At 39.0% G+C, this 1153433-nt stretch overlaps 5 protein-coding genes, 2 long non-coding RNA genes, 1 other non-coding gene and 1 pseudogene across 10 annotated transcripts; 4 read left to right on the top strand and 5 right to left on the bottom strand.

Annotated features, from left to right (window-relative positions):
• Positions 1-175276: 175276 nt before the first annotated feature.
• EDNRA (endothelin receptor type A) lies at positions 175277-230246 on the top strand. Its single transcript, XM_012783759.2, has 8 exons — positions 175277-175574; positions 179319-179804; positions 207650-207777; positions 217994-218192; positions 221422-221574; positions 225416-225549; positions 225970-226078; positions 227778-230246. The coding sequence occupies exons 2-8, from the start codon at positions 179385-179387 to the stop codon at positions 227916-227918; spliced, it is 1284 nt and encodes a 427-aa protein (XP_012639213.1). The 5' UTR covers positions 175277-175574; positions 179319-179384; the 3' UTR covers positions 227919-230246.
• On the bottom strand, positions 222856-280705 carry LOC105881839 (uncharacterized). Its single transcript, XR_001158952.3, has 3 exons — positions 280411-280705; positions 238672-238715; positions 222856-223708 (listed from the first exon to the last, which is right to left on the bottom strand). It is a non-coding gene; the product is annotated as an uncharacterized LOC105881839 (long non-coding RNA).
• Positions 280706-280725: 20 nt separating this feature from the next.
• TMEM184C (transmembrane protein 184C) lies at positions 280726-305347 on the top strand. Its single transcript, XM_012783758.3, has 10 exons — positions 280726-281386; positions 287882-288012; positions 288111-288147; positions 288907-289112; positions 298914-298988; positions 300013-300106; positions 302331-302443; positions 303834-303933; positions 304472-304643; positions 304898-305347. Exons 1-10 carry the CDS (start codon positions 281168-281170, stop codon positions 305158-305160), a joined length of 1410 nt encoding a protein of 469 aa, XP_012639212.1. The 5' UTR covers positions 280726-281167; the 3' UTR covers positions 305161-305347.
• PRMT9 (protein arginine methyltransferase 9) lies at positions 303833-342252 on the bottom strand. The gene is made up of 12 exons (XM_012783756.2): positions 341854-342252; positions 339380-339528; positions 331582-331818; positions 330892-331059; positions 328557-328659; positions 327547-327653; positions 324903-325095; positions 322867-323050; positions 320191-320908; positions 312859-313012; positions 310124-310246; positions 303833-309818 (listed from the first exon to the last, which is right to left on the bottom strand). The coding sequence occupies exons 1-12, from the start codon at positions 342040-342042 to the stop codon at positions 309603-309605; spliced, it is 2541 nt and encodes an 846-aa protein (XP_012639210.1). The 5' UTR covers positions 342043-342252; the 3' UTR covers positions 303833-309602.
• Positions 342253-342319: 67 nt separating this feature from the next.
• Positions 342320-345558, top strand: LOC142876354 (uncharacterized). The gene is made up of 2 exons (XR_012923241.1): positions 342320-342550; positions 345247-345558. It is a non-coding gene; the product is annotated as an uncharacterized LOC142876354 (long non-coding RNA).
• Positions 345559-378464: 32906 nt separating this feature from the next.
• Positions 378465-670838, top strand: ARHGAP10 (Rho GTPase activating protein 10). Of its 2 annotated transcripts, XM_012783755.2 has the most exons (24): positions 378761-378854; positions 392275-392421; positions 453513-453608; positions 453682-453743; positions 473563-473634; positions 490694-490795; positions 496407-496517; positions 498362-498466; positions 504547-504676; positions 507798-507904; positions 509539-509633; positions 530667-530748; positions 533944-533989; positions 535839-535904; positions 559884-559958; positions 566453-566540; positions 574507-574565; positions 582792-582897; positions 584533-584692; positions 620109-620259; positions 643309-643468; positions 658274-658426; positions 659856-659947; positions 670079-670838. In XM_012783755.2, exons 2-24 carry the CDS (start codon positions 392397-392399, stop codon positions 670165-670167), a joined length of 2232 nt encoding a protein of 743 aa, XP_012639209.1. In that variant the 5' UTR covers positions 378761-378854; positions 392275-392396; the 3' UTR covers positions 670168-670838. The 2 variants fall into 2 exon arrangements, with proteins under 2 accessions (XP_012639208.1, XP_012639209.1); XM_012783754.2 differs by lacking the exon at positions 392275-392421 and having other exon boundaries at positions 378465-378854.
• A 5538-nt stretch (positions 670839-676376) lies between these two features.
• NR3C2 (nuclear receptor subfamily 3 group C member 2) lies at positions 676377-1011377 on the bottom strand. 2 transcript variants are annotated; one of them, XM_076010596.1, is made up of 9 exons: positions 1010783-1011377; positions 1001456-1003214; positions 846039-846178; positions 778349-778465; positions 745265-745612; positions 743882-744026; positions 710110-710240; positions 704265-704422; positions 676377-679127 (listed from the first exon to the last, which is right to left on the bottom strand). In XM_076010596.1, the coding sequence occupies exons 2-9, from the start codon at positions 1003210-1003212 to the stop codon at positions 678972-678974; spliced, it is 2952 nt and encodes a 983-aa protein (XP_075866711.1). In that variant the 5' UTR covers positions 1003213-1003214; positions 1010783-1011377; the 3' UTR covers positions 676377-678971. The 2 variants fall into 2 exon arrangements, with proteins under 2 accessions (XP_075866711.1, XP_012639203.2); XM_012783749.3 differs by lacking the exon at positions 1010783-1011377 and adding an exon at positions 1008473-1008826.
• Positions 705754-705894, bottom strand: LOC142876744 (U4 spliceosomal RNA). The gene has a single exon (XR_012923567.1). It is a non-coding gene; the product is annotated as a U4 spliceosomal RNA (small nuclear RNA).
• A 35255-nt stretch (positions 1011378-1046632) lies between the features above and the next one.
• On the bottom strand, positions 1046633-1048000 carry LOC105881832 (dnaJ homolog subfamily A member 4 pseudogene; annotated as a pseudogene).
• Between the last annotated feature and the right edge of the window lie 105433 nt (positions 1048001-1153433).

The raw sequence follows: 1153433 nt of genomic DNA, 5'->3' as shown, positions 1-1153433 counted from the left end.
ACAGTGCTAGCTCACTGTCATTTCTAAAGATTGAGTAATATTCCATTGTGTCACGATATTTAAATCCAGATTCTCATAATCTAGGAGCTCACTTTCCTAATGAACTTTTTTAAAAATATGTTTCTTAATAATCGGTATAGTTATCAAAGAATATAGAACATATTTCCATTGAGGTATTTAAAAGTAATCTACAACACTACAAGGACCTTATATAATGCTAACTAATACACAAGAGATACAATACAATATTCAGTAAAATGTTGTTTAGTCTTAAACCTAAACAAATAAAGAATATTTACTATAATTCTACAAGAACCTCAGTTTAAATTAATCTCATTAATAAGATAATCCCATAAAAGGAAACCTGAGGGTTCACAATAGCATAATTTCAAATCAGATTTTTAAAATTTATCCTTCTTGACAGCAGGACAAGACCAGCTTGTTTTTCAAGGATCCACCAAAGCTGTGAATTTTATACTTATATATTTCTTATATTTAAAAATATAATAACATTCATATATTAATGTATTTGTAATAGCCACTTTCTCCATACTTCTCTGTAGATTCTGTGGTTTAAGTAACAAATACTACCTTGCCACATTTTAGTTTTATTTATTTATTCAACAAAAATAATAACTTAGTACCTACTATAAGCCATATACAAAAGATATAAAGTTGAAAAGGTATGGGCCGGGCGCTGTGGCTCACGCCTGTAATCCTAGCTCTTGGGAGGCCGAGGCGGGCGGATTGCTCAAGGTCAGGAGTTCAAAACCAGCCTGAGCAAGAGCGAGACCCCGTCTCTACTATAAATAGAAAGAAATTAATTGGCCAACTGATATATATATGTAAAAAATTAGCCGGGCATGGTGGCGCATGCCTGTAGTCCCAGCTACTCGGGAGGCTGAGGCAGAAGGATCACTCAAGCCCAGGAGTTTGAGGTTGCTGTGAGCTAGGCTGACGCCACGGCACTCACTCTAGCCTGGACAACAAAGTGAGACTCTGTCGCAAAAAAAAAAAAAAAAGGTATGGTCCATATCTTCAAGGAATTTACAATCTGTGAGACACAGATCAAAATAATACAGTGTGATCATTCCTAATAGTCAATAGGAACAATGAAGCAATAGGAACATTGATTAATATGAGTTAGGGATAATATAATGACAAAAACATAAAAGAATAATACTTATCTCTAGGCAAACTCAGCAAGGTAAACACACCCTGCCTGGAAGTACATGTTTTATAGTAAGCTGCTCAAGACATGAGGCAAGATTTCACTTTACTATCACCGGACATAGAAAGATTTAGTTGTTAAGACTAAAGATTGAAATGGCAAATCTAGCAATCCTATGACTGTGGTCAAAATTAGTGATTAACATGAACAAAAACCAGTTAAGGAGTGGGAAATAGAAGCCAAGGTACAAAACACTATATAAATGTAATCATGTTACTCCATTGACTCACACTTGAAAACTTCCCTTGAAAACAAGGGCAGTAATCAGTAAATGTGTAATAGTAGAAATAATCACAGAGGATTATAAGAAGCCATAAAATAAATCCAGGATTTATTTTGAACATGAAACAAATCCAAAACTCCTTAGACTTTAAAGGCCATATAAATCTCAAGTGACTAGAATTTGGAAACTTTTGAGAAACTGGTATTTAAAAAATCATCTAAGTGAAATATGTTCCACTGAGAAGCATCAGAAAGGAAATAGGAGATTTGTATTTTTATGAGCCAAACCAAATTAGCCGTGCTATCCTCTCAATATTCAATAAGTTAATTCCTAAAGGGCTACAAGAAAGCATATACTATATGAACCAGAAGAGCATTATCATCTTAAATTGCCAAACAAATCTGCCCTGAAATGACTTTTAATTTCTCTTGCCATAGTCAGAAAGATAAAAGCTCCCAGCTTTGCTTTGGAATAGATTTCAGATCTATTAAATCCTTTAAGAATTTGTTATTACCTCTAAGTTTTAACCACCTGGTATTAAAATGGTAAATTTTAAAAATGAACTTAAATATGCATATCGTTTTGTTTATAATTCTCCCTTCAAGACAATACCTGTAATGTAAAGTTCCCAGAAGCAAAGAGCTTTAATGAGATGTAGCAAATAGAAGCCAAACTGGAAGACTTCATTAAAATTCCTATCAAGTGTAGAGTTTTCATGCTCTCTCTGCACAAAAAGCATGAATGCAGGAATCCTCATGATCACAAAGGATCATGACTTCTAGTCAAGTCAATGAACACCTGTTGCCATCCCAGCTCTGAGGAACATAGAAGAATGTCAGCAGCATCTTCCCAGAGTGTGTTTGATCACACCACATCTGCAGACCTAGTGGGGTCAAGTTGAAGTCAGAGACTGGGATGACAGGCAGGCAGCCTGATTGGGACCAATCTAATATTCATTTAACAAATTATTGAATACCTACTTTCTGGCCAGCATTCTTCTATGTGTTTTGGACACATCAGTGAACAAAACCATACATTTGATGGCTCCTCCATTCTATGATAAGTAATATGCCCACAGGGCCATAATAAACCATAAAAAGAAAGGTGTTCAGTAATAATAGTAAACATGTATTAGGTATTTATTATGCACTGAATACTCTTCTTCTCAGAAGTTTATATTAATATGTATCAATGATAAGGTTAGTTCAATTACTATCCCTGATACACTTTGGAAAATATTTAAACATAAAATTTAACCTTGTAACAACATCAGCTGGACCTACAACTCAGTTACTATAATCAGCAAACAAGCAGCAAAGAGCTAAGAGGTGAGAACTCTCAGTTTTAAAAAATAAGATGCTCCAGTTTTGCCTTTGGCTTCCTCAGTATGTGGATTTTCATCTGAATCCATTGTAACAATGAAAAATAACCCAATTATAGAACTGGAAATGTAAATCAAGACATTCTTAGTACACTTGAAACATCTTGTACCAATACGGGAGAAGAATATTATATGTGCTTAAGAAAACCAGCTTGTGGCTGAGGCATGCTGTTCTGCAATAACAAGGTCATGTGATACTATAACTATGAGAAAACAAAATTACACAAGAGAAGCCTCCTAATAATAAACAAATATTTTGTATGTGTGCTAAAATTCAACATAAAATAATTTCAATTCAATTCAGAAGGTTACTGTAGGGCTCTTGATTCTTTGCCAATCATTCTTGCCTATGACAGTGCAAACCACCAGGAGTACCCAGCAGAGTACCTGGCACCTACAGTACAAAAGAGCAGGCTCTTGATAAATGTGGTTGAAGTGAATCTTAAATTAAAAATCACAATATAAGTCCAAAAAGTTCACAGAGAGCAATAGAGCAAGTGGGGAAAAAACCTTCAATTCATCCCTGATTCCAAGAAGATAAGTACAGACAACTTCAGTTCATATTATTTATGAGTTTCATAATTTGTGCATAAAGAGGTAACATCATCCACTGGGTGGAGTTTAGTTGTACCCTGCATGAAAAGTTTACTCTAAGCCAGAGATCTTAGAGACTGATTAATGATTTGCCTAGTCTCAAATAAATTTTTACACATCACAAGCATGATAAACTATTTGAGATTATTGGATTCTGTCCTAAAGCTCAAAATAAACTGAAGACTTCCTTTCCCTGGAATGGGGCTGAACCAAAAAAAAATTTTTAAATGCAGAGGAGTTTGGGAAGAGGAGCCCGATCTTTCTTATCCAATGAAAGGGATACTCCCAGATCCATGACTGTGTTTACCACAGAAGTTAAGACAGTAGTCAGTCCACCGAAGCTCTGTTCTCAATAGCAGTCAGTCCATTTCCTCAGCACTACTTAAGTTTCAATTCGGAGTCAACTAATTGTTTTTCTCTTTCTTTCAGCCAAACTTCACATGCTTTGAAGACAGTCCAAGGCTAGGTGTGGTAGTGTTTCCATTGAAATAGAATCTATTCATTCTTTCTTACTAGTTTAGCTTGGACACAGCTTTCAAAAAATATTAGATATACATAAATTTAATTAATCTAATTGATCAATAAATTGACACTGACTCAGCTCACATTAGCATTGCCATTGCCTCTTTCTATTGGTTCTTACATTAATAGAGAACATGCAAGTTTTAGCTAGCTGTAAACATAATTCAGACAATCACCCTTGAAGCACAGATTCCAAGAAAGAAAATAAACATTGATACTAAAACGTAGAAAAAAGCATATTACACTTTTTCATAAGACCCATTGTATGATTTGTTTGGGGATATTGTTTAATTTCATGGCTGAAACTAGCATTGAAATTCATCAACATATTTTCCATTTTAAAATAAAAAGTTTTGACCTGAGTTTTGTTAGATGGATGCCTTGAAGTAGTTGAATTATTGAATATAGCCTTAACATAGTCTTCCATGAAGTATGCATGCTTTTACAAGTTTGAATGCATTTATTTATAAGTTAACATTTTAAAAGTTTGTGTGCATGTAATGCATCTATCTCTAAATATTTATGAGTGTACTTCCCCATTAAGTCAGGAGATAGTTAGGAATGAAAAACTCTAAGAAACATTCTCAATACAGTGAACATATCCAAATGTCAAATTGTTTTTTTAAAAGGGGACTGAACCCCATATCCTAATTCTTAACTGCATTTCAAAGGTCTTTTGGCTTCAGATCATCACTTCTAATTAAAGGAAATTTCCAACATTAATTACCTTATCAGCCATACCAGAGGTTATATAGTCTGTTAGGAAACAGGCCAACATGCAGAGAGAAGAGCTAGAAAGAAGTGAAGGAATCTTCTGATTCTTGCCAAGGCTTAATTTAGGCAAATTCTCAGGGCTGCTACCTAATTATTTAGGCTTCTTGTATCTTTTATTGGATTAAAGGATAAAATCCCTGGTTTCTTTATGTAAAGAAAAAAGAAAAAAAATGCTCTCATAGTTATTTAATTGGAAGTGTATCAGAGAAAAAAGTAATGCTTTTCAGGCCTGTATATTCTAAGTGAAAAGTGAGTCCAATAAATCTTGTCAGAATGATAAAATGTCCTTTTCATAACCATAATGGCTTGGTGGTATCAGGTATCAGCCTCTAAACTTCCTCTCTATTTGATTACCTGTGATCTTATGACTTAGAAAATATACGTTCCTTAAGAGCTGGATTTCTCTGAGGCCTCTACTAGGAAAATTAAAAGGCTGGTGGACATTCCTTAAGAAACATGATCTTTTGACACTTTTTCCTACCATTTTTTGTTTCGATGAATAAGGAGGGGAAAACCAACACAGTAAAACAATGCCAAAATAGACTTTATATTCTCAGAAACATAGAAGAGGGAAAAGATGAAAAAGCCCCAAAGAAACATTAGATGAGGCATAGTATGCATTTCCAATATTTACAATTCCTGTTTATACTGTGCCATAAATAAATACATCTGGTCAGTATGATGGTGAGATCATTAACTTTCATGTATCTTGAAGTTCGGAGTTTTTGTTTTTTTCCTTGCTTTTAATCTGAAGTCATGGGAATACATCTAGTTTCTTATTTAATTATAATTTACTTTCAAATAAATCCCACCCTTGGGAACTTCAGCTAAAGAGTTTATCGTGTTCCCAGTAAAATCCTAAATTCCTCTTTTCCTCTTTCCAATTCTCAAAAGGCGCAAGCATTTTAAAGTGTTTCTCTTAGAAGAAAAAAATTCTCTGTAAATAAGTTCTTGTATTATTTTAAAATTAACATAAAAAGAGTATCCCATAAGCTTAATACAAATATTCTCATTTTTTTAAATTCCCTTCATTGTATATTCCCTTCATATAGAACAGTTTTATGTTTTTTATACTCTTATGATTATGTAATACATAAAGTATTATACTTTCTTTTTCCCATGTAACATGAAATAACATTATTTTTCACATTTATAATTTTTATTAGAAATATAACATTCTACTAATTTACTTAAACATTTTCTCACTTTAGCATGTATGTTACCATAAAATGTTTTCCTTTTTTAGCTTTGTTACATGTTTTCTAGATACTTTCCAGATCTGGTAGTGTGATCCTAAGACTACTGCAGCAAAAAGGTGGAACCATCTTCTGGATTTACTACTCTGATACCTGCCCCATCTACATTTTTCTGCATTCTCCCAGATAGATAGTTTCACGGAATGTTGACAAATAGTATACACCTTGCCCTAGCTTTTCCCAATATCCTGGGAATGATTATAATAAAGGGCAAGCTCTCACACCAAAAAGTAGTTTAACAGAAAGGCTAGATGGCACACGTCCCATCCAGGGGTGTGGATTGTGCTCAGGCCCCGAGAAGTCTGGATGGCAGAGCCTGGGAAACCTAGTCACCCCCACTCATGTGACTCCTAGAGATCAGTGCCGTTGACTGGTCCTAGCCCACAGTGGAACTTCCTGAATGTGCTGACTCTAGGCGGGTTTTCATCAGGGTGTATTTTCACTCCTTCCCTTGGCACACTGGACACTGAATCCCAGATGCTGGTTGAAAAACCTCTACCACAGAGTTGGTTCCTCCCAGTTTCCACCTGCCAACATTCCAGGTGCCTGCACCATCCTCTGCTATTGCTGCTGCCTTCTGCAAATAGTTAGGTCATGCTGTCAACACAGGCTGAAAGTGGGAGGGAAGGTTTTAATTCAGTGGAGGTTGACATTTTTCTCTCTTTCTTTTCTCTAGTTTATTCCAGTGTTTTCCAGAAAGACATTTCCTGAATCCACTGGGCTTCCTTTTCCCCAGTGGATCATTAAAAGCCATTTCTGCCCACTCAGCTCTCCTAACTCACACTTTTTTTTTTTTTTTTTTTTTTTTTTTTTTTTTTTTTTTTGAGACAGAGTCTCGCTTTGTTGCCCAGGCTAGAGTGAGTGCCGTGGCGTCAGCCTAGCTCACAGCAACCTCAAACTCCTGGGCTCGAGTGATCCTTCTGCCTCAGCCTCCCGGGTAGCTGGGACTACAGGCATGCGCCACCATGCCCGGCTAATTTTTTATATATATATCAGTTGGCCAATTAATTTCTTTCTATTTATAGTAGAGACGGGGTCTCGCTCTTGCTCAGGCTGGTTTTGAACTCCTGACCTTGAGCAATCCTCCCGCCTCGGCCTCCCAAGAGCTAGGATTACAGGCGTGAGCCACAGCGCCCGGCCTAACTCACACTTTTTAAATAGTGCATTTTTGTACTGCAGTAGTATTACAATAGACAACATATTGCTAAATCACTTTCAAAAAGAGATGTTCCAATTTGCACCATCACCACCAGACATGAGTAAGATTTTGTTTCACAGTACTCTTGGTAGCATAGACTTTTCTGAATTTTTCCTTATTTTAGTTTAGCATCAACAAATATACTAAAGATCCAAGATGGCCTCAAAATTCCTTCTGAAAATAATACACAGCAATGATAATAAAATCTATAAATTATAGAGTATCAATTATATGCCTGGCATTATACATGCACTATTTCATTTTTCCCTAAACAACCCCAAACAATAGTTTCTATTCTGCCCAATTGATATGTAGGGAAAATGAGACCCAAAAGAGTAATTTGTTCATATCTGTAGCTCAGTGGTAAGGATGGGCATGGTTTCAACCTAAAGTGTCTTTGAACATAGCTACTGCATAGCCACCTATGCCAAAGTAGTACAACACAACAGGGCTGTAATCCAGGGTATTTTTTTCATTTATTATTCCTTTTCAGAGTTGCTCATACTCACATTGTTCCAATGAAATTCCAATGGTATATAATGAATTAAACTCTAGCAAATTAAACTCAACTACACCATTTTTCCCCTCACTACAAATTAGAACCTACTTTTTCTTTCAAAAGCAGCCAGTAAATTAGTTACCCCTGATGCTATTCCAAGATTATGATGTATTCTCTTATTATTTATTTTACTCCAATTAAGAAATGATTCAGGCCGGGCGCTGTGGCTCACGCCTGTAATCCTAGCTCTTGGGAGGCCGAGGCGGGCGGATTGCTCAAGGTCAGGAGTTCAAAACCAGCCTGAGCAAGAGCGAGACCCCGTCTCTACTATAAATAGAAAGAAATTAATTGGCCAACTGATATGTATATAAAAAATTAGCCGGGCATGGTGGCGCATGCCTGTAGTCCCAGCTACTCGGGAGGCTGAGGCAGGAGGATCGCTTGAGCCCAGGAGTTTGAGGTTGCTGTGAGCTAGGCTGACGCCACGGCACTCACTCTAGCCTGGACAACAAAGCGAGACTCTGTCTCAAAAAAAAAAAAAAAAAAAAAAAAAAAAAAAAAAAAAAAAAAAAAAAAAAAAAAAAAAAAGAAATGATTCATCCATTTTCTTAGTTCATTTTACATTTTTATAAAATCCACAATTTACAAGTTTTAGACCAAATTCCAAACTCTTAGGACTCACAAAATTTCATCTGGGCAAAATGTGATTTCTTGGGGTCAATAGAGAGAGAAGAATTCTAAGCTGTTTCAAGTATTTTATCATAAATTACAGGATCCCGATTTTTTCTGAATGACAATTAACTCACAAAACTTTCAGTGACATCAGCTTACATAAATCAGTTGTTCATGTGCCACATGGTAAAAATATCTCCTTACCTACACTTTCCTAGTTTCCTAACATTGGCCTGCTTCACCATAAAGAATAGAACAGGGTAGCTACAGTGTTAATTAGCAAAGGATTGGAGCAAGCAGAGATTAAAATTTCTTGTTAAGATTGCATTTGAAATGAACTCTGACAATCAGACCCATATACTGGCTTCTAAAGCCCATATTCACCTACACAAATATACACACATAGAAAGTAGTAGCTTTACTCAGTATAAACAGATATAGCCTCCATGAAAATGTTTAGAAATCATTTTAATTAATTTAACTATATTCATAATAGTTGTGTTACACTACATGTTTTTTTCTTACTGTGTTTCCCCAAAAATAAGACCTACCCATAAAACAAGCCCTAGCAGGATTTCTAAGCATTTGCACAATATAAGCCCTACCCTGAAAATAAGACCTAGTGATGGGTGTGGCTATGCAGTGTATCTGCACCACCCATGCATTTTGTTGCTTTGGCCGGGCGCGGTGGCTCACGCCTGTAATCCTAGCTCTCTGGGAGGCCGAGGCGGGCGGATCCTTTGAGTTCAGGAGTTCGAAACCAACCTGAGCAAGAGCGAGACCCCGTCTCTACTATAAATAGAAACAAATTAATTGGCCAACTAATATATATACAAAAAAATTAGCCGGGCGTGGTGGTGCATGCCTGTAGTCCCAGCTACTCGGGAGGCTGAGGCAGAAGGATCGCTTGAGCCCAGGAGTTTGAGGTTGCTGTGAGCTAGGCTGACGCCCTGGCACTCACTCTAGCCTGGGCAACAAAGTGAGACTCTGTCTCAAAAAAAAAAAAAAAAAAAAAAAAAAAAAAAAAAAAAAAAAAGAACATGAGCAGCCCTTCTCATCTGCCCCATCGTGACAGCTACTATCCCAGAGGTAACCAGAAAGGTGTGGGCAGCCCCACCAACAAGGTCGGCTCCCCTTGTCAGGACCCGGCCATCCTGTGTGTGCTGCAAGCTGAGGCTTTGAGGGGAAAATAACACATCCCCTGAAAATAAGCCCTAGGGTGTCTTCTTGAGGAAAAATAAATATAAGACCTTGTCTTATTTTCAGGGAAACACGGTACATCCCAGTATCTCCAAAATCTTACAAAGTTTTTGAAATTTTACTGTACTCTTTAAGCCCTTGTTAACCTTCAAGGTCTTGCTCAAAGGTCATCAGTTTCTTAAATGTCTTTCTTTTTTTGTTTCTAATCCTTTGCTGTCTCCTGACCCACATTCCAACAGAAATAATCCCTCCTCTCTCTGAATTCCCAAACCATGTTAACATAACATTTTTTATAATAATTTATCACATTCTACCTAGCATTATAATTATTTATGTACACATCTCACTTTCTATGCTAGACTGCAACTGTTGGAGGCTCATATCCATGCCCACTGGGGGTCTACATAATTAAAATAATAGTTTAAATAATGTAGACTTCCAATTGGAAAATGCAAGATTTTTTTCAAAATCATAGTTTTCACTCAGTAGAAGTTGGGACCAAATATATCCCAGTGCTTTCCAAACTAAGATTTCCACTTGACTTTTCCCTTCCTATACCTAAATTTAAAACTGTTATGATTAAATCAAAATTTGTTCCCTTGCTGGTTAAAAAAAATCTGCATTGAATGCAGTAATGAGGAGCAAATGGACACCATTCTTTTCTTTCTTTTACATTTGATTTGCTATATTTATGCTAAAATTAGATTTCACAGAAGGGAGATCGAGAGAGAATAAGAGCAAACGTGATAGAGAGAGAGAGAGGTTGATTCACACTGCCCAAAATTATTTCCCTGAGGAGCAGAGGCTACTTTCCATTAAATGGTGATCAAATGTATGGAGAAAGGGACAAGGGATTCTTTACACCAGAGATTTAATTGAAACTGCAAGACATGACCTAGAGCAAAGTAGCAATTAAAACTCCAAGGTACACTTCCTACCCATTGCCCATAGCATGCAACTGTTGGACTTCAGTCACCTTAATGGAAGCCTGACTTTTGATATCATTGTCCAGAAAGCTATTGCTATTATTCCACTGGAGACAACTCCCTTGAATTTGCCTTTGCTCTATATAATTGATTAAAATTCAATAATTTTTATAATCTAAAAAAATATAGTGACATCATTTGAAATTCCAATATTTAAAACATCTTTCAGGAAAAAAACCCTATTGCTTTCATTTTTTTCATATCAAAAATGGTTGAGGACAAAATCATTAACTTCTTAATAATAAAAAAAAATCAACAAATGGTATTTTTAAAAAACTTGAAACAATATAGTATGGACTAAACATACTCTTGGTATTCACTGCACACCAGGGTTGAGTCTGTTAGTAGAGCATTCATTATGTAAGAATTATTTTTACTTCCAACTCCAAGCTACGCATACTCTGTTTTCTCTTTCCTCATAGCTTTTCCAAGTGTCAAATTATATAGAGAGAATTAAAAGAAAGCAAGGCTAGAATGTACTTAAGACTCCCAGCATTTCACTAGACCCTTTTCCACTCCCCCTTCTAACTAGATTATAATGTGAACATATAAACAGTTAATCTTTAGGTCATAAATGTTTACAATAAAATAATTTTAACTACTTTCCTACCCAGGGAAAAATAGACATAAGTCACTTAACATATATTAAACCAATAACCAATAAACCAGTATATTAAACCAAACCGTCCCTATCTTATCAAATTCTATTCTTTATTATAAAAAGTGGGAATGGAGCAGAAATATTAGGAACAACACATAAGTGTTAGCAACCAAGAAAATCGAGGTGCCCATCTTGAACATCTTGGAGATTTACCACTGTAGATTATTAAAAGAACGAAATAAATGTATAAATAAAGCAAAGTTTCTGAATCCTTGGGCAGATTCATTTTAAATTAGTTTGGGAAGGGTCTTAACATTTGCTTGATTGAATGGTTTAAAGAAGAAACTGAAGCCTTTCAACCACAAGTTATTGCAGTTTTCTTTCTTTTTCTTTTTCTTTTTCTTTTTTTTGTGTATGTGTTGATAAATTGTTTAACTAAATTTTTCCAACTGCAAAAGAAGTCTTCAATCTAAGCTCTTGTGTTAGGTGTGTTATTTTGTTGTGTCTTTTCAGCATGTTCATCTGACTTTTAGTAACAGAATCATCTGTCTTTAAAGAGCCCATTTGTCATGATTCAGGTGGGGTGAACCTGCCTGCCATAGTGATCATGTGACTCACAGCTGGCTAAACAGATACTCTATCCCCATCACAACCACAATGACTAGATGAGTATGTAACCTCAAAAAAGCCAGAGGATTTGATCAGATATGATATAAGCTTGCTATGAGATAGTCTTTCTTCCTTTGGATCAAATTTCAAAAGGATGTGTTCTTGGAGATTCCTTTCTTACCATATTGAGAAGCCGCCAGTCCGAGAATTAAACCACTAGGAAGATGAGGCTGAGGGATAGAGATTCAAAGCTCTGTGGACATCATTTGAAACCCTAAATCTATCTCTACCTGAAGCTAGATCTATTCTTGGATGGATGACTACATATTCTAATAAGTTCTCCATATTTTGTATAAGGTAATTTGAGCTGGAGTTTGGGTACTTGCAACCAATAGATTCATAACTAATAAAATTTTGATTTTATTTTGGAAATTACTACAAGCTACTATGCAGTATCTCCTCTTACTTTCAAGTGACTATCAGATAATATGAAACAAGACCAAATAAAATGGTCAGAATCATTGGGAGGGTATCTCACCTTTCTTCTCAACAATACTCCTGAGAGCCTATAAAGAAAATCAATGTTCGATTTAATTTGATTATCATGTCAAAGTAACTATAATTTTCTACATAGACATTCAGTTAAGTTCATGCAAATTCTTTCTATATCATGAAATTTTAGAATTAAAAAATAGAATTAAAAGAGGGACCTTGGTGTCCTTCCCTATCCTCATTTTAGAGATGAGGAATCTAAAGTCTGACAAAATTAAGTGAATTATCCAAAATCATATCACTAGGTAATGATGACATTGAAATGTGACCAAATTCTGCATCCATAATTTACCAGAAATTATAAAATTATGCCTATTCATATTATTCTGAGGTGAAGTGACTTGAGAACTTACTAGAATATTGTCACTTAAAAAATAAAAAATTAGCTTAGCAAAGCATATGAGTGATTCTGCTTATTTATCTACTGGGGTATCTATTAATTCTTCTGAAATGAGAATGTACTAAATGAGCCAAAATGCCATTAAACACACACGCTGATAAATGACCTGAAATGGCTTCTCTGTAATGCTTTTGTTTTCTTTATGAATAACTATCATACAGAAAAGGGTAAAAATCATTACATTCTAATGGGAACTAGTAAATTCTATTAAATATGAAAGCCAAATTATAATCTAAGTGAAAAAATGCTGACTTTTAAAAAATGATTTTTATTGGAATCTCAATAACTCAACATTCTCCCTCAGAGCCAATAGGCCAGATCTGACAATGACTACATTTCAGGAACCAGCCATTTTAACAATCAAACAGCCTTTTTGACCAAGTTATTACATGCTCACTTCTTGGTTCAGCAAATTTTTTTCTCCATATTCTGATTATTTTTTTTTTAATAGAAGACCCTATTACTGCTCCAATAGGCACAATTAGTGTAAAATGTTGTGCGTACATGTGTGGATTTTTAAAACAACTCTCTAATCATCAGCCAGATCTATTTCTAATCTTATTACATCAGAAGAGAACCAAATATTTTCTTTTGAAATTGTTTCATAATTACACAAAGCAAATTTGTAGCCTAAAAAGTGAACCGATGAAGAAATGAGGTGCACCCAACTTAGCCACAAGCAAATGAAAGCAGGTCAATGGAATGAGAATATTTAAAGCTAAATTGAATGTTCATTTAAAAGCATTGTCTTCAGGAATTTTTTATTTTTCAAATTATTTTAAACTATTTTATTAAAAATTATTAGTATTATTGGTTAATGCTTTGTCGCAATCTCTTCCTAGCTAGCTAAACTAGCTCAAAACAAGTGATTATTTTTGTTTTACATTTGCAAAAAGTGAATGCAATTTCATAATGAAATGTTATAATAAATTCTCAACACATCTTCAATGGCCAAACAATGAAGGAGTAAAATAGTAAACATATTACTTACAGGATTATAATGTATAAAGGTCTAAATAATGATTTTTTTCCCAACCACAGTCACACTATTTTTCTATATCAGTGACATATTTACAGCTACCATGATTAATCAGCACTGTAAAATGAACAGATCACACACTTCGCAGTAGTTTCTCTTTCTTTAGGTCTGCCTGGAGCCTCTTTAACAGACAGGCAGACACCAGTGCTATTCCCAGAAATCTGCCTGTTTTCCAATGCCCCTGCTTGGCCCCTCCCTCCTTACTATCCCAGTAATTAATCATCCTGTCACCTCAGTTCCTATCCTTTTTTCTTTGCCTTTAACTCCCAGGAAGTTTGCAAGTACTATTCAGACCTTCAAAATACACACACAGACCTTCCACACTTTTAAAACATCAACTTTCTCCTTACAGAAGGATAAAATCATTTCATCGTGTAACTTCTACTCACCAGCTGGTTGAGGAAAGTTGTTAAGGTAGCTATTTCAAAGCTCTCCATGTATAGATTCTTCCTACTGGGTTTACCTGTCATCTTCATGTACAAAACAACATGCACTATACAATCCTGCTGTTTTCTACATACTGCTTCCCAGGTCTCTGCCTCTAGGAAAATTGTCTAGCCTCGTCCTCACTCGGAATCACTTTGCTGTATGTAGCCTTTCGAGGTCCTGCAGACATCTGCATACTTAGGGTCAGCCAGACTCTAGGACAAAGACTTACACAGGGCCCTAAACTGCATGCAACAAAGATATTCCAAAGAGGGGATATTTTGATAAAAAGTTTTTAAAGAGACCACACACTTTTCTTTCACTGGAAAAATGCCACTAAATTAAAATGTAAGGCTCACTGGGTCCAGTGGCTCTGCTATATTGTCAACAAACTCATGATACTGTTTTGTTGCTGTCCCTCTCACTATTTTTTTTTTAAGTGATAAGTTTTCCTGCACACTGTAGTTTTAAAGTGCAAATAAATACAAGACCTAGTCACTGTTTGGATTGTGTTTTCACTTGGAACCAGTGCCTTACAGATTATGACATGCAGCACACAGAAAATGGGATTAGAAAAGGTGCTGTGGCCATAGGGTTGTCCTCGGGCTGTAGAAGGCAGGGAAAACCCTTCATTATTCTTCCCCTCAGACTGAGGAAGCTCATGATAGCTATGTGTCACCTCTAATGTCATCGTCTCCCTCTCAGGCTTTGTCTCCCTGTCTCCCTCTTCCCTTCACTGTCTTCCCCACCCCCGCCCGCCACCCCCCAACACACACACCCCTCCTCCTCTCTCTCCATGGCTTCCAGGACCAGAGAAAGGCAGAAGAGCCTAAAAGTGGATCCACCATTCCCTAATGAATTAATAACCATGCCCAGCCCCAGCACAAGCCAGAAAGGACTTTTCAATTCCAAATACAGTGTTAGGAATTCTTAAAGAGATGTATATTAAAAGTTAGACTATTTGACTGTAATTATTGTTATTGCTGTGATCTCTGTTGAGTTATTTTTTTAAAGGGGGATTCAATAATTGTTACATAAATCAGTGTTAATGTCAGCTATTTTTTTTTAAATACACTAAGAAAAGTTATAATGGAAACAGAGAAAGAAATCACTGTTTCTATCCAATAAAGTTAGGGCAGAGGGCTAACAATACAGCTGTGGTAAAGCAGAATGCTTAAGAGTTAATGTATTTTCCTATTACATAGAGGAAAAAAAGGATGTTACTTGAAAATTATAACCAAATCTCCTAAACTAAGAAATGGTCATTGAGTTTCTGTCTAAATAGATATATAATGGCTTTCTTGTGATCAAGCTAAATAACATATTTTTATTTCAGTTCTTCATGATATTTGGATTGCAAATATACTAGGAAAATAAAGTATGGAAGAAAATAGCATTTAAAATAATTTAGGACATTTATACGATTCCCCATAAGAAACCAATCAGAGATTCCCAGTTTAGCTGTGTAGCCACTGCATACACAGAGCTCTCCGCCTGCATGTACAAGGTCTATATTTGCAGTAAACAAAAGATGCTCTGCAGCACTGCCTGCGAGTCACTGAAATGGGGCTCTTCAGGCAATGGGGCCCAACAAAAATATTCAACAAACAATACTATTCATCAAGCACTGTTTTAACTTCCTTTCTGAAGCTCTTGTTTTGGATTACTTATTGAATTTAGAGGCTAGAAAGTGTATGTAAAGTAAGGAAGAAATTCTGATAAAGACAGGCTAACTAGAAAATAGAAAATGAAGCACTCAGGCAAGTACTCACACACACACACACACACACACACACACCCAAAAGGCACAATTGTTCACTCTAGACATTCTGTGGCCCACTGATTACACTATTGCCAATAGTGGGCAATATAGTAAAGAAATGTATTCAAATGGTCAATAATATAATTAAAGTTAGTTTATTAGTCATCTAAATAAATGTAGAATCATCAAAAAGAAACATTCTCCTTGAATGAATAGACCTATTGATTACAATACTAGGATAAATATTTTACACAATTTAACACAAAGCTTCCTCCATTTTATTCCTGAGTTTTAAAAAAATAAAAATATTAAAATACATTTATATTGCCACCTAATTAGGTTATGTAAAGGGAGAAAATAAAAGCAGATTTTTCTCTCCAACATACCTATTAACCTGATTTTCAAACCCAAGCAAGTAAGGAAAAAATACTCTAGGTAATCCCAAAATGTAAACCAGCATGCATTCATTGATCAGTCAAAATGTAGGTGGAAAAGGCTTTATTAAAAGGAAATTTACACATACCCACAACTTAGCAATCTTTCTGAATGTATAACTTCACACATCCACAAAAAAATTTGTATTGGGATGTTTAGAGAAGCATTATTTAAGTTTGCAAAAAGAAAAAGAAACACAGAATCCACCTCTAGGAAATGAGAAAATATCATACGTGCACAAAACAGAGTACAGCATCAGAATCAGAACTCATCAGACAGATGTACATTTAGCAACATAGAAATAGCTCAAAAACCTAATGCTTAATTTAAAAATAAGAAAGCAAATGGCATTTATGGCACAATACCATTTTTATAAATTTTAAAACACACTCAAACAATACTATATATTTTCAAGGGTATACAGTAGTCCCCCCATCTGTGGTTTCACTTTCCGAAGTCCAAAAACATTTAAGTGGAAAATTTCAGAAATAAACAAATTTGTAAGTTCAAATTGCGTGCCATTCTGAGTGGTGGAATGAAATTTTGACCCTTCCAGCTCTATCCCACCCAGGATATGAACCCTTCCCTTGTCCGGCCTCTGCACATTGCAGACGCTCCCCATCCTTTAGGCCCTTGGTAGCCTAAAGTTATCAGATCCACGGTCGCGGTATTGCCATGCTTGTATTCAGGTAACCCTTATTTTATTTAATAATGGCCTCAAAACACAAGATTAGTGATGCCGGCATATTGTTAGAATTATTGCATTTTATTATTTTAGTACTTAGTTATTGTTAATACCTTAATGTGCCTAATTTGTACATTAAACTTTATCATATGTTAAGTATGTATAGGCAAAAAACATGGCATATAGAGAATTTGGTACTATCTGCTGTTTCAGGCATCTGGGAGTCTTGGAACACCATATCCTCTGAGGATAAGAGGGGACTACTGTACTTAAATTTAAGTCTATAAAGATACAGTCAATCCTCTGTATCCACAGGTGATTGGTTCCAAGGGTTCCAAGACTTCCTGCAAATAGCATAATCTGAGGATGTTCAAGTCCCTTATATAAAATGGCATAGTACAGATATCCCTTCTTATCCATGGGTTTGCATCCACAGATTAGACCAACTACAGATGTGGAACTCACTGATATGGAGGGCCAATTATATAGATACAAATTGAAGTCCACATATATGGTTGACCCTTGAATAATGCAGGGGTAGGAGTACTGACCCCAGCACAGCAGAAAATCAGCATGCAACTTTTGACTCCCCCAAAACTTAACTAACTAATTAGCCTACTGTTGACCAGATGCCTTACTGATAATGTGAACATTCAATTAACACGTATTTTATATGTTATATGTATTATATACTCTATAAGTCTTTTATAGAATCTTAAAAAGTAGATAACATGTAGATATATAAGACTCTTACTTTAATTCTTGCAATAAAGTAAGCTCAAGAAAAGAAAATGTTGTTAAGAAAAATCATAATAAAGAGAAGATATATTTATTATTCATTAAGTGGAAGTAAATCCTCACAAACATCTCCATCCTCATTGTCTTCACAGTGAGCAGGCTGGGGAGAAGGAGGAAGAGAAGGGCTTGGTCTTGCTGTCTCTGGAGTGGCAGAGGCAGAAGAGGGAGAGGAGGCAGAAGGGGAGGCAGGAGAGGCAGGCTCATTCCATGTAACTTTAATTGAAAAAAGCCCACTTGGGAAAACCATACCATGCTCATGGGTCAGCAGAATCAACATTGTTAAAATGTCTATACTACCCAAAGTGACCTACAGAGTCAATGTAATCCCTCTTAAAATATCATCATCATTTTTCATAGATATAGAAAAAATAATTTTATGCTTCATATGGAACCAGAGAAGACCCTGTATAGCAAAAGCAACCCTAGGCAATAAAAACAAAATGGGCGGTATCAATTTATCAGACTTCAAACTATACTACAAGGCTATAGTAATTAAAACAGCTTGGGACTGGCACAAGAACAGGGACATTGATCAGTGGAACAGAACAGAGAACCCAGATATAAAACCATCCTCATATGGCCATATAATCTTTGACAAAGCAGACAAAAACATACACTGGGGAAAAGAATCCTTATTCAATAAATGGTGCTGGGAAAACTGGATAGCCACATGTCAAAGACTGAAACAAGACCCACACCTTTCACCTCTCACAAAAATCAACTCATGCTGGGTAACAGACTTGAACCTTAGGTGTGAAACTATTAGAATTCTAGAGGAAAATGTTGGAAATACTCTTATAGACATCAGCCTAGGCAAAGAATTTATGAAGAAGACCCCAAAGGCAATCACAGCAGCAACAAAAATAAATAAATGGGACCTGATCAAATTAAAAAGCTTCTGCACAGCCAAAGAAACTGTCAAGAGAGCAAACAGACAACCCACAGAATGGGAGAAAATTTTTGCAAACTACACATCCAATAAAGGGCTGATAACTAGAATCTATTTAGAACTCAGGAAAATCAGCAAGGAAAAAATCAAACAACCCTATCAAAAAGTGGGCAAATGACATGAACAGAAACTTTCTAAAAGAAGACAAAATAATGGCCAACAAACATATGAAAAAAATGCTCAACATCTCTAATCATCAGGGAAATACAAATAAAAACTACAATGAGATATCACTTATCTCCAGTGAGAATGGCCTTTATTAACAAGTCCCAAAACAATAAATGTTGGCGTGGATGTGAAGAGATAGGAACCCTCCTACATTGCTGGTGGGACTGCAAACTAGTTCAACTTCTGTGGAAAGCAATATGGAGATACCTTAAAGCGATACAAGTTGATCTACCATTTGTTCCAGCAATCTGATTACTGGGCATCTACCCAAAAGAACAAAAGTCACTCTATGAAAAAGACACCTGCACTCGAATGTTTACGGCAGCACAATTCACAATTGCAAAGATGTGGAAACAACCCAAGTGCCCATCAATACATGAAAATGTGGTATATGTATACCATGGAGTACTATTCAGCTATAAGAAACAATGGTGATATAGCACCTCTTGTATTTTCCTGGCTAGAGCTGGAACCCATTCTATTGAGTGAAGTATCCCAAGAATGGAAAAACAAGCACCACATGTACTCACCAGCAAATTGGTAGCAAATTGGTATTAACTGATCAACACCTAAGTGTGTTCCTATAAAGGTTATAGGAACAACATTTATCAGGTGTTGGGCAGTTGGGGGGGATCAGTATATACATACATAATGAGTGCGATGCTCACCAACTGGGGGATGGACATGCTTGACGCTCTGGCTTGAGAGGGGAAGGGGGACAAGGGCAATATACCTAACTTTAATATTTGTACCCCCATAATATGCTGAAAATAAATAAATAAAAGAAAAAGCCCACTTGTACATGGACCCACACAGTTCAAACCCATCCTGTTCAAGAGTCAACTTTATATATAACTACATATATATAATTTTATATATTTTATTTATGGCAAGAATTGTGAGAACATATCAATACATTAAGTACATTAGTGTAGATGTCTATGGGGCAAGAGAATGGGAGTGGCGCTTAGGGATCCAGTGGAACAATGATATGAAATATGAAAAACCTGTGACATAGTGGACCATGAATGAGGACCATGATTGACTTGAGTGTGTGTTTGAAAAAAAAAAAAAAATGAAGACACTGGAGCTATAGTCATTGACATTAAGAAAAACCAATATACAGCCGTATCTACAGATAATCTTCATCTGAAGAGATAGACAATGATATTTTAAAAGATACAGCAAAAAATCATAGATTGGTGATATCCCTAAACTATAATATTAACTTCAGTTAAGTACAATTTGGAAATCTTAAAAATCTTATACAGAAATTTTTCATTTCTAAAATTAATTTATGAGTCTGATTATGTTTAAACACAGGGAAAAAAATCACAACAAGGAAAGACTATCTGAACATTTCACTGCAGCAACAGTGCCGTGTGTGGCACATTTGTATCTAACTTATGAAATCAGGGTTGTCACTCAGATGGCCAGCGCCACCTGACTCGGGCAGTTATATCAAGCAGCAGTTTCATCCCTTTGCTACATGTGTGCATGCATTGAGCAACTGAGAAGAAAAAGAGAAGGGGGGGAAATAGTTATAATATATATATTTAGGAAAATCAATAAGAAATTCTATCTCAATGACTTGGGTGTCTCAAATAAAACAATGGGTGTGATCTGAATAAAACTATGTCATGTCCCCAGTTCACTTTATATGGCTCAGACATAGTTACACTGAACATTGTCTGATTCAGAGTTCACAGAATTCTGGGAAAAGTAAACTATTTTGTTAAAGACAAGTTGAGGCCATTTTGTGCAATCCATACATTATCCAACCAGATGTTAAATGGAAACTAGAGACTCTCTATGACTTTTCTCATTGTAGTATCTTTGAAAGTACTTCATTATTTCAATTTCCAGTGGAAATAGGTACATATCGATTGTATAAATATAGTTACAAAACTGATACACTATATTACCTAGATAACAGAAGAAATATTTGAAATGTATTGACCTGTGTCTTTATTGGTAAGAAATTTGGATTAAATAATGTATAAAAATGGTAAGCACTAATTTGTTTTTTCAGCAAATATATCAACACTGTCCCTTTTAAAATCCATTATCTCTACTCATCTTACCATTATTTATAACACTTTTTTCATGAGATTGTCTTGGGAAATTACTGAAACTATGTAAATGTTAATAATTATAAATAAAACTAATTCTCATAAGAATGATAATAACTTATTTGAGGGATGATCCAAGTCCATCAACCATTCGATCATCTCAACATCACAAGAAATTACTTAACTGAGAATTTTACCCCCAAAAAGTTATACATAAAAAGCAACAAAAATTAACCATTATAAGAGCTGACCAACATATTCATATCCCTACAACTCTCACTCCAAGCTAGTTTTGTAAGCTACACAATAAGAAACAATATACAACAATACAAAACAACTAAAATGTCCCAAAGACACATAAACTGCAAAATGTGCCATTTTAGGAAATGACAGCTAAGTTAAGGAACCATTCACTGACCTCCCACCCACCCACAGAGTAACAATGCTCCAAGGTGTTCATCTCATCATCTCAAACAAACAGTTTGATAAGAATTATAAATCAAATCACTATATTTATGAGTAGCTGTAAAGCCATATTTTATCCCTTGGCATATGTAGATGAAACCAACAGTTAGGTGAATTAAGAAATTTGCTTCCTATTGTCTAACATTCCCCTGTTAGAGGATCATCTACAAATGGTGAGGAAGAAAAATCTAAAGGTGTATTACATATTATCTATTATTTAAGACTCTAAAATTGTGCACAGACCATGTAAGTCCCCAGATAGTTAACTGGTCACACCAGACAGCTTATCTGAAATTTCTACAGCACATGACCACCTTAAAAGTTTTCAAAAATACTAAAAAGTATTGAAAATTTTTTGTTGGGTTTTTTTTTTCCCCTTTCCCTTTGCAACAGAATGAGGGAATGAAGCATTTTTCTTGGACACTGAGTATAATTATAACTAATCATCTCCTTCTCCTTGGAGCAACATTCGTTGACGTTCCTTCATTTTAGGGTGGCTGGCTGACACAATTCAAATATAATTACTCTTCTTGCATGATAAACTCCAGCACCGTGAGCAAATACAGTATGTCTCATTGTCAAGTATGGCTAGACAGCAGCAGTGTAATATAGACCTTTCAAGCCCTGGTGTAGCCCCCTGCCTTTGAAATCTGTGTGAGATGACAAAACTGACTTTCATTTCCCTTGGACTTTCTCAAGGTATCCTTATTAAGAAAAAAAAAAAGCCTAAAACCCATAAATTTAATCTACTGCCTGCCAATCACAATGGTTTCTGCTGTCAGACACTCATAATACATAACCACAAAATTTAAATGTTATTGTTTCATACAAGAAGAAAATGTTGCTCATGACTTCCCCAAACAGTCACATGACAATTCAGCGCGGTTCCTTTGTTTGCCTCCTCCACCGCTGAACAATAGCAAGAGCAGGAATCATGTAACCGATGGACCAAATGTGGAAGGAGCGTCACAATAATAAACTCTAAAGCAGATAATTTTTCCTACCTATCTTGTAAGAGACAATTGCATGATGAGTCAAAGTTTGTTTCCTAATATGTATTTCATTTCAGATTAATAAAGATGCTGTCTTTATTCTCAAATGACTTCTCATTTAAAAAAAAAACTCAAACTCATAATTGGAGGATCACTGGAATACAACTTTCACCAACTTTTGGAAAATAATAATAAAATAAAAATAATAACAATAATAATAATATCATATAGTCATGAATGTTGAGTTTTTGCAAGAAACAAGGGCTTGAAACCTAAAATGAATATTTTCGATACGGCCCACTAGCCTCAAGAGCAATGCTTTCATTAACATGGCAAACTATATAGCTTACCCTCACATGTTCTGATTAGTGGTTTAAAAAACCATTTCTATAAATGGACACAAATATAAATATGACATCATTTTGCCCCTTGCTGAATTATAATGAATTCAAAAATATAATTTTTGCTTATCATTTTCTAGAATAATGTTTTCACAACGGGCCTTGCAATTCTAGATGTGTTTTTTATTTTTTATTTTTCCTGAGTAATGAGAGAACTCTCCTTTGCTGAGTGCATAGCACTGTAAATGAAACTATATATCATAACTGCATGTTTAGCTTAGGTTGCTATCGGGACAATTATAGGCAGTTGAGTCTCTATTTCTTGACATTCTAAAAACTGCATAAAGTAGTCATCAACTGTTTTCTTTAGCAGTGCATAGACTTAGCAGAGATGAAGAATCAGATTCTGACAATGGGTCTCTTGTTTCTTGGGGGAGAAAGAAGTAGGCTCAGCACATCAGTGGGCCTCATTTCTTCATGATATGAAACAATGAAACCAACTCAAAGTTATATCAAATTGAAAACAAAACTTTTGTTTGCTCTACACATATGAGTAAAACTCTCAGCAATTTCTGCTTCCAAAATAGGCAGAATTCGACTGCACAGTTCAGTCGGAGAAAGGTCCACTGTAGCCACTCAGAAGTGATGAAATAAATGAGGCTGGCAGCAATTGAAGGAAACCTATACAAGAAATAAAACGGAACCTTTCACCATTGCTATTTGCAACAGCTAAACTGGCTTATTGTAAAAGAATACCATCTGTAATAACTGTATATGTAGTCAAAACAAACAAATAAAAAGCATACTATAGGAAGTTGGACTTAACCTGTTTACAATAACCTAGAAGACTCAAATTAAACTGTGGCAGATTAGGTCCTCAGAGATACACAAAAAGAAACCACCCATCTACTTAGATAACATGGATATTCTATTAGGGAAAATGTCCATGGCTGGCAAAGTGCTTTTTAGTTTTCCATGGGACACTATGCAACCATGCTAGCAATCAGCAATGCAGTCACACTAGAATATCTCGGTGGTTTTCCTTTATTTTACAGATTTGCATGGAAGACTTTTCAACAGAAGTCCTATTTTCAATTCACTTTTTCCTTTCCCTAGGAAAAAGGACTCTACCACTCTGAAAACCATCCACCCCAGTGTCCTGATTCAGGACATTTTCCTGATCCATGGACACTTGTTTCCTGGATGCATTTACACCTGGAATTCTTTAGGTACACTGCCCAAATGCAGAAGTCATTTAGAAACCAAAAGCAAATAAATATACAAACCCACAGTGGAGATTACAAAGTATACTTGCTTTAACATTCTTCTTAAAAGTTTAGCAAAAGGAATAAGAAAGAGATGTGAATCTATGATCGAACCCCTTGATCTGTTCCTCATTAACACAAAGCACCCAGTCATCCACCCATGCTCCTCTACTGCCCACATAGCTCAGTCCTGAACCCCAATAAACCTTGACCTCACGCCACTGCCTGACTACCCATAAAAAGTCCAAAATTCAGCAGTTTGAACTAAAGCTAACTGGTTATATAAGTGCAGCCCAAGTCCAAAAATAAAATAAAAACAAACAAAACGAGAATAGGTGAATGAGAGATTTGCATTTGGTTTGCCATGTTGCTTTCCACTCAAAGGCTGAGAATTCCTCGCCTTGCGTATTTAAATATGCATCAGCTCAGAAGAAGTTACACAATGTTTCCATCAGCAGAAGATGTGGCACTTAGGGAAAGCATCAGGAAAATAAAAACTACAGACAAAATAGGGTGTATTTGCATATTTCACTTGAAATTAGGCTATGTTGCAGCATATTGGAGACTCATATGCATTGGATGTCAGCTGAGTTACTTTTCTTTCCCCCCAAGGTGACATTGGTGCTTGTCTTACCAAATATGATGCAACTGACAAGTGTTTTCATGTAAGGAAGATATATGCCTCCCATCACCTTGTCAAGCTGAGTGAAGGCAAACTCCAGCACATCCTTTCACAAGTGATTAGGTGGTCGGAGTCATTAAAAGTCATAAAGTTAGACTGCAGCGGTGTGCCATGCATATATATGAACTCATCCAAAGCTGTCCTCCTTGAAGCAGGTGATAGCTCTCAACTTTGCCTCTGACCGAGTCATAAATTCTTGGCTGACTTTCTTTCTCTTAGCATACCTTTGAAATCATACTGAACAGTAAATGCTGCTTGGCCAGTCTCATTGTCTCCAGCTTTCCCAGCCAAACCTCTAACAACTGGAGGTCCAAACATCTGATTTTGGTTCACTCACACAAAGCAAACAACCCAATTGGCATTACTTATTCTTTCACAGTACGTTTAACATTAATTTTCAAAGTACTTGAAAAACTCTTTTCAATCAGCCTACTTTAAAATTTTCTAAAAAGGCAACAAGAAAAAAAAAAGTGGTATTATTTAACTATTCCGCAAAATAGGAAAATTAAGGCGTGAAGAGTTGAAGTGACATTGTCAAGAGTCTGAACCATTATTGCTAATCAGGAGCTCAGAAAGAAGTTTAAATTCTTACGTTATAAGGCTCTACAATCTCTCCACTTTCAGCCTTATCATTTCCCAGAAAATACATCTGATTTTTTTATATATTTGATTTTAAAAAAATGATTGAGACAATATGAATTTAAAACTTTTAAAAACATATTATTTGACCCAGATATCCCATTACTAATAATCCATCCTAAAGAATTAGTTGTGTATAGGCAAAAATATATGCACAAGATGTTCTATGCATCATTATTTATAATAATTAACAACTACAAACAACCTAAATGTCCAAAAATAGGAGATTTTTGAAATTCTTTAATTAAATATTATAAATCCTAAACAAATTTCTGAGGAATTTTTAATCCTAAGAAAAATAATCATGATATAATGTTTGTGGGAAAAAAATGAAATACTTAAGGATCTCAACTAGGCTAAATATATAAATATGCAGAGGAAAAAAGACTAGAAAAAATACAACAGAATGCCAATACTACTTACCTCCATGTCTGGGGACTGAAAGTAATTCTAATTTTTTTAAACATGTATGGATTTTCCAAATTCTCTATAATGAGCATCATTTACTTTTATAACCAGAAAAAAATAAAACATTAAAGTTCCTCAGTGGATATATTAGAAAGTACCCATATTCCATAGGTCTCTGGCAAATCATCTCAACATAAAGTACCCAATATTAAGCAATCTAAATGCTTTCTAAAATGTATCTCAGCAACATGGTCATTCAATGCCTGCCCTGAGTGGATGCACTGTCTCATTGTGTGTCTCATCTGGTGTCATGGCTGATGAAGTTTTAAGACACGGTACCTGGATGGATCTTAGTGAACCAATGCCTTTCCTAGAATAATTTCATTTCCCTATGAAGGGCTGAGAAGCTTATTCATCCAGCACAGATTGGATGCAGTCATAAAACCGAGTGGCAAGGAGGGAGAAAAGAGTTACAAAACTTGACTTTCAAACTCTCCAACTTGAACAAAATAATTTGGGGCTTCAAGCACTACAGGAATTATGAACAACTTCTCTTGGGCTAATCAGGGGGACACAAACCAACTCATTTCAGCCTTCACAAAGGCCATTAAAAGAAACCTTTTTAACTACCAGACATTTAAAAAGACAAAAAACCAAGACTGGGCTGCATGTGCCCCTGTTTTGCATTTTCTATTGTTCCAAACCAATAACAAAACTCTTAAAAGGCCCATGCTATTGAATACATTAATATGATAAAAACAGAAATGTCTAAGTTCCTACCAGAGAAAACACACATGTATAAAGAGCATGATTCTTTTCATCAATCATATGGATTGAATTTTCCAACCCACATCATTATCATTACATGGAACATACAGTTTTAATTTCGTGCTCAGTACTATATAGCTGAAATGTGCTAAGTACTCAAGCATATCAAATATGTGGCTGAGAAACTTTTGGAAGAGATGAGGACAGAGACAAGGAAGCTAAGGGGGGAAAAAGTAAGAATCTGAGTTCTTTGTGTCAGGCCAACAGCGCTTCTCTCCAGGGTCTCCTAGGGAAAATACCTCCCACAGCTACACTCACCCAGAAGGAAGCCCTGTTGATTCTATGCCCACAGGAGTTCTGCTTCTGAATCCCCTTTTTAAAAAACACAAAGAATCAGAAATAACTCAGAAGACTTGCTGCCAATGCTCATGTAATCTCAGCACTTCAACAATCTCTATGAAGGTAAGTTATTTAAAAAATAATTTATTCTATGAACTAAAAGACTTTCCTCTATCTCTTATTAATAAAAGCGATATTCAAATCCAGCCCATAAGAAAGTCCTGCGAGTCTGAGTCTGCTTTGTCTTCTCCCTGTTCATTCCCTTTGAATCACAGGACTAATAAAGAGTGAAATCAACAGAAGCTGGGCTTCAGGGATGGATAAAGACAAAAATAAAATTTTTAAATCATCAAAAAGATGCACAATCCCTGAAAAAATTCAAGTTAATAATATAGTTGATTATTCTAGTTAAGAATAATCAGAACAAAGATCTCTTTATTTTAATTTTTATGACATTTTCTCATTAAAAAAACAAATACATACTCAAGGTAAAACAAAGACAAAAATGAAGAAAATAAAATTTTCCCACACACTACCAAGAAATAGCTATTATTAAGAGTGAGTTATTTCTTTTAGCTTTTTATATATAAAAATAACTTTATATGCATATATTTATTTCATCATATATATTTTCCATAATTTATTTAGTTATTCTCCATTGTTGGATACAAGGAGATCTTATTTTTCACTATTATTGACTTTGCAATAAAAATTTCTAGAATATAAATCTTCCAACATATGTGTGATGTTTTTTCTCTTTAGAGAAAATTCAAAAGAATAAAATTATAAAGTTCAAAGAGTATGAGCCTTTTAAGCCTTAAAATATATTGCTGAATTGTCCCCCATAAATTTTACTGCAATTTACACTCCCAAGAGCAATGGTTGTGAAAACATCTTTCAAAATAGTCCTGCTAATCCTCTCTTTGTTTTAAAACAATAGATTTGCTATGGGAATAAAAGCTGAAACAGCATCCTATCTGTCTAGAAATTATTTATGTCTTCTCATACACTCAAAGAGAGTGCACATATTTATACTGAGAACAATATTCACCTCAAATGACTGCATCATATAAGGCAGAAAAACATCACTGGCCACACACATCCGCTTATTTCTATCTGAATGAAGTACAAGGAAATGCACTTTGGATTTATTGCATCACTAGCCCTCTGATTTTAAAAACCTTATTATTTGCACTATTCTGAATGACTGCAGAGATCTAACAAGGTAGAGGCATTAGCAAATTCTGTGTTTATTGCATCACATGTGTAGGATATATTTAACCAACCTAGGGAAGGTAAGATTTAAAGGGCTGAAGGACAGGCTCACCAGTGAGGGTGATGTCAGACACTAAGGTCCCTCAGAGCAAGGCTTCTGTTTTTCAAAAAGCATCAAAGAAATTAGTGGGTGCCAAGATGGTAGGATTTTCTTTCATAGGAGAGGGACTGCAGAGAGAATAACAAAGAAGCAACAATAATAATAATAATAATAAAAGAGCAGATAATCAAGGTCACATCAGTGCAACTTCTCAACTTTGCCAAGCCAGGAAGAATAGGTGAGCTTTCTGTGGGTGAATTTCCTCATCTGAAATATCCCCCAAGTTATGCTCTTGTTCCAGTGCCCCTCAGGAAGGTATTATGGTAGAGCAGCTGCAGTTACTGAGGGAGAGTGGTGACTGCCACTGCTAATCCATCTCGCAAAAGACCAAGCATCAACCTATAGATCTGTTAGGTACATAGTGAGGGATTCCAGGTCTCCTAGGGACAAAAGTGGATGCTGTTGCCCCCATCTTGGGTGTGCCCAACCCTAATTCTCCATACTTTAGGGAGGAGGGAATACCCATGAATCTGCCAGTCAGAACTTGGCACACACCAGCTTCCAAAGAATGCTGAGGACTCTCTAGCCCACATGCCAAACTGCATAGGTACCATAGAGTCTGGAAATTGACCTAGAACAACCTGCATATATAGTTGAGACTCAGGTCATGTGACTCACAACTGTCCAATCCAGATGATTCCATGGTGACCTCCAAACCATGAGGGAGGTCCCTAGGCACTATAAAATAAACAGACCATAGCCAACCTCTCTCTTTGCCCTTCGTTTTGCTTGCCCTGTTGCAACAATGGGTCTGGTTGTCATCCATGGCATATGTACTATGCTCTATAAACCTATATCTTGCTCTTGCTCTATAATTCTATCTTTCTCTCTTCAATAAACCTCATTTTCATGCTTGCCTTACTTTGGTGTGTCTTGTCATTCTTTGGCCATGAACGCAACAAGAACCAACAGTTTCAGACCAAAACCTCACAGATCCACAACACTTACATGCTTTGTGGGTTACAGGATTTATAACTAAAAAATATCTATTGCTAGACTAAAGGGTTATTGTTCTCCATCAAAATGGTCAATGCACCCCTAGAAGACATCTCAAAAGCATTCCCTAGGTCTCAAAGTTAAATGGGTAAATCACAGATTTATAACTGCAATGAACAAGAACTCTTCAGAACCTCTGAAGATCAAATACTTTCCGGGGATTTATATATTATACATGATTTTATCAGCCAAGAGTGTCAGGTCCGGCCTCTTGGCAGACTGTTGTCTTGGTTCTTGTGCTCCTTGCTTGGAAAATTCATAAGCAGGGCCGGTATGATGGAGTGGCCACAGATAGGAAGTGATTCCACACAAACAGCTTTTATTGCAGAAAAGAAGAGAGCTATACAAAGTGAGAATATGTTCCAGAAAGAAATGGGGTCCATCTCCACAAGTGGAAAAAGACGTTAAGGACTCCCAGTTGGTTTCCTTTTATTGGCCTGGTCCAAGGAAGGCCTTATGCAGGTGTGGGATGTTACCAGATGATTGATATCATGACTGACAGGTGTTCTTATAACGAAGCTGCAGCCACACAGGTGTGTGTGTGCTCAAAACCTCAAGTTCCTGCTCTTTGTGGTTGTTAGCTGCATTTTCCTGCAGTCCCTTCCCAACCCCTTCTCTGCCCCTAGGAACTGCCCTCCTGGCCTGTATCTGCAACTTTGGTCCCTGGACAAGAGTGCAGATATGAATTGTTTTTACCGAATCAAAGGCATTTAAATAATAGATAAAACATTCAGATTGGTTTGGGGTTTCCTTGTTATCAACAAAAATACGCCAAACTGGGATCCCCTTGTTTACTGACCCACATATTATGAAAAGTATACAAGAACTTTTCTAAAACGTCAGCAATTTGATTAAAACCTTTTATTTGCATATTTCTGAGAGACCACAAAGAATTACTACATATGTATTGAATTTATAGAGACCATCACAGTCTAAAACAGAAAACAATAGAAATCGCCTAATCCTGGGATTTAGGGGATGAGTAATGCAGAGCAAGAACCATTTAAACTAGTGTCTGGCTGTCTGAACCTCTCTCTTTTGTTCCTCAGTCTGCCTGATCCTCTAACTCACAGCTAATGTTCTCCCTCCCGATGGAAATCTATGTTCTGTAGACAGCAAACCACCAGCAAAGCCAGTAAGGAGGCTGTTACCTAAACTCAACCCAAAACTCAAATCTTACAAAAGACTCATGTTGAGCTTAAAATTAAGCAACTGCTTGAAGCAATCTGTGGATGTAAGATCGCCTACTAATTGCAGTCTTTCCAAAGAGGTAATGTTCTCAGGTTTCCCAACTCAAAATTCAGCTATACTCTGAAGTATATTCTCCTAGGGAACTATAATCCAGATATACTCTTATAGAGAACAATAACCCTTTAGTCTAGCAATAGATATTTTTTAGTTATAAATCCTGTAACCCACAAAATGAGTTGTCTATAAGACAGGATGCTTGTTGAGTCACTTTTAAAGTGACTTCTGTTTCAAAGCACTTTATAAAAACAAATCTCCTCTCAACTCTTCCTTGATGAAATATTAGGTCATTAAATATGAAATGTCCGATTTCAAATCAAAAGTTTAGTTTATTATATCTCAAACAAGAAGCAGGGTAGTTAATCAAAGTATGCATCTAAACAAAAACTATCAACACAGTTTTGTCATCCTAACGGTAGTTTGTTTATGCCAGCAGCGAAGAAGCCTAGACAGCAAGTGGTGATGAACTAGTGAAAGGCACTTTCCACAGCTTGTTGAGAATTGAATATTTTTTCTTCCAAGAAGTGGTTCAAAGCCTGGAAGAAGTGATAGTCAGTTGGTGCAAGGTCTGGTGCATATGGTTGATGACAGAGAGTTTCCAAGTCCAGCTTCTGTAGTTTAAGCAGCATTGTTTGTGCGGCATGTGGTGGAGTGTTGTCTTGTAAGAGGATTGGCCTACCTTTACCCATCAATTTCAGCTGTTTAATTTTAAGCATCCTCATCATTTCATCCAATTGGTTGCAGTAGACTGTAATCAATTGACCAGGTTTCCTAAAGCTGTAGTGGATAATACCAGCACTAGACCACCAAACAGACACCATTAGCTTTTTTTGATGAATATTTGGTTTTGGACTGTGTTTTAGCACTTTACCCAGTCAAAAAGAATCTATTTTTTATCACACATAACAATATGGTGTAGAAATGGATCACCTTTATGTCATGACAGCAAAGAAAGGCAAACTTCGAGATGATTTTTTTCTTTTGACATTTGTTTAATATATGTATTAATAGTACCCATCTATCTAGCTTCTTTACCTTGTCAATTTGTTTTTTTTAAAAAACATCAACTATTTGTATGTTCATTGTGATAATTTTTCTGGCAATGTAAATAAAATAAGAAATTCCTTTTTCAAATTTTTGTAAAGGTACAATGTGAGCTAACAGTAGCCCTAATTTATCATTTGTGGTCAGCCAGATAAAAGCCCACCACTCTTCCTTATGATGACTTTTCAGATATTTTATTCCATGTAATATAGCTCCAAGAGCCTATATAGATTCTCTCTCTGAGAGGGACTCAGGTTTTCTATCTCTAAATCACAAGTTACCCATGTTGGCCAACATAAAAATAAATGTAACAGTTGCTAAAAGGATCTAATGGTCTAATATTGCTGGAATAGTAATGTCAAACCTTGGTGTTAATTTATGTGTAGGTTGAGATGAATTCGCTTCTACTACAGTTTTTAGTTTATTGTTATCCACTTTGGTCTCAGGTTGTTCACATGGCTCACTTTTAAGATTAAAATTACCAGACAGAACTTTTTAAACCATCGATGGACTGTGTGTTCATTAGCCACGTCCTTTCTAAACACTTTGTTGATATTTTGAGCTGTCTGTGTTGTATTGGTTTTAGGATGGAACTCATATTTAAAAATAATACAAATTTTCAACTTATCTATGGTTGTACAAAAGTTGTTCTAAAAAATTTGCAGTATAATCACAAGTCAAAATGTGCATTTGAAAGAATGAGGATGTACCTTTACAATAAAAATAAAACAAGAAGTGTTAAAATGAAATGTCACAGATATTAACTGTCAAACTTAGTACTTAAGGAAATTAGATATTGCACACATAATAACCTAGTACTAAAAGAGTCATCTTAGCAAAATAGAGTTTGTTCTAAACAGCAGTGCCCCTTGTTTGAAATCAGATATTTAAATCTCGGGGAGTAAACAATAATTCACACCACAATGGTGGTCACATTTTGGCTCTGTCATTCAAATGTTTCTGCTGCTCTGAAAGCATCTTTTCATTTTAAGAATGTGTTGCATTTACTACAATATTTGTATTCAATTTTGGTCATTTTTGCAAATATTCTCCATCCTCTAGACAGGATTCATGTAGAGGGACCCTGAAACTTCCATTCTCAAAGCTACTTTCTACGACATTAAAACGAAATATACTCATTTTCTTGAAACCTTTATTCTGAAGATTTCAAAACTTCTAGTGAAAGATGCTCTTTAAAGAAACCAAGTAGGTTTTCTTTTTATTAAGAAAAAGTGACTTATGCTCATTTTCACATACATAAAAAAAGTGTAAGTTTAGTATTCTGTGAACTAAAACTGGAAAAAAAGCAATATTTACTAGAGTTCATGGTCATATTAACAATGAAGTCCTCTTTAACTAAACTGTATGTAAGCTATCCTCACATATAGCAAGTCCTCAAGTTACAGTTAATAAATAATATGGAATCTATTTTCATAAGCAAAATTGATCTTAACTGAGTTCTTCAACTGTGCCTGAAAATAAAGTATACTATTTAAAGAGAGCTTGTGAAATTCCAGGAATGTTGTATTGGTAAACAATTCAAAATCACATGTGTAAAGAGGTAATTAATTTGCTAAGTAAATGAAAAACAGGTTCTCCCATAATTATTTTTCTCTACAAAGTTGTAAGAGAGAAAATAGCCTGAAAGGAGGTAAAAATGTTTTCCATCTCTTCAAAACCCCCCTCACCCTTTTGAGAACTAAAATCTACATCCCTGCCTCAGGCCATTGGTCTGGAGGAGCAGGTGAGGGGGAATTGTCTGGACATAGGTCATGAGAATGTCTTAGCCAAAGATGGGATGAATCAGAAACCAGCAACTATAATTGAACTTCCCTTTTAAAAGTTCTGTATTTCTGCTCAAAGGCAGAGTGTTGGTGCTTTAAGACAGGAGTCTGCCAACCTCCTCATTTACCAGCAAATTGATAAACTTCCCTTTCTTTCTCCTCAAACCACTTGTTCTCCTTCTTCTGATGTGTCCTTGGGGACAGGTTCCAGACTTTCAATAACAAAATAACTCTGGGGTGATCTTTCCAGAATTCAGAAAAGCACTAGCAATTTTGTCCCAAAAGCACAGTTCTGAATGGGGTCCCACTCCTTAATCTTTGCCTCCTGCTTATCTTCCAACTCCTGGCCAAGGGCAGATACTCCTACAATGAACCTGGACTGTGCAGCTGCTGGGACAGAGGACAGTGGGACCTAAGGGAACAACAGTGCTGGTGCAGAGCACAACCAACACAGTGCCACTTCCCCTCCATGTGATTTTTTTCTGTCTGTTTAAATTGAAATTATAGATATTCTACAGAGATTTTATTGTGACATTATAGTCACCATCATATTTATTAATCAATTATATAAAGTGAATCTAACTTTCATTGAATGAATGTTGATACGGACAAGATGCAGAACATTATACATAATGGTGAAGGTCTGGATGTTTTCTTTCCAAGATCAAGGAGAAGACAAGAATGTGCTTTCTCACCACTCCTATTCAACATAGTACTGGAATTTCTAGCCAGTGCAACACGGTAAGAAAAGAAAAGTCAGACAGATTGGAAAAGAAGAAATACAACTGTCCCTTTTCACAGATGATATTATTGTCTACATAGAAAAATCACAAGAAATATGCAAAACAAACAAGACAACCCTCCTGGAACCAATAAGTGAGTTCAGACAGATAACAGGATACAAAATAAACACACAAAAATGAACTCTATTTCCATATATTAACAGTGAATATATATATATATATACATACAATAAAATATGAACTACACCATTGCTTTTAACTATTAGATTTTAGCCATCATAATGGGTGTGAAGTGGTTCATTATTTTTTTGTCCTTAGTGTCTTTGCCTTACTGTCAATTTGGATTCTATTTCCTGCAGTAGCTCCTCAATATGGTGCTGTGTCCAAGGAGAGAACTTCAGCTGATTGGTTTCAAGAGCTCACAGGGCTCAGACTGATTCAGCATTGTCAAGCTTTCCAAAGTCTTCCTGCACTCATACACACATTAGAGCTTAAAACCCTCTCCTAGTTTGGGCTGTTTTTCTGAGATTGAGTGACTGAGTTTCTGCTCTTGAGTGGAGTCTCTTTCTCTGGGGAGGTGGAGGGGGGGAGTGTATATTTGTTAGTAATTTCTGGATTCCCCTGGTTCTCAGATTTCTTCTGCAGCTCCAACCACGTAAATGTGTTTTAGTCTGCTTCGACTTCTATCACACTTGTTATCAGACTTGTGGTTTAAACAACAACTATTTATTTATCACAGTTCTGGAGGCTAGAAAGTCCGAGAACAAAATGCCAGCAGATCTGGCGTCTTGTAATAGTCAACTTCCCGGGTTTTAGATTTCTGTCTTCTCATTTTGTCTTCTCTGGCTCTGCTCAAGATGGGGAACAGAGACAGAGAGCAAGATCTTGTGTCTCCTCTTATAAGAACACTAATCTCACTGATGTCTCCACCCTCCTGAACTGATTCCCTGCCAAAGGCCTCACCTCCTAAAAACATCATACTAAGGGTTAGGATTCCAACATATAAATTCTGAGGGGACACAAACATTCAGTCCATAAAAGGATATTTTGTTATATTTTGGAATTTAGGAATATCTCTCCACCTAGTTTTGTTGAATATATTGTCTATGGAATTTTAGTCTTGTTATTCTATTTTCTATGTCCATTTGGGGGGGGGAGGGATTCAGGTAGATTAAAAAACTACACCAACATTGCCATCTGACTTTTCTTCTCAAATGGCTTCCTTAAAGATATGTAAACTCCCTGTCTATGACATCATGTTAAAAATTTTCATTTGCTTTAACAATTCTATTGAATCTATTTTGCCAAGATCATCAATAACCTTCTTGTAGTTGCTTTCCGGTGTCTTCTCTCACCACTCCAAAAAATGTATTCAATTCTTAGCTAGATAGTGTATCATTCACATCCTTGAATATACATCTGGGCCTTTGTATTAACAGATACTGTTATTTCTGACTAGGAAACTCTTTCCTTTTCCCTCTCCACATCCCTTTATTCTAAGATTTCAACATACACTCACAAATCCCTCAAAATTCAGGTTGTGTCACTAACATGTGTTTCTTACTCTGTGTTCACGCTTGTAATAGCTCCTAGAACAATGGATCATAATTGTCTACATAATTCTCAATCCCTTCTATAAACAATCTCTTTAAGAGTTGAGATTATGTTGTACTCATTTCCACATCCTTAATCTTAGTTTACTCCCTAGGATAGTCATTCAATGAATATTAAATGAATTAATAAAAAAATAGTTCTTTTATGAACCTAGTATTTTTATATAAGTCTATGTTCATAAATAATCTCATTTATAGTAATAGCTCTGTTTTAGTGAACATAAAGGTAATCACCTATACCGTAGAGAATTTATAAAAGCAATAAGAAGTAAAACCCAAATCACCTGTGGTATCATCCAATACTCAATGAAAATCACTGTTAAAAATTTTAATTTACAGTCTTCCAATCTTTTTGCTGTCTGTGTGTATGTGTATATAAAGGGAAAAATTTTGGAAAAATTAAAATAATATATTTTTTGTTTCACTTTTAAATCTTTATGCACAAGACAGTTTAAAATAAGACTTTTCCAAATATGAGTCATCATGATGTCATGAGAAGTTTATAGGCTCTGAAGGCAGAGTGACCCAGGTTCAAATCCTGACTGTACCGCTTATAAACAGTGTAAACTTGGACGAGTTACATAACTTCTCTGTGCCTCAGCTCAGTAGTAAAATGAAGATAATTATAGTATCCTTCTCCTGAGACTGCAATTAGGGCTAAATTATTTAGTATTTGTAAAGTGTTTAAAATAGTGCCTTGCACATAATGAGTGCTACAAATGAAATTGTTAAAGAGATAAAATAAATAATCATGATTCTCTGCATGCTTCTCATATCATAATATCCTTAAGTATAACATTATGTAGAGACACTTTTAGCCCAAATGGAAAAGAAAATTAAAGAAAAAGAAAATACTTCTACTTCTGGAAGAAAGAAGAATACACATATTATATATATATTATATATATATAATATGTGTATATTATATATAATATATATTGATATATTACAACTCTGAGAATAAAACTAATCCATTGGGAAGTTTTATTTATTTACTAAGGAGATCAAACCATTATGTAGAAAGAACTCAACGTGGTTATGTGTGAGGTACAAGCAGAGGTGGGGAATGGTGAGGAGGAGTTAAAGTTTAAGCTAATGCTTACACAAAGATGAGAATTCATTCAGGCAAAACGGAAGCTGACATAACATGGGAGGGAAAGTGTTTCAGAAAGAGAGGAGACCAAGTGCTAGGTTCTACCAGTAAGAGAATAAAAGGCATTCAAAGTGGAAAAGAAGAAGTAAAATTGTCTCTGTTTGCAAATGACAGGGTCATATACATAGAAAACTTTAAAGACTCAACAACAACAGAAAAAGACTATTAGAATTAATAAATGAACTCAGTTAAAGTTGCAGGATACAAAATTAACATACAAACATCAGTTGTGTTTCTATTCACAACAATGAACTGTCTAAAAAGGAAATCAAGAAAATGTATAAGCATCAATCTCATTCACAATAGCAGCAAAAAGAATAAAATACTTAGTAATAAAGAGGTGAAAAGTTTTTTCACTGAAAATTATAAAACATTGATGAAGGAAATTAAAGGAGACACAGATAAATGGAAAAACATCCTGTGCTTATGGATCAGAGTGATTAAGATAATTAAAATTTTCATATTACCCAAAATGATTCATAGATTCATAGATGCAATTCCTATCAAAGTCCAATACCATTCTTTACAGAAGGGGGGGGAGCCCTAAACTTCATATGGAACCACAAAAGAACCTGAATAGCCAAAACAATCTTGAGCAAGAGCAACAAAGCTGGAGACATCAACTTCCTGATTTCAAATGGTAACAGTAACACTCACTCCATCTTAAAGCTAATAACGCCTTCTTTTACAGTGCCTACTTGTGTTCTGGCTTAAGAATTCCAGGAACTGCCCTTGAGTAGTTAGCTATAAAACCAAGATGGAGGGCCAGCCCCTGGAGGAAAATGCTGAGCAGTTAATGTTCAATTCTGTTGTGGTCTAGCTGACAGATGCTGCATTATTCAAGATAACCATTGGAACTAGACAGGCTGACCTGCACATAGCCAGTCCCTCCCAAGCCACCTTCCCCTATGAAAGCCCTTCGAATAAAGCCTGGAGGACTTTGCGACATGAGTACGCCACTTCCTCAGGATGCTAACTCTTGAATAAACCTCTTTTTCTTCCAGCAACCCCTTGTCTCTCAAGTTTGGCTTTTCCAGTGGCAAGCAGCCAAGCCTGAGTTTGGTTGAAAATTTATTTTATAAAGCTACAGTACGTTACTTGCATTTAAAAAAAAGGCATATAGACCAATGGAACAGAGTAGAAAGCCCAGAAATAAGTCCTCATATCTCCAATCAACTGATATTCGACAAGGGTGCTATGCATACAAAATGGGGAAAGAATAGTCTCGTCAATAAATGGCACTGGGACAACTGGATAGTCACATACAGAAAGATGAAATTAGACCCTTATCTCACACCACATACAAAACTCAACTCAAAATGGATTAGAGACTTAACTGTAAGATCTGAAACTATAAAACTACTAGGAGAAAAGCTTCTTGATATTGGTCTGAGAAATGATTTTTTACAGATGACACCAAAAGCACAGGCAACAAAAACAAATATAGACAAGTGAGATGACACCAAACTGAAAATCTTCTGCACAGCTAAGGAAACAATCAACAGAGTAAAAAGGCGACCTACAGAATGGAAGAAAATAATTGTAAACCATCTATCTGATAAGGTGTTAATATCTAAAATATATAAGGAACTCATGCAACTCAATAGCAAAAAAAACCATAACAAACAAAACCCACAAATAACCTGTTTCAAAAATAGGTAAAAGACCTAAATAGACATTTCTCAAAAGAAGACAAATAAATGGCAAACATGTATATGAAAAGGTGCTCAACATCACTGATAATCGGGAAAATGCAAATCAAAATCACAGTGAGTTATCGCCTTACATCTATTAGAATGGCTATTATCAAAAAGACCAAAGGCAACAAGTGTTGGAGAGGATGTGGAGGAAAAGGACGTCTTTCTTCCACACTGTTGGTGGGAATGTAAACTGGTCCAACCATTATGGAAAACAGTATGGTGGTTCCTCAAAAAGTAAAAATAGAACTACCATATGATCTGGCCATCCCACTTCTGGGTATATAGCCAAAGGAAATGAAATCAGGATCTCAAAGAGATCTTCATTCTGATGTTCATTTCAGCTGTATTCACAATATCAAAATACGGAAACAACCTAGGTGCCAATTGATGGATAAATAAATATAGTGTATATATGTATGTATATATATATATATATATATATTCCAGTGTGTGTGTGTGTGTGTGTGTGTGTGTGTACACTCAATGGAATATTATTCAGCCTTAAAAAATATGGATATTCTACTATTTGTGATAATATAAATGAATGTGGAGGACATCATGATAAGTGAAGTAAGCCACATGCAGAAAGACAAATACTGCATGATCTCACTTACCTGCAGAATGTAAAATCATTGAAGTCATAAGGACAGAGAGTAGAATGGTAGTTACTAAGTGCCAAGGAGAAGGGGGAATGGGAAGATGTTGGTCAAGGACCTCAAAGTTTCGGTCATGCAAGATGAATAAGTTCTGGAGATCTAATGTACCACAATACAACATGAATATAATTAACAACAGAAACTTGCTAAGAGGGGCGATCTTAAGTGCTCTTTGTCACACGAAGACTTTTTTTTTTAAAGTGGTAATTATCTGAAGTGATTGATATGTTACTTTGTCGTGATTACTTTATAATGTATATTATATAAAATCATCGAATTGTATACCTTAAATATAAAAAATCTTTAAATGTCAAATATACCTCAATAAAAAAAATTTATGAAAAACACATCCTCTTACTTTTAGTCGGCCACTTCCCAGTTAAGGAAGCTGCTTTCCCAGAAAGCCTACCAGTAAAAAGGGAACAGCATTTCAGAAGCTGCAAATTGAGAGATCAGACATTGATATTTGGAACTTGACCAAGATACAACTATACCACAAGTTCAAGTGTGAAATAGCCATTAGTTCCCCTCATGCTATTATCCTAGTCATCATTTACCATTTAACTATATATAATTGGCCATTAAGATTATTTATAAAAATGTTAATGTAGGCATGTGTCAGAAACAATTTCCTGGATGTCATAATATCAACATTTCCTTCTTCAGAAAATTGCTCTTTATTTCTTGACAACAAACAAGGACTCTATGAGAAGGGGGAACCCCTCAATCACCAATGAGTTAATTCTCTTTCTTACTAAGGCTTATGAGTATTTTTGAAAGATTAAATAGTTTCCTGGTTTGTCTTATTTCTCATGCTTATTTAACCTCTTCAGGGAATACAATAGAAATTACTCTGCTGATAAGTCTTAGTTCTTGTTTTATTATTAGTTGTAATGACTAAATTTTTATATACATTTATGTTGACCTAATCTCATGAGAGATTTTGGTGTAGGGGAGGTCTTCTTAAGGGGCTTTTAATTCATTAGGTGAAATGAAAGCATTTGTCAACTTTGGAAAGAAAAACTCATGAAAGCAATATAATTGAAAATATTAGTGAACATAGTCTACGAGAAACCTAACTAGGAAGGTTCATAAACCCGGTTAGACAATCTTTTCCCATCCCCATTAAGGCATTGCCAAGTAAAAGTGATTAGATTTGAGATTCCCTCATAGCAGACTGCTGGAAATCAGGCCAGATTATCTAAAGCTTTTTTTTATTATTCACCAAACAGCCAGAGACTAAAAACACTAGATATGATTAATCTGGGCCAAGATAGACCCAACAAGTTGTAATTAAGTAATTTGAGCCATCTGGCTAGGTTCTCCCTACTTTTAGGTCACAACATGACAACTTGATGAGCATTAACCTTTGAATTATTTTAAACTGGGACATCATATTTCTGTAATTAACAAGACAAACTAAAGGATAGGTAGAGACATAGACTCCACTCTCATTACATGCTGTTACCTGTTGAGATTAAGACAGGATGGAACATTTATATACTTGACTTAACGGTGACTTGCTACATAAACTTTATAACCAATCCTATTTCATACCTGCCAGTTGCAGATAAGGGTTCCCCTACCTGCCCCCAAATATACAACCTTTTAAAGATCTATGCAAACTATCATCATCCAATAGCAATAATAATAATACTAATGTATTCATACAGGGCTTTATGGTTTTTATTGCTCTTTTGTCTATGGAATTTCAGAAAGTTTGAAGTAATGATACAAGTTTCTTCCTTCAATATCTCTAGTGTTGCCACTCAAAGTTTGCTGCTGCATCACTGGCAATGGGATCACCTGGAAGTTTACTAGAAATGCAGAATCGCAGGCTTACCCCAGACCTACTAAATGAAAATATGCATTTTAACAACATCCCCAGGTGATTAATGTGAACATTGAATTTTTTGCACATATCAGTATCATCTGGAGTATTTGTTGAAACACAGTTCCTGGATCTCATCCTTAGTTTTTGATTCACTAGATCTGGAGTGGGAAAAAAAATTGCATTTCCAATAAGTTCTCAATAATATCCATGCTGATGGTCTGGAGACCACAGTTTGAGAACTACTACTTTTGACTAGAGGATGTATTGTGTTCCTCTAGTTAGGTAACAGATGATTCGTATTTCCAGCAAGATGATGACTGGCAAAAATAAAAGTCCAGTCACATTTCATTGAATGGTCAGCATCTTGATTAAAATTATATTTGACCAATACAATACGTACACATTGCAGGGAGGCTGCTCAGCTCGCCAGAATTCTCTCAACCACAGCAGCTGTGCTCCCTGTCCTGTCTCCTGGCAGTATGGATGGTTATAACCAAAGCAGAGACAAAACATCCTATCTGATCCACTCAAATTCTTTCATCCAGGAATTTGAAAACATGAATAAATACAGAGCCTCGGCCGGGCGCGGTGGCTCACGCCTGTAATCCTAGCTCTCTGGGAGGCCGAGGCGGGCGGATTGCTCGAGGTCAGGAGTTCGAAACCAGCCTGAGCAAGAGCGAGACCCCGTCTCTACTATAAATAGAAAGAAATTAATTGGCCAACTAATATATATAGAAAAAATTAGCCGGGCATGGTGGCGCATGCCTGTAGTCCCAGCTACTTGGGAGGCTGAGGCAGAAGGGTTTGCTTGAGCCCAGGAGTTTGAGGTTGCTGTGAGCTAGGCTGATGCCACGGCACTCATTCTAGCTTAGGCAACAAAGCGAGACTCTGTCTCAAAAAAAAAAAAAAAAAAATACAGAGCCTCTATTTTCTGTCCTTCTCATATTCAGTTGTTTAGTTCTTCTTCTAATCCTGTAAGCTACCAAGATTCTTCCAATAATTTCTTCCTTTAGCAAGTTTGCAAAATTAGTAGAAATGCTCTCAGTCATCAGTATTTTTAAAGAACTATTGTGGCCGATTGCAGTGGCTCACGCCTGTAATCCTAGCACTCTGGGAGGCCAAGGTGGGAAGATTGCTTGAGCCCAGGAGTTCAAGACCAGCGTGAGCAAGAACAAGACCCCATCTCTACTAAAAAAGAAAAATTAGCCAGGTGCAGTGGCACATACCTGTAGTCCCAGCTACTTTGGAGGCTGAGAAAAGAGGATGGCTTAAGCCCAGGAGTTTGAGATTGCTGTGAGCTATGATGATGCCACTGCACTCTATCCAAGGCAACAGGGCAAGACTCTGTCTCAAAAAAAAAAAAAAAAAAAAAAAAAAAACACACCTGCTTCTTCCAAGAATCCTCTTTTTGTTTCAGTCTACCATGTCTGAATAAAGGAGCCATAAGTGAATGCCAAAGAGTATAAATAATGAAAACAAGCACCTCAGGCACCTGCTTTGCAACTCCAGTGGCCATCATCCTTGTTCCCTATTGTTTATTGTCTGATGAATGAAGATTGCACACCCTCTGGAAAGAGCCCAGATTGGGATTCTGTTGGTGTTGGTACAATGCCTAGCACTGCACCAACTGGCAGTAACTTTGGAGCTCAGTGCTCACATGTCTGCCCTTTCATGGGTAAAGAACAGTCAAAAGCATGCCAAAAAGGTACTCTTGAGAGTGGTGAGAAGCAGTATGAAAATCGGCAAGGAAGGAGAAGAGTGGAACCTACCAGGAGCAGGAAAAAGAATGCCTTGCTCCCACAGTGCTCATGAGGCATTCTCCATTTTGTATATCTTGTCAAGATTCCATCTTTGACATAAGTTTTTGGTTTCACCCTGAGCAGGATTGTAGTGTATGAAACCACATCAGTAGTTGAACTAAGCTCTGTGGAGTCACCACACTGTATGTAGGATTCCTGAAAGCAAGATTGGTCTGATCCTCCACCACTACCACCATCGCCACCATCAAAGGTCTCTATGTTTAAACTCTTCAAGTTTTCACAAGCCAATGTCAACTAGTTGAACAAGGTGTTAAGGAACAACCCTCTCCAAGCCTCTAATTAGCACCACATTAAAGTATATCATTAATTTCAAACAAAATCCTTTAACTGGTTGTTTCTTCTTCGGAGGCTTAAAAACATTCTGAACTAGTCAAGGCGAGAAACGACAACTAAATTTTTTGATGCATCAGCGTGGAGACCTCATGTTGGCAACCATGGAAGAAGGGGCAGGAAACAGAACTATTTACCCTAAATCCCAAGATGGATGTTTGTTCCTCCCCTTCCTTTCACACGCTCACAGACTTACAGATAAAGAGGATAAGAAGACGAATTTGTTGCAGAGGTATAAACCCCTAAATCTCTGAATTCCTCCAAAGTCACGACAGGATGTTGTAGGCATGATGTTTGTGGGGCCACACAACTACTCTCTTGTGCCCCACAGTCAGGAGGGAACCGTGAAAGCTTTGCCCTTCTGGTCTTTCTCAAATATTGGGTGGTTAAAGTGGCTTCTCCCTCTCTCAGAGTCTTAATCATATCCAAACTTCACCTGAAGGTCAGGATAAAAATAGCCTTCAGCAAGAACTGTTACCTACACATAACACCACAAAATTCATGAGAAGAAGACACACAGGAGCCTCTCCCATTGTGATTTGAAGAAGTGTGTTATACTCTGCTTACCAGAAGTAAAGACTAAAGAATAAACACAAAGTGGATAAGGACCGTAAGGAAAAGAAACCTGGATGTTGGGGCCTCTGTGGCCCACAGAGAATGAAATATGACAGACTCAAACCTCAGTTTTCATGTCCTATGGAAGCCCAAATCTTTCTCCAAGATAACCAAACATTCCACTGCGAGGAGGAGGGAAGTGCAGGATCACCTTTGGCTACAAGCCTGTGTCTCTTCAGTCTGCTGACCACTTCAACATCTCACATGAGCTGCCCCTGCTCTGAATCACGCCAACCTGCAGCAAAACCATGTCTATCTTCATTTCCTCACGCAAGTATGTGCACATTGTCTCTCTCTCTCTCTCTCTCTCTCTCTCTCTCTCTCTCTCTCTCTGTTTCTGTCTCTCTCTCTCTCTCTCTCTCTCTCTCTCTCACACACACACACACACACACACACTCTTTACAAGGAAAGGAGTAAAATTGGAGTGTTTTAAGATTTGTCCAGATATGAAGAAGGAATTTCTAAAGATCTCTGATGACTCCTTTATGAGGTGTGTTTCAATGACTGCCTTGCTCTGTGTCTGACTCCTCGGCCTCAGGCCATCCTGCTCACTCCACTTCCCTTCCTCCTTCCCTCGCCTCCTCATTTCCTCTTTCTCAAGAGCAAAAACATATTCTTTTTGTTGCCTCATGCAAAGCAGTTTTGCTGTCTTGGCTCCTAGCCTCACTGTGTCCTCAGGATCTCAACTACTACCCAAGCGTAGAACTTCGGGGCAGCAGGTCTGAGTGTTGTCTGGAGAACAGCAGCGGTGGCAGCGCCTGGGAACTTGCTAGAAGCGCAATCTCTCAGGCCTCGCTGTGGACCTGCTACATCAGAAACTCTAGGTGCAGGCCCAGAAATCTGTTTTAAAAAGACTTCCAGGTGATTCTGATGCATACTATGAATAAATTTTAAGAACCGCTGCTTTAGAGAATAACAGTGAAGGGACTGATGAAGGAAGAGCTGCCAACAAAAGAGATTCAGAAAGAGAGTTTCCACAGAATATTACTTTCAGTGGCAGTGCCAACCAGTGGCTTGAAGGGAGGAGGACCTAAGCCACCTTCACCACCCCTGTCATCTCCTGTTAACTTTACCAGTGTAGCTCCAACGCAAATGCCCCAGCGCTCAATTCCCACTAGACTGCCACACTCCCCCAACCAGCACCTTTATTAAAAAAGTCTGAAGCTGCCGGTGATCACTCCACTGTTGCTTTAGCTGTAACATCAACTGGTGATGTAAGATTCAAAGAGTGTATTTATAATCAGAAAATAGCTCTTAAAGACAGATACAAAAATAAGGATAGGGTAGTTGAGCATAAATACAGTGGAAACCAAATAGTTGACAATGAGCAATTAATTCTCATTTTGTTTTATATTATAAATCAAGATCTCTTCTGTTTATTTTATATAGATGAATCAGAACACTGAGCAAATAATACATTCAAAAGATGTGCCAGATGGCTTTAAATTCTAACAATAAACCATTACAGATGTTGGGCTTTGGCTGGTTTTTTTTTTTGACTTTTCATGGTGCATAGTTTTGGGGCTGCTTTCATATGTGACCAAGGTCAGTCATTGGAAACAAACTTCACAAAAAGTACCATACAGCCTATAGCCTCGGGGGGAAGAAAGCAAACAAGTGTGTGGGAGGGAAAGATTGAGAAACTTAGAAGGACCCTGCCCTAGAGTCCTCTCTATTCCAGTTAGAAAAAACAAAAAAAGAGCAAACATCCTTCACAGTTTAGGCAATTTGGTTTAGACAAATCATGCCTCTTGGCCTGATATTAATTGTTTTATGTGCAGAACTCTGTTGTAATTGTAAACACAAAGGTGATATGTAGAATTTTTAAATGAAATTAAAAATATTCTCTTGATTTCCTAGTATATTTAATATGCCTTCCTACATGGTTGATATTTGGATTAGTTACATATTGTTACATAACAAATGATTGTAAAATGTAGTGGCTTAAGCAGCTTACCTGAGTCATTGTGGCTCACGTACTCTCATAAGGTTACAGTCAAGATGTCAGTCTGTATCACAAAGCTTGACTGAGGCTGGAGGATTTGCTTCCAAGATGGCTTCCTCATAGGGCTATTTGCAAGAAAGCCTCCATTTCTCACCACGTGGGCATCTCCATATGGCTGCTCACAAAATGGCAGCCAGTTTCCACCATAGTGAGTAATCCAAGAGAGAAAGAGTGGTACCCTTTAAGATCTAGTCTCTGAATTCCATACCATCTCTCCCACTCTGTTCTATTTGTCACTAAGTATAGCTTACAGTCCATAGGACAGATTAGGCTACACTTCTTGAAAGGAGTAGTATCAAAGCATTTTATCTACACCATCTGATACACAAAACAATAGTATTTAAAAGTAGGGAAGGTAAATAAATCTAAATGGAAATAAAGTTTCCACACATCATACAAAGTGGAAAATTTGATACTAGTAGACTATGACAAGTAACATGTGCATATATTAATACCCAAAGCAACCACTAAGGAAGTTATTAATATTAAAAGAGATACATTCAAAAACAATATAAATAACTCACGATGGAATCTCAAAAATGTCAAGTGACCCACAGGAAGGAAAAAAAAGAAAAGAGAAATGGGAATGAGAAACAACAGAAAACATATGATAAAATGATAAATTTAAAATCTAACATATCAACAATCACCTTAAATATAAATGGTCTAATTATATCATTATTAAAAGGCAGAGATAGGCAAAGTAGATTAACACACACACACACTTCTATGCTGTTTATAAGAAACACTTCAAATTCACTTATGAAACTAAACATGCAATTATCATATGACCAAGACATTGCACTATTGAGCATTTATCCCAAATAAAAACTTATCTTCACACCAAAACCTGTACACAGATATTCATGGCAATTATATTCAAAAAAATAAAAAACTAACAAAAATGCAGATGTCTTTCAATGGGTGAATGGCAAAACAAACTATACTATATCCATATTGTGGAATGTTATTCAACAATAAAAAAAAAAGGAGGCAAACTATTGAAACACACATCTTGGATGAATCTCAAGAAAATGCTAAGTTAAAAAAAAAAAGAAAAGAAAAGAAGCTCCTCCCAAAAGGTTACCTACTGTATGATGATTCCATTTATATACCACTCTTGAAATGACAAAAATTTTAGAAATAAAGAAAAGATACATGGTTGCTAGTGCTTAGAGATGGGAGTAGGAGTGGGAGGGAAGTGGGCATGATTAGAAAAAGCAAGAAACAACATTAAGGATACGTGCAGTGATCTAACTGTTCTGCCTCTTGACTGCTGTGGTGGTAGTAGTGAATACATAAACCTACACATGCGATACAATTGCACAGAACTAAATACGCACACACAATGAGTACAAATGAAACGGGAAACCTGGTTGGACCTGGTAGCTCACGCCTGTAATCCTAGCACTCTGGAGGCCGAGGCGGGAGGATCATTTGAGCTCAGGAGTTCGAGACCAGCCTGAGCAAGAGCAAGACCCCACCTCTACTAAAAAATAGAAAGAAATTAGCTGGACAACTAATATATATATAAATTATCTGGACATGGTGGTGCATGCCTGAAGTCCCAGCTACTTGGGAGGCTGAGGCAGGAGGATTGCTTGTGCCCAGGAGTTTGAGGTTGCTGTGAGCTAGGCTGATGCCATGAGACCCTAGCCCAGGCAACAGAGTGAGAATCTGTTTCAAAAAAAACACAGAAAATCTGAATAAAATTGGTGTATTATATAAATATCAATATCAGTGTGTTTAATCCATTTGGGTTATTATATTATTATAAGATGTTACCATTGGGTGAAAGTAGGTAAAGTGTATCAGGCAAAGGGATCTCTTTGTAGTATTTCTACAATTCTATGTGAATCTACAATTAGCTTAAAATAAAAACATTTAATTTAAAAAACTACATCTTTATATGTCTTTATAATCAAATGTGAAGTCTGCAAAGACATGCTTACTAAACACTTAACTAATATTACCACCCCTGCAATATGTTTTGCTCTCACAATCATATTAGCTGGAAGGTTTTAACAAAGATGCAATTTGGAGAATTAGACTTCCTTCCAGTGAAAAATGTGATTACAAATCCCTACAGCTATGCATCTAAAATTTTAGCTTGCATAATAATCTTCTGGAAGTCTTATTAAAATACAGATTCCTGGACCTTGGATTCTTAGGACCCTGCCCAGAGAGATTCTAATTCAGTAGATCTAGAGACTGAAGAATTTGAATTGCTAGTAAAAATCTCAGATGATGTTGATGACACTGGTCCTTGAACCACACTTGGACTAGCATTGCTCTAGTGCAGTAGTTCTTGAATATCAGCCTGCTTCAAAATTACCTTGAGGGCTTATTAAAATACAGGTTGCACCTGCACCTCAGAGTTTTTGATTTAGTAGGTCTTATGCAAGGTTTAAGAATTTTCATTTCTAACAAGTTCCCAGGTGATGTTCATGCTGCTGGCCCTGGGATCACATTCTTAATAGCATTGCCCTAGGAACTTTCTACCTGACAGGTGTTTTTTTTGTCAACAATTGTCCTGGCCCCTAGAAATCTTTATAAAAGAGATACTGGGCAGTAGACAGCATATGTAGGCTAGAATCAAATGGAAGGTGGAAAATATCAACGAGGAAGAGGAGATGATGGGTTGAGACCAAATAGGAGAAGAGAAAACAACTCAGGCATGCACCAACAAAGTGATGAAGTAGAAAGCACACCAGTTTTTCAATCACACAGATGTAGGTTCAAAGCCCCCATGGGTTGCAAGCTGATGCAAGATACATATACCAAGCCCTTTTCTTAACTGCAAATGCATATAATAATGCTTATTTCATAGGATTCTTGTGTGTGTTCCATGTGCCCAATATATTTCGACACCTAACATATAATAAGAAACAATAAAACAACAGAGCAGTTTGTTGTGTACAAGCTTGTGAATTTTAGCATATAGAAGGAAAAGTTTGGCTCATTTTCCCAAATTTTCTTTATTTTTCCCCATAAATGTTAGAGATTTCAGTCAAGAGATCACACATTCCAAAAAGTTTTGCTTTCTTTTTATTAGAGATTAGGTCTAGGTGGCTTTAGGTCCTCCTCCTTCTTTAAACTATTTGATTATTAAGGAAAAAAAGATATCTTCATTGAGAGTTAAATAACCTGTTAATATTTTGAAGTAAAAAGTAAAAAATGTTGAATAAGTTGAAGTACATCAAAAGTAAATTATCATTCCAAAAGCAGAAGAAAGTCGTGTCTTTTTGACTTAGTCCAATCCAGCTTTATAAAGAAACATTTAAGAGAATTTGAGTCTGGCATGAAACCCACTGCTGATTTCAAGAAACAGGGTAGGCTGAACTTCAAGGACATTTCCAACCACCACCACCCCCTGTACCTTTACCCTATCCTCCCCCACCCCAAAGAAAATTAGCTTTGTGCATTGGGATTTGGGGTACAGGCAGTCCCAAAGACTAACATGCTAACCGTAGCACAGTCTTCAAGCACCCATATGTGAAGAGGCAGAGAATACAAGTTTCCTTCTCATCCTACCCCTTCTGGTCTTCTCAGCATATGTCCTGCTGTAATCCAGGTTAAAATGATTACATTTGTGCCTACTCACTCAAAGCAGAGTTCAAATCACACATCAATAAAGTTTTCTATTGTCAACATACTACTCGTTTCCTTGTGCCAGGATTTATTTGATATTCCCCAAGTTCCCAATTCTGCATGTTTTCCAATTGTTGCCTGCCTTCCTGAAATAGTGCTAATTTGACCCAGGGCTCTGCTCATGTCAGTCATCAGATGAGAAGTTGCTTATGATGTATTTCTACAATTGTCACATTAGGATGACAAGAAGGTATTGTAAGTTCCACGCCAGCACTGCCTCTCCCACTCCTAGAACTTCCAATTGACATTAGACATGCTTCTCAGTTTGCATTACACTCTCCAAGAAAAGACAAGATCACAACCAATATGCATTTTTTTCATTTTTAAAACTTTATTTTTAAATTTATAACAAATTTTAAATTTATAACAAACAAAACTTTATTTTAAATTTATAACAATTTTTAAATTTATAACATCCACAAAGGAATATATACATCTTTTTTAAAAAAATCAAGTTGAGGCCGGGCGCTGTGGCTCACGCCTGTAATCCTAGCTCTTGGGAGGCCGAGGCGGGCGGATTGCTCAAGGTCAGGAGTTCAAAACCAGCCTGAGCAAGAGCGAGACCCCGTCTCTACTATAAACAGAAAGAAATTAATTGGCCAACTGATATATACATATAAAAAATTAGCCGGGCATAGTGGCACATGCCTGTAGTCCCAGCTACTCGGGAGGCTGAGGCAGAAGGATCACTGGAGCCCAGGAGTTTGAGGTTGCTGTGAGCTAGGCTGACGCCATGGCACTCACTCTAGCCTGGACAACAAAGTGAGACTCTGTCTCAAAAAAAAAAAAAAAAAAAAAAAAATCAAGTTGAACCAAAATGTTTATAATTAAGGTGACCATATGATTTATTTTACAAACGGGGACATTTTTGTCTGGTATAACTATCAGACCAAACAGGATATGAGCTATGATGCATAAACCAGAACTGTGAACCAATATATCCAGTCACTCTTATAATGAAAAATAGCAGATCCTGACCCACCCCAACAACCCAACTTCTTTCCCCAGCATCAATCATTGTTAGCTCTTCTAGCTATGTTTCCTGGAAGTCGTCTCCATTGCTCTATATAGTATAATTATATGACTAGTTCTTGATTTTAGACGTTAACTATTATTGACTTTCCATTATTATAGGACTGAGTGCTCTCATACCGATCATCTGCCCTCTCCTAGCCTCCTAATATTACATCATAATTTTTAGCTACATTAATAATATTTTGAAAAATTGACTACGTAAATATTATTCACTGCAGAGCCAAGTATACCAAAGGATCTTATAAAAAGGACTATATTTTCTTTCTTACACTCTTTACATCACTTTTCCTGACTTTAATGGTTGCCTTATTTCTTGATTTATGTAATTTCAATACTGATATCATTATTTTTTCCAAATGCTCCATCATGTCTGCTATCTCCTTCCTGCTTCAGATTGGACCAGGAGCCCCCAGTCCTGCTGCTCCAAACTGAACTCATGGCTACCGCCCAGGTGTCACCTGGAATATTGTTTTCACTATTCTTCTGAGTTGGAGTCACTGTTTCTTGGACACTACGTTTCCTCTTCTTGATTTATATCTTCATTGTGATGAAGCACATTCAGTAGAAGCTTTCAAAGATTGTACGAGTGCATGAATCCTCACATGTGTGAAATGTCTTCGTTTTAGCTAAATTCTACTGATAATATGGCTGGAAATGAAATCGTAAGTAGGAAGTCATTTTACTCAAAATCATGAAGTACTCCATTGCCTTCTACTACTTAGTGCAGCTATAAATCAGATGTTATTCTGATGCTTAAACCTTTAATGGTGATTTTATTTTATTTTTTCTCTCTGGAAATTTTAGAATCTTTCTCTGTATCCCTGGTCTATAAATAAGTGCTTCAGAGTGTGTCTCTATAAATTATGCTACAGGGCATTCACTGGACACATATCCATCTGTTTAGGAAATATTTCATTACTTTGTGGTGACTTTTCGACTTTTGTTTTATCTGTTCCTTATTTCTGGAAATCCTTTTATTCAAATTTTGGACATTATAGATAAACCCTTGTCTTTCATTCTTTTCCTAAAATAATCAATTTCCTTTGCTCTTTGTTTCATTCTCTGGGAAGTTTCATTAACTATCTTCTAACCATTTTACTCAATGCTTCATTTCAGCAATCACAGATCAAACTTGCCAAACTTCTTTTTTCATTTCTCCTTTTTCATAGCATCCATTTACTGTTTTATGAATGTAATCCTTGTTTACCTCTGAATATATACAGTGGAATGTTCCTCCTGTTTCCCAAACTATCTATATTTCTTCTGAGTCCATTTCATTTGTTTATTTTTGTCTTTCTGTTTCTAGGGAAAAGATTTCTTTATGTGAACAGTAGCTTGTAATTGTCCATTCACATTTAACAATAAGACACTGGGAGATGCTTGGAAATTCCCTGATTACAAAGGAGGATCATTGATTAGAGGCTTCACTTTTGGGTGCCTGGGGTAGAACTTTCCTGTAGACTCCTCTAAGATCCCCCACTGTCACTCTGTGGGTATTCTGGTTAGCTAATGCTGCGTAATAAGCCACCATTAAAATGCAATTCAACAACAACAACAAATCTGGTAATTAATTACCTGGTTTTAACTCATCCTCCTTCTATGTGTACATATGGATATTTAGGGACACTTTCTTGAATTTCTCTTGCCACACATATTGAGTATTAATCCAGAACAATGTCTTGGATTTTTCTTGATGGTTGGTTAACATTTGTTACATATTAAAGGGAAAACTGTTGAATTTTAGGACAAGTCCATTGAAAAGCTTAGATTTTTGAGGACTGCAGAATCAGAAAGAAAGAGGCGACTAAGTAAGGAAGATCTGATTTGCAAACTCACTCTAGCAACAGAAAGATTTTCAAAAAAATTTTACAAAAAAAAAATGTATGTACATTGTTTAGACATTTGCAGTTTGACCCTAATTCACCCATTGATTCACCAGTTTGATTTTTTATATTCATACGTGCTGGATCTTTTTTTTTTTTTTTTTTTTTTTGAGACAGAGTCTCACTTTGTTGCCCAGGCTAGAGTGAGTGCCGTGGCGTCAGCCTAGCTCACAGCAACCTCAAACTCCTGGGCTCGAGTGATCCTTCTGCCTCAGCCTCCCGAGTAGCTGGGACTACAGGCATGCGCCACTATGCCCGGCTAATTTTTTTTTTTATATATATATCAGTTGGCCAATTAATTTCTTTCTGTTTATAGTAGAGACAGGGTCTCGCTCTTACTCAGGCTGGTTTTGAACTCCTGACCTTGAGCAATCCGCCCGCCTCGGCCTCCCAAGAGCTAGGATTATAGGCGTGAGCCACAGCGCCCGGCCTGGATCTTTTTTTTTAATCTGCTAAATAGATTTCTGTTTTCACACAAGGAAGATAAAAACTAGCCCACTTTCTGTAAATATTTACATTCTTTGGAATAAATTACATTGTGTGCATTATAAATTGAGGATACGCATTTAGTATGCCATTTAGTAAGACAATTGATCTAGCAGATGTACGCACTGTTTTATTGATGTGATAACATTTCAATAGGGTAGACAAGAAAAACACACAGAAAGATATTGAAGAACAATATTCTTCCAGAGCACAAAACCGTTCTTCATCGTGTTTGGTATTCTGCCTATTAATGGAATGTTTATAGAATACGCAAAACACACAGAATTAGATTTAATCTTTAAAAACGAAACATCTTACATTGCATATGTTATTTCACATAATGATAACTCTCCAAACACTTAAGAGTTTTCACGCAGCTAAAATCAAGAGATATGTAGAACAAATGTTTCTCAATTCTCTTTGTCTTTCAAAATCATTTGTAATTGCATGCATACTTGGTCTTTAGGTGATTCATAGCTGTGGATTGCCAAATAGGCCAAAGCACAGGAGAAGGCTCCAATGTAATTAAACCCATAGTGAAGACTGAAATAGTGTTTTTTTTGGTCTTTCATTTCTTCCAGAAAGAAAAGTCAAAGGTTCATGTTCTCTTAAAAGAGAATCCATACTTTCAAGTCTTTCCAAGTTGTACAGATTTGAAACTGTCATAAATAACTTTGAAAGGGAACATGCTCTCCGGCAGTACGTCTCTATATCGTCAGCATGAGCTGAGACAGAACCAGAGGTATTCGCGATGCACTCCAGGTCTTAGAGGTGTACAAACTTGCCCTTCGACCATCCACGAATGAGAATCGATCAGGCAGCTAAAGTGACTTCTCAGTTACTCATCATGTTTCAAGGCCATGATGGGGCAGTCCAGAGTCAGCCTTCTCTCCACTGTACACAAGAGGAAGTGGGTGCTATTACCAGCCCTCCTTTCTTCCAGCTTAATGTGGGAAATATACTGAAACTCCAAGTATATAGTAAGAAGCAATAAAATATTAATAATACAAGAGTTTCTTACACACAAGTGCATGGATTTTAGAGAACAGAAAAAGCTTGCATCATTTTCCCAAGCTTCCTTTATTTTTTTCCCATAAGTAATGTTATCTTCTTGACAAGACGAGGGAAGTCAGTTTGTCCTGACTGGGTGTTCAGTGACACACAATTCTCAAGTACAGTAAGTTGTATTTCCTTTTCTGGATTTTATTTCCATTCCCATGTATATGTGATTATGGAATCACTTCATCTAATATAAAAGGCAGCAGCTTTTTCTGTCACACAGATAATGATTAATTAAAGTTTATTTAAAACAGTTTGCATTTTGAGGAGTAGGAGGACAGACATAGAGAGAAGTTAAAGAGTTACATTTTATTTTGAGAGACTAGAATCAAAGGAAGTCTCAAGTTGCTTGGGATGCTAGTAGCATTCTTTTAGGCAGGCAAAACTTTGTTAGTTTATTTGGTTTAATACACATTTTTCTCTCCTAGACCTATAACTATTGAGATGAATTATTGTTTTCTATTTTGCTATGTCCAGCTGTGACAATTTTACCTTCATGTAACACTACTTGATTCTTAAATGAATTACTATCCTACCAGATTTAGAATAAAAATCAATCCTTTAGATATGTTTAGATAATGTTATTAAAATTATTACAGTAGCCAACACCCACTGATTGAACATCTCCTATGTGCCAGACATCACACATGTACTTTATATTCATGCTCTTATTTCCTTGTAAGAGATTTGGGGACATCTTTCCACCGTCATCAAACTTCAGGGAAGCCAAACTGAAAGTCCCCTCTCCATCAAAGTTGACTGGGACTAATTCTTTCTCATGACAGGTCACATTCACAGACCATAAATCACGTTAGTTAAAGCTCACTGTTGTTATCAGCAACTGAGTCCACACCCAGAAGGCAATTATTGATAAACAAGGCCACCAGGATCTCTGTGGCCCCATCACTCCACCCCAAGTCTATGCATGACCAGCTGTGAGGCACAGAGGCAGGCTTATGAGAAAGCGATGACAACAGGCTCCTCTCTGCAGCCTTCCCTGCAGGAATGTGAGAAAGTGAAAGGGCATGGCCTTTCACCTTCTAAATCTCCACTGGCCTCTTGCCTCCATCCTACAAATATGTTCCTCTTTGTTTTCCTAAAGGGAATCCCTTTACTCCATTTCCTCCTCTCTTCCCTGCCTTCACTGGATTCCTTTCACTGTTTACGCCTAAACGCTTCTAAAGGTAATCCTACAATTTATTGGCCACCAATTGCCAATGAGGTGTTGGACATGTATTTAACCCTCCTGTAAACTTGTAATGATGGAAACACGTCCAGGAAATTTCATCGCTAGAGTTCAAACTCACATTGGCCTGATGCCAAGGCCTGTGCATTGCTTGCCCACACCACCACGGCCCCTCCCACAGGTGTCCGCACCAGCTCAGCAGGCCAGCGTACAGGCCAGTTTTCTGTAACAAATTGGCACGTGTCATTTTCGCTATGAAGATGGGTTAGCAAATGTAATTATCTCTGCCATGTGGTTCTCGTGTGGCTGGAAGTGTCTTATAACCTTAAGGTTATAAGGCATCAGGGTCACCTTTGGGAATGTTCCCCTGGGAGCCAAGGCCATGGCCATTTAATGCAGAATCCTTATAGTCTTGCTGGAAGAAAGAAGAGAACTTTAAACAGAGGATAGCACCATGAATAAATCCAGGAGAGAGGGAAAAAGGAGAAGGCAAGAGGAGCAGGGAAAGATAAGGAGAAGTGGGAGGTTAGGAGGGTCCTCTATTTCCAAGCATAGTGAATAAGCATTTTTAATTAGTGGCTAACCAAGTCCACTTGGTCAACTCCAATCAGTGCTAGATTCCAGCTAACGCTAAAGATCCAGGCCCCTTGCTTCTGACTGGCAAGGTACCCCATGTCCCCTGCCACAGGGCCTTTGCATGTACTCCTCTTCCTGCATGGCTCTTTCTAAACACCCACATAACTCTCTCTCCTCTCTCAGGACCTTACCTCTCATGACCAAATGTCACTTTTCTCGGTGAGGCCTTCCTTATTTTTATTTTTGAAATTACAATAACACTCCCCCTACCATCCTCTCTCTTCCTTTAGACTGCTTCTCCTCCCTTGCACCTGTTGCCTACTCACATACTATAGAATTCAGGTTTTTGTTTTGCTTATTGTCATGTCCTCCCACTAGAATATAATGTCCATGAGGATAGGAATTTTTGTTCACCGCTGTATCCTAATGCCCAAATTGAATATATGGTATGTGATTTAAAATGTTTGTTGAATGAATGGATGCATTTGAAGATAAGTCTCCCTCCACCTAAGGTCCCTCACTCTACTACTGTTTGCTGATGCAATATGTTGTGGGCATGGTTCGGTTTTCCTTGTTATGACTAAACGCCATCTTAGTTCAGTGGGGCACCGTTTCCTTGGTCCTGGGCCCATGGGTCACCAGGAATATTTTTATTCTAGAATTTTACATTAATTCCAGAGCTAGAAGCTGGTTCTTACCAGGTAGGACACCTACACTGAGAGTAATGTGCAAGACAAGAGTAAGGTTCATGAGACTCATACTGTGAATGGCAGAGATGAGAGCAGCTGCATAAGTAACCATAAACCATCCTGAGAACCAAGGATAAAGGGCTGGAATGGGCTATTCTCAATTTGCCTTATCAGTTTCAGATTACAAAACCTTAGTCCCACAGGCCATAAAGTATAAGATTAGCTGTGTCCAAAGGGCCTGTGATATCACCACATCGCCATGTTAATTAGTGAATACCCTAACGCTGTAAAAAGCTGATGTCCATTATTGTGTGTTTTGGGCATTGTTCAGGGAAGAGTATAATCATTTTGCCCTAAAAATATAAAGGTCTAACAATTTTGTTTTTCATCTTCTACTTCTGTTTTTGTTTTTACATTTTCTAAACTTTCTAGTATGCTTGGCTTGAAACTCAATAAAAGAAAGATTTTTGAAACCCATACCCTGTTGGCCTTTCCCAAGAACAATTTATGCAGCTAGAGTCTAGCTGCAGGGGTTAAACATGGAGTGTGCTTACAGCTCAGATTTCACAAGAAGGGAAATACATGGTGTGTCTCCAAGGAATCCCAAGCCCCAAGAAGCTGAATGGAGACTTGAGAAAAATTAAACATGTGCAAATTTTAGTTGTATTTTATTACAAAGCAAACAGGAAGTCTGACATTAAACGTCAAGAGTGTCTCATGTGGCCCAGTCAGAAGGCTTTCGTTTAATAAAAGCATGGTAAAGTTGTAGGAATCTCAGTAAACGGTTGAAACCCTAAAAGATAATTTAATGAAAGGTTATTTTTAAAGTTTGATAAAATTGGTTAAACAATGGGTTGAACCCTGAGGGCAAACCCAGCTTTGCAAACAGACTGGGTCTCTGGAGCTAGTCCCGGGAGCCTCTCTGGAAGCAGCAGCAGCTCCTGCCTCTTGTCTGGTGAATTAAAGCAACTCCTCCACAGGGGTTCACAAGAAGCCAACCCAATACTGTGAGGTGCTAATTTAAAACTGGCCACACCTCCGAAAGCCAACTGAAGTCACTTACATGGCTACTTGGAAGGGACTGAATAAGGTGTATCATGGGTGAGGCTTTTACTCTGGTTTAGGACCTCATGAATTTTAAAATGAGATCCCCAAACAGATCACTGGTGAACACCAATGTTTCCCAATGTATGGTCCTAAGACCACTCAGCCAGATTCACCAGAAGGAAGGGAGTTGGGGAAACACTGGGAATGTACTTGTTAAAAAATGAACATCTCTAGGACTTAACCTGGACCTACCGAATGCAGAGTTTCCAAGGGTGGGTCTCTGGAATCACCAGGCTCTGCGTCCTTCTGAGGCTTGCTCAAGTGCAGGGCCAGCACTAGAGTGGCTTTCAACCTTAGCCACATTGGGAAATTCCCAGGAAGCAGTAAAAATGAAGCCTGGTTTCACCTGCAGAAATTTGGTTGAATTGTTTGGAGTGTAGCCTGGGCACTAGAATTTTTCAGAATCATCCTTAGATGATTCTAGTATTCAGACTAAGTACAGAATGACTGCAGTAGACCCTCTACCAGATAATGGCCTCCTTCTAACTGCACAGCTATAAAATGTGCATCATAAGATAGTTATGATCATGAGTGGATTAATAAAATGTGGTATATGTATACCATGGAGTACTATTCAGCTTTAAGAAACAATGGTGATATAGCACCTCTTGTATTTTCCTGGATACAGCTGGAACCCATTCTACTAAGTGAAGTAACTCAAGAATGGAAAAACAAGCACCACATGTACTCACCAGCAAATTGGTATTAACGGATCAACACCTAAGTGGACACATAGGAATAACATTTATCAGGTGTTGGGCAGGAGGGAGAGGGGAGGGGGGACGGGTATATACAAACATAATGAGTAAGATGTGCAACGTTTGGGGGATGGCCACCTGCATGGATACTTAGACCCAAGGGTGTTAATTAGTGCAAAAATGTATGTACTGAATGGCATCTAGGGACCTAAATGAGTTAATCCATCTCCAAATTGTGACTAATTTCCCCTCCACACTTCCTATACGGGGCTCCTGTCAATCATCATCTGTGTAGGATAACTGCACCTCTTACAGGTCTAGTGGACCCCACTTTGCTTCCCTCAATTTATTTAGTAGACTATAAGGGATCTGAAGGTGCTATTGGAATAATTACCTTCTATTTGAATATTTACTCTTGACTCATTAGTAGGAGCAGTCCCAAACTAATAATGATTAGTTTCTCAGGTGATCATTATTATCCAAGACAGTTTATAATTGCCATTTATAAGAGCTATTTCCTGTATCATTGTCAACATACATTTTTTTCCACAATGCACAGAAGAAGTCTGTTCTCGTTAGGCTGCCATACTTTAGAAGCTCTCCCTCTTTCTCCTCAGACCTGCTTCGAAACATTTTGCATTTCAGTTGATGTAACAGGTTTCCTACTCCCTTCATTGCACCAGACCTTCTTGCAGGTTAGCATAGAAGCCACCAAGATCCTGGTGAATCACCTAGATCCTGGCCTCTCCCTCTCAATCTGTTTTAACCAGGACAATGCCTTCAGCCAATAGGGACTTAATGTGTGATGATGATTATCATAAAAATCACTACAATTTTAACCTAACAGTGTCACTTAACTTAGAACAATCATCTTTGGTATCCACCAATATCAATGCTAAGTACAAGTTAGAGAATCCCAGCACAGTTAGTAAATCATCTGACCTTTACCAACAAATATATCTCAGAGGTCATACTTATTTTAACATGTTACAACTGATACATGGGATTTAGGTCAAGACCAGGTTGTGTATCATGTTGACAACTAATAACGAATGTTAAGAGCGTGGTGCTTACAGCACATCTTATGATTTATGAAGCCCAAGCAACTAGAATCACCTTGGCAAGCATCTAATCCAAATTTTTATCATACGGATAGAGTAGCCAAACCCAGAAAAGTGAATTGGCTTCAGGAAAGATCACATTTACCCATTCAAGGCTCTCCACTAATAAAGGCGAGGTGTGGGCAAGGAAAATACTTGATTTAAAGACAACTCGTCAATTAAGAAGATTTCTAGAGATCAAGTAGAAAAATCACCTTAGGGTAACACCAACTTTGTCCAGATCAGATTGAATTATTACTCCAAACTACAGTGTCAGCCCTAGTCTACTATGGAGCTAAATTTGTAACAGAAACTAATCTTCAAGAAAGATAATTAACTGTTTAGGTAAATAAGAAAGAACAGAAAAAGAAAGGCTAGAGAGAATGGATTTAAAATGTGTATCCATGCTTATGTTTATGTTCACTCCACTCTCTCTACAGCAACCTTGCACTCCTGACACCGGGTAGATAAAGAAAAAGTCTCATAGATCAATTTGATAACAAAGAATTCCCAAAGTCTCCCTAAAGTATTAATCTTGAGTTCCTGAGAGGCAGAGCTTGTCAGAGGCTTGCAGGGGATCTTAATGACCTGGCAAGAAAGGAGCTGTTATGGGATGATAACTAGACAGAGAAATGCCTCCAGGTCATTGCTAGCAGGAAGTGCAATGGAGACTGTCTCTTACACCTTATATATAACAAGGTTAAGCTGAGATTCACCCCATACTTGATTTCCATTGCTCCTCATACACCCCTCCCTACCTTAAGCAAATGCAAAAGGAAAGAAATGTGAACAGTTCTTTAAAAAAACAACACTCTTCAGAAAAGTTTCCAAGAATAATTTTACCTTTGCAAAAAGGCAAGGAATTAAATGTTCTTTTGACTGAAGCACAAGGCCTCAGAGAATACTTGTGAGAGTTGATAAAGAATTCATTTAAATATGCATGCCTGAACAATTAGATAAACATTTTAGGCTGCCTTCATTTTTTCTTTATTTCTTTCAACTATCTTTAAGCTCTAAAGACTGTCCTTTTGTGCTTATTGTCTAACAGTGAACACTTTTTTGGAGGGAACGATCTTTTAGAAACTCTAAAATAAGCATTGAGGCATTGCAATCAACTGTGACTGACTGCCACTTGAATGAAGAATTTTAACCAAGAAGTGAACATATGAGCCTACTAATTTATATTTAAGAGAATTGAAATAAAAACTTTTTTAAAAGTTTTTTCCTTCATTAAATTTATAAAATTTCTGTAGTACTTATGCACTATTAGATATTTAGCCCACATTACTTTTCTATGAAATCAGATGTATTACCAGCTTTGTTCCTTAGTGTATTGTAGGTAAACTAAGTCAAATAAAGCATGTCCTTAGTCACAAAACAAACAAAAACAAAACTGTATAAATTAAAGGCGACACACCAAACTGGGCTACATACTTCAGAGCAATAGCTTAAAACATGGTCCACATCCCAGATACTAAGACAGTATTTAAGTTTTAACCCATGAAATAATATGATGTGGACAGTAGCTGTTTACCTGATGCATGCTTCACAGATATTATTGATTAATTGACAAGACATTTCTTTTTGAAGGTCCAGGTGATTCTAAATCATGCTTTTCCATAGAAACTCTTTTTAGAAGGACTAATGACTCTGGTCAAACCTGTACTTTCTGAAATGAGGTCATATTATAGAACCAAACTCATAGGCTGATTTTGATCAAAATCACAAGATGATTGCAGGACAAGAATCATATGTAACTTTAAAAATTGAGTTAAGTAGCTGTTAGATTTTTCCAAGTAGAAGATAACGGTGCCCAATGAAGACAGAAATCATCATCAAGCTATGCTTTCAATAAACAAAACATTAGTTTGAGTATTGATATTAACACAATTGTGCACCATTCACATATCATCATTGGTGATCAAAGGTATATATAGTATTTCGTTTCCCTTAAAACTTGCTTAGTGCATTAAGCATTCCTACAGGCTAATTTCCATTCGTGAAGACAACCTACAGAACGGCTTGATATATACCTCTGGGCAGAAAGTGACCAGATTGGGAGCAAGAGTACTTTTCAAATGAGAATTTTTAATATTTATCTTGCACTCCACTTATTCTTTCCAGAGTTTGATTTTACAAATTTGATTGATCTAAAACTAAATACTGACATCAAAAGATTTGTTATTTAACAATTCTTGGACAACTACCCTTTTAACCTATGAACATGTTTCTGGCAGAAACCTGAGACCAGATTATTTAATAATGAAATGTAAGCTTTGAAACCCCTCCAAGTCCTTTACCTTTAGGTATAAGACCAACCATAAGAAATTTCTAACTAAATATTGCATGAATTAGGGATGCTCTCTTTCATTGCACTGAGTTTCAATCCCCACTTGAATCTTCTGCCTTAGGCAACATCACCTTTCTAGATGAATGAATGTCTTGAACAACAACAAAAAAATAATAGGGTTTTTCTTCGTGAAAGATAAAGGACTCTTTCTGCTCCATACTCTCTTTGTAGATTCCCTTAGGAAGAAATCTAGTGAAAGCTAAACTGGAAAGAATGTAATCAGTTTGCTGAAAGAATGTGATTAGCTTGCCAACTAGATGTGAATAGAGATATTATGTTCCAGCTGTCATTAATATGATTTTAGTTTCTAGAATCCTTCTGACTGCCCCCAAGGTCTTCAAGAAGGCTATGAAAGATTGTACAAGTACCAAAATATCCAACCACAAATAGGCACTAAGCATGGCCAAATGATGGATAAAAATCATTTTTTATCCAACTATAACCTGGTACGGTGTGGGAGAACGGAAGTGTTTTCCTACCATCCTGCTTCCAAACACAAGCATGATCTGGCAAAATCAATAAGCAAATGACTGCATTTGGCTAGGTTGTGAATAGTTATAGCTACTAATTTAAATTCAGAACCATGTTTACATGCATGTCTATGAAAATGGAAGTTAAAAAGTAGGAAAAATTATTGAAAATTTTCCATCTAAGAGATTATTCCTTATACGTTCCATAGGATTATTATGACAATGAAATACTATATTCATTCACTCAAAAATTTCTCAGGTACCTACCCCAAGAGATTAGATCTTTGGCTACTAGACCCAATGCTCACTGTCCTCATCCATATGAGGACAGTGAAACTAAACTTCTATGCTTTCATGAATTGCAAACCATGTCAGCTCTGGTCAGTGTTGCTTGGGTTCAAATCCTGGTTCCGTCTCTATAATCTGTATATCCTTGAACAAGTGCAGTTTACTCATCTGTAAAAGGAAGTAATAATAGTACCTACCTCAAAGGGCTGTTAGGAGAATTATACGAGTTAATTAATATGTAATGCACATTTAAAAGTCTCTGGCCTGGTGTGGTGGCTCATATCTATAATCCCAGTGCTTTAGGTGGCCAAGATGGGAGGATTGCTTGAGGCCAGGAGCTTGAGACCATCCTGGGCAACATAGCAAGACCCATCTCTACAAAAATAATAATAAAAAAAAATAGCCAGGCATGCTGGCACGTGCCTACAGTCCTAGCTACTCAGAAGCTGAGGCAGGAGGATTGCTTGAGCCCAGGAGTTTGGGGTTACGGTGAACTACGATCACACGGCTGCACTCTAGCCTGGGCAACAGAAATGAAACATGGGAAGAGAGGAAGCAACAGGGGAAATGATTATTTAAAACATGTGTCTGTGGCTGTATTTTTTTTTTTTAAGAAAAAGATAAACTTGAAGATTCACCAGTAAAATAAAGCTTTTCCTCACAACAGGTTACTGCTGATCATCTGTTTTCTAGTTATACTATTGTACTTTATGTAGAAGAAACTGTGTCCAGGTTATAATGTAAGTCAGGAAGAAGAGCAGTTCAAGTTATAGTTAGTATTATCCCTAAATGATGCATAAATTGACAAGGAAAATGATTTTTCACAGATTCTCCATATTCTGACTTTGACTGATAAAGTATATAAATACACAGGTCTCACACATTTCTCTCAGCTCAGCAATGACATTCTCATGTGACTAGAGCCAGGAGCCTTTACTGCCCACTGATAGGACACTCCTTGCCCATCCCACCCCCATTGCCAGACCTGCAGGCCCTCTCTTCCTCACAGGACCTTATGGCTTGAATTATATACATGGATGGTTCTGGAACATGTCAGTCCTTAAAAATGGTACTTTGATTCACTTTTAATACCATTTCTGCTCTGCCCCTGGGCCCAGTAAGGGTTCCTAAAACTAAGTCCTCATTTTCCACAACCTCCCTGATGCCTAGTTGTCTGCCTTGCTCCTTTCCACATGCAGCTCAGGAAATGATTGAGAATTCAGAGCCTCTAGAAATAGGAGACGATTTCACCTTCGCCAGTCCTGCCCCCAGGGTGTGTGCCAGGTCTAACCTGGTCTTTCCCGCTCCTCCACAGTTGACCTTCCTAGAACTTTCCATGTTACAGAGAGAGACACCTCTAGACTCTTTGCCCTTGTTCATTAGGCAAGAATTAAACCCCTGCCAGAGTGCACGCTGATCTTTTAGACAACATGCAATTTCCTCCAACCTCTCCTTCGTCACCAGCCTCTCTTTGTCTCCTTTGTCCTATTATCTACATATTTTTTCACTAGTTATTTTGTTCAATATTATAGGTTGGGATGATGGTGTACATTATTTTAACTGTTAGCCTTTGTTAGAAAACTAAGGACCAAGAGAGAAATAACTCAATCTCTTGATGTAGCTGGAACTTTGATATGTACGCTTGTGAGCAACAGAGAAGCCATACAATGGCAGCCACATTCACAGCAGAGCAGAGCAAGTGAAATCTACAAACGGAAACCAGGAGCGGAGATAAGCCACGACGTCCCAGGCAGCCAAGCAAACCTTGATTCCCACGCCTTCTTATGTTGCATTCCTTCCCCTTCAGGTTAGACAGCCCTGATCTCTGTAATAAATCCCCCTGAGTTACCGTCTGTTCTAAAGTGCCATAACAAATGAAGTTATTTGTAACGTATCTAAGGAGAAATGGGCAGTGGCTAGTTGATCATGTCCGTCTGGTGCTCTGGGGAGAGATACAGAGGCAGGAACACAGGGCCTGGGTCATATTAAAAAATAAATGACGGTTGAACTCTTCATGGGATGCTCCTGCCCACCCCTGCCCCACCGCCCAAGTCAACAACTCAAAAGTTAATCCTCGTGTCAAATGTCAAATGCCTCCAGGTAGAGAGAAATAGCCTCTTCCTTCTGTAAACACCATTGTGCTCTATTCCAGAAGGTAAATCATGTTCTTGATGCTGCTTTTTCTAAAACGATGTGGAGTGGGGGCAATTCATTTATAGGTCTATGTCCCTGGCAGCTTTTCTCACTCACACAGGGTTTCTGGGCAGTCTCCTACACATGACTTAGTTCCTGGAAGGCCTGCTATTCACACAACTGCTGCTCCAATAACTCCCCCCTTTGGACATCCCAGAATTTTTCTCTTTCTTTTGTAGGTCATGGACACAGATCCTCACCTAAAGTTCATAAGTCTTTTTGAGAGTCATTCGTGCAAAACACACGGCTTCAGAGAAACAGATGGTTTCACTGTGTGAATAGCCTGCACCTAGGAAAACAACATTATCATAAATATCATGAAACCGGGACATCTGCATTTCTCATAACAAAATAGAATCATTCCATGTGTAAATCACTTTGCTTCCATCTGGTTCTCATAAATGGCAATGACTGAGAAACGGAGGAAGGGAAGAGATATGGGAAATTAAGTGGACACTCTAACCCACTTTCCCCTCTGGAGGGATATACTATTATCCCATACTTTTCCCCATAATAAAGAAAATATGTCTCAATCCCTATTGCACTGAAAGGCAATAAATTACAGCACTCCCACAGTAGAATTGGAAAGTTTTGCTATCTTTATATTAACTTAAAAATAGTGAATACCATATGAAAGTAATATTTTTTTTAATATTTAGTTTTTGAGTTACACAAAGTCAAGAAATTGTCGCTGACGTAGCCTGGATGAGAGATGCTAAAGTTTTCTATTTTATAAACTTCTATATTTTTTTCTTAATATATAGTACATATATTTTTCTTCTTTTAATTTGTGAAAACAATAAAATAGTCTAACTTAGTAAGAAAAGACCTAAAAATGCCCCTTATAAAACCAGTGAGGAGATATAAAAATAGCATATTACATGTTATTACAGATCAGTATCTTATTGGCCATTTAGTGTGAATAGTTATGCATCAAGAGATGACAGAGGGCTTCTACCACACTGGTATGTCTGGAGAGACATACTGAATTATTAGAATCTAATGTTCTTTTTGTTAATTGAGCAAAAAGAAATTCAGTACTAGACATCTCCAATGTAAATAGTATAGTTCACTAAGAAGATATAGATAAAATTTTAGATAATGAAGAATTATAAGATCTTTAATGTTTAAACATCTTTTGGAAGCACTTCATAATAAGCCTAATGATTCTTAAGAATGGCCAAATGAATGGTTGCTGTGGCAAACTTCAGGCCTTAGAGCCCACACCATCAGCAAGACGAAAATTATAAACCTGAGTAAAGCTCATTCCCAGATCTGATGAACATTAAGCTAAGACGCTGCCAAGAAAAACATTTCTCATTCACTGCCCTGAATAAGATTCCTTCCTATGTACATGGGAGGAAGTCATTTGCCAGATGTTGCTGTTTATTTTACAAGTCTCTCTTTGACTTGTGCTTATTTTCTCTTGACCTCCCCAACTTCTCCCATATACACCACATGGAGAAAAATTAAGACTCTGTAAACCCAGCTAAGGAAGTACCTAACAGTTCCAATCAATACATGTGTTCTTGTTTATGAATCCAGCCTAATCGCTGGTGGAGAGTGAAGGGTTAGGCCTCCCCCACTCAATCCTATCTGGACATCCATCCATCAGCAAAACAGATGATTTTACAACTTGGCATCATGAATGACATCTATGATGGAAACTTTCTCTTTTATGGTAAAACAAGCTTATTAAGGATTAATCAAGATAAATGAAATTAAAAGGAGACAAATGAAAAGAAAAGATTATGTTATTTTTTAAAGACATTTGACGTCCCCAAAGATCACACAGTGAAATGTCAGCGGTTGGTTATACTTTACTAAATAGGATTCAAGAAGGAATTTCCCTTGTTTTCTCCCTCTAGACAGAGGATCAGACTGGCTAATTCAACAATAAGGTCTTGATTTTTCAGTGTCTATGTTGCACATAGTTTGCTAACCTTATGCTAAGATCACATTGGTGGTCACGTAGGCCACTGTGTTTTCAGGGGTATGCCTACCTCACCTCCCTGCCCACTTGCCCAAAGCCAGTTACTTTTGTGTTGGAGGCTGCCTCTGCATCTGTGTCCATGTTCAGCTTTCACGCTCTGCTGTGATTCACATTGTCTTGTCCCACCTGCTATCTTCTGGGTCCATTGCAAAACTAGGAGCAGAGGAAACTGAGACGATAGCTGACAGGGCCAGGAAAATAGAAAAAACAGAATTATAGTCCAGTTAGCTAAGAAAATTTTGCAAATGAGCTCGGTGGGCCTGAGTTCTTCAAGAATTACATCAAGTTACTCAAAGGGCTTAGATTTAAATCATCTCTAAGTATATTTGAGAAAATTTGAAACTTAAATGAAAACATACATACAACCTCTTATATTATCACCGAAGTATATCCTAATACCCACATAGTGGCCCTGGGCACATAGTAGGTGTTCAATAGTCAATGAATGAATTAATGAATAGACAGATATATGACAATTCCTTGTGTGGGAGACTGAAAGAAGATATCCCAATATCCTTGTTAAGATATTCAACTATAAAACTGTTTAGTAGAGCTTGCCACCTTTCAAATATTTGGCAAAATTTTTCACTGGAATTAAGCAAAAATTTCTCCAAAAAATTGCAAATCTCCAGAATTCTTTAGATTCTATTCACCTCGTTGACCAATGGTTGAAAACATCTAACACTATAATTTACATATTTTTAATTGTTACAGTCTTGCACCACATAGCGATATTTCTTTTGGTCAATGACAGACTACATGTACAAGGGTGGTCCTGTAAAATTATAATGGAGCTGAAAATTTCCTTTTCCTAGTGAAGTCATAGCCATCATAACATTGTAGCACAACACGTTACTTACGAGTTGGTGGTGATGCCAGTGTAAACAAACCTACTGCACTGCCAGTTGTATAAAAGTATAGCACATACAATTAAGTATAGTACATAATACTTGATAATGATAAATGACTATGTTATTTGTTTATGTATTTACTATACTATAAATACTTTGATCTTTATTTTAGATAAAGATAAGATTTTCTGCTTAAAAAATTAAAAAGTTAACTGTAAAACAGCTTCAGGCAGGTCCTTCAGGAGATATTCCAAAAGAAGGTATTGTATTCATAGGAAATGACAGCTCCATGCATGTTATTGCCTCTATAATGTTGTCATGATGACAAAATCACCTAACATCGCATTTCTCAGAACCTATCCTTATCATCAAGGAACACGTGACTCTATTTTATATTCAGTGGGTTTTAAAGATACATTCATTTCAATTAAATAACAAACCTAGCTTAGGTGTTGTTTAGCATAGTGTTCTCAAACTATTTGTGGTAGAAGACAAGATTTTTTTAAAATTTCAATTCAAGATATACAGATAGTTTTGTAAAATAAAATAGACATGAATTATCAGAAAAAGCAAATAAAAACAAAAGACATAAAAAACATAAACTCCATTGTTTTTAATCATGACATTCAACAGACATAAAATTACATAATCAAGTTTCTTTCAACTATGCTAAAAGTTTCTAAACACTCTCAATTTTTATATCTTTCTGGTCACAAACTGCTCACAGTCTGTTTAGGGGTACCAATCTGGAAGAGTCACATTAGTTTAGGTCCAATTTTCTTCTTTCTTTTGTCCTGAATTGACCAGATTCAAAGTGACAACCCAGAGTACTATGTTTCATATCACCTCCTTTCCATAACACTTAGCACTAAGGTCTTTGAAGAGAAGAAAGATCATCCTGTGTTACTGAAATTTGTTTCCAATATTTTTAAGCATAAAAGAAGACATTTTTAATCATTGTATCCTTCAAGATTTTAAATACAGAAGATTAAAATATTTGTCAAAAATTAGGAAATAGGGCCGGGCATGGTGGCTCATACCTATAATCCTAGCACTCTGGGAGGCCGAGGTGGGAGGATCGCTTGAGGTCAGGAATTCGAGACCAGCCTGAGCAAGAGTGAGACCTTGTCTCTACTATTTTAAAAAAAAGTCAGGAAATAAAGGTCAGTAATAAAATCTCTCTTTTTCTGAAAGATTAATTATTCTTACGTATCTCTGTCTGCCCATTGAAATGCTACTAAGCCATTTTTTTTTTTTACATTAGGCAATAATGAAGATGTGTGTCCAGGCAACATTGAGTTCCTACAGAAGACTTCAGGACTCCCAATATGTTGCCTTTTTTGCTGAATAGGATATTTTTGGAAAAGAATGATTAAGAGAGGGAAGACCATGTCTCATGTGTGCTCTTTCTCTCCCTCTCTCTCCCTCTCTCTCACACACACACGTTTGTGAACACAAACATGGCACATGGTATGATGGCTTAGTGGTTAAGTGAAGTGTGTGGCTTTGTAACCAGACATACTTTATTCAAGTCCTGACCGAGCCACCTATTAACATGAAATCTTGGGCAACTCACTCACTCTTCTATGTCCAGGTTTCACAGAAGGTTCTTCAGAAATATTTTTGAATGAGCAAAGGCATAAAAAATGGTGAACAGTCGAAGGTGGATAAACAGCATCCTATTTTTTCATTTGTGTCAGATTTATGAGGTTGGAACAAAGAAAAAAAGCAATATCTTAATGATAACAGCCATCAACTACTGACTCACATCACAGTCCGAAGCACATTATCAAGAAGAAAAGCCATGGAATCTCCTATGAAAACTTCTAATGAACAAGTACAGAGCTTTCTTTCAGTACTGATGCCTTCTCTTCTGGTGGCCAAAAAATTACCTAAGCCTGCACATACAAAAAAAAAAAAAACTGATTTAAAAATACCACTATTCTGTATTACGTATTGTCTGTGCTGACACATGTGTATTTTTAAAATTAATTGAATCTGAACAAATAAATACTTTTAAAATAAACTGTTATTTGAATTCAACCACCATTTTATCATTGTTTGTGGGGCTGAAACACAGCAAAACGAGCTGATTCTACAAATAAAAACATGATCACAAGAGAAATTTCTAAATGTATTATTGTTCCATTACTTCTTCCCTCACTGAGAGAGATATAGAGTCACACATAAGCAATGAAGTACAATTTCGGAAGAGCTTTTGTTAAAGTTGAGAAGTTTTAGTGAATTTCTATCTCATATGTGGAATGGACACCCTACGGCAAAGTACCTGTGAATCCTGATGGAGAAGACATGGAATTTGAGATCAGAGGCTGTGGGAGACCACACTGTACTGCCAACATCTAGCTGCCTTCCCAGGTAGTAGTCTCTCATCTTTAAAATACAAATAATGATAGATACCCTCAAAGAGTGTTCCAAGAAATACATGATACAACGTATCTGAAAAGTATCTTTGTAAGTTTGTGAAATGTTTTCAAATGTAGAAAAACTCCACCACTTTATTTTCATTTACAAAGCTTCCATGAGGGCAGAAATGCAGAGAACAGTATGGCAATAACATAAAAATATACCCTTTAGAACCACTGATACAGTCTTGTCATCAGTTGTGCAAGTCCCAAGGCTGAATGTTCTAGCACTGTGAGGCACGTCACATTTCCCTCAATAAACACTCTTCTTGATCTCCATCTTCTAAAGAAACAGTAAATTCAAACTTCTTTCCAACTAGCCAAACTAATTGTTCTGCAATAAGGAACTCTTTTTCTAAAGGAGTAATAAACAGAGCAGCCTCCTTTGTAAAACAGTGTTATAAAACAAACAAAAAATGGGGCACAAATGCATGGCCATCCCCTTCCTTAGCTCCAAGGGGTAAAAGAAGCACAGAAAAGATGGGTGCCATTTCCCACAAGGTCTCTTTCTTGGATGTGTGTGGATGTTTGCATTTTTGGAAATACCCTTTCCCAAGCTCACTTCCCATTCCCTAGGGCAAACTACACACAGTCATTGTTCTCAGCCATGCTGTTCCAGTGATTCATGTTGGAAAGAGGGCATTGCCCCAGTGCTGAAGACTTCCAAATTGCTTTGGTGGTTCAGTTGCCAATGCGTGTTAGTTTTGGCCAGAGCAGACATATGGAAAACTATTCTTCTCATATTTTTTGGCTCTTATACTTTGCATGTCAGATGAAACAGCAATGCAAAACTTAAAACTGTTCCAGACCAAAGAACACTTTGAATTTAGTTCAGCTTTCAGGACACACGAGTCCTGGTGAGAAGGACACTCTACTGGGAATCTGGAGATGCTCATTCTAGACTCGGTGCTGTGGCTCACAGGGACAAATCCCTCTGCTCGCTGAGCCTCAATGTCAACACCTCTGAACTGAAGGATTTACCCTACATTAAGATTTGATGATCACTAGGAAAATAGAGCATCTCAGATTAAGGTTTTCAATAACATTTCTACATTTATGTCAAGAGAGGACTTTATTTAAAAGCTATATTTTCTGTTGTCTCAATCAAGAATGGAAAGTGAAATTACTTAAAGTAAGGAGTCACAACTATCTTCCTACTGAATCATTTCAATCATTTACTTATTCATTAAATATGTATTAGTCCATATACTTTGTATGCAATGGGGCGAACTAAAGCTTTACCTTTATTTACACACCTTTTTTCCCTCTTTATTTTTCTCATCCACCCACATCACTTATGAGGAATTATTCTTTCAAGCTATGGGAAAGCAAGAGAGAATCTGATAATGATTTGCTTCATTTAGAAGAAAAAAGTATTGAATTTTTGTTTACATTGTTAGAATGATACCATATCTATTACAGAAAACAATTAGAGTAGGAAAAAAAGGACATTTTCAATTGTTTTACCACTCATTGCCAACCATGATTTAGTAATTGTTCTTTCAGATGTATTCTAGGTATAAATTTTTTTAGAAGGAACCAGGGTTCTTTTTCTACTTAGTTAGGATCATAATGTATACACAATTTTGCAACCTGCTTTTCTCACTTAACATAAGTATTTTTCCAAGTTATTACAAACTCTATTTTTAATGGCTACACACTATTCAACAAATGTATATACTAAAATTTCCAGAGCCATTTTCCATAGATGAGCATTTTATATAGTAAATTATTAAACAATTTTAATTATTTATATATGAAGTACCTAAAGCTTTCATCAAGGTGGGTGGTTGGGGATTACAATATTTGGAGATCAAACAGGAGCAAAGAGGGGCAACAGCCAGGAATCTCCTGACCACTGGGCAACTCTTCAGAATAGATGCAAATTAGAGTTCCAGGGAAGGCCTCACACTGTGCCTCTGTGGAGCCCTGGCAGTGGAAAGAACTGGAGAAATCTCCTAGGAACAATCCCTGCCGGTGAGAAATCCCACCCATTCCACAGCCGGGCAAAAATGCTCACCAAAAAAAAAAAAAAAAAAAAAAAAAATCAGACTTTCTACAACAGCAGAAAATAGCTTCCAAAGTAGCATGAGGTAATGGACCAAGTGGCGGGTGCCAAATTCCACTGCCCCAAAGTGCTGCCATGGAATAAGGCAAGTGGGCCACCCCCTGAAGCGTGGGGGTTGTAAGGAAAAGGAAATGCAGTCGCTTTTCAGTCCCAGTATATCAGTAAGGAAATTTTCATACTGCTCACCAGGGTCAGCAGGATATTCATGTATATCATTTACAGGAGTTGCATAAACAAATTTCTTTTTTAAACTATTTTTTCTACCTTACAGTATCACTGGAGTTGGGGGGATAGACAGAGGATAGATAGGGGATAGACAGATTCTTCATTGACAAGGCCATCTTGGCTGAATTCTATGTTTGAACTTTTCATAGCTACCCTGAAAGATATATGGAAGATATAAAACAATATTATGGAAAAAAATTCCCAATAATGAATTAAAATGTATAAATGGCAATAAAAATGGATACTTCTACTGATGACTTAGAGAAATACTACAGCTAAGTTAATGTATAACTGGAAATGTTAAGACAAAAGGTAGTGATTTTTAGAATTTAGAGTTTTAGAATTAAAAATGACTTTGACTGATTTTTTTAAAACAGGCAGATAAATAATGACGTAAATCCAAGATGTAAAATGGCTGAGTGTATAAGTCCTAAAAGAATAGAAATTGCTATCAGAGAAGTTAAAGAAAATGTTTCAAAGAAAATAATTTTGATGATAAAGTCTATTAGACTACTGGACTGATTATTGAGAATACAGTTCCTTAATTCCCTTTCCTTCAAAGTATTTAAAATATGGCAGAGAACTTTCCCTCTAAAAAATGTCAGGAGGAGTTCTGTGAAAGAGAAAGATGGCCTACAGTCTAGACGGTCTCTTAAGAGCTCTTCTTGTGCATTAATCTTGAATTTCATCCATTACTCATCACTTTAGAGGTAATCCAAACAGATTAAGAAGTAAAGTGCTTTTTTTCCCTCTCTTCTTTTTGGCTTTGGGAACTATTTTTAAATTAATATTTCCTGTCCCCTCCCAAGAACCCTGGAACCTTTGCAAGCAGTTGTGAAATAGCTATAATTTCTTCCCATAATCATTCAAAATTTGCCACCACTCCCAAGATAAGCAACAGCCACTTTTAGGTAGCATAGTGTCACATACTATAATAAAGGGAAAAGTGACTTATAGTAGCTGATAAACACAGGCTTATAATTCAAGAAAACACAGCCCCCCACCCCCAAAAAAGAGAAGGTTTTTGCTTTAGACAAGAACTGTGAGACTTTCCAAATTCTGTTAGTATTTCAAAGCCTTATTCTATTAGACTGTCTACAAATCAACTCATAACTTATTTTTTTTCATTTTTCCTTTGGGCCAAACTATATTTAAAACAATAACTAGGCCCACTAAATTTTATTTTTTTAATTATACATTCATTTTGTTGTGCAACTCCAGTTTGTTGGAGTCAACTGCAGCCATGTTTCATGATGTACTCTAGTAAATTTCTGCTGCCTTTTGTAAAGAAAATCTCAAAGAATTTTAGGGAAAGGATGATGTATTGTACAATATACACATCACACAGCAAGTTCAGAAGGTTGGGAGAAAGCATCAAAGGAAAAATTGCCCCTACCATGTTTCAGAAAGAAACCTTTGCAAACATAGCTAAGCAAGGATTTATATAATCTGGTGTTCTTAAAGGGATTTGGTTTTTGTTAGGAAATACATTAAACTGAGTAACAATTAAAGGAGAGAAAATAAAACCACAAGATTCTCTTTGGATCTATGTCTTCAAATCATGGGCTTTACCAAACAGCAGTGACAGCCCCATGAATGCAGTCCACATCTTCCCACAATCAGTTGGTTCACTCGATTTCATACACTCAGTACATATTTTAAATAAAAGCTCTTTATGCTTTAAAGCTTCCCTAGTTCCATAGTCAATGGCACAAAGGTTCAAGCACGGACTCTACAGACTCTACTCTGTACTGTTTAGAAAAGAACAAAACGACAAATTTTACAATGTTTGTAATCAAAGGAATGCTTGATCTGACATTGAACCACAGCTCCTGGAGTCATATATAACCTCTTAGTAAACATTATCCACTAACCAGCAAGAATTTACCATGTTGTAATTTGTGTGGTTATTCTTATTTGTCATACAGGTTTTTAGAAATTAAGAGTCCAGTACAGACACCACAGAGAACTGCTGTTTTACCCAATTACTCTGGAATTTTGCCCAATTACTCTGGAATCTTAGAGAAAGTATGGTGGGAAGTTCATTGCCAAATGGGTTTTAACATCTGGTTGAGTGGTTCTCAAACTGACATGTATCAGAATCACAGTGGTTGAGTTGAAGCATCTACAATTTATTGCATTTCACGGGTGATACAGATGGCCACCCACACTTTAGAAACACAGATCTGACTGCACATCCAGGATTTCTTTCATTTACCAATTTTTAATGTGATCTGCTTTATCAAATCTTGATTGAAATGTGGTTTTTCCTTAGTTTCTAGGACTGCCAATAGTCTTTGTCTCCTCTGTGCAGGATTACTCCCTAGTGTTTATCAACAACAGCTCACTGGCTTAGTCTCCCCTGTTGATTATACCAATCCATGAACATGAGATGTTTTTCCATTTGTTCATGTCATCTGTGAATTCTTTCATCAGTGCTTTTTAGTTCTCCTTGTAGATATTTTTTACCTCCTTGGTAAAGTATACTCCTAGGTATTTTATTTTCTTTGTAGTTATTGTAAATGGTACTGAGTCTTTGATTTGACTCTCAGCTTGACTATTATTAGTATCTAGAAATGCTACGGATCTGTGTACATTGATTTTGTAACCTAAGACTTTGCTGAATTTATTTATCAACTCTAGGAGTCTTTTGGTTGAGTCTTTAGGATTTTCTAGATAGAAAATCATTTTGTCAGCAAAAAGGGATAGTTTGACCTCCTCTTTCCCAATTTGGATATCCTTTATTTTTTTCTCTTACCTGATTGCTCTGGCTAGGACTTCCAGTAGTATGTTGAATAGAAGTGGTACTAGTAGGCACCCTTGTTTTATTCCAGTTCTTAAGGGGAATGCTTTCAATTTCCCCCCGTTCAGTATGATATTGGCTATGGGTTTGTCACATCTGGCTTTTGTTATTTTGAGATATGTTCCTTCTATGCTTAGTTTGTTGAAGGTTTTTATCATGAAAGGGTGCTGGATTTTATCAAATGCTTTTTCTGCATGTATGGAGATGATCAAATGGCCTTTGTTTTTGCTTCTGTTTATGTGGTGAATCACATTTGTTGATTTGCATATGTTGAACCATCCTTGCATCCCTGGGATGAAACCCACCTGATCATGGTAAATTATCTTTTTGATGTGCTGTTGGATTTGGTTTGCTAGTATTTCATTGAGGATTTTTGCATCTATATTCATAAGGGATATTGGTCTATAGTTTTGGGTTTTTGTTGCATCATTTTCTGGCTTTGGTATCAGGGTGATACTGGCTTTATAGAATGAGTTAGGGAGGATTCCCTCCTTCTCAATGTTATGGAATAATTTCTGTAGGATAGGTACCAGTTCTACTTTGTAGGTCTGGTAAAATTCGGTTGTGAATCCCTCTGGTCCAGGGCTTTTTTGTTGGGGGACCAGGGAGATTTTTTTATTCCTGTTTCAATCTCAGTGTTCATTATTGGTCTGTTCAGAATTTCTATTTCTTCCTGATTCAAGCTTGGGAGGTTATGTGTTTCCAGGAATTTATCCATTTCCTCTACATTTTCTAGTTTGTGAGTGTAGAGGTTTGCATAGTATTTATGGATGATAATTTGTATTTATATGTCCTTCTTCATTTCTCATTGAAGTTATTTGAGTCTGTTCTCTTTTATTTCTGGTTAATCTGGCCAATGGTCTATCAATTCTGTTTATCTTTTCAAAGAACCAACTTTTTTTGTTGTTGATCCTTTTCATTGTTTTTGGTTTTGTTTTTTTTTTTTGTTGTTGTTGTTGTTTTGGTTTCCATTTCATTTAGTTTTGCTCTAAGCTTTGTTATTTCTTCTGCTGACTTTGGGTTTGTTTCACTCTTCTTTTTCTAGTTCCTTGAAATGTGACATTATGTTGTTAATTTGTGGTCTTTCTGGCTTTTTTTTAATGTAAACATTTAAAGCTATGAACGTAACCCTTAGGATTGTTTTTGCTGTGTGCCATAGATTTTGATATCTTGTGTGCCCTTTGTTGCTCAGTATAAGGAATATTTTGATTTCCATCTTAATTTCATCATTGACTCAAGGATTATTAAGCAGTAGACTGTTTAATTTCCATAACTTTCTATAGATTTGAGTGTTTCTCTGAAATTGATTTCTGGTTTATTACACTGTGGTCTGAGATGATACATGGTATGATTTTAATTTTTTTTAATTTGCTGAGACATGTTTTGTGGCCTAAGATATGATCAGTCTTGGAGAATGTCCCATGTGCTGGTGAGAAGAATGTATACTCTGTAGTTTTGGGGTAGAATGTTTTGTAAATGTGTGTTAGGTTCATTTGTTCCACAATACCATCTAAGTCCAGTGTTTTTTTATTGATTTTCTGCTTCGATGATCTGTCCAGCTCTGTCAGTGGGGTGGCAGCACTGGAGCCTCAAGGGCAGAGCCATGGGCCTGGGGGCAATGGAAGCCTCAGAGCCAGGGCCGTGTCCTGGTGGCAGGGTAGGAGCTCATTGGCAGGGCTGCAGGGTCGGACAGCAGCACAGGAACCGGAGTGGTGGAGCCAGGCGGGAGAAACAGGATTGTGGAGGTCACGGGGATGGAGCTGCAGGGCCAGGCCTGTCAGTTGCCTGGGGCTCTCTCCTTACCCTGGTCCTACAGAAGCAGTTGCTGAGAAGTTCTGTAGCATCTGTGGCACCCATTCCGTTCAAATCCTCTGTTGGGAAGGAGGGGTGCTTGGCTCCCAGTCACAGGGCACAGCAAAAGAGAGCATCTGTTCTGACCACCCCCTCCCTGGTCCAGCAGAGATGAGGAGGACACAGCTATAGCAAAGCCAAGCCCCATGTAGATCTGGCACCCTGTACCTGAGGGCTCAGAGTGGCATCAATTGCAATAACCTAGGAATGAATGCCAATGCCACCGGGTCCTTGCTGTGTCCAATCCCTGGTTCATTGTCCCTACACAGACTCCAAGCAGCTCCTTGATCAGTCTAGATGTCTGCCATGGTGGTGGGGGACCCTTCACAGCTCAGGTCTCAGTGCCTGCTGGGGGCAGGTGGGGAGCATGGAGCCCCAGGGCTCTCTCTTCCACTCCTTCCCCACATGTGGATGGCTCCCCCAGGTACCTTCAGATCTTGCTGAGTGGATCACACCATCACCTCCTTCACTTTGAATGTCCCCTGTTGCTTCTCTGGTGACTCACAATGTTCTCTTCAAGAAGGCCCATCTGTAGGTGGGCATCCACATGCAACTTTCGACCGTCTCCTTGAGAGCACCATGTGCAGGCTGCTGTAGTCTGCCATCTTGCCCTGGAAACCTCCATGAGCTTTTGCAAAGCCCTTTGCCATGGAAAAATTTGTTCTTGAAGAGAACATAATAAGATATATTTTGTTGTTGCTGCATCTCAGGCCTTCAGAAGTGCCTGGAACACAGTAGGCACTCAATAATAAATATTTATTGAACGAATGAATGGCTTCTTGCCACATAAAATTTTTGTGATCTTTATAATTAGAAACTTAGTGCATAGTCCTTTGTAAAATATCAAGGGAGCTATCTTTTTCATTATTGATCTACCTCAGACTTGACTTCCATTTTGCAAACATATTCCTCAAGGAAACTTGTTCAAGTACAGCATTATTCAGAGGCTTCTTTGCCCATATGATAATACAATTCTGATACAAGTCCAGATTTTCATTGTTGGCTCACAAATCTAGACCATCAGATGTCAGGTAATACAGAATGACCCTAGACTTCACCCTAATGTACTCTGAAGCATGATCTCAGTTGTAAAAGACTCTTCGTCCTTAAACATACAAGCAGAATCTTGTTAAAAATGGCCAACAAACATATGAAAAATGCTCAACATCAGGGAAATGAAAATCAAAACCACAGTGAGATATCATTTAACTTGAGTGAGAATGGCTTTTATCAAAAAGTCCCAAAACAACAAATGCTGGCATGGATATAGAAAGTTAGGAATACTTCTAAACTACTGGTAGGATTGCAAACTGGCACAACCTCTATGGAAATTAATATGGAGATACCTCAAAGAACTAAAAGTAGAGCTACCATTTGATCCAGTGATCCCACTACTGGGTATTTACCCAAAGGAAAAAAAGACATTCTATAATAAAGACACCTGGACTTGCATGTTTATAGCAGCATGATTCACAATTTCATCAGTACATGAGTGGATTAATAAAATGTGATATAGTATACCATGGAGTAGTACTTAGCCATAAAAAACAATGGTGAATTAATACCTCTTGTATTAACCTGGATGGAACTGGAGACTATTCTTCTAAGTGAAGTATCACAAGAATGGAAAAACAAACACCACATGTATTCACCATTAAATTGGAACTAATCCATCAATACTTATGTGCACATATGGAAATAACATTCATCAGAAATCAAAGAGATGGGGGAGGAGTCACACCTAACAAGTACAATGTACACTATCTGGAGGATGGACACACTTATAACTTTGCCTCAAATGGCACAAAAGCAATTTATGTAACCAAAACATTTGTCCCTGTAATATTCTGATATTTAAAAAAAATCCCTGTTGCAAGCAATTGGAATGGATGTGTTTCTGTATCCTGGACTTCATCAGATTATTACCAATTTGAAGTGTCTTCAAGCTTTATAATTCTATAAATAATCTATTTATACCACATTTTTTGTTACAATAAAGAAGTATTTAGGTAGTTTTTTTAAAAAAAATTCTGATATGGCCATTTAAATAGTGTTGCTGTGCCTCACATGGCTAGTAGATTTTTTAGGATGAGAACTTTCCATTATCTATTGTCTCACCAATAGAGTTCTCTTTATACTTATATTGGAAGCTAAAAGTCCTTTCTATTTAAGTAGACCTTAGATTACATGAATTGAAACTATAAATATTACTTATTCAAGCAGAGGTAGACTCCATCCAATAGAGATGATCTCTAAAAGTTGTCTGTCAATCAAATTTTGTAAACTGAGTTATAATTTAAAGTACTGGGGAAGCTTGTCACTTGATGTGATCCTATGACACTGCCTTTGGTAAACTGATAGAAAATATAAATCCTTTCACTTACAACAAATTTGCCATTTGTGCTATTAAAGTGATGCCTTGTTTCAGCAGAGTTTGAGAAGACCCTTTTGTGTATTACTCATGTTTTAAATAGATAGATTAAGGCATTTTTTAAAATTACTCAGATTTAATCATCACAGATTAAAATCATCAGCTGAGTGAAACTTGGGCCAAGTAAATTCTTTATCAGGGCTAAAGAATTAGCCCTGATTAGACATGCCACCCCATTTACCATAAGTCTGGAATGATGCATTCACTAAACGTGGAGCCCTGATGAACATCAGCTAAACATCAGCTAAATATCAAGCAATAAAGAACAAGACAGTCACAGTCCCTGCCCTCATAATGTTTACACTCAGGAAGGAAACATAAAAATTAAGAAAGCAGAAGTGCAATACGTGTTAAGAAAAGAAAGGTTCAATTTGACATAGGGATGAAATGACAACTGCAGGGCCTTCCTGGGCTGTGGTGCTTAGGTTGAGACCTGAACAATGAGCAACAATTCACCAAGCAAGGCAAGAAGGAAAGCTTGCTCCTGGTCCAGAGGCAACAGAGACTGCCATGTGAAAGGAACTGAACAAAGCCCAGTATGACCAGGATAGAGAACAGATGGGGCAGCAGGTTGGGAGAGGAGGCTGGAAGTGTGGGCAGGTCCCAGCTTGTGGAAGCTCCTGCCACCATGTAAGACGTCTGCAATGTCATCTTCACAATAGTGGAAAACCATTGAAGGGGTAAATCAGGTATCCTGTTAATAGTTTCATAAACACACAGCAAGTAAACAACACTTGGCTAACTCTTACTGGAGCCATCTGTCTCCACCTAAGTTTACCCTCAAGAGCAGGGCTGGCATGCAGGTAGTTTCTTTCAGGCAGGGAGCCCAAACAGGAGCAGGGGATGGGAAGGGTTGAGAGAGAAGGAGGAAATGCCAATTCGAAGGTGGATTATTGAGCAGATCTCAACTGTGGGCAGCAGGTCTCCACCAGATGAGGGGTGCTCCAAGGAGCCATGTAGAAGGTGGCTTGGAATTGCCCAGCCAAGAGATGGAAAGGGGGAGTATTTACTCGCCACCTCCCATTCCCAGTGGGTCTTGTTGGTGACCCCACTGCACATCCAGCTTTGCACGTACATTCAAATGGTTGAAAAGTTCCATGCAGGTGCGCCCCACCACCCCAATAGAAAACGTCAAGATTGAGCCAGAGGCACCTGGAGCAGCTGACACAGGTGTCATCAGGCTAATTAATACCACCCTGCAGCTGGCTGCAAAGAGCAAGGCTGAAATTAAAAAGTGGGATAAGAGGATGTGAGGCAGGACTCAGACTTATCAGACATGCCACCCCATTTACCATTCGCTCGGGAGCCTGCTGTAAGTCTGGAATGATTCATCCACTAAACGTGGAGCCCAGATCAAAACATTTGGAGTGCAGATGCCGGAGAGGATCTCTGGTCATAACTAATGCTTTTATCTTTCTGAATAACACTTACTACATGCTGGACTCTGCGCACAGCCCTTACACTGCCATGTTTCATTCTCCCAATGGTTATAGGAGGGGGTACTATGGTTATAATTGTATTGGTTATCTATGGATACATAACAAATTGTTCCAAACTCAACAGCTCAAAAAAAACAATAAACTTATGATTTCACCCACTTCCTGCAGGTCAGAAATGTAGGAGCAGCTTAATTGGGGGCTCCTCCCTCAAGGTCTCTTATGAGGTTGGGGTCCAGACACCGGCCAGGGTTGCAGACATCTGAAGACTTCACTAGGGCTGGAGATGGGGCTTTCAAGATGGCTCATTCACATGGTGCTGGCTGTTGTCAGGAAACCTCAGTTCCTGCCACATGGGCTGCTTGACGGTCCTTTCACTATGGCTGCTGGACCCCCTCAGACTGAGCGATCCAAGAGAAAGGGCAAGGCAGAGGTCACACGTACTCATTTTCACAATATCCTATTGGTTATGCAAGTCAGGCCTAATCAGCATGGGGGGAGACTACACATGAGCATGAATACCAGGAGGCAGGAATCACAGGCCATCTTGGATCCTGGCCCCCAAATCACCATTTTACAACAAAGACTACTAGGGCCCAGAGAAATGTAGTAAGTTTCCTAAGATCACACAGCAAGTCAAACCTCATTCTCTTTAAGTCCTATGTTTTTAATCACTGTACTGTACTGTCTCTTTAAATAACCTAATACTCAAAGCCAAAGATATTTATCCACACAGGGAAACATTTAATCTAAAATAATATCAAAAAGGAAAAAAAAAACCCTGGAGCCTACCAGTAGACCTAATTTGGCACAAATTTCTGACTCCAGTTTCCTTCATCTACAGACCAAATTGTCGGATTTATAAACACAGGTGCACTTGTGCCAAAATTAATCAAATGTTACATGAAATACTGTAAAAAACAAACAAAAAAAAAGGCGCAATCTAAGAAAATTTAATTTGGTAAAATAAACTGACTTCAAAGCAAACCAGATGGTTTCAATACTACCTTTAAAAAATTGGAGGAGGGAGATTAAGGGTGTGATAATAAGACATGAATTCTTTCTTCTCAAAGGGATGGAAGCAGGGACCGTCTGCCTTCTACTTCTTATTTGCAAGACATGAAAACCAAAGGCCTGGTGACTAATGTTGCTATAAATCATCCAGGATGTCCAGCTCAACGGCTTTGCAGGGAGGCTGGGCTTCCAGGTCTCAGTGGTGCAGGGTTGGACAATTAAAGCAGACTGGGAAAACCCAGCAACAGAGAAAAGCTATGCCAAAGGAAATTCTCCACCTGCTCCTATAGGATAACACCACAGGGCCCAGTATATTCATGTTATGAACCCCATGTATTGGAGTAGAAACATAAGAGAATGAGCAACATTTGTTATTCACTTATCAATAGCAAATGCATTGATATTAAGTCACATAGAGAAAGGCTGGAGACGTGATTCTCAGAGTAGAGGGTGAAGCCCTGTTCTCATGACCTCCTATACATCCCACCAAACCCTAGCTTTGGTCCTTCCATGGCATCTGCTAATGGAAGAAGGAAGCCATTCGATGGGGTGTTATCCTTTTGAGTTCTCACTAATGAGGATGTCAGTGTGACTCTTCCCACAGTCTGTCCCCCTCCTCTCCTACTCCTCCAAAACAATACCCCATTGTTCAACATCAACAATCGCAGAGCTTCAAGCACTGGCTCTTTTCAATTATAGTCATTCTAAAAGCTTTCTGCTCTCTGCATTTCTCTCTCTTTTGTGAAAGTTAAGGGAAAACAGGCATAGCTTGGGCTGAGATCCACATAGTAAATTAAAGCCATTCCACACTCAACAGTGTCCAGCAGTTTTTATATCTGCAGCCCAGGCCTACAAACTCAATCATTTTCATTCATTTCAATTTTTGTTACAAAGCCTTGCGAATGGAATAGATTAGCCAGCTCATATTCCCCTCTATTTCATAAAAAGCAAAGCACTTTTCCTTTAGAGAATGCACTTCATAGGGATTGACACCATTTCTTACAGAAAAACAGCTTCACAAACAAGGTAAGAGACGTGCAACTGTGTTCAATGAGATTTCAAAGGAGATAAGAAGTGAACACAGAGAGGCAGGCGCTCCCACTCAATGAAGCACCTTGAACCCTCCAGGTTCTTTGATCTTGAAAAATGAAGCTTTGGAATACCACTGTAACAGTATCCTGGTATATTTCCTAGATTATTTTTTGTTTGTTTGTTTTCTGAGAAAATAGAATCTCTGAAACATAACTGTTTACTTACATAAATCTCATCATCTTTTCTCCATTCTGTCTCCTGGGCCCATACCATTTCAGACACTCTCATGCAAACCCGCAGAGTTATATTGTTATAGAGGAGGTAGAACTTGGGTGGAAGGATAAAACGGTCAAGCAGAAAAACTCCCAATGAATTACAAGACCATCACCAAAACAAAAACCATAGTTTTTAACCTGAGCTCTTTCAATAAGGGGGCATTGAATAATGGGTTCAAGAAGCAGGAATGGGGAAGGGGAGAGAAAAGACTAAGCCGTCTGTTGAATGGTGGAGAGAATATTTCGGGCAATTCTCAAACTTGAAAATTGACTTTGGTTCCTTCCCATCAAAAGCGAGAAATATCTAGAAAACCCTTTCCATGATACCAGAAGCAATTGGATATATCATGACACAAGGAAGCTTAAGCTCCAAGAGCCCTCTGAAAAATGACTCTGTTCTATACTGATTTTATAAATATAATTTGGAGTTCTTTTTCTCATAGAACACATCCAGTTGTTTACGATTTAGGGCCCTTAAAATTTAGACTCAATTCTGCACCACACATTTGTAGAAGTATCCCTTCATCGTTTCTACAAATATAAGCAAAAGCGAAGAGGAACAAAACACTTAGAGCTGGTTACCCAGTGGCTATGCTGAAATCCTTCAAAGACTTCCCATGATGCTTTGAATAAAATCCAGACCCCTTACCGTGGTCTGCACAGCCTTCCATGATCCAGCTCTTTCTTCTTCAATCCCAAGTCATTCCATTCTCCCTCTGACATGGAATTCTATTCCACTCTGCATTGCCGGTCTCTTTCCTGTCTCAAATCCTTTGCTGCTTGTTTCTGCTATTGTGCTTCTCTTCCCCTTTTCACATTGCTGGCTCCTCTCGTTTAGGGGATTTGTGGCCCTACTGATGACTTTAAATAAATAATCCTGCTCCCTACCTCCTCACTCCCACTTGGAGTTCTCTATCACACCCCACATTCTTTCCTCTTATAACCTTTTAGTGAAGCTGAATTACGTATTTATTTTTTTTCCTTCTTTATTCACTATCCATCTCCATTGCAATCCTGCAGGCTTCTCCAGGGCAGCATTGATGTTTGTTTTGTTCCCCACTGCAGTTCCAGCTCCTAGTTGGTAGCTGGCATGTCGTACCTGCTCCATAAAAGCGTGTGCAAAATATGGTCAATGAGTCATGCAACACAATTAATTTTCCCAGTAACTGAACTTAACCCTTTAAAGCAGCGGTCCTCAACCTTTTTGGCACCAGGGACCAGATCAGTTTCATGGAAGACAATTTTTCCACAAACGGGGGGAGAGGTGGAGTCTGGGGGGGGGAGGGAGGCGGAGCTCAGGCGGTGATGCAAGCCATGGGGAACGATGGGGAGCGGCTGTAAGTACAGATGAAGCTTCTCTCACTCACCCACTGCTCGCCTCCTGCTGTGTGGCCCAGTTCCCAAGTTTTGTGGAAGACAATTTTCCCACTGATGGGGGTCGGGAGGAGGTAGAGCTCTGGGGCCCTGTTCCTAACAGGCCATGCATGCATTGTGCCTGGGGGTTGGGGACAGCAGCTTCAAAAACTGATGATAATAACAACAATAACAATTTGGCTGGAAATATTTCCATGTCTTTTTAAGTGGACTCCTTAAAAATGTAATATAACATTTTCCTGGCAACTCAAAGCTATGATAATGAGCAGCAAATATTGTATCTTATAGCAGCAGAATACTCTTCTTAGGGATTATTGCTGCATATAGGGTTATTTATGATTATACTCAGATGCCTTAGATTGCTGTGCTTTTTGAATTTTTATGTCTGCTTTCTCTGTTTTTCTCTGCTTCTATCATTGTCAGGCTGTCAAGTTTCCACTTCTTGAGCTTCTTGGTGAAACTGTCTTACAATCTCATTCTACTATGCTACTTTAATCTGTTTACAGCCTGGGAGATTAGATAACAATCAAGGAGTGAAGTGCTTAAAGTAACAGTCTCTTGCCTGCTAGATAATGCAATGAGTAGAATGACATCTATTTTTGTCTACTTACAGGTTGGTGACCACACTGTGGGTGGAACGGTTTGCCAGGTTTGTCTGTGAATGAGTGAAGTGTGGCTGAATGACTAAATGGCTAAAATGGTGCAGCTCTCATACACACCACTGAATTCTTTGCACTTGAATTCTTCCAGTTTTAACCGGGCAAGATAAATACAAATATTATCTGGATAAATATACTTGGATTCTTTTCTAGAGAAAAGGAAAATTAATGAAAAATATTATGCACCAGGGGTACAAATTGGGAATTAACAATTCAGAAACTGAGTGAAAGTAATGGCAAGGACCAAAAGTGAAAAAAAGGAACTATTTAAACACATATCTCTCACATGTGAGAGAATAATCTGATATTGGCCAGTAACCAAACTAGTGATTTGTTTCTCCTTGAAGACTCCTTTCTGAATTGGAAGAAAGGAAGAAGTGGTGGATTGGAGAGCAGATTGAAAAGGGAGATATGAAATCTATGACTATTTGCTTTTTAAGGATGAGTCATCATGGCAATTCTAGATGATGACTGTGAAGTGTGAGAAAAAGAATACATTAAACCACAAGCGTCTGAGCCCAGTAGTTCTCTGGGGAACTCTTCTCCATTATTTGAGCTATTTTATTGCATAAGTTTATACTACAAATATTACCAAAGTGAAATGATCCCAACATTTGGTTCTCTTTTTCTAGTTTTTCTAGAGGGCATAACATCATTCTCTAAAATGAAAATTCATCTGACACTACAAAAGGCACATTATTATATATTTTTAGTGTTTTGATTATACCTAATCTCATTTCAAAAATCATTGAAGTGACTTAAAATAAATACACACACAATAAAGAAGTTAAAAATGGAAATAGGAAATTTATTCTAAGAAGCGAAAGACAATCATACCTGAGCTAATATCAAGAACGGGTGATGACATTAGGTTTAACTCCGAGCATTCTAGAAGCCAAAGTAAGCAAAGGCCAGTGATGAATGACACACTTCTTATCTGAACAAAAGAAATGTATTTTTTAGGAGTTACACATCTTCTAAGAAATATTTATTGCATCAATCCTTTTATAAATGAGTTTAGGCAACATAATAGACAACCATGAACAACTCCTGTCCAGACATTGTTTATGAACATATTAGTAAATCATTTCTTCATGCATAAGTATGCTATGTATGAGTTACTCATACATAGTATGAGTTATAGCATGTAATCTATATACACACGCATATACACATCCATACATTCATGAAATAACTCAGAGAAAGCGCTTCTTTAAAGGGGTAAAGTAATGGGATTGTATAGATCATTGGCAATAATGGCCATAATTCCTCTTATCTCTGGATGCTAACACTTTGCAGTATGACTTTGTCACCCCCTCATCACGTGGTAGAGTATATTTCTCTTCCCCTTGAATATGGGTTGGTCCTGTGACCACCTTTGGCCAATGGAAGTGACATCGTATCACTTCCTAGCCTGGGCGTCAAAAGGCCTTGCAGCACGGAGAGAAGCACAGGCTACCTTCTTGAGGATGCGAACCACCTTGGGAGAGAGACCCAGCTGACAGTCACACCACCTGCCAGATGTGCGAAGGAGGCCTCGCTAGGCTGTCCCACTCCAGGCAAGACCCCGAATAACTGCAGCTGCATGAGCAATCCCAGGAGAGGCCAGCAGAGAAAAGACAGGAGGCACTGCCCAGGTGCGAACCCAGGTTGGTAACCACAAGAATCTCGAGCTAAATAAATGGTTGGTTTAAGCCACTGACCTTTGGGGTGGTTCTTTATGTAGCAAAGGTTGATATAAGATTCAAGGTATATAATTGTCTTATTTAACAACAGAAAAAATGGAGAAATCAAGGGAATCATGGTTGCTTACTCTGCATTTTCCTAAGTCTTCTCGGGAGTTCTGAGAAAAGGGAGATGAAGCCTTTATTTAGTTCTATGTTTTAATCTCTTAGGAAGAATAGGCCTAAACTTTCTTTCTCTAAACTAAGTTTTCTTAATCTGACTTTTAAAAGGATCAAAGTTATAGTTCATGGCAATAGCCTACATATTTCCTATTTCTTTCTGGCTTCAGTTAATATGTACCTAACTTATTGGTGTAGATCAGCGGTCCCCAACCTTTTTGGCACCAGGGACTGGTTTCATGGAAGATGATTTTTCCACAGACCAGGGCGTGGAGGGGAATGGTTTGGGAATGATTCAAGCACATTACATTTATTGTGTACTTTATTTCTATTATTATTATTATTATTACATTGTCACTTGCCACTCACTGATAGGGCTTTGATATGAGTCTGTAAGCAATTGATTTATTATGGTCTCTGTGTAGTCAAATCTCTCTGTTGATGATTATCTGTATTTGCAGCCACCTCCAGAGCTGGCATCACCACCTCAGCTCCCCCTGAGATCAGCAGACATTAGATTCTCATGAGGAGCTGCAACCTGGATCCCTCGAATGTGCAGTTTAGAGTAGGGTTCGTGCTCCTATGAGAATCTAATGCTGCCACAGATCTCACAGGAAGCAGAGCTTATGTGGTGATGCCAGCGATGGGGAGCAGCTGTAAATACAGATGAAGCTTCACTCCCTCGCCAGCCACTCACCTCCAGCTGTGCAGTCAGGTTCCCAACAGGCCACAGACCGGTACCAGTCAGTGGCCCAGGGGTTGGGGACTGCAGGTATACATTTTCCAAGATAGTTCTGAGTTCAAATTTTCTCATCAAATTATGTATTATTAGGCCAGATCTTGGAGTTGGAACCTTATGAATGCTATATCTATATATTGTGGCTACCAAAAGTATAATTGGCAAGTTAGATATTTTGTTAAGAAGTTTCCAAAGCCTGATCAGTATGCATATTCTCACCAGATATACAACCTCCCGGTTTTCAGAAAAGCGTATTATTCTTCAAATGCACACAGATCTAAAGAGCATGCACATCAAAGTGCTTGGCTATCCACTGGTTTAGAAGGTAAGACCTGTGTGGAGTGTGGCAAGAGTAGAAATGGGAGACCAAAAAATTGATCTATCCTATTAGTCCAAGCCAGAGATGATAGTGACTTCCACTAGATTATTGGCAATGGAATTGGGGAAAAGGATGAATTCAATAATTTTTTAGAGGTGGACATAATAGGACTGATTGAGAGAGGAAACAAAGGTAACCTCTATTCCTGCTTTGAACAATTAGGGGCATGGGAAAGACACAAGTTTAGGGTATGTGTGTGTGTGAGTGTGTGTGAAGGCAGGTTAAGTTTGAGATGCTTGTGAAACATCCAACTACACATGTCAAGTATGTAATTGGATAGATAGGTCTGGAATATAGATGAAAAACTCAAAATGTGAATATGAAGTATAGCAGGCACTGGAGCTAGTGAAATTAGAGAGGAAACCAAGTGTCAGATCAGTTAGAGCCTTATAGACTACCTGGTAAGGGTTTTGGATTAATTCCAGTGGCTTGGGAAACTGTGGGAAGCCTTTAAATAGGAATGTAAAATAATCTGAGTTACATTATAACAATTCCTTTGGCTGTAGGGAGAAGTAATCTCTAGGGAAGCGAGAGTAGAAGTAGGGAGCCCCGGCAGTGTAAACTGGAGACGATGGTGGCTTTGAGCAAGCAGCTAGCAGTGAAGTGGTGGGCAGTGGCTGGGTAGGGGGCATGACTTGAAGGAAGAACTAGCAGGATTTGCCGGCAGATCAGTGTCCTGTAGAGAATGTTCTTGAGTAAACGAGCTAGGAGGATAAAAGACTATATAAATGTGAGGTTTCAGAGGTGATACAATTTCTGGGGTTGACAAGATCCAAGGCACGTCCACAGAAGAGAGTGGCTATGGTAGCAGCATAAAAAAAAAAAAAACCTAAAAAAGAGAGAGAGTGAAAATTAGGAAACCATGTTGGTAAAGGAAAAATGAAAAAATAGGATAATATATGGTGATAATCTTGTGACCTTTAAAGCAGCAGTCACCACGATGGCACAAAGAATCAGCTGTGTCCTGTATTGACCATTTGACACAAGTGTCTAACCAAAGAGCAGTCTCTCCACAGGTCTGCCTGGTAACCACAACCAAACCACAAATGCAATTGTGCACTGCATGACAACCTTTCAGTCAACAGTGACCCTCGTATACGACAGTGTAAGTTTATAAAAGTTTATAATGGAGCTGAAAGATTCCCACTGCCTAGTGACATCGTAGCCACCCCAATGTCATAGCACAGTGTATTATTCACGTGTTTGTGGTGATGCTAGTGTAAACAAACCTGCTGGGCTGCCAGTTGTATAAAAGCCTAGCACATACAATTACACACAGTGCAGAGTACTTGATAATGACAATGAATCACTACTTATGTATTTACTATACTACAATTTTCATGGTTATTTTAAATACCTTATACTTATTTTTAAAAAGTGACCTGTAAAACATCCTCAGGCAGGTCCTTCAGGCGGTATCCAGAAGAAGGCATTGTAATCATACGAGACGACAGGTCCATGCATGTTACTGCCCCTGAAGACCCTCCAGTGGGAGAAGCTGTGGAGGTGGAAGACAGCGATACTGATGACCCTGACCCTGTGTAGGCCCAGGCTAATGTGTGTGTTCGTGTCTTCATTTTTAACAACATAAAAAGTTTCAATAGAAAAAAGCTTATGAAATAAGGATACAAAGAAAGAAAATATTTTTGTACAACTGTACAATGTGTTTGTGTTTTAAGCCGTGTTATTACAAAAGAGTCAAAAAGTTTTTTAAAAGTTTGTAAAGTAAAAACATTACAGTAAACTAAGGTTAATTTACTATTAAAGAAAGAAAAATATTTTTCATGAATTTAGTATTCATTGTTTACAAAGTCTACAGTAGTGCACAGTGATGCCCTGGGCCTTCACACTCACTCACTAATCACTCACTGACTCACCCAGAGCAACTTTCAGTTCTGCAAGCTCCATTCATGATAAGTGAATGATACTGGTATACCATTTTGTATCTTTCATATCGTAATTTTACTGTACCTTGTCTATGTTTAGATACACAAATACTTCCCATTGTGTTACAATTGCCTGCAGTATTCAGTATAGTAACATGCTGAACAGGTTAGTAGCCTAGGCGCAATGGGCTATACCATAGAGCCTAAGTGTGCAGGAGGCTATACCATCTAGGTTTGTGTAACTACACTGTATGATGTTTGCACAGTGACGAAATTGCCAAATGACGCGTTTCTCGGAATGGATCCTGTCATCAAGTGACGCGTGACTGTAAGTCAAAACAACCACAATTACATAATATGAAGCAGGCAAATCTTGGTGCCCAGATCCTCACGGTTCCCAGAAAAAAGTGTGCTCTTGCCTGGAAGCCAGTCTTGACACGTCACACTCAGATGAATATCCATCCAACGTCAATCAAATAGTAAACGTGCAAAGGTATTGCAATCTTTACAGCAAACTTTCACAAAATGGCATCGGGAGATTTTATCCTTAATTCACTTCAAAATCTCCTCATTGCTCTCAAAAATTCACAAAACCGAGTACAGCAACTGTCCCTCAGCCTCCCTTCTGTCTCCACAAATTTCTCTGAAAACCTAGCCCACGCTACCTTTTTCTTTCATGTCCTTCATTCCCTTAATCTTTTCCATTCCCAGTAACTCTTCTTCCCAACCTTAATCAATCAAGCATGTCTTGGTCCTTCTCATGAGCCCAGTTCTACATAACAAAGGCCCAGATACTAAGCTAGTGAAGTCAATGTTCCCCTGAGCAGACACAGAAGGAAAGATGTTGTGACATTTTTTCTCTTGTCACAGAAATCGTGACATTTAGAGCAGTAGTTCTCAAATTTCAGCAAGCATCAGAATCATCTAAAGAGTGTGGTAAAATGCAGATTCCTGGGCCCATCCCCAGAGACTTTGATTCATTAGGTCTGGGTGTGGCCTGAGTATCTGCATTTCAAACAAGCTCCCCGGTGGGTGCTAATACCACAGACCCACCAATTAGACTTGCAGTAGCACTGACAGAGACCTTTGGGGAAAATTCTGAACAGTTCTTTGGGCAGGATCCAATTCATTACAGGGTTTGATAGTTAGTGATACATATTCACACTTTTTTTTCTTTCAGGATATATAATATATACCCTGTGTCTTTGTGTGTATATATATTCTTTCAGGATAGGTAGATAGATAATAGATAATGGATGCATGCATAGATAGCTCATTCAAGAAAAAAGAGAGGGAAGGAAGAAAAAAGGATGAAGACAGAAGAAGGAACAGAAGGGAGGAAAGAAGAAAGGGAGGGAGGGAAAGAAAGAATTCAGGATCGTCCCTGTCCCCTTGTCCAGCCACAAGGGGTGAGTACTGCCCACCACATTGCCATCTGCCAAGTGCCAACTGCCAAGAGCCACCTGCCAAGGGTGTGCTTCTTCAGGGTCCAGGCTTCTAGGACAGCATGTTTTATTGCCCCCTTCCTGCACACCACCTAGTCTGATGGCATCTCCAAGATTCCTGCAGGTGGCCACAAACACTCCTCGTTATTTGGCAGAAAGGTTTGTAGTACTGTGGGCACCAGAAGATGTCTGTGGATGGAGGCAACTCATGGTTTCTCTGCTGTCTCTCGCCCTTCACGCCTGCCTCATGGTTGCTGCACAACTGCAGGGTTTATTATGAAAGGTGACCAGTCCTCTCCCCAGCGCTATTTCCACTGCCGCAAAGCCACCCATTTCACTGCGGTAGTTATTTCTTGTGATATTTGCCTTTATATTCCTAAATCACTTTTTTGTTTGTTTGTTTGTTTTAGATTGTATCTATTGTTTTCCTACTACAGGTAATGTAAAATAGGTCCTTAAACCACATGTCATACAGATATTTCCCTTCCTAATTCTCAGAACACAATTTTATTACTTTTGGATAAATTGATATTTCATGTTTTTACTATGACTCTGTAACTATTATTCATCATTGGGTCAAATAGTACATGTAGTACATGTGACTACACTTCCCTGTCTTGGCCATTTGGGCTACTATAACAAAATACCATAAACTGGGTGGCTTATAAACAACACAAATTTATTTCTCACAGTTCTGGAGGCTTAGAAGCTCAAAAGGCCCTGGCAGATTTGGTGTCCGTTAAGGACCTGCCTCCTGGTTCACAGGCAACCACCTTTTCACTATAACCTCATGTAGCAGAAGGGGCAGGAATCCCTCTTTACCTGTTTTGTAAGGGCACTAACCTCATTCCTGAGGGCTCCATCTCCGTGACCTGATCACTTTCCAAAGGCCCCACCTCCTATACCATCACCTTGGGGGTTAGCATTTCAATGTATAAATTTGGGTGGGACACACCCATTCAGACCATACCATTGCCTTTCTTAAATAAGGGTGTGTTATTCTCGGAATAAATTGCTTCTTTTTCACTTACATTTCTTTCTTTGAGGCTCTGGCTAAATCATCCTCTACTCTTCCATAGCTATCCATTCAGTTTTCTACATGGTTACAACTGTCATATACATGCACCAGTTCTACTTTTTCTGCAGCCATACTTTGCAAGCCCTCCCACATCCTGTGCAAGATGCTCCAGGCCTGAAGGATTTCCCTTCTCTTTCCCAAGTCCTGAATTCTATGTCCTCCCCTTTCTTGATTTCATCACGTTTTGTAGGCATACAGCCCTCAATAGCTTACTGAGAAAGAGTGTGTGGAAGATTTAAAAATAATAAAAAGACCTTGCCTATTTGAAAATGTCTTCATCCTAACTTCACACTGGGTTGGTCATTTCGTGAGGTGTAGGTTTCGAAGCTGGAAATCCTTCTTCTCTGACATTTGAGCATTGCACCACCTACACCCTGCCTTCTAGCTTCCCATCCTGCAGTGGAGAGGCCGGATGCCATTCTTAGTTCGGATCCTTGTACCATGGCTTGATTCTGATTCTGTTGTTTTCTCTCTGGAAACCTTTAGGATCTCCTCTTTCTATCCGTATTTCTGAAATTTCATGAAATTCAACGAGACCTGGAGCAAGTCTTTTTTCCAATCCTTATATCAGGTACTCAAGTGGCCTTTTGCATCTACAAACTTATGTCCTTCAATCCTGAAACCCTTTTGTATAAATTTTTTGATAATATTTCCCCTCTATTTATTCTTTCTTTGCGAAGCACCCATTATTTGCAAGTTAGACTTCCATTACTTCCTAATTTCCTTATCTTTCTCTCCCACTTTTCATCCCTGACTTTTGTTCTATTTTCTAGACATCCTCAACTTATCTTCGAAACTTATATGAGCTAGTTATACTTATTTTAAATTTTGGTTCCTGTCTTCATATTCCAAGCTTTCCTGTTGGTTAACCCTTAATATTTAAAAGTCAGTCACCAAACCCATACCGGAAGCTCTGTGTGCTTAGTTTGTCAAATGTGGGGGACCACTGTAGGGTGCTTGGCAGGGACGTGGCCTTTCAGTGCCCACAGCTCCTTCCCCCACTCTTCTGCCAGTGGCCTGGGAGCAGAGCAGAGAATGAAGTCAGGGAAGTCTCACTGTTAAGATACAGACTTTCATTTAATCCTGTCTTTGTATGCCCTCAATCGTATCTTTATCTGCCAACAGGCACATTTTCATTTGTTACAATCTGTGGCCTGATTGGTCCTTAGGAAAACGTGGTCGCCATCAATGCAGAGGCTGTGTTGTTAGGGCAGGCCTGGGAGCCTTACCATGGGGTGGAAGGGGACCATGCCAGAGGACACCCTGAGTGCACTAAAACCATAGTTAGAGGAAGCAGAAGAGGTGTCAGAATCTGGGGACAGCAAGAGATGAGGGTAGTATGCAGGAGAGAAGGTGCCATAGGTGTACTTTGCCAACTTTTATATTTGTCCTCATTTATTCACTTTTAATGGGCCAAGACAATTGACTTTTAATTATCTCTACCCACTGCCATCTTGCTCTGTCTCTTGGTGCAGCAAAGTGGCAGGGAGGGTAACTCTACCTCAGGGAGTTTATACCACATATGCCCATCTGATGGTCTACTGTTTACCAGGAGGCTCTATCACATACATGCCTGGATTAGCAGAAATTCTGCTTGTGATCATGTTTCCTTTACCCAAATAAGGTCATCAAAGTACAAAATGGATATCACTATTATGTAAATGACTGCAATTTTAAAAGGCATAAAAAACCCTTATGTATTAAACCATCAAAAGGAATGTTCCCAGCCCTCCTCCTATTTCTCTTGGAACATCAGCAAACTGAATTGCAAGGGAAGTAAAATGAAAAGATCTTAAGTTATCCTGCAGACATGAAGACATGGGAAGTTGGCTACAAAATTACACTTGGGTATTTTTGCTTATTCCCTGGTCAAACTCTGTCCAAAATTTCTCTATGAAATAGGAAACTTTCTTCCCCTTTCCCTCCTCTGCACTCTGCATGTCAAAAGCTAACTAGCCTTTTATAAACTCTCCCTTTCACTCCCCATCCACCCCCTAAAATACTCAGCAGCATTAGAGACTCATTCTTCCTTGCCTGAACTGTTAAAAAAAAAAAAAAAATTGAACCCATAACAAAGAGCTTCCTACCACTGCCAAGATAAATTGCGATCAATCACAAAAAGCACATAATCCAAGAGAATGAGCATCAGCAGTTTTAAAGAAAACCAAGATGTGTAACCAGATAAACCTAAGGTACTCTTAATGTCTAGAAATCAAATGTGCACTATAAAAAGACAGAGGGTGTTGTAGGAGTTATTGATTCAACCCCAAACTGGAGTTCATATAGCATTTCAGTAGGAAACTCCCTGAGCTGTTTTCCCTTGTTGCTCCTTTTCTTTCATTTTTTTCCTCATCTCCTATTCTTCTCTAGATTAAAGGGTGAGGAATGGTGAGAATAGTCATGAGGATGTGGATTATAATCCAAACCACACTCACTGTGTAAATTAGCATGTAGCCTTCACCTAGAATATTCTGATCTTTTTTCCCCTTAGGGACTTTGAACACGGATATGTCAATTTCTTTGTTCTGCCTCTTGAGCCTAATTCTTGCTCCTGCAATCCAAAGAATATGCAATGCATGCTCCACACTAGAGCACTCAAAGCAAGTCCTGTTTAAACGGCACGTGATGGGGTCAAGCCCGAGTTATCCAAAGGGACCCCAATGCAGAGGCTAAGTTCATAAATGTTTAAGGGAGCCCAGCCTTGAGCTTTCCCATAGGACAAAGGGTAGAGGACGAGACGTCCAATGAACTCCAGCTAGATAAGCAGTCTGAGTGGCGGACAAGAACTGTTGGGGGAACGAAGGGGAGGAGATCGTAAAGCCAGGAAAGAGAAAGGTTCATTAAACTCGAGTTTGAAAGGAAATTGTATGAGCAGTTAATAAAGAGAGATCAAAACACCAGGGGTATGTTCCCAGGACCCTGGGCGAGCCAGCATCTGGCAGCTGACTTGTATGATAATGTGAACAAAGTAGATATAGAAAACACAGTGGATTAAGAATTCAAGAGAGTTCAGAGCAAACACTGAGATAGTGAGAGATGCTACATAGCTAATTATTCAATCAAATCCAAACAGTTTATCTTGGATAATGGCGGTCAGGTTACAAGCATTGTTCAGAAGAGAATTGAAAAGTCTTAGAAAATTTAACCAACAAGATTAAAGGACAGTATAGTCCAGATCACGTCGTCATTCTCAACCCATTCTGAACTTGTTCTGATTCCTCCTCTGTGTCAAACGGCTCACCCTAGGCATCTGTCAGTAGGATATGATCACATGCAAAAGCTCACGGCCAGAAGCTGCAGAATAACCCAAAATGCCACATTAAATATTTCTCATGGGAATCCTTCGCAAAATGCATGTGCAGGCAGCATTTTTAACAAATGCATGTAGAAAAGAAGATTCACCACATAAGCCACTCTTCTCTCTGCAGGAAATGATAGTCCAGTATCAACAATGCTTCCTGCAAGCTGACCCTTTAGTCACAGGAGTCCAGCTGTTCTTGTTAACAACAAAGCCATGATTTATCTCTCAAGGATGTAAAGGAATGAAAGGCGTAACTGAGAAAGCTATGACTTATACAGATGAGATTGATCCCATGGGACAACGACTTTCCCACCATTTGTATCTTCTCGTTTATACATTCTGGTACGAAGTCATATCTCAGGGTTATTCTGGTGGTAAATGTCTCGTCACCATTCTGAGATTTCCCTATTTCAGTTTCAGCATAGTATTTCCTTTAGCTAGAAATTCATTAATTAAATTGCTTTAATTTACAAACTAAGCATTTTTTGCCAGAGCAAGATTCATTTTGTTTGGTTGTGCATTCGTTTTCTTGAATGCATATTAACTTGGATAGGGTAAAACATGTGTCCAAACACACTGAATATTTTTTCTGAAGCACAATTCCTAGTCTCATTTTCCCTTTCATGCGCCTTTCAAAAAGAAAAAGAGATTCGACTTAGGATATAATTTCTGCTTGAGAAGGCAGATGAATGCAGGAAACCGGATGTAGGATTCACCCAACTCCAAAAGAATCCACACCCAAAGATCCAGTTGCTAGAAAGGCCAATCTCTTCTTTTACAAGTGATTGTCAGATTGCTTTTTCTAAGTTACTTTAACACTTGTCTTCCCAGAATCGAAACAGTAAAACAGTTCAGATTACTGTATTTTTTTCCCTACATTTTATCTCAGTAAAAAAGAGACAAAACAAATAAACAATTGGCTATCAGAGACTTGGGTTTTTATTGTTGTGTTGTTTTTATATCCTTTGGAGTGGGTCACAAGCTCATACACCTTAGACCAGTTGTCTGTATCTTACAGATCTATCATACTCAACTATACTATGTATGTTCAATCATATTTGTATTGGAGCTCTTCATGGCATGAACCACCAAAGGAAGACTAAATTAGTTTTAATGCTATGTATACTTTATGTTATTTAAAAAATTTTTAACTGGAGATCTATGTATAACTCTTAATTAACAATAACATTTTCTTAACAAGGATACTTCAATGTATAGATGCACTTCCTAAGTGGGGAAAGTAGTCTAAATTCAGTAATAAAACATAGAGAGAGAGAATAGTCTTAATGGGTAAGTAAATCCTGTGGAGAAAATAACCCTATCAGTAAAAGAAGCCAGGCATGAAAGACCACATGTATATTTCTATTTATAGGAAATATCCAGAATAGGTAGATCTATAAAGTCAAAGCAAAAATAGACTAGTAGTCACCTGGGGCTGGGGTATGAAATGAGAAGTGACCACTAATGGAGATAGGATGTCTTTTGGGGGTTATGAAAATATTCTCAACCTAGATTGTAGGGATAGTTGCACAACTCTGCGAATAAAATGAAAATCATTGAATTGTATACTTTAAATGGCTGAAATGTGTCACACGTGAATTATATCTCTATAAAACCTTTTTTAGAAATGCCCTCTCAGAGGTAGCTTCCTAGAGCTGCCCAACACATGAGTGGATCAATGAACTCCAAATGAGAGAGCAGCAAACCTTAGAATGAATCACCTCTGCCTCACCCTCGTCTCTTTCTTTGGCAGTGATATTTGACTCATCTCTGGTTTCTCCTCTGCTTCCATCCCACAGACTTGTAGTTGTGCTTCCCCATCTGTTCACCAACTTGGCTTTGAATTTCTGGCCCTCCTTAATATAACATTAATTTCCCTGTCAGAATGTCCACTGATCAATGCCCCTGCCTCCTGGATCCCATACAAAGTCTGACACCTGAAACCTCTTGCCATTCTTGCTCTGCACACTTCCCGACCCTGCGAAGTTTCCATTGCTCTCCAACCCAAACCTCAGTCTGCTCCCAAAGATGCTATGTTAGAACCAAGGTGGGAGCTCTCAATGATCTCATGCCAGGCTCCTTGAACAAAGATGATTTTGCTTCATTTGTGTCAGTCACTTGTATCTAAATGAGATGCTGGGAAATACATAGAGACCCATGCAAGAGAACACCCAAACTGTTTTTCAGCCATGACACTGACCTAAATAGTGTGTGCTTTTCCATTTGGGCTGGACCTCCCTGCCCCCCATCAGGATTGTGTTACAGAATAGAATGCGGGGAGTTCACAGCAGCACTCCCTGGCCTCCCCAGCATCAGAGATGCCCCCAATTGCCCGTGACATTCATGGAGGCCCTGGAAGCAGCACTTTAAGCAGTGATCATTTATTTAATGATCCGTGTTTGGAATGGCTTAGAAAAAGGAAAACTCCTAAGAGCTTATCTGATCTCATGGAAAGACAGAAGTCAGACATGTGGTTTCCTTGAGTTGTTCAGCCTGTCCCAATTTTCTCTGCCCCACGTTCAGAGCTCTCTTTGCTTTTATATGCAGAATCTCTTCAGGAAGTGGGGACTAAGGCACTGCTGAGTCACTGAGTTGTCCTGTGGTCTGACTCCTTGATGCTTTAAATTTTGATTTGAAGAAATTGCTTGAAAGCCCTCATATCTTTTTCTCACCACTAGCAAATAGCAAAGTTGTCACAGACTGAAAACAATGTTTTTAAGTGAGAAATATAGGAATCAATTTGTCCATCATTCCATTCTCATGCCCAAACACTTAATAATTGAAGGACAGGCCAGAACACTCCAGTTAATTATGTAAAAGGCTTTAAAAAAAAAAAAAAAGTTGAGTTTGAAGAGTTGATGAGCTGCCGACAGTCTAAGAAAAATTCTTTCAGACATTTACCTGGAAGTTGTCACAGTTTAAATGGATAGTTTATTCAGAATGAAACTTAAATTTCTTTATAGCAATTTTAGTTTCATGGAACTTTCAATCTTAAAATAATTTAACACAGCTCCCTCATTCTACAGGAAACAAAAGGAAGAACCAGTGAAGAAAAGTGGCTTGCCCAAGTTGCCATAACTAAATATATGGCAAAATTAGGAATAGGAGAACCCAGGTCCTCAGAGTCCTGAAATGGAGCCTTCTTTTATTGCATGATGTGCCAATACTTTGTGACAATATGAACCCTGTGAAATTTATACTTGATTCAAGAAAACCAGGTAGATATGGAGGAAGGAATTTGGAAGGGATACAGAAGAGTAAGAAGATCAAATAGCATCTTTGTTCAGTCTCCCTGCAATAGTTGCAACAGAGACTATTGTGAAAAATATTACCTACCTCCATGAATCAAAAATAGCAAAGCCCGACTGGCTGCTAAGGAAGCTGGGAAATAGAAGGACCCAACAGCCCCACGCTCAGTGCCTGGAAACTCAGCGTTGGAGGGCAAAGCTTACTGTGCCAGGACACAAATAAGCCTGAAACAAATCATGACCTTAAGCAGTTGCCATAATCTCTCAGACTTGTTTGACTATTATTCTTTTATACCAAAATAATAATCTCAATCATATGCACTTATATTTGCTATATAGATGTACACTTATCCTCGCAGGATCGTCTAATAGAAAGGAAATTTTAAAAAAGGATTGCAAGGGAAAAAATATGCTACATTTCATTAGGCCAATCTCTTGATTTTCCTTAGATTTAACCTAATTCTCTTTTAGGTCACATAGAAAATCACAACCTTCCATCAGCAGGCATAGCTATAACCACTTTTTGTGGTGAGCTATTTCCAACAGTGCTGAGCTGTAATTCTACAGAGCACTTTCCTGAGGCCAGAGGGCAACTGTGAGTCATAGAGACTCCAGGAGGGAAGCAGAACTCTTTGTCTGAATAAGGAAAAGTTAGGTTACTCATTAGGCTTAGGGCACATCAATACTGCTCTCCCTGGAAGTGTTTCTCGGAACTGAAAGAGAGCCTTTTAGGGAGGTTCAACACAAGGCAAGTGGGCTTTGGAGCAGGAGGGCTGCACTTTGAAGTGACAAGCATGGAGCCCAGGTTCCCTGATTCATAGCTTCTTAATACTGGGTGAGTGACTGAAGTTCTCTATGAAATGAGATCAGCTATACTGACACCACAGGTTGCTGTGAGCATTCAATGAAATAAATACATAAATGCAGTCCTAGCCCATCGCCAGCATAGATTATATCCTGCATAACAAACAGTCCCCTTTCTTTCCCTTCACTAAGGGAATTGGAGGTTTGCCTGTACTTCTGGGGAGAAAGTTGTACTATGAACAGGTTCCACTGGAGCCATGTGGAATCAGGAAGATTCCACATTCCTGTTCCAGATTCCAGATTCCTGTTCAATCAGGAAGATTGAACCCAAACTGTTAGTTTCAAAAGAACATTGGTGAGGGAGCCCAAGTCTGTCCAACATGAGGACCACTCTTCTTCATGGTCTAGTTTAATGATAATAAAGTGTGGTTCTGGGCTCAACAGGCTTGGTGTCACTCCAGACCCTCTAAATTCAGAACCCAGAAGCAGGGCTCAAGAATCTGTGGTTCTGCCACCTCTGCAGGTGATTCTTTTGCAGGTTCAAGTTTGAGGAATATTGCTTCAGAGAAAGTGCTACTAGCAAGCCAGAAAGGATGGGAAGACATGGACCAGGGAAGCAATCGAATTTTTCAGGGGCTCAAGTCAAAGAGATTTTAAGGAAAAGTGAAACAGACAACTGGTAGGAAGCCTCTGGGGGAAACCTGTAGGAACCACGTAACAATTACAAATTTTACAAATGCTTTCATTCATTTAGCAAGCATGAATCCACATGCTGCTTACTAATTTTCTAATGAGAAATGAGCCACTGAGTTTATTACAAATTGGCTGGGTAGGCTGATTCCCAAAACAAGAAGGGATCGGCAGCAAAATCCTTAAATAAAAAGAGGCTGAGAGCTTATTTTTGGTGACAGCAAGTAAAGAGATGGGAAGATAGCATCTTACTCAGCAGCCAATCGTGGGAGGAAAAGAACTAAGGAATAGAAGCAGTCCAAATCCCTAAGGCCTTCAGAAAGGGGGAAAACAACATGAGCTAGACATGGGACTGAAATCCAAGGGCTGAGACATGACCCGTCAGGCACATAACTGGCAGGAGGCCCAGCAGTGAGGCTCCTTCTTAGGAACTGAGCATCTGTCTGTTTTCACGTCTCTGCAACATGCTAAATTATCTGTTAGCAAGCAGTTGCAGCATCCGGAAAGATCAGGGACACGGGACACTTAGAAAATTCAGTTGCACATGTAAATATTTACCTAGCTATTTCCTTGGGGTCTACAGACCTACTACATTTTATTGGCAAACAAGCCTGTATAATTTTGGTGAGCCACTATATGGTATTAGAAATATGTGAAGAAAAACCACTTGAAACAATATATTATAGATATGCAGTAGTTGGAGTTTACCGACCAATGCCTCTGGAACTAGAAGGGCTTCAGTCCAGCAGGTAAAGTGTAGTGCCTGATTCTGAAGTGGCATGTCCAGTAAGAAAACTTAACATTCTCATGGTCCACCAGGCTCCTCTGTTCAAGGTTAGGGTTGCTTGGCCTTATTTTTTCGTTGACCTCCTCCCCAGCATCTCCATCCAATATAAACATTAATCAGAAGAAATCAGTGGAGTATCTCAGGTAGACTTACCTTCTAAGTAGTCTTATTCCTAGACTTGCTCTGGTTTTTAGCCTGTTACGTTAACTTTGCCTTTGCACCCTGCTCTGGTGGCCAGCTCCCTCTTTGTGTTTTATCGTGTACCTACTATGTGCCCACATCAAAGCTAGACACTTCCTTCCAGAGGTGGACAGGAGGCCACCTGCCCATTTCCTGTAAGATAAGATTCTCAACTTCCTTCCCAGGTGAGTAGAAGAACATGTGCTCTGACCTGATTGGAAATTAAAAAAAAAAAAATTCAGTACTATGACTGGCAGGTAGAGTTCCAGAAATCTCCTAGAAAGAAGAGAATAATGAAAAATATAAGGGAAAAGAAAAGAAAATTGGAGGGTCAGTTCTGAGAATGTAATATCTGAACAGCAAGTTTCATGGAAAAGGAGACAAAACAGAGGGAGGAAATCATCAATTAAAAATGTTAAAAGAATTTCCAAGAACTGGAGAACATGGGTCTGAGTGCTGGGGGACGAAAATAGAGCCACACCCAAGTGCAAGGCTGAGACATTGCAGAGCCCTGGGGGGGATCATGCAGGAGGGGTAGGGGGGTGGGGGGAGAGTAAACACAGAGAGAAGGGGGTAAAGTCCTATACAGAAAAGCCAGAGGCCGGGCGTGGTGGCTCACGCCTGTAATCCTAGCACTCTGGGAGGCCGAGGCGGGCGGATTGCTCGAGGTCGGGAGTTCGAAACCAGCCTGAGCAAGACCCCATCTCTACTAAAAATAGAAAGAAATTAATTGTCCAACTAAAAGTATATATACAAAAAATTAGCCGGGCATGGTGGTGCATGCCTATAGTCCCAGCTACTTGGGAGGCTGAGGCAGGAGGATCACTTGAGCCCAGGAGTTTGAGGTTGCTGTGAGCTAGGCTGACGCCACGGCACTCACTCTAGCCTGGGCAACAAAAGTGAGACTCTGTCTCAAAAAAAAAAAAAAAAAAAGAAAAGAAAAGAAAAGCCAGAAAGTGAAATAGCTTCAAAAGACACAAAAGCAACCAAAAACTAGAAAGAAATAGAGTAACGCCTTCAAAATTCTGAAGGAAAATTATCTCCAATCTAAATTTCTATAAACAGCTACACCATCATTCAAGTGTTAAGGTAAAATACAGCTATTTTTGGATATTCAAGGGGGGCTAAAAAAATTTTGGAAAAATGGTAACAGCCTTCAGTTTCAAATAGTGATATGTACAATTACAAATAAGTAAATTTAAAATGACTACAAGGAATACAAGAAGTTATGCAAGGAAAGAAAAAATAGTGTATTATATGGCTCATCTATGAATAAAGTCAGAGAGGTAAAAATCACAGAAACCTGTCTAATAATCAAACCAAAATTATAAGAAGGCAGGAGAATAGGACAGAAAGGGGAGGAAATAGGGCTAAAGTCCTCATCTTTCAACGTGGGAAGTCAATAGAAAATGTCTAAAACTGGAGGAAAAAAATCAAGGAATAGAAAAAATAGTGGGTTATTATTCAGAAATATGGAGGAAAATGCAAAAATCAAATATCAGCTAGGAGTTAGAAGAATTTCCTTCTGGAAAAAGGAAGGAGGGAAAAGGTGTAGCAACAAGGAAATACTGTTTGTTTTTCATTACTAATTTTTAGGGCTTTTTGACTTCTAAATTTATGGACAAATATAATGGTGATTAAAATAAACAGAGAAGACACTGAGTCCCAGCCCACCTAAGGAATGGGATAGGAGAGCAGTTAAGACATGGTGTCTGAAGTTAGATCACCTTAATTTATGTCCTGGTTTTGCCCCTAACTAAGTATGTGACCTTGAGCATTTTAACCTCTATAAACTTCAGTTCCCTCGACTTCAAATGGGGGTTGTAAAAATATTTACATGTGAGTGTTGCTGTGAGGCTTAAACGGTAAAAGGACTAGGAAGTGATTGACAGTGGCCAGCACATTACAAGCTCTCTTCCTCTCGCCCAACCAATACTGAGGGTGCCTACGTGCATCCGGCACAGCGGGAGGCATATCAATGAATACGAAGTATCTCTGCCTTCCCGGAACTTACTAGCATTGATGGGGAGAGACAGACAGGAAACAATCCACATAACGCTAAGTAAATGATATAGTACATTAAAAAGTGACCGGGACATGTGCTGCGGAATAAAAGGAGCAGAGGAAGGAGCCTGGATTGCTGGGAAGGACAAGGGGTGGTACCTGCACTTTGAGATACACTGGTCAAGAAAGGCCTCTGGAGAAAGTGACATTTGAGCAAAGACTTGAATACTTGAGATAAGGGAGAGACGATTTAGTTATTTGAAAAGAGCATTTGTAGGCAGAAGACCAAGCAACTCAAAGGCTCTCAGGTGGACACGTGTTCTGGAAAGAGCTAGGAGGCCAATGTGGACAGAGCCAAGTGAGGGGAGAGTAGCAGGAGATGAGATCAAAGGGGACCAGGGCTCCAAAAAGACCAAGAAGAGCCTTAAAGGCATGAGCAGGACCCTGGAGTTTACTTAGAGTGAAACAAGGAGCCGACAGGGACTTGAGCAGGGGGATGTACGTGATCTGATTTGCCCTTTAAAGGGATCACTGTGGCTACCGTGTTAGGACAGAGCACAGGCAGGCAATGGTGGAACCCGGGGGACCAGGACAGTGGGACGGTGGTGCCTGCAAGTCCCAGTAAGAGAGGATGGGGGTTCAGACCAGCAGAGCAGAGAGAAGCAATTGCATTTTCTATACTTCTGAATACATTTTAGCTCTTACTATCATTTATCCAAGATGACATGATAAGTTAATGGCAGATGTATGAAGCATGCTGCAGCTTCCTAGTTTTTTTCTGAATAAAGAAAAATTAGAAATGGAAAAGCTAAATTGAAATACAGTATTATTTTGTCCTTACGCACATTAATAAAATCTGTAAGGGGTGCATTTCCCCTCAATCATAAAATCTCTGTTATTCTATGACTTGATTTATAGACAAGGGAGAGATCCATTTATACAAAGAGGCGATGACATTTGTACATATGACACCGTGTCCATTTATCTTATTTTGCACATTAGCTTATACAGTAAGTGTAATTAGGCATTGCTTTGGGTGAAGATTTATTCATTCATTGAATATTGATAACCAAGACATGGACCCTCTCCTCGGATTGCTTAACTGCGCACTGAGGAAGAAGAGATGAACATGAAGAATTAAAGCACACATAAGAAAGTGGTCACTGCCCCAAGACTGATGCAGTTGCTCCAGGGAGTTCAGAGGAGAGCAGCTATTCCTCTCAGCTTGGAAAAGGGCTAGGAGGTAGGTGCCAAAGGCTCACAGAGGAGGTGTGGCCACAGTGTTGTTTGTATTTGGAGATTTCAGTATGGGCCAGAGGAGCTGGGTGTTCCTAGGAATGAAAACAAAAATGAAAAAAAGCATGGAGGCAGAACTTTTCTGTGTACATAAGAGAAATAATACTTTTTGAAGTTTAGCTGGAATATGTAGCACAGGAAGAGGAATAATGAAGCTATTAGAAATACAGGGGAAGAGGCTAGTCAAAACTAAATTAAGGAGGGTCTTACCATTGCCAGACAGAGGACTCTAGATAAATATGGTAACAGGAAAAGAAGAGAAAAGAAATAGATGCTGCACTTAGCCAAGGCTTTGCCCACTGGTCAGGCTGTGTATTTCCCAACTGTCCAATTCACTCTCCAAGATTAGAATGGGAGCAGAAACTTTGGGGTAAAATTAAAACTATCAGCCAAAAAAAATGATGTCCCACTTGAATGTTTTTCTTTTTAATTAGAAATTTCTTTACCTTGGGACACTTACTATCTCTATGTTGTTTTGCTTTCTTTCTGAAGCCAAGGAAGAAATAATAGCAACCCCCCTTTCCTCACCTCCTGCATAGAAAGAACCTTCCAAGCTTGAGTCAAACAGCTCCATCAGCTGACCTAATGGCCAGCCTTGTGCTTTGTGTCCCTTTTTATTGCAAGTCACTGGGGTCAGAACCATGACCAAAACACAATAAACTTTTTCAAATTGCTACACACAGTGACATAAGCCCGCAGCCAGACTTTGCATCTCGGTGAACACTCCCTCTGCAATTTGGTTAAACGGTTTAGTGGTTCTCCACAAACCTCTTGCACGCCCTACTAAGTAGAAATGGAGCACCCACTCAGCAGGCTCTGAGATTTTCTGTAACCCAGATTATATTAAAGAGATCTCCATTTTATGATGGCTTTTCCCAGTCGTCAGAGAGGTCTGGCAACCCCCATTTCTGCCAATAATCACAATAGCTAACACGGATTGAGAATGTGCTCTGTGCCTGACGTGTGCAAGCTCTTTTGATCCCTCAGCAGCCCTGGGAGGTGGGTGAAATCATCTGGCCGACTTACAGATGAGAAAACTAAGGCACACAGAAGTCAGCCCACCCTGGATCACAGAGCTAGAAAATAAATGAATGAATGGACATTTCTCTCTTTCTTCTCAACCCAGAGTCCACTCTCTGCCAGCAGCTCTCCCTTGATTCTTCCCTCTCCCTCAGGTTGCTCTCCTGGACGTGGAAATGAGGTCCTCAGTATCTTTGTAGGGAGGGATCTAGATTTGTCTCCTAACCTAGACACTTGCCAGGTCATCTTGTCCCCTTGACACTTTTAGCCTCTTTCAGTTTTTTTTTTAAATAAAGGTCCTGACGTAAGTTCACCCTCCACCACCATCATTTGGTTTTCTTATCAGAACTTGCACTATTTTATCTTGAAAGGCCTTTTCTTTCCCCATTCCATCTCATCATTTTCAAATGTCAGATTAACTTGTCACCATGTGTGACCTTAAAATTACAGTTCATCAAGACCACGCTGGAACCCAACGATCCAACTCAGACAAAAACTGAGAATTAAAATGTCATTACTGGGATGGGAGAGGAAAATACGACTGTTCCCCAGCTGCATATACATCTGCGTATTTCTTTGCATGTTGACTTTGAAATGCGAAAACACTCCCACGTGGAAAAAGAGCCATCGTTTTGCTGTTTATGCGTCTGAGTACACAAACATGTGCTTGCAAATGTCTGGGGAACCTGGTTTACAATCGCAAGCTAATTCAACTGGCATGCTCAGAGCCTTTTATTAAGTTTAGAGACATTTATAAAAACAGGTATTTTACCCGTGTGCATGAATAAATTACAGTAATTTTAATGGAATCATTCATCTAAGTAAGTTTGATCCAAATAAATCATATTCTCCTATATATGTACAGAATATTTTTTAAAATACATACAATCATTTTTATAGAAAAAGGGAATTGAAGAACATTAAGCTCTATTTATATATCTCTTAAATTGTCTTCCAAATTCTGTTACTGTACATACATAAGTGCATTTTTATGTCATTGTATCAAGCAAATGTTCTCTTTTGTATTCTGCTTTTTTTCACTTTATTTAATATTCCTTTGTACTTAAATAGGCCCCACACTTGTCTTGTTTGTGGTATAGAATAGTTATGTGGCACTCTTTCATGATGCTATTGCTATTGGCCTTTTTTCTTTTCCTTTTTTTTTTTTTTTTTTTGCATTTGGCATTGTATCCAATTCTCTGCTATTTTAAACTGCACTGCTTTTAATATCTTCATATAATTTACATTTTTCTTTTTAAGGCTACCTCTGCAGAGCACAAACCTCAACTAAATTTTAGCTTCTTCTAAATGCTTTGTTTAAGCAAATTTTAATTGAAAGACTAATTAAAACACACACACACACAGTGACAAAGGACAAAACCTGTATAAACCCTAATTTACCTACCTCCTTTTCCTCTGAGACTTCTTAGGGCCTGATCAGAACATCACTGCCATGAGTTGAATCCCAGAGCTGAGATGACCACAGTAAAATGGAGGAACGGTGGTAAAGCTTTTTGTTTTGTTTTGTTTTAATTTTGCCAGCCTCCTCTCCAAAAGCACTATAGCAACTTACCATGCTGGCTGCTCAGCACAATTGTGCCTTCACCAGCGCCCACCAGTGCCATCATATTTTGCTGTAAGTGTTGAGTTATGATATTTAAATAGGTACCAAATTGTACCTAAATGCTGTTTTAGAATTCAAACTCTCAATTTTGAGCCAAACCACCCATGTTGTCACATGCTGATTTCTCCTCTCGCTTTCCTTGTGAGTACACACACTGCCTTCTCATCTCCGTATTGAATTGGCTCATGGCATTGGTATGATACATCTATACAAATTTCTATAAAATGTCTGTAACTATTGCAATATTTTGTATTTTCCTTATATATAGCATGTATACTTTTGTAACAAATTTTTTATCCATTATTTTTGTCATTATGTTTTCTTTAAAATTTTGACCCATTGTTATTTGTCATACAGAACTTGTTTAGCTTTATGTATTTGAAGTCTCTTGTCTGAGGCCAGACCCTGAGATGCAGGCAGAGGCTGGGAAAGCAGATCACAGCCAACGGGGTTGCCCATGGGCAGCTCTCAGAGAAGATCCTTGGGCCAGGCCAAAAACCAGCCAGACAGCGCCCTGCACAGCCCACGATGGAGAGTCTAAGAGAAGCTTTGCTAAGTGAGACAGCTGGAGTCAGAGAAGGCAGCCAATCAGGACACAAAACCAGAAGGACTGGGGACAACCACAGGCCAGAGAGCTATTGAGGACTCAGAGGTGGATCAAGTTGAGAGCAGTCTGGGTCAGTGTGGGATGAATTGCACTGTCACTGGTTCTTACCTCTGTGTGGGTTATTACATGGTTTGTTAGGGGGAAAAAACTCCTAAAATAGGTAAAAAAAAAAAAAAAAAAAAAGGCAGAAACATATCAGAAGCTTCCACCTTATCTATAGTTACATCCCCAGTTTCTTCAGTAGTTTATTTTTCAATTATAAATGTTTTATCTTGTTCTAAAAAAATAGGAGAAAATGTTTACAGAGTATGCATACAATACACACACTAATGTCAAAATAGAGCTAGGAATTTAGGCCATAAGAAAACATAAATAGAAGTAGAATGTCAGCAATAGGTAAAAGAAGAAAACAGATACACAGTCGTGTGTCACTTCACATAAATCTAAAACAGTTCTGAGACTAGAACAGTTCTGAGAATAGTTTTCTATGTTCTGAAAAATGTGTCGCTTGTTGTTGTGCACACATCATAGCATGGACTTACACAAACATAGATGGTAAAGCCTATCGCAGACCGAGGCTATATGGGGCAGCCTATTGCTCCTAGGCTGCAAACTTGTACAGTTGATACCCGTGACACGATGCTAAGCATTTGGGTATAGCTAACCATATAAGAAGTACAGTAAAAATACAGTATTATAATCTCATGGGCCCACCATCGTATATGTAGTCTGTCTTTGACCAAAATGTCCTTATGCAGTCAGGAACTGTATATCCTTAAAAGGAGTTAGGATAAGTATCTGATGTCCTTCTGGGTTTTTAGTGCTTTTATTTTTAAGAAATCTGCAATTTCTCACTGTAACATATGGTACATTTGTCACTCATTCCATCCTTCTCTGTACCGATTGCCAGTCGTCCCTGCAGTATTTAATTTGTCCCTGCGATGTTCCTGCTATTTTCTATTGTCCCAGTATTTCTGATCTGTCACCTTTCATTCTCTTAAAATGGTCTGTAGATACTTCTGAAATATGAATATAATTACGTTTTCTCTTTTTAATCCAATGATACACGGCTTTTTAATAATATGCTTTGTTTTTAGAACAGTTTTAGATTTAGAGGAAAATTGTGAGGCTAGTACAGCCTGAAACTGGTTTCCCCCATTAGTAGAATATTACATTAGCATGACATATTGTTTACAATTAATGAACCAATAGCGATCCGTCATCATTAACCAAAGTCCACACTTGGTTCAGATCTCCTCAGTTTGGTTTTAGTTTTAGTTTGGTTTAGTTTGGTTTTGGTTTTAGTTTTCTAGATATAGAATTCTAGGTTGTGAGGGTTTTTTCTCTCAACCCAGTAAATATTTAAATCAACTGTCTTTAAGCTTGCATGATTTCTGCAAGGATACTTCTTATCCTTGTTCCTTGATAGGCACAGTGCTCTTTCTCTGTCTTCTTTTAAGATTTACTCTTTGTCTATAAATGTCCTTTTATCCTTTATAATTTGAATTCAAAACTGCATCTTCATTATTAAATGAATCAGATGATATATTTTATAAAAGTGTATCTTACAAAGAACGTCCTTTTGGAAATTTTGGAAATTTGGAATTTCACAGCTATGTAAACCTTCAAGAACAATTGTCAATTTTTAAATTGCATAGTAACTTTTTCTATCCTTCCTAATAGCAAATTTATACTCCTTAATTCTTATGTTTATTTTTGCCAATTTTATAATTATTTATCTTGATCACCAAATGTATTGATATAAACTTAACATAAAAATACAGAACTTATTTAAAATATCTTTGTATTATCAATGATCTTTTGCATTGTTGATTTTACTAATATTTACTTTTTTGAATAAATACATAAGTTGATTTAAATAAATCATGTCAGTAGTTTACTCAATTTATTCATTATTTTGAGGAACAAACTTTGATCTTGAATGTTGTTTTATTCATTTTATATTTTATTTATTTCTGCTCTTAGTTTTATTTCCGCATATTCATATTCATCAACTACATGGAATTTTTATAGAAGATCCTACTTTAAGGAAAGTTTATGCTAATTCTAGAGGAAGAAATCCAAATAATATTTAATATGCTTAGTGAAGCCTACCTTTTATTCCTGTAAGAGTCAACGAGTCCATTGTATCATATAAAAATGAATTTACCCGGAGTGGAGTTAAGTTATTCCACAAATCAATAAACAATTATCAGACTGGATATTCTATCACTGACCTATTTAACTTTCTGATTCTAGAACAGAACAAAAAGCTTTCAAATATACAGGGATATGTCAAGGACATGCAAAAGATTTTAAAAAGGATGGTCGCGTGGGTTCGCTGCCTTTATAAACTCATGCTCTTAAAAGACTTAGAACAAGAACCAATAACTAGATTGACATGCAGTACTGACTCCTGTCAGTCTACACAACACCACATATGCAAGAACCTCCCTCACATCCTTGCTTCCAGGTGTGACTCACCTCACTCAAGTTCAGCCAATCCTTCTTATTTTAAAGAACTTCTTCTCTTCAAGGTGCTTTCAAATTCTAATGAGATCACCAGATGTCTATTGCAAAATACCTGTGGCCCTTCACATACTTTCATCATTGGTTCATAAACAACGCTTCTTTTATCTTCAAACAGCCTCAATGTGTTTCAAAGTTTATTTAAAAAAAAAAAAACAACTTCATATAATTGTAGAAGTTTTTTGTATTTTTGTCTAAAAACCAATAAGCTTTGGCTTTGAGGAATTTATTTTTGTGCCTAAAGTTTATGTTTTTGCTGCTTATAGAGCTGACGGCTCCTATCAAAAATAACAAGCTGTCAACCTGACTAATATTTGTCCTTGAGACATAAAACTAATCCCAGCATGGTCTGTGAAGCTTATTGGCTCTACTTGTGTGTGTTAAACAATCAGAAACACACAATGTAATATTTTATACCTAACAGCATACTGAGTGGTTTCCATTTTTCACCCTCTTTTGCTTCATTGCTGTAAGGTAGGGGAGTTTCACGTTGCTGTTTTTGTTTTAAAGTAAAATTCTGCACATTAAGCCACTTCCACACAACTTGGAAAGAAGTATTGCTTTACAATAAATGTTAAACTGCAAAACTCTACACTGGGCTAGAGGCTTCTTAAAGGAAGGAGCCAAATGTTGCTCTTCCTTTGTATTCCCTCTCCCTTAGGACTGCTGTGGTATGTGCATCTCCACCCCCATCAACAAGGACTGGCTTGCACTAGTCCACACAGAGCCTCCTTCCAAATTAGAAAAAGGCATCTCTTCCCCATGTGAATGTTTTTAACTTAATATAGTACTTATTTCTCAATTATAACAACTGCAACAGATATAAATCAAACTATTGAATTTAAAACAACCCAGAATTCAGAATTGCAATCACAATAATTAAGTACACCAACTAATTATAATATAATACTTTGTTATAAAGTAATTGCATATCATGCTTCCATGGCAAATACATTTATCACAGCAATTTCAATATTTATTTGTTAACATGTTTCATTCTCTAGAAATGGCCACTGGGTTATACCATATCTCTTGTGATACTGTGGACCTTAAGTCATGTTTAATAAATTTTCAGTTTGAGAAAACATTCTCCACTAGCAACTGATATTGACAAGTCTAAAAATAATTGCTATCTACTTGGCATACATCAGGGATTATATCTAAAATAATTGTTATATTTTATGTTAATTTGTATCCAAATGATTCTGTTATAATTTTACAAGTGTGGTTTTGTATTCTACCTCTAAGAAATGTTATGTTCACAATGTTTATATTCTGTGCAAATGTTTTTCATGATGTTATAAAATTCTACTATCATTTCCACAATATTATATACACAAAATACAGTAAATCATCATTATCTCTCTCAAAGTTTTTTGAGCAATCCTCTTGATGCCAGATATAGCCAAAAACTGAACCATATGTGTTAAGAGGTCAAGCATAACATGCCAATATTTTTCTCTTTTCCATATAATCTCTGGTAGCATGAACAGTTATAAAAATTTTCTATAAGATTACAATTTGGTATACTTATATTATTGTTGATGTACATTTCACTTTTTTCATGTTTACTAAGAAATATGTAATAAATGCTGATGGTTATTCAACACTTTCTTATTCCTTAGGGGATCTTTTTCTTATCCCCAAAATGTTTATGACATCGATAAACGAATCTTTTGAGGTAGAATTAGTATAATTAATTGTTTTTCAACATTTGGGAGAATTGGTGTGTGATTATTCCTGAAATATTGTTACCTAGAGCTTCTTTTGGAATACTATACTTTCTTACAAGAATTGGAAAATTTTCAACAAGAGTGTCATGTTCTTTTGTTTGATATTCAAATTAGATGGCCATGAACCAGGGTCAAAAAAAACAACGTTCAGTTGAATGGGTTTGGGAGGGACATTTCCCCTTCAAATTGTTCTTGAAATTCTTCATTTAGAGTTAACATACAGGTAGAAGGAAAATTCACGTTCTGCTCTACCAATGACATATCTATGCTACATTCTGCTGAAAAGTGTAACTCTGAAATATTTCCCCCTTTTGTTCTGTCATTCCACCTATTCCTCCAGAAAATTTATTTAACCAGCCAAGTTTTTCTTCAATCTTCTTTTCTGACCATTTTCCAATTATTTATTTTCCAATACTGATAATTTATTTGAATTTTCTTTTCAACATCTAGGATATAGCATCTTTTCCAAAAATTTATAACATTTAAAAATAATATTATATATTAATACATGTCTCTAAATTGTAAATAGTTAATTCTTGTAACAAAAAAGCCAACGTTATTGCATAATTAACAAATTGTTATATAGTTATCTCTAATTTATTTATATTTAAAACATACTTTCTGGATTATTAATGGAAATTGAATCATTAAATATTAATTTATGTCATGGTGTAAGAATTTGTAGTTTAATTGGTAACTTAGTTGTACAATTCCAGTCCAGGAAACAAATAGCAGATGATATAAACTATAGCATAAACCACTTAGTTGAGCCACTGTAATAAAACCAATAGGGGATTTTTAAAAAGATATTTACCAAGGGAAATAAGAAGCTTCCTGTTTAGAGGCCCAGGTTATTAGATCAACAAGATTTTATTAGTATTATTAAACTTATTCCTCTTTTTAAAGTAAAGCAGAATGATATATATCTTCTCTGATATAAGAAGATACTATACTTCCATCTTTTGGAAATTTGTCACACTATGCTGATTTTGGTAGAGAAAAACTTCTCACTACCATAAGCCAAAAAATTGTCATAACAAATATGCAAATCACCCCTCTTTGGAGTCAATAATTAGGATAAAATTATTTTACAATTTCAACATAATAAAAATGTCTATATGTGAATGCCACTCCCATTGATAGGATACTTTTTGCAGTGCATAGCCTGAACAATGTATACAGCAGCTATTTATAGAGGGGGAACCTGAAAATATTCTTTAGTCTCTTTAGTGCCCATTGTTGGAGTAGGTCAACAAATGTCTTTTAAACAAGTAGCACCTGGATCCTAATCTAAGTTTACCTTTTATTTTTTTCCTCTTTCCCATTTCCATTCTCTTTCCTATTTTTGTTACTTTTTCACAGTGAATTCACCTTTAAATGTTATGACATAGAATTCAGAGTCTCAAACTTTCTTAATTTAACTTGCATCATTATTGAAAGTTGAGATTGTTTTAGCAATGTCAACCATTTTACATTTTTCAATAAGATGACCATCCAAACCCCAAGAAAGAGTCACTTTTAAAAATATGGAAGATTGAGTAAATGTAATAAGCTTATTCAGATCTGAATGGACTGTCCACACAGCAGTGAGCGTGCAACTACCAGGTGTCTAAGAAGTGATCATTTTGAATGTGAAACAATAGTGGTTTAGCAGAAAAAACTAAAAGGGTAATAAAATCTCTCCTAGAGCATAAATTCAATTTATAAAAAAATTATTAAATACATACAAAACTCAGCACTGGGTATCCACCTTGATGGGAGAGATAAGCAATATACAGATTAATTCTGTATTAATACACGATATATACTATAAAGCAGGTACAGGGAATGTGCTACGGGAAAATAAAGACATTGATTTGACTGGGAAAGACAGTGAAAGTTTCATTGATTGACCAAATATTGACTGAGGACCTACTATGTATGGGAACTTTTCTTAATGCTAAAGTGAACAAAATAGCCAAAACAATTATGCTCATGGAACTTACACTCTACTGAAAGAACCAGACCATAAACAGATAAAAATTAAAACATCTACCAAACAGTGAAAAGTGCTGCAGTGAATAATAGTGGCAGAGGACAGGAGTTGTGTTGGAGAAGTGCAATTTTAGGTAGGGTAGGCAGGAAGACCTCCTGAGGAAGGTAACATTTCAGCAAAGCCCTGAGGGAGCCAAGGTATTAAGTCATGTGACTCACGTGAATGTCTGCAAGAGCATGACTGGTGAGCTGGAGAAATGATGTATTCAAGGAAAATCTCGAAGGCCAGGGTGGCTAGGTTATAGAGAGGAACTTGAGTTTAAAGACATAGTGGGAGAGACAAAGAGGGGCTGGATCCTGTAGGGCCTTGTAGATCACTGTGGAGACTTTATCTTCCGGGGAGAAGGAACACAATTAGAGGTGTTGTGCAAAAGAGTGACATGGTCTGAGAATAGACTCAATAGAAGCAAAGATGAAAACAGGAACACCAGTCAGGTAACTATCCCCAAAATCTGGATGGAAGACGGCAGTGGTTCAAGATAGGGTGGGTACCCATGTAAACGGTGTGAGGTGCTCATATATGAATACATTTATATCTCAAAACAAACAGTTTTTGAATGTCTACCAGATAACAGGTATTGTACTCAGCCTAAGGGCCGAGCCCTGACTTGGAATTCCTTGCATGGACATCCAGGACTCCCTTGATGAATAATTCCAAACTCTGCTGAAACTGAGAGCTGCCCCTGCCAAAGCACCTCTGACTGCTGCCCTCAGAGCATTTTGACTATTGGATTCTGATCCAGCCCAGCCCAGACTACTGCTTGCTATGATCCTTGGAAGTGGTGACTTGAATGTCTTCCTTCACCAGAGCGGCAGCCTGCTTCATAGTCAGGATTACTGCCCATAAAATGCAGAGGTTGAAACTCTGACAGCACATCAGAGAAAAGCACTCAACTGGACTAGACCCCACGCTCATAGCATATATATATATGAAGAGCGGCACTGAGAGATGAGACGGGAAAGGTAGCTTTGGACCAATAGATATACATTTATTTATTTGGCTATATATTCATGTGCTGCTTTGCAAACGCACCTAACATACAAAATATAAATGAATATAAATTACAAAATTGATAAGTATGATCGCAAAGCTAACTAGCAATAGAAGTCCTATTGTTACTTTCTTTCCACATCCCAATTGATGGTCTTAAGCATCACCTGGGATGGTGGATCTAAATACTCTGCTCTGGACCACCAGATTTTGCTCCTTAAACAGACTAAAATTAAGCATTATTAAGAACTAACTTTTTCCAGGAACTAGGGATGGACACAGAAAGGAATACAACAAGGTCACAGACCTCGAAGAAGATTTATAAGCAGGAAAACATAAAAGGTGCAAGAGAGATTACTTTGGAAGTAGAAAGTAGAATACATCAGAGAGAAGATGAGAGAGAATTTAGTGCATAGATTTATAGAGTTATTGAAATAGGCTGGGAAGCAGACATTGGGAATAACAATAAGAATGGAGGGAAGAAGAAAGAGAGAAAAAAGACAAAAATTTGGAAAAAGTTTGGAATGATCTCCTACTTTATAAAAATTTACCCAACAAGCAAATTTTAGCCAATCTTGATATCTACCCATGAAATAATAGTTTATAAGCTATATTATGGGTAAGAATTATTCTCCCATACTTTGCTTCATTTACTTTTATTCATTTTAATCCTCAAAATAACCTCATGTGATAGGTATTAATTTTCCATGGCAAATGAAAAAACTGAAGCTCCAATACTCATTCTTTCACATCTAAGAATGATGCAGAAGTATCTGGAAACATTTTTTTCTCTGGGCCCGGAGCTAATTTTTACAGTCAGATGTGTGAAGATCTCCTTCCTTCATTTTGAAAGATTATAGCAGTTCTATATGTTAAATTTGTCAGATGAGCAACCAGCTAAAACTGTGGTCTTAAGAAAAATGAGTTAGAGTAAAAGAGGCCATATGCTTTAGTAAGTTACACAGACAACATTAAAGACATTTCGCCATGTGTATCACAAAGCTTTCACCTGTGCAAGGGAACACTCTGGTGAGTATGTCTAGTCTCTTACTAAGGATGAATCATGTGTACCTAAAACTGCTTAATGAGGTAGGATCCTTACCTCACATTTTACAATGAACAAACTTTACAATAGATAACAAAAAGACTTATACTTAAGAATAATCATAAAATATCAGAATGAATTGAAAGACAGGAAAACAATTTGATGCCTTTGATGGAGAACAAGGTAATAAATAAGGACTAGATTTAGGGAAGTATTATGTCCAAGATCAAACTCCACCAAATTATAAGGGCGAGAACTTGAGCTGTTCACTTACATCTTTACCTCAAAGAGTGGTCAGAAGGCTCAAATAAGATAATAAATGGGCAAGTGCTTTGAAAATTTATTTATTCATCCAAGAAATACTTATTGCATCAGTGCAAAACTGCAATGGGGTAAAGTGCTGGGGAGGGAGAGATGTGCTTTCTACAGGGATTTTACTTCAACAAAGAAATGACTTGAGCATAATTTTGAAAGATGATTAGGAGGAAATACAATGAGGGCAGGGGGCAGAAGGTAAACTTTCCAGAGGGAACAGCAAATACAGCAGGGTCTATTTTACAAATAGGAAGTGCTATGAACTGAATGCTTATGTTCCCCCAAAACATGTTTGTTGAGGCCAAATCTCCAATGTGATGATATTGGAGGTGGGCCCTTTGGAAGGTAATTGGCTCATGGGGGTAGGGCCTTCATGAATGAGATTAATGAATTTATGAGATTAAGGAGATTAATGAACTCATTATGAATGAGATTAATGAACTTATTAGGAAGAGACAAAAGAGAGCTTGCTTCTTCTCTCTCTTTCTCTCTCTCTCTCTCCTTCTATTTCTCTGTCTCTCTTTCCCCACCCCACACACCCCATATCAGGAAACCAGAAAGAGGGTCCTCACCAAAACCCAACCATGTTGGCCCCCTTATCTCAAACTTCTCAGCCTCCAGAATGGTATTGTTAGACCATCCAGACTGTGGCAATTTTTTATAGCAGCCCAAGCTGACCAAGACAGAGATTGGTAACAAGAAGTGTGGTGCTGATTTAATAAATATGGAAGTGGCTTTGGAACTGGGTAATAGGTAGAGACTGGCGAGGTTTTGAGGTGCATGCTAGAAGAAGCTGCTACTGTCCTGAAGGGACTTTTCAAAGTGATTCTGGTGAGAACTCAGGAATAAAAGAGGAGAGCTAGAGAAGATACTCATGTATCTTCTTAGAAAATACATAAGTAATAATGCACAGAATGTTGGTAGAAATATGGACATTAAAGACCATTCTTCTGAGGTCTCAAACAGAAATGACAAACAAGTTATTGGACAATGGAGAAAAGGCTATCTTTGTTATAAAGTATAAGCAGTTTTAGCCAGTTGCTCATCTGACAAATTTAACATATAGAACTGCTATAATCTTTCGAAATGAAAGAAAAAGATCTTCTTTGACTGAGAAAATTAACTCCAGGCTCAAAAAAGAAAAATGTTTCCAGATTCTTTTGCGTCACTTCTAGGTGTGAGATATGATGTTTTTATGGTTTATGTAATTTTTCTGAAAACTATATGCAAGTAGTTATCATTTTTACCTTTAGATACCAAGTTTAGAAGTAATAAAGCACTAGTCAATTAAATGGTCAATATTTGAGAAATACTTTGACTGGTTTGTATTAAATTAGAAAATCCATGCCAGTGGAAAATTAGACATGCTGAAGGCTCATCATTTAAAATGTGTAACATTTTTTAAAGGAGACAGAAGACAAGAGATGTTATCTTAGAATAAAAAAAGGAGACCAGAGAAAGAAAGCTATCTTTCCCTCCTGAAGACCTCAAGATCTTAGTTAGTAATGTTATCAGTCAACCAAATTAAGTTTACACAAAATAATAGTAACAGCCACCTTTTTTAAGTGGTTTCTACCTACTAGGCACTATACATACATGATCTTGTTTAAATTCACAAAAACCCTAGAGTTGGTATTATTGCCATTTTACCAATTATGATGGTTAATTTTATGTATCAACTTGACTGGGCTAAGGGATGCCCAGAGATCTGGTAAAACATTATTTCTGTGTGTGTCTGTGAAGATGTTTCCAAAGAGATTAATATTTGAATCAGTACACTGATACAGATCTACTCTCACCAAATGTGGACAGGTATCATGCAACCCACAAGGGCCCTAATAGAACAAAAAGGTGGAGAAAAGATAAATTCTCTTTCTTCTTGAGCTGGGGGATCCATCTGCTCCTGACTTTGGATATTGGAGCTCCTGGTTCTCGAGCCTTTGGACTTTGAAGCTTACACCAGTGTATGCCCCTCCCCACCCCAGTTCTCGGTCCTTTCAACTCAGACTGGGCATTACGCCATCAGCTCCCCTGGTTCTCAGGCTCCAAACACAGACTGAATTACACCGCTGGCTTTGCTAGTCTTCCAGCTTATAGATGGCAGATGATGGGACTTCTCAGTTTCCATAAGAGCTTGTGCCAATCCACATAATACATTTCCTTACATGTATGTATATATACACACATATGTGTGTGTGTGTGTCCTACTGGTTCTGTTTCTCTAGAGAACCCTGACTAATACACCAATGTAAAAATGGAGCCCCCTTAGCAAGTGTGAGTGCCTTGTCTGAGATCACAGAGATAGCAAGCCCTGTGTACTTGCCCCCATCCCATACTATCTATCTTCCTGTAAGGAATCCACCCAAACGTCTCACCTACAGCATGGCCAGCACAGTGTGCTGTGTTGGACTGTAGTTCAGAGAGCTCTTAATTCGACAACTTAAAAAGCAATACTTGGCAGGGCGCTGTGGCTCACGCCTGTAATCCTAGCTCTTGGGAGGCCGAGGCGGGCGGATTGCTCAAGGTCAGGAGTTCAAAACCAGCCTGAGCAAGAGCGAGACCCCGTCTCTACTATAAATAGAAAGAAATTAATTGGCCAACTGATATATATATAAAAAAATTAGCTGGGCATGGTGGCGCATGCCTGTAGTCCCAGCTACCCGGGAGGCTGAGGCAGAAGGATCACTCGAGCCCAGGAGTTTGAGGTTGCTGTGAGCTAGGCTGACGCCACGGCACTCACTCTAGCCTGGGCAACAAAGCAAGACTCTGTCTCAAAAAAAAAAAATAAATAAAAATAAATAAATAAAAAAAAATAAAAAGCAATACTTCACAAAAGAGGTAGTGTTGGAGGAGGATTTTGCCATGGAAAAAAGTGTTTTCACTTTTTTTTGTTCTTTATCTTTGCACTTTCTACCAGTTACACAGATAAAGTTCACTTTCCACCATGGCTAACAGAAAAATATGCCTTGTAAACTAAAGAAAACAGGTGGGAGAAGAAAGTTCTTAGTCTCATTTTTGAGGCAAGGAAATCTTTTGGTTCTACTCAAAAGAAGGACTTTTCAGTTGCCCAGTTTTCTAGATTTAATTCATGCAGGTTTGAGGTACTCAGGGGGTACTCACTAAATGTTAAGTGACCTCAGCCACTTAAAAAGAAGGAAATCTTATTATTTGAGACAACATAAAAGAACCAGGAAAATATTATGTTAAGTGAAATAAACCATGCATAGAAGGACAAATATCACATAATCCACTTATATGTGGACTCAAAAAAAGTCAAACTCACAGAAGTAGAGAGTAAATGGGGTTCAGAGGGAAAAGATGGGTTGAAGAAATGTTGGTCAAAGTGTACAAAGTTTCAGTTAGATAAGAGGAATAAGAGATCTATTATAGAACATGGTGACTACAGTTAATAACAACGTGTTACGTTCCTGAAAATTGCTAAGAAAGCAGGTTCTGCGTTCTCATCATAAAAGAATGATAAGTACACAGGTAATGTATATATTAATTAGCTGGGTTTAGCCATTCCACAATGTAAACCTATCTCAAAATATCATGTTGTACATGATAAATACATACAATTTTTTTTGTCCATTAAAAATTAAGTAAAAGGAAAAAAAAAAAACAATGTCAAGCTTACAAAGAATTAACCCTAAAAGTTTCAATTACATTCATTCTCCAAAAGATTGATCAAAAGATGTGACAAATGACTACAACTGAATAAAATATATACATTGGCACACTCAATCCTTGAAGCTTAAAATTTAGACAGCATGGAGAAAAGTTGTTTTGGGTAAACCATTATCACTTAAATATTTCTTGATCAAGTGATTGAAGAATTCAATGGAACAAGTAAAAAAGTATTAGGAAAAGACTATTTTTGACTGTCTCTAAGTATGAAACACATCCTTTTGCTCAACTCCACAGATTCCCTATATTTTTTATGAATAGTCATTAAAAAGGAAAAGAGGTGAGTATACAGTTATTAAATACTTTGAGGAAAATGAAGATGAAATTTCACGTCACACTCAGACAAGCCACAGGTTGCTCTCTAAGTTTTACAGTCAAAAAGATTCTATATAAACATGAAGTACTTGTATTGTCCTGGAAAACCCATCTCCAATCAGCCCTCTGCTTGTGCTAGTAACTGAATACACAGCTCACAATAGGCTGACCTCAGTTCCTCCTCTGAATTTTTCTTAGGGAGAACCTGCTCTCTGAAGACGTGCCCATACTCGAACAACTTGGGCTGCCATCCATGTTTCACCAGCCTCAAAGGTTTATTAGCAACTCCATCACGAGAATGTGAATCACACACAATAAAGTTACAGATTCTCCAACATTCTTGAGCAAGATGCGGTAAGCCTTATGTTCCATTTGGCCCATGTCGACTTTGTCAAGGGTGCACCCAAAGTTCAGTGGAGCTGAAGAATGGCTCCCTTTTAGCCTGATCATCTCCTCATCATGATCTATAGTACATTTTAAAGGACTCGTATTCTTTACCTTTTCCTTATTATACTCTTCAGCATAAGACACACCCAAAGATGTTGTCTACCTGGAGCACAATTTTTTTGATCAATTGAATAAGAGAAAAGTTAATTAAACTGATGTTTGAATTGAATAGAAGAAAGCACCATCGGAGCAGACTTTTTACTTTACAATTGTTGACATTGGTGCTATATTGACAAACATAAAGTAGACAGTGTGTCCTAAAGAGAGTAGCCCCCAAGACTGATTCGGCCATGCTTCCTCTTAAACCTCACTCGTCCTAACACTGCTTTTTCTATGGTCACTCCTCTCCAGCCATGCCAAACTTCTTTCTGCTTCTCAGATGAACCAAACTTGTGCCTGTTGGGGTTTCTGCATTTTCAGCTCCCTCTACCTAGAACAGGTTTGCTTCAACGTGTCACTCATGCCTCAGCTTTTATGTCACCTTCTCAGAGATGCTATTGCAGATCACTCCCCTGAGTAGCACTCTCTCTCCGTGATTACTCAATCCCTCCCTCATTTCAGCTTTATTTTCTTCATAGCACTTTTCACTGTTAGAAAATGTCTTGTTCATTTGTTTGTCTAGTGGCTTTCTGTCTGTAGTCCCCCATCTAAGAAAGCACCCTAAGAGTAGGGACTTTGTCTACCTTGTTCACTGCCATATTTCCATAGTATTGAGCACTTGCTTAACACACAGTAGGCACTCGATAAATATTTGCCATAGAAATGCATAATTGAATAAATCAATGAATGAACTAATAGTTTCTATGCAAGTTGTAGCAAAGCCACCCATACCTAATACAGCCGGGAGTTAGAACAAATCAGCCATCTTCTATAGTAGAGCTGAATAACTTTGGAAACAAGCTTCTATTCTTCATGTTTATCCAGATGTTCAGCCAAACTCCAAGCAATGAGAGGGTGACACAATTCTTTTTATCATCATGTCTACGTTTCCCTCTTTGTGCCAAAAGATGATATTTCTGAATAGAAGCCAACGAATACAAATCTGTAGTACAATAACTACATACTATGTACTTTCTTCCTCCATAATTAAAGGGATTTCTCTATAGCCAAGAAATTCTTAGAGTTTTCTCTAGTCAATGCATTCCAAAGGCTATTTTTGTAGTTCACCAGGGATAAAATTTGAATGTATATAGTTCACATTCTTTGGTTCTACTTAATCTTGGTCAATTTCTATAAATTTCCCACTTGTATTCTCTCTCTCTCTCTCTCTCTCTCTCTCTCTTCCTTTCCTCATTTGTGCTTATAAAGTAGAATACCACAGACTGGGTAATTTATAAACAAAAATTTGTTGGCTCACAGTTCTGGAGGCTGGGAAATCTAATATCAAGGCACTAGCATCTGGCAAGGGCCTTCTTGCTGTCATTACATGACAGAAGGTAGAAGGGCAAAAGAAGCAAAAGGGCCCAAACTCACCCTTTTATAACAGTGTTAATCCTATCCATGAGGGCGAAGACCTCATAGCCTAATCACCTTTTACAGATCCCACCTCTTAATACAGTTATAATGGCAATTCAGCTTCAACATGAGTTGGAGGGGACACACATACAAGTCGTGGTGCTCTCATGTGTACTCTCTCTCTCTCTGACAATATATGCCAGATGTTATGGGTAAAACTAAAGACCTGTGGGCCATAGCATGGACATATCCTAAGTCATCTCCGCAGTCAGAATGACCAAAAAAATTAGCATGTTATGTAATGAATGAGTTAAAAATTGATATCTCTTTTACCGCCCTAAAGAAAAGCCACTCACAGTGGCTGTGTGACTTTTTTTGTGTGTAATTTATGGAGGTAAAAATAGTTCTATTTTATTGAATACTATATATAGAAATTTAATAATCCAAAACATGTCATTCTATTTAAAGCTGATTATAATTTTTATTGAAAATCAGTACCATTCAAATTGTTATATTCGTATATATAATACATTTTACTACTTTATGAAGAGGCCAATTTATTGGGTCATTAAGTATAAATGTCCAATTTCCTTAAGTACCAAGTTGGACAGTTGATCTGACATTTTCACTTTGACACTTCTTATTTTATTTTTATTGTGAAGGTACATTGCCATTCTTTCAAACACATGGTTTTTGGCTTGTGATTACCTTTCAAATTTTTTCAGAGCAATTTTGGTGAAACCATGGATAAGTCAAAAATTTGTGTTATTTTTCAATATGAGTTCCATCATGAAACCAATGCTGTGCAGACAGCTTGAAATATCAATGGTGTTTGGGAAGGATGTGGCTAATGAACACATAGTATGTTGATGATTCCAGAAGTTTAATTCTGGTGATTTTAATCTTGAAAATGAGCCACATAGGTGACCTGAGACCAAGGTGGATAATGATGAGCTGAAAGCTGTAGTAGAGGCAAATCCATCTAAACATAGACGTGAATTAGCAGCAAGGTTTGACGTTACCATTCCAACAATATTAGACCATTTAGGCCAGGCGCGGTGGCTCACGCCTGTAATCCTAGAACTCTGGAAGGATGAGGCAGGAGGATCGCTTGAGGTCAGGCATTTGAGACCAGCCTGAGCAAGAGGAAGACCCTGTCTCTACGAAAAAGAGAAAAATTAGCCAGGTGTGGTAGTATGTGCCTGTAATCCCAGCTAATCGGAGGCTGAGACAGGAGAATCACTTGAGCTCAGGAATTTGAGGTTGCTGTGAGCTAGGCTGATGCCACGGCACTCTAGCCAAGGTGACAGAGTGAGACTCTGTCTCAGAAAACATTTGGACCATTTGAAACAAATCAGCAAGGTAAAGAAGCTGAATAGATGGGTTCTGCATGACTTAAATGAGTGTCAGAAGAGAATTTGTCTTGAAGCTTGCCTTTGCTATCACAACATAAAGGCGAACCATTTCTACACCATATTGTTGTGCGTGATGAAAATTGAATTGTCTTTTTGACAATCGCAAGAGTTCGGCACAATGGTTGGATAAAAATGAAGTGCCAAAACACAGTCCATAATCAAATATTCATCCAAAAAAGCTAATGGTGTCTGTTTGGTGGTCCAGCACTGGTATTATCCACTACAGCTTCATGAAACCTGGTAAATCAATTACAGCAGATGTCTACTGCAACCAACTGAACAAAATAATGAGGTTGCTTGTGATTAACCAGCTGAGATTGGTCAATAGAGACAGGTCAATCCTCTTGCAAGACCACATGTTGCACAAACAATGCTGCTCAAACTACAGAGGCTGGACTTGGAAACTCTCTGTCATCCACTGTATTCACCAGACCTTACACCAACTGACCACCACTCTTCCAGGCTTTGGACCACTTCTTGCAAGGAAAAATATTCAATTCTCAACAAACTGTAGAAAACGCCTTTCGCCATTTCATTGTCACTCGATCTCCAAGCTTCTTTGCTGCTAGCATAAGCAAGCTACCATTAAGATGGCAATACTGTGTCAATAGTTTTAGGCACATACTTTGATTAATTGCACTGCTTCTTGTTTGAGATATAATAAACTAAACTTTTGATTTAAAATTGGACATTTCATATTTAATGACCTAACAAATATTTACTATTTATCTAAAATGCCTTTTCACATACACAAAAGAATAATCAGCTAAAAATAAAAATCTCTCTTTATTTAGAATACAAAACATTCAGGATTTAGTGACTGACATTTAAAAATAACAACAATGGTACTAAAGTAAATAAAAAAGATATAATTTCTATTTCAATGTCTTCACATGTAGACAAATTTGACAAATTGCCTCATGGAAAAAAGTATAGCCAGTATATAGATTTAAAAAACGTTATAGGCAAAAAGTCAAATATTGTATTACCTACCATTATTCCTCTACTGAATGAATTTCTCCAGCTTTAACATGACTCATGCCCCTATTAATAGACTAATGCCAATAATACCTGTCTCTAAGCTAATATTCAGACAAAATGAGGTAATTTAGTGACTCAAATTGCTCTTCCAATACCCTTAACCTTTGACAGGCAAAAGCATAAGTGTGCTGACTGACTATCTCAACCTAACTTCAAATGAGTTTTTTGTTGTTTTAAAACTGTATTACACCTGAGTGCACATATAGCAATAACATTTATTGGGCATCGGGCCGGGGTGGGGAGGGGATGGGTATATACAGACATAACGTGCTATTCGCACCGTCTGGGGGATGGATGCGCTTGAAGCTCTGACGGGTGGGGGGGGAAGGGCAATATATGTAACCTAAACATTTGTACCCCCATAATATACTAAAATAAAAAAAAAAAACTGAGGGCCTATGTCACCGCAAGGTGCCACCAGCACACAGACATTTTAATCCTGGGTCAGTCGTTGCCACGTTAGCCTAACGACGTGCCAGATGACGCCTAATCCTGGCAGTAAAGAGATTTCCACCCCATGCGGGTCCATGGTGCGTCCCTGCTTTTTCATCGGCGGTGGCTTTCCTTTCATATAGACTGAAAAAGGACTCAGTTGATATACGCTTGTCTGGGAAATTACATAAAGGAAGACTCTAAAAGGGAAAACCAGAGAGTCAAAAACCTTGGAACTGCTCTTATCTCTAGACGGGGGATAATTTTTTTTTTTTTTTACTTTTTATCTACCATTTTATTTTTAATGAATGTGTAGCACATGTATAGTAAGGGACACAAATCATAAATGTATGGACTGATGAATTTTTATCTCTGTGAATATCCTACTTATCACCTAGATCAAGAAATAAAACATTATCATCAGTCTACAAGGTTTCCTCATGGACCTTCCTAGTCATAATCAGTACCTTCCCCCTATCCAGTTATCCAGAGGTAACCGCTGTTTTGTTTTGTTTTTAATTGACAAATAAGAATTATATGTATTTATAGGGTAAAAACAATGCGACGTTTTGATATACGTATATTTTGTAGAAAGATTAAGTCAAGCTCATTAACCTATCCATCATGGCACCTACTTATTTTTTGTGGTGAGAATGTTGAAAATCTACTCTTTTAGCAATTTTGAAATATATATCAATGTTAACTATAGTCACTCTGCTATGCAATAGATCTCAAAAATTTATTCCTCCCATCTAACTGAAACTTTGTACCCTTTAACCAACATCTCCCCTTTCTCTATCCCTCCTCCCCAGCTTATAGTAATCACCACTCTATACTTCATATAAGTTAGATCATGCAGTATTTGTCTTTATTAGGCTGGAGAAAATTTTTAAGATATTGACTTCTATTGTTGACTATCCTCTAATGAGAGAGAACAGAAAATTTCCCTGAAAGTGGAATCAACATTCATGGATAATTTCAATTTAACGATAATGTGGAAGTTCCTTGCTATCACTTTAACAGTAATATATTAAGATAACATATTTCAAGTGACTGAACTTTGATAGTAAAACATTCCCTTTATTAATGGTAGGACTCAGGGTTTACTATAGATTTATCTTGCTGAAGATGGAAAAGAAAGCTGTTTGAATTATTTCCATGTTTGGGCTATTGTAGATAGTACTGCTATGAACATTTACATGTAAGTGTTCTGAGTACCTCTTTCCAAATCTTTTGGATATAAACTGGGAGTAGAATTGGTGGGTCATGTGGTAATTCTATGTTTAGCTTTTTGAGAAAGCGCCAAACTGTTTTCCAAAGCAATTGAACCATTTTATAGCCCCACTAACAATGTATGAGAGTTCCCATTTCTCCACATCCTTGCCAACACTTGTTAATTTTCATTTTGTTTTCTTTGAAACCGGGATTCCAACCCAAGCAATCTGATTCTGGAGTTCATTTTTCTTTCTTTGGTTGCCAGACTGTACCCCCAAGTGGTTGAAGGCTACATGTAGAGCTTAAAGATATAAAGCTGGTTAATGTAACTTAATTATAATACAGAGTTCAAATCGAAGCACCAATACAAATGTGTGACTGGGCTTTTCACACTTTGTTTTTAAAAGACTAAGTCATGCATGCCCTTTAATGCACTTCTACTCTCAGTAAGGGTGCAGCACCCATCATCCTAGCTGGACCCACAAGGTCCAGCCCCAGGATGCCCAAGATGGTTTCCTGCCACCTATAACTGGTGCTCCTCCAGAGACCTGTAGGAGGCGCCATTCTGCCCCCGCCATCTTGCAAGGGCTTGGCTCTGCCACCAGGTGACCCTCTCCACCTATCTCCCTAGTGAGAAGAAACAAAGTCTCACCAGGGTGGTGAGAATCCGTCACCTTTAGCTTTCCTGTTTGGACATTCTCCATGCTCCCTCAGGCCTTTGGAGCACGGAGGCAGCAATGAAATTTCACGTCTCTGTGTAAATACTCGCTCATTTACAGAAAAAGAGCCAGTATCTGCTCTACCTCTGGAACGTGAAACTGCCTCCCTAATCAGTCTGATTCAGCTCCAGACTGGTAGGGAAAAAAAAACCTCCTCACCCATTAATCTCACAGCATACTTTAAGGCTTCAGATAAAAAGAACATTCCTTCCAAACGTCTCCCCACCTCCCAAACCACAAGCACTCAGCTTTCAACTGGCAACAAAATACCACGTTTTTAAACTTTTCTAAAGAATTAGCGAATAACCAAAATCATGAACTACCGCTAAGGATGTGAGCAAGAAATACCACGAAATGACCAAAGAATGACTCAGAAGGTTATATAATGTTCTCAAATCCCCCAGAGGGTCCAGAGAGCTCTACAACCTCTGCCCTCCTCATGCCTGTCGTTCCAGCCTAGGCCGACAAGTGTCCAGCCTGAGCTCTTGGTGTGTGGCCATCCCACCCGGCAAGAGATAACAGGCCTACCATTCAGGCCAACCACTACCTGGAACAGAAGGAAACTAACATCTGGTGAGCACCTACTATGTGTCAGGCACTTTACAGACCTAAGAAGCAGCAGTGGGTGAGAGCAGGGCGTGGAGTCAACGAGACCAAGGTCTCACTCTCAACCGACCAGTGGAGTGACGTCAGGCAAATTAGCTAGCCACTCTGTGCCCCACTTTGCTCATCTGTAAAATGCAATGGCTCACCTCTCACAAAGCTAGTGGTAAAGACTGCATTACATGACACTTGTCAATTGCTTTGCACATAGCCTAGAACAGAATAATCACTCAGTATTAGCTATTAATAGCATCACTGTCATTATTATTGTTCCATCATCTCGCATTTTTTTCTTAAGCCAAGTCACAAAAAGCTCACAACAGAAAGGGCTCCCAAGCTCCCTCAGATCTAAGTCAGCTCTTCCCAGGTTAGTCCCAAGAGACATTTCAGAGTGTAAGTCATTGCTTTCACCTAAAATTGTCCCTGACCCCAGGAAGCATCTGAGTGGACACCAAGATTCAATGTGTTTCTCTAACTGTAGCAATGTGTGCTCTGTAGTTATTCAAACACAAGTCTCTATAGTTCTTTCTAAATAGGCGTGTGAAAATAGGATTCAAACCCAAATGTAAAGTCACGTCACTCACAGAAACAAATGGTGCCATTTAAATTGGTGTCAGGAGAAGGGTGGTACTAAAAGAGAGCACCACCAACTCATTGCTGGAATAGCTGGCTCCTTCCTGCCACTTTGCTACTGACTGAATCGAAATTCAGCTTTAAAATCCCTCTTCAATGATGGGTCAGTTGAAAACTTTTGCCCATTTTTAGAACAAAATTGGAATTGGCCTTTTATGGCCATTCAAAAGCAGACAGATAGTATCTGCAATTATTTGCTTCTTTGCATTTATGGAATTGCTGCTCCCCCAAAGCAGGTGGCCTGAAGCAAACTGTGCCAGCTGTTTCCTGAATAATCCATGTTTGTACATTCACTCCCCACACATACTCCAAAAAAACCCATCAGGAACTAAACAGAAACAGGCGCATGCAAAAAAACAGGTCTCTGACGCATGCACCTCGGCCCACAGTAATCCGGATTTCTCTCCTCTCTTTTTGCTCAATTAAATGGGCGATGGTTAGCTCTTGTCTTATTTGACTTTTTGGATACTTTCTGGAGCACTTACACTATTGTCCTCACGGCCTGATGGAAACTGCCTTATCCTCATCCTCGTGAAACCCTGCACCTCAGCTTCTCTGAGCATCTTTCTGGCTTCGGTCTCTGTCTCCTTCATGGGCTCATCTTCACCTGCCCTCCTCCCTTATCTTGTGGGTGTTTCCTGCCATGCCCACATTCGTGCCCCTTCCTCTCACTCTATACTACAGATACCCACATGGCACATGACACCTATTACTAGGGGACATTGAAGCTAAATAATGCATCTCAGTCAGAGAGCATTCTAAGAAGTTAAATCTACTTTTTTAAAAAAAAGTATGGCCGGGCACTGTGGCTCACGTCTGTAATCCTAGCACTCTGGGAGGCCGAGGCGGGCAGATTGCTCGAGGTCAGGAGTTCGAAACCAGCCTGAGCAAGAGCAAGACCCCGTCTCTACTATAAATAGAAAGAAATTAATTTGCCAACTAATACATATATAGAAAAAAATTAGCCAGGCATGGTGGCACATGCCTGTAGTCCCAGCTACTTGGGAGGCTGAGGCAGGAGGATCCCTTGAGCCCAGGAGTTTGAAGTTGCTGTGAGCTAGGCTGACGCCACAGCACTCACTCTAGCCTGGGCAACAAAGCGAGAGTCTGTCTCAAAAAAATAAAAAAAGTATAAGTTCATATAATTTCAAAGACATTTATATGCAAAAGAATAACTTAAGGTAAAACCTCTAGACTATAACCTGTTTACAAGAAAACAGGGAAATAGTATTCTGGACACAGTCAATGGGAAACTAAATTGGTATAAGCTTCCTGAAGGTGATCTACAGTAATTATCATAATATTTTTAAACCATTGATACACTTTTATGCAACAGTTTTATTTCTACATAATGATTATTATAGGAATGTGTTAATATTCATCTTAAACAATGCTCAATTAAAAATATATTTGAAATAGCTAAAAGATTGAAGGCAATCTATAAACTATGGTATATCTATATGATAGCATTTAAAAGTCTCCAAAATATATTTTTACATGAAAAATCTAATATTAACATGTAGAGTATAGCCATATATATATATATATATATATATATATATATATATATTTGAATAGATGGTTTTAATAATTATCATTTCTTGGTGTTAAGAAATATGAGTGGCTTGTATTTTATTCTTTGGGCTTATCTATATTTTCAAAATTTATTAAAATAATATGGCTTAAGCTATGGTTTGAACATGCTCCCCCAAATTTCATATGTTGGAAACTCAATCCCCAAATTCATATATTGACTGGAGATTGGGTCTTTGAGAGATAATTAGGATTAGATAAAGTCATCAGGGCATGGTCCCCATGATGGGACTGGTGGCTTTACAACAAGAGGAAGAGAAACCTGAGGTAACACACAGACTCCTGCCCTCCTACTATGCGATGCCCTCCACCATGGTATGACACAGCAAGAAGGCCCTCACCAGATGCAGGTGCCTCTACCTTGGGCTTCCCAACCTCCAGAACCATGAGCTAGATAAACCTCTATTCTTATAAATTACACAATCCGGGTTATTCAGTTATAGCAACAGAAAATGGACTAAGATTACTTTTGTAATAAATAGAAATAAACATTTTAGGGAAAAGGCTCTGAGAAGAGAAAGGCCATATTAATAAAGATAATACAATAACCACTTTTCTAGGATACTGACTTGTAGCTCCTGTAAGAAAGATCCAGGCACCAGGGCTATTAGAAATGAATACATGTTTCAGAAAGAGATTCATTTATTAAACAGACTTTAAATCCTATTTGAAGCCAGTCTGGGGGAAAACATCTAAGTGTTGATGACTCACTTATCACAACTTTACATAGGTGGGATAATAGCACCTGGCTGACTCCAGAATTTGACAAGCGATAAATTAGTTTCCTGAAATGCAACAAGGTGAGGAACGCAAGGTGGAAGCATTGCCTTTGGAATTAGAGGATCACGGTTTACCTTTATCCACCCCACTAACTCAGTCAGCATCCTGGAACCTCCTTTGTGAAATGAGGGTAACTTCTACTTCACATAGTGCAAATAAAGATTACAGTGGACCTTTAGTTTTCACAGATTCTGTATTTGTGAATTCGCCTTCTTGCCTAAATGTATTTGTAACCCCTAAAATCAATATTTCCTGTGCTTTCATGGTCATTCACAAATATGCACAGAGCCAGGACAATTTTGAGGCCCACCTGCACGTTTCCAGCTGAGGTTGAACAAGGCACTGCTCTGTCTTCTTGTTTCCGTTTCCATGTTGTAAGCAAGCATCCTTTCCAACATCTAGTTAGTGCTACATTTTTCATAGGTTCATGCTCTTTGTTGGTGCTTTGCTGTGTGAAATGGCCCCCTAGCTAGTGCCAAAGTGCTGTCCAGTGTTTCCAAGTACAAGAAGTTTGCAATGTGCCTTAAGGAGAGTATATATGTCTCAGATAAGCTCCACTCAGGCATGTGTTATAGAGCTATTGGCCATGATTCAATGTTAATAAATTAATTATATATATTAGATAAATTGTCTTGACACAGAAATACGCATAAAAGAAGGTCATGTATTAATTGCTTGATGAAAATGTTGTGACCAGTGGCTCACAGGAACCTAACCCTTTCTTTCCTCTGGGAGCAATGGCTTAGTATTCAATTATCCACTCTTCTCGGCAACTTTATAGACTATAACTACATGACAAATGAAAATCAACTATACATACAATTCATTCATGCTTTCCACAAGTAATGTCATGCATCACATAATGATCGTTTCAGTCAACGACGGACTGCCTATATGATGGTGATCTCATAAGACTATAATAGAGATGAAAAATTCCTGTGACCAGTGATGGCATTATCATCATAAATAATGTCATAGTGCAATGCATTACTCACATTTTTGGATGATGCTGGTGTAAACAAACCTATGCACTGCCAGGCATATAAAAGCACAATATAGCCCATCCAATTATTAATATATATAGTACATAATACTTGATAATGATAATAAGTGGCTGTATTACTGGTTTCTGTATTTACTACACTATATTTTTTATTGTTATTTTAGAATATACTCTTTCTACTTATAAAAGAAAAAAGTTAACTGTAAAACAGGCTCAGACAGGTCCTTCAGGACGTATTCCAGAAGAAGGCATTGTTATCATAGGAGTTGACAGCTCTGTGCCTGTTATTTAGCCTGAAGATCTTGCAGTGGAACCAAACAGTGATATGGATGATCCTGATCCTGTGTAGGCCTAGGCTAATGTGTGTGTCTTAGTTTTTAACAAAAAGTTTTAAAATTAAAAAAAAAGAATTTTAAAAATTGAAAAAAGCATGTAGAATAAGGATATAAAGATGGCTACACAATGTGTTTGTGTTTTAAACTAGGTGTTATTACAAGAGTCAAAAAGATTAAAAATCAAGGTTTATAAAGTTTAAAAGTTACAGTAAACTAAGTTTAATTTATTACTGAAAATTTAATTTTTTAATAAATTTAGTATAGCATAAGTGTACAGTGCTTATAACGTCTACAGCAATGTACAATAATGTCCTAGGCCTTCACATTCACTCACCGCTCACTCACTAACTTACCAAGAGCAACTTCCAGTCATGCAAGCTCCATTTATGGTAAGTGTCCTATACAGGTATACCATTATTTATCTTTTATACCATATTTTCACTGTATGTTTTCTATGTTTAGATACACAAATACATACCATTGTGTCACAATTGCCTACAGTCTTCAGTATAGTAGTAACATGCTGTACAGGTTTGTAGCCTAGGACCAATAGGCTACACCATGCAGCGTAAGTGCATGGTAGGCTATACCATCTAGGATTTTGAGAGAACACTCTATCATGTTCGCAAAATGATGAAATTGCCTGACAACACATTTCTCAGAACATATCCCATCATTAAGCAATACCTGATTTTATTAAATGCCACTGTGAGCTAGATGTAATACAGTGCATAAAATGGAGAAAAATGTGTAATAAATGTCTATTGAATAAACTTAAATGGAAATAACAGCTGCCACACACCTGTTTTTTTAACCCAACTTTCAGTTGCATTTTCTGAAAAGCCTTAAGGATGACAGCTTTCCCTATCTCCTTTGCCTGTCTACATTTGGTTGCAATGGCACTTAACCCCTATTTCTCACACACCAACCTGCCCTTTTTTTTTTTTTTTTTTTTTTTGAGACAGAGCCTCACTGTGTTGCCCGGGCTAGAGTGCCGTGGTGTCAGCCTAGCTCACAGCAACCTCAAATTCCCGGGCTCAAGCGATCTTTCTGCCTCAGCCTCCCAAGTAGCCGGGACTACAGGCATGCACCACCATGCCTGCCTAATTTTTTCGACATATTTTTAATTGTCCAATTAATTTATTTCTGTTTTTAGTAGAGACGGGGGGTCTCACTCTTGCTCAGGCTGGTTTTGAACTCCTGACCTTGAGAGCGACCCTCCTGCTTCGGCCTCCAGAGTGCTAGGATTACAGGTGTGAGCCACCGTGCCTGGCCCAACCTGCCCTTTCAATAACCAAATATTGTTACAAAAAATATATATATATTATATATATTTTATATATATAATTTTATATATACAATATATATATATCCAAAACAGCTTCAAAGTTAGGTTTTGGCCTCAAAGTAATTACTGATTCTCTTTTAAAAGAGTTTTTCATCCATTAAAAAGAAAAAGTAGGTATTTCTTTCCAACCCAATTCATTCTTCTCCTTCAAGGGGATACAATTACAACTTATCTTTCATTCATTAGTGGAGATATTACTGATTCTACAATAGTCACCATCAGCATTTCTGAAAAAGAAGCAAGGAAATAAATTGTTTTTAAAAAGAGAGAAATACCCATAACCTTAAAAGAACCATAAGAAAACATCAGACAAATTCCAATTGAGGACCATTCTACAAAATCCAGTACTCTTGAAAAGTTCCAAGGTCACACATGATAAGGAAAGATAAAGGAACTGTCAAGGATGTCAGTAGACTAAGGAGCAATGACAACTAGATACAATTGGAATCCTTGTTTGGGTCACAAAGCAGAGAAAGAACATTGGTAAAAAAATGAAGAAATTCAAACAGCCTGTAGTTTAGTTAATAGTATTATATCTATGTTAATGTTTCATTTTGCTAATTGTAATCAGTTCTGTTCAGTGTTAACATTATGATAAGCTGAGTGAAAACTCTACAAGAACTCTCTGTACTACATTTGTAACTCTTCTCTAAAGTCCATAATTAAAGCCAAAAAAAAAAAAAAGTTTTGAGAAAAAGAGAGGGAGGAAAGGAAAGAGTAGAGGAGGGAAGAGATGAAGGCTTGTCCTATACTCAAAGCATAAACAGTGAAGCCAGGTTGGTGGGGAGGAGTGGATAAACAGCTACTTTAGGTAGTTGGACAAATTCTTTGCAGCTAATAGGGACCCATCATTTCCTAAAAGAATGGACATTAGTAGTTCTTTTTAACAGTACTACATGGGATGGAAACTGTCTCTAGAACCTTTACATTCCTGCCTCCTGGATGATTTCTCAAAGCATCCTGAGTCTTCAGCACACCCTCCCATCTGCCAGTCTTGGTGAAATGGTTTATACAAAAGAATTACCTAGAGGGCCAGAGTTCTGCAAATACAGAGCCCATTTGGGAAACTGTAGCTTACCTGCCAACTTAGTATAAAGGACTATTTGTGGTAGTGTTTTCCCTGGGTATAAACTCTATGTCTGAGGAGCAAATGTCTTCAAAGGTCCTTCCGTGAAAACATGGGCCCTAAAGCCCTAATATCTTGTCATTATATCATCATGAAAATTCTAGCTCATAGTCATTATAGGCTTTAATTTTTCCCCAAGTTCCTCTGAAGGTCTGTTGCTATTTAAAATCGTGTCTTTGTGTAATTACTAGAAATCACAAGGGCATGATCCAAACAGAGGACAGGGAGCTACTTATTCCCTTTCTGAAGACACATCAGAGCTGGGTCCTGTTGATCTGAAATATTGTGAAATTTATTTTCTTCTCCATAAGTTCCTTGAGCCAGCCCTTACTAACATCCAGCTGGTGTGCAAAAAGCATTGACCCCTTACGGATATCTGAATGTCTACTGTGTACCTTTACAATACGTGTGATCATGATCTACATCTATCCAGGACATGTGAGGTCCCAGAGCTATACACCAAGGCCAGTCTATCAGGTGCAATAAATCCAAAGTACTGACCTCAGAGTATCACTGAGTTACATTTTCTGGGCCCAGAAAAACTCCAGGGCCCAAACTGAGTTCTGCTAAGAAAACATGCTCTACTCCTGGGGTAGAGAGAGGCATAGATGACCCAAGTATGGTGGCAATAATGGTGGTGTAGAGCAGTAACATAGTAGCAGTGATGATAGTAAGAAACACTAACTGTGTTCCAGGCACTGTATTAAGCACTTGAGTATATTATCTCTTATAATCCTCTGAGATACATGACAATTATCCATCATTTGAATAATGAAGGTACTAAGGCTTTGTGAGGTTAAGTAACTTTCCAGACATCAAAACACCAGTAAATGCAGGAAATGAACAAAATTACACTGACCCCAGAGTTTACAAGCTTAACTAGTACACTGCACTAGACATTGTGTAATTTGATAAACTCCAGGGTTCCCTGTCATGCCAATTTCTGTACCAACATGGCCTCTATGAGATGCTTTCAGGTAGAGTGAAGTTCGCTCAGAAACCATTCTGCTCCTTTCTCACCCTCCTCCCATCTCCCTAAATACGCAGCTTACTCAGACCCAGAGCCTCCAGCCCTAATCTTCCTTCCCAAAGCAGTCCTTGGATTCATCAAAGGGTTTCATGTCCAGTGTTCAAATGTGAATGACCTCTCCTTGGTCTGCAGGGTAAGCTCTGACACATTGCCCAGTCTGACCAATCAAAATAATTTGTCTTCCCCACAAAGCAATCCAAGAACGGGTCATACAAGTGGTTTCTGATGACTGACATAGATGTTGGGAGGGAAACAGTCTGTATCTTTTTCCCTTTAATCCCAAGATGAAAGGATGCCTATGGCCACCCAGGACATGTTGCTACAGAGAAAGCCTAAGAATAAAACCATGTAATGATAATTAGTACTGAGAGACAGAGAAACAGAGAGCTGATGAGATTGTTTGAACCCCTGGATCCAACTATGTCTGAAACCACACCTACAACTTGGGGTGCTCAGCTAAGTAAACCAAAATATTTCCTTCCCTTGTGTATTTGGTTTGTATAGCATTCTCTGTCACCTGAAACTTATAGCCCTAACTAATAATACAATGGACATTATAATATCCTTGATAATGAATACTTCCTTCTTAGTTCTTTTAATCTGTTTTAAATTATTTCAATGTTGAGAAAGTAGGAAAGGTATGAATTAGTAATGTTTTCTCTTTAAAAAAATATATGTACATATGTGTATATATAAATATTTTTTCTCCAATGTTTTCTATGTGACAGCAGCACTTAATAAAACTAGAGACAAAGAAAAATTACCAGCAGGTTAGATTAATTAAAATAATGAGCCAAAAACCTCCTTATGTCTATGCCCTTGCATAGTCCTGTCCCACAGTGTCCCTGGATTTTACTATGTCACTTGTCTTCGCCAATGAAATATAAACATATGTCACAAATAGAGAATTTCCCCTTCTCTTTCTACTTTTGAAATCTTGCCACCACATTAATAAGCCCTAGTAGCCCACTGAAGAGCCATGGTCATTCAACAACCAGCACCAAGCACCAGACATGGGAGGGAAACCAACTCAGATGATCTAGTCACTGTTGCATGATTGTAGCTGCATGAATGATCCCAGGTGAAAGAAGCAGATGAGTCACCCAACTGAGCACAGCCCAGAATGCCAACCCAGAGAAGCATGAGCAAATAAAATGGTTGCTATACGCTACTTTGTTTTACAATAGATAACTAATAATCAACCTTGTGAGAGCTTTGGCATATCTAAATTTATACATGAAGAACGTGAGACTTAGTTAAGTAGTTTGTCTAGTAAGTGGCAGAGCCAGAATTCATAAAGACATACCTAGTAATTTTAACAGCCAGCATTCTGAAACTCTAGGCTATTCTGCTCATCATCTATCTTAATAAAGTTTAAAAATGAGAAATTACAAACAACCAAAATTTCCTCAAAGGGGGATTATTTTAATAAATTTTAATGCAAACAGATACAATATATGATACAATAGGATTCTACTAATTACAGAATAAAATGCAATTATACTCCCAGCAATAGAAATCTATTGTTGATATAAGAAGATAATAAAAGTTCACTTTTATGGAGTGTTACTATGTGCCAATCACTGTCATTAGTGTTTATGTGCTTTATTTCATTTGCTGTTCACAACTCTGTGGATATTATAAATTACTCCCATTTTTTAATATTAGTATTTCCAATTATTCCCATTCCTCACTTATTACAAAGTAGGAAAAAGAGTACATAATAACTGAACAACTTCCTCAAGGTCACATAGCTAGTAAGTGGCAAAGCTTAGATGCCAACCTAGGGAGTCTGACTTCCCAGGCCTTGTGCTTAACCAAAATATCACACTGTTTTTCCCACATTGTATTTTCAGTTGAGAAAGATCAGTTTACAAAAACAATATGTGATTCCACTCTGATACCAGAACATAACATGTGGATGTTTGTGTGGCATGTGCTATGTAGGCACAGAAAATATGGAGGGATTTCTATGCACACAAGTGTCAACAATGATTACTCCAAATGACAGGATTATGAGTGACTTTTATTTCCTTCTCTATATTTTTCTGCATTTTATGAATTTTTGCAATGCAAATTTACTACTTTTATTGTGAGAAATACAGACCTATTTTGCAAAAAAAGCCCTTGACACTCCAGTATTTTTTAAATTGTAAATTAAATTTAAAATTACACAGAATAAATATAAAGTTTTACATGACCACATAAAGAAGTAGACATTAAAACAATTAATTAAAATAGTTAAAACAATTAGTTGATCTTCTCATCAAATGCGCACCCCTTAAATGTTAATTCTCAGGGCTTGCTAGCCTCCTGGGAGATATTTTCAGCTACTGCTTCTGGGAACATAACTGACACAAGCTCTCTGGCATTGAATTTAGCAATACGTATCAAGAAAGAATTTATACCATATGAAACAGTAGCAATGAAGTACAGTTTAAAATGTCAACAAATTTTAAAAACCCAAAATCTACCAATAAGAAAATGGTTAAATGAATAATGCAATACCCATATAATGAAAAAGAATGTAGCCATTAAAAATCATATTCTCAAAAAATATTTAATAACATGTATTTTCCCATGTTTCTTTATTTCTCATTATTTAAAGAGCAGAAAATAACATGGTAAATGATAATATAACTCTTATGTGAGTGAATATGTGTGTATGTATATATATATATATATGTATATATATATATATATATATATGAGCCCCCCCCTCAAAAAAAAACTCTGAAATTAAATACACGAAAATTTAAACCATTATCTCTGAGTAGGCGCATTTCACATAACTTTAATTTTCTGAAAAATAGTTTTTAAGTACCTGGGACAAGTCTACATTGAAATTAGTTGATACTAAGATTTCCTGATCAAGGATTCAGAAAATAAAACTAGTAAACTTAATGTTGTGTGTCTTCCAACTTCTCCACCCACAAGCCATTCCCCGTCTCTCTCCCCCTCCTTAGGCCTCCTTATTCCCTAAGATACAGCAATATTAAAATTAGGCCAATTAATAACCCCACAACAGCCACAGTACGTTGATGGTTTAAGAAGTTCCATTCTGGTGATTTTAATCTTGAAAATGAGACACGTGGGCAAACTGAGACCAAGGTAGATAATGATGAGCTGACAGCTATAAGTGGAAGTGAATCCATCTCAACCTACACATGAATTAGCAACAAGATTTGACATTACTATTCCGAAAATAATGGACCATTTGAAACAAATGGGCAAGGTAAAGAAGCTGGATAGGTGGGTTCTACATGAATTAAACGAGCATCAGAAGAGAAATTGTCTAGAAGCTTGCCTTTCTTTGCTGTCACTACATAAAGGTGAACCATTTCTGTACATATTGTTGCATGCCATGAAAAATGGGTTCTTTTTGACAATCACAAGCATTCAGCACAGTGGTTGGATAAAAATGAAGTGCCAAAACACAGTCCAAAACCAAATTCATCAAAAAAAGCTAATGGTGTCTGTTTGGTGGTCCAGTGCTGGTATTATCCACTAGAGCTTCATGATACCTGATAAATCCATTACAGCAGAAGTCTACTATAATCATTCGGGCGAAACGATGAGGATACTTGCTATTAAACATCTGAAATTGGTCAACAGAGAAAGGCCAATGCTCTTCAAGACAACCCTTGACCACATGTCACACAAATAATGCTGCTTAAACTACAGCAGCTGGACTTGGAAACTCTCTGTCATCCACTGTATTCACCAAACCTTGCACCAACTGGCTACCACTTCTTCCAGGCTTTGGACCACTTCTTGCAAGAAAAAATATTCAATTCTCAACAAGCAGTGGAAAACACATTTCACAATTTCGTCACCACTTGCTCCTGAGGCTTCTTCGTTGCTGGTATAAACAAGCAACTGTTAAGATGGCAACACTGTGTTGATAGTTTAGTCACATACTTTGATTAATTGTACTGCTTCTTGTTTGAGATATAATAAACTAAACTTTTGATTCGAAATCAGATATTTCATATTTTTTTTTGACAAAGGTCAGATCCAAGTATTTTTTTTATTTTTATTTTTTATTTTTTTTAGATATTTCATATTTAATTACCTAACATGTAACCCGAAGACATTTGACCTTGAGAGAAAGTACTGTCTCTTGGCTAAAAAGGCAGGATGTCTAGCCACAGACAGAAGCTACTTTTCACAGACAGGTCTTACTAACAAGTATGCTTAATTCAACATCATGACATTTTGTGGGAATTACTCAAATACAATGGTTATATGGTAATGATAGGTCGGATAAGAAAGACATTCCAAAATACATAGCAAAGTTGTTCATAAAAATGTTTGACTCTTTGGCAATTGGTATGAAAAGAGGGGAGGGGTGGGGGTGGATTTTTTACATTAGGCCAACCCGTGACAGGTGTAAATGATACATTTGAAAGTGGGAGAGAAAATTCATATTATTTCTACATAAAGTTTTTATAATGCTGAATAAATCATCAAAGTGAGTAGGTGAGGGAAAAATAAAAACTGAAGATGAACTGAAAAAAAAAGCCCTGGAAATCCCTAAGTTTGAGGGGAAAAGAACAGAGCAAAATAAAATGATATAAACAGATGAGTGAACACTAAGAAGGAAAAAAAAACCAAGGCTTTGCAAATAGGAATATCTGCTCATCATAAAAAAGATTTTCACTTTTTAACCTATGTTGTAATAGTACTGCTATGATTTGAATGTGTCTCCCCAAAATTCATATGATAAAATGAATCTGCAATATGTTGATTTAAGAGATGGAGTTTACGATAGGTGATTAGGTCATGAAGGCTCCATCCTCATGAATAATATTAGTGTCCTTATAAAAACAGCCTGAGGAAGCTTGTTCATCCCTTCACTATTTGGGCAAATAGAAGGTGCCATCTATAAGGAATGGGTCCCCACCAGACACCAAATCTGCTGACACCTTGATCTTGGACTTCCCAGCCTCCAGAACCATGGGTAATAAATATCTGCTATTTATAAATTACCCAGTCAAAGGTATTTTGTTATAGCAGTCCAAATGGACTAAGTCAAGTACCATTTCATAAATTTATTTTAAGTATTATTTCATTTTGCTCCAGTAGTTTTTAAATGTACAAAAACAGTATAGCTTATTAAATAGCAAATTTTAAATATATAATTTATTGTATGCTAGGACTATAGATAATTTTTAATATTAGATAGTTTAATATTGTTTGCCATATGTGTTAATATATTTATGTGTGTGCATATATATATACATATGCTCATATTTTATATAAAAGTATACTGGTTACTAGAGTGAAACTAATTAGAATATCCATCTTCTCACATAGTTACCCATTTGCCTCCCTTGTGGCAAGAGCAGCAATAGTCTACTCACTAGAAAAATCCTGAATCCACCATTATTATTAATAACTATAGTCCTCATGTCATACATTAGATCTTTTTGTCAAAAATAAATGTGCCTTTTGTCTAAATAAATAAATGAGCTCTTAGTGGGATATCCAAGAAATCATTACCAAGGTCAACGTCAAGGATGTTTTCCCCTATGCTTTCTTCTAGGAGTTTTATGGTTTCAGGTCTTGCATTTAGTTCTTTTACACATTTTGAGTTGATTTTTGTGTAGATGTTAGATAAGGGGCCATTTCATTCTTTTGTATGTAGAAATCCAGTTTTCCCAGCACCATTTGTCAAGAAGAGTATCCTTTCACCATTGTGGGCACTTTTTTCTTGGTGCCTTGTCAAAAATTATTATAGTTGACCATATATATCTGGATTTATCTCTGGGACCTCTATTCTGTTCCACCTATCTATGTGTCTGTTTTTACACGAGTACCATACTGTTTTTATTACTATAGGTTTATAATTTGATTTTTTTGAGGCAAGATCTTGCTGTGTTGCCCAGACTGGTCTCAAACTCCTGGGATCAAGCCATCTTCCTGCCTCAGCCTCCCAAGTAGGTGGAAGTACAGGTACACATCACCATGCCCAGCTTATAATTTTAAATCAAAAAGTGTGATGCTTCCAAATTTGTTTTTCTTTCTCTGAAGTACTTTGGCTATTTGGTGTCTTTTGTGGTTCCATATGAATTTTAGGATTTTGATTTCTATTTCTGTGAAGAATGTCATTGTAATTTTGATAGAGATTGAATTAGATTTGCATATTGCTTTGGATAGTAGGGAAATTATACCAATATTACTTCTGATCCATTAGCATGGAATATCTTTCCATTTATTTATGTCCTTTCCAATTGTTCAATCAATGTTTTATAGTTTTCAGTATACAGGTCTTTCACCTCCTTGGTTAAACTTATTTCTAAGTATTACTTTGATGCTATTGTAAATGATATTATTTTCTTGATTTTCTTTTTTGGCTAGGTCATTATTTGTGTATAGAAATACCTAGATTTTTGTATGTTGATTTTTGTATCCTGCAACTTTACTGAATTTATTTGTTAGCTCTAATAGTTTTTTGGTAGGGTTTTTGAGGTTTTCTATATATATGATTGTGTTGTCTGCAAATTGAGATAATTTTTCTTCTTCCTTTGCAATTTGGATAGCTTTTATTTCTTTTTCTTCTCTGACAGCTCTTGATAGTACGTCCAGTCCAATATTATGTTGGATAAAAGTGGCAAGCGTGGGCAACCTTGCCTTATATAAACTCTTCAAAGAAAATCAGTTTCTCCTTATTTATTATTATATTAGGGTCCATTCATAAATGGCCACTATACATAATATATTTTTATATATATGTTGTTTATAATATAATTATATATAAATGAACATAATGTAATTATATATATACACATAAGTATTAATATATACACACATATACTCTTCTTTAGGAGTACTGGCAAAGACCTAGAGATCTTAACCAAGTTGTGAATTTGGGGTTCACTGGCCTAAATAGAATAATATAATAATCTAGCCACAGAGATAAATTGTTAAGAATAAGAGACTCGGTTGCTATGAGAATTATCTCCTGGCTGGCCAAAAAAGACAGATATAGGGAACTTGGCACCTTTTCCTCGCCCACCCTCATGCCTACCATCCTCAGGTATTAGTGATTAGGATGTGAAACAAGAAAGAGCTGAGCTGAGTCCTTCAATTCTGAAAAGGGGCATTTGGAAAGTTATGTGCCATGGCTAATTAAAATAATCAAACAGAAAAACCACTATCTTCTTTATGATAAAGGGAAGAAATTAAACCCATAGTGGCAGGGTTGATGTAGATATAGAGTGTGTGTGCACATGTGTGTGTTTTAATGCCAAGTTAAATGAGTTCTAAATTGCTGCTAGATGAGTAGAACCTAGAAGCAAATGTTTAACTCTGAAAAAAATGTATAAAGGAATTTTATTTCTTTACAAATCCACTTTTTAAAATTTATTACTTCTTGCCTATTTATAAAGAAGAGAGAGAGAATTTGATACAGCTTTCTATTAAAGTTGAGTATAATATAATACTGTTGAAATAGAAATTGAAACCAGAAAAGAATAAAGAAACAAATATCTACAAAGAATAATACAATTACTGTGACTGAGGTCTAAGCATGGCCCAAAGCTTCTTGGCAGTCAAGATAAAAAGGAAAACACAGTAAATTATATAATATCAATGAAAGAAAGCATCCAAATGCTTCAAGGAGAAAACTTTTGTTTTTGGTAAAAATTTTGCAAAAAGCATTCATCACCATATTAAACAATAATTGATAACAGTTGAAGTCTTATGGAAGGAGTTGCTTACATTTGTATTTCTTAAAGATTACTATATTTTATCTTGACTTAACTTTTTAAATTTTTCTTCAGCATATTATGGGGGTAAAAATGTTTAGGTTACGTATATTGCCTTTGCCCCACCCAAGTCAGAACTTCAAGCATTTCCATCCCCCAGAGAGTGTGCACCACACCCATTAGGTGTGAATATACCCATCCCCTCCTGACCCCTTCCCATCTGCCCAATGACAAATGAATGTTATTACTATATGTGCACTTAAGTGTCGATCAGTTAAAACCAATTTAATGGTGAATACATGTGGTGTTTGTTTTTCCATTCTTGGGATACTTCACTTAGTAAAATGGGTTACAGCTCTATACAGGATAATACAAGAGGTGCTATATCTACGCTATATCTATCTAAGTATACTCTATGGTATACATACACCACATTTTATTAATCCATTCATGTATTGATGGACACTTGGCACTTGGATTGTTTCCACATCTTTGCAATTGTGAATCGTGCTGCTATAAACATTCTACTGCAAATGTCTTTTTTGTAGAATGTCTTTTGTTGTTTTGGGTAGATGCCCAGTAACAGGATTGATGGATCAAATGGTGGTTCTACTTGTAGCTCTTTGAGATACCTTCATATTAATTTCCACAGAGGTTGTACTAGTTTGGAATCCCACCAGCAGTGTATGAGTGTTCCTATCTCTCCACATCCATGCCAACATTTATTGTTTTGGGACCTTTTGATAAAGGCCATTCTCACTAGTGAAAAGTGATATCTCATTATGGTTTTGATTTGCATTTCCCTGATGATTAGAGATGCTGAGCATTTTTTCATATGTCTGTTGGGCATTAGTCTATTTTCTTTGAAAAGTTTGTGTTCATGTCCTTTGCCCACTTTTTGATAGGGTTGTTTGATTTTTTTCTTGTTAATGTTCCTGAGTTCTAAATAGATTCTGGTTATTAACCCTTTATCAGATGTGTAACATGCAAATATTTTCTCCCATTCTGTAGCTTGTCTGTTTGCTCTTGTGATAGTTTCCTTGGCTGTGCAGAAGCTTTTTAATTTGATCAGGTCCCATTTATTTATTTTTGTTGTTGCTGTGATTGCCTTTGGGGTTTTCTTCATAAATTCATAAATTCTTTACCTAGGCCAATGTCTATACGAGTTTTTCCAACATTTTCTTCTAGAATTTTCATAGTTTCACACCTCAGGTTTAAGTCTGTTATCCATGGTGAGTTGATTTTTGTGAGAGGTGAAAGGTGTGGATCCTGTTTCAGTCTTCCATATGTGGCTATCCAATTTTCCCAGCACCATTTATTGAATAAGGATTCTTTCCCCCAGTCTATGTTTTTGTCTGCTTTGTCAAAGATTAGATGGCTATATGAGGATGATTTTACATATGGATTCTCAGTTCTGTTCCATTGATCTATGTCTCTGTACTTGTGCCAGTAATATGCTGTTATGGTTACTATAGCCTTGTAGTATAGCTTTAAGTCTGGTAAATTGATCCCTTCCAATTTGTTCTTTTTGCTTAAGATTGCTTTTCTATACAGGGTCTTCTCTGGTTCCATATGAAGCATAGAATTATTTTTTCTAGATCTGTGAAAAATGATGTTGATATTTTAATAGGGATTGCATTGAATCTGTAGATCATTTTGGGTAGTATAGACATTTTAACAATGTTGATTCTGCTGCCCTATGACCATGGTATGGTTTTCCACCTGTTTATGTCCTCTGCTATTTCCTTCCTTCGTGTTTTGTAGTTCTCTCCATAAAGGTCTCTTACCTCCTTAGTTAAACATATTCCTAAGTATTTTACTTTCTTTGTTGCTATTGTGAAGGGTATTGAGTCTTTGATTTGGTTCTCAGTTAGACTGTTGTTGGTATATAGGATGCTACTGATTTCTGTACATTGATTTTGTAACCTGAGACTTTGCTGAATTTATTTATCAATTCCAGTAGTCTCATGGCAGAATCTTTGGTGTTTTCTAGATATAAGATCATATCATCAGCAAAGAGCAATAGTTTCACCTCCTCTGCCCTCATTTTGATACCCTTGATTTCCTTCTCTTGTCTGATTGCTCTGGTTAGGACTTTCAGGACTATTTTGAATAGAAGTGGTGATAATGGGCAACCTTGTCTGGTTCCAGTTATAAATAGGAATGCTTTCAATTTTTCCCCATTCAGTATGATGTTGGCTGTGGGTTTGTCATGTATGACTTGTATCATTTTTAGATAAGTCCTGTCTATGCCTATTTTGTTAAGCGTTCTTATCATAAAAGGGCACTGAACTTTGTCTAATGCTTTTTCTACATCTATTGAGAGGATCATATGGTCTTTGTTTTTGCTCTTATTTATGTGGTGAATTACATTTATAGGTTTACATATGTTAAACCATCTCTGCATCTCTGGGATGAAGCCCACTTGGTCATGATGGATTATTTTTTTGATAAGCACATGAATTTGGTTTGCTAGGATATTGTTGAGAATTTTTGCATCTACATTCATAAGGGATATTGGTCTATAGTTTTCTTTTTTGTTGCATCCTTTCCTGGTTTTGGTATCAGGATGATGTTGGCTTCATAAAACATGTTGGGGAGGATTCCTTCCTTCTCAATGTTGTGGAATAATTTCTGCAGTATAAGCACCAGTTCTTCTTTGTAGGTCTGGTAAAATTCAGGCATGAAACCACCTGGTCCAAGACTTTTCTTTTTAGGAAGATATTTTATTGCTGCTTCAATTTTGGTACTTGATATGGTCTGTTCAGGAATTCTATTTCTTCCTGATTGAGCCTAGGGAGGCTATGTGTACCTAAGAATTTGTCCATTTCCTCCACATTTTCAAGTTTTTGTGCATAGAGGTTTTTATAGTAGTCATAGATGATGTTTTGTATTTCCATGGCATCAGTTGTAATTTCTCCTTTTTCATTCCTGATGGAGCTTATTAGAGTCCTTTCTTTTCTGCTTCACATTAATCTAGCAAGAGGCATGTCAATTTTATTTTTTCAAAGAACCAACTTTTTGTTTTATTAATCATATGTATAGTTTTTTTGTTATCAATTTCCCTTAGTTCTGCTCTGATCTTTGTTATTTCTTTTCTTCTTTTGGGTTTTGGGTCAGTTTGCTTATCCTTTTCCAGTTCTTTGAGATGATTCATTAGATTGTTTTTTGTGAGCCTTTCTGTCTTTTAGATGTCAGCATTTATGGATATAAATTTTCCTCTCAGGCCTGCTTTAGCTGTGTCTCACAGATTTTGATAATTTGTGTCTCTTTATCATTTAGTTCAAAGAATCTTTTGATTTCCATCTTTATTTCCTCCTTAATGCAATAATCATTTAGCAGAAGGTTGTTTATTTTCCATGATTTTGTGTAGAGATGAGAGTTGCTGTTGGAGTTGATTTCTAATTTTATTCCACTGTGGTCTAAGAAAATGCAAAGTATACTTTTTACTGTTTTAAATTTGTTGAGACATGTTTTGTGGCCGAGGATATGGTCAATCTTAGAGAATGTCCCATGACCTGATGAGAAAATCATATATTCAGTGGTTTGTGGGTAGAACGTTCTGTAAATGTCAGTCAGGCCCATTTGTTCTAGAGTTCTGTTCTAGAATTCATTGTTTCCTTTATTTTATGTTTGAAGGATCTCTCCTATTCTGTCAGAGGCATGTTGAAGTCTCTGGCTATTACAGTGTTGCTGTTTATCATTTTGTTTAGATAAAATAGGATTTGCTTTATGAATCTGGGTGCACCTGAGTTAGGTGCATAAATATTTAGAATTGTTATGTCTTCTTGTTGAATTCAACAAGAAGACAACCTTTCACCATTATATAGTGAACATCTTTGTCTTTCATTACTTTTGTTGATTTGAAGACTAAATTATCTGACATCAGAAGTGCCATACCAGCTTTCTTTTGACTTCCATTTGCTTGAAATATTGTTTTCCTACCCTTCATCTTGAGTCTGAATGCATTCTTGTGGGTTAGATGTGTTTCCTGAAGGCACCAGATACTTAGTTTATGTAAATTTATCCATTTAGCCAGCCTATGTCTCTTTAGTAGGCAGTTCAAGCCATTCATATTTATTGAGAGAATTCATGAGTGGGGCAAATTTCTGTTCATCCTGTTGTGTTGAACTTTGTTGCTTTGTTTTCTCTCTTGAGCCACTGTGGTATCTGGCTTTTGACCTTTAGGTTTTTGAAGCTTTTACATTGGTGAGTGTTTATTGTGTTGATCCATGTGTAATGCTGTTTTGATACCTCCTGGAGGGCAGGTCTTGTCTTGATGAATTCCCTCAGTCTTTGATTATCTGAGAAGGTCTTTATTTCTCCTTCATATAAGAAACTTAGTTTTGCAGGGTGCAAGATTCTAGGCTGGGCATGATTCTGTTTGAGAAGAGTGAGAATGATGCCCCAGTCTCTTCTTGCTTGTAAAGTCTCAGTTAAGAAGTTTGCTTTGTAGGTTCCCTGCTTCTTTTGCCTTACAGCTCACCAGAGGGCCTGTTTGATGGTTATTTTGGTCAGTCTGATGACTGTGTGTCATGGTGTTTTCCTGTTTGTGATGAATATCTCAGGAGTCCTTTGAACTTCTTGTCCCTGGATATCTAGATTTTTAGCAAAGCCTGGGAAATTTTCCTCATTATATCCTCAAATATCTTATCCAACCATTGTGTATTTTCTTTTTTCACCCTCAGGGATGCCTATTATTCTCACATTAGGCCTCTTCACATAATTCCACATATCTTATAGGCTTTGCTCTTTTCTCTTATTTCTCTGCTCTATCTCTGTGACTGACTTATTTAATTAAAAGGTGTTATCTTCAGTCCCTGAGATTCTTTCTTTTGTTTGATATACCCTGTTCTTGAGGCTATCCACTGTGTTTTGCAATTCCTTGAATAAATTCCTCATTTCTAGAAGTTCTGTTGGATTTTTCTTTAATATTTCAATTTCTTTAGTGAATTTTTTCTAAGTCCTGGATTTTTGTGTGTATGTGATTTCTTTGTGTTGGTTATCCATTTTCTTTTGCATATCATTGAGTTTTCTTACAATCCATGTTCAAAATTCTTCTTCTGTCATGTTAGTGTTCTGAATTTGGTTGGTGCCCATTGCCAGAGATCTGGTGTTCCCCTTTGAAGGTGTGTTTTCCATTTGATTCTTTATACTTCCAGAGTTCTTTAGCTGATTCTTTCCCATCTGGATCAGCTGTTATCCTTACCTTTAGATTTTTATTTGGATAATGACAAGCACAGTTTAGTCTCTAAGCCAGTAGGTGGTGTTTGTGGGTGAGATTCAACCACACCCTGTATGATGAGTCAGTAGATGCAGTAAAAAGGGTACAGGGAGGTACTGACCTCCCTGTCAGTAGGTGGCGCTTGCTGGGAGAGGCAAGTTTCAGTGTTGTTTTGGGGTCTTGTAACCATCTCTTGTTCATCTGAAGAGGTACTCTAGTGCCTCAGGTGGTGGTTGGTGCCCTGAGACTTCCAGGTATGTCCTTATTCTCCACCTGAGAAGTGGGGGCAAGTGGGGAGTGAGGCTAGGTGGGACTGGGTTGGGTGAACCTGCACTCAAGCTCCATAAATGCAGTCAGCAGCAGTCAAAGGTCTATTCTCTGCTTCTGGGTAAAGCTGCCAGGGAGGGGCTGAAATGGCCCCATTCAGCTGAAAAGTCTGTATGTGGGGGTGGGGCTGTCCAAGACCCACAGTCTGGAGCAGACCTCTCTCCTTTCCACCCTCCCCTATTCTGCAGTTTCTCCTGCGCGCCTCTGCCAGCAGGCAGGACCTCACACCAGCATATCTCCTGGCTGTGATGCAGGCCAGTAGGTTCCCTGTCCAGGATCACAGGCTGAGCTGGGAGCACAGCCCTCGTGTGGGAGGAGGGTTGTCCCTCAAGCATCTGATCTGCCCCTGAAGGCACACACACCTCAGTAGACTCTTCACAAATATCCCTTCTGTGCCCCGGGGCAATATAATCAAGATGTGGGTATACAGAATATGATCAGCAGGCCTGTCCTGTGTGCCTGTCAGGGAGAGGAGGCCTGTCCTGTGTGCCTGTCAGGGAGAGGAGTGCTGGTCTTAAGTCACCCATGGGGTGCCCAAGCTGGATCACTGTCTGTCCGCTCAGGCTTTGCCCCACTCTCCTGGAGTCACCAGGCAGTCAGCACCTAGGAGGGCTGGCAAGTAGGGAGCTCACAGTCTGAGTATCCCTCAGTCCACTGTAGGGCCCCAAAAGGAAAGGTCCTGTTCCCTGCAGATGCCTCTGGGTGGTAGCTAAATTGTCTCTCCCAGCAGCCACAGGTAGGGAAGGGGGAGGGTAGAATGAAGCAATATGGCGCCTGCCTCAGCTTGGGTCTGCAGCACAGGAGGTGCCCTGAGGGAGTTGGGAGCCTGATGCCCCATCCTCAAGAGGCTCACGGCTTACTGGTGGTGGCCATCTCTGGGTTGGTGTTGGTAAGTCCCTCCAACTGATCAGGAGCCCACCGGCAGTCCAAGATGGAAGGGAGGGGAAATTTAACAGTTTCACCTACCCTTGTGGCTGGTCTCCAAGCCTCTCGGGAGCCTTTCTCCTTCCAGTTCTCCTACACAACTTCTTCCTATAGAATCTCCTGTAGCTTCAGGCACCCTTCCTTCCCACCCTTATCTGATCTATGTTTGTCTTCCTGTTTATTTATTTTTTTTTCATTTCTAAAATCTATCTTTCTTGCAGAGACACTCTGGCTCATGGTTGTTCTCATCTGCCATCTTGCCCCTCCTATACTTAACTTTATTATTCAACTTTTACTTATGAGAGATTATATATATGCTAGTAATGGTACAATTGCATCAATGTAGAAAAATGTATAAGAATATGAACAACATGTTAAAGTCTTACTTTCTCTCAGTTATTCATAAGCAAACTTTACCATTTTAAACAAAGCCAGATGCTAGTTTGTGTTGGAATCCAAGAGAATTGGTTTCCATCTCCAAATCAACTAAGGGAAATAAAGAACTGTAACTACCTTCACAAATAAGTGAGCATTCAAAAAGAATAAGTAGGCCAGGTGTGGTAGCTCACACCTGTAATCCTAGCACTCTGGGAGGCCAAGGAAAGCAGATCGTTTGAGCTCAGGAGTTCGAGACCAGCCTGAACAAGAGCAAGACCCTGTCTCTACTAAAAATAGAAAGAAATTAACTGGACAACTAAAAATATACAGAAAAAATTAGCTGGGCATGGTGGCACATGCCTGTAGTCCCAGCTACTTGGGAGGCTGAGACAGAAGGATTGCTTGAGACCAGAAGTTTGAGGTTGCTGTGAGCTAGGCTGACGCCATGGTACTCTAGCCCAGGCAACAGAGTGAGACTCTGTCTCATAAAAAAACAAAAAGAATAATAGCAGCAATGGGAGCTTAATGTAGCCTTGACATTTTAGGGGTGTGTTGGGTTTATTTCCATTTTACTCTCAAAAGTAGGGGAATGAGTTTGTTCTTCTTCCATGGAATGATTAAGAGAAAAGTCTCTACAAAAGTGCAATGTTGGCACATGGGGAAAGGTTATAGAAAAGATTAAGAAGTAGAAGATAAAAGGCTTTTACCAAGAGACAAAACAAGGGAATGTAGATATCAACAAAAGGGCGCTGACACATACTTCTGAAGGACACAGTAAAGAGATACGGGCAAATTTTTAGGGAAAGGCTGAATTTAAAAAAAAATGATGAAATTTCTGAAAACCGTGCTTTAAAAGCAGAATTCAAGAACAAATAGAATAAACAACTCACAAGGACTGCAAGAATTCTGGGGGTTCAAGGGGCTACTAAGGGTTTTAAAAAAGATGTATGATTCTAGAATATAGATCATGTTTATATTACGTGAGAAGTAATTACATCCACAAGAGGATTTAAAGCCCTGTGACTATTGTGCCACAGCCAAATAATGTGGGAAGAAATATCCTATAGGTGATTCAGGACAGAAATGAAGAAAGACAAGAAAGAGACAAGATGAAAAGCAGTGATGTGGATAGAAGGAGGCAGAATTTGGAGTTAGAATCACTTGGATGTGAATCCCTTTTTGCCACTCACTGGTTCTGTGATAGAGGACAAATTATAAAACTTCCAGCCTCAGTTTCCTCTTTTATAAAAGAAAGGTAATAGAACTGTGAGGAAAGTTAAATGGAATAATGTGGAAAAACACCTAACACAGTGTTTTCTACAAAGATTATAGATGCATTAATAGAGCACTCAGCAGGAGGGGAGACAGAGAGAGAAGGAAGGGGAGGATTCCCTGGAATCCCTACTTAGGGAACCTGTAAAGAAATACAGATGGCCAAATAAGTTAAAGGAGATGCCCATGCTGTTATATACTATTGGAAGTTTTAGAATGGAAATGCCCCTTAGAGATCATTGAACTCAACTCTAATCTTGTAGATAATTAAACTGAGGCCCAATGTGGTACTAGCTCAAGATCACACAGCCAGTTTTCAATAGATCTATTCTCTGTAAAAAAAAACTATTATCTTTATTGTAGAGAAGAAAATTAACATTATGCATGGTGATATATTTATGACCATACATAGGGGATGAGCATTAACCCTGGCTGGCCTAAGTTTCCAAAATGTATCACCTGAATTTGTATCTGTTCTTTGCGTAGTCACTTGAAGACTTTCTCCAAAATTTAATGGGTAGTGTTTTATATTCTATTAAAATTTAAATATAAATCTAAAGGCTCTATTGAACATTTTGTTCATTATAAGACTACCAAGACTGGCATGTAGTTCTTTGGAGTAAATAATTATTACCTCTTTGTTACTTTAACCACTGTCTCTGTAGACAGTTTAGCCCAGACATGTCAATTAATACCAGAATCATTAGTTCTTGGCAGCCATAGTTTCTTGATACCTTTTCCTCTATTCTAGCCAAATCCTAGCAGCTATAATCACATAACTCCTTTTCAATGTTCTACAACTTGGTTGTTATTTTTAAATTGTAGCCAAAAAGTGTATTTCTCAAAAAAAATGAAAGTTTTTTCTGAGGAAAAGAAATAATATGTTCCAGCCAATGAGGCATATTGTTGAATGTGTTTATTTGTAGAGTGTGTAAGAATATGTTTCAGTTCGCTCACTGTTGCAAAGTCCAAATTACTAAAGAAAATACTTATAATGGGAATTTGATTTCTGTTTATTTTTTCATCAGCATAAGCAAGTAGGTCTACTTAGGTTCATTTCATCTTAGGAAAATGTCAAAAGCACTTGATTCTACTTTTAACCATATTTCTTGATTTTTCACTTGGTGACCACTGTCAATCTCACTTCAATACACAAACATGGCTATATGTTTTTAGGACCTTTCAGTTTTTACAGGCAAGTGTCAGGCAGATTCCTCAATCCTTGTGAAGAAGTTTAACATCTAAAGAAGGAGAAAATACTTAAATAGTTTAAAAGATAATTACCAACACAAGAAAAGACATCACTCTGCCTTACTTAATGAATAAACTACTAAATAAGCAATTTAGTTAATAAATCCTGACTTATGAAGAGATATATAAGATGATCAGGGAAGACTTACAAAATCAACATCATCACCATCATCATCATCATCACAGGCCAGCTTAAGTACTTTACATGCATTAACTCATTTAATTTTTACAACATGGGAGATAGATAATACTATACTCACTTACAGATTGCTAACCCATATGGTTAGGAGACCTTGATCCTGCCTCTACATTAGAATAAACTACAAAGCATTTAAAATTTACACACGGCCAACCATACTCCAGAATCTCTGGGAGAGGCTCATGAATGTGTATGTTTGACAACCTCCATGGGACTTAACTACTGTAAAATGGGGGTTGAGAATCACTGACCCATGATGATCAGCAGAGCTACAGCTCAAGATCAGGAAAAAACAATCGTAAGTAGGAGTCAGGATGCAGAACAGAGCTCAGTTCATACATGAAACAACCCCAGCAAATATACAGGGTGTTAGGGACACAAAAGATCAGATATCAGGGGTATGGGACAAAAAAGTCACGAGAAATAGAAGAGATGTTATAGTTTAGACTGGCAATTCTGCAAGCATGATCCCTAGATCAGCACTGTCAGCATCTCCTGGAAACTTAGAAATGTAAAGTTCCTGGACAGTACCTGACCTACTGAATCCAAAACTCTGGTGGTGAGACCCAGCAATGTATGTTTTAACAAGTCCTCCAGGTGGTGGTCATGCACACTAATGTTTGAGAACCACTGGTCTAGAATCCCTGAGTGTGAACAGAAGGAAAGGATGTAAGTAGAGAGTAGGATATCTGGAGACAGATTCTTTCCAGAATCACATAGAAAATTTATTAATTAACCATATCCTATACCACATGGGAAGTTTCATCTAACACTAAAGAATTGGTATCATACAGACAAGATTCTCCGATAGCAATGCAACAAAGTTAGAAATCAACAACAAGAAGTCTATAAAAAATAAAATTAGAAACCAAAAGGGGATGCTTTTAAGGACATAAAAATCATACTGGAAATTATAAAATACTTAGAACTGAATGCTGACAAAAATACTACATATCAGATTTACATAATGCAGATAAAATGATACTTAAAGAGGCAATTATCATCTTAACTATGTATACTAGAAAATAACAGAATTTAAAATTTAGTGAATTAAGATTTCAAACATAGATGACATATGCCATTTTCTAAATTTACCAAACTTAACTCAAGGAAAAATACTGAACCTGAATTGACTTATAAACATGATATCAAGATTTCTGAAAGAGGGATCCCAGACCAGAGACAACATTCCTTGGAAACTTGTTAGAAATGCAAATTCTCAGACCCCACCCACACCTAGTGAATCATAAACTTGGGATGGAGCCCAGCAATCTGTGCTTTAACAAGTCCCCTGTGTTATTCTGGTGCAGTTAAAACTATAAAGCCCATACTACAAAGGAGGCTATGAAAATCATTTCAGTCATTTTCACCTCTGATTAACACCAGAGATCTTGCTTATAGTCATTATGCATGTTTAAATGGGTTTTCATAGGTGAAGTTAGTGATAGTCATCATAATAGACATTGCCTAGAATATTTCACCCCCACTTTGCATGAGGATGGTATAAAAATCTGGCATGCCCTATAGCCTGCACACTTCACGGTGGCACCCTAGCACCTCTAATTGGTCCTGTGTCCAGCTTTGAATTCAAGGGATTCTGGTTGGATGGTGCCTCTAGAATATTGTTATGTTTGCCTTAATGATATTTTTAAACAAGCTGTGGCTGGAATATCTAAAAGAAAAAATATTAATATTTTTGTACCCTTTTTGTGCTTGCTATAAATAAAAGTTGTACAGGTTTCAGAACTTGCTCTGCAACTTTCCTTCACTGTAACCTGGTAGTGAGATGGTGAATGAGTGGAGGCCGCCATTGGCTTCTCTGGATGGCTAGCATGACCCACCAAAAAGATTCTAAGAGTCGTACATGACCATATTGTTCTGGGCTACTTCATGTTAAGTAGATTTAAGAGAGAATGGGATAATAGAAATAACATTCAGGTTTTTAAGAAACTTTTTAAAGAAGACCAGAGACACGGCACTGTAGCCAAAAGAGGAAAGCGAAGTCAAGAAAGATTATTGTATTATTTCCAGGTTATTAATAAGTAATCTTCCTATCTTTTCTTTTCTTTCTTTTTTTTAATAATCTCCCCAATACATTTAAAGTACAATCATCCCTTGATATCCATGAGGGATCAGTTCCAGGACCCCCATATATATCAACATCTATGCACACTCAAATCCCAAAGTTGGCCCTGTGGAACTCATGAATAGGAAAAGTCAGCCCTATCTATAATAAAGTTTCACATCCCATTCACTGTATTTTCAATCCATGTTTGGTTGCAGATGTGGAACTTTACAATATGGAGGGCCTACTATATTGACTGTATTTATTGAAGAAATCCTGTGTATGAGGACCTGCAATTCATACCCCTGTTGTTCAAGGGTCAACTGCATTGCCAAAAATAGAGAGCTTGAATGCTCAAGAACACATTAAGTTATTTTAAATTAATTCACATTCCTAATCTGGTATATTCTGCATTTGAATGTGCAAATATGCGATCTATTTATCATCTCAAAGAGTTTGCTAAATTAGGAAGTATATTTAGACCAATAAAATCAGCTTTTAAACTTCTAGAGTTTTATCCACTAGAAAACAGGACAGAGCCTTAGGCTTTCTATTCTGTTATTCTGTTCCACTTCTATGGAATGTCATTCCCCTTCAACCACCACAAACAAACTTTCAACAGGTTTTGTTCCTTGGAGTATTCTGTTTCCATAATTTCAGGTCACAGGAAGGTTGGATTGGAGAAAGGGATTTTTTGTTAACGAATCCTGCTCTTTTTCCAAAGACTTAATCCTGATCCATTAGAATGCCTAATTTTCTTCTGCAATAAATATACCCCAAGGTTATTTTTTCTGGCAAATTAGATGGGCACAAATGAATCCTAAGTTTTCATGGCCTGACTTCAAATTTTTTTCTTTTACACTTCCCTGCCTGGCAGAATTCTCAAATTGAAGACTGACTCACACAGACTGCCTGATTTGGCATTCTGATTAAAAGAATGAATCTCTTCAGGTGACACTAGTTGTTGTAAGGAACTAACAGAGGGAATGTGAGTCCTAAATTTCTATTCTAGAGACAAGGCTCACCCAGTCAAAATAAAGTATACTTAGACCAAGCACATTCTAAACATTTCTAACCCACTTTCCAGATGTTTCTATGAAAACATCTCCAAATTGGTTCCTTTTGGGAAGCATAATTTTGAAAAACTAATGAAAACCAACCTCTACTTTTCATCAGATCTAATGAATTGTTCTACCTCATTAAATAAATAACTTCTTATTCCGCATTTGTCTTTTTTTATAAAGTCTCGTTTTAATAACAAATGTTTTAATTCAAGGAGTCATTTCTAAGGAGATCAACAGTTATACTGATTTCTAAGATCTAATCTTTGAAGATAATCATTGGTCAGATATGTGAATGCTTAATACTAGCTTACATTTACCTAACTTGGGTTTCTTAAAGGACCTTCACATTCATTCTCTTATCTGATTGTCACAGAAATGTATGAGGTGGAGAAAAGCAAGCATAATCATTTGCCATTTTGCAAATGAGGAGTCTAAGGTTCAGAAATTTTAAATGACTTGCTTAAGGTCCTGCCGCTGAGTGTCAAAGGTAAAAATTCAGTAATAGGATCCCAAACACCAAACCCAATGGTCCTTTCATGACACCATTTAATATCCCATTTGAGTATGTAAGCAGAAGTAGATCTCCCAGTACTACCCCTATTTCCAAGGGGTTCGATATTAATCCTTTGTCAGTTGACTTAATGATTAAATTCCAGACTGGCCTTTCTGATGGGCCATAATAAAGACCGTAGCATCTTTATTTAAGAAAGAAAAACTTTTAATGCTCACATAAGTTCATGGTTCAAACATTGTAAGGAGTCTAAAGATTTAGAAAGGACTAAAAGAAATAGTTCTAGCCAACGCTGCATTCATACCATAATATTAAACATTTTTTAAAAGCTTTATATAATACTAATTCATCAACAGTAGGAGGAAAACAAAGCATATGTTTGGTAGAAAAGAGACTGGACAAGGGTCTAATAAAGTAATATTAATAGCAATTGCTATACGGAGCTTACAAAGCTTCCAGCTCAAGGTGGCAGACTAAATACCTACATTTACTTCTTATTCCTTCCCAAACCCCACGTGAAAATATGAAAAAGGTATTTCTTAAAGAATAAATCTCTAAGAGCACTGGAAACAAGAAAACGTATAATCAGTAGACTAGGAATTTTGAGGAAATAAAAAGCAGATGGGATTAGACTGATGGAAAATCCAAGCCAGAAAAAACTGCACCACACAATAGGTGTGGGAAAGACATCTGCACATGAGCCATTCCTCTCTAGGGACCCTGTCAGAGAGAAGCTGCAAGCTTTGAATCCACAAATGTGGGGGGAAAGCAGATGATGAGACTGTGAGGACAATAAAGAAATACCTACAGAACAGCTGGTTCTGCTGTGTCCCTTTTTCTCCCTATCTATGGATATCGTTTGGCTGGGTATTTATTAATACTTCCAGAAAATCTAACTGGGCAGGACTCCTAAAATAGAGCAGGAAACTGAAGTACAGCAGAGTCTAAGTAACTCCAGACATCCACAACAGACACATACACACTCACAAAAAAAGCAGCAGAGTTATAGTGCAAGGTAATCAATTAACAATTATTAGAAATAATGAGAGAGTTTCCTGAGGGATCAAGATACAAGGTAAGTACTCCAAACTAACGACATTACTATAAATCAACAACAACCCATTAGATGCAATAAAATATTTATAATAGCAATTAAAAATTTTATGTATGCATCCAGTTAAGAATATCCAGATAAGAAATGTGTAAGAAAATTATTAAATATTTCTGAAAAACCTTTTGCAAAAATATGAATAAATATCAAAATACATTATTCCTTTGTGTATAGGCAGAGTCCATCGGTAAAGATATCCATTTTTGCCAAATTGATATCTATGAATTCAATGCGATTTTGACAAAAATCCAAACTATGTTCAATGGAACTTGAAGAGTTGATTCTAAAGTTTACTTGTAATAGTAAATATGACTCTCCTTCACAAAAAGAGCTTAAAAATTGAAAAAGAGTAATGATGGGGAAATTGCTCTGGCAAATATTAAAGCAAACTATAATGATATGTAATAAAAACATAGAATCTGTGTTAAAAATATAGATACAGAGATGCACATGTGACCAGAGCTAGAAATGGGGGGTTAGAAATAGAGAGAGAGAGAGAGGGGCAGAGGGAAAACTAGAGATAGAAATATAGAGATAAAAATAGAGGTACACAAACACACCCCTCCAGGATATGTCCAGTATCAACAGTGATGAAGGAAATACAAGAAACAAGGAAATAAATGAAGTCTTTATAAGTTTTACACCCTCAGTGCATCACGATCAGCGACAGTAACCCCTGGAAGCTGGGAGTCCATGAGGTTGTGCAAGTCAAGAAGCCTTTAAATACACTATGGAGTATCTGTAAATACCAAATGCCTGTGACCTCTCAGTACTATTATGCATAAATATAATAGTAACAGTTAGGAGTGAGCATGTAGTTATTTTTAACCATGGGCCACGGCTTGCTTTTTTCTTCAGGCACACATGAATTTTGACTCAGCATCAGAACCTGGGAAAATACTTGCACTATGAACTTAGAACCAGGGTTTCCTGTCCTGACACTATTGAATTTGAGGCCACCTGATTCTTAGTTATGAGTGTTGCCCCATGCACTGTAGGATGTTTAATAGCATCTCTGCCCTCACTTTCACAAATAAATCAGATCATCTCTCTCCCTTGTTTAAAACCCTCCAATGACTTCCATCAACTTACAATAAATCCAAACTCTCTACTGTGCTGTGCCTGCCGGAAGAATGCACCACCCAAATCTCCAACCCCTAATGTGAGCAGAACTGCCCTCCCTGCTTCACAGTTGTGACAACCAAAAACATCCCCAGATATTGCAAAATGTCCCCTTGGGGAAAAAAATTGCTTCTGATTGAGAACCACTGCTATGAACAATTGAAAGATAAAGAATACTCAGCAGTGCACAAAGCCTCATTCCAATATTGCACACAAATCTCAGGTGGGCCCTCTCTATTGCTGGGCATTCATACATTATACCATAATCAACCACTCCCACTCTCCTGAAGTCTAAGACAAGAGATAATTATTTTACTCCTTTCTCAAACCTTTCTCAGTTCATCCCCAATCCTCATTTACAACCGATGGCTTTATTTCCTATTTCATTGTGAAAATAGAAACAATCTGAACATAGCGTCCTCATCTTTCTAGCACAAAGTCTATCAGCATTCATGAGTCAGTACCTCTGCATTCAACCCTTCTCCTGTTACAATAGACAATCCTTTCCTGCTCCTAGGTAAAGCCAGCTCATTTATTATATTTGTGCTGTGAAACCCTTTTCGAGAGGTCTCCTCAAAGGCTAGTCCCTGCAATCATAGCTGTTTCTTCTGCAACTTCGATTTCTCTCTACTCTGAATCATTCCCATCAAAATACAAACATACCATGATACCACCCCCTTCTCTGCTCCCATGATCGCAGTTTCCTCCAAAAGACTGTCTCTACTCACTGTCTGCACTTACTTAAGCCCCATTCTTCATCCCATCTGGCCTTTTTCCTGCTAATGAATCCACTCTTGTCAAAGTCATGAAGACCTTCATCTTGTCTAATCCAAAGATCAGTTTAGAGTCCTTGCCAGTTTCTTGGCAGCACTTCATTCTTTAAACACTTTCTTCCTACATTTCCTGGGCAAATGCATCCTTCAGTCCTCCTCCCATGTCAGTAGCTACTCCTCTGCTGTTTCCTTTCCTCTTCCTCTTCCTAGCCTCCAAGAGTTAGTGCCCAAGGCTCTGTCCTCAGCTTCCTCTCTTCTTTTACCTACCACACCACCCCCAGATCACCCCACTCAGTTTTATGACTTTATATAACAGAGATGACTCCTCCCACCTCCCAAAAATTATATCTCTGTGTTTAGTCCCATCTTTGCATCTGATTCTTGGAGAACCCAGACTAATAGCATCCACAGGGCTCTGTATGATCCCGTTCTGGCCACCTTGTCTGTCTCCTCTTTACTTCTCTCTTCCTCACAAACACTACTCCATCGGGCTGCCTGTTGTCTGTCCTTGAACATGCCAAGTGGCCCTGCCCAGGCTCTCTGCACTTGCCAATTCCTCTCCTGGACTGTCCTATTCCGACCCTTGGGTGGTTACTCCCCTTCCATGCAGGTCTCTGCTCAAATGCAACAACAGAGAAACACTCCAAGATCATTCATTCAAAACAGTCCCTGTCCCATCAGAATCTTTACCTACTCTGACTGACGCTTCTTACAGCATTTATCACTAACTAAAATTATATTATGTATGTTTATATATTGCTCAGTTGTTAATTATCTGTCTCCTCCACTAGAATATAAGCTCCATGAAGGCAAACATACCATTTATGACTGCTCCTGCACTGCCTGGCTAACGGTAGAATTTCCAAATAAACGGAGTTAATTTTGTGAAATCAATGATTTCGATGCTATATTCACACAATGATTATTAATGTACACATTAATTTTATGGCCTTTAGTGATTCATATTTGCCACCATTCAAAGAACATGTGCTTAAATTAAGACCCTATCTTATTCCAGTTGTAGCACTGCTGTGATAATGCTCCATTTTCAAGTTCTGATCTTACAGCCTAGGAACGATATTTTACAGATTGCGAATGAAGTGTGAGGAGTTCTGATACACAGTATTTGTCAAGGAAGTGTCTGGAGGTCCAATGTCTCTGAAACATGGGAAGCTTTCATCTGTCTGCTGTTCAGCAGCTGCATTTGTAACTTTGAAGACACTGAGGATATTGGAAAGAGTAAAGGTGAAATTTCTTGGGTGGGTGCTTTATTTTGAGCAACATTGCCCATTAAAAATAAATGTGAAAGCATTTTTCATTGAGCACCCGTATTCTGTTTGGAATAGCTGTAAGGTGAGTGGGAGTCTTTAGTAAGGTATGTGACCCTCAAATTTCACATTGTTCCTTTGCAGAAAGTAGGATCTCTTTACAATAACTCGCCTTACAATGCAGTTTCTAGAGAAACTCTGGTGAGAAAATGAGATTTGCCTTTACCTGCCCTACCTTTCTCATAGGAATATTATGAAACTTAAACAAATGTTGGCTGTAAATGTATTTTGAAAAAGTGAACTAAATGCAAACTATCATTATCAAAAAAAACCCCTCTATTCTGAACCCTGGAAATATTCCATCCTAAGGTGGGCAGCACGCTGGCTGCACATGTCCACACTTTGAGCTTTTAAAATGTGTGGGGCCACAAACCATATCTACATTGTAAGTTCCAAATAAGGAAAATCAAAAATATGTATAATTAAATAAGCATTTAGGTAATCTAGAAGAGAAAGAGAATGTATGCAGCCTAACCCCTGGGGGTTAAGTGCTAGTGGAATCAGCCGGCCAAGTCGGGGAAGAGCCCACTAGTGTGGTGAGTCATAGGCTGTGATAAGAAGATGAGAGTGTGTTTCTGAAAAGGAACTGGGAGAGCATTCTGGTAAAAGTTAATGAAGGTTTAAGGGCAGGAGAGGGTAAAACTGGATAGCACTTATATGAAAGTTGTCAAATGTATCTGTCTGACTAAACTCAAAAGAACGCATAGGCTCAAGGTGAGTCTTACCTATATCAAGTAATAAATGCACACCAGTAGGATTTCCATTTCCAGTGCTGATGGAAAGATATGACAAGCAGAAGTTTAAAGTTTAATGTAGCTCAGGGTGGAAGAAAGTGAATATCCTTACCAGATTCTGGGAAGGGAGTGCAGCTGCAAGCTGTTATGGTCTGAATGTCTGTGTCCCCCCAAAATTGTTGCGATCCTAACCCCTAAGGTAATGGTATCAGGAGGTGGGACCTTTCGAGAGATGAGGGCAGACCCCTTATGATTGGAATTAGTGCCCTGCTGGAAGCAACCCAAGGGAGCATGTTTGCCCCTTCCACCATGTGAGGACGCAGTGAGAAGGCACCGTCTATGAACCAGGAAGCCGGCCCTCACCAGACACCAGATCTGCAGGTATCTTGATCATGAACTTCCCAGAGTCTAGAACTGTGAGAAATAAATTTCTGTTGTTTATAAGCCACCCAGTTGATGGTATTTTGTCAGAGCCACCTGCACGGACTGAGACAGAAGCTAACAACACCATGGCTCTATGAATTGTAGAACTGACTGTGCATAAAGACAGAATGAGGTGATGGGCATGGTAACTTTCATATGAACTCAAGTTAGTTCCTATGAGACATTAAGGATAATGAAAATCAGTGTCCTGGGAAAACACTACTATAGTCAGAAATAAAAACAGAAGATCTCTAAGGAATAAAGTAGGTAAAAGCTCAAAATAAAGGAATTTAAAATTTGTTAAAAAATAATGTCTAAAATGTAGCATCCTCAAGGCATGAATTTAAGTCTCATGCAGAAAGAAATCACAAACATGAGTAAACATTACCTGTAGTGACTAACATCAACATAGTATTTCTAAAATGATGAGTAATAACACATAATCACATCCTCCAGACTCACCTACATCCACGTTTCCTAACGTCATCTAACCGCAGAATGCTTTAGAAATTATAAAATGTTGATGAAACACCAACCTAGATGACATTATGCACACTCAGATTAAGAGGAAACAGCAAAAAGTAAATTCTTCAAGAAAATATCAAAATTGAATTCATATGTTTGAGAAGAAATAAACATTGAATAAATTCACAAATAAATTAAGTATGAAAATGTTCTTATATTCCAAAGATATACAATGACATATTTAGGGGTTAATATCATGATATGTATAATTTATTTTAAAATATTTCCGCAGAAATGTATACCTTTATGATGTACATAAAACAAGTGGGAGCAGAGCTATGAAGCCCAGAGTGTCATGGTATGTGCTAAATTGTCTGCAAAATGTCATTTCAAGCCATAGGGCATAAGTGTAGGTGATGTTCTAGCCTGAATTGTGTCCCCCAAAATTTATATATTGAAGTCTTAACACCCACTACCTCAGAATGTGACTGTAATTACAGACAGGGCCTTTAAAGAGGTGATTAAGATAAAATGAGCCCATATAGGTAGGTCCTAGCCAATATGACTCAATATGGCTGATGTATAAGAGGAGATTAGGACACAGACAATCTAAAGACAGAGGCACACACACTCACGGAGGAAAGACCATGTTGAGGAGACAGGGGAGAAGATAGCCATCTACAGAGAGATGGAGAGATGGCTCAGAAGAAACCAAACATGCTGACACCCTGATCTTTGACTTCCAGCCTCCAGAACTGTGAGAAATATGTTTCTGTTTTGCTTAAGCCACCCAGTCTGTGGTATTTGGTTTTAGCAGTCCTAACACAAATGTCCTCCCAAATACATTCAAATCAGAAAGCTGTAAACCAAGGTCTTGGGATGTCATCTACTTTATCCATTGTCCTTTAGACAAGGCCTCCTCTAAGTCAGAGATCTCCAACCTTTTTGGCACTGGGTTGGAAGACAATTTTTCCAAGGGGTGCTGGGGAGGCAGAGCTCAGGCAGTGATGCAAGTGACAGGGGGAGCAGCCGTAAATACAGACGAAGCTTGTTCCCTCACCTCTCACCTCCTGCTGCACAGCCCGGTTCTGGTTCCTAAGTTTCATAAAAGATAATTTCCACAGATAGGGGGATGAGGTGGGTGCAGAGCTCAGGCAGTAATGTGCATCCCAGAGCTTGGGGACAGCTCTCTAAATCTTCCAATTGAGGGATAAAAAGAATCCCTGAGAAGAATGATATCTATGGAAGATAGCTGAGTTGTTGGACATGGCACAGTGAGAATAGACTTCTAAAATCCTGATTCTAAATTCTTCACAGCACAAAACCAATTTCATAGGTATAGTCTTAAAGCCTTGGTTGACAATTAATGGCGAAAAAATTTAGAAGGTGTTGCTACAGAATATGCTGTGCATTAAACATTACTTAAACTTAATCTATAAATATACATTAAGAGCAAAAAATCTCTTTCCTGAAGATCATATTGGGTAGGAAAAAAAATAAATCTAAAAGTCTCAATTGTTTTTTTAACTCAGAATGCATACAAGGTAATGGAAAACATCTTCAAATTTTAAAAATATAAATTAGAAATTAGAAAAAAGCATTGCTTCAAACTTTACCTCACAACTTTAGCTTACTGATTCCTTGTTCACCTCTATACAATAGTATAAATAAAGTTGTTTTCCAATAAAATTTTTTCCTGAAAGTTACCAAGAATTGTTTAGAAAGTCTAATGTAACACATGCTAATTATAGATGTTGTTGCTTTTCCTTCCACAAATAGAAAAACTAAAACCAGAAATATGACATGATCCAGAATCCCACTTCTGGGTATTTGCCCAAAGATTGGAAATCAGTTTGTCAAAGAGATATCTGCATTCCCATGCTCATTGCTGTGCCATTCACAGTAGCCAAGTTACAGAATCAACCCAAGTGCCCACCAACAGATGAGTGAGTAAAGAAAATGTGGTGCATATACACAGGGACTATTATTTAGCCTTTAAGAAAAAGAAATTTTGTCATTTGGGACAACATGGATGGAATTGGAGAACATTATGCTAAGTGACACAAGCCAAGCACAGAAAGACAAATACCGCATGTTTGCATATATGCAGACTTCAAAACAATTGCACTCAGAAGCAGAGAGTGGAACGGTGGTTACAGAGGTTGGGGGCTTGGGGAAATGGAAAAGTGATGGTCAGAGGGTTCAAAATCTCAGTTAAACAGAAGGAATATGGGGGGTTTTTTTGAGTTCTATTGCACAGCTTGGTGCATAGTTAATAAGCATATTGTACATTTTTAAATTGCTAAGAGAGTAAATTTCAAATGTTCTCACCACAAAAAAATGTTAAGTATCTGATGTGATGGATATGCTAATTAGATTGATTTAATCATTCCACATTGTATTCATAAATCATAACATCACCTTGTATCCCATAAATGTATACGATTCCCATAAATGTATACGATTATAACTTGTCCGTCTATAATAACAGAAGTAAATAAATACATTTAGCAAAAAGATTTAGACTCACTATTAGGCAATGCTCCTGCATGTCTTTGTGCACTGTTTCTCGGTACTGAGTTGCTTTGCATGCATGTCAAGCAAAAGCATTTGCCTGAAGGCGAACTGGGCATCCTCAGAACCACAGCCCCCGTGGTCACTCCTCTGTTCCCTTGGCCTTCTCTTGCCCCCATTCATCCGTGAGACAATCCTCTCTTCGTGTCACTGCCCTGCCCTGACTCTTTCCCGGAAGTTTCTGTATCTTTTTGACAAGCTTCTAGTTTTTGCTTATCCTAACTGCATGCTTTGTACAAGGCTCATCCTGGTCTCTGTGCCCTTTTCTTTTTCACAATCTGTCTCTAAATAAACGCATCCAACGCATGGCTGCAGTTACTAATTACTACACTCTCATATTTCAAACCTAAAGTCCTCACCCACACCAAGGTCTACAGCTCCGTTTGCCCTCAGAGATCAGCCATCTCCAAACTCTCCTCCTTCCCACATAGACCCCTTTTGCACCCCAAACCTGGCTTCCCTTTCCAACTACACCCTGATGGATCCACTGTCAGTTTTTCTCATCCAGCCACTTTGTCTACATATTGTCTATGGCTCCTTTTGTGCTGTAGCAGCAGAGTGCAGTAGTTTTGACAGAGACTAGATGACCCACAAAGCCAGAAATATTTACTAGTCAGCTCTTTAGGAGAAATGTTTCCTGACTCCCCATCTAGCAGATAGCTCTATCCTAACACTTAGTCATTTGTTTTTAAGCAGTTCACATATCTCTTCATTCTATTAGACTAGGCTTCTTTAGAATAGGATCATGTCTTACATTCATTTTTTAAATCTCTATACCTAGCATAGCACCTGGTACACAGTAATTATTCAATTAATATTGGGAAACAATTTTGAGCTCCCCCTATGAAATGTTAGAGTCATCTTTTGACCCTTCTTATTTTATCCCCTAGATGCAATCTGCTTCCCCTAAAAAAATTCTTTATTGCATTAGATCATTTGCAAAAATGGCTGCAACAACCCGCTCTCTCTTTCCATACCCTTGGTTAGTCCCCTCCAATACTGCTTGCGACTTGACCATGTTACTTGCTTTGGCCAATGGGATAATGCCAGGTATGATGCAACCAGACACTGGAAGAGCACTGAGACAAGGGGCCTGCCCTCTCCTGCTGCACGTGGAACTCTGACATGACCAGATGCAGGAGCCAAGCCAGACTGCCAGAGGATGAAAGACACATGGCCCAGTTACCCCCTTACTCCGGCTAAGAGCCACCTCACATTTAGTGCTTTCCATTTTCTAAAGAGAATCAATCACTTCTTCTTTGAAGATAGTAACTTCCACTCCTAACTACCAATCCTGGAGGAGTAACCTACACATTGTCACAATAAGGAGTGTACACAGTTGTTCATTGCAGCCATGTTGGTAAAAGTAAAAGAACTGTAAAGAAGCTAAACATCCATGCGCAGGGAATTGATTAAGTAAATTATGGCACATCCATATTACAAAATATTGTTTAATGGAATTCTGTGTCTATGACATGAAAAAACTGCTAAGATATGCAGTTATATGAAAAGCAAATCACATACTATATCATACAAGACAGAGTATGACCCCATTTATATAAAATAAAACAAAAAGTACATGTATTTCTCTGTGTGTGTGTGTTTATAAAGTAGTAGAAGAAGGATTAGAAAAATAAGCACTAAATGGTTAAAAGCAATATTGTGTAGACAGGGAAGTGAAATAGAAGAATGTAGTAAAAAGGCCCTTTCATGATTCATTTTATGTATTTCTGTATTTTTGAGGCTTATTAAGTGATAATATCTTTATATATTTCTACATTGTTTGAAGTGACAATATATTCACACATTATTTGTGTAATTTTTTTGCTGAGACAAGAATCACTACTGCTACCACCACCACCATCGCCCCCCCACCAGAAAAAGCACAAAGAACATTGGGGTTTCCTTAGCAATGATTATCTACCTGAGAGCTAGCCTACAAATATTTGATCCTCTCTATTAGGGATCAGCAAACTACAGCACATAAGTCAAACCCAGCCTGTCATCTATTTTTATATATAAAGTATTGTTGAAACACAGCAATGCTTGTGTGTTTCCATATTGTCTATTGCTGTTTTTGAGCTACAAGGAAAAAGTTGAGTAGTTGAAACAGAGATCATCTGGTTCACAAAGCCAGAATTATTTAATATCTGGCCCTTTACAAAAATAGTTTGCCACTCTTGCTCTAGAACAATGACAAGGACAAATTTAACAGGCTCTGTGAGGTTTAGACACATGGTGACCCATTCTGGTTGTACTCTAATCAATTTAACTGCCAGAGATTTTAACAATAACTACAAAATACACATCAAAGAGTTGATATTTTTTTGCCTAAAGATTTTTCCCTTCACTTATATATATAATTTTTAAGTGTCAACATAATTTTTAAAATGTGCAGTGTTTGGGTTGGATTCCATTTTCTCTGTCTAGACAAAACCTCTTATCTCTTCTACTAATTGAAATGGAGCAATTAATGTTTTAATAGCCTTTCTGCCAGCCACAGGTACTACATTATGTTTTATATCCATAGAAGAATGAAGACTGCCTGTAGATTATAAAGTTGCTTACAACTTAAAGATTTACTTCCATCACAACAGTAAGATTTTTGGAGATTCAAAAGAGCTTTGAATTGCTAAACATTCCTACCAAATAAAGGCAAAGAAAATTTCCATTTTTTTGGTTAACAGAGAATAAGCCAGTAGAATTACCAGAAGTTTCCTGGGAGTATGGTAAATGATGATAAAGAGGCAGTGATATGTGGCATGGTAAAAGAGAACTAATGGTAAACTCAGTGTAGGAGTTAATTAAATATGACATTAGGGGAAATTCACTGAAAATAGAGGCAGTAACAATAACTTTACATGATGTTTGTTACAATCAATAGCATTATACATGTATATCATGGTGTACATGATGTTACAAACAATAACAAAGCAATAACGTTCCAAGATGTCTTGTTAATAGACTATTAGAGTACTTACCAGGAATTAGGAAACCTAATTACTAGCCAGCCATTGCCACCACTAGCAAATTAAGCCACTTAACACTGTCTCCAGGCCAGGCACGGTGGCTCACGCCTGTAACCCTAGCACTCTGGGAGGCCGAGGCAGGTGGATTGCTTGAGGTCAGGAGTTCGAAACCAGTCTGAGCAAGAGCAAGACCCCGTCTCTATTATAAATAGAAATAAATTAATTGGCCAACTAATATATATAGAAAAAATTAGCCAGGCATGGTGGTGCGTGCCTGTAGTCCCAGCTACTCAGGAGGCAGAGGCAGCAGGATTGCTTGAGCCCAGGAGTTTGAGGTTGCTGTGAGATACGCTGATGCCACAGCACTCACTCTAGCCTGGGCAACAAAGTGAGACTCTGTCCCAAAAAAAAAAAAAGAAAGAAAAGAAAAGAAAAGAAAAAAACACTGTCTCCTCATCATAAAATGAGGCATTAGTGTGGATGATTGCTAAGGTTCATTCTAGCTCAAAAATATAATTTCTACCTGTTACTTGCAAAGTGTCTTAGTCCATTTTGCTGCTATAACAAAATATCTGAAACAGTCTCAGATATATATAAGGAACAGAAATTTCTTTCTCACAGTTCTGTAGCTGGGAAGCCCAGGATTAAGGCACTAGCAGGTTCAGTGTTGGAGGAGAGCTTGCTTTCTGTAGCCAAGCTGGTGCCTTGTTGTTGCTTCCTCTGGAAACAAGGCTCTGTCCTCACATGGAGGAAGGGACAAAAGGACTAAAAGGAATGATGGCCAGCTCCTTCCAACCTCTTTTATAAGGGCACTAGTCCATGCATGCAGATGGAGCCCTCATGACCTAATCACTTCCCAAAAGACCCCACCTTTTAATACCACCACGAGGATTAAGTTCCAACATGAGTTTTGGAGGGAGACATGCAAACCATAGCACTAACTTTTTAACCTGGGGCAAGTCACTTAATCTTTCTAAGCTTCAGTTTTCTTTTCTGTTAAATGGGGCCATAACAGTACTTACTTTACAGAGCTTTTGTAATAATTACATGAGATAGCACATTCAAAACACTCAGCACCATGTTTGGCTATGATAAATGTGAAACCAGTGTTTATTATTATTATTATTTATAAAGGATAATCCCAATGGCATTGTTACTATTTAGCTACTATGAAAATTAGGAAAAGACCCTAACACCAAAGATAATACTGTCTATAGAAGAAATGTGGCCATAGGGAACACTCCCACCAAGAGTTCAAAAGAAAATTCAATAATCCCACGTGCATATAAGCAATCAGAAATGTTGGAATGAATTTACAAATAGATGCAAAATTTGTCTTAGTCGGATGCCATAACAAAATACTTGGCAGCATAAACAATAGGAATTTATTTTTTCACAATTCTGGAGGTGGGAAGCCCAAGGTTACAGTCCCAGCATGGTCTGATTCTGGTCAGGGCTCTCTTCCTGGCTTGCAGCTGGCTACCTTCTCATTGTGTCCTCATATGGCAGGAGAGCAAAACCAAGCTGTCTGGTGGCTCTTTTTATAAAGGGCACTAATTTCATCATGACAGCCCTACCCTGATGACCTCATATAACCCTAATTACCTTCAAAAGGCCTCATTTCCAAATACTATCACATTGAGGTAGGGCTTTAACATACGAATTTCAGAGAGACACAAACACTCATTCCATAACATTATGCCCAAGGCCCCCAAAATTCACATCCTTCTCACATGCAAAATATACTCATTCTATCCCAACAGCCCCAAAATTCTTAACTCATCCCAGCATCAACTCTAAAGTTGAAGGTCCAAAGTCATTTAAATATAATCTAAATCAGATATGGGTGAGACTCAAGGTACAATCATCCTAAGGCAACGTTCTTCTCCAGCTATGAGCCTCTGAAACCAGACAATTATGATCTGCCAAAATACAATGGTGGACAGGCATGGGATATATATTCTCATGCCAAAAGGGAGAAACCAGAAGACAGGAAGGGATGACAGGTCCCAAGCAAGTTCAAAACCTAGCAAGAAAGGTTAGGTCTCCAGGCTGCAAAATAATCCTCTTCAGTCCAATTCTCTGCCCTCCAGGCCTGCTGGAGTGGCAGCATCACCCCACTGCTCTGAGGGGCAACCTCGCCACTGAGGCACTGGAGGCTCATCCTGGCTTGCTAAAACCAACAGGCAATCCCACTTGTTGAAACTGAGGAAGAAACAGACTTGCCTCCCTGGGTCTGTGGTAGGAGTGGCAGTCCTGATGGTCCCTGAATCACCTTTCGGATCATTCTTCCCTTTCCTTGAAGAATGGTCCATGCACATTTGCAGCTGAATAGCTCTATTCCTTCCAACTCCCTTTTGGAATGGGAATACGGAGCCTATGCCTGTCCACCATTGTATGTCACTGTACTTTGCACTCTTGTTTTAAACTCAGGTCATTTTTGTTTGAGCTTTGATAGTTAAAAGTAAAGTATAATCTCCCCCTAAAGGAATTTCTAAAACATAAGATTATTATTCTATAGATCCAAAATAATTAATAAAATTAATAATTTCTTAATAGCATCAATACCTATTCCAAATCTAAATTTTCCCAGTTGTCCAAAAAAAATGACCTCTAATAATTGGCTTATCCAAACCACGATCTAACCCAGGAAAGTTCAATTGGTTGTTGTGTTCCTTTAAATTTCTTTTAACCTAGGAAAAACAATGGCATTTTCATTGACTTTTTGAAGAGACAAACTAGTTGTAATATAAAATGTCATAACTCCTGGGTTTGTTTGCTTCCTCATGGTATTTGCTTAAATTGTTTGTCTATTCCCTATCTTTGCCAAAAAATTAAAGTTATAGCTAAAGATTTGATTACATACAAGTTAAATATTTCTGGACAGATGGAATATATCATCAGAAGACACAATATCTGGTTACCTCATCATTAATAGTGCTAAGATTGGTTTCTCAGCTCTCTAATGTGGCCACCAACAATTTACAAAACACTGGGCTACATTATGCATTAAATATATATTTATGGGACATCCTGCAGTCTCAATCACCATGTGCAACATTGTTGCAGTTAGAAAACACTTTAGAATCTTTAATAACCATCAACAGACTAACATTTTGAAATACTCATGCCTCTTAATGAGGGGGATATGTCCTGAGAAACGTGTTATCAGGAGATGAACATCATACAGCACACTCACACAAACTGAGATTGGAATAGCCAACTACACACTTAAGCTATATGATATATCTTCTTGCTCCTAGGCTACAAACCTGTACAGCCTGTAACTGTACTGAATACTGTAGGCAATTGTAACACAATGGAAAGTATCTGTGTATCTAAACATCTCTAAACAGAAAAGGTACAGTAAAAAATATGGTTTATAGTATTATGGGACCACTATCCTACATGTGGGACCTGTCATTGATCAAAATCTCATTATGTGGTGCATGACTATACATCCTTTGGAAGCAAACTGCCTGTAGTCAGTTTTAATTAAAAATGGATCTCCAACTCCAAGAGTTTGTCTTTTCATCTCCAGGCCAGTGATGTTTGCTGCCAACAGAGTCTTGGCCATGGCACTGCCTAGTGTAAATGCTGCAGTGACAGTTTCAGGTCTCTGATGTAATTTCCCCATTTCCTCCACCTTTCATCTCACAGCCAGCTTTTCAGCCTTTCTTTATCATTGTGGTTCTTCTCTCTCCCCACCTCACCCCTTCAAGGAAGTTCAAAAATGAACACAACATCCCTAGCAAATACTGTGAGACTCAGATCCATTATTGTGTTTCAAGTTTGAAGATCTTGGGAGTTAGCAATTGGGAGTTAACAATTGCAAAATGGATTTGCAAATTTGAATCAAGAAACTAAAATTCAGAAGAACATGTGCCCCAAGGACACATTAAAAAGTGGTTTTTAAGTGCTATCTTGAGCACTTCTTCATCTTCAGCAATTATTGTTCATGAAATCAATATGATAATACGATGCTGGTAGAGTCATCATGACCACCATTACAGTAATCCTCCACTTAACGAACTGCTTGAACCAGAAGTCAATGTGATCAAGGAAGTCTCCCTGAAACCCAGAAGACCTGCAAATTTGCATCCAACACACTTTCCAGAGGAAAGAAATAATCTTTGAAAGTCAAGCTGAAAACTTAGTCAAATATATGAATGACATGGTTTTTGAAAGTACAAAGCAGGGGATATAGAGGTGGGAAAAGTATATAAAGTATTGGCTATGGGGAAAGGGGTTATTGGAGGTAAAGTTAACATGACTAAACACTGGTCTGAGTCCACTAAAGTCATTTTCCCCAAACTAAGGCAGAGACGATAAAGATACAAATCTCTAACAACTAAGGAGATGTTGTTCTCATCTAGAATGAGGCAATCCCAGTCTCTTACAAAGGCAGGTCTATGCTGGTGATTCACAAAAACACGTTTATTTATTCTGAAGATCATTTTGGAAGAGGCAGTAAACTTATTTTACGAATTTAAAGGTCAGATCAACAGGTAACACAGGGAGGCAGATTTCACCTTGCTGACAGAAATTTTTTTATTATGGTAAAATATACATAGCATAAATTTACCATTTTAACCATTGTAAAGTGTATAATTCATTGGCATTAAGTACATTCACATTGTTGTGCAACCATCATCACTCTCCATCTCCAGATGTTTTTCATCATCCCAAATTAAGACTCTGAAGCACACGAAACAGTCCCCATTCTCCCCTCCACACCTCCGAGCCCCTGGTAAAAACTATTCTACCTTCTATCTCTATGAAGGCGACTCTTCTTGGTACCTCATATAAGCAGGATCATACAATATCTGTCCTTTGGGTCTGGCTCTTTGCATTTAACAAAATAGCTTCACGGCTCATCCATGTTGAAACATGTAGCAGAATTTCAGTCTTTTTTGAAGCTAAATAATGTTCTATTGTATATATATACCACATATTGTATAACCATTCTTCCATCAATGACATTTGGGTTGTTTCCACCTTTTGGCTATTATGAATAGTGCTGCTATGAACACAAGTGTACAAATATCTGTTCAAGTCACTGCTTTCAATTATTTTAGGCATATACCCAGAAGTGGAATTGCTGGATCATAGAGTAATTTTATGTCTAATTTTTGGAGGACTGCCATACTGTTTTCCACAGCTGCTGCACTATTTTTTACATTCCCACTAGCAATGCGCAAGGATTCCAGTTTCTCAACATCCTTGCCAAAACCTGTTATTTTCTGTTTTTGCTTTTGTTTTTCTATAAGGGCTATCCTAATGGGCATGAAGGAAGAATCTTTAATAACTAGTCCTGTACCACAGTGGGATCAACTGTCCCAAGAGGTTGGGGTTCATTTAAAAAAGATTGAACAGACTGACATGTTCAGTTAGGCAGGTGGTGCACTGTTCAAGTGTGCCTGGTCACAGGGTGAGTAGGAGCTGAAATCCAGCTCATGTTTTACATGTCACCATGTGAACTGCCTCTTCTGGAAGGAGGTAGTAACTTTTTCTTTCCAGAAAATATTGTCATCTTGCCAAGCCATATGCCCAGAGGGTCACCTTTTACCTTTTTGTAAATGTAAGCTAAGGCACTTATAAAAGCTATTGGTTATTCTGGCTGGCTGACTCTCTCTCATAGAGAAGCCATAGATGGAAGAGATGAATGCACAGGGTAATACCTAGTCCAACCAGACTACATGACTCTTAACGCCCCTTTCAATGGTAGTAGATTCTTTCTCTGGATCTCTATGACGGTTTTACAAAATGGTCCTCAGCTTCTTTGACACTCCTCACATTGACAGTTGGGTTCTATGTGAACTCACTACTTGACTAATACAACTGAGCAGAAGTGACACTATGCCAGCTTCCGGGCCCAGCCCTTAAGAAACTGGCAGCTTCCACTTTGTGTCTCTTGGGACACTCATTCTTGGAACCCAGCCACCATGCTGTGAGGAAGCCCAAGCCACAAGTTTCCACAAGTCTTTGTGGAGAGATGCACGTGGACAAAAACTAACACTCAACACCAAGCAAGTGAGGTATCACGGAAGTGGATCCTCCAGCCCCAGCTACGCAGCGCAAAACTGAGCTGTCCCAGACAAGCTCTGCCCAAATTGCAGATTGATAAGCAGAGTGAATGACTGCCGTTGTTTTAAGCCACTACATTTTATGGTGATTTGCTTAGCTTCAACAGACAACTAGAACAGCATGCGATACAACGTGACCAGTGCTTTGACCTCACGTTTCAACAATATGCCAACATCAACAGTGCACTGAAGGACTCCAAGACAGGCCTTCCCTGAGGAGCCCCCAATGTCACCAGCAATTCTGTCCCTCATCTCCTCTCCCACCCCCAATTTAGTGGGAAGTCCTGGCTGTGATAAACATGTTGAGCCTCACTTTCTGTGGGACTCTGTACCCTCACCGTTCGAATTTCTTGAGGAATCACCGGTTTCCCTGAGACACTCTGGAACCTTCCACAGACTCTCCTCCTTCTTTGCTGTAGGCTAGGGGTCTGTAGCGTTGGGGCGCTGGCTTCAAGGTACAGGACAGAAGCAAACGGGATCTATAAGCAAACAGGATCCAGTAAACTGTTGCCCACTTCTGCTCCTCAACTTTCTATAAGCTTAAGAGGGCGCACAAGCCGAGCCAAGGGGCAGGGAACACAGAGAAACCGCCCTGGACCCTGGCTCAGTCTCCAGTTGCTCCATCACACATGGACCCTGCCTCCCTAACTTGAGGAAGGGGACGTCTTCCTCTGCAAGGCCTTTCAGGTTTCTGAGTCTTGGCTGTTAAAAACTCTACCCGGTCTCCTCGACCCACCCCCCTTCGTTTCAGAAAGGAAACAGTTAAAAGACTCCTGCCCTTCGGGGCCTGGAAGGGGGCGGCAGCTCTGTGCTTCTGACTGCTGGGGTCCCAGGAGAGCCGGAGGGCTAGGAAGCTCCTGCGGTCCTAGCGTGGGGCAGGAGGTCTGGGAGCGTTGGGAGGAGAAGGGAGGACGGGCGGGAGGCGTGTTCCTCTGGAGTTTTCTTTTGCCTGCGCGCCTGGCGCGCGCGCGTACAGTCATCCCTCTGGTCTGGCGGTCGTGGAGAGGCGGTGGAGCGGCTCCATCCCTCCCGCCCGCTCGTCGCCGCAGGCCGGGGGCTCGGCGAGACCTCCCCAGAGAAGCCGTGCCTGGGAAGTTTCCCGAAGCCGAGGCAGCCGAGCCGCCGGGGCCGCCGCCGCGCCGCAGCCCGGGACACCCGCCGCCCTCCGCGCCACCCACCCTCGCCGGCTCCGGCTTCCCCTGGCCCGGGCGCCGCGCGGACCGGGCAGCTGTCTGCGCCCGCCGCGCTCCACGGTCAGTGCAAGTCTTTCCTCTCCGGGACGGGGACGGGGACGGGGTCGGAGCCGGGGTGAGGGAGACGCCGCCGGGGCCCCTCGGCTGGAGGAGGCGCGAGCCAGGAGCGTCCTCGCCCGGCCGCCCGTGGGCGACGCGCCGCAGCGGCCCGCACCCACCTGCCCCGGCGCGCGTGGTGGGGTGTGCTCGGGCGCCCTGTGGTGCTTGGGGAACTTCACCTCCCAGGCGGGATTCGAGCAAAAGGCAGCCCAGCAGTTTTCCCTGGGTGTCCCTTTCTCCCCAGACAGACGAGAACTTTGAGGAACATCACGTCCTCGTCGACTGTTCCAGAGCCTACTTGTGGAGTTGGCTGCGCCGCAGCCTTTTCTTGCCCGCCTGCGCCTTTGCCCCACACGCCCTGGTTATGCCGAGGGTGGCCAAGGACGCTTGGTGTGAGTGAGGGACTGATGGGCTCTGGAAAACCCTCAGTGTAGCTCGTTTTGGAAACCAGCCTGTGGAGGTCTGGCCGCGGTGTTCTGTGCGCTCCTTTAAAGGGCACTTGTTGCCTTTCACGTGCAGAAAACAAGGGCTGTTTCTAGATAACCCGGCTCTGTTTACACCATCCTAATGGCTTTCTCCTGATAGAGCTGGGACTGGGAGGCATGTTAAAGTCAGCCGTTGTCACTAAGGAGAGTTGCTAATTTCTTACCCAGAGAGCAAAACCACAGAAAACTTGTAAAAAGTTCAGAGTTTATTTGTTTTCCCCCGTGCTTGTTAGCTAATTGAGAAACACCTTGGCAATCATTTCGGGTGAATTAAATGCTTTAAACTCGTGCCATTTTGGTAAGGTCGGAATTTCCAAATTACTAATTACAGGTGACGTTTGATCCTGAGAGTCCGATATGTTAAATGGTTAAAGTGTAAGCATGAGGACTCAGTCCTCTTCCTTTAATAATAGCTTCTGTGCCACAGTAAGCTCTCAGACCCCAAACAGGAAGAATGCCGGATCCATAGACCGTATCCTTCATGTCTTAACCTGAGATGCGTCGCTAGAGCCATGACTGATTATTGCTGATGATTCAAAGCACGGCCTGACTCAGATCCATGGAAATGAGCTGCAGACCCATCCTTGGAAGAGCATCCATTTAAGAGGGTTCTTCCATTTGGCTTTGTATCTTTCACCCAATGACAATATGGTATCCACATGCCTTTGCCAAGCATCCCTTAGCTTTGCAGCTTAATATGTGTGGACCTGATAGAGATGCCATTAGAAATGGTTTCTGTGGTGGTGTCATTGTTGGAGGATGCAGGAAGGTGTTGTCAGTGGTAGCTGGCTCACGCCATAAGAACCCACAGTCTTGGCCTCCCCATGAGCAGCTGAGAGAGCAGACCAGCGTGCTAATGTTCAAAGCACCAGTGGGACCCTTGCTGAGTGGCGTAATACCCACAATAGCCAGGTCAGTTCAGGAATGTCCTCCTGACAAGACTAACTGGCAAAGAGCCATTCTGTTTCTGGAAAGGGCCTCCTCTCTCTCATTTTTAAAAAAACTTAGGGAAGGTTGGGAAATTAGGATGCTTTAATCATTAAACAGCACGAGATGCTGAAAGTATTTCTTTTCCCCCATCTCTGTGACCCAAAACAGAGGATGATAATAAGCTTTGTTCTTGAAGAGCTGGTCTTCGCTTTGGAATGGAGATGGTGGCATTTCATCGGTCTCTCAGTATTTGATCACATACTCAGTAAGAAAAAACTATTTATAATCAAGCCCAGGTAGAACTTACAGGTACATGGCATGCCCCTAGTTTTGAAAAGTTGCTATTTTTATCACTTAGAATGAGTCACATCCTATAAGCAAAATTAAGTGTCCTTCCACTTCTTAGTTATGAGACCTTGACCTAATCACTTTAACTTCTTCAGGAGGCAGTTTCCTCATGAGTAAAATAAGGATATCTCTCCTGCCTACCTAGAGTTATAAAGTTCAGGTCAGTTCAGAGATACATATATAATCTTTCACTATATGTTAAATGATATTATTTCAGGTTCCTGGGAAATATCTCTGGGGAAGGCAAAAATATGCAATACTTGCACTGTATATTTACCTTACACCTTCTATGCAACTCGAATAAATCTTATTTTGTCCATATATTTACTTACTAAACCTAAGCTTTACTGATTTCCCAAGATAACTGTCAAAATTCCTAAAAGTGATTAATACCAACCTTGAATAGAGTCAGGAAAAGGACACAATTTTTAAAAATGACATTATGACGTGGGTATATATGTCATAGACACATACACACACCATTGCATAACTGAGGTTATGGTCTTCATTTAAAGATTCATAAAAGCCCACAGAAAAGGAAATACGCAAAATATTGAAATACACCAAATATTGAAATGGTGGTGCTATTTTTATTTACCTTTGACTATTCTGTTACTCTAAGTTCCCTTGTTTTCCCAGTGTCTTTTCCGTAAGGATTAAAGGAGAAACCTAGACTTCTGGACAAAAGGGACCACTTGCTCTCTACAAGTGACTTACAAAAAAAAAAAAAGCCAGATGATAATTTCAAAACTGTCTAACCACCCTCCCAAGTCTATTGTTTTATCTACACTCTGGAAACTTCGGCATAACATTTTTGGCACAAATAAAACACAAATTCTTATTTTTTCAAGAGACAGAATGGTCTAGTCCAGTTAAAAGCTCAGGCTTGGAGTCACACTGACCTGCCTTAGAATCACAGAATTACGCCTGTAGCCTGAATGAGCTACTTCACCCTCCTGAGCCTCTGTTTTCCCGTCTTCAAAATGGAGCCATGTGTCCACTTCACAGGATCATTGTATGGATTCAGGGGCATCATGAATATAAAGTACTCAGCACAGTGACTGATGTATAATAAATGTAGCTATATAGGGTGGTATATAAAATAGCATGAGTACTTATCTTCCTTGGAAAACCAAATACTATGACTAGCCTGGGAAAGTCTGTTTCACTCATTGGCAAGTGTTGTGATGTTAATTTGTGAGACGTGAAAGTGAAAAAAACTGTTAGAAGATATAAATCTTACACATCAACCATCAAGACTTTCAAAATAAATATTTTGTTTCTATTAATTATTTCATTTTTATTACAACTAAGATCGTTAAGTGTGTTGATGGCGTTAACCAGAGTTCTGATTTTAATGCTTTGTGACACATTAGATGGCTGCCTGTGCTGCACTTTATTCCCGTGTTCATTATGTGCTGTGTGGAAGGCAGCACATATTTTGGAAGATTGATATTTGGTAATTGTATTTTATGCCTCAATACTATGCAACTCTTACTGGGCATATATATCATGCCTTTTCTCTTTCATCAATAAATATTTCATATCTCAACTCTTAAAGATTTTTGTAATTCAGGATCTCATCAGCCTTGGTGAAGAGAAGATAAGTAACTATTACTTGAAGGAAAAACAGACATATCCTCATCCATATTGTGATCTATGTATAGAGTTGAGGTAGAGGAGATAGATCTTGCCCAATAGAGCTTTGGTCTTTTCTGGGTTTGTTCTGCCACGAGGTAACCTGACATATATACCAGGGCTGTCCAGAAAGTATCCAGCCATGTAACTGTTCTCATGATATTAACAATGGCTGCATATAGCTCTCATATATTTTATCTAATTGCCAAATATATCCTACATTTTAATTGAAGCAGTAAATAACCATTGACTATGATCTTTTTCAGCTGAATTTTGTAACGAAAATTCTTTTCTGTTTTTCCAGGTGGGGAAAAAAAGTGAGGGTGTAAAAGAAACACGATAAGAGACATTTCCTCAAATTTGCATCGAGATGGAAACCTTGTGCCTCAGGGCATCCTGTTGGCTGGTACTGGTTGGATATGTAATCAGCGATAATCCTGAGACATACAGCACAAATCTAAGCAATCATGTGGATGATTTCACCACTTTTCATGGGACAGAGCTCAGCTTCCTGGTTACCACTCATCGACCCACTAATTTGGCCCTACCCAGCAATGGCTCAATGCACAACTATTGCCCACAACAGACTAAGATTACTTCTGCTTTCAAATACATTAACACTGTGATATCTTGTACTATTTTCATCGTGGGAATGGTGGGGAATGCAACTCTGCTCAGGATCATTTACCAGAACAAGTGTATGAGGAATGGCCCCAATGCGCTGATAGCCAGCCTTGCCCTCGGAGACCTTATCTACGTGGTCATTGATCTTCCTATCAATGTATTTAAGGTAGGAAATAACCACAAACGTATTTGCAGGTTGGAACACTTGCTCTGATTCCACACTGAGAGTCATTGCAGACTTAGCTAACCTTTGGAATTTTACCTGTGTTTTTATCAAAAGCTATTTCTGCTGTCTTAAAACTACTGAGTTTTAAGATTTTAAAATTTTATTATTTGTTACGTGTTACACTTATTTTCCAACTTCCTTGTTCACAAAATAGCATTTCAAGGATGACAGTTCAAAATCATAGTATTTCATGGATTGGATTCTTGCTGGTTGGATGGGTGGGCTTGGCCAGATCACTGAATTGTTCTGAGATTCAATTTCTAGGATGAGATCTATTGAGCCCAGAAAGTACTTGAAATAAATATATCTTCAGTCTCAGTTACATTTTTAATATGAGGCTGTTCAGAAGCTAGACATCCACAATACAGCTTGAAATGAAAAGTACCTATTTTCTTTTGACTGGATGGCTAGTTAAAGCTGAAGGCCATCCGGGCATTTCTCAGTATCTGCTGACTTAGAGATAACAGAATCCACGTGATAGCAGCCGGTATTAACCTCCTTAAGCAGTATTCCTAACTGAAACCACTTAAAATAGGCCTACTTTACTGTTGTCTCCTTCATTTCTTCAGTTTACGTTTATTGAGTGCCCACCGTAAGCTAGGCAATAAGGATCTAACTGCAAGTAAGACAAAGTTAATGCCTCATGGGAGAGGATGATGACTCACCCACCATTACTACAATCACCTTGCTGTAGAGACTTTTTAGGACCAGAACAAACTCAAGCCGGAAGGAATTAGTTACTCCATATTTGGTCTAGTGGTTGTGAGGGGAAAATTGCTGCAAGAATTCAAATGTACTAAAATTCAAATGAGATTGAATGATCTATGCCAGATTTTATGAAATGTGTTTATTCTAAACCCCGGGGGAAGAAATTTCCTCAGCTCCTCTTCTTCTTCTTCTTCTTCTTCTTCTTCTTCTTCTTCTTCTTCTTCTTCCTCTTCCTCTTCCTCTTCCTCTTCCTCTTCCTCTTCCTCTTCCTCTTCCTCTTCCTCTTCTTCCTCTTCTTCCTCTTCTTCTTCTTATATCCATAGAAACAAACTATTCTAGGAGGTACTATGCTAAAATATTACTTTAAATGACAAGTTTTGTCAATTGGAGACATGATACATTTTAAGTAGGATAGTAGTCTCTCGGTTTCCAGTAAGTATACTTAAATTGTGATGAAATTATATTAGCCTGCCAGAAAAATCAAGGTCTAACAATAAAGATAAAAATAATGATTAAAACTTTGAACATTACAAATAAAAACCTTTCAAAACTACACCCATACACTGTTTTCAAAATTGGGAGAATTAGACAACAAATAATCAAAAAATATTACCATCTCTTTCCACAGAATAGCATAAATACATGTGTTTTCTATTAGAACTTGAAATGGAAATTTAGAACCAAACTATGATGCAAAATTGAGAATGTGCAATTAATTTAAAAGATTTTAAAAGATTTAGTATATGCTACAGAACTTTAATTTTTTCTTTTAAAAAGTTTTTAATTTTCTTTTTATGAAATATTATGTGTACACATTTGACTTTCTCCTGACATTTCTTTTTAACGATGGATTTGAAAATGTTGACATGACTCTTACTCAAAATTTGACTCTCAGCTGTCACAGTGTGGAGTATTAAACATTGATTATTCATACTTATGAACTAGTTAACCAACTCATCATTGCTCAAGAGAATAATTAACCATCTCTGAATTAATAATTCCCTTCTGCTGTTCACTCTGAGGCATACTTACATAGATTTGACCATGTGCAAAGCATCTTCTTAGCAAACTAATATCCACAGCTGCTAGGATAGAAGCCTGCTTATCTCTTTGAGGTGCTACTGCCAATCACCAGACTAAGCTTCATTTCTATTCCACAGCAACATTTTAAGTTAGATCATCCAGAATATCTCCAAATGTAGTGGAAACCCAAATAAAACTTTGTTTTACATTTATCTAGCAATAGATAAAGATGAACACGTCTTTATTTCACTGTTTGTCCTTCCTGGGAATCCAATACTTCATATACCTTACTGTAGTTCCAAATAATGGGGACAATTTGTGGTATTTTTACATCATAGGAGTACATTTGTGAATTCCTGTTTTTCTAAAACTCATGTAATGAGTCATTTAACCAATATTAATTTTAAAAAGTAAACCTTTGGGACCAAAAAAAATTTTGTTTTAGTCATCTCAATCTCTTCCCAGAATAAAAGAGGGAAAAAAGCATTGTAGTGTGCTAAAAAACTTTCCAATATTTAGGGGCTATCTCCACATCTTTCTGTCATCCTCTTCTCCAGGTCAGGAGACCAGAACATGTTGCTTATTCTTTTGACTTCTGCCTGGGGTAGTCAAGAGAAATCTTTCCAGGCAGTATGAGCTCCAAGCCCCTTTCCTTTCCTCTACAATTGCCTCCTGCAGTAAGATCTTAAGATCTGGCTGCTCTGGAATCTCTCACATATCAGACCTATGGATTCTTTTTCTTTCCTTTTTTTTTTGAGACAGAGTCCCGCTTTTTTGCCCAGGCTTAGAGTGAGTGCCGTGGCATCAGCCTAGCTCACAGCAACCTCAAACTCCTGGGCTCAAGCAATCCTCCTGCCTCAGCCTCCCAAATAGCTGGGACTACAGGCACGTGCCATCATGCCCGGCTAATTTTTTTTCTATATATATTAGTTGGCTAATTAATTTCTTTCTATTTATAGTAGAGACGGGGGTCTCACTCTTGCTTAGGCTGGTTTCGAACTCCTGAGCTTGAGCGATCCTCCCACCTCGGCCTCCTAGAGTGCTGGGATTACAAGCGTGAGCCACCGTGCCCGGCCTGACCTATCGATTCTTCTAACCAAGTCAAGTTCACTATCTTTGTACTGCAGAGCAAGGTAGCAGCTGTCTACCTCACTTTACCATTATATATAGGTACTTATGAATTAATATGTAGACTTGGAGAACATTCTATTAAAGATATGCATGAACCTTCTTTATCTTCCCTACTTTTAAAAGAATTAGCATGGAAGAAGAATGGTTGAAAGTATCTGCTATGCTCTTCAAAGAAAGATGAGTTTTCAAATTACAGATGTTGTGTTTAACAATTATATCACTGGCTTTTATGCTCAGTTCTAAGGTGTCTCCAGACAGAGAACATTGCATTGAGTCATGTCAGAGTCAGCGTACGTGCAAGTAAACAGTGTGAAGATCATATCTCGGGGCCAGCTAGAATTGCTGATTAGACTGTAATAATGTTACAAGGATAATAAGAGGGTGTGATAGTGTTCTTTCTATTAACATTTTATTGTCCTTCTTTCACTTTGAAAGAGATTGTGCTGAAACTGGTTCTTAGATCAATGTGATGTCAAACACATCTGAAAATCAATGCAATAGGTATCAGCTGTGTTATTTCCGATCCGCAATTATCCTGTGCAGTTGGTGCTGGGTGGCTCCAGACGGTTTGTGGACATGGAGGGGTTGTTGCTCCACACCTGAATTTCCAGAAGTTACTTAACTGTTCTCGATGTCTCCAGAACTTCTTCCCTTCAACCGATTCTGGATTTCACATCTACTTATCTAGTACCACTCCTTCCTCAAAAGCACCCAGGAGCTCCCATCTGTCCCACTGCCTCCACCCTGTGTGTAACAGTCAAGGCTCCCCACACTCTGGCCAAACTTTACCTGCTTCTTACTAATTCCCAACACGCATGCTCAGCTCTTGTCAGAATGCCATCACTACTCCTAAGGAACATTCTTTGCCCTAAGTATCATTCTCAGGGAGGCTGAATATAGTCACCAAATTTCTGCTGCTGAAGCATTTAGAGATCCTAAATTGAAAAAAATGAGTTAACTCTAGAGTTATATATGTTGCATCAAAAAGAAAGAAACTTAAAAAATGAAGAGAAAGTCCTCTGGCCCTTGCTTACTCTCTCTCTCTCTCTCACACACACACACACACACAACCTGGTGACAAAAGAAAATCAGCAATCTGAGAAAGTAAGATGTAAAGCAGAAGGAAGCAAATGAATGCCAGTTGCCTTCTTGGGTTTTGAACATACAAAGGCTTTGCAAATGGTAACGTTGAAGAAAAGTATTACTAAGTTTATCAAAAGAGAATTCTAATTTTTAGTTGTTCAAAAAACAGATAATATCACTAACTGCAAGAGAAGACAGATAAAAACAGGAGGGAGGCAGGGAAAGGGTTAGCCGACTCTTTCCTATATACCCGAGTTTGTAACCTAAAATGGTGATGGGATCCAATTTGTCAAGAAATTAGATTATCTGATATCCTAAATTTTCAAGAAGTGTAAAAACTTGGCCAAATAATCTGTATATAAAATATTTATATTTGTTAGAATGGCAAAACAATTAAAACATTATCTCTGTGTTTGGGGACCAAAAATAGTATCCAGTTACTAAATGGCAGAATAGAAGTATAGAATTTAATAATTTTATTCTTTAAGGATTCATGAGATTATATTTATGCCACAGAGTGTTGTCTGTAGGGAGATGGTTATAATTTTGAGTAGAGTGGAAATCCTAAAAGTGATGTTTGTGCACGGGCCAAGGCGTGGCACCCTGTAGTTTCAGGACAACAGCTCACCCAAGCGCACACACAGACATCCCAATAAACCCCCCTTAAGCAGAAGCAGGAATGTGGGGAAATACACCAGTGAGAGAAATAAAGAGGATTAGAATGATGGCCATATGAAGAAGCAAGAAGTAGAGTCCAGTGGCTTAGCAGGGACACTTCTGACATGCACAGCAGAGAGCTGACAGCAGTGATGTCATAGAAGATGATACTCTAAGTGAATAATGTCTCCATGTGGCAGAAAGTGGACCTGTGAGAATCACAGAATCCAGTAACTCTGTGGGTTACTAATTCTGCCCACTCTAAGCAACCACCTCTTATTGAGGACAAGGGAAAGTAAACAAATACAATTTCTGTATGAAATTATCAGGCATATTTTGCAATGAGAAGTCAAGACTCCCAATGTGTTGCCCTGGCAGAGGATCTGAGCAATGTGGAAACCAGAGATGTCCACCCAGAGCCAGTTATCTCCATATTCTCACAGCCTTTGATATCTTGTGCAACTGGGGCCATCCTTTTGGGACAGCCATGCAAAAGTTGTTTCTGGACATGTCAAATCACCACAGCAATTTGTGTCTCAAAAATAAATTGCCATGGCTTGCAGATTGGATGCCTCAAACATAGTAGATGTTCAGCATTACTTGTTGTTTTGATTTGATTTGATTAGGGCCTTTACTAGTGAAATTAACTTCTAATGGGATTTCTCTGAGATTTTACAATTCAAATGAATGAATGAATGAATGAATGGTGATGATGATGATGGTTTCTCCAAGGGATTCTCCTTCATTTACACACAGGCAGAAGGCATTATCTGTGGTCTGCACACACTGTCCCCCAGGGGAGTCAGATCACCCACCAACTTCCATATGTGATAAAGGTGTGATTTCCCTTTCACTGCATCATCAAGCAAATAAACACATAATCTTTCTCATACACTCCAGCAATCATGCTATAATCATAACATTAGCTATAGAAACCGCATTCTCTAAAGTCTAAGAGAAAAAATGTGTCCCTGGACCAAGATCTCTGTCCCTTGTTGTTGCATAGTATCCCTCCTAGACATTTCCCCATGACATAGCTCCAACCCTGCCTCCTCTCCAGGCACCTGTCTCTCCATACTTTTCTTTGACCTCTGTACTCCAGCTAACCTGGTCTACCTGCAAATATCAAGGTGATCCTTCTACCTGGGATATTTTCTACTCATGCCTCCTCTGGCTTACTCCACTTTATTCTTCAGATCTCAGCTGAAGCATCTCTTTATCTGGCAAGTATCCATGACCCAGACTGGGTTAGTGCCTCTCCCGTGACACCCTCTATTAACCCTATAATAGCATTTAACACACACTCTATTGTATTTGCCAATTCCTTTGCCCGCCTGCAAATTCCTTGAGGCATGCTGCCATCACTCTCATTTATCATTGTATCTCTTGTGCACAGCTTAAAAAATAGCTGATGAATGAGTATCAAAAGAAAATGTACTATAATTGACTCTATTAGAATGTTTTTCTCCCATGCTATTCCAAATCTAAAAGCAGACTTGCTTATTGAATTTATGGCATTTCTACTTTTTTTCCTGAAAACCAGAAGGTCCCAGGGTCCATAAATCTGAGTGAAGCACACGAGAAGCAGAGCAGAACATAACAGCAGGATGGTTTGCCCCTTCCCTTTGTCTCTAGAGGTCAAGAGTTCCTGTCGTAGGGTTCAGGCATTGCGTTGTTTAATTTCCTCTCTCCTTCGGTGCACATAATTAATCAAAGAGGCCCTTTCCAAGATTTCTGTGTAATATTCTTCCTTTGAGCATAGTTGTAATTGTGGTTTCAATCGAAATATTAAACCTACAAGTGATTTGGAATATCAAAATGAGCATTCCTGTCACCAAAGGTTTTATTTCCTGCTGGAAATAAATAGGTTGATTTTCTGGCATTGCTAAGACATGCACATTGCAAAAAGTCATCATGCTAACTAGCTGACTTAAGAATATACTTACATATAAAATGACAGAGTGATAAATTTATTAGCCAATTTGCTGTTTGTAATAAGGAAGTTGCTGTCTGGGAAGCCTTCAGAACCCTGTCCAGCTCTACCTCCCCTTCTGAATTTTCGTTTCCTGTGTCTGGGAAGCTCATTGCCTTCGCTCATGGTCATGTTAAGTAATTATTCTCATGTGCGCTTACTCTGCTAACCCTCCGCATTTGGGTCACAGCACAGTTATTCTCGCTTCAGGGATGGGGGATGGAAACCATCCTTAACTGCAGGGCTGTTCCCAATGCGGAGGAGGGAGGGGGGTTTCAGTTCCGTTCTTGTTAGTAAGGTGTCGAGATGTAAATGGATTCATGTTCATCAAAAAGTTTGGCTCATTGGAAGAGTTTGCTATCTTCTAAATTTAATATGAAATAACGATGCAGGCCGGGCGCGGTGGCTCACGCCTGTAATCCTAGCACTCTGGGAGCCTGTAATCCTAGCACTCTGGGAGGCCGAGGCGGGTGGATTGCTCGAGGTCAGGAGTTCGAAACCAGCCTGAGCAAGAGCGAGACCCCCGTCTTTACTATAAATAGAAAGAAATTAATTGGCCAACTAATATATATATAGAAAAAATTAGCCGGGCATGGTGGTGCATGCCTGTAGTCCCAGCTACTCGGGAGGCTGAGGCAGCATGATTGCCTGAGCCCAGGAGTTTGAGGTTGCTGTGAGCTAGGCTGATGCCATGGCACTCACTCTAGCCTGGGCAACAAAGCGAGACTCTGTCTCAAAAAAAAAAAAAAAAAGAAAGAAAGAAATAACGATGCAGAAAAGTTTTAGGTTTGAGAAAAGAATTTTCATATGGTACATTATGTGTGTGTGTGTGTGTGTGTGTGTGTGAATGTTACCCTGATCAGCATTCTCAATACAAGCAGATGCTCTGACCATTTTATTCTGAAGTACTTCTATATTATAATCTTAACAGTTGCTTTAATATTATACAAAGTGTATACAGTTAGTATAAAGAGTGTGCAAACAGAGATGAGGGGGGATGGGGAATCTAGTTTACTGTCTCTGAAGTTCATTTTAAGCTTGGAATGGTTAAATAAGGAATGTTCTAAGAAATTCCATCAAAATAAATCTGATACACTGCCAGAAATTCTACAACTGCCTTCTAAATCTGCCGTATTCTCTTGAGAGTTAGAATTATTGCTTTCTATAGCTACGATTTTATTTTTAACTAGGTCTAGTTTTTGTTGGAAAAACTGTCCTAAGATAAAAAAAGCTAATAGTTGAAATTAATAATAAAACTGAATGTGTTATTTAGTGTTAATTTTTGGTAGCCTTGTGTTTAAATTTGAGCATAAGAAATTATACAAAACCACATACTCTGAAGTGTTTCTTTAAATTTGGAAGGTTTGAAGCCCTCAATATTCTTGGGTTCAGGAATCTAAAATCAAATGTGCCCTCAGAAAGAGTTCATATTATTATTTTTTTTGAGACAGAGTCTCACTCTGTTGCCTGGGTTAGAGTGCTGTGGCATCAGCCTAGCTCACAGCAACCTCAAACTTCAGTGATCCTACTGCCTCAGCCTCCTGAGTAGCTGGAATTACAGGTATGCCCCACCATGCCCGACTAGTTTTTTCTGTATATATTTTCAGTTGTCCAGCTAATTTATTTCTGTTTTTGGTAGAGATGGGTCTCACTCTTGATTAGGCTGGTCTCAAACTCCTGAGCTCAAACAATCCACTCACCTCAGCCTCCCAGAGTGCTAGGATTACAGGCATGAGCCACCGCACCTGGCCCATATTATTTTCAATTGTGCAAATTTAGAGGTAACTTCTCTGAATTTAAATACCTCTAAGAGTTTCACTGATATCCTAACTTCTGAAACAACTTACTTAGAGACTAGTACCAACAATGGAAGAAAGTCAAATCATGCGTCACATAATACTTGCCCTAAACGTGGGACTGCCATTATTTTGGATGAAATTTATACTGGAATGTAGTAGAGGTGGCAGCTGATTAGCCATTTGGTTACCCAATGATATCAGGTCTTTCTTCTCTAAATGCTCTTCATTTATTCATTCAATAAAGACATTGGAGGAAGAAAACAAACATCCTTGCCCTCGTGGAACTTACATTCTAGTAGAAGATCAAGACAAAAAGGAAGATACGTAAATACTATTATTAATATGTAGTATGTGAGATAAGTGCTAAGGAGAAAAGTAAAATGGGAAAGGGAAATAGAAAGGAGATGGGATATTGATTTTAGAGTGGGTGGCTAAAGAAGGCCTCAATATAAGGTTAACAGTTGAGTAAAAACTTAAAAGGGATGAAGGAACAAACCATGCAGCTATCTGAGGTAAGAGCATTCTAGTTAGAGTAAACAGCAAGTGTAAAGGCCCTGAGGCAGAGTGTGCCTGGAGGGTTAAAGGAACAGCAAGGAGGCCATGGTGGGTGAGCGGAAGGAAGAGAGTGGGAGCAGATGAGGTCACATGGATATGAGTGTAGGGCAAGAGCTGGGGAGAGGCAGATCACATAGAGCCTAATAATAGTGTGACTATATCATTTCCTGTCTAAACCAGAACACTTTTGAGAGTGAAAAGAGACACCATGTATTAATACAGTAATGCCTCTGGACAGTAGGCATAAGCCAGGACTGTCCTGGATAAACCAGGAAAAATGGCCACACTGCTTATACACCTTTTAAAAGCCTTTGGCTTTTTCCTCTGAATGAGATAGGAAGTTTTTGGAAAGTTGTGTGCAGATGGGTGACACAATCCTGTTGAACAAGAACATTCTGGCTACTATGTTCAAAGCATGTCCTAAATCAATGAAGAAAAAATATCCAATCTTAAATATGTGTCCATACCAATATATGACATGAGAATATTATATTACCTAAAGCTTAGTGTTTCCACTATACCACACTAACTCACGTGACTATCACAACAAATCTGTGATACACCACTGTAGCCTGAATTTTAAAATGAAGAAACTGAGGCACAGGGTGTTAATTTCCTTGAGATCACACTACTAGCAAGTGGCAGAGCCAGGACTTAGATCCAGTCTGATCCCAGAGGCTGTGCTGTTAGCTAAGCGGCCATACTGCTTCTTGTCCATACACCTCATGAGATAAACTTTATAATTATCAAAATGTCATCCCTAGCACAGAAATAGACTTTCAAAGACTGTCCAAAAATGAAAATCATTCCCTTTTATCTTTTTCATTAAATCCAACAGCTTCTTTAGTTCCTTATTTAAGACAGAAATGACACATCATATAGGAAAATGTGTACAAGAGAGAGATTGCCGTCCAAGATAGCGTCTGTGTTGTAACTCCTGCAAAGTGCCTTGGAACATCTGGTAAACAGCATTTTTGTATCCTATACTCATTGTCATGTTAGTGAGGTCAACTAATGGAAGGAGAGCCAAGAAATTAACAAATAAATAAACTGAGAAGAAAGGTTGAGTCTTTGATGGCCTAATTGCCTAAACACATCTGCTCAGAGGAATACATTTTGCCAAACGAATGTCTTATCCAGTTATCACGTGAAAGACTAGGCTACTTGTCTGTGGACACAACACAGAAAAATGAATGTCTATGGCTAGCGCATAGTTTCAGTTGGGGTAGAGATATCAGGCTTTATTGATAAAGCTAAATGTATGTTGCAACCCTCGGGGTTTACCAGATGCACAGGAATTAAAAGGAGAATGTGGAAGTATAACAGATGACATCTGAGATATGTCTAAGCTGACAATTAAAAAGAAGCCAGAAATACTCAATTTTTAAGGATTTATATATAATGCATATCTTTAGTCCCATTAAATCTAATGAATAAATAACTTTTTTATTTATTCTTAATTTTTAAAGTAATAAATAAAGGAAATAATATTGAACATGTTTAAAATGTCCAAAATCTACTTTTAGTTCGTTCATGAATCTCCCTACTACTTTCCATAGAGGTTGTACTAGTTTGCAGTCCCACCAGCAGCGTATAACTGTACCTTTCTTTCCGCATCCATGCCAGCATCTGTTGTTTGGGGACTTTTTGATAAAAGCCGTTCTCACTGGGGTTAGGTAATCTCTCACTGTGGTTTTGATTTGCATTTCCTTGATTATTAGAGACATTGAACATTTTTTTCATGTGTTTTTTAGCCATTATCTATCTTCTTTTGAAAAGTTTCTGTTCATGTCCTTTGCCCACTTTTTAATGGGGTCATTTGGTTTTTTTCTTGCTGACTTGTTTGAGTTCTTTGTAGATTCTGGTTGTCAGCTCTTTATCGGATGTATAGCTTGCCAATATTTTCTCCCATTCTGTAGGTTGTCTAGTCACTTAAATGATTATTTCCTTGGCTGTGCAGAAGCTTTTTAATTTGATCAGGTCCCATTTATTTATTTTTTTGTTGCTGTGATTGCCTTTGGGGTCTTCTTCATAAATATTTTGCCTAGGCAATATCTATAAGAGTTTTTCCAACATTTTCCTCTAGAATTCTTATAGTTTCATGCCTTGGGCTTAAGTCTGTATCTATTTTGAGTTGATTTTTGTGAGAAGTGAGAGGTGCCAATCCTGTTTCAGTCTTCTACATGTGGCTATCCAATTTTCCCAGCACCATTTATTGAATATGGATTCTTTACTCCCAGTGTATGCTTTTGTCTGCTTTGTCAATAATCAGATGGCAATATGAGGATGGATTCATATCTGGGTTCTCTGTTCTGATCCATAGAACTATGTCTCTTTTTCTGTGCCAATACCATGCTGTTTTGGTTACTATAACCAAACTTGAAGTTTTGGTTACTTCAAGCTATAACCTTGTAGTATAGCTTGAAGTCTGGAAAAGTGATGCTTCCCTATTTGTTCTTATTACATAAAGTTTCTTTTGTTTGTTTGTTTGTTTTTGTTTTTCAGATGTCACTGTGACTTTTTTTTAACTGCTACTGTGTACTGTCTTCTTTTTATAATTTATTCAGGATATTATTGGGGTACAAACATTTTGCTTACAATGTGTTTGCCCTGCCCAAGCCAGGGCTACAAGCATATCCCTCCCCCATACAGTGTGTTCCGCTTCCATTAGTTGTAGGTTTACCACCCCTACCCCCACCTGACCCCGCAGGACCCAATGAGTATTACTACCATATGAACACCTTAGTGTTGGTCAGTTAGTACCAATTTGATGGTGAGTATATGTGGTGCATGTTTTTCCATCCTTGTGATACCTCACTTTGAAGTATGGGCTCATCTTTTCTGGTTTCATATGAAGCATAGAACGATATTTTTCTAGGTCTGTTAAAAATAACATTGGCATTTTATTGGGGATCGTATTGAATCTGTAAATCAGTTTGGATAGCATAGACATTTTAACAATGTTGATTCTGCTGATTCATGAGTACAATATGTTTTTCCATCTGTTTATATCCTCTGCCATTTCTTTCTTAGTGTTTTGTAGTTTATCTATCAAAATAGGAAAGGTAATGGATACACATTTATTTGCCAAATATTGAAAAACATATTATGCCCCTCCCACATGAGTTTTATGTTAGATAAACCAATTTTGCAAAATGTCTATACAAAAAACATCTCTGACCACTGTGAACTTTTAGCTTGAAGGAAGACTTAAGACTTAATTTCATAAAATAAAAATATCTAGAATACACCAAAGTTTTTCTTTTAAAATGGTGTCATGTATGTCATAAATATGGTATTTCACTGCATATTTTCATTGTTTCCACAAATATTATTTGCTTATAAAAGCTAAAGCTATGAAAATTAGGGTAGTGTTACATTATTTGAGTCATAATACTTTTGAAAACTTTTAAACATTTTATTGTAGTATACATACAGAAAAATGTGCATAAGTGTCAGCTTTGTGAATTTTCACAAAATGAACACGTGTGTAACCAGGATCAACAGCACCCAGAAGTCTCCCAGTCACTACCCCATATATATATGTTGAATATGTATTAGTATATATAAAATACATATAGATGTATAAAGATAACTGCAATATTTATGTATCAACATATATAGCTATGTACTAAATATATACTTTTAACATAATTCTTCTTGATCATAATCCTGTTATATTTTTAATCATTAATTTTGGAGAACTATACCAGGACATGGACAAAATTAGGAACTAAGTAGAATTTCCTAGATGGAATTTTTTTCTAATTCTAAAAGCTTTAAAGACCTGTGTGGCCTATGTGTGAACTTTGTCTACTGTATTTCTTCTTTGCTTTTCAAGAAAATCTATTATCTTCTTCCATAATGGATAATTCGCAAATCAATGCACACATTGACTAAGCATCTGTAGAAAATATGGAGAAATCTAGATAGCCATGCCTTCTAGTTGCTCATATTCTACTTGAAAGTACAAGCAAATATTCAATAAAGTTACCCTAAATACCAGGGAAGTTTTATACTCAAGTATTGTGTCGAACTTTTTGAGGTCACAGAACACACAAAAAATAATATTCTTAAGGTGAAACACCTATAAACATTTTCTTTAAAAATAGAAAAACTGTCATCTCTCCTCCCAGAGTAATGTATACAGCTTAAACAAAATTAATCAACTTAATCTCAAGAGATATAGAAGGAAAATTAGATTTTAGCATTTTCCATTACTGTTATAATAAATGGATTTTTATTTTACAACTTTAAAACACACCATGAAACACAGATTAAGAAGCACTGATTATAGATAGTAAATGTTGTAAGAGTCAAAGTTGGATTAATGGAGTTTTCCAGACAATCTGTCTAAGGTTATTTTTGTGAAACAACATATTGTGAGCTTGCTGGTTGCTAGGTAAATCTTTGAGGTTTAGTTGTAATTTGGTTACTGTGTTACACTAACACAAGACTGGTAGAGTGGGAAGTGTTGATATAGAAATTTATGAATTTTCTTACCTCTATGCTATAAAAGTCAGGGACTATTTCTTTGGTAATGGACAAGAAGGTATGTCACAGACAAAGGGGAAGTGGGGAAAAAGATAAGAAATACCCTATGGTCCTTGTGTGTGTATATATATGTATACATGTAATTTTGTGGCACAGATAGTCTGCATACATTGGACCTTTCTAACATGTTGGGCAAAAGGACAGGGGAGCAACAGGGATGGAGGAAAGGAAGCAGAGTGGAGTGATGGAGTTCTACCCTTGGGACTCAACTATGCAATTCAGCCAACACTCAGAAGATATATCAAATATATGTGAGGAAAGGAGAGAGAGAGCAGAGACTCAGAGTGGGAGGCATCAACAGCTATATAGTTCCAACTATGTGAAAGCTGCTTCAAGAACCAGAACACTGAGCTGTTTATTATTTTAGAGGCATTCATTCGAACCAGCCCTCCCTGCAGGCTGGTGTAATAGAGGCAGGTGGCTATACCAGAGCCCACTTCTGTGGTTTTGTAAATCTTTGCTTGTTTGCAGTAACTCTAGTAAACTCTCATGAAGTGATAAACATTTACTTTCTTTGTGGAAATGGCCCAGAAGAGAGAGCTGGTACTAGAACTGAAGATGTCTAATAAAGTTGAATCTTAGCCAGAAATTTTGGATAAATGATGGAGTGGAAAAAAATAAGTGCCTTAGGGCTTAATATTTGTCATTCAATCACTTTTTAGGTTCTAGGATCCTTGGTACATCTCTGCCTTCTATTCAGACTACCTGTCTTCTGCTAAAGACATGCACATACCTGTGCAGGGACAGTTCCTGTGCTAGCAGTGGGTATGCTCTCACACATTTTTCCTTTAGTATTCCATAAATCAGAGAAAATGCTAATTTTTATTTTTTGAATAGGGAATGCATTTACATGTATTAAAAAATCAAGAAAATAGAAAAAGGTATACATTGGGAAGTCTTCCTCCTAGACCAGTCCCTGGCCACCCAATTTCCATCCTCTACCCCCCCAGCAAAGGAATTACCTTTACAGGATTCTTCTGTATCTTTCTAGTGTTTCTTCATGCACATATAAGAAAATCCAAATACATATTCTTATTTTCTCCCCTGTTTGTTATACAGTGTTCTGCACCTTGCTCTTTTCAATTGACAGTCTATCCTGGAGATCTTTGAATTTCAATATATAAAAAGCTACCCCACTTTTTTTTACAGTTTCATTGTATCCCATTGTGGGAGAGTGTCATAGTTTATATAATCCATTGTTCCAATCTTTTGTTTTTACAGACTATGCTGCAATTATAACATATGCATATTTATCAATATAAGCATGGTTATAGATATATGAGAAACGCCCACAAATAGAAGTCCTGCATCAAAGTTTAAACGTATGCATTTCTTTGAGAGAAATTGCCAAATTGCCCACCATAATAGTTGTACTATGTTGCACTCCCACCAGCAATGTATAAGAGTCTCTAAATCCCCATCATTTAAACATATTTTTAGATTAGGTATTTTTCTTTCCTTTAGATTATCTTTAAATAGAAGAGAATAGGGAGGAAGTTTCTTTTCTCTCATCCTCTAAGATTACTTACAAAAATGCTAAAAAAAAAAAAAAAAAAAAAGCCAGGCACAGTGACTCAATCCTAGCACTCTGGGAAGCTGAGGCGGGAGGATTGTTTGAGCTCAGGAGTACGAGACCAGTCTGAGCAAGAGTGAGACCCCATCTCTACTAAAAACAGAAAGAAATTAGCTGGACAACTAAAAATATACAGAAAAAATTAGCCAGGCATGGTGGCGCATGCCTGTAGTCCCAGCTACTCAGGAGGCTGAGGCAGAAGGATGGCTTGAGCCCAGGAGTTTGAGGTTGCTGTGAGGTAGGCTGACGCCACAGCACTCTAGCCCAGGCAACAGAGTGAGACTCTGTCTCAAAAAAAAAAAAAAAAAAAAAAGTATTATAAAGATGTTTCTGACTAGCCATGTGACCTTGGGTAAGTTATGTGTATGATATTTCTGTCCTTCAGAGTTTTCTTACCTCCAAAATTAAAGTATTGATCTAGATCGGTGTTTCTCCAACTTTTTGGTCTCAGGACCCCTTTGTAGTCTTAAGAATTATTGATGACTCCAAAACTGTTAGTGTATTCTCACTGTCGATATTTATAATATTACGAGTTAAAACTAAGAATTTTATAAAATATATATTCATTCACATGAAAATAAGCCCATTAAATGTTACATAAATAATATATTTTTATGAAAAAATTACATTTCTAAAACAAAGAAATTATTTAGTGAGAAGAGTAGTATTATTTTACATTTTTACAAATCTCTTTAAAGTCTGACTTAATAGAAGACAGCTAAATTCTCATATTAGCATCTGCATTCAATCTGTTGCACTATGTTGTTTTGGTTTAAAGTATGTGAAAAAAACTCTGATCTCCCACAGATATATAGTTGAAAAAAAAGAAGGAGAATTTTAATAGCCTTTTCAGATAATTGTGGATGTTCTTTGATACCACATCAAAACTCTGCCAGTGGCATTTTCTTAAAGATTAGTTGTGATGTGATGTGTAATCTGAAACCATATTAATGAACTGTTCATTCACTATTAAAATCTGTTGGTCTTTCTTGTACTTTGCATAGATCTTATGCATGTGCATGGTTTTGTAACATCAGACATTAGCCATTAGGAAATTGCTAATTTATATAGATCTTCTACATGTTGACTTATGTCATTATATAATATCAAAAAACACATCCTTTAATATCACCACTAATCTTTTGTCACACAGAATATTAAAAATCCAGGTACCCAAGCTCAAGATGCATTAAAAATGTATAATTTTACTGTTCATCAAGAATAGCCTAAGGGAAACTGATGAAGCATTATCCATAAAAGAAAACATTGACAAATTGGACCTCAACAAAATTAAAACTTTTACTCTGCAAAAGACCCTGCTAAGAGGAGGAAAAGACAAGCTATAGAGTAGGAGAAAATAGTCATTAACCAAATGTTCAACAAAGGATTAGTATCCAGAATATATAGAGAATTCTCAAAACTCAATGTTAAAAAAATTAATCCAAATAGAAAATGGACAAAAGACATAAATAGAAATTTTATTGAAGAGGATATACAGATGACAAATAAGCACATTAAAAGATGTTTAATATCCTTGGCCTTAGGGAAATGCAAGTCAAAACCACAGTGAGATATCACTATCATGTATCTGAATGGCTGAAATTATAAAAATAGTGAAAACACCTAATGCTGGCAAGGATGAGGAAAAGCTGGATCACTCGTACCGTTGCTGGTAGGAATGGAATGTACAGCCATTCCAGAAAAGAGTTTGACAGTTTCTTATGAAACTAAACATGCAATTACCATAAGACTCAGCAATTGCACTCTGGGCATTTATCCTAGAAAAGTAAAAATTACGTTCATGCAAAAATCTGTACGTTAATGTTCACAGTAGCTTTATTTGTAATAGCCAAACCCTGGAAATAACTTAGATGTTCTTCAATAGGTGAGCAGTTAAACAAACCATGGTACATCCACATCAGGGAATACTACTTGGCAATAAAAATGAACAAGCTGCCAACACACACAACTTGGATTAATCTCAAGGGAATCATGTTGAGCAAAAAAAGCCAATCTCCAAAAATTGCATATTATGATTCTATTTATACAACATTCTTGAAATGGCAGAGTTATAGAGATGGATAACAGATTAATGGTTGTCACAGGCTAGGAATGGTGAGGGGCAGAGGGAAAAGTGGGTACAAGAGGACATCATAAGGGATCCTCGTATGGATGGACCTGTTCTATATTTGACTGACAGTAGATACACAAACCTGCACATGTGATACAATTGTATAGAGCTAAATACACACAAATGAATATATGTAAAACTGGGGAAATATGAATTACACTGGAAAAACATATCAATGTCAAAAAAAATGTGCCATTTTACATTCCCACCAGCATTATATGAGGGTTTTGATTTCTCCACATCCTCACCAACACTTATTATTGTCGGACTTGTTCATTACAGCCATTCTAATGGTGTGGGGTGGTATCTCATTGTGGTTTTAACTTGCATTTCCCTAATGACTAAGAATGTTGAGCATTTTCCATGTCCTTTCCTACTGGTATATCCACTTTGATGAAATGTCTATTTAGTTCCTTTGCACATTTTTAATTAGGTTTATATTTCTATTTTTTAACTGTAGTTATTTATATATTAGACAGAAGTCCTTCACTACATATATGATTTGCAAATATTTTTTCCCATTTAGTGGATTTATTTTTTAAGTGTCTTTTCAGAGCAAAAATTCGAAATTGTTTGGCTATTTTAGATCCTTTATATTTGTATGTGAATTTTAAGATGAATTTGTTAATAGTTTCAGAGAAACCAGTTACAGACTGGAGTTCTAATATTAAAATAATCATACAATTTAAGAGCTGGCAGAGAATTGAGAGAGAATCTAGTCCTAACCCAACATTTCTTATTTGGCAGAGGAGAGACTCAAGGCTCAAAGATATTTGACAGGGCAAAACCTAGAAGCCAGCATTTCTAACGTTCCTTTCTCCTCTCTCTGCACTAAATAGATCTTGTGGTTTAAACACTCTCTACACCATACATCGCATTTACCTAGAAGACAGCCAGCTTTCTAAAGCTTTAATGGGTGAATTATTAAAGTGTACATCATTCTGATGTGAAGTTTCATAATATGACTATTAACTCAGCCATCTTGAGCTCGTCTTTCTATTTCACTTTATGCCTTGCTAGTAGTAATTGTAAAGTTTTATACTCTGATGAATTTATGATTAAATATTCAAAATCAACTCAGTGTTATTTACTATCACATGTCAGCACCAATTGTGTTTTTTCCCCATTTTCTTTGTGCTGCATGCCATATCCTTGTTGGCTCATTTTTCCATCTACATACAGGATAATTGTGACCACATGACACTTTACAATAAAGAACTAACTCAAGTTCTTAGGAATTTATACATTTAAGCATTAAATAAACTGCATGCTTTCAAATATGCCATTGGTTTTGCCTTTTTCCCATTCATCACCACCATCCTCACTGATAAGTTTTAGGGAACTACAGATCCCTGCAAATCTATATGCAGGGATCTCTGCTAATCTGTTTTGTCTTGTTTTGTTCTGCTTTGCTCTGTTTTGCCTGCTTCTTTCTTTAAAATAAGCATTAGCATGTCCTACCACCATGATTAAAATCAACTGTAAAACTTCTCCATTAGGTTTGAGGCCTTATTGTGTGTCCAGGTCAGAGCACCCATTTTCTGTAATTAATTATCTTGCACTTTGTTATGACAGAATATAGTGCTCCCCTCACGACCTATGTGTGAAATCTTTTCAACATTCAGGAAAAACCAGGGTTCTTTCTCTCCAGCCTGAATCTTCTCTCTGTTATGAATTAATTCTTAGAGTATGGACACATACAATCAGTACTAACCTTACAAGTTCAAAATTGAGGACATCTAATTTTTTGTCTTTAAAGTTTTATTCTTCTCCATCCAATGATCCTTTGGTTGTATGCTTGCAAAACAAGTGGAAGTCTCAAGTTCCTTGCTTCTGGATTCTTATCCTAACAGCAAACAGAGTTATTAAAAAGAGATATTTCTTTTGATTCCCAGCCTTCAGGTGACTAAGATGAGAAGGGATGATAAGCCCCTATCTTGGGTGAACAATCTTTCCTCTAAGGAAAAAACCTTCATGGCTCTGGAACTCTGGCTTTAAAAAGTATTTTCCCCCTTTTTTTCCTCTTCCACCTGGTTGTTATTAACATCTATGTATTTCAGATTCTAAAAAGTTAAGATCTCAGCAAAAACTGAGACACTGAATATTTAGTAGTGAAAGATGGGGGTAAGAAGAAGGAGCAGCAGTTCTATGCCTTCTAATCTAAATGCAGCTTAACAAGAAGCAGTTCCCCAGAATCCATCTTATAGAAACAAATGTTTATGATTTGTTCTGGGCCAGGCCCTGTTCCAAGTTTGCATGTATTAATTCATTTAATACATCAACCATACGGCGTCGGTACTCTTTTTATCCGCAGTCTTCACTGAGGGACGGGTAATGTGTCTAAGCTATGCCAGGGGACAAAACAGCCCAGTTCTCGAGCCTGTTCTCTTTACCATTTAGGGCACACTGCTGCCTTCTTCTGTTAAGCTTTCCTGGAAGATTGCTTAGAGCTTCTTGAGGGGGTTGTTATTTCTGTTCATCTTCTAGCTAGGCAGTGAGTTGCTTGGGAAGCAGTTTTTTGTTCTTTTGCAGCTTGCCACCATGCTGCACCTGGTGACCTGGGCCATAGGTGACCACACCGTAGGCTATCAGTGGTCATGGCTCACATTTCCAGATACTTCTGCTCGCCCTTGGCATGGATTGTCTCTTCTGTGGCCCACAGTAATCCTCCAAAGTAGCTGCCATGACTGTCTTCATTGTATAGAGGAGGAAACTGAGAGGTGGAGAGGTTAACCAACCTGCCAGGGTCAGAGGATCAGGAAGATGACAGAGCTTGGACTCAGTCCACCCCAAGGAGTCCAGCTTCAGGGCCCACACTATGACGTACGATACCAAGCCACTTGCTCTAATTGATAGGAGGGCTTCTCCATACCCCCAGCTCAAGGCACCCAGGGCTGGAGTCAAGACCATTTATGGAGTTACTGCTCTGCTCTGCGTTTGTCACACACTCCAAATTCTTGGACTTGTCAGGAGACAAGAAGAGCCTGTCCGAGGAGAAAGTGTATGGATAGGGGGAAGATTTTATTACATTTGTATGAAAGCCCTGCTTTGATCCTAAAGCAGTTAAAGCACAACGGAAGAGCAAAAGCCATTCTCAGTCATGCAACGTGATGTATTTATTTTATAGTATCTGATTTGAGATTTGCAATGGCCAGAGAGCATGTTCTCATTAAAGGCCTGTCCTGGCCATCACAGACTTCATAATCATCTCAGTCTGTCCTGTTGGAAGAGGTTTTTTGTTTACAACTGATTCATTTTTGTACCAACTTTTAAATCCCAGGATCTTGCCCAGAAAGAAAGAAAAACCTCAGGATCTCACTGTTTGAAGACTGATACCTGGTCAGTCACGTCCAGTTCCAAGTGACCCTACAACAATTTATGTTGAGGGGAAGAGAACATTGTATTTACTTTGAGGTTTTCAGCTATTACAGACTGTACTCGTAAATCCCTCATTCCCATCTAGGACCAGGAGAGCAAGCTGTGGGGGGAGGAGAATCCCTCAGCCTCACTGAATGGGGTGGAAGGAAAATTGTAACAGCACAAAGAAAACTGTGCCACTAGGTTTATTTGTTCCGTTTTAAGATGCCATGACAATAACAAAAATGATGTCTAAGTAATGGGATTAAGAAGCAAAGGGTATTAGCATCTGGCAAGGATAGAGAAGGGTAAATTCATTTATATTATTCTCTTTTCATTGTCATACATAAGTGGTACATTTTAGTTTGTGATTAACAATTATAGCAATTCAAAATAGCATTTGTGTGGTGTACATTCAGTTTGCAGAATTCTCTCATATGCATTGTCCCATTTGTGCCTCCCAAATGGTCATCATATTAATACAAATGTGGCAGGCATGAAAAGCACCCCCATTTGACTAACACAGAAATGGAGACTCACTGTGGGTAACTGGCTGACCCAAGGTCACTGTTAGAGGCAGGGCAATCTTGAACTGGAACTTAAGTCTTATAAGTTGGGGGGTTTGTTTTGTTTTGTTGTTTTAAGAGACAGAGCTTCACTCTGTCATCCAGGCTGGAGTGTAGTGACACAATCACAGCTTACCGTAAATGCCAACTTCCAGCCTAAGGGATCTTCCTGCCTTGGCCTCCCAAAGCTCTGGGATTCCAAGCATGAGCCATTGCACTCAGCCCTAAGTCTCATAAGTTTGCAGCCCAAGTTGAATATAGGGGAAGAACTGCCTTATTTTGTAGTGCTAAGCCGGTGAGGCCTGGGACATTACAGTACCTGCTATTGTACTGTACCTGTATTGTACTTTGTTGCACTATACCTCTGCCTTAGGGACTACTGCAATGAGAGGGTAATGGGATGCAGGTTACATAGCCCCTAACTAATAAGAGTCTTTTATTTCTTGTGACTATACTGTATACTTTCTTCTGTCCCTCCTGTACCATCTGGCCATCGGCTGTCATTTTTTGCTAATTATGGTACCCCTAGAACAGCGGTCCTCAAAGTGCGGTCCAGTAAACCAGAAACAGCAGCACTAGACATGCAAATTCTCAGGCCCCATCCCGGACCTACCTACTAAATCAGAAACTCTTGGAATGCCCCCCCCCCCAACCCTTGCAACCTGTAGTTCAATGAGCCTTCCAGGTGATCCTAATGCTGTTAAATCTTGAGAACAGCTGCCCCAAAGCAACGATTCACACTGTTGGCCATACATTGGAACCACCTGAGGAACTGCAATGACCAGAACCACCAGGGGAGCTTTAATGACTAGAACCACCTGGGGAACTTTAACGACTACTGATTGTGTCCTATCTCCAAAGATTCTGATTGAATTGGTCTAGGACAGGGTTTTTCAATGTCAGCACTAGCAACATTTTGGGCTGGATGATTATTTGTTAGGGGGTCTGTCTTGTACATTGCAAAACGTTTAGCAGCATCTCAAGCCTCTACCCTAGATGTCAGTAGCACACCCATGCCCAGACATAATACCAAAAATATCTCAGACAAATATCTTTGCTTGCCAGGTGTTTCCTGGGCAGCAAAATTAGACTAACAAAACAAGTACTGGTCTAGGGTCATCACCCAGGTACTGGGAATTTTAAGAGCTCCCTAAATAATTCTAATATCCAGCTAAGACTGAGAACTATGACTCCAGAGAGTTCCTATTAGTGAGCAGCTTTGGATGTACAAAGGGTTAAAGAACAATAAAAGCTGGGCTTTATAGCATGGGGTGTGAAGTAAGAAAAAATCACGCTGTGGTGAAGACTCGGGCACTTTGCCGATGACTAAAGTACATGGACTTTAGGACATAAATGTCACATCAACTATTTGGCTCTTTACATTTTTGCTGCCTTTCTGGTTGTCAGGTATGTTCCAAAAAGCTGACATAAACAGATATGTTCCCCGTATCTAAGAGGTCCCAACCAAGAGAGATACTGCATTGTACTAAATATAGTGGTGGACATAGAGCATGCATTTGGATCTAGCCATTCGAAAAACAGGGAGCTTATCAGTGTATCATATAGTACGAGTTCTTGCCTAAATCTGTTTTTGGCAGGTTAAAAAGTGCATCCTGTCAAATTTATGATGCTGATTTTGACACCATCCAAATCAGCCACACAAATGCAGAATTTCTGTATTAATTTGTGCCGTTTAAGAGTACTTTTACTTTCAGAAAGGCATTGGAGACTCTCAGCTGTAGAAAAAAGGCAATATTCAATAAAATCCTTGCTCAGCAGATTGCCTCCTGTTGTCTCAGTGACCTACCTTCCTTCCTTCCTTCCTTCCTTCCTTCCTTCCTTCCTTCCTTCCTTCCTTCCTTCCTTCCTTCCTTCCTTCCTTCCTTCTTTCTTTCTTTCTTTCTTTCTTTCTTTCTTTCTTTCTTCTTTCGACAGAGGTTTGCTCTGTCACCCCAGCTAAAGTACAACAGTATCATCACAGCTCACAGCAACCTCAAACTCTTGGACTCAAGCAGTCCTCCTGCCTCAGCACCCTGACTAGCTGGGAACACAGGTGCGCACCACCACACCTGGCTAATTGTTTTTTCTATTTTTAGCAGAGACAGGGTCTAGCTCTGGTCTTGAATTTATAAGCTGAAGCAATCCTCCCACCTCAGCCTCCCAGAGTGCTGGGATTACAGGCGTGAGCCATCACGCCTGGCCTCTGATTCTTTCTGTGCTGTTCATCTGTGATGTGCTTGGGAAGGGGAGAACAGGATGTGCATTTAGGCCACCGGATGTACCTTATCCCTAAGTTCCTGCTTTGCGGCTCTTATGAAGCTGGGCAGTCTCTTCACTGCCCAAGTGAGATGTCTCTAAGCAACTAGCTAGTGGCAGCCCCCATTCCACCTGGACTCTTGAGCAGAACCCACTTGAGCATTCTCCCACTTAAGCAGCTAGATGGCATGTGCATTGTTTCACTATAGAGTAGGAATGCCACTTTGGAACACTGCTAAACAACTTTAAATAGAAAACAAAGTAGAAGATGAATATGTTTTCTGAGCAACATTGGTAGTATCTTATTTTAAGATACGAAACTATTGCCCTAATTTAATGAGCTGGAGTCATCCATTAATTCAACACCTACTATGTGCCAGGTACACATGTGTAATATCCTCAGAAGATATAAATATGAGGATTACATAGCATAGACCCTTTTGTGGGAAAACAAATAAGCTATGACTGCTCCAAAGTGCCAAATGAACGCTTTGAACCAATGTGGCTTAGCTTGTAAGACTAGTCTGGTTTTTTTTTCATTGACTTTATAGTAACTTGTTAACATTAGTGAAATCAGCTAGTTCTTTTGTCATGGTCTAGATATTATCCTAAACAGTTATTTATGTATTCCTCTCCTAGTCTAGATTGTTTCATCAACATGTTCTTAAAAGTCATAACCTTTTATTTAGGGAATAGAATTGCTTTCCAGAAAATCACACTAATAAAAAGATCATAATACTAATAGATTGCTAAAAGGTATTATTTCCACATGTTCCCCCTTGTTTAAAAAAAGGCATATGCTTTTATGTAGGTAGGAAGTTTTCTGGAAGCAAACACACTTAGCAATTAACAGTGTGGTTGCCATTTGAGCAAAGAGTTTAGGGGCCTTGATTTGAAGAGAGACTTACTTTTCATTATATAAGGTTTTAGACAGCTTAATTTTTACCATTTTAGGTATTACATTTTTAATTTTAAGCACTAATAAATAACAGAAAAAATACATTCCCAGTGGTCTTTCAGAAGCTCCAACATGCTTCTTGTAAATAAGAGAAAAACAGGTGAGCCCCACTGTTCGCCTCCATAATGCCGCCTTCCTTGGCTTACGTTTTATTGCTCAGACTGAGTGAGCTGAAAGGAGACTTTGAACCTAAGATTGGCCCAATGCTGGTTCATTGAAAGAGATTAACAAGCAGGTCCCACTTGAGGTTGGGTGGCTAATGAGGGCCTCTCTGAGGAAGCCACATTTAACCAGGGAAACAGAGAGGGAAAGAGAGGGGGAAAGTTGCCTACAGGCAGGGGCCTGATTTCCTTCTAGCAGCATGGCAACAGTTACTATCCGCGTATCCTTTCAAAATGAGGTAGCTATCAATTAGGGAAGTCAATCCTGTGATGATACCTAAACGTTTCCTCCAGTGATTTTTTCCCCCATCCCTTTTGTCTATAATTCCCATGAAGAATCAGTGCTCACTTCTAGGAAAAATAAAATAACACCACCATCACCACACCTGTTTGTCTCAAAGACAGACGATTCTGTGATCTTTTTGCTGCCCACTGCTTCCATGATGTCTTCCCTTTCCATCCCTCCTTTATGCCTCCTGCTAACCTAATCCTAGTTAAAAGCTTCAGGAAGCACATAAAAGGAAAAAAATTCAATTGAGATTGGAAGAATCTGAAAGAATACATGTCTAGTTGTGGGTTTTCTGGATCATATTCTTAGCACTTGTCACTCACCTCTTCACAGGATTTCAGAGTCTCCCTTATTAAGCAAGAAAAATCTTTTTCATTTCTCCCATTTTTGAGTGTGTGAATTGGGAAATGCATACATGTGGACTTCAGGATTCTCCTAAGTCTCCAGGAATGAGCAAACAGCTCAACTATTCCAAAGTATATCCTATAACAGTTCCTACATATTTTAATTACATATCTGTGGTCTTTAGCGGAGAATTACAATTCTGGGCCAGATTACTAAATTCTTATTCCATGAAAAGTAGTTTTCAGGTTTTCTTATCTTTATAAGAGTGATTCATCTCAGAAATAATAAATGTTTTGTGTCTTCACTTGCACCAAGCCTTAATAACCAGCAGTCGGCTATGGTAAAATTAATTTGTGAGCTTCATGAAAACAGTCAGAGCTTAGGGCAGTGTTTGTGTGAAGAGCTCTGTGGTTGTCCTTGGACAAGAGTTTATGTGGACATTTTGAGAAGATACTGATCAAGACTGGTTATGGAGGGATGAAGAAGAGCCCAGAGGCAGGACTGGATTGAAATAAAGGGTCCTTTTAGAAAACTATTTAAAATAGAGGGAAGTAAGTTTAAAAACTAAAAAGGGAAAACTTCTGAAATTAAGTCATATAAGGTCTTAGCCATACTCACAGAATGATAGATTTCTCTATGTTACTAAATTCTCAAAAATACATACACTCTGATTTTGTATCTGCAGGGTGTTGGTTTCCCAAACCTCTTTCAATGGGAAACCTCTTTCATGTTAATGACCACACTGACCATGAAGTTAAACCTCACATAATCTTTTAGAAATAGTGGAACAGAAAGTCAAAGCTCAATTTAGAGTTACTATGGCAAAAAGTACTTTGCACAAAAAGGTAAAAAGGCCAAGTTTGTCAAGTTAAAAGGTTACCATTTCCTGTTGAGTAGAATAAGTTTAATAAGTCTGAGTCACTAAGCAAAAATTAGAAATCAATACCATTTTTACTCTTGAGAAAGAATCATATACTCATCAGGGACTTCCCTCCCCATTCTAGGTAGCTGAACTATTATTTAAGCCCATGCTCCTAGTAGCATACCTACTTACACAGACATCAGCAACTCCTGGGGGACTATTTGTTAGCTATTATGTTCCTGCTCTACCTAGCACAGTCACTAGAGGGCTCCACCCTTGCCTTGGAACCAAGATTTTAAATTGTCAACATGGAAGAGCAGATTTTTCTTCAAATGCTACTAACAGATCACTGTAACCAAATTGTTCTCTATGATAAAGGGAGGTTTGAGACTAAATAGAGAAAAACCATTTATGTCATATATACTGAAGCAGAGTCAGCCCCTTAACCATAGAAGAAAGTTCAAGCAGACTTAGGTGTTAACCAGCTGGCAAAATCAGTACATCCTACACCACATCATTTTTCCAGTATTGCCCATAAGCTCTCACCCATCGTGTTGGCTGGGTGTCAGAAGATAATATAATCTTCCAGTGCCACTAGTTGAAATGACTTGCTTTACTCATGGTTTACTAACGATTGATAAGAGACCACTGCCACTTCTGGGTTGAGCTGTCACCCAAATCCCAAACTTTTGATACTCTTTGAAAAGTAGGCAGCATGGTGGGACTTCAAACTAGTTCAACCTCTGTGGAAAGCAATATGGAGATGCCTTAAAGCGATTCAGGTGAATCTACCATTTGATCCAGCAATCCCATTACTGGGCATCTACCCAAAAGATCCAATGACACTCTACAAAAAAGACACCTGCACTCGAATGTTTATAGAAGCACAATTCATAATTGCAATGCTGTGGAAACAGCCCACGTGTCCATCAATCCAAGAATGGATTAATAAAATGTGGTATATGTATACCATGGAGTACTGTTCAGCTCTAAGAAACAACGGTGATATAGCACATCTTATATTTTCCTGGTTAGAGCTGGAACCCATACTACTAAGTGAAGTATCCCAAGAATGGAAAAACAAGCACCACAAATACTCACCAGCAAACTGGTATTAACTGAGCAGCACCTAAGTGGTCACATAGGTACTACAGTAATAGTGTATTGGGCAGGTGGGAGGGGGGAGGGGGGTGGGTATATACATACATAATTAGTGAGATGCGCACCATCTGGGAGATGGTCATGCTGGAAACTCAGACTTGGGGAGGAGGGGGGAAAGGGCATTTATTGAAACCTTAAAATCTGTACCCCCATAATATGCCAAAATAAAAAAAAAATATTTGCACCTCCCAAAAAAAAAAGAAAAAGAAAAGTAGGCAGCATGACTACTTCATGTGAGATCAAAGGATTCATCTCTTCTGTTACTAAATTATAACAACAGAATATAATATATAGTATAACATGTAAATATTACATATATCATATGCTATATATCTAATATATGACACATTTAATATTTAATATATTATGTATTAAATGTATCAGATTATAATAAATTATATTAACATATTACTTTATGATATAGTAATAATCATATTATAATTTCCATGTCTTTCCAAACCAAAAATTGCTGGGGCTTTAAACTATGAAAGAAAACATAACAATAGTGATACTCTGTTGCTAACACACTAACTGGAAAGCACAATGAACATATTTGGAAGTTGGGCTGCGTAACCAGAAGTGTAAGTGCCCATGTGTTCCACGCCAGCTCTGCTATTACTTACCACCGTGTCTCCTTTTTTCAGCTGCTGGCTGGGCGCTGGCCTTTTGAACACGATGGCTTTGGCTTATTTCTTTGCAAGCTGTTCCCCTTTTTGCAGAAGTCCTCGGTGGGGATCACCGTCCTCAATCTCTGCGCTCTTAGCGTCGACAGGTAACATGATTCTTGCCCTTTGTTCTTGTGTTGGATTTAGAAAAGTATTTTCTCAAAAAGAAGGAAAGTCAAGAGAGCTGGTGCCCAGGACAGTTGTTAATTAGTTTCAAATGAGTTAAAACATGAACGATCTTGCCTTTACTGTTTGGAATTGCCTTACACATTTGCTGATCATTAGCTGTCTTTGGCTCAGGCAAATTGTACCTCGAGCATTTTGCCAATAATATCCATATGGCACCCTTATGGCAACAAAGAAAAAAAAAAACGAACATATTTTTTTTTTAATCTTCCTCTTCTACTGGACAAACGAACATATTATATGGTATAAACTTTATGAAAAAGAGATCTGAGAACATGCAAATCCTATACTTCAAATGGTATGTTTATCATGAGAAATATGAAGATGCTGTTCAATTATGTTTATAATGTTTGGCTACTTGAGCTGAGTGGTAAGTACACAATAGTGTTAGGTTCTTCTCCTTGTTTTTTTGAATGCTTGAAATGTTTCTTAATTTTAAAAAGAGGGCAGCAACAGAAGCATCCCTTTGTCCAATTCTGAAAAATGCATTCAGTATCTCTGAGTCTTTCCAAAATCTTCACCCATGGCTCTCCAGAGTTTTCTAAAGAAGCCCTTCTGAATTCTGGGAACTTGTGGATGGTTTTTTCTTCACCTTCTAATTTTCATAGCAGGAATTATAAAGAAAGAAATTAGGAACTTTATAAAACATTCTTTGGTTATAAAGTTATGTTTGGTGCTCATTTATATTTCATATAATCTGGCCTGGCAGATGGCTCACACCTATAATCCCAGCACTTTGAGAGGCCAAGGCAGGGGAATCCACTTGAGCCTAGGAGTTCAAGACCAGCCTGAGCAACATAGCGAGACCCCAACCCTACCAAAAAATTTAAAAATTACCCAGACATGGTGATGTGTTCCTGTAGTCCCAGCTACTTGAGAGGCTGAGGCAGGAGGATTGCTGGAGTACAGGAGTTTGAGGTTGTTGTGAGATGTGATTGTGCCACTGTACTCCAGCCTGGGCAAAAGAGCAAGACCCTGTCTCTAAAAAAAACAACAAAAAAAAAACTTTTAAAAGAATCTTATACAATTCATGTATAATGTCTTGTTTAAGTGGCTTACATACAATTTAGAAGAGGTTTCCATTAACTTATACCCTGACAATCAGCTTATCAGAGAACCTGGGTCCCGTCATTATAGAAATAAAAGGCTAACTGTCTTAAAGAACATTCAAGTGTTTATAGTCATTCTGTTCTTTTTCATTTATAATTAATTCTTGGACCCAAAATTGTTATTGCTAAAATATAAAAATGCTCATTCAATTAGTATTTTAAAATTATAATGATATACTTATAAATTTATGATGATAATAACTATGAAACACAAGATACACAAAATGGTGTTGTTATTAAAAATAAATTTATTACTGAAATTAAAACACAAAAATAATTCCTGTGGTAGTTTAGAACTCAGTATTACTGTTGACAAAAATGTTCCCACTCAATGGTAAACACAGAGATTAGAAATAATTTCATCATCTAATAGTAGGTTTCTTTAGTGATTTGTAGGAAAACCTAAGGTTCCATGTGGGTTACTTCTGCGTCATACCAAATGCTAAATGCTGCTGCATAAAAACACATACCATAGGTGGCTACTATATAATTTCCACTTGGCTAAATAGTAGATTATGATACTTTGGGCCATTTCCCTAAAAAGTTGAGTAAGCACTTAAGACCTGGATTTGATTCCCTAATAAATTCTCATGCTGATGTTCCCACTCCCACCATCCCAACATTTCTCCTTTCATCCAAAGTGTAATATTATCTAAAAATTAAAGGCTTTAAATGGTATCTATTACATTGTTAATAAAAGTAAAATTTTTCCAATATTTATCAAGCTGTATATTTAACGGTGTCACCATGTATACTCATTACGATATCTGATTAAAATTTTTAATTATAACTTTAAAATCCATGTAGAGAAAAGAAATGAGAAAATAATCATGGTGTTCTGAAAATATAGCAATGTGTCTTATGCACATATTTTTCCTATATTATATTTTTAAATGTTACAAAGCTACAGTGTTTAAAACAATGTGGTATGGGCCTTGAACACACGACAAATCAATGGGAAAACTAGAATCAAGTGTTGGAATATGCAAAAATGTAATGTAGGATAAAATTACTGAATATAATGGGGATAGGAAAGATTCATTAATAAACAGTGCTGTTTAGCAATCTGGGAGAAAAGGCATGTTAGTCTTATCTTGTGCTATATATCAATAATAGTATTTATAATAATTACCATTTATTGACTATTAGTAAATACCAGACCCTGTTGAAAATACTGTACAGAAATAAGTTTATTTAACTGTGATGGGAACTATAACTATCCCCATTATACAATGGGGAAGATGTTGAAAGAGGTTAATCAAGTCCACATGGCCACTGAGTGCTGGAGCCAGTAATCAAATGTAGGTAGTCTGCATTTTTTAACCATTATACTCAAGCATGTAAAAACTCAAACCATAAAGTAGTAGAAGAAAATAAACTAACATCTTTTTGATCTCTGGAAAAGCAAGACCTTCTGAACTTAAAAAGAATGGTAGAAATTCTGAATAAAATTAAAAATGTATCTTAACATTCATAGAGATCAAACATTCATAAAGTTAAAAACAAATAACTACAGTAATAAGCTGGGGAAAATATTTGTCACTCCCACCACAGGCCTAGGGGGCAGGGCTGATTCCTCCTACTTTTGTTCTGCCCCCCCTTCCTTCCTTGCTGGAATCTAAGAGGATCCTCTTGCTGAGCTTCAATCCCTCCCAGTGTAAATCCCACCAGTGTATGGGGGTGGGTAGAGCAGTTAGATCATCAGTTCCTGTTTCTGGTGTAGGATCACCTCACCCACACCACCTCCTCTCCCACTTCATGCATGAAGAAAAATGAACTCCTAGAAAGATGCCACTGCACTCAGCCTGGGCAACAGTGCGGGACCTTGGCTCAAAAACAATTAAAAAGAAAAATGATCTAGATGTTCCGTCACAATAATCAGTTGTGTGTCAAATGAAATGTGAGTCATTCCTAGGGAGGGAGGGAAGGAAGGAAGGAAGGAAGGAAGGAAGGAAGGAAGGAAGGAAGGAAGGAAGGGAGGGAGGGAGGGAGGGAGGGAGGGAGGGAGGGAGGGAGGAAGGAAGGAAGGAAGGAAGGAAGGAAGGAAGGAAGGAAGGAAGGAAGGAAGGAAGGAAGGAAGGAAGGAAGGAAGGAAGGGAGGGAGGGGAGGAGAAGGGAGGAGAGGGGAGGGGAGGGGAGGAGAAGAGAGAGAGAGAAAGAAAGCAAGCAAGAAAGAAAGAGAGAAAGAACAGAAAAAAGAAAAGAAAAAAAAAGAATGTCAAGAATCTATTTCATTAAGATTTTTTCTGAGTTTTAAACCAAGGAGATGAACCGTTTTAAAATTCCACTCTCTCAACCATCAGCCTTAATCCAGAAGGTTTTTCCTTGGTAATAAACTCATCATTCTCTGTTCCTTAGATCCATTCTTTACTATTTTTACATTTCATTTGGTATTGACTCTAAGCTTTGGGACCTGTATATAGGGAATCTATTTGACTCTTTTATTTCAAAAGCTTTCACCCTGCAGAATGAATCATTCACACTTCATTCCTAAAGATAAGATTCCATTTGCTTTAAGTCTTCATTTGTTGCATTATAGTCTATGGAAAAGTAAAATAAAATCCCTTTTGTGAATAAAACAAGGACTAAAAAGAGGAAAATTGGAACTTGTTACAAAGCAATTTGCAGTTTGTGAATTCCCACTTTTATTTTATGAGCTGAATCAAATTATGGCCCAGGAAAAAAGAGTATCCATGATTTTTAATGTGATATTTTTAAAAACATAATTATCATATCTCATTTCAGAGTTTTGTTTTGAAGGAAAATAATGAAAGAAACTATACATCCAAGTTCTATAGAATTTCTTTATTACTTCCTTAATCAATTATTACAAAGTGCTATAAGAAGAAAGAAAACATCTAGATTTCTCACTATCAACTTTTAATCTAAATAAGGTAAACAAGACAGAGAAAGCTCATGGTTTGTCCCCAAATGGATGAGGTTTCATTGTTAATTTCAATTATAGGGGTGTCTCAGTTCAACTGTTTTACTAATTCCTCCACAAATCTAACTCTTAATTATTTAACTTCACATCCTTAGTCACTTAAGAAAAAGATACAGTACAAACTGAAGAAATTTAGGAACAAATTTGGACCCCTGGCCAGCTTTCTCAGTGAAATATTTTTTTTTTTTTTATGCCTAGGCGGTTTTCTTTTAAAATGATGAACTTTTCCCAACAAAAATGCGTAACCAGCCATTACCAACTATTAAAACAGCTATTCTGACATGCCATAAGTGACAAGTTTTATAAGTTACTTTGAGTTTGGTGGGGGGAAGAGAGAACAAGGCTGGGGGCGGGGGCTCAGTGCCCTTCTTTGTAAGTGTTTAAAGCAGACGTTGAGGATGACAGGTCAGACCAGTAAAAACGTCTGGGTACAGATCCAACTTGTAGTTAAAAGTTGCCTGGCGAAGAAGCCCATAAAAAGATAAAACCCTTTTAACAACTATTCCAGAGTGATGTGTAATCAGATACTTGGAAAAGTTGCAAAGATCCATGAATAAGACAGCTTTGTTTCATATGCCTTAAACTCAAATGCTGATGTCAGTTCTTCAGCCCATCATTTCAAATAATTGCTCGGTGGCATCTGTGCTCTTCTCGAAGGTTTATCCTAATGCAAGAAATAGGAAGATGAGTTTCTGAAAAACCTCATTTTGATTAGACTTGGACTTGGTTTCTCCTTATTCCCCTGCTGTCATGATTTTCTACTGCTGCATAGCAATGGTGACGCCATGGGAAGCCATGGGAGCCAGAGGAAAGGAGCTGGGAACTGGACAGAGACAAATGCTGGCTAGGATCTCATTTTGGGGTCTGTTCCCTGTCGCACGTAGTTATTTGTACTTTTATTCCATTGTCAAGATCAGGCGAATGGTTAATTTTGCTGCCTCATTTCTCTTTGAAAACTACCCCAAAACTTAGCAGTTTAAAACAACCATTTGATCATCTCTCACCATGTTGTGGGTCAGGAATTTGGGCAATCCGTTTGCTCCTTGTCACTTCGACTGGGGTGGTTGGTGGATTTCAGCTGGCACTGAGCTTGTCTCATGGGTCCAAGACTCACACGTCTGGCACTGTGGCGGGGACAGCTGGAAGTCTAAGCTCTGCCGAGCCCATCTCCCTCTCCTTACAGTCTCAGGGCCTCTCGGTGTTTTTGCTCCAGCAGGCTCCGGGCTCCAACGTGGAACCTGCCACTTCTCTCAGAGGCCAGCCCTGGAAGTGGCAAAAGCATCATTCTAGCTGTAATCAATCGATCAAAGCAGTCATAGGCCAACCCAACTGAAGAGCTCAACTGGGGATGTCTTAAAGCATTTGCAACTCTCTTCTAATTCATCATACCTGTCTTCTCTTTAAAATTCTTCCTGCTGGTATTTCACCTTCAAACCTGTGTACGGCAATTGGTTTGTCTATGGCATAAAACATGTAAATTACAAACAACCATTACAAAAGGTCAAGTTAGCTGTTAATTAAAGATGTGCAGAAGTAAAGATAGAAATGCCACTCTACCTTATGTAAGTGGTATAATTGAAGAAAACAATAATAAATTCTAATGCAGGCAAGCATTCTCTGACAGGCACTTGGTAAAAACTTAAGTTACTTGAGCTACCCTTTTATTCCTTTAATCCAGTAATCCCACCCAAGATAATTAATCCAGGAAAATCATTCAGAAAGAGAAAAAATTTATGTGCGCACACATATTTACAAGTGTGTTATTCACAGCTGTGAAACACTAGAAATGATGTGAACATAGGAGAAAGATTTAAGTAAATTATATCAAAATCTTTTTATACTGTGTAGCCATTAAATTGATAGGTGGGCATTCCTATGTAGAAACATGAGAGAGTATTTTTTAATGTAAATAAAGCTAAAAATAAAATGTAAGTGATATAGTATGTATTCAGACAATGCCTGTGAGAATAGAAATGGGCAAAGAATAAGAAAAAATAAAAATAGATTTCGTTCAAGTGGCATCTTTTTAATTTGTTTTATTATTATGTTTTAAAGTTCTTTTAACCATAACATTTTTAAAATTTAATAACTGTCCCAGGCCATACCCTAAAGATTCAATAAATGTGTATTAAATGCCTCTGAACTTGAAAACATGTAAAAATCTATTTATAGACACACACAGTAGCAAACATCTTTATGTAAATAAAACGTATTTATGTAAAACATAAATATAGAATTTATACTTTTATTTTGGCATGTCACATGACAGGGTACGAGGTGATGTAATGGGAAAAGACTCCACTGGGATTTGGCAGCCCAGAGCCCTGGCCCGGGCTCCCCGTGGAGACAGCGAACACGCAGGTCCTCAGGTTCCCAACTGGAACACAAGAGGGAGAGAGATCAGCCCAAAGGTCTCTCCTTGTTTTTAAATTATGGATTCTGGGTTTCTAAAAGTATTAGCTTTTTATCTGTTGCCTAATTTAAGACTAGACTGAAAAATAAGAAAATGCTCAGAATGTAGTATGCTGTTGGCTTTGGCCAATTAAGTAAGACAAAATACATGGGAACAACAACAAAAACACACTTCATTCAACAGGTATTTATTTAGCACCGATTGTTCTAGACATCGTGACCAACATACAAAACGTCTTCCCTTATGGAGTTTATATTCTAAAGGGAGGGGTGTGCATAGACAATAAACAAAATACATAAATAAAACATTCGGTTGGTCTCATGGTAGTAGGTGCTATGGAAAAAAATAAATTAGAGTGAGCGAGACAATTCTGGAGGGGGAGTTGACAGTTCTAAATTATGTCTCCAAAGAATGTTTTCATGCAAAGACACAATAAACACCTAAAAGAATCGAGGCAGCAGCTCTCAGGATACATGTGGATACTCCCATAGGGGTGGGAAGCCATTGGGGGGTTTTGAGCAGAGGGGTGCCATGACATGACTTACCAGGCTCATTCCAGTTGCAGTGTCAAGGTAGGTTGTGGCAAAGCAAGGTGGACACAGGGAGACGGGTTAGGAAGCCATTGCAATAATCAAAACAATATGATAACAGGTGAGATGTTGAGAAGTGGTTGCATTTGGACATATCTTCAAGGAAGGTGTTGCAAGATTTGCTAAAAGATCAGATGTATAGTAAAAGAGGCATCTGTCAAGATTTGGGGCCTGAGCTGGTAAAAACTGGAGAAAGGACAGATGTGGAGGAGCAAAGATGAGCAGAAGTCTGCTTTGGATATGCATGAATGGCTGTTAGACGTCCTGGTGGAGCTCTCAAGTAGGCAGCTGAATATACAAGTGTAGAGTTAGAGGTTTCAGGCTAGAGTTATAAATGTAGGAATTATCAGCATATAGTTAAATGATTCTCAAGCCATGAGATTGAATGAGGTCACCTGGAGAGAGAGTGCAGATAGAAAAGTAGTCCAAGGACTAGACCCTAAGAGAAACCCAGTGCTAAGAACTTAGGGAGAGGGCAGGGTCCCACCAAAGAAATGAAAAAGAGTGGCCAGTAAGTCAGAAGTAAAACTGGGAGAGTGAGCTGGACACCAAGTGAAGAAAGCAGTTCGAAGAAGTGAGAGTATTTCTGGAATATCTGTTATTGGTGGTTGAATCTATCTACACTTGCGGATTTTCTATGACAAGTGAAGATGTCATAGATATATGTACACACTGACTAGATTGAGGGCTATTTATTAATATCAACACACCTAGTAAAAAGAGCATATTTGTGTGTGTGTGATATATATGGTATCATTATATTCCAAGTAGAAATAGTTTGAAACATCTGTTACTTCATATTTTCCGTACCTTTCCCCATCTCCATCATAAGAAATGATTGTTTCTAATTCCCCTTGTGGTTGTTTTCTTCATATCTCACGGAGATGTTATCGAGACCAGTGTGATTACAAATAGAAACTATTTTAATTCTCAGTGATGTGGGTTAGTGAAGGAGTAGACTGATTATGAATCATTTGCTAAACTAGACACTAAAAATTACTTCTGTTTATCTAAAAATGTTGAATTTACATTGGATTATGGGCTGTATGATATTCTGGGAACTCACGGCACATTATAAATCGAAGCTGGTCTATAAATATATTCACCATAAGAACCTGTTGACCATATTTTCTCACTTAAACCACCTTCCACCCAAAATCCTGGCTAAGAAATCTGGCTTTCTTACTCTCTGGTGGAATCAGGCGTTTTATTTAAATCACCTTTCCTGGGAACTGACCTGAGGAAAAGGGAGGAGGAATAGATGTGACTCAGTTGGCAGCCTTGGGACAGAGACATCCCGCCTCCGTTCCTTCTAGCTTTTATTGGACATCAGGCTGCCAGGCTAATAAGGCAACAAAGAAAAGTAAACTGGAATGAAAAGAAAAATAAACAGCAGTCCTATTGGAAATGACCATAAATTTTAAAAGGCAATCTTGGCTATATCATAAAAGGATTTTCTTGGTCTGTTTGCATAGCTGTATTTTATTCCATTCCGAACTAATCTGGACCTTTTCTTTTTTTAGAGATTTTTATTGTACACCAATCTTACCCTAGATGTCTTTTGCAAAACATTTCCCCAGCAAATCATGCTGTATACATGCCATGTAGCATCGTAAAATACCCAAATCTATGGATTCTAATCTACAGGCCATTCTGGTGAAGAATTAGGCTATATAATTCTCCGAGTTGGATTTTCACAGATGGATGGTGCAGATGTGCTGAGATAGCACACCAAATACAAGGGACCAGGGCTCATCTCGGTGGATATGGGCAGCTTGTATGTTCCTTTGGCTTTATTGATTTATCTTCCACATTAAGTCGTATGTCCTACAAACCCATGTGCACCTGTCTCCAATGCTTTAGTCTGTTTTACAGCCTTCTTCTGGCACTATCTAATAAAAACTATAAAAAGAAAATATTTCCTTTCCATTACAACAGCAACAAAAATTTCAAGAATGAGGGCACAAAAATACCAAACCACGTCACAGGTCTCTTCTTAACAGTAAGTCTAAAAGCAGTTAGCATCAGACCATCACATCGGGTCAAAGAGCATAGTTTCTAAAACAAACCTTCTTTAGACTTAACATTTAAATTTGATCATTATCATAAAAATATTAAAGTAAAAATAAGGTAAGCATAATTTTTAATGCCAGTTTTTTGATTGACATAATTGTTCAGATACACTTATATCCTATACTCTGTATGATCTATTCTTTTCTTAGATCGTGAACCCTAAAGATTAGGAACCAATCAAAGTATCTTTAACTAAGTTTTATCTCCTCTGGCACAGGACCATAATGGGAGACATTTACCAGAAATGTCATTTATTTACTGAAACGGCCACCTAGTACAAGCCCACTGTGATTGTATTTTGAGAGAAGGAAGGAAGGAAACAATGGATTATCTATGGTCACTATTCACTCAAGAGTATCTAGGCCCACTTCGTAGATAATATTTCAAGTTTTCTTTCTTAACTCTTTGCACTCGCTTGTTTTTTTCTTGTTTTATTCTACTCAGGATTTAATTTTGTAAATACCCCAGATTTTACAAAGCATGGCAGTAGAATAAAAAACTGGAGTTTCTTTTCATACAAACTTATTTATTTGGTTTTTTTTATATTTCAAATTATTGATACATCCAAAGAGTAATTTTAATCTCTATAATTTTTGCTAACCGTGTCGAGTCACACTCGACTTCCAAGTGCAAAGGGTTAATATCTAAAGAGGAATAAAACATTACTATACCAAGTACCAGCAGCTTTCACCACCACTCCCATCATCCAACTTTTCCCCCAGCTTAAAAAAGATAAGCACACCTATCCGTTGCTGCCTCATTCTAAACCCTCTTGGGATTTTACTGGAGCCCAAAGGAAGACCTCAGACTCTAGCCTGCGAGGCGAATAATTTCCAAATGGGTGGAATTCTTCATCGCCCACTTTGTTTTTAATACCAAGACTCACAGAAAATTCTTAAAAAGCTAATAGTTGGTCACTGGCCAAGAGGAGGAGCTTCCCAGCATTTATAATTTTTATTTAATTGAAATAAATTTAAAATTTCCAAATAACTTGGTTTTTCTTTTCAGGTACAGAGCAGTTGCCTCCTGGAGTCGTGTTCAGGGAATCGGGATTCCCTTGGTTACTGCCATTGAAATTGTCTCCATCTGGATCATTTCCTTCTTCCTGGCCATCCCGGAAGCAATCGGCTTCGTCATGGTGCCCTTTGAATACAGGGGTGAACAGCACAATACCTGTATGCTCAATGCCACATCCAAATTCATGGAGGTACTAATGGTTTAAAAGGAATTAACTGGGAGAGGAGGAGGTCTTCAGCTATACTTCATCATCTTAAGGCTTGTTAACATCTTCACAAGGCCAAGTGTGGTTCACTGTCAGATAGTCTTCAGTTGCATGAAAAGTAAACCAGCATCTGGCTTCTTGAATAGGACAACTATTTTGCTTTTCACTCTTGTATTGTAGCACAACTCTAGACCCCTAGACACAATTGTTCTGCACCAAACAACTCAGAATCCTGAAGCAAATTTACCAAGAAAGAGGGACTAGATGTGTATATTTATATGAATAATACTATTTGGTTTTGTAATGAGGAATACAGCATGACAATCTCCATCTGACAGACATGCTGATGTTTATTTTATGTCACTTAAGGAGATGCACATTACTCAGACATTTTTTAAAGGTCGATTTAGTCATTCAAAGTAGGGAATAGCACTTACGTGTGATTATAATAGTATAGATTCTCTGTCTAATATGCAAATAAGATAAAATTGCAGAACTTTTTAAAAGAATGTTTTGGTTTAACAAGTTCAGTTATTGTTTTTTTACTACACCTGACCACATTAGTATTTCTCTGAAAAGCTTAATCACATAACTGAGTGTTTTGGGAAATCTGTTTAAAAGGCATGTTTCCTTGACAAAACTAGTTACATATGGACTGAGGAAGAAAACCAAAAGGATAACTATTTCTCTGAAATCAGCATAATTTAGTGCTTTGATGTCTGTTTCATGCAGTTCAGATTCCACATGTAATTGTTCACAGACATCTCAAGGTATGTTTTCCTAACTTGGAAAATTCGCAAAATTAGTGGTTTTATGGTTGAGCAGTTACCGTGCTTGGAAATTCTTCTTTCAAAATTAAAAGTGCTCATGAAAACTGCCAAACTGGCAACCTTAACACTGATGTCTTCTGTTTACCGACTGACATTTTTATGAGGTCAGTCTCCACAGAGAAAAACAAAGTAGACAGTAGGAGATCATCAGAATTTAGGCAGTGTAAATAAGCCATCGAGATATTCCAGACTGAAATGTTAGAGAAAATAAAGGCCAATATAAGAAGGATCTTATTGATCATTAGAACTGGACAAAAGGATAGGGGCTATTTCATCATGACTGAGCCTGTTTTATAGAAGTGTTCAAGTAAAGTGAGGATGCCTTCAGGCTCGGGTGGCCTGGAGTGTGGTGGTAGAGGATATGAGTTGATCTAATAATTTCTTAGAGTTCAAATCTAAAGTCCTGTTCTTTTTTTTTTTTTTTTAATTTATTTCCTCTTTTTTCCATTCTTGCTCCTCAACTTTGCTCTACCCTAGACTGACAGGAGGCCCCTCCCTACTCTTGCTAATGACATCAGTTCAAAAGAGAGGCATGACCCTTTCTCTGCAGGCCTCCACCACAGAGGGGTCAGCTTCCAGACCCTCGCAGCTGCTTCTGGGCCATTCACACCCAGCTGGCAATGCACCAGGAAGAGAGGGTACAAAAGAAGGGAGGGTGGGTGCTCAAAGGAGTGTTTGTGTTACACTTTTAAAAAGAGAGAGAGAGAAGGAGAGAGTCCTCCTGATTTTTTTGGTTCAAGTTCAGAACTGAAATCTTTCTGTAATACAATGTTATAGGGATAGAGAAATGTTTGTGTCTGCAGATTAGAATAAACCAACTCCTTTGGGAGTTTGCACATAACCTGAGGATAGAATTCAGGGGTCTGAATTGGATGGGAACTTGGATGGGAAAAAAATGACATGTTTATTTTCACTAACTTCTAATTAAATTTATCATTTCCTTCAATTATGAATGTTGCCAACAAACCACGACAGTATTTAACATTACCATGACTTCTTCACTAATGGAAATAGCAGACCTTTGCATGCCAAGTAACACTTGTATCATCTTAAAATATCATTTACGCTCATCACTACTTCACCACTCTGGTAGTTATTAGAACCACCAGTAGGTTTATTTGGGTTTTTTTTGTTGTTTTTTTTTTATTTTATTTCGGCATATTATGGGTTTATTTGTTAATAAACACCTCTCTTACTATATCAGAATTTTATTTTTAATATTTTGATCACTGTGTTTCAGTGTAATTAGTTTCCATTGCAACCTTATGTAGTTTATTTCATGCATGTAAAAGTTTCATTCTCAGAAGGGATTATAGTTTTCACCAGACTTCCAAAGGCATGTCAATGGCATAAAAATAGTTAAGAACTCCTACCCCAAACTTTTTTGTTTTTAGGAACCATTTTTAGATGATTTTAATAGACATAAATGTAACCCACTAGGCCTCTTTCTATATTCAGAAACTGTCCAGTTTTTCACAGCACAGCATGATTATTTTTTACTGTGGGAACTGAGATAGTACAGGAGGCTGCATTGTCCTTAGTAAATAAACAATCTGGAGAAACATTATAAGGAAAGAAAAAGCATTGCTTCCCAAGCTGGTGATGATTTAGTGGGAGGAAGAATTTAGATATCATTTTCTAACTTCCATTTTTATAGGATGTTAAGTCTTCTCCTTTAAAAAGACATAAAACTAAATAATCTTGGTATTTACAAATCCTGCCCACAGGGAGATAATGCTAAATATGCCTTCAGATAAGGTATGCTGCCTCAACAGTTTCCAGGTGGTAAGTATTAAAAGAGGGAGACTGAGTATAGTTATTGATGGCTCAAACTGGCTGGCTTTGAGGTCACATAGCAGGCATACCAGGCAAAGGGTTAACACCCATTAACCAAAGAGACACAGATAAGCCATTCATAACCTTCGCTGTTCCCGGCAAGATGTTCACGTTAAATAACTTTCAACCACAATAGTCAAAAGGAAACCAGACACAATAAAATTTGAGGCTTGTCCGTAAACAAAGATAAACATATGTATTCTTCGTGTCTTAAAATCATGTTTTATGAGCTTTGGAAGGAAATTATTTTTATTGATTAGGGCTCTTCTGTGGTGTCATTGAAACCAACTTCAGTTTATAAAAAGCATCCTGATCAGGATAATTTTTTAAACACAGTTTCTTTACGTGCTATTATAAGGCCAGGATAATTTCTGGAGTTTCCAATCTAATTCAGTTTTGAGCACCACCCCCAAACCCATGACTGCATCCAAAAAGCATGAATTTATAAATGTATCTGCAAGTCTAAAGATTCTGAAGCTACCAGAGGCACTGCAGTTAATATACTTTCTTATTCCCCTCCTTTTCCCTCTCCTATTTTCACTTTACAGTACTACCAGAATGGAAAGGACTGGTGGCTCTTTGGGTTCTATTTCTGCATGCCCTTGCTGTGCACCGCAATCTTCTATACCCTCATGACCTGTGAGATGTTGAACAGAAGGAATGGCAGCTTGAGAATTGCCCTCAGTGAGCATCTTAAACAGGTAAATCCCATAGTCATGCAAATCTGGCCAGGACTGGTTTAGTCCTTGACCACAGCAGGCCTACAAATACTGTCTTTAGCAGATTTGGCCTCGTTTCCTAAAAATAAAAATACTGTTTTATAATTGTTGCCTTTGTAAGTTATGGTATCAGAAATTTCTTTTGTGAAGCGAGGAGCTGGCCTGAGAAACAGGTGGTCCTGGGGGTTGGGCCCAAACAGAGGAACTATTCCTTTATTTTGCCAAGAGCATGTGTGTATGTATGTGGGTGCATATGTTGAACTGGGCTTGGAACTGTTTCAGGGCAAAAAGAAGCATATGACTTTCTTCCTGGGAAGGCTTTACAGTCTTGTTGAAATCAAACACAAACCATGAAACAAACAACCGGAAGATAGAATCACAGGTATGGTGAAAGTAGCCTGTGCTAGGCAGGATATGAGATAGAGTCATGGAGAAACTGTTCATGGATGAGGGCGACTGGACTGGGCCTTGGAGGAAAGATGGGATTTGACGGGGAAGAAAAGGACAGAGGGCATTTCAGGTGCAGTAGCAGAAGTCCAGTTAGAACGTGGAATGGGCACCATGCATTTGGTGAGTGGGAAAAAGGAGATGAACCTCATTAGAGCGATGGCTAAGGTAAGACTCATGCCAGGCCATGGGGTCACATACATTAGAAGAGGTAAAATGTTGGAGGAGCCAAAGCTGTAGAAGAAACTGGAACATGTTTATAGCAAGCGACTGTTTACCCTCCTGGGAAGAAATAGAACAGATAAGCTGTGTGGAGTTTAGAGGACAAAATTTGACTCTTTTACTTGTTGGCTCTGTGGCCTTGGGCAAATTGCTCAATCTCTCTGAACTTCTGCTTTCTCATAAAATATATGTAACAATAATACATAATGGAGATTACCCACAGCATGCAAGGTGCCTAACGGTGCCCAGCTGCGAGTAGGTGCTCAGCAAATGTTAATTTATATTAATTCTAAGAGTAAAACTGGGACTGCAGGTAAGTTCTTAGTCACAACAGAGAAGTATATAAGGATGTCCAACCACACCAAACGTTAATGTGAGTTGTTGACGGAGTCTGTAAGTCTGACCTATATAATTACCATGTGTAAGCACCATTGCTCATCACAACTCTGCTCAACTACTGCACTGATTTTCCTGAGCTTCAACTCTTCATCTGCAAATTACATGTATTAATATATGAATCAATGTTATTATGAGAATCAAAGGAATTAATGTGCATGCTTGTACTTTGTAAACTCCAACATGCCATACGAATGGTAGCTATCATCTTTTATTGACATTTAGCAGGAAAATCACATTCAGAAACACTAGTATGACTTTGTTTGGGTATGAATGCTTCAAATACTCCAGATGTCAACATGTTAAGCAATTATTACCTCTCATTCTTGCGATGGAAGTAATTAGTTAGAATAGATTTGCAAAAAAAATAGTGTTTTAAAATATAGATTTTTGCATTAGCATCATGATTGAACCTGTTTAAGCTATGATAGAATAAATAAATAGGGACTGGGAACAGTAATAATATGCTACTTCACATTTGCATAGCATTTTTTAAGTTTTTAAAGAGGATTTCCTTGTCTTTTTCTTATTTGATTCCAACAAGCACCCTGTGAGATAGGTAGGACTGATATTATCCTGATTGTACAGGTAGTTAAGAGATTTGCTCAACCAAACAGAGAGTAGAACCCAAGATGTGCTACCCACGCAGTAGACGCTCCCTTCGGTCACACTCAAAGCTGTAGCAGGTGCTAACCGTAGAAGAGCAAGGCTGGCTGGAGTCCTTCACCCGGGACCGTGGGAGAGCCACCATAGAGCAGAAAGCTTTGCCACCTTCTGGCTGATATCCTATGGGGCTCATGGTCTTGCTTCTTGCTTGCTTGTCTCTGATTTCTCTTCATTATAAAGGCAACAACTTTACCAGTTAGGGATTGTGTTTGGATGCTGGTAACAGAAAACCCAAAATAACAGTGAGTCGACCAAGGAAGGGTTTGATTTTTCTCCCACAGCAAAAAGTTCTGATGCCGCTGGTTCAGTGGTCAAGGAACTTGAGGCGAGGGGTCTGCTGTTGGGCTCGACTTTCCTTCAGTCTTGGAAGACAGCAGCAGCAGCTCTACTTTCACATCGGATTTCCAGGCAGCCAAAGTGAAAGAACAAAGAACACGTTAGTGCGTATGCGCTAAAGAGCATCCCCCCACTTTTAAGTAGCTTTTCCAGAAACCCACACAACACTTTCTGCTTCCTCTAATTGGTCAGAACCGGGCCAGGTGGCCGTGTAGATGATTTAGGCCAAGCCCCCTGCTGCCATAACAAAATCAAAGATCTAAGTGATAGAAAAGAAGATAGGAGAATTTGCTTAAGCACATATCAACTTATACGGCAATGTATTAATATTACCTTTTAAAAGGGTTACCCTCTTTGAGTATATGCTCAGGGGAGGTAACTTCTCCCCGAATACACCCCTTTTCTATTTTTCTGGGCACACTGTTTTTCTGTGTACACAAAATGATCCTTTAAAAAGATCTCCCATTCCTGCAGATTAAAAATCCTTTATTTCTTCCCTCAATCACTACTCTGAAGCTATCTCCCAGCTAGCTCAATAACTATGAAAGATTAGAGAACTCCCAATCCTTTGGGCTACTGTAGCGACTTGTGACAGCTGCCCCAGAATCTTTGGGAACGGCTCAAATCGAGTGTGTTTACTGTTGGCTTCCCAGACATAATGTTATATGCTTCAGGTTGAACCAGCATTACACTTCCAAACCCTGTTTTCAATCAGTTTTATTTTGACATTAACTGATTCCAGTTACAGAAATGTTACATTTTATGTTCCTAGTTAGGCTTCTAAATGTATGCAGTATAACATGCGAGCATAACACACACAAATGAATGGTTGCAGATAATTCCCAACCTAAGGTTTCTCTGATCCTGAGCAGACCCAAAGACATGTAAACTTTCAATGGAAGTCACTCAAGGGTCAGCAGGTTCCAGATTTTTCAACCGTCACTGCTGATAATCCTTTACCTTCATCTTTCTGTTTGCAAACAATATATCTTTGGAAACTACATGTCATTAACAAAAGAGTTTAAAAAGCAAAAATAACCCAATTCTAACTGTCTTCAAGACCAGGAAAAGGAGAAAACATGTTGCTCTTGTTTTTTCTTGTCTGTTCCCTACTCCTATCTTGTTTTCCAAAGGTCTTTGTGGATTTAACCATTCATTACCAGGTTATGTTCAGTCACCTTGCCTGCCATGCCATCATTAATGCTAGTCAGTTACCTGTTATTAAGCTTTTAGCTGACCTTTCCCCTCCCCACCCCAGTCACACACCTACACACACACACACACACACACCCCTACACACACACACACACAGGCGCGCGCGCGCGCACAGACTAAGCCACCACAGTGCTGGCTCACACCTCCAGCCAGTTCCCACCTCTCTTCTGGCGTATAAACTTTGTCCTGCACCAAAAAACCCAACGTAAGCATTATAAAAGTTGTCCATGTAACAAAAACATTTGTACCCCCTTAATATTTTGAAATTAAAAAAACAAAACTTTATCCTAGCTCTAGTAACCAACCTGAGGCCACCATCCTTCCTGGCAGCTCCCCAAAGGCATCATTAGCAACTCCTTGATTACAAAGTTGGACTCAGAATCTTTGAGAGGTGGAGGCACTCTAAGGCAGTCCATTCTCTTGGCTCTTCTTTGAGTTGTTTTTCCCTGTGCTATCTTCTACCTCTTTGTTGTGTAGTTCTTCCATCTAGTACAAAAACACTAAACTTGCTGTACTTTTGTTTTTTCTCACTTTCCTTTAGCGTCGAGAAGTGGCAAAAACAGTTTTCTGCTTGGTTGTCATTTTTGCTCTTTGCTGGTTCCCTCTTCATTTAAGCCGTATTTTGAAGAAAACCGTGTATGATGAGATGGACAAGAACCGATGTGAATTACTTAGGTACGATCCTATGCACCCATTAGGAAATTGGAGTTTCTCTTTCACATTCATAATACATTTACAAAACCATTGAGTCTACATTCTCATTAGCCCTGAAAATTAAAATCGCAAAGTTGATTTTTTTTAGCTGACATGGCACATAACTAATCCCAAAATTTATGCAAGCTGCATCTATAATCTTGCCAATCCCCTCCTGAGGCTGTGCACAGGGTTTGAGCTAACCAAGTGGTTGATATATCTATAACCATCCTGAAAAATTGAAACTGCCATTCAAACAAGCACTTTTTACAAAATTCTAACTGCCACACATAAGAAATGGCTTCTGGGCAAGAAAAATGCTTATTCTAAGGATAAATGCTAGTTAGCATATTTTTAAAACAATATGTTCTAATTATTCTATACTCTTTTCTTTTGCTCTAGTTTCTTGCTGCTCATGGACTACATCGGTATTAACTTGGCAACCATGAATTCATGTATAAACCCAATAGCTCTGTATTTTGTGAGCAAGAAATTTAAAAACTGTTTCCAGGTAAGATGATTTTGCAAGCATTTTTAAAAGACAACCAAATGAGTATATTAAGTAGACAACAGACAGGGCCAATTCCAGACTTACTTTGATAAGCTGTGCTCCTATTTAGTAAAAAAGTTGAAAATCGTATTTCATTACCCAGAAGAGGGTCAGATTGTCAGCATAACAAAAAAGCAGTATCTATTCAGACAATGACATATGCAGAGGTTAAAATTAAATGACTAACTTAATTACATATCTTTTTAGAACCCTCTTTTTAAAAGAAATGCTCAAACGTGAGCTCCAGGCCACACAGAGTACATAAAACCTATTCACACCTTACTTGTCTTAGACTGTAACTGCAGTCTTAATGAAATGTAAACTCTGTTACTAAGAAAGCTCTCACTAAATGCTACTTAATAGTATATTTAGTAATAGTCTCTTTAAGGAAAGTAAATGCTTATTGCTCTGGGAATCTGAACTAATATGATTTAAATATTCAAAATCGGTTTCCTTCTGTTTTTAAACTTCTGCCAGCTAGGCCACTCTTGTGGCTCTAAGCATGTCTTAATGATATGTCATTTTGCCAGTTCCTGGAATGATTTTAGCACAGGCAATCCTAACTGGATTTTATTACCTTGGACCAGGCTGTTTCACTTTAGCTCACGGTACACAGGAGGCAGAGTAGGGGAGGGGCCAAGGGTGCAGGCTGTGGAAGCAAACAACCTCCACGGACACCACAGCTCTGCACCTACTACCTGTCTAACCCAGGTCCACCTAGTGCGCCCCCTCCTGCCTCAGTTTCTTCATCTGTAAAATTGGATGATCACCATATCATTCATAAGGAGCATCCAGTGGATTAATATGCGTAAAATTCTTGAAACAATAAATGCTCGATATGACTCGCTTATTATTAGGGATAGAATAGAGAGGAAATACACAGTGATTTCCCTCATGGAACTTGCAATCTAAAAGGAGACAAACACATATTCACCGAAGAATCCTACAGATAGACGAAGCTTGGTGTGGACGTTTTTGCTGCCATATGTTTGAGGTCCCCTTGAAGATGTTTACCAGTCACAAACGTTCTGCCCAAAATGCGTCGACTAACATGCAGATTATAACTAATACATGATAGAAGCTCAATTAATCACTTGCTAATTAATTTGCATATTCATTGGGGGAGGAAAAATCGAGGTACAAATTTATCAGAAATTAAACACATTTTTTTTGATGGATCTTCCTAAAAAGGCAACATACACAAGGGAAAGAGCCCAGTTGAGAGTGTCCCGAGTTCTAATTCCAATTCTGCCTCTTAGTAACCTCTCTGGGGCTTGATGTCCTCATTCACAAAAGAGGGGAACACTAGCACCTTACATTGAGGGCGGTTGTGAAAATCATAGGAGCTACCAGATGCAGAGAACCGTTCCCCACCCATGCCCTGGCCCAGGCTGTGAAGAACCCTCCCTCTGGCCAGCATTGCTGTCCCTTCCTCTTGCACTTGGTGAATAGCATTAAAATGAGAAACAAGGGACCTGTTTCTCTGCACTGGAATGGACAGTTTAACACCTGCCTAGAGATGAGAGCCCCCCCACCACCACGCTAGAGTACTGATAAGGCTCACTTTCCTCAAGTGCACACTTGAGGATATTTACCCCTTGTTGGCGGCTGGGAAGGGGCTGGTGGGCTCATGTTATTTCGAGTCTGTTCCTTCTCCCAGTCGTGCCTCTGCTGCTGCTGTTACCAGTCCAAAAGCCTGATGACGTCCGTCCCCATGAACGGAACAAGCATCCAGTGGAAAAACCACGACCAAAACAACCACAACACAGAGAGGAGCAGCCACAAGGACAGTATGAACTAACCATTCTAAGAAACATTCGGCAATGTTCCTTCAAATCCTATGGGAGGGGGGAAAAAATCACACAGCAAGTATGTCTCCGGAAACCTCTTCTCCGATCTTTCTTCCTTAACTCGGTAGAGAAGAAATGTTCTTCCAAAACAGCAGAGGGGGGGCTGGTTTATACCCACAAAGTCTACAAATCTTACTCCTTTGATTTATCCAGTTTTTCATATTCTGCATGTTATATTCAGCACTAAAAAATGGTGAGAGCTGGAGGAGAATGGAGACTGCTAAATACATCCAGAAGGATATTTAGTGCACTTACAATGGAAATAGAGTTTTCAAGTACATGACTAGCAGTTCTGTCAAATGTTCAATGAGAATTGGTCACCAAAAAACTTTGGAAACTATGACAAGATTTTCTATTTTTTTAAGTGTTTTTTTTTTTTTTTTTGCCAAATACAATATGGGCTTAAGTCAATTTTATTTGAAATGCCATTCAGTGCCAGTATTTTTTTAACTGCATAGTAGCCTTAAAATGATTATTTGAGCTTATTTACACATATTTTGAGAAAAAAAGGAAAAACATTATTCAGGTGAGTGATTAGGTGAATGTTTCTCATGTCGCTATTTTATTTTTAAAAACTGAATTCTAAAGCTGCAACAAATACAGTCCCTTAAAGCACAGACTGATGTCCACTTTTAACAGCTGTTCAAAGAATTTTTAAGAACCTGTATTTTCTTTTTTAATAGTGTTTTTGTGACAGGAGATCTGGAACATATTTTTTTATGTTAAATTCAAAAATGATGCTTGTATCAAATAGTTCCTTTCTAGAAGGTCGACCTTTTTGTAATGTAAGTTTTTAAGTAAATTCAGTATCATGTACCAAAATTTAAAGAAATGTGTCATTTAACTATGCCTGAGACTTTCAGTGCAATGTACAGAAGTCTAAAGCACACCTAGGAGAAAAAGATTGAATATTTTTGGAAGATTTGGAAATTTTCATTGAGTTTTTTGTAATAGTAACATGTGTATATACATACCTATATATATTATACCTATCACCTCCTATTCTCTTAATTTTTCCTAAAATGTTAACTGACAGTAAGACTTTTCCATATAGGAAACATAATTTCAAAGTGATGAGCTTATCTTGTCAGTGAAATATAGTGACCCCCAAATGTCAGCATGAACTTATGATTCTTCACTCCTCTGGGTGTTTACTATGAACCTAAATCCCCACCCGACCCCTTACCTCTCACGTGGTCATCATTTCAAAGGTCCCACAGTAGCCTTTGCTGAGCATTTTCCCAGATGTTTACAGACTGTGAGTACAGCAGAAAATCTTTGATGGTGTGTGTGTATACACAACTGTAAATTTCTTTTAGCCAATTTTTCTGTGATTGTCCCTGTGGAATGTATTTGTGTGTGTGTGTGATGTATGCATGTATGTGATGGTATGTATGGATTTAATCTAATCTAATAATAATGCTCTGTAGTTGTACCAAAGCACATACTGTGCGTGGAATTTAGATGATTGTTCATCATGACAACTCACTTCAGTTTCAACCTATGAGAAGCTTCTGTATTCATAAATCTTGTGACCATGTTACCATCACAAATGGGATGTGGGAGGCAGCATGAAAGGGGATGAGCCATGGGTTAACAAGATAAGGTGTTGGTTGGTTGGTTGGTTGGTTGGTTGGTTGGTTGGTTGGTTGGTTGGATAAAGCAGTATTTGGGATCATATTATTTCCTGTGCTGGAGCAAAAGTCATTCTACTTTGAAGTATGACAGTGTCCTAAAACACAATGTGGTGATGCAATTGACAAGTTGGCTGATGTTTCTATCAGACTCGCCAGACAGATTGCTGATGATAAATTAGCTAAGCTCATTTGTTGGGCCATATTTTAGCACAGTCACAGGTAAAATAATGTCAGGTTCCTCTTGCCTGAATTGCAGGGCTAAGAAATATTACTCCTTTGTGTGTTAACAGTCAAATTCTATTATTCCACTGGTGCCTCATATGCCGTGATATATGCCTATAATATAAGCCATAGGTTCACATCATTTTGCTTAGACAATTGTCTTTTTGTTAATATGCTTTGTTACTTTCATATGAAAAGATGCATTTTATAAATTCAGAAAGTCATAGATTTCTGAAGGCTTCAATGAGCATTTTGTTTATGGACTGGTAAGTAACTGTGGCTTACTAGTAGGAATATTTCCAATTCCTACATTTACCACATCTTTCCAACAAGTAACTTTGTAGAAATGAGCCAGAAGCCAAGGCCCTGAGTTGGCAGTGGCCCATACGTATAAAATAAAAGTTTACAGAAGCCTTGTAAGTGTCTCTTCATTTTTATAGAGTTCTTCATAGAAAATATTTGTTGCAGAATGCCTGTTGCAAACCTCTCCTTAATAATATCCAGGCAAGCAATTTTATATCCAAACAGATACTTCCTAACTGTGCTCTATCGTCAAATTACCGTGTTGTACTGAGGACTTAACTTTCTCACTGATTCCTTCATTCATTTTTCCAGTAAGCTCTATTGAGCATCTACTGTGCATCAGGCATTCTTCCAGATATTGAGGACATAGCAGTGAACAAAACAGACAAAGTCCTGGATCTCATGGAGCTTGCATTCTAGGTGGGCAATAAACAATTACAGTCAATAAACAATACGTCGGGTGGATACCTGGAGGAAAAGACTCACAGATATCCGACTGCTTATTTGACATCTCCAATTGGATAGCTGATCGGCCATAATATATCCAACATGAAGGTCCTGTATCTTCCAGCCTGTGTCACTATGGTATTCCTTAGTTAAAGACAGCTCCATCCTTTGAGTTGTTCAGAACAAAAGCTTTGAAGTCACTTTTCATTCCTTTCCCTCACAGCTTACATGCAACATCCCAATAAGTCCTGAGGGCCCTGTCTTCAGAATATATCCAGAACCTGTCCACATTGCTGTCTCTACCTCGCCCTCCCTAGTCTGAGTACCATCATCTCCTGCCAGGATAACTGCAACAGACTCCTGCCATGCCTACTTGTTTCTAATAGAAACAGCCATGCTCTAATTGGATCTTGTATGTCCTCCCCCACACAGGGTTAGCTTAGGCTCACTGACCCACATCCTCACTGGGACAGGGCTGGGAGGTTAGGAGCCTCAGAGTGGCTGGCCACCATAGTTTGAGCATTCTGAAGAAAGTCAATCTAGAGTGTCACAAAGATGAAAAAGAACATTTAAGTCTCCAGTTCCCCGTTTTCCTTGATACTTTCCCATGGCTTCAGTAAGCAAACCAACATATTTACTTTTTTGCCTATGCTAGTTAAATTTTTTTTTCTGTTGCTTATAATACACACGTTCTAAGACCATCTCATCTAATTTATCTTGATTCATCTTTTGTTGTTGTTATTTAAACTAATAGACTTAATGTTTTTTACAGAAGTTTTAGGTTTACAGAAAAATTTATCTAAAATTACAGAGTTCCCCATTTCTCAAAATTATAATAGCCATGTAAGACAAACCCACAGCTAGCATTGTACTGAATGGGGAAAAGTTGAAAGCATTTCCACTAAAAACTGGTACAAGACAAGGATGCCCACTGTCGCCACTTCTATTCAAAATAGTGTGGAAGTCCAAGCCAGAGCAATCAGGCAAGAGAAAGAAATTAAGAGTAACCAAATCAGGAAAGAGGAGCTCAAACTATTGCTTTTTGCTGATGATATGATCTACTAGCTAGAAAATCTCAAAGATTCCACCAAAAGACTCCTGGAATTAATAAATAAATTGAGCAAAGTCTCAGGTTACAAAGTCAATGTACACAAATCAACAGCATTCCTATACACCAATAACAATCAAGCTGAGAGTCCAAAGACTCAATACCTTTCACAATTGCTACAAAGAAAATAAGATACCTAGGAATATACTTCATCAAGGAGGTGATAGATCTCTACAAAGAGAACTACAAAACACTGAGAAAAGAAATTACAGATGCCGGGTACGGTGGCTGACACCTGTAATCCTAGCACTCTGGGATGCCCAGGCAGGTGTATTACTTGAGCTCAGGAGTTTAAGATCAGCCTGAACAAGAACAAGACCCTGTTTCCAAAAAAAGAAATTGCAGATGATGCAAACAAATGGAAAACCATATCACGCTCATGGATCAGTAGAGTCAACATTTTTAAAATATCCATATAATACACAAAGTGATTTATAGATTCAGTGCAATCTCCATCAAAATACCAACATCATTTTTCACAGATGTAGAAAAAATAATTCTATGCTTCATTTGAAACCAGAGCCTGAACAGCCAAAGCAATTTTATGCAAAAGGAACAAATTGGGAGGCATCATATTATAACACTTTAAACTATACTACAAGGCTATAGTAACCAAAACAGCAATGTATTGGCATAAAAATAGAGGCATAGACCAATGGAACAGAACAGAGAACCCAGATATAAAACCATCCACATACAGCCAACTGATCTTTGATAAAGCAGACAGCAGTACACACTGGAATAAAAAAATCCCTATTGAATAAATGGTGCTGGGAAAATTAGATAACCACATGCAGAAGAATGAAACAGGATCCATATCTCTCACCACTTATAAAAATTAATTCAAGATGGATAAAGGACTTAAAGGTAAGGCATGAAACCACAAGAATTCTAGAAGAAAATGTTGGAAAACTCTAAACTCTTCTAGTTATCAGCCTAGACCCCAATGGCAATCAGAACAACAACAAAAATAAATAAATGGGACTTGATTAAATTAAAAAGCTCCTGCAAAGCCAAAGAAACTATCATTTTAGCAAATAACTTTTAGAATGGGAGAAAATATTCACAAGCTATACATCTGATAAAAGGCTAATAACCAGAATCTACAAAGAACTCAAGCAAATCAGCAAGAAAAAAGCAAAAAACCCCTTTAAAAAGTGAGCAAAAGATATGAACAGAAGCTTCTCAAAAGAAGATAGACAAATGGCCAATACACATGCCAAAAAAATGCTCAATGTCACTAATAATCAGGGAAATGCAAATTAAAACCACAATGAAATATCACCTTACTCCAGTCAGAATGGCTTTTATTAAAAAGTCCAAAAACAATAGATGCTGGCTTGGATGCAGAAAGGAATGCTTATACACTGTTGATGAGATTGAAAATTAGTACAACATCTATGGGAAACAGTAGGGAGATTCCTCAAAAAAATAAAAGTAGACCTACCATTTGATCCAGCAATCCCACTACTGAATATATACCCAAAGGAATATAAGCCATTTCATCAAAAACACACCTGCACTCAAATGTTTATTGCAGCACAAATCACAATTGCAAAAATGTGGAATCAAACTAAGTGCTATCAAATCATGAGTGGATTAATAAAATGTGATATAAGTATACCATGGAGTACTATTCAGCCATGAAGAAGGATGGCTTAATGCCTTTTGCAACAATTTGGATGGAACTAGAGACCATTCTCCTATGTGAAGTATCTGAAGTATGGAAAACAAATACCACATGTACTCACTATTAACTTGGAACTAACCGATAAGCATACATATGCATAGAGGGAGGTATAACCCAATGGAAATCAATCAGGAGTTAGTTGTGGCCTGGAGGGGCTGGGCAAAACCCTACCTAACAGGTACAGTGAACACTATCTGGATGACAAACACACTTTTAACCTTGACCCAAGTGTTACAAAAGTGATGCATGTAACCAAAACCATTTGTACCCCCATAATACCCATAATACTTTGAAATAAAAAATTCTCTAACACTCATTAAAAAAATAAAATAAAACAGGCCGGGCGCAGTGGCTCACGCCTGTAATCCTAGCCCTCTGGGAGGCCGAGGCGGGCGGATTGTTTGAGTTCAGGAGTTCGAAACCAACCTGAGCAAGAGTGAGACCCCTTCTCTACTATAAATAGAAAGAAATTAATTGGCCAACTAATATATATACAAAAAAATTAGCTGAGCATGGTGGTGCATACCAGTAGTCCCAGCTACTCAGGAGGCTGAGGCAGTAGGATCGTTTGAGCCCAGGAGTTTGAGGTTGCTATGAGCTAGGCTGACGCCACGGCACTCACTCTAGCCAGGGCAACAAAGTGAGACTCTGTCTCAAAAAAAATAAATAAATAAATAAATAAAATAAAATAAAATAAAACAAAATTATAGAGTTCCCATATGTTCTCTTTTCTCCATTTCCCTCTCCCCTACAGTTTTCCCTATTATTTACATCTTGCATTAGTGTGATACATTTGTCACAGTTAATGACCCAATATTAATGCAATATTATTAACTAAAGTCTATAGTTTACATTAGGGTTCACTCTTTGTGCTTGACATTCTGTGGGTTTTAACAAAAGTGTAATGTCACATGTCACCATTACAGTATCATTCTGGAGAGTGTCACTTCCCTAAAAAAGTCCCCTGTGCTCTACCATTTCACCTCTCCCTCCTTTGCTTCCCTTCTTGATTTATCTTCTCACTCAACACGGATATAGTGAACACCCACCATATTACACTGTGCTGATTGCTGGAAGCATGAAATCAGATGTATAAATAAATAACTGCAGTGAAGTGTTTAGTGGTGACTCAGTAGACATCGGCATAGGGGATGGCAGAAGTACAAATAAAGAGTAGTCAAAATCCTGAGCTTTAGCTGGTGAACATCAATGAACAAAATGTGAAGGCCCTTGTTTCCACAACTCTTAACACAAATAGTATGTCACTGCTAGGAGAATGGAATAATAAGAAGCAGTATAGTATTGTTTCTACATTGTGATTTTTTTTTTTTTTTTTTTTTTTTTTTTTTTTGAGACAGAGTCTCACTCTGCTGCCCGGGCTAGAGTGCCGTGGCGTCAGCCTAGCTCACAGCAACCTCAAACTCCTGGGCTCAAGCAATCCTCCTGCCTCAGCCTCCCGAGTAGCCGGGACTACAGGCATGCGCCACCATGCCTCGCTAATTTATTGACTAACTACAAAGAAATTAATTGGCCAACTACATATGTATTTGTAGTTGGCCAATTAATTTCTTTCTATTTTTAGTAGAGATGGGGTCTCACTCTTGCTCAGGCTGGTTTCAAACTCCTGACCTTGAGTGATCCACCCGACTCGGCCTCCCAGAGTGCTAGGATTACAGGCGTGAGCCACCACACCCAGCCTGAATTTTTTTTTTTAAGTCAGTTAAACACATGTTATTTTCCATTCAAAAATAAACCTATCCAGTAAATTTTAAATTATTAAGTTAATGAAACAAATTAGAGATTAAGTCTAGTAATAGCCAAGACAAATGTGAATCTTTGACTAATTTAGTACCTCTCTTGTTGTTTTGAATAGTATCACTAGTCCATGATACAGTATTGAAAACAATATATGAGTGGAATGAAGGAAATGCACAAAGAGTCTTTTCAATCCCCTCCAGGCTTGTGATTCTGAGTCTTCGATTCCTTTATTTGTAAAATAATCTAGTACAGTGCTGTGTTTATTGATTTTACTCTGTCTTCAAAGCAAAGTTAAATCAGATCACTAGTCCACCATATGCAGTTGAGTGTTTCTGAAATTCCAGTGGGGTCTTCACAACGAAAAGCACCAGTGATTTTTAAAATAGTTCTATATTTGGAAAGGCTTCTGTCATACTTGCAGTAGTAACAAAGACAAACCAGTGTCTATATTTGGTCAGCACTAATACTCTTTGGCTCTTTAATGTTTCTAAAACTGAAAGGAGACAGAACTCAGTTCTTAGAATCAGGAAATAATCAAAGACTGAGAGTAACATTGTAACGGCAAAGCTGGGCTTTCCCATGAAGTGCTAGAAGAGTTCACCTTTGATTCTGTGAAGCTAGAACTTGTACTGTCTCCTAATTTCCTAAGATTTTAGCAATAATGTTTAGTAGATTCTATCGTGTTTCTTCTTGGGAGGTAATAAATAGGACCAGCAATGCCAACCCCAGATATAATCAGAAGAGTCATGGAATCTTCATGGGGAATATAGAGAATTCCACAAATGTTTCCCTTTTTGTTCTAAACCACAGCCCCCTTATCTAGTTTACCTGCACGGCACTGAGCATCTTTTCCCTGAATTGGATTCCATGAAGGGAGACACAACTGTGTATTTGGTGTGTGATAGATTTGTCTCAGATGGGAATAATGACTCTGCCCCATCTATGTAGTATCACATCAGCCAAATCACAGGCCCCAGGCACTTCCCAGTTACAGCCCTGACTCACTCCTTTCATGCACGTTTTATTCCCCCAGAATAAAGCCATTTCTCTGTGAACTCCAGCTCTCTATTTCTCTCAAACCATGACTTTTAGGATTAACTTCAGTTAAATTCTAGGGCTTTAAAAATATCCTACAGTGGGAAAATCTACTAAATGTAAGCACTGAGATGAATATATCTGCTTTCTGAGCACATTTGTGTATAATGAAAAGTTACTCATAGGTTCGATTTTTCTCTATATGTTATGAGATCTGGTAAGCAGGGTTAGGCCTCGATGACTGCCCCTCACCCTCACTCCGTTGGGAAGAATGGAATTCTGCTGATCAACATGGGCCATGCAAGGCCAGGGCTAACCCCTGGAGCTTGGGGGAAAGTAGGGGGTGGATCTTCCCAAAGAAGGAGGAAGGAAGTATGGCTATACCACTTCCTTTCTCACCTTTGAGCATATTGTCTATATAGCCTGCTAGTCTTACTTCTGCTCTTTTTTGACATTTTAGTCCAGTTAATTCTTCAATTTCTATTATTTAAAAAAAATATTTTTTCTCTTCAAATTATAAAAAGAATATGTAAAATATATTTAAGTCCCTTGCAGAGTAATAATTAATGAATGACCCACGTGTGTAAAGGAAGAGAACCCTATATATGGAGATAGAGAGGTATATATTACATTTAACTTATGTGGTAGCCTTTTGCTACCACAAATGAGGCTACGCTGTACAGCTGCGTACAAGTCTCCATGGGAACTTTTGTGATTTCTCTGGGACATTTAAGGAGGAGCTGCTGGATCACAGGGTTTGTGAATAGTTAATATCACTAAGTACTCCCAGGCTGTCCTCAGAATGGCCACACGAGCCCTGGGGTGATCCACTATTAAAGCTTCCAGCAGCTCCAGATGCCTTAAAATTGCTCCACTTCACACTGGCGCCACCACACTGGAGACACATATACCTTTATGTACACATAGCATAAGTGATGAAGACCTGAGTTAGTCGTCTTAAATGCCTCCCAGAACATTTTCCTTTTCAGTGATCCAGGTTTTCTTTAATCCCTGAAGCCCCTTCCACCATTAAGACTGAATCTTTCAAGAAGACAGGATGGCAGGTACCACCCAGAACAGCAGAGTCCTCAGAGCGGAGAACACACCCTCTTCTACTGAGCAGCAGGAGAGTTAAGTAGAGAAAAGTGCGTGTCTTGCTGGGGCCCTGTAGGGTTTCAGTGCTCCCCACCCTGCACCCCTAACATTTAGCCAGCGAGGAGTTGAGCGGGGAGCCAGAAATCACGCAGAGAAGAGAGACCAGGTAGAAGACTCAGACTGTTGAGTTGTGTGCTGGTCAGAGAAATGCCCTTAGGAACTGAAGTTCCCATTTCTAACTCAGGAAGAGACCACCACAAATAGTGCCTTCTGCCCTAGACCGACGTGGGTGTTCGCAGCTGAGGAGAAATAAGCATGAGCTGTCAGAGAGGACTGTATTTGTCATCCTCAAGTTTCCCACGCCTTCTCATGCAGTATGGAAAGGAGACAGAAGTTGCTACTTGCTCCCAGAGGCAGTCGTTGAAGCTAGGCAAGAGTCACAATCAATGCACTTGTCTTTGGGTCACTATAGAGAGAGGTGAGGTGACACTGAGGGCCGCAGCTAAACAGAGTAGGTCAGAAAGCCAACGGGGACAAAACTGGACATTTCAGTAGTAGACACGGTCAGGCTAGAAGCCGAGTGAGGTGAGTCTATATCTCAACTGGTGATCAGCCGGGAAACGGAGGGAACAATAATATCACCTGGGCAGCGAGCCCTTCCCTGCAGCTAGAGGATAAACAAGCTCCTCCTTGCTCCCAGACACCTTCCCTGGCACAAGGAGAAGGAAGGAAGACTCTTCATAAAATAAACAGCTCTGATAGGAAGTTTGGATTTTACATTGCTTGAACATGAGTATCTATACACCCAAAAAATAAAACTGCAAAATCAGAATAGATTAATTTACCTCATAATCATGCACTTTAAAAAATAATTTTCTGGCCGGGCGCGGTGGCTCACGCCTGTAATCCTAGCTCTCTGGGAGGCCGAGGCGGGCGGATTGCTCGAGGTCAGGAGTTCGAAACCAGCCTGAGCAAGAGCGAGACCCTGTCTCTACTATAAATAGAAAGAAATTAATTGGCCAACTAATATATGTAGAAAAAATTAGCCGGGCATGGTGGCGCATGCCTGTAGTCCCAGCTACTTGGGAGGCTGAGGCAGAAGGATTGCTTGAGCCAGGAGTTTGAGGTTGCTGTGAGCTAGGCTGACGCCATGGCACTCACTCTAGCCTAGGCAACAAAGTGAGACTGTCTCAAAAAAAAAAATAATAATAATAATAATAATTTTCTACACTCATCAGGAATTTAAGCAGCTCCAGAGGAAGGGAAGGTCAGATACAGAAACCCGGAAGCTGAACTTGCTGCATGCTCACTTCAGATGGATTCAGTTTGGGCCTTGCTGCGTGTGTGCAGCACAAGTGTCTAACGCTCCAGTTTGAGATGCTCAGGCATGCTCGGTTCAACTCACTCACCTCCTTACCAGGCATCCAAGGATTCCTTTGGTCTTACGGTTGACCTGGAGGAGAGATAAGGTATATAAGTAAGAAAGTAGCTTCCTCTATTTGCTGTAGAGTAAAGGAGAAGACTCAGTGGGGTGCTGCTTGCACCCCCACAGTGGCTGTGCTTTACCGGCAGGCACCTGAGGCCAGCACTGAAAGTCCCAGCACACACCAGGACCGCCAGGGCATGACCCCCTCTCCTAGCTCTTGTGTTCACCTCCACACACACACTGCTTCTCCCTTCCTCGGCCGATTTAAACTGTGCCCACCCCCCTTCTTCCATTGCCACTGCAGACAAAAGATAAATTCTCTCTTTGCTGACATAGTAGCTATTCATGGCTAATGGGTAGAGCCATAACCAGCCATTAAACCTGGATCCCAGAACATCATTCCTTTTCCTCAAGGGCAGGAAGAGCTTTCGCCAGAAACATTCCACGTAGACATTTCAGAAAGCCACCAGAAAGCCTTCATGGTGGAACAGGGCACCTCTCCCACAGTTTGGGGACACTGGAAATGATGTTCACTGGATGGAAATGAGACTTCAAATCCAAGACCCCTCAAAGGGGGAACTCACACACCCAGCCCAAGGCTTATGCAGCCTGGAAGAGATGCTGCTAGTAGACAGGGGAGGGGCTCCATTAGGTACTGGATTCACGGAGGGAGTGGGAGGATAACGTGGAGGAGACCAAGGGACCAGGAAAGAGTTGTTAAAGGCTCTGTGTTAATTTCTAGGGGCTTCCATGACAAATTACCACAAACTGGGTGGCTTAAAACTATAGAAATTTATCTGGATGCTAGAAGTCCAAAAATCAAGCTTTTAGCAAGGTTAGTTCCTTGACAAGGCTCATGCCCCTCTCCTAGCTTTAGTGGTTGCCGGCAATCTTTGGCTTCCAGATACTTCAATCTCTGCCTCTGTCTTCACATGGCTTTCTTCCCTGTGTACGTCTGGGTCTCTGTGTCCAAGTTTCTGTCTTCTTATAAGGACACCAGTTATTGGATTAGGGACCACCCTAATTCAGCATGGCCTCATCTTAACTTGATTACATCTGCAAAGACTCTATTTCCAAATAAGGTCACATTCTGAGGTTCCTAGTAGACATGGATTTTGAGGGGACACTATTCAACCCAAAGACAGGCTCCAAAGACAATTAACTAACCACATAGCTCTGTTCTTTTGGCCACATAGATATGTGGCTTCAGGGGCCAACAGAATAACTATTACCATACACATTTATCATGGTTTACAGCATTGGATGACTGAACAATCAAAGTCTTCCCCTAGCAAGTGCCAGCACCCGAAGCATAGTGATAAATCATGCCAACAGCATTCTCTAGCTCAGTGGTTTCCAAGCCCTTTATCCACAGAACCCTTTGTTCAAATGAAACCTTACTAGGGATGTTCAGACAAACATAATGGATAAAAGCTGTTCTTGTAGAAATGAGGCTGGCAGGGCCAGGGCATCTTCCTCCCATGTCAGATTATAAGGGAAGGAACATCACAGAATATTACTGGAAATCCATGTATCCACTTTTCCGTTTAGTTCAGGAAGCAATTGCTAAGCACAGCTAATACAGAGCGAAATAAGTATACAGGGGTTTAGAGAAGAGGTAGAGAGGAGAATGAAGAAGGACCAGAAAGGAGATCATTACGGCCACCCTAAGTATTTGGTTATAAAAAAGAGAGGAAAATCTCAGGATACCAATCTGTGGCCTCCTGGTGATCCCAGGGGAAAAGGAAAAAGGATGAAGAGGAAAGAGAAGGAAGGACCCACGCATACAGTGACTTAGAGTGCTAGCTAGTGCTCTTACATCCCTACTACAGATTCATGGACGAAGCTCTAGAGTTTCCTGGGTCAAGTTTGAGGCAGTTAGCTCCATAGTTCAGGCAAGTTTACACTGAATGGCTTAGAGATCTTCTGTTTCCCAAATAAGTAGATAAACAGAAGACTTTAGTCTCCAGCCCCATCAATCTAATACCTTCTGTGAGCATTTACCATGTGTACAGAGCCAAATAAAACCATTCAATCTAAATAAATCAATAATAATTTATATCTTTTGATCTCTCCAAAGACAAATGTTTATATGTAGAGAGAATAAATAAATAAGATGACATTTAAAGGAAGAAGCAATCCCACCCCACAACACACAAGACATAAAAAAAAAAAAAAAAAGTGAGATGCAAAGCCATTTGAGCAGTTGTTGGAGTCTTTACCAAAGGGAGGACATATCTGTCAAGACGCCAATGGTTCAGTTAAACTTTCCTATAGTCATGCTCCCAGGAAAGCACTTTAATTTGCTCTCTAGTTTAATAGTTTAATAGCTTAACCTATTGATTCTCACATTTTGAAACTAGCTGAGCCTGAGAGGAAACAAAGGAAAGTTGGAAATGATTCTGACATCAAAATGTTGCTACGCAGTATTACCGTTTCTTGAAACGTATGAACAACAGGTATTTTGTTCAGTGAATGTCATGCCACCAATGTCACCCCTGTGGCTAATTCTCTGTGCAAGGCTCTCCTCATACAGTAGATTTTTGGGGTCGTGAATCCCTTTGGAAATCTAGTGAATATAATATTCTTCTTTTTTTGTTTGGTTTTATTTTGTTTGTTTAACTGCACTGGCTGAACTAAAAGGAATAATATTCTTAAATGCATTTTTAAAATGCATAGAGTTATAGGAACACTAATTATATTAAAACAGAGTTATCAAAATATTTTCTAGAAAACAAATTTGTGATGAGGCTATATATATATATATATCTTCCTTATTAACACATTAAATAATAAGATCTAGCAGCAAGTAAGTGGTGAGTGTAGGTGGTATTTTGAGAGCTCTGCCAGCAACTGTCATCTGATTTGAAAATATCTTTGATTTCTATTGGTGACAAAGTCATAGGTACTGCTAACACCACTGTGACGTGTTGCCTATATTCATAACTGAAGAAAATGCTAATTTTAAGTTAGAAGTGAGTGAAAGTAAAAAATGCAATTTTTTCCCAGCTACAGACTCAGACCCCAGACTCTGACTCCTCCATGTGGCTCTCTTTGATTTCAAGATGAAGAAACATTCTCAGAAACTTCCACTCTTATAAGTTCATGGCTACACTAATAAAGGTTATTCATACCTACTCTGGCCAGCCTGGCTGGGAAGTCAAAATAATGGCAGCCTCTGAGCACCGGGGGCTACCACCCCTGGAGCTCAGGGAAGAAGGCTGTTGATGCCGATGTCAGAGATTCAAAGTACTGGAGATGGAAGGGAGAATAGAAGTTTTCTGGTGTCTACTAGAAATCTGCAGGGCAGGGCAGGGCAGGAGTGGGACGGGGGCTTCACAGGCCAGTGTGCAACTGACCAAACCAGAGCAGACTCCTGAGTGGTCAGGCACTGCCATGGACTGAATGTTTGTGTCCCTGCAAAATTCAAATATTGAAGCCCTAATTCCCACTGTGATGGTATTAGGGACCCTTGGGTGGTGATTAAGTCATGAGGGTGAAACCCTCATGAATGGGATTAGTGACCCTATAAAAGGGACCCCAGAGAGCTCTCTTGCTCTCTTCCCTCCCTGTGAGGATACAAGAAGATAGCAGCCTGCAACCCCAAAGAGGGCCCTCACCAGAACCTGACCATACTGGCACCCTGATCTCGGACTTCCAGCCTCCAGAACTGTGAAAAATAAATTTCTGGGATTGGGCTCAGTTGCTCATGCCTGTAATCCCAGGACTTTGGTGAGGCCAGCGCAGAATCAAATCAGTTGAGGCCTGGAGTTCAAGACCAGCCTGGGCAAAAAAGAAAAACCCTGTCTCTACAAAAAAAAATTTTTTTTTTAATTAGCCAGGCATGGTAGCATGAGCCTGTGGTCCTAGCTACTCAGGAAGGTGAGGCAGGAGGATTACTTAAGCCCAAGAATTCAAGGCTGCATGACCTATGATCATACTACTGCAACTGGGCAACAGAGCAAGACCCTGTCTCTACAAAAATTAAAATAAAATAAATTTTAAAAATAATCATAAATAAATAAAATTTAAAAATAAATGTCTGTTGTTTATAAGCCATACAGTCTACTGTACTTTGTTAAAGCAGCCAGAACAGACCAAGACAGGCACCCTAGGTGTTTTAGGTGATGGGTTCAGGAGCCAGACACATGCACCCATTCAATGTCTGAATAATTCACACAACAGATATTTCATGAGGGCCTACTTTGTGCGAGGCACTGTGCAAGGTAATGAGAGTGGATGCCAGGAGCCTTCACTGCATTCTTGGGGAAGAGCATGGAAGTGCCCAAGAGCCCCTCAGTATGATAAATATTAATCAGAAACAGTGATGAAGCCAAGCAGTCCATACCAAATGGGTCTATTTCTCACAAGATGCTGTGGATCCAGGATGCAGTTTGGAAAAAAAATACATGGAAGACAACTAACATTTATTGAGCATCTACTATGTGCCAGGCACTCTACTGTGCCTGAGATAATTACATTCATTATCTCAAGATGTCCTTAGGAAAGAGGAAGAAAATGGGTCTCTGAAGGGATGAATGGTTTATTTGCCACTTAGTACATGTCTGGACTTGGTTCTGAATCCAAGTCTGTGTAATTCGAAAGCACACTTTTTTCCAGTAACCATGCAGTGCAGGCGGCGGGCTGGCCTCTTGGCCATTCAAACTCAGTTTCCTAATCAGGTTGTAACAGTATCGTGGATCATTTGAGGAAATGTACACAAGTGCCCTGTAAGCTATAAAACACTAAGCACATGTTATTGTGGTTGTAATTATGTGTCACTTTGTTATAATAATATTATCATCAGAAATTTGGTATATAATAAACTTTGGATATCATTAGAAACCCTGGGCATCTAGACAATTCTATGATAAATGACCCAAGCAGTGAGGATGACTATGTCACAGAAATGTGGGGAACAATGTATTCTGGTTTTTCCTGGAAATTGCTTTATTATTCAAGGAAATTAGGTCATTCCTAATTAGGAATATAGTATCCAAATTAAATCCCCCTTACTTAGTATAGTAGTTCCCAGAAAGTTATGTAAAACAAAACCAAAAAATTCTAATAAAATTAACAATTTTCTAAATGTGATACAGAAGTCTCTTATTCAACACTAAGGTAAGTTACCAGATTTATTCAAAATTTTGGGGGTCAAAATCTTTCTCCACTCTTGGGCAATGGTTCTGTAAAAGTGGACATGTGATACCTCCTCAAATGCAAATTTGTTTTTTCCCAAAAGCTTTTATTGTGCCAGTGTTCTTTGAAGTGGATTTGCTTGCAATAAAATGGTTTGTTTCGTAAACTTTTTAATACTGTTTCTTTCCTGTTTACAAAAATAGCACCTGCTTGTGGCAGGGGGTGAAGGGAAGGAAAATACAGATGAAAACTAAAAGACCAGCAACAACGATTTTGTTAACACACTGTGCAAACTTTTCAATGACTTTTAAAACTTTTCAATAAATTCAATAGTTATATGGAACTCTGACTGCTTTTAGCAAGCAGGATCCCTTTAGTGAATTTTGCAACACTGACTTTCAACATATGGGGTAAAAATGCCTCTCCTGATAAAAGGAAGATGTTCTAATGATGCAATGATGCACCAATGGCTTAAAAATATAAGAGGTTATGGAAACAGTTAAGAAAAAAACAGTTAAGGAAAGTTACCACCTGAAACTCAAACTAAAGGGATATTATTGTGTTGGAAAATGTGAAACATATCTGAGGATCTTGGGGCAGAAGACAAGGGTAGAGTAAGTTTAACAGAGGACAAGGAGAGGTTCAAATGCCCCAGCAGTGTCCTACTTCCCACGGCCTCCAGGTGGCGCCCCCGCATCCCCATCCTCACTGTGGGCCTGGGGGGTGTAGCGGGAAAGGCGTGCCCTGTTCTTTCTGATCTTCCTCCTCCTCCTTACTCTAAGAAGCAAAACTGACCTGCAAGTGTTCGTGATCCACTGGGATAAACACAATGTGATTTCTGGGGACTGCAGAGCCCCACGTTTTCTCACCAATTCTCTAATGCTGGCATTTCTTTGAACCAAGGTTAAGCTTTTCACTTCAGAAATAATAGGGTTAAATTCCCAAAGTCTGGCTGAGGTAATGTTGCAGCATAAATAATAAGGTTTCATCAAAGTGTAATCTGTTGAGACCGGGAAGCCATTTGGATTATGCATGAGGGCAAAGTAACCAAGCCAATAAGACACTCGGGATGAAGAAATTCACAAAGAAGACTACAATTTTCCCCAGAATAAACTCTGTTTATTTTCAGCCGACTGGGAACAAGTAAAGGCCAGGCCAGATTATTTTTGTCATTTAGTTGCAAAGGCAGACGGCACCACCATACATAACTTCAAAGATGTGTTGTCTTTGTCCTTTGTATGGGGCTGCCGGCCAGCATAGAGCTTCCTTTACAGTTTAGTTTGTTCATTCATGGAGAACCAAAGATTCTAGGGCTGGAAGTGATCTTGAAAAATGATCTAGTCCTTACCCCTTCATTTTCAGAAGAGGAAACCAAATCCAAAAAAGCTAAATGAGTTGCTAAGAATTGGGTCTCTAGTTAGGAACTAGAATGCAGGTCCCCAGACCCTCCTTGTAGTCTTGCTTTTATATTGTTAATGGGTTCTCCATGCTAATTTCAGCACTAAGCGCCTTCATACATGCAGCCACCTACATACGGTAGCTGAGGTACACCTGTTTTTACTCAAGATATTGTTGTTTCCCCACTGCTCTTTATAACAACTATACTGAGACACTAAAGAATTAATGGTAGATACAAAAAATAGTGACTGTGATGGTTAGTTTTATGTATGAATTTTACTAGCCCATAAGGTGCTCAGATATTTGGTCAAACATTATTCTGGGTGTCTTTTGAATGAACTTAAAATTGAAACTGACTAAGTAAAGAGATTGCCCTCCCTAATGTGGGTGGGCCTCATCCAATCAGTTGAAGGCCTGCTTAGAACAAGAAGGCTGGCCCTCCCCCAAGTAAGAGAATTCTTCCTGCCTGACCACCTTCAAAGTGGGACATTGGCTTTTTTCCTGCCTTCAGACTCGACCTGAAACATGGGCTCTTCCTGGATCTCCAGCTTGCTGAACTTCAGACTAGAATTATGCCTCCAGCTCTCCCGGTCCTCAGGATTTCAGACTCAGACTGGAACTAAACCATCAGCCCTCCAGGGTGTCCAGCTTTCTGAGTCATCCTACAGATCTCGAAGTTTTCCAGCCTCCATAATTGCATGAGCCAATTCCATATAATTAATCTGTTTCTCTGGAGAACCCTGACTAAATACACTGACCTTTCCTCATGTTCAGATCTTCTGACTCTCATATGTTTCAAAATGCACTTTCAAGGCAATTTTAGGAGCTTTTGCCCAGCTGCAAATGCAAATCACTTGATATCACCACCATAGATCGGATACATTAAATAACAAAGGAGCAGAATAAATATGAAATCCCAATAGTCGTTGCTATAATGAAAACTATAATATTCTGGTTGTTTTATGTTGAATTAGAAAGTTAAGTTCTTAGACTGGTAAATTCTATTATTAGATCATAAGTCCTCTGGGAAATCAGATCAGCTTAGGGGGGGGCTGGCCAGGGTATAAGAAGAGAAAGAAGAGGCCAATAAAAATAGCAAATAATAAGCATTGGTTTGGTGTCTACTGTATGCCCCATACTTTCTAATCATTCATCCAACAGATTTTATTGAGCACTTTTTATGTTCCTGACATTGTTCAAAGTGTTAGAGATACAGCCATGTAAAATCAGCTTTTATTTCCTGCTCACATGGAATTAACAGTTTAGAGAAGGGAGATAGATAAGTAACAAATGTTATAGAGAAAAATAAAGCAGGGAGGAGAGAGAGGTAGTGCCAAGTGTAAGGGGTTATACTTTTTGGTAAAGTTGTCAGGATAGATAACACCAAAGCTAAGGTGACATTTGAGAGTAGAGCTGAATGAAGGAGGTGAGGGAACAAGTCACAAGGCGGGGGAGGGGGGGGACACTTTTCAGACATGAGAATCAGTGAGTGCAAAGGACCTGAGGTAGATGCATGTCTGTATGCTCAAAGAACAGCAAGGAAACCAGTAGGGCTGAAGCAGTGTTCAGCAAGGGGACAGTGAGAGATAAGGTCATAGAAATAGCAGTGGACCAGATCATGTAGGGTCTTGAGCATCTGTCAGATAGATAGTAATGTTGGTATAAATGAGATAACTGGTGTTCAGAGAAGTTTATAATTTTCCCACAATAACTCAGCCTGGTGGAGAATGGCCTAGACCTAGGCATATCTAAGTCTAAAGCTCTTAATCTTTCTACATCATTATATTATCTTTCTCCAGAAAAAACTTAACTCTCTGATTGTTTTGTATATCCCTAGTAAAGTATTCGCAGTACATATTTGCCCTTTTTTTTTTTTTTAACCATCGAGTGTCACATATCCTTTCTATGTGAGGGAAGTCCCCATTGTGTGAGTCTGGGCTTGTCATAGTGAAATCAAGTGGCCAAATATTCTTTCTCCCTAGCCCACACAGCTAGGGTGAGAGCATGGGCTGTGGGTCAAATTGCTATCTTTGAATCTTGAGTGTGTCCCAAAGATACAGGGTCAGGTAGCCACCTGGGCCATCTAACAATGCTAGTGGCAAGTGTCCAGCAGAGGCAGTAGCAGAAGTAGCACCCTGACCAGAGATGCCTGTGGCATGACCCTGGATGTACTCCTTGTATTGTCCTATTTTCTTAGCCTGATTTCCATCATTGCCAACAATTCTGTGAGTCAAAAAAAGGTGAGGGAGCACCTCCTTCTGTTCCAGTTCTGTATTCCTATCGGGAAAAATTGTGCAAGACTTTGGAATGGAAAGAAGAGATTACTGAGTGTCCTATACTGCATACCTTTCTTGTTCTCTCTGCCTTTTGTTGTGTTTTTAGCTATTTTATTACTCTATAATTTGTAGAAAGCTGAAAATATACAGATGATTCTTGTTCATACAAATCCAAATTAGCTATGTCAGATAGAATGCAGTTGGTTATTACATGTGGATTGACCCATGTTCCATGTGTTTGTAAATTCATTTTACCATTCTTTATCTCCCTAGATGTGCATGTAATGCTTTGAATTCTCCTTTCAACCTGTTGTAAATTCTTATTAGCTCTCTTGATAATAAATGATTTAAATAAAATTTATGCCAAGTCACATTTATTTATGAATTCATTTAAGCATTCCTTATCTGCCTGTATGTGTGTATTGGTAATTTGAATTCTTTGAACCGGCAACATCTTATGGGTTCCCTCGGCAATTAATGAGTTAACTAAACATCTATTAAGCATGTTCATTTCATATTTATATTATATACATGATTTTGCCCTTAAAAAATATTAGCCTTTAACAATGGCAGAGAGGAAAAATCACATCATGGTCTTGTCTTTAGCTCAGAGATCTCCTCCTCTGACCCGCACCCACCACACACAGCCATGTACCTCACAGAACAGGAGACAGGTGCTCTTCTTAGCTCTGCTTTAACCAATTTGTTAATTTGCATAGCCTCCCTGGGCCTCAGTTCCCTCATCTCTGAAATGAAGAGGATGAATTTAATACTCTTTAAGATTCAACTCAGCTCTAACTTCTTATGACTGGCTGTGTTACACGCCCTATGTTCCTTTTCTCCCCACTACCCCTCATGAGTTTATCTTCCCATTTTCCTGATACTCCTGTATTTACTTCTCGTTATTTCACTTTCCACCACATTATGCCTTATTTTCCTTCTCTTACTTTTCTCAAGGTTTAGCCCCTCTGTACTCATCTTCCTGTTTCCTCACTTCCCAACACATACACACACATACACACACACACGAATACAAGCTGCTTTATGAGAACCAAAAGACTATCGCAAACTTGTAGTTATTATAGGATTACATGGAAGAAACAAGTAATTCCTACTCGCCTTTCCCCTTAATCCCTCCAGACAAACTACCTCAAAATAAAACAAACATGTGCTTTGCTAAAAAAAGAAAAAGAAAAAAAAAAAAACAGTAGGACAAACAAATCACTTTGATCTCACTGTTCAGTTTAACCCAGAAGTAGATTATAGCACAAGGAATGGACTTTCTCTTATCAGAACCACATTCAGACACTCAGACTTCCCCAGCTGGGTCAGAAGAATGTGCGTTCTGAGGCTTACTTTGTAGTTTACATGCATGCTATGGTCTGAATGTGCCCCCTTCAAAATTTACGTTGAAACTTAATCCCTATTGCGGTAGCATGGAGAGGTGGGGCCTTTGAGGAAGTGATTAAGTCATGAAGGCTCCGCTCTCATGGATGAATTAGTGTCTCGTAGAGGGGCTGGAGCAAACCAGCGTGGGCCCCTTTTTGCCCTTCCTCTTTCTGACATGTGAGGACACCGCAAGAAGACCCTCCCCACACACCACCTTGATCTTGACTTCCCAGGCTCCAGAACTGTGAGAAGTACATTTGTATTATATGTAAACCACCCACTCCATGATATTTTGTTACAGTTATCACAAACAGACTGAGACACAGCGGGCCACTCAGGCCCGTATGGTAGGAACTGGGAGTTCTTTATTCTTTCCCTGTGCTTCACACAACAGAGAAAAAGTCTACAAAGTCAAACTCCCTTAGGGAATCGGCTGTTACAAAATACTTTTGTATTTTTCTACACACTCCAGTTAAGAGTTCAGATGGTATCTTTTCTATCCAAAGAAAAGGCCCAGTAAAAAAAAAAAACCAAATTAGATTCTCCCAAGAGTTGGTTCCCACATTGTTGACCAGTGTGATGTGATTTCTAAGGTTTCTTACAGCTCATAAAATGTCATGGGGTGTTGGGGGTTGAAGGAATTGTGGCACACAAAGAAAGCAAGAGGAATTTCCAGGCCAAGGAAATGTATGTGCAAAGCATGGACTCTTCAGAGGGCCCCAGTGTTCTGGGAACGCAGATTAAGAAGTTCAGTGTGGCTGCAGCAAAGGGACTGCACAGGGTGGAGGGAGGGAGGAAGACAAAGGATTAAGAGCAGACAAGTCTGTAAAGATAAGAAAGCTAGACTGCAAAGACCAAACTGCCCCTGCACTGTCAACGAGGCTTCTGTACAATCTGCTGCTTTGCGATTCAAAAAAACATTGAGATGTGACTTCTAATGTTTCTTTTTTTGAGGTACCCACTTAAACAAACAGCAGACAAATACCAAGAAGTCATTTGACCCTAATTGCTGAAAAGTACAATTATGGAAAATGGATGTGTGGTTGGGAGTTTTTATTTGCTTTTCTCCATGAAAACATGTAGGGGTGACACTCTTCCCTTCCCCATACCCCACCTCCCTCTAGCGTCAAGTCATTGAGCAATCAGCATTGAAAGTAAACATGCAATGATTGCAATAACTGTAAATACTTTATGGTGCATTAATGACTCAGAAAGTTGGGTTTGAGAATATGACCATTCACCATCAAAGAATTTCAAATTCATATTTACTTAGATTGGTTTTGGTCTCCTGTGGGACTTATGGATAAGCCATGTCTTAGTCACCTTATTTAATGGCTATCACTGGGCTCTCTGCAGGGGAATGACTCCCCATGCCTGGTGAACTTCTGATGAGTAGATGACTTGCAGGAGGGACTACCATTCTGATAAACTCACACATTTTCATGAGTTTAAGATCTCCTGCTCCAAAGCACAACAGGCCCTGAACAAATGCAAACAACAGGTTTGCCCTTAGCCCTCTCCCATCTCATGTACACCTTCATTTTTGTTCTGTGCCTCCCTGCTAAGACACACCAAGTGTCTTAGTCAGCTGGGGATGCCATAACAAAAATACCATAGACTAGATACCTAAAACAACAGGAATTTACTACTCACAGTTCTGGAGGCTGGAAAGTCCAAGATCAAGGTGTCAGCACAGTTGGTGTCTGATAAGGGCTCTATGTCCTTGGGTTGCAGATGGCCACCTTCTCACTGTGTCCTCACATGGCCTTTCCTTTGTGCTCAAGAGGAAAGAGAGAGAAATCTCTCTCTCTTCCTTTTCTTATAAGGCCACTAATCCCATCTTAAGGGCCCCACCTACATGATCTAATCTAACCCTAATTACCTCCCAAAGTCCTCATCTCCATATATCTTCACATTGGGGGTTAAGGCTTCAACATATGAATTTAGAGGGGACTCATTTCAGTTCATAACATTCTGTCCCTGGGCCCCCAAAATGTATATCCTCCTAGCATGCAAAGTACATTCATTTTATTCTAACAGCCCCAAAAGTCTTAACACTTTCCAGCATCAAGTGTAAAGTCCAAAGTTTCATCTAATTATTCAAGTCATATTTGGGTGAGACTTCAGGTAGGATTTGTCCTTAGGCAACATTCCTCCCTAGATGTGAGCTTGTGAAACCAGACAAGTTCTTTTCTTCCTAAACACAATGGTGAGACAGGCATGGGGATAGATATTCCCATTCCAAAAAGGAGAAACCGGAAAGAAGAAAAGGTTGATGAGTCCCAAGAAGTCTAAAACCTAGCAAAGTGAATTCAGATCTAAAGGCTCAAGGATAATTCCCTTTGGGTCAACACTCTGCCTTCCAGACACACTGGGGTGTCACTTTCACCTTCAGGATCCACTGAAGGGGTAGGGAACCCAAGCCAGTGAGTGCCCCCAACCCCAGGGCACTAGGTAGAATCTTTCCAACCTTCTGAAACCAGAGATGTAGCCACCTCATTTGAAACCAAGGAGGAATAGCCTTTCCCCTGGATCTGTGCTAAGAGTGGCAGCCCTGAGGATCTCTGAATCACCTGTGGAATCATTCTTCCTTTTTCCCGAATAGTAGCACACACTCACAGCCAAATAGTTCTATGGTCTTGTTTTGCAGAATCCAAGAATTCTAATAGTCTTCCTTCATTCCGTCCTGGATCCACCACTGTCAGTTCAAACTGATAGTGTTTCTGCTTGTTTAATTCTGTAAACTCTTTATCACGTGATGGTCCAGCCATACCCTCTTCAGAACATGCTCTCTCAATTTTTACAACATGAATAGGCTGATGATTTTCCAAATCTTAAAGTTTTGATTCTTTTTTGCTTGATGATTTTTCAATTCATCTCTCTCTTGTCATGTGTTTCTATAAGGAGTCAGGAGGAGCCAAGAAGAGCCTTCAACATCTTGCTAGAAATTTCCTTTGTTAAATATCCAATTTCATTGTTCACAAGTTTGACCTTCCACAGAACACCAGAACACAATTCAGCCACATTCTTCACCACTTTATAACAAGGATGGCTTTCCCTCCAGTTTCCAATATGGCGTTCCTCATTTCCATCTGAGACCTCACCAGAATCTCCTTTAACACCCACATTTCTAGCATGGACCTGAAAACTCTTCCCACCCCTACCCATTACCCAGCTCCAAAGCCATTTCCACATTTTTAGGTATTGTCAATAGCAGCACCCCACTTCTTGGTACCAAAACCTGTCTTAGTCTGGGTTCTACAGAGAAACAGAACCAACAGGAGATAGATACAGATACTGACATAAATGTAAAGTGATTTATTATAAGGAAATGGCTCATATAATGATGAAGGCTAAGAAGTCCCAAGATTTGCAGTCAGCAAGCTGGACACCCCTGAGCCAGGAGTGGTATAGTTCCAGTCCAGGACAAAAGGCCTAAGAACCAGAAAACCAATGGAGTAAGTTCCAGTTTGAGTCTGACACAAAAGTAGACCAATGTCCTAGTTCAAAGACAAGCAGAGAGAAAGAATTCTTTCTTACTCAGTGTCTTTATTCTATTCAGGCCTTCAATGGACTGATGAGGCCCACCCACATTGGGAAGGGCAATCTGTTTTACGTAGTCTATTGACTCAAGCATTAATCTGATCCAGAAATACCCTCACAGACACACCCAAGAATAACATATAACCAAACATCTGGGCACCCCATGGCTCAGTCACGTTGACACATTGACCATCACACCAGCTCAGTCCACCTTGACCTGCCTTCTTGTCCTTTCCTCACATGTTCACTTTGCCCATTCATCAATTTTTCACCAATGGACAATTTTTTTTTGTTTTGCTCAATAGTCAGAGCCTTGCTAAGAGATTCCTTAATTGCCCTAAAAATTACTACTAAGATATTGATGAGTACAAATGACTTAAAAATTACTTTCCCTATTTGCATTTCACCTGTGCTTTATCCAAGGAAGAAAAAAAAATTTATCATGATAAAAATTTATTGTAGTAAAATAGCATAAAATTCACCATTTTAATCATTTTCAAGTGTACAATTCAGTGGGACTAAGTACCTTCAAAATGTTGTACAAACATCACCACTATCTAGGCCCAGAACTTTTTTATGATCTCATTAAGCAGCCACTCCCATTGCCCCTCTCCCAGCCCCTGGTAACCACTAATCTGCTTTCTGTCTCTATAGATTTGCCTATTCTCGATATTTCATATAAATAGAATCATACAAGAATGTGACCTTTCATGTCTGGCTTCCTTCATTTAGCTGAAGGTGAATTTTAGCCTCCTTAGCTAGGGAAGGTGAGAAATGTGAAGTAGAATATATTTCGAGATATAAACATTTGGGGGTTATCTTTAAAACCTCATCAACTTTCTACTTCACTGATTTATCAAGATTTGGGGAACCCATCTGTTACTCATCTGCCCTAGACATTCTGCTATGTGCTGTTAACTCATCCCGTGGAGGCTTGAGGCAGCCCAAACACAAGCTGGCATTGGGCCAGGGTTGGGGAATGAGGGGGGGGCGTTGCGCTCCATCAGAGAGGCCTTCTCCCAAAGTGACCTGGCAGGACCAGGGGGTCACAAGGTCATGCAGCCCTGAGGGGCACACGGATGCTTATCTGCGACACTTCAGGTCTTAATAAAAATGAAAGCAAGCACATCTCTGGCAGCAAAGTAAATTATTCATGGGCTTTATTTTAAAAGAAAGACAGGTTTATAGGGAAAAAAAAAATGGACACCTCATGAATTCCAAAAATCATTTCCAGAAGAAGAAAACTCCCAGTCCAATGTGAGTCAAAGATAATGCATCCATGGTTTGCACAGCTACTGAGTTTCACAAGGGTCCTAGGTTGTTCAGACACTGGTTTCTACAATAAGGATAATATAGAAGAATATATAGCTTTGTTGGGGACGTACTATGTGGATGGCCCCCTGAAACCACAATTCAATTGAAGTTTTGTGAGCAAAGAAAAGTTTGGCAGCCCCCACCCTGAAGGGTTCGAGTGTGTCATGCCGGAAAAGCTCAGGATCCATAAAAAAGCTGCTTTAAAATCAAGAAGCACTTGGAGGCCAGTTCGAGGGTTTCAGTCTGTGTCACAGATTTTATTTACTGTACACTCCCACAGTTTTTATTTGGTTTAACAGAGTACCTAAGCAGAGGCTTTTTATTTTTCTTTTTAGCTCTTCCTTTTTTTTTTTTTACCAATTTCGCTTTTTTACTAATAAGCAAATAAATGACAAATATTTTAGCTTTTATTTCTATCCTGTTACTATTTATATATTTGCTAAGATCAAAGTCTGAATTAATCCTCAAACCAATTCATGTTGTTTTCCTGCTTCTGTTTCAAAAAACGGACCACATAGTCTTCATAATTTTATTCCATGGTAACTAGCTTAGATTTAATCATATACACAAGCACTGCAGTAACTCGCTAAACAAATCCATGTGAGGATAAAAGGAACATCGCAGGCCTCATCCAGGCACAAAGACCTTTGTGTTTTTCTCCTTTTCTTTTTAGAAGTTTCTGGAGTCTATAATTGAACACGCAGCAGACTCTGGTTAAAAATTCATGATGATTCCTTTTTAAATAATAGCATTTGTCTTTTTATGAGGTCTTTTAACTCAAAAGGATCCCTGTTTCACTCCACGAATTATTTACATTCAAAAGTCATGACTATAAGACAATGTCATTGGGTTTGAACAAATATACCTGAATTTATCCATATAAATAAATGATGTCCTCATCAAAGTGGGTAGTGACATTCCAAGGATTTTCAAAATGGTTTGGGGACTCCAGTTAGGAACTGCCTTCCTTCATACACTGAGAGAATGTCTTTGAATGTTCCTGATGGTTTAAAAAAAAATCTTTTTTTCATCAGGATAAGTTTCTTTTTTGGAAACAGCCAAGCCATTCAATAAGGCAGATGGCAATTTGCTGGATAGAACTGCTTTAGCCTAAATAAGAGGTGACTACAATATAATGAGACTATTACTTTAATATTAGTCCTTAATTACTCCTAAAGTTAATTCCAAAAGAAGTTCCTAAAACATTTAGAATAGCAGTACAATTGAAAGAAGTGCCTAGACTTTCAAATAAGCTCCTCTGAAAAGGGTAACATTCACTTGAATATGAGGATTTTTTGTGCAGTGGCACCATCGTAGCTCACTGCAGCCTCAAACTCCTGGGCTCAAGTTATCCTCCTGCCTCAGCCTCCCAGAGTTCTGGGATTACAGGTGTAAGCAACCACGCCCAGTGAATATATGGGGTTTTCTTAAAGAAAAATAGGCTATCCTTGCCTTACTTGATTTTGACAGAAACTCTATATCATTGGCAACTAACTTAGGAGAGCTGGCTTTTTTCAGCTTGCTATAGCATCAAATTTTATCTAATGATTCAATTTTTTGAGTAAATGGAAGTGCAAACCCTGAAATATCTTCATAGAACTATACTGTAGTGATCTCTTCCAAAACATACTTAAAACATTCACATGGATATACAAACTGGAGATCGATGTATATTCTATGTACAACTGATAAACATAAATATGCATATATGAATATATACATATTCATAAATAAATTGTGATGAATAAATCATAAACATAAGTATACTGATAAACATATACATACATATGACTATTAATAAAATATTAAATTACTAACTCTTCCCATCACAATTTATACTTTTGGTTTCAGAGTCTTGTTTCCAATGCTAATTTCATTAAGCATATCTATGACTGTGCTGCAAGAATGGTATATTTTGGAATGTTATGCGCTGTTCAAATTAGTTTAAACAAGTTTTGTATTACATCCTATAAATAGAGATATGTAATATGAGTAAACTCGTGTTTTGGTTTTTTGTGTCCCTGTCAATGAAAAAAGAGAGTAAGGAAACTATCACACATTAGGTAGCTCTTAATACCCTAATGATTAAACAAATATGTTACTATTTTAATGCTCTCAATATCTCTGAGCTAAAATTATTTATCCCTATTTATGACGAAAAACCAAGGCTAGGAAATTTAAAGAGCAGAACACTGGCATGCCACTGGCAAGTAGGAAAAATGCATTTAGAATTAGCTGATCATGGATGGAGAAAAAAGCCAAAGGCCACACCCATGTGGAAAATGTAAGTAGAGAACATTTTTCCCCCAAAAAAACTGATGCTATCATTTCCCTAAGTGCTTTTTCATTAATCTCAATAATTATTTTGCTACACTTTCTCAAAAAATGAAATAGGACAACTACCTATTAATCTGGAAAAATAAAATGTTCTATTAATTTCTATCTTGTTATATTAATACAAGGAGTCTTTGGAAACCAGTTAAGTGCTTGAACCAGTGAAGTGTTTGGGTGGTACATTTAAAAATAAATCATGCTAAATAAAGAACTGTTAAAGTGAATAGAACAAAAAAAATCATGATCCTTGGTTAAAAGATACTAGAAGACAACAATCTGTGGCAGTAATAAGTTAAAGATTTAAATTAAGAAAAGAATGAAAGAGGAAGTCCTTTAAGAGGAAGAAACTGAGAATCAATGTCAGGGTATTTTATTTGACATTGGAGACATATTTTACTAGTGACTTTTGTTCATAAAAGTGTTTCTGACTTTTTTAAACTTGTTAATAGCCCCAATTTGCCAACATATCTCCCAATTCCCCTTTATTCTACTTAGTAAAGCTTGTTCATTTCAGCGTTCACTTTCTTGTTCAGACACTCATGATCAACAATTTGAAAGGAAACAAACTAAGGTTCTTGGATTAAATAATGAATTTTTTCATCGTGTTGGTGGGTAACAATGAACTGGCAAAAACAAATGTAAACACCATAACTTACTGATGGTTAGTGATTCTCACCTTATTTCTGTGAGGGTTTCATTCTCACTGCCTTCTGTCTTTACCATTGCCCAAACTAGCACCACCCGAACCCTGCAAGGGGTTAAAACTTAACGTGACTGATGTTTTGAAAGTGACATGACCAAAAAATAGTCCTGTTTGGAAATTTAGATTTGTGGATGTTATCAGAGGAGTTCCCAAAATCTCCAAATTGCTTGCATTAATTCTGGCTTTTTGTTGTTGTTGCTGTTCTCTTAAGTCTGCATCTGTTTTTATACTAAAAGGATATACAGAAATGTGTGTGCATTGCTCATCGTCGTAAGTTGCTGTCTTATGAAGCAGAGCTGGGTACAGAAATTTCTTTCACTTCAAAGGGCATGGCAACAGGGTGCACAGACTGAAGGGACTGGGTCCTTCCAGCCAAACTCGCCCTCTGGCACTCACACTCAACTCCCCAGGGACATTAGAGGGTAAACTCTGGCCCTTGTAGCTCTAGGTAACATTTCCCACAACCCCTGATTCATAAATATTGACATTTGGGAAAAATAAGAACAAAAAAAGAAAAAAAGGTTTTACCAAAAAAAAAAAAAAAAGTTGTTTTTAAGTTGAAATGTTTATATATTTTCTAAAGCCTGATTTTTATCTAAGATAACACTATAATTTTTAAATAAAATATACCTTATCTTGGAGTTTTTAAAAATAGTATTATCCATCAACGACTAAGAAAAAGAAAACGTTCAATAGAGTTAAAAAAAATTTTTTTTGGTTTTGGTTTTTGTTTTCTTTTTCTTTTTTTTTTTTGTTTTTTGGTTTTTTTTGCCATCAGGAAAATATCAGCACTGAGTTGAATGCAATTTTTTCGAAAAGGAACTACAGCCACACTCTCAAATAAAATCTTTTTTGACGAACACCAACTTTTAAATCACAATGAATTTGGAATTATTTATTTTCAGCAAAGTCTTTTCTTTTTCCTTTTAAATATTTGTCTCCACCCCTCTTGCTTTAAAACCAGAAACAATATAGTAATATAGTAACTAAGACCTTGGACCGGAGCCTGTGTCCATTGTGGAACTACAGCGCAACCTGGTGGTAATTAATGTTATTACCATGGTTTATAGGTGTGAACAAAGTTTCAAAACCAAAATAAAGGAAAGCTTTGTGTTTAGGCTTTTAGAAAATACACTGTCAGGAAAGAGACCAGTGGAACGGCTCTCTTCACATCATAATCATAAGTGGAACTTTTAAAGTTTTTTAATATAACATATCTTTTAAGAATAGTAATCTTCCTGATGAGCTATCATATCACCCTATACAATTTTTAACATCCACATATTTTCACAAATATCAATTTTTATTCATATTTCCCTGCTTTAGGACTTTCACAATTATCTGAACAATGTTTCAAGAGCATTTAAGGGGAAAATAAGATCTTTGATCAGTGATACAGGAAAATAAACCAAGTAGTTTGTCAGCCCTGGGAAGATTATTTTCTTCCTTGTGCCGTAGGTACAATAAGCACAGTCAAGGAAAAAAAAATGCATTTGTCATTAGACTTTTCCCTAGCCTTTGGATTTTAGCTAATAAAAACCTCATTAATTAAATTCACTTCCATTCTTGCACAGCAAATGTATTGATATTTTTCCCCTAAAATAAAAGACAATTTTATATGGTTTTCTTTCACAACTAGCAGCATATTGATGTAAAACTTTATAGACAAAAACGAGGATTCAGAGTAACTATAATATTTTATATGCTTATTATATTTTATATTCACTGTCTTGTCTAATCCTCTCAACCACCCTATTAAATTAAGGATCAATACCTCCATTTTACATGCTAGGAAACTGAGGCTTAAGGATATGAAATAACTTCTTCAAGGTCACTCAGTTAGTGAGTGACAAAAGGGACTGAGCGCTGGCCCTGCCTGTTTCAAAGCCCATGCTCAAGACCAGGCACTTGTTAGGCCCTGAGCAAATAGTTGTTGACTCAGTACACAAACGCACGGATTGTGAGGATATTAAAGGTGAACCTGAACTAGATCCAATGCCCAGTAATTTTGTGGTTTTATACTTTGAACTTTCTCTTGCTTGTTCCTGCAATTGCACTGTTCTGAGCCTGCTAAGTCCCCACTATTTTCTGCAAAAGAACAAAGAAGAAATACCAGGCCAGATGGAGTCACCTGAGCCCCAGCCCCAGGCTATTTTATGCAGGGGGGGGGGGGCACTAACAGGGGATCTTTACCATCTTTGTGCTTTAGACCCCTTTGGAAATCTAGTGAAGCTTCTGGAACACTTTTTTAAAATAATCGTTTTAAATACATTACAAAGAAAACCAACTATTTTAAAATAAAATGTTCAAACAGTGTTTAAACTAATTTGTCACATATGTGCTGTTTTATTAATGCATTAAATAACAAGATCTAGCAGCAAATTTAATAACTATTATACTTTCGAAGTAGTAATGAGTATAAATGATATTTTAAGATATCTGTAACCCCTGTAATGCAACATCAATTTATCTGTGATTTCCATTGGTGAGATATTGTTAATAGAAATGTGATATGTGGCCTGAGTTCATAAATAAAGAAAATGACAAATTTCAGTTTGAAATGAACAAAAACAAAGGATTTTTTTTTTCATCCAGGTTCATGGACCTCTCCTGAATTAAGAAATCAATGCTAATCTTAAATGGGTTACTCATAGATAAATCTTTTCAGAAACTGAATTATTAAAAAATACTTAAATTCTGTCAAAAATGCTTGCAATAATGTATATGCTTTCCTTTAATATGAATGGTATGATACAAGGCAAGCCTCCAAAAATAAGCATGGGTCTAGGACCTAGAAAGGTGTTAACCTTGCCTGAATCTTGTGACATTAATCAATAAATAATATGATTATTTGCCTATAATAATTCAGCTTGACTTAGCAAACAATTACTGAGCAGTTACTAATCTAGACACTATTTAGGGATTTTTAGCAATTAGTTTTAAAAGTGAATAATTCTGTATCAGTTGTTTGTGTTGCATTTATAATTTTCTTTTTTTCATCTTTTATTTAAATAGATTTAAGGGGTAGAAGTGGCTTTTTGTTACATGGATGAATTGCATAGTGGAGAAGTCTAGGCTTTTAATATACTGGTCACCTGAATAGTGTACATTGTACCCAACAGGTAACTTTTCATCCCACACGCTCCCCCTTCTGCATCTCCAGTGTCCACTGAGTCACCTGTATGATCATGACTTTCAAAGCAGTTCTACACACATCTTTCATTCAAACCTAAATACAACTTCAAGAGGCAAAGCAAGATCTGGAGACGTATTCATTAATTCAGCATTCCCATAATCAACCCCACTCCAGACACATGGTAGGCACTCAGTAAATGAACTCTGCTCCACTTCTATCCCCTGAGCAAGCCCCAAATGAGGATTGCCAGATAAAATACAGAATGCCCAGTTAAATCTGCATTTCAGATAAACAGATAATTCTTTAGTATATCCCATGCAATAATTTTTTAATATATGACCTATGAAACATGGGGCACACACATTAAAAAAATAACTTGTTGTTTATCTAGATTTCATATTTAACTGAGCATCTTGTACTTTTGTTGACTAACTCTGGCAGCTCTTTCCTGAATTTCTCTGCCTGAGAATGGAGAGGAACAGGCCAGAAGTGGAGGGAAGAGAAACCCCTGTGAGCAGCCCATAATCCAAGATGGATAAAAGGCACTAATTTCTTCTCTTTCTGCAGTGACAATTTTGAGCATGTTCTACAAAGTCTCTCAGAGATTCCCAGTAGGTTGGAGCCCTGGTCACCCTCAGTGGTGACCTGCCCATTAAGGCACCTGTATTGGTTTCCTTTTTTTTAATCTACTTCTCTCTTCTGCTACCTCTTTTGATTTTATTTGCCTTGGATGACAGTCAATCCTAGCACTGTATTTATTGGTTTCCTTTCCTTCCCTCTCTCACCTCCCTACTCTCCTTTCTATGATTCCTGGAGTCACCTCCCAAATAAATCTTCACATTTACATTCTTATTTTAAGATCTGCTTCTGAGGGAACTCAAACTAAAACAAAATACTTATTGAGTTAAATCCTCATTTGCAGATGAGAGGTTCGTGGAATGTGCCAGATGCTGAAGGCCCCGAAATGGATAGTGATGGGCCTGATGCAGCCCTTACCCAGCACGCCCTCTGGCTACCAATCATGCTCCTGTCCTGTACCAGCCCCTGGGAGTACCCCTGTAGTGTAGCTTGGCTAATCCTTTCCACTAGTCTTTAAATTGCAAATGAGTAAATGGAATTTCGAAGGGTTTTCCAAAGTTGTGCAGCTATGGCAAATGCCACCCTCCTGCAACACACTGCCTCCCTGTGCCCCACAGAGCATACAGAGGAGTTTAGGACATGACTGACTCTCTTGGGGAACTTAAAAGTGAGTCCAGAATATACAACATTAATACATGAGAAAATAACTAGCAACACAAGAAAGTAAATGAAAGTGCATGACAGGTAGCTCAGAGAAGGAGTCCTATGGGATTTAGAAGAGAGATAAAGGTGAACTTATCTTTCAGGGTGAACTGAAAATATTAGGGAAGTCTTCTCATGGGAGGTTGGACTTAGGCTGAATCATAGTGAATGAGTTAGATTTGACTGTGAGACACAGGGCAGGGAGAGAGTTCTGGGTGAGAAGGATAGACAAGCATGGTTCAGAAGCAGGACTGTGACTGTAAACAGACAGATGGCCTCAGGACAGGATACAGGGGACCAGACCATACTGTGGAGGCCTGGGAATGCCAGGTACTATGGTTTGAATATTTGTCGCTTCCAAAACTCATATTGAAATTGAATCCCCATTGTGGCAGTATTGAGAGATGAGGCCTTTAGAAGGTGATTGGATCATGGGACTCTGCCCTCATGAATGGATTAATCCATTCATGGATTAATAGTTAATGGATTAATGGGTTATCATGGGAGTGGGACTGGTGGCTGTATAAAAAGAAGAGAGAGCTTAGCTAGCATTCTCAGCAGCCTCACCACATGATACCCTGGAATGGGTATCTTGACATGCTCCAAACCACTAGGCCTTTAGAAAACTGAAATGCAGACATATGGGCAGATTCCAATGAAGCTGGTGACCTGGAACCCCTAAATTCAGTTAAGCCATCTTTGCCAAGAGAAGCAGCTCTTCCAACTATGCTTAAGGAAGTTAGTCTCCCTTGGCCTGAAGAACTTTCCTAGCATACATAGAGGAAGGTATCCAAACCCTTAAGGAGGCTGGACTTCAAGCTGCAGCCTCAGACATAAAGACAACAGGCTCACAGAGACTATGAAACCAGTTCCCACAATTGCATAAGGTCAAATCTCAGTGACAAATCCATGTGTGCTCACATATGTGTGTCCTTGTGTTTCTGTTTCTCTGATGGAATCCATAGTGATGAAGTTGAGGTCATTGTCACTAATCCCAGGCCTTGATGTTCTCCTAATGTACCTTTCTTAAAGTGTTATTTTCTACCTATTCAGAAAAGGCAAAATTCATACCTATCTTCCTCAATCTGGCACAAGAGATTCAGAACATATTAGGCAATTTTAATAAAATCACCATGAGTTATCATCAATCTGTCCCTTATATGCGAAAAAAATGATGTGAGAAAATCTATAATTTTTCTGTTCCAAACACATTACATAAAGCCAGGTGCCCTGGCACACATCTGTAATCCTAGCTACTTGGGAGACTGAGGCTGGATGATCACATGAAACCAAGAGTTCAAGGCCCAGCCTGAGCAATATAATGAGACCTTGTCTTTTTTTAAAAAAAAAGTATATATTTTTTTCGAAAGTGTTGTCTTTATATTTTCCTTTATTTTGTGTTTGACGTTTCCCTTTATCTTGTGTTCTTTTGTTTAAGGAATGCAAAACATCCAGGAAAAAAATGACTGCTATCATTTTGGCTTGTGAAAAAAACACAAACTAGCTGCAGCAGTCAGGGTTAAATCAGGGAAGTAGAGCTACTAGAATATTATGGGAATAGAGATTTATTATAGGAGTTAGACCTTACCCAAATGAGGGAACAGCTGAGAAAGCAAAAGTCAGAGGATATAAGAAAGAGTTACAAACTAATCCTCTAAAAGCACTGGCATGAGTAGGCAAGCTGGAGCTTGTGGGGGACTCTGACACCAACTGTGTCCAGCCACTCAGTGGGGCTGAGAAGGAGGAGCCCTGGAGAGGTCTGTGGGAAGACAGTCCCTCTGTGTAGCTGCCACCTTAGTGTGTCTGCAGTCAAACATCTGCCTACTGGGGAGGAGGGACTAGATCTGCTCCTGCTAAGCAGGGCTGGCAGTCAGGAAGATGAGCTGGACACAGTGTGGGGGAGAGCAAGGGTCAGTGAGGACACACAGGCATCTCTTTGTCCGTCTGTCTGACCAGGATGACTTCCCAGGAATAATGGTCTTTGCTTCCCTTCTAACTTCCAAACGCCATGCAAATCCGACTCTGGCCAACTCTAACCCAGAACCATGCATGGAACATAATTCCCAGTTTACCCAAATACTTCCAGCCTACCAGCTAAGAAAAAGAGGAGTTTCTTATACGGATCATGGGGTTCCTCACAGAACTGAGGGCAGCAGTGAGACTGGTTCTGAGGACTAGTTGGAAACAGGTAGGACACCATCAGGACTCTCTACTGTCCTGCCTCTCTTGCTGCTCTCCACTTGCCTGCCTCCCGTGCAATGGCCTGTTCCACTGCAGGAAACCAACCGCTAACAACTGCCAAGCTCTATTCCTTACAGCTTCTTCAGATGTGTTGACTGGAGAGAGTCTCTCTCAGCTCTGTCTCTTAACGCCCCAATCCAAGAAATTCTGAGAAGGGACTCACTGGCCAGAGGGCTGGGTCACATGGTAACATGGCTGCTCCTCCTGTACCGTGTGGATGGGCAAGGGAGGTGCAGATTTCAGAAGAAGATAGAGTTGAGCAAAGCAGCTCCTAGGCATCCACTGCAGGGGAAGGTCTGCTTATCATAACTTGTGCTAAGAGTTTTGCATGTGTTATCTCCTTGAATGCTTATCTCAAACCTTTGAGGGCTTTATATTGTTGTTCTCATTTTATAAATAAGGAACAGATACAGATAAGGAAATTGAGGCCCTAAAGTCCCAGAGCTAGCATGTGTTCCAGTAGCTTTGTTTGATTATCACTATGCGGTGGGCTTTCCCCCAACATTGCATTTCTGTACTAGGTCTTCTCATTTCACAGGTGGCAGGGACACAAATCGACTACCAGTCTACACGTCTGGGAATAACTCTGACCCCCGTACAGTGCTCTTTTCCCCATGCCATACTGCCGCTGCACCTTGATCATCCACTGCAGGAAATATAATTTAAAAACTGCTTTTAATTTATTTTTTGTGGTAAGAAAAAATATGAATTTGTGCTCTCAAGCACATTTAGTTTAGCATAATCAAAACTAAAACCTATATTTGACAAATCATGTAAATTGCCATCGACAGTACTTCAGATTCAATCGAGAACCTTCTACCAGAAAGAAAGGTCAAAGCAAAATGTAACAATGGGCTTGGGAAATTCCTGGTTTATTTTCCTCCCAGAATTTTATTACCAACAACAACTAATACATATTGAGCATGCTATTATAAGGCACTGTGCCAGGCATAACGGATAGAAATGAGGGTGTAAGACACAGTCTCAGTTTTTCTGGTTGAGTGGATAGAATACAGACATAGAATATAACTGTTTATGGTAGTTTATTCCAATCACTACATAAATGATACAGAATAGAGAATAATTGCTGAAAACTGGCACAGTCAGAAAAGGTATGATGGAGGAAGTAGGAGTTGAAAATCTAGATTTTTACCTGATATTTATTCCTTCCTTCATTCATTCATTTGCTCATTCATTCAATATTTATTGAGTTGGGCATCACACTTAAAGCATGTAAGAGTAAAGGGCCAATGGTGTGCAGCCTGAATAAGAGGTAGCAGAGAGTCAGGAGACACATTATTCCACTACCAGAATAGCACAATTCAAATGTGTAGTGTACTCTTTATTCTTGCATCCACCAGTCTCTTTTTTTTTCTTTTTTCTCTTTTTTTAATCATCCAGAAAAAAATGTCAAATATCCACCAGTCTCTTGTTGAGTGGTGAGCACTGCTGAGCACTGTGCTAGATCCCTAAAAGAAGTAAAGGACAGTCTGGTCACTGTCTTTGAAGATTCACAAAACATTTAAATAATAAGTCTTTGTAAAAAAAAAAAAAAAATACCCAAATAGTCCTTATTGAGTAACAAGAGGACTCTGTAGCCCACAGTGTAGGAGCCCAGAAATAGTGCAAGGGGGACACGGTACACGCAGTACGTGGGTTCTCACCATCCAATTCTTGGAAAAGATGCAGCTGGACACACTATGGTTGTGCTCCAGGAGAAGGACATGAATCTCCTGCCATCTTGCATATTTTTGGAAGCATTGAGAGAGGCAGGGATCACTCAGCTGATTTGGGAGATTCAGTCTAGCTGGCTCAAGAAAAAAGCATCCTTTTCTAGGATGCTAATTGGCCTATCAGCACTGGGTTTCACAAGAGGGTTTGAAATTCCCTCCTTGCTCGGCCACTTTGTTGCTACTGCTGAGGGAAGGCCACTGTGCTCCTCAAGGGACCAAATATTGATGGTGTGTCTTCTCAGAAATGTCAGTTCAGAGTAAGGTGGGATGGGAAGATGGATTCACAGCTAGGATTTGAATAGGTGTGGATCAGGGGATTGGGAATTGTAAACAAGGGGCTGGCACAGGCAGAAGTGCAGAGAAGACACACAGATGTCCACCTCCCTACAGGACCTCCCTATGGCATCTTGAACTTGGTGCATGAAATGAGTGGCAGTGTCTGGGGGAATATTCAAAGCACCAAGACAAAAATGGCAACAATTTTACCAGATTTACGTATAAATTAAAATGTTTTTATAGTGGAAACACTTGAAAAGTATGAGTAGTAGGTTCCTATTGAGCAAAAGCAAAAGACTAATTAAAGAAAAAACTGATTAAAGCCGCAGCTCTCTTTAATCTTCAAGTTGTAAGATTTCAACCTCTTCTTGAAGAGCTGACAGTTAAGACTAAAGAAATCTTTTTATTTAAATCAGCAGTAAACTGGACTATATGCCCCCTACAATAAATACAATCATTTATCTTATACATGTAATACATAAAAGAGAATATTTATAATAAACAAGTAATATAATTATGAATAGAAATATGAGTTCATTTAAACAGGCTTCCACAACAAGAAAATAGCTAGCATTATAAACCATCTTTGGGGGAAAATGAACAAAAATAAAACCCTGCTAGATATTGAGAATTTGTAACTGTATACATATGTGAGCACGCACACACACACAATCTCCCAAATTTAAAATAGTCTGATTAAGAAACCATGGTACCTTCTTAAAGTTGAAATCCTGTAGGACCATGAGTAAAGACAACAATGGTATGGCCAATGGGATATACAGTAATAAATAATGCAATAATAGCTCATCATTAGAAATATTAGGGATTGACTATAATTGAAAAGAAAACTGGACCACCAAGTTTCATTCTGGTATGATGTTTTGCATAAAAGTGTACTAGTCTTCAGTTTCAAGCTTTATTCTCACTCTGCCTTCCTTCACCTCTTTCAGAAAATACACGCGGTGCAGTTTGGGGCTCCCTTAGGATGACCAAGGTGGTCAGCTTAGTTGCTATAAACTTCAGATATGGACATTGTCACCCATTTGCTCTTTCCAAAGACACAGGGCACCTATTTCAGGATACCTTTCCTATTGTATTACATTAAAAAAAAATACTGGTGACAGTGTAGCTGAAAATTCAAATGAAAAAAAGAATTTCAACAGATCAGCATCTTCTTTTCTGCTGATTTTTTTTTTTTAACTGATTCTCGAGAAGACTGTTTCTGTGCAGGGAGACCAGGCTGTGGCACGGCCCATCCCATCACTGCAAGCCCCTTCATAATCAGTGTCAATGGCCACGCAGCTCATTCGACCCATAGTGATGAGAATCAAACGTGAAGACGGCTGAAATAATTGGGTCAAATCTGCAGCAGGCCAGGTCAGTGGTCACATAAAAACGAGGGCATATTCAAAAATCATAATGGATCATATTCTCGGTGGGTAAAATGGGAGTGATGGCAGTGTGGTATCAGCCAATTTCAGAAGGACACTAGCAAGTAAAATGTAAATCATTAATATTTATATAGGTGCAGAATAAAAATAAACAATACTGTATCATATAAATGCAGGCAGATTTATGTCCCAAACATCTAATTCCCAGCTCATTCCCTTTCATTAAAAAAAAAAAAAAAGGCAGTAATGGAGGCATCGGGGAGTCAGAATATTTTAAGTTAAAGTATTATTTTTAATACTTTCTGTTTCACTGTGTTGGGTTGGACTTCTTTCATTTGTCACACTGAATCCATCCTCTCCCCTTGCCTGCCTTGCTCCATACCCTTGGGAGGCGGATCTTTCCTGACTTTAGCAACAGGCCCAGGAGCGTTGGCATCCACCAGGTTTGGCCAACAGGGGACATAAATGACAGATCAGAAGACAGGAGGAGAGTGACATTCAGGTTTAGCGTTGTTACAGTTCCCCCTGTGAGCTCATCCCTGCACAGAAGGTCATAGCTTTTTAGGTGGCCCATTGCCACAGCCGGCCTGTCTACCTCCACAGCTTAGTAACTACCGGGTACTTCCTCTTTGGCTGGTTACTGCACTGTGCCAAATGGCTTCCATACTCCTTGCCTATACCATTATAAATAGTCCCTCTAATAAATTTGTCTCAAATAGCTCAATTTAATTTACCACGTTTTTAGCTGGAATCTTGACTGAAGCATATAATCAGTAATCATTTGTTAGAATTATTTGGCAATTAGTGTTTATTGAAAACAATTGTTTGATAATAACAAAAGGTGTGGCTTAGCTCCCTTTCCCCTGTGCGAGGTTTCCTTGGTAAACATCAGGCAAGATTCACAGATCGCACCTTTAATGTTATCTCTGAGTCCTTCTTCAAAGGTTTATAGCCTCAATTTCATTAAAATAGTTCTGGGTTTAGGAGCAGTCTCAGGGAGGGAGGGAAGAAAGTGACTATCATGTTGGCTCAAGTCAGCCCTCTACCCACCAAATGTATAATTTTTTTGGTGATGCATATCAAGTAGGTCTGGTTATCTATTTTAATCGTTATTGGGAGACAATTCTCCATAACATTTCTCTATGCCTTCTCTCAGCTTTTGTTCTGGATTATCTTTTCAAGGATATTTATTTAGCAAACCACCTTGGAAGATAGACAGTGTCTCCCTCTCAGAGAGCACATTTGTTTCTTGACCAAGATAATGACAATGTCTCCCTCCAGGGCAAGGGTTGGGCAGTTTTGCTTGCAGTTCATTATACAAGATCGAGGTTTTCTAAGCCTGGGGTTCCTCGGTTGTGATGCAGACCCACTGCATGCACAGCACATACCTGAGCCTCTCCATATCACCCTGAGAGTTGGGAGCCAAGGGGAACTGATGTATACATGACGTTCATATCACCTGCTGTGCTGTGAATAATAGAGTCCTTTGTCTCTGACCCAGGCGTCTGGTCTGGTGTCTTCTGCCAGCATCTATGAACTGTGGTGAGCTAACCTGTTGGCTTGCAAACAAGGTAAAAATCTCAGATCCTTCGCAGTTCTTATAATAACAGCCTAAGAACTCCCTGCTCAGTTGGCTACCATCTCGAAGTCATGCCACTCTGTATCAGGCCTGCTGCCTTTTCTAATAACTGCAATCACTTTTCCTGTAGCCATGAAGTGCTCCTACTTGGCTCTACCACATCTGGATCGCCCCCCTCATTGAAATTAGGGAACCTATATTAACTGCACTGTTCCCCAGTAACAGCTACAATTATAAACAATAGCCACTAAAGCACTTTCCAAAGATGGTGGCACTTCTTTACTAATGTGGTTTCTCTAGGCCCTTTCTTGAGTAGATAAAAGGTAAGTGATTGGGTGGGCTACACATGAAAAATCCACGCTAGCATCTCTATTTCCAAAGTCTTTAAATTTCTCCCTCTACATTATGCCAAGGAAATTTTAGCACCTTATGTTCTCATTCATATGTGGGAGCTAAAAGCTAAAAAAAAGAAATTTGAGTTCATGGAAGTAGAGAGTTGAATTGTGGATATTAGAGGCTGGGAAGGGTAGGGGAGAGTTGAAAAGGGGGAGAGGCCGGTTAACAGATACAAAATTACAGCTAGATAGGAGGAATGAGTTCCGGTGTTCTGTAGCACTGTAGGATGAATATGGTTAACTATAATTAATTATATTATTTTCCAAAAGCTAGAGGATTTGAATACTCTTAGCACAGAGAAATGATGAATGTTTCAGTGATGGATATGCTAATTACCCGATTTGATCATTACATATTGTACATACGTATCAAAATATCAAACAAATGAGTACAATTATTGTGTGTCAACTAAAAATAAAAGGAAAAAAAATATTTAAATGCTTTCATTTCATTTCGTGTTGAGCCATAGAGTCCATGTTTCAGTCTTCTAGAATCAACCCAGCTGCTCCAGTTGGTAGGGTTTGCTGAAGTAAGGCAAGAGAATGCAAGAGGGTCTTAGGCCAGCAATTAAATATTTCAACCTGGAAAGGATGCACGTGACTCATCCCATAACCTACTGGCCACATGGTCCCTCTGTCAAGAGGGACAACAAAGTGTAATCTTTCAGTGTCATGGAAGGAGAGGAACACTGGATATAGGCGAGCACCAAATTCATGTAATTTGGGGCTGCCAAAAGTGATGAAGAATGACAATATTCATACTATACATACAATTTTCAACTTGGAGGATTCTAGCAGCTATAATTTGTGTTATTTAGTTGTTTCTTTTCTCCCTCCCAAACTCCAACATCTTATATGTAACTATACTGACTAACACTTTAGGCTTCAGGTGAGAGTATATCTGAATTGATACCAACGTATAATAAGATGTGAATCTGAGCCATCTGCTTGTGCAGTTTATTGGTACCTTCTGAACCTGTTAGGGCCAGGTCTTGTAATGGCCATTTCCATTTATAATGGAATGCTATTGGGCATGCCCAGTTTTATGGTTCAATAATCAGATAATAGCTAGTTTGTGATGGATGGTTAGGTTGTCTAGTGACTAAGCTTGCCAGAGTCTCCAAACAGCATCCTGCTGTCATGCACACCTCCAATGCCATTGAACCTGCTAGGTCATAAGACTCGAGGGGCCAATCAGCCTTCATCCCAGCCTGGACCTGCTACACAGCTTATTCTTGTTCCAGGACTCACGTTAACACTGGAAACTTATGGATATCTCATAAATGGGTTATTGCAGCATGCCCAAAGGTAATATATGTTGTCACCAAAATCTAAAGAGGCTTTTCGATCACTGTGCCTCTTTCTTTGTGGTGAATGGTACAAGGTATTGACCCTCATCTGTCTGTAAAAGGGATTTCCTAATATGCCTCAAATCACTGGACCTTTCAAAATTTCACCAAAGTGGTGGCAGGGCCCTGAACTTTCACAGGGTTTACTTCCCACCCTTGGTACATATATTTTCTACTTCCTGTTCACCAGGTCCAATTAACAGTGTAATAATCAATGTAAAGGCGTCCCCAACCTTTTTGGCACCAGGGACCAATTTCATGGAAGACAATTTTTCCACGGACTGAGGGTGGGGAGTGGAGGGTGGACAGGGAAAGGGGGATGCCAGACCGGTTAGGGACCACAGCTATAGAATACAATAAAGATATACCCTTATCTCTGCTATATAAACACAAACTGCTTCTGACTTTGCCTACTGATTTGGATGGGAAAGAATACATTTGCCAGGTTAAAAGTTGCATGTCAGGTGCCTGGGGTGATAATTTGTTTCAGTAAATATACTACATCTAAAACTATAGCTGCAACTAACATCACCACCTGATTAGGTTTGCAATAATTTACTGTCATTTTCAAGGCCCGTCAGGCTGTTCTCCTGATCAAACAGAAAAGTTTTATGTAGATACAGTAGGAATTACTACCCCTTGCTTCTCTCAAGGTTATTATGTCAGCAGTAATTTCTACAATTCCCCCAGCAGTATTACTTACCATTTACTAGCTTGGATTATTGTGTGGGAAGAGCTCCAGAGGCCCGAGATGGTCCCTGTTTTCATAATAGCCTTCACCCGACAGGACAGGAAAGCAGAATGGTATTCTACAAGAATATGTACAGGTGTATATGTATGCATGTGTGCGTGTGTGTGTGTGTGTGTGTGTGTGTGTGTGTGTGTGTATTCTTACCATATATTCTAGGGCTGGGATAATAAACACAGGATGGGCCTGCAGTCCCACCAGATCCACTGTTAGATGAATTTGGGCCAACAATCCATAAGCCCCTACTTTGGTGGACTATTGTAGTGTTTTTGGTCTCTGGGGTGAGTGTAAAATCTAAACTGTATGTAATAGTTCACAGAAGGTTTGGTATTTCCCTTCTCTCAGTGCACAGTCCCCTAGGTGAATAGCTCCAGGTCACTCTGTGGAAGGCTTGGGAGGAAATTTATTGTATAATCCTATGGCTGCTCTATAGAGTGCTTCAGAGGTACCTGGCCTCCACCTCTGTTGAGGAGCTTCAAGTCTACACACTGGCTTAGTTCTGGGAATCTGGGAGGAAGCCATGAATTATAACAGTGGTGTCTAGTTAGTTTCTGCCCAGCAGATTTAGAAGTATTCCTTCTACTATGCAAAGCAGAATTCAGTAGGCTGTTTATGTCAGAACACTCCTATTACCATTCTTTCTCTGTGATGCATTGTACTAACTGCACCTAAAATTGTCTTAGTTAAACTCTACCACCTACCCTCTACCTCTGTGGTATTCCACTATAATCGGGAAATACAATTTTTTGCAGCATTTAACTGTCTTCTCCAGATGTCAAAGGACAGCCACCAAGGGATGCCCCTTTCCTAGTACTCAGTGAAGTGTCCTCCAGACCTCCCTCAAGGGTATGGGTAGGTGGCAGCAGGGCTAGTTGATAATAACGGGGTTTAGAGAGTAAATAAAAAAGCTGCCACTGCCACCAGTTTCTGAACAATGAACCCTGAAAGGCTGCTAGAAGACTACAACTGTGCTGGACACCTCGTTCTGTCTTCCAGCTTATCAAGACAGTTCATTACTAAAGGAACCTGATCACTGGTCAGAACCAGTGCTGCAAGAGGGCTTGAGAAATGTAGTTTCTAGCTGGATGGCCATATGCCTAGCTAAAACTCTTTTGCTATGACAGAAGGGAAGAACAGATTTGGGGTATAACTTTCAACCTGCCACATTCAGCTTTACTTCTCTACTGGCTCTTTCCCATCAACATATAAACATACTCACAGACTGTTGTTGTTGCTAGTGTTGTTTTCTTCCACGTTGGAAGGAAAAGCAAAACTTTCTTCTCCCTATTCCCCTTTAACTACTTCCTTCCCTTTATCCTACCTACCTAACTATTGTGACAGAACTGACTTCAAGAGCTTATCAGTGGATGTAGGAAAGTCTAAATTCAGCATATGAAAGGGAGCTCTGGATATTAACATACAATGTACAAAATTGACAGCTGTAGAAAGATTGAAAATTGAGGACTTTTAGTGTCAGGTCATTTTTTTTTAACATCACCAGTTGTGGTAGACAGAATAATAACCTCCACCTAACCCCAAACACGTCCATGTCCTAATCCCCGGATCTGGACATGTGGTACCTTACACAGCAAAAGGGATTTTGCAGATGTGACTAAGGTTGAAGACCTTGAGATGAGGAGATTAGCTTGGATTACCTGCGTGGTGCCAATCTAACCAGATGGGTCCTTAAAAGTATAAGATGAAGGAAGAAGAAGGGATGCTATGTGAAAGGGATTTGACTTGCTGTTGCTGGCTTTGAAGATGAAGGAAAGGGACTAAGAACCAAAAAGTATGGACATTCTCTAGAAGCTGTGGATGGCCCTCAGCTGACAACCAGCAAAGAAACAGAAACTTCAGTTCTACAACTGCAAAGAAATGAAATATGCCATTGACTTCAATGAGCAAGGAAATGGATTCTTCCCTAGAGAGCTACCAGAAAGGAATGCAGTCCTGCTGATCCCTTGGTTTTAGCCCTTTGGGACCCATGTTAGACTTCTGTCCTCCAGAACTATAAGACAGTAAATGTGTATTACTTAAGCACTAAGTTTGTGGTCATTTGTTATGGCAGCAATAGAAAACCAATACCTCTGGCAAGGTACTTTTTCCCTTTAAGTGTTCCTCTGTGGAGACACTGGTTACAGAGCCAGAATTCCCAAGAAAAGGGGGGAGATGAAAAAGCTTAGCTCCAGGACAATAGGCTGATTCTTATGTCCTGACTTAGAGATGGTTCTAGGGAGAGAGTCAAGCAGGAAGGGAGAAAACAAATACACTGCTCTCCTGTGATCCTCTCCTTAGCCAAAGGAGAAAACTGGAAAGCACAAATCATAGAAATCAGATTAATACTATAGGAGCAAAAATGTCTAGCTTTCCCTTTGCATAGTAAAATGCTACACAAAGAGCAGCACCATTTACACAGGCCCAAGCCTGAAGAACCCCATAACCGAAGAATTCACACACACACAAACACACACACATCCTACCTATATAAAGCCGTATAGGACATGTGCTCATGAGTTTACACAAGGACAATCAATAGCCTGAAATATATGACAAAAATAAAGGTAAAACGTTCCTTTCATTCAAAGAAGACTATTCCTCTACTCTAGGACAAAATCCTCCCATGAATTCTCTTTACCTGGTGTAAGTCAAAGCCTTTTTTCTATGGTAATCGCCAGTCTAGCCTCTAATGTACAAATAAATGGCATATTAATTTTTATTTAAATCCTAAAAGAATTTGTCTCAGTATAAAAATATTTTTCCTTTCTCACATTTTTAATAATACACAGAACCTTCTTCCTAACCAGAAATACCTTTTCTCCCAAATCTACTGCACTATCTAGTTTTGATTCTGTTATTAAAGTTATTAAAAGTTTTTTTCATTCCTTTTAGCCTGCAACTTGAAATTCTAGAAGAATCACTTAAATTAGTCTGAAAATAAAACATCAGTGGAGATAAGAAAGAAGAAAAAGAGAAGAAACTTCCCTACCAGATAGAGCTACTGGAAAGCCTATCTAGTGAGTAATAATTTATAGAAAAGGTAATTTATTATTTACTACGTAAGTTGTTTGTACCAGTCACAGTATCTTTAGTGACAAAGAACAATATATATGTCTAAGGACTGCTGGGTCCCTAAGATACTTTATCACCTTTCTTTCGAGGAAACCATAGAACCTTAAAGTCATTAATCCAGTAATTCTAGTAATACACCCTTCAAGATGAGAGCAAATGTTCTATCCATTTAAGCATTTATTTCAGTAGTTTAAACAAAGAAACGATATAAAGAAAATCCAAAATAAAAGTTAATATACTAGGGAAGTAAACCTGAATCAAGAATGTAAAAATTAAATCTGTAAAGCAAAGAAAGCTATTAGAAATTATTGTCAGGCAATCCTTGGAAATGTGAGGAATAGTACCTGGGATAAAACAAAAAGCAAGGCCAAGGACAAACGCCAAGTTCAGGTCAGAACACAGGTAGAAGACTAGTTCCCAAGTCATGTGCTAAGGAGTCATAGGCCACTGAAGTGGACTTACAGAAGAACCTTGGGGTATTTTCATTTTTGAGAGAAACACATCTATCAGACATCACATGAATGTCTATAATTGGGTTATTTGGACCTAATTACTTAATAAAACTATTGGATATTTCTTTGGCTAAGGGACACCATGAAAAAATTAGTGAGATTCTAAGGGCACTGTGAAACAAGACAGTTTGGAAATTTTTGCCTTAGGGACTTGCTAGGATTCAAAGGACATAGCCTGCTCAGAGTAGAATTAGAAAAGCAGATCAAAAGCAGAAAGGACAGTGCCTCCAGCTTCTACATACCTAATTATACATGGTAGGGCCTTTGCTTTCACTCAATCCTGCCTCCCAAGAACCCTTGTGCCCTCTTACTGTGAATTGACTGCAGGCTCACTTTTAAATCAGTGAATCTTGCTTTTCAATCAGTGAACACTCTAACGAAAACAAAACTGATTTTTCAATGTTGGCTTTGGGACCAAACGACTAGAGTTCCTCAAATATTTAGTGTGAGAAATACTACTAAAATTTAAATATCATTTTCCTAAGGAAGAAACAAATGAACTTTATGGAAAGCCACACTCAGCAATTTCATAAGAGTCCATTGTAAAAGTTTCAAAATTTACTCTAAATTAGGGGTTAGCAACCTTTTTCTGCAAAAGTTCAAAGAGTAAATATTTTGAAATATTCTTTTTTTCCTACAACCCTTTAAAAATGTAAAAACCAAATTGAAAGCAAGAACTTGAACAGACATTTGTACATGCATGTACATTGGCGCATTATCCACATTAGGCAAAGGGTAGAAACAACATGGTGTCCATCAACAGATGAGTGGATAAACAAAATGTAGTATACACATATAATGGAATATTATTCAAGCTTACAAAGGAATGAAATTCTGATATATGCTACAACATGGTTGAAATTTCAAAACATTAAGCTAAGTAAAATAAGCCAGACATGAAAGGACAAATATATATAAATAACTTACCAAGAGTAGCCAAATTCATAGAGACAGAAAGTAGAACAGGCCGGGCGCTGTGGCTCACGCCTGTAATCCTAGCTCTTGGGAGGCCGAGGCGGGCGGATTGCTCAAGGTCAGGAGTTCAAAACCAGCCTGAGCAAGAGCGAGACCCCGTCTCTACTATAAATAGAAAGAAATTAATTGGCCAACTGATATATATATAAAAAATTAGCCGGGCATGGTGGCGCATGCCTGTAGTCCCAGCTACTCGGGAGGCTGAGGCAGAAGGATCACTCGAGCCCAGGAGTTTGAGGTTGCTGTGAGCTACGCTGACGCCACGGCACTCACTCTAGCCTGGACAACAAAGTGAGACTCTGTCTCAAAAAAAAAAAAAAAAAAAAAAAGAAAGTAGAACAATGGTTACCAATGGCTGGGGGCAGGGAATAATGGGGACTTGTTATTTAATGAGTATGAAATTTCTGTTTGAGGTAATAAAAAATTCTGGCGATGGATGGTGGTGACAGTTGCACTCCAAAGTGAACATCCTTAATGCCACTAAATTATACACTTAAAATGATTAAAATGGTAAATTTTGTGTCATGTATATTTTACCACAATAAAAAAAGAAATGTCGAAACCATTCTTAGCTCATGGGCCACACAGAAACAGACTGCAGACCAGAATTGGCTTGTAGGCTGTAGTTTGCCGATCCCTGCTCTGAATCATAAGACACACTAAACAAAATGAACAAAATGGTATGAAATACTCAGAAAACTTTCTAAGTCATTGTAATTCACTTTTATTTGAACATGAACATATTAAACAGATTTTCATATTTAAGGTTTATTAAATTTGCAAAAATGTATAAATGCAACTATAGTATTTATAGACCAAAAAATACTTGAGAGAAGTCTCCTTAAGATGAGGTAGAATGGGCAGGGCACAGTAGCTCACCCCTGTAATCCTAGCTCTCTGGGAGGCCTAGGCGGGAGGATCGCTTAAGGTTAGGAGTTCAAAAGCAGCCTGAGCAAGAGTGAGACCCTGTCTCTACTAAAAATAGAAATAAATTAATTGGCCAACTAAAAATATATTTAAAAATTTAGCCAGGCATGGTGGTGCATGCCTGTAGTCCCAGCTACTTGAAAGGCTGAGGCAGGAGGATCACCTGAGCCCAGGAGTTGGAGGTTGCTGTGAGCTAGGCTGATGCCACAGCACCCTAGCCCAGGCAACAGAGTGAGACTCTGTCTCAAAAAAAAAAAAAAGATGAGGTAGAATATATATAAAGACATATAAAGATATGAGGATACTTATCAAGTATCTCCAGTTTTATCTGTTACAGACAGAGGGCTAGGGTAGATAGAGATGAATAAGGCATGGTGCCCTCAATGAAGCTTAAAAGGTAGCCTGAAAGGAGATGTGGTAGGTAAAGCAGAAATTTGGAAGTGGGCAAAAACACTCAGCTTCCAGGTTCAAATTTGAAAGCTTGACTTTACTATTTGTATCACTTTTATTTTCTTCCCCACTCATTTGGTTCACAATAGACCACTTTCCCTCCTATCTGGGGGTGGGGGAGAAAAAGAAACATTACAAAAGTAAGCATTCTGTGAAGTCCTGCTCACCTCTCTCTCCTGTATTCTTGCAACATTTAAATCTAAAATTCACTTAACTCATTGATTGTTAGAACAATCTCAGACTTTGGTGCCAATATAATCCTAAAAAAAGAAAAACTTAAGGGACTTTAGGCTAAAAGTTTTACTATAGGTAAAAAAAAAAAAAATCACTGTGAGAAATTTCTTTCAGATTAGGTACAGGGCACAAAAAACATTGCTTCAGTTATCTATTCACTGGAAGAGATGTATTAGCAAACAAATCTAAACTGAGTTAAATAAAACAATGATTATTTTAATCATGCTTATGGATTCTTCAGGTCAGGTCTTAGGACAAGGCAGAGAAGGGATGCTTATGTCCAATCCATGTGCGTAGTGCCTCAGCTGGGAAGACTGGAACAGCTGAGGAGTGACGGGCATGGCTGGGAGCTGGAATCTGCTCACCCACTCACGGGACTGCCACCTGGGGTGGGCTGGGCTGACTCAGGGCCTGGGCCCAGCTGTGACTGTCAACGCAAGTCCCTTCAAGGGACCTCTCTATGGGTCTTGGGCTTTCTCACAGCATGCCAGCCTCAGGTAGTGGGACTACTTATATGATGGCTGAGAGTTCTAAGTTAGTGTTGCAGCAGACAAGGTGGAGCTGCATGGCCTTTTATGACCTAGCCTCAGAAGTCACATACAGTGACTATGGTCACTTTCACCATATTCTGTTGGTCAAATTAGTCACAAGCACACATGGATTTTAGGAGAGGGAACGCAGCCTCTATCTTTTTATGGGAAGAGTATCAAAGAAGGTGCAGCCAGGTTTTATTTTATTTTTTTTTTTTTGAGACAGAGCCTCACTGTGTTGCCTGGGCTAGAGTGCCGGGTGTCAGCCTGGCTCACAGCAACCTCAAACTCCTGGGCTCAAGCAATCCTCCTGCCTCAGCCTCCTGAGTAGCTACCACAGGCATGTGCCACCATGCCCGGCTTAATTTTTTTTCTATATATTTTTAGTTGGTCAATTAATTTCTTTCTATTTTTAGTAGAGATGGGGTCTCTCTCTTGCTCAGGCTGGTTTTGAACTGACCTTGAGCAATCCGCCCGCCTTGGCCTCCCAGAGTGCTAGGATTACAAGCGTGAGCCACTGCACCTGGCAGTAGCCAGGTTTTAAAACCATCATGGTCATATATAGAGAGAGAGAAATGGAGATATATGCCAAAGGGTTAACACTGCCCACCTTCCAAGATCCCTCAAAGTGAATTTAACCCATTATTTTTCTATTTTATTTTATTTTTCAAGAGAGGGTCTTGTTCTGTCACCTGGGCTACAATGCAATGGCATCATCATAGCTCGCTGCACTGTCAAATTCATGGGCTCAAGTGATCCTCCTGTCTCAGCCTCCCGAGTAGCTGAGACAACAGGCACACACCACCACACCCGGCTATTAACCTATTATTTTAGGTGAGATCAATCCAAACTTATCCTCTAAGGATAGCAAAATTCCACCTATATTCATGTGATGCAGTAACAAACAGAAATTTCACTTTATCCATATATTTGCATCAAGGCTGACTAACAGCTTGCTTTTGACCCTACTACCATCTGACAGTTATAACCACTTCTTTTCTAAACACCATCAAGCTCAGATTCACTCTCAGGCTTAGGCATAGTCATATTCAGAAAGAATACAGAGAACATCTATAGCTTGCAAACCAAGTAAATTAGGATCACACCAGCACTATAGTTGCTGACACAGGGGCCATTCCTTATCAGTAACTCCACTTTAGGATGTCATGGGTCAAGAAAAATTTCAGAAATTAAAAATCAAATGGTGGGAAAATAAAGTTACCAACTTTTTATTCTCCAAAGTAAGAATATGTGAAAAACTACTATCATATTAAAAAACAGAATAGACAATTTCAAAATAAAATACAATCCTTACAAATAAATAAACAAAAAACTTATTTCACACACACATACATACAGAGTATCCCTTATTTGAAATGCCTAGGACCAGAAGTGTTTCAGATTTCAGATTTTGGAATACACTTACTGGTTGAACATCCCAAATTCAAAAAGCTCCAATGAGCATTTCCTTCGAGCATAATATCAGTGTTCAAAAAGTTTCAGATTTTGGAACATTCTGAATTTCAGATTTTCAGATTTGGCATGTTCAACTTATATTTTTCTTTTTTCATTTTTCTATTGATCTGAAGAAATGTCACCATAGATGAACCCCAGTTCACAAACTAGGGTGTGAAATCATTTGTGCATTTGACAGTCTAGTGTCTTCTCTCCTTTGCTTTTTTCTAATGGTTCTAGAATTTTAGCTCGCTCCTAGGAACTCACAGTCTAAAAAAGACAAACAAGTAGACAAATATAACACAACATAAGTGCTATAAGAATACTGGCTGGGCATGGTGGCTCATGCCTGTAATCCTAGCACTCTGGGAGGTGGGCGGATCATTTCAGCTCAGGAATTGGAGACCAGCTTGAGCAAGAGCAAGACCCCGTCTCTACTAAAAAAAAAAATAGAAATTAGCTGGACAACTAAAAAATATATATATGTATATATATATATACATATGTATATATATATATATATATATATAAAATTAGCCGGGCATGGTGGTGCATGCCTGTAGTCCCAGCTACTTAGGAGGCTGAGGCAGAAGGATCACTTGAGCCCAGGAGTCTGAGGTTGCTGTGAGCTAGGCTGACACCACGGCACTCCAGCCGAGGCAACAGAGTGAGACTCTGTCTCAAAAAAAAAAAAAAAGAAAGAAAGAAAAGAAAGCAAAGCAAAGCAAAGCAAAGCAAAGCAAAGCAAAGCAAAGCAAAGCAAAGCAAAGAAAAGAAAGAAGTTTATATTAAAAAGAAGTCAGGATGTAAAATGGACATGTTAAAGATTGGGAAGACAGCAGCAGAAGTCAAATGCCACTCTTTGGCTAGGACAGATGACACTGGAAAAGATATTCATAATATTCCCTTGATGTCTCTGTGAGAATTCTGCGCTAGGTGTACTCAATATTACAGGCCTTCTTGTCCATATGGCCATTAGGCAGAAATTCTTGGGATGGCAGGTACTGACAAATCAAATGTTTAAATATAATGCCCTTTGGAGTCAGAGAAATTAAGGTTAGCATCCCAGCACTACCACTAACCAGCTCAGTGAGCTTGGGCAAATTCCTTAACTACTTGAAACCTTTTCATCCATTAAATAGAAAACTGCCTCCCTCTCTCTCTCAGGGTTATTTTTTGCGGAGAACAACTCATAATATAGTGCCTGTAACTCCGAAAATCACAGCAACCGACAGAAAACTGGGCCGACGTTTCCCATTCTCTGTCTTATTCCAACTGGCTTCCATATCTATTCCTAGAGAGGCCTTCTCTCTTCCAGTTCGACTCTAAAGTAGCTGCCCCTTACCCAAGCTTTGTTTGAGCTGGAATAGAGTCAGCAGAAGAACGTATCCAGTGTTCCTCAAGTGTCCTCAAACAATTCCTGCAGCTTCCGAATCCTCCTCACGGTCCACTGGACCACCTGGCAGCAGCTACACCTCCTTCCACCCACCTCCTCGTCCTCCTAACCTCGGTACGCAACCCTACAGCCCCGCCCCCGCAAATGACCAATCAGAGAGTGTAAAGCCAGCCGGATGGGGCGGGTCGCGTTTGGCACTGACGACGAATCGCCTGCCTCAGACAGCAGAGGCGGAAGCGGAAAAGAGCTGAAAGTCCTGGTTTGGCCTTGGGTTCCGCCGTAGTGGATGTTCCGTGCGAATGAGCGAAGAAATCTTGAGGCCTGACCTACCAGCAGAATCAGGCGAAGAGACACCGGCGAGGGCGGGAGGGAGGAACCGCGAACCCTAAAGAAAAGAGCAAGCCGGCAGGCAGCTGTAGGGCAGAACCTGGGTCCCCAGAGGCCGGTCCTGGTCGGCGCCGCTGTCGAGGCCATGGTGCAGGCAGAGCTCAGGGCGATCCCCAGGTGAGGGAGCGGCTCCGCCGAAGATTCCACCGCAGAAAAACCGGGTAGATGCTGGGTGGGGAAGAAAGGATGCTACCCACACTGCTTCCCGGTAGCAACCTGAGAAGGCGCAGTTGCAGCAGCAGCAACAGAAAGCACAGCGCCAGCCGAGGCGGCGGCTCGAGCTTTTGGTAAAGTCACCCAACAGCTCTTTCTCAGTAGTATGCTAGTTGACAAAACAGCCAGAAAAGAGGGCTCCCAATTACAATCTCCTTCGAGCTCTTTACCCTTGCTATCCGGAGCTAAAGTGTCCGAAAACATGCCTTGCACTTGTACCTGGAGGAACTGGAGACAGTGGATTCGACCTTTAGCAGTGGTCATCTACCTGGTGTCCATAGTGGTTGCGGTTCCCCTATGCGTGTGGGAATTACAGAAACTGGAGGTAAGAGGGTCCAGCTCCATCAGCCTCTACCCTTTCTTCTACTTACCTAAGGTTGGGAAAGACACACCCTTTCCCCCATTTCTACCCTGGTTACCCAGACTTGGTATCCTGAAAACCATCTATGGAAATGATACATAAGCCCAGTCTTAGGACATAAATACCTGTCTGGTTTCTTGTTCACAGTTCTTCAAAGCATGCTACAGGTGGAGGTGGGGCCAGGTGGAGAAAATAGGACATATTAATATAAGGGCACTGTTTTGCAAGTATTCATCAGTTCTCTGAAAGTAAGGAAATTTTATTCCTGAAATCTGATCTGTTCAGATATTGGACTTAACTAGATCAAATAAACTATCTTGAAAACCATGTATTGAATTTTATTAGCTTTTAACTAGCATCCTGAATTAAAGGATTGTAGTCAGTATAACTTTGTTCTTTGTTTTTACTTTGGAAATAAGCTCTTAACCAACAAAGGTTTTGCAAAAAGTCCCTTGTATAATTTTTGATGTCATATTCTTATTGTGACATCAGTAAAATACCACAAGCTGCAAGACCCCAAGGTAAATATTTAAGATATATACTGTACAAAAACTGTATAATGAACTTTAAATTTGAAGTTAATAAAAACCAGAAAGTACTTTTACTAAGAAACACCTATTTTACAAGACCATGGCTATTTTAGGCCCTTCTTTATTATGGAAATGATTTTTACATAGTTAGACAGAATGTATTTAATATACATTTACCTCCTCTATGTTCCCCAGATTATTTTTTGTTGACTTTCCATACTGGCATAGTCCATATAGTTATTTTCAATGATAATGTAACATTCAGCTACATTAAATATTTCTCATTTGTTAGATATTCAGGTTATTTCTGTAACTTGTCTATCAAAATTCAGGTATAAACATTTTAATACAAATAAGGTTTTCATACTTTGAAGTATTTCCTTGGAGTATGATATAAGAACTACTTTTAAGATTAATAGTATGCATAATATCACCCCAGTTTAAGAATTCTCTTAGTTGTTAGTTTCAACTGTAGTTTTTAAGTGCCACTAGCTTGTAAGAAAAATTTTATTCTGCAATCTCTACTGCAGACACTCGAAACCAGGTTCTCAACCGTCTTGCCTGGACTCTTCTCAGTTTTCCAGCCAGAATAATCAGTTAAAACATAAGTCACATTATGTGTGTCTTCTTCAGTCACTCCTAATGCCAGGGTGAAGGCTGATATTCCTAACTATGACCATCAAGTCCCAACATCATCTGACACCACTCTCACCTGATTCCCCCTCTGACTTTGCTCAAGTCCTAGGCTTCCACCACACTTGGCTGAAACATGCCAGACATGCTACCTCCTTAGAGCCCTTGCACTAAAAGTTCCCCCTTCACAGAATTCCCTTCCCCCAGGTATTATTCTTACTCCTTTACATCCTTCAGGTCTTTACTCAAATGTCACTTGACTGCCCTATTTAAAATTGCAAGTTTCCCCTCCTTAACTCTTCATATTCCCTTCCCTGTTTTATTTTTCTGCATAGCACTTACCATCATCTACCACAATACATATTTTATTCAGTTTTCTTTCCCCCCTTTCTGCCCAAATAACTGATACTTGAATAAATGATCGTGTATACTGTATGGTGAGAGATATAAACATGGCATCTATCTTCATGGAACTTAGTGGTGGAGACAGAGGCAACCAAAATTGTAAAAATAAATGCTATGGAGGGACTAAAAAAAAAACGATCTGAGAAGTTAACAGGCAGGGCAATCTTATTGCACAAGTTCAAAAGACCACTCTACCAGCTATAGAAAATTAAGTGGAAGTGAAGGGAAGTTAGAAAGTTCTTTATGATAGTTGAAAGGTAGTAGATGCCTGAGCTATGATGATTTATGGCCTAGATCAAGATAGCAGAAGTGGAGATGGAAAACTGAATTTTAAGTATCTTTGGAAGTGAACAAATAGGACTTGGCAATAGATTGGATTGAGGAGGAAAGGCAGTGAGAGAAAGAAATAAATCAAAGAAGATTCTGAGGTTTTTGATTTGAACCACTGGGTAAATGGTGGTGCCAGTTGAGATGGAAAATTGAGCATTAGGGACAGGTTTGAGAGAAATCAAGGTCATTTATGGATATTTAGTTTAATCAGAGACATTCAAATGGGCATGCCAAATATGCAGTTGGAAATGCAAGTCTAGAGCTCAGAAAAGTTTGAGCTGCAGGTATAAATGTGGGAATTTATTATAGTCTTTGGTGTTTTCTTATTGCAGCTTGTACAGACTCAGTGGCTTAACAACCAAAATTTATTATCTCACTGGTTTTGTGTGTGTGTGTGTGTATGTGTGTGTTTTAGCATATTATGAGGGTACAAGTGTTAAGGTTATGTATATTGTCCATGTCCCCCCACCTCAGTCTCACTGTTTTGAAAGCTCATCCCTTGCACATGGGGTATATACTCATTTGTTAGAATGGCAGGATGACCATCTTCACTATATAAACTATTTCTCTCACTCTCTTGGCTGAGCATGTAAAATTGAAGTCAAGTAGGTTAAATGCACACATGATGGCACACTGCTCTGTAGTCTTTTCACCTTGTCCCACTCATCCTTATGCCCCAAGTAGCTATTCTGTCAGTTCTGCTCTCTCCCCTCAGGAAGGTTGGGTCCAGAAAGCACCCTCTGCTGTTAGTCTCCCCTTGCTGTTTTGAAGCATTTGGCTAAGGGAGAGTTAACTTACTCCCAGATGCTTGTCTTTAGGGTTTTTTCTTTCCTCTCTTTCCTCAAATTACCTTAGGAAAAAATCTATTTATCTCTTCCTCCTCATTTTGTGAGCCAAAAAAACTCAACTCATGGCTGATAAGTTTAAGAATAAGGTTAATGGGCCGGGCGCTGTGGCTCACGCCTGTAATCCTAGCTCTTGGGAGGCCGAGGCGGGCGGATTGCTCAAGGTCAAGAGTTCAAAACCAGCCTGAGCAAGAGCGAGACCCCGTCTCTACTACAAATAGAAAGAAATTAATTGGCCAACTGATATATATATAAAAAATTAGCCGGGCATGGTGGTGCATGCCTGTAGTCCCAGCTACCCGGGAGGCTGAGGCAGAAGGATCACTCGAGCCCAGGAGTTTGAGGTTGCTGTGAGCTAGGCTGACGCCACGGCACTCACTCTAGCCTGGGCAACAAAGCGAGACTCTGTCTCAAAAAAAAAAAAAGAATAAGGTTAATGGTATCTTTATATCAGCGTGTCTCAAATTTGAGTAAATTATCTAGAGATAAAGATAAAATTAAAGCAAATGTAATAATATCTACAGATACCTAGTGTTGAGTTACTCTATTATATTGTTACTTAAATATGTACACACATAAAATAGGTTAAATTTCCTATGCACACAGCTTTCTATGTAGCTCAAAAATCAATTATTAAAACCAATAATTAAACATAATGACATTAATATGGAGAGATGATGTTTTTCTGAAACTAAATTATACTTGCAGTGCAAAAATAATACTCTATGATACAGGATTTCTTTAATTGGCATGACTATACTATTATATAATGACTTAATTCTCTGGTCACTTGTTTATTGTTTAAAATAGAACTTTCTTCTTTACAGCACACTGAGGACGCTTAATCTTCATTAGTCATAATCACATCATTTTTCTCTTAAGTCTACCACCAGGTTCTACTTTTTGGAACTAAAGCAAGCATAAAAACCAATGTGGATGTTAAAATGACTTGGCAATACTATTCTTAATGCTCGCCTTATAATAGAGAAGATCTAGAATATGCTTATGCCATTATTATTTTCTTAGATCATTCTTGAAATTTTGCTATCCGTGGTTTCAGTCACCTGTGGTCCACCATGGCCCAAAAATATTAAATGGAAAATTCCAGAAGTAAATAATTCACAAATTTTAAATAACTTTTATTATGGTATATGTTATAATTGATCTATTTTATTATTGTTAATTTCTTACTGTGCCTAATTTATAAATTAAACTTTATAAGTATGTATATATATGGAAAAAATAGAGTAATACATATATAAACTTAAGAACTATCCCTACTTTTAGGCAGTCACGAGGGTGGGGGGAGATCTTAGAACACATCCCCTGAGGATAAGTGGGGACTGCTGTACTTAATTTTAAATGAAATTAAGCAAAGCAAAAAGCCCTAGAAAATGAGTGACCAGACATTCCTTTTATTTTATTTATTTGTTTTTTCTTGTTGAAATTCTTACTGGGATTAAGTAGAATCTACAGAACAAATTGAAAAGTACAGACATCTTAACAATACTGTGTCGTCATATACACAAACATGAACTATCTCTCCACTTACTTAGATATTCTTTGATTTCATTTTTGGGGTGAGCCAATATAAATGGTAGCCAAGTCATTTTAACAGTTAAACAGTAGAATGCTTCCAGGAACCTAGAACTGGCTTAGAGTTTTTTTGTTTGTTTTTTGTTTTGTTTTATTTTTTTAGAGATAAGGTCTCACTCTGTCACCTAGGCTGGAGTGCAGTGGCACAATCATTACTCACTGTAACCTCAAACTCCTAGATTCAAGTGGTCCTCCTGCCTCAGGCTCCTAAGTAGCTAGGATTACAGGTGGACGCCACCACCTGGCTAAGACATTCCTTTTAGAATCTTCACCTCCATGTATTTGCTTTTCATTTACTGCTTTGATCAATTCCCCAGAATTTAGTAAGAATTTTGTATTTGCTTTTCAAGTTTTCTATACATTTTAATGTATAAATTCATTATTGTAGAAATACATTTGTTTTCTATACTTTTGTTTTCTAATACTTCAATCTTTAGCCCTTGGTGGAGGAAAGAAAGTCTTGTTTAAAACAGTGAGACTAAGAGTTGTGGGCTTAAGGGTTTTTTTGTTTTGTTTTTTGAGACACATGTGGCCTTCTGGATCCTTAAGGGTGGACTTTTGACTGAATCCAAATTTTACTTTTACTTTTAATAAAGGGATTTGTTCTGTAAAGTTTAGATTCAGTCAAGGGGCCTCACTTGGGGATCTGGAGGGCCACATAGGGCTTTGAGGCCACAGGTTCCCCACCCCTAAGGCTCAAGCAATCCTCCTTCCTCAGCCTCCCAAGTAGCTGGGACTATAGGCCCACATCACCATGCCCGGCTAATTTTTTGTAGAGTCTATTTTTGTAGAGTCTCGCTCTTGCTCAGAATGCTCTTGAACTTTTGACCTCAAGCAATCCTCCCACCTCAGCCTCCTAAAGTGCTAAGATTGATTACAGATGTAAGCCACCCCGCCCAACCCCAGATCTATTTTAATTGTTAACTGATCAGACCCCTCAAATATCAAAAATAAATGCCCACTTCTTCCCCTTTAAAAAAAAAAAGATTCACACTCTTCAAGGCAAGTTTACAAGGTAGTCTAAAATCTAATCCTTAGGGCCCCCCAAATAGGACAGAGGTTCAGTAAAGTTGTTTTTGCCAGAAAGCAAGTGGATTACTTCAACTCTAGTACAGGATGAGATGGTTCAAAGTATATTTTTAGAAACTGAGCTTTTAAAGGATAAGATATTGATCAGATATGACATAAAAAAGAAATTAGAGATTTTTTTAAAATAATGATATCCTGAGTTGATATTGTTGTATATAAGGGTTGTATATAGAAACACAATTTGGATAGTAGTGTGACAGTACATAAAGAATTCAGCAAGGTATCAGGCAAATATTCAGCACTCAAATGTTCATTGTTTTCATTTATGCAAGAGTTTCTACCAAAATGTTTAACAATAAAATTTGAAGAAAATGTAGGTAGATTTTTAACTTTCCAGCCATAAAAGCAAAGAAATAAACCATAAAAGATTTTTAGATTTGACTTGCAGAAAATTTTAAAACTTCTGTACATCCCCGAGCACAATAATCAGATATAAAAGGCACATAATAAGCTGAGGAGAAATGACATAATGTTAATATTTCTAACATATAAAGAGCTGTTACAAAAGGCCCCATGAGGAAAATGCTCAACCCCATGAGAAAAAATACACTCTCTCCCTCCCCGAACACACATATAGGCTGTTTATGTTGAAGAAAAAAAGAATATTTCCCACTAATCACTTGGGAAATATCAAGCTTCATTAAGTAATCAAATAAGTGAAAATTTAAGAAATAAAAATATTTGGCCGGGCATGGACAATCTAGCACTTTCAGAGGCTGAGGTAGGAGGATCACTTGAGCCCAGGAGTCTGAGACAAGCCTGAACAAGAGTGAGATAATTAGAGGGGAGTAATGGTATGCCCCTGTAATCCCAGCTACTCAGGAGGCTGAGGCAGGAGGATCACTTGAACCCAGGAGTTTGAGGTTGCAGTGAGCTATCGGATGCCACTGCACTGTAACCAGGGCGACAGAGTGAGACCCTGTCTGTCTGTCTCTCTCTCTCTCTCATAAATAAATAGATAAATAAATCTCTATCTATCTCTTTAGTTTTAGTATCAGAATTTATACTAATGTGTTATTTTGTTTTTTAAGGTTGGAATACACACCAAGGCTTGGTTTATTGCTGGAATCTTTTTGCTGTTGACTATACCTATATCGCTGTGGGTGATATTGCAACACTTAGTGCATTATACACAACCTGAACTACAAAAACCAATAATAAGGTAAATCTTAATATATTTTGATTCTCCTGGTGTTGTGTTGGCTTGTTTCATAAATGTGACATAAGATGATTTTAATTTATGTTTTGCTTTCCAAATAGGATTCTTTGGATGGTACCCATATACAGTTTAGATAGTGTAAGTATTTTTCACTTTTATCTCATTAATTGAGAAGTTGTTTGATGATAGTAACTATACTTACAGTAATGAAAGTATGTTATTGAGAATAAGGAGTCATTAATAAGAAAAGTAAAAAAGATTCACTTGTTTTAAATGTTGATAAAGAATATAAAGTATAATAGAAAATGGAAAATGTGATATTTTAAATTTTTTAAAAAGTATGCCCTGTTTTTGCTTAATTTTTTAAACTGTCAGATCAGTAGCTCTTAGTCCTATAAAGAATATACTATTTTAAATTACATTATCACCCTTTTAATTTTTTCTTTTATGTGGAATAAAAAATTAAAAAAAAAAACCTTCCCAGTGAATACACATGCAATTGTTGTAGATGACTTCTCTAATTTGATTAAATGTAAAGGAAATAATGTTTAGTAGCATTTTCTCTGATCATACTTAGGAAAATTTCAGATTATATTTAAGAATTCAAGTACTGAACTTAGCTTTTCTCTTTATATTTATCTCTATTTATATTTATCATTTACCCCCAAACACTTATCTTTTTGTTTACCAATATCCAAGATGTTTATTACTTCTAAAAATTCATTTCACAGATTGTCTGGTAGCCCTCATAATGATAAATTTTAGAGAGTCTCATGTAAGTATATGACAAGACATCTCAAGTTTAAAATTTAGCTTATTGTGAGTACCATAAATTGGAATGGTAATTCATTTCTTATCTTAGCTACAACTGTTTTTAACATCTGTGCTTTTTCATAGTGGGTAGCTTTGAAATATCCCAGCATTGCAATATATGTGGATACCTGCAGAGAATGCTATGAAGCTTATGTCATTTATAACTTTATGGGATTCCTTACCAATTATCTAACTAACCGGTATCCAAATCTGGTATTAATACTTGAAGCCAAAGATCAGCAGAAACATTTCCCTCCTTTATGTTGCTGTCCACCATGGGCTATGGGAGAGTAAGTATGTTTGGTTTTAATTCTTTTATGTTTTTGTTTTATTTAAGCAGAGTTTTTAATTAGCAGTCAGCCCTCTAAAAGGCAGTGTGTTTTAAGTACTATTAGCAAGACAAAAAGTATGAGTCTCTACCATGAAGTAGTTCATAGTCAAGTTTAAAGGCTAACAAAACATAGTTTCATAATCTATATATATATTAGTCTTTTTTACATTATTCATTCCTAATAGAAAAATTAAATGAAATATTGAAGGAAAAAACCTTATTATTTAATCAACATCTTTTTCCAGTTGGGAACCAAGGTCTGCAGATCTTATGTAAGGTCACACAGCTAGTTAAAAGACTCAGGGAGAAGAAAGTCTAGGTGAGAAAATAGAATGTGATATGAAATGGAAGCAACATATAGCAGTGTTTATTCTAATAACATAATAAGTTAGCTTGCCTTATTATATATTTGTGTATGACAGGAAAGCCTATGTCATTTACAACTTTCATTTTAAAAAGTAAATTGAGGCTGGGCGTGGTGGCTCACGCCTGTAATCCTAGCACTCTGGGAGGCCAAGGTGGGCAGATTGCTCGAGCTCAGGAGTTCGAAACCAGCCTGAGCAAGAGCGAGACCCCGTCTCTACTATAAATAGAAAGAAATTAATTGGCTAACTAAAAATATATAGAAAAAAAATTAGCCAGGCATGGTGGCGCATGCCTGTAGTCCCAGCTACTGGGGAGGCTGAGGTAGTAGGATTGCTTGAGCCCAGGAGTTTGAGGCTGCTGTGAGCTAGGCTGATGCCACGGCACTCACTCTAGCCTGGGCAACAAAGCGAGACTCTGTCTCAAAAAAAAAAAAAAAAAGTAAATTGAGGTTAAGACTGCATTTATTTCACAAATGAACCACTGGATATTTTTCAGCAAGCAAACATTTGAAAACAGTGTTTTAGAAAGACTGATTTTTGTAATACCATAAAGGATGCATTGGAGGGAAGAAGACTCCTCAGATGGGGAAATAAATTAATTTATAATACTCCATTTGCAAGATAAGCTGAAAAGGAGGGATGAGATTAGAATAGAAAAGCAAAAAGAATGCAACCTGAAGAATCAGTAGGACTTGACCACTAATCGATAGGGTTGGTAGAAGGTAAATGGAGGTATAGTAATCAGTGTAGACATAAGATGTAGGGGTATCTATTAACTCCTGTGTAGTACAGAACCATTTGTACAACATTCTGAAAAATGTTGTCTCTACTTACACACTTGAAATCACAAGGACCTACCTGGATTTTTTAAAGAATCTGCTAATGGGTTTATTTGACAAATATTTATTGAGTAGATAATATGTACCAGTATAAAGATATACCATAGTGCAGAAAACAGACATAGACTTCATGGAACAGTTTGGCTAGGAGAGTTAGGAATTAAATGAAGACACATACATAGTTACTTATTTCAGGAAGTACAATGAAGGAAAAAACAGGAGACCATGAGAGAGAATAGTAAGGAAAATTAATGTTGGTTGGATATCAGGGGAGAGAGATTGTGCTCAACTTCGAATACAACGAGGACAAATGGGAATTTACAGCTAATGAGCAGATTGAGGGGGTCAGGGGATGCAAAATTTTTAAGAGGAGACAACAGGGTTAGGGGGATTCTGGCTAAACTGACCTAACAGTATTCTTACTAAAGGCAGGCCAAGGGCTTAGTCATCAAGAGTGGGGGATGAGGAACTTGATCAGCTATCAAGGGTTTTCAGGTATCTACAGAGTAGGGGAATGACTTAGCAAGTCTTTGCTTAGTCTTTGCTTAGACTGACTTCACAGGCCAAGCATGAAGCCTAGTTGAAAAGAGGACTTAGAGAAGCTTGTCTAAAGTTTGGCTAATGAGAATTTTTGTCAAGTTAGAAGCCATTATAGGATATTATGCAAAGAACTGGTATCCAGATTTCATTTTCAAAGATTACTGTTCTTTGTAGACTGAATTGGAAGTGAGCAAGGGTGTAAGCTAGAATAAAGAGATTGCAGTGGTCCACTATAGATGATGATGGTGACAGTGGGGATGATGATGGTGGTGGCTTGGCTTTGATCAGGACTCTTCTGTTAATACAAAACCTGAGATGAGGCTCTAGCTGCCTCTTCAGACTGGCTCCCAATTAGCTGGTAGTCATCTGAAATCCCACGCCTTTTTCAGATATTACTGGTCAAAATTCTCATATTCTGTGTTTGTGCAATTGATTTGTTCCTATATACACAATTACATTTATTCGTAGTAAAGCTCTTTATGTTGGCTTCATCTTTTCCTGAGACTGTGAATTCCTGAGATTGTGAATTCTGACAATTGCTGATTGAAAAATGTGACTAATAGTCAGCAATGCATCCATAAGTATAACTCAGTTTTTCTTACCTTTGAAAAGACATAGTTTACCAAAATCATATAGTATGGGAGTGTGGTTTTAGTAATAATAAAATTTTTCATTCTGTTGTATATAAATACATTTTAGGTTACTAGTCTTCCTCTAATAGGTAACTTGTGGTATATAGCTGATAATTAATAAGGCTATTGCTATTTAGGATAATTCAGTATAATGTTTTCATTTTTAAGATGCAAATGCCATGGCAAGTTTGCAATTAGTAGATGATAAAAGCTAAGTCTGTTTTTTATACTTTGATTTCTGCAACATAAGTAATAAGCACGGTTTTCTTTTAATGAATTCAGTTCATATAGGTAGTTCATTGGGGGGAGGGGAAATACTTTTACCTAGTGACTCAGTGTAGTTATACTTCTAGATAAATAGATGTTTTCATGAACAGTACTAACCCTTGTTACTATTCTTCCCTCTTGTTTTTAAAATTTGGGTTACAGCCCACTAAGTTGAATTTAACACAATTTGAAAAATATTGCTCTAGGTATGTACCTTCATGTGGTATATGCTAGGTCTTATAGGTTTGGTTCAACTTCATAAGTTAGTGGCACACTGTTTACTGAAGTGTACCAAATTACTCTCCCACCAACATTATAGAATAGTTCTGTTGAACCACATCCTCACCTACATTTGGAATTATACAGACTTCTTTATGTTTGCCTATGAAGAGGATGTAAAGTAACATATCACTGTGGTCTTAATTTGGATTTCCCTGATTAGTAATACAGTTAAGCATCTTTTCATGTTTATTAGTCACTTATGTTTCCTTTTCTGAAAAATGTTTTATGTTTCTTATTTTTTAATGGGTTATCTGTCTGGTGGAATTATAGGAGATTTTTAAACATGTAGATACTAATTCTTTCTTTGACATGTTAAAAAGATTTCCAGTTTTTAGCATGCTTTGTCACTTTTCATTGTATCTGTTGATAAACATTGTGTCTTTTGCATTTTAAAGTAGTTGAATTTATCAGTCTTATAATTAGTACTTTTTGGGTCTTGTTCAAAAAAAATCTTCCCTAACCCAAGATTATAAAACATTCTCCTATGCTTTTTTCCTAAACATTTCAGAATTTTACCATTAAAACTTACCGCTTAATCCCTCTGGAGTTAATTTATGTTGTGTGAAATAGAAATGTAATTTCATTTTATTTCATTGGATAACTGCCCTAGCACCATTCCTTCCCTTCTACCTCACCAATATGTGTTGGCACCCCTGTCATATATAAAGTTTCCATACATATGGTTTTGTTTGTGGTCTTTCTTTTCTGTTTTATTGGTTAACTTTTCTATGCCTGGACCAATTCCATACATTAATTACTATAGCTTATTAATAGCCCTTAAAATAGGCCAAGTGAGGTGGCTCACACCGAATCCTAGCACTTTGGGAGGCCCAGGAGGGAGGATTGCTTGAGACCAGCCTGAGCAATAAAGAAAGACCTTGTCCCTACAAAAAATAATAAAAATTAGCTGGACGTGGTATGTGAGTTTGAGGTCACAGTAAGCTATGAGGATGGTACTGCACTCTAGACTGGACAACAGAGCAAGACCCTGTCTCCAAAAATAAATAAATAATAACCTTAAAATGAAAAACAAGTACCCCCAACCCTATTTTATTATCTTGGCTCTTCTTGCATTTTTGCTCTTACATATACATTTTAGAAACATCTTGTCAAGTTGCTTGAAAAGGCTTTAATTCAATTAAAGCTTTAATTCAAGTTTATTGACATCTTTATGGATTTTGAGTCTTATCTATGCATATGATCTAGCCTTCCATTTATTTAGCTCTTCATTTATATCTTTCAATAAAGTATAATTTTCTCATAAGTCTTATATATCTTTTGTTGACTTTATAAATAAATTTTATTTCCATTATAAATGGCATCTTTTTAAAAAATTAGTTTCACTGCTGCCCATGTGTAGAAAGGCAACTGAGTTTTGCATAGTGATCTTATATACAAAAATCTTCTTAAATTTTCTTAGTCTGTAGATCTTTTTAAGTTCTTTGTGTAGACAGTCATCTGCAAATGATCTGTTTCCTTTCTAGTTCTACTAGTATACACTTCTTTTTCTTATCACCATGCTTATAATATCTCTAGACATTCTTGTCTCGTTCTTGATTTTAAAGGGAATTCTTGTAAAATGTCAGTTTAATTTGATGCTTCTAAAGGTGTTTTGTAAGCTTTTCAGCTTAAAAGAGCTCCCTTTTATGCTAGTTGAAGAGTTTTTAATTATGAAGAAATATTAAATTTCATCAAATGCTTTTTCTATACCTATTGAGATGATCGTGGTTTTTCTTATTTAATCTGTTAATGTAGTCAATTAGATTAGTAGATTTTCTAATGTTAAACCCCCCCTTGCATTTTTAAGGATAAATTCAAATGAGTTATGATGTATCATCATTTTTTGGTATGCTAATATTTTATTTAGAATTCCTACATCTACATTCATAATATTTAGACTATAATTTTCATTTCTTATATTGTCTCTGTCTGGTTTTCATGTCTAGATTATATTGGCTGAATAGGAATTAATGCCTTTTATTTGTATATCACAGGAAGAGATTATATATTATACTATACCTTGGAAGATTGGACTTGGACTTTTCTTTGTGAGAGGAAAATTATATAAGTATTTAGTCTCCCTGTTGTTTTGAAAAATATAGTTTTTAGGAATTAGGCAGAACAGTAAAGTTTTAAATGTATAGGCATACATTAGTTTATATCTTCTTAATGTCTTTTGGATGTGTCATTATGAACCCTCTTTAACATTTCTAATGCTAACTGTAACTTGTTTTTTCCTTGATTAATCTTACCAGAAGTTTGCAGATTTTTGCTAGTTTTTTCAAGAACTGACTTAATGGCTTCGTTGATTGTCTCTGTAGTATGTTCGTTTTCAATTTCTTTAATATCTGCTTTGTTTTTACTTCCTTTCTCCCATTTGTTTTTACTTCCTTTCTCCCATTTCCTTTGGTTTACTATTGTATGTTCATTTTTTAGTGTGCTATACTTTCTTAGCTCATTAATTTATAGCTTTTATTCTTTTTTAATACTGCATATAAGACTACAAATTTCCTTCCAAGTACTGAATTCCCTGAATCCCATGGTTTTGATATTTAGTATTTTCATTATCATTCAGTTCAAGGTTTTAAAATTTTCACTGACATTTCTTCTTTACCTGAGTTATTTTGGAGCATTTTTAAATTTCCAAATTATGTTTTGGTTTGGTTTTTCATCTTATTTATTTGCATTGCAATCAGAAAATGTTCTGTAAGACAGCCTTTGAAATTTGTTAAGATTTGTTTTATGGACCATATTTCGTGAGCAGTTTTTAAAAGGTTACCTGTGTGCTTGAAGAGAATATGTATGTATGCTGTGTTAGTGGATTACTGTATTATATTAAATATTTATGTCCATGAGGTCAGTTTTATTTTGTTATTCAACTTTTCTGTATTTCTGTTGCTTTTGGCCACTTATTCCATCAGTTACTGAAAGAGATTTTAAATTCTGCCACAGATAATGAATTTATCAATTTCTTCTCATACTTATGTCAGCTTTCTAAATTTTGGTGCTGTTTTATTAGGTGCATACATTTTTTTAGGTTGTTACTTTTCCCCATGAGTTTAACTTCTAAAATTATGTCATGACTCTTTCTATTCCAAACAATCTTTTTTGTCTTAATATTATTTTGTCTGATGTTAACAAATATCCCAGATTTCCTTTGTTTAGTATTTGCCTGGCATGTCTTTCTCCAGCTCTTTCATCCCTTTCATATCTTAATGTTTTAGATATATAGTTTGTTAAAAAGTTTCATGGGGTTTTTTTTTAATACTAATCTAACAATCCACACTAGAACAGGTTAGGCAGTTTGCATTTTTGTTATTAATAGGTTCACTTATAATCTTGCCATCTTTTTGTCTTCCATTTTTCTCTTTTTCTTTTCTTATTTTTACTGATTACATTCTTTTTTTAATAAACTTTTTATTTTGGAATAATTTTAAATTTACAGAAAAGCACAAAGATAAGGACAGATTTCCCGTATACCCTTCACCCAGCTTCCCCTAATATTAACAACTTAGTATTCATGGTACATTTATATGAGGGTACTCCAAAGAGACAGAACCAACAGGATAGAGATATAGATATATGAGAGGGTATTTGTCAGGGAAATCGGCTCATATGATTACAGAGCCGGAGAAGCCCCACAACAGGCCACCTGCAGGCTAGAGACCCTGGGATGCCAGTTGCATGGCTCAGTCGAAGTCCTAAAGCCTCAGAACCAGGGAAGTCACTGGTGTAAGTCCCAGAGTCCAAAGGCCCTAGAGTCTGAAGTTTTCATGTCCAAAGGCAGGAAAAGAAAAATCTCTCAACTCTAGGAGAGAAAGAGAAGAAATCGCCTTTCCTATGCGTGTTTGTTCTATCCAGGCTCCCAGGTGATTGGATGGTGCCCACCCATATTAAGAGTAGATCTTCTCCACTCAGTCCACCCACTCACATGCCAATCTCTGCAAACAGCCTCACAGACACACCCAGAAATAATGCTTTACCAGTTCTCTAGGTATTCCTGAATCCAGTCAAATTGACACTTATCACATTTGTCACAGCTAGGAAATCAGCATTGGTACAATATTATTAACTATAGACTCTACTCAGATTTCCCAAGTTTTCCAACTAATGTCCCTTTTTTGTCCTAGTACCCAATGAAGCATCTATTTTACATTTAGCCCCTTTTTAAGAATTTGTTTTATTTAATACTTTTAGAAGGTATAAGAAGTTTGAGATGGTCCTTCTAATTATTTAACAAAGATTTTAATGAATAATTTAAAAGTTTTTCATACACTGCAAGAATAAAAATAATGTAACAGAAAAATCTGTTTTATACCATCTGTAGTTAAGAAATTTAATCTATTATAGGTCCACAATCTTATTTGCAATTATAAAATATTAAAAACCCTGAAAACCAAAAGCTTTGTCATAGCTTAATTAGTGGCAAAAGGTGATCAATTTATAATCTATTTATAATTTTAATGGTTTAACTTATTAGGGAATATATATGTTTTGCTGCAGCTATAGCTATGTGTTTGTTATAGGTGCTAACTCCAGATCCCACTGGTAGCTGATTACATTCTTTTGTTGCTGTTTTTCTTGGTCTTATTTTATTTTTCTCAATACCAGTTTCGAAGTTCTTTTTCTATTGTACTCTTTTTATCATGACTACTGAAGAGTATCTAAATTTTACCATAACTACTTAAAATCTGATTTTAAAAATCAGACCATTTAAGGGTATATTTTTTATTGTTGTTTTTTAAAAAGTCCTTTGTAGATTTAACTACAAGATTAATATTTTGCTTGTTCCTTACTCCTTGTATTTCAGATCTTCCATCTGGGATCACTTCATTCTTCCTAAAGCTTGTCCCTTAGAAGTTCCTTTAGTGCCCTCAGCAAATTTTCTCAAAGTACTTTCTTATTTGAAATTGTCTTTATTTTGCCATCATTCTTGAAAGATAGTTTTGCTGGATGTATAATTCTGTTTTGCTGGATGTATTTTCTCCAAGCATTTTGAAGATTTTATTCCACTTAATTCTGATTTCAATTGCTACTGTTAAGCCCCTGCTGTCGGTATTATTATCATTCCATTATAGATGACCTGTCTCCAACTGCATTTAAGACTTTCCCTTTCTCTTTGATATTCTGCAGTTTCACTATGAAGTATCTAGGTTGTTGTGTTTTTGGTTTTAGTCCTGCTTGGTTTATAGTGCACCTCAATCTGTAGATTTCATGTCTTTAATTGATTCTGAACAGTTCTCAGCCAACATCTCTTCAAATTTTGTCTCTCCTCTGTTCTCTCTTCTGGACCCGTAAATATGTTAGACCTTCTCATTCTGTTCTGCTCTTTGTTAACTCTCAAGCTGTCTCACATTTGTCTTGTCTCAGCCTTTGCTATATTCTAGGTAATTTCTTCAGATACATCTTTTAATTCACTAATTCTCCACAGCATTCAAAGGAATCTAATTGGCTATTTAACCCATCTGCATAGTCACCCTTAGTCATCTTAGGTTTAGTTTTGGTTTAACAGTCAGTCAATTCATGGAATACTAAAGGTTTAATGCAGCTCTGACTTAGCTTTGTGAAGAGTATACAGCATGTATAGCCAAGGCATTCTCATCAAGATCTTGTAGCAAGCCCAAGTGCAACTCTTAAACCCTGCCACTACTGGGTGTGCACTTAGTTGTAAGTGGGAATAAATCACCTCAGCACAGAGGACCCTGATAGTTTGTATTTGGCCCTAGCAATAGAGCACCTTAAGGCGTCTGTATGCCAGTCTCACAATCTTCTCAGTCTAGGTATAATCCTTAGATTAAGGGACTTGTAATACATAACTTTGACAATCAGTTGGTAGAAGTGAATAAGCATTTGCTTTCAGAACAACTTGGTCTAAATTTTAAGAGGGCTTATACATAGTTCTCAGAACTATTTTTGGCAATTGTTGTTATGGGGCTTTTTTGTTTTGTTTTTTTGTTAGTCCTTGTAAATTTTCCCCTTTTTGGAGTGAACCCAGTGATAGAATAAAAACTGTTCTATGCAGGATCTTTGTTTTGTCCTTTCAGAATATCCAATCAGTGATACTCTCTAGAATGATACTAAATACCAAACTTAAAAGGAAACTTAATCCTACATGTAAATAATACTTTCTAAATATGCGTTCCCATGTACACACACACACACACACACACACACACATCATTACTCAGTTTTTCTTCCAGAAACATACAGGGACCCACTTTTGTACCTTTTGTTCTGTGTTGTCCTATTCAAGAACTTGACACTATACACAAAAAGGGAGATCTTTCAGAAGATGTAATTGTTAAATAATTTCAAAAATGGCCGGGCGTGGTGGCTCACGCCTGTAATCCTAGCTCTCTGGGAGGCCGAGGCGGATTGCTCGAGGTCAGGAGTTTGAAACCAGCCTGAACAAGAGCGAGACCCCGTCTCTACTATAAATAGAAAGAAATTAATTGGCCAACTAATATATATATATAAAAAATTAGCCGGGCATGGTGGCGCATGCCTGTAGTCCCAGCTACTTGGGAGGCCGAGCCAGAAGGATTGCTTGAGCCAGGAGATTGAGGTTGCTGTGAGCTAGGCTAACGCCATGGCACTCACTCTAGCCTAGGCAACAAAGCGAGACTCTGTCTCAAAAAAAAAAAAAAAAAAAGATTATTTAGTTAATTTGTTTGCTATTGTCCACATTCTTCTCCCACCACTATTTAGGATGACTAAATTGAAAGAAATATAAATATGGTATTATTAGTCAACGTGATTTTAATTTGGAGGCTTTGGGCAATTCTAGTGCTATTTAAATGAGTGGCCGAAATGCTAAGTTATTTTTCTTTTTCAGAGTATTGCTGTTTAGGTGCAAACTAGGTGTATTGCAGTATACAGTTGTCAGACCATTCACAACCATTGTTGCTTTGTAAGTACACAGATTTTATATTACCATTTATTTTTTTTAAATATTTGTACTTTTATATGGGAACAACTAAGTAGAAAAAACAACGTATTTCACTTTACTTATTAAAGGCAGGTCTAGTCTGCTGTAAAAAACACAGTACACAGAAACTCTATTAAAATAAAAAAGCGAGCCGGCACGGTGGCTCACACCTGTAATCCTACACTCTGAGAGGCTAAGGCAGGTGGATTGCTTGAGCTGAGAAGTTCAAGACCAGCAAGAGCAAGACCCCGTCTCTACTAACAATAGAAAGAAATTAATTGGCCAGCTAAAAATATGTAGAAAAAATTAGCCAGGCACGGTGGCACATGCCCGTAGTCCTAGCTACTCGGGAGGCTGAGGCAGGAGTTTGAGCTTGAGCCCAGGAGTTTGAGGTTGCTGTGAGCTAGGCTGACACCACAGCACTCGCCCAGGCAACAGAGTGAGACTCTGTCTCAAAAAAAAAAAAAAAAAAAGAATTCTTTATTCTGCCTTTGAGCTAGCAATAGTTATTTAGCCAATTAAGATAAATTCATTTATTTATGAAGGCATACTTTATAAATAAAGGTTCTCTGCAGTTTAGAAATTGGGTGAGCACATAATTGAATACTGATGGTAATATTTACTTGCAGGGATCTGTGTCTTCATAAAATTTACCTCCAAGACGATTTAGGGGGAAAAATTACAACTCCAGTTACTGACCAGCATTATATGTTTAACAATCAAGCTTTTCAAAATTAGGCACCATAGTTTTTTGAATTTAACAATAACTCTTTCTAGTTCAGTGTCATGTGCCTTATTTTGGCTTCCCTTCAAGTTGGTGGAATGATATGGTAACATTTTTGGAAAAATGTGTTTATTTTTAAACCACCGTCATAGCCAAAGTCAAGTGATTATGGGATCTTTCAGATAAACTGACTTCTAAATGTTAGTATTGTCATCACAGTGTTTTACAGTACATTTTGATTCAGTTAATCATAAAGATATCTCATTTTTTACCATTTTTTAGAATCTGTGAGCTGCTTGGTATATATGATGAAGGGAACTTTAGCTTTTCAAATGCTTGGACTTACTTGGTTATAATAAACAATATGTCACAACTGGTAAGTAAATATTCATTTTTCTTAATCGTAAGTGTAACTCTGAATTTTTTTAGGCAAAGTTTCTTAGAATAAAGCTTGTTTCTTTTTGATCTTGAAATTTAACTTATAGGAAGACTTAAAAAACTTTAATATACATCTTTACACATATATAAAGATATAATATCATCTCTGTTAATTATTTGGTGACTTAATACCCTGACCTGTTGATCATGTTTGTTTATTTCTGTTGCTCATTGCATAGTTGTGAGGGTATGTAACAAATAAAAGCACAGTACTCCCTATGCAAACAAAATATATATATACACATACCCAAAATATATGTAGACTAGGCATAGTCAGTAAAAGAAAATGTCAAATTGTTATCTGTCAGTATACAGTTTAAATAAAATTGGGAGGAAAAAATTCTCTGATATCATATTTGGAACTAAAGGAAAATTGAGATTGCCAAGTTTTAAAAAAATAGATGTTTTATTAATAGAAAGTAGTATGTAATGCTCTAAAGATTACTGTTTGATCCTGTGAACTTAAAAATGTGCATTTCATTTAAACCCTTTGGTTAATGCTTTGAGCAAAATAATTTAGATGCAGCAGCATACATGTATGGTATTAGAGCTTTATAATAAAAATTAAATGTCTATATATCTAAAGCTTTTCCACCTGTTCCTCTTCTTTGGGACCAGTAATTCTGTTTCTGGGAATGTATTCTAAAGAAATGGTCAGTCCGGATGCAGTGGCTCACACTGTAATGCCAGCTACTCAGGAGGCTGAAATGGGAAAATCACATGAGGTCTGGAGTTTAAGACCTGCCTGGGCAACGTAGTCAAGACCTGTCTCTAAAAAAAAAAATTTATTTTAATTAGCTGGGTGTGGTGGTATGCACCTGTAGACCCAACTACTCGGGAGGCTAAGGGAAGAGAATCACTTGAGCCCGGGAGTTGGAGGCTGCAGTGAGCTATGCTCATGCCACTGCACTCCAGCCTGGGTGACCGTGAGACCCTGTCTCTTAAAAAAGAAAAAACGATAAAAAGTCTTATGAAACATATGGAAGTTAAGTACTTTAAGTGGAAAAAAAATTAGGCAACAAAATTTTCTATTTAGTTCATGACACCTGTTAAAAAAAACAGCTTGTGTAGTAGAGAGGAATGTTTGGTGATAGGCCTATAAATAACTTTACCCTTTTTTTACTGTTTTCCTGTTCTTTTTTTTTTTTTGAGACAGAGTCTCACTCCATCACCTGGGCTAGAGTGCTATGGCACCAGCCTAGCTCACAGCAACCTCAGACTCCTGGGCTCAAGCGATCCTCCTGCCTCAGCCTCCCAAGTAGCTGGGACTACAGGCCTGCACCACCATGCCTGGCTAATTTTTTCTATATATTTTTAGTTGTCCAGCTAATTTCTATTTTTTTTAGTAGAGACAGGGTCTCGATCTTGCTCAGGCTGGCTTGAACTCCTGAGCTCGAATGATCTGACCGTCTCAGCCTTCCCAAGTGCTAGGATTACAGGCGTGAGCCACCATGCCTGGCCACTTATTTCCTATTCTAAAAATATCTTAAATTAGTATATGATTTTAATGGGAAAAAGTGAACTTTTAGGAAAACATTTGTTGCTTTTCATCACTACATTAGGTTATTACCACTAATTTCTCAAATAGTTAATAAGTCTTATTTTAAAAAGTAAATTCAGCTGGAACAGCATATTGCCTTCAGAAAAATAGTATTTGCCTGATTCTTTACATTTAGATTTCATGGTCACAATTTTATTAAAAGTATACTTTTGTAATGTGTTGCCTTATAAATAACATACATACAATGTTATATAAGATAGACTAGGTAATGTACTAAAGCCTTATAAAATTAGTGGTTATTTCTGTCTAAAAGCCATGACAGACAGATATATTTTTTATTTGGCTGAACAAAAGCCTCCTTTTCTTCCATTTTTGTCAGTCATTTGATTATTGTTCCCTTTATGGGGCCCAGGAAAGTGTATGCTTAAAAACATTTTCAGGGAAGATGTTATACACTTCTTTTGAGAAATTTCAGATGTATATATTCATCTACAATAAACTATAAAATCTTGTTATTAATCTAAAAATAGAATAATAAAGCCTAGAAAAATTTGCCTGAAACATTACTCTGTACCAGGTCTCTGGTATATAAAGTTAATATTTCTGTTACCATAATTAGTTGTTCTTACTGAAGAAGTTAACATGTTAATCTTGTTTCTAGTTTGCCATGTATTGTCTCCTGCTATTTTATAAAGTTTTAAAAGAAGAACTGAGTCCAATCCAACCTGTTGGCAAATTTCTTTGTGTAAAGTTGGTGGTTTTTGTTTCTTTTTGGTAAGTGTTGATTTCTCAGTTCTTATTTTCTTATTTTCTAAATGGCAGTAAAAAGTGTTGATTAAGAAAGATTTTAAAAAATAGTCTTAATGCGAAGATGGACTAAAATGTCTCTGCTTACCTTTATAAAAGTTCATCCCTTTAGCCATTCTAGGATTTTCATAAAGAAATTATCAGATGGTCACTGTAACATTTATAAGAAGAAAATAATTTGAAACAACCTAAATATCTCAATGCTAAAAGAATCATTAAAATAAATCATGGTCCTGTCATACAGTAGAATACTATACAGTTTGGAAGAAAGCCTGATACAGAATAATGTTAGGACATGTTTACCAATAAATATGTTTCTTAAATAGAAGGCAAAACTATACATGCTCTCAGTTCAGTAAAGAGGTAGGTAATAGGCATCCTAGAAATAAATACACCAAATGTAACAAGATAGAAATACAAAAAGGAGAAAAAAAAATCCTCAAATCCCACTACCCAGAATGATTAACATTTTGGTACATCTTTGTCATATATAAAACTCCACAGAAATAGTTTCATACTATAAAAACTTGTGGAGTTCAGTAGTATTTCAGTACATTATGGATGTTTCCTTGTCAGTAAAAAAATATATAATTTTGTTGTTTGGGGGTTTTTGTTTTTCTTTTTGCTTTTGCTTAGTGTTCTCTGTGTGACTATATAGCCAATCTGATGATATTTAGGTTGTTCCTAATTTTTTCACCATTACAAGCAACACTGAAGTGAATATTCTTATATATAGAACTATGAAGCCTTTTCTGTCTCATTATTTGCTGTTTAAATTTAACCTGGGGCCATATCCCTACATTTGTGTGAAATGCTCAGCATGACTCCTCTGTCTCGAAGTCAGAGCCCTTTTCTGAGTTTGTCTCTAACTCCAGAACTTCAAACAAATCTGGTTTCAAGTGACTGTTTTAAAAACTGATCTGAATAATTTATACAGGTGTAAAACATTAGAGTATGTCCTTTATTTCATTTTCACTGCATGTTGTACAGGTGTTAGGCATTGTGTACGTATAGGAAGAACTTAAAATCTAATTGCTTGTACGTACTTTCAAAACAAAAAAAGATATATAAATCAAGTATTGAAGTTTTGAGAATACGTAATCAAAATTCATCTGATGAAACTATAGAATATAGTAGTATATTATAGTATATTAATCTTAGTAGTATATTAGTCTTTATAGCAAGTTAATAACATATTTAATGCAGATACAGTTTCTTCAGGAATATGCTGTGAAGGCAGGGTGGTGGTGGTCCACAGGTTGAGCTAGGGTTTAACTTTTTTTAGAATAGCATATTTTTAAAACTACTCATTTTATGCTTGATATAGATTTAGTGTTTACCTTTTCCTAACATATAGGCAAGCAGTAGTTATTGCTTTGTTGGTAAAAGTTGGCGTTATTTCTGAAAAGCATACATGGGAATGGCAAACAGTAGAAGCTGTGGCTACAGGACTCCAGGTAAGTAGTGCTATCTCTGAATTCAATAGAACTTTACTATTTGTTAAGCATTTTTAATTATCTCCACTAAACCTGACAACATGCAGGGTTTAAGAGTACTATTATCCTCCCTTTACAGGTGAGAAAACAAGGGGACCCTAGAGAAACTGGCCATAATTACTGCCTTGTAGCAGAGCCAGGAATAAAACCTGGATTTTATAATTCCTACTCCATTCTCCTCTTAGTCCTTGGGTGGTGAATTGAGAATGCAATATACTTTGCTTCTTAAATACTTCAAGCATTCTGCACTGTACCCTAGGGGGGAAAAAATAGAAAAATACTTCAAGCAGTACAAGATAGATTTAAATTTTGGCATTTTGTCTTTTTTTAAAGAGGTCAAAAATAATTATTTTAGAAAATGGAAAAATGAATATAATTTGAAAAGGAAAATAACAGCTATTTATACTTTAGGACTTTTGAAAAGTACCTGGAGAAAGATAGCACTCTACAAAATTAGATTCAAATCCAAAGATGGCTGATATTTTTGTTGTTTTTATAGGACTTTATAATCTGTATTGAGATGTTCCTTGCTGCTATCGCCCACCACTATACTTTCTCATACAAACCATACGTCCAAGAAGCAGAAGAGGGCTCATGCTTTGATTCCTTTCTTGCCATGTGGGATGTTTCAGATATTAGAGATGATATTTCTGAACAAGTAAGGCATGTTGGTAAGTACTAGCTATTTAATTCATCCAAATAGGTAAGTTATTGAATTTCTCCTACTAGGAGAAATTGCCCTCCTAGAGCAATTTAGTAGCTATTTAAGATTTTTAAAAGGCTGTTTAAAGCAGAACCACAATACAGGCTTATCAAATTTGGGGGATGAGATAGAGGGAAGTGGGGAGCTTATTTTTAGAATGGTAAGTTTGCAATGCTAAAAATAACTTTTGACTAACATGGAAACCTTTATATTACTCTAAAGGACGGACAGTCAGAGGACATCCTAGGAAAAAATTGTTTCCCGAGGATCAAGATCAAAATGAACATACAAGCTTGTTATCATCATCATCACAAGATGCAATTTCCATTGCCTCTTCTATGCCACCTTCACCTGTGGGTCACTACCAAGGGTTTGGACACACTGTGACTCCCCAAACTACACCTACTACAGCTAAGATATGTGATGAAATATTTAATAGTGCTACAGGAGAAAAAAAAGCTTCAGATAAATCTGTGGACTCATGAACAGTGTACAAAAGCAAACTGTGCTACTACCATATTATATTATTACCTGGTATCCCATGGCTCAGGACTTTGTGCTTGGGACAGACCGTAAATTATGGAAAATTGTAACACAAAAATAGGTGAAAACCAGGTATAAGGACTAGGTTTATATATGTAAGTTTTGTATATCAAAAATAATCAGTCTAAATTTCCTAGGCTTAGACTTGATTTCTTAACATTAGAGTATCACATACTCAAATGGTAGAAAATGACTCCAACTAAATCATGCTGATGTTACACTGCTTTATCAAGAGGATGGACATCAGAAAAAAATCAGTACTTCCTACCACTGCTGCATGAATATTATGCTCTGGAATTAACAGAAAGCGTAATACAGAAATATGAATTAGTGGAACTTAATCATAATCATGTGCCATACAAACTTACCTAACAATTATTTCTCTATTTCTCAGCTGGATGTCTTTCAATAAATAAGAATTTATCATTTATTTTCTGTAACTTTTTATGTCTCTCATTCTTTAAACATAAACCCAAACCTTTAATGTTGTAAATAAAACTTCTTGATAAGAGGCACAGCAAAAGAGAAGTAAAAAAAATTTACTATTAATACTATTCCTTAGAACTATTAAAGGTGGCAGCAAATGTAAATCTCAGCTGAGTGGTCTTAATTATTCATTAAACCATTATCAGGGCTGGGCGCAGTGGCTCATGCCTATAATCCTAGCACTCTGGGAGGCCGAGGCAGGAGGATTGTTTGAGCTCAGGGGTTCGAGACCAGCCTGAGTAAGAGTGAGAGCCTGTCTCTACTAAAAATAGAAAGAAATTAGCTAGACAACTAAAAATACATAGAAAAGGCCGGGCGCGGTGGCTCACGCCTGTAATCCTAGCTCTCTGGGAGGCCGAGGCGGGCGGATTGCTCGAGGTCAGGAGTTCGAAACCAGCCTGAGCAAGAGCAAGACCCCGTCTCTACTATAAATAGAAAGAAATTAATTGGCCAACTAATATATACAAAAAATTAGCCGGGCATGGTGGCACATGCCTGTAGTCCCAGCTACTTGGGAGGCTGAGGCAGGAGGATCCCTTGAGCCCAGTAGTTTGAGGTTGCTGTGAGCTAGGCTGACGCCACGGCACTCACTCTAGCCTGGGCAACAAAGCGAGACTCTGTCTCAAAAAAAAAAAAAAAAAATACATAGAAAAAATTAGCCGGGTACGGTGGCGCATGCCTGTAGTCCCAGCTACTTGGGAGGCTGAGGCAGCAGGATGGCTTGAGCCCAGGAGTCTGAGGTTGCTGTGAGCTAGGCTGATGCCACAGCACTCACTCTAGGCAACAGAGCGAGACTCTGTCTCAAAAAACAAAAAACCCATTATCAGAAGACATGTAAGTGCTATTTGGGGAATGGGGTTTCTCTAATTGCTAATCACAGCCCATTAGCTCATATTTAACATTTTATAATGAAAACAAAATATAGAAAATGCCATAGTATGTTGTAAAAAGTATAAGTACTATTTCTCAAAGCCTTTGCTCCATATATTTATATGTATACTTGTGTGTGTGTGTGTATATATATACACACACACAAGTATGCTGGTTCACAGTAATTATGGTACAAAGTCTTTATTCTGTCCACTATTATATATTAAAACATTTCTATTAAAAGTAAAGCTGGGCTATATGTAAAAACCCTAAAAGTTTATAAAAAAAAAAACTATTAGAACTAATAAATGAACTCAGTGAAGTTGCAGGATACAAAATTTTTATATACAAATAATGACCTAACTGAAGAATCAAAATAATTCTTTATAATAGTATCAAAAAAAATAAAATACTTAGGAATAAATTTAACGAAGGAGGTGAAATATCTGTACCATGAAAACTATAAAGCATTGATAAAAGAAATTGAAGACACAAATAAATGGAAAGATATCCTATGCTCGTGGATCAGAAGAATATTGTTTTGTCTGTACTATCCAAGCAATTTACAGATTCTATGCAATCCCTATCAAAATCTCAATGGCATTCTTTACAGAAATAGAAAAAACAATCCTAAAATTAATATGGAATCAAAAGACCCTGAAGAGCCAAAATAATTCTGAGGCAAAAAAAGTTAGAAACATCTCATGTCTTGATTTTAAATTATATTACAAAGGTAATATAATCAAAATAGTATGGTACTGCCATAAAAATAGTCCAGTGGCACAGAATAGAGCCCAGAAATAAACCCAAATTTACACAGTCAACTAATTTTTGACAAAGGCACCAAAAGGACACAGTGGCAAAAGGATAGTCTCTTCAATAAGTGGTGCTGGGAAAACTGGATTTCCAAACACAAAACAATGAAACTGGACCCTTATCTTACACTATACAAAAAATCAGCTCAAAATGAAAAAAAGTCTTAAATGTAAGACCAGAATTTATAAAACTGCTAGAAGAGAACATAGGAAAGTTCCTGGACATTGGCCTTGGCAATGATTTTTTGGATATCACACCAAATGCTCAGTTCACAAAAGCACAAATAAGACTACAACAAACTAAAAAGCTTCTGTTCAGCAAAGGAAATAGCAAAATGAAGTGACAACCTACGGATTGAGAAAAAATATTTGTAAATCATATTGATAAGGGATTAATATCCAAAATTTATAAAGAATTCATATAACTCAATAGTAGAAAAACAAAATAACCCTATTTTAAAAATGGGCAAAAGACCTAAATAGACATTTCTCTAAAGATAATATAAAAATAGCCAACAGGTATATGAAAGAGTGCTCAACATCAACCATGAAGGAAATGCAAATGAAAACCACCATGAGATACTACCTTACACTAGTTAAGATAGCTATTATCAAAAAAAGATAGGCCGGGCGCGGTGGCTCACGCCTGTAATCCTAGCTCTCTGGGAGGCCGAGGCGGGTGGATTGCTCGAGGTCAGGAGTTCGAAACCAGCCTGAGCAAGAGCGAGACCCCGTCTCTACTATAAATAGAAAGAAATTAATTGGCCAGCTAATATATAGAGAAAAAATTAGCCGGGCATGGTGGCGCATGCCTGTAGTCCCAGCTACTTGGGAGGCTGAGGCAGGAGGATTGCTTGAGCCAGGAGTTTGAGGTTGCTGTGAGCTAGGCTGATGCCACGGCACTCACTCTAGCCTGGGCAACAAAGTGAGACTCTGTCTCAAAAAAAAAAAAAAAAGATAACAAGTGTTGGTGACGGCTGGAGAAAAGGGAACTCCTGTGCACTGTTGGTGGGAATGTAGATTGGTACAGCCATTATGGAAAACATTATGAAGGTTTCTAAAGAAATTAAAACTACCATATGACACAGCAATCTCCCTCTTCTGGACATATACCCAAAGGAAGTGAAATCACCACTTTGTAAAGATATCTGCACTTCCATGTTTATTGCAGCATTATTCACAATAGCCAAGATATGGAGATAACTGAAGTGTCCCTCAGTAAGTGAATGGATTAAAAAAATGTATATATGCACAATGGAATATTATTCAACCCTAAAAAGGAACAAGATCTTGCCATTTCCTACAACATGGATGAGCCTAGAAGACAGTATGCTAAGTGAAGTCAAGCAGAGAAGAAAAAAATATTGCATAATCTCACTTTCATGTGGAATCTCAAAAAATCAAATGTACAGAGATAGATAGCATAACAGTGGTGGGTAGGGAGAAAACAGGGAGATGTAGGTCAGAAGATACAAGGTAGAGGATATAGTAGCATGAACAAGTGTAGAAATCTAATGTACACTTAATATAGGTAATAAAAGTGTAGTATATTTGGGCTTCATACTAAATGAGCAGACTTTAGTTGCTCTTGCCACACAAAAAGTGGGTAACTGTGAGATAATGGATATGCTAACTTGCATCATGTTGTATACCTTAAATATAAGCAATAAAATTTATTTTAAAAAATTAAAAGTAAAGCTCAGTAGTATAATGATAATAGAGTAACTAACAAGACTAGGCGATCTGGAGCAAAGGTACATCTTCTTTTCTTCTAACTTACAAAGAGCACACAGCATATACAAAGCATGATAATGATCTTTAATCTCCCTATTTCAAAAGTCTGTAAAAAAGTGGACCAATTATTGTATATCTTATTGTGCATCTAAATCAAAACTTTGAAAAACAGTTGGTTTAGTATTAACTCTTTCTTGAATTTGCTTTGTTACAAAATCCCTATTAAGTAAAAATCCAGCAAAAAGAAAAGTTTCCTAATTTGGAAATGCTGTATCCTTTTCAAGAAAGCAAGTCTGTAGCAGTATTTTTACAATAATGCCACTCTTTAATTTAGGACCATTAAATATGCTTTATTAATGTCAATTTTTTGCAATATCTGACCATTACAAGGAATTAAATTTTTATACACCCCCACTAATTAAGACAAGAATTTTGTATTTGATGCTCTAATTAAACAATTTTCATTGAAAAACTGTTCTTCATTGCTTTACTGTGATACTGACATTGCTTTTGTGGTGCTCAACACTGAGTACAAGTTCCTCTCCCATTTCAACCTGGATTGGATTATCTAAAACAACTGCAGCTTGTTTCCAGTGGGAGGCTTCACTTGAAGTATCCAACCTAATCTCTTCATCAAGGTACATATGATACCAAAATGGAATAGCAGTCACTTGTCCAGATTTACAAATGTGTACCTATGAAAATTAAGAAATTATGAAAATTTCATCAGAGTAAATAGAGTAGACTCAGATTAAGTCTTTTCTTTTTAGTCGATTTTAAATACAATTTATTTAAAAATACTTGTAATCACCCAATTCATATTAACATTAACCTATTTTATTCACTAATATTTACTCAAATCTATTTTTATATATTCAGAAAAGAAATAAGATTTCAGTCTTCAAAGAATGTGGCTAAAACTATGTATTCAAAGTACTGCCTAATTTAAGATAATTATTTTGAACATGACAAAAGTATTAATTTTGCATCTTGTCCTTACCTTTACTTCTCTGTTAGAGGTGTTCAAATATGGAGTCATTAAATCTAGTCTTAAGAGTTCCACTGGCTTGCTTAAAGGTATACAGGGCAATGAGGATAAGTCCAAAAAGACATGTATAGGTACCTGGAGAAAGTATAAATTTTTCACTTTCACTTAATCTTTTTGTGGTCAGGGCTCAAGTTTTTCACTTTTACACATTCCTTTTGTGCTCAAGGCTTGCTTGGAACTTGGCTCATTATTCTTTTTTACATTTCTTACCTCCTTTATATTCATTACCGCATCAACCTAAGGCTTTCACTAGAACTTCATTATCCCAGTATAAAAGGAATGAAAAAGAAAGACCCCAAGGTTTAGGCAGGTTAGATGATTTGCTGTGGTTTCAATTACTGATAGATCTTTTACTTGGATGAAAGCAGATTAAATTATTACTTAAGCCAAACAGCTCTAAAAATTTTAAACCAAGGATCTGCTTATGAATTAATAAGTAAATATAACAACACTAATTACTGAATTGTTTGAGAAAACATCCCAAATTCAACCAAACAGTAGTGGATTTTATTCAGAAAATAAGTTTGTTTCTAGAAGGCAGTCGTTCCACTTTGGCTTCAAATTAAAATCACCTGGATTTTAATTTTTAAAAAGCCCAACTGTTCAGGCCACACCCCAGACCAATCCAGAGTTAAAGATCCAGGTATCGTAGTTCCTAAAAGTCCCCCACATTTCTAATGTACAAAGTTGAGAACCACTGCTATTAAGTGTTTTATCAATTTTAGTAGCAATGGAACTATGCTACTAATAATTTTTAGCCTCTTCATCATTTGAAATAGAAAGGAAACTGGTTTAAAAACCACTTTCCTTTTTATAAAATATTAGAGTCCAACCTTCATGGTGTAACAGAAGACACAGATACATCCACCTCTCCGAGGACATCCTTGAAAGCATCCAACCTTTCTTCCCCGTAAAATCTCACAGCAAGCATACACCCTTTCTAAGACTCCTCATTATGCCCTATATTCCTGTTTCTGTAACAGCCACCAGAAGCAGCCCTAGATTCCCCTGTCACCACACCTCTCATCACTTGCACCCTAATCCCCCACACAGCTGTACCCATACCTCAAGGTCTGTCCCCACTTTTGTTTCTTAATCTAACCTCCTGTTGGCCACTTCTGTCCTCTTTGCTAATTCTTTTCAGTTAACCATTCTAGAGCTCATACCTTTGTGAGTCCTCTAGAATTCTAAACAGTTTAAACTTCTCTATCTTCTGATAAGTGTATTCTCTTATCAAACCCTCCAAAAAACTGAAATTAACTGCCATGTGAGTTGTATTTAACTCAGATAGTTTTGAGCCCAGGGCCTCATGAAGCATTATGTAACTTACACATCTCTTCACCTTGGAAGCTGTGAGAACTATTAATATATTAATATTATGTAACCTCAATGTTACTGTCACTAACAAATCTTCCTTAACTATGTTCAGATAAAAACAGCATTGCCTTGAAATTCTGCTTAGCTTTACTAACATTGAATGTTTTGTCACCATTGCAACTGCCAGACTCCTTAAGCTAAACGATACTTCAGAACTATCTGTGCCTTCAGCAATGAACAAAATATGTTGCAACTCAACATATAAATAATATGTTAAGGAATGAAGAGAGGATATTAGATGAAAGTACAGTGAAAAGATGTCAGGACCAATGTATTATATTAATAGATTCTGGTAGAATCAAAGAATTGTTGATATCAGAAGCAGGAGTGCATAAGGTAGAAAGATAGATCATGGTGTTTGGGGACCATACAAAGAAATATTTTTCAAGTTGCATGTAACACACACAGAAAACAATTAAAAATAACAAATTTTTCATTAAATTAGAAAGGATTATTTTGTTTTTGAAGTTTTTATTCTATTTTCATAATAAAACACCATGGCCCCAAGGAAAAAAATTTTTTGAAGTGTGGCAATGTGTTAAACAAACTCTAATACCTTAATTAGCTAGCCCTGAAAAAATTTCAAGTAATTTATTTGTTCATGGAAGACATAAATGTGCATATTTAAGAGCTTACTATCTATAGCCTTTGGATAAAAGCTTCAGATATCATTTCTTTAATTCTGTACTCAACACCTCACTTCCCAAAATTCTGCTTTGCTTCACATGGCAGACCCCAAACCTCATCCTTAGACATTCCATCCACTCCCACTATTTTAACTCACAAATTTGTATTCTGCTGCTAGTGCTTGTGTCAGTTTCACCCTCATTTCTAAATCGGGACTGCTTGTTTCCTAAACAGAGACTAACCTCTTTCCCTTGAGCTCCATTTTTGTAGGCTCCTACATCCTGCTCCATGCAGTGATTGCCTAGCCTCTGGACATCAGCTGTACACACCTGTCGGCTGCCAGCCTAAGGTTTCTATATAAGGGTTTAAGTTTAGAACATAGATCTTCTCCATGCTTCTTTTTTAGACAAGGAGCATGCTTTTTCAGAAGACTAAAACCTAAGATCCTACTTTTCATTTATAAGAGTGATTCAGAGGAGTTATCTATAAACTTTTGTCAGTAGTCATGACAAAATTCTTTGGTTATTCTAACCCCTACGTTGATTTTTACCTAAGTTCCTTTGCTCTAGGAAACTGATTACCATTCTAATTCAGCTAAACAGTGACTAAATAAAACCAAACAGAGATAATAGACTATAAATAATAGCATCCTGGTTGAACATCTTTCCATCTTAGATGCTTACCTGAAACTGGTTAATAAAAGGTGCTATATTTAATCCAAGAGTACGTTCTGTTCCTTGAACAGCACTCTCTTCTACCAGTGTCTGTGATTCCACAAGCATCCCAAACATCAGCACATACTGAGGAAAGATCTTGCCTCCAGACTGTAGTAAACACCTAAATAAGACATAATATTTTTAAAAGCTTTTTGGTTCCCTATATTTTATAAATATCAATACCTAAAAATCATGCTGAAATAATTAAGAGTTACAGATTACAAACAGTCTAATGGATTTTCTGTTGTTACTGGCTGGTAGTTCAGAATGGTAAACCACTGGAAATAATTTCCCAACAAGTCAAAGTGACTGATGATCAAGAAAGCGAAAAATAACCAGTCAGCTAGATGGACATTAATTCTTTAGATTCAGAGAAGAGTTATCAATAGATCCTAAACATAACAGGTGAAAGTGTGACTAGGAAAAGGACATATACACAGTTTCAAAGCATCACCACCACAAATGCTCACTCATCACAAAGGGGAAAATAGTAACTTATTTGGAGAAATCTGGTGGATACAACTTAAACCATGTAATCTAAATTAACATAAAAAATAATGGGATAAGGCAATGCCATGTGTCTCTAAATGTGATAAAACCTCTGTGGTATTTATTCTCTAAAATGGATAATCTGAATCTAATCATAAGACCAGGAGGAACAATCTACAAAACTGGCCCACATTCTTCAAAACTGGTAATATCATGACAGACTATCACAATAAAGGAGTTGAAAGAGACATGAAAACTAAATGTAATACAGGATCCTAGATTGGATTCTGGACCAGGAACAAAAAAGCTATAAAGAATATTACTGTGACAACTGGTAAAATCTGGCAAGATTTGTAGATAACAGTATTATATCCATGTAAATTTCCTGATTTTGATAACTGTACAGTGGTTACATAATGAATGTCCTAGTCTTAGAAAATACACACCAAAGTATTAGGGGTAAAGGGATATAATATCTGTAACTCATTCTAAATGGTACAGGGAAAGAACAACATATAGCAAATGTGGCAAAATATATATATATATACACACACACTTTTTTTTTTTTTTGAGACAGAGTCTCACTTTGTTGCCCAGGCTAGAGTGAGTGCCGTGGCGTCAGCCTAGCTCACAGCAACCTCAAACTCCTGGGCTCAAGCAATCCTACTGCCTCAGCCTCCCGAGTAGCTGGGACTACAGGCATGCGCCACCAGCTTTTTTCTATATATATTAGTTGACCAATTAATTTCTTTCTATTTATAGTAGAGACAGGGTCTCGCTCTTGCTCAGGCTGGTTTTGAACTCCTGACCTCGAGCAATCCACCCGCCTCGGCCTCCCAGAGTGCTAGGATTACAGGGGTGAGCCACCGTGCCTGGCCCGCAAAATATTAATTTGTGAATCTGGGTGTAAAGTATATGGTAAATTCTTTGTACTATTCTTTAAATCCTCCACAAGCTTGAAATTATTTCCAAATAAAAGGTTAAACACTCCAAATACAAAAAAGGAAAAAAAAAGCAGTCCAAATGCTCAAGAAAGTGAGTCAAGGGCTAACAAAATCCTTTGTCCTCCTACAAGTGACCTTGGGTACAGTCTATTTCCATGGAAATCTGATAAAGATGAAATGTCAGCTGTGTTTATCAGCAACACTGCTTATGGTAAAAAAAAAAAAAAAAAAAAAAAAAGCCTCTTAATAGGTAGATTGCATTTGGACTGAGAGAACTGTGAACAAACAATAAATGCCTGATGGGAAGCCATGCCATCTGTGGGCTTCCCTGAGTGTGGACTAACTTGTACCAGGTGTTCTGTTGCTGGGACTTGGAAGCTCTGCCCATGAGAATATTAGTTGCTATTATATGAAGCTAAGGGCTCTTAAGCCAACGCAGGCAGCTCTCACACCTACCTATCTATGTAGACTTGTTCCTCATACCTGAGGTAGGTGGGAGGTGTGAAAGGGCTGGGTGGATTACCAGTTGACATCAAATAAAGCAAAGGTAAAGGATATTGAAGGTACTTTAAACCAAGTAATTATTTTCGTTTGCCATATTTATAATCAAATGTCAAATCCCTCATTTTTACTGAATATTCCAAACTTGTTTCTACTTGAACTTCCAGAACAGGTGGAGTTTGTATAAACATGGATATTCACAATAAGTTTTTACTCCTAAATTAAATATGTAGAGTAAGCATCTATTTATAAAACACAGAACATTTCACCAACACATTTGTGCATATCTAAAAAGATAATTCATATAAATTTCTAAAATTTCATGCTATGTAGTTTCCCTAAATAGATTATTAAAACCTAGACAAATTCAACACCCTTTCATGATACGAACACTTAAGAAAATAGGCATAGAAGGGACATACCTAAAAATGATACACGCCATATATGACAGACCCATAGCCAACATCATACTGAATGGGGAAAGATTGAAATCATTCCCACTTAGAACTGGAACCAGACAAGGCTGCCCACTATCTCCACTTCTGTTCAATATAGTGCTGGAAGTCTTGGCTACAGCAATCAGACAAGAAAATGGAATCAAAGGTATCCAAATAGGGGCGGAAGAGATCAAACTTTCACTGTTTGCTGATGATATGATATTGTATCTAGAAAACCCCAAGGATTCAACCAAGAAACTCCTGGAACTGATCAATGAATTTAGTAAAGTCTCAGGATACAAAATCAATACACAGAAATCAGAGGCATTCATATACGCCAACAACAATCTAATTGAAAACCAAATCAAAGACTCAATTCCCTTCACAATAGCAACAAAGAAATTAAAGTACCTAGGAATATATTTAACCAAAGAGGTAAAAGACCTCTACAGGGAGAACTATGAAACACTGAGGAAGGAAATAGCAGAGGATGTAAACAGATGGAAATCCATACCATGCTCGTGGATCGGCAGACTCAATATCATCAAAATGTCTATACTACCCAAACTGATCTACAGATTCAATGCAATACCTATTAAAATCCCATCAGCATTCTTCACAGATATAGAAAAAATAATTTTACGCTTCGTATGGAACCAAAGAAGACCCCGAATATCAAGAGCAATTCTAGGCAACAAAAACAAAATGGGAGGCATTAATATGCCAGATATCAAACTATACTACAAAGCTGTAGTAATTAAAACAATATGGTATTGGCACAAAAACAGGAATATTGACCAGTGGAACAGATGTGAGAATCCTGATATAAAACCATCCTCATATAGCCATCTCATCTTTGACAAAGCAGACAAAAACATACGCTGGGGAAAAGAATCTCTCTTCAATAAATGGTGCTGGGAAAACTGGATAGCCACCTGTAGAAGGCTAAAACAGGACCCACACCTCTCACCTCTCACAAAAACCAACTCACGCTGGATAACAGACTTAAACCTAAGATATGAAACTATTAGAACTCTAGAGGAAAAAGTTGGAAACACTCTCCTAGACATCGGCCTGGGCAAAGAGTTTATGAAGAAGTCCCCAAAGGCAATCACAGCAGCAACAAAAATAAATAAATGGGACATGATCAAACTACAAAGCTTCTGCACAGCCAAAGAAATAGTCATGAAAGTAAACAGACAACCTACAGAATGGGAGAAAATTTTTGCATCCTATGCATCCGATAAGGGACTGATAACTAGAATATACTTAGAACTCACGAAAATTAGGAAGAAAAAATCAAATAACCCCATTCAAAAGTGGGCAAAGGACTTGAACAGAAATTTTTCTAAAGAAGACAGAAGAATGGCCAACAAACATATGAAGAAATGCTCAACATCTCTAATCATCAGGGAAATGCAAATCAAAACCACTATGAGATATCACTTAACCCCAGTGAGAATGGCCTTTATCAAAAAATCTCCAAACAATAAATGCTGGCGTGGTTGCGGAGAGAGAGGAACACTCCTACACTGCTGGTGGGACTGCAAACTAGTTCAACCTCTGTGGAAAGCAATATGGAGATACCTTAAAGCGATACAAGTGAATCTACCATTTGATCCAGCAATCCCATTGCTGGGCATCTACCCAAATGATCCAGTGACACTCTACAAAAAAGACACCTGCACTCAAATGTTTATAGCAGCACAATTCATAATTGCAAGGCTGTGGAAACAGCCCAAGTGCCCATCAATCCAAGAATGGATTAATAAAATGTGGTATATGTATACCATGGAGTACTATTCAGCTCTAAGAAACAATGGTGATATAGCACATCTTATATTTTCCTGGTTAGAGCTGGAACCCATACTACTAAGTGAAGTATCCCAAGAATGGAAAAACAAGCACCAGATATATTCTCCAGCAAACTGGTATTAACTGAGTAGCACCTAAGTGGACACATAGATACTACAGTAATAGGGTATTGGGCAGGTGGGAGGGGGGAGGGGGGCAGGTATATACATACATAATGAGTGAGATGTGCACCATCTGGGGGATGGTCATGATGGAGACTCAGACTTTTGGGGGGAGAAGGGGAAATGGGCATTTATTGAAACCTTAAAATCTGTACCCCCATAATATGCCAAAATAAAAAAAAATTAAAAAAAAAAAAAACCTAGACAAACTATAAAACACCCCATTCCTCAAAACCACTTTGACACTTTTGCTCTTATAACAGCTTTTAATTAATCCTTCAGGCTTTTACTAAACTGATTATCTCAATTTCTTAACCATTTAAAGATACCTAAAGCCAGAATGACAATTAAATTATAATGACAAGACACGACAACTAAATGCAGTGCAGAACCCTTGATTAGAACTAGACTAGAGGTAAAAAGCAATAAAGAATATTAACTGGGACAACAGGAGAAATTTTAATACGAACTATACTAATAATAGTATTTTATCAATGTTAAATTTCCTCAGTATGGCAATTTTATTGTGATATGTAGGGGAAACCCTTTGTTGTTATAAGACATGCTAAACACTAAAGTAAGGATGAAGTTTATGATGCCAACAACAAACTATCAAATGACTCAGTAAACAAAACAGTAATCTAGTAGTATTCACTATTATTGTAATTTTTCTTAATTTTGAAATTTTTCAAAGTTAAGGAAAAAGTTAATAAGTAAACAGGTTACTCTTGTAACAGCTCACTCTCTCCCTAAAAGCAAGCTAAAGAAAGCCAAATCATAACCAGAGGGGATGTGATAAGCATATAGATTCAGCAAGAAAAGTTAGCTAAGACTCCTAAGTGTAATGGCATCAGATTGATAAATATATAAGTCATGATCCTGAACCAGGATAATCTCTCTTCACTCACTAAATATAACCACATGATCCTTTGAGTTGTAATAAATCCTATATACATGGATTAGCCTCAAAACAGACTCCACCCTGACCCCAAATGCTTTACTTATTTTTGCTATTCCTTTCCTATCAACTTTTTAGCATTTTAGGTTAAATAAGTCTGGTAGAAACTGAATCTCCACAATTAATGAAATTTCATACCTCTTAACAAAATTACATAGCTCTTAACAAAATTCCAACTTAATGCTCTTACCAAGCCACCTGAAATTTTGTTTTCATAAATTACTAGAGAAACCAGTTTTCCTCATATTAAATTTAATCCTGAAAACTCAATGTACTAAAATTATCTGAATAAATAAGGTTATTTGCTACCTGTGATCCATTTAAATACAAACCAGATCTAATTTTTTTAAGATCCTGAAAGTCTCAGAAAGGAGAGACTAACTACAGAGCTTTAGGCTGCTTAACAAACAACAGGCTCCACTCACAGAATAGCCACAGAGGATATCATTCTATGAAATTAGCAAACTGAAAAAGCACACAGGTTAATAAAAGCCAACCTTCTAACCATGAATTCTATGGGAGAGAGAGAGGGAGGACAATACCATGCAAGTCATTTAGGTAGTCTTAGAATTTGTTTCTATTTATAACACTTCTGACACAAAGGGGGGATTCCCACACCAACCAATTCTTAAACACCAGCGGGGTGTCCTACAATTCAAATCAATTCTGACACTATCCATTGGGAATTAGCATCAGACCCCACAAGTTAAGGGCTTAGTCCCACATGACTGTCTCCACTTCAGATGCCAAATGTTAAGTCCTAGGCTTCCAGTACTTCTGGCCAGCCATCTATAAATCAAAGGCTTCCCATGACTCCCTCATTCAGGTTCAGTAATTTACTAGCATGGCTCACAGAACTCAGAAAAACTTTACTTGCATTTACTGGTTTATTACAAAGGATATAACTCAGGAATAGCCAAATAGAACATACACAGGACAAGTGTGATATGATACAGATAGATCAATCTTCATCCTGTTTCCTGGCCTGGCGCTCTTAAACCCTTGGAATTACTGGAGTGATAAGAGTATCTTTTGTATGACCCTACCTAGCCTCAGGTTGGGGGCTGAAAGACCATGCATGGCATGATTAGAGGTGAGACTTTCTTCCAGCCCACTGACCTCCTGGGAGGTAAGATGGGCAGAAGGTTTGGTTGATCACTCATAGCGAATGATGTAATCAGTCATGCCTACATAATAAAAAAACCTCCATAAAAACCCAAAAGGCCAGGGTTCGGAGAGCTTCCAGGTAGCTGAACACAGAGGTTCACAGTGGGTGGTGTGCCCAGAAGCTCCCTGCCACTTCCCACATGCCTGCCCTACACATCTCCTCATCCATATCTTTTGTATATCCTTTATAGTAAATGGATAAACATAAGTAAAGTGTTTCCCTTATTTCTGTGAGCCACTCTAGCAAATTAATGGAACCCAAAGAAGGGGTCTTGGGAATCCTGCATTTATAGCTTCCCAGTCAGACAACCTACTACTTGTGACTGGCATCTGAAGTGAGGGGCAGTCTTGTGGAACTGAGCCCTCAACCTGTGGGATCTGATGTCATCTCCAGGCTGATAGTGTTAGAGCTGAAGTGAATTAGAGGATATCCAGTTGTTGTCTGCTAGAAATTGCGTGGTGTGTGGGGAGAAATTCCTACACATCTGGTTGGAAGTACTGTATTGAGTAGTGTGTGAGTAGAGGGAAAAAAGTGTTTTTTATCCCTAACAGCAAGATATGGGGAAAGAGAGTGCACAGAGGAATAAACATAACCACAACTTCACAAAGTCTTCACAACTAAGTACAGAGATTCCTTAGGGGGAAAAGAATCAATAATGGGATCCGTACCAAGAGAAAGGAATGAAGTCACAGGTCCTGAAAAGTAACACTGAGGAACATACAATGATCTTGATTCGTGTTTTTATGGTTATGCGACTAAAGAACTAAAGGAATTTACATGAAATTTGAGTTCAAAAAAACCCAAAAGTTATTATTTTGTATTTTACCTGGATATTGCGGCTTTTTCCATTATTTCCTGCTGAATGAGCCCAGATGGCTCGATGACATCCAATATAATTATGCTCCATAACTTGTCGGATTTTGGCCTTTGCAATACAGCAGATTCATCCTCCACGTGTCTCAGCCAAAACTCAAGTGTTTCTTTAGGAAAGTGATTGGCTTCAGATATGAGGTCCAGAGCAATACGATGCTGGTCTTTTTCTACTGAACTATACGGTTTAACCTGCCCAAGTGTGCCAGCAATGATAGGCAGAATAGAGAAGCCTTCAGACACATCTAACACATAGAACGGTTCAGGGGTGCTCTGTGCAGTATTATTCTGTCCTGTATCAGAGCCCATCTCATTATTCTGACAGTGTATATCCATGTCCTGACACAGTTTCTCTGGGGTCAATGAAGACAAAACTTTTCTCATTGCCATTTTGAAGCCTTCATGATATGGGATGTTATTAAGCAAAGCAATTTCCATAGACTCCAATATGCAGGTCTGCTCTATACCATCTGGTTTACTGGTCTGAAGGTTAGCCAGGGCACTACAGAGTTCAGCTTCATTTCCTAATGATAGCAAGTCTTTATTCTTGGTAAAACTTTTTGCAACATCCATTTCACATTCCAAACCCAAGACGCTAATATTCTGGATTCTTAAGTAATAGTCTTGACAAGACACTTCAATTATCACATGGTCTCCAGGTTTTATCCAGTAGTCTTCATTAGACAGCAAGAAATGAAAAAATTATAACTGATTAACATGGATTACTTGTAAGCCTGAGGATCACACAAACATCTCCTTCTTCCCATCTAACCCCCCATTCTCTAAATCACTACAGGAAGGATCACATCTATTCATTTAATATACAAAACCTAGGAAAATCCAATCAGCTTTACTTAGGGAAAAACTAAAGTTTAATTAACTTATAGCATAATGGAGACATTCAAGAGCTCCATTATTGAACCCTAAGTCTATCAATATTATAGTGTTTTTACTTCATTCACTAGGTATCACCACATCCCCAAATTTGGGGGTGAGTGGAGGGCTACAGGGGACTCTATCCTCTTTGGTAATGAAGCTAACATTAACAAAGATGAAATTCAGGGATCAATACCAAACCTCACTTTAGCTTAAAGGGACAGTCTTTTCTCTAAGAGAAATTTCCAAAAGAACAAGGCAGCATTCAACAGACTCATACTAGTAATATTTCTTAACTGTAAGTACTCAGCCATTCTTGCATGTTTAGAAATTAGAAAGTATAAGAAAGGGCGAGAACCAGTTGAAAATACAAGTTGTTATTCTTACATTTAAAAATGTAAAATGTCCTTTCCCAAAGGAGGATTAAAAACCAAAAGACCGGCCGGGCGCTGTGGCTCACGCCTGTAATCCTAGCTCTTGGGAGGCCGAGGCGGGCGGATTGCTCAAGGTCAGGAGTTCAAAACCAGCCTGAGCAAGAGCGAGACCCCGTCTCTACTATAAATAGAAAGAAATTAATTGGCCAACTGATATATATATAAAAAAAAAATTAGCCGGGCATGGTGGCGCATGCCTGTAGTCCCAGCTACCCGGGAGGCTAAGGCAGAAGGATCACTCGAGCCCAGAAGTTTGAGGTTGCTGTGAGCTAGGCTGACGCCACGGCACTCACTCTAGCCTGGGCAACAAAGCGAGACTCTGTCTCAAAAAAAAAAAAAAAAAAAAAAAAAAAAAAAACCAAAAGACCATCTGTCTAAGTTACTACAGGTATAAGAGAACTAGAATAAACACAAATTTAAAAATGCCATTTAACTAAGTACCAGTCACTGTGGCAGGCATTTTATTCCCATTACCTCTAGTAATCCGTATAACAGTACTCTGCAAGGTAGACAGTATCATCCTGTTTTTATATATGACACAACAAAAGCTCTGAGAAATAGCCAGTAAGGATGGCCAGGAGGGAGTTAGTAAGTAACAGAGCCAAGATCTGAATCCAAATCTACCTGAATGACTCCAAAAATACCTTACCAGCAACAACACCATACTGATTCCGTGACTTTATTACCTTGCCAAATTAGATTCTTAAGAGACTAAACAGAAACAGAAATATATTACCTTTCAGTTTAAAAAGCGTAGAATTTTTCTATTTAATTCGACTGCTTTGAACTTACTGAAATGTATTAAACTGCTATAAAAAAATTCCTATACAAAAAAAAAATATTTAATATAGAGCATCCTTAGGGAAGTTCATGGATTCTTGAGCTACCTAAAACTGAAAAATTCTGTGCTAATGTGAGCGTGTGCATTTTTATGACCTGAGGTTTCACGGACGCCATCAGGTTCTCTAAGGGGCAACAGCTCCAACACTAAAAGCAATACTTTCCAATACTTTCCATAAAATGATGGGCCAGCATTTCTTTCATTCACTGATAACTAGAAAAATAAGAGCTGAAGACATGATTTAATGATAGGTATTTCTGAGTACTATGCAGCAGAGTTATGTTTTAGGCTCTCTTCTTAACTACATAAGTTATTTAAAACTCCTTTTGAAAAAGAAAAATAAAATTCTGAAAGATTTAACCACACTCCCTTGACTGAACTGAAAACTTCATATCCAAAGTAATTTTTTTTTGCCACTGACTCAAATGCTTAGAGGATTAAAGCTACAAGTTTAAAAAAAAGAAAATTAAACAAGACCTACCTGCAAGGTCCTGTACAGGGTAGACAGCCTGTTCCCAACATGTTTCTTCACTGGGACTTGTGGATAAACTGTGTTCATCATCAAGCTGGAGCACAAACCAAACCACGATAGCATCTAATATGCCCTCTTTAATAACAGGGATGCTAAATTTATCAGGTTTTTTAGTTGCAAGACTTTTTAATTCCTGAGAAAAATATGAAAGGAATGAGAAGATTTTATACATTTAATATATACATGCCTCAAGATCATACCATTTTCTATCTCTGAAGTTCTTAGTCCTGCCCAACTCCCTTAGGGAAATCAGTATCTTGGCACACCTATGCCATCTAGGTACACTGGATGGGAAAGCTCTAACCTATTATATTGGAATACCATGCAGCTGTTACTTTTAAAAACGAGGCAGATAACATATTACTGATGTGGAAAGAAGTCCATGATATATTGTAAAATGAAAAAGGCAAGTGGCAAAGCAACAGGGATTGTTTTGTTTAAAAAGTGTGTGTGTGTGTGTGTGTGTGTGTGTGTGTGTCGAACAGAAAAGCAAGTCTGAAAAGATGCACTTCAAACTAATGACCTAGGGAAAGAAGGGGTGAGATTTTTAAAGGGAAGAAAAATAGTAAGACTTTGTCTTTTCTGTTCTTCTGTATTGCTTCTAAGTGTTAAAACAGGCAGACATTACCTTCAAAATTGAAACCTTCGTAAGGCTTGTGTATGGAAAAAACAATTAAAATAAAAAAGGCCTAAAGTAATAAAAAGATAGCTTTGGGGTAATGAGCAGCTACAGCCATGTTTTAAACTACTGAAATGTTATGTCAAATAAGGAATGGTCTTGAAGCTCAGAAAGACAGCTCAGTCTCAGGAAGCAATGCCTAATTGTTAATTAGTTCCAGATCACCTCAAGAACAACCTAGTGACAATTAATAGAGGAAAGCTTCTATTAAATTATAAAAATCTTAGGGTAAAATGAGCCTCACAAAGCCTTATTCCCAGACAAGTTTCACTTATAACATTTACATACTTCAAAAGTTAACCTTAGGCCGGGCGCAGTGGCTCAGGCCTGTAATCCTAGCTCTCTGGGAGGCCGAGGAAGGCGGATTGCTCAAGGTCAGGAGTTCAAAACTAGCCTGAGCAAGAGCAAGACCTCGTCTCTACGATAAATAGAAAGAAATTAATTGGCCAACTAATATATATAGAAAAAATTAGCCGGGCATGGTGGCACATGCCTGTAGTTCCAGCTACTCGGGAGGCTGAGGCAGAAGGATTGCTTGAGCCCAGGAGTTTGAGGTTGCTGTGAGCTAGGCTGACGCCACGGCACTCACTTTAGCCTAGGCAACAAAGCAAGACTGTGTCTCAAAAAGAAAAAAAAAATTAACCTTAAAGACCTTCTGAGAAGGATTCTATGTAACATTTCCCAATTTCTTTGGGCACTTTCTTTATATGGCACATTCTCCCACCACCTACCAACACACACATATATACACAAGTGTGACCAACTTGTCCTGCTTTCCCTAGGGCTGTCTTGGTTTTAAAACTGACCCATGTCTTAGAACCCTTCAGTCCAAGGCAAACTGTGAAGGCTGGTCACCCTAATACCACATACAACCTGGAGATTTGGATTATTGTTCATTTCATTAATTTGAAATGGAGCACGATATAGAGAAGTCAGAAAGACCTGGGTTAGAATCTCTGTTGCTGCATTCACATACTGAATAATTTGGAGGAAATTAATGTAAGCAACAATTTCCTCATCTGTATAGCACAAGGATAATTATAATTTTATTGCAGTAAATTATAAGAGCTCCCTAAGAACACATGTAAAAGCACCTAGCACACCATACATTCCCAACAAATCTTAGGGTCTTTTTAGTATTAAAAGTGAATAATTTCAAGAGGAAATTCTAATTACCCTTAAATCATTTTCTTTATATATATAGTAAGTGAAATCTCATGTAGACTCATAAAGTAAGACTGTTGTATTATTTTAAACAACATATGAAATTTTATGCTTGAAAATAGTAATTTGAGCTTTTTTTCACCTGAAGATTGTTGAAATCTACTGTCATAATTTTAAAGCACTCTGTCAAAGCCAAATATCCTCCGGGAACTCGACTCATCTTTTCAGTTGTATAAGGTTCAATTACATCTTCAGTATCTACAGAAGAATAAGCTGGACTCTGAAATTTCACATTTGTTGGCAAATGGATACCAGCAATATCCTTAATACCCACTCTGGTGAGGGAGGATATAAAAGGAGGAGAAGAAGAAGATGAGTTTTTTTTTAATCAAGTAACACACCTAATATTGAATGCATAAAAATACATATAAAAATGAAATAAAACTACATGGGCAAAGGTTCCTTAACACAACTACATACACACATAAACAATCACTAACTATTAAAGAGCTTCTGCTCATTAAAAAAACCCCTGTAATATTAATAAAAAGGCAAGCCAATGTGTGGAAAAAGACACATTTAATTCAACAAAGGGCTCACATCCAAAAAATATTTTTAAATTCCTGCAAATTTATAAAAGACAAACAAAAATGGGCAAAAGACAGACACTTAACAAAAGAGCATATCCAACTGGCCAATAAGCATATGACATGTTGCTCAGCTTCAGTACACTCTAATACACTATTGGTAGGAATCTAAAATTGTAATAGTAAGACCACTTTGGAAGACTACTTTGCAGTATTAATACTAACTCAAGATGAATATCCCTATTCCAGATTCCCTCAATATAGGAACCTCACAGTATTTGGTATTTCCACTTCTGGGAATACAGCCTACAGGAATTCATGCATATTATCATCAAAAAATGTTCAAGAATGTTTATAGCTGCGCTATTTCCAATAGCAAAAAAACCTGATATAACCTAAATGTCCATAAATAGTAAATTAGACAAATATATTGTGGTATATTCATACAATGGAATATTATTCAGTAATGAGAATGAACAAAATACATGCAACATGGATGTTTTGGACAAAAGAAGCTAGGCACCAAAAAAACCCACACCGTATGATTCTATTTATATGAAATTCAAAACAGGCAACACTAAATCATGGTGTTAGAATTCAGGATAGTAGCTACTCTTGGGGGAGTCAGGTGCTGGTAACTGGAAGGGGTTTCTTCTTGGGAACTTTCTAAGGTGGTAGTAATGCTCTGATCCTGAATCTGAACACTGGTTACACAGATGTATCAACTTCATAAAAATGCAATCAAATTATACATTTATGGTTTATGCACTTGCTACAAAAATGTTTGAAGGCAATAAAAGGAAAATAATCTAATCTCGCCTTACCTCAGTGGTATTTATTTTTTAGTCTATTTCCCTTTATAAAGTTTCAGAAGTTCAAACTACTTCTACAGATTATTGTATTATACTCATAAAAGATGAATCATCAAATAGAACTAATGATTTTAATAACTCTTAACTGAAAGTCACAAGTTACAGAAACAAAAAATACATGACAAATAACTTCCATTTAATTATAAATCACATGAATGTAAACATTGTCAAAACTTCAAACAATATAGTGAAAAGTAAAAGTCTACCTTCACAATACTCCTTGCCCTCATTCCTTCAGTGTTAAGTTTGCTGTATCTTTCCATACCTTTTTATGTGTTTAATAATATGTGTATATATTTTGCTTAAACATATATAGATACTATATATATTTTCTTCTGCTCTTCATTTGTTAATTTTGAAAATGATTTCAAATTCAGTTTCCAGGACAGTATAAAAAACCCTCACAATCTTTAACCAGATTCACTGAATAGTTTAGTATTTTGTCATATTTGCTTTATCATTCTATCTCTATATATATTCTTTTTTCTGTACCATTTGAGCATAGGTTGCTTTTATGCCTGTTTATCCCTCAAAAAATACTTCAATGTATCTTTATTACAAATTAGAACAGTCTCTTAATCACAGTTTAGTTATCAAATTCAGTATTATCTAACTTACAGAAAAGGGGTATGGAAGAAATAAATTAATTAAAACTAAAACTTATTTTCACATTGAAATTTTTTATTCCAACTTCACCTAAAATCAGTCAGAACTTAATATTTTTCTATATGAATCTAACACACAACTAAAGGATACTAAGTTGTATCAAAATTAATTTTCTATTAAAAAATTGAAAGCTATCTTTAATTCTGAAGTTCCTTTTTTTTTTTTGAGTCAGAGTCTCATTCTGTTGCCTGGGCTAGAGTGCCATGGCCTCAACCTAGCTCACAGCAACCTCCAACTCCTGGACTCAAGCAATCCTACTGCCTCAGCCTCCCGAGTAGCTAGGACTACAGGCATGTGCCACCATGCTCGGCTAATTTTTTCTATATATTTTTAGTTGGCCAATTAATTCTTTCTATTTTTAGTAGAGACGGGCTCTTGCTCAGGCTGGTCTTGAACTCCTGACCTTGTGCAATCCGCCCACCTCAGCCTCCCAGAGTGCTAGGATTATACAGGTGTGAGCCACCACACCCGGCCTCAAGTTCCTTTTTAAAAAATTAAAAATAGAAAAAAGGACTAAACTTTATGATTTTAAAGGTCACAAAACTGTAAATCTTCACCCAAATAAATATTCACTAAATAATCTTTGAATTATTCCTACAATCAATCTTTGAATCCTTAAAATTACTATTTTTAAATATTTACTATTTAAATAGTCACTTACCTGTGATGTCTTCTTATCTCTGCACATTCTACTGCCATGCCAAATATAACAGCATTTGCTGGTATAACTTTCCCATACATTTCACAATTACCATTTTCACTTTTGGTCTAAAAAATATATAATATTATTTTATATAATATAAAATATAGTTTATATAATATAAACATATTACATGTATATAAAAATATGTGTATGACAAGCTATGAAAATTAATTTTAAAAACTTAAAAATAAGAAGTTTGAGGATTTTTTTCTTTAAGACGTATTTTCATTGCTATGTATGGGTGTACATGTATGTATTTTTTTTACAATACAAATACGAAGGAAAGTAGGAAGGGGGGAAGTGAGCTATAAGTTTACACAGAGCAAAACACTCTAGGGTAGGACTTTGAGAAACCAATATCCTACTTAAATAAATTACTCTTCATTTCAACCTTTAGCTATTTTAAATCTAAATCATTTTCTGTAAATAGTGAATTTTTATTACATGTTAAAATCTTTTCATTCATAATACGTACTATATAAACTAAATCTGTGATTGATGGGCTACAATAGAGAACTTTTTTTCTTGAGGGCTCGATGAGAGAAAAAAATACAATAGAGAATTTCAATGCAAAATATAATTTGGCAATTTTTATAAGACTTAGTCTTGGGTTCAACAGGCATCATAAAACCATACCAAGCCAGTAACCACTATACTCCCTTTTGATAATTTGCCAAAATTCCAAGCAGTGAGGGCTGTGAGACTGAAAGTACCTCCCTTTCTCAATCCTACTCTAGAGAATTCCATAGTTAGTCCCTCCACAAAGTAACCTCACTTCCTGTGAATTCCTTCCTGGAGTATCTTTTTCCTGTATACCTTATTTGATCACACAAACATACACTGCACTATGTTATTAAATGTTTTTTGCATGGATTTCTGTCCAACCACACAGCATCTACATGTTGACAATGGAAAATATATTTCATATTGCTTAGCAAATCAAATTTAAGTATTTTTACGCTGCTTACCTTTGGCTGCAAAAGTAAATGCTCCCATGCATGAATCAAACTCTCCACAATTCCTTCTCCAAATAAACCTGCATCGACAGTTTCTGTTACAACTAGGGACACTCTACAGAACGATTTTTTAAAAATATATGTAAGTGAAATATCATGCTATTATATAAAGATGTCAAGAAGAGAGAAGAGTATATTATAGAAACAGTCCATATGTAAAATTTTCTAATACATTTCATTTTTAATATCTGCCCCTGAATCTTGCTCTTCTTGTTCTCCACTGGCTCCTTTCCCTTGATTTGGTGGGGTGGGAGGTGGGGGAGACAACCTTCACTTGCTCTGTTGCCTCCTCAGGCTATTCTTTCATTGCCTAAATCCATAATAGTACATGCCCATTACTTTTATCAGACCCCTTTCTTAATGCTAAGTAACCAGATTTCTATTATCTAATACTCTGTATTTCTCTATCATCAAGGACTTCCTACTTATCAAAATGAATCCTTTCTCAGCTGGCATTTTTCTTGGTCTACAAGTAAAATTTAATGCAGGTGAGAGCCCTCCGTCTCAAAATCCAATCTGACCCTTCTATGATACTACATCATTCAAGTTTGCCTCCTAAACCTTGACTGTGCCTCTCGTCACTTCTCTTGCTTTACCCACTACCTGTGAGTTTTCACAAAATCCTAGCCCAGAGCTCTGCTCTTCTGTCCATTCTTTCTAGAAAATTGTACTCAAATATACACCAAAATAATTTCTCCCTTCTCTGAACTCCTTTAGCATTTATTACCAATATCATTCATTTGTGTAGTTAGTTTCATAAATATTCTTTATCTTCCTATCTAAACTATAGATGCCTTGAGGGCAAGAACAACTTTGATATCCCCCCAGTGCCTAAACCCAATATTATTACATATACAGAAAATATTCAATATTTATGACTGCATACATTTAGAATGTACAGGGTATTTCAAATCATCTAGTATAATATGTTGAAGTCTAGGGATGTGCTTAATTGGAATCCATATCTCCTGATTCAAAGCCAGCAGATCTTTCTACAACATTACCTAACAGAAAAATGCAGATTACATTAAGGTCACTTTGATTTATGCTATGGACTAAATTGTATCTGCCCTCCCTCCAAAAAAAAAACCTGTTGAAGCCCCAATACCCAAATGGACTACATTTGGAGATAGATACTTTTAGAAGGTAAACAGGGTCAATGAGATCATCAGGGTGGGGCTCTAATCTAATAGGATTGGTGTTCTTATAAAAGAGAACAATACTGGAGATCATTCTCTCTACACACACCGAGGCAAAGGCTATGTGAAGACATAACAAGAAGGCAGCCATTTGCGAGCCAGAAAGAAAACCTTCACAGGAAACCAAATTTGCTGATACCTTGGATCATGCACTTCCAGCCTCCAGAACTGTGAGAAAATAAGTCCATTGTTTAAGCCACCGTCTGTGATATTCTGCTATGGCAGCCTAAGTGGACCAAGGCAATTCAGAAAAGTGTTTTTTCCCTATAAAATGGGTATAATATTTGCCTTAACAATCTAATAAGACTTTCTTCATGAGAACAAATGTAGAGACTACTAAAAAGTATCAGCATTAGCAAACATAAATATTATTCTATATGGAAGACTTCTTAAAGTCATAGTTCAAATAACAATAAGAGTACAAAAAGTTCTCTTTCAATATAAATTGGATTTAAGTAAGATGAGAAGATCAACCCAAGAGAAGTAGTAAAGCAAATGCCATAAAGAAAACTCTTTCTCTAAAATGACAGTGTTGGACCAGATGATTCTTAAAGCTCTTCTAGCTCTGAAATTCCATCACCCTTGTGATATGAATCACAGTAAGATGACAAACTAAAAAGCCAATACTCAAACGATATATTCAAATAATTTATAGGGCTCAGTTCAAAATACACTGACAGCAGATACTACCAAAGCTTTCATTTTAAACAATGATATTAACACAAAATGTGATAAGTTCATTAAGTCTAATTTGTTCACGTCTTGTTTTTATGTAGCTATTGACCACACAGGATGTATTATCCATTTTTGCAAACTAGAACAATGAAATTAACATAGGTAAAGTAACCTGTTAAAGGTCAAGTTTATTTATTATATCCCTTGCCACAAATTTTCTCCAGATATTTGAATATTTTTAATAAAGAATTTGACATTGTTGTGAATATCTATCTTAAACCATCCTATATCCATATCTTTACAAAATAAGAGTTTTAGCATTTTTGTTTAGACTAGAAACTAGAAATGTATTTTGATTTTTAAAAAATAAAATAGTGAATTATAAACACTAAAATGAGTATATATTATAATACCTCTCAGGAATGTGTTTTGGAATTTCTATGTCAAGTGACTTCATATGTAAGAGTTTGATCCCTCCTTCCATCTTATTTGCTGCCACTACATCACAGGCAAGTTCATACATGGTCTTGGATAACTCACAGGCATACACAGAATGTGCTCCAGCTTTTTTAGCAAACATGCTACAAGAGAAGAAAGTGTTCCATCAAGAAAAAATAATCCACTGTATTTATTTTATTTTAATAGAATTATGATGTCTAAACATATAGTTTTTCTTTTTATTAACTAACACAACCATTATTCATTCTGCATTAAAAAAATGAACCAATATTCTTGTATAGAAACAAAACATAAAATTTATCATGACATCCACTCTAGTAAGATGACACTACTGGCATGAAGAATACCAACAGGCTTCAACTTGGACAACTAGGTTCTACCAGGATGTCAGTACAAAAGAAAATCTTAAAATTCATTATTCAAAATTTCAATAATAATCCCATATTTTTCTCAGCAGTTACATCCAGTTCTTGGTAAAATAAAAATTAGTGAAAAATACAATAATAGTTGCTTGAATAACCCTAACAAGATTATAAGAAATATTTTTAAATTCCAATGCTAAATTTTTCAGATGTGGCAAAATCTTTAGTTTACATTAGTATACATGTATATATAATTATAATTAAAACACAATTACAACAAACCTTAGTATTCCAGTTCCTGCTCCAATGTCCAAAACACTTTTGGACCCCAAACAAATCGCCTTTTGGATTGCTGCATTATAAATCATATTCCTCTTGGTGTCATTGAGCATGATAAAGTGCCAGCGTTCCACCAACCAGTTTGCAACACGATAAAAATTCTCCTTTGCATCATTGAAATCAGGGTTTAGTTTCACTGCTTTATGAAAATACCCAGCTGCTTCATCTCTAAAGCCCATTCTAGAGTAAAAAATGACAAAGACAAAATATACTCCACTATATGGTATCCATCATAGTGCCTTTGTTTATGTCACTCACCTGGCCTGGGAATCCCTTAGGAACACCCTAAATCCTTCCCAACCCAAGTGCTACCTCCTCTGGGAATAAGCAATCTATAAGGATTGCATTACTCACGATGTTCTTTCTTTTCGGAACTTCTACTATATATATGCATGCCAGGACACTAACAAGCACTTGTCTGTAAATTATTATTGTATTAAAGCATAATAAGAGAGCTCTAGTCATCCTTCATTTAAGCAGCTCACCAGAACACCAGTTCTTTCTGAAACCATACCCTCTGTAAAACATACTAACACCTATGGCCAGTAGGTGCCTCTCTGGTGTACCTGTATCTTTTCTCTGAGCAATTGAGCTGGATGGTCATCAAAAGTCAGTTGCTACCAGACCAGTTTATGCCGATTGTGCTTATTATAATTATGTATTTTAATTAAAAATTACAGAAAGTAAATAAATATGACTGCAAAATGAGAATTCTTGTGTCTAAGGACACTAATCTAAATGCTTTGGAAAAAAATCAAAGGCAAGATACACAAAAAGCCTGATACCGAATTATATGTGAGCAAATAAAAAATAAAACACAGGGAAAAACTATCAAACCACCTAGAACAGTGCTTCTCAAACCACCTGTAGTGAAGAATGTTTCCTTCCTTTTTAAAATATCTAATCTAGGCCGGGCGTGGTGGCTCATGCCTGTAATCCTAGCATTCTGGGAGGCCGAGGCGGGCGGATTGCTTGAGGTCAGGAGTTTGAAACCAGCCTGAGCAAGAGGGAAACCCCATCTCTATTCTAAATAGAAAGAAATTAATTGGCCAACTAATATATATAGAAAAAAATTAGCCAGGCATGGTGGCGCATGCCTGTAGTCCCAGCTACTCGGGAGGCTGAGGCAGCAGGATTGCTTGAGCCCAGGAGCTTGAGGTTGCTGTGAGCTAGGCTGACGCCAAGGCACTCACTCTAGCCTGGGCAACAAAGCGCAAGACTCTGTCTCAAAAAAATAAAATAAAAAATAAAATATCTAATCTTTTGTAGGCCAACACAGTTGTCCTATATATGGTTAGTATGCAGCTCACAAACATCAGATTTCAGCAACACCCAAACTGGTCTACACTCTCTTCAACATGAGAGTTCCCTAACCATATGCTTGGATTTACAGCAATGTCAAATAGCTATATACATTTGTAAATACTTATTCTCACTATGTGTACTTACCTGTCATTAACCAGTACTTTGTGGATCAACACCAACACGGGGACCACGCATTGAACACAACTGAGCTAGTAGAACCATTCTCATACATACTTCTTCACAAGCACCTTTAAGCATTCTGTCAATTTTAAAGAAACTTAATCATACTATTCAATACTATTCATTCTGGGTATGGTTAAAGCAAAAAAGACATTCTGGAACTCCAAACAGAGACCACACATTAACAAAAAGCAATGGCCCTAAGTCAAATGACAGGCACTCATGTTTTATGTTAAAATTAAAATGTGTAAGGTTTGTTATGTTATTTTTAAATTATCTTGAAGAGTTATCTTGTTCTTATTTTGCAACTATCACTGCACACAGTATAGTACCACACACATACCATGTAATCATGTTTGTAGAGAGACTAACTTAGCAATGGATATAAAGAAATGTTTCAAATACCAATGATCAATCTGTTAAATCAACACCAAACCAGCCCCTAATAATTTCCTGGGTTTGTGCTTCCCTTAGGTTTGATATTTAATACATCATCAGTTTTCTTAAACTGCAATGCTAATATAAAAAAATATATAATCCACTCAAAGTGTTTCTCATATTGAAAGACTTAACATGGATCAATAATATCAGTGAACTGTAAGAATGCCTTTCCTCTTTTAACTAGGAAAAACATTATCTTCTTGATTAGCAATATAAATATATTTTGTTTAAATCTAATACTATTGGCCAGGCGTGGTGGCTCACGCCTGTAATCCTAGCACTCTGGGAGGCCAAGACGGGCGGATTGCTCGAGGTCATGAGTTCGAAACCAGCCTGAGCGAGACCCGTCTCTACTATAAATAGAAAGAAATTAATTGGCCAACTAATATATATAGAAAAAATTATCCGGGCATGGTGGCGCATGCCTGTAGTCCCAGCCACTCAGGAGGCTGGGGCAGAAGGATTGCTTAAGACCAGGAGTTTGAGGTTGCTGTGAGCTAGGCTGACGCCACAGCACTCACTCTAGCCTGGGCAACAAAGCAAGACTCTGTCTCAAAAAAAAAAAAAAAAAAAAAAAAAAAAATCTAATACTGTTGAAATAACAAAAGGTTGTAAATTGACATTCCAGACATATTTTATTTTACAAATAAATGTCAGGAGAGGAAGTTATTGTTTACTTTGGAAATATTTTTCTCTTTAACAGTGATTTCTTTGGTGGAGCTTGAATGATACACAGTTTTTGATGAGAAAAGTAGCACAGAACAAAAAAGCTAAGAGCAAAAGCCACATTCATACTATTACAAATTCTGAATTATTAATGTTTGAATTAGAAATTTTGCTTAGGCCTGGCACAGTGGCTCACGCCTGTAATCCTGACACTTGGAAGGCAGAGGCAGGAGGATCCCTTGAGTCCAGGAGTTCCAGAGCAGCCTGAGCAAGACCGAGACCTGACTCTACAAAAAAATAGAACTAGATGGGTACAGTGGCACAAGCCTGTAGTGCCAGCTACTTGGGATACGGAGGCAGGAGAATCGCTTGAGCCTAGGAGTTTGAGGTTGCAGTGAGCTATAATGATGTCACTACTATATTCTAGCCCAGGCCACAGAATAAGACTCTATCTCCAAAAAGAAAAAGAAAAAAAAGAATGAAATTTTGCTTAGTTATATCTCCCAAAACAAATGATTGGTAACTGGTCAATAATTGGTAACTGGTCAGACTAATGTTCTACAAGAAGAGGTCACCAAAAGTTACAATCTGCCAAACATGTATATAGCTCCTCCAATTTTCTGTTAAATTGAATTTATCCTGAAACATAAATCTCAGAATGTTATCACTATATGGGTACAATCTGGGAATATAATTGAATCTTACAGAGTAACTCCCCTCACACAAACTTAACAACAAAAGAAATCTTTGAAATTAAAATGCAGATTTTTAACTAATTGAGGAGTTATTTAAAAACTCTTCTTAAGGCCGGCACGGTGGATCACGCCTGTAATCCTAGCACTTTGGGAGGCCGAGGCGGGCGGATTGCTCAAGGTCAGGAGTTCGAAACCAGCCTGAGCGAGACCTCGTCTCTACCAAAAATAGAAAGAAATTAATTGACCAACTAAAAATATATATATAAAAAAAATTAGCCAGGCATGGTGGCACATGCCTGTAGTCCCAGCTACTCGGGAGGCTGAGGCAGGAGGATCGCTTGAGCCCAGGAGATTGAGTTGTTGTGAGCTAGGCTGACGCCATGGCACTCACTCTAGCCTGGGCAACAAAGTGAGACTCTGTCTCTCAAAAAAAAAAAAAAAAAAAAAAACTTAATATAGGCCAGGTGTGGTGGCTCACACCTGTAATCCTCTGGGAGGCCCAGGCAAGAGGATCACTTGAAGTCAGGACTTCAAGACCAGCCTGAGCAAAAGCGAGACCCTATCTCTACCAAAAATAGAAAAAATTAGCTGGGCAAGGTGGTGTGCACCTGTAGTCCCTGCTACTCGGGAGGCTGAGGCAGGAGGATGGCTTGAGTCCAGGAGTTTGAGGTTGCTGTGAGCTAGGCTGACACCCTGGTACTCTAGCCCAGGCTATAGACTGCATCTCAAAAAAAAAAAAAAAAAAAACAAATTAATATAAACAAATGAGGAAAAGAATAATACTAGAGAACATTTACTGGAACATGTAAAATGATCTTTCTGCATAAAATAGGAAACCATAATAGCGTTTCCTTAAAAAGAATTCTCCCATTATTTTGCACAAAGCAGTGGGACCAGATTTATTAAAACAAATCCAAAAGAAAAATCTGGGGGGTTTACCAGTTTTTCTTTTTTTTTTTTTTTTTTTTTTGAGACAGAGTCTCGCTTTGTTATCCAGGCTAGAGTGAGTGCCGTGGCATCAGCCTAGCTCACAGCAACCTCAAACTCCTGGGCTCAAGCAATCCTCCTGCCTCAGCCTCCCACGTAGCTGGGACTACAGGCATGTGCCACCATGCCCGGCTAATTTTTTTTATATATATATCAGTTGGCCAATTAATTTCTTTCTATTTATAGTAGAGACGGGGTCTCGCTCTTGCTCAGGCTGGTTTTGAACTCCTGACCTTGAGCAATCCGCCCGCCTCGGCCTCCCAAGAGCTAGGATTACAGGCGTGAGCCACAGCGCCCGGCTCAGTTTTTCTAATTATAAAGTTTTATGGACAGTACAAAAAAAATCCCAATAAAAAAGAGATTCTTCTATAGAAAAGAAGTCATATGTCATTTACAAAAACATTTATCTACACATAAAGAATACTATAATGAGTCAATCTCACATTTTCAACTTACTGGCATTTTCAACCAAAAGCCACGTTATCTTGACAGCTACAATTTTTTTAAGAATAAGCAATTGTTAACAAAAAATTCTATACATCAAATCTCAAAATGTTTTCTCACTGAGGAGACATGCCATTTGATACTATAATAAATATTCATACATCTTACAGTGAATCACTATATAAAAGTTTACATTAATTATCACATGGAGGGGTGATATTTGTTAGGTAATGATCCATGTTCTTAAGAAAAAATTTATTTATAAGACACTGTTTTCACCATACTAAAAAAAATGTATAATAAACAATGAGTTGATTACTCAATTAATTTAATTTGTCAAAGCCAGTACAGATTACATATACTCCCTCCTCAAAGCCTAACCTTGCAAAGTCCACTGAGAAAAGGAATAGGCCCATGGGCACCAGAAACAAAACCATCAGATTGATTTTCAACAGCTAATGGGATCAAGATATAGTTAAGAGAAATTATGTGATCACTTAAGAGCTCTGTTAATAACATTAAGCTTATGTTAGCTGGATGTGATTTGAGGGGAGAAGGAGATAATTAGTGGCAAATGCATGAAAATAATGAAAAGAACATATAAAATGAGATTCATTAACTAAATTCCTAGGAATGTGAGCAACTATGACATTTCAATTTGGCAGAACCGCTCCTTCCCTACTACTCTGAAACTTTCAAATACAGAAACAATGTTAACCTTTCATTTTATTTTCTTTACTTTCTCAGAATTCTTTATGCACATGTGCCTGTGTGCAGAAAGAGTTAACATAGCAGGCCTGCCTGCTATTCTTCAAAAGGCCTGCTTACAAGATTGACCCTTGGCTGGCATTTGAAAACTTGGATTTGGGGAGAGTTCTCACTACCCTAACTGATAAGAGTAGTTCACTTTGCCTAAATTATTTATATAAATCATGTGATTTATGCTGAATACCTGCTTTTCTTCTGGGAGTCTATAATTTTGGTATGTACCAGGCAGAGGGTACCTAAGTGTACAGGTCCCAACAAAAACCCTGGGCACTGAGCCTCTAACCAGCTTCCCTGGTTGGCAACATTTCACATGTGTTGCCATAACTGGTTGCTGGGGGAATGAAGTTCATCCCGTGTGACCTGCCTGAGAGAGGATCTTTGAAGCTTGCACCTCATTTCCTCATACTTTGCCCCATGCACCTTTTCCCTTTGCTAATTTTCCTTTGTATCCATTCACAGTAATAAATCAGAGCCAAGTCTAGGACTATATGCTGAGTCCTATGAGCCCTCCTAGTAAATCAGCAAATCTGGGAGTGGTCTTGAAGATCCCTAATATAGCCCGTTACTGACAAACCTACCCTCTTGTGAAAACAGTAAATGGCCCTTTAATATTTTTCCACCAGGTGGCACAAGGGTAAGCTCTGTCAGTAGAAAGTGATGGATAAGGCTGGGCACAGTGGCTCACACCTGTAATCCCAGAACTTTGGGAGGCCAAAGCAGTACGATCTCTTAAGGCCAGGAGTTCAAGATCAGCCTGAGCAACTTAGTGAGACCCCCGTTTCTACAAAAAATGTTTTAAAAGCCAGGCATGGTGGTACCTGTCTGTATTCCTAGCTACTCAGGAGGCTGAGACAGGAAGATCATTTGAGCCCGAGGTTGAGGTTACAATGAGCTATGATTGCACCATTGTTCTCCAGCCTGGGTGATACACCTTGTCTCTGAAAAGGAGGAAAGGGTTTTGCTTCCTGATTCCAGTGGCCTCAAGGTTTCTCCAGCACCAGACTCCTGAAGTGCACGCACAGCTAACAGCAACATCCAATGGTCAGCAGCCTCCCCCAAGACCCTGAATGCTACTGGGTGGTTTTGCAATGGAGTACTTTTGGTGGGCTACTTCCTCGTGAGGCTTTCTCTGGCACCCCAAAAGGCAAAATTACAGCATGTTCCAAAAAACCGATTTACAAGTTCCCTGGCAAGGCACCACAGTGACTTCTCTGCCATCCTGTGAACCACAGCTGTTCTCTCTCCAACAAGGTCTGGATCTCAGCCCAGTGAGGGGAACTCTTCCTTGGATACTCTATCTCATCCCTAAGAGCAGTGACTATTATATAGTATATTATATAATATTAAAACTGCCAAGATACTATGTATTATATCTGCTATTTCTATATTCTTTTCTGTTCTCCTTACGTCCTAGCCAATCCTTCCTTACAGCTATCCCACTAGAGTTAATAATTCTCTATATTAAACTTTCCCTGTTCAAATTACTGTATGATTTATCCCTGATCAATAATGATAAAGAAGGCCGGGCGTGGTGGCTCACGCCTGTAATCCTAGCACTTTGGGAGGCCGAGGCGGGCGGATTGCTCAAGGTCTGGAGTTCGAAACCAGCCTGAGCGAGACCCCGTCTCTACCAAAAATAGAAATAAATTAATTGACCAACTAAAAATATATATACAAAAAATTAGCCGGGCATGGTGGCGCATGCCTGTAGTCCCAGCTACTCGGGAGGCTGAGGCAGTAGGATCGCTGAGCCCCGGAGTTTGAGGTTGCTGTGAGCCAGGCTGAGGCCACGGCACTCACTCTAGCCTGGGCAACAAAGTGAGACTCTGTCTCAAAAAAAAAAAAAAAAAAAAAAAATAATGATAAAGAATAACTCTTAGGCCGGGCGTGGTGGCTCATGCCTGTAATCCTAGCACTCTGGGAGGCAGAGGCGGGAGGATTGCTCGAGGTCAGGAGTTCGAAACCAGCCTGAGCAAGACCCTGTCTCTTCTAAAAATAGAAATTAATTGACCAACTAAAAATATATATACAAAAAAAATTAGCCGGGTATGGTGGCGCATGCCTGTAGTCCCAGCTACTCGGGAGGCTAAGGCAGTAGGATCGCTTGAGCCCAGGAGATTGAGGTTGCTGTGAGCTAGGCTGATGCCACAGCACTCACTCTAGCCCGGGCAACAAAGCAAGACACTGTCTCAAAAAAAAAAAATTAAAAAAAAGAAAAAGAACTCTTAATAAGTAATATTGAAATTGCTACAAACCTGAAGAGGTGCTCCCCCATACTATTGCAAATCACTTCATCCTCAGGAAACAGTTCCAAGGCCTGCTCATAGCAACCAAGTAAGTCTTGGATTCGATTGAGAGCATCAAGTTCTTCAGCCCATCTAAAGAGTGTATACTGAAAAGTTTCCTTTACAAACAAGAAGAAAATAATGAATTAGTTAATAACATAAAAGAATGAAAGAACAGATAACACTAGTTGAAGATTCCAGAGAATGGATCTTAATGATTGGATGATCACCTTAAATTTCATTTAGCTTTAGTAGACACTGTTTGCCAAATAAACAAATACACAAATGAATGAATGATCACCTACATGGCAATATGCAGAATTAGATAGTTTGACCATTCTCTAAACTCACTCTATTCTTAGCTGCCATATCATACTCTCCTGATTCTCCTACCTCCTTTCTGTGGGCTCCTGTGTTTTAAGAGTTTGTCCTTGGCCCTATTCTCTTTTCTCATCCATCCCCAATGAATTAATTATAACCTATATGTTAATGGAGGCTGCATCTACATCCTCACCAAGACCCTCTCTTCTGAACCTCAGATTCATAGATACAGCTTCCTATTAGTCATCTCAACCAGGTACTGGATCCTCACCCCTCAAATGTAGCTCAACTTAAATACTTCCCAATCCCTGTACAAAGAACAGCAGCTAAAACTCAAGGATGAACAACTTACATTCTTATCCTCACAGAGGCCCTATAGAGAGATATATAACATAAGATTTTTAAAAATTCTGAATGTTCTAAACTGAACCCATCACACTCCTCTCTAAGAGGATATAAAATTAAGGTACTATTCAACCTCAAATCCCAAAGTCACCTTTTAATGGTACTTTAACTCCACATACAATGTTTCAAAACTAGCCCATGCTCTCTCAATGCTGTCACTTCTTCTCCATTCCCATTGTTACAACCTAATCTGGCCTTGTAACCACTTGTTGGACTACAGCAATAACAGCCTTCTAACTGTCCTCTTACACCAATCTCATCCCCCTCCACACCTTCTCTGTACTGCAACACTGGGGAAAGAGGAAAGGCTTGTCATTCCAGCTTTATCATGAAAACATTTTAAATCATCTTCACATATTTTACACAGAAGAGCTGAAACTTGAATCTTAATGGAGTTTACCAGACAGACAAGGATAAGCAAGGAGATTCTAGGATGAAGAAAAAACACAGATTATATAAAAGGGATCAGGGCATATACAAAGTAAATAGCTTGGTGTGGCTGGAGTCTGGGTTTGGGGAATAAAGTAGCAGGAAATGAGACTTTTACAAAGGGCCTGTGCAAAGAAATAGACTTCGATCTGCAGGAAACAAAACTACTTACTGAACCCTACTGAATGTCAGGCATTGCACTACAAATTTTAGATATACTTTTAATATGCACTAAATATCTTTAAAAGAGGCAGTAACCCTTTTTTTACAGAAGAGGAAATAAGAAGCAAAGAACTGAGTTGAAAGAGCACTTGGGTTGATCCATTTTTCTACTGCTGCCTACCTAGAGAAGCAAACTGTTATTTTAACATATTATCATCTCCACCTGAAGGAAGCCAACTAGTCCTGAAATTTACAGTAAATTTCTGTGAACTACAAAGATGCTACTGACATCTAGTGGGTAGAGGTCAGGGACGCTGGTAAACACCATACAACGCACAGGACAGCCCCCAAAACAAAGAATTATCCAGTCCAAAATGTAAACAGTGCTGAGGTTGAGAAACCCTCAGTTAAATAAAGCAAAATAGCTTATGGCTGAAAACTGAAAGCAAATTTAAATCTTTTTTCGAAATTAGATTCTAAAATTACTTGAAAAAAACATACATTTCAACACGATAATTTTGCAAATAATCCAATAATTAAAACTTACAGAATGCATCATCAAATGACCATGACTTCAAGCTAACTGCAAATTTCATTCAACTACAGAGACCACATTTCTTCTACACACAGTAGGGATAAATACAAAGGCCCAGAGGCAGGAACACGATTAAATTACATATAAAGAGAGGGAGAGGATCACCAGGGACTTCATTTGCAATTCAAAGGCCTTTAGAATTTTAAGTGAGATGGAAGTTTTGACAAAGAGAAGTGACGTCATTTGACTTTATTAGAAAAAAGCTGTCTCCGTCGAGATAAACTGCAGGTGAGACCGCAGCTGAGGGCCTATTGCAACAGTCGGCAGATGACTGAGACTTGAACCAGGATAGCAAAAAAAGAGAGTGGTAAGAAGTGGGAAGTTTCTAGACATTCGAAGGTGATGCCGACAGGATTTTCTGCTGGGCTGGACGTGAGTATAAATAAAAGAAAGGAATCAAAGGTGAACAGTAAATATTAACAGCACCCACCAGCCAGGCGCCCTAACGCCACCCCTCCCCGCCCAATTTTTTTATTTTTAACAAGAATGTTGGATCTGCCCGCAAGTGAGAGGGGAAAAAAAAGGCGCTCACCTTCACGGTGTCTTTCAGCTCCGGCGCGAGGCTGAGCACAAGGAGGTAATGGGCATAGGCGGTGCCGAAGTCCTGGACGCCCAGACAGTGCTCTGCGCTCTGCAAGGACTGCGACACCAGCTCGTCCCGGCCGGCGGCCCCGGCGCCACCGCCAGCTTCCCGGCGGGGCCTGGCTCGCGAGCTCGACATGATAGTCACCTCTTGTACGGCCAAAGCGAAGATGTTTTCGTGAACGGAACGAGAAAACTGTCTCGAGGCTACACGTCCACGTGACTGGCAACTGCTGCAGAGCCAGCCCGAGAAAGTTATCCCTCGGCGGCGGCAAAGCGCGCCCACCTCGACCCAGCGGAAGCTCCGCCCTCTCCCGGTAGGGCGGGCAGCGCAGCCTGCGGCGCACACCCAGCAACAGCAGACACTGGGGCGGCGCACGCTGTAAACGTCAGCGCGCCCGACGACGGCACGTAGGCGCCGGCTCACTCGGAGGAGGGTGCGGCGCAGGGTGGCTACTGCGCATGCGCCTAGGAGAGTACCTACGACAGGACCCTGTGAGACCCTCTCGCCCTTTTTTCTCCCCGGACTGGAACTACAGCTTTGTCTCATTCTTCTCTCGTCCTCCCGGAATGTGTGGCTTAGACTACAAGACCATGCTGTGCAGTCCCAGGCAGCGCGATTGCACTCGCCCGTGAGGGACAGTCAGGTATTTGTAGGGATGCTTAAAGGCTTTTTCGATCGTGATGCACCAAATCTCTAAATCTCAAGCCTGGAAAGAATCCAGAGATAACAGAAGTATCTTAGATATGGTATAGGAAATGCTTTCACAAGCAGTGTTTTAAATCATTCTCACAAAACATTGTGAGGTGTACCTTTGGATCACACTCATCTTAATGATAGAAAAGGTGACATCCTGAGAAGTGACTTGCTCAAGGTCACACAGCCAGTTAGTAGCATGGGCATAGCTCAAATGCAAGTTCCCTTACCACCTACCTGTTCAGTTGTTTTAAGATGAGCTTTGGGTTTATTTCAGTGTTCGGTGTTTTGCCACTGTTTTGTGGTTATACTAATACATAGAAAAAGTTTCTCTGCATTAAAGTGTAGCCCCTAAAGTATAGATTCAAACCTTTAAAAGAGAGGGAGGCAATGGAATGACAGCTGAAAGAAATTATTTTTGTCCCCATTTTCAAATACATTAATGATGACTTACTTAATTAAAAAGGAACAAAAGAATAGAGCATTTTGCTATCAAACTAATAAACTTTGGGAACTCTTCCAGTTCTCAAAAAAACCTACCATTTGCATGCCTTTTTGCTTTCTCCTTTGGTCCAATAATAAACCACCCTTCCTTTTGAGAATCTACCTTTGTAAATCCTAATCAGTTCTACGGGTTCTATAGGTTATATAACCTGTTCCCCTAATCAGAAAGTTCCTCAAAGGCAGGAGCTATTCTTAACCATTTTTGTAAACTTTACACCTAGCAGAATATGGCACAAAGTAAGGACTTAGATGTGTTTTTTTAATTTAATGAAAAATAAATCTTCCACTCCTAGATTTTTCACGTAGACTTTCCCAACTATTCATGTCCTTATTTGTCTCCCATCCTTAATTGCTACTTTCTATACAAAGCAAGTTAAGGCTTAACTATATGACATTTCCCTTACAAGATTAAAACACCTAAAGCTAAGGACTCTCTATTACTAGTAGGAGCAGTAGAACATGAAAAAGCCTTTGGACTTAAAAAAGAAAAAGTCTATTCTTGGTCCTTTCTAGCACATCTAATAACCCTTAAGATTTATTATTTGTTAAAAGGCCTATTAAAGCTACCTTTCCTTCATCACAGATCACTATAACCATCAAAAGAGAGAATATATTTTTAAAAAATTATATATAGGATATACATATATAGTTCATGCTATTGTTAATATTATCTAGAATCATTTAAAAATTATCTAGATTATTAAAATAAAACTGAAGTTACTAGCTGGGCATGGTGGCTCACGCCTGTAATCCTAGCACTTTGGGAGGCAAAGGCAAGAGGATTGCTTGAGCTCAGGAGTTCGAGACCAGCTTGAGCAAGAGTGAGACCCTGTCTCTACTATAAATAGAAAGAAATTAGCCAAACAACTAAAAATAGAAAAAAAAATTAGCAAGGCACAGTGGCACATGCCTGTAGTCCCAGCTACTCAGGAGGCTAAGGCAAGAGGACGCTTGAGCCCACAAGTTTGAGGTTGCTGTGAACTAGGCTGACGCCATGGCACTCTAGGCAAAAGAGTGAGACTCTGTCTCAAAACAAAAAAAACTTAAGTTACTAACACCTGTAAGCATTTGATTAGAAGTATATGCAATCCATATCCTTTAGGAGTCAAATGTACACTCCTCTCTTCAGAGGTTGCTTAAAAAAAAGAGTCAAACGTAGAACTGGCTGAAATCTTTTCGCAGAAAGCAGAAGGAAACCTCTCAACCTTTCTTTCTAGAGATTTGGGTTGGAGGGAAGTTGCTTAGGCTTACTTCATCATCCTAGTCACCTGTGGGAGTGCCTGCTTCAGCTGAATTACCTCACTTTACAAATTATCTGATATTCGAGAGCATACTTTCCTCTTCAACAAGGGCAGAGTTTCTTTTCTTTTGCTTTGCTTTGTTTTGTTTTTTGGTCCGTTTGGTACATTAAGATAACATGAGTACCTAAAACACTGCATGAAGCTTAGACTGCATGAAGCTTAAAGTGGATATATTTCTATCAAGTCAATATAAGCCAAGAGATGGAGGAGGGACTTGGCAGGAAGTGGAGAGAGGGGAGAGAAGAAACGAAAGAAGCAAACTTCATCATCACCTAAAGAATGGGGCAGTGACTACTGCTAAAAAGGATGTTTCCTGCCCCTTGCAAAATACTTCACATAACTTTGGGAGCTACCAGGTCTCACTAAAATGCACAAGTTATTTGCATTTGTTTATAGTTTAAAGACATTCTTTACGTGGGGTAGGCCATTTGAAAAAAAATGGAATGACACAAATAACATGGAACATCTGGTCATTTTAAGAAATAGGAATAGAAAATATATTTTGGTTACTATTTTCTTTTCCTTTATTCAATCATGATTGAGAATGAGAATTACTCAAGATTGTTCTTTATTGAAGTTTAACTGTATTTATTGTAATTACTGATCAGTCCTTTTGAAAGAGTGCTGTATTCCATTACAGAGTACCCAGAAGTACAATGCAAAACAAAGGCAGATGTAGATTTTACTTCTTTATCCTTAAAGGTTTCATTTAAAATATTGAAGCCATCAATTCTTTGTTCACAACAGCCTTCCCCCCACCCCCACAACAAAAACTGTTATCTTTATCTTCAAGAGTCTATTTGATTCCTTCACTTACACATTCTTTTTCATCCTCTTTCAGGGTTCCAAGAAAAACCTCAATGATGTAGAAAACCACTGCTGCCTCGAAGGCAGGTTTCAATGTGGTCATATTTCATCATATTCTGGGCAGCTGGTCAACAAGCCACACATGCCAAACAAGGAAGTAAAACCAGCTGAAGGGCTCTCAGCCACCTTTCCAATGTGCAAAAGTTAAAGGTTAGGGGGGATGGGGGGAAAGTGTATAACAAGAGATAAATAGCTTGCTGGACACAAAGTATCCTGTGTTTATGAATATGGAGGCTCATATCTTTTTAGTTTGTTTTATTTTTGGATTAAAGCCTTGTTCTCAACTCTCTGTGCATTTTAATATCATTTGGGCAACTTTTAAACAATGTCAATGCCTGGACCTTATCACCCAAAATGCTGACTTAATTGGTTTGGGGTGGGGAAGGGCATGAGTATTTTTAAAAGCTTCCTGGATGGAAAAAAAAATAAAAGCTTCCTGGATGAATCTGATGTCTATGCTAGGGGTGGGAAGTATGGGGCAAGTTTGGATTAGAGGTTGTTAGAATATTCGAGGTATTTAGAATATATGATATAAGGTATAAATCCAAGGTAGGGAGTAGAAATATAGTTTGTTTATGATTTTACAAGAATTGGGAAGATTCTCTGAACTGAATTCTTTTAAACTAAAGTGATTGTTATATGATGAGTAATAGAATGTTCACTGTATTGAATTACTTTTTCTTTTCTTTTTTTTTAAGACACATTCTCCCTTTATCTCCAGAGTTGGAGTGCAATGGTACAGTGGTATCATCATAGCTCACTGCAACCTCAAACTCCTGGGCTCAGGCCATCCAGAGATCCTCCTGCCTCAGCCTCCTGAGTGGCTGGGACTACAGGCACACACCACCACACCCAGCTAATTTTTCTGGGGTTTTTTTGTTTGTTTTTTTTTGGTAGAGACAGGTCTTGCTCTTGCTCAGGCTGGTCTGGAACTCCTGGCCTCAAGCGATCCTTCCACCTTGGCCTCCCAGAGTGCTAGGCTTATAGGCATGAGCCACTGCACTTGGCCTTGAATTACTTATTAAAGAGAAAATTTTATAACTGGATCAACAAAATACTATATTACAGACCAACTGTTTAGGCATTGCAATTTGCTTTGATACATTCTCACTACAAAATAGTTCCAGCTTATTCAATCTATTTTATTTCATTATACTTAGGATTTTTTGTTGTTTTATAATAGTCCCTTTCTAATTGTTCCACATGCATTTTGAAATATAAAACTCTCTCATTAAGGTAAATAAGACTATTAAAAAAATAAAATAAAAATAAAGTTCTCATAATGGCCAGACCAATACTGGGTTCTGAATCTGAGTGTACAAGGGCCTATAATAATGCGACAGCAGACTTCAAAGACAATATGAGAGAAAATCCATTTTATTGAGTGCTACTCTATACCAAGTACCATACATGATTACAGAAAACCTGCCAGAACCTCCTGATGGAGTTATCAACCAAGGTGTTGGTGCCAGGAGTGGTCTCCAAGTAATCTGAACAGATCATGTGCTAACAAAGTGTTCAGGAAAATGCTAAAACCCATTATGCAACAAAGAATCTAAACCTGGGAGTTTCACCTCAACTCTTCATACTTCTCCCTCCCATGTCCCATCAATCACTACCAATCAAGGTCCCAGAAGGAAAAAGTCTCAAAGAGCTTAATTCAAGAGTTTAATATAAGGACTATTTACAGAGGTGAAGGAAATCAGAAAGAAATTTTTAAGAATTTAAGTACCCAGGCCGGGCGTGGTGGCTCACGCCTGTAATCCTAGCACTTTGGGAGGCCGAGGTGGGTGGATTGCTCAAGGTCAGGAGTTCGAAACCAGCCTGAGCGAGACCCCGTCTCTACCAAAAATAGAAAGAAATTAATTGACCAACTAAAAATATATATATATACAAAAAATTAGCCGGGCATGGTGGCGCATGCCTATAGTCCCAGCTACTCGGGAGGCTGAGGCAGTAGGATCGCTGAGTCCCGGAGATTGAGGTTGCTGTGAGCCAGGCTGACGCCACGGCACTCACTCTAGCCTGGGCAACAAAGTGAGACTCTGTCTCAAAAAAAAAAAAAAAAAAAAAAAAGAATTTAAGTACCCAGAGACTAGTAACAACTGGAAGTCCTGAGGAAGCAGAAGAAGGGGACTATGTTACCAGGACCCAGAAAGAATCAAAGCCATGGAAGAAGGACCACCTAAGTGGAAGTGTGGCCATACATAGGGGAGAGCATTCCCTGACCTTTTTCTCTCTCTGCCCTCCAATTTTACTGGTGCCTCCTATTAGCAGAACCCAATCCAAAGCCAGCCAATAAGCAAGCTTGGTTGATACTGTCAACCTCCCTTCAGGACACAAAGCAGAGCAAGGAAGGGTTTTAAAAAATGGTTCTGTAGAGCAAATGGAGAATAACCAAGGTTTGCCTCTTAAACTTCCTAAGTTTTTTTTAACTGCCCTCTCCTCTCAATGTTGATTACCATGGTGGCCTTCATTCAGGTTCTTTTCATCTTTCACCTCATCTATTATTGTATAATGGCCTTTTCATCATCCAACCTTCAGTCTTGCACCCCTTAAATACCTCTTCCATGCTGTAGCTAGAATGATTTAAAATGCAAATCTTCCAACACCTATACCTATGTCTTAGAAACTTTTTCTTTCTTAGTTATTTGTATGGAAAATTTTCTAAATCCAAATTGGTTTCCCTTAGAAAAGAGAAAGGGAGAATTATGTTGAATGTATAGGTTTAGACACTGATGTTGTTTGCTTTAGAACATATTATTTGAGTAAATGAACTAAAAATCATGTGGGGTTCCTTAGTGGCTAAAAGCCACAAGAATATTTAATTATAGTGTCCTCCTGGGCAAAATAAAATAGTTGGGCCAAATAGAATTGATGCTGAGAAATAATGAACTGATGAGGACACAGCTTCAACTTCTTTTGTAGCAACCTTGGAGGAACTTGACCTCTAAGGTGCATGCTTCTTTTTCTAATAGTAGAGATGAGACAAATTGCCTTTTAAAAGACTGAAACCTAGCCACAGCCTTTCTGGGATTGATTGGCCCTTTACCACCCTTTGCATTAAAGGAGTCTCTTTAAGACCTACTTTGAAAGTCACTATTGCTCAGTGATTAGAAGATCAAATACCGGAGCAAGACTGTCTGGATTTGAATCCTAGCCATGCCACTTACCACCTAGGTATCTTGAACAGGTTAAATTGCCTAAGCCGTATACCTAAATTTCCTAATCCACAAAATGAGTATCACAGAATACCTGTCTCTTAGCCTTGTGTAAGGATTAAATGAGTTAATGTACTTAAGGTGCTGAGAACATATTAAGCCCTTAATAAGAGTTATTGTTATTTTTGTTATGTTCATTGCCATTATTACTCCAGCTTCCTCTGGAGAAGAACTCTAGAGGTTCTCAGAGGAGCCCGGCTTCTAGCTGAGGGGAGCTGCTATCTGCTGTCAGTCACATAAGTTGTATACAATGCTTAGATCTTGAGACCTATAACTGGGGGGAAAGGATACAAGAAGTACTTCCTTATTACTTGAGTAAAAAGGAGTATTTAATTTGATTTTCTCCCACAGTTGAGTTCAGAAAAGAGAGCAAAGACAGTGTTCATGGTGAAATGGGCTTAAAGGGTCACTCTTAAGCTGTAGTAATAAGACTTTGAAACTGATAGAAAGCAAGCAAATGATCACAGTAGATTCCTGTGACCTGCAAAAGACTAGCTTGCATGCACAATACCAACTGGATGGGAATCAGATCCTACAAAGGCATGCAAAAATATTAACTGAATGTCTCATCTTATTTGTCTTTGGGGCAGAGTTAAACTGTTTGGTTCTCATGCTTTTCAAGTCAAAGATACCCTCTCCAGCCTCTTTATCTGCATGGCTTTGACAAGCATCCAACACCTTTAGGTAAGGGAAGTATTATATAGATGATATGATGAAGAAAACTGAGCTGCTCCAGTTGAAGTAGGTGTCACAACCAAAGCCATGATGCACAGTTGGCCTTTCCTCCCCCTTCCTCGTTGAGTGAGCTCTGAACAGTCATTGTTGAACCCATTTAAAACTACTATCCTATAAGGTTAAGTCCAAGTTCCTTAAGTAAGTTCAGGCTACACGATTTGGGTCACATTGAACCTCAATAACCTTAGTCCTCATATTTCCTAATTAGCCAGCTCCAGTCACACCTTTGCGATTCTCTGTCCCTATCATGTATTCCATCTTAGTTTGTTCTGCTCACTCTATCTCATCCTTAGTTCAAGATTCCCCACCTACAGTAAAACTTCTCCAAATTCCTCATTTAGGCAAAGTATCCTTTCTCCAATTTCTCATTGTCTCCTGTCCATAAAGCCAGCTTAGCATTTACCCTATTCTGTTAAAATGATCTGTTTGTCTATCTTCCTGACTAGAAAGTAAGCTCTGGGCCTCAAGGAAGTATGTCTTACTCATTTTTTATCACTAGCATTCAGAATATTGACTAGAATAAAAGAAGTCATTAAATATTTGATTAACTGAGATGAAGGCAGTGAAGGAGGACTAGAGAAAGAGGATGGTTTGAAAGATGTGTAGAAAACAGAATCTATAGGACTTAACACATTAACTGCCATGTGACTTGTATTTAACTCATAGTTTTGAGCTTGGGGTCCACGAAGCGTATGTTACTTGCACATCTCTTCACCTTGGGAGTGGTAAGAACTGTTTTTCAAATTGCATATAACTCACACACAGAAAACAATAAAAAATAACAAATTTTTCATTAAATTAAAAAGTATCAGTTTGAAATTTCTTATTCTATTTTCATAATAAAACACCATGGGCCCAAGGAAAAGAAATCTTTTTCTAGTATGGCAGTCAATGTGTGAAAACAACTACATGGTAGGAATATCAGGGACATAGAAAAAGGGAAAAATTGAAGTCATTGCCAAAACTTTTAGCGGAGGCAACCAGGAGGTGCCATTAACCAGGATATGAAGTATGGGAGTGGGGGGAGAACAGAGTTGAAGACAATTAGTATGTCAACTGAACGTAAGGCTTTTGAGGCAGAAATACTTTGATAAAGGTTTATTGGAAGGCAAATGTGAGTATGAACCAGGGAAGAACACTTCCAACAAAGTTGGAGTTGTTCCAGAGTCTGTTACAAGTTGGAAGGCTTTTATAGGAAAGTTTAGAAAAAGGGAGGGTAACTCCTCATACCAGAGCTGTCCATTTTTATTGAAGGGTACAGAGATTATAATCATTGAATACAGATTACACCATACAAGCTAAAATATCTGCGTGCAAGACAATCAGTAAAATTTTATGATTCAAAAATAAATCAGCATCCTTTTCAGTGTCAGTAGGTTATGCATTAATCAGTATGTCAACAATTTGAGGAACTCATGATAAGATTCTTTATTCAGGGACAGGATGTTGCCATGAATCACAAGATCTTCCCAAAGCAGGTTGATTTGGAAGCCTGTTTACATTTAAAGTAAATGACCAAATGTGACCTGTAGGTTATCAGTTAAATGGCTGTGTTTGAGGTATCAATGGACATCAAGTGAACATGTTCAGTATGCAGGTGAGAAAGTATTTCTACAGTTCACAGGCAATATCTGGTCTAGAAACAGATATTTAGAGGTTTTAATTATGTTGGTAGGTTGAAGTTGTGGAAATGGTTATAATATGTAGAGGGAGGAAATATGCAAGCCAAAATGCAGAATGAGAAGAGAGCACCAAAGCCTCCTTTGAAATGGAAAAAAGTAAGATACTAGATAAAATGTATAATATTTCACAGACATGAACATTTCTAAGGAATAGTTTATAAATGAGTTGCCACTAGGGCCAGGGTCACTCGTAGATCTAGTCAGGGCAACAACATATAGATTAAATAAATATAAAAAATGTGAATAAATTATATTTTTCTCAATATAATAGTCCCCTCTTATCTATGGGTGGTACATTCCTAGAACTCCAATGGATGCCTGAAACCATGAATAATAAGGAACTGTATATACACTATGTTTTTTCCTATGCATACATACCTATGATAAAGTTCAATTTATAAATTAGGCATAGTAAGAGATTAACAACAATAACTAATAATTAAATAGAACAATTATAAGCATATACTCAATTATTATAAAAGCTATGTGAATGTTCTCTCTCTGTCTCCCTCTCTCAAAATATCTTGTACTATACTATGAGCAACTGAAACCTCAGATAAGGGGGAACTACTGCCTATGATAATTCATCTTAATGATAATGACTTTTTTGTGACTCAATAAACGTGGGAGTTGCAAAGTTAGAATTTTTTGGTGTTTCTCCAAGGGAGTCTATGCTCTGATTCTAATGAACAGTGTTAGTTATCTATATTCAAATATAATTTAATATATTAGTTTTTATCTATTGAATGCATTTTGTATACTAAGCAATGTTTTAAGTTAATGTTTCACCAGCCAGCATCACCTCCTTCTTTTTCTGGCAACTGTTTATATTAGTCAGCTTTTACTGAGGCATGCTATTATAACAAAAATCTCTGAAAGTTCAGTGCTTAGTTCATTGGTGCTGCTATAACAAATTACCTGAGACTGGATAATTTTAAAATAACAGAAGCTTATTTCTCACAGTTCCATAGGCTGAGAAGTTTAAGATAAGGGGGCTGACACGTTCAGTGTCTGGTAAGAGCCCAGTCTCTGCTTTCAAGATGGTACCTTGAATGCTACATCCTCCAGAGGGGATGAATACTGTGTGTTCACATGGCAGAGTGATGGAAAAAGGCAAAAAGGGCCTGGCTAGTTCTTGCTAGCCCTTTTGTGAGGTCACTAGTACTATTCTTCAGAGCTTCCAAAAGCTCTGACATATTCCTGAGAATGAATAAGGCCAATTGCATGCTTAGGGCTATGCATATGCCCAGGAAAAGCCCAAGAATACCCTAGACTTAGCTCCTGCTGACCAGGAGCCTCCAAAAAAGCAAGAAGGGAAAGCTAAAACAGAATTTAAAGTTCCTGGTGAGTGTTAAAAGCATGCTACAACAAAACACAGAGCCCCTCTGCAAAGACTGGAAGACTTTTTGGTTCCACATATTTAAGGAAGTCTCTGCCCAATCATTAGCTAACCACTAAGCTAATGTAACAGAGACTTCAGGGCCCACCCACAACAAAGAATAAACTACAAAATTCATTTAGAAATGTCACTAAGCAAACTATAATTACAATAGCAACAATCCTAAGGAAAAAGGAGAAGGTGATTTCCAGAGTTTCCATATTATAATATTCAAAATACCCAGTTTTCAACAAAAACTACAAGTCATGCAAAGAAATAAAAAATTATGGTCCATAAACAGGTAAAATTGATAGAAACTGAGCCTGAGAAAGCCTAGACATTTGGGCTTTCCAGAAGACTTTAAATTAGCTATTTTAAATATGATCAATAAGCTAAAGGAAACCATGTCTAAAGAACTAAAGAGAATATAAAAATGATGTCTTACCAAGTTGAGAATATCAATGAAGAGATAAAAATATAAAAATGAACCAAATATAAATTTTGAAGTTGAAATGTATAACAAATGAAAAATTTGATAGGATTCAACAGCAGATTTGAACAGGAAGAAGAAAGAATTGGAAAATTTGAGGCTAGGTCAATTGAAATTATTCAGTCTGAGAAATAGAAAAAAAAAAAAAAAGAAGAAAAATGAACAAAGTCTCGGAGACCTGTGAGACATCTTCTAGTATGCCAACATACCAATAGTGAAGTCCCAGAAGAAGAAGAAAGAAAAGGGGGCAGAAAGATATTTAAAAAAAAGACAGAGAGAGAAGATCAACAAAACCTCAAAAGTTGATTCTTTGAAAAGATCAAGAAAACTGGCACCTTTAGCTAAGCTGAACAAGAAAAAAATGAAGGGAGCCAAATTACTAAAATCAAGAATGAAATATGAGATATTACTGCTGATCTTACAGAAATAAAATGGATTATAATGAAATATTAGGAAAAATTGTATGGCAACAAATTAGACAACTTAGATGAAATATACAAATTTCTAGAAATATGCAAATTGGCAAAACTGACCCAAGAAGAAATAGAAAATCTAAATAAACTTACAGCAAGTAAAGAGATTAAGCCGGACATCAAAAAACTTTCAACAAAAAAAGCCCAGGAACAGGCAGCTCCACTGGTGTATTCTACCAAATATTTTTAAAGGATTAACGCAGACCGGCATAGGCAGCTGGTCAGCTAGAGTTGCATGGTGCTCGTCCCCCCATGAAAAGCGTGGGGGTTGAATAAACAACACTGTTTGGACTGGAGTAACTGTGGAAGTACACTGGAAGGCACCAGGGGTGCCGTAAAATCCTCGTGGAGTCTGGAAGCCCAGGATAGCACCGCAGAGAAGAGCAAGGCACCCTGCCTCTCCAACACTGCATCCCTGCAGGTCGGCGCAGAGCTGAGGAAGGCTTCTCCTTCCAGGGGAGAGATAAGCGGGCGACCCCCAGCGGTCCCCATTACCGCCGCAGATGCCAGCAGTTCTTGCTACTGGAGAGACCCCCAGTTTTCACAGGATCCAAATCCTGACATGTGCACTGCTGCTTTGCATGTCAGAAGGGCGGCCAAGTCCAGGGTAAGCAAGGAGATGCCATCCTGCCTTGTCTCATCTCCCCAGCTGACTGACCTTTCATGAAGGGAGGAAAAAGGGTCATGAAAGCTCCACACACCACTAGGAGGGAGGAGGGGGTGGACCTACCTGGATGGGAAGGAATTGAAGAAAGGGAGAAGGGGACAGGGCAACCTGGGTAGGGAGTGGCCAGGGGTGTGCAGGGAGGTGGGAGCGGACTGGGGTGGGGGGATGAGGAGGTTGTCAGCATTCTGGCTGGCCAGGAGACTTGGTGGGAAAGCAGGTGGAATGGTGGCTTGGTGCTAAATCGGGCATCAGCAGCACAAAGAGAGGGTACAAAAAAGGTGGAGGTTAGGAGGAAGAGGAGAGACAGAGAGAGAGAGAGAGAGAGAGAGAAGGATGAGGAGGGAGAGAGAGAGAGAGAGAAGGAGGATGAAGCAAGGGGGATTAACAGCAGAAACAAATTGCCAGGCAGGGGAAGAAAAAAAGCAAAAACAAGTTATTGAGGACATCAGGGAACTTCTGTTTATCTGGGATGTAGCTATATGTGTTTATCTTATTAGAAATTAAAAGTTTTTAAAAAATTATTAATGGTTTACCTAAAGTAACAATGATAGATCTGTTACATATTGCCACACAGAATATATTTTTATGAAAAATAATTACATTTTCCAAAACCAAAAAAATATAGTGAGAAGAGTGGTACTGTTTTACATTTTCAAATCTCTTTAATATCTAACTTAATAAAAAACACCTGGATTCTCATATCTGCTTCTCATTCTATCTGTCTCAATATGTTGTTTTAGTGAAGTGTGTGAAGAAAATCTAGCCTGACCTAGACACATGGTGTTGTAAAAGAGAGGAATATTTTAATAGCATTTTTTTTTGGGTAATTGAGGATATTTTTCTTTGATACAATTTTCTATAAGTAATGATTTCTTAAAGGCTAGTTACAATATGGGATCAGAAAATGTATCAGTAAACTTTTCATACTGCTACATTAAAATTTAGTGGCCTTGCCTATAATCCCAGCACTTTGGGAGGCCAAGGCAAGAAGATTGCTGGAGGCTAAGAGTTGGAGACCAGCCTGGGAAACATAGCAAGACCCCAATGCCCCCAACCACCACCCCATCTCTACAAAAAATAAAAAAATTTAGCTGAGTGTGGTGCCCACCCGTAGTCCTAGCTACTCAGGAGACAAAGGCAGGAAGACTGTTAGAGCCCAGGAGTACAAGGTTGCAGTGAGCTATGATCATGTCATTGCATTCCAGCCTGGGCAGTAGATCAAGACCCTGGTCTCTAACAGAAAAAGAAAGAAAGAAAGAAAGAAAGAAAGAAAGAAAGAAAGAAAGAAAGAAAGAAAGAAAGAAAGAAAGAAAGAAAGAAAGAAAGAAAGAAAGAAAGAAAGAAAGAAAGAAAGAAAGAAAAAGTAGTGATCTATTTCACACTTTTAATGGATCTTTAACATGATTTGATAACATTGTACATTGGTCATTTGGAAAATATTAGTTCACTGAGTTATGTAGACTTTCCAAATGTAGGTACATTTTATTACATGATATCAAAAAAGCACATTTGTTAATATTGCCACCAATCTCGTTAGAAATTCTTTGTTTTGACAAGTTTTGTCAAACTAACAGTGGTGAATACAAATTTTCCAAATTCTAATTTTTGCTCAAAAGCTCGAATTTTATCATTGGCAACAAATACTGTCAGTTATTTTCCTTAAAGACTTACTTGCTTCATTTTCAGAAAAATGTCTACCAAATTTCCATGTCTAAATAACCACAGTTTGTTCCCCAGTTATTCTTTCAAGTAAAAATGGGATGTCATGAAAAAAGTGGCCAGTTCAGCATGCAATTCAATCACAGGTGCTTTTCTGCAAGCTAACTATCACACTTCTGTATGCAGTAGAAGTGCTTTACGCATATTTCCTGTTTTGTCACACAGAATATTTTTTAAATGTGTACTCAAGGTGTAAAATTTAATATAAAGTTAATAACTTTTAGTGCTTCATTAAAGACATCTTCAACGAAATGGGCTTTTTCCCCTTGCAATTGTATAGTAGTGAAGAATACAGAAACTACTAGTACAGTTGGTACCACTGCTTTGATTCAAGCTAAGCCATCATCAAGGTAACCCACAAGTGTTTTTGCACTATCTATGTAACTGTGAATATAGTAAAATAAATAAATAAATATTTTGTATTTCTATGAAAATGTTTTTGACCTCTTGGACCCGCTATTTTTTAGGGACTTTCGAGGATACAAGGACCACACTTGGAGACCTGATGATCTGGAATGTGAGCTCTATGAAAGCAGTGAAGATTTTTTTATTCACTGTTATATCTTCAACATTGTTGAAGAGAGCCTGGCACACAGTCGATGATCAATAAATGTTTCCAGGCCGGGCGCGGTGGCTCACGCCTGTAATCCTAGCTCTCTGGGAGGCCGAGGCGGGCGGATTGCTCGAGGTCGGGAGTTCAAAACCAGCCTGAGCAAGAGCGAGACCCCGTCTCTACTATAAATAGAAAGAAACTAATTGGCCAACTAATATATATAGAAAAAATTAGCCGGGCATGGTGGCACATGCCTGTAGTCCCAGCTACTTGGGAGGCTGAGACAGAAGGATCGCTTGAGCCCAGGAGTCTGAGGTTGCTGTGAGCTAGGCTGACGCCACGGCACTCACTCTAGCCTAGGCAACAAAGTGAGACTCTGTCTCAAAAAAAAATAAATAAATAAATAAATAAATGTTTCCAAAATGTATTAATAAAGTAAGGACAGATGGGAGATGAATCCTTTGTGGAACACAGAATAGCAACATAAAATGTATAGCTTTTACTACATCTTGCTCAATAGTCAACCAACACAGGCCACAAAATGATATGAAAATCTACTCACTGAATACTCCACTGACTTCTAAATTATGAGCAAAGAGATCTAAAAGACCTATGTGAAAGAAAAAAATGCAAAATGTACCAGAATCAAAGAATAAATGCTTTATTTTTGTTTTGCATAGAAAGATAGAGCTAAAATGCTTTTAGAGACCATGTAGCCCAATTCCTTCATTTTTAGAAAAGAGAAAACTAAACAGTCTGGAGAGGGGCTGCTAAAATGATTGGCCCAAAATCACTGAGTTAGTGACAGGACTAAAATATAGGTTTTCTCTTGCACATAGCAAGAGAGGAATGACAATGGGAACCAAGAGAATCATTTTTGTGTGTTTCTCCTATAGGAGATTGGCCAAACAAGTTCAGAATCAAAATTCTTAAGAATCAAAATTCTCTGTATGGTCTCAGAACAAAAGAGGAACCTGAAGTTAAAGGAGAGAACACCTAAATGTACTGCTTGGTAGGGCAACTTGCTCTTCTCCCAAACAACTGAGGTTGGACAGATGCAAAGATGGCATAGAGAGTCAGGCCGGTTGTATGGAATTGGGGAGCAGGAAAGATCAGTTTCTCAGAAGGAAATAAACAGGGCCTGATGCCTAAGAGAAGGGCTGTGGCGCTGTACCCTATTTGGTAACATGATTAGAGCCAGAGACTGGAAAAGTCACAACGAAGAGGAATTTTTTTGCATTTTCATCAGGCAGTTATTGGCCTTTTGTATGGAATTGTTCTACACATTGATATTTGCCATCCCTACCCTTTGCCTACTAAATGCCATTAAATCCCTAAGTCACTGTGACAACTAAAAATGTCTTGCACATTTCCAAATGCCCACTAGGGGGCCTGTATCACCGTCGATTACCATTTATCACATATTTGCTAATAAACACACCTGCTGATAAATGTAGTGGGATACAATTCAGAGATCATAATCAATCTTTCTCTTCTTCACAGAATTTTTGGTTCCCTTCCCCGTCACCAAGACTCCCTCAATAGCAATCGGTGCTTCAAGGTGAAAGTGACGTAGCCAGAGACAAAGATGACTAAGTTTCTGAATGAAATTTTAAAATCAAAGGTGAAACAGTAGGCTTTTTATTATTCGGGTCAGGCTTTTTTAGAGAGGAAACAAGTTTTTGGAACTCTAAATGAGTCAGAGCTTGGAAGACTCTGGGCTGAGCAATTACACCATAAACCAAAGGGTTAGCGTATATGAAGTTGTCGACCAAAAGGAAATAAAAGTTCAACCTGCTGGAAGGAGGAAGAGGGCATGTGAGCAGAATATAGATGCTGGTGGGTGCCCAAGAAAGAATTGTAACATGTAACACACACACACACACACACATACACACACACACATTCCCAAGTCAGCTAGGAGGACAGGAAATTTCCTGGGGGGACAGGAAGGGATTTAGAGCAGAGAGGGTCTTCACCTTGCTTCCAGCAGGCCTCACTGAGAAGGCCACTGCTCACCACACAGCTAAGGCTGGGGACTGAGAAATTTCTTCTTACTCTCAAGGATACTGAGCAGCCAAAAGTTTTCTGAGCCCCCCAAAACAACATATAAATAGCTAAAAGTGGGTTTTACTTCACTCTTAGAAATGTGGGCCCCCTCCACCGCAGGATAGAAGGGGCCTTGTAATCAGGGCGAGGCAGACATAGAGCCAGAGAGAAAGGAGCTGACCCCCAAAGACTAGAGGTAATGGTCCATCTCAGCACATCCTGGGCCAGGTGCCTCTGAGGTCAGTACAATATAAATCCCCAGGAGAAAAAGAGAAAGAAAAGAAAGAGGAGCAAAACCCTGCATTGACTGAGTTTAAATCTGTAAATTGCAAAGTTCATGCTGAAGGTTAAGTTTTAAGTGGAAAGAGGCTGTCTTAGCTCATTTTCTGTTGCTTATAACAGAATACCTGAAAATGGATAATTTTTTTTAAGTTTATTTTTGGCCAGGTGCAGTGGCTCATGATTTTTAAGTTTATTTTTGGCCAGGCGCAGTGGCTCATGCCTATAATTCTAGCACTTGGGGAGGCCAAATGGCAGGATCCCTTGAGGCCAGGAGTTCAATACCAGCCTGAGCAAGAGCAAGACCCTGTCTCTACAAAAAATAGAAAAATTAGACAGCAATGATGGTGCATACCTGTAGTCCCAGCTACTGGGGAGCCCAGGAGTTTGAGATTGCAGTGAGCTATGATGAGGCTACTGCACTCTAGACTGGATGACAGAGTGAGACCTGTCTTAAAAAAAAAAAAAAAAAAAAAGTTTATTTCTTATAGTTCTGGAGGTTGAGAAGTCTCAGGTCAAGGGGCCACATCTGGTGAGGATCTTCTTATTGATGGGGATTCTCTGTAGGTTTCTAGGCAGCACAGGACATCACATGGTGAAGGGACTGAGCATGCTAGCTCAGGTCTCTCTTCCTCCTCTTCTAAAGCCACCAGCCCCACTCCCATGATTACCCATTAATCTGCTAACCCATCAGTCATAAATCCATGAATAGATTAATTCATTCACGGGGGCAGAGCCCTGGTGACCCTATCACCTCTTAAAGGCCCCACCTCTCAATACTACCACATTGGATATTAAATTTTAATATGATTTTTGGAGGAGACAAACATTCAAACCATAGCAGGGGCTTAGCAAGTAAGAGCAGTAATAAGGACATAGAGAGCCCAGGAAATTTATCCTCAATACACTGATGGGTATTTACTCTTTAGTTAAGCCCTTTGCAGAAGGTACTTGTACCAAATATCAGCTATTTAGCTTGTTTAGGGTTAATTATTTATATAGTTTTGTTGACTATATATTGACAAACAAGTGTTCTTTTTACTCTTCAGTGATTGTACATACCACTGAGGTAGCCCCTAATTATATAGTGGCTGAAGATTGCCATTATCAATGGATGAGATACTTTAAGCTGCAATCTGTCCATTTATATATATTGTTTACACTTGAATTTAAAAAGCCATATCCATTTTTAAATCAATAAAATATTTAATGTCTGTTTTGTGCTATGTATAGTTTTAAAATTAACTGTCACAAAGAAAACAACAACAGCTTAGACCTTAGGATAGTTTTCTTGAAACATCTTCCAAAACATCACAATTCCTAAACTGAGAACCATAGCGTAAGTTCAGAGAAATTCCACCTTAGATTTGACTGAGTATCTAGGAGCAAATAATTTTCCCTTTGTTCATATTCTTATAGAAGGTTTTTTCTAAATCTAGATGCTATTACATTCACATTTTTAAATTCTATGAACATACACAGTATACACCTCTTTGGAGATGACCCAAATGGACATTTTCTTATTTCACACACTCACTCTAAGTAAGCCTGGAGTTTATCTCCTTATTGTGATACTGCTGAGAAGCTCATGTTTTATGTTAGTAATTTCTACTTTTCTCTTTCCCCAGAAAACAATACAATTTTAACTTGTTTTCAAAGAATACCAAAATAGTCTGAAAAACAAATACAAGAAAGTCTTAAGCTTTCATAAGCACATAATCAGATCGTCCCATCTTTCATGGGGACTGTTGTTTGGTAAATTCTGTTTTATGTTACAAAAGAGCAAAGTGGCTGTGTAATACACTTCTAGTTTTGCAACCAAAGTCCTGTAAAAATTTCATATTCTCTTTATTCAATATGCGGATTTTTAAGAGCAGCCCCCATACCTTATGTCAAAAATAAGTGATAAAACAAAGCAACGTGCCGAAGTCAGTCTATTTTATTGCATACCTGACACCTTTTTGTGGTTGTATATTATTACCCAATTCATGAAAAAAAATCTACAAGCTTGGCTTTCAGGTCACTTCTGTTAGCTTTATGGTTCATTTTATTGCTTTGGAGCTTTGTATTCTGCTTGTTTGTTTGTTTGTTTTACTTTTCGTTTGGTAGCTCGAATGGTATCTGCTTTAGCTGTGTAAAGAATAAAAACAGAAGACTTCTTAGACTTCTTAATCATATTACTGTGTTCTCTGGGTAAACATGGCTGAGGCCTGAATAGACTAGAAAGACAGCTGTGATTTTAGAACTTCTTTTGATCACCTCCTTTGGTAGGTAACAAGATACACATGACATAGAATTCTAAGAAATGACTGAAGCTCAACATTTAAAGTCCAAGAAAAATGTGAGTTAAAACTAAATATTATACACTGAGCAGCACAAGCAACTTCTTTCTTGTACTTGAAACTACTTTTTCAAACAAGTTAAAACTGATAGGAAGCTCTTGGGAAACTCTTTTCAGTCACTGCAGAAAATAGCTGAAGCCATCCTAATCTGGCAAAGACTTAAAGGGCCTAAATTCCTAAAAGCATTAGGGCATTTCCCCACGCCCCCTTATTTGCTTAGTGTATGAGAATGATTTTTGCTACAACAAATTCAGAGTTAAAATATATATTTTTTCATATAATATACTCTATGAGTGTCGTATGTAGCTGTGAAAGATGATTGCTTAAGCTGACACTGCAGAAGGTTGCAGGAAGTGTTGATTAGAATTTGCACATTTGTTCTGAGTTAGTGAATTCCAAACAGGTTTGCTAATGGGAAGTCATGGCTCTTCCAGAACTGTTCAGCTCTGGATGGTGGCCACTTGTGTGTCATTCCTATGCAATGACTGCTGTTAATATTTTGGTGCATATGCTTCTAGTCTTTTCCTCTCTTCATATACATTTTTTAATTTGAGAAGTTGATCTCATAGTGTACTGCCATTTTATGATCATTTTTTTACTAACAATGTGTAAATTAAAAAAAAAACAACCCATGTTCAATCCTGTAAAATTATCCATCATCTAGCTGTAACATAATTTATTAGTTTTCTCTTGTTGCACATTTAGGCTATTTCCAATTTTTGCCTATTATAAATATTGTTGTGATTAACATCCTTGAACTTAAATCTTTGGGCACATATTGTTATCCTATAGATAAATCCTAGAAATGATATGACTAGGTTAAATGGCAAATATAATGACCCATAATATTACCACCGGGAGATAACCACTGGAAACAATTTGGTGCTTTGAAATTTCCCTCTGTTTTGAAATTTTTTATTTTTTTTTGAGATGGACTCTCACTATGTCACCTGGGCTAGAGTGCCGTGGCGTCAGCCTAGCTCACAGCAACCTCAAACTCCTGGGCTCAAGCAATTCTCCTGCCTTAGCCTCCTAAGTAGCTGGGACTACAGGTGCACATCACCACGCCTGCCCAGCTAATTTTTCTATTTTTAGTAGAGACGGGGTCTCGCTCTTGCTCAGGCTGGTCTCAAACTCCTGACCTCAAATGATCCTCCTGCCTTGGCCTCCCAGAGTGCTAGGATTATAGGCATGAGCCACCACAACTGGTCTGTTTTGAAAAATTAATATGAATGTACACAAATGTATGTTTATGTAACTTTTTTAAAAAGTTGTGTTAGGTATAGGGAGACTGTATTGAAGGATTTTAAGCAGAGGAAGGATATGATCTAATTTTCATTTTAGAAGGATCATTCTGGTTGCTTTGCTGCAGATAGACTGCAGGGAGCAAAGATAAGAAAAGATAGAAGCAGGGAGTCTTTCAGTAATCTAGGAGAAATAATAATAATAGTGGCTTGCAGCAGGGGCAGCAGTGGAGGGAATGAATGGTGGTCAGATTCTGGATATATTTTCGCAGGAAGACAGATTAGATGTGGGGTGTGAGAGAAGAAAGAAGTGCAGATGAACTCCAAGTTTTTCAGACTTGAGCAATTGAAAGGATGGTGTTTGACATTATGTGATGGGGAAAGGCAGGTGGAGCAGGTTTGGAAAGAAAAGAACAAGAATTCAGTTCAGAGAGAATAAGTTTGGGATATTGGTTAGGTGTCCAAGTGGAGATATCCTGTAGCCTGCAGAATAGATGAGTCCAGAATTCCGGAGCAAACAGGCAGGCATTGGAAATATAATTTTGAGAATCATTAGCATATAGATGCTGTTTGAAGCCAGAAGTCTGGGTGAGATTACCAAGGGAGTGAGTACAGATAAGAGAGTGGACCAACACTGGAAAGGAGGAACATTCCAGCATAAAGAGCACTTACTGTGCATAGGTACTATTCTGTGTGCTTTGCATAGATTATAGGTTGACTCACTTAATCTGGAAAGCAATTCAGTGAAAAGACACAAGTTCTTTTCTTTTCTTTTCTTTTCTGAGACAGGGGCTTGCTCTGTCACCCAGGCTAGAGTGCAGTGGTGTTATGGTACCTCGCTGCAACCTCAGACTCCTGAGCTCAAGTGATCCTCCTGCCTCATTGGTGCCTGCTGCCCCTCTTCCCTTCCCTTGTACACCCAAAACCAAAGTGGACGCAGAATAAAGTTTAAGAGGAGGGTGAGAATCTAGAATTCTGTATGGTTCCTCTGGTACCTTTTACCGTTCTTTGCCCCAACTATACCATCATCTAGAGCCATTGCTATATATATATATATAAAAAAAGGCTATCTTTCTCACCTGGGTGTTGCTGTGCACTACAGGTAAGCACCATCCCACCTGGTGAATTTTTTCTTTTTTTTTTTTTTTTTGGTAGGTGGGGAGTGTCTCACTTTTGCTCTGGCTGGTCTCGAACTCCGGAGCTCAGGCAATCCTCCAGCCTCGGCCTCCCAGAGTGTTACAGAGGATTATAGGTGTGAGCCACCACACTTGGCCAGAGGTACAATTCATATGCCCATTTTACAGAGGAGGAATCAGAGGCACAGAATAATTCTCAGCAAATGGACTAACTACTTTATGATATAAATTAATAGATAAGTTTTACCTTCCTTATTGAATAATGCAAAATGTAGTCTGAGACAAATCACATAAAAATTTTTTTGCACAGGTTTTATCCAGCATGTCTCAAAAACTTTAGTAGTACTGGAAAACGTCCTAGTTATATTTTAAAGAATCAGCATGACTAATCTGTTCAAAGGTGCTTTTCTTTTCAGCTGACAACATGTTCTAGGAAAGAATATTGTGGAGAGTAAAAAAATTTAAAAAAAAACAACTTATGTTCAAATAAGAGGAGAACTATTTTCAGTTTTCAGTATACAGTATTCCTTCCTTCCTTCTTCCATTCCTTTCTTTCTTTTCTTTTCTTTTTTTTTTTTTTTTCTGAGACGAGGTCTATCTCTCTCACTCAGACTGGAATAGAGTAGTGTGATCATAGTTCACTGCAACCTTGTGTTCAATATTTCTTAAAGATGTCCTTATTTGTTTTCGCATGTCTCTTCCTCAAGAACCATGCATTCTCTAATTGTATTTAGGGATGGGAGAGGCAAGTCAATAAAGGGAAATTATCATCATTCCTACCACCTCACCCTATAATACATTCAGAACTTCTGAACGGGACAGTTTCTAAGGCTCTCCCTTGCTCTTAAAAGAAATGTGCATCAGATAGGGAAAGACAAAAAGCACTATGGTGGGTTAATTATTACAGAAATCTTCCAGAAAAAAAAATATTTCAAATTGTCCCCTTGGTACCATGGAGATTTTTACATCTTGGGACAAAGATGCAGGATAAGTGAATTTGCAGTGTGCTTTTCTTTTCTTTTTTTTTTTTTTTTTGAGACAGAGTCTCACTTTGTTGCCCAGGCTAGAGTGAGTGCCGTGGCGTCAGCCTAGCTCACAGCAACCTCAAACTCCTGGGCTCGAGTGATCCTTCTGCCTCAGCCTCCCGGGTAGCTGGGACTACAGGCATGCGCCACTATGCCCGGCTAATTTTTTTTATATATATATCAGTTGGCCAATTAATTTCTTTCTGTTTATAGTAGAGACGGGGTCTTGCTCTTGCTCAGGCTGGTTTTGAACTCCTGACCTCGAGCAATCCGCCCGCCTCGGCCTCCCAAGAGCTAGGATTACAGGCGTGAGCCACAGCGCCCGGCCTGCAGTGTGCTTTTCTACTTTCTCTTCTTCCTTGGGAAAAAAGTTAGTGTGAAAGAGGAGGTGGAAAGGAGAATTTGCAAGATGTTTTTTCAGGCAGATCAATTTTGGGAAAAAGGAAAAATGGAGGTTGAGGATCTGTAAATAAAATTATCCCTGCCAGCACTCCTAGGAGTCTCTACATACCTTTGGGGTTTCTGCAACTCAGGTTAAATATTGTTGCCCTAAACAATCCCAATGGGGAGGAGAAAAAAAGAGAGAGAGAGATATCTAAAATAGTAGTGACTGCAGAGGCATTCCTCTACTGAACACAAAATATGAGACAATGAACAGATGGGTACATTTACCTAAGAATTAGAGAGCAGCATGACCCTTGAATAACAATACCGGAAAAAGCAGAATCCAGAAGGGTTTAGAGGTGTGAAAAATCATAAAAAAAATTTAAAAAAAAAGGAAACTTTTAAGGTTGCATTCATGACAAGAACAACAACAAAAAGACTCTGTTTGGGGAAAGATGATGTAATATTAAAAAGATAACAGAGAAAGCACAACTAGCCAGTTTCTTTTTCTCCAGTCTCCTCTCAATAACTACCTTCCAGTGGAAAGGGTAAAAGAGAAAACTAAATCCAAGGAAGGTACGAAATAGGAGGAGATTTTCAAACTTCATTATTTTAATGATTTATTTGATTATTCCCAGATAAATTATATCCTAAGATATTTAGAGAACTTGGAATGTAATCATGCAACTAATGTTAACAATCTTAGAAAGCAATTTTATGAACAAAAGGCAGCATAGATTCATTAAGAATCAATGCTGTGAAACTAACTTTACATAATCTATAAAACGTAATCAACTCAACACCTAAGAACTTAGTTTCTCTTAAAGCCTGAGTTCTGTATTTTTTTTCACTTAATATTATATTGGAGCGTTTCCTCCATGTCATTAAATATTCTCCTACCCTATAATTTTAAATGCCTATATAGTGCTCAATTATATAAATATTTTTTAAATTACTTAATTCATTGTTTTCAAGTCTAGACTGTTTCAAATTTTTGGCTTTTAAAAATCATGCTGGAAGCTGTGCACCTGTAGTTCCCGCTACTTGGGAGGCTGAGGCAGGAGGATCGCTTGAAGCCAGAATTTGAGGCTGTAGTGAGGTATGATTGCAACTGTCAATAGCCAGTGCACTCCAGCCTGGGCCACATAACAAGACCCTATTTCTACTTTAAAAAAAAATCATGCTGGCATTATGATCATTTTACATAAAAGTTGGAAAACTTTTTTTTTTTGAGACAGGGTCTCATTCTATTGCCCAGGCTAGAGTGTAATGGCATCATCATAGCTCACTCCAACCTCAAAGTCCTGGGCTCAAGCCATCTTCCTGGCACAGCCTCCCAAGTAGCTAGGCCTACAGGCATGCACCAGTACACTTGGTTAATTTTTCTATTTTTAGTAGAGATGGGGTCTTGCTCTTGCTCAGGCTGGTCTTGAACTCCTGGCCTCAAGCAATCCTCCTGCCTTGGCCTCCCAGAGTGCTAAGAGTACAGGTGTGAGCTACTGTGCCTGGTCGGTAAACTATTTCTTAAATTTAAGTTAAATTTTCAGAAGAGGAATAAATGAATCAAAGGGTACAACATTTCAAGTCTTTCAATAAGTATCACCAAAATTGTCTCCAGGAAGAGGTACCTATTTATATTCTCACCAACAATATATGAGTGCCCGTTTTTCTAACCCTTATCAATACTGAAAGATTTTGGTAGAAAAATCTTTTTTTGGTGATTTTTAAATCATGGCAAAATATACATAATATACATTTTACCATTTTCCCATATTTAAATATATAAAATAAATAAAATAAAATAAATATATAATATATTTATATTAATATATAAAATAAATTAAATTAAATTAATATTTAAATTATATAAAATATATAATCTAGTGGCATTAAGTACATTCCTAAGGTTGTGCAACTATCACCACTATCCATTTCCAGAACCTTTTTGTTATCCCAGATAGAAATTTTATACCCATTAAACAAAGAAAAAGTTTTAAGAAACACTTTAAATGTTGCCACTCTTTTGCTGTGTTGTTCAGTCCCATCAGTATTACTCTTCCCTCTTCCTAACATACTGGTATTATTCTGTATTTGTCAGAATAGGACAGGCTATTCCATGGTAATAAACCACTCCAAAATCTTGTGGTTTACACAACAAAAGTTTGTTTCCCACTCAAGTTACATATTCTATGCCAGCCAATGACTGTCTCTGCTTTCCACAGGCTTTCAGACGACAAGGTTAATAGAGGTTCCACTCATTTCATAGCTTTACTATTTGGAACTTGGGGATTTCATAGTTACCAAGGCAGAGCAAGAAGGTGCTGCAAAGCCTTGCACTGTAAATGAAATGTTTGAGCCTGAAAATCACATGTGACTTCCATTATAGGCAGAAGAACTTGGTTAGAACTGGAAACATGGCAGGAGGTGGAAAGTATATTCCTCCTGGGTACTCGAGAAGAGAGGAGAACTGGGAATGGATAAGTGCCAGAAGTCTCTACGTCTTCATTCATATCCATGCTGATACAAAACTGGCTTCATTTACCTCTTCACAAAGATTTCTTCTATTAATGGAGTCCACACATTAATGTTTCACTTTTTATAATGCCATAAGAAATCTTAGAATAAGAACTGAAAATAAGGCCGGGCGCTGTGGCTCACGCCTGTAATCCTAGCTCTTGGGAGGCCGAGGCGGGCGGATTGCTCAAGGTCAGGAGTTCAAAACCAGCCTGAGCAAGAGCGAGACCCCGTCTCTACTATAAATAGAAAGAAATTAATTGGCCAACTGATATATATTTAAAAAATTAGCCGGGCATGGTGGCGCATGCCTGTAGTCCCAGCTACTCGGGAGGCTGAGGCAGAAGGATCACTCAAGCCCAGGAGTTTGAGGTTGCTGTGAGCTAGGCTGACGCCACGGCACTCACTCTAGCCTGGACAACAAAGTGAGACTCTGTCTCAAAAAAAAAAAAAAGAACTGAAAATAATTAATTTAGAAAAGCAGTCATTCCACCTAAGTGAAAAGTCACATTTCATAGAGTGATATGTAGAGAAACCTTGATGTATTGCTGTCTTTGCTATCAATTGCTAACCTTGGGCCTAGCTTTCTTAATAATTTCTACTTTTGGAAGAAGATGCTGATGCTTTGCCAGTAACACTGGGTCCTCTGCCTTTCGTGTGGTTAGTCATGTAAATGCGGATGTCCCATGAAGGAGGGTAAATGCTGACAAACTCTTTTTTAAAAAAAGTTCATTAGCAACCTTTTTGAGAAATAGGATATCTGTACGTAATTAACATGAATTTAATTAAACATGCACTCTTTAAGTTTATTCCAGACAAAAGTTTTATTTTTGCAAAAAAAAAAGTATTATCAAACAGTAAAGTATTTATGGATTTGTTCAACACAATAAAGGAGAAACAGTTCTAGCGAGATAGTGTTCAGACTACTCTCTATATGCTTTGTGGCAGCTCTACTCAGCCTCCATTTTCTTGTACATCTTACACTCAACCTGTAATTTTCTATGTTTCCTGTTGCCCCTGCTGACTGGTGGCCTGGCAACTTCATTCACCTTGAAGGTTATGGAATGGGCCACTCTGAAGCCGGCTGTACACCAAATAGCCAGCAAGATTAGCAGTATCAACTACTTCCCCTCTGGACACAAATACTGGAAGGAGTAGCTGTCCCTACCTGATCATCTCCCAGAAAGCTTCATTTCATCAGCAAGTGCCCTTTTACTGTTCTCAAAAGCATTGGTTGCATTGCTTCTGGAAAGGTCAGGAAAAGAGACCTGGGTTATCCTTTAAATATCCTTTCAGATTATCCATGTGTCAAAGTGAGAACTATATTCACTGCACATGTCTCACATATTACTAGATGAGACCATGGCAGGAGTTAGAAATACAGAATGGAAAAAAAAAAAAAGGAAGAAATACAGAGTGGAGGTCCAACAAACCCATCTTGCCTCTTTTAAAAAATCTTTTCCAGGTAATAATTTATGATTAAACCCCATTTAAAAATGGAAAATCTAGGGGAAAATGGTAAAAGGGAGGGGATGCCATGACCATAGGTATAAAGCAGGTCAGTTCCAGGCAAAGAAGGACTTAAGGTCATACTACTTAGAGCTAAGTGATCAAAGACAATATTATAGCTTAATGACTTATATCCCCAGTGTCTGCCATGGGCCACTAGGTTCCCCTTTCAGAATATAAATGGGAGTCTTACTCTTTTCTGTACTCTCTCAGCCAGATAAACCAGTTCAAAATACTCCATGATTCCCCTGAAGGTTCATTGCCTTCTTCTACAATTTAGATAAGACTAATCTTCTTTGGTTGTAAGGAATAAACACTGATTCTGTCAACTTAAGAAAAAGGACATTTTATTCGAAGGATGTGGGGTGCTAAAGGAAGCCCGAAGAACCAGCTTTGGAAGCAGCAGCTAGATAGCCTGCCAGCCAGCAGGTCTCTTTCAACACTCTTGGATGGAACAGATGAACTTTGTTTTTTCTATCAGAACTTTACTATGCTCAAAAGTCAAAGTCCTGGGAAAGAGAGTCTGGTTGGCTGAGCTTAGGTCATGTGCCAAGTAGTTGGTGGTGGCAGATCCAAGATGAAAGATTTGCAGAAGGAGCCTCTAGGGATCTCTTTGGATTCCCTAGTTTGAGGCAGGCACAGGAATTTTACCAAGACTACAGGCTATGTGGGAAAATGATTACCCAGGTGGAAATCAGGGTGATATTGGGAAGGAATGAAGGCTGGGGATCCAAAAATGCCCGTGTCTACCACTTAGAGCAAAAATGATCCATTTAAATAACATCAAAGCCCATGAACCCATGATACTGTTGAGTTGATATGTGCTGATTTATTTTACTGTTTTCCAATTGTTCGGTTGCTTTGTCTTCTTTTTTTCCACCATAGCCCTAAGCACATACATTTAAAAAATTATTTTCTTGGGACAAATGGCCAAGTCTGAAATTGCTGGGTAAGAACATGCATTTTTATATTTTTCCACTTTCTATTTTACCGAAGTGCTGATGGAGTCTGAGACTATGCCTCTAGTCGTGGCAGGTTGGCCTTCCCATGGCTGGATGTTAGCCTGGTGGAAGGTCACCTTGTGGAAACTTCTCTCTGGGTCATACCAGGGACACTTGGGGTGCCAGGAAAAACATTCTCTTCAGAGCTCTTCTCTTTCTTTTTGACTACTATTTTTTTTTTTTTAATCTCAGTTGATATCTGGATAAAACAAACTGCAAGGTCACCGCTTAGGTCAGTTGTTCACGTGTCATAGGAAAGAGGGCAGCGTTTGCCTGAGGGATGTATGGACAGCGTGAGTGGCTGCTGCTATCTCTGGTGTGTACTCATACATTACTGTGTGTGTATGCCCAGCTCCCTCCTCTCCATGCCAAGTCTCTCCAAAAGCTGGGGGCGGGGTGGGGAGCAGTGATTGCACTAATTATAGGAGACTCCACCTGGGGAGGGAGCTGGTTGTATGCCTTGACCCACATCTCCTTGAGCCAGGTTCTTCTACCTCCAAACTTGATAAGAGTCCCAGATTTCTTCAGAGGATATGAATTGCAATGTGGGAGGACTGGAGAATTTTCCCCACACACCCATTTTTCCACTTCTCTACCCCGGCTTCACTGGGAACGGCCACTTCTCAGCAAGGCTGCCAGGCTGGCTGGACAGGGCAGCAGTGTGCTTTGTTTTACAATTATCCATGTGTCAGCTTCTTTGCCATGGCTGGAGTACACCAGATTGTAAACCCCTTGAGATTAAGGACAGATTCACCTTAGTCTCGCCTGCAGCATTTACCTCAATGCCTTATCCACCCAGGTACTCGATCAATATTTGCTGATTGATTATCTCCAGGTAAGTGTAATAGTTCTAGAACTTTCTTGGGGGTCCTAAACTCTTTCAGGTTATGGTGTCTAGGAGTACTGGAAAAGGTGGACTCTCCTGAGAAACAAGCAGGGACCCCTGAAGCCCATGCTCAGTGTTCTCGGGGAAAGAAGCAAGGCTAGCGCGGAGCAGCTGGGACGGGCCCTCATTCCCTCTCCAGCCTCAGCTCAGCCCTTGCTGCTCCAGCCACATGGCCTTTTTCAGTTACTTGCCCCTGTTCTTCCACGAAGCCTTTTCTGGAAATGCTTCTTCCCTCTCCACATCATGTTCACTTCACCTCTACCCATTAACTCCTCATCTTTCAGGTCTCAGGTCATTTGTCACATCTTCAATGACATCTCAGTGTAATCCAAAGTCTCCTATTTTTTTTTTTTAATTTCAGAATATTATGGGGTACAAACATTTTGGTTACATATAATACCTTTGCCTCTCCCAAGCCAGGGCTGCAAGCGTGCCCTTCCCCCATGCAGTGAGCTCTGCATCCATTAGTTGTGAGTTTACAAAGTCCCCTATTAGTAGCACCATGTGCAGCTCCTTCCTAGCACTTATCAGAGATGTCATTTGACATTTTGTATTTTCAGTATGTTTTTTCTTTCTTAAGAATATTACTCCATGAGAGCATGAACCATGCCAGTTTTTTTTTTTTTGAGACAGAGTCTCGCTCTGTTGCCCAGGCTAGAGTGAGTGCCATGGCGTCAGCCTAGCTCACAGCAACCTCAAACCCCTGGGCTCAAGCGATCCTGCTGCCTCAGCCTCCCGAGTAGCTGGGACTACAGGCATGCGCCACCATGCCCAGCTAATTTTTTCTATATATATATATATATATACATATATATATATATTAGTTGGCCAATTAATTTCTTTCTATTTATAGTAGAGACGGGGTCTGGCTCTTGCTCAGGCTGGTTTCGAACTCCTGGCCTCAAGCAATCCGCCCGCCTCGGCCTCCCAGAGTGCTAGGATTACAGGCATGAGCCACCACACCCTGAACCATGCTAGTTTTGTTCACTATTGCTGTCCCACTTCTAGCATAGCACTTGGCATATAATGGGTGCTCAGTAAATACTAGAGACACAAGAAATAGTGTGTGCATAGCACACTGGTGCACCACTGTGATCCTGGGAGATACAGAAATTCTGGGTGCACTCACAGAGCTTATCCAGTTTAGTGTTCTCAGCATAGCTTTTCTTAAATTGCATTACCCAGATTGCTAAGTCATGGACTCTCAATAGGTGTTCTGTGAAGAAAAAGCTCTTTTAAAGATATAGATGTAGGCCGGGCGCTGTGGCTCACGCCTGTAATCCTAGCTCTTGGGAGGCCGAGGCGGGCGGATTGCTCAAGGTCAGGAGTTCAAAACCAGCCTGAGCAAGAGCGAGACCCCGTCTCTACTATAAATAGAAAGAAATTAATTGGCCAACTGATATATATTTAAAAAATTAGCCGGGCATGGTGGCGCATGCCTGTAGTCCCAGCTACTCGGGAGGCTGAGGCAGAAGGATCACTCAAGCCCAGGAGTTTGAGGTTGCTGTGAGCTAGGCTGACGCCACGGCACTCACTCTAGCCTGGACAACAAAGTGAGACTCTGTCTCAAAAAAAAAAAAAAAAAAAAAAGATATAGATGTAATTAAAATGTCAAACACATTCGGACAGTTGTTATTATTCTGTGAGATAATGTTTTTTTTTTTTTTTTTTTTTTTGAGACATGGTCTCACTGTGTGGCCTAGGCTAGAGTGCAGTGGCACAATCATAGCTCATTGCAGCATCAAACACCTGGGCTCAAGTGATCCTCCTGCTTCAGCCTGCCAGGTAGTTGAGACTACAGGCACGCACCACCATGCCCAGCTAATTTTTTTGTAGAGATGGGATCTCACTGTGCTGTTCAGGCTGGTCTCAAGGGATCCTCTTGCCTCAGCCTCTCAAAGTGCCAAGATTACAGGTATGAACCACTATACCCTGACTCACTCTTCCTTCATAATACTTTTTTTTTTATTGTGGTAAAATATACACAACATAAAAGTTACCATTGTAAGCATTTTTAAGTGTGCGGTTCATTGGCATTAAGTATATTCACATTGTTGTACAAGTATCACCATTATACATTTTACAGACTACAAGTTCACAAACTTGCTGTATAGCATCCTCATATCTTGGTGGAGTAACCCACTCCCTGCTCAAACAGTGGCCCTTGAGTGACCTAAGTTACTTGGCATTAATCCCTTGAGGCCTCAGTTATAAGTTGAGTGATCGGCCTCCAGGACTAAGTGAGTCAGGGCATGGCAGTCTCCTAAATTGGTTTGATTCTGAGATTGAAGTAGTGGTGACGAGGGAGCTTTCTAGCTTAGGTATTGTTTATAAGTGAGTAGGGGTATTGTTTATAAGTGAGTCTGGAAATGTTGACGCCATTTGGCTCTCATGAAGGAAGCTTTCTGGAGGCTGAAGTCGATACTCACAGGTGGGCAGAACAGAGAGAATCACAGAGAGACGGAGCTGGGTGCTGATACCTTCTTCAGAAACCTGGCCTACCTCCCTGTGGAGGTTTTCAGCGCTGTGGTCCAACAATTTATTGCTTTAGCTATTTTAGCATTTTTGTTTCTTTGTTTTGTTTTCTCTGATACTTGTGAGAGAAAGCAGCCTCATGTAGTCTGGAAGACATCTAAACATCTGTTTTAAATTTCTTCTCACCATGTCACTTATGTTTTGTCATAGCTATAATTTATATACCTCACTCACAAAGGTGTCAGCCTTCAGCAGAGACTGCTAGCTTCCTGCTCATATGTCTTCCTGTCATATACCAAAATCTATTGTCCCAGTCAGGCATGGTGGCTCACGCCTGTAATCCTAGCACTTTGGGAGGCTGAGGCAAGAGGATTGCTTGAGCCCAGAAGTTTGAAACCAGCCTGAGCTATAGTAAGCTCTACAAAAAATAGAAAAATTAACCAGGTGTGGTGGTATGCACCTGTAGTCCTAGCTATTCAGGAAGCCAAGGCAGGAGGACTGCTTGAGCCCAGGAGTACGAGGCTGCAATGAACTATGATCGTGTCACTGCACTCTATCTGGGGCAACAGAATGAGATGCTGTCTCAAGAAACAAAATAAAATGAAACAAAACAAACAAAAACTATTGTCTCTTTTCTCTTTATAGGAAAATTTAGATTTCATTTAGGGTAGCAATGTACCTGGATAAAAGATCACAGTTTCCATCTTCTCTTGTAGTGAGTTGTGGCCATCTGACTAAGTTCTGGCCAATTAGATAAAAAGTAAAAATATTGTGTGAGATGCACAGGAATGCTGAGAAAAGAAGCTGACTGGACTGTTGAGGGGCCCTTTTATCTTCTCATCTTTTCCCTTCTTTCTTTCCAGAATGAGCTCTAGGAGCCATCTTGTGCCACCAGGGACATTGAGTAGGAAAGTCAAGGCTTCCTGGACTCTGGAATCATGGACTTCTTTTATGAGGGAGAGAGAAGAGAGAGAGAAACTCCTCATGGTTATTTTGGATTTTCTGTTATAATGCATCTGAACCTAACTTACAACCTGAAACATATCCATAGATTCAGTGAAACCCACATTTGACTTTATAGACAGCCACTTTGTGACTCATCAGGGAAAGAAAATATTGTATGTAGCGGAACCTACGTAAAAGGAAGCTTTGCTCTGAGTTAACCTCGGTTTCATCTAGACTGAAACTTGGCCAGCTTGCATTGATTCAAATCCTTAGCTAATCCAAGCACTGAGCAAAGCCTAAAAATGCCATTTTGGGTGTCAATGCCTACCTGACATGCATATTTGAATGTCTCTTGCATCTTGAACTTCATGAGTCTGACACTGAAACTGACCCTACCCACCCCAGTCACTGCCAACCCCGCCACGTTGTCTCTTTTCAGTAAATGGCATATCGATCCACCTAACTTACCATGCCACAAGCCTGAGAGCCATCTCAGACACCTCCTTCCTCATTTCTAATATGCAGGCCACTGTGAAGTCCCAGAATCTCCCTCTGAAATACATTTCATTTCTATTTCTCCATCTCCAGTGTCACCTTGGAGGGTGAAACTATTCCATTTCTTGCCCAGACAACTCCCACAGCCTTCTGTCTGGATTCGCATTCTCTACACAGCTGCTATAGAGAAAACACAAACCAGATCACATTACCACCGTGCACAAAACGCTTCAAAGGCTTTCAATAGTGTTGAAATACAATTCTAAATTTTAAATATGGCTTATGAGGCTTTGCACGATCTGGTCTCTGTCTACCCTCCACCACCCAGCATTGTCATATACCAGTTTTTCTCACTGTGCTTCAGCCATGTGACCTTCGATTCTCTGGAATGTGCCATCCCAGGGGCTTGCACAGTCTGGTTCCTTGTCTTGTTTACTCCCACCCTCTACTGAGTGGTTAACTCCTACTGATTCTTCTGGCCACTGATTAAATCATACTTCCTCAATGAGGCCTTCCCATTCCCAATCTATATCAGGTCCTCTAATTATAACCTCTCACACACCCTTCACTTTAACTGTGAGGTTATGTGAGTTATGTATGGCACCTTAATTTTAAATTAGATGTATATTTGTGTGATTTTCAAATTTTTATTTATTTGTTTATTTTTGGTATATGTCAGTCTCCCTCCAGAGACCAAGAGCACAGTGAGGACAGACATTGTCTGTTTTGTGGGCTGCTGCATCACTAACACCTAGCATGGTGCCTAATACATAGAGACGATAAACAAATATTTGCAGGAAGAATGAATTAATTAATGATCTGAAAATGAAACGTGGAATCTCAGTAGCATCTGCTTTTGTGACCACTTACCTTTAATTCTGTCTTACATGGTTTAATGCTATGATTTAAGGGCTGCCCTGTCCCCCAGATCTTTCCCATATTGATAGAATGTAACCTTCATCTCCTCCTCTTATCCTCATCCCTCTTTTTAGCCCATCCTCCCACCTTCCTCCTCTTTCTCTTGATCTTCATCATTATCATGACTTTCAGCAGGCATATGACAAACATAATTTCATTAAATCTTCTCCAGTAACCCGCAGCTGCAACGTCATCATCTCCATCTCATAGATGGTAAATCTGAGGTTTAGAGAAAATTTACCTTTGCCAAAGTCACACAACTATTGAGTAGTAAAGCTGGACCTGGAGCTCCTAAATATCTATCTTTCTACTGTATAGAGGTTTCTCTTTGCTTTATCATACTTCTCATTCATCTCACATTTCCTGACCACTTGTACCAGGTACTGTCCAAGGGATAGTTGGACACAACAAAACTAATTTGGCCCCTCCACTCATGGCAATTACAGTAGACCTTTTTGTATTGCATTAAGATTCTTGTCTACTTGCTTTTTAACACTGTGTGTTTGTGAAGTGACAAGTTATTTTTTTTTATGATGTGAAATTGTTTTAAACAACTTGTTTTGCTCCAAATAGCTGAAGAACTGGCCTCAATGAATAAACAAGAAGTGGAAAGTGGTAAGGAAAGAGAGGCAGTTCTGGAGTGGCTCATCTTTTAAACATTTTTAAGAAAACTTTATTGAGATATATTTCACATGCCAAAAAATCCACCCATTTAAAGTGTACAATTCAGTGGTTTTTATTATATTCTATAGTTGTGCAATCCTTATCAAAATCTAAGTGTAGGCCAGTAAACTTAGTGGCTGTAATCCTAGCACTCTGGGAGGCCCAGGCAGGCGGATTGCTTGAGGTCAGGAGTTCGAAACCAGCCTGAGCAAGAGTGAGACCCCATCTCTACTATAAATAGAAAGAAATTAATTGGCCAACTAATATATATAGAAAAGATTAGCCTGCATGGTGGCTCATGCCTGTAGTCCTAGCTACTCAGGAGGCTGAGGCAGCAGGATTGCTTGAGCCCAGGATTTTGAGGTTGCTGTGAGCTAGGCCGAAACTACGGCACTCACTCTAGCCTGGGCAACAAAGTGAGACTCTGCCTCAAAAAAAAAAAAAAAAAATTAAGTTTAGAATATTTTCATCACCCTAAAAGAAACCCCTTACTGTCTACACCTCCCACTCTACCCACCGCCCCCTCACCTCTGGCAACCACTAATCTTTCCATCTCTATAGATTTCCCTATTCTGGACATTTCACATGAATGGACAATATGATATGTGGCCTTTTGTAACTGTCTTCTTTGACTTACCATAATCTTTTCACACTTTATCATGTTGTAGCCTGTCAGTACTTCATTAATTTTCATTATAGATTAATATACTGTTGTATGGATACACACATTTTGTTTACCCATTCAACAACTAATGGACATTTCAGTTGATTTCACTCTTTGGATATTATGAGTAATGCTGCTGTGAACATCTGTGTACTTGTATTTGTGTAGACATATGTTTTCATTTCTCTTGGGTGTATACCTAAGAGTAGAATTGCTGTGTCATCTGCTACCTCTATGTTTTAACACTTTGAGGAATAGTCAGCAGCCCCTTTTTATAAGGGAAAGTTTAGGGTTTTGTCCAGAGGGTTGTGTGCTGGTCAGTGTTCAGCTGTTTTGCAAGGCCCTCACTATTTGTTTACACCCCTTCTAAGGTTGAGTGTCTTAATTCCCCTTATTTGCCTCTTTTATTCTCTTTTCTGTAGACTCCAGTCCCCTGCTGATTTTAGCAGGAACTGAAGCTTTCAACTCCTAAAAGTTATTTGTAAAACATTTTGAACTCTCCGGAGGATGGACATTGAAGTGATAATGTTTATCTGTGGGTTCAGCAGTCATGCTGCTGTTTTGTAACAAAAGAGCTTATTGAGTAGGAGGCTTATTTAACCTGTTTCTGAGGGTTACAACTCCTACCGCATGCTGCCCAAACAGATTCTTAATTACCCTGCTCAGTCTGACGGTTTTAAAGAGTTCCTTTGAAGTTTCTTGGTAACCTTACCATCATTAGTAGGCTTATATATGGAAACAGATATTGTGTTTGTAGGTGTATGCGGAGTCCTAGTGTGTGCCTGGCACATATTACTAATTGTTTAATAAATTGTTAGCTGGTATTATGAAATATTCTAATGAACTATTAGTGGTTTCTTTTAGGTATACATTTCAATAATTTAAAATGTCAACTTCTTAGGGGACACATTTGAGTTGTTTCATGACACACGGAATAGCTTTTCGGGTATAGTGACATAAATCCTCATTTGATCTCTCACTCCCACCCTGTGTAAACCACACGTACTTTGTTTTCCGTGGTTGTATTTAAAGTAATAAAGATCACCTCTACTAACTCAAGCAAATTTAATCCGCTGAACACAACAGAAACAACTTTTCTGCGGTTTAACCACACTCTCCCTTCCCCTAACTCATTTCAGTGTGGAATATGCAGACAGGCGAGGCAGGAGCTGCTGGGCCACCAAGAAAAGGCTCTTGCCATTGTAGTAGACCTTTCCATTCCAGGTGGAGGTTTACACGCATCTTAATTTCATTAAATGGGGGAACAGGTATAAGGAAAAAGAGAGCCAGGAGCACGAGTCAGTTCACAGGGAAAACTGTCCCCGGGAAAACTGAGATCAATGAGTCAGTCATTTCCTCCAGCACTGCCGACCGCCTCGAGATTGCCGCGCGGCTGGGGGACTAATAACAAGTGCTGCCCCGACGCTCCCTCCCGGTCCGGGTGGGGATCCTCGCGCCGGGGAGCGACAGCGAGTCGCCCCGGGACGGCGAGGCGGGGCGGAGCGCGCGGGAGCGCGGCGGCACGGAATCCCACGCCGAGGAAGCCTCGGGAGGAAGGGGAGGCGCCGCTGCGCGTGTGGAAGAGAAGGAAGACGCGTCTGGGAAGGGAAGGGAGGAAGGAGGAAGGCGGGGGAAAGAGAAGGGGGCGAGCGGGGGAGCGCGGGGCGGGGCGGGCCGGGAGGCGGCGGGGCGGGGCGGCCTCGCGCCCGGGGAGTGTCGGCGGCGCGGGCCGGCGGGGCGGGGCGGGGCGCGGGGCTTCGGCGGGGGCTGCCGGGATTGGGCGCCGCGCCTCTCGCTCGCCCGGGCGGCTGCTCCTCGGTGCGGCCAGGGGGCTCCACGGGGCATGTCCGCGCCGCGCTCGCCGCGCGCCCCGCACTGCTAGCTCGTCCCGGCTGCCTGCCCGCGCCGCACCTGGCCGCGGCCTCGGAGCCCCGCTCGGGCGGCGCGCGGCTGTGGGCGCCGCGCCGGGACCGCTGCCGTCATGGGGCTGCAGCCGCTGGAGTTCAGCGACTGCTACCTCGACAGCCCTTGGTTCCGGGAGAGGATCCGCGCCCACGAAGCGGAACTCGAGAGGACCAACAAGTTCATCAAAGAGCTCATCAAGGACGGGAAGAACCTCATCGCTGCGACCAAAAGTAAGCGGGGACCTGGGCGCGGGCGGGCCGCGGCGTGGCGAGGCCGGGGGTCTCGTGCTAGAGGGACGGGAGCTTCATGCTGGACCAGCCCGGGTCGCTTGGAAGCCGGGAGGCCCCGGGGGCATTCCTCTCCCACAGGCAGCCGGGGGCGAGTCCCCGCTCCTGCCCCAGCCTCTCCGCGGCGCTGCGAGCGAGGCGCGCGTGGGAGCGCGCTGCCCGGAGCCCCGCCTGGCCCGGCCGGCTCCCCTCGGTGCCTGCCTCCTCCGCGGGCCACCCCTCGGCTCTCCCCGCCCGGGCTCGGGTCTTAGTGCTGCCCACGGCTGCCCACAGCCTCCTCAGAACTGAGAAATCAGTTTGCCTAGTTTTTTTTTTTTTTTTTTTATTTTGGCATATTATGGGGGTACAGATTTTAAGGTTTCAATAAATGCCCATCCCCCCCCCCCCAGTTTGCCTAGTTTTGTCTGGTGACCTCTCAGAAGAGTTTTCCTGGGGGTTCTTTGAAATCCCGCTGGGTGTTGAATTTTTCAGGAGTCCCTTAAGCTGCACCTTTCCCGTCTCATTTTCTTATCTTCTTCGGCTGTCCGGCGTCAGGTCCTTCACTGTGCCAAACCAGAAAGTCCACCTGGCTTTGTGCTGCTTTCTGCACATTCCTTCCCTGCCCCTGTGCTGAGGAGGGTTCAAAGATTGGGGTTTGAAAGGGTGAGCGGACAGCCTGCCCTCTGGCCCGGGCGGGCACTGCCTGCGAAGAGGGAGTTCCACCCTGGTCAAGCTTGATGCCTTTCCTCCCCTGATCTTCTCTGTGTTTTTGAAAAACTTGGAGGAAAACAGGAGATCCTGGAGAGATAGATAAGTGTGCTTAGTGCGGCTGAGAAGAGTCTTTGTAGGAGGGAGTGGGCTGAAATTCATGCAGAAACGCTGAGTTAACTGATGCTGCTGGAAATGGGGAGGAGTTAGCTCCGGTGAGGAGTTGGGCAGCCTGACCACCCCTGGGACCTATAGCCCCTTCTGAGGATGGCTGCGAGGGCCTTCTTTCCCTCTTAAAAAGACCCGCCCATACAGCTCACAGGGACGTGGGCGGTATCCAGCTGTGTGGGTCTGTGTTGTTAGGACCTTTATAACGTATCTAGTTTCTTAATTCCGTGTATTTCCCGGCGTTAGGAATTTACCGCATGTACACTTGTTTGTACGTACCACCTCTGGGACAAATCCCTCATCTCCTCCCTCCTCCCCCCCATTTTGCATTAAGGAAGATTAAAACATACTGAACATACTGTTTCAGGCACCCTGCGTGGTGTCTGGCACAGTAAATAGTCCTTTAATGAATGAGTTGAAGTACATTTCAATGGGAAGAATTTAGCGAGCCATCCCTGTAATTTTGGAAGCAAGTCAGTCAACTTCTCTGGGTGATCTCCAAGGTTCCTTTTGGTTCTGTGACCTCTTTGGGTCTTGCAAAATCAAGATCGAGACTCACTTTGTTTGGGACATGTGATAAGTGGGCTTATTTGGTTCATGGCTCTCCAGTCCCTTGGCATGGGGTATATGTGTTAGGTGGGAAGTAGGGAGGACTGTAAATATGTAGGGGGTGAGCATAGAAGGAGGTGAGGGGTGTAGAGTAAATAGGAGAGTGAGGACTTTTCTGTAGCTCCCTGTTAACCAGAGTTACTGGCTAGGAGAGTGTACCTTCTCTCTCACTGGCTCTAGTAGCAGCTCCCTCTGGAGTTAGGGAGATAGGAGAGAGGCAGAGGGCAAAGCTAGCTTGGCCACTGGTAGAAAGCTATTTCTGTGACAGCATATTAGCTTTCCTGCCAGCCGGACGCATGCCTCATATTCCAGCAGCAGCTAGTGCATCTGGGGGCCAGCTGCCAGCCTTCCTCCCCAGACTGTAGATTTTTTGAATTTGTGAACTGGAGTTTTACTCCTTTTGACTCTTGTCCTTCTGCATAAGAAACATGATTTGTAATCATGCTTAAGAGAGCAACCGGAAAGTATTTTTTTTCCTCCTTATGTCTTCTAATTTAAATTCTTTCCCAGAAGATAACAGAAATACACCTTTAGCTCATATGCTTTTGGCCAATTAGGAAGACTCTAGTTTCTTTCCACTTGCTCCATAAAGTTTACTTCTAGTTCCTATCAAAGAGCCCTGGACTTCAGTAAGGGGACCTGAATTTAAATTGTCTTCACTGTTGTGGCCTGGCTATATGACGATCGAACAGGTCTTGTAATTCTTTTGTGTTCAGTTTCCTATGCCCTACTTCTTAAAGGAATTAGTAAGGTTGGAAAATGCAGTGTTGGAAAATGGCTTGATGAAGTCATTTGAAACTGTAGTCTAGGTCAATCGTTCACCTAACCAGTTGAGCCTTTGTATAACGTGGGAGTCAAAAGAGTTAAGGAAGGACATTAGGTGGAGGATCTACAGAAAGAAAGTCAACTAGGTCAGATTGTTTATATTTCCAGATGTTTTACACTTTGTTTTGCCTAAATGGCCTTCTGTGCATTTTCAGAATTATGTGTTTAGGTAATTTCTGTTTTTAATTGCCCTGTAAGATGTCTTCTGCATGCATGAAATACTTGTTGGACTTATGTAATTTTGATATCTTGATGCTTTGAAATCTTCCATAAATATTTAAAAAGGCTGGAGGCCTATAGGACCTGAAGGCTTACTGCTGAGTTCAATTATATAGCAATCAGCAAATGTTTAGCACATACAGTTTGTTAAGTATTGGAATAAGACACAAAGAAGAAGGAAGGTAGAGGCCCTTGCCCTTGAGTTTGTTCTGTAGTTGAGGAACATTTTTGAACTCCTGTCTGCACTGTGCTAAATTCTTGGAGAAACAAAGGATAGACAGACATAACATGTTAAAAGGTTATAAATTCAGTGACAAGTTAAGTATCCTAACTTTTCCAGAAATGAGAGTTTGTATATTAGAGTGGAGGTTTTCTGGAAGTTTTGGAACTCACCCGTGTTTTAAGTAAGGAATGGAACCTTGTCAGATTGGAACAGCTGAGAAGAAACCAGAACACCTGCAGTGTTTGGGCCAGATTGAAGAGACCAGTTTGGCTGGAATGGAGATCTCCTTTCAGGGAGTAGACTGGGATGAATGGAAAGGTCAGTTTCAGATTATGGAGGGCCATAAAAGGAAGGTTAGGAATGTGGACTTTATCCTGAGGAGAATTATTGAAGGGTTTTCATCAGAAGCCTGACATAATGGGAAAGAGATAGTTTAGAGACAGAATTGCACATTTTTGTGTAGGGTGATCTTGGAGATAATGGGGGGGGAGGAGCTCAGAGAGAAGAGTGGTTGACTATGCAGTAGATTTGGAGATCATTCACTCAATTCAATGGGTTCTTTGTTCAAATGGCTTTTGTAATTCTTTCCTTTTTCATTCCTTTCCTTTCCTAGAATAACTAGTGCCCTCTTTCAATGCAACTTAAACATTTGTAAGCCTTTTATATGGTGTCCGTGTAGCTTCCAGTGCTTATGATTCATACAAATACATAGCATATTTGGCAGAAACAGCAATAAGCCACATATGCTTTTCTCATAAATTTTACATTAAGAAAATATATCCAGTTCTATAGTGAAATTTTTTTTTTTTAGAGACAAGTTTTCCGCTCTGTCACCAAGGCTAGAATGCAGTGACACGGTCATAGCACACTGCAACCTCAAACTCCTAGGCGCAAACAATCTTCCTGAGTGGCTGGGACTACAGATGTGTGTCACCATGCTTGGTTAATTTTTAAATTTTTTTGTAGAGATGGGGTCTTGCTATGTTGCCTAGGCTGGTCTTGGACTCCTGGCTTCAAGCCATCCTCCTCCTTTGGCTTCTCAAAGTGCTGGGATTACAGGTGTGAGCCACTGCACCCAGCTGGGAAATATTTTTTTAGACAAATAGTCATTAGTTATTAAGCACTTGTATAGTTATATAAAATGCTTTTTAGTAAATTAGATTGTCTAGCATTGTGTGTGTGTGTGGCAGGGGCGGTGAGGAGGGTGAGTGAAGCTGGAGGGGCCCTCATAAGTGAGGCAGCTCTTATTACAGGCATGGAAAAGGATATAAGGGATCTTGTTAGTGGCAGAGCCAGGACTAGAATTTAGGTTTTCCAAGACTTGGTTTTGGTATTTCTTTTAGGCCTTGGTATTTTAATGACTTTTGGTTTGTTTCTCTCAGAAGAATGTAAAAGTTCCCTTTTGCAGTCTTTACTGTTTCAGAAAAATGTTCTTTTGGGGAAATTTCTTAAGTTGCCGTTACATTAAATGTACTGAGATTTAGAAGACTTAAAAGAATTTTACTACTTTATAAACTTGAGCCTCAGTTTTCTTTTTTGTAAAATAAGACTGATGCAGAAAGCCTGGAGGATTAAATAAAATGCTGTGAAAGTGTTTTGAAACCCAAATATCATGGTTGTGTAGATGCTTTTATTGATTGAGTCAACATTCTTTGTCTATTTCTGACAATCCAGATTTTGTTCAAGTGTTTTTACCTTTTTCCAAATGACTCAGGAAGGCAAGTCAGGGGTAGTTCTGATGCGTTTAACTCAGTGTTCTCAATCCTAGCTATCCAATAAAATCAACTGGGAGAACTGTATAAAAGATGTACAGTCAGGATTGAGAATTGCTAAACTCTAACTCAGTTATGGTAAACCCACTTTCTGGGCTGGTAATTGTTTTAAGGATGGGGATATATCTCCTAGTTCTGGCCAGTGAGACATGACAGGGAGTCTGCTGGAGACTTTGGGAAAAGGTTTCCCTTTGTCATAGAAGACGACTCAAAAAAAAAGATGGTTGTCCACTCTTCTTCTTTATTGCCTGGTTGTGATGCTGGGAACTGCTGCCTGCCATCTTGTACCCATGAGTGGAGCTAGCCTGAGGGCAAGTAGAGTAGAGAGCTAACGAGTCTGGGTTTCTCATGCCATTGCCGGAGCCATGGATTATTCTATTCTGAAAGCCCACGTCTTGAATTCTTGTTGAATGACATAAGCCAGTTTGAGTTGGGTTTTCTGCCACTTAACAACCTAATTTTGATGGAGTGGCATAATTGTAAATTTTGTGCTGATGCTCCCATTAAGTGGAATTTAGAGAGGTATAGAAAATAAAATGTTATTTTATTTTATTTATTTATTTATTTTTTGAGACAGAGTTTCACTCTGTTGCCCAGACTAGAGTGAGTGCCATGGCGTCAGCCTAGCTCACAGCAACCTCAAACTCCTGGGCTCAAGGGATCCTCCTGCCTCAGCCTCCCAAGTAGCTGGGACTACAGGCATGAGCCACCATGCCCGGCTAATTTTTTCTATATATATATTAGTTGGCCAATTAATTTCTTTCTATATATAGTAGAGACGGTGTCTCACTCTTGCTCAGGCTGGTTTCGAACTCCTGACCTCAAGCAATCCGCCCGCCTCGGCCTCCCAGAGTGCTAGGATTACAGGTGGGAGCCACCACGCTGGCCTTAAAATGTTATTTTAAAAAGTTAATAAATTGGCCGGGCGCGGTGGCTCAAGCCTGTAATCCTAGCACTCTGGGAGGCCGAGGCGGGCGGATTGCTCGAGGTCAGGAGTTCGAAACCAGCCTGAGCAAGAGCAAGACCCCGTCTCTACTATAAATAGAAAGAAATTAATTGGCCAACTAATATATATATATATATAATTAGCCGGGCATGGTGGCGCATGCCTGTAGTCCCAGCTACTCGGGAGGCTGAGGCAGAAGGATCGCTTGAGCCCAGGAGTTTGAGGTTGCTGTGAGCTAGGCTGACGCCACGGCACTCACTCTAGCCTGTGCAACAAAATGAGACTCTGTCTCAAAAAAAAAAAAATAAAAAAAGTTAATAATTTATGAATGTAATTTTTCTCTGAATGGAAAAGAATACTCATGTGTATTGTTTGCCCTAAAGAAATTACCATAGACTTCCTATAATCTGGAGCATCAGCTGGAGTAAGTCAAACTCTCACTTGTGGTTTTATTACAGGGGGCTGGTCTCGTGTGACTATAGGCTGGCTATCAATATAATTACAGTCAGACTTGAGCTAGGCTAGAGACCTAGACAGGCTTAAAAGCTTGAAATGCTTTCGTCACTGCAGGTGGTCCTTATCTCCATTTAAAGTGGCCCTTGTTTAGAGCCCACTACCAGCTGGACCATATTTATTCAGACTGTTTAACTGGTCGGTCAGTGATCTGCTGTTCTCAGTGTCTGACACATTGCCTTACTCTTTCCTCCCGTCTATTGGTGTTCCTCTGACCGCTTCCTTTTTTGCTGAGGTTTCTGTTTTGTTTTTTGGGACCAGGGAGCATCATAGACTTTTGGAGGAGGAAGACAGAGAAGAGGAGGATATTATTGTGTTTAATCTTTTTTTTTGGAGACAGAGTCTCACTTTGTTGCCTGGACTAGAGTGCCATGGTGTCAGCTTAACTCACAGCAACCCTAAACTCCTGGGCTCAAGCACTCTTTCTGCCTCAGCCTCCCGAGTAGCTGGAACTACAGGCATGCGCCACCATGCCCCGCTAATTTTTTATATATGTTTTTTAGTTGTCTAGTTAATTTGCTTTTTATTTTTAGTAGAGATGGGGTCTTACTCTTGCTCAGGCCAGTCTCGAACTCTTGAGCTCAAACCATCCACCCGCCTTGGCCTCCCAGAGTGCTAGGATTATAGGCGTGAGCCACCTCTCCTGGCTCCTATGTTTAATCTTCAAGATGGCTGGTAAGAGAATATTGTATAGAAGATTAAGAGCATAAACTGAGGTGCTAGCCTGTCTGGGTCCATATCCAAGCTTAACCACCTGTTAACAGTGGATCCTTGCTCAAGCTGCTTAGCTTTTCTGTGTCTATATTCTTCTCTGTAAAATGGAGATTATAATACTACCTACTATATTGGGTTACTAGTTGGACTAAATGGTTAGTTAATACTTGTAAAGTGTTTAGAATAAGCACTCAAAGGTTAACAGTTATGACATCTCAATTGCAGGTATATTTTCTAATATCAGGGCCCTGTTCTTGCCTGCAAATGGCTTTTCTGGTTCTAGACAAGTCATCTAACCTTTTAGTTTTTAGTAACCTTTATACTCCCTAACAATATATTTATCCACATCACCATTACCAGTGACTAGGAAAATAGACAAAATTGTCAAATTCTGGAAAGTCTTTTAGATTTTGAATGTAGTTGAGGATACTGGAAAATTTTGAAAATAAGTTGGCAAATCAAAGCTCAGTGGTATCTTGGGAAGATATTTTCTAGAATTTATTTCTGATTCACAAAGATTTGAAGATGAGGTAGGAGGTGTCACTAAGGCTGTTGTAAATCTAGTAAGCAATCTACAGCTGAGGTTCAAGCAGTCAGCAACAGGCCTCTCATCAGGAAGAGTTGATGAGAGAGTTCTGCTCGAGGTACTGACATGACAACATCAATGACTGGAGCCTTCAGATGCTTAAAATTACAGTGATACTTTTTGAGCATATTTAACTCTAGTGTTTAACATGCTGGAAAGCTCTAACAACTTAACGGACAGTTCTTGTATTTGCTATGATAAATTCACAATGAGAAAAAGAAGACAGCCAGAGACATCCCTAAGAGGGATTTTCCTAAGAGCTGTTTGGTAATCCTATTCTCTGCAAAAGAATCCTCCAAGTCTCCAGGACAGATTCCCACAGAAGCTGTTTTGAATTCTGTAACCCCAGTAGCTGTTTATGACCTTACAGTTTGTTTTTGTTTTGCATCAAAAGAGAGGCAAGAATTATGAAGGATATAAAAATATTGTATAATCTACTAGTTTATTATAAACCATGCTTTAAGTGATTGCTGACTGTATGTGGCAGGGCATAGGTAAACTGCTTACATTTTAACCACAGTTAACAAAAATATGTCACCTTTTGTCACTTCTATAAAGCTAGAAATGTAACTATTAAGATGTTGTTTTATGGGATTCAGTGTTGTCTAGTATTGCCTTTTACTTTCGACATCTTGTTTAAAGAAAACTTGTCTGGTTAGGTTGGCTTTATTTTGGGATTTGTAGGCAAGTGTTTAGAAATTTGTAGATTATAATTCTGATTAAGAGTGTCTTGGATATTTTCCTAGGTTGCTTTTAATGGAATTACATTCCAGAGACAAATAGGCAATTGTAAAATACATTTGAAAAATGTTTTGTTATTGAAAATGCATATAATTTGATTTTAATAATAGCTAACTTTTTTTTTTTTTTTTTTTTTTTGGAGACAGAGTCTCGCTTTGTTGCCCAGGCTAGAGTGAGTGCCGTGGCGTCAGCCTAGCTCACAGCAACCTCAAACTCCTGGGCTCGAGTGATCCTTCTGCCTCAGCCTCCCGGGTAGCTGGGACTACAGGCATGCGCCACCATGCCCGGCTAATTTTTTCTATATATATCAGTTGGCCAATTAATTTCTTTCTATTTATAGTAGAGACGGGGTCTCGCTCTTACTCAGGCTGGTTTTGAACTCCTGACCTTGAGCAATCCGCCCGCCTCGGCCTCCCAAGAGCTAGGATTACAGGCGTGAGCCACAGCGCCTGGCCATAGCTAACTTTTATTAAGCATTTACTGTTTGCTTTACTTTGTGCTAAATTCAGCATAGGCATTATATAATGTTCAGAATTACTTAATGAGGTGTGTTATTTACCACATTTTATAGATTAGTAGCCTGAATCGAGAGATTAATAGCTTGTCCAAATCATGCATTTTTGTCGCTGGTGGAGCTGGAACATGAACCCAGGTTTGTCTAATTCCAAAACCCTTAACCACAATAGTGAGCTGTTCCTGGGAAGAGGTATAACCGGGGTCTTCTGCTGGGGAAGTGGTGATAAATCTTGGTTATCGAGAATGTGTGTACATTTGATGATCTAGTTTGGAGAATGTTCTTTATAGCTCAGTACAATGACCATGATTTGAAATTTTTTGAATTTTAAGGTCCCATGGGATCACTATGGTCAGTAACACTGATTGCTAATTTGTAGTTTAAGTAAGTATAGACATTCAGAGGTTGGGTTCTAGGATCCATAAAGAGACACCTCCGCCCTGAGTGTCTGCTATCTCAGCCTCCGCCTCTCCCCTTCTTTCAGTAGGATAACTTTTAACTTACTGTTTTAGTATTAGGCTGTTTTTCCTTTAGAAAGTTTGAGATACTTTAGAAACATAAAAAGATATAAAGAGCTTCATAATAAACATTCATGTGTTTGCCTCCCAGCTTAAGGAAAGCTTCTGTATGTCTCTCCCTTTCTCCCCAAGGGGTGGCAACTATCTCAAATCTGGTGTGTGTTATTCTCGGGCATTTTGATACAGCTATACACGTCCTTAAATAATATATAACATGGTCTGCATGTTTTCAGGCTTTATATGATTGTTTCATACTATACTTTGTTCCCTCTCAACATTGTATTGGTGGGATTCATTCATGTGGCTGTATTTCATTTAGTTCAACCTCTTTTTCCTACAAGTGGCATTGAAAAGACTTTGTTAATTTATATTCTATGATGATGGACCTTACAGACATGCATTTTTTTCTTTAAAATTTTTTTCAAGTGCCTTAATTTTGAGTTATCCATGCATTTTTTTGAGGGTGAAACAACAAACATATTTAGATAATATTCATTATGAGAGCCTTCTTGTGATTAATTTTATAAACTTTAGAACACTGGCTTTGAAAACAGTCTGCAATTAATGAATCCACGAATCCCGAAGACCTGTAATACATTTCCTTGGTATTTTATGTTATCAGCTCAGTGCAGATAAGGGAAGCCAGTTTATGTCTCGAGACTGAGAAATAACTTGTCTGAGTCAGAAACAAAAATCTTTAAATCCTTTTTGTGGCATTGAAATTAGAATTCCAGTATTAGGCTGTAAAGAGAAAAATGATGTTTGTGTTCATAAGCACAATGACATGAGGAATTCTGGTAATTGTCAAGCTTGTCAGATGAACATGATTTGGAGGCAGGGATTGGGTGGTATCTTGCGGTAAGCCTCAAAGCAAACAGGAACCATGGTCTGTTTCACTTATTTGTCCTAATACAGGGACGTAATTGATAGACTTGCTAAGAGGATGCTTTAGTATTAGGAAAGCCTTGACATCCTTCACTTTAAACAAATAAACACATACTGAAAAACCCCTGACACTCTAAATTCTAGAGGCAGGAATCAATTTAAACTCTGATATGGGCTGGAATCACACCCCAGGTTGCTGGCACTGGTAGGTCTGGCTCCCTGGTCCAACTAGAATTTCCTCTTTGTGTTTCCTGAGGAAGATGTTAATCTGGTGCCACTTAATATTTCAAGGGTGAGTGTGATTTCTCATTGACTTGTTCACCCAAAGGCACTTTCTGCCCTTGGCATTACTGTCTGGTAGCAAGTCACAGGGAGGTATGTGGCTGGAGGAACTCAATTTGGCCACAGCAACATCACCTCTGCTCTGAATACAGGATGTTTAATGGTCTCTCAAAAAACAAATGCTTTTTTCTCTGCCTGTAGAACTGACTTCACCACTAATTAGCTGTGAGACCTTGGGCAAGTTTTTAAGCCCTCAGCACCTAAGTTTTTCTTTATTACTAAAATGGCCATAGTAAGAATTATGCCTCATTGAGTGGTGTTATTTAATCCTCACATTATATATTAAAAGATCTTAGAACTCTGCCTGGCCATGGTAGGTGCTTATTATTATTAAAAAGAGCTCTATTCTGACTTCCTTTGGTTGAACTTGAGCATAGTTGTGGTTTTTACTGGTAGTGATAGTAAAAGTAGTTTGTGTCCACATGTTCTTTCTTCTTTCAAGCTAACAATATTTTGAAACACAGAGCTGAATATAGGCCTCTCATTTGTTAAACAGGAGAAACCATCTGTGATAGGGTGTTGAAATCTAACATATTACTGAAGACCTTTGCTTGAAAGTTCTGGGTACAAAGCCAGGAAGTACAAGGGAGTGGAGTGTCATTGACATGTCATTACATTTATTCCAGAATCTTGCAGATAGCACTTCTGTCACTCTGACAGGTAGTTTTTTGTTTTTATTTTGTGAAATACAAGTCAAAGGCAGCACATGAAAGATATTAAAGATCATTGTCTTTGAAGTCAAGTTGGCTTACTGTGTGACCTTGGGCAAGTTGCTTAACCTGTCTGTGCCTTGATTTCCTCCTCTGTAAAATGTGGATAGTAGTTAAATGTTTAAAATGTTGCTAAGATTGAATTATTTAAAGTATTTATAAAAGTACCTGAACCATAATGTACCCTGTGTGGGTTTCCTAGGTATAGAAAAAAATGAAAAATCTGTGCACAGTCATCATTGTAATAACCTTATTTATGGCAGTGGGAGAGAGGTATCATCCCAAGTTACTGAACTCCGGATATTGTGGGCTAATTGCTAGTGGTTCAACAGTGAAAAAGAGACCTTGGATATCTGTGCAGAAGTTAGAGTTATAGTGCAGCAGACAGCAAGTTAATTTAAAAAGCAATTTAATTCCCATGTTGAATGAGTATGGGACGCTATGGCCATAGTTATCAGGACTAACTAGTTTGGAGGTTTAAAGAAGACTTTAAGGAAGTAGTATTAATAATTAATATTAAGCTGATATTAATTTAATTAAGCTTAATATTAATTAAGCAGAGTCCAAAAGGAGGGGTAGGAGCTTTCCATGCTGAAAGTGGGCAAGAAGAATAATTTTCCAAGTACAGAGAAAAAATGCATCTGAGAGGCCTGGAGGTCAGAGAGAACATGTCCTGTGGCTGGAACAATGGAGCTCAGGTGAGTCAGGGAGCTTTCCCATAGTGGGAAGAGTGGTGCTGGGGGTGGGGGGGCGGGGCAAGGGCAAGGTCCAGAAGGGCCCTGTAAAGCTGGGTTAAGGACTTCATTCCAAGGAGAGTGGGAAGTGAATGAACAGATTTGAGCAGCAAGGTGGCATGATCTGAATTGCATTTTAGGAAGCTTTCTCAGGCTGCGGTTGTGGGTATGGATTGGAGGCTGGGAGGTCAGTCATCTAGGTCAGAGCCTTGGTGGCAGAAGAGGAATCAGGACTGGAGGCTGCAGCCTCTGGGGATAGGGGGTAAATGGGGACTGGGCTGCTGTTCTGCCTCAAGTCCTGGCTAGGGCAGGCGAGTACTAGTCACTGAGAGGGTCTAGCTAGAGAAGCAGCATTTGTGGGAAAGAGGATGAGTCTTTGGTTGTGGATGTTGAGGCTGAGGTGCCTCTGAGCTGTCCAGTGGACATGTTCAGTACTTTGATTCTTTTGTGGGTATGTATTTCAGGAACAGAGAGTAGAGCTAAAGATTCTGGAGACACAGATAGGTAGGAAATGAGGGCATGCAACTGAATATCGAGCCTACCCGGAGAGAGTAGAGTGAGAAGGCAGGTGGTTCAGGGAAATCCCGAGGCACACCAACTTCATTCCAAGCGAAAGAAGGACTGCAGGAGGAGATTTGAGAAGCAGTAGCCATTGACAGAGACATGGAAAACCAGGCCAGGGTTTCAGAAGCCAAGGAGAAGGAGTGTTTCAGAAAGCCGGATGGAGTAGACGAGGTCAGAGGTCAAGTATCATCAGTCCAAGTGACATTGCATGAGCAAAACAATGTCATAGGTAATAGTGGGTAAAGTAGTTTAAGCAGAAGTGGGAGCCCGATGGCAGAGGGTTGAGAAGGGAGTGCAAAGAAAATAAATGAGCCTGTGGTACAGATAGCTTTGCCAAGTTATTTGGTCAGTGGGGAAGAGAGAGAGAGAGAAGGAGATTGAGGATTTAGGGAATATTCCAGAACACAGAGTGCTTCTGAATACAGAGGATAGGATTCTGATTCCAGGCGAAAAGGAAGGCACATCCTTCGTCAGTTTCACAACAGAAGGGATGGAAATGAAGCGTGTGCTCCCAGGAATTTGTAGATTTGTGGTAGGACATTGAAGAAATTATCAACTGATGGATTTATTTTTTTCTGTGAGATAGATGGCAAGATAGTGTTCAATAATTGTATTTTCTTCTCTCCCCCCACCACATTCTTTTTCTGATTAATAAATAATACACAGCATGGAGAAGTGTTTTTCCTCATAGTCCTTTTGAACTGGGTGGGATGGAATATAGATTTTATTTTTATTTTATTTTTTGAGACAGGGCCTCGCTCTGTCACCCAGGCTGGATGGAGTGCAGTGGTGTGATCACAGCTCACTGTAACCTTGAATACCTCAAGCCACCCTCTTGCCTCAGCCTTCCAGGTAGCTGGGAATACAGGTATGAGCCACTATACCTACCTGGAGTATAGATTTTAAACTGAGAAGAAGTAATGGGAAGGGAAGAAAAAGTAGGAGTAAAACATCTGGATAAACCATCCTCATGACACCAAGAAACGCCTCTATTTCAGACTTTATTCTATACTTAAAAAAAACCCCAAAATCCTTAACTTTTTTTACAGTATTAAATGAAAATATCTTTTTTTTTTTTTTTCCCCACTGAAAGACTCTGCTGATATCCTGCTTTATCTCACTGGAATTGTGCTGGTTTTTCTTTGGATGTCTACAGAGAAGAAAATGCCTCTGGTAACATCTGGAAGATTCTAGAACTTCCAAGCTTCTGCCTTTATGTCCAAGAGGATGAACAGAACCTGTAAGGGCTAAAAACGGAATAATTATCTGTGATCTAAAAGCATCTTTTCTCCCTCTTTTTTGTAACGACTTATAAACTAAGTACTTTTTTGTAATAACTTAGTTTAATAGGTAACTACTTAGTTTCTAACTAGTTTAAGAAACAACTCTGAAGATGACAGAAATGATTTAAAAAGCGGACTTCCGCTCTTAAAGCGTAGTGATATGCAAACAGCCCTTGTCTTCCCTGAGGTCTGGGTACCCTGACTGGCCCGAGGTAGCACACAGCCATGTCTTCAGCGGGGTGGAGCGTGGAGACTTTCAGGTGCCCCCGAGGGAGGACTTTAGTGCAGAAGGTCCCCGCTTGTGTGCTGTTTTTGTGGACAGTGTGTGGGAAGGATAGAGTTTAGAATTAATATGAACCTTTTTTTGTTGTTCACATTTTTGGCATAAAACACACTGTGTATATCCTTATTCATTTCCGTCAGTTCCAAGTGAGAGAAACCCAACTAAAACTGGAAGCAAAAAAAGGAATTCGGAGTCCTATGAGTGAAGACTGAGGAATGGGACTGGCTTCAGGTAGCCCGGAATCCAAGGATTCAGACAGTGTCATCAGGTCTCTGTCATCTGTAGCCTTTCCCTTAGTTGGCTTTACTCTTAGATTGGCACACTTTCCATGGAGGCCAGAGTTTAAGGCTTGCACCTTTCTTTATTTAAAAAAAAAAAAATCTTTTTTCCTGTGGCATAGAATGTCAAGCAAAAGGCTTACATCTTTCTCATTGCTCTGTGAAGTCCAGAGAATGGTGACTCCTTTTCTCTAGAGCAGTGGTTCTCAAATGGGCGGTTTTGACCTCCCAAGACATTTTTGGTTGTTACAACAGGGAAATGCCATGGCAACTGGTGGGCAGAGGCCAGTGATGCTGCTAAACATCCTACAACATGTAGGACAGCCCCCACAACAAAGATGCAGCCCAAAATCTTAATAGTGCTGAGGTAGAAAAATTCTGCCTTAGAGATAGGGAGACTATATAACCTACACCCAGATACGTTAGAGAATGAAATTATGCCAGGTGAATCCCAGTTCATGCTGGGATTGTTGCAAGTGTACCTGGCCCTGTAGTTGTCCTACATAAAAAGCACTATCAGTCCTGAATCACTTGCCTGGCATAGACTGATCACTAGATACAGTGGATGGTGTACTTGGGCCAGCCTGAATCAGATGCCTACCACTGGGGTGAAGATGTGGGCAGCAAGTGATTGATTTTCTGCTCAGACAGAACTCCATGGCTCACACAAATGGATGTGTAGAAACTGGGGGGAAAGCTGATGTCCTGTACAAACTTTCAGTTATGCAAAATAAATAGGATCTCTGGAGATCTATTGTACAACATAGGGCATATGATTAACAATATTGTATACTTAATATAAGATCTACCTTCTTAGGAAATTTTTAAGGAAAATTGCCACAAAAGGAAAACAAAACAAAACAAAAAAAACCAAAGGAGGTGGGAGGAGACTTTTGGAGGGGATGGCATCGATAGTGGTAGTTTCATGGGCCTATACTTATCTCTAAACATATTAAGATGTATACATTAAACACACAAAAATCTGTAGATATTTGGGGTAGGGGAGAAACCCTGATGTCCAGTACACAATAGAACTTGCACTTTGACAGTCATTTTGTTGAACCTGTTTTGATCTGGGTCTGTGGACTGCATGTGGCAAACAAATGACTATGTGAAAATAGTAAGTCAAAATAAGTATGACTTCTGTTTTTTCCCCTTGGTTCGTTGGTTGATTTTACCCAGAATAGATGGGTGGGAAAATTGAAATAAGATGGTGAAAGTGAAGGCTCTGGCCTGTGTGGCTTGCCTGGATACAAGGTCAAGGTGGTTGTTACAATGAGGTGTCTGTGACTTACAATGTGAGCCACTGAAGTATGGATCACTGTGGAAAAAACTTAGATCAAAATAATTAATATTTATAACATTTTAGCTTGGTACAGGCCAAAAAAATATTTTAAAAATTCAATAGCAACTTACTAGCTGAATTTAAATTTCTGACACTGACAGTGCTCCTATTTATTTTTGGAGAAACAAAGTATTGTTCAGAAAAACTGATCTTTATGAGTGTAATTCATCCAGCAGAGTAGTTTGAGTAATTTTACATTCTTTTTCTTTTCTTTTTTTTTGAGACAAGAGTCTCACTTTGTTGCCCAGGCTAGAGTGAGTGCTGTGGTGTCAGCCTAGCTCACAGCAACCTCAGTCTCCTGGGCTCAAGCGATCCTCCTGCCTCAGCCTCCTGAGTAGCTGGAACTACAGGCATGCGCCACCATGCCCGGCTAATTTTTTCTATATATATTAGTTGGCCAATTAATTTCTTTCTATTTATAGTAGAGACAGGGTCTGGCTCTTGCTCAGGCTGGTTTCGAATTCCTGACCTCAAGCAATCCGCCTGCCTCGGCCTCCCAGAGTGCTAGGATTACAGGTGTGAGCCACCACGCCCGGCCAATTTTACATTCTTTTTCCCACTAAGCAAAGAAAAATTTTCTTGAACGAAAATAGAACATGTTTTTATCTTTCTAATTTTATATATTTTTGATTTAATTTTAAATCTGGGATCAATTGAGAATTCCGTAAGCATCTAGAAAAGTTGTCTAAACTTTCTTCTAAAATTATATGATAGTCTCTGGAAATATTTTCCTTCTTCCCATTCTATTGTATAGGCTGGATGTAATCTCAAGGAAGGCTTTGAAAGTAGGTAGCTGACTATTTGCGTTACTTTTCATTGCTGGTCTAGGGGAATCGAGATGGTTAAATATTACATAAATGCTGAAATCTTTTAGAATTGACTTCTGTGTCTCAATTGATATTATCTAAAAGGCTTAAATGGCTATGCAAATTAACCTGTTGATGAACAGTCATGCATCCAGAGACAGGATGTATCACTTAACCACAGCTAACAGTTTTTTGTTTGCTATAAGATGGTTGAGTGCCTTTTGGCAGTGGCTACCTGAGTGTGGCAGGACTTTTTTATCCTGACAATCATAGAACAAAAAGATTTTTAAAAGTGCTTCTTTGTCCACAAGACAAAGAGGCGACTTTTAAAGACCTTTGGATTTTGTGACTTTGAAGTTTTCATTCCAGAAGGTTTAAAGCTGAAAGTGTGGTTCTGAGTCAACACATATGCAGTGAGAACAAAATGGGAAGGAGTGGACAGCGAGTTGGTAGCTTGCTGGAATCTGGCACCACAGTGAGTGTTTGGCCTTTGGAAGGTGTTTGAGGGCTACCATAATGAATGAAGGGTGTCAGTTTTCTTCCAGATTTGGTGACAGTTTAACAAATGCATACCAAAACTTAGAGTTTATATTAGGAAGACAAGTTAGAATAGAATGGAATTAATATGTATTCAGCTTTGTGGTCGTACTTTGTGCAAGTGAATGTGTATAACCTAATCATAGTTTAGATATAACTATGTTTATTATTGGAGAGGGATTGGTGATGATTTCTTTAAAGAGAATAGTCATCTCCCACTATAGTTTTGTTTTTTGTGGGAATACTCATTTTTATATGCTGGATTTGTTTAAATGAAGATACATGTAAAATACCTTCAACTTAAAACAATAATGAGTAGGTTACTATTGTCTTAGAGATGCTAGATTTTAATTGGTCTGATAATCTGCTTATACGTTTAGATATTGTTAAACATTATCTGAGATGTACTAAAACAGACGTGTAAGCTTACTGGAACTAATAATCATGGTGGTGGCTTTTGTAGTCATAGATATTAGGTTGGTTTTTTTTTTTTTTTTTGCTTTTTTTTGAACACTTACTGTGTTTCAGGGACTGTGCTAAGTGTTTTACATGGATTAATGTTTATTTCTCAGAACAATTCTATGCAATAGCTTCTCTTATAATAAATACCATATTGCTACTTAGGAACCTGGGTTTAGAGAGGTTAAAATACTTGCCCCAAATTACTCACCTGGAAAGTTGAGACGCCTACAAGTTACATGATCTCTGAAGCCTTTAGTTTTCTAGACGAGCATGCATTATTGCCATTGATACAGTATTTCACAAACCTGATTTGAGGTATTATCTTGTGGAAGGCCACAGGGTTATAATGTCTGGAAAGCTTGCTTTAGGGAATTTAAAAATTTTCCACGAAGTGATTGAAACTTCCTTTAAACTATTAAAAGTCACAGGAAAGGAAGTCAATTTCAGATGATCTGGAATAATGGCTATACTATTCTATTTGCATTATAAAAAAAATAAAAAGAGATTATTCTTGTTTGCTTTTTCACCAAAGCAGAATTTAAAAAGTAATGTTTTTGTTAACAACCTACAGAGCACACAGGTTTGATCTGTATTCACAGCTCCATATTATTGTCATATTTGGCCTAATGGTGTATGATGGCCAAAGGCTGGTATTATTTATCCTCTTAAAGGAAAATGCTTTTCTTTGTTTTGTGGAATATCGGTTACAGTTAATGCTGATCAGGATCCTCTATTAAATTTGCTGCTTGTCTCATGTTCCCAAACTGCATTGCCAGTCTTCACAAATAATAGCCATTCCTTTTCTTTTTAGATGTATTTTCATTCCCTTTAGTGATAGTATTCTAAATGTATTTCTCCTGAAATAAAATTTCTCCTGGTTCACTTATGAGAAACTTGCTATCAAGATGGTTAAAGAATTTTGTCCAAAGTCATGTGGAAAAGTCTTAGACAATATCAATGAAGATACTGTAGTTGATTTAAAAACATTTCAGAGTCTACACAATAAATGCTAAATTTAGGAAATCTCAATTTGCACATAGAAAGCTAGAATTAAGTGTTGGTCATCCTTTTTTTTTTTTTTTTTTTTGAGATAAGAGTCTCACTCTGTTGCCGAGGCTAGAGTGATGGTGTCAGCTTAGCTCACAGCAACCTCAAACTCCTGGGCTCGAGATCCTCCTGCCTCAGTCTTCTGAGTAGCTGGGACTACAGGCATGCACCACCATACCCGACTAATATTTTCTATGTATATTTTTAGTTGTCCAGCTAATTTCTTTCTGTTTTTTTAGTAGAGATGGAGTCTCGCTCTTGCTCAGGTTGGTCTTGAACTCTTGAGCTCAAACGATCCACCCGCCTGGGCTTCCCAGAGTCCTAGGATTATAGGCGTGAGCCACCACGCCTGGCCTCATGTCTTGGTCTTCTAACTCCTGCTGGAGATCTGCAAAGAATGTCCAACCCTCTTACTCTATTGAGGACAAAACATGCCCCCAGCGGCCACTGAGATGTCTGCTTTGTCCTGTCTGTTGATTCATGGAACTCATTTTTAGTGCTGAGTCTATACTGAAGCCAATCTTCTTATCTGTTCATTTGTAATATTAATGAACAAGTAAATGAGGAAATGGTATTTTAAAGGATTTTTTTTCCTTTTCAAGAACTATCTTAAAAATGTTCACATCATATTCATGTATGTTGAGAATTTACATCAAGATGAGAGCGAGAAAGTATTGAGGTGCAACCACTAAATAACTCATATGCGTGAGAGCTCCTCTTAATGCTTAACTTAAAGTTAAGTAGAGAACTTAATGAATTGAAAAAACATGATGTGACATTATTTCATACTTTGAGGCTTCCATTCCTTTGCTACTTATTGCTAGTTCAAAAAAACACCTAATGTTGAGTTGATGAAACTTCAGAACATGAAGACAGGCTTAGGAGGAGTTGAGGCACAGTTGGGACAGTGTTCAGATTCTTCTGAGCGCCCCAGACTGCCTCCAGATGGAAAGAAAAGCTCAGCTGTGGTTATCAGCAGTTTAATTCTTTTGGCTGAATTTCTTTTGTCATTCTTAATGATTGCTTATATTCAATATGCTAAAAGTTATATCTTTAGTCTCTTACCATATGGAGAGAATGTGGGTGAATTTTTACTATTATACATGAATAAAGATAGGTATTAGTGTTAACGTTGTTTCACATAAAGAAAAATAACAGGAAAAAGACAAAAACGACTTTGCTACACAGTTAAGTTGTACATTCTTTTGTTAGAATTATAGTAGAACAAAGTCCCTGAAGATATACTAAAATTCTTTTAAAATGACAGCTTTAAAAAAATTCACAAACAACAAAAGCAAACTTATTGAAGCAAAACCAAAGCTGCAATATTTGAAGTACTGGTTATTTTAAGAAGAACAAAACGTCATTTTGTTCTTATGAAAATTTTTACTTAATAAATTCATTTTTACCTATTACATTTTTTTCTTACATAACTGGTTCTTTAGTCAGGATGATCTGCGTTCATGGCATCTCTTCCCAGTTAATTTCTCCTAGAAAGTTGCGAGGTGTTCCTTTCTATTTGACTCTTTGTAAGCAGGAAGGGATCCTAGCCATGAGAATATCATCAGTACCATGTTATCAAGAAGAAAGAAAGAAAAAGAAAGAGAAAGAAGCTCTTTTTGAAAACACTAATAACATCATTGGCTTTTTCTTTGTCCAGCTGCTGAAAGTGTTTTTATGGAGTAGCTTTATTTTTGCTCTCAAAAACACAGTAAAATTCATACTGCTCTTGTCCTCCTCCTACCCTGATACAGTTGTAGGTGAGACATTTATATTTGGTTCTTTTAGAAGCTGGACCATCACGAAAGGGGGCAGTGTATGTGTGTGCGCACGCATTGTCAGTCAGCTTCCGTGGCTGTTTGCTGTGAATTTTGTCCTTGGTTTATTTTGCATTATTTATCTCACTTATGTGTTGAGGAGCCATCGGCAATGAGACTGGCTGCCGTAATGGAAGAGCCAGGTGGCAGACCTGGACTGGACTGGTGATTTTTTTCCTCACATGATAAGTCATTATTGGGAGGTGCCAGTTGGTTGTGAAGACTGAGGCTTCTAAAAATTTCTTGGCTTTTCTCACATGAGGACTAGATGGCCTAGTCCTCACAGCTACCCACCCACTCTCGAGGAGGGAAGAGAGGAGGAGGAAGAAAGGAAAGATCTGTATCCACAGTGTTCCCAGGACTCTCCAATAGGCTTCTGCTGGTATCTCATTGGCCACAGCTTTCATTCTCCCTAGCTGCTAGCAAGTCTGGGACAGAGTTGTTTGTGGTCCAGCTCTTGTTGTAGAGGAAGGCAAGGGAAGAAAAAGATGAGCATGACCGTTGAATGAGCTGAATACTGGATCTGCCAAAACCAATGAAAAGATTCTACAGGTGAGGATCTTAGTAGTGTTTTTCCATTTAACATCAGTTTGTCCACAGGTCTTTATTGAGCACTATGAATGTGAACTGTCCAGTAGTCCACCCTTATCTGAGGTTTCAGTCACCTACGGTCTAAAAATACTAAATGGAAAATTCCAGAAATAACTCATGAGTTTTAAATTGCATGCCATTCTGAGTAGTGTGATGAAATGTCACGGCATCTCCCTCCATCCCACCTGGAATGCAAATCATCCCTTTGTCCAGTGTAGTCACAATTTACAGTTTGTATAGGGGAAAAAACATAATAATACATAAGGCTCAATGTTATCTGCAACTTCAGGCATCCACTGGGGGTCTTGGAACATATCCCCCATGGAAAAGGCAGGACTACTGTGCTGTTACTGGTCTCAAGGAGTTAGAGGGAGACATGCAAAGGTATAATGTATTGCCTGATTAGAATTTGCAGTCTAGTTCTGGAAATACAAAACACAAAAGTTCTGTGTAATTAAGTGTTTTGTTTTCTCATCAGATAATGAGAATGGGGCATTCACAGATACCTGATATAATGAAAAAGGGTTACCTTGAGAGGAGGGGCCTTGGTTTAGGCTGGGTGGCAGTGCATTTGCAGAGGGCGGTGGAGGGAGACACAAAGAAGTAACGAGTGATGCCAAATGGAAAGCAGGATATAGCAGCTTCTTTAGATTTGCTGAAAAATCTAAATCAAAGCTAATAATGTTTTCAGCTTGGCAGATAAGGAGAAAATTAGAGACCAGACCAGGAAGTCACTGGGGACACAGGGCAGTCAGTCTAGTTTAGAGTAGAAGGCTTTATGGCCCAACTGGTCTTCTGGTCTTTGCTGCTGTGTCCATCACCTGATTTTCCTTTACCAGCCTTCCATCTGCTGTAGCACCGACACCTTCTGTCCACAGCTCTGCTTGCCCCAGACTTTGGCTTACTCGTGGGTCTCTACTCTGAGTGTCCTCTCAGCCTCCCCTGCTGCTGCTATGCACCTGCCCACTTCCCTATTCTTCAGTCAGGTTCTTAAGACAATTTGGTTGGCCCAGTTAATTACCATTGTCCTTGTTTTGGAACCGGTGGTTAGGCCTGGCCCATCCTGGTCATTGGCCAGTCTGTCTGTTGGCTGCTCCAGGATCTGGTGCCTGTCCCTGTCCAGTCAGCTGTAACCTATGGTACAAAACAGGTTTGCCCAAGACTGCCACCTCTCCAGAGCCGGGAGGAAGAGGGTCGGGCTGATTGAGGAGCAGGCACAGCGCAAATACAAGCCTAGTATGTGTGCCATGGCTTACTTTGCATGCCCCTATTGGTTTTATAAATGTTTCTTTATCCAAAGAACCATTTTTCACTTCATTTTACAAAGAATCTAGTGCAGTTATGTTCACATAAACCTTTGCCTGGTACTTTTTTTGGTATGCAGTTTAATTTTCTGACAGTTTTACAGAGATAAAATTCACACATCACACAATTCACCCATTTAAAGTGTACATACAATTCAATGGTTTTTAATGATGGCTGTGCTATTCTGTGAATATACAATAGTTAAATTTAGAACATTTTCATTACCCCAAAAAGACACTCTGCACCACTTGGCTAATACTTTTTGATGCAGATACCGTGTAAAGTACTAATAGGTCCATGCTTAGTGCTTCCGTCAGGGAGGCTGTTCCTTCCCCGCTCTTTATCCCTCTTGCCTGCCTGCCTGTTTTTGGCTTTAGCACTGACCACCTAACATGTGGTGTATTCTTTATGTATCTATTTTAATTATTGTTTTTCTCAGAATGGAAGCTTTATGGAGACAGGGGTTTTTGTCTTAGAATGACTGGTACCTGGTGGGGACTAAGATATTTGCTGAACGAATGAATTATTAATCAGTTTGTTAAACTTCCTCCTACCAGTGTTGTGCTGAGAACTCTGTGCATTGTCTCATTGAAGAACTGTCATCTCCACTTTACTCTCATAGAGACCGAGCCTCAGAGGTGAAATAACTGTCCAGAGTAGGTAACAGGCAGAGTGAATTCATAAATCAAAGTGGAGCACGTTGCTGTCCACTAAAAATATAATGCAAGCTGCATAATTTAAAATTTGCTAATAACCTCAATTAAAAAAAAGAAACAGGTGAAGAGGCTGAGGCAGAGGATCCTTTGAAGCCAGGAGTTCGAGGCTGTAGTGCCCAGTGAGCGCGTCTGTGAGTAGTCACTGTGTGCCAGCCTGGGCAGCAGAGTGAGATCATGTCTTAAAAAAAAAAAAAACAAACAGGTGAAATTCATTTTAATATTTTACTTAAGCCAATATATCCAAAATATTAACATTTTAACATGTAGTCAATATAAAAATGATTTTTATTTTTTTTAGACAGAGTCTTGCTTTGTTGCCTGGGCTAGAGTACCATTGATGTCAGCCTAGCTCACAGCAACCTCCAACTCCTGGGCTCAGTCAATCCTCCAGTGTCAGCCTCCTAAGTAGCTGAAACTACAGGCATGCACCACCATGCCTGGCTAATTTTTTCTATTTTTAGTAGACGTGGGGTCTCGCTCTTGCACAGGCTGAACTCCTGAGCTCAAGTGATCCTCCAGCATCGGCTTCCCAGAGTGCTAGGTTTACAGGCGTGAGCCATCATGCCCGGCTAATATAAAGATAATTAATGAGATATTTTGCATTCTTTTTTTTTGGAAATGGGATCTTTGGACTTCACTATGCATTTTATACTTATGTTATGGTCCCTCTCCATTCAGGCCAGCCACATTTCAGGTGTGGCTAAGTGGGTGCCCTGCTGGGCAGCCCACATCTAACTTTGAACCCCATGTTCTTGCATCTGTGCCTTGCTGCTTCCCCCTATTCAAGCTGTCAACCCTTCCAGTTTGGGAGGATAATACGCAGTATCTACACCTGACATTTGCAGAGGCTGGTCATTTACAAAAGGCTTAGTTTACATGTTTAGCTCATTAGATTTTCACAGTAACTCCAGGAGGTAAGTGTGTCAGGTTGAGATCTGGAGAGCTTGACTAGCTTGTCCAGATTTACAAGGTTTGGACTTGGCAGGGTCAGGAGTTGAATCCACATCACTCTGTGTGCCCTTTCCGGACAGAGTGGCAAATGCAGGGTTTAGGAGTGCTGCTGAAAGGGGCCATTCTTTTCTTAGCCTTGGGGTAGTCCTCCAACTTAAAGGGTTCGTCTGCTTGTCTCCCAAGTCCATACCTGGGCTTTGAGGAATCTGCTGTGTTGGAGATACCCAGAGCTGCTTTGTTACTAATTTCAGGTTTGATCCCTATCATTTTCCCCTCTTGTTTTGAACACTGTTCCTCATTCCCTACTCTTACTCATGTCTTATTTCTTCTTTTAGACTGGGTTCCTTTTAAAACTATGTTTCTCCAAAGTCTCCCCTGGAAGTTCCCTGTGCCTTTCTTGAAAAATAACTTAAAAAAAAAAAAAAGGACGATGTAAGAAAGAGATATTGACTTGGTGACTTGACTATCTGAGTGCCATTTAATTAGGAATCGGGCGACAGTACAGAACTCGGTGAAGAAAAGACTTTCTAATTTGTGGCTGGTTTCCCTAAGTCCCCGTTGAGATGGGGCTGAGTTAGTGGCCTCTGGGAGCAATAGGAAAGCCCCGCTGTCCTGTGGAGGGTGAGTGGGGCTTGCAAAGCTGCCAGGTTCCTGCCAGGTTTGGGGAAACTATGAAATTAAGAACCCTTGACTGAGAGCTGGAAGAGAGCTGGTTATAGGTAACAATTTCCAAGAGGCAGTTTATTTTATAAGTTAGGGTTAAGCTCTTTAAAAGCAAAATTTATTTAAAATTGTTGTAGATTTTTTTTTTAGGGTTTTCCCCTTTTCATAGTGATTTCTTTACTGACCAAAAGTCAGCGAATGTTTTAATGGTAATTTCTTTAGTGACCACAAGTCAGACCGCAAGTGTGTTGTATTTGTATGTGGGTTCTTTGGTACTTTTTGGGTGGGTTGTGACATCAGCATTCCATTCAAACCATGAGACTCTGCAGCATCATTTTAGTGGTTCCTCTCTGATTGGAAGCTCAATATTTGGATTTATTCCTCCCCCTTCTCCATAGGAGAGGCGGCAGTCTTTCATGAATGGGAGGAATGCTTTTGTTGGGGAGTTAGCAATTATGTAAGGCTTGTAAATTCATCCTCTATAAAATGTAATTGCCTGGAATTCTGTAACCAAATAACAGCAAGCAACATGGATTGGGGAATCTGCCCATTTAGAATATGTAGGCGAGTTTACCTCTTCTAGTACTGGACTCTTAAGAGTTTGTGCTGATTGGTGCTCAGCAGTTTTAAGGTGATTTTTAAGAAGGCTTTTTCCTAGGACAAAAGGAGGAGGAGAGTTAGATGAGTTGAATGAAATGAGTAGCCACAACAGCGTCTTTTCTTGATAATTCTCTTGATTCTGGTTTTCATGCTTACATCCAAATCAGAAACTGCCAGATTCTCTGCCATTAGAAAATCTATGCCTTTTGAAATTCAAGTATGCTACCAATTAATGTTACTATCTTCTAACTGGTTATACTATTTAGCATTGGCAGATCTTATGAGAATTAGTTGAAGCAGATACAGAATGGTAGCCTGGTATGGGTGCAGGAAAAGGAAAATGAAAGGTGATTGGGTAGGTGAAATAGAAAAGATTAGTTATTTCTATTGCTTTTTTTTTTTTACTTGACTAAGTGGACTGGGCTGGGGAGTGGGATAGATTGTTGCTAATCAAAGAACAAGTTTCTAGTATCTGCTACTCATCTACTCTGTTTGCTGGGAGTTGTGAAAGGTAACAACAGACTTATGATTAAGGAGAAAGTATTGTTGAGCAAATGGGCTTGCTGACTGATGTGCACAGAGGCCAATAACTATGGCACTGTTTTTTTGTTTGTTTGTTTGTTTTTGTTTTTTTGAGACTGGGTCTTGCTTGGTGCCCAGGCTGAAGTGCAGTGTCACAGTCATAGCTCACTGTAACCTCTAACTCTTGGGCTCAGGTCATCCTCTCATCTCAGCTTCTTGAGTAGCTGGGACTACAGGTGTATGCCACCACACCTGGCTAATTTTATTATTTTTTATAGAGACAAGGTCTCACTCCATTGCCCAGGCTGGTCTTGAACTCCTGGGGCTCAATCGATCTTCATGCCTTGGCTCTCCAAAGTGCTGGGATTACAGGTGTGAGCCACTGCACCTGGCCTGACACAGCACTGGCTTTTGAGAAAAGAAAGGCGTCAGCAAGGAGACAGGAGCAGGCTCAAATCTGTGCCCTTGATTTGGAGTCTGGGGCAAATTTATGGGTTTAGAGGGCAAGGGAAAGGGCTTAGGAATGTTGGCTTGGCATAGCTTGATTGGAAGGCTTTAAATTTGACCATTTATGGACAGGTATGTTGAGGTGGATTTTAGCCCTGCATCTTCTGGGCCAGTGGACTCCTTGCTTCTGAAAGAGTTCCAGAGTTCAGGTTCTGGTCACATCCTGGTCTTCTTGGTTCCAAGGGGAGAAATGTTGGTTCTGGGTGTTATAGAGGTCAAAGCTTTTTCTACTATGCATGCTTGGGCTACATGACTTGCGGTTTTGGGCTCTGTTAAACCTAAAATGTAACTCGACATTTTGTTATCAACGGAGTAGGCTCAGTTTGAGCTGGTGCTGTGGTTATAATGGGAAATAAACTTTGACAGGACATAAACATGAGTAAAGTAAAATGGGAATGAGTTAATTAACTAATAAAATGAAAACAAAAAAACTCACGATAAGGATATATAAGATTTATTGCAAGATGACGACTGTAGAAGTGGTTCTCAACTCTTACTGTGCTTTAGAATCACTTGGGAAACTTTAAAAAAATACCAGTGCTTCTGAAAGAATGGCTGGGTGATTTTATTTTACTTACTTTGGGATGCAGGTTAGGCATTGGAATCTCTTTGGAGAGCTCTAAAAAAATACCAAAGATTGCTTTCCAGGCGATTTTCATAGGTAGCCAGGGTTAAGAATAACTGGTATAGATCATAAATGTAGCCTTACGTAAACAATGACTCTTGAACTTTAGTGGGACTCTAAATCAACTAGGGTGCCCATTAAAAATGCAGTTTTCTGGTCTCCACTCATGTTTTGTCAGAGTTCTGCTGCAGTCTCTTAGACTACCCCTTGAGAAACACTGTTGTAAGTGTAGAATATTGGATGATAAGTTCACGGGGAACTGAATGGAGCTGGACAGGTTTCATGGAAAATGGAACATGAGCAAGTTCCTGAGTAATATGTAAGATTTATGAGAAAACTGGATGGAAAAGTACAAGTTCTGTTTACCGATACAGTTATTATGTTTTGGTGGGGGAGTAATGTGAGATGAAGGTGGGACAGTAGCCTTCAGTGCCACTTCCAGGGGCTCAGATTTCACATGGTTGGACCTGGAGAGAAGTGAGGCTGGAGACCCTGGTGTGAGCTTGCCCTGAGAACTTGGCCAGCAAAGAGCATCCAAAGGACAGGCACACCTGCCGTTGTAGGAAGTGATTTTTCTGTAGGAGGTGACTTTGCAGTGTGGCTAATCTTATACCAGCTCCCATGCAGTAATAGAATAGTGACTTTTGAGCTAAAAACCTCTAAACCTGGAATCAATCAATTCAGCAAACATTTATGAAGTGCCCTTTATGTGGCAGACATGCTGAGGAACTATAGATTACTTTGCAATAACATGTTGGTCCACTAGGAGTGTTTTTAAAAATATATTTTGGGCTATGGAACCCTTTGAGTGTCTAATAAAGTAGAAGCTGCTTTTTTTACAAAAATACCCAGATATATGTCATCTTTGCTTATAATTTTAGAGCTTTTAGATACTCTAAAGTCAATTCATAACCCTTGTAGATGTTTATGGACTCCAAGTTAGAGTAGAATAGTCTTAGAATAGACTATGGACCAATGGTGATATAATGTCATTACATTTTAGGGAAGTAGAGAAATACAGGAATCCATGACATTTTTGAGTCTTTTAATTATTAGCCATAATTTATCATGACATGAGTAACTTAATATCTATTTAGCAAATATTTTTGAATGACATTTACATAATCCACAACCAAGTGTTTCCATATCATAGTACTGTAAAGCACACATTAGGCCGGGGTGGGGGTGTGTTTCAATGTGCCACATCCATTTTCATTCCTGACAAATTGCAAAGTAACAGGTGTGTCTTTTCACTGTGTTGGGTCTTCTGAAATAAAACAGAAGTGACATTTAACCCAGCAGTTCTCAGTGTGTGTTCTGGGGAATGCTAGTGCTGATAAAAAGAAGCTCCATGAAAACAGTATCTGGAGTCAGAATCCTTCTGTAAGTCATGACATGTTCTCTCCCTTCTTGGAGATACACTATCCAGTGATTATAGTCATCCCTCGGTATCCTTGGGGGATTGGTTCCAGGAACCCCTTGAGTACTTAAATCTGCAGATGCTTAAGTCCCTGACATAAAATGGCATAGTATTTTCATATAACCTGTGCATATTTCTCCCATATACTTGAAATCACCACTAGATTACTTATAATACCTAATACAATGTAAATGCTATGTAAATAGTTGTTATACTGTACTGGTTTAGGGAATAATGACAAAAAAGTCTGTACATGTTCAGTATGGGCACAACCATCCGTTTTCCCCCCAATGTTTTCAATCTGAGATTGGTTGAATCCACAATGGAGAGCCCGTGGATACGGAGGGCTGATTGTATATTAAAGCAAATCCCACAGTAAAGGAATCTGTTTAGCTTTGTTTAAACCCATCAGTCCCTAAGTTTATTTAACCAGGACCTCTCTTCTTAAAACATTCTTTTCCTTCTCAAAGGACAGAGATTGGTAAATAATACTTTTTGTAATTAAAGTTGACTGGGTGAAATATGAGTGAAGCTGCAGAGTTTACCTTTTTTAAAAAGCCCACATGGAAAAAATTATGTAGGTACTCTGAGTGATAACTTAATTTCCCTCACATCTAGTGTCAGAATTTTGAAAAACATTGGGAGAGGACTGAGGTCTACGTATGCAATACCTTTGAAAAATAGCTGTATTTGCTCCTATAAAAGAAGACTGAGACTATATCAACAGGTTACCAAGAATCGTGTTGAAAATAAAGGAAAAGCTGGGTGCAGTGGCATGCACCTATGTCCCAGCTATGTGGGAGACTTGAGGCTGGAGAATTGCTTGAGCCTTGGGAATTTGAGGCTGCAGTGTGCCATGATCACACCTGTGAATAGCCATTGCACTTCAGCCTGGGCAGCATAGTGAGTCCCCATTACGAAAAAAAAAAAAAAAACACTTTACAACTTTCTTCTAACTTGTGGATTTTGTTCAACTGGAGTCCTTTCTCTAGCAAAAATGCAAAGTTGAAAATAATCATGATGGGGATGGAAGACCAGGGAATAACATATTTGTATGATTAATGGAATGGATCTTAAATAATAGAACAGATAAATTAGAGCACCTTCCTACGAAGGAAGCAAAGATACAAGATTGTAGAATCATGAAACGTGAATATACTAGGGAGTAACTTTCCTCTTAAAATTGGTACAGTATAGAGAAAAGTACATTTATTAATTGACTGTTTCAGGATGACTTTCAAACATTTAATTTAAATCATACATCAAACACTGAATAAACTGCCTGTATTTGGCTGGCCTGTGTCCTAGCTGCTGAATATTTGGGAAAGGATAAGATACTGACTCTGACCTTGAGAGGCTTATGTTTTTGGTGAAAGCAGCTTTCCAGCCGCAGGTGTACTGTAGATGGCATCTTCTTCCTCTCTGGGCCCTCTGTCCTGCCCCCGACTGCTATTGCTACTGCTACAGCCTGATTTCAGGCTGACTGAATCAGAGAGCTACCTGAGCATGGCAGTACTTCTATTACTTTATTGTGTTGTAAAATAAGTCCTGATAAGAACATACTAGCGGTTTTGAATGTCTGGAAACACTGTAAACCTGTCAAATAAGCCTAAAAAATCCGCCATTAACATCAATTTGAAGATTTGTTAGTAGCTTGCCAAGTTCCTTGTTCCTATCACAGCAGACTCCCTAATTTAAAACAAAAAGTAATTAAAGGTTAGGATTTAATGAATTTGACTCACTAAATTTTCTCTGGAACCAGAGACTTGAACATAATAATTATTCATTCGAGGAATCTCTTCTGCCGAGTTTTTCATTTCTTCAAAAGCGCCAGTTTTAAAGTAGAAATAGATGATAGAAACTGTAGAAACTGAATGAAATTGATGGCAACTTTTATGTTTTTGAAAGTTTTTGTTTAAATAATTAAAAATGGGGGCAAATAAACTATGCAGTGAGAGATCATTGCTCTCACAAACTGGTTAGTGCTTTAAGGTAGCACTAAGCTGTTTCAATGATAAGGCATTTTCTCAACATGTGTAGTAGTTCTGGTCTTTAGGGATAATACTCAGTAAATATTCTTGAAGGAAAAATGAAAGTATAATGGACCATAATTGTAAACTTAACATAATCCCCTATTTAGAAAATAAGTATACATTTTATAGGCATCTAAGCTTTCTACGTTTCTTTGTTCTCTGTTGTTTTAATCATATTACGGGCATTAAAAATAAACCATGCATAGGCCGGGCGCGGTGGCTCACGCCTGTAATCCTAGCTCTTGGGAGGCCGAGGCGGGCGGATTGCTCAAGGTCAGGAGTTCAAAACCAGCCTGAGCAAGAGCGAGACCCCGTCTCTACTATAAATAGAAAGAAATTAATTGGCCAACTGATATATATATATAAAAAATTAGCTGGGCATGGTGGCGCATGCCTGTAGTCCCAGCTACTCGGGAGGCTGAGGCAGAAGGATCGCTCGAGCCCAGGAGTTTGAGGTTGCTGTGAGCTAGGCTGACGCCATGGCACTCACTCTAGCCTGGACAACAAAGCGAGACTCTGTCTCAAAAAAAAAAAAAAAAAAAAAAAAATCATGCATCAAGGACTTTATTTCAAATATGTGCCATGATACTTCTCTTTACATAGAAATTCCCTGTTGGCTGACATTGTTTCCCTGGAATTTCCATATGTTAACAAGTTCTTTCTACAGCAATGATTATTATTTATAATGATTACTCTGAGGATTCACAAAATCCTCTTGAATCAACAAAGATGAAATTATATTCAGTGTAGCTTTAATGCCACCATAAATATTGTCTATTATTAATTGTTTGAAAGTTGGGAATCTTTTTGTGATTAGTTTTTTCCATTGGTTAAAATGTACCTGATCCTTTCAGATAAGAAACTATAGGATATATTGTCTCGGAACCTGTTTTTTCTCTTGTACCCTGGTTTAAAAACCAGTGGTTGCAATTAAGATGTGTGTTGAGGGAGGTTAGGAGGGGACCCTGAATTGACTTTCTCTTTTCTCTGACCACAGAATAAGGAGTACTTCATTGGGCTAAGAATAATTAAAATGTAGGGTATTGAAAAATCATTCTATTTCTTATGCACATATTGCAGATAACAACATGAGGGCCCAAGAAAAGCATAAGAAACATTTTGGTGCTGTCAGCTTTGATCACATAGGTATGAAGTATGTGTTCATACACCAGCCATTTCTCTCCATCCTTACCACCACTGCCTTAGGCCAGGTGTTACCTGGCCCTTAGACTGAATGATGTAATTGGGAAATCTGCTTCAATTTTGAGTTTAACTCTGATCCATAGGCTTGCTGATATAGTAGCATTTGTCACAAGCAATTAGGAATTATAGCCCTTATCACGTTGTTTTATGGCTATATTTCTATATCCTGTACTTATAGTGATGTGATGTAATTAAAAAATGCAGCCAGTATTTATAGTACTTGGAAAGAGTAGTTTGTGTGTTGACCTGGATTCAAATTCCACCTCTGCCACATACTAGCTCTGTGACATTGGTCAAGTTACTTAACCTCTGATTTCAATGTCTTTTTCTGTATAGCAGTTGTATTTTAGTCTATTAGGATGGCCATAGCCAAGTATCGCAGACTGGGTGGCTTAACAGAGCTTTATTTTTTCACAATTCTGGAGGCTGGAAGGCTGAGATTGAGTTTTTGGCATGGTTGGTTTCCTCTGGGGCCCTTGGCTTGCAAGTGTCCATCTTCACATGGTCGTACCTCTGTGCCTGGATCTGTGTCCTAATCTTTTTTTAAGGACATCAGTCATACTGGATTAGGGCCTACCCTAATGACCTCATTTTTAACTTGATTACTTCTTTAAAGATCCTATATCCGAATACAGTCACATTCTGGGGATTAGGAATTCAACATGTGAATTTTTGAGGGACACAATTCAGCCCGTAACAGTAGGGAAAGGAATATGTGCTCAAGTATTATTGCGGGGGTTAGATGAAATAACGTATGCAAAGGTCTGGCATGAGAGTTTAGTGCAAGCTTAATGTTAACCACCTCCTTGCTGGAGCTGGGTAGCTTCCTATTTTCTTTATAATTCATCCAAGTATAATGTAAACAGTAAATAAATGTTGGTGAAATTGAGGTTTTTGATTATGTAGGTGCCTCTTTTCATGTTTCCCATCTTCTTTACTTTCATTCATGTAGCCAAATGAGTGATTTGCTTTAAGGCTAATTTAAGGTGGTCCTTCCTGGGAAATTCTCTCAGCTTCTGCTCTCTGCCCACTGGGGCGTGCCGTCTCCACTTTGAAACTATGCTGGGCTCTTTTTTTCTTCCAGTTGGCAGGAATATCTGAGGCTTCTCCAGAGAACATCAGTGGACTTCAGCTCCCTCTCTCCCTAGAGGCTGTGTTCCACCTGGTGGTCCTGTGGCCCTGCCAGTGGACACTTTGTAACAAATTCATGGTTTGTGTTCTTAGGTCTAACTCTGCTTTTCTCCCCTCTCTTGGCAGTTTTTTTTTTTTTTTTAAAGCCACAATTCAGACAGGTGGGAAGTTTAGGGCAAAGCAGAATAGGCGAGTGAGAAAGCAGCATCAGTGAGGAATGTTTTAGCTCAGACTTGTACCACGTGGCCTCTGCCTCCTGCTGAGTGAGCTGCAGTTCCTCTGAGAATGTCTCCCTTGCATGTTTGACAAGGCACTGGCCATCGTTTATCGCCCAGAGAATTCCAAACGAAAGTATATGAGTTTAAAATCCTAGGGTATAAATGGTGACAAAGTCATTTAACTTGTTTGCTTCTAGGGGAAAATACATATTTTATGAATGCTGTTATAAACCTTTTGCAGGCATTTTTGTTATTAACTACGAGAAGCTTCCCGTAGCATTCTCTTAAGTCGAGTAAGGTTACTAAATGTAGTTTTCCAACTGGAGCTTGGTTTCCTGAAAGCTATTCTTGGTGTGGTGGATGAGTGCAGCTGTTCGTATCTCTTAATATTTCAGTTTGAGTCATTGGGTGGGCGGAACTGATTAGAATTCCAAAAGCAATACATATAGGCAGTTAGGTGGAACTCTTTTGGCATTTATTAGGAAAGATTTTAACAGAACTCTGCGTTCTGGGATAAAGTGGTGGAAAGAACACTTTGTGTACAAAGTATTTGGATAAATGTCTTCTACATTTTACTTTAGTTTTTTTCTTTTTTCTTTTTTTGTTGGTGGAAAGGATGTTTTATATTAAGAAGCTGTAAAAATGTATTGTCAAGATAGAGTTCTTTAAAAATATTTAAGAAATACAGGGTTCCCTTCCAAACATATGCTTATTTCTTAGAGGTTAGTGTGACCTTACTTTCATGAATGTTCATATGTTATGTACAAGATATTATCATTCTTTTTTCTTTTAAACACTTTACAAAACTTTATAGTAATTCCACTCAATGCATCACAAGTTTGAATTTTGCTACATACATACACTACTTGGGAAGAAACGTTAAATTTGTTTTGTGGAAAGTGGCTTTTGGGCTGGCTAATATGGTAACATTCTCTTGGAATGTTACCCTCCAGAGAAAAGAGGAAGGCTTCATATTTTAGGATTCCAGCTGCCCAGTGACAGCTCGGGGAAGCAGTGTTATGTTTTAAAGTTTGTATTAGAAATCAACTCAGATCCCTCTGTGGGCTTAAATGTTGTATTGTGAGTTATAACAAACTGACATTTTAATGTTTTCTAGTATGTGGTTTCCAGGGTTGCTATGATGTCATCAGTAAGGATTTAAAAACAATGATCTGTTTTTCATGGATGAAGTTTGAAACAGTTTGTTAAAAAGCAGGCACGCTTGGTAATAAAAGCCTTCAAGTGTAACGATATACCTACGTGATAAAGAGAAGATTCTTGGTTCTCTACATTGAATCTTCAGAATGTGAGTCAATACATTAAGGACTTGGACAGCTCTGAAACAGAGGCAAATTTTAGAGCTCCTGGATTGTTTTTTTTTTTTTTTTCTCAGTTATTTAATCCTTGAATTCTAGAGAGTAGCCTGAAAGATGTTTTGTAGCCATTTAAGAATCAGTGCGTCTGTTTTGGAGGCAGGGTGATTCATAGCTGGTTCTGCCATTCCAGCTATGTCATCTTGGGCAAGTTACCTGCCTCTCTGTGTCCCAGTTTTCTCAGCTGTACAATGGGGGCGATAATAATATTCATAGGATTGTTGCAAGAATGGAATGAGTTAATATATATAAGGCGTTTAGGATAGTCCCTGGCACCTAGTTAGCCCTGTATAAATATTGACTGTTGTTATCATCTTGGTACATGCTAAATTCCTGTATTTGACTCTGGTCAGACCAGGTTGAGATCTACTTCTCTTTGTTCCCCATTCTTGACCTACTTTGTCCTGGGTTCTTTAGCTGAAATCTAAGATCCCCAGGCTAGGTAAGCATGAGCTGTTACTCTTAGTGGCACCTGCGTGGTAGAATTTGTTTCTGCAGGTATCCAATGTTGTTTGACAGGTTTGGTTTGCACGTGTAGGTGGAGAACATGACCTGAGTTTGTGTCTGTAGGGTTTAAAGTGTATCTTTATGATGAGGGTTATATAAGGGCAATTTTGGGATCAAAGTCGTCTTTATCTCTTTTCCCCTCTAGCTTTCTCTGTTCTGTAGCATATTTACTTATTTACAGCCTTTAAGGCTCAGCCTCTTTGTTTTCTGACTTTATTTTGTGGGATGGTGACCACTCAGCAGTTAGAAAGCCTGCTTCTTGTGTACTGTGGAAGATTTTATAACACTGAAATAATGCTTTTACCTAGCCACTTGTGTGTGTGTGTGTGTGTGTGTGTGTGTGTTTTCCCCTTGGATTTACATGAAGAGGCAGAGATAAGAGAAAAATTTTGTCACTTGCAAAGCCCCAAGAGGACTCCAGCTGACACAGCAGCACTGGCTTTGCTGCCTTCTCCATGCCAACACCACAGCCCTTCCTCCTTGAAGGTCTTTAATTGCCCTGCTCATCTTCACTCCTGGAGTCCAGACCTAAAACTTACATCCCTCCTCCAGGCCACTTCCCAGCCTGGAGAAACAAAGGGGCTGTAGGTGAGTCTCTGCTGTTTGCTGCCACACCTGGGCTGAGGGATGGAGATGAGCAGAGTCCGTGACAGGTTGCTGGGAGAAAGCAATACCTGTCGTCTTAGGGCCAGATATGGGGCCAGCGACAGGTAGGACCCTTCCTAAAGCCGAGCATGGTAGTGGGCGCCTGTAATCCCAGCTACTCAGGAGGCTGGGGTGGGAGGCCTGTCTAAGCCTTGTTCTCACAGGTGCTCAATCAGCATATGGTGGCCTGGCCTAGTAGGAGAAGGGCGTCTTTATCACTATCCTTAGCCTTTGTCTCCTTTTGGTTCACTTAGAAGACAGAGTGGGAATGTGGAAAGACCACAGGCTGACTGGGTTTGAATTCTGGCTCTGTTACTCACCATATTACTATAAATAAATAACTCACACTGATTCCTCCTCCACAAGATAATGGTGTAAAACAGTATGTTAAATGCAGCATACCTGGATAGTGACAGACTTTGGTGATGATTACAGTGTTTGTTAACACTGCTAGAATGCTTACTGCATGCCAGGTATTGTCCTACTTGATCCTTACCACAACAGCAGCAGCATTTAACACCCTAGGAAACTGAGGCGCGGAAAGGTTAAATAAATTGGACATGACAGCACTAGGCACAAAAGCTCAGATCTGAATCCAGGCTCTCAAAAGGTAGTTTCCAGTTTTATAGAGGTAGAATTTTTTGATAATTTCTAAGACTTTCCATAATATAAAATATAGCTGCTACTTTTTTTTTTTTTTTGAGACAGAGTCTCACTCTGTTGCCCATGCTAGAGTGCTGTGGCATCAGCCTAGCTCACAGCAACCTCAAACTCCTAGGCTCTAGCAATCCTCCTGCCTCAGCCTTCCGAGTAGCTGGGACTACAGGCATGCACCACCGTGCCCAGCTAATATTTTATATATATACACATACATTATATATATATATATTTTTGTAGTTGTCCAGCTAATATCTTCCTAATTTTTTTTAGTAGAAACGGGGTCTCATTCTTACTCAGGCTGGTCTCGAACTCCTGAGCTCAAATGATTCTCCCGCCTCGGCCTCCCCAGAGTTCTAGGATTACAGGTGTGAGCCACCATGCCCGGCCTATAGCTACTTCTAATATAGTCTCTGCATAACAGTTCACTTGTTGCTGGTGCATTCTCCTTCCATTGGCCCACCAGTGGGCAACAGATATAACCTGCTAATGAGAAAGTTGTCCTTTTGCAGATGTCATGGATGGCATTTTAGTAAGTTGTTCTGGTTCAATGTGAAGTGTATTTCTGCCTCAGAAATCTACCTGTGGTGCCCTACAGACAGCAAGCAGGCTAGGAATCATCATTCTAGACCTTTTGATAACTGTACATAGGAGAGAACCTCCTGATCCTTTTGCTTCCTTGTGCATGTGTGTTTTAATCCAAATTGTCTTGGAGCTATGCTGCTGCTGCTGCTGCTGCTGCTGCTGCTGCTGCTGCTGCTGCTGCTGCTGCTGCTGCTGCATTGAAGGTTTGGTGGGGAGAGGTCACTCTTTCCCAGGGGGTGGCATTGGAGCTCAGTGCATTGGGATTTGCATCAGAGTGTGGACCTACCTGTTGTGAGACTGAGACCACATAATATGGTTCATTCTGATGCTGCTAAGAGTTCTGAGGACTTTTGCTAGGGCGTGGTACTGTGCTGAAAGCTTTAGGGTGGGTTCTCTGCTGTGGGAGAGCACGTCTGCCCTTCCTCGTGGCCTACGGTCACATGAGGCTCTGGAGATACGTGTTTGGCTGTATTCATTGCCGACCAGACCTGACAAACTGGCCGGGCTTGGCCTGGCAGTGGAAAGTGCTGTGATGTGCTGAAAATTGTCATAATTTTCTTCTTTTGGACATAAGTTTACACTAATGTTAAACTGTTTTAAGATGAGTATGCCAGAGTTCAATTTCAGCCATGTATCTCTGTCCTTTTGTCATTAGGAAATTTGGTTTTCTTGCTTTGCCAATTGAATTAAGGTCTGTGTAGCTGGATAGAATCATCTTCTGGGGTTTGTTTTTCAAACTTGGCCTCATGTTGAACCTAAGGCTTAGAGATGTAACCTTCCTGCCAGACTGGCAGATCCCTTACTGTGAATCACACCGACTGGCCTTCAAGGGTGATTCACGTGTCTGTTGTTTCCAGCAGTGTCTTTAATGAGTCTCTAGTAGGGACAGCTTGCTTCCTAAAGTAGGAATATGAATAGGGAGGTTCTAGGGGAGTGTACACTGCGCTTTTTTACTTTGAGTAACATACATGAAATGATCTGTTGCAGTCCTTATTGTACCATCGATTTTGTGTTCTTAATAACCTAAGTTTCTAAAAATAAGACTCCGTTTCCTATAGGTGGGGGGATGTCTCGAGAAATTAGAAATCTAAGAGTAGAAAGGGCTTTGTAGGCACAGCCAGCATGTGTTACTGTTCATCACAGTCTGTGCATGGCACTAGACTAGATGACATGAGGGTCAAAATAAGTCCTGCTTTCTGCCTTTAAGTTGCTTATAGCTTAGGTGGAGGTGTAAATGAGCTAAAAACTGCACAGGTTTGTAACAGGGAAGATCTGGGCAGTATTGGGTCTGAGAGCAGCAAAATGATTTGAAATAGATGGATCTATATTCTCTGAGTCTGGCTCAGACATGATTTTTTTTTTTTTTTAATTTTTGGTTTGTTTTTGGTTTCTTTAACTTTGAGAGAGAAAGATGGGGGTGGGAGGAATGGGAAGCAGGGGGAGGGGCGGGTAGGTGGTGTGTGTCATATGACAAATGTTGACAGCAAATGGGTCTTTTTGTCCCTCATATTACCTGGTATAGTGCAACTGTGGGATTTTGGGAAAAATTAGATATGCATTATCTTTACAGTGTGCTACATCTCTCTAACTTGGGCCATAATTTGCTGAGACCTGTCACAGCATGGGCTGCTTTCTCACAGGCGTGTCGGAGACAGACCTGTCTGCCAAGTGCACAGAGCATTAAAATGATGGTCTAAAGTTAAGCTACCTGTAGTCTGTTTTGTCTCTGGGTCTTTGGCAGCCCTTTTCCCCTATCAGTTTGGGTCAAAACCCTAGAGCAGGAAGAAGTTTGTAGTTAAGTATGTAGTTGCTCTCTCCTGCTTCTCCCCAAGAAACTGCTCATAAGGACATTGCTAATTGAAATGTTGTCTTCCTACTTGGACGCAGCCTCAGAATCTTTCTTAACACATGGTTCCTGGATGTTATTACATTTTGCTCAAATTTGACATATTTTATGAAGTCTGTTTTTTTTTTTTTTTTTTTTTGAGACAAAGTCTCGCTTTGTTGCCTAGGCTAGAGTGAGTGCCATGGCGTCAGCCTAGCTCACAGCAACCTCAAACACCTGGGCTCAAGCAATCCTGCTGCCTCAGCCTCCCGAGTAGCTGGGACTACAGGCATGTGCCAACATGCCCAGCTAATTTTTTCTATATATATTAGTCGGCCAATTAGTTTCTATTTATAGTAGAGACGGGGTCTCGCTCTTGCTCAGGCTGGTTTCGAACTCCTGACCTCAAGCAATCCGCCCGCCTCGGCCTCCCAGAGAGCTAGGATTACAGGCGTGAGCCACCGCGCCCGGCCTGAAGTCTGTTTTATTATAATCCCTGCCCTATAGGTTTGTAAGATTGTTGTTTTCTTGCTCTGTTGTCATTTTAATCATTGTTGAGCGAGTGGTATAGGGAATAAGTTCTGTTGGAGTCCAAAAGATGACAAGAATACTTAGTGTGATCAATAAAGATGTGGTGGTGGAACAAGGACTGAATCTGTGATTCGAAGGGTAGATAGGATGTAGGTAGATGGCAGGAAGCTGTCGGGTGAGCTGAGGGACAGAAGAGGAAAGTACAAACCATGTTCTGGGGACGGTGAAGAAGTCAGGTATGTTCGGAGGGTTTCTGCGGGGCTGTGGTTCTCAGCTTCAGCGCGTATCAGGGTCATCTGCTGGGCCCCATGCGCGGAGTTTCTGTTTCAGTAGGTCTGCTGTAGGGCCCTAGAATTTGGATTTCTAGGAAGTTCCCAGGTGATGTTGATGCTGCTGGTCCTGAGAACGACTCTGTTGTGGAGCATATAGGCGGGGCTCAAGGAGTCATGTTGGGGCATAGGTGGCAAGGGGGACAGCCTGCCACCCAGCTCCAGGGACCACCATTCACAGGTGTGCACTGGATTCTGACTTTTGCAAAGCAATGACCCTGGGAAATCACGAGTACCAGCCTAAGGAGCTGGCACTCTGTTATAGGTAGCAGGAAGCCATTGATGCATTTTGATGAGAATACTGTGGGTATCTCCTTGGGGTTAATTTGGTTTCCTTCAGCTAGGTAGTCTAGAGAATGGCGATCACATTGACATAAAGGGGAAATCAGAGCAGAGGCTGCTTTGGGGCAAATTATGAGTTGTTTTTAAATGGGGTTTAAATTGTTTTCTCTTCTTCCAAAGAGATTATTGCCAGTTTTCAAAACAAAGGGTCTGTGTAATTTTCCATGCCTTTTAATTGTTTCTGCCCTTAATGTTTAAGCTTTCCATGATTCTAAACATGTAATCTCTTGTCTCCAAAATTAATTTCCTCTTATCTTGAGGTTTAAATGGAATGATCTTGTTTAAAAAAATAAAACTTAGCCATTTCACTATAATTTTCTCAAGACATTAATGCCCTTGTAGCTTGCCTAAGTGAGACAGTATTGTTTTAAGTCACTTGTGCTTTAGCACATAATCCTAATTATATGCGGTTGCAGTATAATTTTTCGGTGGGTTATCAATTTCTGTCTCATCATCATGAACACTCGCAGATTTGTTTATACTTTAGTTTTTTCTCTCATTTTCAGTGTAATTATGCTTATTGTAGAAAATTTGGAGCAGAATTATAAAATCAAAGACCAGCTGTGAGCTACTCATAACCGATCCCTTTTAATGCCCGCCTTCAGCGTGTGTGTCTGGGAGTGGAGCTGGTCCTGTCCGGGTCAGGGCTGAGGCCCAGTATGCCAGTGTGTGGAGTTAGGTGACAAAGTCTTTCCTACCTCCCCTCTCCTACCCCAGTGCCTGGCTATTCTCCCTGTTTTGCATGGGGCCAGATTACCAGGAATGATAGTAGCCCCCCTGAGAATGAAACAAAATGCCAACCTCATTGAGGAAGAAGTCCTGAGGTGCAGAGGGCAGTGTTTGTAGATTTGATGAAATGCTGTGCTCATCTCGGTCTCATTTGGATCCGTTCTTCTGAGGCTTCTGGGCCTTGGGAAGAAGGAGGCTAGAGAAAAACCAGGCAGAACTAACTGCATCACTACGGGGACCAGGCGGCTCTGTTGTGGGATTCCCCTCTCCCTCTCTCCATGGCAAGGGACTTAAGAAGGGGAAGTCACTTGTCTGTCATTCAGAGAGAGCAGGAAACACCCTGGGTCATGACAGGTCTGCCTTATCTTGTGGGTGGCTCAAGCTGAGCAAGCAGCAGCTGGGTGTGTTTGTGTGTGCTTGCATGTGACAGAAAAGGCAAGTAGTGACAGAGCGCGAGGCAGGGCGAGCAGATGCCCAGAGTGTTGCTAGTGTGGCGTCCTGAGAGTGAGTCCAGTGGTTGTGGACTAGGGACGTGTTGCAGCTGCAGCCTAAAAAGCGCATGTGCAGAGAGGAGCATGGATTTTGTGTGGGTTAAGCCCATTGTCCTTCACCTCCCACGCTGGGGAACTCCAGAGAATGAGAGAGAAAAGGAAGAAGTGCTCAGGTCTTGAATTTGATAGTGGGAGCCTTAATCCCACAGACTTAGGGAGTAACTGTTAGATAAGGCCTTACTTAGGGCCCAGAAACTACTGGGGGATAGGTGCAGTGACCACTTAATTTTTACCAAACTGGGACATGGTTCATATTTACATTGGATTGGACCTGGAAAGCTAGGATGTAGGATCAGCCTACATATCGGGAATATTCAGGTTACATATATACACTTAAAAAATTGGGGAGTTGCTTTTTATATCTTAAGTACCTCCTTCTCAAAGCCCTGAATTGTGTTCCAACTATGATCTTTTTATTTTCTTCTGCCTTTTTTCTGGGGGTGGGGTGGGGAGAAGAACAGAATAGTCCTTATTATATCAGGACTATTTTTCCATACTAAATATTTTACTAAAATTATTGTTAATAGCTAATTATGTTTTGTTTTCTAAATGTACCACAGTTTTCTTTATTAATTGCGTAAAATTATCAATCTAGATTCCCTTCTACTTATATTCTACTATAAATGATAAATCTTTGTGTATGCCTCAGTATTTCCACAGATGTCAAGTTTTTAGAATAGAATAACTGGGTCAGATTTGTATAGTTCTTGATACATGGTGTCAAACTCTAGGCATCTATTTTAAATTTGAATTTCCAAAATGAACAACTCTTGACAGGTGAGCTGTACTGATTTTTGAAGTACTGTGAAATAAATGGTTTCTAAAAAGTCCCTGAATAGATTTTACCACTTAGTATTTCTCTTGTGACTTTGAACTACAAAGGGATAATACATTGAAGCAACAACTTGAGTGAAAGAAACACTTTTATTGCGAGTGTAACATCTTCCACGTTGTGATACAGTGAATGTCTTGTAGAAACTGGATTATATTGAATTGAATTGCAGCGGGTGTGTGGGGTATGGGCATAGACATATTTGACTATGAAAATTCTTACTGTTTTTATTGACAGTTTGCACAACATGGTTGAGAGATCAAGTATTCGGTCTGTTTAGCTACGTGTCATTTTCATGAGAAGCATGATTCTTTGTCTTCTTTGACAGTTGTCTAATGTGAAGTGCTGTTGGCATTTTTTCACATGGTATTTGCATTTTGTCATCAGTATGAAACTAGCACATTTTCAGGAGTGGGTTCTTCTGGTGTGAGTCAGCTACTAGCTAGAGAATACTACTTTGTGGAAATGGTTGTCAGCAAAAAGTGTCTTCTTTACCTCAGCAAGAACTAAAGCTGAGAAATCTGCTTTGTGAGAACTGTGTGCAGATCGCTGGGTCAGATGACCTACGGGGGCTTTGTAAAGCCCTGTGTGGTAATCGGTTCAGTCACTGCCAATATCTCAGTGCGGCATGGTCCTGTGTCTGAGATGCCCAACAGTGACCGTGTTGCAACATGCTCAGAGGGGTCAGACCAGTTTCAAACAGGAAAGAAGAGGCTTCTGGAAAATGCACCCGTAAAGACTTCCTGGTTAGTTTGAGAGCATTCCTGAGTTACTCACAGCTTAACTGGGCTTTACAGACTCAAAAGACCCAGGAAGAATTTTCTTACATATGACAGGCTATATGGTGGATTACAAAATGATGAAGTATGTGGATGATTGTTTTCCAGCAGTCAGGAAAGTAAAATGTTATTGTAAGCATAAAGCCCAGCTGTAAAGCTAAGGGGAAAGAACAACCTTAAATAGTGAGTTATTTAGCTTCCAGAACCTCTGTGATTAAGACTCAAGTTTGAAGCATGAGAGTTTTTGAATGTTGACACATCACCAAATCTAAAAATCACAGGACTGGAGTTCTGCTTTTAGATTTGCCAATTTTCAAATTATGGCTTGTGGTGTTTAATTCCTTCTGCTGTGTCTATATCCCAGGGCCCCATTTTACTTCTTTCTGTTCTTTGGTTCTAGATTTGACATTTATTGATACAGACTCCCAGTTGTTTTGAAAAGTGACTTGAGAATATTAGGCGTAAGTGAAAGATGTATTATGCCCTTCAGATCAATAGCGTGTAACTTTTAGAACATGAGTATCATAAACATAGTGTTTTCGATATCTTAAGTCTCTCCTTGAATTCTTTGGACATCCCATGGGTATATATACATGATATCCAGGATATAAATGACGTGAACGTATTTCATCTAGGCAACCTTCCCTGTCCCCACAACATTGTCATATCTGAGTTCTTTTCTCTTAAAATGAAACTACCAAGCTTGCTGAAAAAGTTGTTTACTACTAGTAGTACATAAATTTGATTTCCACTCTGTGATTGTGAGCCGTGACTTTGGCCAATTAGTGTGGATTTTCAGCAATCATTTAATATCAGGAAGACTGTATTCTGAGATTTTAATATTATAATAGCTTTAAAAATAATTATAAAGGCATGGCTCATACATGATTATTAATGACGCTCATTTTTTTAATCCTTTAGGTAGGCAAACCACTCCCTATTTTCATAATTTATCACCAAATAAAGTCTGTGGTTAGTAGTGAGAAGCTGAATGAATTAACTCCTTTTACAGGACAAACTTGTTTCTGTTTTTAGGAAAATTGAGGTTGGTGTGTTGATGTTTATGGACAAGAATTTTTCTGAGCTGGATTATTTAAAAGCTGTTGTTTTCCTTATTTCCATATATACGATTGCTTTTTTGGTTGAGAGTGTGAACTAAAATCCTCAACCCCTACCGGCTGACTGAATGGACCCCCTCGTGGCCAGAGGAATATTCAAGGGCAAAGTTGCCTGCCAGGAGGAAAGAGGTCAGACAGGCCTTATCATGCCCCCCTCCCTTCTTAGAGACTTCCTTTGTAACCCATTAACCGGCCTAAGGGTATGCAAGACAAACCTGCAGGCCTTCTATTTGCAACAAATGGTGGCTTACCTCTGGTAAACAGTTTATGTTAAAACATTCCACCTCTTTAGACAAAGCTTCATGTCTTTAGCCAATTACAATCTAAAGAATCTTTAAACCCACCTATAACCTGTAAGCCCCCCCCCCCCTTCGAGATGGCCCTCCTTTTTGGGCCAAACCAATGTATACCTCCCACACATTGATTGATGGCTTTACCCATAACCCTTGTCTCTAAAATGTATAAAAACCAAACTGTAACCCAGCCGCAGCGAGTCCACTTGCCCAAGGCCTCTTGGCAGTGGCTCCGGGTCATGGTCCTCAAATTTGGCTCAGAATAAATCTCTTTAAAATTATTTCACAGAGTTTGGATTTTTTCCGTTAACAAGAGTAAGGCAGAGGAGACCCTAAGGTAAGGAGCTGGGAAAGTTCTAAATGAAGTGTGTTGTTAGTGGAACTGGCCCTATTAGAAGGCAGCTGGGGAGCCTGGACGCCTGTCTTAGCAGCTGCATCATATCAAATAACTGACTTGCATTCCTGTTACTACAAAAACAGACCAAGCAGAGTCTTTGAATGTATTTGTTCTGTGAATGTGGAAATACCAACATTCAGGTTGTGTGGCCACCTGAGTAACTGCCCCGTGAGAGTGGGAAGGCTGGGAACCTTCGTTCTCAGCGATGGCAGGGAGAAGTGGCATGTCTCAAAATCTGCAGGAAGGATTCTCCTCTTCCTCTTTCCCTTCACTGAGGTACTTTCCCACTCATAGGATCAAAAGGGGAATAATTCCATGAAACATTTTGATTTTCAATGTACAGGAGTAGGAAAAATTGTTATATTTCAAAGGGAAACTCAAGGTAAAATGGCAACTTAAACCATTGGTATATATTAATGCAGGTCATGCATACGGGATAGTACAAATTCGTTTTTGTGTTTGAGTTAATTTATTCAACAATAGTTACTGTCTTGGACACATAAGACCTGTTAAAGTTACTTGGGGGTATGGACGGAGGAAAGGTGGGTACAAAGTGAGTCTGTAGTCAGTCTCCACCTTCTTCCCTCCTACTCCTTCCTTCCTTTGCTGAATACTACCCACCTCCTCCCAGTGTGTTCTCTGCTTTCCCTACTCTTGTGACAGTGGCACTCACCAGGGTCACACCTCTGACCTCCTTGGACTCTGCAGTGGACACTTTTCACCTCTTAGCAGCATTTGATATGTCCTCAGTCACTCCTTTGTTCCTGAAGTGCTCTCTTCTCCATTCTGAAGGGGCCTGGAATGCTTAGCCTGTGAGCTTCTGCAGAAGGCACCCCTCTCCTTCCTTAGTCTTTTCTCCCCAACAAACGGCCAGGGTGGAGGTGAGAAGATAGAGTCTAACATATGAGGTGTGCTGCATGCTTTAGAAGAGGGCAGGGTCAGGCGTGATATCCTGGTAGGAGTAGAATTGAATTTTTCCCTTTTAAGTGGCATTTGAAATGCACTTGGCACAGTGAGGGCTCAGTCTTTGAATGAATAAAGGCAAGATTTAAACAAATAGATTAGATGAGGGAAGGGTATTTTCAGTTTAGGAAACAGCATGGCAAAAACAAAAACATCATGGAGGGAGATGTGGCTTGTGAAGGTGAAAATGAATCATGTCTTGGCCTCTTGGCCAAGTGGGGTGACGGAAGGGGGCGGGGTGGGAAGAGCTCTAGCATTCCTTCCTGCTAGACCGGGGGAGGCTGTGAGTATCAGCTGAGGAATTTTGGGGTGGCTGAGCAGGAAAGGCTGTTGGGATTGGGGAAAACTAATTTGGCAGCAGTTTGTTGGATTGGATGGGATTAGAATGAGAAAAAACTCTTTTGGGTCTCAGCTCTGAACTCCTCTCATGCATTTTACCCCTGGGGGGGGCTAAGTACTACCCACTGCCTCTATGTTTCCCTGGCTCAGCCCCAAAGACTAAGTCCCCTGTTGTTTTTTCTTCACCTGAACCACCTGGTCCTATGACCAGTGACTGTTGAATCCTGTCACCTTGTGTGCACAGACTATGAGGTAATAGCATTAGCCTTGACTCTGGTCTTCTGATAACATGAGTACTAATACCATATACCCTTAGGAGAAGTCCCTGTGCCTAGTGGGAAGGACAGCAGCAGCAGTGTGGCTGCAGTAAATGTGAAGCACCAGCTCTGGGAGGGTGAGAGGGTCTGTGAGTTAGAAAGTGAACGAGGAGGGTGCCTTTGATGGGATTAGGAATAAGGGGTTTAGGGCAAAATCAGGGCTAAGAGTTAAAACCCAAACAGTCCCCAGACATGAAAAAACTTCCTGAGAATGTACTGTAGAGTGTATCAGCTATTCCTACCCATGCCTCTTTTCCTCATATCCACAAACCAAACACACCCTGGAGAACCCAAACCGATCCCATAATGGGGGTTTTATTTGTTTTTTCTTTTTTAAGAGTAAGTACTTCTAAGGTCAAGTTTCTGAGGTCAAGTGAAAGTACAAAGGAAGATTCTGAAGGTACTTTTTGTCCAAACCTTGGCGAGCTTAAGGACAAGGACCCAAGGTCAAGGGGATCCTCTGCTCATGGGACTGAGAAGGGCAGATCCTGCTCTGTTCATTTATATACTTCTGGGAATGTTCGGCATGTATAATTTGAGCGATGGGTTATAAACAGTCTTCATTATCTCAGTAAACAGTATCCATGCTTCATCTCTCTTGTTAATAGAAATGGGAAAAGATATTGTGAGATATTTGTTGAGAGCTATAATTATCAGCACTTGGGTAGATTCCCGTGACTCTCGGAAAGCCACATATTTTTTGTATGCTTGAGAAAATGTTCATGCTTCATTGTTATTTATAAACTATAAGGCAACATCTGGAAAGTCACTCTAATGGACTGAAACCAGATTGTGGTTAAAACATCAATTAATAGTGTTAAAGAATCACTCATAGGATGTCGATGCCATAAACTCATCCAGTTCTTGCAGTAGCAGTGGCTTTCCTCAGCTAATGAAATTGTCACTGAACTGATGGCATCAGTGAAAACTGCAAGGTGGTGACTGCTTTAGTGAGGTGGCTCCTAGCGGCTCCAGCTGTCTTTGGAAGTGAGCACTGGGAAAATAAGCTATTTTTGTAAGCATTGTGTGCTTTCCTTTTAGTCTTGTAGCAGTTAATTTAACTATAATTTTCAATTCAGCATTGTATAATTATTATCTAAGCAATATTTTATCAAGGTGTATTTTTATACAAGTGGGCTGAGTGCCCCTTGGTTATATTCTCCACATATGTTAAGTGAGAGTTTTAGAAAATTCCTAATGAATGCAATGTCCTCACTTAGAAATGGAAGAGACCTTGGCCACCTGGACCAATCTCCTGTTTTTAATAAGTTTTTTTTTTTTTTTTTTTAGCTTTTTGTTTGTTTTTATTTTGTTTCTCCTTTTTTTTTTTTTTTTTTTTTTGAATATATATATATTTTTTTATTTCGGCATATTATGGGGGTACAGATTTTAAGGTTTCAATAAATGCCCATTTCCCCCCTTCCCCCCAAAAGTCTGAGTCTCCATCATGACCATCCCCCAGATGGTGCACATCTCACTCCTTTTTCTATTTTTTTTTGTTTTTGTTTTTGTTTTTGTTTTTTTTTTTTTTGAGACAGAGTCTCGCTTTGTTGCCCAGGCTAGAGTGAGTGCCGTGGCGTCAGCCTAGCTCACAGCAACCTCAAACTCCTGGGCTCGAGTGATCCTTCTGCCTCAGCCTCCCGGGTAGCTGGGACTACAGGCATGCGCCACCATGCCCGGCTAATTTTTTATATATATATCAGTTGGCCAATTAATTTCTTTCTATTTATAGTAGAGACAGGGTCTCGCTCTTGCTCAGGCTGGTTTCGAACTCCTGACCTTGAGCAATCCGCCCGCCTCGGCCTCCCAAGAGCTAGGATTACAGGCGTGAGCCACAGCGCCCGGCCTCACTCCTTATTTAATAAGGTTTTTAGGTTCCTAGAGACTAATGGCCTGCCCAGTGTCACAGAGCTAGGTGGTATCAGAATTCTGACCTTTTGTCTTTTCACTTCCTATTTGGGACTTTCCCAGATACACTGAAGTTTTACCTGCAAACTAGAGATGGAAGTCATTAAAAGAACAGTCCTGTTGGTCCAGGAAGACAGGATCCAGATGACGTTTGGTAGTCTTGTCAGCTCACCCTGGCAGGAGTTTATGAGGGCTTAAGGCAGGAGCTTTTTTATTAGCAGTTAGGAGGGTGTGTTCTTAATGAGCAGAAAGGGGTGTGAGTGTGTTTAATCCTGGTGTCTTACTTAGCTCAGGCTGCTATAACTAAATACCACAGACTAGGTGGCTCAAACACAATTAGTTCTCACAGTTCTGGAGGCCGGGAAGTCCAAGATCAGGGTGCTGGGATGTTCGGTTCCTGGTGAGGGCTTCTTCCTGACTAGTACACTGCCTTCTCGCTGTGTCCTCCTATGGGGTGGGGTAGGGGTGCAGGAGGGGTGGAGGGAGAGAGAAAACACACACCCTGGTCTCTTCCTCCTCTTAGGAGGACACTAATTCCATTGTGGGGGCTTCACCCTCAGACCTCATCTAAACCTAATCAACTCCCAAAGGCTCCGCCTCCAAATACCATCACACTGAAGGTTAGGGCTTTAAAGTATGATTTTGGGGGAAACACAGACATTCAGTCCATAACATCTAATAATGCTTTTTAGAAAGATAAGCTCTCTGGTAGAAAGCATGTTTTCAATTGAAGACAAAACCTAGTGTATCAGTAATTTTTATTCATACTCACAAATATTCAAAGATATGATTAGACATTTGAAAATATTCAGAGCTGACTAGAATCATAATTGGACATTTTACTACCTGCCTGTTCAGTTCATCAAACAAATATTTATTTGAGCACGTCTTATGAGTCAGGCCCTGTGGTAGGTTCCAGGTCAAAGGATAATAAGAAAAAGCTGTAGTTAGAGGAGCCCACATTTGGTAGCCAGTGTTAAAGTCATATACTAACAATTATTTTCTTCCTATCTTCTTTCAAATTTTATGAAGTTATGTTCTGGTCCTGTTTTTTCCTTTTGAATGAAATGTCATACATGGTAGGTAGAAAATAATGAATACCTAAACACTCACACCTAGCTTTATCAGATCTTCATATTTAAAGGAAACATGTCAAAATATTTTTTAGATGTGAGAAATAAATGTCAGTGGGAGTTGAAGACTGTTGTGTAACCTTACTGGCCCTGTGCCTCTCCTTTCCTTTCTAGAATGATATACCCCAAATCCAGGACAGTGGATTGCCATGTATGTTTTTATACTTTTATTACATATGTCTGAATTTATGAGCAATAAAAAATAATTGTTTTGGAACTTTATGAGAATGATAGAAAACTGTATGTATACTTCTTTACTTTGAGAGGAAAACCACATTGTTTTTGGAGATTTATTCATTTTGATAACATAGCTCTAGTGCTTTTTAAAAAATTAATGTATTCCATCGAATGGTTATTCTGCAACCTATTAGGCTGTTCTGCTGTCAGATATTTTTGGAGTGTTTCCAAATTTTCGTGATTATAAACAGCACTGCCGTGGCCATTCTTATGTCTGTCTCCTGATGTACGCATGTGCATTTCCCTGGGCATCTATGTAAATGTGGAATTGCTGGGTGATAGGTTATGAGTGTTCCCCGACTCCAAGCTTATTTTCAACATTTTAATGGCAGTACACATTGCCCAACACAGTGGCCAGATTACATTCCTCCTGTGGTGTAGCAGTGATTTTAATGATCCATATCTTCTCTAACACTTAGTATTATCAAACTTTAGAACTTTTGCTCATCTGTGTGGTATAAGTGATAAGTTATTGTTTCTAACTTCAATGCATCACTTCCCTGATTGCAGTAAGGTTGCATATCTTTTCCCATATTTATTGGCCTTTCAGGCCTTTTCGTTTTGAACTGGCCTGTTCATAATGTGCCCCTCTCCTACCTTGTTAATTGGTGGTGTGGGGACTCAGATGCACAGAAGTAGATTAATCATATTCCTTGATTGATGACTCATAATCATCAATGGTCTTTGCATGACTCTCTTATTTACTTATATTTTTCATGTAATGAACATCTGTGAATTTATCAAGATCTGCAACATTACCAACAGTGTGCATCTGTCTGTGCTTCCCCTCCCGCCATCTATCTGCTGCTTCCCCCGTATATACTATCCTGAACTTTACCACTGCTTATCAGTTCTTGCTGTGATCTTCTGGGCTTCTCTCATTCAAAGCATTGGCTTTGGTTTATTCATTTTCTCTGTTGCACAACATTCTCCTGGGTTGATGTTATTTTTCTGTCATTTCACCTTTAAATAGGCATTTGGGTTGTTTCCTTTTCTGTTGTTATGAACATCCTTATATGCGAATCTTGCTGGCTACCGTCAAGATGATCTCTCAAGTATTATATGGGCTTAGAAATGCTGGATTAGGTATTCTGGTATTTAATTTTGTTAGCTAATGCCAATTATTTTCCCTCAAAGTTGTACCTATTTATATTCCCTTAGGCAGTAGATAAGAGATCAGGTTGCTCTAGATTTTCTGGTTGGTTTTGAGTTGTGTTTGTGTGTATACTTCTCATTAGTAAACACTTACTGGTTTGGTGGAATTGGGTAGTAAAGTTTGGTTTCCTTGTAACACAGCAACTGGTATGGAGAGGGTGGGTGGGGTGCCCATAAGCCTGTCCTGCTGCGTGTGGGAGGCTATTGGTGTTTTTGAGAAGAACCTGATGTTGGCTGGATGGCCACATGGGTGCGGGTTACTTTGCAACACCACTCTTCACATGTGTTGGATTTCTTCTTTTGTGTCTGCAATCACTTAATACTTATTGCTTTTATAATCTCTCTCATCGGTCTCTTATCTGAAGTTCATAATTGGGTCCGCTCTTTTGTAATGTCTGCTCTGTTTTGCCCATGGAGGACTTTTTCCTTGTGTGTTTTTTAGTTTTGCATTGTGAGCTCTTTTTCAGGTGAGCTTTATCTGTGGGAGTTCCGGGGGACCTGGGATGAAGGTGTATTAAAAATACAGGGTAGGTGTTTTACAAAATACTTAGCAATATTGGGTAAAATGTAACAAGCATCCTATTAAAAGTATGGCTGTGTTTATAAATTCTGGGGAAAATCTCCAGAATCTGCCAATGAAGAAAGAACAGAATTCCAGAGCAATATCCTAGGAGTTGAATTTACACCAGGGTGAGAAACAAGATACTTGGAGTCTTAACATTCCTATCCAGAGACAGAATGGGGCTTGGGCTCCCACTCCTTATATCCAGTTCACCAGAAATACAAAGAAATTTGTCCATCTCGGCCTGGGCTCTGGGGAGGGGATAAAAGTACTCTCTGATCCCTTCCTGAAATTAGAAAGCACACAGTCTGCCCTCACTTCTCAGGATTCATACATATATACTACTCAGGCTGTCCAGGAATCACCAAGTCAAGGAATTAGCATAGAAAACAATCCAGAGCCAAGGGATATGCCCATATGGAGAGGCACCTTGCAGGGACAACTCGATGCCTGTCTGTGTGCCCTTCCCTTAGCAGTAAGCTGCTTAGAATGTGGAAAGCCATGCACCTTCGTACATCGATGTATGTTTATGGAATGAATGAATAAATTAACAAATAGAAACACATAGGCATTTTTTAAGAGCACATAAAGTTCTGCACACAAAGTAGGTTTTTAGCACCTTCAAAAATAAGCATAGAAGGGATATTATTTTGGCCAGTTAAATTGTTCTGTAATTTTCAAATAATTCTTTCATTCTTTGAGACATTTATTGAGTATCCTGCCTTTGAGTGTGTCATGAAGGATATACAAAGACTGCCGTGTGCTCTGCCCATAGGGAGTTGTGAGTGTAGGGGAGGGATAGGCTTGAGTGCAAATAATTATGATGCAAAGGGCAAAATAGGTGCTATAGGAAATTTACAAAGTGGTTTTGGAGTTGCCACAGCTGTGAGTGACTCATTTCACCTGAGAAATTTGTTCATTCCGTGAACATTTAATAGAGCTGCTCATGTTGTCAACATTGGGAGGATTATAAAAGTACCTAATATTTATTGTGTGCTCACCCATGTATTAGGCAGCAAACATTTTATGTACAGTTAATCTCTACAACATAATTTTAACTCTCATAACATTCCTATGAAAAGGATCCTATAATTATTCCCATTTAAAAACTTTTTATTGAAATGTAGCATATATATAGATAAGTGCACTTGTTATAAGTGTGCAGCTGGGTGGATTTTCATGAATCGTATCCACCTACATAACTAGAACCCAGAGTAAAAACAAAACATTACAGACACTCTACAAGTCTCTTTTATGTCTCCCCCCTAGCCCCAAAGAGTAACCATAATCCTGACTTCCAGTAGCAATTTCTTTTGGCCTATTTTTGCATTTTCTGCAAATGGAATCATATAGTGTGTATTCTTTGGTTATGTTCTATGCTATTGGATGTAGTTTCAGATTGCTCGTTCCCATTGCTGTCTAGTATTCCATTATCTCCATTTTATAGATGAGGAAACTGAGTCTGAGAGGTCAAAGTAGCTCCAGATCATGCAACTAGTAATGAACATATCATAATGCCACTAAATGTTTTTTGAAACATGGTTTTTGGTGTTCTTATATTGTATTATCATGTAAGTATAGCACAGTTTATTTAACCAGTACCCTTCTGATGGCTATCTAGGTTGTTCCCAACATGTTATTACTTATATTAATATTTTACCATAAAACAAAGAAATAATCTCAATAGTTAAAATATATTATGAGGTTTCCAACCACTTTTTCCATTGACTATAGTTAGTTCCATATAAATGTAGCAGCTAGTGAACTGTTAATTTTCCCCGTAGTTTTCTTTGTAAGGTAGCAGGTGCTAGTCAAGGGTGGCATTTGTAGTTTTTATATGTGGTCTACTTGCCTTCTGAAAGTGTCTTTTTTTTTTTTTTTTGAGACAGAGTCTCACTTTGTTGTCCAGGCTAGAGTGAGTGCCGTGGCGTCAGCCTAGCTCACAGCAACCTCAAACTCCTGGGCTCAAGCGATCCTTCTTCCTCAGCCTCCCACGTAGCTGGGACTACAGGCATGCGCCACCATGCCCGGCTAATTTTTTATATATATATCAGTTGACCAATTAATTTCTTTCTATTTATAGTAGAGACGGGGTCTCGCTCTTGCTCAGGCTGGTTTTGAACTCCTGACCTTGAGCAATCCGCCCGCCTCGGCCTCCCAAGAGCTAGGATTACAGGCGTGAGCCACAGCGCCCGGCCTGAAAGTGTCTTGTAAGAATATGCTAGTGTTTTGCTTTTTTCCTTTTGTTCTACCTTTGTTATCTTATACCTGCTTCCTTTCTTTCCTAGAAAACTTCTTATATGAAAATCTCAGTTCTGCTGCAGTGCAAAAATATATTCCTCTTCCCAAGGGGTAGCTCTGTTTCTAGTCTGCTGCTAAGTCCCGTGGGGCATTCTCCACGGCTCCTCCTTAGGAGGTAGGCTTTTCTTTATGAAACATTCTCCAGTGCAGCAATTTACAGAGGGAACTTCTGGAGCAAGAGCTCTTTGAAATAGGACCTGTCTGTGATTCACCATGGTGCCTGGCACGGAGCAGGTGCTCAGGAAATGGGAGGTGACCCAGTGGGGATCCGCTGGAGCCCCAGATTTGTCTTCCGGTTGACCTTTATACTGTTGCAATTTATGCTTTTGGGGAACACGATTAATTACAAAGCTCTTCAAACTGAAATAGAATACCCAGAGCTATTCTTTTATGCTTTTATTTTTTTCTATTCTGATGATAGAGGAGGAATGATTTGGGAATGTGATGGAAAATAAGTTTATATTTTATTAAAGTTATGAAGTTATTTATTAAATTTATGAAGTTGCTTATATTTTCTCCATTCATTGAACATTCGTCAAAGCCCTACTGGGTATCATGCAAAGGAAATATGAAGATGAATATAATAATCCTTGTCCTTGGGAAATATATAATCTAGTGGAAGAGACAAATGCATATGTACATGTAATATATTGTAAATGTAGCTGTGGGAATTTTTTTTTAAAGCATAGTACAAGGGGATACCTGAACCTGGGAGGTTGGGAGGCTGTCAGGAGGTCCTCCTAGGAGAGATGACAACTGAACTGGAGTTTTAAAGGAAGTATATAATTCCTACTTAATCTTACTCCCAAATGTTTTTCCATCTTTTTTGTTTCTTATTTCTAGAAGGGGAGCACTGCCCATGGATATAACATTCTGTGGTTTTTAATGTAAAAGGCTCATTCTTGTCTTTTCCCTCATGCTGCAGAGTCTTGTTGAAATGCCTTTAGAATGTAGTTTCCTCTTTCTCTTCCCCTCTCTCCTTACCCATCTCCTTGGTTTGGAAGGACAGTGATAAGGGTCATCTTTGTGTTTTAAGCATTTGGCCTTGAGCCTGGTACACTGTGGGGTTCAACCTCTTTTTTTTTTTTTGAGACAGAATCTCCCTCTTGTTGCCCTGGCTAGAGTGCTGTGGCATCAGCCTAGCTCACAGCAACCTCAGACTCCTGGGGCTCCAGTGATCCTCCTGTCTCAGCCTCCCAGGTAGCTGGGACTACAGGCATGCGCCACCATGCCTGGCTAATTTTTTCTATATATATGTTTTTAGTTGTCCAGATAATTTCTATTTTTAGTAGAGATGGGGTCTCGCTGTAGCTCAGGCTGGTTCTCAACTCCTAACTTCGAGTGATCCTCCCACCTCAGCCTCCCAGAGTGCTAGGATTATAGGTGTGAGCCACCGTGCCTGGCCTCAACCTCGTATTGAGCCAAAATGAGCTGCATAGCCTCTAACTGATTTTCCATCCTCTAGTCTTTGTTCTTTCATTCTATATAGTGTCCTTATTAAAACTTATTTTTTTGTGTGTGTCACTCCTCTGCTTAGAATTCTTCCACGGCTCCTCATTACCCTCAAGATGAAAATCCAGCCTTTCAGCCCAGATCTTTACCATGACAGTGTAATTTCCAGAGCCTTCCTGGTAGTGGTGTAGTCTGCTTGATTGATCAGGTGCTGCTCATTGCTCCCTTCTGGTGCTGGCTGTGGTGGTAGAAGGGATTACCCAGGGCTGGGCTACTGCTACTGGGTGTTGTCCAGTGGGAGAAGGTGGTCTCAGGCCCCAGGGGACTCAGGGGCTTCCCTGATTGTGGTGGGATCCCCCTGCCTGTGGGTGACAGAGAGCTCTTCCTTGAGCCAGACACTTGTTGAGGTTGGATGCTTTACTGGTGCCCCATGGCTTTCCCGATATCTGTGCAAGGGGAGAGAGTCTCAGGCCCATGTGACCAAGGAGGCTTCCTGAGCCAGGTCACTTGTGGCTGGACCCTCTTGTTGAATCCACCTGCCCTATTGCATATGTCTTGGTTCTCCTCATTGCTTATTATTGGTGAGGCTTTGGACAAGTCTCCCTTTTGCATGGTGTAGAACTTACATTAGAGAGACTCTCGTTTGATCTGGGGTAGGAATGAGCCTGCTGGAGTTGTCTTCTGTAGTTAGGACAGAGGTTGGGAAACAGTGGGTCTGGGTGGCCGCCGCCTTTGGGTGAGTTGGGATGGGGAAGATGCAAGCTACCCTTTTGCATGCAATCCCATTCTTTCAGTCCTGGGGTTGCAAACCAATTTGCTTTCCCTTTACCATCTTTTCATGGTAAAGATGTCTATGATGTTATTTCCAGAGTTAATAGTGCTTAGTAGGGAGGAGTAGGGAGAAATTGATTTATGCTCTCTTGCCTCTAGTCATTCATTCTTAAATGTTGGATTTTTAAAAGCAATTAAAAATGCCAGAAAATTTTTAGCATTTCTCTACAGTCAACAAATATCATGCAGCTGTTTTACTATATGGGCAAGGAAACTTGAGAAGCAGTCTGGTTAAGTAACTGGTCCCAGGGCTCCATTGCTAATTAGTAATAATGTCAGAATGCAGACTAGAGCTAGGCTCCTTGGTAAGGAATCCAGTGTTTGTGCCATTGTAGCAAACTAAGTTGAAGAGTTCTCTTAGAAGAAAAAGCAGAGAACTCTTGCTGTGTTGTTGTGCTCTAGGCTTTATGACCTTAACACACCAAAGAATTTATAGTTTGAGTGTAAAACCTGTTAGAATAGTGTAAATAGTGTATATAGTTTGAGTGTAAAACCTGTTATAAGAAAAGAATCTAGTCTTAAATTATTTTGACTATGACTGAATGACATGTTGTATATTTGGTTCAATTTTTTTATTAATCATTTTTAATAAAGCCGAAAATAATATACTTCCTGTTGTTATTATAAAATATCTGAATGACCTTAAAATGTGTCTTCTTACCAAAGAAATTTCTAGCACTGGTTATCATCACCGTTTGTATTCTACTTCAAAGAGAGTAAAGAATATAATTAGGACTGATGGCACCACCCAAACAAATTAATCTCATAGCTTAGCATTATATGGGGCTTTTCATCAGGTAATTGTTGTGTGTACTCCACAGACATCAGATACTTCTCAAAATATTTCCCCATGAAGCTTTTTTTCTGTGTCATAGATTGGAGAAATCCAAAAGTTAACTATTTGGTTGGTTTTAATTTTTTTTGAAGTTCCCAGGGTTTTATAGAGAATTGAGTCAGAGCTGAGTTGATCCCAAAACTCTTTGAAGATCTGAGATGGGAGACATTTACTTCTTTTCCTGAGGCCCTGCAAGAACTAGGCGCAGTAAATAGGTAAATAGCACTAAACACTGGCCCTGTTTAATGTCACCTGGGTCATGGGGATTGAAGGGTCTGAGGAGTGGAGCGTGTGAGGATGGGGTCGCTCTGCTTCCCTTCGGCCTGTGTGCACTTACTCCCACTGTTTCTGATTTTGTTTTTCCTTCCTGTTCATGCTTATACATAGAGTCTTGCTGAAAAATAAAATCTCTGACCTGTACTGAGGAAGGGAGTTAAACATACTGGGATTTGGAGAACTTTTCCCATCATGCACGGCAAAACTCCAGCTTAGGCAATCTGTGTGCTAAAATCAGATGTTCAGAATTTGGAATAAAATTTCATGAACAATCTGAAACAGTACAATGGTTAAATTTGCAAACTTTGTCTTCTCTAATCTGTAATGTAGTTGAACTATGATGCTGAAGGTAAGATAGTAGTATTAGTGCTAATCATTCATCAGTTGTTTAGTGGCTTAGACTCAAAGACTGTTAGCATTGAACAGGGCCCCTTTGGACCACAGTTCTGACCTCCGCAGGGTGTTTCTACAAAATAAATAGTGCTCTTTGTATCTCAAAGTTGCTCGTCATGAGGCAACCTGTTGTATTACTGTTGGCAAGTTCTGCTTTACGTTAAACCAAATCTGCCTCTAACTTCTACCTATATTGGCTTTGAGATGAGTCTCTAGGACCCTTCAGGGCAGTGAATATAATAATTGCTCTTATTTATGTCTTTCCAAATTTGGAACAGATGTCTTGGCTTCACCTTCCCAAGCTTGTCTGCTCTTATGTGCATTTATTCTTCTCATAACCCTGTGAAGTAGTCACTATTTATCGTCTTTAACAAATGTTTGTATTTGTGCATCTGAAAATATTAAACATAGAAAAGGTACAGTAAAAATACAGTATAAAAAGTAAAAAATGGCACACCTGTGTAGTAGGGCATTTACCGTGAATGGAGCTTGTAGGACTGAAGTTGCTTTGCATGAGTCAGTGAGAGGTGAGTGAATGTGAAGGCCTAGAACATTACACTACTGTAGACTTTATAAATACTGTACTCTTAGGCTATACTAAATTTATGCAAAAAAGAGGCCGGGCGTGGTGGCTCACGCCTGTAATCCTAGCTCTCTGGGAGGCTGAGGTGGGAGGATTGCTCAAGGTCAGGAGTTCGAAACCAGCCTGAGCAAGAGCGAGATCCCGTCTCTACTATAAATAGAAAGAAATTAATTGGCTGACTAATATATATATAGAAAAAATTAGCCGGGCATGGTGGTGCATGCCTGTAGTCCCAGCTACTTGGGAGGCTGAGGGAGTAGGATCGCTGAGCCAAGGAGTTTGAGGTTGCTGTGAGCTAGGCTGACGCCACGGCACTCACTGTAGCCTGGGCAACAAAGTAAGACTGTCTCAAAAAAAAAAAAAAAAAAATTATGCAAAAAAGAGCTCCATTATCATCTTATGGTATGACTGTCTTTTATATCGTCTGTTGTTGACTGAAATGCTATGCAATGTGTGACTGTAATTCATTTGATCCTCATAGCAACCCCTATGAGACAGATGCTCTTTATTAATCTTTAATTTATAGATGGGGACACCGAGGCACAGATACAGTTGGGTAAGATGTGGTTTTACCCAAGACCACACAGCTAGAGCTAGTAAGTGGCAAAACTGTAATTCAAACCCTTGGTTGGTTTGACTCCTGAGTGGGAATTTTTAAATCCCCGTACTGGGTTGCCATTTCCATACTGTCTCGTGAACATGTTCCTCTTTTTTTTTTTTTTTTTTTGAGACAGAGTCTCACTTTGTTGCCTAGGCTAGAGTGAGTGCCATGGCGTCAGCCTAGCTCACAGCAACCTCAAACTCCTGGCTCAAGCAATCCTTCTGCCTCAGCCTCCCAAGTAGCTGGGACTACAGGCATACGCCACCATGCCCGGCTAATTTTTTATATATATGTTAGTTGGCCAATTAATTTCTTTCTATTTATAGTAGAGACGGGGTCTCGCTCTTGCTCAGGCTGGTTTCGAACTCCTGACCTCGAGCAATCCGCCCGCCTCAGCCTCCCAGAGAGCTAGGATTACAGGCGTGAGCCACCGCGCCCGGCCTGTTCCTCTTTTTGATGGCAGGTTCCAAGTGCTTACTCTATGGCCTGGGGCCCCTCTTTTGCTCTGTGGAAATATGAGGTGATGTGTAAAAGTTGAGTACCTATAAATTCCATTCATCAGCCTCTCTTCATTTTTCAAAAAGCTAGTTCTCAGAAAAGTAAAGCAAAAGAACAATTTAGAAGTTAAATTAATGATCTTACTCATATGATACTGCTTATAGGGTGGATAACAAGCCTGGGAAACTTTGTGCTAATGGAAAGTGCTATAAATCCTGAGCTATCTCAAACCCAGCATTGTCTACTCTCCAACTCTGTACACTTACAGAGAAGAGAAGCCCATAGGTTTGTACTTATTCACTATTTTTCCACCCAATGAGCCCTTTATTATAATAAAATTTATATTTATAAAAATTATAGTTCTACCCAATGAGCCCTTTATTTTGTTTACCTCTCAAGAACTACCAAGTTCTTGCACTTGCTCACACACAAGTTCTACACATGCTTAACAAGCTGACTGGGCACGGGTGGCTTACTCAGAATACTGAGAGCTCTGCCTCACTCATCTTACCACTCTGTCTACACAGTTCAGGACATTTTCCAGGTTGGATCAAATTTACTTTAAATTTGTTTAATTGGCTCTACCAGATGTCATAGTTACATATATCTATTATGTCACTCACTTTTCAAAATGCTCATCTCATTTAGACTTGTGTTTGTCCAAAGGTTTTTTTAATATTAGATTATAGTAATGCCATCTATCTTTAACTCCTTTTACCAGAGGGGCCTATTTTCTTTTGTTTTTTTTTTAATGAAAAAAATGCTGGGATGTCCCAATGTACTGATCTTATCACCTATTAAGTCACAAACGGCCCTTTGAAAATTGCAGCTCATAAACCAAGGCCTGTCCACAGACTGTTGCTTATGATGAGATAAGGAGCCTGCTTCTTTCTTCGTATCACAGAAGTCTTGCTGTCAAAAAATTTCAGCCCAACTAGAGAAAGGTGCTAAGTGACATAGGGTTAATTTACATCCTTTCCAAAGTCTTTGTCTCCCAGGGGGCCTGTGACAAACAGTTCAGGGGCTGGCACTTCCAGTAGCATTGTGTATGGGTGCCACAAAACTTCCCTTGCCCCACCCAGTCCTAATAGATGGGGCTGTCAGCTTTCTAAGCCCTTGGTAGGTTTGCAACCAGGTGAGGGGATGTTATGCTAATTTGAAATGTCAAATTAACCCAGCAGTCCAGTGCCATTTGGTGTGGTAGCAGGTAACTGCCAAGCAGAGTTTGGGAATGAAACTTTGAGAATGAAAAAATCACAAATTGAAAATCAGAACTGGGGTTGATTTTGGCTTTACCGTGTGACCTATTTTACTTCTCTTGAGGTCCCCTCCCCCAATTTATGAAATGGAGAACCTTGTAGATTTAAGAGTGATTTTTATATAAAATACCTAGCATACTGGTCGGTGCTTATTGTTTAGAATTATGAAACGATAAAGCTCTGAAAAAAGAAAAATAGGGGTGATTGGTTGTATGAGGTAATAAAAAGTGTGATGTGAGACTGTGGTTCAAAATGTGACACAGGAAGAGAAACAAACAGAATAAGTTAGATTCCAGAATTAATTTTTAAAAAATCAAATTTAGGATGATTAGGAGAAAATAAGACAGAATGTTTCTAAAATGTCAAAGAGTATAAAGAGATGGGTGCTTTTTAAGCATGTAAATGAGAGAAGAAACTGCCTTCTTCAAAATAATGGAAAAAATTTGACTACCTAAAAGTATATAGAGTTCAAAAGCATAATCCCAAAAAAGGGTCACAAGAGGAAAAATATTTAAAACAAAATTGTCACATATCCATTAATGGCAGTTTATAGCAGAGACATACTTGTAATCAAGGAAATAAAAATTACAGAGTTCAAAAAAAATCAGTTTTGAAAAAAGGTCGAGCACATAAAACAATGTCCCACATAGCTTGGGGAATAGAAGTTGTTAGCAGGTCTCCTGCTGACTGTCCTTTGACAGTCCTTAGAGCCTTGTCCTTAGAGCCTGGGAGTCATTAATGGTCCAGAAAAAGTTCATGAAGGCCCTTATCCTTCCTTTGGTTTTAGGTGTGTATAGGTGAAGGGGAAATCAATGATGGAATTAAATCTACAGTAACAGGAACAACAACAACAACAAAATGTAACTGGAAAATTTGCCTTAGGGGCATGTGGATCTTTGATCAATATATAAATGATTATTTCTCATCCATCTTTATATGGCCTTTTGTGTTATTTACGGATTGTGAATAAAAGCTCCTTGAAGTTAGTAGCTGTAGATTGTGTGTCCGCAGCTGCATGCACCTGCTGTGTATACATCTAACAACTGCTTAAAGAAGTCAGAGGCGAGCCGAGCCCACTGAGAGCTTGGAAGGATGCTGAGGATTTCTCATACGAGTTGTATTTGAGTTTTGGGGAAGGTGGGAGGAGAGCGTTGCAGGAGGAAGGCAGAGCATGTACCCTAAGAAAAGTAAGACCCTAAGAAAGGAAAGAACTTTGGCATTTCCCTCCCACCCCCCTCCCCAGGATGAGAAGGGAGGCTGATGAAGCTGGAGTTAAGTGACCTTAGGAGGTGATGAGGGACCAGATCACTCAGGGTCTTTCAGACTCTGGTAAGAAATTGGGTCTTATCCTAAATATAACAGAATGATATTGAAGGTTTTAAGCAGGAGAGTAAGGAGATCCAATTCATATTTTTAAATTAACTTGTGCTGCTGTGTGGGAACTGAACTGGAGGGAACAGAGTGGAAGCAGGTGACCAATCTGGAGAGGATGGTGGCGTGGATAACGTGTGAACAGTGGAGACAGAAGGGAGCTGATCCATGGGATATTTTTTGGGTGTAGGGAGTTAAGGGAAAGGGAGGGCCAAGCATGATTTGTAAGAACTATTTATTGCCAAAAATGACAACCTAGAAAATCATTTGACATTTTTGAGCGTTCTCAGCTTGGTGTCTTCTCTGGTTCTGCAGTCTTCTTACACCTTTTGGCTGCCCGTTCTTTTCTTCTGCCCCTTTCCTTCCATTCTCCATTTGTGAGTCTCTTCCATGGTTTATTTTTCTATTTTCAGCTCTAGATTTTCTGTACTTTTTCCTTTTAAAAACCATTCTTCATTTCACATTAATCTGCCTTCTGCAGATAATTGACAGTTAAGATCTCTGGCTCTGACTTTTACCTGCACCTGTGTGCAAAATTTGTTTAGTTCATCAGCTACTTTCTAGAATATCTAAAATGTAATCTTTTTCTTACTTTAATAGGCTTCCTCTCTTGACTTCCCTTTTTTTGTTTAATGGTTCCACTGTTCTTCATTACCCAGACAGGATAACTTAGTAATATTTGATTCATTATTTTCCTTTACTGTAATTCATTATATTAATATCGAAGTCTAATATTATTCTCAGGTTGTTAGTGAAGAGGTAGAAGCTTGGAAGGGTTGTTACCTGCCCAGGGTTACATAGCTGGTTGCTGGTGACACGGGTTTGTGAACCCCAGTCTGATTCTAGACCCATACTGTCAATCACTGCACTATACTCTAGGCCAAGGAGCTTTGTGATAAGGCTTTTCCAGAAGACACTTAACCTTACCTTGTTTTGAAACTATGCCAAATTCTAATGGATTGGGACTACTACCATTAGCAACTGTCATACTTGTCACTGAGTGTTTTCTGTAAGTACTGTGTATATATTATCTCTTTGTGGACACACAACAAATTTGTTAATTTGCTATGCCAGGTCATTTGCATTTCCTCTTTTTGAGGGGGAAGAAGAAGGAGTGATGGGTACAGGCTCTTCATTTTTTCTTCCCTACTGATACAGGAAAGGAAGGGATCATTTACTGATACTCCTGGAATTACTGAGTTTCATTATTTAAAATGTAGTGGGCCATTTGGTGAGAAATTTAATTTTTAAAAAACATTTCAAAATATTATGGGTTACAAATAGTTTTAGTATTTTGCTTACATGAATTGCTTTTATAATACTTGAGTCACAGTTATAAGAGTACCTGTCACCTGGATGTTGTTCATGGTCCGCATTAGGTAGGTTTTCGGCCATTCCCTCCTCCTCCTGGCCCCCAGGTTGATTTCTGTTGAGTTTTCTTCCCTCTGTGTACATGTGTGCTTATCTATTCCAATTTAGTAGTGAGTACGTGTGGTGTTTGTTTTTCCATTCTTCAGATACTTCACAAATTTCATTTCTTTCATTACTCGTGAAATTAAAAAAATTTTTTTTGTGTTTGCTAGTAGTTTCTATTTTGTGAATTGCATCGATTATTTGTAATTATCATTATTATTGACCCTTAGATCTGAAACTTGGTAGAGATGAACTAAAAAGTATTGTCTTCTAACTTCTAATTTCTGCATCGAGGCTGGGTGTGGTGGCTCATGCATGTAATCCCAGCACTTCGGGATTATAGCAAGAGGATTGCTGGAGGCCAGAAGTTCGAGACCAGCCTGGGTGACATAGCAAGATGCCATCTCTACGAAAAAAAAAAAAAAAGAAAGAAAGAAATAAAAAGAAATAAAAAAAATAAAACATTAGCTGAATGTGGTGGTGCATACCTGTAGTCTGTGGTCCCCAACCTCCAGGCCACAGACTAGTACTGGTCTTTGGCCTGTTAGGGACTGGGCCCCAGAGCTCCACCACCACCCACCCCCCTACACCCACTTCCATGAAAAAATTGTCTTGCATGAAGGGGTGGGAGGGGAGGCGCACAGCAGCAGGTGAGCAGTGGTCCAAGGAGTGGGAGGCGTCATCTGTATTTACAGCTGCTTCCTTCCCCATCGCTGGCATCACCCACCTGAGCTTCAACAGCCTCTGGTGACCAGGGCCGCCTTTTATTCCCAGTTTCACCATTTCCTAGCTGCACCCCTAAGTCCTACCCTAAGTACAGCTGGAAGTGTTGCACCCTGGGTCCCAGTGTCGTCCTACAGGAAATCTCAATTGTCTCCTTTCTGTCTTATAGTGGCAGCTCCCTGTTGGATTGGGTTCTGAGTCAAATGCAGAGCACATTGGAATCCAGTTTACACACAATGGGGTCACTACTCCCTAGGGAGTTTGGTCTACCCTTCCTCCAGTCACAGTGTTGGAGTTGTAATCTTGACTTGCAGGCATGGTCACATTCTCTGCTCTGCTGATCCTCATGATTGAATGTCTTTTTTTTTTTTTTTTTAAGCATTAACTTATTTAAAAGTAGTTTATGCTCAGTGAAGAATATTTAGAAAATACAGAAAAATATGAAGAATATTTTTAGGAGCACTGGTGAAGATTTTGGGGGTCTTACCTTCTAAATTATTTTATATGCAATGACATACCTTTCTTTTCATTGATTTTACAAGTTGGCCACGTGTCTTACGTGTTTATGCAATACCTTCTGCCTTTGAACAGAGCAGTTTTCAGGAGGTCCAGGCACTTGTCAGTATGCCTGTAGGTGTTGATTCTGTTGCCTGGGATCTGCCTTGCCCTTGGCCCTTGAGGAAGACCTCACAGACCTCATGGCCCAACCGGCACACTTGTTTTCTAACAGCCACTTTTCCAAATCTGCTTTGTTTCCTTCCTTCTTCCTGTAAGCTTTTTGTTCCTCAGTGTAGCTCTCTCTTTTCCTGACATTCTTCTTGGGAAATGTTTCTTCCCCAGACTCTGTCCATAAAACCTCCCTCCTGACTCCCCACTTTTTACTCCCCCTACTATTTCAACATAATCAAGGCATTTTGATTATTCACATACATTTTATGAGGGCATTGTAAAGAAAAGGTCTTGTGGCCCAGCATGAAGGGGTGGAGGGTGGGGGTAGTTTTTGTCCTCTGAGCTGAGGTAGTAGATTATGATGGTTTAGGCCAAGAGCTGAGCCAGGGCTCAAATCCCGGCTTTACTCTTTAATGTGGTGTGACTTCTGGTGCCTTCTTGTGCTTGTCTGTAAAATGCAGTGTGAAAATGTTTACCTAATTTGGAATAGTGAGGATTAAATGAACTAATACATGCGAAGTACTCACTTGGAGCAGTGACCCGCAAATAGGGAGTGCCAAGTAAATATTAGATGGTGATTGCACACACTTAAACTATTTGGAAACATTGCATTTGAAACAGTTTTCTATTTATGAGTGTTAAAATTTCCACATGCTGAACAGAGTTCCCTCTGTTAAAATGGCTCATCTCACAGTTGTGTGTACTGCCTGCTGCAGTTTTTTTAGATGGACTGGTTTCTGCTTTTAGGGCCTTTTTGTGGAATGTTATGTGTTAATGTAGTCAAGTCTTCAGAGGTTTTTTTTTTTTTTTTTCCTTCCTGAGAGTTGGTCTCACTGTGTTGCCCAGGCTGCTCTGAATCTCCTAGGCTCAAGTGATCTTCCTGCCTCAGACTCCCAAGTCGTTAGAATTCTAGGCATAGCCTTCAGAAATTATTTTGGCCTTTAAGGGATATTTTTCTTAACTCACTGGCCTGTACCCAAGCTGTCACTCATGCCTGTGCTAACTCACAGCTCCTGTCAGGAGAGACTGCTGTGCTCACAGCCCCTGCTGAGGACAAGGCATGCTGAGGACTGTGTGACCTGCCCTCCTCTCCTGGAGGTGGCTGATTTGACCGGGTGGGACACCAGACCTCTGTCATGACCTTCTGTGGGAACAAAATGAACCAGGCCAATTTGATTCTCCTGAGAATTTTAATTTGAGAAATAAGGAAAAAAGCAGTGGGAGCTGAAGTTGAAAGAATGCCGTGAGCTAATGTGAGGCCAGGGAAGGCCTACCAGGCAATGACATGGCAGCAGACCCGGAGTAAGCCGCAGTCTGACAGCAAGAATTAGCGGAAGAAAAGATACGGCAGCTGCACGTGACAGGGAGAAACGTCAACACAAAGAAGCCAAGTTGTGTTAATGACAGAGGCCCAGGGGGAAGATACCAGGTATATGGCTGTATACCTTCTCATGGGGCGAGTTGCTCACGTTTTTCTGGGATTTGGCACTAGTGCTCTCATTATTTCAGAATTTATTCGTTGCATTCACAAAGTCCTAACTTAAATCAGTTGTATATAGTCCTGCTTATTCCCAGCTAAAGGATCCCTTTCATTTTGTTCCTAATGCTTTGAATGCCTCCTCTGGAATTTACAGCGATGTAAATCAAACTTTTGGGGACTTTAAGCCCTAACTGCTCCTGCGCCTTCCATGCTGTGTTTCCTGATAGCTTTACTGTTTTTTTGAGTTTGTCTTCCATTGCACTTGTGTGGAATTAGTTCATAGGCAATATAGGATGGTGATTTCTCTCAACCCTAGGGTGGGGACTCCTTAGGGCAGAAGCTGTGTGTCCTCTTTGTACTTACAGAACACCTCCGGCTGCTGGCTGAATGGCAGATACCCAGCAAGTCATTGGCCATTTCTTGGTGCATTTCTTCCAGCTCTTGTGATCCTGGCCTACCTGAGGGCACAAAAGAGGAGGTTTTAGCCCTTTTTACTCTTTTTAGTCTTTTTTTGTTTGTTTGTTTTTACTTAAAAAATTATTAAAAAAAATAAATATTGAAGAGTTTGAGAGAAATGAGGAGTTACACAGTACCTCTTGGCTTTGGTTGGGAACTAAGTTTCTCATTTGTGCCATGAAATGGTGATACTCTAATGGCAGAAAAAATCTCCTATTCATCAAGCTAGATGAATAGCTGATGTTTAGATCCCTGCTGATATTGACTTTGGGCCCGAAGTATATACTGTGGTTAGCAAGGTAACTTGTCTTGACATCACTCCTGCATGTGGGTTTGGTTCTCTTTTTGTCTTCCCTCTCTTAGGACATTTTCGAAACCACTTTGTTTGCCAAGTTACTATATTCGGTACCAAGATGTTTGAACAATACTGTGTTTTGTCATTGAGCTTAATATCCATGATCTTTAAAAAACGATACTTGCAAATAGCATTCTTATCTGTATATGGCTTTCAACTTCAAGATTAAAACCCCTTTCTAACCCCCTGTTTTTCTACTAACAAAGACTCATGGTGTGTGAGTTTGCTAGGGCTGCCGAAGCAAAGTAGCACAGATTGGGTGGCTTAAGCAACTGAAATTTGTTGTCTCACAGTTCTCGAGGCTAGAGGTCCAAGATCAAAGTGTCAGCAGGTGGATTCCTTCTGAGGACTGTGAGGGAAGGATCTGTTCTAGGTTTCTGTCCTTGGCTTATATATGACTGTTTTTTCCCTCTGTCTCTTCACATTGTCTTCCCTCTAGACATATCTCTGGTCCAAACTTCCCCTTTTTTTAAGGATACAAATTGTATTTATTGGAGTAGGACCCACCCTTATGACCTCATTGTAGCTGATTACCTCTGTCACGACCCTGTCTCCAAAAAGGACACATTCTGAGGTACTGGGGGTTAGGATGTCAACATAGGAATTTTTGGAAAACACAATTCAACCCATAATACAGGGGAACAAGAACACTCTGCCAAATATCACAGCACTTATAAACTGGACTTTCATGGCATTAAAGCCAGGAAGCTTCAAAAGTGATTGTTATCCCTGGGGAAATTTTTGCACGTAAAGCCCAAAATCGTTAGGTTGAGACCTCAGAGTCTCGCTAGTTGACAGTTTCCAGAGAATCTTTTAAAGAACCCTCATCGTGTGTCTCACCTGGGTCAAAGCAGTAGCCTCCTAACTTGTCATCTTGCTGCTGCATTTGTTCACCATCCTGCTGTTCTTAAAGCAGCAGCCAGGACTGCATTGCTGTGCTCACCGTTCAGTTCCACTACTTACCAGTTCTGTGATCTTGGGCAAGTTGGGTAACCTCTGTTCATCTCAGTTTCTGCCTCTGTCAAGTGATCATAATAATAGTACCTGCTTTGTGGAGTTGCTGTGATAGTTAACAGAATCCATGAATGTAAAGTGATGGGTAGAGCACCTGAGGTTGTAAGGTCTGGTAGGCAGGATAATGGCCCTACAATGTGTCCTATCCTGATCCCTGGAATGTTGTGAACATGTTATTTTACATGGCAAAAGAGACTTTTAGATGTGATTAAATTAAGGACCTTGAGATAGGGAGATTCTTAGATTATGTGTGAGCCCGGTGTAATCACTGTGGTCCTTAAAAGAGTCAGAGAAGGAGAAGTGATGATGGAAGCAGAGGCCAGTGATGTGATGGGTGACTGGGGCTGGGAACCAAGGACTGTGGGCAGCCTCTTGAGGGTGGAAAAGGCCAGGAAACGGGTTCTCCCCTAGAGCTTCCTGAAGGAATGCAACCCTGCTGACACCTTGATTTTAGCCCCGTGAGACCCATTTTAGATTTCTGACCTACCAAGAACTGTAAGATAATAGATTTGTGTTGTTTTAAGCTAATACGTTTTTGATAGTTTGTTACTTGGCAATAGCAAATAATACATAAATGTTATAGTTGTTTTGCTTGTTTTTTCTGTTCCTACTAGAAATAAGATTTTCTTTGAACAGGGGAATCTGTGTCCAAAGACAGTTGGAAAACCAGTGGGCTAGGTGATCACCAGCATTCTTTTCTCTTCTAAGAGGGTATTGTGGCAGGAGCTTCTTTTTGTGTACAGTACCTAGCCCCAGTAGTTTATCTGTGTTTGCCTAGTATGTGCAGTGCAGTTAAAGTCTGGAGTATGGTTTACTGCAGGTTGGGTGGTGGTCTTCAGTGTGAACTTGCCTGTGGTTTCTCCAGTCCCCAGATCACTCCCTTCTGAAGGGTTATTCATGTTACACAGCTATTTTGGTAAATAGTACATGATTGTCTGTGATGTGCCATATTGGGTTTTGAGCCCTGTATTCCAGTTTTATGGATTTGTTTTGGGGAATATGCACTTTGTGGGCTTGGCTTATTTATTTATTTTTTTACCCTATACATTTGTCACTTCAAATTAGTCTAGTGACTTTAGGTGTTATTTATTCTATGGTTCAGAAGAACTCGCTACATAGACACCCGGGGTGGGTTGGACTTGGAGAGTTAGGGCCAGGAATGCTTAACCCTAATAGTGCCAGAGACTGTGTTGGCGCATAAACTGCTCTTAGAACTGCCTGCCGTTTGGCCTTCAGACCTATAATAGCCCAGTAATGCATTCTGAGCTTATGAGATGTGTGCACCATTTTTAGAAAACCTACACAATAAGTTATGTACTTTTTTGTTTTGACTCCTACAGAGAAGGGATAATGTTCTTCTTGCATATAGGATCGCTGCTAGTTTTGTAAATCTGGAAAACATGAAGTAAAATATGAAGCCAGTCGACAATCCTAGAGGAATTTTATTTTACTTCCAAGTTACTTGGATTAACATCAGCATTATTTCCTTGGCATGAATCTGGCGTGAAAGATATTAAATTCTTAGAGTCTGAACCCCATTCCTCTTTAAATAAAACATCGAAGAATTTTCGTGCATGTTTTTGATGTGCAGATTGGGGGGCAGTTCACTTGGCAGACTTTTGCATAGTTGGTAATGGAGTTATATGGGTCTCTACATGCAAAGGAATGTGAGCGTCTAGGTACAATTTGTCTATTTAAAAAAAGGCTATGGAATCTAAAATGATTTGTAAAGAATCCAGTATTCACTTTTGAGTGAGAAAAGTGCATTTATTCACCATTTCCTTTCTCTTTCCAAGCCCAGGATTATAGAATGTGCCACGTTTTTTAGAGCGTCCCCATTAGTGCTTCAGTTAGTGGGGTAGGAAGTTGTAGGAGATAGTAGTTACGACTTCATGACCAGGGCTGAGCCTGTACCTTCAGGGGCTCCGTTGCACCTACAATGCTGCCTAGAAGTACTGAAAGGTAGAGGACCCCAAACAAAGAGGCTTCCCATCCGCCCTAGCCAAGTGCCTTATTTGTCTAATATTTCATGGGCTTAACTAAAATTGTTAATAAGTAAGTGGCTCTGCTATGAAAAGTAAATTTCTTATCTGTAGAATTATCAAGGGCAAGCAGTGGCAATTTGGGCCTGAGTCTGGAGTCTCTCTGAACCAGGATTTAAACTGGTTGGATCTCTCCATCTCAAACTCAGCAGGTCTCAAATATAACTGCTCATCTCTCAAACTGTTCCAAAACCTGGGAAGAATTTTATCACCAACATTTTCTGTCCCATTTGTCTGCAGATCAAGGAACTAGAAATTCGAGTCTGGAAGACTATGAAGTGGCAAGTTCATTTGCAGGGTGCAAATCACATTAATTCTTTTAAGTTAGCTGTGCTTTTTATGCACACTCTGGCTTGATGTTATCCACTAATATATACCACCCTTGAAGATGTTGCAAGAGCAGTGTTAATTTACAGTACACAGCTTATCAGTAGGCAGGAGGCATGCATTTACGAGTTTTCCTTTTAGTCAGAATTCTTCTTTAGGGCCATCCAGAAAGCCTGATGGTTTCATACCAGTTGAGATCTGGGCAGAGGACCTGGGAATAATGTGGAATCTCTTAAAAGTCAGAATGGTTTAATGGAAAGGACATTCATCGGAGTTGATCCTTTGCCTCCAGGACTTATTATCAGCAGTCTAAAGAGGTCTGTGACCTCGATCAAATAACTAATCCACTTGTGATCCTATTTACTTTTTTTTTTTTTTTAAACAAATGGGGTAATACCAGCACCTACTCTGCAGTCTTACTATAAAGAGTGAACAAAATAGGTTTACATCAATTAGCATAGAATAGGCGAGTTGGTAGTAGTAGAGGTTGGTTTCCTTTAGTGCTCCCCACCTAATCTCAGTAGAGCAGTGTTGCTGGCCTTTGTAAGTAGTTCATTCAAAACTGTTCGAGTTTAATGTGCAATGATTTTGGAAAGAAAATACATTTAATGGACTGTATTAAATTTAGTATACTGTCTTATGGTTTTGTGTTATGTTTGGAAAGGCAGAAAATATCTATAGAAGTATGAACTGCATGGGAGAATAAAATGTACTAACTAATGGAATGACATTTAAATTTGTGATTATTGCAAGGAATGGAATTTGCTGTCAATTTTTTAAACAGTAAAAATTTTGCATAATAAACTCTAGTAACACCAGAGGAAGATCAACAGAAAGGGGAAAACGAGTGAAGGAAAATGCTTATATTTTAAAATGAGAAATGATGTGACTATATTACTTAGCACAGGGGTAAAGCATGATATTTACATAGGAAGAAATATATCAGATTAGCAATGTAAATGAACCCATATTTATTTTGCTATTATAAACATTTTCAACTAATTAAATTAGGGATTATGAAGTAAATATTGGAAAACTGGTGCACTTCAGTTTTAACTTTACAGATAGCATCTTTTCCTGACCATATGAAACACTGTCTTTAAAATATCCTTTAGCTTTTGGCCTGGTAATTTTGGATAAAATAAGGAAACAGCTCCAAAGGGGGAAAATATGATTTATACCAGTTTATTTGTGGCAGTATATATGAATGTATATATGTATGTATATAAATAAGTATAAATATAAACATGTTTATATGTATGATCATACACATATACACGAGGCCAGCTTATAAATTTGGCAAAGCAAACATTAGCAAAATGGAGTCATGTATAGTTATTAAAAATGATAAGCCCACAGACTATCAATATTTGGAAATAGGTATATGAAATACATTTAAAAAGAAAACCATCCTATTGTATGTAATTTACAGCTGGGGCCCCTGTTCTAGGGATGTAGTGAAGCCACAAGACTGTCTGTTGCTGCTTCAGGGAAATGATACTCTAGAGTGGGGAGATAGGTAGCAATGAGTACAAATTGACTAGATAAGATAGTTTCAGATAATAAGTGCTATGAAGAAAATTCAATGGCATTAGAAGGAGAGGGCCTTGGGGCACATGGGTGGTGACATCCTAAAGAGGTTGGGAGAGGAGGAGGACCCCTGAGCGGGGAATCGTGTTGAGGGGTGGGTGGGAGGGTGAAGGTGTGGGCTTCGGGAGCAGCGAGTTAAGGGATCCCAGACTGGAGGGAGTTCGGCATGTGTGAACCAAGAGCGGGCCAGTGCAGCTAGCTCTTGGGGAATAATGGATCGCATGTTTGCCTGGATTACAATAGAAACCAAGTTATCTTAGAATGGCTTTAATGGCTAGGCTAAAATTTTTATTAATTGTGCAATTATAGGAAAATACAGAAGTATATGAAACAAATGTACATATTAAAGAAGAATAATAAGGCAAGTATCCACAGACCCACTGCTAGTTTATGAAATAAAAGACCTTTAATCCCCTTGTAGCTTTCTGACTGCATCACCTTCCCTTGCCCCCATGGGTGAATACTGTATAACTTTTGAGATGATTCACTTCCTTTGCTATGATTTTGTGACCTATATATGTAATCTAAACAAATACCTTAGCTTGTTTTGAACTTGACATAAAAGAACCATGCTGTGTGTATTCTTTTGTGACTTGCATCTTTCTCTCCAAATTGTGAGATTCGTCTGTCTTGTTGTGTGAATTTGTAGTTATTTTAACTTTATAGCATATGACTGCACTATAATTTATTCACTTATTCTGTTGATATATCTCCCCCACCCCAGCCCAGTATTTGGCTAGCTATTACTATGATGGGTTCTACTGTGGATTTTCTAGTACACATCTGCAAGTGCCCATGTGCAAGAGTTTATCTTGGGTATTTACCTAGGAGGAAAATTTTTGGGTTGTAGGGACATCATCAAATTTATTAGAAAATGCAAACTACGTAAAAAGTAATTATGCCAGCTTTTACACTCACTGGCAGCATAAGGAGATTTGTTGCTCCATACATAAAACCACACCACTATGTGGAGTTGCTAGACTTAATAATTATTGCCGATTGGGTTACTGTAATTGTATTGAGGTATCTTGAGGTTTTAATTTTTACTTTTATGATCACTTAAACCTTACGAAAAGGTTTAAGCACCTTTTCAAGTGATTATAGGCTACTTGGGTTTCCTTCACTTTTGTCTATGCACGTGTTTTGTTCAATTTTTTATTGGAGTTTCTGCCTCATTTTATTGTAGCAGTTATACCTTCTGGATGTGCGCTTGTCTTCACTCTCTTATGTATTTACAATTTTAAGATACATTTTATTAATCTTTCTATATTGTTATCTATGTAATCACCCCAAAACCTAGTGGCTAGACAGCAGCCATATATGCATTTCGGTGTATGCTCTGCTCGCTGGGGTGGTGGTCCCCTCTGGATGGCCTCGTGCACATGTAGGAAGCTCTGCTCCTGCAGGCTGACCATTAGCTGCTGGGTGACTAGGGGGCCACCGTGCTGCAAGCCTTTCGTCTGCCAGCAGGCCAGCCAGAGCTTGTTCACGTGGAGGACAGAGGGGTTCCGAGAGAGTGCAGCAGAGGTGTGCAGAATTCCTTGCAGTGGAGGCTCTGAGTTGGCAGTGTCACTTTCCCCATGTTCTGCTTTCCACAAGACTGGCCTAGATACAAGGGGTGGGAAAATAGAGCAGCTATCCACAGGCGGAGTCGCATGGCACTGAGATGTGCCTGCCAGGAGGGATGGCGCTTTGTGCTTTTCCTCCATACTCCAAGAGTGAGAAAGTACAACCCTCTAAGATCTTCTAAAAGTTTTACAGTTTTGCCTTTCATATATAGGTCTTACAGTGTTTTGATTTTTTTTTTTAACTTTAAAGAGAAAAAGAGTTTGAGGGCAGCAAGATAAACATGAATTAGAGGAAAAATGAAGTCTCAAAACCCGTGGCAGAGGGGAATGTTGATGAGGGTGGAGGCTGCGCACGTGTGGGTCAGGGTGTGTGTGGGAAATCCTTGTGCCAGCAGCACGACTTTGCTGTGAGCCTAAACTGGCTCTGAAAATGGCCTGTTCAACAGCAGCAGCAAAAACATGACAGCAGCTGAAAGAGCTAATGAGCATTATTAGACAGTTTAAAAAGTGAAAGAAACCAGCTTGTCCTGGAGGGCATGGGGGGGTGTGTGCATTGTACTGGGGATAAAGATTTGGTTAAAAAACACAAAAAAACCAGGTAGCATTTTCTAATGTAAAGATAAGAATTTTTTGCTTTTATTGCTTGTTAGCTATAATACAATGAATAATATGAGAAAAAATTGCTCCTGCTTCATCTCACCCTGTTATTAAAAACAATGCTTAGTTTGCACATTGCTTCACTTTCTTATCCACATTTATTTATTTATTGCATGTGCGTATTCTGATCAGCAGTTATGGATTGCATTTTATGCTTTTGAACTTTGCAGTTTCCTTGATGTGCTTCTGCCAGTCTTCATTGTGCTGAGACAGGAGCTGTGTGGGGTGCAGGAGACAGTGAACAGCTTCTCAGAAAGTGCTTTAAACCTGAGGCAGGGTTGTGCGCTGGTCTGGGCATGAGCTTTCAAGCAATGGCTCTGGATTAAAATCAAGCCTTTGCTGTTGTCTTTTGTAGCTGTGCAACCTTAAGCAAATTACTTAACATCCCTGAGCTTTTAGCCTTCGTTTGTAAAATGGGATGATAATTTTTATTTTATATATCTCTTTTATTTTATATATCTCTTGAATATTGAATGAAATAAAAAATATATATCACCTAGCATGGTACGTGGCCAATAAAATAAATGTTAGCCTATTTTAGAAGCAGGGTTTTCTATTCTGTCTCTACTTAAGATGAGGACCTCTGTTGGTATTTTGCAGAATTAATTCTACCGTTTCATTTTGGCCTTCAGTTATCTCCCTGATCCTGTTTTCTGTGAACATTATTTTTGAATCTTCTGGGTTTCTCTGTCTGGAGTGGTGATTTACTTGGTGGTCAATTAAGACCACCTGGTTGGCTGACCCTGAGCTTTTGAGTTCCTTATGTTTGGAACCACGGCAGGCAGCCAGAGCTAATCAAGCCTGGAGAGATATCAGGTGTGTGTGTTCCTAATCACAGCCGGAACTTTAGGCAAGTCCTGACCTGAGTGAGCAGAAAGAGGGAAAGTGCTTTAGGCGACAATGTGAAATAATCAGACTGAGGAAGAAGATGGGGGAGGGAATAAACATTTCTCCAGCACCGATTCTGTGCCAGGGTATAGACTAGAAGACAGAGCCTACCCAGAGAGTGTGCTAGGTTGAGGATGGTGGGCATCTTGCAAAGGAGTTGGGTTGTGCCCAACTCCTTTTGTTCTCACAGATTGAGTGGAGGAGAGCTCTGCAGCTCTACTATGTGTGGGAGGAATAAATTTCTTCTATGCCTTGACTTAAAACAAGGACCCAACTAATCATTATACCTTTCTTTCTAGGTCTTTCAGCAGCCCAGAGGAAGTTTGCCCATTCACTCAGAGACTTTAAATTCGAGTTTATTGGTGATGCAGAAACTGATGATGAACGTTGCATAGGTAATTAAAAATGAGTTTTTGGTTTGTTTTCCTTTGCTTTGGCCATCAGATAATCATTCCTTTCTCCCTACAGATGCTTCCTTACGTGAATTTTCAAATTTTTTGAAGAATCTGGAAGAACAGAGAGAAATTATGGTGAGTTGAGAAGGATGTAAATCAATAAATCACATTGCAAAGGGTGAAAAGTCTGGGTTTAGAAGGTAGTTCTGGTGTAAGTTTTGGTGTGTTTATCCATGAATCCATTAGTGCACTGTAGTGGAAAGAGGTTTTAGGAGCCCTGATTTCTAGTTCCACGAGGGTGCTGACCTTGATCAGATATGGGACAGGTTGCTGGGCCCCTGGACGAAAGTCCTGTTTCGTCATCCGTACAGTGGAGGGCTGGACTACATCAGTGAGTTCTAGCTTTTTGTTAACAGCAGAGCATTTTCATTTAAATAGGCTCTCCTGCAGAACCATAATGTATCAAGGAGATGAAAGCAGAAAAGCTTATGTAGATGCAGAGGGACAGCAGGGCAGTGTTAGCGCCTGACTTGTACCCCTGTAGATTTCTAGGCTGTGTGGAGAGGGAGAGAACTCAGGCATTGGAAATCTCTGAGATCCCTCTTTGCACTGACATTCACAATCATACCAAGAATAGGAAAAGCTAACCTTCAATGGGTGTTCTCTGTGTACCCGGTGTTATGCTGAGTGCCTTGAGTGGGTGATCTTATTTAACATATGCTCAGCAATGAATTTTGGGGATATTGAATAGTATTTGCTTGCCTTCCTTGTGATATTCTTTTTTTTTTTTTTATGCCTACTTTGAGTGTTCATCTTGTGATATTCTTTAATCGAACAAAGATTTACAGTAGAATTTCTTCTAGTTTATGACACTTTTTTTTTTTCAAAAAAATTTTTTTTAAAAAAACTACAAACTCTTTTTTCCTATGTTCTTGAGGATGAGCACTACTTAGAATTATGTTAAAGTGTAAGTGTTTTGAGTGGGTTCAAATGTGGTAGAAATAAGAGTACTGAACATGAGAGCTAAGATAGTTAACCTGTACCTGTTCTGTGCCAGGATATAGACTGGAAAACAGAGGCTACCCAGAGAATGTGCTAGGTTGAGGTTGGTGGACCTCTTGGCAAAGAAGCTGGGTTGTGCCTTCTCAAAATGAGTGCGGAAGAGCTCTATAGCTCTACCAAGCATAGGAGGAATGCATTTCTTCTGGGCCTTGACTTAAAACAAGAATCCAATTAATCATTATGCTTTTCTTTCAATCTTCCTTTTTATAATAGTTTGGAAAGACTTAGAAATAATAATACTGGTCCTTGATAGCTAAGATAGTTAAGCTGGACAATATACCAGGGACTGTTCTAAGCTGTTTACCTAAATTAAGTCATTTAATTCTCATGTCAACCCTATGAGGTAGTTATTACTCCCCATTTTACAGATGAGGAAACTGAGACACATTACCTTGCCCAAGATCACATGGTATTTAAAAAGTAGAGCTGGTATGTGATAAGAAGCAGGCACCCTGAGCCCTTCTTCCTTCCTCACTGCAGCCAGCTTCATAAGACGTTACTGTCATCTCCTGGGTGGTGGTTTCTGCAGGGCAGAGTTGTAGGAAGGGCAGAAGTAGGAAGAGGATGCTGATTTTTGATTTGAAAATGGACAGAGATATATGTCCTTTAAAGGCCCTAATATAATTTACACTGTTCACTAAATTCTGAGATAATTTGTATATTTTGTAAATGACCATAGAGAGCACGTGAGGATACTGTGGTCCCACGAAGTTCTTCTGGCACATGCTGACAGGTTCAGCCATTTCCATGTGATCCTGTACTCACTGATTTTTCAGCTGTTTAGGAAAGACTAAATATGCTGGTGGATAAAAATAGTGCCGTGACATCACGTGAAGTGAGTGCAGGTGGGTGTGGATGGGTGTGGATGGAGGTATGTGTTCTTAGTTTATGTTAATAGTACCAGTTTTCTGTTCTTAACCCTCTTTCCTGTTTGGGATATGAGGATACAGAGGCAAAATCCCTGCTTTCATAGAGGTTAAATTATAGGAAGGGGTGGTGACGTATAAATAAACATATAATACATTGTCAGGCGGTGGTTAGTGCTACAGAACAAAATAAAGATGGATAAAGAGCCAGAAGTGGAGTGGAGTGTTGTTATATCTGGAGTGGTGACTTGCTGAAGCCCTTTCAGCAGAGAACTCTATGCGGAGTCAGTCTGGTGTCTGGAGGAAGAGAGTTCTGGGCAGAGTGGTGCTGGATTTTAGCTCTGCAGTAGCACTGTGTGACCACTGCCTGTCTTGATACTCTATGTCTGTTTTAGGTTCCTTGAGATGAATTGATGAGGTCAAAACCCTGGAAACGTGGGATCAGTTCCAGGCTGCGTAGTATAGATAGCACGGCTCACAGAGCTGTTGGTGGCTGACCTGCTGACTGAATCTTCAGCTGTGATAAGGTTGAGAGGTTTCTGTCTTAGGTAGGAGGAGGGTAACAAGGTTAGGTTTCCAGTGCGGAGCAGAAGCGAGAATAGAATGGTGTCTATATAAGGCCGTGAACTTCACAGAGGAGTGGCACTGTGTGTTACAGCCCATCTGTGGGGACAAAAAGCACCTGCTGAATAGCAGGAAGCTATCCAAAGGCCGAGGGCAGTGGGGAGCAGCGACAATCAACCGTAAAATTAACAGGGTACCTCCTAATGCTTCCTTCCTTCTCAGTTTGGAAAATTTCAAATGCATAAAAGTCAAGAGAAAAATATAATGAACCTACATATACTCAACACTCAGCTTTGCAAACAATCTTGCTTCTCCTGTGCCCCTCACTGCTCCCCACCATTATTTTGACAGAAGGCCCAGTATCATATCATTTCATCCATAAATACCTCTGTATTTATCTCAAGAAATTTCCAGTGTGGTCCTGGAGGATACCTGGTAAAGGGTTGATTATAATATGCTGCGTGTGATAACAAATGTGTAGAGCGTAGCTAACGTGGAGTGGGGAGTGCTGAGTCTGTGGCTGTCAGGAAAGACTTTATGGAAGAAATAGTATTTGAGCTGGGAGTTTGTAGGAGTGGAGACACCGCTGGAGGGCCTTTATGTAGTTTAACAGGTTCATACCTCCTGAACACAGTCACAAGGAGATAAGGTCTTTAAGCAGCTAAAATGCATGCCACTGCCTTCTGAGAACCTTTAAAAAACTCTTGTTTTATTTAAAATTATTACAAACCAGTAGGATGTTAAAAGCCACAGACTAAAAAAGGAATGCAAAATGACAGCTCCAAAATAGAGGTAGAAATATTCTAAAATTGGTTACAAAGATTTAAACAGTCTTAGCGATCGCTTACTCTTGAAAGGCAATTTAATTCAGGACTTCAAAAAATGCTAAATAATGGTGCAGCATCATAATTGGATATTTGTAATTAAGACTGAGTCATTAAAATGTTTATATATATCTATGTTTCAGAAGGCAAAGACCAATGCCAAATATTTAAAAAAGCTTTCCATAGCTTAAATAAATAGGACTTTGGGCTTTAGGGGATAAAGTCGTCTGTCTGGTGGAAGCTAAGCAATCTGGAATAAGTTCTTCCTTGTTGGTTGTGTGAGCCACCAGGTATATATGTTCATGTGCCTAATCCGTATACCTACATAGGCTCTACTTAGTTGAACACATACCTTGTGCCTCCTGCATGCCAAGCACTGTGTTAGATGTTATAAAGACATAGTTCCTACCCTTGAGTAGTTAGCTGCCTGGTAGAGGAGATGGCCAAAAGCCTGTAATTGCAGCATGCTTTGTGGTAATAAAGGGATTGAGGAATTTAGAGAAGGCATCTTGGAGAGGTGATTTCTGAGCGGAGTTGAAGGATCAGAGTTAGCCCAGATGAATTGAAGCTCTGGTTTCCTCTTTCAGGGGAAAAAGGGTTGAATTTAGAAAAGAGGGAAGGATATGTTTGCATATTCCTTCCCCCTCCCCCAGCCCAGCATCCAGCTCTGTTGCCATTAAAACGAATTCTTAGAGGGGGAAGTAGAAAAATCGCCAGTCTGAGAAAAGAAGTCAGTGTTTCCCTCCACACACCCAAGTCCAATTTCTGTGAATGGATGTGCTGAGCCCTTTCAAAAGTCAATATTGTCTTTTTCAGAACAGTGTTTTCAAGTGAGTCGTTTTTACTGATAATGTTGACACCCTTAAGTGTGAAAGTAAATAGCTCAGATGAGGGCACGGGCTAGGGTACAGTTAGTGGCCAGGATTGTGGCGCTCACTTGTGCGTTGTGTGCTCTCCGAGGAAAGCGTGCTCTGTGGCGTGTCGCTGCCAGAATTCCGGAGATGTTCTCTGGCATGGCAGGACATGTTGTACTTATCTGAGGTTGGCAGCTGTCCAGGAATCTGAGGACTTTTAAAATAGTGCTGTCGTGTTTATGATGTTCTTTTAAAAGCCCTTCATATTGTATTTACTTCTCTCTGTGTGCGTCCTTTTATATCAGATCGTTTAGATTTTGTTCCTAACCTAAAAAGGATTGCTCGGTCTCTGAGGATTCTGGCAAACCAGGGTCCAGAGGTTCAGGAAAGCTGCAGGGAAGGCGGGTGGGGCAGGAGAGACAAGGCGGAGCTTGCCAGATGGTGCCCCAAAGGTGCCTGCCGCCAAGCAGATGTGAGTGGGTGGCTTTTCCACCAGCTGCCTCTCGTTCCCCATTTGGCAAGGTGGCCCTTTGCTTACACTGTCTCTTTAGGCTGTTGAGACCCTTTTCTCTCTTTTTTTCATGGTGTTTTCCTCTACCACAGATGTCACCCTTGTGTAAACACTGTGCCAGGGAACACTTGCCGGGTGGCGCCCCCAGAGCTTTTGTCCCCCCCATAGAGAAGGCTGTGAGCTTCTAAGCGCTGAAGCCTTTTTGTCCATAGTTCAGATGGCTACAGGAGAGACCGAGTGCCGGCTTTGCTTCCCTCCTTTCTCATCATTCTTTCATTGTCTCGAATCTCCTCTGTGACCTTTTGAATTTTTGACACTGATTTTTGTTCCACGCTATTATTTTTTTTTCCCAAAAGTGTTTCACAGTATTACTCACCCAATATATATCGGCTAAAATGAATTAAATCTATTTTGCCTTCTGGGAGAAAATTTCCTGATACTCTTTCTTTAGTGTGCCATAGGGCAGTTGTTCTCGAAGGTCCCTGGTCCAGCAGCACCAGCATCACCTGGGAACATGCTAGAAACGCAGATTCTCAGGTCTCACGTCAGAGCTACTGAATCATAACCTCTGGGGTGGGTTCCGTCAGTCTGTATTTTAATAAACTCTCTGGGTGATTGTGAAGTGTGCTAAAATCAGAACCACTGGCCTGAGGTGCTATTGAAATCTCGCTTGGTAATCATTGCCTTAGAGGTAGATCTGTCTGAAAGTTGGATACACTGTAAATTGTTTTTTGATGACTTTGTGTATACCAGAAGGCTAAAATAGTCTTTGAAAGCCTAAGCTTTCACCTGTCATTTCCATAGCATTTGAGATTATGTTTAGTTTATTTTAATGGAACCGGTTTCTGCTGTTAGGAATTTTAGTGTTACTTAATTTGTGCTTAATATTGCTTGTGAGTTGTGAGTTCCTGTATGACAAGTCCCTAAGGCATTAGATGGTATTGGAAAGATGAAGCCTTTACTTTTATCTTCTTGATGTGGCATATCAAACCTGTTTTCATATGTTCTTTTACAGGTAAAGGGACATTTTTATGTGGATTTCTGTTGGCAGGCACATGCAGAATGGGGGGAAAATCCATGTTGAACTTGTTGACGAAAATATTTCTCAATTTGGTTTAAAAGTTGTCAGTGACCTAATTCTATGAAGACTTTTCCTCATTGGAACTGACCTTTACAATTTGACAACATTGCCTTTTCCTATAATTCATCTTCTTTTTTTCTATAAACCCATTATAATTCAGTCATTGTAAAACCTGTGTTTTAGGAATGTACCTTTGGAGAGGTTCATTTTTACTGACCCACAATCCTGTAGAGATTACAGTCGGGACTAACTCAAATCAAAGTTATAAAGTGAGTGAGGATTGTCTTGGGGAGGAGGCTGGGACTCCTTCCTGGACCCCTCTCCCTGGGAGGCCTCGCCCCGTGACTCAGTGTCCTCCATGTGGCTGAGTCACTGTCATCTGTGGCCTCTCAGCCTCTACATCATCAGATTCTACTTCCCCATTGAAACTGGTATTTCCTGTATTTCCACCCTTGGGGCCTATTCTTTACTTCTGAGGAATGGGCTGGCTCGGGGCTCTTCTCCCTCCCCCACCCATCCAAACACGTAACAAGGAACACTAGAATGTAACAGGCCCATTCATTGAATTCTGATCCAGAGAAGTGATTTCATTATTGGCAATTTGTTTGGCCGAATCTACTATTTCACAATCTACTATTTTCACAAGGAAAATATTTTAGGATGAGCCAGGGGTACCTAAGATCATTCTTTAGATCCTGATGTGAAATACTCAATGGTATATAACCTTGGCTCTTAAAACAAAGAACTGAGAGAGAACTTCAGGACACTTATATTTGACCACTTCATTTCAAAAGAAAAATGAGGAAATTGGAGCTCGTTGAGATGGAGTGACTTGATCCTACATCACTAAGTTGGTGACAGAGATGAAAATGGAATCTTTCTCTTATTTTCGGGTATCCTGTATAGACATTATTATACTTTGCCTTTATCTCTTTGTAATACTTAATATTTTCCCCTCCACCTTTGAACATGAGTGAAATGGATATGTATCTTCTAGTTGCTGTGCACAAGGCAGCAGTCATGAAGAGACGTGAATTTGGTGGTTATTTCTCCTGGCCTGTTTGGACAGCTGCAGCCCCTCAATATTTCAGTCAACAAACCATGTAAGGACCTCTTAAGGAAGGAGTAAAAATCTTGGTGGCTGTTCGAAAACCTTGCATTGAGACCTTCTGGTCAGGTCAAGGAAGGGTGGGTAGCAGTATCTGAAGAGTGGATGCCATCATCTTGGAAGAAACTCCTGGATACAGTAGTGGAGTTACCCCCTAAAGAAATAACACATTTCCAGTATTCTTGGTGGCACAGAGGAAAAACATGCATGGGGAAAACTAGATATTGGTGACAGAGATGAAAAGCAATTCAGAAGAGTTGGACTCTGACGAAGTTTTCAAAATGTCTTAACAAATGTAGTTTGCTTGTTTTGTTTTTTATGTATGCACAAGAGAGATACATGATGAAAACTCTCAAAGAGCTTTTTCAATAAATGTGGAGGTATTGCATTAGAAGCTATTACATCAAGACTCAATTAGCACTTTTTTCTTGGTAGTATGTATGTAAAATAATGGAGTGTTTTTGAGAGGGTGGCATGTCACAGTCAATGAAAATACAGTACTGAGTTGGCGGTGGAGGATTGTTAGAGGTCCAAGAGAATACCAGTGGCCTCGGTAGTTATTGGGAAAATGTGGACTGTGGAAGCTGCTGCAGCCACGAGACACCTCTCAGATGCAGAGAGGAGCGTGATTGCCCAGCTGCTTCCTCACACCAGTGTGAAGGCCATGCTTCTCCCATTCTGCCTGTCTTCATCCATTTTCTGTTGCTTATAACAGGATAACTGACACTGGGAAATTTGTAAAGAAAAGGAATTCATTTCTTATGGTTATAGAGGCTGAAAAGTCCAAGGGTGAGAGGGTGCATCTGGTGAGAGCCTTCTTTTTTTTTTTTTTTCCTGAGACAGAGTCTCACTTTGTTGCCCAGGCTAGAGTGAGTGCTGTGGCGTCAGCCTCTAGCTCACAGCAACCTCAAACTCCTGGGCTCAAGCAATCCTGTTGCCTCAGCCTCCCAAGTAGCTGGGACTACAGTCATGCCCCACCATGCCCAGCTAATTTTTTCTATATATTTTTAGTTGGCCAATTAATTTCTTTCTATATTTAGTAGAGACGGGGGTCTCGCTCTTGCTCAGGCTGGTTTTGAACTCCTGGCCTTGAGTGATCCACCCTCCTTGGACTCCCAGAGTGCTAGATTACAGGTGTGAGCCACCGCACCCAGCCTGGTGAGAGCCTTCTTGCTGGTGGGGACTTTGCAGAGCACTGAGGTGGCACAGAGCATCACCTGGTGAGGGAGCTGAGTGTGCTAGCTCAAGTCTCTCTTCTTCTTCTTAGAAAGCCGTCAGTCCAACTCCTGTGATAATTCATTAATCAATTACCAAATGGATGAATCCATTTAGGAGTGCAGAGCCCTTATGATCCAGTCACCTTTTAAGGCCCCACCACTCACAAGTGCCACATTGGGGGTTAAGTTTCAATATGAGTTTTGGAGGGGGACAAACATTTAAACCATAGCACTGCCCCTCACCAGGGACTGAGCGTAGCAGGGACACTAAAGCAGACTCATTCTTGGGAGACACTGAGTCTTCTGATGGGCAGGCTTGCTGAACTTTCCCTACAACTGCACAGCAGCCTAACATATCTGCCTGGCTTGCCTGCCTTCCTTGTCCCCTTCCCTGGGGTCAGACCTGCATCCCTGTCTGATAGATCTTCTTCAGCCGCCCTGGATCCCTCCTCCTTTTCTCTCAGGTGTTTCCCTTAATAAATCACTTGCATTTCCAGTGACTTGTTAGACATCTAGACACCTGTCTTGGTGTCTGCTTCTTAGAGGCCCCAGACTAACATTAAAATACACTGTTTTGAATAAGAGATAATGTGTACCAGGTACTTAGCTTTGTCACTCATCAGTTATTGTTCTCTCCATAAGCAGGAAATGTTGCACTTGTATAGAAATGCTATTCTTTAAATTATCTAAATTTATAGGAGAATCCCCATTGATTTATAAGACAAATATTTTTTAATGCCTACTATGAGCTAGCAGTGTTCTAGCACCTGAGGATGCAGTGAGTAATTAGGCCCTTGTCTAAGGTGCGGTGCTCAGCTGGTGGCTACCTAGTAGAGACTTAGTTATCAAGAGTCTTTCAGCCTCATGGCCCCCCTCTATTCTCTTAGCCACTCCAGTAGGCTGTGCAACACAGGAAGGCTGGAAATTGAGTCTTTTTGTCATTGATTAAAGTCATTCTTTTCTGAACATTTCTTTCTCCCCTCCCTCTTGCTCTTTCTCTTATTTTCTTGTTTCAACGGTTTATTACCTTATTGCACGAGGCTGTACTTCTAGCTGAGTAATACCATTCATTCCAGAAACTAAAATTTTCTCTTAATTAAAACTAAACGACAACATTTCAAATTCTGTCTCATGATACTTCTGTTGCATTTTTATTCCCTCTCATGATGTTCTGCCCAAGTATTTATTTTGTTTAACAAAATAGAAGCTAAGTCCTTATTGTCCCATATGCATAGAGGGAAAAAAAATCAAGGTTAAATATCTGCTTATCCTTATTAGGCTAACTTATTCTTTACGCAATAGTTTTAAGATTTCCATTTTTTTCCTAAGCAGAATTAAAAACAAATTTTTACTGGTAGAGTTGTTTGATTTCTCTTTCTTTTTCTTTTTAAATTTTATGTATTTATTTTTTAGAGACAGGGTCTTTCTCTGTCACCCAGGTTGGAGTGTAGTGGTGTGATCACAGCTCACTGCAACCTCGCGCTCCTGGGCTTAAGCAATGATCCTCCCACTTTGGCTTCCCAAAGCACTGGGATTACAGGTGTGAGCTACCCTGCCTAGCCTGATTTAAATAATCTGAGTAAAATTGTCACTTTATTCTTTCAATGCTAACTTTTGCAGGTGGGCGGCAAACAAACCTGAAGATATTTGTTCATAGAAGATATTAAGGGAATCTTAAACTTTGGTGATGTATTAACCTAACTTTTTTTGTGAGAGCCAGGCCATAGGCAGATATTCAGGGCATTAAGTTGGAGACTAAAAGTTGTCAGAACTTCAGCTCTACAAGCCCTTGTTTTATTATGATTCTAGCTATTCAGGATTGAAAGTTGCTAAAAATTCTTACTTTGGACTTTTTTCTTGGCTTTTCTGAATGAAAAAAGTGTGATAATTGAACTAGCGAATTTGAAATACATATTTTACAAATAATGGTTCCTAGGCTATTAAGTGAGACTGCTATGGTCTGAAAGAATTGGGCATTCAAGGAACCATTTCGTATTAATTGGCTCCTAATTTTCAAGTTCAAACCTGGTAGAGTTAATTTATACCACCTCTGCACCTATGTCTCAGTTAGAGCTTTGTGTATAGGTTCATTAAAATCTTGCTAGTTCTTAGCTCGTGATTTAGAGCTATTACCCCCATAAAATTTAATTTAGATTTCACATTATATTTTCTACCAGGAGGATTAGATTAGCTTGAACTGTGCTTAAAATATCACATAGGGATTTGTTTGGAAGTTAAAAATGGCTGCAAGTGTGATATCCCATTTTTTGCTTGTGTTAAGTAGGCAGGGATCAAGTATTATTCCATCTTTGTAGCTGAGAATATTCAGGTAACAAAAGGAAATTGTTTTTTCTGTGGTCTAAAAATAGAGCTAGTTAAGGCAGAGCCCAAATGAGAACATGTTGGCCTCCCATTTTTCCTTGCTGCAGGGCTCTTTTAGCAAAATTGATTTTGAAACATTTTCCTTTTTTTTTTTTTTTTTTTTTTTTTGGTCAACATCAGAGTCTTTTGTCTCTCTGTTCTTTCAGCTATTAAAAAAAGTGGGAGGACTTTATTGGCCATTTTAATCTTTCTATTAAAACTTGAGCCTAGATTGATGGTGGAAGGTGTTGTACAGGGGGAGAGACTGGTTAGATGGAGAAAGGTAGCAGAGGGTGAGTGTGGAGGGGAGAGTAAGGTAATTGATAGTAAGTTGCGTTAATCGGGGGAAAATCTTGTGTAGGCATGCTGAGAAGGGTAGTGCTGAAAGTATTTCGACAAGATTGTTTATGTGGTTCTGAAATTTTAAAACATATTAAGGCTGTATCAGTCTGGGGTCTCACTTGCAAGCACTAGCTATTCTGTACAAAAAGGGAATTTATTAAAGAATATTAGATGTCTTGCAATATCTTTAAAAGACTTTTGGGAGCCAGGAATGATGCCCAGGCTGCACTACAGATCTGGCTGAAGATGCTGCTATTTGCCATTGGTTGTGGACACCGTAGTTTGTACCAGCGACACCACTGCCCCTGGTGGCTATTGGTAGAACTGCTGCCTCTGGATATATAGGAGTGGTTACTGCCACCTCACCAGAATCTCTGTTTTCCTGGTTCTTTTAAAGTACTAGTTTCCAAATCAGAGTCTCCGGTGGGAGGGTCTGATTAATGGAATTCTGGCCATGTGCCATTACCTCCCTGCAAGATGGCTGGGAAAGCCGGTGTCTATCATTTTGGGCTTTTACAGTGGGAGGTGGGCTCTGCCTCATTAGGTAGGAGAATTCCTCAAACTGAGGAAGGGATTTCGAGTGCTGGGTAGCCCCGAAGGACAGATACCCACTACCTGTAATATATGTGTCTGATTGTAAGATAACATCATTTTCCCAGGAGAAAATTAAACACAATGTCATTTTTTTAAGACAACTTGAATGTGTATGCTTTTAGGTATGTGTATGTATTGATATATTTGCTAGATAATCAGATGTTTACTTTCATTGTGTAGTTGATTAAATACATGTCCATATTCTAAAATTAAATAATATACAACATCAGCATATACTTTAGGAATATTTTTCCCCACTTATTTCATGAAAAAGTTATCCCAACTCTTGACACCTTTGATATTAGTATGTTCATCACAGCCATATTATGAAGTTTTTGGCACAGCTTTTCAGAGCATGGGTGGCCACGTCTGTCTGAGTTCTTTGGTATATATAATAGCACCTTTTAAAATCTTTCTATTGCTTTCGTTGGAAATTGTATCTTAAGCCACAAGTACCTTTTAGCAGTCCATTTGGACATTCTGTTTTAAATACTTATCCCTGAGATATGTTTTTATATTTTTCTTAATTTAAACACTGACTTTATTCCTTTTAAAGTGATCTTTAGAAAAATACTGAAGACAAAATTTTGAGCTCAGCCTCAGAATGGTAACTAAATCTCTCATACTTCCTAGCTTCCTCTTGTTTTTGTAACTCAGTCCTGTTCGTGATCTTTTTTTTTTTTTTTTTTTTTTTTTTGAGACAGAGTCTCACTTTGTTGTCCAGGCTAGAGTGAGTGCCGTGGCGTCAGCCTAGCTCACAGCAACCTCAAACTCCTGGGCTTGAGTGATCCTTCTGCCTCAGCCTCCCGAGTAGCTGGGACTACAGGCATGCGCCACCATGCCCGGCTAATTTTTTATATATATATCAGTTGGCCAATTAATTTCTTTCTATTTATAGTAGAGACGGGGTCTCGCTCTTGCTCAGGCTGGTTTTGAACTCCTGACCTTGAGCAATCCGCCCGCCTCGGCCTCCCAAGAGCTAGGATTACAGGCGTGAGCCACAGCGCCCGGCCTGTTCGTGATCTTTGAGTATCTGCAACTAGATGTCATTGGAACTGTTTGAGGCTAAGATTCCTCAAACAGTTATCTTTTGATTAAAAAAAAATGGAAAGTGCACTCCTTGAGAAGACTGTAAGAATTCTCATATAAGGCAAATCCTTTTTTTTCTGAGGGACCATTTTGAGAAAAATACTCGTTATGTTCATATATATTAATATATATGAGATAATTCCTTGACACCCTTTCTCAAGGTTCTGCTTCAAGGAAAAAATAAGGATTGTGTCTTTGAGTGGTTTCTTTGCTGCTATTCTTGACGTTGGAATTGCAACATAGAGTTTTCCCTTCAGTCTAATGAAATGGGAAGTATCTGGAAGGTCATGGGAGAAACTAGTGGGACTTGTTCTGTGCTTTCCAATTATGCATTCCTCTGGGGTCAAAACCACTTGGAATCCAGGCTTAAAATAATGAGGGCTGTGGAGAACAGACATCATTCCTTCTGATTCATTATACTCAGTCTATCCTTGTTAGTGCTGAGTAAAGTTAGAAGGACATGATTTATTACTAATACTCACTTATTCACTGTTTTGCCTAGACTGAGACTTGAAAAAATTGTTAAAGATATCATAGGATGTAGTTATGCTTTTGTTGCCTTTTTACTGAGTATGGATTTCTAGCCGTAAGTCCTAGCTTAGGCCATCAGAACTTAGCCTTTAATCTCCAAGGTGGGGTAAATTTAAAGTTGCTGTAGTGGTTCCTACTCAGAAAAGAGTCTGATTCTGTGCTGGTCGATTGTTACTTTTAACAGATTTCTTAGCTCTAGCTCAAACTGTAGAGGTAGATTGAGATAACATCCTAACTTTCCTTTTTAGACATTTAAGATCCTTACATCCACATGTCTAATGAAAAGGGATTTCAGACTTGAATAAGTTGTGGGAAGCATTCTTATCCCCCACACTGTTACATAATAATCTTGTTCTTTTACTTTGAATTGTGATGCTCTCATGGCTTCTGTAGTTTTCCATTGTAGCATGGTGAGGCAACATGGAGATGTAGTTTGTACTTTTTGTACTTCTGCTTCTTCCAGCTCGTTTAGAATCCCAGAGTCATAGCGATAGATCCAGGACCTCAGAGGTCTCCTAGGCCAGCGTTCTCCCAGTGCAGGAGTGTGCGATAGAGTTTTCCTGGACGTTGGTCATCTAGGCTCTGCTTGTTTATGAGGAAGGAGCTGGAGGTGGCTACCTCACCAGGCAGCCTGTTCCATTATAGTTCTTATGAGTTCCTGTTGATAGCAAACCCCAAACTACCTCTCTACAGCTTCTACCCATTAAACCTGGCTTTGCTGTCTTTAAGCAAATCAGAATGATATTTTTTTCTTCTCTAATGCAGCACCCATTTAAATATTTAAAGACGTTTTAACTGTCCCACTAAATCTTCTTTTCCTCCCCATTCCCATTAAACACCTCTGTGTATTTTTTTTTTAATCCTTTCTTCCTAAGCCTTGTTTAGCATTCTGGTCACATTCCTGCTTTACCCAGGTAAGAAATGTCTCTCTTAAAATGTGGTGACCTTGCTATTGAGATAAGTTCTGATCTGAAGGGATGCAGTTGAGTGTTTACCTGGTCTGAGCAATCTGTGTGACCTGTGTATGTGTTCCTTATCTCATGGCTCAATTTCTGGCTCCTTTGACTCATGATGAACTTTCAGTTAACTACAATTTTTAGGGGCTTTAAGCCCATTATCAAATTTACATAAACTATTCTTAAGACAGCATCTATGCCTGAGCAGTTGCCTTTCAGCATCCTGTAGATTGCTTATCCCAGGTAAATCCTATGGCACCACTTTTGAGTCCCTCTTTTTAGCTTGAGAGCCACTTGGACTGTGATTCTCTTAGCCAACATTCCACCTTCCCTCCCGACTTCTGGTCATTGGCAAATGAGGTAAATGTATATTTAAAAAAAAATAGACCATTTTATGCCTTGATACTCAAGATGATTCTCTTAGGCAGGGTTTGGCAAACTCCAGGCCATGGGCCAAGTCTACCTTGCCTCTTGTTTTTGTAAATAAAGTTTTGTTGCAACACACCTGCAGCCATTTGTTCATATGCTGTTTATGGCTGCATTTGTGTTATAGTGACAAAGTTGAGTAGTTGCAACTGAGGCTACCTGGCTGCAAAGCCTGAATTAATGATAAATACCATTAATTACCATTGATTAATAATTAATATTTAATTAATAATCCAGGCAATCTGGCCTTTTATGGGAAAAGTTGGCCGACTCCTGCTGTAAGGAGAGAACAACTAATTAATTGACATATTTTATGTTCATGTAGCTGCCTTTTGTTTCTAAGCAAGACTATCCGAAATCCTTTCCAAGGATTATTGGCAAAGGTATTTTGTGACTTCTTAACTAGTTCAAGTATTTTGTGGGAACAAATATGATTATGTAATTTTATATGTGTTGTTATAAAATCACATTCTATATTTGTTCTCCTTCTTATCTGATTTCTAATATGTTAATGTTTGAAAGCTTTCTCAATATTATTACTTAAGCTGTCTCTGTGATACAGAGAAACTGTCATCACCATAAATTGCTTTCAGAGTTTTAGGGACAGTTATAGCTTTGGTATTCATTTGTCTCTGGGGAAGAAGAATCATGTTTTGGCATTAGAAAACATCAGTAACATTTACAACTAACAAATATTGTATAATATTTCTGTGAAATTATAAAAGGAACTGAGAGATTCCATGGAGTCTCCAATCTATTTTGAGAAAAGGAAAAAAACAATTCTTTTTGCCCAGCCAATATTGCCTTATTGAAACGTTTAGTGGCTGCTTGATTCTTTTGTTCTTAAATAGAATTTTTTAAGTTGGGTTCAGAAGTCACAAAATTGGAGTTTCCTAAAGAAGAAAACTTGTAATGAATTTTAAGCTTTTGAAAGTAGTTTTATTAAAAAACTTTTCAAATCAAAGAGTTTGATTCAGCATTATCTGTCGCAACTGCGTCTTTCCTTGTTTTGGAAATTTACTTATTGACCTATAGACAGTAAGACAGAACCCCTTATGTTCCTTTCCTACACTGGTGTTGACCCTTGGAGGTCAGATGGATACTTCATCAAATTCTCCAAATAGAGTACAAATATCATGACCTAAAATTGTTCTTGTATGATCTTTGTGGCCTGGTCCTTTTTGTGAAGGACATGTTCACTGCAGAGGGTGGAGTATTGGAGTTCTTACTTTAAAAGGCTTTCAAGGCCGGGCGCTGTGGCTAGGCCGGGCGCTGTGGCTCACGCCTGTAATCCTAGCTCTTGGGAGGCCGAGGCGGGCGGATTGCTCAAGGTCAGGAGTTCAAAACCAGCCTGAGCAAGAGCGAGACCCCGTCTCTACTATAAATAGAAAGAAATTAATTGGCCAACTGATATATATATAAAAAATTAGCCGGGCATGGTGGCGCATGCCTGTAGTCCCAGCTACTCGGGAGGCTGAGGCAGAAGGATCACTCAAGCCCAGGAGTTTGAGGTTGCTGTGAGCTAGGCTGACGCCACGGCACTCACTCTAGCCTGGACAACAAAGCGAGACTCTGTCTCAAAAAAAAAAAAAAAAAAACAAAAAAACAAAAAAAAATAAAAGGCTTTCATATGTCCGTATTATTGATGCATACTTCTAGCATTTTTTAGCATTTCCCAGGTCCCATTCTGATGGCTAATAGAGATCAGCTGATATTTCTAGCCTCCTTTCATGATCCTCTCTGATGTCTTCATCTCCTTTAGGGACACTGAACTGTCTGTAGTCCATGCCCTAAAATTGCTGTTTTCTCCTCTCTACGTGGAGAGCCTTTGTTTCACTCTTATGCTTTGCCCAGAGAACTTCCCACTGTGTGAAGCTCAGCTCTGTGTGATCTTAGGAAGTCTTCTCTTCCCAGGGGGCTCCCCGCTCTGTTCCCCAATAGTTCCGTGCAGCTTGTCAGCACTTCACATACCACGTCATGTTGTGCTGATGTGTTTACATCTCTTGGAAACACTCTCACCCATGATGAACCCAGCTGCCCACCTTCTCCCTTCTTTGCTGGAGAAAATCCCACAGCAAGGCAGGGAAGTGTCTTCATAAACTCCTGCTCACCTGTCTCCAAGGGCCTTCAGCCCTGCCCAGGAATGTTCCTATTTCTCTAGGAAGTGCTCCACCCTCTGTCTGTAATGATTCTTTGATTCATTCTCCTCTCTATTCACACCTCTTCCCATGCCCAGACTTTCTGTAAGTGACCTTGTCTTTCGCTTCCTGGAAAAAATAACCATCTGGTAGCAACTCCCTCAGTTTTTTTTCACAAAGTCTGAAAATCCATTGGTATTGGCACTTATTTTCTCCTTCCCTTCCTATTACAAGGAGGGAAGGAGCCTTGCTACTGTGGCAGGCTAACCCTCCATAGGTGGCCAACATCCCATCTCTTTCCACATTAGAGACTTGGAGCCATCTTTTCTGCGTCCCTCACGTGGGCATGTAGATGTGCCAATGTTCCATCTTAAAAAAAAAAAAAAAAGAAACATGCCTTCACTTTACTGCAGTCATCCTCTCTGTGTGCTGCCCTTTGTGGTCATCCTTCTGAAGAAGGCTTGTGTCCCCAAATATTCTCACCTTTCATTCATAGATTGACTCCAGCCCGGCTCTTTCCTTCACCTTTCTGTGGATGTTGCGCAGGTCTCATTCCTCCTTTAACGTCTCTGCAGTGCACGTAGCCAACCCCTTTCTTCCTTCAGCCAGCACCCTGGGAGCTTCTCCCCTGTCCCACTGCCATCTTTTCCTCCTGATCTTCCATTTTCTGATGTAGGTGCTTGGTCTGGGACATTTTCTTTCTTTTACCACATTCTACCTATCTGCTTTCATGACTTCAAACCCCATCTGCTTACTGGTGACTGTGACATTTCTCGCTCTGATCTAGATTTCTAGGCTGTGTACCTAGTGTTTCTGGCAACCTGTTTTACTAAGATCTTGGGTCTCTCAGCAACTCAGATTTAACTTGAGCCCTTAGTGCACGATGCTAGCTGCTTTTCCTTCAGAATTTCTTGTTTCAACAAATAGTATTCTTATCTATCCACTTGTTCATGCCAGAAATCTGGAAGTGATTCTGGAAATCTCTGTCCTTTTCTCCATTTGTTCCATCACCCATGACTTTGATTCCATCTGCCAGCATCTCTCAAATCTGTCTACTTCTCTTTGTTTCTGTTGTCACTGCCTTTGTCTGAGACACGATCCATATCTTCATGTACCACTCTAGAAACCTCATGATGAGCCTTTCTTCTTCCAGTTTTCTTACCTCTGATCTTTTTAAAAGATCTAATTATCATCGTGTCCATTCATTGCTTAAAAACCCTTTAATGGCTTTCCTTGTACCCCAAATAAAATGCTAACCCTTTCCCAGGGCCCACAAGGCCCAGTGTGCTCTGGTCCCCTGTTGTCACTTAGCTCTGCATTCACTTCATTGTTCCTCATGCTGCAGCCATCCTGGCCTTTTGACGTTTCCTGTAATGTTTAAACTCCTTTTCACCTTCATCCTATCCTCTCCTGGAAACAGTTTCCCTTGCTCTTTGCACCATGGATTCCTTCTCATTTTTCAGGTCTTAGCTTAAATGTCACAACTTTGGTGAAGTTCTCCCTGAGCACATTTCTCTTCATGCCTCTTCTCAATTCCTCACCACACCCCTTCTTTTCCCCATGGGAAGGAATTACTAGAATTTGCAATTATACGTTTTTTTCCTTAGGTGTCTGTGTATCCAGCATACGTTTTTCCCACTAAACAGTAATTTCCACCAGGGCAGGGGTCTGTGTCTGTTTTGCTTGTGTTTGTCCCCATGACCTGATATTGGATGCTCGGCAAGTACTTGTTTTGTGAAATATGCAGTTTACTTAGATGGCTACTTGGAGTGGGGAAGTCGTCTGTTTGTTACTTTTATTGCAGGAGTGCATGGTGGTTAAGCTTGGGCTCAGACTTACATGATTTTGATTCTGTTTCTGCCTTCTGTGAACTTGAGCAGTTATTGGCCTCTGTGGTCCCACCATGTAAGGCCAGGCTGACTTCTTTTTGGAGTGTTCCATCCTCCACGGAAAGTTTATTACGGTGGCTTTGTTCAGGAACATGAACGGGCCAGATCCAGATGTGGAAGCTTAGGAAGTGACACAGGTACTCATATAAAATGTGCCTTAAGTTAATTTGTGAGACATGTATAAACTGGGTCACCTTGAATACATATGGCAGAACTTCTTGTATCTGCTTTCCCAAGGGGAACTTTGGGCATTCTATATTATTTGGGTGGTGAGGATTCATGTCCTGGGGGGGCTTTGTCCCTGCTCTGTTCTTTAGTATGTAGGACTTTCTGGTTTGCCATTATTGTAGGTCATATGGTCTATAATGTAGAGAGGATAAAATGAATATATTTTGAAGATGATCCCTTTCCCCTGGCCAGTTGCTACTCTTAATTCATTCTTTTACAGCTTCAGCTCTTTGCGGCTTCACCTCTTTCACATCCAAGTAACATATTATCCAGGTGGGAGCGAGTGAGTGTAACCCAAGGTCGAGCCTGGGGTGGAAAGTTCAAACTCTGGGCATCTTGAATGTGGGCACAGTCACGTAGGTTGAGTGTTCCCTACCTTACAGTATGAACTGTCTCTTTGGGAGAAACCTCACATAGTGAAACGCTGCTAAGGAGGCTTTGGTTAAATTAAGAATCGTTTCCTATTCCAAGTCACTTATTATTTATGTAATTTTAAGCTTAGATATTTTGGGGGGGCACCTTTATAGAAAGAGAGATGGCACATTCTTGAATAATGTTTTGTGATTTTCTTTTCTATTTTGGATATGTCTATTCTCCTGGAAATAGTGGGTGAGAAGCCACTACTTGCCAACATATTGTTATTAAGTATGTTCTCCTTAGGTCACTATTCCCTTTTATTTGCATTTTTAGCATTTCGTAGCTTCACATGAAAAGCCCCAAACCAGTCAATGTGAGAAATGAACGTGGCTGTGCTTGGAGTTTGTGTGGCTCCTCTCCATGTCCGCCTGCCCTCGCGTAACGTCTGCCAGTGCGCCCAAGTGTTTGCTGTGACTTTTCTGTGATCCTTAGTGCTTGTACTCTGCTAATATGCCTTAAATCCTTATGAGGAATTCTCAGTAATGAAGGGTAGACTGGTCACATTTGAACAAGTAGCCACAATCCTAGCCCTTTACATAATGTAGTCTGATTACCAATAAAGGAATGTAATTGAATTTTAAATTTCTGAGGAGGGGGAGGAAGAAACAATCCCAAACAGAAGTGTTCTGTTAATGAATGTGATAGACCCCTTTGTTGAGTGAGGGGGCTGCGTTGCACATTTCCCTGGCCATCTGCCCTACCTCCTCTTCCCTGAAAATATTTATGGAGTTCTAGTGCTTTAATAAGTTGAGAAGGGATTGGCAGGGTGAGATAAAGCAGTTAAATATGCTGTTCATTTTATTTCTGGGTGGAGTGGAAGAGGGAAATGAAATACTAATTTTTTCCTTTTTGGAAACCTAACACTGTGCTCTTTTGTTATCACTCTTGTTCTCTAGGCATTAAGTGTAACTGAAACCCTGATTAAACCCTTGGAAAAATTCAGAAAAGAGCAACTTGGAGCTGTAAAGGTTTGTGTCTAATTTGAGTATTCTTGTAAACAGAAAACGCGGATGCCTCTGTTGCTTCATTGTACATTAGATTCACATTTGGCAGCTTTGAAGGAGATGCTGGAGCAAACCATCTGTTGTTTTGTGTTTTAAATATGCTTTTCCCCCTTTAGGGGATATGGGATTGAAAACAAAACAAAAACACCTGGACAGGGTAGTAAAACCTCCAGTAATCTTCTTTGGCTACACCTTTCCATTTAGAGTTTTAAAAATATCTTTAACCAAACAACACATTTACTCTGAATAGAAGCATCTTATCCCTGTAGGCAGTGCAGTTATTTCCATGCACACCTCAGTTTTATGGAGGAGTGTAGCATTATGATAGTGTTTAAGATTAGAAGTGCTGCTACACGGCATGATGCCACTGAAACTAGAGAGAGAATATTACGTTACTGGGATGTAATTTCCTTCCATTTAACAAAAAAACGTATTGAGCTTCTAATATGTTGCCAGTATTGTTATAGTATTGTGTATGGTGTAGTATTATGCTGATTATTCCAGGATGAGTGAATCGTGGGTTCTGCACTCAGGGATCTGGGATTTAGCCATGATTTCCAGGAATAATGCAGTGCTTTTGCCACAGGGAGCCCGGGATATATTTAGCAACTTCTAAAGTTTGCGATCCAAGCTTCGAAATTATCCCAGAGAAACAATTTCCACCAATCTTGCCTGAATTTTGAGTATGTACTTGAGGGAGATAAAGTAACATTTGCATGTTGTTGACCATTTTTGGCCTGGCCCAAGGAGAAGAGAATATAAACATCAATTTTGAGTAGGGAGGGGAGTTTTTATATTTGTATCTTTTTTTTTTTCCCTCCTCCACATGGCTGGAGTTGTGAAATTTTTTCTTTATCTTCCTAAAAGAAACTATTCAAATCTCTTGGTACAAATAAACATTACAGCCTCAATGGCTGTAACTACACAGATTAACTCAAAGAGTTCTAGCTCTTTGGTTGCTATTTACAGAATTACTTCTCCTTTAAGTGATTTGTTAGATTATTAAGGGTTGTTTTTTTTTTTTTGGCATAATATTATACTTTAAAGTTTTTTTTTTTTTTTTTTTTTTTTTTTTGAGACAGAGTCTCACTTTGTTGCCCAGGCTAGAGTGAGTGCCGTGGCGTCAGCCTAGCTCACAGCAACCCCAAACTCCTGGGCTCGAGTGATCCTTCTGCCTCAGCCTCCCGGGTAGCTGGGACTACAGGCATGCGCCACCATGCCCGGCTAATTTTTTTATATATATATATCAGTTGGCCAATTAATTTCTTTCTATTTATAGTAGAGACGGGGTCTCGCTCTTGCTCAGGCTGGTTTTGAACTCCTGACCTTGAGCAATCCGCCCGCCTCGGCCTCCCAAGAGCTAGGATTACAGGCGTGAGCCACAGCGCCCGGCCTTACTTTAAAGTTTTTTGTGAAGGGCTCTGAATTGACGTTCAGACCTTATGGACAGGGGGAGGTCAGTGGAGCACCAGCCAGAGCCCTTCTTGCTTTGATAGCTTGCTGAGCTGCAAGCAGCTGGGATCTCCTCTGGCCGCACAGTAGGAGGTTGGAGGTCAGGTCTCTCCTCTGTGACTTTGAGAAAGTAATTGGCTTTAGTTTCTTATCTCTAAAATGAAGGACTTGGGGATCTTACTACTCTCTTTTGTAGTTTTATGATTCTCTTTTCTCTCTGATTATGTCTCCTTAAGCTGTTCTAAAGCTTGAGCGTATTGGTTCTGTCTCTTTTACATTTCATTGGCAGGTACTGCATGTATCCATTTCTTATTTTTCTTATTTGAATTGGATGGTGGGGTATGTGTGAAGATTATATCATGGAAATGAAAAGTGAGTGTGAGTTAATTAATATGTATATTTTCTTTTTATTTGCCATCCACCGTGCTGGGTTTTATAAATTTCTGACCTCGAATCTTCCCACTGACTCCTTTCCCCTCACCCCAGACTTTCCCAGCTTCTAATGTTGTACTTCTTCAGAGTATATTGTGCAAAGCAATGTGCAAAATAAATTGTCCTTTTAAAAGGAGAAATGACTTCAATAGTTTAGTCTATGCTTTGAGCTATTTAGTGATCAAATTCTATCCTGAAGTTCCATTTCTTTATCCCTCCTTATTCTTCTGGCCTCATGTTTAGGAAGGGTTCATCCTGCAGTCTTGTTCAGTACAACACGTGTGTTGGCTGCCATACCTAGGATGTTTCTTGTGAGGAGCCAGTTGTTGTGGGTCATAGGGAGAAGCCCTTTTTCACGGGCAGTTTTCATATATCATAATAAACAGTAGAGAGAGGTGATTATGTTACATAATGATATATAAGCATTGGAATCTTCCAATAGATTGTTAAATCTTTAAGAGAAAAGACTCTGCTTCATTATTTTCTACCATCCTCCACCCTACCATACTGTGTAAGGTATACGTAAATAACCTATTCAACCAACAGTTCTAGAAGAACCAGAAAGGGTTTTAATTTGGGTATTTGTTTACTTTCTACATCTGTGCTTCCTAAATACTTGTTCATAGTTTGACAAGCACACAGTCTTGTTTCCTTTGATTAATCTCAGATACCTTACTCTCTTTTAAAGAGCTTTTTCTTTTTTTTTTTTTTAAACAGTTTTCATGTGGTGATGAAAATATGTCTGTAAACACTTCGGTACAGCGCTCACCGGCCGAGAAACCTTGCCCACAGCTGGCACTCAGAGTCTGCACGGTAGTTTGTGCTGTGCATTAACGACGAGTCCATTTTGCTCTTGTGTGATGAGGAAAGCTTGAGAGCACTGAAAGTTTTACTTTACAGGCAGCTTTACTTGTAACGTAAATCAGAATAGGTAACCTATACATATATGTTTTCATTATGTTATTTTTGAATGTTCACAATTTTTTTTTTTTTTAATTTTTTTTATTTTGGCATATTATGGGGGTACAGATTTTAAGGTTTCAATAAATGCCCATTTCCCCCCCTCCCCCCAAAAGTCTGAGTCTCCGTCACGACCATCCCCCAGATGGTGCACATCTCACTCATTATGTATGTATATACCCACCCCCCTCCCCCCTCCCCCCTCCCACCTGCCCAATACCCTATTACTGTAGCACCTATGTGTCCACTTAGGTGCTACTCAGTTAATACCAGTTTTCTGGAGAATATATCTGGTGCTTGTTTTTCCATTCTTGGGATACTTCACTTAGTAGTATGGGTTCCAGCTCTAACCAGGAAAATATAAGATGTGCTATATCACCATTGTTTCTTAGAGCTGAATAGTACTCCATGGTATACATATACCACATTTTATTAATCCATTCTTGGATTGATGGGCACTTGGGCTGTTTCCACAGCCTTGCAATTATGAATTGTGCTGCTATAAACATTCGAGTGCAGGTGTCTTTTTTGTAGAGTGTCACTGGATCATTTGGGTAGATGCCCAGCAATGGGATTGCTGGATCAAATGGTAGATTCACTTGTATCGCTTTAAGGTATCTCCATATTGCTTTCCACAGAGGTTGAACTAGTTTGCAGTCCCACCAGCAGTGTAAGAGTGTTCCTCTCTCTCCGCAACCACGCCAGCATTTATTGTTTGGAGATTTTTTGATAAAGGCCATTCTCACTGGGGTTAAGTGATATCTCATTGTGGTTTTGATTTGCATTTCCCTGATGATTAGAGATGTTGAGCATTTCTTCATATGTTTGTTGGCCATTCTTCTGTCTTCTTTAGAAAAATTTCTGTTCAAGTCCTTTGCCCACTTTTTAATGGGGTTATTTGATTTTTTCTTCCTAATTTTCGTGAGTTCTAAGTATATTCTAGTTATCAGTCCCTTATCGGATGCATAGGATGCAAAAATTTTCTCCCATTCTGTAGGTTGTCTGTTTACTTTCATGACTATTTCTTTGGCTGTGCAGAAGCTTTGTAGTTTGATCATGTCCCATTTATTTATTTTTGTTGCTGCTGCGATTGCCTTTGGGGACTTCTTCATAAACTCTTTGCCCAGGCCGATGTCTAGGAGAGTGTTTCCAACTTTTTCCTCTAGAGTTCTAATAGTTTCATATCTTAGGTTTAAGTCTGTTATCCAGCGTGAGTTGGTTTTTGTGAGAGGTGAAAGGTGTGGGTCCTGTTTTAGCCTTCTACAGGTGGCTATCCAGTTTTCCCAGCACCATTTATTGAAGAGGGATTCTTTTCCCCAACGTATGTTTTTGTCTGCTTTGTCAAAGATGAGATGGCTATATGAGGATGGTTTTATATCAGGATTCTCACATCTGTTCCACTGGTCAATATTCCTGTTTTTGTGCCAATACCATATTGTTTTAATTACTACAGCTTTGTAGTATAGTTTGATATCTGGCATATTAATGCCTCCCATTTTGTTTTTGTTGCCTAGAATTGCTCTTGATATTCGGGGTCTTCTTTGGTTCCATACGAAGCGTAAAATTATTTTTTCTATATCTGTGAAGAATGCTGATGGGATTTTAATAGGTATTGCATTGAATCTGTAGATCAGTTTGGGTAGTATAGACATTTTGATGATATTGAGTCTGCCGATCCACGAGCATGGTATGGATTTCCATCTGTTTACATCCTCTGCTATTTCCTTCCTCAGTGTTTCATAGTTCTCCCTGTAGAGGTCTTTTACCTCTTTGGTTAAATATATTCCTAGGTACTTTAATTTCTTTGTTGCTATTGTGAAGGGAATTGAGTCTTTGATTTGGTTCTCAATTAGATTGTTGTTGGCGTATATGAATGCCTCTGATTTCTGTGTATTGATTTTGTATCCTGAGACTTTACTAAATTCATTGATCAGTTCCAGGAGTTTCTTGGTTGAATCCTTGGGGTTTTCTAGATACAATATCATATCATCAGCAAACAGTGAAAGTTTGATCTCTTCTGCCCCTATTTGGATACCTTTGATTCCATTTTCCTGTCTGATTGCTGTAGCCAAGACTTCCAGCACTATGTTGAACAGAAGTGGAGATAGTGGGCAGCCTTGTCTGGTTCCAGTTCTAAGTGGGAATGATTTCAATCTTTCCCCATTCAGTATGATGTTGGCTATGGGTCTGTCATATATGGCTTGTATCATTTTTAGGTATGTCCCTTCAATGCCTATTTTCTTAAGTGTTCGTATCATGAAAGGGTGTTGAATTTTGTCAAAAGCTTTTTCTGCATCTATTGAAAGAATCATGTGGTCTTTGTTTTTGCTTCTGTTTATGTGGTGAATTGCATTTATAGATTTACGTATGTTGAACCATCCCTGCATCCCTGGGATGAAGCCCACTTGGTCGTGGTGGATTATTTTTTTGATAAGTGTCTGGATTCGGTTAGCTAAGATTTTGTTGAAAATTTTTGCATCTATATTCATTAGGGATATTGGTCTGTAGTTTTCTTTTTTTGTTGCATCCTTTCCTGGTTTTGGTATCAGAGTAATATTCGCTTCATAAAAGGTGTCGGGGAGGTTTCCGTTCTTCTCGATGTTGTGGAATAGTTTCTGCAAGATAGGTACTAGTTCTTCTTTGTAAGTATGGTAAAATTCAGGTGTGAAGCCATCTGGACCGGGACTTTTCTTTTTAGGGAGATTTTTAATTGCTGTTTCTATTTCAGCTGTTGAGATTGGTCTGTTCAGGGAATCTATTTCTTCCTGGCTGAGCCTAGGGAGGCTGTGTGTTTCTAGAAATTTGTCCGTTTCCTCCACATTTTCCAGTTTGTGTGCATAAAGATTTTTGTAGTATTCATAAATTGTATCTTGTATCTCTTTGGGATCAGTTGTGATATCTCCTTTTTTATTCCTGATGGAGCTTATTAGAGATTTCTCTTTTCTGCTTTTCGTTAGCTTAGCCAATGGTGTGTCAATCTTGTTAATTTTTTCAAAGAACCAACTTTTTGTTTTATTAATCTCCTGAATAGCTTTCCTGTTTTCAATTTCGTTTAGTTCTGATTTGATCTTGTTGATTTCACTTCTTCTGCTGGGTTTGGGGTTGGTCTGTTCTTCTTTTTCCAGCTCTTTGAGTCGTTTCATTAGATTGTCTATTTGTGATCTTCTTGACTTTTGGTTATAGGCATTTATGGAGATAAACTTTCCTCTCAGAACTGCTTTAGCTGTGTCCCAGAGGAGTTGATAACTTGTCTCTCCATTGTCGTTTTCTTCATAGAAGTTTTTTATTTCTGTCTTGATTTCTTCATTTACGAAGTAATCATTTAGTAGGAGGTTGTTTAATTTCCACGTTTTTGTGTAGAAATGTGAGTTTCTGTTAGGGTTGATTTCTAGTTTTATTCCACTGTGATCTGAGAAGGTACATGGTATGATTTCTATTTTTTTAAATTTCTTGAGATTTTCTTTGTGTCCTAGGATATGGTCAATCTTAGAGAATGTCCCGTGAGCTGATGAGAAGAACGTATATTCAGTGGATTTTGGGTAGAATGTTCTGTAGATGTCTGTCAGACCCAATTGTTCTAGAGTTTTGTTTAAGTCCATTATTTCTTTATTAATTTTCTGTTTGGAGGATCTGTCTCGTGCCGTCAGTGGGGTGTTGAAATCTCCGGCAATTATGGAGTTGCTATTAATCCATTTGCTTAGCTCCAGTAAGGTTTGCTTTATGAATCTGGGTGCACCTAAGTTGGGTGCATATATATTTAAAATTGTTATCTCTTCTTGTTGGACTGTGCCCTTCACCATTATATAATGACCCTCTTTGTCTTTTACTACTTTTGTTGGTTTAAAAACTAAATCGTCTGAAATTAGAACTGCCACACCAGCCTTCTTTTGGCTTCTATTTGCTTGGAATATTGATCTCCACCCTTTTATTTTTTGTCTATATGCATCCTTGCAGGTTAGATGTGTTTCCTGAAGACAGCATATACTTGGCCTGTATTTTCTTATCCATTCAGCCAGCCTATGTCTCTTGAGTGGGGAGTTTAAGCCATTCACATTTATTGAGAGAACTGATAGGTAAGGTAGATTACTGATCATTGTGTTGGGTTGGATGTTGTTGCTATGATTTCTGTCTTGAGCCATTGTAATATCTGGCCTTTAGTATCATTGGGTTTTGGTTGTTTTTATATTCGTGGGTTATTATTATGATGTTCCGTGCATAACGCTGTTTTAAGTACTTCTTGTAGGGCTGGTCTTGTCTTGGTGAATTCTCTGAGCCTTTGCTTGTCTGAGAATGTTTTTATTTCTCCTTCATATACGAAGCTTAGTTTTGCAGGGAATAAGATTCTAGGCTGGGCATTGTTTTGTTTCAAAAGAGTGAGAATGGGGCCCCAGTCTCTCCTTGCTTGTAAAGTCTCATTAGAGAAGTCTGATGTTATTCGAATTGGCTTTCCCTTGTATGTTACTTGCTTCTTTTGTCTTACAGCTCTTAGAAGGGCCTCTTTAGTTGATACTTTGGTTAGTCTGATGACTGCATGTCGTGACGTCTTCCTGTTTGCGTTGAATCTCCCAGGGGTCCTCTGAGCTTCTTGAACTTGTATATCAAGATTTTGAGCAAGGCCTGGGAAATTTTCCTCTATTATATCTTCAAACAGCTTGTCCAACCCTTGAGTGTTGTCTTCTTCCCCTTCCTGTAACCCTATGACCCTCACATTAGGTTTCTTCACATAATCCCACAGCTCTTGTAGGCTTTGCTCTTTTCTCTTGTTTCTCTGCTCTATTTCTGTGACTGATTTATTTAATTGGAGGGTGTTATCTTCAAGCTCTGAGATTCTTTCTTCTGCTTCATCTACCCTGTTCTTGAGACTTTCCACTGTATTTTGTAGTTCCTTGAATTGATTCTTCATTTCCAGGAGTTCGGTTACACTTTTCTTCAATGTGTCTATTTCTTTTCTCATATCCTGGAGACTTTTTGTGGTTTCTTGGTGTTGGTTGTTGAGTTGTTGTTGCAGCTGGGTGAGTGTTCTTATGTTCCACATATGAAATTCCTCTTCTGTCATATTGGTTGCCTGATTTTGGTCGGTGTCCGTTTCTAGGGGGCTGGTGCTCCCCTTTGGGGGTGTGTTTTCCGTTTGGTTCTTCATATTTCCTGAGTTCTTTCGCTGATTTCTTCCCATGTCGATCAGTTGTTGTTTCTTTCCTTAGGTTATTGTTTGGGTATTCACACACCTTGTTTAGTTTCTGAGGCGTTAGGTGGTGCCTGTGGGTGAAATTGGACCACTCCCTGTATATTGAGTCAGTAGGTGCCGTGGAAAGGCTGTGCAAGATGCAGTCCCTGTCAGTAGGTGGCGTTTGCTTGGAGGAACAGGCTATGGTGTTGATTTTGAGTCCTGTTAACAGCTCTTATTCTGGGCGGAGCTGGGTTGGGTAAGCCTGCCCTCAGGCTGTTAGCAGGGGTCAAAGTTCTGTTCTCTGCTTCCAGGGAGAGCTGTCAGGGCGGGGCTGGAATGGTCCCGCTCAGCCAGAAAGTCTGGGTGTGGGGGTGGGGCTGTCTGAGACCCGCAGTCTGCAGCAGGCCTCGCTTCTTTCCACCCTCCTCAACTCCGCAGCTACTCCTGGGCCTCTGCCAGCAGGCCAGACCACAAGCCACCAAGCCTCCCCGGACTGTGATGCCGGCGGGGAGGTTCCCTGCACAGGAATGCCACCTGGGTTGGGTGCACGGCCTCCTCCTGGGAGGAGGGTTGCCCTCTAGGACGCCGATCCGCCCCTGGAGGCACACAGACCTCAGTAGGCTGTTCACAAATAACCCTTCTGTGCCCCGGGCAATGCTAGCCCTTGGTGCAGGGGATCTGGTCTGCAGGTCCGACCTCTGGGTCCCAGAGTTCAAACTGTATTCCCACCAGGGAGAGGATTTCCGGTCCTAATTCACCCACAGGGAGCCCAAGCTGGGTCTATGTCTCTCAGCCTCTGAGTCGGCACCGTTTTCCTGGGAACACGGTGCCAGCAGCACCTGGGAGGGCGGGCGGGGTCCCAAAGGGGAAGGTCCCGTTCCCTGGAGGTGCCTCCGGCTGGTGGCTGTATTGTCTCTCTGGGCAGCCGCGGTTTGGGTCGGGGGAGGGGAGGAGGAGGCAATATGGCGCCTGCTGTGCGGCTCCGGTCCGTGCACAGGGAGGTGCCCGGAGGAAGTTGGGAACCTGGTGCCACGTCTGCTACAGGCTCACCGTTGGCAGGCGGCGGCGATCTCTGGGCTGGTGTCCGCAGGTCTCTCCACCCGCTGGGGAGCCCACCAGCAGTCCCGAATGCAGGGGAGGGGAAACAGCGAATCCACCTACCCTTGCCGCTGGTCTCTGGGCTGCTCCGGTGGTCTCAGCCTCCAGTTCTCCTCCGCAGCCTCCTCCCGTGGAGTCTCCCGGGGTCTCAGGTACCCCTCCTTCTGGCCCTTGTCCGCTGTATGCTCGACTTCCTGCTTCTTTCCTCTAGTTTCTGCTAGAATCTGTCTTTTTTGCAGAGACCCTCTGTCTGGCGGTGTTATTCGTCCGCCATCTTCCACAATTTTATTTTGATAAATGAAAAATTAGAAAAGTCATATCCCGGCTGTCGGCTAAAGTCGCTGTGCGTGTTCATCTGTGGCTGTCGACTATCGTCGACGCTCGTACCGAAGTGGTTAAAAGTTGACCACGTCAGAATTTTTAGACGTCAGGGTCAACATTTTAATCTTCTCTTTCCTCTTCTCCTTTTCCCCATCTGGTACTGTCATACCCTCTGCCTTGCACCGAAGCTTTTTCAGTTCCCTGTACTCTTGCTTTCTCCGCTTTCTGAAGGCCCAGTTACTTGTGTAACTGTGGTTGAAAGGAATCTGAACCGCTAGGTGGTTTTGTAAATCAGATTTTTCAGAAAGCCCCCAGGAATTCATTTCTTCTGTTTTGCTTCTGTTTGGATATGTTCTCCTTGAGTCATATCTGTTTGCTTTGGGCTTGTATCTCCACTTTGGAGGTTTTGCTGCATTTTCTTACATGCTGGCTAGGTTCTAACCTGTGTTAAAGAAGGACATTTGCTGTTGCAGGACACGAGTTGTTCCCTGAAGCATCTTATTGAGTGACCGTTCAGAGTTCCTTCAAGGCCTAGCTCAGTCCTTACCCCCTTGTGAAGCTCTCAAACATCCCCCGAGGAGCTTGGTGTTCATGGTCAAGTGTCCCAGAGTACTTTGTTGGTCACTGTTGCTCTTCAGATGTAGATTTAGTTCCAGGAAACTAATATAGGTACCAAACAGTACAAGAGCCAAGTAGATTGAGTAAAAACTCTGAGAAATACCAGAACATGGTAAGAGTTACAGTGGGAGAATTTAAAATTGCTCTTTCAGACATTTGACCAGTCAAGTAATGAAAATATGAGTTGGCGCAAGCAGTAGCATGGAAATAGCAAGTGGATGCAGTTAGCTATATTGACAACAGAGTCTGCCCAAATGCTACCTTGGAAGGAGCCCATTATAATTCTGCCCAATAGAATAAAAAAATTTAAGTAGCAGGTTAACAAATGCTTATTTTATAGTTTATGACTTACCACATAAGCCCATTAACAGACCCTCCCCTCAAATTTCTTTCCAAGACTATGTCTAATGAATACGTTTTTAATAAAATCTGACTTCCCAAGATTCCATAAGTGACTGCAAAATATGGGCAAAAAACAAACTTGTCTGAATAATTTCTCAAATTATGTTTGATAAAGCAGAAACAATGTTGATTTAATCACATTTTTTATCTGGTAATACAACATTTATTAGTGCCTATCATATGGCATATGGTGTGAGAGGTCCTCGGATATTACTATGAACTAAAATAGCAGCTGACCTTCGAGAAGTTAGCAGTTCCGTGTGAGACTGTCAAATAAAAAAAGCAATAAAAATACAGTGATAAGTGCTATAATAGGGACAAGCATAGGTGCTCTGGAATGTACCCTACCACTCAGTTTTGGAGTACCAGAGTGTTTTTCAGGAAGACTTGATTCTTCCTGGTTTGAATCCTTTTTGGGTGTTTTAATTAGCTATTTGATTTGGGACAAGTTACTTAAGACCTCTAAGCCTCAGTTTCCTGGTCTGTAAAATGACTAATTACACCTGTCTCAGAAGGTTATTGTGAGAATTAAGTGAATTTGATAATGTCCTCCAAGTGTCTAGTGTGGGGCCTGGCTTATGCAGTTGCAGTTTTTGCATTATCCCATTTATGGCTTGCTCCCTGTTGGCATGCCAAACAAGAATTACCCAGGTTTTTGTCCATTCTCTGCGTGCTGGGATCTGGGGTGACATGACAGACCACTGTGGCTTATGACCTTTCTGGCCAAATAGTGCTAAGGTGCTGGTTTTGTCACTCTTGAGCAAGCAAACATGATCCTATGGTGGCTCTTGGTATTGGTGCCACTTCAGTCCTATGCTGGCTGGTTCACTAGTCCTCTGACAGATGTCACCTGGGCACCTATTGGATGTGGAGTCAAGTGCTCTATAGGGATAGAAGTTGAATTCTCATCTCTTTAGAGCTGCTAGGAGCTTAAAGGAAAGGGTGGAGTGGGTTTGGATAAAGCAAATGTGTCAAGTAGAAATAGGTAACACTGGGGTGGGGCGGGAGTTGAGGAGGCCGGGTGCTGCCCTCCACTGGAGGGTTGAGGGAGTGCTTCATAGAAGAGGGGGGTTCACCTGGGCTGGAGGATGTTGGCCGACCAGGGATCACAGCACTCTGGTTAGCTTGGATAGACAGGGTTAGGTTTTAAAAAGCATCCCAGATGCTTCTGTGACATGTAGTGTGAATCTTGTTTGCCATGTGTGTGGTAGAGAAAGAGTTGGAATCTCTTAAGAAAAGCACAGTGAGCCCGCACTTAACGTCTTTGATAGGTTCTTGGAAACTGGGGCTTTCAGTGAAACTGCATTACAAAACCAATTTCCCGTAGGTTGAGTGACAGAGAGAGTTAAGTTCCTAGGGCATATTTCTGGTTACAAAAACATCACCGAACTTCTAAATAAAAGACCAAAAACACTTCTAATATTAAACATTGAAATAAGTGTGAGCAACACATACATTGAAGAAAGATTGATAAAAACAAGGAAGGTAAATTATTTACCCAATTATTCCAGTTCAGGGTTGTGGGTGGCAGGAGCCTTTCCCAGCAGCTCAGGATGCTGTCCCACACCCACAGTCACTCACACTGGGACTGCGTAGACGTAGACACGCCGGTCACCTCATGTGCACAACTTTGGGATGTGGGAGGAAACCGGGGTACCTGGAGAAAACTCATGCAGACAGGGACCCCAGCTGGGAATCCATTTTTTTTTTTAATCAATGTCACAACATAAGGATGTTATTTAAGGACCTGCTGTATTTAAATTCTTTTCTAGACCGATCAACCACTAAGTATTACTTAATGCTTATAGTTTGAAAAGAAGCCTTTTTCATTTCTGCATCCTAGAAAAATTATAAAACACAGAAAATTCAAAAAAAGTCACCTAATAACTTTTAAAAAGTTCTTCCCCTCTTCTACTACAAAACAGTCTAGTACCCTATAGAAAATTGGGCAGTTCACAATTATGTTCAGATTTTTCTGACTTCTTTATGTTCTCTATCCATTTCTCAATGGAAGTATTAATGTGTGCTTTTAGCAAAAAATTACTTAATTAGGAATTTTTATCTGTTAAGAATGTTTACTTATTTTCTCACATTGGTTGCACCCCCGTCTTTGTTGTTTGCCTTTTAGCTTGATTATTGTATATTTTTTTTTTTTTTTTTTTTTTTTGAGACAGAGTCTCGCTTTGTTGCCCAGGCTAGAGTGAGTGCCGTGGCGTCAGCCTAGCTCACAGCAACCTCAAACTCCTGGGCTCGAGTGATCCTACTGCCTCAGCCTCCCAGGTAGCTGGGACTACAGGCATGCGCCACCATGCCCGGCTAATTTTTTATATATATATCAGTTGGCCAATTAATTTCTTTCTATTTATAGTAGAGACGGGGTCTCGCTCTTGCTCAGACTGGTTTTGAACTCCTGACCTTGAGCAATCCGCCCACCTCGGCCTCCCAAGAGCTAGGATTACAGGCGTGAGCCACAGCGCCCGGCCTATATTTTTTGATATTTAGAAGTACTTATGGCTTATTCCATTTCTTTTTTGCTTAGAATAAGTCCTCCTGTGTCCTGAGATCTGATGAAAATATTCTCTGTTTTTTGGCTTCATTTTTTACCGGTGACTCTTTCATTACATCTGGAATTAATTTTGATTTGAGGTGACGTTTTCTTTCTGTGTCCTAGGAGTTAAACAATTGTACCAGCCCCATTGGTTGAACAATGTTTTCTTTTTTTAAGCTAGTGATTTGTGATGACAATATATATTTATTTTTAATGGTAGTTAAAAGATCTGGTTATTTGAATTGTGATTTTTAGGTTCATGAATTCTCACTACCATTTATACAACGTATGTCTTTACTCATTATGTTGTTTTCAGTAGTAGCTCTTTTTTATGGTTTTGGGTGTTTTTTTTTTGCATGTGCAATTTTATTGCAGATTACAAGCTGACTTTATGTGAGTCATGTTTAACCTATAAACATAAATTTTGTTTGGCTTACTCATGTTGTTGAAATAAAAAAAAACTTGTTGCCACCATTTAAAAATCACTGGGTTTTCAGCTGTTCCAGAAAAATCAGAAGACACAGCCTGTGTACTGAGCCCGTATTCCCACATGGCAAAGCCTGCTGGAACTGAGTGATGGCTGCCTTCCCTATGGAGCAAACGGGGGCTATCTGGTTTGCCATGGCCCAAGCACTCGTCATTGCCTTTCTCTGCCACCTTGCCCCACTCATTAGATTACTGCCTGGCCCAGACTTACTTGAGTTTGTAATGTCTGATTTATAAGAAGAACTTTCACATGGTATTCAACTTGATCTTGATGGAACTATTTGGATTATGCTGCTGAATTTATATTATATATAATATTATATAATTCCTGTAATGCAGTGTTTGTGGGGTGGGGGGGGAGGAGAAAAACTCCATTCTTTATTGAATGCTACTTGAATAGTCTCCTTTAAAATATGTATTATTTCAGCACAAGAAATCATATGAGCACAAAGAAACAGAATAATATTCTGTAATGACATTAAGAACAAATGCAAGAAGAAATAATTATCTAAGTCTTAAGATCCAAAAATAAAACACAGCGCCATTTGTATAATGCCATACCACTTATGAAAAAATGTATTTCTATTCTAAAATTGGTAGGTGTGATGTTGTTTCTTGGCTAAATTCTTTATTCACAAAGCCTTGATGTCTCTCCACTTTCTCTCCTGCCCAAGTTTACCCACATGTTAATTTACATACACACATTGCTGTGTGTGCCGGGTGTTTTGACTGCTGATTTCCGCATCACTCCTTCCTTTGTGCCTTTCTGTGATTCAGATGAAATCAAATAAGGGAGTAAAAATGTTTTCCGTATACCTGGTAAGCGCTAGTCTGGAAAGAGAGTGAACGTTTCTTATTGCGTGATCTTGCTTTGCAGCAGTCTGTGGTCAGTGCACAGGCACGACTTCCATTCCTGCTTTGTTTAAACCTGAGAAAGCAATGCTGAGAGAATGCTGAGACCCTGGTACAAAGTCACAGAGTAATAGTAGCCAGGGCGAGAACTTGAGTCTTCAGGCACCTGATTCAATGTGCATTCCACAATACCAACTTTTTACAACAGTGGGCATTTTTAGGTATTGGGCATGTATTTTTTTTATAGTTTATTTTCTGTTAGTCATTAAAATAGTTGAAGAGCCTAATAATGAAAAGCAGAAAAGAGAGTAACCATGTAATACTAATGCTCTAGATTTTTATAAAATAGTTGTAAATTAAGAAAAATTTCGGGCATAGAGAAAAATACAAACCTTTTGTTTTAACAAAACAGTGACTGCTAAGTGAAAGAGGTTAAAATAAAACTGCCTACTTTTTTTTGGTTACTTTCTTACACATAGGTGAACCATAGGATCACAGAATTTTAGGATCTAAGAATCCTAAAATTTTTTGGGTCTAAGAATAAGCAAGTACAAAAAAATCCCTGATCTTTTTGATAAGAAAACTTAGGTTCTGTGTTGTCAGGTGGTCTTTTGTGAAGTTGTATAGCTAGTTGGTAATTAGACTTGGAGTAGAAACGCCACTTGCTGAGTCTCTTCTCCATCAATGTGGGGATTAATTTAAGGTCTCTAGATGAGCTGGTAGAGGACATACTATCCTAGGTTCCCAAAACAGCTTTTCGTGGTCACATGTAATGGGGGTGGGGGGAAGATAAATATAAACAAATAGAGAATTAACATGCTTCCTTTAATCTCTTTGCCTGATAGGAAAAAAATCATACCAGGAAAGGCTGGAATAACTCATTATTTCTGCTTTAGAAAAATGGGAAAGAAAATGTTCCTTTTCAGGGATATGGAGAGTTAGGAAGAGTTTGAAGTTAATGGAAAACATTTGACAGCATGAGGACATAGTGTGTTCTCACTGACACTCAGAAATATTTATTAAATATTTACCACCCTGGCATGCAGCATTGGGGGGATAAGTCTGCTCTGCATTTAAAAATTTGGCTTTGTTTTCTTAAAAAGCTTCTATAGCAAAAGGGAAGCATATATGTACTATTTCTAGGCAGGACTGGAGAAATGTTTGTGATGTTAACCAAAGGATCTCAGTAGTATTATAGTACATCATTATTATTATAGGCCCTGTTGACTGACTGATACACATTCTAAATAGTGTTACAGAAGTCAGCTGAGCATGGTGGCTCACACCTGTTATCCTTAGCACTCTGGGAGGTGGAGGCAGGAGGATAGTTTGAGGTCAGGAGTTTGAGATTGTAGTGAGCTATGATGATGCCTCTGCACTCTAGCCAGGGCAACAAAGCAAGACTCTGTCTCCAAAAAAAGAAAGAAAGGAAGATATCACTGGTAAGTTTTGGGAAAGTACATGACATTTCTGGTCAGAGGATCTTATTGTTATACAAGTTGAGCATCCCTAATCTGAAAACCTGAAATCCACAATACTCTGAAACTTTGATCTCTGACATGATACTGCAAGTGGAAAATTCCACACATGACCCCTTGCTTTCTTGATGGTTCAGTGCACAAAGCACATAAGCTTTGTTTCATGTATAAAATTATTAAAATATTTAAAATTACTTTCAGGTTATGTGTATAAGGTGTATATGAAACATAAAAGAATTTCATGTTCAGACTTGGGTCCCATCCCCAAGACATCTCATTATGTATATGCAGATATTTAAAATAAATTGGAAACCTTGACCACTTCTGGTTGCAAGCATTTTGGACAAAGGATACTAAGTCCATATTCATGGTGGACCATTAGGGAAAAATATCTTTCCCAAGATATTTTTTCTAACAGTAAATATGTATTATGAATTTTTTTATCTAGAAAAAACTTAATACATTTTAAATGAATTCCATTTCTATGCCAAAATCTGGAGCAAGTTTGCTTTTTTAAGCTTTATATTCTTTTCATGTTTTTTTTCTTTTCTTTTTGTGAGGGATGAGTGACATAGCACTAATTCTTTTTTTTTTTTTTTTTTTGAGACAGAGTCTCGCTTTCTTGCCCAGGCTAGAGTGAGTGCCGTGGCGTCAGCCTAGCTCACAGCAACCTCAAACTCCTGGGCTCAAGCAATCCTCCTGCCTCAGCCTCCCGAGTAGCTGGGACTACAGGCATGAGCCACCATGCCCGGCTGATTTTTATATTATATATATTAGTTGGCCAATTAATTTCTTTCTATTTTTATGGTAGAGACGAGGTCTTGCTCAGGCTGGTTTTGAACTCCTGACCTTGAGCAATCCGCCCGCCTCGGCCTCCCAGAGTGCTAGGATTACAGGCGTGAGCCACCGCGCCCGGCCCATAGCACTAATTCTTAACACTGATAAGTATGAAGAGTTGAAAAATAACATAGGCTTGGGAAAAAGTCCATTAAAGAAAAAAAGAAAAGTGTTTCTTCAGTTCTAATGCTATCTTGATGATTAATAAGTAGTAGGCTGGGTATAGATATGTTTTTTAGATAGCTTCATCACATTCAGTGGTATTTTATTTTCAGATATTTTTCATATTTTGAGCTTCCAAGTGTATTGACTATGTACATGCATTTTTTTCTGTTTAATCATAGTTGTCTGTGTTTGGTTTTTTTTTTGTAGGAAGAAAAAAAGAAGTTTGACAAAGAGACAGAAAAGAATTATAGTATAATTGATAAACATTTGAATTTATCAGCGAAAAAGAAAGACTCACATTTACAAGAGGTATTCTTTTTATTTTTGTTTCCAGAATTTAATAAGTAATACATGTCTTTTTTAAAAATGTGCTTTACTTTCGAAAACTTTTCATCTGGCATTATATAGAGATAGAAAAAAAATGAACAGTTACTGTCATAAATCAAGAAAAAAAGTTCTTGTGAAACGAGACACAAAATAATGAATACGTCTTGAAGTGATTGAATATGGAATTCAGTATGGATTTACTGAAGTAAAATTTTTGGTTCTGAATATTTTTTCACAGGAACAATAATTTTAACTAGCATTAGTAAAGAGCAGATATATTAATTTGTGGGAATAGATCCATTAATTGGCTTTCAAGAGTTCTTGAGGAAATGAATTGATTTTAATAAGCTCATATACCATTTTGCTTTTATGTGAAGGCAACATTAATCTTATTTAACGCTGAGGACCCCCGAGGTTCAGCTTCATTGGAAAGAGAGCATCTGTTTTACTTGTGTTAATAGACTCATTTATTTTGGAGGGACATTTTTGTAAGGAGATAGGAATTTATATCTTATCTTTCATTTTCTGTATTTCTCACTAAATCTGCTGCCATTTGTTTTCCTTACATGCTTGAATAGAAACTGAATTGTTGACACTTTGGAGCATATACTTTTATTAAAAATAATGCTGTCTGCAGTTGTTAGGATCTTGTCTCAGTCCACAAAAGTGTGATCCTCCCAACCAATTTATTTGTTTTTAAACACATAAGGAATCTGGGCATAATGTACTACTATGATACACATTTATTGAAGTCTCATCAAAAAGACATGAACAGCATTGACTGTAGTATAAACTTGGGTTATTTTATAAAGTCAGATATTTAGTTGCAAAGGTGTGTGTGTGTGCACGTGTGTGTGTGTGTGGGGCGTTGGTTTAGCATTATTTGCATGTGACATTTTTTTGTCTCCCTAATTCCTTTGACTGACATTTGGATGGCACTTGACAGCTCATAAAAGAGAATGGAGCTTTTATGCCACTTAATCCTCACTACAATACTGTAGGTAGGGCTCCATTTTCTCCTTGTTCCATGTTATGTAGAATACCATGCAATTATTACATCATCCCCTCATCTCCCACCCTCTGTCAATTTTGAAATGACAGCTGTTGCTTTTATAGGTCCCACTCTTCATGCAAGCAGTTTCCTACCGCTGCTCTCTTTTGTCTCTATTTTCAGGTATCCTAAAGAGAATTTCCAATTCCCCAAGTAAATTTCCATCTCAGCTTCACTCTCTAATTAGGTATCTCATTTTAAGCATTGCTTGCACAAAATCTTTGGAGTCATCTGGTCCATTAGCATAGGTTTTCTTTAGCTCCAAAAAATGGTCAGAATGTGCTACTTCTCATGACCTCCTCTTCTCCATGCCCTCCTGATGGCTACCTCACGAGGCCCCGGGACCCACAAGTTGCTATGTAACTCACCCCACTTGGGGCCAACATACTCCGTGCTAAGGGCCTTTGTGTGTGTTCTTCCTTCTGCCTAGTATGTTCTTAACCCAGATCCCACAGGCCTTATGCCTTCAGGTATTCTTCCAAATACTCTCTTCTCGGAGGTCAAAGCTTTCCCTGGCCATCTTATTTAGAATATCCCCTTCACTCTGCTTAATTTTTTTCATATTTCTTATAAGCATTTGACATACTACATATTTGTTATATAGCTTCTTCCATTAGAATTTAAGCTCCTTAAAGGCAACAATATCATTTTATTCAGTGCTCTATCCCCAATGCCTAGAACAGTACCTGTCAGGGAATAGGTACTTAATATATATTTGCCTAACAATAATATATATTTGTCTAACAATTCCCACTTGAAACAGCCTCCTTCTGTAAGAGTGAAGGCTTTAAAAGGGGGAATTGTTTTTAAGGGGGAAAAAGTTAGATTTGGATATTTATTACTTTGGTAGTGGCTAATGTATTGCTAATCTTCAGTGAATTAAGTGCTCAAGTGTGAAGATGCTTGCACAGTGAGCTAGGGCTTCAGCAATTTCATCAATCCCAAAGATAATTAAACTCCAGATCAGAAATTTGGAAAGATCAAATAATTTCAGTTTTATTTAAATTACATATATTTTCCTGTCTTGCTCTGTTTGCTCTTTGCAAACATACAAATTCCCACTTGAAACAGCCTCCTGTAAGAGTGAAGGCTTTAAAAGGGGGAATTGTTTTTAAGGGGGAAAAAGTTAGATTTGGATATTTATTACTTTGGTAGTGGCTAATGTATTGCTAATCTTCAGTGAATTAAGTGCTCAAGAGATTAATAAAGGTTGCTAAGAATAGTACTGAAAAAAGACATAGAAACTTGTATAATTCATTCTCTCCTCTTGGTTCAGTTGAAAATAAGAGGAGACATTGTAGCATACACCATTCTGGCTTTGTTGGTCCGTCAGGACCTGCTGTTGCAGCTCTATGTCTATAGGGCATAGTAGCTTCCACTTTTATCTACATCCCTACATTCTACTTAACATTTGTACTATCACAAGTATTGGATATTTGAGAAAATTCCATTCCTGTTGATTTTTCCTTCCTGTGTAGCCAAGTGATAATATGAGCATGACTACAGAAATAGATTCTTTGAATAACTTTTCATCAGACTGATCCTACTCTCTTATACACATTTATAGCAAGAATGGCCAGAAATTAGAGGATCCATCAAATTGAAACTTTTAAAAACTAATGACTTTTGCTGGGTGTGGGCAGAAGGTTAGTGATTGCCTTTTGGACTTGGTCAGGCTGAAGGAAATCATGTTGTGCCTCTAGGCATGCTGTGGATGTCCCTGGCATTGTAAGTAAGGGCTGTTGAGGATCCCAGGGATTCCAGTGATTTTTCTCATGAAGCACATGGCTCAGCAGTTCTGGATTCTCAGAACATCAAGGGTTTGGTGATAGAGGCTGACCTGCAACCCGAGGGCCACTGCAGTCACAAGAAGAACTGGAAAAGAGACTCCACTAAAAGACAAAACCAGCTCGATAGATCTGGTGTAATTTTCTTGAAGAGCCTTTCCTAGTAATGACATGAAGAAAACACCCTGCTCATGTCTTCATTTTATTAAATACTCAGTGAAATTATAATGTTTTTGCTGGGAGTTGTGCCAGTTAACTGCTGGAGGCTGAACTATCAAACTCTGGTTATTGGAGGCACAAAAATATCATAATTTTGAGGAGTGTTAGGTAGAAATTCTCATTTTAGCTTAGTACTACTCTTATTTAAATATTATTTCACTTAAAGCACTCGATACTAAACATTTATATTACATGTAAAAATTAAATACATTTCCCCCCCAAATTTAACACATTTTTGATGTAAAATATGCATAACATCATTTATGATTTCAACCATTTTAGAGTGTACAGTTCAGCAGCATTGAGTACATTCACATTGTTGTGCAACCATCACCACCATCCATTTCCAGAACTTTTCATCTTCCCAAAATGAAACTCTGTACCTGTTAAATGATAACTTCCCATTTTCCTTTTGTTCCAGCTTCTGCTAATCACCATTCTACTTCTATCTCTGTTAATTTGACTATTATAGGTGTCTCAGATAAGTGGAATCATACAGTATTGGTCTTTTTGTGTTTAACTTATTTCACTTAACATAATGTCCTCAAAGTTCATCCATGTTGTAGCTCATGTCAAAATTTCCTTTTTTTTTTTTTAAGGATGAATAATATTGCATTGTGTGTGTATACCACATTATTTTTATTATTTTTTGAGAGGGTGTTGTTCTGTTGCCTGGGCTAGAGTGCCGTGGCATCAGCCTAGCTCACAGCAACCTCCAACTCCTGGGATCAAGAGATCCTCCTGCCTCAGCCTCCCGAGTAGCTGGGAATACAGGTGCGCACCACCACACCCGGCTAATTTTTTTCCTATTTTTAATAGAGATGGGGTCTTACTCTTGCTCAGGCTGGTCTCAAACTCCTGAGCTCAAGCAATCATCCCGCCTTGGCCTCCCAGAGTGCTAACTAGGATCACAGGCGTGAGGCACTCCGCCCCGGCAAATACAGCATTTGATATTTATTCATTCATCTGTTGATGGATGCTTGGATTGCTTTTACCTTCTGGATATTGTTCATAATGGGTACACAAATATCTGTTTGAGTTCCTGCTTTCAATTCATTGGCTATATATCCAGTAGTTGAATTGCTGGATCATATGGTAATTGTATTTTTAATGTTTTGAGGAAACTTCATTCTGTTTTTCAGTTTCTGCACCATTTTACATTCCCACCAGTAGTGTACAAGGGTTCCAATTTCTTTTCTTCTTTTTTTTTTTTTTTTTTTTTTTTTGAGACAGTCTTGCTTTGTTGCCCAGGCTAGCGTGAGTGCCGTGGTGTCAGCCTAGCTCGCAGCAACCTCAAACTCCTGGGCTCAAGCAATCCTCCTGCCTCAGCCTCCCGAGTAGCTGGGACTACAAGCATGCGCCACCATGCCCGGCTAATTTTTTCTATATATGTTAGTTGGCCAATTAATTTCTTTCTATTTATAGTAGAGACGAGGTCTTGTTCTTGCTCTCAGGCTGGTTTCGAACTCCTGACCTCGAGCAATCCGCCTGCCTCAGCCTCCCAGAGTGCTAGGATTACAGGTGTGAGCTACCGTGCCCAGCCTCCAATTTCTTCATATCCTCAGTTATACCTCTTATTTTCTTCTCCTTCCTCCTCCTCCTCTTTTGGATAGGAGCCACCCTAATGGATATGAAGCTGTATCTCATTGTGAGTTTGATTTGCATTTCCCTAATGATTAGCAACCTTGAGCATCTTTTCATGTACTTATTGGCCGTTTGTATATCCTCTCTGGAGAAATGCGTAGATACATACCTTTAAGAGTAAAATTAGCTAAGTTAGGAAAAATACTTGCAGGATGCCTTGTAAGAATAGTTTCTAGGGTGAGAATTCTTTCTCCACTGTTCCTCTGTGGAGTTGTGCTCTTCCCCTAGTTCCTTGCTAGTTAGGCAAGCAAGCTAAGCTAGAGCCTCTTTTTGGATTAATCTCCTGGCCAGCTGGTGCCCCTTCACTCCCAGGGTATCAGACATTGTGAGGGCTGTGACTACCCGCAGATGGGCGGCCAGTCCTGGCCCGCCTTTGAGAGCCAGGTTCTTGAGATGCTGCCATGGTGGCTGCCTCCCCACCTGCTGCCATCACTCCCTAAGTCTCCAGTGACTGGCATTGCTCCAGCCCTCTCTTGCAGGCAGACTTTATTCTTAGAGGATTTGTTCATGGAAATGATGTTTGTGTGATTGTGATTCTATGTATGTGATTCATCCATGTGGGGTGTCAGTCATGGTTGTGGGGAGAGCCTGCTTGATCTTCAATCTTTATGGGTCAGCAAACTTTTTCTGCAAAGAATCTGATAGTAAACATTCTAGGCTTTTGTGGACCGTAAGGTCCCTGTTGCAACTGTTGAATTCTGCTGTCGTAACAGGAAAGTAGCCACAGACAATAAATAAACGAATATGCATGACTATGTTCCAGTGCAACTTTATTTACCAGAAACAGGCCACATGACATATTTGGCCTGAGGACAGTATTTTGCAGACCTCTGATAATGAGTTTCACTTCTCCCTACCTCCAGTTTGACTAACCTCAATTATTTTAACATAGGCAGATATCCAAGTGGAACAAAACCGGCAGCACTTTTATGAACTGTCTCTTGAATATGTATGTAAGCTTCAGGAAATCCAAGAGAGAAAGAAGTTTGAGTTTGTGGAACCTGTGAGTATTCTATCAAGTTGTTTGCTTAGCAGACTTTTGTGATATAATAGAAATATTTTTTCTCTCTAGATCTAATGTATGGTTCTTAGAGGCTGTAGTGCACAAACATTGAAGCAAGACATAAATGGAAAAGGGCAGACACAGCCATGAAATCAAGGCATTGCCTCTAAGTCAGTGGTTCTCAACCATATTTGCACAGCAACATGTAATGAGTATTATTCCTGTTGCTACATGAGCTCAAGGACTGCAACCAGGTGCAATTTCTATCCTCATGGTTGTAACTCCACCCTTTAAAAAATTTATGTTAGACTATAAGTAAAAGGGGATTGTTTATGGGATAGTCTTTACTCAAGGTTTTTTCTGAAGCAAGTATACCAACTTAAAGTTTGGTACTTTAAACAATTATTTGTAATATGGTTTCTAACACCATTTACAATGCTTATGGCAATCTGTGAACCAGTATGTGGAACATTTGAAACAGTTTTGTGAGTTACTTTAGCATTTCTTTATACTTATATGAAAAGCACATGATTTTTTGTTTGTAATTAAATAGATGTTTTTAATTACATTAGATGTTTAAATGTTTAAATAGATGTTTAAATATATATTTATATATGGGCATATTTATAACTATATATCTTATCACAATATAAAGGATATTTCATAACGTGGGTTTTAGCAAAAAAAATTGACAAACACTGGATTTCATGGTCTCAAGATTTATTTTAATTTCAATCTAGACTTTTGTTGTGTGCTATTTTCTTAAAAAGCTTTATTGAGATGTAATTCACATCTTATACACTACCAATTGGGTGTATGATTTTTAGAAACAAAGGAATAACCAAGTAATGATTAATTAAAAATTAGCGTTAATGAAGCTATGGTCTAGTTGGGGTAATAGAATTAATCTAAATTAAACAATTAGAGAAAAATTAAACCTCCTTAAAGCTTTCTTTTTATGTGAAATGGCCTGCATTTATTGGGCATTTACAGTTCTCATTGTTCAAATCATTATTCTAACTATCATACTGTACTCATTCATTCCACACGCTAACTCAATGAGGAGGTATTTTTATTGTCCCACTTAGCAAATAAGGAAACAAAGTAGAGAAAAATCCAGTAATTTGCCCAGAGTCTCCAATAAGCCATTGCTTAAAGCTGGAAACTGACCCTGCTGGGCATTTGATATCAGAGCCCCAAATTCCTAACCATTATTCTTTGTGACATCCTGAAGAAAATGAACTTCAGGATTTCCTTAAGTTCCCCCCCAAATCACTTCTGCTCACTTTAGATTTACTTACATGTGGGGCGGAAGGAGATGCCCTCTAATTAAGAGGAGCAGATTGGGAGTTGGGAGAAAAGGAAGGGTTTAATTATGGGCCTGTGTCTGCTGCCCTGGGCAAGTCACTGAACATCCTCGTCCACCAGACTGAGGTTGCACCTCACAGGATGTCTTGAGCTCTGTAATTCTGTGATTTTACTTTCTTACAGATTGTATCAGCCTATAGTGGTAAGGTTTTAGTGACGAATGAATATTTGGGATTCTCTTGACTAAAGAGGACAAATGGATGACTTAGAATTCCATTTTTTTCCTATAGAGCATGCTAAGAAAATTGACTAATTACTCTGATATTTAAGAAAAAAGCATTGTTTGCCAAAAAGACCAATTAATAAATACTATGGATTTACTTGAATACTAGTGACTTCCTTTTAATTACTTTATTTCAGGGGGATAACAGTGAGATGAAGGGGGAATCACTAGGCTGTTTACATGATTCTTTTTTTCCCTGAGGTGTTTTTTTTTGTGTGTGTGCGCTGACGTCTCTTTTTGTCCTTTGTCTTAGATGCTGTCATTTTTCCAGGGGATGTTTACTTTCTATCATCAGGGCCATGAACTTGCCAAAGACTTCAATCACTACAAAATGGAACTACAGATCAATATTCAGAATGTAAGGAAATGAAAGCTATCTGGTATAAAGCAGATGTTTGAAATGTGTATTTTTCATTTATTCGGTGTGTGAAAAGCCTCAAACTAAGACCAACCTGAGCTGTTGGGACTGAGAAGCTGAGGATATGTTGCCACCTTATGGTCAGTTCTTGGTGTAACAAACTGCATTTCCACTGCTCAGGAAATTCTGCCACCTGGCGGCTTTTCCTGCACTTTCTCGGATTGTTCTAAGGATCGGTTTTGTTAACTCTAAATTAGCTACCGTGTTTCCTTGAAAATAAGACAGGGTCTTATATTTATTTTTCCTCAAGAAGACACCCTAGGGCTTATTTTCAGGGGATGTGTTATTTTTTTTAAGTACAGTACAACAATCTAGATTTATTCAAATATAGTTAAGTTGTCGTCTTTTGGAACATCATCATAACTCTCCAAACCCCAAATTCTATCCTGAATTTCTTGCGACTCTATTTCCTTTAGAACCATTGGCCCCAGTCTCTCATGTTGAGCAATAGAGCTCTCATGGGGCAGATGAGAAGGGCTGCTTATCATCTTGACTGCTACGTGACCAAATGCTCGGGTTGTGCAGATACACTGCGTAGCCACGCCCATCACTAGGTCTTATTTTGGGGGTAGGGCTTATATTGCGCAAATGCTTAGAAATCCTGCTAGGGCTTATTTTATGGGTAGGTCTTATTTTTGGGGAAACACGGTATGTATCAAACAGAAAAAAGAGCTGCCATTTTAGATTTAAGGTATTTAAATTATAATGAACTAAACTTCTTCCTCATTAACTGTGCATCTCTATTTTTATTCCCAGGTAGGCTTATTGTGGAATTTCTTCCCCACATTTTATGCATATTCACTAATGCAGTGCTGTTCATAGTTGCCATTAGTCTTCATTGTTTCCCTTTGGAGAATGTATACTTTCTATCAGGTGTTGGATAAAGAGTTTTAGGAAGATTTTATCTATTAAGCAGTATACTATATGTGATTTTATTCAGGTGGCAGATGTTTTTCTTCCCAATACATTAGGTGATCTCACAAGCGTCCTCCTTGAGGAGCTAGTCAGGTAATGTTTAGTATAATTTGAGGCCTTGTTAGAAATCCAGTGTGATAGCTTTGTGACAAACTCGGCTTACACGGGTGGATGGATGGGAATCTCTGTGGTGTTTGCTGCCTGTCCTTAATTTTATGCAAAATTAGTTGAGGAGGAATGCCTTTTGTGTAGATTTTATTTCCAAGATTTTTTCTTTTAGTTTCCTATACAGAGCATGTATATCCCTATTGGGATAAAAATCTCTTGTTTAAATAATTTATGTGTCAAATTCTATTAGTAGATTAGACATTCAGCTGGGCTACTGATAATAGAATCCTTGAGTAGATTTTTTCTTTACCTGTTGCTGTGGCCCCAAGATCAGTGAAGAGAATTATAAAATATATGACTATAATGTAACAAAATTAAAAAATTTAAAATGTACTTGTGTAGACTAATTCCTGTCACCTCAAAATTGGAATTTCTTCCCTACATTTTATGCATATTCACTAATGCAGTGCTGTTCATAGTTGCCATTAGTCTTCATTATTTCCCTTTGGAAAATGTACACTTTCTATCAGGTGTTGGATAAAGAGTTTTAGGAGGATTTTAGTTTTAGGAGAAGTTCTACTACCCTGTAGGTAGTAGAAATTTAGTCTAATGATGTGATTTTTCAGAATACTTTTGCAGGCAGCAGAACATAGTTTTGTAAAAAGAATATTAGATAGCTTAGAAGATTACATTATAATCCTGATTTTTTTTTTTTTTTTTCCTCCCTCCACTAACTGGCTGTAGAACTTGTGGAATTGCACTTTTTCTCTCCAGACCTTGCCTGTCAAGGGTAGGGCATGCCTGGATGAGAACCTTCAGGCAGGACTATATATGTAATTTGTGGGACCAATGTAAAATGAAAAAGTAGGGCCCCTTATTAAAAATTAATTAAGAGATAGACAGTAGAGCATTAACTGAAGCAGGAGACTTCTGAGCACAGGGCCCTGTGTGACCTTGCGGGCTTACATGTCGCTGAAGAAGCCAGCCTTACCTGGAGCTCTGGGGCCAGGTATGGGGATACATAAAAGTCTTTGGGGCCTTCATCAAAACTGTCTCTGCACAGCTTGCTTATGGTGTGAAATACATTTATAACACACCTGAGGGGAAGAGGGAATCTAGTTACCTTACATAAATCAAAATAATTTCAAAGAGCCTAAATATTTAGATAGGAATGAGCAGTACTCAGTCATGAAATCTTACAAGCAAAACTTAAAGATATAGGCTATCATTTGAAATGGTTCACAGAATGGCCTGGTTAATAATCCTTAACACATTAAGAACTTGCACTATTGACAGTAACATTCATTTTCTGTCAAGAAATAGGCAAATCACAGTTTATAAAAAAAAATTCCAAAACCCCGAAAAACCAACCCTTTTTCTGTATCCTCTAGAACTTAAGGATGGTCATCAGTTAAATTGCCCTAAATCCTGTACCTATTCTCTAAATATTCATTTCTCGTTTTTAGTCTGGCTGTTTCTGAGGTCACTTCTGCAGCTCTCAGTAGTAGAGTCTGTTCTTTCTCTCTGCCTCACCTTCGATACTGAAAACACTTGATCTAGGTGTCATCTTTGGTTTTCATTTTTGCTTTTATCTAATTATTTTCTCTTCTGAAATACTGGCATCTTTGAATGTGTCACTCATTCTATATCATCTGCTATGTCTCATTGATGCTATAATGTACTCATTTCTCAGCCATTCATCTGATTCCCTGATGATGTCAGTTTTTATCATAATAAGGGGAAAATGTTAGCTGAAATGTTTTTCATATTGTTGAAAAAAATCCCAGTTACATGCTATTTTTTGTACTACAGGTATTTATGTGTTTAAGGAAATAGACTGAAATGTTAAAACCAAATCTTGGAGTTAACTGTCTCTGTGTTATATAACATTATAGATAATTTTGATCAACTTTTTAGGACTTTATAATAGTAAAAAAATTAAGTAGCAAAAATACTTAATAATCAGAATAAAGGTAAAAGTTATTTAAAAGTGAAAACAACCTTTTCCTCCCATCTGATTACACCTATTCTATTGTAAAAAACGGCTAGACTTTTTTTCTGAAAGATTCACTCTTCATCCATTTTCTGTAATCCAGAGTAATAAGTGGAAAGCAAGAAAGTAGCAAGATGGGTTTTAGAAAATAGATTTTCCAGAAGAATGGAAATTGCGTCAAAATTAAAGAATATTTTAAGAAACTAATTTTGAGCTTTTGTGATCTGTATCCTCAGAAGAATGTGGGGAAGAGGAGACTAGAATAGAATTCTTCCTAGAAGGAAATATAACATGAGAAATTTTAGAATTCATCCCAGAAATGATGATGAATGTCGAGGAGGCATTTAAGAATATGGACAAAATATTTTTGTTCCAGTGTTATGAGGAAAGTAGAATACCAAAACAATAAGCTTGCTTTTTTTTTTTTTTTAATAAAAGAGATTAGAAGTGATTATATCAAAATATGACTTTTTTTTTCCCGAGGGGTGGGTTTATGGTTACTTTTTATTTTGCTTATACTTTTTCTTTTTGAATCCCCAGTAGGGCTGTTTGTGTCTTCCTGTTTCTCTCTCTGTTTTATAATGATGTGAATTAGTTTTATAATCTGGAAAAAGAAATTTAAAAAGATACTTTCTCTTCCAATCAGATTGAAAATAATAAGATTATAAGACTTAATTTAAGGCTGGTTTGTTTGGAAATGTTCATTTACTGAAACAGAAGAAAAGGAAGGAAAATAAGATAGCAGTGGTCTTTTTTTGGCATTGGGTAGTGTCAGACAATGACCTGCCCTGTGGGTTATCGTGAGAATGAAAGAACTACAGGTGTTTTCAGTACTGCCAGTGACAGCATAAGTGCTCAGATGTTACCTGTGGTAACATTTACAGTCTAACATTATTATAATTAGAGGATATCTTCAAATGTGCCTGGAATTTAGATTTGGAAATTGCCAGGTTCTAGCCATTTTGATTAGTGTTCAAATTTAAAAATTGTGATTTTTACTTCAATTCATAATTTACCTAAAAATGATGCATTTATTAAAAAAAATAATAGGCAAGCCTTTCCCTTCCCAGTGCAGAGATACAAACCTCTGGGTAAGTAGAACAGTGAGGGAGAAGTACTTCATGGAGGTGTCTGTAGCAGGGACAATGGGGTATTGGGGAGCACAGAGGTGGCATGGGGAAAGAGGCTTCTGGAGCGTCTGAGAGATTGGTTATGTTGAGCAGATGTGTTAATTGAACAAATAGCAAATACATTGAAGATAATGGGAGCCAGGTTTCTCCCTATCTGGGAGGAAATTCACATATTTGGAAAGGGATAGGCTAGAAGGGAACCTGAAGTATTGGAGTGGGAGTAGATTTATCAGTAGGAAGTCATGGGTTTTTAAATACATAAATAGATATATAAGTAGTAATATGTGTTTTTGTGTGTAAGTGTATGTGTATGTATGATATGTACATACATTTTCTAAGTCTGTCTGCTGAGAAGCCTGAGAAGCAATGGCAGCTCTTTATCTATGAAGACACTGTGCCCAGATTTTGGTTTCTGTAATAAATGCTGCCATCCACTTAAAAGGAACAGGGGAAGTATAAGAAGAACCTGGAGTAACCTTATTGGACTAGAAAGAAAGGAGTTGCTCAAAGAATTAAGGCAACAGGTCAAAAGACATAGAAACCAGCCTAAGAGGGCTCTTGCTGCTCAAATCTAGGACAATTTGAGCATTAACATAAATAATGGGATTATTGGAGACAACTCATTGGTTTAAATAGAAGTATGTGCATGTCATACACATATGTATATGTGTGTGTATGTATAATGCACACATAAGAAGTGAGGGTTGGAAGGAACCTTAGCAAAACAACTAAGGAGGGGAATAAAGCCAGGGTGAAATCAGTGTAAAGATGGACACGAAACCCTGGAGACATGAGAGAGAGGGGAAGAAGAGAGGGAACTAGCTATCAACTGATTTATCTTTGCTTAAAGTACATAAACAGATTTTTTTTTTTTTTAGCGCTTAGTTTGTGTTTAAAATAAACCTCTGCAGATAGATTTTCCCTTTTACAATGTACATTTATCAGACTCTCCATCCCATGAGGAAAAAAAATGTACCATTCTGTCATTTTTCTGCTCTCAGGACCCTTGACAACTCCTTTTATTGTAGGGAGGAGGGGAGGAGAAATTTCAGTGATAATTTTCTGTCTCAGTTCCTCTATAGTTTCACATCAGCAGTTTCTTGGTATTAACACAATTATTTTTCAGTGTGGATGAAAGAAATGTCCAGGAACTCGGTGGTGCTGACTCATCACAGTCACCTTGGTAATTTTGTCACTTCACCTTGCACTCGGGTTTGTGGTGTGGCCGTTTGACAGATATTGGCAAACCAAGTCCTCTGGGTTTTGGAAATGTGATTTGTCTCTTGCAGATATCAAAGACATTATTTGTAGCTGAATTTTCTCCTTCTCCTTCAGGGAGGACGTGTCATTTTCAAGCACAATTACCATGGCATGTAAACACTGACGCTCATATTTATTATTAATAGCTTGCAAAGAAGAATTAAGTGTTTTGAGATTTTGAGTACTTACAGATTGCTAGTGTAATAGTAACAACTTGAGTCAGATTGGTTGTTGCAAAGGAGATACTTCCCAGGTACATATTTTATGATCTATTTTTTTTTTTAACCTAAGATGTAATAATGTGAGACCCGAAGGCAGGAATTTTTATGGTAAATAATAGAATTATTCATGGTGTTAGAAAACTTCAAAAGTAGATGACCTCTAGTTTCTTTGGCCTTTACTCCTCTATTAGCTGTTTTACTGCTACCTTTTTTCTCCTTTGAACATGAATCTTCATAACTAGACACATTGGAAAGAATTGGGATATTTTTGAGAAATTTACAAAATAATTTATAGTTAACATTTAATTACAGTTACCCAGAAACTGTAAAATGTACATGAGAGAACTCATATGAGGACTTAAAATTTATGTGTGTTTTTTTAATCCATTTTAGACACGGAATCGATTTGAAGGAACAAGGTCAGAAGTGGAAGAGCTTATGAACAAAATCAGGCAGCATCCCAAGGACCACAAACGAGCAAGTCAGTTTACGGCAGAAGGCTACCTGTACGTGCAGGAAAAAAGTAAGAGGCCCTCAAGCAGTGGCTGAATGGCTGGTTAAAAATCCAAACTATTGAAAACTCGGCTATTCTTCTTATTATTGCTGTGACATTTTGGGAAATTATTTCTATTTTCTTTGCCCTCGCCTGTCCTAGAAGGCATATTTTGCGTGTTTGGAGAAAACGCATTTGTGCTCTGGAGAGGGTCCAGTGAGGTTAGGACAGGCTGTGAGCACCCTGTTCTCCAGACACACCTCGATTCTGCTCCACACTGTGCCCCCAGGAACTTGCTCGTAAGGGAGCCAGAATCCTGTGTAAGGCTAAATTAAAACTGAGTCAGAGCTACGAGGGTATTAACTTTTTCCTCCTTTCTCCCACCCCTGTCCTTCTCACCAACACACACAGACACCCTCTCCTTCTTTTTAAGATCAAGAGAGATGATCTCTCTTCTTCCTTTATACCATTTCTGTCCACAACAATCTGGGATATTTGGTTCTTGTTAAAATTATCAAGAAAATTACAGATGGCCATAAAAAATACTCCTACATGATACTCTAACTTACTTCATGGGTGTTTTAGTATTGTGGCTGTCTTAGCAATTATCTGGCGCATTGGGTGTCCCTACTTTGAAAATTTAAGGACCCATATCTCTTTCAGGCTTTGAATAATTTGGTGTTATTTTAACAGCTAAGCTCTTAAAGTTTACTCCTTCAACTGTAGAGCCCAGTTGCTAGTTAGTAGAAAGGATGAGGATGTGAAATGTTGTCTGTGTTTACTATTTTCCTCCCTTCCCACCTCAACTATAATTAGGGTGCTTTTCAATTTTCATTTTATTTGGTAATCATGGCTGATTTACAGGTTTTTCAAACTGATCGATTTAGTAATAGAGAGTACTCAGGGAACAGTTACGTGGTATCCGTGCTTTGAATTGAATGTTATATGCAGTCAGCAGGATGGTTGTACTTTTTTCATTTGCCATTATTTAATCTGGAATCTCATAGTCTTAACTTTTCATGAACATTTATATGACATGGCAGAGCTCTGAATTTTTCTCATACTTTATCTTCGTAGTCTCAGTTTTTTTAAATTGAATTTGAAAGAACTAAATTAAAATCTTGGATGGAGTCATAAGAATGTTAGAACTCTTCGTATTATATGTCCAAGTGAAAATCACAGGAAAATTTAATTTTTAGGTTCATAACTCTTGTTTAACTATTGGCTTTTAGAGAAATGGGGCTGAAACTAGACTGGGAAAAAGCAATATAAACAGTAGTGGCGAAATTCTTTTCTCATTTACTGTATGCCTGGTACTATGCTAAATTCTTCATACAACTTATCTCATTTATCCATGAAACAACTGTGTGAAGTATATGGTGCTGTTATCACCACATTTGTCAGTGCATAGGAGGCTCTGAGAGGTCAACAATGTTCCCTAGATCATACACTCACTAAATGCTTGAATTGTCAGCTTGTGAATGGAGTCTGTGTTGGTGCCGCCTCCCCCCCCCCCCCAGTGGCGGAACTGGGCAGGTGTGCAAAAGCATAGTTAGCCTCTGTGCTCAGAGCTGGTTGAGTAGGATCTGGTGGGTGTAAGGAGGTGATGGCGGCTTAATTAGTGGAAAGACCTTAATATTTGGGGCCATACTCTGAGGTTTGGCTTTGTCATTTCTCAGGGATTTGGTCTAAGCTTAAGTTTCCTTAGGTTAAAAGGATAATATACCATCCCTTCCTTGACATTTTTTTCTCAGTGTTAAATGAAACATCTTTGCAATATTTTTGTGAACCCTAGAACACAGGACAAATGCTAGTTATTTGTAACACACACACCAGTGGTTCCCAAATTCAAGTTTTTGGACTAACCATGATCTGAGATAAAATTTACTGTGGTCTAGTAACCCCTTTCATCTCTTTGCCCCCTCCCAAGTAATGTGGTTGGCTTTTCTTAAAGCCAAATGCATTCCTTTTAAATGAGTTCTCCTCCTTTTTCTCTCCTGAGTTTGTCCTTTGTTGATTTTTTTAGGTATAGAAGGTTTATTTGTATACAAAATTATAGTGATAGTAGGCCAGGCATGGTAGCTCATGCCTGTAATTCTAGCACTCTGGCTGGCTGAGGCAAGAGGATTGCTTGAGGTTAGGAGTTCCAGACCAGCCTGAGCAAGAGTGAGATCCGTCTGTACATAATACAGAAAAAAAATTATCTGGGCGTCATAGCATGTGCCTGTAGTCTCAGCTACTCTGGAGGCTGAGGCAGGAGGATTGCTTGAGCCTAGGAGTTTAAGGTTGCTGTGAGCTATGATGACAGATGATGCCACTGCACTCTATCCAGGATGACAGAGTGAGAGTCTCCAAAAAAAAATTACGGTGATAATAGATGCTAATTGCTTTTTTTTTTTTTTTTAATGTCTTTACTTGGTAAAAGGAAAAAAATTGTCAGCTTCTGCTAGGCCTAAACTTTGATTTGTTATGATTGGACTTTTACTGGCATGTCAAATTGCAGATGCTAGGGTACCCCTGACACAGACCACTGGTGGTACTACTGACTTGGGAAGAATTGAAAAGGGGTTCTGAGAATGTTCTAGTGCGTATAGAGACAATTTACCCCCGTTGAGTCTTATGTTTCTTATTCTTCCTACTTCATTTCTAAAGCTTAACTTTACCATAGTCAGGAAGAGCAGCTGCTTACCAGGGTACTTACTATTAATGGGCTTAACGCACTAGGTGGATTTTTAGACTAGATGCTGTTTCTCAGCACTGTGATTCTGTAATTCTATCATTTTGAGAGGATGGAATTGAATCCAAAAACATCACATATATTGGATGCAACTTTTAAGACCCTTGTGAGCTCTTAATACCTAGAAACAAACCAAAAATAGAGCTTACAAGTAAGAGACTTTCAGGTTTGAGATAACTGTTGGTTTTTCTAGTAAACTATTTAAGTCTTTAAATCACTTCTCTGTTGCTGAAAATGTCTTAAAATTTCCTCTCCAAGTATCTCCATGGGCCTTCTTACTCTCCCCAGCGTTTCCCTTTTATTAGAGTCGTATTAGTTGCTGCTTATTGGGTTTTTCCTTGTTGGTAATTGGTTTAGAGCTCTGCATATCTGCTTATTTATGAGGGAAATATAAAGTTCTGTTTTTTGTTGAAGGGCCTGCTCCATTCGGTTCCAGTTGGGTCAAACACTACTGCATGTATCGGAAAGCAGCCAAGAAGTTCAACATGATCCCATTTGAGCACAGATCTGGGGGGAAACTTGTAAGTATTCGACTCTATGTAGCATAAGAGGTAGTGTTCGAGGGTGTCATTTTATTTACTAAGGATAAATACATTTTGTTTTTAGTATGAAAATCTTTGTTTTCTTTTGTTTCTAAATCAGCCAGAAAACAGAACAGTTTTCTGTGTTTTCTGAGTTGCATGCATGAGTTTTTACAGTCGGAGTTTTTGGTAAGAGAACAGTAGAATCCTTTGATGTCACTTGCACACATGTATTCACAGCTGGAAAACATTAAAAAGTAGAGTGATCTGTCGTGAATTTCACTGTTGTTCGGTTAGACTTGCACAGTTCTCACTTAAGTATTCCCCATTTAGTTGACTACCCATCAAAGAAATAAACAGCAAAACAAAATCATGAGAGTAACAAAAGAGCAGAAGACCTCGGGGAGTTGGCTGTGTAGGAAAAGTAATCTTTATATGCCTCTTAAATAGAAGCTGCATCTCATAACAGTAATCAATGGTCTGGAGACAAAGCTTCCCACCGATATCGAACATAATTGGTAACACGTTTTAGGAAAGCAGGGTTAATTCATTGCTTGCTGGGTAGATGGGTATAGTCTTGCTGTGGAGAATACAGAATTAACCCACGTTCACTCCTATTTACATATACTTGTTCCTGAAAAATGTTTAAAGAAGCTTGCAATAAAAACATTTATGTTGTAATGAAACAGACATAGAAAGTCTGGGTCATGGATAAGAGAGTGACGTAAGGATGTCACTCTTAAAGGCTGATGGGGTTAAGGTTGAGCATCAGTCTTGAGTCAGCTTCCTGTCAGAGCTAATGCAAGTCCTAAGACATTTCTGCTTAGTGGTGACTTTCCATTTTAGCCTTGAAATAATGGAAAAATACATTTTGGAATATAAGTGATATTTTCAATAGTTATATATTTGAATGCTTATTTAACATTAGAGATCCTCATAGCCTAGAAAATATTAACATGTTTTAAAAGCGTGTACTCAGACAACTTATATTTGTTCTTTACTGAGTTACCTGTATTCCTACATTGCTTCTGTCTTTAGTTTTCTACCTCTTTTTAATGTTCTTAGAGAAGATGGTTTAGTGACATAAAATGGGACCATATTAAAAAAAATTAAGATAACTTCAGGGTGATTCACATAGAAAGACAAAAACTGCATAGATTGAGTGGTTTTAGGTTTAAGTTATCACAGTACCTGATGTAGGGCCCTTAGTGTACTTTTAGGTTGATCCATATGGAATTGTAGTTTTTATAGGTTAAAAAAAGTCACATATTGACTATGACATATGGTATAACATGCGAAATAAAAACATATTTTCACTTTTTAAACAGTACTAAAAGAGAGTAACAAATCTTCTAGCATCTGGAAGCTACTGTTAATCTACCTTTTAAAATTAACATTGGTGAGGTTTTGTTTAATATAATCAATGTATGATCTAGAAAACCTGAAGAACTGGAGAATAACAAAAAAAGATTAAAAGTTTAGATTCTAAACAGTGTTTAAATTAGTTTGAAAGAGAATAGAGAGAGGGGACTTAAAATCTTGGGCCTTGGCTTCCCACCCTTCAGTGTAGGGAGGCTCAGTGTGTATGTGCTTATACCATAGTTTTTGAGAATGTTTAAAATGATTATTTGCAGGGGGATGGAGAGGTGTTCTTTTTGAAAGAATGTACCAAAAGGCATACAGACTCCATTGACAGAAGGTTTTGTTTTGACATAGAAGCTGCTGACCGGTAAGTTACTGGAATTATTCATATAATGAAAGAGTCATTTTAAAAAAATGATTTAAAGAAAATAGAGATTAGTTGCAACTGGGATCTCCATGGCCTGAAAGTGTGTGAACTTGTTACATTTCCAGGCTATGTTTTCATTATAGGCTGTTTAGTCTTGGTCACTGTGTTTAGCTATGGTGTGATAGTTTCACCTTGCCTGAAGTTGATAGTCATTCTAACCGGTGTTGTCACTTAAAAAATAACCTTGGAGCATTTCACTGTTAGTCCCAGCCAAATAATCTGTGGCACAAGGAGAACAATGAGTGAAATGTGGCATTGGATGACAAAGCTAAAAAGGTGTGGTGGGTAGCTGTTAACGTAGGATGTTATTTTCCTGTATGGGAATTTTTAGTGTATATCGTCTATATGTGATAGAGGAGGTTAGGCAAATGCTTTCTGTTTATTCAAAGACTATTTTTTTCTTTTAGTATGACTTTCAGTTACTTAGTTATAAAAGTATCTTTGCCAGAGAGGAGGAAAGAAAAGAAAAAAGTTCATCTGTCAGTGTTACCACTTGTCTGGCATTAATTTCTATTTCTTTTCTTTTCTCTTCCTTTTTCTTTTCTTTTTTACTGCATTAACATGTCCTTACAAGTTTGTAGTTTGCAAGACATTTCTGTCGTAGACAGCTTGTAGAGTGACTTGGTGGGAGTGGGGCGGAGGGACAAGGAAGCAGGATGCCCCAGGAGTCCCGTTTCTACCACGACAACCTGCATGAAGGCCACAGTTGATGGGGCCAAGGATTTATTCTTGACTTCCGTGTATCAGATTCTCCCTCTCAGGATTTGGGAATTGCAATCAGAGACCTCCACTTGGTCTTTGCAGAGTTTATGTAATCTTAGGGCTGCGATGTGGCTGTCTTCTGTGTGAAGGGAGAAGCAGATGAAATGAGGGGGAGGCGTTGAGGTGCAAGTTCTACGAGGGGGAGGCGGCAAGTGCAAAAGCCCACGGGCAGGAACATGCGAGGTGTTTCCACAGGGCAGAGAGCAGGCCAGCCAGAGTGGAGTCGGTAGGAGATGGGCCTGGGCGGATCCTGCCAAGCCTGGTCCATGTGCAAGGGTGAGCATAGATTCTAAGCAGCCAGAGGAAACCATTAATTAAGCAGGAAATTGACAAGATCAAATCTCCTTTTCTGAGAGGTTGGCTCTGAGTGCTGGCGGACCTGACTTGGACACGGCAGGGGGACGGTGGGCCTTGCCTTGGCAGAGGTGGTGGTGCTGGGTTAGGTGGGCCACGGAGGGCAGGAGCAAAGAGGAGCACTGCCACTTGTCCCTCTGAGCCACAGTTCTCTACAACGTGGGATTGAAGGTTCCTGCTCACCTCTTAGGGATGATGAAGGTTAAAGGAAGTGACACATGACAAAATTTGATACAGAGTAAGTTCTCATTAAGTGGCAGTCGTCGTCGTTGTTATTCCCCTAATAATATAAAAGAGCCCTCGCCAAGCTTATATTCTAGTGTGGGAAATAGACAAAACAAATGAAGTGCTAGGATTGAGAGAGGCGATAGGGGGCGCTGTGGGGAGACGCTTGTCTCCCTTTGAAAAAGAGCAATACCTGGATTTGAGGAACTCCACTCTGCTTTCTGTCCTACTCATCATCCCTCTGTCTGAAATCTCTCTGTGTCCTGTCTGGCATTAACTTCTATGTCTTCCACTAGCATTTAGGAAAATAATGGTACTCATTGAATATTTGTTTTTTAATGGGGCAGTGATTCCTTCCTGGCCCTGGTTTTGGCAATGATGTTTTTTTTTTTTTTTTAATTGTTTTTGGCAACCATGGTTGCCAAAACCATTGTTTTTGGATAAAGCTATTTGGTGTGTGTATAATAAAAGCTTTTAGTAGGAGATTTTTTTGAAGCAAAAATTTCTGTTCAGGTGAGCTTAGATGAGATAGCCAACTCTCTGGGGGTAGTGTGGAAGGGGCAGGTCTGTGCTTTTCAACAAATGAATGAAGATCAGATACTATACATAAAAATGTGTCCTTAAGCACATGATAAATTTGGCACTACCATGAAAAGGACTAGTAGTTAAATAAGCATTTGCCAAGGTTGGGAAAGATGAAAGAGATTGTCAGTATAAAAGAAGTTAAATTTCAAGCCAATAAGAAATTGTTCCAGACATTAAGAGAATTCATCTGTGCCATACAAATTGAGCATACGTATGGGTGCATACACTCATGGATAGCATTTGAGTCCTTTCTCAGTGCCAGTCTTCTAAATGCTTGCATGTTTTAGCCTGTTTATTCCTCACCACGGCTCTGTCAAATAGATACTATCCTTTCCATTTTATTATGAGGGACTGAGGCACAGAGTGGTTGAGCAGTTCCCCTCAGGTCACATAGCTAGTGAGTGGGATCGCTGAGATTTGAACCCCTGCTTTCTGCCTGCAGAGCCTGACCCCATAACCACTACGCTATAGGCCTCAGCAGATTACTGTATGATTAGGATGTTTCCTAAATAATTGAGTCAGCAGTGTTGTCTACTAGAAAATGTGGCAAATGAAGTGAATCCAATTTGATTTGAAAACAGGCTACTTGTAATATTTTTGTATGTTGTTTTAATGCAATTTGTATTTTTTGCCTGACCCCATATTTTCTCTGAGACCTTGATTATACCCCCAATTTTTTTTTTTTGTCAGCCTTGATCCTTACTATGATTTTAACCACTCTCCACCCCTCACAAAGACAGATGAAGGATTCCTCTGTTTTCACATATAAGGATGATGACTTACAGGGAAACTTGGAATTGGGGACGACCTTAAGAGTGATCTATGCTAGTGGTTTCCAGCTGCTTTATAGGGACACCCTCCTTTCAAATGAAATTTTACACTTATGCATATATAAAACAAAAAAGAGGGTTCCCTTATAAAATATGGGTAGGGGGCCTAGATCCCCACCCTTTTAGCTTCCCTTTTTTTTCTTGCAGAAATCCTCTGATTTACTTCTGCTGAGACCCAGAGCCTCCTTTCCCAGAACTCCTGGTAGGCCACCTACTCTAGTCTAGATGGTTAGAGAAAGGCACACGGAGGATCTGACATCTAAGTTGATAACTGAAGGATTATTTGGAGTCAGCTGGGACTGAGGCTCATAGGCCGGGCACAGTGAGTGTCACATGTGGAGGCCTGGAGACAAGAGAGGCCATGATCCATTTGGGGTTCCCCACGGGCAGTCGGCATCGCTGGAGCAAAGGGCCAGGGAGAGGAGGTTTCAGATAGGGCATGGCCTGAACTTGAGGTTTTTGAGCTTAACCCATTAAATGGTTTTGAGCAGGACAGTGCATGACATTTATATTTGCGCTTTTCAAAGCTCAGTCTGGCAGGATAGAGAAAGATTTGGAGGATGCAAGAGTGGAAAGAAGTGAGTAGTTTAAGGAGAGGATGAGAGGGCAGTGGAGGCTAGTGGGTCCATTTGAAGGAGACTTTCTCAGGGATAAACTGGGTGTTGAAATGTAGGGTGAAGGAGGGGAAGATTTCTGGCTTGAGTTAACTAAATGGTGTCATTTACTAAGATGGGAACAAAGGAGAAATAAGAATGGGGGAAGATGGTAAATTCAGGTCATGTTGAGTTAGTTACATTGCTGTGGATAATTGAGAAAAAAAAACAACAGTAGGAAATTGGGGCCAGTGCTTGTCAGCTACAGCAGCATTTGATTTGGTGTTCACCTTCGACCTCCTGAAACTCTCCATCCTTTGACATCCATGATGGTGAACTGTTCTGGTTCTCCTCAAATTTCTCGGTCCTCCCCAGTTCAGCCATTGCTTCTTAAACATTTTCCTTTCCTGTGGTTGTCTTTTCTCTCTGTATCTGGCCATTTTCATGCTTTTGCTCTTGAAGTACATCTCTCTACAACATGTATTTCTCTTACCTTTCTCTCTGTTTTGAACTGCTTCTAGAATCTTTAGCTTCTTATATGGTTCAGGTTAAGCATCCTTAATCTGAACATTTGGATTCTGAATGCTCCAAAATCCAAAACTTCTTGAGCACCAACGTGATGCCACAAGTGGAAAATTCCACACTTGACCTCATGTGATGGATTGCAGTCAAAACTTTATTTCACGTACAAAATTGTTATTATTAATATTATTTTCAGAGATGAGGTCTCTGTCACCCAGGCTGGAGTGCAGTGGTGCCATGATAGCTCACGGGAGCCTTAAACTCCTGGGCTCAAGCAATCCTCTGCCTCAGCCTCCTGAGTAGCTGTGACTACAGGAGTGCACCACCACGCCTGGATAATTTTTTTTTTTTCATTTTTTGTAGAGATGGGATCTTGCTATGTTGCCCAGGGTGATCTCAAACTCCTGGCCTCAAGTGATCCTCCCACCTCAGCCTCCCAAAGTGTCAGAATTACAGGCATGAGCCACTATGCCTGGCTCACATACAAAACTATTAAACGTATTGTATAAAATTACCATTAGGCCATGTGTATAAGGTGTATATAAAACAAAAATCAATTTCATATTTCGATTTAGCTCTCATCCCCAAGATATCTTATTATGTGTATACAAATATTCCAAAATATGAAGAATCCCAAAATCTAGAATAGTTCTGGTCCCATGCATTTTAGATGAGGGGTACTCAACCTGTAAATCTCCAGTTCTACTTTTTATAATTCTTGGTAATTTCAGTATCACTTCAGATGATGCTTTCAGCACTCTGCTTATTGCCTCCTTGAACCCCTGTCCTTCAGTGATCTAGTTCTTTATCACACCATAGTCATTCCCTCCTATGATCATTCTTAGACCTTGTCATTAGAAGCTAAAGTCCCTTGGGGATCTTGATTGGAAACCTTTCTCTTTCTGACACCACCTTCTGTCCTTCCCTGCTGACTCTTTCCTAATAAGAACCTCCTAGATCTCTCAGTGAAGACCTGTAATCAGTTGATCCTACAGTGCCTCAGGTGCCTTGTGCCCTTCCTTCCTTAACTAGTTTAAATTTCATAGTCATCATAGTTGGTCCCTTTTTAATACCCTCAGCTCCATTGCCCTTTTTCTCCTTTATTATACTTGTTAGCACAACCCCAATTTAGGTGAGATTCAGTTTTGTCTACTCTCTTTCTGGAGAGACAAATTCTGCCACATTCACTGGGATCACGTCAAATACATGACCGCTAGCCTCAAATAGGCCATTAATGCTAACCACATAACAATGCTGTGTTTTCTTAGTTCCTTCATTCTCCCAGTTGATGAATATTTCATATTTTCTTCTCTTTTAGCCTCTGACACTGCCTCCCTGTTCTGATGACTTTGTGTCCTATTTTGTTGAGGAGCAGAAGCAATAACAAGAGCTCTTTCCCTGCTGTATACATCTGCCTCCACCATCAATGCCCAGATACCCTTCCTTTCCTCCATTATTGTGGGAGCTGTGTTCCTAATCAAGGCCTACCTTTCTGTTCCATTGTTTCCATTCACTTTTCCCATCCTCTCTCTTCTCCAGGACTGCAGTCCCTAGCCCCTGGCCCATGGACTGGTACTGGTCTGGGTCTGTTAGGAACCGGACTGCACAGCAGGAGGTGATCGGTGGGCAAGGGGGCTTCATCTGTATTTACAGCCACTCCCCATCACTCACATCATGGTATAAGCTCCACCTGCTGTCAGATCAGCAGCTGCATTAGATTCTCATAGGAGCTCGAACCGCACCGCAAAACTGAGCATAGGAGGGATCTATGTTGCATGCTGCTTATGAGAATCTAATGTCTGATCTGAGGTGGAGCTGAGGTGGTGATGCTGGCACTAGGGAGCAGCTGCAAATACAGATTGTCATTAGCAGAGAGGTTTGACTGCACAATAAATGTAATATGCATGAGTCATCCTGAAACCATCCCTTCCCCTCTACCCCCGTCCTTGGAAAAATTGTCTTCCATGAAACTGGTCCTTGGTGCCAAAAAAGTTGAGGACCACTGCTCCAGGAATTTGCTCAAGCAAATCCTTTTCATTCTTGTTAACCTCAGTTTGCTTCTCATCAGTCTGTGAAGCAATGCTCTTATTTCATTCATCTTAAAAAAACAACAACAACAACAAAAAACCCCAAAAACCCAAGTCTACCACAACCATTATCAACAACGAAACAACCCTTCCCTTTCATCTGCTTTCCTCCCATAAACAGCAAAAATTCTTCAAAAAGCTATTATGTTGATGGTCCCAAATTTCTTTCCTGCTCTTCTCTGTCGCGCTCTCTCCACTCTGGTGGTTGCCCCACGGTTGCCTTTGCTGAGGTCGTCAGCAGTCTTGGTGTGGCCGGGCCCAGGGGTCAATCCCCAGTGCCCAGTCTTTCCTGGCAGCCTCACTGACAGGGCCCGTCACTCTCTCCTCCAAGTTACACTCGCATCACTTGGTTCAAGGACATCATACCTCCCTGTTTTTCTCCTACCTCAATGGCTTTTCCGTTTTTTTTGTTTGTTTTTTTTTTTAACTCCTTTGCCAGTTCTGTGTTTTCCAGCCCTCTTGATGTTGGAGTTCTCTGGGCCTCAGTCCTTAGATCTCGTCTCTTTTCACTCATGTTCCCTTGAGATGTTGTCCAGCTCTAAGCACCATCTATGTGTTGGTAACTCTCAAACTTATTATCTCTATCTAGATCTCTTACCTGAATTCTAGGTTCTTAAATTTAGCTGCAGTCTCAATATTGTTTCTGGATGTCTAATAGACATTTCAAACAGTGCATACATGGGGGATAGTGATTGGTTTTTGTGAATTTTCCAAGAATTCTTGGGGAATATGGAGGCATGCTCTTTTTGTGGGATCCAGCATTTTATATAGGTATAGGAATTCAGTCATATAAATATACTAATGTACAAACTTTTGCTTCTTTCCAAAGTAAAAGTAATACATGCTTATTGTAAGTCCAATTTTTTTTTTTTCTGAAGATTTGGATTACTTGGAAAATAATTTTCTTCATGTATGCATCTGCTTGAGTCTTCAGAATAAGCTCCCCCTCCCCACCTTTTTTTCCTAATTACACACTCCCGGTGTTTTTGTTTATTTTTTTAGTTTATTTCTTCATTTCTACTCAGGTTTGGTGTTATCAATGAATAGTGTTTGCTGGTGGTGTGCTTAGTTCCCTGCCACCCCCTACCGTCCATGTCTTGCTGTTAGTCTCCCAGTTGTGGGGCCAAATCTGCTGGCAGGGGGTGTTCGTACTTTGAGGTCTCTGATTCTGGGGCTTTGAAGGCACTATTTAGTGAAAAGGGTGAATGAGTTGGGTTCTTCTCTTGTCTGTTTCCCTGATTCCTGACCAAGCAGACTACTGGGAATTATAAGTAATTTGTTCCTTGTCTACTAGATCATAAATTCCATGAGGATAGGAACATTGTTTCACTTAGTATTACTTGGTACTACAATGGTAATGCCTCATATATGGTGGCCATTTACCAGATTTGTACTCGATTAAATGAAATTGAATTGTTGCTCAGAACTGACAGAATTGGGATTAGATTCAATCAAGCAACTGTCAGTCAACCATCCTTTTCACTGCACCACACTGCTACACAGTGAACTGCAGTGTTTTCCTTCTGCTTAAAGAAAAATAAACTTAACCCATTTTAGAGTGTGTGGGTAGTGTAAATGTATCTCTGATGGAGTTTGTGCAGAAGTCCTATTGGGTACCTTCATATAGCAATGATTGCATATGTATAACATAAATATATTTTATCTTTTTTGCAAGTATCCATTTTTGCTGTTTTTAATGTCTTGTGTTAGAAGAGCAGTCAGGTCGCATTGTGACAGTAGGTGATATTTATAAACTGCAGAATGGAGCCTGGGCTTGCTTTTGATCTGTCTAGATATAAATCAAGAGTTTTCGCTTAATTGTGGCATCAGTCCTGATCAAATTTGGTTGCATGTAATATAAATCAAAATAAGATGAGTTAAACAGTGTCAAAGTTTATTTTTTCTCTTGTTTGGGAAGCCCAGAGATTGCCCGATTAGGGTTGGTATAATACCACTCGTTCTTGGGCATGGTTTACCTTCCCAGTCACCTCGGGTCCAAGAGCATATAGCACTGCCCTGTCTGACATATAGCATTCCTCTTGTAGGAATGCTTTCCAGTGGTTGCACACACTCTTGCTCACATACTGTTGGCCTGAATGGAGTTAAGTGATTACACCTAGTTGCAAGTGAGGCTTTTAAATCCATGGGAAATTGCTGTTTCTTGTTTTCAGACATCCATGTGCTGTTCTGATACTTAGGAAATCTATTACAACAAAGAGAAGAATGGCTAATGGGGGTGTGGTGGTAGAGGGCCCAACTAGCCTTTACTGCTTTGATTATCAATGGGTAGTTGGGTGTGTACTTTCTTTCTTTCTCCCTCAAGTCACTAAAAGGTTACTTTGAATATTTTCTTAGCTAAGAGGCAGTATTTAAGAGCACATGTGCTATGAACATCAAAAAAGCAAAAAGACAGCCTACAGGATGGGAGAAAATATTTCAAAATTGTATGTCTGATAAGGGAATTGTTTCTAGGACATAAAAAGAACTCTTACAACTCCATAATAAAAAGACAAATAAAATTTAAAAATGGTCAAAAGATTTAAGTTAGACATTTCTCCAAAGAAAGTATACAGGTGGCCGATAAGCACATGAAAAGATGCTTATCATTGTTTAGCTAGTACCATAATTAGATACCATTTTGTACCCACTAGGATGGCAATAAATAAAAAGTCAGATAATAACAAGTGCTGGCGAGGAAGTGGAGAATAAATTGGAACCCTCATATGCTGAGTGTGGGAATTTGAAATGGTATAGCTGCTTTGGAAAAAACAGTTTGGCAGTTCTATACAAAGTTAAACATAATATTACCCTCTGACCCAGAAATTCTGCTTCTACCTATATATTCAAGAGAAATGAAAACTTATGTCTGTATGGTTGACCAAAAAGGAAGAAGCTGAAGCAAAACTAATGTAAGTAGTGAGTTTATTTGGGCTATGCTTGAGGATTGCAGGCTGGGAGCATAGATTCCAGTTGCCCGCAAAATATATTTTGATTAGCAGCAGTTACAAGTGGATTTTTAAAGGAAAAGAAGAGGCAGCTTCTGAGTTATTTACTAAGAATTTACATTAAAATAACATAAGCTATTGTTGGTTGGATCACAGATTCCAGGAACATGGACAGAATGGGTGAGACACCTAGTCAGGAACAAAATGAACAGTTTTCCACAACTGGGGCTTGAAGAAGGATGACTGAAGTCCCAAACTCATGTCTCTCTGGGCCTATGTAGCTCAGATTGCTCTGAGCTGATTTTCTTTTCTCAACACAAAAACTTATACATGAATTTCATAGAAGAATTATTCATAAGAGCCAAAAAGTAGAGACTATCCAAATGTCTATTAACTGGTGAATTGATAAATAAAATGGGGTACATCCATACAAAGAAAAATGATTTAGCAGTAAAAGAGAACTAGTACATACTACAGTGTGATTGAACCTTGAAAACATTATGCTAAGTCAAAGAAGCCAGTCATAAAAGACCACATATTATATAACTACGTTTATACAAAATGTCCAGAGGAGGCCAATCTATGTAGATAGACAGTAAATTAGTGGTTGCCTGGGTCTAGGGTTTGGAGGGAAATGGGGAGTGATGGCGAATGGGTCTTTTTCCTGGGGTGATAAAAATGTTCTAAAATTGATTTTGGTGGGGGTTATACAGGTCTATGAATATATAAGATTGTACACTTTGGGTAAATTTTATGGTATGGATGACATCTCAGTAAAGCTTTTTTAAACAAAGGAACACAGCTGCAAGTAAAGAAATACCTACCATAACTAAAATAAGGGTCTTAAACGACCATAAACATTCACTACTTGAGGCCAGTCATGGTCATGCCCCTCATTTTAGGTTGGAGGAATAGTGTTTTGTATAGTTGTCTTTTGCATGGCAAGCTGTAGCCTGGCAGGAGGTGTAGCTTTCTTCCCCGAAGGGCAACATAGCACCCTTTCCCCGCCCCAACAATTCTGTTATATAATGTGCTTTTAGCTTCCTTGGCATGCTTGCCACGTGCCACATTGTGCTGTGACCCCCACACATTTGCTTGATAAATAATTACCATTCTGTGAAAGTTCTCCCACACATCACATTCAGGCACTGCTTAAAGAAAATGCTTCTCATTTTGCTCTCATTAATCTGACATTTCAAATATCATATTTGGTTTGATTTTTTTTTTTTTTGCCTAGTTTTAGTACATCACTCTTGAAAGGATGGTAGGATGCTTCTTACTTTTATAATTCGCTCATTTATACTTTCATGATGATGAGAGGAGGAAGTCACCTGTGTATGTGAAGCGTTAGGCGTTTCAGAGTGCTTTTATACCCACGACTTGATTTAGCATCTGTGTGCGCAGTGCTGTATTTTTTCTCCCTTTAAAGGAGTGAGTTAAGAGCATGTTGCTTCCGGAAGCCCATGCAATTGGCCTGAATAAGAATGTTTATGTAGCACATTACCTGTACTAATATTTGTAAGTGTTTCATAGTGCATCTCATCCAGGCACCTAGACGATTGTTGACTGTGTTTGGCACTGAGGATACGAGAATGAACCAGAAACGAAAAGGCCTGACCTCTGGGAACACACAGACCACGAGGGTTTAGAAGCAAATGACACTTCAGAGGCCTAAGGTAGTGTGGGGAGCTGAGCAGCATTAGGAAGTGTGGGGCCGACTGGGAAAGCTTACTAGAGAAAATGACTTTTAAATTGACTCTTGAAGATTGGGGACCGGTTTGGCACCTCAGAGGAAGGGAGGGAGGCCCAAGGCAAAAGGAATCACAGGAAGGCCTGAGAAAAACATGTTGCTTCTTTAAATCAGAGGTTCTCAACTGTGGGGGATTTTGTTCCCAGGGGACATTTGGCAATATCTGGAGACATTTTGATTGTCATGAGTGTGTGTGGGTATTGGGGGTTGGAGGAGGGCAGGCAGTTGCTACGGATACCTAGTGGGTAGAGGACAGCCATGCTTCTAGTCATGCTACGTAACACGGGACATCATCTGGTCTAAAATGTCAGTAGGGCCACTGCCGAGAAGTCCTCCTTTAAAGCATTTGATAAGGCAGAGACCCCAACAAATGTTCGTGGAATTGAATGAGAGTGTCCTGTTGTCTTTTATGTGAATATATTTATGAGGTGTGCATTTCAATTAAAAAAGTGTGACAGTAGCTTAATTTGGCTGTAGCCTGGGAGATGAAGGAAAGCCAAATGGAAAGGGCTCTGTGTGGCTCTCTCCTCCCAGGGATGAGTCATTCAAGAATTCTGAGATTCCAGTGTAGGGAGAGAAACTAGGAGAGGAAGTTATTTTAAAAGAATATAAGTGGAATTGGTGGAACATGGAATAATAGGTAGAATTAGAAGCAGCATTTCTTGTGTACAGGCTTCTTTGTTTTTCATGGAGTGTAAGATTTTTGTCCTAAAGATAGTAATGTATTGGAAGCCTTATATTGGTTCTGATATTTAAGTGGGAATCTAGATTGACATTAATATGAATTTATTTTTGAAATGTGTATGGAGGACACTGGAGTTTGGGACTCAGAAAACTTTTTTAGCTTTTGTGAATAAACCTAGAATGCATAATTTTGTACAAAGGTTTTTGTGGACACATGTTTTCATTTGTTTTGGATAAATACCTTGGAGTGGGATTGCTGGGTTATGGTTATGCATGTTTGACTTTTTAGGAAATTGAGTTTTCCAGAGTATTTCTACCCTCCCACCAGCAATGTGTGAGAGTTCCAGTTGCTTCACTTCCTTATCAGCCTTTGATTATGTTGATCTTTTTCATTTTAGGCAATTTTGACTTACTGATGGTGAACACATTTTTTTATGTGCTTATTGGCCATTTATATTTCTTCTGTTGTGAAGTACACATTCAAATTTTTGCCAATTTAAAAAATTACATTGTTGGTCTTTTTGTTATTGAATTGTAGGAATTCTTTAGTCCGAATATAGATCATTCATCAGATATAATAATTGAGAATACTTTCTCATATCTGTGGCTTGCTTCTTTATTATTTCTTAACAGTGTCTTTTGGTGAGAAGAACATTTTAATTTGAGGTTGAATTTATCAGTTTAAAAAATTTTTATTGGTAAGAATTTTTGCTAAGAAATCTTTTTTTGCTCTGAGATTTTTGAGGACATTTTCCCATGTTTTCTTATGAAAGCTTTATAATTAGTGTGTGACTCATGAAGATTTTTTTTGGGAGGGGGGTGTTTGTTGTGGGGGTTGGGGTTTTATTTTTTTTCCCCACAAATAACCATTATTTCCAGCACCATTTGTTGATAAAGACTTTCTTCTCATTTAATTGTTTTGGCACATTTCTCAAAAATTATTTGACTATATATGTGTAGGTGTATTTCTAGATTCATATTCTCTTCCATGTCTTCGTCCTTTTGCTAATTCCACACTTACAGTGATTGCTATAGCTTTAGTCAGGTGGTGTAAAATCCTCTATTCTTTTAAACATTATCTTGGCTATTGTGGATCCTTTGTATTTCCATATTAATTTTAGAATCAATTTATTTTTGCCAAGCAATGCCTGCCTTTCCCCCAAACCCTCATAGGTCAACATTATCAATGTAGAGCCTTACATTTCATGAACATGAGTTTCCATGTATTTAGATCTTTGATTTCTCCCAGTAGTGTTTTACAGTTTTCAATGTAGAGGTCAGGGGTATCCTTTGTTAAATTTCACTAAGTATAATGTTTAGTTTTTGGATGGTAATTTTAGAAGATATTTGTTTTCCAAGTGGTCACTGTTAATGTATAGAAATGTAGCTTGTTTTTGTATCCCACAAAATTGTTAAGTTCACTTATTCTATTAGTTATGACATTTCCTTTAGGAGTTTTTTTTATGGACACAGTGATTTCACATGTGAATAGAGACAGCTTATTTCTTCCTTTCTAATCTGTGTATCTTCTTTTTTTTTTTCTTCTCACACTGTCTAAACCACCCATCAATGTTAACTAGAAGTGGTGATATACTGGCAATCTTGCCTTGTTTCTGATCTTAGGGGAGGAAAGCCTTGATTATTGTACTTTAAAGTATGACATTAGCTGAAAATTCTTTGTAAATGCCCTTTTCATTTTTAGGAAGTTTTTTTTTTAATTCTCAGTTTTAATTATGAAGAAGTTAGAATTTTGACAAAATATTTTTCAGTGTCTGTTGAAATGAACAAAAATATTTGCCTTGAATCTGTTAATGTAGTGAATGGCATTGAATTTTCTAAGTTTATGTTACCTTTACATTCCTGAGATAGACTCTATTTGGTCGTGATGTACTAACATTTTATATATTGCTTCATTCATTTTGCTAGTATTTGGTTAAGGATTTTTGTATTTATGCCCATAGGAGATATGTGTATTATCTTTGCTTTTAATGTCCTTGTCTGATTTTGGTACCAAGGTTATGATAGCTTCAGAAAAGAGTTGGGAAGTTTTCCCTTCTACTCTGTTTTTATGAAAGTGTTTATGTAACATCGGTATTATTTCTTCCTTAAATGTTTGAGATAATTCACCTGTAAAGCCATCTTGGCCTGGAGTTTTCTTTGTGGGAAGTTTAAAAATTATAGATTCAGGCTGGGTGTGGTGGCTGACACCTGTAATCCTAGCACTCTGGGAGGCCAAGGCAAGAGGATTGCTTTAGGTCAGGAGTTCGAGACCAGCCTGAGCAAGAGTGAGACCCCATCTCTACTAAAAAAAAAAAAAAAAAAGTAGAAAAATTAGCCAGGCATGGTGGTGTGCACCTGTAGTCCCACCTAATTAGGAGGCTGAGACAGGAGGATCATTTGAGCCCGGCAGTGTGAGGTTGCAGTGAGCTATGATGTCTCTAGCCGGGGTGACATAGACTCTGTCTCAAAAAAAAAAACAGAAAAAAATTATAGATTCAATTTATTTAGTGGTTGTAAGGATATTCAGATTTCCTATTTTTCTTGTGTTAGTTTTAATAAATCGAGGTTTTCAAGGAATTTATTTCCTCTAAATTGTAGACGTTAGTGGCATAAATTTTTTCATATTATCCACCTGTTCTTTTCATATCTGTTGGTTTTATAAATGATACCTCTTCTTTTATGTTTGATATTGGAGATTTTTATTTCCTTGATAAGTTGCATAGAGGCTTATAAATTTTTAAAATATTTTCAGAGAAATCATCCATTTTATATTTTATTGGTTTCTGCTTTTATTTTTATTTACCTTTTAAATTTGAGTTTAATTTGTTTTTCTTTTCATTGCTTCTTCAATTGGAAACATAGATCATTGATTTTTATACCTTATTTTTGATGTAGGGATTGAATCTATAAACTGTCTTCTAAGGATTGCTTTAATTTACGTCCCACAGATTTTGATGTGCTTTCATTATAATTTAGTTTCAAATAATTTTTTATTTCCTGTATGATTTAGGATATAGATGTTGAATCCATGTGATATTTAGAAGTGTCTTTTTAAAATTCCAAATGGGGATATTATACATGTAATATTATTGTTTTTTCTACTTTAGTGCTATTTTGGTTAGATAACATAGTCTGTATTTATCAATGAGTATTGAATACTGAAAAGATCTTTTTTCGTGTATGTACATTGTTATATCTTTTTAATGAAATGACCCTCTTATTGTCATGAAATGTCTCTCCATTTTCATTAATAACTATCTTGAAATTTACTTTCTTTGGATATTAATATAGCCACACTAGTTTTCTTATACTCACTATTTGCACAGTGTATCTTTTTTCATCCTTTTTGTTTTACCTCTCTGTGCCTTTATGTTTAAACTTTGTTTTTTATAAATAGCATATAATTGTGTCCTGCTTTATTAGCCTTAGCTTTTTAATCAGGGTTTTAGTTAATTATGTATTATAATTTTTGTATGTATAGATTTAAGGCTACCATCTTGATTTTGATTTCTATTTGCCATGTTTAGTCCTCTCTTCCTTTTTTACTGCCTTCTTTTTAGTGAGTTTTTTTAATATTCCATTTTATCTCCTCTATTGACTTTTAATTTTTAATTATGCCTTTTTGCATACTTTTTTACATGTTGTTTCAGAGTATAATGTGCATTTTAAAATTATAGTATCTCTCTGTTGTCTCAGAGAGTACAACGTGCATTTTTAAATGATCATAGTATCTACCTTTTCATAAACAATGTAGGAACCTTAAAAAACAGTGGACTTCTAATCACCACCCTTCCACCCTCTTTGCCATTGTTATTATATATTCTAATTCTACATCCATTGTGAATCTATGAAATACTTAGATCACCAATCAATAATTGGTGGATTTTTAAAAGAAATTTAATGTTTATCTGCATACATGGACATACGCACAAGTATGTGTAATTTTTTATGCTAAGATATTTATCCTTTCTAGTTTTCTTTATTTTTTTTCTGCAGAACTGGGCTTTTATCTTGTACTATTTCTTTTAAATTTCTTAAGCTAACTTAATTTGAGCACTTCTTGTAATGCAGGTCTGCTGGAGAAGAATTATTTTATATTTTATCTATCTGAAAATGTCTTTATTGTGTTTCATTTTTGATGGAGATAGAATTATAGATTCATAGGATTCCCCCCTTGTACTTAAAAATGTCATTCCATTGTCTTTGGGCCTCTATTTATTTTCTGATGACAAGTCATCCATTTTTCTTATTCCCCTATGTGTCCTCTTTTTCACTTGCTGCTTTCATGATTTTTTTTTTTTAGTGGTTTTTATGGCTTTCTTTGTTTTGCCCTGCTTAGGGTTCACTGAGGTTCTTGGGTATGTGGGTTGATATTACTTACCAGTTTTAAAAAATCTTAGCCATTATCTTTTGAAATATTTCTTCTGCTCTATTTTCTTTATATTTTTTGGGTTCCAATTATGTTAGGCAGTTTGATATTGCCCATAGAGATTTCAGATTTTCTGTTCCACTTTTCTCACTTGATTTCCATTTCTGTTTCAGTTTGGATAATTTCTGTTGACCCATCATCAAATTCACTGATTCTTTTTACTACTGTGTTAAGCCTTTTCAAAGAATTTTTTATCACTGTACTTTATTTTTCATATTTTTGCATACCAATTTGCCTCTTTTATTATTTTTTAATTTATTTTTATTTATTTATTTATTTTTATTTATTTATTTTTGAGACAGAGTCTCACTTTGTTGCCCAGGCTAGAGTGAGAGCTGTGGCATCAGCCTGGCTCACAGCAACCTCAAACTCCCGGGCTCAAGCGATCCTTCTGCCTCAGCCTCCCGAGTAGCTGGGACTACAGGCATGCACCACCATACCCGGCTAATTTTTTTGTATATATATTAGTTGGCCAATTAATTTCTTTCTATTTATAGTAGAGACGGGGTCTCGCTCTTGCTCAGATTGGTTTTGAACTCCTGAGCTCAAAGGAACCGCCCGCCTCGGCCTCACAGAGAGCTAGGATTACAGGTGTGAGCCACCGTGCCAGGCCAATTTGCCTCTTTTTAATTGTTTCATCTCTATGCTGAAAATCTCCATCAGTTCTGCATGTTGATCACCTTTTGCACTAGACCCTTACCATGCTTATGGTTGTTTCTGTCTGACTTTTTTCTAATGGCTTGGCTATTTTTTTGTTTTCTTCAGTGCCTCCTCTCGTGATCCAGGGTTTAAGTTTTCTTGCTTCTATGTGTGTCTCATGATTTTTTGATTGAATGGCTGATACTGTGTGTATGAGAACAACAGAGAAACTAAGTAATATTTGTGCCTGGTAGAAGGCATGCCCATTCTGTCATCAGGCCACTAATGTGTAGGGCCAAGTTTGTAGTTGAGCTGAGATTTGGCATCGTTGCTACTTTAATTAGATTTAGTTTATTACAGGCTTTCATGTGATTTGAGGAGGCCATGACAACCTTCTCTGGAAGGCTTGTCTTGGTTCTCCTGTCCTCAGCCTTCAGCATGCCCTGCAGGTCTGTGCCTTAGGGGCCAACTGTCTTAGCTTTCCCACCCCTGCCCCAGCCACAAGAGTCCTTTGTGTCCTACTCGGAGATTGCATTGGGTGCCTGGAGGTTTTCTCTCTTCTCCTGCCTTGCCCTTCCTGTACCCTTAGGGTTGGTCTCTCTGTTCTGTTCTCAGACTTCCTCTTGAGCACTTGGTGAAATCCCAAGGCTAAGAGTTGGGAGTGTATTCAGACTCTTTAAGTCTCCTGGGAATTCTAAACCTGTACTCTACCTTTAAAATTTTGTTAAAATCACATTATTTTCTTCATCTCTGTTGGCTTCTTCTTAGTCCTGCTGGTCTGCCAGTAATGAAAGCAGAGAGAGAGAGAGAGAGAGAGAGAGAGGGAGAGAGGGAGAGAGGGAGAGAGGGAGAGAGGGAGAGAGGGAGAGAGGGAGAGAGGGAGAGAGAGTGTGTGTGTGTGTGTGTGTGTGTGTGTCTGTCTGTCTGTCTCCTCTCCAGGGGGAGGGCTTTTTCACTTTCTAGATTTAGGTTCATTAAGTTTTCTTTGTACCTTTGCTCTTAGATGGAGTTAAAAGAAACAACTGTAGTTCTCTATCTCTGTCTTACTGGTAGGGTGGGAATCGTGTTCTTTCCTAATTTCCTACATTGTAAGCAGAGCAACAGTTCTCTAATGATTAATTATTTGAATTCACTTTAATTGGAACATATCCTATTTCTGATTGTATCATTGCTTGCTCTATTTGAAACATCTTTTTGGTGGACAGAAGAAAGAAGTTATAAAGACTTCACCCTGAGTAAAATTAGGCAACATACTTTTATCATCTCTGGAAAAATGTCTGATTCATAGATGTACTTTATATTTTTTTTCCCCAGAAACCCTTATGAAAAACTGATTACAACTGCTACATTTATCTAACCTTAAAAGTCCTTTGTTATGGTGTTGACACTTTTCTCTCCTCATAATAAAAGTTAGTGCAGAACTTGTGCTGATTTGGTTTTTTTTTTTTTGCATTTCCTTTTCAACAGTCCTCTTAGAAAAGCATTATAATACTCTTGATTGTTACTATCATAAGTTTTGGTGGCTTCTAAGTTTTTTCACTTAACAGCTCCATTTACAATAATGTCTCTCCAGACTTGTCTTGCGATTGTTTCTCTCTACTTTTTTCTTCTTGTATGTTTTCTCAATTTAAGAGCTCAGTGATCTATCAGATAAAATACCAGGAAAACATGTATTTTCCACATCCTTTGATAGAACTTAGATAAAAAAATGCAATTGAAAGAGAATTAATAGACATGGAGTAAAATGTAAAATATAGATAATAGCTCCATAGACAGTTTCTAATGCTAAAGCCTAACTAAGATAGTGCCTGATGCATAATAATACATATTTTTTTTAATGGGTGAATGAAAAGAGATTGAGACGCTGATTTAAGAACAAGAACTTGTTTATTCACGTTAAATGTTTCTTCAGATTTCAATTTCCAACTTTATGCTTTACAGATAATAATTATGGTTTTAAGGAAAGAAAGACTGTCCTGCTAACTTGTTCTCTTTTACCTTGTTTGTTTTTCCTTCATGAAGTTTATACTGTTGCCTTTGTGTTTACCAAGAATCAGTTTTAACTCACTGCGTGTGGTCAGTTGTTCAGAGCTTAGGACAGTATCTGGCACTTAGGTAGGTATTTGGGTTGTAGTTTGGTTGAGATAAGAAAATAGCAGTGTTCTCGGCTGCACCAGTGTGATGCGTTGCAGCAATATTAGCTCAAGAACCCAAATAAGAACTTTCTCAGTTTTAATTCTAACTCCACTGGAGTCACTAATGTTGTTATCTTAGCTTCTCCATGAAATGAAGATGGAATTGCTATTTCTTTCTTTATTTAAATGTGAATAATACAACACACTGTTGTAAAATTTTTCTGTTCTTTACTATTCTTATATTCACCATGTTGTCATTTATATCAATTAGAGTTTATTAATAAAACATGTCCTTTGTTTCAAACACTACAGAATTTTTAGAGTTTAGTTTAACAGTGAGATGCTATTAATACTGCAGTTTGGGCCGGGCGTGGTGGCTCACGCCTGTAATCCTAGCACTCTGGGAGGCCAAAGTGGGTATATCATTCAAGGTCAGGAGTTGGAAACCAGCCTGAGCAAGAGTGATACTAAAAATAGAAAGAAATTAATTGGCCAACTAAAACTATATAGAAAAAATTATCCGGGCATGGTTGCACATGTCTGTAGTCCCAGCTACTTGGGAGGCTGAGGCAGGAAGATCACCTGAGCCCAGGAGTTTGAGGTTGCTGTGAGCTAGGCTGACACCACAGCACTTTAGCCCAGGCAAAGAGTGAGACTCTGTCTCAAAAAAAAAAAAAATACTGCAGTTTGAAATGTGTCCAGTGTTTCCTAAAGTCTCATTTTCTGCTTAATGATGTCCTAGCAATTGTTTATTAAAAAAGAAAAGAAACTTGAGAAATTTAAAATGGTTAAAACATGTTCTAGTGCATGTTTTATTTTTTCCTAATGTTTTACAGGGTAGGAGTCAGTAAATAGAAGATGAATACAAGCAGTCTGTGTGATGGGACAGGAATCTAGACTTACATAATGCTAGCAGCCGATCCCTTTAATTTTAAAGTAATGTTTTCTAAGTGTGAAGTGTTATGAAGAGTATGTAGTGTAATGAATTCATGCTCAATAGTGGAAATGTTTTGAGTTACCATTTGCCATTTACATTTGGCAAGATGTAAACAAATAGAATTCTTTCCTTGTGGATGATCTAGTTTTACTTAATCTCTCATCTTACATCAGTTGGTTGTTGTCTGCTATCATACATAGAATTTTCACTACCCTAAAAATCCTCTGTGGTTTGCCTATTCATTGCTTTCCCTCCAATCCCTGGTAACTACTGATCTTTTTACCATCTCTATAGTTTTGCTTTTCCAGAATCATACAGCATGTAGACTTTTCAGATTGGCTTCTTTCATTGAATAATGTACAATTTAAGTTTCCTCCATGTATGTTCATGACTTGAAAACTCATTTCTTTTAGCGCTGATATTTCATTGTCAGGATGTACCAGAGTTTATTAATCCATTTACCTACTCAAGTTTTAGCAGTTATGAATGAACTTGCTATAAATATCCACATGCAGGTTTTTGTTTGGACATGCATTTTCAACTCCTTGGGGTAAGCATAGGAATATGATTGATGGGTCCTACAGTAAGAGTATTTTTACTTTTGTAAGAAATGACCAACTGTTTTCCAAAGCATCTGTACCATTTTCATTCCCAGCAGCAGTGAGTAAGAGTTCCTGTTGCTCTATAACCTCATCAACACTTGTTGCTGTCAGGGTTTTGGGTTTTGGCCATTCTAACAGGTGTGTTGTGGCATCTCATTTTAATTTGCATTTCCCTGATGATTTGGATGGGGGAGCATCTTTTGTTAGACTTATTTGCTATCTGTATGTCCATGTGTATATCCTCTGTGACCCAACAATACCATTTCTGGGTACATATCCAAAATAATTGAAGGGAGGGACTTGAACAGATATTTGTACATATATGTTCAGAGAAGCATTACTCATAATAGATAAAATGTGGAAGCAACCCAAGTGTCCATGGTGTATGAATGGATAAACAAAATGTGCTATACACACATGATGGGATGTTAGCCTTAAAAAGGAAGAAAATTCTGACACATGCTCCAACATGAATGAACCTTAAATATGTTATGCTAAGTGAAATAAGCTGGTCACAAAAAGATAAAGAGTGTATAATTCCACTCGTGCGGTACCTAGAATAGTCAAATTCATAGAGACGGAAAATAGAATGGTGGTTGGCAGGGGCTAGGGAGGGGGCAGTGGAGAGTTACTGTTTAATGGGTACAGAGTTTTAGTTTTGCAAGTTAAAGTTCTGGAGGGGATAGTGGTGATGGTGGTACAATGTGAAAGTGTTTAGTGCCACCGAACTGTACATTTAAAAATGGTTAACGTGGTAAATTTTGTTATATGTATTTTACCACAGTTAAAAATTAAAAAAACAAAAAACTTACACAGTAAAATCTTTGGAAATAGCAAGAAGGGTTTTGTTACAGCAGCCAAGGGGTAATCTGATCTGTTACTGGTGTCTTTCAGGCCTGGCGTTTCCCTGACTCTGCAGGCGTTTTCAGAAGAGGAAAGGAAGCAGTGGTTGGAAGCTCTGGGCGGAAAAGAATCTGTAAGAATAATCAATGGTTGAGCTTTATTTCAAATCCTTTAGAGTTGACTTGCATTCCTTTTTATGTTATTTTTGTTTTATAGCATTTGAGAAAAGTTCCCTGCCGAAATAGATATTAGAATTCATCTTGGAAGCATTCGACATTCTAGTAATTTGGCTTGGGCTAGCAGCAGCCACACATGAGACTGGTGTATCATTTATTTTTATTTCTGATTTTTCTCGAGTTTGCCACTCTGATTTGCTTCAGTTGAGAAAGTCATCTAAATTCTTGATTTCTTCTTTCCAACCTGATGGTACTTTAGGTGATGAACACAATAAATGCTTGGAATGCGTTTTGATCTCTGTGAAGATGGAACAGTAGATATGAGGCATTGTGGGCAATATTACTAAATATATTTACTAATATGTTATATAATATATTACATATATTATAATTATATAATATTACTAAATACTGCTGTAATTATTTTGCTTGATTTAACAATTTATGGTTTAGTCTAATGGTTTACAGTATGCAGTATTATGTAGGCTTAGTGAGTGGGCCTCTGTTCAGATTGCTTTGAGGAATAAAATAAAGGTAGCGATATGGACTGGAGGCACTGGAATTCAGCCTGTTAGCCACTGTATCCAAGTACTACTTTCATTTCGGTGGACCTAGTGGCCTTTGGGAGTGAGAATTTGGCAGATCATGCATTGAATTAGGGATTTAGTAAGAATAATTATAGCAATGCCATAGAACCAATTTAAATACACTCTACTTCAAGTATTATGACTCTAAATAAACTGCCAGTGCAGGTACCAGGTGGGCTTATCTGGAAAGCATTTGCCACTTCAGCAGGATTTAGAAAAAAAGGAAAGAACATGGTTTCTAAGTAGAAGAGGGGGTCACATACAGTAAAGAGAGAGAGGTTTCAGAATAGAGCTTGTGAAATGGGCAAAAGATAATGTTTTCTCATGGTGAGAGTATAGGAAATGGGAGCAAGGAGGCTGGTCTGCAATCTTGACATAGGGCTTGAAAAATGAAAACACTAATATTTTAAAAATTGATGCTATGTTGAAGGAATGTATCACCCTTGCAAAAAAAAATTGGGGTCATATTTTTTTGTGTTATCTTACCATATTTGAGCTGCATTTAGCCTCTGTAGTTTTTACTTCTATTTATCCTCAGTTTGTCCTTGAAATTTTTAGCTGAGAGTCAATAGTATTTACAGTGCTTATGGTTACTGAGAGTCAAAACAGCTGATATTAATCTTTAGTAAGGCAGTACACTAACTAGCATATATCTCCCCAGAGATTCAAATTCTTTGGAAAGTGAGTTTACATAGCAAAAGATCACACGAGGCCGGGTGCGGTGGCTCACACTTGTAATCCTAGCACTCTGGGAAGCTGAGGCAGGAGGCTTGCTTGAGCTCAGGAGTTCGAGACCAGCCAGAGCAAGAGTTGAGACCCTGTCTCTACTATAGATAGAAATAAATTAGCCAAACAACTAAAAATAGAAAAAATTAGCCGGACACAGTGGTGCATGTCTGTAGTCCCAGCTACCTAGGAGATTGAGGCAGGAGCATCGCTTGAGCCCAGGAGTTTGAGGTTGCTGTGAACTAGGCTGATGCCCAGGCAAGAGAGTGAGACTCTGTCTCAAAAAAAAAAAAAAAAAAAAAAAAAAAGAGCCAAGTGATTAACTCAGATAAATAGACAAAAGCAAGTGTGCAGAAAGATGATATTCAGCTATGGATTTATATGGGGACACTTAAGGTACTGCACATTTTTGGCAGGTGCTGTAAGCCTTGTAAAAATGGGCCAGCATTAGAATTCTTAAAGGCTGTCCAGAATTGTCACCTTGCTATTTCAGATGTAGTTATTTAAGTTATGGGCAGGGGTTGTCTCTTTAAGTAAATGCCAGATATTAGAAATAATGGTGAAAAAAATGTGGTTCATCTTAGTGATTAGAATACAGCAGTTTCTTTGTTACCGTTCTAAAGCTGAGTGTTTCAAATGTACATAAACTTTTAATAAGTCTCTTAAGGACCATGTGCCCTTCATCTTATTTTTGCTGGATTAGCATACCTCAGTAAGAAAAAAAGTGCTCTCAGAGATGCCCCTTTTTGTTATTTATCCTCATGTCTGAGCACATGATAGTACGGAAGTAAGAAAACACAACACTGTTTCTCCACATTCTCACACAGAACACTTCTGACACTGGATGCATGGGTTTTTTTCTGTTATGGACCAATTCTCTGACACTGGGTGGGTGTCCTACAATTCAGTTTAATTCTGACACTACCTGGAGTCAGTGTCAGACCCCACACGTTAAGGGCTCAGTCCCCTGTGACTGCCTGCACTTCCGACGCGGGGCACAAGTCTGGTCCTCTCATACTTTGCACTGACTGGCTATAAATTGGGGATTCCCATGACCCCCCTCCTCAGGTTCCATACCTTGCTAGAATGCCTCACAGAACTCAGGGAAACATTTTATTTATGTTTACCGGTATGTTATAAAAGATGCAGCTCAGGAGCAGCCACATGGACGAGATGTTATGCGGCAGTAGTGTGCCGCCCTCCCGGCACTTGCATGTGTTCACCCCCCTGGAAGGTCACCAAATCGCATTGTTTAAGAGTTTTTATAAAACTTGATCTCCAACTTAGTGAAGTGGCTGGCACCTGTAGTCCCAGCTACTCAGGAGGCTGAGGCCGGAGGATTGCTTGAGCCCAGGAGTTTAAGGCTGCAGTGAGCTATGATGATGCCACTGCACTCCAGCCTGGGCAACAGAGCGAGACCTGTCTCTTATAAAAGAAAGCAGCAAAGGAGTTCAGCCCCCTTAAAAACAGTCTCCAGCTCATTTTCCAAGAGGTTGATGGGAGGGACTGAAAGTCCCAACCCTCTTATCACTGGTCTTTCTGGGGTCCAGCCCCTTTCTGAGGCTACCAGGGGGCCTATCCTAAGTTACCTCATTAGCATAAGCTGAGGTGTGACCTGGTTGGGCTCATTATGAATAATAAAAGACATTCCTACTCAGTAAATTCCAAGGATCAATAAATTTAGGATCTCTGTGCCAGGAAGCAGGGAGAAAGACTTTGCAAATATATTTCTTCTTATTTTCCACTCAAGTTTATGAAAATACACAAGGTCCTAAGTGTGGCTACTTAAATAAGTTTTATTGCTTTATTAAAAATATTGTTTTTCCTTTCTTTTACTAGCTGTTCCATAGTTTTAATAGAGCTATCATCCCACGACCGGAAGGAAGTAAGTGCTAATTTATAAAAATGGCTGCTCATCTCACTTTTTCATGCTTTGTGTGTATTACTGATGTCAAACTGCTGCTGCGGGCTTATTCTCTGCACCCTCTCTAAGTTCTCTGGCGTATGTATCGTGTTACCTACTACCATAGCTCTCGCTGATCTTTCCTATCTGTGAGCTTTTCTGAGTCCTTCTCTACGAAACCCAAAATACTCTTTCTACAATTCCCTTTGGTATTTATTCTTATAACCATAAGCAATCACGTAAGAGTTTCAGGTGGGCAGCCTCCACCTTCCTAAGTTGTAAGCTCATAATCTTTATCCTTATAGTCTCTGAGTTTGGGCTACACACATAATGTATCATTGCACAATGGAGAATGGTAACAACTGATAACAACTAAACATGTTCGACTATTCTAGAACAATGACCTTCATCTGCACTATATGTACTAGGAGAAAATGAACTGCTGCCCAGTTCTATACCCTCGATTTTTTACCGAGATAAACCAAAAATGTGATCGCATTAGTTGGGTTCTTTATGAATTTGCTTTTGGTATACTTGGAGACATTAAGGCTACATTTATCAAATGTTCATAGTGTGGAAACACTGTTATGTAACATCTGATTTCAGAGTAATGGTGATCACTTGAGCCATTGCTCGAATGAAAACACAGCTCTCTTAGCTTGGCACTGGAGATGGACAGGTGCCACAGAAGGTCGGGGGCACGTCCACATAAGTGCCTTCTTAACCCCTGTCCCTTCTTCCCTCCCCCTTCCCTCCTTTGATTTCCTGTCTGCTGTCTTCCTTCTTCCTTTCCTCCTCTCATTTTCTTTTACTTCCCTCCTTTCCTCCTTCTCCCTTTTGCTTTTCTCCTTCCCTCTTTTTCCTTCCTTCTTTACTTATTAGAGAAGTGAAAACATTCCTTTTTTGTTTGTTTGGAAAAATAGTCTTACTAAGCAGAAATACTTGTGCTTAAAAAACTTTGTGAATAGTGGATTCGTGAAGAGAAAACCACTGCCCAATTCTCTTCATTAAAATTCTCCTCAAGCTTAGTTTTATGGATTATGTACAAAGTTTATATTCCTGGATTATGTGTCTCCTCTGGGAGCCAAGGGTTAGTGTTACTGTTCCCTGGGTTCTACATGCAGTGGCTGAAGGTGCCACTTTTCTTGATTTAATTTTTGAAACAAGAATTATCTTTCATTGGGATACACAGATATGCCAGCCTAATCACAGGCATGCATCTATATTAGAAAAAGTATAAAATTATATTTCCAAAATAGTCTGTTCTGCCACATGAATCCATTTTAAATTTATTATAAAAATAATAAAATATTATTTTAAAAGCTTGGAGCATAGTATAAAATCTCAAAATTTTAAAATGAGCTCATTGCCCAAATATTTTTTAAAAGCTTTTCTTAAAATTATTCCTCCAACGTTTAAAAAAAAAGGTTTGTATTCTTAGAAAGAACCTTCATTTATATATATAGTTTTCTTTAATTGAGCTGCTGTTAGAATTTTTGGCAAAATATATCTTGACTATTTCTAGATAGCGTCCCTTAGAGGTTTGGATCATTTCTTTTTGACAGTCTGAAATAAGTTATATTTATTAATTTAAAAATTATCTTACAAATTTATTTATAAATTATTGGTAATAGATGTCCTGACTCTAATAAGTACTCTTCTAAATATGTGAAATTTCCATTTATATCATTTAAATGGGAAACACATGGCCTTTAGCTTTTTTAAAATAGTGAAATAAAAAATTGGACTTAAATAATTTTTTTTCTATTTTTGTAAGGAAGAGAAAGACGATAATTATGCCCTTAATATTTTATAACTATATTTCTTTTAGGTGCACAGTTGGATAAGATGGGATTCACAATTCTCAGAAAATGCATCAGTGCAGTTGAAACACGAGGTAACGTGATTGTCTGTATCCTTTTATTCATGAAAGCTGTAGGTATGTAAAATCTAAAAGTCATTTAAAACACTCCTTGCATAGTTAAGTGTTATGAAGTACGTTAATATGACGTACTCATTCTAGGTATCACAGAGTCAGTTACTCATTTACTATTGCATATAGAATCTTCCCTTTTATATATACATTTCTTTCCTATATGAAGAAGTCAGTGTTGAAATGAGAATTGTGTTAGTTTTCTATCCATGCCATAACAAAATACCACAGACTGGGGTGCTTAAATAACGGAAATTTACTTTTTTGACAGTTCTGGAGGCTGGAAATCCAAGACCAAGGTGTCAGCATGTTTGGCCTCTCCTGAGGCCTCTGTAATTGGCTTGCAGATGGCCACCTTCCCACTGTGTCCTCACATGGCCTTTTCTCTGTGCGTGCATGTCCTGGGGTTTCTTGCATGTCCAGATTTCCTCCTCTTATAAGGACCTGAGCCCTATTGCATTAGGGCCCTCCCCTAGGGGGGTCTCATTTTAACTTAATCACTTCTTTAAGGACCCTATCTCCAAATACAGTCACATTTTGAGAAACTGGGAGTTAGGACTTCAACCTGTGAATTTAGGGGGATATACTTCAGCTCAGAAGAATCCATAGAAGGGTCAGCAGTGTTGGATGACGACTGATCTCAATCACTTTCTGTTCAAGCATTATGAAGACATTCATCTTCCATTGTTTTGTGGGTCCCCGTTAAAAAGTCTGTTTTATTGAGGTATAATTTGCATGCAGTAAAATTGACCGATTTTAATTGTACAAATTGATGAGTTTTGAAGACATAGATAGTTGGGTAACTACTGCTATAATGATAGGAGATTTCTGTTTTCCTCCAGATTCTTTTCTGCAGTCAATCTCCACTGCCTCCTTGGCCTTTATCACCGAGCTGCTTTTTATCACTCTAGTTCTGCCTTTTTTTTAAAAGCATTTTGTGCAAATGGAATCATACAGTGTATAGTTTTTTGACTCTGGCCTTATCTAGGTAATGTTTATAAGACTCATTGAGTAGATTCTTAGTTCATTTCTCTTTATCAGATAGTATTCCATTATATGGATATACGACAGTTTGTTTATGCATTCACCTGTTGATACATATTCGAGTTGTTTCCATTTTAAGTTTAAGCAAAACTAATTCCTCCTGACCCAAAGTCCAAAAGATTTTTTTTCCCCTCATTAGTCTCTACAGAAAAATAAGGCCCTTTCACTTTGCAGCCATTTCAGACTTTGGAGAAAACAGATATTGAACACTGCAAAATAGGCTGTTTCTGGAGGTTCAAGGTCTCTTTGTTTATAGACCCAGTGAAGTATAGATAAATTGAGTATTGAATTTACTCTTATGTGTTGTCTATTCTAGTCCTACTTTGGATGCCTTAGTGGGACGAGACACTGCATTCACATTTTCTGTCCAAACAAGGTCTTTGTTATAAAGCCAGCACTGCCACCTATAAAATCAGGGTGCTGGAGAACTGAAGAATAGGAACTGTTTTATGATTTGGGGATTTTCTCATCAATAACAACAACACAAGCCACAGAAAGCCGTATCTCCCACACTTGTACAGCGGCAATTCAGGCTGACAGATTTTCATTCATTTCAACTGGCACTAAAGTTGAGCTGACAAATTTGTTCATTTTCTTAGTGCTTCAAAATTTCAAAAAAAAAATACTGTACTTTTAATCTCTTAATCAACATTCATGTTTCTTTTATTGTGAGTTCCTTAAGTTAAAGCTTTAATCATATCATTTGCATGTCTATTAATTTTGATAAATCAAATTCTTTCTCCAAAGGATATGTTTTATACATATTTGCTTCTCCGTGAATGGATAAAGAAGGCTTTCTGATTGATATATGTAGTAAAGTATTGGAATCTGGATGGATTGAATGTGTATTTATTATAAAAATGTAAATTACTGGATTTTTAAAAACAGAAGAATGGGTCTATACATTTAATGCTTGATTTTTCCATTTACAAATAAAAAACACATGCTTTTCTTTTCAAATCTTTTGTTCTCAAAGGTCTTCCATTACTGAAACCTTTTTTTATTATCTTCATTTTCTAATGTTATCTAAACTTGACCATTACTGAAACCTTTTGCTTTTAATGGAATAATAGACTAAAAATAGATTTAAAAGAATCAACAATCAGATCAAATTATTAAAATAAGCAGGAACATTGTAGACTCTCTCAGGCTTGTATCCTAAATTTGCAAGTTCCTTTAGGAAATACTGCTCTTAATGATTTCTCCCAAATCTTTCTTTATGCTAATGGTGGTGTTGCCTCACTTTTCTTTCCTTCCTCCCTTCCTCCCAGTGGGGATAAAGCTGGTTTATGGTCCTGTAATGAGAAACCCACAACTCTCCATGGCTTAAAACACAAGACTTAACTTTTTACTCATCAAGCATTGGTTTGAGGGCTTTGCTTATCACCTGGGTGTAGGAAGCAGCTGGCCAAGTTAAAGGTGCCTGATTGCCCTGCAGAGGGAAAGGAAGCTCTGAAGGGCTTGGGACCAGCAAGTAAAATGCCCTGGCTTTGAAGTGAGTTATATTTGCTCACAGCTAATTGCCCATAAATAACCGGTATCTGCGTAGCCCCCACTCAACCCTAAGGGACTCTTGGAAGCATAACCCTACTGTGAGCCTGGAAGACAGGTAGAGAGCTGGAAATAGTTGGTAAAATAGCATTATTGACTACCACATACTACTGGATCTATATACCAGAAGTATTTAATGAGATCTAATTGAAGAATTATTTCTGATTACTGTTTTCCATATTTAAATTTGACTATTGTTGTCTGAAAACTACCATTTCATATGGTTTTGTTAAAGCAGTTAACATTTTTCTTACCCTTTTTTTTATGTGAGCTTAGAAGATGTTTATTGGAACAAAAATATAAACAAATGACCTAAAAGACAACTATGACAATACTTAATATTTAAATGTAATTTCTCAATTTATGTTTATGATTTATGAAATGTTCCATATATTTCTATTTAAATGTAATTTTTCTTATTTCCTCAACTTAATTTATGTTTATGATTTATGAAACGTTCCGTATTTTTCTGTTGTAACTTTATCGCATGTGTTGTACCGAGCAGAAATGTTTTTAGCTTTTAGCACAACATGACTTTCTCTAAATGTTTTTGTGGCCCAAAGTTTATTTGCCTTACTCGGGATAAACTGGAGATCTGACAGTCCCACATTCATCTCAGGACAGATACTCAGGAAGTCTTGATCTTCATTAATTGGATTTGCAGGAGTGAAAAATGGGCTCAATGATTCTGTAGCAGAAACTTGAGTGAATGTAAAAATGTAGGATCCATCGCTAATGTTATAAAAGGAAATGATTCCAATATCCACATCCAGGAAAATCCCTACTTGGTGACACTGGGGCCTCACCCAGTGTCGTGGCTGAGAGGAACTCTTCATTTCCTCTCAAGCCCACAGTCCAGAAGCTAAGTTCTGAGGACAGTAGAATTGCCCCTTGTCACTTAACAGATTCTTTGCAAACAACTCATATTCCGTTCTTTGCTCGTTCCCATGTCCACCTCTACCTCCCAGTATTGGTGGCCAGAGGTGAACTTAGGGGAACCCAGGACACAGATTACATGTTTGAATCTTTCAATATACTCTTTGTGATTTTTTTTTTTTTTAACTATTCACAACAGATGTGCCTCAGGTCATCAGAAATGGCTATGTTGGCCAGGTGCGGTGGCTCACGCCTGGAATCCTAGCACTCTGGGAGGCGGAGCCGGGTGGATTGCTCAAGGTCAGGAGTTCGAAACCAGCCTGAACAAGAGCAAGACCCCGTCTCTACTATTAAGAAAGAAATTAATTGGCCAGCTAATATATATAGAAAAAATTAGCCGGGCATGGTGGCGCATGCCTGTAGTCCCAGCTACTAGGGAGGCTGAGGCAGGAGAATTGCTTGAGCCCAGGAGTTTGAGATTGCTGTGAGCTAAGCTGACGCCACGGCACTCACTGTAGCCTGGGCAACAAAGTAAGACTCTGTCTCAAAAAAAAAAAAAAAAAAAAAGAAATGGCTATGTCAACATCTAAGATCATATCCACTTGGAATGTCAGCATCCTTTATTCTAGAAACCATCTTCCCTCGTTGGTAATTGTGCCTGATGTCTTTCTTCTGAGTGGCCGCAGAGCAGAAGGGGCACAATAAACCCTCCCCATCAAGTTCCGGCAGAATTGAGTCGAGGACGCATTAGAGGCAGCAGACATATCCACAGTTTAGGGACATGAGGTTTTCAAGACAAGGTAGGCAGATGAGACATCTGCTGCTTTAAGTTGTTCAGCTGTGGCCGCTGTGTCTCCTCCACTAGGTTCTCCTGTGTCCTCCAGCTGCTTCTACTGACAGCTCGGTTGTGGAGTGAGCTCTCTTTACAATGGGCTTTTATGTGGGGGATCCATCCTCCCACTTTATGCACATGCTGCTTATCCCCCTTAATCAGATTTTGATTTAATTCTGCCATATTAGATTTTTACTGAAGTCATAGGTAGATTACCACAACCAAGGGAGATCATTATAACATAAGGGTTTTTAAAAGTAATGTGGACAAATATTGCCATTTTATTATCCTGTATTAATCCGTGTATATTATGCATGTTGATGTAAGATTTGGAATTAGGACTAAAACTTTTAAAAGGAAATATTTGGCATCAAAATTAATTGTTATGAATGGAGCTAGTTTCAAATAATTTTTGATCATGAAAATAAAACCTCATATTTTGATTAAGAAAATTAATCCACTTACTCAAGAGGTCTTTCCTCAAATCATACTCATTAAACTAGTCATTTATTCAAAGAGATTTTTTTCTCCAAGATTGTGAAGATCCTTGTTTAGAATTTGGTTAAAAAAAACAACAACAACCTAAAACTGATCACCTGTTATACAACCAGACAGCCTTATAAGGTCCTGTTTTTGTTTTTGGTTACAGTATCAAAACTAAAAGATATTTTTTTATAATCTTATTGTTTTGATTACACACAGCATATATGAGATACATATATTTAAATATTCAGCCTTCCAAATCCAGCATATATGAAAAAGAATTTAAACTATCACATTAAGATTTTTGAAAAATGTATCATCAATGTAAACCCATGTTAAAATGATAAAACATATTGCCAGTTGAAATCATTTTTACATGAGTCCTTTACTTAATGTGGCTACTAGAAAACTTATAATGACATAGGTGGGTCATGTATTTCTGTTGGACATCCCTGGTCTAGACTCAGTGACCCTCCAACCCCCTGGCTGGTCCAAGCTAGCTGTGGCACAGACTCACAGCCACAGCAGAGAGGTTGACTAAGTTGGGCTGGGACATGGGGTACTCAATTTGCCATCTTGTAGAGTAGCCCAAACTATGATTTGATTGAGAAAAGAAAGAATATGTCATGTCTCTAACTTGGGTATTGAAAAATCTCATCCTGCCCACAGCTCGAATATTGGACCATGTGTCTCTACGTGCACACACTGTGCCTACCACTGAGTCAGCCTCAGACAATGCTTGCTGCATTAATAAATTATTCAAATCCTGGGACCTTGCTCCCTCTTATTTGCCTTTTGTAGAAATCTAAGAAGTCAAGAAGAAATGACATAAAATTAGACTCACCTCTCCTCTACTAAATTCTCTGGCTTTCAGCTGCTTCTGAAAGTGGCTTGGTTCTCTTTACCTTTTTTCTTAATATGTTCTTTTGAAAATGACATTTGACATTTTGATTATCAACTTTATTTGTGATACCACTGAAATATTTGCAAAGCATCAAACAAATGTCTAAAATTTATTGTTGTCCTCATACCCTAGGAAAAGATGACATTTTTAGTGTAATAACATGTTAACATCTTAGATAACATGATACATATAGTAAACATAATATATGAATATTAGCATGTCTTGGTCTGGGTGGGATTATTTAGCAGTTATTCCAGTTTTTTTTTTTTTTTTTTTTTTTGAGACAGAGTCTCACTTTGTTGTCCAGGCTAGAGTGAGTGCCGTGGCGTCAGCCTAGCTCACAGCAACCTCAAACTCCTGGGCTCGAGTGATCCTTCTGCCTCAGCCTCCTGAGTAGCTGGGACTACAGGCATGTGCCACTATGCCCGGCTAATTTTTTATATATATATATCAGTTGGCCAATTAATTTCTTTCTGTTTATAGTAGAGACGGGGTCTCGCTCTTGCTCAGGCTGGTTTTGAACTCCTGACCTTGAGCAATCCGCCCGCCTCGGCCTCCCAAGAGCTAGGATTACAGGCGTGAGCCACAGCGCCCGGCCAGTTATTCCAGTTTTGAGATGAGAACAAACTCCATTTTGCCTCAGTGTGTCAGCATAAATTAACAAATCATACTGTCTCATTTTTATAGAGTTGTTTGCTCATGAAATTATGGCATGTGTGGGAGTTAAATCAACTGATTTTTAATCCATTTACTAAATATTTGTTAATAATATGTACCAGCTCTACCTCTAGGGAAGTATGGCTTATGTATACCAAGCCGAAGGGCTTTCTAAAGCAGTTGTTCCCAAACTTTGCTGCACATTGGAATCACCAGGAATCTTTAAAAATGCTAATGCCAGGCTCTCACACCCAGACTTTCTGACTTAATTGCTATTGGGTGTGAACCGAGAGGTGAGTGTCCTACTGGAAGAGTTGCTTGTGCATATGAGCAATTGGATGCACAATTGTTATCTTCATGGTGACAGCGTCCTGCTACGTGGGGAACTTTTCTTTTTAAAAATAGCCCAATCAAAACTCAAACAAATATAACAGGAAGGTCCCAAAGAAAATAGCACAATGTTCTTTTCCTTTCCTCAATAACAGATGATGTATTGTAGTTCAACTCTGATTCTCACCGGAACCAGTCAGTTAACCAGTATTTATGGGGCACTCACAGGAGGTACACAGCCTTGCTCTAGGCCTTTGGGGTACATATGAAAGGTTGGTTATGTATTGTCATTGATTTATTAATGGCAGACAAAACATAAGAGATTCGTAAGCAATTGCAGTATATCAGGTAATGAAATAAAAATGTTATGAATTTGCACAGATTAAGGGAATCTGAGTGCATACTGATGGTTTTGGAAGACGACGTTAATTGAGGACTGTCTTTAGGAATAGACTCAGATTTAAAGGTTAGGAAAGTATATTTTGGCATTTAGAGAAACCTCAGCAAAGATGTGGAAACAGAATGAGACAGACAAACTTAATTGGAAAGGAAGTGTGAAGACACAGAACAGGAGATCAGGCATGTGCATTTGATTGTGAGGGGACCGGGTAAGTGCTAGAAGGTGGTGGATAGCCAAGTAGCAGGCTCAAAAAGGTAAATATGAAAACTGTATTGGTAGCCATGTGTAATGTGCCATAGAATTCTGCTTAGGATAGAGTATTCCGTAAGAGAGGTAACTGATTCTGGAAAATACATTTGGGTGAGGGGCAGATGGCACAGATACATCTGAGCGATTTTGCTGAAGGTGTACTAGTCACCTTTAGCAGTTTGGCTGTACATAGAGGATCAGAGTTCTCCAAGGAATTTCACTTTCAAGTTTTAGTTTTGGAAACAAAGGATATCAAGAAGACTCAGAGATCTTCACAGACCTGATGACATACTCCAGGATCAACAGGGGTGTCCTTGGAAATGCAGGTCCCTGGGTTCAGTCCACATCTATGGAATCAGAACTGGTGATGACGGGGTCTCTGCCTTAGGCAATGAGAGACCCGATAGGAACAGAGCAGTCAAGTAGAGCGAGGGATTTTCTAATCTTCTGCTTTGGGGATAGAAGAAGGCAAAAGGGATTTCTTGAGAGAGCGGGGTTTTTGAAGGTCATGAGTCCATGGAGCTTTGGGGATTATGAGAGCGAGCATCTGGATGTGTAGGGCAGGACTTCCATCCTAAAATGTGAGGTTGAGAGAAGAAATAACAAAATTGCTAAAAGCAGCGGAGTTTCAGTGTGCCGGAAGCCGAGGGCAATTAAAATTTCCAATGCTTTTCAGGTGAATACAGGCAAATTCAGAAGTCTCCATGGAAGGTCTCGTTCACTTTGCCCACTATGTCACCGCAGTCCCGCCTCTCATCTCTGTGTGACACCTGGTTTCTGGTGTCCTGTAGTGGTTTGTCCTTTTGTGGGAAAACACCCATTATTCTCAACAAGCTTTACACAGCCTGTCCTCTGTTGTCCTGGTCTTACCGAAAACAAATATCACTGTGCAGTCATTGTGATTTGTGACTCTCTCGTCATGGAGTCAGTTGCTCTGCTTGCATCTCTGGAAAATGACAATGGGTGTAGCATTCTCCCTTTCCCCCCTCCTGGACCTCTGAAATGTCAATGACTCCAGAGCTGAGTTCTGCCGGCCAAGAGGAATTGTCCAGGTTCGCAAGCAGTTGGAGTGTTGGGAGGAATTTTGGCAGAGGGAAGAGCAGTGTTGAAGCATAGATGTTGGAAAGAATGTAATGCATCTGGGACCTACGAGTTGTGAGGCAAGACAGGAGGAATGGCAGAAGTGGATGTGGTGGGAGCTGGGCACTGGGATTGCTCCGCTGAAGGGTGTTCCTTGCCTTTGGGAGATAAGGAGTTGTCAGGTTAAAGCTCCAAAGTGGTGCAGTAAGGTAGGCATTTGGAAAGACTCTTAACCTCTCAGACCCTTCATTTCTTTAAAAAAAAAAAAAAAAAAAAATGAAGTGACTAGGAATTTCATTCACACTGTCTACTGCCTACCCAGGTTTGTGAGGATTAAAAGAGCTAGTTTTAGCTGGATGTAGTGGCTCATGCCTGTAACCCCAGCACTCTGGGAAGCCAAGGCAGGAGGATCACTTGAGGGCCTGGAGTTTGAGACCAACCTGGGCAACATAGCAAGACCCCATCTCTACAGGAAAAACTAGTTTTTGTACATAGTAAATATTTGTTAATTGTGTATCTTCATTTCCCGTACATTATTTAATCCTGAAACGTGCATGATCCTCATTTGGCTGTTATATTGCCTGGTATTGTTAGTTATATTTCCTATATTTTACTTTGTTTCAGGAACTTTATTTACTTGGAATGGTGAAAATATCTTATTTATCTTTGGCCTTCCTCTTCTCATTTCTAAATACAGTCAGTGCCTTGCACACATAGTAAGCACTCAATAAGTATTTGCTTTTTGCTTAAGTATTCAGAAATTTGACTAAAGTGCCATATTAGCAATATTATGTATGATTTGTAAAATTATTGGAAGAATTATTGTGTGTGGTTGGAATTACTACTTTCACATAACATGTAGGATTGTTTTTTAATCCTTTGTGAATTTATGAATTCACAAATTCATGTCAGCATCTTTCTGAATTGCAGGTAACATATTAGACACAGAAAGTGATGTCGTGTTACATGTGAAAAGGTCTTATCATTTCAGAGTTTTGAGTTTAATTACACAATTTCCTCAAGTAAATAACTCCCCTTCCTAAAAGGGAGCTGCCCCCTCTGCCCAGTGCATTGTCCGTTTCTGAGCCTGCACAGCACCTAGTTTTCCAGGTGTGTATGCTGTATAATATGCAAAAATAAAGGAAGACTCTTTTGCTTAAAAAACATCTTTTAGTTGCTATTTTAAAAATAATCATTATGATTTAACACTAAATTTGTATGCCACTTTTGTTTATGAAGTTTCTCTTTTAAAAAAAAAATCTTCCATATGTGGATAATTTGAATATTCACTTTAATTTTCTAGAGTGTGGCATTAAAATGTTGGTCTAGGCAAGCTGTCAGTTATCAAATTCAGCATTATAACGAGCTGTGAATTCATGGGATAGCGGTAGGAAGCCACATATAAGATGTGACAGTCTTTGATTTGTCGTATGTAAAAGTGAATTTCTCTTCCTTTGAAAAGCTAAGTTCAGATTTTTGGAAAATCTTACTGAAGTTTACTTAAAGATTGTTCTGCCTCATTGAGAACACTTTGGGATTGTATAGGGTCTCAAGATGGGCTCGGATAGGAGGATTATAATGTATAATTTCAGTATTAATCTTTAGGGATGTGGGAGAGAAAACACCCAAAGTGAACTTGAAACATACTTTACCACAGTTGCACATTAATCTTAAATTGCTAAGGGCAAATTACATGCAAAATGAAGAAAATAAAGAACAGCTGTCCTCAGAAAATTTGCAGCAAGTAAACTTGAGTTTCTTGCTTGCAGTCTCTTTTTTAATCAGAATGGGTGTGAGGTGAGTGTGGGTGGAAATAGAGGACAGTCTTATGTGGGAGGGAGCTGAAGAGTCTTGTGGTGTCTGCGGAAATGCAAATGAAAAATTGAAATACTAAATCCAGGCAAGTCAGGACTGAATATTCATTTTCTCAATTAGTAATCCTATTTGTTTTTAAGGCACTCTGGAAAGCTATTAGCTTCCACATGAATGTTTGAGCTAAATTAATAGGGGCAAATACTTCCTCTGAGATGCGATACCCCAAGTCCTTGCCTTTGGTTTAGGGCTATTACTTTCCTGTTGTGCAATGACTGGTTTTTTTTTTTTTTTTTTTTTTTTTTTTTTTTGAGACAGAGTCTCGCTTTGTTGCCCAGGCTAGAGTGAGTGCCGTGGCGTCAGCCTAGCTCACAGCAACCTCAAACTCCTGGGCTCGAGTGATCCTTCTGCCTCAGCCTCCCGGGTAGCTGGGACTACAGGCATGCGCCACCATGCCCGGCTAATTTTTTTTTTTTTATATATATATCAGTTGGCCAATTAATTTATTTCTATTTATAGTAGAGACGGGGTCTCGCTCTTGCTCAGGCTGGTTTTGAACTCCTGACCTTGAGCAATCCGCCCGCCTCGGCCTCCCAAGAGCTAGGATTACAGGCGTGAGCCACAGCGCCCGGCCAATGACTGGTTTTTTGTTTTGTTTTTTTCCAGCCCACGAATTCTCCAACCTTCTTTTCCCTTTTTGTTACCTATGATTTTATCCATTTTCTCTGTCTTTAACATCTCCACAAAACAGAAATGAAGAAGATTAATAGGACTTTATAGTCATTAAGGTAAATCATCTTGCTTCTGGATATATTTGGGGTTTGAGATTGGGTATAAGAGAATGACAATGGTGTATTTTCAGGTAATGCTGGAGATGTTTTTAGAGGAAAAACTTGGTAAACTATCTTGCAGCAGAGTAGGCATGCTAGGCTTTGTGTGTTTGCATCAAGTTCTGATGAGGTCCATGGCATCATTTTTTATGGTACTCAATCCACTCTTAGCATAGTGGCCAAGAGCTTGAGCCCCAAAGTCTATCTTGATTGTAATTTCAGTGTTACTGCTTTTTAAGGCTGCAACTTAACCCCATTCACATCTTCATATTATCATCTATAAGACAGGATGATGGTAGTGGTGGTACCTCCGTTGCAGGGTTGTGAGAATTAAAAGAGGATGCCACTTGGCACATGTTGAGTGCTCAGTAAATGTGAGTTGCTTATGTAGAGATAAATCTAGTAATTGAGGCCAATCATAATTAAGGGGTTGCATTATTGATTCAAGGCTCTAGGAGCACTGAGGAACTTTGTTTAGTTTCTTTAAACAGCAATTTACAAGGAAATAAATCACCTGAGTTCACTTTATCTAGTAATTTTATGTGGCTCTTGTTAATAAGCAGCAAAATTAACTGGTTTGGCTTTTAACCTCCTGTTCTTCAGTGACTGGTGGACATTTCAGCTGTAAAATATCTTGAGCAATACAAAGGCCAGAGTCGCAGGAAGAACGCTATGGCTTGTAGATGATCTCAAGCTTTTCTTCAGAAAGCCTTTCTCTCTTGCCCCCCAACCCACCCACCAAAAAAAAAAAAAAAAAAAAAAAAAAAAAAGAAAAGGCATTGTCCTGCTTTGCCTGGCGTTGATTTAGTACCTGACACTGCAGCTGCTCTGAGGTGGAGAGGCAGGTGGCAGCAGCGAGACACTGTTGGGTCTTTTTTGATGTTTTCCTCTCTGTTGCAAAGGGTTGAAAAGGAGTCTTGCAGAAAGCAATGGCCAACTTCTGCCGTGAGTTTGAGTCTCTTTTCTAATTTAGTAAAATTTTGCCACTAAACTTGAGCTTACATGAGCTTGAAAATAAATTTCTTTTTATTTAGCTGCCCCATCCATTCCAGCTTACTTTAATACTTACCTTATTCCTGGCCACACACATGTTTAGTTCACACTTTTTGGAGTGTTTCCTGCAGGAAATATATTAGAGGGAAACATGGTGGAAGTATGGTTCCTATTCTTAAAGATTAGCTCCAGTCTAACTTTAGGACAGTGAAGGCGCCGAGATTTTATGCTACTTGCATGTTAACACGTTATCCCGTGTAGTTTCATGGATGTTGGTAGAAGACACAAGACTCCTGGATCTGCAACAAAGGATGGCTTATTACTCTCAGTAGCTAGACTATTGTATTTTATACTGGTTCCCTGAGCCCTGATTTCCAAGGGCACTGTAAAGATGGCCAGAATATACTTATAGATGATACAGTAGGTTGCATTATAGGAGGAAAACTCTGAACTTAGGGAACTTGAATCTTTCATAATGGCCAGTCAGAAAGCAAGCCCTTTCTCTAGAGGGAGACACTGTCTCTGTTATCCAAAACTGTAAGCAGACTGGCTCTTTGCTCCAGAGGGAAATACTGGAACAGAGACTATACTTACCCACCTGGGGTGATGTCGGTAGAGGTGAGTGGGTGGAATGATGTAGAATGATGTGGAAAGATGCTTTGTGAGCAAGAATCCAGAGTGTGGCAGATCCCAGGTGCTGAGCTGCATAGTTGACCTCAGTTCTGTAGGCTGTGGTGAGATTTGAACAGGAATGTATTGAGATCTTTGACAGAGAGTAGAATTGATGGAGGTAAGATGGAAGGCAGGATGACTACTTAGATTTTGGAAACAAGATAAGAAATGATCAAGGCTTATACTAGAGTATTTGCTGTGGGAAAAATGTAGAGATTAGAAGACAGACTTGGCAGAAAAACAGCATCTGTTGACCTCTTAGTTATAGGAAATAAGGCAAAGTAAAAACTGACTCTGAGTTTCCAGCTAAGGTAGATGACACCTTTAGCCAAGACAAAGAATATAAGATAAGCAGTAGGTTTGCGAAGAATATAGATTGGTTTTTAAATATTCTGAATTTGAATAACATGTGCATCTTTAAGAAATAGAAGGAGAGGAGGAGTTTTAAGTGTCAGGGATGTCATTCAGGTAGATGGTAAGACAAGGAGAGAATGGAGACAAGGACAGAATCTATGTGAATCCTTTCATTTAGGTGATGAGAGGGAGAAGAAGAATGGAGACATGGGACAGTCAAAGGGTTGAAGGAGAAGCAAGGGAGTGTGGTATAAAGGAATCCATATGGGGAGAGATTCCAAGGAGGAAGAAGTCAACTGTGTCAAATACTGCAGAAGGTTCAGGTTAGGAGGAGGACCAAGAAATAGCCATTGAGTCTAGTCACTGGAATACAAGAAACTAGATAATAGCTCAGCTGTACTTGGTTTTTCTTTGTGTTATTCTTTTCTTAAGAACCCTACGAGGGAGGTGGCCTCATTCCCACTTACATGAGCAACTGAAGCTAAGAGATGTGATTCAACTTGTGTAAGTGTCAGAGCTAGAGAGTAGCATTCTCAGCTCAGATCCAAGAGTGCCTTTTCAAATACCTGTGCTCTTAACCACAGCGAACATGAGGAGATGGAGACTCTGTAGGCTAATCTTCTGAGAATGTGGGAGATGAGGAGAGAAATAGATAAATTTTTAAAGAACAAAGTTTGAAAGTCCAATAGGAAAGAAAAGTAGAGAGGGAAGATTGAAGTATCACTCTTTGAAAGTGCTCATCTAGATTTAGGGTTAAGCCATCCTAAAGTTACTCCCGCCTTCTTCCCATGCCAGCTCCTCCATGGTCCTCTGAAAATGGATCGTCAGCACAAGAAAGACGCATTTCCTTTGTGGAGAATCTCTGCACCTCCTTGGAGGCCTCTTGGTGGCAGACATAATGCCAGTGTGGAATTTGCATCTGACAGTATTTAAAATCCTAATAGCGTTTTACGTTTTCAGAGTATTTCATATACTCTTGTCTCCCAATCTCCACAAAACTCTGTAGGCAGTTGAGCAGATACATGTTATTTGTTAGGCTCCGTTGCACATGTGGTATCCGAGGCTTGGAACAAGTTAGGGTAAACCTGTTCATACAACTAGAAGTGGCAGAGCTGGGATTCAGACCCTTGTCTTTGAACTCAAAGTCATAATTATCCTCCAGCAGTGGAAATTGGGTGAGAAGAGATAGATGTTCAACAGCACAACTTGGTGGTGATAAGGAAGCTGAATTTTGCTGAAAGGCCCAGAAGCTATGAGATACTCCTTTTGCCAAGGTTCACATTGTGAGGAAACACTGACGGGCACATTGACTGAGTCATACCTAGTGTCTCTGTTAGGTCCTGGGACAGGTGTTAGACATCAGACCTCTCGGAGACTATGGGACTCCGAGTGTTATTAATGAAAGAGGAAACTCCCTGGTACTGCCACTTTCCTCTGCTCCCTGTCTAGGCACCTTGTCAGTGGCTCGGGTAGTTGTATAAGGAATAGCAACAAGTCTAGGGTGTCTGATCTTAAGCTAAAGTGCTGTCTCTTGTGTTGGCTGGAAACAAGGCCCACCACAGATAGTACATAGTCCATTTTGACCCTGATGTAAACATAGCAGCTAATAAGCCATCCACCTTTTGTATTTGAGACGATGAGTCTTAGAGTCAAGCCTAGATGTGTCTTTCTAGCCCTGAAATTATCAGTACTTCCAAATATATGGATTTAGACCTGGAAGTGGATATTTGTCTTGTTCTTTTTTCATATTTCTGACTTATGCTGGGATGGGAGCAGTAGTGGATGTGACGGCCAGCCCCAGTGGGCACGGCCACCCTCCTGGGCCAAGCTGTGAGCCTCCGGTTTGTTTGGGTGTGGGAAAACCGTGGGAATGAAATCCTGAGACCTTTCCTAAAAGTGCCTGCTGGTGGGGAGGCTGTTCATTGCAATACAGAAATGGGCTTACACAGAAAGACTATGTGAAGGCCAAGATGCAAGTGGAAGCAAAACCTATAAGAAGGAGAAGTGGAAATGGGTTGCTGGCAGATAGCAGCTATATGTAATGTTTTTCTACCTGCTACCCAAATAATTATCATCCAGGAAAAGAAATTACAAATGTTATTGGTGAGCAAGAGTTTTATATTGTCTGAGTCATTCCGCTTTGTTGCCCAGGCTAGAGTGAGTGCCGTGGCGTCAGCCTAGCTCACAGCAACCTCAAACTCCTGGGCTCAAGCAATCCTCCTGCCTCAGCCTCCCAAGTAGCTGGGACTACAGGCATTCGCCACCATGCCCGGCTAATTTTTTGTATATATATTAGTTGGCCAATTAATTTCTTTCTATTTATAGTAGAGACGGGGTCTCGCTCTTGCTCAGGCTGGTTTCGAACTCCTGACCTCGAGCAATCCGCCCGCCTCGGCCTCCCAGAGAGCTAGGATTACAGGCGGGAGCCACCGCGCCCGGCCTGTCTGAGTCATTCTTATTAAATAAACTTTGACTCTCTTCCCAGCATGTGCTTTACTTTATGAAAGTGGGCCGTAGACAGAATACCTTAGTTGGAGTGACTTGTGTGTGTATTATGCCTAGCTATTTGAAATTAATTTTGAATTTTATGCTTCATTTCAAGCTTTTAATGGTTTCTTGGTGTGTGTGAAGCTCATGCATGTGCTCTATAAACATCATTTTTAGTTTCATCATTAACCCTATTTTTCAGATGAAGGAGCTGTGCAGATAGATTAACTTGCCAGGTCACACAGCTAAGAGTTGGCAGAGCTGGAAGTTTCCAGGGTATCGGTCACCTTAACTTGTAATAATTTATATCTTGCAACCTTCCTTAACAAATTTATGTTGCTCAAGATAGGCTTTTTTTTTTTTAAAAAAAATGAAGGTACCAAGGTCCAGAAAGCTTAAAATATTATTCAGCACCATTTTGAACTTAGCATCTTTATTCAGCTATAGTTAATCTTCTGTCTTAATGCTTAGGAATCGTCTCTTATCCTGCTCTTTGCAGTATTTAATGCACTGTAAGTGTTAAAAATAATCCATCCTTCTTCCAAAGTTTTAGAATTATGTAAATACAATATCTTAAGTTTATGATGGTGCACATATATCCCTTTGATGGAACAGAACAAATCATTCTTGGTTCTGTCTGCTTATACTTAAAGCCAATTTGATATAAATACACATTTTTGACAGGACCTTAAACTGTTATGAATTGCTAAGTATCTTGGAAGGGTATCTTTGTGTACGAACTTGTTTGTTTTTATGTGACCCAGTGCAGCAGATAGCCAGGAAAGTGTTTACTGTACTTACACAGACATTTAAACATAGTGTTTATTGAGAATCAGTTATAAATATATGCAGGAAAACATTATCACATTTTTCTAGCCTACGTATAACCTGAACAATATTCATGAGTCTCTACATTGCTCTTCTTTGAGTTACCTTTATAGTATATCATGTTTAGCCATGTTGCTAGGTATTTTGTCACAAGTTTCTTCTAATCATTTCATGAGTAGTGCATTTTTCCTTTTATTTTTAAGAATCAAGATTATATGGTATTTATAATTACAGATAAAATATATAAATATAATTAGAAGACATTTAAAATAATGATTAATATTTACAAATGCATAAAAGTATATGTTTATCATATCCTTAGATAATTTGTCTTTGGGGTATGCAGACCGACATTTTTATTTGTGCATGCAAATGTATACATATGCACCTGAGCTTCTTTAATAATGAAATGTTGCAAACTTTTGATGTAAATCTGGTGAATGCAAATATGGACATTAACGACCTTTCACCCCTGTTGTCAACACAAGTGCAAACAAATGATTCAGTCACTCCACAAATAATGATTAAGTACCTTGTTCTGTGCCAGGCACTCTGCTGGTTACTAGATGAAAGCTGAGTGTATGTTAGTTTATAGACCCATGGAATTTGATAATGTGTTTCTGTAGAATCATACAGCTGCAAAATCCCTTTTAATCTTTTTGTGCCTGTTACCATCAAAAGTGTTTATCTTCCACTTTAAGCCCTTCTCCTTCGTCTAGTTATATCTATTTTTGTCTTGTATGGTTTTCCATATTCCCTTTACTAATTATCATTTTGTTAATCATTTATTCACATTTCATTCATTAATTTTTCAGTTCATTTGTTGAATGCGTACCATGGGCTAGGGACCAGCTAAAATATTAAGAATACAGAGCGATCGGGTATGGAACCTGCTCCAAAATCCAAAAAGAAAAAAGAAAAAAAAAAGGACTTCCTATCCTAGTTGGCTTCAATTTACTTTCTCTTTTAATTTTAATTCTCTTTTTAATTTTATCCTATGTCTTCACTTAGTGCCTAAAATATAGTAAGTCCTCAATAATTCTTACGAAATAACAGGAAATTAAATGGTACATAATTTCTAGCCTATTATCTTCTCCTTTATTTGCAAATTTTCCTTCCATTTCGTGTTTTTGTCTCTGTTTACTTTTCCTGTTTTTTATTAACTCTTTTCTCTTCTGCTTCCTTTAGTCTAAATGCCTCTCTTTGTTTTTCCTTAGTCACCGCATTGACTTGCCAGTCCAGCCTTCGCCTCTACCTCTTTTATTTGACTGAATTTACTTTACTTTTGCAATTCATTCTTTTACTGTCTCAGAACATCTTGTTTTCCCTCTTGCTTCTCCATCCCACCAAGGGCCTGTGGGTGCCCACTGGCGTTCAGTATTTCCATTCGGGTGTTTTCTGGAGTTGAATTGACTCTGGCTCTGGAAATGTCATTTGGATTCTAGGAGAGAAACAGCTAGGCAGAGATGATGATGGAACTTGACTGGTTTCCACTTTTTGACCCTCTCCTCAAGGAAGATGTGGGTAGTTCTCTATGACAGTGTTGTGGGAGATCGGAGGAGACAGATGGTAGGAAGCAAGACACATTTGATTTCACCTTATCCATTTCACCCAGGGACAGCTGTCATCGGCTGCTTATCACTGCAGTGAAGAGCAACTTACCTTTTCTTTACTAATGATCAGATCCAGTCTCATTTATTAAAAGAAAAAACCTTTTGGACCTGTAAACACTTGGACCAGATTACAAATTTTTATTAAAAGTATTTCTATCAGTGAGCATTTATATCCTGAAAAAGTTACAATAAGTTGGATATATTAACTTTAATTTTTCAGTTCTGAATTAGCTGTAGTCCCAGCTATTCGGGAGGCTGAGACAGGAGGATGGCTTGAGTCTAGGAGTTTGAGGTTGCAGTGAGCTATGATGATGTCACTGCACTCTATCCAGGGCAACAGAGTGAGATCCTGTCTCAAACAAAACAATAACAAACACTAAGGTTGACCTGATATCTTTCCAAGTAATATCTCTATGTACTTGGGGAGAGAAGGTGAAATACATGTCCACATTTCTTCATGTGAAAATTCTAAGGCTGGATATATTCTGGAATGTAGATTTTTTTAAATTAAAAATATGTAAGGCAATATAGGACATATGTTGGATAGTACATTATATATCCAGATAGGTTTGGTGTGGAAACTACTTTTAACAGGGTGAAATATGAACACTCATACTAAGTGGGGAAAATACTTAAATAAGCTGATGTCAGGTCAAGCATTCAGACTATTTCAGCTCCATGATTCCTTTTTTATTTTTAAAAATTATTTCAATCTTGTAAATTTCTGAATTTATTTTCTGTGTTTTATTGGAGTTCATTGAGAAGGAAGCTCAGCTATTTTGAATTCTTTGTCTGAGAGATTTTACATGTCTTCATTACTTTAGGGTGGGTCACTGGTATCTTACTTTGTCCATTTGAGGTCATATTTTCCAATTTCCTTGCATTTGTTTAAAAAAATTTTTTTTAAAGAGACGAGGGTCTCACTATGTTGCCCAGGCTAGAGTGCAGTGGCCATTCACAAGCACGATCATTGCACATTACAGCTTAGAATTCCTGGTCTCAAGTGATCCTCCTGCCTCAGCCTCCCACGTAGCTGGGACTACAGGTGCCCTTTGCTGCACTGGTCCCTGAATATTCTTGATGCTTGTGAACGTGTGACAGTGTCTGTGCATTGAGGAATTAGGTATTTATTTTAGTCTTTGCAGTCTGGCTTTGTGCTTGTCCATCAGAGCACCTTCCAGGGATTCTAAGCAGACTACTATTGAGTTCCCTGAGCCTGTGACCACTGCAGCTGCCTTGGCACTAGAAGATGCTCTAAGCCTGGGCTTGCCATGAGTCTCTTGAGGGCTCCTAGGTTGATGTGGCTTTCTGGCCTAGATGGACCTGGTGAAGACCCAAGGAAGATACTGGGCCTATGTGGGAACCCTGGCCAGGGACCTGAGTCTAGATTACTGTACCAGTTTCCAGATGGGTGTGCTTCTCAGCAGATCTTAGCATAATCAGGATAGCCCCCTGATTGCAGTGGGAGGGGCCTGGTCTAAGCTTGGATCTGCCATGGGACAGAGGTTGATGAGCCCTTTAGGGAGGCTCAGACTCCCGAGGTGTGAGATATAGGTGAGTCTCCCTCTGAGTCCTTGGGTGAACAGCTCTGAGCTGGGACCTTGCCTGAGGGGGGCTGGTCAGCTGAGCCACTGGGCAACTTGCAAGTACTGCTGAGACTGATGTCAGCAGGCAGATAAGGCTCTAATGTGCGTGATTCCTTCTGGACCCCTTGGCAGATAGTTTTGGTTGCAGGCTCAAGGCCAAACAGTGTTGTAGCCAAAACCCTTGGAGGACTGAACCATTTCCAGCCTTGAACCCAGGAGCAAGCTTGGCAGCTTAGCCACCTGGGTGTCAGTCTGCACTCAAAATAACCCTCCAAGGTCTTGGGCTCCATCAGAAGCCCAAGACTTCTGTACAGAGATTTTTGACTGTGGATGGGTGCTGAATTCTTGTTCTTGTTGGGGGATTGGAGTAGGATATCTTCTGTTCGATCATCTTCCACATCATTCCTCTCTATCCATTCAGACTTTTTTTTTGAAATAGGGTCTTGCTCTGTTGCTCAGGCTAGAGTGCCATGGCATCAGCCTAGCTCAGAGCAACCTCAAACTCCTGGGCCCAAGCAGTCCTCCTGCCTCAGCCTCTGTGTGTGCCACCATGCCTGGCTAATTTTTTTCTATTTTTGGTAGAGAATACCAAATGCTCTCACTCGGGCTGGTCTTGAATTCCTGAGGTCAAGTGATTCTCCTGCCATGGCCTCCCAAGAGTGCTAGGATAACAGGCATGAGCCACCCTCTCCGGCCATTCAGACTTTTGATTTTGGGAATTGCGAATAAGAGGTTGTGGACTTGTTTTAAAATGTAATCAAGTGTTAAAAGGAATTAATTATGAGTTAGTTCGGGATAAGGGAATATTACCGTGGACTCCTATTCATTCAAGCTTTTGATTTTGGGAATTGTGACTAAGAGATTGTGGAGTTGTTTTAAAATGTAATCAAGTGTTAAAAGGGATTAATTATGAATTTCATTCACAATGAGGGAATATCACTGCTGGATGGTGTGAGAAGAGGGGATTTATCTGGTTCTGAAGGTTTGGATGGGACTTTATTTTACTCACTATTTAATCTTGGGCAGGCAGAATAGCCCCTGGCTATATGTATATGATGAATAAATACTTGACAGATGAGTTAGTCTGTGAGGAGAAGGAAAGTCTTCCCTATTGGGAAGGCATCAGACTGAACATAGTCAAGGAGGATGGAACTCACTTGGTTATTTGTGGGTGATGGTCAGCAGTGTGCCCTGAGTAAGGCAAATACTCTGCATTAAATGTAGGTGGGTGAGGTGGGTCCCACTATGGGTGTCTGTGTGTTTCTGCCTTACATACTGGTCAAGGCTGGCGAATGTGAGCCTGAGCTGATGGCTCTCTCTCACATGCGGATGGAGAGGACCTTAAGTAATCAAAGTGGTTTGCAAAGTAAAAAGGGAAAAAAAAGAAGATGGTGTTTAGAATGGATTATAGTTGTTTTTTTTTTTTTTTTGCAGGGTTTCCTTAATAAATGTATGTGCATGAAATTCACGACTGTGTTGAAGAGGCAGAGATTGGTTTGAAGTTTGAAGAAAGAGGGCATTGACCTCTTACATTTGGAAAGTGACAGGAAAGAAGTCAAAGATAATTTCAAAATTCTAATACTTGGTGATTAGAAATAGTGATCCGTTTGGCTGAAAGAGGAAAATTTGGAAGAGGAGCTAGAGGGGAATACAATAAGCCCACTAATATGCTTTGGCATATTAGGTAGTCTGTATTCTTATTTGACAGCTTTTGTATGAACATGTATGTGTATGTAAAGTATGTTCCAATCCTCATTTTGTTTGTTAGTCCAGAACCTTTGAGAACAGTGTAACAAGAAACAGAAAATCAGACAGCTCTTGAGTGTATGCATTTTATGTGCTATTTCCAAGCTGCTTTAGTAAGAGATTTATTTTAAATTTCATTGAAAAAAAGTAAAAAAAAAATGTGTTGAGTAGCTTTAATTCCCCCTTGCACCTCTCATTATGCGTTAGCAATTAACTCTCCTTTCAGGTTGATGAATTTGAACTTGATCAATTATCTGATAGTAATTACCAGCACAGAGTGATGATTAGTGCCGAAGTAACATTCTTATTTCATCTCTCCGTGTATTTCAGGCACTTTTCATAGAGGCACGTTTGTTTTACTGCAAAATAAGACTTGTTCTTTTGGCTTCTGGCATTGAGGTCAAACTATTTTAGGTTTCTTAAATAGAGGAGTAGTGAAAAAAAAATCAGCTGGTATTTTCAGCTATCTGGACATGCCGTCATGGCTTCTAAAAGAAGGAAGGAATGAGGCTCAGTCTTTCCTCCTGTAGCAGTCTCAAAAGGTCTCTGATTTTTGTTTCTTGGCTTCTTCCTTTTCTTTTTCCCAACTCCTGGCAGGGGTGCGCTGCCTTTTTCTCCTCTCTTGGAGTCCGTGAGCATTCTCTACCAGGAAGGCACATCTCTGCTGCCGTGGTTCTTTAGCATTCTGAATAGATTTATGAAAATGAAGGGCCAGCCTTCGCTCTTCTGGTTCTTTGAGCTCTAATGAGATCATTGAGAGAGCAAGTGTATGTTTACTAGAGTTGCCATAACTATCACACATTGAGTGACTGAAACAGCAGAAATGACTTTTCTCACCATTCTTGGGGCTACAAGTCCAGTACGAAGCTGTTGGCAGGGCTGGTTTCTTCTGAGGTCTCTATGGCTTGTAGATGGTCATCTTCTCAGGGTCTTTTCTCTGTGTCTGTGTCCTAATCTCTTCTTCTAAGGCCACTGATCATACTGGATCGGAGCCTACCCAAATGACCTCGTTATATTGTAATTACCTCTTTTAAAGGTCTGATTTTTAAATATAGTCACGTTCTGAGGTAGTGGGGATTAGGGCATCAACATTTGAATTTTGGGGGGGAGGACATAGTTCAGCCCATAACAGAAGAAAAAAATAGGACATTTGCAAAGCTTAAAGAAATGAGTAAGGAGGAATAAATAAAAGGCAAAAAGTAGAGAAAGAAGGAAACAAGTGATTTTTGGCAAGGAATGATGAAAATGTGTGTGCATGCCATGAGTTATAATCTGCAGGACATGTGTGAGTGTCATCTCATTTCCCTCCCAGCATAACGCAGGGCCTGGGATCCAGTCCTTGATCTCAAATGCAGCCTTAGATGCAGAGAGGTTTCTTGTCCTGTTGGGAGTGGCTGAGCAGTGATTTGAATCTAATTCTGCAGCCTCTGTCTAGTGTTCATTTCATCACTCCAAGCAGGGAGGTGAAAAGAAAGTAAACACCCTTAGGCAAATTCCATGGCCTTTTTGTTGTGTTGTTTTGTTTTGCAACTTTGGAGATTCAAGGCATCATCTCCTTGTCAGCCAGTTGTGTTCTTGTTAGTTTTAACATTCATAGCACAGAAAATAAACACACCACCAGAAAGCTGCAACTCTTTTGAGAAGTAAATATAAGTCACATTTTTGGGAAGTCATTATTTTGAAATTTTTCAAGCATAAAAGAAGCGGAGTGCTTGGGACAGACAACTTCCATTTTCTTCTCACTGAGATACAGTAATCGCTGAGATTTTGCCACAGTTGCTTCATCTGTACCTTCTTTCCTTTTAAAGCAAATCCAAGGTTACTTTCACCCCTTTCAGGATGCAATATTAAGAAATGGACATGTTCTTACATATCCTTAATGCTAGAGTTTCCTGATTGCTTGAAAAATAACTTTATCATTGGTTTCTTTAGATCAGAATCCAAATAAAAGGCATTTGCTTAGCATACTAAGTTATGTTTGAGAATAAATTTTCTTACCTTTTATTTGTCTCTTTCGCTCAGGGGTACTTTGTTTTCAGGTCTCTGCAGAGAGAGAGGATGCAATGATCTGGTTCATTTTGCCATATATATAGTTTGTGGTGATATTTATTTGAAGTTTCAGAGCTCCTCGCTGGACAGGGCATGTAACAACTGTCCTGAAAAAAATATAGTTCTGCTTTAGTTTTGAATGAATTTTCATGGTTTTCAAGAATCATCCAAATAATGATTTCTTTCTAATGTACTAATCATCACCTTATAGAAGGGCTAGCATTTTTCAAGAAAAATGTGAACAATCAGTAAACATAAGAAACAAAAAGTTTTAGTGCATCTTTACAAATTGCGTTGGTATATATTTCAGTGTGTCCATACCTATTAACATTGACTCATCACATTTTTGTCCTCATATAACATTGTTTTACGAGATTACTTTTCAACCACAACTCTCAAACACAAAGCTAGTAAAACATGTTGGTAAACACTTGCTTTTGTCAAAAGTTATTTTTGTAGTCAACAAGAATGTGCTAATGTTAGCAAAGATTCTGAATGCAACTGTTTGATGATGGCTTTTAAAATAGGGTAGTGTTATATTTTGCTAACACTTTGTTTCTTCCATAGGTATAAATGACCAAGGATTGTACAGAGTTGTGGGGGTGAGTTCAAAGGTCCAGAGACTTCTGAGTATGTTGATGGGTATGCCTCTTTTCTAATCATTTTTCCATGTGTTATTTGTTTATGTTCATAGACTTTACAACTTAATATTTCATAGTTATGTACAGTATACTTGTGATTCCATTCTTGTCTTCTACCGCCCAGATAAGTTTTCTCCTGGGCAGACACAGTTGGCCCAGAAAAGTAGAATAATACTTGCATCAGCATAGATTATTAACTACCTCTTATTAAGATACAGAAAAGAACGCAGCTCATGGTTGAATGTCTTCTTATGCTTGCTTTTCACTGGAAAGTAGCAGTCAGGATTCTATGATGTGCATGGCTTCCAATTGCCTGTCCAGAATTGTGACAGTATATTTGGTTGGACAAGACCATTGGGACTCGCTCGTTTTTATGGAGCTTCCAAAACTGTCATTTGACAGCAAGGGTCTGATTCTCGGGGATTCATTGGTATTCACAGTGGCTTGTTTGTAGTTCACACCAGGCTCTTCTCCAGAACCATGCATGCTCCATCTGTGCTGATAACACTGTGTTCTTTGGCATTGCAAACTAGAGGAAGCCAAAAGTGAATTCGTTTCATTACCCCAGACATTATGTGAATGACAAAGCGTTTTTACATTACACGCTGCTGTCAGTTCGTTGCCACCTGTAAGACACTCCACTTCTTCCCCACCCCAAAACAGGCTGCCTCTTGAGGAGGGATGATAACTCATCAGGTGAGGGGCCTGCATATCAAACCAGTCTGTCATTATGATCTTGCTACATGTTAATTTATTTGATATCTCACTTTAATTAATCAACATTAACAGTGCCCTCAGGTGTGCTGTGAATGCATTTAAACTTGTCTGCATCTCAAAGTATTGTAGCAAAGGCTCATTTTTATGAAGCATAAACCAAGATGAATAAAATCAACTGACGTGTTACAGATAGGATTGCTTGTTTGGCTGTATTTGAATTAAGGATTTAATAAGCAACAACCTTTTTTTAGTTATTAACCACAGGAAAAATTGTCCGTCATCAGTTGGAGAGCCTTATTAGAATACATTCACTTGCATGAGCTGTTTTCATTTTCTGCCTCTCTGGGTTAACGTGGGTATATGATTTTGGCAGTCAGATTTTCCTTTCTACCATTAGTGGTCTCCAAATTAAATAGACTCAGGTTGCCAGTGGTGCAGTAGCAGCTGGAAGAGTTTAATGGGACTACAGCATCTGCTTTTACTTAATTTTAAAATTAGAAACACTTTTTTCATTTCAAAGATGGTGTTATATGATTAGAACTGGAAGACTGTATTGGTATCAGAATGGGAATTTTGGCTGAAAGGCACATTTTGGTGGTAAATTGGTCATAAGGACCCTGGCATTATTTCTATTATCTTCTTGTTCATGTTCTAGGAAAGTTTGAACAAGGGTGTTTCTGTGGTCACCTCGAAGTGCTAAACTGCCTCAAAATTTGTTCTTAATCTCATAAAATCCTACATGTACAGCATTGCTGAACTCAGGGTGGTAGTTTCCTCTGCTTATGGGACAGGTCCCTAGACAGTCCTTAGCTTACAAGGTGTTTGTAAATGTCTAAACCCTCAACATTTCATGACCTGGAAAACTTTTTTTACTTTTCGTGAGCCTCAGAGTAGAGAAGTCCAGGACACAAGCATGACACAACCTCATTCAACATGCTGGCAAGGGAAATGCTGGGTTTTCAGTAACTGCAAACATAGGAAGTTAGAGAATGAATGTGAGAGAGAAATGCTGACTTGTTGTTTCTTCATTATGTAATTCATTTAAGAGGGCTACACAATATAAATTTATTTTAATTAATCTATAAAGATTTCCTAGTATGAATTTAAGATTGTCAATCAAAACTTCAGATTTTTTTTTTTAGCATTAGGGCCATTTTCTCATTATTTTATGTTACCAACACAAACCTTAGTTCTTGACAACTCACTATTTCCTAATCAATTTAAGATTTTCTTAAGATACGTATTTCCTTTTCTTCTCCTTAAGTGTTCAAATTGAAATAATTTAATACCTCTTCCATAGAAAGGATTTTAGAGTTTTGAAATGGAAATAATTTAATACCTCTTCCATAAAAAGGATTTTAGAGTTTCGAATAGTCATGTATGCATAATCCCATAGATAATGATTCTCTCCAACTTTCCCCACATCTCTGCATTGTTTCAAGGTTGCACATGTATCCTAAAGAGAAAAAAAATTCAGTGGATCTCTCAAATTTTTAACTTTGTTTTTTTAAACCAGTCAGTGTTTACATTATTACTCTTGTAGGTAATACATTTATTTCAAATTGGAAGTTTTTCAATGCACATTTTCTTTATGATGCATTTTTCTTCATAGAAATGAAAAAATAATTTTTAAGTATCTGAGAAAAAATTCCAAGCCATTTTATATTTTTCAAGATCTGCCATTTACTTGTTCCTCTTTAGTTCTTGAGAGCTAATTACTTCCTTTAGTTTTTTTTTTTATTGTCACTTTTACATAGAATATTTTGTATTGTTGATTAAAATGTTTTAAGTGTTCTTTAAATACTAATGTCTAAAAGTTTATGATGGTTTCTAAAGAAAGGGTATATGCTTAATCTCTTGCATGTTTTCTTTTCACTTGCCTCCTTTTCCTGGTATATTTTCCCACTTCTCATTTAGTATTAAAATATAGAAAACTGTTTCTCTCCATTATCATCTTCCTTTCTTCCTCCTTTTCCCCTCCCCCCTCCAAACTTTTCTGCCCACCCCAGTCCTCCTAACCCTGCTCTTGCCAACATGAAAGCATAATGGCAGTTGACCACAGGAAGCTCCCTAAATAGAAAAGTCATTTATACTCCTCCAGGCCAGGTAAAGGAGTGCCTAGCAGCCCTCCTCCCCCTGCTGGTGAGAGTCGTTTGCCTTCTTAGATGTTCTCCACCCTGGGAGCAGAAGGGAACAGTTGGCTGGATTCCCAGGGAGCCTTTGAGAAAATGCCCATGTGAGCAATTGCTTTCCTTTCATTTACAGGTCATTTTCCTTTCTTCCCCTTTGCAGTCTAAGACAGGGCACACACAGTCTGGTAAAAGTTTGTTGTTGTTTTTTAAAGTAGAAACTTGGAGCACTTAGGGAAGACAGGGAAAATATTAGATGAGGTGTCTTTGGGTGATTCATGGTTTTTTAGTAGATGGGGTTGAGAATGTAAAAGATAAATTATAATAGTTCATGGTAGATGAGAACTGATATGAGTTAGAATTGTCATGTATTCTTCCCCCCACCTTTAGAATGAAACAGCAGAAGAAGGAGAAAATGTGAGAAAATGTGGTAGAAGCTTGTGTGCTTTGGTGAACTCAGTGGTTATTTCTCAATCTATTTGCAACAAAGGCTGGATGATTTTTTTTTTTTTTTTTTTTTGGACATAGAACCATGGAAAACAAGAAATAAAAAATGTGGAGAGTTTTACTTTAAAAATATTACCTTGTTTAATTTGTTTATATGACAGCTTTGTCACATAGATTGGGGAAAAAAAATGAACAAATGTAGCTGAAACAATTCTAAGTTTTGATTATATAAGCATATTTCTCAAAATTCATCCGGTCACTGTGCTTCTTCAAGTACTTTAAAATTGGACCCAAGTCGGTGTGGAGTAGGGTGCTAGCAGCTGCATAAAATGGCACTTTGCATTTAGGTTGGACTGCAAGTTTGTAGTTTCAAAAAATTTACCAGTAGTTATGTAAGTGTGAACCACTCACCCAAATAAAAAAATCAACTCTTTGTATCTTTGCTTGTTAGTTTAGATTTTTAACTAATCCATAAGATATTGTTCCTTGATCAGAAAGAAAGAACAATTTTTACCTTAATTTATAATGGAACATATATTCTGAATGAACACTCCAAATGTATTTTTATATTTGAATCCCAAATAAATTATTAAATTCTGCCTAGTCCCAGTGCATCCGCTGATTGTAAAAGGACTGCTGGGGATGATTGAATTATTTTGAAAACAGTAAAAATTTAGGAGAGGATTAGTAACATAGACACTATGTAGTCATTAGCTTCTGATGTGACAGTTGCTTTGTATTCCATGAATTTAGAAGGATGGCTTATTTTTCTGTACAAAGGATACAAGTCTCAAAATATAGAATGATAATTTGGTAGAAAGCTGGAAATAAAAGATTTCTTTTAGAAGCCTCTTGGATTTTTAAAAAGGTGATTTGCTGGTAGCAAGTTGATTGAAAATGTTATCTGACTTGTATGTTAAAATGAGATTTAAATAATTGATTTAATGAGAGAGAGAATATTCAGTTACTAAAGTAATTGGTTGGCAAAGCCTTTAGAACAGTATTATTTAGACCTAGTTATAAAGGATTGCACCTTTAATCAGGGTGCTTAATTTGATTTCTTGAATGTATCTGTGGCTTGTCTGACAAGCTCAGTAACAAATGAGTTCTGAATTGTAGGAACTGATCAAAATGTAATCAGTGTCAATTGCCATTGTTGTAGTTTATTGCATATTGCTGTCAGTTGCTGTAATCAAGAAATGTTGAAGTGCTTTTAAGTCTCCAGAACTTTGAGTAATTGACTTCATATGTATGATGTTATGGCTGTGAAATAACCATCCCTTCCTGTTTTACTTGCTCTTCAAAAAAAAGTTTGAGACCAACATTGAGTTGTCATCCATTCTTCATCATGCCCAAGCCTAAAACTTTTTAAATGGCATGCATGACTTAATGTGGTGGTCCCATTTTGACAGGTTTTTCTTTTTAGTGCTTTTAAAAAGGAAATACAAGATGTTTCCTTCTCCTATGTAAACAAATACAGTATAAGGGGGAAAGAAAACCCCTGACACAACTAGTTTTTTTTTTTTTTTGTCTTAGTTGGGACATCATTCTGGAGTGAGGAAGAAATAGTCTCCTCCATGAATCTCTTATTTTTTCCTTTGCATAATAGGAGTGTAGAAAACCAGGCGAGTTGATACTGATGGCTCAGTATCATTCATCATAGTCCATTTCCCACCTCATTCCTTTGGGTAGGTACCATCACTGATTGCTTATACTTTTTAGTAATGCAGTTGTGACGATAACCTGCTACATTTAATAATTTACAAAAACCTGTATACCTTCCTCATTTGCTTTGATGCTCCCAGCAGTTTTTATGAGAGCATTTATATTCTCGTTACTATGCAGACGAAGACCTGAAATTTGGATAGGTTTGGAACCATTTACTTGGGCTGGTGTTGGCTGGTCCAGGTTGGTACAGGCACTTAAGCCTGGGTTTATGACACCAACACTGCACTTCTCCCTGCGGCCGAGCCACAGCTGAGTGCGCTAGCCCAGAGTTACAGGGATCAAAGATGTCACCATACTCAAGAGTGTTTGCCTTTCTTGCTATAATTTCCTTTTATTTATTTCAGCCAGGATGAACTTTTCCCTTTCCATAATTTACTAACTCCCTCATGCACATTGTGTGTGTGTGTGTGTGTGTGTGTATGTGCCACATGCCTTAGAACTTACTAGCCATTTCCAAGGGTATTTGTAAGAAACACATCATCGACACATTTTTAGGACAAAGCAAACTAGTGTAGTTTAGTGTGACTGTCATTAAGTGTCCTATAGAGGCTTCCAATAAGTATTTCCTGCATGAGTATACACATTGTATACTCATGTGTATACCTTATGTATACTCATCTGTATACCTTAATGTGAAAGATTGCCCATAAATGACTTTTTCAGTCTATGTGTAATCATATGTTTGTTTTGGTTGATCATATGTTAATTTTCATAAAGATAATATAAAGAACACAAATCTTGGAAATGTTTTGGACCAGTTTTTTCATCCCTTTCCTCACTGGCTTGTCGCCATTCTGATAGTCGTTTTGCCATTCAAAGTGCCTCTCTCTGTTCCCCCTGTCATAACACAGTGTAAGAGCAATTATGCCACCTGAAACAAGTTAAATTGTACACACACAACTGAAAATGCCACATACTCTAAGCCAGCGGTCCCCAGCCTTTTTGGCATCAGGGACCATTTTCATGGAAGACAATTTTTCCACAGACCAAGGAGTGGAGGGGGGAATGGTTTCAGGATGATTCAAGTGCATTACATTTATTGTGCACTTTTTTCTATATTACATTGTATTAATAATGTGTAATGAGATAATTATACAACTCACCATAGTTTGGGGGCCCCTGCTGTAGGTCATGGTTGCTGAACAATACCTTTGACAACAATGATGATAATAGTGTACATGAATCATAGTCATGGATGCTGTACTATACTATTTCTAATTCTTATCCCAGCTCAACCCTTGTCCTTTTGCTTTGATCTCTATTACAGGTTTTTAGAAGTGCTAGAAATGTCTAGTAATAGAACTTGGCTTATAACATTTTAAAGAAACTGAATATAATGTTTTTGTAGGAAACCACAGGATTAATTACTTGTGGTTTGTTTGATCATTTGAAAACAAAAGTTTCATGAGCTAGTTAAGAGGGCCTTTGAATGTTCAAGCTTTTAATTATTTTTTCTTGCTTGCTTACTCACTAGATGTAAAAACATGCAATGAGGTGGACCTGGAGAATTCCATCGATTGGGAAGTGAAGACAATAACGAGTGCCCTGAAACAGTATTTGAGGTAAGCTCCTCTAAGTAACAAGAGGGAACAACGGACTATTTGGATATGTAACATGAACAGATGCCAACTCTGTACATAAATATCAATAGTTAAACCTTATTAAAAAGGGGAAAATTTATGAGGTATCTAATAGTGTTCCAGAAAGTAAGGTAAATAGTAGAGGAACATCAATTGTTAAGTGAATTGCAACAGAATAGAAATTGAATAGACTTGGGTTTTGAAATAGATGTCTATTGTAGATGTGGGTTATAAGAATTAAACACTATGAAACTACTTATTATTGAGGGTTTATTGAATAAAGGCAACTTACTGAATTCCTTAAATATTTATATTTTAGGCTAAAATGAAGATACTTTATTTTAAATTTAAACCATTTGAACTTAAAGCCTTATGATAACATGTAAACACTAAGCTATTAGAAAAGAAGTTTACTTGATGAAATCTTAAGATAGTTTTCTATTTATTATAGAAAATATTTAGGACTAGAGTTAGAAGAGGATTCAGCATTTTTATGAGTCATCCTTTTTTAAAAAAAACTAAAGAAATGCAATGATAAGTTTGGGATTAGATGAGGAATAGGTATATAGAGAGTAAAGAAAAAAGTGAATAAAAGGATGAAAAAAATCATAACTGATTCCCATGCTATAGTTCCATTGAAGACTTACATTTTTGTATGGCAAACACATGGCAAGGCGCTCATATGACCAGCTCTTTTTTGTTTGTTTTTTGGGGTTTATTTTATTTTATTTTTTTTTGAGATAAGGTCTCAGTGTGTTGCCAAGACTATAGTACAATGGCACTATGATGGCTCACAGCAACCTCAAACTCCTGGGCTCAAGCGATCTTCCTACCTCAGCCTCTTGAGTAGCTGGGACTACAGGCACATGCCACCATGCCTGGATAATTTTTCTTATTTTTTTTTGTAGAGATGGGGGTCTCACTATGTTGTGTAGGCTGGTCTTGAACTCTTGGCCTTGAGCAGTCATCCCACCTTAGCTTCCAAAGTGCTGGGATAACAGGCGTGAGCTCCTGCGCCCGGCTGGATAAGTTCTTTTAAACCATACATAGGGTTGTTTTTCAGGTAAAAATTATTTAGGTTCCAATATGTACATTAGAATCAACTTACATTACATGTTTTGTATGTTTAAAAAATGAGAAAAAATTTTGAGTACATAAGACCAGAGAGATTATTGTAATGAACTCTCATGGCCCTCTTACCCTGCTGCTTGAGTTATCAACATTCCACCCTTCTTGATTCATCAATCTCACTACCTGCTGCTTTTTAAAGATAATGCTTTAAAGATTTTCCAAAACACCTTACTGAAGCTATAAATACTTGAGTATTCACCACAAAAAAGATAGAGTTTTAAAAAAAGACAATCGGGCTATTATACCCAACAAATATGCAGCACTCAGTCCATGTTCAATTTTCACCAGTTTTTTTTTCCCTCAAAAAAGTCTTTTTATGTTAAATCCTACAGGATTTAAACAGGGGCCAACATTTCACTCCGTTTCTTTTAATCTATACCATCCCTCCCCTCCTCTGCCATTGGCTTTTATTTATTGATGAATTTGGGTCATTTTTGATTATATCCTCATGGTGTCATTTAATATGTTTCTCTAGCCATCGTAATTCCTGTGAACTAATAGTTTTCAAATAGACTGTTAGATCAGGTTAGATTTTATTTTATTTGTTTCAAGAATACATTGTAGTGCTATATTCTTTCTGTTATGTCACATCAGGTGGCCTGTGTTGCCTGGTTGTCCTACTTTGTAATGATATTAAAATTTATCAACGGATAATAGGTGTGTATTACCTATTTTCGAGTACTTTATATAAAGAAAGATGTTTTTTGGCCACTGGTTTAAATTTTTAAGCTATGACGTACATTATTGTTATTCCTACTCAATAAAGGGGTAACATTAAGATTAAATCTATATACTTATATTTAGATTGCCACTGATAGTGACTGGTTTAGATGAGAATTATGGTAAAAATGAATCTTGTTAGTCCTCACTCTAGGATTAGAATGTAAGCTCCTTGAAGACAGGCATTTTAAATGTCTTGTTCATGACAGTTATTGGCAGCAGCTAGAGCTGTTCCTCTCGAGAAGTATTAGAGCAGTGGTTTTCACCTTGGGATAATTTTTTTGTCCTTTAGGCGACATTTGCCAATGTCTGGAGACATTTTTAGTTGTCACCATTGCTAGAGGGGTGACACCTGACTGGCAGAGGCCAGGGATGGGCTACTAAACTTCCCACAATGCATGGGACAGCTCACCCTTCTCCCCAAAGAATTACTTGGTCCAAAATGTCAGTAGCGCTGAGGCCGAGAAAGCCTGCAAATGAATGAAGGAAACAATGGGTAAAGGATATAAAATTTTAATAAATTGCATATGTTAACGTTACCTGCAAAAGTACTGCCACTCTAGGAGGTGGTTTTAAATACCTTTTCCTGTTTGGTAAATTCATACCTAGTACAGGGTTTGGCCAGCATGACTCAGTTGTTGGTGGGAAACTAAGGGTAAAAATCTAACTCTTTGGCAGTAAATCGTGTCCTTTTTTCCTCCCTGCTTCCACATGGTTCTTTTCTTTTTCCGTGTGGGAGGAATTAGTTTAATACACTAGAGGATCTTTTTATTTAGTACATACAATTTCTTTTTGAATCTTGATACTCTCCGAAGCTAGTTCCTTGTTGCCCCTGGTCTGGTGTTGCCTTTTCTGCCGTTTTCTTTTCATTACGTTGCTTCCTCCTATGGAATTCCACTTTTAAGCAAACGTTGCTTACAGAACGACATTATGAGATGCTATTATTATATAACTTCACTCCTAACAAAATTCGCATTCTGCCTGAATGTGATAAAGTGATTATCATAAGATGGCAGATGCCTTGGGAGATTTGAAAGTTGGGTTGCTGTTCTTTTCCCCTATGTTATTTTTAGCAACTGAAAATGCAGTAATTAGGATTTAATTGACACTTTTTTTGGTGCAATGCACCAAACGGGAGAAAACTGAGATTTTTATCTACCTCCATTTTGGCAACAGGGTTATGGCCCAAACTAGTATGTTTCTTTCCCCAGGGCGAGGTCATAACAGTGTCATGGTCAAGAGCAGGGAGTCTGAAGCCAGCCTGCCTGCCGGGATTGGAGTCCCAGCTCTGTCACTCACAGCACCGTGGCGTGAAGCTGAATATAGCTTTTCTCACCCAAAAAAAGCTCTTGCCCTTGAATTCCTCTCACTACAAATAACCCAGCCGTCTTATTGGATGGGAGGTTGGAGGTGGAAGGAGGGAAACAGCCAAACCCCCAAAGCACCAAACTAAAACAAGAAGCAGATCCTCCAGGGTCTTGGAGAAGGAAAAAAGATGTGCAGCGGACCTATGTATGGCATCTCCCTTTTTCTTCTACTGACTTGAGACAATTTTTTTTTTTTAAACTTCTAGTGTTTTAGGAGACTGACTACCAGCCCTTTGAATGATTTCTTATCTATGCAGACCATCATTTTGATTTCCAGCAGTATGTTCATTACAACAGTTTCCCATTGTGAAGGGACCAATGAGCTGTTCTGTGATATTTCTAGTAAAATGATTTTACCTGGAGGAAACTTCTTTTAAGCCTGGAAATTGGAATGAGACTTTTTGGGAAGGAAATGCCAGCTTAGGTAAATATTATGATTTATATCCCCCAACAGATCCCAACGGGTGGCAAAGAAAGGTGGCTTAAAAACATGTTGGGTGGGAGGCTGAGAGATGTGGTGACTCAGTATAATAAATTTTGGATGGGGAACTTGTCATTTTTATTACTGTTTCCCTAACGTTAACAATATTTATTTTTCATGCTACATTGCCTCGCTAGACATATGGCAATGATACAAGTAACTTGCGGAAGATATTTAGATACAAATTCATTTTTATTGGAAAAGAAATGCCCTCTATGGTTTTTCTAAATGTTCTCATCTGCCCCCAGCCTTCTATTCAGCACCCTCTAACTTTCCTTCTCTGCCAGATAACCATTTTTCTTGTTTGCTACTTCCTGCCTGTCCATTCTTTGAAACAAAAACCCCAAAGGTTTACTTCTGATTGGCCCTTCTTTCTCCTTATTTAGGCTGTGGTATAATTGATTTTTTCCTCCTTTTCTTCTTTAAATGGGAATTAGGGGAAGAAGGGGATGGAGAATGGAAATAAGAGCAGTGTTTCTTCACTTGTGCATAAAGTATTAGTTTGTCTACCATTGTCATTTTGTGTGTACATGTGTATACTGTAGCTTTGTAAATTGTAAGGAACATATATGCCTGTAAATATATTTTTGCATCTATTTTTAATTTTTTAAACAGCTTTATTAAAGTGTAATTGACATGCAATAAGCTGCACATATTTGTAGTGTACATTTTGATAAGTTTGATATCTCTACACCTGTGTAACTATCACCATAATCAAGACAAAGAACTTATCCATCGCTCCCAGAAGTTTTCTGGTGCCGTTTGAAATCCCTCTCTTGCACCCTTCCCTTCTCACCACCTCATTTGTAGGTAACCATTGATCTGCTTTCTGTCATACAATAATTTTCATTTCCTTTTATTTCATCTAAATGGAATCATACAGGTATATACTTTTCTACAAAAAGTCAGGATTCTTTAATTTAGCATAATCAGTTTGTGATTCATCTATGTTGTAGCATATACTGGTAGTTCATTCTTTCCTCCTGCTAACTACTGGCCCATCGCATGGATACACCACAACTTTTTTTGACCTGTTGATGGATATTTGGGTTGTTTGTAGCCTTTGGCTGTTGCACATAAAGCTGCTAAAAACGTTTGTGTATAAATCTTTGAATGGACATAGGCTTTCATTTCTCTTGGATAAATCCAAGGAGTGGAATATCTGGATCATGCGGTAGGTGTATGCTTAACTTTTTGGGAAACCGACAAATGTTTTTCCAAAGTTAATGTACTACTTTATGTTCCCACCAGCAACATGCAAAAGTTCTACTTCCTCTTCATCCTTGCCAACTCTTTAGGTTGCCAGTCTTTTTAATTTTAGCCTTTCTAATAGATACACAGCAGTATCTCATTGTGCTTTTAATTTGCATTTTCTAATGACTAGTAATGTTGAACATTTTTCATGTGCTTACATTCCATACACACACACACACACACACACACACACACACACACACACACACACACACTCGGGTGAAGAGTCCATGTTTTTTGCCCACTTTTTATAAATTTCAATTGTTATATTATTGTGTTTTGAAAGTTTTTAAATGTATTTTGGATACAAGTTATTTTTCAGTATTATCCTTTTGCACATGTTCTCTTCAGTCTGTGACTTGTCTTTTTGTTCTCTTAATAGTGTTTTTCAAAGAGAATTTTTAATTTTGATAAAGTCCAATTTATCAATTTTTCATTTTATGAACTGTGCTTTTGGTGCTGTATCAAGAAATCTTACTGAATCCAAGGTCACAAAGACTTTCTATTTTCTTCTAGAAGTCTTATAGTTTTAGGTTTGCACTTAGATCTGTGATCCATTTTGCATAATTTTTTATATAAGATATCAAGTATGGATTCAAGTTAATTTCTGCATATGGATGTCCAGTTATTCCAGTATCATTTGTCGGAAAGACTATTCTTTCTCATAAATTGTCTATTGAAATGATCATATAGCTTTTCTTCTTTAGTTTGCCAGTATGGTGAATTGCATTGGCATATATTTTATATACATATATATGTAAATTTTAAAAAATATTAACCCAGTGTTATATTTCTGTGATAAACCCAACCTGATCATGATATATTATCCTTTTATTTATCTTGTTGAATTTGATTTACTAACATTTTATTCAGAATAGTTGCCTCTGTGCTTATGATGAGTGATATTGGTCTGTAGTCTTCTTGTAATGCCTTTAATTTTGACATTGGGGTAATGCTTATCTCACAGAATGAGTTAGAAAGTATTCCTTCTTCTATTTTCTGAAAGAATTTGTGTAGAATTGGTCTTTCTTATTGGTTTGGTAGTATTCACCAATGAAATCAACTGAGCCCACATTTTCTTACTGGCAAGATTTTTAACTACAAATTCAATTTCTCTAATAGATATAGGACTACTCAGGTTATCTGTTTCTTCTTGCATGAGCTTTGTGTAGTTTGTGTCTTTCAAGACATTTATCTATTTTTATCTAAATTGAATTTATGGGTATAAAATTGTTCATAATATTCTCTTATTATCTTTCTAATGTCTTTAGAATTTGCAGTGACTCTGCAGTCACCTAATTCCTGACATTGGTCATTTGTGTTTTTTCTCTATTATTTCCCAATGATTCTAGCTAGACTTGTCAATTTTATTCATCTTAAAGAACCAGTTTTGGAATATTTTCTCTTTTCTTTTTCTGTTTTCTATTTCATTGATTTTTGTACTGATCTTTGTTTTTCTGCTTGCTTTGGGTTTAATTTACTTTTTTCCCCTAGTTCTTTAAGGTACAAAGTGAAGTCTTTGATTTATGACCTTTTTTCTCTTCTATTAATAATATAGATATTTAGTTATATAAAACTCCCTCTAAGTACGGCTTTACTTACATCTTTCAAATTCTGATATGTTGTACTTTTATTACCTTCAGTTCAAAATACTTCCTGATTTCCCATTCTTTGGGATTTTCCAGATGTGTTTCTCTAAGTTTTAATTCAAATGTTATTATAACCAATGAATAATACATTCTTTATGACTGGAACCCTTTTAAATTTGTTGAAATTTGTTTTGTGGCCCAGAATGTGGTTTATTCTGGGGAAAAAATGGTCCATCTGCTCTGAGAATGTGTGGTCTGTTGCTTTTATGTCGTGTGTCATATAGGTGAAGGAAATGCCAATTAGGTGAATATGGTTGGCAGTTTTGTTCAAATTTCCTGTATCGTAACTGATTTTCTACTTGTTCTATCAGATACTGAGACAGAGATATATAATCTCTGCTTATGGATTGGGATTTGTCTATTGCATATTGCAGTTCTACTAGTTTTCTCTTTGTGTATTTTGCAGCTCTGTTATTAGATCCATTAATGGTTAGTATTGTTTTGGCGTCTTGATGAATTGACGTTTTTATCACTATGAAATGACCTTTTTTATCCCTGGCAGTATTCTTGGCCTTTTAAATGTTTAAAAACTTTTTTTATGTTACTTTGATTTTTTTATTAAAGATTTGAAGAGGAATTTCTGAGTTAAAGGATTTCAATCTTTTAAAAGTTCCTAATATCTTGCCAGATTGCCCTCCAGAAAGGCTGTACAGATTGATCCTTTTCTAGGTGTTCTTTAAGTGTTTATAAACTTAGGTGATCTTGTCTTTTAAAGATAGGTAGGTAGCAAGATTAACTGAACTGTCCAGTTCTATTGATCACAGGATCAAATATCATACCATTTATGTAACTTGTTTTATAGAATATGAAAATGCTATGTATATTTTTGTTATCACTTCATATCTTTTTTCTTGTTTTATAGGCATAAATGTAAAAAAGTTCTTATTTTTATAATGGGAATATTTAAGAGGATTTGATTTTTCTATGTATTTTTTGTGGCATCTTCACTTAATATCTTAGAGATGGTTTTTCAAAATTATATGCATATATTTGGTTAGATGGAATGTTTAGCTTAAATACATTAATGTGTGGAAGGAAGTTTTATATATAAAACCAGATGTTAGTAAAGGTATGTTCCAAGATTAGATATGAAGTATTATATGTTTAAATCTGATAGCTTTCTGTAGCTGCTTAAACTTTGATAGTAGATGGTGTGAATAGCGGTTAATAAAGTGATCCATTTGATGTATATATCTTTTTTTGATATGTAAAGTTATTCCCTAGGGAAGTTTTTCATGTTAATTAAGAAATGCACAACTCATTTAACACTCTTTTATAGAAAAATCTCAGAGAGAGGTGACCTGTTTGAATTTGTTTTGTAATTCTGAGCTGTCCTTTTCACACAGGAGTCTTCCGGAGCCTCTCATGACCTATGAGTTGCATGGAGATTTCATTGTTCCAGCCAGTAAGTATTATGTAGAGGTGCATAGAAGCAGTTTTGTGGTTGATAAGTATTACAAACCAAAAATTTCCACATGAAAAATTTAACTTCATTGTTATTGCAATCTGTATTAAAAATAGAAATCAATTTAGAATATATTTTTCCCCGTTTCAGAAGGTGAAGAAAGGAACACTGTATTCATTCATTCACAAATATTAATTATTGCTTATTGTGTGGTAGTCACTGGTAGGTACTGGAAATGTAGAGCCAGGGCAGGATTCCTGCCCCCATGAGCCAATTCTGCAGCAAGCGTTGGAGCATACACACTTCTCATTATACCATAAAATATATAATAATGGCATGAGCAAAATGCTAAGGGGATGCAGACGTGTTTAACTTGCAGAAGGTTGGGGAGATTAGCAGATTTGGAAAGATTAGTAGGTTGGAGATAGCTTCACAGAGAAAGATATTTAGTTGTAAATTACAGACAGAAGGAATATTATGAGATGATGCCAGAAGCTCAAGCAGTGTTTGATGGAGAGTGAATTATATGTGATGAAATGTTAAATGAAAAGGCCTATAGTTGGGTAGAATTTTGTGATTAAATTTTTTGTGAGTCAAACTTATTTGAGGCTTTCTTGTTTTCTATTATCATACAGCTCACTTTTTTTATATTCAACACATGCTGTTTAATCATCATAGTCTCGTAAAGTACACTGGTGTTAGGTGTTTAATGGTTAAGGAAATGAAGGTTGAAACATGTTAAGTAACTTGCCAGATTACAGGGAACCTTATTTAAAATTCAAACCCCAATTCCACTGGCTAAAACCTGCAGTATTGGTTTTCACAGGTGCACTGACAGTAGCTGTAATTGTATTTTCATTTCCTTTTATTTTCTCCCCTTGGATGTATTCCATAGCTTAATCTTTTGAAAAACTTAGAGCCATTCCTTTGGGACCCATGTTACGACTGCCTGAACATTGCTTTAAATGTTATCTTCTTGTGAGGTCTCTGCTCCAGCCAGAGTAAAGGTTCTTAGTATGTTGCAGAAAGAAGCAATGTGTAGGCCCAATTAGACTGTACATATAAAATAGACTTTCGGAAAAGGCAAAAATAGAGTTCTATTCACTTTTGTTTTCACATGGAAGGGGACTTCTTTTTATAAAAAGAGAATTTGTGTGATCAAGGGAGTGGGGGAAAGTTTTCTTGGCAAAAACTCAAGCAAATGCTTAGTTGTTTTGATTTCTTCCCTGTGGCATTTTTGGCAAACTGGGGAAAGCGAAATTAAACTTAGTTGGAGGACAATTGTTTCATGTTGTTTGCCTTAGAGACTGGAAAAAGCAAAAGAGTGCCAGTTTTAATCTAGAATCCTTTGAGAATTGGAAAAAGATAAAGTGATTATGGAATAGGGTTTTAAATTACCACAAGGGAGTGTCATTAGCATTGTCATCATGCCCCATGACTGAAGGCAGTGTATTTGAAATTTGAATATCAATGTATTTTGCTGGATGAAAGAGTTCCTAAGAGGTAGGAACTTAATAGGTAATAAAGTCTGTGGGCGTAGGAAATGTGTTTAAAGAATTTGTTGAAGATATCTTTAAACAGTGTGGTAAAAGGATTGTGTAAGTGCAAAAGGGATTGTCACCTATTGGACCAATACCTTGTGTCTTGCTTCCTGACTCCATGGGGATGGGCTGTAATAGCGTCTTCACAGTGATTTGAGTAACAGGACCTGTTAGAAAGAAATACTGTCGCTACTGTGGTTATTGGCATGGATTTGCACCTAAGTGCAGTTGTGGTTGGAATGGAACCTGCAGTAACATTATTTAATGAGAAAAAGTACATGCATTAAATGGCTGTATTTTAGGGGCCAACATTTGCAATGTAGACTTTAATTTTTTTATTTTAATCTCTTGTGAGTACCCTTCTCTGCACTGACTGCCTCTCTTAGGAAGAGAGTGGGAGCAGATTCTCTAATCTTTTGCATATGTACTTTTAAGTATCGAATAAAACAGTTACAGAAATCAGTCGGCCAAAATTAGTCTCCCCTTTTGAATGTGGTTAAGCTCTCATTTTCCATTAACAATGACACAGCTTACCTTGTTTTGCTACAGTATCTGTTCGCTGAGCTGACTGCTAAAATTACTAAGCATCGCCAGTCTTTGTTACCGCCTCTCACACCAGCCTGGAAACTAATTTTTGATTCTTCTCAGTCATGTGCGGTGGTTTCCATCTGTTCTGTGGTGATGAGATTGTCTCTTCTACCCTCCCTGCTGAGAGTTCTGAAGGTTCCTCCTGGGTCCCTTCATTTTCTCTCATCAGTTTCTTTCCTAGTTTCTTTCCCAGTTTTCTGTTGAGAACGTCTGTGTTAATTTCTGGAGTTCATGATCCAAATATGAATTTGGTTTCTATTTTGTCACCATGGAAAGCAAAATTGTTTTTGTTCCTTGTTCTGCGATAATCTACTTATTACCAAGTTCAATGTTGAATGCATTGGAAAAATTTAAAAAAAAATTTTTTTTCTTTGAGAAAACTAAGAGAATTAATTTAACTCTGATAGCTCCAAAATACACTTGCTAAAAGGAACTAGAGGCCATCCATCTTGTGAGAGACTGTAATGGAATTTTGGTGTCAAAATTCTTAAATTTACTTGGTCTATGCAGGATTGCAAAAGACTGTGTCCCCCATAGGAAGGCTAGGAGAGGCATCTACGTGGATGCATTGCTGCGTGACATTCCCCTTTGAGAAAGTTGCAGTCTGTGGTCAGTGTGTCCGCCTTTTGGGCTCAGAGTCCTTGGTGTGACATTGTGGAAGAGTGAACCTGTGCTTCAGGGTTGGACACACAGTAAACTTAGTGTGAGAACGACAGCTAAAGCCTGGATGCCTGTTGTTGCATCGTATGAAAAATCTCTTAACCATCATGCAAATGAGAAACACGTGTGCTGCTATGGCCAGTATATTTGCTTCCCATAGTCAAGGTTCCTGGGAAGCAAAATCATAACCATAAAGTTTTTTAGTCCTTGATCACGAGAAGCATAACTATTATAGGATACAGGACATTGGTGTTTGCCTAACCAGAATATTCTATCCTTTTTGGTAAAAGAGCATGGGAAGCAAGACAAAAGCGCATGGTTCTTGGCAGAGAAGGACTCAGGAACTTGGGAATAAAAGGAACTGAATGCTCAATGGCATCCATCTCTCTTAGCCTGCTGTACTAATGTCACAGTAGATGGGAACTCCACAGAAGAACTGGAACACTCGATGTCTGTTGACTGAAGCCCTTTGTCCCTTGAGAAATGCTTGGATGGTTACTGCTAATGCCTTTGTAAAATTACAGTGTTACTGACTTTTGACATTTAAATATTGAGATAATATTTATCTGCCTGTATGTCTTTGAAAAGCTCCAGGATCATATCTTTTTCAGTTTCCATGAGTTGGCACGGCATCATCAGCAGATGGACATTACAGTGTGGTGGATGCCGATTTGTTAGTTTCACAATTAAAATGGTTTTTCCACTATGACAGTAAAACTCCTGATTCCCTGGCATGTTTCAGGAATTTGGTATTATGATTAATTTCATATCCTAGATTTTTAAAAAAAAAAGTTAGGTTTTTTATTCTTTATCAATTAATATCAGTTAAACTATAATGCATATAGCAGAAGCAACTGAAGCTAACTTTTTCTTAGACAACTTTTTTTGAGTACCTTAAAGATATTATGTTGTAGCCATATATAAATGCCTGCTAATAGAAAGCTCTGATTAATGTCAAAATAAAATAAAGTATAGAAAAAAGTGATTGTATTTTAAAAGCCTTACTGAAAAATATTTTTTTGAAGAGGATAAATAAGAGGTAAAAAAAAGCAGACTTGGAAAAAATATATGTGTGATTTCAGAAGAGATGGGGCTAGCTTAGTGGGAGAGGGGCTGGAGAGAAAGTGAAAGGTTTGACTGTTTCTCAAAACTTACTCAGTTTTGAGAAATGAAGAACCTTATCCCTAGAGGGTAACTATTTCTCTAGCTTGTGTTTCTAAGTATTATAAATCCTGAAATATTAAAGCAAGGTTTTCATCAGAGAAAGATGATTGTCAATGACCATATATATTCATAAGTGAGAGATAGTTTTTTAGGACAAATTTTCAAAAATTTTTCCTTTTCTTTCTTTCTTTCTTTCTTTCTTTCTTTCTTTCTTTCTTTCTTTCTTTCTTTCTTTTCTTTCTTTTCTTTCTTTTCTTTTCTTTCTTTTCTTTCTTTTCTTTCTTTTCTTTTCTTTCTTTTCTTTCTTTTCTTTCTTTTCTTTTTCTTTCTTTTCTTTCTTTTCTTTCTTTTCTTTCTTTTCTTTCTTTTCTTTCTTTTCTTTCTTTTCTTTCTTTTCTTTCTTTTCTTTCTTTTCTTTCTTTTCTTTCTTTTCTTTCTTTTCTTTCTTTTCTTTCTTTTCTTTCTTTTCTTTCTTTTCTTTCTTTTCTTTCTTTTCTTTCTTTTCTTTCTTTTCTTTCTTTTCTTTCTTTTCTTTCTTTTCTTTCTTTCTTTGAGACAAGTCTCACTCTGTTGCCGGGGCTAGAGTGCCGTGGTGTCAGCCTAGCTCACAGCAACCTCAAACTCAAGCAATCCTTCTGCCTCAACCTCCCAAGTAGCTGGTACTACAGGCATGTGCCACCATGCGCGGCTCATTTTTTGTATATATATTTTTAGTAGGCCAATTAATTTCTTTCTATTTATAATAGAGACAGGGTCTCACTCTTGTTCAGGCTGGTCTGGAACTCCTGAACTTGAGTGATCCTCCCGCTTCGGCCACCCAGAGTGCTAGGATTACAGGCGTGAGCCACTGCGTCCAGCCTAATTTTTCCTTTTTTGAAGTATAAAATTCTTATCCTCAGCAATTATCTTTTCATTCCTTTGGAATTTTTGACTATTTTTCAGAGTCTTTGTTCTAATTTTACTTTTTAAAATCAGATCTGTGAATTAAACTTGTTATATATTTATATTTTTGTTTCTCCAGCATTGATTAGGTCTTGATTTTAATGCCAGATTAAGAGCTGGATTATAATTTATTACCTAACACTTTGTTCATTCATTCCCCCTTCGAAGAATATTACCCAACATTTTAGACAGTTGTGCTTTTGTTTTCAGTGATAAATTTAGTTTGCATATAAAAGTTTTTTTATTACATAATATGATTTAATTGTGTTCTACTTTATCATGTGCTTTTTAATTTCTTAGCCTTTTTGCTTCCTTTTTCTTTAGCAACAACTATCTCAGTGTCCTCTATTGCAAAACCTCACTTTTCATGTTCAGACACTGTTATTGGTAGTTTAAACTGGAACAAACTTAGCTTTGCAAACACTGGAAACAATCCAGGTGTTCCTAAAACTGATGGTGCTGTGTTTAGTGACATGGAAAGATATCCATGATCTACTAAATAAGCTGTTTATACATTTCACTATAAAAAAGGAAGGAAAACTATGAAAGCATTAAACATGGGATTTACTAGCTTATCTTAGGGTAAGATTGATTATTGATAATTTAGGTAAACTTTTTATTGAAATGTAACATGTGCAGAAATAGGCATACAGCTTATCGAATTTTAACAAAGTGGGGATATCCTTGTGATCAGCCCCCAGATCAAGAAGTCAAACATCATCAGAACCTCAGAAGCCCTTTGTCACACCCATGTAGTCCCTTTCCGCCTCCATAAAGTGTGACCACTCTCCTGACAATGTGGCTTGGGTTGTTGTCTCTGAACTTTAAGTAAAGGGGACCAGACAGAAGATCCTCTCTTGTCTCTGGCTGCTTTTGCTTAGTTTGTGATACTCATCCATGTCGTGTGAAGCAGTAGTTGATTCATTGTCATTGCGTTCTGTTGTACACCACAGGACGCCAGAATACACCACAGTATAGTTGTCTATTCTGTCAATGGATATTTGGGTTGTTTCCAATTTGGGGCTATTACAAAGGATGCTGCTGTGAATACTCTAGCATGTGTCTTTCAGTGAACAGTTATGTGCGTTTCTCTTGGTTATATACCTACCTGTGAGTGGAATTTTTGGGTGATGGAATATGTGTTTGCTCAGCTTTCATAGATACTGCCAGACATTTCCCCATAGTGGCTCTGCCATTTCGTCACTCCCCCCAGTTGGTGCCTGGAAGTTCTACTTGCCTCATAGCATTGCTCAAGGATGTAAGCATTCATTTAAATCATTGTGGGGGTTAAGTAGTAGTAGTCTCTCCTTGTGGTTTTAATTTCCATTTCTGTGATGTAGATTTAGCCCATTTTTGTGTGTGCTTTTTTTTTTTTCCTAATTGGTCATGTGAAAGAATATTTTGTGAAGTTATGCTCCAGTCTTTTGCCTGTTTTTTCATTAGGTTGTGTCTGCCTGTCTTTCTCCTTTTCTGTTGGATTTGCGGTTCTTTCTAGTCTGATTGTGTGAGATTTTTAGAGATTTTTACTTAAGTCTTTATTTTCTCTCTGTTGTCTAAAATTTTAGCAGAGCATGTATTTAATTTTTATCATAAGAAAAAAAACTATTATCATTTTGAAAAAATAAATACCCCTGTCTTGTTCTTTTTACTTCTCCTTCTTGTCACCTTCAGTTTCTTGCTTTTCGACTGTGTTCTGAAGTCCCACTCTGCGCTCCCTCTCCAGCAGCGCCCTCCTCAACCTCCCCATTTTAGTAGAAAGGGGCTGTCAGTTGTTGATAAACTTAGTGGTGTCCAAGGTCCCTTCTCCCACTGTTTCCGTTCTTAACTATCGATACCACTGGCAGCACCCAGTCTGTGCAGCTCTTCTCACTTGCTTCCTGCTGACACTGAACCTCTCTGGTTCCCCCCCCCCCCGCCCCGTCGTCCTCCTCCATTCGCTGTGCCTGCTTCTCCTAGCCCAGGAGTTGGCCTGTCCCCTGTATGTCTTTGGAGCTCTTTTCCCCCACAGTGCCCTCAGTTAGCTTTCTGAAGGTGTCAGGCAGCTTCAGCCACGTGCTAGACGTCACATTTTCTGGAGAACATTTCTAGACTTGGTCTCTAAAGCCTCCCAGCCACCTGCTGGATACCAGCCACTTGAAAATCACCTCCACTGTCATCTTCCTCCTCACACTAGCTCTGCCTCCGCACTGCTGTTTGGTGGTGGAACTGGTAGAACTACCAGGCAAGCCAGACATGGAGCTCTGGTCATCTCTGCCTTCCTCCTCCTCATCCCCTGCCAGTCTGCTGCTAAATCCTGTCAGTTCTCTTTCCATCGTAGCTCTTACATAATAATAGCAACACAAGCAACAGCAGTAATAATAGCTAACAGTGGTTGAGTGCCTATTTGTGGCAGCCACGGAGGCTAAGTACAGTCCTTTAATTTCATACTGGCTGTTTGAGATATTATCTTCATTTTACAGATGAGGAAACTGAGCCACAGAGTGGTTAGGTAACTTGCTCAGGGCCACTCAGCTATCAGTTAGAAGCAGAGACTCTGACTCTAGGCTATAAGGATGGTCCCCAGTTTTCGACTATACGATGGGTTTATTGGCATGTAGCCTCATCATAAGGTGAGGAGCATCTGTACTTCTGTGGTCTGCTTCTTTATGTGTAGTTCTACCGTCTACCCCCTTCCTTCCTGTCACTTCATTCCCAAATACCATTTCCCTCCTAAATTGTCCTTTTTCTGCATTCTAATCCATCCTTCAAAAAATGTCAGGGTTACCTTCTGTTTCCAGGGCCCCGGGTGTAAAACTTTGCTCTGTATGGCAGTCCTTGCCGTATCTTGCCATACCTGATTAGATTCCAAGTGCAGTTTAAAGCAGCACGTTCTGAGGGCCTAAGAGTTGGAACTTCAGTATATCTTTTTGGGGGATACAGTTCAATCCTTAACAGGGAGTTGCCTATTTGCTGATGTTTTACTTGCATTCCGTTGTGGGGCGGTGACCCCACGACTGGACTCCATCTGGTGTGTGACACGCAGGCTTGAAGCGCAGTGTGCAAGAGGGAGATTCTGCAGCAGCTATCCAAGGAGTCTGTTTTTGGTACAAACCCAGGGAAAGGCACTAACTGCAGCTGGGCTGAAATTAACCCATATGGGAGGCGTTAGAAGATTAATGATAGGGAGAAAGATTTCTTTCTCCTTTTAAAGGTGGCAAAATACATTTAAATTCTCTGTGTTTGACTAATCTTGAAGATGAGCTGTTGTCATTGTTGATTTTGAGAAATAAATTCAATTCTGAGTATTCTACTAACTACTTTTTTTTTCTTTCTTCTTCTTTTTCTTTTAAAGAAAGCGGCAGCCCAGAATCTCGTGTCAATGCTATCCATTTCTTGGTGCACAAGCTGCCAGAGAAAAATAAAGAAATGTTGGATATTTTGGTGAAACACTTGACAAAGTAAGCCTCTCTTTCTTCCTTTTAACTTCCATCGCTTTGCTCTAGGTGCCGTGCAGCGTTCCTGGATCTGTAAGGGTTGGAACGGGGGGCTGCACACACAATACCAGGGACCACACCTGGAAGGGCAAGCTGGGCGTTTGACTCATCGTGTGTGTTTTGGACAAGGCGTTGAAATACGATGCTTTCATGAAGTTGTATAATTATTTGCTTAACAGCACTGCCAGCAACTCAGGATTTGATTTGAAGGAAAGAAGAGAATATTATGCATTGCCCCATACACAGATTCTGGAAATGTGATTGTAAGTTAGTTAGCAAATTTAACTTAGTTTCACACCTATCTAACTCTAAGTTTGAACATGCCCTTAAGTTTGCTTAATTCGGCAATGGGTAGTTATTTCACAGAATCCATTCCCTTTTCTTCCTCCTCTTAAAAGCAAGCAAAACTGAATAATTCAGCAGACAGATTAGCTCTTTCTTCAAATATAAATGGCTCACATATCATTATAACTATAGAATTTTCAAGGTGAGAGGAAGCTGAGGAACACTATGTTTTAGAACCTTTGTTTTACATTAAGAGTGAAGACCAGAGGATATTGTGATTTGCTAACGGCCCTACTACTTGTGTAGCCATTGATTCATTTGGTCAACAAATGTTTAGTGAATGCCTTTTTTAGGTGCTAATGAATAGATAGTTGAACAAGACAGTTAAAATCCCAACTTCTGTGAAGCTCACTTTCTTGGGGGTAAAAGATGATAAACAGATTACAAATAAAAATACAAAATAGTTTCAGATGATAAGTGGCAAAACCACAAAGCACAGTAAGGAGATAGAGAATGTGTGTTGAGCATGAGACTATAAAGAAGAGTATTATGGAAGATCTCTTTGAGGATGAAATCTTTGAGTTGAGCTCTGCATAAATGGCAGGGCTGCTGAGAACAGTTGTCCAGGTTGTTCGCTGCACAATGATGCTGGGCTGAAGGACTGAGTGTGGGTGCTCTGACCAAGCTCTGCATATTTGGGAAGCTCTTTTTCACAAAGGTGCCGTGGGATCTGGTAGTCCCTAGAAAAAAGGGTATAACGATCTGGTGGGAGAGGGGGGTGTGTTTTGATTAGTGGGGAGTAGTGAATGAAGGCTTTTGAGGGAAATGAGCTTAGCACGTACAGTAGGCCCTCTGAATCTGCAGACTCTGTATCTGTGGGTTCTGCATCCATGGACTCAGCAAGCCACTGATTGAAAATACAGCATTCACAGGGTGCATGTGGGTATGGAGGGCGACTTTCTCTATGTGCAGGTTCCACAGAGCAAATCGCAGGACTTTCGCATCTGTGCCTTTTGGTATCCACAAGAGTGTTGGAACCAGTCCCCTGTGGATACCAAGGGAAGACTGTACATGGAATTAGTAAGAAAGCCATTGTGGCTAGAGTAGATCATGAGAGAGAGAGAAGTAAAAGAGGGGGCAGGGGCCTCAATTAGAGGTAGATGTTATTTCAGAGGTAGACGTTGAGGAGTCATGTTGAGTTTCTTGACTCCCTGTTTTTAAGGAAATACAGAGTTGTAGCATATTATACATTCCGCAATTTTTGCCCCTTTGGTTAAATGGAGACATTTTTCTCCCCCCCTTCGTCAATTCCAGTGTTTCAAATCACTCCAAGCAGAACCTAATGACGGTGGCAAATTTAGGAGTGGTGTTTGGACCGACTCTGATGAGGCCACAGGAAGAAACGGTTGCTGCCATCATGGATTTGAAGTTTCAGAATATTGTTGTGGAAATCTTAATTGAAAACCATGAAAAGGTAATAAAATTCTTTTTTTCCTTAAGGGACTTCGCAGTTGTGGCTTGTCACCATGTAATGAATAACTATCCTCTTAGATTTCCCTTTTCTTTTTTTTTTTTTTAAATGATTTTATCATCACCGTGATGAACTTGGTTTGAAGAAGTTTTCATTGAGCTTCTGTCTTTTGGTGGTGCTTCATAATCTGAACCATACCCAGTCTTGTGTTACTCACTGGTTTAATGAAGGAACACTTCATCCAAATGCAAATGGATATGGGCAAGGTAACTGTGAAGTGTTTAGATTTTTTTGTTGCTTTCATTCCTGTCCTTAGATTTGTCACTCAAATTCTGTGTGTCATAGTGGTCCTTGTACTCTTGATGACGTTAGGGCTTTGCAACTTGAAGGCAAGAGAGAAAATAAGGCAAATAAAGAAAGTTGAAAGGAAGTGAGATGGAGCCAGAGGATCACGAGCATCATCAAGAGTGGGGTTGAGGGGCAGGGCTCCCCTCAGACTGCTGGCCAAGGCTGGCCTCAGTTTGCTTTGTACTTGCGAAGGTCACCCTGCCTCGCAAAGGGTCTTCCTGGTTGGACCCAGCTGTCCTGAGTGGCAGGTCAATGAGGAGAAGCCGGGGTGGGGTAAACTCCTCAAATGGACCCAGGCAGTACCCCTGGGCCGGGGGTAGGAGTGAGGGACACATTCCTGGGATTTGATGGATGGGGTTGAGATGGGTTTGAATTAGGAGAGCCATCTCAGGGGTGAGCAGAAACGGCTTTAATATACTCTTCCTCCCACCACACCCAGTCAGCATTTTAAATTCTAGAAATAAGTACTGTTCATTATTGTCCGTTCATGATCTCTTTTCCAAATTATTGTTCTTTTCTCCTCAATTATATATTCTCTGTGGCTGCTCTCACGGTCCAACAGAGTTGAGTAGTTACAACAGAGACCAGATAGCCCGCAAAGGAAAAAAAAGTAGCATCTTTATAGAAAAGGCTTGCTGATCCCCGTCCTGAACCAATAACTTTCAACTCTGGCAAACCAGAATCCTCTGAGGGGCTCTTTGAAGTGGCTCTGTAGCCACGTGTGTTCTGTTAAATTTTTCCATTCATAAGAATTATTTATTTATTTATTTATTTATTTATTTATTTATTTATTTATTTATTTATTTATTTATTTATTTATTTGACAGAGTCTCACTCTGTCACCTGGTAGAGTGCAGTGGTATCGTCATAGCTCCCTGACTTCAAACTCCTTAGCTCAAATGATCCTCCTGCCTCTGCCTCTCAAGTAGCTGGGACTGCAAGCACACACCACCACACCTGGCTAAATTTTTCTAGTTTTAGTAGAGACAGGGTCTCGCTCAAGCTGGTCTTGAACTCTGACCTCAAGCAATCCTCCCACCTTGGCCTCCCAGAGTGCTAGGATTATAGGCGTGACCCACCATGCCCAGCCCCTGCCTTCATAAGAAGTATAGGTAGCCAGCAAGGAGAATGGCTGACCTAGGGAGGAAGCATCTCTTCTGCCTCTATTAAGAACTTAAGAGAGAACTTCAAGGTGGAACATGGGAGAAGGTTCTGTTACTATTTGAGAGGTTTTTTAAGACCTAAGTGTGACTTGTGCTGGTGTTAGGTCTGCCCCATGACATTTTGTATTTGGACACAGAATTTGAAGGAGCTGGAATCTATTGAAACAGTTTAGCTGGCCTACATTTATAAGGCTGGGACAGCTTTTGGGGGACATGTGGAAAAAGTGGTTTCAGGATGCTTCTGGAGTGCTTGGTTCAAAAGGACTGTACCTTGTGTGCCTGCGTCTCCCCTCTCTCAACTCCCTCAAAGATTCCACCTATTAAGAAAAAGGAAAATGCTGACTCAGGGTTAAAAGAATACCTTTACTATTAACAAGGACATAACATGTTTATTATGTAGGGCAGTGCTGCTCAATCTTTTGGGGATCGCAGATCTCTGAGAAGCTGACAAAAGTTACCAACTTTCTCCTCAGATAAATGCATGTAACTCCCCTCTGCCCCGATTGTGCTAACAGTGTCGTTGAGTTCACATGCTTTCCTGAACGTGTGCACTGCAGGTTAAGAATCCCTGGTTTAAAATGAGTCGTCTCTTAAAGTGACTTGTCTTGTTGCTTGTTTCTCTGTAATCAAGGGAATGTATGATTTAAAAAAAAAAATACGTTAGACTCTTTTAGGAGAACTTTTTCCCCCTCATTCTGTCACCTATAGAAAAGTCTGCCTCTTAGAGAATTTGAAAACTGTTAAAACACTTGGTCACTCATTTGGTTATTAAAAGGATTTTTAAGAATTGAGATTGCATTATATGCCAAGCATGTAGTAGGTGCTGGATGTGCAGATGAACGTTACAGCCACTGTTGGAAACCAGGTCACAATCTGGGCATGAGGAAACCATGTTTTGGGACTGGAATCCCATAATGATTATCCCAGTCTAACGTACCATATGACGTCTTTTCTTCCTTGTCTCTTCCTGCTAGATCCGTGAGGGCAGAGGTTTTTTTGTGCACTTACAGTGATTCTTGGTACATATTGTATGTTCAGTTACTATTTATTAAATGAATTAATGAACTCAATACATTTTGAGGGGGTTGGAGGAATTGGGAAAAAGGCAGGCAAACAGAGGTGCTCAGGGATTCCTTTGAGCAAAGCATTGGAAGAGCATTTTTGGGGTCCTTGTTGCAATTGCCATTTGCTAGAGCAGTTCTAACTTGTGCTAATATTCGTTCTTATGGAAAAGTTAAGCTTGGAAGCCAGTTGGGGATTTTCTTTATCAGTATGGTAAAAGCAGCTTATTTATGGGTGTAAAAAGTTTTTTCTTTTTTGGAGCCGGTGGTGAATTTATGCTTCCTTTTATGGTCCTGTCTAACTGTCATTAAACCTCATTAGTGTGCACTAAGCTATCCAGACAGCTCCTGGAAAGATGGCTACTATTCATTTTTAGAAAGCGAAATAATTAGACTACAAGCCTTGAAACAATGTTATAGTAGCTCAACTATCATTTGATTAAATCCTAATTAGGGAACTTTTATGCAATTTATTTGTGAAAATACTAGCTCTGGGTCTCTCTCTTGCATAAAAGGATCTCCATTTCATGCTGCAGCTGCCTGTTTTCTTCCCTTATTTGAAGCTGGGGAGATAAGTACATGATTTTTTCTGCTGGGAAGTAGGTAGTGCTGCTTTCACCTTGTTAACAAATCTTACAGGAATTTCCAAGTCGCACTGGTGAGCCAGTTATAATAGTTATAGCAGATGAAAGCAGCCTCGCTCTCAGAGAGCTGAGTCGAGGGCTTCCAGTCTTCCTTCTCTTCCTTTCTGTGTCTAGATAGTGCTGTGAACGCACAACTGACATTAATTAAAGCTCTGAGGCTGTCCATTGAGAAGGGAGGAGGTGGACATTGGGTTTCAGATTCTTCACTGTGTGCTCAGGTTGAGGTTTGGGAGCAGAGGGGTGTACGGTGGGGATTGGGGGTGAGAAGTTGTCAGTTTGGATTAGTTAAGTTCTGATAACTTAGTTTCCCCAGTTCCTCCCTTTTTCTTTCCAATTTCATCCTTGTACACTTCCAACTCCCACTCCCAGCTCTTTGTTCCTGCTCAGCTGGACTTCACTGCAGAGTCCAGGCTCCGCTAGGAGGAGGAATGTTTCTGCTGACAAGGGTGGTTGTGCAGAAAAACTTCACGTGGACTTGCGTGTCCCTGTTAGCCACAGGTTTCCCTGACAACTGACCCCTGCATCCCCTCACCAAAGGATCTTACCTTGACTCGAAAGTGGGGAGGGAAGGATATAGACTCTCTTAGTAAATGTCCGAGGACAAGAAGAAGAAAGGGGGTGGTAAGGATAGGAAAGGTCAGAAGGAATAGTCTGTGAGGAAGGACAAAATCACAGTGATGGATAGCAGGACAAAAACGGAGGGGTAGGCTGGAGAGGAAAGGGTAGTGTTGCCGAATACCGTGGATGGGAAAAATGACAGGTGAAGGAAGTCATTTTCTTTTCCTTAGTTACTTATTTTTCCTCCCTGGGAATGTGAAAAGTGTTGCCTCTAGGAAAGTCACTACAGCGAAGAGGAAACGTCAACATGTAATTAAAGCAAGATTGCTCTAGATGAATTTTGGAGTAAGAAAAAGACCCCTAGATAATCTGCTTTGCAGATCACAATTTCTCCTAGCCCTCTTGGCTGTGTTTATAAAATCCGTCTGTACTTTATAGGAAACTTAACCCATATGTTTTGGCTTTATGTGCACATAATATGTTAAGATGTTGTTTTAAAAGAAGTATTCATGGGCCAAAAATATTATCAAGGTCTTTCTTCCCTTGCAAATCAGAAAATTGTATTTCCCAGGTGGGGAAGGCTGCTGCGAACTTCTCCAGGATTTTCAAATTGGGGTTGTGCTTTAGAATTTGTTGAGTTTTGCATAAGTTCTGTTCTTAACAAAGTGTACTTGTTATGCATTTTTTTTTGTGAGTGCCTGCTGTGAGTCAAACATGGTGTGAGTTTTGGGGAAGTAAAGACAGTGGGTCCAATAGGGGAAAGGAGAAATGTTCAAAAGTAGCTACAAGATATGGCAGAGAATAAGCGCCGTCAGAGTGCGCATGCGTGTGTGCACAAGTGTGCAAAAGCAGCCGATACTTAAGAGGGTTTGCGTCCAGCTGTGGGAAATCTGGAACGTTTCCTGAGTAGGTGGTTTGAGTCAGTTTTAGAATGGAGTTTGAACAGGTGGAGCCGTTTTAAGAGGACATTTCAGGCATGGGAGATAATGTAATCAGAGAAACACAGAAGTATGTGTTTCGGGAACGCAGCTCTTGTTGGAACATGAGTGAATGGAATGAGATAGGATTGGAAAGCGATTCGGGCCAGGTGTGGGAGGTTAGAATGCTGCCTTAGGACTTTTGCATTTAATTTTATAGGTACAGGGACCACTCATGGTTTGCAAGTAAACTACTTCAAAAAGCTTAGCCTGAGAGCAGAGTTTGCAGTAGAAAGTAGAGGATCGAAAGACCAGGGGAGAGGTCACATGGCACAGACGAAAGGCATGGTGGTGAGAAGGGGGTTCCAGGGTGGATGGTGGTGAGGTGGAATGGGTCAAATCTAGGGGCTGGCTTTGTGGCAGATCTCAGAGGTAGGTGGTGTCAGGATTCAGTCCTGGGAGATTATTGATGTCATCAATAAAAGGAAGGAGAAAATGGGTTCAAGGTAGGAGTAAGATGAGTTCAGTTTGTAACATGATGAACTTTAGTTGTTGTCTTTCTGTTCAGCAAGATCAGCCCAATAGGCAGTTGGAGATGCGGAGCTCAAATGTTGAGAGAATTTGGGGGTAGAAAGTATAATGTGAGGCATAAAGACATGAGATTAGTGTGAGAAAATATTTATTGGCTTCTTAGGGTGTTACATGCTTTTGGTTTATTGTGTAAGGTATTTACCTCATATAATCTTTGTATAAATGTTTGTGTATGTATATCTACATTTAAAATATATTAAAAATATATATTGAAATACATAGACTGAGTTTGATACAGCCTGCCAACCACTCTCGTATTCTAATGGCCTATTAACTCATAGGTGGGGTGGGGGAGCTCTTTAACGGAATTGGTGGCTCAGGCATATAATCCTAGCACTCAGGGAGGCCGTGGAGGGAGGATGGCTAGAGGCCAGGAGTTTAAGACTAGTCTGATCAAGAGCGAGACCCTGCCTCTACTAAAAATAGAAAAATTAGCCAGGTGTAGTGGCGAGGGCCTCTAATTCCAGCTACTAGGGAGGCTGAGGCAGGAGGATTGCTTGAGCCCAGGAGTTTGAGGTTGTTGTGAGCTATGATGACTCCACTGCACTCTAGCCCTGGCAATAGAGTGAGACACTATCTCAAAGAAAAAAAAAAAAGACCTTTTAACTTTTGAAATGGGGACTTGGATAATTTGTGTCATGTTTGTTTTTCTTCTTCCTGTGAAAATGGAGGCCATATGTGATGATCATGCTTTGTTGAAAGGGCTGCTTTCCCTGTCTTGTTCAGAGGTTTCTTCAGGGCACTGGGATTTATCCCTGTTTGCAACATGTGTTGCAGAGTCCTCAAGTCCCCAGTGTCCTCCAGTCACAGAAGAACCTAGAACGCTTAAAGATGTGTTTCCCATCAGGCATCTGTCTTAGTCTGTAGTGTGCTGTTACAGCAGAATGCCTGAGACTGGGTCATTTGTAAGGAATTGAGATTTATCTCTTACTGTTCTGAGGCTGGGATTCCAAGGTGGAAGGGGCCACATCTGGCACAAGGGGCTTCTTGCTGCTGCATCCGACAGCAGAAAAACGCAAGAGAGCACGAGAGAGACACAACACGCAGAAATAGAGACAGAGTGCGTGCGAGGGGTTGTGAGAGTGAGCGCTGGCCGAACTTGCTTTTGCAACAAACCCACTCTTTCGGCAATGACCCCACTCCCAAGATGACACCAATCCATTCATGAGAGCAGAGCTCTCATGACCCAATCCCCTCTTAAAGGTCACTTGTCCACACTGTGGCATCAGGGATGAAGTTTTCAGCGTGTGAACTTTGGGGTACACATTGAGACCATAGCATGCCCAGTGTCATCACCAGAATATTAAATTACACACACACACACACACACACACACACACACACACAGGTACCAAACTGCATTTTAATCTTGCAGTCAACTTTTTGACCTGCGTCTGCCTGTCTTTGCCAAAAGCTATAGAACACACCCCTGCTCCCAGGTTCATTGGTAGAATGGATCCCCATTCCGTTCCAGCCTGCTGTTGTCCCAGCGGCAGCAACCTGTGGACTGTTTTTGATAAGAGACACCCACTGCACCATTCCTGTCGCTACACAAACAACATACACCCTAGCCCACGTCTGCAGGTCGGTCTCTGTCATCCATTAATGTTAAAAGAGACTGAGTGAGTAACATGCAAACCATTTTCCATCAAGTGCAAGACATCATCCAGTCTTAGAGCATGCCTGTCATTTAATGGGAAAAATAAATCTCTTTAAAAAAATCCAGCTTAAAATGCTTCTCGATTTAGCTTTGCTGGCACGGGGTTGCTAGGCAGCACCAAAGTTTTCATGTGAGAGAAAAATAAATGTCTTAAACAACAACAACAACAATAATAAAAGCTCCAAAGTTTCTAAAAGCTTTATGTCTGCCTGAGTAGTGACTGTTCTGTGTAAAAGTCAAAACCACACAGCAAGAATGTATTTGACGAATTTTCAGAGGACTCTCCTCCCCCCCACCCCCTTCCCCTGTTTTCATGCATGTTGGCTTCTTTGGCATTGCCGGGAAAACTTTACTGCTAAATATATATATATATATATATATATATTTTTTTTTTTTTCTCAACAGGGCTTTGCATTTTCTGGAGTGTTTAAAAAGAGGCTTTAAAACACAGGAAACTTTCTGTCTTGCTTTCTCCTCCTCCCTTTAAGGAGAGAAGGAAAGTAATAACTATGTGGTCTTCCCAAGCCTGCTTTCTTTTAGCAATGGCACAGGAAGCCTCTGCTTTGTGCTGCCATGTGGCTCTGTAGATGGCAGATACATGTGTCGTATTTTCCATTGGGACAAGAGTGGTTTGATAAGAGAAAATTTGAGAGACAAGAGTTACTCTGCAGCATTTAGTGCCCAGTATAGACAGAGCACTGGGGCGGTCTCCAGAAAATTGAAGAGCTGCAAAATAGAGGGCGAACAGATTTATACTTTGTTGTCTTAGAAAGCATACTCAGTACAAGTGAGCAGAACTTGCCAGGACGCGAGGTTTTGATTCAATCGAAGGAAGAACTTCATAATATTTATAATAACGAGAATGTGTTCATGCCAGAGATGGGACCGAGAAGCGGGCATACAGCTAGCAGGCCTCCGAGGTCCTGCTCGCTCTGAAATTCTCTGCCCGGGTGTCCGGAGCTGCAGAGCCGCAGAGACAGCAGCTCCTCAGAGCCTAGCTCCCTGCGTAGCACTTGGCATGCAATCAGCATTTGCAGAGTCAAATGTGATGAGGACTGTGGCCCTTTTTAGGTTGTTTGTATTCCCAGAAATATCAAGAGGGGTTGGAAGGGAAGATAGGAAACAAAGCATGAGAAGGTGGGTGTGGTGGCGTATTGTAGGTGGGCTTAAGAGAAGGTCCCTTCATAGATGCCTTTCCTTGATGGGAGAGGTTAGTGTGGGGTGTCTATGGGCTTGGTTTTTTGGCTGGACCTAGTGCTATTTTTTTCTTTGTAAAATAGGGTTTTCAGAGCTATTTCTTTCATACCTTTCCAGATAAAATCGGGAACAATGATAATTATAATAGCCGACGTTGATATTAATTGGAAAAGGATTATGTGCCAGGCACTGTGCCCGGCTCCTTATGTGACATTTTATTGAAGTATTCTCTAGATGGTATATCGTAATGTAGCAGAGCGGGCTCTAAAGTAAAATTCCTTGGGTTGGAATCTCAGATCCACCACGTTGTGTGACTTTTAAGTCACTTTGGTGACCTGTATAACCTCATTATCAGTTTCCTTACCTGTGTGTACCTACTTGCTAGGACGGCTACAAGGATGAAAAGAGCTTACCCTTGCGTCTCACTGCTATTTTACAAATGAGAACTAGAAAGTGGCCGAGCTGGGGTTTGAACCCAGACTGTTTCCAAAGCCTGTCCCTTCACACTTATACTGTTGCTGTCTAATAAAGTATATATATGAATATACACATTTTATATTAAGTGACCATAATAACTTGCATTTTGAGAAAACCAAAGGGTTAACTGGTTTGAATACCTAGTAGGTAATGATGGGAATACAACCGCTAGGGCCACCTCCCCCTCCTTTCAGTGTGGCCCTCTCCTCGGTGTGATGCACACCCCCGTCTGAGACGCGTCCCCTCTAGGGTCATCAGGCAGAGTATCCAGCCTCTCAGCTTCACCTTCGTTAAAAAGCTTTTGCTAAGAAAGCTTGGGTTACCATCCTCCTCCTCCTCATCACCGACAGTGTGATTAATACAGAGTAAGCAGATGCATTTACTGAGTGCTGACGCTCTGTTACGTACTTTACGTCATGATTTAATAGTCTGTTCAGCAACTCTGGGGGGGTACGTTATTATCACCCTCATTTTACCAATGAGGAAACTGGAGTTTAGGTGAAAAATTTGGCCACAGTCAGTTGGTAAGTGGGACTCAGACCCGGGACTGTCTGGCATTGGAGGTGGGATTTTTAAGCTCTCATTTCTGCTGTTGCTCCCACCATCATAAATGGCTTCTTCTGACTTCATTGTCACTGTCTAATAGGCTGCACTACCATAATGGGATCCTCAGAAATAGCAGATAAAGAGTAATTGTGGATTGAAATAAATCACTGAAAATAGAATATTTTGATATCTCAAATATATTTTCAGAAATATAAAATTACACCGAATAGTATAAGTGGGGAAAGTATAAATAAGAAAGTATCACTTCAATAATATGTAAAGAACTAATTTTTCCAAACTGTAAGCAAGAGTACTGAGAATAAGCCGTGTGCTTTAAGCAAACATTTGGAATTAAGAATGATAAAAGTTTACATTACTATCTTGTGTGTGTTCTGTTGAAGCCATTGCAGTAATAATATAGCCATTTGCATCATCAGACCAGGATACCGGCAGATAATAAGTTACGCACAGGCAGATAATAAGTTACGCACAGCCAGATCGTAAGAGAAAAAGACACAAGTGGGGTCTGCAGGGGTTCACATGTGGGCTTCCCTATGCTGTTGTCTCCCAGGAGGGGTCACACAGAGTTTACTTGCGCCGCCCCGTGCACATGTGGTGTTTCTGTCCAGGGAGGCCCATTAGAGACTCAGTGCCCAAGTTTTTTGCTGGGAGCTAGTCAAACCGACATCCTTTGCCTTGTGTGTACCAAAACCCTGGGCTCCGGGAAGGCAAGAAGGTGTTCGGCATAACGCTCGCACATTTGTACAAATGGGCTGGGCGTATTGGATGCATCGTAACCATTTAGGGAATGTTCTATATCAGATTAAAGAACTGTTGCCCAGCCACGTTCCCAGACACCAACCCCAAGGTCCAGCCTTGCAGGAAGGCTTTTCTATAAGCATAGCGTTCTCAGGCCTGCCGTGTTTATCCCTTTCTGCACTCTGGGTGCCTTTTAACTGCCGCCGTGGGGAGCTTGAGGAACCAGGGCTGAGGATGAGGTTCTGTTTCTCCCTACAAGGTCTTTCTCTGTCATTGGGATTCACAGCCTTTCCTCTTTCGCTTTGGCAGTGGCACCCTCATTCCATAGGTGAAGTGCATGTCGTCAGCCACATTCAAAAAGCGCCTGATTATGTTTACCGAGGAGCCTGGGAATCTAGAAGAATGTGGTCAGTGTGGGTTAAAGAAATTACAAGCCATGCAGCCTTATGTCACCGGACTCATTTGGCACACGATGAAAAGTGCCTCAGAAGTCCTCCTTGTTTTAACTTTCCAGTTGGTTGATTTCTCCTTGAGAGTGACCCTGGAGGGCAGAACTCCGTGTGAGAGCTTTCTTGCTCCTTTCACCTTAAGCCCTGTTGCGTGCTGTCCTTGCGCTCCCAGGTTTCCTCGGGAAGCCAAGTGCTGCCAATGTCTGTCCCACCCTCTCCTCTGGGGCTGGTCAGGCTCCCCCCTTCACCTCAGCCTGGCCCTGGTGGTGTCTGGGTCACACTGACCAACCTCCAGTCCCCAGATCTGCCCTCTCCACTACTTCTGGATTTTTCTCTAAAAAAACCTATTGATAAAAAGATTTAAAACATGGTTTCTAGCTGTCTGCTGGTATTCCTCCTCCCACGAGCCATCTTAAAGTCTTATTTCTCCTCATGCAGATACTTGTAGAATTATCATCTCTTTTCTGATCTCTTACCTAGTCATACTAAGAGTCTCCCCCATCCATAATAATTTGGGGGAAGGATTTGGCTTTTACTTCTGTTTGTTCTCTCAGGTTCTCTCTTGACCACATAGCAATGAAGCGATGAATTCTTTTGATTAGTACATAGTATCATATGTGTTCTTTGTTACAATAGAGAGATGACTATCTAAATTCTAGAGTCAAACCTAACCATTCAAAGCTTCCTAAAGATTTGTACCTAGTCTAGAATTTGTTTCAAAATAATCATAAGGGTGGGAGGATAGATGAATAAGATTGGTCATGAGTTAGCAATTGATGTAGCTAGGTGATGTGTATACAGGAGTCCACTATATTATTCTTTTTACTTATATATATCTGAAATTATTCATGATAATGGTTAAATGATCTGATATTTGGAATTGGTGTTCTTTTATGCAGCTACTAATTTATTCAACAGACATTTATTAAGCCACTTTTGCATGCCTTATATACTATATGGACAAGTTCAAAAGATTTAAAAAAAACATATTTTCTTTCTAGGAGTCCAGTATTTAGTGAGAAATATAATAGTGCAGCTGTGACACAGAGACATAATAACATGGCCTGAGGATCATGTGTTTAAGTTTGCACCTACAAGAAGCCTGTCGTTTTCTTTGTCTAAAGTCAGGTTAAGACCATTTCAACACTTCGAAGACTTAATGTACTAGGCAATCCTTTGTGAGTCAACATAGTAGTAGTATGTTCAGAAGATATTTACCTATTTCATTCACAGCAGTGAGCTAGGCCTGCAGGGAATATAATGGAGATAATTATAAAATGCAACATTCCCTTTCCCAAGCATTCTGGTCTGCTTAGGGAAGAGGTTAAGGGCTAATGGCTCACTGAGCATCTGGCGTTCTAGACATTGGCAAACTCTGGTTTGTACAAGGCATGAATCAACAGCCAACCTTGAAAAGGGTAGGTGGTATCAGTGTGTCTGCAGTGTATAGACAAATGTAAGAAATTGAAGCTTGGAGAGTTGAAATTAACTTACCCAAGGTCACACAGCTTGCTTGATTCATTTATGGCCTGCCTTCTTCCAAAAGGGATTTCAGGCAGTTAAGCCACACAGTTTGAAAGTTCCTTGTGGTCTTTCTCCTGTCCCAAGAAAAACACGATGGTATTTTTGTCTTTTTAGGTTTAAATGATGCATAGTGTTTCGGTCAACATTACTGCATGGATGGTTTCAAGTTGAAATTGCACAAAAGTGCTTATGTATGTCTCTGTTGGAATGTGTGGGCGTAAGAAAGGAAATCCCTGTATTTGATTTCATAAAGTCATGAGCTTTATATAGTTGCTTGAGCCACATATGTCAGTGCCTGGTTGTGTGGACAAGAAAGTTCTTATTAATCTCTGCACAGCTGGTGTGCTGTTTGTCATCATCATTATTCTTAATTACCAAAAGTGCACATGGGCCACAGATTTTAGATTGTGCCAAACCAAATCTCTAAAGTAGTTGGATTCATAGATTATGGGGAAGATTTTAGAATCCTTTTGTAAATGATAGTAATTCTGTATATGTTCATATAAAGAAACAGTGTACATCAGAAACTCATATGGAGTCTGGGCCATGATCTCAAGTATGTTGTTCTTGATGTCTATCTCCTGTTCTCTTTAATTTGTTGCTGAATAAATGTTCTTTTATTCATATATTAAAAGTGAAATGTATTTATAAGCTATACACATTTAAAATAATTGTTTGTCTTTCCCTACTTTGGCAGTAAGTAAAAATTGAGCCATTCTCGTAGGGAAGGCTTTAAACACTTGATTTCTCTGGAATGTCATTTCTGTTTAGGTGGAAATGGGGGAGGGAATGACCACTAAGAGGATTAGTCATCATTTTCAAAATTTAATGAAGGAATTAGGTCATTTGTGCTTAATGTGCTAGTAAGCACAGAGGAAGTTGTACTTATTGATGGATCGATGTGGAAAGGTCCTCTGAGTGAGAATTGTTTCTTGTGCACGATCATATTATTTTGTGGTTTCTGCAGGACTGTGTTTCCAGGACCACAGACACATCCATAGTCTAATTTTTTTGGACGTCTTGCTGTGTTTTTATCCACATTCCATGTAACTTAAAACTCTTTTACTTGACTTTATTATTCAGATGGATCCAAACTATTGTAAATTGTTTCTGATTTTCCATTGTTTCCCATTCTTGGCAGCCTTCCCATTCATTACTTTAGGTCAGTGGTTCTTAACCAGTTTTTATGTTTCACACTCCTTTGAGAATTTGATAAAAAAAAAGATAACAATCCCATTTTCTGAAAACATACCAAAGGACACACATCATTTACATACAATGTAAGGGCACATAGTGACTCCAAAGTCTATGAATAGACCTTGTTTAGGAACCCCTGGTCTAGGTGAAAATAACTAGGGTGATATTAAAATAATTGAATAAATATATCTGGTCCACTTACAATGTGGAGCGTGGGAGACACAGTAACGGGTTTCCAGATTACAGTATCTTATTATTTTCTTATATATGCACTATTATTATCTCAGATAATAATGTCCCATTATTATTATCTCAGATAATCTCAAACATATTTTGAGATGGCAGAGTAAAGATAGATCTTTAAATCTTACAATATAAACCAGGGGTCCTCAAACTTTTTAAACAGGGGACCAGTTCACTGTCCCTCAGACCATTGGAGGGCCGGACTATAGTTTAAAAAAAACTATGAACAAATTCCTATGCACACTGCACATATCTTATTTTGAAGTAAAAAAACAAATGGGCAAGAACACCCGCATGTGGCCCACGTGCTGTAGTTTGAGGACGCCTGATATAAACCAACATAGGTTAAAAGAAAAAAAAAATTCCCTGCTATCAGTGAAATACAGAAAAAGTCTAGAGACCAGGGAATAAAATTTCCAAAAATTTGCAAGGTCCATCTCTGCTTTATCCCCAACTTGACCTTCCACAGAAGTGATATGGGACAGATGTATGTGTGCAGTGCCCGAAACTCTCTCCTTTGGAAGGAGGTGCAGAAGATGATTGATTTAGGCAGCTTTGGGTAAGGACGTTCTGCTTCCACAAAGGTACACGCTCCTCCTGACTGGCCTCATCTCCATTCAGAGAAGGAAGATAGCTGGGGTGTGGCGTGTTGGGGCCTCTCTGTCAAAAACACCCCGGAGTCAGCAATAAATGGAAAGTCAGTAAAAAATGTAAACGTTGAAACTGAAGCTAACTAAAAAATGAGCTGCCTCAAGAGGAAGGTGGCAAAAATGAACCCTGAGTATAGAGGGGGAAGTTTCATTTGCTACCCCGATACCTTCCAGCATGAGCATCTTGAGGTGGCTGTCTCATAGCTCATTCAGCTTGTGCCTGGAGAATGACTAGAGGTGGTTAATATAAACTGGCCACCTCTGACTGAGAGTCCCTGGTCGGGGCTGGAGGGGCAGGGCCTCTGGGGGGAGTGGACACAGGCATGGGCGTGCTGGCAAAACCACAGAGATAAAGGCAGTGACCTTGCTGCTTACAGGCTTGGCTGAAACCTTATCTTCTCTGTACCCATTTGTCAGGGACGGGATTATGACCCTCAAAATTCATATGTTGAAGCCCTAAGTCCCAGTCTGATTGTATTTGAAGGTTGGGTCTTTAAGGAGGTGATGAAGGTTCAATGAAGTCATAAAGGTGAGGCCCTGCTCCGTAGGACCAGTGTCCTTATATGAAAAAGAAGAGACACCTTTTCTCTTGTGCATGCACAGAGAAAAGGCCACGTGAGGACAAAATGAGGCATCTATCTGCAAGCCATGGAGAGAGAGGCCCTGGGAGAAAACAACCCTGCCAACACCTTGGTCTTGGACTTCCAGCCTCCAGAACTGTGAGGCAGTGAAGTTCTGTTGTTTAAGCTCCCCAGTCTATGGCGGTCTGTTACAGCAGCCATAGCAGACCAATGTACCATTCTCTCAGGGCGCAGAACATTGGGCAGGCAAAACTGTAGTGCACAGAACAAAACCGACATTCGTAATACAGGAAGAGATTCACGGAGATGTCACCCATAGTGTAGTGGTGTGAATAGAAAGTGTTAACAAAGCTGCTTGTTTAAAACATTAGTATAACTGAAATCGACCCACCAACCAAGTATATCCAGTCTGTGCGAATGCATCGCTGCAGGAGGGGGAAATGTAAAGTATAGATCAAGAGTCTGTTTTAGAAGAAATACTGGTCTAAGGGGGAGAAGAGATGAATTTACTAAAATTTATCTCAATAGAAGGACTAAATATTTATTCTGTAAAATGGAATAAAGTGATTAAATAAGATTTTTTAAAGGGGTTTGCTGAGCTAAGAAAAGACTGACACTCAAAACAACATTTCAAAACAAATGAACTAATAATGGAAATGAATAGAATCAGAAGTTAAAACAAATTATCATTGATGAAATGGTCACATTCAGTGGGAGGAGAAAGACGAAAGAAGAGGAAACAGTCGATAGGGAGGACAAAGGTGACCCATCAGCAGGCATCGTCAGGGACACAGAACCAAATTGTAGAACAGGAATAATTTTAACGATAAAGCAGAAGAGGAATTTTTTTCTGAATCAAAGGCATGACTTAGTCTGTACAAAGAGTCCACTAGATTTCAGGAAATACCAATTCTGAATTGTGAGTCATTCAGAATTGTCCACATAGAAGACATTCTGTATTATCAATCACTGGATTTTGAGGGGGAAAAACCCATTGAGAGAATACATCTGGTTGCCTCCTATTTCCCTACAGCCATTTAGAAGATGATGAAGTGATATTGATAGGTCTTGAATATCTATTTCTGGTCACAAACAAAAATCTCAAACTTCAAAAAGGCAGAAATAATACCACTTTTTTTTTTGATCCATACTCTAAATCTAGAAATTAACAACAGAAATAATAGAAGCAAAAAAATTTTAAAAAAGCCCTAGTCACATGGGAATTTAAAAATTTCATAACTGATTCCTGGATCAAAGTAGAAATTTTAAAAATTATAGAATATCTAGAAATACTGTATAAGCCAAGTATATCAAAACTTAAAGGATAGGGCAAAACTTGTATTAAGAGAAGTTTATAAACTTAAATATCTATAAGCCAGAAAGGATGAAATAAGCATTCACCCACTCCCTAAATTAGAAGAAAATAAAAATATATAAAAGAAATTAATGAATTAGAAAAGAGAAAAAAGTAGCACTTATCTTAAATTTGTGTGTGTTTGGTGGAGGGAGGGGGTGGTTAGGGAACAGATAAACCGTGGAATAAGCTTGTCAAGAAATAAAGGGGATAGGAGAGAAAAGGCTCACGCGTATAAATAGAAACAAATGTGGAAATAGCTATAAGTTCACAGGGCACAGAACTCTGAAAATTTGAATAAAGTTAGTGAAATAATGAGAACAGAGAAATTTTCAAAGAGCAATCATCTTTGCCTCCCCAAAGCACCACGGTCAGATACTTTCACAGTTGAATTCTTTTAAGCTTGAAAGAAACAGGTAAATCAGTTGGTATTTAAACTGGTCCACAGCATTGTGAAGGAAAATGCCACATTCTTTTTCTGGTGTCAGTAAGGCACTAATGCCAAAACATGTGAAAGATAATGTGGTAGATCAGTTTTACTTACGAATCCATTTTGTAGAAATCTTAAATAGTACATCAGCAAATAAGAGCAGTCCTTTAACAGGATTATATTTCAGTCTGAGTTGGTCTCGTCCCTGGGGGGGGGATGCTGTTGAGCCACCAGGGTGGCTCAATGTTAGGAAGTACATTAGTGTGATGTACCAGATCATTAAATCGAAGGAGAAAGGCTTTCAGCAGATCCCTAAATGCATTTGACAAAATTTACATTAATTTCTGATATATTACTTCAATGAAGCAGAAATTGTGAATGCTTCCTAAAAAATGTTTAAAAATATATATTTTAACCCTTAATTTAGTATTCTGTTTAATTGTTGAAATGCTTCAACTATTGAAGACGTGACCGCTATTACTAATTAACTATTGTCCTGGAAGTACTAGGTAAGGAAAGCAAGAGGAAAAAGTAAAAGGTAGCATATAAAAACCAAACGGGGAATGTTTTTTTCTCTTCACAGGTGTGACTATATATGTAGATAGCTCTAGAGAACAAATGAAAGAAATGGTGCTCTGACATCCGTTAGGAGGGAGGATTGAAAGTAATTACCAAAATTGATAGCTTCCTTGTATAAAGGAATCAGAAAATACAATGGGAAAAATAGGTCGTGTTAACAGGGTCTTTGAGAAAGATAATTATCTCAGTGTGAGCCTAGATCAAAAGCACCTATATGAAGAAAGCTGTGATGTTTCACTAAGAAACATGAGAAGATGTTTCCTTCAAGGGAGGAAATGAATGGTGTTAGATACCGCTGGTGGGAGTGTGAGTCCGAGCATCCTTTCCGAGAGAGTTTGGCAGTGGCCAGCAAAGCTTAAAGGGCACTTATAGCCAGGTGTACCTGCAGTCCCAGCTACTTGGGAGGCTGAGGTGAGAGGATTGCTTGAGCCCAGGAGTTTGGATCCAGTCTGGGCAACATAGCAAGACCCTGTCTCTAAAAAAAAAAAAAAAAAAAAAAAACTTAGAGTTTGAAGGCAATCTGTTACCAAATGCTCTACAGATATTCTCTTAAAATTTTGAGAAAATGTGGAACATGTTCACTGCTATGTTGTTTCTTAATGCTAAAGTCAGAAATAGCCTTTAATGGGGGAGAATAAACATTCTGAGCCCCGAAGGAGGAGGTAGATTTATAAATACTGATAGTGACCCTAGCAGACACACCCTAAGGTCACCTCCAATGACCAGGCCCTTATACCGGGAAGACCTCGAGTCTAACCAGTAGAATATGATAGAGGGGATTATGTTTTGATTTGATTTTGTCTTCACAGCCTGGTGGGAGAAATTGTCTTGTTGGCCTTGAAGAAGTAATCAACCATGTCATTTACTCCAAGGCTGGAGCAAATGAAGTTTATGATACTCTACATGTATCAGTATCACCATTAATTAAGGCCCATTTATAGTTTTTTTTCTTTGACTTAAAAAAAGACAACCAATGCATACTTAAATTTATATTACAGAATGAACAAATATTCCAGTGCTATGTTTCAGAGTATAAAAGCATGTCGGCTGTCTATGGAAGGGGCCACTTGGCCAGGAACCATAGGCAGCTTCTTGGAGCTGAGAAGCCTCCAGCCCAGTCAGCGAAACGTCATAGTCCTTAGTCCTGCAACTGCAAGGAAATGAATTCTGCCAGCAGCCCAGATGGGCTTGGAAGCAGATTCATCCCCAGGTCAGCCTCCAGAATACAGCTTGGCTGACCCTTCGCCTACAGCTCTGTGGGCTGAGGACCTCCTAAGCAGAGGACCCAGTTAAGCTGTGCTTAGCCTCCTGACCCATGGGAACCTTGAGATCATTGATAACTTCCTTATTTACAGTATGAATCAGAAAATCCAACAATAATAAAAGTTGTTTTCGGCTGCTGAGTTTATGGTATTTTGTTAAGTATTAGAAAACTAACACACTAAAATGGAATGATTTCTAAGACACTGGCATCCTGTCTCACTCCAAATTAAGTAAAAAAAAAAAAATCTCATGCCACTTACTGATCTGACTTGCTATTCATATCCTCACTTATTATACTCCAGGCACACTTACCTGTTTGGTATTCCTGGAACATGCCAGGCATGTTTCTGCCTTGGGCCTTGCACTTATTAATTTATTTCCAATGTCGAGAACACTGCATGTCCCTTAGTGGGCATTCAGTTATCTATATTTGAATAGATAATTAAAAATATAGGTATGGACCTTTATCTTTGTTATGATCTCTTGTATGTTAATGCACATATATAGAAAACTATATATTTATGCAGGCATATGCATAGGCAATTAATTTTTGTTTTCCTAAAAGGAATCAAACTATTGATAAATGGTTACCTTGGTGGGGAGGAGGAACTCAGTGTTTGGGAGAAGAAAGGCTAAAGTAAATGAATTTTATGATATTCTATATGTATGAGTATCATTAATTAAGGCCCATTTGTAGTTTTCTTCTTTGACTAAAAAAACAAAAAGGCAACCAATGCATATTTAAATTTATATTACAGAATAAACAAATACTCAAGTTCTGTATTTCAGAGTGTAAAAATATCTGCCAATTTGTTGGCTAAAACTGGAAATCGCTGGGGAGACCAGGTTTCAATGTGAAGAAACTTCTAACACTGAGTCTGATTCTTCTTTGAGCTCCTTGTGTCCTTCCCTGTCCTTCCTCTCTGACGAATGAAGTCCTTGTGTCTTGTCCTTAGATGACCAAAAGTTGAAGTAGTGAGAGATGTATTTGTGTATATGATCTGTTTAGTAAGTTATGTTTATTGTGAAGCATTTATTTGTTGAAGTCACTTTGGGAACGGTTATTTTACTCATACGCAAACTGTCATCTGGTTACACACATGATGAAAAATGAAATGCATGTCTCTTTGTGGCAGATTAAAGATGGCCACAGATTCTTTCACCCTCCTGCCATAGAGGTGTGGGGGTTCTATGTCTCCTGCCCTTAAACCTGAGTAGACTCTGAGACTGGTTTTGCCCATTAGACTGTGGCAGAAGTGACTCTTCACTGTGACCCAGAGAGACTGGCAGCTGACACCTCTTTGCTCTTGGAATACTCTTCCTGGAGGAAGCCAGCTCTCCTGGGACTGCCAAGCCGTGAGGAGATCCATGCTCTGTGTAGCGGAGCTCCGACTGGGGGCTGGTAGGCTGGTGGGCTGGTGGGCTGGTGGGGAGCGTTGCCCAGCAAGACTAGCTGCTCCAGCTTTCCCATCCAAGCCATGAGACATATGAAAAAGGCATCTCGGTCATACCAGACCTCATCAGACATGACCTGGGGAACACTGAGACACCCAACTGACAGCTGAAACTGAGACTTCAGATGTATGGCCCATGTCACTCTGTCCAGCCTTGTGATTGACCGCAGCTGAGCCCGATCATTCTTGCTGTGCCATGCCCATATTGCTGAGCCAGGATATTATAAGCATAGTCAAATGGTGGTGGTTTGACACCACTGAGCTGTAGAGAGGTCTAATCAGCAAAAAACAGAAGCCGGGTCCTACTATTTCACTGAACATGAATGCTGGTTTTATGAATTCTGTTTCTTTATTGACTGCTGTTGACTTCCAGAGGAGTGTTCTTGTAGAAAAAAAAAAAAAGAATATTTTAAAAGATTATTCATGTAAAGAAGAATAATGTTATCTGAATCTTTCCATATGATAAAAAGATAATGAAAATACAGTGTGTGATCTTACAGGTGATTAATTATCCTCTTATACTGTCTCTCTATACTGATAGCAGTTTGAGAGCTTTAGCCACCCAGCTAGGATTTCCCATCTTACCTTTCATTCCTCCCCACTGGCCTTCCCAAAGTTCATGCTTGACTGATCAGTGGACTTCCTGGCCTTTTTCTGAAGAGTACTCAGTAGTACTATAGTACCTGCATTGTTTTTTCTTTCTTTTTTTTGGTTTTTGTTTGTTTGTTTTGCATACTAGGATGTAGGAAAATAGGATTAAAATGCTGATAGGTGTAGTGGGACTTAGTAAACTTCAAGGAGATTGACCATTATGTTCTTGGACAAAAGTCTCTCTCTGTAGAGGAAGAAAAGGGTTATTGTTTAGGAGACCAAATAAGCATAACTTTATTTATGATGAATATAGTTACAAATTGGTTATAGTTTATAAAACTTTTTTATGTAGTTATTATCTGACATGTTCATCTTTTAGAAAGGAGAAAACTGGAATAAAAGGAATAATAAGATGAGATTACTATTACAGGACCTCCCTGAAACAATCAGGGCAACCTCTGGCATGTTAACACTATTATGCAGTGGATGAACTCAGGGAAGGAAGGGAGCTCAGAGTCCAGCATGGTACAGTGTGTCTTTGCCAGGGCTGGGGGAAGGTTACCCTGCCCTGTAAAAGAGGGTGACAGGTCAGCCTGACAGGGTTGCTCTGTAGCAAGCAGGGTGAGTCACTTGGCTCACATAGCTTGGTGAGAATATCTTTTGGGCATGGGTATATATTTTCTTGCTCATAGATTCATGGGTCAACTATTCAAGCCCTGCATGCAATGTGTGAACCTCTTTAGAAAGCTTCCAGTCTTGTGAAACTCACTCTCTCCCGAATTAACCTGTGTCAAAGTTGTATAACTTCAGCAGTTCGGAAGGTTCCTCCTCACGCCTCCCACCCCCTTTATATCAGAATATTCCGACATTTTCAACCCATTAGCCCCGATTTTAACCTGTGGGGCCAGATACACAAGCTTAATCTCTCCTCCACATTGTTAGTGTTTTTAGACCTTAAGAATTAGTGCAGTCTCACTTGCTGGGTTTTATTCTGGCTCCTTCAGTTGTATGACTTGGTTTTGAATTTCCACCCTCCTGGTCACTCTCTTTGGAGACATTTCTGTTTCTCAGTGACTCTGTTACAGCAGCATTGAATGCGATGCCCCAGTGTGGTCCAGTCCCAGGAGTACAGTTAGTTAGGGTGAGCATTGGCTTCCTCCTAGGTGTGCTCTGTGCTTGTCATCTACAGCTTTGTCACTTGCCAGCCGCCATGTGTCGTGGCCTCACTCTGGACTTACTGTCCATGCCGGCTGTTTTCATCGCTGCTGCCGAGGCATGTGTTCTCCACACTGTTCTTGTGCAGCTGCTTTTTAAAAACATGTAGGAACTGCCTGATAGTTGCTTCTGTTGAATCCTGTATTGCCAGTCTCTTTGTTTCCAACCTACTGAAAGCTTCTTGGACACAATCCTTACTCAGGAAATTATTCGGTATCTCTCCCAGTTGCATGTCATCTGCTGATGAAAACCAAGCCAAGGCTAATAAATACAGAACTAGAGCTCTGAGACGTACTACTAGAAATATTTCTGTAGGTTTAGAATGGTGGATCTCAACCTTGAGTGAGTTTTGCCCCCACGGGGACATTTGGCAGTGTCTGGAGACAATTTTGATTGTCACCACTGGGTTAGGGGTGCTACTGGTATCCACAGGGCGTCCCAGAAGTCTCCACAGGAAGGAAAATTTTTGTAATGAGTATTTTGTAAGTAAAGGTATATTTAGCTACAATTCCCCGTTTCCCCTGCGGATGGTGACTTTTGGGACATCCTGTAGGGGGCAGAGGCCTGGGGTGGTGCTAAACATCTTCCAGTACATGGGACAGTCCCTGCACAACAGATACCTCAGGCCCCAAATGCCAGGAGGGCTGAGATTGAGAAGCCCTCATCAGATTAATGTTGTTCTACTAAAGTGCCCATTGGGTGTGCGATTTTTAATCTTGTTAATCGGACTTATGTTAGCATCTGAGTCTGGATTGTCAAAGTGTGAACTGGGGGTCCCCCAAGACTCTTTCCGGGAGCTGTGATGTGAGGTTAAAGCTATTTTTAGGACAATTACTCTTTTCACTGTCATTCTTTACAGTTGTAGAGTGGCCTTCTCTAGAGGTGATGTGACATGTGATATCGCAACATATGGAATGCAGAAGCTGATAGAATCCAACTGCCTTCTGTTAAGTCAGACATTAAAGAGATTTGCAAAATGTAAAACAATGCCATTCTTCTCCTAAATTATTTTTGCTTTGGAAAAGTTATTTTTTTCATAAAAACATTTATGTTACTATGTAACAGTGTTATTTTTAATCAATTCATGTATATTTAGAATGGTTTCAATTTCAGTTTTCCATTTCTGACACTGTCAGTATATAAACAGATGGAATCCACACAAACAAAAGTTCTTTGAGATCCTCAGTAATTTTTAAGAGTATAAAGAAGTGGTGAGATGAAACGTGTTAAGATCCTATGATCTAGGCTGTATTTCTTCATTTTATGTGTGAGGATATCATGAGTGACAATTTCAAAGGCTTTGTTAGAATCCAGATGTACAGAATTTTGATATGTTTCCCAGTCTGGAGGTCCTAGACTACAAGAAATTAACTCATATGTTTCTACTGAACTTGTGGTAGTTCTGGTTATACTTTTTGCTCTTCTAGGTGATCACCATTTCTGTATTGATCAATCTGGAGCCTAATTTGGGATTTCTGTGTAGTCAGAGGATCCACTCAGCTTCAGTTGCCTTTCCTCACTCATGTGCATAATTTTTTGTTGCAGTTAGGAATGAATTTTTGAAAATATCTTTGGCCCTTTGAGCTGACTTCCCTTCTGGGACCTCAAGTACTGGAAGCACATGTAACTGTAGTAAGAATATTGTGAAGTTTGCTTTCACGAGACCTAAGTTTCTGGAATAGGGCACAATGTTGTTCTTTACTGAATGTGTGGCTTAATTACTGACCTTTTTTAATTTTTGGAGTTACGTTTCCTATAGTTAACTAATTCAAGACTTCAGCGCTGTCTGTGATTTGGCCTTAGTCATAAGGATACAATTTTTAAGTTTGTTGGGCACTTAGCTTTCATTCTACGGTGCAGGTGGAAAGAGAATGAAGCCCTGCCCTCATGAAGCGCATAAGGAATATAGTGATTGAATGGTGGACATATGTCAGTAACGTGTTTGAGATGCCAGAATCCTCTCGTCCAGTGCAACCCTTTTAGCTGGATCAGGAAACTGAGGCACAGAGAACTTAAGTTACTCTCCCAAGGCCACAATGAAGTTTAATAGCAGTGAACATTATTACTTAACTTTATGACCTTGGGTCCCTTATTAGTAATATGATCAGGTACTAGTTATTTAATCTCTCCAACCATCTGTTTCCTCATCTGTATCATTGAATCAAAATATCATCTTTGAAGGGTTGGTCCTATCAACTTACATACTTTTCTTTTTCAGATTTTTCTGCTGAAAAATTTCAAACCCACAGAAAGGTTGCAAGAACGATACAATAAACATTTTATACCCTGTATAATTCTATTATTATTGCAATTATTGAACCATTGGAAACTGAATTCCCTTACATCATGGTCCTTCATCCCTACATTCTTGGGCATGTGTCTCCTTAAAACAAGGACAAATTCAGGAAATGTGACATGAACACAATATTATTATCTATACATCATGACACTAAGTGTGGCCCATAGTCCAACATATTGACATTAACTAGAAATGTGGACTATTGGGCCCTCCTCCAGGCCTGCTGAATCGGAACCTGTATTTTCGTAAGACACCTCCTATCCAAGGTGCTGTATGTGTGCGTAAATGTTGGAAAAGGACTGCCCTACTGGGTGGTCCATATTCATTCATACTTCACCTGTCATCACATGATACCTTTTATAGAAAAACTCCCTCCAGTCTGGACCGAGCACTGGGTTTAATAACTGCTGTGCCTCTTTAGACTCCTTTACTTTCAAATAGTTTCTTAGTCTGTCTTTCCTGACATTGGCATTTTTGAAATGTATGGGGCAGTCGTTCTATAAAATGATCGTTAGTTTGACTTTTCCTTCATAATTAGATCAGGGTATATATTTTCGAGAGGTACATAAATGATGCTGGTTCTTCTAAGAGCATCACAGCAAGGGCACATGAAGTCAGTTTGTTCCATTACTAGTGAAGTCACTTTGATCACTTGGTTAGGGTGGTATTCTGGTTATTTATCACAGCATAGCAACACCCCCCTGAAATTTAATGTCCTAAAACAACCAATTTTGTTATTCTTGTGGTTATATAGGCAGTAATTCAGACAGGGCAGGGTGATGTCTGGGGCCTCAGCTGGGAGGTTTGCAACGGGCTTGGGCTGGAATTATCTGGAGGCTTCTGGACTCACATCTAGTGCCTGGGCCAGGCTGACTCAGAGGCTGGGACTGTTGAGCACAGCACTTACACATGGCCTCTTCAGGTAGCTTGAGCTTCCTCACACACATGGCAGCCTCAGGGCTCCAAGAGTTTGTTCTAGCAAACAACTCAGAGACTGTAGGGCTTTTTTCTGATGATCTAACATCAGAAGTCATAAATAGTTCACTTTCGCATAGCTATTGATTGAAGCAATCGGGAGCTTGTCCAGGTTCCAGTTGGTGGGGGGATGGTTTGGACACCACCACTTGATGGAAAGAGTGTCCAAGAATTTGCAGCCATGTTTTAAAACTGCCATAGATGGTAGCCGCCGGACTTCTTAATTGTAAATGTACCAGTTTTCTCTTTGTGATCAAGAGTGATCTGTCAGGAGATACTCTGAGAATCCTGTTCCTCAGCAAACTTTCACCCTTTAGTTTTATTCATTGCTGACTCCTCTGTGTTTATGAGTTGGGATTGAAATTACGTAATAATCTTAATGTGCTTATCTCCCAGTGAATAAACACATAGTGACACAACAAACAGTGCTGCATTCTTGAGATCCTTCTTGTGACAAAGATAAGTATACAGAACCCAATCTGACAGGTATTAAACATTTCTTACTGATGTAAGTGCCAAACACTTGATTATGAGGATGTCAACAGTAATTAATACAAATGAAGGATTTCTCCTCTCCTCTTTGTGAGGTTCTATGGCTATTATCCTGACCTCGCTCCTTCCAAATAAAGGAATGGACAGGAAAATGCATCATTACACCATTCATAATGATTGGAAACATTGTGTCAAAGGTGGTCCTAGACCTAGGTGAAGTGAGATCAGCTGAGAGAAATCCCCTCTGTGCTCTTGAACGAAGCTGCTATGACCGAGAGGCTGCAGCAAGTTCCAAACTGACGGGTAATGCAACGATTTACACAGCAACCTTTATTCCTTTTAAAGCGCAGGAACTAGGGAAAGATTATGCTTTGTCATCATATTTAAGACTTATTAAAATGAATTGTAGAGTTCACACTGAAGGAGAGGCTGGTGTCTGGCTCCAGTATGTGTGACCTCCACAGAGACTGACGTTGGCAAGGGTGAGAGTGGGAACAGTGGGCTGTTAGGAATGTTTTTTAAATGTATTCATGAAGATTTTCTAAACCTCTGGTGGGAAACATTTCAGTTGGAAAGTAAAATCTAGCTGTGTCCTAATGCTGTGGTCCTCAACCCCTGGGCAGAGGACCCAGTACCAGTCCATGGCCTGTTAGGAACCGGGCTGCACAGCAGGAGGTGAGCTGTGGGCCAGTGAGGATGGGAAACTTCATCTGTATTTACAGCCGCTCATGATCGCTTGTATCACTGCCTGAGTTCTGCCTCCTGCCAGATCAGCAGTGGCATTAGATTCTGCATTATGGTGAGTTGTGTAATTATTTCATTATATATTACAATGTCATAATAATAGAGATGCAATACACAATAAATGTAATGCCCTTAAATCATCCCAAAACCATCCCCCCCACCTCTTTCCCCCGGTCCATGGAAAATTATCTTCCATGAAATTGGACCCTTGTGCAAAAATGGTTGGGGACCAGTGTCCTCATGTATTTAGAAATAAAATCTTGCCCCAAAGCTAAGTCTTGATAGGTGAATATACATCAGAGGCCAGATCTCACGTATAATGAGGGACTGAACACAGGTAAATTCTAGGAACCTGAGGTCCATAAATAGTTGTACTGACTGTTTTCTTCTATAAAATGAGATGAAATGTTGCAAGAAAAGAAAAACTCTGAAGAATAGTCATCAAAGCTTTAATATAAATGTTTTTATGTGTGAGATGATGGGTGGTTATATTCTTTCCAGAGCTTTTTGTGTTTATCAGCATTTCCATAAGGAATATAATGTGTATTAGTTATCACCTTTGTAACATGAATAAATTGTAATTTGGAAAAAAAAACTTTATCAATAAAGCAAAATCAAATTATTTCCATACATTTTAGGAACAGTGATTAAATGCAGAGCCTGATAATATTCCAAAGGTGTTGCATTATTTCTTAAATATGCCTGTGGGCATACGTACTTGGAACAGGTTTCAGATGATTCTGATACGCGCCTATACATGACTTCAAGAGATGTGTTCTTTATTGTGATTAATATTCATGCATTTCCTTTTGGAGAATTAATATGTTCATGGCTTCATTTTTCATTCTAGGTTAATCTTAGGGCCTATCCAGAATGACTTAGGGTCATGACTTAGATTCCAAAAGAAAAATATCTTTCATGTTGAAAATTTTGTGAGCTGATAAGTCTATATGTTACAAATATGTTCATATATATTCAGTTTAAAATTTCACAGGTGACATTTGAAAGAAGATCCTTTTCCGGGTTCTCATGAGCTCAGAGCGTAGAGTCCTCTCCCTGGGGCTGCAAATAGTATGCTTCTGGTATTCTGATCTTCTGTGATGCTAGTGGCACTAAGTAAATTCTAAAGGAGGCTTGAAGTCCAGAAAGAAGGGTAAAAAAGAGAGAAGGGATAAAAGAACCTCAAAAGAAGTTGCAGCCAACATTGAAGGAGGAGAAAGAAAAGAAATCAAAGGAATGTCATGTGTGGAGTATGTCTGATAGTTGACATACAGCATATTTTGTTAATGTTATTCTAGGCCTTTATTGCTGAAACGTAAACTTTTTGTTTGCATGCAAACAAAGGACACGTCGAAAAAATTCCAGTGAGGCATTCATTGGTGAATTCCTCACTCAGTGAAGAACATTTGTAGAGATTTGGGTTATGAAAGTTAAAGTTACAGCTGTATGTAGGAAAGCATTTTCTTCTGACTTTGGAAACCAGATGCTGCATTTTCCAAATGTTTGCAGGTGCAAATTGATAAAACTGCACCTGGGGTGTTTTTAAAAGTTTGTAAACCAGAAAACAACATTTTATAATTGGGAATATATGTTCACACAATGAACATAACAATGATGCAGCTTTGGTTTAATCAGGAGAGGTTCACCTTATATAGATTGGAGGAAAGTTACTTAATGACAATTTGTAAATTTCTTTAATGCCATTTGGTTTCCAGCATATTATCAAAGTTATTTGTTATTATAATTCCGTCTATTGGCTTTTGTTAAACACTGGAAGAAGCAAGGCACTGATGTTGCATCCATAGTGAATGCGACAGAAGATGCCTATGGTTTGTAGTGGGTAGTTCTGGGGGTATGCTCCATTTTATAAAGTCTGGTTGATAAAGGTGGTTGTTTACTGCAATCTCCAAGGCAACAACCAAAGTCTGGTATGTGTCACTAGGGTATAGAAATCAATATAGCATACTCCATTTGGACTTGGGGAGGACGGTTGAAAATGTCTCTTGAAATTAAACCTAAACATTTAGGAAAAAGCCCGTAATTTCTACCAGTTTGATATATTCTAAAAAGTACTCTTATTTTCCTTTTCTTTTTCTTTTTCTTTTTTTTTTAGTTGTAAACCAAAATTGAAGTTGTTTTTCAAAAAGCTTGTGCTAAGTCAGGGCCATCATCAGGGCCCGAGCCTGTGGGCTAGGTATCCTGGATGGGGAGTGTCTCCCATTCCCTCCTTCCCTCCCTTTCTTCCTGGCTGCCCTTCTCCCATCTCCCGTGGCACAGTGGAAAGGGCCTCGTACTGACCGTAGCAGCAGGACCCCAGACAGGACCTTTAATGTGCTCCAGCGTGAACCCCATGCACCTGCACGACTTAGGAAAGCACTTTGAGGAATTTCAGCCGCTGAGCATAGTCTCCCAAGAAGAGGAAATACACGCATAAAGGATACTTTGTGGGAGAGAAAGGATCAGGTGCAGCAGGATAGGAATAGAGGTTGGCCTCAAGGCCCTGTTCTGGGGGTAAGGCTTGAGTTTGCCACTCGCCAGTGGTATGAATGTGTGCAAATCTTTAACCACAGGTGCCTTAGTCTGCCCAACTGTGAAATAAAGACATTGGCCTAAGAGAGAACTTGGATACTTTTGAGCTCTGAGATTCTGAGTTTTAATGAACCAGAACAAACATGAAGCCTTAGAATATTTCCAGCCTCAAGCCTAAACCCAACTGGTTATTTTGCTGTCAGCCCCTAATATCAATTCTAGTTAAATTTTCTAGGAGAGACCCATATTTAGTCATGGAGTAGTATCGATTCAAGGACAGACTGCTGGAAAAAGTTTTCAGTGCCGTATGCTGTTCACATGGTAGCTAGAATCTGCGGGCGAGTCATAGGTGGAAGTTTATGTTGCCTTGGAGCAACTTAGTCTACACGGCCCCAAGGTGATTGGTGTTTGCCCAAATGCACTGTAGACTTGGAAGCTGAAAGTAATATTTGGCCATTTTGCAATTATGCTGTTTTAGAAAGATCAGAGATTGTTTTCCTTTCCTTCCTTTCTACGTTAAAAGTTTACTTCAGAGCACATACGTTGATTTCCAGATGTCTTCTGAAAGATGAGTGGATGTAGTTCTGTGCAATAAGACATCACCGAAGACACACTATAACTGGAGCTAACTATGACTAGGTGACAGTGGAGGGAGTGGGGCAGAGTGGCCAAGATGTGCGCACCAGAGTGAGGAAATCTGGTTCAAGTGTTTGTAAGCCAAGCAGTGGGTATAATGTCAGGCATATTGCAAGTACCCCAAAATTTCAATCATTATCATTCAAGATGATAGGAATATACAAACATACTGATAATCTTCCTGTTATTATAACTGAACTGTTTTGTAGAAAAATATTTTTTAAAGGAGAATTACTTCATAGGAAGGGGAAGAAAACACAAATTGTTTTTTCCTCTACTGTCACACCACAATAACAATCAACACAGAAGGCTTCTGTGACCAGACAGCAACCAGCTCTGCAGTGGACACCCCTGGGTGTTCGCCAATTCAGTTCTGACAGTATGTACTTGAAGATAGTGTCACGTCCCATGGCTGGGGACTCAGTTTCCTCTTCAGACACCAGTCGCAAGTCCAGACCTCTGGAAATTCTGACCGACTGGCTTTAGTTAGGGTTCCTGTGATGCCCTCCTTGGGTTTGGTTAATTTGCCAGAGTGGCTCACAGAACTCAGGAAAACGCTGACAGTTACTTGTTTATTGTAAAAGCTATTACAAAGTATACAGATGAAGAGATGGGTAGGGTGAGGGATAGGAAGGGGCATAGAGTTTCCTTGCCCTCCTCAGGTGCACCCCCTCCAGTAGCCTCCACAAGTTCAGATACCTGGAAACTCTCTGAACTCAGTCCTCTTGGGACTTATGTGGAGCGGCTTTGGATAGGCATGGTTGACAACTGTGTAGAAATGTGATTGGACAAAAAGGGTGTGCTCTGTTACTAATGAGCTGAGTGGGAAACCCAACAAGGCTGGTCTGTTGAGATTCTTCTTTGTGCAGCTTTCCTTCCTCCAGATTATGGGGTGGAACCCTGTCTGAAATGTGGGTCTTATCACCTACAGTCAGACAAGGTAGGTCAGAGAATTTCCTTATTGGCCAGCTCCAAGATAGAAATATGGAGGAAGATTCCTGACTTGGGGAGAAGAGAGAGAGAGAGAGAGAGAGATTGATTCTGTTTTCTGTGGCCTAAAGCACCTCCCATCATTACAACAAGAGCTATGGGCATTATGAGCCAGGAACCATGGATGAATACCAACATATATACATATCATAATATTATACTTCGTCTTTCTTCATTTCTTTTACCCATAGTATTTATTAATTCAGTTGAATCAGATTCTGCAGGTTTGAGTTGGGTATTGAAGCAAAATTTCCAGAGACCATCCTTATTTCTTGTCATCTGCAAACTATTTCCGGTAGAAGTGGTGCAGTCTTTTCCACAGGTGGTCCCTGGTAGCAGAGCATGAAGGACTTGGGGAGGGATTTCTATTAATGGGCTCAGTCCCATGGGCATAAACATCCACTTTGTTGTGTCTGAGAAATCTGTGACTCTGAACAGTGGTGCCAGACTTCTGTTTGTGCTGGCACTCTAAGGAGACCTGAGTAAGCAAGCACTTGCTTACCTGACATGCCTACGTGTGGAGTTTTGTTTTGTGTCATTGAAATGTCTGATTTGAGCTTTTCTTATGTTGTAAATACGTAGGTGCGGTGAAGAAATTTTTACCCTGGGAAAAACGTTTTGAATAGACTTGATCTCTTGATTCTCAGTATTGCTTAAGATGAGTTTATCTACCCTGAAACAAAGGCAGCATGAGGTATGAAGCTTGGCAACGTAGGGGAGCTGGAAGATCTTGGAAAGAGACCTGGGCTGTGAGAGGAATTTCCATGCATGCAGTGGTTCTAGAACTCAAAAATCAATGTTATATTTAGAGATGATACACATCTTGGCAATGTCAAATAAGATAAGCTTAATTTTAACTTCTAGAACCAGATTGCCAAAAAAACAGGTCAAAATTTTAAAGTAAATAGTTTTAACATTTCTTCTTCCTCTAGATCTAAAAAGAAAATGTCCATGTAAGTCATTCCTGGTGATTCTGAGAGACTATAAGAACATTGCCTTGTAGCTTAAAAACAAATATACAGAAAAAGACTTTAGAACGGAGGCTAGTGCATTGGAAGACAGATAAATGCATATAAAAGGTAATGCATTCTTGGAACACCTAGGAGGCCATAGCATAGTGGCCAGTTTATATAGATATTCTCCAGTTTTACTCTTTCTAAACAGATGTAGAACATTACTAGCTGGTGATTTTTTTCCCCTAAGAATTACATTTTGTTTGTCTCATGAACCTATAATATTTTTATAGTTTGGCAGCAGAGACTTTGGAGCGAAAGCTGAGAGTTCAGATGCCAGATTCACCATTTTAAAACTGTGCAGATGTGGGTTAATTGTTTAATTTTTGAGATTTTCTTATTTGCAAAATGTGGGGGACAATATGTACCTCAGAGGTTGTTGAGAATATTAAAATGCCTCTGAGAAAGCCTGCCACCTAGTAGTTGTTTATTAAATGTTCAATGAATTAAATAGGAAGCAATTTAAATCTAAAATTTCAGTGCTAAAAGTACAGGAATACACAGAATAATTTGATTCTGGGTTCCATGCCTTAGGGAGTTTGGCCTTGGGAATTTTGAAAAGGTGCTCAATTTGTTTCTTCCCTTTAGCCCATTGCCTGATGTCCTTTCCCAGAATACTTTGTTGTGTTCCAGGTTTACTTTGCTCAGATCACTGAATTTGGGGGAATATTCATGACCTCAGGAAATTAATGCCCTCTCAGAATGGTGGTTGAGCAGAGTAATGAGGGTCTGAAGTCATTTTATCATTGTTTACTGTCGTGACTATATTTACAAGTATAAGTAGCTGCCATTTATTTCCGATTACTCTGTGCCAACTACTATACTGAACACTTAAAAACATCATCTCAATCCCTATAATAACTTGAGATTTAGGTGTTATGCCCTCATTATACGCATGAGAAAATGAGGTATACTGTTGTAAGAAATATGTCTAAGCTGGTAAAATTTAAAAGCCGGAATAGTGCTGTCTCAAATTAGCCTCTGTGATTTGATACTTGTATTAATCTGGGTAATAGTTTAGCTTGTTGAAATATTAATACTGGTTGAATATCTCTTATCCAAAATGCTTAGGACTAGAAGTATTTTGAATTTTTATTTATTTTTTTAATTTTGAAAGATCAGCATTATACTTACTGGTTGAGCATCCCATATCCAAAAATTCAAACTCCAAAATGTTCCAATGAGCATTTCTTTGAGCGTCATGTTGGTTTGGTGCTCAAAAAGTGTCAGATTTTGGATTTTCGGATTTGGCATACTCAGCCTCTGTGACATAGAGCTCACTGAGGGGGGTGGTGGGTATTCAGAATCTTTAACCATTTGATGCTAATTAGGACTTACGGGAGGTCTAAGGAATTGTGTATATCCAGTGCCAGTTTTTCTGAAATAATTCTTCTGGTGTTTTGATTTTGACTTTCATCCATCCAAGACAAGTGTAGCATACTTGGGAATGACTATCTAAATCAGTGTTTCTTAGCTGTGGCTGCACAGAAGAACAACCTGGGGAGCTTTGTAACCTGAAGCCATGTCCCCGTACCCAGATGTTCTGATGTAAACTGGATGGTGTCTTAAGTCTTCTGGAGACCAGCCGAGTCTGGCCCCAGCCTGGGATTGGGACTGGGGGTGGGCAGGACTAAGAGCACTCCCTTAGGACTGTTGGAGTCACACTCCTGGGGCTCGTGTTGCTTGCTAGCCCGGCTCTGCACACAGGGACAACCTCCATACCTTACTCCCTGACACCTTCCCTGACACCCCCACTTCAAAGTGGAGGAGGAGGAGAAGGAAGTAAAGCAATTTTCAGTGTGTGCACTGTTCTAGTCAGTGTGATCTTCCAGGAAGGTCTGCTTGGAAGGTTGTTGTCAATCCAGTACAGTTCTTGGGATATAACTTTTCCATTGCTTATTTATACTTTGGATATATGGATTCTGTGTGCGGTTTGCTTTACTATTCTGGTAACATCCCAGAGGCATCTGCCATATTTGTAAAACTCAAACATAGCCGGACGCGGTAGTGCATGCCTGTAGTCCCAGCTACTCGGGAGGCTGAGATGGGAGGATCGCTTGAGCCCAGGAGTTCTGGGCTGCAGTGCGCTATGCCAATTGGGTGTCCGCACTAAGTTCGGCATCAATATGGTGACCTCTTGGGAGCGGGGGACCACCAGGTTACCTAAGGAGGGGTGAACCGGCCCAGGTCGGAAACGGAGCAGGTCAAAACTCCTGTGCTGATCAGTAGTGGGATCGCGCCTGTGAATAGCCACTGCACTCCAGCCTGGGCAACATAGCGAGACCCGGTCTCTTAAAACAAACAAACAAACAAACAAACAAACAAACAAACAAACAAACAAACAAAAACAACTCAAACATAGGTAAGTCAAGGAGATTGATTGATTGATTGATTGATTGATTGATAGATAGATAGATAGATAGATAGATAGATAGATAGATAGATAGATAGAGTCTCACTGTTGTCCAGGCTGGAGTGCTGTGGCATCATCGTAGCTCACTGTGACCTCAAACTCCTGGGCTCAAGCGACCCTCCTGCCTCAGCCTCCTCAGTAGCTGGGACTATAGGCATGTGCCACCACGCCCAGCTAATCTTTAAAAAATTCTTTGTAGAGATGAGAGTCTCACTATGTTGCTGCAGTTGGTCTCAAACTCCTGGGCTCAAGTGATTGTCCCATCTTACTGGGATTATAGGCGTGAGTCACCACGCCTGGCCATGGAGCTATTTTAAGTGTTGGTCACAGGTGCTATTTTCTGTGCTATTTTCTAATTACATTTCTCATCTTTTCTTCTCTCCTTCACTATTATCATGCTTTTCTTAACCTACTGCTCTCCTGTTCACTCCACAGCCTCCTTTAATCTGAACCATGACAGATGTCAGTAAATCCAGCCGTGGACAATAGTCTAGGCAGCAGAGGATTTTTAAGGCAGATAAGTAGTTTGCTATTTTGCCAGAGTGCCCTATTGGAACACGGATTCGGTGGAAATATGGTGTTAGCAGGTTACCAGTTGGAGCAATAAATTAAATTTTCACGAGCAAATATTTGTCCACAGTAATTTAAATCATTTTTTATTCCATTTACACATGAGGGGGCAGTATGGTACTATAAAGCAAGTGCTCTCTTGAAATTACTTATTTTTGTTGGTATGTAATAGTTTTTAGGTGAGAACTTTTAGACTGTGCAGTTAAAACTCCAACATCATTGTTAGTTATTAAATGTACTACACATATATAAGTGACACTCATATCATAGGTCAGTGCCTGTTTTTATTTAAATGTGTGAGTCTTAATTTCCTTGTAACAGTGGGATGTTCATTCAGTGCCTCTTATTGTGAGTTTTATGTTTATGTTTTGTTTCAAGCTGGCTTTCTTCCTGTTTCCTGCTTTACCACCTGAGGAACGTCAGCCCTTTGGAGGTGCAGTGTCTGTTAGGTTGATGTCTCTCGTATATTTTATTTTATGACTTTCTTGAAGGCTGAAGAGCCTCCAGTGTTGTTGGAAGGAAGCCTCTGAACTCAGGTCTTGGCAGCTACGGGAGGTCTATTATAAATCACCTCGCATGCTTCCTTTTGTGGCACAGATTGCTTTTCTCAAAAGAAAAAAAATTGCTAAGCAAAGAAGCAGCACATTTTAATTAATGTTGTTATTGCTGATATATGAATGACATTATAGATAAATCATGCTAATAGTCTAGGTTTCATAAATGGAAGGGCAAATTATTAAGAGATTGGAGGGTATTAAATGAATTGATAAAATATAGAAAACATTTTATGAAAAATGTAAATGGGAATCCGGAAAGGTAATTTCATAAGCACAAGCCATTTTTAAATGTATAAAAAATATTTGCAGTCATATGTTTCTGTTTATGTAGTTTGGGGAAAAAAATGGAAGACCAGCATTTTTATATAAATAGAACCTTCTGTGAAATTTACTGAGATACTTCTTTTAATGTTTTATCCTGGCTACTGCCTTTGAGGTTGAAGAGCTATAGAACTGTCTATACCTGGTAAAGATAATTATACTTGGTTAGCTTTGGAATGAATTACTTGAACTACAATGATTTGATGTTGCTTTTACTTAATGAAGAATTTTTTATTTTTAAATATTCTGTTAAAAATAAATGAATAAAAGGCCTGTGACGTATACCCTAAGTTTGAAGGAATGGATTTTTAGCTCTAGCCTGTCTTGTATGAACTCCAAATCACCTGTGGTTCGATGCCAATTTGCTGTGGCAATACCCAGGTTTCTGTTCGTGGTAAACAATTCGTGTCCTTTATGCTTTGATGGCAGATTTTTCGGACCCCGCCTGATGCCACATTCCCTGAGACCACCTGCTTGTCAGCGTCACCCCCAAATGCTCCACCAAGGCAATCAAAGAGACAAGGCCAGAGGACGAAGAGACCTGTGGCTGTCTATAATCTTTGTCTTGAGCTGGAAGATGGTAAGATGTTAATTCTGTTTTTCTGCTTAACAACATGTTGAGAATATGGCATATCGGAAGTCCTCAGGGCAGGCCATGGTTTTCTGTCGTCCATGTTTTAATTTCTTTTTCCCTTAAGATTATAATTTTTGAGATTAACAGGGAGGGTGAAGCTTTCTTGTCAGGGAGAAAAATGCAAGTTTCAGTTTTGTGTTTGTCTTTGTTATGCATGGTTCTTTTTTTATTTTTAAAAGACAGCTTAAATTTCTTTTTTGGGAGACTTGTGTGACCTCCTGTGATGTTACATAACCCAGAGACAAATGGAAGGGGAACTAAAATTAAAGCAGATCTTTTATGAGAGGAGCTGATAAAGTCTAATGTTAAATGCATCTGGATTAAAGGCACAGTTCACCATTGCACTGGAGTTGATGGCTCCTACCCCTTACCTGCTCTGCTTTTCTGACTTTGTCATTAGGCAGGGCACTTCATCTTACGGCAAGGGTGGCAAATTGACCCGTCTTCTGGGGCCAGGAAGAGTGAACTGGCCTGCAGTGGGACTCTTGCAAAAATTGAAGTTCACGCATCCCATCCAAGCTACCATGCTCCAGCCAACTGTGACCATGTGGCCACTTGTTTCAGGGATGCCAGATACCCCAGTTTTTAAAGAGCCTTGAAATCTGAATGCTCAACATTGGCCTATACAAAACAAGACTATAAGCCATGTGTATGGGCCACTGATGGCTGTTTGTTATCGTGTGGTCATTGGTGTGGGGAATAAGATGATCCTTGTCTCAAAACCTGCTTTTTATAGCATGCACATCTGAAACTGTGACTCCTCCTGAGAGGTTCCCCCTTACTGAGAACATTCCCTGAATTTGAAGTTAGTCTTCACTTTTCTTTCTCTTCTGGTCCTCTTTTTTTAAAATAGCTTTCATTTATTATCCTTTTGAGTTACTGAGGTTACATTGGTTTGGAAGTGTGAGATTGACTGTCAGAGAGAGGAAGGGGGTTGAGGATGGAAACAAATACAGTGCCTTCATCTTAAGCAGCTGTGTACACAAACGGCCGGGCAGTTAATATCCGAAGATCCATGCCAGCGAGCAGCAACTAACTGTCTTCAACTCCACTGACTCAGAGGTATCTCCCAGGAAGACTAGAATACCTCCTGTAATAACACCGAGGGGCTAAGAGGTTCTGGGATTCTTTTAATTTGCTCAAGACATATGTACATATGGTACAAGTATTAGTTTTATAATCAGATCCTTATTTTCTAGAGGAAGGACATGAATCATTAAAATTAACCTTATAATTCCAGAACTTCCTTTTAGACATTAGTTTCAACTTCTGGTCCCAGCTAACTTTCTTATTCTCTGTCTTTCTCACATTCACTCTTCCTCAGCAGAGTTGCTAATAAGGAGCAAAACTGACTGGTTTGAATTGCACCTTCTCTTACGTCTCACTTGTCCTCTGGTGGAAGTGCTAATAAATAGTGAAATAAGCAAATGTTGGAAAGCAGGAAGGGGAAAAGAAATCAAGACAGCACAGACTACCTAAATTGGTTCATTGGCCTTTGAGCAAAATAGAATTGACTGTATTTCATAAAGGAGATGACCAGAAGAAGGGACATTTTGTCTTAGAATCACATCTACTTTTCGGTAGGTAGTTCTTAGGAATGGAATTATAATATTCGATCAAACTTATGTAGTGCATTAATCTTTTGTTGGATTGCTTAATGATTATTAATGAGTAAGAAGCTTCTGTAGTGTTATTAAGCACATCTATCATGGGAATATGCAAGATGGTATATAATCATAGCCTTCTTAATCTTTAGGTGATATAATAATTCTTAAAAATTATTTGATTTTAAGGGGAAAAATGATCATCAAATACTCAAACCCCTTTTAGTCTGTTTTTATGTTTGTTATATATGATGGTTTATTCTACATTTTATATTTTGCATTCATCCGTCTTGATTGCAGCCTTAGAATTTCTTTTTTGTAAAGTTGTAAGAATCAGGAAAACACATGAGTTTGGTCATGGAGTGATTTTATTTTATCTTTTTTTTAAGAAATAGTCTCTTGCTCTTTTCACCCAGGCTGGAGTACAGTGGTGCAATCACAGCTCACTGTAGCCTTGAACTCCTGAGCTCAAGTGATCCTCCTGCCTCAGCCTCCGAAGCAGCTGAGAGTATAGGCTTACGCCATCATGCCCAGCCTTATTTTATCTTAGAGGTCATAAGATAAGATAAAGCAATTAAAAACTATTATTCTTCCATCCCCCAATTATTGGCAGCTAAGCTTTAGTGAAACTCAAGATGTATGAAAAGCTATTTCAGAGAGAACAAAGTAGGGACTATATTTTGTTATAGGCTTTCATATCTTGCATATTCTAAAAAAATTGGGGAATAAATGAAGTGAGGTGGCAAATACATTTTTTGAACAGGAGCATACAAGGAAAGAATACTGAAGAAAATTATTCAAAATAAAAAATTAGCTTAGTGTGGTGGTGCATGCCTGTAGTCCCAGCTACTTGGGAGGCTGAGGCAGGAGGATCACTTGAGCTCAAGAGTTTGAGGTTGCAGTGAGCTATGATCACTACACTCTAGGCCAGGCAACAGAATGAGACCTTGTCTCAAAAAAAAAAAAAAAACAAACCCAAAAATTCATGTTATTGAATGTTCTTGTCATTAGGACTTTTTTATTAAGTGGCCTGAATCATCTAATTGCCAATATTACTTGAAAGTTTTAAAAAGTTTAATCTTTTTTTGGTATTTTTTTCTTATTGATAGCAATGAAGTCACTTCTCATGTTTATCTAGTTTCAGTTAAAAATATGCATTATAGACAATTTCTGTTGATTTTTCCCCCCAAATTTTCTAGTTTATAGGGAACAGATTGAATATTTGTATGCAGATACCACCTCCACCCCTTACTCATGATAGTGTAAGTTAAATTTGACTTAATAAAATCCAGGACAAATAGATTTTACTTAAAAGTTAAGTGGACTATCTGCCAGGATTCAAGGAACTGGATTGGAAGACTGGCGATTTTCTTCAGCCCTGTGATTTGGTCACGGATTTGGTATTTGAGTGAAGTGGTTTGTGGTATGTTATTTCTTGTTCTGCATGGAGTAGACTCTGAAACTATGCGATATACCAAACAGCCGGTCTTGGAACACATTCAGAATTGGTTTCAATTCAACATCAGGCAGATCAAAAAGTCATTAGCAAAGAGTGAGCAAGCCTGTTAGCGTGAGCCGCAATAGGGTGGGGCCTGGAAGCAAAAAAGCCCGCCTGTGTGAAATAGGAGAGAACTCTGCTGTTAGACAGGCTCTCATGATGTTTTATTCACCCTCACCCCCAATCGTGAGATGACCAGTTTAACTAAAGAAACGTAGTAGCTTCATGATAATAAAGACTTTAATTGGCATTGGCACATTTAGCCTTACTATGTATGCTCATTATTTTTCTTTGTAATATATGATTAAGTGATATTAAACTTTATTTGCAAAAGACTTTAAAATGCTAGCTACTTGCCTAAGGATATTTATTGATGATTAATATAGAGTAAAACAGATATATTTAATAGTGTCTGGCCAGTTTTCTTAAATTAGAGTGGCTATTAAATCTTCATGAGAGTCTCATCTTTTATTATTTTGTAGAAGCCTTATTGTTCATTTTTATATAGCATTTAATAATCTCACGAACTTCAAAGCTGAGTAGATTTGGCTGAGTTGTGAAAAAGCAAAATATGAGTTGGGCTGCTAAGTGCTAAAAAGAAGATTTAAAAATGAAAGGAGGTTTGCTTTCATTTCATTCTCAATTTATCATCCGTGTTTTTATTTCCTTAGAACTAGTGGCAAGGCACTTTAAAAAAGTTAAGCGTATGTTTGTTTTCTCCTGCCCACCCCAAATTTATGTCCTTACTACCTCTTATATAAAGAGGGGCTGTCATGTTTGTTGAAATTCCCCCCAATACGAGGAAATTTCATGGGGCCATATGAGATAAAAGTGATCTTTGTTGTTTTTCATTCAAGGCAGAAGAAATTTTAAGCAAAGGTTTGGGTAAGGGGGAGAAGAGGATTACCATCTGAAGCTCTTTCTTCCTTTATGCTAGCTCTAATTTTAAACAGAACTAGACATTTCCAGGCCTAGTTTTCATATGTATCTTCTTGTGTAATTAGGTATTCTGTGCCTATCTTCTTTTGTAACATGATATAGCAGCTTACTTATTTAGGCAACTTAAAAAAATATGATTTATAGCGAGTTGAAAATAAAATCATCTTGCAAGCCAATTGGCAGGATTTAATATCATTTTAGTGTTGGTCTTACTTGGGTATCGTCGGGTTGGCACTTTAACATTTGGATCACGAATGTGCTAACTGCAGCACATTTTGTCGAGCATGTGTTATTGTAGTCCTCCAGCGTGGTAGATACCATGATGAGGATTCAGAGCCTTATAAGCAGAAAGTGAAAACTCAACTGCTGTTGAGAGGAGGAGATGGATAAACAATGAAGCATGATCATTTCCTCGTATCCTGAGTGGGAACATATCCCGACCTGGTTCAGTCTCTAAAATCAGAGTAGGACAAGTAACACGTGTATCAGCCTGAATAATATCAAATTAGAACTTTGAATAGTTAGATATACCTAACATTTAGATATCACGTGTCAGTGAGAGTAATGATGATCTTATAAATTAACCATCTTAGGTAGGTTGGAAGAATCTTGTTCAATTTTGAGGCATGAGCAAGAGAGTAGAAAACTAGAAAGCAGGCCACAGCAAGGTGTTTACAAAGTGGCTTTTTAACCACTTCGGTACGGCGCTCACCGGCTGTGAAACCTTGCCCACAGCCGGCATTCACAGTCCTCACGAGGGTCTGTGCTGTGCATTGACAGCGCATCCCTTTCGCTCTTGTGTGATGAGGAAAGCTTTAAAGCACTGAAAGCTTATCTTACTTTACAGGCAGCTTCACTTGTAAATCAGAATAGGTAACATATACATATATGTTTTCATTACGTTATTTTTAAATGTTCACAATTTTATTTTGATAAATGAAAGATTAGAAAAGTCATATCACGGCTGTCGGCTAAAGTCGCCGCTCAGCTGTGCGTTTACCTGTGGCTGTCGACTATAGTCGACGTTCGTACCGAAGTGGTTAATGCTAAAATATACTGGATACTAAAATTGGGATTATACCGCATATCTATTGAAGAGCTTTTATGGGTTCCACATCCTGCCACACACACTTTCTCCTTTCAAGGAGTTAATTTTCCATTCTCCTTCTGTTTGTCACTACAGGGAAATATGAAACAGCTTGGCAACAAGTGCCCAGCGCTGGGCTGCGGGGCTGTGAGGGTTCTGAGGAAGGGAACTCTCAGGTTGTAGTATATAGGAAAGGTTTTATGGTTTCCTTGAGCTGAGCCATTTTGGCAGTTAGATGGGAAAAGGTTTCAGGTGAGGGGACCAGCGTGGCTGAGGCATGGCAGCCGCTAAGAGTAGGAGCCAGATAGAGGACAGGAGGAGAGGCCCACCTGGTTAGATGGGGCCAGGGTTGACCGTCACAGGAGAGGTGGGCCCGATGAAGGAGACTTGGCCAGACCAAGGAAAGATAGCCTACCTAAGGGATGAGTGGGTGGACATAATCCTGGGCTGGAGAATATGTATTGTGCCCCCGTACTCATGGGCAAATTGCTTAGGCTAAGTCTACTTAATTTACTACATTACTATCAGGGTAATAATAGTATCCACCACTGAAGATGGTTCAGAGGGTTAAGGTAGTTAATACATTTGGCACAAGGCCAGGCACATAGTAAGCACTCGAGCCAGGTCCTGGTGAACAGCAGTGTTCTTCAAGCCAAGGAAAGGTGCCTCTTGTTTACAATGATAAGAAGAACCATGGAGTATTTTCCAGCAAGGGAGAAAAGTTGTAACATTTTGAAAATACCATTTAAGGAAACTCAATCTAACTTTATCCTGAATCTGGTAGGAATCAGGAAGGCCACAGTAGAATGTGGTTAAGTAATTGAAGCATAGGTTCACGTGGACGTGAGTTAGCACGAGGAAGGGAAACTGAAATGGCTATCTGGGAGAGCTCTTAGAGCAAGTTGGTGGGATTTCTTAACTGACTAGACAGGGACATGAAGGCCGATACTCAAAATGGGTGTCATTAGCCACACTTTAGGCTCACAGATAAATCTATCCTTGTGTTCATGTCTTCATTTTTGCCATGAGTTGTTTTTTTTTCTCTTGCAATTTAAAAATAGTTTAGACCATCTTTCCATCAAAAGGAAGGAAACATGCCATTTTGTTGGTGTGTTCAATATATATTCTTATATGTAACTGCTTTGGAAAATAGGTTTAGTAAAAATATAATGTAAATTGTATTCATGTAAGTAGAATGTATATGGAGAGACAGTAGAAAGAGAGAAATAATAATTACTAAAATGTTATATCTTTCTAGAGAGAGGGTAGTTGCATGCCCATGTTCTACCGTGAACAAGGTAGAGCTCATTTTTCTCCTGCTTGGCCTCACAGACATAGATCCACATTCATCCATAGGCTTGTCTTGAAGGATGGAAGGCCACACTGCCGTAGTAAGAGACCCTAACTTCACTAGAAGTCAAGGGTGGATGGCTGACGTTCACGGCAGCTGGGTGTTCTCTAATCTGAGTTCCCACGAGAGCGCCTCTAGAAAGCTCCTTTATGAAAACATGCATTTGTAAGTGAATTGCAACCACCCTGTCCTCTCCATAAGGTTATCAGGACACTGTGTGAGGAGGATGTCTGGAAAGCCATTGTTGGCATGGACTTTCAGTGACATTCTATGGCTGCTGGTGATTCCTGTAGACACGCTTGGTCGCCTTGATATACAGCATTATTTAATATAGTCAATCCAGGTAACTGGGCACAAGTAGATCTTTGTCTTAACCCTGGCAGTCTTTCTTCTCTCCATTCTCATCGTTGTGTTTTCGCGTGACATTTGGTGGGTGGGCTCTGGATAATAGCTTCCTGAGCCCGGAGGCCTCTTGCCGTCTCCTCAGAGCAATGTTAGGATTGCTTGACGCAGAATTACTGTGTGTTGAAGTCAAATCTAAGACCAGGCTTGAGTCGGTGACAGCGTTTGTAGACAGATTATTTCTTAACTCACTTTTACAGTGATGAGATCAATGGGTCGGAAAAGGCAGCCAGAAAATTCGGGGCTGTAATCGAGTTGTGGCGTGCCTATAAATCACGCGCGACGCCTCCCCTGTGCTGGCGCCTCCCAGAAACCTCCCTGGGAGCTCAGCCTCCCTAATGCTAGTGACAAAGTGAAAAGGCAACTTCTCCTGTGACTTTCTATATAATCTCAACTGTGCTTTCTGTGTAGGATGAACGCTTCCCTCTTTCTCTGGAGGGGGTAAAAAAAAGCTTATTTAATGCCTTTAAAAAAATACATAGCTGCTTCTGTGGTGAAAACAAGTTCATGGCAGGTAACTAGAATTTATAAAAGAGAAAAATTCTTTAAAGCTTGTCTCCCCGTGGAGTGGTTTTTTTTTTCCCCCTTCACTTCTAATAGCTTTTATTTTAATTTCTAGTTCTGAATTCAAGCAGCTGTCACTCTCTTTATAGCCCTCTTTGAAACTCTTACGGCGTAGGAGGTAGCTGGGCTGTCTAAGAAACATCTTTTCAAACCAACCAAAGTATTGTTTATCCTGAATGAAACAATTTTTAAGGCTGTCAAGAGAGACTGATTTGAAACATTTTCTTTGGTAGCCAGGAAGATGAGCAGAAATCTTGAAAGGGAAGGTATTATCTCAGTGTGGTCAATTCCAAGTGACTTGTATTACTCAAGAAAGCACTATGGACCATGATTAAAATTACCACCATATAAGGGTGTTCTGTACAATTAATATAACAAAACAAACGTGTGGCCAATTCGCTTGCTGAAACCTTACCAGCTGTTGAGGAGAAAGAAACAATAGAAGACTGAGTCAACTGTAGAGAATACTCCCACTTTTATTTACCATGAGTTGTCTCTAGTTGGCTTTTCTTAGCTCTGGGGAGCATCTTTGCAGCCTGGCTCCCTTGGAATGTTCATTCTGCATTCCATGGCATTCCTGTGTGCTTTCCAAGCAGTATTAAGGAGCTCAGTGTCATCTTTGGATGAAGAAAAAAAAAATCTTCAAGCCTATTAAAATGAATTTTGGGGCTGGCCTTTTGGATCTACTAATAGTCTCAAATATCAGCAGCATGACTTTTGAGCTTAAAATGTGATGATGGTCATAGTTTTATTTTTCTCTTTGGTTCAGACTAGAAATAATGATTATTGAAATCTCTTTACTATCTTGGTTATTTTAAAGGTATATTCTTTTTCTTAAAACTTTTAATAGTTAATGCAAGTACATGGTATAAGATTCAGAGAGTAATAATGGTGAACAGTTATATATCACCATATTGTGTGCCAAATACTGTTCTTAGTGATATTTATTAGGCTTAAATAATCCTCTGTGGAATCCTATAGATAGTATTACTATCCCTGTTTTATAGTTCAGGAAACTGAGGCACCGAGAGGATCAATAACTCACCCACATCTCACCACTGGTCAGTGGTAAAGCCAGGATTGAATCCAGGCAATGTAATCCCAGGATCCAGCTTCTTACCTCTTGCAAAAGTGTGGAACACAAGTGCCACAGGGAGCAGTCTTCTCTTCTCTGGAGTCAGCGGACATTGCCAGTTGTCTCATGAGTCCTTTCAGAGGTACTCTGTATGTTTCAAACAATATGTCAATTTATTCTTTTTAAATTTTAAGAATGATTCTTAGTTTTTTTCATGTAAAAAAAAGTTATGTTGTAAGGGAATCAGAGCTGTGGTCTTGATCCAGGAGATGAAGGAGGAGAAGCCAGAGATGACTGTGGTTTTAAACCAGGGACGCAATACACTGTGACAAGCAGTGGCCCTCCAGGAGAAAAGCTGGGCCCATTTTTATGGGAGAGGTAGGAGGGGAAGGACCCATTTTCATTCAAGGATATTAAGTACTACAGCAATATTTTACTGTGATTTATGCAACTACTTAGCTAAATGAATAAACATCTGGTTTTGGGTTGGTTATAGCGAGGGTATCTCAGGTACTTGATGCTTTAACAGGTTGTTAGAAATTAAAAAATGAACACAATTGGGAATTTGATGCTGCTTGAATATACCAGATTTTACTGTTACTTTTCTTTTTTTTCTCCTTTCCTCTCCCCTCCCCTCTTTTCTTTTTAAAAAAATTTTAAAATAAATAATGTATTCCTAGGTTTGAAAAATCAGACTATAAAAAGATACGAAGTAGAAGACTCCATTCTATCCCATCGACTCAGTTCCTGCATCTGCAAACCAGATCTGTAACCATTGGTGTTAATCGGTTGATCCATATAAAATTGCCATCTTTAGGTCCAAAATGAATCTCAGCAATTTCAAATTTTTTTTTCCCATTTTGTAGGTTAAAAACAGTAACGCTTTGAGAATTTCATGTAGTTTAGCCAGTAGACTGAAATCCTTCCAGAGGCGAGATCCAAAGTGGATTGATGGTCACTGTTATTAGTAAGGTTGTGCAACATGAAACTGCTGTTTATATATGTCAAAAATAATTGAATGTCATCAGTGTCATATGGTTTAACCTATTTTACCCTTCTAGAATTCTTTATGTGCATATATAAGCAAATATGAATATAGATTCTTATTTAGCTCCTTTGCACCCAAGAGTCAGTTCTGTACGTTTTTTGTTTTGTAAATTTTATAATATATCTTGTGTTGCTTTTCTTGTCAGTACAAAGAGAGCTTCATCCTTTTTCTACTGCTGTGTAGTGTTCTGTGTGTTCTGTTGTATATGGGTGTACTCATAAGAGGACCTGTGTTCTGCAGCCTAGCCAAGCACAGTCAGATGATGCATATCCCTGGCTAACCACACACAGGCTTCGAGCCTTCCAAGGATGATAAAAATGTTTCCATAGAAATAATACACATGATATGCTTTTGAATGTAAAAAAGCAAGTTTTAAAACAAGTAAATCTACAAGCGTAGAAATAAATATGGAAAAATAATCATCATTTATGACAATGGTTGTCCGTAGGCAGGGAGAGTCTGGTGATTTTCTTTATACATGTCTGTATTTCCTACTTTTTTCTAGACTGTATCTACTTGTTACTTATCTACACATACACACAACATATCTTTATATGGATTTATATAAATTTCAGCTTAACTCTGAGGCAACCTGCACTTTGTACTTGATGTGTTGGGTACAAGTTTAAGATTTTGAAGCGGAAAGGCTGAGAAGTAGAGCTCAAGGAAGGGTATGGGGTCCCTCTAGCACGTTGACTGGAGAGACTTCACTGGCACCACGTTGAGAATGACTAGCCCTTACTGCTTAGCCTTGGCCTGGTAGGTTTACCGCATCTTTCGCCTTTACCTAGGTTGTGCTCTCATAGCCACATTGTCCTGGCATTTCAGGATCACCATTGCTGGAAATAGTGAGGCAGCAAAGAGTTTTAGTGAATGGTAGATTTCTTTGTGGTTAAGTTTGGATTTAAACTAACCTGGATTTAAATCCCTGCCCTACTCTTGATGTCTTTTATGGTCTCAGCAAATCCCCCTGTAAGCCTCACAAGTTTGGGCAATAAAACTTTGACATAGTTTTTGCCAAGAACAAACTGAGTTAATGGATGTACGCCAGCCAATAAGTAGTACATAGTCAAGAATTTTCGCTTATGTTTTCTTGAGGGCCTGATAAGGACGACACGGAAGGGCTTCAGATATACTTTCATGTATGGTATGCTTTCAAAGAAAATGTAATTTAGTCTTTTATCTGTGGTGGTTTTTTTTCAGTGTAATGGCTAGGCTTCTTGGTTACTAGAGTCTTCACCAGGCCGTTGATAAGAATAAATGTCGTTCCGGTGAGAAGAACAGCTAGGAGAGGAGTGGATAGGGAGGGCGGGTGGGGAGGAGTGTAACAGCCTTCATTGTCTCAGCGAGGCTGAGTCTGTGTTCCAAGCACACTGCTCTAAATTTCCTGAGCTGTCAAGGTGGCAGTCTTCCTCAGAAGTTTATGGAAGGCAGTTTGATTCAGTATCTGATTACTTTTTGGTTCCCAAGGATAATAGTCCATGGTGATTATATTTTTTGTTTGTTTATGTAGGCAAAAATTTGAGTCTGTAAATAATGCCCCAGGACTGTGATTATGATATAAAAATGCTCTGTGCTTTATAGAGTAAAGCAATTTGCTTTGACTTCTATTGACATTGCAACTGAATTGGTCTTACTTGGCTTTATAATTGAATTGCCGCAGTCTTCCATCGACCTTTGCAAGAGGTAAGAGGTAGTTCCTGGGGCTGTAACCGAATGCCTGTTAGCTGCTGCTGTAACGTCATGATAAGGTCTGGAGTTTTTGTCATGTGATTGATCATACAGCTGATTCCCTCATCAGCTTTCCCTAGCACAAACTTTGGGCATATTTTAGCTGTTCACAGTAGCTTTTTTCGGCAAGTATTATGCTTAATATCTTAAATCTCTGGGCAACAGAAAATAAAATCTGCTTCATAAACTTATGGCAATTTCATTACATCTTTTCGTGCCTTATTGTGACATTTTAATTTATAGTTTGAGAGTTGCTTCTTCTCTTATTCAGTTATTTTGAGGGATGCAGATCTGAATGTAGTTTTGTTTCTGTGCCTTCGGGATTGAGGGGTGGGCAGCTATTTCCTCGTGAGTCATGTTTCCCTTTCCTAGACATGATTTCAGTTAGATAAATTGTATTACCCCAGTGAATTATTCCTTATCTAGCTACTGACTGTCATTAATCTTATTAATGTATGTTATTTGGCTTCATTATGGCTCCCATTTGCTTTCTCTTGTTTCACGAGAGAACTGAAGTGTGAGAGGAATGGGGTCACTTTGCCCCCTCCCCAGGATGACATTACTCGAACTTTCAGTGTCACTGAGAATTGGGATAAGTGGGACTTTAGGAACCTCTCCTTCCACCTGGCAATTTTAACCTGTGTCTCAATGCATCTTCCCCTGCAGAGAAACACAATTATCTTCCTTTCTTAATGGGCAGTTGGCAGGGTTAATTCCTTAATGCTCCTCTCCTTTTTTCCTAATGTAAGACATAAGGAAGGTTTTCTTGTTAGAGAATCTAGACTGTTTTCTAACAGTAATCATTTAATACCTGCTACTCTATGGACAGTGAAGAAGAATTTCCTTTGAATGGTAGGTTGGACTTGTTTTTTTTTTTTTTTTTTTTAAGAAAGATGCCTAATACATTTGCAATTTTAAAAGTTCAATTTTAAAGTCAAACTTTGAATTCCCTGACCTGTCTTTCATTATTCTGATTTGTTTAATAAAGAAACTGTGTATGTGTGTATTTTTCCAGTTAAAACTAATGTATAAAATAATATGATATAATTCTCTGGCATGGGTTTTGAGAAGGATGAGAATAAATATTAATGTTTAGCCTGAAAAATAGCTCAACTTTAATTTTTATCTTGCTTTGCACTATTTCTTTCTGTAGATCTTACCTGTTTGGTGCCTTTAATGATAGTGCTTTGGGAAGAAAGTTATCTCACTCAATTCTTTGGCCACGTTAGATCAAGTTGACTAGCATATGGAAAGACATGAGGGGAGTGCCAGGTGTTCTTTGGCTGGTTAGGTATTAACTGGGTTTTGGACCTGACCTTGACCCTCCTCAGCCATGCTGCTCACAGATGGCTCTGCTGTGCCCTGGCCCTTCCATGTGTAGACTGCAGCTCCTAGTTAGACAGGTTCCTAGAACTCCATGATGTTCTAGTCCACCCAGGCATCTGGGTAAGACGTGAAGAAACAAGCCCATTCACTTTCCTTCAACAGCCAAGGAATGGGCTACTTGGAAGAAACCAGTCTTAGATAATACGGCTAGGTGAGATAGGTTGTTATTCTGTGTTTCGGGGGCATGATCTTTTCCCGTTTCCCTCAGTCTCACAGTAAGTTTGGGTATCTGGCTGCCCTGGTTTCTGAAAGCCAATAATTATTGGAGTACTAATGCTAAGGACAAGATGCAAAATCAAAATATTGGACAAAACCATAATCTTTCCTTTGGAGCAATAATGGGTAGTAAAGCTGTTCTGGAAGTCATACTCTTTTACTCAGAGTTGGAAGTCTTAAATGTATCACTGTCCATGACAATTTTCACCTAGTAGTCTAAATGCAAGCAAATGTTATATTGTACTTCCAAGAGCTGGGTAGGAAGGATGAGGCCATGGACAACTAGAACATCTTTGGATGTCTTTGTAAAAAAGCAGAATTCCATACCAGATGGGTCATTGTTCTGATCCCATATAACAATTCTAAAGTGTTTCATTTCCTATCAGTCAAGTGGTATACTTTGACCTGTATTAGCCACATGTTAGGGAACAGTACTGCCTAGTGCACCCTACTCTTCTCAGGCACTGGATCATTAAAGAATGGATGGTAGCTACCTTTGATCTTTATCAATCTTCAAATTCAATTGTTGGGTCCGATTGCATCTCTTACGTTGGCTGAAGCTTCTCACTGGCTCCTAGACAGATTTAACTTTACTTTGTAGGTTACCTCCACATTCATTGTTCAGCATTAGGTTTTATTTTTGTTGTCAAGTCCTACAGCATTTTGAACTGGGGGAGAGAAAACCATCAGTTTTGGAATATTTTAGTTTATCCTAGTCAGTGTAGCATTAGGCACTAGTTTTTTTTTTTTTATGTGATAAAATATAGCAACCCAGACTTTATTTTAGTAAAATAGAAATTATGCCAGAATATATATGAAATGAGTTTGGTAGTTCTGTTCCTGGTACCAGGCACAGCTCTCCTTTTCAGGGTCCTGTATGTCCTCGGTAAACTTAGGAGGGAAGGTCACTGTGGTTAGGAGGAGACTTTATTGATGTCATCACACCTGCCACATGCTGGAAACTGGGGTGCGACTATCTCCTGCTTAGTTGAAAGGTTAGTTTTAAACAGGCTTATGTAAGTTAGCCAAAGGAACAGAACTCTCTTCCTACTGCAGCATTTCATAATCTCATCCCAGTTTCAGGCTCTTCCCATCAACTTCGTTCCCAGGGCTGTTTGTCTGCCATGGGTCACTTGTACCCAGGTGTGGTGTTTCTTGGGGATATCCTGTCTCCCCTCCCCACCTCTTGGGCTGTCTTCATACACGGACGTTACTTGAGTTCTTGGTGCTTTAGTCCTCCTTGGGTACAACATCATTAGAACAGAAACATCAGCTGGGCAAAGAAGCTGTTGAAATGTGTTAATCAAGAGATTCTAAGTTATTATTGGGTGGCCCTATTGAAAACAGAGCATGCAGGATGCCCGGAGGAGGAATCAGACCCAAGGGCAGAGGGCAGGAGGTGGATGTGAACCAGAGCAGTTGTGTTCTCCCCCTGCTGGTGGAAAAGTTCACGTATTTTTTTGCTTGAAGACCCCTCAAAGGTTAAAATATTTCGCCTTGAGATTTATTTTTCTGTATTTAGAGTGAGTTTGTATGTGTCAGATCACATTTTATCATTGATTTCTACTTTGATGTTGGAGGTTTTTTTTCCTCAGAAAGTCTTACATGCCAGTAGATAAAAATAATAGTTAAGAATATTAGCTTTTTACTTTCTGGAGTAGTTCTATATATTAATTATAGTATACAAGTAATTCCTGTTGAATTAGTATATGAAAATAAAGACATCAAATGTATTTCAGTGAATTCTACTTTCATAGTCAACTTCATGTTGACTGAATTTAATTTGAATATTTAAGCAGTCATGACTGTCTTTTGACTATCAATATCTAGAAAAAATATCTATTCAAATGTGGCTTAAAAATGTTGTAAAGCTTTCTTGTTTCCTAATAAATGTTGTAAAGCTATATTTTTTGCTGTGTCTTATAGTTTTGGTATGAAATTATTTTATTATTGAGTTCTAAATATTTCTTAATTTCCATTATGATTTTCTTTTTAACCATGTTTAGTTTACCAGTATATGAAAACTGTGAGAATATCTTTTTGTTTATTCTGCTAATTATTTTGCAATATTTTTCAGGACAATTTGTATAATATTCCTCCTTTGGAATTTATTAAGATTTTATAGTTTTCCATAAAAAATATTCCATATCTTCTTGAAAAAATGTGTATATCTGTTTATTGTGAGTTCTCTCTGTGTGAAATATATCAACTTTGTATTATTGATTGTAGTTTTTTGCCTACTTGATATTAGCATCTGAGAGGAGTGTTAAATCTCCAAGTATGATTGTGGATTTTTCTGTTTTTCCTTACAGTTTTGTCATGTTGCTTGAAGCTGTATTAGGTGCTTGTGGCCTTGTTTAATTATCTTGTCCCTTTATCAGTATAAAATGACCCTCATGTAATTCATTAAGATCATTACCCTTTTTTTGGTTCATATTTGCCTAATATATCCATATTTTATTCTTGTATTTTACAGACTTTGTCTTTTTATTTTAAGCATATTTCTTTTAGTTAGCATATTGTTGGGTTTGAAAATATATTTGTAGAGTCACTGTCTTTTAATTGGTGAATTTAATCCATTTATATATTATAATTACCATTATATTAGAATTTCTGTTTTTTTATATTTTTCATTTAATGACGTTTGATACTTTTCCCTTTCTTTTCTGCTTTCTCTTCAAAAAAGCAAATGTCCTGCTGTTTTCAATGATATATCTTCTGGTTTTTGTTTCTAGAATGCTTGCCTTTATTTTGAAACTTATAGTTTTATTTATCAGTTTCTTAAACTCTCTGCCCACCCCCAATAAGACAAATAATGAATTCTCAATTCCCTCTGGCCTACCAAGTCCAACTATGTTGTTATTTTCTAGAATTTTGGCTCTGGATTATTTTGATTACATTGTTTTACTTTTGTCCTAGATCATTAAGACAACAGTAGACATTAAGTTAGTTGAATATTCTATATTGCTTCATTTATTTAAATACCCAAAGAATTTCTCTAAGAGTGTTATCAATATTATTCTTTATGTGGCCAACCTTTGGGGATTTTTATGTCCTGTGATATTTTTATTACACCCGCACATTTGAATGGCAGTTTGGCAGTTGGAATATACAATTCTTTGCTCAAAATTCTTTTCCTTTAATACTTAAAGACTATTACATCAATTTTATTCTGTATTTAATGTTGTTGAGAAGTCTCATGTCAGTCTGGTTTTTTGTTGTTTTTTTTTTTTCTTTTTTATATGGTCTGTTCCTTCTAACTAATGCTTTTTGGTTTTTCTTTGTATTTGATAATGCTAAATTTCACAACAATGTGTCTTACATGCAAGATTTTCTTTTTTGCTCTATTCGACACTCTGAATCCTACAGATTGAGGTCTTTGAAGTTTTTTTAATTTTGAGACTTTGGTCATTTCCTTAAATATTTCTTCCTCTCAATTGGTTTCTTCTTCTGGAATCTGGATGCTGGAAATTCCACTTCAATTCTCTATGTTACAAACCTCTAAATCTCTGAATTTTCTTATTTGTTGAGTTTGCTGACTATCTTAGTTTTTTCTGTTCTTAGAAGTTGTGGTATCCAAGTCGATAGTGAAGAACGATTTTGTGTGTTTAAGCATGGTTATGGTGGGTTGGACCCTTCCTCTCTCCCTTCCTTCTTCCTTTTTCCCCTCTCAGACTGTTGCCTCCTCTGGGCTCACCTAGGTGCTTGTTTCAGAACTAGGTGTTGCCATTGCTAGCTTAGAACTCTTGTTGCAGGTATGAGAGGGGCAGAAATGTCAAATCCGTTCCCTAGGTAAGTGGAGAACTTGGTCATAGATTTTGGCCTCCATTTCATATGGAGTGCTTCTCTCAGTCCCTTGTTCCACACGAAGAGCCTGGTTCTATCCCTTCTGTCCCATGGCTAGTGTATGGTAGGTACTAGGAACACCACAGGATTTAGCATTGGGCTGGTTCTGCTGGCTTTGATTGGTCTTGGAACCAGAGGCCTTTGGCTGGCATTCCCACCAACCTCCAAATGTTCCCTTTCTGTTTCTGTTCTACAGATATGTGTAGCAAGTTTTTTTTTTTTTAGTGTAATTTATCTTTTTATTTTCTAAATATTATTATTAATTACTATTATTTGCTTTTGTTCGGCATATGTGGGAAGGAGGAGTGGGTTTGCACTTAAAACTTCATTGCCCTCTTGGCTGGAGATTTCCCGACTGGACTTTATCATAAAAGCGTTACTGTGTCATAAGTGCAGTTAACTCTGTTCTCAGTAAATCTTCCTTTGATCCTAGTGATTAACTGTTGGATAATTAGAAGCATCCAAGATTTTCCTCATCCAATAGGAAAAGTATTTGTGTACCAAAGGAGTCATCAGCTGTCTTCCAGCTAACCAAATGCATAACTGTGAAGTTTGCTTAAATTAAAACCATCTAATAGATTAGATCTCCTCTTTTTATGCTTTTTTTTTTCTTTCCTCTTTTCTGTCTTCTCCTTTTCTTCCTTACTTCTGCTAATACATAAGCCAGATGTTTAAGAATGGGGAGCATGGAATAGCCTTGCTTTGGTGGAGACAGCCCATCTCTGAGGAATAACAGAAACCTTCTGTGGTTTCCTACCATACCTAGACATCTTCGGCTAAGTGGAAGAACAGCAGGAAAAGGACTTTAAAGGGAACTATCTCTGACTTAACTGTTAGGAAGTATATTTGAGAGGAGAGAAAGAAGAAATGAATGAAATAGAAGGGAACCTCAATACTTTATTCCAACAATGCAAAAGCAGTTTTGTTTAAGCGAAATGACCAGAAGATGAATGGCCAGAATAGTGTGTCATGATCAGAACAAAAAAGTTAAGCCCACGACAGTCAAAGCTTATCCATATATTACAATTAAAGATATAGCCATCCTCTAAATTATTAGATGTGGGAGAATTATCAAGTTCTTATTCCTTCTTCATGGTCTAATTTTCTGCCATTCTTTGAAGGTGGTTTTAGTCCGTCAGGAAAATAAAGCCCTTTTTCATATGCTCAGGCTCGTAAAGAAGTCAGACTAAAGAGTGAAATACAGTAGCTGTCATGAAAAGTATGCCCTCCTGAATGCCTTTTTGTCCAGTTTTTATGAGAGTTGATGTTTGTGGGGAAGTCCTAAATATTTGCAAATCTTCTGCATTTAAAACACTGCTACCAACATTGTTGTATAGAGAAGCTTGCTCTTTACATCTGAAATTCCCCCAGGTTCTCTTACTTTTCTATTTCTCCACCCTTATTCTCTCCATCGAAGGCCCTGACTTCATCTCTGCGTGCATGATGGCAAATCAATAAAACCATCCCAGGCTTCTCTCCTGAGCTGTTGTGTTGTGTAGCCAACTTTCTAGATACCCTTGCCTGGACTTTTTTTTGACGTCCCAAACCCAGCATGTATACAGCTGGTCTTATCTCTTTCATCCAATTTGTTCCATGTTTATTTTTTTATTCTCTATTTCAGTTAAGGATTCCACCATTCAACCAGTTGCCTAAGCAAAGAACTTGAGGGTCACCTAAGTTTCTTTCTCACCCTTCACCTTTATCCACTGAGTTCTCTTGGCTGTAATACCTGAATATCTTCTGGATCCATTCCCTGGAGCATATCACTCCCCTGCTTAGTCCCTGCAGTAACTTCCCAGTGCCTGCAGAATAAGTTCACACGCCTTCGTGTTACATGACAACCCCTTTACCCGACTTCATACACCTGCTTTCTGCCTTTGACCATGTCCTCCAGCCAAATCCAACTGCTGTGGCTCTGACAATGGCCACATTCTCTCCTGCTTCTTTTCTTTCACCCTTGATATATTCTCTACCAGGGGTTCTTTGCTTGAAAGTCTGATAATGATTTCTTCCTAATCCTTTGATGACTCTGACACGTCTTTCACCCCTACCACTGAAAGGTTTAGAAACTCCTTTTTCCGGGTCTCCAAGCTCCTTGCTGTATTATAGCAAACACCACCTTTTCTCGGTGTTGGTCTTTACCTGTCTTCTGCTTTAGACTGTGAGCACCTTTGGGTTAGAGACTTATTCTTTACAAGCTTTGTAACTTGGCATGCATGGTGTGCCTTGTATGCAAGTAGACTGGCTGAGTGAATAAAGAGGGTTTGGGATGCTTGAGGCTTGGAAGGGGAGAGGATGAAAATGAGAAACTGCATGCAGATTTTGTGAGAATACCTTGAGATTTCCCCCCCCCCGCGCCCCCCTTCTCCATTTCTAGAGGCAGTGGCATTCCCTGTTCATGGCATGTCTTGTGGCATTGAGTCCACAGTATTTCCTGGGGACTCCTGATTTGCCTGGTGTTGCATCATGTCTTCGTAAGGATTACCAAGACCAAGTCATGGTCTCCACCCTGAAAAAATGGGGAACTAAAACCAGGTGATGGAATGAAGATATGACGGTGAATTGCAAAACTGCACTGCCGCTGCTTACAGCTGTGAGAACCAGAGCAGAGGCGGGTGCTTTGTGGAGAAGGTGGGCGTTAAGCTTGGTGTTGTGAGGAAGTCATTTGCTCTCCTAGATGGCGGGTTATTTGTTTTCTAATGAGTTTCTTATCTTGGAGTCTGTTCCTAAGGCGAGTCCTTCAGCACCATTTTTGTTGAACAACCTTTTTACTCCTAGGTCATTTCTGTGTTTGTGGATGCCTGTTAAATGTAACACCCAGGGGAAGAGGTGTATGCCCTCTCAGAGGAAGTGATAGGTGAAAATGCTGAGGGTATCTGACTTTAATTCTGAGGACTGAACTCTAATTTTTTGCTAAAAACTCTGTCCTAAGGAGGCCAGCTGGGTTAGGCTGGCAAATGGTAAGGAGGCCAGCAGGGTTAGGCTGACAAACAGTAAATTCCCACTAAGCGGCTTTTGTTAACCAAACGAAGCAGTGGTTTACTTCCTGACCTGATTCTGGTATGGCATTAACATCACCTAAAAGATAAGAAGCCCCTGTCTTAACTCAAGCATCCTAGCAGATGCCTATTCTTAAATTTAAACCATCTTAAAACATCCTAGCAGGCGCCTATTGTAAATTTAAAGTGTCCTCCTGTCTGGACCTCCCAGAGTGCTCATACCCTTATCTTAAAGTAAGCATATCCTTTCTGGTCTTCTAGATAAAGACTAACTCTCTCAGCCAATTGCCAGCCAAAGAATCTTTAAACCCACCTATAACCTGTAAGCCCCCCCGCTTCGAGATGTCCCACCTTTTTGGGCCAAACCAATGTATGCCTCTCATGTATTGATTTGTGACTTTGCCTGTAACCCCTGCCTCTCTGAAAATGTATAAAACTGAACTGTAACCCAGCCACAGCGAGTCCACTTGCCCAAGGCCTCTTGGCAGTGGCTCCGGGTCATGGTCCTCAAATTTGGCTCAGAATAAATCTCTTTAAAATTATTTTACAGAGTTTGGCTTTTTTCCGTCGACAATTCTCAATTATAAATTTAGTTTCATAGGACTTAAAATCTTATTCCACATATTATTGAACATTGAATTTTTTTTAAGTTTTATTATTTTCATACTAGTTAAAAAGTAGCAATTTGATTTTTGGAGAACTAAAGTTTCAGAAATGGTTATATGAACTGAGTGTTTATGTACCTGATATTTATTCTCTCTTGAATTCAGTGATTCTCTTAAATAGATAAGCTCATTCCTGAACAGTGAAGGAGGAAGGCATTTTGTGCATTTGGACAGTAGGGTGAGGTGTGTCTTCATTTGATCAGTCTGCGTAAACGTTCCCTTCTACCAATATTACTTTCACTTAAGGGTTCAGATTGCCACTGTTTGGCAGGAAGGAAGAGAGAATTCTCTTAATAGAATGTGATTTAATATGTTGAATGACAATTTGTGCTGTATCAGTCTGCTTGGGGAAAGGATTAGAAACAATGTAAATGAGCTGCTGTATCTGGTTGTAAAAACATTTCAGGCATCTTTTAAAGGTAACATTAGACCCCAGTCTCCAGTTCCCCAAAGTTGCTTCTCATTGACAGGTTTCTCCTGGTAGGGGTGAGTCAGGGAATCAGGTGGTCCCTGTCTCAGTTGCTGCTGCTCCCCCGTGTCGTGTCCTGCCTGCAGTCAGGGTTTGGGGCCGGAGGAGGCGGAGGGCCAGGAGCCAGCCTCCTGAAGCCAGGGAGCTGCTGGTGTCCGAGTCGCTGTGGAGGTGATCCTGTTCTGCTTCAGAACTGATGAGATTTTGTTGCTTCTTGCCAAGCCTCGATGCAGGCCAATGTTGAGGGTTTACTCTGTGCTGGGGTTACATGTGAGTCCCTCTAGATTGCAAAGGGAGCCACTGCTTGTGATGCCTGAGGGGCCCAGGGAGAGGCCTGGGGGTGCTGGAGTTCTAGCCCCTTGCTGCTCTCGGGTTCATTTGCAGAAAAGAACTGCATGGAGTTGAGCTCTCCAGGCACAGGGGATGAAGCAGCCTTTGTTCCACAGTGGACTGTATCCCAGAAAGAAAATAAAAGGAAATCATAGCAGTGGTCTATCAGTGGGTTTTGGTCTATTTGCCTGAAAATTGGCCCATTGAATGAGGCTGAATTTCTCCCATTAGCTAAATGCTTTTGTGGTGAGGGCTGTGGAAAAAGTGGCTTCGCTGAGAGAGGAATCATGCAGTCTTCTGGACTTTAGCAACAGTCAGACTCAGCCCAGGGAGAAGACCTGCCTGCAGAGAGGGGGCCCACTTCTTGTTCCACCGTCTCTGTGCAGAATATTCCCTATCAGAATGTTCTAGCCATCACCACCATCTCTAACTTCTGCTTCCCTGAATGCTGCTGTTCTAGATCTCCATTTCTAAGATTCTCCCTCTTAGCCTTAGTTGTAAGCTGGGGCAGGGGTCAAGAAGAATTATTTTGTCCAGTCAATTTTCAAGATTAGCATCTTGGGATCTAGCTTAAGAAGAGTCTGGAATTTCTCTTGTGCTTCGTTTTTAGGAGAAATGAAATCCATTTAGGTGGTTTTCCAAGAGCAAGTTCCTCGCTGTTCTTGATGTTCATGCTTTCTCTGTTTCTAGGACCTAGGACTGAAGAAACATGAAGGTTTAATCTGCCAGGAGCTGTTGGTGGCTAGGGTTATGGTCCTCCGTGTGTGTGTCATCTGCTTCTGTGGCAGTTTGTTGGCCACTGCTGTGATCCTGTACCTATGAAATCAAGGTCAAATTTGTGTCATCGTCATAGAAAATTGGTCTTCTGCAGGGCACCCGAGAGGAGTTAATATTTAATGGAAATTGTGGATTAGGCTGAAAGGCCAGGCTCTGAAGGGTGCAGTTCAGGTGCATTTTATGGGAGCTGGGAGTTCCGTGGGAGCATGAAGTCCAGTTCAGGGAAACAGCTGCTCTTGTGTGCTCTCTTTTTCATCTTCCATATTTTGCACCCAAACCCATAATATGTATAAATGATACTAAACGTATTTACTAAAATGGTCCTCGGTGAATTCATACACCGTGCAACTCATTTAGGAAATGCCTTCAGTTTTGATGTAAATTCATCCTGTGCAGTCACTGCAGGGGCCTGACTTGTATAGCATCCTCCCTGACCCTGTACAAGTCAGGAAATGGAAATTTCTCTGTCTGGGATTTTAATGTTAGACTCTTAGAAATTATAATCCAAGATACCAGCTCAGAAGACAAGGTTCCTTTAGAGTTGTTCAATTTATCATGCACTAAGTCGTGACTAAGAAGGGCTTAAACAACCAACAAATGCCTGGAAGGAGAGAGGTTGGGGCCTGTGAGGCTGGTGTGCTATTCTGAGCTGTTCTTGATGTCGCTGGTTTATTCCTGGGCTGCTTAGGGATTAGGAGTCGTCGTGGCTACCATCCAGGCATTTGTCTTCCATTTGATCTGATTTTGATTATTGTGTTTTCTAGTGGGGACAACACTCCTCACTATGTAATATCTATGGTTTTACTTTATGCATCTTTGGTTAAAAAACGCCGAGACTTTTAAAGACAGGACACCCAAGTACTCTCAGGCTGAATTGCAAATGTGATTTTAGATAGAATTTGATGGACTAATCAAGTAATGCCATGTAATTGTTAGTGGTTAGTTTTTTTTTTTGTTTGTTTTTCTTCTCTGAGTATTTGTTTGAAATTTGATCCTTTTTCCCCATAGGTGACAGTTCCAACCCTCCTAAGGAGGACACCCCTACCAGCAGTGCAGACTCACTGTCCTCCCCGTCGCCCACGACTGCAGCTGTGCATGGGCCTCCTGGACCAGACAAAAACCACCTTCTGGCAGACGGAGGCGGCTCTGGGGACTGGGCATCCCCCATGTAAGTAACTGTGCTGCTGAGGGCAGGAGGCCAGGGCTTCGGTTTGAAGTTTTATGTGGCCAGCGGGTGCTGAAGCTGTTAGATCTTGGGACTCTTGTTCTCTCATCAGTGGGGGCACATCCATAAAGCAAGGTCTTTCTCGAATAGTGTATCTCTGTGTTCCCAGTATGGAAAGGGTGGGTGGGTGCTACTTCGAATTTGATCTTAGTTCAATTCATGGCAGTTTTGGGTTGTGCAAAGGAAACTTGTTACTGTCCCACTCAGGATGTTTTTCTGCTGGTTACGCAACCTTTTAAGGATATGACAGTGCATGCGCTGTGATGGACAGACTCTTGACACTGTCTATAGAATGATGATTTAATTATATGAACTTCTGAGAGCTTTCTGCTAGCACTCTACTCTATGTTACACAGAGTCGAGACTTGATGGATGGTGTATCTTCTCAGTTTGATTTCGTGCCAAGCATGTACACATCAGCTCAGGTGTATTAGAACAAATAATACGAATACAAACAAAATACCTTTACGTGAGGGCTTGTCAGGCTGTGTTGACCAAGGCTGCGGAGTAAAGGCAGAACGGTGGCAGTGTGAGACATCAGAAGGGCATCCCATTTCAAACATGTGCGCAGAGAAGAGAAAACACCACTAATAATTACAAGGCCTTACTTGATTAGTCAATCAAATTACATCCAAAAATACATTTATAATTCATCCAGAGAGTATTAAAATAATTTTTTAAGCCAAGGTTGCTTGAAATAAATTATAGATAATGATGTCATCTGACCCTAGCTGGGCATTCTTGGGACTTTAAATGGATTGGAAAGTGTTCCTCAGATTACTTGGCTTTTTATAGTCACTGTGGGATCCACATGAAATCATTATGAACTTATTAAGTATTAAGAGAAGCTGGGAGGCATTTGGTATGCTAAAATTTGGGGGTGACCTGAAGACTTGGAAAATCTGACTGAAAGTCCAAGTGTGGAAATATATTCTCCAGATGAGATCCCCCCCAACTTTGTCATATGTACATATTTTATATGCTGAAGATTGTGTATTGTGGATTTGAATTACACATTACTCAAATAGGCTTGTCACCTTTACTATTCTTTTTCCACAATAAAAATTCTCTTTCACTTCAGTACTACACGTAACAATAGCAGCAGTTACGTAGGAAACCAGAATCTGTAATCCTGGTTACAGGCAAGGTGGAATTTAGCCAGTGTATGTGCAGTTTAGTGAAAACCAGATGCCTAATTATTCCTTTCGGTACGTATATGCCACAGTCAGTGGGAGACAGTTTAGTCAGTCATCTTTCTTCCATAGTGGCTCTGCAGAAAAGTGACATTATGAGCCGTGGTACAGCCAATGCTCAATTCACAAAACGTCCGTGCCTGAAACAAGAAGAGCTTGATATTTTTGGTTATAAATCAACCTAGGAGTGAGTTCCCCAGCTTTCTATTCATACGGACTTTAAATTGGCATGGAAAGCACTCCAACCTTGAGAGCCCAAAAAGGGAGGGAGAAAAATAGTTGAAGCAAGTCTAGCAAGGAGATTCTTGTTATAATGGAGACCTTCTCCTACTTTAAGAACTTGATTGTCTTGTGTGCAATGGACGAATTACACCTGTGTTTCTTGAAGTATATACATATACTAGAATGTTTTCTTGTACCTTTTAAAGGGATTCACTTGTGTGCGTGTATCAGTCCAGATTTATCACTGCGTTAGAAAGTTTGGATCTAGGTGAGGGCGCTTCAAACCTGAGCGCATGTCAGAGCCACCTGTGGGACTTGAGAAACCCCCAAATAGCTGGGCCCCACCCAGAGCTCATGATTCAGTAGGTCTGAGAAGGGGCCCAAGAGTCTGCATTTCTAACCGGTCCCCAGACAGGGCTTGGCGAGCCCTGCTAGAGAGAACTGTCTCCTGCTCCCCGCCACGGCTCTAGGCCTGTGTTGATTGCAAACTGCTTCTTTCAGGAGTGTGATTAGGATACGTGATTTCTCTCCCTGTTGTTTTGTGAAACATTCTTCCAGGGTGGCATGCTTGCCGTCCTTCCAGTAGCCCTTGCGTGCTTCCCACATACTTTGATTCCCTCTGCCTGAAATATCTCTCCTGCTTTTTTCGTTCAAGGCAATCCTGACCTGTCTCCAGTGTCTAATTTTATCTTCATCCCCAGGAAATGTCCCCTCGTACTCTGGTGGACAGGGAGCCTCTAAATAATACTTTCCTCTGCTCGTACCCGCTCTTTGGCATTAAGAAATCCAAATTGTCTTTGAGTATTAGTATTATTTGATACTGTAGTTTAAGTGTATCTGTCTATCTAATTTTTCCCTTACCCCAAGCTAGATCATAAGATGCTTAATGATAGGAATTGGATCTTAATACTCTTTGAACTTCTTTGTGATATTGATAGGTAATTACTTATTTGAATTATGCATTTATAAAAATACTTTTCTTTTGGAAATTCCATTTCTTTCCCTGTGTCATCAAATGTCTCTTGGGCTGCTGTATTTGGTTTCTGATCCATCATGCTTCCTCCTCAGAAATAAAGATTATTAATAAAAACTCTTCTTTTAGAAATTCCACAGAATTAATATCATTGTCTCCTTAAAGCATTTTTCTGTGTTTCCTTAGCATGTATAACTTTAGTTCTCATTGTGTGTGTTCTCTTCTCTTCCCCCTTCATCTCTGCATACAGCTATGCAGTATGGAATATGGTAGGCTCTAAGTAAGTTCTCATTAAGATCTCCTTTAACCAAAGTCACTATAGGGTCATTAAAAGGAGGTACTGCCTGCGCTGCTATCTCAGGTCTTGAGGAATATAGTTCAAATGTATGTGGATCACATGGGACTCCAGTCGGACCTTTTTGCAGAAATGTTGTAATCTTGACCACCGGAAAGCAAATTAGTAGAGGAAAACCTACAGCAGCCGTGGTTCTGATATTGGCAGTGTGTAGATACAGCTATGGCCTCTGACAGGTGGAAACAATGCAGCAGAATTGGATTTCCCGGGTTTCTGCTGATGTTTATGACTTGTGGGTATATTCACTGCAGTCAATCAATCGGGAGCTATTACTTACCTGTACACTCAGTTAAGGGGATGGGTGACTTCATTGCCAGTGAAGAATTGCTAGCTCAGTCTCCTTGGAGGACATATTACATCATAGGTCAAGGTATTTCAAATGTTCCAAAGTCATTTTCCCCCCAATAAAGTAGTTTTCTCTAAACAGGTTTTCTGCCATTGTGTAACTGATGGAACCAGGTCCTTGACAAGTAATCCTCTTAGATTCTCTGCCACAAAAGAAACTCTCTTCTAGGAAATATCAGGCATTGCAATCTGCCTCCTCTGTAGATTTCAAATGGAAAAAGGGGACACCACCTCTTCTGCTAGCACATTCTCAAACTCAAGATGACAGTGTCTTAGAATAGCTTTGTATATAGCTGGGGCGTCTGTGCTGTGAGGTTCATCTCTTCTGTGCCTGGCAGGCCTGGAGAGCAGTAGGTCCCTCTCCCCCACCCACTGAGCCCCTTGCCTATGTTTATCCTGGCTGTTAGGGTATTCCTAGAGCATTTATCCCAGCCACCGCCTTAAACTGCTACTGTGCCACAGAGATTCGTGCTCGTCCAGACTTGATGTTGGTTACTTAAAACTGAGTGCCTTTTTCTCCCAAATATAGCCTTATGCACTTCTTCCATATACTTTGTGTGTACTCTCTGGTAACCATTTTAATTCTTATCAATGAAATAACTTGCTTCTTTTAAATTGAGCAAGCAAATAGAGGTCTCCCAGAGACGACCACTTGGCATTTCAAATTGCTTGAATTGTTGGTTCTGTGATTGCTTTTCAGGAAGTTGATGAATTTTGCTGGGAGATATCAAAGTACCCCTTAAATGTGATTTGTGGCTTAGGATATTGCCATAAACCATGAATGATTTGCCTAAAGTTCAGACGAATAATCATTTTAAGCAATTTTGGCAGATTTCTCTGAAATTTGGCACATACCTAGAAATTATAGGATAGCAGTCATTGTCAAACTTTGTCTCCACCTCCTCCCTTCCCCCCTTTGTCCTTCCTTCTTTCCTCTTCTCACCCTTCAAAGAGGACCCCCCCAACACCGACAGTCCTGGAACTGCCTGCCCTGTCGGGCAAGGGTAGTCAGTTCACCCCAGAAGTTGGTGTCTTAATATTTCTACTTGTCTTATTGTGATTATTATTTCAGAAGAAGAAAATAGGGAATTTATTTTTTAAAAGTTCCTTTTTTGTTGTTGCATATCTGCTTTTTTGCTATCTTGACTAAAATGAACACATACAGCTTTTGTAATAAGAGAGGAAAGCTATGTAAATTTAGGATCAGGAGAGGGTGATCCATTGACCCAAAGGAATGAATTGCCTAGTATGACAATATGCAGCATCTTTTTTGGCTATTAGGAAGATCGTTTCCTGGTAAGGTTAGCCGACTTTTCTCTGCCTACATGTCAGTTGGCCCTGGCTACAGAATGTGGTGGGTTACTCTGACTGAGATCTCTAGCATGTGGAAGGATGTGCTCTCCAGTGCTGGCCACTGTGAAGAATGAATTAGGGCCCGGTACCCACTCCCATACCTAAGGGAGCAGCTGGGTCGCTGGGTGGGTTCAGAAAGACGGAGGTGTAAGACAACTCACACATCTAAGGCAGAATGGGGCCACCTGAGCAGGGGCAGTAGGTTGCCTTGCTGTGAACCCACTGGACCTTTTAAATTCTGCTCAGAGGTTAGCTCCTTTTCTGTACCTCCTGGGTCTGGAGATTTGAAGGAATAGAACCTTTTGCTTTAGCAGAAGTTGGTGGTTTGGGGTTGTAGAGAAGGTTTGACTAGATGCAGAAAAGGTTTGATTAGATAGTTCCCCTCTTGCATTTCTCAGACCAGAGACTGTGGAACATTAAGGACTGTGGTCCATTGGACTTTGTCTCAGCTGCTTTGTAAATGATATTTCATCTTAACGCTTGCCTCAGCCAGGCTCAGGGGGAGATATATCTTCATTTTTAAAGGTAGGGAAACAAGGGCACAAAGCGTAAGAAAATTGGCCCACGCCACATAATAGTAAAGGATAGGTGGAGTTTGACCCCCATCTGCCTGCCCTGGTTGAGCTGTGTGGTTCCATTAGACTTGTTTTACTGTACAGATCGAAATTATCTAGTTGCACATGGGGACATTATCCGGATAGGTAGGTATCATTCCTTACCCACCCTGATTCGGAAACCCAGTGAGACAGCCACGGCTGTCGGCCATTCGGTGCCCTTGCTCTGAAGACGGTGCGCTGACCTTGCGTTAAGTCATGCGGCCATGGTTTATAATTATCTATGGGGAATAAACACTTGAATCTGGTTGCTGCACATTCATCATCCAACACCTTGGCTGAGATTCGGGGAGGAGCTGGGAGACTTGGAGATTTGATAGTTGCCACAGAGCAGCATCCATAATCTTTTTATGAGTAATGTGATCTTCAGTTGTCTCCCTTCAGCTTCAGTAAAGCTCTAGAAGCTAATCACAGGGCCTGTGTACTTGGCCATTGACCATAAATGTCTGTTCACATTCAGTTTGGAGGTACAGCTTTGGTCCTGTGTATCTCCTTGAGTTCTTCTCTCCAACTGTGTGTAGACATTGTGCCATACTAATTGTCTGGCACCTTAAATCCTTCAGTTTATGTCCATTGTGGCTCTCTGGGGGTATTTTTGGTATTTGTGCTGTGTACTTGGCACTGCGTGTGGCCTAATTCATGTCTTCCTTTGCTTGTACTGTAGTGACACGTTCGGAAAATTTGGTACTTTTAGTTTTAAGCAAGATTGTTGGTTTGTCTGTATAACTTTAAAGACCCATCATAAAAAGTTGACTTTCTAAAATAAAGACACATGTACAAATTCTGTAGTGGTTTTTCTGCTGCTTAAGACCTTAAAAATAATAAAATCGTGCATTAGTCTTGCTTTGTTTTTGTTGTTTTAGTTTCATTGGTTTTTGTTGTTATAGTAAAGATTCTCTTACTTGCTGCCATTTGTTTTAATTTATTATCCGCTGTTCATGAACTGGTTGGCTGTGTCTCAATATCTAAATTAGGCAGGAACCTCATGAGCTCTCTTTGCAAGTAGGAGACGGTTTAGATTGGGAGGGCACTGATACCAGAGTCAAACAGGCCCGGCTTTGTGTCCACATTCTGCTTCTTAAAACCCTGGAGACCTTATATAAGTTCTTTAAGCAAACCAAGGCTTAGCAAGATTATCTGTAAAAGGGGAATAATACCATTCGCCCCCCTGGGTGGTTGTGAGGTTTCAAGAGACCACATGTAATAAAACCCAATGGCTGCTCCCCTGGGAGTGCTGGGCAGCCACCTGCTGGTATCTTCCTTCCTTCTGAGTAATTTAATATTCTTAGTTTCACTTGACCTTAACTTCCTGGTTCATCAGTTACATAATCTCCTCACTGAACAGCTCAGGGAGATAACCTTTCTGGTCTTGGAGAAGCCCTAGATGTTGTCCTGAGGTTGTATTGTTTTTTAGCAGTTATTGTAGTTACTCCAGGAGGACTCAGCTCAGGCTCTGCTCCCAGCCTCTCTGGGTATCTCCTTTGTAGAAGCTTCTGAGAACAAGCTCCTGGATATCACATGATCAAGGAATGGGGAACCTACGGGGACCCAGCCAAACCTGTAAATTGTTCTGGGCAATGTGGGCCACTCATCTATCCTAACAAGCAACCCAGCAATCAGCTCTGTGAGTAACTAGAGAATTTTTCATAGCAGAGCATCTCTGCACCCCTTTTGAGCTTTGCTTGGCCCTGTTCTAGATGTTCAGCCCTCATGTCGGGGGGCAGCTATTTTCCACGCAAGGAGGGAGCTGGTGGAAACATTGCTGTCAGTGACCTTGCAGGACTAACAGCCCTCAGACCTCTCACGCCTCCTCATTTTCTGAAATGAAGCTATCATTCTTTTTCTTTTCACCTAGCGAGCTAAAGTTCAGCCTTCTTACCTGGTTCCACAAGGGATCATCTGGAAGGAAGAAAAGTGGGATTCCGGGGGTACTCTCTGGGTGGAAACTTGGTCAGGGATGTAATTCTAAGACTGTTCTCTTATGGCCACACCAAGAAAATGCGCGCCCTGGGAGTGGACTTTGTCAGATGCCAGAATGGTGATGTCCTTTCTTGTTAAAGGAGGAAGCCCACGTAGGAGCCTCCGCATCCCAAAGGTTGGGACTGAGTGTTAAACATGGCAGTGCCCTTCCTCCTCCCCCTGTCCACACACCTTGTGCAAAAGATATTTTTTCCTCAAGGGTGAACAAGTTATTACTTTTATGTGCCGGCACGCTGTATTGGCTGGCTCCCTCCTGCATGAGAGGTGATCTTGAGCAATCGAAGAAAACTGCTGCTGCAGTTAAGCACTGGGCGTTTGTGGGTCAGCTCTGGCCCGCACAGGGAGCCCTACGCCCCCAGCCAGTGATGAGTGAGGAGTGGGGAGCAGGGGCTTCTCAGCCTCTGGGGGAGTTCACTAGCCTCATTGTTTTCCTCTCCTGCACCTCCCACCAAGTGGCTTCTCATTTGGTCCAGCTAGTCCAGGGGTAAGCAAACTGTGGCTGACTGCCACCCATCTTTGTAAATAAAGTTTTATTAGAACACAACTGCACTCAGTTGTTTACACTGTGTCTGTGCCTGCTTTTGCCCCATGGTGGTGGTGGCAGAGCTAGAGACACTGACCCTGTGCAGAAAAAGTTTGCTGACCTTGATGTAAACTATAATCAAAGCTCATCTGTTTGGAATAGTCCACATTCCTTAAAATCCAGTTTCAAGAAGTGCAGTTAACCACTAAGTGTTGCACTGGATGGGGCAGTGCAGGTGATTTTAAAATACAACTAACTTTCATGCATCTTTTCTTGTCATTAAACCAACCAAAAGTTCTCCTTATGGTTTTGGATGCCTTCAAGCATGTGATTACAATTTCAAAACATCTCTATTATTTCAATGATTACAAATTTTATTTGGGGTTGTTCTTTTTATAACCGATCGTTTAAAATAAAATGTTAATTTTGAGATAGTTGTAGCTTTACAGAAAAGTTACAAAGATAGTGCAGAGTTTCCAGAGCCCCTTCACCACCCTTCCTGCCATGCATGGTTAACATCTTACAGAACCCTGGCACCTTTGTTAAAATATAATAACATCAGCTTTGATGCGGTGCTGTTACCTACAGACTTTGTATGGATGTCACTGGTTTTTCCACTAATGTTCTTTTTCTGTTCCAGGATCCAGGGTAACGTATTGCATTTAGCAACTTTTTTTGTTTTAAAGAAGGTGACATCCACTTAATATGTTTCTAATTTTTTCCCTTTGCATAACTTACTTTGCTATCTTTTGGTAAGGAAAATGATTAGTGATGATGTAACCTTGGAGATCAGAGGTGAGAGCTGGCTCAGAAATACGAAATGGTAATGAGGGCTTTGTTTATTGAGTGCTTACTATGCTCCAGTCTCTGCTGCTTGCTGGACAAGGTGTTATCTCATTTAAATCTTGCAGTGGCCCAGCCTGTTGATAATTGCTTTCTCCATTTCAGTTGAGGAAACAGAGACTCAGCCAAGTTTCAGTTGTGGGTGACGGTCAAGTGCAGCCTTCTGCTGCAGGCCAGCCTCTGGGGGCACTCTTAAGTCATTCTCTTCCTTCTCTCCCTGGCCTCTGGCCAGTGAGAAATAGCCTTTCTTATATTCACAAAAAGAGGAACAAGCTGAGGGAAGTTAAGAAACTGCAAATGGGCACACAGCCAGCAGTGGCAGTGCTGGCTTTGGGACTCGGGTCTGTCTGGAGAATCGCAGAACGTGCACTTGTAATTTTTGTGCTTAAAATCCTTCAGTTGCCCTTCTATGCCGTTAGTGCAGGATCCTAGATCCTGCCTGCTCAGTATCTCTGTTCTCACCCCCTCTCCATTCTTCTTCTGTTCTGTTCCAGTCACTCAGAAGGACTTGAGGGTATGAGCTCTGTGCTGTCTTGTCATAACAGGGTTTCCTACCGACAGGACCTTGAGTAAGTTGCTTTTACCTTCCTGAGATGTCACCGTCTGCTCTTATGTAACATGGAATGATAGGGTCTCTGTGGATGAGTGGATTCGTGTTTGTAAGTAGTGTCTGGCACAGTGCTAGACTGTACAGTTGTGCCTCGCACGACCCTGGGTGTGGGGAAGTGATGTGATGATGACTGGCCCTGTGGGCTTCGCCATGATCTCAGTGCAGACACCGCCTCCTACAGGAAGTCTTCCTGGATACCCTAATAAGTGTTACATGCTTTCTCCTCGGTTCCTCTGGGGACCTTGGCAGATCTTTGCATGGCACTTGTGGCACTCTGCATTATGATAATTACTGGGCATTCTCCACCCACTTGGCTGGACAGCCGGTCCAGGGACTAGCACAGGGCCTGACAATCAATTTTCAGACCCATAGATGATGAGCAGACGGGTCCATTTTGAGCCCTTCTAATGGGTAGCAAAGACCTCCCCACCCCACCCTGTGGATTATGGTGACTTTTTTGTCTTCTCTCCATTGCTGTTCCCATTTGGTGTGTTCATTTGGAACCAAACAATGTGCTTGCTGTGGAATTCTCCCTCTCTTGGCACTTAGGGAATAACTGTGGCATTTATCTGAACAGAGATTTTCCTAAAATATACAGATCTACAATATTTCCTTCTGTCTTTATTAACATTTCCAAACACTTTTGCTCAGGACAGCTGTTCTAGACTCATGCAGTACGTTCCCCAGACTGGCACGAAAGATCATTTCACTAATGTGTTCGCTTCTGCTCAGAGACCTTGCAAATGAAGTTTTAAAATCTTCCATTCCAGCGCAAACTTCTGATTTGATTCCGATATCATATAACCATAGTCACATATCTTGGTATTTGGGGGATTTAGTCACTTGAAATAAGTAGTCATTGCTTCTCTTGAGATGTAGTCTCCCTGCTCTCTCCCTTCGAATTTTAAATTACACTCCTGCTTAAACAGCCTGGAATCGGGCGCCTGTGTCATCAGCACTGCCCAGAGCCAGACCTGCCTGTGTTATGCAAGAAATGTTTGTTAGACGCAGGACTTCTCTGGCGACTGCTGCAGCTGGTGTTGGGTTTTAACAGTTAAGGCCCTAACCCCCCTTCCTCTTTCTGAAACGTTTGTCCTCTTCTGCTGCCAACAAGTTTTTAATATGCATGGAGTGTAGGGTCTGGTGCTGAAGAAGATTGGATCACGGTTTGAGTCAGAAGCAGCACGGACTGCTGATTTGTTACATTTTATAAAAATAAACTCTGTAAAGTGAACACAGATACAGCCACTCTCATAATTTCAGATTTGGGGGTCGGTTTGTTCCCCCCCCCCACGAAAGCTATATGGTCTTTCCCTGAAATTCAGGCCTGTTTTTTCCAAAGCAGGAGTATTGATTCTTTTTAGAGAAGAGTGTTTCCTCCTCACACAGATCGTATTCTATTCCTGCCCACTGCGTTCCCCAGCTGCTCCCCTGCCCTACCCAACACAGGAAACTTCTCTGTTGCCTTAGGGGGGATAGCCAGGTAGACTTTCAGGATGAGTGTTTTCAAGAATGTGTTTCTGAGTTAGCAATTTGAAATCTTCCTGTGTTTTTAGTGAAACAGGCCTGTTTCCATCTGCCCCCTTTTCTTTGAGAAGGAAACTGTTCCCCTGGAAGGAAGGTGCTGATGTTGGTTCTTTTGCACTGGAATTGGAGAGGAGTCCTGCCGTTAGGAGAAGATTCTTGCAGTTTAGTGTGTTAAATCAGGAAGATGGTGAACAGATATTAGTAGTTCTCTTTAATTTATTTCTGTCTTGGTAAATGTGGTTTCTGAGCTTTTTAGGAAGAGTTGACTTCTTTCTCCATTTTTGCAAACCACAAGTTGGCTTTCAAGAAACATGTGGCACTTAGGTACTTTTTTGTAATTGGTCAGTTGCTCAACCTTCAATAGAATCCAGTGGTTTGCGCTCATGCCAGTCTTACTAATCAAAAATCTGTAGTTAAAAGGAGCAGCAGGAAAAAGGAAATAGATTTAAAAACCACTTAAATTGGGGAAGTGGTAGGAGAGGATTCTCAAAATATTTCATTAAGTTCTAGCACACAATGAGCTTTTTATTTTTATATCACCAGTCATTTTTGATCTTTATTCCAGAAACATTCTCAGCTGGGGTTCTCCCCTGACCCACAGTATATTAAAAAAAAAAAATAATCTTAGTGACTGTTTCCTCAGTTCTCCCAAGGATGATACTGTCAAGAGCTAAGGAGGATCCAAAATTTACCTGCCTGCACGCTGGTAAATTAGCCTGCCATGGTTGGCTACTTACCTGGTTAGTTACCAGGGTTGCTGGTATGAGACTCCTGGTCAGAGCCATAGGACTCTACTGATTACAGCAATAACAGTGTCAGCCTCTTCTTGCACCAGTTCCCCGAGTCCCAATTCTCACAAGGTGATGAAACATGGGCCAGGTGACACCTGCATGTCAGATGCTACAAGAGAGTGACCTAGAGCTTAGAAATCCCAAATCTTTTATAATGGGCTTTGAGAGAGAGAGAGAATATGAATGAGAATGAATCTCTGTCTTGCAAGGCTGTTTGCCTTACAAATACCTTAGAAAAAAACAGTCCAGAATAAAAGCAGCCAGTTCCTCTGGCTCACTAGATGTGCAGAAATGTAAGAGAGCCAGGGAGCACCGTCTCCCAATAGTTATGTGGCTAGAACCATTCTAGACGTATAGGAGAATGGTTAATTCATTACATACACGGATGCCTTAGTGTGTTCAATTCTCTCTTGGAGCCCAGGCTGAGGGAAAACTGTTAGACCTTGGCTACAGGCTGCCATACCGAAATATCTATTGTTCCTTCCTTCAGTAAGGGAAAGAGAATATCAGAAACTCTCTTTTGCAACTAATATTTTCCCCTACTGCTTTTTGAGAAAATAGAGGCATTATATTTTAAAGAATTAAATATTAAAAAAAAATCAGATTCTTCTTACAAAAAAATTACCCAAATTTGGGCACATAGGAGATGATTATATAATGAAGCTGATATTTACGGTTTTTTGCCTTAAAGCAAATATGGGCCGCTTGCTTTGGAGAAACGCCTGTGAAACATCCCATCGTCTGACCTTGACCAGCAGACGTGTGAACTCAGTCCATGAGTTGAGTGTGTGTATTTGCTCCTCCCCTCATCCCCATTTGCTCCCAGCCAACAGGCCTGTGAAAAGTTTCTTCTGTCCAAGCAACTACACTGGTGTTTCCCAGATCTGGTTGTGCTGCCTTAGTCTCCTCTTTCCCCCATGGGACTTCCTGCTTCATCTCCATAGAGACTTGCGTTTTTGCCACTCCTTATGAATATCCCAGCTCACGATGTTTGTGCCCGTGTGGGGTTCTGAAATCCAAAGAAGCGTCTAGCTGAAGCTTCTGAGATACTGCGGGGGAAACTGCGGAACTCAAATATAGAGAATTAAGTTTAAATGGGAAGTCTGGAAGGTTATCTTGGTGAGCTGGTTAGTGCTGGGTTACATAGCGTGTATATATGTGAAACAGCAACCAAAACATCTCAGGAAACAGAGACTCGTGCTAAGAACTTGACCCTGGACGAGGACTGCTGACTCTGAGTTCTGGTTTGGGACACGCTGGAGAAAGCGGAGCTGAAGGACAGGCCGCCCCTTCCCGTCTGCACCTGCTACTACAGCAGTTCTCATTTGCTGAAAACTAAGGGGTATTTTCCCTTCACGCGTACACAAAGCCCAAAACACTGAGGTGTTTTTTTTTTTTTCCTTAAAGATGAGAGGATTAAGCAGACGATAGCTATAAAATTTATGACCTTTATTTGTAAAGGGCCATGTAAATATGGTCACATTGTTACTTTATCTTCGTCCTGTCACTGTCCTCCCTCTGAGCAGATGGATGGCTGTCATTTACTCACCTATTTATGCCAAACATCTCATCTTCCACAGCCGGGGAGCTCCAGGCACCTTGAGTAATTGCTGGGAGATAACGTGGGAGTTGTTTGGCTTCCTGCAGCCTTAACTTTCCTGCCAGAGCTCCACTCACCCTTTCTTCTCCTTTCCTTCCTCATTAGTAAGACAACCTTAAAGGTTGGTTTTTTTTTTTTTGCTGAAGAACTTGAGTGACTTTTGTGGCTGGCGATACAGATCACTTTAGGATTTTATAGGTATCTTGGCTTGGGATGACTTAGGCTTTGTAACTCTCAAATGAATGGCTGGAGAGGGCAATTGTTAAGTTCATTCTTTAAAAAATATTTTTTTAAGTGTTCCCCCCCCTTTCCTGACCAAAGCACAGGAAACCTTCTGTGTATTAAATATGTCCCAAGTCAATAATGTACCAGATTTATAAAATTCAGTTTCAGTTTTGGAACTTCTAAATTGGTTGCTTAGATGTTGGCTGAAGGCCTCACGTCTCTAGCACTCTGCCTGACTTCGTGAAGGTGTAGAAAAAGGAGTTAAAGACCTGATCTTGCCACAGAGGCAAGACAAATATCTGAAGGCATCAGGGAACAGCCGGTGCCAGCCTGCCTTCTCATCTCTTGGTGTGACAGGCCGTCAGAGAAGGTGTGGGGGTTGGAGAGGCCACAGGAGGAGTTTTGGGGCAGCAGGACTGGAGCTGAGCTGTGGAAAGGCGAGATTAGAGCAGGCAGAGGGAGGGGAGAGCCTGAGAGAGGAAGGGGGAGCCCCAGGAAGCAGAGCTGTTGGCAGATCTGTTGGGGTAGGTGGGCAGGGGAGGGGCCAGTTCTTGGGGAGACATACTGGGTGGGTCTGGTCATGGATGTCTGAGTGTGGCTGCTCTGGAGGAATGGAGCCAGGAGACCACACTGGTAAGGAAGAACATGGCATGTGTTCTGCTACAGAAGAAAGAATCAAAGATCATGGTCAGGAATGTGGAAGGACCAGCAAGCTGTTCATGGAAACTGGTGTTAGCTGAAGAGGGTGAATTTGAGGTGAAGAGCCTCTGGGCATAGCAGACCAGGAATACGTAGATGTTGAAGATCTCCCTGGATGAGACAAGCAGCTTTCAGCACTGTGCTTTTAAAGGGAGCTGCTTAGACTGCGGCCACAGCCTCCAGTTGTGAGATAATGGAAGGATGATTCCGATCGGCACCCATTTACCGAAATCCCCCTCCGTCTTTACAGGCCCCTCTGGGCGTCTGTTCACTGACCTCTTTCCATTAACTTTATTTTTTTTAAATTTGGAAATATTAAGCAATGCTCAGGTCACCAAAGATTTCTGCTGTTCATTGGTTTCTCCCCTGAGCTCTAGTCTTTGGCTCTCTCTAGATGAATCCCGAGTCCTGGTGATTTTTATCTTTTTTGAGTTGCCATGTATATGACCAAGTGAAAGAGCTTTAAACATTGAAAGGCCATGTGTTGATCTTTTCCAGCTACAAGTCATGGGCTTGACTCTAGATTCTTGTAACTTGCCTTACAAGCAGAAAAAAATGAATACTTTGAAAGTCCTAATCACTTCTTTTTGAGCCATTAGACTCTGGTTTTCTAATGAGTGAACTGATACGGTGCTGGGTTGGACAAGATTAGATCTTCTTCAGAAAAGCTGGAGAAGTACAATGAGATATCTCCGGTTTGGGGTTGTGACGAGTTTGGGGTTACTGGTATCTGTAGTTTGGGCTACAGCCCTGGGAGGATGTAGGGAAGACTGTCCCCACTGGTCTGGGGACATAAGGGAGCTGGTATTCTAGCCATTTAGGATTGGGGGTGTTAGGCATTTGATGTTCTGTGCCTTTTTGGTATTAATCCTGTCCTTTAAACTTCTACCCTCAGCCCAAGTCAGACGCGGTCACCTATGGTCCAGTGGCTTAACCCACAGTCTCCGACCACACCAAGCTCCGACTCGGCTGTTACTCCTCCTTCACCCAGGTCGTCTCCTTTCCCTCTCTGTCCTCCTGCCCCCATAGTGGACAAGCCTCCTGAAAGGTATGTGGTTTGGAGAGTGACGTGGAATACGGTGGCGGCCCCCGGAAGGGGCTTGATAAGCCTGAGCAAGCTCGTGTGTTCTCTGCTGGAAAAGGCTCGCCCAGGTTCCCCTGGCATCCTGGACTTCATGGACAACATTCATGGCCTTGTTTCGGGGCTGTGCCTTACTCAGCTTAATAGCAAGTAGGTTCTTTGGAGAAATTTGCCTTACGTGGGACCTGCTTGAACCTACTCTGTCTTTTTGGTGCTGGCTGTGCATTTATGAAACTGCTTATTTTGGGAGAACTTCCTGTGCATGGATATAAAGCACACTCTCTGTTTTACAGGAAAGCAGACTGGCACTGGAAACTTTTTTTTTTTTGAGATAGAGTCTCACTCTGTTGCCCAGTCTAGAGTGCCGTGGCGTCAGCCTAGCTCACAGCAACCTCAAACTCCTGAGCTCAAGCAATCCTGCTGCCTCAGCCTCCCGAGTAGCTGGGACTACAGGCATGCGCCACCATGCCTGGCTAATTTATCTATTTTTAGTTGTTTGGCTAATTTCTTTCTATTTATAGTAGAGACAGGGGTCTCACTCTTGCTAAGGCTGGTTTCGAACTCCTGAGCTAAAGCGGTCCTCCCGCCTCAGCCTCCCAGAATGCTAGGTTTACAGGAGTGAGCCACCGCACCCGGCCTGGAAACATTAATTTCCACAGCAAGTGGCCAGTTCTCTAGAGGACAAAGGCCTTTAGCAAGCCTTTCCACCTGGTAGCAGCTGAGGTGCCTCTTCCATCAGAGGCTTCCCCTGCTCCCCAGTGTGATGGGACATTTTCTCCTGCTCCGGCTGGATCTGGCTAAAAGCGCAGTTTCCATCTTTCCCCAGTGCGGCCTTTTCCCACAAGGGCACAGAGGATGTTTTGACAGATGGTGAGAAGCCGAGCCCGGCGTGCCTCTGGGGGAGAGGGGGTCTAAACACAGAAGCCCTGAGGAAACACAAGCCCCTTCCAGAGTGGGGTGGGGAGCAGGTCGTCCTCCCAGACGGATTTGGGTCAGTGTCTCGTTGCCCGGCCTGTTTAGTGTGGATGTGCCTGTGCCCTGGTGCTTTTCCTAACAGAGCAGCCGAGGCGCTTGCAAATAAACACATGCCTCTGACAAGGCTGAGTGATGGGGAGGGCATCTCACCAGGCAGCGAGGAGAATTAGGTGAAGTGGTTCAGTGGCAGCCTCTCAGGCTCCCTAAGGAACGCTTTGCATTTGAAACCCATCATTTACTGGAAAAGCGAGTGCTGCGTGGCTTCGCCTGGTGTTCACTTCCCTGTTAATTTTTTTTTTTTGGAAGGACTTGCCCCACTGGTAACATATCAATGGGATTTGGGGAACGGGGTGGGGGCCGATGAGGTTTCTGTCTCCCAGGTGTGCACGTTTTCATTTGTGTCTCTCCTGCTCCCTCTCAGCGTCACCAGTCGGAAGGCTCGCGCCGTGTACCCATGCGAAGCGGAACACAGCTCGGAACTGTCTTTTGAAATAGGAGCGATTTTTGAGGATGGTAAGTGTGAATGGGAGCTTTGCAGTGGGCTATATTCCGTCGCCCGGGAATATCTGCAACACCGAACAGTGGCTGATGGTGCCGTAGCTGGGAGGGTGCGTCTCTCCCTAACGCTTTGGACCGGAGGGAGCTGGCTTGTTTGGCGCCCGGGGGGCCGTGTGCGTGGCTGGGGTACCACTCTGCGCTTGTCTCGATTGTTCTCCCACCCTTCTAACTCTTGTGACTCTTCATTAGGGGCATCTTCCTCCTGATGCTAAGAAGCTAGTGCCACTTGGCAGGGAAGAAATATTTCTGGTTTGCCTCCTTTGTTTTCCTTGTTCTCCCAGAGTCTCCAACCAAGCCTCCTAAACGTCTCGGGTTGGTTGGCCAAATCTGAGTTGTCAGAGAAGAAATACTACGTCGTTCAAACCATGTTGATTTCTATTTCCCTTACCACTTTTGTGCTTTCCAGTTTTGCCTATTTAAGCAGTGTGTGAGTCTCCAGATATGGGTATTGACTGTGCATATTGAAACAAGGCTGTAGATTTTTTGAGTGTTTAATATTTATACAGAAGAGCATTTAGGAGCCATGCCTGGTTTAATATTTCAAAAAGTTCTATGGTTCAGCACATGTATTCCCCTCCCTCCGCCTTGATTTCTTCCCTCCCTCCCCAGTCCTTCCTGCTTATTATGGAATTCATTGGTTGCTGTGGAAACGGTGATGTCATGTGTGGGTGGAGCTCTCCAGAAGAGTTCTGGGGAAGCAGTGGGAACCTTAGATGCTTGCAATGGAATGGTTGATTAGCCAGAATGCTTGGAATTTATGGAATATATCGACACGAGGCACAGTGGTGTATTGTCAGTAATGCAGCATTTGCTGACGATTGTTTTACAGAAAGCAAGTTGCCTCATTTAGAATAGATTTCTATATGTGTGCGACAAGTGCTCTTGAGAGCCAGAGACTCTCTGTGTCAGGAAACAAACAACAAAACCCCACACACAACAGAAGTATATACAACTTTGTTGAGAAATTTTGCTCTTGGAGTAGAAGCAAGATCATTCCTTTATCACCATACATATTTTGCCAGGGAAGTATGGTCAAATAGCTGCCCTGCTCCAGGCCTGTCACACATTGGCACATTGTATGCCCAAAGGGGAAGCTGAGAGGGTAGTATTGAAACTCACCCACTTGAGTAATGATTATGAATTTTTATTTTGTGTGATTAGCATTGTTTAGAAGCCTCTAAAATCCCTTGCACAGTGTGGTTTGTGAGATATGGTTTGGTAGAAGGTATATCAGTTTGGATGCCTTGAGCTGGAAGTCACAAAGACTAGCACAACTGGCTAAAATCAGTCATGAAAATGGATTCGCTAAAGCTGGGTGTGGTGGCTCATGCCTGTAGTCCTGGGTACTCAGGAGGCTGAGGTGGTAATATCGCTTGAGCCCAAGAGTTCGAGGCCAGCCTGGGCAACATAGCGAGACCCCTGCTCATATACATAAAAAAATGATTAGATTCACAAAATAATAAGTCTGAAAGTAGGGAGCTTCAGGGTTGATTAATTCATCTTCTCGAAAATGTCATCAAAACCCAGAGTATTTCCATCTTTCTGCTGAACTGTTTTCAGCCTGTGTACTTGGGCCTCTGGCTGGTTTCTCTGGTGGGGGCGAGATGACTGCCACATCATGGACACACTCAACTCCAGTAAGAGGGGATGTCTCATGCTTGTACTCTCTTAAGAATGAGAAAACTTTTCCAGAACTTTCTTCCTAGTTTACCTACCCTCACGTCCCGGTAGCCAGAACTGGGTCATAGGCTAAACCCATCGCTGGCTGGGAAGGATTCAGACCAGTCAGAATCCTTGGATTCTGGACAAGGTACAGAATCCTTGGATTCTGGGCAAGGTACTGGGCAAGGTACACCTCCTCTAGGCACACAGCCATGAGAGTGAGGGTCAGTGCCTAAACCAGACGCGAGTCTGCCTGCACGGATGCAGGGCAGGGGCTGGGAGGGGTCTGAGTCAGGAGACAAGTTCTCCAGCTCTAAAGGCACCAGATGACTTGTTTGTAGTAGCCTTCCTAAAAAACAGAGAGAGAGTGTGCTTGTACATATAGTCACACACATACATTATGTACACATACATACACACATACCAGTATCTCAGTGTAGCTTTGGAAAAGGAGAGCCATTGAAAACAGGTAAACATGGGATGTAAACCCTGCGAGTTACTTTGAGATCAGACCTTGGCTTTTCCACTTTCTGTGCGACCCTGGACAGGACCCTTAAGTACTCTGTGTGTCAGAGTCTTCATCTTCATCTCCAAGGATGTCTGCAAGATTGATGCTGTGTCAGGTAGCATTTGGGGTTCCTGGAAGGTAAGGCTTGTCTGCTGCAGACATTCGTGGGAGGTGCTACCGGGCATGAAGCCACACTGGCCACGTCTCGGGATGCCACGGACATGGCTGCCTTCTGAGCCCGGTCACATCTTCCTCGGAGTTTGTGCTCTGTGGTGCCGGCATCCAGCTGTGTCTGGACTTTGCTAGTTGGGGCGCCCAGGGTGTCTTAGTAGTTCCTTGGTCCCTCCTCAAAGGCCGGCTACTCTGAAAATGCCTTTCTGATGTGTTGACAACCCTCCCTACCCTGGTACGTGAGAGTCTCATTTTATGTGAGCTGCTTGTCTCGCGGTGCCTCACGGTTCTGTTGTACTGCGGTTAAGCATAGTGGGAGGCATCCAGGAGCAACACTGTGACACTTGCTGTTTAATACGAATGGTTCTTAAGGGCATAGTAGGTGGAAGGCCCTTAAGCAGGGTTTATTCTTTTTGTGTGTGTGTGTTTGCACCTTCCTCCTCTGTGCGCAGTTGATCTGGTTAAAAGCGGTTAAAAGTGTGTGCTTGCCCAGAACACGAATAGTGACGCCCTTCTTCAAATGGCTGTGGGGTCTTCCCTTCTGACAACTGTCAGAGCAAGACAGACTGGCCGTCCTATGACCACAGCTTCCGTGGAGCCAGGCCGTGCTCCAAGTGGCCACTATTTACAAGTCAGCCCACAGGAGTGTCACCAAGAACACTCCCTGAAATACTTAGTGTCCCTGAAATGCCCAAGATATTTTTCCTGTGTTCACTTATCCGTTTGGAACCTTCCAGCATCCAGGGATGCTCTTGCAGTGCAATCCCTTTTTGTACTCGTACAGACAACAAAGGAAATTGGTTTATGGCATTCAGTGGCCTTTGGAGAAACCAAAATCGAGGTCAGGGTGACCCGTGGGCTGCACCATCAGTAGTGCTGTGGTTTGGAACGTGGACAACAGTGAGAAATCTGAACCCAGAGTGTAGCAGGCAGAGGGGTCCTCAGTAATTATGTAGTTCGATGACCGTTCCTTGCCCTTTGCTCTTGCTGGGTGGGCCCGGACTTAAGTTTTGAGTTCAAATTCTAGGCTGCAGACACACTAGGCTAAGCTGCTAATTTCTGTAGCAGACACACTAATCTTAGCTGCTGTTCCGAGAAGCGTCTCCCACATTCCCCCAGGGAAGGCTGTGTTGGTCAAGTCTCAGGGCAGTGGATGTCCCTGTGACCTCGGAGGGACCTTTCTCTTTCCTCTGGGCCCGGGGAACCCTAGGAATACGGTGTGTGGGTGTCTGGTCAGTCCCGCTCCCTTTCCAGACAGGCGGCCCTGCAGCTGCCAGACCCTCCAGGCAGGCGGGGAGCGGCTGCCCTGCCAGGGCCGCCCCTCGGGAGGGTCCCAGGAGCGGCCCGCTCAGGCTGTGTTTCTGCACACAGGCGGGATCGCGCCAGGGCTGGGGGAGCAGGTGTGGCCCAGATTAATCCTTAAAACCCTCTGGTGATTAAACTTTAATCACTCCAATAGACCTAGAATAATCCTTGGAAAACAGTGTGGCATTATCTTGGAAAGTTGATCTTGTGGACCCCACAGGCCAACAATGTGATTCCTAAATATATTCCTAACATGGGGGAGAGGGGATCATAGAAAAAATGTTAAGTGGAAAAATAAAGTGCCAGGTGACTAGACATTATGTAATTCTGGTTAAGCTTAGAAATGTGCGACATCAATGGGATATTATTAAAGGGATATGTATGTGTGTGATAAACTGTATTTTAGCCCTAGCTGGGGTAAGAGAATGAGAAACACAGCACTCCAGCTGCCGATGCGGTGAGGGACAGGGAGGGGTGTGAGGTGGGGAGACAGGACACAGCCTGCGATGGGACACAGGCCTCCCTAGTGGTCTCGTTGCAGCTCTCGAGTGTGTGTTCCTGGTATGGACTGTATTGTGATACTGCTTCGATGATTTAAATACTTGTCACGTGCGTTGCTTACATTATTCTGGGGGTGAAAAAAGTCCAGATTCTGTTCTGGAGGTAGCTTCTCACAAATTGCTATTGTCACTAGCTCCAGTGTCCCTTTTGTTATGGATGGTAAATCGTGCTGACATGGCAAAACCACGAGATACCACTTCTAACCCATTGGGGTGGTTCTTGGCAAAAATATGAAAAACAAGTAGTATTGAGGACGTGGAGAAATGGGAGCCCTTGTGCATTGCTGGTGGGAATGTAACATGGTACAGCCACTGTGGAAGACAGGGTGGTGGATCCTCAAAAAATGAATCATAGAATCACTATAGGGTTCAGCAATTCCATTTTTGGATATGTACCCAAAATAATTGAAACAGGGTCTTGAACAGATATTTGCACACCTGTGGTCATTGCAGCATTGTTCACAAGAGCCCGAAGGTGGAAACGACCCAGGTGTCCATCAACAGATGAGTGGATGAACACAGTGTGGTCTATATATACAAAGGGCTTTAGTTCAGCCATAAAAGGAAAGAAATTCTGACCCCTGCCACAATATGGATGAACCTTGAAGACATTACGCTAAGTGAGATAAACTGGTCACAAAAGGGCAAATATCACATGATTCCATTTATATGAAATATCTAGAATAGGCAAGTTCATAGAGACATAAAGTGGAATAGAGGCCACCAGGAGCTTGATGAGGAAGGAATGGGAAGTTTCAGTGTGAGAAGATGGACAAGTTCTAGAAGTAGATAGTGGTGATAGTTACACGTCATTGGGGATGTACTTAATGCCACTGAACTGCACACTTTAAAATGGTAATTTTATGTTACATTGATATATATTTTACTACAATTAAAAAACTCCCCTAATACCAGGGAGTACTAGTACGACACACATGAGGTGGTTGAGGATGTGTGAGTCACCTGAGGTTGGACAGCTGCTAAGTGGCAGAGCAGGGTCTGTGGTGTGGGCTCCACCCCGTTCCTGGCACATACTTGGTGCTCCCAGTGCTTCGGGTGACTGCCGTACTTCCTGCCTGCGTGTCTCGGAGGTGTCAGATGAGCTGGCTCCCACAGCCTCCTGGGGTGACCAACTCTGTCCCCCAGCAAGGAGACTGTGGCTGGGAGTGAGGAAACCTGTCTTCAGTTCACTTCTCCGTCCTTTCTCTCGTCTCCTGCCCCCGGAGTGCCGGTGGAGGACATCTGCTGTCTTCAGTGCTAGCCGGTGTCCCTGCCCCATGCCAGTCTTGCTCTGTGTGTGGTCTCCTCCCAGTGTGAGGCTGGCCATGGCTCCGAGGCTGGAGGAGAGTCGGGCTGCTTGACCGAGGCCTACAGGCGGAGTACAGCTCACGGGGAAGGGCACGGAGGAATGGCACTGGAGTTGCCGTGTCTCCCGCCCAGAAAAATGGACAAGCAGACCCCTGCCATGCTCACAGGGAGGACTCTGGGGAAGAGGCCACTCTGCAGCTCCTTCCACATGATTTGTGCCTGCCCAGGTGGCAGCACCCCCTGCCCTGAGATGGCATATGAGGGAGGGAGGGAGGGAGGGAATGAATGAATGAATGAACAGATACTCCTCAAGTTTTCACAAGTGAGCTGTCTCCCAGGAAAGCATCTGCAGCAGGTGTGGGGACAGGGGGCTTGAGGTCATGGGGTGTCACAGCTCTTGGCCAGCCGCTGGGCTGATGTGTCGTGGGAGCCTGAGGCCCTACAGCTAGAAATGGGGCTCCCAGAAGTATTCAGAATCCAGCTACCAGAAACCTAAGTGACAGCCTGTCAAAATAATGCCGATTTCTGAAAGTGTCTTTAAAAATAACATGAATAAAAATAGCCCTTTTCTCCTGGGAGAGGAGAGGTGCTGCCATGCCAGGTCCCTGGCCCTCCCCTGTCTCATGTGACCCCCCTGGCTTCCTCTTCTGAGAGGTGTCTGGGTGCTCTGGGTCTGAGCCGACTCTGCTGATAGGATAGAGGCTCACCTGTGACACTAGCTGTGATCAGAGTCGTTCTGAAAAGGCAAAGTCTGTTGTAGAAAAATGGTATTCTGGCCGTGCAGACCAGAGTGCCTGGATTCAGTCCTCATGCAGTTCTGGGGCCATTTAAGACAGCAGGCCACTTGGGCCACTCCAGCCATCAGTGACTTCCCATCAGCACCTTCTGGGTGTGGGGAGCACCTGCCGGGAAGCTTGGGAGCCTCGAGCCTTTGTTATCCTCTTTTACCCTTTCCCAGTTCAGCTGTAAAATCTAAACTGCTTTGGTTTATCAGGAGCAGGTTATTTAGGGTTGTGTTTATTGGCGTGAATGTTCATTAAATTTATATTAGGTGCAGCAACGTAGTTGTGTTCTACCCAACTTTCAAGCAGGAAAGTTATTTAAGAAACAATGAAGATACCTGGTTTTTCTCACCCCCAGAGAGCACTGAGCGGGGTGCACAGGCCCAGAAGGACACAGAACTGGAGTGCAGGGTGTTGACGGGGAGTGCCAGGGATAGCGGGAGGCCCTGGAGCGGGTTGCAAATCCCACCACGCCCATGTCCAGTGCTCAGTATTTACAGGCGGAATGAATGATGGGCAAGAGGTACTTAGCTGCTGTTTTGCTTTCGAAATATTATACATTCCCTTGCCTACCTTGGACACAGCATGGGAATGTAGTGTGTTCCTGACATCACTTTGATATAAATCGTCTCATTTTAATATTTCCAGCACTTGCTAATGAGCCATCGTTTACTCTCTTTGAGGAATGAAGAACACCAAAGAGGCTAGCATAGGCAACTTGTTGAGAGTCCTGGTCATTAAAAAGCCAGAGTTCCAGCCAGGATCGTGGGGACTCTAGAACCCACCCCATTCCCATTATATTCACTGTCTCTTGGAGTGAAAATCTTCCCCCAAATGAGATGCTGTCTTATTGCTGAAACTGCCTGTATTAGTCAGCACTGTCCAGAGAAAGGGAACCAACAGGTTGTGCAGTGTGTGTGTATGTGTGTGTGTGTGTGTGTGTGTGTGTGTGTGAGAGAGAGAGAGAGACAGAGAGACAGACAGAGGCTTATTTTAAGGAATTGGGTCACGTGATCATGGGGGCTGGCAAATCCAGAATCCGCAGTGTAGGTCGGCAGGCTGGAGACCAGGGAAGACTGCAGCCCAGGCGTGAAGGTGGGCGAATTCCCTCTTTTTGGGGCGCCAGCCTTCGTTCTGTCGACTGATGGGATGAGGCTGCCTCCATAGGGGAGGCTAATCTGCTTTACTCGGAGTCTACTGATTTAACTGTTAATCACATCTACACGTCCAGAATAATTGACCAGATCTTCATAGAATCATCTAGAATGATGTTTGATCAAATATCTGGGTACTGTGGCCCGGCCAAGTTGACACATAAAATTAGCTATCACACTGCCATTGGAGGAAGCAGTTTGATAAACCAGGTGCAGAGAGGATCCTGGGAGGGGTATTCTGGGGTTTGATGCTACCAAGAGTGGTCAGGTCTTCAGAGAGGCAGGGAGACCCTCTCAGGCCTCACGTGAGGCCCTTTTCTGTGCCTGGGGACACCTAGTAATTGGTGCTTCAGACTCTTCCACCCCACCCCACCCATGCCTGCCTTTCGGAGGAGTCCCCAACGCCCTCCCTAACTCAGTGGCATTTTTCTCCCTACTAGCTCTTGCCTTCCAGAGAGGTGAGGGCTCTGGAGGGTGGTGGGTGGGAACGTGGGTTGTGTAGGGTGCCTGGCCTGGCCTTGGTTCCCCCATTCAAGCCTCCTTTCACCCCAGCTTTGTGGCAGATCACTTCTCTTCAGCCTGCCTTTTTTTGCTACCTGGCCTATGTTTATGCGAGAGTGTGTCTGTGTGTGTATAGGAGAAGAAACCGCGCGCACACGCAGGTTAGTTTTAAATAAACTATTTTATTGACTCCTCACAGCGGGTCCTGCAGGCTCAGTCCTGGTCACCCCACCTTGCAAGTGAAGAGCCAAGCAAGGCTCAGGGCTCGAGTCATTTCCCAGGCGCACCCAGCTAGCCAGGAGTCTCCTCCAGGCCTCTGGCTTCAGCCCTGGGCCCCTGTCCGCCCAGGCCTCGACGTCACTGCAACCCTAAAGGCAATGCCTGCATAGAATCCAGACCATTTCCCTGGTGGTGGCTGCATACAGGTGGCATTGCCAGCCTGGGCACTTGGATGAAGGGAGAAGCCTTTAAAAATCCTGCTCTGAGGAACAGTGTCAGGGTAAAGGTTATCAAGGGCATGGAAAAAGGGACTTGCTGCCAGACCACTTTGAAAGCGTGTCTCTGATTTATTTCCTTATTCATTCGTTACACAGATAATCGTGTGTGACGCTGTGCTAGGCGCTGGGGAATACAAGGTCTCATGTTACATGTTGTATGTTAAATGCTCTCATGTTAGAGCCTGGGCTAGAAGAGAGGGAGTCTGGCTCATGCACTCAAGTGTTCTCTCATGTTCCCGTCTTCCCTCCCCCGCCATGTGGGATGTATAACTAAGGGCCCTGACCTGGTCTGGAGTATTGGGAGGGGTTCCAGAGGGAGGGGACCCTGAAGCTGGTATCTCAAGGGTGAGTTGGGACTGTCCAGGCATAAAGGCAGGGGACAGCTACACAGAGGCCTCGAAGCCAGAAGTTTGCTGAACATAGGGCAGTGACAGAAGGCCAAGGTAATCCAGACAGCCAGAACGTAAGCTTATTACGTTGAAGGTAGGGAGGAACAAACATTTACCTTGTTGAGATCAAATCTTCAGTGTCTTCCAAACTGTGGGTTGCTACATGTGAATGGACCATGAACTCAATTTGTTGAGTTGCAGCCAGCATTCAAAAAAAGAGTAGAGAAAAATAGAGAAAGAGGACATTGCACATAGTGAGGGTAAGTTTTGTTTCATGGAAATTTTGTGTGTTACGTACATGTAGGCATGTTCTTGGTTTCTGGTATGAAACAGTTGTCATGGTTGTGATCAGAAGTTGCTGGCTCTGGAGTCGCTGTGCTGGGCTAGCCCGCCCCTCTCTTTCCTTTATGCACACGGCTGCCGCTCCTGCTCCTGCTCCTGGCGTCTCTGGATCAGGTTTCTAGAACCTGGTGATGAGCGCTTGGACCCTGTGCCCTTTGCTGTGCAGCCTGCCGTCATTCTCTTAAGTATCCGTCGTGGGTCTTTATGGACACCTCCTGTGTGCCCGGCACTGTGCCCAGATGTGCAAGGCCGAGGCCAGCCTTTAGGAGCTCCCTGTCCAGCGTGGGAGTCAGGCCAGTGTCCAGACAGTGCCCGTGAGGCTTGTGAGTGCTGAGAAGGGTCGAGGAGGACTCCCCAGAGGAGGAGGCATCCAGTCGGGTCTCTAAAGAGGAAGAATTACCTGGTGAAGGAGTGGGGGAGAGGCATTCAGAAGGTGCTCACATGCAAGGCACGGAGTCCCAGTTAGGATTTCTCTGGGTGACTCACTGCAGTTCACGCAGATGATACACTCGTGGGGTGTGGAGGGCTCCTGGAGGGGTACCCGTGCACCAGACCGATCAGAAGCTTGGTGTGATTTTAGGCAGGGGAACGATGTGATCAGCTCCATATTCTGCAAAGTTCCCTTAGCAACTCTGCCCAGTGAATTGGAAGGGACAGACGGGAAATGGAGAGGCTAGTTGGGAGGCAGCTACAGGAAGGTGGGTGAGGATGGTGGTGACCACACCAGCGAGGCAGAGCCTATCAGTAACCCTTGTACAGAACTCTGTGACCGAACATCCCAGAAATGAGCCCATTCTCTCCTGGCCACTCCTGGTTGAGCCTTTAAGAGACCCAGCCGTATAGTGAACACCTAGGAGGCAAGTGCTTGGGGGCATCTTGGTAAAAAGTGGTTTCTTTTCCTTTGCAGTGCAAACCTCGAGGGAACCTGGCTGGCTAGAAGGGACTCTGAACGGCAAGAGGGGGCTGATTCCACAGAACTACGTCAAACTGCTGTAGCCCGGGCCTTTGGGAGCCGCGCTGACCCTGGCACCCAAGGACCTGCCTGGGCGTGGTGAGCTGCCTTCCTCCTCCCGGGCTGGACCCCAACTCTCCCACCTCCACTCCCGGGAATTACGAATCGTGATCAGCACCGGGGTGCGGGGGGCAGGGGGATGCGACGCACAGAACCACGTAGATTTGTGCAGCAGGCGAAGAACATCAGGATTAGCAGAATGGACTCTTCATACATCAAGCATCAGGACTTGTGGTTTTTAATTAACTAGCCTATAGAACGAGAGGGAGGGCAGCCTGTTGCCGCCCCCACCGGCAGTCACACGGCCAGAACTCCCGAGACCCCTGTCCTCCCCGCTCCCGGGCACCTGCTGCTGAGATTTAAAGGGAACTGTGCTTCCTCGCAGTGTTACGTTGCAAGGTGCACGCTTGGCTCTAGCTGCCTGTGCCGGGGGGGAATGGTCTCTACCGAGAGGGAAGCAGGGATGCTCTCTGCAAGCCTGCTCCTTCCTAGACGGCCGCCCTGGGGACCCCTCGCACACGTGCCCAGACAGAGCACACCAGCGCATTTATAACGGGCTTCTCGTCGGTGCTCCTCACCTGTGTGCTGTTTTCCAGACACCACCTTTCTGCCTCAAGGTCTCTGTAAATGAAATAAAATGTAATTTACTATTTGATTTGTCTGTGCTAATATGGGGAAGCGATGGTGGAATTCATTCCCTTTGCAAGGATTTATGATCTGCAGCCGTGGGTGGAAATCCATTTCCTTCCCTCTGAGGCTGGCTCACACTGCAGGTGGGATCTGGTCGCCGGGAGCCTTGAGTGTTCCTGGCGGGGCGTGCTCCTGGGGGTGGCAGCAGCGGCCCTCTCTGATGGGTGAGATCGAGGAGGTCCCTCCGGCCAGCTGCACGGGGCTGGGGCTTCGTCCCCAGTAGTCTGTACGGGCGCCACACGGGCAAGGCGGAGGCCAGCCCTGCCAGGTAGCCGCCCTGCGTACCTCTCTCCTGCACAGCCCCCGACAGGCCCTCTGTCCGCAGGCCTGGGAGCCGGTCTCTGCGTCTGGGGCTGGCAGCTCAGGCACACAGGCCAGTCCTGCGGGACTCGGCCCTGGCCCTGCTCCCGCCTTGCCTGAGGCTGACGGCCACCCCCGGCGTGGACAGGCCCTGCTCTGAGGCGTCCTCGTTCTCAGCCTCCGACTCTGGGCACAGGCTCAACCGACCTCTCGGGGAGGAGGAGGGGACTCCCCTTGGAATGTCGAGCTTCGTTTCAGTGACTGGAGGATTCGGACACCGTGTGGCCCTACTCTGGCATGTTTCACCCCATGGGAGGTTCCTGGACCTGTCGGACTTCTCTCAAGAATGTACCATAAAGGAGGATGTGTCTGTTGCTTCTTCCCCAGATGAACTGATTCAGGAACTTGCTGGTTAGCAGCTCCAAAGTCACATCCCATGGACCATGTCAGGGTGTGGCGTTCGGGGTCACGTGTGGATGGGGGAATGTGCTTGTTGGAAAGTGTCTGTGTTGTAAATAAAAATGACAATTTCAATGCAACATAATTGAAATACTGAACCATGGGCCGAGTGGAGGGCGCTGAGACTGCTGAGTAGCCCAGGGCCACCTCCCACAGCTGCACGAGCCAGCAGGGCCCTGGGGCCGGGTGGCAGAACCTGCAGGGTCCTGTTTCTGAGCTAGCATTTCTTGCCCCTGCTCGCTGCTCGAGGGGTGTAGAAGGGAAACTTGGCTTGTGAGAAGAGGCTGCTGGTGTTTCCCACTTCTTTGAAAGCCATCTGAAGGAAAGGCGACCTACAGGCAGCCGTGGTGGGCGCAGGCTGGCACTGGGGGTGGTTTCCTGGCAGTGTTCCTGATTGCTGTAACCCCCAGGGCATTGCAAATAAAGGCCCACTGCACCAGGACTGGATTTATTGGCTTCCTTGAGGAGCATCAACGTCATTCACAGTGACATGCATCCAACCTAGTGTTGCCCCCAGCGTGCTCTCACCACCACTTAAAGAAGTCACAGGTCAGTCTGGTACCCTGTGGGTGAGGGCAAGCCCCTCCTTGATTCTGCTCCTGTTTGCTAAAACAGAAGTGATGCCCACAGGTTTGGGGTTGACATGACCTAATAGAAATAGTGCACCGAGTAGGTGGTACAAAGCGTTCCCTTTGTTGGTACTGTTGTGACTGTGACTTGCACCCTGCCATCAGGGCCATTGTGTTCTGTGGGATGACAGCGTGACAGTAGTGAAACTTCACAGCAGCATGGCTGCAAAGGTGCCCGAAGCCCCCAAGAGCTGCAGACCCCCTGTGGTTACCTGGGGAAGGCCACAGGGCCAGGGCTGCTTCCCTCTGAGAACGTGGGCTGCGAGCACCAGGCTGGCCAAGGCTTCCGGCAAAATATACCTAGTCATGGGATGGTGAGATGGTTTCTCATGTTGGTGGATGGTCTTCATTTCCCCAGAAGAGAAAGGAGGTGTGCGGTTGCCGTTTTTTGCTGGAGGGGTGTGGCTGGTCCCTGAGCCCTTGCTGAAGGCTGTCCTGGTGGCTTTCGGCAAAAAAAGCTCACTTAGACTCGGTGTTTGTTTACAGCGGGGGGCGTGGGGCCTGCAACTAGCGGGGTCACCCTGCGCCTTCCCTGGCAGCCGCCACACCTGCAAAGGAGATGCCAGGTGAGAACAGGGCCAAAGGGCTTGTGGGGCCGCAGCCCCCGCTACCTCTGTCGCAGAGCGTCTGCGGCTGGAGGAGCGGGAGGGGAAAGTGCCTGTGCCCCTCGCGGAGGCTTCGTTTGTTCCTTATGGTGACTGTGAGAGCCGATCCAGTTCCTCTGGAGGAATGACCCAGTCTTATAGACGAGAGAACGGAGTGTAGCACTCGCTCTGGGCCGGTGACTAGCCCCGTGCTCTTCCTGCTGTGCCACCTTGTCTCCAGGGCTGTTATGGGTTTGAATTGTTCTCTGCCCCCCAGGTATGTTGAAGTCCTAACCCCCAGGACCTCAGGATGTGGCCTCGCTGTGGACGTAACTGGCGTTAAGATGAGCACAGTGATGTGCTTAGAACAGGGAAGTCCAGACGCTGAGACAGACACGGAGGAAAGACGGATGGAGACGGTGAGAAGACGGCGTCTCCAAGCCAAGCAGATCCGTTCCCCACAGCCCTCAGGAGCAACCAACCATGCTGGCGCCCGGATCTCAGACTTCCATGGTAGGTGCTTTGTTAACAATCTCTCCAGGAAATGCATGCAGTGGCTAACAGTGCATGTTTTGTATTTAACAGCAACCTGTTTTGAGATCCTACTTTCACTATGTTGTGGCTTGGTGACCTCAGATAAGCGACCGAACCTCTTTATGCTTCGGTTTCTTTCCTTCTGTGACATGGAGAGAGTGGCACCAGCCTCGTCGCATGTTACGGAAGTTAAATGCGAATGAGTGAAAGGTGCTTGAAGGGTGCTCGGCAGGAAGGTCAGGGCTTAGTGAATGGAGGAGACAGAAGGCAGTGGCAGGGCCCTGTGGCACAAATCTCTGTCCCCCTTCGTATCCCTTAGCCTCCCCCTGCTTCCTGCCAGTGTCTCTTCTCCAAAGTCCGTTCCCTGCTGTCGTCCTTCCCCCTGGCATTGTCCGGCCCCTCCCCTCCTTCCCCAGGGCGTCCTCCACCTTTCACTTGTCTTCCTTCCCGTTCACTTCCGGCCTCTCGCCTTCTTGCTGGTTCTCTGTTCAAGTCTCTCAAAGCCAGTCTGGTCACTCCTTCCTTGGCCATGTGATTTCCATGACTTCTTGAATCTTCTTGAGCCATGCAACTTTCTTTCCTCTCCCCTGTCTGAGGATGTCATTCTGGGAACGTGTCCTCAAACAGCTTTCCTGCTCCTCACTCGGCAAATGCCGCCTCAGATGCCTGTCAGCACGCTTCCTCCTCGCCTGGCCTGGGCAGTTGATTGATTGCTTCCTCCGTTGGGCAACCCGCCTCATTCTCCTAATGCTTTAATGTCTGCCTAAAAGTATCTCGGTCTATTGGTTAGAAGAACACATTGGAGAATACTTTCTTTCTGAACATCAACTTGATTCTGTTTTTGGCCCATCAAGAGCCTGCACTTTGAACTTGGGCAGTGAATGCACGGGATGGGATACATGCAGGCAGCTTAGGGCCAAGTGTTGGGGTCTGGACTTCTTCCTTGGAGGGTCAGCAATGGAGGAAACACTGCAAGGTGGAGCAACTTGCATGGGGGGGGGGGAAGCATGACGAGACCCAGCCTAAGCCAGTTTTCACAGCAGCTGGGATCTTCCTTCTGTCAGGCTGGCCTAGGGCATGAAGACCCATAGAAATGGGTTTTTGATACTGGGGAGAAGTTGGAACCCACTGTCCTTGCAATTCACATTCTATGGAAAAACACTTGAGGAACTGCAAATGGTAGGCTGATTTAATTATCCCAGTTTTTTATCCTTCCCTGGATCCAGCCCTTTCAGGCTGACTCGGGGCTTGACTTTACTTACAACTTGCTTTGGTCAATGGGCTAGGAGCAAACTTGATGCAATCAGAGGCTTGGGAAGTGTTGTATACCTTTCCATTGTACTTTTTAGAGCCCTAGCTTTGCCATGAAAATAAGACCAGGCTAGCCAGCGGGAGGATGAGAGGCCACATGGAACAAAGCCATCGGAGACCAGACAGTGGCAGGCTGACCACAGCCCCACACCCACTCAGACCGATGGAGAAATATAAGTGGGTGACTGGTCTAAACTGCTAAGTTTTAGGGTGTTATGTAGCAGCTAACTTACCTGCTACGCTGTCCCACTGTTCACTTTGCTTTGGACACAGTCTTGATGCATGCTGAACATTGAGATCGTGTCTTAATCTTCCCTTATGCAATGTCGTTCAGGAAGCCAGTGTTTTATTTCCAGGAAACTTGCTACACTAGCAACTGGATGTCTTGAAATTACAGTGCCAGAGATACTTGTAATCAAGTCATTTTAATCTGGGTACGCTTGTACAGTCTATCAAAAAGTACGTTAGAGCTGACTTTTTACATAAAGGGGCAATGTTTTCTATTTGTTTGGTGGGTATTCAACATACAGAAGCCAACAAACCCCTAACTATAGAGGCATCACGAGGCATGATTTGTGCTGCTGTAGCATTCAGCAGCTGGCCGACTGGGTGGCAAAGACTTAGTTCTTAGCTAATGATTCCTAAATGTGTAGTTGAATTCTTTGGGCCTGAGAGCACTTTTAGAAATTCTTAGAAATAAGGTCATACTTGACCCAAGAACGAGCCTGCTCAATTCAGAAAGGGCACCCACTTTAGCCAAGGGTTCACTCTGATAGGGGCCTCCCACCAACCTCAGTGCGCTTATACCCCCAGATGGCTTTTGTTTCGAGTGAGGGGCTCTCTGTGGAAAGCCCTGCTCCCTGACAGGTCAAATTTCTTAAATTTTTAAATACAAAATTGCTTTCAGTTGTAGATGTTTTTGTTGTTTTTTTTTTTTTGGTAAAAGTGCCCACAACTCTTTTCTGATGCTGTGTTCAATGGCTATGCTGGGTTCCAGAAATCTCTCTACTGTGTTGAAGTTGGATTCGTTGAACTATCCAATAGCCTTCTCTCTCTGAAAGCAAATAATGTGAACAATTACCAGTTAAATGAAACATTAAACATGTGCTGTACTTGAATTTAGCTTGTGGGAAATCAGTGTTTTCTATTTAAAAATGAGCTGGTAACTGCTCTCCCGTGGTCCCTATGAACGAGTGGAGTCGGGAGAGAGGCCCACGAGGAGTGCAAGAAGCTTCGGCGCAGCCAGTGGGGAGCTGAGCCTCCCGCCTGCCCAAGGGACGTGCTGGAGAGAGGACAAGACCACACAGACCAAGAGCCTTGGGGCAAGATGGGGATCCAGGGACTTGAGTCTGTCTGCAGAATGAACATGTTTTCATGTGGTTGTGACGATAAATGAGGCAATGTACATATGGTGCTTAGCAGCTACATGGTATCAAGTTATTCTTATTAAATTGTTAAATTTTGGTGAGCCAAATATTAGAAACAGTATTAGAGACAAGGTATCAAAATCAGTCCCCAAAGAGTTGAATTAACATGTGGCTAACACAGGCCTCTTCCTAACAGGGGGAAAAAAAACCACTGTTACTCCATCTTGGATGTAGGCAGAAGCACATGTGAAGATTTGGAAGGGCACAAAATCCAGGTGTACCTCTAGACATTCAAATGAACTGTTTCCAAAACAACAGGTGATTAAAGTAAAGGATTTATTGTAATTTGCTTACAGTCCTTTGCAAAGACAGACATATGTTTTTGCATAAAGATATAAATTGCTTCATTTTGAACTAATTTAGTGTTTTCTTTAATTATATGAAGTTTTGGTGAATTATGAATTGTACCAAACCAAGATTTTTTTTTTTAAGAGCAATATGGTACAAAAATAAGAGCAGACAGACAGTTTGGACTGGGACAGGCATTCAACAGTGAATTTAGAATATGGCTTTGCTGTTTAATCAAGCAAAGTTACCAGGGAGACACATGGAGAGCCAGTAACTTTGTTAATACAAAAAGCTGATGCAGACCATCTCCATCCCAAACCTGGTTAAGTCAAAATTCCAATTTTATAAAAAAGTCTGAACTAAAAAACTGCTGTTGCAAGCCATTTCTTTTTCAGAAACTCCCAGTCTGCATGCTGTGTATTTATCACCTTCAGAGAGTGTGGCTTTCATATTGCTGTGCATGTAAGTTGACTGTATTTAAAGATCTGCTTATAAATTAAATTCCTGAAATTGCAAATTATGTAAGAAAAACTCCTCCCTCTGAGTGTAGCTTTCACAGGTTTCCCCTTGCATAAGGCAGGTGTCTTCCGAAAGACAAAGTAATGTTGCCTGCATGGTGAACCCTGGAAAAAAGTGTTGATCTGATGGCTACCTTCTCCTGGCCTTGGGCTTCTCCAGCTACAGGTTTTAGGTTTGGGAAAATAATAGGATTTCACTGAGTACTTCATGATTATCACCACTTTTAAAAGATTAATTTTGGCCTCTATTCAAAGTAGTTTCTTTAGTGCAATCCTATTGTTAGCTTCCCCAAAGATAAACACGTTTTTGATTTGGTGTAAGAGAAAAGCCATACATTGCGTTAGTGCCCAACAGATTAATGAATTAAAAATTTTAGTGCCACTGTCTTGCTTTATATGATCTGTAGTTTTTTGTTTTCTCCAAAACTGTTTATGTATAAAATTTATTTTTAAAACCTACCTTTTAAAAATCTAAAAACCCTCTATCTCCCGGTCTCCACGCCATTCAGACTGAATCTCGCCAAGACGGATCGTCCCAGAGAATCCTGCCATGATAATACATTTCTCCAGGAGTGCAGAATCCCTTCCCGAGATCGGAAGGAAATAGCTGATCTTTGAGAGAGAGAGTAGTGTGGAATTTTTTTTTGCCACGGGAGAAAATCTGCTTTTCTTAAAATGGGAGGACAATGTGCTGTCGAGTTCCCAGTCCCACTCTCCTGGAGCCCAGTCTGCTTCCGGAGGGAAAAGGGGAAACAGGCAGCTTGGCTGAAGCTGCCGTGCTCCCAGGACCACCTCTGTCGCGTGTGGCATCGAATGACACCTTCAGGGAGCTGCAGACACCCTGCAGCTTGTCATTCCCCTGGAGCAGGATGAAGCCAGGAAAACGTGATGGTGCTCGAGTCCCACAAACGCCCTGGGCAGGAGACCAAGAACAAAACAGAAAGTACAGAAAAAGTAGAAAAGCTTAAAGACAACCAAAGAGGTTTAAAGTGTGGTTATTTACAACAGAGACTGTAAAATGGTAAATTAGATATGAAGCTAAAAAAGGCACAGCTTTCCCTTTCTTAAATACACTGTAAACGGTTCATTATGCATGCAGAACATTTCACTTTACAAAAAAAAAAAATTTTTTTTTTACCTTGTTTGTTTAGACAAAGATAGTACTTAAATAGTCTCCAGCAAAATAGAATTCTTTCAAAAATACTTTCCCATTCATCCTATTAACCATTAAAGAATTTTTTTTTTCTTTTTGAATGTGTCTCATTTACAAAAGTTCCTTATATCTTATTTCAGGTCCTTCACAATTTATACATACAGTAATGTACAGCACAGCAAAAGACTGCAAAAAATTATCTGTAAAGCCAACACAATAGATACTAGGAATCGAAACCAAGGCATTTTGTTTTAACATCTTATCCATTCTAATTAAATAATAAATGGACGCTAACGAGTGTGTATACCAGTGATGCAGAAGGGCCGTGGGTGAACCAGAGCCTGCAGGAGGCCACTGTCCCATGCCACGTGTTCTGTTATTACACAACAGGAATCTTTATATATTTTTTTTCTTTTTTGTGTGTTTTTTTTAAATAACAAAAGAATATTAATGCCCCATATTGACTATACGTTTTTTTATGTGCAAACCAAGGGTAAGCTTTAAAAAGTTCGTTAGTCCTTGAACCCTTTTTAAAACAAGCGAACGATACCAGAAACTACATGGCATAGTTAAAACTTCCATCTGTTAAAATATCAAAATCAGAGAGTTATTGACTAGATATGGCTTTTCATCCAGAGGAACAGGAACATGTTTCTAAGCACTGGGGACTGGAGAGGGAAGAATCCTTTTAGACTGCTCGGGTCTTGTCACGTTCCACGTGGTGAAACAGCTTTCCCAGCTCCAAACCCCCGACATGATTTTAAACTTGAGAAACTGCTGCACAAGTGGGAATCAACCATCACATGTTAAAAAAATCTGATTTCTTGGGTCCTTCGTGGGTGTGGAATAACTCGGGGAAACTTAAGGCAAAGTTCTTCTGGCAAGACGTCTTCTGTCACTTCCGGTGAAAGTACAGCGGCTTGGCGTTCCCGGATTCCACCTTGGGCAGCTGGTCGCTAATGATCTCCACCAGCATGGCCGGGAACTCCACCTTCAAGGCCTGGGACTCTCGGAAGGTGTAGAAGCAAAATTCCAAGAGGTCACTCACCAGCTGCAAGACACAGAAGGGACATGACATGGGGGCCTCATTTCTGTCCCTGGACCCATCGTGTCCTAACTCTGGTGTGAACTCAAAGAGCCACATTCATGAAGCCCACCGGGAACCTGTGTCATAATTCATCTAGCCAAGTGCTCTGTGTTGGGGGAGGAAAGTGTTCATGTCACCTGTCAGGGAACATGCCTGTTGTGCAAAATAGATTCAGCCAGAGCTGTGTGGTTCTTGAACGCTGAATGGATCAGAGGCAACAGGGACAGTAACAATGTTAATAGAGCCTGGGTTGCTGAACTGCTCTAAATGTGTGAATTGGTCTCTTTGCACGGAGGAGACTGGCTGTTCAGGGTGTCCGGTGGCAGATGCCCAGAAGGGCATGGAGGGGGGGCACTGTGGCCAGTGCTTCCACCTGCGGCCCCCACCTCTTTCCCTCCTTCAGGCTTCCTGCCCTGCTGGGGGCAAGACTGGGACTCCTCAGCTGCTTTCTCTTTCAGGCTGATTTGAGAGCATGAAAAGCATCAAGGCTAAGTTCGGGGTTGTCCCTCCAGCCAATTTTCCCTACTCTGTGACCCAAGAACCTTTCCTACCCCCTGCACCTGAACAACTCCCCATTCTGTAAGTTAAACACACAAAAAAACCATGAACGCTGTGCAGCATTACTAGTTGCCATTCCATCTGCAAGGAACCTGGTTTCAAAGCAGAAAAAATGTACTCTAATTTTTTAGTTAATTCCAAACCCCATTATGGGAAAATGACTTTTGTCACTTCCCAGTGCATTTGCAGCAGACAATATTAATATTACCTGCCATGAAATAAATCTATACTCTTAGTACAGTGGATCCGGTGAGATTGCTTCTGTCTGTGCCTGTGTTAGGTCCTCAGCCTGAATTGATATTCCCCGAAGCAGGTTCTAAGGACTGTGAGATTTAATAACTGACCCCGTCTACAGGTCAAGGAAGCTGAGAAACAGCACCACCCTCTGGCACATGGCCATGTTCACCTTGTGAAAGCTATGCCTCAGTTTCCTCATCTGTTCAGTGGGGATGACAATAGCCTGTGAGCCTCAGAGGACTGAGCGAGTGACCCAGTCAAGTGCTTTAAACTTCACCCACATGGAGCAAGTGCCAAACAGATGTCAATAATTCAAGTGGTTGAGAAGTACTGCTGGGGCAAAACCTCTTTAATTCTGTCCTTCTCAAACTCCTTCCACCATAAAACACCATTTTCCTCTGCAGGATGCAGTTTGCAAAACCTGCTCTGTGCCGTCTTTGTGGAACTTGGCTCTCGGGTCCCCCTTTGACAAAATGAGGAATGGGAGAACCTTGTTTTCTGCCTTTCCAGTCGAAGCTAGAGCCACTCTGGGTGCAGCTCTCCAGGTGTGGTGCCGCCTGTCGGGCGCCGTGCCCTTCCATCAGGCTGGCACCGTCCCGTGCCCCCGCGGAGGTGCTTGGGACCAAGTTCACCCTGACCCCTGCAGTCGCTCCGTGTGGGAGCCTGCAGGCCTGTGCAGGTTTTTTTTTTCCTTTTAAAAAATTTGAACCCGAGGCGAGAAATCTCGGTTTCTAGGCAATATCAACCACCACTAAGATGACTCTGCCTGGTGGCCACACCTTTCATCTGGGGTTGAGCCTTGTTCCTGTCCAGGGATGGAGGTTTCCTGTCCTCAGGCCACAAGGGGTGTGGGGGGTGGCCAGGGTTCTTGACCCACAAGTCATCCTCATCCATCCATCCGAGCCACCGAGCACCTGCTCTGAGCCGGGCACTGGGGAAACTGCAGTGACACGGCAAAGCCTGCTCTTGGGGCATCTGCGTATTTCTCTACTGAGCGCAGACGACACACACAGAAAGTCAGGGCTGCCAGTGCCAGGCGGCGGGGGGGAGAGGAGGAGGTGCTGTTCGAAGAGGCTCCCAGGGAAAGCAGGCTCAGCACACAGCCTCCTGCGGGAGACAAGCTGCGTGGCCATCAGCAAGTTACACAGCAGGGCTGGGGCCATGGAAAGGTTCATATGTGCACACGGGTGACAGCAACGCTGATTCACATGTGCGTTAAGAGACAAGGAGCGAGTCAGTCTGGCCCTGCACGAGGCGGCACGCAGCCCAGCACCCCTGGGGGCCTGTTACTGGAGAGAAAGCCCAGGCCTTTCGGGTGCCTTTGTCCCCACACCTGTCACACCTGCAGCACTGTGTCCTCAGCACTGAGCATTGCCTAAGAGGCATGGAGCGAGGCCAGGGGCTCGGCTGTTTGTCCTCACAGGTTGGCTGGGGACAGATGTCCCAGACACTACTCACTGCCTATGCATATGAGCCACCCACCTCTGTCCCATGTTCTACAGATGAGAGAGCTGCTCATTCCTAGTCATGAGCTGATATGCAGGGCCTGTGTTTACACCTCGGAGGGGTGGGGACCTTCCTGCAGAACGTGGGCCTGGTGTCAGGGCCAGCACGTGGGGTTGGCCTGGCAGCCAGGGACTAAGCCTTTGACTCTGTGAGCATGGTATCACCTGGGGGTGTGGGTGTCACCAGCAACCATGCCCAGGAAAAGGCTCACCCTGTGTTGGGGCGGCTAGCAGGCCGGGGGGTCAGTAGGCCTCAGCAGAAGGTGTTGGCTGCCACAGAAGCGACCCTGCCCTGGCACAGGGCTGCAGACCTCAACCCTGGGCCATGACTGCAGCTGGTAAGGTCAGGGATCAGCTATGAGAATGGAAGCCAGGCGGCCCCAGCCACTAGGTAAGACCATGACCTAGTCTGGTCTGAGCTGTCCCCAGGTGCTTGCAGACCCTCAGGAAGGACCAGGGGGCACCCTCCACGGGTGCCTGGCCCTTAGCAGGTGATTAAGGGACGGAGGAGCCGCAGTACGAGGCACCATCCCCACTGGAAAACACCAGGCGCATGAAGTTGGGACCCACAGAAGGTCAGACCTTGAGTGGTAGGGACAAGGCCACGAGAGATGGACGAGAGTCACATATCAGACAACTGGGTCACCGAGGATGCTGACCAGCCTGAACAGACAATAGTCCGTAAGCCACACTGCTGTGCTGCGGAGAAGCATCTAACAGCCCCCATACAGTTGCGCGGCTCCTGGGTGCCGCCCTGGCACGACGCAGGCGCACGCTGAGGAGTACAGCAGACGTGGCCCTCGTGTGAGCCCAGAGCCAGGATATAAGAGGTACGAGGTACCCACGAGTCCTCACCACATACCATCCCCACCCCCCTCGGTGCAGGATCCGCTGCTGTCCCGGTACTGAGCCAGCGGTTGGCGGTCTCTGCCGGGGTCTCGGTCTTGGGGTCTCGGTCTTGGGGTCAGGGAAGAGCCGGTGATTTACTTTGAACAGTGGGGGAAACACGACCTCTGGAAGTCAGTCCAGTTGAGGATGAGTGTGGACGGCTCTCTGGGAGATAATCCAGCACTCTCCTTGGACACTCACTTGGCATGGAGTTTTTTTTTTTTTTTTTTTTAGCATCACTCTTTGCAGAGGATGTGAGCATCGCACTGCTGTTCCCCAGCCCCTCCTGGGGCCCACCCTGAAAGAATCCTGCCTCTCTTCTGACTCACAGGGGACACTTTTGTCTGATTGACTCGCCAGTTAGCCGTGGAGTCAGGTGACATCACTTCTGCTTCTATCCTGTTGTTTACATCTCATTGTTTAAACTTTTCATATTCATGGGCGGGACGGCTCTCCCCCTTCCCCACCTCTGGGAGCCCCCCCACCCCCGCACCGGGACAGGCCCCTTCCTGCGGCAAAGCTACTATTGCCCGGATTCTTGCTCCCGGCTCTTGCTTATTCCAAACTTCCAGTGCTTGGGAATAACTTATTTCAATAGTTTTTTTTTTTTTTTTTTTTAGGACAGTGTGTTGCTAGTTTTAATCAATGAACAAAAACTAGGTGACTGAAATGAGCATCTTCATCTTAGTGGCACCAAGTAAAATAATGCGAAACTGTATCCATGAAGCTGACAACCCCTTTCCATCTTTCCCCGTGATCCTGGTTTCCTCCGACTTGTTTCTGCTGCGTTTTGATGTGATTTCCTATGCACGCCATGCCTTGCCGCAGGGCGAGGAGCGCCAGTCCCTGCTCGCTGTGCTGAGGGGCAGTGGGACGTGGTCACAGCTACATGACAGCACCCTACCCATTTGCTGGGCAGCGCGCCTGCCTTCATCCAATGGCCTGGCCCGGGTCTCAAAGCTGGTGCCCAGTGGCCTGACCCGGCTGGATGGAGAGGCAAGAACTCTAATTATAATCAGCAATAAGAGGCCCATGTTATTAGGAATCAGAGAAAGACTCGTGGGCTGACTTTTCCTTCTGTGCAGGATGCATCTGTTAGCATCACAGCAGTTTAGTGACATGATTCTTCCAGCCTGATGGGCCACAGCTGTCAGGGTGGCAGAGGAGCCTGGCAAGGTCACAGAGCGACTGATGGCACTTGGCTCGCAGTACCCATGATGAGGCCACTGGGCCCCTGTGTGCCTCTTCCCTGCTCCCACTGCAAGCCACGGCTTCTCAGAAGGCCTTGCAGGGAGGGTCTCCCTCCCGCCACACCTCTGGGGCTGCTGCTGCTTCTCTGAGGTTACACAATCGCTTAAGCGGTGACAGAGCCTGAACCATAACAGCCTCTCTGAAGTAGGTCCCACTGATTTCAGTGGCATGCTCATTTCTCATCCATTATCTGCTGACTCCAGAAGGTTCACCTAATTAGGATCAAGCTTTTGCCTGAAATGAGCATGGGGGGGGGGGGGCTAGAAACTTTATTTTCAAAGATCAAAATTGTAGCCAGCTACATGAATGCGTTTATGGCAAAAGATACATGCATTCAACTGTAAATATTCTAATGCTGATAGTTTCGTGAGACACAAACGGCTAGTGACTATTTATTTAGTCCAGGTATTCCAAAAATAGCCTCGTGAACTTTGGAAAATGACCTGCAGTGATTACATAAGGACTTTGGCCTTCATTCAAAACAAAACAGGTTTATTCTCGTATATGACACCAAAAGCACTGGCAACCAAAGAAAAAAATAGATAAACACGACTACATCAAAACTAAAAAATTCTGGGCATCAAAAGATACTATCAAGAGAACGAAAAGGCAGCCCACAGAAATGGAGGAAATGTTTTCAAATCATATCTGATAAGGGGTTAAGAACCAGAGTATATATTAAAATACTCCAACAGCTCAACAACAAAAGACAAACATTTTCAGAAATGGATAAAGGACTTGAATAGTCGTTTCTCCAAAGAAGACACACAAATGGCTAATAAACACATGAAAAGATGTTTAACATCACTAGTCATTAGAGAAATGCAAATCAAAACTAAAAACACAATGAGAAAGCACTTGGAGAAGGTTCTATAATGTTAACGGTTAGCACTCTGGACTCTGAGGTAGCACTTTACACCCATTAGGATAGCTATTAGCTCAAAAAAGAAGAAAAGGAAAAGAACCAGTGTAGGTAAAAATATAAAGAAACTGGAACCTTTGTGCACTGTTGGTGGGAATATAAAATGGTACAGTCCTATAGGAGACAGCATGACAGTTCCTCAAAAAAATTAACCATAAAATTACCATATAATATAGTATTCCACTATCAGATATATACCGAAGAATCTGAAAGGAGGGACTTGAACAGGTACAGCACTATTCACAACAGCCAAAAGGTGGAAATAACCCACATGTCCACAGGAAATGAATGGATGAACAAAGTGTGGTATGCACACACAGGAATATTATTCAGCCTCAAAAAATGAAATTCTGATACATGCTAAATCATGGATGAACCTCGAACATTATGCTAAGTGACATGAGTAAAAGGACAAATATTATATGATTGTACTAGTGTGAAGCACCTAGAGTAGTCAAGCTCACAGAGACGAAAGTAGAACAGTGCTTACCAAGGGCAGGGGGCAGCGTGGATAGGCAGTTAGGGTTCAGTGGGTACAGAAGTTTCTGTTTGGGGTGGTGGACAATGATGGATGCATACACCAATGTGAACGTACTTAATATCACTGAACTGTATAATTAAAAATAGCTAAAATGGTAAATTGTATGTTATGCATAATATTCCACAATAAAAATAAATAATTTAAAAAAATCTCAACAGGCTCAAAACCCAAACACTGGTCCCAGCTCAGGCTGGCAGGGAAGCCACCTGCATGTGCACATGTGGCACTGCTTTTCCTCTGGCTGGTTTGTCACAGCAAAGTGTGACATGGGAACAAACGCCCCTCCCCCACCCACTTAGTGACATGCAAGGTCATACTAGCATTTGTAGATTTCCTTCCAAAACCCCAGGCTCCGAAGTGCCACTACTCAGCTGAGTGTTCCTGGCAGATTCTCTTAGAGGGTGAGTTTAAGAGAGTCCTGAAGGCTTCCCTAGATCTGACCAAGAGATGAGCAAGCCAGTGCGTCAGCTAAATGCTAGGCATGGAAGAGGCATTTGGGGACCTTAGCGGGACACTTGGAGGCTCTGACATGCCTCTCCCAGCAAAGCCACCATCTGGAAAGGGAACGGTTTGTTGATTTCCCATATTCAGGGACCACCCACCTCTATGGAGGGTCAGCACACAGTGGGTAGGAGGCATCTGGATTCAAGTGTGTACTGGCAGCAGGATGGGCCTCTATAAGGCTGCTTGCCTCCCATTCTCATGGGCGCTATGCCTGAAAATTCCAGGCAAGGGGACCCCCTGTGAGGGTGGGCAGAGCCAGGGCTCCAGGCCAGGAGGTGGGCACCTCCAGCCCTGCACCCACAGGCCCAGCTGACCGATGCAGTGATGGAGCCGTGTTGTCCCAGGCAGCCTCTCAGGGCTGCTCCAGGGTCTGGACTGTGTGGGCTTGGGCAGTCTGGGTCAGACCAGGGCCTGCCCAGGAGCGGGCTGGCTGCTGGGGGAGAGTGCCATTCAGTGTCTCATGAAAAACCCAGGGAATTTCTAAAAAAAAAATCATACCAGCCCCCAGCCCTTAGCGTCTGTTATCTGAGGTTATGTTTGACTTTGTTCTTCATCACCACTTCTATAACAAATTCAACACCCATCATTGATCTCTGGTCAGTGATGAATGGTAAATCCTCAACATATGTTGTTTGGATGCTATGCTAAGCAAGATGGGCTCAATTTCCTTCCAATTTTTTTTGTTTTATTTAATTTCTATCCTGTTTTAAGTTTCCTTGGATTACAAGCCTCGTTCTAGATCACAGCTCTGCCTTCTTGTGAATCAGGTCTATTGTACATGTGAAAAGCACAAAGAAAAATGACACAATGGAAAAGAGGAAAGTAGGGCTTAAAGATAAAGGGATAATTAGAACATTGCCGAACAAAGGAAATCTAATGAAAGGGTTGTGTTTGAGATGCATCGGCATGTTACTGTATATAGAAGTATGAACTTTTCCTAATTTTGTTTTCAATATTTCCTAGATCTTCTTTGTAAATGTACACTACACTGAGCAAATTAAAAACCCAAACCAACTTATGTTTATATGTTACCACAAACCATATGTTTATATGTTACCAACTTTAATATCAGGTTAAATCTAGCTAGATTAGACCATTAAATCCTTATTTCAATTTCTGAAAAAAAAAAAAAAAAGGAACAGATCCCTGTGGCAGGGACAGCCTTATGTAGGAATGACTGAAACTAAGGTGTCTCAAGTCAATAGAACAAGGCCTGTTTTCCTTCCTTGATTCTATGAAATATTTCATATCAAACAGGTCAGCAAACTATGACCTGTAGGTGACATCTGGTCAAATGTTTTTGTAAGTTTTTTCAATTTTGTATGTTTTTTATACTTTTAAATGGTTGGGAAAAAAAGTAAAAGAACAGTATTTTGTGACATGTTAAAATTATATGAAATGATTTAACTGGAACATGCCACAGTCATTGATGAGTTATCTATTACTGCTTTCACACTGCAATGGCGCTGCTGAGGAGTTGTAATAACGATCATTTGGCCCAAAAAGCCTACAGTAGTGTGTGGCCCATGACAGAAAAGTTTCCTGACCCATGGATTGGAAGGCCTCTCAGAGATTTAGTAACAGCTTTTTGGAGAACAGGTTTTGTTTGTTTAAAGTATATAAATCAAGTATAAGATGTTTCCTGATTTCAAAAGTACTAAAATGTTGGGGGAAAAAAGTCTTGAAATGAAACGATATGATGAGAGCTAGATCTGGCTTTCCAATTATTATATAGATTTTTCTAGTCTTTATTAGGAAATGCTTCATAAAGAATCGTCCTATGTAAAGGGGTTGGGCTAGGTACAAGATGCCATCTAGCTTAAAGGTTCCAGAATTTGTCATTCAAACAGAGAGGCTCCATCACTCACGCCTTCCATTTTTGGCTGTTTTTTTGAGTCATTTCCCTTTGAGCCTACATTCCCTGCGGGTTACGTATACTCACAGTCAAATCTCCCCCCGGTATTTGAGGTATTTATGTCCTATAAAGCCACTGCAAACACCGATTTAGCAAATACTAAGCAATTGCTCCTACGGCATGACAGGCTCAGGTTATCATGAGCTGCTGGGCACAAGTTTTCCATCAAATGATGAGCACATATGTGTGTTTTACGTGAGTTTCTGTTTAAAGACACCTTATTTCATGTCTACTGCTGACTATTTAACATCCAACTCATGGCCAACAGCACTGTAGCTCATGCCCAAAGGATGCTTCTCTAGCACACATTAATATTTTCTCTGTCGGCCACATCACAGCCTTCTTGCACTTAGGGATGCTACACAGTGTTTGGGCTCTATGCTTGGGGGCCATCCAATAGCAAAATCACCAACAATAAACAAAAAAATGCAAAAAAAAAAAAAAGGCAGGAAATAGACCTCGAAAAGGATGATTTATGGCATGAGAGCCGAACCAAGATAGCAGAGTCACCTTGTTGGATGTAGGCCAGGGAGGTGCACATTGGGTGGCAGACATTTTTCCCTGATCTGTGTCTGTTAAAGACTGAAAAAGTGTCCTGAGCACTGATTTTAGGGTTACAAATAACTTTTAGTGAGCAGGTGAGGTCATCAGTGCAGATTCTGAGAATGAGGATGGACTGCACACAGTGTGACCATATATGTTTTCTAGTCCCTTTAACCATCACCTTGATGAACTTAATTAGTCAACTGACATTTTCCTGGCCTGTTCAATACCAATCATTTAAAATGATCTCCTCTAGTCTAAAATGTCACCGATAACGTTCCTCTTTGCTGTGGCTTTACAGTCTCCTCTCCTTATGAAATTCCTTCACTATTTCCATTTTGTGTCAAGTTAGGCCTTAGGTTGTTTAAAGCTCCTTTCACCATATTGATGATCACTTGTTCCCTTGAATTTTTACGTGCTAGCTCCCCCATGCTATCTGCCTTTCACACCCCTGCTACCTCTGTCCCTGGGCACACCTGCACCATGCCCCTCTCTCTCCTCTGATCAACACGACCTTGAATAGGTTATATTATGCACGGGCTGAATAATTTGTGAAGCCCAGTACACAATGAAAATATGGGGTCCTTTGTTCAAAGTTCATTAAGAATTTCAAGATGGTGACAGGATAACATCATGTCAAGAGTGGGACTGCAAAAGCCAACACTTGTGACACTGGCCCTGGTGATGTCCTCTTTGTGGAGAAGTCCAGAGTGACACCTAACCTACCAGGGCAATGGAGCCATCCAGGTGGAGGGCTGGTCCTGCCACCCATGGGTGACATCTCCCTTGGGTGCTTCCTTCCCTCCTGCACCCCTGCACCTGGCTCCTGCAGCATTTATGAACCTAGGAAAATGCACTTACTCACCTCATCTTAATTCCTTTCTCTATAAAAAGGGTAAGAAATCACTCAAGTAAATATTGCTATTATTCTCTTTTTATAGAGAAAGGAATTAAGGCAGGGGGTGATTACGTTTAAATGGTAATATTTACTCATCCTCACCTCATGGAAACACTAGAAGGATTTAATGACAGGACTTAGGAAGAAAGGCACTATGTAAATCCCAGGTATTATGCAGTTATTACTATATTGTAAGAGGGACTGAGGCTGCGTAGGAGGGGGAATTTATTGACACAGGCGTTAGACAATGAGAAAGTTTTCCAGAATCTCCCCTAGTTATATTTCGGATCCAGAAGAGATTCCTGTGTGCCAGTTTTACTTAGACGTGATCTTCTAGAAGCATGACCTACAGGACCCTTTGTGGTTCTTTCTACCTAAAATTTTGTTTTTTCTAGAAAGCTCACCCCGTGGCAGCACAAATCTCACAGAGTTGGTGGGGAACGGAATGCACAATTTCCTCCCAGAACAAGGCAGGGTCCTAGTTTTTCCCCAGCATTCTTATAGAAAGTTACTCTCCTATAAATTTTCAAAACCAGCTGTGAACAAAGGCATATGGTCTACTATGGGGCTGTAATTTGTGAAGTGTTAATAATGAAGCAAAAGGAGTTGGGATCATGACAAAAAACACATTTTCTCCTTCTCTTTTGATAAATTGGGATCAGACACGGCTTTTAATTTTTCCAATTAAGAATTAAAAGAAACAAACTACTCTCTGTTATCATTATAAGTTCATAAAAGAAAGAAGATTTGGACACCAAAGCAAAAAGGAACAAAAACACAGAATGGAAGAAAGTATTTGCAAATCACACATCTTGTAAGTTGATTAATATCCAGAATACATAACTCCTACAACTCGACAACCAAACAACAAAATACTAATTAAAAAACAGGCCAAAGACCTGAGAAGACATTTCTCCAAAGAAGATATCCAAATGACCAATAAGCACATGGAAAAATGCTCAGCATCATTGATCACTAGGGAAATGCAAATCAAGACCACATTGAAATACCACTGCACATCCATTCAGATGAGCACCTATCCAACCCCCCCCCCCCAAATAACATATGCTTGCAAGGGTGCAGAGAGATTGAAACCCTTGTGCACTGTTGGTGGCAATGTAAAGTGTGCAGCTGCTGTGGAAAATAGTTTGGTGGTTCCTCAAAAAATTAAATGTAGACTTATCACATGATCCAGAAATTCCATGTCTGGGAACATACCCCCCAAAATTGAAAGCAGGATCTCAAAAGACATATTTGTATATCCATGTTCATTCATAGCAGCACTATTCACAGTAGCCAAAGAGGAAGCAACCCAACTGTCTCTTGGCAGATTAGTGGGTAAACAGAATGCGATATGTACATACACAGTGGAATATCATTCAGCCTTAAAAAAGAAGGAAGTACAGACACACGCTACAACATGGATGAAACTGGAAGATATTACGCTAAGTGAAATAAGCCAGCCATAAAAAGACAAATGCTATATGATTTCATTTTGATAAGGTACCTAGAGTAGTCAAATTTATAGAGACGGAAAGTAGAAGGGTGGTTTCAGGGGCTGGGGAGACGGGAATGAGTTTTTGTTTAGTGGGCAGAGTTTTAGTTTTGAAAGGTGAAGAGCTCTGGAGATTGGTTGCACAACAATATGAAGGCATTTTACTGAAATGTACACTTAAAAATCATTAAGATGGTAAAGTTTATGTTTGTGTATTTTACCACAATTTAAAATAATAAAAAAAGAAATGGTAACCTTCCTATATTTCAATTTTTTCCTTCAAATCTAGTACAATTGCATGTTAGAATTTTGCCTGGCTATTGAGCAACCATTGGTGAGCACTGCAAATAGTCTCAAATTAGCCACCAAAAATGCTGGAATGTTTTAAATTAACCTTTTCCAAAGAGGTAAGCAAATGACCCAGATTTTGCATTAAGTCAGCCATAAAAAATCATAACCAAGCACAGAAGACCAAAGAAGATAAAAAAGTTCTGCGGCTGCAAGTGGAAATGAACTGTCACTATAATGAAGGTCTAATGTGAAACTGATGGGTTAAGGAAGGGCTCAGGATCCGTGTCGCTGAACTAGAACATGACCCCAAATGCAAGATCAGCTCCGAAGCCTCACAGCTGCTTTTGATGCCAAGCTCTGTATACGCAGGATCTACACACCTGCTCGTGTGCACACAGGTATGTGCACAGGGTGGGCTACAGCTGGCCACGGGCTGGAATAAAGTTTGTTTTGGGTTATTACAAAGATGGGGTTTGTTGAATGACTGTGATGTCTTAGTCATACTTAAACACACAAACACACAAACTCTGAATGTCCTCTCAACCACATTTAAAATGCTCATTTACATACATCTCATCACATAACACAAAGAGTCGTAATTCTTCTCAATGTATTAAAGCAACTTTCCTAAGGAGCTTTACTGAACAAACACTCTTTTCTTTTTTTTTTTTTGAGACAGAGTCTCACTTTGTTGCCCAGGCTGGAGTGAGTGCCGTGGCGTCAGCCTGGCTCACAGCAACCTCAATCTCTGGGGCTCAGCGATACTACTGCCTCAGCCTCCCGAGTAGCTGAGACTACAGGCATGTGCCACCATGCCCGGCTAATTTTTTGTATATATATTTTTAGCTGGTCAATTAATTTATTTCTATTTTTGGTAGAGACGGGGTCTCGCTCAGGCTGGTTTCGAACTCCTGACCTTGAGCAATCCGCCTGCCTCGGCCTCCCAGAGTGCTAGGATTACAGGCGTGAGCCACCGCGCCCGGCCCTGAATAAACACTCTTAACGTTGTTTACAAAGTCACTGCCGGCTTTGCGGCATGCGGCACACAAACCTCACCAACATCACTGCCGCGGGTGGAGTCCATCGCGATTCTTCGCCGCTGCCTCCTCGTGGCTGAGGCAACCGAACAGTCTTTCAGACCACGGTCTGTGCCAGCCCACCTTCCTGCAGCCCCTGCCCTCAGACCCCTCACTGGCGAAGAGGGGAAACGTTCTTTTCTGACTTGTTACCCACGCCCCTCGTGTTGCCTCCTTTTCCTTCCTTAGCAGCAGCGCCTTCCCAGGCTCTTCCCAGTTTGGGGCCACGCGGCCACTCTTTTCCCCTGGGTTCAACACTGCGCTGCCTCCTGCACCTGCACCGACACCCGGGCCGTGCCGCCCACTCACGCCCAGGCTGCAGTGACCGCCCACGTGCTGCCGCCTGCCCCGTCTACAGCAGCAGGTGCCTTCTGTCTTCATCCACAGGGCTCCAAGTGTCCCTGCTATTTCCCCAGGATGGCCTGAAGGTGTCTCCAATTCTGTCCATCCAAAACAAGCGCTTCGTCTTCTCTCCCAGGTCTCCTTGCCCTGGGTCCTGCCTTCTGTGAGGGTGTCCCCTGCCCAGCTACCTACTTCCAAATTTGAGGGTTCATCTCTGGCCTGCTCCCTCCTCTACCTCTGTGTCCCCTTCGTCACCAAGAGCCATCATGCCACCAGCTGAACCCCTCTCTTGGTGCCCCACCCCAACTCGGCCCCACCGCCTCTCGCCTGGACCAGGGCAGCGACAGCCCCACTGGCCTTCCGGTCCCCTCATGCCCCTGCCCTGACAGGTTCTCTAGAATCTACTGACCATCCAGCACATCTTTCTGCACTGCCCTAAATGGTGGCAACTAGCTACATGTGGCCACTGGGCACTTGAAATGTGGTTAGTGTGATTGGGGGACTCAATTTTAATTTTTACTTAATTTAAATGTAAATAGCCACACACAGCAGTGGCTACTGGATTGGACGAAGCAGCTCACGATTCTCTGCCAATGTGGTGAAAATCCCTCAGTAGCTTCCTTGACCTGTTTCCAGATCCCTCCATTGTCTCCTCCCTCCCTCTCTCCCTTCTTCCGATTCTCTGCGATACTCAGAAATTCTCCATTTGTCAGGATCATCATAGTCTCTCTCCTTTGGGGTATTAACTCTTTTGGCTTAAAGTAGTTTCCCTCTATCTGGCAAACTCCGACTTGACCTCTGGGTGTCCGCTTGGCAACCATCCCCTGGCCTCAAGCCACCGACCCATCTCCTCCCATCGCTGGACGTTCTAGAAGCTCCACCGCGGTCCTTCTGGTTCCTATCGTTGCACCTTTCAGCTGTGTTTTAACTCCAGGTAACTTATCCGTGTTCCGCAGTAGATCACGCTCTGTGAGGGCAGCGCCCACGTCTCTTGTTGGCGTTGTGTCCTCGGCCCCAGCACGGTGCCCGTCACACGCCTCCCCTGCCAGGGCGTGTGGTCCCAGCGCGCGGCCCACACGCAGAAGCGGGGCCCCTCGGCAGCCCTTCCTTGGCGCCCAGCCTTGGAGGCTCTTTACAAGGGGTAACTGAGGTAGGGATGGCTCATTCCAGAGACTATAAAACAACTGGACACTGAAAGATATCTTTTCTTATGGACTGTCCTGGTTATTGGAAGTGTCTTCCCAACAGTTTTAGGGAGAACAGTAATTGAACTCTTCTGCGGCCCGTGGCAATACGAACCGATGACAACCCTTAGGGGAGCTTCGAGAGACACTGCCATGGCCACTGACTGATGCTGCCCTTAAGTCATTAATGTGGAGAACAAAGGCACAACATGGATGACGGTGTCCACCCTTCACCTCTCTATGGGGCATTAGGTCTTCCAGCTGGGCTTCACAGCCTCAGCTATGCACGCAACACGCGCCAATCCCTGGACTGCCCCGACCTTTCCACACCACATCTAAAGCCACTAAGTCCATAGTTATCCTCCACACTGAAATAACAGAGTATTTTAACCAATACTTTCCCATCCCCCATTTTTATTTTTAAATATATTTGATGTATTTTTTTAATTATACAAACAAAAATGTTTTAAATGAAAATAAGCATCCACTGGCACGATTCACCCAGAGAAATGCATTCTGAACTAGACTAGACCCTTGAAATGGGAAACTTGTAAATGCAAGTGCCAGCCCCTATCTGCTACAGGTATTTAAAAAGATTTACTTTGGGCAGATACCCAGTAGTGGGATTGCTGGATCCAGTGGTAGGTCTACTTTTAGTTCTTTGAAGAATCTCAAGACTGCTTTCCATAGCACTTGTACAAGTTACGTTGCCAGCAACAGTGTCTGAGCAGTCCCTTTTCACCTCAATGGCACCAACATTTATTACCTTTTGACTTTTTAACAATGCTGATTCTGACAGGGGTAAGGTAGTATATCAAGTTGTATTTCTTTGATAATTAGTGATGTTGAACATTTTTTCAAAAGTCATTATATAAAGAAGACACCAGTATCCAATTGTTTATCTTAGCACAATTCACAATAGTGAAGATATGGAATCAACCTAAGTATCCATCAACTGATGAGTAGATAAAGAAAATGTGATATATATATTTATATATATATATTTGTACACACACAAACACACCATGGAGTACTACTCAGCCATAAAAAGAAATGAAATAATGTGTTTTGCAGCGACTTGGATAGAACTGGAGACCACTATCCTAAGTGAAGTATCTCAGGAATGGAAAACAAACACTACATGTTCTCGCTTATAAGTGGGAGCTAAAGGAAAGATATATATGGTCATAAAGAGCAGTATAGACACTAGAAACTAATAAGGGGAAAGGGTGAGAGATAAAAATCTACCTATTGGGTACAAAGTACACTATTCTCTTGATAGGTACAATGAAAGCCCTGACTTTAGCAATGTACAATTTATCCACATAACAAAAAAACACTTTTACCCCCTAAATCTTTTGAAATTAAAAAAAGTAAAAAGAGATACTATAAACTTAATAATTGTTCCACTGGTTTCACCAACTAGACACAAAGAAAGATCCTCCATGTCCATTATCCATTTAATTTGAAATCTTTGTTTATGAATATTTCCTTTTCAGGAGGAATTGGTTCTTTGGATGGTTTGTGTCCTCCCCTCTCCCCTGGTTCCTTGGAAGATCAGGCTTTGTTCACTTAGCTGACTCTGCCATACACACCTCTTCCTTTATTTAGAGCCTTTCTTAGTCATGGTCCTGTCAAAGAAGGAGGCAGTGTCACACCGCTAACAATTACACTGAATAGTTGTTCAGCTCAGCAAGACAGAATGTGGCTTTGAATCCTTGATTTCTCTTACACACACACTCGTGGTACTGCCAGCCCTGGGTACTTCTGCAGATACAAACCAAATACTCTCTTTCATTGTCATCCGAGCAGCAGGAAGAGAGGGTGAACATCCGTTCAGTGTCTGTTACGCAGTAGATGCTTAAGTACCTGTGCTACCTCATTCACTTCCCCCAACTGCTATATGATGGATATTATTGACATTTTACACAGTTGAAGAAACTTTAAATAAAGTGCCAAGGTGATGGAAAGAAAGGGCTATGTAGCGCCACAGGCCACCCTCTTTCTGTTGTCTGTAGTGGTCACGTTTTCGTGGCAGGCTCCTATTTTGTCCTCGGAGCTTTTCCTACGGAGAAACTTTTCTTGACCAGAAAGACGTAAAACAGAGTCAAACGTGAAAGCGAGCCAGCTGCCCAAATGCACGGTAGGACGAGCCCAGCTTGCAGCTTGCGTTCTCCAGTGTGCGGTAAGAAAGGCTTAAAATAGGTCTGTGTCTATCTCTAAGCCACCTATCGTGTGATCAGGATGGAAATTGCCACTACCACAGCCAGATGCTAATGCAGCCACTAATTACATGAGCAACGAGAATCTCAAAATAATTTGTTAATAGTCTCGGCTGCGTGCAGCAGCGTCTCTTTTGTTGATTAGCGTGTAGATACTTAACGCCCTTTTCACCTAAGGAATGAAGTCTCCGCAGCGTGCACGTGTAGTATTTACGGCACCACCAGATCTCTGATCCTCACGCCACCCGCTGTGCCCTTTTGGAGAAGGGAAGTATTGGTATCCTTTGTTTCTTCTGCCATTGAATAAGGATTCTCTGACGCCCCTGTGGAAGTCTCGACCCCTGCCCAGCGCAGCTGTCTCCTCTACCTTCTCTGCAAGGCTTGGTGCGCCAACTTGGAATAAATATCAATGAGTCCACAACTCACGGTGTGCCCACCTCCCCAGAGTTCTCGGCACACCTGGAGCCCTGTGACATCCAGGAGCTGCCCGGCTGCTCTGCCTTTGGGTCTCTTCCCCCTAGTACGCTGCCTGGCGCTTTCAGACACTCGAGTATCTGTTGAACGAGATGAGTGATGTCCTCTACCACATTCCTAAGGACAGGCGCTCTGACAGCAAAGGGCCACTTCAGCCGTCCAGCACTCAGTCCTGGAGGCACAGCAAGCGGCTGTTCAGCAGCAGGGTTCTGCAGAGCACAGCGTCGCAGTGACACGCCGATGCTTGCCCAGCCAAGGGGTAGGTGCTCATCCGGGTTTAATGCTCACAGGCAGGAACCCAAAAGCCTCCAACTCCGAGCCTGCTCAGCTTCTACGGTGAGGCAGACTTAACATTTTGTTTTGGGGGCTGCTAAATGTGCATGACATTTTAACACGAAACCAGGTTGACTGCCTGCAAGATGTAACCCTGCATGTCCCAGAAATGACACATTCCAGAACCTGCCGGGGAGGATCCAAATGAGGCTGGAGGGCTGGAGAGCAGTGCCGCTGCTTCTAACGGTTCCTCAGTGCTGGTTTTCTGGTCTCCAAAATGCAGCCCGGCCCAAACACGAGCAGCTGCTAGTAGCCGGAAGTACTCCCTCATCATGATGGCGGCGTTGGGAGGACTGAACTGCAAGTCCAGTAGGCTTCCAGCTGTCACCAGCTACCTGGGAAACTTGAGAAGTCACTCTCTGGGTCTTTGTTTCTCCTGCCATTGAATAAGGATTCTCTGACACCCCTGTGGAAGTCTCCCACCACCCCTGCCCAGCGCGGCTGTCTCCTCTACCTTCTCTGCAAGGCTTGGTGCGCCAGCTTGGAATAAATATCAGTGAGCCCACAACTCACGGTGTGCCCACCTCCCCAGAGTTCTCGGCACACCTGGAGCCCTGTGACATCCAGGTGCTGCCCGGCTGCTCTGCCTTTGGGTCTCTTCCCCCTAGTACGCTGCCTGGCGCTTTCAGACACTCGAGTATCTGTTGAACGAGATGAGCGTTGTCCTCTGCCACATTCCTAAGGACAGGCACTCTGTTGGCACTTGCACCTTTGGTCCTGAAACACAGTAGGACACCTCCACAAATGAATGCATGGACACACTTGTGCTCTCAAGGGGCCTACTGCCCAGGTGACCAGTTTCGGCACCTGATTACTTTCCACCTTACACTATGCTCCTGTCACCTCCATAGAATCTAAGCCAACTGAGGGTTGGGTTAGCATCATACATTTATTTCATAGCCTCTGTAGCGCTATCTACATTGCTAGGCACGAGGCATGTTTCTCCCAAATGCTTATACTGAAATAACATTGTAATTGTAGGCAATTTAACAGAAAAGGGGCAATTTTTGCCTCAAGAGATATTATAAATATTATTTTTGATATTTGCTAACAGTTTTACTAACAGTTCTCTACACCCGCGGTCCCCAATCTTTTTGGCACCAGGGACTGGTTTCACGGAAGATAATTTTTCCAGGGACCAAGGGGAGTGGGGTCAGGGGGATGGTTTCAGGATGATTCAAGCACATTTTATTTATTGTACACTTTATTTCTATTATTACGCTGTAATATATAATGAACTAATTATACAACTCACCATAGTGCAGAATCAGTAGGAGCCCTGAGCTTGTTTTCCTGCAACTAGACGGTCCCATCTGGGGGTGATGGGAGATAGTGACACCCGAAGTGTGTTGCTTATGTCCAGCCTACTCTGTAATCTCGTTTTAGTTGCTGTCACTGCAGAAAACCCTGCTTCACAAAGATAGGATGTTGGAAATGGAAACAGGCTCTTCAGTGCTTTTGTGGCAATCTCAGGATATTCCACCTTGAGTTTAATCCAGAATGTATGGAGATTTGAAGTTGTCCCAAACATACATTTAAGGCCACCATCATTTGCAACCACAAGCAGTCGATCCTCCTCTAGCACGGACAAAATCGACTCCCCTGGCTTATTCACAAGTGGGTCACAGATCCATTCCTTTCCAGTTCGGGGCTCGGTCTTTTGTGGTTGGGGAGTAAAGCTCAAACTCTTTTGAAAGCTGAGATAGGTGATCATGCACCAGTGGGAGAAAGAAGACTCAGGCTCTTTCAAAATATGCTATTTGAAACATGTCAAAAATCCCATTGTTTACTTGCCGCCCCATAATTCCAGTTTGGCTTTGAACCCAGCCACTTTATCTGCAGACTTGAACACCGTTGTAGCTCTCCCCTGAAGTGACAGATTGAGCTTGTTGAGCAGGTTGAATGTGTTACACAAGTAAGCAAGTTTTACAAGCCATTGTGTGTCACTGAAATGTGCACCAGTGGCGACTGTTTTTATAAAAGAAAACTCTGGCCAGTGATCCACCTGTGGAAAGCCATCTCACTTCTGTGTATAGAGAAGACGTGTGTGCTCTGCGTCCATCTCCTCACAGAGCTGCGCAAACAGACGTGGGTTAAGGGCATGTACTTTAATGTGCTTGATAATTTTAATCACATCCTGCAAAATGTTGTTAGCTCAGGTGACATTTTCCGGCTAACCAGCATTTCACAGTGCGTAGACTCACATTCAGAAGTGACCTCCTCGATCTGAGTAATGAAACCAGAAAGCCGTCCAGTCATGGCAGCCAATCTGTTTGTGCTTATACCAACACAAAACAACCAATTCAGTTTTCCTGACGTGTAATCATTCAAAGACTTGAATAGTCCTGCAGCTGTGGTGTTGGTTGACAACAAAAGTGCACATAACACATCCTCATGTATGTCCTCCTGAAAAATATATTGCATATAAATAAGCATGGATGCCTTGTTGTCAACAATGGTGGACTTGTCAACCTGGATTGCATACCACGGTGACTCATTAATCCTCTCTAACAATTGCGCCTCAATATCCTCTGCTATTTCATCAATCTACCTAGTTATGGTGCTATCCGAAGAGGAACATGTGCCACCTTTTGAATTGCAGACTCTCCTAAAAGTTCATGGCAATGTCCGTAGCAGCGGGCAAGATCAACTCTTCACCAATAGAACAGGGCTTCTTAGCTTTAGCAATGTGGTTAGCCACTAAGAATGATGCTCTCAGTGCAGACACGTAACTTTTTAGCTATTGATGAAGTGGTGGCCTTCAATAATTGCTTATGTTCTTCGTGTTCATGCTTTTTTCTTTTGAAAAACTCCAAAGGCTTGTCTTTTAATGCAGGGTGCTTGGTCTCCATGTAGCAAAGCAGTTTTGAAGGTTTCATGGCTTTGTTAGATAGGCGATCACCACATGTTATACAAAATGGGCTTGGAGAATGTGAATCACCTGTTACAATGACTTGTAACTTAAGTAGGATTCACGGTATTTTCTTTTAAATGCAGCTTTCATTTTGTTGGCAGTCTTAGAGTCTTCTGCTGTCTCATCATTGGGTCTTTCCCCCTTTTCAAAGAAGCTCTCTAGCGACGTTTGTTTTCTACTCATTTTTGCTGGGGTCGGCTTGTGGGCTTACCAAACTGTGAGACAAGTGCACGGTGCGGGAAAGAGGCGCGGATGGAAGTGGTAAATAAAATAATGCGCGGGCCATGTGTGGACTAAAATAAGTGTAGGATTCTGACTTAAAGCCTGCCGCCAGATGCAGCTTAATTGTCACTTGCCACTCACTGATGGGTTTTGATGTGAGTCTGTAAGCAACTGATTTATTATGGTCTCTGTGTAGTTAAATGTCTCTGCTAACGATAATCTGTGTTTGCAGCTGCTCCCCAGCGCTAGCATCACCGCCTCAGCTCCACCTCAGCTCATCAGGCATTAGATTCTCACAAGGAACACAACCTAGATCCCTGGCATGCGCAGTTTACAGTAGGGTTTGTGATCCTATGGGAACCTAATGCCCTGCTGATCTGACAGGAGGCGGAGCTCAGGCGGTGATGTGAGTGATGGGGAGCGGCTGTGAATACAGATGGAAGCTTTGCTCACTCACCTCCTGCTGTGTGGCCCAGTTCCTAACAGGCCACAGACTGGTACCGGTCTGCAGCCCTGGGGTTGGGGACCGCAGCTATACACTGACCACAGCATAAACAGCCCTTGGTCTCTAAGAATGAATAGAAGTTAGCAATAAATCCATAAGATATATGCTTCTTTCACCCAAAGGAAAGTAGATGCTACTCCTAGTAATAGCTAAAAAATTACTATTGTCAATTCTTGCTAGTAAAATAAGGATTCTATATGCTTTACATATGACACCCAAACATTTACAATGCAAAAATACATCTACTCCTAGGAGCCTTAAACCACAGATGTTTTCTTTGAAATATTTTTTTGGGGCAAGATTGATGTTCAGAAGGCTTATTAATGATTCATTAAAGTTGTTGGCCGATTTAAACACTTAACTGTCAACCTGTCCTTTCAGAGAATCTTCCTTTCACCCACCTTGGCACTGTTCTGCCAGCACATATGCGCACCATGTGGAAGTGTGTCGTGAGAGCTGTGTACATGTCTCCTGAGAGCTGGCATGCCATGCGTGCTCTTTAAGCAGAGCTTTGATCTACATTCAAAGGGTTCTTGGTTGTGTGGCCCTTAGAAACATATGCTCTCTTCTGCACAAGGTGACCAGAACTCGGCTCCACGTCTAAAGCCAGTGGGCCGTATGGCTCTTTGTTCCCTTGAAGAAAATTCCGCAAATGTTGATCCACTAATTTACTCTAATGAAAAAGCTGTAGGCAGTCTCAAGTCTGAGTAAGTGTGAATGTTAGAAAGATCCCTCTAGACTTACAATGCATTTTTCAATGTTCTGTCTGGAATAAGAATATAAATAGGGCATTCAAGATGCTTCTGTGTTAGGCCACCTTTAAGATCAAACATTTTTTGACGCTTTAAAATAAAGGTTTTAGAATTAAAATTATTCCAGTGTTCCCAAAAAGCTAAGGTGCGCCGTAAGATGAACTGAATTTACCCTTCCATTTATAACAACCAAAAATGCTCAGGGAAAAAGAAACATGACAAAATGGTTTCCAAGACAATGGATATCAATGAAGGACAGTGATGCTGTAAGAAAACAGAGAGAAGCTTCGTGACACTAGCTTTGTGACACAGGACTTCTCAGAATACTGAAAGCATGAACCTTAAAAGGAAGTAGTCATCAACTGGACTTCATTGAAATTAAAAACTCCTGCTCCTTACTATTCAGCTGTAAGAAACAATGGTGACATAGCACCTCTTGTATTTTCCTGGATAGAGCTGGAATCCATTCTACTAAGTGAAGTATCTCAAGAATGGAAAAACCAGCACCACATGTACTCACCAGAAAATTGTTATTAATGGATCAACACCTAAGTGGACATATAGGAATAACATTTATCGGGTGTTGGGCAGGTGGGAGGGGGGTGGGGGGCAGGGGGGTATATACAAACATAATGAGTGAGATGTGCAACGTCTGGGGGATGGTCACACTTGAAGCTCTGACTTGAGGGGGGAGGGGGCATGGACGATATACATAACCTTAACATTTGTACCCCCATCATATGCTGAAATAAAAAACAAAAAACTCCTACTCTTAAAAAGACACTGTTAAGAGAATGAAAAGATCTGCCACAGATTGGAAGAAAATACTTGCAAATCATGTATCTGATAAAGGATTTATAGCTAGAATACATAAGAACTAGCTAGAATATATAAAGATTCTATAATCAGAAAACAATCTAATTAAGAGAAAGGAGCAAAAGAGCTGAACAGACACTTCACCCAAGATGGCGTAAAGATGGTAAATGAGCACATGACAAGATGGTCACCTTCATTAATCATTAGGAAAATGGAAATTAAAACCACAGTGAGATACTACTATGCAGCTATTAAAATGGCTAAAACTAAGAAGACTAGCTGTGCCAAGTGTCAGCAAAGATGTGGAGCAATCTGAACTCTCATATACTTTTTAAGGGAATATGAAGTTGTCCAACCATTTTGGAAAACAGTTTGGCAGTTTCTTAAAAATGAAAATACACCTCCTATATTATCCATGCATTCTGCTACAAGATATTCATCCAAAGAAAAAAGAAGGTAGACGTCTGTACAAAGACTAGCACTAAAACATAAATGTTTAGCACAGCTTTATTTGTAATAGCCACCACGCTGGAAACAACATAAATGCCCATCAATTGGTGACTGCACAGAAGAATTTTGGACTATCCATACGATGGGCTTCTACTCAGCAATAAAAAAAAAAAAAAAAAAAAGCCCAGCAAACTAGTGATCGATGCAATAGCATGGATGAAATTCAACATGAGTATGTTAAGTGAAGGAAGCCAGAGGAAAAAAGACTATATGCTGCATTATTCCATTTATATGAAACGCAAGCAAAATGCAAACTAATCTCTATGAACAGAAAGCAACGTAGAGAGTAATTGGGGCGCAGGAGGAAAGGTGAAAGGAAGGCAGGAGGAAACTTTGGGGGTGATTGATATGTTTGCTGTCTTGATTGTGGTGATAACTTCATAGGTGTATACATATGTCAAAACTTATCAACTTGTGCACTTAAAATTTGTTCAGTTTATTTGTATCAATTATACCTTGATTAAAAAAAACAAAAAGACACTAATTTGCTCTTGGAAATTTTGCAGAAAATCAGTGTTTATGATATAGCCATTCAAAAACTATTCACTGAATTCCTGTCTTGTGCCAAGCACCGTGTTGGCACAAAAACCAAACTAGCGGAGGAGGTTTTGACCCAGGGACCACTAGGTGTGGCCTCTTAAGTGCTTCCATTGTGCTATGCCGCTGAAGGTACGCAGATGCTGAAAGGCAGTGGAAAAAGCAGGTTTTAACTTCTGTTGTCAGTCTCATTACAAGAAAATTGCTTCGAAATGTGTCATCTGTTATCACGTGTGGTGATGACAGTCACATCCTAATTTTGACACTGCATTTGTCCTACCTACTTGTACAAATAAGAGAATGTAAGAAAGAACCACAAACCCCTTTCTGTTCTCTCCTAAAGACCTTTCAACAAAATCAACAGAAGAAAGTAAGTCTGCTATGTGATCTCATGCAGATGATTTGTGGTTTCAACATAAAATGAGTAGGAGAACTTTTGCTCTAGCTTCCTGCATTTCCTTTTGTGTGAGTCACAGAGAGCATCATTTGCTGTGTTCCCCAAAGCCTTGCTTGCCATCAGCTCCTTTCTAATATTTTCTTACTAAACCATGCTCTTTAAGCCACTGATAATTAGCAAAACCATTTATCACTAAATTCACCTTGCAGGAGTTTGACTCTTGTCATAGGAAAAGCTTAGAGAAAGCAAAGGTCAATGATGCGCACAAGGTCTCAGTGTAAAACATTAGAAAGTGACATTCTTTTATCAATCAACCCTATGCCATTAGCATCCCAGAGAGAGAACATTCCACTGGCACGAAGGGACTTCTAAAGGATGAATCATTATATTAACAGTAACACTATTTTAACACTGGCCCTCGAGCCTGTCAAGGTTTTCATTAACAACAGAAAAATATTTTTGAAAAGAGTTTATTATTCAAATTGTATAGGCTGAACGAGGGCAATAACTTCTCCAAAAGCAAGCATGGAAACCTCACAAATATGAAGAATGAAATTAGCACGACTGCCTACAACATTCCGGGAGCCAGAACCAGAGAAGCTGCTTGCACAGTGAAACAAGAAGCATATTTTAAATGCCACACAAAGCAAGTTATCCAAATCAATATTTTGTAGAAACTGCTAACAAACACCTCGACTACATCTATAATTGATTAAATGAGGGGGGAAAAAAAGCTCAGAATCCACTTTCTGTATTTACCCAAGACAAGAAAGGTGACTCCTATGAAGAATAATGAATATAGGATTCAAAATTTGGCAAAGATTGAGACAATCCAAGTTGGCCCTGAACCACTAATAATGTTTTTTGAAAGATTGGGTTATTAGATTAACAGTTTTAGAAGATGGACACTATTTATGTAATGTTAAAGCAAACATTTTTATTAACCAAACATTTCCTAAATTGCAAGCAAAAATGTGAAACTCAATCTGACACCTGTAGCAAGCCCGAGGGCCTTCCCTGCCCCAGGGCACGGAGCCATACCCTTTGCTTGTGAATGAGGTTTGTTCCAAAGGTTATTTGCAGGAACATTTCCTTAATAAGATTTTAACTCTTGCTGTCTCACTGGATAATAACCCCAATCGATAATTCACCCTTTTCTTTCTAAAGCCCCAAAAACTCTGAGCTCTCTAGTTTTGAGTGGTCAACAGTGTCTGCGTGCATGTGGCTGTTATCCTTCACTTAATAGGAACTTAATAGAGCTTTACTCACGTCATGCATGGAGTCCAGAAGCTTGGTCAGTTGGTAGAACCTCTGCCAGCTCTGCCCAGAATTGTTGGGACACTTAGTTACCATCTTCCTCAGTTCTTTGATGTAATTTGTCCTCATTTCTTCAAATGCAGCCTGGCTTTTGAGGCCATCCTTTGGAACTGTGTTAAGGAATACAGACAAGTAAATTCCCAGGATGGAAAACAACGTTAGCATCTTAGCAGTTAAGGTCATATACTGATTTGGAGGTCAGGTACTGAAATTCCATTAATGGCAATTACCTATTGGCAAACACCTGTACACATGCATACATAAGAAAATAACTCCCATTTACTAGATGTCTATTATTATATACTTTGCATATATTAATTCACTTAATCTTGACACCAATATTTGCCAATACCTCAGAGGTAGGAAATTGTATTGGTTTTGCAGGACAATTGGAGACCCACAGACAAACTAAGCTGGGGCTAGAATTAGAAAGCAACATCTTCACAGTCAAGTTCAAATATCAAAGACACTCCGGGAAACTGGCAATCATCTAGGAAGTGGAGATGCTGCATGCTCCAAGATCACATGACCACGGTGGTGCTGTCACGTGACCTCCCTGAACAGCCTCATTGATGCTGCATGCTCCAAGATCACATGACCACGGAGGTGCTGTCATGTGACCTCCCTGAACAGCCTCATGTTGAGTCTGCACGCTGGCTTGTGTTTGCAATGGTGTGATAGCAACCATGGCTGCGCATGCAAGGCAAAGTTTAAAACTTTCCAAGAGAATGAACCATGTTCACATTTTTACCTTCAATGAGAAGAAAATTAAGGATTATGTTTTCTTCTTTTATGTAGCGACTAGCTTTTATATTTGAATAAGAATATTTTTCACTTAGACTATATTGACATTCAGGACCTGGAAGCATATCAAGTACTTCTGTGACCTGCTTCTCTCAGGACACAGGAAGATGCTTTAAGGATACACCTGAGTGTGCGTGCGCTCCAGAGGTGGTGTTGGGCCAGAGGTTAAAGGTCAAAGGAATTCCCTTTGAAAATCTACTTATATGTTTGTTTTTCATTATGGCCAATAAATAGTTATGCTTATACTTTAACTTTGAAAGCTAGAATTACCTAGAAGTTTATTTTTAAGAGATAAAGACAGTGGAAATTTATCTTGTGATATTAACATTCTGAGTTTGAAAATGCTCTTAATTTTACTTCTTAATTAATACATCATATTTGCTAATTTCTCATAACTGGTATAAATAATTTACTTTGGTTATCAGCACTTTGGAATGGCTAAGGATGTTTCTGGGTGTTATATACAACCCTGGGAGCCAGGCATAGCACTGTTTCCAAATAAACCCTACTATCCTATAAAAAGATATGGATTATCTTGCAAATTAACTTCTAATATTATGTTAATAATCTCCTTGAGTTTAATTGTTGAGGCTTTTCATTTGTGGTTTATTTTTCTTAATTATTTTTCTTAATTCAGTCCCCGTAGGGATTGTCAAAAATTCCCAATGCTGACTATATTGCAAGTTGTCATGGCAGGGTATTGGGAAAAGTTTTTAATTAGCAATAATCAGGCCTTGGATAAACCTCATTGGCTACGATACTGCCACTGCGCAAAGCAGATTTGTGGTTTATGTAAGTCTGTTTTCGTGGAGGAAAAAATAAATCCCTAATAGCAACTGCATAAATTCCCGAGGCTGCCACAATATTAATTGTGGTTTTAAATATCTGACATTCACATTAAGTGTTAAATGCTATCCATTATATAACAAATAGTTTGTCTCCCTTAAAATTCAAACCTGGTTTTAAAAGTATATTTAAAAAAGGATGATAATAACCAGGATGTTAAAGGTAACACTATAGATTCATCTTCTACCAAAATTTTAACATTAAACTTAAAAATTTCTAAAACAAATTGAAAATTTGCAAATAACATCTTACACTGCTCATCCAGATTAGCTTTTTTTTAAGTTACAAAATTGTATAAAGTAAACATTTAGTTTTCCAATATAGATACTTATTTGGATGTCATCCTATATATGAAAACATTAACTAGCAGGAGAATGGAGTGAATCAATTTCACTATTAAATTTCAATACTAATTGGTACATCTGCTAAGAACAAGCAAATCCATAGGTCTTATAGCTGTGTTATCAAAAATTCCAAAGATTATAACTTGTGTCAAGTACTATTACCTATATTTTATTGCTGTAACTGAAATATATTGTACCAGTTTCCCACCCAGATTTTTTTTAAAGTTGAAACAAACCCACAAATAAAGAGAACTTAAGCAAAACCTTAAATTTTGGAGATCTGCCCAGAGTTTCTGAATTTCCTTATTAAATGCAGCAGGACTGCTGGAAATCACCCAAAATCTATGGGTTGGAGAAGAGCAAAGAGACAAATGGGGTGGAAATTTGTCTGTTTTCCTCCATAAGCATAAAGAACATGAGATTCTCCTGATGTCATTACTAAAAAACTTTACTACTGGACATCAGGTGTGCAATTCAATACTCCTACATGAGACAAAACATTTTCATGAACTCTCTCACAGATTAGCAAAAGAAACTAATCTGTTATAGCTTAGGTAAGAAACTAAAAGCCTGCCGTTTCTATGATTCATAAAATTCTTTACCAATGTTTTCCTGGCTTTTTATTTTGCTTTTTCTGCATTAAAAAAAAAAAAAACAAAAAAAAACCAACGGAACTGATAGTACTGAGTTCCTTGGATGCTAATAAATTAATTCAGGTAGTTTCAAAATAATTTCAGAATCTATTATAGGCTGAAAAGTATGTAAAAGGGTGTAAGTATAAGACAACAATTAAAATCAAGTAGTCAGACTTTATAAAGAATTAGTATCATAAGCATTTTTAGAAAAAAAATGTTTTCCTTTAAATGCTATCATCCATCTAACATTTTTTTAATTTACATTTTTCTCACCAGTAATGGTTAATCATCTAGCTTGGAAGGGGAATGAAATCACTTTCACTGAATTTAAAGACAATAGTTCCAAAGTGATGCCCGAGAAAGGATAAAGGAGGAACAGCAGAAACCTTGAGGAGCGTGCACAGCAGGGAGTGACCCTGCAGAGGAGCGCTTGCAAATGCAGAAGTGGCAGGAGACCGGGCTGGGCGTAATTAGTGAGGAATGGTGGGGCCTGTGGCAAACTGGAGAGAACAGGCCCTGCCCCAGGCAATCAAATTCAATGAAAATAAAACAAAACACAAAAGGCCAAAAGCAACCCAAAAGACCTGTGCTGGCCAAACAAAACACAGCTGTGAACTTCTGGCCTCACCTCCCTACCAGGGCTGCCGGTTTGTCCCCTAGGCCGGCCACGGAGTCTGTGGTTCTACCTGTTGGACACTCCGCGCCCCCTGCTGCCATCCTGTGCCACCCGCCACCCTGGGAGAGCGGGAACAGCACTGGATGTGACGTCCCAAGCCCTCGGGGTTTGAGTCCTAACTCACACAGGATACTGAACAGATCACACTTTAGGAACCTCCGTTTTGTCAACTTCAGAATGTCGCTAGCCATCTCCCAGGGATATTTTAAGCATTAAATTTGATGATATCTGGAAAAACACTTCGTAAATTGCGAGGTGCTAAGAGGACATGAAGCAGGATGATTATTACCCCGTTGCCACTGTGTCCCCTCTTCCTGCTCTGGTCACTGCCTGATTCAGGCTCACTCTCTGCACACACAGTCCTCCTCTGCGGGAAGTAACATCTCTTTCTTCTTCCCTGTTCTACCCTGACCGCCTTGCCTAGCGATGCCTCCAAATCACCCTCCTGAAGACGGCCCTTCTCCCACACCTCTGATCCAGGGCGCAGGGCGAGCCCTGGGAATGGACCAGATACTCATTTTTGCTTCCAGGCCGTCAGTGGACACCATCTCCTCTGAAGCCCACGCCACCTGCCGTGGCATCCTTGCTGGCTCTCGACATCTGGAACGTTTCTCAGTTCCTCAGTGGCCACAGCACTTGGCTCAGAGCTTTCTTCTCTGTACCATCTCCTGTCACCATTCTGGGTCTAAGCCCTCATCTGGTGGGAGCGTCCTCAAATTCTTTCCCCTCTGTTTGAAAATGCCTGGGCCGTTGTCTGAGGAACAAGTGCCCGACATCCTTGCCAAGGCTAATCGGTCCTCTCTCATCTCCTCTGGCACCTTATGCCATCAACTTCTGTTTTCCAATACTTGGTTCCAAAAGCCTAAACAAGCTTCCCATCAATCTGCAAGTCCCTGGCATTCTGGCACCTGCCCGGCGACCAGTGGTCAACTCTGGTGGCGTTCTGTCAGTGTTCTGAACTGTTCTCTGTGGAAGCCATGCCATTCGTTAGCCATTTCCCTTTTGGAAACCCTCAGCCCCTGGCTTCCAATACAACAAACTCTCCCAGTTTCTCCACTTCTCTGACAGTTCTGTCTCTGCACCTTCAGCCTTGGCCACCCTCCTTTCATTGCTCCACTGGCTCTTTCCTCTTCTTTCTGTACCATGGGACCCCACTCACCATTGGAGTTTACCCTATGGTTTTCTACAAGAATGATTTCAGATTACATCTCAATGCCCAAACTTGTCTTCTGTGTTCCAGTCCCAAGTTTTCCCCATCTTTTGGCCAGTTCTATGAGGATATAGAGTTGCCATCAATAAATGAACCCAGTCAAAACAGAACTCATCTTACATGCCACAAATTCTGCTCCAACTCTTTGACATTTACATATTCCTATTAATGACAGCGCTACTGCGCTAGTCATTTCTCTGTACTCAAAACCTGTGTTGCTTCTGACCCACAGCCCTTTTGTTTCCCCTTGCAGGCGGGTGCCAAGGCCAAGTCTGCAATGTCTCTAGTCCACCTGCTCCTGACCACCGTGGTACCCATCATCATGATTTCGACAGCTTCTAGGCAGGTCTCTGTGCTTTCAGTCAGGCTAAGATCTGCATCTGTCTCTGTCTCTCTCCTCCATCTCCCTCCCCCTGAATCCATTCCACTGCCACGTATGTCCTCATAAAGCCATAAACTACAGTTTTAACCATGTCGTCCCACTGCTCAAAAGCCTTCCGTGTTGCACGTCCCTGCCTGCCATTAAGAAGGTCCAGACTTCTTCACTAGGCACTGAATATTCTGGTCCAATCTACATCCCAAACTTATTCCCCACATAACTTGAGGTACCTTGAAAAGTTAAATGAATACATCAATAAAATAAAAATTTAAAAGTGAAAGATACAACAAGCCCTTTCCTCAACCCTGGAACTACATGCTATTGCCTAAACATGCTTTCCCACATGCCCACACTCACATTGGTCCCCGACAGGGCTGCCGTGTCACACCTCCTGTCCCCTATACGGCCCTAGCAAAGCCCACCAAAATCAGCTGTATGTACCATGTTTCCCTCCCAGGTCCCCAGAACCGAACGTGCTTTTCTCGTCTCTGAGCCATCATGATACACTCCTTACTCCTATCATAGTAAATAACCAAATCATCACTTTCCACACGTATTAAAGATGTCTTCGAACTTGTCTTACAGTATAAGCTCCCTGAACTTGAGACTGTGCTTCATTAACCTTTGTGTTTGCTGAACTACCCAGTCCTACCATCCACACAACAGACATTTACTAAACATTTAGTGGGTATGAGTGGATGAAGGAACGAAGGGATGTGTCCTTTCTACATGCCCCAAACTTCATACTCTGCAAGTAACCTAGTTCCTCAAAAGCCAAGACCTTCCTCCCATTTTTTTTTTTTTTTCAGTACCAACCACCTGAATGGTATAAATAGGCTAACTCTCCTACAGGGAAGGTGATCTGACAAAGTGGAAAAGGTGTCAGGGCGGACATCAATTTACTTGTGCTTAGTAGCAGCAAAACTTTCATGATGGAGTATTCTTCAAAGGTGAGCTGCAGTCGAACGAACTGAAGGCTGACTTGGTGCATTCCCTGGCATAGCTCATACATGGCAGACTGATGCATCTTCTCTCTGCAGAGGAAAAGAAGAAAACGTCTGAGAATGCAAGATTCATTATCAAACCCAGACCGGCAGCCCGAGGCAGCTCAATAAGCGATCTGAGTCAGAATTTTCCTTTTGGCTCCAACATGGAGCAGATGTGTATTTTAAAGACAAGTTAGATGCCTTTCATAGTGATTGGTAAACTGCTTCTAGACCAACACTGCTGGGTTATTTGCTAGTACCATGTAAGAATGTGTCAGAAGTGCTGAAACCAATCCTTTCAAAATGTGCCATGATTTCATTTTATGTCAAGAGTAATGTGGTGTATGTTATAGTGAGATCATCTAAAAAGCAGAGTCGCTGCTGTGATTTGGGGCAAAGCCCATAGACTCTTGTTCCTTTTCGGCCACAGACAGCAAGAACTTACTATTTGGAAAAGACTGGACTAGATCCTAGGAACATTGAAGAGCGATGGTCTATCTTATTTCTGCACGGGCCTTCCGTACAGAGGTCGTGGAACATGTTTGTTAAGTATTTGCAACAGTGGAATCTCTCAGATAAAGTGAGAGCAAGATATGGGAGTTTAGCACAATATATACAAATGTTTCCACACAGAACCAACCAGTCCTCTCCCCACATCATCCAAATGTTTCCATAAAAATCCACATTATATAACAACAGAAGTCATTATTTTCTCTTTCCTTGAGAAACAAGGCATCACTTTTGTTTTTTAGATTTTTTTTTTCAAAGTATTATAATAAGCCATTTGGGAAGCCCTGGGGAACTACTGGTTTATGATGACCAGACTGTAAAAAGTGAAAAAGAGACTATTAGTGAAAAATGGGAAAGGACTTGACAAAGGCCAAAGGAACAGAAAAAGAGGTCATGATGGCTGATCTGTTTCTAAGGGGGACGCAGGAAAGCAACGTTGTGATTCCTCTTCCAGGATGCACTGTTGGGCTCCCCCCTCAACTGGCAGAAATTTCTCCCATCTCAACTCCAAATGCCAGTTACGAGAAACCCGTAATGAAACACAGTGCACTTTTCTCTGCATTGTATGTCTCTCCTCTGCCACAGTAAGCTAGAAGCCATTTTTTTTTTTTTTTTTTTTTTTTGAGACAGAGTCTCAATTTGTTGCCCAGGCTAGAGTGAGTGCCGTGGCGTCAGCCTGGCTCACAGCAACCTCAATCTCCGGGGCTCAGCGATCCTACTGCCTCAGCCTCCCGAGTAGCTGGGACTACAGGCATGCGCCACCATGCCCGGCTAATTTTTTGTATATATATTTTTTAGTTGGTCAATTAATTTATTTCTATTTTTGGTAGAGACGGGGTCTCGCTCAGGCTGGTTTCGAACTCCTGACCTTGAGCAATCCGCCCGCTTCGGCCTCCCAAAGTGCTAGGATTACAGGCGTGAGCCACCGCGCCCGGCCCTAGAAGCCATTTTTAATGAAGGAAATATTTCAAGCATACACACAAAATAATCACAGGAGCCTACTACTCCACCATCCGGAATGAACAACGTTAGCAAACGCTAATATTTCTGCCACGTGTGCTTCAGCTTTTTAAAATTTCAACATGGCAGAGTTAAGGCTTTCTTCGTCTCCTCCCGGCTCCCGTCCATCTCTTCCTCACTTAAGAAGGGAACCACCCATTTTGGGTGATTATCATTTCCTCTCAGATGTGTGTATTTTGCCACACACATGTATGTATCTATAAAAACAGCATACAGGACTGCTTTGTTTTATGTAAATTTGAAATTAGATATGCACATCCTTCTGCAAACTTATTTTTGTGCAACATGTAAATCTGAGCTGTATCTATTTTCATACAGGTAACACTAAATTAATTCATTTTAACTGCTTCAAGCTTCATTTGTTTGAATATATCAGAATTTACTTATCTATCCCACTGCTGATGGACATTTCGGTTGTTTCTTCCTTATTGCGATTGCAAAGGATGGCCAAGGAACATCCCTTGTGCGTTTCTATACGACGCAGAATAGAAACAGACCTGTGGAGTCATGGATTTGTGCTCAACCTCTGCTTCCACTCCTGCCAGCAGGGCCCGAGACTGCCCTTACCCCACGTCTCCACCAGTGCTTGCCATTATCCGATTTAAATTTTCCTCCATCGGATGAGGGTTGTAGAGGTGGCACATCACTGCTTTTATTTCCATTTCCATCATCACCAGTAGGCTCAACATTTTTTCCAAATGTTGACCATTTGGGTTTTGTCTTTGGTGATCTTCCTTCTATCACTACATAGCACTGTTGTTTTATTATTTTTTCTTTTTTTGTCTAATCTTAACATTGTTCTTTTTTCTTTCATCTCTTTTTCTTGCTCTCTGTAGACCTTTTCTGGCATCACCCCCCCCCCTTTCTTTTAACCCCTCAGTTTCAAACTTCCCACATAATTATATTTCACACATGTATCTTATAAACAGTAAAACGCTAGATTAAAAAAATCTGAGAATCTCTGTATTTTAATAGCTCAGTTTAATCTGTTTTCATTTATCATGATTAATCATATATTTGGGTTTTCCCTACCATTTTAACTTTCTTTCTTTCCTCTTTCTCTTCATTGTACTTTCCTTCTTTTTATTGGATTGATAGAGCTTTTTAACTACCCCCCTCCCCGTACTGGATTTACAAAGTATACACTATATTTTTATACTTTAAATAATTATTCTTAAGTTATGGGCTTGCATACTTACAGATCTAAAGCTAATCAATAGCTTTCCCCCATAAAAGAAAATATTCATAATATTTTTATCTTTACTGCTTCCCATCTTCCTGTTACTGTTCTTTAATATTTAAAATTCAGCTTGCTTTCAAAATAGTTTGTCTCTCTCATACATACACACTCCACGTCTGTTTAGATTTACCCAGGTGTTTCTTTGACCACCATCACTTCTTGCACTTCACTCCTCTGAGTTCAATTTTTTTTACTTATATAAGAATATTTTTTAGTAATTCTTTCAGCAGTGATCACTTGCTAAATGTTCAAGTCTTCTGGTCTCATTTTGTCTGAAAATGTCTTTATTTCACCTTCATTCTTGGATGATAGTTTAAAAAGGTATAGATTTCTAGCTTGACAGGTAATTTCCTTCAGTACTTTGAAGATAGTATTCCACTACATCTGGGCCTTATGTGTGGCAAATTTGGGGAAATTTCCTATTAGTCTAATTGTCAATCTCCCATAGGTTGCCTGCATTTTCTCTCTGGTAACTTAAAAAATGTTTCTCTATTTATTTGATGCCTGCAGTTTCATTATGATGTACCTAGGTGTAGACTGATTTTAATTTCCCCTGTTCAGGATTCAATGTCCTTATTCAATTTGAAGATGTAAGTATTGCTTCAGTTCTAAAATGTTTTTAGCCATTGTTTCTTCAAATATCACGCCTATTCCATTCTTGTTACTTTTTCTTTTTGAACTCCTATTAGCAATGTGGACCTTCTCATTGTGTCTTCCACATTAGCCTCCTTCATATTTTCTTTTTATCTGTGATATTCTCAGATCTATTTTCCAATTAAATACTTTTTTCTTTGGCTGCATCTAATATACTGTTATCTATAGTGTTTTAATTTTAATGGCAATATTCTTCATGTTGAGCTTAGCAATACTCTGTTCTTTCTCAAACCCTTCTATTGTTTGTTTTCCACAGATATTTCATCCTATATGGTTATTATATCACTTCACATTTCTATATATTTTAAACATGTTTATTTTATAGTTTTATAACAGTTTTTTTATTCATTTTTTGGGGGATGTCAATGTACATGTCCAACATGTATTGTTTTGGCATGCATTGTCTTCTGGGCAAATCCCATGGGTACTGGCTTGTGGAAGAGACTGTGGAGATAGTATTAGCACTTATAACTGGCATGGGTGTAAGCATTTCACTTGTTCTAGAGCAGGTTTTTTGCTTATGCTTATTTCTCGGGTTAAATGTTTTTTTCCAAGACATGCACAGTTTAAATTTAGACTCCACATTTGATGTGGCTCAGGCTTGTGTTTCTTACTTCTTTCAGTTTCCTTGCCATACTGGCTAGTTGGTTGAGTTTTATTGTTCTTGTTAATAGTGAAATCTTTATAGAGCTGTGGATTTATGCAGAGTGTTCTACTGGTAATTTACAAAAAGTAAGATTATCAAGAGGCCAGAAAATTAGATATGGGATTTGTGAAGTTTTCAAAAAGTTTCCAGAAAAAGATAGAGAGAGAGATTTAGATTGCAACATGAGGTAAACTGGATGCCCAAGGAACGTAATACATCATGAGGCCAGGTGCGGTGGCTCATGCCTGTAATCCTAGCACTTTGGGAGGCCGAGGCAGGAGGATCACTTGAGCTCACAAGTTTGAGACCAACCTGAGTAAGAGTGAGACCCCATCTCTACTAAAAATAGGAAAAAAAAAATTAGCCAGGTGGTGTGGCACATGCCTGTAGTCCCAGCTACTCGGGAGGCTGAGGCCAGAGGAACGCTTGAGCTCAGGAGTTTGAGGTTGCTGTGAGCTAGGCTGATGCCACGGCACTCTAGCCAAGGCGATAGAGTGAAACTCTGTCTCTAAAAAAATAACACAATATGCATTTGACACTGTGCTGTTTAAAAGTGCTCTCATATACATGTGATTCCTTAAGCTGGCATCCTTGGCTTTGCCACAGCAGGGCCTAGAGATGCATGGCCCATCAGCCCTTCAGTGTGCTGGCTCTGGGATCCTGTAACTGTCTAACTTCTGAGACTCAGGCTTGTCATGTATAAAATTAGAATACTAACAATAATTCCTATGTTTCAAGGATGTAGGAACCAATTATATGAAAGTTCTTAAATTTATAAAAGAAACAGACTTAAAATGAAGGCATGAAATTATAAGAATTCTAGAAGAAGTTGGAAAACCTCTTATAGATATCAGTCTAGACAAAGAATTTATGAAGACAACCCCAAAAGTAATCACATCAATTTAAAAAAAAAAGGGACATGATTAAATGAAGAAGCGTCTGCACAGCCAAGGAAACAATAGAGCAAATAGACAATCTACAGAATGGGAGAAAATATTTGCATGCCGTACAACTGATAAAGCTTACTAAGAACCACAATCTACAAAGAACTCAAGCAAATCAGCAAGAAAACATGAAACAACCCCATTAAAAAGTGGGCAAAATACATGAACAGAAGTCTCTGAAAGAAGATAAACTAATGGCCAATAAACATATGAAAAAATACTCAACATCATTAATCATCAGGGAAATGCAAATCAAAACTATAATGAGATAATCACCTAACTCCAGTGAGAATGGTTTTTATCAGACAGTCCCAAAACAACAGATGCTGGCATGGATGTGGAGAGAAAGGAATATTTACACACTGTTGGTAGGACTGCAAACTCTATAGCCTCTATAGAAAATAGTGTGGAGATACCTCAAAGAACTAAAAGTAGACCTATCATTTGATCCAGCAAGCCCACTACTGGGTATTTACCCAAAGGAAAAAAAGACATTATATAAGAAAGACACTTGCACTCTAATGTTTATAAGCAGCACAATTCACAATTCCAAGATGTGGAAATAACCCAAGTACCCATCAATACATGAGTGGATTAATAAAACGTGGTATATGTAAACCATGGAGTATTTATTACTCAGCCACCTAATATGGTAAACTAATACCTTTTCTAACAACCTGGATGAAACCGGAGACCATCCTTCAAGTGAAGTATCACAAGAATGGAAAAACAAATACCACATGTACTCACTACTAAATTGGAACTAATAAGATCAACACTTGTGCGCACACGGTAGTAAAATTCAATGGAAATCAAGCAGGTGGGAGGGAGAGGAAGGGATGGGTAAATTCACACCTAACAGGTACAATACACACTATCTGGGTGACAGGCACACTTACACCTTTGACTCAAACTGTACAAAAGCAATTCATGTTACCAAAATGTTTGTACTCCTGTAATATTCTGAAATTAAAAAAAATTGGCCGGGCGCAGTGGTTCACACCTGTAATCCCAGCTCTCTGGGAAGCTGAGGCAGGCGGATCTTTTGAACTCAGGAGTTCGAAACCAACCTGAGCAAGAGTGAGACCCCCGTCTCTACTATAAATAGAAAGAAATTAGCCAAACAACTAAAAATAGATAAAATTAGCCAGGCATGGTGGCGCATGCCTGTAGTCCCAGCTACTCGGGAGGCTGAGGCAGGAGGATTGCTTGAGCCCAGGAGTTGGAGGTTGCTTTGAGCTAGGCTGATGCCACGGCACTCACTCTAGCCTGGGCAACAAAGTGAGACTCTGTCTCAAAAAAAAAAAAAAAAAAAAAAAAAAAATTCTTCTTGAGAGACCAATGATCACTTTGGTTGAAACAAACCAAGGAAAAATCAAACTCTTAAAACAACTTTTCAGGAAAACAATATTATATTATTATTTTAGTATTTCTATATATAGGAGTGTAAATCTAGGAAAAAACCACAGGTAAAGCAGATTTTCAGCAGGTGAAAGTGACATGCCTAGAGTAGAACATGAGAACTAAACACTTCCTTGTCAGAGTGTTTCTGTTAACAGATGTTTTAACAAAACATCCACACACGGATTAAAGGTTAAAGAGAGACCTCAGATTTGACTTGAAAACAGATTAGAACGTTAATGTGTGACAACATACCCAAAAGAAAACATTTCTTGCCACTTTAGTATGAATAGCATCTTTTTTTTAACTCTTTCATGAGCTATTACCTAAATAATAGCTATTACCTAAATAATACCCAGTCTTCGTGGCTACCATGTGTAGATTACCTACCACACGCCACAGCTAAATTTCTTCTTGCTAATTCACACAACGCCTGTGAGGAATTATCTTCATGTTCGTGAGAAGGAATTTTAGGTACATGATGAAGCCAGGATCCAAACCCAGGTTTTTTATTTTGAAACCCAGGCCTCTTCCTCTCTCCAGGCTGCTGGCTTGAGTAATAGTTTTTAGCTCTTTTTTTCCAGAGTCAGACAACTATAAAGAGATATTCAGTCCTTCATATGCTTTGTTATTATAGTCAATCATTTGTTTATCCTTTGCTCCCCATTACGTGGTAAGATTTTGTGTTTTTGAATTCCGTTGCTGTTTCTACTGCATGAAATTGAGTTCTCTAAATGAAGAGTACTGAGTACTCAATATAGCTTGTAATTTCAAGAAAATAGGCCATCTTGAAAACACATTGTACATTCCATCATTTTTGCATAATTAGATTAACTGTACAGAAATGTACAAGAAGTTGAAACAAGGGCAATCTTTTGGATATGATACTGGTATTAATTTTGTAATATTCCTTCACGGCAATACTCTTTGCTACATGCTTTTATTCATTTTACCCCATTTTGAATAGAATAATGTAAAAATATATTGACTACTTCGGGAAAGAGAAGCAAGTTTGTATAATGCTTCTATAAAGCAAAAGTAAACACATGACCAAAAGTCACTCTTTTTTTTTTTTTTTTGAGACAGTCTCACTTCTGTTGCCCAGGCTAGAGTGCCATGAAGTCAGCCTAGCTCACAGCAACCTCAAACTCCTGGGCTCAAGCGATCCTCCTGCCTCAGCCTCCCAAGTAGCTGGGACTATAGGCATGCACCACCATGCTTGGCTAATATATATATATATATATATATATATATATATATATATATATATATATATATATATTTAGCCAATTTATTTCTTTCTATTTATAGTAGAGACTGAGTCTTGCTCATGCTCAGGTTGGTCTTGAACTCCTGACCTTAAGCAATCCACCCGCCTTGGCCTCCTAGCAAAAGTCACCCTTGATCACTGGACTAATATAAAGATGGTAAGAGTTTATTTAGGTAGGAAACATTGCTGTATTAAAGTGAACATCAGACCTGAATAAATGATAGGTGCTAGCCTCTACTTCTGAACCATGGGCACTACTGTTTTTGCACATTTTATCCATATCTAAACATCTCATTTGAAAGAAAAGCATAAACTCTACTTTTGGATAAATATATACAACAGCCAAAGGGGGCCTAGAGACCCTGTTCTAATTCTAAGGCACTTGGGTTAAAATCTATGAAAACAACAGTTCCAAAATATTTTTAAAGAAACATTTTAATTGTTTCATAAACTTGAAATTTTGTCAAACTAGGAAACCAATTTTATTTGTAGCTATAACTTCATCTGGTCCTCTCTTAGAACATTTATTATACTAAACTAAAATCATATGATCATTTGGAAATAGTTTTAAAATATTAAATTAAAATCATCTAACTTCTCCAAATCTGTTTTACTTGGAAGAAAAGTGAATAATCAGGAGTTAGAAAATATTTTTTTCCTTGCTTTTGAGAGAATTTTGGATTAGAAATAGGGTTTAATTCACAAATAATAGTGGGAATTAGAAAAAGCTCCATTAAAATCAGGGTGGGTAGGGCATTCACAATTTAAATTACTTGGATGCTGGCTAATTAAATTACTTAATACCTAAACATTCTGAACAACTTTTTTGACCTACAAGACTCATGCTATCTTGCCATCTTCACATGTCAACAGTGTTGCCCTATTTCACATAATGAGAATAGTCCACTGAACCTATTGGCCAATGGCTGTCAGAGGGAACATTCCTGTTTTGGTATTTAGGTAGACACTACTTAAAAAAAAAATCAAAAGCTTAGTCCAGGGGTCCTCAAACTTTTTAAACAGGGGGCCAGTTCACTGTCCCTCAGACCGCTAGAGGGCGGGACTATAATTATAAAAACTATGAACAAATTCCTATGCACACTACACATATCTTATTTTGAAGTAAAAAAACAAACGGGCAAAAAACATTCGCATGTGGCCCGTGGGCTGTAGTTTGAGGACACCTGACTTAGTCATTCAGTTACCTGGAGGTTAATCAGCAGCTGATTTGGGAAATTACTGCTCCAAACTAAATGTAATCCTAGAATCATATTCATGTTCTACTTTGCTAGAAGTCAATATTTAATAAGCCCGAGCTACAAAGCGTTCCAGGTTACAGGCACCTGCGGAACTTAGAAACTGTAAGTATCAGTCTTAACACCTGCATGGACACCTCATGCAGTGGCCACTCTACCACAGTGACAGCAGAAGCAAGGCTCTTCCATCTTTTAGCATCTAGATCCACGGGACGGTTTGAACTTCCCATCCAACCATTCTAGGTTCTCACCAGTAACCTCCATTCTAAACTCCCTTGCATTGATCTTGTCAAGGGCTCAGTTGAGGTCACCTTTCAGGTGGCTAGTTTTAAGGGCATGCCTACCACTCACTCCTCCATGGTGTCCTGAGGTGTTACCCCTGACATTCAGTTAGATCACTAGAAGACCACACAGGCAGGCCTCCAAGGCAGTGCATTTTCCAGAGATATTATTTAAAAATATGCCTCCACGGAACTCAGCCCCAAGAAACAGCCCTTTGTGGAAGATGCATTTCTTGTGTCTCTGCAAGACGGCTGCTAAGGAGGAATTCCAGTTTTTGTTACTCATCATCCTTATAAAGACACATGTGATACGCTGCCCTTGAACTTTGGACCTGGAAAAAGCTTCCTTCTTAATGCTAACTTCTACCTAAAGAATCTCCGCAAGAATTAAAAGTAGGGTATTGGAGAGATATTTGAACATCCATGTCATAGCACTATTCTTCACAATAGCCAACCCAAGTACCCTCTGACAGATAAATGGGTAAACAAAACGTGTTAAATACACACAACGGAAAATTAGCCTTAAAAAGAAAGGAAATTCTGACACGTGCTACAACATGGCTGAACCTTCGTGATATTATGCTATGTGAAATGTGCCAGTCACAAAAACACAAATACTGCATGATTTTACCTGTATAAGGTTATCTAGAGTAGTCACATTCATAGACACAGAAAGTGGAATGGTGGTTACCAGGGGCTGGGGGGAGGTGAGAATGGGAAATTGTTATTTAGTGGGTACAGAGTTTCAGTTTTACAAGATAAAAAAGTTCTGGAGGCAGGTTGCATAACAATGTGATAATACTACTACAAAACAGTACACTTAAAAGGGTTAAAATGGTAAATTTTATGTTATGGGTATTTTATCATCACTAAAAATGTTTTGAAAATTAAAAAAAAAAAGAATCCCTGTAACCCATGATCTTACCTGCTTACCTGCTATACTTTGCTAGTGATTAAGAAACCAAGATTTCTGTTTGATTATGTAACTTGTCTTAGGGTTCAGGTATTTCATTATTTCTCCTTTTATAACACATAAAGTCTCTCTCTTCTATTTTTACAATTTGTCTTTTTGTATCTTGATAGATTTTTAGTCTTGCTGGATCTGTTTTTTTTTTTATTGCAAGCTGCACCAAATGCTTTTTGAAAGCAGGAAGGACAAAAATTCTTTAATAAACCATGATTTCAAAAAGCCACTCAAGAACAGTTCCTCAAAGACCTGCCTGTTGTAGTTTTGGTCCCCTTAAGAGGAAAGGAAAATAGAACTACCTTTATCACTCCTTTCTCCTTCCATGAACTCACATTTAACAAATGTAATCCTTCCACATTGGCTGATTTTATAAATGCCAAAGCACAAGAGGTTCCCAAGTCTTCCGCCTATGGGAAACTAGGAAAAGTACAATGACATTTTTTCTCCTTAAGATCCTTTAGTAATATTGCACTAAACTATACCCTGTTCACTAAACACCTTTTAGGTCCCTAAGACATCACTTTATTTAAGGAGGAACTGCAAAAAGAAACCTTTGAGATATTTCCCATTAGCCCTTGGGTTAAACAGTAGGCAATTCTCACCATTTGGAAGGTCTGTGTCTGTCTCCTGTATGTAGGTTGCTTGTCTTTCTATGACTGAGTTTTGTACAATACATAGCTCCATAATTACATGAGTGGGAAATAAATACCCAGGCAGCAAACAGAACAGGTAAATCCAACGGATTTCACAGACTCTGAGCTGTTCTTTTCTTTGTAGTTATAAACAAAACAAAGTGCTGCTCAATCAGGGCTGAACTTCCTTGAGTCTCTGGAATCTCAAGAACAGGCCTCTCAATAAATATTTTTGCTAACATGCTATTTATGACTTTCAATACACTGCCTCTAGGAATGTGCGCGTCTGTGTTAAATTGTCAGAATGCAGGCAGCAATAGTGCCAAATCTCACAAGAGAGAGTTAAATAACTTAAGTAGTGTGGTGCACAACATAATTATAGCAGATCTGAAAGACCAGACCTTACATCTGATACTGCAAACCACATCATTATGTCTGAATAAATCTAACATCTCGTTACATGGTCAGTGTAACAGATGGTCCGTGTCTCGAGCTTGTTATTTTCCTGAGAAACAGCATGCAGAAATAGTTTTTTTTAATTCCTTTCAAACCTTAATTAGAATAAAAATGACCTTGATTTGAACATTCAAATTATTCCAGTTTACTGTTTAATTTTTTTCAGTCTTACTAGATTTTTCCTTAACCGACAAACAAGATATGTCTGTAGGAGGGCCATTTTGCTAGTGGAGGCTCTGATGTCTGTTCATTTTTATAGCATTGACATAATTTATTTACAACCAGGGTATATAACTCAGCCATTAGGTCTAGGAAGTGCTTGAGAAGGCTGTTGTGGTTTGTTCCACAGGACTACTGTGTTGGAGAGATTGGTGTCCCACTGGTGGCTATCACATTCATCTATTCTCTATTAATTTTACATGGTCAATTCTAGTAATAGTTAAAAGTGAATTCAGTGTTTTGTTTGTCACCTTAACGGATGTTCTAGAAGGCATATGTTTTCACAGAACTGCCCTTGGACTTCAGCATCATGGTTTCCACTGACTTTAATGGATATTACACAGATCAGGATAGCCCGTGACAATCCAAAAATCTAGAAGGGGTCTGGTTACATGGCAACCATAATTTACCACTGACAGTCCTAGAAGTCTGAAAAAAAATTTTTTTAATCATATATATATATACAGTATTTTTTAAAACATTCCTTTGTATTGAAGATTTACACACACACACACAAACACACAGAGTGTTAGCAGTTTCTTTTGGGTACAAGGATATATGGTGTTTTTTTTGGTAGAGGAAAGAAATCATGCAGCTATATAACCCACTGTGAAAATTTAGATTTTAGACAAAGTTAAATTTGGGGTGTCTGTGATAAATCACATTACAAAAATGTTTTGGTTTGGCCAAAGATGTAATCTGAGTATTCCTTGAATTGTGAATTTCCCCAGGCAGGCCAGTAACAATATAATTTACTTTAAAAAAGTGATTTCTAAGCAACTTTTCAGGACTCTGCTTATTGCATCATGTGAGGCACTCCTGTCCCTGAGATATGTGACTAGATACTCCACACTGAAATAAAGCAAGGAATGCACGCGGCAACTGAAGATTAAAGAAGAATAACAACCCACTGTACCTTATCTATACTGACACTGGGGGCTTCGTATAGGCAAACACACAAATACTACTGGCGTCCACTCCTACGGGAGGGCCCTTCTCCCAAAGGCCCATCTAGTAGAAATTCACTGGACATTTTTACATTTAGTAAACCAACATTTTTGATTCTAGGCTTTGGTAACGAAGTTTATATAAGTCCTTGATAAAGGAGCAGGCTCTAGTTCTTCACTAGACTACAGTGATCTACTTATTCCAAGAAATGTTTTGGAAGGAAAGTCTAACTTCACTAAAAGCAGTATTCTAGTATTTTAACCTAGGCATCCCAGTCTCAGAGCCTGCACTCCCCAATGCTTCAGAATTGCCACATGTATAGAAAGGATACAAAAGAACAATATTTTCTAGTGAAAGATTTTTTTTTTAAATATCAAGCCTCCTATTTGTAGGCTGTGTAGATTTTAATACTAATCTCTGGAGAACTGGAGATTTGGCAGTTTACAAACTTCAGATGGTTAAATATTACAGAAGACAGAAACCCTTCAGTGAGCTATCATTGCTTCATACAAGGACATTTTGGGTATAAACTTAAAGATATTGTTTAATTTCAGTAAATGATCAGTTTCCTCACTTATAAAAAAGGGGCCATAAAATGGTAGGATTCCTACTTGATAACTACTGAATTGAAAGAATGTGAACAGAGTTAACTGCTGATCTAGAAATGTTCCCAGACTATTGTTTGGGTAAAGGGTGACAGCAGATCACTTTTGTCTTGCTACTTTTCTGTGTCTGTTGCCTAGAAGCAGTGAGTGTTAAGGCTAATTCCTCCAGAGGAGAAATTAGCTCCCTGTGATTTCTGAGCAGGAAGGGGCCCAGTCCCCAGCCAAGCACAGGGTTTCTGGCACCTTCTAAGAGAAAGAGGTGAGTGGGACCCAAGCCCCTCCCTCCCTCACTGTGATGCTCTGCACAAAGAACCGGGGTACACAGAGGGTGTGAAGTAAGGGAAGGGGACAGCCAGCTGGTAAACTGGCAGCAATGTTCCCTGCAACAGTGAAAAGTAGCAGCAATGGTATGGTCTGAGTGTGTCCCCAAAATGCCTATGTTGACAATCACCAATGTGATAGTGTTAAAAGGTGAGGCTGGCAGGAGATGATTACATCATGAGGGCAGAGCCCTATACATGAGATTAGGGCCCTTAAAAAAGGGCCTGATGGGTGAGTTTGGCCCTTCCATCCCTCTGCACAGTCCTAGGAGCAAAGAGCCGCCCTCACCAGCCACTGAATCTGTTGGCGCGCTTTATTCTTGGACTTCCCAGCCTCCAGAACCATGAGAGATAAATTTGTGTTCTTTGTAAATTACTCAGTCTCAAGTATTTTTGTTTTAGTGGCACAAATGAACTAAGATAAATGATCAGGAGGAAAAAACAATGAAGCCAGGTCACTCCTTCAAGAAATTTGTGGAAATGAAATTCTAATGATTGTTTAACAGCAAGACTGGTGGAGCTGCAAGAAAGTTCTCTATTTAGGGCAACCATCCCCTAAAAAAGTGCACAAAAGTTCATACTGAAGTGAAAAAAGCAACTTTGTCCAAATAGTTTTTTTCTCTCTAGAAAAGTCTATAGAAGCCTTCACACATCTAATTTCAAAGGTAAGACGATGGGATGGCACATATTTATTGAATAAATGCAATATTTGCTGATATTGTCCCACTGTGCATAAGAAATGGGGAAGGGCTACATAGCGAAAGCGAGGGGAAGGGGTTAAGCAGAAACAGAAAGATGAGAAAAAAAGTGTGGGGGAGAGACCAGTCCAGAGAAAGGGAGGGAAAGATATAGTTGGGAAGACAGAACAGTGAGGGAACAAAAGGAGGGTGGGAAAGAAACAGCCCTCCATCCCAAAGTGCAAGCCCGCAGTTCTTCATGCTTTGTGGTCTGACAGCTTCCACTCTGGACGGCAGAGACCCATGCCCTTTCCTGCCCAGCGACAGCTCCTCATGCCTGGATCGTACTGCCCTCTTCGCCAGGCCCATCCAAATCCCAGCCCTCCTTTAGCAGATAACACAGACTTTAAGTTACACAGTCCTGCCAGGCAGCTTGCTCTGGTCACTACAGTCCAAAAGAATCATTTTCTCTTTAAACTCCTGGAACAGCCATCTACAAAGCCTATTTGTCCACTGTCATTTGGTTTCATCTTGTTAGAGCAGTAGCTATGCATCCGTGATTTATTTGTCCAATAACTCACCAACCACACTATTGAGTCCAGAGCATGGAAATTTTGTCCTTCTCTACACTGGATTCCTTACAATCACCACGGTGCTTTGCATATTGTAGATGTTCTCAATATTTAGTATGGACTAGTGAAATGCTAGTCATTGTTCATAATCTTTTAGCTAAACAGTAAATATAAAGAGATTTGAATCTCATTTCAGGGGAAGTGATTAGGATATTCATTTATAACATTTTTCTTATCCTTATTTTTTGTTTTTTTTAAATCTCATTCTAACCACAAGTTCTCATAGCTTTAAGAATAAGTTATCTGGGGAAAGTAGTACTATATAATCATAACCACAGATGGATAGGGGAACCTCAGAGACCCTCACATCTTCACTATTCTGTACATGGGGAAGACATGTGGTATAACAAAAACAGCATGAGCTTTGAGGGAAATTCTGAGCCCAAACCTGAGGCTCAGCTCAAATCTGAGGCCCGGAGGCTGTGTGATCCTGGAAAATTTACTGCACGCCTCTCTGCCTAAGGCAGCTGCATCATTTACAAAACAGTGATAATACAGCTGCCTTAAAATATGATTGTCTACAAACGAAACAACACACAAAAGCATCGAGGACAGTACGTGGCACATGATAGGCTCAGTGAGTATTCTGCTACTCAGCTGAGAGCCTTTTAAGTACAGGGACTATCTTCTATTTAGTTTCGATTTTCTGGTGTCTGAAATATAGATTATTACATCTTTCTTGAACGAGAAAACAGAGGTCCAGACCTTGAGTAAGGTTTCCCCAAGGCCACGCAGAATTAGAGTCTGGGTTAGGTTTTAAAATTAATCTAGTCTAGTATTTCTCAGAGTGTGGTATGAGGACTCCAGGGTGTCCCCAAAACCCTTTCAGGAGTCTATAAAGTCCTTCCTTTTCCAACTACTTATCTGGGTAAGGCTGATTTCCCCCCCATATACGTTATCCAAAACAGCCTATCACAACAGACTGAATGTAAGAAGCAGATAAGAGAATGCAACTGTCTTCATTTAAACCAGATTAAAGGTTATTTGCAAAAAAGTGCACACACTCTCTCTCTCTCTCTTACCCTTCCACCTTCTGCCATGAGACGACACAGCTAGAAGGCCCTCACCAGATGTGGGCCCCTTGACCTTGAACTTCCCAGCCTCTAGAACTATAAGAAATAAATCCCTGATCTTTGTAAATTATCCGGTCTCAGGCATTCTGTTATAGTAGCATAATATGGATTATGACAACTGGTCAGTGAGAATTCCAAATATATACAGTATTTGAACACCATTACTAGGCTCCTAAGGTCTGTATGCAACTGCCAGAAAAACCAAATTCCCCAGTTGATACAGAAGCCTTTATGTAGCTGAAAAATTCTGAGCTTTGGACTGAGAGACTCCTGGGTTCAAAATTTTGAGCCTTGGCCTCCTTATCTTTAAAAGAGGAGACATAATAAACACCCACCTCACCGAGCTGTGAGGCTTACACGGGACAGAGTATTGAAGACAGCGTTTAGCATAATGTCTTTCATAAGCTTTCAGCATCAGCTCAAAATCCTTCAAATCCCCCTCTAAACTACGTGATTACTAGTTGTTTTTGCATTGCAGTGCCCAAGGAGGTGGACGGCGACATACAGCTGCAGCGGACAGGAAGGGAGGAGTTTATAAACTGCTGACTGCATTGATTCTATTGTAGTGGTGTCTATTTTAAGGTCGAGGGGCACAGAGAGGTCTGTGATGGTGATGTTAGACAATGTTGCCACACCTGTGCTTGCCTGGGCAACCCTCCTACCGTGTGCTAATGATTTAAATGCACAGGTGTGCTTTCATAAGGAGGCTGAGAGTCTCCAAATATGACCACCTTTTTTTGTTTCCCTTCATCCTCTACTTCAGTGGTCCCCAACCTTTTTAACACCAGGGACCAGATTAATGGAAGACAATTTTTCTGTGGACCGAAGGTGGGGGTATGGTTGCAGGATGATTCAAGTGCATTACATTTCTTGTGCAGTCAAACCTCTCTGCTAATGATAATTTGGATTTGCAGCCACTCCCCAGGGCCTCAGCTCCACCTCAGGTCATCAGGCATTAGATTCTCATAAGGAGCGTGCAACCTAGATCCCTCCCATGTACAGTTTACAGTGGGGTTCATGCTATGAGAATCTAATGCCACCGCTGATCTGACAGGAGGCGGAGCTCAGGCGGTGATGTGAACAATGAGGAGCGGCTGTAGACACAGATGAAGCTTCCCTCACTCGCCTATAGCTCACCTCCTGCTGTGCAGCCCAGTTCTCAACAGGCCACGGACTGGTACTGGCCCATGGCCTGGGGGTTGGGGACTGTGGCTCTACTTCTTTCTTTCAGAAAAGTGTAAATTGTCAGAACCCAAGGAAAATTAAATAACCTTTTCGGAGCCCTCCCACACACAACCCTATTAAATTAGCTTGGGATTCATGGGTGGAAGTGGAGAAGAATATAAAACAAAAATGAATTCTCATGTGTGATACAATAAAAATGGATAATCATGTGACCCAGTTCTGGTTCTAGGAGTGTCCAAAGATACAAGTTTAGAAAACATTTCACATATCAAGACACATTCATACGTGTTCCAATCCTTCAAGCAATACTGGTGACACCAAAGTTTCTTTACACATCTTATGACCTTTGTCATGGGCGGAAGCCCGGAGCCCTCCTTAGATTTTATAACTGACTGATCCATTCCTTACCACCTGCCCAATCTTGTAACAGAATCACTGCATAAAAAACAATTTTTCTCTATCACATTTGCAATAAATAAATCTACTCCAGTGATTTTATTTTATATTGAAAAGTATTTTTAGATGAAGGGACCAAAGCCCTTGAGCATGTTAAGTGAGGTAAGAAGCACTATGCTAATATTAGCCACACTGAGCCTCTTAAAGGTAACTTATGATCTTAAACTGTTTTTGACTTTTATTCAAAAATGAAAAATAGCTCTCTCTAGGTAGCCAGAATAAAGTTTGGATGTATTTCTTGCATCACAACTACCATGTCTGATCCCAATATAGTCCGGTATAGCTCAAACAGTTCCTTCCATTTGCAGCCTCATATTTGTTTTGCTCTAATTTCATACCATACTGGCAAATATCCAGCTTCATTAACTTGTTAGGAAATTTCTCAAGTACTCTACAAGAAAAAGCATGCAAGAAATAGTAACATATATTAGTATTCTTGAAGTAAAATTAGAAAGAAGTCTACATAAGTGAATCCTTTTTATTAAGCTTACATGGTAAGCCCAGAAAAACATAAGGGAAATATAAGGGAAACCCACATTGGGAACCCTGCTTGCAAACAACCTGCCAGAAAGAGTACTCATTAACAAACCAAAAACAGCTAATGAGTGCCAGTTACACGTAAAGTATTTTGTTAGACACAAAATATGGGTAACTTAAAAAAGTATACTTTCTGTTTTCTAGTTTACAGTATATCTGGAGTAATAAACATACATAGAACACAAAAACTAGCAAATGATTGATACAGAAAAAAAATGCTGTAAAGAGTTTGGGGGTGGAGAAGCCTCCCTTGATGTCACTCTTTAACAATAAGAGAAAGCATGGAGGAAGTGTGCTCTGGGTTGGGCTTGCAGAAAGGAGAAGTAAAATGTTGGGAGCAAAGGCACAGAAGTGGAAAGACAGGACACCAAGGGAAGAGAAAGGTTAATTTGGCTGGTGCAGAGTTTATGCAGAAAAGCGGCAGGAAGTCACGCTGCAAATAGCATTTGAAAATTAATTAGTTCATCAAGCACTTCACTAATGCCAGAGAGTCTTCTAGGGTCTGGCAATGGAAAGGTAAACCAGAGAGGCCAGGCTCCTGCTCTCCCAGAGCCTAAATTGTGGGGGCAGGAGACCTACTACAGAGAAAACAGACAACGTGATGATATGAGGAGGAAGGGGCAGAGGGTCGATCCTAGATCTGGTGGTCAGGTAAAATCTGTCTGAACAAGGAATATTTGGAGCTGAGACAAGAAAGTTAGAAAGAGCCATCCTCCTGTACAGAGTGAACAGCAAGTGAAAAGGACACGAGTTAAGGATGAACTTGGATCCTGAATGCATCAAAAGGAAGTCAATGTGGTTAACCAATGGCACTAGGTAAACCTCCTGAAGGAATCCATCCAAACTCCACCTGCTTTAAATACCACTCTTGTTGCTGTACACAAAGATGAGGGTATATCATCTGAGCCATGTTCTCTGGTGATACTGCAGGTAGGATTTTTTCACAATGCCACCTTCTCTTTTCCTGTTATCCCACCCATCTATCCCCCCACCAGTGGCTGGAACAGTGCTAGGTACACTGAACTTGCTCAATAAATATTTGTTTCATGAATGGACCGAATGAATATCACTTATCTCCTTCTTCCAAGAGTGGTCCAAAGTGAGAAGCGGGGTTTGGTGAAAAAGAAGACAGCTGAGGAATTGAGTTAGAAAGTCTAGCCCCAGCTCTAGTATTTTTTAATTTTTAAAAGCTTTTTAATTTTTAATAATTATGGGTACATAATTGTTGTGTATCTTTATAGGGCACTTGTGAGGTTTTGATACGGCATACAATGTGAATTCATCAAATCAGGGTAACTGGGGTATCCACAACCACAGGCATTTATCATTTCTTTGTGTTAGGAACATTCCAATTCCACTCTTCCTTAAAGTATATCCTATTGTTGATCATAGTCACTTTGTTGTGCTACCAAATATTGTTCATTCTAGCTAACTATTTTTGCACCCATTACCATCCTAACTTCATCCTTCCTTCCCAATAACCCTTTCCACCCTCTGGTAACCATCATTCTACTCTGTGTCTCCATGAGATCAACTGTTTTTAATATTTAGCTCCCACATATGAGAATGTGCAAGATTTATCTTTCTGTGCTCGGCTTATTTCTCACTTAACACAATGTTCTCTAGTTCCATCCGTGTTGTTGCAATGGCAGGATTTCATTCATTTGTTGTGGCTACGTATTATAATATTTCATTATGTATATGTACCACAACTTCTTTAACCATTCATCCATTGATGGACACTTAGGTTGATTCCAAATTGTGGATATTGTGAATAGTGCTGCAACAAACACAGGAGTACAGATATTTTTTCGGTATACTGAATTCTCCTTCTTTGGACATATACCCAGCAGTGGGATTGCTGAGTCATATGGTAGTGTTATTTTCAGTTTTTTGAGAAACCTGCATGCTGTTCTCCATAGTGGTTGCACCAACTTACATTCCCACCAATAGTGTACAAGAGTTCCCCTTTCTCTACATCATCCCCAGCATTTGTTATTGTCTTTTTGATAAGAACCATTTTAACTGGGGTAAGATGATACCTCATTGTAGTTTTGATTTGCATTTCTCTAATGACTAATGATGCCGAACATTTTTCATATATCTGCTGGCCATCTGTATGTCTTCTTTTGAGAAGTATCTATTCAGATCCTTTGACTATTTTTAATTGGATTATTTAATTTCTTCCTATTGAGTTGTTGGAGCTCCTTATATATTCTATTAATAGTTATTAGTCCCTTGTCAGATGTGTAGTTTGCAAATATTTTCTCCCATCCTGTGGGTTGTCTCTTCCCTTTGCTGATTGTTTCCTTTGCTGTGCAGAAGCTTTTTACCTTGATGTGGTCCCATTTGTCCAATTTTGCTTTGGTTGCCTGTGCTTTGGGGATATTACTAAAAAAACCATTGCCCAGACCAATGTCTTAAAGCATTTACCCAATGTTTTCTTTGAGTAGTTTCACAGTTTCAGGTCTTAGATTTAAGTCTTTAATTCATCTTGATTTAATTTTTATATATAGTGAGAGATAAGGGTATGGTTTCATTCTTCAGCATATGGATATCCAGTTTTCCCAGCGCCATTTACTGAAGAGACTGTCCTTTCCCTACTGTATGTTCTTGGCATCTCTGTCAAAGGCAAATTCGCTACAAATGTGTGGATTTATTTTGGGGTTCTCTAGTCTGTTGCATTAGTCTACGTGTCCGTTTTTATGCCAGTACCATGCTGTTTTGGTTACTATATAGCCCTACAGTATAATTCAAAGTCAGGTACTGTGATTCCTCTAGTTTTATTCTTTTTGCTCAAGATGGCTTTGGCTATTTGGGCCTTTTGTGGTTTCACATACATTTTAGAATTACTTTTTCTATTTGTGTTAATAATGTCATAGGTATTCTAATGAAGATTGTATTAAATCTATGGATTGTTTTGGGTAGTATGGACATTATAACAATGTTGATTCTTCCAAACCAATGAGCATGGAATATCTTTCCATTTTTCTGTATCCTCTTCAATTTCTTTCATCAATGTTTTATAGTTTCCATTATAGACACCTTTCACTTCTTTGGTTAAATTTATTCTCAGGTATTTTATTTTCTTTGTAGCTATTGTAAATAGGACTACTTTTTTGGTTTCTTTTTCAGATTGTTTACTGTTGGTATACAGAAATGCTACTCATTTTTGTATATTGATTTTGTGTCCTGCAACTTTACTAAATTTACTAATTCTAATAGTTTTTTTGTGGAGTCTTTAGGTTTCTCTAGGATATAAGATCACAGAGACTGCAAACAAGGATAATTTGACTTCTTCATTTCCAATTTGGATGTCCTTTCTGTTGTCTGATTGCTCTAGCTAGAACTTCCAGTACTATGTTGAATAAAGGTGAAAGTGGGCATGCTTGTCTTGTACCAGATTTTAGAGGAAAGGCTTTCAGTTTTTCCCCATTCAATATGACACTGGCTGTGGGTCTGTTGTATATGGCTTTTACCATGTTGAGATAAATTCCTTTTATACCTAGTTTTTTGAGAGTTTTTTGTCATGAAGGGATATTGAATTTTATCAAATGCTTTTTTAGCATTAATTGAAATTATATGGTTTTTGTCCTTTGTTCTGTTGATATGACATATCACACTGACTGATTTGCATATGTAAAACCATCCCTGCATCCCTGAGATGAATCCCAATTGCTCAGGATGAATAATCTTTTTAACATGTTCTTAAACTTGGTTTGCTAATATTTTGTTGAGGATTTTTTGCATCTATGTTCATCAGAGATACTGGCCTATAATTTTCTTTTTTTGTTGTGTCTTTGTTTGGCTTTGCTATCATGGTGATATAAGCCTTATAGAATAAGTTTGGAAGTATTTCCTTCTCTTTGATTTTCTGGAATAGTTTAAATAGGGTTGCTATGAATTCTTCTTTGAATGCAATAGAATTCAGCAGTGAAGCCATTAGGTCCTGGACTTTTCTTTGATGGGAGACTTTTTATTACTGCCTCTATCTTGTCACTTGTTATTGGTTTATTCAGGTTTTAGATTTCTTCCTGGTTCAATTTTTTTTTTTTTTTTTTGAGACAGAGTCTCGCTTTCTTGCCTAGGCTAGAGTGAGTGCCGTGGCGTCAGCCTAGCTCACAGCAACCTCAAACTCCTGGGCTCAAGTGATCCTCCTGCCTCAGCCTCCCGAGTAGCTGGGACTACAGGCACAAGCCACCATGCCCGGCTGATTTTTATATATATATATATTAGTTGGCCAATTAATTTCTTTCTATTTTTATGGTAGAGACGGGGTCTGGCTCAGGTTGGTTTTGAATTCCTGACCTTGAGCAATCCGCCCGCCTCGGCCTCCCAGAGTGCTAGGATTACAGGCGTGAGCCACCGCGCCCGGCCCCTGGTTCAATTTTGATAGGTTGTATGTGTCTAGTAATTTATTTATTTCTTCTACATTTTCCAGTTTATTGGATTTCTGAGGTATCAGTTGTAATGTCTCCTTTTTTTTTTTTATCTCTGATTTTGTTTATTTGGGACTTCTCTCTTTTTTTAGTTAATCTGGCTAAAGGTGTGTTAATTTTATCTTTTGAAAAAATAAACTTTCTGTTTCATTGATCTTTTGTATTTTTTGTTTCAATTTCATTTATTTCTGCTCTGATCTTCATCGTTTTTTTTCTTCTACTTATTTTGGGTTTGGTTTGCTCTTGTTTTCTAGCTCTTTGAGAGACATCATTAGATTATTTATATGAAGCTTTTCTATTTTTTTGATATAGACATTTATTGCTATAAACTTTCCACTTATTACTGCTTTTGCTATATCCCATAGGTTCTGATATGTTGTGTTTTCATGTCCATTAGTTTCAAGTAATTTTAAAATTTCCTTTTAATCTCTTCATTGACCCACTAATCATTCAGGGGCATATTGTTTAATTTCCATGTGCTTGTATATTTTCCAGTATTCCTCTTACTATTTGTTTCTAGTTTTATTCCATTATGGTCAGAGAAAATACTTCATATGATTTCAATTTTTTTGTGGCCTAACATATGGTTTATCCCTCAGAATGATCCATGAGTTGAGAAGATGTGTATTCTGCAGCTGTTGGATGAAATGTTCTGTAAATATCTATCAGGTCTGTTTGGTCTACAGTGCAGGTTAAGCCCAAGTGTTTCTTTGTTGATTTTGTCTGGCTGATCTGTCCAATGCTGAAACTGGAGTGTTGAGGTCTCCAACAATTATTGTATTGGGGTCTATTTCACTTTAGCTCTGATAATATTTGCTTTATATATTTGGGAGCTCCAGTGTTGGGTGCATATATATTTATAATTGCTATAATCTCTTGCTGAATTGACCCTTTTATCATTATATAATGACCTTGTCTCTTTTTATAATTTTTATATTAAAATCTGTTTTGGCTGATAGAAGTATAGCTACTCATTTTTTTTTTTTTTGGTTTCCATTTGCATGGAATATCTTTTTCCATCCCTTTATTTTCAGTCTATGTGCATCTTTAAAAGTGTGTTTCTTGCAGACAACATATGGTTAGCTCTTCTTTTTTTATCCATTCAGCCACTCAATGTCTTTTGATTGGACAGTTTAGTCTATTCACATTCAATGTTATTATTGATAGGTAAGGCCTTACTACTGACATGTTATTATTTGATTTTTGGTTGTTTTGTGGTCCTTCTTTCCTTCCTTCCTGTCTTCCTTTGTTAAAAGTGATTTTCTCTGGTATTGTGTTTTAATTTCTTGCTTTTTTATATCTTGTGTATCTGTTGCAGATTTTTTGATTTCTGATTACCATGAGGCTTGCAAAAAACATTTTATAACCAATTGTTTTAAACATATGACAACTGCTTAAAAACAAACAGGCAAAGAGAAATCTAACAGAAAATCTACCCATTAACTCCATCCATCTCCCTGCTTTTGAACTATTTTTTGTTTCCATCCATATCTTTTTATACAGTCTATCTTTCAAAAAGTTGTGGTTATTTTTGATAGATTTGTCTTTTAGCCTTCCTACTCAAGATGTGAGTGGTTTGTGCACCATGACTATAGCAAGAGTATTCTGTATTTGTGTATTTACTCTTACAAGTTAGTTGTATACCTTCAGAGGATTTCTTTCCATTCATTAAGGACCTTTTCTTTCAGATTGAAGAACTCCTTTTAGCATTTCTTATAGGTCTGGTGTTGATGAAATCTCCATGTTTAAAGGATATTTTTGCAGAATACAGTATTATGGTTCTTTTCCTTCAGCACTTTGAATATGTCATGCCATTCTTTTCTGGTCTGCAAGATTTCCACTAAGTCTGCTGCCAGACATATTAGAGCTCCTTTATATGTTATCTTTTTCTTGCTTCCCTTAGGACCTTTTCCTTATCCGTGACCTTTGGGAGCTTGATTATTAAATGCCTTGAGGTAGCTTTGTTTGGGTTAAATAGACTTGGTGTCCTATGACCTTCTTATACCTGAATATTGGTATCTTTCTAGGTTTGGAATGTTTTCTATTTTTATTTTTTGAATAAACATTCTACCCCAATATCTCTTCTTACCTGTTCTTTAAGGCCAGTAACTCTTAGATTTGCTCTTTTTAGGCTACTTTCTAGATCTTGGAGGTGTGCTTCATTGTTGTTATTTTTTTTCCTCTTCTGTGTATTTTCAAATAGACTGTCTTCAAACTCAGTAATTCCCTCTTCTCTTGGTTAATTCTGCTACTGAGAGGCTCTGATGCATTTCTCAGTTTGTCAATTGAATTTTTAAGCTCTAGAATTTCTGCTTTTATTATTTCAGTCTCTTTGTTAAATTTCTTTGATAGCCTTTTGAATTCCTTCTCTGTGTTGTCCTGAAGTTCGGTGAGCTTCTTCAGAGCAGCTATTTTGAATTGTCTGAAAGGTCACCTATTTCCATCACTCTGGGATTGGTCACTGGTACCTTATTTAGTTTATTTGGTGAGGTCATATCTTCCTGGATGTTCTTGATGCTTGTCAATGTTTGTCAATGTCTGGGCATTGAAGATTTGGTATTTACTTTAAGCTTCACAGTCTGGGCTTTTTGAACCTGTCCTTCTTGGGAAGGTTTTCCAGACACTCAAAGGGAACTGAATCTTGTGGTCTAAAACTCTGGTCACTGCAGGCTTAGGGAATGCCCTAAGCCTAGTAATGCTATTACACTTGGAGACTCCTGGTGGCACCTCCTTGATGAGCTTCAGTAAGATACAAGAGAATCTCCTAGATTACCAGGCAAAGTTTCTCACTCTCTTCCTTCACTCTTTGTGTTGGGCTGCTGAAGTTGAGGAAGGAGTGAGGTGAGCACTCCCTTGTGGCCACCAGCACCAGTTCACACCTGACGCCAAGTCCAGTCTCATCCAAAGCCAATGGTGACTGCTGCCTGGCTATAGTTTATTCAAAGCCCAAGGGCTCTTTAGTCAGCAGGTGGTAAATTATGCCAGGACTGGGTCTTTCCCTCCAGGGCAGCATGCTCCCTTCTGGCCCAGGCTGGGTCCAGAAATGCTTGATAGGCACTAACACCTGGACTCAGGGGCTTCGGGAAGTCTGCTTCCTACTTTATTTCACTGTGGCTGAGCTGGTACCCAAGATGTAAAACAAAGTACTCTGAACTTTTCTCTTTCCTTTCCCTAGGTGGGAGGAGGGGTGACACAGGCACTTCCTGTAGCTGGAGGAGGAGTGACACAGGCACTGGCTCAGCCACCCCTGCTGGTGTCTCACTGGGTCATGTTCACCCCAAGTCCACCAGCTCTGAGCCAGCACAGCTGCAGGAATTGCCCAGGGGCTGCAGCCTTTGTGGTCCGACTGCCTTAGGAATTTAGTCCAGGCTCCAGGATGCTTTTTGAAAGCCAGTGGTGGGGCTAGCCACAACTTGGGATTTGGGAGTGGGGGACACGATTTTCCATTGGCCAGACTGATCAAAATGTTCCCTCTGTGGGCACCGGCAGAATTCTTCCCTGTGCTGTGTACCCGTGGCAGGCAGGCTGGCCCTGGTTTTCAATGTGAAATCCCACAATCACTTCATTCTCCCTTCCCCTGGGCACGAGATTCTCTCTGCACTGGGCGTGCTGGTGTGGCACTGCCAGGGGATGAGGAAGGGGTGGCGTGGGGAACCTAAGACAGGCTCTTCTGCCCTCTCCAGTGCCTCTTCTCCTTGATATAATGTTAAAAAACCAGGAAGTCTGGTCGCTCACCTGAGTTTTGGTTCTTCTGAAGGTGTTGGCTTGTGTGGATAGTTGTTGAATTTGATGTTTTATGAGGAGTGATGATCCCAGGAGGTTTCTGTTTAGCCCTCCTGCTCCCAGATTCCCTATCTTAAATGACTACTACTCTCCTGAGTGTTTCCACCCTTCTTAGGTGAGGGCAGTCCCTATCCTTTGCAAGCTCAGTCCAGGAACTTCGCTCCATGTGAGCCGGAGCTCAGAGCAGCATCACAGCCGAGTTACCATTTCTTCAACTTCCCTCTTCTTGCTTCCTCTGCAGAAGTGTCTGGAAGTGACTTTTTACTCCAATTCTAATTCTTATCGCTATGACAGGTTAACAAAGGAGAAGAAATACTGCTTTTAAAAAGGGGGCAGGGAGAGAAGAGAGGGAAATACCTCTTGTTTTGGGGACAGTATCTATCTTCCCTCTGTCCCCATATATGACTGAAAGGCTACCTCTTGTTCACGGCTTATAACCCCTCCTTAAGCCCCACTGCCCCTTGCCCGACATCCTCTCTGCCTGGCTTCCTTTAGGTGGTGACATGGTCTCCATACATACTCCTCTGCAAGAGAAAGATAATTCCATTCGGGGGTGCCTCTGCCCTTTGCAGACAAGGATCAACCATGTTTCTGCTTACAACATTGCTTTCCTTTATTCAAAAAACTCAAGAGACTCCAAGGCCCAGGTAAGAGTGAAAAGGGCAGGCACACAGCAGCCAGCAGCACCGGTGCCACCTCAAGGGCGAGCTGCTCCTCCCGCCCAACACACAAGATGGCCGGACCTTGGCCCTCCAGCTGCTGGGATGAGTCCTGGGTTTTCACAGGGTCCAATGGAAAAAATAAGGTACAGAAGGAGGATTTTTTTTCTTTTAAAGTTTATTCCCTCATACTTACCCAGAAGTAAGGAAAAAAACTGGAAATCTCAGAAGCCTGCTGGGTTTTCAATGATAAGAAAAAGAGGTGTCTGTGGGGTGGGGGAGGAGGAGAGAGAGATGGAAGGTAGGAGGAAGGGAATGGGAGGAGGGAGGAGAAAGGGAAGAGAGAAGAGTTCTGACCCTGGAAATGTCACAGAGCAGTTTCCCAGTGCGCCAAGGGGAAGCAAGAAATCCTAAGTTGAAAGAAGTAGAAAGGGAGGCGAGCTGGGGGGTGGGGGGTGCGGAGAGTCAGTGAAGAGGAAGCTGAGGTTCATCCTATTTCCCCCAGCTCCTCTCATCAGAACTCCTGTCCCTCTTCCATCACTGACCCTAACCCCCCTATAGCTCGGAAACAGGCACAAAAGTCACCTCTAGTAGCTCAGGAGTCCCAGCCACTCTCCTGGTGGTGGTGGTGGGGATTACCACACTGTACTCTGACCACTCTTGGCCTCCCTGGGGTACTCCGACCCCAGCCTCCACGTCGGTGAGAAAGACTCTGGAGCCAAAGCCCATTTCGAAGCCAGGCCTGGCCTCCTGGGACTTTGGAATGTGAGGTGCAGAGGGCCCTCAGTGGCACTGTGTCACTGGCAGAGTGGGCCTCGGAGAGTCCTCACTGAGGACAACCGGACTATGCCAGCACACGGTCCCAGCACCAGGGAACACAAAGGACGGCCCCTTGAAAACATGACGGGAAGTAACTGACAACAACTTAGTTGTCTACTTTTCTAACGGCGCTGCCATCGCACAGCCAGGCTTACGTCACAGGCTGGTGTGGGCTGAATTCACCTTCCGTCACCTCCACCCTCAGCAAGACACTCAGAGAACCCCACAGCGGCTCAGGAAGTGTCACCAAGACTCAAACCCTCTCTTACTCTCACCAACAGTCTCTGAACCCAAAGAATAAAAGGTTCAGACTATGGGCTTCTACTTGAGACAGTATAAACATGCCTTTAATATACTTTTAATTTTAAAATATTGGCCAAGGCATAAAAGAGAGTATAACACTGAACCTTCATTCTAGAAATTAAAAAAAAAAAATTGAAAAAAAAATGTCATTACAGGCTTCAGTGGGAGTTTTAATATGTGTATTGAACTGATAAGAAATTTGAATACTTGCAGTGATCTGTAGCAATATAGGATAAGCTATTTCAAGTTAATATTGAATAATTAATCATTTAATATATATTTGAAAAGTTTTGAGTTTATAATAAGAAAAGTTCTATGTTAATTTAAAGTATTAACTGCTATCTTTATCCCAATGTTTAATAAAACATGGGAAAGAATGTTTCCTTTATTATTTCCTACTTCCTGCCTTTTCTCCATCTCCAATGATTCTAATACTGGAGGACGAGATCTTTGGGGCCTGTCAGATCTGTTTCACAGTTCAAGGCAAACACAAATGATCAACTATTAAACGTTTCATTCCTGTTTTAAAAATAGCAAGTCTGCTGTTCATGAAAACCACACATACCCATATCATACTTCTTTATCATAGGCTTCATCCTCATAATTAGAGATGTAAATTTAGAAAGCCCCTTCCAGACTGATTAATAGATGACTTGGTTCATTGGTTCAATAATTCATTTATTCAGCCAATATTTATGGAGTACCTGCTATGACTCAGGCACAGTGTCAGGTGCTGGAAATTCAAACATGATTAAGACAGTCAGTGACTTTAAGGAGGAAGGACCAGTAGAAGGAGGGAGGGATGCAGACTCCTAAAAAAGAGCTGGTGATGCCAGGTGGGGGGTGGCGTAAGCAGCCAGAGCAGGAAGGAGAGTGAGGGAGGACCACATTCATGCACTCCTCCCTTGAGTGAATGCATCGTTGCTCCCTGACACCATGGTAGGCTACGGGAGCACAGGCTCAGAGAAGGTGTAGGGACATGTTCAGAAGACATGAGTGTATAAGGTGTTGTGTATAAGGGAATGGGTCAGGCAGGCTTTGAGTTTCCTATTTCACATCTAGCTGTGATTGCAACAGCATTGAACAGGATTAGTCACATCTTCTTTCTCAGAGCCCTTTCTTCCCTTGGGATCTATGACACAACACTCCTCCTTCACCTGCTACCTGCAAGATGAGTTCAAAACCTATGTCTTCACCCAGAACACCACTTTGAGCTTCTGACCTGTATAAACAACTGCCTATTTAATACCTCATCTTGGATCATCTTTCAAAGGCAATTCAATCCTAACATGTTTGAAGCTGGCCTCAAGCTCCCCCTTCCCTTACGCTTCTAAACCCTGGTGTTCTTCCCTTGCTCCCTATCACAGCGAGTGGCATCAAATTCTTCCTGGCACTTAAGACACAGGCTTGAATGTTTTCCTAGACACCTACTTCTTTCACTCCTTGAATCCTTACCAATATTCATCTGCTTACAATGCCTGTTAATTCCACCTTGCAACATCACCTAGATTTCCATCCCAGCCTACATGGTCTGGGCTCCCAGAATCTGCTCTGACTCACTTTCAAGCTATTCTCCATCCTGCATTCAGATAGATCTTTTCAAGAAGTAAATCTGGAAATGTTACCTCATCATTTAGAACGCTTCAACAGCTTTTCCATTTCTCTTAAAATAAAGAACCAAGTCCCTACATTGGTTGTCACAGTCCACATGACCTGGCTCTTGCTCCCCTCCACCCTCACTGAACTGCTGGGCATCCATGGTGCTTCAGTACACTCTCCTGATCCATTTCACTGAAGGACCCGTGTTGCTTCCTGCCACTGGGCCTTTGCACAAGCTGGGCTGTCGGCCTAGATCGACTTTCCCTTTCCTCCTCCTGTACTTCTTCACCTAGTTGATACCAGCTTAATCATTTCCCAGGGAAGTCCTTCCCGACCAGATCAATCCCTCCCATGAACTGCTCTCAAAGCACTTTTCCTTTCAACACCTATCACAATTATATTTTACTTATAGGACTCTGATTAATTTCTGTTTCCCCATTAGACTGTATGTTCTATGAGATAGGAACTAGGTCTCTTTTCTATTCCTCTCACTGTTTTAAACCACTTCTTAGAATACTGACAATAGTTAAATATTCCTTGAATAAGTGCAAGATGAAGCATGCACATGCATTGGGCCATCCTCTGTAACTCAGTGATTTCCCTAAAAAATATAGGGTCTATCATAGTACCCTGCGACAGAGCTATTGTTGCATCAAGCTCTATGTATCAATGTGATTTGACCAAAAGGCTTTATGTTATTTCCAACTGTTTCTTGAAAGTAGCACCCACTCTGCCCCCTTGAAAAATGCAGCTTTGACCTGATTTTGTCCTGTTAAGAGAAAACCCTATAGAAGTCTTGGTTGGGTGAAAAGTTTTAAGAACAGAAAACAAAATCTTCATTCTAATAATTATAAAATAACATCCAACTATTTATAGTATTAGAAAGCAGTGATCTTTTGTTGTTTCCATTTTATCTGTATCTATTTAATATATTTTCTAGAACAGACAAATGTACACAAAGCTTCTGCAGCCTTTTTTTTTAAGGTTTCTTCTTTATATTTATTTCTAAAACCCTTTAATGATATTAATTTTCCTAGGTTTTGAATATAAGGTACTTTCCTCTAAGTTTCATTTCTTAGAAAATATTCTTACAATTCTGTACTTTGTTTGGAATCCTTTATGCTCAGATGCTTACACAGAGTTAAAAATTAATAGGTGACACCAAAAGCAAAAGCAACAAGACAAAAAAAAAAGATGAGTTTGACTTCATTAGAATTAAAAATGTGCATCAAAGTATATTTTCAAGAGAGTAAAAAGACAACCCATAGAATGGGAGAAAATATTTACAAATCATCTATCTGATTAAGGTTTAATACCCAGAATATATAAAGAACTCCTTTAATGCAAGAACAAAAAGACAAACAATTTAAAAATGGGCAAAGGACTTAAATGGACATTTTTACAAAGAAGATATGCAAGTGACCAATAAGCATATGAGAAAACATCCAATATCATTCGTTATTAGGGAAATGCAAAATGAAGACCATCATGAGATACGACTTCACACCTACTAGGAGGGCTCTTAAAACCAAAAAAAGAAAGAAAGCATTGAGGAGGCTATGGAGAACTTAGAACCCTTGCACACTGCTTGTGGGAATGTGAAATGGTGCAACGCTGTGGAAGACAGTTTGGTGGCTTCTCAGAAAGTTAAACATAGAGTTCTACCATGTGCCCCAGTAATGCCACTCCTATGTATGTACCTAAGAACAGGGTCTTGGAGGGATATCTGTACGTCTATGTTCACAGCAACATTACTCACAATAGTCACAGGTGGAAACAACCCAAGTGCCCATCAACAGATGACTGGATAAACAAAATGTGGTCAATTCTTTGTATTTGCTATAGTTATGTTGTATAAAATCACAGCGAACACTGAATTAGCAAATACCGAACCATTGCTCCTAGGGAAAATGCAGGATTATGGTCCTTCGAGCCTCTGGTCACAATTTTCATCAATTGATCTATTCCTGTTCTTGTTTTTCTGTGTGTGTTTTTGTTTAAGGACATCTTATTAAATGCATATTGCCAATCCCTTAATACTGAACTCGCAGCCAACAGCGCTCTAACTCATGCTTGGATGAAGCTTCTCCAGCATGCATTTTCCCTGTCGGGCACACCACAGCCTTCCTGAGCTAGGAACACTAGCCAGCACTCCAGCGCTCTGCTTGGGGGCCATTTTAAACAGTGAAATTACCAAGATAAGCACAAAAATGCAAAAAAAAAGCGTGGCACTAAGTAGAATGTGAAAAGGATGCTCGTTTGCGGTGTAAGAGCCAAAACAAGAAGGCAGAGCAGCTCCTGGTCTGATCTCAGCTGGAATGGGAGCTCTGGACCACTCAAATTTTTTGCTGCTCTGCACAGGACTGCGAATGACCAGGAACATGCTATATTGACTTTGGGGTGACGAATAAATGTAGCAAGTAGGTAAATTTGCAAATACAGAATCTGTGAATAATGAGGATTGACTCTAGATACATACAAGGGAATATTATTCTACCATAAAAAGGAATGGAATTGTGACCCATGATACAATATGGATAAACATAGAAAACGTCAGGTTCAGTGAAATAAGTCAGACACAAAAGGGTAAATATTGTATGATTCTACTTATGTTAAATATCTAGAATAGGCGAATTCATAGATTAAAGAGTGCCAGGGATTTAGGGGAGGAGGAATGGCGAGTTATTGTGGAATGGGTTCAGAGTTTCTGTTTGGGATGATGAGAAAGTATTGGTTATAGATAGTGATGATGGCTGCACAACAATATGAATGCAATTAATGTCACTGAACCATACATTTAAATATGGCACATTTCATGTTATATATATGTTATGACAAAAAATTAGAATATACTAAATAAGATTAAATGAATTGTTTTAATCTTCTGTTAAAAACCAAAATGAAATGCCGATACATTGTTGGCATTAACAGAGATTCTTATTTACTTACTCTTCCTTTTAAAACAAGGACTTGCCTTAATATGTTTTTTCTTTTGGTTTGCAGAATGTATTTAAAGACAGGTTTACTATTTAGTAATATCAGCTGGTTACGGAGGAATACAAGTAAATTAAAACATGCATTTCAGTTGTTTGGCTTTACTTCATGCTTTCGATGAAAATTTACACAGCACTATAATTATGTGTTCTGACTAATTGCCAAAAGAAGGGCTACCTTGTGAATCAACAACTGATGTTCCTAATTTCTGTTTGGAATAAAACTGTCTTTGTGGTACATCACATTTGGGTGAACTGGTATACTCTTAGGTAAATTTCTATTGGTACTATTGGGAGTATCTTGGCAGTAGGCGTCTACTTCTAATATTTTGCATTACTTGTCTTCTTTTTATCACCAACCTATTTCTCATCTGCCTCCTTCCCTACTGAAACCCCTATTTTCATATCTCTAGAGAGAGCCACCTGTTAGAATGTGGCTGTGGTTACTATCATAATTCAAATGTTCCTTTTTAAATATTTCTTGACCCAACAATTACAAAGAAGCACTGCTAGATAGAACCATAAATGAAATGTGCTAATGTGGAATGCACAGTATTAAGACATAAACTTAAAGTGGGAAGGAATTCATGACCAAAGAAAAATCTATTACTCTTCTTTCAATCTTTTAAAATGCATCATGGAACTAAAAATGTCTCACTATAGAATAACATTTTGCCTTCTTTTATGATGGCAAAGAAGGGTAATTATGATTGTCATGAAAACACATTGAGCAGCTGTATACTGTTAACAAAAGAACCATTATATGATGCTCATAAAAACTGGCACTTTATACATTCACATTTCCTAGAAATTAGATAGTCTTCCCAACCGGAGTAGATACCAAAAGAGACTGTTTTCTATTAATTGTGGCTTTGTACCAGTCAAATTTTCAGAGCCAATTGGATCGTCTTTCTTTTGAGACATTTCCCACATACTATTATGTGGGATTTATATCTATAATATACTGATTTTATATATACTCAGAAGTGCACAGTATAACGTTGCAAAGTAATTTTTAAAGTCATCGAAAATCTATACATTTTTAACTTTTAAAAAATGCCAGTATCAGTAGATTCTTTCACAAACATGCGTTTAGAAATTATTTTTTTTAAAAAAACATAATAACTGCAGCTTATTTTATGAAGGCTAATTAATAGGTACTTACTCATTAAAGACTAGGTCTGGTGCAAAATAGAGAAATTGGCTGTTCGTATGTTTGTACGATCTCCAGCTCAAGGCAAATGATGATAGACACATCCAAGAATACTGTATTAGGGTAATTTGGTCCTCAAGAGGCAAGTTTTTAAATCCTGAAGGATAAAACAATTAATCACAGAAATACACTTAGCATTGAAGTAAATTCCAGGAAGGAGCTTAAGTCAACCCCAAACAGCCACCTTACCCTAATAAACTCCAATCAATTCAACAGTCATTTACGAAGCACCCACATACCCCACCCTGTTCCACGTTTCATTTTAAATTCACCCTGAATTCCCCATGAGGCTGAACTGCTAGGGCAAACTACAACTGGAGGGTTCAGTGTTTTCGTGTGGATGACAGCCTAAAATCCTTGGTTAGCCTGAGAGAATCTGTATTAACTTTTCAAATTTGCTCCATCCCACCTACAATTAATAACAGTAAAATAAAGGGTAAGTTAATAACTGCCAACACCTGGCTATCTGCCGTAATGGTGGAAGATTTTCATTTTCTTAAGCTTGTGGTGCTTAAAAAAATATTATTCCTTGCTTCCCACACAGCCTGGCATAATGCTAGACCTTGACAAAGTTCTGTAGTAGAACAAGCATCCTTGGCACCTGTCCTCCCCTCTCCGACAGACTCCCTTTTGGGTCCTCAAGCCCCTCTTCTGTTCCTTTTCTCACCCTCTATTTTCCCAGTGGCATCATGTTATTTTTCCATATGTGGAATTTTACTGCTTCTATCAAAGAATCAGTCATCCCAGCTTTCCCCAAGCTTTGTCCTTCTGGCTACCGGCTGACCACAGGTGATCTAAGAAATTGCTTTACATCAACGAACTGGGACAATGTGATAACAATTCCAAGAGATGTTCCCGTAGATCAAGAGGGGTGCCTGATCACACAAAAAATGACAAAAATGGGAATTTCAAGGGTGCTGGGGAAAGGTGGTATTTTTTAGACAAAGGAGTTTTTGAGCATCTTTGGCTTACTTGGCCTCTGCTTAGATTAACCCTGGTTACAAACAGCTAACGATGGGCACAACTTGCGCTTTCATGAACACAATGTATTTCATCTTATTAATATTTGGGGGATGAAATTTTCCATTTCAACCATCAACAGAAGAAATACATGTGTTATTTTAACAACAGAATCCTTAACCTGCTATTCTCAGAAGAAATGAGCACGTGAACTCGAGTTTCCCCGTGCACTCAAACAATCTGATAATCAATTTAAAAACCTGGTATCGGGATTTAATAGAAAGCTAACTCCAAGTGCACCGATGGCCACCGGGAAGAAGGTTGCCCTGACTGGTTTGGCTCAGGATGCAGCTGGGAAAGGGGAGGCGAGCCTACCTGGAAGTACCTTTGCCCACTTCACGACTTGAATCATCTGTTTGCCTGCTAAGCGGTTGAGAGTGGAGAGCAGATTTTCGGCCGTGTCTGGTTTGGAGCTGTCGTAGCCCGCGTACACGATTTCGGGTTCGATGCTTTCCAGGAGCATAGCGGGGGAAGGCGTGAGAGCTCGGGAAATGGTGGAAAGCTGAGGGACCAGGGCAGTGTTGACCGAGGGCTCTTTGGCCGGGGCGATGTACGTCGTCCCCTCCTCAGGGCTCTGGGGTGGCGGCGGTGGGGGCGGCGGCTGCTGCTGTGGCTGTTCCTCGTGGATCCCTTTTAACTTTCCCAACTTCTTTGACTTTCGAGCTAGTAAAAAAAGAAAAAAAAAATCAAATGATAGGAGCAAATTAAAATTATGTTTGAAATACATTCCATGAGACGAATTACAATCAAATATTGACTGATATTGGTTAAAGCATGCTTTTCTTCTACATAGGTCTTGTTATGCCAATAGAAATAGTATCTTTTTACAATATTCCATTCAGAGACAGTGTACAAAGCCCGATTACTACTACTCTGGATATTAGGAGAACAAATTCCTCCCTCCTTTCATTTATCCAACAAATCTTCAGTGCTTGTCTTCTCTACGCAAGACATGGCATAAGCTGCGTTAGGAACCCGGCTAATATTTTCAATATGATCGAGCTTTACTTGTTCCTCAACAAGGGTTCAGCCTAGTGAGGCAGGAGCTGAGAAAGGCACAAAACTGTATTGCAGTGCAGCTAGAGCTAGGTACCGTGATAACAATGAAAACAACTATACGTACTGGATGCTTATGGATACCAGGCACCGTTATAAATGCTTTCTATAAATTAACCAATTTAACAATTTTATGAGTAGGTACTATTATGAATCTCATTTTAGAATAAGGAAACAGTGACCAGAGAGGTTAAGAAATCTATCTTAGCTCATACAGCTAGTAGCGTATGTGAAAGAGAGTTCAGAGGAAGGGTAAATTATTTCATATCCCAACGTGATGGGAGGTGGGAGAGGTGGATACGTGTAGATGGATAGATCATTGTGAAGACAGATGAATGAGAGAATGGATTTTAAAATAAAAAGTGAGCTTAGAAGTGCCAAGTTGTGCTTAGGTCTGTGATAACAACTTACTTTGCAATTGTAAGGTTTTCAATGTATTTAAAAATTCTTGAGGAAACCTTTTACTTAATCCTAACATATATGAGGAATTTACAAGACACAAATTTAACAGAGAGTAGGGCTATACTATGCCAATTAACCTGATTTAAAAAAAATCATTCCTGTTTACAATTACAGCCATTAACATTTATCACGTTCATCACGGCAAAACTTAATTCAGATAAAAGATAATCCATCATCCAACAACAGATTAAATATTGGAACTAGGCTTAAAAGATGAGTAAGACACGCTTTTTGTCACTATGGAGTTTAGGATTAACAAAACAATTTTCAAATCTCAATAATTAATTTATAGGCTGTCTCCTTTAATGAAAGATTTGAGGCAGGAAAGTCTGACTTTCTGAATTGTCCCACTGAAAAGCAGATGCATCGCACTCATGTAGGCTAATGGGAAGCAGCTGGCATAGGACTGCTCGGCAGTGCTGGGCGGAGTCCAGGTAACCAAGACACTTCTGATGAATGAACGAGTGAACCCACCCATGAAAAAATAATCAGCAAAGTGCCTCGAAAACTAGACAAAACAGAAGGAGAAAAAAAAAAACCAAACACCTAGATAATCCAAAATGCTGGTCAACTGGTAACTCCATAAGAGCTTGAGGAAATCCTCAACAGCATTCATCAGTCACTTGGGCAATTAGACAGTTGGGACTGCTTCTGTGTTGCAAACTCTTTTCTAAGCCTCAAATGATTAATCTGTAAAATGGGGACGATAATGTTCCCCTCTCTTATCTCACAGAGGACTAAATGGGTATGAGAAAAATGTTAGAAATCACTATAATACTAACATCTGAAATAGTTCATTATTATTTCCATTCTTTCCCACAATTTTATAAATATTAAAAATATTCTAGTACATTAAAATGTTCTCATCCTTCATAAGACTACATCTGATGATAAGCATAATTTAATTGGCTAGAAACAGCCAAGGGTGATATTTTCAAATTTTATTAAAAGTGATATTTGCTTGCAAATTAATGATAAAACTCATATTTGTTTTAGGCTGTACGTCTACACTGCTGTGTTTATTCTCATGGCTGGTTTAAGGTCAATGCTATGAAATATCATGAAGAATACTTAATATTTTCTCTAGCACTTACACACAAGGCTGTGGTCTGTAGCATAACCCTATCAAGTAGATTATCAACATCACATTCAGCATTAATACATTTGACTTTATGCTGTGATTTTGTGAATATATGTGGCATATTCAGAATTGAGTAACAATCTACATTTACTTAAATAGTTCAAGGTCATAAATATCTTCAGTGTGCAGATTCTTCAGCCAATTGTATTTACCCAATATCTTTTCTAAATGCTGGTAGTGCAGCTACCTTAATAATTATATCACTCAAAGTAACATTTCTAAAATGCCTAACAATTTTATACTGTTCTTCTAGTACATGCCATATTTTAAAATTTAGGGTTTTCGAAGTTGGTAGCAATGTCTTATGTATACCTGTAACATCAAATCCCTTCCTATGATGCTTATGGGTCCTCCATAAGTGTCTGTTGAATAAATTTATTTTCTAATTTTAATATATTTTAACAAACTATTACATATATGAAGTATTCACTTACTTCCCTGTGGGAAATGGAGGCAAGCTTTTGAGATTTTATGATAAAATTTCTGAATTGTTAATTATTACTCCTTTTCAAAATTTCTACTGTGTAATGATCCATTTGTGGAGTTACTACTCTTAAATGCCACCTCTAAAATAACAATAAGCTAAATTTATTTAGCATTTACATTCCAAACACAGTTCAAAGTAATTTTTAATGTTTTGAGCATTCCAGTGCTTACCATGGCCCTATGATTAGGCACTGTTACTATTTCCATTTTTCAAATGAAGAAACTGAATCATAGAAAGATTAACTAGTTTTTCAAGACTGCAGAGCCGGTAAATACCAAGGCAAGGATATGAATCCAGTTGTGGCTCCGAATTCATACTCTTCACCTCTACGCAATGCAGTCTTTTGTCTTTTAATCCTTTTCTCCTCACCTAATTTATATTATTTTTTATAGTTTAAGATTAATACGAGCTTCAAATCCAAGTGTATAATTAAGATGTTTGCTAATTATGCAGGAACAGTTTTTGGCGAAAGCTACTTAAGGAGCATATTTTCATTGTCCAAAGAATCAGTGGACATAAATTTGGGGTCTTATTACTATTTAGTACCTTACTAAAATTAACATGGAGTTGATGGCACCGGGCTTGGGGATCTCATGCTCCCAGGTGGCCAGAGCCACACACCATTTCTTAATTGCCAGAACTGTAGTTGTGTGTGTGAAGGGTGCATGAATATGATTAAACATGTCTCCCAGTCCCACTTAAACACACTTAAAATAGGAGTTTCATTTGTTCTACCTGGAGGTTATAGGAACTAGTACGTGCTCAGTAGCTGCCCTTTGGTGTCAAGTCCTTAATTACTAGTAGCATCTTGGCAGTCACTTTCTCCTGGCACTGCTGGGAGACAGAACTCCATGGATTCTCCATGAATTTTTCCACCAGGAACTGGTAATGGGATAGAACTTCTTACTATCCTGAGCAACACGTGGAACAGCAAGCAGAGAGTATCTTGGTGAAACCCTAGAGAGACTGTGGACATTTTCCAATGGGATCCCAAGATTCACAAAAGCCTTGAAACATGGCATTGCAAGATTTCCTTTTTTCGTTTGTCTGACCTCCTGAGGCTGACATGCCCTGCTACACACCCTTCTGGCAACCCGCTGGTGTGGTCAGATGATGGCTGGCTAGGAGTTACACCATCCTTGCATCCCACAGTAAGATGATGAGATAAAAAGGGTTCTTGTAGTTCTTTGACCCCTTATAGATTCTTTATTCTTGAAAACAGTAATCAGGATAACTTTCCCCCTCTAGAGTAGAATAAGAGACCGATAGCTAGAAAAATATGGAATTTTTTTCAATCACAACACTTCACTAGAAGTGAGAATTCTGTCATTGCAGAAATGTTCCAAGCATGCCATCTCTCGAAATTTTAGGTCTTGGCAGTAAACATTAGAGAGGATATTTGGGGGTTATAGTAAAAGACGTATTTTTCTGTCCATTGGCCAAAAGTAATTACAGCCCACAGGACAGTAACAGCGTTCTCTCCCCACCCTGCGCCCTACCATCCTCTTTAACAGCCCATTTTCCTCACCACCCTTGTACATGTGGCATCGATTTCAGCCCAATGATCTCGATTTGTGTTTTCCTCTTTTCCTCATCCTCTTGTCTGCATGACTTCTCTTTGCCTTTCTGCTGCCAGAGGAGGGATACGCGAGAGACAGAGGGACGACTTAGTATTTTTGTGTCATGAAACCAAAGGAAGGAATGCCATCTTTCTACAGGTTTAACTGGTCGTGAGGCGAAGCTGCCCTTACTTGTACTAAGAGAAAGACGCGCATGTGAATGGGTCTCCAGGCACAACACGCTAATAGGACTGGGCTGAGGGTACGGGGGCAAGTTGCTTTCATGAATCAATAATTAGCTTCCCGATTAATTAGCAGAGAAGTAGCATTTTAATTGTTTATACATACTACTAGAATGGTTTAACAAAGTTGAAAACAGGGCGTTTTTAAAAGTGTCTCTAAATATTCTCAGATTAATCTATATCATTTAACAAATTAACATGCATTATTGATTTTATTAGCATAGGAAACATGCTCAGGAAACCACAAACCTAACCTCTGACCACGTTAAAAGACATTCCAGATTAGTGGAGCTCCACATATTAAATTTTAATGTGTGTGTAAAGCTAGCCATAGATATCTTCATCTATATCTATAATAAATGTAACTTTGTTATAACTGCTGTAGAATACATTATCAATTACTTAGCAAATAACTAATATCAACCCATTGTGTAGGAAGTACCTTGTTTTGTGAGCATGCAATACTGACTAACAAGATCTGAGTCTGACAAGACACTGCAATCTTGGAGAAGTTGAATCAATACATAATCAAGTAATTAGGTGAATAAAGCAGGCGATGGTAAAGTTTTGGGTAAGTTATGGTAAGTACTGTAACACTGACAATATACTTGGAAGAAAACACAACAGCAGGGAGAAGTTGTTTTATTTCTCCACAGGAGCTCATGCGTGCCTATTCCCTCGTGGTAATTCCCACCAAGCCCTGGTTTGCCTTCAGTGAGCTTCAAATGACATCGAGGGCCCACGTGGACCAGGCCACTGCCCTGCACGGGGATCCATCCAGAGTCAAGTGCCACTGACCCACTAAGAGGACAGTCCCTCGGACCAGAAGCCAGAGCCAAGCAGAGAGGCTCAAGGCAATCTAAGGGAGTCAGAATAGGGGTTGTCTGACTTTTACAGAGAATAACCCGTTTCTGGAAGATGACTCCCCCATGACAGAAATACGATGCCTTCCCTACTGGTGACAGACAGGGAATTGGAACGGAGCAAAGCTAGGAACTGCCTGTGAGGAGGTACTTCTGGGGCTCCACAGATGGTGAACTTGATTATTTTTATGGCATTTGTATTTTCTGTAATTATATCTTTTTTTTTCCTCCTCTAATCCTTAACAAAAATTTTTCATTTTTTTTTTAATGCCAGACTCAGGAACGTATGTACACATGAGGACGTGTGTGTGTGTGGGGGGTCTCATCGAGGGCCAGAGTTTTAAAGCTGAGAGAACGCGTCTTTGAAATCTAGCCGGGCTGGGGACTGTGGCAAGCCAGGCAAGAACCTCAGAGGAAGAGGAAACTCAGCATGTCAGAGAAACAGCCTCTTAGTGATCCCTCCTGGGGGATGGAGTAAGCTTCTAGAGCTTTCTCTGCTGAAACTTTGGCTGGTTTTGAACTAAAATAAGACGGACCACCACCGGACTGAGCGGCCCACCCGGCACATCTCAGGAAGAACCACAGCAGGGTGGGGCAGAGAGGCAGCGGCGCCTCATGGCCAGGGTGGGGTGGACAGCGGGTTGATGCTATGAGACAACTGTGGTGCTGATATAGACCTTGTGGAAGTATCAGAAAGGAGCAAGAAAATAACAGATCCTCCACCCACAAAGCCCTGGACAAAACATGCTTATGAAAGAAAAAAAGGTGGAAAAAGACCACGTTTGACTTACTCCAGAGTAGCAGCTAAGCGCGATGAGAAGTCCAACAAGCAGTTTCAAGAACTTAGAGACATTTGCCAAATCACAGTGAGCATCTATTTTTTATTTCCACTGAGGTCAAGATAAAATATAAAGGGTTTAAAGGGCAGAAAAGGGGATTTAGATTAGACATTAGGAGAATTTCCTCCAAGCATTCTGGAATGTGTTATGGAGAGAGCTTGGAATGTACTGCCAGCAAGAACATGTACTATTCTTTTCTAAAAACTCTCAAGTAATAGGTAGGCAGGTATCCCGCTTGCCTGAGAGCAGTTCTGCCCTAAGGTAGAAGAAAGTGATTAAATGAGTTATTGAGATCGGTGGCCCTCCAATGTTAGTAAATAAGACCCTCCAATGTACATTCCAGCCTTAACATTTGTCCGAAAGAAACCTGTCTGGTTCATATTTTTCTGAAAAACACGAATAAATCCCTTATATTTATAAGTGTAGTTAAGAGATAATTTTAGAAATATTTTTCCAAAATATGCACAAAGGGCAAATGCTATGATCTCAGAATGCATGCTTGGAAGCTTGTTCAGCACCATGGAGAAAAAAGAAAAAACAAACACCTACTGCCCTCTACCCTCTCTTCTCTACTCTTTTTCCAACCCCACACCCCTCCCCCTCCTTTTTTTTTTTTTTGAGACAGAGTCTCACTTTGTTGCCTGGGCTAAAGTACCATGGCATCAGCCTAGCTCACAGCAACCTCAAACTCCTGGGCCCAAGCCATCCTTCTGCCTCAGTCTCCCGAGTAGCTGGGACTATAGGCATGTGCCACCATGCCCAGCTAATTTTTCCTATTTTTGGTAGAGACTGGGTCTTGCTCTTGCTCAGGCTGGTCTTGAACTCCTGAGCTTGATCTGCCCACCTTGGCCTCCCAGAGTGCTAGGATTATAGGCATGAACCCAACCCCTTTTTAAAAGTAGTTTTACCCTGATAAAGTGAACCATTTGTCTGGGGGATGGACACACTTGAAGCTCTGACTTAGGTGGGGCAAAGGCAATATATGTAACTTAAACATCTGTACTGCCGTAATACGCTGATAAAAAAAGTAAATTTAGCCCTAATGCAAAAGAAAACACATCCCCTGGTTTAATCATCATAAGCACCCTATGGTAGGTGTTACCGTGTTGCCACCATTGTGCGGGGGGTAAAGGGATTCGTACAGAGTGACTGAGCACAGAGGATGGTGCTTCCGTTACTGTGGACATTAGGCTCAGGAGGAAGTGATTGGCTGTAATGACATGGAAAACTACAATAGAGAAACCTCATTATATTTTCACATGACATCTAATCAGGAGGTCAAAGCGGTGAGAAGAGGATCTAGAGCCAAAATGGCTTTTCTAAATTATCTGTAAGAGTAGCATTGGATCATCTCTATTGATAGAGATTAGTCTTTTAAACAAGAGGTGTAGAACAATCTGTTTCAATACACAAGGTGTTTTCTTTTCTAATCCCCAGAGTAGCACAGTCCACTTCTTCATACCCAAGGGCTGTTACTGTTACAGACAACTCAGGCTTTTTGCTTTTGCTCCTTGTTATGACACCTAATTCTAACTGGAGGAGATATTTAAGAGAGCAGAAATCAAACCAGTCAGTCTAATTTTAAAAAAGAGTATACTAGGGGAAGAACTCACTACTTCTGATTAAAAATAAAGTTCCTGAAACTCCATTGTAGCTGATAATTGAGTTCTTCAGACTAATATGTAAGTATTTAAATATAAATATGTAAATAAAATTAACATTCTTTAGAAAGGTATTTATCTGCTTTTTAAATTGTTATTCTCTGGGAATAACTATGCTGAGGATTGATATATATATATATGCAATGGAAAACAAGACAAAAAACAAAAAAGAAAACCTCCAAGCAGTTTTATAATACACTTAAAATAAGAAAAAGATCACTATCATAGCTGTGGTCACATGGCAAAAGGCCCCTCCCTCAGTTAAAAAGTTAATTCTTTAACAGCTGCAAGGGCTGCCTTCTTGGCATATGTTTGAGCAGAGAATTTATTACATGAAACACGATCTCATTGGATATGCAAAGTAAATAGACTCATTAAGAATGTTTTATGAAGAAACATCACTCTTCTAACAAGGTCACAGGGGTGAATGAGGTATGAGAAAGAGGCAAAAGGCTAATGCTGGAAATAGACCACAGCACCCAGCTTAATTTACTATGCCTTCGCAAGTTCTAGCATGATCCTCAGAAGGCTTGGGCTAAAAAGAACTAGTCAGATGCTAGCACACACACTGGTAAAAACCTGCAGATCGGGCCTGTGTACCTGCAGATCGTACCTTCTCACACCGGTACATCAACTGAAGCAGGATCTATTATACCTTAAGCAAACAGGACATAAAAATAAGAGTATACAAAGCAGATATATAAGGGAGCTATTTACACTAGATAATGGTATATATATTTTTTTTCCTTTGTTTCAAGACAGAGTCTCACTCTGTTGCCTGGGCTAGAGTGCTGTGGCATCAGCCTAACTCACAGCAACCTCAAACTCCTGGGCTCAAACGAAACTCCTGCCTCAGCCTCCTGAGTAGCTGGGACTAAAGGCATGCGCCACCATCCCCAGCTAACTTTTCTATTTTTAGTAGAGATGGGATCTTGCTCTTGCTCAGGCTGGTTTTCAACTGCTGACCTCAAGTGATCCTCCTGCTTCAGCCTCCCAGAGTGCTAGGATTACAGGTGTGAGACAGGGGGCTGGCCAATGGTATTTTTCTTTATGAAATTTTCAGCAGAAGATTCCTTCAATAAGCACTCAAAGAACATTTAAAATATAATGCATGGACACTTGTTTGCACATCACTCTTTAGGCATGTTTCATTTACTGTGTTTGTTCTCCAGCTAAGCACCTGCTGTGACTTTACCACAATGATTTCCCCATCTTGGTCCCTTGATTATACCTAGTGATCTTACCACTGAGAAGTACCTGAGACTCTAAGGCAACTGATGAAGTTGCCTAGATTCAATTTCAGAATTTTTAAAAGATGATTAGTATGATTTGTATATATAGAAACAAAAACTATTAATGAGGAATGAAAAAAATATATACTAGGAGAACAGTTTTTATCTCTAATACTAATTTTCTTCAAAATGTTTCTTCCCTCTTAGTTCAATATTCTGCAAAATATTAATAATTACTCATAGCTACATCATTATAATTTTAATTATTTTTTCAAGGACTAATACTTAACAGCATATCTTATTTAAAAAACCACCTTAATTTTAATCAAATCATAAGTCATCCTTTACATTTTTTATATGAAAAGCTAACTGAGTTTTATTCAAGACTACCAATGTGGAGATTGGCACTGAAGGCTTAAAAATTATGCAAATTACTTAGTAAGACAAAGAATTGACAAGCCAGATAATCCAATGGAAAATCACAACCCTGTGAATTGATACAAAACATATATTTTTCACAATTGGTATAACATAGTAAAATAGTCTGTATATATGAGTACTAATGCTCCATTACTATGAATATTTTACAAACGTAAGACAAAGAAGCCAAGCAGAATAAAAAAAAAAATCTTCGTATTAGAAGCTAACACTACTATCAAAAACGATGAGAATAAGTACATATTAATAAGTTAACAGGATGCCACTCAGGGGGAAAAATTAAATAGGCCTAAGGAAAGAGAAAACAAATGTTAATGTTTACAGCTTTTATGCATTTTAAATAAATATCACTCCACATTTTATTCCACTGGCATTATCAAAATGAGTCTAAATTAAGAATTAATAGTAGCCAATGATGCATGTACTTGAAAAAAAAGTTATTTTTCTAGGCTAGGAACTCTTCAGGATACAGGCTAAATTGGTCTGGAAACTTCCAGATAAAGCGGAGCCAAACCAAATGGACTTTTTTTGAATAAGTGATTCTCTTTGCAGTTGCTTCTCATGTTTTCGTGCCAGTTTTTCTCTGCATCGAGGGTTAGCACTGCGGCATCCTGAGTGTTGGCAGGTCTCAGGGTACCGCGGAGGACCCGGTGGTAAGCTGAGCCGTGCCAGGACGGGGCACAGACACAGGCCTGCCCTGCCCGGCTCTGTTTACAAGGCGAACTTCTATTTTTTCATTTGGGACTCTGCCACAGTGTAAATTCCAGAGCTTTGGTGACTCTCAAAACCTAATTCAGCACAGCAGGCTGAACAAATGTTCTTTTAAAAAAAAATATGCTTTCCATTTTAGTTTCAAAAATATTCTCTGCACTTATATCATTTATCCATACATCTCTCCCTGCAAAGAAAAAAGGTCTAAGAGAAAATTTAAGAAAGTTCTTCATACATAAGATGCTAACTCCTTGGAAAGAAACTGTTAGGAGAAGTTTAATATCAAACGGCTTTTTATTTTCTGTGGTTCCTTATAATCTGCGTTTTTCGTTCACATGACATAGAACCCTACCCTTAGATGGAAACAGTTCGCCGTGTTATCCATCAAAGCTATGGAGGTGAGCTGCCCTGGGGAAGACTTCTGGGGATTTTTACTTAAGTAGTTAAGGAACGATAACTGGGTCATTTCTGAAAGTTTTTATTTTTGGGGGGGAGGGGGTGCAATGCATGTTTAAATCACTATTAGTAATTCTTTTTTTAATTACTTGACATATATTTTATTTTTTATTAATTTTTTTCCTTCTGGGGTATTTCCATTTTTGTCTTTTCTTATAATTTTTTTATTTTAATAGATTTAGAGGGGGCAATTTGAATTTCATTATATGCATACAGTTTATAGTGGTGGAGACTGGGCTTTTTGGTGTACCCATCACCTGAGAAGTGTACACTGTACCCCATAGGTAAATTTTCTTCCCTTATTCCCTCCCCCCTCCCCCCTTATGAGTCCCCAGTGTCCATAATGCCACTGTGTACGCCCTTGTGTAGGCACAGTTTAGCTGTCACTTATAAGTGAGTACATGCAGTATTTATTTTTATGTTGTGGTGTTATCTCACTTAGGATAATGGTCTCCAGTTCCATCCAAGTTTCTGCAAAAGACATTTTTTTCATCCTTTCTTATTACTGAATAGTAATCTATTCACACACACACACACACACACATATATATATATATATACATACACACACACACATACATACACACCATATTTTTTTAGCCCACTCATCATTTGATGGGATTTTAGGTTGATTCTATATCTTTGCGACTGTGAATTGTGCTAGGATAAACATGAGTATAGCTATCTTATAGATATAATTTTTTTCCCTCTGGGTATATATGCACTAGTGGGATTGCAGGATCAATTCTTAAAGTAACATAACATTTAGTTAAAAAGGGTTTTTGTTTCTTTTTTCAAATGGTCTGCAACTTCCTTGTTAGTATTCTCTGCTTGCGTTCCAAAGGTAGGTTTCCCTTCATTTCAAACAAAGTCTGCTGGAACATGGTGATTTAACACTCCTACTTGTAGCTCTGAAGAATGGATGGGGTCTTTGGTGGATGATATTACGGATGGCTTTGTTCAGGTGTCAGGACAAGCCCCTCTTGGTGCTACAGGGGCCATGGCCCATGGCTGTCACCCCACAGTGAAGCTTTGAGTAGGAGTCAGTTCTTTGCTGCTAACTTGGAGTGAGGCCAATTTTATGCTGTGATATTCGAATGAATTAAGTGGTTCTAAGTCACGTAACATGTTAAATTCAACTTTTAAACTCCATAATAATTTTTAACATCCATATTTAAGTGGGGATAACACAAGCCTGTAACTTTCCCTTTAAAGAATTTCTATCCTTTAACGAAATTTTTTTGGACTAACAGGATTAGAAATTCTCTTTTAAATTCAGACATTTTTCCTTCACAGACATGATCGTGGAGAATAAAGGTCATGAGACCATGCCCAACATAATGATATATTCCACATTCATCTATTTGTTTTCTAGATTATTATGCTTAGAACTTGTCACCTGGTACACAGTAGGCATTAAATAACTGCTTACTGTACAAAGGGAATGAAAGAGCAAATAAATAAATGAATACTCTGTGGAGCCTCTATAACTGCCTAGATTTCTGAATGTGATAACCACAGCCACCATTCTCTAAGAAGGTTTTTAAGAGAAAGAAAGAGGATGTTCAGTTTCACCCCAAATTCCAACAAACCAGGCTAGTCTATGTAAAACACAACTCCAGCCATGGCTCAACCTAGCCTCAGTCTGACAACAAAGCCAGGTTAAGCAACTTCCAAGCAGCAGCAAGCCAAGCACAGCAGCAGAGGGCCTGGTAGCCCTGTAGCCAGGGAGACCTGCTGTGGGCTTCTCTGGCTGCACAGCACATAGGCAGGCGGCCAGTCCTGCCATTTCCAACCTGGAGTGAGTGTAAAGGGAGAAGAAAAAGAGAGAAGCCACAAAGGGGTTTTGACCCCTTTAGCTTTGTAGAAAAACCACACTTCAGAGAGAGGAGCCAGAGAAGAGGCAGTCTATATCCCTAATTGTAGGGCCCAGTAAGCATCAATGAATGAGAACAGCATCACAGGCTGCTTTTTGCAGGTGGAACGATGGGAAATGTCCTTGTCCTGACCCTTCCCATCCTGTGGAAGGGGTGGGAAACGCAGAGACAGGCTGAGATCCTCCGGCCCCAAATGACCATCATCAGTTCAAGGTTTTAGTACCCAAATTGTGAGCACATTAAGACAATCAAAGCCTTCTAAGACCAGAAAAGACCTCACCAAAAAGCCAGTTTGATCTCATTTTATATCAGACGAAATAAAGTTCCGGAAAGATGAATTGGCTTGCCCAAGATTCCAGCTGGTGGAGGTGGTACAGACACTGAGCCTCAACATTTCAAGTTCAGGGGTCCGTCTGCAGTGTTAGCCTCAGAATTTTTATGTAGGAGGAGCTTAAAGAAACATGTGAAAACACATTTGCTCAACAAGACATTCATTTATGTTTATTTATGGTAGGCTGGAAGACATTTGATGAAAATGGTCCATATGCTTAAAAAACAAAATGCTACCCTTTGATTTGCAAGGAGCCCCTATCAACCAGCTTCTTATGAGGCACACATATATTCCAAAAAATATAGGGAAAAGAAATGAGAAATTTGGGGAAGAAACCCCTATAAGATATATTATCCAGCTACTTGGACAACTTATAAAGACCAAATATGACTGCATATAATTTCATCTCTTTATACCCAATTACATTTCAATTTACTTCCCAAAGTATAAATAACCACTAAAAACTGTGAATATTTTAGGGCTTAATAAAAGTAACAGGCTATAACTGAGAAGTTAAAGTGATAAAAAATATAAAAAATAAGAAAAGCATAAGACCAAGATTGTGAAAACAAAGATCATCATAAGAATACCTAGAAGTGCAGGCTGGGGGGTCTTAGTTTTTAACAAACTCCCCGTGTAAATTTTCTTGCATTTTGAAATTGAGAACTACCAACCTAAAGGTTCTGAACGAGATTACAGGAAGAGAGAGAAACTAGGAAAAGAGAGTTCTTTAAAGGGAAGGAAAGAAAGGAGGCAGGGAAGGACAGGTATTAAAAACCTGGTCTACAACAGGGTTTCTCAAGTTTATTGACATTTTGGGCTGTGCAATGCTTTGTTGTAGGGACTGTCCTGCGCATTGTAGAATGTTTAGCAGCATCCCTGGCCCTCTACCCAATCCATGTCAGTAGCAGTCCCCCAAGCCCCAGCTGGGACAGTCACAAACGTTTCCCGACTTTGCCAAATGTCCCTTCTGGGGGTAAATTTACCCCTGTTTCAGAATCACTGGTCTCCACTAAGGAAATTGTGGAAAACAAGAACAGTAAGCGAGAAAGATAATGAAATCCCGAGGCTATATGAAAAACAATCAAATGAGAACTGAAATAAGAAGCATGCTAATTTATTATGCTCCTAAAGTTAGTTTAATAGAAGTTATAAATTAGAAAGTGAACTAAGCATAATAAAAAAAATTCATTTTCGTCTTTCAAAATTTGGCATATTTCATGCAAAAATTTACATTTGTGACATTTCTTGAAAAAAAAAAAAATCCTTACCATCCGGCAATACCTGCCTGTTTCCCCTCATGGCAACAAACAGCTGGAAGTGAGGACTGGCTACTCCCTTTGGACCGAGTGTTCACCTTCCCCCCAAGCTTTATAGATAGGTGAATTTGATTAAAAGTTCCTTAAATATCTCATTGGTGTTATAAGAGATTAGCATCTATTCTTGTATTAAAAAGTTACATTTCCTAGATGCCCAAGTCTTATTAGCAGTGTCACACTTTTAAACTACAAACATCATTTTAAGCAACACGAGCACAAACATACAGCCCACTAGAGAAATTCCCCAAGTTTAGTGTAAATCGTAACATCACGTTTACAATTCACAAGGCGTAGCTAAGCACCCTGCCACACCCAGAGGGCGTGCGCACTGCCCGACAGGCGCATAGCCTGTGTGTTATTACACTCATAAAAAAAATGAGTCATGACTGATGTCAACGTTCGTTGTTATATTAAAATCCAAGCTGGGTTTTCTACAATAGTCTTCCTCACTAGCCATCCCATTGTGAAGAGTATTTGTTCCTGTGATGAAACAGCCCCCCCCCCCTCAAAAACATACTCTTCCTTCAGCTGTGTTGCTGGGATAGCTCCCCATGGTCAACTTCCTGTGGGTAAAAAGGTCCACACTCCTAGATTTACAGCCTACTTCTCGTCTTTCAAAGTTGCATTTCTTTCCCTGTCCCATGAATGGTAGCCTTGCACCCCGCCAACCTACGCATACCATTAAGATGACTACAGTGTGAAGGAACTGCCACGTGTGGCCCATACGGAGTCACTTCAGTCGTGAATGCAGTTTCACACTCGCTAGTTACGTAAGCATACATTTTTCTCATGGATGAATGCCTTATAGGTCCTTCCTGATAAAACCCTCTTTTTTTTCAGCTGGCAGACTCCTCTATTTCCCAGAAGGGGAACGTCAATACTTGTCTTTGTGTTTATGGTCTTAAATATAGCATTGCTTATTTCCACTCCACTTCACTGGCCACCCTGAGGCCATGGGCTGAGGGTTTCTGTCAGTCTTAGAGTTCCCAGGAAGGCAGGTGTTCCTCCCATGTGAAATCAGCCCATATCCCCAACTCTGACCTTGGATTACATCCGTTCCAGAAACCATGGATTCCATGAATGTAGCTGATAACCTTGGGGGGTTATTCCTCTAAGCTCCTCAAGTAAATCTTTATCTGAACCTACTGATCCCGGCTGTGCTTCACTCCTTGGGTTTTTTCTTTTCTCTCCATTACCTCCTATTCTTGCTTTTTTACATTTATTTTAGGGTCTCATTTCTCCAAGCTCTTCTATGGTGGGTCAACTTATCCTAACTTTCTCTCACACGCGACGTAATGCTTCACTGTAAAACCACACGACTAGAATTCCCACCTTAACAACTACAGCAGCAATTCCCAACATCCCATATTCTCTCATGCTGGTGACAAAACCATGGCTAAGTAAGCATAGTCAAGTTCAAACATCACTTAAAATTCCTCAATCAAAAATTGCAGAGATGTGTTAAACCTAAATCTTTTCTGTACTACATTATCATTTAAGAAGTTGCCAAATTACACTGTATAAATCAATATTAAGATCAAAACTTATTTTATTTTTTGAAATGGCACCTTCTTGACACAGGGATGGAAAAAATAATATTATACTAGAACTCTGTTAAAATACCATCCTTTGAATCTTGGTTATCTGGCTGTTTTTATAATGAAGTCCTTTGTGTCTTTAATAAATGTATAACCAAACTCACATTGTTTTTTGTTTTTTTTTTTGTGGTGGGTGCTAAATTCCACTTAGTAGTTTATGGGCGAGGTTTAACTGCATGTTCATTCATTCATTCAATATGCATTTGTTAAGCATCTGCTGCACTGAGTTCTCTGGATATAAAGACAAAAAGACAATCCTGTTGTTGGAAAGTTCAAAGTTTCTTTGGCAAGAAATATCTATAAACAGATAATTATAATAAAATGCAATGAGAGCTATAACAGAGACTTTGGAAGGAGAGAGAAGGTACTAATGAACTTCATCTAAGGAAGTCATAAAAAGCTTTATAGGCAAAGCCTTAATAAATCATTAATATAAAAATATACAACATTATAAAACTGCCTAAAAGGGAAAGAAAGTTCTCCCCACTGTGTGAAAGACTGGCCTGGGAGGAGTGTGCTTGCCCGGCAGGTGGTGAGTTTTCTAAGGCGAGTCTGAAGGGGGCGATAGAGACCAGCGGAGGGGAGGAATGTGCAGTCATAACAACCTGGTGGACAAAGGCACAACTGGGAGGTTGGAAGCGACAATTCAGAGTGACTTCAGGGAAAGGAGGGGTGGTATCGGGGAGTAAGGAGAGAGAATGAAGTGGGTGACTATAAAGAGGGTCAGAATCAGGGAAGTATCCAGAAGGTGCAGAGCAGTGGCATGTTTTTGTTGGGCATGGGTCATGACATGGTGTGGTGGGCAGAAGAATGGTCACTGGGTGGTGTTGACTTCCTAACCCCTGGAATCTGGGAATGTGTTACCTTACACGGCAGAACGGACTCTGCAGAGTTACTTAAGGATTTTAAGACAGGGGGATTATCTTGTGAGATGTAATCACAAGGGTCCTTACTAGTAGTGAAAGATGGAGGCAGGGAGAGAAGCAGATGTGGCAACTGGAAGAAGAGGTGGCATGACACATTTACTCTGGCTTTGAAGATGGGGGGCTATGAGCCAAGGAATGGGGGCAGCGCTGGAGAAGAGGGCGTGTGGGCGGAGAAGCCGCTGACTGTGCGGAGGGCCCAGAGGGGCAGGTGGCAGGACCAGTCACATGGGACAGGACGATTCCCAGGAGTGTCTGAGAACCTCTCGAGGGGCAGGGAGAGGGCAGAGACAGAAAGGAGCGTGCATGTTCCTGGGTTGGAAATGAACTATCATTGCGTTCACTGCTTTATGTTCGGTCATAGCATTCCCTTTGTCTTGAATTTCAAATAACCCAAGGGGATGCTTGGATTTTGTTTATTAAAGAAAAAAAAAACATAAGTCAAATGACTTGAGAAAAACTGACCAACTGGATATGAAAGCATGTTTGCTAACAAGACAGTTAGTGAGCCTCAGAGCAAATAAAGTCAGCACCTTTTAAGGTTCTCCTTTGCTCTCCGGATCTGTTTTTCAACTCCAGAGTTTTTTAATCAAATCTCTTACGTAATATTTAGAAGCCAGGTGAGGATTTTTCTTTGCCCATAAAACAACCGGAAAGCCAACAATAGTGTCACCACTAATATTATCTGAAAATGTTTAATGGCATGATCCAAACCACCTCCATTGAGCAGGGATTTAGAAGTGGCTCAAGAGGTTATTTTCCTCTGAAGAACGAAGAGTATGGAGGTAAGCACATCCGCTTCAGGGCTTGGAAGACCCCGGCTGTGCACAGACATTTCCTTCTGACTCTGCTGACTACACGCGTGAGACAAGGCGACCACAGCGGGGACCTGGGGCTCAGAGAGTGTGGCAGGCTTGGGGTGACTGACCCCCTTTTCTCCTCTCTGCCTCTCCCCAGTGGGTGCAAATGTCTATGCGTGTCCAGGATCTGGGGTGGGGGCAGAGGAGTGGAAGTGAGGTGACACTTAGGGTGGCATCGCCAGGCTGGTTCTTCCTCTCCCCTAATGACTCACAAGCCACTCCAGGGTCCCTCCCCATCCCCCTCATCTTCCTCCCAAGATTGCTCCCCACTCTCGACTCCCTGACACAGAAAGGTGGGGTCACTGTTTCAGTGCTCGTCTTCCTTGAGGATATGAGACTTATACCTTCATTTGCGAGATTTGAACCCTCTACCCTAAATGTTCGTAGCATTTAAATGTACAGCTTATCAAATATATTTAAAGTTAGTGCTTCGTGAGACACAAACCCGGTAAAGTCAACAGACTAAAAGCTAACATGTCCCTTTGTAAGGCCTGCGTTAGGGTTAGCAAGAAAATTGCAAATATATTAACAACTTGAAACATCATTTTCAGGGACTTCTCCCAACAAAGAAATATTTACAGAATTCTGGTCAGTGATTTCCACGAAAAAAATTCAAAGTAACACTAAATAGAGAAAAAGTTAAAACTAAAGGGCTTTTAAAAAAATCAACTAAAGGGCTTTCTTACCCTGAGAAAAATGTTGCCAATGTCAACAACCCTTGGAACAGTGGTTCCCAGCTCTAGTGAACTGATCGTAACATGTGGAGTTTATAAAAGTAAGGATACCTGTGCTCTATTCAGATTTACTACACGAGAATCATCAGGAGCAGAGCATGGGGGAGTATATTTGAAACAAAGACTTGACAGAAGCTTCTGACATGCAGTGAGAACTGTCCAAAAGGATGACTTAATTATTCAGTCTTCCTAGCTTAGTACCATTCCTCCATGGAATCTTTTGAATTTGGCTTAGAATTTTTAATCTGACTCAACTTCATTTATCTAAAAATCTGAGTATATCTGAAAAAGTTTTTATGCCATGCGATTTAAGTTTTTTGCTTAAAAAAAATATATATATATACACACATACATACAATACACAGTGAGTTAATTAATATATGCAGATGTTTCTCTGCAATAACATAAAATCCCTTTCATTTATTCTTTTTCTACTGTGGTATATTTTATGCCTCCATATGTAAATAGCAAATCGTATGAAACTGTTTGAATTTTCACTTGTGAATTAGTCTCATTCTAGGATTAAGAATGGCTTGGTTTGAAGATCATTAGAGTAAAAAAACTTTGTGTTAAAATACATCTTCATGAACTTTTAAAAATTTTTAATTGTTCATAAAAGTTTGCCTCCCAGTGTTGCTGGCAGTTATTGAAGATCAGCTCTAAAGAGGAATGAGGAAACAGTGGCGTGTCGAGGCAGTTCAAGAACTGAAGGGAGAGGGACGGAAGTTGGTCCCTAGGACGGAGGCTGCCCCAGTGCCAGACCCTTTCACAGCCATTTCTCAGTGGACACACCACCTACTCATTGAAAGTAAATAAATTCAAGGATTACAACTTTGAGAAATCAAAGAGATGTGGACATAGCAAGTTGTTCCCCGGACATCATCCAGCGCTGCCTCAATAGTCCTCAGATGAGAAATGACTTAAAAAAACTCTAAGGGGACCAGAAATCTGTACAGAAAGGTTGCATTCAATTTTTTTGGTTAAGAATGCATAGGGCTGATTTTCATAATCTGAGTTCAGGGAGCAGCTTTTTCCACTGTAGATGCTGAAGTCTACAGTGGAACTGAGGTGGGAGCAGTTGAGAAGGACCCGGGGCCTTCTGCAAGGTTTCCAGGATGCAGAGCTGCTCCGCTCCAGACAGCGCCCATGCAAGCAGCGGGAGACACCACAGGGTCGTGATGGGATGGATGCACAAGGAGGCATCGCGGAAGAACCTAGCAAAACAGTGAGGAAGAGAGTCCCATGAGGCCGTCCTGAGCTGTCTCCACCTTGTTTCAATAGATAGAAGTCAAGGAGTTGCTGATAACACTCTGAAGCAAAGAGAAAGAACTTAGGGACGTGGGCCGTTGCCAACATAAAGGTGTTCTTCAAGTACCCTTTTTGCTAAATTTTCAATACTTATCAGACCTATGATAAATTTCTTCATCCTGAAAGCAGGGCCAGTGCCTGCCTTCTCCTTACTATTGATACATTTGCATCAACGTGTGGAATGCCTGGCCTATCAGAGGTATGTGACAAATATAAACATTTGCTGAATGACTTCATGGCTTCGTCAGAGATGCACTTTTTAAACACTATGGTCCCCTCCTATCCAAATTAATATTAATATAAAAATAATTATTTGACAGAATGTTTACTTTCATTACTACTTAAAATATTTTACATCATTTTGCTCTCAAGACAAATACTGTATAAAACACTAAAGGAGGAATATAGAACAATTACATTTTGGAGTTTCTTATTTACAAGATCTAAACCAGGAATTGTCTTTACATTGTTGCCAGATCTTCTTTTCAAAATGATGAAGCAGCACATTCTGATGAAACCATTTTTTTATTTGCTCTGCTAGCTTTTAAGAACCCCTCTGTCAAGCTGTAAATCATTATTTTTTAATCAGCAAATAAAGTGCTCAGCAAACAGTTTGACTGTTACTTCATCTTTATTCCCCCAATTTATTACAAAGAATTTTTACTTTCCTTTACTAGTCATGATAGGTAACGAGTATATATGTTATAATTTGGCAAATCAATAAAGATAGTTTTAAAACAGGTTAGAACTGGGTTAGCCTTTAAAGTCGTATTATCTGTCCAGAAAAATCATCACCTGAAAAGACACTAAATATCACACATATTTAATTACTGCAAAAGACTGAAGGATCATTAGTTGAAGGAAAGTTAGTTGAATGGTTTTCTATACATTCTGGAGTGAGAACAGAGGACTTAATTGTAACATAAATAGCTTCCCCATTTTCACAATCTTTTAGTTCAGTGAGAACATGGGGATAAGAAGTTAAAAAAAAAAAAGAAGAAGTTTATTCAGAAACCCTATAAGAAGCAGATCATTAGTCACTAGACTTCTGAATTAAAAAAAGATTAAGTTATATTTCTCAGTGGGCATACCTATTAATTGAAAGTGAATAAATTCAATGATTACAACTTTGAGAAATGAAAGTCTGGGGCACACGACACAGGTGACTCCTCAGAGGGCAGGCAGGTACTTCACCTAGAATGACTGACTGCCCCTTTCTAAGGTGACTATGTAGTAAACCTACCATGCTTGGTTATAAGTGATTTGTTCTCCTCTCCCTAATATCTCCATATCCCTCACCTCCTACTCATCCCTGACCCCAGAAACCATGCCCAATTTTAGGGCCTGGGATCAGTGCTAGTGTTTAGGGACAGAGAACAATTCAGCTACAGAAACATGTTCTACAAAAGAATATCCACCTTATACACTGTTGATTTAAAAAAAAAAAAAAACCCAAGATTTGCTTTATTTATGCTTTTCTGTTTTGTTTTGGCTCATGTGTTTTCAAAGTAGCTATATCAAAAAGACTTCAACTTCAAAATAAAGCCTTTAGTAGTTCTGTTCCAAGAAGCATGAAAAGCTATTATTTTGCTTTGCCAATTTGCTTGTTAAAAATGAATACTTTTTCACTTTTAAATGTATGGATAACTTAAAACAGGTAAATAAAAATTATGGTGTTGGAAAAATCGCTGTGATTTCAGGGATGCTCCACAATTAACGGTTGATTAACTGTTAACGAGTTTGTACGGGAAATGTGCCTACCACGTGCTGAATGCTGTATGCATACCTCCTTTCTGGAAAATGGGGCCAAAATATTTGTCGTCACAGGTCATCAAGCTTTCTACTTGGGTGAGCTCACCAAGGTGTGAGTGCACACCAATGTGTACATTTCTAAAGAGGAATGAACTTTTGTATTGAATGCCTGTATTGCTTCTGTTCTAAGATGTCACTGGTCATAAAATAAGACACCAATTTAATAAGTGTTTTGAAGGAAACCTAACAATATAAAATGTACATTCTAGTTGCAAATTATAATCACTCAGTTAAAATTTGAAGTTTGACCACATCAGCCTGGGTGAGGAAAGGGAGACAAAGGCGGACATTTGTCTATATTCTTTGGAGGACTCGACTCAATTGGCAGCTTTGTTCTGGACGATGACCAACCAACTGATCCATACCCTCTCCCAGGATTTCTGAAGGCAGGACCCTCAGAGGACAACGAAGCTGAGAGACAGGCAGAGAGAAGGCATTAAGCAGCTATGTGTAGTGAAAACCACGAGCACGCAAAAGCGAAAAGGTAGGGCGGAGAGAATTAGGTGGAGTGAAAGCAGCAGAAAGCAGCAGGTAAAAAAAGAGAAAAAACAAAGAGAAAAGTCCTAGAAATTGAAAGCCTGTTATATACTGAATGACACCCTAATCTTTTACAAAGACTGGCTGTGCAATCAATATTCTTATCATAAAACCCCATTATCTGAAGTAACCTGAAAGACTGTAACAATAATGTGAGGTGCCATGAACAAAAAACAAAACCAAACCCCTCTACTACTGTAACAGAGATAGAAAATAAGTGTATTACAGAAAATATCAGTGAGTGTGTAAAACTGGGAGGCTGCTGGGGTCCCGGCCTGAAGAGACTGTGTATTAAGGATGCTGCTTGGAAAGAGGTAGGACAGCTGGAATTCTTGGTCTCCTAAGACCACCAAGGACAAATGACAAGATTTCCTAGACCCAAAATGTCTGAAATACTAAGCTCTCAGGCTCTTTAAGGAAGACTGGGATGACAGCCTACCAGGACAGACTGAAATGAAAAAGTTAAAAGAAAAATGGAAGCAACAGAGGACACTTGGATACCCAAGCAGAACTTTTCCAACATCCTTGAGTTTTATATTTAAAAAGACCCTACTTGGGTGAGCTCGCCGAAGCGTGAGTGTACACCAATGTATATATTTTGCTGAAGAGGAATGGACTTTTGTATTGAATGCCTGTACACTGTTTCTTTTCTAAGATGTCATCAGTCATAAAATAAGACACCAATTTAATTGAGTTTTGAAGGAAACTTAATAATATAAAATGTACAAAGTGACTGCAAATTATAATCATACAGTTAAAATATGAATGGAAAAACATCTTATAATTGAAGACATAGAGTAAATCTTCTAAGTTCTATCTGTTTTAGAACCGGTCCTGAACTTTTCTTCACAAAATTTTGCAGGGTAAAAATTCCAGTTGTTTATGTCAACAGTTATATTACTATGGCAATTAATATAGCTTAACAAACATGAAAATTCAAAAGACATACTTCCATTGATTTATAAAACTATGTTATTTCTCCCTCGACTTTACCATTCAAAAGTCCCGTTGAAATTCTTACTTTCTATAAGCAAGAGGAATAGAAAGAAAGAATGTGAGAAATGACATCTCTTTCATAAAACTCCATACACTTGGGCTTTTTCTAAACTTCTACAACTACTGCATATCCTGCCTCGGGAGATCCTTAAGGACACCCAAAAATGATTTCCTTATTGGATTTCAGATATTAAACCTGCTCTCTCACTGGCGTTGATCCCGTGATTTCTCTCACCAGACCTACACCGCCAGTGAGTGTGGCTAGTGACAGGGAAGACTAGACCCAGTAAGTTGCTGGCTGGTGAGGCTGATTTTCCTCAAGTAAAAAATCTCTCTCTCTCTCTCTCTCTCTCTCTCTCTCTCTCTCTCTCTTTCTCTGGGTTTGGAGTGCCAGTCATGATTTTATGATTCTTTGGTCTCTAGGTCTTTGGTTTTCCACTCACTTCTCCATTTCAGTTTTTAAAGTATTTCACAGTGGGTGACTTACAGATGACTCTTGTTTTTTTTCTTCTTTCTGGTTCAGAGATAATTCCTCTGGCTATCCACGGTCTTATGCTTTACCTCTGCTGCTTGGTAGCATTATTAGTCTCCTGCAGGAGTGGGGAACCTATGGCCTTAATGCCACATGGTGGCCTTCTAGGTCCTTACTTAAATGAGGCTTTTTGACTGAATCCAATTTTTACAGAATCCTTTTATTTTATTTTTGTTCATCTTTTATATATTTTATCTTTAGAATGTATTTAAAATACCAAAGAATAAAATAAGTTTCGACAAAATAATCCTCCCAGATTGACCAGCATAACTGGAACATTAGTAAGCCATAAGGGCTACATTGACGGCTGCTACACTCATGATTTACTGCTAACTTCCCCTGCCTGACTGGTGCCACTATTGGACAAGGCGGGCTGGCGAGGGTTTATGGGGGTCGAGTATGCCAGTCTGTTACCAGCCTTTGACAACTGTGCACTGTGTTTCTGTTTGTAGTGGAACTTGTGAATAGTTGCACAGCTCAACAGGATTTTTTAATTCTGTCTGTTTAACAACCCATCATGTCAAAGAAGACCAAAAGAACGCAGAAGAAAACTTATTTTTTAATGAGGATTGGGAATTGCAATGTTATCTTGTTTCTGCTAAGGATAAGATGATTTTGCTTGCTTTGTGATCCTGCAACATCAACATGAAAGAAACTCCATGCTCATCAGCATTATAACACTCACAAGGACCACAAATATTTTCAATTAGATGGAGAGGTGCGAAAGGTTGTATTGCAGAAATTAAAATGTGAAAAAAGCAAAAGCAAAGACAATTCTTTCAAGGAGCAATAAGACCTGGAAATAATACCACTGAAGCAACTTATAAAGTAGCTTATATACTCTGGAAAAAAGGGAAGCCATTCAGTGATGTAGAAGTTGTGAAAGAATGCATTGCCAAAGTTGTAGGATGCTTAGATCCTCATAATGTTTCAAAATACAAATATTCAAAATAGACCTATTAGTTGGAGAATACGATGAAAGGTTTACTGACTTTGAGAATCTTGACATCACATTTAAATGAGCATTTCAGCCTCACTTAGTTGGTATCACTGAGGTAGCTAAAGGGCCTAGAGCAATTGCTATCTGTAGTTCTTTAGGTGCCTTGGTGATATCAACTAGGTGAGGCTGAAATGCTAATTTGAGTGTGATGTCAAGATTCCCAAAGTTAAGGAACCTTTCATTGTATTCTCCAATTAATAGGTCTGTAACAGCTGTGTATTCTTCAAATGATCTCTCAAAAAGTATAACTACCATTGGATCCAGCAATCCCATTAGTGGGCATCTACCCAAAGGAAAAAAAGTATAATAAAGACATCTGCACTCAAATGTTTATTGCAGCACAATTCACAATTGCAAAGATATGGAAACACACCAAGTGCTCATCTATACATGAGTGGATTAATAAAACGTGGTATATATGTATACCATGGAGTTCTACTCAGCCACAAAAAACAATGGTGTTCTAGCACCTCTTGTATTATCCTGGATAGAGCTGGAACCCATTCTACTAAGTGAAGTATCACAATAATAGAAAAACAAGCACCACACGTACTCACCATCAAATTGGTATTAACTGATCAACACTTATATGCACATATAGTAATGACATTCATCAGGTGTTGGGCAGGTGGGAGGCGGGAGGAGGTCATGGGTATAGTCATACCTAATGGGTGCAGTGTGCACCATCTGGGGGATGGACATACTTTAAGCTCTAGCTTGGGTGGGGCAAAGGCAATATATATGTGACCTAAACATTTGTACCCATGTAGTATGCTGGAATAAAAAATAGAAAAAAAGAATTGATTGAGCTCTGAGCTCTCAGTAGCTGACATTTTAAAGTTGTTGTTTGATGCTAAGAAAGATCCAACTGAAATATGGAAAAATGTAGAACATCCACGCCTTTGGCAACATGCCCCCCAAAATGCTTTCTTGCTTTTCAACCAATTATTGCTGCGAATCTACATTCTTCTACCTAACTCAAATCAAGATGTCCTTGAGGTCACAAATGACTGATATCCATCTAGAAAATCAGGCAGACCTTCATGCTGCAACCAAATATTCAAATGCTTTCCAACACAAAGCCAACAGAAAGTCATTAAAAGGTTAATTTTAACATTAACAAATAGTTTTCACTTTCTGAAACTATTATGTACACAGAAGTTAGATTTTTACAAAATAATGTACATTTTTAAGTATATCTAATTGAAGTTTCTTGCATGTGGCCTTATTTGATTACAGCTAAATTTATGAGGCCTTCCAACATGAAAGGTTCCCCACCCCGGTCTTATGCTTCCTTTCTTTTTAATTCAAAATTGTGAGGTCTATTTTCTTTACATTTTATTATTACTATAAAACAAGTTCATGTTATAATAATAAACTAGAAAAGATATAAGAAAAAAATATAACCATAATCTTACTTCACTAACAAACCATTTTTGGTGCTCTAACACTTCCTCCTGGTCTCTTGACTCATGCAAATCTTTTCATATATAGTTGTAATCACAGAATAAGTAACCTAAATAACTTGCATGCTAATTTTTCATTGTTACTTTTTTCAGAAAGTATTCTATGCAGTTATAAAATGTTCACAGCCATAATTTTATTGGCTCATTAATTTTGCATTATGTGGATGAGTTCTAATTTAAATATTTTCTCTGCTTTGGTTCCATTCTTACCAGTAATGCACAGGGCATCGAACAATTTCCAGCATTGGCATTATGTTTCCCTTCCCTTTTCACCTAGCTTCCTTCTCTCCATCCCCCAAAAGCAACTGTGATGTCTGCTGTTGCTCCTCCCGTCCGTGTCTGAGATCCTTCTCGATTTCCATGTGACATGTCACATTCTGAGAGGGAAAGGTGGACCCAATATGGCCACCCTTAAAGAATTCTGCTAAACTGAGTCAAGTGATTTCTGGGGTTTAAAAAAGCTGTAGATACTTTTTGGAAGGAAACTGGAACCAGAAGTAGGAACCAGTTTTAAGAAACATCCTGTGGCCTGTAAAGTCTACATTGTTAAATCTAAACCAAGCAAAGCTTTAATATTTTAAAGTCTTCATTAATGAAATGTGAAAGTGGACTTCCTAGCATATCTACTAAAAAAATGAAATAAGGGGTGGTTTAGAAAGGAGGAAAGATAACTGAATTGGGATCCTTACGTTGCCTTTTTCAGGTCTCTAATGATACCATCTTCCATTCCAAATTCCCATCTGTAAAATGGGAGGACTAGGATAGAAAAACCTCTAATATCCCCCTCTGTGTTCTGCCATCAGAGTGCAGTCGAGCCAGGAGCACTGGGAAGGACTTGGTCGAAAGGCCAGATAACTTTAGTGCTGTGCTGTGTATATTTTTGGAAAAACTCTAAAAGACATGTATACATCACCCTTTTCAGAACACTGGCATATAAAACAGAAGTGATTAATTCCTTTGGAGAAGGCTATACAAAGCAGCCAATTCTCATGTATATAGAATCGCGACTTTTTTAGATCCACTAATGGGGCTATAGCAAGAATGGCAGGCTCAGCTTGGGGCCAAAGAGCTGTTATTTTCCTTTCAATTTCTCTGTTGACATTCTCACATCTTCTGCTGTATTTTCCTTTGCATGCAGCCTACAGCCCAGCAGGATTTTAAAGAAAAGGAATCCTACTTGTGGCAGGAAGGAGGCAATGGGTCTAGCAAGAAGGGAAGAGGCACATTTTATAGCTTTCATTTTTGAGAAATATAAATCTACAAACTCTACCTTCCTTCCTTCCACTTGCTAAGGAGAGGCTGGTTTGGGGTCACAGTTAGGATTGTATGCTAGTCAACCAACGGGATAGGAAGAAAAATATTCTGAAAGTAGTTTGGGTTTTGTTCCTGGAGTCATGGTCCTTCAATAAAAGTAAAGGTCTTCCAAGTGTTACACTACGTTGCCATCTGCCTTGTCTCCCAAAAGACGTCTGGGGAAGAGGGTGGGTAAAAAGAGATGGGACGGCCCGGCTTTGCTAGGAATATGCGTGCAATTGGAACATGCATACTAAGGTTTTAATTTAATTCACATTTTTAATTTTAGAACTTGCTTCACATTCAAGGTTGCATTTCTTTTTCCCAAAGAAACTAAAAGCAAGGCTTCAAAAGAAGTGGTGTAAAAGAAAAAAATTACAATGCATGTTACCGCAACTGGACAACTAGTAAGAGTTAATTGTTTAATTCATGAACCAGAAGTTGTTAAATTATAACCTGAGCCTAAAGAAAATACCACTTGCACAAGTATCAATTTTCACTCTGCCTATTTTTGACTACTTTCAATGACCTCAAGATTCAAAGCGAGCTCTCTCTACTAACATATATATATATATTTTTTAACCAAAACCCACAAAATCTATCCTGTATATACAGAAGCCAGTAACATATTATGTAAAATTTATAGCATGTCTTGTGCCAAATCTCACAGGTAATTGTAGGTAATTGATGCAAGTAAAACACCTGTGTACCATGGCTCCCTTTAATAGATCAGTTGAGCCAACCTACCTACATTGGACCTGCTCTGTATAGCAAAGCAATGCTGGCATGGGCTTTGGTGCCAGGAACAGAGATCTGGGGTCTGGCTTTGCCACTCCCTGCCTTTGTGTCTTTGGGCCAGCTCTTGAACCTCTCTTTCCTCCTATGAACTCAGTTGTACAATGGACATATTATCTCCTAGTGTTGCTTAGGAGGCTTAAATAGGATAACACATATCTAGGGCTTAGCAGAGTACTCAGAATACAGCAAGCCCTCAAAAATACCAGCTGTTCATTCAGTTGTTCAACAAATATCTAGTGAACACCTACTTTGTACCTGGCACTGTTCTAGTCACAGGGGATAAAGGAATGAAAAAAATGAACAAAAATTCCTCCTTTGATGGCATATATAACCTAACACCGAAATAACGCTCACTATTATTTACTATTATTGCTAAACCAATGGGTGTCAATGCCTCCAGGGGACACTTGGCAAAGTCTGGAGACTCTTTTAGTTGTCACAACTAGGGGAGAGTGGCTTGCCACTGGCATCCAGTAGGGAGAGACCAAGGGTGCTGATAAACATTCTACCACGCACAGGACAGTCCGCTACAACAAAGAACCTTCAGGCCCCACATGTCTACTGGGCAGAGGTTGAGAAACCCTGTTCTGAAGGTAATTAACTCAGTTAATACTTAAAACACCCAATGAGGTAGGAATTATAAGTATAGATATTTTCTTATTATTTTATAGTAACCAATAGTAATTATGTATTATACAGTATAATGATATACATATCATATTCATAGTAATATTTACATATTATATGTAAATATATACTTTATTTGTAAAGCAATATAAAAATTATATATAGATACTTTAAAACATATCTTCCTAGTGTGTGCTGTTTTAAAAATTCAGATACGTTTATAAAATAGATTGAATTCGCTTTACAACCAATGGCTATACCCTTGTGCCATCTACCTTTTAAATGATTAATAATCTCTCCTGATCCTCACTCACATGTTACAGAAAGGGATCTTCTGAGCCACGTCCATGTGGACTTGGGTAGCAGAACAAGGGGGTCACTGTGGTGCAACGCAAACACCAGACCAGGAGCCCCGAGGTCCTAGATCTCTCTCCATTATCTCACTGCCTGTGCAAAGCACTTAACGCCTCTGGGCACCAGAGGCCCACCGTCCCCAAAACATGGGGCAATAACGCCTTTTCGGGGGGTTCAGAGGGTTGGTAGGATGAAATGAGATTATGTGCAACTGTGCCATGGAACCTCAGTGAGCTTTACCACCACCAACTAACATGCTCGAGTTACATCTTCTTGTCCTACATTTACTCACTGAACGCCACGACAGCCCAAGAGGTAGTATTGGTGATCAACGGCAGGTGCAGATAAGGACACTGGGCACAGAAGAGGGGTGACCTAATCAGGTTACAAGGTCAGTGAGTGGCAGAACACGGGTCTCCCCACCATGCACTCTGGTTCCAGAGCGTGCCCTCTTAACCAGGGTGCGCCTTTCTTTCTGGCTGCTGTTTGAGGCACCTGGAGCACGCCCCCCACATTAGCAGTCCTCCCAGGCCACACTCATCTTCCTCTTGACGTTTCCAAGAGCTGCTCTCCAGGCAACCATGTTTACCCCCTAGTCCTGACTAGCCAGCCAGTGAATGCATTCATCAAAGCAAAGAAGAACGACGTCTCATTTGAATAAGTTTTTGAATTACTTTATTTCTTTTAAACAGGTAGTATGGCATTTTTTTCCTTTGGGTAAATACCCAGTTAGTGGGATTGCTGGACCAAATGGTAGGTCTACTTTTAGTTCTTTGAGGTATCTTCACACTACTTTCCACAGAGGCTGTACTAGTTTGCAGTCCCACCAAGAGTGTGTAAGCGTTCCTTTCTCTCTGCACCCACGCCAGCATCTGTTATTTTGGGACTTTTTGATAAAAGCCATTTTTACAGGAGTTAGGCGATATCTCATTGTACTTTTGATTTACATTTCCCTCATCATTCGAGACATTGAGCATTTTTAATGTTTATTAGCCATTTTACCAAAAAGACACTCGCACTTGAATGTTTTTTTTTCTTTTCTTTTTTCTTTTCTATTTCAGCATATTATGGGGGTACAAATGTTAAGGTTATATATATATTGCCCTTGCCCCCCTGCCCCCTGGAGTCAGAGCTTGAATGTTTATTATAGTACAATTCATAATTGCAAAGATGTGGAATCAAGCCGAGTGCTTATCAGTTCATCAGTGGATTAATAAAATGTGGCATATATACTATGGAGTACTTCTCAGCCATAAAAAATGATGAATTAATAGCTTTTATAATAGCCTGGATGGAACTGGAGCTGGTGCTCCCAAGTAAAGTATTCCAAGAATGGAAAAACAAACACCACATGTACTCACTATTGGTTCATTGGAATTAACCAATCAGCACTCACAAGTATGTATAAGAAGTAAAACTCATGGGAAATCATGCAGGTGGGAGAGGGGAGGGAGGATGGGTGAAATTACATCGAATGGGTACAATGTACACTATCTGGGTGATAGACACACTTACAGCTTTGACTCAAGCTGTACAAAAGCAATCTATGTAACCAAAACATTTGTACCCCCATAATATTCTGAAATAAAATAGATAATACCCGTATACAGTATACCCTTGCAACACAATACAAAATTCAAAGGCACAGAGGGATATATGGTAACAATGGGTTCTTATTCCTACCCTTATTTTGCAGCTACCCAAATCCTTTCTGTTGAGACAACCACCACTACTAGTACCTTGTAAATCATTCCAGAAATGTTCTATCCAATATGTTCTTTTTTCTAAAATAGATATGCAACTTGTACACAAATAGTATACAAAATATGTTATTTAGCAACCTGACTTTTTTGCTAAACAGTATTTGGGAGATCAGTCCCTATTCATGCATATAGAGCTCTCTTTATTTTTATTAATGTCTGAAGAGTATTCTGTAATTTATTTAATCAATCCTGAACACATGAATATTTAATGTATTTCTCATTTTTGACAATGCTACAATGAATATTTTATGCAAGTATCATTTCTTACATTGCAAAAATATACTTAAGATATATTCCTAAAAGTGGAATTGAGTAAAAGGGCATGTGCCTTTTAACATTTTATTGAAACAGCTAAATTGTTCTCCATAGGGGTTGTACCAATTTATACTCCTACCTAAAACGCACGAGATCACCAATGAGTTTGATTTTATTTCTATACTCTCATCAAACAATGTCATAAAAAATGTTTTATCTTTGTGAATTGGTAAAAAATTATATCATGTTGCATTTTAATTTGCATTTCTATTATTATGATTAGATTTAGAATCTTTTCATGTGTTTCAGGAACCAACTGTAATTCTTTTATCTGCGGTTGTTCTGTTCATATCCTTTACCTGTTTCTCTAATGAGCTGGGGTTTCCCCTTATGAAATTGTAGGAGCTCTGTATCTATGAGAAAAATTAACCATTTGTCTGCAAGATGCATGTATTTCCTCCAGTTTCATACTGTTTGCCTTTGCAATAATATTTGATTTGTAAGTATGATTTGATTTTCTCAATCTTTTGCTTTTATAGCTTCTGAGTTTATTTTATAAACTCATCCATGGCTTCTATCTATGGGGAATTATTGGCTCCAGGAGCCCTTGGAGGATACCAAGACCTACAGATTCTCAAGTCCCTTATATCAAATGGTATAGTATTTGCATATATGAACATCCTCCTCAATACTTTAAAATATCTTTAGATTATATAATACCTAATACAATGTAAGCTATATAAATAGCTGCTATATTTTATTTTTATTGTTGTATTTTTTTTAATTATTATTATTTTTCTCCCCAGATATTTTAAATTCATGGTTGGTTGAATCTGCAGATGTGGAATACACAGAAAGAAGGACTTAGAAAGGTCTTCTCTGCTTGGAGAGTAGAAGAAGAAATCCATTCTTCTTAATTCTTTTAGTATCTCTGGTTATTTTTCAAAGTTTAAATCTTTGAAGCACCAGCATTTATTCTGGTGTACAGTAAGAGTTGGCATTCAACTTTCTTGTTTTCCATATGGCTATCCAGTTGTCACAATACTTTTTATTGAATAATTTATCCTTTCCCCACTGATCTGAAATGCCAGCTTTATTATGTACAAAATCCCCATATTATTATATTTGGATCTATTTCTTGACTTTCTGTTGATCTGATAAATCAATAAGCAAATACCACAGACTATTTTAATTACTGTAACTGAATAATATGTTTTCCTATCTGGTAGGGCTAGTTCTCTTCATTATTTCATTTCTAGAATTTTCCTGGCTGTTCTTTAGGAACTTAGAATTGTGTTATATTTGTGAATTAACTTGTGAAAAATTTATACTATTAAGATGCTGAAGCTTCCCATCCATGGATGTTGTATACTTCTCCATTTGGTTCTAGTCTATTACCTCTCCCCTTCTTTAGATGAGCCTCTGTAACATTTTAAAGTTTTTTTTTCCGTATAGATCTTCCTTTACTACATTTACCCCCTAGAGTTAGGTATGTATTCTTATCTCAGTAATGTTATCACATATACGTCTAATTTCTAAACAGACATGGCAATAAAAATTGTAAGTTATGGTTTTAGGTATAAAGTCACTTATTTCTGTTTTGGTTTTGGTTAAGTACCCAGCTCTTAAAACTCAGCAAACTCAGGATTGAAAAATTCACTAAGACTATAGTCATACAACATACCTCTTTTTAACTCCAGCTAAGAAATATTTTTTCCCTCAAATGTTTTAGAATGAAAATAGAACTCATTAGATTTTTAGAAATCTCTGCACCATGTTAGGTTCATCCTCAATTCTGGGAGTTCATAGATTCTAGTGATGTTATACTACATACTAAAGTTTTTGTTAAACAACAAACACAAAACTTACCTCCTAAATTCATTCCAGCTTGAAGACATTTCTGAAGTCTGCAGGCAGGACAATTCTTTCTTCGAATCTTATCAATGATGCAATCATTCCTTCCAGCACATAAATAGTTGTGTTGCCCTGATTAAAATAATAGAAAAACAATTGTTAAAAAAACTATTATACTAAAATAAAATACTAATATGTATAATAATAATACAAAACTTCTTCTTTCTTGCCATGACATCTCTTTTTCAAAAAAGTAGAAGGAAAACACGACTTACAGATAGTAAAGACAAGGAGATGGTCAGCTTAATGCAGCTGAGACTTTATGTTACATAGGTTAACACTATATTTATTTCCAAACAGATTCTCATATAAGTAGAGACACCTTTCCCCATTGTTTAAAGTTTTGGATAGCTGCATGGCTTCAGGCAATGGTGCAAATTTCACGCAGGCATCACAACAGAACCATCTAAACAAAGGCTCCACTGCAGCCGTTTAATGCCTGCCCACCCACCATTTACACGTGCGACTTCACTAGGAAGACTTTCAAATTATACAATTGGAAATGCTTAACTATTTCATTCTGTAAACAAACCTGGAACTAAAAAAAAAAAAAAATTCAGATGTAGGCAATGCATAGGCTGAGTAGCATTTACTGGCAAATATGAAATTGTAGCCTACCTCCATTATTTATTCAAAAATAGTTCCCAAACATGCACTAGGTACCAGGCACTACTAGGAGCACCTGAGATGCAGCAATGGCCAAGACAGACAACAGTCTCTGCTCTTGTTAATTTTCATTCAATTTGGGGGAGACAGATGAGGGGATCAGGAAAATTACACAAAATGGTAGACGGCAATGAAGTGCCAGGGAGAAAAAGGAACGGAAGGGGTACATAATAGGATGGAGGTAGGAGAGGGTATTGAAATTTTAGACCACACGGGTTGGGCCTCATGGGAAGATGATTTTAAATAAAGTCTAAAGATGCTTTGGTATAACTGTGTGGACATTGGATGGAGAAAATAAACCAGGTAGAGGGAAAAGCAAATGAGGGAGGACAAGGGTGAGGCGGGACACTTGGCATGTTTTAGGAACAGCGAGGATACCAGAGTGAATAAGCAGAGAAGAGTAAGTAGAGAGTGAGAAAAGATAAGGATAAAGAGCCGATGTGAGCCAGATCTCGTGGGGTTTTGGAGGTCACATTCATGACTTTGGCCTTTACTCTGAGATGGGAAGCCACCAGCCTAGAGGGCTTTGAGCACAGAAGTCACCTGATGTGCTTTACTTTTCACAGCATCCCTCTGGCTGCTGTGTTGAAAACTGACTGCAGCAGACCAAGGACAGAAGCAGGGAGACCAGGGGTGGGAGGCAATTATTACCAGCTAGGGTAGGGATGAGAGTGGCTGGGTCAGTATAGTAGCAGTGACAGTGATGAGAAGTGGATAGACCCAACTTGTACTCTGAAAGCAGAGCTGCTAGGATTTGCTGGTAGACCAGAGGAAAGGGGGAATTAAGGAAGCACTAAAATTCTTGGGCTAAACACATACAAAAATGGAACTACCATTAATTAAAAAGGGGGAAGTTCTTGGGGAATCACCCCAGCTCAGTCTCAGACATGCTAAGTCGGGAACATGCATCCAAGTGGAGGTGTTGGCAGTTAGAGCCACAGACTCAGGGTTAGGAGGAGGGCTGGGCTGGAGATGTAATCAGTTGACGGAAGTTATTTTAAGCCATGAGACTGGGTGAGGTCATGTGGTGGGTAAGCGTAGACTGGAGAGAGAAATCAGGACTGAGTCACAGGGCCCTGCAAATACGCAAAGAAGAAGGGGGTCCTGCTGATAACCGTAGCGTACGGAAGAGGCTCCAAGGCACTTTCTCTAGCCCAGTACCGCCATGTCCATGTGGCTGAGAATTACTAAGCAAATTACAGCAAATACTCAATAAAAATAATGTGCACTGCTTAATGTAATTGAACTAATTTAATCTAGAGCACATTCTCTGTAACATTATAGTCAATCTTAGTAATAATAATAACAATAAAATAATGGTAATAGAATACAGAACTCTATCAAAGTGAAGACATGAAACTCCACCATTATAGTAATCCAATGCCTTTTTCAAAAAAAATTGAAGGCTCTTAATGAATATAGGTAGGTGTAGATAATTACACAATGGCAATCAATATCCACAGTTAAGATGGTAACTGATTAATATAACATTTCATGATGCTGTACAATATTATAGAGAAGAAGTACCCAGTTTTGAAGTAAAATTGCAAGGCCATATTGTGGTAGTATCTTATTTAAGCTCTACAATAGCCCTATGACACAGGGGAGAAAAATATCATTATTGCTATTGTTCACAAGACGAAACTCACGATAGAACTGGTAAAGTGAATTACCAAAAAGGTGTCACTTTGTGGAAGCAGAATCCAGGAAGTCTGTTAATATTGCTATGTAACAAGGCCATAGGGTTTTCTAAACACCAATTTGCCAAATAGTTTACTGGTGGTCTAATGGGACACTAAAAGTGCTCTTTGGAAATGAGAAGCAGAGGAATATTCTTTGAGTGAACAATTTACTAGCCAGCATCTCCATTGGCGGTTTGCACTCTGTGCCTTTTGGATGGTATGAGATTGAATACAGAACCACAGATTTCATCTATAACACACACTGAACTGAATAAACTGTGAAGTCCAAAGAAATAGCTAAATACAATTTTGTTCAACAAAATTCAACAAGTACTTATGGGTAATCTCCAATGTGTGCAAGGCCACAAAAAATTTGCATCTGGAGTTGGTCTGATGTAGTCTAAGGTTTTCTTTCACTTTTATGAATTCATAATAAATGGAACTAAGACTTTTAGATTATAGGCATACAAAAATGCATAAGAAATAGCCACTGTCTTGCACACACACTGGAAGATTCTCTTCTCTGGGTATTCAAAAGCCAAGACTTCTAAAAGTTGGAACTGTTCTATAAGGAGTTTTTAAAAATAAATACCCCATAAATCCTACACATTATATATATCACATCACTATGTACTCCATAAATGTACAATCATTTGTACAACTGTACATATGTACAATTATTATGTGTCAATTAAAAAAGAGAAAATAGATTATATCAAGAAAGAAGAGAAAGAACGAAAGAGGAGAGGGGAGGGGAGGGGAGGGGAGGGGAGGGGAGGGGAGGGGAGGGGAGGGGAGGGGAGGGGAGGGGAGGGGAGGGGAGGGGAGAGGAGAGGAGGGGAGAGGAGAGGAGAGGAGAGGAGAGGAGAGGAGAGGAGAGGAGAGGAGAGGAGAGGAGAGGAGAGGAGAGGAGAGGAGAGGAGAGGAGAGGAGAGGAGAGGAGAGGAGAGGAGAGGAGAGGAGAGGAGAGGAGAGGAGAGGAGAGGAGAGGAGAGGAGAGGAGAGGAGAAGTCAGTTAGTCCATGTTACTGTAACAACTAGAAAATGATTTCCTTCCTGGTACAACATTTCACCTTCCACAAACAGGACAGGAGAGCTGCAACGTACTGTCGCAGACATGTCATAATAGTTTTCAGACAACTTCATCATTTATATTTTTAATTGTGGAAACATTAAAGATCTTAATTGTACCTGTACAACTATGGAATGTGTGTCTCATCCTTTAATCTGTATTAAAACACCCATCACAACAAAAACAAGAAAATGCATCTAGAAAACATGAAAAGCATCCGGTCATGTCCATTTTCAACACTGTGCTCTCCTGGTGTTAAGAAAGCAAATCCAGAATATGTCACAACTTAGGCTTTTTGGGATAAAGGATTTTTATTATAATGCTCGTGTACGGCAGACAGCCCAGAATGCTGGGGAGCAGACAGTGGAAGCCTTGAATGACAAGCTCAGGAACTCAGATTTTATTCAGCAGGCGACAGGATGTCACTGCAGATTCTTGCTGAGACAATGTGAGCTCCAGAGCTGTGTTTCAGAAATGCGAGTCTGAAGATTATGCAATAGGTAGGTGGAATGGGAGTAGGGGACACTATTAACAGTCCACTGGAAAGTTCTCAGAGATGGCCCCTATGCAAATTAGGAGCAATTTACTAGTTAGAATATGTAGCCACAGGAATAATCCTGTGGTTAAAAAAAAAAAAATCAGTGGTAAACAAAACAAGGCTTTATTTCTCATTTAAGTTTCACGTCCACTGTGAGGAAAGTTCTAGTTCTAGTCTGGCAGAATAGCTTAAATCATATAAACCCCCCGCAGACAATTATAAACTGTCCACCAAAGGAGTAGGGGGCAGACAGGAAGATTTGAGGATACTGAGGAGTGACCAATGGTAGGCAGAAGCTGTATGAAAATAGACTCTTGAAAAAAAGAAAAGCAGTCTAAAAAAGGTGCATGTTTGGATGGCTTTTTCCCTGCAGGCCTTGGACTCCACACATAGAGCAGGGGGGCTAGAAACCAAGCAAAAAGCCTCAATCTTACTGATCCAAGAAGGCAGAGAACAGACTTGGGGACTGCCAGAACAGCTAGAATTGACGGAGAAAATTCTGGAAAGCCGTGTGTCTGGGTGAAGCAGGGGGGAGAGACAAAAATCTACATATTAACTATCCTCGAATTTTTGGCATGAGACTCCAAAGAGTCTGGGGGGGGGGGTAAAACAGTAACTTAATGCTAAAAACTCTGAGCAGATATGTCAGCTGCTGCCCACCACAGGGGCACAGAGCTGGAATCCCACTAAATTAGGACTCAATAAATACCTCAGGCTTTCCACTGAAATTCCAGAGGGCCCATGCCCTAGCAAAGAAATACTATACCCCACGATTAAGGCATTTAATTCCAGGATTAAAGGCAAAAGCAAAACAGACCTATACTTAAAAAAAAAAGCATAAAGCAAAGGCTCAACAAGTTCAAGGCGATCTGTCAGTAATTTAGAATAAAACCCAATATTCTTCAGAGAAATAGAATCCAGAGTCTCCATCATGTCCAGAATACAATACTAACTATTAGAAATACAAAAAACAAAAGAAGAACCAAAGACTACAGGAAGGCAAGTCGGTAGAAACAAACTCACAGATGACCCACAGGTTAGAATTAGCAGATGAGAATTTTTAAACTGATATGTTAGAATATACAAGAAAAGATGACTAGAAAGAGTGAAGAAATGTGGACTTATCAGGAGAGATTTGGAAACTAAAAACAAAGTAAACATAGGAACAAAAACAGATAGAAATGTGATAGGAAATTTGAAAAGTACATTATATAAAATATTTATTGGTTAGAATTAACAATATATTGGACACTGAATATACTGGATCAATGAAGTTAAACAAATAGAAATACAAATCATCCAAACTAAAGCACAAAGAGAAAAAAATTTAAAAATAAATAAGGCATCAATGCTTGTGGGACAGCATTTGCAATTTAATATGTGTGTAGCTGCAGTACCAAAAGGAGAAGTGAGAGGGAGAATATAAATGATAATTTTTTTTTTTTTTAGCAAAGAGGAAGACAATGTGTAACATCTTTAAAGACTGTCAACCTAGAATTCTAGGTTGAAAAATGTGCAAATGTTTTTCAAAATGAAGGTGAAGAAATTTGGATAAACTAAAGCTAAGATAATTTGTTGCTAGCAGAATCACATTATAACAAATGAAAAAGGAAGTTCTTCAGGCTGAAAGGAAATTAAACCAAATAGAAATTTGGGTATATCAAAAAGGAGAGAATTGCATATGGTAACTATATGGAAAAATTTTAAAGAAATGTTCTTTCTTTTCTTAAACCCTTTAAAAGTCAAATAACTGTTTAAAGTGAATATAATAAAATGTACTATGGGGTTTATAAAATATGTACATACAAAATATCTATCAGCATAGCACTAAGAATAGGATGGGAAATAAATGAAACTCTACTATTGCAAGTTTCTTACACCATACTTGAAATGACAGAAATTCAAGGTAGATTATGATAAGTAAAGAGTAGTCATCCCTTGGTATCCATGGGAGATTGTTCCAGGATCCACCATAGATACCTCCTGGGATGCTCAAGTCCCTTATATAAAATGATGTGTTATTTGCATAAAACCTATGTGTACACCCTTCTGTATACTTTAAATCATAGATTAGTAGATACCTACTACATGTAAATTCTATGTAAAATAGTCATTATAATGTATTGGGTTTTTAAATTTTATTTTTTATTGTTGTATTTTTATTTTTGTTTCTTTGAACATTTTTGATCCATCGTTGGTTGAATTCATGGATGAGGAATCCATGGATATGGAGGGCTGAATGTATATCCTGTAATGGAGCAATGATCTTCTAGCATCAGCATTATCTAAGAATACTGGAAATATAAGTTCAGAGTCCCTACTCCAAACCTAGTAATTCAGAAACTCTGGGATAGAAATCTATATTTTATATAATCATAATTATTATGTACACTAATATTTGAGAAACACTACCATGATATGACCACTAGAATAAAAAAGGTAGATCAGGAGACAGAGGTATAAAATAGAATACTAACAAATAACCCAAACAAGACAGAAAAGGAAAAACAAGTGACTATATAAGAGGCAACAAAAAGAAAATACCAAAATAAAAGATAAAAACTCAAGTACTGTATATCAGTAATTACATTAAATGTAAATGGGTTAAATACTCCAATTAAAAGTCAAAAGTGGTAGACTGGATTAAAAAAGCAAGACTCAAGTTTGTGTTAATATCCATTTTAAACATAAAGGTACAGGCCAGTTAAAGATTAAAGGATGGAAATACGCGCACACACACACACACACACACAAAGCAAACAATAAGCATAAGGAAGCTTTTTCTACATTAATATTAGACAAAGAAAACTTCAAGATGAAAAATATTACCAAAGATAAAAAAATGTCTTTTCATATCAGTCAAATTGAGATAGAACAATCCTAAATATCTATGCATCTAATAGCAGAGCTTCAAAATACATCAAACAAAAATTCATAAAAGACAAAAAGATGAATTCACAATCATCTCTTATCTCAGAAACTAAAGATCACTGGAAGATCTGTAAGTATATAGAGAGTATGAACAATATTATCAAACATTTTGACTTAATTAGCATACAAGTAACATAATTGTAAAACACACATGCTCTTTTCAAGTGCATGTGGAACACTCACTGAGTCAGAATATATCCTGAGCTACAAAACAAGTTTCAAATTTTGAAAGAATGGAAATCATGCATAATGCTTTCTGATCATAAAGTAATTAAATTATAAATCAATAACAAAAAGATCTCTAGAAGAGCCCATGTATCTGAAAATTAAACAACATATCTCTAAATATTTATATGGTCAAAGAAAAAAATCACAATAAGAATTACTAAATATTTCAAATTAAATGATAATGAAAATTCAACTTAGTAAACTTATGAGATACAGCTAAAGCAGTACTTAAACAAAAAAAATTTAGCTTTATAAACTTATATTAGAAAAGAAGAAAAAAAAAGAAGAAAGATTTACAGTTGATGATCTAAGATTTTATCCTAAGTTATAAATGAGAGAAACTAAACCCAAAGTAAATACAAGTAATGAAATAATAATGAGTGGAAATCAATGGTGAAGAAAAAAGATAAACAACAGAGAAAAACCAACAAAGCCAAAAGTTGCTCTTTGTGAAGATGAATAAATTAGGCAAATGCAGACAGGCTGGGAATTCTGTTCTGCAGAATCTGACTTAAGCAATCAAACACTCCAACTCAGAAGGGACAAACTCACTATTCATTGCTCAGATCTAGTGCAATGATCTCATCCAACCACAAGATGGCCAGGAATTGGAATCTTACCTGTGCCCAGAAGACCTGGAGCTGGAAATACAGGGGGAAGCACCCTGGAGACTACCTCAGTGATGGGGACATGAGAAGACAAAATTCAGCCTCCATAAGATAAGTTCCTCCCAGAAGTAATAAACCTTTCACATTACTGCTTTTTTTTTGACAAATTAATTTTAATAGATGAAGATGAGGCTATGTCCATAAATAGCTTAATTTTCTAAAACGTGAATAAGAAGCTGCCAGCATCTTATACATACCCTTTTTGAAGAAAATAAACAGCTATGGGTTATTTCAATAAAAAATGTAATCTAGTTACCACCCCATCCCCAAGTTAAAAACCCCACAACCTATTCTATCAATATGGGTTGCTAATATGCATACATATTCAAGCATTTGTACAAAAAATTGGAAACCAAGTAAATTAAAAGCTTAGGAGGAAATGCAAATTTCTGGACAATTTTCAAATAGATTATAACCATTACTTCACCTTAAAAAATGTAGAGACAGTTCTGTCTAGATGTGTGGTAGCAAGCACTGTAATATATGATACTCCAAAAGGGGGAAAAAATAAACATTTCCAGAAAATGGAAAGAAATAGCTTAAAGTAAATGGGATATGATTTAAACATTTAAAAATATTCATTTAAAACTTTTGGCCAGGTGTGGTGGCTCATGCCTATAATCCTAGCACTCTGGGAGGCCCAGGCGGGAGGATCATTTGAGCTCAGGAGTTCAAGACCAGCCTGAGCAAGAGCGAGACCCCATCTCTACTAAAAATAGAAAGAAATTAGCTGGACAACTAAAAATATATAGAAAAAATTAGCTGGGCACGGTGGCACATGCCTGTAGTCCCAGCTACTCGGGAGGCTGAGGCAGGAAGATCACTTGAGCCCAGGAGTCTGAGGTTGCTGTGAGCTAGGCTGACACCACAGTACTCTAGCCTGGGCAACAGAGTGAGACTCTGTCTCAAAAAAAAAAATTCATCTAAAATAAAGCTTTTGTACAAAATTTACTGCGCCTCCATCCATAGGCACCACGGTACTCTACTGGGCACCTAGGAGAATTATTCTATAAGGTAATGGAGAAAGCAGAGGTGGTATGAACAGCATCCTGCCTGCTACACAGCTGAAATTGAATGAATGTTGGAAGAATGAATGAAGGCATGATTATGGATCAACTAAAATACACCTACGACACACACAGCTTACATGTGCATATAATATACTGTATATAGACAGGAACCCCACAGTAATGAATGTTCACACAAGACTCCTATTGGCTCCTAAGTGGCTGATTTACAAAAGACTCACACATACAATCATTTTTGCCCCGTCTTCAGTATTCTAACTTTTGAACTCCCTACCCCTGCTTTAATTAAGAAAAAGAACTCTGAGGATTTGCAAGGCAACAGTAGATGGTTTTGTGAAAGGCAGAAACTGCTTAAGCCTGGGGCAGAATCCCAAGCAAGGATTCTGGGCTTTCTTGGCATCCAGATCCTAAATACTTTCCCCCCTACAGCCTACATCATTCTCCACTGAAGTTGGTTAGGTTGCCTTAAATCTAAACCTTTACAGAATCATCTAAATGTAAAAGCATCTTGTTTTAAGAATAAAAATGTGTCCAGCAGGGCTCAGGAAACTTCAGTCACTCATGCCTCTGCGTGCACTAGTTCAATGTACCTCCTGCCTGAGGTTGTGGCAGCTTTCTGGACACGAGGCAGCCGTTCTAGAAAATAGAAAGCCTCCAGCGTTAGAATAAATCTGGATCAAGTACCAAGACACTAAGGTCCGTTGGTACAAATGTAACATAAATTCACATACTTATAGAAAGCCAGATATACTCATATAAAAGAGAAAATGGCTTATGGACTTAAAACAATAAAGTTGAGTTCAAAAATACAAAAAAAAAAAAAAATCAAAAGTATCCCTTTTTCTAGTGTTTTAAACTATGATATTGCTTTTAACTCTAGAATTATTTATTTTGTGTTTCAAAGTTAACTTCATTATTTTAAAAGTTACTGAAGTCGATGAAAATTATCTTTTAAAATTTTCAACTACTTTGAAATCAAGAACCAACTTTTTGTTATACTTGGGCTGGCCCCAAATGAGAAAATACAGATTGTGTGATATAAGGGTCTCAGAGTATGAGCAAAAGGACAGTGAGGAACAGGGTCCCAGGCCTAACTCAGTCAATAAGGAACTGAGAGACTCTTGGCCAAGGTGCTGAACATTTCTGAGCCTCGGTGTCTGGATCTATAAAATGGAGATAGGAATGCCTATTTTCTAGGTTGTTATATGAACTCAAATTAAGATATATATATATATAATATATACATATATAAATATAAATATACATTTATAAAAATATAAATATACATATATATCTATCTTGCCATATATATGACAAGAGGCATAAAGCCTGGTCTGAAATAAGAACTGAAAAAAATAAGATGAAATAAAACGGTGGTAGTGGTGTTATCATCCATCGCCTACTTGGTTATTAGGTCACTCTTAAAAAAAAAAGTAGGAATAGAAAATTCAGAGAACAAACACAATCAACTCTTGGTTAAATACAAGTGAGTGAAGAGCTTCCTGTGGGAGCACAATGTCACCATTAAGTTCGGAAGGCCTCTCGACGAAAAGAGCCCACTTGAGACAAGACAAATACTAGTCAGCTCTGATCCCATCTTCAAATCAACTTTCTCTAAAAAGGTGGCAAGGATGTGAGAGTGTTGGACTATATCAGGGTAAACATGGGACAAAAAGCCAGGATTTTCCAATCTGTTTGAAACTCAGCTGAGGATTCTAGACCAGGGCCCAGGACCGTAAGACTGGTGTGAGATGCTGGAAAGTTATAACTTCCCTGTATTGCTGCTCTCAATAGCTCTTGTCTGGTTTTCAATATTACTTGATTTTAAAACTCTCAAAAGTAAGTAGGCACATGTGTTCGGGGCCAGGTGAGGCCGGGAGGCTGAATTCCGCTCTGCCGGAGCCCTGAGGGGAACTGCGCCCCCCAGCGGATGACAGGGTGGAGGTAGCAGATACGTAGAGCCCAGCAGGTTGAGGAGAAAGGCCCTCACAAAGAAGAAAGGAAGGGTCTGTGATTTAAAATGTGTTTCCAGACAATAATTTAATTCCACTCCACAAAGATTTTCAAAGCAACATATAAAGAGAGAAAATACAGTCCACTCCCTCCAAGCCCTTACAGCGGAATAAAGTTGGGGAGCTGAAATGACTGAGAGAAATCACGTGGCATTGATAGGGTGTGACTTTAAAGAAGGAAGTCATCACATCTGAGCTGGGCGGTGAGGAAGCCTTTAGGAAGAAAGCAAGCATCTGACATAAGCCTCAAGGAATGTTTTGGATTTGAAACGTGGAGAGGACAGGTGTATGGGCATCCTGAGCAAAGGACTAGCCCAGGGAAAGGCAGGGACATAGTTAAATGTCCCTGTGAGCCGCCGGGCTGGTTGGCTGCATCTTGGGGAAGTAGGGAACAGAGGAGGAGCAGGCGGTGTCTACACAGTCTGGTGACCCAAGGATGTGCGGGGGGGTGGGGGGGGTGTGCCAGCGCCCCGTGGGCTCCAAAAACACTTTCTCTCTTCGGCATATCAGACTCACACGCCCACCAGTTTGCTGAGTGTCTCTGATACCTCAAACTCTCCATGTTCACAAATCAAATGTAACATTGCCACCCCACGGACAGCCCCCCTGCAGTCTCCCGTGTTCCCCATTTTAAAGCTACCACCCTCTGTCTGAACCAGAAGCCTCAGGGTCATGGTTGATTTACGCCCCTTCCTCCCACCGCCCTCTACATTCAACTGCTCACGGAGTCCCGAGTTTCTCTCCAGTCCTACCTATGTCCACCGGTCCTTTCTCTTCTCACTTCAGGCTGTCTTGGTGACACTGCTGAAATGCAGAGTTTGAATCCTTGCGTACTATCTGTGTGACCTCAGGCAAGTTACTTAACCGTTTTGTATGTCAGCTGCCTGATTTGTTTAATGGGAATTATAAAAGTGCCTATCTCATGAGTTACTGTGAAAAATGCATCACATAGAGCATTTAAAATAGTCACTGGCATACAGCAAGGATTCAGTGAATGGTTGTTCTTGTTACCACTGTATTTCTGCTATTACCATTATTACTACTATTATCATTATAGTTGCAGTGGACTTGTAACTAGTCAACCCACCTATACTAATGTACCACTTCAAATCCAATAATTCTTTAATTAAAAAAAAAAAGACTCATATGGACTTCAATATGCTAAAAAAGAAAGAGAAGAATCATGTTGGTTGGAATGAAGGGGACTCCCCATGCCGTGGTGGCCGGTACTCTGCTGGAACCCAGGCTGGAAACCCGGGCTCCTTGGATCACCTGCTCAGGGCCGAGAGCCTCCCCAGAAGATCATCCAACTTCCAGACAAATCCGATAACGTGGCATTGTCTGCTGAAAGGCCTCCTAGGGCCCTTCACTATTTAAACTCTTGAGCTCCTACCCTTAAGCACCATGTTCAAAGTTCCAGGGTGTCACCAGGGCACAGGGCTGGGAGGCGGGCAGGTGAGAGCTCCGAGATGTGCTGAGCAAAACTTAAGGCCGTTTTCAGGAAAAGTAACCAAAGCTCAGATTGGAGCATAGGGTCTGATAATACTGTATTATTTTTACTGTTTTTTTTCTTTATTATTGGTGTTTTATTGTTATCATTACTATAATTGGTGTTAAAAACCAATTTGTGCACCTATAATCCTAGCACTCTGGGAGGCAGAGGCAGGCGGATTGCTCGAGGTCAGGAGTTCGAAACCAGCCTGAGCAAGAGTGAGACCCCGTCTCTACTATAAATAGAAAGAAATTAATTGGCCAACTAATATATAGAGAAAAAATAAGCCGGGCATGGTGGCACATGCCTGTAGTCCCAGCTACTCGGGAGGCTGAGGCAGCAGGATTGCTTGAGCCCAGGAGACTGAGGTTGCTGTGAGCTAGGCTGATGCCACGGCACTCACTCTAGCCTGGGCAACAAAGCGAGATTTTGTCTCAAAAAAAAAAATAAAAAAATAAACACCCCACCAATTTGTGGCTTACTTTAACAAAATGAAAAACTCAGAAGATTGGTTCTTTGTGTATTTGTATCTCTATTCACAGGTACAGATGTATAGGTCAGTCCTAACTCACAAATGCCATTCTTTTTTTTTTTTTTTTTTTTTTTGCAAACACCATTCTTACAGACATCCTAAACCACAGACGGGCGTTGGCCTGCAATGCCCCTTTCCCCTGCCTGCCGACCCTGGCTAAGTTTCATGCCTAGGTAGTGGCAACACTTCATGCACATCTCTGCCCCCAGACCGCCGCCATTACCTCTTTTTATTTGATCTTAGGAAGGAGTCCTGTTTCTGCTTTTCTCTAGCTCAGCTAATTTCTCATTCAGTGATACATACATCTCCTTCAGCTCCCCGTCAATGTCCTGCGCCTCTAACGACAGCTGGAAAAACCACTCTATCCTCAATAAGCCTGGGTGAGAATTGGGGTAGGACCCTCTTATCAAGCAAAACACTAAAGTTCCCAGGGAAAATTAGGTATGAAAAGAACCAGGTTCTAGAAGTCCTAAAACTACAGCAATCACCTACAAATACCCTTTACCATCTTTAAAGAACATAGAGAAAGGGGTGCTTGAACTAGATCTTATGAAGAGAATGCCCAAATTCCATGTTTTTATCACACTTAGGGAGCACAGCCCTTTAGACACAGGGAAAGGAGTGGAGAAAATAAGCAAAACACTGGACATTGACGACTGCCCCTGCCCCAGCACCCAGATTCCTTCCCATGCCCCCAAAGAAGCAGTGCTGGGACCCAGATGGAGCCTCCTAGAGAGGCCGCTTCTGCCCCACCTCTGACCTTTCCTTCCAGGCAAAGGGGGCACCAAGATGCCACCCTTCCTGCTGTTCCCTTTACTCCCTTCCCCTGCTTTGCTGAGGACACTGAGAAGAGTGAGTCTGGCTGGCCTGCCTCAGCGGCTCTTCCTCCTCTGGGGCCAGGGGGCAGGGAGGGGGGGGCTGCCTCAGGGATCAGGTGCTCGGCCTCCAGTCCCGGGGATGGTGGGGTGGGGGGGAGGCCAGTTGTGCCCGTGCGGGTGCCCAATTCCAAGGCTCAGGTCACAGGCCCTTTTGACTCTTATCACTAAGAGTCATTTATCTATCCAACAAAGGGTGACATTTTATCTTCCACTAGGTGCTCTTTGCTTTATAACTCAATTTTTTCAGAATCTCAATGGGGAAACGTGCTGTTTCACAGGTCCCTTAGAGACTGAGAGACAGCCTAGCTAGCACCAGAGTCCCCGAGATTCAGATCTCAGCAACAGGGACACGCAGAAGGGAGTTCCTGAGCTTGAATCCTGCAACAAGGGTCCTAGGTACCCCACTTAGCCCTCTTCTCCTGTAGTTTACTCCTTAATTCCTTGTTCCCCAGATTAAAGGGCAGGGACCCCAGAGAATGTGGTCCCTGTGGTGGGAATCCAAAGGTTGGGATACAAACCTCTTGATGACAGTTAAGGCACAGCTTAAACCCTTTTGTTGTTGTTGTTGTTTCCTTTTAAAAAGCAAGCTTGTCAAATAAATTTCACCCACAGAATCTTGTTTTCCTTGCAAACCTTATTTTTATGCTTATGTTATGCAAAATGTTTTCTTGTTCACACCTTGAAGCTACAAGAGAGTTTAACTAAAAGGGCCAGTAACTTATAAAATAGTTTAATATCTATCACTATCTAAATGATACGTTGCTTAGTAATTTGTTACAATGCCAGAGCCATTAGCAACTCTGGGGGTTTAGTTGTTGTTGTTCATTCAAACAGGGGAACTCTGCTCTTTAGCAAGGCACCAAACTTGTTAAGAGTATCTGTTCGATAACTACTCCTGGTGGGTATTTTGGAATAACCAGATCTTATATATATGTCCCCCCTTTTTAAAAAAAAAAAATCACTTATTTTCAGCATCAGAAAGATAATTTCACCAAATCCTTTTTAAAACTAACTTTTTGCTTAAATCTCTTTCTCATTTTTAAAGGTCCATTTGTTGTTCTGCTGCAAGATTTTTTTTTTTTTTAAAAGCAGTTGACAACTGCCCAGCAACAGCAGCCTGTGTTTGCAGTCACTATTTTGGGCTACATCACATGTCACTTACATAACCTTGTTTAACTGCTCTTGAACTGGTTCGAACAACCTGGGAAACAGATTAGGGCAGTCCCAGCAGATTCCCGCATTGCAGATTCTGATGGGTGATTTCCCCTCCCCCACCCCGCCCCCAATCTTATAATGCTGCATGGCGAGTTAAGACAGTGTCCAACAAGAACTGGTTATTCATTGTCAGAGCCAACTAAAACATGCGGTAATTAACTTCCTCTGCTCAGTTTAAACCAGTCCGGGCTGCCCAGAATAAACCAATGAACAATGATCCCCCGCTGCTGAGGTTTATGAGTGAGTCTGGATTAACATGCTTTCAAATGCCAGGGGGGAGAAAAAGAACTGACTTGAGAAGTCAGTATGAGTTGCCTTTGCCACCTTGAAGCACAAATCTTCTGAAGTTATATTTTTAGGATTTTAAGATTTTGATTTAAGAGTCAGATTGGACTTTGATGCTTTCCCTGTGGTGTTTCAAGAGTTCTTCCCATGTGGGTAAGCATGAAATTCTCAAATAAACGTTCTTGTTGTGAAAGGTGTTAGCTTTTCATTTTTTACAAAATGTAACTTTTAATGATCATAAATTTTGAACATATTACTAAAAAGATGAAATATGACAAAATGCAAGAGCCATAAGACTTTAACCGCCAGAAACACTTATCATGGTGTGCAATAAGAAAGAAACAAGTAAGCTATCAACAAGGAACGAGGAACATTTTTTTAAGAGGAGTGACTTTCGCCTTACATTCAGTACTAGGAATTTAACATAGTTGCGCTTCACTATGCAAAAACATCTGTTATCTAGATAAACTAATAAGTTATTCAGGGCAGTGGGCAGGGAAACCAGCATTTGTTGGATTCCTATTATGTCACAGGTGCTTTACCAATCATATAATTGAATCCTTTTTAAAAAAGATCTTACGTGGTGAACCCTATGAGATTAGTCCTATTATCCCCATTTTGTCAATTAAGACACACACAGAGAAGTTAAATCATGCGTCTAGCTTAGCTGGGATTCACACATGGAGCACTTTCATTACGACGCTTATACTCTATGGCTCATGCATGTTAGAGGTATCCATAAGATATTAATACTTACATTTAGAGGGCAAAATGGTACAGAAACAGAAATCTTTGCAGTGAAAGACATGCTCAGGCTACCTTATAAAGGAGACATAGACCAAAGCATCACTAACTACTCTGACACTGGGAAAAGGGAATCGCATGCATGAATTTAGGCATACCTACCATTCTAATTACGCCATACATAGGACGCCAAATTTATATGTTGCCTAATCCACCCTTGTTGCCTGATCTAAATGTACCTCTAAGTCCCAGACCTGGAAGCCGACACCATCACAGCCCTTACAAGAATTAAAAAATCCATCCCGAGTGCTGGGTTCCCAGGGATCAGAGTTTGGCCTAACCGGTTTAATTCCCTAAAACCTCAAAAGAAGAAATGAGGCCAGGGTAGAGAGAAGGGACTGTTGGTTCAGCCACTCTGGCTTCAAACTATTTAAGATTTGAGGGTTTCAACACAGTTCCGTGAGTCCTTATGTGCCATCTCAGGCTCAGCCCAGTTTCTGAACACCAGTATAACTCTAGACCTAAATGAAACCCAGATGGGAGCTGATACTGGTAATAAAGGACAACTGTCTCATAAACTTCTACCAATGATCTAAATTTTTGCTAGAAAAAAACTGATGAAACCATTTGATCTGATATTGCTTTGCTACACACACATATTAAATTAGACTAGTGTGGGGTACATAATGATATAATACGCGCGCATGCTACAAAATTCAAGATGCACCGTAGGACTTAAGGGAAAAGACTTACTCTCTCTCTCTCCTCCTTCCCTATCCTCTAACCACCCCGTTTCCTTCCCCCAGGGCAAACCACTGTTATCAACTTCTCTGTATCTTTCCAGAGGTTTTTCTAGGATACATGTTTTCTAACCACAGTAAATATGCTCTGTTTGTTAAGTTAGGCATTATTAATTCAATATGTCTGCTTGCTCTTTTATTAATCCAACAAATAATTATTGGGTGGCCATTACATGACAGTTACAGCACTGGACAGAGAGATAAATAAGATAAGATCCCTGCCCTTGAGGGACTCATAATCCAGTGTGGGAAAGAGGTTTCTAAGCAAATTAAACCCTGGGGCAAGAACAGCACACGAATAAGGGCTACAGGAATACGGAAGAGAAAGGAGCTTCGCCTCAAATCAGAAAAGGCTTCACAAAAGAAGTAACATTAGATTTGCATCTTCAGGAATGTTTGTTGGATGGAAAGGGAGTTAGAGACGTTTTCCAGCCAGAAGAACAACGTATTAAAAAAAATAAATGGGGGTGGGTTAGTGGGATGTGTGCACAGTGGGGTTATGCGTGGAAGCAGGAAATGAGACTGTGGGGACTTGTTATGCCACGGTACAAGGTCTGGACATTAATCTTCAGGCAACGGGGAAGCCAGGCCAGGTCTAGTTTGTGTTTCAGGCATTGCACTCCGGCACTCGGTGGCAGACGTCCTAGAGTAATGGCAAATGGACTGGTTAAGTGCAGAATCCAGGTGACTCTTTCCAAAGAGGGTAGTTATGAGATATAGTTTCCAACTAATCATTTTCATCTCTGTTGCTCTCTGGCCCCAGGCTTGTTTTTCCATATCTCAATTGCCTCAACATTCACTCATTGTCCAAATGAGAAAGGCTAAAGCCATCCTAAATCACTTCCTTCTAGTTCTCTGTGCAAGTATTCACACTTTTCTAATTTTATAACTCAAAGTTGTTGACTTCTGCATCCTTGGTCCCAGCATTGTCTCAAAAATATTAATAATAATAATAATAATGTGTGTGCTTGAGATAAAAATGACAGCCTTTGAGTTACCTACTTAGCTTGCCAAAGCAGAGTGCATATTTTCTGCTTTAACATTCCAAATTTACCAGTTCCCCTTTTATCCAATTATTCCCAATAGGAATGACTCACAATTCCAGTCTGACTGAAAATTCTTGTGCTTATGATGAAAAAGTGGTACAAGGGGTAAATCTGCACACACTGGAACTTTGTGCAAGGTATTTTACCACTTGGAGTTGGATATTAGACTCAGATGAGAGGAGGGAGAGGAACTGTGGGAAGTTGAGCCCACTAGTCTTTGTTCTGTGAAATGGGATGAGCTATCTGCTGAGAACGAGAAGGGCAGGGCTGGATGAGGGACCAGATTGTAAGTGTGTTGGAGCAGCCATGCAAATATGACCAACAGCAGGACACGGAAATGAAGAGGACTCAAGCTTGCTGAGTATCAACTAGGCTCTAGGCTACTAGGCTGGGAAACTTACATTCTTATCATATTTAATGCTTATGATAACCTTTTTTGATAGGGGAGACTATCTCATATCCTGAACAAGGAAGTAAGTAGCTGTCCGTGGTGCTTTATGTGGACAGCGGTGATGGCAGGATTAGAACCCAGGTCCGACAAAAGCCCATGCCCACCTAAGTCACCTCATAAGTCACGCAGGAGCAATATTAAAACTGTAAGATGAAAAAATAAAATAAAATAAAATAAAACAAAAAATAAAGTTAGCTTGTATGCCTAATGTTAAAAAAAATAAAATAAAAAAATAAAACAAAACTGTAAGATGCATGAACACACCTAGGCATGCCATGCTTTCTAAAGAAGGCTTTGTATATATACATTTTAACCTGGTACATTTGGTCATTTGACTAAATTGCTTAAAATAATTTCCCATCTAGAACTAGCTTGGTTCTTATCTGCAGCTGAAACTCAAGGCTAAAGTGGTCCCTAATGTAGTTCATAATGGAGTAAAAATGGGCTTTGGGGTCAGACACAGTGGGTTACATCCAGACTCTGTTCACTTAGCAGTTACGTAACACTGAGTGAGCCATTTAACCTTATACCTTCTCATCCATAAAGTTAAAGTAACAAAACCTATCTCACAGGGGGCTTATAAAGATCAAATGTAACAGCACAGCAGTCCCCTCTTTATCCACAGGGGATGTGTTCAAGACTCCCAGTGAATTTCTGAAACTGCAGATAGTACCAAACCCTATATATACCAAGCTTTTTCCTATACATACATACCTATGATCAAGTTTAATTTATAAATTAGGCACGGTAACAGATTAATGACGATATCTAAATATAAAATAGATCAATAACATACTATAAGAAGACTTATGTGAATGTGGTCTCTCTCTCTCTCTCCTCAAAATATCTTACTATATCATACAGACCTATTTTCAGATCGTAGTTGACCGTGGGTAACTGAGACCGTCAAATGCGAAACCATGGGTAGAGGGGGACTACCGTATACTTAAAATGCCTGGCACCATGCCTGGATTACAACGCATGCTCAACAAACTTACCACCCTCCCCCGAGGTCGTGGCCCTCAAGATCGGGAAGCACTTCAATGCAATGGCAGAGCACTGTTCCGGAGCAGATGGCTCAGTTCCCACCTGGTTTCGCGCTCACTGAGACTGTGAGAGCTGGGGTTAGGCAGCCTCACCACACACTTCATCTCTAAAACGGGCATAGGAGTGGTACCTTCCCTAGACCCAAGCCCAGTGAATCAGGACAAGGAAACTGACTTTCCCACTCGTCAGAGTTCCTTATGCATATTACCAAAGGGGGAAGAACACCCTGTGGTTTGAGGCAGGGTTGGGCCCTTGCCCCCATCCTGAGTCTCTCTCCCAAGAACCTGTCTTACATTCCCTTACTCCTTTCCCCCCTCTCACCCCTGTACTTCACAATGTGGTTGAAGCCCCACAAACCACAGCTGGGGCTCCAACATCCAATCGTCCACCTTTCTCATTCTTACACCTTTGTCTATCTGGTACGTCATCTCTGAGGGTTCATGCCAACCATCTGCCTGACCAGCTGGAGACTGCTAATGCCCTTTCCACTCTAGAACTTATTCCTATTTGTCCTAAGATTCATTGTAAGTGTAACACCATGCCACGAGAATGAAGAAATCTCAACATTTCCTATATAAATTCCTCTATAATCTGTAAATCGCTAACTTGCTGGGTTATCATGGTCAATTTAAAACCTTTCTATGTCTCTTCCTCGTCAGTACAACACAGAGATAAGATTAGATGAGCTCTATTGGCTCTGTCCCTCTACCTCTTTGCTTCCATGGCCCTAAAGAGAGGAATAGTTGAAGAAAAACTGTAAATGATCATTAGAATGGATAAATAGGCAGTAAGTCCAGACATACAGCCTTGCCTGTGGTCTACGACGTAGACACCTGTGAAGCTCAATTCAGAGCAAATTGCTAAAGACAGGAACGGGAGCTGTAGTCACTGTCCTTATCCCAAATAAGAGTCTTATAACTCCAAATTAGTTACAACAATTCAAAAGCAGTCACCGTGGCCTTTGATGAGAAAGGTGGGCAAAAATAAGGGAAACTACTTTTTAAAAAATACTTCTAGGGTAAGCACTCCAAGAGATAAATAGAAAACCCTGTTTGTGTATGCATGTGTACACGCATCTATTCATACTCATATTTTAAATAGCTCCAACAGTGTTGAAAGTGATCACACTAGAATGCTTAGAAAGGTTTAGAATTTTTCACTAGGGATCCTAGGTTAAGATAATAAAATGCAGGAACAGAAGGCTCACTCCTCTTTTTTTTCTCTGCTTACTGTAGTCCTAGAAGTTTTAAAGGAGGGTACTTGTTTATGTATTTATTTTTATGTTGCAGTTATAAAATGGATAAAACATATTAGGAAAAAGTCTAAAAGGAGTATTTTAAGTCAAAGAAAAATTAAAGGAGCTTATCATGCTTGAGAAGCTATGGTTTCCCTGGAAGAATACTAAAGAAAGAGGTACTCTGGTTAACACCGTAGATCAAGCAACGTGAAATAATGTACCTGTATGAAGCAGGATGGAGATAAACAAAATACAGCTTGTAAGCCAAAAATAGCCTAGTTTTTCCCAGCTCTGCATTCCATCTGTCAAAACAAGGTGGAAGGCATTCATCAGATACCAGCAATGTATATATAGCTGGACTGATCCAATCATTTTTTTATGGACTTAGTTTTATTATCTATAATAATAATCAACCACCAATTTTAATGGAATTTGTGTAACTGTCTACCTAAGCGAGGCTTTGGCCATCATCAGCAGTGCATTCTTCCTTCCCTTTGGAGAGCAGGGTCAGAAACTTTCATGTCCTCACTGCACAAGACTAAGGCCCTGACTAAACCTCATCTTCCCTTGCAACCTCTGACCTTGGACAGAAACATCTCCTCTCTCTGAAACACCCCCACACTTTATTGAGACCTCAGGGATCCAGCTAACACTGGCTGAGCACTATTACAAGTTGGGCCCCAAAGCACTGCATTATCTTAATTAAGCTTTGCAAGAATACCATCCATTATTAAAAGTATTCCCATTTCATATTGTTCTTATTGCCCTAGCAGGTTCTTACTGGCAATGATTGCTTTCTTCCCTATGTGGAAGTTGGGTATGTCATTTCTTCTTATATATACCAGAACATCTTCAAGGTAAGGATCATGCCTTATGCATCAATAGTAGTGCAGGGTGCCTGATCCATGGCTTGGGCAGTTAATACCCTCACTGTCTGCAGTCTGGGCGGAGCCAGCCCCAGCAATGCAGTTCTCTTGTTTAGCAATAGGCTAGTGCCTGGGGCAGGTTGCCTTGTTCCTTCTCAGCTGAGGCACCAACCCTATGCTATGACCCCGAACTTTACTCCCAAACCTCTCAATGCCTAGTCTGGCAGAGTAGTAAGAGCTACGGTTTAAAATCATGCTGCACGGGAGTCATCCGCCATTGTATCACCATATAAGAAGGCAAACACACAAGGGCACAGGGGAAGACAAGAAAATATCTAAAAGTGAATGCGAAGTTCATTGGAATGAAATGAAAATTTAAATGAAAAGTGCATTTTGACTATTTTTATTGGTCTGCAACAAGAGGAAAAAAATAGATTCTCATTTAATCTCATGATATATTTGTGACAAGAACAAGCATATTTTCTGATTGCATGGTTTCAGGCACCTGCTGTGTGACAGGCATCATGTTTATTGAGCAAAGGTATGTAAGAAAAAATATCTGCTTGCACAGAGTTCACAGAACTGTATACAATTCTGTGACATACAAAACTGTATCATATGTATGATCAAAACTGTATCATATGTATGATCAATTCTGTATCATACAAAACTGTATGATAAAATGTGCTAAGTGCATTTTAAGGTTAAAAAAAAAACACTGTTAAGAGATCACAGAGGAGGAAGAAATTGATAAAGGAAGGAGGGGAGGATAGCAGTGGTGATCAGAGAGGTTTTATGAAGAGGTCATCTTTCATCTGAACCTTAAAGGAGAAATGCAAACTTCTCCAAGCTGAGCAGGAAGAGGAAGGACAACGATGCTTCCTCTTAGACAAGACCATGCCCGCCCTAGGTAGGGTCCCAGCTGCTTTAACAGGGTGCCACGGCACACAGCCTGCTTCTCGATAGGACTCAGAACAAACTGATTAAATAGATGTACTGTAAAATTGGATAGTCACGGAATTTATTTTAAATTCAGTGCAATAAAGATACCCACCCCCCCAAAGAAAAAACTTTAGTAAAGACAATCATATTGCTAAACCCAAGGAAAGGTGAAATTAGACATGGTGCTAAACTCTAAGGAATGTTAAAGGCGAGGAACTGACCGCCCCAATAATGATGGAATTCTCTTGTGCATTCACAGTTACATGACAACTTACCCAAGAATCAGTTTTCTACTTTAATACAGAATTCTGAACTGAATATGTTTATCCCATATGAAACTAAAGCTGAGCATTATTATGCGGCAGCTCCAAAGGGTATGGTCTTTTCATGTGTACTCAACCTTTAACACAATCTAACAGTTTAGGAAGACATTACATTTCAGACAACCATTTTGCCTCAAAACACTCTAAAATATTTAATTCTGATTAAAACTAAAATAAAATCTTCTTCCATAGGGCGTGCAAGGTTCTTAGAACTTCTGTAAATGACATCTTTGTAATCTGATTCTATATTATCCAGAAAAGCCAAATGACTATGCCATGAAACTGTAGTCACTGTGGCCGTCTGTAGCATACTTTTCAACTAACATAGTCCCCTTGTTCTTGAACCCTAAAGAGGTAGGGGAAATGGTACAAATGGTTCTCTTTGAAGTTTGAATACTAGTTAGTACCTTCAATTATTGGACTAAAAGTTGTGTTTCTCATGGAAGAAAATAGAAGGGTTTTCATCCTAAGTTGGGCTTATCCTGGGTCACAGAGATCATGGAGAGGTACCACACTTTGTATCAGAAGACCTTGGTTTGAAACCAAACTACTCAACATCTGTGACTTGGAGCAAGTTACTTTTCTTCATATGGGCCAATTTCCTTATCTGTACAATTGTAAAAATATAATCTACTTTGCTAGATTATTGCAAAGGACAGAAAAAAACATTTAAGGTGCCAAGGATAATGCTTAGCATAACAGGTACCCAAAGAGCTTAGCTATTAATATCGATTATAAAGTTGAGCCTTGAACTAGGATAAGATCTCCTGGTTGTCAGTCAACCATACTGTCTAGTTGGTTTTTATTTTGCTTGGAGAAGAAAAAAATACAAAAACTAGAGTAATATAACAACCATGCACCCACTTTCCACAATTTGGGTCACTTTTTCCAACTCCTCACCCCCCCCCCAAAAAAAAAAATTAAACAAGAGATTTTCCAAATCATAGCCTAGGTCACAATGAATGCATTTGAAAGCTCTGTGACTGCTCAGATGGAAAACTGAAAATTTCCAATAACGAAGCAGCCAGGGAAGAAAAGGCTATTCCTGAGGAGCTACCTGAGTGGCATCTAGGAAATGTGGGGCCCAGCAAAGTGCCACAAGGCTGGGCCGTGAGACAAGGAGAGGAGTGAAGCAGCAGGCGACCGCACGCCCTGGCTCAAGGCGAGAGCAGCTGCTGCAGCTGCAGGCATGCCAGTCAGGGGCATGCCGGAATGCGGGCTGCCCTGCCAGATACTTCACTGCTTCGGGAGAGGCTGGACGTCCAGAGTTTGTATGAAATCTCCTGATTTTTAAATATTGGCAACTCATTTAAAAATTAAAAACAAATCGTGCAGGTCAAACTAAACACTCCAGCAGGCTGGATTTCAATCTGGAGAAATCAGATTAAGAACCCTGAAAGGACAAGAACGCCCAGGCCGGGGCTGCAGGGGCCGCCGTCATCGAGAAAGGGGCGGGGTTTGGGGCGAGAGCCATTCCCCACTGAAGCACTGCAGGGCAGGAATCTGGCCTTCTGTTTCCTTCTGAACTTGGATTCTTATCTTTATGCCTAAGAACTCAAAACAAATCCTGGACACTGGCAATGAGAATAGGTACAAAACAAAAACTCTGGTCCGGGTATGAAAAAGGGAAATCGAGGCATCTAGAACACAGGCATGTCCCTAAGCATTACCCTTATGTCCTTGGGGTTCACTGCTAGATGCCCCCGGTGTTTCATGGGTATTGGGAAGAAAACATTCAAATCGACCCTCCGTTCTCTGGAAAGCCATTCCAGTTCACTAAACTGCAAATGTTATTAAATGCCCTTGAGGCGTTTATCCATGAACTGCTGCTGGTGGTGGCTGCTGGGCAAGCTGACAGGAGCTGATCCAGGCTCTCCTTATGAGGAAGCAAACGCTGTGGATAAACAGTATGGACAAGCTGGAGGTAATTTATTAACCTGCATCACAGCAACGCCACACATGACCAAAGATATGCATTTGCAACATCGAGATTGAAACAGCTATTGAACTTGTGCTCCCTTCAACATACCCTGAAAGTAACACTGGGCATCAAAAGCACAAGAACGCGAAGGCAAAAAACGACTTCCTCGTTCTTAGGTCCATTTGAGAGAGGGCACGATTAACCTGCTAGGCTCGGAGCACTACAACGATCTAGGGCAGGCGCCAACAAACTTTCTGTAGAGGAGTCAAGTAGTAAATATTGTAGGTTTTGTGGGACACAGAGTTTCTGTTATACTATTCAACCCTGCTACTGTAATGTGAAAGCCGACATAGATGATGTGTAAATGAATGAACATGGCTCTCTTCCAATAAAGCTTTATTTAAGGACACTGAAATGTGAATTTCATGTATTTTAATGTATTGCAAAATATGATTTTTCTCCTGATTTTTTTTCCCCCCTGAAGCATTTAGTTCCTAGACCATACAAAAATAGTCAGGAGTCCAGATCTGGATCTTGACCTACAGTAATGGCCAAAAAAGAGAAAATAGCATTTCCTGATCAATTACTATAAATCGAGACTGTGCTAAGCACTTTATTGGGTTATTTAACCATGATAACAGCCCTATGAAATATTATCATCTCCATTTTACATATGAGAACACTGAGGCTTGGAAGAGTCAAAGTATATACAAGATTAAATAAAGGAACCAGGATCTGAATCCAAGTAGACTGGTTCTGGGACCCATGTTCCATTCTGAGGGTCACATGTGCACACAGTGGGTCTAAACCCTGGCGGGGTATCAGAATCTTACTGGAGAATTTTCAAAATATCTAGATCCCCCAATTTACTAAATCAGAATCCCTGGACATGGTACACAGGCTTCTCTATGTTAAATTAAAAAAAAGTTTACCACAAGTGTTTCCTGAGAACAACCAGGACCTACTACTATGTGCCCAGACCTTTGATTTTTTGGACCAAGTATTATCAGATAAGGTCCCACTGATAAAGAACTTATCATGAACATAGATCACCCTGCTATTTGGACCTGTTACTTTGTCCAAAGTTCTAGTTCATGATCACAATCACAGAAAGTTCTTCAAAGGTATTAAATTACAGATCACGCCCATGAGAAGTGAAGTCTCAGACTGTTGCCAGAGTCTTATTACCAAAGCCTCATTTGCTGAATGCCACCACCACAGAGTTGAGGATGAGCCAAAACTGAACTAAACCTGGAGGCTTAAACTATACCAAGAGCAAGAAGTAGCAAGACAGCTAGTAAAGACAACACAAATCACCAACGAACTTTAAATAATATGTTTAAACAGAATAGGCATAGATAAACCAACCTAACTTGTGGCAAAGCATTTATACGCATGACTGAAATGGGCTCCCAGTGGTCAGAATTCCCCCCTCAGAGCTCTGAAAAGTATTTAGGTCTCTGGCTGGGAGAAAATTCACCATATGAAGCTTGTGTGAGCTCCCTTGCTAGCTCTAACCCAATGCAAACCACTCGGGAAGGCAATCTGCCCAGAGAATTGTGCTTCTGTATCACGATACAAATACAGAAAGCTCTCAGGACATGCAAAAGAAAAACCTCTCATTGCCACAGATCCCCACTTGGCACTTTATGCCTCAGAGCATTTTCAACCTGGGGACAGGGGCAGTCATGTCATCCTGAACTTCTCCAAATAAGCGGCCATTCGTGCAACAGATTGTTAGGAACTCCCTGGAATGACATGACTGCCCCTATTTAAGTCTTCCCAGAACAGATCTACTCAGATCTACGGTGATTTCACTCTACGAGTGGAGTTTCTGCCTCTTTCCGTCTCTCCTTTTTGCTGACCCATGCTGGTATGCTTGCCGCTGTCTCTGTTGACATCCGTCCATCTTTCCCATCTTTTGTCCACTCACATGTTTCTGACAACCAATGTGGATGGATATCCAGGGCCATGTGAAACAGGACAGTCTAAAGTTTTCCACCCTCTGATTAGTCTTGAGTCCTTGCTGCAAATCAAGTACTCAAGAAGCCTAGAGCTATAAACAGAGAAAGTGAGACAATGAAAAGAACTCTGTATCTAAACCGCAGATGGAACCCACTTGTAATGGACTGCGGTCCCTGTAATGAACATCTGTAGCCACGAGCAAGAACTTTCAACAATGCTATCTTTGAACATAAGAACAACGAAAACCTCTTAAATCCAGGGCAAATCCACTATAGCTACATGTCTTTAATTGCTAGGAGGTTTACTCCATCAGATAAATAGTTTTGTTGTCTTGTTCTAATTTTCTAAGGGGGACCATGTAACTTCAGCAGAGTAGTACCAAAGAAAAAATTACCAACATTTGATCTTAACATCTTAAGACACTAGGAGTGCAGTATCTGGGGTGTGTTAAGGCTGTGAATTTGCAATAAGCTTAAGTACAAAAACAAAGGCAAACATCATGGCTACAATTAATAGCTGTTGCATTAATGATAAAAAATAGGTCGGGTGCGGTGGCTCACGCCTGTAATCCTAGCACTCTGGGAGGCCGAGGTGGGTGGATTGCTCAAGGTCAGGAGTTCAAAATCAGCCTGAGCGAGACCCCGTCTCTACTATAAAAAAAATAGAAAGAAATTAATGGGCCAACTAATATATATATATATATATATATATATATATATATATATATATGTATATGTATATATGTATATATATATATAATTAGCCGGGCATGGTGGCGCATGCATGTAGTCCCAGCTACTCGGGAGGCTGAGGCAGAAGGATTGCTTGAGCCCAGGAGATTGAGGTTGCTGTGAGCTAGGCTGTCGCCGTGGCACTCACTCTACCCTGGGCAACAAAGCAAGACTCTGTCTCAAAAAAAAAAGATAAAAAATAAAAATAAGAGAAGATTTCAGGGATAAGAATGCATGAGCACCATTGGCAACACCAATATATAAAGCAAAATTGCAAAAATTAAATAATACTTTGAGAGTCTGGTCCACAGAGAATCCTTAAGTAAAAACCAACATGTTACAGTTGAATAGTCCATCACACAAACGATGCACGATTCTGCAGAATTACAGGAAATGCTAATGTCCTAAGGGATCTAAAAAGCTACAGATCATAACCACATATCATGTTATGAGTAACAAGAATTCAATATTCACCTAGTGATTTTGTTTTGTTTTGGTTGGTTAATAGTTTGGTGTATTTCTTCCATCTTATTTTCAAATATACATTTTTTTTAAAACACAGAAATTATGTTTTTCTCTGCCCATTTTAAGTGCACCATTCAATAACTATTAGTCAATCTACAGAGTCACAATCCAGTTTTTGAATATTTTCATTACCCTAACAAAAGGTCCCTGTGCCCATCTGAGGTCAATTCCTTTTCCCACTCCCTAGTAAACTACTCAACTGCCTGTGTCTCTTTATATGGGATTTTCTGAGTATTCCATATAAATTAAATCATATACTATGCAATATTTTGCTTTTGACATTTTTCACTTAGCACAATGCTTTTGAGGTTCATCCACATTGCAGCATATACAGCACTTGGTTCTCTTTTTAATTTTTTTTTTTTTTGGCTGAATAGTATTCTATTATATGGATACACCACATTGTTTTTTCATTTACCAACTGATTGGCATTGGATAGCTCAAGTTTTTCTTATATTGAATAATTCTCATGAGTATTTGCATAAAAATCTTTGTGTGGGTATATATATTATTTCATTTTTATTGGGTAGATAACAAGCAGAATTGTGGGGTCTTAAGGTTAAGTGTATGTTTAATTTTCTTAAGAAACTGCCAAACTGTTTTCCAAGCTGGCTATATCATTTTACGTTTCCACAAGCAATGTATGAGATATTTTTCTACATCCTCACCAACACTCAATATTATTTTTTAAAAAATTATTATCATAGCCATCTTAGTGGATGTGAAGTTATATCTCATTATGGTTTTAATTTGCAATTAAATTTGCAATGCCTTAGTGACTAATGATGTTGAACATTTTTACATATAATTATTAGTCATTCATGTATCTTCTTTGGTGCGTGTCTATTCAAATCTTTTATCCATTTTTAAGAGTTGTCATCATATCATTGAGTTCTAGGGGTTCTTTATATATTTTGAAAACAAGTCCTCAATTAATGTTTTTAACTTTGCCTGGAACTCTAAAGTTAAATTAAACTTTAATTTGATGAGCTGGAACAAGAATTCTCAAATTATGGTCCAGGGTCTGAGGACTGTTATGGGAGTCCAAGAAGTCACATGCATTTTCATAATTATACTAAGACATTAATAGCCATTTTCATTCTCATTCTTTTATGAGTATACGATGGAGTTTTCTGGAGGCTATAAGAAGTATTCACAATTATCTGAAAATGCTCTTAAAATACTCCTCCCCTTCCCAGCTATATAACTGTGGGAGTCCAATTTTCTTCATATACTTCAACTAAAACACCACGAGAATCCAGCTGTCTTCTATTAAGCCAGATATTAGATAGGTTTGTAAGGATACAAACAATGCCATTTTCTCACTACTTCTAAATTTTATTTCAGAAAATAGACATTTCGTTTACATTAACATGTGATGAGTTTTTACTCTTATATTTGAAGGAATTAATAAATATTATTGTTTAAATGTTATTAAATATGATTATTTATTAATATATCATTATTGATATGTTATATATAATAATGTATTATTAATATATTATTAATATATAAATTATTATTTAAATATTATTTGTTTAAATGTCTGTTTTTATTTCTAATATGAAAAATATTGATAGCTGTAACACACATAAACAAAACTTCTTTGGGATCTTCGATAATTTTTAAGAGTGTGAAGAAATCCTGTAAGCAAAAGGCTCGAGAACCACTGACGTGGGAAAACCACATGCTAAGGAAGTAGTGGACTGCCTTGAGATTACAGAGGCCACCAGAAAACATTTCCACCTGCCAGAGTCAAGCAAACAATCAATTCCTATAATCCCAGGACAACTTCCTCATGGAACCCAACTAGAGGTGTAAGGAATAAGAGAGTGGCCCACGTCTGCAGGGACAGGCTGGTGCTCTCCAGGGCAGGGGCTGGTGGCAGGAGTCTGCTCCTCATGTGGACGGGGCGCGTGGGGACAGCACATCGGGTTGATGTAAAAGGATACGTGGCCCAGACTGTGATTAACCCCAGGTTTTTAACATCTGCTTCTTTAATTCAGATTTAACAAACGTTTCTGAAGGCTTTGAGCCCTTTACCATCACATGCTGAGGAGTGAAACCAAGAAGCTCGCCACTGAAATATGTGCAGAGATCACATGGAGGTGAGAGCAAATGTCTGATGATATTATTGTTGAAGATCTGATAAACTCTGTGCACTATGTGGATCTAAAACAGACTGCCTCTGGGATGTTCTTTATCTCTTGCTTGCAATGTTAGCCTTTTCATCTACCTCCTGGGACATTTCTGTCATAAGACAGTGGCTGAAGAGTTTGAAAGGTAAGCTGCGAGCCTTTATTATCATGAAAAACTACCAATAACTTATTTCTGAATACATCTGCTAAGCCTCAAGATTTCCAGAATAGTGGTACTATAAATTCACATGAAATCGATGTACAACTCTTAGAATAATTCTTTCTCAATCACTGTACTTTATCCTTAGACAGAAAAAGATTATCTATTTAATTGCTCATTATATGTCATGAAATATTACAAATGAAAAGAAAATTGATGATAAAAAGTAAAAGAGTAAATTAGATACATTTCTTCAAACAAATTGATAAAAGATTGTTTATCTTTTTTCTATTTATCGAGACTAGAAATGAAAAAAACTTTTCATAACTGTAATACTTAAATCAAAATATATCTTTAATACATTGTGAAGTCAGTTTTAGAAAAAGTGCTGCAATCTTAATCTCCAATATGGAATGATTATAGTAACCTAACTTACGGATTTGTGCATGTGTTTGTATTAAATGAGCTAATATAATATGTGAAGAGCTAGAACCATGTCTGGTACACAGTAAGCAATCATTAAATGTTATTAATAGCTATTATTGTGACTGTTATTGACACAAAAGTCATTGATACCAAACAGGATTTTTGTTTGTTCAATCTATAAAACACCATCATTATATTACCTTGAATTTAAGGAAATTTCATTGGAATTAGAACATATGTTATGAAGAGTCATGAAATACCACATAAAATGACAGATTTTCTATTATTTGCAATTATAGGGCATTAGGAGGGCACGAATAATTAAAAGTCCCAATAGATTCCTTACTTAGGAGGGGCACTGTGCTAAGTACTCAGCAACTTGTTGATTTAATAAAAGAGCCCAAAGACTATGTTTGCCTGCAAAAAATTCACCTTGGTTGCGCAATGCTACTAAAAAAGAAGATTGATAAATTCGGATTTTCTTCAATAGCAATTGTGCTCTCTGGTAAAAGTGGCATTAAGTCCTGAAATTTTCAAGAGATGATAGTTGAAGGAGATGCAATGTACCTAGTAATATATATACTGATGTATTAATGGTTGGGTGATTGGAATATCCCAATATAATTTGTTTTTCCATTACAAATGGTAGCATTTAGGAAATTAACAAAACAGAATAAAAGCAACACAATTTAAAATGCAGGTTATACATTCTGTTTGACTGAAGTTTCTTATTTAATTCAGATAATTTTATAGCTTGCCATTTGACATGTTGACTACGAAGGAGCAGAGAAGACAGGAGCCTGCTATTTATTTTACTGCAATTCAACACACTATGTGCCTACCAGCTTCTTAGATACTATAGGATTACAAAGCTGTTTCAGATAACATTCTGTGTTCTTGGGAACTCATAGAATAGACTGGATGTGACAAGACTTATATACATAAATGTGTCTATGGGAGAAAGAGAGAAAGGGATCAGGAGTAAAAATGTGTGGTAAAGGTAGTATGGGTAATTGGGTAAAAGGGATCAGATACCATTAACCAGAAGGCTCTTTGTTCTACATCAAACTTATTTTTGTATGTAGTATGAATAAAGGATCTATTTTTTTCTAAATCAATATTTAAATGTCCTAGCATCAGTTTTGAATATTTCATACTTCCCTTGCTAATTTTAATAATTTTTTGTAATATACTTTCTATTTGTTCTCTTTACAAATCCCTTATTCTGTTTCATATATCCTTCTGTATACAAATACACAAAGAATATTAGCTTTAATTAACATACATTAATACTTGCAGAGGCAAGCACCCTGTGATTGTACTTCTTTCCAAATTTTTCTAACTTAATCTTACACACTTTTTGAATGTCTTAAAAGTTTTCATAAAATATCTCTTTGGAGATTAGTTGAGATTTTGCTCAGTTTATATATTTAAAATATTAGATGTTTCAATCCTGGTGGCAAATAGTCTCATTATTTGTTCATTTCTTTGTCTCAGGAAAAGTTACCTAGTTTTTAAAAATAGTAATAATAAAAAATATTTATCAAGCAAAAAAAAATAGAAACATTTTATAAAGAGTGTTAAAAGGAAGATAGAAATTAAAGAAATAAAAAGTATTCTGGTTCCAGCCCCACCTCTTGCTCTGCCCTACCTTGACGTTCCCCTTTAGCAATACAGAGCTATGCACCAGGCTCCAAATATTCCCCTTCAAACCTCGGCTCATTCTTTCTCCCCAGCCTCACATGCACGCCTACTTCTCTGTGTATGGAACTCTAATCATTCTCCAAGACTCAGCTTAAGACCCCCAAGGAACCACTTATTGGACCTTCATCAAGCACTACCCTGCATTGTTAGTGTTGTTTGCACACATATGTTTTAATTCTCCAAGTAGACCGTAACTGGCTGAGCACACATACGATGTACTACATAAATCTGTGTCTTTCCCACAGTGCCAGGCAGGCTGTCAATAAATATTTGGTAGTTGATTAAGGTGGAAGTCGATTTAAGAGCAAAGTCAGACTGTTATTGAGCTATGATAAGCTTTTATTAAAGGAAGGCACAAAGAAATAAGCATTGGCAAAATACCAGCTGAGAAGTAGTATGGTTAGTTTAGGGACAGGGAAGAGTCTGCCAAGTGAACAAGAAGAAATAGCTGAATAGAAATTGAAAACAAGGAGGGGGTAGAACAGAAACGTTTTTGAACGAAGACTTAATGAGACTCACAGACTGATTTTACATAAAGAACAAAAAGGAGTGGGGAACCTGTGGCCTTCTAGGTCCTAAAGTGTGGCCTTTTGACTGAATCCAATTTTTACAAAACAAGTCCTTTTACTGAAAGGGTGCAGCAGAGAAAGCTGAAGCTTTTCTTGACTCCTTTGGTGCTTAAAAAAGAACAATCATGAAATCAGAAGGCTGCAGCTTCCCTACCCCAACGAAAAGACCAGAGAGGCCAGAACCTCAAGTCTCAAATTAGATAGGAAGAATAAGAATAAGAGTGTATCAAAAAAACAAACAAAAAAACAGCAGAGGAAAAAGTGAACCAACACAGACAACTTCCTAATTCCTAATTTCAGGAAGAAATAGGCTATCTTGCAGACAATTAAATGAACTGGATAGTCAAGACTGTTGTGATTCAGGGAAAAATAGAATTTTAAAGATTTTATAAAAGAATATATATACACATGGATATTAGTCAAAATAAAATGTATTATACTGTTTTGTGATCTGACATTCAGAGCACAATGATTTTGTTCATTTCATCTCCTCAGCCCTTACACACAGTGAAGCTCAAAGCAAGCACTAAATAAATGTTTGTCATATAAACATGCAAAATGCTTCTCTCCAGTGAGAAACATGAGGTAGCATTACATGGTGGAGATGTGGAAAACAAGCTCTCTCTCAACTCTAGGGCAAAGCCAGTAATAATATTCCACAGCTGGAGATCATTTTAAAAAAAACCTTTTTTTTTTTTTTTTTTTTTTACTTTTTAATGGTTTCCAACAGATTCTATCCTTCAAGAGATAGTGTGCCATGCGAGAAAATGTTGAGGCTTTGGAGTGGAATCGTAAGGGTCAGAATTCCAGCTCTGCCACTTCTTTAAAAAACGTGAAGCTTCTTCTGAAAGTGACACCTTGAATGTCCTCATATTAAAAATGGTAAGAATGATAATGATGTTGTTAGTTTATTTTCCTTCTTATTTCAGGAAAGTTGCATTCAGAAAAGTCTCCTAGAGTTGAGATTTCAGCGTCTTAGTTCCATTTTATTAAAGCATTTCCTCTTTTTGCTGAAGCAAGGCAAAACAGATGAACAAAAAGGAACTTAGTACCAGGAATTATAACTTCAGAAGTGGATGTCATGTATGAGACTGGAACCTTCAATGATGAACATCCATTATTGCTCTCTCTCCTGTGGGTCTCCTTCACTTAACTGGAATGCAGGCTCTCCAACTCCCAGCCCTAGCTTACCCAAGATGCTAGAGCATCCTGTCACCGAACCTATACGGATCTGGGTGGACTATAGGAAACATGCTGAGGTTAGACAATTTGACATGGGCTGTCTGCTGAATGACAGCTAAAACAACAGTCTAGAAAATGCTCTGTGAGTTTACAGAAAAGTTTATCTATCTACATATCAGGAAATATGAGTTAATGTTTGCCAATATAATTCATTATGAAACAACATAAAATCATGCCCCAAAAGACAAATATAAAAATACAACTTCCCTCATCTCCAGAACTTTGTTTTCAAAAGTTTATATATAACAATGTTATGAATTCTGTAGGAGTTTAATTTTTTTCTCTGTTTAAACCGACACAAATACTCATTTAGAAAATATTCATTCTCATTATCTCCTAATGAATTACATATAATTTGTGGATAGTAAAACTTGAATAATTTTGAAATAATTAGAACTGTTTTGAAAAAAAAATTAAAAATCTTTTCTGTACTAAAAACAGATTTACTCAATTCCAGAAAAATGCAATTTAAAAAACACATGAAAAACATTTTTAATAACACAAATTACACTCCTAAAGGAAAGGAAATGAATGCAAGGTACTTAACAGCAGATTCATCCAGAAGATTATAATCCTAATGTTTTTACACTCTTAAAATGAACTTGAACATGTGGCATTCTACTTTATCACTCACTGGGTCACTTTTTCCCTTTCAGCAAGGACTTTTTAACTTACTCATAAATGTCCTAGTTTTATACAGAAGTTTACTAAACTAAGAGTAGGTATTTTTAGATATCTGCAATCCATGATATAAAATATATTAATATAACTTAGATTTATTAATTTCACTCAACATAAAGTTTCTAAGATTCATCTGTGTTGTTTGTGTCAGTAGTTCATTCTTTTCGTTGCTGTATTCCATTATGTGAATACACACAGTTTACCCATATTATGCATAAAGACGTTAGAAACATTCATGTGCACATATTTGTGTGGATATGCATTTTCATCTTTTTTGGATAAATACCTACAGTAGAATCTCTGGGTTATAGCATAGGTATATACTAGCTAGGCCTAGGGTACATATATATTAACTTCATTGGAAACTGACCAACCATTTATTAAAGTGGTTGTGCCATTTTATATTCCCACCAGCAAAGCCTAACAGTTCCAACTAATTCACATCCTTGCCAATATTTGGTGATATCTTTATCACTAATGTTTGCAGGGGTAAAATAGCATCTCACCGAGGTTTTAATTTGAGATTGGTATTTCTCTGACTACTAATAATGTTGAGCATTTCTTTTCTTGTGCTAATTGGCCAGCATCTTTGGTTAAGTGTGTGTTCAAGTCTTTTGCTAATATTTTTAACTTTTCATTTTGAAATAATTTTACACTAACAAAGAGAGTTTCTGTATAACCTTCATTTAGCTTCTCCAAATGTTAATATCTTACAAAACTATAGTATACTTATCACAGGATTATGATATAATACTATAAACTAATCCACAGGCTTTACTCATATGCCATCAGTTGCCCACTTAAGTTCCTTTCTTGCTCGGGATCCAATCAAGGATCCCAGATTGCATTTTACTGTCATATCCTCTTAGTGTCCAAGCTGGAACAATCTCTCAGTTTTTGTTGTTCATGACCTTGACACTTCTGAAAAGTACTAGCCAGTTATTTTGTAGAGTGATTTTGCATTTGAATTCTCTGATGCTGCTTCATTCAAATTCAAGTCAGGCATTTTGGCAAGAATTTCACAAAAGTAAGGCTGTACCCTTCTCAGTGCGTAATACTGGGTGGAATATGATATTGATATTTCTCATTACTGGTGATATTAACTTTGATCACTTGATGAAGGTGGCACCTGCCAGGTTTCTCTACTACAGTGTTATTATTTTTCCCTGTTGTTAATAAGTATCTTTTGGGGAGATATTTCAAGACGAGGCAAATATCCTGCTTTTTATATTTTCACCCAGTATTTAGCACCCGTTAATCATTCTTGCTTATAACAATTAGTACTGTGGTGTTAGCCAAGTAGTGGTTTTCTATTTTCCTCATTACTTCTACATTTATTATATATTAATGGAATTTTATGTAAGGAAGAGCTACCCCTTTTCAACCATTTATATATATATTGTATTAACAGATAGAATCATGGATATTTAATTTATGCTAGGATTATAATCTAGTACTATCATTCATTTATTTTGATTAGTCCCAGATTTGCCACCAGGAGCTCCTTTACATTGGCTCCTGTGTTCTTTTGACCTGCCCCCATCATTCTTGGAGGCCCTTCTTACTTTCTGGTGTCACAAGGTATTGATATTCCAGGATCATCTTATATTTTCTCTGCCCCCAGCCCTGAATCCAGCCACTGTTTCAAGATCCTCTTTCTGGTGGTGAGTGATATTTAGAAAGCAAGACCTGGGTGGTAGGTGTGTGTGCTTCGTGCTACTGGGTGTCACAGCATCTGGGCTTTCTCAGCAGACAGAACAAGGAGATGTAGATACGTATATATAAACAGACAGGTATACATATTGAAAACCATGAGTTCATACTGTTATTTTCTATTCCAATCCAACACTATAGGGTTCATTCCTAATCAATTTCATTAGTTTGTGGTTTATCTTTCTTGTATTTTTTGGCACAAATATGCATATATATATGTGATATATATATTATATTTTTTTCATCTGAACAGTTATACAGAAGCACTCTGATACTTTGCTTTTTCCACTTAATACATCTTTCACATCAATTCAGAGTGACATCTCTCATTCTTCTATTAACCTGCGCAGTACTCCATTGTGTGGACATAAGGTGGCTTAATTAAGCACTCTCCTATGTATGGACATTTAGGTTCCCAATATTTTGCAGTAAAAAACAATGCTGTAATAATTTTTTGCCTGTTTTTAGCTGGGTGGTCTGTCTTTTTTTAAAGGTACACATCTCCATCATATATTATGGAAACTGTCCCTTTGTCAGATGAGTATTGTAAATATTTTCTTCAGTCTATGATTCTCTTAATGGCATCTTTGGATGAGTGGAGCTTTAAATTTTGATGATGCCGTATTGATTAATGCATCCAAATTTTGAAAAGACAGTAAAGCAGAATACAACTTAGAGTCAGAAGAACCACTCAACACCTATTTTTAAAAGTGGCTGAATATACAAAATAGGAGAAAACACAGTTTACAAAACCTTATATTGAAGCCTATATAATAAAGGTGTTCAGAGAAACAGAAAGTATTTTTCCACTGTGGCCAAACTGTTGACAGGAGAGAAAGGCAAGGGCATAGTCCAAACATCTGTATGATGCCAATAAAAGACTTGGGAGGCACAGAAGAGATTAACGATTATGGGGACAGAGCTGAGGACTAAGAGAAGATTTTTTTCCAGGCTCCACAAAGAAGACTGCTGAGCAAAGAGACAGGGTCTGAGCCTAAGAAGCCACCTTGTAGCTTTTTGCTGAAAGTAGACCAAAGCAAATGAGACTACAGTCTTGTGTACATGGCCAATTCTCGGACTAGAAAGGGTATCAGACCTTGATTCTAAATAAACCAGTGCTATCTGGGCTGTGGCTTTCCTGGCAGTAAGGGGTGAGTCATGGTTAGAGAGGACGGACATTCTCAGCCCACAGATACATGTCATCATGCCATGCACAACAGGCCACAGATATGCCTGTGATATCCAGGTTTCCTAGTTCTAAGACCTCCTACGGCAAAACACCACAGTGCAAGTCACCAGGGTGACTGCTGGCCCAAAGATGTCAATTTAAATAGTTAAAAAAAAACAAAGTTTACTTTTTATAAGCCACTTGAAATTAAAAGACACTGGAGAAGAAATCATTGCAGCCTACCTACCACTCATTTCTCCTTCTCCCTTCCCGAAAGAACTCTACACTGGTTTCTCCTCTACCTCTTCCCACACAGCGTATGTATCACCAAGGGTCCTAAGCTTCATCTCAACTCTGGGGAAAGGCTTAGTTCTCCAAGGTAATAGCAACCCCCTTGTGAAAGATTGTTCACAAGTGACCATATAACTCGGAGGCCAGAGATTTGCTGAGAACTTCTGGGAAAACAAAGCTCTCCTTTTTAATCAGAGAATTCTCTCTCTCTTCCTATACACAAGTGAGAAAGCACATAGCTCCAGTACTGGAAAACCAGCGTTGGGATAAAAACAGGCATTTAGAGGGGAGAACAAAGAGATAAAAAGATCCTGGATCTTGATATTGCCATTCTCCTGTATTAGCCAATTCTAATCTCTGCTTTCCCTCTGTAATTGCAATTATGTGAGCCAATAATACTTTATACTCTTTAAGTCAGTTTGTGTTGGATGTTTAAAAAATTATAGTCAAAGCATTCTAAATGATAAAATATCCTACTTAATATCCAATGCCTTTGTCTTAGCTATAACTAAATTCTCCCTGTATTTCATTTCAGCCTGCACACTCAGTGATAACAGTGCAGTGCGATGAAATAAGAATAAGCGTAAGTTCAAGTTCCACGTGAAAAATGGGAGAATGTAACTATGCTTTAAGTCTTGGTTTAAATCCAACAGACCATGTGGTTTAGCAACAGCTAAAAAATGACAAAGAGCTGCTCTGCAAATGTTCAAAATTTAAATACTGATTACTACAAACAAGCTCTAGTGATATAAACTCAAATCAATTTGAAGATGTACATGGTCATCATATGACCTAACAGATAAGACTGCTTTTTATTCTTAGTACCAGCCAAAGGATATCTTAGATCCTGTTTGTCAAGGTTAATTTTCAACCATTGGTGAGTATGCCAATCTCTATAACAATTAATCAACTCAAATAGTATTCTGTTAAGAGCACCATGCTCTAATCTGATGACTAAAAATATATTTTCTTAGAGAGACATAATCCTCTAATGCATGTAAGGACCTAGAGTCTACGTTCAGATAAAAAACTAGAAATGATTTCTCTCAACTACTTAAAACTTTAAATTCAGCTCCTTTGTCCTAAAAACCAAAAGGTAAATAAGATTTGCAACAACGACTGGCAAATTCTAGTGTATTCACAGTCAGGATAAAATAACATACAGAGATGTGGAGGGGTCAGTTCCAGATATAATAAAGTGATTATTGCAATAAAGTGGGTCATAGGAATTTTCTGGTTTCCTGGTGCATGTTATGTTTACACTTTACCATAATTGACTACTGCAGTGTGAAGCAGCATGGCATCTAAAAAACAATGTGCATGCCTTAATTAAAAAATACTTTATTGCTGAAAAATGCTAGTGATCATCTGAGCCATAATCTTTCAGCTGGTCAGAGGGTCTTGCCTTGATGCTGATGGCTGCTGACTCATCCGGGTGATGGATGCTGGAGGTTGGGGTGTGGCAACTTCTTAAAATGAGACAACAATGAAGTTTGCTGCATTGATTCATTCCTCCTCATTTGTAGCCTGCGATACTGTTCGATAACATCTTACCCACAGTAAAAATTTTTTTTCAAACTTGGAGTCAATCCTCTCAAAACCTGCCACTGCGGTTTATGTACTATTCTAAGTTTGTGTACTAAGTTTACGTACTATTCTAAATCCTTTGTTGTCACTTTAACAATGTTCACAGCACCTTCACCAGGAGCAGTTTCTATCTTAAGAAACTACTTTCTTTGCTCATCCATAAGAAGCAATACATTAGCCATTCAAGTTTTATCAGGAGACTGTAGCAATTCAGTCACATCTTCAGGCTCAGCTTCTAATTCTCTTGCTTTTTCTACCACATCTGCAGTTACTTCCTCCATTAGAGTCATGGACCACTCAAAGTCATCCATGAGAGTTATGATCAACTTCTTCTAAACTCTTGTCATGAATCACAAATGTTCTTTAGGACATCTAGAATCATGACTCCTTTCCAGAAGCTTTTCAATTTACTTTGCCCAGATCCACCAGGGAATCACTATCTATGGTAGCTGTAGCCTTAAGACATGTATTTCTTTCTTTCTTTTTTTTTTTTTTTTTTTGAGACAGAGTCTCACTCTGTTGCCCAGGCTAGAGTGAGTGCCGTGGCGTCAGCCTAGCTCACAGCAACCTCAAACTCCTGGGCTCAAGCAATCCTTCTGCCTCAGCCTCCCGAGTAGCTGGGACTACAGGCATGTGCCACCCTGCCTGGCTAATTTTTTCTATATATATTTGTAGTTGGCCAACTAATTTCTTTCTATTTATAGTAGAGATGGGGGTCTTGCTCTTGCTCAGGCTGGTTTCGAACTCTTGACCTAGAGCAATCTGCCCGCCTTGGCCTCCCAGAGTGCTAGGATTACAGGCGTGAGCCACCGCACCCAGCTGACATGTATTTCTTTTTTTTTTTTTTTTTTTTTTTTTTTTTTTTTTTTTTTTATTTATTTATTTATTTTTATTTTGGCATATTATGGGGGTACAGATTTTAAGGTTTCAATAAATGCCCATTTCCCCCCCTCCCCCCAAAAGTCTGAGTCTCCATCATGACCATCCCCCAGATGGTGCACATCTCCCTCATTATGTATGTATATACCCGCCCCCCTCCCCCCTCCCACCTCCCCAATACCCTATTACTGTAGCACCTGTGTGTCCACTTAGATGCTACTCAGTTAATACCAGTTTGCTGGAGAATATATCTGGTGCTTGTTTTTCCATTCTTGGGATACTTCACTTAGTAGTATGGGTTCCAGCTCTAACCATGAAAATATAAGATGTGCTATATCACCGTTGTTTCTTAGAGCTGAATAGTACTCCATGGTATACATATACCACATTTTATTAATCCATTCTTGGATTGATGGGCACTTGGGCTGTTTCCATAGCCTTGCGATTATGAATTGTGCTGCTATAAACATTCGAGTGCAGGTGTCTTTTTTGAAGAGTGTCACTGGATCATTTGGGTAGATGCCCAGCAATGGGATTGCTGGATCAAATGGTATATTCACTTGTATCGCTTTAAGGTATCTCCATATTGCTTTCCACAGAGGTTGAACTAGTTTGCAGTTCCACCAGCAGTGTAGGAGTGTTCCTCTCTCTCCACAACCACGCCAGCATTTGTTATTTGGAGACTTTTTGATAAAGGCCATTCTCACTGGAGTTAAGTGATATCTCATTGTATTTCTTAAATAAAAAGACTTGAAAGCCAAAATGACTCCTTGACCCATGGGCTGCAGAATGGATGCTGGGTTAGCAGGCACAAGAACAACATGAATCTCTTTGTACGACTCCATCAGAGCTCCTCGGTGACTAGGTGCAGTGTCCATGAGCAGTAATATTTTGAAAGGAGTCTTTTTTCCTGAGTGGTAGGTCTCAACAGTGAGCTTAAAATATTCAGTAAACCACGATGTAAACAGATGTGCTGCCATCCAGGCTATGTTGTTGTATTTACAGAGCACAGGCAGAGTAGATTTAGCATAATTCCTAAGGGCCCTAAGATTTTTAGAATGGTAAATGACAACTGGCTTTAACATAAAGTCACCAGCTGTATTAGCCCTTAATGAGAGAGTCAGCCAGTCCTTTGATGCTTTGAAGCTGGGCATTGACTTCTCCTTTCTAGCTACCAAAGTTCTAGATGGCATCTTCTTCCAACAGAAGGCTGTTTTGTTTCCATTGAAAAAATCTGGTGTTTAGTGTAACCACCTTCATCCGTGATGTCAGGTAGATCTGGATAACTTGCCACAGCTTCTACATCAGCACCTGCTACCTCAACCTTGCATTTTTATGTCATGGAGATGGCTTCTTTCCCTAAATCTCATAAACCAACCCCTGCTACCTTCTAGCTTTTCTTCTGTAGCTTCCTCACCTCTCTCCAACCTTCATCGAACTGAAGAGAGATGGGCCTTGGTCTAGATTAGGCTTTGGCTTAAGGGAATGTTATGGCTGGCTTGATGTTCTACCCAAATCACTAAAACTTTCTCCATATTGGCAATAAGGCTCTTTTGCTTTCTTATCATACATGTGTCCACTGGAGTAGCACTTTGAATTTTCTTCAAGAACTTTTCCTTTGTATTCACAATATGGCCAACTGTTTGACACAAGCGGTCTAGCTTTCAGCCTGTCTTTGCTTTGGACATACCTTTCTTACTAGGCTTAATCATTTCCAGCTTTTGATTGCAAGTGAGAGATGCTAGACTCTACCTTTCACATGATCACTTAAGACCACTGTCAGGTTAATTGGCCTAATTTTAATATTATTGCATCTCAGGGAGTAGGGAGGCCAAAGAGTGAGAGAGATGGTGGAACAGTCAGAGTACACACAAGGTTTATCAAATAAGTTTGCTGTCATATACAGGCGTGGTTTGTGGCACCCTAAAACAATTATAATAGGAACATCAAATATCACTGATCACAGATCATGACAGATATAATAATGAAAAATTCTGAAATATTGCAAGAATTACCAAAATGTAACAGAGACATGAAGTGAGCACATGTTGGAAAAAGGGTGCCAATATAGACTTGCTTAATGCAGGGTTGCCACAACCCTTCGATTTGTAAAAAAGGCAATATTTGCAGGGCACTATAAAGCAAAGTGCAATAAAACAAGGCATGCCTATATCTGCAAGATCATTTGAAGTAAGTGGCCCATATACTCAATAATGATGGGATGGACCATGAGCCACAAGCAATCTCCCAAAAACAATTTCCATGCACAAGTTTGGTTTCTGTCACTGAAGTCAAGAGTCCTACCAGGAAGCCTTCTACCTACCGAATACACTATAGCAACATGTTCAGTTTCTCTATGCTAGATGATAGGAAGGTGAGATATAATCAATAGTTTTAAAATTTAAACTAGAAAGATCTGCTAGACATGAAAATACTTTAGCAGGATTTCACACTAAATTGCATCTGCTGTTTTATGATATTATAGCGTGAAAATATTCATAAGGGCTTTCATGTGGTCAATAAATCACATTTAAAATTACAACTTCTGATTATAGGAAAGTCCTAGTTATATGCTGTTTATATTAAAACTTGTGGAGCTTGCTTGGAATCTGATTTGAACAAACAATTATAAAAAGACATTAATGAGGTGATACTAAGGAAACTTTCAATGATTATACTTCTAGTAATAATTATATTTAAAAATTTTAAGTGTCAATCATAATTTCTTATGTTTTTTTAAGAGTCCTATCTCCTAAAGATATACATTAAAGAATTTATGGATGCCTGGGCTATGCCTTAAACTAATCCAGTGCGGCGAAAAAGGGGAAATACTGATGATGTAGAAGCCAGGGCGAGGATTAAGTGAGAGTTCATTATACTATTTTAACCTACTTCTGTATGTTTGTAAAATTTTCCACAATAAAGTTTAAAAAGCTTTTTTAAAATATAAGAATTAAAAGTAGAATGGCTCAGTAGACTTTTTTCTTTTAAAGTTTAAAGCTACAACACAGCCTCTCAGAAATCTTATTTTATTTTTTTCTACTTTTAACTGCTTTATTGAGCTATAATTAATATCCACACAGTTCACCCACTGTAAGGGTACGGTCCACTGATTCTTAGTAAGTTTGTATAGTTGTTACAGTCACAGAAACAATGATTTAATGGGAAACATTTTTGTTGAGAGAGGAGTCTTTCTTATTTATTTTTGTTGTGAAACAAGGTTTTATTTAAAGAAAACATTTAGCACAAGAGCTTAACCATGCCTTAGAACCATGTCTATTTTTCTCTTCTTCAAATACCAATAATTCTTCAAAAACAGTATTTATCAGCAGCTGATTTTGTGACTGAAACTATCTTTTTTCCTCCATCTTTACTGACATATTTCTTCCTTGCCAAGTTGAGAGGAAGAAATATACACTTTTTCCCCCGTTTCCATAGAACTTCTCCCTTAGCAGGCGGCCCATGCCGGGAGCAGCAGGCAAACTGGAGACCCGAGTTGACTCTTCCGGGCTTCTAGGGCCGGACCAGGGCAGCTCCAGGCAGGGCTCCCACCCTCCATCCCAAGGCCCTTGGGAATACTGAGGAAATGGGGGAAAAAATCGAATACACTGAAGTGGACCTGAATAGGACTGTAAGCTCAGGAAAACCAACTGTATTGCCGTTTCGCTATCATTTCTGCCCAGGCTTCAGAGGATCTGGGTGAGTTATCCCCACAACTATCAATGGCTTCTGATTTGTTTGTATAGGAGCCTTTCTGTATTTACTGCAGTGTCAGCTCTAGAAACCAGCATTTGTGCTCTCGTTTTCAAGTTTCCAACCTCAATTGATTTTTCTAATGAAATATTATAGGATTTTCACATGAGTGAAAATTATTCTCTAATTATATTCTAATGGCATTAGAATAATTCATTTTGGGCAACTATCATTGATATATAATAGTATTAACAGACAACAACTAAAACATATAACTAGCAATTGATACCCTTACGTTAAAAAAAAAAAAAAAAGCTCAGAAAACCTTTGTCTGAAGGTTTAGGCATGCCATAAATAAAGTATATATGAATTTACAATCAGTAATAATGCTCATATGTCACTGTTTTGAGCATTTTAAAAAATCAAATGCTTCTGGGAAAGTATATTAGCTGGACACTCGTGGTCATAATTAATAGTGTATCATACATAGAATAACCATTAGAATCTATGATCTAAACATTTTTGAGTGTGAAAGGAGGTGCTATTAAAAATTACAGGAATAAACCCCAACTATCCCAGACTAACCGGGACACAGGATCACTCTAGTTATAAACAAGGCAGTGCAAAAACATTAAGATTAATAAGGTTTAGCTATAGTTCCCAACTCTTCAGAAGTTATAATTAATTCTTTAAGAGTTATTCTCAATCTCCTACTTTTGGAAAGCTGTAGTCATCAGTAAAGGAGAAGCTAAGGGAATCTCTTTTATCATCCCATTCCTTGAGATGCAATAATATTTTATCTTTGTACCATTAACATCCTTATCTTTATGTATCACTAAACTATGAACTTAAGTACTGAATATAGTACAATTATAATTAATTCATCAAGTGAGAATTGTGACAATCACCAAACTGTCAAATTTTGAAAGAAAATTCCAATTCTATAAAGGACTTACTGTCATTTCCAATTGAATAACTTAATTGTTTAAGATACATTGCCCCAAATCATTATCAATATAAAATACCAACAATTTTGAGACTCAGATTATATGCCTAAATCAGAAATCCAAAATGGAAAAAGTGAACCTAGAGGTGCTCCCCCAAACCATTTATATCATTTATGTCATTTAGAATTTAAATAACATTTCAATTCCCTTTAAGGTCTCTTCACACTAAAAATGTCCTCATTAAAATTTTCAGTAGCACTTATATCTATGAATGTTACAACATAAATCAAACTAAAAAATTAAAAACAGCTGAAATTTATAAACCAGAAGGATTTTCCACTGTAGTAAAGAGATTATAATGAAATATGGGACAATTTTATGAACTTATTAGTCCGACTAAATGATTTTACATTCTGTAGAACTTCAATAACTGTGTAAGTTGGAGCACTGCCCAAAAACAAAACGGGAAATTTTTGGTTGTTTTTTTTTATGCAGAAGCCAAAATGATTTACATTTAAGTATTAAATTACAGAATAAAATTCAAGGCAAAAAGCTAAGACGGTTTATGATAGGTGAATAGCTGCAACCTGAATTTGCTTCTCAAAAACAAGCAATATACAAGCTAAAACTATTTCTGAACGAGTTTCCAAAACTATTAACATCATTCATTTAAATACTCTGACACTAAGATGACATCAGCTTAAATATCTGTTCTGGCAGTTTATTCCAATTATGTAAGATATTGAAAGGAGAAATTGCAAGGAGAAATTGAGAAATATTCTGAGGATCTCTAATGAGAAACCTCAATTGAACTTTTCTACTAATATTTAGAGCAAACCACCTGAGGACACCATCAAATACACTTCCTTTTTCCTAACTCATCACTACTATTACTACTATTTTATATTTTTATTTAAAATTAGAAACTCTATTTGCAAAAAGTATATTTTTTCAGGCATCCTTGCCTAAGAAGCCCTCAGGAGGAAAGACTATACAAGCATAGATGGAAATGACATTCAAATTTATCTCTGATATTTGTTTCCCAAAGCCAAAACCGTGTTTCCTCTTAGCTGACTTTTACTATTGGATTGATCCTATAGGACAAAAATGACTTTAGTTTCTTAGTATCATCTGTAAGAAGGGGAAACATTTGAGCAAATCACTATGACTCAAGCAGGCAACAAAAAAATTGTCCCTTTGCCAGACAAAGGAGAGGTCAGAGAAACCAGCACAGAAATGGAACTGAAGCTATTGAAAGTGTAAGAACAATTTAAAAATAGTAATAGATATAAATTGCATCAAAAGACTATCATCAAATGTTGAATTACAGTGCACTCCCGAGACCTACTTCAGAAGATAAGTCCCGTTTTTCTCTATTAAATTTTTAGACATTATATTCTCTAAGATCTGATATAAGATAGACATTTAACAACTGTCCAGCATCTACATAGAACTTTGAGGAGACTCTGGTGTTTGGGTTTACAGCTCACTCACTTATCCATTCACCCACAATGCACTAGCTACCGTGCGACTTGCAGGAATAAGAGTCCTGCTCTCAGCAGCCCAGTAAAAAGACATAAAGAAGACATTTTAATAGAGTATGTTAAAACCTGAAGTTCTAGGAGGAACTGGCTGAAGTGGAGGCAGAGGAGAGAGGAATTGAAGAGGGATCTCCAAGTGCAAGGGCCAGCAGGTGGGACAGACAGCCAGCTAGACAGACGGGAGGGGCTGGCACTCTCAGAAGCTAAGCACAGCTGGAGAACAGACTCCAAGGCATGAGTGGGAAAGTGATGGAGCGAGAGAGATGCAGGCAGGCTCCAAAGCTAACATACAACGCTGAGCGATTCAGAGGAACCTGGAAAGCAAACCAACCTGGATGTGTGCATGCTGTGTAGGCTCATCTGCTGTCAGGAGTCACCCTCGCTACACAGTGATTCCAAGTGACATGTCTGCAGCGTAATTAAATGTCATGGGCCTTTCAATGAAGGCTGGGGTCTCAGACTGGCAAGCTGCGTTTGGCCAACACGGTTTGCAACCTGGGTATCTGCAGGCCCGAGTCTTCAGCTCAGCGCGGGGCCTGCCCTTCCTCCTTCACACACTTAGTCACCTACCAGCTCGCTGGGGGTATCTGAGTCTATTCGAGAGGAAAGCCACAGTTAAATAGGCAACATCAAGAGTCCTCTGTATTCCTCAAGTTTCTAATATGTGAAAAGTACGGTGACAACTCCAAGGACACAGAGGACAGGCAACTGGTGAGTTGTTAGGGAGCAGCACGAGGTCACCAGAAGGCACGATGCTTAAAACTTGCTAACAAGCTTAATATGTCTGGCTGGAAGCAGCTGTATGAGGCCCACAGTGTCTAGAAACATTTGATCAGCTTTCTGGAGTACTGGGAAGATGAAGAAAACGTCATATGGAAAAATGAGGTGTGAGCAGGGAGACTCTCCACGGTTTGGGAGAATGGGACCTTTTCAAAGTTTTTGTGGACCAAGTTTCAAGTTTTTTCCTCAGGGGTCAAATCTTGGAAGCTCCAGGAAGGACATCGTCATGGCGTCTGATTTTCTCCCCTCCTCTTCTTCCACAGCAGTGGTGTTTGGTTAGCACACACAGGACAGCGTGCTGGGGGGCACAGCAGGAGGCTGTGGGTAATATGCACACGCATGTACGCATGTACGCATGTACCTGAGAGTGTTGGGGGCAAGGGAAGCAAATGACAGTAGAGAAGGGCACAGAGGTAAATATTTTCAATTTCCTGGTAGCCACATTAAAAAGTAAACAGGTGAAATTAACTTTTTTGCATCTTTTATTTAACCCAACTTAGCCAGAATATTGTTAATGCAACACGTAATGACTATAAAAATTAGAGATATTTTACGTGCTTTTTTCTTGCAAGTCTTTCAAATCCAGTGTGTATTTTACACTTACAGTACATCTCTTGGACTAGCCATATTTCAAAAGCCACATGTGGCTGGTATCTACCACACTGGATAGAGTGGGTTGAGTATTTTACAGAGCATCCCATCTGCCTTATACCATAAAGGCATCAGAACATACAGACGCTTTTCTCATGGCAGAAGCAGACAGCCTAGGATTGCAGGCGGCTTCCACTGCTAGGAGATGCTAGTGTCATCAGGTTCAAGCCAGAGAATGCCCAGGGGCCAAGGACGGACCGTACAGAGACAAGCTGGGTTGGGGTGGGGTGAAGCAGCAAAAGATGATGGACTTGAAACCTAAAACCTACAGCTCCCCATCACAGATGCAGAGCTGTTCCTGATGTAGTATCTGCTGGGCTTCACTTTCCAGAACACTCTTTCCATCCACTCCTATCACTTAAGACTGGAGGTCTAGAAACAAAGTGACGTATCTGCTCATCCTTGCTGCAGTGAGACAGCGGGGAGAGTTTTCAGCCTTAGTGACCTCATCTACAAAATGGGAGGAAATGCAAAGCTGCTCAGAGCTGTGCATGGCAGAGAAGGTCCTTCGTAATTTTTCTCACTTCCTCTGAATTTATTGTTAAGATGAAGCGATGTATACCCCTGGAACTAGGAAGGGTAAAAATCATTCCATGGCTCACTTCCAAATGCTTTTAAAAAAAATAAAATCCAACCTCCTTACAATGGTCTTTGAGGTCCTACATGACCTGGTCCTACCCACCTTTCTGCCCTAACTCTAACATCACTCTCCTTTCATCTCCCTTTTACCGTCTCTCTCACGCCACACTGGCTGCCACATATTCCTCCATCATTCTAGTCTCCCTCCTGCCCCAGGGCCTTTGCACTGTACCCAGAGAACACTTCGAGCTCCCTTCCACCTCATACTCCAAGTTACTCTCTAACTGGCATGTCCAGATGAACATAAATATCCCCCACACACCCCCAATTACTCTACCTTATCACCTTTTCCTTCCCGCCCTTTTATTTTAGCTATTTGCTTATTTGTAAATTGCCCGTCTTCCCCACTAGAACTTATTCTCTTTGAGCGCAGTGAAACACTCTGCCCGTAGTGCCAAGAACAGCACCTGGTACCCAGGAGATGATCAATAAACATTTCATGATTATGTGAATAAACGGATGCTATTAAAGTACAGATCTTCATCACTGAACTACTATAGCAAATAATATCTTAAGGAATTTTTCAGAATAAAAAATATTTTTGAAAACATTATGCTAATAAGCAAAATAAGCCAGTCAAAAAAGGACAAATATCATATGATTCCACTTAACATAAAGTACCTAGAGTAGTCAAATTCATAGGGACAGATAGTGCAATGGTGGTTGCCAGGGGCTGCTGGGAAGGAGGAGAGGGGGGTTAGCATAATATTTAATGGGTACAGAATTCCAGTTTTGCAAAACAAAAAAAGTTCTGGATATGAATGGTGGTAACAGTTGCACAAAAATATGAATGTACTTAAAGCCACTGAACTGTACACTTAAAATACGGTCAAGATGATAAATGTTCTGTGTATTTTACCACCATTTAAGGCTGCAGCAATGATACACACTTACCGAATTGGCATACGGTAAAAAGTGTGGCAGTGCACGTTGCTGGTAGGGGTGGAGTGAGGGTACTCAAACATACTACTGGTGAAAATGTGAGTCATTATCTAAAATTAAAATCCTCATCTGATTCAGAAATCTTAGTCCAGAAACCTATCAAATGCAATAAGGGTTAAGAAAGTACATATGTAATGTATCTTCTGAGACGCACTCCCCACTGGACTGCCAGTTCCATGTGGGGAGGGTCCACAGCACATGTATTTTTTTTTTTTTTTTAATTCATGTGGGCCCTGAATTTACTGGTCAAGCAAAGCCAACAACACAACACAGTTAACTCTCATATAATTATCTGTTATGCTTAAAGGATAGGTAATTTCTTTATCTTCATCATTCTTTTTCTCTAAAATTTTACATAAAATATTTTCTTATTTAAGGAGAGGAAAAGACTACTTATTAAAAAACTGGTTAACCAATGCAGGGTTATCATCAAATCAGCTCTCCTTTAGGGTAAGAAGTTTACAAATCTGTTATTATAAAGTAAAGAGAAACAGTTTGTACATACAAGAAACTGAGGTATGAGTGAGTGAATTGCTGTCACATTAAGTTTTACACACTTTCCAAGACATTTTGTCAAATCAAAAATTTTATGTTTACTCGATGAGACTAACAAAGCACAAAGAAATACTATTAAAATGATTCTAATAAAAATAGGAGCTTTAATTGGTTGCAAGAAGGTTACCATTTTAGGTGGCAGGATTTCTTCATACTTTAAGATTTTTTTTTATTTTAATAAAATAGGTAGTTGGCTATTAAAGGCTTCTACCTTTAACTTCTTTAACTTTGGGAAAGATCATCATATAATAAATAGCATCTCCTCTAATACCACTAATATGCTATTTTTACAAAAACCAATTCAGACCAGAGTTAATTTTACTTTAACTGCCTCAACGATTAGTTTTCGAAAGGATTTCTAGTATCCACTTAGTATGTTGTCTGAGTTTTATCTGAGACCATACTTGATTCCCTGGGTTTCAAAGGGCTCCATGGCACCTCCTTATATACTGAAGAGTAACATACCACTTAAAGGCTCATTTATACAATTTTCATTTTAACAAATACAGATTTCCACAGGGCTTTCTTTACATGGGCTGTACCCAACTAGCTTGGAACAGTGCTTGTGACCAGCTCCCTGCCACCCGCTGTCAAAGAAAGCACACGATAACACACTCACAGATCAAAAAAAATGGAGCCTTCCGATATCTTACCATAGTACAGAGCATTTGGCACTCTTGGAAAGCAAATCATCTGGTGATTTCAGCATCGTGCCAAGGATGACTTTGGAGCTACTTTATTAAAGAAAAGTGCCCTCTGATGACGGCCATAATTTCTGCATCTGATAAGTTTCCTGTGCTTAGATCATTTACAGGTGGCACTATGTACAGTTACTAAGACAGGTTGGTTGGAGGGACAGTCATTTACGTGAGAGCGAATCACAGTAAATTCTGCCTCACACGCACCAGCAGGGCCAGCTCACACGCAGGTGGAGATGGCAGTTAACTGCTGACAAAACAACCACTTCAACAGGTGGTGCCAACAGTCCTGTCCTGAGACATTTATGGACTCCCTTTTGTTTAAAAAGCCAGTGCAAAAGCCATCCTCATAAACAGTACCCTCTTAATCTTAGTTTGCATATTGGTGTCTAGAGAGTAAGCTATAGGTTTTGGGGTGAGAGGGGTGTGCATCCCAAGTATTTCTAGGGAAAACTACCAGAAGTTTAAAAATATATATTTTGGGCAATGTAAATCAATGGCAATTTAACTTTTTTTTAACCAAAGGGCTCTCCCTCCCTCCACTTTTCTCCAATACATCACACTCAAAAGTTTTAGCTATTTTGTCAGGGTACAGCAATGGCTCTGAAGTCAAATTTGGACTGGAGTCTAAGTTTTATCGTTTATTAGCTGTGAGATCTTGCCTAAATCACTTACCTGCAAATGCTTACTGCTACGACCACGTGTTATCATGATTGTATATAAAGAGACGGAGATGAGTTTCACTGTGCATTTCTTCCACGAACAAGCCCACAGGCTCTTAACTTATCCTACTGCCGGCTGCCAGTGTAATTTGGTTACTAAAGAACTGTTCTTAAAGGGAGAAGAACTGCCTAATAATTTTTTTATCACTTATTGCATTCCCTTCTCTTTCTTCTGAAAGTTTTTTAAAGGGTATTTCCATATTAGGTCTACATAGTCAGAATTTTGGTAACATTGTTTCAAGTTGGACTTTAAATTACACCTTTTAGAAAAATTATAGTTTAGGACTTTTGATCTGTGCCCACATCTCATATCATGCAGTGAATGTCTTCAACAAAATAGTATTATAGCTTTTAATGCCGTCCATCAGCCTATTTGATAATAAAACAGAGCTATTTGAACAATTGGAAAAGCTGCTTGCCTTAGGTCTACATCCAATTTCAAAGGTTGTTTTTTTCCCCCTCACCAGGGTTCACAGAAACTCCTTATTGGTTTCAAATATACATTTTTATATTTAGTGCTTGGGGGGGCCGGGCGGTGTTGGAATCTGACATCCAAAATTATTGTTCCCCTGACATTTTACATACCATTCTAACAAATAACCACTTAGAAAGCTTTGCATATTATGTGGTATATGTCCAGTTTGACAAGTAATAAGAGCACAGTGAACAGCTGTCATTTACTTAATGCCTACAATGTGCCAGGTACTTGGCATACTTCATCTCCAATCCCTGAAACACCATGATAAGCTAGGTGTCACCTAATCTTAATTTTACAGTTAAGAATTTGGAAGAGGCTGGGTATCTTGCCCAAGATCCTAGAGCCAGTGGTATTACATAGTGAAATAAAATACGGGATACTATGAAGTTAGAAAGACCTGCATGCAATTCCAAGCTCTGTGCTTCACTGTGGGACTACGGAAAAATTGCTTCACTTCTCTAATTTCCTCATCAAAAATTAGAACACTGCTTAACTCCTATAGAAAGTGTGCAGAAATAAAACCACCGAATGTCCGCTTTGGTGCCTGCCTCACAGTAGCATTTGATGAATGTTAACTACGATGAATGCTATAAATGGTGTCACTAGAATTTGAACGCAAGCCTCCTAAGGTTATGATTCAATTACAACCCAGTATATCTAAATTGAATCTAGAAAATGAGACGCTATCATCTAGTCTCAATTGCAATTAAAATGAAGAAAAAGCATATGTCAAACAAAACCTTTAGACATTAAACTTTATTAGACTGAATCTGAAAATATTACCTTCTATGAAAAGTTTGAAAAAGAGGAATTATGATCTACTTTATAGATGACAGAATTATTATATGATTTTAATACAAGCTTCAACAGTGGGAAGAATACTTATCCTATCATTTACCTGTGTAATATAAAATAAATCCTTGCCTGGGATTAATTTCCCCATTGATTTCTTAATTATCCAGTCAATAAGACTGAATAGGTACATGCAATATGTTCTAGAAACCTAACTGTAAGAAAATGGTTGGTGTCCCCTGGTCAGAGGATACAAAAGAAAGAACGCCCTTTCCAGGAGTCTACATGAGGCAATTTCTATTTTTAAAAAAGACTGGTCTACAATAGGCACTGTGATTACATCTCAGGTACACGCCCTTTTGCATAATATTTTTTTTAGTAATTGTTTTTCCTAAAAGAACAAAAAAATTCAAAACACCTATAATATATAGTAGAATGATGTCATAATGAAATTACTAAAGGAAAAATTATTTACAAGGTGAAGATGGTTTACTAATTTTTCAACTTAAATCTAAACCCTATTTCAGTAACTGTAAAAAAAATGTAATACAGAGTTAAGGATTTAAAAGAATTCTTTATCGAAATATTGCATTCACAAGTATCTGAAATAATGTTCTTCTTCTAGTCCAGTTAGCAACTGAGTATCTCCAAATCCTAATCAGATATGTTAGGAGTATATTTAATTTTAAAATTTTAAAGGGAAAATTGTTTGAAGGAATTTTATATCTAGAACCATTTCATAATGGTATAAGTATTTCTTGATCTACTCTTATTAAAACAGTGGTTTTTTTTTTTTTTTTTTTTTGAGACAGAGTCTCACTTTGTTGTCCAGGCTAAAGTGAGTGCCGTGGTGTCAGCCTAGCTCATAGCAACCTCAAACTCCTGGGCTCAAGCGATCCTCCTGCCTCAGCCTCCCGAGTAGCTGGGACTACAGGCATGTGCCACCATGCCCGGCTAATTTTTTATATATATATCAGTTGGCCAATTAATTTCTTTCTATTTATAGTAGAGACGGGGTCTCGCTCTTGCTCAGGCTGGTTTTGAACTCCTGACCTTGAGCAATCCACCCGCCTCGGCCTCCCAAGAGCTAGGATTACAGGCGTGAGCCACAGCGCCTGGCCAAAACAGTGGTTTTTTATTAATGTGTATTAACATTCTTTTTATTACTATTCCTTCCTAAAATGTAAATTCATGTCATATTTGATAGCAAAAAAATACAAAGAAAAAAGCACAATTGGTACTTACATAATGGTAAGTTACAGGAAAGACAAAACAGAAGCCTACTCTGTTTTCCTACATAAAGGAAGGAATATACTTTCATGTTATACTTCAATGTGCTCCCTCACTATAGGAAATATATAATTTGCTCAATTTTTCAAGTAATTTAAAAAATGCAATACTTTTCTGGTTTTACATAGAATGTGTTAATGGCTCAATAAAGGTTAATTTTTCCCACTAAAAGAATTCCTTTTTTTGCTCACATCTCCTCCCTGTGGGTCATTACTACAAATTACGACTTAGCCTGATAAAGAAAATAGCTATCAGTATCTGCAAACTCTAATTTTCTGCCTATTGAACTGAGTTCAATAGTGAGAAACTTTGTAAAAAAGGGAAGTCTTTCTTGGTTTCATTTGATTTTTGTATAATCTTCATTGCTTCACTGAAAAAGACAAAGTTAATTCCTAAGGCTTAATATGATTATTCTGCTTTAAAGGTAATTTTCAAGATACAGTAGATGGTTTTTAAAAAATGCATACTGCTGAGCATGAAGTCAACTGTGGTTATCTTTGATCCTTGTCCATTTTCATTAATGGGAATGGACTACAGCACATGCCCAGTGCCCAGTATGCAGTAAGCGCTCAACAGATGCTGCTGAATTGAATGAATATGCCTGCCTCTGTCCCATAGGCACCTGAGGGGCACTTCCATTTTCCATGACTGCTTTATCCCAGATGGGCTCTAGCCCTGTTGTCACTGTACCTCTTAATTTGTCTTCTCAGCACCTGCTCCTGGCTTGATTCTCTAAGTTCTGAACCTGGTTTTACGTGTTTCAGTGAGATTTGACCTTAGTTACTCTTACAGCTCTTTCCTGGGAGATGCTGGTTAAATTAGGGAAAGGTCAGCCATTTTCAATATTTCAGAGATGCAACATAAATATTTTGAATTTTAAGTATCATCAATGAGAGCAACTTAAGATCTTTAAATAAATCCTAGTCAGATATATTACAAGTACATTTAATTTAAAAAATTAAAAGGGAAGGTTGTTTGAAGGAATTTTTTGTTTAATATCACTTAGGAATGGCATTTCTTATAACAATTTCTTCAACTATTTTCCTTTAAAAACACTGCCTTTTTGGGGGAGAGTCAAAGATATACAATGTAGCCAAAATGTCTAAAAAAAAACTATTATCAGGAGGTGGGCAGGTGGGAGGGGGGGAGGAGGGGAAGGGTGTGTACTTACATAATGGGTGCAGTGCGCACCACCTGGGGGTTGGGCACGCTTGAAGCTCTGGCATGGTGGGGTGGGGGAGGGGTGGCAGGGGCAATATATGTAACCCTAATAATATTTGTACCCCCATAATAAGAGGAAATAAAAGGAAAAATTATTAAAAAAAGCACTGCCTTTTATGTAAGATTTCTAATGAATGGCTACTCATACTGTTACCATTCCAATTCTTTTTTGAATGTAATTTCAGTTTATATTAAACATAATAAAAAACAAAACAATTAGTACTTATGTAATCCTAGCAATATCAAATTGCTGAGCCTGGTTCAACTGGGAAAATGCTATGGTGCAGACCAGGTGAAAAACGATCAACATGGACTGACTCTGTAATGGTTTTCCAATTAAGTTGTTCAACAAGAGTAGGAGGGTAGGAGAATGCAATATGGTTTCGAATTCTTGGTATAGTTAATTAAAGAGAAAAAAATGAAAGTAAAAAGTGGTTGTGATCTTCAAATTGTTTAAGATATAGAAAGAGTGTGAAAATTAGCTGTGTTCTTTGTCTGATTCTGTATTGAGGCACATTAAATTTAAATCCTGGTTTTAAATACAAAGGCTTTCCCACTGTGGTCCTTTGGTACAACACTCATGAACAATATAGATCTACCTAAACCAGTGACAAGGAGGTCAAAACTCAAGTCTCACCTCAAGTCACTTCTGTAATTTTCTCCTTTAAATCAGATATTTAACATGTACATAAAATAGCTATGATATAATTTAAATATTGCATATTTTATTGAGAAAGAAATTACTTCCTAAGAAGGAGAAAACTGGTTTTTTTAGATGTAAAGTTTCTAAAGCAATTCTTTATTGTTTCTAAAGCAGTTTAAACATATGTTACAAATTTTATCTTCATAACTCAGAGATGGGCAGGGCTGATTCTTTTAGAATTTATTTTCTTTTGTTTATGGAAGAGGAAATAGACATTGGATTATTTGCTCAGTCTCAGAGTGGGGAGTGCCATTCTGTATACCTCTACATAAAAATGATACTGCAACCTGTGTTGGTAACGCCTTTATCATACAGCTTCTTCCTGGAGATCTCTCACAGTAAAGGTTCAAATTGCTGGGTAATATCCAAGTGTCCTTTTACTAAAATATCATTAAGTGGTCAGTGTGGCTTCTAAGAAGGTAGTATGAATTGCCAAACTTAAGTCCTAGTTCTTCCTCCCAAAGTGGAGAAAAAAATAAAGTATAAGAAGGGATTAAGAGGAAGGGGGAGGTATTTGCTCTTTTCCCCCCAAATTCAATCATTTTGATTCTACTGAAACAATAAAAAAAATGAACTTAAGGAGCCTGTACTGTATCTAAAGTGCTGTATCTAAGTATGAATTTATCAAACTTCCTAAAAACCCTGAACCACCTATTCCTCAGCTAATTCAATGTAAGTGACTTTGCATTCTTGTTGAGAATCATGATCCCCTTCTAGATTTTTATTCTTTCATCTTTTGCTTTCACATTTTTACTGCTAGAAAAGTAAACATTTTTTATAAAGATGTACTCCCTTGTCAAATGTCAGTGATTTAATGGAGCTAAAGGCTCCACTAAAGACTTTGAAGACTCCATAGAGGTTTAAGACGAAAGGCTTTGTACCTGTAAGGAGAAAATACATTTCTCACTCTTCCTTAGGGATCGTTCTTTGCTATGTGACCTGTGAGAGTTCACCGTTAATTAGCAACACAGCACACAGAGCACAGAGATGTTTTTGTAGATGTAACGTTATAGTTGACAAGTTCAAATAGGACCAACCTGGGGGCAAAATGGAAACGATCCACACTGCTTTGTGAGAGTTCTAGGCATCCTTCTTTGGTGTCAACCTGTTCTCTTGATGTGGATTTATAGTGTATAGTGTTGGGAAGCTATGAGTGACAGAGGGAATGCGAGCATGTGCACAGATAATTTTATGATAATTTCAGGTGGTTCTGAAGTCTTCTTGAACATTCATGATTTCTCCCTGCTACTTTGCCCCAGATCAGCAATTATTGAGTGACTGTGGAGGTGGGGCTGAGCTCTGGAAAATGTGTGTATACATTTTACATGTATGCGTTCATCTCTAGAAAAATCATTATCAGTCTCTCTTTCCTATCTAAGAAGTTAAGATGGGCAGTGAGTGTATATACCAAGGAATAAGGTTAAAAAAAATTACTATACTAGATACGTATATCTTTAGAGAACAAAATATTACATGAAAAATTAGGGGGGCTTGAAAGACTGACATCTTTTTCTATTTGCTACAGAATTTTCTGCCTTTCCAACCATTAATAAGTTCATATTGTGGCTCCCTATGGTGTCATAAGCTGATAAAATCATTATTTAGTACATCTAATACCACAAGTAACAACAGCACGCAATTCCCCTCAATGAACTACACCAAACCATCCTGTTCCTTCCGCTAGTGCTCACATCCCGATACCTTTGCCAGGCTGTCAATCTCACTGTGTAACTTTCCCATGCGCTGCACCAAATGGCCACAGCAGCTGCTGCTAACATCTGGCCGTCCAAGCTGACCCACTGCCAAACTGTCTGATACTTAACTATGTACTTTATTTTAAAACTCCCAAGAAAACACCTCCAGGAAAAGAATAAACTCTTTGAGAATCTTGTCTCTGTTTTCTCTATGCCTACTTACCTGGACTGCTTCGTCCCTTTTGGAAAACTCATCTCCAAAACCTCAACAGTTCCAAAGGCCACTGACCTGCTCTATTCGTGAAGCATTTTCTTCCCAGTCTTCTTTCTGTCAGAGATTTGTCATCGTCCCCCGAAAGCGCTCTACCATCCAGTCCTACCAATGCTTCCTTCTCACCCCACGGGTCAGTCTCACCTTCCACTTGACTAGAGCAATTCCATTTGTGGGCAGCCCCTTGTTGTTTTCCCTTATCCACAGTCCATCCCAGTTGTCTTCTCCTCCAGCTGGTACCGTCCACGAGCCACTGCATAGCACCAAGGAACAGACCTGCCTGACCCAGTGTGTGTTGGTTTTTTCCTACTGTGAAGAACTTTATAAAAAGACTTAGTCTATTTGTGAGAAGGGCTGAGATTTCTCATTCCAGTATTAGGGACTTACATCATCTGACCCCAGGGTCTTTGCTCATTCTCTTCCTCCATGCCTGCTGAAGATGGACCTGCTCTGGCCAGGCCAGGCCTTCACGGAGCTGGGTCTGCTAGAGAGGGTGTCCTCAGGTCCAGCCTCCATCTTTCCACTCCCCAGCGTCAACCTAAATGCCTACTCATCCTTCTAGGGGTCGATTTTGCCATTTTGATTCCAGTCAATTTAGCAGTTTTCCATTTTCGGTGTTAGATCATCATCAAGAATATCAAATCATTGGGGGATGGACATGCTTGAAGCTCTTACTCAAGGGGGGAGGGGGACATGGGCAATATAAGTAACCTTAACACTTGTACCCCCGTAATATGCTAAAATAAAAATAAATTAATTTTAAAAAAAAAGAATATCAAACCACATAAGTTCTATGATCCTAACTACACCCCCAGTGCAAGTTCTGTGAGAGCTGCTTCACGTCCCATGACTCTTGGGGACGTCTCTGAGCTACTAGGCATGAAACAGACGTTAAAGAGCTGAAGAATTAGTAGCTTTCAGCTTTGTAGGAGGAAGAACCTTCTCCCCAAGGGTCCTCCGAGCCTGACAGACTACATGTAATTTTTATCACACACAGGAAATGAAACATAGGAAGATAAAAATTTTAAATAAAGCTTTAGATTAATATCAAGATGTACTTCAGGATGGTAATGGTAATTTTTTAAAAATATGAAGATCATTCCTTAAGAAAAAATAGAGATTACCCAATTTCTTTCCCGTTAGGGCAAGAGAAATTCAAATTAGAATTTCAACTTAGAATGGCCGAGAGTTAATTATTTAGAGTAGAGCAAGATAACTGTTAAATTACAATGTACTCTTACTGGGTACCCTAAAGCCAGAACTGTTGCCGTACTTTTCGATGGGTTAAAATAGTTGCGATCTGCTGTAACTCTGGGAGAGGCAGTACAGCTTATGTGTTAAGTGCATAGAGCTGGAGTGGCTGAGCTATCTGGGTTCAAATCCCAGCTCTGCCTCTTCCTTCCAACCGGGTGTCCTCGGACAAATGACTTCCTGCTTACATGTCTTAGTGGACTGAACTCTAATGTAAGAATGGATAACAATCCAATCTCTTTCACAGGATTATTATGAGGATTAAAATGAGAACATACACTAAAGTTCTTGGCATAATGAGCACAAAATCAGCATTCAATATTTATTTTTAAGAGTTGAAGGATCATCCGCTAAGGCAGGTTAAAAAATAGTCAATGTTTTCCCAGTCACAACAGGGGCTTAGGGAGTTCAGATTCAAAGATATTACCTTTCCAAACTCACAAAACTTTTATTAGGGAGGGTTGTTATAAGGAATAAATACAGCAAAATATGGATTACTTGGCACTGTGCTTGGTACCCGGAGAGCGCTCAATAGCTTTTCTAATAGGAGTAGGTGGGACACAGAGCAAAGTATTTTTTCAGAACTGCTCTTTAAACATAAACCAAACTATTCTATTAGTACCAATCAGAGAGTTACTTTTTCAATCTCAGGTTACAATTCAGATGGGAAGAGCAGACACATGAAAACTGACATAGCTCATGAAAATTTTCTTATAAACAGGGAATTTCCTAAACTAGTTTTTAAGAAAGTGAGTCAGGTGACCCACCGTTGTCTTTAGGTTGGCTGCTGGACAGCTGAGAGACTTGGGGCATATATTCTCTGCAGCAACGCCATCCCTGGGACTGTTTTTCTCTTTCTTGCTCTAATCTTCCCTTTCTCCTATTTTTTGTTTCACTTATTTTAAATTCCATTTGAATTCAAGGAAACCTGTGAGCTGCTTTGGTTTTTTTTTGTCTTTTCCTGGAACAAGATCAGGTGTAAACAAACACATAAACATGGAGAATAACTTTGAAAATTACATACTGTGCTCCTGATTTAGACTATTTAAATTTGCCATGTGAAGTGCACCTTGATTTGCAATGTTAAACTACAAGAAGCTCTCTTTGCATAACACTGATTTACTTTTGGCATACATGTCCCTATTTCTAATCATTTTGTAATAAATTGTTTCAACATATTTTCTGCTTCAGAGACATAAATAAACGGCATGGTGACAGAAACAAGGGTGAACCCCCCCACACACACATTCCAGTTGTTATCCAACAGCTAAGCAACTAATGCTGCTTGAGCACCTGCGACAGCTGGGCACTGCCTCTGCCCCGGTTAGCCAATCAAGTCCCCTCCATAGCACGTTTGGTTTTGGGCTCTGATCTCACTAAGGTTCAGTAATAATCAAAGCATGATGATAAGAACCAAAACTGGGACTGCAAACTGCACATTCAATAATGTCTTCAAGTTCACCAAAATACTGAACAAATGGAGACTAAGTAATTAAGACTTTTCTGTGTGCAACTTGGGAAGGAAGGGGCGAGACAATAATTCACACACACATGCCATGGACACACTAAGTGTCCTCGATATATGTTCTCTAAAGTTCTAACCCCGGCCTACTCTTTATTTCTCTAAATACTCATTTCTTCGGTATTTGCATATCTTTATGTGGATGATGATTCTAAAATCTTTATTTTCAATCTTGCCTTGTTCCCCAAGCTTCGGAATCCCACGTCCAACTTCCTGTTAGACACACCTGAATGTCCCCATAGCCATTTCAAACTTGTCCCAAAGCAAACCTCATCCTAATCCTCTTTATCCTGGCAGTACTTTTTATTTTCCCCAGCATCTACCATCTTTTCATATGTCACGTAAATAACTCATTTCTTATGTTTGCTCTCTTCACCACCCCTCACTAGAATGTAAGCTGCACTGGGACAGGGATCTTTTTCAACTTCGCTCACTTGATCTTTGTCCAAGATATCTCTGGGTGTGCTTAGAATGATGCCTGGCATATACCGCAGGTATTGAGTAAATGGTTGATGAATAAAAGAACCTCTCCTCCAATGCTCCCAACTGCAGTATCCCTAATCTTGGCACAAGGCATCAACAGCCAAACCTGGGGAGTCATCCTAGATCTTTGCTTCCCCACTTCCAATACAGAGCTGCCAACAATACTTTCCAGACAGTCTTGTCATCTATCCCCTCCTCTCAATCCTTAATGCTGCTGGCCTAGTTCTACCCTAGGTCGTCCCTTGCCCATGTGATGAATGCACTGTCCACCTTTAAATAAGTACACCCCTCAATGGCCAGGTCTTAAATGTAGAACTGAGCTGCGTGAAAACATCCAGAGGTTCTGTTTTGCCTTAGGATGAATTCAGTCTCCCCCCTGAAGTCTAAGACCTGGTCCCAATCTGTTCACTTAAGTCTCCGTTTCTATCACCTCACACCTCAAATTTGACACAGTGGTAACAGAAAATTGCTTCTGGTGCCCTGTGCAGACAGCCTGTCCTTATCCCTGCTGAGCATTGCCAATTCTAATCTTTAGAGATTTAGCCGGGGGGATAGGGGGGTGGTGGATTCTTTGAGAAGTCTTCCCTGACCTTCCAGGGTGGCCAAAATGTCATGGCTCTGCGTGTTACCATAGCAGCCAACTGAAAGGCTATAAAAGAAATCTGGGCAAACATTTGCCATTAACATTACAGCCTCATGCTTATGTAAGGAGGAAGAGAATGTTCATAAAAATCATAGATATAACCTACTGGGTAGGTATTTAAGCTCTTACAGTAAATAATTAGAGTCAGGTTAACTGGTTCCTAATTTCTGGTAAAGGGGGAAGAAAAAAAAAAAAAAAGAAAACACCTCAACTTAATCTTTGAAGTGTTTCATGAGAAAACTAAGCCAGAGCAGCTCTTGGTTTCCTACCTCTGATGTCGCAAGTATTACAGTCGTGACAATGGACTTGGATGCCCATCAGCTTCCTGGACACGGTTCATGGGAACACTAAGGCTTATCTTAGATCATTATCTGAAGACATCTAATAAATATGCATTAGATTATTTCCTTGCTTTATCACTTCCTGAATTGTATATCGCCAGCTATAAGGGGATAGGTATATTTGAATTATTATATAATATCATCCTGATTTAGCTATGTCCACTAAATTGAAGTTCTCCATTTTGTGGCACAACGGTCCACAATTGTCCCTCCCCCAACACGCATCTCCCACTCGCTCACATCCTCAGTTGCTCTTCCCTCTCGCCTGCGAGCACACACACACACACAGAGCAATGCCAGGGACGACCAGGGTTATGACACAGTGAGATACACTCCCTCCTTCTGGACCTATTCAGTCTACTCACTAAGTTCAGAGAAGCAAAGAAATTAACTATGTATCAACCATTATATTTCCTTAAAAACATTTTCTACCATAAGATCAATAAATTTACAGATTTTTGAAATGTACGTTGTGAAATATACATAAAAGGTACAAGGTACTTGTTCATAGGTAGGCTTGGTTGTCTTAAAATACCGCATATTTGAAAAACCTTAAGATTAACCTACAATTATGTCTTTTAAAGCAATTTCTCATTTCAAGAAATAGACATGTCTCTTCTCTCCAGGGAAATGTCTGAGTGTAGAAACTGGTATCATGCAATTTGGCTGATCTGACCAAGATAGGAACTCTTCAGCCTAACAGGTCTGCTTACAAAAATATAAATCCAGTTGACTCCACGTAATAATGAACTCTCTTCCCTTCCTCTTTTACAGCCTTTTAACTATTCAGTGATTTGTGGTAGCCGTGTCTTCCAGACACTGCGTGTGTGCTAAACATCTAAGAAGGAAATTAAGTTATAAAATAGTGTGCTGAATCTACTCAACTCTGTTCACTGAGGGAGCACAAAGTAAAAAACGCAGATGAGATGAAACTAACAGCATTTTACAGTTGGAAAGAGACTGAGATAGTAAAAACTGACTGGAATTAGAAATTACAAGTTCTTGGGCAAGTTCCGTTGATGATAATTTACTGGTTTGGTGGGGAAGTTATTCAACTTCGATTTGCTCTTAAGCCACATAGATACATCCGGGTGCATGTTCAAACATTTATTTGATGCCCACTACACATCTACAGTCTTGCCAGGTTGGAGAGAAGACTCTGTCCTGCCCTAAGGACTTGATGGCTCTCAACATTCTCTCAACTGTGGGAATCCCAAAGGTGGGGCTGCCCGGGCCAGCCACAGACCTCATCACCTGAGTCGGTCTCAACAGTTTTGTCCACATTGGAAAAGCCCCTCCAGGAAATTTTCATTGACCTCTATTCTCCCCCGACCCCCGCTCAAATCCCCACAGACACCTTTTGAGAACTGCTAGTCTAGAAGGATCTTACCAACTCAAAGGGCAGCTCTAAGGACAAAATAACGTATTACAAGAAAATGAAGACCTAATGAAAAAAAAAAACAACAAAAAAACGAAAGGCTGAAAAATGAAGCACGACCAAAGCAATGGGATGGTGCTATTTACATCACTTCTTCGCATAGACATTACCAGAAAACTTTAGCACATGTTCCTAGAAAGAAAGAATGACCTAATACTTTGTCACTCTATAATCTGTAAAATCTGCATAAGCATTGTGTTTTCATGTAACTTTCAACAGCAATGTTAAGGGAGGACAGTACCACTTTCTCCACTTGTAGACAAAGAAACTGGGGCCCAGATAAGTTGAATACCTCATCTAATCTCATGCCTGGTGAGCGAGCTCAGAAACTAAAGATGAGTCTTCTGACTCCACAAGTCTGATTTCCACCACAAAGAAGAATCCTATTTTTAAAACTATTTTTCTTTTTAAGACTGAATGGTCCTGAAAACCTTCAAGGCAAATAAGTGAATCAAATTTTAAAATAAAATTATAAACTTTTCATTGGCAAGGCACGGTAATATGGCTGTTGACTGACATTCCTGGCAAATAGAAGTTATGTGGGGAGACAGTTCCAAGTGCTTTTATATTCAATGTTTCAGAAGAAAAAAAATAAGCAACACAAATACATCCCATTAAGTAGAACACAAATAGGCCGGGCGCGGTGGCTCACGCCTGTGATCCTAGCACTCTGGGAGGCCGAGGCGGGCAGATTGCTCGAGGTCAGGAGTCAAAACCAGCCTGAGCAAGACCCTGTCTATAGTAACAATAGAAAGAAATTAATTAGACAAAAATATGTATACAAAAAATTAGCCGGGCACGGTGGCACATGCCTGTAGTCCCAGCTACTCGGGAGGCTGAGGCAGGAGGATTGCTTGAGCCCAGGAGTTTGAGGTTGCTGTGAGCTAGGCTGATGCCACAGCACTCACTCTAGCCTGGGCAACAAAGTGAGACTCTGTCTCAAAAGAAAAAAAAAAAAATAGAACACAAATAATATAATTTATAATTAAAAAATAATTTCCAGTCTCCATATACAGTTACCCCTATGCTATTATGGCAAGCTTTGGAGTGATGTACTCTAGAGCATAGAGCCTCGAGGCCAGGAACTCAGAGCTCAGGCTGCTGTTTGTCCTCCCCTCTGCCTTTAGAGCATGCCCTGTCCTGTCCTTGGTGCTGTGATTTCCTTGCAGTTCCCAGTTCCCCTCATCCCAGCTCCCTCTACCCACTGTGCCTGGAATTCTCTGCTCTTGCAATCTAAAGAGGAGCTTAGGGATAGTAAGGAAAATCAGAAAACAAACTTAGTATCATTTAAATACACAGACATATAATACATCCATCTGTATGTACATACGTACGCAGTCACATGTACACACAGACTAAGAGTGCCAAACAGCATCTTCTCAGTGCTTAGGTTACTTCCTTTATTAAGATCTAGTAGGCATGAAAAAGATTAACATATAGGGCAAAATTTTTATGAACTCAAGAACTGATACGGTAAAATGGAAAGAATATATTACGAGATTGAGAATTAAGACTTTAGGCTGGGTCTAGATTTGGAGTCATGAGACTTTAGTATGAGTCTAAGTCTGGCCTTATGATTTGGAATAATTGGTTTAGGTCTGATCCCAAATGTCTTCATCTGGAAAGGGGGAATAAAAATAACACCCATATGCCATTATTTTGTGAAATGAGTGTTTCAAACTCTATAAAGTATTATTAAAAATAATCTCTTATTCAAAAAGCTCTGATACAAAGGTAGCCATATTTCTCACATTATCTATACACACACTCTCTCACATTCACGGGATAAAAGAGTGAACAAATACAAAATACAAAAACATAAAGACAAATAGGTCTCTATTCTCACGAAGTTTAAATTTATAGCCTGTTTCATGCAGGTGCATGATAAAACTCTAATTCTCAAATAAATAGAGAATAAACGATATTACTAAAAGTCTCAAAAGGCATTTATCACGTTTCAATATCGACTAACTGATCAGTTTTCCAATGAAACATTTAGGTTTTTCCATATATATTTATACCTAAATTATAAAAACTATTCCTCAGGTACTACCATAGAAATTACATAAAACAAACAAAAATAAAAACGAAGGGAGAACCTCTATAAGTTTTTGCTGCAGAAGTAGAGAAGGGCAGATTCTGCAAATTGCTAAAATGTGGGTTTTGACGTGAAGGCTGACTCATGGCCTCCACTGTCCGCTCCCAAATGTCCTTCTCTACATTCCTTTATTTTTACACAGTACTCAGTTTATTCACTCATTAGTGAACTTAGGAAGGGGAGCTTTATATCAGGAAGGTGCCAGAAGTAAATTTCACCAATTTATCTCCTATTGAGCCAATCGCAGAACTAAGGAAAGACAAAAGGGGGCAGGGGATGAGAAGGGAAGCCATAGAAAAATAAACTGACTTCAGTAGTGCACAAATTAACTCTTCTCACTTTTTGAAAATCAGTCTTCTGGTAACAGAACCCACGTTTTCCTAAGGAAAAACGCCCTTCCTCATCTTTGGTCTAGATGGTTCCCCTGTCCGACTCCAGCCAGAACCCGCGTATCAGACCACTGTGTCCCCAGCCGCAGTGACGGGAGCAGAGGTGGGCACGTGAGCCTAGTTCAGTCTGAGGAGATTCCACAAGGAGCTTCACAGGAACTGCTAGGCATAAAAAACCTCTGCTTAACGGAGGAGGCCTGGTCGCTGCCTCAGCACCATGAGAGAACATGCATGAGAACACAATCAGAACAAAACCACGCAACGGACAGAGAGGGACTGGGTTCTAATGACCTGGCTTAAGACCAGGGCTTGCCTGAAGCCAAGTCTACTCCAGGACTTTCTGTGGGTCAATGAATTTCCACTGGTGTTTAAGCCAGTTTGTTGAATCATCTGTCACTTGTAACCAAGAGCCTATATCCTGAGAAAGAATTACTGAGCTACTACTACAAATTCAATGCTGGGTTTGAGGACTACCAATATATACTTGTAAATAATGTAAGACCATGTAATATCAGTTAAATAATGCAAAATCCTGCCCAGAAGCAAAGAAATAATTACTTGGTTAGCTTTTTCATCCCACAACTAAAGATACTACCTGTGGTCTCTGGCAAAACAAAGAGGAAAGTTGAAGTTTCTGAAGCACCAATTCATCTCTCAGAAAATGTCCCCAAGAAACAAACCTTAGGGAGCATCTTAGTGAATACAAGTGTCAATTACACAATTATACTTTTACTAATAGCAGAAATTCCACACTTTCACCAGACATAGTTTTCAACATCAATAAAACCATCTGGCCTAAGTCTGATGTTAATTAGCTGCTTGTAAGTGAGGGTGGGGAAAGGCAAAAACAAACTAAAGACTATTTCCCCTTAGGAAACACAATTACTTGGATAGAAGCACAAGCTAGCCTAAATACACATGGTGAATCTCAGTTACAATTTTCATTTAATATACATGTTTGGAAACCTCCAGTAGGAAATAGCGGTAGGACTCAAATGAAGTAGCTGGTAAATAAAATTATTCTGTATGGAGCCCAATGTACACCACTGACTTGATTCTGATATAAATGTTTTCATTTCCCACAAACACGTATTTATAGACACGCAGAAAAGGAAGAGATGATGTTTTCTGGGCGTGCCTAGTAAAAAATGCTATTCCAGATTACACAAATTAAATTTACGATGGCACAAAACTGTTTTCCTAAGTCTCGCTAAAAACCAAACTGTAACAAACAAACAATAACAAAAAAGACTTTTTGACTGGTTGATCCTTGCTCACGATCTCAGATTTTGCTCATTTAATATTGCTTGGTGGAAAATCTCCCGATGGTTTTTAGATAAGGCACGCTTACTATTTATTGCTGACAGAGCACATCAAAAATATTTTTGAAGAATTCCCAATCATGCCATAGTATTATATGTGCAAGTAAACTACATGCCAGAAAAAAGTGTGCAAAAGGAACACCCACATGAACATTTACCTTCCACTGCTCTTTTGAAGAAAACTTTGCAGCTGCCACAGGTTACTACCCCATAATGACATCCTGAAGCCTCATCCCCACACACCAAACATATTTTGGAAGGTCTTGAGGATCCAGTAGAGACACTTCGTAAAGTAGAGCTGGGGAAAGAAATCAAAATTTAAATAACTACACTGTAATGGCACATTTAGTATGCTCTACAGCTTAGCTCAAAATTTGTCAATAATCACGGTTCCATAAATGAATTCAGTATGCAGCGGTCATATACTATGCGACTTAGCAAAGTGAACATAAAATCCTATCAGTGGAGTAACACTATCGAGATTGTTATATAGTAAAGCCTCTTCTTGGGACTGAGAAATGAGAAATAATTACTAGTAAACTTTTTTCCATCTTTTCCTCTTTTTGAAAAAGTTTACCAAAAATAAATACATAAATAAAACCACACACACATTATTTGCACTCTAGGTGGGCAGTGAGAAAAATCTTGAACCAAGTCATCATAGAAGTATTTTCTGTCCTTTTATTTTTGCATCAAAGAGCTATTCAACACTCTTCGCTCGGACTCAGATAATATATCTAAATTATGTCAGATTAAAAAAAGAAAAACTTTTCTTTCCAAAATAATCTACTAGTTGAGAAATATTTTTTCTTGCCTCAACTGCCAGCAGTTTTATCCCTCTAAGTGACCACATTTTTTCATGTTACCTTATATAGGTAGGCTTGTTCAAATTACTTCATTTTGCTTACTAATTTGAAGGGACTCAGTCAATACTAAAACAAAAAGTCATACACAGTAAATATCCCAGGTATCTTTCACGATAAGAAACTGAAGGGCTCTGGGCAACAGTATTTAGGGGAAAATGTTATCCCCTTTAGGCAGCAAATCTCAGTATCTTTTAAGGGGAACCTTCTCAAGTATATTACACAGTACTGTATTAGTTAATGATATGTGCTGAACAAAATGTTTTAAATTCTAACAAGGAATAGTTCAGTGACTGTTTAGATGTATATCAAGCAGGCAAATGAATTCATTTGTTTCAGACGTAGTCCACATGTATTTATTGAATATTTATCTACAGGTTCTGTGCAAGGTACTAAGGAAACAAACATTAAAAAAAAAATCCCACTCTCTGCCCTCAAACTGAGCAGGGACATAAGCTATTATGGTAAGTGCTATGGTGCAGGTACAACGGTGGCACACCCTGGGTTCAGCCCTCCATACTGGGAAGGGTGGAGGTAAAGAAGTCAGAAAACACTTCTCCAAATGTGACAGTTGAACTGAGTTTGGAAGCATGACCAGGTGATCGCCACACCAAGAAAGGGGCCAAACAAAAGAGGAAGAATGTGCAATGCCTTGGACACACGTGAGCCGGACACTTCCAGAGAACTCTGGGCAGAAGTTCTACGTCACCTGCGTCACCTTGCTGTCAGAGCTTCTGGCTCCATGTGAAGCGGCAGGCAGATGGAAAAAAGACAAAGAAAATACTCCCAAATGCTAAAATGATTATGTTATAGTGACGATTTCTGTTTTTAAAATCAGCTAAACTGTGATAATACTGTGTTAATATTTTTCATAAACCAATTTATATGTCTGAACTCTACTCTCACCAAAAACATGAAGGAACAAACCCTTCCGCAGCTCAGAGAAACGCAGCAAAGTCTTTCTGACTTTCTAGAAAATGACTTCTTAAATTAAGGACTGAAACGACGTTCTTCAAATTGTTGCTCCTTCTGAGAAAAGGGCTCTTTATTATTTTTATTAGCATCCTTTGACTTCTTTATGGCACTGAAAACATTCCATTTCAGCCCCAGTAACTTCTTCAACATATTCGCCCGTAAAACTCAATTCATACTGTCTGACTCATCTTACACTTCACAGGGAAATGCCACGAATTCGTAAATATTTAGACGATTACTTAAAATCATCATTAAAATGTAATTGCTTTTTCACAACTACAAGCATACGTGGGATTTTTATTCAACATGTTTGTGGGCTTTGGTCTTGGTCCTAATACTTCACAGCCTCTTAGCCTCAGTCTTTGGAACGCCCCTCTTGTTCTGTCCAAACTTACTTTCAAAGTTACCTCATCTAGTCTCTTGGCTTTAAATATTATCAACATGCTGTGGATTTCCAAATCTGCAGCCTGGTCCCTCCCTGGAATTTCAGACCTATTTATTCAACTGCCTGGCTGACATCTCCACTTGGGTGTCTAATATACACCTCAAACTCAACATGTCCATCTTTTCCCTGCCTCTAAACCAGCTCACTTCAGACTTCTTCATCTCAGTTCACGGCAACTATTATGCGGTGGACCGTGTCCTCCACAAATTCCCATGCTGAAGTCCTAACCCCCAGTTCCTCAGAATGTGGCCTTATTTGGGACTAGGGTTGCTGGAGGTGGAATTAATAATTAAGATGAGGTAATACTGGAATAGGGGCCCCTGAACCAATATGACTGGTGTCCTTATAAAAAGGGGAAATAGGGGCACAGACACACACACAAGGAGAACACCATGTTCTAGATGCAGGCAGAGATCAGGGGATGCTTATATGAGCCAAGAATTGCCAGCAAACCACGGAAGCTGGGAGAGAGATATGGAACAGATTGTTTATCACAGTCCTCAGAAGGAACCAACGCAGCCAACACCTTCAGCTCGGACTTCTGGCCTCCAACACTGTGAGACGATAAATTTCTGTCGTTTAAGCCACCTGGTTTGTGGTATTGTGTTGAGACAGCCTAGCAAACTAATACAGCAATTCTTTCCTTCCAGTTACTCAGATGAAAACACATGGACTCATCTCTGATTCCTCTTTCTCGTTGAAACGATACCCCCCACTCTGTTAAATGCTACTCGCTTCACCTGCAGATTCTGATCACGCCCCACACCTCCTCCTCTGGCACCATCTAGGTCAAGCTATCAACACCTCTTGCCTGGATTCCATAAAAGCTTCCCAGCTGGTCTTCCTGTTTCTCTTTGCTCCCTTCCTTCCCTCAGAGTCAGAAGAACCCTCATGCGTTCATTCCTTTGCGGAAAGCCATCCAGGGTTTTTTTCTTCACACTCAGAGCCAAAGTCAAAGTCATCCACGTGACCACGGGCCATGATCTGGCCCCCGAGACCTCTCTAACCGCTCTCCCTCGCCTACTCCACTTCCACATCGCTACCCTGGCTGGTGTCAAACGCGCCAAGCGTGCACCCGCCTAGGGGCCTTTGCACTTGCTGTCACCTAGATATCTACATAGTCCCCTCCCTCAGGTCTGTATTCGAACATCGCTTCCTCAATCCGGCCTTCCTTGATGATCCAACTGAAAACACTCCTCCTCCCAGCACTCCCTCCTCTCTTTTCTGCTTCACTTTTCTTATAGCCTATATAAGCATCCACCATGTTATTTTCTTCAGTCTGTTTATTGTTTGTCTCATCCATACAAGTATTCATAAACTCAACATGGGCCAATATTTTCATCTGTGTTATTCACTGCCATGTCCCCAGAACATGGAACAGCACCTGGCTCACAGTAGCACCCAATCGACACTTGTCACCATAAAACCCACCATGCCATCAATTCTCATGTCCTACTGCAGTCCTTACATAAAGGAATGTGACTTGTTCTTAGTTGTTTTGAGAGTGAAAGTATGTAGCTGAACCAAACTAAAAGAAGTTGAAGGGAAAGAGCAGCATTTAAAAAAATGCATTGTGCAATCCATATTAAAATAAATTTAATTACAAAATTAAAGAAAATGAATTCTTTTTCCTTCTGTTCACATCCCTCAGTGACGAATTAGCAAATCTGCCTCTACAGTGCCCTTCAATGGCTCCCTGCCTCTTCACTGTCACTAACACTGTACTGAGCTCCTTCTTGTCCCCACAGTGCCTCCTTCTATGTTTCAGGCACTTTCTAATCTTCTTAGTCACTAACTTCAGAGTTCTACCTTTGGCCATCTTTTCTCTTATTTCTACACCCTTCCCCTTAATGATCTCCTCTACTATCCCAGCTTCAAACAGCTCGCTCGGTGAATGACTTTCCAAATCTTTACAGCCAGCTCCGACCTGTCCCCAGTGTTCCAATGTCATGTTTTCCCTTCCTCTATGTACCCTTCTGCCTCTGCATTCTAATAGCTTCTTAAACATACTGTATTCAAAACCGTATTTACCTTCCTTTTCCCAGATTTTGGTGTTCTGGAAGTGTACTGCCATCTGCTAGTTACCCAGGTTTAAACCCTGTACTCCTCCCTCAAGTATCCAATCTAATCAGTTACCAAGTTCTGCTTGGTCCAGCTTTTGCAAACTCTCATATCACTTCTGTGCACCCCACAGTTGGTAACTTTGGTTCAAGCCCTTGTTAATTCCTAAGAGTATTTCCCTAACTCTAGCCTCTCCTTTCAATTCATTCTATGGCGACAAATGAATGTGATGATAGAGAGTTCTGACTGTCATACTTTCATATTTGGAAATCTTCCATCCTCCCTACAGAATGTCACCATAAATAAAAACTTTCCTAGGGGACACTTAAATCTTTCTCCTTACTACAACTTTCTCCTGCAGGGTCTCCTTGTAATGTCTAACCTTATGCTCAGCACCCTCCAACACCCCCGTTGTGGTGTTCTGGCCAAGCACCGTTTACATAACCCAGCATTTCCTCTCCTGGAAACTCCATCCAACCTTAAAGAGCCCTGATGTTCTCCCAGCAGGAACTACCACTCTCCCTTCTCCTAACCCGCCTTTGTGTTTTGCTAACCCCTCTCCTTGGCAGTCATCACTTTTGCCTTGCAGTAGTGACCCACGTACTCATCCTAATCCCTTGAGGGCAAAAGCTTTATTATATGCATCTATGTGCGCTCACTGCCATTAGCCCAGCATTGGTACTATTTATTGAGTGAATGAAATCACACTCCTAATCTCATTACAGTGGAGCGTAAATCTACAAAAGGCAATTTTACAGAAGGTAAATTAATGAGGTCAAGGTTATCAGTTCAATTCCCATACAGTTCATTTAGCTTTGCAAAGAGTTGGGGGGGGGGCCAGGAACAGGGACTATTCTCAAAGCTCAGCCAGCTGTCTCACAAATATGCATTATTCACATAAGAGACAGGCCACTAAGTGTGGATGGGCTTGGAAATCTCTTGTCTCTATTGACACTCTATCATGTGGTTATCTTTGAAAGATGGCACATAGTTGGAAGGTTATAGGCAACCAGTTTTAAGAAATATACATTTTAGAGGAGAGGGAAGGAGGGAAGAAGAGAGGGAAGAGAGGGCAGCAGACTCTGAACTCAATCCTTTCTTGGACACTACTGAGTGTTACCAAAATAAATACAAAGCATGAACTGTTCAGTGATTTGACTGTCAGAATTCAGCTTTAGGGTATAACATGTTTACTAAACATCTACACATAGGATGTAAGGCCCAAACAGAAGTGCCAAACACGTAGGGGGTCAAAGACAGGAACACAAGCTCAGTGAGGAGGCCTGGGCTCTAGCTTTAACTCAGCCATTAACTGGTGAAACCTTAGCAAAACCACCTTTCCTCTTTGGGCCACAATTCTCATCATACAAGTTTAATAGATGATCCGATCCCTGAGATCCTTTTCAAGATATCCTTTTAAGATTCAGATTGGTACAAAAAAATAAATGGAACAGCCTGTTGTGATCAAGTTTAATTCACACTGAGTTTTGAGCTCAAAAACAATGCATTATGATACACAGAAAATAACCATTGGTCGATCTGGATCAAACATACCAAATGCAAAAAATTATTCTTTCTAGGTCAGTTAATTATATGACACTTAAAATCTTTTCTTGCATCTGTATGAGCATATGTATGCTGATTTTGGTTAAAAATTTCTATGTAAATGTATGCATTAAATGGTATTCTACCCTCTCAAAAAAAAAAGCCATTTTAATATTGATGAGTTAGAAAAACTACCCAAATGGGTCATTTTCAGTCTTGGTAATCCAAAAAACATTGTTCACAGAAAGAAGTTTGTCATCAAGGAAAGTCATTCATAGGATTTTATACAAATGTTAAAACATTATAAAGCAGAAATGAATAGTGAACATTATGTTTCCATTACTAAAGACAGTATTTCTTAGGGAGACACAAGCAAGCTGCAACTATTTGCAGAATCAAATACAGCTCTAATGACTCAGTGAAGAGATAGAAAAGATTAATCAAAGGTTTATTCTGATTTTGGTCATATTTGGGAGAGATACACTAAAACTAGCTAATCATCAAAAATACTTATTGGGCTTTCTTTTCCCCCAAAAGACGGAAGTGACAGGGAGTAGTAATAAGAAGCTATGCAAGAAAAAAATGATTTTTTACAAATCAAAACATGACTGGAGAAACTGGCTCACTGAGAATCTATAACGCACTATGTTGTCCCAGGACTTATCATACATAAAACTGCCTTTCCCATCTTTACAGTAATTGCATAACAACACAGGACTGACTGATCCACTCTCAGTGATCAGAAATTCTTCATATAGAAAACACTTTGTCTTATTTCTTAAACTTGCTCATGAATTAAACTAACTCATCTGTTGTACTATCACTTAATCAAATAGAAGCTTCTACTACCACCACCACTTTCTAGTGTTTTTTTTTCCCCATGTGTAACCAATTCAGGCATTCATTCAGCTCTCTAGAGCAGAATGAGAATTTAGAGGAATATACAAACTATATACTTCAGTAAACATCCTTACATACTGATATAAATATGCCGGTGTGTTTAAATTTATTGATTAAGCTATTTACTGAAAGCCTACTGTAGTCTCCACTCTCCTAGGCACCCGGCAAAACAAGAAAGAGAATGTCCGTATCTTCACGGAGTTTCTGTAATAGTAGGGAATAGACAGATGATACAGATAGCAACAAGTACTCTGGAGAAAATGGCAGAGGCTGAGATTGGATGGGGAGTGTGGCGGGGAAACAGGATTCATTAGAGAGGGCAGCTTAAGAGGGCTCCTGTGGGGAGGCTGAATTGACAAAGTAGCCGGCCATTTGAAGATGCCAAATAAAGGAAGGGGCAAGTGCAAAGTCCCTGACACAGGAACGAATATGACACGTTGCAAAGATAGAAATGAGGGCAATATGGCCAAAATGTAGTCAACACGGAGGAAAAAGAGTTGAGAGGTGGTAGCATGAGAGGGCCAAGAAGGTGGGGCTGGCTCACCTGAGTTGTGAAGGCCATGGGAAAGAGGCAGAATGTTACTCTAAGTCCATCGGAGTGTTGTGAACACTGGAGTGTTTTAAGGAGACTGGTGACATACATGAGTAACATTTAAAAATCTTACTCTGGCTGGTGCATGGGAAATGGACTGCAGGAGCTGGTGATGTTGGAGGTGGGGAGACCAGCCAAAGACGTGGGGCAAAGCAGGACAGGTGGTGAGAAGCAGCTAGTTCAGAGAATAAGACTGGCAGAGAAACTGGATGGTGGGACTGTTAGCTGGTATGTAAGACTGGAGGAAGAGCAGGTGGGGTATGTTTTGGACCTGATGGCTGTAGAACACGAGATATATATATATATATAGGCTGGTATGTTCTTATTTTGTAAATAATATAATCAATAAGAGTAAATGATAATCTACCCATAGGAAAACTGGGGGCAGTGTATGTCAGGCTTATTTAACCATTCAGCACCATAGTTTCCTCATCTGTAAAGCAGTGATAACAAAGGTCCCACTGATTTGGGGTGTTGTAAATTACTCAATATATTTAAGAACACCTCAACAGTGTCTCACAAATAGTGGCATTTGAATTCTAGCTATTATTAATTAGTATTACTAATTTTTTTTTTACTAATTAATTGGTTTTTTTTTTCCAGTTTATTTTTATTTATTTATTTTTTGTAGAGATATGGTCTCATTTCTGTTGCCCAGGTTGGACTCGAACTCCTGGCCTCAAGCAATCCTCCCGCCTCAGGCTCCGGAGTAGCCGGGACTACAGGTGCACGCCATTGCACTCAGCTGGATCTGTAATTCTTAATGTTGGCTGCCGGAACAGTGGAACTACAGGTGATTCTACCATTCTATATTATGTTTTTCTGTGTAGCTTTGAATTTGTACGAGCATGTATAACATTGGTAAATAGCAGAAGAAAGAGCTTTTAAAAATATATTTTAAAATAGTAGTACTACAATAGCCATACCGTTTGTTTACTGTTTAGGCAGTGTTTTGTGTACATATGGATTTCAGGATTTCTTGTAAGAATTCTGGTTCCCCTCGTGTCTGCAGTGTGTAGGTTGAGAACAACCACATTAGATCATTAGGATAAACAACTGAGATTCAAATATATACTCTTTTATATAAAGAACACTACAGCTAAGAAACATAAGGATTTGGAGAACACTTCATATAAAAAAAATACATTTCACAAACATAAATCGACCTTTAACAACTGGTTTACTGAAATCCTTATTTTCACCCACACATAAAATATGCTTTAAAAACTCTTCGCTATTTCCTTTTGTTTTGAAAAGCTTATATTTCCAGTCATAGCTTATTCTAATTTTCCCATTATTTAGGGGGATTATTTGGGAGTGTTTTTTGGTGATGTATTTACTTTCATGATATTGTCTTGGTGACAAATGAATCATGCATGTTTTGGGGGATAATTCGCAACTAATAAGGTTCATCCTCTTAAGCCATGATTCCTAATTCACTACAGACAGGAATTAAAGAATCAATGCACATCTTACAATCTGAACTGTGTAAATAAAATTAGAGCTAAAGTTACCTGACACTGAGAAAATTCAAGGACATAAATACATTAGAAAATAAAATTTAGAAGCACAGTCATAATTGACTTATCTTCTACAATTTACTTTTTTGTTTGCTTAGGGTAGGGGGAAAGGTGAAAACGGAGCTGAGCCAAGAAAAATGACAGAAGTCCAGATGACAGCAAAGCACGCTGGGCTCCAAAACTCAGCCAACTGCACCCTAGAGATAAGTACAGAAGATGGCCCAAATCACAAAGAGTCTCAAACATGAGATTAAGCAGTTAGAAATGATTCTGGAGCAAAGAGTTGAAACATCTGGTAGGCAACTGAATATGTCGCATGGAAAATGAAGAGATAGGTACAAAAATCTACCATGGTAAAAGACACAGTTAAGTGACTGGTTACAACTTCTAGTACATAAGATACAGACAAGGGGAAAAAAAGGCCCAATGAACTGAAAAAAATCTAGGGACTATTGGACGGGTCTAGCTTGATAAGCTTGTTCAACAAGAGAAAGGTTGGAACATAAAAGATAAGTTATCCTCAGGGAGCAAGGACTACAGATTTCAAATGAGCCTACCCAGGGAAAACTGAAATAAGGAAGAAAAATCTTAGATAGATACATACAGAAAACCAATATTTCTTGTTAGGTAGGGAAAGAACTTGCTAACAAACTTGAAGAACAAAAACCAAAGAAGTGGGAAGGCAAGATAATGCAGAGTCTTGGAATCAAAGGGAAGGAACATCAACCATGGACTGTATTTAACAGTGTCAAATGCCACTAAAACGACAAGACTTAAGGGTGATCACTGGGAAGTGGTAATCATTGATACTGTTGATCTTAGCAATGGTGGTTTTTAAGCACATATGAGCATGCATAAGATGCATATACAAATTTGGTGGGGCATGGTGGCTCACACCTGTAATCCCAGCACTTTGGGAGGCTGAGGCAGGGGGACAGCTTGAGCCCTGAAGTTCAAGACCAATCTGGGCAACATAGCAAAACCTTGTCTCTACAAAAAATTAGCCTGGCATAGTTGTGTGCACTTGCAGTCCCAACTAGTCAGGAGGCAGAGGTTGGAGGATTGCTTAAGCCTGGGAGATTGAGGTTGCAGTGAGCTATGATTGTACCACTGCACTCCAGCCTGGTTGACAAGCAAGACTCTGTCTCCAAATAAAAAAAAAAGCATATATAAACTATACTGAAGTGAAAAGTACTTCACACCTTTTCTATTAAGGAGTTTCCACACTCAGGGACATTGTTTTGTCATACAACCATATCTACTAGTATTATACACTTGAGCATATACAGAGTCCCTAAAAAGATCTAACATCAAATCATCTCCAGAAACATTCACTGAGCATGTATAGGCCAATTAGCAGGTGCTAATACAATGAGCAAATCTAAATTCACATACAAAAAAACCCCTGCCACCTTTTATTTGTCTCTGCAATCATTGGCATGTGTGAGTGTATCCGTGTACATTGTAAGTTATTTAGAATTCCCCGGGAAGGAACCATTAAGTTATTGCCAAAGTATGTTTTAAGGAGATTACTACTAAATGCTTGCATGTTTTTAAATACAGTGACTCTGCTTTTAAAAATACCATGTGTGTGTATGTATAACATAATTTAACTGTTTCCCCTTATGCAATTCTTACGTTACGATGCAGACTTAGACGTTGATACAGATGGCATAAGACTCTAAGTATTGATGGCTATCAGACCTAGCTGTGGACCTTGAACCTGAGCTATTTAGAAGTTATTGATTTCAGTGTGTTTTACGTTTACTGCATTTTCAAAAAGTTGATGTAAAACATGCTTCATCGTGGCCTGAGTAATCGAATACGGCTTTTTCCTATAAATTTCACTAATGAGCCAAAGCTTCAAACAGCTTTTTCCCTAAGTCGTTTTTCTTGCATTCTGGAAATAATCATTTTCATTGCCTCTGGTATTGCCCTCCGATTCGCCAACTCAATTCAGCTATCACTGCTGCTGTTACTCCCACACAAGATCATAGAAGCTTTCCTGTCGACCTGCACCCTCTCTTCTTATCTCTCTCATAAATTTTTTCACACAGGATAAAAGGATATCCTTCACTATTCTAGGAATTCACATGTGATAGGGTTTAGATAAGCTCATTCCAAAATCTATAAATATTTCACAGTCATTAATGACAATTAATGACAATGTCATGGTACTTTTGCTGACATGACTCTGTCAAATCTACTCAATACCTGACTTTTGGCAGAATTACCACCCCTCAAAATATTAAATATGGCATCTTAATGGGGTATCAAAACTCCTAAGGAATCCTATATTCATGGGTTCAAATAAATTCATTTTTTAACGTTTCGGTTTCTGAATAATCGATGACATATCGCATGGGAGTTAGGGGGAAAAACTGAGTAAAAGCTCCCAGGCAATAAACTTATTTTGTTAGGGTTCATTCTACAATTGTGAAATTACATATCTGCTAACACTCTGAAGTCATTCTTCAATAAAGGTAATAAGGAATCTATCAGAAAAAAAATGTCTTCCCTTTCATGCATTAGCTTGTAACAAGTAAAAAAATATGTCCCTTTTCAAAGCACTATAATGAACTTTTCAAGTCATCAAAAGTTTTCTTGGTGACTACAGTGAAACCACACACAGAAAAGAGCAACACTGTCCTTATTCTGCTTAGGGCCAAGATAACTTGTACCTGGCTCCCACAGGCAGGCAGTGCCAAAAAGAGTATGTTTGTCAAGAGTTGCAAAATGGGCTGGGTGCAGTGGCTCATGCCTGTAATCGTAGCACTCTGGGAGGCCGAGGTGGGAGGATCGCCCTGAGGGTAGGAGTTCAAGACCAGCCTGAGCAAGAGTGAGACCCTGTCTCTACTAAAAAATAGAAATAAATTAGCCAGACAACTAAAAATATATATAGAAAAAATATATAGAGAATATATATAGAAATATATATAGAATATACAGAAATATATATAGAAAAAATTAGCTGGGCATGGTGGCATGTGCCTGTAGTCCCAGCTACCTACAGGCTGAGGCAGTAGGATTGCCTGAGCCCAGGAGTTTGAGGTTGCTGTGAGCTAGGCTGATGCCACAGCACTCTAGCCTGGGCAACAGAGTGAGACTGTGTCTCGAAAAAAACCACAAAACAGCTGCCAAAATGCCTCTCAGGGGACAGACCAGCTCACTGGGAATCTATGAACACACACAAATACACACACGTACAGTGAGACATACGTACCCTCAAATATACAAAAATCCTCTGCAGTGTCATGATGTGCTGCTCTTCAAGTATTTTTCATTAAGAATCCCCCAGTAGAAAATGGCAGAGGCATTATGTCAGAGCAGCCACAGAGCACTAGTCAGTAGATTTCCATGACTGAGTCTGCAAAGACATTCATAGCCCACTTTTCTACCCGACCCCCAATACTCTTCGGGATTGATGAATCAATGCCGCACTGTTCCAACGACAGCTTCCTATGCTCACCTTCAAGTTCCCTACAGAGCCCCCTTTGAAAATCCTCCCTCTCGAGCACAATTTGGAGGATTAAGCCATATGAAATGGCTGTTTTTCTGCTGTTTTCAAATTCCTGATTGCAAAATCAGGAATTTCTTATGGTTCAATTTAACACATTTCTGGCTTTAATGATAAAACCAGGGTTTGCCATAGGAGAACATTTCCAATTTAATGAAATGATTCTTTGCTATTATGTGGGCAACAGCAAGTAACTCTACTAGCTACGGTGTTCACAGGCCCTCATGGGAAACACGCTGAAGCACTGAGGAGAGGTTAGATACTGTTTCCCCTCCCAGATTGCAGAGTTCCCTCCCAGTACCGCATGCTCCACCAATCTTGGCCATTATTGTTAAAATTCGTATTGATATTTTTATCATTTCTTAATAAACAAATTATTCACTTTGTTAATTTTTTTCTGATCAGCTTCACTGTTTTTGCTTTTAAGTAAAAAATAAATATTTGTTTAAAAAAATGACTATGCTCATTTCCTGACTTGGCATGAATAGAACAATGAAGGAATCCTAAGTACTTTCTTTGGGTCTTTGTTTTTCTTAGGGTTTGGAGTTTGGGGCTGTTTCTTTGATTTCCTCCCTTCAATAGTATTTGAAGCCTACGGTTTCAGAAAGGCTCTTCTTTGGCTGCTACGATTTTTGGGACACGTGTGCTAACACGTAGCCCCTGGCCCAGAGCTGTTCCATGTGGCCAACACGAAGGTACATAAAAACACAGTATTTATTTCCTTAGTTACCATCTTCTCTAGATATTTTGCACTATATCCTACTTTTAAGGAAAATAAAGCAAAAAAAAAAAATCTACTAAATACTCTGCCTCTTTCCATCTCTGACCCCTTTCCTCCCACCACTCCCCTCCTTTCATACATATTTTGGCCTTGAAAAAAAAAAATCTGTCACTATTACAAGAGATATAGGTATATTTGGTCCTTATCAGAACAGATATTAAAATTATTTCAACATTTAGTTTAAATTAAAAGGACTAGTTAGATATTTGCCAGTAATTGGAACGGAAGAAGGAAGAACTAATCAGGGCCCACCTTTTCTCTAGCTAGTTCACTTAGCTAGTACCTCCTCCCTTACCTTATCTCTGTTGCTGTCCTGGGATTAAGGGACCCTAGTCCCTTTGGGATACTTATCTCCAAATATTTATTCCCTCAAAGCCTGTAGACTGTCATGCTCAATAAGCAGGTGTTGAAACAACTGTCTTGTCCCTCTGTTCATTTAGTCAATACACTTACTGAGCACCTAACATATACAAGGCACTGTTCTAGGTCTCTGATACATATCAGCTAATGAAATATACTAAAATCCTAACATTTAGAATTCAGATTCTAATGCCAGGGACTCAGGTGGTGGGGTGGTGGTACCAACAAATCCCTATAGAAAGTAAAAGAATATTAACACATACAGTAACTTCTGTAACAATTTCATATTACTTCCCTCACTCTTACAAAAATATACCAAGTCTGCTTAAAATAGCCTTTTCTCAGGGCAAGAAAAACCAAAATGTAAGTTCTAAATTCAGTTAACACAACGTAACGTCTATTTCTTATAAATGAGATGAAAACCATAGATATTCAAGAAAGTACTCTCAAGAGTATTGAGTCAGGACTTAAATACTTACATACTTTTATTGCTTAAGCCTGGGGTGGGTGGGTGGGTGTGTGGGTGTGTGTGTGTGTGTGTGTGTGTGTGAAAATATCCTTTGAATTTATTTAAGCAAATACTGTAGTCTTTTCTTGCTTTCAGTGAGATATGATAGTCCTTCGAAAAGGCATTCATATTTTTACTACTGACCTTAATCCTCAATTAAATTATTTTCCAAGATTATGAAAATTCGCATTAAAAAAAAAAGCAATTGTTAAATTATGCCAAAATAACTTTTATGTTTTCCCTAACATTCTTAAAAGCAATTATGGAAGCTTTTTTTTCAAAAGTTTTTAAAATTAAAGTTAGGCTTTCTGCCTTTGGAATAGATCTTAGAAAAGATGAAAAAGGCTTTTAAAATAAGGCAAATGGCCTAGCTATCAAAGTAAACATGGCATTGTTTAGTGGTCACAAGTAAGTAGTAGTTGCAGTGGAGTTTGTGAAAAAGAGAAAGATTTCAGTATCCCTATAAATAGTGATGAAAGATGATAAAGAAGTTAAGAAAGGCTGTTTCTTTGGCTTTAACTGCAACAAGGCAAGAAGCAGTGAAGTCATTTTAGATCTATCTCGCTTCAAAAACATCTTCCTGCGCTGTACGGCTGCCAGATGACAAACAGATCGCTTCCCTGCTACCACCCTGACAACCCACCACCAAAGGTGTGGGTCAACCTGGCCTTTCTCCTTTCATTTTATTAAGTGAATCTTATCTAAAGTAAGATTTATGAAACCGCCCATGTTTCATTTCAACGTCATAAAATAAATTCTGCCAGATGTTCTGACTTGATTTCAAGGACATTGTGTATGTTTCTCTATTTAAATTGTACCATTCACACCTATTTGCAATGAAAATTTTGAAATCCACAGCAATATTCTCTTCCTAGTGTTGGAAACAAGGTATATAGTATATTTACTTTTTCGTAGAGGGAGGGTGATATAAAATACTTTGAAATAAGGGGCAAAATATAAATGTGGACACATGCATGTGTATCTCTAAGCAAAATTTACCATGCTTGAAAGAATATGGTTGCCAATATACTGTTTTTATACAGTAAAATAAGGTCTAGGAATCAGGATGGTATCTTGGCCCTCCCCTCCCCCCCCTCCCCCGGCCTTAATTTAGTAAAACTTACCCAACTTGAAATATAATTTTTAAAAAGCCACAAAAGAAAAGGGAATGAGCCTCAGGGGTGCTGGGCTGTGTTCTCAGTGCAGCACGTCATGGGGAAAAGAGGCAACTTAGAAGAGCCAACACAGGCAGTTGAGAAAGGAACACAGGGTTGGGACTGCAAGGTAGTCAGGAAGCAGAAAATGAATGAGAGGCAGAGAAGGCACGTGGGGCCAAGGCTAGGCAGCCAGCAAGAGCCAGTGGGTGCAGAGATGCATAAAGTTATGATCAAGGAAAAGTTCCAAGTCACAAGGGCAGTCGGAAGCCGGGCGACAGAATCACAGAGATTCTGCAGTGGGCATGGGCTTGCACTCCACAGCAAGGGGCCAGGCAGCTGGTGCAGCCCGGGGTGGAGCTGGGGGACAGATGCAGATAACAATGTCAAGGGCAGATAAACTTTGAGGTCCACAGAAGCTGGTTTCACGCTGGGAGCGCTGGAGCCCGGCCCTGGCCACGCCACGCTTGGCAAAAGAGAAGCCAGTGGGTTCAACAAGTTCATGGGGAAAAGGATAAGCAATGCAGGTGAGAAAGGAAAGAGAAAGATACATCTTTAAAGGAAGCAGGTAGACAGAAGCAGCATAAACTTTCCAAATAGGGCAAATGTTTTATGGACACTGCTGTAAAGAACAGATGGTGTTCAAAAAGACAAACGGGCAAATCATTTATTGGAGTCTTAGAAAGATATACACAGGTTTAGTCAGAAAATTTACCTAAAAACGGCATGTATTTTGAAGGAAAAATTTGAGATAGATGGCAAATAATTCTCAAGTACACACCTAAGTTCACTGTTTATCTTCTAAGTACAGAAGACTATTTATTAATGAAATGATGATAGCTATAATAAATAGAAAGATCGTTAGAACTTTGCTCATGACCTTAAAGACACATGTAAGTCAATGAATTTTTCTAAGAAGTGCAAATAACAAATTAAAGGTAGGAAAATGGATTTGTTAGAATAGAAGAAAACTTTCTACTGTATGTTTGTGGAGTAAAAAAACAATTTGTTGAAGTCTAAAATTAGGCTAAAAAAAGTTTTACTTTCATTTCCTAAATATAAATTATAAAAGCAAAGGAGAGTGTATGAGCAATTTGATTTATTACTAGAAAGTATTGATTTCCTATTAAATACTGGAATTTTGCATATAAATTAGTAATTCTAAGCTCTGATTCATTTGGATATATTTTGCCTGTGTGGTTTTTTTCAATGTTATCTAAATGCCCAGTGGGGCTTATGATTTGCATTTTACAGATCTTGAAATCCACTCTGAATATACTCATGAAAGACCAAAGACAGGAGAGCTGTGCAAAGTTAAAAGATCTAGTATAAAAATGAAACAAATAATGATATTACAGTAATATAGGGACAGGGATTTCCTCTTTCTAATGATAGGTACAGTCTCAGCGAGCTTTACCCAAAATCCAGATAAAGGACTATTGTCTGATAACAACAGTTACATAACAGTGCTTGTTCAGCAGTGGAACTGGAAGAAAATAGATGAGTATGGGCAACCTCCCTTTCCCACAGTTAGTAATAGGCTGTTCCTAAGAAATGTCAATCATTAAGAAGTGTACTACAATTTCCTATTGTTTGTTCAAGAAAAAAGTAGGGTAACACTTTCTACAAGGAAAGGCAATAGCTTTATTATTTTTCTTTTTCAATATGAAATAATTCACTGCTAATTTATAACATTAATATCATAACTCAGTCATAAATTTCTTTTATAAAGTTTCAAGAATATTGACAGCTGTTTTTCACTAGCTAAAATATCTCATTACACTTATTTGTATATTACTTCAAGGAAAAAGTGAACATAATTTACCGTGTGTTCAGTGACTTAACATTTAATAGCATTTATTTCACTTGATCTTTAGAAGCAAAGTTTCAACCAACAAAAGAAATCAAAATATTTATAAATAAAATCATCTGGACTATTGTTTAAAAATAAAATATTTTAGGGGAACCATGTATATAGTAGCAACCTAAAGATCAAAATCATCTTTTTTTTTTTTTTTGGTAAATGTTAGAATAAAATTCTACAAACTAGAAAAATTAATAATAACTCTCCTAAATAAAAGCTTAAATTTCAGCTCTAAAAAGAGTTCAAGACAGTTACCTCGTAATATTAAGATAATAAATAGCATAAGAGGACATTTAGAGACTATTAAAACAACATGAATCGTCACTGTACAGAAAACAATGCACCCTGAATCCTCATAGATGTGGGTCATGCTCATTGGTATATCAAGTACTACCTGATTTTAAATCATGTATTAAACTATCCAAATATGACAAATTAATCTACAACAAAATTATGTGTTCTTTTATTTGCATTGTAAAGTCCAAGTTAGTAACAGGAAATTAAAGTTCTAAAAATGGTGCCCAAATTTTAAATAATCCACACCTCAGGAAGGCAGCTCCCATAACCCCACCGCACCCCTGCACTCATGCCAGACACCCTGCGGGCTTTGTGGCAGCGTCAGCACCCAAAGCCAACCCCAAAGGCCATGACTCAGAAAGGTGGGAGACAGCTCTCCATCTAAGGGACCTCATGAAAGGAACACCCAAATGTCCATCCCTGAATGAATTACCACCTGGGGGCCAACCTGTATTCTCCAAGAAGAAATGAAAATACATTCATAGTACCCCGAGATGGAACTCTATTTGCATTCATAACATTATTTCATTAAGGAAATAGTTTTAAGGAAACATTTCAAAGGACTTGCAGAACCAAGTTGTGAAATACAATCTGTTGTGAATTGAAGATGACTTGCATTCAGATTTGCTAAATGATGCGTAAAAAAAACTTTCAGAGGACCCTGGTCTAATTGTAAATGGTAACTTGGGAAGACTAAATGGGAATATATGACCATAAATGTAACAATATATATTTTTTATATATTAAAGTCTTGGAGAATGTCTGGTTCTTCTACTACCACACTCCAAACCCCTTACCCCTCAAGAGAGCTCAGTCTTTCTTTCAGATTTTGTTAGGAAATGCCTCTTAGAAACTGGGAGAAATGTATTAGATTTTTAAATTTAAATTAAATTTAATTTAAATAAAATTAAAATTTTAAACATACATACACCCACAAACATCACATACACAGACTACTCTATTTCACACTAAGAGACAAAGTATGTATTCTCTAAAATGTGAACTATTCACCACCAGTACTGCAGCAAATGCATTGCTCCCCCCCTTTTTTCCCCAACATTCTGTCTTTGAAACTAATCCCGAAATGTGAACACTAGTAGTGTCGAAGAAAAAAAATTAAGATTGATTTCTCGGTTTGTGAAATAGGTAAATTTCACCCTAACATTTTGGTGGAAAAACTTTAGAAACTGTTATTTCTAAGGCAAAATAATAAGTGATTAAATTAGATCAAAACTTGGTGGATACCAGAACACTAAATGAGCACAATCTCTAATTCCTTTTCTTCCTGTTATTGGAAGAGCTATCCCTATCAAGAATATACATTTTATGCCAGGCTTATGGAAAGAGGAAACAAGACACTCTAAAAATTCATGACTAACAATTTGAAAATTAAATAAGAGCAAAGCCAAGCCCTAGGTCTTCTATTTCATAGTATCAACCAGAAGGGTTCAGAGTCTTCTCAAAAAAGCAATGTATATATCGACAAATTTTTATATAAACATAAAATGTACCTAGTATGCTTCATGTAGGATGAACTAAGAATTTAATTTTAATCAAATAAAGCACTGCATGCATTCCTTACCATACTTTGTAAAGTAGTAATGTCAGTTGGCTTCTAACTGACAAAAAAAAAATGTTATTGTTACCTGAAAATAATCTGTTTGCACCAGGAAAATGTAAACTTAATAACAGCAGATAAACTTAGCCTTTAACAGAATTTCACTGAGTTCCTATGGGAGAATAAATCTAGTTTTCAACAACTGTTCAAAGAAATTTTAAAGCATAATGTATTCTCACAATTTTTCTGAAGTGCACTTTTTTGCTAACTACTATCAGAGTTAATGTGATCCTATTTCTCTGGAGAAATAAAAATGACTTGTTCTGAAATTTTTCAGTTTATAAATACAGTTACCTATTCGCCTAGACAGGCTAATGTGGAAAGTAAGTTATGAGCAATACCAAAGAGAATGTCAATTATAGCAAGGAAAAAGCCAGTGTCCTTTGAAATGAGAAGAATGGGACAGGGTTTTCACATGTCAAGTACTTAACAAAATTAATTCTGTTTTAGAGCATGTATACACACACATGGCATTACTTCTGGTAAACCCTACAAAGGTAAGAGCAATAGATTAATGTGCACTAATTCCTCTTTTATTCTAAGTTTTGATTGTTAATCTGTGTTTGAGAGAAGAGGTGGAAGTCGGCTGGGGAAGGAAAGGAGAAGGATGAGAAACCGAGTCCCAGGCTGACTCTGCTCCTTGGGCCAGAGCTGCAGGCGCCTGCTAGAGCCATTTCCTGGAGACCTCCACTCAGCGTCTGTCGCACCCTTCATCTACGGCTAACACTTCGCTCTTTCTTGTTCCCCAATTCTCTAAGTTCAAGATGTCTCGGATTTGACCACCCTTCTGCTTTTTCTTTATCCCTTTTTCCAGTTACAACCTCAAGAAGAGAGGAGGAGACAAACTGTGGTGGGAATAAGTTGTTGAAAGGTGACAGAAAGCATTTTTTTTCCTTCTACAAAGCCTGCAGTTACATGCAAATGCAGGGATAATCGTTTGAACTGTAGTTGACTATATTCAAGGAAACCGAAGGTTGAATTCATTCAAACATCCTTGAGTACATTCCATGGTTCTTTATATTATTATGATAACTTGCGTCCTTTCAAACAACAACAAAAGAGCTCTTTATGCATATTAACATACTTTTAGTCATTACCAAATATTCTTATTTATATATTTTCCTTCACAAATTAAGAAAATTCAATTGTAAAACACTGAAATAGGCCGGGTCCGGTGGCTCACGCCTGTAATCCTAGCTCTCTGGGAGGCCTAGGCGGGAGGATTGCTCAAGGTCAGGAGTTCAAAACCAGCCTGAGCAAGAGCGAGACCCTGTCTCTACTATAAATAGAAACAAATTAATTGGCCAACTAATATATATATAGAAAAAATTAGCCGGGCATGGTGGCACATGCCTGTAATCCCAGCTACTCGGGAGGCTGAGGCAGGAGGATCACTTGAGCCAGGAGTTTGAGGTTGCTGTGAGCTAGGCTGATGTCATGGCACTCACTCTAGCCTGGGCAACAAAGTGAGACTCTGTCTCAAAACAAAACAAAAAAATAACACTGAAATACTCATTATTTAAGGCTTCAAAAATCAGTATTTTCTAGAATATGTCCTGCTCTTAGTGCTTTTTCAATTTAAGGTCCAATCTTTGCCCTGGGCTACACTGCTTCTTTTCACCTTATGAAGAGATCTAGCTCAATAGCAATATTCTCTGAATTTTCATTTTCTATACTCACTAAACCTCTCAATTCAGTCTAACAAATGTCTATGCCATGCTCTGACAAGTCTCTTTGCCATGCAGGGCACCAATGCTAAATGCTTGGGAAGATGGGAAGATGACTCCCAGCCTTTCAAGGAACTAAGGAAACACAAAGATATGTAAAGATAACCGTATGTAACATTTATGGATGCAAGAAAATATATGGAAGTGTTGTCATGGAAACAAAATGGGAAGAGATTAATTCATTTTAGAGGCATTGACACTTGAAGTGGGCCTTCAAGTATAGGTACGATTTTAACATCTAAAAGTTTTTCATTAATTTTGTTGAATATCTCTTGTGGATTACATATTTCCTACATGGCAGGCTTAGACAACAATTAGAAATAGAACCATCTTCTGTAAAACTAGAACATTAAAAGGAAATTTCTTCAGGATAAATACTACAGACAAGTCTATCATCTCTCACAGTAGCAGAGTATATGTGCGGTAGGGATAAAAGTAGAAAAGTCAAACAGTCTACTCCTTCAAGCAACATTCGTTGAGCAGGTTGTGTTAGCAGAGCACAGAGAGGATGGCGACAAGGTCCCTGCTGGAAAGGAGCAAAGATGTTAGGAAGAAACGTCCCAATTAAGCACAGTGTGTGTGTATAGGGGGTGACATCCGCAGGCACAGAAATATCAGGATATCGCCAAAACCGCATTTGGCAAGAGTAGTCAACAATTCCAAGGGTAGTGATGAGGGAAGGAAAATAAAAGTCAGGAAAATACACACAGGCAGATGAACAGACAGAGTAGCAAGGAAGGACGTGAAAGGGACACAGTGAGACGGCATTAACAGGAAAAGCAGCACTTACAATACTGAATGAAGAGAAAGGAAGGATATGGCCAGAAGGAGAGTCGAAGGACTGTGCAGGGAATGTGAGGAACAGAAAACAATAATGAAATGAGAGAAGAGGCTAGAAGGAAAATGAGTGAAACAGAAGTGTGGAAGAAAAGTCATATACAGCAAACCAGACAGAAAAGTTACTTAAAATAGTATATACACTACAAGGGCAAACATACAGCACTCTAAAGAAGTAAACAATCAGACTGATAAGCAGAAGCATTTGAAAAAAGGTATCTTTAAGAAAAGTAAATAAAAATTAAAATAGCCTTGCTTAAGAACAGGGTCAAAGAAGCCAATTTTAGCCATTACATAGAACTGAATGGATCCAAAAAAAAAAAAAAAAAAGTAAGTACCAATCTTAGGAATTACAATATTTTGAAACTGATGAGGTTTTTCAAAGGATTACTGAACTTTTAAATAAATGATACCAGGTTATAATCCTCAGATTTATAGTGTTCCCCTCATGCCGATGGATATTTTCCTAAACGATCTATTGAGAAGGGTAACACAAGAGTGACAGTGACCCCAACGACTCAGTGTTTTCCCACTGCGATCGCTAACGGGTGTTGGAAGATCCTGAAAGACTTGAGGAGTTGAAAAAGTGTTAACAACCTCAGGTTCAGATGATTGTTGCTTTTTAGCTAAACTGCAAGTTATGGCCATACATTTAGTGCCTCATCTACCTTTTTTTCTAACTAAATTGGCAAAGGCACTTGTAGTTTCTCTTTCTGGTTTCAGAACGTATGTGCTAAAAATTATGCAACTTATATAATGAAAAATACCTTATAACTCAATTCTTGGTTAATCTGTTAATTCGTTAAGTGCTGCTTAGTGCAACACATAACTTAGTTCATTAATTTATATTTTATTCCATCAGTTTCTGGAAAATCATTATTCAGTGTTTAACAGTAGTTACAACAGAAACTGAAAAGGACGTGAACCCCTCCATGTCACACGTAGGACAACTGAGGCAAAGGGTGATCACCAGATCTTCTCCATGCGAGTAATTATTATTTAAGTGCTCCCATCCTAATCCAATTCACTCAGGATATATTTTCTGGATGTTCTGCCATGAGCCTTGTCCCATGGGGGAGATGAGGCCATAAAGACGACAGGGACAGTGCAATGGCAAAGGGGTGCGGGTACTCCAGGAGTACGGAGGTGTCTTGGTCTGGATATGAGCCTCCACCAGCACACATGCCCCCCCACCCCATAAGCCTACAGACTCCTTGAGAATAGAGGGTTGGCCTTCTAATCTTCAATTCCCCAGCAAAAGATCTGCCCTATACTGATACTCAATGCATGTTTGCTGACTTATGCACAAGAATGTATGAACCAAAGGATGAAAGAACATGTCTGAGTGTTCATAGATAGCTCATGGCTGAATCAAGTGTAAGTAATCATTCTACGTTCAGTAATACAGGGATCTCTTTAGAAGAATTTTGATTTTTTCCCCCAATAAATCAGGTAAGTGAATAAACATATTCAGGTTATTTACTATAAGGATTCCTGACAGTCCATCTTGTTGGCAAGACTCTCACAGGTATAGCCTTCTTACCAGCAAGGAAGGTAAAAGGATCCTATTTTGTGAGCCAAGCTCACATGTTACACAGACACGCAGAGATCCGATCAGTGCTTTCTGCCATCAGAGGCACGCTGGCCCTCAGCACCGTGTAATCTCTGGCCACTGTCCACATTCTCTTTCAAGGAGAGGAGGAAAGAAACTAATAGGTACTGACCCTGAAAGCACTGAAGGACTAGGGGCTTTGCCTGTACTGCTTTATTTAATCCTATCAATATGCCTTCCCAATATCAACCATTGTACCCATCCAATAGATGAGAAACCCAGGTCTCGCAAAAGCAAAATGTAACTACTTCCCAGCTACAGGACAGGTACAGGCAAGGGCAGACTTGAACCCAAGTTTTTTGGACTCAGAAGCAAATTCTCTCTCCAACTCTGCACACGATAGCAGCGCATGGCTCATTTCCAGAGCCCAGATCTCTTGGGGAGAGCCGTAGCGCCCTGGGGTCCTCCTCTAGAACTGCCAGGGGTTGAGACCATACTGAAACAGTGACTCGAGGGTCTCAGAAGAGACCAGTGCCCAGATGTTTTCTGCCACAAGAGGAAAGTTATTCTCATGAAAATGAATACACTAAAAAATACTCAGGGATTTCTAATCAGTAACATGTACTGTAGAAGAAAAAAATGTATCTTTCCCAAACAATGATACTGGAGTGGTATAGATTCTACTGGCATCAACAACAGAAGCAACAAATCTGGTTTACAGAGAAGGGGTCAGAGAGCACACGTCATGTTTTGAAATTAAAACACTCACTCCGCAGGCACCCCCTGCAGCTGCCTCACTGTCCCTTCCACATGGAGATGTGGCAAGGTACCTTCAGTGACAGTCAAATCTGCTGTTACCTTAAAAACCTTGATGCTTCCTTGTATCATTTCCATCAATGTCCTATTTCACACATGTGGTATGTTATAAAATACATATATCTTTGATAGAATTTATTCTAGAGGGCAAATCTTAACATGTTACTTTTATTCGAAGAGTGATTTTACAATATCTCTTCAAAAAGAATTCAAAACAAATGAAATTTTACACATCATTTGTTCTATAATTAACATAGGACTAGGAGAGTTTGGAAACAATATATTAAACAGAAATAATTGGAAAATGTTTGCTTTATCTAGAGCAACATTGCAGGACAAGCCTGCGTGTGCAGCACAAATAATCATGTCATTTAAATTTGTCCAGTAGTTCCAACTCTATAAAAGGCTACAAGGAACAGGAATATAATTTTCTTGGGACATGCTCAACTGTTAAGATATTATAAAATTGTAAAGCCAGTTGATAACAGTAACAGGACAAACCCAAAGGAAACACTGTAAAAACCCAACTAGGGTTACTGGCTTTTATGTCTGTCTCTGTTGTCTTTTGAAGTACTTTCATGTCATTGCCCCTGATTGTACAGGTTAGTAAAAATCAGGTTATAAAGAGCTGAGGAAAATGATCTGATTATCTGAATCGATTGCTTAGAATCTACAGCAATAGAAATTCCCTGTGATTCACTTCTACAGATTACTGCATGGATCTTCACAATGGCCATATGGTCACAGAAAAAAAGAAAATTCAGTCAAATCTTGTTATTTCATTAAGTAAAGCAGCCCCAACAGTCATTTCATTCTTGGTTCATCCAGTGGAATTTGGACAGAGAGATGTACCTCATTCCCAAATAAATCCAAGAGACCATCACAGATCAGTTCAACCAGGATAAGGAAATCATGCAATTGTAAAGTACAGTATGTTTTCTAAAAAGTGACATCCAGCTGTTTTTAGGCACAGGATGAAATACAGGGTTAAAGAAATCTAAGTCTAATCACAGAAGCATTTTAATAAATTCAACCTCTTATTTTGTAGACATCAACATAAATACACCAATTGAACTCAATAACAGCAAAAAATCTCAGAAGATAATTTCTGCCCATTATTACCTTACAATCATGTACAAAGGGAGGCACAATGCTTTTCTGAATGGGAAAGTTGTTAGAGAGTCAAGTGCTCTAAACTCTCCCGCTGCACTGCATTCTTATTCTGCATCTGTATTTCCTGTTTGCTAGTGGCAGAATACTAATTTCAACTAAGTCAAATGAAAGCCCCACAGAATGTGGCCTGCTCATTTTATTTAAACAAAAACTAGAGATAAGGAGCAAGTTTAAGGGATGGCCCAGGAGACCGCTCAACCCCAGCTCTGCACTATTTAACAGAGAATTATTAGCTCTGCATGGTGACCAATTCTTTTTTTCCTCTAATGTTAACCATTTTTTCTCCTCGAATGTTTCTGAATTCCGATCAGAGCCCTTACTATGGTTTCTAACTTTGTCCCCTCTTTTGCAAGCTTTCACAAGCCCCTTATTAAAGCCTGGGAAGGCTGCCTATCTGGTGCTCTGCCAGACACTGTCCTTTCGGACACAATGCACTCAGGTTATTAGTGTGATGTGCACCACTCAGCGAGCTGTCTTACAATTCCACTGATCGTCATCTAGTGAGACTGAATCGCTGCCTTGCCCGTGGCTTTTAGATTTATGTAATTAACCAAAATTAGCTTGATGTTTAAAACACAATGCCAGCCTACTCATTTATTTTTGGAAGAACACTTCAGTGAACACAATGAGTGGGCTAATTTGGAATTGCCAACTAAAACTGTCAAAGTTTTCCTATAAAATTACTATACTTAAAAAATTCAAATTCTATTAAGGCGAATACCATTAAAAGAAAACCATGTGACAAGATAATCAGGTACCATATTATTTTCATCTTAGTTCACTATTATATTTAACCAAGTTCCAGTTAGATACATTTTACACAGCTCCTTGGGTATGTATTGTAAATATTATACAGTTCCTCCTGGAAAAGCGTATAATGGTTTTTGGTTACACAGCCCTACACAATCATAGCATGCACAAGGTGGCATGTGTAAACTATCATTCAGAAGTTCTTAGTGTCAGACAAAAAATAAAAAATGCCAACTGCATGCTAAACATCATACAGAGTAGATAATACCTGGGGATAAGAGCTTGAGTTGTTTTTTTTCCAAAAACACTTTTGTTTACATTATATCAAATTCACCTTTATAAAGATCCATGAAAACATTTAATTAACTACATTTTTCAGAAAAGGACTGAAGAACAGAAAACCAAAAAGATTTCCATAAAGTCATTTCCATAAAAAACAGTCTGTAAATAGCACACAGAAAAGCTGAAATTAAAACCTAGCTCTCGTTATTTCTATTTCTAGTGCCATTAACATCCCTATACGAGTGATATAAATTTTAGAGTTTGCCAGACCTTATTTTGAATAATTTTAGGCAAATTCAAACTGCTCTGTAGCTCAGTTTCTTTCTTATAAGATTATGACAATTATACTTACCTCATAAGGATCTAGTAATACACAAACATCTTAATTATGAGAGCAGCACGAAGCATCCCTGACATAAAGTAGGTGTTCTGTAAATGTTGGTTCACTCATAATTCATTCATTTCTAAATTCATTCAGCCAATATGAATTCTGTGTGCCTAAGTGCCCGCCAGGCACTGTTGCAGGCACTGGGGTGGGTAACCTGGACAGCCTCTGCCCTCATGGAGCTGTCATGCTAGTAGGTATAACCAAGAAGAGTGTGGCTGGTGGCATAAATGCCAACGAGTGGCACCTCAGTCAACCCACCCGCGCCCCACCACTGAGCACAGGGTAGGGCGCCAGCCGACTGCTCTGGAGTCTATGAAAGGCTGTAAGATTTGAGTCCTGCCCAGCTGTTTTGCTTCGTCTCTTATTCACTCTATCTGGTCCTTTCTTTTTTTCCTACCCTGTCTTCTAGTCTTCACCAACTATGATTTAAACTATTTCAAATTATGCCGAAGACAGTAGTTTGCCAGGAAGGTGGCCAGCAATGGAGATGGCAGTGGCTTGAGAATAAAGGTCACTCAGTCGTACCTAAATCAGAGTGGCCGCCTCTATTTGATCAGTTTTATGCCTTCTACTTAATATACTAGGCTTCTTGTGCAAGATTCTAGCGCGAATAATGTCAGCACTAAAAGAATATATATATGGAGGGGAAAAAAGTGCACCAATTTAAAATATGTCCCATTCTCTCTCTTTTTTTTTTTGAAACAGTCTCACTCTGTTGCCCGGGCTAGAGTGCCGTGGTATCAGCCTAGCTCAGACACCTCAGACTCCTGGGCTCAAGCGATCCTTCTGCCTCAGCCTCCATAGTAGTAGCTGGGACTACAGGCATGTGCCACCATGCCCGGCTAATTTTTTCTATATATTTTTAGTTGTCCAGTTAATTTCTTTCTATTTTTAGTAGAGACAGGGTCTCACTCTTGCTCAGGCTGGTCTTGAACTCCTGAGCTCAAACGATGTTCCCACCTCGGCCTCCCAGAGTGCTAGAATTACAGGCATGAGCCACCTCGCCCAGCCAATGTGTCCCATTCTTTAACAAGTTGATAACACAGAAAAAAGAAATAAGGGTGGGGTAGGGGGACCTAGTATATTAAAAGAAACTTATGAAACATAAAAACCAAATGGCATATATGTGGGTCTTGAATAGATCCTGGTTTGAACAAATCAGCTATAAAAAGGCATTTTTGAGACACCTAAGGAATATTTAAATATGAACTAGACCTGCAATAATTGTTAATTTTATTAGGTATCAATCACTGTGATAGTATTTTCTGTGGCAAAATATGCTTTTTAAGAGATGACTACTGAAAGATTTAAAAGTAAAAAAGCCATGATGTAATTTTACTTTTAATATTTACAACCAAAAAAGCCCATGAGAGAAAATGACAGTCAGTAATTATTAATAAATCATAGTGATGTGCGTGCCTTATATACATCTCTTGACTCTCTTACATTTGATGTTTTTCATAATAAAAATTTTTTTAAAAACATAGTATGCTCAATACGTATGGGTATTCACAAGCTGTTATATGCCTTAAGACTTCAACTAAGCAAGTTAAAACTATACACAAGTTGTTATATTTGTACTTAAAAATTATACAACCAATTATAGCATTTTTAAAAAATATCAAAATGAGGCCCATGCCTGTGATTCCCAGCACTTTAGCAGGCCAAGGTGAGAGGACTGCTTGAGGCCAGGAGTTGAAGAACAGCCTGGGCAACACAGTGAGACCTTATTTCTGCAAAAGAATTTAAAAATTAGCCAGGTGTGGTGGCAGGCACCTGTCATCCCAGCTACTGGGGAGGCTGAGGCAGGCAGGAGGATCATTTGCACCCTGGAGTTTAAGGCTGCAGTGAGCTATGACTACACCATTGTACTCCAGCCTGGGTGACTGAATGAGACTGCATCTCTTAAAAAAAAAAAAGAAGAAAAAAAAATCAAAATGACACTAACAATCATAAGGAGCACACAAGTCCATTCAGGCCACTGTAACAAAATACCTTAGACTGGCTAACTTATAAACAACAGAATTGAGTGCTGGGATGGACCTAGAGACTCACTTCTAACAAACAGAACACAGCAAATGTTATAAGAGGTCACTCTGGATATGAGATCAGAAAAGACTGCAACTTCCTGACGCCCTCCCATCTTCCCTTCTTGCTCACATGCTCTGATAAAGTGAGCTGCACGCTGCCCTACGGCATGGCTCAAGTGGCAATCAGAGACAGTTTACGATGAACTGAAGCCCTCAGTTCAACATCCTGCGAGGGACTGAATGTGGCTGACCACGCCAGGAGCATTCATGGAAATGGATCCTCCTGCAGCTTGTGAGAGACCCTATGTTAATTTGCTAGGGCTGCCATCACAAAGTACCACAGACTGGGTGGCTTAAACAGCAGAAACTTATTTTTCATAGTTCTAAAGGCTGGAAATCCAAGGTCTAGGTGTCAGCAGGGATGGTTTCTTCTGGGCCTTTCTCTTTGTCTTCTTGAGGATGGCTGCTTCCCCTCTGTGACCTCACACGGTCTTTCCTCTGTACACAGAGGATGCACAGGTCTGTGTCCAAATGTCCTCTGTTATAAGGACGCCAGCCATACTGCATTAGGGCTCACCCTAACAGCTTCGTTTTAACTTAATTACCCCTTTAAAGACCTTATCTCCAAATACTTACACTGGAAATCAACATATGAATGGGGGGGGAGAAGGGGCAGGAGGAAAAGGGAGGGACCCAATTCAGTCCATGACAGACCCTAAAGCAAAGGACCTAGCAAAGTTGCTCTTGCACTCCTGATCTGCAGAAAATGTGAGATAATAAATGTCGTTTCAAGCCACTAAGTTTTCGGGTACTTTATTATGCAACAATAGATAACTAATATACCAGATAAAATAGTTACCCGCCATTCACCATCTGCGCCCAGTAAAAAACTTTATTAAAACTTTTTATATAAATTTAAACATCATAAACCCAAACTTGTATTCCATATCTTCCTGGTTTTGAAGGTATATATGCCCGAAATGGTCAACGGCCTTTGAACGCAAATAATGGTGTAACAACTGTCATGCATGAACCTGGAACATACCCATCTCATAAACACCAATTCCAGATTTCAAATATCCTTTTAATAGGTGCTAGTTCATCATTACTTCTGGTATTACTGCTCATACTTGCATCAAAATGTAATATTTTGAAAACTCAGAGGCTCATCAGTTTGAAGAAAAGATATTTTTCTGTTCTATATTTGCAAAATATTTTCATTTTGAGATTTATAGTCATCCATTAGAACGAGCAATCCAACAATTTATGACTATATCATCTACTTCCTTCTATTCACCTTTATCTAAGAACCTGCTTTCAGCACTTGTCCTCTTATAAACCATATCAAGTAAATCAGCATTTTATTGCAAGACAGTAAACACGTTAGCTCTCTAGACTGACATCTACTCTTTATTCCATTTGTTACTTAAAAATAAATGATGCACATTATTTAAAGGCTGAAAACTATGCTTTTTCCATTTTTATTTCATTTTCCCCTTGCTAATTACAAACCTATAATTACACTACGACAATTTTTTTTCTAACCATTCCCAACATGCCTTTACCACTTAAACCTTTATGTCAATGATTTCTAGAGTTGCTATATAAGAAAAAAATTATGGACAACATCCCAAATTTAGCCTTTTGATACACAACTTTCCAAAAATGTCTCATGCTTATGTGTTGGGAGAAAAAAAAAAATCCATCTTAGAGAATTGCTTTGTATGTTGTTTTTAAAGTGTATTATTTGTATTGATCTTAATTTGGGTTTGACAAAACATTTATATCTTTTCCTGTTACTATCAATATTTTTGTATGTTACTGAACATTAGTCAATGAAATCCAATTCTTGCCCACTAGCATTACTTTTCATTCTGTTCCCACCAGTATTTACATATAATGAAGAGATTCTGCATGGCTTTTCTTCGACCTTTTCACTATACTATAAATGATGTGTAGTTACTTTAATTTCTTAACATCTTTCAAAACATTGAGTTTCCCATTGAGCAAACATTACAGAAGCATTAGCATTATCAACTTTACTTCTATTAATGTGTATATGTTCCTCAACTTATAATACCATTTATAATGGTATTATAATATCAACTTATAATACCATTCATTAATGGGGTTATGTTCCAATAAACCTATCATAAGTTGAAAGTATTACAAGTTGAAAATGCATTTAATATACCTAAACTACCAAACACACAACTTAGCCTACCCTACCTTAAACATGCTCAGAACATTTACAGTAGTCTACAATTGGGCAAAATCATCTAACACAAAACCTATTTTTATAATGAAAGGTTGAATATCTTATGTAATTTATTGAATATTGTACTGAAAGTGAAAAATATAACAGTTGTATGGGTACCCAAAAGTACAGTTTCTGCTGAATGTCTATCACTGTCACACCAACTGTAAAGCTGAAAAATCTTAAATTGAACCATCATAAGTCTGGGATTATATTTCTTTTTTTAATTTGGAGTTGCTTTAATTTTCTCCAGTATGCTTTCCTATTACATCTTATATTTTCAGTTTGCCAAATTTTTCTTCTTTTGGTCTTCATTACAATTGATTACCACTATCTTTTGATATAGTAATAATTTATAGCACAGAGAAGATAAACCACTTTAGACACATAGAATCAGCTGTCATCATAACATTTTCTGTAATAAATTGATATCCTGGTTCTATATTTACCTCCTATGGTACTTTTTTTTTTCTTTTTAAGACAGGGTCTTGTTCTGTTGTCCAGGCTGCGGTGCATTAGTGTGATCATAGCTCACTGCAGCCTTAAATCCTGGGCTCAAGTGATCCTCCCACCTTAGCCTCCTGAGGAACTAGGACTACAGGTGCACACTGCACACTACCATACCTAATTTTTTTTATTTGCAGAGATGGGCTTGCTATGCTGCCCACACTGGTCTCAAACTCCTGGCCTCAAGCAATCCTCCCACCTCAGCCTCCCAAGGTGCTAGGATCACAGGTGTGAGCCACCTTGCCTGTTCTTACCTCTTATGATTTTCTTACTTGAAATGCTATCTGGCAAGTATTAATGCCCACTAAATATTTCTTGCTTTATATAATTATATGTTAATTAGAAAAACATAAACTATGTTAATATTGCAAAAACCTTTATTATAATAGACAACGCATATCATAAAGAGATCTTAAAGAGAAAATTCTAATATTACATGCAACATTTTGCTATAATGATTGATAAAGTTGGAATGTAAAACTTATATACAAAAGTATACTAGTTCCTCTTGGTCCCTGAATGATAATCATTATAGTCCAAAACAATCCATTCCACGTTGGTGTCCAGCGTATGAGATTTCTCTCAGATTGTGGTTTGAAGGGGGTGAAGGAAGGGAATACTGAAAATTTTAATAAGTTCTTTTGAAAAGTGAAACAGCTGAGTTCTTGACTACCTCCCAACTACAGCTGTCAAAGGTCTTTAGATTACACAGGGCTATTACCAGAAACTGAGCAACAGAACCCATCATAATTCTGATATGATAGGTTAAAGTCTACAGAAAAATGGGATTAGACAGACAACCTTTTAGAATGTATTTTGCATACTCTCTTAAAAAAGCAAAGTATACTCTCTGCTTTCCAGAAACAAGGGCTATGTAAGTGAAAGGGGATACAGAGACAATATTGAGTAACAGCTGTACAGAAAACTAAAATATGTATTGATTTAGAGCTTTTGAAAGAATGTGCGATATGAAACAAGGTTAACAATTAACTTCCTGGTTAGAAGACCTTGGAAAACCTCAAAGTAATAACATCTGAACTCATGGCAAGCATTTCTCTCTCTCTCTTTTGTTTTTTTGTTTTTTAAACTTAACTTAAAATTATAATGAGGAAAGTTCTACACCCCTTTCCAACAACTACAAAATAATACATACCCACCTATGATAATATCAGAACATGGACCACAGGCAAAATCAAACTAGATATAAACACTTCTCAAAAAAAGCTAAGTCATTTTATAACCATTCATTCTGAAGATGAAATCTGTCACTTGGGTGTGTACAGGGAAATGATTTTGTTATGGTAGTCCTCAGACCAAACTCAGCATTTGAATCAAGCAGATAAAAGGGTATTTAATCAGGTTGTTCTGTGAATGTTTTTGAAGTTCCAGATAGTGACTCCACCATCTCACTGATGGGTACATGGATGCTAAGGTGTGAGTACATCATTCCCTCTTCCAATCCATGACTGACCGGAAATGCCTTAACAACAACAGACACACACCTAAAATACCGACGCTGTAAGTTATTTTCCTACAATTGCAACTAGTCTTGCTCTTTCTTCACTATGAAACAGTTTCATTCTATGTGAGTGCTTTCTGCATTTGCCATAAACCATCAGGGTCTGGCCCACAAATGTAGTAAGTTTCAGAGGTAGAAGAGAAGATGAAGAGCCACGTACTTGACATTGGACTTGCTCACTGCCTCTAATGGTGTAGGAGGTCAGTTTGGTGAGCTACGTGTTAGATATCATCATTACAGATTTCCAGAAGTGATGGTTACAAAAGTCTTCCCGGAAACAAAATTTGCCACCCACCAGCGACCTATTTATACATGACCCTGGCTCACTGAGTGCCGCTGACCTGCTCTCTGCGTAAGAGCAGAATTCTCTCCATGGGAACAGGGCTCATCTTCCATGCAAAGTCATGAAGGCTGTCTTTGGTACTCAGAGGCCCCTTCTCCACATACCCTTGCCCCAGATAAGGGATTTGGCCCCTATTGGGTAACTCCTAGGTGCCTGTACACTCATTCAAAAACTGATTCTGTGAAATTACTGGTGGTTGCAAGCACGAGCTCTATGGGCAAAAACAAAACAAAACAAAACAAAAAACTAGGTTCAAATTGCAGTTACCCACTTAGCAATGTGATTTGAATTAAATATGTGCAGCCTCAGAGCCACAGTTTCCTCATCTGCAAAATGGGGATAGTACTTGCTTCACAGCTGCTTTGAGGATTAGCTAAGACAAATGGATTAGCAGAGCACTAGGAACAGGGTCAATACCAATCTCCAAGTGTCATAAATCTGGGTAAGTACATGGCAGTTTCACCCTTTATTTTTAATAAATTCCAGGTGATTTCAAGTATATTATACACTACATTTACACATTATTATATGTTTTTTCTATATAGAGAAAACCTATGTGTTGCTGTTTTTAACAGTATAGCAGTTAAATTATCTGGAAACATCTTAAGCATATCACTACCCACTCACTCACAAACAATTTTTTTCCTGTTTTCCACTATAATTCAATACAACTACCTCAACTGTGGATAATCTGAATTTCAATCTAACATTATAGTACCTGGACCTTCATTTTAGCTCAAAAACTCCTTTTAGAGTTCCTCATTGATATAAAAGATATGTTGCTTTCTAATACCATTAAATCAAATGATGATAAAATAAACATTACCATATTATTTAAAGATTAGAAAAAATATAAAAATATTTAAAAATCAGTTTATACATACCCACAAAGAAATGAAAACTACAAAAGATAAAAAAGAGGCAGAAGAAGGTCATTAAATTTTAACTGATTTTAGATATTCTACACAAATGAAAGTTTTTTCTTTGAAATAAGATATATTGTCAGATCATCTTTTCTGGAATTCAATGTTTAAGATATGCAGATATAAGAAGACAAAACTGTAGAAAAACTAAGAAAACAGAATGAATTGAGACACTTAAGTATGAAAATAATCACTGCACTGAATAAAGTCCAAAAGCCACAGCCAGCCCTGGTTTAAAGACCCCCAGAATCGGGCTCTGCCTGCAGTACCTAACTTCCCCATCCTTGTGCTAATTCCCTGTGTGCACTCTATATTCTGGAGACTGAATGCACAGACATTCCTGATATTTCTGGTCTCTGGGCTGGTATCCATGACATCCGCTCCATCTAGGATGACTTCTCCTGCCATCTCTGCCCACCAAAATCCCTGCCCAGCCTAAGGCCATGCCTTGCTGCTAGCACCTCCACACGCCCGTCCCTACTTTTCCAAGATGATGCTCTCTCCCCCCCTCACCCTTACCACTGGCATTACTGTGAACTCATCTAACACACGTCTACTCCCTCCATTAGAACCCAAGCTCAATAAGGACAGGAATCAGTCCATATTGACTAACTCATCTTCACATCCCCACATCCCCAGCAGAGGCACTTGCACAAAGCAGCAACTGATGCATCCTGAAGGGATTCAACAGTGGCAGCTGCAGCAGTCCTGCTGACCCATGCCAGCTTCCCACCTCCACGCCACTCGGAACACTCATGGACTGCAGCCCAACAGGAGCACTAACGATTGTATTTTTTTATAACAGAATCAACCCATTTCATTGAGAATTATAGCAAAAACAGAACACATAAGACAATTTTATTCAAGTTAATATTAATACTTAGCTTAAAGCAGACAGAGCCTTAACAGGAACTAAGGCCAAAAGAAGTTAAAAGAGGCCAGCACAGTGGCTCACACCTATAATCCCTGCATTCTGGGAGGCCCAGGGAGGGAGGATTGGTTAAGGCCAGCCTGGGCAACACAGTGGGACCCTATCTCCACAATACATTTTTAAAACTTAGCCAGACATGGCAGTGTGTGCCTGTAGTCCCAGCTACTTGGGAGGCTAAGGTGGGAGGATTGTGTGAGCCCAGGAGATTGAGGCTGCAGTGAGCTATGATCACACCACAGCAGTCTAGCCTGGGCAACAGAGTTAGACTCCAGCTCTATAAAGAAGAAAAAAAAAAAAAAAAGAAGAAGAAGAAAGGAAAAAGAAAAAGAGTAGAGATAGATCACCAAGACAGGGCTGGGGAAAGCAAGAATGAGCTTAGGAAGGCCACAAAATATCTTATTGTACTCACATTCTCCTTAAATTAATGATCAAAACATGTATTTATCTAACATCTATTGTTTTAAAAGATTATTTTGAAAGATGAAAGTAATATTTTCCCATGTCAGGTTACTGATCTGTGCTCTAGCATCACTTAAGGATGGTATCACATTTCTGGTACCTTATTCCTGAAGCTCTATAAAAGATTCTAGATTTGAAAACACAGAAACAATATTTTATTTTGTTCCATTATATTCAACAGTGAAAGAGACCACTGTCTAATTAGAATTATTTGTTTTCTTTCTTCACATTGACACATTATACCTTTCATAAACACATCATCATAAAACCAAATGACTTCATTCTTAAGAAAACTGGATTGTTTTTAATGATTGTCTTTATGACCTCAATCTGCTCAGTAATGATCTGAACAATTAAAAAAACACATGTGCCTATAGCACAAACGGAACATACGAGAAAGTTTTCCAGTGGCAAAAATCAAAGGGGTGCCGAATCAGCTGCCCATTTCATTTTCTGCATAGAAACAACTGACCAGAATGAATGTGTTTATATATAGCTATTATTTTAAACAATCTAAGTATTAGACCAAAAATATGTAAAATATAAGTTCACAATACTGAGAATTTTGTGTTTAAAATTCCAAACATCAAAAATTTAAATGATATTAAAGGCAGTGATTGTAGCTAGCTTGCACTTTCTAGTATATAAATAAGACATTTTCATTGTTTTACAATATAATAGAAGATGAGATAACACCTAAATGTATTTATTTAGACATGCACTATCCAATGCAGTGGCCATAACTTAAAAAATAAAATATAAAATCAGTTGTTCCATTGCACTAGCCACATGTCAATAGCCATATTGTTGCTAGTGGCTACCATGTTGAACAGCACAGAATGATCATTTCCATCAACACAAAATGATCTGGGGGATAGTGCTGGTATACAATCACAGCAAACAATTGTTTATATTAATGAATGAATAAATCAATGAAGAAAAAGACTTATCTAATGAATAAACAAACCTATTAAAAACTTAAATTTCTACATTAAACGTGAGGAAGGCTCTTAATTGCCTAATTATCTTTCATTATCATTTATCCTTAATCATTATCGTCTTTGATTGTTAAATTTCTCCACTCAAACCAGTGAACAAAAATACCTGTGTAAGTTTGAAAAGAGCCCACAATTTAAAAAAATACCAAAATGCAATGGTATGACTGAGCATAATTCATAGCATTCAAATTAACCTTAGAATTCTTTTAAAACACACCTATATATTAAAAAGTCACATAATATACATCTACTGGAATGGCTAAAGTGAAAAAGATGGACAGCACAAAATGCTGGTGAGAATGTGTAGAAAAAGGAATGTTCAAGTATTGTTGGTAGGAGTGTAAAATGCTATTGCTATTTTAGAAAATATCTAGCAGTTTCTTCTAAGACTAAACACATACCTGTCCCTCCTAGATATTTGACCAATAAAGTGAAAACACATCCACATAGACTTGTAGTAGAATATTCAAAGCAGCCTATACACAATAAAAAACTGTGGCATATTCAGACAAGAGAGTACTACACAGCAATAAAAAAACAATTTTATACATGACATAAATAAATCTCAAACACATATGGTAAGTAGAAAAAGAACATACTGTATGATTCCATTTATATGAAGTTCTAGAACACACAAAACTAACCTATAGTAAAACAAAGCAAAACAAAACCCAGAACAGTAAAAGCCTCTGATGGGAGGGGAATAAGTAGGGTGATGGGAACGTGTTATACTTTGACTCCTACTTTTAGAATATATAGGCTTGAGTTTTTAACCAAAACAAAGAAATGTCATAAAATAAAAACAAATTAATTGCTGAGTTTCCTCTTTACCAGCAAAGGCACAGCTAATTCACAAATCAGTAACGGCAAATCGAGGCACTGAAATATGACAAAATGATCCAATGATTTATGTGGATGTCTTAGAGCACACAGCAGAGTAATCATCAAAGAGTGCTTTCTGCAGAACTACAACTCCTTAGTAGACTCTCATCATCCACTGTTAATCAGCACTCAGGCTGATCAGGGTTCAAGAGGCACAAGAAACCCTAGTTATCCTGCTGCAGAGAAATGACAAATGCTATTGCAAATATGCTATGTCTTACGTAACATGAGGCTTTCACATATAAATTTATATGTAAAGAATAAGCAATCTGTACACAGTTTTCTACGTTCTTTACCATCTCTCGCAGATTCTGAGTGGTCAATGAAATGACATAAAAAAGAAATTCCTCATTTATAAAATAATGGGGAAAAAAACACAAAGCATTTTTGGTGTCATTGGAATAATGAAAAAATCTGGGACCTATATACACTGAGAAGGAAGTATGAAATCATTCACTTTCCATCTAATTAATTCACGTTCTTGCTTTGCTTTTTCTCAATTTTTGCTCTAGATCAAATATCCTTTGGGTCTAGGAAGAAATAGAAAACGTATTCCCCTCCATTTCCCTTAGTCTTCTTTTAAGCCAATGAAAAAAAGGAAGCAGGAACACTAAAAAGAGCCTTTCACAGGCTGAGGGAGCAGCTTTTCCCAGCAGACCTACAGTCCTGCAGAGGGGGCTCTGGTTCCTACCGGCTTGCTGTGTGGCCACTTTTAGGCCTGTACACAAAGGTGAAGCAAGGGACACAGCACGATGCTACAGAATTAAGAGTCCCCTGGATCATTTCCCAATTAACCTTTCTTTCTTAGAAAAAAAAAAACCACAACTTGTGAAACTCCCATGAAAACCTAAAAATTAAGAAAAGGCTAAGTTTTTGGATAACTTTAGGACAAAATTCTGTCGTCGCGCACATTAAAAATTCCTCTCTGAGCAAAATAGCACACTGTGCACGCGTGAAAATGAATGACACAGAGTTGGGAAAAGTGGAGACTTGCAGGTGTTGACTCAGTTTGGGAACGCAGAATCGAACAAACGTCGCTCCTATTTGAACAGGTGAGCATTCTCTCAGGAATATGAATGTTTTATAAAAACTCATAGAAGTTATAGATTCAATATGTGCCCTGGCTGTTGCAGCTGCTTCTATTGGATGTCAAATAAGCAGCTGCTGCCAGAGTTCTCAGAAGAGAGGCCTGCCGGAGCTAGAGGGCCATGGAAAGGATTCTGAGGATAGACTCATAAGAAGGACAAAAGTTGATTCTATTTTAAAAGGAGGCCGGGCGCGGTGGCTCAAGCCTGTAATTCTGGCACTCTAGGAGGCTGAGGCGGGCGGATTGCTCGAGGTCAGGAGTTCGAAACCAGCCTGAGCAAGAGTGAGACACCAACTCTACTAAAAATAGAAAGAAATTAATTGACCAACTAAAAATATACATACAAGAAATTAGCCAGGCATGGTGGCGCATGCCTGTAGTCCCAGCTACTCGGGAGGCTGAGGCAGGAGGATCACTTGAGCCCAGGAGTTTGAGGTTGCTGTGAGCTAGGCTGATGCCACGGCACTCACTCTAGCCTGGGCAACAAAGTGAGACTCTGTCTCTAAAAAAATAAAAAATAAATAAATAAAATGGAATAGTCTGTGACAGCCATCTGCCCAACAATGTGTGCCATACATTTGTCTGCACAGCACTTTACAGTTACACTTTACACTCTTCACAAACTGAATTATATCTCTGCAGTACGTATCAGGCACTGTTCTGGGCAATCTTACCTACAGTTTCAAGAAAGAAATGGAAGCAGATCAAGTAAATGCCCAAGGAGGCAGGGAGTGAAATACAGGCTTAGATGTACCCCTCTTTGGAGATGCATCACATCCCTAGGTTATGAATTATTATGCATATTATATAGCTCTATTAAGCTTCCTGGAAACCAGGGACTCTGTGATATGCATTTTCAAACCCACACCCTTTTCCACCTGCTTCAACTGAGTGAATTTTCAAATGAATCACTTGAAAATGTATCACTCCTATATCTGAGGATAACTCTAAAGTCTATTCTTTCAACATTTCCTAAAGTTTAAAATATGAAACTACCATAAACTGGACAAGTTTTTTTCCTGTCTTAGTAGGTCATAAATGTTTGTAACACAACAATTCTGGAATATATCAGACTACAAAGCAGTAAAGTTAGAATCTCCCTGTGGGAATACAACAGAACTCATTTGCAATATTGTTTTTCATCTCTCAGTTGTGGATTAGGAAGGATAATATTAAATGTTTAAGTCCCCATAATAAGAAAACGCATATTAATGAAGGAAGTTTCTATTTTTCAGTAAGTTCTAACAGATGGTTTCCAACCATATACCATGGAGTTAAATGCATAATTTCACCTTATAAATATGCTGTAAAACATTAAAAATAGATTACAGCACATATATCTTATGGGGCAAATGAAATGATAAAAGGAATTTTATAGTGGATAAACTCATACTTAAGAGATAATACTTGTTTACAACTATGTGTCTCTTGAGAATTAATGGATTAAGTGTGACAGCTTTATAAATAACACAACTATTTCCTTAATTTGCATCTTAAAATCTTAACATAGTATAAGAGGAAAGGCTTTCTCTTTAACATGAATATTTTTGTGACAGCGTATCATTTTTAAATGTTAATTTTTTTCTATTTCTACCTGACTAATAAGAAACCAAGTTATATTCAAACACTAAGAGACCTAGCTATTATATTACATCGGGTAAAGAATGCAAAATGACAAAGTGTGGTAAAGAGAAATGACAACTATCTTTGAAAAAAAGTTTTCTACTTAAGATGCTTTTCTCTGCTGAATTCTCTCTTGGATCAGTCATTTTTGATGACTTCAGATCTAACTTACGACAGTACTTAAAATGTGTTGTGTACTAAAAAGGTGGAAATGAAATGGTAAGCTAAGGCAATCAATCAGTTATTCTACATTATACTTCTATTATACAATTTTCAACATAATGGCCCAAAGCATTAACTCTCAGGTTCACATGAGGATCAAATGAGACTGGTAGGCCACAATCAACAAATCAAGAGAACCAGAGAACCTGAGAGATGTGTGCACAACACAGAGCAAGCAGCTAACTACTAAAATATCTTTTACATCTCAATAACAAGATATTATACTTTATGAATGCCTTTATACACAACACACAAAGCCAAGCATGACTGGGTCTTCAAGAGTTCATATTTATATTTGTTTAACATACATAATTGAAAGATGGTACAAGCACTACCTTGGGGTGGTTGGGAAACACTCATAACAAGCTTCTTCCCCAAAAGGAAGAGTAAAGCCACAAAATATGACAATGAACATGTTTGCTAAGGATGATGGGTTCTACTTAATGAAGGAAATTGTTTTAGATAAGCTTGTGTATGGGGGATGAGCTAGTATTAAGCTAAACTCTCTGTATCACAGAAGAAACAGGCATTGAAGATACTCTGAAAGAAAAAAGAAATTTTCACATTGACACAAAGAAGAACTAAAGAGGATGAGACCCCCAAGGTGCAGAGAAAAACACAAGGTGGCAGGGCCAAACAGAGATCCGGAGAAGGGAACTAACTCTTTAACGGTGGATTTCTGGTTTCACCTGCAAGGTTTTAGGGATACAATGTCCTTCCTTTGTCTCCACTGCAAAAAAGTTAAGAAAATTTATATTGTTTCGGTTCTTTAGAACCCAAAGACAAGCTAAGTTCCATGTCCAGGTGTCTCTCGTGCTTGAGGAAGGCCCTTGCTGACAAGAAGGCAGCTTTTTTTTTTCTAGAAAGCTACAAATGTAAACATGTACAAACTCATCAGAAATATCCATATTAGTGGGAAAATGTCTAAAGAATAATAAACCCGCAAACATTTTGAATGCTAGAAATATGGTAGGCAAATTTGCTGCACATATGAATCTCAAAGATCAGTTGAGTTTCTATTTGAAATCCAGCAGCACGTAAAGTTGATATATTTGCTCTAAACAACTACACAATGAGGATCAGCTTATTACAGAGTTGCCATCAGAAAAGGGGAAGGACACCACCATTTAAAACTACTATGTGCTAGAGAAATAATACATAAAATATAAAAGTGATGTCTGCCTCTTAAAACTATGTTTAAAACTAAAGTTATTTAATTAGCAAGCACTTATTATTGATTATTTAGTCTATAGCTATGAACAAAACACAATTTTGCCCATAAGGAACACATAATCTAGTAAGAAGAGAGAAACATACAGTTAAAACATGTAATGTTTTCACGAACAGGAATAGACTTCAGAAATCTGTCTCATTTTACAGTTCTTGGGTGATTGTGGAAATTATCCAAGCTCACATGGGCATATCCATGTGGTATTTATCTTATCATAGTAAGTATAAACTTGTAGAATGTATTTAGTGAACAATTACATGATAATATCTAACACATCATAGGCATTTAGTAATAAACATCTGGTAAATAAGTCATAAATGAACAAACAAAAACAAAGATTTTCCAAAGGAGGGGGTGGAAGAATAAAAAAGGGGAATCATAGGGCTTAAAAAAATACTATCTTTGCTATTGAAAACTATTAATATTAATGAATATGATACAACTATTTTATCATAGTAAATAACTAAAACTATTTTACAATGAAAACTTAACAGAAAACTTTTGAGCTACTTCTTCCTAAAATACATAGATTTATGCTAGAATTTAGATTATTTCATTCCCCAATATTTTAATCACTCCTCTTGCATATATCCTCAATTCCCCGTTACCTAATGCTCATTTCATCATACTGGCCCAGCAGAACCCCAACTCTGCTTAAATCCAAGGCTCCGCCCACTCCACACCTGCATCCATGCAGCTGAACATGACTACAAAAAATTCAACTGAAATGATGGGTCTCATTTTAAGTACAAGATCAGCAAATGCAAGTGAACCTTTAGTTCTGCCCAGAAATCTCCCAGGCATCACAGTGCATGTCCCTAGTCTAATTTACTCTCACATGGACCTAGAAAACTACTTACATCTTCCCCTTTAATCATGACAGCAAAGGTGAGCTGAAGAGACCTCTGCTAAGTATCTAGCAGCACAACTGCCTGCCAGCACCTGGGCCTATCTACTCTGCATTCCCTCAAGTTTCTACAGATGACCCAAAGATATTCCTAACTAATGCTGACTACTCACTTTGTGTATCAGATCCCCACCTTCTCCTGACTGCTCAGAAATGGTGCTCCACTTCAATTTGTTCCTTTTGGTTCTTTTTGTCCATTTCCATTAGCAGATAAGCATGCTATTATTTCTTTAAAATAATTTGTTTTTGAAAGAAAGCAAAACACTTTGGCCCCATTTCCCCAGCCAGCTATCACCAATTTCTGGGGTTTTTCTTTCCCTTTTTTTTTGCAGCAAAATGACAGAATTCTCTTTGCTCCCTGTCTCCGATTCCTCTCCTCCCATACTCTCATGATCCCATTCTCTGCAGGTGGTCAGCGTGTGTGCAAAACTGCCACGGCAAAACTGCTTACCACAGTCACCAGTGACCTTCAGCCTAAATCCAATGGACAATTCTCAGTTGTCATTTTATCTGACCTGTAACCTGCAGCATCAGATATATTTGATTCTGCTCTCCTTGAAACATGGCCTTTATTTACTTTGCAGACACTATGCAATTTTTTTTTTTTTTTTTTTGAGACAAGGTCTCACTCTGTCACCTGGGCTAGAGTACAGTAGCATTATCACAGCTCACTGCAACCTCAAAGTCATGGGCTCAAGTCTGCCTCAGTCTCCTGAGTACCTGGGACTACAGGCATGTGCCACCACGATCAGCTAATTTTTGTATTTTTCGTAGAGACAGGTTCTTGCTCTTGCTCAGGCTGGTCTCGAACTCCTGAGCTCAAGTGATCCTCCTGCCTCGGCCTCCCAAAGTGCTAGGATTACAGGTGTGAGCCACCGCACCTGACCACTATGCACTTTTTGTTTCCTTTCTATTAATATCATCTAGGCTATACTTCTCAATCTCTTTTGTCAGCTCCTCCTTATCTTCCCACCATGTTGAACTACTCTTAGATCTTTCCTCTCCTCCATTCTCTTCGTAACCTCACCCAGCTCTACTTTTAAGAACTCTAAAATTTATATCTCCAAAGCGGATCTCTCCCCAGAGTCTGAAATCCCACTGCCCACTCAACATATCCACTTCAATATCTATGTGGCACCTCAAATTTAACATAGCCAAAAAGAAAAAAAAAAAAAAACAAAAAATGTATTTCTCCCCCCTAAAGCTGCAGCTATCTTCTCCATCTTGGTTAATGACAACTCCATTCTTCCAGCTGGCCACGCACAAGCCTTGGAGTCATCTTTTTCTCTCTCACATCTCACGTTAGCAAATCCAATCAAATCCTTCTTTTGGTCACTTCTCACCACCTCCATCACTACTACCACCATGGGAAAAGGAATCACCACCAAATGAATGACTGCAGTAGCATCCTAACCGGTTTCCATACCTCAACCCTTGTCCCCAAGAATCACACAGCAGCCAGAGTAATCTTGTGACGCAGGAGTCAGACGGCATTTGTTTGTTCAAAAGTTTCCAACAGCCTAAATAACAACCCAAGTCCTAATAATGGCCTACAACATAAGGCCCTATTAATCATCCCACAGCCTATTACACTATCCCCTTGCTTGGCCTACACCAACCACCCTGCCTTCCTTGAGGATTCTGGAACATACCAAGACACTCCTACTTAACAACATTTGCACCTGCTGTTCACTCTGCCTGCAATGCTCTTTCCTCCGATGTTGTATAACTACTTCCTTTATTCCCTTTAGAAGGTTGCTCAAATTTCAACTTCTCAATGTGCACGTATGTACACACATGCATAGCAACGCTTACTTCTTATTTCTGCTTTATTTTTGGTAACACTCATGGCTATCTAACATATCACATTTTACTTTCATTTTATTTGTTGTGTAGTGGTATACTGGAGACAGCTGGTATTGGCTCGTGGAAGCCAATTGTTAACTTTTTAGTCATTTTGCAAACTGGTCATTAAACTGTAGCTATTACTAAAAATTGTAGTCTATAAACTAACAATTATACAGAAAGCAAAGGTAACAAATGCTCACAACTCATCATTTCCTAATTATTTTACTACATCTCACTTTATGTTCTTTAGGTTATTTACATATACTTCATCTGTATGGTGGAAATGCTATATAAATCTCTTCCCAACTTTGTGTTTAGCTAACATCACATTGCTAGCTTGAAATTGGTTGTGGTCAGAGTATTTATTTACACCACCAAAATCAACAAATGTTAAAAATCAGGGCTTTTCTTCCCCTCCAGAGAAATAGCTGTTAAACATTTACCATTACCAGCACAGCAACGACTGTCTGTCCAACTCCACTGTGCCATATCCCAGCATCTAGTACGGTACCTGGCACAGAGTAGACATTAAAAAATTGGAGGAATGAAAGAATGAATTTCTCTGAACACCATTTGCAAAAGAATAATAAGAAGAAAGAAACCACAAAACTAGAAATGTATTCTCATTTGACAAGCCATATACAGTTTTATATGATAGGCTTTCTATTAAATAATATCACATTAATTCAAATAAACGTCTCATAAAATGATGATTCAACTTAGCTACAGCTGGCATTTTTCCAAAAAAAAAAAATAAATAAATAACCAGACTTTCCAGGTTGATACATTCTTGCTTCAGAGTTATGTTTAATTTTGCATTTCAGTAAATTTATAAAAAGGCTTTTTTAATTGAAAAGCATATGTCTTTAGTTAAAGATCAGTAGCCCAATTAAATATTACCAAAAAAAAAAATTCTTTTACTTTTAAATGATTCACCTTTGAACTCCTGGAAACTGTTAAGCACAGACAATAAATGCATCATTAACCCACAACAAATAAAACTAACACTTTTCAAAGGCAAGAAATAGTAAATGGTCCTCTTAATTACTTGTTCAAATGACCCAGGACTTTTTTTATTATCAACTGCAGGGAATAAGCCATACTAAAATGAGATAAAACACAACGGATAATTTACCAGAGAAAGGCAATAATCAGTATTTAGAAAGTCCTTGGGCTGCAGTCCAACATTTTTCTTATATTAAGCAGATTTACTGCAATCCATTAAAAAACACAAAGTATGACCACTTTAAACATACTTAGTCTTGAAAACTTCTAATTTTAAGTCCATTTCACTCAGCACAAATTTTCACGTGTAAAAATATTTTTGAACCATCTAACGTGTAATATTTGTCAGAAAATTTCATGACAGATGACAACGATTTGCTCCGGGCTTTGGTATAGTCCCTAATAGACCTTCTATTGATTGAAAAATCCTCTTTCCATTAACATTTTGTAAACTAAAAACAACTAATAAAACACTGTTTTTGGAAATTTAGCCAAATGCTAGAATCCTTTTAAATCTGAGGACAAATCTATGCAGGTAGCTATTATTGGCCTCACTTTTAAAAATGAAAGAAAATTAAACTTTAGTGGTTTACCACAGCCCACAATTAATAAGGTGGGAAAATGGGCCCCAGGTTTTGACTCTGTTATCCATTATTCCATGTTGAGCTCTCAAATATTCTTCAGATTTTTTTTAGTTGTTTTTTTTTTTATTTTTGAGACAGTCTTACCCTGCTGCCCCAGCTTGAGTGCAGTGGCATCATCATAGCTCACTGCAACCTCAAACTCCTAGGCTCAAGCGATCCTCCTGTCTCAGCCTTCCAAGTAGCTGAGACTACAGGCACAAGCTACCATGGCCAGCTAATTTTTCTTTTTTTTTTTTTTTTTTGTAGATACAGGGTCTCACTCTTGCTGAGGCTGATCTCGAACTCCTGACCTCAAGTGATCCTCCTGGCTCCGCCTCCCAGAGTGCTAGGATTACAGGTGTGAGCCACCACACCCAGCCCAGATATCATTTTTTAAACTTTATATGCTTAGAAGTTTTCTTTAACCTTACCTCCTACAGCTTGGCTTTCACCTTCCTGTATGTATTCTGTATTGCAAAGATGGTGACCACATCCCCAGGCAAAGCAATTCTCTTGCTAAGCTCAACAGTAAAAACTAACACCCCTGAATCTTATGGCAAGTCTTTCTTGCTAGCACAAACTTGTTTGTTTCATAAAAGTGGCTAATATAACCTGTATGTTGCATCTTTTCTAGGATAAACACGGGTGATAGAAGGGTCTCTGATATAGAAGCTAAAAATATTCCACCTTTTATTTGAAAGAGAAGGTGTATTTCATTATTAGCACAAGGACATGGCACTGCAATGCCAAACATGACTAAGGAGTCACAAACTCTATTGAGAGCAGGTAAGAATGGATTTAGTTAAAAGAAATCACAAAAGGACTACATGGGGAAAAGAGCCTCAAAAAGTAATGTGTTCACATAGTTTGAGGTGACAATGAAAGAAGACCAAGCATGACAAGGCCGAGATGAAGCATCTACCTTTCCACACCTCACCAGAAATCAACAGTAGCTGATGCCAGTACACTAATTTTAGCACAGTATTAAACTTGGCTATTTTTTAGTTCTGTGAAAAATATGGTCATTCTTGCAGATACAGAGCCACACATAAAACATTAGACCTCTTTGCATTTGAGAGCTTTATTTAGTATCTGTCATCGAAAAGGTGTCGTGCATTTACTATGCACACAGTTTTGTAGGTGTTTTGCTATAAAATGGCCTATTTGATATAAAATTATATTTTACACTTATATGTTACAATTTACACAGTAATGAAAATTGAGTACCTACAGCCTTCATTTAATATGATATTTGAATAAAACTACACACATGTCCATATTTTAAATATGATAATGATGTTATTAATAATCACCTGTAAATAGTTTTTGTAATTTCCTAGAAAGGATAACTCCATTTGCAGTACCTAATGTCTACATTGGTGCTAAAGTAAAAACTAACTGTCTGACTTCCCAATAGTCCAGATTTTAAAAGGAAAATGAAAATCTAAAGCCTTCCATTACAACTCATTTATCACAACAACGGCAAATTCTGGACCTATTTCTGATATGAAAATAAACTTACATAATATTCTCATAACTAAGAAAACATCCATCCAATCATTACACTACTATCTTTAACATGGTAAACACTTTGAGAATTTTATACCATGAAAATGATGTAAAATCTCTAGAATGTAAAATCCTAACACTGAAAACATGTTCTGCAAACATTACATAATAAATGACAATTATGTACTTTTAATGTCAAACACTCTTGATTATCTATAATTCCGGCAAATAGAAGTTTTAAATAACCAGTGTTTTGACAGTATCAAAGTTGCTATGAGAATTTATTTTTAAAAAAACAGCTTTTGCAGTATGTCATGGGACCAGAATAGTTTGGGCCAGCACCCCATTCTCCTCCTACATTGAAGGCTCACTGTTCAGTCACTTTGATCTGCCAGTTACTCATAAGCTCCAATAGGGTCTTCCCAGGGTTGACCGTACTCAGCTCTTAGTTACTCAGACATTCATTCCATGGTAAGCCACAGCCACTGTTGGTGGTTTGAAGCTGGCACCGTGCCTGTGTCCACCTGTCATGCAAAATGATCTGCGGCGTCACCTCCAAGCTACCGTGTTGTCTTAGTATTCCTGACTATCCAACTCCTAAAAAAATTTTGAGCGAGATAAAAATAAACTTCTGGAAAATTCTGAACCCCTTACTTTCTACCTAACCAACAAGCAGTGTTCTTTCACAAAGATGGGCTCAGGGTTGCATGATTCTATAACACCTTCTGAATATTTTTCTTGAAGTAGCTTGTAAGAATATTTTCTATTCATATAACTCTGCAAATTAGTTTTTTAAAACTCTCTGATTAACCAAAATACTTTATTTGATAACATTCTAAAGAAATGGTTTTATTTATTTATGAGTAGACTAAAATATCATTTAGCTTAACTGGCATTACACACTCAAATATAAGAACTTCAGTATCCTATTATAAAACTAACTTACAAGAAAGTCTTTAACCAAAGAAGAATTTCAGAATCCACCATTAGGAATATAAATTATTACAATAAATCTTAATGTTTCAAAACATTATCATGTACATTTGATCTATATTCTATCACAATAAATACCTAAAATTTGTGAGAAAATAGTAAAGTACAATTTCTACAATGCTAATGGTAATGTAAATTATGTTTATGAAGAGTCTTATGATATATTCTTTCAAAAATTCTTACTCTTTGCCTTACAATCCCCTCCTTTTTTAGAATCACCTTAAAGAAGCAAAATTCAGACAGATTTATGTACAAATATGCACATTATAGGAGTTATATGAGAAAAAACTAACAACACTGACTTGAATGGTCAAAAAGAGAAAACTCAAATTATAAAACATGATATAGGATATAAGTTTTTTCAAGCACTAAAAATATTTTCCATATTGAAAATATGATATCCTAAGTGAAAAAAGCAGAAAATAATCATAACATAAAACATTTATATTCATCAAATGTTAGTATACACATACAAGATTGGAAAGAAATACATAAAATATTCACAGTGGTTTTCTTTGGTATGGTTAAATAATTTTACTTTGCCTATGCTTTAGTTTTATGTGTGCTATGTAGTTATTTATTATGTATAATAATTATTTTTATTTCCTATGTATTAAGGGGAAAATTAGATTATTTACTTTCTGATAAGCCAAAATCTATGTAAAGTTAGCTTTAATTTGCTGTACATAAATTTCTATAAGGCACTAATTTAATAAAAGTGACAATTCTTACAGAATTTGGAGAAAAACACTATCTTACACATTTTTACAAAAGAGATGAGATGAACAAATTGGTATAATTTAACTTATAAGGTGTCACTTAGAATTTTGAGAGGTATAGGTATTTGTGAAATGCTCTCTTTTCAATTTGTTTTAAGGAAATTCTTATGATTAGCCAAAATTATGCTTACAGTTATATAGATTTTTGACTTATGGATGTGATTCCAATTTGATACTATATATTTATGCTTCTCATTATTTTAGGAAAACATGAATTTGGGGTTCCAACATTCCACTTAAAAATTAAATGTCCTCTATTAGCATTTTTAAAGGAAAATCATTGTCTTATTAATGCTTAGGGATTTACTCACTTAAGACACTAGAAATTTAGTGGACATATTAGAAAGATTCTCATAAAAGAGTTATTTGGGTAGAAAAAGGTTACTTTTAAATTTTTCAGTTGCAAAAATTAAGACAATACCATCGTATTTGTTTTCTTCATAACCGCAGTATTTCAACTAAATATAACTAAATCATGTTGTTTTGTACCTAGAGAGAAAACTAAAATCATATTGCAGAAGATTCAAATCCCTGGATCATTTGTCTAAGCACAAATTTACCACGGTAATTCTCTAATACAAGCAGCACGAGATCTGCTACTGTAACTAAGCAGGGAGTATAGCAGGAGTGTGTACACATAGCGGGTGGGGCAGGCCCCATAATATACATTCTCATCATACAAAGATCACTCAGCTCTGCTACTGAATAGCTTTGTAATCTTGAACAAGATACCTTGGGCCTTGGTATCCTCATCTGGAAAATGATGTCTTTCCTGTATTACACGCTACAATTCACCAAATTTGCAGAGAAAAATAAGCAGACTAACTGAAGTTGCAACACAGCCTCTGTGTATATGTGTGTTTCAACTTCTCTCTCTCTCTTTAATCTCTAGTACTTTGTCCCTGTTGTTTCCCTCAACACACAGGTAAGTAGGACATCAGTGAAAAGGAGATGGTTGGACTAAGGCAAGCATGAAGTCAAGACGTTACATTAATGTGTGGTAACTCTGCACACAATCTGATATTCTTCCACAGTAGCAAGGTGGGTATTTCACACGCGTCACTGTCACCCATCAAATGTGCTACTGCATAAAAAGGGTAAGATCAAAACAGATCTGAACAATTATAATTTATTCACCAGCGATAGAAAGCCCAGACTTTTACTAGTACTGTTAACTAAGCAGGTGGTAAAGGAAGTTTTCCCAATGACTTCATTAACAAAACCACATACCTCTCCTTACCTAGGCAATCAAACAATTATCCTTAATATGTTTGGAGGTGAATCCTTACAGTAAATGTTATCTAAGATCTTGTTTCATTTTGTCTGTTAAGGAGGAGATATACACATTTGCGTGCTAGCTTGGCTGCATTTATTAAATTCTTTTAAGTTTTATTTTGTTCACTAAATCATACTACTGTTAAGTTTGTGGACAAATAAGTCTGATCCTCAAGAATATACTTAATTGCAAATTTACAATTCAATTTTGACATGAACTTCAACCAGCAAGATCATGAGCCCAAGACTGGGTAAAAACTACAGATGTTTCATTTTAAAATATTTTTTTAAAGAATCTTTATAAGCTTTATGTAAAGTTTCAAGTTGCCAATGTCAGTATTCCAAGATGACGGTATTCTTCAGAGAAAAGAAGAGGCCACACATCTAGAGGTGACCCAGGCAAGCATTTTATTATTATTTTATTGTTTTAGTTACGCAAGCTGTCAATCTTTAAAAGACTTGAGTTACTGAAGTTTTGTGTCTTTTTTTCCTTTAGGGCTTGAAGGATTTTGGCACCAACTGTTTAAGTAACATACAGATTTAAATCATACACTAAGGACAAGGACTGATACAGTTAACCTTTGTGATGGTAAAGCTTCATTCACCACTACTAACAATGTCTACCTTTCACAAAGGAAGTTTGTTCCACAGTGCTGAGGAATCCACTGTCTAATGCTTATGACTAGATATAAAAATTTTTTTCTAAAAAAAAATCTGCTTGGTAATAGAAAAGCAAGAATGATTGGAAGTAAAAGCTCAGTAATACAAATGCCACTAAAATACATTATATTTATAAAGCACAGCTTAAATGGATCTAAAATATTAGTTTAGATACTTCTTTATAGATATACCATCTAGGACAAGTCCATGGTTGAATAAGAATTATTTTTGTTTGATTATTCAGTTCTAGATTTTCAGGTCTATGTAAGTAGAAGTTACATAAGGGGAAGAAATTAGAATTAAATTAGAAAAAAATGGGAGGGGGCTTAGGGCATGAATCTTCAACAATCAGTGCAGCTCAAGAGGAATATAAATAAAAATACCTTATTTCCTCAATTTTAAGTTGTGATTAATGGTGCAACGCAGCACTGATTTATCTAGAAAAAGAAACCTATGTTCTTAATGACTGAGTAAAAAAATCTCTATTTCTGGAACTTCAGAAAGTAGTAGGGAGAAAAGGTATGTTTAAAATTAAGGATATGTAGCTACTTTTGTTCAGGATATGTGAATCTTGAAATGTTAAGTTCAACCTTAAACAGCCTCAATTTAAAAAAAAAAAGGGGGAGGGAAGGGCACCCAGACAGCGGACATTCCTATACTCTTCAAACTCACCACAGGGGTCCCCAAGAATATTATGGGATGCTGGGGACAATTATTGTGGCAACATTGTGTTTACAGTCTGGAGCACCTCCAAAGCTACTGCAGTGATGGCTTCTGGAATATGCCTGTTCTTCCCACAGTCAGCAGCGAGCTGGTAACATCAGTGCACTGGGGCTCCCAAAGTCCCTCTGCAACAGCTTCCTGGGGGGTGGAAGGAATGAGGGGACAGGAGCTGATATGCTTGGACACGGGCAGGGTGTGCACTGTCACAGAAGTCACACAAATTGTTCCTGCTAGTATTTGACACAGCGGTACTATTACGAAACTGACTTAACCAGCTACACTTCACTTCATTCTCTCTGCTTCCTTCACATCTGTGCTCTCGCGTGCACCACCGTGACCTGCACGCGGCGCCATACAGCTTAGGCAGATGGCAGCATGTGTACCTGCACGTTAATGGCAACAGGTTTTCCCATCCCTAGCCCCTAAAGCCTCTTCCTTCTCGTGGAGGGGTTTCAGTCTTTGCAGTTGTAGTCTCTTGCCTTAATACCATGCCCCAGCTTGTCCATTTCCAGAGGCAACAGTGGGGCCCGGCAGCGCTGGGCTTACTTCAACACTGGCGTCCTGCCAGGGCTCTGCCCCTTGCAGCCCAGGCTGCATTTGCCGCACAAATGACAACGGGAGTAACAAGGAAAGAGGTGGCAGCTGCTGGGGGTGGGGGGCGGAATCGATCGTTCCACTCCCCTCTTTGCCTGCAGCAACTCAAACCCACATAGTACAGTACAGGGGCATGAGGGGCTATGGATGGAAGATTCTATTTACCACTGTAGGAGCAGGAGAGGAGGCAGAGGAAGGAGGAACCAGCATGGGAAAGCAGGTGTGTGTAAGGGGAAGAAGAGAAGCATTTGTGTGACTCAAAGCAGACCTGCCCGCCACATGAACACTTTACCAATTCTCTTTCTTGCAAGGTGGGCCCAGTATGTTCCCAAGGGAGAAAAGATACAAAGCCAAAGCCCTCACTTTGAAGTAGATCCTAGCATCTTTTTTGGCTTCCTCTGCCAAAGAAACAGAAATGGTGACCAACTCTGCACAGTGCAAAAGAGAATGAGAGTAGGACCAACCACCCAATAAAAAGACTTCTCTTGGGTAACAGCAACCAAGCTACTTGTCCTCAGTATTTAGCATTTATCCACCCAGCCGATCCAGATTCTTGAACTGGTATCCTTTAGTCTGAGCAGTAAAGAGAGCATCACTAATGCAGAACTATATTCAATTCTCAATTACCAAAAGGGTCAAGAAACTAACAACAGGTTAATGACCACCAGTGAGCCAGATGCTCTGCTGGCTTAAAGAATTTATCCAAAGCTTCAGAGCCAATAAATGGTGGAGCACAAAGTCAAACTCAGGGCTTTCTGATTCCAAATGAATTCGCAGTTATTGCAAAACCTTCCTTTAGCATGCAGGTTCTCTGAGTCTCCAAAGACACTTCTGTCAGATGTCCTGATGATAAAATGTGTTATCTTCTCCCCTTTCAAATTTCTCTGCATCTATAGAAATCTAAAACCTCTACATTTATAAAAGACTAGAAATAAGATGGTGCGATGAAGGTCAATTAGAGGTCAAAATTGTAAACACCTTCCGGGGCCTGTTAAGTGGTCACATAAATGAAGAAAGTGGGTGTCGGTGTAAGACTCTGGGGGGGGGTTGGGCCCATGGTGAACTGAGGAGCTCCAGCCCTGTCCCTCAGCTTCCATGGGCACAGGGTCTACAGAATCTTTCCACTTCCAGAACCATTAAGTGGTGCATATTTATCCCTTTGTCTTATTTTATATTTCTTTTCCTGTTCTGTCTCTGCCAGTGATGTAATATGATTCAATCTTAGACTGCATTACCAAAAATGACATAAGATATACACACATGCATACACATATGTACATATATACATACACATAAATGCATGTTTTATATAGCAGCTCTTTTTTTCAATGTGTGTAAGTCCCTAACTCCTAATTTATACAAATCATCTAAAATGGAACATCTTTATTTTTCAAGTCATTCAAAGAACAATTAGGATTTCTTTCATTTACACTGCTTACACACTCTATACTTTTTGGTTCCTTCTAAAACTTCACATCCCTTTTCTCCACAGCACCAAGAGCATTTTCTGTTAGATGACAATTCTTTTAAGTAATTTTAAAAAGAGAAAAGAAATAAGTAACTGTGATTTGCTCAACACCCACCATGTAGCGCGGTAGTAGATTTACATATAACAGCCTCATGCAACTCCTGCAAAAAGTAAGTTTTTAGGAGCTTCTACATTTTACAAGTAAAGAAACTGAGTTTGAGAAAGTTTCAGTAACTTTGGTGGTGGTGGAGGCTGGATTGGAATTCTGACCCATTCTAAAGGCAATAACTCACCCAATTAAAAATACTGAATGATTCTTCTATGAATTTCAACCTTCCAACTGGAAAAAGTTTTATTTAACATGTAAGTTTAACTTGAAATTAAGTGGTGCCTAATGGTTGTTCTCTCTGATCATGTGCTGAATTTACTGGCTTAGCCAATGATCTCCTTTTATCTATTTCTGACTAGCCAGGGAGGCTGCTTCTCTGACAATGCAAACATTTCTACAATACTAATTTGGGGATAAGTTTTTTAAAAATGGATGATTGAGTTAAAAATTCAACTGTGAGTTTGTAAGGTTAACCTCTCATTATCTAGAAAATATTTTGCTGTTCATGTAAGTGGAAATAAATTAATATGCCTCTTAACATCTACACATGTTTTTTATCTTCATAAAACTCAGCAAATATTAGCTAATTAATCCTAATGAAAGCCTCACGATATATACAAGGTCAGATTCATTCTCAATAGGCATTTATAAACTAGACAAGTTGTGGTTTCATAATTTATGAGGCCTTTGGCCCACACACATTATGAGTTACAGTCTTGGATTAAAGTCCTGATGAAATAACCAGGTCTATTTTATCAATTTATAGCCCAGTGTTTCGCAGAGGTTTCATGAGGCCCACCCCTCACCCACCAAATTCATAGCATCCCAGAAAACAGCCCTCTTCATGTAACAAGCAGGGGCAATCCAATTTAGACACCAAAATAGAATCTTTTTATACCTTATTAATACTATTTCTCTTTCTCTGATTTTAGCAAATAAAGATTGAAGAATAAGCCACATACTTTTTCAACTTTAACCTGTAGGCCTATGTTACATGTGAAATAGCCAAACATGGTTATACTACTATTTAACTTCTTATTCAAAGGTTCACACTCACGGCATATAAATAAGACACATGATATTCTCCAAAATCGGTCCATAGGAATAGATCTAGTCCTAATCTTTGGCATTTATAAAGTTTCTTGACAAGCGCAAAAAGGAAAACAAAGTCATTCTGCCAGTAGCAAAAGTCATTCCTTTGGAATTTTCTTCTTACAAGAACAAAGGAGCAGGTGAGATAAAAGAAAAACTTAAACGAATATGAAAAAAGATTGCCCCAAACATAAAAAGAATCAGAAGAACAGGAGTTTAGGAAAATCCCCTCACAGGACTATATCCATCAACATAATGGAGCAGTATAAAGAGGTGACTGTGTCTTTCAAGTGTAAACATTACATATATTTAATATAAACGGACCAAGGTAATTCTTCTCATTCACAAAATAAAGACATGGCAATTAGAAAGCTTAAGTCTCAGATATATGATAGTTTCTTTCCAGGATGAAAGTTACATAAATGATATATCTATAAAGTTTCAAAGTAATAGTTTAAACCTAAGTTTTTCTTCTAACTTTATGTAAAAATTCTATGAATCCTATGAAATAGTGTCATTTCCATAAATATATATGCATAGACTTTCATTTTGGATATGGAAAGAAGATAAATAGCTTCCTAGTAAAAGAGCACTAATGCCACTATGCAGGTAGATGATAATATCTATAGATTCTGATATTCCACATCCAGGTGAACAAAGGGTGTGAGAGGATTAAACATAACATCTTACAGAGGACACTGTCCTTGTCACATGCCAAGTACCATCTCTTATTACTGAGTAATAGGTGCACCTGTCCACTCCCACCTGGGGCTCATCCATTCCCCCTCACAGCTCCCCTGAGGGGGTAGGAGAGGGGCTAGAAAACTCTCTTTTTAAATTATTTGTTTTAAACAATTCTAAAAGTTTGATAGTTTAGGAGAGTTATCAGAAGACAACTTACAATCATTCTATCAACTTGGAAAAAATGTCCTAAAACCAGAAACCCTAGAGATAAAGGTTGAAATAGCTATCATTACTTTAGAAAAAAAGGATTTCAAAAATATTAAGACAACTTATAAACTTGAAAATAGCATAAATACAAGATATCTTTATAAAACTATAAGAAATGCTATGATGATGAACACATTAAAAATCATTGCTTTGCACACTGTGAGTGAACTGTATGGCATGTGAATTATATCTAAATAAAACTCAAAAGAAAGAAAAGTGTGTTCAATAAATCTATGCAAGTATATAATCATGGCAACAAAAAACTGCAAGTAAAAATAATAACCTCACTTTTTTGCCCAAGGTTATAATACTTATAATGATCATTGCCACTGGTAAAGTAAATAGATTCAATCTTTTAGGAGGCCATGTTTTTAAAATGTCTTAAAATTTAAACCATTATAACCTTTAATGCAGAATTCCAGTGGGAATGTTTTTGCTTAATATTTAGGTGACATCTGTTTGAATATATTTAATACATACCCCGATTTATCAAGTTTGGAAGAATATACACAACCATTTGTTAGCAGTAGTTACCTCTGAGAGGTTTGTTTGCTTTTTTGATTTGTGTCAAAATGCCTTGTACCAAAATGCCTATCACACTGTCGTTAGTATGCTAATATCCATGGCCAAACATCTTAGTCAAAACATCACACGTTACCCCAGGTAATGACGCCATGTGACCTTAGACCCTTGTTTCTCACACTGGGATAGGGGTGTCCCAAAGGAAGTGCAGTACAATGATGGCATGTTAGAGATAGCCATGGGATACAGCCAGTCAGTCTTTATGGAATAACAATTTTATTCAGTTTGGGAGAAAGTTTTAATTTTTTTCCAAAGGGTTGTTTTGAGGGGTGTACTTTATATATTGTGAACAACCAGAAAAGTTGGCATCTTTGTATCATCAATGGATACCCGACATCTAGTCTCCCATTCTTAGCAAAGGAACTCCGATACTACACTGGGCATACTGCTGCCCACCTAAAGGACCACATTTCCCAGTATCCTCCCAGATGTTGGTAGAGTTGCTTCCTGTTGAGGGCTGGGAGACAGAATCTGTTCCATACTTCTCTCCTAGCTTCTGGCAGTTTGCTGGCAATCTCCAGCATTCCTTGGCTTCTGCGACATCACCCTGGTCTCTGCCTTCCTCTTCACACGGCGTTCTACCCGTGTAAGTGTCTGTGCCCCAGTTTCCCCATTTTATAAGGGTACCAGTGGTACTGGATTAGGGGCCCGCTCTATTCCAGTGTGATGTCACTTTAACTCGTGACATCTGCAATGACCTTATTTGCAAATAAGGTCTCATTCTGAGGTACCAGGGGTCAGGACTTCAACATACGAATTGCCGGAGGAGGGGAGTGGTTGTGTAATTGAACCTCTAAGAACTGGTAATAGACCCAGTGATTCTGATTCCTTCCCATTATAGCTGGGTAAAAGCAAGTGAATGTTAATAACGCTACCATTTAACATTAATCCTTTTTTTTTTGTAAGTATACAGGTCTATGAGACAATGTTAATCTACAAAGTATCTGATCACAAAATAACTGAAATAAATAACTAATACAACTAATGTTTAACTGAATAGAGGCTCTTAGAGGTAATGACTAGGGAAAAGTCTACAGACGTACACACAGATGGGGCCACATCCCAAACAGGCAAAACCACAGGAGCGGTTGCCCACGGAACTACCATTCGGTCCGAACACAACAGCAGCCACTTAATCATCCACTGAGGAGAGCATTGTCTTCTCTCAAGTATCTCAGTGTGCTCAGCGTGTTTGGTTAAATGGGGACAATTTATTAAAAGTAAGCATTAGAATTGCTTGAATACTCATTTTATAAAAAATTGAAAAGGGGAATGACTTTGAAAGCCTGCCCTACTTACTACACAGTTGTATACCACCCCTCCCAGAATGCTCTAATCAGTTTTCAAGTTCAAGGTTAGAAACATTTTGGCGATGTGTCCAAAAAGTCATTAAGAACAACAGCAATTAAAAAAAAAACAAACAAAAAACTTCATAACCTGTAATGCTACTTCTGAGAATTTACCCTAAGGAAATCATAAATAGGGAAAAAATGTTTAGGCACAAAAGTGTTCGCTGCAGTGTTATTTATAACACTGAAAACATAATAAACAATGTTGTTTGAGATAGGGGAATTGTTAAAAGACTATAGTATATCTGAGGTATGCACTATGCAACTGTGATTAATAACATACGAGGTTGCTGAGTTTTGTTTTGTGAGCCTTCTCCTAATTCCTTCTCTCCCCCAGTAGCCAACCATGGTATTTCCCTCTCTTGCCTTAGGGGATAATGTATCAGAGAGCCAGATGTCCCTTACAGGCAACCTGACTTCCTGACATCTTCTGGATGCCTGTGCTCCTAGAGCGGATTAGACCAAGTCTTCCTGTGGGTGGGAGGGGAAGAGAGGAGCATGCCTTTGAGAGCTGCAGGATGATGGCAGCATTAAAGAGATCTGTCCCAGCCAAGAACAGGGCGGGCCTCTGCGCGTGGGTGGCACGCCAGGAGAAATGGCTGCATCACAGGTCCATGCGGGCAAAGCCTCAAGCTTCAGAGGTCATGCACCTGCCAGGATTCTCATGCCCAGTAGGGCACCGAGACATGGAGCCATCAAACTCAGATGGATCGTGGTAGCTTGCATACGGGCATACTAGTGGTGATAGCACAAGGCCCCATAACTGGGGGACCTCCATAGTGTCATGAAAGACCCCACCCTGCCCCCACACACACCATGGAATCTCTGCAAGTCCTCGGGAGGAGGAAGCTATCACTGATAAGCTGAATGACCTCCCCTAACCTGACAGGTCAAGATCTCCTAGATTTTAGAAGAAATAAAGTATAAGTCTCTCACATACCCTGGTTTGTAGATTTAGAATCACATGTATTACCTAACTATTAAAATGGGTACAAAAACATTAGAATTATGCCAAGCAGTTTTAATAATGTAATGTTATGGAAAAAGAGCAGAATATAAAAATATGTGGAGGCATGATGACACATATATATTACTGTTGTTTTAAAGTACACAGGAAAAAGGCTATGAGGAAATACATCAAAATGCCAATAGCTGCAGTTTCCTCTTTCAGTGGAATGGGAAGAAGAGACATTGTTTCTTTTCTCTACAATATGGTTGTATTACTTTTAAAGTGGAAAAACAATTCAAAATGAACAGATGATTAGAATATTCTTTCCTTTCAAACCTAAGTCAAGTTGATTTTGGGTTTACATGACCTACTGCTGATTATTTCTTATGATTCCTGACTTTCACAGTATCTCCCCTGATATACAAGTTATAGTTTAGTGGTTGGCTTATCGAATTCTAAGCAGGTATTCAAAGTAAAAACATTAGGGAAAAGAGGTCTTTTTATTAATAAGGCTTATTTCATGTCTCAAATATATTTAACTGCTAATAAGTTTAAATATCATTTATCTTTTGTTAAAGGATTTAGTTAGGTCTGAAAAGCTTTGGTTTCAGTGTTGGGTAAATATTTAAGTTTGAATAACTTTTAACAATTGAAAAGAAAATCAATGTTAAAAATGTTCCTTTGGACGAGCAGAAATAGAGTACATTCCCAAAATTAAGCTAACATTTCAGGCAAATAAAATCAGTATTCTCACCAGCACACTTCTAATGCAAAAGATTTATACAATATGGGGATTCACTTTCTGGTTTTTTTTTCTGTTTTTTGTTTTTAGGGAAAGAAAGTGGAAGAAAGAGGATTTCTCTTTTAATTTTGGAAAACTAGCATTGATGGTAGATAAGTGCTTATAAAAACAGAAAACTTGGATTTCCTTCTTGGGTACGTTTTCTAAACTTTACATACCTCATTTTTTCCCCATCTGTAGCACTGGAATTATACAAGAACTGGCCTCATTAATGTACTATGAGAATTAAATGCTATACATAAAGTATATAGGCAGGGAGTTAGAACAATATATGACTCTTCTATTATTGTTATTGTTAGGAATAGTTATTCGTTATCAAAAAAGAAAGGTTTTACTTCATTATAGGGAATAGCAAAACTATAATGTAACTCACAAAGGTCATTTTCCCTTTAGAAATTCCAGTTGTTCCTATAGCGTTAATAACTACCTTAGAAGAAGATACACTCTGATATAAACTTTTTCATCTTTATTGGACTACATTATTTAATATTCAATTAATTAATAAAGAAATGTTAAATGACAAAGTAAGCAGATCTGGTGCTCTATACCTTAAGGCATCTGGTATAAGTATTAGATTCAGACAATGTATTTATAGAGTCATAATCAAAGATAGGCTATCTAAGGGCTAAATGTGATGTGATTTTTAAAATAGTGTTATTTTTAAAAAGGAAAAATTATATCATCTTTTTATTTTTAAATAGTAGAGATGATAGAATCTTACTATATATTTTGCTAGTGGTATAAAAGCTTTCTCATGATTTATGTAGGGTTGGTTTATTCAGACAAAAATTGGGTCAAAACTCAAATATAGGGGTTAGTCAGGTAAAATGCAGGAGGAAAGTTGTCAGGGTGGGACAGGGTAAGCCCAACGTCCAATGGCAACCAACCCTAGGTTGGTTGGAAATAGATTGGAAATAGATGCAATCTATTTCAATGCAATCCTTATCAAAATACCAATAACAGAAATAGAAAAAACAATCCTAAAATTTGTATAGAACCACAAAAGACCCCGAATAGCCAAACCAATCCTGAACAGAAAGAACAAAGCTGGAGGCATTACATTACCTGACTTAAAAATATAGCATATAAAGCCATAGTAACCAAAACAGCATAGCACTGGCATAAAAACACGCACAGAGACCAATTGAAACAGAATAGAGAATCCAGAAATAAATTCATGCATTTACAGCCAACTCAGTTTCAACAAAGGTATCAGGAACAAGCATTGGGAAAATGACAGTCTCTTTAATAAATGGTACTGGGAAAATTAGATAAGTATGTGTGGAAGAATGAAGCTAGATCCCTATCTCTCACCATATACAAAATTCAACTCAAAATGGATTAAAGACTTAAATCTAAGACCTGAAATTATGAAACTACTAGAAGAAAACATCAAGGAAATGTTCAAGGACACTGGTCTGGGAAAAGATTTTTTAGGTAAGTCCTTAAAAACACAGGCAAATAAAGCAAAAACAGACAAATGAGATCACATCAAGCTAAAAAACTTCTGCACAGCAAAGGAAGCAATCAACAAAGTGAAGAGACAACCTACAGAATGGAAGAAAATATTTGCAAACTATCTATCCAACATGGGATTAATAACAAGACTATATTAATACAAGCAGTTCAACTCAATAGCAATAAAATAATCCAAATTAAAAAATGGCCTAAAGACATCTCAAAAGAAGATACACGAATGGCCAACAGGCATATGAAAAAAACGGCTCAGTATCACTAATGATCATCGGGGAAATGCAAATCAAAACCATAATGAGATATCATCTCACCCCAGTTGAAATGGCTTTTATCAAAAAGACAAAAAGTAATGATGCTGGTGACGATGATGAGAAAGGGAACCCTCATATGCTACTGGCAGAAATTTAAATTAGTGCAGCCACTACTGAGAACAGAATAGAGGTTCCTCAAAAAACTATTTAGAAATAACATATGATCAGGCAATCGAAAGGAAATCGGTATATCAAAGAAATATCTGCATTCCCATGTTTACTGTAGCACTATTCACAATAGCCAAGATATGGAATCAATCTAAGTGCCTGAAAATGGATGAATGGATTAAAAAATATAGTACATATATACATTCTTTTTTATGCACCCATAAGAAAGAATGAAATCCTGTCAGTTGCAGCAACATGGATGGAACTGTAGATTATTATGTTAAGTGAAATAAGTAAGGCACAGAAAGACAAATCTCCCGTGTTCCCACTCATATCTGTGAGCTAAGAATGTGGAGCTCACAGAAGTAGAGAGTTGATTGGTGGTTACCAGAGGCTGGGAAAGGGAAGGGGGAGGGAAGGAAGAAGATAGGTTGGTTAATGGCTACAAATACACAGATAGAAGGATGTTTGTGTTTGAAAGCACAACAGGCCAACTATAATTAACAAGAATTTGTTATATAGTTCAAAATTGCTGGAGGAGAGGAATTGGAATGTTCCCAACTTAAAGAAGGGTTGAACGTTTGCAGTTAGGAAATGTCACAGTTACTCTGGTTAGATCACTACACACTGTATGCATGTATCAAAATACCACATGTACCCCCCCAAAATATGTACAACTATCATGTGTCAATAAAAAACAAAACAAATAAATGCAAACAATGGCCACCAAAACACCCCTTCCTTGCATTATATATGAACACAACCATGTTAATATATCCATGTATTTTTTAAGTCACAAAAAAGTACCTGAAAACTAGAAAACACATGTCTGTAATTGAGATATACCCCAAACCCTGCCTATTCTCAAAGCCAACTGACCAGCAAAATGGCTTCTGAGCAGAAAACAGAGAGGTCACACACTGTATCTACAAGGAAACCTCTGCTGCCCTCTTCTAACTTGTCTTACTCTGGTTTTACATGTTTTGCAATCAGCCTGGGGGGAAGAGTGGGTTGCTGAAGACAGTCCCACTGATAACAATAGACCCAATGGTTAAAAAAAAAAAAAAAAGATGATGACAGGTCAGAGAGTGACAGCTACAAGGAGTTCAATGTCAGAGCCTGAGATCTTTGATGAAGCGTCACATTGCCCAATCTGACCCCAACAAGGCTCAGTGGATTGCAAGGTACTTCACCCAAAGGGCCCAGGTGGCTTTTCTATACAGCAATATACTTCAAACTAGCACCATAAATAATACACAACGCACACATGCAACCATGGCCCTAGGTTCTCGGGACAAAGGTACATGATGGTCAGCATTACATTTCAGAAAGATATCTGTTCGATTCAGTAAGCATTTATGGGAAATAAATCACATGCAAGGCTCTGAGCCATTATAAATATTTGATAAGAATTACTTGAAGAGCTGTTGCTGTCTTAGGTGCTCCATACATGCACTGTGATAGGTACCAGGTGGCACAAAGTCAAGCAAGTCTGAAAATACACCTGTATTTCGTAGCTGATGAGGCCCTGGGTTGCTGATGCATAATAAGCCCCTTATGAGCTAAGCCAAGCTTTCGCTATAATCCTTTCCCACATATCTGAACCTGCTGCGGGGATTTTTTTAAACTGCTATTAGCAGTGACTAAAACTTCTAATCCCCTGCTATGCCTTTATTATTAACACATACAATTATCGTGCAGTAGCATTAAAAAACTGTGAAAAACTTTATTTCTAAATCTCATTTTTGTAAGAGTTAACAGTAAGATTTTCAAAGAAATACTATTTCAAGCATTTTGTCTGTATTTTCCCTGTAAATTACTTTAGCTATAAGGTTAATTGACATCTCTTACAGAGTATGAGAAACTTCAAAGTACTTGGAATGAATCCATTACTAATGCAACTACTCCAGATACAAAGTAATCTTTCTTTAGTTCATTAAAGACAAGGGCAGATTTTCAACCCATTCCAGGAAAGAAAAATATTACCCATTTTGGAGATTAATATGGTAGCTGGGTACAGAATGGAATTCATCTGACTTCATGGTAATTATTAAATCAAATATTGTGGCATCTTTTCCCTAATCAAACTCAGGAAAGATTATTAAGCAGCACAAACCCTGAAAACTACAAAGCAAAGACAAATACTCAATCCTTGTCATTTTATCTCAAGTTCAATTATTTCACCTTCCTCAGTTTCTGCACTATTACAAGAGAATAAGAAAGAGTTTAACCCTTTACTTCAGCCCAAACTCAAGATCTCTGCATCTCACTTTGGATTCAAGCAAGTGGCAAGACAGTAAATAGGGAGGGAATCCCTAATTTTTCTTTTTAACCTACTTGAACTTCAAGGGAAGAGAGGTTAGCATACTGGTGGCCCTGGTCCTCAGGACACCCACACCCTGACTGGCAAGCTCTTGGTCCCCAGGATTTAACTAGGTTCACTCCTTTTAATCTTCTAATCCTCAGTGTTTGAGGTGGGGTTGGATGGTATCAAGTCCAGATTTCTCATTGTGGTTTGTACACAATTCCAACCTAAGCTTCTGCAAACTAAAACTTCCCATAGGGAAAAATAAAATCCCCCCTGAGAATCATTCAAAGATACGTAAAAAAAAGTTAAAGTCAGATTAGGGAGCAACAGTCACTAAGTGACATAAACCTACACACACCAACACAAATTAAAAAAATCATAAAGGGAAAAGAAAGTATAATAAATACTATACTTCTTTTGAAGTCTGGATATTCAGAGTTTTGGGGGTAAGTGACAACTCCATAGAAAGACAGGTTGCAGAGTGGCACCTGGTTCAGCTAAAAAAAAGTCTGAGGCCATCTGCATTACTGTTTGCTGAGCTTCAAGGATAATAAGCAGGACTGAAGTTAGTGACAATTCCTGATATAGCTTCAAATTAATTGTTGAATGCCAACTAAGGCATAAGCTACATCTAGGGAAAGGACGATAGACCCATGTTTTATTCAAAACTTCACAAAGAATAGTTCTAAAGTCCTTATTCTTTTTTTCTAGGATTGACTTTACTCCAACAAGGAAAAGAGACTTCCACCCACTTTCTCTCTTAAAGTAACACAAATGGCCATTTGCAGGTTTATATTTTCAGAAACGTTAATAGCTAGAGTTTTTATGTTTTAACTTCCTGAAAATACTCAGATGTATTCCTTATATTCAGGTCAATTAAAATATTATTAGAATTATATCTAACATAGTGAAATATTGGAATCATAAGTAACGACAAAGCTAATAACTCAAGAAATTTCAACATCAGAGAGACAGGATGGCTGGCAAAAGCACAGGGTTTCAAGCCAGACACCAGGATTGAGTTCAAACTCCACCAACTCCACTGGGAACTACGTAAACTTGGCAAATTACTCAACCTCTGTAACTTAAAAAAATGGAGATACCACTATCATTCTCAACGCTAAATGAGATAACATAGCTAAATCACCCAGTGTAGCGCTCAGCACCTAGTCAGCACTCAATAAATGTTAGCTGCTATTAGCAGGAGCTGGAGTACAGCCAATGGCCAGCCAGGACTTGAGCCCACATCTGTTTACTTCCACTGCACTGGCGTTATTAGTGTCAGGTCAACATTACTACTATTGCTCAACATGCTTCACATTATTAAGAGGTTTTGGAAATTCTAACAACTAGATGATTACACATGAATTCTCCCGAGAAAAAACTGGAATAATGCACATGATTAAGATTTGCTTCTCAGCTGGATTTGAATCTGACTCTAATACTGTAAAGAAGATTGATTAACCCATTAAACCATCCTGTTCCTTTTAACGTTATTCCAAGGCCATTCGGGATTAGCAATCCTGCCTGTTTACTTCCCACTGGCTAGCAGAGGATTAAAGACAAGCGAATTCAAGTTGGTTTTCAGATGCACAAAATTAAAGGCTGAGAAAACTCCGTCGTGTTTTCAAAGCATGCACTAATGAAGGATTCCTTTTCAATTTTAATTGTTCTTCCCCAAACTTTTAAACATTCAACAAAATAATCTCAATTTGCTTTGCTTTGTTCTTTGTTTTCAATACTGTAAATGGCTAGTTTCCAGATAGAGTAGTTATCCTCAAATGCCTTCCAATGAGGCCTGCCAGATTCTGTGGTTCAGAAGTAATTTAAAAGGAAAAATGTGTAACAAATGAAGTCTAATGGAAAACACTGGATATTTCACAGTTAGAAAGATCAGTTTTTTATTGCAGAGAGAAATTGACAATATATACAAACACATGCATATGAACGCATATACACAGACCCACATAAACAAGACAGAAAATGAAAAATGAACTGACACGTTTTATTTCTCTATTGTAGACAACTGCCAAGAATAAAAAAATACATATAATTGTTCCATTTTTTCAATAGAAAATGAAATTCATGATGTAAGTATTAACCACATTCAACAATGACAATTAATTTAAAAGAATACTTAGAATAATACAACCTTTATCTTATCAGATTTTTTTTGGTGGCGGGGGGAGGGGATAATGCTTTGTAGTTTACAAACCATTTTCTTACATAAGACATAATTTCTATATACAAGGAAACTGCTTTTTAATAAAGATTTCTTAAAAAGAAGAAATGTTCATCTAGTTAGTAAGCTCTGCACCACTAGGTATTCAAACAGAGGCTGGGATATTCTAAAGGTAATTTGTGTACTCAGTAAAGGTTAACTAAACCTGAGGACTTCAACACTGTTGTTCTTGGATTTGTTCACTCTTCCAAATATTTATGAAATGCTGACTAAAGGCCAGCTGCCTCACTATATACTACATACATGGCAGAGCAAAGGAGAGACTCAGTCCCTGCCTTCCCAGAGCGTACAGTCCAGCAAGGAAGACAAAATACAAGGACTTACAAACATGATGAGGGTTACAGGAGACAGGAGAGAAACCTAGGCTAGGGGCAATGAGAGATTTCATGGAAACCATCAGAGGGATAAAATGAACTTGGTTACACATGAGGAGAGAAGAGGGTAGGTAGGATGCTCCAGGCAGGGAAAAATATGAGTGAGAAGAGAAAGCCAGCCAGGATGGCTGAAATGGAGAGAGAGGACAGTGACATCTGGAAAGGAAGGCAGAGAAGTGACCTTGATGGATATCATAAGGCATGTCTGGATTTTATACTTGAGGCAATGGAAACTATTGAAAGATCTGAAACTGGTGTGTGTGGGGGGAGTTGTGGGCAACATTGTGTTATGGCAAGAATGAAGGCAGGAGGACTGGATAGGAGACTATCACCACAGCACAGATAAGAAATGACGGTGACACAGCCCAAGGAATCAGCAATGAAGGTGGACAGTGAACAGATCCAAAGGTGAGTGGTGTTACACCTGATAGGACTGCATGCGTGGGCGAGGGAGAAATCAGTGTCCAAGAAAATGCCCAGGATACTGGCATGGACAACTTGGTAGATGAAGGCACCATCATGGGATGTGAACACTGGAGGCAGAGCAGGTTGGGAGAGGGAAGGGAAAATGATATTGTTAGCTGTAGACAGGCTGAGTCTGAAGTGCTTACTCAGCAACTGGATAATGGGTAGAGCCCTGTGAAAGTTATGGGTTAAAGACAAGGACCTGGTATCTGTGAGCATACAGATCCACAGGGTCTAATACAGTATAGCTACTAGCCACAGGTGTCTACCTAGCACCTCAGTACGACAGGAAAAATTGAGATGATCTATATATAAGACACACACTAGATTTTGAAGATGGTATGAAAAAAAGAAATGTAAGATCTGAATAATATTTATACTGACACGGTGAAATGATATTTTTTGATATATCAGGCTAAACAAAATATACTACAAAATTGATTTCTTCTGTTTCTTTTTGCTTTCGTAATATGACTACTAGAAAATTTAAATATTACATGTCAGGTTCACCTTGTGACTCACATTATACTTCTATGGGCAGTGCTGACATAGACAGTAACTGAAGTTTGGGAGAGTAAAGATGAGCACTGAGGAGAGTCTGGTCTCTGACGAAGCTGTGAGGCTCGGCACGAGGGGCGGGTGGGGCAGAGAGAAGCTGAAAACGTGGAAGAAGCTGATAGAGCTGGACAATGTGGTACAACAGAGGACAAGAAAAGCACAGGCTTTCAACAGCCAAGAAGTGGACAAGAGCGTCAAATTCTGCTGGGAGGCCAAGTAAAAAAAGGACTGCAATGCATATTAGAGCTAGAACACAGGTAGAAGAGTAAATGGCTTCCCAAATAGTAATTTGTGGAAAACTATAATTTTATTACTGTAATTTAATTTTCCTGCTTTTGTGTATTTTTACTACAAATTTCCAAATTCTTATTGCATTGCCTTCCAACTGGCATATCATCTTAAATCAAAGTCTTTTTTATTAATCCATGCTTCTCACTACCACCCCTGAAATACTCCTCCAAGATTATTTGAAACCCCTAATAGACATCATGACTGAAAACCAATGAAAGAATAGAAACAGGACATACTCTATTATTTTCAAGCCCCATCTCCTTTCACTCTGTGATTCCTATTGTTTCTTTGGGGTCATATTATATTTACCACTATAAAAATCAATGATTTAGATGATCTCTAAAATTCTTCCAATTCTAAAATTATATGCATCTATTGTTAATGTCACCATCATTCTTCATTCTATCCTCAATAAAATCAGTGTTCTCTCAAGATATGGGTGGTTTCACTAAATACACCCAAATAAACATTTGCACATTGTTTTCCTACTAACTTTCCCAAAAGCATTTATTCAACAAATATTTATGGAGAGTTTACTGTCTGTCCCAATGAAGAGATAGCAGTGAACAAACCAAAGTTCCTACCCTCACTGAGCTTAAAAGCCAGTGACACAAAAATAAATTACACACTTCCATAATAATAATAACAACAACAACAACGAACAACCAACTAGCACCACAGCAGTGGTGGCTCCCCATTACCTTATTTCCTGACCCTGGCTTTTCTAAACAGAAGAGGAGTGGACACTCTTGGTTGGTGTCTCTCTCTCTCCTTCACTCCAGAGAACTTCAAAGAGAATGGAGCACACATCTAAAGCTCATCTCAGAGCTGCCGGCCCTCAGGTTGCTCTCAATGTGGGGATCCAGGTTGCATTCTCCAGCCATGTGCTCTGTCCTCCCAAAGCAGCATGTACCATGGTGGTAACTTACACTACATGATTTATGTATGCTTCTCCTACTGGTCTGTACGCTCCATGAAGGCAAGCACTCTATGTCTTTTCATATCCCCAGAACCTAGAAATCTAGCTGGAACACAGGGAGGTGCTCAGAAAATATTAAATGAATGAAAGTAAGTTTTCCAAATTCAAGACATTTATTCAGATACATGCCTACATTTGTATTTTTACCACACCTCTTATTTTTCTCTGCCTTCTTGTATAGCTTGAAATAAATAAATGTAATTATACCTTCCCAGGGTAATCACTGTGAACTCTAATTTTTGTACTTGGTTGTAACTGCAGAGATGCCATTGGAGAGCTAATGAGGTTTACAGGGTCCTCCGCCTGGATAACAGATAGCACCCTAATTGTAGTGCTAAGCGCTGTATCTTACTTGTAAGAGTTTTAATAACCTATGCTACCACTTTTGGTATGTTTGTTCACATATCCTAATTTGCTGCTTCTAACAAACAATAATCCAAGAAGCCTGTTACTTGTTTATTGGCCTTATCAAAAGGGAATGGGTTTTACTGCAGACATTTTGCTATATCAATTCTTACTACTTGAATGACTTTCCTCTCTCCTTCCTTCTGATTTTTGAACCATTTTAAAGCCTTAGGTTAACTTCAGTGTGACTCTATTTTTGGTGCAAAGTAGTATCACCAAGCACAAGTAAAATAAATCTAGAAAGAAAATGAAATAGCTGAACCTGTAACTAAGCTAATTTACTCACTTGCTTTATAGCAGTAGCAACAACTTCCAAAGGTCTGAAGGGGAACTTTTCATTATCATTAACCTAGAACCTACCATGGAAAAATTACTGGTCTCAGACTGTGCCACTCCTGGTGTTGAAAATTCTGTTACATGCTACGCAAAATAAGCCTTTGTATTCCTAGGATTAAAAGCATTTCCAGGCCGGGCGCGGTGGCTCAAGCCTGTAATCCTAGCACTCTGGGAGGCCGAGGCGGGCGGATTGCTCGAGGTCAGGAGTTCGAAACCAGCCTGAGCAAGAGCAAGACCCCGTCTCTACTATAAATAGAAAGAAATTAATTGGCCAACTAATATATATATATATATATATATATATATATATATATATATATATATATATATATATATAAAATTAGCCGGGCATGGTGGCGCATGCCTGTAGTCCCAGCTACTCGGGAGGCTGAGGCAGAAGGATTGCTTGAGCCCAGGAGTTTGAGGTTGCTGTGAGCTAGGCTGACGCCATGGCACTCACTCTAGCCTGTGCAACAAAGTGAGACTCTGTCTCAAAAAAAAAAAAAAAAAAAAAAAAAAAAAAGCATTTCCACTGGTAAGAGTCCCTCCTTGTCCGCAATCTTTTTATTTGGGTATCTCTACACTTTTTTCTGGTTTCATTACATCTCTCTTGTACTATAACCTGAGTCTAAGATGAAGCTTTCCAGGGATAACTCATAATTTTGCTTGTTAAAAATGCTATCAAGGCCATCTAGGATACAAGCCTAAAAGAGAAAAAAATTGTGCTGGGAAGGAAGGACACATGACAAATGTCTACCACCTTCTTTAGGTAGGGCTCCTACACAAAGGGGTCACAAATGCCTGCAAAGATGCTTCCCGGCCTGAGAGTTGAGCAAACCTTTTTAATAAGAATCCTCACCATTCTATAAAGGCTCTGTTGGCTGCTTGGGAAAACAGGTTCGTAATGACCGCTTCCCTCAGTGTTTATAACACATTTGATTCTTTGTTCTTGATGCTAATGGATGATAAGCAATATCCTAGTTAATTTCATTACTTCCATTTCCCATTAGGGAACTTTTCATTATTTGCTAAATTTCTTTGCATCCCCAGAAAAGTATAAAAGAAAGGTTTATGGTCTACATTGTTGGTATAAAATAACACTACAGTATACTGCTCCCCAGGTAATATTACGAGGCTGAGGGAAAACACTTGAAAGAAGTATATACATACATAAAACATAAAATTCAGGAAATATGCAAACAAGGATTCTATTATACAAGTGGCAAAATGAACTAAGCGGCCCCAAATTACAATATTGTTTTCTTCCCTGAAAGACAAGTACATTGTAAATAAAAAGAAGCGATGGTTACTTATTGCTTAGAATGTGAGCTAGTATTGTGCTAGATGCTTTATGTTCATTATCTACTTTAGGCTGCCTAGACCAGGGAATCGGGCATTCTCCCCATTGTATAGATGAGAATATTGAGGTTGAGAAAGATTAAATTGACCAAGCCGAGGTCCACAAAGTATGGAAGGAGGTCTGTGTGGCTCCAAAGTGAGTACCCTTGCATGCTGACCCTTTTGAAAGCCTCTGTTTACTGACCTCTGTTGCTGAATTTGGGAATTGGCAAGAAATTTTGGGTGATGAGACTGGAACTAATTGGAACATTGAAAAATAAGAATAAGACTTTTTATTGCTATGTATTTGGATAGCAAAGACCAACTACACACCCTTTACTTAATTTTTCAAACAACTGGCACTAATACATTAATAGAAAAAGTTCAAAGGTTTAGAAATATCTCTAAAAGCCTTTTTTTAAAAAAAAATTTAAACTTGATTTTCAAATTACACCCCAGTTCAGCCAGTGATATTTTCTCTGTTAGAGTACTAATCGCCTACCCAAGCCTCTCAAACCTTTTTTATAAAGTCCCCATAGTAAGGTCGTAAAGTACACATTTAAATGTAGTCCTTTACTTTGAGAAGACTTCAATCCTTCCCATCACCTTCAGAACATACACCAGTCTTGTTGGCATAGCAAACAGCCCTTGGTGGCTGGCACCTGTTACATGTGTTTTAAATGGCTGTGAGCTCAAGGGCAAGCAGCAAGTAGTTCAATAAATGTTTACGGAGATGCATTAAATTAATAGCCTTAAGCCTGGCACAGAATGTCCTTCTATTGTTCTTTTTCATGTTTTATTTCTTTTTCTCCATCGTGAGAGAAAGAAATTATATCGTATACACCTCTGAATGCCAAACTATCTAACATACTACAGTAGGCATTCAAGAAAATATAATTGATATAATATAAAATCCTTAACTGGCCTCCTATGTCTATGTTTTAATTTTTTGACATGTAAAAAGTACTGCATATGCAAGCCAATCATCTCCTATCTTAACATCAGTTTCTTTCTTCTTTCTGGTCAGGAACAGCGACTACTTCACCTTTCAGTGGATGTCCCTACCCTCTACCACTGTCAGTGGTGGGTTCGCGGGAAGAGCCCTACCCAGATCCCTGGAACCACAGCTCAGCAACAGCCTCGGCAAGGCTGGGGGCCGCCTGGGAGCAGGGCAAGGGCAGCATCTTGTTCAGTGTGTGTCCCAAGCCTCTTCCCAGGACAGTTGGCAGGTGATCAGCAAACAATTGTTGAATAAATGAGTGAGTGAAAGAGCTCTAGGTTTCCTTGCCCATGAAAGGGTGATGAACGCCTACCTAAAAGATGACATTAGATGTTGTAGGTGACATCACTCGCTCAGGAGAGGCCTCTCAAAATTCAGCCTCCATTCTCTTCTTAAGTGTTGGCTGGTCAAGCACCATAAGATGGGTTTCCCCAGTATCCTCAACTCAGGATATTGAAAGAGTAAATGAACGTGTGGTTGAAAAGTAAAGACATTTTGGAATATTCTTCTTACGTAACCAATGGAAACACAGGTTTTGACTTTCTTGCCAGAGGAGGAGGGCTGATAGAGAAAATCAGATCTGCTTCTTTGCAGACATCCCTAAAATGACGAGGATGTATTTTTGCAACTTTAGTCCTGGTCCTGAGAGAACAGTGTCCTACCCACTCTCCAGCAATGAAGCATCTGCAAGTATTTTTCTGGACTTTTCAGTTTTGGGAAGTCATCTGGAGAAAAGGTGATCTGTGGGGTAAAGCTTAGGAGGTGACGTTTTATACTTTATTTTTGAGGTCACTCAGAGTACTTGATTTCTCTCTTCTGTGTTAGTTAAAATAACAAATCTGAACTCTACATAGAACTATGACAATATATATCCTTGTTCATCTGGCCAAAATGATGCTTGGCATCTGAGATGCTAGTCACCTAGGGGTTGCAAACTACAGAGGGACTCATACAGGCTGCCACTCACATGGAACTGAAAGGCCCCATCTCAATACCACACTGGCATTTTCCCCTCCTGGCATCAGCATGCCACTGAAAAAAGATGAGAAACTGCGTACATTTGGTCACTGATCTTTATTTATCTTCTTTGTAAAATTAATCATGTTCAAGACTAAACAACAATGAGCTCCCTCTACAACGAAACCCAGTAGAGTGAAAACTATAGATTTTACATAATTTTAATATCATATTGTGATAAATGTTTTGGAAATGACAACTAGGTTTGTTTGATTTTTTTTTTTAATTATAGAGATGTAAATAATCTGAACAGTAAACTCACAAAGCAAACTCCTAAAAACTAAAGATTCTTATATAATGTGATAAAATGTAAAATAGCTAACATAAGTCAAATAATGAATGAACACTAGAGGTGAGAAAGCAGATCTTAACATTTAAAAAAAAAAACTCCTGAAAAGCTGTTTGTATAGATTACAGATAGCAAAGAAAGTCAAATACTCACTTAGGGAAGCGTATCAGTCCTGACAAAACTAGAAGGATCTTATTTTTCTGCCTAAGTAAGTAGACTCAATCTCAAAATACTCCCAACATATGACTAAACCAAATAATGTAGTATTTTAATGTTAATTTATAGCTTGCTTTATTCTAAAAAAATGCAAGGAGGTTTATAATAAAAGCCCTACAGTTAAATTAATTTGAAAACCCTGATAAAATATACAAGTGAAACACCAATATATTTTCATTATACAAATTCATTTTAATTTTTAAATTATGGAAATCCAAAAGCCTCTATGAATTCCTAGCTTGTCAAAACCACCATAAGCAACAACTTATCTAATAGCAGCTTGTTTAAGTACATCAACATAAGATAATTATATATACATCTTCCATATATACATATGTACACATATATGTGTATTTTCTAGGATATGTAACACTGGAAAATGTTCATGACATAGTAAATGCAAGTGGTTACAAAAAGACTGTGTACAAAATTGTCCCATTTTTACTCTTAAAAATATGTATAGACAGGCATAGAAGCATGGAAGTAAAGGTTGGAATTTCAAGTTTTCTTCAATACATGTGCTTTACTTTTACAAAGTAGAAAGCTATACTTTTAAGACAAATTGCTAATTGTTCCTACAATTATATTTCTACATGGGAAGGCCATTACTGCTACTCAAAACAATAAATACCGTGTAGATGAGTCATATTTGAGGATCTGATATCATTCTTCTTATTGACTTAACATGTTTCATCAAGATTTTATTGTTTTATAGGACAGAGTTTCACCCTAGGCCAACCCATGTAAATAAGGAACTATATCCTAGTGATGTTTTATTGCATGTCAAATAGGGTCAACTTAAAGGCATCTTTCATTTAGGGATGAATGCCTCTTTCACTATTTTTTAAAAATAGTATTACAGAGCTTGAAAAAGTACTTGGAAAATCTCATGTCCTAAGATAACTATACATTTAGACATATACAAAATTACAGTTGACCTTTGAACAATAGGTTTGAACTGCACGGGTCCACTCATATGTGGAAATCCACCTCTGCTACCCCTGACAGCAAGACTGACCCCTCTTCCTAAGCCTACTCAACATGAAGACAATGAAGGTGAAGACCTTCATGGTGATCCACTTGCACTTAATAATAGATTTTCTCCTCCTTATGCTTTTCTTAATAACATTTCCTTTTCTCTAGCTTACTGTACTGTAAGAATACATTATATAACACATACAAGATATAAAATATGGCCGGGAGCGGTGGCTCACGCCTGTAATCCTAGCTCTCTGGGAGGCCGAGGCAGGCGGATTGCTCAAGGTCAGGAGTTCGAAACCAGCCTGAGCAAGAGTGAGACCCCGTCTCTACTATAAATAGAAAGAAATTAATTGGCCAACTAATATATAGAGAAAAAATAAGCCAGGCATGGTGGTGCATGCCTGTAGTCCCAGCTACTCGGGAGGCTGAGGCAGGAGGATCGCTTGAGCTCAGAAGTTTGAGGTTGCTGTGAGCTGGGCTGACGCCACGGCACTCACTCTAGCCTGGGCAACAAAGTGAGACTCTGTCTCAAAAAAAAAAAAAAAAAGATATAAAATATGTGTTAATCCACTGTATTATCAGTAAGCCTTCTGGTCGACAGTGGGCTATTAGTAGTTAACTTTTGGGGGAGTCAAAAGTTATATTCAGATTTGATTGTGTCGGGGTATTGGTGCTCCCTAACCCCCACGTCATCCAAGGCTCAATTGTATTTTGAATCTATACAACCTTGCAAATAGCTACTCACCCAATGAAGAAAATTAAAAAAAAAAATTTCTAAAGGATTATATTACAAAATTGAATTACATTATTCTGTAGGATAAAAAGCTGTCAAGGCATTTTTTTTCAGGCCTATGCTAGGTATTCTGAAATAACAAGATTCTGATACAAGACAATGATGGAAGATTAATAATAATAATACAGATTTTTTTCAATGCTATTGGCGCACAAAGTATCTCTAAATGAAACAAATTTCATGAAATTTTTATGAAAAATATCATGAACTGGATCCACATCCAATCGTGAATGATATAGATCCATTTTGGTGAAGGATATTTTCATTCTAAAGGTACAAAATTAAGCAGATATTTTGTAGCTAAGAGAAACATGAAATAACAAAAACATTACACTTCAAATTAGCAATAGAAATTAAGAAGTGATTTGATGATTTTAGGACAAGTTTATGCAATTAAAAAAAATAAATACCTCCATCACAAAACTATCATTAAATTAGTTAAACAAAGGGGGGGGCAATAAAACAAGTTTTTAACAGAATTTAGCAAAATTAGATTATCACGTCTATATATAACATTCAAAAGTTTAAAATGAGCTGTTCTTATTGTCAGAACTTTGCTACGTGTAAATGTTCTATAGCAAGGATTCTTTTTCCTGCTCCCACACCCTCTCTCCCCTATTTATCAGAAAGATACCTCTACTAGGCTTCTCAAAGTGAAGTCCATGTAACTCCTGGGGAAAGTGAGGTAGGCCAGAAAGAAGGAGTCCCAAGGAAAACTATGGCACACACCTTAAGTTTACTTTATGGAATAGAAGCTTCAATGATAATCTGACACAAGAGCACCAATATGCTTGCAGGACCTGCATTTACCATGTTTCTGTCTTTGCTCATTCTATCTCTTTTGCCCAGAACTCCTTGGCCCACTTTGACTCTGATTCTTTTCCAGATCACTGTTTAACTTCAACGCTGGCACAACATCCAGCAGAAAGCCTTCCTGAATTTCCCAGGCAGTGCTGCCTTTGCACTCCCGGGGCACCTGGGGACAAAGGCGGCACACCTGCAGCGCGGCACACTGCAGCCTCTGAAGCCCCGCCCCCCACAGGAAGTGCAGGGCAGTCCCCTAGTCAGTGGCCTATCTATCATTCGCACCTCCTGGATGGCAAACAACAAATGTCACAGAAACATCTACAGCTGGCAGGTCCACCACGGTCACTGGGAGGATACCGGCAAGCCATCTACCAGCAAAGCTCAAAAACAACGTTAAGAACAACACTTTAACTAAAGAGGTTTCTTGTCAGAAATCTAAAGAGGAAAAGCAAAGTTTCAGTTTTGGAGATCAGATCCTGCCTCTGCTACCTGACCCTGGCCAAATGACTTAACCTTTCCGATCCTGTTATTTCCTTGTTTTTAAAATGGGAACAGGGCTAGTATCCATCACATTGGGTGACTGAGTATTAAATGAGTCACGTGCACAACGACCTCAGCCTAGTACCTGACAAGTAGCTGGTGTTTACTGAGTGCCACTATCAGTGAAGACCTTGAATGTGAAAATCAAATAATTGTCACATGGAAACTTCAGATATATAGAATAAAACTCTCATCATGCAAGTTAAGAATACAAAAAAGACAGATCAAAAAACATTTTATACATTACACTTCTCAAAGGAAGCCACTGTTTTGTAATAAAGTATGATCTCTGTATATTTGAGAAAGTTTTACCTGTGGCCATACCACTCCAAACGTGCCAGATCTCATCTGATCTCAGAAGCTAAGCAGGGTCAGGCCTGGTTAGTACTTGGATGGGAGAAAGTTTTATTCAAGGTACTGAAAAATAACTTGATGGACTTAAAATACTGATGAAAACTAAAATCTGTTATAAATGTACAAATGATTTTGCCAATTCCATTCATTCCATTAAACTATGTACCTCTGTATATGTGCACTTTATATAATTTTAAAGAAAATTAAATGAATGGACAAAAGCTTTTCATTTGAAGATAGACACCTGTGAAATAGACATTTTGGTGGGGGGGATGAATATTTTTCAGTATTCTATCCATAAAGGTGACATATCTATGTGTTGCTGATTAAACCACAATTTTTCTACATGAAAATATATCGGGAGCTTAATATAAAATTATGCATCAAAAACTGGAATTTGCTAAAGAAATACTTAGGATCCATATATAGCTATGAAATAATTTCACAATCAACAAGACTGCTTCTTAAAGTAGCCCTATTTATATGGCACAGATCCTAAAGGACTGATTTATAGAAATGCTGTCCCAGTAGCCTATCCTATATGTGTGTGTATGTAAAGACAGTCTTGTAACCAAAATAAAAATTTTACCTTCCCACAACTCTCTAATGCAAGAAATCCTGGTTATTAGCACGTCTAGGGAGAAAACGACCTAGTGAATCAAACTGTGGTTGAGAACCCTTTCTCACATATGCTTATATTGTCAAAGAACAAAAGCACACAACAAGACTGCATGTGTCTGTTGACATAGGTGTGGTTTGGTTTGTGATCTGGAAGGCACAGAACTGCAGGGTCTTCATATGAAAAATTATTATGGAGGGACTGAAAATGTTAAATGACAATTTAAATATTCTGAATCAAAATATTTTATATATTCCTAAATATCCTCAAAACCTATAATCCTATAGTAGATAACAGAGATGCGTATGTGTGTGTTCGAAGGCTGATCTGGTACATGTGGAGATAAATCCTTAGAAAACACTTTTAAATCAAAAAATACTTTTATTTTAAGATGAGCTTCCAAAAATGGCTGTTAAATCTTCACTTATAAATCTTTAAAATTAGGATCCATTCACTTTTGTATTGAAAGCGTTAGTATAACCCCAGACAAACCCATTTATTCTACTGAAAGAAGTACCTATGCTTTTTAATATCATAAGCATCTTCCTCCTTTGTAGTCAGAGGGTGAAATTCCTTTATATAAAGCATATTTCTCAATATAAATTCAGCATACTATTAAATGCCTAAACTATAAGTATCTTCTAATATGGTGAATATAACATGAAAGTCTCCCCCAGGTCATAAGTGCACCAAAGTTAAGCAAATACAAACACATATTTCTCCAAATATAAAAGTTTTTGTAATACCTAAAAATTTTAAACTTTTTCCCAGAAGAATCTAGGAAAATACCAATATGACAAGCTTTTATGTCAAATACAAGAAAGTCTCCATAGGTCTTCTTTTCTTTAACATTAATTACTTCTGCTAACTTACAGCATATGTATATTGATTTTTCTCTGTTTATCAATCCCCACTAAATCTTTTCCTTTTCAATTATTTAAACACACACACACACACACACACACAATAGAGGTGTGATCCACTTTAATTCCTGGCATTTTAGAATTAAAAACAAGACAAAGGCTTGATTAGAAGGAGGGTCAAATAAGGGATAAACATACTGAGAACTGAAGTTTTCACCTCTCAATTTAGAGAGAATTGTTAAGAGAAAACAAGTATCTTTCAATTATGAAAATGCACTTAAAGTGTCCCTTTTCAAAGGACGACATTTATTCAACTATGTGTTCCCAATACGAGGTAAACCCCTTATTAAAATGCCATGCGTCAGTTGTTTATTTGCTAAATTTAAATTATACAAAACTGCTTAATCACTGAGGTTCTAAAAGCAGTAGGTCCTGGGTTCTCAAGAAAAATTTTCCATTTTCCAGACACTTATAGCTATGTTTATAACAAATCCATTAAAGTACTTGGCTAATAAGTTAATATTTAATTTGCAATTTCCTTAAAACACAATAACAGTATACTGATAAGAGTATTCCCATAAGCCAAGTTTGCTCCTGAAAAAGGAAAACATCTATAAAAATACTAAGTAGATAATACAAAATAAGCTTAACTACAATCCTCACACACACAAAAAGGGCAAACAGATTGCAAAAGAAAAAAATTTCTGAAATGTTATGTATGTGATTCACTTGTTAGGTCAGGGAAGGCACCCATTTTTCAAGCTTGATTCCTTTGGATTATTTTACCGGAAGAGAGCTATAAAAAGGAAAAATTCATGCTGGAATGAATTGATAAATGAAACACTTCTGCTCATCTATAATTTTGGTCCAACTTCCTTACGTAGTTCCCTCTCTTTATTTTCTTTTCTGAATTATTCAACTTGGATATCATCTGAAAACAGCATGAGCCAGTTTTTTTTGAACAACTATATCCAAATTTGACCAAATGTCATTAGGTTTGCCACCTTGCCCTCACCATTGGTATTTAAATAGGAGGGGAAAAAAGAAAGTTAATAATTTGAATGTTTCAATAACCTGGATAAAATTTTTTACAAAGTAATAGACTATAGTTCTTACATGTCCCTGACAGAAATTAAGATTTTTATCACCTATCGGTGACATACATCTGCTAGTATTACACAGAGGATCTGGTCCTCCACCCAAACAAAAGGATTCTAGTGACCTTTGATTTTACCACTCAAAATTGGCAGACGTATCTTTATATATTTTATATATCTGGGATAAACAAATGAGTACCATTAAGTTTTACATATGCAAAAATAAATTAGTCATAACTACATCTTTCACTGTTGTTCAGGGATCAGAATTTAAAGAGTATGTTTTTCTCTTTTGAATTTGCTTGTTGAAAAAAAAAAGATAATGAGTTTTAATTTTTTTAAAAAAGAGGTTATGATGGATTGGTAGACATCTGAGTCCATTTCCACTTTTTCCCCCCATATTTTTGGTGTCCCAGACCCCTCTGAGAAAGATGTAAGCTGTGTACCCACTCCTCCCATGCGGTATAACATATTCACAGAATGCTACATATAATTTCAAGAGGTTCATAGAAACCCCCAAATTAAGAATTTATAAACTTTAAGAATGTAAATGTCATGTATAGGGGAGCTAAATCTTTACATTAGATTATCCTATGTAATTAATTAATTATAGGAGGCTGGAGGAAAGTGAGCATTCAGGTTGAAAATATAATGCTGATTCTGTTTATAACCCAAATACATCCTACATCCAAAGAGGGACGTTTAAGATGGATGTGGAACTGGTACACAGTGGTGTGAGCGAGCCCCTGGGGTTTGCACTGCTCGTAAGCAGGAAGAAAAGGTCGCACCATAAACTGAAAAAAAATTTCTTAGTGGTGGTAGGTGGGAAGATTTGGAATTTTCTAAGGCAAGTCAGTTCAAGTATAAAAATACAGAGGAGATATCCTAAGCCATTTAGCAAAATCTTGGCAAGTCAAAATCGTTTTTCATCTCCCCCTACTTCACATTTCATTATCATTTTGCTTATTTAACATGAAGCACTGTAGAGATACTCTGGAAAAATGAAACTAATTATGTAATTAACATTATTAATCAATATCTACAAACATACACCTAAGTATACTGTATTTGTGCTCTTTGTCCTACCCAACAGGGTGTGCTTCCTTCTTTAAACAAAACTGGAAAATAAGCTTCAACTGAACCTGGATCATAGTAACATAGTCCAAGATCTATACATTACATAACTGCAGTGAGTATGCTCATTAATCCCCCATTCTGTGTGCTCTGGGTATTAAAGACTCTTACTGTAAAGCTAAGGTGCTCACAGGAAAAACAAACTCTTCAGCCAAATGCATTGCAAAAACTGTACTGGAATTATATATTCCTCAGTAACAAACACATTTTCCCCTAAAGAACCCTTGAAAAAAATGTATAGGCATCTGACACATTAAAGATTAATCATCCCTATTTGGATGTAGGATGTACTGGGGTTATACACAGAATCATGCTTTCGAATCACTGTTGGACACACAATTTCTTAGATTCTGAAATCTTCTAATTCCAAGGGTAATTAAGTGAGTTTATAAAAAAAAAGAATTTTAAGAAACTCTGTAAGTGCTATGTGCCAGCTATTTTAGTGGGAGTTTTCATGTAAGTTCTCATCTTAATCATATAATGCTCACATCACTTGTAACACCGTATTTAATATGGATTGACAAGAAATAATAATGGTGAGTTATATTTTAGACCCATGAAGTCTGGGGCTCCAGTTGACAATGGAGTGTATGATTCTAGCCACAGCTATCGCCCTCACAGACCACAACTTCAGACCCAAGCCCCTTTGTGGCATTAACACCCTGGACTGTAATTATCTTTGTCTTTCTTCTCTACTAGACTGGAAGCCACTGGAAGACAGAAACCACGTATTAATTGTGGAATATTCTAGCACCTGATAATAAATCTCTGCTGAATAACAACAATGAAGTGTTTGTTTACAGATGACCTTCCAAATTAAGGATTTAAAAAAATGCAAAGGTAATACACATCCGGAATGAATTTTAAATGAAAATAAATTATCTCTAAACTGATAGCCCACATCAGTTACCCTAGAATCTATTTAGACACAAGACTCCTCAGTATCAGAATTACAATGCTAAACCTTTCATCACTTCGAGTAAAAAAAAATCTCCAGGCCATGATATTCTTTTCTTCCCTAAATATAATTCAACATTCTGTCACTGTCTCAGTAATTATTGTGAACATCACCATTGTACAGGACTTTGGAGGTAGCTGTAACTATAGATGGCAAAAGCCAAAGAATGAGAGAGCCAGACTCAGCCCTGCCCAGCGGTAGCTCTGCAGGCTGATGCCCTTAGGGGCCTCTGAGTTTGTCCTTTTCCATTCTCCTCAAATACTATCTAATTAATGGAAAATCATGGGCTCTGGTTTTAATCCCAGCCCTGAGAGCTTATCATCTGAATCGTGGACAAGTTAAATCTCTCTGGCCCAGCATCTCTTCAACCTTTAAACTGAAGTTAATACCACTCTATTGACTACTGTATAGGTAGCATGAACATTCACTACTGTCAGGGCCTTTCTTTCTCCTTCTATTCTTACAAGGTGTACCTTATTTTTAACCATCACTGTGGTATATAGGTAACCATATTTTCTGAACCAAAAAGGACATAACCAGACAACTTGCCTAAAATTAATACACAGATTTTCTAGAAAATTCAGGACACATGGCACTTCCCAAGACTGTAGGCTGGCGCGCCATTTCTTTTTATTAAAAGTCTGAGTCTTTACCTCCACTTTGGGTGTTCTATTATTTCCATCCATTTGTAGAATTGTACATGTGCTCACTCCTGCTTCCATCTGCTCAAAAGTTACACACTAACGGGCATCGTGCCCTGAGACTACAGCAGTGAGCAAAATGGGCACAGTTGCCAATGCTATGGAATTTATAATCTAGAGTCAAAGCAAAAAAGCCGTTTGGCCAAAAAAATTATCCAAATAACTAGTGAACAAGCTGTAATGACTGTTGTGGAGTATGTGAGAGAGCGTCTATCACAGGAAAACCTGACTTGGCAGAGGAGTGGGTTAAGGAATGAGGGACACTTATTCACTTAATAGAGGACCACTTAAGCAGAGGACTGAAGGAAGAGCGGCTGGGCCCCTGCTCCAAGGAGATCATGGTGTTTCCTTCGTGACATCCTTCTGCATCCTGTTCTGCAGCTTTTCACTTTCTCCAGGATTTATTTCTCTCCACCCCAACACATGACAACAGCGGGATATGGTTGAAAGGTGGCCCAAGATTGTGAGTCAGAAGACCCAGTATTTGAGTGTCATCTGTGAACGTGACAATGTTGCTTCATCTTCGTGTGCTTGATCCTTCAATTGGGAAGGACATTGGTTTCCTTAACCCAGCACCTCAAGAGTTCCTGGGAGTGAGGACAGCATGTGAGATCGGACACGCCACAGCTCTCAATGACCATACAGGCTGTCAACAGTGCAATTTCTTGTTTTTCTTTTCTCTTCTCTTTTCTGTTTTTTGTTGTCTCTTCACTGCTACTGGGTGTTATCTGAAGGGACATTTCAAATATCCCACGTCAAAGTCCTATTTTCCTTCTAGTCAGAATTTTGACCCATTACACACACCTTTTTTCCACTCATTCACTTAACAGACTTTCTTTTTTTTTTTTTTTTTTTTTTTTTTTGAGACAGAGTCTCGCTTTGTTGTCCAGGCTAGAGTGAGTGCCGTGGCGTCAGCCTCGCTCACAGCAACCTCAAACTCCTGGGCTCGAGCGATCCTTCTGCCTCAGCCTCCCAAGTAGCTGGGACTACAGGCATGCGCCACCATGCCCGGCTAATTTTTTTTTTTATATATACATATCAGTTGGCCAATTAATTTCTTTCTATTTATAGTAGAGACGGGTCTCGCTCTTGCTCAGGCTGGTTTTGAACTCCTGACCTTGAGCAATCCGCCCGCCTCGGCCTCCCAGAGAGCTAGGATTACAGGCGTGAGCCACCGCGCCCGGCCTCTTAACAGACTTTCAAAACATGTCTATGTATCAAAGTTGCAGGCACTAGGGGATAGGATTTTTAAAATGAAAATATGCTACTACTCATCATCACTGTAGTCTATAATGTCATCTACAATGTCAAAGGATTTGTAAAAACACTCTTCTGCCTATTTTGTATTCGGTCTCAATAAAAAAACGAATTGTGCATTAGAGATAGAAAATTCTAAAGACCTCACATTTCAAAACTAATGCCTAATTAATTTCATTCAGTGATCACAAGTCCTGTCGATTAGTCTTGAATTTGAATCTAAGTCTTATAACTCCTGAGTAAGGTGACCATTTAGTAAATTGCCTACTGATTTCAGTTTACTCATCTGTTAAGTGGCACAGTATTTATGAACTACATAAGGTTGTAATAAAAACTAAATTTAGCCAAAACACCAAACACAATGCTCAATATGTTCTTCCCTCCTCCCATTTCTTATATTTCTTGATTAATAATATTTAATAAATAAAGGTGTTTCACCACACTACTACATTTAAGTTTACTGGAAATGAAACATGTACTTTTCTCCCATGCTTTGCCTGATTGACACATTGCTTTAGGGAGCACTGAAGCGCATCCATTTGGATTAGAGAATTGGAGATTATAGGACTCAATTTTAAAGAAATATTTAGGGAAAAGTAATCCTCTTTGGTTCCATGAATGGTAATGTTTTTGTAACTATATTGGAATTGCCATGTTCCCGTTGCAGTTCCCTATAAAAAGTAATGATACTGAGCCACACTGAAACTGTAGAGTGAAAGCACAATTCACATTAGATGCCTCATTTATGGTCTTAACAATCCTTAATATGTATCATGTCCTTACAAAGGCAAAAAAACAATTTGACTTAATAACATTTTCTGCATGCATAATACTAAAAATTTTCAAAGCTATTTCCATTGTTTTATCTTTATAATAATTTCATAAGTTGATGGTATCATCATATGGCACAATGTACCATATGGCCTAACTACCCAAGGTCGCACAGTAAGGTACAAGGTGAGCATCCTTTATCTGAAATGCTTTGGATTTTTTCAGATTTTGGAATATCTGCATATACATGAGATAGCTTGGGAATGGGACCCAAGTATAAGCATGAAATTTATGTTTCATAAACATCTTATACACATAGCCTGGAGGTAATTACACACAATGTTTTTGATAATTTTGTGCATGAAGCAAAGTTTGTGTGCACTGAACCATCCAAAAGCGAAGGTGTCACTTTCTCAGCCACCCATACGGACAATCTGTGGTTGTCTGGCATCACCATCATTCCTGGCTCTGAATCTATATGCTACCAATAAGCAGTCAGTTTCTTATACTTATTCACACACAAGTGCTTCACAGTAAAAAATATGACATCTATATCTGGCATATGCAAGAAAAAAATACATCATAGCAGAAGGGGGCTGGGCGGGCCTTTTTTCCCTTGGGAATGCTGAACAAACTGTGTGTTACGTGCCTACGCTTTGACTGTGACCTATCACACGAGATCAGGTATGGAATTTTCCACTTGTGGCATCACACCAGCGCCCCCAAAATTTCACATCTTGGAGCACTGTGGTTACTGGATTTTCAGATAACGGATGCTCATGGTACAACCGGCTCTAGAATACGCATCTTCTCGGTTCCCCTACTCAAGACTTCCTAACCTTTTCTGGGCCATGGGTCCTTTTGGCAGTCTGGTGAAGCCTACAGATCCCTTCTCGGAATTACTTTTTAAGTGCCATAACTAGACTACATAGAAATCAATTAAACTGACAGTTATCAAAATATTTTAAAATGTGATATAGTAATGTCCTGTTTTATTAGTGTGTGAAATAACAAGATCTAGCTGTAATTAATAAAGACTGTAACTTTAAAGTAGTGATGAGCTTAAATATTTTGATATCTCTACAACAACTGTAATGTGATATGAAATATCTGTGATTTCTATCAGTGGCAAAATCACAGGTTCTGTTGATACTGCTAAGGTATATTGTCTTCAGAATTAAGGGAAATGGTAAGTTTCAGGTAGATATCAGTGAAAATAAAAGTGTAATATTTTCCCCTATGCAAGTTCACAAACTCCTGGAAATTCTAGGAAATTCTGATCCCATTAGGACCCCTGCCAATTCTCCCAACAAAGTTCACCAATTTATAAGACAGCCACAGGAAGTTTTAAAGTGTTTCAATATATAACAAAATTTGTCCTTAATATCAGTATCAAAATCTAAAAATGAAACCAAAAAAACCCAGAAAATTCTACATTTCAAAAATTCAAAGCCTTTATTTCTCAACCTCTACCAATCTTATTCCAAATCTTCATATAAATCTCTCAGAAGATTCAGGAGATATGGAATTTTAAACACCTAGTCTGGTGAAAATATATAATGTTGGATAACTTCACTTTGGTTTCCAAATCAAAGAAAATGGTAACAGCAGGTATATCCACATGCAAGGATATTAAAAATTATGAAGAAGGATATATTTGCTTCCATGCCTTTTCCCACAGCTCCTCCTGTGTGCCCTTCCCTCCGAGAATTCTGTGCACTCATTGCTGGCTTCCTGGCTGCAGTATAATTCTGCACAGCACTATCTAGCACACCAAGGTACCTCTTGTTGGTAGACCTCAAATTCATTCCTTAGAGATACAGAGACCACAGTCTCTGAACTCAAAGAGACGTGGTCTGACAAGGAGAGGTACACTTGCGATAACAGCCAAAGAAAATACTTGGTAGCAGAAGGCTCCCAGAAAATACATAAGGGACAATTTAATGCACACATAGGTGAGTTCTTTATTCTTCTAGATATAAGGCTGACCTTCCTGTACTGCAACTAGTCTACATGCCTACTCTACACACTGTGCACTGAAGGGAGGCATCATAATTCTTTGCCTATTACGTGACTGAAATGTTTAGGAATTTCTGAGGTAATTTCAGCTATATTTGGTTTCTTTTTTTTTTCTCTCTCTTTTTATTTAGTTTTGATGGGCATACAAACAGTTTCGTCCACAGGAACAGCCTTGAAGGAAATACAAATCTCAGAAGGGTATGGTTAACAGAAATGCCTTATTTTTTTAAGAACAGTAAGACATTCTAGAAGATACACTAGGAGGGAAAATACAATCATTGGCTCTAGAATTCAGCTATAAATTTCAAGATACAATTACTAATTCAATAAAGCCTCAACTGGTAAATTCAAACCAAACAAATGTCTCCATTCGTTCTCATCAGTTCACATGCCTCCTCATACATGAAGCAAAAATAAGAACTATCAAATCCTCCAAAAAAAATCTGTTTTATTTCCTCTTTCTCCACTTACATAAGTCCAGAGTGACTATACTCCACCCTAAATATCAAAAGCTAAAATTACCCCAAAAATTCTACAGAGCCATAATAGAATATTCTAGACTATCATATCATACAGTAAAATAACATCCTATTAGTTATATTTAGATATTGTTAAACAATAACAAAATGTATAATTACATCCAGCAATGTGATTTCAATAATGCCAAGCTACAAAAAAACTACATCACTCTTATGATTTATGCATGGTTTACTTATTGGATATGCTAACATACTACAATATTTTAATAAGTAAAAAACAACCTTATATAGGCAGAAAGAGATATGTTACACTCTATAAACTCCAAACTGCATTTTGTCACTTCCTGGAAAAATGCAAAAAGTACCTCTATATTTGAGTCACTGTCCAAAAAATAATCAAAATATATAATAAAATGGATTTGTCAAGGGACTGTGTTTTCCTACATTTCAAAAGGCGCCCAATAATTAAGAAGTGGTTTCAGTGAATGCAACTATTTGAGCTAATACAGCAACCCTTTCAGTATAATTGTACTATTGGTCTAGGTCATGTCACACGAATACAGCTGTAATATTAAATCAGTAATACCATATAAGTAAAAACAATTAAATATTAAAAAGTTTAATGGCATTCTTAAACTTTAAAAAAGCTTCTCTATTAAAATTCAGCTTGGGTTTAAGTATGAAAAATGTTATCATACCAAAAGAATTCTCGCTAAGCAATCATGTATAAACACAGACATTAGCTTGAAACTTAAGACAGGCTGCTGGATTGAATGATGAGACCATCAGCTTGAGTTCTTCAGTTCATTAGCTTAACCACAATCCCAACCTAATATCCATAACGTTACAAAGGCAAATGTAATATACCTCCTAAGTTTAGAGAACTACACAAATTTTTCATTATTCAGGAAGGATTTATGCTCGGCATTACTTTAGCGACAGTGAAGGGAGAACTAGAACAGTCTCTGACAAAGAAGTTCACTTTTTAAAAAAACATTGAAAACCTGTATTTTTCTTAGGTTCAATGCAAACATCTCAAAAAAAGAAATACATTCTTCCTTTAAAAAGGAGAAAAAAAAAAAAAAAAAAACCACAGGCCCAATGGTGCATGCCTTAATAAGTTCCAGGAGTCTGAGGCTTCAGTGAGCTGTGATCGTGCCACTGCACTCCAGCCTGGGGGACACAGAGAGACCGTGTCTCTAAAGAAATAAAAAAGGAAATTCTGCAAATTGCACAGTATCCTTCCACCCTGCAATGCACCAAAGCAACAGTCTTCCTCCACTAACCTGCCCTCTTGCTGTATTTCCTCCACCGTCTACCCAGATGCCCAAACCTGGTCCCTAGAAATCATCTTAAACACTTTCCCTCTCTCAAGCCCCTCCATCCATCAAATCGCCAAGTTTCCCTGAGTCCTCCCAAGCAGCTCTCAGATCCAGCACTTCTCTTGATGCCCTTGCCTGGGTGATGGACTGACCTCTCTCCACACGACAGTCACCTCTTCCGCCCTCTCTCCTCCACCCTCCCTGAGACCCCACAGCCCCACAAACCCCAGGGGAGACCTTTGCTGGGTCTCTCACCTCTGAGCATTTGCACACACTAGTTTCAGCTTCAAGTCCCTTACTGTAGAGGGAAGACACATAATAACAACAGTTACTCGGTTCTTGGGTTGGAACGTGCTTTACTATTAAGAAAGTGTGTCCGACTGAATGGCTACCTCTTCAAGGAAGGGAATCAAGGGAAGGGAATGGAATCCTGAGCTGTGCAGCGCTGCTTTATGTCAGGGCCAATTTTCAGCTTCCCTACCCTGTCTCTGCTATTATTAATAATACATTATCATTATTATTAGCAATACTAAATAACTGATAGTGATATATTTTTTTAACAAAATTAACATGGTACTTTCACATACACAACCATATATTTTAGTCTTTCCCTGGCCCTAGTTACACCGCACACAAGAGGAGTCCTGCACATTGTATCCGTATACAATGGCTCACCGAATCTCAAACGTGGGTGAGAAAGGAAGCAGTATCTGACCACTGCACTGGTATGTATATTGGCATTGGAGAGAGTAAGTACTAGAAAAGAGAGGACAATATAAAAGACAAATAAGTATTTAGAAGATATCCATGGAGAGACCCTACACAAAGGGGTTTATCCATCTCAATCTCAATCTCAATCTCCTGCCCTGTCTAGTGTGACTTCCCAAAAGACAGAGCCACGTGGAGGCAGAACTTATTTACACTGCACCGGGGATATTTCCCCTCGCTTTCCTACAGCTTCAGCTCCTTTCCACCTCCCCTCTTCTAACCCTTTGTTGCCATTAACTACATTTTGTAAAAATATACTCTGCGCTTTAGAATTCCTGGGAAGTTATGGGGCTGGTCACACTTGGCAATTACCTGTCATCGGAGGAAGAAATTATTTCCCTTGATCTAGTTTATGCAAAAAGAATCCAGGATGCATTACAAGGGCAAGTATCTGAATCATGATTCCATACATGGCATCGTATTCATGATTTTAATGGTTTTAAAATTTTTGCTATAAATTGATAAAATGAAGAACACTTTAAAAGATTTGTTTCTTAAAGCATCCATAACATGAACTAAAAAGAAATTAGAACACAATTTCACACTGACATATATAAACCACCTTCCAATGTGTTTAATTTATACTTCCCCTACACATTTTAGGCTGACAGTATTTGTCCATAGAAATAAATGCCCCAAATGGTAGTATTACTGGAAACATACACTTCATTTTGAAGCAAGAAAAATAAGAGTTGGACTTAAAAAATCAACTGACAAAACTTAACTGATAAGAGATCTGAAAACCGAAATTTAAATACTTCTTCGGCACTTTAGTATAAAACATCAGGCTTACCATTTCTCTTAAATCCTTCATGGTTTCTCTTCATTTTAAAGAATAGCTCATAGCAACCTCAAACTTCTGAGCTCAAGTGATCCTCCTGCCTCAGCCTCCTGAGAAGCTGGGACTTCAGGGATGAGCCATCATGCCCTGCTCTTTTTGTAGACATGGCGTCTCACTATGTTGCTCAGGCTAGTCTCGAACTCCTGGCCTCTAGAGATCCTCCCACCTCAACCTCCCAAAGTGCCAGGATTATAGATGTGAGCCCCCACACCCAGCTTACACTCTGAAGTCACTAAATCAATCTTTATCCAGAGACATGTATGTATTAAGACCCTTTGGCAGGAATTTAATGAGAACAAGACAAAAGAAACACAATAGTTTGCAGAAGGAAAGACAGTGGAAGTGAACAAAGACTGACACAAGACCTGCCACTGTGCCCACGAGGAGCTGGCTGTCACCGTCTCTCTACATACCAAGCAGAACTGGGCACAACTGATGGGGGTGAGGGTTTGGAACCAAGCACCACCCTCTCAGAAGCAATGACTTTCTAAATCAGTAACAGCCCACTTTCTTGTATCCCGAGATGATGCAGTCAGCCCATCCACAGGAAGGCATGCACTTTGAAGTGTTTTTCTAGCGGTGGTGACGGATGGTAAGATTTGTCCCGTGGGGACAGAGGGCCAGTGACAGGTGCAAGACAACTGGCCAGACCCAGCCATGCAATCTGACCACAGAACAAAGCGGAGCTCCTGCTCCCTATGGGGAGAAACCTGCACCTTGGGCCCCCTGAGCCCCATCGATGACCTGGTCAGTTGGGCTAAGGAAGATACAAAACCCAACACAAGAGTTCACAAGGCAATTTCTCTCTCTGCTGAATGCTTACTTTCCTAGAGATCAGTATTTCGAGCAACCTCACTGCAAACCAATTAAAATAATTCAACAGCAAGGGAAAAAAAAAAAACTATACTAAGCAATGAAAAGGTTGCTATTCAATTTTATTTTGCCAAAGTTTTTTCTGTGGGTGTAATCATGGACCTGGTATGGTTAGCAGCAGCATATAATTAGCCTTCCTACATCACTTTTCTTCAAATACTATACGTGTGTGTATCAGTATGTCTACATGTACAAGAAATAGATGTGTATTGTTTTGGGCAAAATTACATGGGATGCTGTCAAAATCAAGGGGTTTTGATAGGAGTTTCTCCAACTATGCAGTTCAAAAGAAATTAAAATGGATGAATGGGAGGGGGTGCTGAAATTTAGATATCTAGAAAAAACAGAAGATACTCCCACAGTCTGGTTTACTTTAAAATAAAGGAGAAGAATCAATCTTAATAAGTATTTAGGGAATTAAAAATGTGAAGCTCCTTTCATTATTTTTTATTTTTATAATCACGTGGTAAAAATTTCTCTGGACCTGTCTGCAGAGAGTACTAGATAAATGCTCAAGGACCCCTTGGTTTTGATGACTTTAGGACTCTGCAATTCTGTAAACACACACAGACAAAGCTCCCAGGCACACTAGTATGCCACAGAATCAAACAAGCATATCCCTTCTTACAGAAAGTGAAAAATCTTATACCTAATAACTTCATGCATAAGCAATCCCTTTAAATGCAGTGTTTAATTCACCAGAGGAGAAAAAATTAGAGAAATATATTCAAAAACATCAAGAATAGGTATCAAACAAATTTATACTGCACATTTTCCTTAAAATGTTAAAATGAAAGTATTATCTAACTTAATCCTCACTAACCTGAGAGATGGGTACTATGAGATTTTACAGTTAGAGAAACTAAAAATTGGATACATTAAATAAAGTCATTGCTTAAGCCATACACTAGTGAGTGACAGAACTCAAACAGTACAAGATTAAAAGGAGAAGGGGGAGAAATACAACTTCTCAAAATTTTCCCATGAAAATGATTATTTCTATGCCCTTAATTTTTTTATGAATTTACTCTTTCCACAAACATCTGTTACTATAATATCATATTCCAACTACAGTTTGCCTCCTAGTCAGAAAAAAAATAGCAAGGGATGAATAATGTTGATGTATAAAAAGCTTGTGGTCACAATTTTAGTAGACTATATCTAAAACTAAAAGTGAAATACATCTGCATGGTGTTTTTAGCAAATAAAGACATGTCTTTCAACCATAATGTATTTAAATTAATATCTATTCTTTGTCCACATACAATATCATCAAATACCATCTTCTGTCTCTTCTTTAAAAATGTTCCAAGGATAAACCAAAGCAAAAAGGTCTGACTTTCTGAAAAAAAAAAACCTCCCAGTGACTTAATCACAATGACAGAAATAGAATTCTACATACTATACTCTGATCTCCTATTTTTAAAATATGTTATATTCTCCCTCACTTATATGCTCAGTTAATTTTCTTCAAACAAAAGCCCTGGTATTGACCACTGCTTCTCGGTGATTCTATACAGATCCTTGGAGGTTGTGTGACCAGCGATCTCAACATTCCTAAACTGAATGATGTTTGGATGAAGCCAAACACTAAAGCAGCTTTCTTAGCATATAAAAAAATATTTGCCTCAAGTTGTGAGAAAAAAAAAAATTCCTATTGGCAGTCAGAAATACAATGTGCCATAAGCAATGTAATTCATAGCAACTTATTTTTAAAAATGTATTATGGGCCGGGCGCTGTGGCTCACGCCTGTAATCCTAGCTCTTGGGAGGCCGAGGCGGGCGGATTGCTCAAGGTCAGGAGTTCAAAACCAGCCTGAGCAAGAGCGAGACCCCGTCTCTACTATAAATAGAAAGAAATTAATTGGCCAACTGATATATATATAAAAAAAAAAATTAGCCGGGCATGGTGGCGCATGCCTGTAGTCCCAGCTACCCGGGAGGCTGAGGCAGAAGGATCACTCGAGCCCAGGAGTTTGAGGTTGCTGTGAGCTAGGACGCCACGGCACTCACTCTAGCCTGGGCAACAAAGCGAGACTCTGTCTCAAAAAAAAAAAAAAAATGTATTATGAAATATTGTTAAAAATGGCTTGTTACCAAATGGAAGGCAAATAAAAGGAAAAACCTGATAACTTCTTTATTCTTCAAAGTCATTGACGCTTAAACTCACATATTCACTGGATCTATTCCAAAGAAAAGTTATTACGTTATAGCATGCTTTTAAGGGATAATCACCAAGATTAAACATGCCAGTTCTTCCACTAATTTCTGACTATAATTCAGATAGTTTAACCCCTTTTAAAGAACTTTTTCATCTTAGTTAAAAAAAAAAAAAAAAAAAAAAAAACCAGGAATGCAATACTCTTACTTCTAGAGGAATTATATATTACCTGAAATTCTAAGACTTTTTTTCAGCAATATCTGATTTTAAGCTTGTTTTATGATTTGGAAAGTATCAAAAGAAGGCAGACATCTTTGATAAGAAATTAAACTAACACTTATATAAATAAAACAAATTTCTAATGGGATTAAACATCACTTCTTAAAGCCATGCTATAGTTTGATTTCCTCCTGAAATAACTTCTATTTGTTTTTCTTTCTTTCTAAGGGAAGCCAAGTTCCATCGACTTATTAAAGCATTCAACACTGATGGCGCTCTTCCTCTTGTTTGAAAGGAGCTCTTGGCTTGCTCTCCTTCCTCCTCCCACTGGTAAAATCCTCCCCATTCTTCAAGCCTGGCTCCACTCCACCTTCTTATGCACTCTTGCACAATCTCACTAGTTCCAATCCATCATTCCATCCACGTTACATTCTCATTCACCTGGTTTACAACTAACTATTCCATCTCACATCTTACATTTTTGTTATCCAGGTATGCACGTGCCTCCACTGAGCACACTACCTTAGATCCCAACAAGGTTTGCTGACTTGAACTAAAAGAGGATTTTTTTTTTATATGTTAAAATTGGAGTTAAGTGTAGAAACACATACAATCTAATTTAAACTCAGCAAATACTCAATGATATATCTGTGAAACAGACATGATTATCCTCACTGTCGGGGCAAGGGAACTTAGAATCAGAACACTGTAATGAGTTATTCTCGGGATCAGAACCCTTGAGCAACAGAACCAGGATTCAAACACAGAGTCTGGGCCCCACGTCTTGTGTGGGGCTCTGAAGCTGCCCCTCAAGATAGGAAATGGTTCCCTTACATAGAAGATTTTATCTGCACTGGAACATCTTCAAAATTACCAAATACCCTAATCTGTGAGCCACTTTTACTCACATACTCTCTGTGAATAACATCGCATGACAACAGCCTATCAGAAAAGTAAAAGAATTCCAAGATCAGTGGGAACTAAGGATACAAGAAAAATTTCAAGTTATGTAACATTACAAAATTCTACACCTACATTCTTTGAATATAAATTAAATATTCACTACATTAGAATATCACGTTCTCGTTATTCATAAATTGCAGTCTTAAAAAAAGGCAAAATAATCACAGAATTTTGTCTAGACCCTTCATGTTGGAAAGAACTTCTAAGAATATCTAGTTCCACTCATTATTTCACAGATGAGGAACCTGGGCCCAGAGCCATTCAATATACTCAAGGGTCATACTGTTATTAAATGAAGGCCAGGCTAAGAAGCTAGCCTCCTCACTCCCAGCCAAATTAATTTACCCAATATACTGGTGGAAGTATATACAAAATTTCTAGAAGAACACTGAAAATAAGAATTGTCAACTATATATGTCAATGCCCCAAAGAACTTCATTGATCCTTGGATGCCAATATATTTTGCTCAAATTTTAAAATTTTTAATCAGTCCAATGACAATCACCACTAAAATTAAAAATATTTTTATCCGTCACAGTAACTAGCAGAGCATCTTTGTAGAAGCAGGCTCCCTAACTCCTGTTAATTGTCATGCTTTCTCAGACCTCTTTACAGATCCTAAAAGACCGACATAAAACCTGATTACAAAAAGTTCCCTCTAACTATAGCTGAAAACAAGATGAATATCTTTTTATTTATGTCTTAGTGAAATTTCCTTTTTATAAGAAAACAGATTCATGAACAAAATGAAAAGTAAATATGTTGACATGTGTCTATTGTATGAATTAATTTTAATGTCAATGAAGTAGGCAAAGATAATATATATAATCTTAGCTTGATTTTTTGAAAAATAATCACAATATATATTTAATTATACTTAGGCCTAGAAGAAGGTTCTCTGTACAAAATTAATAAAAATGCAAAATTTAAAAATTTTGACAAGATGGTACTTATATCAAAAAAGGCATCTACTGATTTCTGGCATCTCTATTTTAGTAACATAGCAAATAATCCTTTCAAAATGCAAAATTTCCAAGCTTTATCTTAAATTAAAAAGTTTCAAAAGGGGCACACCCTGTAGTTGAAAGGCAAAACTCCACACCCTTCCCTGTACCTCTTTTCAATTCAGTTGCAGCCATACAAATTCCAGCACAAGACACAAGGGGAAGTGATTTAGTAACGTCAGAAATAGAGCAGGCACATTAAAAATGGAATCTAAAACCAAAAATATTGTAGGACAACAAGTGAAACCATGATAACATCTCTGAAATTAACGAAAGAAGTAGATGAACACCAATACAGAATCAATTTTCAAAGCAGTATGGCATTAACGAGTATTCTGAATTCAACTCTATTCACAATTTTCTACATAAGTCCTTTTCATTTGTCATGAAAGGACGGTATTCTTTTAAAATTTAAGAGAAATAAAGTTATTCTGCTTATCTCATCAGATATCTACTCAAGGTTAGAAGGGGGGGGATAAAAGGTACCGTTTGGGCATTTTTTTCCCCTTCCCACAACTGTTTTTCTCTCTTACGATAGATGAAACTCTTCAGTGCAGAAGGAGAAAGTAAATAAAAGGAAGAACTGTAATTCTTGAGCCTGTGCCAGTTTACAGTATTTAAAAAAAAGAATCTGCGCCACAGCTTGGCAGTCGGCCATATTTACAGTAAGTATCTAGTGTTTTGCCCAACAGGAAGAACAAAGGGCTCACTGTGGTGCTGCTGGTTTTGTGTGTTTCAAATATTGTCGAAAGGAGGAATGTAGCCCCACATGCAATAGACCCTTTCCTTTTTTACAGCTCGCTCTCCTCAATGACTTTCAAAATATGGCCAAATGAGTCTCTAAAAGGGCAAGAGAGAGCTTACTGCTCCAAGAGTTTTAGCTTCAACTTTAAATAACTATTCATTTTACTTATAAAAATGCAACCTATCTATTAATTTAGTTTTAACTTTAGAATTTCAAAAGCTTAAACATGATGTTTAGCAATATGTTCTAATAGGTAATTCAGCCTTTCACGAACAGCTAAACCTGAAACAAAACCCCTAACTACAATTTTCTTGGTGAGATTTAAAATATATCCTTATACTCTATTATTAAAAATAGGCAGCATAACATTGGGAAAATTATATTAGAGACTCAATTACCATTGTAATATAGTATATTCCTAGTTTATTTCCAGAAGTAAAAATGTATAGTGTCATGAGCAACATATTAAAATCAACAACAAAAAACTCTTTTCCCTCAAAGTTGTCCTTCTTTGGAAACTATGCCCAAATCAAATGGAAATTAAAATTAAGTATGATATTTCTAATTTCTTTATATGTATCTGGGGTTACATATTTGCTTAGATCAAACTTTTTAAACAACATAAAAAACAACACATCCCCGATTTAACTTTTCCTTTTCTCATTGGCATTTTGTTCTAATGAGGAAGGAAGACAAAAGAAAGGTAAGCACCATACACATGACTATTCAATAGTGGTCACTGCTAAGGTGAAAAAACAAAGAAGGAATGAGGGGATGTGATTTAAGGTGGGAAGAAGAATATAAAATTTCGGATAGGAGTCAGGGAAGGTCTCCCAGGGAGGTGACTCTGGCGTCCACACCCGCGTGGTATAAGGGCACTAGCCTGTGGGGCCATGGAGAAGAGCACTTTACCTGTCCTGCCCAGCAACAGGTAGGGTTTCCTGTGGAGTAAGTATTCTCAGCTATTGTGAAGCTCTTCCCCAAGGTGGGGGACAGCAGAGAATTTTATTTAAACATAGACGCTCTTCATAAACTGCCTCAGTAACGGAAGGGTGGCACCAGCAGCTGGCAAGAACGTAAAAGACAAAAGGTAAGAGAAAAGCAGACAAATCAGGGAGAAACAGCAAAGCAACGGGCAGCTGGGAAATGGTGGAAAAAGGAAAGGTTTGGAGGCAATGCCCTAAATCATAATAATGATCATTAATTATCACAGCTGCACAACAGACCTTTGCAAAGAGTTTATACTCTTAAAGCCCAGAAGAGGCATCTCTTGAGAACCTGAGCAGCCAAGTAGGGGAATCACCAAGGCAATGTCAGACTTTTCTACATTTAGTTAGTTTGCTGAGACTTTATTTTTGTTCTGTTCCACAGTTTTGTTTCTTGCCTCATGGTGGCCAATGGAGGAGGGAACTTCTCTGGGATACAGGCATCAGGGCTTCCCAGTGCCCAGGAGACAGCAGGACCTAAGAAACAATGGGTGTGTGGCACACATAAAGACCACGCAAGCATGGCGTGGAAGTCTTAGTGCCACTTCAAGGGGTAACCCACACTCGGGTGACAGACATGCCAAATATAGAGGAGGGGAAGTGGAGACTGACAGCTCAGAGGAACCTTCTCCGATGTTCCACTCTGTATATAATTGCTGGATCCTTCACATGGGCCACAGAGGCGATTAGAGGAATAACAACGAGTATGAACCAGGAAGATTCAATTTCCCTATAAGCTAGTTGCCCAGGGGCTCTTAAGAAAGAAAAGAGTAATTCAAAGTTAACAATAAGAAAACATTCACACCCATCATACTAGCAAAAAAATTAAACTCATTAATAACGACATGGGCAAGCATGTGAAGGAAGGTGGACTCCTACACTGCTGGTAGGATTTAAATCGTATTATAGAAAAACTTGGAAACAACTAAAACAATAAAGATATACATACCCTAGACCCTGTCAGTTTCATTTACAGGACTACATCCCAGAGAAATTGTTTTATCTTTGTATAAGAAAGCACGCAAGCCGGGCGCGGTGGCTCACGCCTGTAATCCTAGCTCTTGGGAGGCTGAGGCGGGCGGATTGCTCAAGGTCAGGAGTTCAAAACCAGCCTGAGCAAGAGCGAGACCCCGTCTCTACTATATATACAAAGAAATTAATTGGCCAACTGATATATATATAAAAAAATTAGCCGGGCATGGTGGCGCATGCCTGTAGTCCCAGCTACTTGGGAGGCTGAGGCAGAAGGATCGCTTGAGCCCAGGAGTTTGAGGTTGCTGTGAGCTAGGCTGACGCCACGGCACTCACTCTAGCCTGGGCAACAAAGTGAGACTCTGTCTCAAAAAAAAAAAAAATAAAAAAAAAAAAAAAAAAAAAAGCACGCACGCAAAAGTATTCATTGTACTATGATTTGGAATAAAGAAAGATTACAACGAATTTTCACCAAAAGGAACAAATTGTGCTCATATAATAAAATATTACATAGCAATGAAAATAAATTCACTAAATCAACCTTTACCCTACAAAAAACTAAAAAAAAAAAACCCAAAACCAATAAAAAGATGAGCAAACAAAATAAGTTACAAAAGAGTACACAATATGATACAGTACCTGAAGATTAAAAGCTGTAAAACAATACTTAGAAATTAAGCAACTAATGTAAAAGGACTGGGAATTAAAATGTATCTCATGATTTAATTATGTGTCTAAATTTAACCCTCTAGAAAACCTGGATATCTCTTTGACAGTATGCATTTTATTATTTTAAAATAATTTTTCTTTAACATTTCATTTTAGGGATGTAAGTGAAATATTTTTTTTTGAGACAGAGTCTCGCTCTCTTGCCTGGGCTAGAGTGCCATGGCATCAGCCTAGCTCACAGCAACCTCAGACTCCTGGGCTCAAGCAATCCTCCTGCCTCAGCCTCCCCAGTAGCTGGGACTACGGGCATGCACCACCATGCCCAGCTAATTTTTTCTATATGTTTTTAGTTGACCAATTAATTTCTTTCTATTTTTAGTAGAGACGGGGACTCGCTCTTGCTCAGGCTGGTTTCAAACTCCTGACCTTGAGTGATCAGCCTGCCTTGGCCTCCCAGAGTGCTAGGATTACAGGCATGAGCCACCACGCCCAGCCTCAAGTATTTTTTTAATGCCAGAAATGCTCAAATTGAGGTGGTTAGGAATTCATCAATGAATCTAGACAGGGATGTAACTCCTTCCCCACCTCCACCAGGAAGAGAGGATAGGATTCAGAGCATGGCGTGCACACGGGCAGAGCAGAACTGCACAGTGCAAGGGCGATGTGCATAGTACACTCACTCACCCTCCCTGCCCAGAGCCCCACTGTTGGTGAGCCAGGCCACCTCTGCATGGAGAAACGAGGTCATGGAGAAACACCAGCCAGGCAGCAGATCTTCTGAGCTGCATTTTCAAAGGGGTCTAAGAAACCACCCCTTTGTAACAAGTAAGTCTCTATTCAGCAGCAAGAGTTGATAAGAAATAACAGGCCAATTTAGCAATAAAAAAACAAAATTGTATTGTATTCTCCCACATTATCTACTAAATAAGCAACTTCCATTTTCTAATGATGCCAGTGATAAAGAGAAAGAAGAGATGCAATAAAAGGTTCAAACCATAATTAGGAAATATATTTTCAATGCTTACCGATAACAAGAAGCAGGATAACATTAAACCTGGCCTCTGCACTTGTTCCTCCTCACAGATGCTCACTTATTAAGTCCATATTTCAGCACAAATACACTTTAATACCAACTAATCCTCTATTCTCACCTAAATCGGAAAACTAAAATTAAGGATTGTATTAAAAAGTTCATAAAAATAGATTTAAATGATTCTTATGTTATTCAAAAAGGCATAAAGGAAAGTTAGGAATCTTTAAAATGTAGTAATTTGGGTAAATACAGTGGCAGTGGTATTATAAATGCACATAGACATTTTCCTTTTGTTTTTATTGATATATTATTCAGATACCATACATTTCATGCTTTTAAAGTGTGCAACTGGTTTGTAGTATATTCACAAAGTTGTGCCATCATTTTATATGAAGTTGTGCAACATTTCATATAAATGGAATCAGACAGTATGTGGCCTTTTGTGGCTGGTGTCTTTCATGCGGCATAATGTTTTCAAGGTTCATCCATGTTGTAGCATGTGTTAGTATGTTCGCTTTTATGGCTCAATAATATTCCACCATATAGATATACCACATTTTATTTACATAGTCATCAGTTGACAGACATTTGGGCTATTCCACCTTTTGGCTATTAAGAATAATGCTGCTATGAACATACGTGTACAAGTTTTCATGTGAACATGTTTTTACTTTTCTTGAAATTGCTGGGTCATACAGTAATTCCATAGTTAACCTTTTCAGGAACTGCCAGACTGTTATCCAAAGTGGCTGCCCATTTTATATTCCCACCAGCAATGTATGAAAGTTCCGATTTCACCACATCCTCACCAACACTTGTTATTGTCTGTGTGATTATAGCCACTTTAGTGGGCATGAAATGGTACCTCACTGTGGTCTTAATTTGCATTTCCCTAATGACCAATGATGCTGAGCATCTTTTCAGCACACAGACTTTTAGAATAATAGTTTTTCTATATAGTTTAGATTGATCTAGTAAGTGCTATACCAACCAATAATGAATTTTTTAAATTCTAATATAATTTTTCTTACATATTTAAACGTCACTAACAGACTTACATATAGTATTTTGTGAATAAATCAGAAGATAATAAAAAAGTAAATCTTTAAAAATTATATGCAATATAAAATTTTAGACATTTATATATTTATAATAATCACACTTTGTCCTGCTTTACCAAAAATGGTTAATCAAAAGAACATTAGGATAAGTATAAAGCTTGGAAAAAGCAGTTCAACATCTTACACAGCGAAGCAGCAAATGGTAGGAAGTGAGCTAGCCCAGTTGTTCAAACGCCATTTATTATTTCTAGAGAAAAATGTTCTGATTCTAAATAATCACTAAAAGTTTCACTACTTGTTAAACTTTCTAAAGTGTCTTAAAACGTACTTCCTGTGACCTTTCTGTAGTTGTCAGACCAAAATAAAACATTAACTTAAATTATATTCAGAAACATTTCATTATTAAGTGCTAGAAAGTATACCAACCCATATGACAAAATACATTACTGCCCACACTCATGACATATAAGACCTCTACAAATCAAAGTTAGTATGGAGAATCATGTTTAAAATATGGAAAATTCAATCAAAATGTTTCTATTTTTTTGAAACATAATGAATCAAAAGTTCAAGGTACTGCTGTTAGCAACATTTAACTCATTCAGACTTTGATCATTCTGTAACTCAGGGAATGCTCACTTTACCATTTAGTAAGTAATACCATAATTTTTCTGCTGAAAGTACCAAACCCATTTACTAAGCTCTGGTAACACTTGTGTCTGTGCATTTTAGACGTTCTGGTCTAACCAGTAGTGCCCCAATACACTAGTGGCTGCACTTCCGGCCTCCACACATCTGTTCAAGCAAGTCTCCCTGCCTAACGCGGTCTTTTCCCTCACCGCTGCCATCTATCTAGATCCAGTACAAATTCCATATTCCATATAAACCTGTCCCAGCCATTCCCTCCACCTAACAGCCACCGCATACGACAGTGTGGGCAACTAAATTCACAGGTAGGTAAAAGCAGCTTGGATTCTGAAGAACCAAGCATGACCCCCAGGCTTCTAGTGGACTGCATAGAAGGCCACATCTCTTCCACATAAGAGTTTATGAAGGAAAGAGTCAAGTCAAAGAGAATAATCTCCAAATCAGAAGGCAGAAAAGCAGTTGCCGTCCTTTCTAGGATCTCTAAATGAGTTTTATTATGTATTCATTCATTCATTCACTGAACATTTATTCCATCTCCTCGATGCCATACCATGACCTAGGTGTTAAGGATAAAAATAAGAAGATAATCCATGTACTTAATAAATACGTAATATTAATCAGGCACTTACTATGAAACAGCTGCTCCACACTCACATCATTACTTTTCATCTTCACAACAAGACCCTAACATTGTGCCTACTGCATACAGACAATACTCAGAAGTGGCTTGTCGAAGCTCACAAAACCAACTAGTAGGCAAGCCTTAATCGAAATCTAGATCTGTCCAACTCCAAAGCCACCTAACCACAAGGCCTCAAGTAGCTCAATCAGTGAGGAGTATATGAAAGGTATTAAATATATAGTATTTAAATGCAATAATTATGCATTTATAAAACATAAAATTAATATCTATAATTTCCAAGACATACATTAAATGAGCTAGTCTGGGTATTTTAATTCTTATTTATTTTTTTTAAATGCTATGAATAGCAGTAATCAATTTAACACTCAGTTTTTATAACATAACCTTTTGATATTTGTAAGTTACCAACTTCCTACTGTCAACCAAGAGATCTGCCTGGAGAAAAAAAGTAAAATAGAAATCACTCTATTAATAAAAGAAGGATATAGGATTTAATAAAGTAGAATTGCACATAAAACAGTTAAATGGTACTACCCCTTCTCTTCAAAAAAAAAAAAAGAAAAAAGATTTGCTCTGCTCCCCATATCCTCAAGAAACGCAAACAGCTAAAGCCTCAATTTCACTGGAGAAAACATTTTCAAATACAGTTTGTAACTACAAAAAAAGTAGTAATTTACACAAAGTATAAATAAGAAGACCCATAAAATGGACAATAAGTAAAAACACTCAAAAGAATCTCAAAATTAACTTGACAAAAACTAAAGTATTGACAACTTGGTATTTTAATATATGATAATATGTAGGGTAGCATGAAACGACATCATACTGCATGTTTCATTATATTGTATAAAAAGTGGCTGTAATAGGAATTAAAGCAGCAATTCTGAATGATTTTCTAGCATTTTCCTTTCTGAGCTGGCAAAGTCAAGCATTAAGCATTAAGGAAGAGATAATCTCCTGTATTAAGAGGTATGTTATCTTTATGTAAATCAAGACAACTGAGTCATATTTTTCTTATGCTCCAGTTTGTAGTTTCCTAGAAATACAGCAGATCTTTGTTTCTTTTAGAATGATTTCATACTTTCGCCCTTCGTTAACAATTATGGGTTTTCTATATTTTGAATGTACTATATCTGAAATCAAACATGACAGCTTTTCTGCAATTTTATGAAGTTTTATACATGTCAAACAACAGCTGTTTGACTACGGATTTACCATGCCGAAATGTAAACTAACATTGCCAGTGCAAAGGGTCTAAGTTTACAACGTTAACGCTATAATCCAAGGACACAGTTTGGCTTCACAAGCTCTATAAATAAGCACCTTTTAAAACTGAATGGCAGCAATAAGGAACTACACACTTAGCAAAATGATCAGGTTTTTGTTGGTTTTTAAGAACCAAGATTCACTGGCAATTTCTGGGAGGGAAAAACAATAAATTTTATATAGCCTATACTTGACACCTACTTTTTACATAGTCAAAATAGAATTCGAGTGATCATTTATAATAATTTATATTTTCTAGCAACAAAAATATAAAAAGTGTACAGATATTTTCCATACAGTAACAGGAACTAAAAATTTTCACATCAAGATGAGGATACTTGGTAGTAATTTTATTTCTTAGTCTTTATTATGCCTCATACATAGTAAAAATCTTTATGTTTATTTAAAAAGAACACTGGGTTTTATCAGGAAGAAAATATCATGAGAATTGCATTATTTTTTTCTAGATGTGACTGAGAGAAATAAAGACATACCATATGATACAATCAAGTGAATAAGAATTTTTGTCTCAAATTGCATACATAAAACCCATTAATATTATGCATATAAACACCATGTGGTTTTGAACTTCACACTAAAATCTAAGATTCAGTACACATTCCAAACTAATGAGAAACTATATTTGCTAACTTTAATTCCCCAATTGAATACAACAGGTTTTTCTTGTTCTATCTAGTGAAAACTACAGATTTTTCCTATGCTTTTACCATTTTGTAGCCAAAATGTTCTATTATTTGTCCTTCATAAGATGCAATATAAATGGAAAAAATGGGAATTAAGTTAATAAAACATTTAATTACATTTCATTGTGTTTCCCTTCAAAATCAAAATATCAGTGAGTACGCATATTAGTAAACCCCTCTGCAATTATACGTTCTATAATAAGTGCAAAGGAAAACTGAATAGTAACAAAAGCTGCGTAAACTAGGCCATCAGGACAAAATCTGTACAGTTCTACACAGGGAAGATCTTCCAGAATGCCATTTTCCTGAGAGCAGAAAGCAGGTGCAAGAGCCTGCCCTGTCCAAATGGACAATCACGCCTTTGGTGCTCCCAGGTCATCAGGAGTAGCAGTCACTTAAGCACAGTTATGACATGGGCTCAGAAACCTGCACCAGAGCTGTGAGATCCTCCTGCAGGACAGCAACAATGGGATGGCCAGAGACAGGATGGGAGAAATACAACACCATCCCAATGAATGAACAAACTCCCAGGAAAGCAGACTTACCACATCGCCATTATATAATAGGAGGAAACCGTGCATCACGTAGCTCGTGCTAAAATGCGTAGTGATCTCATTCTTACCATAACAAATTATCTGCCAGAGAAGACCTTCAAGGTCAACCCTGGCAACAATTAAAAAATAATGAAAAGCATTCATCCCTGAGGCAGAGTTAGAATGTTTTAGTTTGAAGCAATGCGCTGTATATTTTATTAGCTATAACTTGTTTAATTATTCATTGCGACTCTTCTTCTATTCCATGCAGAAACCTCAGGTTGCTCAGATTTCTATACGAAATCATTTTTTTTTTCTTATTCAAGGGCAAATGCCTTAAGAGACCAAAATTTCTATCCACCATCTTCCACTGAACAGAAAGATATATTTGCTTAGAATAAAACACTAAATTAAAACTGGGAAGAGGAAGGGAGAGAAGATAAAAAGAGAGAGAGAGAGAAACAAAGATGGACACACTATTTCACCATCCTAGACCAAGCATACCTTTGACAAGACTCTGCACAGGGATCTTCCTTCCGCACCCCCACAGCAGTCCTCCTCCCAGGCCATCTGCATCCTCAAACACCCTGTGCTGCTCCCAGCTTTTAGGACCCTCTGCAACCCTAAAGGCTGATAGAAGCATTGCTAGAGCACTTTCCAAAACCCCCAAATTCCTTCCCAGCATTGCTCAGGATCATGAGTGAAGCTACCACTGCTTCCTTGAGTTACTTTCTAGGCAGACGAGGCCATGAGGGAGCCCCGGGGTTGGGGGGAGTCCTAGACTGGAATGCAAACACACACAGTGCAGTGCTATTTGCGTTTCCAAGCCTGAAAGTGCTCTAAATCCCTGGCCTTCCCTAACCCCCAGGAGGAGTTACTGTAACATCCTGCCAATGAACACCTGGGAATAAGCTCCCCTCACTCTCACACGAAATTGAGGCCTTCCTTTCCCTCTCTCCACAGCCCCGAACATTAGAGTCCAAAAAAGAAAATCCGACTTGAACACCAAAACTAACAGAGCCACTCCCTTGTGTGGTCACAGGTCCGAGCCACAAGCAAGTTTCAAAGGGGTAACATTCCTGAAAAAGAGCATACCTTAGCGTTCCATACAAACAGCAAAGGCAAACAAGTAACCTGATGGTAATTTTTCATAAAAATGACCACAAATACTATGCTTAACCGACTTCACATGTGGCGATGTCTAAAGCGAGCTGGATTTGGAGTCCAACTAAGTAAATTGCAAACAACAAACTCAGATCATCAAAAAGTCTTTTACCTTGGAAGGATCACAGCGATTAGTTCAACGCCCTCATTTTAGAGATGAAGGGAGGAAACCCTTACGGCCAAGAAGAATGAAGCCATGTGCTGAGCATAACAAATTCAGATATTAGCAGATCCCGGGCCAGACCCAGCGGTCGCCTAACTCCGGGTCTGTAGAATTTCTATTACACTACAAATTGCTGTAATTCAAGAACTCCCTGTGGTCAATTTCAAAAGAAGGGACTACAGAATGTTAACTTCTTTTTACCCTATTGTTCCTAATAGAGTTTTGTCTTGCTCCTAAATCAATGATTTAAAAAAATGCAGTTTTCTCTCTCTCCCCCTCTCCCCCCTCACACACACACACACACACACACACACACACACACACATGCCCTTTTCCTGGGCTTCCTCTCCGCCTCTCTGCCAGGGCAGTCTCTGATACACAGCACTGCGAGGTGGATCCTTCTGCCTGCCTAGTCTAGTCTACTCTCCTTTTTAATTAGCGACACAACCCCTGTTTTGTGCAGAGCAGCACTTCTCAGCTAAGAAACTACATATCCCAACATCATTCCAGCTCCGGATGGCAAAGAAACCTAGTTCCGGCCAATGAGATATAAACAGAAGGTTCCCCCCCCCCCCACCCGTTGGAGCTTCCGGGAAAGCTTTTTAAGCAGATTTGACTTTTCCTTCCTGCAGAAAGCTTAAAGCAGGTTTTATTTTTTAATTTCTATTTTATTGTACAGAAGGTACTTTAATAGATGATGCAAGTGGCACCACAATGCACAGCAGAGGGTGGGTTGTTGTTTAGTAGAAGGTGTTGAGAAGATGAGCTCATCAATGGAGAAGAACAGAAGCAGACCCCTACCCAACATGCAAACAACAGAACTCTCCAAATTAACTAAAGACCTAAATATGCACAGTAAAAATATGGGTTAGTGGAAAAAACATACGGGAAATATTTTTGAGACCCTGGGATGAAAGAGAGCCTCTGTAAGGTATCAGAGAAATGCAAATTAAAAGACAATGAGATGTCACTTCACACCCCTGCGCTGGTAAGCTAGGAACATGGATAATGCCAGTGTGAGCACTTGGGATACAATTTTGTTCTTTCCTGTAAAATGACAAGTATATAAGGCGACTTCCCTCAAAAGTCATCAGAGACCCAGGTGCCCCCTGGGAAAGTTCTTTAAAGCAGGTTTTAACTGGTTTGGGCTTTTTGCTCTTCACTGAGAGAGCCTTTCACTTTCTTCAAGGATCCTGGAGGTGCAGCAGCCACCTTGCCCCCATGAGGCAGCAAGCATGAGGATGAAAGCTGTACAATCAAAGGAAGGCGGAACAGAAAGCCAGAGAGAACCTCAGACCCAATCAGGTTCTGAAGTTGCCTACCTGCCCTGGGCTGCTTCCTCTAAAACAGAGAAAAAGGGACTCCTCTTTGATTAAGCCACTGTAACTTGAGCTTTCTGTTATATACAGCTGGAATTATCTCCAACTGCTATATGTCAACGAGTGTCATCGTCGACAAGATAAAGAAAATCTCAATTGTATAGTTCAAATCTTGTACAGTTACGTGTTTACACCAACTGCTGACCGATGCTAACATATTTAAAGGAACATGACAAAAGTGCTGAGGGAGCAGAGCTGGCCTCTGTAGGGATGGTATGTCCCACTGTAAAAACAATCATCAATGCGTAAAGTGCTAAAAATGGTTATATTCTGAGAAAAGATGAGATTTATTGTGTCAGTACTGCGGTAATCCCTAAGAATGTAAGAGTGACAACGCCACCCCCATATGAAGAGGGCATGTTGTTCTTGTTATAAACAGCTGATTCTCAATGTCTTAATTCTGAAATTCACAACAGGCAGTATTTTACAGGTGATACAAAGAACATCAAGACAATCTGCTGCCCATTGACCATCAAATATTTTGTGGCCAGAAATGTAGGCAGAATGTAAACACATCACTGAAAATCCTGCCACCTACACTGCATTTCTGATACGTCACTGTCTATGTCTAGAGTCACCCAAGAATTCTGAACTGCTATCTCTACCAGAAACATTCCTTTTTATTCCGGTCTCATTTGGAAATCAAAAAAGGTAAAATGAGAAAACAGCTTCAGAAAATCATTTATATGCTATGGTTGTTTTATTTTTTTCTCCAAATATTAGGCAAGTAAATAAAAACCCAATATGTTATGAAAAACTAAAGTGCAGGCAGAGCATCCCTCATCCTTACTGCCTGTGACCAGAAGTGTTTTGGATTTCAGATTTTTTGGATTTCAGAATATTTGCATTTGTATTTACCGAGTGAACATCCAAAACCTGAAAACTCCAAAATGCAAAATGTTCCAAGGAAAAAACTCTTATAGACATTGGCCTAGGCAAAGAATTTATGAAGAAGAGCCCCAAAGCAATCACAGCAGCAACAAAAATAAACAAATGGCCAAATTAAAAAGCTTCTGCACGGCCAAGGAAACTATCATTAGAGTGAATAGACAACCATTAGAATGAATGGGAGACAATATTTGCTTAAGAAATCTATACAGAACTTAAGAAAATCAACAAGAAAAAAAATCAAACAACCCCATCAATCAATAGGCAACGGACATAAACAGACACTTTTCAAAAGAAGACAGAATAATAGTGAGCAAACATATATTTTAAAAAGTGCTAAACATCTCTAATCACTAGGGAAATGCAAATCAAAACCACAATGAGATATCACCTAACTCCAGTGAGAATGGCCTTTATCATAAAGTCCCAAAACAACAAATGCTGGTGTGGAAGTGGAGAGACAAAAACATTCTTATGTCTGCTGGTGGGACTGTCAACTAGTATCATTTAGTCACTACCTTGCCCAAATGCTTAATAAAAAGGGTAATAAATGAGAAGAACCAGTAGGGGTGGCTGACAAATGAAAAGTACTCTTTAGTCACAGGGCTTACAGAAGTCCCAGTTGAGAAAGTGTAGTTTTCCTGACTCCTTAGCCAATCAGCCAACCTCACCCAGGGGACATGGGTGGCATTTACCTACAGCAAGCCAGTTAGAAAGAAACACATGCATTCATTCGCACACAGTGCCTTTGCAGGACACTGACAGCACACTGGCTTAAAATAGGAAGCTTTGCCAGGCTGACAGATCCTAAACTCAGTTGTGGTACAAGTCAGTTTTTAAAGATGTATGTTATAAATCAATTGACTCAATGTCCAATTCAGAGGGTTATCTTTCATCTCCGATTTCCACTTTCATTTGCACGTGGCTCTTCCTAAGAGTAAAGAAAAGCCTCTCTCAGCCACACTCCCAGGTTTTTTGAAATAATCCAACTTGCAATTAATAGCAGTGAGGCCTCTGGTCAGACCCTGCAGGAAGAGAAGGCAGGCGCTTTGCCATGATTCTATAGGACACAGATGAAAGGTGTTCAGCTGCAGAATTCTCTAGATGAGAGTTCAATAAGTAAATGCACTATTTTCAGGATAGTAATTTGGTAAATTTAACCTCTCTCCCCCCTTTTCAGTATATAATACTTTTAAAATATACTAAGTTTTGTAGTTTTAAAAGTCATCTTGTTCTTTGTTCTGTTCTTTCCTCATTTATCTTCTAGTATTACTTTTTTAGAGTGTGACGGTGCTTTCTTCTCTTCCCATTTACAGGGAAAAGCCCTCATTTAGAGAAGCTGCCAGTTTAGTTTTAATAACAAAATCTGTGTAGAAGAGAACTTAAAAACTAAATAGTGCTGGAGAAGTTACTTTTGGACTGACAGAAATATCTCTCATGTCTTCCATGCATTCCACAGGTGATTACACTGAGACCGTCAAGCCTCACGTGTACATTATCCTATTTAAATTTACAAAACGCATTCTTTTGGTCACTATAACAGAAGCATTAAGGACAAAAATACTAAAGGAAGAAAGGGAAACATGAGTTATGAAATTTAAATAGTAAAAGACATCAGATTATTGGAAGGATTTTACCTGTAACACTGTGCCTTAATTTTTAAAATCATGACCTTCTATGTATGCAAGTTTAAGAACATGTGATAGTTCATACTGTTTGTGGAAAAATAGGGACACAGTAAAGGGATAAAACACAGAGTGGAAAGGGACGCACCATGAGAGTGGTGCCATCTGGACAAGGAGGAGAGGGAATGTGACCAGGAGCACTGCACGAATATAATACATTCCTTAAAAAAAAAAAGAGTCTGCAGTGAATATGCAAAATGTTGACAATTAAATCTGAAAGATAAATGCATGAATGTTTATTAATTTCCAGTCATTTCTGTCTGAAAAAATATCTAGGGGTGGAATTACAATGTTCCCAAGGTGAAAGCACGCCCAAATGGGATTTAGGGTTAGGTAAGAAGTGTCAGACTGTCGTAAGAATTCAAATGTTTTGGGAGAGTGACAGCAGGAAGGATATTCACAAAGGCCCGAGAGTAGCGCCAGAATCACCTGAGAAGAGGGCAAGGTAGGACTGCCTAGGGAGGCAGTACACTGCAGGCACTGTGTCAATGGGAAACACAACAAGGTCCCATTCAAGTAGCTGCTGTTTACTTGGTGGTGTGTGACCCCAAAATTCAGCACTGTATATATCAGCTTACTACGAACCAAATAGTCATAAGATGGTTGATTTGCTGCATAAAATCAACATTTAATCTTAAATACAGGGGAAACCACTAACATAACGTTAGGGACAGCAATCCTGAACTAAGATTCTGACAGCAAAAAAAAAAAACTGTTATAAAATACACACTTACCTATAAAAGTAAAAAATTATGCCTGCTCATAATATGACTTTTAAGAGTGAAGTCGGGAATTTATTTTATCTGGTACACCACAGTAATTTACTATAAAGCTTTATGAAACAGCTAAAATAATGTTACAGCCAGAAACCAATTGTTGCTAAAATGCATTCAGTTAAAATGGAAAATATAGGGAAATAAAACACTGTAATTGTCTCTCAACCCACATTGTATATTATGTTGCTAAATTATATACTATTATATTTTCTACATTTTAATATGCTTTCCCATAGAGGAATTGATAACATAAGGAAATGATTCTCTGCTTTTATTTCTGAAGACCTAAATAATATCCCACGCATATTTATAAACCAAACAAGGTCTCAGCCTCTTATTAGATCCCAAGGCTTATAAAATCTATTTCACAAAATCATGACATGTAACAATGCATGAAATGATGCAAATGGTTTTCTATTCTATTTCTTACTCTGATTCACAATTGGTGTTACATATTTAAAGTGAGCTACAATAACATGTAAGAAAAAAATCAAGGTTTTCTTAATTTTGGAAAATCTTTTAATAGCATATTGTATAATTCCTAGAAATACTGTCTTTGGCCTTGATAATATTTTGTTTAACCTTGTCCATCCACTGAATAGTTCCTGCAAGTAAAGCAGAGACTTCTGCTCCCCAAAGAAATGAGAGAATTCTATGGCCCTGATCCAAATTCAGCAGGATGTTGACAAACCACATACTAATAAGTAATATATACAGTACTTAAATAAAAGGTCAAATGTCCTTCAATAGAGACTTTGTGAGAATTTTTCTATATAATAAACCATTCCAATAAATTGAATAATTAAAAAAGCCTTTGGGAAAATAAATTTACTATTTCAAAATGGTGAATAATTTTCTAAATACAAAATTAATAACTTACCAGTTGCTTGGTTTAAACAAGGAGTACTACATCTGAAATTTGGGGCAATATTTCAAAGGCCTAAAAAGAATGTGGTCAACCAAATATATTTGTTGTATACAGTTTTCAAAATACACTTAAGATCTGGGCCAGAAGCAGTGGCTCACGCCTGTAATCCCAGCACTCTGAGAAGCCGAGGCGGGAGGATTGCTGGAGGCCAGAAGTTCAAGAGCAACTTGAGCAAGAGCGAGAACCCATCTCTACAAAAAATAGAAAAATTATCCAGGTGTGATGGCACACGCCTGTAGTCCCAGGTACTCGGGAGGTTAAGGCAGGAGGATCACTCAAGCCCAGGAGTTTGAAGTTACAGTGAGCTATGATAGTGTCACTGCACTCTAGCTGGGGTGACAGAGCAAGACTCTGTCTCAAAAAAAAAAAAACAAAACAAACAAAAAAAAAAAACAAATCTGACAAAACAAGTAAGATACATTTACCAAATATTTACAGAGAAATTTGAATTAGAAGAGGTAGACCTTGGGTAGAAATTTTAAAGAAACTATTTTATGATTCTTTTCAGGTCATCATGTATCAATTCAGATATTCTATGAATACCTTAAAATATGAAACAGGAAACATAATAATGTGCCTACCGGCCTTTTAAAGTTCAGACTTCACTGAATTGTTTGCAAGATAAGCGAGATTTAAATTGCTTTTCCCCACTGACTTCCAGAGCAGCTCTTAGGGCATTTGCAGTGCACCGTGAGGTACCTTCCTCCCACTGTGCTCAATGAGGGTAGGCGTGTTCTGCTGGTGTCCCCAGGACCAAGCTCAGCACTTGCCCACTGCCCTGTGATCGTGCACGACACAGATAGAGAAGACTGGCTTGCCCAACTTGAGAAGGCAGGTCATGGAAAACAAAGGCTGGTCTTTAAACGTGGTTCTTTGGAAAGAATCTCAAATTAGGGTTGAGCATATTTAAAAACATATAATTTTGATCATTGTAAATAAAACATTTTACTAAAATAAAATTATTATAACAGAAGCTGTTTTTTAAGACATGTACATTCTGTGAAGATACATCCTGTGTTACCTGGTCCCTTTAATGCAATTTCACACTTTCCCTCAATTTCGAGGTGAATGGCACTATCTCCATAGTACCTTCCCAAAGCAGTCAGCAGCCGCTAATGTTCACAATTCTCTTCCATCTTTACAAACACATCTGTCAAGAGGTAGAGATTCAGGTGCTAGTGAAAGGATCATTACTAAAATTTATTGTTTCTATGTGAGTTTCCTATATGCGAAAGATCCCTCAAGCTGTAATAAATGCTGAAGTTTTGTTTTTGTTTTTTTTTAAATATGGAGAAGGTAGAGTTTCAGGAGACAAAATGAGATTTCCCAGCCAATTCACAAATTAATTTCCCTATCTTCATTTCATCACATACTTTACTCACAGAGAAGTTAGGAAGGGGGATGAAATAAATGTGAAAGCACATGACATTTTTTAGTAGAGAAATAAGTTAAATTCAAAGTGCAGTCACTTCCCAACTATTCATACTAAACTGTGGGAACATTATCTTCAGTTGGTGGTTCTTAATGATGAGTGCACATGAGAAGCATTTGTGAAGCTTTACGAAAATGCACCCACCCAGGCTCTGCTTGCCAGCAAATCTACCGCCAAAGGCCGTGGGTAGAAGCCCTGACATGTGAGGGTGTAAAGGCTTCCCAGGTGATTCTCGTGCATGGCCCCAGCTCAAGAGGAGCGAGCACAGGCTCAGATGGCTCGGGAACCAGGTGGACAATTTGCAGGAGTGAACGGACAGTGGTGGGGACAGTGACAACCTGGAGAAGACATGCCCCACCAGGCAGTCAACTTGGCTCCAGCCCCTTGGGAACACAGGGACACAAGCCTGGTATTACCAAGGCTTCCATTTTGTTAACAAAAAGACAGAAATCAAAATTCAGTTTCATGTAAAACCTTTTGATTTTGAAATGTTGGGTTAATTGATTTTAAAACATGCCAACGATGACACTGAGGCCCCGGCAGTCAGTTTGGAATCTCTACTTTAGAAAAAGCAACAGTACTGACTAATTTGACTTCATAACTGGAACACTCTGATGGTATGGAATAGTGGAGTGGCAGTGAGAAGAAACTTGGCCGTAGTATTTTTCAGCTCTTTCCATAAAGAGGTGGAATCTATTTTCCCACCCTTTGATCTAGGCTGGCCTTGTGACTTCTGCCCACCAGAGCACAACGGAAGTGGCACGGGGTGAGTCCAGAGACCTGCCTCAAGGGGCCTTGCAGCTTTCACCTTCCCCCTCCTTCGAACACTCCTCCTGCCACCATGCTCAAGCCAGGGCTAGGTTACTAAATAACAAAAGACCAGAGAGAGATGAGGGCCTGCCTAGCCAGTGCCCAGCACCAGGAACCCCAGCACATGAATGAGACCACCTTTAACTCTCCAGTCCCTGGTAAGCCACCGGGTGACTAGAGTTGCCCGAGTGGGCTCAGTTAAGCCCACCCAAAAGTGCAGGATCATGAGCAAACAAATAGCTGCTGCCTGAGCCACACTTATTTCGGAGAGGTTCATTAAGCAGAAATAGAAAATCAATATAGAAATTGGTACTGGAAAGTAGAGTGCTACCATAATAAAAACTCATCCATGTGGCATCAGCTTAGGGACTGGGTGGTGCACAGAAATGGGGAAAGTAATAAAGAGATGATTAAAGACGGGAGGGAAACAGTAGCTTGTGGTGGTGAAATAACTGACAACATTTTTGCCTGGAAGAACTTGGAAGATAACAAAATGCACCTAATGAACTTATAGATCTGGCTAAGAAGATTTCTAAGCAGAATGCTGAAAATATCATTTGGTTTCTGCCTAGGATAAAGGCATAGGGAGGGGAAGAAAATGAGCTAAGGAAGGAATTGTTCAGTCTGCAAGCAGAATGTAGGAGGAAACTAGAGTGCGCAGGATTTGGTGGGTTGGAAATAATTCTCTCACCCTCAAAGCTTTGAAAGTGATAAGTAACCAGTGTGTGTGGGGGCAGGAGGAACACTAAGAGAAAAAACAGGATATGTATTCAAATACACGTGTGTATGTGTGTAGAGAGAATGTTTTCCTACTAGTTACTTCAAATGTTGTTTTACACTAAAATAAATATGAACATACTATGTATAGATTCTAAATTGGCATTAAGATATAGTGAATGGGCCGGGCACAGTGGCTCACGCCTGTAATCCTAGCACTCTGGGAGGCCGAGGCGGGCGGATTGCTCGAGGTTGGGAGTTCGAAACCATCCTGAGAGAGACCCCGTCTCTACTTAAAATAGAAAGAAATTAATTGACCAACTAAAAATATATATACAAAAAATTAGCCGGGCATGGTGGTGCATGCCTGTAGTCCCAGCTACTTGGGAGGCTGAGGCAGGAGGATCGCTTGAGCCCAGGAGTTTGAGGTTGCTGTGAGCTAGGCTGACGCCACGGCACTCACTCTAGCCAGGGCAACAAAAGTGAGACTCTGTCTCAAAAAAAAAAAAAGAAAAGAAAAAAGATATAGTGAATGACTTCAAAAAAACTTTACTCTTGTGGCTGGTGGTTTGGGGCTATAACCCTCAATCCTCTGGGAGGCGCATTTATTTGGAGCAGCAATGAGATAAGCCACCCAGATGAATCCTCACCCTGTCAGTTTTAGAAACTTGGCATCAGTTAAAGGTCCCAACAAGGTGAGGGAACATGACAACAAGGAGTCATGGAGCTACAACTGGGCCACAAAGATTACTCAAACCTTCACAGATCCACTTCTCAAAAAAAAAAAAAGAAGGACTAAAGCAAATGGCAGAAGAATCAAGTAAAAACAGACCTCAGTGATTAAAACAGACAATGCCAAATTTATGTGCTAAAAGTGCTCATGCATAGATAGAGCAAGGTTCTCGATTAGAGCTTATTTGCTTTCACTGTACATAAGACCCAACCGTACTCAATTAAAATATCTGAAATTCATGACAGAGGAAGAAGGTATTTAGGTTGAGCTATGCAAGCCAGACAAGATAATAACCCCAAAGCAGGAAGCAGCAACAGCACTCTGAGGTTATTTATCATGATGGCAAAGTACACTAAGTGTATATAGTTGATTCTAAGGGCGCCATATTTTGTCATAATAGTTTCATTCATTCAAGTAAAATGATTGACCATGTATTGTGCTAGGTGTGCCAGGAATTAAAAAATGTTACTCCTGCCCTCAGTGTACTTACAAGTAGAGAAAGGTGGTAGTTATAACTAGGGACAAGGCATTCTACTATGCTTACAAAAGCAACTAAGTTCCTAGGGAGTTTAAAATAAACCATAGTTTGATCATTCATCAAGGAAAGGTTGTGGTCAGTACAATCTATTTAAGAAGACAGAAAAACGGGCAATTTATTTTACACAGATTTCTATTCCAAATGTCTAAAACAAAACAGTCTTGAATTTTAAGCAAATTCTCAGCTCTCTGGAACAATCCCAATGCCAAAGTTGTATTGAACATATCATATGCAATATTTCATGATACATCATATAAATATAAAGCAGCACATAAAAAAATTACATATGTAAACAGAGACTAAAAATTCATATGTTAGTACTTATGAGTAATAAAACTTGAAATGGTTATGTTTTCCCTTGGGCAAAGTTTCTCCATTTTATCCATTAAAAGTTCAAGGCAATTTGAGAAAAATTTATATCCAACCATTCTGTATACATACAAATTACCCTCAACATTGTATAACTAGGCACCTCTCACTAACAAGGACTTTAGAAAAATAATTGAAGCTTAACTTAAATTTTTTAAATTGCAAAACAACAACAACAAAAAAGATTTATTTTCCTTCCATAGTCAACTAAATAAGTTGAGGAAAACAGTTTCATTAAACTATGAGAAAAACAAGTACAACTTTCATACCATGACTTGACGTTTTTCACCCAAAACGATAATATAGGGACAAAAATGTATGAGTCCCTGGAAACAGGTTTCTATAAAGCTACCTCCTTAGAAAACATTGTAGGCACTAAAAGATATTTTTAATTCATTTAGAAATCACACAACAACCTATCTTAATGTATTCCATAAAGTAAAATTTATTCTTGATTAGCTGAAAACTTAATATACTCTAATAAACTTTGAATAATTCTAAAGCAATTTTGAATCTTTTCATTAACTTTCTAAACTTTTCCTTACAAAGTAAGCACATCACAAAAGGGAATTAGGTTCTCTCCAATCCCTTCTACATACAAAGGATGATTCAATTTAGAGAAGCTCGCATTTTGCTCATTTTTTCCTATTTAAAAGTCTAAGAGCCCTTCATCTCAATAGATTCCAAGACTAAGTGTTAAATATAAACTAACTTTTACAAATGTTCTCTGGAAGTTGCAATATCAAAATGTACCACATGAACCCTGCTGAAACTTAGAGTTTGAACAGCTCCTTAGGCATTATATATCATGGATCATATACCATGTTATAAAACAGCTGCTTTCATTTAACATTCCTCCTGGGCCCCAGGATGGGAAATGTGGGCAGTGAGGACCATCCCTCACTCTTTCCCTTACCTGCGACCTGATGTCCTGGCCACCAGGCAGGGTCCCACATCCCTAAGGGGCAAGGTGGCCTCACTCTTGACACCAAGGCCTCAGTGCCTGGTGTACAAACCTTGGTGAGCCAGGAGCTTTCATCATGATTATACTTCAGGCTGCCCTGTGTGGTGAAAACAGGAAAGCTTTTGCAGCCAGAATCCTGAGTTCTAATCCTGACTCTACTGCCTAAGAACTATGTAGCCTTGGACCACTCAGATAATCTCTGTAGAGTGGATAGGGGATACATACAGCCACCAAGCCCTCAGGTGGGAATCATACCAAGATGTAGTATCATATCTTTAGCAAAAAAAACAAATTAAAAAAAAAAACCCTATCTTTTCCTGTTTACATGTTATTCTTCATTTTACTTTATAGCATTGTTATAATTCATTGACAATTCTAATGTAAAAAATTCCTTTCCCCTTCCTAATCCCCTAAGCATCTTATTTTACTCTTTTATTATAAGTGTGAGTAGATCCTTTTACCCTAAATCGACAGTGAGTGGGTCCATCAAACAGATAGCTGAAGCTCCGAAATGGAAACCATTGCCCAAACTTCCATTTTTCACTAAACCCACTATACCTGGGATACTGTGTTAGTTTCCCAGGGGTGACTTAACAAATTACCAGAAATTTAGTGGCTTAAAAGAACAGAAATCCATTCTCTCACAGTTCTGGAGGCCAGAAGTTCAAAATCAAGGTGTCAGCAGAGCCACACTCCCTTCTGATGACTCTGGGGGAGAACCCTTCCTTGCCTTCTTTCTGACTTCCAGTGGCTCTCGGTGTCCCCCCCGGCTTGTGGCAGCATAACTTCAATCTCTATCTCCATTGTCACATAGCTTCACCCCGTGTCTCTCCATGACAATCTCCCTTCTTCCTTCTTTTTGACACAAGGACACCGGCCATTGCATGTAGAGCCCACTCTAAATCCAGGATAATTATAAAGACCCTATTTCCAAATGAGATCACTCACAGATACTACGGATTAGGACTTGGACGTATCTTTGTAGGAGATACTATTCAACCCACAATAGCTATTGGTCACAAAAGCTGCAAAATTAATTCTCTAAACTACAAGTTAACCTAGAATGTTTTGACACCCTAGGTCAGTTTTCCAAATCAAACGAGTATTAAAAACCAATGGCAGGGCCGGGCTCGGTGGCTCACGCCTGTAATCCTAGCACTCTGGGAGGCCGAGGCGGGCGGATTGCTCAAGGTCAGGAGTTCACAACCAGCCTGAGCGAGACCCCGTCTCTACCATAAAAAATAGAAAGAAATTAATTGGCCAACTAATATATATATATATATATATATGCCCACCAGCCGGGCATGGTGGCTCGTGCCTGTAGTCCCAGCTACTGGGGAGGCTGAGGCAGGAGGATCGCTTGAGCCCAGGAGTTTGAGGTTGCTGTGAGCTAGGCTGACACCACGGCACTCACTCTAGCCTAGGCAAGAAAGCGAGACTCTATCTCAAAAAAAAAAAACAAAAAAAAAAACAATGGCAGTACACTCTTTTGAAGTGTGTATCCTTAATGTATCCAAGTAGATATATAAAATACCACTTCTCTGAAACCACCAGGGTGTGATTTTGTCTTATGACTCTATGTATTTTTATACAATGATCTTGAATTTATATAATTTGCCCTCACTCACATTATATAATCTGAGACAGGAACCTAAGGTGTAAGTATCCCAAATTCACAAATGAGAAAAATAGACTCAAAAAGGTAAGTAATTTGCCCAAGGCCACACAGTTAGCAAAGAATGGTGCTAGGAAGAGAGTTCAAACTCCTGATTCACTCAATTGAAAATATTTACTGAATGCTCCATATGTAAGCTACATAAATCTATAAACATAACAGATCATTCCTGCCTTCAAGGATCTTACATCTTACATTCTAGTAGGGAGACAAAAGAAGTTAAGAAATTCCCAATAATCACCAATTGTGATGAGCAAAGAAAGAAACACAGGGTGGTGGGACAGAGTAACTATACGTACACGTGTGTCTATGTGCGTGGGTGAGAGTGAGGAGTTCACAGAGCATGTCTTGGAAGGCCTTTTATGAAGGGGTAGGGTAACTGTGTAGCCTTAGCCTGAAAAAGAGGCAAAGCAGTCATATGACACAAGGGAAGAACATACCAGGAAAAGAGAACAAGTGTATATTTGGGATGGCACCGATGAGGCTCTTCATAAACCATGTCCTGGTTCTCTCTCTCTAGGGTCATTTCTTGCCACTCTCCCCAGCTCTAACTCTATGCTTCAGCCATCCGTTCAGTACCTATTTCAGTCCCTTAAAACAGCCTGCCCACTCTTGCCTCTAGCCTCGGTGTAACTGTCTCCGTACGCCTGCCTGTACTCAAAATACAAGGAAGATTATTCCACTTCTACGCGTAGTAAACATTCTCCATATTTTATAAGCCTCATGATTACATTAAAATGGCAACATAATATTCTACTGAATACTATGTCATAATTTATTATTCACTTATTTTTAATACTTAGCATTGTTTTTCCAAACCATACAAAATATTGTATTATGCATTAAATGTTTATAATACATATAATTATATATAATACACATTATGTAATTAATAAGAACATACTTTTTCAAAACATTAGATAATGGTAAAACAAATGTCTTCATTTTGGCAAGCTTTCAATTCCTGGAAGGTTTATTCATATCAAATTTTCAAAATAAAATCCTGGGAGAAAACAAACTTTTAACATTAGCCTTGAAAATTGTAATAATCGAGGTTAATATTTAACATTTTTTGTTTATAAAAAATTCATAAACACCGCCCCCCATCATTGACAGTTTCAAAATACAAATATACACAAATTCAATTATAGATCATATCAGCTATATTAATAATTTTTAGACATTCTTCCTTGGTTTTTTATTCCTGATTAATAACCCTAAAAAGTTTACTTTATCCAAGCCCATGGACAATCAACCCAGTTGTGAGAGCCAACACATGTGAGTTAAAAACTATAAATATGGCACAGCTCTCTGCATGGCTGTTTGGATACAGACATTATAAACTTTTCTACTTTAATGTCTTCCAAACACATTGACAAACAGTGATTTAGTATGCAGCTTCTTCCTGTTTATACTAATTTTTCAAGAAACTATTTGCATTTAAAGCCATACTACATACAATGTTTTATGCCTCTCTGTGTAGAGGAAAATCATACTGGCATTTATCAAAAATTGACCCTTTTTAAAGCTTTCATGAGTTTTCACACCCCAGTAATCTGGGATTTGATTAAAAGTCCAAGTCTACTTTTTTCATATTCTTAGGGCAAATATAAAAAACTCAGATGCCTTCAAGGGCTGGGCCAGCAGTGTACATGCGGGAAGTGGGGAGCTAGGCTGGCACTGCAATTAGGCCATTTTTCAAGATTGTCTTCTCCCCGCTCCCTCTTTTAGTACCATATACTAATACTTGTGTCTTGGGAAGTAGACATGTGCTCTATTTAACTCCTAACCGATTCAGAAAACCAGTCTTCATTTTTTGCTAAAATTGTTCCCAATCCATAAGAGAACAAGAGATCCAATCCTATATTACACATAGAGATATTTTAGCATTATTATTAATTTTTCAAGACTGCTTTGGTATAGAAATACAAGATAACTCTGCTTTAGCAATTGCAGAGAATAATTTTTGGTTCCTTTAACTCTGATTTGCAGAATCTCTAAATATCCTATAAAATCATGTTGTATACCTTAAATATACATATTTTATATATTTCATAAAATGTGATATTAAACATTGACATTATCAAAAATTATTTACTGAGCTACAAATAACATCTAACACTATGAACATTTACTATGTGCCAGGTGCTGGCCAGATGCTTTACACATTGCTTTATTTAATTCTCACAACTTCACAAAGTAGGCATTATAATCATTATGGTGGCAATATGCTAGTGAGATTAATGGGATACCCCTATGTGAACCAACCAGGTGAAAAGATATGTATCCTGCCCTCCATAGCACTACTATAAGAAATCACTCTTACATGGAGCTTACTGACAGATGGGGGAGTACTGAAGGGAATGCTAGGAGAATATCTATTCTCTTGTCTTCCTAACTAGCAGAAGCTCAATTTTGCTCAGAGTGGCAGTAAGTTTAAGCACCACATTTCCCAGCTTCCCTTGATGCTAGAGGTGGTCAAGCATCAGTTTTGGCCTATAAGATGTAAGTAGAAGCTTACTAAGGACATCTGGTAAGATTCTATTTCTTAAAATAGACACCACCCTTTCCTCCATGCTAAAATGTTAAGATGTTAAGTTCCATGAGGGCAGCGATGATCTGTTGTGTTTACAGATCTATGTCACTTACACATGTAGCATTCAGTAAATATGTGTGACCAAGAGGAAAAGGCCAAGAGGAACACAAAGACCTGTCAGTCCCGATGCTCCTGAGCTTCTAAACCAATGCCAGAAACCAGCTTTCCATAAGCTTCTTGTTGTACCCAACCCAAAAAACCCCCAATCATGATTAAGCCTCTCTCTTTAAAGTCTTTGTTACTCACAGTCTGAGGCAGGTCCTAAACGGTATGGGGCAATGGCAAATACTTTAAAGAACTAAATCAAGCAGAAGAATTGTGGTGCATGATCTCAACTATGGAAATACCTAGGCTGCAGGTTCCAAAATGGGGCACCAATGTCAGACTATGGACAGGCGTTTAATCTTAGCCCAGTGGAGTGATCAGTGTTCTATTACAGTAATAAGCCTCGTGGACAGTAGGTAGACATGACAATTACCTTCTGGGCTTTGCATTCTTAACAATAAACTGCCAGACTAAATTAAGTTTCAGTAATTATTCAAAACCAGGAAAAACTGGAGGTGTGGGAGGGAGGAGGAGCTAATCAAGGTGAAGCACTTGATAACAGACGCCCGATATTTAACAGCGGAAATATCATCAGCAACTACATCCGTGCTGTAGCAGACATGGATGAAATATCTGGCCAGGATATGTCTTGTTACATTCAAATCAATAAGCTGGTATTTACTGAGTTTCAGGTTTGTTGTAAGACATAAATTCATACCAAGTATCTGGGACTGCAGCACCTCAGAGATTGATGGAGAGACCCTGTAGTCACTGGGCTCTTCTTTAGTAAGAATTGCTAAATTTGCAGTTAGAACATATCTTCAATATTTATCTTAATTTTGTATATGAACACAAAAATCACTATTTAAGTCCTCTAGGTCAGGGAGCTATATCTTCATTTCAATAGCCCTGGTACCTATCTGGCAAATGATAAGCAGTCAATAAATATTTATTATATTAAGGAAGACATGCCTCAAATTTATTACTTTAAAAAAGTTTTAAATATATACATACATTGGGGAACAGGTTTAAAAGGCAACACTGTCTAAAATTCAAATAAGTCCAAAATACATTATTAAACTAAAAATGGCAAGTTATAAACATTAAAATATACAGAAAAATCTCTGAAAAGATATATACCAAATAGTGGTTCCCGTGATTTTGAGAGTGTCTTTTTGGTAGTAGGGAAGCAACAGGCAACTTTTTACTTTATACAAAATTCTGTATTATTGCATACATACATATATATTTGCATGTGTATGCAAGTACACATATAAACATCCACATATTTTTAAACAAGCATTCTATAACAAAGCACTTAAAATGATTTTTTAAAATTACCTGATAAAACAGTATTACCCAAATAATTTAACTCAAAAAACTGAAATTACAAAAACAGTCTACAGTACTAAATCCTTACAATCCCTTCTCGTATTACTATAAAGCTTCCATTATGTGTTTCAATAAATTACTATTTGAGAGCCAAACACACATTGGATGCTGAAAAGGAAAAAGTTCTACTTTATCAGCCCTCAATTTTTTATACTTTGTTATGGTCTGCTTTCCATTTACTGGGTAATAATATCTTTATTACAGACTAAATCCCTCCTGGCTTCAAAAGGAAATCTTCTATTAGAAAGTAGTCAAGTGTTGAAAGGAAGGTGATCACGCCCATAGAAAAACAGAAGTTTAGGGAGATGGTCTATTTTCCAACGACAGGGAGAAAAATATCTACTTCTAGCAGATTTCAATGCCTGCGTTTCCTACATAATATTACTCAACTTTATTTCTAACTAGTCTTTCTAAATTGCTCTCCTGCTTCAGAAAATACACTTTTATACAGAGCCAGATGTTGATTGAAAAATGAGGCCACTGGTACCCAAAGTTATAAGAAAAAAGAAAAACGAGGCCTTAAAATTAAGACAAACTTTTTACTGTACTAAATTTAATCATAGTACTTTGCAAATCTAAATGTTCTAAATAATATAGTGGAAAATAAATACCAGCGTAGACATTGAAGATTCTGAAAATTATGAGCACTTTTTTCTACTTCCACTGCTAATTAGCTTATCTTTATGTTTTAAGTGAAACTATGTTCTCTGAAGTAATACCAAATGTTTTAGATTCTCATTTATGTACTTTCTATCCTAAACCTACCAGGGGAGTTGTTTACCTAGAGAAGGCGGTAATCATTTGTTAAATATATAAAGTTTCACGCTCCACCACTACAAACTTTCCATATTTATTTGTCTCCTCCTTGTGATAGGTATTATTCCATTTCTTGGATGGGGAATCCAAAGTGAGAAAAAGTTACACATTTTACCCAGGCATAGAGAGCTGAGTCTGATTTTGAACTCAGATATATATGATTTCAAAAACCCAAGTCGGATATATTTTTTAAATAATTCCAAATAAAAAAGTATGTCAAATTGGTCTTCATTTCATTTCACAGATCAGGCTTAAAGCCTGGGATCTAGGCATAAAATAATCGAAAACTCTAGTTTATAAAAATGTACATTTCAAAACTGAAATTGTTCACTGATTATTTACATGACGTAGTATTTTTGTTTAGAATAGGATTCATTAAACAAAAAGTTCTTCTGAAGCAACTTTAACTACGAGATAGGGAATTTAAGTTCACAAAAGAAGAATAAGAACACATTAATTAAATGAGATACGCTAACATTTAATAGTCAAAATTTTTTTTATTGGCCAAAGACTGTTCTAAGGCTCCCAGAACCTTTGTTGTTGTATTGTTTGTTTGTTTTGGAAGACGATAGAGGAGGGACAAGTATTTGTGTACAAAAAATGCAAACAAAATATTTCACATCTCCTGCCGTAAACATAAGTATAATGCTAGTGTAATGCTCTGTTAATTTCAAGCAGTCGTTTCTAACACTTATGATCTACCAGCTCATCTAGAAATTCAAATTCCAACTAATATACATGGAACTTGATGAAGTTTTGGGAAGGAAAATGATAAAATGATTTTAAAATATAATATCAAAGCACAAGAAAACATAATAAAAAAGGAAGAAATGTACTTAGGGGCATACTTTCAGCAATAATGAAAGTCTATGTAATGTTTTTCATTTACATTCACAATTTATTTGTAATATTTGCTTCTGAGAATGTTACCTGAAGGAAAAAATTATAATCAAATTTAACTGACTTAAAATAACCAGAAATAAAAGCATATATTTAGCAGAATCTTCTAAGCTTATAAACTTAAACGCATGTGGGGAATCAGATGGTTCCAAACTCATACATTGAGCGTTTAGCAAATTATGTCAGCAAACAAAGTTATTGAGCTGTTAAGTTTCAAATATTTTATATCACTGAGGATTAATTTCTAATAAGATAGTAGGGTTTTCAAAATTGTCTTCTGCTCATGTAACATCCAAAAAATCCAAAATAGACTTATTTGCTTAAAGAAAACCCAGGAGATGGAAACAACAGATCGTAACAATGACAATTTGTTAAAGATTATTTGTCTTTGTACTGAAAGACACACTATTCTCACCATAGGCTATGCAAAGAACATCAGATACACCCATCACCCTTCTCTCTCCAACTCTCAAGGGTGAAAATATCTCGCAATCTTTCTCCAATTATACGCACGTGCAGCATACACACATTCCTTTCTCACGTATTTCCAAGCTGGGTCTAGGAGAGGGAGAGTAGGTTCAAGATGTACCTGCCCATCCCTAGAACGACATTACCTCAATTACATACATGCCGGTAGCAAAGGCACAAAGACTTCACTTCTCCCCAGTAAGGGACCTTTGAAAGTTACCAAGTTCAACAAAATTCCACTGCAACAAAATACTGACTAGTTCTGTAGTGTAGTTTTACCTTCACTAAGAGGAACTGGCCTATTTCCAGCCATGTTTGAATGCTTTGTACTGATAAAAATTTGAGACACCTTTGGAATTTCAAAGCACTTTACAGATGCAAGGTCTCTGGTGGGAAGTTAGAGAAGGTCTCTGAAGGGAAGTACCTGCTTCATATGCAAAGGGCAGGCACGGGGCACCTGTGTGTCAAACAGGCTCTGAGTCCCCCACAGGGGCTCTTGCTGGCCTTGCCACTATTCTCCAACTCACAGGCTTCCCAAGTTTTGAATGGGATGCTAACCGCAGTAAGAAGATAAGAGTGAACAAGACAGACGCGGCACTGTCCACACAAGGAAACGCATTCTAGAAGGGAAGACAGTTCAGTAATAAGAACATAGTAAAGCAGTGATAGTAATAATGCTATTAATAATCTACATGTTTTGATAAGGAAGTATGAAGAGTGGTAAGAATATACAGAAAGGGAATTTAAAGTCCCAGAGTTCAGAATGCCCTCTTGATAGAGCAATGTTTAAACTGAGCCCTGAAGTTCTAACAAGACACAGATGGGGACACGGGCATTGTGGTGGTCAGGAGGTAGGGAAAGACAATTGTCTGGGATGAGAGTATATATACTGTTGGAAAACTTGGAGAAATTCAGCACAGCTAGAGCTGAGTTATGAAAGATAAGAGAGCTAGTCAGGGCCAGACGAGGGTCTTGCAGGCCACATTAAAGAGTTTGGACTTTTTATCCTAACGGCAATGGGAAGCCATCAAAAGTTTTAACTAAGGATCATGATTGATAGGACCCTAAACATTTACACTTAGAATCTGTCAAATACTAAACTCTTAAGAATGTTTAAATAAAATAATACGTTGCTATACAAAATAACTTTTTCAGGCCGGGCGCGGTGGCTCACGCCTGTAATCCTAGCTCTTGGGAGGCCGAGGCGGGCGGATTGCTCAAGGTCAGGAGTTCAAAACCAGCCTGAGCAAGAGCCAGACCCCGTCTCTACTATAAATAGAAAGAAATTAATTGGCCAACTGATATATATATAAAAAATTAGCCGGGCATGGTGGCTCATGCCTGTAGTCCTAGCTACTCGGGAGGCTGAGGCAGAAGGATCGCTCGAGCCCAGGAGTTTGAGGTTGCTGTGAGCTAGGCTGATGCCACGGCACTCACTCTAGCCTGGACAACAAAGCGAGACTCTGTCTCAAAAAAATAAAAAAAAAAAAACAAAATAACTTTTTCAGTTTCTTGACCATCAGAATGTACAGTCTGGAAAACAGAAAATAGGTACAGGTCTCAGAGTTGAAATCTGACAGTTAAGAGTTGCAGGGAGATGTGAATTTAAGTTGTATAATTATTGGACTTACACAGGTTAGGCTAAGAAAATGTAATCGCAAGTAATTAAAAATAAAAATCTTAATTATATAATGACAACCGTTTATAAAGAGTTAACATTTACATAAGTGCCAGGCACTGTGCTAAGGACTCTGTAGGTATTATTCATTTAATCTTCACAACTAGCCAATAAATTAAGTAGATTATTAGAAATGCAGAAACTGAGGCTTACAGAAATTTAAAAATTTCCCAAGGTCACAATATTGACAATTGTCCAGAGCCAGATTCAAATCCAAGCAGTGCAATTTCAATTCCAGCCACTATACAGTACTCAGAGTCACAGATATTTGTTAGGAAGATGGCATCTATAATATAGGAGAGAGATGGTTCAATAACAACAGAAATCCCTATGACATGTAGAGTTCATTTGATTATATTTTATTCAACCAGAGGAAGTCTTAAAATCAGAGTCTATGGCCATAAGGCTTAAAGGCCATAAAAATGTATCCCTTTTCATGTAGTTTCCCATATTAAAATGATTTTATCATGTCTCTCAAACATATAATTAGTTTTGATTGAATAGTTTACTTTTGTGAAATTTTATTGATCCATTCATTAAACAGCTTATTCTTCAAATAAAACAGTGTTAAAGTCTGCATAAATTACTACTGACAGACAGGATTTCACTAGACTTCCAAGTAAGCCAAATAGCTTTTCTCATAGTTCTAGAATATGATTTGCAAGCATATGCACATAATGAATCTAAATGAATGTAAATCACTCAAATCTATCAGAGGTCCCACTTCATTAGGAATTCATCCTTCTAAAGAAATTAGTTCACCATCCCATTTTTACATTAGTTAGCTCTTCTAACTATTTTAGTCATACCGTAGTACTACAAAATGCCATCCTTCTTTCTATAAAAGATCAATATCCTCATGCCAATACTATTTACTACTGGAATGGTGTTCAATCTTGAATTTTAACCCTATTAGAGCATTTTCTTCCAATAATATGTATTAGCAAGTTAATGTAAAGAGAATCCCAATAACCTGTTGATATGCTCTCAAGTAAAACCTTCTTGGAAGTTAAAAAGCAACAATTTTTAGATTAGATTTGCAGAGCACATCAAAAACAAACAAAAAACCACACATACCCTTAGAAGAGTCTTCCCTCCCACCTTCCTCCCTCCTGCTATTATGCTGAAACAGGAGGAAACCCAACATGTGGCCAAATTAATATCCTGAAGCTAAAAAAATAAAAAAGGTTCTTTATTAGCTGTCACATTTGAACCAGCAGGGACCCACTACCTCTAAGTAAATGTGTTTCAAGTTTTAATCTAAACATAGGAAAGGGTAGGAAGAGGGTGTCACATGTCACAAACGGGCCAAAACCACGCCTCAGTGACTTAAATGATCAAAATGATTAATTTCTATTAATCAGTGCCTATTTATCAGATAACTGATAAAAAAACAAATACAAGAACACAAGCTAGATTTCCAGTCTCTATTTTAAGGTAACCATAGAGGTAGTGTCTAAAAATGCAGACAGAGATCATATTTTCAGGATTTTCAGTACAGTTTCTTCGTGTCTCCCCCACCAAGTTTTACACACTGGAAGGCAGAGATCGTGCTATGTTTCTTTATGCTCCACGGCATCAAACGCAGTGACTTAACCTCATTGAAATAATCAAGTCGTCCATAAAAACTTTACCATTCAAAGAAGAATATGTTCTTTCAAAAAAATGTTAAATAGCATTTTTTGTTTATCAGCAGGCATCTATGCTTATCCACAGGCAACTATTTTAACTATTTCTAAAACAATATATTTGACTATAGAAAACAGTGTTGAGAAAAATGAAATCAGTCATATCATCAGCCAGAGAAAGAAATCTTTAGTGTATCTCATCTAATTCATTGATAAATACATTTTAGAAGGTATATTTTTGCATATATGGATATATGATGAGAAGTTATACTGTATATATTGGTTTATGCCCTGCTTTTTTTCACTCAGTATTATAAGAAATGGTATTTTTCTATGTCTTTAAGGTTATTAGAAAATATTTAAAATAGCTATATAGTTCTAAATAATAGTAATATACCAAACTTTGTAGAATAATTATTCACAAAGAATAAAATAAAATTACATAATTCTATGAGTTGTCATTTTCTAGGTCTTTCTACCACTGCTATGAATCTTTGGAAATGTTTGTTTACATTTTTCATTATTCCCTTAGGATAGTTTCCTAGAAATGGGGATACTAGGTCAGAGGGTAAAGAAACAAGGCTCTAGGCCGGGCGCGGTGGCTCACGCCTGTAATCCCAGCTCTCTGGGAGGCCGAGGCGGGCGGATTGCTCAAGGTCAGGAGTTCGAAACCAGCCTGAGCAAGAGCGAGACCCCGTCTCTACTATAAATAGAAAGAAATTAATTGGCCAACTGATATATATATATGTAAAAAATTAGCCGGGCATGGTGGCGCATGCCTGTAGTCCCAGCTACTTGGGAGGCTGAGGCAGGAGGATCGCTTGAGCCCAGGAGTTTGAGGTTGCTGTGAGCTAGGCTGACGCCACGGCACTCACTCTAGCCTGGGTAACAAAGTGAGACTCTGTCTCAAAAAAAAAAAAAAAAGAAAAGAAACAAGGCTCTGAACATATTGCCAAATTGTTTTCCAGAAAGGATATCCCAGTTTGTACTGTCAGTAGAAGCATATGTGCATTCTCATTTTTAAAAACTGTATATTTTTAAAATGTTGTCAATATGAAAAGCAAGGAATAGGTTTTTGTCTTCATTTATATTTCCTTGATGTTAAGTGAGATAAAATCTTATATGTTTATTCGCCACTTATATTTTCAATTCTTTCTCTACAAAAATTCTTAGTGTTTCTCCTTATCAAATTGAGCCATGAACTATTGAACCCATGAGGTGCCATTTTCAGGGACGGCCACATATTCCCAAGTCTTCATTCTCTAGACTTAGGTTGTCTGTCTTGCCACAATTTTGTCTTTGTCAAAACTTTTAAAGTTGAACTTCATCATTTCTGATGGACCTGTTCTCAGGTGATAGTAACCATATCATAAACATTATTGTTATTTTCCCAAGAATTAGTTAATAAAAAGTTATCCCTAATTATTAAGAAGTCAATTTCTAGGTTAGGTCAGTATTTTGAAAATTAAGTACATTATGTAATAAAATGGTAATAATTGAAAATATATTGTTAAAACTGAAATGTATTCAGATTTAAACTTCATGTGAAAATATTAAGGTCTTTTAACCATCCTATCTTAAATAAGCTCATAGTAAAATGTCCCAAGGAAGATAATTTACTAACTTAATCCTAAATCCTGTTTTTAACCAGTAATATTTCTTAGGACTTTAAGGAAATGTATTTTATTTCTCTTTACTAAAAATACCCCTACACATAATAGAGTTTGAAAACTTCCCCATAATCACATGAGAATGTTATGAGTCTAAATGACATCATGTCTAACTCGTTGAAACTATTTTTTTAAATGACACAAATTCCAATAATTACTACTATACATGTTTTCTATAAAGACCATTAAATATAAGTCACATAAAAAATCAGGTATCTTTAAAGAGCGATCTCATTTTAACAAAAAAGAAAACCCTTTAAAGAACAACATATGTTTATTTTCCAGTTTCTGAATTGTGAAATCCAAAAACCATGTCAAAAGTTTTAGAAAATATGCTAATGACCATACATATAAAAAATATATATAAATTTCTCATTGTTATGAAACGTAAGTTATAATCAAATACTCTTTGAACTAAGCTCATCTCAAACCAGCAGGCTACTTCTTACCCATACCATTCCAACTCAGATTGCTTTCAATAAATGAAATGGTGCTTAAGACAAGTTATCCAACAATAAAGTTTTGAACATAAGTGCATTCTTAAAATGAGGCGATGGACAGAGAAGTCTCCAAACCATCCTCCAAAAGATAAATCCAGATTCCCCCGAATTCTTAGCTCATAGCATATCCCCCTTTAATTGAGCAGTAACAGCAGTTTATGGGCTGCAAATTTATAGACACTTAATTCAGGGAACTGTTAACACTACATCCTAGTTTAATTGCAGAAGCTTAAATCAAAGTTTAAGATACATAAATAAAATACAAGCTAGTGTCTTATGACCTATGTACACGGCTGGGGACATTTCACTATAACTCAAAGCAGCAGAGTCTCTCAAAGAATTTATTTTTCTCACCTATCTGTGAGTTTACTTAAACATCTTAGACTGTGAGTTGAGAAAAGGTCACTCCAAGCAGTGAATACTTGTAGACTGGCCATTCAGATTTCTTTCAGACCTAAACTAATTGAACCATTATAATGTATGTGCCCACAGAGCACAATAGTGTCGCACACCATTTAGCCAGGAGTAGTGACAAAGGTGTGCTTTGCAGACCACTGCCAGAGTTCACAGATACACAGAACACATGCAGCCCCCAAAGCGATAAACCAAATCAAATCAGATGGGGAAACCTCAGATAATTTTTAGTATTCTAACTCTTAACTCTGTGTCACTTTATACAATTTGGGAGACCTAAACTGCAGTTTCTTGCTGTGTCCCAACTATACATTTTTAGTTGTGGCAAGAAGAGCTTTTATGCTTGTCGTTTTAGCTGGCTGCATCCAATGACTTTTTTTTTTTCCAATGGCCCAAACAAAAAATCAAAGAAACTATTTAGTTCTAGACTCCAAAATATTTTTGTTTTGGGGGCACAGCAATTAGTAGCAAATCCTCCTGGCTACAACCACATTTTCTTGGTGCTGTTATTGGAGGGGGGGAGAGAATTCAAATACCTAAAAGTAGAAGCAAGAATATAATGCCTAATAAAACACCCATATACTTTCTACCTAGATTTAAAAGACATTAACATTTTATGGAATCCAAATCTATTTCATATCTTTTTCAAATATAAAATTAAAATATCACAGACCAGGGTAATTGTCTCCTTTGTCCCCTTTCTGTCCCTCTTTCCCCGGGGGCAAGCACTAATTCAATTTTGGTTGATATCTTTGCTGTGTATTTCTATAGTTCCATTATATACTGCACATAGAAACAATAAATGGACATATTTTATATTTTAAATTTTATATAAATGGTATCACATAGTATATATTGCTCTACAACCTGCTTTTTCCTTCTTTTTTTCCTTTTAATTCAACACAATGCTGTTGAGATCCATCCTCAAACCTTCTGGACAGTGTCGTCCTACTCACGTCGTCTTCAGACAGTGTCACATCCCAAGAAGTTACGTAAGGAACCATCTGCATATACATCCAGAGCAAGCTCTAAGATTAACTACTAAGCAAGCAAACTTCAGTCTTTGCTGGAATAAATATTCACTGTTCCCTTCACCTTGCTTCCTCTGCAGGCACATACCAGACAAAGGAACCCCATGGCTCTTCTTCCTCTCCCACCCCACCTCTTCCCAAGGAGAGAAGAAGAAAATCCACTCACACCAAGGCACAAAGCCATTAACGTTATAAAGCTGGCCACTGCTCAATTTTAACTAGGAAGACAGTAACAATAAGAAAAAGGGTTTTATCTGGGAGGGCAAAGTGGGCGGATTGCTCAAGGTCAGGAGTTCAGAGACCAGCCTGAGCAAGAGCGAGACCCCAGTCTCTACTATAAATAGAAACAAATTAATTGGCCAACTAATATATATAGAAAAAAATTAGCGGAGCCTGGTGGTGCATGCCTGTAGTCCTAGCTACTTGGGAGGCTGAGGCAGGAGGATCGCTTGATCCCAGGAGTTTGAGGTTGCTGTGAGCTAGGCTGACACCACGGCACTCTAACCTGGGCAACAAAGTGAGACTCTGTCTCAAAAAAAAAAAAGAAAAGGGATTTTAGAGTCGGTCAGAGCTGGGCTTGACCCCAGTTGCAGCACTTCCTAACTCTGTGATTCTGAACACGCTACTGAGCCTCTGGAAAGGATCAGTTTCCCCATCAGCAAAGCAGGGCTATTACTCCTGTCTCCTAGGGTCAGCACAGAGACTAATGCCTAGAAAGCAAGTCACAACTGAGGGTGGTGCCTGGTGAGCTCCCAAGGCAGTGCTGACCCTGGCCACACACACCCTCCCTGCCAGACACCAATGGCCAACTTCCCTTCCTCTTTGCAGGGAGGGCTGGGTGGAGCTGGGCCATTTTTACTGTTAGGAAAGCAATGAATCCCTCATACTTAATCCCTTATTTCCCAGGGACTTGACTTATTCCTAAAAGTGTAGTTCAAATTAGTTAAATTTCAGAAGACTGAAATTGCGTTAGAATACATAAGTGAAGTAAAAAAAGATCAAGCTGGAATTCTAACTAGATTTTTGGCTAAGTATTCACAGTTTGGGGATTCAGATTTAGCCTTTCAATAATAAAATGCAGGCAGTGTCTATCGGTAATTTAAATTAACAAGAGAGGCAGAAGTGAGAGAAGTAGAGAGAAACACTGAAAAAATATTCCTTCCTTTATTAGGAACAAAAACCAGGTTCATCTGAGAGCCTTACAATGCCAACACTAACTGTATCCTCAAAAACTCAACTGCCAGCACCTTCTATGCTTATGAACATTCTTTTACTTATATTTTCTAAAAGTATATAATTTTTGTCTTTACATATATATGTGCATATATATATATATATATGCCTAATTAGGGATTATCCCAAAAGGACTACTGAGTGTTCCTATCACATTTCAGGTGATAAACTGTGTTGAGAGTACAGAACAGAAATATATATGATTAATATTTGAACTTTACCGGTCTGTGTGGCCTTATGTTTCCAAAATAAATTTTAAGATAATAATCTAAACCTACACTGAATAACCTGATCACCAAAACTAGAAGTTTCCTCTACTTTACCTTCCCACACTGGCATATTTTCACAAATATTTGAACCTCAAAACCAAATAATAAACATAATCCAGCTTCTGTATTTTATTTAGTGTTTATTGAAAGCTTCTAAATAGCTATGTAGTAGTTACTCTTGGTAAGTCACAGTGTGCAAACTGTTTTCTGTTCTTAGCCTCTAAAATATCATAGGAAATTATTCCTATCTTTGTGAAGATGATTTTAGAGAATGGTGGTAGCAATGCATCATTTCCTACAGTAAGCACATTTCTGAAAAATAAATTATTTTATCAACTACTACATGAAAAGCTTTGAGAAAGAAAAATAGAAATACTATGGGAAGAATCTATTGAAAAATATCTTTATGAATGTAAGGCAGGAAAAGATTTCTTAGGCAAAGCATATGAAGCACAAGACCCTTAAGAAAAACTGAAATTATGATTGCATCAAAATGTAAAGCATCTGTATGAAAAAGAACACTATAACAAGGTCAAAAGACAAGCCACAGACTGGGAGAGCATATTTTCAACTCACATAACCAAAGGTTTAATGCACAGATTACTAACTTTTATAAGTCAATAAACAGAAGACAAGTTACAAGAAATATAGGTAAACAGGATATGAGTGGCAATTTACAGAAGGGGAAACCCAGTCTGATAAACCTATGAAAATATGCCCAACCTCACTAGTAATGAGGAAATTCAGATTTGAACTACAAATGATGCACCATTTCCCCCTCACAATTCAAAGTGTCAGCAAGGATGTGGAAAATCAGAACCTCGCACGTGCTATTGAGAGTGGAAACCAGTATAAACACACCAGCCAGCATTATGCAAAATTTGTAAAAATTCAAGACATATACATTTCTTCATTACCCAGAAATTCAACTTCTAATTACATATCCTGGAGAAATCTTTGCTCTGGTGTACGAGGAGGCATTCACAAAATTGGTCTTTGCGGTACTATTTTTATTAGTGATAAAACTGGAAACAACCTAAATGTCTATAAATAGAGAACTAGATAAGCGAAAAAATACTATCAAGCAATTGAGGTAGAATGAACTAGATCTAAAAGTATCATCACACATAGAGCTCAAAAATTGTTAGATGTTTTGCAAGGGTAAGGTTCCATTCCTGTTAAATTTTTAAATATATTCATGTACCTATATATGTAGGATAAAAACAGGGGCAGAGAATACATATGACATTCTTGACTTAGATTGCTACTGCAAAGATGAAGTGGAAGTGAAAGGGGTGGGGAAGGGATTTAAACAGGACTTGAATTTCACCTGTAATATTCTGTCTCTCATTTAAGAAATGATCCAAACCAAATGACAAATTCACATTTATTAACTCTGGGTGGGAAAATATGGATGGTATTATTGTCATTAATAATTTAATTTAAAAAGAAAAAGACTAATAAGGCATCATATGAAAATTCCTAACCCCTTTCTAGATGATTTGGCCTCTGTTTAGTTCAACTAATTCAGCTTCCCAGTTGATACTAATCTACCTTGCTTGTTACTTATCTCCAATAATTCCATTCTGAACTATATGCCACTTTTGAAAAATATAGTCAAAAATGATTACCAACAGGTCAAATTTAAAGCATTAAGGTCTTTCAGAAAATAATTTGTCATACATACTGATGTTAAACATGAGAGTTTCTCAAAAGAAATGTATAAATTATTTTTTCTCTAATGATTTTGCCTTAGGAAATATTTAGTTTTTACAATAAAAATATTTCTTAGTAATAACAGCTGAATAAATTATAAGTGTATATCTAATAATTAGATATTAATAATAATTAGAATAATAATAATTCACTACTTCCAGAGTCTCAATGAATAATATTCAGTCAGCAGGCCTATTGCAAACCATGATGTTATTAACAATATTAGGGTTATTAACAAAATTGTTTTAAAATACTCTGTGATATGCATTAATGCACATCTTAAAATATTTACAACTGATTAGCCTACCAAAAAAATCCATTAGGATCACAAAATTTCCAATGATTCACCTAATACCAATAAATAAAACTCTTCCTATTTACTCACAGTTAATTTTTCTTCATATCATTAAGCTAAAGGATTGAGAGAACAGTGGAACAGTGCAACTTTAAAAAATGTAACAAAAAAGAAAAAAAAAAGCAAACAATTGCTTATATAATTTAAGTACCTGCAAGAACTATTCTTACATGATCACAAGAACTGAAAGAGTCAAATTTTAGCCCTGATAAAATGATGGAGCAAAAGGAAAAATAATTAATGTGGAGGAGAAATCATTGTGAAGATAATGGATTTTTTATGCAATATTTTCATTCTGTCCTAATAGCTCTTAAAGTTACTCTATTAGCTTAGGAAATAAACTATACTATGAAAAACCTGTTTTATTCATCATGCATGCTTATTCAGATAATTATAAACATAAGAATTTAATTTACTCGTGAGTAGTTTTAATAGATGTTACAACAAATGGTTCTACAGTCTTAAAATATCTAGAAGCAGGCAAAAACCTGTAAGAAAAAGAGCAGCATTCTGAGGGGCATGTGAAGAGACCCTCCCCCAAGCTCTACCAGGTTGTCTAGTGCTTGTTTGGAAAGCAAGACAAACACATCCATCAAGCCTAGATCACAAATGAACAAAATGCTCCTCAGCCCAGAATTCTTTACCTCACTGTGGAAATGGTAGTGCCATCTGGAGGCAAAGATGATCTTGTTCTTATATGTGAGATATTTATTATGCTCTCAAATGAGATCATTACTTCTGCTCTTTTAATAATTTTTTTGCTATAGAAACAATACATTATCATTGTAGAAAATTCGGTAAACACAAGAAGGAAAAAATAACAAAGCATCAATCCTATGACTCCAAGATAAACACCACTGATTTGGAGGCATTTCCTTCCACTAAGAATGTAATATACATGTCTGTTTCCACTGAAAATGAAGTATACACATACATAACTGCACACACAAATTATGTATACAAAGTTGTTGCATATTGCAATAAGAAGAAAAAAATAAATTGTAATTATTTCCCATAAATTTTCTTCACAGAAATAGCTGCTTCTATTATATGATAATGATAAAAATACATTTACCAAAATTTGGCTAATCTCCAACTTATTGGGGAAAAAAGTTATTTAAAATTGTGTTAATTATGCTAAAATGAACACCATTATACATAAATCTTTTCCAAATGTATGATTTCCTGACGACACAGTCCTAGAACTAGACCTTTTGAGATAAAGACAACAATAATTAATAATAATAAAGAAAATGTACTGGCTGGGCGAGGTGGCTCACGCCTATAATCCTAGCACTCTGGGAGGCCGTGGCAGGCGGATAGCTCGAAGTCAGGAGTTCAAAACCAGCCTGAGCAAGAGCAAGACTCCGTCTCTACTATAAATAGAAAGAAATTAATTGGCCAACTAAAAAATATATATATATGAAAAAGTATCCGGGCATGGTGGTGCATGCCTGTAGTCCCAGCTACTTGGGAGGCTGAGGCAAGCAGGATCGCTTGAGCCCAGGAGTTTGAGGTTGCTGTGAGCTAGGCTGACACCACGGCACTCTAGCCTGGGCAACAGAATGAGACTCTGTCTCCAAAAAAAAAGCAAACGTACTTATGTAGGGCTTACTATGTGACAAGCACTTTGCATATGCTAACTCAATAAGGCCTAAGAACAATTCCGTTTGGTACAGTCTATCATTATCCCCATTTTACAGATGAGAAAACTGAGGCACAGTAAAAGTTAAGTACCTTGCCCAAGATCACACAGCTAGTAAGTGGGAAAGCTGAGATTCAAACCAGGCCATCCAACCAGAGAGTTCATGCTCTGAAATCACCACCTTGCACTACTTCTGATGGTGTCTGCTGCCAAATTACTTGTGTCTCTTTCTACTTCCCCACTGACATCCAAGAGTGGTGATCTAACTGCTCCCTACCAGCCATTTGCTCTTCCTGAAAATCTGATTAAAAATGGCATATAATTGTTTTCATTTCTATTTCTCTATTTACTAGCATGACTAAACAGTTTAGAAGTTCAGACCCTCCGCATGTATTCGCTGTTCTATGAGCTATCTTATTTGTGTCCTTAGCTTGTGTTTTTTTTTTTTGTTTGTTTTTTTATTTTTTATTTTTTTTATTTTTTTGAGACAGAGTCTTGCTTTCTTGCCCAGGCTAGAGTGAGTGCCGTGGCATCAGCCTAGCTCACAGCAACCTCAAACTCCTGGGCTCAAGCGATCCTCCTGCCTCAGCCTCCCGAGTAGCTGCGACTACAGGCACGAGCCACCATGCCCGGCATTATATATATTAGTTGGCCAATTAATTTCTTTCTATTTTTATGGTAGAGACGGGGTCTCACTCAGGCTGGTTTTGAACTCCTGACCTTGAGCAATCCGCCCGCCTCGGCCTCCCAGAGTGCTAGGATTACAGGCGTGAGCCACCGCGCCCAGCCCTTAGCTTGTTTTTTAACTCATCTCTCTGTAGTCTTCATGGTCTTCTTACCAAATTGTATTAGCTCTTAGTAGAGAGATATTAACCTATGCACCATTCCCATCTTGTGTCCTGATTTTATTTGGCATATAGGCATTTTAAATTTTTATATAATCACAATGTTTAGTGTGTGTGTTTTCTTCCACTACTCTATTCTTATACTGTCCAGGAGTCAGATATGTGTTCAGCTAAGTGTTCTTCTCTTTAAACCATCCAGAAATTATCTAGTGTATGGTGTTGGCATTATATCTGAAGCATAGTGGAATTGTAAAGACTTGATACTATAGATGGTTTTACATAATATGTTTTTATCTTCATGCAGTTTTTAGACTAGACGGCAACATATGCTGACTTATTACAACAGAATTACTCAATCCGAGATAAAGTTATAATCTAAAACACTTCTATTCTGGTTATAGGCACATCAAAAGCATCTCAAACACGAAAGTTATTTTTACCTTTAAAAACTCACAGAGAAAATGCTTTCACCGCCCTTCTATAAACAAATCTAGCCCAATATTAACAATAATATAAAGTCAGCATATTTTTCATAGCCTAATCTAAATCCCTAAGAGGGTTTCTTTTTGTGTTTTCTTCTGTTGTCTAGAGAAGATATCAACTATGTATTTTGCTACCATTTGCTTAACAGTGCTTATATTTGAATAGCATTATATATTTAGTGATTTCTAACTCTGTAGGGAAGAGGCAGGGATTTTTTTTTTTTCTTTTTACATTTTCACTGACTTCTCAGGCTTTCCTCCAAACCAGAGGTCCTTATAATCAGAGTACTGTATACAAGAAGGCATGATCAGTTGTGAATTGCGTGCCAAGTAATTTGTTAGTAATAACAATAATATTGATGTTTGTGGATGATTTACTTTTCAAGTAGAAACAGAATGGGTTCGTGATTCTTCCTATAGTAAAGCCACGCTCTCGTTTGCATTCTGATGGTTTTCACAAGCAGGAGAAGAGGTAGAGATTAAAACCGTCACTATGCATCACCGTGCAGCCTGTCTCATCTATGTTAGCGCCCATAATAAGCAGTTCTCACTGAGTCACATTTTTATGCTGAGTATTGATTTTTATGAATATCACAAAAACAAAAAGCTTATGGTGCTATTTGCTTTACTGCCTACACATGCATTCCGACACAACACTTCTAAATCCAATCTGCCGGGGAGTATGTGATATACATGAATATTAATCTTCATTTGTATTGATCTAAAAAGAGTTGAGAAATCACTAATCTAAGCTCTCTTCATAATAATCTCTATTTTGGGAATTCAGAAAAGAATGACGTTCTCCATTAAGGATCTCTTAAAGGCAGAGAGAACTGAAAGGATTTCCTCTCTCTAAAATGATGTTAGTTTTGTGGTTGAATTAAATTGTTAATTCTTTTCAAGATGGACTCTCTTAGCTCATACTCTCATATGAGTAATTACTCACCCACTGCAGTTTCTATTTGTTCCTATTCCTTTATTTCAATTCTAACTGGAACTAATAATAATCAATAATAACTAAAATATTTTACTGTGCGCTTTATATGCCAGCATTTTCACGGAATTGCTCAGATAAATTTCCCAATGGCCATAGCAGGTAAGGACTGTTACTGTCACTATTTTACAGATGTGGAAACCCATTCTTAGAGAGGTTGTATGCTCAAGGTCATACAATGACCCCAAAGTTGGCCTGCCATTCTCCTACATATTCATTTTCTTATATTTTCTCTAATTCACCAAGATTATTCTGACTCCTGATCATATCCTCCCTAGATGATCCTATCTCTTTACCTGTCAACATCTACAAGCTTGTTAATCCTCATCTTTTTCAACTATATCTCTAGCTTGTGTGAGTCACTTAGCATTCCCTATTTCATGGGATTCTTTTGCCCAGCTAACCATCACATATAAATATCTACCACATGTTATAAGATGATGTGAACTAATGCATAACTTAGCACTGCTGATGAACAAACAGTTCAAACTGCATTTTCAACTGTAAATGTTCTATTGGTAGTCAATCACTACAGTCCTCTTCCTACTATGGAGTTATATTTGAACAACGACCAAGAGGAGTGGTTCTTAATCTGGAATCCATGGGTTCATGAAATGGTTGGTGGAAGAGGTGGTCCATGAATCTTTTGAAGCTATATGTAAAGTTACACCTGCAAGTATGTGCATTGTACTGGTGAGCAGGTATAAATTCATTTTGTTAGTAATCCTCTCAAACACAAAATGATTACTTGCATCAAGAATAGCACAGGCCTTCAATGAGAGGCCGAGGATGATATGGCACTTAGGTGCTCCTAGGTAGACAATGGTAATGAACTGGATGGTTTAGAGCCACATTTATTCATGGAGCCAATTTACTGAGCCTTTTAGAATTATATTAATGGCAACATTCTTTATGTATCAGAGATTTAGGGCAAATCTGCAGTATACTGCTCTTGGAAAAACATTCTGGTTATTACTTAATTTTCTTATTACTAAAGCATTTGTAAATGTACTCCACAAAAGAAACTACCAGATCTTCTCTCGCTCTAAAAAACATGTTGCTTTGGCCCTTTCCAATCACTAATTTCCTGTTCTCTAGAAGACTGCAATATTACTACATAGTTGACTTCAATAACAGTTAAGTTTTAATAATGATAATGCTCACAGAATAAAGCAATGTGGTTAACCTTTCTATTTAAATAAAGAGTAATAACTGACAGCCTGATCAGTTTTTGAAACTACTGACACAGGGTACAGTTTTTGTTTGGCCAGACTCTTTGGAGAAGCATATTCTTGTATTCTTAGTCCATGGGCTAGGTGAGGCCAACATGCACAAACACGTGTATACACACGTGTGCACACAGCACTGCCTCTAACTCAGGGCTGGACATGTAACCCAAGCCAGGTCAATCAGAATCTATTGAGAGAACCTATTCCTCTTACCAAGATCAATAACCAATGAAAATATGAGCTCTGAATTATGCTGGCCCAACAATAAACCTGAATGAAAAGAGAAAAGCTCCAGTAGATGGAGACACAAAGAAATTTATGACAACACCATTTAAAACCTGGGATCTAACCAAGCCTGAGGTTTACCCCCTTGAACTTCTCCCATTTTGTTTCCCAAGAGATTCCATTTTGTTTCAGCTGGTATGAGATGGGTTCTTGTGCGTTTGCAAAACAAGAGTCCTGACTAATCACATTAAATTCATTTAGAACCACCACATAATTAATGAAATTAAGATTTAATTTCTAAGCATTCCCTCCTCATGTTCTCAAAACATTATTTGGTATCTCCAGAATAACACCTACTACAATCTACTCTGCAATAGATCTTGAATGTGTCTAGACTGGGTGTTCCCGAAGAATAAGGAATTTCTCATTCTTCTCTCTGAACCACACACCAAAGACTATGCTTTAACAGAATCAAGTACTTAATAAACGCTTGTTGAATGAAAATCAGTAATGGACAGAACACGTGTATGCTGTTGTGCTTATTAGTCAATGCAGAAAAGTCAAAGCTAAGTCCCAACTTAGTCCTGGCTTAGAGGGGCTTACACGCCAGACTTTCAGTACACCCTGGAGTCTTTTATTGTGTGCCAAATTTCATCAGTGCAAGGCACCTGTATTTTTAGGATTAAATTATCTTTTTATTGCAGTAAAACATACATAAGGTTTGCCATTTCAACCATTTTTAAGGCATTAAGTACATTCACATTGTTGTAAAACCATAACCACCATCCACCTCCAGAACTCTTTTTGGATTAAGTGCTTTTAATGTGCATTGTTGGTTGTTATCGATTCCAGGTAGTTTAGTAAATAGAACTGGCATTTCATATGTAATAGTTATTTGTAGGTAGCAGTATATTCCTTTTTTAAAAATCTCTACATTTTCTTTCTTAAAATAGTCTTTCTTTTGCCTCTTGGACAAAGCCCAGGGAAGGGCACCCCCTTTTTAAAGCCCAGCAACTGGAACTTCAAAAGCATCACAAAACACTAAGAATAGGGTGAGAACATTTTATCATTCCCCATTGATACAGTCTTAAAATAGCTCAGGGTTAGCATGCTTCACCCCAGTTGTATCTGGAAGAGACCATGTACTGACTCTGACAGTCATGGAAATCTAGTCATTTTCCCATTTTTTAAAAAAAACTTGTTTTATGTCTACTTTCCTTAAAACTCTCAGAATACTAGGTTTGCTTATTCCTGCTAGAGTAAAATTGGCAAGAATTGAATTTTTTTTAAAGCATATTTCATCAGTGTTATGAAATCATAGAGGCTAGGCCATGTTCACAGTTAGACTTCTATTCTTTACTTCTTCCATTCTCAGGTATTGGCAACAAATTCAACCTTCAAAAAATGCACAGTTCACAAAATTATACTCTCTTATAAAAATCTTTTGCTTTTTAAATGAACATTAGCTTGAAAATAGGGGATACCTGCTAATGGGCATCTAAGAACCACCCATGGAACTGAATGTTTCTTAAGTCATATAAGTATAGGGGCTATCAGCTTTAGATTTTCACAATTAAAGGTTGCTGTTCGTAACTCCTCCTTCCCTACTTTAGGCATCTGTCAATTTCTTCAGTTCCCTAAAAAACAGTACTTAGGAGTGGGGAAAAAAGTGCTATTTTCACCTGAATCATAGCAACCAAATCCAAAATATAGGGTATATGTCAATGAAATTATCATATTTCTACCACATATAGAAAGCCCAAAATGCTTCCAGAAGTCTCAAAGGAATAACTATATACACTTAGACCTAGATTAGGTATGAAAATGACAGAGAAATGGAGAAAGGAATATTTTGTATCATATGACAATAAATTCTTCAGTCATACTTCAAAGTTTCCAAGAACAAAAGCCTCTCAGAATATAATTTCCTTTTCAAAAAAGATAGTGAGAATTCAAACTGGCATAAACTGAAGAATGTCTGCTCCCATTCCACCTCTACACTCCCAAACTTTGTGCCCAGAATCTCAAATATATCAGAAAAGAAAACGTTAAGTAAATACAAACTCTACCACGTGATGGAGGAAAATAAGCTCATTTCCACTTTTGGAAAAAGTACTGTGAATTCCAACATCAGTTACTTGAGGACACAATTAATAGAATTCCAAATAAGCCGAGATCTTGTATGCACACCAGAATTCCATATGTCACTATTTCTAATCATTTACATAATCTTTCACCAGTTCGCTTTCCAACTCTGCCAAACCAGTAGTTGGCTCTTCCTGTTTCCATTTCCTGGGGGTATTTTTTTTTTTCTGTAGCCTAATAAAAAGTCTTCTATTTTGGTATTGAAATTATCAGGTTTTTACCTTCATCCAAACAAAACTATTTAGCTCCTTTTCCCTTATAATAGAGTTATAATCCTGCTTAAAGTTTCTCCTTGCTCCTATAAGCCTCTGTGTTTTTCTTTCCTATACTCCTGCTGTTAACACACATGGCTTAGTGGTACAGTGGAAAAGGAACAGGTTTTGGGTCAGATAGCCTGGCACCCGATTATTTCTTCCTACAAACCGCCTCTAATATCTAACCGTTGCCCACCAGGCCCTTATCCTGCCTGAATTATTCAATACCAATATGTCAGCATCTCAACTGTGTGCTTGTCTCAGCTGCTATTTCCTATCACCCTCACAAGACTAACCTTTCTACCCTTTTATGTCACTCCTAGGTCAAAAAAAAAAAATGTTTAATAGGGTTATGCTAAAAGTGCCCAATACTTCATTTAAACATTCACAGATTCCTATAATCTAGTGTTCTTCAACTACCATTATACCCCTCCAAGCAGGTTTTGTTTGTCTTGTCTACACACCTTGACTTGTGCCATTACTTACTCCTTTAGTATCCTCCTCCCTATACCCTCCCAAATACCAGCAGTCTTCATGTCTACCAAAATCTTCACCTCATGTCTACCAAAATCTTCACCTTCACCTCTTTGACTATTCTAGCTCACATACACCTCTTCCTTTTCTAATCTTTGCTAACAATTCTTATCTGTATCAAACAACCAAACACACAATTAGAGAACAAAAATGGCTGTTATACACTGTTGTGCGTCATCTTCCCCAAGTAGAAGGGAACACAGTGGGGACAGTTGGACAATTTCATATTCATTTGGTTTGTTCACCCAAATAAAGAACATGGTGGTTACTAAATAAGTTGTAAACTGCCTGTTATTTTTTTCTTCTGTCAATACAGAATTCCAAATAGCTATTTCTCTTTTAGTTCTAGGTCTTCTATCAAAGAGTTTACATTAAAAAAAAACACTGATATCAGAACTCAAAAAAAGAATATAAACACCCCAATAAAAATGAGCAAAAGAGTTAACAGGCATGAAAAGGCAGCGTATGAATGGCAAATAAGCACATAAGATGTATAGTATCGTTTAGGCATTAGGAAATGCCAATTTAAATCACAATGAGATATCACTACACACCTATCATAATGTCTAAAATTAAAAAGATTAACTCAAGTGTTGGCAAGGATGTAATTTACCAGAATACTCATGCGCTGCTGCTGAGAATGTAAAATGGTACAACCACTTTAGAAAACAATTGATAGTTTCTTAAATATTAAACCTACCCCCCTATTATATGATCTAAGCATGCCATACCTAGGTTTTTACTGAAGAAAAAATAAAGCATATGTCCATGCAGAGATTTGTACGTAAATTACTTTTCAGTGGCTTTATTTATAGCCAAAACTGTAAACAACCCAAATGTCCATCAACAGATAAATAGATGAACAAAATGTGGCACAGCCATAAATGGAATACTACTCAGTAATAAAAAGAAATTAACCCCCAATACATGTAATGGTATAGATAAATCTCAAGGGCATTATGCTAAATTAAAGAAACCAGAATCAAAAGCCTACATGAAGTACTATTCCATTCATATGGCAATCTAGAAAAAACAAAATTATAGGGATAGGACACATATAGTGGTCACTAGGAGTGAGAGGAGGGGTTGACCAAGAAGGTCCACACAGGGAATTTTGGTGGATGATACAACTATTCTGTATCTTTGAATGGGTGGTGGTTACATTACTATGCATTTGGCAAAATATGTAGAACTGCACACACAAAAGAGTGAATTTTACTGTTTGTAAATTAAAAATAAATAAGTAACCTCATAATAGAAACTCAGAATGTAAGTCACCAATTAGCTTGGAATACATCACGGCTGACTATTATGTTGAGATGAGAAAAAGCAAGAACAGCATTTGTTGATTATTATTTTGTGAAAACCCTAAAAATATGCTGCTAGAGGTCACAATAATTTTTTTGTTAAACAAGGCAGAACTCTCACTGTTACTTAACAATAATTTTATTGATATTACATAATCACCAATATTTATCTAGTCATGCCAGATACATACCCACCCCCAGTCCCTCTTGCTAACCAATTCATTCACACATTCACTCAGTATTTACTGAACATCAAGAGTGTACCCAGCACTGTCTCAGGTATGGTGAATGTGATGGTAAAAGGCCAAACGAGGTCCTTGCTCTCAAGAGGTCTACATTCTAATTACAGGAAATGGAGTAAAGATAGATCATTCTGACTGGTATGTGCTATGAATACAACAAAAGAGAGTGATGACAGCAGTCCCCAACTTTTTTGGCACCAGGGATCAGTTTCAAGGAAGACAATTTTTCCACAGATAGGGGGGCAGAGCTCAGGTGGTTATGCAAGCCATGGGGAGCAGCTGTAAATACAGACAAAGGTTCAATCACTCATCTGCTGCTCACCTCCTGCCGTGTGGCCCAGTTCCTAACAGGCCATGGACCAGTACTGGTCCTCGGCCTAGGGGTTAGGGGACCACGGTGTTAGAAGACAGGGGGAGTCACATTAAATAAGATAGTCAGAGAAGGCCTGAGAGGGTGACAATGGAGCAATCCTGAATGACAAGACAAGATGCAGGAGACAAAAATCCGGAGGCAGAGCCTTCCTGGCAGAGGGATCAGCAACCACAGAGGCCCCCAAAAGGTAGGGGGCTTGGTTCACAGAAGCCACAGAAAGGTCAGTGTAGGGAATGAGCCAGGAGGAAACAGACACTAAACACGGTAATCAGGGGCCTGACAAATGAGTGCCTTACAGACCCTGAATTATTTTGCTTTAAGCTGCTTACAATGAGAAGCCACCAGAGGGCTTTAAAATATCAACTACATAATATGATTTGTTGTTAAAAGTTCATCTGGCTTCCTTGTTTGTTTTTTGTTTTTTTTTTAGGATATTCAACTTTCTTCTTCTCCATCTCAAGTATTTGTTTCTTCATTTTCTTCAGCTGTGTGGCCTTAGGCAAATTACATATACTGTCTCAGCCTCAGTTTCCACATCTGTAAAATGGTGACATCAGCAGCCAACAACTGCCAAAACATATTGGGTCAATCTGGCAGTTAAATATTTGACTCTGAGCCTGATCACAGTCCAATTTCTACTCTCACCTTCCCAGGACACTGCCCCCCCCCATCAATTCTCCTGTCTCCCTCATACATGTTTGATCTTACACAAGTCCATTGCCTTCTTCCTATTTTACCTGTCCAACAAAATTTCTTACTCCAATTCTGCTGTTTCTTTGAGGCCCCATCTCTTCCCTCTACCCCTTCCTCTTTGTCACCAAAACAGATGCCTCTCAAGAGTAAGCACTATGCCCACACTGCCCAAGTTTCTCCTCCTCATTGCTCATTTAAAGTCACCCGCACCCGTCTGTCACTACTAGGTCTCATTAGACCTGGTCTTCCCAACCCTATCTTCAGGTTGTATCCCATCATCTCCCACAGGAAGGGGAGGATGGTGGAACAAAAATACAAGGAGGCAGGATTCTACTCCCGGCTCTGTTACTAACTACTTTATATGATACTAAAAAAGCCATGAAAAGCCATTTCCCTGGGCCTTAGTTTCAGTAGCCATGCCCGTAGGGGGCTGGATTTATAGATAGCCCAAGAGCTCTTCTAATGTGGAAATTCTAAGACTACAGGATTCTTCCCTTTGGCATCCATGACTCAGCACTGTCTTGGTCTCTGTCTCTTTTATTAGGATATGTTGCTCATCTTCTTAATGAGGGTGCTATTCTTCCAAGTTCCTAGCAAACTGCACTTTAACCTGGACTTAAGTCACTCCATACATTCCCTCCCTGGGCAACAGTGTCCACGCTGACCCCCCCAGTTGCCACTTCTATGGAGAGGTCTCCCACACCCCCAGACCATCATTGCCACCCATACGGAGAATGTCTCCAATCAAAAGTAGTTCTGGTACTTAAAACTCATGGAACCAAGGTAACACCACTTCTCCAAGCCTGTTCTTGACCTCTCCATTTCTCTTCATTGCTCACCATTATCCATGACCGTCAAGGTCATAACGTGAAGTTTTTGCCAATTTCCCACATACTTTACATCCACTCAAAGATCAATTCCCTCCCCTTCCTCTCCTTTAGCAATTTAGTCCTAAAGTCATTACATATGGCACAGCAAAGCAGGACTTCATAGTGGGGGTAGGGTGCACAGCTACGGTGGCCTACAGTGGGGTATCAAGCCCAAGGGTAGCTCTGATACCTGATGTAGAGAGTCACGAGTTCAAGCAGTGACAGGAGGGCATCTGTGTGTGTGTGGTCTAGCGCAGGATGCCAGAACTCAAGCATGGTGAGCACAGCCCAGCATGGGAGTCAGTCCCCAGCAGGGGTAAGGTAGGCACCCATGAGGGTTGGGGGGCTTGAGCCCGAATGTGGAGTTAGACTGCAACCAGAGAGAGGAGAGCGTCTGCAGGGAGGGGGCCACTCCTTGAAGAAATGGCTGATTTCAGGACTGGGTCAGGAAAAGTATAAGATGGGCCTAAAAAGCAAGGAAGGACTGAGAAAATGATGGAGACGTGGCAGAAAGGACACAGACACTAGCTTGAATGGGGATACCCTGGGCTTAATCAGGAACAGACTGAACATCAAGAATAAGGACAGTAACAGGCTGTGTGTAACCCACTGCAAAATAGAGACAGTAAGTAACAGGCTGTGTGCAACCCACTGCATAAAATAGCAATGATACCATGCAGATATAAATAAATAAGTGAATAAACAAAGTTTGAGGAAGAATGGGATGTTTACATAGTTTCAAAGTACCTTTCCACAAGGTATCCTCTAATTGCAAAAGGAAAAGAGTTACTATACCATGGAGAACCTTGAAGACAGCACCTGGACTAAGTGGTCTAGCGCAGGATGCCAGAACTCAAGCATGGTGAGCACAGCCCAGCATGGGAGTCAGTCCCCAGCAGGGGTAAGGTAGGCATCCATGAGGGTTGGGGGGCTTGAGCCCGAATGTGGAGTTAGACTGCAACCAGAGAGAGGAGAGCGTCTGCAGGGAGGGGGCCACTCCTTGAAGAAATGGCTGATTTCAGGACTGGGTCAGGAAAAGTATAAGATGCAGAACCTTGCAGACAGCACCTGGACTAAGTGATCCAAGTGAACAGTAATAACACAAATGGAAATCGTGTGCCACCGGATGGGATACGATGGAAAGAATGTGTAAAACAGAGCCGGGAGTAAAATCCCGCCCTTTTATCTTTCTGGTACATTATCGTTCCATTCCAGTGAAAGATGGTGGTATAAAACCACATGATAGGGTTGAAAAGACCAGGATATTCCTGCCAAAGGTGCATCACCTAAATCTAATCATAAAGAAAAAAAGAAATCCTAACAGAGAGACTTTCTACAAAATAACTGGCCTTTAATTTTCAGAAGTAGTATAAAGTCATGAAATCTAGAAAAGACTGAGAAACTGCCCCAGAGTGTAAGAGACCAAAGACACACAACTAAGCATAATACACAATCCTGACTGGATCCTTTCGCTACAAACGACATTATTGGGACAAATGACAAAACCAGAATAAAGTCTAAGGAGTAGATGTGCATAAACTTGTCAATGCTAATTTCTTGATTTGGGGGATTGTATCATGGTTATGCAAGAGCTCATCCTTGTTTATAGGAGGTCTCTGCAATGCACTTCTTCTTTGTAAATTTGTGATTATTTCAAAATGAATTTTGTATACAAAAATCAACTCCTGCAAAGGCTCCTTCTGTGATATCTCAAGTCTGTCCCCTTCTTTCCACTGCTCCCGACACCTTCGCTCCAGAAAGCCCAGTTCCCATCCCCCCATGCAGTTGGAATGACTTCTGAACAAGGCTGTTTATGCACCAATCCACCCCATGACCTCTGCCCAATTAAGGTTTCCCCAAGTGCACTTCAACTCCTGCCACACTTCTGCTCCAACACTGCCACAGCTCCTCTCTGCCCGCCAAATTAAGTACAAACTTTCCAGTGTGACTTTTTAGTTGCAACTAGCCTCTTCCAGGCCTTCCTCCTCACAACCCCCACGTTCCAGCCCACCACGTAGCTCAGCCAGGCTCAGTGTTTTCTCCCCACCCCGGGGGTTTTGCTCACAGAGATCCCTCCACTAGGAAGTACTCACCCCGCAACCCCTGCAAATAAATAGTTCAAGACTGGGTATAGACACCAACTCTGACCACCCCACACACCTCACTTTCCAGAATACCAAAGGCAATTTGGCCCTTTCCAATCCAAATTTCATTGTTTCACGTTGCAGTTTTTGTATATTTGTCTCAACAACTCCTAATATATTAATATAAGGTGAGGTTATATACCAATGAAGTATTCATTAGGAATAAAATTAAGTCAGAGCCACAGTTATGAATCCAGATGGCCAATTATTATCTCACACTCATTCCCTAAGGTATTAACTTTTTAAGTATTCAAATTGCTTTTTGTTTGTCCCGTTTCCTTCCTTAGACTAACCGTTTTCTATTTCTAGCATAAAATACAAGCAATCTCTACTACTTGTATACATAGAAATTTTGGCCATACCACTAACATTTATAAATCCAGAGGTTTCTAGAGCATCGACTAAGTAACGAGAGTTTATATGTAATTACATTTTTTGCTTCATCGTTACCATACTGTATAAAGAATGAAATAAAACTCTTAAAACTGAAAAGAAAGCCTATACTTCACAAATTTAAAACCTAAAGTTTTAAACAGAGATCCTAAAATTTAAAATGAAGATTTATTTATTAACATGTTTATATTTTTGACTTCTCTAATAATTTTGGAATGCCATCCACAAAGATATCCATGTTAATGGCTATATTTAAATGTACTCAAGAAGCCAATATTTTACTCTCAATTTGAATTTAGTAAATAAAGTGATAAATCATTTAGCATTAGGGCTGAAATTTTATCAGCAAATGAGTAGTATGAAAATAAAGCAACAGCTGAAAACCAGGACAAAATTATTATTTTAGAGAAAAAAATGACTTCAATGCATTAGCAGCGGTCCCCAACCTTTTTGGCACCAGGGACCGTTTTCATGGAAGACAATTTTTCCATGGACTGTGGAAGGAGGGGGATGGTTTTGGGATGATTCAAGCACATTACATTTATTGTGCACTTTATTTCTATTATTATTACATTGTAATATATAATGAAATAATTATACAATTCACCATAGGTTGGGGACCCCTACATTAAGGGAAGCAAAGTGTTGCTCCTAACTTACTGGTGATCAATATAACATCTGCTATTACTTTGACATCACAAGGACAGACAAGGGCAGACACACCCAGAATTTCAATATTGTAAAAGTCATCAAATCTACAAATGATAGATCTCCAGGTCCTAGTTTCAAGCATGTCCGTGGTATAAAAACTATATTAAGTTGAATAATTTCAGGTTCTCTAACTGACACCATACCTTTTATCTCAACTTTATTAAGTATGAAGTAAACAGCTCTAAATATTTTAGATGACAAAAGGCAGACAGGCTCACATATAAACCTAAGCTACTTGTGATGTTTAAAAGCAAAACTTATTTTTTTAAAAAGTACACTGTAGTGATTTCTGTATTATGAAGTACCTTTTTTGGCACCAGGGACCAGTTTCATGGAAGACAATTTTTCTACGGATCAGGGTGGGCATGAGATCCTCATAAGGAGTGACCTAGAGCCTTCGCATGTGCAGTTTACAGTAGGGGTCACGCTCCTATGAGAATCTAATGCACCCGCTGATCTGACAGGAGGCGGAGCTCAGGCGGTGATGCGAGTGATGGGGAGCATCTGTAAATACAGATGAAAGTTCACCCGCTCCTCTGCCACTCACCTCCTGCTGTGTGGACTGGTTCCTAACAGGCCACAGACTGGCACTGGTCAGCAGCCTCGGGGATTGGGGGGATTGGGGACCGCAGTTATAGAGCACTAAGTTTTTTTTCAATAAAATTATCCCCACTCTTCCAAGAAATATCATAAGTGAATGAAAGTAAATGAATGAATCATCTGGAGAAGCAAGTCTCATTTTTAAATAATTTCTAAAAATATTATCTAAAATATTTACCTGGAAAAATTCTAGGTACATTCGCAATTTCAAAATCAAAATATGAGACAAATAATAAGAAAAAGAAAGTTACATGTTTTCTTTCCCAAATGACCTAAGCAATGCTCTAATGGATTTATTTATCATAGTAAACATGAATACACACACACACACACACACACACACACCCCAGGCTTCTGCTCTTTGCATTCCATACAGATATTTACATCTCAACAGTTTATTCTGAAAGTTTACTAAAAGGGCAAAACTTTGTCACAAATTCCCTGACTTATGAAGCTTTTAGTTTATCATATAAGGTGAACTTCAAAAAACTTCAGGGACAATGGAAAATTAAAAAAAAAAAACCATATTATTTACTAAACTGTTTCATTCTATCATGAAAAAAATTCAGCATATATTTAGATATCTAATTACTTGTCTTGAAATCTAGCAGAATATGCCCTTTGAAATAGTGAACTTTATATTCAAAAGTCTAAGTCAAATTTACAAACGCGTTATGCTGCTATCGAAGTGACTATGACCATCAACCATAAACAGCCAATGTTATGTCAACACAAATACCCTGTTTCCATGAGGAAGAGAGTAAATAAAAAGAACTAGGAATTCATAGTAAATATTAGATTTTATTAAAAAATCCTGATAAAAACACATACACAGAAACTCATCTTTTCAAGTAAAATGATAGGGGCACCCCTCTTCACTTTTAATTTAAAATGGTAAATAGAAATGATCTTTTTCTATCCAGACTACCCTGAAAACTATGGAGCTAGCCTTGTGACTAAAGAATACTTGAAACCAGATTTGCAAATATGTTAAGGGACACTCTATTTTGATTCTTCAAAGGAAACTGTACAACCACTGGGTAGTTTTCACTGGCAGACCTCAGAGAGCACGCAGTTCCACTTATTCACTTTAAGATGAAGAAACTGAGGCAGAGAGAAGCTGTAACTCACCCAAGGTCACAGTTTTGTTTGTGTCCAAGCTGACAGGGGAACACCAATCTACATGACACAACTAGGTCCAGCGCCCATTTCAAGGGCTTTACATTTAGCTTTGTCATAATTTACTTTACAATTTGGCACTCAGACAATTCAGTCACTGGAAATTATTAACAGGTGACTTTCATCACCACGCTCACAGAATGCCCATAGACCGAAATAAAGACAACACACACCTCGCAGCCATTACTCATTTGTCAGCCTGAAAAATTAATCTTGGTGAGAATCATTTTTCTTATTTGAATAGTATACTCCTTCCTCAGAATAATATTCAGGAAGGCTAATACAAATAATGTAATATCCTCTTTCTTCATTAACCTCCAAAGGGTGTATATCGAATAGACCAGCACAGTTTTCACTCTTAAAAAGCATTCAGGATCCCAAAAAGCTGTTGTTTATGTGAGTTATACCTATTGATGATTGTCATAATAAAAACTAAAACTAATATTAGTTTAAATTAAATTAGAAATTAAAATATTTTAATTCATTTGAAAATGAGTCATTACATCTTAAATTCATGGTTATAAAAAATATATATATTTCCTCAAACAAAAAACTTCAGTGAGAAGAGTGATACTCTACTACATTTTTTGCAAGAATGTTGCCTCACGTAATAGGAGACAGCCATATTTTCATATCTACTTCTGTATTCAACATGTGGTACTATGTTTTGCTTCAAATATATGAAGAAAACCTGACATCATATAGATATGCTGTTGGAAAAGAGGAGGAATATTTTAATGGTCTTTTCAGATAACTGTAGATATGATTCTTTGATACTACATTGAAAATTAATAGTGAGTAGTTTTTTTAAAGGTTAGTTGCAGTGTGGAATCTGAAACAATATCAATGAACTTTTCAGACACTATTATATTAAAATTCATTAGTCTACTTTCCATTTTGAGTGGATATTTTACTTGGTTTCTGACTTAATAAACTTCCTGGAGAAGGTCTCAGGAGCCCCAAATGACACTTTGAGATCTACTAGAAGATAGTATAGTTCAGAGTCAATCTAAAGATGAAGAAGAATACTACTAAACCTGGAAGCAGTACACACTGCTTTGATCTTTCATGATGTTCTATTTATTCAACATTCTCTGAAATGAGGAATCATCACCATAAATTAAGAAATAGGCAATTAAGTTGGATTTTGGTCCAAAAGACACAAAATAAGAGACCAATGATGAAGCCTGGATGAGGTTAAATTAAATATTGTAATATACAGACTGAAATCTAGAAGGAGGTCTAAATATCCTCTGATCCTTGAGCCTTTATTCTGAGAATGATCAAAACAAATAGCTTTGGATGATATTTACAGGGAAAGTTTATAAAGAATCATTAATCTATAAGAGATTTCAAAGAACTTTAAAGCTCTGAGATTAAAGTTTTGGAAAACTTAACTGGCACAAAACTAGTAAGTATGTAAATAGAATGAATCCCCGTTGACTTTATTAACAAATATATAAGGAATTTTGGAATACTCAATAGTAGACACCAGACAACACCTCCAGGGCCCACAAATATACCATAGGCTCAAAGTCACTAATTCACATGAACAGGTTTAAGGCTATGTATGAGTCACTGGGCCATCAGGCAATGCTTCGTGAGTTGAGCATGAAAACTACGATGAAAGTAGAAATAAGATATTTAACAAATGTAAGAGATACTTAATGATTTTATTGACTCTAATATTTCCACCAGAAACGTCATGACCCAAAGCAATAGTTTTCAAAACAAAAAGACCATAAATAGAATTGTAGTGGCAGAGGTACAGTGCCTAACCCTTAAAATAAATCAGTTTAATCAAAAGAAATTATCAAATACTTATTTTAATAGTTAAATATTTCTTTAAAAGATTTTGTGGAATTTCATATAAGAAAAAAGAAAAAAAAAGAAACTAAAGATTATGAAACCACTTAACAGCTAAAATGTATATAATGCATACTAATATACCAGAAGATATTCAAAGTACTTCTCATAAACTAATTCACTTAAATTGTCTTACCTACCTTTGAGATGGGTACTATTTAATCCCTTTATACAGATGAGAGAACAAAGGCCCAGAGAGGTAAAGAGATGTACACAAGGACAGAAATCAATTACCTAGCAGACCGGGGAATTCAACCAGCCATGCTCTTAACTACCAGGGTATACAGGCTAACTCACTAAAATCATGAGTTACAAAAATATCCACATACACGCAAAAATTCCCTTCCCTAAAAGTAAAGCAAAGCACTTGCAGTAAAACACATGCTGAGTCTGGTTCTGATGGCAGCCATGCTATCTCATGACCCCTGTTGGAGTTCAGAGACAGCATTAGAATATGATTGAAGAGGTCACACTATGGAAGACTATAAGAATATATCCTTTATGGGATGTTTGCTCCCATAAAAGCAAGGAAAGCAAGGTGTGAGCCAATGAAAATGAAACGAATGCACAAATTAAAGTATTTGCTTTGGGTTTGGAAAAAACCAGAACAGGAGAAAGATATGAAAGTACATGTAAACCCTATATCCTGTCAATGGGATGGACATATTTCCCATCAAATAAATTTTCAAGGAAATAAGGAAAAATATTCACATATTGCTAGATGCTAAAGGAATAAACTATATCTACAAAATCTATTCTATATTCCATAAAGGAATCATTTATCACAACCATGTAATAAAAACAGCACTGAAGCAAAGTCCAACGCAAGGACTCATTGTATAACTTAGAACCACCCTTTAACGTCATATCTAAAACCTCTTCCTTGTTTTTTTCTAAATATATACAACATGCTATCTGCTACGAGGAAAGCCAGAGATATTTTACAGTAAATAAAGTATGTCTTCTTGCAGATCTGAAATGTTATAAATATTCGAAATCAAAACTGCTGTGACGTATTTCACTTCCAAAAAGAATAGGAAAGCAAGACTGTCCACTTAGTAATTTTAGATGTGCTGAGTCTTTAAAAGCCCTCAACAGTTAAGGAAATGATTTATTTGCACTGAAAACCGCAACTTTCATATAATTAACCTACCTAGAAAAGGGCAGGAGGGAGGGAAGCTTGTGGGTAACAGGTTTGGAATTCAATTTTATTTTTCACAACCAATGAAGTGATTAATAAAGCTAAGGAAAAAAGACTGAGACCACAAAGAAACTAATTTAAAGCAATTTTAGTGAACCAGAAAACAGCTAAGGGGAAAAAAAAATCCAGCACTAGTCTCTTAAATATAGTAACTGGCAGGAAAAAAATAAACATTTTCCAAACACCTAAAACAGGCAACAAGGGTTTGGGGGAGACATCTATATATGCCCCTTCAAAGTCAACACGGTTATTTTCTAAGAGATTTTAAGAATTTTTTGTTCTTACACTTCAATAAAAGATGTAACCTTGTATCAAGCAAAGGGAAGAGCATTAAATGGCCATCCTTAAAGCAAAAATAAAGCAGTATGCTGAAACATGTTTATCAACTGCAAAGATAATGCTAACCTTCAACATTTCAGAGAGCCATGATTTTCCAAAAGAAGAGAAGAAACCGACTTACCTTGATACGTTTTCTGGAATGTATTCTAGGACCGGATATCCATCACTTCTTCTAGATGACAGGTCACCATGTGATTTCCATGACTCCACTAAAGTATTGACAGGAGGAAAGGAACTCAGGTGTTGGAAAGACTGGTCTCTAGGGGATCGTGATAGAGATATTGTACCTTGAGCACCAATCCTGTAGTGAAAGGACTGTCCACCTGAATTCACACCAACAATGGCAGAGGAAGGGATGCTGGCCTCTGGGTAATAGCTCCCATCATCGGGTTCTTGTTTAATCCCCATTGGGAATCCGCTGCCTTCACAGTTACCATCAAACCCGGGCACCGGTGGTCCTAAAATTCCTGATAGAGAATAATAATCTTTATCATCCATAAAGGAAAAATATGAGCCATCCATAAATGGAAATGGGTTTACTGTTGGATTCCCTTTAAAAGAGGCGCCTGAACATGAATGCTTGGTTGATTCTTGTTTTATTGGAACCGAGAATGGAGAATCAGAATTTATTTTGCTATTTCCTCCTAGACAGGAGCTGCTAAAAGCTCCATCTGGTTCTGGTTTTATGTACTGGACGATGTTAAGCTGGCCAGTGACCCCATTTGAGATGGCACTCTCTACTTCCTCAGTCTTGGGAAAAGAGACCTCTCGAGCACCCTTCTCGTGTGTGTCCGGACTAGGAACCACATCCCGGGCTGCACCGGATCCAGCAGAGGTGCTAGAAGCAGGATAGCTGAAGGCATTGTTTATAGGGCTACAGATAGATCCCACAGTACTGGCTGTCGGACTGGAAAGCGTGGATCTGTTGTTTGTGTTGGAAGGGCTGGAAACGGAGCACCTTGAGTTGTTGATATTTGCGGGGCTGGACACAGAGGATCTCAGAGTGACGTTGTTAGGACTGGAGACTGGAGATTTTACGCTGCAGTGACTCGGAGGGCTGGAAATTGGGGACTTCATGCTACTTAATGGACTTGAGAGGGGAGAGCCCACGTTGCTAGCGTGCGCGGGGCTGTGTGACCTGGAGCCTCGACTTTCAACGTTAGGGGAGCACGTCAGAGGAGTTCCCTGGGTGACAGGGCTGTGCACTGGGAAACTGCCAAAGCTGGCTGTGGTGGAGGACACAGAGTTGATTCCGGCGGGGCTGCAAACCGAAGAGCTCATGTTCAGAGGGCTGCAGACAGACGGGCTCTTCTCATGGCACATGATAGGGCTTTTAACCATGGCGCGCATCACCCCACCATTCACGGAGCTCCCCGAGTCCGACATGAACGATCTCAAGGGCCTGCTCATGCTGCTTAGAGTGGAAGGACGATGGCCATTTTCTTTGTAAAATTTCATGAGCTGTTCAACATTTTGATAAATCTTAGCTGGACTCATGCTCCCTTGTGGGTTCTGCTGATCGTAGGTGTAGTCAGCATCTCTTACAGAATCCATGTATAAACCCATGGACTCAGCCACAGTTGCTGAAAGTTCCTTAGACTCCAGCTCCGTCTTAATGTCAGATGTTAAAACCCCAGACAGACTGCTGTCTTGCTGAAGGCAAGGGAGTAGTTCGTGTTTTTCTTTGCTGCTTCCTTGAGTACTGTTGTTTGGAATAGCACCGGAAACGCAGCTTACATTGACAATCTCCATGTAGTTGTTCTCATCAGTCTTCTCCGTAGGATCCAGGGAAGCACGCTCCACGGTCTGAGATGCTTGACCCCACCGTCTTTCCATATCTAGACCTTCAGGGAGACTGTGGTAGCCTTTGGTCTCCATAGCTAACAAATAAATTTATATTAAAAAAAAATTAGAGTCAGTTATAGCAATATTACTCTAAAAGACATTCTAAAATTGCATCTACTAAGCTGCAAAACACTTAACTGATTATAAGCATTGTTTTTAGTTAAGTTAAAAATGTTACCTTCTTGAATGCTGACATAACAGAGTATTGACTATAACTTGTCCAGATGCCAGAATAAGAGAAGCAATCATATACAACGGTTTTGTAGCTACATAAAAATAATATGCTTGCTATAACACAGGCTTTAGAGCTCGGAATCAATAATTACAAATGCTAACTTATTTAATATTCAAAGTAATCCTGGGCATTGATGAGACAGGCAAAGGGGGAAACTGAGGACTTAGGGAGGTGAGTGACTTGCCCAAAGTCAAAGACACAGTAAGCAACAGAGCGGGTTTTAAAACTAAATCTTTCCATCATGTGGAAGCTGCCTTCCATATCCAATACGTGGCCTTGTTAGAAACAATATGGAAATGCAATTAAAGTTACCCTTTCCAAGTCTAAACTCACCAAGTGAATTATCACAGGAAAAATAATTTATGAATTATTTCTAAAATAATAAGACTTTCTTCAGCTAGATCAGTGAAGAAGATAATTTAATGTCAACTCTGAAAAGATTTATATATCCTGATGCAGGTGGTCCACAGCTCAGAGAGGCTGTGTGACTACCCAGGAATGCCAGAACTCTGTTCTGTATGACACTCCTGGCAAGGACTGTGACACACGCCCTGAGCTAGTGGCATCCTCTGCCGAAAAGACTCCCAACAATCAGACAATTTTCACTCCCAACAGTAAATGAAGTTTGAGAGGGGTCCTGAAAATTTGAGCATTCATTCATTCAATAATATTTACCAAGTAAGTGTTTGCTATGTCCTGGGCCTAAGACCAGTCACTGAATCCATAGGGATAAACAGAACAGGGACAGTCCCTATCCTCAAGGAGTCCACAAGATTGTTTTATACATATATAAATATATATATATATATATATAAAAAACCATATCCATTAGCTCTATAAATAAATTTGTTTCATGGACAGATTATAATAGGCTATATTTATATAATGCTTACATATTATATAATTCGATGACCTATTACAAGCCTTTTACATATATGAACTCATTTATCCTCACAAACAACCCTTTATGACTGGTAAAAGTATTATCTAAGTAATACAAGTAGACAAACGAGGCACTGGCCACACAGCTAAGTGTAAGAGCTGGACTTTGGTCCAGGATCTCTCTCTATACCAGGGTTTCTCCACTTATGCACTACTGGCACTTTGGGCCCGATAACTATCAGTTGAGGAGGTCTGCCCCACACGTTGTACGATGTTTAGCAGCATCCCTGACCCCTGCCCACTACATGCCAGTAGCAGTCCCCTCCCCAGTTGCAACAAAGAAAAATGTCTCTAGACATTATCTAATGCCCCTGGGGGGCAAAACCAAATCGCCCCTGGTTGAGAGCCACCACGCTAAAGAAATGAATCTTAAATAAACTCATTTTCGATAAAATTTTATTTGTACATTTTAGCATTTTAAAACCGCTGAAATCTGTACATATTTTTCTAATCTTTTCAAGTCAGTAAACAAGACCCAATAAAAGTCCTGATCTAAAGGATGCCATTTCTGCCATTCTGTACACAAACATGACATCAGGCCTCTCATCTTTCCCTCCCCTGGCACTCACTACCTACCCCCATTCTCTCCACCTTCCCCTCACTATAGAGAGACTAGGAAGTCCTTTTGCTACAGAACTTATATTAAGTAGCACTGAAAAATAAAATAATGGCTCTACTAAATAAATTGGCACTAGATAGCACAAGGCTCTATAATGAATTGTCAAAGTATTATAATAACCTTTTACTTTTCTGTGTTTTACACTAGATTTTAAGTTGAAGGTAGAAACTATTAATCTCACCACTGTATCCCAAGTGGACAGCACATCACAAATAAAAATTTAAACTAGTATAATATAATCAATAATTGATTCGTGAACATTTAAATCTACCAATTATGTAGTCTGCTTTTATGTAAAGAACATTATCCTGCGAATTCCTAATCAAAAATCACAAAACAGGAGAAAATAAATCAAAATACAAAGATTGAGGCGCTTATCTGTTAATTCCATCCAAAAAATTTGGTGTGGATGAAAGCTAGGAAAAGGTGAAAGGAAGGAAGGAAACACACACACACACACACACAGTGAATTGGGCCCCAAATTGCTAATACTGGCCTCTTCTATTTTACTAAAAAGCCATTTACTCATAGCTATGGGTTGAAAAATGTCAGTAAATATCACGTTCTTCTTCTACTTCTACCTAAGAATATTCTGTGCTCCCCATATCAAAGACTAATGAATATATAGCTGTGATATAGATGGTTCAGGCTCAAATTCATTAAACACCACGAGAAACAGGTCTGTTCATGTTTAATAGAATACCTTCTGTGCATCTCACCCCACGTACCCCCAAACTCACATTCCCTCTCTTGGCCAAGTGCACCAACATCTACCCAAATGCCTAGAAGTTACTCTTGCCTCGGTGCCCTTTCCAAGAGGCCTTCATTGGTGAACTCCTCTTCACTCACACGGTTACAGCTTCATTTTCTCTCCTTGTCCTAGGCAACAGAGCTCTCTACCCTGAGTCTGAACGGGGTCCCTGCCCAGATCCCTCTCCAAAAATCCATCCTCCAAATTACCTTTTGGGAACAGCGGTCACGCATCGCTTTTCTGAAATTTCACAGTATAAATTTACATGCTAAAACCACCTAGCAGATTGTACAGTGCAGAAACCGGTTTACTCTTAATCCAGCATTCCCTAAATAATTTGGCCATGGCATCCTTTTTTCACGGAACACCTACTAAGATTCTGAGGGACTCTTTTCAGCACGGTGCCCCAAAGCACGAGCCACAGCCCAGATTCATGAGGCTGTATGAAGACTTGAAGAGAACCCATAATGGAGATGGTGACACCAAAGATAGTCTTAAAGCACTCACGGAGGAAACACCTGTATCATCTAACTACAGCTGATCACAATTTTCCTAGTCCTATTTGACTAGCCTTCAACTCTCTTAACAGAAAACATCATGTATCTCACCACATTATGGACAGGCTACCATTAAAGAATCTGCAAAAGGCTTTGCTGAAATCTAAAGTAGCTTTGTTCAAGGTATTCTCATCTACCAACCCAACGCACCTCTCCACAAAGGAAGTAAAGGCTGGCAACAGTCAAACACAAAAGAATAGAGGACAAATATTTAGCATCTGCATGGCTTCCACTGCAAACATCTTTTTTAGATCAGATTTTTAAAAAATAATATTACTGAAATATCTTGCATTCTCTCTATTATTTTAATTAGTCTTTTCTGTAAACAAATGGATCAGGTTAGGAATTTATTTCCTACGGCACCCAGGGCACAGAGGTCTTTTGAGAATCGACACAATGACCCCCCCCCCTTAAGCAGAATTTCAGTCAACCTGAATTTACTAGTAAATACTAGAATGACTAGTTGATAAATATGATTCTCACAGGACTTAATATCCAGACGGTAAAGGGAAAGTTTAGTCACTGAAGTATAAAGTGAGGCAGGTAGTGGTATACAAATCTAGCTAATGTAAAATCAGGCTTGTTTGCCTCACGATGGAAACTATACCAGTGATTCTCTTGGGACAAAGGCAAAACCCATTATGAACTTGTAATTTTCATGTAAATGGCCTCTCCCTAAAATATAAAGGAAATTCACAAGAGTACAGTAAAGTACTGGTGAAGGTGCCACATCTGAAACACTATTTCACAAAGGAAAACCTGACTTTAAAATGTTACGTTTTACAAACTGTACTAAATTGCCCTCTTCCATAAGGAAGTAGCTTTTTTTTAAAGAAAATTAACAAAGATCCTTGCAAATTTGTATTTTATCTGAAAACACTTTCACTTTTAATATCCCCCCCAACACAGTCTCATTTTAAGGGCATCATTTTCTATAGTTATTTCACTATAATAAGGTACTTTAAAGACTAAGGCTAAATAATTTAAAAATCAACATCGGGCTGCATAGTTGTAAAAGTTCACTGTACGTGACTACTTTTTGTCATTCCTACTACAGAACTAGTATGTTTTCCTCTGTTATAGACGAGGTAAATGATAGAAATCTGCCCAAGGTCACCTAAGAGAGCAGGAGAACCAGTTAGAACTGAGCACACCTGATTTCTATTCACTCACCTAATTTACTGAGCCACCTGATCTTTCCAAAATCCCCAAACAAAACTATGCCTCCCTTAAAGGAAAAAGCTCCACTTTAGATTATTTTTTAAAAACTTCTCTCCTCAAGCATTTCCAAGACAGGGGGCCAGGATGTCAAAAACATAAAATTAAAACTTCACAGCAGGACCTTATAGATAGAGAATGCTGTTATCATTACTATGTAAATGTCATCAATAACAGCACCAAGAGAAATGGTAATACAAAATGTTAAGCAGCAATTTGGTGCATTTAAAATTCCGCGGTTTCGAAAGCTAGTCTACTAACAAAAGTTTTCCAAACTCCTATGTTATGCTAAATAATTAAAATTGACGGTGCCATAAGCCATTATGATTTAAACATGGTCTTTTAAAATTCTGTAGGCAAAGCCACGCACCTAAAATTCAGTAGTAGGGTAAGGATGCCACCAAAAGCAGCTTCATCCCTTCTTCCCTGCCCTTAGAATTGTAACTGATGCCATAGGAAGCGTAGCGTCTCTCTGGAGTTTCGTGGATCCTAGGGGACGTTAAATGCACGAATTTCCAGAGCCCCTTTCATACGGGATCTATTAGGATCTATATCTCCTTCAACTGCCCTTTTCCGCTGCACCTCCAGCTGAGATTTGGGAGCTTCCGCAATTGACAGAGGAAAGAAATAATATTCAAACGTCCTTTTAAAATTGTACAAGGAAAACGATCCGAAATTCATCTTTGGGGAAAGGGAAGGGAGGTAGACCTCCCATTGCCAAAGGCGGTCAAAAGCTGCTCTTTGGAGGGCATTTATCCAAAGTGGCCAAACTTTCCCAAAATAGTCCTCTGGCGGCCAACGGGGGGGAGGAAAGTGGAAAACCAAAACAAAACAACAAGCACACAGCACCATACTGACTGTGCCTCCGGATTACGCAGCCACTTCTCTCCCTGCAAAGTGCACGCTCCGGCGGGCGCGTCGGCCGCACGCCGAGCAGGGCGAGCGGTGCCCCGCCGCGCACCCCTACACACCTGCCGCGGCCGGGGTCCGTCTCTCGCCGTCTACCTGTTGCAGCGCTTGCCACCGCCACGACACCCCTGCTGCGGAGCCCCCCTAAATCCAACCACATCCAGGCCAGCAAGTGCCGCTCTCCCTGCAGCGGGAGAGCCCGAGGCGGCACCGCTCCCGCACCCAGGTGACTGCACGGGCTTCCTCCGAGCAGCCTGAAGTTGGCTCGCGTCTCCCGGGCCCAATGACACCCCGGGCGCGGAGGGGCTGAGGGGAGGGGGCAGGGGCAGGGCCAGAGCTAGCAAAAGAGGGAGGGAGAGGGCGGGCGACAGCCCGGAGGGGGAGTGGGCCAAGTGGAGGGCCGGCCCTTTTAAAAGCGGGTCACATGTCCAGATAAAGTTCAGGTTGCCCTGAGCCCTTCCCATTGGCCCGGAGGGAAGCAAGGCTCCACGCCGCACGGGTCAGGCGGGCTTCTCATTGGACAATGCGGGCTGTCAGTCACCAGGCGGGCGACATGACTGATACAAAGTTGCTGCGACACAGCCTGCACTCGGCAGCTTCCTTAAAGCCGCAGCAGCGGTGGGCGCTTGGGCCGCCGGGCGGTGGCTACGACACCAGGTGCCTCCCGCACGCTGCCCCCGGCCCCGCTCGCTCGGCCGCCCCAAACTTCCTCACGCCCACCCCGCTCTCCTCCTGGCCGACCCCAGGATATCTGGAGAGGCGGAAAGTGTGGTGACGCGGAAGAAGTGGGTTTTTCCGCGAGCAGTCAAGGGGCTGTCCCCTCACGCTCTCCACCTGCAGCTCCAGGTGAGCGGCAGCCCAGACCCCAGCACCGCCCACAGCGCCCGCGCGCAGGGGACGACTCTGGGTGGGCTTCACCCGACCCCCGAGGCTCCTCTCTCCGCCCCTTTCCTCCGGCTCCGGAGTTACCTCTCGGCAGAGCAGCCGCAGCCTCCGCTGCCAGCTAGCAAGAGGATCACGTTCCCACTCGATTTGAATTTCCTTGTTTTAACCGTGCAGGAAAAGCCCTTTAAACACAGCCTTCCTCCCGCCCCCTAACCCCCCAGCACCAAAACAAAAAAAAGTGCCAGGATCAAGAGCTGCTGCTCTCCTTCCCTATAATTTTGTTACTGTACTTTCTACTTTAGTATTGGATTTTTCCACTAGTTCAATTTGAAAGAGGGCTCACCATCAAGGATATTCACTTTATAATGGGGGGGGGAGGCATAATTGGGAGAAACCCACAGGAGCGGGGAAGGAACCAGACTGTTTTCCAAGGATCGCGTGTCTGCACGAAGAAATTTCGGTTTCCCTCCAACCGCCCCCACCTCGATTCTCCTCCCGCCCACCCCAATGCTGCAGTTACTAAGCAAAAGGATGGCTTTCTTAACTTTGATGTCTAAGGACTTTTAGGCCCCGTGTGTGAGGCTCCGTTTCTGGCTCCCGGCCGGCCTGGAGTCAGCAGCAGTGACGTACACACCTAAATCTGGTCCCCCGGCCCTCGGCGACCCGCGGCCGGGCGGCGGCAGCTGTGCAGCCTCCCCTCTCGCCCTTGCCCCGCGCGCGCCAGAGCCCCGGGGCGGCGGGGGGGAGGGACACCCGGTGCCCAAAGGCCCCTCCTCTCCTCGCAGTTAGTTAAGCGTCGGGATTCCCGACCCCGAACCCACAGAGATTCGAACTCTAAGCCGCTCCAGTCGGAAACTCCCTCGAGACGGGGGCGACAGCGGCGGCGCGGGCGAGCCGGTTCTGACCACCGACTCCGGTGCCCTCCAGTCCCGGGCGCGGAGCGGCCCCCGGCGGCCCCGCGGCCAGGAGTCCCCGCCGAGTGCCCCAACTTTCCCGCGGGGCCGCCGTCACGCGCGCTCTCCCGGGCCGGCTGCAGTCGCGCATCGATCGCGCCCCGGCTGCTGGAGCGCGGGCGGGAGCAGGGGGAGTCCCGGACCCAGCGCCCGGGCGCGCGAGGCGGAGGCGGCGGCGGCGGCGGCTCAGCCGGCGTTGCCGAATTATTCATTATTAAAGGAATGGACGTGTCTCTTTTACTAAGTTTTTACCTCCTTTGGGGAGGGCCGGTCTTGCCCTGGATCTTAGCTCCTTGCAAAATCTAGGTTAGAACCGTGCAGGGGCACCCGCCGCGGTCGCTCGCCCTCCCGCCACCCAGCACCCCTGCCCCGCGGCAGCCCGGCGGGCACCTCGCCTCCCGCCCGCAGCCCACCTCCGCGCGCTAGCCCGCGCCCGCGCCCTCCGCGCGGAACCTGCCTTCCCCGGGGTCGCCCCTGCACTCTCCGGGCCCCCTCTCACCGCTGTCAGCGCAAAGTGACTGTCGCTGCACTCACCTTTTCTAGGACATGGTGGGGAGGCTCGGGCGGGGGGAGGGGGCAGCGAGACTCCCGCCGCCGCCGCTGCCGCCACCAGCAAGTCCAATACTAGCCGATCGGCGGTGAGGATGGAGAAGATGGTAATCCCGGCAGTCGCCCTACTGACGGTGGGTAGAGCGATGGAGCAATAGTGTTACCCACAGGAGGCGGCGAGGCAGCAGCGCCAAATCTCACGGAGGGGGCCGCGGGCATCCGCCCGCCCCCAGTAGCGGCGGCCTGGCCCCAGGCGGGCCCCTCTCCCGGGGCTACTGTCCGCCCCGCGTTCACGACGGCGGCCCTGGGAGCAGGGAAGTCCGGCGGGATGATCCCGCGCCGGCCGGCCCGCAGCGCCGCTCTCCGCGCCCCCTCCCCGGCGGGTGGCGGGTGACAGCTCGGGCGGCGGAGCGTGTGTATGAGGGGGCGGCCGCACGGGGAGCCCGCGGCGCCGCGGCCCCCTCCCCGGGTCACACCCTCGCTGGCAGGAGGAGGGAGCACGGCGTCTAGCCACCCGCCGGTGGGAAACTGGGCTGGGGGCGCCCGTGGCCGCCCTCCCACCCCGGCCACTGACAGCGAGACAGCTGTAGGAAAACGGCACCCGAATGCACGCACCGCCTCCACCCCGCCCGCGGCCCCCCAAGTCCGGCCCTGACCTCGCGCCTGGCCTCAGGTGCAGCTCCCGCCCGCGGGGGGAGGAGAGGGCTGGGGACCACGCGCGGGGGGCGGGAGGGAAAAGTTTCTTTTCCTGCTCCCCGGCTGCCCACCCCGCGGGGCTGCGCCTCTCCCCGCCTCCCTCGGGCTCGCCGCGCCTCCGCCCCACCCCCACCGTGGGGGGGCGCGGGGAAGGGCCGGGTGTCTGCGCGCGGGGGCGTGTAGGGCGAGTGGCGCGGGGCGGCGGCCGCGAGCGGTCCCCTCGCTCTGACGGCGGCTCAGACGCCGGTGGCGGCGGTGCCTCGGAGGGGCGAGCCGGGGAAGGGGCTGAGCGCCAGGACCCCTCCCCCGCCGCGCGCCCCGCGCCGCGCGTCCCCGCGTCGCTCCGCGCGCCCCCGCGCCCTCGCGCCCGCCCGGACAGACACCTACGCAGACGCGAAAGTGAAAGGGGGGCGGCCGGGCCCGGCGGGCGGCCGGCGGCGCGCGGGCGCGCGGGCACGCGGCGGGGGGCGAAGGATGGACCAGTGGACCGAGATCCCGGGATTCTCCCGCGCCCGCCGCTCTGCGGAGCCGCCGGCCGCCTCCTCACTCCGGAGCGTCGCCGAAGTCCCACGCCCCCACCCCCAGCCGCACGGGTCACTCCCATTAGGGGATAAGTGCGCGTGTGTGTGCGCGCGCGGGTTCTCGCGCGTCCGAGGGTATGCGAGAGGCGTTTTGCCCCAGACTCTTTCGCCGCGCCGTTACGCACACCCTTAGGTGGAAGATTGCGGGGCGGGGGGAAGAATTGTGAGTGTCACCTCCATTTACGGGCTCCCCTGCTTGTTTTTCTTTATAACTCAATTAACCCCCCCTGAACTGGCCACGCACACCCCTTTTCTGGTTTAACACTCCTTTTTCTGCAGGCTCTTCTCCCCCTCCTTCCTCTGGGTTCTTCCCGGTTTTGTTCCTAAATAGCTGTGAAAGTTGCTAATCCTTTCCCACACAGGACCGTGTCATACACGGAGCTGCCCTGTTAAAACAATCTCTGCTTTTCTCCAACCACATTCCCACTGTCCAAATATCAAGCTTCGCATCTCGAATCCACCTTTTGTCTGTTTCTTATTTGTAGGAGTGACTTCTAGATTAATATGTGTGAAGTTCTTAAGGTATATATTAGGTGAGATCAAGAAAATATTTGATATATTTTCCAAATTAATATATAGTCAGTGAACTTTGAAAAGAAACATTAAGAAGTGTACTGATGTCTGCAAACTGAATTTGGAACTGCATGAAAAATAAGCTAGATTGACATTGATCGATTGATGAAACGGAAAGAAGGACGGATAGATATGTGACAACGCATGGCTATCATACAATAGTAATGGTAGAATCTAGGTGATGGGTATACAGGTGTTCCCTGTAAAATTCCTTCAACTGTTTTGTATATTTGAAAATTTTTCATAATAAAATGTTAGATAAAAAGCCCATTTAAGGTGACCTACAATGTAAATTATTTTTACAAAATTGATAAATTAGGCATTTATTATTCCTTCCTCCTTTACAAAATGATTTGCCATAAGAATTCTTTACCTAGGTACTCCCACCATTATTTTAACTAATAATTTTAATTACAGACAACTCGATCAACTATAGTGTACAGTGGTTATTATAACTGCAACATTTTAGAAATTTAGAAGATTTTTCCTGTGTTTCTTCTTGTCTGTTTGAGACACACACACACAGCCCTATTGTCAAATTTTCATCTTCCCTGCTTTTAAAACAGTTTGGTATTACAAGGCTAAGATTGGATTTTGAAACAAATATAGATATTCTTTTGAAACTTTTTCACACCAAAATAACTTGGGCAGGGGTCCGGATGCCCTTATACACAGTATCAGCTTCTTTTATTCCGTCGGGAGAGGTGTTAGGGGATTTTGCAATTGTTAATAAGCAAAGTTTTATTTGCTTTCTTGATATCTGAGTAGTTAGAAATTTGGCCAAATGTTTCCATGTTTACGTTTCCCTCAGGTAAACCTCTTTCTCTTTATTTTCCTCTGCTGGCTGTAAGACAAAATGTGGTCCTGCCCACCCTGAAAGGAGACCAACTCCAGGGTAAGATCAGAGTCTCCCTCATGTAAAGAGAAGCTGACACTCACTGGTTTTTCCCTGGAATCCCCTCACAAGCGATGCCTCAGACAGACCCCATCAAAGAAGAGGATGCAGGGTTTTCAGGTTGTTAGGAATACTCTTAATTTCAATACCTTTTCATAAAGAGCTCTCTTGTCCTTTGCAATATCAATACTTAATTGTTTTTTAAGCTATCTCTTAACAAAGTTTATTCTTTTCATCCTTTTAAATAAGTGGATTTTTTCTTTGCAAAAGGATATTTCTTCAGCAAAATAAAAATTAAGAAAAGAGAAGCACAGAAAAGGACCTAAACTTCATCTCCTGTGTAGCTGTCAAAGAGCTTAGAGCTTGAAGCAGCACCAGACATCTCCCCTTAGACAATTATTCACCCTCTGTTCACAGTCGCAGAACCTTGGGACACCTCCCTCCCCCATCCCATTAGTGTCAAACTCCCTGAGGTTTGCCACAGTAGAGTGCACGACTCAGCGTTTGCAATTTACATGTGTGACATCACATCCTCTATTATGTAACTTCAGATACAAAGCCTAATATCATCTACGTTTGTGTTGGAAAAAATCCTCCCTAGCTCTCTATTTCAGCTTGAGCAGAGACACCCCTTCGTTCCCTGCTCCTAATTCCATTTCTTCAACAGCTGACACTCGGGAGAAATGGAGTTGTTTAAACTGTAAAATCCTAAGCCCCCCCCCAAAAAAAATTGAACATATTTTGAAACATATCATGTACCTCTCTTTTATATTTTTACTTTCTAACAGGAAGGCAAAGACCATTAGGTATCATATAATTTCCTTGTATTCAATAATTTTTAAAAGTTGAAGGCTGAGCATTTGGTCTTAGTTAAGTTCATTAATAAGCCTAGCCATGCTGGCATTTTTTTTTTTCTTTCTAAAAAGCTGAGATTTTTTTTTTTTTTTTTCTGTTTCTTACCAGCTGTTGAAAGGAGTTGAGAAAGATAGGGAGAGTCAGAGAAAGAAAGGAGGGGGGTTGTTGGAGAGAAAAGATGAATAGGGGAATAATATAAGATAGAACTTCTTTGTTTATTGCAAAACACACATGTTACAGTTTATAAACACTGCAAGCAAATAAGAAAATGTGGACCAGAAGATAAATACGAGACATATCAGGGTTTTTGTTAATATCCAAAATAGCCCAAATTCAATTTTCTACACTACTTGAGATATTTTTATTAGCTTTGGTGATTCATTAATTTTTGTATTTGTTTACCTAACTATGTATTCATCTGTCTATCTTAATTCCATTTGTAGTCATTTTAAATAGAAAATATGCAAACTTAATACATTTTTATGGCCAGATTTTGAGATGACAGAGCACCAAACAGCACATGCATCACAATTAGTATGCCATATTATTAGAAGCAAATCAGATTTCACTGTGCCTACACTGATGTTCTAAATTTAGAAATAATGTACAGTAGTTGGAAAAAGGGGAGGAACTTAGAGCAGTATATTTTAATAAAAATAAAGACATTTTCAATTTCTCATCTTTTTTTTAATATATATTCTTGGTTAGTATAGGAGATACATCACCTTTAAATAACTGTGCTAATCTTACATAAATAACTGCATGATTTGTGTGCTTATTAGGATTATGCATCAAGACTGTTTCTCTGATATTATATGCAGTAACAACCACAAAAAAGTGAAACAATCCAGTGGGTCATGTGTGGGAAACCTAAATCTCTGTTGAACTTGATGAAAAACTCATTTAGAATTTCTCATTAGGACTTCACAGGAGCAGTTAGCTTTTCAGTAGTTGGCACTATATTTTTAGCAGCATTTTAACAGCTGTCAGTAACAACTAAGACAACATCTTGATCAACACTATTTTTTTTATTCTAGCGAAGACGATTGCAAGAAAAAAAAGCTTCAGGATTTAAATGTTTAGCCATAAAAAAAAACTTGTGATATAAAATATTATTAATGCATCAGGGACAGGCAATAAGATATCCACATAAAATGAGGCAACTTTGATTTTTAAATTTTAATTTTCTGATGTGTATTTACACATAATAAAGATAATTTTATTCTTAAAAGGTATGTCCAATGTCGGAACAGAAATGTCAGAATAAAAGTATGCACAGTGCGTCTTGTCATATATTTGCAAGTAGGTCAAGAATAGCCATGTGGGCAGCCAAAATGAATAAAATCTTTTCCCTAACATTAGAGTTTATAAAGGGAGGTTATCACATGTCAGATATGTGACACTGGAAACAGCAGACAAAAAAATGGAAGAAGCTTCATGACAGATGTCATCTTTACTCCTAAAGATAGAGGTAAATTTGCTATGGGTAATGCTTTACAAAGCAAACTAAAACTAAATCTCTGCAAGTGTCAAATTTCCCTTCCACCTGTAGTTTTCCCAAATTGAGTGATTTTTGCTCCAAGGCAAGTGGGGGTAATGGTATCCTATTAAAGAAGCCAACTGAATCATCTTATTCAGAGGTCATCTGCTCATTTCAAGGACCTAATCCAAGTTTTGAGTTGGTCCCAAGTAAGGCAGCTGAGTATTTTCCACTTCATCTAGCTGGCACAGTGAGGAATTTATGCATTCTTATATCAAATGATATTTTTATTATATTGCATTTGTGTTCTGTAATCCTTTGGGGGTTACTAATCTATTAGCTCTTTCAATATGAAGCCTTTTTAATTGTATGGTAGAACTTTTTTGAAAAGATATGTGCAGTTTTAGTAAAAATCAAGGTTAGCTATCATTTCCTCTTTTTCTGCCACAAACCCCCTGGCAGGTGCAAATCTTTCAGTGTTGATAGTTTGTCATAGATTATTATATGATTTTATTAATGTATACATTTTTAACATTAGCTATCCATGTTTAAAAAGTGAAGCATTTGTGAATGATTTCTATATGAAAGGTATATAACATGTCAATTATTAATATTTGAACCATAATCAATAGTGCTAATTATAGCTAAACCTTAATATTTCATCAAAACAAATAGCCATGTTTAATAATACACCTAGTTTATTACTTAAAGAAAAAAAAAACAAAACTCTTGAATGGTCTTCACTATGAACATGAAGCAAGTGTACGAAGTACGATGATAGTAGTGATTGCTTGCTTTTGTAAAGGACCAAATAAGCCCCTAAAATCTTGGGATTTTTCTAAGACATGTATAAATGTAATTTCCTTTGTTGTTTTTAATACAAAACCCATATTTTTGCAATTATATATCTCAAAGAAGAAAAAAATCCAGGAAAATAATATTCATAACTCTATCATTTCAACATACTTTATACTATTACCTTTTCATTTATAAATTATGTTGTTTTTATATCCAATTTAATTATCACTGTACTCATGTTTTGTTTGAAAATATATTTAACAGTTTTTAAATTACCTTTACTTGTAAAAAAAATTATTATTGCTACAATTCAGTAACAACTGCCAAAAGATAAAATGGAATATCATATCCACATATCTTCTTATATATTATATATTATTTTGATGGTACCATGAGATTACAACACTAGAAAGCAATTAGTGGTACATTAACAAATTAACAAACTATGGACCCAGGAGCTAAATCAAGACAATTAATCACAGCAAGTCCACTTGTGAAGCTCAAGCAAACACTAACTTTTGCAGATAATTCAAAAAGCCCAAGAAGGAATCCCAAGTCTCAGTCTCTTTAATGAAAAGTCTAAGCAGAAACTTTCAGCCTAGAGCTGTATTTTACACAGGTCCTTTTCACAGGACAAGCAAATCGAGCAGTACAGTAGAGTCAGTGTGCATGGCTTTGAATCCTAGCTCCAACACCTACTGATCTTATGACCCAGGGCAAATAATTCAACCTTTGTAAATTGAAATTTCCTCACTTGTGAAATAAGATTATTGGTACCACAATGGGATATGCACTTATCACAGTACCTGGGGCTAGTAATTGCACTAAAAAAATTTTAGCCTTCAACCCCTGAAGGTTTGTCACAGGAAATCAAAGATTGTATTTTTCTGGGAAGCACTGCTTTGGAAGATTGAAGATCACATTGCCAATTCAAAGGGTTTTGAGGTCCCTGGAGAATCAAAGCTTCTGCTTGGGTCCTCAAGCACTACACTCATCTAAGAACTCTCTTCCCAAGAACAGTGGATCTCCAATTTTAGCTTGCATCAGAATCACCTAGATAGCATGGTAAAAGAGCCTGCTAGACTCCACCCCAGAGTTTCCCATTCTGCAGGTCTGGGGTGGGGCCTAAGAATTTGCATTTCTAAGGAGTTCCTAGGTTGATGTGGATGAGGTTAATCTAGAGAGTACAGTTTGAGAGCCACTACTCTAGAGTATAGCAAATGAAATAATTGCCTCCAGGCTGCTCACTTGCAGAGTTTAAGCTATTGCAGGCAGCTAACTGCTGAAGATGGAGCATGAGGGCAGCAGGAAGTAGTGGATGGAAGAAAGAAAGAGCCTTGTAGTGATAACAGGGTGTCCCTCACAGTCACATAATCATTGGAATCAGGGGCCTGGCTAGCTGATGTTGAGGACTTCCTCCTATCTTTCAATACACAGCCCTCAGACTATATGGCGATTTTTTATGATCTCTTGATTCTTCCCTTGAATTGGTATTTGGGAAGTACTTTACCACTTGCAGCCTCTTAAAGTACCTGCTAATTTATTATTGTATTGTCCTTAGGCACTAACTAACTTGAATTTATTTGGAGGAGTTGAGAACTGATAAATCTCATTCCCTCAGTTACCTTAGCAGGCACTTGACTGGGGTCAAGTTCAGATCACTTTTCTTCCTCTATCCTGAGTATGTCCTACAGATGGGCTTATTACTCTTGTGGCAGATTTTCAGTGATGCTTCTTTTTCAGCTTTCATGCTATCATAAGGGAAACGTAGATCAATTATTTAGGTGAAGAGATTTTGACAAAGCCTTAGTGGCCATTCCTAGTTTGGTTTATTAAATTAGTAACACTTTTTTTTTTTACTGTGGTAAAATACACAGAACATAAAATTTACCACCTTTACCAGTTTTAAGTATACAGCTCAATGGTATTAAGTACATTCATATTGCTGTGCAACCATCATCACCATTCATCTCTAGAACTCTTTTCATCTTGCAAAACTGAACATTACTAGTTTTTTGGTAATTATTGTGTGAGAAGATTTCCAATATTTTTCTCAGGTACTCAACCCTCCAGTTTACTTCTGTTAACAATTTTATCCCTTTGTTAAGAAACAATGTTGACGTTGTAGGATCTCACTTCTTGAAGAAGGCAAAAAATGTGGCTGGGCATGGTGGCTCATGCCTGAAATTCTAGCACTTTGAGAGCCTGAGGTAGGAGGATTGCTTGAGGCCAGGAGTTGGAGACTAGTCTGAGCAAGAGGGTGCCCTCATCTCTACAGAATAACAAAAAAAAAAATCAGCTGGGCAAAGTGGTGTGCGACTGTACTCCCAGCTACTTGGGAGGCTGAGGCAGGGGAGTGTGAGGTCACGGGGAGCTATGATAATGGAACTGTACTCTAGCCCAGGCAACAGAATGAGGCTTTGTCTCAAATTAAAAAGAAAAGAAAAAAGAAGGTAAAAAATGAAATTCAATCAAGATAGATGAAATTACTGTTTTTGTAGAGATGGGCCTGATGAAGAATCAAGGGAACTCAACAGAATAAAATAAAGCTACATTCGTAGTGTCACTTAGCATCAAACTTCACGTGGAGTAAGCAAACTGAAAAGAAGAGTGTAGAATACTCCACTTGAGAGGAACATGCTGCTAAACTTAGCAGTAGTCTCTGGTTAGAGCAGTATCCACAGCTAATCCATAGAGTGTGGAAACAGTTCAGAAAGAAAGACAAACATCATTAACAGTCTTTGTAAGGAAGACTTATATTAAAAAATTAGATTTCCCTAACCTGGTAGATAGGGACATCGTAAAAAAACTAATCATAACAAATCAAGTAACCCATTGAGTTCATTGTGGTTTTTGCAACTGTGAAAATTGCTTGGAGTTTTTGACTGCTTCTTTTAAATATTGTTATAGGAATATTTAATTATAAATATTATTAAGCATAAAATATTTCATAAGTTTATAAATGTTCCATAAAATATCTCGAGCATACCAAAAAAATTTTAAAAACCCACAGGCTCCAAAGTAGTCACCACCCTCATATTACTAGGTGTGAACATTTTGTCATATTTGCTACAGAAGTATAAAAACTTCATGAGTAAGATACATTCCCATTTCTTGGTAGGGGTTACTGATGGAGAGGAAGAGAGCAAAAACCATGGGAGATAGGGCTTTCACCACTTGGGAGTTTACACGAGTTGTTATAAGCCCTAAATATTGCAGTCACTTTCTGCCCCAGATCTGGAGAAAAGGAAATCAGTTCTGGACATGTTCAAAACTTGGGGTGGCCTCCAGGCCTCCGGGTCCAAACAACACTCAGAGGGGAACTGCTAGGTAGGTAATCCAGCTCATGGTTTCAGTCGAGGCCAAGAATTTAAAAGTCAACTGTTCTCTGTGAAATCATGAATGAAGACGACTGCAGGACAATGAGAACTACCCACCTAAGGGCCTGTAGGTCCTTGGAACAGAGCCAGTTGAATTCGAATCATTCCAACGGCACTCCTTATTGGGTCACTTTCTGATCTTCTTTCTTCTTAGCCTAATTAATTCTAATCATCTTTTACTCAACCCAAAATGCAGAGATGATACAGATCATTGCATGCTAATCTTAAGTTATTATCAGAACTATTCTGGTTGGTCAGCCTAAGTTGCATGAATTGCTAAATATTTTGACTCTCATTCTAGGAAAAAAAAGTGTTTAGTCCAAATTGGACAGGGCTTAGGAATTCATCGAGTTTACTCACTTTATGTGGCAATACTTCGACTTTTAACCTAGACATAATCTTGAAGTATTTTATATATACTGATGTATTGGTCATGAAGCACCTGTACAAAGAGATGCCTTCAAAATACAGAGGCTCAAATAGGAGATTTCAATTCCATGTCACATAAAGTTGAAAAAAATAAACGTGGTCCAGAGTGGGCAGGTGGTTCCCTGCATGAGGTCTTTAGGAACCTGAGTTCCTTGTTGTTCTGCCATAACATAGAGTATTGTCATTATGTGTATAGTAGAGGCTGTATTACCAGCACCATGGCCATGACTTTCTATTGAAGAAAACAAAAACTGCGACCAGGTAATTCACACATATCACTTTTGCTTACATTGCTTTAACCAGAGCAAACTTCAAGACAGGTTGCATGGCCATGTGCCCTGATAAAACTAGAGTTCTACTGCTAAAAGGAAGAAGGGAAGAGTACATACAGGGGGACAATTAGTGGCCTTTGCCATAAGAGCTGACCAGCTCCACTGAGCAAATGGGCTTGTACTGTGGAATAAGGATCTAAGGTTATAGCTAAGGAGAAGTATGAGAAATGATGAATGGAAGGCAGGATGCATTCAATGACCAGATTGCAGACACTATGATGTGGATTTACCTTCTTAAAATCCAGGAAGCTATCTTTTGCAGGAAACAGAGATACTGGAATCAGGTACCTAAATATTCCAGGAAAGATGAGCTAATCTTTCTACTGAGCCACATGGCAAGTTTGCAGAACAGGCTAGATTCAATTAATGATTTTTTAAAACGAGAAGAAACATATCTAATGCAAACCAATCTCAAAAAACAATCATTGAAATATAACAAGAATTTCAGCTATGTGAGATTAATCAGCAACGTTTGAAATGCAAGTAATACTGTTTCATAGAAAACAAAAAAAGCACAGATCTTAATCTATGCCTGTCACAGGGAGAGAGCTAGTATGTGGGTCTCTGTGTGCATGTTAGCACAGGGGAAAATGTGTAGATCCTAGTCATTTAGTGTGCCTGCCATAACACCATAGCACAAGGTTAGGGGTGCACTGATACATAGGTGGGTAGCCAGACAGCTTGGACTCTTTGCTTACAGCCAGAGTCCATTCCAATTGCCTGACACCCAGGACTGATTGATCAGAGCCACCCCATACAGGTCATTAAACATTATCAGCATTACCTCTGCTTTCAGGGGGCTACTCAGAATGTTCTTGAAAGATATTCAGACCACAAAAGGCCAAGGAAGAAGGTTTCCTAAGAAAAAGCTAGTAGTTTCTTCTTCAGCCTGTAAAAATTCTACCTTTGGAATAGATAAAATGGAGACAGAGAAGACACCCAGGTTTATTTATCCAAAGTGTCTACACTTGGAGATAAGTGTGAAGGGTCTGCAGGAAGCTTACATTTTACCAGGCTTGGGTCACACGCTATGCAGGATTTACTGGCCTTCCTGGAATTTTGATGAAGAATTCCAGATTTCCATGCATTTCAGATGCAACATATCAACTTTACTTTCAGATTGCTAAGTGGTGAGATAGATTACAAAAGAAGCTATGAACTACTCTGGAGGAATTTAGAAGTAGAATTTCCTTTGCCTGGAGTGGCAATGGCAGGGGTCCGCAAGCAGGGAAATGGAGTAAGGTACCTATCGGTTGGGTTTAGCCTTTTAAATAATTACTTTGTGCAGAGAAAATGAGATCAGGAGGAAAGAAAAGACCAATGTAGCTTGATACCTCAGTGGGAAATAAAGCACATTGGAACTTTGACATTTAGCCTTTCACAGTTTTTTGAAAAGTTGCCTCTATGTCATATACCAGGTAACATATAAAAGAAGAAATTCAGCAGTGTTTGTCTTTTATAGTGGCAGTAAAGTATAAAGGTTAAAAGCATAGACCTTGGAACCAAACTTGGCCTGGGTTTGGTTCCGGGTTCTGCCACTGGGTAGCTGTGTGACTACAGACAAATTACTTAAACTCTGTTCCTCAGTTTCTTCATCTGTAAAATGAAATAATACAATTTACCTCATAAGGTTATTATGGAGATTAACAACTTATATAATAACTTGTTTACAGTTAACAACAAAAGTTAGCTATAATGTTTTTATATACCCTTAATCCTAAACCATTTGCTCCTACTCATTCCTCTACACATATTCTTTCCTACTCTCCATTCCCTTGGCATCTAACCTTATTGATAATTTCTCCTTTTTTTGTATTTTCCTCCCTGGGTTATTTGATATTCAGGGCTGTCTACCTGGCTTCCTCCCACTAACATTCAGGCATATACACTTCTGATATCGCAAGTCACCCATTGCAAAACATGCCTCTCTCATGGTACAATTCCATTCCTCCTTGTTGTAACCCAGTACTCCATGGCATGAACTTGACCTCAACCTTTAGATAATATTTGTAGGGCTATTTTTCTATTTGAATTAGTAAATTATCTTAGATAGTATGGAATAGACACTGTTATGGGTTCACCAGATTTATTTCATTTTTCTCTTTGTGGGCACATAGAAATGGCTACACATCTCATCTTCCCTTGCATTTAGGTTAGGTCCATATGACTACATCTGGATCCTGGTGTATTGGTGGAAGTGATATATTCCACTTCCTGGATGGTTCATAAAACCTCTGAGTGATTATTCAAGCTCTCTTTTCTCTTGTGATGAATGTCTGGAATGCCTCAAATTTAAGATGGTAGCATCTTAGTCTAGATGGGGATAAGATTTCTGAGTCACCTCTTGGAGGAAAGCTAACAAGGAAAGTTGCCTGAATTGCATTGGATGGAGATGTGAGTGAGAAATCTTCATTGTGTGCACCATATGAGATTTTGGGGTTTATAGGCCACCGCATTGCCATGATTAATTTAGGTGGTACAGAATAAGAATATCTGGACAGAATATAAGTCTATAGCAAAAAGTATTATAGTAAAGATTGGATGTATTTATACTAGGAAACAGTATTACTAAACTCACTGTGGAGTTTTAAGTAGCCAAGCAGCATGTTGTAGAAAAAAGGATATGAGTTGTAGAATCCCACAGAACAAGATTCAAATTCTGTTCCAAACACTTTTAAGCATTGACATTAATATATTCTGTCTCTGGAATCCAAATAATACTTTCTTTCTAATAGCATTATTGAGTAAGTCAACTAAAACCCATTAGGTAAACTCTTCCATCCCCATACCCTTCTTGATATATCTAATCCAGTATTTAATTTCTGTGATTCTACATTCTCAACTACTTTTCAGAAATGTGGCTTCATAAGAGCATGGAACTAAAGTCTTGATAACAAAGGGTAGCAATCTGGTCCCAAAAACGTATACGTATCCTTAATTTGTGCCCAAATGAAAGAAAATCATTATAAAATTTTATGTGTTGAAAATAGTACTTAGTAGAGAACAATTTCCCCTTTATTTAGTGCATTATTCAGAAAGTTCCCAAGTTAAAAAGCCTATGTTATGCAACATAGCACAATTTTGAAAATATTGTATTTAATTAAAATGGGAATTTCTAAAATGATCACTCTAGCATTTATTTTTCAACACTTCACATAAAATTTTTGACCTATGAAACATTTATGAGTTAATTTTCCTTTTTCCTATCTTATAGCACATAGGAGCAGCTGAGACCCCCAAATTTCCTTTAACACAAGCTACCCTTCTTAGAAAAAGTTGTGGTTTTAAATAGCACATTTCTTCAATACATATAAAGTTCTCATCTATACTCAATTGTACTTACTCTGCCACGAAGAGAAAGAGAAGAATCCCAACCTAAAATACTATTTCAGCAATAAAAAGTCTCCACTTCAAGTTATTTAGGGCAGGCCACTGTCAGAATGGGTGCTAGCAAAGTTAGAGACACCTAGAGACCACTCATTTTTCAAACTCTCTGTGTACACATGCATACACAAAGCCACTTGCAGACACAGTATAAACAGACTTCAAAGGCACACCTGCAAAATCTGCCATTGTCACTTAGTGTTTAATATTTAAACAAATTGTTTAGAATTTATGGCATATACTTGATGGCTTTTTAAATGAGAAAAAAAAATAAGCTAACATCTTACTTATTAAATTAACAGGCAAATATGGTTAACTGCCAAAATTTTACATCACGCGTGCAAGAAGAGAGTTGACACTTCAACAGGTATTACGTTGGAAGTTTACAGACCGCGATCCTACATTGCACAGTTGTATTTTTGAAAGATTAATATTGCAACCAAGTAAGCTCTCTGTGGCACAGCTTTCCTTTTATAAAATTAGTAAACTTTTCCTTTCAATTATCAAATAGACGTGTCTGAAAACTGAAGAGTAGCAATGTGCCTTCATTCCTCTATGCCTTTCTGATGATTGCTCATCATTCTTTATTTTCTTTTCTCTTTGTTCTCATTTCCCCAACCTGTACTATCTCTCAAGGCTCTATCCTAATACCTCTAGTTCTCCCTCACTCCCCCAGGCCATCCTCCTCCTAATGTGGAGTTGCATTTTATGCAGAGTTTGGCTCTAAAATCATTGAGCAAGATGAAAAATCATACAAAGTCAGAAGTACACTAAAAAAAAATCCCTTCATTCACCCTTCAAGTGTAATATACATGGCCGTTTTTATGCATCACATTTGAGGCTGCTATACCATCCAACTCAGCCAGTTTTTCCTCCAGCATTGGAACAGATTGCTGTTTTCTCAGCTAAACACCTGATGAAGTAGTTGGCTTGCATTTAGGGGCCATGTTGTACAAGAGAAAAAAAATGTATCTTTAAACACTTGAATCACACTCGGCATGGTGCGATGCTCATACTATGAGAGCAATTCAGGAACTGAGACCAACTGAAGGAACATCGGATTCACATCTCCCTTCTTGCGCTCCTCTGGGGCATATGCTTTAGTGGAACGTGGGACAGAATCACCCACACTATTTACATTCTTCTCTTTCTCTCTTTCTCCTCCTGGCAGAGTAAGTATAATTGAGTGTGGATGAGAACTTTCTTCTATATGTATTGAGGAAATATGCTATTTAAAACCACAACTTTTTCTAAGAAGGGCAGCTTGTGTTAAAGGACATTTGGGGGGGTTCAGCTGCTCTTGTGTGTGGTGACAGAAAACTCCTTGGGTTTAATGGAGTGAATCCCTTAGAGGTTGAAAACATACAAAGAGGAGGGAGACTTTGCATATCTGGGAGCATGGAGTACAGAGAGAGCTGACTTGCCCTATATCATGGTTTCTCAGCCTTGGCTCTCTTGGACGTTTGGATCAGATAGCTCTTTCTTGTCGGGGGCTGTCTTGTTATTGCAGGGTGTTTAGTGGCATCCCAAGCTTCAACTCACTGGATGCCTGTGGTAATTTCCCCAAAGTTATGACAACTAAAAGTGTCCCCAGACGTTGTCACATCACCCCTTTGAGCAAGGGAAGCGAGGAGCAAAATCACCCTTGATTGAAAAACACTGCTGTTTATAACAGAGTGTGAAGAGTTTGAAAGTTCTAGGGGGAAGTTGTGAATGGAAGAAGTGAAAAGGAAATATGGAATGAATAGGAGTTGGAGCAAGGCTGGGCCCTACGTTAGGTGAAGTGGCCTCTGAAAAAGTCTTTAGTCATGGAATTGTTGAGACTTTTAAAAAAATAGATGCGTCTAAAATCCCATTTGAAGCTGTTTTCTGTTACATCAATCCCCTTCCACTTCTCAGACCTTCAGGAAAGTCTACTGTAAGCACCAACACCATGTGTGAATAGTCAACCTGTGGCCATCAAGGAACTGGGATGTGTCCCCCACCTGGGCTGACGTGGTGTGGAGCAGGGGCCTGCATAGAAAGTTTACTTAACTCAGAGGAAATGGCATCTTGGAGCCAACCCCAACCACCAGGGATTGCACAAAAATCTTCGACTTTCCATGATGAGTGGATTGTGGGTTTGAATACTCTTGTCTGGATCTTTGAGGGGTAAAGGCCTCTCAGTGGCACCATGCATGAGTGAGTTTTATGACTTCATGACTTGAGGGATCCACAGACCACACAGAGTCACCACCAACCCTGGCAAGGGTTAGAGTGGGAGGAAAGGAAGATGCTCTCCTCCTCTCCACACATGTCTCGGGGATTAGGATTGGAATTTGAAGGCTCCAGAAATGAGCAGTGATCACGTCTCACCATGAGGATGGTCTTTCCTATGTAATATAAACCCTCCCCAGGACACCACTAACTCTCCTGCTCCTCCACCCTCATCATCTTGCAGTCTCTTTTATTTCTCCATCTTAGTTGCTCCTCTGTTACCCTGTCACAATGTCCCATACATTTTTGTATAAAATTTTTAGAAGTATCTCTTCATCACCTTCCCAAGGCTATCTCACTACCCCGGTGTAGATATGGAAGGGTTCCATTTCTCTGTGCCCACTCCGCTTTTAGTCCCAGGTTCATCCTGTCAGATACAAACTGTTATTTCCATGCTCTTGGCTCAAGCTGCTTCCCTATATAGAAAGCCTTTCAATGCCATATTTTCAGGTCTTAATTTCATCTATTCTGTTCTATTGTACCTTAAAATATTGGTTCAGTGATATTATTTCCTACAGCAAGATAAACTCTGAACTCACAGAATTTTATCTATACCTGTATCCTTAATGGCATCCATCATTTTCTCTCCATTGTAGTAGATATTTGTGCACATAGTATCTTTACTCCTAGACTCAGAGATGCTTAAAAACAGGAACTATGTCTTTTTTTTTTTTTTTTTTTTTGAGACAGAGTCTCGCTTTGTTGCCCAGGCTAAAGTGAGTGCCGAGGCGTCAGCCTAGCTCACAGCAACCTCAAACTCCTGGGCTCAAGGGATCCTCCTGCCTCAGCCTCCCAAGTAGCTGGGACTACAGGCATGTGCCACCATGCCCAGCTAATTTTTTCTATATATATTAGTTGGCCAATTAATTTCTTTCTATTTATAGTAGAGACGGGTCTCGCTCTTGCTCAGGCTGGTTTTGAACTCCTGACTTCGAGCAATCCGCCTGCCTCGGCCTCCCAGAGTGCTAGGATTACAGGCGTGAGCCACTGCGCAGGGCCAGGAACTATGTCTTAACATAATAATTGGTTCATAATAGCTGTTAAGCAGCTGATTTTAATCTTTTCTATTGTTCCCCCAAAGAATTTAAGGTGGCTTAAAAGAACACACAAAATATTGACTAGTGACTTAAATCAGAAGAAAGTGAGGGGAAAAAATCAGGAAGATATAATAGAAACTTAAGAATAGTAGGTTGTCAATAAATGCTTGCAGAAAAATAAATAAAATTTTCTTATATAAAATATGTCATTGGGTCCAAACTTAGACACAAACTGTGGCTGCTTTCTTACTCACAACTCTTCCCCCAGTGGTCATGTCTGGATTTAGAGAAGAGAGAAAATAGGGAGATTCATCCTTCTTCTCTACTCCCTATTTTCTCCCTTTCCCAGATCTGGTCATGTTTTGTTATGTGGTCCACTAGGAGCTGCCATCTTCTTCCATGACCTTACCTTCCTGATCACAGAGATGGTTTTAGGCATGGGCACTTGAGCCAAGCCAGCCAAATAGAAGCCTTCTCTTGGATTTTTAGAGCTGAAGCAAAAGGTAAGAGCTTTTCCTCTATGGACAGTGAGCCAGAAATCTGCTGAATCACTCCAGTCCCTGGGTAGAGAAAGCAAATTTTTAGGACAATAAATGGAAGCCACCCTACAAAAAGAAGCAGATATCAGAAACAGAGAAAGAATTATAATGGTATTTGGACCACTGTTTTTTGTTTCTGGGACCACTCCCAAAGTTTCCCTCCTTCCCTGATTTCCAAAGCATATTTGTTAGAGCTTCCTTTGGTTCTTGTTGGATGAAGTCCAAACTCTTGAGTCTGGCAATCTGGCATTTCCAGCACCCAGTCAGCCTTATCTTGCTTCTAAATTCTCAGTTGAGAGTTGCCTTCTCCCAGATGCCAGGCTCATTTTTTCCTCTGTGGTTTTCCTAAAGTTATTTCCTTACCTTGAATGACCTCTTGCCTCCTGTCTCTGTAAAACTAATTCTAGCCTTTCTTCAGGGTCTAGTTCAACATGATCTTCTCTATTAAAACTCTCCTTGATTGATCTTTTCCATCTCTGAACTATGTAGCCCTTATATTCCTAGTTTTTCCACATTCTCTGAATCATATTTATCTTTCTGCTTTGTTTTATTTTCTTATGTGTTATGTGTGAAAGAGAATTTTTTGGTTTATTTGCTTGCAAACTAAACTGCCTTTAAAAATATATATCTTCCTTTTTGTTTGTTAGCACCTTGATTTGTTTAGGTATGGTGGGGTAGTGGAGGAGAATTGAACTGGCCTGCATAAAAAAGAGAGCAAGATAGCAGGCTTTTGCAAGCAATTCAGAAAAGGAGAAATGAGCAGAAGGGATCAAAGGTCAGGAGGAAGCAGGGGAGTGGAACAGTGAGCAGGAGAGTTTGTGCCTAGCCCAATGTGATCATTCTCCCTGTCCCAAATTTCTCAGAAAATTAAAACAAACTCATAAAATGCTTGTAGAGCATGTATATTTTATGGAAATTGACAAAGAGATAGAGTTTTGAGTGTCACTTGTCAAGGGGGAAAACAGAGGCAGCGCATATGGACGCAGGCCCTGTAGTGGCCACGAAGAGTGGCCATGAGCCATCCGAGCCCATGGGAATTTGCAGAAAGCATGAGAGAGGTTTGGATTTGGGAGTTAACCAGGTCTGGATTTGGGGGTTCAAGACAAGGAGCAGGAGGACTCAACAAACATCTGGGTTACGCATGCTCATTAGCTTAGTATTGGATACATTAGTCTTGCCTTCCCATGTTGATGATAAGTTCTATGAAGCAGACACCACATCGTCTCTTCTGCCTCAGAGTCCATCACATTGTGTGAAGCTCCAAGTAACTGTTTCCAGCTCTTGCCTCTTTATTTTCCAATGCCTTCTCTATATCAATGTTGGGCTAACAAATCTTACAACTTTGCTTTTATCAGTTCAGTTCCCAGCTCTATAGATGAAGAAGGAAAAAGAGAAGGAGAAAGAGGAGAAGGGTAGAGGAGGGCCCTATAATTGCTCTGTGCCACCGTGTTGAACTCCTTTGCTGGTGGCCAAACTCCTCCACCATCTGGTTCATTCAGTGTATCTAACCTCATCTCCTTTTACCCAGCATGGTTCTATTTTCCAGGAATGTTGAGTTCCTCTCTGTCTACTCACATAGCATGGAGAGTCTCATCTCAGTGTCTTTTTGGATGGCACTGTTCTCACCTAAAACACTCCCCACTCTCCTCTCTACCTACCAAATCCTGCTTGTCCTCAAATTCCAGCACAAGACAGAGTTCTTCCAGGAAGCCTATTCTGACCCTCCATCAACCTCCAATTAATCTTTCTTCTCAAAACTTTAGTTGCATTTATAGTTTGTACTATGCCACATGACATTTATTATTGCTCTGTTGGTGCATTTATGATGGTTAATCTTCTCATAAGCAGCTTGAAACTACAAATAAACTACAAATCACTCAAATAGTGATTTGTAGTTTTTATACAGTGGGTGCTCAGTACTTACTAAGTGGTTGATAAATCCCTTCCCTAAATGAATTCACTAAGGGCAGGAGCTTTGTTTTGTTTCCTAATCTTCCCCCAATGCCAAAACATTGCCTGGAAAATAGTGAGTACTCAAATGAATATTTATTGAATGAAAGAATGAATGAATGTCAATCTGCCAAACTTTATGACTCCTCGTAGTGAAGGACAATCTTTTTTCTTTGTCTTTCCCACGTAATGTTTCAGACCTTTTTATAACTCCCTTGAATATGATAACTGGTCTTCCTTCACTGAGTTTCTCAGCCTTTCAGATCATTTCAAATGCTACTACTTAGCTCCTTCAGTGTGGCATCAGTCATTCTTGAAGCACTGCACTTATTTCAAATCATGTTTGCGCCAAATTTTATCTATTTATACTGAAAGGGAAAACATGGAAGCAATGTGTATGCACGATCTGCTCCTTCACTTCCATACTCCCTTGGGTGTATCACAACATTGAAAAAGTGGAACTTGGGCAAGTATATGGCAAAATAGAATCTCTCTAGAGACATACCATTTTTATAAATGGAAATAATCAGCATCATAAAGATATCAAATATCCTCAAATTCATATATAAAAATCTGTTGCAATTTCAATCAAAATCCCAACAGAGAATTTTATTTAGTGGAGGTTAACAGGCTGATTTTAAAATTCACTTGGAACAAAAAGTTGAGAATAGCTAAGGTAATTTTAAAGAAGAATTAAAAAAAGGGACTTGGCTTTGCAGACATCAAGATTTATTATAAAGCCTCATTAATTAAGAGTGATGTTAGTGCAGGGATAGACAAATAAATAGACTAAACAGAATAGAAAGTCCAATGCACATTTATATATCTACAGAAGTGACATTAAAAATTAGTGTGGGATATCTGGTTGGAAAAAAATGGTGCTGGAACAATTGGCTGACTATATGAAAAAAGGTATATCCATTATATCATATACAAAAATAAAATAAATTCTAGGGGGATTAATAATTCAAATGTAAAAACCAAAAACTACCTTCAAGGAAAATACAGAATATTACCAAGGCTTGGGATAGGGAAAAATTTTATAAACAACACAGAAAATGCATATATCATTTAAAAAAAGATGAATAAATTTGACTACATTAAAATTTGAAGCTTACTTTTTAAAAACAGACATGAGGAAAGTTAAAAGGCAAGTCATAGACTCAGAAAAGATAGTTCAAACTATATATCTGAGAAAGAATGGTATCAGGAATATACATTCTTTAAGCTCAATAAGAAAATGATAAGAATTCAATAGAAAAAATGGCATGGATGTGAATAGGCGATTCACAGAAAAAGACAAATAAATGGCCATTTATGCTCTGCTCTACTAGCATTCAGGGAACTGCAACATCTAATAAAACTGAGAATGCACATCCTCTATTTTATTGCAGTTCTTTTAGGTGTGTATCTATGTTAGAGAAATTCTTCTTTCTATATGTGAACAAGTAGATATGTACAAAGTATCTTAGCAAAATTGTAATTGCAAAATATTGGGGAAAATCCAAATTCTTGTTAACAGGAATAAATAAGTAACTCATGGTATTTTCCAAAAATCAGTTCAAATATACTAATTTGAGCTATGTGAATCAATAGGAATATACCTCAAGAATATAGTTTGAAGGGAAAAAAGCAAATTGTAGAGTGTGTACATCATAACATTTATATAAAGTTTAAAAACACACCAAACAATATTTTATATCATACAAAGACATGTGATATATAATATAGCAGATTAGGTTCCCCCCAAAGCATGTTCTGAGATAGAGATTACCAATTAGGAGGTTCTTTTGGAAACCACATCCTGTGGAAGGAAAGGAAAGGAAGGAGGACTGGGCAGAAGGAGAGTTTAGACCATGATGCAGTCTTAACAAAGACCTCAGTCAACTCCTCTGAAGGCCTCTGAAACTGAACTTGCCACCCCAAATTGTCCTGGGTTGGGGCGAGGGCCCTGACCTTTACACCACTGCAATAATGAGTCACTGAATAATAGGAAGATGCATGACCCTGGCAAAGCAGCTGTCCTTAGCCTCTGTGTAGTCATTGGGAACATTTACCCCAATATTCTGTCATTCTCCTAGGCATATGGTAGCGTTATATGTTCCCATATCTTTTAAGTTAAAATTGGCCATGTAACTTGCTTTGGCCAATGGAATGTGAGCAGAAGTTGTATGGGTCACATCTGGGTAGACAAGCTTACTAGTCCAAATGTAATTCTCCAACTTTCTTTCCCCCTACCATGGTGGTCTAGGACATTCTAGATGGTAGAAGCTCTTCCAGCTGCATTTCTGAAGGAACATAATGTGGGTCAGTGCACTCAGCCGCAGTCCTGTGAACAGCATGAGGCACTAACCAAAAGCAAACATTTTATTTTGCCAATCACTAGCACATTGGGGCTATTTGTCACTGCAGCATAACCTAGGTGTTCATGCTGATGCTACCTTTTGGTTCCAAATATCACTTTTACCAACTCTGATCTCTCTTCTTACTTCTTGCCATCTGTATTTACTTAATATTCTTTTTTGTCACTTTCAAGATCAGGATTTCACAAAGAGTATTCTGCAGAAAACTAGTCCCATGAACTGCTCTCCAAAATCATGGTTTTTATGGTCAACTAGGTAGGAAACCACATACTTTATCACTCTCTCAGGGATTTATAATTGCTCATTAGCATATTAAATTTCCTGAGCAGTCTTTCCATTAGAAAACCTGTTTTAATTAATTTTAATCTTCCATTTCACAAACTCATTCGACTATGGGACCCTAAAAATAACATCTATTAACATCTGACAGAGAAACACATTTTTGGAAACTGTGCCCTAAGCAATCTTCCACTTTCCATTGCAAATTAAACACATCCAGTGGGTCTACTTGGAAGCAAAGAGAATGGAACTGGGGCTTATTTACAATGGGTCCAAGAACTAACAGCCTTTCTACCAGAATAAAATTTCAATAGGATTGACTTGTAAAAACACTATTCAAATGGCTTCAAAAATCAACCAATACATATTGTAGGATATACAGAATAGGAAAGACAAATATATATGAATTGCATATGGGGTCCTTAATTACCTAAGGCTGGCAATATGTTTGCAAAGATAATATGCAGACATATGAAAAGCAAAAAAATAAAAGTTAGTATGTAATCAGTGCCACATGAATGGGTACAGATAGAACCTGAGGTTGTCTAAGATCACACAGTAAGTGAAGGCAAGAGGTGGTAACTTCAACTGGATCCCAGAATCAATGATTCATTGAGTCACAGAACACTCATTCTTTCATACTATTCTGAATCTCCTGAAGTGTGATGTGTAAGAATGCAAACCATAAGCACTAGTAGGATGATTAACAACTCTGTATATTTCCATCATAGCATCAGAAAGCAAAAGGAAATTTGCCAGTTTCCCAATCAGGCAAAGTCCAAAGAATGCCCTCCTGCCTGCCTGCCTTATCACTGTAGCAAATTATAGCACGGCTTGCTGGCTGAGAACATGGCCCACTGGGAATAAGATGGGAAGGCAGACGGCTGCCTGTGCCTTTCTAAAATGTTTTTTTTTTTTCCTTACAGAATTTAGATAAGAATTAAAGAATTACTTCTTTTGAATGAAAACTTCCATATTTTAATAAATTAGAGTGTTTGACCACCTGGAATGGATGGAGCAGAATGTCACATCACCTCTAATCTCCTACTCTTTGTGTATTCTAAATGAAGAGAGAACTATTTTAGTTGACAAAAAGAAAAGACAAAAAGGAACACAAAACTACCAAGGTCTTGCCTTTGCCTACACACAGAAGAGTCTGAGATCAGAATAAAATTCATAGTACAATGTATTAGAGACTCAGAATCTGGATATTTTGGGAGTAGATGGCTCAGCAAAAACACAAATGACTTTTAGACCCAATCTATTATTTATTATTTCAGTTTATAAAAAATGCACCCAGTGCATCTTTGGGATGAAGAGTTCAAAGTCACTGTGATTGTTTAGTTGGCTTATCGCTCACACATAAAAATCTGCATATTTTATGTTTACTTGAAGTTGTGTTCTTTAAGAGATTGTCATACCATAAAAACAAAAAAAAATAATTTTAATGAGTAAAATTCACAATGTCATAAATATATTAATGACTTTAAAGTTACATATCAAATAATACTATCTTGTCAATAAGAGGTTTTAATTAAATTATGAGGGATGGCTGCTGAGATTTGGAGTGAGATATTATTTTTATCTCTATAGTTAATCATTCCTATTGCCCTGAAGTCAGAATAAAAAACCCTCCACAGAATTCAAAGTGTGAACCCTATTATTTGTAAAGTGAAGTAATTAGTTTTTTTTGAATTATCTGTGTTTACATTAAATTACCATTTCTAACACCTCCTTTCTTCATATCCCTCCAATGCTTTCACACCTCCCTACCCCCTAACTTCCAAAAGTTTTTGATGGAAGTAGACCCAGTTTTCCAATTTGAAAAAAAGAGAAAGTGGTTAAGTTGAGCCCAAGAGCTCCCCGGATCACTTTAGTTTGAGATTGATAACAATTCTTGGAAAGGTCTAATTTTGATTCTGAGACTCTTCTTTCTAAAATAATTTATAATAATGAAAACTAGTGTTTCTGATATTAAAAATAATTAATTTCAAGTGCTACATTTAATTGAAAAATTATTACTTTGAAATCAATTTCTTGCCTTTCACTTAAAATATACTGTATATAGAGAGATAAAGAAAATTAAACTGTCTTTTAAAAGATGAATTGTAGTTACCTACATACATAAATATTCAGAACTTGAGTTTGGGTTTTGTTTTCTACTTGATTTTTTATTGTTTCTTTCTTGTGTAATATTACATATCTGACAGGGTGCAGCTATTTTCAAATAAAGCAAAAGTAATCAGTCTAGCTATGTAATAAATACAGTGTATTGCTCTTTTTATTAAAGGTAAAAGAGTTTAATACATTCATAAATTCATAAATTAGTAGCCAGTTTGGCAAACTTCTTATATTAAATTAAATGACAGTTAATTATTAAGACAACTAGACTAATGAGTTAGATGTTAATTAATACTCCAACAAACAGGTATGCTCCATTTTTTATTTATAATTCAGTTTCCATCAAAAAAATCAAATAAAGTTCACCATATCACCTCACATCTGAGCATTTAGGAAAGAAATCTGTCTGTTCAATTGAAATCTGAATTTTAAAAAGAATATAAAACAAACAAACTAAAAAACTCCATAGAGTAAGATTTCAAAAGTGACAAAGATATACAACAAGCTACTTAGAAAAGTACACTTCACATTTTTGTGCAAAAAATAAAAGCCCTGCAGCATTTTAAAATAGCAGGTAAATAGATATTTGTCATAAATAGAATTTTATTCCTTAAAATGTTGCATTACCAGTGCAACATTATTATAAGGTATAAATAGGATGAATAAAACTATATGGTACAGAAATAGATTCTTAAAAATTGAGCTCAAGTTTTATCTTGCTGATCATATGAATGTGAATGAAAATAATTCCAATGCTTAATCTGAACAAACTACTCATCATGGAGCACTTAATGAAATACTGATTTTATTTTATTTATTTTTTTTTGTTTGTTTGTTTTTTTGAGACAGAGTCTCACTTTGTTGTCCAGGCTAGAGTGAGTGCCGTGGCGTCAGCCTAGCTCACAGCAACCTCAAACTCCTGGGCTCGAGTGATCCTTCTGCCTCAGCCTCCCGAGTAGCTGGGACTACAGGCATGCGCCACTATGCCCGGCTAATTTTTTTTTTTTATATATATATATCAGTTGGCCAATTAATTTCTTTCTGTTTATAGTAGAGACGGGGTCTCGCTCTTGCTCAGGCTGGTTTTGAACTCCTGAACTTGAGCAATCCGCCCGCCTCGGCCTCCCAAGAGCTAGGATTACAGGCGTGAGCCACAGCGCCCGGCCTGAAATACTGATTTTAAACAGTATTTAGGATATAAACTGCAGAATATATAACCAGTGATTCTATTATCTGTTACATTGAAGTATTTTTGAAGGTACTTTAACGTTTTTCAACCTCTAGTTGATAAAGGTGATTGGACCACCCTCTAGAAGGAGGCTAAGCAAATTCTTGTGAGGCTGTTCAAATAGAGCTTTCTAGAGCCAAATTCATATCATGTCAAACACTGCTGCTACTTTCTCTGCATTGTCTTCAGGAAAGCACAAAGCAACCCCACAGGTTATTATGAAATTCCCAACCGCCCAAAGTATAAGGAACGGGAATTGAAAGGACCAGTTATATTTTCTCTAAGATTTCAACTCTGGGTTGTGTTTGTACAATAGCACTCACTTAATAGGAGTGAAGAATTCAAGTAGTCTGGTTTACCTGGTTAATTATGATAACCCTATAGTAGTAGGGTCATTTATATTTAGTGAATTAATTAACTAGTGAAACACTTTTTCAGTGAAGCCAAGCACTGTGCTAGGCACATCTAACAGCCATGATTGTCACATCCCTTATCCATGCTATTGGCAAGACAATTTTGCAGATCTCTTCAAGAGTTGGAGTCTTCTCCTCACCCTTTTAATTGGGGATCACTTTGTGATTTGTTTTGATCAATAGAATGTGGCTGAAAAGATGATGTGCTAGTACCAAGCCTAGCACTTAAGAAACTTTGCAGGCTTTTCTTTCTTGTGACCCCTTCCTCTAACATATAAACTAGCCCCGGTTATGTAGTTAAGGGATGAGTCCACAGGGACCAGGACTAACTCAGGCCAGCTATCCTAACAGAGGTCCCATATACATGAGAGAGCCCAGCCAAGATCAACAGATTTGACCTAAAGCTGACTTATAGCTGACCACAGACACATGCAGGAGCCCAGCTGAGATCAGAACAACTAGCCAGCTGAGCTCAGCCTAAATTGCCATGAACTAAATAAATAACTAACTGATACAAATATATTGTCATTTAATAATACTCTATTGTCCTCATTTAGTACTGTGGCACCTGATACATTAGTCAAGAAATTCAAGACCTTAAAGACTCCTCCAAAAGAGTACTATAATTGATAAATAAATTCAGTAAACTGTCAGGTTACAAAACTAATGTACACAAATCAGTAGGATTTTTATACACTAGTAACAGCCAAGGGTCAAATCAAGAACTCAATACCATTTATGATAGCTATAAAAAAACCCCTAGGAATATACCTAACCAAGGAGGTCAAAGATTTCTACAAGGAGAATTATAAAACACTGAAGAATGAAATCATAGATGACATAAATGGGAAAACATCCCATGCTCATGGATTGGAAGAATCAATATTGTCAAAATGTCCATATTGCCCAAAGTGATTTATGGATTAAATGCAATTCCTATCAAAATAATAACTTCATTGTTCACAGAATTAGAAAAAACAATCTTAAATTTCATATGAAACCCAAAAAAAGCCCAAGTAGCCAAAGCAATCGAAAGCAAAAAGAACAAATCTGGAGGCATCATATTACCCAACTTTGAATTATACTACAAGGCTATAGTAACTCAAACAGGATTGTATTGGTATAACAGTAGTCACATAGATCAATAGAACAGAATACAGAAGCCAGAAATAAAATCATATACCTACAACCAGCTGATCTCCAACAAAGCAGACAAAAATATACATTAGAGAAAGGACACCCTATTCAATAAGTGGTGCTGGGAAAATTGGATAGCTGTACGCAGAAAAATGAAATGGGATCCCTGTCTCCTCACCATATAGAAAAATTAGCTCAGGATGGGTTAAGGACTTAAATGTAAGACTTGAAACCATAAATATTTTAGAATAAAACTTATAATAAACTCTTTTGAACATTGGACTAGGCAAAGAATTTATGATTAAGACACCAAAGGCAAATACAACAAAAATAAACAAATAGGACTTAATTAAAGTAAAAAGTTTCTACATAGCAAAGGAAATAACTGACAGAATAAATAGGCAAACTACAGAATGGTAGAAAATATTCATAAACTATATATCCAATAAAGGACAAATATCCAGAATCTACAAGGATCTCAAACAAATCAGCAAGTAAAAAGACAAATAACCTCATTAAAAAGTGGGCAAAAGACATGAACAGACATATTTCAAAAGAAGAGATAGAAGTGGCCAACAAACATATGAAAAAATGTTCAACATTACTAACTATTAAAACCACAGAGAGATACCACTTTACTCCTGTCAGAATGGTTATTACTAAAAAGTCAAAAAATAATAGATGTTGGCATGGATGCAGTGAAAAGGGAATGCTTATACATTGTTAGTAGGACTGTAAATCAGTACAACCTCTGTGGGAAACAATATGGAGATCCTTCAAAAAAACAAAAAAATAGACCTACCATTTGGTCCAGCAATCCCACCACTAGGTATCCACACAAAAGAACAGAAGTCATTATATCAAAAAGACTCCTACACCCAAATGTTTATCATAGCACAATTCACAATTGCAAAGATGTGGAATCAACCTAAGTGCTCATCAACTAATGAGTGCATACAGAAATATCACAGCAGACTACTTAGCCATACAAAGTAACAAAATAGTGTTTTTTGCAGCAACCTAGATGGAACTGAGACCACTATTCTAAGGGAAGTATCTCACAAACAAAAAAACAAATACTGCATGTTCTCATTTATACCTATAAGCTAAACCATGGGCATACATGATCATATAAAGTGGTATAATGAACATTATAAACTAAGAAGAGGGGAGGGTGGGAGGGAGGTGAGAGATCAAAAATTACCTATCTGGTACAATATATGCTATTTGGGTGAGGGGTACACCAAAAAGCCCTGACTTTACCAGTATACAATTTATACATGTAACAAAAACCACTTGTACCCCTTAAATCTATTGAAATAAATAAAAACTAACTCATTTCTTTCCAACAACAATAAAAAAAAGCATGCTTACATTTGCCTTTTACAGCTGGGTTTGTAAACCTGCATAATGTGAACCAACAGAGAAAGAAAAACGTTCTAATAACATATTTGCAATGTTTGCTTACAAGCATGTTACTTTGTCAAACTGTTGCACTCAGTGAAAGAAAACAATGTTTGATGCATCCTAAAGAAGGCATGCTTACATTATGCATCTATAAAAAAAAGAAAGAAATTCTGGACCCGAAGACATAAACACGTTAAGCCCCATCTCTATAAGGACGATCATCTTTAAACTGTCTGTTGAATACATTATAAGGCTGTGCATGAATCAAATTTGTAGTCACTGCCTTTTAGTAACTTTTACAAATTATTTACCATATAAAACACATTTATATTTCTGTGTAGAACTATACAAAAAGTATGTTTATGCTTGACTGATTGCAGTGTTTCATATATTAAACAATTTACAGTGGAAAACAAAAAAGAGATGAGCCTAACAAGCTTCACATATTCACTACAAGCTAGAAAATAAAGCAGTTTTTTGTGTAATTAGTTGTGTATGTGTACGTGATATTAGGAATGGTCATCAACTCTTCTTTGTATATGTGTATTTCAGATCAGTCAAAGATCATTCTATCAAAGTAGAGATTTGACCATTAAGAAGTAAGAAGGGCCGGGCGCGGTGGCTCACGCCTGTAATCCTAGCTCTCTGGGAGGCCGAGGAGGGCGGATTGCTCGAGGTCGGGAGTTCGAAACCAGCCTGAGCAAGAGCGAGACCCCGTCTCTACTATAAATAGAAAGAAACTAATTGGCCAGCTAATATATATAGAAAAAATTAGCCGGGCATTGTGGCACATGCCTGTAGTCCCAGCTACTTGGGAGGCTGAGACAGAAGGATCACTTGAGCCCAGGAGTTTGAGGTTGCTGTGAGCCAGGCTGACGCCACGGCACTCACTCTAGCCTAGGCAACAAAGCAAGACTCTGTCTCAAAAAAAAAAAAAAAAAAAAGAAGTAAGAAGATTGAATAGGTAGTAAAAAGTCTTCCATGAAAGAAAGCCCAGGACCTGATGGCTTCACTGCTGAACTCTACCAAATACTTAAAGAAAGAATACCAATCTTTCTCAAACTCTTCAAAAAATTGAAGAGGAGGTAATATACCTCCAAATTCATTTTACAAAGCTAACATTACCCTGATACAAAACCTAATACCAAAGTAAGAATTATCCCTGGGATGTAACGATAGTTTAACATATTCAAATCAACATATGTGATGTGTCAAATTCACAGAATGAAGGACAAAAATCATATGATCATCTCAATAGATACAGAAAAAACATTTGACAAAATTCAACACCCTTTCAGGATAAAAACTCTCAACAAATGAAGTATAGAAGGAATGTATCTGAACACAATAAAGGCCATGTATGATAAGCCCCAGCTAACATACTCTATGGTGAAAAGTTCAAAGCTTTTCCTCTAAGATCAAGAACAAGACAAGGATGCCCACTCTCACCACTTCTATTCACCATAGTACTGAAAGTTCTAACCACAGCAGTTAGGCAAGCCAAATAAATGAAAGGCATCCAAATCCAGAGGGAAGAAGTTAAATTGTCTCTGTTTGTACCCATGATATTATATAGAGAAAACCCTAAAGACTCCACCAAAAAACTGTTAGAAATAATAAATGGATTTAGTAAAGTTTCAGAATATAAAATCAATTCATAAACATCAGAAGCATTTTTATACACTAACAATGAACTATTCCAAACAGATATCAAGGAAATAATGTTATTTACAATAGCCACAAAAATACTTAGGAATAAATTTAATCAGGCAGGTAAAAGATCAGTATACTGCAAACCATAAGACACTGCTGAAAGAAACTGAAGAAGACACACATAAAGGCAGAAAGATGTTCTGCCTTCATGGATTAGAAGAATTAATATTGTTAAAATGCCCATACTATCCAAGGCAAGATGCAGATTCAACGCAATCCCTATCAAGATATCAAAAAAAAGACAGTTTTTGCTGAAATAGAAAAATAATGCTAACATTTGCATGGAATCACTAAAGACTCTGAATAGCCAAAGTAATCTTTAGCAAAAATAACAAAGCTGGAGGAAATTAGAAACATGCCAGATTTTGAAATATATTACATAGCCATAGTAATCAAAACACCCTGGTATTGGCATAAAAACAGCCATATAGACTCACAGAACAGAATAGAGAAACCAGAAATAAATCCATACATTTACAATCAATTGATTTTTGACAAAGATGTCAAGAGCACACAGTGGGGAAGGGGTAGTCTCTTTAATAAATAGTGTTGGTGAAACCTTATATCCACATGCAGAATAATAAAATTAGAAACTTATCTCATACCATATAAAAATCAACTCAAAATGGATTAAAAATTTAACATAAGACCTGAAACAGTAAATTAAATATAGGGGAAAAGTTCCATTACATTGGTCTAGTACATGCAACAAAAAGTAAAAATAAACAAATAGAATCACAGCAACCTAAAAACTTCTGTACTACAAAGGAAACAATCAACAGAGTGAAGAGACAACTTATAAAATGGAAGAAAACATTTGTGAACTAGGCTTATATATTTGGAGTTAATATCCAAAATATATAAGAACTCAAACAACTCAATAGCAAAAGAAAATGAATAACCCAATTTGAAAATGGGCATAGGACCTTCAAAAGATGATGTATAAATGGCCAATAAGTATATGTAAAAATGCTCAACATCGCTAATCATCAGGGAAATATAAATTAAATCTACAATATGGTATCACTTCACTTCTGTTAGAACAGCTATTATCAAAAGTCAAAAGATAACAAGGGTTGACAAGGAGGTGGAGAAAAGGGAACCCTTGCACACATTTGATGAAAATGAAAATTAGTACAGCCAGTATGGAAAACAGTAAGGAAGTTCCTCAAAAATTACAAATAGACATACCATACAATCCAGTGATCTCACTGCTGGGTACATATTCAAAGGAAATGAAATCATTATGTTGAAGAGATACCTGTACTCCCATGTGCAGTGTAGCATTATTCACAATAACCAAGATATAGAGTCGACCTAAGTGCCAATCAAGGATGAATGGATAAAAAATGTTATATATTATAGACACATATATATAATTTTCATACACAGACACACTGAAATATTATTGAAACTTAAAAAAGAAGAAAATCCTGTCATTTGCAATGACATGCATGAACCTGGAGACATGCTAAATGAAATAAGCCAAGCACAGAAAGACAAATATCTCACAAATATCTTATGATCTCACTTGTATGTGAATTCTAAAAAGTTGAACTCAGAAGTAGAGAGTAGAATGCTGATTGCTAGGGGCTGTAGGGTAGGGAAAATCAGGGAGATGTTGGTCAAAGGATACAAAATTTCAGTTAGGTGAAATAGACCCAAGAGGTATATTATACAACATAGTGACTACAGTTAAGAAAATATACGATAAATTTAGCCATTTCATAACATACACATATTTCAAAACATCATGTTGCACACTGTATGCACACACACACAAATATACACAATTTTTATTTGTCGATTAAAAAAACAACAAAAAATTAGAGACAGGGAGTCCCCCCATCCCAAATCACTCACAGTGTTATAACTTTACGTAGACCATTATACATCAGTGTCCAAATTCATTGTGAACGACAGAGCAGGCAAATGATAGAATGTTAGAGTTGGAAGAATATTCAGAGATTACTGAATGTGATGGTGAGAAAAGCAATTGTACATAAAGATCCCTATTCTCTGCCTAGCTGCGCCACACCAAACCTTCTTTAGTCAATAGTTTTTGATCAGTGAAATGAGTATTTGGGTATAAATGACTCCCTTGTGTTAGAGGGCAAATAAAAAATCTAATTCCCCTCTTTATTCTAAAGGATGGTGAAAAAGAGCTGAATTAGAGATGGGTTTGAGAGGCCAAATGGGGAGAGAGAAGAGGGGAAATGCCACTAGACAAAGAAGTCTAATGGAAGAAATTTTCCTTTGTATGCTGTGTGAAGAAATAATATTTATGGAGTTAGAATATTGAGAGAGGTTGGTAAGGGGCAGAGGACATGTTGAGGAGTACAACTAAATGTAATTAGGATTTCCAACATGGGCCAGGAGTGAGAAGAAGAGAAGCTGCCCCAAATAGCCCAGTCATATTTGGGTTACAAAGCTATCCCTGCTTCAGCATTTATCCTAAATAATAGCTCACTTTATTCTAAATTCTCTAACTCAGAACTTTTGATGAGCCATTTGGAACCTGACTGTTGTATGTCTCTGTGCTACACATAAAGAAAGCGTTTGTCAAAAAAATAAATGGCACAAAAACGATCATAAAAATGACACTCAAAATGCTTGAAAGAGCAGTTTTGAAACAACCTAAATGCTTTAGGAATGTGATTTTATCTACTGTCCTCTATAAGATACTTTAGAGTCATGAGTGATCATCTGAAAGGATGTGTTATATGTTTCCTCTAATCTTGCAGAAAGATAATTGGAAGACATTTCCTTTTTAATGTGTAAATTATAACAAGATTTAGGGAAATTGGCTAATAACATGGCAGGCTGATTAGATGAATTAGTAAATTTACCCAAGCTGTTACTGTACATATGTAAGTCCTCCGAGATGGGAATTTTTAATCGATTCCTCAAGGGTGCTTGTTAAAGTGACAAGATGGTTGCTTGACTGTTTCATGTAAATAATAATAATAATCTAACATTAAAAAAAGCAGCCAGTTAACCTACATACTGGCGGTAACGGACTTTATACAGACACCACAACCACTGAGTATCAACATCCAGGTTGAAAATCAAGGTTAACTAGTTTCATTTGCTCTCTTCCTGCCACCTCCCAGCTCCCTGCAGCCCCAGCCCCACCCATCAGTAAAGGCAGATCCCTCTTGTGAGCTACCCTCACCCACTCTCCGGTCTTCTCCAGCTCAGCTTTTCTCTTCTGCCTCTGTCTTCCTCTAGTCATGTGTGTATCATTCTAATGCTTTATATCCTCATTTCCCCTATAGAGTGCTAAATACATCAAAGTTTAACATAGAGTCCTATAGGGGAAAGGGAATGGGATTTGATCTGCCTGAGCTGGGTTCAAATTCTGAAATTTTAAAATTCAAATTTTATATCTGTGCAACTTAGGGAAATTGCTTGGCCAGAATCCCTGCTTCCTCCTTTGTAATTTGAAGATAATGGTGCCTGTTTTGCATGGTTGCTTCGAGAATTCAACGTGAGATATATTAACAGATAAAGCTCTTGAAATTTGGCACTTAAGTAGTAGCTAAAATGATTTTCTTTGCCTGTTTCCTTGTTCGGAAACCCAGCTTTACTCCAAGTGGCACTGCTTCCCCACAGTACTTTGGGGGTTGCTCCTATGTTTTGGCTTCTTGAAGAAGACTCCATGTTATCCTGGCTCCTTGCAACTTCTTCCCGACAATTTTATGTGGCTTTCATTTAACAACCTCTCCTCCTTTGAAGGACACTTGTATCTCTTAATTCCAAACAAAGACATTAATACAATTATCCTTTTATTTGATCTTTACAAGATTTCTAGGTGGTAGGGAGGATGCATATTATTATCTCAATGATATATTCAAGTTCTTGTTACTGTTGTCTCTGGGTCATTTCTTTTTTAATCCTCAAGGACTTTGGAGCTTGGCTTATAGTCTCACTTCATCATCTGCTGCCATCTTAAGTACATCATGATATTTACCGATGAGCCACCTAATTGTCTGCACTCACAGTGACATTTATCTCCATTTTTTATTTATTTTTTAGAGAGAGTGTCATGCTCTGTTGCCCAGGCTACAGTGCAGTGGCACCATCATAGCTCACTGCAGCCTCAAACTCCTGGGCTCAAGTGACCTTACTGCCTCAGTCTCCCGAGTAGCTGGGACTATAGGCATGTGCCACCATGCCTGGCTAATTTCTAAATTTTTTGTAGAGATGGGGTCTCACTATGTTGCCCAGGCTGGTCTCAAATTCCTAGCCTTAAGTGATCCTTCTGCCTCAGGCTCCCAAAGTGCTGGGATTATAGCCACCACATCCAGCCCATTCCATTTTGCCAATTCCATTTACAGGGGCAGGTTTTGGATGTTCAGATCATTTTTTTTTCTCATACCAGCTGTTTTAATTTTAAGGTGACAAAGTACAGGTGGAATAAAATTAAGCAACACCCTCCAAATTCCTCTTAAATGACAAGGAGCTGAATGTAATTTTGTTCCATCACCAACTAAACTAATTATTTAGCAATAATTTATTAGGAAGGAAGTCACAGCACAGAAACAACACCCTGGAGTTGTGGTCCATTTATAACTTGATTTTCACGTAGTTTAGGTTGGAAGTATCAGTTTTATATCTGTGCTGACCAATGTTCAACCTGGTCCATCCAGCTGGCTCACCCTACCTGCCATGGTCTGATCTGCCCTATGCCCCTCTTAGGGGAGGTCCCTGGTCTGAGTCAAAACTCTAGGTAGCATATAACCAAATAAGGGTAGATCTGACAGGTGACTTCTGCTTTAACCCAGCAGCTTTGAAGGTAGCAGTTTTTCTTCACAACTTGTAGGAAAGAAACAGTCATGGCTAAAGGTTTGAGATAACCCTAAGTTCAAATTATAGTCTACCTTCCAGGGATAAAATAATTTCTAATATCCCTCCAACCAAGCTACAATTTACAGTGGTGGTCCATACAAACTATAGTCCACAACAGAAGTCGGTTAGCAGTTCTTGCCAAAATATCACTTGAGCAGGAAGCCCTTTGTAATATGGCTGTGCAATGAGAGGAACGATCCTTTGGAGGGAAGCTGAACCTGGGAGAACGAGGTGGAAAACACTTGAGTTCTATGCCTTTCCAGATCCCCAAGTCACCCAGGATCACTGGTCAGAGGAGAAGCTGGCTGTGCCATACGGCCAAACCACTAGCCTTCTCCCGTGGCTTCTGTTGCTGCACTGAGCCTGCTGGGTGCATGGGAGGGTTTCGTCTTTACAAGCAAGCACTTTGGTGGGAGAGCACTGCAAAGGCTGTCAACAGAAAAGTCATAAAACCACAAAAAACAAGGTGCAGAAGTCATAGGCAAACAGTGATATCAGTGTATCATTTAAACAACACTGGTTTATCCTCACCACAGGGTTTGGAAGGTTCAGAAGACTTCCAAGAGAGATGATTGTATCTGATTGTATCACATCCCCCATTCCAACCACTGAAGGGCACAGAACAGTAGGGACTAAGTTGGCCCTGCAACTGGGTCTGCTAACCAGGCACAGGCAGCCAAGCCCGATCCACAGATGTGCTTTTATTCTTTAGAGGATCTAGAATCTAGTTCAGAAATGTCATCTCAGCAGCCCTGAGATCATGCCCTAGTAACTCTGCCAAGGGAGGGAGAGGGGAAGGGAAGAGAAACCACAGACCTAGAGATGGGCCAGGATGTCCACTTTGTGCCTTGGGGTTCGCTAGGGGGCTGGGTGCTGCTACCGGCTGTGCTTTACTGGTGGAACTGAACATGGCAAAGCCAAGAGAAGCACAGAGTGTCAGTGTGGTCACTGGCACCTTAAAAGCATATCTTGAAAATGTAAATGAACAGATTCCATATGCACACTAGAGGTGATTTACACTTAAAACATTTAAAGATAAATTAAGCTATAACTTGAATCACAACCAAAAGAAAACCCAAAAAGACACTTAGCAATTGAATGCTGAACACATACACAGGACACCCCAAACACGAGGCCATTAAAGCGATGCCATTTTCATTGTGCCAACTTTACATTCTTCATGTGCTAGTCCGGCAGGGCTGCGCTGACTGCCATGTCACGCCGTCTGGCACTGCACTCCGGCCTGGGCCCGTCATCATCCTCCTCGTAGGCCTCCCCGTGCTGGCGCCAGCTCTGCTCACTGGGATTAAAGTCCTTCAGCTCCACGTGATCCATGTCATCTGTAATCCTCACTTTCTGTCGAGGAGGGAGCAGAGCTTCCAGCTGAGGAAGCTTTTCTGGAGAAAGCCAGTGTGTTTCAGGAAAGATTACCAAAAATTGTATGATCAGAGTCCCTTTTTCCAGGGGTGCTTCGCAGATGGGCATTCCTTCGTTTCGCACACACTTCAGGTCCCCATGCTTTATCACCTCACCTGATTTGGATGTAATAACAAGAATCCGATCATCCGGGGTTTTTACTGTCTTCTTGAAGCCACAAAGAGCTTCAGAAAGATGAATTTTCATTTTCATGATTAAGTCATGGCCTCGTCTCTGAAAGACACTACGGTCCTTCTGATCAAGCACAATTATGACATCACCGGGCCCCAGCCCAGGTTCCTGACCTCCTTCTCCGTGGAACAGCATCTTCTGCCCATCTTTCATACCTGTGTTCTTCTTTCTGGGTGTTGATTCTTTTACTTTTCGTCTCATCTCTGATATGGGATTAGAAAGCCACAAAATATTCAGGGTACACTTGGAGAACAGCTGGCTAATCTTCCTCTCGCGGGGCACCTTGGCACCGCGGCAGCACCCACAGCGCCCTTTGGGGCTGACGCGCTCGCCCTGGCCCCTGCACTCCACGCACACGGTCTGGACCTGCCGCACCGCGCCCGGGCCCGTCTGCCGGGTGCGGGTCAGCATCCCCTGCCCCTTGCACAGCGGGCACTTCTCCATGGACCCCTTCTTCCCACCAATGCCTTCACATTTCTCACAAATTACATTTTTCTGGAGGGCCAATTTCTTTGAGGCTCCATTATATAAGTCTTCAAGAGTTACAGACAACTGATGTACAACGTTCTTGCCTCTTCTCTCTCTGGCCGTCCGTCCTCCACCACCAAAGAACATGTCAAAGATGTCCATGGGCGAAGAGAAGCTGGGGCCACCTGAGTCTCCTTCTTTAATTGCCTGTTCTCCGCCCTGGTCATAAACGTCCCTTTTCTTGGGATCTGAAAGCACTTCATATGCCTGGGATGTAAGTTCAAACTTCTCGCCCTCACCCGGCTTCTTGTCCGGGTGGTACTTGAGCGCCAGCTTGCGATAGGCTTTCTTGATCTCCTCCCGGGAGGCGCTGGGCTTTACCCCCAGGATGTCATAATACTCGGTCTCCTTCACCATCTCGTCTCTGCGGGGCGGGGCGGGCCCGGTCAGCGCGACCCCGCCGCCCCCTGCCCGGCCCCCGCCGCCCGCGCGTCACGGCCACGCCGCCTCCCCGCCCGCGCCGCCGCCTGTTCAGATCATTTTGAACTGCTCCTCTGAAAATCTGAATTTTGAAATGACTCCATTTTTATTCTTCCCAAACCTTTTCACTTCTACAAAACCTGTTCTTCTGCCTCATCACACTCTCCCGCTTCTTGAATCCTTCCTAGTCTTTCAGTCTTTTAACGTCCTCCCCCTTCATTTCTCCCATCACCAGCCTGAGTTTCAGGCATGTGCTTGTTCATTCATTCATTCACTTGTTCATTCATTTATTCTACATTTCTTGACTGCCTTTTTATGGGCCAGGCCCTGTGATGGGAACCGTGATAGGGTATGAGCTTAGCCCAGAACAGCTGATAGTAGACTAGTCAGTCAGTCCTTCCCATCATGCCCCCATTGACACTTTTGGATTCCTCATCCCCTTTTCTTTCCTTTGTTCCCACCAGGAAAAACATCTGATTTATTTACTTAATTCCTTGTTCTTAGCTCTTTTGGCTCTAATCACCTCTAAGAACATTCTAGCTCTGAGTTAGAGTTTTCTGATCAAGCACAATTATGACATCACCAGGCTCCAGCTCAGGTTCCTGATCATTTAGGGAACATTTAGTTACTCATATATGCGGGACAGTCCTCTTTCTCTGCAGCCCCCATTCTACGACTTTACTCTCTCTTCAAACTGTGCATCCTCCACATTTCAGCTCTCTGGTGGATCACCCAGCTTATTCTCTTCACTAAGAGAATAAAGACCATCAGTTACAAATGCCCTCAATATCCCTCATTGTTCATCCTTATTTTCCTACTGTTTCCCCCACCACCACCACCAAAAAAAAAAAAAAAGGTGGGGAGAGTGAGGGGCAAGATAAATGCTGTGGTATGAACATATCATCCAAAATTCATATCACCAATGTGATATGTGGTATCAAGAGGTGGGAACTTTAGGAGGTGATTAAGTCAATGTGACAGAGGTCTCATGAATGGGATTAAGGACCTATAGAAAGGCTACAGGGATCTCGCTAGGACATTTTGCCCTCGATTAGTGCCATGTGAGGGCACAGCAACAAAGTACCACCTTGGAAGCAGAGAGCAGCCTTCACCAGACACCAAATCTGCTGGCCCCTCAATCTTGGACTTTCCAGCCCAGTTCATAGTTCAGAACTATGAGAAAGGAATTTCTAGTATTTACAAATTCCCCAGTCTCAGGTATTTTGTTTTAGCAGCATGAACTAAGACAATAATGCAAGATAAGACATTGTTTTCACAGCTAGCTTCTCCATAGGTACTTCTGGTCCCATCTCCTCTGATTTCCACCTTAACTCCTTATATTACATGCTCTTTCGATCTTTCATTTCTCATTCTCCAGTAGATTTTTACCTTTAACCTAAAAAGATCCTGAAGAAGTTTCCTGTTCACCCTGCTTGCTACTAGAACTTTCACACAAAAGTCCATTAACGTTCTTGAGGAAGACGTTTTCAGTCACTGGCCTCGACTTCCTCAAGGGCAAGGTGGCATCTACCTCCAAAACTAACAAACTTGCCCAAACACCCAACTGCTATTCCCTAGTCATCCTTCAGGGCTTCCATTCCTGGAAACAACCGACCACCTGTTGTGTTTGTTCTGACTACACTCTGGACAGAATTTGATAAACAGGAGCTCTGAAAAACTCCTGGACCTTTTTCCTTTGTCCAGTCTTGATCGTCCACCTCCTAGGGTCTGCATTTACTTGATGTTTGAGCTGTTGCTCCATCTCTGCCTTCCAGCCAGAATGGATTGCTTGAATGTGATGACAGATTTGCATTTTCTGGCAAATCCTGGAACATGCTCAGTGTCTGACACTGTTATAGGCTCTGTAACCCTACTCTATGGGCAGTTTGTATAGCAGGTGTCCCCACTGGGGCTGGTCTGACCTCGAGATGAGGGGTCTTTAAAATCTAACACGTTAAGTCTCTCCTCCTTTTGTTTTCATGACACTGTCCTGTCGTGATGCTTTTTATACTCCTCTAACTACTCTTTCAAATATTCTGTGAAATCTTCTCTTTCTTCCTTTCTCACTCTACACTCTTTTCTTGACAGATCTCATCCACTCCACTGGCTGAAACACCATCCCTATGTTGCCAACTCCCATATTTATAATTCCAACTTTTAATTTTTTTCTAAATTCTACATATGTAATGCAAAATGCCCACTGGATAGCATCTCCAACTTGGACCTCAAATTCAACATATTTAAAAGCAAATTTATCATCTTTTTCCTTCTAATCTGTATCTTCTCTGTGTTCCCTACATTCGTTAATGTTAACTTTTTAACTCTTATACCTAATAGCGACTTGAATATTATTGCCTCGGAATGGTCTTTTATATCTGTTTTTTTCTATCAATGTCCTTTGATGCAGCCCAGATCAGTCCTGCATTGTCTCTTGCCTGGACTTTTCCAGTAGTCTGCTACCCGGATTCTACTGCCTTTAGGGTAAAGTCTAAATTCTTTACCTTGGCACGCAGGCTTCTCATAATCTGACCACACCTCAGTTTTTTTCTTAAGACTCAGACCTTTGCCTGTGTTTTACTGTGTACTGCACCTATGGTAGACAACCTGTTGTTTATGACATTTAAGATTTCACATCTAAAATTTTATGTATACTTTCTCTTTGGCCTAAGGTGACCCTGCTTTCTTTTCTTCCAATCTGAATCCTAAATCAGTGTCCTATTCTGATACCACAACTTCTGGAAAGCCTTTCCTAAGGTGTTCTGTTGTTCTGCTATGTTCTCATGGCACTTACATCTCTCTCCTCCAAATGTGACCCAGGCTCCTAATCCTGTGGCTCTGCTGTCTAATGAAAGCAGCTCAGACTGTTTCATTAGATTTTCTGCATCTGGTTGGACAATGAGGGAGGTAAATGGAGGATCACATGTAGGAGGGTCTTGTGGCCTATTTCCCTGCTGCTCACAACCCAGTGGCCAGAACACAGTCAGTCACATGGCTGCAGCTAACTGCAACAGAGGCTGAAGACAGTAGTCTACCTGCACCCAGGAGGAAAAGGAAAATGGTTTGGTGAAGAGCTAGTGAATGTCTTGCACACTGGCACATGCAAGATGGTCAGTATATATGTTTGTGAAGTGAATGAATAAATTATTATAGAATAGGCATTGGCTGGGATAATCCTGTATCAGTTGTGCCCAGCCTTTCTGATTCCTTATTGGTTTCCAACATTGTAATTCCAAGAAAAATAAACATTATGCTTTTAAGTTTGGTCAGGGAATAGACTGTACTGCTTAACCAAATATTTTCAATAATAACATGTATTATAGATAACCCTCACTGACATTATAAATTGTCAGAGACCAACCACTACCTAAAGAACACTAATAGTGTAATGAAGATCATTTAATGTGTGTTCCTCACAATGATTTATGAAGAATTACTTCATGATGTTGCCAGCCTTCAAGGTTGTTCATTTCCAAATCCATCCAGTTAGCAGTTCGCTGGAAAAGGCAGACCCTGTGCAAAATATGGTCCTACTGTGTGCAGTAAGATGTACATTGGGGGTGCTGGGCTGACTCTGCACTGCTTCCCAGCCTGGTATAACTGAGAAGTCACTTTAGCCTAAGTTTCTTCACCTTAAAATCAAGGGCTTTTAATGGATGATCTTTTAGGCCTCTTGCAATTTGAACACTCACTTCTAGGATTTGTTTGAAAGTGCTGGTCAGTAGAGGATAGGTTGGTACACAGGCTAATAGAATGGCACAATGGAGAGTTTACTGTTTCTGAGTCAGGTTAAATTAAATTATGTTTAGTACTAGAAGTGTGTTAATCATCCCTAAAAACCAGGAGAAAGTGTTATCTAAAATTATGTGAGATCTTCCTTATTGCTATACTTACAATCAGACTGAAGCAGAACAATTATTGGGCCCATTGTCAAAGGCCATTCCCCTCTCCACTGCTCATGTGGTATCACATACCTGTCGTACTGCTCAGTGGTGCACCCCTGGGAGTAGCCAATGGCTTTCGTATCTTAATAACATCATCCCTCAAGATGCTATTATTGTAGCAGACATTACTGTTTGCTTATTGTCAAAGAGTGCTTTGGAATGGTTTGCCAAGGTCTTGTTTAGGGATGGTGAAAGTAAGATTGGCACCCAAAGAAATGTGCGTGACAGTTCTCGGCGTGGTGCTGATTGCTCTGCCTACCCCACAGTTTAGATGTTTTCTGACCATCCTACCCAGGATCAGTAAAGGTAGCCCATTTTAATTTTGTTTTTTTGCTCCAGATAACACTCATAAAATGGTGAAAGAAGGTTTCAGATCCCACATTGTTCCAGAAATTAAGGCCAGTGAAGTCAATAGTGTACATCAAGTTAGCACAATTGTTTTATGGCTGTCCTGAAAATATAGGGTGACTCAGAATTGACACCTGTGATGCAGAACTCAATCTGCCACTCATTAGATGTGCCGTGTTGATCAAATCTCTTAAGCCTGCTGTTCCTGACTTGCTTTTTTAATGAAATAGAAATAGTACATGCATCTGTTTATTTCTTGAGCATCTACTATGTGCTAGGTACTCTTTAGAGACTGGAGAAATAATAACAAACAAAATAAATTCCCACCCCCCATGGAGATTACATTCAAGTAGAGAGAGCAAACAAAAACTATGTGTTGTCAGATGGCAAAAGGACCATGGAGCAAATTAAAGCAGAGTAGGAGGGATGATGTGGGTTGGGGTGCAGTGGGGCACTATTTTAATTGGCTGGTCAAGGAAAATTCTGAATAGGTAACTTGGGGGAAAACTTGAAAGAAGTGAGGAAAAAAGCTACATAGATATCAGAGGAAAGTATGTTTCAGGAAAAGAGAGAGCACATGGAAAATGGCTGAAAAAATAATAATTTCTTTTTTCACCTACATTATATGGCTGCAATGAGGATCAAATAAAACAATATATGTGATCTGTGTATTTTTAAGCATTGGATTCATCTTCGCTGCTTTCGTAGTTACTATTTTTATAGCCCATTGTTGCAAAGTGAACTATTTTATGTCTCATTAAAAGAGAGAAATTCTCTAAGAGAGAACTTAAAGGACATGTAGCAACTGCCATAATCTTAAGGTTCACTAGTGAAAATCCACTTTATCTGTAGCTTCAAAGAATTTATAAAGTTTATGGAAGATGTCTGTATAAACAGAGCAGAATGTAAGAGAAAATAACACAAGGCAAGTGTCAAGTTGATGCAGCAATCCAGTGAATCATCTGTGAAATTTAAGAATTCAATGATTCTTATGACATAAGAGATAGATTTCCTCTATTTAGGAATATTTCTTTTTACATCAGGTTTTCCTCTCTTTGTCTCTTTCTCTTTCCTTTCTTTCTTGTTTTTCCTGCCTTTGGCATGCAATTTTTGTAATGGCTTACAAGAACAGAAACAATAAATAGTGAGAAACAGGAACTTACAACATTCACATGAATAAAGCTAAGAACACATTTTTAATGTTAAATTCAAACCCTATTCGACAGTTTCATGACAAGTTGTGCAGCAGGCAAATTTTATAATTTTCTCAGGTAAACAGGGCTGGGGAGAGGATGGCTTTTTGCTTTTGCTCCTCTAACGTTGGGCAACAGTTGAGTAAGGAAACATTCTTGCTACTTATTTGCATTGTTTCTATACACATGTGGAATAAATATTCAAAATCCTCTGTGAAGTGAGGCAGGGTATACACAAACATATAAACAACAAACTTTGGAAACAGAAAAACAGTATTGAAAGAATGTTTATAAAGAGCAATTTCACAGAGGAATTTTTTTAGCATTAGTGAAATACCCATTCCTGGGGTAAGTCATGTGATATTTAGTCATGCATCTTTGTATATACAACTCTTATGTGTTTTGAATATCATTGCAAATTATAAATGTATTTCCCAGCCTCAACACTAACCCATATCATGATCTGAAAACCAGAACATCTTTTGTAATATTTGTAAACAATAAGTTCTACATGCCTTCATTTATGTATTTATTGGAGTTGCCTTAAGTTCAAGATTTGCTATGCATCTGCTGTATAATTTGGGGGGGTCACAGTATAAAACTGGGAAAGAAACAGGTTGCCTGGGAAAAGAAACGGGGCGAGAGAAATAGAACACTGGGGTTTTAATTGTTTCAGTTGGCAAAAAGAAAAGGATTTCAGTGAGTTCTCCCAGGTCTCTTTCCTCAAGTTTACACCAAATGCTACATGCCCTGACCCCACCCTCTAGAGGCACACCTGGGGTACTTGTTACAAATGTAGAGATCCCGATCCAACATGTTTGAGGTGCTGCCCAGAATCTGTATTTTAAATAAGAACCCAGGTGCTTCTGATGCAGGTGGTTTGTGGACCACACTGAGAAACACTGTTTAGACAAATTTACTCAAAGGTAAAGAAGTCTGTAGAGAAGTCGAATGTTGTAATGAGTGACAAATGGTTTACAGGTGGTTCTGCTCGAGCAGGATGCCTGGAGTCTTGTGAGACTGGTGAGGGCAGAGAAGAGATTTTAGTAAAGAATTGTTATAACATTTTAATGAAGAATTATGAGTTGATCTGGTTAGAAGGAGCTATGGTGGGTATAAGAAAAATGATATTGAAGAGCCTTGAAGGCAAGAGAAGGATTTTTCCCAGGCAGAGATGGGAGAATTGCTAAAGAGATTGTTCCAGTTACTAGAGATGTATAACAGACTACCCCAAAACTTAGTTGTTTAAAACAACACCCATTTTATTGTGCCCATGGATTAGGAACTTGAATTGGGGCCATGCGGGTTAGCTGGTCTCTTCTCTAGGATTTCTGGGACCTCAACTGAGAAGCCTCAAAGGCTAGGAGTGACTCAATGGGTGGGATCCGGGGTCTTTAGCAGGCTCCTTCACTAATGTGCCTGACACCTGGGCTGCACGGATTTGAAGACTAGGACTGCCAACCGGAGTGCTGATACATGGCCTTTCCATGTAGCGTGGCTTCCTGGAAATATGGTGGTCTCAGGGTAGTTGGGCTTTTTACGTGGAGGCTCAGAGCTCCAAACATGAATATTCCAGTGAACAATGCAGGAACTGCATCGTCGTAAGACTTATGGCCCAAACTCAGAAGTCACACAGTGCCACTTCTGCCATGCTCTGTTGGTTGAAACAGTCACAAGCCCACCCAGATTCAAGGAGAGAACTAAACTCCACTTCCTGATAGGATACTGGCAAAGTCACGTAGGAGAAGAGCATGCGGTGTGAGAAATAGTACTGTGCCATTCTTTAGAAAATAAAATTTGTCACAGAGAGTATGGAAGAAATCTAGAGAGTTGGGTGGCTAGAAGAATGGGAACAAAATGGGTAAATCAATTGTGGGTAAATCAATTATTCAATGCAATCCCATACGGCAGTGAGACTAAGTGAATGACCACTATATACATTAACATGGATGAAGCTTAGAAATAGTGTGTGTTGTTAAAAGTGCAAATTGTTAAAACCGCAAGTTTTATCATGCTACTATTTTTATAAACTTCAAAATAGTTTTAAAACATAAGCAGCATATTTTTATTGGTTAGGGATACATACTGATATGGTATGACTCTAAGGGAAAAACAAGCCAATGGGAAAAAACCCAAAATTTGGGATGGGCTGACTTCTGGGGGTTATGGGAGGCAAGATGAAGGAACAGAGCAGAACACACAGGGACATTCTAGATTCCAACAGTTGCGTGCTTTTAAGATGGGAATATATGTTCATGGGTGTTCATCCCACACTCTATTCACTTACTGCTATTTTGTGCAAATCGACTGAATGGTTAATTTACTTATTCATCCAAAAAATATATATTGAGAGCCTAATAGGAGCCCAGCATGTGTTAAAAGTCATGGCTCCTTCTTTTGCAGAAGGGATTTGTAGTGAAGAAATAACACAGTGGAGACAACAACCAGAGGATGACACAAAGCGACGTAAGTCCTCTCACAGGGGACAACAGTTGTGAGGGACACCCAGACTTGGAGGTCAGGAAAAGTCTTTATAACAAAAACACATCTTATTAAAGACCTACCAGATGAATAGAGAAAGGGAAGAGCCTGTGCGAAGAAGGATCTGAAAGCAAGAGGGGCCTGCCGTGTTTGTAGTATGGGATGGAGGTGGAAGGGAAGGCAGAAATAGCCAGAGACAATCAAATAGGGTCAGGATTATGAAAGGCTTTGTAAATGATTTGCATTCATGGGGACTCTGGGTTGCAAGGGCCCCAAGCACACTTGAACCAACTAAAATGAAGGAATGATTTTTTTTTTTATCATAAATATGCAGTATCATCTTTAGAGCCCAAGGACAGGGGTGGGGCTAAGTTCACAGAAACATCGGAACTTGAGCACCACCAGCATTCTCTCAGCTTGGTTTATCCTCGGTGCATCTGTCTTCTTTCTCTCTGCAGACACCTCTGCTTCTAAGGGTCACATAACAGAAAACATGAGCACTGACTCCCTTAGTCTCAAGTTCTAAAATCCAGAAGAAGAGACTTACCAAGTGTGACCAGAGTAATAATGTGGCTCTGCCAGAAGCCATATATTAGTAGATAGATGGGGGCAGCAGCTTGGGAAGGGATCCTGCAATGTCCATAGCTCTAGGCTAAGGACTGAAGTCCTTAAAGTAACAGAGTTTTCATCGGAGGGTAATATGACCCGATTTGCATATTAGAGAGAGGACTTTGTCCAGAGTTTGGAGAATGGTTTCTGGTGAAGGAGTGTTGGTGATAAGGTTGAAGAGAGGAAGGAAGATGGGAGCTTGCTGCAGGTGAGAGAGATGGGGTGGGTGGTGGCAATGGGACATTGAGGGCATTGTGGTGTTCATTTCTGTTTATTTTCTGCTACATTTGAGTGTTCCTAACTTAAGACATTAGAACATTTTACCAAAAAGTCTGGCACCCCAAAAGGAGTGGGAAATGTTTTTGTGGTCAACAAAATAGCCTTCTCTAGGAGATTAATAATGCAAATTAGCATCTCAAAGGATCTGAGAAATAGTATGCTAAAGAACCAGGTTCCAACTTTCTTTGACCCAGAGCTTTCCACATATACTTGTCACATTGGATCTTCTTTCGTGTAATACCTATGAACCACCCACAGAATTACGTCTTTGAAGTTTGGAAATACTACAGAGAGGCAACAGAGAGAAAAGAAAAGGTTATTGGGGCTAGTTCCCTCTTTGCAACCACACTTCAAAACCATTCCAGGGAGAAGGTTATCTTAAACAGTCTTTAGTTTGAACCCTCTTTATCAAGCCCCATTATCATATATGACATTTCTATTTCACTCCAGCAAGTCAGCCCAACATATCTAAAAACCAAGTTCAAGTGATGCTTTTGTGCTTCCAGTTACCCAGGTCGGACCTCATCCCTCTCTGTGATTCCAACATAAATGTGATTCACTAAGATGTTCTGGGAAGCCTCCTTAAGGTTTGCATATGTCCCTTTAGTATTATTTTCATTGTCACAATCAGGGGGCAGGTCTAGGATTAGGGATCAAAATTATAAATTAGAAAATAAAAAATTATAAATACAAAATTAGGCATAGAAGTTAATTTTTATATAGACTAGGAAAATGAGTCATAGTAGATGAACACTACAAAAGTCTGTAAACATAACACAACACTTTTATTAATTCACTGCCCAATATACCTCAACACCCCTTTTTTTGCTGATTTTTAAAAAATGTTCTGGCCATATATTGGTTGATCACCTCTTTATAAGCTAAGTACTATGTTATATTTTCTGTAGAGAGAGTAGAAAAACAACTCAGCTTTTGTCTCCAACTTGATGGATTGAAATGAAAAAGAAGTATTAATAGTTTAGAAAGCTCCTTTCAGCATCACGGCTCATTATTGGTAATGTCATGTAAATTGTTCTCAAATCTATGAAAAAAACTATTACTTTTTTCATAAATAAACTGCTTTAGAATTACTGTGAGACAGGACTAAAGGCTTGTGTTTTATAAACCTAGAAATTCTGATAAACTCTATTTTTTATGATTCTGTTATAAAAAGAAACAAAGTATGAAATGTGTATTACTTAACACAGTTATATAGTAGTTATTAATATAATGTATATGTTGCATTGTTGGCTATATTCCTGATAGGAGAAAACATCTATTTTGATTAACCATCAATGAGAACCAAATCATCGACTTCCAATTGTATACAACTGATGGTTGGAAGAATTTTCCACCTACTTGCTTCTGGCTCTATATACATTCCAAAATGTGTTTCTTCTCTTTCACCCATCACCTTTGGGCGTATAACCTTAGGACGTGTTATGTTCCAATACCACCTGTGGCCCTGTGCCTTCATGTCAGTTGGCTCTGGGGCATAGGAGTATTTCTGAAGCTAGTTCTGTGTAGGTAAAGATAGGAATAACTACACAGGGAAGTGACTGAAAACCACATCAACATACCTCACTAAACCCTAACTAGATCTCTATGTCCCTAGTTTGATTTCCAAAATGCCCACTGTCACTCCAGAGCACAAGAGAAAAATTGATATTAAAGGAAAGTAGACATGGAAAGAGACAGGGGTCTTAACCAACCAATCTTATTTTCGCAAATTTGACAAAACCAGATGACTATGTGAGGGTATTTCTAGGGTCCTTTCTGAGGCCTTGGAAGGGGTCAATGCAAATTTCATTATCTAATTGTAAATTCATCTTTGGCCACAGTTTTAGTTTTAGCCCTTAATACCTTGTGCTCAGACCATTGCATTAACCTCCTAATGAATTTCTCTGGCTCAGGTCTCTCCTATCAACAGATTGTGCAACCACTACAATAATCTTACTCAAATATTGTTTTCACCATAACCTTCTTGGCTTAAAGCCACTGGACACCTATAGAATAAAGTCTTAATCCCTTTGTCTGATACTCAAGGTTGCTACAATCTGGCTGTAATTTTTATTTACAGATTTTTATCCTGTGACTTCCTACACCAAGAATAAAAAAGCAAACAATTATTGGGGGCCCATTTAGTTACAGGCATTTCCCCAAATGTCGATATTTTAAATCTTTGCACAATTTACGCATGAGAGAATAAAGACTCCATAACAGCTGGAATTGGAGGGCAGATGAGTCTGACTCAGTTCTTCCTCTCTTTCTACTTCACTAATGTGCCTCTCGCTCAGTCCTAGCATTTGGGTAGGGATGAAGCCTCTGTTTAAATTCCACCCTCTCAGTAAAGCTTTTCCAATTACTCCCTCAACCATGACCCCTTCCTTTCCCTGAACTCCTACAGTATTTGAACTCTGTATTAGTCAGTGGGCATCTACCCCTACCCTGCCTCACATTTTAAACTTATTTCACCTTTACGTGTCCTGACTCTATCCTGTTGCCCGACCTTTAGAGGAAGAGAGAATGGCCGATGCTTCTGTGTAACACTTGGCAAGGTTTCCCGCATCATTTAATAGATAATTCTGGAATGAGTATATTTGTTCAGCAGAGGAACCCAAAAGATTAAGGTAAAAATTGGGGAAGATCCAGCTCTAGACCCAGAAGATTAAGGTCAAAGGAGGGAAACAGCCTGCCTCTCTGCCTCTCGCTGTTTCTGTGCCCCACGATTTGATTATTAGGGCAAGGAAAGTTGCCACTGGCTTTGGTTTTAAATTCTTTTCAGAAGTGCAGCTGCTGATTGACAAGACCTTAGAGAATACTGAAGCAGCAGGCGCACCAGTTGGCGCTGGCTGGCACGGTGATGTTATTCCCCAAAGCACCGCTCTCAGGGGTGACTGACACACCCATCAGCTTTCACAACCATGACAGAAAGAGACAAAAGAGCTTGCTTCCCTGGGGTACTGAACACTTTAGCTGGGGAAGTAGCTGAAATTTTCTGAACCCCCCACCCCCCGACACTTGTCCCATGTTCTCTAGTTGTTGGTTTACCTTTCTATCATATTTATTGTTGAGCTTCATTTTTTTTTTTTTTTTTTTGCGGTAAGGAGTCCTGAATTTTATTTTAAAGTTTTACTCCTTATTTTTAACTTTCTATTGTAGAACAATTGAAATATATACAAAAGTAGAGAGAATAATATAATGAGCCTCTATGTATTTATCACAAAGCTTTTACAATTAACATCCCACAGTCAACCTTATTTTATCTTCCACGTCATTCTTGCCCCCCTCCCCAGCCCCGGATTATTGTGAAGCAAATCCCAGAACTCATATTATTTCATCCTTTACTTCTTTAGAAAATATGTCAAAGGTCTTTGACAAAAGGAGCTTAATGTAGGGAAATTTAGTGATAATACTTTTAGCATGACAATTTAAAAAAATTATGACATTTTGATTTATATTTTATTTAATTTTACAAAAGATAGTCATGCAAAGTATCTCTTTATTATAAGGATCCTGAATGTTGAAATCTTGAGTAATATCAGAAAAGACAGAAATTAGTTTTGTCCATCTTGTTCAAATATTGGGAGCTAGTTAGAGGGACTAAGTAAAATATCCAACTAGTACAAATATTGAGTGGGTGTTTTAGCTAAAAAATGTTTTATATTCTGCTTACCTAATTCATGTGTTTATACTCTGCTCATTCAATTTCTTAGCAGCACATTTGCAAAATTTGTTTGACTTCAGAATGGTCATTGGATTATTGAGATTTCTCCAAGTGTGTAGTTTTGTAGAACTTTGGAAAAGATTAGAACAGTAGTGTCATATGAAATGGGAAGACTATGTTGGAGGCAGAAGTCACATTCCCCTCCATCAATTCTCTCTTTATGTCAGTCTTCTTCCTGCCATGAATGGGACGGAGGTTCGCTGTGACACTCCTAAAAACTTAGAATGCAGGGCAGATGAGGAAAGTAAAACATAGACAACTTAAAAGGCATTTAAAGAGCCTGCAATGAAATTCACTTGATTTGTCTTTTTAGTTTATGACGTCTCTCATTGTCTCTTACAAGGGATCTTGCTTTCCTCCTGGTTGCTGTGATGAGCCAGATGTGGAACTTTTCATTTTCATGGATTGTGTAGACTTCAGCTGTCATTTCCACTGAATAAGTCAGCCTACAAGACAGCTCACTTCAGGTCTTTTGTTATTTTTATTTTTGTTAATAGTAAGAAAAAAAATGACTGATGTGAGGATATGAGGAGAAAACTGCATTTCTAAACCCCACTGACAGGGAGTCTCAGGGAGAGGGCTAAGTGGTTAGAGGAACTAGAGGTGGGTAGGCTAGAGGAAGGTGTGGAGCTCTTCTCCAAATGTGAGAAGAGGGGAAAGTGGGTTGTTTGGGGGCTCCAAGAGTGACAGAAATCTCTCCTTTGTTCTTTCTTTCTCATGTCCCTGGGAAGGTAGGACTCAAGGGCTCTCAGTCTCAGCAGAACTCCCCCAACCCCCACTTCAGTTCTACAGCCACCATGTGGTTGGACTAGGGGCAGCCTACTGGCCACGGTGATTATCAGTGAGGGCTGAACCTCAGGGGTTTCCCAGATGTTCTCAGCCAGGTATGAGTTTCAGGCTACACATTGGGCATGGAGAAATTGGGGTGATGGAGCCCCAATAATAACCCAAATTGATTTTTCCACACACCCTATTGGGCAGATTAAATAACATTTAGAAAAATAACAAATGTGGCATGTCTTAAACCTGAGATGTAAAGCAAAATTCATGACAGCTGCATTTTATACTTTGCCTAATTTACTTTCTCAGAGGTTTTGAAAGCATTTTCAGAACTATTAAGTGGCCTTTCTTTCAATGGGATTACTGATAGTCATGATTTTTGAATATTTTTTTTCCATATGTTATGAACTGATTTTTTGCACCCCTAGCCCAGTCCTTCTGCCCAATTTCATATGTTGAAACCCTGAACGTGACTATATTTGGAGATAGGACCTTTAAAGAAGTAAATAAGGTTAAAGGAGGTCATAAGGGTAGGGCTCTAATCCAATATGATGTCATTATAAGAAGAGGAAGAGACACCAGATATTCATTTGCGCAGAGAAAAGGCCACATGGGGACACAGTGAGCAGATAGCTGTTTGCAAGGAGAGAGGCCTCAGGAGAAACCGAACCTGCTGACACGTTGATCTTGGACTTCCAGCCTCTAGACCTGTGAGAAAACAAATTTCTGTTGATTAAGCCACCCGGTCTGTGGCATTTTGTTATGGCAGCCCTAGCACACTAACACATAGCAGTTTTGACTTTCATGTACAGGTCTTTATTCTTAGAAAATCTATAATATTATTTTTACTCTAGTAAAAATTCTATTGCTGTGTAGAATTTATGTATACCCTACTAGGTAAAATGATTCAACTTTATGAAGAGTATTTCAAGGGGCTACAGAACATCCTGGATACCATTGATCAAACACACAGAAAAGTAATGCTGTTCAAACAGTGGCCACTAATAATAGGGGTATAGGTATATATGCGGGGGGGGGGGACTTACTACCATAGGTTACAACAGTAAGTACTTTTCCCAGATACCATGGTAATGCAAGAATCACATTAACCTTTGTTAATATGAGAGTGCTGAATACATGTATACTTAACCAGGGAGATAATATATTTAATTATAAAAATTACTTCCTTATTCCCATATTTTCCTGTATGCTGCCATTACAATTCTGCTTGAAATCTTTAAAGATTGAGAGTCAATCTGCTTCAGATTTTATAGGCCTCTAAAATTGCTAGTTAAATTTCATATTCTAGCAAAAAAAGAAAAAAAACAGGAAAAATACAAAGACAAGGAATACATATTACTAAATTGTAAGTTCCTAGAAATCAGGAATATATCATTGTATCCTTGAGATCATCAAACACTCTGTTTCACACATTGTTGGCATTTATGATTGGTTTAATGCATTGTAATTCTGAGATGAAGAAAAGCACACAACTAGTCTGACTGTAAAATAAAGACTAAATTTTGTATATAGCATGAGAAATCAATTTTATCACTTTACAATCATATACTATATATGAATGAAAATATGTGTGTAGATTTTAATTTATATCTGTGCCAACATACTGACAAAAAATCTAGGTATTTCCGAATAGCTAGGTATTTCCAAATAGTTAGATATTTCCAAATAGCTAGGTATTTCCAAATATCTATGGTGTTAAATATTGTGAAGAACAAACAAATCAATTGTCCCAAATGGTCACTTTTTACTTGGTTTACTTTTTGTAGAAATATTAGATACCAAAAACTTCCTCCTTGTTTAAGAACAAATGAAAGCAAAGACTAATAGTGTTGAAATTTCCTAAACATATCAACCTGGTACTGCGACAGTTGATTTGTAATTTTTCATATATCAGTAGTTAAACAAAAAGAAAAACTACTAGTTCTACATACCAGCAGATAAACATGGTTTTCTACCAGAAGTCAGTGAGAGTTTAACAAAAGTACATGGTTCTGTATCTGTATGACTAAATGCACGGACAAGTTCCCTTCACTAATCTGTCACTCCACATCTCTGACACACATCACCAAGTATCCACCTTGCATTAGGGTAGAGTCAGAGCACAGGGGAGGGAGTGAAGAACCCGGGTGCCTGAGTCCATAGAAATGACCTCTCAGCGCTGCTATCTATACAAGTCCAGTGTGTCTGTGTTGGCTGAATTTGAGCTGTGCTCTTTGTCGGTTGTGCAACCTAATGATAATCACAACAATAACGCCAGAAAGCATTTATTTAGCATAGACAAAACATATAATCTTGTGCTAGGTGGTTTAATTCATTACATTGAATCCTAACAACAACTTGGGGCAAAAAACAAAGCAAAGTCTAACTTGCATTCTGCTCAAAGGGAAAAGGGCAGCAATGGGGACTTTCTTAACCAAGTGATGTGAGCAGGGCTAGACTAGAGCTATCACCATGCCAATAGCATGGATCAAGTTAACCAGTATCCAAGGTGGCTTCCTTGAGGGGGTCACCTTGAAATAAGACTTTAAATGATGGCTCTAAATTTGCTATTGGGAGAAGGGGCTGGGCATATAGGACAGAGAGGACAGACATTGAAAAGGATGCGGGCATGATGCTGCATGACACACACAGGGGCTCATGCAAACAGGGGCTTCTAGAGTCTCTCAGATCCTCAGTGCATCTCTCTTTTCCTCTGAAAGGAGAAAGCAAAAACAAGCACCCCACATTATTGAACCCTGCTAGTTATTTGACTTAGTATTATCTTTCTAAGAGACCTCACCAGACATTCTAGTTTGTAGGGACTGTTAGTGGGCATAACTTTTCTGTTCTATCCTGGAAAATCCCAGTTAATGATTGGGTTTTTAGAAATCTGGCAGTCTTATTTAAAGGCCTATTACATTTTACATTTAAAAAAATCAATATTTATATTTAAAAATAAACTGAATTAGAGATACTTTTTTATATTACAATTAAACTAATTTATTTTCATTCTGTCATTTTCACAAGCTCTGAAGGATAATAAACTTTGGTCCCCGGTCAACTGTGTCATTTTTAAGACAGCAAGCAAAATGAGATGCTAATTTGACTTCTGAGGAAGAAAGGAAATCTTATTATGGTTGTAGGCATGAATTACTGGTTTTCTTTTCTAAATGCAAAAGAGATAGTAGCATTCCGCTTTAAACTCTTTAATAATATTAGTGCACGATGAGTACATAAATAATGAAGTGCATTTAATAGAGAATGTGATCTGTGACTCATAGTTGAAACCAGTAATTTTATTATTCTCTATTAGAGAAAGTCCACCTTTGTCTTAACTTCCTATGTGAACAAGTCTGAATAACTCTGCAATTTTTGAGTGATGCTGAGCTGTCCTCAAAGCATGTATATTGGCAAAAGGCTGAAGAGAGAAGCAATGGAGACTTTTGTTCTGCATGCAATGTGAGAACATCTACTTGTCCTAGATGAATCAGTGGGGTGCAGTTGCAGTCACTTTGCAATATCTGGCTGCTTCTTGCAAGAGCAGGTTTGTAGGGTGCATGTCCCTTTAAGGAGTTGCAGGTTCAGTTAATTGCATGGGTGAGGTTTTGTCCACAGGATACTGTGTTTTTGACTCATTCCCCTTTGTCTCTTTCTCATCCCCAGAAGACCCTCCCTAGAAAGAAGGGTTCTGTAGCAACCACAGCAGCCTGTACTTCCATAGTTCTGTTTCATGAAGAGATCAAGGTCAATTTCTAGCTATAAACTGTAGAAGCTGACCTCCAAACCAAAAGGAAGTATCAGCTTTCTCATTTGTCCAGGGAACTCTAATCTTAATATTTCAAAGATGTATATGCTTGATAACATTTTAAGCATCAACTAAGTCAATGATGTAGTCTGTGCTATTATACTTCGCATGTTTCTACAATGCAACGTACTTTAAAAATGACCAAATCAATGGAAAGAAAAGATTAGTATCATTTAAGTAGAATTTCATATTGCACCTCAGAATTCACAACTGAGTTTGGTCAGCAGGGTGAGGTCCACCTGCCACATGTATACTGGTTTACCAAATAAATTCTTTAGGTGCAGCAAGACTATTTGTTTAAATAAACCTTCACATAAATACAGTTACCTAGAAATATTCCAAAGATTGAAGTTTAGTTTTCTTGTCCTACTCAGTCTATCTGCTTCTATAATACAATTTATTTGCTGCTCCAACTAGACAAGCTGTGGAATGTATAAATTATGCTATACTTTTTGTTTTTTGCTTTTGCTGGGGAAACCAAGTCATTCCCAGAGTCGCATGTCCTGAATGATATTGATTCAATTGTTATAAGCTGCAAAGCACTTTCTCTGTTATATATATACTAATATAACCATGCGGTTCATTTACTGCAGAACTTCCAAAAACACTTTTGCTCATAACACACAGATAATTGTCTTATTTGCATAGCAAACTGGAGTAAGTGGTAGAAGATGGCTATGGTGATAGTGACAGGGGTCCAGCTTCCCCTGTTTGTCCCCTGGAGCCTGAGGGCTCAGAGTATCAACATCTTGGTCCCCTTTTAATCTATTCATAGGCACTTAGGTCGATTCATTTCAAGCTACTTTAAGAGCTCATCTGAGCAGTCCATTTACTGGCCAAGTACTCATCACCTATAGTCATTCACCACATTTTAGAGTTGAAGAGGACCTAAGAAAACCTCTGGAGTGACCCTTCAATTCACAGATGAGACAACTAAGGGAGAAAGCAGTAACATAACAAAATAGGAAAGGGAGGGAATTTGGAAGAGAACTAGATTTGAATCTTGGGACTGCCATTTAGTATGTTTGTAATCCCAAGCATGCTGCTGAGCCACTCAGTTGCCATGTCCTCATCTGCAAAATAGGGATAATTATACACACCTTGCTATAATATTTGAAGATTAGCGATAAAGTACGTGAATCATATACCTAGCACAATATGCGGCACATAATTCATTGCAAATTTACTAAGTTACTTTCTCTATTTATAGAAGGAGATTTAGAGGCTGAATTAAACATCTCTACCTAACTTCCAAGTCAGTGCATTGTTCATCTATTGGGGTGTCTCTGATATTTCACACTATTTTGACCCCTTCTATGTACTCGAGTTCACTAAGGCTATCGTAGCTCTCCTCTTTGGTGGTTGTCAACTCCTTTGCAACTAACTGTATCATAGCAAGTGAACCTGGGGGAAAGGAGATCTTTCTGTAATAATCCTTGCAACCAATATTTGTGGAGCACTGTTAGTTTCAGAGTGTTTTCACACACATGGAACCTCTGAATAACCTTGAGGAATTGCCACGGCCAGTGCTTTCACCACCCTCAGGCTATAGACCAGGCAGCTTCAGCCAAGGTTTAAGTCTGGCCGAGGCCTTTTGCCTCTGCGTGACAGGACCCAAACAGAAACCTCCTGTCCCCAGTTCTTGTGTTTTCCCTGCTCTTGGTATCTCACTGCTGGATCTCGAGGTTGACAGCAAATGACTATGCTGATGGTTCAGAGCCCTAACCCTACACAGTGGGCCGGGAGGTAAGTGAACAGAGAAGCAGGAATAAGGCACGAAATGATGGTGGGGAAGGTGGCTAAGAGGCGCTGTGGGGGCAGACGTAGGGAGCAACTGCAGTGCTGGGAGCTAAGAAGGCTTCTCCAGATGTTTGCAAGCCATCCAGGATAATTTTAATTTGCTAAAAATAACAGTGTGATATGAGGCCTCTGTAAAGTGGCAAGATGCCACCTAACAGGATCACCCCTTGCCTTAGGCACAGACGAAGTTTTTCTAGTGTTTTGATAAGGTGAAGGAGTATTTTACCAAGCACTGTTGAGCTCTTAATTACACTCTAAAAAGTTGAAGTAAAACATTAAAAAAAATTTTTTTTTAATTGAACTAGTTCAATTAATACTTGTGACAATCTAAATCAGTATCTACTAAAATCATTTGGAGAGCTGATTCATCATCACACAGGGTTTACAAGCTTATTTACCTTGTTTGGAAGACAGAGAAGCTGAGAAAAAAATAAGAGCTTAAGATTAATATTTAAAAGAGATTACATTAGCTTTGTGGGGGCCTAAGAAAACACATGTGGAATTATATCAAAATCAACATGCAATTAAAAATAGAGGACTAACTCTGTGAAATATGCCCTCGAATTCTTCATCAGGCACCAGTCCAGGCCCCCACCATCACGGAGAGCGCTGCTTTCTGACCCTTCACCAATCACTTGTTCTTTCTAGGCTAATTTTTCTCATTTACAAGAGGTTGTGCTAACCTTAGGCTTAACATTTAATTTAATTTAATTTATTTTTTTTTGGAGAAAGTCTCACTCTGTCACCTTAGCTAGAGTGCAGTGGCATCATCATAGCTCACTGCAATCTCAAACTTCTGAGCTCAAGTGATCCTTCTGCCTCAGCCTCCCAAATAGCTGGGACTACAGGCATATGCCACAATGCCCAGCTACTTCTTCTGTTTTTTTAAGTAGACACTGGGTCTTGCTCTTGCTCAAGCTGGTCTCAAACTCCTAAACTCAAGCAATCCTCCCTCCTTGGCCTCCCAGAGTACTACGATTGCAGGCATGAACCCCTGTACCTGGCTAACGCTTTATTTTAAATTTACTTTACTAGAATGATCTAGGTGACAAATGGTAAAAAAAAATCAATTTATTGGATATTTAATATTTGTCTAATACTCTACTGGACTATGTTTGTGTGTGCATGTGCATGTGTGTTTGTGCATTATCTCCAATCTACACCATGGTAGTCCCTCCTTATCTGTGGTTTTGCTTTCTGAGGTTTCAGTTACCTGTGGTCAACCATGTTCCTAAAACATTAAATGGAAAATTCCAGAAATAAACAATTTATGAGTTTTAAATGGACCATTCTGTGTAGTGTGATGAAATCCTGCACAATACTCCTTCCCACCTGGGACGGGAATCATCTCTTTCTCCAGCATATCCGCACTGTATACATAACCTGCCTGTTACCGTGTAGGAAAAAAACCCCAGCATATATAGGGTTTGGTACTATCTGAAGTGTCAGGCATCCACTGGGATTGTTGGAACATACCCCGCTTGGATAACGGGAGATGACCGCACAGCCAGGCCAAGTGAGTATTACAAGTCTCATCTTATATAAGGGGGAAGTGAGTCTCATTCATTGTGATCAGCCTAGATTTGGACTCAGCCCTGGTCTAACTCCAAAGTCTGTGCCCCCTCCTTCACCATGAAATTTCTAAAGGGGTGTGGAGATGTTTAACATTTAAGAAGTCAGTTCCAACACACAGTGCAATTCACTTGTTTATGCCACAAATACTTATTGAGATTTTATTGTGTTCCAGGTATTGTCATAAGAGCTGAGTCTATGCTGATGAACAAAACCAACATGGGGCCCCTACTCTCATGGAGTGGGACTGTCTTGTGGGGTAGTTTGATAGTTTACTATCCTAGTCAGGAGAAAAACGCAAATGCCTGTTATTGGTATGTGTTTCTTCCAGTCCTCAAATGCTTACTTTAAGAAAAGAAAAATAATAATTATGAAAAACAAGAATAGAATGTGACCATTTTTATTCTTGCATTTTGTTTCTAAGGGTTGCGAAGATATTCCTTATAGAAACATTCTTTAACTTCTTCTTCAAAAGACAGAGATAATCATTCTCCCCAGGAAGATGTATGCACTGAAAACTACTTCTGAAGACTCACCATAGGTCGTCTCCCTAATTCCCCTCCCTGAGAGTTAGGATTTCTGACTACATAAAATACTTAATTACATTGAGAATGAAAAATAATTAATATTTCCATCTTTGCATGAAGCCACTTAAAATACTGATAGCATGAGAAGCATAGGTGTACTACTTCTAGGAATTCACTTTTTTATGATTAATATTTTTAACATTGTCATTAGCAGAGAATTAAACATTATCTCTGAGTATTTACTTTGAGAAATGTGAACTAATTAAGAATATTTATGTATCTAATTAATAATTAACATTATAGTACCTCCCTAATATATGCTTGCTTTCATTTTTAAATGTAATTGAATAGAGTCTACTATTTATTGTCCTAGGTACCCACAAATGAGATGTGTGGTGTTTAACCTACCCTCAATCCCATTTCTCTGTCAGCCTCTCTGCCTTGCTCATGTTAATTTGGGTTGCATCTTGAACCCAAGAGTCACTCTAGTTTCTTCCTATTCATTACTAACCCCAACCTAGCTTTGGTGTACCTGTTCCAATTACAAATGAATCTCAAAGTGAAAGATAATCATATTCAATTTCCACTCTTCCTGAGACTGAAACATCTCCATGGTGAAGTGAATTTTCAGTTTCCTCTAAACTGGGCTTAGTATAACTAGACTTGCCCAGATGTGCCTGAGAAAGAGTGTCAGAAGGAAAAGATCAAAATAAAAGCACCAATGAAGCCAAGAATAGTTGCTTATTGTTCTTGACTCTTAGATCCCTTTTTAAAAACGAAATGAATGGCTGACAAGTGTTGAAGTGCTTGCCTTTCTTGACGAAGGCTAACTCAGTGTGTTGACATAATTGTGCAAAAGTACCTTACTAAAGTGCCAAATACAACAAGATAGAAGCCCCAATTGATGTTGCATTGACAAATACAATTCACTATTTCTTAAGATTTAGAAGCTTATGAAAATTATTCCTAAGGGGTTCAGAAATTCAGATCACTTGAGACAAATTTTGCCTTCATTTCGCTTGACGTTTTCACGTTTCTCAGACATCCATCTTTCATACCTCCCCTATTGTGGTATCATCAGCTTTCCCATTATTGACTCAATGCTTGTTGACATTTTTATTCCTCTCTTTACTGTGTTGCACTTATAGCCTGAGGTCTGCAGGAGTGGAAGGAATCCTCACATTCAAGGGAAGGGTCATTCAAATAAAACTTTCAGTAGCCCAAGTTCCTGACTTGTGGGTTGAAATTATTCTGCCAACTCTCTCCAAGCAGTGACCTTAGATGGCAGAGACCATTGCTATCACACTAAAACAGAGGACTCCCGCCTGTGTATTTCCAGCATGGAGCGCTGTTTCCTTCTGAGTTGCTTCCCATGTAGGCAAGGCAGAGGGGTCGTCCTCTACTACTCTGACTCCAAAAAATATTATATTCCTGTCTCCTTCTAGAGTTGGGATAGGGGTGGAATTTGAGAATTTAGGCAGATAGATCGCTCTCTTTTCCAGAAAAAAATATACAACAAAAAATATATATAACATATATGTATATATATATATATATATATATAAACTTATCTAGATTTCTGCATATAGAGAGTTATCTAGAAACATCTATCTATATCTTGAAATTTTGAAAAAATATTGCAGTAATCTAATTTACACTGTAGAGGAAAGAGTGCTGAACTCCAGGTTAGAAAACCTGGACTCTTACTAGTCATAAGTCCTTGAACAACACATGAAACATCTCTAAACCCAGAACAGTTTACACATTGGTACAATAATAACTCCTGTCCTGCTTACTAGGTTATTGCAGTCATGAAATAAAGTAATGTAAAAGTAATTTAAAACCTGTAAATCTCTCTTCAACATAAAAAATAGATGTGACATCTTTTTTTTACCTGCCCATAATGGTCATCAACTTAGCTTATGTGCCTTAAGGACTTTTTCTACAAAATTATGTTGGAAGCCAAAGGAAATTGTGATTTTATCTATAAAAATATCTGTTTTATCTGTAACATTAACAGCTAGAGGAGAAAAATATATATATATTTGGGTGAATAATTATGCATAGTATTAATAGAATGTTTATAAGTTAAGTAAAAAAAAAGTTAGCATTATGTCCTAGTAGAGGGAGTAATTATACATTTCAGAGTGAAGAATATGAGTTCTGTATCTTCTGAAATAATCAGCACACTTTAGACATCTTCAGTTTTGTCTAGAGCTGTTCACCTTAGCTTCCCCACCCCTCTTCTTCAGCCAGAGAGACTGAGGTGTGTTTGCTGACATTTCTGCATTTCCATAATCAGCCTGCAAAAAGTGTCCAGGCCTGAGGGCTACATTCTCACACCTGATGTTTCCCAAATACACCCACATATCACCTATGAAGGGTAAATTACATGCTCTTTTTTGGGGTCTAGCTCAGAATGGCCAAGTGCCACTGTGCCTCTTAGTTTCTTCATGGCAGCAGGTTGGTGCTATGTTTACATGCTGGTGGTGTGAGTTTGCTGAAATTCTGCCCAAACTCTGGAAGGTGGCTTCTTACCCATGATTTCTGGGCCATATGCTATGTATATGTTTAGGGCTTAGAGTAGAGAAAAACTATTGGTATTTTTCTGAACCACCTCTGCTAAAATCTAGTGGCATACTAATATTAGTCACTGTCTATGTCTCTGCTCCAAATATTTTGATATCTCTTTTTTGAAAGGAGGTAGTTAAAATATTTCTGTCATAGATAAGTGTGCAGAGATCACGGCAATAAATTTGTGACATTTTCCGGCCAAGATGTGGCATATTAAAAGTTTAATTGAGATTGAATGAAGTCATTTTAAAATTAGCAGAACAGCAGCAAGTGATAAAATTATGGTAGTGTTTTGGCACATATTCTGGTGTTCATATATTCATAAGTCTACCTTTCACTGAAAAGGCAAGTGGTGACTTTATCTGTGATATATTAATCATTTTATGTTTCCTAGAACCACAAATTCAGGTCAGTTACACTTGGTTAAGTCTTACATCTTTGGTTTAAATAATTTATATTTTCAAAAATTTCCTGGTCAGAAATTTTGCATAACATTTGAAAAATGAAGCTCTCTCTATTTCATCTGTGATTAAAATGTGGTGCAAATTTTCAGAAAGGTTGAATTCCATCTTAATATTCATGGGCAGAATTTCTGAAATGTTGCTAAATATTTTAAAAGTATTTCTTATAAACATGTTTAACATGTATACATTTAGAAGAATTTAGCTTAGTGGCAGTATCAAATGCTCAGAAAAAATATTCACAGCTATGAAAAAAATCTACTTTTATACAATACTTGCCTTGTATAAACTTCACATGTCTGTGTTTCTAGGAGTGCATTATTTTCTGACTAACTTAATAACAACTTCAAAAATATGTTTTTGGCTGGGCACAGTGGCTCACACCTGTAATCCTAGGACTCTGGGAGGCTGAGGCAGGAGGATCCCTTGAGCTCAGGAGTTTGGACACCAGCCTGAGCAAGAGTGAGACTCTGTCTTTACTGAAAACAAGCCAAAAAAAAAAATTAGAAAGAAAGGAAACTTAGCCAGGTGTGGTGGCATGCACCTGTAGTCCTAGCTACTCAGGAGGCCGAGGCAGGAGGATCTCTTGGGCCCAGGAGTTTGAGGTTGCAGTGAACTATGATGACAAAACTGGATCCTAGCCGCGGTGACAAAGTGAGACTCAGTCTAAAAACAAAGAAATATGTTTTCATGTAGCCTTATCTTTCAAACATCTTAAAAGTCATTTTCAGAATGTGATAAATCTCCTTTTTTCTTTGTGCATCTCTCTTCCACAAATCTGCAGTGAATATGAATTGCTTTTGTTATGAGAAAACATATTTATTTTATAAGTTTTATAAATTTCAAGCAATCTAAATATCCAACACAAGATTAGTTAATTATGGCATTGTATCTTCATACAATGAATTAATACTCAGTCATCAAAACTCATATTATGAAAGGCTAATGACAAAGAAGATACAAGCAATATATTATATGATAAAAGCTTGTTGCAAAATAGGAAAAATTAAATTTGGGGGAGGAAACCATACATGTACACATGAATGGAGAAAAATACACAATCAAATATTAACTGTAGTTGTCTCTGAGTGGTAGACATGTGGATGATTTTGTTCTCTTTAAAACTTTTCTACATTTTCCAATTTTTTTCTGAGAAATATAAATTATTTCACAAGTAGGAAACATATATTTTAAAATAAAATAGTGTGTACATATTTAGAATATGTGCTTATACACATCATTTAGAATTCAACATTTTTGCAGGCATGATAAGGAGGGTCCAGGTGATTCAAGCATTGGGGTCAGAACAAGCAAATTTACAGACTTGTGAGACAGGACATCCCATTGGTGAATGGCAAGTAGCTGCATAGTGCTGAAGACATAGATAGGGCCAGACTCATAGTTTATAAGTTTATAAGAACTTATAAACTATGCTAAGAAATTTAGACTCTATGCAGGGTTCCCATGCATACTAGTTTGCCTGGAGAGTTCCAATTGAATTTTATTATAGCAGTGTAATTATTAGTAGGACCAAATTATTAAAATTGCCTGGATTCAGATGATAAAGTATTTGCTCACCTTATATAGCCACTAGGAAACCCCTGAAGGGTTATTAGCAAGAGATTAGCACAACTGGACTTGCATTCTATAAAGAGACTCAGGGCTACATTGTGAAAAGCAAGTTTGGGGTTGGTGTGGAGGAATTCAGGCTAGAAGACCAGTTATGATACTGTTGTTAAGTTTATGGGAACTAAGGCAATAGCAATTGGGTTAGAGGGGAGACAGGAAAGATAATTCATATGGAAGAGCAGGTTTAGACATTCGTATAAGAGAAGTTTTAGACATTTTAAAGTAGACGTGAGTTATTTTGATGCCATCTGTAGAAGATTCTAGAGCAACACCGTCCAATAGAATTTTCTGCATTGATGGAAATGTTCTGTATTTGCGCTATGCAATATGGTATCCAGTAGCCACATGTGGCTAGTGAGCGCTTAAAACTGAATTTTAAATTATATTACATTTTAATTTACTTAAATTTAAGTGTGAATAGCCAATGTGTCTTTTGCATTGGATGGTGCAGCTCTACATATTTATCTGCTCAGTATGTGAGAGAGATCTGGGCTAGAGATGTAGTTTTGTAAGGAATTAGTTAAGTGCTGATTTAATAGATTTAATAGATGCACTGGCTAGAAGAGCTTGTGTATTGAGAGAAGAGGAGGGTACCATATTTAAGGGACTGGCAGGGGAAGAGAAGTCTGCCAAAGAAGACCAGGGATTAGGCAAAGGGGGGAGTGGGACCCAGGAGAGGAGCTGGTTTGGAAATCAAAGATATTGAGAATGTCAAGGAGGGAATGATTACCAGTGGTTAAAGATTTTGTGCTGTATGGACTTCATCAAGTAAGAGGAAGACATTTTGGAAAGATTGAAGTGAGGAAATTATACCGGCAGGAAGATATTTGGGTGGGCTTCAGTGTTGACTAAGAGGAGATGTTGTAGGTGAAAAGGCAAAGTGATGTTCTTCCTCCAAGAGTAAAGTTATGTAGTCTCTACAAAAATTGTAACATGAAACTCAGTTTCATTCTGCTCTCTCCTATTAGGCCCAGATCCTTAAGGAATTGTGCAGCTGATTGCTCGATGGAGTTATTTTCATAAGAATTGATGGCTTATGCTAGCCAGGAAGGAAACCTGCTTCACGCATGCAAGGAACTGCTTTTTAAAAATTTTCTTTGATGATATAAGACAAGAACCTGGAGGTTTGTTTACCATTTCAATAGGGTGACTACAGTAAAAGGCCAAAGATGAAAGAAAGGTGGAACCCAAGAAAGGAAGACAGAACCAAAACATCCTCTGCTCTTCCCATCCCCAAATAAGAAGGGTGATTATTGAAGCAAAACTCACAGATAAAAGTTTATTTTAGGAACTTTGGGACTGGAAAGATACAAATGTTAATAGCTCTGTGTTCATCTGTAAACTTTGCTTTGGGGGGGGGGCGTGTCACCATGATGTGGTGGAATAAACAACTGAACTGGAATTGTATCCAGTAGCCTTGAGTTCTACTGCTGTTTCTATTGTTAATTAACTACATGACCTCAGCGTGCCACTCAACTCCTCTAGATCACAGTTACTCGTAAAACTGGATTCGTGTTCAAGTTTATGTTTTTCAACTTTAAAACTCTGTTAGTGCAAAGGCTAAGTTAAAAGTGTGTCTACAGTCACAACAATGAGTAGAATTATGTAGTCTCTATGTAGTATGTAGTAGAATTATGTAGTTATATTTGAGAGATGTTAAATATTTATATGTTTTGTTGACCAGCTCAAATGGGAATTCTGTTAGTGTTGACTAAAGAAGAATCTGGTAGTTACTTAATTGGGCAATTAAACAATTTATGGCTCTATTGTTTTGGAAAACAAAACAAAACAAAAAGTGTGTCTAACATGCTAAGATAAATCTGGATGCATAAAGCCCATGACTTTTGTTGAGCTGTATCGTAAAATGTTATTGTTTCAATGGATACATTTTAAATGACTTTATAGGAGACCAATGTTAAAATAGATAGTACAAAGATAAACCGAGTTATGCAAAATAAAAAATAGTAAAATGCATAAGGAATTATTTTCAAATTAACAAAAAAAACCCCCCACAAATAATGAGGTTGTGCCTAGGCTGAGAATCAGTATGACAAGTTTCAGTTCAAAGGAACTGTTGAAGGATTCTTAATGGTGCGTAGAGGGGAAGATGGTGTGGTGGGTTAAAGTATGCAATACTTTTAGTCTTTGGTTTCAATTCCTATTCAAGAAAGGAAGGAAGGAAAGAAGGAAGGAAGTAAAGAAAGACGAATATTAAGGTTCTCCAGAGAAAAGAACTAATAGGATGGATATATATATATATAAATATATATACATAGGATGGAGATATTATATATTATATATTATATACATAATATATATATTATATATTATATAATATGTATATAATATATATTATATATAATATATAATAGGATGGAGATATATATATATATCTCCTCTTATTTACCTATAGATAGATATGGGAAGGAAGGAAGGAAAGAAGGAAGGAAGGAAGGAGGAAGGAAGGAAGGAAGGAAGGAAGAAAAAGAAAGATAAAGAAGGAAAGAAAGATGGAAAGGAAATAAAGGAGGAAAGAAAAAAGAGAAAGAAAAGAAGGAAGGAAGAAAAAAAAGAAAGAAGAAAAGAAATTAGTTCTTTAGTGTTGCAAGAAAACTTTGGTGTGGTAGAACATAACTGGAGTTTTAGTCCTTAATCTTCCAATAACTGTGTGACCTTGGGTAAGTAATTACACACCAGGTCATTTTCTTGTTAGAAAAATGAGAGGTTTGGATAAGAACATTTTAAAAGTCCCTTCCAACTCTACAGTGTTACAACACTGACAATGTAACTCACATGGTCCAGGACTGTGGGTTTGTGTTGTTCAGAAAACAGCAAAGCATAGTATAGCCATATGCTGCATCTTGGACAACTGTAGACCACATGTGGGCCACCTATATGAGACAGTGATCCCATAAGTTTACAATGGAGCTGAAAAATTCCTATCACCTAGCAATGTCATAGCTGTCAAAATGCCATAGCTCAATGTATTACTCTCATGTTTGTGTTAATGCTGATTTAGAAAAACCTACTGTACTGCCAGTCAGATAAAAGTATAGAAAATACAATTATGTACAGTATATCATATTTAATAATATAGTAAGTCACTAACTATTACTGGTTTAAGTATTTATTATCCTATACTTTATTATTATGAAGTATTTACTATCCTATATTTTTAATTATTATGGGTATACAATAGTTGTATATCTTTATCGTTATTATTGTGAGGCCAAGGTCTTCCTCTGTCCCCCAGGCTGGAGTACAGTGTTGCGATCATAGTTTACTATAACTCTGAACTCACAGGCTCAAGCAATCCTCCTACTTCGGCCTCCCCAGTAGCTCAGACTACAGGAATACACTACCATAACCTGCTCAGTTTTTGTTGTTGTTGTTGTTGTAGAGATGGGGTCTCTCTGTTGCCCAGTGTGGTCTTAAACTCTTGGGCTCAAGTGATCCTCCTGCCTCAGCCTCCCAAAGTGCTGGGATTACAGGTATGAGCTATTATGGTTGAATTTTATTGTTATTTTAGAGAGTACTCCTACTTTTTTTTTTAAGTGAACCATAACAGAACAGCCACACGTAGGTCCTTCAGGAGATATTCCAGAAGAAGGCATTGCTATCACAGGAAATGACAGCTCCCTGCATGTTATGGCCCCTGAAGACCTTCCAGTGGGACAAGATGTGGAGGTGGAAGACAGACAGTGATATGGATGACCCTGACCCTGTGTATGCCTAGGCTATTGTGTGTGTTTGTGCCTTTGTTTTTCACAAAAATGTTTAAAAAGTAAAGACAATTAAATTTTTTTTAAAATAGAAGTTTATAGAATAAGGATAAAAAGAAAAAGATATTTTTGTACAGCTGTGCAGTGTGTTTGCGTTTTAAGCTAAGTGTTACTGAGAAAGAGTCAAAAAGTTAAAAGAATTTAAAAGTTTATAAAGTGATAAAGTGAAAGAATTATAGTAAGCTAAGATTAGCTTATTACTAAAGAAAGAAATTTTTTAAAAATAAATTTAATGTAACTTAAGTGTATAGTTTTTATGAAGCCTACAGCATCATAGAGTAATGCCCTGGGCCTTCACATTCACTCACTCACTGACTCACCCAGAGCAACTTCCGGTCCTGCAAGCTCCATTCATGGCAAGTGCCCTACACAGGTGTGCCATTGTTTTATCCTTTATATCATATTTTTATTGGACCTTTTCTATGTTTAGATACTCAAATACTTACCATTGTGTTACAACTGCCTACAGTATTCAGAACAGTGACATGTTGAACAGGTTTGTAACCTAGGTATGCAGTAGGCTGTGCCATCTAGTTTTGCGTAAGTGCATTCTGCAATGTTTGCACAACGACAAAATTGCCTAATGATGCATTTCTCAGATCATGTCCCCATCATTAAGCAATGCATAACTGTATTAGGAAAAAGTCCCTTATACATGATTTCATTTTAATTCATACACGTAGTTATAAGAAACTGTTTTCAACAAGACTGAAAGGTGAGGGGGAAAAATGTTTCTACCATTTAAAACGTTCCACTATTCCAGCTTAAATGGAGGTGGCTTGCCTAGGATAACAAAAGCTGCCCAGGGAAGAGCCACCCCTGAGGCCACCCCTTCCCCCAAGGCATCAGTCCTGGTCTCTGCTGCAGAAGACAAAGGCAAGACTCTTTTCTAGAGGAGGAAGGGAAAGGGGGGAAGGGGAAGCTAAAAAATACCCTGAGACATTGGGCAAGTTACAATTCATGTATTTTCTTCAATTAAATGTTCAACAGACTTTTTATAAATAATTAGCCTCTCTGAATTGAAGTAGTTTGATAAGTCCTTTGAGGCACTGAGGTTAATCTATACTAACCTGAGAAATACCTTCATCGAAGAGATGGCTTGACCTGGTTTTCATGTGACAAGCTCCTTACTTATATCAAACAAACAAACAAACAAAAAGATTTTTTTTAAGATACTGCAAGTTTCCAAGACAGAACTTCTCCCTAAAATTAAGGAGTTTCCTTTTAAACCCTTTCTTATTGGTGCAAGCTGGGACAATAATTTCACTCTCAGAAACTTTAGACTTATCAAAGTGCTACCTGAGATTCTAGAATTTGGAGGGTTCTACATCTTGGAGATCCAGAAATCACTTAAGTTTGGACTGTCCTTAAAGACAGAGTGAGGGTAACCAGAGTTCACTCTGCTTGGTTTCCCAGAGTGCACATTACTTCTTTGTTTCATGTAAACATAGCTAAAATGATAGAGTATAATGACTTCTCTTAGAATTGCTGTATTTTTTCTTTTATTATAATAGAGATTGGTAAGACACTTCAAGTGATACAAGGCGCCAGAAGAAAAGCAGAGTTTTTTTTTTTTTATTATATAAAATCTATGGGACTTTAAACATCCGGTTTAAGAAAGAAGTGGTTGTTGCTTGAATTGTAATATCCTTGTAGACCTGGCTTACCTATAACTGCTTCAATTGCTTATCCTTTTCACACCTTCATTGGTGAGGCTATGGTATAGAACTTTCCCTCTTTTCACATAGAGACATTTCAAAATCTCTTGACTACTTGCTACCATAGCTATTCAGTATGGGCATTCCTTTGAAATCAGGAGAAAGAATCTCTGACCTATATTTTCTAACTACTTATTTCCTCCTACTTTACTGAAACTGCTCTCTTAAATGTTACTCCAAAGCAAAAGATCCTAATCAGTTCTTATTCTCCAAAATCACTATTCAAATGGGACTTGGCTGTCCAACTCTTCCCTCTTAAAAGTCTCCTGCTTTGACATGCCTGATACCATCACTCTGTCCTCCTACTTTTCACCTTCTCTATTTTATTTTTGTTGCAAGTTTCTTTCCGCTTTCCTCTCTCTTTTGCATTGTATACATTCTCTTTTGCATTTTATACATTTTCCTTTGTTTCTTAAGTCTTTCTTTTTTATTTCAAGAAATTATGAGAGTATAAACATTTTAGTTATATTTTATAGCTTTGCCTCTCCCTAGCAAGGGAGGTATGCCCTTCCCCTCCACAATGCTCACCATGTCCTTTAGTTGTGAGTTTAACCCCCCCCAACAACCCCCTAATCCCTGGAGAATATTACTACCATGTGAGCACCATGGTGTTAATCAGTCAGTACCAATTTGATGGCGAGTACACGTGGAGCCTATTCTTCCCACCTTGTATCCAAACTTAAGTGATTGCTGGAAATCTCCAAGATGTAGGACCCTCCAAATTCTAGAATCTCAGGTAGCACTTTGATAAGTCTAAAGGTTCTGAGAGTGAAATTATTGTCCCAGCTTGCACCAAAAAGAAAGGGTTTAACTGCTTAAATTGCTTATCCTTTTCACACCTTCATTGGTGAGGCTATGGTATAGAACTTCGGATAATGGGCTCAAGCTCAATCCAGGAAAATACAAGCAGTGCTAGAGTCACTCTCCACATTTTTTCTGGAATGTGAGCTCTTTCTTATGGCTTTATCTACAATTTCCAATTTGGTAACTAAAAATCTAAATCCCTTGCTCTGATTTGATATCAGAGTTGCACTTGAGTTTTCACTGGCTTTCTGTATAAGAACTTTTGTAATTAGTGACAGGTGAGGTACTAGTGGTAGGTGAAGTTGTGTTTCCAATGAATGAATTTTATTAAAACTTACTAGTAGCTTTTATCTGTAAAGGCAGACATACTCTTTGGAACAGATCTTTGCTTTCTTAAGTTATACAAATATAATGCTGATATTTAATCTTGGGGTGTTTCTGTATGATAGTGAAGTTATCTATCACAGAGATGCCAAGTGTTGTTTTAGAAGATAAAAATATTCTGTTGTATCTGTATGGATACTAAAGATAAAATTTATGACAATAAATTTGAAAATTCAGATGAAATAAACATGTACTTTAAAACCACAACTTATGAAAACTGATGCAAGAAAACCAAGTCTGAATAGTTCTATTAAAGAAATTGAATCTCTCATTTAAAATCTTCTCAGAAAGAAATATTCAGGCCCAATTTCTGCTCCACATATTTAAGGAGGAAACATCACCAATGACCAATTACCAAACATTACAAAAAAATTCAACTCATGAACATAAAGGCAAAAATCCTAACACAATATTAGCCACGAGAATTCCACAATGTTAACAATACAAATCATATTGCCATACAAAAAATAAAATCAAAATAAATTTCAGTCCTAAATGAGAAATGCATCTTGATAAACCCTCTAGAAAATAACATGGAGAACATTGTAATGACTAAGATATTCCTAAACAGGCAAAAATTTCTTAAATAGGACATAAAAAGTTCTAACGATAAAAGTAAAGTTTGACAAATTTTGACTACGTTAAAATTAGGAATTTTATTTACTTAAAAGGTATCCTTAAGAGAGTGAAAAATTCTGGTTAAGCTATGGACTATAACATAAAAATCATAAAGAATGATACAGAAAACATTTATGTTTCCGTGACCCAGCTTAAAAATAAACCTTTATATGACATATATTTCATCTTCTGTTTACCATTTTCCAATCTAATTACTCTCCCCTTCTCCCTATCCCCTATGGTTAACCACTCTTCTGAATGTTTAGTTCATCTTTTCCTTGCAGGTTTTTATAGTTTTATAGGACATGTATTCCCAAATAATATGCAATACTTTATTAGTCAGGGCCCCAACAGGACAGTGATGGCACACTCAATTAGGTAAATGGAAAAGAGTTTATAAAGATAGTAGTCTCAGAGATGTGGTAAAGTACAGAAACATCAGAGGATAAAGTGGTAGCCAGAACTAGTGGCTTAGGAATTCCATTACCATCCTTCAAGAGTAAGAAAAGGTCCTCAAAGAGACTGTGGTAGAATAGGCTGCCTGACAGGAGCTGGGAACCTTGGTCAGGGTAGGCTTTGGCCAACGAGGCCTTCCAGGAAGGAGGTCAAAAGAATGGACTCTCTGATCTCACACTCCTTCCTCCTATGACTCCTCATTAGCAGAACCAGCTGAAATGCAGACAACAGGTGAGCCCAGTGATGCAGAGGACAGAGTTCAGCCTCCCAGGGCGCAGCGTGGAGAGGAAGGGGGAGAGTGCAGCTGGGGGCAGGGAGCTGCACTTCCCTATCAAATACTCAGCTGTGAAGCTGTTTTGCATGTTATACCATCCTATTAAATTTATCATGTTCTTTCTATATCCTTTTGCCACTTGTTTCCTCCTTCCCCCCAGTTTTCCAGAGCTTGTTCTGAATTTAGTATTTTTACTAATATGAATGGCATTTCTTTCTTCCCAGACAAATATTGATTCAAGATGCACATTCTGCTCTAATCAGTCTGGTCTTTGTTAAGATTTTTAGCTGAACTCAATGGAACCTACCTCCACTATTTCAAGCAGAGTAAGAAATTTACTAGTTAGTGGGCACATCATAAAGTCTCTGCAATACCAGAGGATCAAGCTTGGCTGTCTTGCAGCCAGGAACGATCTCCAAATTCCAGTGTTACACTACTTCACTATACGACTTGCTGCCGAGTATAGGCTCTGAAGTTTTCAGTGGACACTTGAGCTAAGACTGCCATCACAGCAGCCTCTAAGGCTGACTGTCTTGCTGCCCTTGCTGGTAGCAATTCAACACTGCACTTCCTCATTCACTTCGTCTTCTTCTAAAGTCATGTCTTCATGAGTGCATTGGCGAGGCCTAGGTCAAGAGGCCACACTCTAGCTTCAAGGGAAGCTAGGAAAACAATTTTCTAGCTTCTACTTTGGGTAGGCATAAATTCTCCAACATACGAATGATCTTCAAAAGCTCCTGGACAGCCAAAAAGGGATGACAAATGGCTATCCATCCCCTATAAGCTTTCTTGCTAATTCCTGCCTCAGTGCCTTATAGTGTCACATCCAACCACAGGGCCCCAAGCCTGGGTCCGACTGTATACATTTGATCCCTTTTCTGAGACTACTTGCTCTTGAGTAGAGCACCCAGACTACTCAGAATACTCTTGTCTCTTAGTTCCTGTGGTGATAATTAGTGGTGCCATTCAGTTACTCATGGATTTTTCCTTTTTAATGACATTTGTGATTTTGCTAAAATAGTATGAAATATGATTTTGTTGTTGGCCATTTTATGTTTTCATTTTATGATTTGGACTTATCGTTTCGCTAAAATTTTAGGGACCTTTGGTGGGGGGTATGATAATCTTTTCCTTTTCATAGGAATTACCATATTGCTATGAACACAGGAAGGATAAAATAAACACTTGCCTTTTGATTGTTCTGTGGTTTGAGCTCTGAGGGACAGAGATAATACTCAAGTAATTTTTAACAAATACGTGTATGTGTAATCTGCTGTTCAGACCATGACACAAAGCAATTTACACAATCTCAATTACTAGTTCTCTAGGAGTATACTTATCTTGTATTAATACATTTTAGAGTTTTATTTCTCTTCCCTTCCAACTTTGTCTTAGATGATACAGAGGGTTAATACTGGAAATTACATGTTATTTACAAAAAAATCCAAGAAGAAATGAAGCTTGGGTAATATAACATTTAACCTTTTTGAATCCAAATCTAGGAACACAACCAAAATCTTTTGGGGGAGAATTTATACTGAGTAAGAAAATATAAAGTTTTCTGTTAAGAACTTTTGTAGTAGGAATATATCAGTAGCTCTCTCTGGGACTCCTGACTCTTAAAATATAGTCTGGAGAACAACCAACTAACCAACAAACCTCTAAGACGCTTGAGCCCATAGGGCACAGAAAGTAGGTAAATGAATGATATGCTTGTGTCTATGATTACTACTCACCTTTTTTTTTTTTCTTTTTTGGTCTTGCCTCCAGCTGATGTGGGTGTTCTGATGAATATTGGTGTTTGAAAAATATACATAGAGAGAGGATGGGGCAGTGTGTCAAGCCACAGACAAGCCTCCTGAAATCCATGCCATGATCCCCTGCCTTCACTCCTAGAATTATATTTGGGACACTCAGGAAAAATGCTAATAAAGCATATGAAAAAGCTTGGCAGGATTAATATAGGGCCATAGGCCTGTAATAAGTCTAGGAAGAACAAAATCATATCACAGTTTACAGAAAGGAAATGATGTCTCCAGCTAGTTATTTTGATTGGCAATAGAGACCTAAAGCAACCAAGGCATGTGTTATATAGACCGTGTGGAGCTTCAGGAGCCCCAGGAAGCAGGAGAAGACATGGAATCAATCAGAAACCCAGCATAAACTGAGGGTTTCCAGAATGGTGACCTGTATATTAGCTTTTATAAAGCACTTATTAGGTGCAAAACAGTGGTCTAAGAGACATTAAAGGAGAGATGCTATCTCTGTTCCGAAGTGAAAAGAGAAACGTGCATGGCTACAATAAAAGCTCCACTGTGGCAGCAGCTCTGATTATTGCTGTATTCCCACCACCCAGAACAGTGTCTAGTGCTTCAATAAATAAGCAGTAAGTGACTGAACAAATTATTTCTTCAATAGTTCCATCAGTCCCCCCCTCTCGAGTGATATTTAACTTTAGATAGGCAGGTCAGACAGTGAGGACCTGAATTAGCTAGTGTATGTATGTCCTTACTGAAGCAACAAGCTTTAAGACTGGACAGGTGTGAAGAAGGTATGACAATGTGAGACTCAGGGACTCTGTTTGCTAAGCGAAAGGATGGCTAGCCAAAACAGTGAGCAGAAGGAAAACTATACAGATCCCACAAAGTAAAACTCCATATGATTTAGTGTAATTTTGGAATTTCAAGTGATAATAGGTCGGACAGTTTTACTTGCACTCATTAGAAGAAGCATAGCTATTTATGAATAATGGTAATGGGTAGAGTATGATTTTAAATGGTGCAGTCACAAATAGCAGTAGGCTCTGCAAATAGGGTTACAGCTGCCAACCATAGACCAGACTTTACAAGTGTACAGTGTGGAAACGACAGTTGGCCAGGCAAAGGTTTTTCAGCCACACCTGTTCACTCAGATAACAATCGCCACCGGTAGCATTATCTCTGAATATAAAGATAAATATATATTTTAAACATCTATGTCTATAACTATATACACAACTTATAAATTATATGAAAGTTAGATTGGCTGATTATTCTTTTGAAATAAGAATACAATCTATTATAGTTACTGGGTAGAAACTGATAAATTTAACTTGCACAGAGAGAGGTCTCTTAGCTGAGATGATTCTTTCTGAGTCATTAGCATGGTTTCATTTATAAGTATAATACCGTTCGCACCTTGTTATGAAATGACGCATTAATTATATCAAGGCAGTTATATCATGGGTCAAATCACATCTCCTGAAGTACAAAAACCATGCATAGTAAAGCCCGAAACAATGCGAGTGGTCCATTAATCATTTGCCCATTCAACAAATACCTATCAAGAGCCTCCCACACTGGAGGTATTATGGGCAATATAAAGATGAATAATTTATAAACTTTGTCCATAATTATCCCATGAAAACTAGTTTTAACTTGTCAGATTGGTATCCTAAAAGAATCCTGTTGAATTTTTGTGGCAGTATTAATGTCAATTATGAAATATTTTTGCCCTAGGTTTCTTGAAAAACTTCTGTGGCATCCTTCTCAAAATAGTTTTCAGAACATCTATTGGATTTTAAGCAAAAATAAAATAAAAGGTCAGTAATAAGGATCGGTGTATTATTTGGATTAAAAAACTTGATTATGTGCCTTCCTTACAATTATTATAGTTTAAAAATGTGTAGCTACAGGGTGAAAACTTGTTAGAGCTACTTGTCTATACTCGGTCTTAATCCAGGCTGTTAACTATGATTAAAATTCAAAATACTTAATTGTCATGATTTAAGATATGTCTGTGCACTCTAAAACATGCTTAAGTATAGGATGTTTCTCTGGTAGAAGTTGCAGAAGAGGTAAAGTTTACAGGCCGTAAGGTTTTCTTCATATATCAAAGATTATAATTTGGAAACTATTTTATGTTATTTTTTTTTTGCGACAGAGCCTCACTCTGTTGCCCGAGCTAGAGCATCATCTTAGCTCACAGCAACCTCACATTCCTGGGCTCAAGCAATCCTTCTGCCTCAGCCTCTTGAGTAGCTGGGACTACAGGCACATGCCACCATGCCCGGCTGATTTTTTCCATATATTTTTAGTTGGCCAATTAATTTGTTTCTATTTAAAATAGAGACGGGGGTCTCACTCTTGCTCAGGCTGGTTTCGAACTCCTGACCTTGAGCTATCCACCACCTCGGCCTCCCAGAGTGCTAGGATTACAGGTGTGAGCCACTACACCTGGGCAGAAACTATTTAAAACAAATTAAATGACTTCTTATTCAACTCTAGAAGGTGGACTTCATTGTTGCATACAAATTATCCCAAAACATATGACTTAAAATGATAATAGTTTAATGGGATCACAATTTCCTGGGTCAGCTGGGTGGCTCTTCTATTCTGAAGCAGTTTTGTTAATCTCCGTAGTCAGCTGGCGGCTCAAACTGAGGCTGGATGGTCTAGGATGGTTTTATTGGCATGTCTGTTGCATAGAAGTTTGGTCGGATCAAGGGCCCTTTTGCTAAGGGGCTAATGTTTGTCCCACATGGTCTCTTAGTCGCCAGGAGGCTCACCTGGCCTTGCTCACATGGTAGTTTGCCAGGAGTGAGAGAGCAAGCTCCAGTGTACAAGCCCTTTTCACGTTTCTGCCTGCATCCTGTTTGCTAATGGCCCTTTGACCAAACCAAGTAAAAAAAAAAAAAAAAACCAAACCAAACAGAACCAAAACAACCCTAAGAGTCATGAAGTGGGATAAAGATTCTGTCTTTTTGGGAGGAAAAGAAAAGCCATATTCCGTAGGGGTGTGCTTACAGAAATAGGAGGAATTTATAGGTATATTTGTCATATACCATAGGGTGTTCTTCAATATTATGCTTCATTCTCCTGTGTCAAGGAGTGTCACTGAATATAGCATCATGTGAATAAACTAAGTCATCTATAGATCGATTCAGGTTCTTGGAGTATAAAAGTAAGCATATATTGTCAACCTAATTCCCTTAACCTAGGAGCTATTGAAATGTCATATTTATGTACAATCGAAGATTAAGAAATATACTTCATCAAAAATATTAAAAATTTAAAAATTATTTTTAATGGAATTATCAAAGTCAGTTGATTGGGATAAAGAAAGGCTGACCTCTATCTCAGCCATAGCCCTTTTGGCCTCATTAAATAGGACACTTACTATTTCTTAGTAAGTGTTGGTATATGTGTATAGTTGGTATAATGTGTACAGGCCTTTGTTTTTTTGTTTTGTTTTATTCCTGCTTTTCTCTGCTTATTCCTCTTTGTTCCTCTTGCTATAAGCTATGCCTTCATCCATGCCCACCTATATTATAGTGATTCTCAGTGTATATCTCCAGCTTTGACCTGTCCCTTGAGTGACAGATCTATTTAATTAATTCACTTAGCTATTATCTCTCCCAAGGTATCCCTCAGCATGTCCAAATATGAACTCATTGCCTTCTGCTCAAACCTGTTATAATCTTTAACTTAGAGAGCGCGGATGCCAACATTCATTACATGTTCAAACTCGAAACTTTAGAATTAACTTAGGTTCTTCCTTGCCTCCCATGATTGCCCCCATTCCACCAGTAACTAAGTCTGTGGTTTTTGTCCCTTTAATATTTCTTGATTTCAGCTCCTCCAGTTCCACTATGTCTGTCTTAGTTAGACTCCTGAGCTCATCTACCTGCTTCATGTTTTTCCCAAACCCCTCTAAGCCATCTAGAGTGGCTATTCAGAAATATGAATCTCATCATGTCATTCCAAAGCTTCCATCAATGAATTTTTAAAACCTTTAGGATATGATCCATATCCTTATCTTGGCATATCATCTCTCCATAGCACAACCCCTGTGTTCCAGCTAGTGGAAACTACTTTCTTGAATGCACCATGACATCTCTTGCTTCTTTGTCCAATCTGATCCCCTGTCCTTACTATTCTTCCTGATCCTTCTTCTTCTCCACCTGGTTAACTCTTACTCATTTTTAAGAATTAACTCAAAGGCCATCTTCTTGGGAAATATTCATAAATTAACACCAGACTTAGGTGGGCAGTCCATTGCTTTCCCTTACAGTACATACCTATCATAAATCATATTATGTAACTTTTAATTTGTGATTGACTTAGGTCATCTCTTTCATTGATCTGTGTGATGTTAGAAGTTCACTCAGTCCCTGACACATAGTAAACTCTCAGTACTTGCATGATGACTGAGATTGAATAGATTGAATGAATGAATGAGTAGGTGAAGGATGTGAGGGGAGTGTAATTACATTAGAGTTGGCCATGTGTCCTGGCTACATCTCCATCCAATGCACACACATGGTGGTACTATTTGTTACTGGGAAATAATTTAGCTAAGCTTGGGTGTTGGAAAGGATACACTTGGAGCTTAAGTCAAGATTTAGCTAAGGATAAGAGTAAGATCAGGTTGACAAGGGAAACAGCTCTGGTTCTGAAAATTTAGGGATCATTTATTTATCAATTATTCCATAAATGAAAAAAAAAAAAGCTCTGGTAGAAGTTTGTCTCAATACAAATGAGGGGATTTATTTTCTTTATCATTTGTTGCTAACAGTTAATCTCTGAATTTTCTCTACACTCTAATCATCTTCTAATCCCTGATATCACTGAGTATTTTCTCAGAGAATTTAAACTAGTCTTAATATTTGCCTAAGCAAGGCAAATTAAAAATGTAAATTTAATGTAAATAATTATGTTTTTCAAAACCTAATTTAAATCATTTTGGAATATCTGCTGTTTTAGATTATTCAGATCAATGCTTCTAGCATCAGCTGTGGATAATGGAATTGTATATGATTAGTAAATTGAACCTGATTGTCTGAATTTATAAGCACTTGGATGGTAGCAATTGACTTTCCTAGACTCTCATTCTGGTGTATTCGTCTTTGAAGGAAGGATTTTTCTTTTATAGATGGAGTTCTTTTTGTTTGCATCCTTAAAATATAGCAAAAGTGGTGTTAAGAATATATTTCTATCATTGGTGTGTGTGTACACACATAGATATATTAATATGGCCTCATAGTCTCCTATTACTTTAAGAATATCTACTCAGCTAAAATAAGAGCTATATCATCAATGTTTTGTCCTACACTCTTACTTTCCTAGCCTCGGTGGATTCCTACTCAACTTCCCCATTCTGTCCAGCAGCCCATTTCTTCACCATTCACCTTGAACTTCTGACTGTTCCATTTGCCCCTTTACATTTGGAAAATTATTTTTCTTTCTATTTCATAAGAAAGTGAATCCATTAGACCAAATGCTTTCAACTTTCTGCCATGCAATTGACAAGTCTGTCAGCAATGACACCTTTTCTTGTCTGCCTTATTCCTCTCACAAAGCAGGAGTCCATCTTCCTTAAGGGCTGACCTGGCACCTTTCTGTGGAGTATCTTCCTCTACTTTCTACAGACCTCAGTACCTCACGTCAGTATTTAAACACACTTGAGACTGTTCCATTAAAAGCTCTTTTAAGAACGCAAACAATTCAATAGCAACAAACAAACAACTTGATTAAAAGATGGAGAAAGAACCTGAATACACATTTCTCAAAAGAAGACATACAAATGGCCAACAGATATATGAAAAAATGCTCAGCACCACTAGTCATCAGGAAAATGCAAGTCAATACCACAATGAGGTAACATCTCACACCTGTTAGTATGGCTATTATCAAGAAGACAAAAGAGATATTTGTACACCCACGTTCATTGCATCATTATTCACAATAGCCAAGGTATAGAATCAACCTAAGTGTCCATCCAGGATGAATGAATCAAGAAAAATGTGGCCCATGCATACAATAGTGTCCCAGCCCGCGGGACCTTATGTTACTCGTGAGGTCAAGGGGGACCGTGCCTGAAAGAGATGGGCGAGAGAAAGGAACGAGACCAAGCAAAGGGTTGTCAAGGTCTACTTTACTTGGATTCTTTGTAGGTTTTATAAGCATACAGAAACAAGGAAGTAGAAACAGAAAAATAGAGTGGGGTGACGATGAGGCTTGGGTCTCGGTTAATCAGCCCCAATCAGCGTCTTATCGGTATCCTGTTTGTGACTGATTACTCAATCCCAACCTGGCAGGTGGTCGGGAACAATTGCAGTCAGCACTCCCTGGAGCATCCCGTGGTCAGCACGTCATGGAATGCATTCTTCTTGGAGCTATAGCTGGAATTTTCCAGGGCGAAGCCCGTGCGTAGGACGAGTCATAGGGGAGTTGAGGGTCTTTGAGGGTCCTTGCCTCTAACATCTCCCCCTCTCTTTATTAATATGAGGGAGATTTATATAGGTGGGTGGAGAGCCTGTCTTAGGCTACGTGATGGGCTTCTGCGACCAGCACCCCAAATATAAGATTGGGCGATTAACGTGAAGGTGAGGCCTCTGTCTTAGGCTATGTAGGTGGCATCCAGCTCCGGCACTTCTGATTATGAAGTGTGCCCCCGGGCATGGACCTACAATATTCCCGTCATGGAGTCACCACACCGTTGGCGGGGTGTGCATCTGGTACACGGCATTGCGATAATCCCGTCATGGGCGTCTCCACAGCCTTTGGAACCAACTGCGTTCCATGTCTGAGGCAAGGTTTGAGAAATTTAGACCTTCAGTGGGTGTATTGGGAGACTCTTCACGGAGGTCTTCTCTGGAGCCTCTTTGTTCTAGCCGTTGGTAAAACACGGAGACCGATTTTTGTGTGGCTGTGTCTACCTGTGACTTGACAAAATCAGTTAGTTTTTTGAATGCCCAAGGCCCAAAGGTGAGGAGCAACAGAAAACCTACAAGCGGCCCTAAGACACTGGGAAGCAATGTGGATAGCCAGGGGGATGTGGAAAACCAATTTTGATACCACGCTTCACTCTGTTCTCTCCGTTTTTTTCTATCTTCTAGGCTCTGTCTAACCCTTTCAATGCTATCTTCTACCAGACCTGTTTTGTCTGCGTAGAAGCAACATTCTTCTTTAAGTGCTGCGCACAAACCTCCCTCTTGGAGGAACACTAAGTCTAGGCCTCTTCTATTTTGTAACACTACCTCAGAAAGTGAAGCGAGGGATTCTTTGAGATATTTTAGGCCCTGCTGTAGCTCTCGGAGATCGTTATCGATGGCAGCAGAGAGCTGTAGGTATTGCTGGTTGGAGGTGACTAGAGAGGCTATGCCTGTTCCAGCCCCTGTGGCACCAAGGCCTAGAACAACTGCGAGTGTTATGGCTGTGATGGGCTCTCTCTTTTCTCGGGGCATTGTGGTGCCGCGCTCCCAAAATTTGAGCAATTCGTCAGCAGACGTATAGTGAGTCTGGGGAAAAGCATGACTAACACACAATATTCTCTATGCTCAAGAAACGTTGCAGTGACTACATACGGGGTAAGGCCGGAAGAACAAGCAAAATAAGAGGTATTAGATGCCTGAATATACTGAAAGGTGGAGTCGACAGTAATTGACTGATTGCATATTTTCTTTAAGGGTGCGGGGGGGGAGCATTTTTGGGCTAAGAAGGCAAAGGCCTAGGCCTGTGACTTGGCTGAGTGTCAGGCCATCATGGGTCTCTAGGCTCCATGTGAGTTTGCTGGTGTCGTTAGTAAATAATAATTTACCAAATGTAGCGACACCCTCATAGAAGGGGGGCTGAATATGAGGCACAGTTTCTAAAGTGGTGACAGCATGAGCAACATAAGAACTATCAGTATACAAGTTAAATGGTGACTGATCTACGTGTTTGAAGACTGCGACTAAGGCTGCTAACTCGACGAGTTGAGCAGAGAATTCGGTGGGAAAACTGCGGACCTGGCCATTAATGCTGTAGGCCGCGGTGCCTGAGGAGGATCTGTCGGTAAAGACTAAGACGGCTCCTGGAATGGGCGAGACTCTTGTCTTTTTGGGAAATATTACAGGTGTCTGATAGAGGAACTGAATTAGTTTATCAGGGGGGTAATGATTATCTAGTTTGCCCTGGAAAGACGTACAGTTAACCGCCCAGTCATCATCATTTTGTATTAGCCACAGAATTTGAGAAGCATTGTAAGGGAGTCTTATGATATCTGGATCCTTTCCAAAGAGCTTAAGGGAGTTTTCTCGCCCCAAGCGAATAATCTTAGCTACTAAGTAAGGGTAGGTGGGAAGGACTTTATGGGGGGAAGCCAATAGGTGAACCCAAAAAAGAGGCTTGCCCTGCCAGAAGAGTCCCGTAGGCAAAAAGGGGGTAGGGAGGACAATAAAGTACAAGGGGAATCGGGGGAGAAGTAGCCAATGGCCTGGGCATTTATGGCCTGCTCGACTAAATTAAGCGCTTGCTGCCCTTCTTTAGTTAGGGAGCGTGGAGAGGTTGGATTGGCATCTCCCTGCAGGATGTCAAATAGGGGTTTTAACTGTCCTGTGGTGAGTTTTAAATATGGGCGAAGCCAATTAATGTCGCCTAGAAGGCGCTGAAAATCATTAAGGCATTGAAGAGAGTCCTTTCTGATCTGTACCTTTTGAGAGAGGACTTTATTGGGGAACAATTCAAAGCCTAGGAACAGGTGAGGGGGACAGACCTGAATTTTTTCAGGGGACAAGCGGAGGCCTCGAGCTTGTAAGGCCGAGACAACCTGCATGGTAACTTGATGTAAGGTTGCCTCGTCGGCTCCGGCAAAAAGAATGTCATCCATATAATGAATTATATATAGCTGAGGATGTTGAATTCTAAAAGAATCAATTGTCTGAACCACATATTTTTGGCAAAGGGTGGGGCTGTTGGCCATGCCTTGAGGCAATACTCGCCATTGGAAACGCGGGAGGGTCCTATACAGTTTACTACCGGGAGACTGAACGCGAAGCATTTGCAGTCATCTAGGTGCAATGGTATGGAGAAAAAGCAATCTTTTAGGTCAATGACTATCTTATAGTAGCCTTTGGGGATAGCTACGGGCGAAGGCAAACCAGGCTGGAGTGCCCCCATGGGGACTATTGTTTGGTTAACAGCCCATAAGTCTTGTAGCAGCCGCCACTTGCCAGTCCTTTTTTGAATGACGAAAATGGGGGTGTTCCATGGTGAAGTAGAGGGCTCTATGTGTCGGGCAGCTAATTGTTCCTGCACTAACTCTGTAGCTGCGGCTAGCTTGTTAGATGGGAGGGGCCACTGATCGATCCAGACAGGTGAGTCACTTTTCCAAGTGATTTTATCTGCCTGAAGTGCAGGGGGATCAATGGCCCTTACGAAAAATGGTCTTTGAACCCTAGTCCTGATCTGTCTGACTTAGGGAGGGTGGTTAAGGGTGCTGTTAGTCCCTGACCCTCTTTGCCTAAATGCTGTCCTGGGAGGAATTCCTGTTTAAGCATTTGGCTGGCTACAACTTCATTGGGGCTGCACATAATGACATTCATTTGTGCAAGGATATCACGCCCCCATAAGTTAATAGGTAGGCTCAGGACTACAAAGGGTTGAGTAGTACCTCTGTTTCCCTCAGAGTCTTCCCATGTCAAAATTTTTGAGCTCTGGAGAGTATCTCTAGACTGTCCTATACCTTGTAAGTGCGTAAGGGAGGGCTGCAGTGGCCATGAATCGGGCCAGGTGTCTTGGGCAATAACCGTGGAATCGGCGCCTGAATCAAGAAGGCCTTCAAAAAATTTACCATCTAATTTTAGCCGCAGGGTGGGCCATTCTTTGGTGATAGCTTGGACTCAATAGAGATCAGAAGAGCCAGGGCAAGAAGCACCTCGGTTAGAGGCGATGGCTGGGAAAGATGTATTAAGGGGCAAGGGTAATGCCTGAGCTAAGCGCTGTCCCTTAGAGACACACACAGGGCCTGTAAGTGCACTGGCTAAGATGTTAATTTCCCCGATAAAGTCACTATCTACTATGGAGGGGTGGACTATGAGCCCTGCAAGAGTGGAGGAGGCTCGGCCCAGAATAAAAAAGAACATATTAGCGGGGGGGGGGGCAAAGGAGCCAGTGGGCAAAATTTGAACACCATCCTCAGGTCTTAACATTGTGTCGGAGGAAGCACACAAGTCCACTCCTGTGCTCCCTGTGGTTGCTCGGAGGAGTCTAGAGTCTGAGGGCTCTCTTGTCGGCTGTTCTCCGAGGCCGACTGAAATTGAATAGGACGGGGGGCCTGGGGCTGGCCCCTCAGGCCGTTTCCCGAAAGGGGGGGCAAGGGGTTTCCAAAGACATCAGTCTTGGAGCGGCATTGATTGGCCCAATGCTTTCCCCTCTTATAGCGAGGACAGAGGGAGGAGGGCTGGGCTGGCCTGCCTGGCGGCTCACTGAGGTTAGGGGTAGCAGAGGAGGCGGCTAGGGGGCACTGCCTCGCAAAGTGCCCTGTTTGACCGCACTTAAAGCAGTCCCTCTGTGCCGCGGTCCCTTGGATGGCGGCCCCAACCGCAAGCTGTACGGCCTGCGATACTTTATGGGCGAAGGGGTCAACATCATTACACATTCTAATCATGTCATTAAGGTCTTTATTTTTGAGTTTACCCCTGAGGATGGCCCTGCAAGTGCTGTTGGCATTTTCATAGGCCGATTGTTTAATAAGCCTATTATTCTCATCTTCATGTCCGAGGGTTCATTCAGCAGACTCTAAAAGCCTGCCCACAAATTCACTAAAACCCTCTTGAGCTCCCTGGGTGATTTTTGTCAGGGGAGTAAGAACAGATCCCGTAGAGGGAAGTGTTCCCCAGGCGCCGAAGGCGGCTGCGGCGGTCTGGGACAAAAGTCCAATTGGGAGTCTCCTTTGGCGCTGTTCAGTGGCAAATTTCCCCTGTCCGCTAAGCTTTTCAAGGGTCCAAGATGCAGAATTGGGTTTTTAAAAATTATTAGCAGCCGTGGTCTGACAGCGGTCGAGAAAGTCGGCCTTCCAAGAGAGGAACTTCCCGCGAGAAAGGACCGCCTGTACTAGTTTGACCCATTCTCCGGGGAGCAGGTAGCCGCCCCCTGAGGCTGCCTCTAGGAGGGGATAGGTAAAGGGTGCATTGGGCCCATACGTCCTAACAGCGGAATTCAGTTCTTTTAAGGTTTTAAACTTTAGTCTGCGAAATTCAGTGGGCTCTGCAGTGGGCCCCAGGACTGTCTCCTCCGGGGGGTCATCACTTTCACTTTCCCTTTCTTTCTCTTCTGTATTCTCGTCATCTGAATCTTGGGGCGGGGACTGGCTAGAAGAAGGGGCGGCAAGGTCTCCTTGCCTATTAGACCTGGTAACTACCGGGAATGCTAGGGCTTTATGGGAGGACTTTAAGGATTTTTTATTTAAGGTGGCATATGATTGGGTGGTCTCATGACGTGGGTGGCTAATGAAAACAGAATCTTTAAGCATATCTTGGAGGGAGGACAAGTCTTTGGAAAGCTGGGCAAACTCTTTTTGAAATTGTAAGACATCCTTTAATTGCGTAACCCTTTGACTTAAGTCTTTTTTGGCACGCAAAAGTAAGGGCATTGTAAGGGGAGGCATTAATGAAGATGCGCAAATTTGGGGCGCGTAAGGAGGAGGCCATTCGGGATTGTGACATCGGGCCGCTTCCTCTTCGAGGGTTGCCTCTTCTGCGGGGTTGAGGGACTCTTGGAGGGGTTGTTTCTTGAATACCGGGTAATTGAATGCATGAGGGGCTGTACCCTCGGGTAAGGGAGGATAGAGGGTCTTGGTGTCTGGCCTACTAATCGGGGGCTCGTCCCTAGATATCTGGAGCTCAGCCGAGGGGTCCTGAGGGGGCATATTAATACAAACTGAGGGGCAAGGGGAAGCGCATGTTGGTCTCTCAGGATTATTAGGGGAAGTTGACCCTCTGGTCGCCTCTAAAGATGTTCTCCGAGCGGACCACGACACGGGTTGGAGGCAGAATTCTGCTACTGAGAGCAGCTGCTTTTTATTGGGGTCTGAATCTGCCCCCTCAACAATATCTCTGATTAGTCCCCAGTACGAGAAAATGGATACAGGGACGGCATCTGGGCCCTGATTCAGAAGTAAATTGTTTAGATCTCTGCCTACCTTTTGCTACTTGCGTGGGTGAATCTCAGGTCCACCAACAATGAACCAAGGACAAGCACGATCAATGAACACAAAAAACTTTACTAGGTCCTTTTACTTAACTCTAATTCCTCTCTCTCTGAGCGAGGCCTTGAGATCCTTGATAAAAACGGCCTCGTTAGACAAAGAATGGCCCATCTCGATGAGATGACAATGTAAAAAATCTACTCACCAGACCGTCGATTCTTTGAGCGGCAGAAAGGAGGTCTCTTCAGGGATTCTCCGGAGAACTGTCTATAAACCGAGTGCATCTGACAAAAGTCCGTACCTCGGGCCCCACGTTGGGCCTCGGGCCCCACGTTGGGCGCCACTTGTCCCGGCCCGCGGGACCTTCTGTTACTTGTGAGGTCAAGGGGGACCATGCCTGAAAGAGATGGGCGAGAGAAAGGAACGAGACCAAGCAAAGGGTTGTCAAGGTCTACTTTACTTGGATTCTTTGTAGGTTTTATAAGCATACAGAAACAAGGAAGTAGAAACAGAAAAATAGAGTAGGGTGACGATGAGGCTTGGGTCTGGGTTAATCAGCCCCAATCAGCGTCTTATTGGTATCCTGTTTGTGACTGATTACTCAACCCCAACCTGGCAGGTGGTCGGGAACAATTGCAGTCAGCACTCCCTGGAGCATCCTGTGGTCAGCATGTCATGGAATGCATTCTTCTCGGAGCTATAGCTGGAATTTTCCAGGGCGAAGCCTGTGCGTGGGACGAGTCATAGGGGAGTTGAGGGTCTTTGAGGGTCCTTGCCTCTAACACAATAGAAAATTATTCAAACTTAAAAAAGAAGGAAATCCTGTCATTTGTGACAACATGGATGAACCTGGATGACATTATGGTAAGTGAAATAAGCCATGCGCAGAAAGACAAATACTACACAATCTCACTTGTATGTGGAATCTAAAAAACGTGGAACTCATAGAAGCAGAAAGTAGAATGGTGGTTGCCAAAGGTTGGAGGCAGGGTGAGGTGGGAAAAAAAATGGGAGATATTAGTCAAAAAGTGCAAAATTTCAGTTATGCAGGATGAATAAGTTCTGGAGATCTATGGGCACCATTGTTAATAATACTCTTTTGTATACTTGAAATTTGATAAGTCTGTAGATCTTAAGCATTATCAACACACACACACACACACAGACAGTAGCCATGTGAGGTGGTGGATATATTAATTAGCTTGATTATGGTAATCATTTCGCAATGTATATTATATCAAAACATCATGTTGTACATCTTAAATACATACAATTTTTATTTGCCAATTATACCTCAATAAAGCTGGGAAAAAGAGCTATAAGCTGTATGGAGCTAAAAGCATAAAAAATGAGACAAGAGAAAAAAACCTCTGAAGCTCACATTCCAGTCCAGCCTTTGCACTAACTCTCTCCTTTGCTCTAGAGCCAAATTCCTTGAAACGGTTGTGTATATTCATTGTCTCCATTTCCTTGCCTCTGACCTACTTTCTATTTAGTCTACGACTAATTTCAATCTTTATTCTGACCAATCTCTCTACACATACTTGCCAAGTTTATCATTATCTTTGTCTCTTAAACCCAGTGGGCTTGTTGAAGTTTTAACTTTATTGTCTTCTTGAACATTCAATACTGCTAAACACACTCTGTTGGCAGAACAAGGTTATCTAGCAGGTAGACTAAGTAAATGCCTGAGGCTCTTGCAAAATCAAGGAAAAGCCTCCATGGGGACATCCAGACAATGGGCTATTATTCAGCACTTGGAAAAGAAATGAGATACCAAGCCATGCAAAGATGTGAAGGAACCCTAAATTTTTAGCATACCACTGGATGACGGAAGCCAATCTGTAGAAGCTATGTGTTGTATGATTCCAACTATATAACATTTTAGAAAGGACAAAACTATGGAGACAGTGAAAAGATCAGTGGCTCCCAGGGTTTAGTGGGCGAAGGAGGGATGAACAGGCAGACCATGGAAGATTTTTAGAGCAATGAACACCTTTGTACGCTATCACGGTAGGAACATGCCATTATAAATTTATCCAAATCCATAGAATGTACAACATCAAGAATGAATCATGATGTGAAATTATGGACATTGAGTGATAATGATGTGTCAATGTAGGTTCGTCAGTTGTAACAAGTGTAACACTCTGGTGCGAGATGTTGATCATGGCAGAGCCTCTGTGTGTTGGGAACAGAGGCTATATGGGAACTCTCTGTACTTTCCACTTAATTTTGCCGTGCACTTAAAACACTGCTCTAAAAATTGAAGTCTATTTTAAAATAAAAACCCTTCGTGATCTGGTTTCTCTATACTTCTTTAAAACAATTTCTTCTCCATTTTGCACTTTCGCTATTTTATCACATGGAATTTCTTTCTCTCTTTCAACTAGCCATGTTCTTGTTTATCTCTCAGTCTCTGCCAGTCTTTCCCTCCACCTGCGATGCTCTGACTTTTCCTCTTCACTTGCTACCTTCTCATTCTTGGTCATTTATCACGCTTTACTCTTACTGCATTTTCACTTATCTTCTAAAAGTTGTGAGTCTATCTTTCTTACTACAGTATTCCCAGTGTTGTGAATAACGCCGTGCATACAAAGAACCAAGTAAATGAGTGGGTGACTTAGGGCATGGAACAAATTTCTCCCCTTCTCAGCTAGGCCTACCCTGGTTTTGTTTTCAACTGCTCTGAGCTCTTTGTAAGAAAGCACTATACAAATATAAAAAATAAATAATCACAGGCATGGGTTGGCAGATTTGACAAGAATAACAGAACGTGCAGGATAGCCAAATAAGTTTTAACTTCAGACAGACAACACGTAGTTTTTTAGAATGTATGTGGCAGAGCATTTCTATCTCTGCCCATGCAGGAAGTTTTTTCCATTCTAGGAGGAAAAATTTTTGCCTTTAAATTACTTTTTTTTATTTTTTGAAATGGTGTTATTTACATATAATTCACATACCATAGAGTTCACCCATTTAAAGTACACAATTTAATGGTTTATAGCATATTAGAGTTGTATAATTGTCACCAAAATTTAATTTTATCACATTTTCATTACCCCCAAAAGAAATCCCATATCTGTTAGCAGTCACTCCCCATCCACCTCCTATCCCTGGCTCTAACCAATCATTAACCTACTTTCTGTCTTGATGGATTCATCTATTCTGGACATTTCATGTAAGTGGGATCATATAATGTGTGATCTTTTGTGTCTTGCTTCTTTCCCTTAGCACAATATTTTCAAGGTTCATCCGTGTTGAAGCATATATCAGTACTTCATTCCTTTTTATTACAGAATAATATTCCATTATATGGATCTACCACTTTTATTTATCCATTCATCAGTTCATGGACATTTGAGTTGTTTCTACTGCTTTTTGTAATATTAGCATTCTGAAATTGATTTTTTCTTTCAATTTTATGTTTGTCATCTATGGTCTGCTCTAAGGGAAAAGGAGAGAAAATACTCTCCTTCTTTTAGCAGTTGTACGATTTTGTTTTGCTTTTGAAATGTCTCTGGGTCCCTTGATTTATCCCTGTTTTTAATCTAAGTCTTTTTTTTCCCCCCACAGGGGAATTATTCAAGCCAATGCAAGAGTTATATTGAACATTGTGATAAGTAGCTGCAGAATGCCAGGTTGTACCATTCTGACATGACTCAGAACTTTACATTTGAGAATCTGAGGTGCAACAGGTCTCTCTGATGTGATATTTCCTGTGACTGTAGGGAATATTACAGACTTGAGCATCTGGAACTGGTTATACTCTTTGATTGGCACAGATGTGTGAAGTCATGGTGGGAAGATAGGGTTTTTATGTTATGTATTGTTTTTATGTAATATATTCTGATCTGGTCTGTAGATGACTGCATCATGGTAGCAAATAAAAAATATAAAACCCAAACATACGAAGGCAATAATGATGTTTGCATCTTCACGGTGAAATGTCATTTTGAAAACAAATAATCAATCTTTTAGAGAAGATGAGTACATGAAAGTCAACACTGATGATTGTGCTATTCGGAACATTAATCATGCTGTGGTGAGTCACAGGGTTATGTTTACATCAACCTTAAATATTGGAAGATTTGTAAAATTAAATGTAAACTTACTGTGTTTCTGTAATTGATGCATACATTTCTTTCTTTTTCTTTTTAAAAAATGATTTCCCCAAAATCACTTGGGTAGATTGAACAGTTTAGATATTACTTAAAGGAGACATAATACTTTGGCCATTCTTGCACAAATATTGATGAGTACAAGATAGTGATTTTCAGAGTCAGGTTTTGTGATGACCCAGGGAATATATAATTATTTCAGGGAGTGTGAGCAAATCTCAAAATAAGATGAGTATATATTCACTTTAATTTTAAAAAGTACATGTCTTAAACATTGTTTAAAAATATCAAAAAGTGAAACAAAAACTGCTAGGATGTCAACTCTTTCAAAAGCTTGAATGATGTCTTCATCTATTGATATATTAATAGCTTTAGAAGTTGTGCTTTAAGCAGCTTGAAGCACACTCCTTTTTATACATACACTTTGTTCATATCCGTCTTTTTAAATATTCTTAATGTTGATGCACAAGGAGTAAACATCCAAGAAGCAAAATAGATCCCTGTGGTTCACTAAACTGTGTATAGTTGGCCCTTCATATTTGTGGGTTCTGCATCCACAAATTCAACCATCCACGGATTCAAGCTACTGGGAATCAAAAATATTCAGGAAAAAAAAAACAATACAACAATAAAAAAATAAACAATGTTAATAAATGATAATAAAACTATAATAAAATAAATAAATAATAATAAACAAAAAACCAATACAGTCTAACAAACTATTTATGTAACATTTACACTGCATTAGATTTTATAAGTAATGTAGAGAAGATGTAAAGCTGCAGTCCCCAACCCCTGGGCTGCAGACTGATACTGGTCTGTGGCATGATAGGAAACAGGCTGCAGAGGTCCACTGCTCTCCCGCCCACCCCCATCCATGACAAAATTGTCTTCCATGATAGTTAGGAAAGGGGGATGGGGCGTCATACAGCAGGTGAGTGGTGGTGGGTGGGAGGGCAAAGCTTCATCTGTATTTACAGCTGCTCCTTATCACTGCCTGAGCTCTGCCTCCCTGCTCCCAGTCCTTGGTGCCAAAACGGTTGGGGACTGATGATTTAAAGTATAAGCGCGGATGCATATAGGTTATATGCAAATACTATATCACTTTATAAGGGACTTGAGCATTGGGAGGATTTTGGTATCTGCAGGGGTCCTGGAACCAATCCCTGACAGATAACAAGGGGTGACTACACTTGCTGTCTGACTTACCATCAGGACTTACCAAATATTCATTGTCTGGAATGCACAAGGAGTGCATTTTAATTAATTTGAGATTGCATCGATTATGTACCACCAAGAAAGAGGAGAGAGGCTCATTAATTGCAGTAAGTGGTGAGATGTATCCTGATTTCAGAGATATAATCGTGAGGGAAAGTGTATATTTTAGCATTAATAAAAAGTATTGCCACTATTGGAGTATATCAAATATACTCAGAAGGCAACTGTACACTACACTAATAAGAGAGTTCTTAGTTTCATTTAGTCAAAAATTAAAGCACATAATATATGCTTAGTTCTAGGCCAAGGCAAAATCCTGGTCCAATAATTGGTTTGGAATTATTTGATTATTTAGCAGTTTCTATTTGTTAATCACTTTTTGTATGTACCACGTTATACCAAATGTAGTAGGTATTTGAGATGAACCCATGACATGTGGGTTAACGTTCTCTTAGAAACTCTTTAATTTTAATATTGTTTTACTGATGATGCCAGAAAATCTCCTGTGTTTTCTTCCTTTGGGCTCTTTTCCTTTGAAAATGCAGGTATTTCTGGAAGGATGCATTGAGTATTTTAATCATAAACTTGGCAATTCGGATTCATTGATCGTATTTTCCCAATGTGATAGCAACTGAGAGTTTTTACCCCTAAAAAAAGTAACCGCTGTCATAACTGATGAGAATCAGAGCTTCAGAGAGCTCACGTAACTTCTCAAGGGTTGCACAGCAGGTAGCTGGTTGAACTGAGCTTTCAACTCTGTGCTATTTACTGGGCCTTTCATGAAGACCTCAGATCTGTAGGCATGAAATCTCCAATGTAGATTTCATGTTGAAAGATAAGAGGATAACCAGACAAATTGAAAGCTTGGGGTATTCCCTGAGAGGATAACCCTTAGGTTGGGAGTACATTAGGGTGGTGGTGGCGGTTTGGCCAGTGAGAAGGAAAAATTTCTGAATGGGGAAGTAGAAAGATGCCAGAAATAAACTTAGTGGTTCACAATTGACCCCTGTGCATACACCAGAATTACTGATTTCTAGAACTGAGCTCATCTACCTTTCACATCTGTTAGGTTTGCTTCCACTAGTACTTTACTATGGTTCCTCAGAAAGACTTTAGCACTCCCTCAGGAACCAAGGCAAAATTTTTGTCTTGAACCTAGATCTCAAATTATTGTATTTTAAACCTAATATTGAATGCAAATTTTTAGGACCACTATTTAGGACTTTGAGAAGGAGGATTCCTTCCTTACTTTTTTTTTTATGATCGGGATGGGAAGACAATTGAGAAGCTGCACTAAATACTGGTGTACAAGCATTTGAATACACCCACTCCCATGCCCACATAGGTATGTGTAGCTGAATCTTAATGGCAGCTCATAAAACTCATGGAGAGATGAGAAATATTTATATCATTTTTTCTTAACATAATATTTATTGTCTCTTTGCCCCTTAATAGCACTGAAGAGTAAGCTATAGCTTTTAATATAAGAACAGGGATGACATGTACTGTTATTTGTACAGTAGATCCTTGACATGCATAAATGGTACTGCTGAAAACTCTCAAGTTTAATCATTGTATTAAACTAACCAGAGTTCCTGGTTGGAAACTGTAAGTGGAAAATAACAGAGCTGTTGACATTTATTCTTTCATTCCACAGATATACAGATATTTATAGAGTTCTACTGTATACTACTGTATATGCATTTTTATAGGAGAAAAATTTATAGCAGTGCATTAACCAGACAAATATTCTGCTCTTATTCTAGTAGAGAAATAGATGCATCCAATGAAAATAATTGCCTCCTTGTGGTTGGCCATAGATCCAATGGCCTTCACATATGCTGTTCCCTTTGCTTGGAAACTTCTTACCCAGACTTTTACTAATTCCTCTTCAACCTTTAGCTCTCCATTTAGACAGCTCTTCTTCTTGAAGTCTGCCTTGACCTTCCAGGTTAAATAGCTACACCCTTCCTGTGTCCTCTCATTAAACGTTGCATTATTTATATTTTAGCTTTTATGCTACAGTGTTTTCTTTGTATATTTTCTTTACTGGATTATAAACTCAGAGACAGTAAGGACCCTTTTATTTTTGCCTGCCTACCCTTAGCTTCTTACACTGTGGTTGGCACAGGATGAGGACTATTTATTAAAATTAATTTTCTCAGTGAATTAATGAAATGTCCTATTCCCATTTATCAACCAAAGAGTATAATCCAGATTCACACTTCCACACATTACAGATTATTAGATGGTTGTTTTGGAAGAGTCAACCAATGATGTGAGATTCCACTCTACTGGGTCTACTCCATTGGGTTCCCAGTCAATGTTTCAGTGTGGTAGAGTAGATGACAAGATTTTAAAACATTCTTTCTTGACGTGTGTGTGTGTGTGTGTGTGTGTGTGTTTGAAGATGTTAACTTTGATTCTCCACATCTTGGTTCTGTGAAACTCCAGAGTGTATTTCATGACTTATACCCACACACACGCAGTATAAGAACATCAGGGAATGACATGTCATAAAAAACAGCCTCCTGGAGGATAATAGTAATAGTAATAGCATTCTATATTTATTTATTCTTATCTTGTTCCAGGCAATGTTATTAACACTTCACATATATTTATCCATTTAAATATACCCACAAGTCTATGAGGAAACTGAGGCCCAGAGAGGTTAAATAACTTGGCCACATAGTGAGCAAACGGTAGAAGAGGATGTGAACTTGAAAGCATAGCTCTAGAGTTCATGTTCTTGACTTATGTACTCCATTCTTCTAATTTGGAAAGGGAATCTACTGATCTGAACAAAATAAAACAAAAAACAGCTGAAGGATCTCCATTCAGATTGGACCAAAACATTCTCTTGATGTAGTAAAAACTACCTCGGACGCTTATTATTATTATTTTTTTTTTGTCAAGGGAATTAATTGCTTATTAGACAGATGGAAGAGTTCAGTTGAGGGGGAACGTGCTAAAGCTTGTAGCTTATGTGAGAGAAAGGGCAAGCTTGGTGTTCAGTGAGATGCCAAAAATACTTGCAAAAATATGTCAGCAAGATAGCAGGCGGGTGACTAGCATCCCAAAGTCCGCATGACAAAGACCAACATGGGAAATGAAGAGAAGGCAAAGAAAAGAGAGATGACAGGTGAACCAAAACCTTTTATCTTTTACAAGGAGCCTTGTGCAATGAAATAGAAGAGATGAGCCACAGTGCTGTAATCAGATAGGTAGAACATTGCAAATCACAGATTATTGGTAGAATGAAAAACATTAATGACTTAACCAGTTAGTATCAAATCATATTTTTGAAAAGTATAATTTTTGATAAGCACCCTTTCGACGAGTGCTCTGCGGCAGCGATGTAGATTTGCAAATAACATAGCTGTATTTATATATTGAAGGTTTTCCCACAGCTCAGGGCTAGATCAGGTCATAGGAAAAAGAGGGGGAATTTGTAAATGCCTTGAGAGGACCTTAGAAATAAATATGTATGATGTATTAAAGCTTAAACATAGGTAATATGATTTTTATGGTAAGAATAAAATATTTTATTGAGAAATTCTAAACTAGAATACAAACATTTCTTCTGCTATAGCATGAGGCATGCTTTTCTGAAAAACTTCATGTTCTGCAAAATCATGTCTAAAAAGTAATACAGTGGAAAGGTAAAATTGAGGCAGGCCACTCAAACCTGTGCAACTTTATAACCAGTATATAACAAAAAACCAACAATTCTAATTATTAACACTAATACAGTTTTAAAAGACATGCAATACTTTTTTTTTAAAAAAAAAAGCTATGGTAAATTTCGATTTCACCCTTGGGGAAAAAGAAAAGGTGAATGAATGAAACTGGATGGCAGTGAATGTAGGAGAGGGTCGAAGCTTCTGAGTTAAGAAGATAAGTGAAGAGGAACAAGTTACAGGGGGAGGAGCAGTTTCAGACTTTGTACAAAATGCACAAAAGGAGGAAAACCTCTCACTGAGCAATTCCAAGACAGTGCTTGTTCCACTGAGTTTAGTACTGCGACCGTTTGCAGCTTGCTGCAGCAAGCTGGGTTATTTGTGCTGTGGTCAGCTGGCGATGCAAAACATTTACTTGGTGGTGCAAAACATTAAGGAGCCAGGAAAATGTGGGTATGAACCAAGGTGAATTCTGTGTATGAACTGCCACATTGTAGAGAATCATATTAATCATACCTTTGTGTCTATCTCTATTTCTACCATTATCTATCTACCTAGTTAGCAAAGGAGGGACTAAAGATATTCCTCATGTACCTGACTGTTTGCCTCTATTGTTGACTTTAGAGGTCAGAAATCGTATCAATACTTTTTGGATTCAAATATATTAAACATTGATGTTCTTGATTCAAATATTGAAAAATCTCCAGATACTTCTGATTATAAAATTAGTCTCTCAAATTAAAAAAAAATCTTTCGATAAATCTGGTAAAGCTGAAATGTAAATTCATCCTATGAAATTAAAGTAAACACCAGCAATTTTCTCCTTTGTATTTAACTAAATTGCTGTTAGTGCTTTTTCAGTTCTATATTTGTATTGAATACTAGGTTATATGAATTTTTATTGCGTGCTGCTTCCCTTGCATTGGTAAAAATCATTTTGAGTGAAGAATTACTTCTCTCAATATAGGTTAATTATTTCTGAGGAGTTGGCAGATGAAATAAAATGACAGGAATATCATTGCTTATGTTTAGCTTTCAGCATATTTAACATGTATAACTAAGATAATTAGAACAAAAAGAATGCTTCTTTTTATTTAATGAATTAATGGAAGAGGCGTCCAGAAGTTGCACCGCAAAAGTTCAACGGAGCTGCTTAGACCTTCTTCCATAAATCAACGGAGTGATTCAGTGATTTCATAGCCGATAAGATGTCTTCCTTTGCCTTGCTTTTATCTTCTGCATTCGAGTTATATGCAGACACTTGCTTGATATACAACTTTACTTTTTAAGCTTATATAAAAGATGCAACATAATTTTATTCTAAATATGCACTTGACAATATGGATTCAAATTTAATTCACTGATGTGCAACCTTGCGTGTGATATCTGAAACCAGAAATTGTCAAATGGTATATCAAAAAGGTAGATTAGCATTTGCTCAGTGCAACCTGACATGACAGATGGGTAGGAGGAGGGCTGTTATCCCTGAGAAGAGACTAAATATATTATAATTTGGATGTATACACAAACTGGATGAAGCTCTTCATAAAAGAATTTTTAATGCAAAATCTATTTTCCAAACTCATAATAATTAGTTAAGCCTCCCCCTCCGTTGCTCACTTCTCTCTGTGCCTCTGCAAATTGCTTTACAAAGCATCCATGCATGACCATTATTTTATAGGGTTTGTGTTTATTGAGAACATACTAATTTCACGACGCTATGCAAGGATATTAGTATACTACTAGCAGTAGCAATAATAAGAACAATCATACTAACAATAGCTGATAATTATTGAGCACTCATCCTGTGCTAGGCACTGTTTAAGGGCTTTACATGTATTTACATGTACTAAATCTGTCTCACATACAGATACACACACAGTCAACCAACAATAAATGACAAATAAGTGATGTTGACAGTATTTGTTCTTAAAGATCAGAAGGGGCTTAAAACATCTACAGGGCCACATGGAGAAGTCTGAATTGAGCCTGGACCTGAAACAGGAAAAGGTTGGATGGATTTTTAGCATCAGCAGGAGAGGACATTCATGGGCAGGGAGTTGGGAGAAGCTCCAAGCAATAAAAGTCTGGATGGAGGGACAGAATTTGCATTAGGAAGGCAGTAATGGTAGAGAAGGTGGAGTTGATGTTAAGAATAAGGCCAGGCCGGGCGCTGTGGCTCACGCCTGTAATCCTAGCTCTTGGGAGGCCGAGGCGGGCGGATTGCTCAAGGTCAGGAGTTCAAAACCAGCCTGAGCAAGAGCGAGACCCCGTCTCTACTATAAATAGAAAGAAATTAATTGGCCAACTGATATATATATAAAAAATTAGCCGGGCATGGTGGCGCATGCCTGTAGTCCCAGCTACTGGGGAGGCTGAGGCAGAAGGATCACTCAAGCCCAGGAGTTTGAGGTTGCTGTGAGCTACGCTGACGCCACGGCACTCACTCTAGCCTGGACAACAAAGTGAGACTCTGTCTCAAAAAAAAAAAAAAAAAAAAAAAAAAAAGAATAAGGCCCTTGCGTGAAAAGCTAAAGAATTTAGATTTAATACTGGATAAGTCATGGAGATCCATTGAAGATTTTCAATAAGAAGAGTGATTTGAAAGTAATCATTTTAGAAGATTGAGATGGTAACAGTGCAAGTTGGATTGAAGGGAGGAAAAGTAGAATTATAGAGACTAATTAGGAGACTCTGCATTTGTGTAAGAACTGAGATACAGTGGTGGTGATAAGAAGAGAAGATTTGGTTACTTTATTTACTATTAGAGGATTTGGTTTCTTCATTTACTATCTGAGGAGGAGTCAAAGATGATTTTGACCTTCTTGGTCTAGATGACTGATGAAGACCTGTTTATGGGAGGCAGGTGCTGAGTCAGGTTTCAGGGACGTTAAATGGAGATAGAAGTGAGATGTTCATGCACAGAGGGTTCTGGAACATGATCTAAAATTTACGGAAGGGGCTGGGTTTTTGGAGTTATCATCCTAGAGCTGAGATCTAAATTGCAGAAGTGGACAAATTCTGTTTTCAAGAGGTATAGTGTGAGAAGTGTGTAAGGCTAAGGAGAGAGTCTGAGCAATGGTAAAGGCAGAAGAAGAACCGAAGAAGGAATGGGAAAAAGAATGGTCAGGGAAGGAGGATGAAACAAAGATAACATAGGCTCGGACAACAGGGGAGGAAAGGTGGTCAAGAAGGAAGCCATCTTCGATGATATCCGATGTTGCTGAGAATGCAACAACAAAGGGGGCTGAGTAAAGATGGTTGAATTGCATAATAACTAACCACAAAGTCACTTGACATTAGAGATTATAGCTTTGGTGGACCAAGGGGATTAAGACCTAATTTTATTTATTAGTTTTATTATTACTTTATTTATTTAAATTGACAAATAAAAATTTTGTATATTTATGGTATACAACATGTTGTTTTGAAATATTGTCTACATTGTGGAATGGCTAAATCAAGCTAATTAACATATGCATGACCTCATGTACTTTTTTGTGGCGAAAACACAATCTACTCTCTTAGCCATTTTCAAGGATACAGTATGTTATTAACTATATTTTCTATGTTGTACAATAAAGCTCTTGAACTTAATCTTCCTGTCTAACTGAAATTTTGTATCCTTTGAACAACATCAAAATTGGTGAAGGGTTGGGAAGACTGTATATTTTTATTGATGCCAAGAAGTTACTAGATGTTGTCAGCTGCTTACATCTTGATAGTTTCTAAGTAGGTTAGATTGTCTATGAAAGAGAGCATTTGTGTCTTCAGGCTTCCAACAATGATATGGGCAATAGATGAAGAAGCAGGCAATGGCACTATTGAGGATTCTTTATTTTCCCAATCAGGGAAACAAAATAATGTAAGAAGCCAAGATTTATTAGATAACCTGCTTAAAACTGTCCTTTCTAAGGGAGTCAGAGAGTATATAAAGGCTAGTATCAAACTATATATTCAATTTTTAAGGTAAACCTTCCTGTTTAAGAAGCCTTTAACAGGCCTCTCATGTTTTTGTTTGTTTCTTTAAACTTTCTGTAAATTTTTAAAAGGAAATACAGAGTTAAGATTTCAGTTCCTCAGTGGCATTAGCCACATTTCAAGTGCTCAATGGCCAGCACAGATATAGAGCCTTTCCATCACCACAGAAAGTTCTATTAGACATCACTAGTATAAGCTATAAAACCATCGAAAGCACAGCCTGGTGCCATAACCAGATGTGGAGTGCCATATATAGATAATAATTGCATTTTAAAGGATACAACAATATTTCAAGACTGCTTTTGTGTTTGCTAAATCTTGTTACAATGGGCCTTGTTTGCTACACAGTCTAGGGTTAAGATTTCTTTGATAGTATAAGTAGTTTTTGCAAATAGCTACAAGCTGTTTTCCAAACAACTATGAATGGGAGCGAGGGGCAGACGAAATAGCAAAAGGAGATGTTTGGAGAACCTTCAAGCATCAATCTCATGGGATGGGGCAGGGTATTGCTATATCTGTGTTTCTCCTTTTAGCCCTTTCTGCTAGAGTTCTCCCTGTGTTCTTATTTTGTATAGATAATGAAAGCTCCCTGTGAGCTGAAGGTAAGTGTACCTGGGAGCCCATAGGGTCACCCCAGCACTGTTTTCAGAGTAGCTCATGTTAATGGTATGTAGCGATGTGATGGTATCATGGACAGGGAGAAACTAGGCATGCCATAGAAAAAGCAGGGATAGGAGATATAAGAACAGGGGTGTCACCTATTCTAAAGCAGAGCTTTTCTGTTAGATTAAAACATGGTTGTGCTAAAAAGCTACAGGCAGCAAAGTGGTGCCTGCCTTTGTAAATTCTATGCTCCATGGCTGCATGGAATTGCAGAGTAATGGGATAATATAGATACAGGTACTTAGCAAGCTGCAAATCACAATATAAATAGCACTGACTGAAAAGGAGATGCATGACGTGGGGGCATGAGGAATAGACATTGCATTACGTCACTGCATTCAATTTAAAAATGCAGCTTTCTGGTTATAATTATTGTGTCTGCTTGAGTTCTCTTGAAAACAAAACCTGGAATGGGGCATCGGGAGAGGCAGTTAGTTTGAGGAGTGATCTCAGGATGCTGAAGAGGAGTAGTAAGGAGTATGATATTGCGGAAGAGGGAGATAACACTAGGGTACATCGTCATGGTTGTTGCTGTGAGCAAGGGGTCTCTGTTGGGTTAGAACCTCCACAATTCTCCTAAAGGACAAGACGCTGGTTGCTATGCGCCATTCGCTGAGGGTTGTCTCAGGGCTCTTACTTCCCACGACATTTCTAGGCTGCTCTTGCTGCTGGCCCAGCAGTGCTCCCTGGACCTGGGGCAGAATGCAGAGGGATCAGAGGCACAAGCTTGAGATGGGACGCTGGCAGTGAGCCTGAGCATGAGACACACACGTCTGATCCCCCCTGTTTGTGTCTGAAACCAGAGGTGGGTGAAGGGGCTGTGCCCCAGGGTACCAGAGGCATCTGCTACAGCCACCACTTACTAAGTATACTCATTTTGTGTCCAACGCTACATATGTCTTAAAGCATATGTGTCTTCTCATTTAGCCACAGCACACGCCCATAGAATGGGTGTCACGTATTGGCATTTCATAAAAGATATGGAGACACTGAGAGGTTGAATAACACTGGGCCAAGGACCCAAATCTATCACATGCCTAAGATCACACATGGCTGACATGGGGTTCTCACCCTGGTCTGTGCTGCCCAGGTCCCTAGCTCAACTACACTTCACTCTTCCTCAATGCCTCTAAACTTTGCCCTCTGTCTTCTTTCCATCTTTTTGTAATACCTCACCCAACACTCCCCCCCCCCATTTATTCTTTGTAGTGCAGCATTCTGCGAGTGTTGGCAAACACATACACACAGCTGTGTAACCACGCCACCACCATAATCTATAGAACATTTCTGACACCCCAAAACTTCCTCTGAACCCTTTGCGGTAAACCTCTCTCCTCATTCCTAGCCTCTTTCACCCACTAGATTTATTTTGTTTTCCTATAGTTTTGCCTTTGCAAGAATGTCATATAAATAAAATTATAGCCTTCTGAGTCTGGCTTCTTTTCTTAACAGAACACATTTGAGAATCACCCAAGTTGTTGTGAATATCAATAGCTTATTCTTTTTGTTTACTGAGTAGTATTCCATTGTATGGCCCCACCATAGTTTGTTTACCCATTCCCTAGTTGAGGGACATTTGGGTTATTTCCAGTTTTGGATAATTACAAAGAAAGCTTCTATAAGCATTTGCACAGAGGTTTTGTATGAATGTAAGTTTTCAGTTCACTTGGGTAAATACTTAGGAGTCAGATTGCTTACTCTTATCGCACATGTATGTTTATCTTTTTAAGAAATTGCCAACTGTTTTTGAAACTTACTCTACCATTTTGCGTTCTCACCATTAATGTGTGAGAGTTCAATTGTTCCAGGTTCTTACTAGCACTTTAAAAAATTTTGTCATTCCAATAGGTGTTATCTTGTAGTTCTAATGTGTTTTCCTAATGCAAATGATGGTGAACATCTTTTCATGTATTTATTTGAAATCTGTGTACCTTCCTTGGTGAAGTAGCTGCCAACTTGTATTATTTTTATTTATTTTTTTTTTTTGAGACAGAGTCTCACTTTGTTGCCCAGGCTAGAATGAGTGCCGTGGCGTCAGCCTAGCTCACAGCAACCTCAAACTCCTGGGCTCAAGCAATCCTACTGCCTCAGCCTCCCGAGTAGCTGGGACTACAGGCATGTGCCACCATGCCCGGCTAATTTTTTCTATATGTATTAGTTGGCCAATTAATTTCTTTTGTATTTATAGTAGAGACAGGGTCTCGCTCTTGCTCAGGCTGGTTTCGAACTCCTGACCTTGAGCAATCCACCCGCCTCGGCCTCCCAGAGAGCTAGGATTACAGGCGTGAGCCACCGCGCCCGGCCTCAACTTGTATTATTGAATTGTTTGCTTTCTTATTATTGAATTTTGAGAGATATCTTTATATTCTATATATAGAGGTTTTTTTTCTACCAGGTATGTGTACTGCAAATATTTTCTTCCAGTCTGGGACTAGTCTTTTTATTCTCTTACTAGTGTCTTTTAAGAGCATTTCTTAGTTTTTATGGAGTCTCTCTTTTTTATTTTATGGTTTGTGCTACTGTTGTCATGCCTTAAGACATCTTTGGCTAATTCAAGTTCACAAAAATATTCTTCTAAAAGTTTTATAGTTTAACATGTGGTTATATAATCCATTTTGAGTTACTTTTTGTGTGGGGTACAAGGTATGGATCAAGATAGTCTTTTTAGACAGATGGATAATTTTTCCAGCACCATTTATTGAAAAGACTATCCTTTTGCCATTGAATTGTTTTTGCATCTTCATTGAAAATCAATTGGCCATATATGTGTGGGTCTATTTCTGGACTCTTTTATTTTATTCCATTGATCTGTATGTCTCATTTCTCCAATACCACACTGGCTTGACTACTGTAGTTTTACAGAAAGTCTGAAAATAAGGCAGACTTTGTTCTTCTTTTTTCAAAATTAGTTTTGCTATTTTAGTACCTTTGCCTTTTCATATATGGTTTAGAGCCAGCTTATTTCCAAAAAATAATCCTGCTGGATATGGATTGGAATTCTGTTCCATCTATTTATCATTTTTAAGGAAAACTGACATCTTAACAACATCCTCTTATTTTATTACTAATTAGTAGTCACATAAAGGGACCAAACATAAACAATATAATGAAAGGAAGACCTTTATTAAAACGTGATTGTTAAATAGTCAGGAAATTGTGAATGTCTATTTCCTAAATTTTCATATAATATAAATATCAACAAAATAATACTACCTTATGTACTTGGCTCAGGGAAGGAAATAAAATATGTTGATTTGGAGAGAACAGTGATATTTGAGGCTTGTTACAGTCCCCTCTAAATTTGCTAGTTTTCCCTCTTGTGTTACTGAAACATCTATATCTGCCAAGTATAAGTTACATATCATTTGCAGGTCTTTAGGGAATCCAGTAAATTGTTAAAAATTCATCACTTCTTAAAAATATGTTTTAAAAGTGATATCTTCTCTGATCTTAAAAGCAAAACTTTGGGCTCTTATGTGAAACGAATTTTATTATTATTATTATTATTAAGATACAGAATAGGCAAACAGATTTAATGCAGGTCTCTGACATAGAATATTTCAGTATTTCTTGAGTCTGCATATTTTTTAGTGCCAATTCTAGCTATTTACTGACAATTTCTGAATTTCTATGCACACTTCTTAACTGATAACTGAAAAAAGCATATGAAATCTTTCTGATACAGAGGGAGTGGCTTTCTTCAACATTGGTTGACTTAGAATTTCGCCACCTTTAGTTTGGGGTTTCAGTTCTCCTTTCTGTTGTTCATGTCCCAAATTCAACTTTCAGAACTCTGCTACTTGGTAGCTCAGATTTTTAACCTTCCTCATCCTATCGCTGGCTTCTTGGCAGATTGTCAAACCTGTCCAAGCAGGACGTCAGACCAGTCCAGATTAAACTAGCTTGATCTAAGAAACAAGCCAGTGCAAAACAGCAAGATCCTCGTTAATTTTAATTAACAGTTCCAAACAGAATTGCACAACAAGGTCATTTTCCCTAAATGAATTATTAGAGATCATATAAGGAATAGACTTCTCCAAGCAGTGTTTTTAAACCCCAGGAGTTGGCAAGAACTGTCCCAGAGAATATGTCTTTCCAAGTCAGTCCACTCACATTAAGGTTGAGCTAAATATTCCCTGAAAACACTGAAGTCATCGCATACACCTGTTGTTCCCTCCCTTTGCCTAAGATTCAAATGACAAAGTTCAATGCCTTTCAGAGAATGATATAGAGTGATATTTCCTTACCAGGTAAAAAAAAAAAAATCAATGATTAGATAAATCTAAATAGATTTGGGAATTATTTTTCCTTGCAAATTCAGAGTATCTGAGATCTTCCAGGGAACTGTAAACAGTGCCCTATCTAGATTGTCCACTTGCTCATTCATTTTATTGACTCTTTTGTATATTAAAAATGTGTTGGGTACATTTGTTATAAATTAGGGCATTTGATTTTTTTCCCACTTATTTGTCTTTACATACTTGTGATACCTTTTTTTAAAAAAATTTTACAGACAGGGTCTCATTCTGTAGCCCAGGCTGGAGTGCAGTGGCATCATCATAGTTCACTGCAGCCTCCAACTTCTGTGCTTAAGCGATCCTCTTGCCTCAGCCTCCTGAGTACCTGGTACTACAGGCATGTACCACCACACCTGGCTAATTTTTAAATATTTTGTAGAGACAGGGTCTCGCTATGTTGCCAAGTCTGGCCTCAAACTGCTGAGCTCAATTGATACTTCTGCCTCAGCCTCTCAAAGTGCTGGGATTACAGGCACGAGCCACTGTGGCAGGCCTGTGTGTGACATTTTAATCTCCCAAAAGGTAAATAATATTTCTATGAAAAGGCTTTAATTTGTGATAAAATTTATTATAACATGTACAGGGAATAATTAATATTTTTCTAAGCATTCTGGATCCCACTTTTACCGAAATACTAGCTAAATATCCAAATAATGTTAATAAAAATGCTAAAAAATTTAACTTGGAAATATAAATATCACACTAGATTGTCAATTTTTCAAACCTTTCTATAAACTATCAGAGTATAAGTATGTGATTAGGCTCATATATCTAAATAAATATAAATGCTCATGCACATTGTTGGCTTCTTTGGCAGTCTGATACTTAGTAAAGAGATAAAAGCTTTTAGCTTAAAAGTTTATCTGAGAAACTCAGTTAGATTCAGAGTTACAGTAACAATTCTTGCGGAAAAATCAAAACATTGCCAAAAGCAGCTGAAGCCGCTGACCTAGCAGGCTGAGTCCGAAAGAGGCAAGCACTAAAAACTGTAGGGGTTGAATTAAACATATGGTATCGGATTACTATTAATCTGGAGAAACAGACCATCAGCAAATTGAGAAAAGAATCTCTTGTTGCAGTTATTTGTCAAGACTTTGAGTTTTCATCCTTACTCTTCCTTTCTGATTTGTTCTTCTGGTGTTTGTCTTATTGTTATATAGGGAAAATGGTTTTCATAATGAATGCATCACCTGTGCAAATGCTTATATACTTTTTCACACCAATAAGTTGTCAAATTTCAAACTGACACTGACATATATGTTTATGTATGTATCTGTAGCTATAGATACAGCTTATATATAAAAGTATATATATCTTATATATAAAAGTATGTATATTATATATGAATATGTCTTTATTTCTATATTTTATGTATACATGTACAAAAAGAGACAATCTTTTTAGTTCATGTTTAACTTATTAAATAATTTTTCTCAAGGCAAGTTATAATAGTCTATGTGAACTGTAAGGAGAGGATTATGGATAAAATTTGGTGATCATGGTTGTTTTACTGTGCAAATGGATTTACTGTTGCATGAGTAAAACAAGTTGATTATACTGTGTCTAGACTTTTGACTTCATTAGAAGCAACTTTTTGAATGAGCTCTTGAGACACACAGATATATAAAGATGTGAGGAAGAAAGAACAGTTTGTTAGCCCGATTTTGGCTTAAGATGACTTAGAGAGGAGAAAACAGCTAAATTTTATTAAGAACAAAATTAACTATTAGTTAATGAGGTTTAAAAAAATCAAACCAAACCAAGTCAGACCAACACATAAATTTGTCCCAACAAATCAAAGATCAATTTGATCAAAGGAGGTTCAACTGGTAGTCCTATAGAAATAGTTTCACTGGCATGTATTGCATTACAACCTGACAATATGGGTCCATTCTCTAAACCATCATAGAATCCAGTATCTACATATCACATCCATTGCCATATTATGTTGGAACACACTGTTTTTGTGTTTGTGCCCCCTATTAGACCCTTGAAAGTAGGAAAAGTCTGTTCCTCCTTATGTTTGCAGTAATTAGCTCCTTGGTTAGCACATTGCAGGAAGACATTGCATGACTGGCCGCTGAGCAAGGCGGCAAGTAGAATGAGCAGTGAGTTGTTGGATATGGCTGAGATGGGACATGTTTCAGATGCCAGAAGCTGCAACCTTAGAGAGATCTGGGTAATGCCAAGGCCTGGTTGTCCAGCACAGCTTCCATACAAATACTGAAATGAAGTTGTCTGCTATAATTGTCTATGGCTCCAAGTCTCTCCACAATTCCCCTAGATTTATGGATCTAAGAACCTATGGTGCAAATTTACTGTGAATATAATTTCTCCCTTATACCTTATTTCTCTGACTTAAACTATGGTCTTTGAAAATGTGAAAGCTTTATTCAGGGACCCATATAAATTCTGTCAGTCTTCTATTTGAATATAAACTACCACTAAGCAAGCATACATTTTTCACTGTAGGACAACTAAATAGGAAAATAATCTCACTTAGGAAAAAAAACCATTAAAGTCCAGAGAGAAAGAGAAGTATGTGTATATGTGTGGGGAATCACTATGCAAAAGGAAAATAATCTAACAATTCATGATGTGGAGGTGTTATATGCACATGGAAAACGTAATTGTTTAATTAATAGGTAAGTGGGAGAGTTAAATAGAAGAAAATATGATGAAAATTGTGGCAGTAAAAGATAAATATACTCAGAATTCAAAGATTAAGAGGAGAAAAATATGAGAGACATAGATGACCCATCCAAGAGAGTGTCCTATATGAAATAGGATTCTATAGAAAATAGAAAGAATGACTTAATAACAATGGACAAAGGAAAAGGAAAATACCACCTGGAAAAAAGGATGATCTCAGCTTCAAAAGCTAGAATGCAGATTGAAGTATAGGTCAACTTTATAAAAATGGAGCCACACTTGGACATATTCTTATATGATCCTTAAAAATTCAGCATCACGTAAACATCGAGTAAAACAAAGAACCTCCCCCAAAGTTAGTATAAATTTCCCAAGTTCCCAACAAAGGACATTGATTGACTTTTAACTTATTTACTATTAAATGTTAGACTATAAAGGAAAAGGTTAATGGTCAAAATCATGGGGAGGCTAGAGCCAGGTTGCCTGGTTTCAAAACCTAGCTCTGTTGAATATTACTTATTTAAGCCTGGGCAAAGTCCTTATCCTCTTTGTGCTCCATTTTCATCAACAATACAATGCAGATAATAAATGTACTTTTGTGTGGTTATCGTTAGAATTAAATGAATTATCAAATACTATATTTAAAGTACTTAGAAAAATATCTTAAACATAGTAAGCAAAATATAAGTTCTTTTTCTTCTTCCCCACCTCCTCCCCCTCTTCCTTTGCTTCTCTGCCGAATGCTTCTCCCTCCTGGTGCTCCTCCTCTTCCTCTTGTTCCTCTTCTCGTTGTTGTTTTTATTACAAAACTTTGGAATAATTTTATACCCAGCTAAGTTATCAATGTACAAAAGGCTATAGAAAAGTGTTATTTGATACCTGTGAGTTCAAGATATGCTATCCAGACAACTTGAATAAAAATTTAAAAACCTGAATTATAACAAATAATTTATTGGTTGCATCAAAAATCAGAATTCTTGACAGAGAAAATAGTGTCTGTGAAGGGCCACTAGTCTCAATTATTAGTAAAAATTATTAGATTAAATTATTGGCCTATTAAAATTTTTAAAGTACCACATGGGTTACAAAATAGGTTTCCCTTTAAAATAAATGATTTTTATTATATAAAATATTAAGAAGGAAAAATACAGTATTAGTATTCTAAATTAAATTAAAATCTAGAAATTGGAGAGTATTCAAAAGCAAAAACACAAGCATTTTATTTTCCATCAATGATAGCTAACAAATAATTATTTTGCCATTAACTCTTTTGGTTGTTTAAGATACTTTTAAGACTCTTTTTGGAAAACTTTACAGTAGTTACTTAAGGAATAAATGTAGGATTTCTTCTTTCCAAACTAAAGCTAAAAAACAATAGCAACAAAACAAAATAAAACCAACCAAACAACAAATAAAAACAACCCAAAAGCAAAAACCAAACTTTTATCCAGGAAAAAAACATAGGAAAAAGCCAGCAGGCAAATATTTAAAAAGGTCAAAAAGAAAATACATATAGAAGAATGATAGAAGTGTGACCAAATATTAGTTATACCAACAAATGTTAGTTAAATGCCCCAATGAAAGAACAAATCCAGTGATATGCTACTTATAATTTACATACCTGAAACACATATTATATATTTGGAAATATTGGCAAATAAATTCAAGGAAAGTAGAGATTTTAAAAAGTAATATTAGTGTTGGATCACAGAATTTAAGGCAAAAAGATTAAATACTGTTAATGGATCATTTTAATCAAAAGATGGCAAAATCAGTAATGAAGGTAAAAACATTAAAAAATTTTCATATGCAGAATAATATATTATTAATAGAGGTGAGAGCATTTGCAAATTCAAAGAAGTTGTAGAAAAATTTAGTTACTGTGAGAGATTTTAACTACTATGATAGCTCAATTAGACATAAATTATTAATAATATGGATAATTGATTTCAACATCATTAGAAATAAAATTGAATTAAGATACCCTTTTCTATCAATCAAGTGAGCAAAAGATTTTTGAACATATAATAGCCAATGTTAACAAATGAGTGTTGAGATGGACCCTCTCATGACTGATAGTTTTGTAAATCAATACAATTTATGAGAAAAACAAGTTGGGCATATCTTTCAAGAACCTTGGTAAAGCTTAAATTCTTTGTTAGGGTATTTTTGCTTCCTGGAAACAGATTGAGCAAAGATTTATAATTGCCTACATTGACTGCACAATTATTTGAATAGAAAAACAATGTAAATAACATGATTAGTTATTTTTGCCATACATTAAAATAGTATATTGGAGAATATCTAACAATTTTTTGAAGAATCTTTAATGATACAAGGAAAACAAAAAATAACAATATTTATTATTACTATAAAGGAAATGATTCAACAAATAGCATAGTCCAACTTTTGGTAAAAAATAGAAGTATATAGAAAATGTTTAAAAATAAACATGGCTAAATGTTAACGGTGTTTATCTCTAGGTGATGGTACAGATAATTTTTCATGCCCTTTTTTGTGTATTTTCTAATTTTTTCATTAGGGATGTATTACTCATAATGAAAACAAATAATTTGGAAAATAAAGAACAAGGAGAGAACTACCAAATAAATGTGCAGAATAGAATGCTTTGAAAAATACCTTTTCTGAAATATTCTTTTATTTTTTGCTATGAAAGAAATAGTATCTATAAACAAATATATTACTCTATTGCCTTCCTCCCCAAACACTGAGTATGATTGAAAAGTTGGAACATTAGCCAAATAATCGCAAGTTTCTCTATCATATTAATAAATAGTATTTGTATAGAACGCTATAGATTAGGATATTTTTCACAGTCATTGCCTCATTTAACTTTCACAACAATTCCCTGAAGATGATATCATTATCCTCAACTCACATATGGAGAAACTAAGACTCCAAGAGATAAAAGTTACTCGTCTAAGGACACACAGAGCTCTTCCAGCACTCCACCTGCACTGTGTATGCACACTGACATTGGAAAGTACAATCTGGTGCTCTCGGTACCTCTTTCCTTTGAGTTTTTATTAGGATCCTGATAACGTACGGCATTGCCATTGTGTCAGCACCACTCAAGATAGATGGAGAAACATTTAATTCCTAGAAGTACTGTATTACGAAAAGCTAAATTAATGAAACGAAGTTATGGTTTCCAAGAAAAATCCACAATCATTTTGTTTTCACTGAGCTACCAGTTTTCAGGCCCATAGAATTACAAATACAAACCTTCACCTATTACCTTGATGTCTTTCCACCTGCTGCAAGTCACATGGGATGATTTGTAGTTTTGTGACTGACTCTAACTTTACCTTTATTCTACATGTACAATTCACACGGGCATTACCAGAGGAGCCACTGGGTATTGAAACTGAGTATATTCAGCATTTTGTCCGGCCTAGAAATCAATCAGAATGCAATCATTCATTAAGGCTGCTGCAAGCAAGAGCCACTGTGCTGTGCCAACATTCTTCAAGGGTAGGGCCAGGAAATGTGAGTGCCAGGGGCAGATCTCACAGAGACAGAACAAAAGTCAGCTCCTCTCAATTACAACGCGGCAATGGCCTTCTTCCTCGGAACTCTAAGAGGCAATTCAGAGGTTTTTTATTGGGCTCACTCTCAACAGGAATACCCAGTAGGAAACAAACCAGGTTACTGATTTCCCTGTGCTTGATTTTCACAAGGATGTCTGGAATATAGTGCTTATGTCTTGCTAACTCAAGAAATCAAAGAAGCAAGATATTGAGAGGAACAGTGAGTATTTGGTGCCAGGTGGAGGGAGAATATTGAAGCAGGAACACTCAACAGCTTTTTAGGAAGACAGTTCAAATCTTAGCTCTATCTCTTGCAATGCGTCCCTTAAGAATCTTTATCTATAAATTGTATATTCCATAGGATTGGTTTAGGAAATACATAAAATAAAGTCACTAAAGTAACCGAAAAAAGTGCACAATAAGTATTAGCTATTATGATGAAGGCGAAATAGAACCAAGGTTAGAATATTCCCTTTAATTTGGGAGATTTGGACATGGATAGCTAGGTTTTCAACAGTCAGATAAAGTGTTAAACTTTGGAAGCAACTGGTAGTGATCAAGAACATAAAATAAGTCTTCACAACTCCTTAGAGAATCTCCAACTCCCATAGGTCTGATTATGAGATAAGAACAAGGTATGCTTCTCACATAAGCCTAAAAAGATGTTCGGAGCTCACCTGTCAGCATGAAGACATCCAGAATAATCATTGAAAACAAATGGTGCTTTTACAAGTCCGAGATGTTTTGACAGTGGAGATGGCTAGAAGCAGGCTTGACTTTTTGTTAACACGTGTTCATTTTCATCATTTGTGTGTGTGTGTTTGAGGAGGTTGAATTATAAAAATTCAACTGCTTATTCAATGTTTCCTTGAATTAAATGCAAATGTTATATAATTATAAATTAAAATTATATAAGTATGATCATGTGAATGCTATTATCAAGATGTTAACATACTTTGTACCTGTTTTCACCGTGACTTACCATGAATGAGTAAATGGCAAAAGGCCCTACATCCTGCCTTGAGCAGTCGGAGACTTCTAGTTGAGCTAGGACAGTGCAGGGAGACTTGTAGTGGAGCTCACGCGGTTTCTCCCACTGTGTGTGAGGAAAGCCCACAGTACAATTCACCATAGGAGTTTCCTCTTTCACTCTGAAGCCTACGGCATTCGAGCCTGTAATTCTGGTATGCATGACTCCATGGAGGAGGAATTGGAGTCTTGCTTCAAGGGCTGGGCCCGACGTTACTGTACGGCACACGGCCACGGTGTTACTGAGCAACGGGGTTTGTTTTCCCGTTGCTGGGGTTCCCACTTCGCTTTCATAGACGCAGGCTACATAGTTTGTCTGTGTGGTGTGTTCTAATTCTGTCTAAGGAGGGCTGCTGCCAGCAACCCAGTCTTGGCAAGGTGGGACTTTGGTTATATAACACTGGCCTCTTGGGGGTTTTGCTGTAATAAATCTTCCATTGTAAAGATGAGCTCTACCGATGCTATCGTCACACTCTTGCTTGCCATCACCTGTTCAAAAGTCTCCAGCCACTGGCCCCTGTCCCACTCTTCTCCTGGTGTACTAAGTTTTAATCTCGGGGGAGTCTGTGGAAAAGTAGCTGAGAGAGGATAAAGGAATGACGGATGTACCAGCAAGCATGGTACTTACCAGAAACGTATTTCGTCAGACAGGTGAGGTTGCTCACCGGTTCCACGTGGATGTGACAAGGTTCTTTAGGACACTGGTCACCTCAGCCCAAATACACAAATCTAGAACGACTTGCACTATCCTCTGGGAAATTGGAACTATTCCTATATGATGGATTAGGGGTAGTTGTAGCAGGAGAAAAAAATAATTAGAACTTTATATTACCTAAGAAAAGCAGCATCACATCAATAGAAAATTACTACAGTTGTCTCTTCCTGCTGCATTGAATGTGCTATAAATGTTTTGTTCTGGCCTCAGATTTCTATACTTGTACAGCAACACTAGGAGAAGGTACCTTTGAATTTCTTTTACTATCTCAACTTCGACTCTTTTCCATCTTCTTTTTAGTGTTGTAAAAAAATCTTTATGAATACATTTTAGCATGCCAGGAGTAATAAAATTTTGATTTATAAATTAGGAATATAACAAACTTAAAATTGGTGAGAACTACCAGATTCCAGTTTATAGAACATAATATAAAGCAGAATTTCCCTGTGTCCTTTAAATGTTAAGTCGACTAAACTGTAGTGTGCTATAAAACATTTAACAACTGGCTCTGGGAGGGAGGTGAAGTCTTGATTTACAGTGATTGCTGATTTCCATGGTGTAAATCTTCCCATCATGACTGATTCTAAGCTACCAGACTGATGTCACTGAATGCAAAATTGGAAAGAAATATGCACAGTTGAATCTCACAAGCTGTATGAGCTGTCTCCCACACACCATGGATGCTGGGTGTTACTAGGAATTTGGGGAAGAAAGCACTCATAGTTTAAAAAATGTTGGGAAATACGTGGTGAGGTTAAACATGGGGATTCTAACAACATTTACAATGCTAATTGGCATTTGAAATTTTATGATGTTATACATGTATTTGAGTACTAAACATTTTAATTGGAACACCTCTTAACATCTTGTGGAATATCAGTGTTCCAGGAAACTTAAAAAATGCTTAAGTACAAAAAGTCTTAGTTTTTGTGTTCTCCATTTTTGAAACTTTATAATTCTTTTAAATTATAAGATCAATATTCAACTCAAATTAATGTTAGCATGAAGCTCTGACTTGACGGGGGAGGGGGAGAAAGGACAATATAAAATGTAACCTTAACATTTGTACCCCCATAATATGCTGAAAAAAATAAAAATAAAAAAAACATAAAAAATTAATGTTAGCAATACAAAGAAATTTAATGAAGTTAAATTCTTGCTTTTAATTCCACCTCCTTGAGTTAATCGTGCTAAAGTTTTCATTTTACACTTTTTTATATAAACATACAAAACATACATATTACACATGTATATTATTCACATAGATATAATGTGTATATTATACATAGATAATGGAAGTTCCTAATTGCCGTTTTAAAAAACATATTACTCTCAACTTTAAAAGTATTTTTTAACCTTTTTATTGTAAAACAAAACACCGAACCAGTAAAGCACACAAATATAAGGCTTGGTGCAATAGTTCTCAAACTTCAGTGTGTATCTAAATAACCTGGAGGAATTTTCAGAGTACAGATTGCTGGGCCCAAGTTTCTGATTCACTAAGCCTAGGCTGGAGTCTGGAAATTTACATTTCTAACAAGTACCTGGGTGACACTGATGCTACATAATGAGAGCCATGCTTGGAGAACCTCTAGCTTGATGAATTATTTATAACACGAACAGGCTCATAACCACAATGTGATTGAAGAAATAGGACATTGTTGCCATTCTAGAAGACCCCCCTCCTCGCCCCCCGTGTGGCTCATTCTAATAAGGGTTAATCTTTTCCTTCCAAAGTCACCACTACCCTGAATTTTCTGATCACTTCCTTGCAGTTTTGTGTTTTCATCACTCAAGTGGGAATCCTTAGACACTATAGAGGAACTTGCCTGGTTTTTTCCTTCAATTTTTAAAACGTTGAAGACTTTTGGCCATTTGACCTGCAGGCCAGGTCATAATCTGGGTCTTGTGGATTTCACACTCCTGGAGCAGTTTACTGGTCATTTTCTCTCCTTCTTTCTTTCAAATCGGCAGCTGGATCCAAAGCCTTGATCAGACTCACATCCAATAACTTTGGCAAGAGGAGAGGTGGCTTGGAGATTCTTCAGCAGGAAGCACATGATGTCTGGATTTGGCCACTGTCTTAAAAATCAGTGTAATTAATTATTGAGGTGTAATTTATATACAATATTTGATGAGTTTTGGTAAATACATGCAGTCAAGAAACTCTCACAGTGATGATACAGAACATTGTCATTACCCTTCAAAGTTCTTGTTTGCCTCTTTGCTCTCAAACTCCTCCAACAGCCCCCTCAGTCTCTCCTGAAAACCACCAATTTCCTTTTTGTCACTGTAGTTTTGCCTTTCCTAGAATTTCAGATAAATGGATTCATATGGTGTATAGTCTTTAGTGTCTAGCTTCTTCCATGTTGCAGGATGCTTTTGAGATTTTCTGTGTCTGCATGAATCAGTAGTTTGTTCCTTTTGTATGACTGAGTAGTATTCTATCGTATAGATTTACAATTTGCTAATCCATTCACCAGTTGATAGACATTTATGTTGTTTCTAGTTTTTGGCTCTTACGAATAAAACTGTGCTGAATGTGTCTGACCTCTGGGTAAATTGACGAAGGCAAGAACACAGTGCATATCCCTCCTCTCCTGGTGTGGATTCCCCACCAGAATCTGCCAGCCTCTCTCCAAGCAGCAGTACTGTCAAGTGGTTGCTTTTGGTATGACATCCAGAGTGTACAGTTCCTTTCTAGTCTATTAGGAACTTAGTTTGCCCTGTCCAAAGCATTTATCTCCAAAAGAGTGATTGATATTCTTCTTCTTTCAATTTTACTTATTATTTTATATATTTAATTTTATATTTTTCATAAAGAGACAACTTCCACCTATACTATATAATTACCCATGGGTACAATTTGTATTGGAAAGCCGGGACAAATGCTTTCATTTGCCTAGTTTTGAAGATAATGAATTGGTTTCTAATCATCCTCAGGAGTCAACCAGTTCATTTAAAAAATATATATATAATTCTGATTGATAATTAATAACCATCCAAAGCAGAATGCATCAGGTCCAGATGGGTTCACTGGTGAATTCTATCTAATGCTAAGGAAGAAATTATACCAATTCTCAACAATCTCTTTCACAAGATAGAATACTTCCTGATTCCACCAATATCAAAATCATTCTAAGATCAAAATCGTACAAAGATGTGACAAGAAAACCACAAACTAATATCTCTCATGAACATAGATGCAAAAACCATAAAAAAAGATTAGCAAACAAAATCCAGTATTGTGTAAAAAGACTTATATACCACAACTAAGTGGGATTTATCCCAGATATGCAAGTGTAAGTCAATATTTGAAAGTCAATTAATGTAATCCATCATATCAACAGGCTAAAGAAGAAAAAGTGCATGATCATATCATATCAATAGATGCAGAAAAGACATTTGACAAAATCCAATACCTATTCATGATAAAAACTCTCAGCAAACTAGCAACGGAGTAGAATTTCCCCAACTTGATAAAGAATATCTAAAATATCCCACAGCTCACATCATACATGATGATGAGAAACTAGCAGCTTTCCTGCAAGATCAGAAATAAGACAAGGATATTCCCTCTTACCACTCTTTTCAATATTATACTGGAAGTCCTATCAAATTCAATAAGAAAAATGGAATATAATGATGAAATCACAGATTTAAACATACTGTATTTGTTGAGTTTATAATTCTTATTCTTACTAAAGTTGGCTTGTTATAAAAGTGAGTTCAGTTCCTCTTGTTTTCTTGCTCTTTTGAGCTTTTGCCTTCTACCATGGGGTAAAGCAACAGGAAGACCTTGCCATGTGTGGGGCCTGTGACTTCAGGCCTCCCAGCCTTCAGAACTCCAATAAGTAAATTTCATTTTCTTATCAATTGCCCAATCTGTGGTATTCTGTTATAGCAACACAAAGCAGACTAAGATACACTATAATAACAAATTCACTTAAAATGTATTCAGGATATAGTTTTAAATGTGCTTATTTTTTAAACAAACAAAAAGCTATTTCAAAACCCACACAACCAAAGAAACATATATCAATGTCAGTAAACAAATAAACATTTTTTCCCCAGGTGGAGCAGAAGGTTTTTACTGCTATTCATCATTTTTTTCTTCTTCTTTTTCTCCTCCTCCTCCTCCTCCTTCTCCTCCTCCTTTTTCTCGAAAACATTTTGACAAATGACTCTGGAAGAATTTCGGTGTTGAGAAAAGATGGATATTAATGCAGAGGAAGGACATGTGGGGTCCTGCCTACTCCTTGTAAAGTTAACAGGCTGACCCAGGGCTGTGTAAACAGTGTCCATACAGCAGGATTTCCAATCTGCTCCTGTTGTTGGAGATTTTGGGCTTGAGAGCTTGCTCCAGTTGATCTTATACTTCAATTCCCAATTTCTTGCAAATCTGAGTGGCTTCTGACTCTGTGATTCCTCTCACATCATAGCTCTTCACACGTCCTGCATCCCTGACTTCTCTTCTTGACCATGATTCACACTTTCCTCATTACCTGCCCAGGAACACCCAAGAGAAATAGATGCCTGCCTCTTAGAATCTCTCATCTTGGTGCAGCCCTTCTTGCTTGCCTTCGTCCAGTGCCTCTAGATTGGTTTTGGTCCTGAAAGATTTTCTAAACCAAGGGTACTGCATTTGTTTTGTTTCTTAATCTCTGAACTTCATTTTAAAATCCAGACTTGGAGAAAACCTACAAAAATAGTAGAAAGAATTCCTGTATATTTTTCTTCCAGGTTGCCTAAATTATCATTTTACCATATTTGCTTTATCCTTCCTTCTTTCACTGTCTTTTTTTTTTTTCTCTCTCTCTGTGTTGTTGTTTATATTGGTTTTGTTCTATAAAGTCACTGCAAACACCGAATTAGTGAATACTGAGTCATTGTTCCTACGGGAAATACAGGGTTGCGGTCCCATGAGCCTCTGGTCACAATAATTTCCACAACTGGGCAGCACATAAATAATTTTGCTTGATGTGTGTTTCTATTTAAAGACACTTTATTTAAAATCTATTGTTGATTCATTAACAGTGAGCTCGCGGCCAATAGCACTATGACTCATGCCTGAACGAAGGTTCTGTATCACATGTATTTTCTCCATAAGGCACATTGCAGCCTTCCTTCACTTACCAACACTAGACAGCACTTTAGCACAATGTTTGGGGGACATTTCAAACAGCAAAATCACAAAGAGAAAGCACAAACATGAAAAATGTGGCACCAAATAGATTGTGAAAAGGACGCTTGTTTACAGTATGAAAGGTGAAACAGGAAGGCAGAGGGTAGGTAGCTTGTTTGACCTCAGCTGGGAAGGTACATGTTTGGCAACTCAAATTTTCGCCATTCAGCACATGTCCACAAATGACTCCGAAGACACCACATGGATTGATTTTGTGGTTACAAATCAATTTTAGTAAGTCAGTGAATTTCCAAACATGGAATCCATGAGTAATGAAGATGGACTATATGTATCCATATATGTATCTATGCATGTTTATATATACATTCATAAACATACATCCATACATAGATATAAGCAGACACACATATTTCTGAACCATTGGAGAGTAAATTGCACATGATACTTCTTTAGTTCTAAATACTTTGATGTGTATTTAGTAAATATAAGGACATTATGTTACATAACCACATTACAATGATCACAACAAAGAAATTAACCTTGATAAAATACTGTTACTGCAGCTACAGATTTTATTTACATTTTACCAATTATTTCTCTAAAGGCCAGTCTATTTCAGAATGCAATCCAGAATCACATATTGCATTTAGCTGCTTTGTCTCATTGGTCTCCTTTAATCTGTAACAGTTCCTTAGTCTTTATTTGCCTTTTATTAACACTACTTTTTTTGGTTGTATCAGGAATGGAGGTAAGGAGAAAACTGTAAAAAATACAAACACTGTGGGGTGAGAGAATATTCTTTATTAAACATTGTTGGATTCTCATGAGGAAGCAATACAGAAGAAATATAGCAATGGGAAGCAAGAACTGAAGTTTTGCAGCCTACTATACTAGTTTCGTTTATTTTTTCTGAATTAATTTCATGTGATTCCACCTTTATGCACATGAGGACACTGAAGGTCAGACAAGTTGAGCATTCATGGAAGGTCACAAAGCTGGGGGTGGCGGGATTAGAATTTAAACAGGTTAATAAGGCACTAGAAGCAATGCTCTTTTATTATTCATCTATTTTTAAAAAATAAATTTTATTGTATATATTTAAGGTATACAACATGATGTTATGGAATACATTAGATAGTAAAAGGTTATTATAGTTAAGCAAATTAACATATCCATCATCTCACACAGTTACCCATTAGTTGTGGCAAAAATGGATAGAAACAGTTTGTGTTTTTGTGATAAAAACAGCCACTCATTTGACACAAATCTTGTGTACAGTAAAATTTTATTTTCTACAGTCTTCATGTTGTACATTAGCTCTCTAGACTTGTTGATTCTATATATCTGCTACTTCATATCCTTTGATCTGTATCTCTCCATTTCCGCCCACCCCTGCTCTGCCTCGGTAACCACTGCTTTGTTCTGTGTATTTCAAATTTCTTTTAAGCTTCCACATATGAGATTATGCAATATTTTTCTTTCTATGTCTGGCTTACTTCACTTCGCATAATGTCCTCCAGGTTCATCTATGTTGTGGCACATGGCAAGATCTCATTCTTTTTTACTGAATAATATTCCATTGTGGATATCTACCACAGTTTCTTTATTCATTTGTCCATTAATGGACACTTAGATGTTTTCCATATCTAGGCTATTGTGGATAGTGCTGTAATGAACATGGGAGTTCAGGTATCTTTACAAGGTGATACATTTATTTCCTTTGGGTATATTCCCAAAAGAGGGATTTCTGGGTCATATGATAGTTCTATTTTTAATTTCTTTAGAAACCTCCATACTATTTTCTATAATGGCCTTACCAATCTAAGTTTCCACTAACTTAGAGTTTCCTTTTTTCCACACCTCTCCAAAATGTATCCTTTTTTTTTTTTTTTTATAATAGTCATCCTAACAGTGGTTATGATATGCATTTCCCTGATGATTAATGACATTGAGCACCTTTTCATACACTTGTTGGCCATTTTTATGTCTTCTTTGGAGGAATGTCTGTTCAGGCTTTTTGCCCATTTTAATAGGGTTATATGTTTTTCCAATATTGAGTTGTCTGAGTTCTTTTATAAATTTTGGCTATTAATACCTTATTATATATATAGCTTGCAAATATATTTCCCAATCTGTAGTCTGCTGTTTTGTTTTGTTTATTGTGTGCAGGAGTTTTTTAGCTTGACATATTCCTATTTATTTATTTTTGCTTTTGTGGCCTGAGCTTTTGGTGTGATATGCAAAAAATCATTGCCAATGCCAATTTCAGGAGATCTGCCCCTGTGTTCTCTTCTAGGAGTTTTATAGTTTCTCATTCTACATTTAAGTCTTTTATCCATTTTGAGTTGATTTTTGTGTAAGTGTAAGATACAGTCCAATTCCATTCTTTGCATGCGGCAATCCAATTTCCCAGCATCATTTATTAAAGATACTATCATTTTCCCACAGTGTTTTCTTGATATCTTTGTCAAAAATTAGTTTACTGTATAGGTTTGGATTTATTTCTGGGCTCCTTTTTCTTTTTCACTTGTCTGTGTCTGTTTTTATACCAGTAACATACTGTTTTTAATACTTTAGCTTTGTAATGTAATTTTAAGTCAGGAAGTGTAATGCCTCTAACTTTGTTTTTCATTCTCAGAATTGCTTTGGCTATTCAGGGTTTTCTTGGTTCCATAAGATGTTTAGGATTGTTTTTGCTATTTCTATGAAGAATGCCACTGGGATTTTGATAGAGATTGTGTTAAATCTATATATAGCTTTGAGTCGTATGGACATTTTAACAATATTAATTCTTCTGATCAATTAGCATAGAATATGTTTCCATTTATTTGTGTAATCTTGAATTTCCTTCATCAATGTTTTATAGTTTTCAGTGCATAGATCTTTTATCTCCTTGGTTAAATTTATTCCTAGGTATTTTATTTTTTTGATGCTATTATAAATTGGATGGTTCTATTGATCTTTTTTTTTTTCAGTTAGGTTGTTATTTATGTATCAAAATGCTACTGATTTTTGTATGTTGATTTTATATCCTAAAACTTTACTGACTTTATTTATTAGTTCTAATAGGCTTTTTTGGAAGGCAGCTATGCTTATCGCTATATGCGCCCATGCCTTCTCTAATAGGCATTTTTTTGTGGAACTTCAGTGGTTTTATCATATATAGAATCATATCACCTGCAAATAGAGATAATTTTATTTCTTCACGTATACATCTCAATATTATTATTAACATGACACCCAATAAAACTTCAAGTAATCTCATGAACTACATAATTGCTATACAGTCCTTATTTTCTTTATTCCCTACCTTCAAAAACACAAACACAAAAACAATACAAAAAAAACAGAATAGGCTTTCACAAAACAATTGTAAATCCAAAGAGAATCATTAAAAACTTTCCATCAGGAAGAGGCCTAGAGGCAATCTCATCATCATTTTTACCATCAGCATCTCCCATGAGTATGCATTTAATTTTACTCTTAATCTTGACTTTTAAGATTTGTAAAAAGTAGTATTTACAAAGTGGTTAGCACAGGCTCCCTTAAGGTAGGAGATATATGGACTTGATTAGTCTGTGTTCTCAGGCATGTTGGAAAGGGATATATCCTGGGAGTTAAGTTTGAATTTAGGGACTGCAATTTCAACTCAGGAAAGTTTGTCTTCTTAACTGGAATACTTGTTCCTGTCCCAGTGGTACAGTGAATACTCTGCATGGTCAAATTGCTTTGTATAAGCTGAAACCAACAGCGTGTGAGAGCACCATGCTGCAGATGGGACGCTTGGTGGCATTTGAGCTTCTAAATAAGAGCCACGTATGAATTGTTTCCCTGATTCTTCTGCCTTCGTTTGGAATCACACAATCAGAAACACAGAACTTGAAGAAGCTTAAGAAATCATCTTGTCTAACATTCTAATTTGGGGGATTTTTTTTCCTATTAAAATACATTTTTTTTTAAAGCTAACATTCAGTGAGCTCTTAGGATGTGCTAGATCTTATGCTAGATGTATTTCATTCCTTAATTTTCACAACAATCTTTTGAGGTATGCATTGCTACTCACAGTTATAGAGGGTAAAACTGAAGCTCAATAACTGGCCCTATGTCACACAGTTGATAAATGATTGATTGATGTCTAAAGTCAAAGCTAACAGAATTTCTGCTCATTTCATTACATCATTCTGATTTGCTGGGTAAAATATTTCCATCCTCTTTGAAGGACTTATTGCTATGCTAATATTAACAGTTATTAATAAGTCCTACTAGTCCTAAGAAAAATTATCAGTTAGGTAAAATCTGCTCTTGGTATCTTCTTAGCCATCATCTTAAACAATCCCTTTACATATATAGCTCACATGTCTTGGTGCAGTGTCTTTGAAGATTTAGTTCTACTATCTACCACTCTAATTTTCTCAGATCCAAAGGTGTCACCTAGTCAGGTAAATTAGCCTTTGTAAATGTGAAAATGGGAAATAACTAGATGAATACCTTTGGGAGAACATATGCACATTTTTTCTAAGACAGTGTTAGTATGAGTATCTAATTCATTGAGGTGAGATATTTTCAGGGCAATTCATAGACAATCATATGGAGTCAGGTCTGCTAATGAGGTAGAGAGAAGCACATCTGTAAAAATGGATCATTAATGCTCAACTATTCTATGTTATCTGTTTCATAACTCCTGATAGGTTAACAAAATCAGTGTAGGAAATGAAAATGGTATACTAGGACTACTCCTGAGCTCTGTAGGACCAAACTGGTTATTATTATGAAATTAGGCATGGACAAGTTTAAGGATGTTTTGCTAAAAAGTTTTCATTATTTTTCAGCACTGAGATTTGAAAAGAATATAAAATGTAGTAGCAGAAATATCAAAGTTGGAATAAAGCAGTCATGATAGCTTCAACTGCATGTTGAAATCAACTAGCAATCTCTAAACCTACAGCATTTTATGTATTTCATAATACAGGAAGCTTCAACTGGCTGAAGAGTTTCAGAATACTCTTACCTTATGAAACAGAAGAACAGAAAAGTTTGTGTTCCATTAAAAATGTCTAAAGATTATTATCTGTCAAAGGAAAATTCACATCTGAGCTCCATGTGTTCAACATTTGCTGAATAAGAAAAAGATGAAAGATTTGACCAATATATTAAAAAGCTCTAGGTATGATTAGTTTATCCATGTATTAAAAACATGGAAACTTAGGAAATGAAATGGAAAATCATCATTGTCAAATACATTTTACCTTTAGCAGTTTCAAAGAGAAGAATCATACACATATACACATTAATATACATGTACACAAATATTTCTATTATTGAGTACCCAACTAACTGATGAAATACAATGGAGGGTAAGAGAGTCAAATAACTCTAAGGCAGGAAAATGAAAGTAAACTGCTTTTCTGCAAAGAAAAAAGTACTACTTTTGATCCTCTGTACTTAGGGAACTGAGAAGACAATTTGTTAAATAAGTAAATGCTTACTAAATTCCAGAAGCTGCATTGATTTGTTCCAGTAAAGAGATTATATTTGGCACAGTTATTGAGATTGGAGCTACTACCTTATTACATTTGTAGTAATTCATCCTCATCTGCCATAGTTGAGCCTGTGTTTGTAAAGGCCTTGATGAATTGATAGAGATAGGATGCACTAGCACTGTATCCTTCAATTCTTTGTAAGATATGGCATTTCTTCTCATTTACTTACTTTGATTACTTCTGATTATTCACCTTGGCCAGAGGATGCAAGTTTCATACTATCTTTCATTTCAGCCATTGTGAACTGCTACCTATATCTGCATCAATTATACATTTATAACCTGAGAAAATAACCACAGAGTGGGCTCAAGGACCTGTGTACTCACTATCAGATGATCCTGGGCTATAACTGCATTGATTACCTGACTTCCACAAGCCCTCATTCAAATTGGAGGACTGAGATTGTATTTTGCATTGCCTCAGAAAGTCTGGGTATCACTTGTTCCCCAGTGGTCGCTACCTTGGCAAGTGGCTTAGAGTTTCTTTGGAAGAATAAAGAAACAATATTGATTATATATACTTCTGGTGGCATCTAATCTCTTCTTCAAACAACATTGATAGATGCAGATCTGGAAACTGGGTGAATATGGATTTTCCATTTATATTAATGGTACCTGACACCAGGTACCCCCTGAGCCTTCTGCTCAATGGGTCTTTCTCTTTCTTTCTTTCCTTTTCTTTTCTTTCTTTTACACAAATCAAACAATAGTTGTTCTTATATCTCAGCTCCGCAGATGTTATGATCTATTGACCATCACTGAAAATCCTTGTGTGTCAAGCACACTAAATATCTACCTGGTCTTTGTGCTATGATATTATTCCTAATTATATCCATCTTGCCTCTGATGGTTAGGTGTTTCCAACAAGTTTCTTCCAATCTGGAGCTCAGTTTTATGGTAGAGGATAGTCACCGGTGAACTTCTCAAAAATTCTGGTGCTCCCTAATAGCAATACATTGATTTCTGGGGCTGACTCAGGGTTGGACAAATAGATGAGAGAGGCCAGAAATGGACCCATATGGAGGAATTTGGTATAAAATAGTGGTGACATTACTGGTCAGTAGGGAAAAGATTTAATAAACGGGACTGTAAAAATTGGCTTGTTTTAAGGAAAAATATCATTATATCCCTTGGTTATATTCATAACTCACACCATACAAAAATAAATTCCAGATGGAAATAGCTTAAATATGAAGATCAAGACTAAAAACATTTTACAAGAAAACATAGGATAATAACTTCATGATTTCAGGGTAGGAAAAGACTTTTTAAAAAGAATACAAGAACAAATATGCCACCTATAAGGGAAATACTGAAATTTGACAATTCTAACATTAAACATTGTAATCTAAAAGGTAAGTCACAGATTTGGAAAATGATATTTGCAATATTATAGCATAAGATTCAAACCCAGACTCTTCAAAGGCCACCTACCAGGAAGTAAGGAAAAAAATCTAGAATGATATATCAATTCATTGAAGAGGTTATCCAAATAGTAACGAATAATGAAAAATAAAGTCACAATGCATTAATATCATTTGACAAGTATCAGACTTCTATAATTTTAAATATCTTATACTAACAAGCATTGGAGAGAATGAGAAGCAACAACAGTTTTATGCATTGCTGTGGTGAAATGACTGGCACTATCTTGTAAAGATGAATGTTTTCATATATTATGATGCAGCAATTTCATATCTAGGATGATTGTAATTGTGTTCACACTGAAAATGTCTTCCTCCCTAGCTTATCATGATATTTCAAGTCCTACAAACAGGTACATGCCTTTAGATTAAGTTACTGTTTATAAAAGGTTGTGGTTGAAGTGCAAATATCTTTCATTGGAGGAATAAATTATTAACTGACAACATGGATTATTTAATGAACTTAGCTTTTATCTCCTAGACAAGAGTACCAAGGGAGTGACACATGGGAGGGTCAAAAAGAAATGTCTTCAGAGTTAAAATTAATATTGCCTAATGGCAACAGGCACGTTGTCATCTTTCCTTCCTTATCCAACTTCAACTTAGCTGCGTCTTCTCAGTTAAACATCTACTGAGGCCAATGGACTTCCAGGTTCAGTGAGGTCCTTGGTTCTGCAGGAGCACTAGCAGAGAGCACTAGTGAGAGGCTTTCTCCCCACTGAGCTCAGGGAGTACTCGGAGATCTGCATGGGAACATTGGGATAAGGACTGTGAAGTGAGCATCTCTAGAAAATAGCTTGATCTACAAGCCTTATGGATGGAGGAAGGTAATATTGGTTGTATATCATGAATAATGCTGGTCTCCGTGGCCTCCATAGGAGAAGAAGTGGCTGAGCCATTCCACCTCTGAGCTTGGAAGGCTATGAGGAAGAGGGAGGCTTCCTCCAGGTTTCTCATCAGAGGACTAGAAGCCATTGTAGGGGATACCATTTAACACTCAGCCATCTGGGGGCATACTGCCTCTGAGAGTAATCCAACAACCACGAGGCCCAGTGAGCAGTCAAAAACAAAAGCAAAATCTCAAAGCATACAAAATCACCATCATTATCTTAGTGGGTCCAAAAGCCTGAGAAAAGTTATGTAATAAATAGACCACATGCCTAGTAAATTAGAACTACTGAAACAGGCAAATGACAACATAACAGAAAAATAATAATTACACTTGAAGGAATTTAAATTGAGCTACATATCAAAAAGAGATCTAAATGCAGTACATAAGTCAAACACATAAATTTCTAATTAAATACATCAGTAGATAGAAGAGTGCCAATGATAATCTAGTAACTGGTACTACCTTACTCTCTCACAGAAAACAACCCAAACCTGAACAAATATAATGGAACAATAATAGTTTTCTGATAGTGGGCAACAGGCAGCATAGGATATTGATTCTGGGGAGAAGGCAAACAAAAGAGGTAGGCTCTACAATCTAGAATCGGTTTGTTGCCTGTAGACATCTTATAGATCACAGTGCATGTATGACCTTCCAAACAGAATACAGAAATTTTACTGAATTAAGGGGACAGAGATCAGAATTTGGGGAGTTCAATGCAGCTAAAAATTTGAGGCTAGGCACCAGAGAAGGAAGAAATAACTATGAAGAGAAGAGCTTCAGACATTTTCATAGGAGTTCCCTTTAATCTGTTGCATTACTGAGGTGAAAGTCCATGACTATTCTGAGAGCTCACATGGACTGGGAAGACATTTGAGTTCTGACTAGTCAGGGCAGAGTGTCCTTGTTGAAAATCCAGGGCATTCAGTGAAAAATCCTAGAAGAGTCATTACTTAGTACGAATCTAGATCTGGCATAAAGACTATCTAAATCCACCCTAAGAAAGTTTTAAAATAATCCTTTGAAGGATTAAGTATTCTAATAATTTATTAATTTAAGTACATATCTCAACAAAGTTCACTATTCTTTAAAGGAAGAAAACATAACCCAGTATTTAACAATGTAAATTTCACAATATTCAGCATCCAGTGAAATTACTAGAGATGACAAGGCAGGAAAAGATATGTTGATAACAAGGAGAAAAATCAATCAATAGAGACAGGCTTAAAAACGGCAGATGATGGAGATAACAAAGACATTAAAATGCTATAGTATCTAAACTGAACCATGAATATAATGAGGAGAAAAACAGCAGATATAAAAATGACATATGACACTTCTAGAAGCTAGAAATGCAATGACTGAAATAAAAAATTGACTGCAAGGAATTAATAGCAGAGTAAATTCTGTATAAAAAGCTGGATGAACTGAAAGATATGGCAATAGAATACATTAGCAGACCAAGTGTGGTGGCTCATGTCTGTAATCCCAGCACTTTGGGAGGATGAGGCAGAATGATAGCCTGAGCCCAGGAGTTTGAGACCAGACTGGGCAACATAGCAAGACCCCCATCTCTACAAAAAGTTTTTAAAAAGTAGCCAGATATGGTGGCTTGCACCTGTAGTCCCAGCTACTTGGGAGGTTGAAGCAGGAGGATCACTTGGGTCCAGGAGTTTGAACGGGCAGTGAGCTATGATTCTGCCACTGTACTCCAGCTTGGGTGACAGACCAAAACCCTGCTTCTAATATATATATATATATATATATATATATATTCCATAATACACACACACACACACATATATACATATACAAATAAATTCAGCAATTTAGAAAAAGCATAACATATTATTATTGTATATTTATTCTCTGGAATACAAATTGCTTTAACATTTGAAAATTAATTTATCTTCCGATATTAAAAGACTAAAAAATAAAACCCATATGATCATATCAATAGATGAAAAAATTAATGTTTAACATCCATTCATTATAACACTCTCTATAAATAGAAGGGAACTTCCTCAAATAGATAAAGAGCATCTATAAATGAGTAAATATTAATAATATGGAGGAGAGGATTGTCGGTATTCAGATGCAAATTAATGGCTTGGAAGACTAAGTGGATGAAATTTTTCAAAGCACAGAGCAAAAATAGGGAGAGTCAAAAATCATGAGTGAAAGGATAGATGATTTGTATAATAGCTTCAGAACATCTAACACAAAAATAGGCATTTCAGAAGGGTATGCAACAGATAGAGACAAGTAATTATTAAACAAGTAATACAACCATTTTTTCCTAAGGTGAAGAAAGATTTGAATGCAGTATTCCATGCACTATTGAAAGGAAAAGACACACACATAGGCATATACCTATAAAATTCTTGAAATCCAAGTATGAAGATATGTTACAAATTTTCAAGCAAAAGAACACATATTATAGAAAAGAAAATGATCACATAAATTGCCTTTGCACTGCCTGAAAGCCACAAGCATGCCCATCCCCCAGACAGCACACACCACACCCTTTAGGTGTGAATTGACCTATCCCTCTTCTCTCTCCCACCTGCCTGATCCCCATAAATGTTACTTCCATATGTGCACATAAGTATTGATCAATTAGTACCAACTTAATAGTGAGTACTGTGGTGTCTGTTTTTCCATTCTTGTGATACTAAGTGAACTTTAAATCAAGCCAGTATTCCAAAAACAGGAGATTCACAGCACAGAATCAGAAGGGTCCCAGTTTGCCTGAGCTAGCATGGTAAGGAAGATTCCCTCTGCTTTAACCCTATGAGAAAAGTAATCTTGAAACCACTAATTTTCATTTTGTTTCTTCTTTCTGTTTTCTTCAGCCTTTTCCTGCCCTTGTTATATATTACAAAAGCCACCTCCTCTGCCATGCTCCATCTTTGGATGAAATTTTGCTGACTTATGAGTCATTAATAAAAGCCAACTCAATCTCTAAAAGACACAAAGAAAATGAATTGGAATACCTTCAATCGTTGATGTGCAACACTAGAACACCAAAGACAGTGGAATAATATCTATCAGTTACAGAAAAAGAGTTGTACCCTAAGTTTTCTATCCAACCTAGACATAATGCTTGTTAGGGAGGAAGAAAAGTATCTGGAGATGTCCAAGAAATTATAAAATTGTTACATATTGCTAGAGTTTAGATATTTGTTCCTCCAGAACTCATGTTGAAATTTGATCCCCAATATTGGAGGTGGGGCCTAATGGGAGGTGTTTAGGGGATGGGGGTGGATCCCTCATGAGTGGCCTGGTGCCGTCCTTGTGGTAATGAGTGAGTTCTTTCTCTGTTAGTTCTGGTGACAGCTGGTTGTTAAAAGGAGCCTGACACCTCCCTCCTCTCTCTCTCTCTCTCTTCCTCTCTTGACATGTGATCTCTGCACTCAGCACCTCCCCTTCACCTTGCACCATGAGTGGAAGCAGTTTGAGGGCCCTCATCAGAAGCAGATGCTGGACCCATACTTAATGTTCAGCCTGTAAAATGATGAGTGAAATAAACTTGTCTTCTTTATAAATTACTCAGCATCAGGTATTCCTCTATGGCAACATAGACAAAGACACATAGAGACCCTGTATAAGGACTCTAAGAAAATGGCAAAATCTGAAGAGAGTCATTGAATTAGGGAAATATGATGGAGAAAGAAAATAGTAGTAAGCATTTAACCTTGTTATATATACATATATATCTAAGTTGATAATGATCTACTCGTTGGCATTCTGTAAGAAAATTTAAGTAATAATGTAGAACTAAAAAGATGCAATTGTTTCTCAGCAAAACTGCAAATTGGGGAAGGACTCTGAGCTTAACAGCATGGAGAAGAAATACAGAAGAAATGAAATTTGATGAGAAATGGTTATTATCTTATTTTCAAATATTAAAGAAATATAGATCAGATAACGAACACCAGGAAAGTTCATCATTAATAGGCTAGAATATTCTGGCAAAATTTTGAAGCTAACAAGGGTGAAAAATGGAAATGCTAGGAAGTAGATAAAAGTGAAAAGTAATGAAATAAAAAGTATAAAATAAATCGTAAAATAAATAAAAATATTATACTCAGTATGAACAAACTAAATTTATTCATTACATGCTATTTTTAAGAAATATAATATAAACCAAGTGATCAAGGAAGATTACTGATTAGATTAAAAGAACTTAAAATTTTATGGAAAAATAAAAATCTAGGAATTATCTGGAAATATTCAAATCAGAAAATCAGTGATAGAAGATTTGACTTATCAGACACAAGAACATACTATAAAGGCACTCTAATCCAAAAATACTGTGGTGGTATATTAATAGACATAGACATCAGAAGAACAGAACACAGAATTCAGATATGTTATGATATACATGAGGATTTAATATATAGCAAAAGTAATAGCTCAAATTTGTGAGAAATGCATGGATTACTTAATGAAGGACAATGGCTATTATCTGGGAGAAAAAATGAATTGGATTCCTCTTTTCACTTATATAAAACTAAATCCAAATGAATTAAAGAATTAAAAGTAAATAACAAAACAATAAAATACTTAACATAAAATCTAGACATGCAAAGAGGGAGGAAAATGTAACTATAACCAAGAGAGAAAACAGTAAATAGAAGTAACCCATGAATGATTGAATACTGGAGTAAACAGATAAGTACTTAAAAAAAAACTATTTTGAGTATGTTAAAAAATATAGAGACAAAGATACAAAGGTAAAAATTTCAACAGAGCATTGGAGATGTTAAAAAAGATTAAGTAGACATTCTAGAACTGAAATATACAATATCTAAAATTAAGGACTCATTTGATTGTATTAACTACAGCTAAACACAGTAAATTAGAGATAGGTCAAAATAAAATGTAGAGAAATAATAAATGGAAAGAAACATATCAGTGTAAGAGATACATGGGATCCATTCAAATGGTCAAATATTCATGTAATTATAGTCTCAGAGGGAATAAAGAAAGAGTATGGCAAAGAAGCAATTTTGGAGACCTAATAGGGAAGAATTTTTTCAAAATTGATGAAAATCATTGACCCATAGATTAAAGAGCTCAGTAAATTCTAAGCAGAATACATACAAAGAAAATCACAACTGGGGACATCATATTTAAACTGCTAAAAACCAAAGATAATGGGAAAAAAAAGCAGTCTTACAATTAGCTAAAAAGGGAAAAATAAATTACTTTTAAAGGAGGAAAAATAAAACTTATGGCTAAGTTTTGAACAGAAAACACAAAATAATAAAATGACATTTTTAAAGTGTTAAAAGAAAAAACATCCCACTAAAAAGTCTATATTCAGTTAAAACACCCTTCAAAAATAAAGGTAAAATTAAAAGGGTTTCAGACATATAAAAGCTGAGCAAATTTGTTGCCAGTATACATTAAAAAGTAGTAAATAAATTCATTCAAATTAAATGAAAGTATTCCAGAGGGAAGTAAAGAAATGCAAGGCAGAATGAAAAGCATTGGAAAGGTAAATGTGTAGATAAATATGAATGAGTATTGATGGTTTAAAACAAAAATTATAGTAGTATCTTTTGAGGTTCATAGCACATTTAGGAATAAAATATATCACAACCACAGAGCAAAGGATGGGAGGGAGTATATTATATGTTAAATTTCTTCAATGTTCTTGTATTCTTTGAAAGATGCTAAAGTGTTAATTTAATTTCAACTATAAGTTAAGAATCCATCGTTTAATCCCTACCGTAACCAATGGGAAAAATATAACTAAAATGAAGTAGTGAAGTAGTTAAAATAGAATTTAAAAAGTACTTGGTTAACCAAAAATAAGGCAAGAAAGAAAAAAATGAAGAAAAAAAGATGGGATAAATAGAAAACAAATAGCAAATAGTATTAATAGAATTTAAATTAAACTATACCAATATTACATAAAATATAAATGATATAAAAACCTCAAGTCAAAGATTACTAGAGTATATTTATGAGAAAAAAGACCTAGCTATATCCTATTTACAAGAGACACACTTTAAATATAAGAACATAAGTAGGTAGAAGTTTAAAAAATATAGGAATATATAACATGAAATGCTAACTGAAAGATGCTGAGGTAGCTATATTAACATCAGACAATGTAGACTTTAAGGCAACAAATATATTTCATGTGGAAAAAAGAAGAAAACATAATCTAGATCTGTATGCAACAAGTAACATAAGTTTAAGTTGTATTAATAAAAAGTTTATAGAACAAAAAAGAAATATACAAATTTACAATAAGCATTGATGATAGCACAAATAGAAAAAATTAGTAAAGATACATAAAATTTGAATAGCATTATTAATCAACTTGTCCTAATTGACATAAGAAAGAATACACTCACTTTCCAAGTGGCCATGGAACACTGAATAAAAGGAACACATGCTGAGTCATGAAAAAGTCTTAAAAAATATAAAAAAATTGAAAACATATAGAGTGTGTTTCTCCTACCAGATTAGAAGTAATGTAGAAATCAATAGTAGAAACACAGCTAGGAAAATCTCAAAATATTTGAAAATCTCAAATTTTAAAGCAGTACATTCCAAGATAACTTATTGCATCAAATAGGAAAGCCTGATTGAAACTATAAAGTATTTTGAACTGACAACTCATGAAAATATGACATATGAAAACTTATAAGACACAGGTAAAACTGAATAAAGGGAAAATTTTAGCTTTAAATGCACACATTAAAAACTAAGAAAGATTGAGAACCTATAATTAAAGCTTATATCTCAAGAGAACAGAAAAAGAACTGTCAATTAAACACAAAGCAGAAGAAAGTATATATAAATATAAAAGCAAAAATAAATAAAGTAAAAAAAATGTGCAGGCAAGAATATTGACAAAGCCAAAAGTTGTGCAATGGTTAATTTTTTGTGTCAACTTGACTGGGCCATGGGGTTCCCAGATATTAACCAAAGTTAAGCATTTTTTGAGTGTGTGCTATGAAGATGTTTCTGCATAAGATTAACATTTGAATTGATTGATTGAGCAAAGCAGATTGTCCTATCCAATATGGATGGGCCTCATCCAATTCACTGAAGGTCTGAATAGAACAAAAAGGCTGAAAATAAAATAAAATATCTAGCAATATATTTAACTAACTAGGTGAAAGACCTCTGCAGGGAGAACTACAAAACACTGAGGAAGGAAATAGCAGAGGACGTAAACAGGTGGAAAACCATACTATTCTCATGGGTAGGCAGAATCAACATTGTTAAAAGGTCTATACTACCCAAAGTGATCTACAAATTCAATGTAATCCCTATTAAAATGCCAACATCATTTTTCACAGATATAGAAAAAATAATTCTATGCTTCACTTCGTATAGAATCAGAGAACACTCCATATAGCAAAAGCAATCTTAAGCAAAAAGAACAAGTTGGAAGGTGTTAATTTATAAGACTTCAAGCTATACTACAAGGCTATAGTAACTAAAACAGTGTGGAACTGGCACAAGTACATGGACATAGACCAATGGAACAGAACTGAGAACCCAGATATAAAACCATCCTCATATAGCCATCTAATCTTTGACAAAGCAGACAAAAACATTCACTGGGGAAAAGAATCCTTATTCAATAAATGGTGCTGGGAAAATTGGATAGCCACATGTAGAAGGCTGAAATGGGATCCGCACCTTTCACCTCTCTCAAAAATCAACTCATGGTGGATAACAGACTTAAATCTAAAGTGAGAAACTATGAGAATTCTAGAAGAAAATGTTGGAAAACTCTTATAGACATTGGCCTAGGCAAAGAATTTATGAAGCCCCATAGGCAATCACAACAACAAAAATAAATAAATGGGACATGATCGAATTAAAAAGCTTCTGCACAGCCAAGGAAAGTATCACGAGAACAAATAGACAATCTACAGAATGGGAGAAAATATTCGCAAGTTACACATCCAATAAAGGGCTGATAACTAGAATCTATATGGAACTCAGGAAAATTAGCAAGAAAAAAATCAAACAACCCTATCAAAAAGTGGGCAAAGGACATGAACAGAAACTTTTCAAAAGAAGACAGACTAATGACCAACAAACATATGAAAAAATTCTCAACATCTCTAATCATCAGGGAAATGCAAATCAAAACCATAATGAGATATCACTTATCTCCAGTGAGAATGGCCTTTATCAAAAAATCCCCAAACAATAAATGTTGGCATGGTTGAGGAGAGATAGGAACACTCATACCCTGCTGGTGGGACTGCAAACTAGTTCAACTTTTGTGGAAAGTAATATGGAGATACCTCAAAGAGATACAAGTAGAACTACCACTTGATCCAGCAATCCAATTACTGGGCATCTACCCAAAAAAACAAAAGACACTCCATACAAAAGACATCTGCACTCAAATGTTTATAGCAGCACAATTCACAATTGCAAAGATGTAGAAACAACCAAAGTGCTTATCAATACATGAATGGATTAATAAAATGTGGTATATATATATATACATATATATATCCCTATCTATCTCATGGAGTTCTATTTGGCCACAAAAAGCAATGGTGATATAGCACCTCTTGTATTATCCTGGATAGAACTGGAACCCATTCTACTAAGTGAAATATCCCAAGAATTGAAAAACAAGCACCACATGTACTCACCATCAAGTTGGTTTTAACTGATCAACACTTAAGTGCACCTATAGTAATAACATTCATTGGATGTCAGGCAGATGGGAAGGGGGAGAAGGGGATGAGTATATACAGACGTAATGATGTGGTGTGCACCATCTGGGGGATGGACATGCTTGAGGGCAATATATGTAACCTATAATATACTGAAATAAAAAAAAAAGATGGAAAAAATCAGTATGGTACTGGCATAAAGACAAACATATAAATTATTAACAGTAGAAAGCCCAGAAACAAACCCTTGCATATATAGTCCACTGATCTTTGACAAAAGTATCAATAATACACAGTGGGGGAAAGAATAGTTTCCTTAACAATTGATATTAGAAAACCAGGATGTCTACATGCAGATAAATGGAACTGGGCCCTTATCTTACAGCACTCACAAAAATCACCTAAAATGGATTAAAGATTTAAACCTAAGACTTGAAAGTGTAAAACTCCTAGAAAAACACAAAGGACAGAGTCTTCATGACATTTGTCTTGAAAATGATCTCTTGACTATGACGCCAAAAGCATTGGCAACAAAATAAAAAATAGACAGGTGTGACTACATCAAACTAAAAACTTCTGCACAGCCAAGGAAACTATCAACAGAGTGAAAAATCAACCTACAGAATGAGAGAAAATAATGGCAAACATATATCTGATAAGGGGTTATTATCCAAAAATATATAAGAAATTCTGGTAACACAATAACAAAAAATCCAAATAACCCAGTTTAAAAATGGGCAAAAGAATTGATTAGAATACATACAATGGCCAACAGGTGTATGAAAAGATGCTCAATGTCATTAATTACCAGAGAAATGCAAATCAAAACCACAATGAGATATCAGCTCTCACCTCACACTTGACTACTATGAAAAAAAGTAAGTGTTGGCAAGAATGTGGAGAAATTAGGACTCTTGTACATTGTTGGAGGGAATATAAAGTCTTGCAATTGCTATGGAAAACAGTATGGAGGGTCCTCAAACAACAAAACAAAAGCCAAAAACAAACCAATAGAACTACCACATATTTCAGCCATCTGACTTCTGGATACTTATTAAAATAATTCTAATTAGGGTCTTGAAGAGATATTTACACTCCCATGTTCATTGCAGTATTATTCACAGTAGCTAAGATGTGAAAACAACCTAAATGTCTATTGGTGGATGAGTGGATAAGAAAAATGTGGTATAGAAATACAATGGAATATTATTCAAACTTAAAAAAGAAGGAAATCCTGTCATTTACAACAACATGGATGAATCTGGAGAACATTATGCTAAATGAAATAAACCAGGTACAGAAAGGCAAATACTGCATAATCCTACCTATATGTAGAATCCTAAAATGTTGAACTCATAGAAGCAGAAAGTAGAATGGTGGTTACCAGGGGCTGAGTGGAGGAAGAAATGGGGATTTGCTATTCAACATATATAAAGTTTCAGTTATAAAAGATGAGTTCTAGAGATCTTCTGTACAACATTGTGTCCATAGTTAAGAATACTGTCTTGCACACTCAAAAAATTAAGAGAGTTGATGTCATGATCCTAATATAATATAAAAATGTTCAGTCAATTACATGAAGTAAATTTAGCTTTTTGAAAAACTTACAATATTGTATGTTTGCATTTTTGGCTTATTTGTTTACTTTTCTGAAAACTGTAAAACTTACCCATGGACCAGTATTTGCAAACCCTGCCTAATACTATGTTGTTCCTCTACCAAAAGATAGACAAACTTTAGCAGCTTTGTGGAAAACTGAAACAGGAGATGACTGCAGATTCCAGAGGAAGAAATGTTAACTTGACATCCTAAAATACAATTTAAAGCCTTGCTATATTGTTAAAATATTCTGGGTATAGCAGCAGCCAAAAGACCCACTTGGCAGTGAGTAAATCCATGTAGCTCTTTTAGAGCAAAGACATCGGTAACCCATTGAGCAAAGAAACAGTCATAAGAAATGACTTGTTCTAAAATGGTCTCTAGAGCTACAAAAATAAGACAGTCCTCCCATGCATCTGCCCATGTGGAAAAACTGTTAATCTCCCTCTGAGATTTTTAACCTTAACCATATACATGGCAAACAACTCCATTAGTAGTGTTATCTGTGAATGCAAACTACAACAATACATTATATATGTGCACTAACATATTTGTTGAATTTTAAAGTGTGCAGCAATGTGAGAGCTGGAGTGAGGCTGTTGTTTATAACATATATCATGAAATGAAGAACAGATGATCTAAGAATGAACATTTGTTGGAATGATCTCTCTGGGCTTAAATATTTATTTTACTTCCTCCACCTCCTTCTCTTTTTGACAAAGTACTATGTTTTCCAAAATCTACAACATGAAACCATGGAACATTTAGGACAAAATCAACCTCAAATTGCTACCATAAATTATTACCTCCTTCATAGTCTTTTTTTCTGCAATGTGCAATTAATCAAGGAAACAACTTATTCTTTCTAATTAAGGAGCTGGTTCTAAGAGTTTTATTTTAGGTGTGAGAAGGGATGTTGATTTCTGGGGAAAAAAATAACATGGTTGTCCTATAAAATGCACTGTATGTTCATTTCTGTACCCAAGGTTCAATATATGACCCCACGGAAGGGAGCCCTTCATCTTACTCCTCATGGCAAAGGGGAACTCATAGCCATTAAAGTTCAAGGTTTTGAAGATAGTCTTGAAGGAAACAATGTCTCAATGGACAATACACATGGAATATACTGGGGAGATACTCTTAAAAGAGTGGTCAAGAACCAAGATGCAGACTGCATTAGAGATGATAAAGATTTTTTTCTCTTTTAGCTTTCATAGGACATAATAAAGGTCCCATTGCATATTTCATGGGTTTCTTAGGTTTTTACTTGTTCAGATAAATTATTTCACCCAAAGCTCATTTATCCTTGTGGTGCAATGACTCATCTGTTTATTCATCCTTCTATCCATTCATCTTTCCACCCACTCATCCATCCAACCATCTTCCATCTAAACAATGTTTACTGAAAATCTACCAAACTTAGGCAGCATAAGGTCCTGAACATTCAAATAGGAATGAGAGATGATCTCTGCCACTGAAAAGCTCACAGCTCAGGATAGACATGCAAAAGAACATTTCTTCACTCCTTAAATTATCTTTCTAAAGCTGGATCATGTCAAGGCCTTTCAAGGAGTCCACATTGCCATCAGAATAAAATTCGGCAGTGTGCAATTTTAGATTGTTATCTGATTTCATCCCTGTTACTCATGTAGTTTCACTGTCCATCCAATTCCTTCTCGAGGCCCACACTTTGGTCTAGTTATCTACTTTCTGCTCCTGACACATCTGGCCCTTGCATTTTCCTGTCTCCTAACTTTATTCTTGCTGTACCATTAGTCCTGAACAGCCTTTTTCCAATTCCGGGGCCTAGCTCAAATTCCATCCCCTTTAAGGAATTATTCTATTTTTTACATCCCAACACTATGTTGTACCTTAACCAAAGGGCTCCAGTCTCACTCTTCTACAGCCAATTTTCAGTATTATCTTTCTAAATCATAAACTTGGTCTTATAACTACTCCTCTGCTTAAATACAGTTAATGACTTTCTGTAGCCCTTAAGGTAAAGTTCCAGTTCTTTAGGATGGCATTCAAGATCCTGTATGACTTGCCCTCTGCAGACCTCTCTAGTGGTGTCTCACTGCTCCCTGCCCCAGCCATACTGAATCATGTGAAGTTCCTTGATCACAACATGTCCTCCCCCATGTGCAATCTTTTGCACAAACTGTTTTCTTTTGCTGAAAATACACCCATTTCCCTTTTTTACCTGACATCTTCCTGATCTTCCTTTAGGTCTCAATTTAGCTGTCACTTTCTCCAGGAACACTTCCTGATCCCCCAAGACTGGATCAGGTATCTCCATGTGTTTCCCCAGTGTCTTGTATTTCCTCTAGCAAAGCCTAGCAGGTGCCTTTGTATGTTCACATGCAATGCATACTAGCAATAGGTGTTCAGTGAACGTTTGTTTAGTTAGGAATATTGAGTTGAGCCACTATAATTTCCCTCAGGAAATATAGAAGTTTTCTATTCACGATAATAGTTTACTATATGGTCAAACTACATGTAGTACCTTGGGGGGAGCCAATGAGTACTGAAATTAAATATTTCCACCCAATATTATAACCCAAATTTTCTTATGTAACTTGATTTAATGCATAGTTTTCCTGGGAAAAGAAATTTCTGTCTATAAGTACAATAGATATGGATTCAAAGAGCCAAATCACTAAGAGTTACAAAATCAACTAATGTTTGGAGCCCAAGCAGTCCTTTTTTGATTTAGTTTGTCTTTGGCAGGGGGAGTTGTTTCCCTTTATTTCTCAAGAAACCACTAAACTCTAGGTTAATTAATGGAACACTTCCTTAGTAGCTGTGCAAACAGGGAGCACATCTCTGGGGACAGGGTCATTTCTGTCCAATATTCAAGTTCTGGTATTTACTGATAAAGGAACTCAGGTGAGCCACGATCAATAGGTCAGCCTGCCTGGAAATTAACCAGTTGTAGAGATCTACACAGGATGTGTCTGATTCACAAACCAAAACCAACCAACCTGGGGATCTTGCATAATTTGCGTGTTTGGGGAAGGGAACACTATTACTATTCTAGGAATGTGGTGATTGGGGTCATTATACAGTGGATTTTATTGAATGCAACCACATTTTGTTTGGTTTTCCCCACCTTGGGGAGCACTGAGGACTTTTAGGTTGTATATTGTTAATTAAGCCATAGCAAATGTCCCTTGTTTTTAAAATAATTCACAGTTTGCACATTTAAAAAGTGAGTTAATAGAAAACTATAAAGCATAGGACCTTAAGAAAGTGCAGGTTGATTTCTCTGTATCCAAAGAGGTCTTCATTGAAGGAGTTGTGTTCGTGATTCTTAAAAATTTTCGGAGGGGAAGATTCTATAACTTCTTTTAGTAACTAGTGCTTTTGTCTTCCTTGAAGTCATTTAGTTTACTTCTATAATAGTCTCTCCTGCAGCAATTTAAAATCCTGCTTTCTTTTTGTGGTCTTGACTTAAAACTACAGCATCTGCCTAGTGTGCTATGATAAATGAAACAAACTTTCAATTATTAGTGCTAATGGGGTGAACAAGTGCAGAAGAGCAGGAATAAATGAAATCTAACATATTCTTCAAACCCCACTTTAGCCATTAATTTTGACTTCTTCTCCAACAAACCTCTTGAAGGGTCTACAAAAAACGCAACAAGCTGATTTGAATTTCATGCCTTTTCTTTTTCACTTGCTTATTCTCTGGTAGAGGTGATAATGATCACTGAGATTCCCAAAAGAGAGGGAGACTGTGGGGGATGGAGAAGCCAGGGATGTGGATAAATTGGAGGCTACATTCATGCATTTATAAAAGCTTTAGGTTTTTGGCTTACCAATCTGCTTTCTCCAATTGCTCTATGACTTCATTTAGCATTGTAAGTTGTGAAATCATTGTGCATTCATATCATTTTGGAGGTGCAAAATGTACACTCTTTTAAACAATATTCTGCATTGAGCAATGGTAACGTAGCCAGTTTAAGCTCAAAATTGATGATGACATGACAATTAGGTGGTACAATGGAAACTTAATTTGCTATTTTGTAAGAATGGGACAATAAAATAATAGTTGCTCCTTACTAATTAAAAATGCAGCCAATTAAAGGCATGCAAATTTACATAAATGGAAGAACCTTAAATTTTACATTTCCTGACTGATAGGATTAAACTTCCAAAGAAAGTGTGAATTAATGCAAATGTTAACATGGCATCTCCTAAATCCTTTTCTACTTTTACCACCAAGAACAGAATATAGAAAAGTAAAAATACATAATGATAGGCCAGTCTCTGCTTGCTTTGTCATTTACCCAAAGAACACAAAGCATGCTTAAAAACCTTGGAAAACTTAGCAAGATTTCAGGTAGCAAACATAGGGCCACAAGTCACAGTTCTTAACTCTTAATCACATTGTTCTTTGCTGAGAATATGACTAAAGGGACAGTTGTCAATGAGATCATAACTTTCAGGCTTAATTCTCAAAGATCTCTTGTATGAACCTGAGTTCCAAGATGCTATGGTTTGAATGCCCCCTCCAAAACTCACGTTGAAATTGAATTGCCATTGTAATAGTGTTGGGAGGTAGGGTCTTTAAGAGGTGATTAGGTAATAAGGGCTCTGGTCTCATGAATGGATTAATGCCATTATTTATGGAGTGGGTTAGTTATCATGTGAATGGGTTCCTATTAAAAAAAATGAGTGCCACTCCCTTTCTCTGTCTATCTCACATGCTCTCATCCTCTCTCACCATGTGATGATTTTTGTCCTCACCAGATGTGGACCCTTGATCTTGGACTTCACAGTCTCCAGAACTGTGACCCAAATAAACTTCTCTGCTCTTTGTGAATTACCAAGTCTGTGGTATTCTGTTATAGCAACAAAATGGACTAACACATAATCATTTCAATGTATGTGTTTCTGTACACATGTATGCTTGTGTGTATACGTATGTGCTTATGTAAGTGTATATGAGTAAGAATGTGTATATGTACACATATGTATATACATGCATACATACAGAGAGGTATAGATATACAGATATACAAGTATATATAGTCATACATGTACTTACACAAACCTAGATGGTATACAGCCTACCATACACATATGCTCTGTGGTGTATGTAGCCTATTGCTCCTAGGCTATGGACCTGTACAGCATGCTACCGTACTGAAGACTGTAGGCAATTGTAACACAGAGGTATTTGTGTATCTAAACATAGAAAAGGTACGGTAAAAATATGGTCTAAAAGATCAAAATGGTACACCTCTATGGGGCACTTGTCATAAGGAGCTTGTAGGACTGGAAGTTGCTCTGGGTGAGTCAGTGAGTGGTGAGTGAATGTGAAGGCCTAGGACATTGCGGTGCACTACTGTAGACTTTGTACACACTGTATACTTAGACTACACCAAATTTATAAAAACATTTTTCTTTTTTAAATAATAAATTCACCTTAGCTTACTATTGTAACCTTTTTACTTTATAAACTTTCTATTTTTTTTAACATGACTCTTGTAATAACACTTAGCTTAAAGCACAAACACATTGTACTGCTGTACAAAATATTTTCTTTCTTTCTATCCTTATTCTATAAGACTTTTTCTATTTTTAAAATACTTTTTTTTTTAACTTTTAAAGGTTTTTTGTTAAAATCTAAGACACAAACATACACGTTAGCCCAGGCCTGTATAAAGTCAGGATCACCAACATCACTGTCTTCCACCTCCACATCTTGTCCCCTTGGAAGGTCTTCAGGGGCGATAACATGCATTGAACTGTCATTTCCTATGATAACAACAACTTCTAGAATACTTCCTGAAGGATCTGCCTGAGACTGTTTTGCAATTAACTTTTTATTTTTATTTTTGTAAGCAGAAGGAGTATACTCTAAAAAATATTGATAAAAAGTATCATATAGTAAATATATAAACCAACAACATAGTGGTTTCTTACCATTATCAAGTATTATGTACTGTACTTAATTGTATGTGCTATACGTTTATACAACTGGCAGCACAGTAAGTTTGTTCACACCAGCATCGCTATGAACAGGTGAGTAACGTGTTGCACTATGACGGAAATTATGACAGCTACGATGTCACTAGGTGATAGAAAATTTTCAGCACCATTATAATCTTACGGGACCACCATTGTGCATATATGTACCATTGTTAACCGAATCACTGTTACGTGACACACGACTGTATATAGCAGGGACTTAATTTCCTGTGACATACCATGAATTTCAGACTCCCTGATAGGAACTTTCTTAGTGGCTTTCACTTTTCAGAGGCTCTGATATTTGGTGGTTTCACTCCTTCAATGAGACCTTCCTGTCTTTTATGTCCAAGATTCTTTTGTAGGATGCCTGCCTCGTTCCCCTTTGACCCCAACAGACGGTTTCTTTGTTTCCTTCTCCATTCTTCTGTTTGTTCTTTTTCTAGTGGGATCTAGGTCCTAGATGGACCTAGATCTAGATGGAAGTCCATCTTTTTCATGCATGTCTTCTTTCTAACTGGGCTCCCATAATCACTGCCCTGGGCTGGGGTAGCCCATAGCTCTGTAGAGCTGCCTTTGAGTGCCTGTGAAACTGTAAGATGAGGCATGTGCAAAAAATGATCCACATTGGACCTTAAGCCTCACAATGCTAAGGCATTTGCATTAAACTGCTTAAGGCATTTGCATTCTAGATTGATGTTTATTTACTAGATTTTCTTTGAAGCTGGGTATAAGAAAAAGCACTTTAAAAGGTCTTTATTTTTCTCTGCTTTGCTTGTTTGCTACTGCTTAATAAACATTCATATGTATTGCTTCTCAATTTTACCTGTTCATTTATTGAGTATCTCACCGGCCTCAAGTATTTACTAACCAATGAATGTGAAAGCTTATGCTTATTTTTATGAAGATTCATTTAAGATACAATTTCCAGGAGTATTTTTCCTTGTAAAAGCTGGAATCATCTGTCAAAAATAAATGCCTATATGCTAAACCAAAGATATAGAAAAATACAGTGTTTGGAAAATTAATTTCCATAAGTATACAAGTTATAATGACCCATAAAATACAGTTCTTTGTACACTGTCATGTGTAAACTATTCAGTTTCAATTAACTTTTAAATAGCTTCTGTGCCCCACCTCCTCCTGACAACAAGTGTATTCAAATTTTTATTTCTCAGACATGGAGATCACTTGTGAAATTCAAAGTCTTATGGTTTAGTTGTGTTGGGATGACTCACTGCTAAAAACAGCCATGGTTCATGACCTGTGGGTTCATGGTCTCTCCGTCTAAGGTGCTGAAGGGTGTGTTCCAAGGTTGTGATCCTAGTTGACTTGAGTCACTGCCAGGGTTTCTGAGCTATGACCAATCGAAGCAGAACCCTCGGGTTGTACTCTCCTCTTACGAAGATACGTATCTGTGGTCAGAGGTGACTCAGTCTAGTTGGGAAGAGGCAACCTGGAAGCCTCAGGATGCTGGGATCTCAGCTGCCTGGAACAGTTCAACACCTGTCTGTTCTATGTCACTAACATAATACTGTACCTTTGTTGGTTTTGGTTTTGTTTTAAATCTCAAAATTTACTTCAGAGCAATTTTTTTGCCATTATTTAGAAGGTTTTTTGATTTTTAAAAACCACGTAGCTCTCTTTCATCGGATAAGCCATTTTCGGTGACTCCTCAGGATTATTTCTAACCTGTTATTGTAGCATGGTTCTCTATGACTTGAGATTGGGCACACATCCACTGACTTTCTCAGCACCTTTCATTTTTCAATTTTTAAAAATTTAAAATTTTAAAATTTTTATTTCAGAATATTACAGGGGTACAAATGCTTTGGTTACATAAATTGCCTTTGTACCACCAGAGTCAGAGCTACCTGTGTGCCCATCCCCCAGACGGTAAGCACCGCAACCATTAGGTGTTAATATACCCATCCCTTCCTCTCCTCTCCCTAACACTGAAATGTAACATTCAGTAACACTCCCTGAATATTACTTTGTAGGTACACATAAGTTGTGATTGATTAGTGCCGATTTAACGATGAGTACAGTGGAGCTTAGTTTTCCATTCTTGTGATACTTCATTTAGAAGAATGGGCTCCAGCTCCATCCAGGTTAATACAAGAGGTAGTTTACCACTTTTTATGGCTCAATAGTACTCCATGGTATACATATACCACATTTTATTAATCCACTCATGTATTGATGGACACTAGAGAGTTGTTTCCACATCTTTACAATTGTGAATTGTGCTGCTATAAACATTCTAGTGCGTATATTTTTTTTATAGAATGTCTTTTTTTCCTTTGAATAAATACCCAGAAGTGGATTGCTGGATCAAATGGTAGTTCTACTTTTAGTTTTTTGAGTTATCTCCATACTATTTTCCATAGAGGTTGTACTAGTTTGCAATCCCACCAGCAGTGTATGAGTGTTCCTCTCTCTCCGCACCCATGCCAACATTTGTTGTTTTGGGACTTTTGATAAAAGCCATTCTCACTGGAGTTAAGTGATA

Source organism: Microcebus murinus, chromosome 15 (assembly GCF_040939455.1).
Source record: "Microcebus murinus isolate Inina chromosome 15, M.murinus_Inina_mat1.0, whole genome shotgun sequence".
Classification (NCBI taxonomy): domain Eukaryota; kingdom Metazoa; phylum Chordata; class Mammalia; order Primates; family Cheirogaleidae; genus Microcebus; species Microcebus murinus.
The sequence above is the reverse complement of the archived record's forward strand: the minus strand, read 5'-3'. Positions and strand labels throughout refer to the sequence as shown.

Bases quoted from the DNA above. Each gene is read 5' to 3' on its own strand.
- ARHGAP10 (XM_012783754.2), top strand. From the start codon at position 378,701: ATGGGGCTGCAGCCGCTGGAGTTCAGCGACTGCTACCTCGACAGCCCT. The intron at 490,796-496,406 runs GTATTCTTTTTA...ATTTTAACATAG, and splicing joins AAGACTCACATTTACAAGAG to GCAGATATCCAAGTGGAACA. The intron at 509,634-530,666 runs GTAAGTTACTGG...GGTGTCTTTCAG, and splicing joins GACATAGAAGCTGCTGACCG to GCCTGGCGTTTCCCTGACTC.
- PRMT9 (XM_012783756.2), bottom strand. From the start codon at position 342,042: ATGTCGAGCTCGCGAGCCAGGCCCCGCCGGGAAGCTGGCGGTGGCGCC. The intron at 328,660-330,891 runs GTATTATAATAT...ATCGTTCTGTAG, and splicing joins CCAAAACACATTCCTGAGAG to AGTGTCCCTAGTTGTAACAG. The intron at 323,051-324,902 runs GTGAAAAAAAGC...TATTTTTCTCAG, and splicing joins TAGATTTCAACAATCTTCAG to GAATTAAAAAGTCTTGCAAC.
- TMEM184C (XM_012783758.3), top strand. From the start codon at position 281,168: ATGCTAGTTGACAAAACAGCCAGAAAAGAGGGCTCCCAATTACAATCT. The intron at 288,013-288,110 runs GTAAATCTTAAT...CTTTCCAAATAG, and splicing joins CTACAAAAACCAATAATAAG to GATTCTTTGGATGGTACCCA. The intron at 288,148-288,906 runs GTAAGTATTTTT...GCTTTTTCATAG, and splicing joins CCATATACAGTTTAGATAGT to TGGGTAGCTTTGAAATATCC.
- EDNRA (XM_012783759.2), top strand. From the start codon at position 179,385: ATGGAAACCTTGTGCCTCAGGGCATCCTGTTGGCTGGTACTGGTTGGA. The intron at 207,778-217,993 runs GTAACATGATTC...TTTTCTTTTCAG, and splicing joins TGCGCTCTTAGCGTCGACAG to GTACAGAGCAGTTGCCTCCT. The intron at 226,079-227,777 runs GTAAGATGATTT...TCCTTCTCCCAG, and splicing joins AATTTAAAAACTGTTTCCAG to TCGTGCCTCTGCTGCTGCTG.
- NR3C2 (XM_076010596.1), bottom strand. From the start codon at position 1,003,212: ATGGAGACCAAAGGCTACCACAGTCTCCCTGAAGGTCTAGATATGGAA. The intron at 846,179-1,001,455 runs GTAAGTCGGTTT...TTCTTTCCCCAG, and splicing joins ATTCCAGAAAACGTATCAAG to CTCTACTTTACGAAGTGTCT. The intron at 745,613-778,348 runs GTAAGTTTTGTG...TTTTTTTACTAG, and splicing joins AGCTGGAATGAATTTAGGAG to CTCGAAAGTCAAAGAAGTTG.